Source organism: Lissotriton helveticus, chromosome 6, assembly GCF_964261635.1.
Source record: "Lissotriton helveticus chromosome 6, aLisHel1.1, whole genome shotgun sequence".
In the NCBI taxonomy this organism is placed as follows: Eukaryota; Metazoa; Chordata; class Amphibia; order Caudata; family Salamandridae; genus Lissotriton; species Lissotriton helveticus.
Window position 1 is genome coordinate 1,904,266,148 of NC_136067.1, and position 1,153,433 is coordinate 1,905,419,580.

At 45.4% G+C, this 1,153,433-nt stretch overlaps 1 protein-coding gene across 2 annotated transcripts; it reads left to right on the plus strand.

Annotated features, from left to right (window-relative positions):
* The first annotated feature begins 209,047 nt into the window (after window positions 1–209,047).
* LCLAT1 (lysocardiolipin acyltransferase 1) lies at window positions 209,048–927,631 on the plus strand. 2 transcript variants are annotated; one of them, XM_078649857.1, is made up of 9 exons: window positions 209,048–209,175; window positions 315,328–315,373; window positions 351,683–351,786; window positions 466,821–466,901; window positions 505,514–505,685; window positions 533,119–533,317; window positions 636,309–636,455; window positions 687,966–688,082; window positions 926,317–927,631. In XM_078649857.1, exons 4-9 carry the CDS (start codon window positions 466,897–466,899, stop codon window positions 926,823–926,825), a joined length of 1,149 nt encoding a protein of 382 aa, XP_078505983.1. In that variant the 5' UTR covers window positions 209,048–209,175; window positions 315,328–315,373; window positions 351,683–351,786; window positions 466,821–466,896; the 3' UTR covers window positions 926,826–927,631. The 2 variants fall into 2 exon arrangements, with proteins under 2 accessions (XP_078505983.1, XP_078505984.1); XM_078649858.1 differs by lacking the exon at window positions 466,821–466,901.
* Window positions 927,632–1,153,433: the final 225,802 nt, after the last annotated feature.

Here is a 1,153,433-nt window from a genome sequence, read left to right on the forward strand (position 1 = left end):
AAAAATTTGTAATTTGCGATGAGGTAATTGCTAATCGCAAATTGCTCCTTCATTCCTATGGGCCTCCTGCTGCATGGAAATGAATGGGTAATTTGTAATTAGCAAATAGCTCATCGCAAACTAGGAATGGTAAAGAATCGCTATTTATTCCTTAAAGTTCGCTATTTAGGAAATGCAAAAAACTTTGATGATACATATGGCGGTTCATCTCTAACAAGATAAGAAGCATAGGGATAGATTTATGATGACTGGCGCATCACCAGGGATGTGTTAGTCATTCTGTGCCGCTGTTCCGTCACCTATGGTGTGCTGCATTTACAATGCGGCGCATCATGGGGCAAAAACAGCACAGATGCGTGACGTATCTGTGCCGTAAAGGTGGCGCATTGCTGGAGTTGTATCGCAAGTGTGATGAAGCTCCAGCAAGGCTCAGGGGTGCCCCTGTCGCAGGGTTTCTGTTCTCACACAGAACTGTGGACAGAGGATTGGAACCTCGGCGAATTAGGGTGCCCCAAAACTCACCTTAGTAATCAAAAACCCCTTAGCAAGCTAGGTACAGTGTCACATTGGATATAACAAACTCTCAATGTTTAGACAATCCAGAATATGAACTTATAGTACCTCAGGATACGTGGAACTCATGAACAGTCGGTCGTTATATATTTCTTAGAAACCAGAACATGGAGTTAAGAAGAACACATGTGTATTTGAAATGTTTATTTACTAATGCCGTCTTCTCAGGCGTAGTATCTTAGATAATACAAGTACACATATTATCAGTAGCAAAATTACCAGCATAGTTACTAGTACATAAAAAGCGAATGGTGACAGTATGTTAACATGCTGTAAATGAATAAGAGTTAGCAACACTTATAAGCAGCCGCGGGCCGTGGAGGGAGTTACGGTGGGGCAGGGAGGCGGGGAGGGGGAGGGGCAGGGTGGAGAGGGCTCCACCCTGCCCCTCCCCCTCCCCGCCTCCCTGCCCCACCGTAACTCCTTCCACGGCCCGCGGCTGCTTATATCTGACCCTCCCTAATACACATATTATATTATTTGCTAAGAAGGTCTCTTTGTGTTGGTTTAGGGCGTGCCCATACTTTAGTGTCTTAGATTTGAAGGAATCACATCAGCATACACCAGCTCTCTCTTCATGTGAACCGCATCAAGTGTTGTGTATGTGTGTTCGGCAAAGCAATATAAAACCCGCCTCATGTCGTGGAGATCAGACCTCATAACAATTCTGTATCGTGTTGTTCTTGAAACTTCAGCAGTCGCTGTACAGATATAGTTTAACAAGCAAAGCAGATAGTAGAGCAATAACATATTATTCTCATGTAAACCACGATGAACTACTAGGTTGAAAGCTAAAGCAACAACTAAGTGTCGTGTGTAGAAGTTGCAAAAAAGGAAAAATGGCGTTTAAACCGGTAATGAGCCCATGCTAACTTAACACGGTGTAAAGATATCCAGGATCTAGATGACACCTCCCCATGATCCGGAAACGAACTGAATAAGATAAAAGAAGTGGCATGTCATGAGAGCAGATTGCAACTTTATATGTGGACGGTCCGCAAGGTAAAACATTAAAAACTAGGAAAATTTAATGCTAAAGAAAAATAAAACAGCCAACTACTTTATCGAGGCTTAAGCCAATAGACAAGCTAAATAATAAAAACTTGACAAATAAGTCAATGAATTGTCAATGAAATGCTAGTACTCAGCATATCAAACATGAAAAAGGTCTATGACATAACTGTGTATGCAAAATAAGCTGCAACAGCCTCCAATAGGAAGTCACCGTCTTCATCCGAAAAGAGTTCAGCCATCCAATTTAAAAGCGGAAAAGAACATACGTGCTCTCCCAGCACCGGATCCTCTATCACCATCAGAGGACAGCTCGGTGGGTTTTCAAGAAAGCTCTGTTCCAAGAAAGACTGTGTTGCCGCCAGTAAATTCCAGGGACAAATTAGTCCATGCATCAATGCCACAGCCATAATCCTTTCGCCAGGACAAACCAACTCGTGAGTAATGATAGGAGTCATCAGCTGATTAAAGTCGACGTCAGGAGAAACCGGTCCGCAGAGACACAAATCAATGGCCCAATCGAAATCACAGGTCAGGCAGTGAAATACAGGCTGGACACAGGTGAAGTAGGAGAATCGAAAAGATAATCCATATGCCGTGCTTAATATCGCCAACGGCATTGTGCCATAATATTCAAGCATGCGATTGCGGAACAGCGTCAGCAGCTGCAGGGCGGGAGCTTGCACAGGAGGGACATCCATATTTAAAAATGTAAAAAAGCACAAGAGCGTCCGCTGGTATTGCAAGTAAAAATGGGAATCCACCAAGCACAGTGGAAAAAATAGAATGAAAGAAAGCAGGGATGACTCCAAAGATTTTCTCAAATGAAGTCACGAGACCACTGGTAACAACTTTAAAAAAGTGCGCCAGGCCCTTTGTGGAGGACGCGTTAAAGATAGTCCGAACCATCTTGCTGAAATGGAAAGGCAAATCTGTATTTAAAAGGGTCTGCACCTCTGTACGGGTGTTCGCTATGTGAAGCACGAAAGTTTCACGGGCCGAACTCAAGGCCACCTCTCTCTGAGACAAAAGAGCTCTTATTCTTGCCATGCCGTTGAAATCTGCTCCCAAGGTTGGTATTTGTGGCCAGATTGAAAACTCCCTATGTTCATGTGTGGGAGGAAATAGAACATTTCTGCAGCAAATAACCCGTTCACTTACTGTTACGATAAAAGGAATACTTTTAATTAACCCAGAACAATCTTCATTATTGAGCATCAAATAACTACCATTTTCCAACCACTTGAACGTGGGGATGATAGCAGGAACTGGCGTGCCTTGCAACACGCAAGCCATATTTGGTCGGTGTTTGTTGCATGAACCGTGTAACTGTATGTGCCTACACATTAGTGAATGATCTGGCGTCTCAGTGCATTCCTCTCCATTCAGATAAACTTCTTGATCATCTTTGAAACATCTGTATGTGTATGGAAGCGACCAGACCTCATGAAGAAAACCACTACCTAAAGGTGCATAACGACCTATTGGTATATATTTCATACAATTTGAAAACTTATATAAAGCAAAAGGCAGCGTTATTAAACCGTGGATAAGGCACGTTGCCAAAGCAGCCAACCTTTTGGATTTATACTGGAAATGTTAAAGGAAGAATTATGGAGTAGGGCCTGTAAATCTTTAATGGACAACCGAGTACAATTACTCCAACCATCATATTCCTCTAACTCCAGGATAGTAGGGGTGTTTAATTTTTTAGAAGTAGCCAATCCAAAGCATTTGGTCTGGGAAATTGTTTCATTCACAAACAACATATGATTTGGGATGAGATATGCACGGTGCAAAGCCTCAGTGCCTTGTACCTGCCAGGTTCGTGAACCCCAAACTGATGTAGATCCTGGATATCTTTACACTGTGTTAAGTTAGCATGGGCTCATTACTGGTTTAAACGCCATTTTTCCTTTTTTGCAACTTCTGCACACGACACTTAGTTGTTGCTTTAGCTTTCAGCCTACCTGCGTCAAGATCTATGCCTGCTTCAAGCAGGCGCAGGGTTTTGATGCAGCTTTGTCCTATCTGATTGTAAATGCGGCAGACCGTGGGTGGCAGAGCAGCGGTGTACGTTAACTGGTGCATCTCTGGGGATGTGCTAGTTAATATAAATCTGCCCCTTTCCATACATACTGAGCATGTCATGAATGATGTAATATGTGACATCTTCAGCAGTGGATTACGGGTAATAGTATCTCTAGTTTACTCCCCTATAGCTGTCTTTCTTTTAACATAACTGTCTGTTTCCTTCCCTTATACTTACTGTTTTTTTGGTTCGCTTCCGGTTCGCGTACCGGCGAGCGAACTGGGAAGCGAACTAAGAGAAATAGAGGTTGGCACAGTTCCAAATATTGTACCAATTTTTTAATACCGGGGAGGTAGTTCTGAAAAGAACTTTTTTTTTATTGTTTTTTTTGTTTTACATTTTTTTTATTATTTTTCTGAACATTTTTTTACTTTTTTTGAATTTTTCTGAACAGTTTTATGTTTTTTTTGTTTTTTTTTTGGAGGGGGCAACGAAAACGATTCATTGTAAAGGGCTCAACAGGAGCAACAAAAAAAAAAAAGAATTTATTGTTTGGGGCGTTTCGGACAAACATGAGCATGATTGTCAATAGCTCTGTTGATCAGAGTGATGCTACTTTCTCCGTAGCAAATGAATCCACTGCAATGTACGCAGACTTGTTTTACTTCACGAAATCTCATTTGTATATTTGGCACCATCTCCCTGCCCTCTGGTCCCGTTACTTCCGGTACAACAGATCTTCTGGCCATAATAGGGAGATTATCTAGGTCGTTACGAAACTGTGCAGCACTGTAGTTGTTAGGATGCCACCTAGTCATATGGCGATGCATTGTGTAGTTTCCGAAACTGTATTTTTTGTCGGTCCCTCTGGACAGTCTATCTTGACATATAAGGCAAGTTACGTATCTTGCATTTACTTTTTTCTGACCTTTGGGAATTTTAAAAAATTGCCAAATGAAGTTTTCTTTCCGGTGAGACGTCCTGGGCTCCTCAGGCAAAAAGTGTCTCTCTTCGTGCTCTTCGTCCTGTTCCTCTTCTTCCTCTTCTTGCTGAATTATAACTTCAGCAGGTGGTCCACTCTTCCTTGGATGTGGTGGAGGTGGTGGGGAAGCACCAGCTGAAGCTACTAAAGAAGCCATTGCTCACTGGTAACAAAGGGTCTTTCTCTCACAATGATGAAAGTCAGAGTGAGGAAAGAAGGAGGGATTTTCATCATTTGGGAAAAACAATAGTTCTCAACCAATGAAAAGTGTTCATTTTAGATTATATGACCTAGTCTTACATCATTAGGAAACCAAAAGTGAAATGAACCAATGAAAAGTGTTATTACCAAATCACATGACCTGCTGTGTTTACGTTACGCGCTTTGCAGGGCCTCACGGTTTGCTTCCAGAAACCTGCGCTTTGCGCCTCGCTTCGCGTACCAGTTCGCTAACGTAGCACGTCATATGACGTATCACGCGACAACGCGAAACGTCATGTGGACTGGAGGCGTCACGATGTTGTTTTCTAACGCGGCAGTTGCGGTAAAGAAACGTTTACCGGCTCGCGGTCTATTTCGCGGCATCAAGGTCAGCTAACGGGAAGTTTCCCGATTCGCGAAGCGGGAACGAAGAAAAAAAAATATTTAAAAAAAAATATTAATAAACATATAAAATATATTTTTGGATTTAAAGAAGAATACATTTTACAGCTACAGATATTAGCTGTTAAAAAACCAATGAAATTCACTGAAAAAACCATAGGTTATAGACCATATATAGTTAGGAATTAGCATTTACAAAACCTTGAAAATTCACTGAAAAAACCATAGGTTATAGACCATATATAGTTAGGAATTAGCATTTAGAAAACCTTCTTTTACTCACACAAAACCATTGAAATTCCATATATAGTTAGTTGCACTAACTATATATCGCGCACCCGCAATCCACTGCTGATGATGTCACATATTACATCATTCATGACATCACTGATGACATCTCAAATGACATCACTGATGATATCTCATTTGACATCAATGGTCACATCAATGATGATATCATTAATGTGACAATACAATGCATCTCCTCACACTTTAATATAACCTCTGTTACACCCAGTGTTAAATACAGAGTATAATTTTTGAAACCATTGACACACCAATACTAGTTACTACATACGCACTCACTGATTCCTACGTCTACACACACATTCACTCATTCACCCATACAATCATTCATACATACAATCACTCATCTTTACAACACTATCATATGCACTCATACACCTATACAGACACTCACACTCTGCCACTCATCCATGGAGTTACTCACACACCTAGTCAGTCCTGTAAAGAATCAATCACACTTCCATTTTCTAATCTACACAGTTAAACATAGAGTACCTTACATTTTCAAACATATACTAACACATACTTACTCTCTTATAGAATCACTGATACAAGTACACATTGATCTGCACAGAGTCACACACCTCCCAGCCAGCCATACACACACTCAGTCTCCCATACAAATACTTGTGCAACCAATCAATAACCCATATAGCTACTTATATAGCTACTGATCAACACATGCATCAGCTTGCACAACAACAGACATACTGATGCACACTTTCAGACAGTTTAGTCACTAACCCGTGCATTTAGTAAGACGCATTTAATCACTCACTCATACAGTCAATCACGCACCTACTAAAACCCCTTCTTTCGTGCCCTCTTGGTAGACAATGTTGTGATCCTTAGCGCCAGGAAGCCGCTTGGCCGCAGAGCGCTTTAGAAGTTTCTTTTTCATTTCATTTTCATTTCATTTCATTTCATTTCATTTCATTTCATAAAACCTTCATTCAGACACTTATACATCCACTCATTCTTCAATATGTAAAACATATTTAAACTTTACAGAAACACATAATCACTGGATGTTGTCATCAGTGATGTCATCAGTGATGTCACTGACCATGTCATGAATGATGTAATATGTGACATCATCAGCAGTGGATTGCGGGTGCGCGATATATAGTTAGTGCAACTAACTATATATGGAATTTCAATGGTTTTGTGTGAGTAAAATAAGGTTTTCTAAATGCTAATTCCTAACTATATATGGTCTATAACCTATGGTTTTTGTCAGTGAATATATATATATATAGGCATCATGTACACCTCATTTATTTTATACATTTTTCATTTTCATAAGCCCATATATTTTTGTTCTAATCCTAATTTTTAACCAAGATTCATGTCTTAGTAACATCTATGTGGATTTCACCCTATTGCTAAGGCATAGACCATACTGTCGGCAAATCATGTCTAAGTACAACAAAAACCACCCAAGTACCACAAATCACAAATATTCACTAATTCCAAGTCCACACTTCCACATCTCCTATGTATACGTTGTCACGCATAATCGTTAGTAGGGTGTAATCACCACGGCGCCCGTCCTGACTCCTATAGCAACAGTACTATAAATGTATAAAATTATATAATATATATGTAACATACCGTTCTTAAATCCTACTAAGTAGTGTCGATATCCCCTTTTTATTAAACTGATTATTCCTTTCAATTGTTAGGCGCGGGTCATATGATGAAAATCCTAGATCAAAATTCAATAGATATTCTTGGGAAATTTGAAGGGTTGCTTTGGTCTGAAGACTTGACTTTTGTTACAATGGATGTGACTGGGCTCTATACTTGTATTCTTGAACACTTTGGACTTATGGCAGTATCCTCGTTCTTGGCTACTTGAACTGCAGACCATGTACAACATAACGAAATGTTGATGGAAATGATCGACATAATACTATCACGGAACTTCTTTCTACATTGCGGTACTTGGTATCACCAGACCAAGGGGACCGCGATGGGGAGCAGATTTGCTCCTTCGTACGCGGGGCTGTTTATGGTTTGGTGGGAGAAGGAGCAGGCTTGGGGTCAAAATGCCTCCCCCTGGATGGACATGATTGTCTTCTGGGGAGGTATATTGACGATATCATTATGTTGTGGAAAGGGACCCCAAGTCAACTCATGGAATATCATATGTATTTAAATGATAATTCTCATAATGTGCAATTAACTATTAAATCTAGCAAGACCAGCATTGAATTTTTAGATATTCTCTTTTACATTGAGGATGGCAAGATACAAAGTACGTTGTATCGCAAGACTACATCGTGCAACAGCACATTGCATGCTTCCAGTGCACAACCCAATTCGGTAATTAGAAATATCCCGTTTGGGGAAATGGTGCGGGTACACCGCATCTGTAGCACAGAGGACAAGTTCAGAGAACATATCAATGATGTAAAGGATAGATTCAGAAGAAGAGGGTATGATGAGGATGTTTTGAGCAAGGCTGACAGGAGAATTCAGAAGGTTACCAGAAGTAGTACATTGGATAAACAAAAGAAAATATTTGGAAAAAGACAAGAGGGACCGTGTATAACATTCACGACACAATATACAAATAACAGTACCAACTTATTGAAAATATTGAAAAAAAAATGGGGTTTACTATATGAAATACCTAACTTGAGGAATCTAGTTACAGTTACCCCAAAGGTTACGTTCAGAAGAGGGAAAACTTTACGCAACTTATTGTGTCCTAGTTATCCTAGGATCAACCGTGCTAAAACATGGTTGCCAACAGCACCCAAAGGTTTTTACACGTGTACAGGCTGTAACATGTGTCCCCTAGGTAGGAACAAATTAAAGAACTTTCAGTACAACACAGCCAAAGAATATGAAATAAGACACAATATAAATTGCAATACTATTTACGTGGTTTATATAATAGGTTGTGGTTGTAACAAGATTTATGTGGGCAGTACGTAACGCCCATTAAAATTAAGGATACAGGAACATGTCCGGGCACTCAGGAAATATGATTTAAAATATCCAATGACATACCACATGAGGGAGAATCATTTAAATGACAATAAAATATGGTTTCATGGTATTGACCACATTCCCCCACACCCTCGGGGAGGAAAACGAGAACTAACTCTACGCAAAAGAGAGGCTTTATGGATATGTCGTTTGAGATGTTTGGAGATGGGACATAATACCGATGATGAAATGCATTATCATCTGTAAAGACTCTGGTGTATATATGAATCTCTGTGGACTATGTTTCTGTTGCCAATTGATCACATCTTTATAGAATAGCTAACACCACTGCGATATGAGCAAGAAGCCACCAAATTGTGGGGTTCGTATGCTGTCCTTCGCATACAACAGTTACCTGGGACATTAAGTAAGCCATTCGGGTGTCTGTTTCTATGACCAAGTTACTGGTTAATTCACTATACATTTGAAAAAATGGATATATAACTATGTAAATTACAGGAAGTTTGAATAAACTTTCATTGTATTTGTACATTTCTCAGTACCCTATAGATGTATAAATAAGTGGTATATATCCTTCCGTGACTAGCTATGCATGCATGTATTGTATGTATTTTTTTGTATTTTTTATGTATTTACTGTCTGTTTCGCTTTGTTTATTTATTTTTCTTTTGACTCCCTCTTTCCCACACTTTTTGTTTTTGACACAATCATGTGATTATAGAACTGCCCGGTTTAGTCTTGAAATACACAGTTCCAAACTAAATTACATCTTGAAAGTTGTATGAATATAGATTTTTAGTATCCTGTTTAACATTTCTATATATCCTTGCATATATATATAACTTTTTGAAATATTTGACTTTGGAAAATCGTTATTGGGTGGTTTTTCCTCCGCGCCCATTTAAGCCCTAGGCATGGCATTATTCGGTCCTCATATTTCGATTTATTCATCTTCTTACACGTTTTGAACCACCGATATAATCTATATTAAATTCATCGTGCAAATACTATTATCCTCATAGTGGTCTTTATGGATATAATGTGCCGAGTAGGTGTTGGTCAAGATGGCCGTGCCATTGGCCACACGCATAAGTGTTTATCAAAAGGCCACATTGAGATTCACGTGACCTGAAAATGCGGCAAAATAGTCAGCTTGTTTCCTTGGGTAGTTGTACGAAGACATATTTCTAGCATCCTGTTTAACATCTCTATACACCCTTGCATACATATATACCTTTGGGGAATATTAGTTTTTGGAAAATCGTTACTGGGTGGTTTCTCCTGTGCGCTCCTCCAAGTTCTAGGCACGGCATTATTTGGCCTCTATATTTCGATTTATTTACGTTTCACATGTTCTGAACTACCAACATATTTCATATCCAATATATTGTGCAAATACTATTGTTTTTATAATGGTCGGCATATATAAAATATGCCGAGTAGATGTTGGTGAAGATGGCCGCGCCACTTGCTATACGCAGAAGTGTTTATTAATAGAGCAGCGTTGAGATTCATGTGACTTGGAAATGTCACGAGGGGCTGTGATGCGGTATAATATTTTTTTTAAAGGAAGGGGGGTTGGGCCCTGTGGGAAAGAGGGTAGGTTGGGCCTCTGAAAACTGCAAAAAAAGGGGGAAATTTACCTAAGCCTCTGATCCTATTTCGAACAATTAATGCTTACATAGGGATAAACCACACTTTATTCATTTATCCTGACATTTTATTTATGTCGTTTTATTTAATTGTCAAACATATTTAATTGTTAGCCAAAGAAAGAACATCATCAACTGAACGTGTTGTCATACAATTAAAAATTCAAAAATCGAGCAAAAATAAACTTTGAAGTGAAACACACAAAGAAATACTGAATATATTCAAATGTGAGAAAAAACAAATTAATACAGTTGCCAAGGAACAAATATATACACAAATGAATGTACAATTATCAACATACAGAAAAAGTCAATAAATAATAGGTATAGAGTTCCTACGGGGTAAAAGAGAACAATTAATTACACAATAAATACCCCTACAGTCTGATCAGTATCACATTTAATCCAAATTGATCAGGGGATGGATGCTGACGCGTTTCGAATCCCGCCATCTAAATCACAGGACTCTCATCAGGGCAGGATAAGTCGTATCCATGGGGAACTGCTTGTAAAAAAGAGGAGGAAGAATTTTTAACAATAGTTCCTCAATCCATTCATATTTAATTCACTCCACATATATAGCATCAAACGATGCGGCATACCTTATTTTTAGCCACGGTTGCGTATGCCTTTGGAATGTTGTCAACGCCTTGGGTGTCGCACTGCAACAGAGTAAAGTGCGTGTTAGGGACCCGAAATTGGTCACGGGGGTGAAGCCCTACCCTCAATTAATAGGGACAATTTGCGTATTTTACCTTTATGGTATTGAGTCAGCAGCCTGTTGGATAGCCGTCATATTTTTCAATTGGTCTCCAAGTACCGTTTTTTTTAATGATTGAATTGCTGAAAAAATGCAAAACAACCAGTGAGTATATGTTTTTCGTGTACTGGGGCGATGTGACGGGCACTGAGCAGTGACGGAAAAAAATTGAACTTACTCGTCAGGAGACCGGAGAGGGGTGGAAATCAATGCCGCTGTTTGTCAACTACCTCGCGGTCGTGTAACCTGGAATTAACAAAGGGGAGTCACTGCACACGATCGTCGTGTTCACCATTAAATTATACGGCAAGTGTCTTGCGAGAATCTCACCTTATCGTTTTCTGGCCTCAAGTGCGGTTGATTACATTTCACTCACGGGAGTGTTTAGTCAAAGGAGTCCGCGCATGCGCAGTTGCATTCAATGCCAGGGAATCGGCACGTGACATGCATCTGGCCAATCAGGAAATGTAGGTGTTTACATTGCATTCTGGGGGTTGCAGTTTACCCAAAACCGCAGGTCCGTATCTGGCTGTCATGAAAAGAAGGAATTCATATTTCTGGGGCGTGCAGAGCCGCTAGAGTCTATTTACTTCGCTCATGGGGTTCAATCCTTTGTTTACACTATCAAACTTCATGATAAGATACGCTTTTTTTTGCAACAGTACACTTTCAATACATGGCGATTGATGTTTAGGATCAATCCATGTTAATACTGTCCATTTGAAATCGTTTTCACTATGGTTTTTACTCAAAAAATGTTCAACCATCGGTGCAGATAGGACCTTTTTCTTGATTCGTGAACGATGTTGTGTGATTCTTACATTAATTGATTGGCAAGTTTTGCCGATGTATACTCTGTTGCATGGACACACCACAGCATAGACCACATTTTTAGTCTTGCAGTTCGTGAACATATCATGTTTCCATTTGACCCCGTCATGGTCAAAAACATTTCCTTCTAGTGTCGTTGTACAGGACACGCAATTGCCACATTTGTGGTGCCCACAAATAGGTTTTAGATTCCACTGTGCTATCAGGTCACTCTTTTGCTTGGGGATATAGCTATCGGCTCTTACAATTTGCTGACCTATGCTTGGATTTTTGCGCATAGCGAAAATGGGTTTTTCAAGAGGATGCTCAAGGGTTTCCAACAAATGCCAATTTTTCAGAATGATGCGTTTAAATTGATTAGTGTGTGAACCAAAGGTTGTGACACAAACCAATTTGTCTAGCTCAGCCTTTTCTTTTACTTGAAGAAGATTTTCTCTTGGGGTGAATCTGGCCCGTTTCTTTGAGTGTTTCAATAGTTTCCTAGGGTAACATCATTTTGCCATTTCCGTGCAAAAAACTGTTGCATGAGATTCGTAATCTGCCACATCTGTGCAGTTTCGTCTTATCCTCAAAAGTTGTCCGTAAGGAAGATTCTCTTTCAAGCACTGTGGGTGGGAGCTTCTGTAATGAAGAATAGTATTTCTATCCGTTTCTTTTTTGTATATGGTGGTTGAAACGCTGTAAGAGCCGATAGCTATATCCCCAAGCAAAAGAGTGACCTGATAGCACAGTGGAATCTAAAACCTATTTGTGGGCACCACAAATGTGGCAATTGCGTATCCTGTACAACGACACTAGAAGGAAATGTTTTTGACCATGACGGGGTCAAATGGAAACATGATATGTTCACGAACTGCAAGACTAAAAATGTGGTCTATGCTGTGGTGTGTCCATGCAACAGAGTATACATCGGCAAAACTTGCCAATCAATTAATGTAAGAATCACACAACATCGTTCAAGAATCAAGAAAAAGTTCCTATCTGCACCGATGGTTGAAAATTTTTTGAGTAAAAACCATAGTGAAAACGATTTCAAATGGACAGTATTAACATGGATTGATCCTAAACATCAATCGCCATGTATTGAAAGCGTACTGTTGCAAAAAGAAGCGTATCTTATCATGAAGTTTGATAGTGTAAACAAAGGATTGAACTCCATGAGCGAAGTAAATAGACTCTAGCGGCTCTGCACGCCGCAGAAATATGAATTCCTTCTTTTCATGACAGCCAGATACAGACCTGCGGTTTTGGGTAAACTGCAACCCCCAGAATGCAATGTAAACACCTACATTTCCTGATTGGCCAGATGCATGTCACGTGCCGATTCCCTGGCATTGAATGCAACTGCGCATGCGCGGACTCCTTTGACTAAACAGTCCCGTGAGTGAAATGTAATCAACCGCACTTGACGCCAGAAAACGATAAGGTGAGATTCTCGCAAGACACTTGCCGTATAATTTAATGGTGAACACGATGATCGTGTGCAGTGACTCCCCTTTGTTAATTCCAGGTTACACGACCGGGAGGTATTTGACAAACAGCGGCATTGATTTCCGCCCCTCTCCGGTCTCCTGACGAGTAAGTTCAATTTTTTTCCGTCATTGCTCAGGGCACCGTCACATCGCCCCAGTACACGAAAAACATATACTCACGGATTGTTTTGCATTTTTTCAGCAATTCAATCATAAAAAAAACGGCCCTTGGAGCCCACTTGAAAAATATGACGGCTATGCGACAGGCTGCTGACTCAATACCATAAAAGTAAAATACGCAAATTGTCCCTTTTAATTGAAGGTAAGGCTTCACCCCCGTGACCAATTTCGGGTCCCTAACACGCACTTTACTCTGTTGCAGTGCGACAACCACGGCGTTGACAACATTCCAAAGGCATACGCAACCTTGGCTAAAAATAAGGTATGCCGCATCGTTTGATGCTATATATGTGGAGTGAATTAAATATGAATGGATTGAGGAACTATTGTTAAAAATTCTTCCTCCTCTTTTTTTACAAGCAGTTCCCCATGGATACGACTTATCCTGCCCTGATCAGAGTCCTGTGATTTAGATAGCGGGATTCGAAACGCGTCGGCATCCATCCCCTGATCAATTTGGATTAAATGTGATACTGATCAGATTGTAGGGGTATTTATTGTGTAATTAATTGTTCTCTTTTACCCCGTAGGAACTCTATACCTATTGTTTATTGACTTTTTCTGTATGTTGATAATTGTACATTCATTTCTGTATATATTTGTTCCTTGGCAACTGTATTAATTTGGTTTTTCTCACATTTGAATATATTCAGTATTTCTTTGTGTGTTTCACTTCAAAGTTTATTTTTGCTCGATTTTTGAATTTTTAATTGTATGACAACACGTTCAGTTGATGATGTTCTTTCTTTGGCTAACTATTAAATATGTTTGACAATTAAATAAAACGACATAAATAAGGTGTCAGGATAAACTAATAAAGTGTGGTTTATCCCTATGTAAGCATTAATTGTTTGAAATAGGATCAGAGGCTTAGGTAAATTTCCCCCTTTTTTTGCGGTATAATATTTAGCACGCTTCCCAACTTCCACGTTACAGCGTTGGCGGGTTTTTCGAATAGCCGGAGGCTTGGCGTTTGGGCAGATATGACACATGCATGAGGTAGGAAGATTGGCCTCGACTTGTCGATACTTGTTTATACTTTGGGTGCTTATTGCCTTAATCTAGCTCTAACTCAAACATATAGAAACGATATGCGGACTACTAACCGCATTAACTTAATTGAGTGAACTGGTTCTAGAATTGCTGAATTATAGATGGCCACTATATGTTAACAGTGATTGGGGGGCTTGTTTTTGGAGGATACGCCTAAGGGGTACTAATAGGGACTTGTCACGGCATGATGTCCTTGTACCATTTAAACTATTTGGATAAAATTGAGGATAGTTTCTATACATTTAGGGAGTCCTTTTGATATATATGTATAGTGGTGTTTGCTTTTTCTTCCATTGGAATCATTGGTTATCGGGTGTTTCTTAGTTGCCGAGCATAAATGTCTAAAATAGCAATATTCATGTATGCGCATTTTCTCGATTCGGATCTATTTTGCGCATCTTGTTATCAGCTTGGCACACATGGTATAATATTAAGAAAGACCTATGGATTACGGAAATGACTATTTTTTACTACTTTTTTTAACTTTGCAATAGGTGAATGATTACTGGGGAGAAATAATTGGATTTGGACTAGCACATCCTTCACTTTACGGAAATTAATATGGAAGACTGACTCTTGAGGATGTCATAAAACACTCAAGGTATGCACGTCTTTCTAAAATATGGATGTCCATGGATGTTACCCGAGATGTCACCTTTGAGATGTTTTCCATCCTTATCTCCCATTCCAAGGGCTCTTTGTTACCCTTATTCTTTTTTGCTTTCCTTTCTAGTGTGCCTAAACCTAGTGGGTAAAACCGATACCTAGCTACTTTGATCTAGGATTTTCATCATATGACCCACTCCTAACAATTGAAAGGAATAATCAGTTTAATAACAAGGGGATATTGCCACTACTTAGTAGGATATGAGAACGGTATGTTACATATATATTATATAATTTTATACATTTATAGTACTGTTGCTATAGGAGTCAGGACGGGCGCCGTGGTGAATACACCCTACTAACGATTATGCGTAATAATGAAAATTATGATGACAACGTATACATAGGAGATGTGGAAGTGTGTACTTGGAATTAGTGAATATTTGTGATTTGTGGTACTTGGGTGGTTTTTGTTGTACTTAGACATGATTTGCCGACAGTATGGTCTATGCCTTAGCAATAGAGTGAAATCCACATAGATGTTACTAGGACATGAATCTTGGTTAAAAATTAGGATTATAACAAAGATATATAGGCTTATGAAAATGAAAAATGTATACAATAAATGAGGTATACATGATGCCTATATATATATATATATACGCAATGACCCGCGAATGGGTCAAACATGGAATATGGTACTTTATGTATATTTTGTACATATATATGTATGTATATCTTGTTGTAGATACATGTTTTATGTGTGTACATATATAGATATATATGTTCTGATCTGCATTTTTGTTTTGATGTGTGTTATATATTGTCTTTTATATGTGTTTTAATACTACAGCCCTGAAGAAGTTCTGTTGTACAGAGCGAAACGCGTCAGCTGGCTGTGGTACATAAACCTAAAGGAAAATTAAATAGGATTTAAATATACACCAAGATTCAGCGTCTCAATAAGGACTTTAATTGTTATTTTTTGATTGGACTTGCTGTATAAGTGGTGCTGTGCCAAATTTGGGAACAATCTTAATTTACCCTGCTTTAAGGGTGGTGCCCTTGGACATGGGGCACTTTTGGAACTGGCACACGGAACTTATAATTTTGGATTTAAAACATGGAATGGTTTGTATAAACACTAGGGTTGGTGCTGTTATTGGTTCTTTTTGGTCAACTGTCCAGTGAAGGTGTTAAATAAATGTCGCAACTGTGCTTACAATTTTTGGACAGTAACTACAGAAATGTTGGTAGAGATGCTTCATAGATGGTTTCAGCTGACACGTGTTTTGTCCCTGCTTGGGACTTTTTCAAGGCTGATCATTGATACAATGAAAAGAGAAAACATGACTTAAAAAGTTTTTATTCAAGAGTAAGAAACATTTTGAAATTAGTAAAAGCCATTATTGTAGCTCCACCAGGGAGCATATTTACAAGGAATGACACATCGCTGTGCCAAGGCAGCGATGCATCTGAATTTCTTGCCACTTGCGCCATATTTATAATACAGGGCTCCATGGCGCAAGGTCCCAAGGATGCGTCAGAAATTCTGTTGTATCAGTGGGAAGGATTCTGCAAGGCATCCAGCCCAAAATTGGTGCATTGCTCTAGTTGGTCATAAAATGGACTCAACTACAGCAATGCTTCAATAAACAGAGGTGATGTATCAGTTGTGACTGACGCAAGTAGCCTACTGTACTGGAACCAATGTACTAGAGTGTCAAAAGGTGAAAAACTCACCTTGCACTCTATAACATTTGTCATGGATGTCACTCATACAAGTGGGCATAGTGTACCTATGTGTACCACAATGCCTACATATATGTGACATAAGTCATTAATGGTGTGTGAGTTAGTGTGTTACCTACCTTATGTGTGGATTTACCTGTGGAGGGGATATGACTTGTTTGCAGATTACACTCTTTCAAGTCACTTCAGCTGGTCAAATTCCTCTGAAACAGCCAATGCATCATTCCTACGCATGGGTTTCAGAAGCATAGGAATTTTGACGCATTTCAAGCTCAGCGGCCTCCTCCCGAAGATGCACCACTTTGGAAAAAAGTAATAAATACCACTTTGTCAGTTATACAGAGGATTTTAGGTGAGAACACCTATCTTGCATATATTAAAACTAATATGATGCAGCCGATTCCGACAAAGGGAGAAACTGGCACAGGCTGATGAAGCCTAAATGCATCACCTTGTACATATGGAGCAATGACAGCGCCGCCGAGTAAAAATAAAGGATGTGGCCAAGTTCCTTGTAAGTATGCTTCCGGGATTTTTGCATTTTTCACCATGTGACCTCCTGATACTTTGTGAACATTGGAAAAGAAAAAACAACTTAACCTTTTCCATGCGTCGGACGGCCCCCGGCCATCCGACGTCACGGTGGGCGTGTGCAGAGGACGGCCGAGGGCCATCCAATCTGCGCATGCGTCAGATTTGGCCACATCCCGGCGGAATGTCCACCACGGCGAAGCGGGTAATGCTTGTGTACTCAGTGTACTGACCATCACCTAGACAGGAATTGCAAGGGTGATAAAGATAAAAGATCTAAACGAGTAAAACCATTGATCATAACTGAAGACAGAGATAAGAGTTCAATTGTGTCCAATAAAGACTACAAAGTTTAAAAAAAAACAAGTTTGCCAAAAGAAGCCGAATTATGAATAAACCCACTAAATGCACTATGTTAATAAATAGTTATGTTATGTTAAAAAAGTTTTCTAAAGCGCTCGTACACCGGTTGGCTTCATGGCGCTGGTTATAGGAGGGGCTGTTGCTGAGTCGGTCACAGTTTATTCGTAGACCTGAGTATACAGCCAAGTTTTAAGAGATTATCTGAATTTCAGTAAATTGGTACTAGACCTGATTTCCAAGGGGATGGAATTCCAGAATCTAGGAGCCAAAGTAGCAAACCTGCTACCACCTTGTCGCTTTAGCTTAAAGGTGGGGATTGCCAGGAGTTGAAGATGGGCTGAGCAAAGGTTGCATGATGGGGAGTAGCGCGATATAAGGATGTCGATGAATTCAGGGCCATGGCCGTGGAGAGAGTTGAACAACAGACATCCAACTTTAAAAGCACAGCGTTGAGGGATGGGAACCCAATGCAACTTCTTTAGGAGAAGGGAGGCCTGGTGCCACCTAGGTTGATGGTGAATCAATCTAGCTGCCTGGTTTTGAACCATCTGCACCACTTTGTGAGACCGAGAGAAAGGCCAAGGTAAATTGCATTTGAATAGACGAGGCGGGAAAGGACCATGGCTATCACAACTTATATTAGCGCTGCTTGGGTGAGTAACCTACTTAACTTTCTAATCCTGCGTAGCTGGTAAAAGCAGGAGGAGATCACTGAGCAGGTTGTAGATCTTCATAATGATAAAAAGAAGAGGTACAACTGATTTACATATATCCAAAGGTAATGTATAAAAAAGTAGAGTGGAATGCACAAAATTCCAAGTCTTCCTATAAGCCAACAGGATCATGTAAATAACTAAGATAAATGTATGATAGAAATTTACATTAACTCAGTAACCCCAAACATAGTGTTAGAGGTCAGTAGAATCTTGAAAAAAAACAGTAACTAATGCGTATATGCTGTTCCTATTCAATATCGCTTGTATACATGCCTTTCATTCCTTTCACGTATAAAACTCGTAAGAACCAGTCCAAGGACGAGACTTGCCAAATTCTAAAAGTAACACACGTTTACAAAATCAAAATGAATATTCAAGCTGACTCCTCCAGTAATTTTCACAGTAAAATGAATTGATGATGAGTCCGTAAAGTGGCCCCACCAGCCTATTTAAATGAAGTGTTTTATAAGAAAAATAAACTGTAACAAGAAGCACTGAGAATCATCCCCAAGCCATGAGAGGCTCATTATCCTAATGGCCCACGATGCTATGAAAAAGTGATGTAAATGCTCTCTCACTTTGATGTATAAGACTTTCAATTATAACAAGGCATTCAAAATTAGCATACTGTGCATAAGAATTGAGCAGAAAACGACACTTCTGGAACTGTGGATACCACCTTCTGTGGATCCAGCTGATCCGAAGCATCCACTCTTCTGCCCGGCGCACCACTGAGGAGAACCAATGCATCTCCGCTACTGTGGGGATTAGACCTATTGTAAAGACTTGTATTGCCTCATCACCTTTAGAACAACCACAATGTGACGCATCCCCGGTGCAAGCTTACGCATCTCTCTTCAACTGCAGCTTTGACAACTGACCCGCATTGCAGCCTTGCAGCTCTTCGGAACTGTCGTGTTGCATCCTTGAACCTGGACTTCGAATGGCAAGTCCTGTTGATAGGTCCCTGGACGTCGATGTAACAAGACCTTGCCTCGCTGCATTTCAGAACTAATGCATCACTTCGACTGTGTAATGCATCTTCAACATGGATCCACGCAATGCACTGTAAACCAGGATTTAAGGTACTCTGCTCAGCGGGCCTAACTAGGTCCTTTTAGCCAGCCCACGCTCCATTGTGGTCGGACTAAACTTTTAACTTTGTCCTGGTCTGGTTTTACCAGATATCCACAGTTGGTGCTTTATGCCTTTTGGCACTATTCTTTCTGAAAAACAAAAATTCAATATCTCTGGTTCCACTAATTACATTTTTGTTGTTTTGTTCTTCTTTCATTTATTAAAAATCACTCTATTTTTCCAATACTGTGTGGGGATGTATGACGGTACAACGCGTACCGTCACAACGCATCCCTTTACCACGCATCCCTTACAACGCAAGTCGTTACCACGACTTGCGTTGGGGGGCGCAGATTTCGAATAGTATAATTTACTATTCTAACACCAGTCCCCGTGGACCCTAGGGAAGGTGTTTGGATAGTAAATTTACTATTTTTAATCCTTTAGTGCCCTCCAGCGCAAGTCGTGGTAACGACTTGCGTTATAAGGGATGCGTGCTAAAGGTACCGCGTTGTAAAAACTTCGTGGTAAACGATGTTTACCACTGTGGGGGATCCTTTTGAGGTGTGTTTTCAATTTATTACTGTTTGAAGTGTTGCACAAATACTTTACGCATTGCTTCTGAGTTGAGCCTGAGTGCTCAGTGCCAAGTTACCAGGGGCCTAAGCACAGGTTAGTTGGGGGTTTCTTGGTGCCTTCTACTGACAAGGATTGTGGTTTATGCTTGGTCAGGGCTCACATCCTAGTCAACTAACAACTCAATTTCTTATACAAGACTTTAAAGATTTTCCATTGTCACTTTCAACACTTTCAAGATTTTCCATTGTGAGTCATCTATCATGACTGAGGGTCTTATTTAGATCTTGGCAGGACTACCGTCGTCCCACTGTGGCAGCAACTCCAAGTACTCCGTCGAGCTGATGACATTCTGCACGTTGTATGTAGAAGTGGCATCAACAGACTGTTTCCCACCGTGTCAGCGGTCTTCTCTACTGGCTAGCAGTACTCTGTCGTTGTCAGGTTGACAGGTTTGCGCAAAGCCAATTTAGATGCCCCTGTTGTGCTGGAGGTATCCTGCTGGCTAATTCCTGACAGAGTGAGTGCCTTGTGGTATGGAGACAGATAAGAACAACTCATTATTGCCTCACCTCACATATATGTTATGAATGGGTCAAAATGTATATGGTAATGCAATTTTTTTAACAAATAGTATGGTACACCAACAGCAGCATAAACACACTATTGAATGCACACCTACAGGCACCACAAGCACAATACCCACAACCACCACCACCAAATAAATATTTGTTTAAGTGTCAATACAGGTGTTTACATTTTACCATACGTTGTAAGGTGAGCCCCAATGCATGACACAAAGAAAATTAGATGTGAGAGCAATGTAAAACTACTTGAAGTTAAAGCAAATGTTAACACACGATTCATAGTGAGATAAGTGACATATAAGCCTACCTTAGATTCCGGCATTCACAGGGTTGCTTAGCATCGTGGTTAAGTAGCAGCAGCACAGGAGGGACCTGGAAAACAGGGTACAAGATAGAAACAGAAGGGGGTACCCGAAAAAGGTACATTTTCGCCTCCTTTTCTTTGATATCGCCAGCTTGAGTTTGGAGGTTTCCCCACCACAGTTGCCTCAATGGAAAGGCACATTATAATTGGCACACCGGTAATGTTGGCTGGAATCCCTCTAACAGCCGCTTTAGTCTATGACGCCGTCGACGCAGGAGGTAGATTCTGATGGGTATGACAGGAAACCGACGGTCTTTCCTCTATAGATCCACCAACATTTAAATACAGCATGCGGACCACCATAGAGCTGGGCAGAAAAACAGTCAGAAAAGTGACGGCGGATCCAGATCTGATAACATCTAAATCAGGCCCTGAGTCTCTAGAGGGAACAACGGAACCTCTGCTAGATGAGAATATTAACAGAATATTATTAAAGACCAAAGGAATATATGTCAAAATGTCTTCACAAGAAACCTTAAAAACCTCATCAGAGCTGTTTCAAGCATTTATGACCTCAAAGATGGCACAACCTCAGCTATATGTCACTTTGTGTGACATATGTGTGTGTCATGTGACAGTGGGCTGTTCCTGCCTTAGATTCCAGTGTTATTCAGATAGGTGCCATAATGGATGACTTGCTTACAAAAACAAGGAGTTTAATTAAAATCTAGTGTGGTAAAAACACAGGGGCATATTACCAAGCAATAGCGATAATTATCGCATTTGCTTGGTTAGAGACAAAAATTTACCGCTGAGCTGCGGCGATTTTTATCGCAGATAAACCTTGGTATTACCAAGGTTTATCGCAAATGCGATAAAAAACGGCCGCAAAGCATGAATATCGCTGAAAAGTCAGCGATATTCATGCATTATCGAGCAAATGCTCTTAGCCATGTTATCCACCTCCCATTGGATAACATGGCTAAGAACTGCTCAGGGCAGGTGTTAGCTTTTGGAGATATTTGCACTTAGCGCGAATATCTCCAAAAGTTGGTAATAGGAGATAGCGATGTTAGCGACTGTTTCCAGTCGCTAACATCTTGGCACGCCCACTTTGCATGTCATTAGTGCTGAATATCACTGACATGCAAAGTGGGGCCCAAGATGGTCGCTATCTCCTACTAGCTGTCGCTAACTGGTGTTAGCGACCGCTAGGTAATAGGGAGATAATTTTATCTCCGCTTTCTTGGCTTTTAAAGCCAAAAAAGCGGAGATAAACCCCTTTGATAATATGCCCCACAATTCTCTGCTGGCATTTTTTGCGCACAAATAAAACAATATGCTGCACAAAAACAGGAAATGTTACTCAAGTGTAATGGATTGGTATTGCATACAGTCGCTGTATTAGATAAACCAGTAGAAGCCATTGTAAGCCATGATGCAGCGGATCAGAAAACACAAACACTGACTGAAAGGCAAAGTTTATTCTTGATTGAATATGCACCTCACAGCCTTGTAAACAGTATTACCCCAAAATGTTTTGAAATAGACCAAAAGAAACAGAGCACTTTCAGTGTAAAATGGTTTGATGCAAGAAATAGTGAAGAAAGTTGATGCAGTTTTTTTTTAAATGTTCTGTCTGCCCACATTCAGTTGGGCAAGAGAAATCTAAAAATGTATGGAGTCAGAATGGTGTATGAAAGTGGCACAAAAGGAAAAGTCAAGGATGAAAATCTGTCTTCAAAACCGTGAGGTAGTACTGATTCTGTTAGACTGAACACATTTTCTCAGTAGACAGGTAATTGCACTTCAAGGGAGGGATGATGACAAAGATGGGAATTTTGTGTCAGGGCGGGCGGCAAGGATTATGCTCATCTTTTTCCACTTTATTGCATACAACGGCCTTAATGCGAACTACCGTCCCAGAAAACCATAAGGGAAAGAAAAACCGTCATAACCAATCAGCAATCAGTTCATGTATTATAGTCCATTGTCACTGTTCATGCCTCCTCTTTCTTCGCTCTCAGCAGCCATGAGTTTTGTTTTAAATGTCTCTCATTATTGTGGTGCACATATAATGCCTTTTCTTCATGTTTTATATGCTGTTTTTGATGTTTTCATGGTAATTCTGCCGCTTAGTACATGCATGCGATTAATGCTTATTTATTTTGCAAGGGCCATGGGAGTGTGTCTCAACGCTACTAACGCGGCTAAGATTAGCATTTAAGGGGGCCACTTGCTAGCGGTTCTACCTGCCTGCCAATGGAGGGCACTCATTAAAAAGCAAAAAAGACACTCCTCTGGCTCCGCAAGTGATGTGCGCCATTTCTGCAGTCCCAGAGACGGCGCCTCGTATTGCGGAGCCTTGGCCCATATACGGGTGCCCCTGAACAGCCTAGAAGCCTCTTTGCCCTTGAAAGGGTCAGTATAAGTTGAATTTTGCATGGTCTGTTGACCACTATGCCCGTGGGGTCAGGTCTGTGAAAAAATTAACCCAACCCGGCCTGAGAATTACCAAGCCGGTTCTGCCTAACTCAATTTGACAGGCCCAGTGATAGCAGTTTTGGGCTTATTGATTCAGTGGGGTCAAGATCCCAACCTTGCAGGCACTGTTACCCAGTCAGGGCTTAACTTACAAGCTCATTTAGGCCTGCTGCTGGTGTTCTAGGTCAGTGGCCTATTGCGGCCTACTGATAACCAACCAAGCCCCTATCCGACATTGCAGTGACTGCCCCACGCAGTCTGCACTCTGTATCTTATATGGTGTGGTCCCATTTGTCACTGAGTCCCTGACTCCTCATACCAGGTAGGTTTCTTAGCTCTACAGTGATTCATAGCATGTAGGAATCGGAAGCTATGTTTATGGAAGAGGAGCCTGCCTCATTCCTTCCCATAGATGATGAGTTTTGTGAGGCAGTGGACACCTCAATACAACATTCTGTGTCCCTAGTCTTAGCGCCCTTAGAGGAAAAGATTGAGAGGCTGGCACAGGCGCACCAAAAACCCCGTGCTGGGGCAGAGCGTCCAACAATCCCACACCTAGCACCCAACTGCCCTGCTGACTAAGTCGTCAATAAAGATGCTTTCTAGTGCCTCAAGAAGGCTTTCCTGCAAGCCCAGTCGCAAGTGCCTGCACCTGACCCCTTTGGCTCCCCCCTCCTATACCCATGGGGGATGAAGATTCCCAAGGAGATTCTGATGGCGACCGCCCTCTAAGCCATGGTTCCCCCTTTTCAGACGAGGCTCCACTACCTCACCTCCTTCCGCCCGCCTCGCCAGATACTTTGGTGGAGGATATACTAGACCTGGATGAATTGCTTCATCCTAGGTCCTCCATGTGGTTCCCAAGTGAGAAAGTAGCTACCTAAGTAGCTGGGAGACTTCGGAAGCCACTAGAAAAATAAGTCAGGGCCCGCTTGCGGGTGGAGTGCCCCTCCCTGTTTTTGAAGGCCAAGGTGTTCCTCACCCCCAAGATAGACAAACCCATGGCTACATTTTTGGGAAAAGTATATTAGGGACCCCAAGAAGGGCATTGACCTCTCCTGGCGGTCCTGCCAGGACAAGCTTTTGGTCCACTATTTTAGGTATGGCAGAGGAGGCCCAGCAATCAGGGCCCTCATATCCTATGAAATCCTGTCTGGATGGGCCCAGAGAGTGGTCCTACTGCTGGGTAATGAATTTGTGCACTCCCAGCGGAGAGTCGGTGTTCTTTTTAATTAAGGTGGAACCAAATCTAGGAGACCTGGCAGCTTGAGAAGCGGACCCCACAGCACAAGGGGGGATGTTTGGGGACCTCTTTATGAAGGAGCCTGGCAAATTTGTTGCCACTTTCAACTCACTTGATAAGGCACAGATCTCTATCAAGAAAATTATCTCGCCCAAGATTTTTGTTGGGGCTGGACTTGGCAGAGGGTGCTCGTTCGGCTACTTCATTACCAATGCCTCCTAAAAAGGCCAAGGCTCCCGCCAAGGGCAATATCAAAACTCTGCGAGGTTTGGCAACTTTAACCCCTCCCTCCATTTCCAGTGCTCACGTGGGGGCAGAGGAAGTAGACCTGGCAGTTCCCAAGAATATGCTCAAGGTAAGGACTCTCCTTTTTTCCAAGTTAATAGTGGGAAGACGACTAGCTCTATTGAAGGAAAATTGGAGGGAGGTCACGTCAGATGCTTGGGTTTTACAGACAATCCAGGGTTTCCAGTTGGAATTTCTCGGAACACCCCATTCAGAGTTCCAAACAACATCCTTTAGTTTTTACCACAAGTCAATCTTCCCTCATCAATCAAGAGGTAACGGAAGCGGTGAGGAAAGGGGTAATTGTGCCTTCAATACTCATCTCACCCAGGTTTGCAAGCAATATCTTCCTGGTGGAGAAGAGGGATGGGGGCCAGCACCCCAGGATAGACCTCATAGAATTCAATAAATGGCTGGTATATCGCCAAATCAAGATGGAGGGGATCCGTCTCCTTCAGGACCTTCTACGCCAGGTGGATTGGTTGGTATGAGTGGACTATGGTCTTCCCGCCTCATTGCAGATTTCTGCAATTTATTTGGGGTCATCAGGTCTTTGGGTTTCAGGCCGTACCCTTCAGTCTGTCATCTGCCCCTTGGTGTTTCACCAAGGTACTCTACCAGTTGTGGAGTTTCTCCATGCCAAGGGCATACGTACAATTATTTATCTTGACGACATTCTGTTGATGGATTCATGCCCACGTACGCTGTCTGCTCATCTACAGGTGACAATGGGTTTGCTGGAACGTCTGGGATTTCTGATAAACGAACAGAAATCCCTGCTGGTCCCTTCTCCGCAGACAACGTTTTTGGGTTTTATGGTCAAGTCTCAGGAGCCCCCTTTGAGTCTGCCCTCCATGAAAATGGTGACGATTCTTCACAAACTCAGAAAGACCATGGCTAGGTGGCACACGTCCCTCAGACAGTTGGCCCGTTTGGTGGGCCTGTTAGCAACTTCGATTCAAACAATTTTCCCAAGGCCCGCTTCATTACAGGGCTGTGCAGCAATTGAAAGCATATCACCTTAGGGACTGCTTAACTTATTCAGCGATTTTACCATTGTCAGAGGAAGCCAATGAAGAAATGAGATGGTGGCTGACTCACATTGCGGCCTGGAACGGGAGGACCAACTTCGGTTCCAGTCCTGAGATCGTTATCGAGTCTGTCACCAGCAGGACTGGCTGAGAGGGCCAGCTGTGGCAGTGTATCCACAAGAGGAAAATGGTCATCAGAAGAACAATCCCTGCATATCAACTGCCTGGAGAAGGGTGCTTTCTTGAAAGATTGTGGAAGAGGGCACGCATTTCCCCTGTTCGCGGTGCTGGAGTTCGCAAGTATGGTTTCCAATGAGGATGGAACTTTCTTGGGATTTTCCAATCCGTCTTCCCCAGAGACAAGACTCTCTGCTGGAAATTCTGGGGAATCCTCATCATCTAGACCTAGAAGGGAAACTAGTCCTCATGGCATGGAGGATTACATGTCTAGGTGGAAAGTCAGTGGGCTTTCGGAAACAGCTCAAAGTCTTTTGTCCAAGGCTTGGGTGGATGGAACCAATAAGAGATACAAGTTTGCTGTTGGTGTGTGCAGAGGGATACTGATCCCATGGAATCAGGAGTCTTTCCTATCTTGAATTTTTTACCCTTATTGGTCAATAATGGTGTGGCTTACAGGTCAGTAAAAACGTTTTGCTCAGCCATTTCAACAGGTCATAAAAGGGTTCCAGGTGGCTGAACATGCATTGGTTAGGAATTTGATGAGGGGAGTGAGACTGTTGATGCCTCCTGGGCCTAGGTACTCCCACTGTGGGATGTTAATAAGATCATCAACTTGTTTCTCTCTTGGTCAAGGAATAAATATCTCTCTAGGAAACAGTTATCAGGTAAATTGGCCATGTTGTGTTTAATCTCTTGCAAACGGGTTTTGGATGTACGAGCCCTCGATATCACAGGTAGGGTATTCACTCCTGAAGGGGTTACCTTTCATTTCTCACGATGAACAAAATGTAATTCCAGGATTGTTTCTTATACATCATTTGTGGGTGTTCCAAAATTGTGCGTAGTCCACTGCCTTAAGGCATACGAAGCATCGACAGAAAAGGTTTACCCGGCTATGGAACGTCAACTTCTGATTGCTCTACATAAACAGTTCAAGGTGAATTCATACCCCACCATAGCACCTTTGGGTGAAGGGTGTCATGCAAGAGGCAGGAATTGACACATCAGTGTTTAGCACACACAAGCTGAGAGGTGCTATAGCATCAAAGCTTTTTTTTTAGGAGTTAGCCTTAAGGACATATTGAATACGGTTGATTTGTCGTCAGATCCTATGTTTAAAGACATCCTACTTTAAACCGGTAATAAATATAGCTACCCTTGTGGTGAATAAGATTTGAATGAGCATAATCCTTGCCTCCGAACCTAACATAGAATAAAAAATTTCCTAGTTGTGGTGTCAGAAAGTTTTAATTCTATTAAGGAGGTGAAGATTATTTCCATCATTATCAGGGCTGATTGTTCCCTCCCTTGAGCGTTTGCATCATTGTGAAGTTTCAGATGTCGTTGGGTGTAAGTATACTTCAGGTTTTGTTGAGATAAAGAAGTTACATTGATAATAACGGTATAGCGTACTGTACACGATGTAGTGTATGATTTTTTTATGATAATGTTTCATGCAAATTGGGTTTTTGTGTTGTTTCACAATGTATGCTATCTTAATAAATTTTGTGAAAAGGAGTTACAGGATTTTTTCGTTTTTGAGGAAATGATGCCTCCAAACAAGATTGAGCCAATGGTAGATGGAATCCTTATATTGGGAAGCAGCTCTCGCATGAAGAGGGAGAATGAACAGTGACAATGGACTAAAATACATGAACTCTGATTGCTAATTGGTTATAATGTTTTTTCTTTCCCATATGGTTTTTTGGGAAAGGTAGTGTGTTATAAGGCTGCGGTATTCAATAAAGTGGAGAAAAATTAGCATAATGCTCGCCTCCGTGTCTTTAATAGATTTGAAAATGTACGTTCTGACAGCTTGCAAATTGTACACAGTCAGCAGTTGGTTACGCCGATAAGTTCCTGGGTGCCATCATTAAAGAGTTAGTTAAATAATGTAAGCCTTCAACCACACCATGTTACATACATGAGTCCCACAGGTCAAAATGAATTCCTAAGTATTTTGGGAAATTGCATTCAGATCGATGTTGTCATCAGGGTGCAGGAATGTGGCCCATTTGCTGTGATGGCTGATAATACCCCAGATGTGTTTCATCATGATCAGTTCACTACAGTAATTCGATATGTTGCAGGTTTTTTCAAGGTCAAGGAATGCCTTTTTCACATTGGCAGCATATATGATAAGTCTGGTGAAGGCATGCCATCGGTAGTTATATATGTCCTATCTGACTGTGAGCTGGACATTAAAAACTGTCAATCATATGATACAATGGGGTAGATTTGCTAACATTTTCAGCTGGATTGGTGTAACAAAAGTGATGCAAAACATGCTTTTTTTGTTATGTACTTTTCAGGGCAAAATGTGTTTTGCGCTGGAAAGTTGCCTAAAAGTAATGCAAATCAGCACCTAGAGCTTTTTTGCATTTGCTAAGGGCCAAGGGGGCATTCCAGGGGTGGTAAATGGTTTTTTGATGCAAAAGCTTATCTACCAAAAATTTGGAGAGAGGTTTGCGTCAAAAAATAACACCATTTTAAATAGGGCCTTGAAAGGATAAATGTTTCAATTCCTTCTTTTATTTTGGCTTTACATGTGTGCTGCACTGTGGAGCACACACACAAAGTAGGAAAAGTATTAAATGTAGTCTAAGCATAATATTTTGCACTGGAAGGGCACCCTTTCAGTACAAAATCTTTGCTAGACCTATGCAGACAACTTTGCACTATGGCACAAAAGTGTCTGCATAGGGCTTGGCAGCAGAATTCTATGTCGGCACTAAGGAGAGGGGATGAGAGAGCCATATCTCTGTAGATATGGGCCTCTCCTGCTCTCTCCTTCTCGTGCAACACAGTGCAGCATTTCTGGCTGCAGGCCTGCGTTGCATGACAATTTGGTAACTCTGGCCCAAAATCTTTAATGTCAGGTGCAAATAGGAGATGGTAGGCAATGCTTAGTCAAATGGCAAACACATCTCTACTGTATATTCTTTGCCTGGCACACAAAAGTAACCTGTAAGTAGAAAAGGGATGCGATAAAAGACTAATGGTGTAAAAGTTATATGACATTTTTCAGGAATTGTAAACTTTCTTCACTTTCAGCAGAAGTTTTATGCCTTTCAGGAAGCCATAAAAAAGGTTCTCAATACCCTGCTCCTAAAATCACTGTCAAAAACATGCTGGATTATAATTTGCGATTCTGTTAAAGCAGTATGGGCTTCTTTTGATCATTCAGGTTCTACACTACATTAAAATGACGATAAGACATCCAATAAAGATTCAAAGTTAACAGTAAATAGTTTATTGTGTCAAATGATCTTATTTGTGCTGGCCATGCTGATGATGAAAAACCTTATGATCAGAACAAAAATTGCTGTTTAACTCTTGCAACAAGAGGAGCTTGATAGCTTGCAAGCCAGTGATGTGGCAAACAGCAGAGGTCCTCCAGCATAAGCGCGAAAATATGGATGGCATAAATGGTCTTATACCATTTGCTTCCACTATTTGTGAAAAGCCAGGCGTGGATGCTGAAATGCAATTTCCCATACATCGTTGGGCAAGTAAAATTCCAAAATGGTGATCCAGATACTGCTGTGCTCTGGACTTTATGGACATTTTACAAAGTTGGGATCATGAAAGCAGTTGACAGATTGAAAATGGAAAACAATGAAACAAACCAGCTGCTGTGTGAGCGTATCAAGCCCCTGCTGAAGTTACCTCCTACGAATGTTCACTAGGCATTTGAAGATGATTTCAAGAATTTATGTAACTTTTTCCAAGACTACTCAAAGTAATCAGATTTGTATATTTTGGAGACAGATGCCGAAATGATGAGTACAGATTTTACTTAATCAGGGAAAACCACTCATATGAAGTAGTAGAACTACTGCCTGGGAAATCTAACATTTACCCACATCAGGGCCGGTTTTAGGGCAGTGTGACTGGTGCAGCCGCACTGGGCGCTGACCTGTGAAAGGGGCGCTTACATCAGGGGGAGTGCTGTGTTGAGCAGTAACTTAAGATTGGAGAGATAAGGGGCACTTTTGCCTGTTGGCAGTGACACATTTCGAGGAAGCGGTAATAGGGTGTGGGGTGCCAAAAATGATTGTTGCACTGGGCGCCACCAGTGCTAAAGCCGGCCCTGACCCACATCTTGCTTTGGCTTACAAATTGCCACTACTTCTACCAGTTACGATTGCGAACAATGACCGTACTTTTAGTTTATCGGGCAGGTGACCGTCCGACAATGAGTTGGCGCTCCTTTTTTCTACTGCGGTTTGTGATGTGGCCCAAGAAAAGAGCCGCTGCACAAGCTGCAGTAAAAAAAGGCACTTTGTGTACATCCGTGCACCGTGGGCCAGGCACCATGTAGAATTGCAATGGTAGATAAAATTATTGGCATGCAGATTGCATGTCGTACGGATGCATTAAGAGACCCGACTTCAGCTGCTCAACCATTGGGTTCCAAGTGTGTTGCCAAACCTGACACAGGTGCGAAGCGATGAGAGTTAGTCAGGTCACTGAGTGGTCACCCAAGCATCACACAAAGTGGAATGAGTGACAGGCAGAGGCCCATTGCTCTGGTGCCAATATTATTCTAATATGTGGATTACTCAGGGACATGTCTCTGCTCTCATGCACTCCCTCCTCCTGGGCCCAGCAATCAAAATAAATAAATGCATTATCAACGACAGCAGAAGCGACTATGCTGTCTTGCTGTGACCGACTGACAATTATTTGGGGGTGTTCCATCTCATGTACCCCCCTAAAGCTACACCCCTCCATTCTGTCTTGCAGCACCCACAACAGATAGTGTGTTAATGCACACATCTCTAGAGGGCAAAGTTTTCCAGTAATGCATTGATTTGCCAATATGAAAGGACCAGAGAGAGTACTGGAGGAAACAACACCATAAACTCCACACTTACTTTCACTAATGGTCCCCAAATAGAGGCGGATGAGAGAGCGGTAGGAAGAAAAAGGCGAAAAGAAGTGCACTTGAGATTCTGGCCTAAAATTATTATGACCTGAATATTTGCATTTTTCGGCCCTAAAACACAGATGTTGCACTCTAGAAAAGAACTCCAACACTCAAGCTTATGCAAATATCACAGCCATATATTTTCAAGAAGGTCACTTCAAACACTGTAAAATTAAAGCAACACTGACAGATTGATAAGCAGCATAAATCATTTTCCACTAGTGTCTGACTGTATACGTACAAAGCAGAAAAGGAATGGATTACATGCAGCTGGTCTCATCGGGCAATGCAAACAAACACTGTGCACAATGAAGCATGCAATAAAAGCAGCATAATGCATTGTGTGAAATCAGCCAAAAGGTGGGAGGGCTAAACAATGTCATGTATGCAGGCTTTCCTGCAATGGCACAAAGTATACATATATCTCAGGCAATAACTAGATTGTGCCACTCCTTAAGAGAGGGATTTAGCCAGATGAGGCAGGAACAACACCATGCATATTCCACCAACAACCATTCAGCAGGTCTGTAGAATGACTGCGAACAACCACTGTGTGTCAACATGACACTAACTTACTAGGGAAGATTATTGAGACAAAGTGGCAACATTAAGAAGCCTTGCCCAAGTCACTCATGTCCATAAGGAACTGCCGACATCAAGTGCCTGTATTTGTGAAGCACTTCCACGAGGCACTATGGAGGGTGCATCAAGTATGAGCAGCACACTGGACGCAGAGGATGCTGGTGGAAGTTGAAAAAGGAGCAGGACTGGTGACACTGGGTCAATAGATGTTGCCCAATAAGAAAACAATAAGTGGCACAAGGAAAAAAAACAGCAAGAACATTAATTTACTTGCAATATGTGCTTTTCTTATTAGAGGTTCTAAGATGTATAACAGAGAAAAGTATGGAGGGATCAATCACTTTTTTATTTACGTTCAAGGCACCATTAATTACCCCGACGTTTTCAATATTTTGTACATATAAATATTAATGATTTTATTATATACACGTATCATGTGGCGGGACTCTGGTACAAAAATCAACTTACTCATAGTACAGCAAACGTAATATATACAAGACATAAACAATTACAAAATAATCATACACAAGTCATAATCACGTCTACAGTACAATACATATACACAATATATACATTAATGGTGCCTTGAACGTAAATAAAAAAGTGATTGATCCCTCCATACTTTTCGCTGTTATACATCTTATATGTTTTATACCCAGGTATAGGAGGGTCATTTGGGCATACCCCCTAGTTGCATTTTCTTATTAGGGGGGCTCCAAAAAATAAAATTCTAGTACAAAATCATAACAATTGAAGTTTTAAATTGTCTGTTATTCAAATCTTAAACTCTTCATACTCTTGCGACTTAAACTAATATTTCAACTTTTAATAAACATGATTTTATTTAGATCATGCAACAACACTGTAAGCATACTTAGTTGTCTTGCATCATAACATTTCTCACCTTAAAAATAATTATTGCTGATGTCTGTCCTGTGTACCCTACCCTCCTAGGCCCTGGAAGAGTTATGTCCAGGATGAACCAAATGAGGGAGGGGTTGTTCTTCATCATAAGATTTGTCATCTTCAGGTTCCTGTGGCAGACCCTTTCTCATTTACAAATCACGAAGGAACCAACTGGGTTCCACCAAGCTGCACAGCCTTAGAATCCGAATCCAATAAATCAAATTCATATTATTTATCCACCTTGTCCATTTTTCACCATTATATTTCACCTTTATTTTGCATCTTCATTCTTGTCTATTAATTCAATTCATTTTATTCAGAAAATATTACGCATTGATGTTCATAAAGGATCAGGAGTCAAAGGTGGGTTCCACATGCCATGTTTTTATTTTAACAGCCCAATGCATTTCGGGAATTGATTCCCTTCTTCGGGGGCATCTAAAAGTACAAGCACGTATGTGTTGAGTAATCTGTGACAACATAATGCAACACTATATTTAAGCATGAGAGCAACATCCGTATATTATGAAAAAGAAATGCACATAATAATAATAATAATAATAATCCACATTTGTAAAGCGCACAATCACCCGTTAGGGTCTCTAGGCGCTGGGGGCCGTCGGGAAGATTAAGCAAGCTATTGCCCAGAGTCACATGGTGCTGGGCTAACCTGCCACCGGAGCCGGGAATCGAACCCTGATCCCCAGATTCCAGTGTCAGTCGCCCTGGCAGCGGCGCCACACCTCTTCCACTATCAGTCAGTAATCCTCTACAAGTTAACCTGATCGGTTCCCCAAGAACTGAACACCAGTCCATTTTTCACCATTAAATTTCACCTTTATTTTGCATCTTCATTCTTGTCTATTAATTCATTTACAGCCTGATTCATCATTCACCCATTTTGCGAGCCCCTAATAGCGATTCATAGCGAATCGCTATTAAGGACTCGCAAAACGGTATTCATGTAGGAATTGCTAAATAGATAGCGATTCCTACACATTCCTTATTTGTGAGTAGCAAATTGCTATTCGCAAATAAGGAATAACTCCCCATTCATTCCTATGGGCCAAAAGGCCCATAGGAATGAATGGGGAGTATTCCTTATTTGCGATTAGCAATTTGCTATTCGCAAATAAGATAGCGATTTAAAGGGTGCCAGGGGTGTCCAAAGGACACCCTGTAGCACCCCTTAAATGCACATTTGAACAGGTGTTGCGCACACACATGTCCAAAGGACATGTGTGTGTGTAACATGCAAAAGAAAAAAATGCACTAAAGTGCTTTTTACACTATTTTCGCAATTTACCACCAAGTCAGACTTGGTGGTAAATTGCGACCAAATATTGCGATTTCGCAATTTCTAATTGGTTGATGAATTGCATTTAAGGAATCTCTATTAGAGATTCCTTAAATCCAATTCCTCGCAAATATGCGATTTCGGTAATAGAGATTTTTGCATTTGGGATGATGAATCCCAAATGCAAAAATCGCACTCGCAAAGGGCCAGATTCTCAGAATCTGGCCCTTTGCGAGCGCAAATCAGCTTGATGAATCAGGCTGTTAATTTTATTCAGAAAATAGTTCGCATTGATGTTCTTTCTCATTGCCATGTTGTGCATCATTGTGCAGGCTTATAGAATTTTACATCACTTTTCAGGGGTGTACTCTAATACTCCTCCACTTTGTGCAGACAACAAAACCTGCACTTACCCAATCTAAATGTTTGCTCTATCACAGATCTGGTGTGCTTATATGCATTGTTGTATCAGCATGTGCATGGATGCCATGGATTTAGATGGGTGGGATAACATTTCAATTGAAATTGCATGTGCACTGCTACTTGTGGGAAAGACATGTAGCTGGAATGCAAGACATGCTGTGCAGTATGTATGCACGGTACTGCTGTGAAACATTACCTAACAGTTATCGATTTAACACTCTCACATTACTAGTCGGCAGTACCACAAAATTAGTTTAAGTAACATTGCAAACCACCTGGATATAAGTGAGTGATTTTTTGTTTTTATTTCTATACAGATACTCAGTATTTGAAGGACTGTAGAACGTGAGTGCCATCCACACATGTAATCACATGGGGGAACTGAGCAATGCCATACCATTCTGTTAAAGTGGCATCAAGCTCAGTCGGTCTGCTTGGGGAAGATTTGTGATTGAATTTCAGATACCATGAGGTTTCCAAAATTATGGAAATCCCTTGATGGGAAATCCTGCCTTCAAATACCACTAACCTCAAGCAGATACCGGAATCAAGGAGATGGAGGGAACATGGCCTCTCAAATATGGATTTCTATGACTTCATACAGATGAAAGTTAAAGTGGCCAAGCTAAATCCACCTCAGAATCCGACTCTCCTTAGAAAGAGACAACTTACACATTTGATTGGTCATTCTGCATCCAAGATCTATAAATTACTCAAAAGCGCCAATCCTTATCGTAACCCACCACTACTAAAAAAATGGTTGTGATGTTTTTCTTCGTACCATTCCACATCTTTCAGCAAGGAGATTTGGTAAAAAATCTGCCCATGGCTATTTCAGAACAAATTAGTCCACTCACTGATGTAAACAAAGTTATTTGCTGCCACTTCCTCTATTGGACATCCACTAAACTCTTTGAACTAAAACTCAAAGACACCAACACATGCTGGGCCTTTAACTCAGCACCTGGCGAGGCTGAACATATGTTTTTTTCATGCCCCTGCCTGTCTTCCTTTAAGTCAGACATCTGCCTCCAACTGCAGAAACATTTCAAAATCAACATTTCCTGGACTTCCCATCGATTATCCTTGGCCCACACCCAGCTGAACCATCAATTGAACTCCCTGATTCAGACCTTGTGTTACTAGATCTCCTACTTACCATTGACCTTAAGGTAATTCTGATTGACTGGACATCCATTAACAATTTTCCTTATCACACATGGTGTGCATGGGTCACTTATCTTAGGAGTACGCACATATCCCAATCTCTTAACAAAGGCAACCCCACTACATCGCAACATATATGGGAATCACTAGCGGTATTTATTTGAAACCCCTCTGCACAATAATGTAACTCCCGGACACTGTCTCACTGCCATGGACTCCATTTGCAACCCTGTCTATGGCCGTTTACCATCAACCCACATGATTACCCCCACTCCCCTCCTCCCCCTCTCTACTTCTATCCACTCTCTTATTTTCCTACTACATTCTAATGTTTTTGTTTCTAGTTATGTATTCTATGTTGAGTACAGGGGAGCCAATCGCAGACCTAATGTTCTCCAGTGATAAACCACTCCCAATTGTCTTAGAACTACAATTTCAACATCAAATATGCAGTCCCCGCCCACTAGCTCAACATGACTCACATCCCACTGCCTGACATTCCCAATGTTATCATTGATTTGATTTCATGACATTTTGTGTTATTTTGTTTTCATTGTTTTACGAAAAAATGCTAATAAAAATATTTAGAACATAAAAGGAGGTGGAGGAAACAAATCACGTGTACATCAGTAGTTACGACCTAGTTTTGTTGAGTTTGCCTCCCTGGGATGGGCTCCAGGTCATTTATTAAATCTGTAATAGTCAGCCTATTTGTTTTGTAGATCTGCCTGCTCAAGTAAAGCGGTACACACCCTAAAAATCCTTTCTTTTCTCCTCTTTCTCCACTCTTGTGCTGATAGAAAGTACATCTTACCAGATCATAGAGTCCAGCAGGAGCTGTGAAAGTTTAAACATCTTGGCTGTTTTTAGATCTTGGCTCTCAGGTCATTCAATAAATGCAGTAAATAATTTAACAAGACACAGAAAGGGGCTTTCGGTCAGCCCCTTCAGTCATTGCCTGCTTGAACTGTAATTCACATTCTAAATCAGCCCCTAGTTGGCATTCAGTAATGGTTAAGCCCTCCTCAGCCATAGGCTTACGAGTACTTATGTCTTTCATATGATGGAGTGTTAGGCAGTATTTTTCTACTTTGCATCTAAAGCCACATTCAGCACCAACAGATAAAGAAGTAAATGTTTTTCTTGTTAGCAGCAAGAGATTGTAATTGTAATTGTATTTATACAGCGCTTACTACCCCTGATGAGGCGTTAAAGCACTGTTCGGAGAGAAGCACGCTACTCCAGAACCCAAAAAGGATTAGTGGTGGATTAGTATAGTGACATTTGAGTTCATTTGAGCAGCAGACATGTGAATTTGTTAGTTGAATTGAAAAGTATAATGGTAGAATAGAAGAGGGAAGCTTATAGAAAGTGTGTATTGGGATATTATAGTAGTAAAATGAGGTTTGGGATTAATCACAGGAGGTATACGTGAGGGAGGAATTTAGACGGGTCGTTTGGGAGATCATAGTATTAAAATGTGGTTTGGGAGAATTTGAGAATTTGAGGAGGTAAGAGTCTAGAAAGTGTTAATTTGGAGATCATAGTAGTAGAATAAGGTTTGGAATGCATCAGAGAGTGAAGGTAGAGGATATTCTGAGAGGGGTATGGGGTGAAATATACGGTAGTGCATTGTAGAGAGTCAAAGTTTTTTTTTACAGTAGGAATAAATTAATAAATATATAGAATCATAAGTACATATTATTATACATATTTATGTCAAGAAATACACATATCTAGATAATACATGTAATCAAATTAAATGTTTATATACACCGTGAATTCTATAGTTTGGCTGCTTGAACAGAGAAAGATGTATCACCAATGTTTTTTTCTTGTATGTGGGGATTTCGAGGTGAGGTACCAATCTGGAGCGGAGGTTCCTTTGTTGAATGTATTTGGTGATTTGATTTTAATTCCTGCTGGAAAGCGGTCCTATTCCATGTAATGCTTTGTGGGTGAAACAAAACAGCTTGAAAGTGGATCTTCTGGCAACCTGTCATCAATGTAGGGCTCTCAAGGCAGGGGAGACGTGGGCTTGTGATTTAGATATAGGAGTAGTCTGGCAACAGAGTTCTGAATCCCTTGTAGTCTTTTCATAGTTGATCAAGATGATCCATGGTGGAGGCCATTGGCGTAATCAAGTTTAGACAGTACAAGAGATATCGTAGCCTTGACCTTGTGTGGAAATCCCAGGTGGGGGAAAATGAGGAAACGCTGAAATTGATGGAGCATGCAGTGGCATTGCCGCCTCACTAGTGCTTCTTCCAGTCACATTGCCAAAGTCATCAAGGAGCAAGCAAGTCATCCCCAACCCACTTCTGCAAAATCAACGGGATGAGCAGCACAATGATCAATCTAAACATGCTCAACTTGTTGGAGTCATGGTGCCTCTCACCTTACCAGCCAGAGACCATGGGCTCCTCACTTCTACACATGTCCATTATCCCGCCTTCTCTACCTCAGCTCAGCAGGCTTCTTCAGCCTATGTGCTCCTCCGAGATCTTGTAGTCATTTGCACTTTTTGTGATGATTGAGCACATCGAAGGTCAATGACTCATCCTTTCTATGGGGAGATCGGCCTAGACGTAGGCAGCCTCAACAGGCTCCAGATGTACCCAGGAACTTTACTGCCCACACCTCACACAAGCAGCAGCATTATCAAACTGAAATCTTAACAAGTTTTAACCAGTACAAACATATAAAAGCCACCACAACTACCAGATTTTAGTACACATAAAATGCTTCCCAGAAATATTCAAAAGAAAAAAGGTATTTCTCATTTCTTATTTATGTTAAAAAAATATAGTGCCACATTCTTTGACTTCTGCACTATGTGATCTTGCATAAGAAGCCCTTAACTACCGAGTAAAAACTGCATTGTAACATCGCTGTTCGGGTAACAGTAGATAGAATATAAATCTTCTGTGTAAGGTTGCCATTTTATCCTTCTTTGGTTCCTATTGCCTCCACGTGATACCCAATTCAAATCAGTCTCAGCAATACAAGGGCTCCATGGGTGTCCTAGTCCCCTATTTCATAAATATGTGGGACCCACTGAATGGATGAATGAAGGATGGATGGAACGAACGAATGGGAATGTTTTGTAGGGTGTAAAGCTACTGCTAGCGGTGTCCTGGTGCTGAAACATAACTATATAATGTTTTCGGTGTGTACACCAGAGTGTGCCCTTTAGTCTGATCAGCTACAAACAGCCCAGCCTGGAAGGTTCACTGGCCCTGTCCACCATCGTCTTCGGACAGCCAGAACTACATTGGGATTATCTCGAGTTAAAAAGTAAGTGGAGGCAGCAGCGTGTCACTCGGTGCAGGCACTGCTGTTCTTTGATGATGAACAGGCAAGATCGACCCTCGCTGCACGCTTGTGTGTTTCAGGAAGCATCTATTGAGCATTTTGTGATGGCCATGTTTGTGTCACATTAATCCTTCCTGCGGAAGGAAGATGTGCTCAGATGTTGTGACACAGACCGATGTCGCCACATCAGCAAGGAAAGGAGCATTTATCTGCTATGGACAGGGTTTTGTTTGCAGAGTTTACCAGGGATGTGTAGTACAAATCAAGAGCTGTGGGTAAAAGTGGCTTACATGTACTGATCCTTTTACTATGCCATGCCTTTGATTGACAAGCATTCTATATCGAGTATATGTGGCCGAGGTGCAAGTTGGGAGATACTAATCAGTCAATAGTGGCATATCTAATACCACAGAGACACAAAAGGTTCCAAATTCAAAAGACACACACTCCGGAAGAGTCTTACTTGACCAAACCTCATCTGTACGTGATTTACTATTCGCAAGGAATGACGGGTAGGAAAGAGTAGCAGGAGCAGCCAAATCCTGCCTTAGTACAGCAATAACTTTCCTGGAAAGTCTCTGTGGCACGAGTTCAGAATGTTGTCAGGGCGTTAAGAAAACACATCTTACAACTGCAAAGACAGTGAGAAGACGGAGGCATTAAGTTGTCAGGCAGCAAACTGCTGCTGGGTTGCAGTGACAGGAGGAACACCAGCTGATAAAGCAACCTGTCCATCTAAGATTATGTGGATTCGCCCAGCGCCTCCATTGGAGTGCACTCATAGCACCTGATGGCAAACAAATACATTATCGATGACTCCCAGTGCACGTGTTGCCACATTAAACTGAGCCGACAGTAAGAAAACATCACCCGATGTAAACACATTAGAAAGTTTAATATACACTAGACCCAAAACGTCCATCTTTTTTCAGTTATCATTTTATGGCACAGAAAATAAACTTCTTATACAAATGCAATGCAGTCACATTCGTTGCATCTTTTTCTCAAAGGTAACCCGAGAGGTCTATGCGCTATGCAAGGGTTGACAACGGTCTTTGAGAAACATGACTATTTATCTTACGACTGGTATGTTTTCGTTAATAAATATAGTTTTCCCTTTTTGCAGAGAAAGATGCCAGATTGTGTAACGATTCTGTACAGCTCTGGGCTATAGACAATTTGAGCTCACCTCTCTCCTAGATCTAATATATTTAGAAAGAGAATAAGGAGAAAAGAGTCAGCCCTGTCAATCATGAGTTATCATGACCATATTCTTCACTCATTGGTCCATTGGACAGCCGTTCATTCCCTTTGGCATTTTGCTTTTCCCTCTTCAACCCATCCACACCAGATCCAACCACCCCACCAGCAAATCCAGACTCCTCTAGTGCTCACCACCCTCCAGACCCCCAGCAATATACCCAATAACCCACCTTTCATAAGAACTCCCTCATATGGCCATCATCCCAAAGAGTTTTCATAATTCATATTGTCTAGCTGACTGACTAGTACAATGCCACCATGTAGTAAATCCACAGGACAAGTTGATGAGTAAGTTGAGTTTATTTGGTTGAAAACTACACAGCTCTTCATCTGCTAGACTCCTCTGTGCCAGCTCCAGTTTGCTCTTTTCAAACCTAACATTCTACCATGAGCAAGCTACAATGACCTCACAGCCATGGTGACAATAGAACATAACTAACTCATTAAAGGTAAAGTACATGGCTAGAATATAACATACCTTCCTTTCTTCTGAAAGGAAAGAAAACAGATAAAATGAACAATAACAATAATACATAATTCAAAAATTTAAGAGGAACATTACAGTTAAAGAAAAGCAAGGATCTAAAAATTGATAAATAATATACAGAATAAAACAGAGCTCAATCACGATATCTGTAAGGTTACAGGAACATTACTGTTAAAGAAGAACGAAGATCTGAAAATTAATAAATAATGTATGGAATAAAACAGTACTCAGTCACGATATCTGCAAGGTAAATTAATAGATCTGTTACTCTTTCTACGAGGTACATTCATGCTGCTTTCAAGTTTATCAAGATTTTCAGTAATGACATTTTCTTTCACTTTTACAACTTTGGAAATGTTCCACCAACACCCACCTTCTACTTGAACAGCATTAGTACCTATGCGAACAATTTTGATGGGCTCACTGTATTTACATTTTCCTTTTTTTGTGTGAGTAGATTTCTTAATTTTAACAAGATCTCCTACACATAACATGACCACTTTGACATTTCTCTTTTTGTCAAACCATGTTTTTTCTTTATTCTGTGTCATATCGGAATTATTTTTGACTGTATCTAAAACTGACTCAACGTCAGTTAAAGAATGGGACCACTTGCACATCCACCCAGGTCGAAAGCTGGTATTGGCTCTTCTACCTCTCAAAACTTCAAAAGGCGAAACCTTTGTGGAAGAATGCGGTGTCGTTCTGTAAAACCAAAGCATGCTCTCAATAGATGCAAAGACATCATGCTTCCCCTTCACAGCCCAACTAACGCAATCACCCACAACACGGTTCATCCTTTCCACAAGGCCGTTCGTTTGTGGATAATAGAGAGAACTCCTAAGGTGTTTGATCCGCATGCTTTAAGAAAAGTTTGAAATTCAACACTAACAAACTGAGTCCCATTGTCAGAGATAATGAATTGAGGAAAACCTTCTCTCAAGAACACTTCTTTGAGAAACTTAATAATTTTAATAGAACTGGCTTCCTTCACTACTTTTATCTCAGGTCACTTGGATGTATAATCCATTAAAACAATAATGAACCTCATCCCCAACGGTAGAATCTCGTAAGGACCCATAATGTCGATACCTACTTTGACCCATGGGTTTCTTGGGCATTCAATAGGAGCCAAAGGTGGAATACTTACTTTGAGTGATTTCTCAGAAGAACAACACACAGGACAGTTTTCCACAAACATCTTGATTTCACTATCCATGCTTGGCCACCAAAAGTCTTGTCGTATACGACGTATTGTAAGAGACATTCCTAAATGCCCCTCATGAGCTTCTTTCATGATAGTAGCCCTAAGACAATGTGGTGAAATACGTTTCTCACATCTTATTATTAAACCATCTTCAATTGAAATTTCTGACTCTACTTTCCAATATGGTTGTAATTCAGAAGACAAAGACTTCTCTTTTGGCCACCCATTCTTGACAAAATTGAACACTTCTTGTAAAATCTTGTCTTTTAACAAAAACTTCCTCCAATCTTCTTCAGACCCAACAGACAAAATGGGTACGTCTATCGATGCTACAAAACAATCTTCTTCATCTTCATCATTCATGTCCTGAAAGCCTGTACCCTCACTCACATCACCACTTTGTGGATAACGTGACAAAAAATCAGCACGTGTGTTTTTACCACCCGAAATGTGTGTGACATCGAATTGATATTGAAGTAACTTGGAAACCATTCTAGTGATCCTTGGTCTACAGCATTTACCAGGACCAGCAGACAAAATAGACACAAGTGGTTTGTGGTCTGTGACCAAATTAAAATGTCTACCCCAAACATACGGCCGATACTTATCAATAGCCCATAAACAAGCCAACAGTTCTTTCTCTATAACAGAGTATTGAATCTCAGCACTCCTAAGAACTCTGGAGGCAAAAGCAACTGTATGTTCTTGTTCACCAGACCGTTGAGTAAGAATGGCACCCAAACCCACCTTGCTTGCGTCTACTGTAATAAAACAAGGCAAATCAGGATCAAAAGGTGTAAGGGCATCACTTCTTTTCAATATATCTTTCACTTCCAAGAAAGCACGATCACAATCTGCTGTCCATGAAAATTTTGTAGACAACTTAAGCAAATTGCTGATAGGTCTAACCAGTGACGTATAGTTAGGTACAAACCTTGAATAATATTCCAATAATCCAAGCAGTGACTTAACACCAGACCTATCTTTAGGCACTGGTGACCTCATAATGGCATCGATTAAACCTTGTCTTGGTTTGATCCCTTCATGAGAGAGTAAATGGCCTAGATATTCTATTTCACTGCAGCTGAACTTGCATTTTTCAGTTTTCAAAACAACCCCATTTTTTTTGAAAATTTCTAAAACCTTCCTAACAATGTCATCATGTGTATTATCATCTTTGGCATATATTAAAACGTCATCCTGGAAAACAAGAACTCCTTCAACATCTCTTAACAAATTTTGCATCACCCTCTGAAATACTGAAGCCGCTGAGGCCAAATCAAAAGGCATTCTTTTGCAGCGAAAAGTACCCAGAGGAGATACAAAAGCTGTTAAAGATCACGAATCAGGGTGAAGTTCTATTTGATGATAGGCACTAGCCAGGTCTAATTTCGAAAAAATGTTAGCACCTTTGATACAGGTAAATAGATCCGTAATCTTAGGCAAAGGGTGGGAATCAACCCAAATCTCTTTATTTAAGGATCTAAGATCGACACACAGCCTTAGTTTACCATCCCTCTTGCGTGCAACCACAAGAGGAGACAACCATAATGATGAGTCAGTAGGTTCTATAATTCCCTTTTCACATAGCATGGTAATCTCTTTGTTGAGGTCCTCTTTAATGCTAAACGGAACACTCCTGAGTTTGTGTTTAATAGGAGTTGCTCCATCCTTAACAATAATTTTATGTTTGAAACCAATGATCTTACCTAGTTGATCGCTGAAAACAGAGGGAAATTCATTGACCCATTTAGTGTTTGCTTCTTCACAAGAGACAAGTAGTACTTGTTCTTTTGCGCCTGGTCTAAGTTGCATGCCAAAAAGACCTTGGTGAAACCACCCTAGGATATTCAAACCCTTGACAGCAACATAAATCTTCCCTTTTATTTTCCTACCTCTGAATTCTAAGTAATCCTCGAAAAATCCAAGTAGTGCAATTCTGCGTTTTTCATAAAAAATAGGCTTCCTGTCAGGAGGAAATAAATCTCTCTCTCCCCAGGTTTCATGAAATAATTCTTCAGTAATCATGGTGATCCTCGCACCAGAATCTACTAGAAGATCAAGTTTCTTATTACCAACAAGTATTTCGACAATAGGATCAACACAATTTGATGGATCACCTGTAAGAGGTATTGACGTTTCACTATTTTCTGCATGCTCAGTGATAACTGACATAATTTCAGTATCTGAGTCATCATCTGATTCAACTACACAAGCTATAGATTTCTTTTGAAATTTCTTTTTTAGACAAACTGTGGCAAAATGTCCTAGCTTCTTACAGTAGTTACAAACAGAATTTATGGCTGGGCACTTCGCTCCTTTGCTATGGACAGAACTCCCACATCGTAGACAAATATTGTTGGGTATAGACATAGTATCTTTGAATTTTGGGGAAACATTTCTTGGAAAAGAATGTCAATTGTTGAATAATGGAATCCTTCAGAACGTACTGTGACACTGGCAGACAGAAGGTGAAGATTCCTTGGTTAACAGAGTATTGTGTGGATAGGAAAAAAAAACACGTTGGTTGGCAAAAGAAACAGAGCATGCGCAGTGTGTTTGACAAAATGGCTCTACAATGGTTGGCAAAAACGGAGCATTCGCAGAGAGATGAAGGGAAGTCTTGCGGAAGTTCACGCTAAACAGATCTCTCGTGCAGAGGTCTCGTTCGATTCTCGTGAGGCAGACTCGCTCCAACGCTCGCTCACGGAAACTGAGAATACCGGTAAAGTTTTCTTTTAAATTTGCGGGAGCATTACCTTTCCTGCACAGTATTGTGACCACTTTACTTTTCCCAAACAGAATAGAGAGCGCTTAATATTTGTACGTGCCCCGCTACTCCGCCAGCTTCACTCGTTGTACAGGGAAAACAGTGTTTAAATAAAAACAGTGGTAAAGTTCGTTCGAAGTTTGACACAATGTCTGCGCTGCAACCGTATGCCAGAAACATTCATACACTGCCAACCAAATAGATGTAATGTCAATGCAGTAATCACATTACAGTGAAAGTGGCGCGCTGCGGGTGAGATAGTTAGAAGAGTTTTGAAAATAAAATATTTTAAAGTCACTTATCTCAAAGCGCCGAAGTTCCAAGTTGAAAGTGTGTCTTGAAATTCTTCGATGGGTTGCTGGTCTGCCGACTTGTAGAGTGAAGAGAAAGATTGAATTGAGGAGTTCATCGAAAATAAAAGGCAGTTGAGGCAGATGGATTGACGTGGATTGAGTCAAATAAAAAATCCTTGAAAAATTATTTGTTGATAGATGTGTGGGTTCAGCTGTGTAGGCCCCGTCGCCAAAAAAAATATGTAGTAAATCCACAGGACAAGTTGATGAGTAAGTTGAGTTTATTTGGTTGAAAACGACACAGCTCTTCATCTGCTAGACTCCTCTGTGCCAGCTCCAGTTTGCTCTTTTCAAACCTAACATTCTACCATGAGCAAGCTACAATGACCTCACAGCCATGGTGACAATAGAACATAACTAACTCATTAAAGGTAAAGTACATGGCTAGAATATAACATACCTGCTCCCTGTATGGTCTGTTAGCAGGTACTGGGCAAGGTGATCACCTCCCTCATCACTTCAGCTGTTTGGACTCCGTTGGTACTTGTCCTTGGGACAGACTACTAGGCACGCATTGTTGTGTCACAGTCTGGGCTCAGTGTCTTTTACGCTTGTACCAGCATTTTGCTAGTGTAATATTAATATGGCACCATAGCACGATGTTGGGAATGACCTTTTAGTCTACCACTGCATCTCCATCTGAGTGGTTCATATCGATCTTGCATTGTAGTTCAGTGTTAGTGGTATAGGAGTGGTCCTACTCCCCAGCTCTACTAGGCGTCCATGATTGCTCTTGCAATGTATTTTTGGTTAGGGTTGTATGATGGAACAACGAATGCCTTCATCACACATGCCTTTACAACGCAGTTTTTACAAAGCATCTACGAGTACAACACACGTGGTTACCACACGTTAGTGCCAGGAATGTACATATAGGTACATTATAAGTACCTTTGCCACACATACCAATACCACATAAACCTCTAGAAAGCATTATTGAAAAATATAAAAATAGATACTTTTGCATTTAAAAAATATATATTTCTATTACAAACCAGAACAGTACGTAATACAAGGCAGCACGGTAATGTTTTTGAACACATAGTCCACATAGAATAATTATTTACAAAATCATATCAAAATAAAGCTAATAAACAGATTTACAATTTTTACATTTAGACAGTAGTCCTTCCTTTATTTTAAGCCTATCTGTAAATCTTGTCCCCAAACAAGATAGCTGTCGTCATATGTGTGGAAGGTCTAAAAAACTTATTTTTCTACCAAGTGAATTAAATATACATTCAGTCAGATTGAAAACCACAATAAAGAAAGCATTCCAAAACATATTTTACTGTGAATTATCAACTATCACAAAAATTCACAGTTCACTCTATGCCACGCCACTGTACATCCCTCCACTCTAACACACTGTACCACACACCCCTCTATGACAAGCCAGTCCACTCTACTGTACGACATGCCACTCCACTGTATGCCATTCCACTGTACAACACGCCACTCCACTCTACGACATTCCACTTCACTGTGTGACACTCCATGCCACTCCACTCTACAACATGCCATTCCAGACTACCACACACCACTCCACTCTAGGACATGCCACTCCACTCTACGCCACTCCACTTTACGATACCCCACTTCAGTCTAGGCCACTCCAATCTATGCCCCTCCACTCTAACACACTGTTTGACATGTCAATATATAACACGCCATTCCACTCTACACCACTCCACAAAACTTTATTCTACTGTATGACCCTCCACTGGACATCACTCTTCTCCACCCTAAGATACTCAATGACATGCCACTCCAAGACACCCCACTCCACTCTATGACACACCACTCCACTTTATGACACTCCACACTACGACGCCACTCCATTCTACAACACGCAACTCCACTATATAACAAGCCACTCCACACTACGCAACTGTATGACAATCTTCCCCACTCACTCCATGCTACTCTACGACACTCTACTCCACTGTACAACACTCTAAGCGACTCCCTGTATGCCACACCACACCAGTTGACTCAGTTCTACTCTATGAAACTATATTGCACTATCCTATACTACTCTACTCCACTCTATGCCATGATACTCTGTACCACTGTATGACACTCTATGCCACTCCACTCTAACACAATGCATATCATTCTATGAAACACGACTCGACTCTATGACCCTTCACTTCACTCCACTCTTCGACACTCCACACCACTCCACTCTACGACACAGCAGTCTACTCTACAACATGCTCCCCAAGTGTACACCACTCCACTGTATGCCACTCTGGTGTAGGCCACTCCACTCTACACCACAACACCGTACTTCACTTCACTCTATGCTATTCCACTCTACTCCACTCCTCTCTTCACCACTCCACTTCTCTATATGCCACCATACTGCACGCCACTCCACTCTACGCCACTCCACTCCACTCTACACCACTCCACTAGACACCACTCCACTCTATGCTATTCTACTCTACGCAACTACACTCTATCCCACTCTGCTACACACTACTCCACTCTACTCTATGCTATTGTAGTCTATGCGACTCCACTATACATCACTCTACGCCACTCCACTTTACAGGATTCCTCTCTACACCACTCTACTCTATGCCACTCCAATCAAAGATATTCCATTCTATGCCACTCCACTTTATACTACTCCACTCTACTCAATTCTACAACAACCCACTGTATGTCACTGCACTCTACAAAACTCTACCCCATTGTGGCCTATGACAGTCCACTTAATGACACTCCACTTGACGACACTCCACTCTATGATTTAAAACACTTTTTTAATCTTAAAATAAAAAAAACTGAAATTGAAAAAACAAAGTTTAAGATTAGCTCTAGTTAAGGAAACATTATTTATTCTTTCTATACAAAGCAAACTTCAACTACACAATCATTAGAAAGTTGAAGGTTATAGCCATACCTTACACACCACCTTCAAATTACTATATCTTTATTTATTCTTTCTATAGAAACCTAACTTAAACTACACAAATATTAGAAATTCTAAAGTTATACTTATACCATAAAATTTACAATTCTATGTCAGGACCGGAGGCTCCGATTATGCTTCTCATTTCTTTACTGAAGCTCCACATCAGCCAAGAGAAAACAAAACCATGTGATCAACTATAGAGTCCCAGGTTATATAAGGTCCCTGCATGAACATAGAGTCCTCTTTCTTTGCTGCTCCGCAGCCAGTTAAGTGCTTTTACCTCTTGTCTTCATTGATAGCTTAAGAGTGTTCATATGTGTTCTATATTGTATATTTGCTCTATTTTGATGCCTTATATAGCGCTTGCATGGTACTTGCCTGCAGGGTATTCCCATCAGTGACGTTCGCCGCTTGATCGGCTCTCTGCCGCGTCAGCCTCTGAATTTACGAGCGCCTTCCGCCCTCGCCTTCCGTAGTGCAAGTAATCTGCGGCGCGCCTCGGGAAGGTTATTGCCGTACTGCCAACGAGTCCTTGTCCTGGCATTTCTCAGCGCGTCCTCATTCGTGCTTGTGGTGTACTGTGGTGCGGGAGGCACCGGGGAGCTGGGACACGCATCTCATTGACGCATAGTCCAATTTCGATTTTGGATGAGCGTCCGCTTCCGCGCATGTGCGGCATCCATCTTGCCTTTATTCTTTACTCTGGAGGCTTTAATGAACGGTGGAGCTGCATGTTTAAGCTCCTGACCCCGTTTTTGCCTGCAATTTCATTAAAATTTGTTGCAGAAGGCTCGTTTTTGCTTCCCCTTATGCCCTGCACCTTGTGATTGGGTGGGGCTGTACAATACAGCATAGGCTTTGCCTAGAGTGGTACTTGGCAAGCTTCCTCCCTCCACATCCTAATAACACTATTTCTGCAAGATCCTCCAGTAGGATTGTTTAAGCTTGCCTGGGGTTGCCACTCTCCCTGACCTCCTACAATCCTATACCCTGCTTATATATATATATATATATATATATATATATATATATATATATATGTACAGTCCTCCTGGGTCTAGAATCCACTCTCTGTGTGCAAATGGCTGAGTATTATGAAGAGGACTATTATTACTATGAGGATGAATCCTCTGGGTCGATGGGGCAGGACCTCCTAGAGGCATTGGACGCAGGTGTCCAACATTCAGTAAACAGAGCGTTAGTGAGAGCTATTGAATCCCTCAAGCAGCACCTTTGCTCTTCCGCCAAGCAACACGGCTGTCTTCCTTCTACAGGCTCTCGTCCCAAAAGTGGGCAAGGAATGACTAATCCGCACGCAGCCGATTTTGCTAGACTGGCCAAGTCCATGGCTGACCCGGAACGCACTACCACTAGCAGGGAAGCCACGAATCCTGAGCTCCCTCAGGACACTGACGAAGACACCTCTTCAGATACTTCTACAGATCAAGAAGAGGCCCCTAGACCTGCTAAAAAGGCAAGGAAGAAGAAACACACTGAGAAACCTTCACCTCTCAAGGTCCTCAGTTTTGAACCTTCAGACATTATCCACCCAAATTCCTCGGCCTGGCTCCCACCTCAAGAGGTGGCAGATTATGTGCATGCCCACATTAGACAAGCGTTCGATAAGAAGGTGCAAGCTATTAAGGACCCCGAAGTTTGTTTTGGTTAGGGCAGGACTTAGAGCCCTTCACTGGCTCCCTGAAAAATTCTGGATCCAGTTTAAGGCTCTGTGTCTAGTCTGTAAGGCGCTTAATGGTTTTGGCCCCGATTTTCTCAAGCAATCCATTCAGTGGTACGTTCCGGGAAGAGCCTTACGTTCAATGCAAGCTAAACAAGTTTCTCTCCCCCGCGTCAACAAACAGAGCTGGGGCGGCAGGAGTTTGCGGCATTGCGCCGCTAAAACTTGGAACAGCCTTCCTTTTTCCTTAAGGAATTCGACAGAGCTGCTGTCGTTTAGAAAAGGATTACAAACTTGGCTTTTCATTTAACTGACTCCCGCCCATTGGGCTTGCCACAGCTTCTTTAGTATGTAGTGCATAGCGCCAGGACACCTCAGTGTAGCAGCGCGCTTTAAAAATCCCACTAACACACAAAGGGCACAAAGGGCAGTTTGCCAGCTGGGCAACACCAACTGTGCATTGTCTGCGGAAAGCTGTCGCTCTATCCTACTGAAATTAGATCCTAAACACGCTGAACTGTCTACTTCGGAATCGGGCCCACTGGCTCAAGGAATGCTGTTTGGACAACCTTTCCTGAAAGAACTAACAAAGTTTGTGGCTACTTTCAGTGGCTTGGACAAAGCTCAGAGTTCCCTCAAGCGAGCGTTCCGCCTGGTTTTTGCAGGGCCGAACGCTTTTGGGGGCGCTCGTTCGGCCGTGGTTACAATCAAGGAGCCCCTCGTGGCCAGCAGAGCGGAGGATATCAGGATTCGAGCTCCAATACATCCTTCTTCTACCCCACTCGAAGACCACGAAACAGATTCCACAGAGGCAGGGTTGGCGGTAATTCCAGTGGTCAAAAGGACTCCGGAAACTCAGGTGAGCTCGATTCCTTGTTCCGAGGTGATTTTGGGGGGGAGAGTAATGCGTTTTCTCAACAGATGGCGCGAGATCTCTCAGGATGCTTGGATGTTGGAAACAGTACAGGGGTACAAACTAGAGCTGTACGATTCCCCATTCCAGGCCGTAAACCCACACCTGCTGTCTTTTTCCCAATCAGATCAGAACTTTATCTCAACAGAAATCGAGTCCTTACTGCGGAAAGGCGCGATAGTGACTTCCACTCTTCACCCTTGTGGTTTTCTAAGCAATGTCTTCCTAGTGGAGAAGAAAGGGGGTGGGTCCAGACTGGTGTTAAACCTCAGAGACTGGTGTTAAACCTCAGAGATTTCAACTCATGGATTATTTACAGAACACTTCAAGATGGAAGGTATCCATCTATTACACGATCTCCTCTAAGAAGGAGACTGGATGGTCCGGCTGGACCTGAAGTATGCGTATTTGTCCATTCCCATATTTCCCCTTCATCGCCGGTTTCTACAGTATTTATGGCAAGGGGTTTGCTACGAGTACAAAGTTCTCCCGTTCGACCTGTCATCACCATCATGGTGCTTCATGAAGCTTCTCAGACCAGTAGTAGAGTTGCTCAGAGCCCGGGGAGTCCGTCTCATAATATATCTAGACGACATCATCATTATGGTGACATCCCCCCAGCCAGTTCAAATATACCTCAATTGAGCGATCAGCCTATTGCAGAATTTGGGGTTCATTGTGAATCCACAAAAATCGGTACTGACCCGACTCAATCTATCGAATTTCTGGGTTTCCTAGTCAACTCCTTGACTTGCCAGCTCCTGCTTCCGATGCCAAAGATCAGGGCTATCAAACGGGAACTGAGCTCTACCCTTCACAAGCAGACGATATCCCTGAGACCATTAGCCCGAATAGTGGGTTTATTGGCCTCTTCCATTCAGGCAATCTTCCTGGGTCCCCTTCACTACCGGGCCCTTCAGCGGGTCAAGATCTGCCATCTCCAAAAAAGGCCTCAATTACTCAGAACAGATTCCTCTCTCAGAGGAGGCAAGGCTGGAGATGAACTGGTGGTTAAACCACATGGAGGCCTGGAAAGGCCGAGCGCTCTTCGGATCAGCCGCGGATGTGATAATCAAATCCGATGCCAGCCGGTGGGGTTGGGGAGCCCGTTGTGGCCAATTGTCCACAGGTGGTCGTTGGTCGCCGGAAGAGCTACATTCACATATCAACTGCCTGCAACTGTTAGCTCGTTCCTTTGCGATCCAATGTCTATCTCCCCTGAAGACAGATTGTTGTATCCTTTTTCGGATGGACAACATATCGGCGGTTTGTTATGTCAACAAACTGGGCGGTACCAAGTCCCGGATGTCAGCAGAGATTGCCAAAGACTTTTGGCACAACTGTCTTCAGAACAGAATCTCGGTAGTAGCGGAATATCTTCTGGGCTACAGCAACGAGGTGGCAGATTGGCACTCCTGCCATCTGCAGGAATCCAGCGACTGGATGCTGTTTCCCAGAGTATTTCAGAACCTGATCCATCTATGGGGTCCCTGTCAGATAGACTTGTTTGCATCCCACCTCAACAGACAGAGTCCCCAGTTTTTCAGTTGGAGGCCGGACCCAGAAGCTCTGGCCACGGATGCATTCCTGCAGGAGTGGCCGACGTCCCTGTGTTATGCATTTCCCCCGTTTATGATGATTCCCAGGGTTATAGCGCAAACCAGGGCTTATCGGGCAGAACTTATCTTGATCACTCCATTATGGAGGGCACAAGCATGGTTCCCGGTCATCCTGGGAATGAGTTGTGCAGTCCCAGTTCTTCTCCCTCGAATAGAGAACCTACTGCTGGGCCGTCTTCAGATTCCTCATCCATTGGTGATATTGGGCCCACTTCCTCTAGTGGCCTGGCGGGTTTCAGGGACAGATGGAAGGTCCCGGGCCTTTCAAGCGAGGCTGACAAATTTATCACTGAGGCCTGGTCGGCCAACACCTATAAAAGATATGCTTCCTCTTGGAAGAGATGGTGTGATTGGTGCTCTCAACGGGACGTGTATCCCTCTAAAGCACATGTCTCTTTAGTTGTCAACTTTCTGTCCTCTATTGCATCCTCAGGTTTGGCATACAGAACAGTCAACAACTTTTGGTCCGTCATATCGGCAGGTCATTTGCCCTTAGATGGCAAACCCATAGGTAAACATCCGCTGGTGTGTAAGCTGCTTAGAAGCGTACGGATGGTAAAACCTCTGTATCCTAAATATTCTCAGTTGTGGGATGTTTCCATTGTCCTTAAATTTCTGGAAGCGTGGCCTTCCAATAAGTACTTATCCCGTAAACAACTCTCAGCTAAATTAACGATGCTACTATGTCCAGTTTCTTGCAAACGAATCTCTGACGTACGTGCATTGGACTTAGTGGGGCGTAGGTTTTCCCCAGAAGGAGTGACCTTTACCTTGTCTAGAAGAACAAAGGGCCATATGTATCAACAACCTGATTTGCGATTCTCAAATAGCGATTTTTTAGAAATAGCTATTTGAGAATCGCAAATAGGGATGTATGTACAAAATTGCAATTTTTTTGCAATTTATTAGTATTCCTTAATTGCGATTAGCAAATTACGAATCGCAGTTAAGGAATACTTTCACATTCATTCCTATGGGCCAGGAGGCAATTCGCAATTTGAGAATCGCAAATTGAGAATAATTTCAAGGGTGCAGTGGTGTCCCTGAAATTAGCATGGGTGCACATGTGGCGCACATGCATGCCCTAAGGGCATGTATGTTCTTCACATTGCACTTTGAAAAATTCAAAAAAGTGCATTTTCCAAGGAATTCGCAAATTACCACCAACTTGAAGTTGGTGGTAATTTGCGATTCCTTAAGGCCAATTTGCATTTTTTTTAATGCTTCTTACATTGCATTTAAGGAATCGCAAAATTTGCGATTCCTTAAATGCAATCGCAAAATAAGGAATCGCAAATTTTGCGATTCCTTATTTTGCATGCAGATTTCTTTCATACATACCATTTAGCACTAATGCGTTCGCAAAGCCGAAATTCTGCGTATTTCGGCGTATGCGAACGCATTAGTGCTTGATACATATGGCCCAAAGTGTAACACTACATCTGTCACCTACCCAGCTTTTCCAAATAATCCCAAGCTGTGGGTGGTGCAATGCGTTAAAGATTACGAGGTAAGTACTGCAGAATTTCGTACTGATATGCATGGACAATTGTTGATTGCTCTGCAGAAACCCTTTCGCCCGGTGGCTCCGGCTACCTTGTCTCGATGGATGTGTTGGCTCATGGGCGAAGCAGGGATTGATATTTACAAGTTTGGGGCTCATGCAGCCCATGGAGCTATGGCTTCAAAAGCATATTCATCAGGTGTCAGCCTGTCAGACATCATGAACGCAGCTGACTGGTCTACTGAACATACATTTAAAGCATTTTATATATAAACCTATTGTTGATGTAGCTTCTGGTGTGGTGGCTAAGCTTTGAACAAGCATAATCGGAGCCTCCGGTCCTGACATAAAATTAAAAATCTGCAAACATTGGTGACAAGAATTTTCAATTCTATAAAGGACACGTAGGTGAGGATTATACCACCCGGAAGATATTGTACATTATATGTCATGTTATCTGTTTGATCATGTTATTTTATATTGCATACATTACTATAGGGCCTTGAGCGCGTTGCCGCATCTAGGTCGGCTTTGGTGGAGCGCTCCGGTAAGTGTCAGTTATTTTGTGTCCATGCGCAGTGGTGCAGGGCAGAGCAAGGCCGATGTACTGTGGTGGTTGTGACTCTGGGGGGGGGGGGGCACAGCGGTGTCTTTCATGGCGCCGGCGCCATGTGATGTCACAGAGAAGATCACACGTGGCGCGCAACAAACTATGCGGGCACTTACCGCTCAGGCTGTTGCAAAATGCTGAACTGCCGTCCGCACTGTATCTGAAGGTGGAGATTCGGCAAGGCGATGACGCCGTAGTAGAGCCCTTTCGTCGAGAGGACAGGACACTGCAGGTACAACTGTGTCGGCCGCATGTCGGTCCGGGGGTACCGGCAATGCGGCATGGTGCTTGACCACCTCGTCACCAGTGTAGTGTTCTGCTGGAGGCTTAACCACGAGGGCACAAAGACTAGCGAGACACTGGTGTTCAGGTATTGGCCAGAATATCATTGAGGCCACGCCCGGAGCCCTGGGCTCTTTATTCACATAACTCATGCTGGCTTGACGTATGCCGGTCCAGCTCACTTCTACTTACATTCAGGGGTTCCCAACCAGCATATCCCCAATGTTACGGGGAGAGATGGTATCTCCCATCCATCAACAACATTACAGGACTTCTTGATGATGCTCTAGGTAGACGCAGCTGCCTGGCGGCACACTGAAGCAGCCAGCGTTAGGTTGGTGTGGTTTATGCTTGTTAAGGGCCCTTTCCCACCCCCTCCATTGGGGAGCTACGAGTGCGCAACTGCTTTTGGGGGACACGGGACAATCCGCCTGCAGCCACTGCCACCATTAAAGAAGCCAGTAGACGCCAGTATGGCGGAGAACCCGTAGATGCAGGCAGCGAATTGAAGAAAAACCCAGAAAAGTCCAGGGATAACTGCATGATTCCCTGAGGCAAGCGGCCATTTGAACTCCAAGCGGGTAAGCTTAGGAGACATGGGTGTGAACTTCTGCATGGTAAATAGGGTGCTTGTGTCTCTCCCTTTATCCAGTTCAGTGCCTTGTATGTGGCCCGCCAACCGGGAGGAAAGGCGGTGCTACTTCCACATTTGCCACACACATCACCATACAATGCCACACATCCCTCTATGCTAGTTTATATTTCTCCATTTAATGCAATTCACTCACTGAAGCCAAAACTCGCCTATTACAGTGCTCTAACCTCCTGGATAAATCCAACAAACAACGGTCGAAATCACCTCTCTTTCTGACATCTGCCATAATCATTACCCCATTAATTTCCACTAAGAGTAACCCAAGGAAGCTTCAAAAAGGTACCGGATTGAAGGAGCCCAATCACCAGCTCGAGGGCTTATAAATGAATACCTCTCACAAAGGTAAGTTTATTCACAGTGACCTGCAGGGACGTAACAGTGTCCTCCACTCCTGAGATCCTAGTCTCTGTCTCCGTAATCGTTTCCAGTGCATTCTGGAGGTCCTGTTGCAACAGCATCACTTATGAGCCGACTGCTCCGATTCCAGCGTCCAGTGCATCTCGCGACTGCATTATGGTGGCCAAGATGGCAGCATTATCCAGCACCATGCCCTCCAGTGCAGCCAATGTCACCTGTGCCCCGCGCCACTAGGCTAGTCACCAGCTCCTCAGGAAAGTCGAATTCATGATGAAGCTGTGGGCCCAGCACCTTGAATAAATAGAGGGGCAGCACCCTGCACCACAAACCGCACGAGGACCTAGCCTAGACGTCTCTGTAATGCAGGAAGCCCACCTCCACACCACCCCCGAGTGGGGTTAAGCCAGTGGTATCTATGCAGGTACCCAAAGAAACACCAAAGCTGAACCCATCAGTCAGTCTACGTCCATCCAAGAACCCCTGCTGATCTGGGCCCAACCAGCTGTTTCCACAGCGCAAGGCACAGCAGCAAAAGCTGCAATTGTAAAAATAAGGGGATCCTCTGAGGCCCCCACCGCACAATAGCTAATCCTTAGCGGCCTCAGGGAGACCCCCCACTGCTGGGCTGGATTCCCACGGTTGTATGTTAATACAACGCGGTGTTTACACCGCACTACCATTACAACGCTGGTTTTACAACGCAAGTCGTGGTAACGATTGTAGGGTGCTGGACTTAGGAGTAGTAAGATTTACTATTCCAACACCAGCCTACGTACAGTAGGGAAGGTGTTGGAATAGTAAATCTACTATTCCTTAGCCTAGAGCGCCCTACAGACCAAGTCGTGGCAACGACTTGCGTTGTAAAACCATCGTTGTAATGGTAGTGCGGTGTAAACACCACGTCGTAATGGATGGTACCCTTCACCACTATTGCTGGCAGCAGGTATATTCAACCCCGGGGCGAAACACAGGGTCCCCACCTTGCAGCGTCTGGATCGCCGGCACCGGCCTCTTCGCAGTAGTGTCAGGGATCCCTCATCGGGTCATGTCTCCTGCCCCAAAGGGCCGACTCCCCACCTCACAGGGCAGCCCAGCTCAGGCAGCTGCACAGGGTGCCCACCTCAGCGTCTGGATCGCCGGCACCGGCCTCTTCGCAGTAGTGTCAGGGAGCCCTCATCGGGTCATGTCTCCTGCCCCAAAGGCCCGACTCCCCACCTCACAGGGCAGCCCAGCACATGCAGCTGCAGCACTGGTACTTAATTCAGGGCTTCCAGCTGCTCCCCCACCTCTGTGAAGGCAGCAGCCCCTAAATGCTCCGGCAGGTCCCACATATCCACCCTGGGCAAAGCTAATCAGTAACTTAGAGGCCGCCAGACGAAAACACCTCCACTCTTCCTTCAGCTCAAGTCAAGCCCATATCACGGACATGGGCAAGGCAGTTCAGAGCCACAGGACCCCCAACAGACATTGTCGCAAGGTCTAGGGGTACGCACCCAGACCTGCACCTCCACGTTGCTCATCTCTGGTGCGGCCCTCCTCACAGCCCCAGGTCGAGTCCGCAGGCTAGGATGGCCCCGCACAGCTTAGCGCTGTTTCTGTCCCTTCTGGGCACCGGGCCCCGCCTGACAGGTCAGCAAGGGCACCCCTCAAGTCTGTGGCAGCAAAGAAATGGCTGAATGTGCTCCGTAATGGGGTAGGATAATGAGAATAATGAAGGCTCGCGGGAGGCCTTGCAAGCTCAACTAAGGAGCAACCGCTGTTCGTGTTTTAAAAACTTTTTAACAATTTAATTTGTTTATGTACATGCCCATGGATTTTAGTGGTATGTGTGTATAGGTACAACGGAGACAGTCTGAGAACACAAGTACTCTTATGGAGTGCTTGAAAACAAAGAAAAAAAATAGCTCCGCAAAATGGGAACAGTGGAAGGAGACATGTACTTGGTCCATGTGCTATGGCAGAGCCAAAGACGAGAAGAGGGCATGAGGCATGCAGGCCACGATGAATGGCATTAAAGAGAATGAGAGTGATGCTGAAATTTACCAATGGTAGGATATGGGCAGCCTGTAAACTCACAAATAGAATACAACACGTCGGCGAAACAGCACATTTGCTGTCTAGCTAAGACCTAAAAACCTTAGGGTTTTCCGCAGGCAGGCCCAAATGAACACAGTAGATGCTGATTGACTTCTTGAGTACATGTGACTCAGAGCTAAGACATGCATTCTTGTCTCTTTAGTTGTGATGTTATGAACAGGGGAATTTGGAAAGATATCAAAATTAAATTAAATTAATCAAAATATCCCTTATTCCCTCTGTTTGTTTATTTTGATTAATTTATTTTACATTTTTATAAAGCACAAATCTCCCAAGAAGGAATCAGCACCCTGTACAGAGAAAACCGAAGAGCAGGAGATCTCTTTACTAAAAATCAAGAAGTACATCGAAGGAAAAGGCCAGAGGCTCAGCAAAACAAAAAACAGGGGAGTCAGTGAATAAATGAAAGTTGTAGGGGGTATAGGAGGCAGAAACAGAATAATATTAAATGAGGGATGCGTGGAGAGATAAGAGTCTGGGGTACTTAGGAGCAAGTGATAAAAAAGAGAAAGGGGGCGGGTGAAGAGGGATGAAACGTAGCAACAGACAAAAGATTGCTTAAATATAATATATACCAGAGGAATAGAGGGAGGAATAGTGGTCAAAAGGGGGTGGGCGAATACAGTTTCCACTCACAACAAATCACAAATCAATAACAAAACACATTAAAGAGGCATTTCATATTTGCTCCATTCAGAGAGAGATAATAGCCATAAAATAAGCATTGTTTAATACTTTATACCTGACATAGACGACCTCCATCATATGTAAACATTTTTTCTTTAAGCTAGTATCTCTTTAGTGATTTGTTTTAGGTACCATGGCCCAAACATTCTCACACATTTGTTTGGGGAGGAACCACCCCTGTTTGATTACCTTTAAATTAGTGTTGCGTGCAAATCATATTTTTCGTTCCCTTCCTTTAGCTTGTTATTCTACATCGATGTACTTCCCATTAGAGATTGCATCTGCTAGTGCAGGTGCTTTAACACAATATTCTAAATCTTTCGTTGCTCAATTGCTTTGTCCTTTACTATTATTCTGCCTTTTCAAATTAGCATCACCTTTGGAAACTTGGACGAGTTGCCACTTGTCGGCCAAAACAAATATTAAAAAGCTGGACTACTGCTAGCACTTGCCCGCCTCCCTCAAGTTCGTCACATCTGTAAAAAAAAAAAAAAAAGTTACTTTTTTTGTAACGAATGGCCCCCCTTTTTCCTGTCATTTGGGTATTTTTTCACACTGCTGCCTGCCAAATTTCCTCTGATCAGGAACGTCTGCCTCGGTGAGAACATTTGGGAGGCTAATTTTATATCCTCCTCTCGTCACAAGTTCATCCTGCTTCCATTGTAGCAAGTAATATCCTGAGTGAATCACGCCCGTCCAAGTCATTTCCCGCTTCACATTTTCTTTCCAGAAAAGGAGCACTGTCAACTTTTTAAGAGAACACTGCCTTGCCAACTCCATGCTGTAACATTGACTGGATGCTGACGGGGGCAACTTGCCATATGACTCCAACTGGCCCAGTGACGTACATTTAAGACCCCGACAATGGATCAACCCTGATTTTCCACTTCCTGTTCCCGGCGATTTGGTATGCACAATTCTGCTTTTTTGATGAGAACTCAGGATTCCCCAAAACAACAGAAGATTGAGTTAGAAGTCAACGCTGGCTGGTTAATGCTTCTGCCCTCGTGTCAACTACATAATTCTTTTATAGCATAACCAGAAATGCTGTCCCGGCATTCATGTATTCCTAATATTGCCCCGGTCGCCTGCTGCGCATGCGTGGCAGGCTGGAGGAGCCAAAGCCCTTGGTTTCTTTGATGGCCGGGAAGGTGAAAATAGTGACTAGCATCCCTGAGAATATGGGTACTGATAGGAATTACCCTACCTGCACAAACTGCAGCCTTAGGCACTCGCAAGATTTCCCAATATTGAAGTGTTTCTGGGGAGGATCTATATATTCCTAAATTCCTATGAGATATCCCCACAGTGCCAGACAGGTACAGAAGCAAAAGGAAAATTCTGAGGAGTTCCCCAACCTGTGTGCGGCACCTGCATTGAGAAGCTCTCTAGGTCCTCACCTCAAGTCCTAATTGCTCTAGTCTAGACCATTTGTAGAAAGCTCTGCTGCCTCACTGTTCAGGAAACCAATCTATCAATATGATTAGATTTGATTATTTGTAGAGTGCACTACTAGCAAACAGTATCAAGCCAGTGATGGGCTGCAGAGTGGGCAGATAAAAAGAAATAACAAACAACAGCAAAACACAGCACAGACTAAACCAATTACCAACAACAAAATGTAGATTCTTGAACAAGCCATAGGCGGCTTCTGTTTGCCAAAGGAAACACATTCGCTTTGTGGCTTGTGAAGGTCTTGCTTGCCATGGTTCTTTCAGCCTGCAGGTCAGCCGACTCAGGCATTCTCCTGTGGTCAGCAGGTAAGGTCTTACCTTTCGGCGGACACGGATCATAGACCACTAAATCTACTGATCAGGCATCTTAACTGGAGCTATCAATTGCCTCCTCCTCCTTTTCTACATCTGCAAAGGGTGCCTTCAGCCACCAGGAAAGGTGCAGCAATACCTTTTTCTTGGCAAATATCCCTTTCCACTGTGGTCTGACTCGCTCTAATATCTCTCCACATAGCCGCTTCCGGACTTATTTAAAGTTTGGTGAATACAGGGCATCTGTCAAAAAAATGGTGGCTGTCTTGTCTGCTGAATAAAGAGTGCGCTGATGTTAAATGCCCTCTAAATACAGGGGAAAGGACATCTATCACTTTTTGGAAGACGTCCTGCTTCACCAAAGTCCAAATAATAACCTGAGACTCTACTGACCAAGACTTGCTTAAGATATATTGGACATTTGCTGGGACCTGGGCCACGTTGTCAGTTTCAAACACTGCCTGTGGGCAGCCCTCTCCACTTCTTCCTTGTGGCCCTGGAGGTAACACCAGGCTATCTGGAAAATTGAGCTTGGCAGTAAATGATTATATTATGCAGGGAAATAGTTTTTTTTTACCCGTAGCCCTGTGAGAGGAACTGTTAATACCCCTGAGAAAAATCTACTATGCCCCCCCCCATCATTAGGCTTCCTCAATTCCCCGAGTACATGTTGTGGTTTGAGACATGTCATATTTAGGTGGTGTTAGTTGATTTTGTGTGTGTGCTGTGTGATTGGCGACCTCTGTGAGGAGACAGCTTGCACCATTATCTGGTTATTGCCAGTATATAAGCAAAGTTTCACATTGTTCACATTGAGTAAGCTGGTATGTGTTTTACCTATTTCTAGATCAACTCAGATCTGATTATATTTTGGGTCTTAAACTCTATCATGTCTGGGAATAAATATGTTTGTCTGTAATGGGCGATAGTTCCTCCCTCTTTATTATATCACGCCTTATTTGTACATTGTGAATTACAAAAAAATAAAAGAATCACCTTGTTAACATTTGAACATGGTAAACCCATAAATACAAAACCGTGAGCACTTGTTAGTCTGACACGAATAAAACAAAAGAAATTATACAATTCACTGTTTCATTCTGGTAAAATTATTATTATTTGTTGAAAACATAATTAACAAACATCCCTTTTACCACAGTTTTATATAAGGGTTATAGAGCAACGAGAAACACATAGTGAAGCTACTTATTTTACAATTCAAGTTTTACTAATCTATCAACAACACAATCCATATACTGATCAAATCACCCAAACACGTGCCCATTTCTTTCTCCGAAAACAAGTTTCATGTCCTTCCTCATGTACCCTGCCTTAATGATCTCAACAAAGGGTTCGACCTGTGCCTTTCTCCTTTTAGATTATATGTGCTAGATGGTCATTCCTATATATGTATAATCTGCAAATATTATTATTTGTGGGAGAGATTTTCCGGGAGTTATTAAAATTCAGGAGCAGGAAAAGCAGAAAACTGAACCTTAAAAGCACCAATATTGTAAAGGAAGAGAGCAGGTTAACCAGTGTGGTAATTATATTGCCTGAACACACCAAAAAGGCAGCACTTGTTGCGCAGGATTAAAGGCACGCATATAGTCAACAAATGATCGGAGAGGTAGGTGGGATCAGAGAACAGAAGTGCACAGTTACAGCATTGTGATGTAGTGCTCTGTAAAGAGATTCATCTTCAACTCTTTTCTTAATAGGAGCAGCAATGGGGGCACCAGGGCAATCCTGATGAATACTGGGATGTTGTTCATGAGCTTGAGTGCAATTGATGGAAGAGGGCTGCTGTGTTGTTTTGTAGTTCTTGCCTAACAAATAGCGGAAGCTTGACAGAAAAAAACCTTTAGTCAGCTTACAGTGGGCTTAGGTCCCGCCCATTGCTTAACATTGGTTGGCTATACTGTTACTCTCATCTGCTTGCTTCTCATTTGTTAGTTTGTGTGAGCTTTCCTTCCTCTTCTTGTGTGTGTTCCCCCACTGTTTGCTTTTCAAGCACTAGTTTTTAGGCCTTGTGCCCTGCGTTGCACAGCACAGCAGTGCTAGCGCAGGCGAGAGCCCTTTTGTGGAATGTTCCAAAACGACCCTGAATTCCTTTCTGTCCACTGTATTGGTGTTTGCGGTCGTCTTTTTTAGAAAGACGAAGTAACAAAGGGGGTTTTGGCTTAAGCACAGTAAGGCTGTGCCAAATGTACAATGAACAAAAACTGGTTGCCAGTACTGTGCAATGATTCAATACATTACCTAAATGAGCTCGCAATTGCTCATTCCAAAAGACCACTCTTTCAGTCAAACATTGAATAGAAAAATCGATTTTTAATTTTTATTTTTCAATATAAAGAACAGAGTATTTTCTATTGTTTTTTATATTTTGTTTGTTTTCAAAATTCAAGATAAACCAATATCTATTTAAATCAGAATTCTAATGTCAAGGAAGGTAGGGGTGCTCAGGTTTTGCGGGAAATGGGTACGGGGGTTGTGCTTCAAAAGACAATGAACTTAGAAACATTACACGTTATGTTAGACAACATCAAATGACAACACACACTGTACAAAACGAAGAATGGTGGTAGGGGTGGGGGGGTGTGGCTATTTCTGAGTAGAAGAACAACTTAATTAGTTCTATATGATAGGCTCTACACTCATCCTAGTTGTGATCGTAGATACAACCTGCTACATTCAATGGAAGAGATCGCCACTACATTAACATTAAACAATTAGACCATCAAAAAATTCATTAATTTAAACTCATGTTTAAATAGATACAGATTGGTCTAAACACTCAAATATAACACCACGGTCAAAAGACACCACGGTCGACGCGTTTCGAATCCCTTCTAATTCAAAGGACCATACAAAATAAATCTGAAAGACATAAATATAATAGCAGTCTGTCAGTCATCGCCATGAGAAACTCTCAACTTTCGCTCGATTCAGCACACTCTCACAGGTCTTACCTGTCTCACTGTATGTGGGCTACACTGTCTGTTAGCTGAAATTCAAGTTGATAATAAGATCAAAATACAAATAGTTCAACTCGAATCTGCATTATTAACTGAAAAAGACCTTTCTGATATCTGTACTCACTTTGGTGGTTGTGACGTTATGCCCAAACACTGTCTTGTGGAATACGATTAATTTACATCCATTTTTGTCAAAATCATGACTCGTCTTGAAGTTGTACCTGAAAGAATGAATTTGGTGGGATTACCCTCTGTGTCTAAAGGGAGATGAATAAGGGCTCTAATGTATACAAATGATAGTGTCCAAGAGGCTATCAGCTGTAATATCAATACTCGGGTTGCCTAACACGGAGCGTTAATCTGAGGCGCGCGTTCAAGATTCTACATCCCGGGGCTCTTGCAGTAGAGTCGATGTGGCGTTGTGCTATAATTTCCACGGACTTATCTGTTTCTTACTTATTTGTCGTTTGAAGAAGCACTGTCTAACTACACGCTTAGTTGTAACGCTTTGCACAATCGTTTTACCTTAAACGAGTAGGGTACTCTGCTCCGGTCTGCTTCGTCTCCAAAGAGTGAGAACGCTAGTGCTCGTTCCGGGTCCTCCGGTCTATGTAAAAGCACACTTCCGGGTCTGAGTGCTAAGATTCATGGGATTTGTAGTTTTTGGTCAAAAGGCTAGGGTTTCCCATGATGAATGGACACTGTTCGTAGGCGAGTGGTTTTGAAGTTTTCTCCACACCAATCAGAGGCTCAAATTAGTTCAAAAATTGGGTAAAATTCATTCAAGAGGAACTATCTTTGTTGTAATGTGAATTCGGGTCCCTTGTAATATTATTATAGTCACGTGGGTTAGCCACAAGTTCCTTCTAATGGATGATTTCTAATCTAATAGGTTTGGGGGGGGGTTCACAATAGATGGTAACCTTTCAGATTATGACCTCATGAAGTATCTTTATGGGAATATTCATGAGAGGGCGGGGTCATGTGAGTGTTTTAGTAAAAACGGATAGACAGAAGGCCAAAGGTCGATTCATAAGTTGTAAAGTTTCCGACATCTCGTTTAAGCCTCGGATAGTTGTGTTAAATTTCAAAATCAGCATAGCATCGAACAAGACCCAAGAGGCGGAGATGTAGAGGCCAGACTGAGACAGCGAGAAGCTATGCTGATTTTGAAATTTAACACAACTATCCGAGGCTTAAACGAGATGTCGGAACTATTTGTATTTTGATCTTATTATCAACTTGAATTTCAGCTAACAGACAGTGTAGCCCACATACAGCGAGACAGGTAAGACCTGTGAGAGTGTGCTGAATCGAGCGAAAGTTGAGAGTTTCTCATGGCGATGACTGACAGACTGCTATTATATTTATGTCTTTCAGATTTATTTTGTATGGTCCTGAGGAGAATCCTTTGAATTAGAAGGGATTCGAAACGCGTCGACCGTGGTGTCTTTTGACCGTGGTGTTATTTTTGAGTGTTTAGACCAATCTGTATCTATTTAAACATGAGTTTAAATTAATGAATTTTTTGATGGTCTAATTGTTTAATGTTAATGTAGTGGCGATCTCTTCCATTGAATGTAGCAGGTTGTATCTACGATCACAACTAGGATGAGTGTAGAGCCTATCATATAGAACTAATTAAGTTGTTCTTCTACTCAGAAATAGCCACACACCCCCACCCCTACCACCATTCTTCGTTTTGTACAGTGTGTGTTGTCATTTGATGTTGTCTAACATAACGTGTAATGTTTCTAAGTTCATTGTCTTTTGAAGCACAACCCCCGTACCCATTTCCCGCAAAACCTGAGCACCCCTACCTTCCTTGACATTAGAATTCTGATTTAAATAGATATTGGTTTATCTTGAATTTTGAAAACAAACAAAATATAAAAAACAATAGAAAATACTCTGTTCCTTATATTGAAAAATAAAAATTAAAAATCTATTTTTCTATTCAATGTTTGACTGAAAGAGTGGTCTTTTGGAATGAGCAATTGCGAGCTCATTTAGGTAATGTATTGAATCATTTTTTAGAAAGACAGCACGCAATAGGCCATGGGCGGTCACGTTGCTCCGCGCATGGCCTATTGGTGTCTGTTACCCTCACGCCAACATCTATTTTCAATTATTGTGCACAGACACGGGCGCAATAATTGAAAACAGATCACTCGCTGTGGCGCGCGCGCGCGCACCACTCGCGGGGTAGTTTATTTTACAATGGCTGCCGCCACACACAGCACTCGCGGGATGCTGGCTTACATTTTCCTTATCGTTCTTTTCTAATGGACGGCCCTTGAAGTAGCCCTATAGGTCCCTGGTTTCAGCACTCGTTTTTGTTTAGTTCTGCCTCGCACTTGGGAGACGTGAATAAGGCAGCAGGTGAGGTTTGATGATTTCCCTCTCCGTGGTTCCTTGCATGTGTGCCCTTCTCCTCCCACAGATGTGCCCCCACCCTTTCACATGGGGGGCTTGGGAAGGGAGCTGACCGAAGGGAGGTCTCCTCCCCCGGGCATTTTGGGAGGGCTGCGAGGGGTTAAATAATTATAGTAGAACTTTCTAGAATTGGGCTGGTCTAGTAGGTTTTTGCCAGCCCAATTATAAACCCAGGTGTCTCCTCCTCCTAGCCACCATTTTAGGTTTGGTGACCTGGTGGCTAGGAGGTTAGTTAGCGTTTTTTGTCAGTTAGATTTTGTGGTGTTTATTTCAGAATTGTTAGGTAGCTCTTTAGTGTAATTTTTCCCCCTTTACAATTCTGATGGAGGACTATCGTGTTTTGGAGGCGATGAGGCTGCTGTCGGAAGCAGGTCGCATGGACCTGTTGATGGGAGGGGCGCCGGCGCGCCCTCAGCGCCAGGCCTCCGCTGGTGTGTCTGCTGCGGTGTTGGCGTGTTCATCGCCGAAGAAGAGGCGTTCTGGGCAGGTGAGTGAGAGGGGCCAGTCTCGCACGAAGAAGCCGGCCCCTCCTGTTCAGGAGCATGTGGTGGTGGGGGCGGGGGGAGCTCCGGCGGTGTCTGGCGCTCCTTTTCCGAGTGCGCATGAGACGCGCCCGGCCCCTTCTGCTTCAGCGCGAGTGGCGCTTAAGGTGGGGGAGGCTCCGGCGGTGTCTGGTGCTTCCGCCGGGCTTAGGAGGGAGGCGGGAGGCTCTTTGACTAGCGCGTCGTTTCTGCAGGCGGGCGGGGCTCCTCTCTTGCGGGGCTTCGGTTCGGCAGCACCAGCTGCTGGGAAGGCGGCCGACGGGAGGGGGGGCGGAGAGCGAGTGGGAAGCGCTCCGCCTCTGACCCGGTTGGTGAGAAACGAAAGGAGCCTGTGAAGGGGCAGGCAGGGCGTGGAGCGAGAAGAGGCTCACTTCAGTTTGTTGAAGTTCAAGGGTCATGGCAGCCTATGAGAGAGTCGGTAGGGCAGGTATTCACCCCCCCAGGACATGTTGTTGTTGAAACACAAGGTTTAGTTGGCTGTGAGGAGGGGACATTGTTAACTCCTTCAAGGCATGTTGTGCCTCAGATGCATGTTGTTGAAAGGGATGCTACATGCAGGTTTTCTTCTGGTGGGTTAGAGGGTTTTGGGGGTTTGGAACATCAGATGGGTCAGGTTTTATCTGAGGCTCATACAGGTATGGTTGTTAATGAGTTGGGTGATAATGTGGGGAGTCCTTTGCTGTTTTCTACGCCTGGTTCATCTGTGGGTGCTGCATTGTCGGTGGGGGGGGATCTAGAGGAGAGGGGGAGTGGGCTCAAATGGGGGAAGGGGGTTCAGTTTCTGGCGCTTTTTAGGATTTGGAGGCTTCACGGCCTGGGGATGCTGGGGTTTTTGGTTTTTTGACTAAAGATGACCGTTTTCAGAGGGGGGGTAGGAGTGTGTCACAGGTGGGGCATGGAGCCTTTTCTTGTAATGTCAATGTCACAGGTCATGTGGCTGGAGCAGGGGGTTTGGGTCTTGAAGGGGCAGTAGTGGGTGACTCTGTAGGGGTGTCGCATCCTGTTGTCAGGAGTTTAGAGGGTGTTGTGTTTCCTGGCACAGCGTCCCAGCATGACGGGGATTTGAGGCAAGTAAGTGGTTGGCCTGTACAGGGACCTTTGGGGGCTGTTCCATATGGGCCGGGAGGTGCAGGTGGCCCCTATTTGATGTTTGGTTCTCCGGGGTGGGAACATTTTGGTGCGGCAGGTTTGGCGCAGCGTGGTTTACGGAAGGATGGTGTGGGTCAAGTTTGGGGTGCAGGGGCTCCTATTCGAGTTTCTTCAGCGGTGGCGGTTGATAATTTGGATTGCAGTGAGGATGATGAAGTGATAGGCGACTCTCCGGTCAGGGAGGTGCCAGTGAGGAGGAGTATTAGAGGGCGTTCTTTGGATAGGTTGCAAGGGAAGGTTGGGGGTGCTAATATGCAAGGGATGAGGTCTGCGTCAGGTGTTGTAGCCAGGGAACCTAGTACACCAGTCCAAACTTTTTCTTTTCAGGACAGGGTTAGGTGCGCCGGTCCAGACTTGGTAGGGTGTGGTCCAGTCCAATTTCGCCAAGGTGAAGTGAGGAGAATGCCTAGCGCGGCCCTCTCTGTTCCACCGAGGGAACCCGACGCGGTCAGCACACGAGGGTCCGGCGTGGCCCCGCTGGCCCCGACGAATAGCAGGTATAGGTGGTCCACCTTACCGTCGGCTATGGAGCCACAGAGTCAGCGCAAGGGGAGGTACGGGCGTGTACAGTCTGCTCCCCCTCATGGATTTTCTTCACAACACTTAAAATGTAATATTGCTGATGTCGGGTTAGGTAAGACCCGTAGTGTGGTGTTTCCTGCTGAACTCGATTCAGTGGTACTGGATTATGATGAAGATAGTCCCGAAGAAGGAGAGTTACGGGACGTGGAGGGGGGGGTACCCTCTCATGTATCTAGTAGTGTTTTTCAGGCTCCAGCGGTGCAAAGACAAGTTGAGGAGAGACGAGAACACGGCCCGTCAGTCTCCAAGACGGGATACATTGGTATCGGCACCACGGGCTGAGCCTGCGAGAGTGGTCTCTTTGTTACCAGGTGAGCAGTTAGCTACACAGGCCAAACCAACTATGGTGTCTGTGGGCACAGGTGGGGACGGGGCTGTTGGGGTTGGTGAAGGGCGGTTGCTGAAGGGTCGTTACGTTAAAGACACTGCTGTGGGCACTGACGAGGTTCTGGACGTTATAGGTAAAGTGGAGAGTAGTACTGGCACTGAGGCTTCAAGTGGTGTAAAAGAGCCTTTGGCTAGCAAGGAATTGAAAATTAAAAAATTGCCTTATATGGGTGTCACGAAACCTTTGGGTGCCCATTTAATGTTGAGTACAAAGGAGAGAATTTGGAAAGGTGAATATGTTGAACTCCTTAAGTTGCTACACTGAGAAGTCCGGTCCAAAGAAGGGTCCAAAGAAGAAGAATTTGAGCTTGCAAAACGTCCTAGAGTTCCTTTAACCATTGAGAATTGGACGGCTGCATTCCTTATATATGTGTATTGTGAAAAATTCCCAGAGCGCAGCGTGTCTCTTTTTAAATACATGGATGTTATACGTAAGGCGCAGCTTACTGGGGGGGGGGGTTTGCTTGGTCCCAATATGATGAGGAGTTCAGGGCCAGGATGGCGTGGGATCCGGAGGCCAAGTGGGGGGAGCTGGACACTGATTTATGGCAGCACACTAAGGGATCTGCATCGGGGGGTAAGACGATTTTTACAGCTAGTGGTCTCCCCTTAATTTACCGGCCCTTTCAGGGCAAGCCCACCAGGGGAGGGGTGGGAAGTAGCTCAAACACACAGTCTGGAGTTGGCACGTGTTGGGAGTTTAACAAAGGGTCCTGTAGTAGAGAGTATTGTAAGTTCAGACATGAATGCTCCGGTTGTGGTAAGCGGCATCCCTTGGCTAGATGCTGGGATAACAAGTCAGCAGGAGGTCAACAGGGGAAACAGTCAGGTGCAGGTGGTTCAGGGACGTCCCAACAGTTTTCAGGGGGTAGGGGATCTAGAGGTAATCAGGGTGTTGGGCCCAAGGGCTCATACACCGGTTAAGTTGGAAAAGTTGCGCCTTACACTTCAGGATTATGATGATGAAGCTGCGAAAGGGAAATTGTTGGAAGGTTTTGAATTTGGATTTCGTTTGGGTTACATGGGTTCCAGACAAAGGAGATGGTCTGCTAATTTGAAATCAGCGTCTGAGCATGGCGCAGTGGTTCAAGACAAATTAAACAAAGAAGTACGTGAAGGAAGGATGGCTGGCCCTTTTCATGATTGGCCGATCCATAATTTGATAATATCACCGGTTGGAGTAGTCCCTAAAAAAGATCCGGGACAATTCAGGCTTATTCAGCACTTGTCATGGCCGGAAGGGTCGTCTGTAAACGATTTTATTGACCCTGATTCTACTTCGGTCTCTTATTCCTCAGTTGACGTGGCCATGTCACTTGTTGTGACCGCGGGCGCAGCTGCTGAGATGTCTAAGTGTGACATTAAGTCTGCTTTCCGGCTGCTGCCTGTCCATCCAGATGACTGGTGTCTGCTGGGCATACAATTTTCAGGGAAATGGTATGTGGATAAGGCATTGCCGATGGGTTGCTCCATCTCCTGTGCTCTTTTTGAGTGTTTCAGCACTTTTCTACAATGGTACTTTACTCATCAGTCTGGTCACTCATTGGTAACGCACTACCTAGATGACTTTTTCTTTGTCGGGTCCCCGGGCTCCACGGAGTGCCAGTCTGCTCTGGACACCTTCCAAGGGCTTATGGAGGAACTGGGAGTTCCTTTAGCTCCCGAGAAAACTGTGGGTCCTGCTACTGTCTTGTCCTTTTTGGGAATTGAAATTGATTCGGTGGCAATGCGGGCTCGCTTGCCAGAGGACAAGAAAGTGAAGATGCTGGAGTTGCTTGAAAACATGTTGTCAAAACGAAAAGTGATGGTGAGAGATATTCAGGTGTTGCTAGGTCACCTCAATTTTGCATGCAGGGTGGTGAGAGCAGGGAGAACTTTTTGTCGCAGATTGGGCAGGGCTCTTGCAGGCCAGCATTTGCCTCACCACCGTGTTCGCTTGTCTGCTGGTGTCAAGGAGGATTTGAGAATGTGGAAATTTTTTCTCTCTTCTTTTAATGGTGTACCTTTGGTTCGGGATGTTGACTTCCAGTGGGATGTGCAAATGTTTTCCGATGCAGCAGGCAGTGAGGGATTTGGCTTGTATTGGAATGGGAGATGGTGTGCAGAACGATGGCCGGATGAGTGGTTGAATGGTGGTCGCAGCATAACCTTTTTGGAGCTTTTCCCTTTACTGGTGGCTTTGACCCTGTGGGGGGAGGTCTTGGCACACAAGAAGGTGCTTTTTCGTGTGGACAACATGGCTGTGGTGGAGATTGTGAATCGACAGTCTGCCAGGGATGAACAGGTTTTGAAGCTCATGAGAGTCTTTGTGCTGGGCTGTTTGAAACACGACATTCACTTTCGTGCTTTGCACATTCCTGGTGTGGACAATGACATTGCGGATGCTTTTTTTCGTTCACAGTGGGGGAGATTCCGTGGACTGGCCAGGGAGGCGGACAGATCACCAACCCCGATGCCGATTCATCTGTGGCACGTAGGCAACGTCGGGTCTTACAATTGGTGGTAGGTTCTTTATCTGTGTCTACGTGTTCAGCATATTCTCTAGCTTGGAGGGAGTTTCTGGAGTCCGGTGCTTGCAGGCGTGGGGAGGTTTGGCGTCATTCTGAAGACGTGGTGAAATTCATTTTAGATCTCATGGATAAAGGTCTGACTAGAGTAACTATTGCTGGAAAACTGGCGGGAATAGCTTTCATGGGTAAGTTGGTTTGGGGTTATTCTCCTTCAGCGGGTGAGATTGGCAGGAGAATGCTTGAGGGCTGGGCTAGAGAACAAGGCCATTCTAGTAGATTACGGGCCCCGTTATCCTGGCAGATGCTGGCTCGGTTGATAGCTATTTTGCCTTCAGTTTGTTCAGATGACTTTGAGTCTTGCTTGTTTGCAATGTTAATGGCATTTATGATCTTTGGGGCTTTCAGGGTATCGGAGTTGTTGGGTTCCAAATGTAAGTGTGGAATTTTGTGGCGTGATGTTTTTTGTTCAGATGAAGGGGTACATGTTTGGTTAGCTAGTTCCAAAACTGATCAGAGACAGTTGGGGAAAGGAGTGTGGTTGGAAGCGCGATCTCCTAAATTTACTTGCCCTTTATTGTTGGCCCGGCGCTGGCGTTCTTTATCGGGGGGTGGTGATGATGCTCTAGTCTTTCAGCATATTAATAATACTCCGGTTACAGCGTACCAATTTCGCATGGTTTTGCGCAAGGCGTTACAACACTTGGGTCTGGATGGGAATTTATATGGTACACATTCTTTTCGGATTGGTGCTGCAACTGAAGCTTTTAATAGGGGCTGGACGCAAAGGGATATCATGAGGTTGGGGCGTTGGTCTTCTAACTGCTTTCAGCGTTACGTGAGAAGCCAGGCGGAGGAGGCGCATGCGTCATCTTCCTTTCCATAAGCTTTAACTATGTTTTCTTTTATAGGATCTGTCGCTGGGCCCCGTTCTCCAGTGGTGACGGTCTGGATAGTTGGGCATTCCTTCGTGAAATGGGCCCGAGTCCAGGCGGCGCAGAGTTACTTCGGAGAGCTTTTGGGTTTTAATGCTCACATGTTTAACATTGTTTGGAAGGGGAAAGGTGGTATGCTATGGAAAGAGTTAATTCCATGTCTCAACAACAGTATGGTGGGTGGGCTCTGTCCTGACATTCTAGTGATTCATTTGGGGGAGAACGATCTCTGTACCACGAAGGGTGTTGTATTGTTGCGAGCTATCAAAAAAGATTTGAGTCTCATTAAAGAGTTTTGGGCTGGTTGCCATGTTTTCTGGACTGAACTAGTTCCGCGTAGGATTTGGAGAGGAGCGGTAAACCCCAGAGCGGTAGACAGAGCCAGGAAAAAGGTGAATTCCGAGGTTTCTAGATGTTGCAGGTTGCTTGGTTTCAGCAGGATTTCCCATAGAGAGATACGCTTCGAGACAGTAGAGTTTTTCAGGGACGATGGGGTTCATCTTTCCAGAATAGGGATGGACCTATATTTGTTGGAGCTGCGTGAGGTTTTGGCACGATCACTGTCGATGCAGCGTTGAATTTTGTTAGTTTCTGCTTCTATTTTCCTAGTTGGGGGGGGCAGAAAGGGGGGTGGTGTACTTCTCCTTCTCCCCCCTGCCTTTCTGGGTGGCGGGGTTTTTGTTGTTTCGGTGCTGTTTATTGTAAAGTTTTTGGTGAGTATTGGTCTGATTCATTGATTGACAGGTAAAGGGGAAGTTGGTCATTGCTTGACCGTTCAGGTTTTGGGGGGTCTTGACAGGGGTGAAGGGTCAGGCAGGCTTTTGGTTATCGAGGGCCTGGTTTTCATTATGTGATGGGGGTTTGTTGATGATGTAATGTGTTAAGTGATGACGTAATGATTTAATGGATGATGTAATGCTTTATTGATGATGTTATGTTTATAATGTTATTGTAATGTTTTAATGCTGTATTGTTGGGTGGGGGAGGGGCCAAAGAATTTTAGGGGAGGGGGTGGGGGCGGGGTTTGTAGTTATTTATTTATTTAGTGAGGTCTAGTTTTGTCAGGCTTTGCCAAGGTTTTACATATTGTAATGTGCACCTGTTTCCTAATAAAGCGGCCTTTTTCACACTCAAACATTTTGGTCTACTTTTCTCCCTCACCCCTCGCCCTCCCTCCCAAGGGGGGCTTGGGGGAGGGAGCTGACCGAAGGGAGGTCTCCTCCCCCGGGCATTTTGGGAGGGCTGCAAGGGGTTAAATAATTATAGTAGAACTTTCTAGAATTGGGCTGGTCTAGTAGGTTTTTGCCAGCCCAATTATAAACCCAGGTGTCTCCTCCTCCTAGCCACCATTTTAGGTTTGGTGACCTGGTGGCTAGGAAGTTAGTTAGCGTTTTGTGTCCCTCCCTCCCTCCCTCAAAACATTTTTCTTGACTCTTGGTAATTTTTTCCTTTCCTCCTTATTTTTGGTAGAGTTTTTTAAAACTTTTTCTTGTTCTTATAGTTTCTGCTTTTGTGTCCAAAGGCTGTTTTCTTGTTAACAGGTGTACAAGGGGTTTTGATTTGTATTGTCGCTAGGAACAGGTGCGGTGCGGAGTTTTTGTTGTTTCGGTGCTGTTTATTGTAAAGTTTTTCGTGAGTATTTTGGTCTGATTCATTGATTGACAGGTAAAGGGGAAGTTGGTCATTGCTTGACCGTTCAGGTTTTGGGGGGTCTTGACAGGGGTGAAGGGTCAGGCAGGCTTTTGGTTATCGAGGGCCTGGTTTTCATTATGTGATGGGGGTTTGTTGATGACGTAATGTGTTAAGTGATGACGTAATGATTTAATGGATGATGTAATGCTTTATTGATGATGTTATGTTTATAATGTTATTGTAATGTTTTAATGCTGTATTGTTGGGTGGGGGAGGGGCCAAAGAATTTTAGGGGAGTGGGTGGGGCGGGGTTTGAAGTTATTTATTTATTTAGTGAGGTCTAGTTTTGTCAGGCTTTGCCAAGGTTTTACATATTGTAATGTGCACCTGTTTCCTAATAAAGCGGCCTTTTTCACACTCAAACATTTTGGTCTACTTTTCTCCCTCACCCCTCGCCCTCCCTCCCAATGTCACTAGCTCGTGCATCATATTCATAACCGGATTATCCCTTTCCCAGAAAGCTCCGCGGTGCGCGTAGCACCTCTGCCGTGCTGACCCAGCCCCCATCCCCTGGCTGTAGGTAAACACACAGTTAAGGTGTGAACAACGACATCTGGCGACGCGGGAGAACAGCAGCTCAGCGCCCCTGCCAGGGTGCAAGTCGCACTCACGCTCGAAAGAGGCCCAGGGGAGATATACTTGAACTGGAGAGAGCCTGGAGCGGACCCATGCGGGCATGTGCCCATACGCACTAAGGAAATACAAGACAGGGCACCGTGTATACTGACTGACACGCTAGAGACCGTGTATTCTTTTTATATGCACTGCCAGACCATAGGAACTGTTCATGGACAGGGGCAGCAGGATGCAGACCTCGGTGGCGATGAATATACACACTAATATAATGGAGATCGGAGCGGTACTCAGGCCCAGATACACTGTAGACCAGTGCTTTAATTCAAAATCGGATGTGGCTCGAGCAGCCTTTTCATGAGGCGTGGCACAATTAATGAATGCATGTAAAATAGCACCATGTGTTGGACAAATTCATAAATGAATCTCACTTGACAAAGCTTAATTAAAATCAACAGGACATTTCATTTAACTGTTCGTATAGCACCTGTATCCAGGTCCAAAAGCAATACCAAGGTGAGTTTAAAAATAAGTGGCACTGTATTTGTTATTAAGTTGAAATGAAAGAATGCTATCTGCCTAGAACACCAAAGGTAAACAACAGTAGCCCCTTGCCACTTAGTCCCTGTGTCACAAAAGGGCCTTTTGCTGACATTGCGTTGCAGCCAATAGCATGTGACGGGCAGGAATGTAGGTTTTTTTGTTCCCCCTTCAGCTGGTAAAAGGCTAAACTGGTGGGCCCCATGGGGCCTGGCTCAGTGCCCTGCAAGGCCCCGGATCGCTTAGAGTGCGGCTGTAGACACAATGCTACTATTTATACACACCAACAGAATTATAAAAGTGTGAACTCTCTTGTGCTACATGACAGAAGACTGGAGACAAAGTACATATTATACCTATTTTGTCAGTAGAGAGTTGGGCCTTGTTATGCCACTGATACTATTTAGGTGAACTGACAGGAGAATAGAAACCAGGACACTGTCAATATCCAGTGATGAAACACTGGAGACCAGGACACTGGGTTATACCCGTGGATCAAGCAGGGACCTGTGCACTTGTTGTTTGTAGTGGGCGAAGTCAGTGGTGCAGCTCTCATGTGCCACCTACTACTGATTTCGACATTTCTATTAGACCTGGTGTTTTTATTTACAGTTCTGGAGACCAGAGTTCAGAGGTATGAATCTCTGAGCTATTCTCCACAATGGCTTTGCTGTTTCCTTCCTGCAGAGTGTTTAGCTCTGCAAGAAATGTCAAGACTGGTTGTTAGGGGCAGGTGACTATAGTGCTTGGGATACAGGCCTTTGTCCTACACCCTTCAATTCTAATATGGGCCTACATTCGCTCACTGGCATACCCAGTGCAGATGGCTGTAAATGGGACTCCTTGCTTGACCCTTGAGCGTGCATTGTATGTGGACAGCATGGTCGGGTACATGAGGGGATGGGGACCCCTCTTTGTGGGAGGTGGGTGTCACAGAAGTCAATTATAAAATGTTCTATCTCCCCATTTGCCCCCATGTATGTTGCTACAAGCTACCCTACTTTGAATGTGCCAGCTGATGTCACTCCGATTGTTGGATAAACACATTACAAATTCACCCATGCACAGTTGCAGCTTGTCCTTTTGTGGCTGGGTCAAATGAAGAGTAGCGCAGTGCACTGAAATATGATGGTAAAGTAATGAAACTTCTGTGCCACTTCACAGTCACATTCCAAGTACTGCACAAGTGAAACTATACCACCAGAATATGTGCCGGAAGTATTTGTTTGTACCATGTAGAATAATTTTCCTCAGAGCATGCCGAAGAATGATGCCCAATAAATGTACTTGCCCCTCATAATATATTCTAGACAATGATTCTAAATTAGAATAACTCCCAGGATGACAGATAACACTATCACAATGTATTCTAGAGAATAATACCTATGAAATTATGTGCCCAAAATAATTCCATTCTGTCTAACATTGAATAAAATATGTTAAAATATGTGGCGCATACTAACGCCACCTGGAAGATTCTAGACATCTCGGCTTCAGGTGCTCTAAAGCTCTTTAAACAGAGTGCCCATAGGCTCCTCTGGGAGTGTACTCTCTCCCCAGTCAGTATGAACAGTGGTTACGAACTGTGCAGACCCTGGCACTTCCCCATGGATTCCAACCAGATTGTAACCTATCCGTTTCCTTCATGAATTGCTTTAGTTGTTGTTTTTATTGCTGCAAATGGTGACAGTTCTGCTGACACAAGTTTCCCCCTATAACCTGAGGCTTTTATCAAAACTATAAATAACGTAATCTTCTTCTGATTGTGTGTGATTACTGCAAGAAAATAGTGAGACCCAAAAGCATTTCCAGAATGCCATGCTTACACAAGTGTAACTGCTTGATTTTGTCAAACCCGTTGGCATCTTGATGGATTTACTTGTTATTGAGTTAAAGTCTTGGCATTTCGTTAAAAAAGCAACTAAAGAGGGAAACTAATAGTTTACATTTTGGTTCAGATCCGGTCAATGAACACAGCGCAGTGCCATGATCTGCACAGTTATTGTAACTCACCAGTAAATATATGCCCACTGCCCATTATTCTACGAGACATGTATAGTTCTATAGAGTAAGCATCCTAGAATAATACTGGTTGGAATATTTGCCGAATATTCATGTCATCTGAATGTGTGACAAATAATAATACCCACACGAATATGTGACAAAAAAAACCTGTCCTTCAGAAAATGTGCCGAGAACAAAATACAAAACTATTATGACAAGGTTGCAGCTGCCTGACACGTGCCTCTGCTGTGATCAGTATTACACTGTGTGTTGGAGAGCTCCTTTCTTCGTCTTGCCTGAGTATGCAACAATTAGCACTTGTGGCAATGGCGGTATCTGGCATATCAAACAATTCAGGAGCTCACATCCCCAAATACCTTAAAGTAAATATAATGTAAACGTTTGCAGTATCAAATACTTTGCTAGATCCTAATTTTGTACTTGCTTACTCTTCTATTATAACCATAAACTAGTTCTCAAACAATAGCCATTCCGCATCTCTGCTAAAGCTGAAAATAATTGCTTCTAGCTTCTAGAGAGGGACATCCAAATTGATCTTTAAAGGGGAATTAATTCTACATTACTTTATTTTGGTTGTAGGAGTCACATTTTTTTGACAAGTTTGGGCCAATAGTTTTTTCTATTCCCAGGAACAACATTTTTACAATTGAAATAAATTGCTCTATTTTGCTCTGTTGATCGAAAGGATTTCCTGCATTAAGATTGCAAACAAATCTGCAAAGAATGGACACAATCAGCCAACCAGGAACATTGCCAATCTGCTCCCTTCTCCTAGTCCCAGGAAAAAGTTTGTTTAATAAGGAAGACTGGTAGCCTAAGTCTAGTTCTACGTCAGGCCACCCGTTGTGTGACTGTTGTCAATAAAAACAAATAGGAAGAAATTACCTCTACTAACTCATAACTAACAATTCCTCTGTGGGACCCATAATTGGTTTCCTGAGTACCAAAGATGACTACCATGTTTGGCCCTGGCAGGAACTAGAAGAACTTTTGGCAAGAACCCCTGACGTGTAGCTCCTTATTCCTTGCGTCTACCTTATGGCATCCTTTCACTGCTTCTATCTTAACTTCAGCCCTCCTTAGAATTAACCACCATGTCCTCCTCACCTCTGCCATCGCACTTCCCACTGGAGTGGGTAACTCCAACCCAGTCCCGGTTTAGCCCAAACATCCATTCTACTACCTTTAGCCACTCTCCTCTTCTAACACCCTTCCACTTAATCTTCATCCAACCAACATTAACTATTTCCTACAGCAGCTTTTTCCATGTCACCCTCATAGGACTCCTGTAAAGCTGTGAGGAACCTCCTATGGGATGCTCCTGTGTTGTGATGGGTAGACACTGGAAACCAGTTCGAGTGGCTGGCTGTGTAATGCCTACTCCAGTGATTGCTCCCTGCCACTCCTGGGAGGGCTCCTCCAGCCATGAACCATAACTGGGTGTACAGAGCCCATTCTTGAGGATTACCCCCTCTCCTTTGACCACCTACCATTGCTGATTTTCTAAAAATCCGTTCCTATGAGTTGCTTCTCTGCCACAGCTAGACAAATTTTACAGAGCATATAGGGCCATAATATTAAGAAAGAGCGATACATTATCGCTGCTTTTATCGGCAGGAAACTGCAGCTAAAGCGGCGATAATGGGCTTGATAATATGCCCTTGTGAATTCCCATAGAAGCCCAGGTTCTGGTGTTAACCTGGGCTTCTATGGGAATTCACAAGGGTATATTATCAAGCTCATTATCGCCGCTTTAGCGGCAGTTTCCTGCCGATAAAAGAGGCGATAATGTATCGCCCTTTCTTGATAATATGGCCCCTAGTGTGGGAGAATGTCTAAAGCGCACTGTATTGTAATATAATCGCATGTTTATAGCTCTTCCTACACCTGACAACACTTTGAAAAACTTTATGGTGGGTAGCGCAGTACTCGGGAACCCAATGTTAGCATGAAGTCCAGTGGTTATTAGTTATTGTTGGATAATGGGAGTAGTATTGTGCTCTAGGGAAACAGTTCCATCTTTTCCTCCAGTTTCTATGTTCGATATTTAGTTAATAGGAATTAGATGAGAGCTTTAGTGAGAGCTCATGCAAATGGAAATGTGGATGAGTAGATAGGCTAGAGGGTGTTAGATTGAAAAAATGGTTAAACATAAGAAGAATTTTTCATTTGTGCGGAGAGTTCAGTTTGCAGAAATATAGTAGAGAGTGAGTCAGACCGGCTGCTACAGAGTAGGGAATACTCAGAGACAATAAGCCATGTAGAGGGTGGAGGGTGAGGAGCGGATAATTTGAGCTAAAGGAACGAGAGAGCAATCGGTACAGTTCAGGGTCAGTTTACATCCAGGGCTTTAGGAATACACTGGGTTGAGGCTATTTGAGATAGCATCCAAACAAAGGATGTTGAAAGCCTAGCGAAAGGGTTAATGGTTGTCACCTGTGGCCAGGTGATAATTGTTGTTGCATCTTTGGTTGTTCCTTTTGGCTGTTGATGGTGTTGAAACGTTTGTCCTTTGATGGGTTACATTTTGCGCAATGATTATATCAATTCTTTTCAACTTTGTACCTGGCCTCGTCTAATATGAGGCACTGTGCTACGTGGAATGTCCGACACCTGGTTTGATGAAGTGAACCATCTGTGTGGTTTGCATCTTTTCTAAAGGGATTTAACTAATTTGCTTCTTCCCTGATCTTAGAGGGTCTTATTGGGGCATCTGTCTTTAGGCACAGAGGAATTTTGTGAAAGAGATCATATAGATTCTCTGATGTATTGTGCCGAAAAAAACAAATTCTTAACCATTCTTCTAAACTGTAATTGCCTCTAAGGTTTTTAGTTAGGGAACGCCATAGTTTGGCAGCTTGAATTGAAAAAGAAGTGCCTCCAATTGTTTTCTTCTTGTAAACAGGAATTATTAAACCTGTTGCCAGACTGGAGCGCAAGTTTGTTGGTTGGGAGTATTTGTGATTTTCAATTGTATAATTTGTGTCCCTTTGCCGTTTATTGCTCTATGGGTGTTGCATACTAGCTTGAACAAGCATTTGCGATGCAATAGGTCTCGCATTATTAAAGTTTGAGCTATTGGTGTTGCATTTTTTAGCAATGCCAATAGCTCAAACTTAAATAATGCGAGACCTATTGCATCGCAAATCCTTGTTTCTATTGGGTTATGCATTCCACGAGTGCATGTGTTTTCCTGTTGTCTCCATCGTGTACTTCTCTCCCAGGGCCAGACCCTGCATTGCTCTCTATTGCCCGTGTGCTTCTCAACACACTGACATCATTTGGTAGGTGTGTGCATGCGTGATGCATGAGTAAGTAAGTAAGAAATATCTTTATTTGCATAATTAAAACCATCGAAATAGAAAAATCATTAACATTCAATCGCTCCGAGTAATCAAACGTGATTGGAATCCAAAATTTACAGCTGAATATTGTACGAATGATCAAATACGACAGTACAAAAATCATGCAGCTAAAAACAATAAGAAATAGTTTGTCTAAGATAAAATCGTCTATTGGCAACTAAAATTGTTAAAATGATGGCACCATAAAACCATAATAGTCAGTGTTGGCAATAAGCTGATGTGCAAAGTCAGCAGCATGTAACTCATTCTGCAAATAACTAGAGCGAAAACAGTTAGAAACAATTCATCAGAAGTAGAACCTCCTTTAGCAGTCCAACATGTGTTGTGATTTAAAAGACCATAAGAACATACAGTCTGTATGGGCTGTAAAAAGGAATGTGCAAAGTTTTAGACTCTTACTACAGATGGCAGGGACTGTTGTGCAAAACAAAAGTTCCAGTTGAATGTGCATATTAGCAAATAATTGGAGTGTTACTGGCATTTAGTTTCTGTTCAGCATTGCATGAGGCTACAAATGATTGTTTTCTTTAGCCATGCTGCAATTGTATGACAAATTATCACGAACAACAATATTGTGACAGCAGAATATTGTGTCAAAAATCTGGTCTACAAAAATATTAGGTGTAAAAACTTTTATGTAAATTGCAGAAGTATTGTGTCAAAAATATAGCGGAATAGAATATCTTCAAAAAAAGGCAAGTATATCGCTATTTTAATGTATAGCATTGTGAGTAATGAATTTAAAATATAAAACTTAAAAATAATATAATTGATAGTAAATATTTTGATAGGTAAATAATCAATACATATATGTATTCTTAAAAAAAATGCAAAAACAATACATTAAATTAAATATATTAAGAATAACTCGAAATATTATTTAACTTGCAAATACAAAATCAAGATATATATATATGTAACCTCAATTTAATATTTCATTTAATATAAAAAAATAGTTTCAATTAACACTGTCAAGTAAATTTATATATATTTAAATACAAAAATATACATGTACACATATTTAATAAAAATAAAAATAAACAATGTCATTAAATGGCTTTATTAATATAAGAAATTACTTTGAGATTAAATTGAACAAACATATATTAACAGTCACATATGTCACAATTAAACAATGACATGAAAATAAAAAACAAAATATAATTAAAAAATCATATTTTTTAACAAAAATATACACATTAAATAAAAAGTACAAAGTCTTTAAAAAATGTGAAACAATGAAAAATAAAACAATACTTCAGAAAATGTTCTGCTTCAAAGAAATCAGATTAACTAATCCAACTCCCATTTAAGCAGTAGTACAAAAAGTGTTAATCTTTGAAGTGGTTTGATTTACTGTTCCCACTCAATCAAAGCAAAAGAAGGCGAAGTGTTCCACTTTGACAGGGTTACATTCACTACTCCCTCTCCAATTTAACCAAAAGTAGGGAAAGTGTTGGACCTGGAAGGGTTAGATTTACTTTTTCCACTCTGATGTAAACAAAAGCAGGGAAAGTGTAGGACTTTAGAGGACTTTGGTTTGCTATTCCCACTCTTATCTAAACAGCAGTAGGGAACATGTTAGACTTTGGAGGGGTTGTTTTTACTATTCTACTAACATAAGCGAAAACATTACAAGTGTCGGACTTTGGAAGAGTTGTATATAGCAATCTAAATCCCAGTAATTATTAAATACCTAACAACATAAAATGATTAAAACATATTCAGAACAAAGAGTAAATATAAATACATTAATTTAAATATAAAAATGAATAATATGAAAGTAATTTAATAAATGTAAAAAAAATATACTTCCCTCCCTCTTACCAAAAAATACAACCAACCAAAAAGTTATAATAAATTATAAATAAAATAATACCAACAATAACATATTAATTAAGGAAAACAAATGTAATTAAAACGGATATATGACGGTACAACGCGTACCGTCACAACGCATACCTTTACAACGCGGCCGTGACAACGCAAGTCGTTACCACGACTTGCGTTGGGGGGGCGCGGATTTCGAATAGTTTAATTTACTATTCTAACACCAGTCCCCGTGGACCCTAGGGAAGGTGTTAGGATAGTAAATTAACTATTTTTAGACCTTGAGCGCCCTCCAGCGCAAGTCGTGGTAACGACTTGCGTTGTCACAGCCGCGGTGTAAAGGTACCGCGTTGTGAAAACATCGTTGTAAACGATGTTTACCAATTAAAACTGATAATACATATAAAATACATTTTAAAAATGCAATCAGTTAACAATTAATTAAAAACAAATAATTTACATAACAAATAATCAATTATCGATTCAATATTTAATTAACATAAAAAAATTAGGTAACTGCCTAACCTATTTTCTGCAAAACCAACAACTAAAATATAAATCATTAATTTAACAATGCAAAAATATAATATACATTAAAAATCACAAAATATACTTAAATATTTAAAGTAACAGTCAATCAGTTTACATAATTAATCACCAATTCGATAATTGATTAACCTAAAAGCATTAATTGAAAATAAAGAACAATAATTTCCAGCCTTATGACCCCACAAATCCAACAACCTGCTAGTAAATTATAAATGACTAATTAAATGTAAAAAATGATTTATTACACATGATAAATTAGAACCTATAGTTAAAAAATGTAAAACAATAGGAGGCATGGCTGAGGCAGGATTCTCACAGATGGTGGAGAAGGTCTCTAACGAGCTGAGACTACCTCCACCATCCGTGAGAATCCTGCCTCATAGGGGTTCAACCACATTTCACATTGTTGCCGATGTGATGGCTGGTGTCCCCTCGCTCTAATAAATACAGGCCTGGGCTCCTGGGGAACAGCTGGCACCTTTCTACATGGGACTGTCGAAAGGGCCAAGATGGCACCGCGGTGCTGAAATAACTGGATGGCCCGAAGGAACTGCTGCGAGTAAGTGGAGTACAACGCCCTGGCTATAGACCTTTGCGGGGTGGGACAGTGGTGCCCTAAGATGCATATGACTGCCAGCCATGGTTGCACTGTTTTTACTCATACACAGTCCATCCTTCGTGGCAAGTGCGACCTGCTGGGGCCAAGAGCCTCTCTGCTCTTGAGGGGACGTGTTTCTCTGTTTTCCCTCTTCTCACCCCAAGCACGGGAAAGACCAAACTGCATTGATTGTGATGTACCAACTGGCCTCCTCAGGAACTGGTGAAGCGGAGGAGAGGCCTCCCTAGCGTGCTAGGGGTAATGAGTTGTGTTGGTCTCTGCTTCCTCCCCGGGGCTGACGGACTGTAAGCGTGAGGGCTGGGCAATATTGACCAAGGTATGGGCCTGGACTCAGCTGCTCATGCTGGCCCCCTTGAATTGGTGGGCAAGCAGGCTGGGGCTGCTGATCAGGTAATACACGCAAGGAACCTTGAAAGGTGCAGGACTCCGGGAGACTAGTTGATCACTGTCACCACCCCGCTCATTTTCCCACCTACACAATGTCTCATTTGACTTTACGTACATTGCTGTGCACCGGCTTGGCCTGTGTGAGGTGCTGGGAGTTAGCCCACCAAGAGCCCAAGAGGGCATAGACAGGAGATGGTGTGCTTCCCTCTTCCTTTCAGGGGGGCTCTTCTTGTCGTAGTGCGCTGATGATCTATGATCTTGGCCTCCCTCCCTCTACCACAATCTATACTGCATCTAAGGGGAAAGACAAGGAGCCCAATATATATGCCAAGAACGAAGATGGACAAATTTAACACGCCACCAACAGGCTGGGACGGCTCCATTGCAGAAAGCCTCCTCCACTGATCTAGACACTATCTTGGGTGGGGCGCACCTGTGGCCCTGGACGCTATGGAAGTGGTAACATGAATTCAATTCTTAGTAATCCCTACATATTTTTGTAATATCCTGTATAGGAGGACTCAAAACATAGCTTAGCCTACAATTATTGTAATGGTTTGTGTTTTACAGGGTTATGAGGCAACAGATACTTCATGGAGAAAAGTGTGTGTGGGAGGCAGTTGGGGGAGGGTTTGTCATCCACAGCTATGTATTTTTCACTGTTTTAGTTTTAGGCTGCTTCACACATGGAACCATTGATATATATGTATCCTTTCAGGGTAGGCAACATACACGTTTTATAGACATATACACATTTTGCCCCCCACCGGCACACCAAAGCCCCACGGGTATCTGTTTGTTCCCATCTGGCAATCTTGATAATGCCCTTTAAGATCATGTCCTGCAGCGTTAATGGTCTTCCTGACTGCATCAAACTGACAGACATCCTGCAACATGCTAAGCGGCTTATGCCTGCAATACTGATGCTCAACGAAACACACTTACTAGGCACAAATTGACCTCTTTTTAAGAGGTTTGGTTACAACAGTATATACCATATGGGGTTCACACGAAGATCCCAGGGGGTGGCAATCCTTCTTTCTAGAACATTCCCACTGGTGGGGGTTGAGTATCTCCGAGAAGGCCAAAAATATAATTTACCCAGTGTGTACATACCACGCCAGATGCCTGCTGTCATGCACTCATCTGGTCCCAACCGCAGAGACAACACTGGAGCCGATGCCGAACCTCCTTTCCCTCTCAGGGCCGCACAAGATCAAGGGACCAAACTCCTTAGATCACACACAGCCCCTGGGGGGAAAGGGCGGTTGAGATAAAATAAGAAAAGAGTGACTTGCGGTACTAAATCTGCTCAACGGGTGTGCGTCACTGCATAATAGGATTTGTCAATTCTGAAACCTTCTGTGTTTGCGAGGTAGATGTTCACTGGACCAGAACCTCTGGCTTAGGGAAGACACAATAAACTTGAAATAACAAGAGGAAGCAGTTACTATCAATGAACTAACAGGCCTCAGTATACCATGACAATACTTTGACATAAGAGACCTTGGGTGATAGGCGCTCTATAAGTATAATTAAATACAAATAAATACAAATAATTAACATACACTTACAGATTTCATCAACACAGCATGAGAGCAGAATAACCAAGATCATAGATTGGAGTTTCTGGTACTCACATTAATCAACTAGAAATACAGATTGGAGTTACTGGCACTCCCATGGATAAACTCAGAAAACAGGTTGGAGTTACTGGCACTCCCAAGGATAAACTCGGAACACAGAATGGAGTTACTGGCCCTTCCAAGGATAAACTCGGAACACAAAATGGAGTTACTGGAACTCCCGGGGATTAAACCCAGAACACAGATCTAGGTGCAAGGTTCATACATATATCATACACTATACAGTGCTTTCTCTTGGCATTACTGTTCTTCAGAGAAGCACGGAGCTAGTCTTTAGTTCTTGTACAATCACAGTTCCAAGGTTGCAAAAGGGTCCAGGGACTCTTTGGGCAGCGAGGAAAGCCATGATTAGAGGATTGGCTGTGGGGTATCTTAGATGGTAAGAATAGTCAAACTAGGTCAAATTATCGCACTCGAACGTCAAATATTAGACCTACAGCATCAAATTTTCAGTAACCCATCTGTAATCCTTGACCGTCAACTCCATATTTTTAGAGCGTCCTTGCATCATATTGCACTTGAGGAGAATAGGCACTGTTGGAGAGTATCCATGCAATGGGAATATGAGTGGGGAGATAAATTACTTGGCCACCAGGGAGATGACCTTGAGGATAGTCCTCGAAATTGCTGACCGATCAGGTGCTCTTAGGCAAGAGTTGACTGAAATTGCGTAGGTCTTCACATAGTACTATCAAACGCTGTACACTAATTACCCCAGCTTGAAGCAGAGCGAGATCTTCCCATGCTTAACGATATTCCAATGCTGGCGTTTGCACTATTTCTTGTTTGTTGTACTTGGCAAAGAACAGGAATTCTGTTTTGGTGGGGTTAAGTTTTAGATAGGCACTGGAATCCCAGCCCTGGATGAGAAGCCCTGAATATCTGGAACAAAGGAGACTTTTAAGTTATATTGTGTATCATCAGCATGTTGGTCAATTTTGATGTTAATATGAGTGAGTAGAGCCTCATCGAGTTTGAAGATAATGGGGAACAGAATGGAACAGTGCAGGACTCTAATGGTGAAAGAGATTGTTTAGAACCTAGAGGTGCCCATGTGAATGAATAACTGTCATGTGCAAAGGTACGAGAAGAACCAATGTTATGGTGATGGCTCTTGATTGTCCTTTTTATATGTCAATGTTCTAGTACATTTTGTGACACGTGTCAAATCTTAAATATGTCTATATGAGTTGTTTTTAGTAATTGCAGTCCTGATGAAGCCTTGTTAGGTGAAAAGCGTTGGCTGCTTTTCTTTTGAAAAGCACAAAATAAAGCACAAGACTGAAATGGAATAATGAAGAACCACGAATATTGATCCTGTGTGATAAATTCATTGATAAATGTGTTGTATTAATATCTATGTTGACTCTCAAAAACGTGTTAAATGTGTGTGAAGTTTTTATCTTAGTGCAATTGTGGTATTTGGCAGGAAGCAGGGGTGTGTGAGGTTCATGATTTTAAATTGCCTTGTAGGTGTCAGTGGCTACTGAGTCCACTTCTCTAAACCCACCGCACAAGCCTACTCCACACCTCCCATGCAGAAACTGGAGCAAGATCACTGAAGAGCACTCACCTCTGCCGTCAGCCATACTCCTCTCCCTACCACAACAGATGCCAACACTGCAGCCAACAACCTCTACCAATGGATCGCCGACTGCACCAACACACTCGTCCCCGGCCTCCAGAACTCCACCAGACCACAAAACACGAAAGCCACCATGTTGACCACGGACCTCTGAGAATCCAAGTGCTCATGCTGACGACTGGAAAAAAGTTGGAGAAATAGCAAAACCCTGGAAAAACGCACCGCCTACAGGGCCACCACCTAAGCACAACACCAACTCATCAGATCTACAAAGAGATCTTCATTCAAGACAGAATCCTCTCCAAATCCCACAACTCCAAGGAACTCTTCACCATCATAAAAGGACTCAACATACCACACAGCAAAACCACTGACGTCCCTCCCTCCCAGGACCACCTCAACAAACTCAGCTTCTTCTTCCACCACAAGAACAGGACACTCTACGACTGCTTTGACGACCAAGACCAAGGCACCAACCCAACACCATCCACCAGCTCCGCCACCCAGCCACCCCTTCTGCCCTGGACGCCTGTCACCACAGAAGACACCGCAAAGACCATGAAGAGCATCCACTCCTCCAGAGCACCCATGGACCCCTGCCCTCCGCACATCTTTCACAGGGCCGCCTCCACCATCGCACCTGAACTATGACGGACAATCAACTGCGCCCTCGAAACATGCACATTCCCCTATAACTTGAAACACGCCGAAGTCAAACGCCTCCTCAAGAAGCCCTCTTCAGAGCTGATGGACCTCAAGAACAGGCCCATCTCTCTCCCATTCACCGCGAAAGTCATTGAGAAAATTGTCAACACCCAGCTAAAGCACTTCATAGAAACGAACAACATCCTTGACTCATCTCAATCCGGATTCCACAGCAACCTCAGCACCGAGACCGCCCTCTAGCCGCCACTGACGATATCTGCACCCTCCTCGATCAGGGCCACACTGCCACCCTCATTCTACTAGACCTCTCAGCAGCTTTTGACACCGTCTCCCACTGCACACTAGCCGCCAGACTCCACAACACCAGCATACAGGGAACTGCCTTAGACTGGATTCGCTGTTTCCTCTCCAGCAGAACACAAAGAATAAGACTCCTGCCCTTCCTCTCCGAACCCCCAGAGATCAGATGCGGAGTACCCCAAGGCTCCTCCCTCAGCCCCACACTCTTCAACATCTACAGGGCCTCCTGGCAACCATTATCAGAAAAGACGGACTCAGCATAGTATCATACGCCGATGACACCCAGCTCATCCTCTCCCTCACCAAGAACCCTGACATCTCCAGGAAGGAATGAAGGACGTTGCATCCTGGATGAGCAGCAGTTGCCTGAAGCTCAACTCTGACAAAACGGAAATCCTCATCCTCGTATCCACCCCGCCGCGTGGGATGACATCTGGTGGCCCCCGCCCTCAGAAAGCCTCACACCCCCATGGACCACACCCACAACCTAGGCATCATACTCAACTCCTCACTCTCCATGAACTGACAGATCAACGCTGGGTCCTCCACATGCTTCAACACCCTCTGCATACACCGCAAGACCTTCAAATGGATGCCCCCGACTCCAAGAACACCGTCACCCACGCACTCATCACCAGCAGGCTGGACTACGGAAACACACTCTACACCGGAATTAACAAATCACTCCATCACAAACTCAAGACCGCCCAGAACTTCGCAGCCAGACTCGTCCTCGGCATCCCACGCCACGACCACATCACCCAGCACCTCTGCGACCTCCACTGATCCCCGTCGAAGAGTTACCTTCAAGCTGCTCACACATGCATACAAAGCCCTCCACAACACCACCTGACCCCAATACCTCAACAAAAGAATCTCCTTCCATGCCCCGAAGAGAAATCTCCGCTCCGGTGACCTAGGCTTCACCGAAATCCCCCGCAACCACAGAGCCAGAACAGGGGGCAGATCCTTCTCCTACAGTGATGTCACTTTCTGTACAGGTAATATTGAGGACTAATTCTTTGTAGGTATTCTTTACTTGTTTTTCTCTTCAATTTACCAAGTAAGACCTTGCCCTCCTCCTGTGAAAAGTGTGCTTCTTAATTATGAAAATGATTTTTTTTATAGCTGATCTATGAAAACCATGGACCATAGATCCTCAGTTTGTGTAAGATACAAGTTAGGTAGAAATGCCCTCATTGAAGTCAATACAGTGGTTCACAGACATTTCACTCCAAACGGCCTCCATAATAGTGAGGGCAACTTCACTATAGAATATGAAGGCAACGTTTATAAAAGTGTCTGCTAACAGAGTGCTGGGGCCTAACAAGTCAATATTATAATCGAATGTATGTTTGTTGACTAGTCTTGTGCAGGTTGAAAAAATTAAGTGACAACCACATAAGGTGATAGCCAGCCACTCGCCTAGCTTTCCTCAATAATCTAAAGACTCAAAGAAAATGGAAGAAAGAAATGTACTTTTAATTGTTCTGCAGAGGGATTAAGTTGTTAACCTCTTAATTGCAGAAGTGACATTCATATCCTCCAAACTACCTCTGTAGTGCGGAAAACGTGAACCTCACGCTGCTGCATTATATCCAGGGAATTTGGATCACCCTTTTGTAGCTGGTACCTCAGGCTGCTAAGAAAGAGCTTCGCCAGCAGCCCACTGCCTTTTTTTCTGAATGACGATCATTCGCCTACTTCTCCTTTCACTGTGTTTGATTCTCGGGGGCAGAAGAGTGAGAATTACTTCTTTCCAATGGTGCCTATCCCTAGTTGATCCCTGCTATTGTATCACACCTGGATGGCGATCCCCAAGCAGAGATCCATCCACAGGGAATTTTCAAGGTGGGTATCACCCCATGGCATGGCAAATTGCACCCCCTCAAAATCCCCCCCACATCTTTCTACCCGCATTGGTGACAGATTTGGGGTATTTACCCCAACCTGTTGCCCATGAGAGCACAACCCTCGCTAGACCCCAGCGTTTGAAGATTTATACTTCTTTCAGTCCGCATTACCCATCCATCAACCCTAAAAGTATTTCTGCCACCATGGGGGGCATATTGGAGAATATGCCCTCAAACGATCCTCCCAAGTGGGGCAAAAAGCACATTGGACACTAGATGTAGATTTATATATATATATATATATATTTTCACAGAAAAAAAACATAGGTTTCAGGGGTGGTATAGTTAGCTGGACATTTCAGTCGTACAAAACCATTGAAATTCCACCATTATAGTTAGTTCAGCTAACTATAACTCGCGTGCCCGCAATGCACTGCTGATGACGTCAAATATTACATCACTCATGACATGGTCAGTGGCATCACTCATGACATCACTGATGACATCTCAAATGACATCACTGATGACATCATCCAGTGAATGTGTGTCTTTCTGAAAATTAAATATTTTTTATATATGTATATCTCAAGGTCAATGGAAGAATAAATGGGTAAATAAGTGTCCAAATGGATGTTGTTTTGTAAAATTGATTGTATAACTGACTGATTAAGTGTATCTTAGTGAATACATGGGTTAGCGAGTAATGTTTAAATATGTAAATATCTGTATCAGTCCCTCACTTTGTGTATAAGTGGCTGCATGAGTTGGTGAGTAGCTACATGAGTGTCTATATGGGTTATTAGTTGGATTTTTGAGTATCAGTATTTATTTACTTATTACATTTGTACAGCACACAGCTACCCGAAGGTTTCCCGGCGCTAGTATGAGTGTCTGAGTGTCTGTATGGTTCGGTGGGTGGTATTACTTAGCGCATAGATGCATGAATGAGTGACTCACTGTTTGTATGTCTTGAAGACAGCATGTGTGCAGGACTGTATGGTTGGATGAGTGTGTGTATGGGTGTGTTAGTGAGTGAATGACTGTCTCAATAGCTGTCTTTATGAGTAACTACATATGTTTTAAACTAGTATATGTGAGTTTTGGTGTATATAAGTGAGTATAAGTGAGAGTGAGAGATTGGAAGAGTTCCTGTATAAATAAGTATGCGTATTTATAAGTGATTGTTTAAGAGAGTAAGTATGTGTATGTTTTTGTAGAACTAAGTGTAGTGGTGTGTGTATAACTGTATATGCAAGTAAATGGATGTTTGATTCTTTATAAGTGTCAGTCAATCAATCAATCAATCACAGCATTTATATAGCGCGCTACTCACCCGGAGGGTCTCAAGGCGCTTGGGGGGGGGGTCCGCTACTGCTCGAACAGCCAGGTCTTGAGCTGCTTCCTGAAGGCGAGGTGGTCTTGGGTCAGGCGGAGGTGGGTCGGGAGGGAGTTCCACGTCTTGGCGGCGAGGTAGGAGAAGGATCTTCCTCCTGTGGTGGCTCTTCGGATGCGGGGGACGGCGGCGAGGGCGTGGTTGGTTGAACGAAGCTGGCGTGTGGGCGTGTAGAAGTTGATGCGGCTGTTGAGGTATCTTGGGCCTTGGTTGTGGAGAGCTTTGTGAGCGTGGGTGAGGAGACGGAAGGTGATTCTTTTGTTGACCGGGAGCCAGTGCAGGTCTCTCAGGTGTCCGGAAATGTGGCTCTGTTGGGGGATGTTGAGGATGAGTCTTGCTGAGGCGTTCTGGATCCGCTGGAGTCTCCTCTGGAGTTTGGCGGTGGTTCCGGCGTAGAGGGAGTTGCCGTAGTCCAATCGGCTGGTGACGAGGGCCTGGGTGACCGTCTTCCTGGTCTCGGTGGGGATCCACCGGAAGATCTTACGTAGCATGCGCAGGATGTTGAAGCATGACGAGGAGACGGCGTTGACTTGTCTGGTCATGGAGAGGGAGGAGTCCAGGATGAAGCCCAGGTTGCGTGCGTGGTCTGTTGGTTTGGGTGCGCTGCCCAGGGCGGGGGGCCACCAGGAGTCGTCCCAGGCGGAGGGAGCAGATCCCAGGATGAGGACTTCCGTCTTGTCTGAGTTCAGTTTCAAGCGGCTGTTCTTCATCCACACGGCTACGTCTTTTATCCCCTCGTGTAGGCTGGCTCTGGCGGTGGCGGGGTTGTTGGTGAGGGAGAGGATCAGCTGGGTGTCGTCGGCGTAAGAGATGATGTTGAGGTTGTGTTGGCGTGCGATGGCCGTAAGGGGGCTCATGTAGACATTGAAGAGGGTGGGGCTGAGCGAGGAACCTTGGGGCACGCCGCAGATGACTTCGGTGGCTTCTGATCTGAACGGGGGGAGGCTGACTCTCTGAGTCCTTCCGGCGAGGAAGGAGATGATCCATTCCAGTGCCTTCTCTTGGATTCCGACGTTGCTGAGGCGCTGCTCTAGGGTGCGGTGGCAGACAGTGTCGAACGCCGCGGAAAGGTCGAGGAGAATGAGGGCCGCTGTTTCCCCGTTGTCGAGCAGGGCTCGGATGTCATCAGTGGCAGCGATGAGGGCGGTCTCGGTGCTGTGGTTGGCCCGGAAGCCGGACTGCGAGTGGTCGAGGGATCCATTCGTCTCGAGGAAGGCGGCCAGCTGCTTGTTGACGGTCTTCTCGATGACCTTGGCCGGAAACGGGAGGAGCGAGATGGGGCGGTAGTTTTTGAGTTCGGTGGGTTCCGCTGATGGTTTCTTTAGTAGAGCGCTGAGTTCGGCATGCTTCCAGCTCTCCGGGAAGGTCGCTGTGTTGAAGGAGGTGTTGATGATGTCCCGCAGGTGGGGTGCGATGACGGAGTCGGCCTTGTTGAAGACGTGGTGAGGGCAGGGGTCGGTTGGAGATCCGGAGTGGATGGAGTTCATCGTGCGTAGGGTTTCCTCGGTGTTGATCGGGGTCCATGTGCGGAGGGTGGTGGTGGGGGGTGCAGGTGCTGTCGTGGGGTGCGTCGGCTCTGTGCTGAAGCTGTTGTGTATGTCCGCTATCTTGTTGTGGAAGTAGGAGGCGAGGGAGTTGCAGAGGTCTTGCGATGGGGTGATGTCGTTGTTTCCTGCGCTGGGGTTGGAGAGCTCTTTGACGATGTTGAAGAGTTCCTTGCTGTTGTGGGCGTTGTTGTCCAGTCGTTCCTTGAATGCGGTTTTCTTGGTGGCGTGGATCAGTTGGTGGTGTTTTCGAGTGGCGAGTTTGAGGATGGTCATGTTGTCTGGTGTTGGGTCTCTGCGCCAGGCTCTTTCGAGGGCTCGGCAGTTCCTCTTGGAGCTCTTGAGTACGTCGGTGAACCATGGTGCTTTCTTACTGCCGGGTCTGCTGGGCGGGGTCCTTAGTGGGGCGAGGTCGTCTGCGCAGTTGCTGATCCACTTCGTGAGGTTGTTGGCGGCCTGGCTGGGGTTTGCTGAGCTGGCGGTGGGGTCCTGGCTCAGGGAGGCGGCGAGCTGGTCGGCTGTGATCTTGTTCCATCTTCTGCGTGCAACCTGTTGCTGGTGGTGGTGTATCGTGTTCTATGTGTGTGAGTAACTCTATGGATGAGTGGCAGTGTGTAACAGGATGTATAGGTGTATGAGTACATATGATGAGTGAGTACATGTATGAGTGACTATAAAGGACTGTTGGTGAATGAGTGGATGTGTATGTAGATCTTGGAATTACTAAATAGGTTGTTGTAACTGGTATTGGTATGTTCATTTTTTTGAAAAGTTTAGTTTCTATTTTTGAATGTGTGTATCAAAGGTTATATTAGGGTGAGAGGAGGTCTGCTACTCTATCACAAGGATGATGTCATCAGTGATGTCATTTGAGATGTCATCAGTGATGCCGAAGGAAGCAACAGAAGTCCTCAAAGACGCAGAAAAGTGCAGGAAGTAGGAAGACGAGCTGAAAGAACAAACAGAGGAGCAGAAAGAGGCATTGTTGCAAAATCATCCTGTACCCTCAACTTTTTCAGATGGGTACTGGTGGTATCTGACTCTGACTAACCAGTCCTAGAGCCAGTGCTATGCTAAAAGTCACTATGAATACAGTTAAAACACCTACATACACTTGGGAACACTATGAGTTGGGGTACCCCTGTTATTACCATGACCTCCTCTCTAAGCTCCTAGTATATAATAGGGCAGGGGGATTAAAACTACCTCTTAAAACACACCACAGGGCGCGTTTGCACACTGGTGAAGGGGGGTGGGCTGAGCTGACGTGTGCAAACACGCACTGTGGCTGTTTTAATTTGGGGTATAAAGTCCCCTTGAATCCTGAGTGTCCCTTGGGTACAACTAGCCCATCAGGTATCTCTAGTTAGCACCACAGAGCTGCGTTGCAGAGAAAATGGACACGGCCTGGACCACCTCTCTGCAACCCAGTGCAGTGGTGCTTACTGGAAGCACCTGGTGGACTAGTTGGCCCCCATGGTCCCTCAGGATTGAAGGGGAATTATTTCCCCAACTTAAAACGCGCCATAGGGTGTTTTTGCACACGTCACCTCAGGCCCTGTCCCCTCCCTTCCCCACTGTATAAACACGCCCTGTGGCCTTTTTAAGTTGGGAGATTAACTCACCATGAATCCTGAAGGTCCCTAGGGGCAAATGAGCCCACTAGGTACGTCCAGTAAGCACCATGGCAGAGAGGTGTAAAAAGGGGTACAGCCTGCACCACCTCCCTGCAACGCAGCGCAGTGGCGCTTACTGGAAGCACCTGGTGGGCTAGTTGGCCCCCATTGTCCCCTTAGGATTGAAGGGGAATTATTTCCCCAACTTAAAACGCGCCACAGGGCGTGTTTGCACACGTCACCTCAGGCCCCGTCCCCTCCCTTCACCACTGTGTAAACGCGCCGTGTAGCCGTTCTAAGTTGAGAGATTAAGTCCCCTTGAATCCTAAGGGTCCCTAGGGTCAAACTAGCCCACTAGGTACCTCTAGTAAGCAACACCGAGCTGCGTTCCAGAGAGGTGTAAAAAGGGGCGTGGCCTCTGAACACCTGTCTGCAACGCAGCTCCCTGGCGCATACTGGAAATACCTGTTGGGCTAGTTGGCCCTCAGGGACCCTCTGTATGGAAATAGAGTTAATCCCCCAACTTAAAACACACCATGGGGCACGTTTGCACAGTGGTGAAGGAAGGGGGCGTGGCCTGAGATGACATATCTGCAAACACGCCCTGTGGCGCGTTTTAAGTTAGATAATTAATTCCTCCTCAATCCTGACGGTCCCTGGGGTGCAACTAGCCCACCAGCTACATCCACTAAGAGCCACAGAGCTGCGTTGCAGAGAGGTGTAAAAAGGGGCGTGGTCTCAGAACACCTCTCTGCAATACAGCACCCTGGAGCATACTGGAGATTCCTGGTGGGCTAGTTGGCACCCAGGGACCTCCAGTATTCAAGGGAAATTCGTTCCCCATCAGCAAACGCGCCAGAGAGCGCGTTTGCAGAGAGCTGAAAGGAGGGGGCGTGGCCTCCGGCGCAATGCGGGTCTTTTAAAAAAAAAAATTAAGAAAGGGGTCTGCGTAGCCCCCCTTCTTTTTCAAATTTTTTGGCCCTTTGGACCCCATCCCCCAGGACCTGCACCCTATTTATTTTTTGTATTAAAAAATTGGGAAGGGTGCTGCGTGGCCCCCCTCCATGGGCCTTAATCCCCTGGGGACCCCATCCCCCGGGACATGGCTTTTTTTTTTTTTAATACTTTAATTTTTTTGGGAGGGCGCTGCGTTCCCCCCCCCCCCCCCCCCCCCCCTAGCCACTTATGACCCCGGGACCCCATGCCCCGGGTCCGGCCTTTCTATTCTATTTTATTTTTTCATTTTGGGGAGCCTCCCCCCGCACACATTTGGAAAAAGCCCCGGGGGTGGCGGTCCCCGGGGCTGTGGGGCCCTCTGGGCCCCCATTCACATTACTAATTTTGCCCCAGGGATTTGGCCCCCCAGGGGCTAATTACCAAGGAAACGTGGGAGCCTGCGCTTCATTTTTTTTTATCGGCAGGATCCGCGCACCCTGCGTGGATTTTGCCGATTTAAAAAAGAAAGTTTTTGGGGCCCTGGGGGGCCTAGGGGGTCAGGGTATTTCTACCCTGCCCCCTTTTTGCGTTTTGCACATTTGTTTTACTGTTTTCATCGTGCCTCGGTTCTACCGAGGCACAAAATTGCTGACAACATTTCCTGGTTTGGAGTGTTGACAGCCAATTAACACACACCTTCTCATCGGGATGGTGTGCGGATCCTGCACGTCCATAAATATATATGTGATTTTACTTTTGATTTTCTCAGGAACTACTGAACGGGTTTACACCATTTAACAAAAAGGCACAACTCTGCACCAAGGGCTACCTTTTTGCCAAATTTGGTGTAATTCCGTTCAGCAGTTCGGGCTGTAGCTGAGGCTAAAGGTTCCTATGGGAAATTGCATGGGGAAAACACGTTTCGGGACCCCCTTTTTTCTCAGCCCCCGTTTGACGAATCACCCCGAGACTTTCAGGATAGGAGCGGACCGGAGCGCCCCACGAGCTTTGAAAATTTAGTAAAGATTCGTCAACCGGCGCCAAAGTTATTGGGAATAGAATGTTGCAGATTTCCTATGGAAGATAGGTCCTAACTATAACTACCTACTGGCGACCACCAGTAGATTATATATATATATATATATATATATATATATATATATATATATATATATACACACACACACACACACACACAATAGAACAGAGTGAGGGCTGCCACATTTTGAAATTGGGCCACATCCCCCGCCCAAATTCTCCAACCAGTGTTTCTGCTATCCTGTGAGGCAGATTTGAGGGTTGGCCCTCAATCTGCCCTGCGCTGTCAAGATGGGTGGGCAGAAAGGGCACTGAATACCCGGAGCCAAGTTACAGGAAGCACCCTGGGGATATTACAAGTGCTTGTACAACTCCTTGTGCCCCCCTCCCCGGGCACCTTGGTAATTTAGAAGGGGCCTCAAATGCTTGTGCAGCCCAGTCTATAATATGGAACTGTGCCAGTATGATTACAAGGGGGTGTTCCCCTTTTGAATATGTGCTTGACCCCATGCATATGAGATAACACTTGACTTTGCACCCGTGCTATCTTACAGACGCAGAGGCAATATCTTGTAAGCAGACACACTGACTGTGTGCCACCTGTAGGTGACGCATAGTAAGAGCACCTCCCATGGTTGCCCTGTGAGAAGATGCATGTGGGTCCCAGAGACCCCCAAACGTCCCTTTCCTGGCGGGTGCAGAGAGGCTCTGCACACACCTGCAGGGGTTCCTTTTGACCTCTTCAAGTACAGGACAGTCTGCCTCTAATGAAGACAGAACTGTGGTTTCACCTCAGAGCCAAGTCTTTCAATAATGCTCACTCCTCAACATATGTGTGAACTGTCAGAGTGTGCAACTTGGCAAGGTCACATTTGTTTTGTGGGGGTGTTGGGCGAACTGCCCCAGTCTGCGCCAGGAGCTCCTATTTAAGGATGTGCCATGAGACAGTGCACCAAACTCTTAATTTGGCCCCAGGGTTTCTTTTAACAATTTATTTATTTATTTTCAGCATTTATAAAGCGCTCTATCATCAAGCATCCTGGTGTAACAAATGTGTGCCCAGTACAGCTACGCGGATATGCGGATATAGATTTTATAATGATATTAGAAGGTCCTTAAAACACCCAATTTATTTTACTGAGAAATTCATGTTTTATAAAGATGCGCTGAATTATCTATGCAAACTTGACAGTGATGTTATTTCTATTTCTGTTTCAAGGTATGAAAAGAAGGAAATTCCATGCATACTTAGATAAAATGAATTATGAAATACCTAATGTTGACATTAATAATCATAACTAATTGATTAATTCTTTATATTTTCTCTTTTGCGTGATATTTTGCCCAAATCTCCATATATTTTGTTGATGTTCTGTATGAATTTATTGGACATTAAATATGAATGTTGCTGCTTATAGGATATTGTGCATAATGTAATGTGAACTATCCAAAATTTTACTATACAAAAAAATAGTTTTCAATGTAATATATGGATTGTTTTATTTGCTATGTACTTTTATGTTTTTAAATGATTTCTGAATAAAGTTTATTTGATTTGATCATCAAAATCAGGTTACTGTTAAAGTCACCTATGAAAAGACTCTCCATATTTGCATGCCAATGTCACTAAACAATGAGCCTCACGTGACTACCCCAACATGCAGCCGTATCTTCTTTAAATTGTGTGCAGTAGTGCCTAATGTCTCCATCACTAATGAACAGCAACATCTAAAGTGCCTTGATAGTTGACATCCTATTGTCGTTGAGACTTAGGGCCTCATTAGGATAGCGGGCGGAAAACCCCCCCGACCGCCAGGGAGGCGGAAACCAACCGCCCGCCTGCACTGCGGATAAACCGGCGGCCACATTAGGATCAACCGCCACAAAAGACCGACCGCGGTGGTAGCGGGACAACTAAAAACGTCCGACGCAGTCGGTGATGGCAAAAAACCGACCACGGCGGTCGGAAGAGCAGCGGAAAAACAACAACCCACCGCAAGAAAAGTGGTGACAACGCATGGGAAATTAGGATATCCCCGAGGGTGTTGCGGTCGGAACCGCTGTTACCGACCGCCGTGGTCGCACACAGGAGTGAATGGGAGAGATAGCGGAAGAGCTGCAGCATAGCCACCGCAGCAGACGGGACATGAAAAACATGGCAGAAGATGCCGAAACATCGCAGTGATGCCAAACATTGCACAAATAAAAGTAGCCATGCCCCCCAAATACATAACACACATACAAATAAAACAAAATAATGCAAACAAAATAAAAAAGCACAGGACAACTCCCATAACACACCTGACACCCAAATTCCACTTGGACACACCCACACAGCTGAGTATAAAACCACCCCCTTCACTGACCACAATCCTTTGCAACACTCCAGAAGAGAAGGCCATACACCACATCTCACAGGAGAGGCAAAAGAGCACAGCACACACACACATCCACCACCACCATCATTACCACCATCACATCAGCACAAACAATCCCCCAGCACACAACACACCTCACACACCAACACCACAACCGCCACCCACACACCTGTACCCACAAACACTTCAACCACCACACACCATGACATCACAGAAAATGCCCAAATTCACCGAGAGTGAGTTGACAGTCATGGTCAATGAGATAGTGAGAGTAGAGCCACAACTGTTTGGTAGCCTGGTCCAACAGACACCATTACCCACGAGGACACAAATGTGGGAAAGGATAGTCCGAAGGGTCAATGCAGTAGGGACCACCCCAAGATCCAAGAAGGAGATCATGAAGCGGTGGCATGATCTCAAGAGGGTTGTCAATGAGAGGAGGAGCAAGAACTGGTCGCTGGCCAACCAGACTGGCAGTGGCCCTCCCATCCCACCAAAAACATTCACACCTTGGGAGGAGAAGGTGCTTGCCATATTTATTTATTTATTTGAACTTTTTACAGCGCACAGCTACCCACAGTGGGTTTCCCGGCGCTAGGGATAGACTGAAGAAGAAGATGTCAGATAAGCCATCATACAGGAACCAACTATTTATGTGAACAACAGCGTTGTTCACATAAATAGTTGGCTCAGTATTGCTTCCTGAGAGTCTCACAGGAGTAGCCGGGGGAGCGGAGGCTGGTAAGTACAAACAAATGGCAACCAACACACTGAGAAGTACTTCCTTGCACAACCCAAACACCATTACACTGTCCACACTCACCCAACAGGTAGCTAGACATCTTGCTTATGAGGCCTGTATGGGGGAGGGAGGTCTGTACAACAACTCACACCATACCCCCTGTCCCACAGCTGAGCAGGATAGAGGCCTCCCCCACCCAGGCGCATCTGTCAGCCATTGCACTGTTCACCAAACAGACTAACAGGTAGGTAGCCATCTTGTATTGGAGCACTGTCTGGTGGTGGGAGGCCTGTACCACTACTCCCAGCATGCCCCCTGGCCCACACTCCAGCAGCATGGAGGCCTCCCCCACTCAGGAGCATGTGTCAGCCATTGCACTGTTCACCAAACAGACTAACAGGTAGGTAGCTAACTTGCTTGTGATGACTGTCTGTTGGAGGGAGGCCTGCACTAACACTCCCACCATGCCCCCTGTCCCACAGCTGAGCAGGATAGAGGCCTCCCCCACCCAGGAGCATGTGTCAGCCATTGCACTGTTTACCAACAGACTAACAGGTAGGTAGCCATCTTGTATTGGAGCACTGTTTGGGGGTGGGAGGCCTGTATCACTACTCCCAGCATGCCCCCTGGCCGACACTCCAGCAGCATGGAGGCCTCCCCCACCCAGGAGCATGTGTCAGCCATTACACTGTTCACCAAACAGACTAACAGGTAGGTAACTATCTTGCTTGTGATGACTGTCTGTTGGAGGGAGGCCTGCACTAACACTCCCACCATGCCCCCTGTCCCACAGCTCAGCAGGATAGAGGCCTCCCCACCCAGGAGCATGTGTCAGCCATTGCACTGTTCACCAAACAGACTAACAGGTAGGTAGCCATCTTGTATTGGAGCACTGTTTGGGGGTGGGAGGCCTGTATCACTACTCCCAGCACGCCCTCTGGCCCACACTCCAGCAGCCTGGAGGCCTCCCCCACCCAGGAGCATGTGTCAGCCATTGCACTGTTCACCAAACAGACTAATAGGTAGGTAGCCATCTTGTATTGGAGCTCTCTTTGGGGGTGGGAGTCCTGTATCACTACTCCCAGCATGCCCCCTAGCCCACACTCCAGCAGCATGTTATGTTATGTTATGTTATGTTAACATTTTGATAAAGCGCAACAGCTGCCCCAGCAAAGAGGTGTCCCGGCGCTAAGGAACCACAGAAACTGTACTGATGAAGGGATGAGGAGGATAGATATATTATTAAAGGGGGGGGAACAGATGGGTCTTGATGGCTTTCCGGAAGGCGGCCAGGTTTTCCAAAGAACGAATTTTCAGTGGTAGGGCGTTCCAGAGCTTGGCTCCCAGAACCTTAAAAGAGCGACCGCCAGTACGGCAGAGCTTTGTGCGAGGTACAGTCAAAAGGTGCTGACCTAATGAGCGTAGGTTGCGCTGTGGCACATACGGTGTTAGGAGAGGGCGCAGGAGTTCTGGGCGTCCGGATCTGAGAATTTTAAATGTCATAATGAGGGTTTTGAACTGGATTCTGGCTTCGATGGGTAGCCAGTGCAGTTTCCGTATGCTAGCTCTGACGGAACATTTGCGAGGAAGACCCGTCAAGGCTCTTGCCGCAGAGTTCTGCACGCGTTGCAGTCGCGCTATCTCCGCTTTGTTGGCGCCAAGGAGTAAAACGTTGGCGCCAAGGAGTAAAACGTTGGCGTAATCCAAACGGGAGAGAATTATGGCCTGGATGATGAGTTGGCAAACCCTGGAATCAAAAAAGCCGAGTATGGGGTTAAGACTCCTCAACAGGCCTACACAAGTAGCTGCCACTTTTTTTGTGTGGGTCTGGAAGCTAAGCTTGGAGTCCATCCAGACACCTAGGTTTTTGACCAGGGATTTAGGCGGTGGAATGGCGCCCAGAGATGAGGGCCACCAGTGCTCATTCCAGTAGCTGGTGTTCTTTCCGAGGAGCAGTACCTCCGTCTTTCCGGCATTAAGCTGCAGGCAGTTGTCTGTCATCCACTGGGCCACTGCAGCCAGGCCATCCCTGAATCTTGTGGCCTGAGTAGAGGGTCTCTCGGTGAGCGTGATGACCAGCTGCGTGTCATCAGCATATGACACCAGCGTAAGGTCCCACTCCTTAGCCACTGCCGCGAGTGGCTGCACATATAGATTAAAGAGGGATGGGCTAAGTGCAGAGCCCTGAGGGACCCCCTGTCCGATGGAATGGGACTGGGAAAGAAAGGGGGGAGCTGACACCCGGAAGGATCGGTCCTTCAAGAAGGAGCGAAACCATTCCAGGGCAAGAACGGAAATCCCTACTGTTTCCAGACGATTTAGCAGAATGTTATGGGACACCGTGTCAAAGGCTGCGCTGAGGTCTAACAGAATCAGCGCAGCACTTTGGCCGGCATCGCGAATCGTCCGGAGATGTTCAGTCGTGGCCAGGAGGGCAGACTCAGTGCTGTGGCCCGGTCTGAACCCGTTTTGAGATGCGTCTAGAATGTCATTTAGATCCAGATGTTGGGACAGGACATTATTTACATGTGCCTCAGCAAGTTTAGACAGCCATGGGAGCAACGAGATGGGTCTATAGTTTTCCAGCTTGGATGGGTCTAGGAGCATGGAGGCCTCCCCCACCCACGAGCATGTGTCAGCCATTGCACTGTTCACCAAACAGACTAACAGGTAGGTAGCCATCTTGTATTGGAGCACTGTTTGGGGTGGGAGGCCTGTATCACTACTCCCAGCATGCCCCCTGGCCCACACTCCAGCAGCATGTTATGTTATGTTATGTTAACATTTTGATAAAGAGCAACAGCTGCCCCAGCAAACAGGCGTCCCGGCGCTAAGGAACCACAGAAACTGTACTGAGGAAGGGATGAGGAGGATAGATATATTATTAAAGGGGGGGGAACAGATGGGTCTTGATGGCTTTCCGGAATGCGGCCAGGTTTTCCAAAGAACGAATATTCAGTGGTAGGGCGTTCCAGAGCTTGGCTCCCAGAACCTTAAAAGAGCGACCGCCAGTACGGCAGAGCTTTGTGCGAGGTACAGTCAAAAGGTGCTGACCTAATGAGCGTAGGTTGCGCTGTGGCACATACGGTGTTAGGAGAGGGCGCAGGAGTTCTGGGCGTCCGGATCTGAGAATTTTAAATGTCATAATGAGGGTTTTGAACTGGATTCTGGCTTCGATGGGTAGCCAGTGCAGTTTCCGTATGGTAGCTCTGACGGAACATTTGCGAGGAAGACCCGTTAAGGCTCTCGCCGCAGAGTTCTGCACGCGTTGCAGTCGCGCTATCTCCGCTTTGTTGGCGCCAAGGAGTAAAACGTTGGCGCCAAGGAGTAAAATGTTGGCGTAATCCAAACGGGAGAGAATTATGGCCTGGATGATGAGTTGGCGAACCCTGGAATCAAAAAAGCCGAGTATGGGGTTAAGACTCCTCAACAGGCCTACACAAGTAGCTGCCACTTTTTTTGTGTGGGTCTGGAAGCTAAGCTTGGAGTCCATCCAGACACCTAGGTTTTTGACCATGGATTTAGGCGGTGGAATGGCGCCCAGAGACGAGGGCCACCAGTGCTCATTCCAGTAGCTGGTGTTCTTTCCGAGGAGCAGTACCTCCGTCTTTCCGGCATTAAGCTGCAGGCAGTTGTCCGTCATCCACTGGGCCACTGCAGCCAGGCCATCCCTGAATCTTGTGGCCTGAGTAGAGGGTCTCTCGGTGAGCGTGATGACCAGCTGCGTGTCATCAGCGTATGACACCAGCGTAAGGTCCCACTCCTTAGCCACTGCCGCGAGTGGCTGCACATATAGATTGAAGAGGGATGGGCTAAGTGCAGAGCCCTGAGGGACCCCCTGTCCGATGGAATGGGACTGGGAAAGAAAGGGGGGAGCTGACACCCGGAAGGATCGGTCCTTCAAGAAGGAGCGAAACCATTCCAGGGCAAGAACCGAAATCCCTACTGTTTCCAGACGTTTAGCAGAATGTTATGGGACACCGTGTCAAAGGCTGTGCTGAGGTCTAACAGAATCAGCGCAGCACTTTGGCCGGCATCGAGAATCGTCCGGAGATGTTCAGTCGTGGCCAGGAGGGCAGACTCAGTGCTGTGGCCCGGTCTGAACCCGTTTTGAGATGCGTCTAGGATGTCATTTAGATCCAGATGTTGGGACAGGACAATATTTACATGTGCCTTAGCAAGTTTAGACAGCCATGGGAGCAACGAGATGGGTCTATAGTTTTCCAGCTTGGATGGGTCTAGGAGCATGGAGGCCTCCCCCACCCACGAGCATGTGTCAGCCATTGCACTGTTCACCAAACAGACTAACAGGTAGGTAGCCATCTTGTATTGGAGCACTTTTTGGGGTGGGAGGCCTGTATCACTACTCCCAGCATGCCCCCTGGCCCACACTCCAGCAGCATGGAGGCCTCCCCCACCCAGGAGCATGTATCAGCCATTGCACTGTTCACCAAACAGACTAACAGGTAGGTAGCTGTTGGAACTGGCCCTTCTTGCAGGGTCATCCTCAAACTTTTTGCTTCTTCCTCCCTTATTTTTCCTGACCCGTGGCTGTTGGCAATAGGACTCTGCGCACTTTACCACTGCTGATCAGTGCTAAAGTGCATATGCTCCCTGTGTAAATTGTTATTCTGATTGGATATACATGTTTGGCATATTTGTATCACCATGGAGTCCCTAGTAAAGTGCACTGGGTGTGCCAGGGCTGGTGATGACAAATGCTACTAGTGGGCCTGCAGCACTGATTGTGCCACCTACATGAGTAGCTCTAAAATGGTGTCTCAGGCCTGCCACTGCAGTGCCTATGGGCAGTTTAGAACTGCCATGTCCTCCTGGTCAGTGTCCCCACTGACCAGGCCTAACCCTTCCCTTTTTGTGCACATCAGTCACCCCTATGGAAGGCCCAAGGTACCCCCCTGGGCAGGGTGCAGTGTATGTAAAAGGTAGAGCATGTACTGGTGCAGGTAACATGTTCTGGTAGTGAATTACAGCCATTTTCGTTTTTCACTATTGTAAGGCTATCTTGCTCCATAGATTAACATGGGGGATGCTGGCTACAGTGGTTAACAGCCTTTCTTCCCATAGGAACAAGATAGGACATAAGTATCTAGTATCCCTGAACTCAGAATTTAATAACACATCTTTTAGGAAAGGTTGTTTTTAAATCCTGTGTTTGAGAACAGCACTTTTAGAAAGTTGCTGTTCTCTTGTCTGAACCTTCTGTGTGCCTGGGCCTGTTTGTGTATTGACTGTCTGGTTTGTGAGTGACAGGGGCTGGGGAACTCCCCGGCAGGATGAATGAGTCAGCACTAGGCTGAATGACTTGAGTGGTGGGAGGAGTTAGCACCTGGGCTGAATAGGGCTGTGCCTGCCTTCCACAATGCTGGCTCCACCCCCCTGCTGGGCGGCTGAGGACCCTGCCCCTCACTCTGAAAGGAAAGATGCAGCCACCAAAACAAAGTGCTCAGGATCCACCCAGAACTGGTTCAGACCGGGCACAGGGCCCACATGCACCAAGAGAACAAAGACTTTAGGGGTATAAGTACAGGACCCCTGACAACAGAAAATTAGATCATCCTGGAAATCAAGAAGGAACCTCTGCCAAGGAGAAAGCTGACTCTGAAGAAGGAAGATTGTCTTGCTGTTGCTCTGCTGGACTGACCTGCTGTTGCTTTGCTGCCAAGGAGAGGGGAAGGACTTTGCTGTGAGCTGTGTCCCCTGTCTTGAAAGGAATCTCCAAGGGCCTGAGAAGAGCTGGCTCCCTGTTTTGAAGTCCCAGGAACAAAAGGACTTCACCCCCAGCTTCCCTGAACTCTGCTGAGTGAGTTCTGTCCCTCCTAGAGTGCTTGATCCAGTTGTGGGGCCTCTGGAGGTTGGACCTGTGCTGGGAAGCTTGAGACAAAAGCTTGAGAGACTTTCGAAATTGAAAAGTGTCGCATCGCTCGCTTGCGGAGCGCATCCCCGACAGTGCGAGAAGTTTCCCGCCGCTACGGAGGTCGAGATCGTCGCAGCGCCTGACGCCGCTGCCAGAGACGTCGCATCCTCCGTTTGCGGGACGCACCAGACCGGTGCGGGAGAATCGAACATCGCTGCGAGTATCGTCGCAGAGCCTGTCGTCGCTGGGTGAGAACGCCGCACCGCTTGCTTGCGGACCGCATCACGTCGCTGCGAGTGTCGTCGCAGAATCATCGCATCGAGGAGCTGCGAGAGAAAGGATCACCGCTGGACCGCGCATCGTCGCCCCGGAGATCGTCGCAGCACCTACGAGATCGTCGCATCGTGCCTTTGCGAGAACAGACTTCCTACGGAACCTACGCACCGGAATCCATACAAGTGGCCTTCCTCCCCATACAGACCGGATTCGTCGCAACACGCCCGCTGCTGCAGCGGGGCTGTCGCATCGCCTCCCCAGGGTCTCAGGAGCGACGCATCGCTTGTTTTCCACCGCACCAGCTTCTGCTTTTGGAACTTTGTTGCAACTAAAGGTACTGTGAGTAAACGTGACGCAACTGTGAACTTTTCACGCAACTGTGGTTTGTTTTTACCGCAACTTGAAGAACTTTAACGCAACCTTAAGAACTCTTTGAAACCATATTCTTGAACCGTGTATGTTGGATTTTTATCGTTTTGGTCTTGTGTAGTTTTAGAATAAATACCTTTATTTTTCTAAACTGTTGTGGAATCAGTTTGTGGTGTTTTCACTGTGTTACTGTGAGTGTTGGTACAAATACTTTACGCATTGCCTCTGATTAGCCTAGACTGCTCGCGCCAAGCTACCTAGAGGGTGAGCGGAGGTTATCTTAGAGGGTTATCTCCTTGCCCTGACTAGAAGCAAGGGTCCCTATTTGGACAGTGGTACCTACCTCTGCCAACTAGAGACCCCCAGATCTAACATTGGTGGTCAGGCGGTGGGATTTGAACTTGTATTTGTACTTGACCCACAGTAATTGGTGTACATCACTAGTGAGTGCAGACCACTACGCCACCGCATACTACTGTTTTTTTGGTTGGTTCTATTTTTGATCATAACCCTGAAAGAATCCAAGCATCATGACTCTGAATGGTAAACCAGCAAGTGATGTTGCAGAACTGGAGTTTGACATTGAAATGTTAAGTGATTACAAAGTAGGTCAACTCAGGCAGTTCTGTAGGAACTTTGGATGCCCCATGAAGCGCCGCTCCAAGAAGGAGGAGCTACAGGAGGCCTTAAGGGCCTGGTGGGAGACCAAAGAGGCTGGGGAGACAGATGATGCAGAAGTGGATGAGGATGCACAAAGGGATGGTTTCAGGCCACAGGATCTGCCTGTGTCCAGAGCAGCCTCAAGGGCTGGCAGCAACCATTCAGCTGAAAGTTTTTCCCCAGAGGAGTTGGAGGAAAACCAAAGGGCTAGAGATCATAAGTTAGAAATGTTGAGGCTTGAAATGGAGCTGAAGCAATTGGAAATGGAGAAAGAGAGAGAATGGGCGGCGGAGGAGAGCAAAAATGCCCGTGCCCTGGAAGAATTGAAATTGACCTTGGCCCATGAATTAAGAATGAGGAAGCTTGAGTTGGAGCTCCAGAAGCGGGAGGCCATGAGGGTCTCAGCTGAAGAAGTAACATGGGTAGCTCAAGAGGTGAGCTTTGCTGAGTTGGAGGTGGAGTCCAGCTCAGATGGTGGCAGCATGATTTTGATATCTAGTGTGGAAAGAAAGGTACAAACACCCAGAGATGTGGCGCCTGACTTGAGGGAGGGGGTCGACATACACCAGGGGGTTCAGGTCTATGATGTAGTTCCAGTGGAGTGCAGTGTCCCTGAAGTAGATTGGGGGACTGGCACAGGGGACCATATTCCTAGTGGTGGGAGGGACACTCTACTGACTCTAGATGAGAGGTACAGGGAGAGGGGTTCCCCCATGGGAGAAACCTTGGTGTGTGTGTGTGAAGACCAGCCAGAAGAGTGTGGGTTGTGTGACAGAGGCAGTCAGATACTGTCTTGCCAGTCTCAGGAGAGTGGTGTGGGGTACTTGTGTGAGGCACTGGAGGGTGAGGCAAAGGGTAACTTGGTTAACAACTGTGAGGGGCTGTGTGATTCATTTGTTGGAGAGCATATTTTAAGTCCCTGTTTTCCAGAGCTATGCCAACACCCGGTGGAGTGTGAGTTCTCTGACCCCAGAGAGCTTGCGTTGGAGGCAGACCTCTTGGTGGATTCCAGAGAGTCTGAGGAGGCATTGGGGAGTGATTCCAAAAGGAGTGGCTTAGATATCTTCCAGACCTGTGAGGTGGAAGAGGTTCAGTGTAGCCCAGTTAGGTCCCAGTGTAGTGGGAGGGGTGTAGGGGCTCATGTCCGGTCTCAGTGGAGAAGGAGTGAGTGTGGGACGGTGTGTCTCACGGTGCCCGAAACCCAGTCTCAGGGCCTGGCGGGTTCCTTAAGGGAACACCGGGTTGGGGACCTAGACTGTACTAGTAGGCCATTTGAGGAGGATCTCCTAGTGTCTGTTGAACGGGGAGTGCCTGTAACCAGGCCTCCATCAGTTCTGGTGTCTGGCAGTGCCGCTCCATTTGGGAGGGTACCGAAGTCCAGACTGAGGGGTGAGAGGGGGATGGAGTCCCCAGTGGGAGAACCAGTGGGTCAGGGACCAGTCAGAAGGGCTGAGTCCCCAGTGAGTGACCATGGTGACCTCACTTCTGTCCTGGGGGATCTTCCCGCGCTGTCAGGTGGACAGGGGTCGGGTGATCTGCGCCAGGCAGACTGTCACCGGACACATGAGTTGTGTGTCACCCTCAAGGGGGTACTATGTAAGTCCCCAGAAGTCCTGGCGTGTCAGGCAAGTGTTCCACCGCAGGGGTTGGTCCCTGGGTGGGGATGCCAGGTTCAGGTGTTGTCTGACCTGGAGGCTTTGGAGTCTAGGTTTGTGGGCCAGGCCTGGGGCATTCCCCCTGACCTGGAATACCAGTTGCAGGATAGCACCCCTGAACTGGTGGGTGAATGGTGCAGGACACCTGCCACAGGTGCCCTGACTATTCTAGAAGGGGGTACCGCTCCAGGTTGGAGGGTACAGAGCCCCAAGGAAGAGGAGGACTGGGTGTGGGGAAGCCCACCTCAGCCTCCTGTCCAGCCGCCGGATACAGGTCCGGGTCTGGTGGGTCAGTGCCAGGATGTTAGACCTGACATGACAAGAGAGGGAGTGGACAAAGGGTGCCAAGCACCTGGGGCTACTGCCCCCCACCCTCTGATGCCACTGAGGTTTGAGCGCCCTGAGAGGCATGAGTCCTGGGTCTCATCCCTGATCACTGTTGGTGGGCACTATGGCTTGCTGTTGGTCTGTTGGGACACACCTGTGAAAAAATTAAAGTTAGGTGCTGCACAGGTGGTGTCCACAGGTGAGGAGAAGGGTTCCACATGGATTGGCATGGTGGACCCTGAGAGCATGGATAGAGTGATCCAACTGGGTTTAGGACGGCGTAGAACAGGACTGCCCTGCTGTGTGGGCCAGTTTCCGTGTTCTATCGCCTTAAGCAGGGAATACCATCGAGGTATCGTTTGGTCTACCCTGGCTTTAGGCTGGAAGGGGGTTGTGTTGGAACTGGCCCTTCTTGCAGGGTCATCCTCAAACTTTTTGCTTCTTCCTCCCTTATTTTTCCTGACCCGTGGCTGTTGGCAATAGGACTCTGCGCACTTTACCACTGCTGATCAGTGCTAAAGTGCATATGCTCCCTGTGTAAATTGTTATTCTGATTGGATATACATGTTTGGCATATTTGTATCACCATGGAGTCCCTAGTAAAGTGCACTGGGTGTGCCAGGGCTGGTGATGACAAATGCTACTAGTGGGCCTGCAGCACTGATTGTGCCACCTACATGAGTAGCTCTAAAATGGTGTCTCAGGCCTGCCACTGCAGTGCCTATGGGCAGTTTAGAACTGCCATGTCCTCCTGGTCAGTGTCCCCACTGACCAGGCCTAACCCTTCCCTTTTTGTGCACATCAGTCACCCCTATGGAAGGCCCAAGGTACCCCCCTGGGCAGGGTGCAGTGTATGTAAAAGGTAGAGCATGTACTGGTGCAGGTAACATGTTCTGGTAGTGAATTACAGCCATTTTCGTTTTTCACTATTGTAAGGCTATCTTGCTCCATAGATTAACATGGGGGATGCTGGCTACAGTGGTTAACAGCCTTTCTTCCCATAGGAACAAGATAGGACATAAGTATCTAGTATCCCTGAACTCAGAATTTAATAACACATCTTTTAGGAAAGGTTGTTTTTAAATCCTGTGTTTGAGAACAGCACTTTTAGAAAGTTGCTGTTCTCTTGTCTGAACCTTCTGTGTGCCTGGGCCTGTTTGTGTATTGACTGTCTGGTTTGTGAGTGACAGGGGCTGGGGAACTCCCCGGCAGGATGAATGAGTCAGCACTAGGCTGAATGACTTGAGTGGTGGGAGGAGTTAGCACCTGGGCTGAATAGGGCTGTGCCTGCCTTCCACAATGCTGGCTCCACCCCCCTGCTGGGCGGCTGAGGACCCTGCCCCTCACTCTGAAAGGAAAGATGCAGCCACCAAAACAAAGTGCTCAGGATCCACCCAGAACTGGTTCAGACCGGGCACAGGGCCCACATGCACCAAGAGAACAAAGACTTTAGGGGTATAAGTACAGGACCCCTGACAACAGAAAATTAGATCATCCTGGAAATCAAGAAGGAACCTCTGCCAAGGAGAAAGCTGACTCTGAAGAAGGAAGATTGTCTTGCTGTTGCTCTGCTGGACTGACCTGCTGTTGCTTTGCTGCCAAGGAGAGGGGAAGGACTTTGCTGTGAGCTGTGTCCCCTGTCTTGAAAGGAATCTCCAAGGGCCTGAGAAGAGCTGGCTCCCTGTTTTGAAGTCCCAGGAACAAAAGGACTTCACCCCCAGCTTCCCTGAACTCTGCTGAGTGAGTTCTGTCCCTCCTAGAGTGCTTGATCCAGTTGTGGGGCCTCTGGAGGTTGGACCTGTGCTGGGAAGCTTGAGACAAAAGCTTGAGAGACTTTCGAAATTGAAAAGTGTCGCATCGCTCGCTTGCGGAGCGCATCCCCGACAGTGCGAGAAGTTTCCCGCCGCTACGGAGGTCGAGATCGTCGCAGCGCCTGACGCCGCTGCCAGAGACGTCGCATCCTCCGTTTGCGGGACGCACCAGACCGGTGCGGGAGAATCGAACATCGCTGCGAGTATCGTCGCAGAGCCTGTCGTCGCTGGGTGAGAACGCCGCACCGCTTGCTTGCGGACCGCATCACGTCGCTGCGAGTGTCGTCGCAGAATCATCGCATCGAGGAGCTGCGAGAGAAAGGATCACCGCTGGACCGCGCATCGTCGCCCCGGAGATCGTCGCAGCACCTACGAGATCGTCGCATCGTGCCTTTGCGAGAACAGACTTCCTACGGAACCTACGCACCGGAATCCATACAAGTGGCCTTCCTCCCCATACAGACCGGATTCGTCGCAACACGCCCGCTGCTGCAGCGGGGCTGTCGCATCGCCTCCCCAGGGTCTCAGGAGCGACGCATCGCTTGTTTTCCACCGCACCAGCTTCTGCTTTTGGAACTTTGTTGCAACTAAAGGTACTGTGAGTAAACGTGACGCAACTGTGAACTTTTCACGCAACTGTGGTTTGTTTTTACCGCAACTTGAAGAACTTTAACGCAACCTTAAGAACTCTTTGAAACCATATTCTTGAACCGTGTATGTTGGATTTTTATCGTTTTGGTCTTGTGTAGTTTTAGAATAAATACCTTTATTTTTCTAAACTGTTGTGGAATCAGTTTGTGGTGTTTTCACTGTGTTACTGTGAGTGTTGGTACAAATACTTTACGCATTGCCTCTGATTAGCCTAGACTGCTCGCGCCAAGCTACCTAGAGGGTGAGCGGAGGTTATCTTAGAGGGTTATCTCCTTGCCCTGACTAGAAGCAAGGGTCCCTATTTGGACAGTGGTACCTACCTCTGCCAACTAGAGACCCCCAGATCTAACAGTAGCCATCTTGTATTGGAGCACTGTTTGGGGGTGGGAGGCCTGTATCACTACTCCCAGCATGCCCCCTGGCCCACACTCCAGCAGCATGGAGGCCTCCCCCATCCAGGAGCATGTGTCAGCCCTTGCACTGTTCACCAAACAAACTTACAGGTAGGTAGGCATCTTCACTGGGAGGGTCTTTGGGGGAGGGAGGCCAGCACTACCACTCCCACCATGCCTCCTGTCCCACAGCTGAGCAGGATAGAGGCCTCCCCCACCCAGGAGCATGTGTCAGCCATTGCACAGTTCACCAAACAGACTAACAGGTAGGTAGCCATATTATATTGAAGCACTGTTTAGGGGTGGGATGCCTGTATCACTACTCCCAGCATGCCCCCTGGCCAACACTCCAGCAGCATGGAGGCCTCCCCCACCCAGGAGCATGTGTCAGCCATTGCACTGTTCACTAAACAGACTAACAGGTAAGTAGCTATCTTGCTTGTGATGACTGTCTGTTGGAGGGAGGCCTGCACTAACACTCCCACCATGCCCCCTGTCCCACAGCTGAGCAGGATAGAGGCCTCCCCCACGCAGGAGCATGTGTCAGCCATTGCACTGTTCACCAAACAGACTAACAGGTAGGTAGCCATCCTGTATTGGAGCACTGTTTGGGGGGTGGGAGGCCTGTATCACTACTCCCAGCATGCCCCCTGGCCCACACCTCAGCAGCATGGAGGCCTCCCCCACCCAGGAGCATGTGTCAGCCATTGCACTGTTCACCAAACAGAGTAACAGGTAGGTAGCTATCTTGCTTGTGATGACTGTCTGTTGGAGGGAGGCCTGCACTAACACTTCCACCATGCCCCCTGTCCCACAGCTGAGCAGGATAGAGGCCTCCTCCACCCGGGAGCATGTGTCAGCCATTGCACTGTTCACCAAACAGACTAACAGGTAGGTAGCCATCTTGTATTGGAGCGCTGTTTGGGGGTGGGAGGCCTGTATCACTACTCCCAGCATGCCCCCAGGCCCAAACTCCAGCAGCATGGAGGCCTCCCCCACCCAGGAGCATGTGTAAGTCATTGCACTGTTCACCAAACAGACTAACAGGTAGGTAGCCAACTTGTATTGGAGCACTGTTTGGGGGTGGGAGGCCTGTATCACTACTCCCAGCATGCCCCCTGACCCACACTCCAGCAGCATGGAGGCCTCCCCCACCCAGAAGCATGTGTCAGCCATTGCACTGTTCACCAAACACCCTAACAGGTAGGTAGCCATCTTGTATTGGAGCACTGTTTGGGGGTGGGAGGCCTGTATCACTACTCCCAGCATGCCCCCTGGCCCACACTCCAGCAGCATGGAGGCCTCCCCCACCCAGGAGCATGTGTCAGCCATTGCACTGTTCACCAAACAGACTAACAGGTAGGTAGCTATCTTGCTTGTGATGACTGTCTGATGGAGGGAGGCCTGCACTAACACTCCCACCATGCCCCCTGTCCCACAGCTGAGCAAGATAGAGGCCTCCCCCACCCAGGAGCATGTGTCAGCCATTGCACTGTTCACCAAACAAACTTACAGGTAAGTAGGCATCTTCACTGGGAGGGTCTTTGGGGGAGGGAGGCCTGCACTACCACTCCCACCATGCCTCCTGTCCCACAGCTGAACAGGATAGAGGCCTCCCCCACCCAGGAGCATGTGTCAGCCATTGCACTGTTCACCAAACAGACTAACAGGTAGGTAGCCATCTTGTATTGGAGCACTGTTTGTGGGTGGGAGGCCTATATCACTACTCCCAGCATGCCCCCTGGCCCACACTCCAGCATCATGGAGACCTCCCCCACCCAGGAGCATGTGTCAGCCATTGCACTTTTCACCAAACAGGTTAACAGGTAGGTAGCTATCTTGCTTGTGATGACTGTCTGTTGGAGGGAGGCCTGCACTAACAATCCCACCAATTTATTTTATTTTATTTTCAGAGTTTTGTACAGCGCGAACAAGATCCTTGCAGATATCAGTGCGCTTTACATACATTCAAAAAAATTAATAAGGCAATTCGTACATGCATATGAAAAGAGAACGCAATAAAGAAACTTAATAAGGCGATTTGTGCAGGGAGCGCACAATGCCAGGTAGTAGAGTGTGATTGTGTGGTCGATTTAGGTACTGAAATACAAGGGGGAGGCAAACAGGCAAACAGTAAATGCATAGTTAATGTTCAAGTGAATTTAGCCATGAGGATACATTTGACTTCTTTTTTGAAGGAGGCAGTGGATGAGATGAGTCTCATTTCTGGCGGGAGGGCATTCCAGATCCTGGGGGCCATCCCTGAGAAGGAATGCTTGTAAGGTATTTTCTTGCGGAATCTTTGTGGTTTCAAAAGGAGAGTTTCTGTGCTTCTTGTGGCTCTTGAGCCCCCTGAGATTGTCAGTTGCTGAGCAATGTAGCTGGGCGAGCTGTGATGTAAGGCTTTGTGAGTAATGCATGCGATTTTCAGGTGTATTCTGGCTTCGAGCGGTAGCCAATTCAGAGATTTTAAGTCCGGAGAGATGTGCAAGCATTTTTTTGATCCAGTTATGAGCCTTGCTGCAGCATTGATGGAGGCTCTAAATGGTGGGTTGTTGATAGTGGGAGGCCGCAGAGGGCGGCACTTCCATAGTCAATCCAAGGGATAACTAGTGCTTGAACTGCAGTTCTAAAGTCGTTGGCTGGGAGGAAGGGTTTCAGCTTTCTCAAGGTATTGATTTGGAAATTAGCTCCCTTGGTTGCATTGCTAATATGTCGTTGCATATTGAGATTGGAATCGAGGGTGATACCTAAGAATTTGGCTGCGTCTACAATGATAGGTTGGACGTTGAAAGCAGTGAGGTGTTTCAGCCAGTCCTGGGCGATGGGGATTTTAGAGGGGGTGCTATTAGGAGGAATTCTGTTTTTAGAGCATTAAGTTTGAGATGGTTCTCTGCCAGCCAAGTTTGTGTGTCTTTAAGTGTTGAGTTGAAAAGTTTGAGGTCTTTAGGGGATTGTAGTTTGAGGTAGAGTTGGGTATCATCCGCATACATGTGGAATTGCACATTAGAGGCATGAAGCAGTGCGGTGAGTGGCTCCATGACTAGGTTGAACAGGGTCGGTGATAGGGAGGAACCTTGCGGGACACCAAGTGTAACTGGAACAGGTGTGGACATAGTGTTATTAGGTTTGAATTTCTGGGTCCGGTTATGAAGGAAGGAGGTGGACCATTTGAGTACTGTCCCAGAGATGCCCATTTTGATATTCAACAGATCGAGTAAGTTCTCGTGTTTGACTGTATCGAATGCAGATGAGAGGTCAAGTAGGATGAGGAGGCAAGTGCCGTTTTGGTCTAGAATTTGGAGTGCGTCGTCAATTATGTGAGTCATGGCTGATTCTGTGCTGTGGCCTGCACGGAAGCCAGATTGGTGTTGGTTGAGAAGGTCAAAGTGATTGATGTGTTTAGTCAGTTGGAGGTGGACACATTTTTTTAACAGTTTGGCTAAGGTAGGGATATTAGAGATGGGGCGATAGTTATTGAGGTCAGTAGGGTCAGCTGTGGGTTTCTTAAGTATGGGTGATACTTGTCCCACTTTGAGGGAGTCTGGGATAGATCCTTGTTGAAGAGAACTATTAATGATTTTGGTCAGAGCGGGAGAAGCCATGGGCTAAAGTCCTTTACGGCGTTTGCAGGTAGAGGATCCGAGAGGTGGTTGGAGGGTTTCAGGGTACTTAGGAGCTTGCCTATAGATTCTTCCGTGTATGTATCAAAGGATTCCCAAGTAGCATTGTTTTTTAGTTTGACTGGTGTTTTGCTGATGGGGTTAGAATATAGGTTTAGATCCATGAGAAGATCTTTCTTGATGTTGACTGTTTTTAGGTTGAAGAAGGTAGAGAATTCTTCACAGGATGGTAGCGTGCTGGGTGTGCTATGCACTCGCTGTGGTTCATCTTTGGATTGAGTTTTGATTAGTTCAAATAGCTTTTTAGTCGGTTTTTTGCTTGGTCTAGTTGATGGCTAAAGAAGTCTGTTTTCGTTCGTTTGATTTTCCTGAAGTAAGCATTTCTTTTTTTTTTCAGAGTATTGCGATGCATAGCTGATGGGGTGGATCTCCAGTTGCGTTCTGCTAGTCTCATATCTCGTCCATCCTTGTTAAGCAGACCGTCATACCACGGCTTTGGAAGAGACTCTCTTTAGCTGAAGGGGGGCAACTTCGTTGATTATCGTCGTCATTGGGTTGAGGTAGTGATCGGTAAGGACCAGGACGTCGTCGTTGCCAATGGGGGGTATGAGTAGGTTGTAGCTGGGGGAGGGTGAGGAGATGGGATTGAGATTCCTCAAGTCTCTTTTCCATACCTTGGGTTTGGTGGATTGGGCTGGGTGAAGTTTCACAAGTTCATTGATGAAGAATGTGATAATGTGGTGGTCAGACCAGTCACAATGTTGGATTGAGTCTAGTTGGGTGGTGTGACCTTTGGAGATAATGATCAATCAATCAATCAATCATGCCATTTGTATAGCGCACTACTCACCCGGGAGGTTCTCAAGGCGCTTGGGAGGAGGGGTATGCTACTGCTCGAACAGCCAGGTCTTGAGTTGTTTCCTGAAGGCGAGATGGTCCTGGGTCAGCCGAAGGTGGATGGGGAGGGAGTTCCAAGTCTTGGCTGCCAGGTAAGAGAAGGATCTTCCTCCGGCGGTGGCTCTTTGGATGCGTGGTACGGCTGCGAGGGCGAGGCTGGTGGACCGTAGCTGGCGGGTGGGCGTGTAGAAGTTCAGGCGGTCGTTGAGGTACTTGGGGCCCAGGTCGTGGAGAGACTTGTGTGCGTGGGTGAGGAGCCGGAACGTGATCCTCTTGTCGACGGGGAGCCAGTGCAGGTTCCTCAGGTGGCTGGAGATGTGGCTGCGTCGGGGGACATCCAGGATGAGTCGGGCGGAGGCGTTCTGGATGCGCTGGAGTCTTTTCTGTAGCTTGGCTGTGCTTCCGGCGTAGAGGGCGTTTCCGTAGTCCAGTCGGCTGGTGACGAGTGCCTGGGTGACAGTCTTCCTGGTCTCGGTCGGGATCTAGCGGAAGATCTTGCGAAGCATACGCAGGGTGTTGAAGCACGATGAGGAGACGGCGTTGACTTGTCTGGTCATCGAGAGGCAGGGGTCCAGGATGAAGCCCAGGTTGCGTGCGTGGTCGGTTGGCTTGGGTGCGGTGCCCAGGGCTGGGGGCCACCAGGAGTCGTCCCAGGCGGAGGGCGAAGATCCCAGGATGAGGACTTCCGTCTTGTCCGAGTTCAGTTTCAGGCGGCTGTCCTTCATCCACTCGGCGACATCTTTCATCCCTTCGTGTAGGCAGGTTCTGGCGGTGTCGGGGTCTCTGGTGAGGGAGAGGATCAGCTGGGTGTCGTCGGCGTAAGAGATGATGTTGAGGTTGTGCTGGCGTGCGATGGCTGCAAGAGGTTTCATGTAGATGTTGAAGAGGGTGGGGCAGAGTGAAGATCCTTGCGGGACGCCGCAGATGACTTTGGTGGCCTCGGAGCGAAACGGGGGGAGGCGGACTCTTTGTGTTCTTCCGGCGAGGAACGAGATGATCCACTCCAGTGCCTTCTCTTGGATACCGATGTTGCTGAGGCGCTGGACTAGGGTGCGGTGGCAGACCGTGTCGAACGCAGCGGAGAGGTCCAGGAGGATGAGGGCCACTGTTTCCCCCTTGTCCAGCAGGGTCCGGATGTCGTCGGTGGCTGCGATGAGGGCGGTCTCGGTACTGTGGTTGGCTCTGAAGCCGGACTGCGAGGGGTCGAGGGATCCGTTCGTCTCGAGGAAGGCGGTCAGCTGTCTGTTGACGATCTTCTCGATGACTTTAGCAGGAAAAGGGAGGAGCGAGATGGGGCGGAAGTTTTTGAGATCGGTGGGGTCCGCTGTAGGTTTCTTCAGGAGGGCGCTGATCTCGGCGTGCTTCCAGCTCCCTGGGAAGGTGGCGGTGTTGAAGGAGGCGTTGATGATGTTCCGGAGTTGGGGTGCGATGGTGGAGTTGGCCTTGTTGAAGACGTGGTGTGGGCAGGGGTCGGTCGGTGATCCAGAGTGGATGGTGTTCATCGTGCGGGCTGTGTCTTCGGTGGTCACCGTGGTCCAGGTGCGAAGGGTGGCGGTGGGGGGCGTTGGTTCGACGGTTGGGTGCGCGGGTGGGGCGCGGAAGCTGTTGTGGATGTCGGCGATCTTGCGGTGGAAGAACGAGGCGAGGGAGTCGCAGAGGTCTTGTGACGAAGTGATGTCGTTGGTGCCGGTGCTGGGGTTGGAGAACTCCTTGACGATAGTGAAGAGCTCTTTGCTGTCGTGGGCGTTGTTGTCCAGTCGTTCCTTCAGGGATTTTTTCTTGGTGGTGCGGATGAGCTGGTGGTGCTTGCGGGTAGCGTGTTTGAGGGCGGTCATGTTGTCGGTGGTCCGGTCGAGGAGCCAGGCTTTCTCGAGGGTGCGGCAGGTCTTCTTGGAGTCCTTGAGGTCGTCGGTGAACCAGGATGCCTTCTTGCTTCTGGGTCTGCTGGGAGGGTTCTTTAGTGGCTCGAGGTCGTCGGCGCAGGCGGTCAGCCACTGTGTGAAGTTGCGGGCTGCTTCGTTGGGGTCCGTTATGTTGGCGGGTGGGCTCTGGCTGAGGGAGGTGGTGAGCTGGTCTGCGGTGATCTTGCTCCAATTCCTGTGAGGTACCTGTTGCGGGTGGTGGTGGGTCGTGGATCTTTTGAAGCTGAAGTGGACGCAGCTGTGGTCGGTCCAGTGGAGTCCGGTGGCGTGGCTGAAGGTGATGTACTTGCTGGAAGAGAAGACGGGATCAAGCGTGTGGCCGGCGTAGTGGGTGGGGGTGTTGACCAGTTGCTTGAGTCCGTGGTTGGCGAGGTTTTCCAGCAGGGCGGTGGTGTTGCGGTCCTTGTTGTTCTCCAGGTGGAAGTTGAGGTCCCCGAGGAGGATGTAGTCAGTGGAGGGGAGGGCGTGCGGGCTGATGAGGTCTGTGATGTCTTCGCTGAATTGTGTGCGTGGTCCCGGGGGTCTGTAGACGAGGGTGCCTCTGAGGTCGTCTTAGGGTCGGTGTGAATCTGGAAGTGGAGATGTTCGGCTGCGGCGAAGGAGTCGTTGGCGTCGGTCGTGATGCGGATGGTGTTCCTGTGGACGATGGCGATGCCACCTCCGGTCTGGTTGATGCGGTCCCTCCTGATGATCTTGTACCCGTCCGGGATGGCGATGGCGATGTCGGGTGCAGAGGAGGCGTTCATCCAGGTTTCCGTGAGGAAGGCGACGTCCGGTGATGTAGTGTCGAGGAGGTTCCAGAGTTCCACGGCGTGTCTGTGATGATGCCGTGGTCAAGAATAGAGCCTTTGTCATGAGTAGGGCTGTTGCAGATTTGGGTTAGGTCTAAGGTTTTGAGGAAGTTTTTGAGACTGTTAACCACCGAGTCGTTGTGATCATTCCAATGAAGGTTGAAGTCACCAAGGAATATTTGTGTGTTTTGTCGACCCGAGTTAGTTGTGATCATGTCCATGAGGTGTTCAGTGAAGGCGAGGTTGTCACCTGGTGGGTGGTAGATAATATGTAGAGAGCAATCTGGATTGCCCTCGCTGTTGACGTCGAGGCAGATGTGTTCACAAGAGGAGAATGTAGGGGAGATGGCTCTGGTTACTGAAAGGCTACTGCAATAAATACATTCTATTCCACCTCCTGTTTTGCCGGTCCTGTTTAATCTGATGATGTGATAGTTAGGGGGAACGAGAATGTCGATGGGGGGTGATGAGGATTCAGTTAACCAGGTTTCGGTGAGTATGGTAAGGTCTAGGTCATGTGCGATAATGAGGTCGGCTATGTCAGATGCGTGTCTGGGGGCAGATCTGCAGTTAAGTAGTGTGCATTTGAGCCGTGGGCTGAGGAGGGGGGTGGCGGGGTCCAATGTGAGGGTGACTGTTTTCAGATTGTTAGAGATGGTGTCTCTAATATTTTGAGTGGGGGCCTGTGAGGGTTGGAGAGGATGGTGGGGATGGGAAGGTGAGTGGACAGTAGTGAGCTATTTTGAGGGGTTGCGTGTGAGGGTTGGAATGGATGATGGGGATGGGAAGATGTGTAGTGGCAAGTGGGTGGTGGGAGCGGATTCGTAGGAATGTAGTAGGGCCCGTATGTCATATCGTGTCCATGAATTTGTGCAACGGAGAGGGCGGTTGGAAGAGTTAGGGGCAGGGATAGAGGTCCAGTAGGGGGGGTTGAGTTTGTGTAAGCGTGTGGGATGGGTGGGGTGCTTGCAGGATATCATGGTACTAGGAGGAGAGGGGGGCCTAAGTTGACTTGAGAATAGTAATTTGAAAGTTTGAAGCTCGTCTTTGATTTGCTGAAGGGTGGACATGATCTTGTCGAGAGTGTAGTTAGGAACGGTAGTAGTGGGGGAGCCAGGGGCAGGTTGAAGAGAGTTGATTCGGTTCGATGGGTGCGTGGGAAGGGTATGGGTATGGGTGGGGGGAGGGTAGAGTGTTGGGTATGAGTTAGACGTGGGTGTGGAGGACATTAGGGTGGGTGGAGGAGGAGGAGCAGGTGGGGTGGGGGTGGGGGTGGGGGTTTCCCTGGTATGTACGTGGGTGACTGTTGTGATGGGGAGAGGGGGGAGTGATGCGGTAGAGGAGGGTGGTAAAGGAGGAAGTGAGACTTGGAGTGGTATAGAAGGAAGGGGAGCTTGGGGTGGTGTTGGAAGGTGGGGTGGAGGTGGAAGGGGGCAGGTGTGGAGGGAGGGAGTATGCTGATGTGAGCAGAGGAGAGGAGCTTAGGTGAGAGAGGAGGAGGGGTGGTGAAGAGGGGGGGAGCAAGGTGAGAGATGGGGGTGTGTTGGTGGTGTGAGTGGAGGAGGTGAGCTGGGTGTGGGAGGTAGCGGGGTGGGGATGTGGCAGGATGAGGGTGTGATAGGTGTAGGAGGTGTGGGGGTGGTGATAGAGGGGAGGGGCTGGATGTGAGAGGTAGGGGGGTGGTGATAGAGGGGAGGGGGCTATTTGGGGAAAGGAGATGTATGTTGTAAGGTGGGGTAGAGGGCTTGAGGGTTGCGCCAGACTCTGGGCACCCAGGAGTTAGGGGTGTAGGGGGTGGGAGCTGAGGAGGTGGTGGTGTGTGAGGAGGAGGGGGGCTAGGAGTGAGAGGGGGAGGGGTGGAGGTACAGTAGGAGGAGGGTGGACTAAATGTATAAGGAGGGGGGTGGAGATAGGGGAGGGGGGGCTAGAGGTGAGGGGAGGAGGGTTGAAAGTAAGAGGCAGTGGGGGAGGTGGCGAGGGGTTGAATGTAAGAGGCGGTGGGGAGGTGATAGAGAGGGGGTGAATAGATGTAGAAAGGGTATGCGTGTTGTGGGGTGAGGTAGATTGGTTGAGGGTGGCATGCGGTTCTGGGGATCCAGAGTCAAGAATGTAGGGGGTGGGAGGGTGTGGGACTGAGTGGGAGAAGCAGTGGATTGGGTGTTGGGAGTGGGGGTAGGTTGGGAGGGGGTCAGTAAATTGGATACCTTCTCTTTAATGGTGGGAAATAAAGTATCAAATAGGTTAAGGCTACGATCTGTGGACTGGGTGAGAATAGTACCATTGTTGTAGATAGTGATGGTTGCTGTCGCTTGGAAGAGTTGTGATGGGGTAATGGTCATCATAAGACCATGTGCGGACTTCCTCGTAGAGGAGACCGTGAGTAAGGCATAGAAGGCTTTCCTCCATTGTGCTCTGCGTTTAGTGTAGAAGATGATGTTGGTGGTCATGCGTCCAATGCGGGGTGAAAAATAGGGATCTGCAAAGGGTGTTTCTGGGTGGGATTTCAGAAAGTTGTGTTTGAAGGTTTTGGCAGATTTTTTTGAGAGCTTGGGGGGGTAGCTGATTATGTATGTGTGGGTGCCGGAGAGTTCCATGGTGGTAAATATGGTGTGGGTGAGAGTGCTGTGAGTGTGTAGAACTGTGGAGGTGAGGAGGCAGATGGAGGGAGTGTGATTGGGATGTCTGGAGTGGTTATCCTAAGACTAGTCAAAAACTAGTTGGACTAGTTGCCCCCTGTCCCACAGCTGAGCAGGATAGAGGCCTCCCCCACCCAGGAGCATGTGTCAGCCACAGTTCACTCTCACCTAACAGGTAGGTAGCCATCTTAACTATTCCTGATGTGTGTGTGTGTGAGACCTGCATCCCTACACACAGCAACAATTGCATGCAATGTATTGACACCCGACATGTATGAGTAAATGATGTTCCTCTGCACTATGAAATTACACACAGTGTTGCAATGAATTATACTAGTGGAGACTTCATAATTGTGTAGTGTACAGACAGTCGATAATACGCAGATGATACAATACTTGCACAGTGACCAACACTGACCATTCCCCATCTACTCCAAAGGTGATGAAGAACTCACTGCTGAGGATAACAACAACGACCAGCAGAGCCAGTCTCCACCCCCGGTACATGGACTCTCAGATGTTGACTCCCTGGACAGTTTGGACGATGAGCTCCAGGCCAGCACATCTGGTGTGCCACAGACCCAGAGGTCCCAGGTCCCCATCCTCCCCACCACCACGTCTGCTGCAACAACAGCACAGCAGACCCCTGCTGTCGCGGCCTCTGCCTCCACCACAGCCACCACCGACACCACCACCACCATCACCACCAGTACCACTCGTATCACCAGTACCACCTGCAGCACCCTCCCTGTCCCAGGGGATGACCAGCCCACACCAACAACTGGGGGGGGGGGGGCAGGGAGAGTGTGCGTGGACCCACAGTGGTAAGGCAACAGGTCCGTGGCAGCAGGGCAGGTGGGAGGGCCAGGGTCACCACCAGACCTCGGGAGGAGTAGACACCATTCCTGGATCACTTCACCAGAGTTGTGGAGGCATACCAAGAGGTCCAGGGACAAAGTGGCCGGTCTGATGAACTATTGCGGGAGCTCATCCTGCTGATGAGGTCCATCGACAATCGCCTTGGACAGATGGTGGACCTCATGCGCCAGCAAGTGGCGTTGCAGAGGGACAGGCCTGTGTCCCAACCACCACCTCCGTCCCCTCCTGTTGTGCCGCAGGATGACAGTGCACCATCCTCCTCTGCGCCAACAGAGAGGGGCGAGTCCTCTGACGCCGCTGCCCATTCAGCAGGCCCCCCCACTAAAAAGATCTAGGGGGCGTCCAAAGAAGAACCTGGGAGTCTCCGGAGGCAAAGCACCTGCCACACGCCAGTCACAGAGCCAGCCCTGATGGCAACCCTCTTCCCCACTGCATTGACTGTTTGGACTGTCTTTCCCCACATTTCCTTGGCAATGGCACTTGTCTGTTGGACTGGGTCACCACATCCATGTGGTGTCTACTCTTGCATCTCATCGACCATGACTGTCAACTCACTGCTCATTCCCCACCTTCATGTAAATATTTCCACACAAATCACATATCCACTTTCCAAATAAAATACCTGACGCACCAGATTTTGTGCGGTATCATTTTTAGTGCAATATTTAGAGTGTTGACAATGTCCATGATGTGTCCAAATGATGTACAGTATGTAGGGCAGGATTATTCTACAGCACCTAGGGAGACACAACAGAACAACAGTCAATGGTCTCATTGTGGCATCACAGACAGAACACTACACAAAACATACACAATTCACTACTGGCATACAAGACAATGGGCTGCAGGTGTGAACAAATAGGGTCCAGCGTACGTCCCCATATGGAACGTCAATGTCACATATACCACACACAGGTGACTGAACGTGTACCTGTTTGTTACATCCACGCATAGCCCTTCACAAGAACAGCAAGCACACCAGACAATGTACACGTCGTACCCCGTCACCCACCTTCAAGTGAAGTAGCGGTCGATGAGCTGCTGGCGCAGGTCTACTCCTTCCTCCTCTCCACTGTCCTCATCACTGGACTCAGGTCCTTGAGCAGGTTGTGGCCTTGGTTCCTCACCATCGTCCAGGAGCAGGGGTATCCCCTTGTGGATGGCCAGGTTGTGCAGCATACAGCATGCCACAACGAGCTTGCACACCTTCCCAGGCGAGTATGCCAGTGCACCTCCTGTCCTGTCAAGGCAGCGGAATCTTGACTTCAGCACGCCAAAAGTCCGCTCGATTACACGTCGGGTCCTGCCATGGGCCTCATTGTACCGGATGTCAGCCGGGGTCCTGGGATTCCTTAGCGGGCTCAACAGCCATGGCCTACTGGGATATGCAGAGTCACCTGTGAATGACAAACACCCATTGCAATGTTGCACAGCCAGAGTGCAGCAGGTAACACACACCACGCCATATCAGTAGGCATACTCACCCACAATCCAAGCACGCTAGGGATGCAGATTTTCCATCATCCGTGGCACCATGCTGTTCCTCAGGATGTACGAATCATGTGCAGAGCCAGGATATCTCGCACCCACATGGGAAATGGTCATGTCCGCAAGGCACACCACCTGCACATTGATAGAATGATAATGTTTACGGTTTCTATAAATGTGCTCTGTTGCCTGTGGTGGCACCAGACCGACATGGGTGCAATCGATGGCACCAACAATATGTGGGATGCGCCCAAGGGGATAGAAGTCACCCTTCACACCGGCCAATTCTGCTCCCCTAGGGAAATGAATGTAGTAATTCCTATATAGCATCATGGCTGCAAGAACATCCCTCAGCACCTGGCTGAACATGGGCTGCAACATCCCTCCAGCGCTAGCCATGGTCTCCTGGAAGGAACCTGTTGCAAAAAAGTGGAGTGCTGCCATCACCTTGTATGTGGGTGTGAATGCAGTTGGATAGTGACGGCGAGGCTGCAGGTGGGGCTCCAAAAGATCACACAGGATCTTCAGTGTTGGTCTGTCCAGGCGAAATTTCCGAATTATTGCAACATTCTCCATGTCCTCCAGCACTGTCAGGTGACGTAGGAGATTTGGCCTCCTCCTAGTTGAGATGTAAATTTGAAAATGTCAGTGACAACCATCATGAGATGGCCACAGCACATACCATCAAGGATGTCATGGAAAAACAAAGACTGCCTGAGAGATGCATGGCACAACAGGTTACATGGGTGGCCTTTTGCTACACACAGAGGGCACACCTCTCCACTGACAATACACAAGTGCCACAAACACATCGGTGAATGTGAATGCACACATACTGAACCACACAATTCACATGTGCACGCAAGGTGCTGCAACATCCGCCAATGTGTTAGAAATTACCATGACTGTATCATACACATCTGCTGTACCTGTCACACCTCAATGCATCATGTAAAGTCTGCACACATCCATCAACACAATGATCACAGTAGCAGGAAAACTATCAGTTGTGTGCATGAGCTGTTGTGAGAGCACCAGTCTAGTACGATACCATACAGTGACACAAGCCTTGTCAAGGTCAGCACTGACCCACAACACATTGATTTCTTCAACATCATTAACACCAGCTCAAGAGTGACAAGCATCATCAACCATCAAATGCATAACTAACATGGCAGGGACCACAGACCAAAGTGTGTCACACAGAACGTACGTCCACATGTGTATGACATGGAAGAATGGCATTGTGTGTACAATGATGTGCCCTTCACCATGTTGCTGCTGGGTACTGATACAGTGTTCACGATTGACATATCCATTAAAGGTTACGAAAATGGCGGTACCTACCGCCTGGCCCCGGCGGTGTGACACCAGCACCACCCCCTTCACAAGTGCGGTAGCCATTGGCATATGGACATGTGTACATGGCGGTGGGCATGCTCCGCCAACGCGGAGGCGGTCATTGGATACTTTGGAATAATGCACCATCGCGGTAGCGCTTCCCGGGCACCCGCGGTGTAGAACCGCCATGGAGCATTGTCTACAGCCAATGGGAGCGATGCTCGCGGTGGCATGATGCAGATTTGAAAATCGCGGAAGGTGTGCTTCGCCACCGCAGAGGCGGTCATTGGATACTTTTGAAAGAGGCAGACCTGGACAACCAATTGTTGCTGCTTTGCAGCTTACAAACGACCCCAGGTGCTAAAAATCTGTGTAAATGTAAATGTAAATGTACAGGAATTTATATAGCGCAAATCACCAAGCGGTTTCTAAGCGCTTGCTTAGGGAACCCGTCCTGGTATTCCCCTGAGAGACAACCCCGGCAGGGTATCCGCAAGGTGAAAGCCAGGCATCCCACCGCGAGGGGCCGTTGTGGAGATTAAGCAAGCTATTGCCCAGAGTCGCAGAGTGTGAACCCGTGAATCGAGTAGGCACCGGAGCGAGAATTGTCGAGTCCATGGACATTTTTTTAGGACTCAAGACCCCGCCGAGCCGGGAATTGAACCCTGGTCCCGGGCTGACCTCTGCTTCCAGGTCTGCCTCCTCTAACCAGTGAGCCACACTTCTCCACTGTGGGAGTGAGACTCACATTTCCTCTGCTCACAGAGCCTGCTGCCTGGGACCCTCTCCTGCTGCTGCCTGGGACCCTCTCCTGCTGCTGCCTGGGACCCTCTCCTGCTGCTGCCTGAAGAGCCTGCTGCCTGGGACCCTCTCCTGCTGCTGCCTGGGACCCTCTCCTGCTGCTGCCTGAAGAGCCTGCTGCCTGGGACCCTCTCCTGCTGCTGCCTGGGACCCTCTCCTGCTGCTGCCTGGGACCCTCTCCTGCTGCTGCCTGAAGAGCCTGCTGCCTGGGACCCTCTCCTGCTGCTGCCTGGGGCCCTCTCCTGCTGCTGCCTGGGATCCTCTCCTGCTGCTGCCTGAAGAGCCTGCTGCCTGGGACCCTCTCCTGCTGCTGCCTGAAGAGCCTGCTGCTTGGGACCCTCTCCTGCTGCTGCCTGAAGAGCCTGCTTCCTGGGACCCCTCACCACTCACTTCCACCACAGGTGTTCCATGGCCACAGGGATGGCAAGGACAGAGAAGATCCGTGCCAGTCTGTTCACAAGTGAGGAGCTGGAGGTCTTTGTGGACGAGGTGCTGGCACAGTACCCAAGGCTATTTGGTGGTCCCAATGTAGTGGTAAGTCACCATGAAGGTAGCTGTAGGGCAGGGGGGTGTCAGACGTGTAGTTGTACAGCTGCAGTATATGCCTGAGGGTGTGGGGTTGTGTGAAACACTGACAGACAAGCTGTCTCCAGGGTGAGGGAGTGTGTGTGTCCTGTGGAAAAGTAAATTTTGCCATGTTCTGTGTCCCTACGTGTCATCCATCATATGTTATGTGTGCATGATTAAATATGCATATGCATTCCCTATGTTCGATTAATGACGCAATTACAGTTGTGTCCATCTCTAGTATGTCAGTTTCCAGTTCTCGTGAATACTACGAATATCAGGCCTATGTAAAGTTACGTTGCCACGTTTCTCAGTGTGCACGTTATTCCATTGTAAAGTCCCCGTTTCTAGGCCTCAGAAGGGCCTGGACATCAGATTCAGCTCCTGTCTCCTGTCTCCTGAAGCCTCGCTGAGGAGCGATACAGCCCCCACCTGTATCCTCGACCCTTCACTTACTTCCTGCCTCGCAGTGCCCGGCTCAGCCTAGCTCTGCCTCTGAGTCTGCCAAGAGTATGTTATGATTCCAGTTATCAGTTCAGTCCTCCTTCTCTGCATTCCTAAAGCTACTGAATCGCATCAATAGTTTCCGTCATTGTCTAGCCTTTACGTCTCCATGTAAGAGAAATACTGCATTTAATGGTCATTTAATATTCTTCATCACGCACTACATATAGAATGATGCATGCTCCAGTCTTAGAGTCCGTTAGCCTCTCCCCTCCTGACTCTTAGTTCATATCAACATGTTCCCTAAACATCAGATACTAGATACTGCTTAGGTACATGTTGCCCTGACTCTCCAGACTTCAGTCTCTGCTCCTAGCACAGAGTTCGAAGCCCCCAGTTTCTCCTAGTGATACGTCATTGCCAGTTTGCGCGCACCATCAGGTTAGAGGTCCCGGCTCCTCAGGTAGCCCCCTCCATGGTTTCCGCCCCATTCATGACATATTCTGTTACGTTTGCATCACATGTCTATGTATACGCCTCTGTTACACCCACTTTCACCCTTATCTTTCGCGACTGCTACTGACCACACCCACTGCTCCGCCTATCGTATGTATTGTAATGCAACTGTTTTAGTATATATGATCGTGTATTGTTATTAAATGAGAGCGCGCTCATGCCAGATCCAGCCCCAGCAGCTGCTGGGCCCTGCCATCCTATTCCTATGCAGGTTGTCCTGTTCCTGTCCTTTATGCTGTAATAAACCTGCAAACTCCTACTACCTCGAATCTTGACTCTTATTTTATTGAGCTATCTGTTATTCATTTATGCATTCAAAAAGAGAGGTATTATTTATTTATTTACCACATAATGGCGCCCGAACAGGGACTTGCCCTTTCCCCACGCGCCGGTGAAGCCACGCCGGCCCCCTGACCCTCTGCAGCCGTGACGGAACCATACCGTGCACGTGCAGATATTTCTGCTTCAAGTATTCCTCAGGCCCACGGAGGAGACGGAGGAGGCGGTCCAGCATCCAGACGAGGCGGTGGAGGAACGCGGCGAGTCCCGACCAGAGCCCAAGCCAAGAGTCCAAGGTCCGAGGTATCCGGAGGCCCACCCGTAACAGAAGTCCGAAGTTCGTCCGTCCGGCGTCCAAGCAGTCCCGTCCAGTCTGAGGCCTTCCGTTCTTACTGCCCGGTGAGTACCGTTACTGGGGTAGTATCTAGACAGGGTCAATCTAATTGACTCTGGTCCGTGGGTTGGTGGTACACAGTCCCACAAACGAAGTGTCCACTTCCGTGGATGCGGGTCCTGACGTGTCTCTGTATGAGACCGGTAAGTTTCGTACTGTTTCAGCAGTGCATCTAGTTTCTGTTCCAGTCAGTTCTGTTCCCGAGAAAATTCATGTATTCTGTGTTCCGTATTCCAGGTAGTATTCTGTTCGAACTGTTATTTTAAATGTTCTTCATGTATTTTAATGTCGTGGTATGAATGGGGAATAAGTATCGTGTTCATTGTGTATTGTATTGTGTCTAGATTACAGTCCAGTCATGCCCTTGTTTTCTAAGTTACGTCAGTTAAAAACTAGAAAGGGTCTGCTGGAAGCAGCAGTTCCAGTTCCGCCTAGGGACAGTCCAGGTCATTTTATGTATCAGAAACATGGCATAAGTGCCATATTATATCTAGATTTATGGGTAGAGTATACCAAACAGTTAGAAGAAAAGTATAGATGGCCCGTATCGGGTACATGGGATGCCGAGTGCATCATGCGAGTAGAAGAAGCATTATGGAAAAAGAAGCCAGACAGTCACAGAAAGATGCCATCGAGTTATGGCGCAAAGAAGCTCATAAAAGAACCGAAAAAGAAATCAGAAAGTCAGAATTAAGTAGAGAATCCTTAGAACGAGCACAAGAAAAGGAATTAATCGAGATTGGTGAACGAGTTAAAACCGAACAGTCAGACAGACAGAGGCATGCCCTTATTAAGGGTATGTATCCTCTTCTTGCCGAGGGCCTGCCAAAAGCGACCCCGGAGGCATCCAGTAACTTTCCGCCACCATTAGTTCCGACCAAGCTACGTCACAAACCGACCGCAGCTGATATTTTTATTTCGTCCTATTTGGACGACACAGTCCCAGAATATGCAAATCCTGTTCGCGCTCCGCCAGTCCCTGTAAATCAGGCACTTCCCGTTCCTCCAGACACCGGGGTACCCCTTGCAGTACCTGTTACGGTCCCCCCGGTCCAGCCCGCCATACCAGTTCAGTCCGCATTTCAATTTCCTGCCACACTAGTACGAAGAGGATCAGTCGACGATTCTAGTTTAGGGGCCGCAGGAGGAGGTCCTCCTCAAACCCCGCCGCCACACAAGCGTTTAACGTCAGCTGAATTACATGCACAAGCGTCACAGCGTACGCCCAGGTATCAGTCTGTTGCAGAAATAAGAAAAGCCCTTACCGAATGTGGCTATGATCCAGTCCCAGGCGAGGATAGTATGGTTTTATATTCATTACGCGTAAGAAAGGTGACCGAGTATCTAGTCACCCTACCAGATATGAAAGAAGATCTAGACAGAATATATCGTTTCATCCGTACAGGGAATGATCCAGAAAGTATTAGTGATGTCATGTGCCAAAGAAAAGCTGAAGTCCAGCTCATGTTATTAAAGTTTTTGATTAATTGTCTAATACGAGAACAAGATTATCCGACCAAAGATCAAGCCGAAATGAGAACCCTGACAAAGTGGAGTGATAATATAGCCGAGGGTAAGCACAAGACTATCGGTGCTATAGAGAGTATGTACAAGAAAATCCGTAAAGAAATAATAAAGTTACACGAACAGCGTAAAGCAGCACAAGTAAGCGAGAAAGAAAGTAACTCTGATACTGAAGAGGTAGAGGACGAGAATCCCGACAGAATAGCGTATGTAGGAAAATCTAGATTTCCAGATCGCCATTTACGCCTAGAACACAAGTCTATTTTTCATCATCCAGCACCAGAACAAGGTTCTCTAGAACAAGTATTTCAAGCTACCGATCACATTCTGAAATCACGAATCGGTTATAGTGAGTTAAGTACCATGCATGAACAAGAACTAGTCCGATCAGCAGTCCGATGGACTACTGATTCTACCACTTTTCCAGACGAAATAGTGGCACAAATGTTTCTGAAATTGCCCCCAGCCGAGCAACGACTGGCGGGTATGTATATGATCCAGCACCTCATTACATTGTATGAGGGTCAACATTCTGATCCAGGTCCGTTACACGATGTCCTGAATGAGTTACTCCAGTATAAATGGAAAGGTTTAGGTACCGATTTAATTAGTGTCATTCTAGAACAGCGTCACAAATATAGAACGTTTTTGAACCCGTATTTTGTTCATGTCTCACCCCCAGAAAGTAAACCATTTTACATGGACAGACAGAATCCGTTACGAGAAGTCCACCCAGTTAGAGGAACGAGTGGCGAACTAGAACGAGTGTTTGTTTACACTCCGATTACAAAGATGGAACTCCTAGAGATGAAAAAATTAATCCCCTGTCATGATAAAGATCCAGCAGGGTTCCATCGAGAATTAAAAGACATGCTCCGTATGGGAGAATACACGTATCCAGATATAATTAAAATGTTAAAGGTTCTGTTGCCCGCAGGGGTGTATGAAAAACTCAAGGAAAAAGAATGGGAGGTGGGAGAGAAAAAGATCGATTGGGCAGTTCTAGAAGCTGAAGATAAGGCACGAGTACCAGGTACCGGTCTTGGAGCAAAATGTAAAGAATTACCTGAATTATTGATTCAAGTTTTACCCAGATTGTTAACAACGAGAAAGGAAGACTGGGATGCAATCTCAGCCTGTAAACAGAAACAAGACGAAGACATTAGTGATTTTTATTCCAGATTCGAGAAATGTTTTAGCATCAACAGTGGCCTCAAGACAAGTAGCGAGTCATACCCTCATCTTTTTGTTACTAAATTAGTCGAGAATTCAAGCCCACAAATTAAAAATCGAGTTTTGAAAGTCGAAAGTACCTGGCAAGCTAATACCCCGTCCCAGATGTTACAGATGCTCCAATACCACCAGAATAGAATCAGGGAAGAACAAGAACACGAGAGAAAGCGTATGAAAGACACGAAAATGAAAGTACTAGTTGCACAATCCGTTCCTCAAGACAGTCAGAAGAGGGGTCCGAATCAAGCCAGTCATCCTGCAGCTCCCGTTAAAGGGAACTGCAATTATTGTAAACAGCCAGGTCATTTTATAAACGAGTGTGCAGTTCTGAAACACAACATAGCTACTGGTAAGACTAAAGAAAGACCACGTCCGCCTAGACAAGAACAAGTTTCACAGATTCCTCAGACACAGAATGCACCACAGACAGTTACAGCTCCGCAGCCTATCGCTGCAACACAGCATGTTACACAGCAGATGTACCAGTATGCACAGTCCGAGTATCCAGAGTATCAGCCATATTCATGAAACAGCCTGGAGAGGGAGGTAGGCTTGCCTCTCATCGAGATACCTGTAGATCAAGAAGGTCCCTATGTTCACAGTCAAGTACTAGGGAAAGATAGAAAGTTTTTGATTGATACAGGGGCAAGTAGGACCACAATTAGCCACGCCGAAGTTCCAGGGGCTCCGCTCTCAGGCTCAAGAAATGTTTCCCTTGGATTTTCAGGAAAACCTATCGTAAATGAAATATCAAAGCCAGTTACTCTAGAAGTAGGTCCATTGTCCCGCACTACTGATCTGTTACTTACTAAGTCATGTCCAGAAAATCTGTTAGGCATTAAAACACTGAAAGAGTTAGGTGCAGTTATATGCTGTTCCCCAGAGGGAATACGATTGTTCCTACGTGACTTCAAGGGTCACTATGTATTACGAGATTTTGATCCCAGATTGTCTAATGTTCCGCAGCATCTATGGGCGCAAGGTCCAACTGATGTTGGTTATATGCAAATCACACCCCATCGTGTGACTCTCAAGCCAGGTGTAGTGTTACCACGAATCAGACAGTACAGATTGCCACCTGAGGCTGTAGCAGCCTTATCCAAAATTATTGACGAGCTCATGGCTCAAGGAGTGGTTGTAGAAACTGACTCCAATGTATGCAATTCTCCGATCATTCCAGTCATGAAACGTACTGATCCAAATGCACCCCCAGTATATCGATTAGTGATTGACCTACGAGAGCTTAATAAATGTATTATTCCTCAGTACCCAGTTGTCCCAGACATCTCTTCCCTATTGACAGCCATCGATTCCGAAGCCACGTTCTTTACTGTAATTGACCTCAAGAACGCGTTTTTCAGTGTTCCCATTCATCCAGACAGCCAGTTTCTTTTCGGATTTTGTTTAAATGGAAGGAGCTATATGTTCACACGAGCTCCTCAAGGTTTCACAGAAAGTCCTAGTATTTACAGTCAAGCACTTAAGAGACAACTAGACAACATTCACATGCCAACTGACACTGCCCTGCTCCAGTATGTCGATGATCTACTGATCACAGCCCGTTCTGAACGTGCTTGCGAGCGAGCATCCCTTACAGTCTTGTATTTCCTAGCCGAGATGGGACACAAGGTGTCCCCTTCGAAGCTTCAATTCTGTGTCCAGCAAGTGGTCTACTTAGGACACTTACTGTCCAAGAGGGGTAGGCAGTTGACACCTGACCGTATTCAATTAATAGCGAGTCTTCCTCAGCCCAAGACCCAGAAGGAGGTACGTGCTTTTATTGGCCTTACTTCTTATTGCAGACAATGGATTCCTCAGTATGCATTTCTAGCCAAGCCACTGATACAGTTAACGACACAGGAGACAGCCGTATCGACTGTTCTCCCCTGGTCATCTGAACATACACTCAGTTTCAATGAGTTAAAGAAAGCCCTATGTCAAGCTCCAGTTCTAGCTACACCGAACTACAGTAAGCCTTTTACACTTTTCGTCACAGAACGTGAAGGTACAGCATTATCTGTTCTCACACAAGATCAAGCAGGACAATACAAGCCTTGTGCTTTTTTTCGAGCACATTAGATCCTGTAGCCCAGGCTCTGCCTGCGTGCCTCAAGTCAGTTGCAGCCACAGCACTAGCTATCAGACAAAGTGATTCCATAGTATTAGGACACTCCCTGACAGTACAGGTTCCACACTCCGTGGAAGTTCTTTTAAATCGAACACAAACTCAGCACTTGACAATTGCACGTTTAACAGGTTATGAATTGACACTGTTTCAGCCACACATAGAAATCAGACGCTGCAATATTTTAAATCCTGCTACACTGTTACCATCAGTTACTTCGAATTCTGCCACACACGACTGTGTGGAAATAGTTAACATCACGACAAAGCCAAGACAAGATTTGACAGATATTCCATTTCCAGATCCAGACCTGACACTTTATGTGGATGGTTCATGTATGAGAACAAGTACAGGAGAACTAGTCGCCGCGTATGCAGTGACTACTGACACTGAAGTTATTGAGACACACCGTATTGACACCCTGTCCGCTCAAGCAGCAGAGCTAGTTGCTCTGACTCAAGCCTGCATACACGCCAAGAACTTGAAAGTTAATATTTACACCGATTCACGTTACGCATTTGGAGTTGTACACGACTTTGGAGTGCTCTGGCAAGAGAGAGGTTTCATGACTTCTCATGGAACCAAGATTCAGCATGGTCTCCTCATTCAAGCTCTGTTAGATGCAATACATTTACCGACATCCATTGCTATCATGAAATGCAAAGCACATACGAAGGTTACTGACACCATTTCCCAAGGTAATGATCTAGCAGATCGCACAGCCAAGCTTACAGCTCAGACACCAGACATTCCAGTAAATAAGACACCGACACACACTCCAAATCCGACTACATGTATGACAGTTAAAGACCCTACTCAAGATGTCATAGATATCCAGTTACATGCTACTCCCGATGAAATCAAGAAATGGTCTGAACAAGGAGGGGTACAGACAGATCAGGGATGGGTGACGAAGGGAAAAGCCACATGGTTTCTCCCCGACTCTATGGTTCAAGTCATTATCAATACCGCACATAGTCCAGCACATTTAGGAGAAAAAGCTATGTTAGACAGTATCCAGAACATTTGGTTCAACAAGCATTTACGAGCTGCAGCCAAACAGAAAGTCCGTACCTGTATGATATGTTGCCAGTTTAATCCAGGTAAAAGTGTCCCGGTGGAACAAGGGGGATTCCAACCTCCTGACCACCCTTTTGAAGTCCTCCAGATGGATTATATTCAGATGGAGCGATGTCGAGGTTTCAAGTATGTCCTTGTAGTTGTATGCGCTTTGTCCAGGTGGACAGAAGCATATCCAGTTCCAGATTACACAGCCGCGACCACTGCCAAGCAGTTGGTTCGTGAGTTCTTCCCCCGTTATGGACTCCCTAGGGTCGTATATTCTGATAACGGCCAGCCATTCTCCTCAGAGTTAATGAAACATGTTTCCCTTTTGTTAGGGTACCAGTGGAAGTTCCATTGTGTACGCCATCCTGAAGCAGCCGGTCTCGTAGAGAGACATAACCAGACTTTGAAAATCCGTATCGCAAAAGTTTGTCAAGAGAAAGGTGTGGACTGGCTAGTAGCTCTGCCAGTCGCTTTGTTCTATATGCGCATGGTCGCACATTCCAGATCAGGTCTGTCCCCGTATGAGGTCGTATTCGGCCGCCCCCCTAACATGTGGGGTACACCCAGACCCCGAAGTATTACCGATGTTTCAAGTAATATGCTGACAGATTACCTAGCTTCCTTGATGTCTGCCCTCAACTCTTGTCGTTCACAGGTTGCCGCCGCATTTCCAGACAATACCGAGGTGGCACCGCATGAAATCGTTCCAGGATCCATGGTCCTTGTCCGGAATTTTGACCGCTCAAGTCCGCTAGAGCCTCGCTGGAAGGAGCCCCGACAGGTCCTCCTCGCCACCCGTACAGCCGTGAAGTTGGAGGGACGCAAAGGCTGGGTGCACCTTTCGCACGTAAAGAAATTTTATGGACTGAAACCCGTCTCAAAGAACATTTCCCAGGATTTGAAGGATTGCCAAAGTACTATTCTCAAGGACTGTCCCGCAAAGAACAATGATACTGCACCCTCCCCGTTAGAAAAAACTCCGCAACAGGAGTATAAGTTGAAACTCCGGTCTAGTAAAATAAGTCAGCCAGTTTGATTGTCTAAGTCCTCCCCTAGGTGAAACGGTTAGACTGTTTCTGACATGTATAAAATAGACCCCCATAGTGAGAGAGTTAGTCAAAACTCAATCCGATGTATCGTTTTTCTATGTTTCATATTATTTCTCAGCATTATGATTTCCTGCACCAGTTATGCATTTTATCTGTATTTTTCAGTTTCTCATGTAAATAAGTCTGCTAATGCTACAGTAGAACACACGTTTAGTGATCTGCCTCCTCATGAACTCTCTTACCGCCTCGCTATGCGAAATAATTCTTTCATCCGCATGTTACATTATTCACACCAGACCAGCAATGCCACAAATTGTTGGGTGTGTGGTCGACTCCCCCCTTTCCAGACACCGAAGGGAGTTCTGCCACTCTTTCCTTATCCATTTTCGCATAATGGTTCGTGTGGAGCATGGTCCACGTTAACGTCATCCTCAACAGATATGTCTTTTCTTAACAGTACATGTTTTCCAGACAAGCAAGGTCTTCCCCACAGAACAGGGTTAGATCTAGAAAATGAAGTGTACAATTTAGGTAATTATTCTTCGAATTTCATGGTCCTGAATGTTCAGTCTGATACTACTCCAGACTTACCTGCTATTTCAGTACTACCAGTCAAAGGCGAAATATGTGTTAGAAATAATGGTTCCGTACATGTAGGACATAGCGATTGTACTACTATTGTCAAGTATAGTGACAGTGGGAAATCTATTTTCAAAGCTTCACGTCATTCTTATTTTATTTGTGGTCAAACTGCATATATCCGTCTGCCCCTCGATTGGGAGGGAACCTGTTACATTGCCTTCCTACTGCCACCAGTTTTCCTAGCCCCATCTGATTATCATAGAAATACACATCTAGTACACATTAGACATAGAAGGGAGTCCCCCATTGTCGATTATACTGAAACTGCCCTAGAACAGTATACAGATTTCAACAGAGGTTTCTTTTTCTTTATAGGACCTATCCAGAATAGTAAGCTAATCCGTAGGTTAACCAGAACCCTTGAAGCTGTAGTCAATGAGACTGCCTCTGCTCTAGGTAACTTAACCGAAGAGCAATCTGCTATGAGATTTGTCGTTTTACAGAATCGTCTCGTCCTTGACGTCATACTGGCCGATAGGGGCGGGGCCTGTAGAGTCATCGGATCTAGTTGCTGCGTTTTTATTCCAAATAACGCGCCGTCTGTTTATTCAGCTATAACCAGACTCCATAAAATTGCCCATCTGTTACACCAAGATCCAGGCACCTGGACATGGTCCGGTTGGTTCTGGAATATAATTTCCGCTTGGGGATGGAAAGTCTTGTCCTTTCTAGGTATTGCAGTAGCGATCATATTCAGCTGCTGCCTCTGTATACAATGTGGCCCTGCGATTTGCGGCATTTGTGCTACCTCTTGTATTCCTAGTCCCAAGCCTCGTTCTAGATCCCGTTCCAGGATAATTCGAGACGAGCAAATGATACTGTATGAAATGATAGATGGTATCATGAATATTGATGTTTCCTGATGGAAACGTAGTGACAAGGAGGGAATGTGGAAAAGTAAATTTTGCCATGTTTTGTGTCCCTACGTGTCATCCATCATATGTTATGTGTGCATGATTAAATATGCATATGCATTCCCTATGTTCGATTAATGACGCAATTACAGTTGTGTCCATCTCTAGTATGTCAGTTTCCAGTTCTCGTGAATACTACGAATATCAGGCCTATGTAAAGTTACGTTGCCACGTTTCTCAGTGTGCACGTTATTCCATTGTAAAGTCCCCGTTTCTAGGCCTCAGAAGGGCCTGGACATCAGATTCAGCTCCTGTCTCCTGTCTCCTGAAGCCTCGCTGAGGAGCGATACAGCCCCCACCTGTATCCTCGACCCTTCACTTACTTCCTGCCTCGCAGTGCCCGGCTCAGCCTAGCTCTGCCTCTGAGTCTGCCAAGAGTATGTTATGATTCCAGTTATCAGTTCAGTCCTCCTTCTCTGCATTCCTAAAGCTACTGAATCGCATCAATAGTTTCCGTCATTGTCTAGCCTTTACGTCTCCATGTAAGAGAAATACTGCATTTAATGGTCATTTAATATTCTTCATCACGCACTACATATAGAATGATGCATGCTCCAGTCTTAGAGTCCGTTAGCCTCTCCCCTCCTGACTCTTAGTTCATATCAACATGTTCCCTAAACATCAGATACTAGATACTGCTTAGGTACATGTCGCCCTGACTCTCCAGACTTCAGTCTCTGCTCCTAGCACAGAGTTCGAAGCCCCCAGTTTCTCCTAGTGATACGTCATTGCCAGTTTGCGCGCACCATCAGGTTAGAGGTCCCGGCTCCTCAGGTAGCCCCCTCCATGGTTTCCGCCCCATTCATGACATATTCTGTTACGTTTGCATCACATGTCTATGTATACGCCTCTGTTACACCCACTTTCACCCTTATCTTTCGCGACTGCTACTGACCACACCCACTGCTCCGCCTATCGTATGTATTGTAATGCAACTGTTTTAGTATATATGATCGTGTATTGTTATTAAATGAGAGCGCGCTCATCCCAGATCCAGCCCCAGCAGCTGCTGGGCCCTGCCATCCTATTCCTATGCAGGTTGTCCTGTTCCTGTCCTTTATGCTGTAATAAACCTGCAAACTCCTACTACCTCGAATCTTGACTCTTATTTTATTGAGCTATCTGTTATTCATTTATGCATTCAAAAAGAGAGGTATTATTTATTTATTTACCACAGTCCCAATGTCACTCTTTTCCATGCCTGTACTTATATGTGTGAGTGATGTGTGTTACATTGTCAGCCATACAGAGCCAACGGTTGTTAGCCATGTAGGTGCCAGGACAGTATTTGCATGTGTGAATATTTCTGTGTGCACCTGTAGTCTGAGTAAGTGTGACCCAGAGAGTAGGTTCAGTGCCTGCCCACCCAAACGATGAAACATCAGCAGACTTACATGCTCCTTGCTCCTGTTCCTTCACACTGAATAGTAGATATGCCCCATCTGTGCGCTGTATAATTTCAGACTTACACACTTCTGTCGATGCATATTGTGTTGAGGCATCCTGCATTTGTGAGATTACCATGGAGCCTATACGCCCCAATGTGTGCATGCAATCACAAATGTTTGGGCCATGCAAAGTGCCCTTGTAAAGGATCCCCCAGTTTTGGAGGGAGGGATGTTACAATTAGTCCTGAGCCTGTGTCTTGCTACTGTACTGATAGATGTTGGTATGTGACGTTGTGTAACTGGTCATTTACCCTTCTTTTTTCTCATACCTGCAGCTCAAGGTACACCAGCGTAAGGCCCTGTGGAGGGCCATTGCAGAAAAGGTGCGAGCCCTGGGGGTTTCCAACAGACGACGCACCCACTGTCACAAGAGGTGGGACGACATCAGCCGGCTGGCAAAGCAAGTGGCAGAGATGACCTTAGGGATGCTACCACGCACAGGGCGTTTGGCCCGGCGCAGCATGACTCCACTGATGGGCCGCATCTTGGCAGTGACTCATCCAGACCTGGATGCACGTCTGAGGGAGCATCGGCAGCAAGGCGGGGGTGGTGAGTATCTGGGGAGGGTGACTTTTGCTGGGAGTGAATGGATGTGCACAGGGCCTGTGGCACCGGTGACCCATGTGATGTGCGTGTGTTGCTGTGATGTGCTGTGTATTGTGAGTGGCTGCTGTGATGTGTGGTTATATCATGCATTGGCCCACCCTGGTTACTGAGCTGAAACTCCCTGCTGTACTTTTGCATTGCCTGATGGGTTAGGCTCCACATGGTCATTCATCATTGGGATAGTGTGGGGAATCTATAATGGGGTGAACTGCAGTGTCAACTTTCGGAGTGTGACTTCATGTATGCCTACTTTGCATGCACCATGATCGTTGAGGCCCACACATCTGACAACAATGTGCCCCAGGTTACCACATGGTGCTTGCTATGGCCTACTTGGCATTGTGGACTGTAATGACCTAATAGGTGTGTGTGTTGTCCCCTCCTGTTCCCGGAAGGTCTGTCATTGGTAATAAGTGTTGTACCCACATCATGTCCCTAGGGCAGGGCAAGTTGGTGGGGGGGGGCACTCCATCTACGGGCAGGGTGTAGTGCTGTGTGGCATCAACATGGCTCATTCATGGCAGTTAATCTGGGTTACAGGCACTGTTGTGGTCTATGTTGTGTGTTGCTGCACAGTGATTGCAGGATGTGGTGGTTACCATGTAGATTTGGGCCTCTCCTGTATTGCATTGATTGTAATTCGTGTGACCGGATTATGACACTTACACAACCCTGTATCTCTCTCTCATGCAGGTTCGCAAGAGACCACGGAGGAACATGAGCCAGAAACCAGTGGTGGCGAGAGTAGCACTACAGCTGCAGCGGAGGCCAGTGACACAGAGCCCACCACTGCATCTGAGGGGGACAGAAGTATGCAGGAGGAATCCGTGGCAGAGACACAGAGTACCACATCATCTGATGCCAGCGGGGATGCATCCATGTTGGCAGGCACAGGGGATGGGGAGTCTGCATCATCATCTACCACCCAGCGGCCAGTGCCCAGCCTCCCATCCACTTCCTCTGGTGCTGCCCGTATCCGTGTCACTAAGAGGGGACATGTCACATTCACACCTAGCACCGCTGCCCCTGCACCTGTCCCCCTGCTGCCCTCAGTGCAGAGTGTGTTGAGCTCCTGTGCCAGCTTTGTGTGGGCCAGACCGCCCTGCTCAATGCCTTCAGCGACCATGACAAGAAATTAGGCCAGGTGGTTGCATACATGGAGGCACGCACTCTGACGTGGGTGGGCTACACCGTACAGTCCAGGCGTTGTCATCCACAGTCACGTCAGCCCTTCAACAGGCACATGCTCCCATTGCAGCTCAGGTGCCTTTGTCCACCCCCCAGTCAGTGGCCACATCAGATGACAGTGTGCGCAGTTCGCCTGCGTCAACGAAAAGGTACAGCACAAGGAGCACACAACAGACACAAGCCAAACACTCCCGCCCACAGACACCATCCCCACTGAAGAGCATGGCCACCCCAGAATGCACAGACAAGAGCCAGTCAGGGAAGAGCAAGGTCAGAAGAGCAATCAGGCAGATATCAGGCTCACATGCTGCAGAAGCATCACCAGCAAAAGACTCTCCTGTCAGTAATATATCTCACAAACCTACCCATGCAGTGTGTGTGCACACTGAGGAGGTGTTGCATATCAGGGGTACACCTAGGAAGAGCACAGGGTCACATCCACCCAACACATCTACCCCAATTCCACGTCCATTAATGCAGGTGGAAGAGGGCACTGTAGAGACCACCCCTGGCAAGAAGGCAAAGGAGGGCACTGTAGGGGGTACACCTGGCAAGAAGGCAAAGGAGGGCACTGTTGAGACCACCCTTGGCAAGAAGGCAAAGGAGGGCACTGTAGAGACCACCCCTGGCAAGAAGGCAAAGGAGGGCACTGAAGGGGGTATACCTGGCAAAGAGGGGAAGGTGGTCCAGAGACGTAGCCAGACCAAGCGTTCCGCGGGATCCAGCACATCTCCAGAGGTAGTGCCAGTGTCTGCACATGATGTGGGACAGTTGGGGTGTGTGCCTGTTGTGTCATCAACACTTCCCATCAAACCCAAGACAGGGAAGCCATTTCATATTCCCAAAAAGTGGAAGGGCACCTCTCCAACCTCTCCCACCCACACTGTGTCAGAGGTCTGCATGACTCCACCTCCACGTGCCACTATGCCACCTGGCCCACACAGCCCTCCAGCTTGCCAAGCAACTGTTAGCCCCACAGCACCTGGGGCTCTGTCACCACAGTCAAGTGGGCCTGCTGTCCCCGACACACAGCCTGGTACAAGTCCGTATGACAGCCAGGAGTGAGTTGACATCACCCTCATACGCCTGTGCCTCATACAGGTGTGCTAGTCCTGAACATTGTTTGGAACATGGGTGTGTTGCTGGCACTGTTGCTCTGCTGTGCTGTACTCTCCCCTGTGCAGCCTCTCATGTACTTGCTGTCTCACCTGCCATGGACACTGGCCCTGTTGCTCTGCTGTGCTGTACTCTCCCCTGTGCCATGGACACTAGCCCTGTTGCTCTGCTGTGCTGTACTCTCTCCTGTGCAGCCTCTCATGTACTTGCTGTCTCACCTGCCATGGACACTGGCCCTGTTGCTCTGCTGTGCTGTACTCTCCCCTGTGCAGCCTCTCATGTACTTGCTGTCTCCCCTGCCATGGACACTGGCCCTGTTGCTCTGCTGTGCCGTACGCTCCCCTGTGCCATGGGCACTGGCCCTGTTGCTCTGCTGTACTCTCCCCTGTGCAGCCTCTCATGTACTTGCTGTCTCACCTGCAATGGACACTGGCCCTGTTGCTCTGCTGTGCTGTACTCTCCCCTGTGCCATGGACACTGGCCCTGTTGCTCTGCTGGGCTGTACTCTCCCCTGTGCCATGGACACTGGCCATGTTGCTCTGCTGGGCTGTACTCTCCCGTGTGCCATGGACACTGGCCCTGTTGCTCTGCTGTGCTGTACTCTCCCCTGTGCCATGAACATTGGCCCTGTTGCTCTGCTGTGTTGTACTCTCCCCTGTGCCATGGACACTGGCCCTGTTGCTCTGCTGTGCTGTACTCTCCCCTGTGCAGCCTCTCATGTACTTGCTGTCTCACCTGCCATGGAGACTGGCCTTGTTACTCTGCTGTGCTGTACTCTCTGCTGTGCTGTACTCTCCCCTGTGCAGCCTCTCATGTACTTGCTGTCTCACCTAAAAAAACAATTTTCCCTCTATGGCCTCACAAATCTAGTGTACATATATCTCTAATTAATAACAAGATAATGGTGACAAAGACACAACAGTACATTTCAATTACTTCACAAAGTGTAAAGTTTATTTTATTTTCTCTGAGTTTTTCATAACTTATTTGTGTAGAGATTTCTTTTCTTATTTTTTTCACATATAGAAAATTACTATTTTTTAGAAAGGAGTTTAGAAAAAGAATTTAGAATATATACAATATACAATATACAATTGTCAACAAGTAGAATGACATGCCGGCACATACACGTCTTTGAATCAAGATGCTCGGATGCTCAGATATCGACGCTCGGATATTTTCACAAATAATTGGATAAAGAAGCCATATACAGAAGATATTACAACCATAAGAATACTAGCCGTTTTAAACAGTTGAAGAGAATATAATAACTCTACTTGGTGAAGAGTCCCAACTCGATACTTCAGCACCTTTCTTAGGGAATGTTATATTGCAAGATGCATAATTCAGGAAACTCAAAATAAGTACAGGATTTAATCATAGGATCCTCTCCTGAATATATATATATACCCCATTTACGTCCCCTGGATATTTGGGTTGTTTTATCTGGAAGAGGTCCTGAAGAAGGTGGCCTTGAGCCGCCGAAACGCGCGTCGACCAAGTGCGGGGTCTCATATTCAGCTTTGAGACCTACATATTGGCAGAGAGTTTCTGCCACTGAAGATTCAGTCTCTTTATTTCAGATAGTATGGTGATGTATGCAGTTAGGGTGTGAATGTGTAAGAATGGTGTGATAGATTGTTCATTACCAGGGGCGTATAAATTTAGTTGTTTTTGTATAAAAAGCTTTTTCTTGTGTATAATTATGTATTGTATATATTCTAAATTCTTTTTCTAAACTCCTTTCTAAAAAATAGTAATTTTATATATGTGAAAAAAATAAGAAAAGAAATCTCTACACAAATAAGTTATGAAAAACTCAGAGAAAATAAAATAAACTTTACACTTTGTGAAGTAATTGAAATGTACTTTTGTGTCTTTGTCACCATTATCTTGTTATTAATTAGAGATATATGTACACTAGATTTGTGAGGCCATAGAGGGAAAATTGCTTTTTTTGTGATATTTCATTCCCCTCCCTTCCCTGGCCTGATTGAGTCTTGAGGGGGTCCCATCATTTTTGCTACTTGCTGTCTCACCTGCCATGGACACTGGCCCTGTTGCTCTGCTGGGCTGTACTCTCCCGTGTGCCATGGACACTGGCCCTGTGGCCCTGCTGTGCTGTCCTCTCCCCTGTGCCATGGACACTGGCCCTGTTGCTTGCTCTGCTGTGCTGTACTCTCCCCTGTGCCAAGGACACTGGCCCTGTTGCTCTGCTGTGCTGTACTCTCTCCTTTGCAGCCTCTTATGTACTTGCTGTCTCTCCTGCCAAGGACACTGGCCCTGTTGCTCTGCTGTGCTGTGCTCTCCCATGTGCAGCCTGTCATGTACTTGCTGTCTCACCTGCCATGGACACTGGCCCTGTTGCTCTGCTGTGCTGTACTCTCCCCTGTGCAGCCTCTCATGTACTTGCTGTCTCACCTGCCATGGACACTGGCCCTGTTGCTCTGCTGTGCTGTACTCTCCCCTGTGCCATGGACACTGGCCTTCCTGTTTGTGTTTCACCTGTGCATAGTATCTAGCATTTGTACATCATTTTGTGCCTTGCTGTTGTCTACTATTGTTGTACTGCTACATCTGTGCAATATGTGAATAAATAGTTACTTCTGTTGTGTGTTTTGTCAGTGTCCTTGCTGATTAAAGTTCTTTTTCTGTTTGCATTTGATTGCCTGTGTCCCATGCTCTATGTATCACTTCAACATTGCAAGGCTCTTTGCAGGCATCAGATTTTTAGACAGGGGTGACAGGGTCTTCTGTGCATTCTGATCCTGAAAAAAGTGTATGTGTGATGGCTATTTTACCTGCCATGCAGTTATCTTCTTAGTGATTTGCTATTGTGGGCTACACTGTTCACATGTCAGGTTGGGGGACACTGCCAGCACAGGGTGTGATGCTGTGCAAAGGTTTAGAAGCAGGCTGGGATATGTCATGATGTATGTGTGTGGATTCCTTTCTGTGTACCCACACTTGTATGTGTATGATCATCTTGTGTTGGCCCTTAGTCCTGGTACCATGGCATACATGAGATGCGTGTTCTTGGGTGTAGCAGAGGTGTGCAGTGCGTAGGGTGCAAGTTTGTAAGTTTTTAGTGGATGTATGTGTTGCCCTGTATTGTGAGAGACACACATATGTCACCCAGGAGTTGTATGCCTGTTGTTTGTTTTGTCTTGCCCTGTGTAGAAGATTGTATGCACTTGTGTAAGCTGTTTGTAGTGCACTGTGCTGTGTGTTTGTGTGTCCATGGTGTAGTGTGTGACTCCTCCTTGTTGTGTTTGTAAGTTTGAAGTGTGCAAAGTGTGTGAGTTGCACATCAGTGTTGTGTTCGAATGATCCTCAATGTGTCTTGGGTGTTTTTGTGTAAACTGAGTGGCCCTGCTGCTCCACACTGGCATTGTGTTTGTGTTAGTCATGCATTGCAGGTACATGGTGGTTTTTCTCCTCCTGTATGGCATGGTGTGTGTGGTGTTAAGCCATCCCGTACGTGTGCCACTTGTGCCTGGACATTGTGGGTGTTCCCTCCCTCTATTTGTGTGTGGTACACCCCTTACATGTCTGCTACTGACATGCAGGCTATTTCACTTTTATGTCAGCTGTCCCCTGGGTTTCCATGTGTGTGTGCCTCCCCATCACTTCATTTGTGGGCTTGTGCTTTGTGGTGCAGTTCTTGGGCCATAATTGTTATTCCACTCTGGACATGGTGACCGTCCTGAGACCCTCAGAAGCGGTCTCTCCTCACGCTGCTCCCTGCGCCCATTCAGGTATCGTAGCGCTATACTGCCTGAGTGCTCTTTGCCTGTAGCTGTACTGCCTGAGTGCTCTTTGCCTGTATAATCTGCTGCCCATCGCTAGCATTGCCCCTGGAACCATTTATGATTTATTAGTGCCTGAGTGCATTTGTATCGTAGCGCTATACTGCCTGCTGAGCTGCGCTTTGATTATTAATTCGATTGTGCATTGCTGCCATTGATTTATTTGTGCCTGATTGTGCCGGGGACGCTTCCCTGTTAACACCGATTGTTGGGGTCTCGTCCTGTGTTGCTTTTGGCCTGCTGCCATTTTGTTGTTTGCTGTTGTGCCTTCCCAGCCCGGCTCGCCACCCCGCCCCCGCCTCCCAGCTGATCCTCCCTCCCACAGAAAGATTAGGCTCTCCCCTCTCATCCCAGCGCTGTGACCGTCCTGAGACCCTCAGAAGCGGTCGCTCCTCACGCTGCTCCCTGCGCCCATTCTGGTATCGTAGCGCTATACTGCCTGAGTGCTCTTTGCCTGTAGCTGTACTGCCTGAGTGCTCTTTGCCTGTATAATCTGCTGCCCATCGCTCGCATTGCCCCTGGAACCATTTATGATTTATTAGTGCCTGAGTGCATTTGGATCGTAGCGCTATACTGCCTGCTGAGCTGCGCTTTGATTATTAATTCGATTGTGCATTGCTGCCATTGATTTATTTGTGCCTGATTGTGCCGGGGACGCTTCCCTGTTAACACCGATTGTTGGGGTCTCGTCCTGTGTTGCTTTTGGCCTGCTGCCATTTTGTTGTTTGCAATTGTGCCTTCCCAGCCCGGCTCTCCACCCCGCCCCCGCCTCCCAGCTGCTCCTCCCTCCCACAGAAAGATTAGGCTCTCCCCTCTTGTCCCAGCGCTGTGACCATCCTGAGACCCTCAGAAGCGGTCTCTCCTCACACTGCTCCCTGCGCCCATTCAGGTATCGTAGCGCTATACTGCCTGAGTGCTCTTTGCCTGTAGCTGTACTGCCTGAGTGCTCTTTGCCTGTATAATCTGCTGCCCATCGCTCGCATTGCCCCTGGAACCATTTATGATTTATTAGTGCCTGAGTGCATTTGTATCGTAGCGCTATACTGCCTGCTGAGCTGCGCTTTGATTATTAATTCGATTGTGCATTGCTGCCATTGATTTATTTGTGCCTGATTGTGCCGGGGACGCTTCCCTGTTAACACCGATTGTTGGGGTCTCGTCCTGTGTTGCTTTTGGCCTGCTGCCATTTTGTTGTTTGTTGTTGTGCCTTCCCAGCCCGGCTCTCCACCCCGCCCCCGCCTCCCAGCTGCTCCTCCCTCCCACAGAAAGATTAGGCTCTCCCCTCTCGTCCCAGCGCTGTGACCGTCCTGAGACCCTCAGAAGCGGTCTCTCCTCACGCTGCTCCCTGCGCCCATTCAGGTATCGTAGCGCTATACTGCCTGAGTGCTCTTTGCCTGTAGCTGTACTGCCTGAGTGCTCTTTGCCTGTATAATCTGCTGCCCATCGCTCGCATTGCCCCTGGAACCATTTATGATTTATTAGTGCCTGCGTGCATTTGTATCGTAGCGCTATACTGCCTGCTGAGCTGCGCTTTGTTTATTAATTCGATTGTGCATTGCTGCCATTGATTTATTTGGGCCTGATTGTGCCGGGGACGCTTCCCTGTTAACACCGATTGTTGGGGTCTCGTCCTGTGTTGCTTTTGGCCTTCTGCCATTTTGTTGTTTGTTGTTGTGCCTTCCCAGCCCAGCTCCCCACCCCGCCCCCACCTCCCAGCTGCTCCTCCCTTGCCCCACCCCCTCCACTATCCATTTATGACAGATGCTTCCGCGCGCAGCGTTCACGCGCAGCGGTCGCGCCCCATGCGCGCCGAAGGTGCGCCAAAGGTAAGCCCGTCTACGCCCGTCCGCGCCTGGACCGCGCCCAGCGCCATACCCCCTGGCCCCCACAAACCCCACTCCACCCGCATAACGTACGATTCCGCAACCCTTTCAGTGCTCAACTCCGGCCGTCTCCCAGACTGCCACCAAGCCGCCCCAGGACGCACCCATGGAGCCTTCACCTGCCACGCCTGCATGTTCGACTGCATCAAGACCCACACCAAACCCACAAATTCCAAACTGGGCCCCGACACTTACCACCTAAAGTGCATCTTGCTCAACACCCGCTCGGTCCACAGACACTCCATTGAACTCTGGAACCTACTCGACACTACATCACCGGACGTCGCCTTCCTTACAGAAACATGGATGCACGCCTCATCAGCGCCCGACATCGCCATAGCAATCCCGGACAACTACAAGATCATCCGAAAGGACCGCATCAACCAAACAGGAGGAGGAATCGCCATCGTTCATAAGAGCACCATCCGCATTACGACCAGCTCCGATGAGAACCTCACATCCGCCGAGCACCTTCACTTCCAGATTCACACCGATCCGAACACTACACTCAGAGGCACCCTCATCTATAGACCACCTGGACCCCGCACAAAATTCTGCGAAGAAATCACTGACTTCATCAGCCCTCACGCCCTCCCCTCCGAGGACTACATCCTACTGGGAGACCTCAACTTCCACCTGGAAAAGAACAACGACAGCAACTCCTTCACTCTTTTGGACAATCTCACCAATCTCGGACTCAAACAACTTGTTGACACCCCCACCCACATCGCCGGACACATGCTCGACCCTATCTTCACCTCCAGCAAGCACATCTCCTTTAATCACACCACAGCTCTCCACTGGACGGACCACAGCTGCGTTCACTTCAACTACAAAAAGACCACGACCCACAACCACCTACAACCAATTCCCCGGAGAAACTGGAATAAAATTACCACCGACCAGCTCTTCACATCGCTTCTCCAAAACCCCCCTGCAAAATCATCGGACCCAAACCAAGCAGCAACTAACCTCACACATTGGATCACCCACAGCGCTGACGAATTAGCACCCTTGAAAAACCATCAAATGAAGCAAGGTAGCAAAAAAGCCCCCTGGTTTAATGATGATCTTAAGAAATCCAAGAAGATTTGTCGCACCCTCGAGAAAGCCTGGCGAAAAAACCCAACCACTGACAAACCTGACCACTTTCAAGAATGCCACCCGCAAACACCACCAATTGATCCGATCCACCAAGAAATCAGCATTCAAGGACCGACTCGACAACAACGCCCACAACAGCAAGGAACTATTCAACATCGTCAAAGAGTTTACCAACCCCACCGCCGGCTCCAACGACATTACTCCATCCCAAGACCTCTGCGACTCTCTGGCCTCGTTCTTCCACAACAAAATCGCTGACATACATAACAGCTTTGGAGACCAGCCCTCCCAATCTACCTCCGTACTAAAACCCCCGTCCAACAACCTTTACGCCTGAAACACGATCACCACTGATGACACCATCCACCTGATGAACACCATCCACTCAGGATCACCAACCGACCCATGCCCCCACCACATTTTCAACAAAGCAGACTCCATCATCGCACCCCATCTTCGAGACATCATCAACTGCTCCCTCAACTCCGCCACCTTCCCGGAAAGCTGGAAACACGCCGAACTCAGCACCCTCTTGAAGAAACCTACATCAGACCCCTCTGAACTTAAGAACTACCGCCCCATCTCGCTCCTCCCATTCCCTGCCAAAGTCATTGAGAAAGCCGTCAACAATCAACTCGCCGCCTTCCTCGAATCCAACAAATCCCTCGACCCTTCACAGTCCGGCTTCCGAGCAAAACACAGCACCGAGACCGCTCTCATCGCTGCAACAGACGACATTCGAACTCTACTGGACAGCGGAGAAACTGCTGCCCTCATCCTACTCGACCTCTCCGCAGCCTTCGACACAGTCTGTCATAACACCCTTATACAACGCCTCAGCAACGTCGGAATACAAGGAAAAGCATTGGACTGGATCATCTCGTTCCTCGCCGGAAGGACCCAAAGAGTCCGCCTCCCCCCTTTTACATCAGAGGCCACCGAAGTCATCTGCGGCGTACCCCAAGGATCTTCACTCAGTCCCACCCTCTTCAATGTATACATGAGTCCCCTTGCACCCATTGCGCGCCAACACAACCTCAACATTATCTCCTACGCAGACGACACCCAGCTGATTCTATCCCTCACCAAAGACCCAAACACCGCCAAAACGAACCTACACGAAGGGATGAAAGAAGTAGCCGAGTGGATGAAGAACAGCCGCCTAAAACTTAACTCGGACAAAACGGAAGTCCTCATCTTAGGATCATCCCCCTCCGCCTGGGACGACTCATGGTGGCCACGGTCACTGGGCAGCGCACCCATACCCATGGAACACGCTCGTAACCTGGGCTTCATCCTGGACTCCTCCCTCTCGATGACCAGACAAGTCAACGCCGTCTCATCATCTTGCTTCAACATTCTACGTATGCTCCACAAAATTTTCCGTTGGATCCCCACCGAAACTAGAAAGACGGTCACCCACGCACTGGTCACAAGCCGACTAGACTACGGAAACACCCTTTACGCCGGAACCACATCCAAACTCCTGAAAAAACTCCAACGCATCCAAAACGCATCAGCCAGACTCATCCTAGACATCCCCCGACAAGCTCACATTTCCGGTCACCTGAAAGACCTCCACTGGCTCCCCGTCAACAAAAGAATAACGTTCTGCCTCCTCACCCACGCACACAAAGCCCTCTACGACCTAGGACCCGAATACCTCAATACGCGCCTGTCCTTCTACTCCCCCACCCGCCATCTTCGTTCGTCCAATCAAGCCCTTACCGCAATTCCACACATCCAAAGATCCACCATGGTAGGAAGATCCTTCTCCTACTTAGCGGCCAAGACTTGGAACTCCCTCCCCACCCACCTCCGCCTCACACAGAACCACCTCTCCTTCAGAAAACAACTAAAAACTTGGCTATTTGATAAATAACTCCCTTCCTCCCTCAAGCGCCTTGAGACCCTCTGGGTGAGTAGTGCGCTATACAAATTTAAACTTGACTTGACATTGCACCAATGGTTTATGTGTGCTGTCCTTGTGCTATTAGTCATTCTGTAGTGGTCATGTGCACTTCAGCTGTGTGTGCTGCCCAGTGCTCTGGTGTAGATGGCTTGGCTCTTGTATCCCAGAGTGGTGCATGTGTAGTTGTTGTGTTGGATGTGTGGGTGTTGGCTGTGGTATTGCTTCAGTTCCTGGGTGTGCTTTTGTATTTGTGCAGTGCTGATTTGTGGTGTGTGTGTGATGAGGTTGTGTCAATCATGTGTGTGTGTGGCTGTTGTGCTTGTTATGCACACACTGCTTGTTGTGCATGCAGTGCTGTGTGTATGTGGCCTTGGCATTGCCTGATGTGCATCCCCTGATGTCTTGTGGTGTTTGGGGTTTCATGTGCATCTGTGGTCGGTTTGATGTGGCAGTGTGTGTTTGTCCAGATGCACTTCTTGTGTGATTTGTGTTATGGTGTGTGTGTTTTGTTCCTGAGTGATGTTGTTGTGTACTCCTGTTGTGTCTGTGCTCCCATTGCTTTACCCCAGTTTGGATGACAGGGTATGTCTGTTTCTGTTGGAGTTCAGTATGTGTTCCTCTAGTGTTTGTGTGTTGTTCTTGTGCAGGCATCTGTTGATGCATCCCTGTGTGTGTGTTGTGTTTGTGGCTACACCCAGGGTGTGTGTGTGTTTGTGTGTGTATGTGCTGGGAAGGATTGTGAGCCTTCAGTGTGTGTGGCACTGGTGTGGCGTGTTCCTTGTCAGCCACTCCTGCAGTGGCTGTCTCCCTGGTTGTGTGTTGTGTGGTGCAGAGAGGGTGTATTGTGCTTGTTGTTGCAGTGCTTGTTGGTGTGCATGGGGGTGCACGGGATGGGCACCTGGCATGTGAGTTGATGGGGTGTGTTGATGTGTGGTTGGGGGTGGTGTGTCCCTGTGGTCTCTGTGCCCTGCCCATGCCTTGGAGTGGCCCTGCCTTTTGCATAGTGAGCATGTGTTGACCGCGGCGGTGACGTGACCGGGACCGGGACGTTGCTGCTGGTTGGCGGACGATGTGTGTCCCGGATGCTGAGGGGTGCCTTGTTGTCAGGTGGGTCATGTATGGGTGCCCTTGTGGATGTGTTGTGTCCCTCAGCAGGGTGTCTGTGTGGTGATTGGACCCTGTGTCGGCCTGTCTGTTGTGTGTTGCATTTGGGTAGTTGCGTACCTGCGGCGTCGTCCGTGGCAGCCCATCTGACGATAGTGTTGTAGGAGGCACATCACCGGATGCATGTGGAGGGCTGGGTCCATGGCATTCATGACCTGGTCTTGGATATCTTGCTCCGCTGTCGACTTTCCGCCTGCTCAGGCTGGGCGGTGTCTCCACTGCGGTGCGTCTGCTTGTTTGGGCCATCCTAATTTGTCGAGCGGGGCGGACGTCATTCGGCACGGCGGTGAGTCTCGATTGGCTGCCGCCGCCGCGGTGGCGGGCGCACTTTGATGACGGTATGCGGCGCTCTGCGGTGGACGGGAAATGACCAATGTTTTGCTATCCTAATGTGGCGGACGTGAGTAACGCTGCTCGCGGGCGGAAAAAGCTGTTTTTCCGCCCCGCCACCACCACGGTGGTGCCACCGCCCGACATTCTAATGGGCCCCTTATTGTATGTTTTTGTGAAATAAGGTGTGGGAATAGGACTTTATAAGCTGCTCTCTGCATTTTTTTCTCTGCCATTAATGGGCTCATTGGAAGTCCTTGGCCACTCGTAATGAGGTCCTGAGACACAACACAAGCTCTTAGATGGAAATGTGTGGGTTGTTGTGTAGGATAGCCAATTCAAGGTCTCTTTATGCACAGCAGTGGTTTCACTGAGATAATAAAAGGCAACAAATGGTATGCTAGATACTGTGACGCTGATCACAAGTTCAGAGTTAAACAATTCCAATAATCCCTGAGCAAAGGAAGCTAGCACAACGATCAGCATCCTGAGCTGTATGGTGAATCCAATTCTGCATGTTCAGCCTCATTCACAAGTTGAAAACTGAGAACAGGTGGAATTTACCACATCCTGTAAATACCTCACCTCTTGGTTATAGCATTTGTCGGTGTGTTAAATACTCCACCAGATTACAAGTTTGGGGTTAAATTCCAATCCTTTTGCAAACAGAATACCTCACCATACTTCTCACAATTTAGAATAAGGGTGTTGGGTCTAGAATGTAGATCCTGGGTTCCACATTGGATTGTTGGGGGGTGATGTTGGAGAATTAGAATGCTATATGTTGATTGTACTGAACAGCAGTTTTTGCGGGTCAGCTGCCCTGCTGGTCGAGTTGTACAACCCCTACTATTGGATTGTTATCCAGCACATCTTCACAGTGGCAACGAGAATGGGAAGTGGAGGATTATTAAGAGAATGTCCGCCAAAGACAAGCCACTGTACCCTGGAATAAGGAAAAATCCAATGATGAACTCAATGGGATGACAAATGGAAGCAGATGTCCAAGGTCACCGTCTGAAAGAAAAACTCCAGAAAAATTGGGAGATTACGTATGTGATTGAGAAAATCTGTTCTAGATGTGCCATCTATTTGTGTTGGGTTTTTACTTTGGCGTTTTCTGGACTTTGCTGTTATTTTACACGGAATAAATCCTGGTGGGAGCCAGCACATGTCGGGCTCATTCTTTCTTTTGAGGGTGAGCGTGGGGTTCATATAAAGAGCCAGTATGCTGTTCTCTGGCTCACCGGCATGCCCTCTTGGTCTGGTGTGACACGATGAATCAGCAACTTTTGGTATTGTATAAAACTACAACGTGTCACCCCCCCAAGCGGTCTCACAGTACTTGGCTGGGACTTACTGCTTTGGGGAAAGAGGCTGCAGCGTGTCTGCAGGGGCCCCACCTGGTACCGTGAAAATTATCCCTGAAGACGAGGTCGGGGTGTGTGAAACTTCGAGTCAAGCCACTGGGCTTTGGCCAGCCATCACTGTATGAGCTGTAACCGAGGACTCGAAATACCAGCATGCCTTTGGCCTCGACATCGTCACAGGAGGCATTACTGCTGAAAGCGGAGGCGGGGGATCTACCTTCTACAAAAGGAGTGACCAGAGTTATGCTCCGGACCCTGATTATCCCCAGGTGTGAGGAACTATGAGGAAACGAGAACCGGCACTGATGAAAGCTAAGACACTCGCTAGAAACGCGTCTGCCTGGCGTTTCCTGGACTTTGCTGTTATTTTACACGGAATAAATCCTGGTGGGAGCCAGCACATGTCGGGCTCATTCTTTCTTTTGAGGGTGAGCGTGGGGTTCATATATATATATATATATATATATATATATATATAAAACACATCTTCTCCTTCACATAACACCTCTAAGTAAAAATAGACATCTATCTGAAAATAGTGTTAAATCTAACATTCACATGACTAAAGTATATATATATATATATATATATATATATATATATATATATATATATATATATATATATATATATATATATATATATATTATATCAAACCAAAGTCCTGGAATCCAAAATCCTTTGAACAAAAGCAGGTACGGACCAGTTAGTGCTATTCAAATCACGTGCTTTATGGCATTGTGGTTGTCAGCATGATGCGTTTCGGCCGTGTCTCCACGGCCTTGATCACATGAAAAAAAAAAATATATATATATATATATATATATATATATATATATTTCCAACAAAAGCAGGTTAGCCCCAAAGTTGAAGTTAAACCACAAGAAGTTTAATCGGCATTTCAAAATTTGCATCCATTTCACAGCTTGCCAGCAGAGAAACACACAACTGCAGTCTTCGAAGATTAATGTCAGCCTGACGCGTTTCAGGATTTCCTCATCCTTTCATCAGAGGCAAAGTTCAGAGGATGTTAGCAGACAGTTTTAAACAGCGCACATTTGTAGATATTTTAAACACCTGCCTCAGTGGGCGTGTCCTTTCGCAAGGCCTTCTGGTCATTGCAGTGCGCCACATCTTCCCCTCGTGGGGCTGCCTCTAATACCTTCAATTTCGAACTGAAATAATGTTCCAAGTGGAGAGAAGTACCACACCAGGTGCCCTCCGCCTTGCTTTGTAGCTGTGGAATTTATGCCTCAAACAGCACCATCCTGCGTATGGCGCTGCCCTCTTCATTCCTGGCTGCAAGCAAAATGATGAGCCTGCAAGGACCCGCTTCCAGGCGGTGGGCTTAACCTCCCGGCTGGGCATCAGCCGTAAATACTTCCAACAAAAGCAGGTTAGCCCCAAAGTTGAAGTTAAACCACAAGAAGTTTAATCGGCATTTCAAAATTTGCATCCATTTCACAGCTTGCCAGCAGAGAAACACACAACTGCAGTCTTCGAAGATTAATGTCAGCCTGACGCGTTTCAGGATTTCCTCATCCTTTCATCAGAGGCAAAGTTCAGAGGATGTTAGCAGACAGTTTTAAACAGCGCACATTTGTAGATATTTTAAACACCTGCCTCAGTGGGCGTGTCCTTTCGCAAGGCCTTCTGGTCATTGCAGTGCACCACATCTTCCCCTCGTGGGGCTGCCTCTAATACCTTCAATTTCGAACTGAAATAATGTTCCAAGTGGAGAGAAGTACCACACCAGGTGCCCTCCGCCTTGCTTTGTAGCTGTGGAATTTATGCCTCAAACAGCACCATCCTGCGTATGGCGCTGCCCTCTTCATTCCTGGCTGCAAGCAAAATGATGAGCCTGCAAGGACCCGCTTCCAGGCGGTGGGCTTAACCTCCCGGCTGGGCATCAGCCGTAAATACTTCCAACAAAAGCAGGTTAGCCCCAAAGTTGAAGTTAAACCACAAGAAGTTTAATCGGCATTTCAAAATTTGCATCCATTTCACAGCTTGCCAGCAGAGAAACACACAACTGCAGTCTTCGAAGATTAATGTCAGCCTGACGCGTTTCAGGATTTCCTCATCCTTTCATCAGAGGCAAAGTTCAGAGGATGTTAGCAGACAGTTTTAAACAGCGCACATTTGTAGATATTTTAAACACCTGCCTCAGTGGGCGTGTCCTTTCGCAAGGCCTTCTGGTCATTGCAGTGCGCCACATCTTCCCCTCGTGGGGCTGCCTCTAATACCTTCAATTTCGAACTGAAATAATGTTCCAAGTGGAGAGAAGTACCACACCAGGTGCCCTCCGCCTTGCTTTGTAGCTGTGGAATTTATGCCTCAAACAGCACCATCCTGCGTATGGCGCTGCCCTCTTCATTCCTGGCTGCAAGCAAAATGATGAGCCTGCAAGGACCCGCTTCCAGGCGGTGGGCTTAACCTCCCGGCTGGGCATCAGCCGTAAATACTTCCAACAAAAGCAGGTTAGCCCCAAAGTTGAAGTTAAACCACAAGAAGTTTAATCGGCATTTCAAAATTTGCATCCATTTCACAGCTTGCCAGCAGAGAAACACACAACTGCAGTCTTCGAAGATTAATGTCAGCCTGACGCGTTTCAGGATTTCCTCATCCTTTCATCAGAGGCAAAGTTCAGAGGATGTTAGCAGACAGTTTTAAACAGCGCACATTTGTAGATATTTTAAACACCTGCCTCAGTGGGCGTGTCCTTTCGCAAGGCCTTCTGGTCATTGCAGTGCGCCACATCTTCCCCTCGTGGGGCTGCCTCTAATACCTTCAATTTCGAACTGAAATAATGTTCCAAGTGGAGAGAAGTACCACACCAGGTGCCCTCCGCCTTGCTTTGTAGCTGTGGAATTTATGCCTCAAACAGCACCATCCTGCGTATGGCGCTGCCCTCTTCATTCCTGGCTGCAAGCAAAATGATGAGCCTGCAAGGACCCGCTTCCAGGCGGTGGGCTTAACCTCCCGGCTGGGCATCAGCCGTAAATACTTCCAACAAAAGCAGGTTAGCCCCAAAGTTGAAGTTAAACCACAAGAAGTTTAATCGGCATTTCAAAATTTGCATCCATTTCACAGCTTGCCAGCAGAGAAACACACAACTGCAGTCTTCGAAGATTAATGTCAGCCTGACGCGTTTCAGGATTTCCTCATCCTTTCATCAGAGGCAAAGTTCAGAGGATGTTAGCAGACAGTTTTAAACAGCGCACATTTGTAGATATTTTAAACACCTGCCTCAGTGGGCGTGTCCTTTCGCAAGGCCTTCTGGTCATTGCAGTGCGCCACATCTTCCCCTCGTGGGGCTGCCTCTAATACCTTCAATTTCGAACTGAAATAATGTTCCAAGTGGAGAGAAGTACCACACCAGGTGCCCTCCGCCTTGCTTTGTAGCTGTGGAATTAATGCCTCAAACAGCACCATCCTGCGTATGGCGCTGCCCTCTTCATTCCTGGCTGCAAGCAAAATGATGAGCCTGCAAGGACCCGCTTCCAGGCGGTGGGCTTAACCTCCCGGCTGGGCATCAGCCGTAAATACTTCCAACAAAAGCAGGTTAGCCCCAAAGTTGAAGTTAAACCACAAGAAGTTTAATCGGCATTTCAAAATTTGCATCCATTTCACAGCTTGCCAGCAGAGAAACACACAACTGCAGTCTTCGAAGATTAATGTCAGCCTGACGCGTTTCAGGATTTCCTCATCCTTTCATCAGAGGCAAAGTTCAGAGGATGTTAGCAGACAGTTTTAAACAGCGCACATTTGTAGATATTTTAAACACCTGCCTCAGTGGGCGTGTCCTTTCGCAAGGCCTTCTGGTCATTGCAGTGCGCCACATCTTCCCCTCGTGGGGCTGCCTCTAATACCTTCAATTTCGAACTGAAATAATGTTCCAAGTGGAGAGAAGTACCACACCAGGTGCCCTCCGCCTTGCTTTGTAGCTGTGGAATTTATGCCTCAAACAGCACCATCCTGCGTATGGCGCTGCCCTCTTCATTCCTGGCTGCAAGCAAAATGATGAGCCTGCAAGGACCCGCTTCCAGGCGGTGGGCTTAACCTCCCGGCTGGGCATCAGCCGTAAATACTTCCAACAAAAGCAGGTTAGCCCCAAAGTTGAAGTTAAACCACAAGAAGTTTAATCGGCATTTCAAAATTTGCATCCATTTCACAGCTTGCCAGCAGAGAAACACACAACTGCAGTCTTCGAAGATTAATGTCAGCCTGACGCGTTTCAGGATTTCCTCATCCTTTCATCAGAGGCAAAGTTCAGAGGATGTTAGCAGACAGTTTTAAACAGCGCACATTTGTAGATATTTTAAACACCTGCCTCAGTGGGCGTGTCCTTTCGCAAGGCCTTCTGGTCATTGCAGTGCGCCACATCTTCCCCTCGTGGGGCTGCCTCTAATACCTTCAATTTCGAACTGAAATAATGTTCCAAGTGGAGAGAAGTACCACACCAGGTGCCCTCCGCCTTGCTTTGTAGCTGTGGAATTTATGCCTCAAACAGCACCATCCTGCGTATGGCGCTGCCCTCTTCATTCCTGGCTGCAAGCAAAATGATGAGCCTGCAAGGACCCGCTTCCAGGCGGTGGGCTTAACCTCCCGGCTGGGCATCAGCCGTAAATACTTCCAACAAAAGCAGGTTAGCCCCAAAGTTGAAGTTAAACCACAAGAAGTTTAATCGGCATTTCAAAATTTGCATCCATTTCACAGCTTGCCAGCAGAGAAACACACAACTGCAGTCTTCGAAGATTAATGTCAGCCTGACGCGTTTCAGGATTTCCTCATCCTTTCATCAGAGGCAAAGTTCAGAGGATGTTAGCAGACAGTTTTAAACAGCGCACATTTGTAGATATTTTAAACACCTGCCTCAGTGGGCGTGTCCTTTCGCAAGGCCTTCTGGTCATTGCAGTGCGCCACATCTTCCCCTCGTGGGGCTGCCTCTAATACCTTCAATTTCGAACTGAAATAATGTTCCAAGTGGAGAGAAGTACCACACCAGGTGCCCTCCGCCTTGCTTTGTAGCTGTGGAATTTATGCCTCAAACAGCACCATCCTGCGTATGGCGCTGCCCTCTTCATTCCTGGCTGCAAGCAAAATGATGAGCCTGCAAGGACCCGCTTCCAGGCGGTGGGCTTAACCTCCCGGCTGGGCATCAGCCGTAAATACTTCCAACAAAAGCATGTTGGAAGTATTTACGGCTGATGCCCAGCCGGGAGGTTAAGCCCACCGCCTGGAAGCGGGTCCTTGCAGGCTCATCATTTTGCTTGCAGCCAGGAATGAAGAGGGCAGCGCCATACGCAGGATGGTGCTGTTTGAGGCATAAATTCCACAGCTACAAAGCAAGGCGGAGGGCACCTGGTGTGGTACTTCTCTCCACTTGGAACATTATTTCAGTTCGAAATTGAAGGTATTAGAGGCAGCCCCACGAGGGGAAGATGTGGCGCACTGCAATGACCAGAAGGCCTTGCGAAAGGACACGCCCACTGAGGCAGGTGTTTAAAATATCTACAAATGTGCGCTGTTTAAAACTGTCTGCTAACATCCTCTGAACTTTGCCTCTGATGAAAGGATGAGGAAATCCTGAAACGCGTCAGGCTGACATTAATCTTCGAAGACTGCAGTTGTGTGTTTCTCTGCTGGCAAGCTGTGAAATGGATGCAAATTTTGAAATGCCGATTAAACTTCTTGTGGTTTAACTTCAACTTTGGGGCTAACCTGCTTTTGTTGGATATATATATATATATATATATATATATATATATATATATATATATATATATATCCAAACAACAATCAAAGTGCAAACGTGCACCAAAACAGATTCAACGACTCTGATATAGCTGGTGCTGACATACCAAGTTTATTTCATGCTTGTGCTGCCCATATATATATATATAGAGAGAGAGATAGAGAGAGGGAACAATAGGATCTTTGTGGGTATTTTGGGGCAATATTAGTGTTCTGAGGCAGGGGGATCAAAGGGAAGTGGTGAAGAAAGGGGAGACATTATTGGGGTGGCTTCACAAAGAGGAAAAGGGAATCAAACTGGACTCCACTAGAAAACCTCAAGTAAACAATGTGAATAAGGAGTTGTGCAAGGAAGAGAAGAATATGGTTAATGGAGGAGATATTCAAAATTCACCAGTCAATGAATTAGAAGTTAAATATAAACATATGGTTAGCAATCCTTTAGGCGTGGTAGAAGGGTTCAAGAATTGTATAAATGTGAAGAGTGAAGCCTCCAGAGATACATTTTTAAGGAATTTGCTGTCATCTTTGGTCCAAGTGACTGTGTTTTCTTCTCTAGATGTAGTCTATCAACAGTGGGAATAAAAGGAGTCAAAACATCTTAAAGCTTTTATAACATCTGAAAGCTCATAGCCAATACAAATAGATGCCTTTTGGATTGGCCAGTGTAGCGCCCGTGTTTAAAGGAATAATACAGAAATTGCTAAAAGACGTACAAAATAAACCTCAGAGATGAAAAAGGGGGCCACAGAGAGACTCCAGTGACACACAAGTGAGAACAGACTACAGAGACAGTACTAAGTGAGAGAAAACGTTCTCAGGGATGCACAGGAAAGATAAGGAGGGTGTGTGAGACATAGCTAAAGACCGCAAAGAAATACAGACACAAGCCAGAAAGGGAAATCCTTTAAAAACACAAAGGTGAGATCTCGAAAGCACAAATGGATGAGAGAGTTCAACAGTACAGAGTTCACAAGAGCCACTGAGAAACAGAGTCGAAAAGTGATCAGGGAAGTGATATATAGTGACTCAGTTTTGGAGACTATGAAAACCAGCAATAAGAAATAGCAAAATCAGAGACTCAAATGAGCACACATGAGAGAAACCTCAGAGGCAAACAAATAAGTAAGGGAAAGTGGAAGAGAGAACACAAGAGATAATGAGAAAAAAATTGCAAATAAACAAGAATCATGTAGACATAAGCAAGCTACAGTTTTCATTACATGGGAAAGATCCATGACTCAGCGCATAAAGAGAGGAGCAGAGGCCTGAAAAGAGAGGGCAGGCGGAGATGAAATGGGCTGAGGGAGAGAAAGAAGAGGCCAGAGTTTATATCATGGAGCAAGGTATGCCTCAGAGACAAAGTTGTGCGTAGAGGACCTACAGTCACCTCTACCCATGAATGTAAACAACCGGGTATGTGGTATTGTTGTGCTGGGGGAGAGGACCGGATCTGTTCTAACATCTTTCCAATCAGACTTCTCCTCACTCATCATAAAAGACACAAAATGTTTAATCATGTGCTGCTGTATTAGGTGTTTGTATATGAGTCTAATAGGACACGTTACAATGCAAACTTTTACAACGTATGCCTTAACAACTCAGTTTTTACATCACAACATTCATTACAACGTATGATTTTACAACGCATACCATCACAACGCATTTTTAGAAACTACACTGACAACACATAATACTTTTAGGGCAACAGTAATGTAAGTGTTGGATAGTGTAGGGGTAAAAATTACTATTCCCACTCCAGTGAGTGCAACAGTAGGGTAAGTGTTGGATAGTGTAGGGGTAAAAATCACTATTCCCACTCCAGTGAGTGCAACAGTAGAGTAAGTGTTGGATAGTGTAGGGTTAAAAATTACTATTCCCACTCCAGTGAGTGACACAGTAGAGTAAGTGTTGGATAGTGTAGGGTTAAAAATTACTATTCCCACTCCAGTGAGTGAAACAGTAGGGTAAGTGTTGGATAGTGTTGGGGTAAAAATTACTATTTCCCATTACTTACCTTATAATGCGTTGTAATGGCATGCGTTGTAATGGCATGCGTTGTAACGGCATGCGTTGTAGTGCCATGCGTTGTAATGGCTGCATTTGCAATGGCATGCGATGTAAAGGATGTTGCGTTGTAATGACAGCATTGTAAAGGTAGTGCGTTGTAATGACTGTGTTGTAATGGTTGTTTCCCGAGTCTAACATGCGCTGGGACCATATCCTGATGAACTGAGTCACACAGGTACAAAAAGATTGACATTCCATGCCCATACACTGGTGGCTCTATGTGGGTTTGCTTGTGGATATTCTCTGTGTCTATGCTGAACGGAAATATGCATCCAGCATTGTAGGAAACTAACAGGACATGACACAACGAGGAAGGCGGGGAACAGAGATTATTTATTTCCTCGTTGATCCATGCCAAGGACAGTACAAGTACTTTAGGGCACATAATAACACTATTCTGTGGATTCTCCACAAGGCTTTCTATTCCAGAAAAGATTAGCTCTGGTCTTCAGTCTGTGGGGTCCTTTATTTCATCCCAGACACTTCCTGTAACTGGTAACGTTTTTGGTAAGAAATCCATAGTCTTTTCTACACTCTGTCCTGGTTAGTGCATCCAGTCTTTAGGCCATGCATACTGCTATTTAAATCCACGTGCCTAATAAGCAAAACCTTGAACACAGCAAAGAAAAAGCTGCTTTTGAGTTTTGAGTTGGTTCAGCTATGAACTCTCGCTGTGGTCTCGGGCTCAACGCTTTCACCAAGTTCCTAGAGTAAGGCTGATCAAGATTGGAAACAGCCTTTTTGAAGGCAGCTGACACCCAATTGAATTATCTTCCTTCTGTCATTTGTCTTGAAGCCGATTTGCTAAATTGTAGTAAAGTCTTGAAGATCTTGTCATAGTCCTTCAAATAGTGCCTGAGTGTATTTTTACAATCCAGCACCATGGGGTCCTCAGTTAATAAAAATAAATATAAAAGGTTGCTTTATCGAAGGTAGCATAAAGCTTACAGTTTGCGTCTTTTATTCAATGGGCCACACTAGCTAACATGCCCTTAACAACCTACTAATACATCTCAGTCTATGTAACCCCACTCTATGAACAATTCAACCCACTACCTATTGGCCCTAATGCGATCTCCCCTTTTCTCAACATTTGTAAGATCCTGCCTTTCAGGATTGCTGGCCCTATCGGTCTTGTATGCAAGGTCCACCATTCCTTTCTTCAGCATTCCTGGGCCTACTCGTGATGTGCCTCACGTATATTGGCTCCCTCTTATATTAATCCCCTAAGGTTGCTGTTGAGTCTGCCCGCACTTTGACAAGGACTACCAATTTTCCACAAACCTCTTAGTATTTTGGCCTGCTGTCATAACCAAATAGCATCTGTTACCATGCATGCCACATCTAACCATGGCTTAACAATGCCGTCAATGCCATGACTGTGTCGTTACCATGAGTTCTATTACAATGCAAGTCATTACAACAATTTGCTTTAGGGAAGCACTGGACTTTGGAATAGTTTAAATTACTGTTCCAACTCCAGTCGGTGTATTAGTAGAGAAGTGTTGGACTTACAATCCAACACCAGTCCAACTCCGCATTCCCTAAAGCAAGTCGTTGTAATGACTTGTGTTGAAATGGAACTCGTGGTAACATCGCAGTAGTGGTACTGACTGCGTTGAAAAGGCACTACGATGTGATGCCTGCGCTGTTATAGATGTTTCCCATTATAACCTAACAAGATATTTATTTTTACCAAAATATTTATTATCCTGTTGAATTTTCTGCCAGCAGAAAAAAGACTTCACTTTGTGTTGTTCTGTCCCCCAAACTAGACAGCACTACGTTGTATTATCCATTCCTTCAATACCACCCTTAACTACGCTGGTCCAATAACTTTCCAAGTTGCAATAATTGAATGACAGCCAGCCAGAAGAGGCTGGATCCTTGTAACTGCAACATTTTGATTCATTCAACTGATCAGTGCTTATGTTGCAAAGCCGACCTCTTCTCTACTAACCCCCTCTGGGCCGGATCAGTGGCGGCCAGACCACAAGCCTCTCCCCAAAGCCATAAACGGACATTTTCTTAAACCTTATTAGTATGCCTGTGCCATAATGCCCTTCAACATTCATAGTTCCATTCACCTGAACCATTCAATGTCACTGTGGCATATTCCACTAAGTCACACCTTTGGTAACAATCTGCCACTCGGTCCCAGTAATTTGAACATTGTTTGCACCTCATGCCACTGTGTCATCTTTCATCATTTTCCTAAAATACAGAGTTGTGCTGACTTGCTCTGCCATACCATTCCTTTGTATCCATAGTCTGACACCTCCCCATCTCTGACCAGTGCTGTTAGGGTGGTGGCTCGGCCATCTCCTCTTGTTACGTACTCATGAGCTGGCCGCCCCACTTCTGCAGCTCAAGCTTGCCTGTCGGGGGTTGTGGTGTGGTAGCCTCTCCCTTTTGGGAATCTCCAACCACTCACTCCATGAGTCCCTTATCCCTCAGTGGCTTAACACCTCAAGTGGACCCCAAGCCTTCTTATTTCTCACACCACCACACACAACGAATACCACTGCCGGTACCTCTGGAAAAATATGCCCTTCACGGTTAGTTGTCGGACTGTTCTGTTGCTCCTTCCCCAACTCAAGACGGAGACACATGCAAGGATAAAGGCACTCATTCTTTTCCTTTGCTGGCTTCATCCCTGCCAAAGGAGAGAGACTGCTCGCACCACCCTGCATTCATGGAATGACCTACCCTAGCCCCAGCTCACCTCCCACAGGTGCTGCTCTTCAACCTTTCCAGGAAAGAGACACACACCAGTACTGTTACCTGCCCCCCCACACATCTACTCAAACACAACTTTCCCGGGCCTGCTCGGGACAGTTTCTCTCAGTAGTCCCTCTTCAATATTGGAAAGAAAATGAATGCAAGTACAGCTGCTGTTACCCTAACTAATACCACCAGTCACCTCGAACCTAGGCTTACCTAGGTCTCTGTTTGCCCCTTCTTCCCCAAGCTGCACCCTCTACCTCAGCAAACGAGTAAGGGCAACAAGCCCATCAACTTAATCAAGCAAAACCCGAATGGGCCAGGCCACCTTAAAGGCTTTCGGGCCTGTCACCTGCTAGTTAGGGCTGTTTCACTGCATGTATTCACACTTTTCCTTATTTGCAAACTGAAAGATCACAGCCTGTTTCCAACACTGCATTTACAACCAGTGTGCTGCAGCCCCTCCCTTCTCAGTTCCCAGCAAATAAACAGCAGAGCCACATATGCACCACTCATGGTCAGACCGTGCTTTTCTACTCCAGCCAACAAAGCACTTTAGGTTTCAATCCTTTGTGTCCTCCTAACCTAGGGATGGTGTGAAGTGTATCCCCAATTTCATGTATGTGGACGCCATAACTATAATAGATCAAAAATATATAAATCTGCAAAGTTTGCTAACTAACTTAAAGAAACAATGCAGTGTGAACAATCTAACAGTAAATATGATAACACCTAAGGTTATTGTAGAGGGGAAAAAGAGGAAAGTGGTAATTGGTCACAGTTTTAAGAGAAAATTGGTTAGGTTGACCAGTTGGAAGCCTTACCTTAGTTTACGCAAATCTAAAATGATTCCAACTTCATATGCCTTACTATAAGAAGGTTTGCATTGCAAATATTAAAAGCCAATTTTGAAAGAAATAAAATCCAAATTCCATTTTATTTGTATGGTAATATAGCCACAAATGGGCAGCTGAAAATTGGCTTTGATTGACAAAAATATAATTCTTTACAATTCAAATGTATGTTTGATAAATACATTGAATTCACATGCACACATACTATTCGAATTGGAACTTGACAAATATTTATCCCTTATAGAAGAAGACATTGCTGCTTTTAAATGAGCATACTTTGATTCATGTCTTCTTCTAGGTTCTGTGTATTAAGCCCACTTTTAACACCCTTTTGATTTTGTTTGTATGGTGTATTTGTTTTAACTAACTATAGTATAAACAATAAACCACAAACTTTGGCGCTGTAAAACACAGAATGCAATCACATCAAGTTGGACTCTTCCCCTTCTTGTAGGGCATTAACTATGTGGCAACCGTGCCTGATGAAAACATGAAAAACTGACCGGTGGAATGCTTCCAAAATTCAAATTTTCTCTCCATCATTTTTTTGCCCACTTTGTCACTCCAAAAGGGAAGCGACCAAATGCAAATCAGTCTTTGTCTTGCACCAATAAGTCCAGTCCAGCATGAATTGCACAGCCACCTCACCACTGAACGGGAACAAAGCCATTGTTGAACATTACATGTAGGTCGGATCCTATGGATGGGTATACCTATTGAACTTAGGGCGTCACAATGAAACAAAAGGCGATTGGTAGAATGCTCGCAGTGGCTGACACTTTTACGAGCATTTTATACATCACCTCTTGCTGTTTTAATGCAACTGTGCCCAACTACCGCTGGAACCAAGCCAATCAGGGTTAGAAGTATGCTTATGCAAACTGTTCAGTGAAATACATGGTTTATCCTATCCCTATAGCCTTTCCTGTGTCAGGCGGCTAAAACCAGGCAAGGAGCAAACACCTGCGAACCCTCGCAGTACAACCCACATCCCAGCTACAATTTGGGCCACTAAAAGGATACAGAGACCATTTTGGGGCTACAGAACATCTTCTCTCCAGGGCAGTATCCCTCACTGAGTTGGTCCTACATAAATCATTTCTGCTTTAATTTTGAGTTCTTTCAGTTGATTCTCTCCTACCAGGATAGTGACTCTGCTCATCTCCCAAGTAGGTTACAGAAGTCGTAGCATTTTCCTTGAGGGAACAAGAACATATTTCTGATCTAGGTTCATCACTATACTGCCGAGCTCTGTCTCAAAGTCTACAATGGACACACAATACTGGTTTCTGATGGCCGATGTTACCAGAAACCAGGGCCATTAAGTTAAAACTCTGCAGATGCTGTGCCAGCTTAAAGGTCAAACCATCCAGCCAGAGAAGGGAATATATATGTCAGGATTTTCTAAGACTTATTAGAATAGACAATCACATCAAGTTGGACTCTTCCCGGCTGCAGGGGAAATCTTGAGTCAAGATGGCGGCCGCTCTGGTGGCTGTGTGAGGTGCTTTGCCGGTAACTCCGATTGACTACCCCCACCGCGGTGATTACCCTCGAGATAGAGCTGGTGTTAGTTCTGATGGAGTAGCGCTTTCATTACCCGTCAACATTTCCCTCGGTGAGCAGTGCTGGTTCCGTCTCCTGCCGCGAGAATTCTCAGCTTGCTTGCAAAAGGCTTCCCGATAGACGCCGGCTGGCGCTCGAGTGAAGTGAATGCAGCTGACCGTTGAGGTGGGGCGAGGCTATTGCGGAACGCCGAAAACGCCGAAACGCTGAACATTGTGATCGCGCTGGGCTCAGTGCGATCCCCTCATTGCCTACAATCTGCTACAACTCGATACAAACTATCTTTGGCTACTGTGTTCTTGGACATGCCGGGCAGAAACTGATTAAGTCGATTTAGACGCTAGTATTGCCATATAGTGAGCTGTGCACTGTGCAAGAGCAAACCCCGTGGACTTCGGTGACTTGAACAAACCGTGCATCTTTCCGGTAAGAATGGCGCCGAAGGGCAGGGGCACTGCAAGGAATAGAGGGGCGCACCAGCTGATACACCGACAGAAAGGGGGGCTGAGTCTAGCGCTAATCTGGATAGCTCTGAAAATGCACTTAAAACTAAAGTGAACACAACGAAAAATGTTATGAAAGGCAGCGCTACAGGGGCTACTTCTAAGACTGTTTTAGTTAGTGCTGATACTGGCGTTGAAAAAACGGCCTCTGAAAATACCAATACCCCGATTCAGTCTGTGCAGAAAGCAATGCCATATGTACAAGGAGCTCCCCAACCCCAGCGCTTGAGCCAGAGTCAATGCCAGGTCCTGGAGACGCCCATAAAACAAAAGACTGTCCCGGCAATTTTTGATAAAAAGCGAGGGGCAAAAGCAAAAACGGTCCCTGAATCAGACTCGGCCTCTGGTGGTGAATATGGTGGGGGGGGGGCACTGGGTGACCTCCTAGTGTGCAGCAACTGAATTCTGCTGTCAGTGCTACTCCTGGGGGACCTGTGGACAGACAGAGTGGCCATGATAGAAATGAAATTCCAGCAGTGAGTGGAGAGATTGCAGTGCCAAAAATAGTAACAACAATGATTGCAGCGGTGGAGGATAGCAATTCACTACAAAGATTTGACTATGAGCTCCACCTCCAGGATATGGATATGGCTGCAGAATCTGAATATGCTGGATCTGACAGCAAATTTTATTAAATGTCAGACCTAACGACAGTCTCGGATAAGAAACATGAACTGGATAGCTCAAGTAATTTAGGAAAGTGGGGGGACCTCCCTGATGATAATGATATGGATGACCATGAGTAATCTTCATCTCATGATACTGTAAGGAAAATCGGGGAGACTTGTGAAGGTTTCCAGCATGATCAACATGACCAGGAGCCGCCTTTAATCCAGCTTAATTTAGATGAGGACCTTGAAGAGGATTCAATTACTTTAGGTTTGATATATAAAACTATTATGGCTCATCGTAGTGAAACAAAAGCGGAGGGATTACGCACTCAGGGAACCGTAAAGAAACTTCAGAACACTGTACGACGCCTTGTGAAGACTTGTGCAGAAGTCACTACTCGGGTGGTCGAAGTAGAGGAAAGAGTTTCCTCTGTTGAGGACTCTTCAGTGAAGCAACAAACAACTATAGAAACTCTGGAAAAATCTAAATCTGATACAGACTGGAAGTTAACGGATTTAGAAAACCATGCACGGCGTAATAATTTGCACGTACTAGGTATAGCTGAAACAAGAGAGGGGTCAGATCCGCGTAAGTTCATCGTTCAGGTGTTTAAAGAAGCCTTCCCAGAATTGAGCGCATGGAATTGGGAAATGGAAGTGATACGCGCACATAGGTTTCCTTTTGCGATACGTCAACAGGGGAAAGAACGTCAAGGCAACCAGAACCTATATCCCAGGGCAATATATATATATATTTTTAATTTTTTTAAATTTTTTTATTAAATCAAACAAACATACAAAAGAAAAAAACAAAACTCACAAGGCAGAAGTACAGTGTTACATGATCATGAGTCCATGCGGGCAGAGCTCCAGAGTTAGATACATGTATTGCAATCAATTAGCGTGGGGTAAAAGGGGCGGACAAGGAAACAAGCAAAAATATTGACGATAAAGGAAAGCTGGATGCCAATTAGGGGGACGTAGAAACATCAGGGTTTACATCCTGTGGGGGAGTACATATATTCCCACGATAAGCGTTCCATTGGGACCAGATCCTACCCCATTTCCTGGGCCGGGAAAGGTACACAGTCTTCTCCCGGAACATGCACCAGTCCATATTCTCCTTCCACTTGGAAATGGTGGGCGGTCTGTGAGATCCCCAAAGCTGAGCAATGTCTCTTTTTGCGACCATATTTCCAAGGGTCGCCCATGCGATCTGTGCGGTGCTGTAGTCATTGGGCTCCCAAACATTCAACAGACAACGCCTGGCCTCGAGCAGCAGCAACACACCCGTGACATTCTCCATCACAACATGTAATCGGGACCAAAACTCAACCACCTCCGGGCATTCCCACAGTATGTGGAGGAAGGTGCCAGACATTCCACAGCCACGCTTACACAACCCATCCAAGGAATAGCCCATTCGAACCAGACACGGCCCGGTAACATACACTCGATGGAGTATCTTAAGCTGGACGAACCTCAGGCGAGCAGGAATAGCGACTTCCTTGGGCGAGGACAAAGCATATTGCCAGTCCTCGTCATCCAGTTCTAGTCCGTCAGCGCTCCACGAGGCCCTAAGGCGCACCAGCAAGTCAGCTCTATTATTGATCAGTTTCTTGTAGATCAATGAAATCGTGTCGGGCACATGGCCATCCAGAATACGGTCCTCCAGGGGGGAGGATTCAGGAATATCATCACCCGCAGCAAACACAGATAATAGAGTGTGACGGACCTGGGCATACCTAAAGAATTCCGTGTCACCAAGCTCGTACTCCACTTTCAACACGTCGAAGGACTTGACGGTACCTTTCGACCACAGACCACCCACCTTGCTTATACCAATCATATCCCATTTATCGAAGCCTTTCGTTCTCCAAAGATGTCCCAAACATTCAGAATCATACTAAGGGGTAGCCCGAGTAAATCTGCCACACCAACCCAATGCCGCATTTGCATCCCGCCACACCCTCACAGCAATTTTGGTGGGACCAGTCAGTGTTCCATGGAGTCCCCCGGTGTACAACGCTCTGTTAAAGGTCCCCCCTGGCAAAAGAAATTTATCCATGGAGAAAGCCGGGGTAGGGCCCGGTACGTAGGTCGCATGGTTAATCGCACTCAACTGAGATGCCCAGTAATAACGCCTGATGTCCGGGAGGGCAATACCGCCATCATACCACGGAAGCGTGAGTTTAGAAAGAGCGATACGGGCACGCCCATCACAGACCAGTTGTCTCTGCAGGCTCTCCACTTCACGAAAATAGCCCGAGGCGATCGGGTCAAAGGAGTTCTGAAGTGCGTATAAAAAACGAGGCAGCGACATCATTTTAAAAAGCGCCGCTCTACCGAGGGGCGATAACGGCAACCTACGCCAGCGCGCAACATCCAGTTTGAGCCGCTGAAGGGGGGGTAGCAAATTACGCTCACATCGCCTAAAAGGGTCCAGGGAAACGTGGATCCCCAGGTACTTAAAACCGGTCTCAGTTACTTGAAGCGGAAATCTACGAGGCAGTGGAGGGAGATCTCCCGCCAAAACGTAGACGCAGGATTTAGCCCAATTAATAATGAGACCCGAGTTCTTTCCGAAGGAGGTCAGAACATCAAAAAGTACATTCAGGGACTTCCGAGGGGAGGTGAGATAGAGAAGGATGTCATCCGCATATAGCGAGACTCGATCCTCAAAGTCGGGAGTCCATCGGATACCCCGCATAGAAGGCTCCCAACGGAGCCACTCCGCCAGAGGTTCCAGAGCGAGAGCGAAAAGCAATGGAGACAGCGGACAGCCCTGCCGGGTACCACGCCCAAGCGTAAAAACGCAAGACACTTTCCCATTAACCACCACCTGAGCCAGGGGCATCTCGTAAAGAAGTTTCACCCAGGCAATGAATCCCGGCCCAAACCCGAACTTCGAGAGGGCCGCCCAAAGATAAGGCCACTCGATGGTGTCGAAGGCCATGGTAGCGTCAAGGGAAGCCAAAATGACCGGTTCAGTGAGCGTCCCGGCTCTCGCGAGAACTCCATGAAGTCTGCGAAGAATCAGAGCAGTATTGCGGTGCGGGATAAAACCGGATTGATCTGGATGGATCAAGTCCCCGATCACAGTAATCAAGCGATTAGCCAATAATTTAGCCAAAATTTTAGGTTCGGCATTGAGCAAAGAAATGGGTCTGTACGAAGTACAACAATCCCACGGCTTACCCTCCTTATGGATAACTACGATGGTAGCAAGTCGTTGGTCCGAGGGGAGGGAACCGGACTCCAAAGTCTCAAGGAACATGTCCCTTAAGTAGGGCGCCATTTTGTCGGGTTGCAGCTTGTACAATTCAATGGGCAAACCATTGGGGCCCATCGCCTTACCAGAACGGAGGGAACGAATAGCCACAGCGACTTCGTCCACTGTGAGCGGAGCATCCATGAGGTCCCTGTCAGCGTCAGAAAGGCAAGGCAAAGCGATATCCCGCAGCAGCAAACGAGAGTCCTCCTCATCCCTACCACAAACCGAGGTGTACACAGTCCTAAAGTGGTCCGCGAAACACTGAACGATCCCAACTGGGTCAGTAACACACTCTCCATCAGGCCGTTCAATCACGGGAACAACACGATTCACTCTCTCTTTCTTGTCCAACCACGCAAGTAATTTACCCGCCTTGTCTCCCACATCATACAGCCTGCCCTGCTGCTCACTATACATCATTCTCGCCGCATCAGTCACAAGAGCCCTGTAATCAGCTTGTTTCAAGGCAAGGGAATGCAACTTTACACTGGAGACGCCTGTCTGAAGATCGTCCTCAAGTGCGGTTATCTCAGATTCCAATCGCACCACCTCCACATTTGCAGCCTTCTTAGCAGCGGCAATCAAGGACAGGGACTGCCCACGTACAACTGTCTTGAAAGCCTCCCACAATGAAACAGCAGAAGAAACAGACCCCACATTTTCGTCAAAATAATGTTCAATAGCTTTCACAAGTTCAGAGCGGGATAGGGGCGACCCTACCCTCACTGCCCGCCCGGACCTCATAACAAAGCCACAAGGGGGAGTGATCGGAAATACCCCTAGGGAGCTGACGAATCTCTCTAATGGAGGAGGATTGGACCGATGGCATTAAGAAGTAATCCAATCTTGAAAGACAACCATGTGCCCCAGAGTGGAAAGTGTACTGTAGTTGTGTGGGGTGCAGTAATCTCAAGCCGTCTACCAGCCCGAAGGTTTCAAGCAAATCACTCAGCCACATTTGAGCCCTGGGCAGATCCCTAGGAGGATGACGATCAGAGGTGCCGGAGACAACCGAATTAAAATCCCCACCCATGATCAGAAGGCCCTCAGGAAGTTCCAAAAGGACCCTGCAGAGATCAGCGTAGGTCAATTTCTGTAGGCCCGGGGGGACATACACTGAGAGTATGGACAATGTCTTCCTCTCCCATCTACCAGTGAGCGCCGCAGAGCGCCCCCTGTCATCAAGCCTTACTTCATCAACTTCGAAAGGGAGAGAGGACCGGATAAGAATACCGGCCCCCCTGGAATCAGAAGTAAACCCAGCGTGGGCCACCAGACCATATCCGCGCCTGTTCATAGCCTGACATGCATTACCTATTAGATGCGTCTCCTGCAGGAGAACAATGTCGGGAGAATGACGCCTAAGGAACCGCAACACAATCCCACGCTTAATTCTGTCACCCAATCCATTGACATTCCAGGATAGCAGTCTCAACTCGCCACCACCCATCCCCGAGAAGTAGGCAGAGCAGCACCCACACAGGGCCCAATGATCAGAGCAAAGGAAGAAAACAATACGATGCCTCGTGAATAAAAGGAAACACATACACACCCCCCACCACCCCTCAACTTGAACATGTTACAACACCCCCCACCCTGCACCCCTGCGTACGACTCATAAGCCACCCCAACTTGCAGTGTGCCTGTCGCCCCATTATTAAACTAAGCTACGCAAAGAACCCAGGAGGAGGAAGAGTCCCCATTTACCCCCGCCACCCCCAGGCTAATCTAACTTAAAAAAGAAGACCAAAGTTCAGACTCAGCTGAAAAAGTAGAAAAGTTCAGACGCCAGGATCCACGGGGCAACCTTCACTCTGGCGCGCCCTCGTCGGCACCTCCGGGGTGCCCAGTACGTTCGTCTCTTCTAGGCAGGGAGTCAAGCCAGTCACTAACATTTTCCGGGTGATCAAATAAAAATGTACGTTCTCCATATTCAATCCGAAGCCTGGTCGGGAACAACATGGCGTACTTGAGGCCCAAGTCCCGCAATCGTCTCTTCACACCCTGAAATCCAAGTCTTTGTCTCTGAACAAGTGGTGAAAAGTCAGGATAAAAAGAAACAGAGGAGTTTTCAAATTTCACTGGGCCCTTATCCCGAGAGGCCTGAAGAATAGCATCCCGATCCCTAAAGTGGAATAATCTGGCAATAATGGGCCTCGGGGGGGCACCCGACTTCGCCTTCCCGCCAGGGACTCGATGAGCGCGTTCAACAGCAAAGAATTTGCTAAGTCCGGCGGGAGCAAGATAATTCGTAACCAGATCCTCCACCAAAAGGTCAACCGCCAGCATCTCGGGATTCTCCGGGACACCAATAAGACGTACGTTATTGCGACGGGCTCTGTTTTCGTAATCCTCGAGACGACGAGCCATCAGGTCGTGTGAGGAACGCAGATTACCAATCTCAGTCTGGGCCTCCGTGACATCCGTAGTGAGACTAGAAGTCTTCAAATCCAATGACTTGACCCTCTTGTTGGTCTTCGCCAGATCCGCTCTAATCAGCGTGATGTCGACGGCCACCGTGTCGATCTTAGAGGCAAGGGCCTCGTACTGCTGTCCCATAGAGGCCTGCATGTTGGTAATGGCTCCCATGACGTCCTGCAAGGATATTTCCGAAGGCGCTGAAGAGACAGTCTTAGGATCGTCTGAAGTGCGACCAGAACCGCCAGGGGACCCCTTTATCTGCGAATAGTGGTCCATAATGTTCGTCTGGGTTTGGCCCCCACGGAGAGGTGTTTTGATCTTGCGCCTCTCGGGAGCAGGTCTGGTGGCCATATTGGAGAAGGGCCCCCGAAGGGGTCCTCGCGACCTGGTAAGAATGGCCGGTCGTGGAGTGGCCAGACAGACAACAAGACCAGATCAGATGTGCATAGGCACCATGAAAGTCGGAGTTTGGGCACTCAATAGGGCCAGCACTAAACAGCAGAGAGACACCAGGCCAGCCGAAGGTGGATCAGGGCTGCGCTTCCGTCAATCCAAGCCGGGAGTAGAAACCGAAAGTCAAGAGGGGGTTGACCGGAGGGAAACCCCCTCAGCCGTTGTTGTTCAACTACTCCCCGGCCTGCCAAACAACTGAGCCCCCGGTCTGCTTCGGGGTGGGCCGCAAAAAGTAGCAGCGGTGTAAAAGTGGACCCCAGCGTCCGAATTCGATTTTTCAAAGGATAGGAAGATCAGCGAGGATGTGCGAACAAAAGCCCGTTCTTAAAATCAGGATGTAGTCAGGATATCCGTGAGGGGCGGCGCGGGTCCGGGGAGCTCTGTGCTCACGCGACCATCTTGGATGCCCGCGAAGCTCCTCCTCCTCCCAGGGCAATATTAATATGTTTGAACAACTATTTGTTACGTGAAGCGCTTTACGATTTGGCACACCCTGGAAAAAAAACGAAGTGGCATGGGATGCAAGTTTTTTATTCGCCCTGACTTTTGCCCTGCTACTGTGAGTGAAAGATGGCAAATGCGGAAATTGATTGAGCCTTTTCAAGTGAAGGGGGCTCAGGTTTTCTTGCTTAATCCCTCTAAATTAAAGGTCATTTTTAAAGGCGAAACAAGGTATTTTACTTCTGCTAAGCTCGCACAGGACTATTTAACGGACTTGGAGAAGAGTGCCAAAAAGTAGAAGTATTATACATGTTGTACCTGTAGGGGGGTGCGATATCCTTGGGGTGGTGAGCACGCTATCTGCTTTACTTTATAGTGAGGGTTGAATCACCATGTGGTTGTTTGTAGTTTTCTCTTTTTGTCATACCTCTTTCCCATGATAGTGTAATGTTTTCTTTTTCGATTATTTTAGTTGAATCATAGTTAGACAATCTGTCTTATTTCTTCTTTATTAAATAGGCAATGTTGAAATTGTGTTAGTAATTGCATATGCAATGTGTCATGATGTTTCAATCTATGCGAAATTATAGCTTATAAATTAGTTGGATAAAGACAGGGTAGAAGATGGTAGGCTAATTCTCTATGTTTCTTACAGGGTTCAACGAGATATGATCATCTAAATATGGGAAAGAGGGGCAAATGATGGTGGCGGGGAATGTCAATGGGGGTTGGGGTTGGTCAAGGCACTCGACATCAATGAGGACATAGTCCTTAAGCCTCATTTTGGGTGGGAGGGTTGGGGGAAGGGATGGGAGGGATTTTTGAGCGGAGTTGGGAGGGGTTTGGTTGGGTGGGGGGGCCAAAATATAAAATAATACATGAATATTGGTCGGAAATGAGTTATTATGCTGAAAGTATGTTTTGTTTTCAGTCGGTCCATGGAGCTAGATTACCGAAGACTGACTCAACTAAATGGCTGGTAGGGGTATTAGGATAGGCACCCTGAATGTTAAGGGGCTGAACTCAATAGATAAAAGACGTTGGGTAGCACAGGAATTATGTGCTCTTTACTGTGATATAATTTGTCTCCAAGAGACTGTTATTGTATGGTCAAAACGCCGATTGGTTGAAAAGCTGGGATTTAATCTTATTGCCTGTACTAAGTACTCAGGTTCGTCAAGAGGGGTGGCAATTATGAGTAAGAGGCATATAGGCAAAACAGGTAAAATTCTAGCTGACGATTTAGGAAGATGGGCAATCGCAGAGTGTGTTGTAGGTCAGGCAACTTTTACGGTGTTTGTTGTTAATGGGGCAAATCTAGATGAAGAATTAACTTTAGAGTTCTTGAATGTTGAGCTAGCCACTTGGCCTACACCACTAATTTTGTGTGGAGACTTAAATATAAATTTAGCTCCGAACATTCTATGTAATAAAGATGTTAAGTATAGTGGGCGGAAGCCACGGGTGTTTAAGGCATTGCAGGCATTAATGATGGTACATGGGGTGACGGACGCATGGGCATTTTTAAGGGGAGAGGCTCCTGGGTATACATTTTTTTCTTTTCCCCATCGTAAGTTAGTTTGGCTTGATTATTTTCTAACTCCTCAGTCCTTGTTGAAATCGGCCACCATTCATGTTTATCGTAGAATTACGTCCGACCATGGGCCGGTGGTTCTCTCTATAACGGATATAATAACTCCTACTAGACCAAGGGTGTTCTCTTTCGACCGCAAGCTATTATTGGAGCAACAATTTCTTGAATATATGAAGCAGTGGATTGTAACATTTTTTAACATTAATCGGGGGACTAGCAGTGTGGGTAATGTCTGAGATTGTTTCAAAGCTGCATTTAGGGGCGAGGCCCTGAGCTTTGGTTTATATAATCAAAAACAACAGTCAGCAAAACTACAAGAGCTGTATCAGGAGTTAATAAAGGCTGAGGAATTATTGGCACAGGGTATACCTTCTGGGGGTGATATAGAGGATCAGATGACGTTAGTGGCTAGACTTAAGGCAAGGCTTAACTTGAAATGGTCGCAGGAAAGTGCAAACATTTTTTTCATCAAACAACAAATTCAGTATGAGTATGGGGAGGCAAGTGGCAGATGCCTTGCCCAGAAATTACGGTTAAGGGAAGTAACACAGCGGATAGATAATATAAGAGACGCAAGAGGGGAATTGGTAGATTATGAAACAGGCATACTAGAGGTGTTTAGACAATTCTATGAATCACTATACCAAGGAGATGAGTATGACATGGATAGGGCTGCTACTCTCATTGATCAATATTGTACGACAGATTTATCTGATAATGAAAGAGAAAGTCTAGAGGCACCTATTGTATTAGAAGAACTAGAATTGGCAGTTAATGGATTAGCCAGTGGCAAGGCTGCAGGACCAGATAAGTTACCCCTTGAAATTTATAAGATGTTTTTCTCTGTTTTAAAACCGATCTCCTGGCAACGATGAGATCTGCTCAGACGGGTGTATCTCCGGGGAGTTGGAGTGAGGCATGTATAGTAGTTTTTCATAAAAAAGGTAAACCTGCGAATCTCCCTGGGTCCTACCGCCCAATTTCGCTTTTAAATGCGAATGGCAAAATCTATTCGAAGATCCTGGCGAATAGGTTATCCGGTGTGATTTCGAACTTAGTCTCTACCACACAGCACGGGTTTATCCCGCAGCGCGGAACGGCGGATCATGTCCGCCGGGTAATTACTTTATTTGATTTTGTTAATGTCACTCACGAGCCATTATGTTTAATTGTATTAGATGCCGAAAAGGCTTTTGATCGGGTCTCATGGTGCTTTTTATGGGACGTAATGAGGCGTAGGGGGTTTGGCCCTGATTTTATTACATCACTTCAGACACTCTATTATCAACCTACTGCCCGTATTAGCACCATGGGACTCGTATCTGATCTGGTCCAAATACAGAGGGGTACCAGACAGGGTGCCCTTGTTCTCCTCTTGCATTTTCATTATATATCGAGCCCTTCTTAAGAATGTTGGAATCTAGTCCTAGGATCTCTCCGGTGGCCACACAAAATTATTCTTTTAAAGTCCTAGCTTATGTGGACGATGTTGCAATCGTCACGCCTTGTCCTGCAGCTGCAATGCAAGAGATTGAATGTTTAGCTATGAAGTTTGGGACGGTTGCTGGCTATAAGTTGAATGCAGCTAAAACCCAGCTATTATGTGCTAATCTGCCAAAATACTCTGATTCGCAGGTTTGTAAAGAGGTTATTTATTTGGGGATCAAGCTAAGGGCCTCTCCAATGGCTCTGGTTAAGTCTAATTGGGAGGATCTAATATTAGGAGTACGGAAACAGTTAGACCAGGCGGAATGCCTACATCTTTCGTTAGTCGGTCGCTGTAGTCTATTAAAAATGATGATATTGCCACAAATATTATATTTTTTCAGGTGTGTTCCTTTAGAAATCTCTATAGCAAGCCTGACACAGCTACAGACTCTTTGCATGCGTTTTATGTGGGCTGGAGGTAAGGCTCGCCGTGCCGGTCGCTATATGATCTTACCAAGAAACTTAGGAGGTTGGTCGGTTCCTGATTTCACTTTATATTATTATGCCTATATGCTTCAAGGCATGAATGTTTTGCTAACAGGGATAGGTCCTTCGAACTTAGCAGAGAGTCCGTCAATTTATCAGATGTTATTAGGCGTAAAGGCTAAAAATTGCTTATTTCTATATCAGGAATGGAGTTACTACAAACGTACACGTTTTAAGGTTATGATCGCCGCATACAAGATTTGGAGAACACTACGGAGAATGTTTGGTATGGAGAAAATTTCTTGGTATAACCACTAACATCTCCTATATTTTTGCCAATTGATTTATGGGATCGGGTGGTGTATGTATGGTGGAAAAAGGGACTTAGGTTGCTGGGGGATTTCTATAGAGATGGCTCTCTTAAATCCTTTGAGCAACTTCGGGAGCAATATCATCTTCCCAGGGAGGATTTTGCAAAGTATTTGCAAATCAGGAATCTTCTGTCTCAGAAAGCAATAAATCTCCAAGCGAATGCTTTAATTGAAGATAACATAAAAAAGGCAAAAATAGGAGTGCTGTATGGCCATATGTTAAGAACTAAGCCTGACGATTTAGCTCAACAAAATATCAAATGGGGGAATAAACTAGGGAGACAGGATATACGGATAGAAAATCTCTGGAGATGGCTATGAATTTATTCATTTCGGCAAAGTTATCTGCTCAGCATTATAAATCCATTTTTAACTTATACTACACACCCGATAAGATCTCCAAATGGCAGGGCGATATTACAGGGAAATGTTTTCGTTGCGGATATCCATCTTTGGATGATCTTCATATTTTTTTAGTAGCCCGAGACTAACAACTTTATTATCTCAGATCGAGAATTATCTTTCTGTCATCTTGGGTAGTCAAGTACAATTAAGTGCTACACAGATACTATTAGGTGTAGAAATGGGTTCATTAGCTCCAGATTTATTACAACAACATGTAAAATTAATATTTCTAGTGACAGCTGTATATCGGCTTGTAATAGCTTCCTGGTGGCTACAACAGGAACCGGCTTCTTTCGAATTATGGAGGGCATGCTTCTTTGCAGTTCATAATATGGAGTATAGCTTATATGCCCTCAAGGGGCATAGGAAAAAGAAGCTTGGTTTAGAAATCTGGGGCAGAGTTACCAACCATTTGGAAGCTGCTATTTAATTGGTGGTTCTATTAATTATTTTTCTATCTTGAATGTATCGATATTAGTTGTATTAATTGACTCTTTTATTGTATGGTTAATTTTGATTTTGTTCTAATGTATGTTTTTGTATGCATTGTTATTGATTGTTTGTGTGTTCTATCTATCTAGCTCCTGGTTTATGTATATGTATAGAACAAGTAAGGAATGGAGAAGTCGCACAGCTGTTTTTTATAGAACAAGGATTAATATATTGTAAATCCACAATTTTTAAGGTTCATGAGGTTTGCAGTCAGGGAGACGTCTCTTGTCAAAGACGTCCAGTAAATCATGAAATCGTGCTGCCAATAGAAATTAGAAGCATCCCCTGGCGCTCCACTCTTAAAATAAATTCAAATTGATTCAAAGAAAAGTTCATTCAATGTTGAAATCATTTCAAAGTTTATATGTGTAAGTTCAATTTAGAAAATGTTTCTCATTCAATTGTATAGTTCATTGAATAACATTCCGTGATCAGAAAACAACTCATTTTCAAGTCCGATGCATTTCGGGCTATTTGCCCTTCTTCTGGGACAACAACTAGAAGCATGAAAATACATTCTATTCAAATCGCTGTAAATATAATATCATACTCAAAACAAATTCATTACATTTTCAGTGTATCACTAAAAACTGGTGCCTGTGACCGTAGTGCTCTCCCCTTGTGTACATGCAAACTAAATTGTCAACAGAATCTTTATGCACTCACGTGTTGTTCGTTTTCTAACTCATTCGAAGTCAATGACTGGTAATAAAGTTTAAACAAGAGAATACGTAAATATCATGTGTAAACCAAACATCTATACAAAATTTAAGAATCACTGTTTCAGTTTGACTTACTAGCGGTACGCATTAGCGTCTCCTGTGTGATTAGAGCGATTTCCCAAACGCGTCTGGCGCGAAAACTGTTTGAAAGGACTTAACCACTCATATCAGGTATAAGATATCTACGGTTTTTCTGTTTAAAGTAAGATGTAATGTAATTGGACGAAGTTCCGATCATGTGATCGGAAGTCCCCCAATGGCTGATCAGCATTATGAACAACAAACTAATATATCATTTCTATTGCAATGTTAGAGATGCATTACAGTGCACATCATAATAAGATTTAGAACGAACCCATACTTAGAAAAAATAAATTGGATAAGCAGATCAGTCCCCTTTCAGTTCCAACAGGGCAGAAAAAGTTCAAAAAGGTACTACAAATTCATGAGTCAATATTATAGATAGCATGCAAATTCGATGCGGTCATTGAGACCGTTCGGCTTGCTGGAGTTCAGTAAATAGATCCAGTGATTCTCTCTTTGTAGAAGAAAACGGTTGTTATCTCTGCCTTCAATCTTCTCAATAGTTTCAAGAACCACATATTGGAGTTGGGAAATGTTGTGATTAGCTTCAGAAAAATGACTCGCTATTGTCGATTTTAAGTTTTTTGTTCTTATGTTTGACTTATGTTCATTGATTCTGATTTTTATTTTTCGTTCGGTCTTACCGACATATACTTTGCCACAAGGGCATTTCAACATATATATCAAGTTTGACGTGTCACAAGTCGCGTTGACTCTCAGTTTGATTTTATGACCCTTCATAGGATGTACTATTTGATTTCCTCTCATGATGTTGTTACAGTTGCCGCATTGAAGACATGGACGGGTACCACGATATAGTTTGGACTCTGTGGTAGAAGGTTTCAACATTTCTCCAAAATTTCTGTTTCTGGTGAAAGAAAAGATCGGCGGATTGTCAAAAGTCTGTTTAAAATCAGGTTCTGCTTTGAGAATGTTCCAGTGATTATTAATAATCTTTTTGAAGTTGAAACTCGCAGTGGAGTATTTGGACACTACTGTCATTCTGTCTAACTGAGGTTTATGTCTTATTGACAATAAATCCGTTTTGTGTAAGTTTGCTGTTTTCTGTTCAGCTTCATTGATTATGGACTCTGGATATCCTCTAGCGTGAAATCTTTCACCCATCTCTCTAATGGTCAACTTCGATTTTTCTGGGTCCGACGTTATCCGTTTTGCCCGCATCATCTGCGATAGTGGTAGGTGTCCTTTTAGAGAATCTTGGTGGAAACTCTGGTAGTGAAGGGTGTTATTCCGGTCAGTTTCCTTGGGAAACATTTCAGTTTCAATTCTGCCAAAAATAACATTTGTATTCAACATTATTAACTCAGTTAAATCAACATTCTGAAAATGCAGTACGAAGAGATTGCAAGAAGTACGGAAGCAAGAGCTGAAACATTCGCTTTCGATCAAGGCGAAACCTCTAGAATTTATTCACTTATTGGAGAACAGATCGACCCCACCTTTTCCAATAAAACCAAAGAACAAAACCTTAAACAACTATTGTATCTATCAAAAAGACATGTGAATCAGAAACTTCATGCAGATACATTGATTAAGTATCATAAACTCCAGCGCATACCGAGAGGACTACGCATTGCATTAAAACCTTCTCTTTGCAAAAATTCACAAAAATTTCGTGATAAATGGTATGCCATTTTGAACAAGTGCTCCTTGGATCTCATATTACTAATTATAGAAGAACTTTCTGGTATTTTAAACTAACTAAAAAAGGAGATAGAAGACACTACAGAAGAATTATCATCTATGCTAACAGGGGATGAACTTGACACTCTTTTGAAAGATGTTAAAGAACAAATCGATAAACACACGCAAGAAATAAATCAAAGAAAAATTCGCAAATTCAGGCATGACACGCTCGACTATAAGTTAGGCGAAGTGTACACATGGGCGGACGTGTACGCCCAGAGACGGAGAAATCGCCCCTACACTCCTTATACTGACACTTCGTCTTCAGGAAGTGATATGTCGAACAAACCATCTTTTTCCAGAATGCAACCACCCAGGAAGGGTCCTACTAATGTTCAAGGCGAATTGCAAAAAGAAGGCATCCCTTCGACATCCAACATCTCTAACATCCCGGAAGTGCCTTTTTTAGAAAGAGGTTTACAAGAAACCGAAGACTCAGGAGGGGAAAAAGAAGGTCCACACACAAGGAGCACAACCACCAAAGACAAGGAGAAAGTGATCACCAAGGAGAAGGAAAAGAAAAAACAAACAACCAGAATCAACTAGTCATCAACATCTCAAGCTACAGGCTTAAAGAGGAAGAATTGAAACTACTCCAAAAGGGAACATCTTTTGTTCCCACGACCAGAACTAATTCTTTGGAATTGGAGATTAGTTTTTTCAAACTTATGCGTAAACTTAGACTGCAACATTTCTTTAACAACATATCTACCAATCCAACCACACAAGAACCAGATCAACTCAGAGGCTTGAAACCAAGAAGTACCTTTATGGCGCCCACTAGCCATAAGACACTTGATCTTTTTGAAACGTTGGTCAGGCAGGACCTCTTGAAAATTAACTGCCAAAAAAAACGCCAAAACAATGTTACCATGAAGGATCTCGGTATCCTGAAAAGATTATCAACCAACAAAGATATTATTTGCACCAAAGCTGACAAGGGAGGTGGATTGGTCATTATGAACTCTACCATGTACAAACAGAAAGTATTAGAACACATTAGCAACAAGAATACTTATGCACTCTTAGAGTACAATCCCACCAACGAATATCTAATGATACTGACAGACCTCATCAACAAAGCCAAAAATGATGGTACAATCAATGAAAGAACGAGTAAATTCTTAAAATCTACAAACCCAAAGAGTCCTGCATTCTACATGATGCCAAAAGTCCACAAGAATTTACTTGACCCTCCATTACGTCCAATTGTATCAACAAGAGACAGCTTACACGAACCAGTCGGCCAGTTCATTGATCGGCTAATGCAACCCACGGTACAAAATATGGTCACATACATCCGTGACACCAAAGACTTTTTATCAAAGTTGAATGCTTTGGTATTGAATGATCAAGAACAATTAACACTCTGCACAGCAGACGTGAAGTCTCTTTACACGTTGAGCCCGCATGGATTGGGCATAGAAGCCATGGAAGAAGCCATACTTACCACTGACTATGATCCAAAATTGCAAGCCTTCCTCATGGAACTGACGATCTTTACGCTATACCATAGCTACTTCAAGTATGATAACACTTGGTATCAACAACTGATAGGGACAAGCATGGGCAATAGCGCAGCGCCGGTATATGTGAATCTTTTTATGAGAGCATACGAAACACAACACATCCTAAATGATCCACGTTGGACACTAAACCTAAAGATGTTTGTACGGTATATTGATGACGTTTTCATCTTGTGGAAGAATTTGACTGACTCATTACAACAGGCTCTGATTGAACTCAACAAAAAAGAAGACCGCATACAATTCACGTGGGAAATCTCTACAGAATCTATCACCTTTTTAGATGTACGAGTGAACCTAGTCAAAGGCAGAATTGAAACTGAAATGTTTCGCAAGGAAACTGACCGGAATAACACCCTTCACTACCAGAGTTTCCACCAAGATTCTCTAAAACGACACCTACCACTATCGCAGATGATGCGGGCAAAATGGATAACGTCGAACCCAGAAAAAGCTAAGTTGACCATTAGAGAGATGGGTGAAAGATTTCACGCTAGAGGATATCCAGAGTCCATAATCAAATGTAAATGTAAATGTACAGGAATTTATATAGCGCAAATCACCAAGCGGTTTCTAAGCGCTTGCTTAGGGAACCCGTCCTGGTATTCCCCTGTGAGATAACCCCGGCAGGGTATCCGCAAGGTGAAAGCCAGGCATCCCGCCGCGAGGGGCCGTTGTGGAGATTAAGCAAGCTATTGCCCAGAGTCGCAGAGTGTGAACCCGTGAATCGAGTAGGCACCGGAGCGATAAATGTCGAGTCCATGGACATTTTAGGATTCAATACCCCACCGAGCCGGGAATTGAACCCTGGTCCCAGGCTGACCTCTGCTTCCAGGTCTGCCTCCTCTAACCAGTGAGCCACACTTCTCCACTGAATGAAGCTGAACAGAAAACAGCAAACTTACACAGAACGGATTTATTGTCAATAAGACATAAACCTCAGTTAGACAGAATGACAGTAGTGTCCAAATACTCCACTGCGAGTTTCAACTTCAAAAAGATTATTAATAATCACTGGAACATTCTCAAAGCAGAACATGATTTTAAACAGACTTTTGACAATCCGCCGATCTTTTCTTTCACCAGAAACAGAAATTTTGGAGAAATGTTGAAACCTTCTACCACAGAGTCCAAACTATATCGTGGTACCCGTCCATGTCTTCAATGCGGCAACTGTAACAACATCATGAGAGGAAATCAAATAGTACATCCTATGAAGGGTCATAAAATCAAACTCAGAGTCAACGCGACTTGTGACACGTCAAACTTGATATATATGTTGAAATGCCCTTGTGGCAAAGTATATGTCGGTAAGACCGAATGAAAAATAAAAATCAGAATCAATGAACATAAGTCAAACATAAGAACAAAAAACTTAAAATCGACAATAGCGAGTCATTTTTCTGAAGCTAATCACAACATTTCCCAACTCCAATATGTGGTTCTTGAAACTATTGAGAAGATTGAAGGCAGAGATAACAACCGTTTTCTTCTACAAAGAAAGAATCACTGGATCTATTTACTGAACTCCAGCAAGCCGAACGGTCTCAATGACCGCATCGAATTTGCATGCTATCAATAATATTGACTCATGAATTTGTAGTACCTTTTTGAACTTTTTCTGCCCTGTTGGAACTGAAAGGGGACTGATCTGCTTATCTAATTTATTTTTTCTAAGTATGTGTTCGTTCTAAATCTTATTATGATGTGCACTGTAATGCATCTCTAACATTGCAATAGAAATGATATATTAGTTTGTTGTTCATAATGCTGATCAGCCATTGGGGGACTTCCGATCACATGATCGGAACTTCGTCCAATTACATTACATCTTACTTTAAACAGAAAAACCGTAGATATCTTATACCTGATATGAGTGGTTAAGTCCTTTCAAACAGTTTTCGCGCCAGACACGTTTGGGAAATCGCTCTAATCACACAGGAGACGCTAATGCGTACCGCTAGTAAGTCAAACTGAAACAGTGATTCTTAAATTTTGTATAGATGTTTGGTTTACACATGATATTTACGTATTCTCTTGTTTAAACTTTATTACCAGTCATTGACTTCGAATGAGTTAGAAAACGAACAACACCTGAGTGCATAAAGATTCTGTTGACAATTTAGTTTGCATGTACACAAGGGGAGAGCACTACGGTCACAGGCACCAGTTTTTAGTGATACACTGAAAATGTAATGAATTTGTTTTGAGTATGATATTATATTTACAGCGATTTGAATAGAATGTATTTTCTTGCTTCTAGTTGTTGTCCCAGAAGAAGGGCAAATAGCCCGAAATGCATCAGACTTGAAAATGAGTTGTTTTCTGATCACGGAATGTTATTCAATGAATTATACAATTGAATGAGAAACATTTTCTAAATTGAACTTACACATATAAACTTTGAAATGATTTCAACATTAAATGAACTTTTCTTTGAATCAATTTGAATTTATTTTAAGAGTGGAGCGCCAGGGGATGCTTCTAATTTCTATTGGCAGCACGATTTCATTATGTATATGTATGTCATGATATGTATTCTGCCAATTGTGACTCATAACCTGACTAATTCATGTATCTTGCAAAAATAAATAAAATAAAATAAAAAAAGTTGGACTCTTCCCCTTCTTGTAGGGCATTAACTATGTGGCAACTGTGCCTGATGAAAACATGAAAAACTGACCGGGGGAATGCTTCCAAAATTCTAATTTTCTCTCCATCATTTTTTTGCCCACTTTGTCACTCCAAAAGGGAAGCGACCAAATGCAAATCAGTCTTTGTCTTGCACCAATAAGTCCAGTCCAGCATGAATTGCACAGCCACCTCACCACTGAACGGGAACAAAGCCATTTTTGAACATTACATGTAGGTCGGATCCTATGGATGGGTATACCTATTGAACTTAGGGCGTCACAATGAAACAAAAGGCGATTGGTAGAATGCTCGCAGTAGCTGACACTTTTACGAGCATTTTATACATCACCTCTTGCTGTTTTAATGCAACTGTGCCCAATTACCGCTGGAACCAAGCCAATCAGGGTTAGAAGTATACTTATGCAAACTGTTCAGTGAAATACATGGTTTATCCTATCCCTATAGCCTTTCCTGTGTCGGGCGGCTAAAACCAGGCAAGGAGCAAACACCTGCGAACCCTCGCAGTACAAACCACATCCCAGCTACAATTTGGGCCACTAAAAGGATACAGAGACCGTTTTGGGGCTACAGAACATCTTCTCTCCAGGGCAGTATCCCTCACTGAGTTGGTCCTTCATAAATCATTTCTGCTTTAATTTTGAGTTCTTTCAGTTGATACTCTCCTACCAGGATAGTGACTCTGCTCATCTCCCAAGTAGGTTACAGAAGTCGTAGCATTTTCCTTGAGGGAACAAGAACATATTTCTGATCTAGGTACATCACTATACTGCAGAGCTCTGTCTCAAAGTCTACAATGGACACACAATACTGGTTTCTGATGGCCGATGTTACCAGAAACCAGGGCCATTAAGTTAAAACTCTGCAGATGCTGTGCCAGCTTAAAGGTCAAACCACCCATCCAGAGAAGGGAATATATTTGTCAGGATTTTCTAAGACTTATTAGAATAGACAATGTTGAGCAACAAATTGAAAACGGGATGTAGGTTTGAGAGGCTGAAGCCAGAGATTACAACCATTCAGGGCTGTGTTAATAATGACCTGCCCATGAGGCACTGTAACAACAAAAACCCTTATCAAAGACTTATCATGCAATAACACTCGTAACATGTTCCTTTTTAATATCTCCTTCAACATTTAGGACATTATAGTCATCAACTAGCTCACCTGCTCTTACCAAGAGACAATATGTGAAGATGGATTCTAAAAATGTCCTCCACCAACTGTTGTTTACAGAATCTGCTAAGGTTTACTCGTGATTCATTAGTCAACTTTCTTTACCCCAAGGCTCTATTCTACGCTACCACCTGCCTAACCATGAAAGCTCAAGTAAACCATATTGTTGGTACCTGTTTTGGCATCATGCGCGGCTTGCGCAGGGTTTTTAAGTGGATACCAGTTGAAGCCCGTAAGCCCTTAGTACAGGGCCTCATTATAAACAGGCTTGAATATGGCAATTCACTACTACTTGCCGCAAATGAATGCCACCTCAGGAAGCTGCAGGTTCTGCAGAATACGGCAGCGTGCCTTGTCTTGGACTTACCTCGAAGTTCCCCCTCTGTGCCGTGTCTAAAACCCTACACTGGCTTCCTGTAAAAAAACGGATCACGTTTAAAACACTATGTATGGTACACCAACATATGTATGGAAGGGGCCCAAAATACTGGACCCAGAAACTCACATGGTACATGCCAAGGAGACAGCTGAGATCAAGCACTGAGTCACTACTCACCCCATTAAGAATTCAAACTGCCAGGAATGGAGGTCGCGCTTTTTCCTTCTTGGCACCATCCCTTTGGAATAAAATGCCTCTCAGTCTGCGCACAACCTCTGAACTCACTAGTTTCCCAAAGCAGCTTAAGACCTGGCTTTTCTGCTAATTTTAGCTGTTTACCTTTCTGTCAGAATTGTCTGCATGCGCCATGAGACTCTTTGGACGTGATATGTGCGCAATACAAATATCCTGACTTGACTTGACTTGACTAACCACTGGTAAGTACTAATAAGACGATAATCGCTCATCCTCCTCAATGTCTGCTGAGGACTCTTTTGTAAAAAAACTCTCCTGCATCAAGTTCATACTGGGACTGCTACTGACCTAGTATGCCTCTAGGCTTCAGCATGTGCTATCTGTCCCCATCTTGGAACTCAGCACAGTGGCAAATCATAAATTCCATACACAACACTATCTGAGCAACATGCACCAGTAGATATATCTCAGGAGCAACTACACTGCATAGCCTGATTTCCGTAAGTTTTGATATAGCTAACTTAGGCAATGTGGGGAAAGCGTTAACCTCTATAATGTCCTGCCCGACATTACTGATCCTGTGTCCTAGATTTAGTTCACTGAAATAAAATATCATTATACTCATCAACATTCTTAACGCCTCTACCTGGTTATCTACGTCAATGAAACGCTGCATACAAGTCTCCCGCTAGTGTAGCAGAAACAGGTATACGATACGCACAAAGCCATCCTCTAACAGTCTGGTTAATAATTTCTCACTCTGCAAAACACGTAAACTCACATGCTAAACCCATGTATAAGTGAAGAGAATTGAAGTTCCTGTATGTGTGTATAATGCTGAGCAGGGGGTGTCCTCGCTCCCTAGCCCAGAAGTACCCTTCACCTCCGACTTCAAGCTGCAGCACAAGTATTGTGGCAGCATGAGGACATGATCCATCCCCTGGCCGCCTAAGAATCAGTTGAAATGTGGGATATTATCAGGTAATCGGTCATGGCTGCGCATCAATGTCATGAGCAGATCCTACTCTTCAGGCAACATAGCAGGATTCCTGGTGCCCTAAACTCGCCCTATAAGGTGGATAGTAGTAGCAATGCTGATGACCTGGGGCATCAACCACTTCTGCTTACACGTGAATGAGTGAGTCCTGGCTTGGTGAGTCGTCCCGTTGTATGCGCATTTTGCTTGGAAAGCGGGCACTGGTGGGATACTCGCAGAATCTGCCTTTGGTGGCTCCGACCTGGGAGACATTTTATCTTCCATTTGCCACCGAAGCTACGTTTATCAGGCCCAATGCCTGCTGGTCAGCCCTAGGGCACCTTGTTTAAGAATTCCTTACTGTCTCCTGTGACAAAAACTGGCTCTGTGAAACTACAAAGCCTTACATAACACTCACGTCAGCTTCTCTCCTACAGGAACACACCTATCGATCAATGCAGGCGCTGTCACTGCAAACTCAACTCCAACCTTACTCAAGTCCATCATCCTTCCTTCCAATTCTTCTTCTCTGGCTAGGATTCTGTATGCTAGTGCACAGCAGCCTTCGTAATATCTTAAAATCCTTGTTACGCCTGAAGGTTTGCATATATTCAACACTAATGAACTTGAGACAATATTTTAGTTTCAAAACATAGCAGCAGCCCTGCCAGCACAATTACATTTTTGCTAAGCTGCAGTCCATATTACCAGCAAATATGAATTTGACACTAACTTCTCCCTATATTTATGAAACTCCACTGAGGACGTCAAATGAAATATAAGGCTCTAAACCTCAGATTGTTTACTAAATTTACAGCAATCACCCAATAATGGTATTTGTGCCAAGTAAATAAATCCTCTGAGTAAAAAACTGTGAAAATGAATATGAGAAAATGCAAAATAATGGAAATAATCTAGTGAAAATATCTCCAAGTGGTAAAAAGTGCAGCACAGATCAGCAAGAATGCAGCAAAAATAAGCAAGAAGCCCCTGGCAAAAAACACTCAAGCCTTTCTATAATGATCTGAATAATGCATGTCATACAGAGAAATATTGTAACTTTTTAAAGCACATTACATACGGTAGCCACGGGTTTAAGAACCTACAATATTACAGCAAATTGATTTCGGGACTGATAAAGTGCTTTGATACTTACTGATTAATCTAATCGCCCTACAGACTGGGCTAGAGCTCTCTGTTCTAACGATCATGCTTGACTACAAGGCATCAGCAAAAAAACTCAAACATAGAGAAATGACACACCTTTGCCGACCCCATTAGCATGTCCAGATATCTAAATTAATGGTATGGGCCTCCTAGTAAACTTCATTGCAGATGCTCAGCAATGCCCATGGGTAAGCTCAGAAAATATACATTAGCCATGCATTTCAGTCAGTTACACACCTGGGTGTCAACCTAAACAGTTCATACTCAGCTCAGGCCCTGTAGCAGACAGGTCATATCTTTTCCAGCGTATGTCACGTGCACATCTCTTATCCTGCACAGCTAGCACCCCATATATTGAGAAATCTAATTAACAAGTACAAGTAAAAATATACTTGCTATTATTTTTGTATTGCCTTTAAAACCTGCAAAATACATATGTAGAGGTTTCTCTCTCCGTAGAACAGAAAAATAACATGAATAAATGTTCAAATGACGGTCTTGCTAGTCTGTGCATTGTTTTCTTATCTGACTTTTCAAGGCTGGAACTCTGCGGCCGGTCGGCAGGGGTGAAAGTCTTGTCTATTTATATGCAGTTTCCTTTTCCGTGTAACATACAGGAAGAAATGATACGCAAAAACATGAATTAATGTAATGAATTGATGTTAAAGTTGATATTCTTCTGGTGAAAACATTACATTAATAATTAATATTTGCGTAGAAATGCACAGTGTTACTGTATTAAACAAATATATGTCAGGACAGAAAGCAAGAGATATATGTTCAATTTGCTGTAATATTGTAGGTTCTTAAACCCGTGGCTACCGTATGTAATGTGTTTTAAAAAAATACAATATTTCTCTGTATGACATGCATTATTCAGATCATTATAGAAAGGCTTGAGTGTTTTTTGCCAAGGGCTTCTTGCTTATTTTTGCTGCATCCCTGCTGATCTGTGCTGCACTTTTTACCACTTGGAGATATTTTTACTAGGTTATTTCCATTATTTTGCATTTGCTCATATTCATTTTCACTGGTTTTTACTCAGAGGATTTATTTACTTGGCACAAATACCATTATTGGGTGATTTTAACTTAATAACATACTTGTACGGCGAATGCATCATTTACGAGCTTTCTATGAACACACAATGTTATTTTCTCAAGCAGGGCACTTGTTACTAAGGGCCTGATTACGAGTTTGGCAGTCCTCTTTCTAGATAGTTCCTGGTGACCAGGTTCCCAATGGTGGGACTTTTCCTATAGGTCACTACTGGTTTATCAGCTATACCATTTGTTAAATCGGAAACCCTTTCAGGAGATTCCAGTTCTTATTCAAAATCATGAATACCTTTTCATATTGAGTACTATAGGTAGAAACAAAAGATATCTAGAAAGAGTTCTGGAACAGATAAGTAATTGGTTACCTATCCAACCAACAGGCTTCTAAATTTGTCGGTCATGTATTATCTGTGATTATGGCATAAATCGCTTAAAGCATTTCAAATACAACACAAACTGGCAATATCACATAAGTGAATTTATCAACTGTAACAGCTTTGGTGTAATTTATGTCATCATATGTGTATGTGCGAGAATTTATGTGGGGAGTACAAAAAGGGTGTTAAAAATTAGGATTCAGGAACATCGTCGTGCAATCCTGAACGAGGACTGCAGATCCCCGATTTACCAACACATGAAGGACAACCACCTAGCCCTCACTAGTTTCAGATTTCATGGTATCCAAAGTCACACCTAATGTGAGGGGGGGATTGTGAGTTGAAAATGAGGCAGGAGGAAGTGAAATGGATAAGTAGACTCAGAACAGTAAGACAGGGCCTCAAGAGTGAATACGAGTTGCATTATTTTTTATGATGAATCGCTATTAGAATGACAGTAGACAGGGGACAGATATAGGATAAAATATGATCTATGTGACACACTGGTGAAACACCATATAGGTGGCTTGAAGATTATACCGGTCAGACTATTCACACATGGATGAGAGGATCAGGCATCGTCCTTACTGGGCAATGTGGACTGCTGTGTGAACAGGAAGGAGCAGGATGGAGAGCATACTGGGGCTCTGGATTCTCAGATATGGGAGCTTCTATGAAGCAGGACTAAGACTCACGCAGATACTGGTTGACTGACATATTAGATAACAAATGAAGGAAGTGGGAAAATATCCACTAAGCAGTAGTGAATGTACACGGTGGATGGTGTACACGATATACTCTACGTTGCATTAATGTGATTGTTTTTTAAGGAATGAGGATTTACACACCCGATATAGTTGCTCACGGTTGTACTAGAATATTAAGGTCCGTATAATTTGAATAGTTGAGTTATTGGTGATTACGAGCATTTGAATTACGATATCACCAAAGGGATTTAAGGGGAATCAACAGTAGATTGCTCTAGACGTAACAGGGGCACTGTCTTGGGGAAATGCTGCCAGATGGGCCTAGGGACGCGCTAAGTATAGTTAGCAGGCTATGCGAGGAGCTGAGCACCGTTGCAGGCATTTGACAGGAGTGGGATTAGCACCAAGTGCTGTAAATTTGAATGCTGGACTTTGAATATATACTGTGGGGAATGCAGCATCAGAGCACACTTGGCACCTAGTTAACTTAAGTTAATTAATTAGTCTAATTACCGTCATTTTCACACATTGCCGATAACATATTATAGTAGAAGGAATCTGACAGACGAAAACAAGACACAGACGCTTTCCGTAGAGGCTGACTATGGCGAGACTAGGCAGACCCAGGAAACGAGCGAGCGGGAAATGCGGCGAGCAGCAGGTCAGTGCGGGAGACTATTTTATACTCATGTAAGGGGCGCGAGTAACTACAAGCCTGAGCGGAGATGTGGCAAAGACACTGTCAGCGTTTACTTTGGTGGCATCCAATGGCATAAGGGTGGCAAAGAGGTGTTAGGGCCACTGATTTAGAGGCCGTTGGGGAATTAATTAGCCATGAGGTGTCCACAGGAACTAAATGAATAGCCTTAAACAGTGCAGTATAAGCACTCGAATACCGTATTACTAAAAACAGGTACTCCAGTGCATTACTAGAAACAGGTACTCGAAGGCTAAATTAGACCTCGCTTGGTTCAGAAAATATAGAGGGAATAGACTAGTGATTTTAAGTTGACCGAAACACTACAACACTAGAGTACTTTGCATATGATACGCAAAATTGACATTTTGAGCAACTTTGGGTGTTATTACTTTTATTATAGATGAAAACGGGGATGTACAACCTAATTTTCACAGTTTAATTGATAAAACGGAACATGGGATCATCGTAAAATAAAGAGGTAATTCAAACCTGATTACTAATAAAGTAACAGGGGAGTAGGACTTAGATATTCCCTGCAGGATACAGGGAGTGCTTAGAGGAATGTTCAAATTAGGCATTGTGGGGGAGGTTGGATGAACTAAGATACTATGAAATTAGTTGGTGTGATACATGTTAATAACTAGGAACAGGTGGGGATTGCTTCCAATGTCTGTGCAGAACACAATGGGGGTCATGAAACTTATGAATCACTGGAATGAAATTGAAATTATGGTATTTGGATTTCAGATGTACATCTCCCCTTCAGGCGTAAGAAATGTGTTAGAATGGATATAGGAAGGGAGTCAATTAAATATCACTTGTTTATAGAAAGGATTTCAAATGTATATGCTTTGTGTATTTTGATGACGATTGGGATCAACATGGAGTCACGCTTTTTTTTTTTAAATATACAGCCCTGATGATGTCCAATGAGGAAGAAACGCGTTGCCTAGATTGTATTGATTAATTTGGATGGGTCTATGGACTCTTGAAGAAAAACAAGGGATTTGAGAAAACTATATGGAACTCCCTGAAGACTTTCTTTATGTGCAACATTACAACAAGATAGCATTTTGCTTTTGAAACACTTTTGAACTACACGCTCCTTTGAGTTTGTTTGTATTCTTGTGGCCCAGGGGTGGTGGGGACCACAGAGAGTAGAGCGTGACTAGATCGATTGACAAAAAAAAACGAATTACACACCAGTACGCATCCTGTGTGCTGCCTTCACTGCTACGGAATTGTATGAAAGTCAATAACAGTCTGAGGTCAGCATCAGGAAAGTTATTACCCAGGAGAACTCAACAGATGTATTGAATGTCTTTTTTGAAACATGAAACAGAATAGGTTGTAACAGCTATGCTACCCAACACTCAATTACAGAGGAGCAAACTGATAGATCTAGGCTAGTCAGTGGGGCAGTGGGCATAGGTCCTGTCGTGCGATCCATTTAGTTTATTGGGTACTGCGCAAAAAAAAAAGAGAATTGAGCAGCCTCCGACAGCATAGCGCAACTGCATTTTGCAGGCAATACCCACATGTACTTCCTTTTCTACTTGCCAGTGAAGATAATTATCATTCAGTAGTGATGGAGCGCTGCATGTGTGGCCATTCTTTGCTTTAGAAATACAACAAACAGTAGGGGACTGTGGGTGACCTCTTGGTCACAGGTTCAAATCCTGACAGGTCCACTCAGCCTTTCATCCTTATGAGGTCGATTAAATGAGTACCATTAAGTTGGGTATCGATAAATATCTGTTATTCAGCGCCAAGATCACCTTTCGGGAGGGAGTGCACACAAATACACGTTATGCTTGGCACAGACACTGTCAATCACAATATTTGTAGGCTTGTCACTAGCTTCTCTGATTTGCCGCCCTTCCTCATCCTGTGGTAAGGACAGGAAACACATACAGATTGTAGCATCTCCAGACTCTGCACTGAGATAGAAAAGTACGGTCTGAAGCGCTAGGTATAACACATTATTGTTGTAATTGGCCATTTTTATAGATTTCAAATTTGAATGGATCTTCCCCAACTTCCTTTACGAATTACGGGAACAGGATTTTCAAGAGGGATTTAAGATCAGGAGTTGAAACAGCATCAACAGCGAACAAACGCACTTCCCAACCACACACACAGAAGTACATCATCTGTAATGGCATTACAGGCCCCCCTCACTAATGTATCAAGCAAGTTAAAATGAAATAGTAACAAAACAAGCCATGCTCACAAAGGTAAAAGCACACAGAAGTAGCACATAGCCCCAACTGACGTAGGTCACGGTAACACAAACGGCCAGTTTTCATGCAAACAATACGTTGCAGCCTGGGACTTATAGCTGCACTTGAGCATTGTACGTTTGGCCTCGAAAATCCCCTTCACCAAGTTGCATTGCGTCACGTTGTTGCTGGGTGTCTTTCTTGAGTGACAGCCAAGTGAGTTAAGTGAGCTGTATTAAGGACCTAGGTCACTTACAGGAGGCAGAGAGGTCCCAGTAGGACCCACAAAAAGGTGGGATGCGATAAAACATGAAAAAGGGAATCTTAGGTTCCGACGTACAAGTTACTTACCTTCGGTAATGATGTATCTCGTAGAGACGATTCTAGCCGCAGATTCCTTAACGTAGAATTATACCCAGGCGTGAGACTGGATCCGGAAACTTTTTGCCCAGCATCCCTGCGCGCCGGGGGGACAGTATCACGTGGCTCCGCCCAGGCATCGCCCGCGTACGTGCCATCAGCAAGGTCACATAAGTCCCACCCCGGCGCGCCTACGTCAGTTTTCTTCTGAGAATTTTTCCGCGCCACAATGCGGAGCCATCAGACAAAACTGTGGGAGTATCGGAACAGTGTGCGAAAGAGCAGAAAAATTGGAAAAAGGAATGGTGACAAACAACACCATGAGGAGCAGTGTCAACACTGCAGTACACAAAGGCAGGGAAAGAAGAAAGAGCAGAGCACAGCCCTGAGCAGCAACCCTGCCAGCATGTAGACAGCCCCCCCTCCTTGAGACAAAGAATATAAGCAAAATGTCACAACAACATTTAGCAGGGCCATGACCCCAACAAAGAATAATGATGGGGCACCAGTTCCAAGACAAACAGGGAACGACAACCTCCAAGGCAACCCCGGCACAAAGTCCTCCAACCCCCCAAAGGGCAAAGGGCAAGGTACGACCAGGCGACCCCAAGCAGAGGGTCCAGGACCTTTAGTATCAGGAAGGGAGTGAGGGAAGGGAGGAGAGGAAAGGCAGGCCTTAAACCTGGAACAATCAGAACAGAGGGGCACAGGAGTACCCCTATATCCATCCTCCAAAGCGCCAGCAGAGGAGGAAAGGAACAAGAAACAAGACAAAACAGCCTGTCAAAAGAAGAAAGAATGCACCCACAGGAGACATAGCCACCCCCAGGAGGCAACTGCAGAAGACCAAGAGAAAGGTCCTCGCAGAACGGGGAGGAAGGGCGGGCCGTGAAGGAATCTGCGTCTAGAATCGTCTCTACCAGATACATCATTACTGAAGGTAAGTAACTCGTACATCTGATAGAGACCAATAGCCGCAGATTCCTTAACGTAGAATAGATAGCTTAGCCATACCCCCCCTCCGGGGAAGGAGGGTCTGCGAAAGGACCTCACCAGCTGGGACATAACAGAGATCCCACACAGGGGACCAGTCCAAAAAACAGGTGAAGAGCCCCGTCCCCCCCAGGCAAGGGGGAGCCCACACAAGCAGAACACCATGACCCCAAGGTGAAAAAGAAAGAAAAGGAGGATCGTTCACCCTCAACAGAGGAACCAAGGGCAAAGCCAGGGGAGGCGGAAGCACCCCAGGCCCTACAAGGCAACAGAACCTCCAACCAATGCCAGGGCAAGGGAGAGGAAAGAACACCCTAGAGGGCCCAAGGAAACTAGGGAAAAGAAGGCGAGCCCACCACAGTCAGAAGGCAACAGACCAGACAGAACAGCGCCGACAGCAAGAGAGCAGTCGGAAGCAGGAAGAACAGCCCAGGGTCCCCCCAGAAGACCAACCAGGCTACACCAGAAAAAAGGAGGGACGCAAAAGCATCCCAGTCTCCAAGATAGATAACATGAAAGGAAAGAAGAGCCCGGACACACCTCAGCGAGGGGTCCGTGCACACGACTCAAGTGCACCTGCAACGTACATGAACGCCATGGATGGCAGAGGCCCGAAGGTGACCACAACCCCCACCCAGCACCGCATAAGCTATATAACAGCTACCACTACCCCACATAGGGTAAGTTAAGTCCCATGACATGGGAACGCTCTTTTGAAGAACTTCCACAGCAGAGGACCACAGAAGAAGTTGCGGGGAAAAACCCCCCACAGAAGGCTTATCAATCAGCCCAGGAGAAAAACACAGGAGGTCTTATCTCAGGGCCAACCTGGAGCAGGTAATCTAAGCAAAAACACACAGCAAAGAAGGGCCGTCCAGCAGCCAACAGAACCACAGCCTCCACAAGGAGGACTCGAGTGGCCATAAAACACACAGAACTACAACAACGAGGGTGACTTGCCCAATAAGGAAGAAGTTCACCAAGAGCTAGTCAAACACACCGGTCACTGAGGAGGAGGAGGAGGAGGAGGAGGAGGAGGAGGTGAAGCCCCGCCAAGAACCACAGAACGGCTGATTCCGCTGGGGCGTGGAACAAAAGGGTGCCATCAAAGGGAAGATCCACTAGCCGTTAATGCACATTTTCCGGGAACACGCTGTCCCTAAGCCAAGTATGGCGGCGAAGGGCCGCCGAAGAAGCCATGGCACAACCCAGTTCATCCAAGATGTCCAGAGCGGAGCGAAGAATAAACACCACCAGCTCCCGGCCATCCGATCGCATGGTACCGCAAATCAACACCAGCACACTCTGGAGAAGCTGCAGATCCAAGGGACTCTGCCGAGTCTCACAACCAAGAGGTGGCCCTAGCCAATACACATAAGATGTTAAGTGCCCGCAGAGCCGCACTGGTTGAAGCAAAAATACTGCGGCTCCAAGAGTCCAGCTAGCTGGCCTTCCGGGAAGGTGGAGCCAACAGCGACAGCAGGGAAGGAAAGGCGGTCTGCAACTGGGGCCCACTGGCAGAGGGTCACGCGGCGCCGTAAGGGGTCGATGAAGAAGGTGTTGGGGCACCGGATCCCCAGTGGACGGGCGCCCCCCAAGTCCCTGACAGAGAGGAATTGAGCGAACCTTCTAAGGGGAGCAGCAGCTCCCGTCCACCAGAGCCCTGGTGGAGAACCTCCAAAAGATGATCCACGGGGAAATGGGCAGCCGGATCTCCCATGCGCAGAATCCCCACAGCCGTAGAAACAGCACGAGCGAAGGCCGCACCCGCCTCCGTACGGCCCCGTGGTGGAGAAAGCAGCTCCTCCGTGGGCGTCGGCTGTAGGCTAAGGAGGTTGTCCCCGAAGCCAACCGGAGTGGGCAAGGGCCAAGCTCGAAAGGGAGAAAAAGGAACCGAAGATTGGGGGACCTGTGGCTCCTCTGGTGAAGGCCGCGGCGACGGCAAGGAGTCGTCTTTTGAAGGCGCCGGGGAGAACTCCACAACGCGGCGGCCCGTTTCCGGTGAGGACGACACCAGCAGGCGCGCAACCTCTGGAGAAGAGGGAACATCCGAGGAAGAATCCACGATCTGACGCCTGTCTGGTGCTGTAGAATCCGCGACCTGGAGCAAGGCGTCGTCGTCATCCAACACCACAGGAGACGCCGGCGGGGCCTCCACCTCTCCATCCAGCGCCGGGGATTGGGGCTGGGACGGCGCCGAGGTGGTCAAAGGGCGGTGCTGGAACGGCGCCGACTCAACCTCCAAGGAAGCAGCCTCTGGCATGGAGGAACGAGAAGCCATCGGCAAGGAGTCCCCCGCCAGCCTTGACCAATGGGGGAACGAGAGAGGTCTACCGACCCCCACGGAGGCGCCAAGGCCGACTCGACCTACGGCGAGGCATCCTCCTGCACAGAGGGACGATAGGAACACGGGGAATGACAGGGAGACCCCGCCAGTCTCAACCCACGAGGGGTGCCCACTGACCCCTGTGGCGCCGCAGGCCTCGACCCGACCTCCGACGAGGCAGCCGCCTGCGCAGAGGAACGAGAGGGGTCCGGGGAGGGACGAGAGGTCACCCGCCAGCCTCGACCCATGATGGGACGAGGGGGTCTGCTGACCCCTGTGGCGCCGCCAGGGCCAGCAGCTACCAGCGCCGTAGTGGCATCACCTCGGCCTTAGACAGGACAACCTTGTCAAAGGGCCGAGAGGGGCTCGGGATGCGACCCGAGTCCCGGCGACCTCCCGCGACACCACAGGGACTCCCACAGGAGTTTGCAGCGAAGCAGAGGTGCGTGGTCCGAAGGAGGGAACCCCGAAGGGCCGCACCCCAACGGCACCACATCCTCCGAGCCTGGATCCGGCCTAGCTGGCGCCAGGGCCGAAGCCACCGGCGACGCCGCGGAGGGCCCCGCATAGCGCAGGGGATCCGCCGACGTCCCAGGAGCTGCAGGAGGAGGAGGAGCAGCCAGCGAGGCCTGGAAAGCTACCGCGTATGTCTCCATCTGGGCTCTCGACGCCCACTCACCAGGGAATGGTGGATAGGGGGACGACACGCAGGGTCGCATCACCCACAGAGAGCCCACGCCCCCAACGGGCCGGAAACCAGCCCTCGGGGACAAGCTGCGAGACTTACCCACAGGCGAGCGACGCTCTTGCGGCACAGGAGAGGGATGAGGGCGACGACGATGACGGCCGCTCCGAGAACCTTCCACTGAGGCGGAACGAAGCGACATAGCCGACCTGGATAGGCGAGCCGAAAGAAGTTTCATCCGGCGCTCCCGCCGAGACTTCGGCTTCAACCGCTGGCACGCCTCGTAATCAGTGGAGCCGTGGTCCTCCCCCAAGCACCACATGCAAATGAGGTGAGGATCCGTCGCCGACATTAAGCGGCCACAAGACCTACAAGACTTGAAGCCCGAAGGCATCACACAGTGTTCCCACAACACACGAGGGAAAGAAGGGAAAGGCCGAAACAGGCCCGAGCATGAACCGGATCCGCGTTGCATGCGAAAAAGGAAAAAACTGACATAGGTGCGCCGGGGTGGGACTTATGTGACCTCGCTGACGTCACGTACAAGGGCGACGCCTGGGTGGAGCCGCGCGATGCCATCCCCCCGGTGCGCAGGGATGCTGGGCAAAATGTTTCCGGATCCAGTCTCATGCGTGGGGATATTGCTAAGTTAAGGAATCTGCGGCTAGTAGGGTCTATCAGATATCAAGGTAATTGGACCACTAGCATTGTTAACATTTAAACAGCCTGGGTAGATTGTGGGTAGAACCGTACAATATTTAACTGCACGTGGAAAATTCCTTTAAGGAATAATGGTAATATTGCAATTAAACAAAGACATTCATTTCTTAAAGCCACATGTTTCTCTCACCGGAAGCGGGGCTGTCACAGTGAGGACAGTAACCAACTTATAGTCATCGCCAGGTTCTAGTGGGCTTTTAGCCAAATTACCACTTGCGCGAGGAGGTCAAATGGTGACTTTAAGAGGGCATATGACAGGTGATGGCAATGGAAAAGCGAACCAGTGCAGTTTTATGTTGAGTAACTTATATTGCCTGGGAAGATTGTGAGCAGAACAGCACAGTAGTCGACGGCACATGGGAAACTCCTTTAAGGAATAATGGTAGAACTCAGGCACGTACTCTATCCTTGACCACTGCACTCCGGGACATGAGCATGTCTTGCAAGAAAATAGCAACCAGTCATCTGCTCTTATAACCAAGAAGTCTTTGCTATGGGACAACATAAAGTTATTTATGGCCTTTAGAGCTTAAGAAAAATGTACCTTCACCACACCAGCTGAGTATAAGGTAATAATATCAGGCTGAAGCACTGGAGAGAGGGCTATCATTCTCCTATAACAATTGGAAGCCTTGGCGGGTGTTCCAGCTGGCACAAGGTCAGTCGTAAAGGAGAACTCTGCATACCTCCCAGCTCTTCCACTTTGAAGAAGGTTCTTTCTAGTTGAAAGATGGGAGTTAGCAACAGAGAACATAAGTCGCACCATAACCAATTAATCATGTCCAATAACGCTGTTAATAATTGGGGCGACAGGGTGGTGTGAGATTGAGATAAGCCACTGGGAGTATAAAAATTATGATTGTAAAAGGAAATCTCATGGGTATACACTGGTATCGCTGGCGCAGTTGGGCACGAGTAGGTATAATGTAGAAATACTGGGGATAAATATGCCATCTGGTCAGCGCGCTCCCACTTTAAGGGTCTCTGAGACGAGCAGTGCTGTCTTTAATGTGCATATCCTCCCTGAAGCATGAGCAGGGCCCATATCGCTGTTGAGAGCATTAATTGGTTGTAGGATGCCATGTGCCCCTATTATTGGGTAAGGGATATACTAAGGAGGTTCAGAGAAACAGGTGACCTCGGATTATAGGAAAGCGGCAGGGCAATTCGTAACCAGCTCAAGGTGGAAAAAACAGAGCAGCCTGCAGGGATGTGGAATTCCTATAGCCCGACGCCCAGGACATTTTGTTTGGGGTCAAGGGCAACAAGATTTAATGTGCATTTTGTCCTTGGGACAAGCAGGCCCAACCCCCAGCAGCACAAACCCTTTGGCTGCCAGTTTGCAATACCACATTAAGTATCAGGGAAGGGCACTGCCTGCAGTTAAGTCAATATTTGTGTGCATATGTTAATGCTGTTCAAACTTGTATTTATGGTTCATTAATTGAGAGCCTTTATTATTAGGCTGAGCACTCTCAGTAAATGTAAGTTCTGACAGCATTACTGACAGTGGTTCCAGTATAAAAATGTGGACACACTGTTTAAAAGTTTAGCAATATGAGGCTAGGCATAATGCTCCCAGAATGCTCACTGATTAGATGCAAATATTTGCAGAAGCTTGAAAGCAAGATTAATGATTATTTGCTTTCACTATAAAATGTTCCTAAAAAATAAAAGTAGGAAAAACTTTTTTTGCTAAACTACTGTAAAATTTCAGGTACCATTTCTTTGCAGCATCATTTAGTAAAATCTGTTGATGCATGCTAGTATTTCCCCAAAATATTCATATTAGAAAATCAGTGTGACCTGTTTCAATACGATTTTGGGAAACAAAAATAAACAAGCATTGGCGAAGCCAGTAGGTCTGAAATGGTGGTCAGCTTTTTAGTTTTGGCAATGCGTGACTTGTTTTGGCATGGTTTTTGTAAAACCTTATTGATATGAGAGCTGCCAGATCCTCACCATTATAACAAACATTGGCAAAAGCAAAAAATGTATTGGTCTCCAAAAAGCATGCACTGCTACATTAGTTAGTGGCACTGAACAAAACTACTTTGTGTGCCGATATGCTCCTTGTGAAAGAGCAGAATGCTGTCACTCACCGTGAAGCCAGCCGATACAGAGCGAGAATTCTAATAAACACAAAAGGTCATGGTTAACGCCAGACCAAATTAGGGGCCCACTTTTTAAAGAAAGTCTCAAAAATGCACCCTTGGTATATGTTCCTTGCAGTAAGGGCAGCTATATGGCTTTCGTGAATTCTCAAGAATTTACAGCAGTCGGGCAAGAAATAGTACTCCTAGAAAATATTTGTGAACTGCATTCTAGCATGAGCAAATGTGCATGTGTAGATTTGCTCATGCGATAACCTGAGAGTTTGCAAGTTTATTTTGCCTCCAACCACTATATTCCCAACTCTGGAAGAAGGTTTACGTCTGCCATTGTCAGGAGTAAATTTCCAACATTTCTCAGTATTGGACAAGATTAGAGAATAGTTTTTGAAAAGCCTTAAAACATGCACGTTAGTAGGTTTGCATAGACTCAAAAGGACACTCCAACCCTGGAACTATTGTTTACCACTACCTTCAGTCCCAGTATTTAGATCTGCGGAAACGTAGCAACATAAAGGGATTGCTAGTATTCAAACACTTCTATGGTAGGTGCTCTGGCATAATCAGAGAGGCTATATAAGAGCTCTTATATAATGAGATTGCTGCCATAATGTTGCGCCGCACAACATGGCACCAAAGGGACAAGTGGATTTTGTTACAGGACAAGTAGATTTATGAAGCAACCTGTCCCATGGACAAGTAGATATTTTAATAAATTCCACACCCCTGCAGTGCCAACGGACACTGTCTGGGGTAATTTGCAGGAGGAGATTGGTAGAACAGCTTGGGTCCATCAAGCCACAAAACAGGGTAATGTGCATAACCATAACTTTTCTGGCTGTGGGAGGAGCTGCATCCCTCCAGATATTATGATCAATTATGGGATGGGGCATGTAGGTCAGGGTTAATTAAAGATGCCTTCAACCCTGTATTTTACCGAGCTCTGGCACTTTTAATACGATTAAACAAAGCAAGGGAATTTACTTGGTGATGCACAAAAGACAATTTCCACTGGAACTGGATTATAGCACAATATGGGTTAAAGAGATTTGCATCAGCAAAACGCAGAGATGTTCAAACTTAGTGGACAGTCAAGAAATGTACTCTCAGCTAAACAAGTCAAATAGCAGTGTGTGCCACAGGATGCTTCACTTAAGTTAGAGTCTGCCTGTCCCATGACCAGCACGTCCAGGTGGTGTAGGAATGGTTGCCCTAGAAAGAGGGGCACAGTTCTCAAGGTTTTTGGGTCACAGGCTGAGAGGATAAAGGCTGACAAAGTTTATTAAAGCAATTAGCATTTCCATAATTTAGGTGAGGGCAGGCAAGATTTGAGCATCCATTTACCCAATGTTTTCTTCAGCACAAAGCATTCACACTTGCCTACATCCCGGCAATATCTCTATCAGAATGTTGGTGCTGGGCCAACTATACATAGCAACACAGCATCAAAAGACTGTAGTTAAACTGGCGTTGGTTTCCAGGCAATGTAGGAAGCTGACTCTGTATATGCTATACCAAAAAGCGATTAGTGGGCACCGTCCAGTGAGTACCCAGAGGTCGAACAGAGGCTAACATAGACTATACCTTATTCTGTTTTGTGGTAGTGAGGTTGATAAGACAGGCTTATCAGAGGGTAGGTATAAGCAGTTGTGTACACACTCAGGACGGAATGAAGTCACACACTCAAAGTCTGCTTCCAGACCAATTGTTTGCCCTACCGAATGGGAACATGAAATGAAGCAGAGCACTAGAGGTGCATTTATCGGAACCTCTGATCACCCTGGTTTCAAGCCCACCCATGCCTTGAGTTAGGCGGTAGAGGGACATGGGGTATCCATGAACGGGTAGGATAAAGCACTAACACTGGGGACATACTAACAATTGAACAGGTTTTGGGAGGGCTAGGCCCCAAGTGACAGCCCGAGCAATGGATGGTATGATCAGGCAAAATACCCCGCCCTCCCCTAGTCATGACAAGTATTTATCATCCCCAATGAGTCCTATTTCTTGCAAGTGTTGTACTCCGATACAAATGGAGGTAAGCAGGTTAAGATAATTGAATTGTGTTGACCACAAACAATAACTTCTTATCAAAGATACTCAGGGCCTTGGAGCTGATCACCAAAATTTGGTAGTAAGCAAGTTTGGATACAGTTATCCGCTAATCCTGAATACGGGGCCTGGGCAGTGTGGGGTTATACAGGGCACACCCACCCCCTAATGAGAAAAGCACAAATTGCCACAGAGGGCACCATAGGGACTTCACACTGAACTGAGGTTAAAGAAGAGAACAGTAGTTCCCAAGTTCCGGGGAGGCCATCAAACATTCCAACAGAAGGGTGAAAAAAGCCATGTACAAGCTCACCAAGCAGGAGGGTTTGGGTCAACTCAAATTAAAAATAAAATAAGAAGGGCTTAGTAAATTAAGGCGTGGTCTAATTAGTGCAAACACCACATGGTATCCCTATAGGGACAAGGCACACCAGCCTGAGATAGGGAATTGGTCCAGCTAGAAGGACTGGTAACTGCAGGTTGCAGGAGGTTAAGTAGCCTGCCATGGAGGGTGGGGGGGGCCTGGATGTGACGGCGGCCACATCTAGAATGTTGGTGGGTTGGTAGACAGTGACATGTTGGGATGAAGACACATACCCGACTGGGAAGTCGTGCATATTAGGGAACTCTTACAGGCACATCTGCCAATGACTGTGCAAATTATTTACGAGATGAGCAGAAAATATGTAAAGTCACTACTAGCATTTTATTGCGTTGCACAAAAGAATTATTATAACTCTTTTAATGATCTAGTATTGATACAGACTGTACTATCCCAATTGTCTAAGGCAGCGGTTCCCAAAGTGTGCGCTGCGACGCCTCAGAGCGCCGTTAGAACTTGCCAGTGGCGCCGCGCACGTCTTGGGAACGTGGAAAACGTGTGCGAAGTGTGTAAATTAACTGAGCGTCTTCTATTAGGGTCGGGGTTTGACAGTGTCTTGTTTATTCCACTATTCAGAAGAGGTCGCACTGCCGTGGATGAGTCCAGGGGTGGGGAATTCCTATCTCCTGACGCCCGAGACATCTAGATTTCTTCGAAGGGCAAGAGGTTTTAATTTCTATCTTGTCCAAAGGACAAGTAGACAGTTTTACGGTAATCTGATACACAGCTGTTCAACCCTGTTGGTCACAGCCAGTTAATAAGTAGCTCTGCAAAGTTTATTTATTGGCAGTGAAAGGGTCAATTCAAAAGCTGGAGCCTGCACTTTAATTTCCCAAGAGCATAAGAACAACATGATGGAGATGAGCTCAAAGTTGCAGCTCAGTATAAAACATCCACAGCATTGGAGTCTTTTTGCTTCGCCCCGAGGCTCATGTGTGGCTTCCAGGCCCTCCCCATGTCCTTTCATTTTATTCGAGCACAAAACGAACATGGAGCTTCTGCAGCTCCAGAACACTCACATCACTGGAATGTAATGTTATAGGCCCCTTGGCTCCTGCTCTGACTTGAATCTTGTGACCCCCTGCCTTTTATTCTGTCTTTCACCCTTGGGCCTCAATCGGCCCCAAGATCCCTCCTCACCCTCGACTCCGGGACCTACAGTAAAGCGGCATGCTTTCCCTTCTCATGCAGCTCTTCCACAACCCTCCTTTGCACTTTGTCTTTACTGTGCCCCTTATGTTTCACCCAGTGCCTGAATTTGCTAAGCCCACCCCCCACCCCCCTCTGCTGCCCCCTCTGAATGCCCTGACCCGCCCCCTTGGCCTCTCATATCCTACATCATCCAGGGCTTACAATAAGTTCAATAGTTTCCCCATGGGGAATTCATGCAGTCCTCAGACACACCCTCATGTCTGTCCTTGCCCTGGGCCTCTCGCCTCACTTCATGCATGCACCAGGGGCATCTGAACACCCCGCTGCAGCAGCTACAACAGTTGTAAAAGTAAAGTAAAGTCCACATTTGTAAAGCGCACAATCACCCGTAAGGGTCTCTAGGCGCTGGGGGGCCGTCGGGAAGATTAAGCGAGCTATTGCCCAGAGTCACATGGTGCTGGGCTGACCTGCCGCCGGAGCCGGGGATCGAACCGTGGTCCCCAGATTCCAGCGTCAGTCGCCCTGGCCGCGGCGCCACACCTCTACTCTGTAGAGTTCTTGATGGGCCTCTTCTTTCTGGAGGTCCAGACAAAGGTTCATAATCGACGTGAAAGGATATATACATGGATGAATGAGTGAAAGGATGGATGTAGGGATGGATGAGTGAAAGAATGGATGGATTAGTGCAAGGGTGAATAAATGGATGGATGAGTGAACAGGTGAATGGTTGAATGAAAGGGTGGATTGATGGATGAAAGAGTGGTTGAATGGATGGTGGAGTGGATGGATGGATGGCTGGGTGGAAGGATGGATAGATTGATGGGTAGAAGGGTGGATAGTTGAGTGAAACAGTGAATGGAGGGATGAAGGAAAGGGTGGATGGATAGGAGTAAAAAGGAGTATTGTTGGGGTGAAAGATGGAAGAGCAAAAGGATGGATGGAGTGATGAGTGAAAAGGTGAATGGATATGAGGGAAAAGAAGGATGGAGGGGTGAAAGATAGAAGATCAAAATGATGAATGGATGGAGGGATGATTGAAAGGGCGGATGGAGGGGGTGAAAGTGGATGGATGGATGAGCGGAAGGAAGGAGGGATGGATGAGTTTGAATGATCGATTTAGAGCTTGAAGGATAGGTTTGGCCAGGGGCATCGTGAACCCCTCTCTTTAGCAGCTACAGTGGGGGTGGAGCTCTTGATGGGCCTCATCTGCCTGCAGCTCAGCAGTCAAAGGCCCATAATTAATGTGTAACGGTGAGTGAGTGGATGGATGGATGTGTGGATGAAAGGGTGGATAGATGAGTGAGTGTAAGTGTGGCTTGCTAGATGGGTGGATGAGTGATGGGGATGGTGGATGGAGGATGGATGTGTTGATGAAGGAAAGGGTGAAAAGATAGAGGGGTTGAAGGTTGGATTGATTAGTAAGCTAAAGGATGTATGAGTGAAAGGGTACTTAGATGGATGAGTGGAAGGATGGATGAGTGAAAGGGTACATTGATGGATGAGCGGAAGGATGGGTGAGCGAAAGGATGGATGGATGGCTGAGATGGATGGATATGGTTGGGGATGGATGGGTAGGTTTGAATTTGGATGGGTGGATGGATGGATGGACACACAGAATGGTGAAAGTCTGGTGAAAGAATGAATGGTAATGTAAATGTGAAATGCTAGATATCAGTGGGTGAATGAAAGGATGAATGGGTAGATCTGCAGAAAAGAGGCAAAATAAAGAAATCACTAGTATTCAAATCCTTCTATAATATGAGCCTGACATAAGCAGAGAGGGTATTATCTGAGCTCTCCTATAATGAGAGTGCTGCCATTATTTGACGGTGCACTACATGGCACAAAAGGGACATGTGGATTTAGTTACAGGACAAGTAGATTTATGAAGCTACCTGTCCCATAGACAAGTAGATATTTTGTTAAATTCCACACCCCTGCAATGAGTGTTTTTGAGGGGGCACGCGTGGTCCTGTGAGTGTCACTACTTAATTACTGTCTGTCTCTTGGCCCGCGGAAACCGGATGATTAACATTTCCCAGCGAGGAGAGATCACACTGCCTGTGACTCTCCGTGAACTTCGACCAGAGTCAGACTAGAGCAGAAAGACATTAAGCCCAGGCATGAAAAGAAAAGTGTGTCACTAAGTGACATGCTTGCAAATTGTACAAGGTTTAACGCAGACACGTCATGCAAGTGTTTTGCAAGAAATAGAAAATGTAATAATTTTGAGCATTGCTATGTTTGTTTTAATGACAGGCAAATCAACAGTGAAAACCGGCACAACACAAAACAGGGCCACAAACAGACAAAAAAACAGCACCTAACCTGAAAGGCCAGTCCGACCATGGCTCAGACACACTTCAATTCCTGCATGCTCTCAGATACACTTCAATTCCTGAATGCTTCTGCAGCCCGTGACCCTCCTTTCCAGCCTGGCCAAACAACACATAGCTCAAGTGTTGAATAGCTGACCTGGCAAATTAGGCAAACTAAATTGAAAAAGCATCCTTTTGCATTAATCTCATTACATTTTCGATTGGTCAATACAATCTCTACATTTTGTCCTTTCTAGCACAGGGTGGATAGCAACTTTTGTATTCCACTGTTCCAATGTTCCGTATGTGACTGCAAGCACTAAAATATGCACATTGCAAGTCTGGCGCGGGTAAAAATTAGAGCCTTGCTAGGTCTGATACAGAGGAGTGTATGGTTGAGAGGGGCAAGGGCCAAGGCCATTTTCACATCTTTATTGCTTGATTTTGCTGGGGAGAAAGTAAGTGTCACTCATAGTCATTGAATGTCACTCATAATTACTCAGAAATTAGGAAAATGTCACACATAAGCAATCTGAAACTTTTGCAGCTATGTAACTCTGCAACTCGAGAACCAGTGCAACATGTGTGCGGAACCCTGCTCCCTTCTGCCACTGGCTGAATACACTCACACTTAGGCGGGACCACAGGCGCTGCGGTAAGAACGGGCTTGAATTGGGACTTCAAAACTGTCCCGGTGCTGATCCATCAGCCTTATCTTTGCAAGACTTAGAATTGGCTGCAGAGAACGGCTCATGCCCCTGAGTGCCTCTGTAAAGGCTGTGCTCGAAGGGCATGTGTAGGAGCAAAGAAGGCTGCAACGCGGGACTGAGCACAGAAGAGGCACCCCTGAAGTGTGAACCCCCCTCGAGCCAGCGACCTACCGACTAGGTGCGAGCACTCAGATGTCCTGAACACTTTACCCATTTCTCCAAATGCATTTCTAGGTACTGAGCTGAGGCTGGGCTTATATCCCCCCACCCAAATAAAAAAGTAACATAATGGGGAGCCGCGGCCAACAGCCAATGGGTCAAGGGAGCCGTGGGTCATAAAAGTTTGGGAACCACTGGTATAAGGTATTGTGTTGGTCATACAATGTAAAATGAAAATATTGCTAATAAAACTTTGTTTAAAAAAAAAAATGTTGGTGGCGTTACAGGGCGATCGGGAGACTGACTGGTACATAGGGGTACCCTCTCCAGGAGCACAACAGGTGGGCCCTATGCCAAACCCCAGGAGTCTTTACGGCAGGACCCTCGATGGAAACGTCAGCGCCAGCTAGTACTTCGAGTGGTTGTAAGCCTGAGCAACCGGGGGTTTGCCTTATAACGCTCCGCACCTCAAAAGGCATGAGTAAAGTCATGGACTGGAAGTCCACAGAATTTAAGGAGGAAAGTTCCCAGATAAATGGTACCACCAATTGGGTTGGCCACAGTGTCATTTGGCTCATCAGGTGGGCAGGCAGCTTAGGTTACTTGCTGCTGCCTGCCCTTGGTTTGCCCGTAAGTTAACCCACCACGTTGGCATACTTCATGTATGAAAATAAACGTGCAGCAAACTGTTTCCCAAAAACTGGTGTGGACTGATTATTTATTGAAGCGTGACCAATTACTACTAAGGGGGGGAGGGTTGCCGATATCAGCCCTAAGAATAGGTTGTAACAGCATTGCTTACCCAACTTGCAATTACAGAGGAGCGAACAGAAAGGTCTAAGCTAATCGATGAGGCTGTGGCCACAGGTCCCGTTGAGCGATCCATTTAATTGATGGGGTACTAACTTCGAATTTCCACCAGACACTGGAACCTGTGATGCAATGTTTTATAACAAATGTTTCTCTTAAATGCGGTCACGGGCGCTCTCTCTTTTTACTGCATCATATTGTTTACTATGATCTTTTACTAGTATGCACTTCTGTCCATCATATGTTATGCATATAACTCCTACATTTAATGTTGTACTTGTAACCTTCACAAGATTGTTTAATAAAACTCTCCCTATTCCCCATCAGACAAATTTAAAAGGCAGTCCAACATTTTTTTTATTGTACATACACGACTCAAATACCAATATCATTTAACTAATTTTCTATTATTAACCTAAATGTATTGTCAAGAAAAGAAAGGCGACGGAACAGGGCTCTGTAATTACTATCTATCATGTAAAAACTTGCACGAGATTAATATGTACTGTTTAACAGTGCAGGATCCGAACGTTAACATCGAAGCCTCTCAGACGTATTGATGTCATGAAGAATGCTGCTTGTGTACGAGTGCTGTGCAGAATGCAACCTATGTAAAGGTGTCCTCCAGCTTGTAATATGTGAAGGACAGCCATGCAGAATACAACCTCTGTATGGGTAGCAGGCAAAAAGTGACCCCTGTATAGGTGACATGCAGAATTCGACATATGCGCGAGTGACATGCAGAATGTCACATTTATTGCTGCCACAAGAAAGTTCAATATCCAGTCTGACATGCCAGGAAGTAGCCAATGCAGCAGCAGGGAGAAAATCGAGCAAGTACCACATGTCGGAATATCCAGCGTCAGTAAATAAATGCTACCAATGCAACAAGTAGCTTTCCTGAACTGACACGCAGTACACTATCCCGGCCCGAGCACAAGCAACGTGGACATCGTCCAAAAGGCCATGCCCCGGCTGTCGTCATTAACAGACCGTGAAAGGGTCCAACCATCCCTCCCTCTCACCATGCGGGGCACTAAACACGCTTCCCTGGTGCCTTTAATCCCTCTTTCCTGCGCTCGCATTCAGAATGGCAGGCGGAGGGGGGCAGCCAGCCAAGGACAGTAAACGCCGCCTGGACTACCTCAACCGAACACCGCTAGCCTACTCCAAAATGGCGAGCACCCACTGACTTGCAGCAGGTCTACTCGGACACAGCCGTGTAAGGGCTTTATAGCCAATGAACACTTCGGCATTCTGTGTGGCGCATTAGGATTGGTTGAGATACCCTTTATTCGCCAATCCAAAATTACTTTACATATCAGCAATACTTCACACTCCAAGTGGACTTCAGTCGTGGGATTGGTTGATATGCGACCCGGAAGTGCCTATATTACAGCTAAATGACATCAGTTAAGTTAAAAAAAATCAACACATGATAACGGGCATTCGGTTGACTTCTCTGTTACGGTCCGGGTAAGTAGTTAATGCTGCTGTACCTGATTGCTGATGTGTGCATGTTATTGGTGGTTTACGGTGAAGTGCAGGAAGGATATCGTATGGACGTAGAGGGATTAGTTTAAGAGAACTGCAGGAATCGGTAGTGCAGGCGTGTGGGAAGAGCTGAATATTATTAATTCATGGCTCAGTGGAAGAAGGATGCTCTGAGGCTAGGTGTGGTTGGGATGTTCTGTTTTGAGCATACCTCTTTCAACCTGTTGATTCCCAAAAGAGGGCAAAGTATCTTGGTTGCTAGTATATTCTCTTTGAAACGTGCACAGCTGTAGGGTGGATGTTTCCCTCACTGATAGGGTGGAGATTATGCCACCGAGATTGACAGCCCATAAGAGCTCCGGTTAAGATGCTCGAAGAGGGACTTTTGGTGACTAGTGTTTGGAACCACATTTTGAGTAAGAAGTAACCGGATAAATTGAAGTGAAACAAAACTGCATTTTAACAGAACTGCATTTACCAGAGAATTCATTAGACTGTAAAGCTAAATCCCAGGAGTGGAGAACTGCGTCCTTGGTGAAATAAAGACATCTTTTACCTGTGTTATTACGTGATGTAGAATAGTATAGTGACATAGATGACATAAACTTGTTGGTAACTGGAGTGAGAACACGGGAGCCCTAATCTATTGTATTCACTCGACTCATGCATGACCTGTGACACGGGTAAAAATGGGTATGCGCAAGTGTGAGGGATAGAGAGCCTGAACAGAGACTGCACTAGGAGAAAGTGCCTTTAAACAATGTCACCATTATCAGTGTATCATAGCCTCAAATTAGGCACAATGACTGAAGCTGGATGAGCAATAGTAAGACGTTGCCATCAGCATAGTATGATCTGTTGATTTACTTTTGGAGCACTGGTTGTGGATGTGTCTGTACAGGATGATCAATTGCATCCATGGAAGGATGATTCTTGGAGAGTTTGAGGATGGATGGGTCTATATAGATGACATTTGCAATAACCTTTGGTCAATGTTAATTTTTTCATAACTAGTCATTGGCGAGGGAGCATTGCTGGCGTCTTGGGACAGTAATTGCTATGCATGACTTTCTCATACTGCCTTCTAGTGACATGGACTTGATGACTGCATTTCTGAAGTCGCATCTGAGCCACAACTGTGTCTGGTATTCTCTTAGTGGAGTAGCAGAAAGTCTTTCTATCGGGAGGATATGCAGCTATAACATGATGCAACAGGACAGTGTGTGGACTGCATGTGGGGCTGTGTATGTCTCTTCAGGACGTCCTTAGTTGCACTGATGAGACACTGGATCACAAGTGCAACCCTTTGAGGCTGGTGGAGCGTAGTCTGGGTACATTAAAGACTGCATTAGGATACGAGTGGTGTGAACTGAAAGAATGTTGATGGTCTGGCATTTCCTTCAGAGTGCCAAGAATTACTTTCATGCTTGGCGTTAGAGTATTCAAGGCCTATCTCACTTAAGTCAGATTGTGAGTGCCTTAATAGGTGCTATGGTGTTGAACTTTTGAGCGGAACGGGTACAGTTACACTGAGCAGTTTAGCCACACTTACCAAATGGATTTCTGGGTCCGTTTCTAGCTGTTGTCAGCACTAGTTCCAATCAAGATAACTAGGGAGACCAAGTTCTTGAATTATTACTGCTTTAACTTTTCTAGTGGTTGCTCCTTTTCAATTATTGTAACTTTCTTAATTGTCTTGGCCGCTGCCAGCTTGTGTGTGTATTTGTGGTAGATCATTGTAAAAATATGTGTAGTCCAGCGAGGTACTTTTCATGAAGGTTTATTTAAATAGTAAGTTGTGCAAAGGTTGAGCCCCACCAGGAGCAGCCTCTCTGCTACTCAGCCCGTCACCAACTGACTCAAGCACTCCAACATTCCACACGCTAACATTCTCACACGCCAACATTCTCACACACAGTCATCCAGGCTGAGCAGCATACTACAACATCTCCCTCTTTTACAGAGCAGCATACTACAACTTCTTCCTCCTTTACAATGTGAATGTAGGAACTCCCAGGAGGCATAATAAAAGTTGCTAGAAATAAATGAGGCAAAAGCATCTTGAAACATGGCATGAAAAATGAATACTGAAACATGGCATGAAAATTGAAGGTGGGAAAGTAGGAAATACAGATGGAAAAGGAATAAGTGGGGAGGGAGTAACAGAAAAAAACAGGAATCACGAAAGACTCCAAGAAGGTGCTTTACCTTTTAAGTAATTTAAGCTTTGGGCGTAAGGTAGCACAGGCAGGTTCTTCCAAATCATCGCCAAATGTAACAATAAGATGTGTAGTCCAGCCAAGGTAGTTTTCATGTGGGTTTATTTAAGTAGTAAGTTGTACAAAGGATGAGGCCCACCAGGAGCAGCCTCTATGCTGCTCAGCCCACCACCACCTGACTCAAGCACTCCAACATTCCACACACCAACATTCTCACACAGTCATCCAGGCTGAGCAGCATACTAAAATCAAACATGGTGTTTCTCGTCCTCCATTGAGCAGGAAGACTGTACTGCCCCTTTGGGAGGACTGTGTTGGCAAGCTGGTAGTTTGCTTGAGAGTAGCTCGATGAATTTGATGTCCCAGTGAGTTTATAGATTAATGCAGGTGAAGGATCTATCGCCTCTTAGAAAGAATCTCCATCTTTTGCATATTGGTGGTGGTTCTTGTATAGCATACCATGGCTTGTATGGCACTTGGTGACGGATCTTGGAACAGTTTTTGAGGGAGGCTATGGGTAGAGACGTAGGTGTGCATGGAGTGACATATACTTTTTACCCTGCAAGCCCTTTGCCAAATGTTCATAAATACGGAGCAGTAATGCAGGGGCACTTAAGGTGGATTATTTTTTTCTCCTTCTCTTGGACTAGGCTGATGGGAGAACAGCAAAACGTTTTGCCTGGATCCTCTTCCAGTGAGGACTGCTTTATCATTTGTAGAAGATTTTGTGGAGTCAGTTCCGTAGCTGTGCTTCACTGTCGCTGTTTCCTGTCTGTCTTCTTTGTCAGGGCATGTCTTCAACTGTGCTCAAGAGCTAGAAATGATTGCTCTGTGTGTGCTTTGTTAGCTTGGACACTGCTGGTAGACAGGTTTGTTAGGATGTAATATTTCCCGGTGTAGGAGACTGAGCAGGGGTGTTGGAGTATGTGGATGTTGTTGTTCTGTTTACCCTTATAATATCAGGAAATGAAAACTGGCATGTGTTTCTCACCCATCCCAATGAGTTATGCTCTTATTTAGACTAGGTATCATGAGTCCGACAAACCTTTAGAGAATCTCTTACATCTGCAGGTGATATAACGGAGCCCTAACCTGAACCACTTAATCAGCCACATGCAAATATTGATACTTTGTAGTGTACTAGAAATTATGTGCTATTATCATATAAACAAATTGATTAATAATTATCCTGGCTCATCGCCCATCCCTACCCTATTAGTAAAATTCCTAATTAAGTTGCAGTCAATTGATGTATTGGTATAAAATAGGTACGATCTACCATAAAACTTGTATAGTCACTCTAGAAAGATCCTCCTCCCCATGCCTGTATGCAGTAGGTACCAAATTAGAGTCCAGATTTTTAGAATGTCTCCCTCGCAACTGATTTCCTGCTCCAATTGCTAGGGTCTTTATTCCCTTGTCAGGTAATAGTCGCTAGAGCAAGTAAGGGCCCTCACGCTTGGAATCTTCATTTGTTACATTGGACAGAAGACAATGCTTCTCTTTTGTAGGAAGCATACAGAAGCCATTCATTGCATCTTTTTAATCCAACCAATACATTTTCACAAGGTTAACTCCCAGGCGAATGTTTGTGTCGCACTTGAGGAGTGAGAACCTATGGAAGGGAAACCAGAGCACCCTGAATTACTTCAAATCACTACAATCAAGGAGGGTTAACCTGCTTTTCTGTGATGCCTCTACTCTGAAAGATCATTAGTGGGACCCTAGCATATTATAGATATTTTATAGGATCCTTACCCACAGGTACCACCTGTGGCGTGCTTCATCATCGGATCCTTACCCACTGCATCTTGTTTGAGTGAGTGGACTTGGTCCGGTTTGTTAGCGGAGCACTTAACTAAGAATGAGGGATTTAAGTGGGAATTAAAATTGTCTTCTGGAACCTCTCCTGATTTCATTTGAGGTCACTCGGCAAGGTTAAAAACAAAGTGATGTATCTGGGTATAATGACCCGAAACATCCATGGTTTGACATGTTTCAGCCTTCCATATGCCTTTAAGGGTCAGCAGACTTTCTAGGGCTTTGAAGGTGTGGATCAGCATCTTAAATTGGCATCTCTTCTGTATGGGGAGTCACTGGAGTTTCTTGAGGTGGGGGGTGATGTGGGTCTGTTTGGGCAAGTCAAGGATGAGTCTGGCCGCTGAGTTCTGTATGGTTTTAAGTCTTTTCAGGATGTGAGGGGTTACTTCTACGTAGAGTGTGTTGCCCTAGTCCAAGCGGCTGGTGACTAGGGCTTGAATGACTGTTTGTCTGGTGTTGACAGGGAGCCTTTTGAATATTTTCCAGAGCATGCAAAGTGAGGAATCGGGTGGATGAGACTGCGTTGATCTGGCTTTTGATGGTGAGTTTGCTTTCCAGGATAATGCTGAGGTTGCGAGTATGGTCTGTCAGAGAGGGTAAGGAGCCTAGTTTGAGGGGCCACCAGGAGTCATTCCATAAGGAGGTGTTGTTGCTGAAGATCGGCACTTCTGTCTTGTCTGTGGTGAGTTTCAGGCAGTTGTTTTTAATCCAGTTGGTGGTGCTGGTCGTACATCTGTGGAAGTTGGCTCTCTTGGTGGTTGGCTATTCCGAGAGTAAGAGGATGATTTGACCTCTGATCTGAGGTATGATACCTGATGGTAAAATTGCTTGTTTTCTTCTTTAACATGGATGAATGCTCTTACTCACAGACGGGACATGCTACATCATCAAGTTTGTATTCACCGTAGTGACATAATGCTACACTTTTGAGCTCCGCTTGCAGCTTTTTACAGAGGACTGAAAAGTGTGCCTTCCTAGCATTCAACCCCACAGGGCAGCTGTTCTTAACCAATGGGTCCATAATGTCTATTCAAAAACTGAATAATATTAGCAGATTAATAAAATATGTAAACATCAAAAAGCTACATTTAAAATGCTCTGTAAATGAAATTGAATGCTAAAAATTAGGTTGGTATCCTTTTATTGATTTGTGGGAGCAGCTTAAGCAGAGCATGTACAGCAAATGGAATCTAGTATGGATGATTGGTGGTCTTCATTGAAGCACTTGTATTTTAGCAATTGATGCCTCACGCCTCTCTACAGCTGCAGGAAGGTAAGCCAAGGACTGATGGAGAGCAAATCTGCAATCATTGGAAACACACTCAAGACACTCCATTAACCAGCATACACTATAAGAAATGCCCAATCCCTCTGATCGAACACACACCCACCACCCCCACCCCGTCTTCACTAACGTTCCCAGCCTATGCTACATGAGTGCACTTCAGTCTACTGCACCCTAATTACCTCCTGTCTGCCACCATACAACTGTCAGAGTAAAGTACCTAGCATAATAAATCAGAAATAACTTGGGCCCTTCACTGGAGCGACTATACCAACGGGAAGAGACCAACTGCTTGGTTTCTTCTCTAAAAAAAGATGAAGGCCATCTCTCAGGAGACATGTTTCTTCATCGGGCCCTTCCTTACTGAAGGCTATACATGCTGAGCTCTCACTAGAGCGCTTTGTAGTAGAATGAATAATGTGCCTTCCTAGCATTCACCCTCCTCTAGGCTGGCTCACAAATTTCTAAGCACCAGAATGCTACACCATAAGTAATTGTGCACTTAACAAATGCAAATATTCGCCATTGGGATTTGACTAAATGAACGTCTTCTGAAACTGTCACCTCTCAAAAACAAGGCATTTGTTAGAGGCATGTTACAAAAGTAATTAGAACACTGTAACAGTTAAGAACTTCAATGGATTTATAATTCTTGAGTTATTGGGCAGCACACTTCACAGTACTGGTGCTGTGGTGGTTCAAAAATAGTGGAAAGGGGAAATGAACCAAGTTCTGCTTAACTCCATCAGCATAACTTGCTTCATTATTACCCTCCACTCCTTCCTGCTCAACTGTATTACCCAGTGCTTTGAAGGAATGGGATGGGATGTGGAATACACCAGACTCATGATTCGGAGTGTAGGAGGAAGATGGAACCAGATGCTGCATTTGTTCTGAATCGAAATACTGCTGCGACAAGAGAGAACGAGTGGACAGGAAAGAAAGAAGCGCAAGGAGGCGCACATGAGACAAGCAGGAGGTAACATTGGAACACGTGACCTCAATATTATGTTGGGTTGGTGGCTTGTTTACTGTCCGTCTCCACCCTTAGTTAGATTACTTCATGCATACTTAGTCTCGTACTATCTTCCCTTGTTACCCTCAGCACAGGGTGAAAACCAGTGTTCAAAAGAGTGCAGTTCATCAGCAGAGGTCTTAAGACCAGGTTGTCTTGTCAAATGCTCAGTTAGTCCCTTGATAAACGTTTGCCTACCAGATAACTTTTTTAGGTTTTTTATTTGTTAGCTCTTGGGAGACAGGCACAGCTGTCTCCAAGACCTGCTGCCCACTTACTCACAATACTCATAGAATGAGCTTTGGGTGACACTACCCCTCACACCTCCACCAAGGCCCAAAACATTGGCGTATTTGGATTAGCTTCTTAAGACATTGTCATTCAAGTATTAGACCATCTCAAAGTATCCTGCCTCCTATGGAGTGCTTGCCTCGTAATGCATGAGGGATTACTTTATATTTAAAAAGTATAGCCGGGGGCCATCTTGGGATCAGTCTGTCCTGACATGATAATCAAAAAGCATCTGAGCTGACTGCCTGAGTTGGGAGCCACCCCAAAAAGCAGAAAAATGTCTTGGTGTGACTATCGTCGTTGAACTAACCATGAAGTCACAAATCGGGTCAGTAATTTCTTCATCCTTCCTAATGCTCTGCAAAATCAAGAAGATTGCTAAATTCCTCACCTTTTGAGGCCCTTATCCAAGCTGTCATCGACCTCGTTCTTTCTAGAATTGATTATGCCAACTCCCTATATGTTGGCCTACCCAAATGCCTCCTCAAAAGTCTCCAAACTGTCCAGAAACAGGCAGGCAATGTAACTTATAAACAACAAAAACAATGCCACGTCATTACCTCCTGACTCCACAAAAATACCCTTAAACGCTCATTACGATCTTCTCATTTGAACTGCCTATCGGTTCCCAAATTCATGATGAAGAGACTAGGCGGGGTGTCAGATTCTCGGGCACTGCTCTTAACCTCTGGAACGCTTCCCCCCTTGAGATAAGATCAGCATCTTGTTACTCGGAATTTAGAAAAGCATTAATAACCTGGATATTTAGACTAGCTTACAACGAACCCTCTGCCTACCCTTATTCACCTGTTTGTTGCCTTCTTAGCTCCATGAAACCGCTCAATGAATGTGTGCTTTATAAACTCCAGTACCATAACATATATACATTCATTCATACATACATACATAATTACTCAGTACCATACACTACTATTACCAATGCCACACAATGAGCAGAATAATTAATGCCATTATTACCAGCAATACCAGTACCACACTCGCACCATGACCACAACAATGCCACACCAGGAATACCACCCCCACTAATGCCACCACCGCTGACAATTCAACCACCAAAAATGACACCAATACCAGTACCACTAATGCCACTGGCAATGGTATCCATACCACCAGTCGTAGGACACCATTGTTACCATCTCCATCTCCATAACCCCAATTAAGTCACCATCACCATCCCCATACCACCACTGCCAATACCACAACCAAAACTACCAACAATAATATAGCACCAATACACTACCGAGCGTTGTCAAAGCGAGTAGGCGTGGTTTCCATAGGTAATCGAAGGGAAACATTTCTACAAACCTGTTGGAATATATTGTCAAATTATACCCAGGCCTGTAGTCTTTGCCACTGCTTGTCTTCTTTGATTTGAAGAACTGCACAGTTGACCCGTTAGTCTACTAGAAGAGGCCTCATTCATGCAGTTGGTAGTCATCGAAGGCACCTGAAAAGCCTGGTCAGACTGCGGCATGTACAGTGCAGAGTGTATTAAAAAAAGTTGCAATACGGGTTTCTGTATAAATTATGGCAAAACATGGAGGGGCCCCTTAAAATGCATTTAGAAATGTTTGAAAAGGTTGCTTGTACTTCATGAATCAGACTATCTGCATAGTAAACAAAATAGTTTTTATATTTGAGGGTTTAAGATGTGTACATAATTCATACTCTCTTGGCGTGTCATTTGAACGCGCCTAAATAGGCAAATATTTGAGGACACATTACTAATATCTTTCACAATTAGAAAAGCATATAGTGGTGAAGGCAGACAGGAGGCGTGCAGCGCCGCCTTTATAGGAGCTCTGTTTGCTTCCAGACCGCATGATTAACAAAAGAAACTTGGAAGCATTGGGAGAAGATCCTGTACCGCACAGTGGTGTTCAAGGCATCGAGTGTGACCAGGCTTTTTGTGCACATCCGAAGTTTTGACAAACCAGTGTAGCAGACTCACTGACCCATATTAAACATTTAATTTGACATAGATTTATATACTCTTTTAAGATTTGGGATTTCATGAGGTGTATCTTGTAGGCATTCTACAGGGAGATACTGGCCCGTCTCGGAAATTCCGACCACCCAAAATGTCTGAATAGAATTTCTCTTGAACCGAAAAAATAAAAATTGGAAGTTCTGTGTAAAACAAGCATTGGCAAAGGCATATAGTCGCACCTATTGATGGCAGGGTATGAGGCACCATCGAGGGAGGGAGTGAGAGAGGGCATGTGGTGGAGCAACACCCTGAATGTTGAGCGGGTCTGGCAGGGCAGGAAGAACTAGGTAGGGAGGGCGGGAGAGAGAGTGCGAGCAAGGCAACAACATGGACAGCAAGCAATAACACAGAGCAGGTTGTGACAAGCAACAACTGGGACAGTGGCTGAAGTCCAGCAAAAACACAGGCCGAGGAAGGAGGGCTAGAGGAGACAACCAACCACAGAAACAGTGGTTGGAGGCAAACAACATGGACGTAGGGGGGGGGCAAAGCAAAAAGATGGAACGTTAGAGGGCATGCAACAACTCTGAATAGGTGGCAGAATTAAAGGAAGAACATAAGGGAACCAGCTCAAGTGCATACACTCGCACAGAGTGCTTCAATCAAGAGAAAAAAAGTAGCTCACAAAATGCGAGCAGTGGAAGGACACAAGTACATTGGCCATGCTCCAAGCAAGGATAAAACACAAAACCAGGATGTGAAGGCTACACACATTAACAAATGAGAAACAAGCAAATTGAAGCCAACCAATGGTAAGGAAGGGCGGCTCTAAGCCCACTGTCAGTTAAGAAAATGTCTTGCAAGCAACCGCACATGCACAGTCTCACGTGAGACCTAAAAAGAGACATGTTTGTTGAATCAAAGCAATCCATGTGATTGGTGTATGAAGGTTTTGTTATAGTGTTTCTTGTTGAAATAGGCATTTTGCTTTCTGCTATCGGGTATCTGCTCTTTTGTAATACCGTTTCAGGCCACAACTTAGAGTTTGTAATTAATGAGACTTACAGTGGGCTGAACATAACCCCATAGAGCCTTGAGGGAATTGTTTGAAGACTGTCAACCCCATTAACCTGAAGATATAGGGAACCTAGATGAGGTAAATGTAAAAATTTTAGCATTTGTTTCAAGTGTATGTTATTTCCTACTTGATGGCTATGTGATGTAATGCTATTGGAAATTTAGGCGCCCTTTGGATACTGGACTCTCCCTTCTCTGCTTGATTTGTTTATTGTGTCTACTTTGACAGGGGATAGAGTGGTATTTGAACTTAAAATCGATTTTATCCTTTAAATGTAGAGGTCAGTACTGTAAGCTCTAGCCTCACCGTGTCTGCCCGAAAGCTGATTCATTGGGCTCTAATATGGGTAGATGGTTAGACATGCTACAAATTGATAGTATTTTTTTGGTCAGGTTCTTGAGACTGTCTGTGTATAGCACTATACAGAATGATCTACCCTTAACCGTACATTATGATACTACAATTCATAGAGAAGTTATTCTTTCAACTTCAACACCTCTAGCAGAGGCTATTTCCCGTATCAAAATTCAGTCACTACCAGTATCTTTAAAATGTAACTCATGGAGGAAATTTCCTATTTTATAATCCCAGTGGCGTTCCTCCTTTTAAACAATTACCAAGCATATTCCAGTTTTCTAAAAAGCATTCTTTTTATACTTTATTTTTCCCCCCTCCGGGTCCCAGCAAGGTGTAGCTTTTTCAGTGATGCTAATTCCACCAATTATATAGGAAAACTGTGATTTCACACGCAGAGGATCATGAAGAGGTTAACGTGAATCATTCAAATTCTATTGGTGTTTTTAGGATTTGGTAGTACGGTTGTAATTGCTAAGAGGAATAAAGCACCAGCTTTGGGATTGCTCGGGTTCAAGCCATTACTGCTTCAATCTTTCCAGTGTTATTTCAATTGGGCCCTCCCACTGTAAAGAAGATTTGGCAACTTCTTTCTGTCCTGAGGTTAATTGATGCTAATGAGTCAGACAACTAGTGATGACAAAAGACATTCTGCCTTTCTAACGATGTACTAATAAGGTAATTACAGGCTTCAACGGAATACATGAAAGCAGTCAATGACACTTTAATTAATATTTAGGAGCAACATGATGCAAGAGTTAAAAGTACTTCTGGATTGTAGCACGATTCCCTCTGAATACAATAGGGCATGCTTCAGGCCGCAGATACTGTGTCTCACCGTGGCCAACACTGCTCACGAGCTGTCATTGACAAGAGCAACATAGTCTAGTCCGTGTCTGCCCATTGTACCAGGTGCTGACTGCAGCACTGAGAGCCATCCACCAAGGATGCACTTTGCTTGAATGTGATACAGTGCAAGGACACAAGTAATGCATACATGAATCGGGAGAGGGACAGACATACTAAGAGGAAAGATGCCTATGTCAGCTGACCATTAAGAACCGAGCAAAAGAGTGGTGATGAAGCTATGGTAACAGTAAGCAATGGATGACCTCTAGAAAACCATATGCCTTGCAAGAGACAGCGCATCCACTGTATTAGATGAGAACTAAAACATTGTTCCCTAAAAGCAAGCAGTGGAAACATAGAATCCGGTTAATCAAAGAGAGGGTAAACGGGTTTTAGTCCATGGGAGGTACAAACATAGGACTGAAATGCTGGGACACAAATAAGAAGCAGCAAAATGAGTGACAGTAGGGCCAACCAGTGATAAGCAATGGGCGGGCTGCAAGCCCCTGTATGTTCTTGGTAAGCCCACAATATGTCTTTCGAAACCAGACAGCCTCTGTCAGGTAGGCTCGACCTAAGCAGTGAACAGATAGACACACTCATGTTCTGGTTTAAAAGGCTACGTAAAATAGAGTAATAGATAACTTTATAGGTAGTTGTTTCCTCTTTCATATGTAAAGTGTTTGAGTTAAATGAGTATCCCCGTTCTGTTTAATGTCTGTATTAAATGGGCTCCTGTCTGTGGGACTAAAATGATGTTTTGGGAAGAAAGTTACATTTTTTTTCTCCTTTCCAAAACCACTTCAGGTTTTGTAAAGCCCAATACAACTTTCTCAAATGTTTCTTCCTCTTGCGGTTACACATATATTACAGAAGTGAGTGTTTCCCCCCGGAGATCTGTATCTACTGTTTTATGCATGTGACCAATGAGCTTGTTTGGGAGCCAGTCCGACCACGGTATTTCTAGAACCAGTTCTACAACTGAACACACGGCTGTAGAAGTGCGTTGAAATAATGACATACTCCCCGAGGGTGCAAGTATGTTCACAATATTTTCAAGTTGCAATGGATAAAATCGTATATTTCGGGATTATCTAGTAATCATTTTACAAAAATGTAATCCGATTGCACTGCATAGCCATAATCCATGTGGTGTTTAATTTCATGCCGGATGTGCGCAAATCCTCGAACTGCAAATTTTAAAAGAACAAAAACTTAAATATTAGTTCATGTTCTAGAACTGGCATACTGTTACCCTTTTCTATTCCAGACTGGCTTAAAACATTGCTGGTGAATAATTTCTGAAACTAAATTAAATCATGTAAGCAGCAGTATTGTAGATCTTGCCATTTCATGTCGCATTCAGATGCTAAAGCGACTGTGCCTGACGCATTGACTCTTCAATGTGCACATTTTGTGGACTATAATTGTTTTACAGAGCCTTGAGAAAGCACACAGGATATATTTATTGACCACAAGGGTGAACCACATCAGTTTACACAGATACTGACGCAATCCACCCCAAAAGATGCATCTATGTTCAATTTGGATTTTTATGCAGTCTATTAATAAACACTAGCAAATGTCCAATCTTTTAAGTCTGAAGTCATTAAAATATAATAAAAAAATCTTCTTTAAGCTAAACACACATAATGTTTGTGCAATACTGTGCTCCTTTGGAGCAGTCATGCAATAGAGACTTACTTATAAACGGTATTGATGCAGAAGACTTACTAACATCTTGTTCTTATGAGTGGATATGGCCAATCTTTATCAACGATGTGCGTTTGTTGTTTCAGGGCAACCTTCTTGATTAGAATGTTTATCAAATGAATCTGGGTTTAGATGTATTCGTTTCTGATGTTCATGTTTGTGTCCCTAAAACGGTTGCCATTGGTTAGTCCGACTAGTTGTTGATTTGGTGACTAACTAAAAGTTCGGGCAGTGGGTCCAGATGTGTGTGACTTTGTGCTAACTCTCTTTGAAGGTAACTGGAAAGGTCTAAGGAACCCAGTACCCAAACAGTAATAAAGTGAAAACCCAACTCAAGAAAAACTCCCAAACCAAGTCAGAAAAATAAAGTAAAATTTAACAAATAAAGTGACACCAAAATGGCAAGAATCCATCCCAAAATAGCAAGAATCCATCAGTAGAACCAGAATTATGAAGTTCTAGGTAAAAATAGTGCATAACCGAAAGTGTCGATTTGTGCTTTTATCTGGTTGTGCGGGACTGAGTCAGAGACTGACCGTGATGGGGCCCAGGTCTGATGCAGGAACCGGGCTTTTCCCGGTAAAGAGTTTACCTTCTCACAGTCCAAGTCCATAAAGAGAGCCTCAGCTGGAGCTCTGCGTTGGCGGGGGCAGCGAGGAGTCCTTTGGCGCAAGAAGCAGGTCGCCGCTAGAGCTTTGCTTTGGTTGTTGACGCAGGCGCTCACTGTTTGGCAGAACCTGCTCTTTATCACTGGAGCTTCAAGTTGGCGGGAGACCCAGAGGTCATTGTTGACCCAGGCAGTTAGAGCTGACGTGAGGAGTAGGTTGTCGCTGGAGGTTCGCGTTGGCGGGCATTGCGGATGGTCATTTCATGGCGCAAAGAGTCTGCCTGCAGTTGCAGCGAGCCCCAAACATCCGGATTTTCACCTGGAATTCTGTTTTGAGACAGGAGGAGTACACTCTGATGCCAGCCAAGGGTCCAGGACCAGCAGGGCACCTCTTGGGGAATCTGGACTCACTCTAATAGAGGCAACCAGCCTGGCTCTGGCAGGTCCAGTTGGTCAGTCGGGCAATTGCAGGAGAGGTCTCTGTAGGCTTGCTGTGTCCCTGTAGCTCAAACAGGAGGTCAGCAAACTGACTCTTGGTGTCTCTTCTAGGCATCTTGAGTTCAAGGCAAGCGAGTCTAGTCTTCCTCCTTTAGACAACAGGGCAGTCCTTCTTCTGAATCGTACAGAAGTGTTCTGATGAGCGGTTCTGAAGGTGCTATTCTTATACCGAGTGCCAGCCTGTGGGGACGCCCCTTTGTCTAAACTCCCCCTCCCCCCACCCCCCTTTCTTGAGCTTTGCACCAAACTGTCTAGAGTAACAAGGTGATCGCATGCCTAGGTGTGAACTGTATTTGGACAGTCAGCCTCCGAAGTCAGAAAGGGTGAGGCTACAGCGCTCAGGCTCCATTGGAAGGTCAGGAAGACACAGTACAAACCCCCTGCCTGCCCCCCATACACACACACACACTATAAGGGCCTCGTGCTCAGAAGAGGGTCACTCTGCCCCACACCCAAGGCTCTTCGAGTCCGCGGTCAATGTCCGCGGACTCGATAATTCTCGCCTAGGTGCCTATGCTAACCATGGGTCCCACTCTGCAACTCTGGGAAATAGCTTGCTTAATCTCCACAATGGCCCTATCAGCGCCGGGGATGCCTGGCTTCACCTTGGGGAGTGTCCAGGAGGGACCATCTCACAGGGAAAGCCAGGACGGGTTCCCCAGCGGTATACAGCGCTAGGACGCCCGAGATGGGGTAACAGTGCTCTTTTCAAGTATACATACATTTACATACATACATTTTGTCCCCATGTCTGGAAGGAATACACAACACACCACAGGAGAGCCATTCAATCCTGTGACCGTGGCAGAAAGGCACATTTGGTTTAAGCAAAACATGCCAACTTTTTTGAAAGTGGTATTTTCAGGATAGTAACATAAAATCTTACTTTACAATTAAAGAGGATTTAAAATTACAATTTAATAATGAATGAGCGAAGCATTTCTTGATGTGTTCCTAAACTTCAGTTATCACTTATTAAGCGTAGTCTATTGAAAAGCTAGTTTTTCTACCATGAAAAACGACTTTCGGAGTTTTTCACTTTCAGGACATGTAAAACGTGATCACAAGTCATAGTTTTTAAACACCATGCCCTATGAGCTTTTAGGGCCTACTTTATGGGTCACTTATAAGTATTAAAAAATAAGGTTCAGCCCCCGCGAAAGGTTTGTTTTGCCAGGTCAAAATGGCAGTTTAAAACTGTGCTATAGGCTGCAGTGGCAGGCATGAGACGTGTTACAGTGCTACTTTAGAGAGTGGCAGAATGAGTGCTACAGCCCACTAGTAGCATTTAATTTACATGCCCTAGGTACACATAGTTCCAGGGACTTGTAAGTATGTATACACCAATTTTAACATGTTTTCAAAGGGAGTGAACAATCACTTTACCACTGGTTACCAGGAGGAAAGTACTGAGTCTTAAAAGCCAATAAAAATGGGCTCTGGGGTGACATCACAGAAATAGCCTGATCCAACAAGCCGTTGGCCCAAGAATGTTTTTATTCTCATGTTAAGCACACTTATAAGTCCATAGTAGACTTGCCTAGTTCTGCTCGGGTGCAGCTCCTGCTTTCCTGAGTGCACAGGCTTTGCTTCTTCACGTGGTGAAAGTGGAGAATGAGCTAAAAAGAGTAGGGGGCATGAGGGTGGATTGTAGGAGTGAGTAGGAGCAGTTTCGGAAGCAACGTGAGAGGTTAAGGGTAATACTAAATATATACCAATGGTCTAGATCAGGAGATGACTTTTTTTCGCTCCTGGCTTATCAGACCAGGCACTGCTTATTCATGCTCCATCTAACCACACAGAGAAACCTCAAAAACAAAGCAGAAAGTCGGCCAAAAAACTGTCTACTCTCGTTATTCGCTTCCTATAATTCATGTGGCTGCAGTGCTTCAAATCAATGCACAAATAGCTAAAAAGATGTAGATTGACGTATTCGTTTTAAATCCTCATAGGTTAGTAGTCTTTGACTCTTTTGCATCAAGGCTTACTCCACTCTCCTTTAGCGGGAGCCTGGAATATTGATGTTTGCTTCTCAGCCACTTGAGGCGGTTTAAACTACCAGCAGAGCTGCTAAGTCACTGCACCCATTATTGTGAAAGAGAGTACTTTTATGTCTGGCTTGACAGTGCAGTGGTCTATTTGACTTTTTGCTACCAGTACTCTTGCACCTGGATAGTTGGAATTCCCTGATCGATGGCCTCCCAGACTCCACACTGGTACCCTTAAGAGCCTCCTAAAAGCTGCAACATGTCAGAAATATGATCACATCATGCCATCCTGGTTATCCTTCATTGGCTCTCCTTACCACGCTCCACCTTCTTCAAAACTAGCTGCCTCATATACAGTTCCATGCAGCCTGCTTCCCCTCCTTCTTTTTTTTTTTTTTTTTTTTTACTCACAATTTCTGGCGGCTCTTGGCACATCCGCAACCAGGGCACCATAAGGCTGAAGACTAAAAAAACGAGCATTTGCAATGCAATAGGTCTCGCATTAACGCAAGTTAAAGCTATTTGCATTGTCAATGACTATGCCTTTTTATTTATGTTTTAAAAACAAAAATAAAAGGCATTGTTGTTTGCAATACCAATAGCTTAAACTCACGTAAATGCGAGACCTATTGCAGGGTGAGATAGTTAAGACTCTTTTTGGGGCCCATAATCCATTGTGTACCCATTCAGAGCAGGCTATTTGGCGGCTATACAGTCATTCTGCATAGCATCGCCCCAATAAGGCAGGGGTTGCTAACTTAGTACCAGGAATATTTCCCTGTAACAGGTTTTCTAGATTTAGACATGACAAAGGTATATAATTTTAATCTAAATAAAACTAGCCTAAATATTCAGTGGGTAACCAAAAAGTTTTGTAGGTGTGGCTTTTTGTCGTACACGCGACACCCCTGCGATAAGGTATCCTCGTACATTTTCGCTAACTACCAAACAGATGACAATGGAGAACTAAGTAGCTTCCCACGGGTTGGTATCGATGAAGAGTCAACCTGTCCTTTAGAAACCAGAACCACCAATTGATGGTCTGTTTGGATGCTCTAGTCACCTTCCTCAATCGATCTAGCATGGATTGGGTTGTCCACATTATCAAACGGTAAAGACAGAGCGAACATTACCACCAGCACAGCGCCACCCTTAGCCAAGCCGGCTATCGGCATGTTTCAACAAGCAGAAATTGTGTGTTACAGGCGAGTGTCTCTGAAAGAACACTTTGCATGTTTTTTTCTTTTATGTTGTAGTCAACAAACCAGTATGGGAAACACTGCATTTCTTGTCAAAAAGGGACCAAGGCAATGATGCTTCGCATAAGTTTACATTATAGATTGCTTCTTGTGCACATGTTTATCCTTAATGGCAAACTGCCCAAAAATATACAGGAAGCAGTAGCATATATTTTTCAAGAGGAAAACGACTTTATTGAACTCTTTCCATCTACCTCTTCATCACTGAAAAATCTAAATAATTTTTTTTTGCAGTTTTAAATAGTGCGAACTCGACCCGAAGGTATCAGAGCGCTTTACATGAGCACCAGTTGCGTTACAGAAGAGTGCCTTCCAAAGGGCGCTATGCACGTTTTCTGAGATCGAGAAAATGAAAGGACTGTCCGTCCGGGAGCTCAGCTTCGCCTTAACTGCGATATGCATCTGATGGCGGTCGTGCGGTTTTTCTCTCACAAGTTACTGTTTCCTCTTAAGCATATTTTGTAGGTTTGTCAGTCGGCAGCCAGCTGGCGGAAATTCCCATACTTTCGGATTTAGACGCCTGCATTAAATAGTGTTCTGCGCGAGGTGCTTCCATGTTCCGTGCGAGGTGCTTCCATGTTCCGTGGCACTCTTTCCGCGTTTTTATACCACAGATTGATGAGCGGCTGGCTGAGTCTGCCGCAGCCCTCAGCAGTAGGTGCACTCGCACACTGAGCTTCCAACCCAAGGTTTCTCCTTACCCTACTGGTGAGAAGCTGTAAAACATGGACTGTAATCTGAAACAAACCGAAGCAGTGGAATGCGCTTCCGGCTTTGCTTTTGATGACCGCCTAATCCTGAGCCGCAGCATCGCCCCAGGATGCCGCATCACGGGATCTCCTTTCCCCGTGTGTTCACATCTGTGCTTAAGTTTGGGGGCCCAGACAGGACTTTGGTAAATAGCTCTGAGCCATTGAGTGCAAAGACGAGGGGCTCACGTGATTAAAAGTGCAAATAATGGCATACCGTGGAGCATGCTGAAAAGGAGAGGAGGGACGGGAAGGGGGCGGGAGCAAAGGTAAGACTGACAGGTACTGCTCGTGCACGGAGCTTGTTAATGATATAAGCACCATCACGATCTAAAACGTTATACAACACACAATAAACTCCCCGTACTGCTGCTGAAGGTGAAAGCACCCCGAGTATGCCGGGATCCCCTTGTCCTCCCCATGATACCCTGCGCCTCTGAGCTCCATGCCTGCCTGGCATTAAGTTATAAAAGGAAACCTGATCTTTCCATCACCGCCTCCAAAGATAAGAAATATCGTCACGACAGCCGGCAAGCAGACAATCCAGTCCGGATGGGCCGGACGAAAAGGAGACCGGGGGTAACAAATAAGCCTAATTTCCAATCGGAGGCCAGTGTTTTGCATAAATGATGACGCCAGCCAATTTGATTGATGGGCGGGACTTCAAGTCCTCATCTGAAATCTCCATCACAAGAGGTCTTGCAGAGCAACCGCGCGCATGCGCTGCAACGCTAGGCGAGACTTAGAAAGGTACCCATGATCTGCAACTACATCCCTATATCCAGTGCTCTGATGGCTTTTTTGTACGTTTGTGCTGTGCTATAGAAATACCATATATATACATACATACATGCATATATACATACAGGTAACCCAGCTCAACACTGCTCTAATTTAGGAAAGAGTTAAAGACTCTTTTTCTCTCACCTCTTGATATTGGCTATTTAGTGTATCATTCCACCTACTATGTAGTGCTTACTTTGCATTGCAGGATGCACTATTTCTCATCTCAAAAGTACACTGAATCGTAACACGTTTATTGCTTCATCTCATCGATGCACTGTGTAAAGAAAGCATTCTCTCTTTTAAAATATATTTATTTTTTTAACTGCAACAGCCATTTTTATTAGAATTCGCCTGTAGAACACTTGCGCTGTGCTTGTGAAATATCTTGTATTTAATATATTTTGAAAGGGGGCTCTTATCGGTTCCTGTTGCAAAATTAATATGTTAATTCCCATTTGTGTGTATTTTTTTTTTTTGTTAAGTTCCCCTGGATGCACGCATTTTTGATACTTGTACTAAAGCTGTTCACACTGTTTAAGCCCCATTCACTGTGCAGACAAGATCTCATCCCACGGAAAAGGCAGGCAGCTTCTAACAATATGCTGGGATTCTTCCTTTTTATTACTTAGTTGTGTAAAGCAGATGCTTTAGCCTTAGAACTATTGTGGCGTTTCCTACTCATGCGTCAGTACCTTTCTTTGCACTTTGTAGCCATTATCAGATATATTTTATTCAACTTAATCTAATTGGTCATTATGATCAAATTTTAAATGTTGTAATAAACATTGCACGTTAAAAATTAAGTTAATATACAAGAGCTATGCTATATTTTACCAAACCCAGACTAAACAGGCAGCCACAAGTGCAGTTACCTTGCAAACAGGGACATGTTTTGAATGGTGCAGAAGGTGCAGTGGCACCAGGGTCAAAAGATGTCCTAATACAACTTAGCACCTAATATTGCTATATTTTATTTCTAAATAGGCAGTCACAAGTGCAGGTACCTTGCAGATAACAGGGTCCCGATTTGAATGGTGCTGCAGCTGTAGTGACACCAGGACCAAAAGCTCTAGGTACTCAACTAAACACCTAAAATTGATATTTTCTACTACTAAACAGGCAGTCACTCCTGCAGTTACCTTGCAGACAACCGGGTCATGATTTGAATGGTGCACCAGGTGCAGTAGCACTGGTCCCAAAAGCTGTCGGAACTCCTCTAAACACCTAATATTGCTATATTTTACTACTATACCGGCAATCACAATGGCAGTTGAGAGGGACTTGATTTAAATGGTGCAGCTGGTGCAGTGGCAACAGTGTCAAAAGTTGTCATAACCCCACTTAACACCTAATATTGCTATATTTAATCCTAAACAGGCAGCCTCAAGTGCATGTACCTTGCAGATAAGTGTATGATTTGAATGGTTCTGCAGTTGCACCGGGACCAAAAGTTGCCAGAACTCCTCTAAACACCTAATATTGCTATATTTTTTTAAATAGGCAGACACCAGTGCCGTTACCTTGCAGGCACTAGGGTCCTGATTTCAATGGTGCATGCAGCTGGTGCACTGACACCGGGGCCCCAAGCACTAGAAACCCCTAATATTGCTATATTTTATGACTAAATAAGCAGACACAAATGCAGTCCTCTTGCAGGCACTAGGGGCAGGATTTGAATGGAGCAGTAGGTCCAGTGGCACTGGGCCCAAAACGTGTCAGAACTCCTCTAAACACATAATATTGCTATTAAATCAATTAATTCTATTTCCCTCTTTCATTTAATTTTTCAAAAATGTGCTATTACTTAACCACAATCTACCACTAGGAATAGCACAATATATTGCCTTTTTGTACATAAATAAGTCCTAAAACTTTAACAGACTTTCTGTAACTTATATTGTAAGACTACTAAGCAAGCTACAACTTACAACAAAAAACTGCTTATTATTAATCACGTAGGTGAAATCTAACTCCTTTACCAATGCTTGTGATGGGGAAAAGAGTTGGCCTCACGGCTAGGGCGGTCGACCTCCAAACTGGGGAACCGGGTTTGAGTCTCGGAAAGGACGCGCAACATCCTGTGATTCTGGGCAAATCACTTAATCTCCCTGTGCCTAACACAAATGAATGTGATACCCGAAACCTTCGGGTCAAGTTTGCGCTATATTAAACTCTGTAAAATAAAAAAATATTATTTATGACCTAAAATCTGATCTAATGGCTTTGACAATGCTATTTTTTTGTTGAGGACCTCTTCCTACAATTCCACTGGCAGTACGAATCCTCTTACATTAAGCACTGTACCGTTTTGTTTTTGAGGCTATTAGAAGGTAAAGGAATATTTTGGCACGAGATATAAACAAGCTGAAAATTAATAAAAAATCAAAAGAGCAACTTGGGTAGGTGGAGTGATTGAGAGAGTTCATTTGAAAAGATATGCAATAACGCATCTTAATTTGATAACAAAACAAATTATTTTGGTTTAAGCAAAGCTTGGAAAGTGCAGCATTATTAAAGTCTGATCCCTAATAGAGGACCTAGTCTGATTTTCTGACTGCTTGAGGTCCATTTATAGGCAAGCTTCCTTGGTTCTGTCTTCACTTGTTTTCTGTCTCCATGTTGTTAGATTCGGCTCTCAAGTTGAGGTTCAGGGTGTTCCATTGCTTAGAGCCTTGGACTTCCTAAGATCGGCCTCTGTGTTTAAGTCCTTTGAGCTCTTGTAGTCCGTTGGTCTATAGTAATGGGCTAGAGACTGTATGTATTTTGAGCTTTTCCAAACGGGCTTAGTCAGCAATACAGAGAATCTTAAATTTAGTCCTTGCTTATACCTTGAAATGCTTTCTTGGGAGCCTTATGTGGTCGTTTTTACGGTAGTACGTCTTCAGTTTCAAGATTTTGTGAAGAAGGCAGAGCTGTATAGTGATACCTTGTACCAGTAAGTTGATTTGAGGGATGCAAGACATCTTTGAGTTGAGTGTGTTTCCCAGGTCCTATGCTTTAAATGCAGTACACGGTGGTAGCCGAAGGCTGGATGTGGCGATGGGCAAATTGACACAGAAAGCTCTTTCATCCAGTGGAATACATTGCCGAAGCAGGTAGTGATGCCAGTCCAGTCATTGTTTCTCAGGATTTCTGTAATTCTACTTTTTTCAGGATTTTATTGTGGGTGTGAAACGGGATCTTCACATTGCCTTATCTTTTAACACCAAAACAGCTTATTTATTTCAATTATCACTGGCTGCAGTTCTTACAAACATTTACAAGATATATTCATGACAATGCAATAGAATTTCTAAAATCAAAAATTACAATCCAAGCTTCTCATATTATGAAGACATTTTTCTAAGGGCTATTTCTTTTTTTTTTTATAGATTGCAAGTATATAAATACAGTGCAAATTGAATAGCCTCATACAATCTAAAACGAGAGGCATTCTAAACATTTACTCTAAAGATCTCGTGCAGCCCCAGAGGTTTTTTTTCCTCATAGATTTCTTTATATCCCCAAACTCTGTGATTCCTTACCAATTATCCTAAAAGTGCATTACATAATTTTGAATTCAAGAGCAAGTCAAGGCAATTCATAAATTCTCTTGTTTCATCAACAGATGATTTTGACATCAAATAGTAAGAATCATCTATAGTAGTTCTTATAGAAATGTAAAGATGTCGACTAGCCGCTTTCCGAACACAGACATTAGCTAGCCTTAATGGTGTTTTTAATAGTTTTTTGTTTTAGTATAATAGGTTATAGACCATGTAGAAATAGGGTTCCTTTTTCCTGTTCTCATGGTGGTCTTCCCTCTTTTCTGGTTTGCCCTGCTCCCCAGCACTTGTGGGCACTTGCACTGGTCTCTGTTAGTCTGTCCATTTGCAGTCCTCACTAGGGTCCCTTGATGAGGTGTCTGTCTGATGACCCTCAGAATCGAATCAGACCGGAGATATGGTAAGTAAACCAGTCCGGGGGAGGTGGTGGGGGGTTCGCCGATATACTGGCCAATGTGCCGTTACCACACCCTTGATTCAGTGTTGTGATTTTATCAGTGTTCTCCCTCTCCTGAGTGACCCTGTTGCTGTGATTTTATCAGTGTTCTCCCTCTCCTGAGTGACCCAGTTGCAATGAATGTCTCCCCACCCACCACCTCTTTAATGGAAAAAATTACTGACTACCGGCATTTACCTGTGGCCATGGCCCTCCAGGGGCATGGCAGGTGGTGTTACTGCGTCCAGGGACTGTTGGACCTCCGCGCATTGGTGTTTTCCCGGGTAGTCTCCTCGTCGTTCCATCCTCCCGCTCCAATCTGCGCTTTCCCCAGCTCCATCCTGCTCGCCGTTCGTCATGCCTCCTCCAACCTTAAACACCTCCTTCAGGCTTTTCGTTGTTCCTGGGTCTTCTGCATTCTTGCTGATACCTTCCTCCTGTGTGGATGTGTCCAATCTCGACTCTGGAACCATTGCGCTCAATCATAGGAAAGCGGGCCGGTGCTCCCTTGCCGTGTCGGAAACGGTGGGGCGCTGCAGCTCTCCCCTTTCATGTTTGTCGGTGGCCATCTTGGAGTTCCTGGCCGCGGGATCACACTGCCTTCCCAACGAGTATGGACGTTCAGGTCATACTGAAACTGGGCATCGAGACCAGAAATACACATTCCTTTTCAGCTTTCCCAGGACATGGAAGGCCTGAAAAGAAAAAAGCTGTGAGGCTAGACAGAAAATACATTAATACAATTATCATAATTATCAAATATTTAATTAATACAAAATAATTACCAATTAATAAAAATTAATTGCCAATTAATAGAAATTAATTACCAATTAAAAATTAATTAACAATAAATTTAAAATCAATACCAATAAATGAGAAATTATTTACTTAATTACAATTAAATTACTTCCCACCCTATAAACCCACAACCCGCTACAGAAAATAAATTTAGAAAATTAACAATTAATCAATTAATACAAATTAATTGGCAATTAATACAAATTAATTACCAATTAAAATATAACAATAAATTCAAAATGAATACCAATAAATAAAAATATTTAATTAATTACAATTAAATTACTTCTCACCCTATTCCCCTATAAACCCACAACCCGCTACAGAACTAGAAAGCAAAATTTAATTAAAAATTAATAATTGCTAAAAATGAATATTTAATTTAATATAATTAAATTACTTCCCACTCTATTCCCCTATAAACCCACAACCTGCTACAGAATTAAATTACGCAAAAATTAAATAACATAAAATTCATTACTTAAAATACATTAAACCTACATTACAAAAATTAATATACACTTTTCACACATATACTAACATACAAAACACTTTAAAAAAAATTGATATTATTAAAAAATCGATATATTTAATGCCTATATTGTATACTTCGATATTTTGACTTCTATCGATATTACTTACCTTAAATTCGATATTTTTAACCACTATATTGTTTCCATTCGATATTTTGTCCATTCTATATTTTTACTTGGATATTATGTCCATTCGATATTTTGGAATCGATATTATGACTGTTTACCGGTGGGAGAGTTTGAAGGGGATACTTTGTAACTGTCCACTTCATGCGCGGTTAATGCGTGAATGTGATTGTTGTGATGAGCAGATAGCAGGGAGGAGCGCGTGTACAATAAGGTAAGTGGATATATATTTTTTTAATATTTTGATGTGTTTTTTAAATTTTAAGATGTGTATTTTTTTATTTAAATATGCGTCTTTTGTTATAAATATGCGCCTTTTGTTATTGATTGTGGAAACTTTGCTCCCCGTGACAAACAGGTGCAGGAATCTGGGCAGGGGCAGTACAGTACAGTGGCGAAGTGCTTCAGGAGCTATGAGGGGGTATGGGGTGGGGGTAACCATGGCGCCGTCCCACCGCCAGGTCCCACTTTCCCACAGTACTTCCATTGGCCTATGTCTGTTTCTAGCCCGTCTTTTCCAGCGCTGCGCTTTGCCGTAGGGGGGGCCTGCACTGGTGGGGCGATTTGTCTGCAAACCGCCTCATTTGGCAACTGAGGGGGGGGGGTTTCAACCTGCCAGCCTTGTGGTGGGCAGGCCAACATCCATGAGGGCTAACACTAGTGGCGTGGTTCGCTAAATTCACTGTTTGTAGGAAACAAAAATCACATTTATTTAAAGCGCCGATCCTCCTCATATCCCAAAGGTTTAGTCTGATAGTACAAATCGGACTTTTTAGTTAAGACATGAAGCACCAAAGTTTTTTTTTTTTAACAATGCCAAAGCGCCTGACTTGCCCCGGGATTTACTCGAGCTTCTTGGGTTGCTGTCTTTTGAACAGACCTGCTCGAGAAAACACTTCCAATCGAGAGAGGGGTGCTCCTGGGGCACTCACTGTGAGTCAAAGCTTTATTAGTGCTACCGAGCACTGTTGGAGGGGCCTATTCCTGACCGATCCTCAACATGTTTTTAGTGGCGCTAATTGAAAACTGTTAAATCTGAATTTGCTGGTCAAAATGCACCCAGCTTCCTGCCAGCCACGCAGTTTCGAAGCACGGTGGGCGCTACTAATACCAGTTTCAGGTCTATGTTTATGCTGGGAATCCCGGCTATAAGTTTTTTATTTTTTTATTTCTGTGTTCTGCTACCATTTACTGAAAACATGCTTAGATATAGAAACAGCTGCTGCTTTCAGTTCAGCACTTTCCAAGGCCACACACATCCATCCACATGTGCGGTAACACAACGGGAGCCCCACTAGGACCGGCTTTTGTAACATAACTGCGCCTAGGGAGACCAGGTGCTCTCGTACAAAGGCCCGTTCCTCGAGCTGGCGAGTTTAATTGCTGCAGCTAGAGCTCCCGATTTGCATCCGCTGTGCTGTTTCACTGTGGCCCGGCCCACTTGATACATTTTAAATACTTAGTTTATGCCATTGCGCGTTCAAAATGGACACTGCACGTTGTTTTTTAAATATACTACCTCCCCGCTTTACGGCCGGCCCCAGCGCTTTCATCGCAGTGGATCGGGTCCACAAGAGCGATGTGCGTGTGTGTTCCCAGCAACAGCTCTCCCGTGCCCTGGTAAGGGCATATTACTTCTGTATTGCAGAAGTTACACAGACTGCCACCGCGAAGTGTACGGAACAGTATTCAGCGGATGTGAGAACATGCGAACACGCTCCCTGTCCTATAGCTGCCTCCCCCTCCCTCCTGACCCCTTCAATAAAATTTAACTTTGTTATACAAGCTAGCAGTAAGAAAGACTGGCTAACATTATTCTGCTTGAGTTTTGTTCTTTAGGGATGCCACTAAAATATTGTTTCTTCTTCCTTTTACTTTTTTCAGTTTTATGGCCTTTGGTCTAAAGATGCAGAGTTTAGTTTCACGTTTTAGGTTTAGTTTAATTATTTTATAAACTGTAGAGAATCAGGACATATTAAACTCACATTTGATATTTTGGCTGCATTTGATTCTTTCACTGATATGTAAAATGGCTATTTTCATAAAAATCTTTCCTAATATGTGTCATCACATTTACCCACAGAGAATGGGTAAAAACCCTTAATACATCAGACCATAGTTTCTAGTGGGTCAGTATTGATAGTAGGCGAATTGCCAATACCTCAGGCTTTAAACATTAATTGTAAGGTATAGTGACAGTATCTATATCACCAAGCATCTGGGATAGTGGTGAAAACGTGACACCAGACTTTTGGAAAACATGGTACGCAGTGTCACTTGTTATGCTCTGAAAAAAAGGTTATTTCCAAGTTCAACAAAGATTGGAGTGGTATTGTTTGTATTTGTAGTGATTCAGCTACGTATATAAAACATTTGTGTGATGACCTGTCAAAATTGATACCCAAGCTGAAGTGATTCCCTGTAGGAGATCCTTGCCACTTGTTAGATGGTATGCTGAAAGCATCTTTACAATCTTCAGAGTTAATGAGGGATGCTATTGACTTTTTAGTACATTCTGGTGCACTGTTTTGGCATCAAAGAAAGAGTCATCCCAACTGTGTCCCTTAGCTGACGGTTCTCAGCCCAAGGGGCTATGAATGCTGACCGGGCCTTTTCACAGAAGTTTACATGGGAAGGAAAGCACAAGCGCACATGACCAAAGACTCACTGAAGAAGTATTGTATGGTGTACTACAATAAGATTAATCTTAAATTCGCAAAAATCTCTTTGGACCTCATATACACTATACGTACACTGTCTATATACCATGTTCTTTCAGTGCAGAAAGCAAGCAATGATAAAAGCAAAACGTTCCATAAACACCGGAAAGACACTTTTTCTGTTGTTTTTAGTGGCGTGAAAATGTGTAACCACTGATGATAACTGTTTTTTAACACCAATGCTGCAGCAATTTCCCCTGAGCGCTGGCACTCATTTATTTCCATTGTTCATGACTAGCTCAGCTCGTCATGCAAACACACTGCAAATACACACAGCCCCCCCTTCCTTGAACACACACACACACACACACACACACACCAATTGTTAACGCATCCACAATTAACTATTGTAGCAATCGCAGTATGGCGCACTTTACTTTTAAACATATTCATCTAAACCGCAGCATGCCACCATTGCTACAAAAATAAATACACATTTTTTTGGCCTACAATTTATAGACTTTTGTTGCAATTGGTGTTGCAATATGTAGCAATGCCAATAGCTCAAACGTAATTCATGCGAGACCTATTGCATTGCAAATGCTTGTTAACCATCTTCCCCTTCAGAGTTAGCATTGGAATTATGGTGCATTCTTCCAGGCTATACTGGTGCACTATCTCACCGTATAATGAACCAGCCTTCCTATGGCAAGGGTCCATCTCTCCTTTAACAATTGCATCAGCCCAGTTTTGCTAACCAGGATCTCAAGATTAGTCCTTTTTAACAAGGATTTTAATGAATGGCTGTTGCTATGATGATTTAATTCAACTCTGGCACTAAGGGCACTTCAAGGACAGATAGAAGAAAAACAGACCCCTCAACCAACTTTACATAAACAGCACAGTGCAACCAAACACACCAGAAACAAACTAATAATGTAGTGAGAATAATGATTCCAGTTATGTTTTAGGGTTCCAAATGCCCTCTTTATAGACCGTGTATTAAATGATTATACTATTTAGTTGCCGAAATAATGGGATTATTGCAATATTTGTTATCCTAAAGCAGTCCTTGATGACCCAGGCAGTTAGATCCTTGGTTGACTGTTTTTTTTGGCTATCTTTCATTATATTTAAGGTTTAATGCTGTAGTTAAACTATTCGAAATCCTGGTGTTCATGTACAATTCTTTTGAATTGCCTGTAGTTTTTAAAGCCGCTAACTGCTGCACAAAGGCTTTTATTTTTCTCATTATATGAAATTTTCTTGAGTCTTGAGGGCAGTGGGGGAAACAAAGAAACAAGGATCCTAGTTTCATTATTTGTTAACCCTATCTTTCAAGATTAGCTGGTGGCAGACAGGAGTTCTGGGCTCGTTTATCCGAAATCCGGCACCTAATTCTTGGGCGTTTCAAGAATTACATGGAGTGGATGCTGTCTACAAACCTGGAGATCAGTCCTCTGCTTCCACAGGGCTTGGATGCATACCTTGGAGTGTGTTTCATAGGAAAATTAATGCAAATGTTTTCTGGCAATGACCCCTCCTGGAACCTTTTGGTGCTATCTTTTCAGTATTCTGATCTATAATGTTATGTACATCAGTTTTAGGAAGCACACTCTTGACTGATTTCAATCAAACCTTGATGCTGTTTGCAATTTTTCTGCCTTGTGATTAGTTGGCCCAACCAGAAAAGTGCTACATTCGGAGATTTAGGTTTTGGGACTTTCATCCTCTGCTTGTATGCCTGTAAGAAATTGGGTTACTGGTTGAGGGGTGGGGAGTGAGTGAAATTCAAGCAGCAGCCATAATCATTGTCAGGTTGAAGTCATGAGCAAGCCCAAAATTAAACTGCATTAAAAAGAAATACAGGTCAGAGTGGATATAATGGTCCACATTAGCTCTAAGCATAATTGTTGGTCAACATGTTTCTTGCCTGTAATGTCATGAATGATCTGGGCAATTCTTCAGTACCGTGAAATATAAAAAAGCTACGCTATTCCAAGGAAAGACAGTCTGGGGTGCTGGTTCACCTAGTGCTGTGCCATTCCCAATGCAAGAGGGTATATGATCTACCTTAATGCAATCGATAAGTCAGGGCAGATGAGCATTAACCGGGCCAGGAGTAGATCGCACGCTGTCGTGGCGATCCCAAAGTGCGGTATGACGCTCTTCGAGTGTGACTCCACTTTTGCTCTTGGAACTTTGACTTCCATTGTTAGCAGTAGGTTGACTTATCGATTGCATGACCAACAATTGTGCTTAGAGCTAATGTTGATCATTATATCCACTCTGGCCTGCATTTGTTTTGAATGTAACCTAGGGTTTCATACATTAAAGGTTGACTTAATTTCCCTATGAGTTATTTTGAAACTCACTGTGCGGGGCCCATTGGGCATTGCATTACCGGCCCAACGAGGTGCTGCCCTATGATGAAGCATGTTACTTCTTGGAGTGTGTGAGGGCTCTTGCACCTGAAGGATCAGATCCCTCGACTTGATCAATCAGGTTCTCCCGACCTTCTCATCTATACGAACTGCACACCTCTATGCATATCTACATTCCTGGGGGCGCGTGTGCTGGACCTTGATCTGCCCTCTGTCCCTCCTTGTGATTTTCAACTTTTTAAATACACTGCACCTTGCCCTCTGGGCTGTTCAGGGCCTACCCTGAGTTTTATTTATATGTATTAATGTATCAAAATGGAAGGCTTGTGCCCTGCAAAATGTTTATTTTACCAGGTCGAAATGGCAGTTCAAAAACTGCACATGCAGGCTGGAATGACAGGCTTGAGAGATGTGTAAAGGGCTACTTAGTGGGTGGCACAATCAGTGCTGCACGCCCACTAGTAGCATTTAATTTGCAGGCCCTGGGTACATGTAGTACCACTTTACTAAGGACTTACTGGTAAATTAAATGTGCCAATTGGGTAAAAGCCAGTTCTACCTTGTTTAAAGGAGAGAACACGAGCACTTTAGCACTGGTTACCATTGGTAAAGTGTGCAGTGTCCTAAAAGGGGGGGGGGGGGGAAGGCAAACCGTTTGGGGATAACCCTGCAGAAAGGGCCAAGTCCAACAGTGCTCATGACTATAACTTAACTGTGCTGCTGAATCATAATGTTTGTCCTTACTGATTTAACGTCTGTTTCCTGCTTCAGTTGTTTGATGCTTTGTTGATAGACGTTTTTTTTTTTCTCCTTACCTCCATCCCTCACCTGTCCAACCTCTAAAGGCTGATTAGTGATTTATAGCATTGGTTTTCGCCGGAGGGGGTTAGTGCAGGGACCGCACTTACTCCCATCCCCAAATTGTAGCATTATTTACACATAGAGATGCTTTCTGTGCAGTTGACTTTGTCAGAGAGGGTATGGTGTGCATGTCTTCGAGTTCCCTGACTCTTATGTCTTCCTATGTCGGGTTTGCACACAGGCTCCTCACCTGGTGGTGTGGCATTCTGTAGGTTCACATGTAGTCGCAAAGCAGACTAGTGATGCTACTTAAATTATTTGGTTCGGCATTACAATTTTGGGTGTGTTATGTGTTTGTATTTTCTCCACCCACCCCTCCCTCCCTCCCCCAACCTCAGCATCATGTAAGATCAGGCTGGCTGTCAAATTGACCTTGTGGGCTATGTGTGCTTGGGTTGCAAGACCTATCCAGATCCATAAAAATACATACACCTTTCCAGAATGCACCAAAAGTGACTGTTCATCAGGAGATAATTACTTGGGTTCATCCGTACCGCCCTTTCTACCTCCTGGAGAACTGTCTGTGTGCTGCCTGGTTGGATTTGATTTAGTCTGTATTGATGTGGTATGGTGCAGGGTGGTGTGGTGAAGCAAGCTGTGGTGCTCTGCGATTTGATGTTATTTGGAATTTCTCTAGTACAATGTGCTGCTGTAGGTTCAGTGTGAGGTTGCTGTTTGGAATAGGATGTATGCCGTCAAGGTACAGTCCTGGTGAGCGATAGACAGTAAAGAGTTAATTTTTCTTACTGGCATGGATGTCATCTGTGAACGGCTGTCTGGGTGCTTGTTCCTTTTCAGTTCTGGATTCTACCACTTGGAACCATTTCACTTGACATAGTCAAGAAACTATCAACCACCTGATCTCAAAATCTTATAGCTATTAAAATGAACCTCCTTCTCCACTGAGAAACTGGTTGGTACCCATTGTGGTGTGTTCGCATATAACAATCTGAAATAATTTCTGTGGATCGAGTCTCCATAGCTAAGCAATGTGAACACAGGCTTTTTCCCACTACAACATACATTATAAAGTTGGCATTAAATAATTTAACTGATTCCTGTTAATACAGTAGTGGCCCCATAGTTGCACGTCTATGTGCGGACCGAGATTTAATACTTTATAAATAGACCAGCATAGTAGATTGTGATTTGAAGGTTGTATTCATTCAGGAATCCTGGTGGCACAGATGCTGAGAGGCACGGTGCATGATAGCCTGGTTGCATTAGACGTATGTGAGGCTTGTTTTAATAGGTCCAGGTTTTGGAATGGTAGTTATTTGGTAAAGAGGACATGCTCAGAAGAGCTGAGTTTTGTGGTTGCTATACATTTTGTGAGGCTAGGGGTGTTGTAAATGCCCATATGTAAGACAATCCAAGAGATGTGGAAAGATGGATGAGAGGTCCCTACCCCTCTGGTTTTACTTTTAGTGCTAGGCGTGACCAGCAGGGTTGCGCAAGGTAGACTAAGGTACTAGTAGTAGTACTAGTAGGGGGAGGAGTGATGATGCATAACTTTGAGATGAGAGTGAAGCCATTCCTCCATCTATAGGTCCTGCACAGGATTAGAAAGGGGACTAGACTGCAAAAGGATTTAGTGCTTAGGGCGGGATGCGGTTGGGTTGTGCTTTTTCAGGTCAGTAAGTGGCAGTCTGGTAGCATTCTGAATCTGTGTTCTCTCGGATTAGTACCCGGTTATAGTTGATATTTGTAAACTTCAGGTTGGCACTATTCCTTCAGTACACATGCAAGGAGTTTGAACATGGCTTCGAATTCAAATTGAACAGCTAATAACCAGAATCTCGACCTTTTCTGCTCTGTTCCTTGGTGGTACCTTTGTCCTATTGGCAGTCAACTTCTTACAAATCGCTGGTTCTTCAGAAGGTTGCATACTAATCCCATGTGAGTACTCAAACGAAACTTCTAAAAGCTCTGCGTGTATGTGGCTGTTTAGCTTGGAACCAACTACCCACTCAAAGGAAATATGATGGCCAGTAAGGCCTGCATGTTGGCTTATATTTAACTGTTTCAGGTGTCTATTTACCTGCACAGGGATATGGTTGGGCCAAGGGCAGGACCTCCTGTTGCTGCATTATTTCAGTGCCAGAGTTAACCTCTACGAAGAATCCTACTGTCTCTTGGATCATAGGAGTACACGTTCTACTGCCAAAAGGGTAGTAAACCACCTCAAACTCATTTTAAGAACCTCGAGCCATAGCTGTTTTGAGCCTGCCATGAGGACAATGTATAGTCTGTACCAAGATTAGAGTGCCCCTTGTCAGGTAAACTAGGACAAATGCACCCCTGCTTCGCAGTTCCTTCATCTGAATCTCTTGTTTGTGACTGATTCATCTTCACTCTTTGCTTTTCTCCCAGAACACAATTCTCACAGTAAACCATTGCCTGTATTGCAGGTCTCATGCTAACTTTTCTCCACCACAAACATCCATTTAGACTCCCCTTCCTTTTTCAAAGCCTTGTAGGTAAGTGTATGCCTTTTCAATGAGCTTTACAACAGTGTACACTCCTTAAAATCCTGAAAAAACAGGCATTCGTGTCCCAAAGTGTACCACATGCCTCTGAGAGATTATCTCTTTTTAAATTCAGCATGTGCTGTGTGTGTGTGTGTGTGTGTGTGTGTGTGTGTGTGTGTGTGTGTGTGTGTGTGTGTGTGTGTGTGTGTGTGTGTGCGCGTGTGTGTGTGTGTGTGTGTGTGGCGGGGGCAAGGGGGCGCTCGGTATATGGTGTAATTTGGTTTTTAGGTCTTGCCTACGCAGCCGTTGCGCTGCATAGGAGACCTTTAGTGATGGATTCTGTTTTGGCCCCAAAAACCTGCACGCATTGTATTGCTTTCAATGGCAACGCGTGCATGTTTGGAGATTTCTCTTGCGGGAGCGAGCCTTGAAACCATATGGTTTTTGCTCGCTCCAGCAAAGGAAACAGTCGCAGGCCCCCTCCTCTCTCCACTCCCCTTGCTGCCAGCGCGAGGCACGCACGCTTGTCTTTTTTTTGATCCATTTCACAGGGAAGCAACTAAATGAAAGAGCGGTTGTGAACCGTTCCTTCAAGTCACGGTTTTCAGTAAGTGAGGAGCAAGACAGAAAGAGAGGGAATGATAGGAAGAGAGAGGGGGTTGGGGCAGCTGCCAGCACAGAAAAGAAGAGGACATTGTCCGTGTCTGCTCTGGGAAGTAAGGAAGAGACAGAGTCCTTTTCCTTCTCTGCCCGTCCCGAACATCCACGAAAGCAAGCAGAACCGTTTCTAAATGCCTTTGCTATTTCTGCCGTCTTGGGACACAGTTTTCAAAAGAAAAAGTAGGGGAACGGAATCTTTTTAATAAAAGAAGTAGGGGCACCCTGTGCCCTTCCGATCCTCTCACCTTTGTTTACTTTATGCCCCCCACATTCCTACGCTGTTGCCCGCCAACCCGCGATGTCTTTATTGATTGGAAGGTCTGACGGCGAAAACCAAAGGCATCCACATAATTTTAATTCGCCTTCGATGTCTGGATCAGAGGTGCCTCAGTGTATGTTATGTGGTCTTATGATGCTGCGCTCAGGTCTTTATTACCAGAGTGTGAAAGGAACAGTAATGATGATGAGTATGACACCACAATAATCCTGTACTAATGCTGAGCAGTGCTTCAGTTGTAGCACTGTCAGGGCCTGTGCTGGGGCTTTCAGCTTCTCTCCTTATTACCACAGTGATTCCCCTTTTGCATTCTTCCTTGTAGCAGGGTCCGGCTGATAACGGGTATATTTTTGCCACAGTATATCAATCACTTTATTTTTCTTTGCGTGCTCTTTATTCGTGGCAGAGCAGATGTCACTTACTGCGACGGTTGTATCAATGATGAGCTATAATGATCACATTACCAAGGCACTAAAAACACTTTGGTCACTTCCTTTAGAGCCTCCTATTAATCTGAGGGGGTGTCTGTAAAACGTTTATCCCTCTACTTGTCAACTGCAAATAGGTGGCATCAATGTTGCTAGCCTCTGGCTCCTCAGTGTTCACTGCATGTAGTTGGAAAAAGAAAATGGTGCTGTCACAGAGACAAGAACGCGCTCTGTCCCCCACCACATCACTTCTGCAAGCTAGGCTGCACCGAAGTCTCTATTACAGCCTCGGAGATAAGCTGTGCCATTTTAGCTAAGATGCAGCTCCCTGGGGGTAAAAAGCAAAGTGCTCCACTTTGAACAAGTGAGAGCAAAATACTCTCACTTGTTTAAAGTGGAGCACTTGTTTGCTATGGAATGGCGGAAGCAGTGCTCCCCGGGACATTGCTGGAGTCCGCCCTAGGGGGTGGCTTTCCCCACAGCCATTTACGGCTTCATGAGGGGGGGGGGGTGTGTGCCCCCCCCCCCCAACAGCATTTTAGCCCCAGAGAGATGGTGGCCCCTGGGAGTTACCATAATTTTAAATATAGCACCGGGGGCAGCCGTTGGAGCCCGCCCATGTATCTTTTGCAATTTAGCCCTGGGGAGGTGGCGGTCCCCAGAGCTGCAGGGGGGTCGCGCGGCCCCCTGCATTTAAAATAGTTAGCCCCAGGGAGGTGGAGGTCCCTGCACTTGAGGGGGGCAGGAGCCCCCCAGGCATTTAAATTTTTTTTTTTTTTAAAGCATAAAGTCTCTGGGAGGTGGCGGACCCCAGGGCTGCGGGGGGCACATGCCCGGGAGGTGGTGGTCCCCTGCAACTCTTTTTAAAATTGCCCCCGTTACCTGGCCCACCCGAGAGGCCTAAAGGAAACGAAGCTCGGGAGCCCCTGCTTGTTTTTTTAAGTATTTTTATTTTTTTGGCTGGATTTGCGCATCCACTGCGAACCCCTCAGAATTTTTTTTTTCTTTCGGTGCTTTTTTTTGGCCCTGGGGTTTCCCTGAGGAGGACCCTGACCCCATTTTCTTGTTTTTTCAGGATTTGTTTTTACCTTTTTTCTTGTGACTCGGTTCAACCAAGTCACAAGATGGCTGCCAACACTTCCTGGTTTGAAGTGTTGGCAGCCAATCAGATTGCATAGACTAGATCGGAAGGGTTCGCGGTCCTCCGCGCCCCAAGTTGTATATCTGAGAAATATTTAAATTTCTCTGGAACTACTGAACGGATTTACACCATTTAACAAAAAGAGTGCTTTTGAACCAAGAGCTACCTTTTTGCCCAATTAAGTGTAATTCAGTTCAGCAGTTCGGGCTGTAGCCGTGTCTAAAGTTTCCTATGAAAATTAACATGGAGAAAAAGCATTTTGGGACCCCTGCTTTTTCTCGGCCCCTGCTTGTTTGATCACCCTGAAACTTTCAACACAGCAGCTGAAGTGACGGGCCATTAGTATTGAAAATTTCGCGAAGATCCATGAAACTGTGCCAAAGATATTGGCAAAAACGCTTTTAGAATAGAAACCAGGTCCTAACTAAAACTACCTAATCTATAAATCTATCATTTTGTCATTTTAAAGTTCTCAAGGATTCATTTTAAGTGTTGGTGCCTGTCGGAGAGAGAACACCAATTTATACACTACAAGGACAAGATGCATGGCAAGGCAGTCAATAATTTGCAATAGCATCTGCCAGAAGTTGCATGTTAAATATGTTTGGGTGCATGTTGAACCCTGACATACCCAACGGATTCAGTTATTCTGACTTTTTTGACCACAGAGTGGTAACTGAGATCTGCGTATTATAGAAAGCAACCCAATCCTTAGTCTCTGCCACCTGTGTTTTTTTTCTTTTTTTAGGCAGTCCCTATGGCAACCATAGTGTTACTTTGAAAATCTAGATATTTTACCAAAATCCTGGTTTTAGTTATCCAACTACCAAATAATTTGCTTCTTGGCCAAGAATGCTGTGAGAAGTTGAGCAGACATCTGACTTAGTAAAAAAATGTCTTGGTAAATAGCACTTCAGGGGTATAGGAGCATGGTATGATATGTGTATAAAGCATTGCCATAAGCCAGTCCTCAGAAAATAATAAAAAAAAATGGGCCAAAGAAACAGTTGGTAATCAATAACAGATTACGTTATGTACTTATACATTACGTTTTTCATCAATTATAGGAGACCATTATGCGACATGCATTTTCCCTTCAAATGAGGGATATATTATACTTCTGTTCTTAACCAGATCAGTGTCGCTGTTACCTATCTTGTAATATGTCCTTAAAGGAGAGCTCTGGGGATTGATTTTAAATGGCACTGTCCTGTTCCAGCCTAATTGAATATTGGGAGGTAACTTTAAATTGTATTGGCAGCTGAGTATGGAGTTCTATCCCAACGGTTCCTATGGCCGCCCTCCTTGGATATTCAGTCCATTTAAGCAGGGTATCAGGCAGCCAGCCAAAATACTTTTTATACCCTTGTTAGTGGCAAGTTCAATTATTGCACATCAGTCGAAATCTGACAAAGTTCCTACTCTCAGGGACAGGTATGATAAACTGACCAAAATTCAATTGAAATAATACTACTTTGTAACCCATTCAGGCAAAGCTGACATTTTTATAAAACGTTGGGCAATCTCTTCATCAACTATTTGGGCAATACTTCCACTGATCTAGACCTTGATGTCCCCAACTTAGGGGGTTCTGAACTCCCTATGCGGTATTATTCTTCCCAAACTGAACGATTGGTGCACCAACTACACTTGTGTGTGTAGACATATTGTACTAACTAAAGAGTGATAATTAACATCTCTAAAATAAAATTCATGGCATAAAGCACTCGCAAAAAGTTAAGATAGACCTTTAGAATTCATGCAGTGAAGTTAAAGTGAAACAGTTCGATTACCTGGGCTTACGATTTGATGACAACTTGTCTTAGTTGACCCAGGTCTACAAGAGCAAGTCCCTGATGAGACCAAATTTGGGTGTAAATGCCCACTATGCCAATAAGATCAGAGGAAGAACTCTTGATTACATCATCACGCCTACAAAGCAAAAGTGCTGTCAGTAGTTTAATCCTGGGCAGAACTAGGGGGCATAGGATGGACCTCTAGTACTCTCAAAAACGCAGAAAACCGATTCCTTAAGCAGTTATTCTATTTAGATCCCAGCACTCAGACAATGATGACCTTAAAGACCGAGCTTGGCCTGGCCCAATAGAGCTCCTCTCCTCCCATAAGCCTTCCTATACCGGGTCACATTATGGACTAATAAGTGCGACTAGCTATGTATCTGTTGTCTCTGACAGCTTGGCAAACCGAGACCCGACAAAGCTGCAATGTTTGGGCCACGTTGCTGCTGCCCTTACAAATATAGGATATTTTGGCTTCTGGTCTCGCCCTTATTCAATGCCTTGGGACAGTGCAAAAGTTGTTAAAAAGTCACGCTTGGTCTATTTCAGAGCAGAACGGGCCCAGAAGGGCGACTGTCTTATGAAAGTACATTTTAACCTCAGGCCGTCAATTGCTTATGACCCATACTAAAGCTCTTTGGTGCCAGGTGAGAAACTTTTTGTCTGGAATTTTGTCTAGGTATTTTGCCTGTATTTCCCCTTGCATCAAGCGTTGGAAAATCCACAAGATTTCTGTGACAAGGTGGCTGTGTTCTTTAGAAAAAATATCATGAAGATCTTTGCAGATTTCCCAGAACCCAATGACAGGTCAGTTGCTTCCTGGCTGGATGAACCCAAGGATATGCCTACTCTGCATGGAAGATGTCACTCCTAGCAGCCTATTCACAGCTGTTTATCTAGGTTGTCTCCGATTTCAGTGGAGAAAATTAAAACCTTTCCCTGCTCTCTACTTCTGTATTAAAGCCAGCGCCAAGACACCTGTGTGTAATCAAGCGCTTTAGAAAACAGATTAACATAACAAAATCCTTTTAGGACAAATCACCTTGGGCTCGCCAGATGACCCTTGTCCTCCCAGGGTATTGCTGTTGGTTCTGGACTAAATTGCGGATTCCTTGGAGAAAGTCTATTCACAGTTAATGGAGACTGGAGTGTACCCGCAGTGCTGCAAGGAGGCATGTGTCATCCCACTTAAGAAAAATCCTGACGGAGACGCTGGTGACTTAAAAAATCTCAGTTGAATTTCTCTGCTGCCTGCACCAGCTAAAATCCTGGAGAAGCACATCAACCAGGAATTGGTCAGTTTTTCACCGACCATACACTCCTGAACCCTTCTCAAAATGGATTTAGGAGGAATCACAGCACTGAATCTGCTCTTCTGGTGGTTGCTGATTTGATTTGCAGACAAGCCGACCGTGGACATGCGGCCATTCTTTTTATGCTTGATCTGTCTGCAGCCTTTGACACCATTTCATCATCTCTGTTGATATGAAGCTGCAACAGGCTGGTCTGAGGGACGTCACCCTCAATCTGCTGGAGTCCTTAGTGAAGAGGACTATTACTGTCAGCTGTAGTGATTTTAGAGCCAAGCCTTTTCAGCTTCCCTGTGGGGTTCTACCGGGGTCCTCCCTTAGACAAACTTTATTCAACTTGTATGTCACCCCCACCCCCCTGGCAAAATTGGTGCTCTCCTTTTGGCTTCCAGGTGTTCTATGTGGATGACTGAGAAGGGATGGCGGACATGTTTAGGACGTGTATAGTGCACATCGGCATTGGGATGAGGTAGTAATGGATTAAAATGAACAGGGAGAAGTCTGAGATTGTTGTTTTTTTTTTTTTTTAGCAGAAAACTCGATTCGGACCAACCGTTGGTAGCCGGATACTTGTGATTCTCTACTTTTTCTGGAAGCCACGATCAAAAATCGGGGGGTGATTTTTCCACAACACCTTGACTTTTGACACTCAGTTCAATAGAATGGTGACCTCCTGCTTTTGGGTTATGAAGACTGAAGAAAATGCTTCCTTTTCTTCCACAGGGGCTTAGGGTGTCAGTGGTCATTGTGCTTATCCCGTCTCGTTTGGACTATTGTAATGCCCTTTACTCAAATGCTAATCAGTACTCTTTAAATAATCTCCAGGTTATCCAAAATACAGCAGCTCGACTGGTGCTGGGTCTGTCAAAACTCATCTTAGTCAGGGAGGGCTTGAGGACTCTCCACTGATTGGCAATGAAGAAGCCTGTGTCCTTCAAAGCCCTTTGCCTGGTTCATAAGGCTCTCCATCTGCAGGGCTCTTGCTATCTCAGGACTGCTTTCAGCTGGTGTGATCCTAGCAGGCCTTTGCGATCGGCAGGACGGAGTAAGGTGGTTGTTTCTAGGTGCAAGAAGATTCAATGGGTGGAGACTGGGGGTGCAGATGAGCTTTCACGGTGGCAGCTGCCAGGTTGTGGAATTCCCTCCCGGAATACATTAGGAGCCTTAATTTGTGTTTGTTTTTCCGCAGGTTGGTGAAAATATGGTTATTTACTTAACTAGATTTCCTTGTTAGTCACATTGACTTTATTGCTTTACTCTTTTTAGGTCCCCGAACTTTCCCTACAGTGTCTCATCTGGTTCAGCACTTTGATACCTTCTGATTTAATGCACATACACATCCAAATTACAAATGGTCAAAACCTTAACAGCCACAGATCAATGCGTGTGCAAACTGAGAGGCCAGAATTTGTGCTCCATTTTTATGCTTTTATACCCTTAGACACTGGAAGGCAAATCCTTCAATCTATATGTGGAGCCTACAGTAGAAGGAGGTGCAGCAAGGCTGTATGACTGTCTCTGACTGAAATCGATCTCTAGCCTAGGAGGTGGTTCTCCACATCTCCTGTGCTTGGATGTTGACTAGATCCAACCTTCCCTCCTACGACTATGCCCATACCGGAGCCCTGCACAGATCTAATATAGTTTTTGTAATATGTGTTCGTGTTTTTTTTAACTTCCTTTTTATTACATTTGTATTGATTAACACAACTCTTTTTAAACTCTGTTTTGTATATTGTATGGCCCTAGGACTGAACCCATAAATACATTGATTGATTGATAAAGCCTTGGGGTCCTTAAACGATCCTAATGATTATTTTAGAAATGCTTATGTTCCAGACAGGAACTGAAGAGGAAGGGATTAAATGCACCACCATGTTTTATGACTACTTGATTCTTTTTGCTGGTATTGGTTGCACACCTGTATTATGTTATTGTTTAAACCTTCAAATAAACTTTCTAAAAAATAAATGTTTATGCTCTGCTATATAAGAGATTAGCTCAGGTGTTGAATGGCTTTAAGCCTCCTTGCTTATGAATTGTTTTAAAATGTATAATTTTATAAATGCATTTGTCACGACTAATGTATTACTGAATTAATGTATTATTAAATGTAGCCCCTGAATACAAAAATGAATTCTCTCCTTGAACAAGGTTAAAAGAGCATGGGTTAAACTTTGGCTGGCTAAATTATTCTTGTGTGTATCATTTGTATCATTTTTAGGTCTCGCTGGTGATGCAGCGCGAAAGTGCTGTCGCCAGCGAGATCTATTGTTGTCGTCTTGCCTGCCAAGTGGTACAGACTGTGGCACTCGCCGATTGGTGTCTGTGGACGCGCTTCTAAAGAGACGCGCAGACGCGCTTCCATGGCGGCATGCCGAGATAATTACTTTCTGTTTCGTGAGCGTGCGTCTCACTGGCGCCATGTGGTAAAGGCTTCATTTGACATTCATTTTTGGGTTCGTGCTTACTCTGCTGCTGCTCGTACGCTATATGCGGGCGGGAGGGTGACCTTCAAATATTGAACTCACGCCATCGCTCTTTCTGAGTGCCTGGCCTACCCGACAGAGGTACCAATTAAGTAAAGATCGAAAGTCAAAGCCACTGACTGGTGAGACATTGTCGTGCACTATATACATTGTTCCGCCAGTCTATTCTCAGTGCCACGCCCAGGTCACCAAAGCAACTTCTTGATGTGCAAAAACAAAATAAAGAACCTATGCGGCTGCTTCCGCCATTACACCATTCACCCGTTATTACCGCCGTGTTTACTAGATTAGTTTCGGCCAAAAAATTAAGCCCACCCGGTAACATTTGTAGATCGTATAGCATAACTATTTTGCTCCTGTGTGTCTTTTGCCTGCAAACAGCCTCCGATACCACCGTGCCTTAGTGTCTTTTGCTTACAAACCACATCTAATCAACACCTACACACACACCCTCCCCCCCACACACCCTCCCCCCCCCCCTCACATCCTCCCCCCCCCCCCCCTCCTCACCGGGCTCTTTTGTCGCTGCGCTGGTGTCGTCTCCTCTGCGTCACCGCCGCGGGGCTCTCCCTCAGGCATGGGAGCCCCACGTCATCACTGCTCCTCTCGGCCACGCACTCCTTGGGCCCGGCCTTCCCGCAGAAGTCCCGCCCCACGACAGCCTTGTTGATCGTAGCTTCTTGTTGAATTCAGTCTGAGCGGCACATAGTTCAGAACAGCGCTTCTTGGTGCACGTGATCAGCGCAAGTGTTCTCATCCCATGGCGTTGTCTGTAAGTGCTGGTACAGGCTTACATGATAACACGCTTCTGAAGTTTTTCTCCATCTGGCCTTGGCTATTCACTATCTGTCTTACGTATTATCTAACTCTGCCGGCAACAACTTTATCGGTGCTCAAGCGATGTGGCATAGCTGACGTTAAGCAACGTCTGCTGATTTTCGGGACACGCAACGGCCATCTTGAGTTGGGGGATGCCATCAAATGGGGAACGCTTTTTTATAGACTCCGTTGTGTTATTGCTTGGGGAGATCTGACATCTTTCACACGCATATCCGACGTAGTCTCAGGGTTCAATGGGAGTGCATCTCGCTCTGGACTCGATAAAGTGTTTTTGTGTTTGAGGCATCCAATAGCTGCTGTCGGCGGTTTGAACCGCTCCACAGTGGACGTGCACAGTGTGGAAGCATTAGGCACAGCAGCTGTGACCATGGAGGAGGTAAGGGTTCTTACATTTTTTATTTATTTTTAGTGTTTTCTATAGCGCGAACATGACCCTGCACAGGGTATCAGAGCGCTTTACAATAGCATATAAACAACATTCTTAACTTTACATGTTACTAGCCATAGGTGATTACGTATTAGCAAATCCGTAAGAGCTAACATAACCAAAAAGTTCACATATAGATTTCTATAAAGTCTTTGGAACTTAAATGAGATAAAAACTAGTATAACATTTCAACCTAGTACAGTGAGTTGCTTGTGTGGAAATTCTACCAGCCAGGCCGAATGAAATAAAAGAAGTACAGTTATAAGGGTTTAAGGGAGAAATTTCCTCATATAAAACGATTTTGCTTCCTTTTTAAATTTTGCGATGGTTGGAATTCTTCTCAACTCCGGGGGGAGGGCGTTCCAAATTCTCGGTGCCGCCCCTGAGAATGCTCGGTCATAAGTTCTTTTCTTATGGAAGCGCGCCGGTTTCAGTAGTAGATCAGCATTGCTCCTGGAGGAACGGGACCCTCCCGACAACGTGAGTTTCTTGGCGAGGTAGACTGGATATTTGTTGTGAATTGCTTTGTGTGTGACACATGCCAGCTTGAACTGGATTCGTGCTTCGAAAGGAAGCCAGTTGAGAGCTTTCAAGTGGGGGGAGATATGGTCAAATTTTTTGGATTATGAGTCTTGTGGCTGCATTAAGGCATGCTTTCAATGGGGCTGTTGAGATCTTAGGGAGCCCGGCTAAGGTTGTGCAACCGTATTCAATCCTTGAGATGACCAATGCCTGAACTGCTGTTTTGAGGTCTGCTTTGTTTAAGAAAGGCTTTAGTTTTCTTAAGTAGCTTAAGTGGAACCTGGCGTTTTTTGCCATTGTGTTGATATGTACAGACATATTAAGGTTTTTGTCCAGAATGATACCCAGAGATTTAGTTGACTCCACAATCTTCGGAGTGCACTTTAGAGCTGTGATGAGGTTGGACCATTCAGCAATCAATGTTTTGCTTTTTTTAGGAGTAATCAGGAGGAATTCCGTTTTTTGAGGATTAAGTTTTAGGTGGTTCTTGGTTAGCCATAGAAGTGTTCTTGCTAGAGCAATGTTCATTGTCTTTAAATCATCAGTCGACGCAACCTTAATGTACAGCTGAGTGTCATCAGCATACATATGGTAAGCAATGTTAGCATTTTGAAGTATTTCCGTAAGAGGTTCTACGTATAGATTGAAAAGTGATGGAGATAGCGTTGAGCCTTGAGGAACTCCTATAGTATTGTCAGTTGCATTTGAAAGGGTTTGATTGACCATTATTTTTTGTGATCTATTCTCCAGAAAGGAGCTGAACCAGGATAGCACTGTCCCCTCGAATCCCATCCTGTTTTTAAGTCGATCGAGGATATAGGCATGGTTCACCGTGTCGAAAGCTGACGACAGGTCCAATAAGATTAGGAGGCATGTTTTATTCTGGTCCAGAGCCAGTAAAGCGTCATCTACTATGTGCAGAATCGCAGTTTCTGTACTGTGATTTGGACGGAAACCGGATTGGCAGTCATTTAGAAGCTTGAATTTAGAGATGTGTAGGCTCAATTGATGTTGGACACATTTTTCCAGAATTTTGGCCAACATGGGAATATTGGTTACCGGTCTAAAGTTGTTCGCATCTAAAGGGTTCTCAGTCGGTTTTTTTAGGAGTGGGATGACTTGTCCTGTTTTTAAGCAGGCTGGTATTTGACCTTGAGACAACGAGGCATTAATGATCTTGGACCAGGCCGGGATTAGCAGGTGATTTATGGAGGACCAGCATTTCGCCGGAAGGGGATCATTGTAATGATTGTTAGGTTTCGAGGTCGCCATGATTTTTGAAATGTCTAATTCGCTGACCTGTGTAAAATCTGACCATCTCGCACTGTTTTTGGGTTCGGCTGATTCTGGTTCATCCGGCACCTTATCTCCCCAGTCCTTCTCTAATTCAATGTCATCCGCCGCTTTTTTGAGTTCCCTCTCCAATGAGTTGGCTTTGTTTGTAAAGAAGATCGAGAAGTCTTCGCTGTTTAAGCAAGTTTTGGCAAGGACTGGAGCTATTTTGGCCGCCTTGTTTGATTGATCTTTAAGTAGATCGAATAGTTTCCTTGGTCTATTAACTGCATTGTCCAGTTCTTTCCTGAAGAATTCTTTTTTAGATTTAATAATGCTTTTATTATACGCTTTCCTGGATTGTCTCAGTAAGGTTAGCTGGGGTGAGGAGGGGTGTTGTCGGCATTTACGTTCCGCTGATCTCAGTGACATTCTTTCTTCATTTAGGGCTCCGTTGAACCATGGGTTTTTGTCTTTGTCTGAGAATCTTTTTAGTTTTAGCGGGGCTATGTCCTCAATGATGCTGGACATTGTTTCGTTGTAATGTAGCGTGAGGTCGTTGACGTCCTCCATGCTCATGGGTGGCTGCAGATCAATATTGCATCGTGCCGCTAGGTTTTCCATATTAATTTCTCTGGTGTCCCTAGACCATTTTTTAGGTTTAATAGTTTGTGTAGATGATTTAGATTTTCTGAGGGGGATTTCGAAGGTAATTATGTGGTGGTCCGACCAGTCGCAGGGTGTGATTGCAATGTTCTCAATAGATTTCTCTTTAGCTATGATCCAATCAAGAATAGATCCTTTATTGTGGGTGGGGAGATGACATCCTTGGACTAAGGATTGGCTATCCAGGAAGGATTTTAACAGGGTGATTTGATTGTCATCATGATCTTCCCAATGCATGTTGAAGTCTCCTAAGAATATATCGCTCGTCTGCAGATTAGAGTTAGAAGTTACAAACCATCAAATCGTTTTCTCTTAGGCCAGTGAGTCCCAACAGCCCCCCCCTCCCACACAGCAACCCATCCATCCCTCCACACCACCTTTACACCCAACCCAGATATCTTGTAGAGATCTACCTAAATAGCCCACAACAGTGTTTTGAAACCATTTAGCACCCAACACAGCTACCCCCAAATGCACCACCTGCTAATCAATGGAGACCAGCCAGTGCATTAATTTATCACCAATCTACTTTACAGAGACCACCTTGAATATACTCTACAGGGAAGTCAAATGAATAAATCGCTAGTAAAAGAGAAACCCACGCCTTTCTCGCATATTGTGACTGTCTGCCCAGATTCCTCTACAGATCACCCAAAATAAAATACAGAAGGCCCTTCGGATCTCTATTAGCGTCCAATACAGCCTTCATTAACCACTTTCACGCGTTTACTAGGAACTCAGTGGATATTACAACCAGCATTTGCAATGCAATAGGTCTCGCATTTGCGAGAGTTTAAGCTATTGGCATTGTAAATGACAATGCCTTTCATTTATGTTTTAAAAAGCAACACGTAAATAAAAGGCATTGCCATTTACAATGAGAATAGCTCAAACTCTCACAACTGCGAGACCTATTACATTGCAAATGTTGTTAAATGTCTGGTATTGTAAGATTCAGAACGTTAGTGGTTTTTCTGTGACATCAGGGTGGAATTTAAACATTTGGTGGACAAAATCTTAATGAAAATCTTTGTACTGTGGTAAATGATGACATTTTAACAGAAAGAGGGATCGTTCAGGGATTTGTACACCTGCTTAAAGAAATGCTAAAATTCTGATGGCTATTTTCTCGAGGTTAAGAAAGACCTGCATGCTACAAGGGTTTTGAACAGGATCATGAGAATCCTAACTAGATGGGAACTGGGCTCCCATCGTCCTTTTCTAGTGGGCATAATGAGCCAAGCATGGCATTCAGCAATGCCCTGTTCAATAGTCCTAGAGTTGGAGCATGCAGGGCAGAGTGTGCTCCACATGGCTTTTGACTTTTTCTATGTATGTTGTTGGCCTGTAAGTGTCAATACCAATTGGTCCTGCAGCCCAGATGTGGACTGGATAGTATTTGGAATATAGTTAGTGTAACATTGTCCTCTCACTAAAGGTTTTCTTTGAAAGGTATACATGCAATATTGTTTGGAAAGCTTGATTGACCATGTGGCTAGATCTTTAGCAGAAAATTCATATTTCCTCTCTCTGTTCCCTCTGATTCCCCGATCTTCTTGGCGCAGGCATCCCCGCACAGCGGAATTAGCGCTGACGCGGGAGAGTCTCTCTCAAACTTTTTGCCGCCATTACCCACGCCCAGCCACGGGACACGCCCACTTTGAGGCCACGCCCCCCGCAACAACTACTTAAAGCGCGCTGCATACAAGCGTTGCTTTTAACATTTGGAACCTCCCTGAGGCACAGCCGGGAGTAGTAACTATCGTTCGCTTTACTTTTTAAAACTTGTGTGAAATTGATTTTAAAAGCACTTACTGATCTTCCTGGCACCCGATCTTCTTGGCGTAGGCATCCCCGCACAGCGGAATTAGCGCTGACGCGGGAGAGTCTCTCTCAAACTTTTTGCCGCCATTACCCACGCCCAGCCACGGGACACGCCCACTTTGAGGCCACGCCCCCCGCACCCTATTCTCGCTATAAACATGTGCATCTACCGGAGGCGCAGCGGACGAGCGCAGCGGGCGTGACGTTTGCGCGCCAAAGGCGCGCTTAAGGCAAGCTCGTCTGCGCTCGTCCGCGCCGAGTCCGGGCCCAGGGCCATACCCCTTATATCTCAGTCGCTAGAGCCCAAACATTACAGCGCTGAAACCCTTCACAGCTTCAGGCCCCCTGCTACGGACTGCCTTTTGCATCCCTATCACGCTGAAGACATTCCACAAACCTGTTCAAAATGCAGATCAATCCTTAAACCTAAGCTGCCCCCAGACCTGACACACGAGTACTGTATGTTTCTGCTAAACTGCAGATCCCTGCCTAAAAACAGAGCGGAATTTGCCCTACTACTAGAAGAACGCAAGCCGGACATAGTATTCCTGACGGAAACGTGGCTCGCCACAGACTCCGACCCTGCCCTAGTAATAGCCCTCCCTCCAGGCTTCCAAATCACTCTGCAGGATCGACCTGAGGGGAGAGGAGGAGGCATAGCAATCATTTATAGAGAACAGTTTCATTGCCGAGTTACTACAGAAACAATCCCTGACTGTGAGAGCTTAGCCTTCAGTCTCGAACTCTCTCCTAATAACTGCTTCTCAGGGACACTAATCTACCGCCCCCCAGGCCCCCCTAAGCAGTTCCACAACCATCTTCCTTCGATTGTGGCTGAACGTGTTAGTACCACTTCTAATTTCACTCTGTTAGGTGATTTTAACCTTCATTTTGACTCGGTATTGGACCATACAGTCACTACGCTTGCAGATGACTTAGCCGCTCTGCAACTTACCCAACATGTCAAGACCCCAACCCACGTTAAGGGCCACTTGTTGGACCCTGTGTTCAGCAACTGTGCAGACCTTGTAACCGGACTACCAATTTCCCTCCCATGGACGGACCATTTACTGGTTCCCTTCACCTGGACCACACTTAAGCCTCCTCCGACGGGACTTACGACAAGACTCGCCAGAGCCTGGTCTCGTCTTCCAGTCGACGAATGGACCATTAAGCTCGCCAGCAACCAACCCCTATATAATGAGGATCCTTGTCTAGCCAATCAGGCTTATGAAGATTGGATCACTCAAACTCTTGAAGACACCCTCCCTAAAAGTAAAATCACGCTGAAACGCCCCCGCAAAACCGCCCCCTGGTATTCAGAGGCTCTCAGGGAAAAGAAACGCCAATGCAGAAAAACCGAAAGACTATGGCGTTTAGATTACTCTCCAGGAAATAAACTATGCTACCGAGAGTCAATCAATGACTACAAAGCAGAAGTCAAAGCTGCCCAAGCTGCATACTTCTTGAATAGAATTATCCTAGCCAAATCAAAACCCAAAGAAATCTTTCAAATTGTGAAAAAACTTACCAAACCTCCATCTAGCCTGCACGAAACAAAATCTACAGCCCACTGCAATAACGTAGCAGAGTTTTTTCACCAAAAAGTCAACAAAATTTACTCATCCTTTCCCCCCCATGGCTACCACCCCCTCAGTCCAAGCCAATACAACCATGGCAAGCCCTTCACCTCAGCCTCTACCCACGCTGGATCACTTTCCCCTTCTTGATCTTGTATCCCTAGAATCCACGGCTCAGAAAGTAAAATCTGGCGCCCCTGACGATCCAGCCCCACCAGATGTCATAATGTCAGCATCCCAGATCACACTGCCAACCATTATGGACGTCTTGAACGTTTCCATCACCTCTGGCACTGTCCCTCCTGTTTGGAAACGGGCCATGGTCCGAGCATTGTTAAAGAAACCCAATCTGGATCTGTCCGATTTTAGCAATTATCGACCCATCTCCTTACTCCCCTGGGTGAGTAAAATCCTGGAAAGATACATTAATCTCCAATTAGTGAATTTCTTAGAAAACCACCAACTGTTAGACCCCACCCAGACGGGTTTTAGACCCAAACATGGAACCGAGTCCGCCCTTCTCATGGTCACTGAGGAATCCAGAAAAATCCTGGATCAAGGAGGATCAGTGGCAGTGATCCTCCTTGACCTTAGCGCGGCATTCGATACGGTCAGCCACGACATCCTGCTGAACCGTCTGTCTAGTGTCTGAATCAAAGATAAAGCCTGGCTTTGGTTCAAATCCTTCCTGAAGGACCGATCCTTTCGAGTATTCGATGGTGAGTCAGCGTCCACTAGTAGACCACTGAAGTGTGGGGTCCCACAGGGCTCCTCTTTAAGCCCAGCACTTTTCAACGTCTATATGAGGCCATTGGCTGAGGTCGTCCGCCCATTTGGGGTCAAGATTATTTCTTACGCGGACGACACCCAGCTGGTGGTCTCATTGGCGCAGGTGGCCGTCACGCCAATGTCAGGCGGACTTAGAGAGTGCCTAGAGGAGGTAAAGAGCTGGATGTCCTCTTCATCTCTCAAACTAAATGGAGATAAAACGGAGCTGATGCTCCTGGGCCCCTCCGACCCCAGTTTCTTCGACTCGTTGTGGCCTCCCTGTCTAGGCACCCCTCCGGCACCTAAGGATAACATCAAGAGCCTTGGGGTGTGGCTGGATAGCTCCCTTTCATTCAACATCCAGGCCACAAAACTCTCGGCTACCTGTTTTGGCCTTCTTAGAATGTTAAAAAAAATTCTCCCCCTTCTACCTATGGAAGCTAAGCAGGTAGTCATTCAGGGTCTGATACAGTCCCGCCTAGATTTTAACAACGTTCTTTATCTCGGCGCTCCAGATTACACCTTACGCAGACTTCAGACAGTGCAGAACTGTGCGGCTCGCACACTGCTCCAGCTTCCTCGCAGGCAATCAGTAAAAGCTGGACTGGTCAGCCTTCATTGGCTGCCAGTACGTCAGCGAATCCTCTTCAAAGCCATGTGCATTGCCCATCAGGCCTTCTGGGACACAGGCCCTATGATCACCCGTGATTTAGTCACCCACTACCAGCCCAGCAGAAACCTCCGCTCAAGCCAGGCCTTTATGGCCTTGGCCCCAAGAATAAAAAAGACTAGGTCTGGCGGCAGGACGTTCACCCACAATGCTTCCAAGATCTGGAACACCCTCTCCCTTTATCTCAGAGCCAACCCCAACCTCTCTTCATTTCGCAAGCAGTTAAAGACATTCCTATTTCACCCCCCTCAGTAATTCTTAGTTCAGCTACTCCACCAGGCCACCTCTGCTGGTTCCTCAGCGCTTGGACGCCCCCGGGCAACAATTTGCGCTCTATAAATTTACCAAATTATCGCCCGGCCTTCCGTGGGGTGTGTTGTGCCACAAAGATGTTTGTTTAGATGAATAACGTGGATACTAACCTGGTGTGCCAACAATACTCCTCCTATGACACACTTCTAAGCACTACAGTGGTTATTACTCTCCCCAATGGCTTAATTCGAGCCCATCTCAGATTACTTTAGAAGGTTGTGCGATGAACGCATTACATTGACATAATGACATTGGTTGCTTTTACACATTTGACCACAAAATCGCAGGGTGCCAGGTAACCAGTTGTACATAAACCCCTTTCTGGATGACAGGAAGGTGAAAAGTAAGGGCCACAAGAATAAACCGTCAATATTAAAACGTTAGTTGGATGTAAAAATAGGATCTGATCAAGATTTCCACACCAACTGTAGTTTTTTTTTTATGTTGCTGCTGTTGCTTTTAATTTTGCTGCTGTTACTTAACAAATAGTATGCTGCAACTCCCAAGCATTTCTTGAACACCAATACTGGAGTGAATTGTGCAGGGAGGTATAGTAAATGCTCTGTTCCAGCAAGGGCCTCCTTCTTGAAAACGTTTCATTCACGTAGGCCCATTCTTCTTCGCTGCTTTAATTTGGATGGCGGTTTAGCCTTTCCTGGTAAGGTGAGGACACACGTACAAGTACCCACCGAGGGGAACATTCCGTGAAAAGCCTCCGAGGTGCTCCATGGCAACCCTCCATGATGTCTTTGCGATTAAAAATGTGATTCAGTACTGATTCCCTGCCCCTCGCCTCTACTAGAGGCGCGAGTGCTTGTTCGTTCTGTGCTGATGCTTATTGGCAGGACTGGGAGTTCTTTTAGACAAGACTTGTAGCCCTTTCAAGTGTGTGAGAAGATGGTGTAAACAAGGAAAAGACTTAAAGCTCAGAAAACTACTTTTTTATCGCTTTCCTAGAATGACTTCACAATGGGCCCGATTCACAGAACTGCGAGTAAAAGCGTCAGAAATCTGCTGCTTTAAAGTTACTCATCTGTTTATAGCAGGAGTCTAACTTGTTTAGCGACCCATAGACAGGGCCTGACTGGGAACCAAAACCAGCCCTGGCAAAGTGCTAGGCCGGCCCCCCCTCCTCCCCCTGGGGGGAGGGGGGGATGCCACCGAGCTTTTTACCAGGGCTGCTTTTCCGCCGAATTTGTTACAGGGCCGATTTTGCAGTTATGCTGCAAAAACGGCCCTGTAACAAGAACGGCCCCCAGGGGCCCAAAAACGGCCCCCACCCTTGCGGCCGACCGGGGGATTGCCCGGTGCCCACAACGGCCAGTCCGGGCCTGCCCATAGAGAACCACATGAATTTTTAGAAATCTATGGTCACTGTAAATTTTGCACTGCGGCAGCTCATCCATCCTGTGAGAGGACTGCCGCCCCACCCGCTGCCCCCCCCCTGTAGCAGTTGCACAACGTGAAAAATAAAATGCTAATCAAACAGGCTAAAAAAATAGGTTTATTATCATTTTATTTTTCTTCACAGGGTCGAATCTTGGGGACGGGACCATTGTGATAACTAGCACAGAGGAGCAGTGGTGGCACTGCTGCAAGTGAGTGCGCATGTGGGTTTGGCCGGCGGTCTTAGGTCAGCCAAACTGACATGCACACTGAGATATCTGCAGCCCCAGCTGCATTGCTGGGTTGGAGACAGCAGGCACAGGCTCCCAGGCCCCGTGGGAGCGAAAATCCAGCCTGCTCAGGCCAATCCCAGCACTTCTCTCATGCTGCCAGCAGCATGAAAGCAGCGTTGGGATTGGCTGTAGGGTAGCCACAGCCTGTCCTTCAGTAAAGCCAGAGGAGCAGAAGAGCTGCGATGCTGCGGGTGGCAGGTACGTTTTTTTTCTTTCTTTTTTTTTCTTTGTTATTGTGCCCTTTACCCGCACTGCCACACTGCTTTTCCCTGACACCAGCCGTTACTGATTATACAGGTACTCAAATGTGTAAAATGTATGCATGCAGAATGTCTCTGGTGGAAAATTCTGTGTGAAAATTATCCACTAATGTGCAACACAACATTTTTACCTCTCTGTGGACTTTTTTGTTCAGTACTCCACTCTGAATTCCAATCCACTACACACCCATTAAATATGGGGAAGGTCCCTCTCCTTCACTACCTTGAAAAGACATTTTACACATGGATTTTACAGGTACCCATTGATCTAAGTTTCTAGAGTGGCAAACCAGCTTCAGGAGCAAGTATTCATAAGTGAACAACTTTGGGGGTGGTCCTCTATAGTGGGGGCGATCCATTCCACTCTGTTGGCAGAGTTTTTGCCACTCAATGTTACGCATGTTATGCAGATTTCTGGCTTAAGTCCGCCAATGGCTTGTTGGCAAGCGTGAGCGAGAATTGGCTACCCCTAGCATGATTTTCGGACGCTAGGAGGGCACCCTGTGAGATATTCCCAAGTTGATGCTCATGACCGTTTGCGGTGGGAAAGCTATTTGAGTGGCAGCAAAACAACCTTGAGATGCAGCACCCGCAGGTGCACTGCATTGTCCCATTCGCACAGATTTTTTTTTTTTTAGCACAGAACAAGCACCCATCGCTAAAAATCATCGTGACATGCTGATTACCGCCCATTCGTGGAACTCCGCAGTATCTTGTGGAGTTTTCAACTAACTCCGGAAAGTGAAACTCCACAAGTTCTGCCCACCCCATGTCATCTGCTTCTATGAGTTGTACTTCCCATAAACACTTTCAGTCCTGTCACTTACCTTAAACTTGTGAATGTGGCAATTGCTCTATGGTGGTGATTTATCTTCATTTCTAAGTGCACTTTGCCAACCTAAACTCTCAGCAAATTCAGAACTGTGACTAAGAATGTTGAGCTAATGTAAAAAGCAGGGATCAATCTTTTGTAAAGCAGTGGTGGAGAGTGCAAGGATGAGGTTTTTTTTTTAACACACGCAATTCTACCCCAATCATATTTAGAGACCATCCTGTGTAACTGAATCCATATCTGCTGTCTTCCATTGCCAGTCTCTGATACCTCATGCAGGCCACTGCTTGTAGGAGAGTAAGATCTGCTTCTTATAGTTACCCCCACTTTTGGCTGATGTTTCACTGTTTTCCGACTTTAGTCTGGCTGGGGCCCTGCTAAGAAGGACCCCAGACTAGCTGCTTCCTCTCTAAAATGATTCCATGTACTTTAGGTACACTCCACTTTGGTTACTGGGGGACCCTTATGAGTCCCTAGTATATGGTACTTAAGGTACCAAGGGTATAGGTACCCCAGAGGCCTACCAGGGGCTGAAGCATGTATTATGCCACCCTTGGGAAGCCTTCCAAAATGACACCACAGGTCTGCTACAGCAGCCTGTGTAAAGTTGTGTATGCATCCCTTACTTAGATATAGGTTCCTATATCTACCTTATATCACTTCACACATAAACCTATCAGTCACCCCTATGGCAGGTCTTATCAATCCTGAAGGCAGGGTGCTGAGATTTGTGTGAGAGGGTGCCCATGCATTAGCAGGGCCCCTCTGCAGCCTTCGGAATCTATTCTCTGGGGCTGTTCCGTGATGCAGCCAGACCATATACTCTTAAGTGCATTCTCACCTTGCGGAAAATGCTAACTTACGAATGGCTGCAAGGAAACATGTCGTCTTTGGTGTAAAACACTTTGGAATCATACCCCTCCGCCAGTTCTGGCGGCGGGGCTATGATTCCACCCATTTAGAGGGAGAGACATGACCACACCGGTACACCCGGTATCAGTTTAAAAGAACCCTGGCATCACAAAATGGATGCCACAGACATGAGTCTGGCCTCCTGCTGCTGGACGAAACTCTGGCAGGCGAGGCCTGGACAATAGGTTTCCTGTCACAGGGAGGTGTCCCTACCTCCCAGACAGGTTTTGGGGATGGGTGGGTGCACTCCAAGAGTGCTTTGGGCTATGCACAGGGACACCAAATGTGCCCCAAATGCCGACTTCAGTTCAAACCGTTTGCAGGGGCTACAAGTCCCTGCTCTGGTGCGAAACTGGACAAAGGAAATGGGTGTAGCCACCCCTCTTTCCAAATCCTCCCATAGGTGGGTCTCCAGAGTTTGTCCCACTCCTTCCTTGGGTATAAGATAGGAACCCCTGACTACAGGACTTTAGATTATACCTGGACGAAACTCTGATACTGAATCCTGGAACTTCGACGATCTGCATGATGCTGGATGACTGAAGAATCTCCCTTGAAGTAAAGGAGGTACTCCCCTGCTTGGCAGGCACCAAAAGCTCATCTGACTGGTTTGCATCTCCGAAGCTCCCGCCGGACTCCGAAGTATTTGCAACACAGGAGGTGGGCTTCCCCGGTGCTCCAGACGTGCCCTGACTTTCCACCACTTGGTGAGTCCCCTGGACCTTGCTGGTCTTCACCGAAGCATCTTTTCTCTTTCTGCGTGGGTTGCTGTTGCCAAGGCTTGTTGGCTCCAATCCGGTCACCAACGCCGCAGCATCCGACATCGTTCGTGGGACAGCTCGAATCCAGTTCCTGGTCATCGTCGACGCCTCCTGGTCCTCGTGGCTGCATAGTCAAGCTTTACCTCTTTGCACCTGAAACACCCTACATCGGTGGGCATTCGTCTATCGTGCCCTTGGTCACTGGCAAGGGACCCAGACTCTGTCCCCTCTGCTTTCAGGTTCCTCACATCTTCGATCCAGGCTTGGATCACACCGGCCACTTTTCTTCTTGACGGCAGCTGCACTTTGCAGCAGATCGCCATTGAAATTATAGACTATTCCTGACACCAAAAGACACCTATGCACCTGGCTTCGCTGGGTGAGGTAACTCGAGTACTCCGGTGCTCCCGTGGGTGTTGGCCCTAGAACCCCTTACGTCTAAAGGGGTTTGCTCAAAGTCCTCTCCTAAGTTTCCTTAATCTTTAAATTTCAAACCGCGACTTTCCCCATAAAAGATAACTGCGTCTCGTGGCTGTATTCTCACACTGCACGCGTCCCCCGTGATTCCCCTGTGTCACTACCTTGGGTGGTTCCTTGTGGTCCTGGCGATTCTACAGGCTCTGGGCCTTGTGTCTAGTCAAGTCGTGGTTCTTATACCACTTTCTTAATATATGGTTTGGTCCCTTCTGGGGCCCAGTGTATATTGTGCTATTTACTGAAGCTCTATTGCATTTAAATTTTGTACTTTGCTCTGTAATCAGAGCTTACTAGAGTGTTTAGTAATAAATACATATATTTTTATATATGTACCTTGTGTGGTTCTCCTTTCATTTAGACATTCAAGAGGTTATAATCTGGTAAACCAAGCTGCATTACACTCATTCAAGACTTAGCCTGAAAGCTGTTCTCCATAGCTTGATTGTATGTGTATATATATATATATATATATATATATATATATATTTGCAAATACATTTTATGTTTTATTATTCTTTTGGTTGAACATTCTATGTTGCACTGACTTTTATTAGTATTGTATAGTATAAGATTATATGGATTTCTGATTTCACTCTGAGCACCAGCACTGTGTAGTACCCTAGGTATAAAATCAATTTTGAATAGGGACTTGTTTGTGTACTTACCCTGTCCCTGACTTGAATTTAGTATATCCCGCCTGTTTTTCCTTTTTTGCTCTCCATAGCTACCACTAGAATAGCTTTCAATAAAGGTTATCTTAAACCTATCATCAATAAGGGTTGTTTGGACTGGTGCAAGGTGCTCACTAGATTAGTGGACAACATATGCCAGGCCAACTTCTCACACTTCTTGCTTGCTTTCTTTGACATCGGGGTCTTCTGGTTAAAGTGGAGCATGAAGCATTCTTTTTTTACGAAGCACAGTAAATGTACATGTGTTCCAGGTCTGTTTTTCGATATCGACCTTGATAGCTCAGCTGTGCTGAAACATTCAGCGGCGGCTCCTCTGCAATGGCGGAGGAGCGTCGCCCCACTGCCTGGCTCAAAGCCAGCAAATGAAAAATAAAACTATGTCCTTGCATTGTTTTATTTTGTATTTGCCAGCTCTGAGCCAGTGCTGTAGGCAGGGGTGGGGCCGAGCCATCGGAGGGGGAAGGAGGAGTGCTACGTGCCATGCAGGGCAACTTTCTGCCGTCTGTGAGAACCCCAGGGCACGTGAGGGTCCATCCAGGGCACCCACACATGCAGTTTTAGTGACTCAAGCACTGAGGTGATAATTAATAATTGTTGGCATGATGGTGCCTACCCTAACAATGCCTGCCTTGGCTTAATGGTGGTGGTTCCTGGCGTATTTGTGGGCAGCCTTGTTATGATGATAAGCAAGTCTGAGCTGCTTCCTGTTCTCCTCTTCACCCCATTCTCTTCTGCCGTCTCAAACACTTGCGCTATTTTTCTCCTCATATCTTGCTTTTTTTAGTTTATACATTTCTTTCTTTAATTTTAACGGGTAGTGCCTTTTGGATACACAATGCCTTTTTCCTAGTACAGACTCTCAACACAGCAAAACTGTTACATTTCTCTCTCCACTTGCAGTCCTTCCAATCCCAGCTTACACTTCATTGCCACAAAAATCTTATATTGGACTCCAGCTCTGTCAAATAGTGAAGGTAGTAACTGAAAAGCAAAGTAGAACAATTCCCATAACTATGAAACATGCCCCTTCCTTCGCCCACCAAGCATCTGCCCCAGTTTTCCAAGTGATATTCAGGGGCTCATGTCCGGGCTCTACCATGATCTGGATTCCAAGCATCTCAGGCATACATAACCAGGCCATGATCCTCATATCTTTCTGAAACACTCAATCTGCATGTCACTCCGAATCCCTTTCCTCTTCAGCACCCTCTTTTCACTCTCTACTGCACGTACTTCCTTGCATTTCTTTCACTTCACTTCACAACACACACACACACACACACACCACAAACGCACTCACCTGTAAGCACTGAATTTTCTTTAACTTACACTCTGTCACTATTTTCAAAGCTCTTTACCTCCTACTCACACTTTCACATATAATATCACTTGCAGTAGGCAAACAGCACCATTGTTCTGTGTGTTCTGCAGAGAGGTAGGGGACCCCTGCGAATGAATAAAGGGAGGGTGGAGCAGGGAAAATTCCTAAACACCATCGAAGCAACAGATCACCCTCCCAAACAGATTTATATATGGCCCAATAAACAGGGTCCAAGGATATGGGCACCAAGGGCTGACCCACATACAAACACAACAAAATCATTTTTTTTTTAACGTACTGAAAGTAAAGAATTGTATATCTCTATTCATATAGGTTGCTGAACGATGTGTTGATTTATTCCTTTGACATTTTAGATGTGTATGTGTGTGTCCCTCACGACGTATCCACTCCTCCCTGATGAAGTTGCCGGCCCTGTAAGGGCGCTACACCAAAACGCGCGTTGGCTTTTTTCCTCTCGTGTTTTTGGATTCAGTTCCCTTATCTGGAGGACACACAAGATTGTTCCATTCTGGCGCTAAATGGCAGCCTTACCACCAAGAGTGCCTTTAAGTTTTAGCAGGCATGTGTATGTGTTGAAGAATGAATGTGTATATCACTGAGAGTGAATGTAAGCATGATTGAGGGTTAGGACTGTTTTACATGTGGGACAAATACATCTATACATCCATAGATGGATTTAGTATTGTATATTGTATGTTCTATTTATATTAATATATAAAGCACGGTGTTTGAAAATAAAAATAATATATTTTGTATTAAAAAAAATTGTGTTGTGTTTGTATGTGGGTCAGCCCTTGGTGCCTATATACTAGGACCCTGTTTCTTGGACCTTATATAAATCTGTTTGGGAGGGTGATCTGTTGCTTCGGTGGTGTTTTGTTCTGCAGAGAGGCCAAGAATTGGATGAGCATTTATTCGGCACCCCCTTATTACTGAGAATTCCGCACTGCTTTTGGCCTGAACTTCACAACTTTCAATCATGGCTCACTTGCAACCTCAACTAACACTTCTATCTACATAGAGGCAAATCTTTTCACCCTACCATTATACATGAGTAATATGTTGTATGGAAAGAAAACTACAGAAACTCCCCAAACTGGAAAATGCTAATATTCTTCAGAAATGCAAGAGGAAGTAAAATGTGAAATGTAAACAAAAACATCATTGCACTTCCCAGACAGAGAGGGCATTTTCTGGTTGTGCTGGCTATGATTATCGCTGGTGGTGGGCCATAAGAGGGTGTAGGGGTCAGGAAATTTACAGATGGGGCAACATTGTCTCTTGTGACACCTAGCACTGGTTTTGCTACACATTGATCCCTCGCCTCAGAGGTTGCTAAACAGTACAAAGCACAGAAGATGAACAATGTTCGGATGAACACTATTTACTTTCCCCAGATCCCACTTGGAGATTACACTTTGCCACAGTCCATTGAGGTGAACATGTGAAAAAGCTGTTTCTGAGCTGAACAGTCACTTCTATGCTCTGCAAGTTTGATAGTTTATTACAAGGGATGATGTAAACTCTGATTAACAATAAAAAGCAGTAAATCAGGCCAACAACAAGTTCATATGCAATTTTTAGAACCTCTGAATTAGTGCTATGGTGCCTGCTCACTAAGGTATTTTTTAAATCTCTTTTGTGCAGCTCCCTGTGATTTATCTATGCTTTTTCTGTTTCATGTATATACTAGGCTTCAGTGATGCAAATTATTTTGACTTTATCAAGATAAAGGTCTTGTGGCATCTTTCTTGAGATTCAGGATCAAATATCACATGATTTGACTTCCTGTGATGTCATTGAGGTTAAAAAGTGTTTGATATCACTACGCTACCCCAGGCATTTTGGTGAACTTACATTCATGGAACACATTGTTGGACCTGGCCTTCTCTGCAGGTTCCCTCCCACCCCCCAACATTTTGCCTTTGCTCCTTCTATTTTTGCAGAATTTGTTTTTTGCTTCTAGGACTCTGCACATTTTACCAATGCTAACGTGTTTGTACTCTCTCCCCTAAACATGGTAAAATGGGTCCACCTGATTGCCATATTTAAATTACTTATAACTCCCTTGTAGAGTGGTGTAACATATACCCAGGACCTGTAAATCAAATTGTACTACTGAGCCTGCAGCACGTAATGTGCCACTCACTTAAGTAGCCCTTTCAAACATGTCTCAGGCCTGCCACTGCTGCCTGAAGACTGTTTTATACTGTCAATTCGACTTGGCACTATAGCCTCCTTGCCAAGCCTTAAGCTCCTCTTTTATTGCATTTACGTTACCCCCTGGGTAGGTAAGAAGGCAGGGTGCATTGTAATTAAAAGGTTGGACATGTATGCTGCTTTGTATTTGTTAATGTCTGTATACTGGGTCACACAAAACCTCGTATGTACTCCTGGACTTTCATGGTGTCGTGATGACTGGCTGGTGTCTTTTGTCAAATCATTAAAATCAATAAGCATTTGTTTATAAAAAAAAAAAAAAAGGGTTCGCCATGTACTTTTAAGGTTTACATGTCCAGGTAATAAACACCTAAATTGGTTTTGTCACTGAGGCTTACCTGTCCCATAGGTTTGCCTTATTACATTTAGTAAGCGCTAACCTTTGATTGGGCACAGATAAGCATTTCAGGTTGGTATCTATGAAATTACCATTAAAGAGGGGTTTTAATTACATAGTTGGTTTGTAAGTTACAATTTTGAAAATGCTGCTTTTAGAAAGTTGCCTTTTTCATGCCCCTTGACATTTGGTGCCTGCAGCCTGTCCTTGGTCACATGACTGATTGCAGTTGGTAGATGGATTTTGTAAATTCGTCTAGACTGTCCCACAATAGAGAGATTTGGTGTGCCTCAATGGGACATCTGCTGGTAGGATGGGGGTGGGGCGGAGCTGGGCACAGCCCCACTTGAAACTGAATTAGCTGTGCTCTGCCTTCACACAAGGGCACCACTGCATTGTCACTGCAGCCAGTGTAGAGTAAGACAGAGGAGTCGTGAAATTCCAAGTACTTTAAAGTAGGAGAAGCTTCTAGAAGTGTTCCTTTAAAGTTCACTTTCCTTTCAGGACCTGTGGAAGGACATCGTGGATTGCCTGCTACTGTAGACTGCTGTCTACTCCACAAGAATGCTTTGCTGCACCTGGAAGGACTGCTTTTCTACCTGGAGCCTGTCTTGAACCCTCGAGGCCAGCCCTGCTGCTTGAACATCTTCACCTGAACCCAGGACTACCAGTGTATCTCCAAGGGCTAGTCTGCTGGCCTACTGTTCAGAGCCACATAATGGTCTCCTACCATCTTGAACCTGCACCTTGATCTAGCGTGAGTGAGACCTAACCCCCCCGAATGATGCCCCTCTAGGCCTGGACCCTTGATGATGGTGCTAAAGGTGCCCAGACAGCCAAAATCTAAATTTGGGAGTTAGAATATTTTTGGGCTAAAAACCGCTCTGAGAACCAAGGGAAGACCGGGGCCAACCTGCTCCTGCTACGTTCTCTGCAGACGCAAATCCTGTTCAGCTGTCCTTCGCCCAAAGGGTATGCAGCCTTCAGGAACTCTCATCTGCTACAACCTCCTGCCTCGTCCCACTAGATATTTTCGACTGTCTTTTTTTTGTTGTTTTTGTTTTTAAGTTCAAACATTCAATCTTCACTGTGACTTTGTCTAGCACTCCCCGATGACGACACTCCATCCTCTCACACTACCTGCAGCCTTATCCCACTGAACTTAACCTTTTGAAAAAAAAATCTTCAAAATGTCTTCTAAGTCCAAAGGTAATCACAGACCAGGCTCAATCTACTTCTTGTATCCAACCCATGCTCCATTGCCGTCACTCATATCTCTGTTCTACTGGTTGGAATTTTGTTGTTTTGGTGTCGGATAATTTATTAAAACGTACTCTATTTTTCTAAATTGGTGTGTGATTTTTCTTGTGTTGTGTTTTCACTTTATTACTCTATGTGTGTGTGTGTGTGTGTGTGTGTGCTGCATAAATACCTTACACATTGCCTCTAAGTTGAGTCTGACTACTTTTGTGCCAACCTACCAGAGGACTTAAAACGTGTTAATTTAGTGCATTTTGTGGTTCACCCTGACAGGGGTTGTGGCTGTTGTTTGTACATGGGTCACTCCCTTCAACCTACAACCCAATTTCTCACTCACATGCTTGGTATTTTATGCTGTGTATTTAAATGAGTTCAAAACAATCTGATATCCTAATTGCTTTGAAAAGTTGAAAGTTTATAATCATGAATTGGAAGGTGGCCACCTTCTATGTTTAATTAGATATACATCAATAGTACCGGACTTGTTTTTTTAGTTAGTCCACTACTGAACCCGAGGGAGCGAGGTATCATAATAAGTACCATACATTGAAATGTATTCTTGTGTAAGACGGGACTTACTTCAGATTGTATTTATTTTTTATTTAAACCTTTTATTTTGTTCCTGATTTAATGTTTTTTCTCAACCCTTATTATATCCAAACAATAATTGCTCCTAATCAGAGCCCCGCATAAGTGCTGGCGACGGAGCACCTTTATGTTGAAGAATGCCATCTAGTACGAGTGATGGGTTACATAATTTTTAATGCTAAATTCCTGTAATTCTTCAGTTTTAGTGTAGCAGGAAGGTATACATCTACAACACTTATTGAAGTAAGGCTCACTATTTTTGGACGTTAGATATGTTTGCGTTATGATTGCCTTCATTTGATAGCACACAATCGTGTTAAAAAGAAGTGCACAAGCATGCTGGTCCGGTTAAGCGGATGTGCACCTGTTTTTTCTTTTGTGTGTGACAAATTGTTAAACCCGGTTTTTCTGTAATTTCGGTGTCCAAGCAGATACGTCTCGCTTGTTTTAATAGTTTTGTGCAGATGAGGAAACATTAGCTTCACTGGGACATGAAATTATTCTTTAATGTAGTGACAAATTTAAGAACACATTTTTTTATGAAAGACCTAATGAATATTATGGTCAGTTTTTTTAATATATGATACAGATTGTGGCATGTTTTTTTTGTGTAGTTTTGACTGTGTATCAGTGCATAAAATTAGGGATCCTGCAGCTATTGTTCAGCCGGTACCGGGATCCGGGGCTGGACCCCGTGAAATATGCTGAATGCATCCCGGTGTAATTCGTGGTAACAGGGACGCATTCAGCAGCACCCACACATTATTCTACATTCGGAGCAGCACTGTGCAGTGGGCTCTTATTTTCAATTCCAGCTGGGCCCAAAACAAAAGCCAAACGTAAGCAGTCATCAGCCCCCTGATACTGACTAGGATGGTTGTTTGACACTACAACGCTGCCAATTACCACACATTTTTTTACAATGCATGTCATTACCATGTCTATGCCATTTTCATGTTTACCATGCTGGTAAATATACTTAAGGTAAGTGTTTTTATATGTGTGTGTGTGTGTGTATATGTATATGTATATGTATATGTATATATATATATATATATATATATATATATATAAAATCATCCAGTGACTGTTCTTTTTAAGTTTGAATGTTAAATATCTATACAAAGGTGCATTGGTGAATCAATGGGTGTATGAGTGACTGTATGGATGACTCAGTTGGTGTGCGACTGACTGTATGTGAGTGATTACGTGTCTCAGTGAATGTATGAGTGAGGGACTGGCTATGTGAAAATGTGTGTCTGTCAGTTGATGTCTAAGGGCCATATGTATGAAGGTACCGATTTGCGATTCTGAAATAGCGATTTTTAAGAAATCGCTATTCCAGAATCGCAAATGGTATGTATGTACAAATTTGCTTTTTTTTAGCGAATTCTTATTAATTGCGATTAGCAAATTGCGAATCGCAATTAAGGAATACTTTCCCATTCATTTCTATGGGCCAGGAGGCCCATAGGATTGAATGGGAAGGTATTCTCAACTTTGCGATTCGCAATTTGAAAATCGCAAATTGAGAATAATTTCAAGGGTGCAGGGGACACCCTGTTGCACCCCTGAAATATGCATGGGTGCACATGTGGCACACATACATGCCCTAACGGCATGTATGTGCGTCACATGGCACTTTGAAAACTGCTGAAATGTGCATTTTTCAAAGAAATCGCAATTTACCACCAACTAGAAGTTGGTGGTAATTTGCGATTCCTAAGGGCATTTTGCTAATTTTTTTGGCTTCATACATTGCATTTAAGGAATCGCAAAATTTGTGATTCCTTAAATGCAATTGCAAAATAAGGAATTGCAAATTTTGCGATTCCTTATTTTGCACCAGATTTTACTTCATACATATCATTTTGCTAATTCGCATTCACAAAGGCCGAAATTCTGTGAATTTCGGCATTTGCGAATTTGCTTCATACATATGGCCCTAAGTGAGTGTGTTAGTGGGTACGTTAATGGCTGTATGGGTGATTGGTTGTGTGGGGGTCTATTTTTGTGAGTGAGGAAATGTGTGACTGCCTGTATGGATCAGTGAGTGGGTGAGTGGGTGAGTCAGTGGTTGTATGGGGTACTGTTGCGTGTGTGAGAAGTTGTATGGGTGAATGTGTGGCTCTGTTGGTAAATGAGTGCATGTGTCAGTATGGATGAGTAACTGAGTATGTGCAAGGCAGTATACGTGAGTGACGGGGTATATGACTGACTAAGCGTGAGTGAATCTGAGAGAGGCAATATGGATGCGCGCATGCTTCTGTCAGTGACTGTATAGCTGAGTGAATATGTGTTACTATTTGTATGAGTAAGTAGGTGGGTGTGTAACTGGGTTAGTAAGTGGCTGCATGATTGACTGTATGGGTGAGTGTCTAGGTGGGCGAGTAGTTCTATGGGTGACTCGCTCAGTGTGTGAGCGCCTGTATGGCTGTATGAGTGGCTATGTCAATGGCTGTATTAGTGAGTGAGTGGGTGTATGAGTGGCAGTATAGGTGAGCAAGTGGATGTATGTATAGATCAAAGAATCAGTGAGTTGGTGTGTAAGTGCTGATATGGCTCTGTGAATGGCTCTGTGAATGGGTTTGTGAGAGGCAGTATGGGTGTATAAAAGATTCTATAGGGATGTGACTGGGTGCTTCAGAGATACTGTAGATGTCATCACTGACGTCCTCACTGATGTCCTCATTGATGTCATTTGAGAGGTCATCAGTGATGTTACTGACTATGTCATGATTGATGTAATATGTGCCCTCATAAGCGTTGCATTGCGGGGGGGGGGGCAGGTATAGTTAGCTCAGCTAACTAGAACGGCTGAATTTCTCTGGTTTTGCATGAGTGAAATGTCAGCCTGACTATAACGTCCCTGAAACATTAGGTTTTTTCTGTGAATTTCTAAGGTTTTTTAAGCTCTATATGCTAAATATAATGTCCCTGTAACCCTTGTGTTTTTTTGTGATTTCTAAGGTTTTTTAACTAGCAGTCATGTATCTGGAGTGGTGGAGAAAGGGGGCTGGGCCTCCAACCAGCTCTCAGAAATTCCGCTGCGTAGGACTTACAGGAGGTAGCAGGAGGGCTTCTTGGCTCCCAAGGTCCCTCTAGAGTCAAGGGAACTTTATCCCCAACTAGTAGTATGCCAGGAAGCACATTTGCAGAGTTGTGGAAAAAGTGGGCATAGCCTCTGCCAATTTCTCAGCAATCCTGCTGTGTGGGACCTACAGGAGGGGTATTTCACCCCCAAGGACGTCCTTGGGGGCCAAATACCCCTCAGATTACCTCTAGTAAGTCCCACATAGCAGATCAGCGTGCCCTCTTAAAGATCTTGGGCGTGCGTTTGAAAACATTATGGTGCTGCTGCCCGGCCGCGAACAAGAGGAGCACCATCTATGAAAAAGGGAGAGGCTCTTGATTTGAACGTTTTCCATCTCATTTTCAGCACAGCGAGCCTGATGTAATTGCAAACGTCCCGATGCCTCAGACCCTGCTAAAGCACATAAAAATTGCTTTTAATATCACAAATGCGCACTGAACCCACTTAGGGAAGATTGATACTCGCAACATAGACTACATGTCCCAGCATGCATTAAATGTTGAAGCACTAAGCGAAGCCCACCTGAGGGTCATTAAGTGAATAAAAAGCATGCGAATGAAAGCGAGCCCGCATTGCCTTTGTGAGAGCAGCCCATGAAGAAGAGGCAGCCTGCCTTGAAACGCGTCTGCGTAATGCTCATCTGATGGTTGGTACGAGTGGTAGAGGTGTACTGAAGGGTGAGGCACGCTGTTGAGTGCCCTCTTAAAGATCTTGGGCATTTGTTTGAAAAAATAAATATATAAACTTTTTTGGGGGGAGAACCCCCAAACCCCTCTTTTATTTTTTTTGTTACCCTTACCACCCAATACCCATTATACACCCCTAAAAATACCCTTACCACCCTATAGCCCTACCCATCCCTAAATCCTAAAATACCTTTACTACCCTATACCCCCACCTAAACCCCTATCCAACCCTACACCTTAAATGTGTGTGTCTGACTGTATGTGTGTGTTATATATGTATGTATACTTACCTTCAATATACTGTCCATGCAGGATAAGGGCATATGTGTGGGGTGTGGAGTGTGGAGAAGTGTGGCTCACTGGTTAGAGGAGGCAGACCTGGAAGCAGAGGTCAGCCCGGGACCAGGGTTCAATTCCCGGCTCGGCGGGGTCTTGAGTCCTAAAATGTCCATGGACTCGACAATTCTCGCTCCGGTGCCTACTCGATTCATGGGTTCACAGTCTGCGACTCTGGGCAATAGCTTGCTTAATCTCCACAACGGCCCCTCGCGGCGGGATGCCTGGCTTTCACCTTGCGGATACCCTGCCGGGGTTATCTCACAGTGGAATACCAGGACGGGTTCCCTAGGCAAGCGCTTAGAAACCGCTTGGTGATTTGCGCTATATAAATTCCTGTACATTTACATTTACATTTACATGTGTGGTAAAAATGTGTGTAGTTAAAAACTGTGTGGTAAACGTGCTCTGTGCTAAAACTGGATTGCAAAGGCTAGACACTATGTGGAGCGTTTCACCTACTCGGCAGTTCTTAACCTTTTAACGGCTGGGGACACTACTGAATCGTTCCTAGAGTCTGGGGAACCCCTACTTAGGCGTTATTGGAACTGGGGACCCCCAATCTAAGCAATTTCAATGATTTGAGCCTAAAAAAAAAGATCCCAAAATCCTAAAACATACTTACATCAAACAAATGTCCAAATATTCGAATATTTAGATTAATTCAGAATCCAGAATGTAAAAGTTTTGAATCTTTCAGTTTTTGCATCTTTATTTGTATATGCTTTATTAATTTGAATATTTTATTTTCTAAAAATATTCGAGACCCCCCCCCCCCCCAAAGAGGCCTCGCGGACCACAGTTTAAGAACCACTGATGAAGATGCAAATAGAATGGAGGGAAACAGACACAAAGCGTGTTATTACTTCACAAGTGCTTTAAAGAAACATTGGAGGCAGGTTTTGGACTTTGTTTAACGCCTGTATCAAAAGAGATGTGCATGCACTGTGCGAATGTCAAATGTATTGGTCTGTATGAGTAGTTAGCCAAATAATGTATTTAGCACATACTGTTTCGTTGTTGAATTTTTTTGATAGCACTGCTCATTGCAGTTTAGGGTGTCATATCTCCTTAAATCCCACCCACGTATTATACACATTATATTTTGACAATAAATCGTATATGTGTTCAAATCAATGTTCATGATGAGGGTTTGAAGGTGTAGGAGTCGCATTGTATTTGCTAGTAAGCATTGTATGTTAAGAGTACAAGGTCGGAGAAACAGTCAGGATTTAAAACGTAACGCAGTGCTTAGGGATTCTCTGTAGTAATAAGACTTTATTACTACTCAAAAGAACCCTTTTAGCAGCCTTGTAATAACAGATTGAGGAAAAAAAACTATTTGCAGGCTGCTCCTTAATGCTGGTTAATAGCTCACTGTTATATTAGAATAACTGCAATTTATAAACTGCAAGTAATGTCTGTGTCAAAAGCACTAACCCGTCCACGTAAAATAAAAATCTGATTTGCACGTTACACAATGTTCTTTGCAGGAGACACATTAACTCTCTATGCTAGTTTACGAGTCACAACTGTGCTAGACAAAACACAGATCTTTGCTGAAAGTTCATTAACCACCAAGGTTATTTTACCTTTATTATTGTTCCCCGAGATATGCTCGGCCAACAAAAAGCTCTGCAGCAAGTGCCTTAACCACATTAGATATATCTGTAAAAAAAAATGCATACGTTGACTCTCTGACTGTGTTTTTCGGGATTCCGCCCCATGACTCAACCACCCCTTCCCCCCCCTTTCCATTGCCACCCTTTGACCCCCAATTTATGGGTTCGCGGAATAATTGTTTTTTAATTCCGGCACTACTTTGTATTAAACACTTCGCTTTTCATATAGATCCTTTGAACAATGAAAGTTAAAAAGGCACACGTGTATGTTAAAAAATGATGGGCATATATGGTTACTTTGGAGTGTGGTACATGTAACAACACAACAAAAATATCTTATTTTCTTCATCCCACAACCTGTAATAGGAGCTGATTATAGGGAACCATGATCTCTGTTGTCATTGGTTATTGTATGATAGAACCCACTTGAGCACCAGCCGAGATCTAGGAAATCAAAAATTGACGAAATAACTTACATTTTTTTTTATTTTTTATAAATGCATGCATCATTATAGTCACACAGGTAGAACCCATACCAAAATTGCATGCGCGTGGGATATGTACGAACATACATTCCAACCATGGTAAATCTGCATGCACACAGATGTGGTATCACAATATACTAGGGGCGCAAATTTCCCAGTTAATAATTCTGTGTATTAACTTGTACGTCACATATGCAATGTCTTTATCATGCTGTATTTGAAGCTAGCTTGATATGAGTGAGGCTTTCGTTTTATTTTCACATTTTATATGCATGTGAGTTCAAGAGCGCGTCACCAACTTGTCTTCCCCGCCCCAAACTGTGTAACTTCAGCAAGATCAAGTGTGTCGTTCATTGTTTATTAATTCTATGAAATTCAGCTTCTTCAACGGGCTCTATAACATTTATAACAAGCATTTGCAATGCAATAGGTCTCGCATTAGGTAAGTTTGAGCTATTGGTATTGTAAATGGCAAAGTTTTTATTTATGTTTCTTTTTTTTTAAGTAGCTAAATTAATAGCTTCGTCATTTACAATGCCAATAGTTATAACTTTCGCAAATGTGATACCTATAGCATTTGTAATGCAATATGTTTTGTATTTACAAACCGCGAGAGGACAAAAAAAAGCTCCGGACCACCGCCTCCTCCCAGGCCTTCAAAAGGGACCTCAAAGTTCTCCTCCTCCAGAGACACCTCCAAAAGTAATTCACGTCCTCTTGCTATTTTGTGAGGAAGACTTCCCACTACTGATAATTTCTACTTTCCATGACCATGGAAGTGCCTTCCCAGTGTATGCCTGTGATTGGAGGGTCTGCCTTTTTGCAGTATTTTCCATGTACTGGTGTTCGGTGCCCTTTTGTAACATGCACACACCACTCTGCCCTTGCAACACACGGCTGCTACCTCTCACATGTCTTTGCCTTTGATACTTGCACAAGTGCCACCTTGCCCATGTAACGCTTGTTCCTGAGCCTGAGTGTCTAGCACTTATTGCAGGACTATACCTCTAATTATACTCTGTTTTCTCTTATAACTGCACACTTGTCACTTTCATTTCCTCTTGTGCACTTTTGACTACCTCATGTATTTTGGTTGCTCACAATTTTTACTCAAGTATTTTGTTTGCTCACGATTGTCACTATTACCTTTACTACCCATGTATTCTGGTTGCTCACAATTTTTACTCAAGTATTTTGTTTGCTCACGATTGTCACTATTACCTTTACTACCTCATGTATTTTTGGTTGCTCATAGTTTTTACTACCTCATATATTTTGTTTACTCACAATTGTCACTATTACCTTATGTAAGTAACGTATGTTTTTGCAACCTGTTCTTTTGTAATGTTCTCATTATGTTTCATTTCTGTTCCTAATGTGAAGCGCTCTGACGCCTTCGGGTAAAGTCCGTGCTATATAAAAATGCATAAATAAATAAATACCGCCTTCGGGTAAAGTCCGCGCTATATAAAAATGCATAAATAAATACCGCAAATCAAACGTCCTCGTCACTCTGCCGGCCTGCGACCAGGCAGTCAGGCAGGCCGGCGCGACAACCGGAAACAGGAAGTAGGAGGGCGGGAGCCTACCCCGCCTCCCACGGAAGAGCCGCGCTTGTTTTTGGAGCACCGGAGCAGGCAGGAGCCTACCCTGCGCCCCGGTGCCGAAGGAGGGAAGAAGAGTCCTGCTGCCGGGCCCTGCAGCTGAGGAGAGCCGCACGAAGGAAGCCGGTGAGTGGGTTGCGGGGAGGGGGGAAGCATGTGTGTGTGTGTGTGTGCGCGCGCGGGGGGGGCTGTGTGTGTGTGTGTGTGTGTGTGTGCGTGCGTGTCTTGGAGTGCGTGTGTGTGACTGTGGGGGAGGGGGTGTGTGTGTGAGCGAGTGTCTGCGCGCGCATGTGTACGGCGCGGGACGCGACGTGCGCGTTCGCGCACACGAATCCAGGCTAACAAAGCTCGTACACCCTCTTGTCCTCCTTCCCCCCCAGACTGATCGCTATACGTCTCCAGCTGGACACATGCATCCGCTTGCGGATGCATTGCCAGCGAGACCCAAAAATGTATGTTTTACATAGGGATTTACAATCGGCCTCTGATTGTGGAGATGGTATCTAAAGGTTGCAGTTTGTGTAATTATGCTGATGATTCTCAGTTGCTAATCCACCGAGATGGCACTCTTCCTCATATGCAAAATGTCAAAATACTAGGAGGTATATTGCCTGTTGGTTAGGGGGAGGTCAAACAATTTAAATTGAACACGGATCAGATGGAAAGAGTCTTGATGAATAATAAAACCAATGTATGGAACCATCTTTACTGGCTGTTTGATGCTGCCGCCTACAGTATCTGCTAAAAGCATAGGGGTTGTGATTGATGGAACCCAAAACCCTCACATTGATTTCTTCAGTAGACCCTATTGTGTCTAAATGTTCTTTCCTATTTAAATGCTGAGGAAAATTGTACCATTTTTATCCGTTGAGGCGCAGAAACTGACAGTGATATTATCTTGTCGTTGCTCGACTGTGCCAATACTGTCTATGCAGGACAGGATTGCTTAACATCAACCAGCATAAACGTCATGGCATTCAAAATTAAGCTGCAAGTTTGTTCTTGCTTCCTAGACATATTTTCAAAGCCACGCCCCTATTAGAAAATAACTTTACTGGCTTTAATTGAAGGAGCGTATACAATTAAAGGAGTGCTGCATGGTGTTTAAAAGCATGAATGGGATAGCCCCTAAATTTGACAGAAAAAATTAAGAAATATATTGCTTCAAGCAATCTGAGGTGAACACCTGCAAATTAACTCTGTTCCCAAATTTCGTAAGTGCATGTCGGGCATGCTGAGTTTTTCAGCAATTGCCCCCGTTATTTGGAACTCCGCCGGATAAGGTCGGTTACAAAATGGATTTTAGATTATTTTGTAAATCTTTAAAGACTTGGCTGTTTATACAGGCTTATGAGAGCAAGTCATTTTTGATCTGTTCTCACCCAGAAGATGTATTAGTCATCAGTGCCAAGAGACCATTGGTGAACGTGCTCCTATAAGAAGGCTATAACAGAACAGAACAATTGCATTCAAGTTGAAGGTCACTTCCTTCTGTCAAATTGAGATGCTGTGTATATTCTGTATGTAGTATTGTTTTCTGCGTAAGGCATAGTACAGTATATTCATTCGATGCAGAGCGGAGGTTATTAATACCATGTGATGTGTTTTTTTGTTTTACTATTGAGTCTAGTAGTTTAACTATTGTTGTCAGACCACTTTCACTGTACAGTATCTCTGTTTAAAAGTACATAAAGGCTCACCATTTTGGGGACAAACCAAGATTCTTTCCCAACCCTCTTAGAGAACAAACCCTATGTTGGCTTGTTTATCAATTTGAACTTAGAATATGTTCCATGATCTCTCCTGCAGTCCTTATGACAAATGCTCCTCAGCTCTCACTTACCCTGTGCTAGACCATATTTGGTTCTGGCAATTGACAAGATTAGGGCTCAAATTCTGCTGCCAGTAATATTATTTGTTTTGCATTATTTGATTTGATTGACTAACCAATTATTTTTGCCTTCTGTATTGATTTTGAATTTTAAATAAATCTTCATGGTTTGTAATTTGAATCGTGTCTCAAGTAGATTTCCTAAGCGGGTTTTCCAGTGTGGATTTTCCTATGCTATTTCTTATGTTTTGGCTCTTGGTAATTTCTAAGACTGCTTTTAGGGCTCTCATCTGTTTGAGACTTGCACTTAACCTTGATACATAACATAACAGGTGTATTTGTAAAGCGCACGTTCACCCCAGCAACGGGGCATCTTGGCGCTGAAATAACAGATGTATATTGTTACCCAACTCAATGGTACTCATTTTATCGACCTCAAATGGATGAAAGGCTGATTGGACCTGCCGGGATTTGAACCTGCGACCATCAGGTCTAACACAGGCCCATGCAGTGGATGCATTAGTCCACTGAGCCACCAGACCCGGCCAATCGGCCCTTTGGATGTAAAAAGTGCCAAGAGTCCCTTGTTTTGCAGCGTGGACTTTGCAAATAAATTAAAGGAACTAAATTCTACTGAAAGGTTATCCCTTAGATACATCTTTAACAGAGGGCCATCTAGACCAAAAAGTAGGAAACTTACAAATAATTAGGGTCTATTTTTTTTTTTTAATAGGAGAAATAGGAAACCCAATAAGTGGGGGAAAAAAGACTCCTTAACTTATTTAAGATTACCTTCTATTTTAAGAACTACTGCACTCTGCAACGTAAAACCGGACTACTAAATTCTGCTCCTCCTAATTTTTTTTATTAACCTCCTAAGCTGCCAAGGCAACTGAATAGATAATACACCTGCTGCTAAAATATTTGTGGTGCTTGCACATCACCTGTTTGGAACCTACAAATTAAAACTGATTGCCTACCGAATTAGGTGACATGCACATCTGTTATGCAAAGCACTGCTTACTGCAGTGACATAGGTTAACTTTCACTCTTCTGAAGTAAAGATTGATTTACACGTGTCTACTGATGGGGTGCTGCCCCAGTCTCCAGATAGAAGTGCGACTGATTAAGGTGGGTCACACTTGCACACTGTGTAATTCTTGGCAGCCTTGCCCATCAACAATTTCCTTTGTGCCCTTGGGTTGAGTGATAAGCAATGGCATGGTGAGCAAACAAAAAGGATGGATTTAGGCTCAGATCTCTGTACTGGGGCGAATGTATGACATTGTTCTGCATTCTGTCTCTTAATTGTTCTTTTTGCATTTGTCACCCCGAGTGGGACGGGTATGCCCAGACGTGGGTTCCATGCTCTCCATGCCACTGGAGTCAAGCTATCCTGGCTGATGAGGGGTGAAACTCCAAAACCGGTCCTAGGGTGTTTGTTTCCAGTCCAGGGAGGACCTGGCCTGGCAATTCGGGCTGTACTGTTCCCATTGGGTGCAGGGTCAAGACTGATTTGCATATGGCTGGGTTCAAACTAGAATGGCATGGTGAGCAAAAAAACGATGGATTTATGCCCAGATCTCTGTACTGGGGTGAATGTATGACATTTTTCTGCATTCGGTTGATCTTCCCTTGGGCCTATGTTGCTGCTGGACCACCTTCTTTGCTGTTTCCAGCTCTTTACCATCCAGGTGTTATCATGCCAGTCTCTGCCCCTCCATTTTGAGGCCACTCCCCTGCTGCTCACCACCGTGTATTTGTTGGAGCCATGGCCTACGTCTGCTGCACTCTGTCATGCTAGCTCGAGCCACTGCCTACTCCTTACACAGGCCCAAGGGATCTGCTCGCTACCTTCTGTGCTGTCATCGTTCTGGCAGGGTTGAATCATAGAAGCACACATGGTTAAACCATGCGTGCCTCTTCCACGCAGCCCAAAGCACGAATGTGTCTTTACCAAGCATTCCTTTACCACGCAATTTTGTGGTATTGGCATGAATGGTAAAGGGTATGAATGGTAAGGTCGCCACTACCCTGACCCCGCCCTCTCCCTCCCCCCCCCCCACCCCCCCCCCCCCATCGCCACCTCTCCCGACTGCCCCCCTTACCCATGCCCTGCTCCTAAAACCCTGCCCTTTTACTAACGCTAAGTATACTCACTCTACCCATTCCCCCGGCCGAAGGCCTAAAACCCTGCCCCTTTACTTTCACTCCCCCTCCCCCACTCCTGCGCTGTCCCATAAACTACCCCAACCTCTTCCACTACCCTGAAACCTACCCTGCCCCTTACCCCGCTCACCTCAGTCTTCACTGTCTTCCATCTAGCCAGCACCTAGAGTGCGCACTGCCTTACCAACACATATGAGTGGTTTAGGCAAGCATGGTTGCGCTTGCGCAGTTGGAACACCCGTGGTTAAGACCGAGGTGTTCCGACTGTTCCTCTTCTGGCAGGGATAGCTTTAACACAACTCTCTGGCCTTTTGGCCTCCTGAGAGACACACTCCCTCACTGGTCATTGGCCTATTCAAACCCTACTGTGGGATTTAGCACGTTTACCGGCTCAGGAGAAGGAGGGTATTGTCGAAGGCCCCTCTCCTTGTGGCCTTGCACCCGTGCAGGGATGTGGAATTCCTATAGCCCAACGCCCAGGACATATTGTTTGGGGTCAAGGGCAGCAAGTTTTCTTGTGTATTTTGTCCTTGGGATAAGAAGTCCCAACCCCCTGCAGCACAAACCCTTTGGCTGCCAGTTTCCAGTACCCCTTAATGGGTCAGGAAGGGCACTGTCTGCAGTTAAGGTAATAGTTTTGTCCATATGTTAATGATGTTCGAACTTGTATTTATGGTTCATTAACCCCTTGCATGCGGCCGCGATTCTGCGCCTGTGCAGCATAATCGCAAGTGGGCGGGTTCATGACGGCCCCCAGCCGTCATCAGCACACGAGCACCGCGGTGCATGATGGACGGGGGCCGTCAGCAGCATGCAAGGGGTTAATTGAAAGCCTTTATTATTAGGGTGAGTGCTCCAAGTAAATGTTTTAACCGCATGCGTGCGGGCGGAATTCCGCTCGCACGCTGAGAATTTGTAAAGCGCATGTTACATGACGAGCTGGGCTCGTCATGAGCGTGCGAGGAGGCTACCTCATGACGAGCCCAGCTCGTCATGAGCGTGGAAGGGGTTAAGCTCTGACTGCACTGACCGTGGTTCCAGTATAAAAATCTGTACACATGTTTTCAAAGTTTAGCAATATCAGGCTATGTACAATGATCCTAGAATGCTCTAAATTTCAGGTACCATTTCTTTGCAGCATCACTTAGTAACGTGTTGATGCATGCTAGTATTTCCCACAAATATTCATAATGGAAAATCAGTGTAACTAGTTTCAATAAGATTATGGGATACAAAATTGAACAAGCATTGAAAAAGCCAGTAGGTCTGAAATTTGAGATCATCTTTTTAGTTTTGTTAATGTGTGAATTGTTTTGGCATGGTTTTTGTAAACCTTTATTGAGAGGCCCAGCCCTCAACATTATAACAAACATTGGCAAAAGCAAAAATTGTTTTTGGTCTCAAAAAGCACACACTGCCACAGTAGTTACTGGCACTGAACAAAACTACTTTGGGTGCCGATATGCTCCTTGTGAAAGAGCAGAATGCTGTCACTCAAAGTGAAGCCAGCCGATACAGAGAGAGAACAGGATTTTAAGAAACTCAAAAGGTCATGGTCAACGCCAGACCAAATTTGGGGCCCATTTATTAAAGAAAGTCTCAAAAGTGCACCCATAGTATATGTCCTTTCATTAAGTGCAGCTATACAGTTTTTGTAAATTCCCAAGAATTTACAGAAGTAGAACAAGAAATAGCACTAATAGAAAATATTTGTGAACTGCATTTTAGCATGAGCAAATATGCATGTGAAGATTTACTCATCCGAAAATCTGAGTGTTTGCAAGTTCAGTTTACCTCCAACCACTTTTTCCCAACTCTGGAAGAAGGTTTACGTCTGCCATTGTCAGGAGTAAATTTCCAACATATCTCAGTATGGGAAAAGATTAGAGAAGAGTTGTTGAACACCCTTAAAACATGCAAGTTATTAGGTTTGCACAGACTCAAATTGGTATTCTGACGCTGGAACTATACCTTACTACTACCTTCAGCCCCAGAATGTAGATCTGCAGAAACGTGGAAACCTAAGGGGATTGCAAGTATTCAAACACTACTATGGTATTGAGCTCTGGCATAATCAGAGAAACTTTATCAGAGCTCTTATATAATGAGATTGCTGCCATAATTTGTCGCTGCACTACATGGCACCAAAGGGACAAGTGGGTTTTGTTACAGGACAAGTAGATTTATGAAGTAACCTGCCCCAAGGACAAGTAGATATTTTATTAAATTTCACAACCCTGCCCCATGTGACTTTGCCTCCTGGACCAGAGCCCTCAGACACTTTAGCTGCGGTTCCCGGAGGTCCAACGTTGCCTCCCCGGCTCGCTCCTCTTGTATGTGCGCTGTTACTTACCATTGATTTTTCTCTTAGCTAAATGTGTTATTCCAAGTTCGCAACACCTGCTGTACAACAGCTGCATAATACATCTGAAACACATCGAAGGGGAGTCCTATTGAAGGCTGGACTCTCCATATCTGGGTGCATCTCTCTCCTGCCTGACTCAAGAGCATTGTGAAATCCCATACACCGTGAATGACTGTTTAAGTGACCAATGGCTGATGAATGACGGAGGAACTAAGGCCTCGGAGGTTAACCCCTTAGCTGCGGCGGCTATTCCGCCACAGTGCTATGGGAGAGGGGGGCCGCGCGGCGCTCGCGTACTCATGATGGAACCGCTCCGTCATGGCCCTCGGGTGAGCTGTGCTTGACGGAACGGCCCGGCCCGCTCTTTAGAACGTCGGCGCGGCGAGCGGGCCGTGACGGAACCGTTCCGTCACCAGCACAGCCCACCCGAGGCTCGTGACGGAACGGTTCCGTCACGAGCACGCAAGGGGTTAAGGCATGTAGGAGCTGAACTCAATGTGCCTCTACACCCAGCAACCTGTTCCACAGTAAACAAGGACACGTGAAATGCCACGTGTTTTTACAGTGGCATCCACGTAAAGCAAAAGAAGCACTGGCAAAGCCATTCTTTCTGGCTTGTATTTTGAGTTCTGACTATGGCACTAAAAAAAACCCTGATGCATTGAAAACATGAATTAAAAAAAATTGGTTCTGTATAAAATAAATGTGAGAGCAGTAAATTAATGGTTGATGATTCAGTGTACCCAAGGGATCTTAAATACCCCAGAGCTTTTATTAGGACCTCAATCAACAGTGAAACCTTCGATAGGCAAACCAACAGAGTTCCAAAAGTAGCATTTGGCTGTCCTGCGCCAAGCTCAAGACTTTGAGGGTGCAAGGTTAAACTTCTTCAACCATAGTTAGAATAACAACAAACCAAAGGTCAAATCAGATGTTTACAAAATAGTAAACTTTTTTTTTTAAACTAAATACCACAAAAATGTTTAACAGTGCTTTAAATGGGCAGGTTCTCGGTATCTACACTTCTTGAATTTGAAAGGGAGAGTGTCTGCACTTTTTTTCATCGGTGCAATACTTCATAAGGGGAGTGAGTACATGCACTTCTCGGTGGCAAACCGGTAATCTGGAACAATGACTACCTATATTTTTATATTGATTAAGAAAAAAGGGGTAACCCTGTGTCCCTCAGAACCTGGGTAGTTTATAGTTAAACAAAGAATGGTTCTGTCGGGTAGAACAAACATTAGTTGGGTAAGCGTTGACTGCAATCTAAAGGATATGCTCTCCAACACGCATCATATGAACAAATGATACAGTTCTCTTGGTACCTTACACAATTGTCACCCTTATGCACTTTATAATTCTATTTATGTATATAATTGAACTAGACAGTCTATCATTGGAATGTAAATATAATTGAATGAATTAATTCTGATATAAAGCTTTTTCGTAAACAATACTGCTTAGTGGAGAAGTGTGGCTCACTGGTTAGAGGAGGCAGACCTGGAAGCAGAGGTCAGCCTGGGACCAGGGTTCAATTCCCGGCTCGGCGGGGTCTTGAGTCCTAAAATGTCCATGGACTTGACAATTCTCGCTCCGGTGCCTACTCGATTCACGGGTTCACACTCTGCGACTCTGGGCAATAGCTTGCTTAATCTCCACAACGGCCCCTCGCGGCGGGATGCCTGGCTTTCACCTTGCGGATACCCTGCCGGGGTTATCTCACAGGGGAATACCAGGACGGGTTCCCTAAGCAAGCGCTTAGAAACCGCTTGGTGATTTGCGCTATATAAATTCCTGTACATTTACATTTACATTTACATAGGTTCTCATTTCCTTTAAGTACCAAGAGAACTGTATCATTTGTTCATATGATGCGTGTTGGAGAGCTTATCCTTTAGATTGCAGTCAACGCTTCCCCAACTAACGTTTGTTCTACCCGACCGAACCATTCTTTGTTTAACTATATTTTTATAGTGACATATCAAGCGCTGGTTAACAACCTTATTGGTGAAAAGATAAACTTTCAGGATAATTACCTTCCTCCTCGTGACTCCTTAAGTTGGAACTGGCCTTCCACAGCTCTGCACAGTTTGTTAAACTGTTCCAGGAATGCTGTTGCAGCTTATGCGGTATAAAATCCCCTTCAACATTTTTTATTCCCATTGCCATAACCATGACACAATAATTTGAACGTTTGTTTTGAACCAAATCTCCAGGCTACTTCCTTCTAGGTCCCTTTTGTTTTTTGTTTGAAACCAACACTGATTTCTTTTTGGTTTAAATACCCCTCACTTTAAAGGTGAAGCTACTGCTGAGTCTGAATGGTGTGTGGTCCCCATACTGGTATTTGAGTCAGGAGGCTGCTTTCCTAAACTTAGATAAGAACAGTTCCTCCTTCGGGAAATTTTAACATTTTAAGTCTTTATTGGCACATCACAGAAATTTTTAAGCATAGATTTCTAAAGCAAGGGACAAAACCTGTTATTAATATATAAGATATTAAGTAGTGTATTTAATTGCTGTCATGTTGTTATTTTCCAACGCTTGAGAGATCAGGTGCTCCAATATGGTGCAGGGCAAAGTGATAAGTGACAATGGTGCACGTTAGTGCGCTAGTGCTGATTTACAAGGAATAATCAATTCCCTATGTTGACCAAGTAGTACATGGGCATTGATGGCGTGCCGCCTGTTCTTTTATGTTGCTTGTAAGAACCCTTCATTCCTGGACCCGTACATCATTGATTCAGTGGGGGTTCAGCCAATCAAAGCAACACTGCTCTCTCTATTTACTGGTTAATTTGCACAGATTTCTAGAGTGCGTTTTCTCTTGAAGCCATTTATTCATGTTTTGACCTTCTTGGTAAGCTTTTAAATGTGATGTCTGTAATTTCTACATGTAATTGATCTCCAGTGCTCCTTTCCAATTAAAATATGCTGTGAATTCTTGCCAGGGTTCGATATTCTTTGCTGCTATCCTTAAGGTAAGCCTTCTGTCAGAGGACCCTAATCCTGCCTCATTTTGAGTTTTATTTTTTGGGGAGTTTTTTTTTTTTAGCGTATTTTCATCACTACATTTTCTATGTCCTTTTTATGAAAAACATTATTTAAATCCCTTACATAGGGTTGCTAAGCTCTATAGCTTAATATAGAAGTCGAGATTGTGCTCTATACCAGTTCTGTTTTCTTTCTTACTAGAGAGTTGGTTCTGCCGAATTGTCCCATGCTCATCAAAAGGTTATTTGAACTGTTAAATCTCTGCCTGAAGCATAGGTGGCGTGCTTGGGGGAATTGGGGGGGGGGGGGGTGGATTCCAGATGGTTCTGCTCACTCCTGTGAGTGCACTCCCGCTGCTTTTAAACATAGTACATATATTGGCAAGTATCACTTAAAAAAAATTCCTGCTGTACACATCAGGGAAAGCATGAAAATGCTGTGCTGTCCATTCCATTATACTCCAATTTTCAAATTGTAAATCCAGTATGTCTGAAGGAATGGGGGGGTGTGTGAGTGCAGGATAAGACTGCAGAAAGAGTATTTTAGATAATTTGCTCCTCTTTGTTTAGTTTACCCATTACGAAAATGTATGTTGCCATAAATGGCTAAAACATACACCCTATGGCCACTTTGTTTCAAATCTACATTAGTCAAGTACAGCATTGGTAAAAATGTGAACTGCCATGATGGCCTCCTTGTCTGCCTCACTTTTGTCCTGCCGTTTTAACAATTTAGCGCACTAGCACTTTATTAGAAGAATGTTACTGACCCAAATGTTCTTGAAATAGGCACGTCGAGCTCCCTCGAGTTCTGTGATGGCTGTTCATGGCTTCCTTCATTGACATCTACTCATGTGAGAGGCTGGATTGCCAATAAACTCGATCTTTTATTGGCTGGCTGCTTAATCATTTTACAGAAGCTGATGTCCCTCCCAGCCTTATCCATACGTTGGCTTTTCAAAAAAGTACAACAACGAGCAATGTTTTGGGACCAAGAAGTCCAAATATAACACAAGTGATGGGAAAACATTATTAGAGACATTGAACAGAAGCCCTATGTCTCTTTCAATTAGAGTATTTGACAATTCTGCATCAGTAGGTTAATGTGAAAAGGCCCTACTCTCCATACACCCCTCAGTGCCTTTTCAGTGCGGAAGCAGAATGCTCTACCATGCCACGAAATGGAAGTTCATGTACTTCCAAATGATGATTATTCTATCCACACATTGTCCTGCGGCGACACTAGTACCTCCAATTCAATTAAGCATCCAGCTCTGATGTTTTTGTCGCCAGCTAGCTTCATTTCCTTATTAATTGAGCATGTTGTGCTGGCAGAAAGGCCCTCCCAGCGTGCACAATGCTTAACTCGGTATAGATCCGCCAGCGATTTCCTGACCGTTACACGGACTACTGTGACTGCCTGCTCCCATTGAGATAGGAAGGATCTCTCCTCTCCCAGATGTTAATTGATGGAGAACAACATTTTTGGCACTGGTATTGGATTTGAAAATGTGTTTTTCTTGCCATTAATTTCCCTTGCTTTCAACTGTCATACAGGATCAAAGAACTGTTGCTTTTTAATCTACTGGGAATTAAAATACATTTTGCACAGATGATTTTAAACGATTATTTTTCACGTAATTCTTTAAAACTTGACCGAGCAATCTATAATAACCTTTCTGGCCACGTTGTTGTATTTGTAAATGCTTTGCAGTTTAGAACCATAAGTGCTTCATTTTACTGCACAAAAAAGATATATTTGTTACTGTGGCAGTACTGCTGTTTTGTCATTGATTGTCATTGGGGCTTTCAGGTTTGGCTAAATCTGCATCAACTGTGTTGTGTATCTGTAAATCACAGCATCGCCCACAAGGGTATCCTGGCGTAGAGTGGGTGTGTTTGCGCGCGCCTGCCTTTACCTATGGTTGTTTGGTTAATTGAAAAGCGAGGTCTTCAACTTCTTGCGGAATTCAGGAAGGGAGGTGGAAACTCTGATGTGGAGTGGGAGTCTGTTCAATGCTGTAGGAGCGGTGTAAGAGAATGCCCTCCTCCTGATCTGGTTCTGTATGTGTTGGATGTGTGAGAGTAGGAGTCCTGTGGAGTAGTCTGGGTGGTTTGTGGGAGGAAATGCGACTGTTCAGGTAGGTAGGGCCTAAGTTGTGCAGTTCCTTGAATTGTGTGTGAGGAGTTTGATATAAGCACGTTTGTCTATCGGGAGCCAGTAGTGCTACCTGTGGTGTGTGGTGTGATGCAAGTTCTTTGTAGGAGGCTGAGGATGAGTCTGGCTGCTAAGTTCTGGATGGTTTGCACTCTTTTAGTGAGTTGCATGGTGATGCCGGCGTAGACTATGTTCCGGTAGTTCAACTTGCTGGTGACTAGGGTGTGAGTGACTGTTTTTCTAGTGTTGCTTAGGAGACATTTAAATAGTTTCCTTCACATCTTCAGGGTGTGAAAGCAGAATGGAGGGACGGTGTTTGGAAGTGAAATGGAGTGACGGCATTGACCTGTGCGGTCATGTTCATTGCTGTTGATGATTATTCAGAGGTTCCTGGGAAGAGTTGCTGGGTGTGGGTATGGGTCAGAGTTCGGCCCGCCACCATTTGGAGTCTGATGGTGAGGTTTTCATGCCAAAGATCATTAATTCTGTCATGTCGATGTTGAGCTTCAGAAAGTTGGCTTTCATCCAGTTAGCGACTTTAATCATGCAGTGGGTGAACTTGTTTCTTGTATTGGCGGTCTTGTCCAAGAGGGAGAGTATGAGATGCATGTCCTTGGTATAGGAGAGGATATTGATGTTGTGAGCCATATGACATTGGCCAGCAAGAAAATATATGATTTGAAGAGGAAGGGGCTGTCCCATTTGTAGGAGTTCCTTCCTAGAATAAAAACAAAGAATTTTAAAGAAAACTTTATTAAATGCTAGTCGGTTATATCCTTCTCATAATCTATGGTGCCTCGGGGTTTGGGTGATGGTTCCGGTGAGAAATCGTCCAAGAAGTGGAATGTACTAGAGCAGATGTACTGGACCCTGCTGACATTATTTGGGTATATGTGTACATTTTGATGAAAATTTAGTCAAAGGTCTGAATTGAGGGAGGATCTTATAAACAGTAGAGGCATAACTCTTGTTGGATCTAGCTTACCATTTTCAGCCCTACTCATTGGGTCTCACATGCTACTCTTCTGTGATGATTTCACGTTCTACTGCTTCCTTGGCTTTTGCATCTCGTTTTCAATCTTCAGCAGCCATCTACTTATTGTTCACCCAGTGTATCCTTGCTGGCAATAGGTAATACAAATCTCCATGCATGGTGGCGATCAGCTCGTCATGGTCCTTTGGTTTTTGTGCCTTACTGGAAGGTCTGGGTGACCTGGTGGACCTCTTTGGTGATCAAAATGCAGTTTGCGCTCTAGCGACTTCGTATCAAGAGCAACCCATCATGGCAGGCTTTATGAGCAATGTTCAACGTGCCTTATCTGTCCACTACTTCACTACAGTGCACCAACACAAATCTTTGCCAAACAGGAAGTGCACTCCCTGACTCCTTGACGCGGTCATCTTGAAAGCAGGACTCAACCCGTTCTTGTGCATCTCCTTACATGTATTGCTTTTTAGGTCTCGCCTGTCGATGCGCATGCGCATCGAGCAAGGCGAGAGTATTGCGAGTTATCCACTCTTTATCCACACTGCAAGGAATCGTGGCGATTCCTTGCAGTGCCCGTGACTTTTAAGGTCAATGCGCATGCGCATTAAGCTTATGCGCATGCGCATTGACCTTAAAAGTCACGGGGGCGTGCATGTCCGTCTTTGTTTACCGTGTCGCATTTCTCCTCCCCCCTCCCCTCTCTTCCCTTCGGCTTGTTTGTTGATTTGACCCGCTCCGCCCCCTCCCCTTCCCACCGTGTCGCATTTCTCCTCCCCCCGCCCCTCTCTTCCCTCCGGCTTCGTTTTTTTTTTTTTTATTTTACCCGCCGTGTCTCCGATCCTTTCGCTTGTTTATTTGAATGAGCGTTTCCCTGGCTTAGAGCGGCACCCAATTCATGGGTGCCTTACTTTAATGTATACAGATGCTTGCTCTCCTCCCTTTGTGAGTGTTTCTCTGGCTCAGGCAAGCATGCTGCTGGCTTTCACGTTCCTGTAGCTGTACCCTTTACATCCGTGTTCCTAACCTTACTGCTTCAGACTATTAAGCCACCTTCACACCACCAGCCCCCTTTAGCAGCCCACGCATGCTCCTCCGCACAGAGGTTCCAATCACAGTAACTGCATGCCACAGCTTCTTCGTAACTAACGTCCTCCTGTGCCGTGAACCTCAGAGAACGAACAAGAAAGAGGTTACTGGAGGTTCTTTCAGTGGGTACACACTCTCCCTGAAATCTCAGCTGAGGGGCACCGACAGCGAAACTGGTTAATGCAATCTAGTAGCACAATTAGGGGAGTGATGATCATTTTTATGTGTTGATACATTTTAATTATTCAATGAAAGTTTTACTGCATTTTTTTTTTTTGTTGGGTAGCTTCATCATTAACAATGGCGGCGCGTGCCTTTATTCATCTTTAATAATGGCGGTAGCATGCCTTTCTTTTGTTCTGCGCGGCTCGCCCATCTCTTTATTTACTTTGCTGTCATTCAGAAGCTGTCAGTGGTGGCCGCTGTTCAACAGCCTGTTGCGTTTTTGCGGTCACAGGAAACAAAGTTCCAAAACGTTCCTGGGGCCGTAATCGAAAAATGTCATGTCAGCATTAGGAATAGGCGTGGCAGAAAGCAGCATAGCTTTTTCACACCGCCTACAATGTCTCCAGCCTTATATCTGCTTTATTCGCTACAATCAGCAAGTCATGAATATTTGTTGGGCGAAGCGACATTTAACGCTTTGCAGTGAGTTATAGTGCGTGTGCATTTACACATGGGGAAGGGGGTTGTTAAGCGCCTGCTGCACAAAACATTGCTCTAGGAGCGCTGCGCAGCAGACAATGGAAATCCGATGGAAGTAGATAAGCACTAATCACTGGTTACATTCTCAATGGCTCCCAATGCTGATAAATAATGTTTAATATTTGTTATCAGACGCCACAGTGGAGCCGCTGCAGTTCTGTGTTCATTTCCACACAGAAAGCCGGCCCTCTTCTTTCTCTCACTAGCTCGCCTCCAACCCTCATCTCCCAATGTAATTTCATGTAATTCTTTTAGTGAACGACTTTATTACAATGATGCCAAATCCACGATAAGAAGACAAGCAGGTTTATTGCAGCACAGCTAAGGCGTCCGCCCAGGTTGATCTCCAGATGCAACTGGAGATAACTGAGTGGAATATACAGTTACAGGCACTCCATTAAGAATGTAGAACGCCATGTGAAAATACACAGAGCGCACAACAACCAGGCCTCATCAGCTGTACCTCAAAACAACCAGGACTCATCACCCCTCTCTCACAACAACCAGGCCTCATCACCCCTCTCTCACAACACTCACTCTCACTCACCCTCAACCCCTCAGCCTCACCCTCACCCTCACTCACCCTCAACCCCTCACCCTCACTCACCCTCACCCTCACTCACCCTCACCCTCACTCACCCTCAACCCCTCACCCTCACTCATTCACCCTCACTCACCCTCAACCCCTCCCCCTCGACCCCTCCCCCTCAACCCCTCACCCTCACCCTCACTCACCCTCACTCACCCTCAACCCCTCACCCTCAAACCCTCACTCACCCTCAACCCCTCACCCTCAACCCCTCACTCACCCTCACTCTCACTCATCCTCACTCACCCTCAACCCCTCACCCTCAACCCCTCACTCACCCTCACTCTCACTCACCCTCACTCAGCCTCAACTACTCCCCCTCACTCACCCAAAACCCCTCACCCTCACTCACCCTCAACCCCTCACCCTCAAACCCTCACTCACCCTCAACCCCTCACCCTCACTCACCCTCAACCCCTCACCCTCACTCACTCACCCTCAACCCCTCACCCCCTCACTCACCCTCACTCTCACTCACCCTCACTCAGCCTCAACTACTCCCCCTCACTCACCCAAAACCCCTCACCCTCACTCACCCTCACCCTCAACACCTCACTCACCCTCACCCACCCTCACCCTCACTCACCCTCAACACCTCACCCTCAACCTCAACCCCTCACCCTCACTCACCCTCACTCACCCTCACTCCCCCTCACTCCCCCTCACTCACCCTCACTCACCCTCACTCACCCTCACTCTCACTCTCACTCTCACTCTCACTCTCACTCTCACTCACCCTCAACCCCTCACCCTCACTCACCCTCACTCACCCTCACTCACCCTCACACAGTGCAATAGTTCTCAGACCATTTCAGTTAGAGCTTTTAGAAATGTTTATGGCTTTTTTTATTTGTAATACTTTAGCATTGGCTACAGGAAACAAAAATGCTAAACATTGACAAAAAAAACCCATAAACAATTCTAAAAGCACTAACTCTAATGGTGCGAGACCTATTGCATTTCCAATGCTTGTTCTGATCTTCTACACCTTTGACTTGGCATTCACTCTCATTGTTCCCCTGGATTATATCCCCTTCCACAATTATTTGGCTGACTAGTTATTATTAGATGCTCATATGACGCCCATTTCCAAACTGCAGTAATTAGCAAAAGTGGCCCAGTGAGAGAAATTCGCACAATTAATAATTGTAATTTTCTACATGCTACAATATGCTTTTGATTTGTGAGTAAGATACGAGTATATGTCATTTATAGCCGCCTTTATTCAGTAATCATGTGATTTCAGTTCTTTGAAGTTTAAGAATACTAGTCTTCCCCAGTGATTAAGTTTGTTGCTTTTAATAATGAATCTGCTTATTTAAAAAAAGAAGAAAAAAAAAATATATATATCATTTTTATTGATATGGTTTGACACATGAGTAGCTGGGCCCTTATACTATTAGATCCTTTATGAAGATCATGGAGGGTAATTGTTCAGTATAACCCTATTTCTATACCCTTAGACTGATTTCATAAGTACTGTCTTCATACATGTAGGTAGGAGCTACGTGTAATATTGGGTCCCTTTTTCTTTTATTCCGGTCCTGACGAATGCCTCTGACTCTGTTGGGCACTCTGTGTAGGCAGATACAGGATGCCCTTATGAAGTAACTGTAGGGCCAATGGAGACCCTTAATGTCCCCCATTTGTTCTTAACTTGACCCGATTTAAAAAGGAATCGTTGTTCACCTTCAAGTAATTTTAATTACCATCTGCTTAGGAGGGCCCAACAGCAAAAGCCATGTTCATAAATTCAAGCGTGTTTTTGTAAAATAAATCCTTAACAAGCTCTAACATTTTGGAGTCTGCTGGGTTCAATAGGTTACTCTGCCCTCCCACGAAGGAGCAAAACCCAATGATGAAGCATGCCACATTCGTGGGTGATAGTTTTTACTTTCTGGGTATGTGATCACTGTAGAACTGGGAGGTATACCTAATATTGGAAAGATTATAATGGCACTGCTGTAGTACTCCATACATTTTTGTTTTTTTGTGAATTCCTAAACTGTACCATATGTCCTCTGTTAGCAATTTTAGTATGCTTTAAAGAAAGTAGGTTCCAGATGAGCAGCATGTGTCTCCAAATTGCAAATTTCAATTTTCACTCTGAGCCTCCGTTTATCCATACCTCCAGATTTACTCAATGACAGCTAATTATTTTATTTGCTTATTTTGCATTTTTCTGCTTTATTTCTGATCTGCTCTTTAGGCATGCAGTTAGTGCTAACTCTCCTTAAGTAGGCCTCAATGGTCCTCTGGACTAACCCAGCTTTGGTGCCTTCAAGCTTGTTCCATTTGTAGCTTCGCCTCTTCCTTCCATTGTTATTGCTTCCTATGCACAAAGATGTGTCTCCATCCTGTGCATCTCCCAATCCTTGTCATATACCACTCTCCTCACTCCAAATACGTGAAATCCAAAAGGTCTAACCAGCAGTGTCGGTCATATACAGCACAAGCTATTTTACCCAATACACAATGTCTTCTTATCCAGCTAAATCTTGGTTAAACATCCACTGTACCATCTCCCTTTTGTGCCATAAAGCCAACAAATGCAATGAATTCCTATCCTTCTTCAGAGACCGTCTCTATCAGAAACAATCTACCACCCACTTCAACTTCTAGTGGATGGCCTCCTTCCAAAACTATCGATCCCAGGAGATCTATTGCGCCTATCTGAACGAAGAGGTTTACCCTGATCATTAAACCGGCCAAATACTGTCTGGTCCCTTCGGAGTCCTGGTTCCTTTTGTCCAAGGACAGGGATTACTGGGCTCCAGTTGCGTCTATGAATCATTTGGCAATGGTTCCCGAGCACACAGTTTTAAGATCCCAAACTGGATTACCAAGTACCCCTCTTCAGCATGTGCCTCTCACAGTAGTGTAGCAGAGCAGTCCAAGTACCACTCAGTGTAAAACACCTGTTTTCTCCTGAATAAGTGCATGTCTAGTCCATGTTTTACTTTATTAAAAAAAATAGAAAATAACTTTAATACACATAAAATGAAATACACTACATGAAATAATCATGGTCAATGGAAAGCAGAACTTTAGCTCCTTCCTAGCCAGAGCTCTAACCCCTAAACGCCATTATCACTCTGACCCAGTAAGCGAAGTATATAATGTTTGAGACTATGGCAGCGTCATTAGATATTTGATGATTATTGGTTTTACATTCTGATGACCATTTGTTTATTTCAGAAGATGGAGCCAACTAGTTTGCGAGTGCAGACTTTAGAGTTCGCACCAGCCCTTCCACAAGGAGCGGCATCCAAAACAATAGCTAGTTTCAGGGTGTCCCGGAGGCAGGCTTGAAATGGGTAACATTTCACCTTTCATGTCTTCTCTTCAAAGGTAAATGTGTCTTGCTTTTTGCACAGCACTGTTTGAGTTTTGGATGCTGGCCCTGAAACTTTTGCGATTTCTGTGCATCTGCTTTAGGACTCCCAAAGTATGAAGTGCCCTTAGCAATCACATGGCCACTTCCCAGGGTTGCGAGGGCAGCATTCAGAGACCGTGTGTGCTGGAGTCCACTGGCTTCCAGGGTCAATCAGTCAGTCAGTCGGAGGAGTAGTTGTGGTGAGAATACACAGATTCACTCAGTGGAGCACAACATATTTACAGGCCTGTATCTTACACCTTTTGTGATATTATGTTTGCAGAGCTTCCTAGAGACTTGAGGACAATCCGACATTGACTCTGGAAAACTGTTCAGCAAGCAAAGAGAAAGCTGAGCACAATTAAGCACTGTTCAAATGTGAATATCTATCTCCTGGACCTTTTAATGTTTTTTTTTAGCTTGTCTTGATTCGGGGCACTTTCTCCAGTTGCCTCCTTAGGGGACTGATTGAAGCCAAAGCAATCCTAGAGAGTGATCGGTATGCAGCAACCCACAACCAGAGAAGCACCAGCTTATCATGGGCGGAAACTAGTTTTACTAACTTAAGACAACCCACTAACAAGACCAGACTCCATTCATGATGGAATCCTCAAAACCAGGCTTGAAGGTACTGATTCTGACTGGCACTGGAAAGCCATATCGGTGGGAAAATGTTTACCATGCCAATAAATATAACAGAACATACAATGTGCTTCCATGTTGATTGGTGCAAGCACTCTGGAGAGCTTCACATTTATTAATGGTGCTGAAATCCTATAGGATATGAGGCATCCGCATCCCAGATGTGAAATCTCGTCTCGCCTCTTCGCAGAAAGGCTACATCACCTTCTGGATGCATGCATCTTCGGGGCAGGTAACACAAGGAATGTGAAGATGAGCCATATTGACAAAGCTTCTGCCTTCTGCAAACTAAACACAGCGTAATGTGGCAGAATTTATAGTCCATCTCTGGCCCCACTGTACAGCTTGCTCTGTTCTGCTCGAAAACCCATCTTCAAGTAGTGGTGATGAATGCATTTCACATCTTCTCTGTGACTCTACACAGCAGTGGTATCTACATACTTGTGGTACACGACCAGAACTACAAGCAATAGCGTGATGTACATCGTGCATGTAGGTTAGGATAATTCAGGATTGTGTGCAATGTGGAGGGGATCTTTTAAAAAAAACCTAAAAACATTTTTTCATTATGTATCATTTTATTGATTCAGTTGCAGACGAGAACAAGAAATTAAAACCCCCAACATAAGAGATATCTGCATCAAAGCTGGGATACACTTCTCACTGCCCTCCAGCACGGCGGTATAGTGGAAAGAGATGATGCGAAGTCTGTCGCAACCACACTAGAGATTCTGACCTCCGATGGAAGGAGCGGTTACACTTTCGAGGGCGTAGCTTTGACAGCCTGTGTTCCTAGTTCACTGTGGGAGACTACCCGAGTCCTGCCTACCCCCGGGCGTAGTAGTGCCCTTTTTACTATGCGAATAGATTTAAACCCAAATTAGGCGAGCCACTATACTGTAAAGTACCGATAATACACCTCTATACCCTGTCATGCTGTATTGACCTTATTTGTATTTTATTGATGGCAGTGTTTATATTATAAGGTTTAGTTTTATTTGTACGTTAGAGAAAATGTCTTATTGGCATCTCTTGTGTTTTCCTTTTTTTATATTTTTTTTCTCGTTATGCGATTCCTTTATTGCAGTATTGCGATGATTATATCCTATGACCGTTTTTGTGTGTTCAGATCGTGAATGTCAGGCGCCATCAGATCGGTTCCGACCCGACCCGGTCTGTTATAAGCAGGACGTAGGCGGTTCTGAACACAACTTACGAACCTAGATGTAGCAATACGTGTAAGCAATAGCACACAGAGATCCAAGAGCAAATATTCCTCTATGGAACATGTGTATGTAACTAAGGGTAGTATCCTAGCAATAATTTCATGCTGTTGAAATGTATAATGTTACTCTTTATTTGTATCATGCATGTATGAAACTTATTTTTTGATATCATGTAAGGTACTGTGATATAAGGGATGATATAAAATCAGAAAATATCAATAAAGCTATTTAAACAAAAAAAAAAAGATATCCGCATGATCTCACATCAGCGAGTAAAAACAGAGTACCATATCCGTAGCCTACATGGCCCCCAGGTTCGGTATTCTTGTGGTAACATCGTATGCATTCTTAACTACAACACCTGATGTTACTAAGTATGACACAAAAGGGCCCAGAAGGCTCTAGGCCGTGATGCACAGGGTAGTTCCTCTGCATAGGAGTCCTGTTGTGCCTTGCAGTACTTTTACAAACAAAAAGGAGGAACCCTACTATTTAACAATAGGGACAGGGTAAGTAAGTGCAAAAGTAAGAAAGTGTCCCTCAAAAATAATTCATAGAATTGTATCTTTACAGGGGCAGATGACTATTAAATCATCTATTGATTTATAGCAGTTCAGACAGTTATTACAAGCAGATGCAATCAATCAAAGGTCACAACAGCAAATCATCGTGAAATAAAAGTAAAAGTTACTCTGAAGATAAAAACATGAACAAATTTTATTATATTATTTCGTACATTCGATTCAGAGTATATAGGTTAAAATTTCACATGTGCACAAATATTACAAAATTCACAGCTATCAAATGATCAATGCAATGTTAACAATCAAAGGTTAAAAACCAGTCACAATAAAAATACAAATAAAAATAAAAACAAGAAAACATTCGTCGACGCAGCGTTTCGGTGTTTTTCTTACTATGTACACCTTCTTCAGGACTGTTTTCTCTAAGTAAAAAGTCGAATGTAGATAACAACTTCTCTATGTCAAATCTAGAAAGGCAATTTTTTTATCATTGAATTTTGTCTATGAATTTTTTGTCTCCGTCCAAAGTTAGGTGACCCTATAATGAGGGAATATTCAAAAATGGACGTCCGTCTGTGGGTGCCACCGAAGTATTTAAAAATATATATATATATAGCACTTCAAGGAGAAATGAGCCGGACAGAAATAATAGTCTGCCGACAATTCGCTGAGAATGGCGACTGGACTCCTTCTCTCACCCTCACTTTATAATTTTCATTCTTTGATAATTAGGCCGGCCGGCCTTCAAAGAATGAAAATTATAAAGTGAGGGTGAGAGAAGGAGTCCAGTCGCCATTCTCAGCGAATTGTCGGCAGACTATTATTTCTGTCCGGCTCATTTCTCCTTGAAGTGCTATATATATATTTTTAAATACTTCGGTGGCACCCACAGACGGACGTCCATTTTTGAATATTCCCTCATTATAGGGTCACCTAACTTTGGACGGAGACAAAAAATTCATAGACCAAATTCAATGATAAAAAGAATTGCCTTTCTAGATTTGACATAGAGAAGTTGTTATCTACATTCGACTTTTTACTTATAGAGAAAACAGTCCTGAAGAAGGTGCCTTGCAGTACACCATATCAGTTTTCCATGTATTCGATTTGAGGGCCCTTCTCGCGCCCCAGAACATGCGCACCCTCTGTTTTGCAAGGAATTTTGCCACAGCCACAAATTGCCGATTTACTGCCTGGGTGTGTTTAATAAAGCCCAGGAGACAAACCGTAGGGGTGCATTTCACCGCCTCCATCACCATGTCTGAGAGAGCCTTCGTCACCTCCCTCCAATACTATGGACCAAGGGGCCTTCCCTAGCTAAGTGCAAAAACTCCACCGCAGGGTCCCGGCAGCATCGGCAACTCGCATCCTCTCGTAAACCATATTTGTGCAGCTGAAGGGGAGATGAGTACTTCTGCTGTAAATATTTAAGAAAGATTATTCTTAGGTTGCAGTTTGAGGTGAGTATGCTTATTGAATCACAGCAAAACTCCCAGTCAGAACTCCCAGTCAGCCAATGCGATTGGCTGCTCTAAAACCGTGTTACAGTGGTCTAAGGCAGTATTAGGTTGCACAGGCAATTCACTCTGTGAAGCACTATAAAGCTTAGGAATCATTTGTTTACAGTCCGTACAGGTAAGGAGTGTCTAGGGACCCCAATGACTTTGGTTCTTGTGGAAATTAAGAAAACAGTGCCTTCAGCACCAGTTGCAGCCGGTGGTATGTGAATTGTAAAAGTGGGGTCTTGTTATTTGCACCCACGAAGTCGGTGAACTCCAGGAATGTTCCCTGTAGGTACAGGTCCTCCATTGACCTTATGCCCAACGAGTCTAGCTAGGTAAGTACCTTCGGCTCTTGTGTAACTGATATTGCTGGGTGATGCAGTAATGGTAAAGCTGGAACATAGAAAAGGAGCTTGTTAGCACTAGTGGCCAGTGCATGCCAAGCATGTGCGTTGCAGCGAATTGTGTTGATTTCTGTGGTTGGAGTGCCTGTAGGTACGTGCCACAGTGTAGCTTTGAGGGGGATGGGGTGGGCATAGTCACTTTCGATTGCAACATGTGGGGTCTGTCTCATGGGGTGATACCAATAGTGCCTAAAATGAGCCTGTGCACACAAGTAATAAAGATAAATTCTCCTCACCTGTATGTGAGCATGAGCATCTGTCAGCGGAGCCAGGACTGTTTGCCCACTCAAGCGAAGATTAACATAGAGGACTGCCTCGTTTTGAAAAAAAAGCCTAGGTCAGTGGTATGGAGATATTCACAAAGCGATATAAAAGGCTATAGAGCACTACCATCTTCATTATGGCCAGTCTATCAGCGGAGATAAGGGAAGGAGTATCCAACGGGATACCTCTTGTTTCAACCTCGTGACAACCGTGCCATATTTCCGTGGAGTTGTGGTCTCAGGGTCCCTATGTATACACCCCCCCAGATATTTAATTGGCTATCCATATAAGGATATAGATAGACATTGAAGTCCCCTCCCCACAGCACAGCGGAAGGAGACGTAACCAGCAGCCTACTCCACATCGCTTCGAAAAAAGCAGGTTCATCTACGTTAGGCCCATAAATATTTATACCAAACCAACAACCATGATGCCAATACTGATGAAGATTCAAAAGACTTTAATGAATGGTGCAAAGACACTCAAGCCATGCAACCATAAGCTCATCAATAGCCTTTATTTCAATATCACAAATTAATTCTTTGTTAGCATAAATCACAAGGGAAACATACTAATCCATACAAAACATCAAAAGTATATCAAAAACTATTATAATAACACATCTTGCTTCAATCTACTTACACACCACTTACAATCAAACTCTCTCATTCACTCTATCTTCATTCAAATCACCACATTCACCACACACCACAATAGTCCTTTAGGTCAATATAACTCTATTCCACAACCTGTGGAATGACCCTACCACCAGCCAAACAAAGCAGTGGTTAATTCTATTTTTCGTGATGCACGTTATAAAATATTTACAACAATTTTGCTTTTAAACAAAGAATTATGTTCAATGTGCACCAAAACACCAAAAAGTTGTTTCAAATGACAATTGTTTGGTAGTAAGCAACAACCGAGGTCTACGCATTTCAACCCCCCTTGATGACTGGGTTCTCATCAGGACCAAACACCACTATTAAAAAAGAAACCACAACAGTGGAATTCCAAAGAACTGGACTATTTGTATGATTTTAATAATATCCAGAAGGTGTAGACTATATCCGATGCTGTATGTTCAACCAGCTCCCAGAGCTGTGTTTGCCGTGTACCTTGATTTTAGTCCGGCGTTTGTGTACTACGGCCGCGTTCAATCACGTCCTTTTGTTACTTTCACTGCTTCGTCTTTAAACCGCTCGGTCCGGCAAATGTTTTACCACACTCCCTTCGCCATAGCTCCTGTCGTTAATTCAACGAGCGTGACGTGCAATGTCGGCGCCGGCGAAAATACATGCTCAGGCGCCAGGTATGTATTTTTAAAGACGAAGCAGTGATTGAACACGGCCGTAGTACACAAACGCCGGTCTAAAATCAAGGTACACGGCAAACACACATCGCCTCTAAGGAAATGTGAAGTAAATAAATTGTTACAGAATAGGGAAACTTTGTGGTACAGATTGTGGAGCAGGACAATCTGGAAGTGGAAGAGGATGGCAGGGAAAGCAAAGAAAAGAAAGGGCCACGGGAATGAGTACCTACAAGAGAATTGCCATAAAAATAAATACGTTGAAAAGGGGATTATTCAATGAGATAAGCATCCAAAGGCACCAGTAAGTGTTTTGAGTAAACCGCTCTCTTCCCTCCTCTGCATTTATCCTTTCGACTCATATGCACGTTCTGCATATTAAGCTACGAGCCACTTGGTAAAGTTATCCTCTGTAATCAACGCCCTCCTCAAGAAGCCCAGGGCGGACCCCAGGGACCTCAAGAACTTCCGGCCCATCTCCCTGCTCCCGTTCCTGACGAAGGTCATCAAGAAAATCGTCAACATGCAACTGGCCCGCCACCTGGAAGACAACAACATATTGGGCCCGTCCCAGTCCGGGTTCAGACGAAACCACAGCACCGAGACAGCCCGCATCGCTGCCACAGATGACATGAGGCGCCAACTAGACAACGGCGAAACATCAGCCCTCATCCTCCTGGACCTGTCAGCTGTCTTCGACGCGGTCTACCATCGCACTCTAAAGACATGCCTCCTAGAAGCCGGAATCCAAGAGAAGGCCCTTGACTGGACCTCGTCCTTCCTCTCCGGCTGAACCCAGAGCGTCCGCCTCCCGCCCTTCCGATCCGAGGCCACCGACATCATCTGCGGCGTCCCCCATGGCTCATCCCTCAGCCCAACGCTGTTCAACGTCTACATTGCCCCCTCACACAAGTGGCCCGCCAACACGACCTCCATATCATCTCCTACGCTGACGACACCCAGTTCATCCTCTCCCTCACCAAGGACCCGCACACCGCCAAAACCAACCTCCACGAGGGAATGAAGGCCGTCGCCGACTGGATGAGGAACAGCCATCTGAAGCTGAACTCAGAGGACAAGACGGAGGTACTCCTCCTCGGACCCACCCCATCAGCCTGGGACGACTCCTGGTGGCCGACCACACTGGGAACAGCACAGACACCCACCGACCATGCACGCAACCTAGGATTCATCCTCGACTCCTCCCTCTCAATGTCTAAACAGGTCAACGCCGTCTCCTCCTCCTCCTGCTACAACACCCTCTGCATGCTCCGCAGGATCTACAAGTGGATCCCGACCGAAACAAGAAGAACGTGACACAGGCCCTTGTCAGCAGCAGACTGGACTGCGGCAACGCACTCGTCGCAGGAATCCCAGCCAAACACCTACGACGACTAAAACGCATCCAAAATGCCTCCGCCCGACTGATCGTCAACATCCCCCGCCGCAGCCACATCACCCCCCACCCGAGAGACCCACACTGGCTTCCCGTCGACAAGAGGATCACCTTCAAGCTCCTCACCCACGCACACATAGCACTCCACAATGCCAGACCAGCCTACCTGAACGGCAGACACAGCTTATACATTCCCACCCGCCAGCTCTGCTCCGCCAGCCTCGCCCTCGCCGCTGTTCCCCGCATCCAACGAACAACCTCCGGCGACCGATCCTTCTCCTACCTCGCCGCCAAGACCTGGAACACCCTTCCTACCCACCTACGGCAGACCCAAGACCTACTCGCCTTCAGAAGACTCCTCAAGACCTGGCTCTCGAGCAGTAGCGGCACCCCCTCCCGTCAGCGCCTTGAGACCCTCACAGGTAAGTAGCACGCTTTACAAGTACTCTGATTGATTGATTGTAACCAAAGCAAAAATTCTCCCATTTCCTCCACCACCAGTCTCATAATATCCACACCAACGGCTTCCCGTGCTGTGCTGGGACAGTTCACTGGACATAAGGGTGCTTTCAGCGCTCTGTGATTTTATCTGTTTCTTCACATTCCAAATTACTTCTCACCTTCTCCATATCTCCATCACTAGGCCACCAGTACTATTCCGTGACTCTCCTTTTACTCTGAATAATTGCCATGTGCCCTTAATGACGCATCTTAATATTCCTCCTCCTCAACTTGACCAAAGGAACAACTCTTGTCCCAAAACCAACATTCCTTCTACGGGAAGTTCGAGGCAACCATCTCAAAAGCAGCATAAACCCTTCTCCATCTGTTTTCTGTAGCCATCCCCTACCCAGCCATGGAACACTGTAGTCTTTCCAACTATCTCTAGGATCCTCAATAAAATCTTACGTATTGGCTTTAATCCTCATCAGAGTTTTTTATATAGCACTACAATTTCAGACGAGAAGAGCATGCAAATATAAAAAAAAGTAAATTAACTTATTAAGGGAAAAAAAACAACTATTACTTACTGTGGCGATGGGAGTTCTGTACCTATTTTTTTGAAGTTGTACTATGCCTTCTGTCACTGTGATACATTTATTTGGTTGTAAGAGGCGGGCAGCTGGAAGGACTGTGTGCCAGGACTGCAGTAAAATATTTGAACGTGTGCTTGCGCATCTCCTGTCTTTACCAGTTGGTGAAGATTGGTGCAGCCCTGTTCAGAGAACCCACATCAGCGTTAGTGTCAACTTTTTCTTGAAGGCATAGGAAGCTGCGTCCTCATGCGATTTCATTCCTCGAACTGTGTCAGGACTCTTGAGGTTGGACTTCTTTTGTTTGCGGCAGGTTTACTGTCTGTTTTGCCCCAATCACTCCGCTGTGCATAGCTTGTTCCATTACAAGCATGCACTCTTGTCCACCTATTGGTGCGGCTGTATTCCAATGTACGCTTCTTATGAGCCAAAACACTACTCCTTTCCTACGACACTCTGGTGTTGCGTCATGAGGTTACATTGCATAACCTCAAAAGGTGGTCATCTTGTTGTAGTGCTTACTTTGAGGATATTCATTGCGTATATGCACCACCTCATAAACATGAGGATCAAAGGAACTTAAAACATAAGGTAATAGTAAAAAGATTTCAGGTACTTTCTTTGAAAACAGTGTACCCCTTAGATTTTGCAACCATGCACTGAACTGGAGTACTTATACCTGCTTTTGAGACTGAGAAGCCTGCATTAAACACAGGATTCCTTATTTTCTTAGAAGCCTTATTGTTGCTATTCCAACATGTATGCTGCCCAAACTTTAGCTCCTATTCAACCTTTTTTTTGCCTTCTCAGGAGATCCATCACTAATATAGCATGAGGGGAAGAAGTATCTTGTAAAATATATTGCTACAATTGACTATAAGATTATCCCAGAAGAGAAAAAAATACTCTTGCATTCCTTGGTTCCAAAAGATGAGATTTGAAAGTATACAAATAGATGGAGAAAAACGTGAGACCGCCTGCTGAAGGGGACATTTTTTCAACGGCACTGGCAGACTTGGATGACTTTCCTTCCCCGTGTGTTTGCTTGGCCATTGGCTTTTTAATTTCTTCGATATAAAACAAGGAAAATCAGAGTCCATGCAAAAGTATGCATCGTCACTAAAACACAAACCTTACGAATAGATTTAAATTTAGTTTATTACACATTGAGTTTGAGATATCCAATAATGATTCAATTGAGTAACAAAGGGGTACAATTGTAGTTCTAAGTTAACAGTGATTCACAATTCGCAGATGTGATCTCAATTGTTCAAAAGGCTGAAATTTCCAATAAGTGTGGGAAACCTGTTGTAAGTAACACATCCACTTTTTCCAAGAACAGTCGGGTGAGGTCTAGGATGAATAAGAAAGTTTAAGGATTTTCCCCAATCTCTAGCATATCTTGGGAAGAGTGGGTTAAAGGGAACAGACAAATGAAATCCAACAAAGGGCAAAATACTCAAAGAAAGTGTTATGGATGTGGGAGTCAAGATTATTGAGTGTTTAGCAAACTTTACCCCATTATAAACTAGAAATGTGAAGCTTGCATTGTGAAGGGCCATGTAGCAAGGGTGTTAAGAAAGAAATATAGGCGTGACCAAATAAAACTGTTACAGGAGCAGAATACTAATTCCGAATCCGGTTTTGAGTCTGGGGAAGCGAAGACCAACAAAGTTAATGATTGTTTATGGTGTGATTAGGAACACGTTTATGTTCATAGTAAAGTCCAGCAATAGGCCTGTGTATAAAATCAAGTTAGGGGGCATACTGATGCTCGTAGTGACTGATTCAGGGTTTCTGTATACTTTAGCAGATAAGGAAGTGTGGGTGGAGAAATTTGCAGATGTGTTGGGGCACGAGTTACCTCCGTGATTTGTAAGACCGGAGAGTTTAACTGGGGACTCAGTACCAATAATTGGCTATCACAGTTACTTTTGAATTCAAGAGCAAGAAGGCTACATGGAAACTATATGTAGCAAAATATGGGCCATCTGTGTTGACTTGATTTGAACAGAGAGCCTTGGACATTATTCTATCTATTTATTTATTTATAAAGTTTTATATAGCGCGAACATGATCCCGAGGGATATCGGAGTGCTTTACAATTGTGGAGAAAGGAAGGTAACAGTTGCAGCACATGTGTCAAATAGGAGTACAGACAGAATCACATATCAAAATAGAATTCACAAGACAAGAACAGTTAAAAGTACACAGGGTCATCAGAATAACAACATAACTGGTACGTATTGAGATGGAATAGCATCCAGTGCAAGGGCTTAAAAGTGTAAGTCCAATGCATTAGAGCAGACGATCCAACAACCTATTAAGGTAAGAACTTGTTCCTAAGGAATCTTTTTACTTCCAATTTGAAGGCATCCTTGGAGGAGATTCTATGTATTTCCGGTAGGAGAGAGTTCCAGATCCTTGGAGCTGTGCCGGAGAAAGCTTTGTGGCGTGTTCTGTTTTTTTGCGAAAGATCTGAGGTTTCAGGAGGGAGAGTTGGCACTCCTAGAGGGTCTAGCCCCTCCGGATAGTACCAGTTTTTGCGCTAGATAACGGGGGGTTTGAAATGGAGGGCTTTGTGAGATAGGCAAGCAATCTTTAGCTGTATTCTTGCTTTGTAGGGCAGCCAATTTAGGGATTTTAAGACTTGGGAGATGTGCTCATTTCTTTTGGTACCCGTAATCAGTCTGGCCGCCGCATTCAATGAGGCCCTTAGTGGGGCCAAGGTATATTTGGGGAGACCACAGAGCGTAGCACTGCCATAGTCAAGTCTTGGAAACACAAGCGCTTGGACCACTTGTTTAAAGTCAGTTTGTGGGAGGAAAGGTTTGAGCTTTCTGAGTATCCTCAACAGGTGGTCTTCATGTTCAAGTGCTTGTCCAGAGTGATTCTGAGGGATTTAGCTGAGAAGATAATGGGGGGGTAGAGGTAGGGGGGGAAGTTGAAGGCAGTGAGGTGATTCATCCAGAGGTCTAGCTTAGGGGTGTGATTTTGGAGGAGAGATGAGAAGGAATTCTGTTTTTGAGGTGTTGAGCAGGAGATGGTTCACAGTTAACCAGTTTTGAGTAGTCATTAGTGTAGTGTTGAGTGAGGTGATGTTATCCAGGGAGGAGATTTTCAGATAGAGTTGGGTGTCATCAGCATACATATGGAAGAGAATGTCCATGGATTTTAGTGAATTAGCTAGTGGTTCCGAGCAACAAGTTGAAGACTATGGGAGATGGGGCGGACCCCTGCGGGCCACCCATGGATACTGGAGATGCCTGCGAGAGAGAGTGATTCGCCTTCACTCTTTGGGAACTGTGATGGAGGAAAGACGAGAACCATTGCAACACCGGACCAGACAGGCCCATCCTGTGCTCTAGGATGGATAGGAGGTTGTCGTGATTAACCGTGTCAAATGCAGAGGAAAGGTCAAGGAGAGACGATTCATTTTGATCATGCATTTTTAAAATGCCGTCCATAACATGAGTGAGAGCCGACTCGGTGTTATTCCCACGACGAAAGCCAGATTGATGTTGATCCTGGAGATGGAAATTCTCAATGTGAGCACAGAGTTGCGATTGGACACATTTTTCTAGGAGTTTGGCGAGGGTGGGGATGTTAGAGATAGGGCAGAAGTTGTTGAGGTCAGCGCTGTCTGCTGTAGTTTTTTTAAATAAGGGTGTTACTTGAACTGCTTTTAGGCACTCCGGGATTGTGCCTTGTGACAGAGATGCGTTGACAATCTTTGCCCACATGGGAGAGACGACATCCTTGATTTCTTTGAAGATGGAAGGTGGTAACGGGTCACTGAAGTGATTAGATACTCTGAAAAACTTTTTTAATGTCTTTCACTGGGGGGGTGGGGTGAGGGGTAAAGGTGTCCCAGAGGGTGTTATTCTTGATGCTCAGGCTCATCGGTTCGATCTTGTCCGTTAGGACCTGGCAGGGAGTAGACCCATTGGATAGCAATAGAGCCCGCTTGTTATCCAGTACAATATTGATTAGTCTTGATTTCTCAGTAAAGAAAGCAACCAGATCATCACATGAGGGATTCTAAACCTCAATTGCCCAGAGCGAGTGATGGTTATGGTAGTGTGTGTTAGCACAGGCAAATAGGTATTAGAGGAGTTTCCTAGTTCCTTCTAGGAGAGAACTATTTTTTCTCAGTAGTATAGTTTAGAAGAAATATGCCAAAGATGCCAAACCAAAGGCGCATAAAGTGAAGGAACTCATCACTTTGAGTTATTTTATGTAAACATGTGGTACTTGTTCTAAAGTATTATCAGAAACATCAATGAATATTGATTGAATAAAAAGAATTATTCTAATGGAGTAAAAGGCAGATGGTATTGTATTATATTATAAACAAAAAAGTGTTATTCGCCTCTCTGCGCAGTGACAGCATTTGCTGGGCCTCCTCCTGCCTCAGCCTAGGGCATGGCATTCTGCTTTTGTGTAGTGACTGGTGTCACCTCACCAGGGGCCAAGCTCTGGGGAGGTGGAGTTTTTATTTATATATGAAATGCCTAGTCAATTGAAAATTCAGTTGACTAAGAAAAAGCCATAGTTTATAAATACTGGTGAAAACGATTAAAGAAACATTTTAAAAGAAAGTGTATAAGTGAAAAACACATTAAGTAAAGAAAAATTAAAAAAAAGAGAGGGATATTTTATTAACATTTATGAAACCGTACGAGCTGTAGAACATTTTCAAATGACCAAACCGGCACATCGGTTATAAGAGATGTTAGGAGCATCACATCGCTTGTTTGTGCTTTGTACGTTAGGATGCCCTAATACTACCTGGTCCTCGCATCCGATCTAATTTCGAAAAGGGAAGTTAAAGGAAGAGTTTGTTTAGTGAGAGTTATTTCAAATCCGCTATTCACAAACCTCCTGGATGTTTCAAGTGATAGGTTGAAAACAGCCCAGGGGAAAGGAGTTCGTTCTTGGCATGCTCCTGGATAAGTGTAAAAATTCCAAAACCAAACATTGTTAAAGTAATACAGCATGTCAAACAAAACATAAAAAGGCAATAAATGCAGCTATTAAGATGAGTGTTGGAAGTCCATTTCCTATCATCTTTGGCATCTTGTACTTTCAGAGCTCACAGACCTCCTTGCAATGCTTAATTTGAGCATTTCCCACAGTTCGGCACCAGAACTCTAATAGATCGCATGTTCTTAAAACAAAAATGAGCCTTCATGATTGCCCTGATTGTGAAAGGCCATACAGTCATACATGTTGCATGAAAGGACTGCTGCAGGCAGCAGTATTGATAATTGTGAGTGCTTCAAAAGTGTATTTTAAGAATGTCACTATTACTACAGTAAAGGTACAGCAATAATGCCACACGAGCCATCCCCCAGGCGCCCCACACTCCCAAGCAGGAAGAGACACTAATTCTCTATTGGCTGATTTCAGTCAGGGTGGGCTAGGGCAGCACTCGCCTAGCTGCACACTTTTTGCTGAACCTTTTCGAATGGCTGGCATTGGTGTGCAAGGTCAAACTGGACTATAGGGCAATCAGGCATTGCAGAAGGGCTGACCTGGCAGGTTGGTGTTTTTCTGCTTTTGGGCCTTTTTAATGCCTGGTGGACATGTTCTTCTGATGTGTCTTCAGAACATCAAAACTGTCCCAATTTGTAACAAGCATTTACAATGCAACGGTCTCGGCATTGCAAAAGTTAGAGCTATTAGCATTGTACATGAACGCGAGTTTAAGGTCTTGACATTGTAAATGACAAGGTCTTTTATGTTTTAAAAACCAAAACATAAATAAGTCATTGTCATTTACAATGCCAATAGCTCAAAGTCGCATAATGTGTATGGCTAACTTCAGTAGCCTCCTGACGAGTGCCCTTTCATTTAATTTATTTTACAAATGAAAGCCCTGGCACTTTTTTTTTTTTTTTTTTACAAATTAAGCACGGGTGGTGTCTGTGTCTGTGCATGGGAGTGGTAGTGTCCGTGTGTGCATGGCAGTGGTGGTGTCCGAGTGTGTATGGCAGTGGTGGTGTCCGTGTGTGCATGGCAGTGGTGGTGTCCGTGTGTGCACGGCAGTGGTGGTGTCCGTGTGCGTACGGCAGTGTCGGTGTCTGTGTGTGCATGGCAGTGGTGGTATCCGTGTGTGTATGCCAGTGGTGGTATCCGTGTGTGTATGCCAGTGGTGGTATCCGTGTGTGTATGGCAGTGATGGTGTCCGTGTCTGTGCATGGGAGTGGTGGTGTCCATGTGTGCATGGCAGTGGTGGTGTCCGTGTGTGTATGGCAGTGGTGGTGTCTGTGTGTGCACGGCAGTGGTGGTGTCCGTGTGTGCACGGCAGTGGTGGTGTCCGTGTGCGCACGGCAGTGGTGGTGTCTGTGTGTGCATGGCAGTGGTGGTATCCGTGTGTGTATGCCAGTGGTGGTATCCGTGTGTGAATGGCAGTGATGGTGTCCGTGTGTGCATGGCAGTGGTGGTGTCCGTGTGTGCATGGCAGTGGTGGTATCTGTGTGTGCATGGCAGTGGTGGTGTCCGTGTGTGCATGGCAGTGGTGGTGTCCGTGTGTGCATGGCAGTGGTGGTGTCCGTGTGTGCATGGCAGTGGTGGTGTCCGTGTGTGCATGGCAGTGGTGGTGTCCGTGTGTGCATGGCAGTGGTGGTGTCCGTGTGTGCATGGCAGTGGTGGTGTCTGTGTGTGCATGGCAGTGGTGCTTACGCTGAAGCATTAGTGTACATGTTCACCTCCAGTTATCACTTTCTTGTGTATGTTACATGCTCCTCGATCATCTGTGCTGACTGCCGAGGAGCTACAAAAGAGTTACACGCACTCACGCAGTGCCTGCCTGTTTATCACCGCAGACACCATCAGCATCTGTCAACATAAAATGGTCATCTCAGAGGGGAAATCAGCAAAGACTGTGTCCCTCTGCTTGTGCTGAAACTAACCTGAAGGTCATCTCTCGAAAGAACCCAAGGGTTTGTCCTCGAGCTGCATACTTGTTATAATTAAAGTGGGCAGAGATTACCAAGTTGGAGAAGATTTTGAAAAGAGAGGTCACAGTTATTAGTTTGAGAGGATGTGATGTGATGCGAGATGATAGCACGATGTAGCCAAAAACTCGAATATTGTTGAATAGCTAGGACAACTCCTTGTAACATTCAGAAGGGCAAGGCCATAAAAAGAAACAATGAACGGGTATTTGGTTAAAACTCGCTGACACACCATCAGTGACGGAGGGTAAAAAATAATGCCTAGAATGTCAGGTGATCGCAGCGGAGGGACCAGGGTGGTGGCAGGTGCAGAAGTTCGTTATTCTAGGGTAATAGCGTGTGTGCAAGTTCCTCACGCCGGATATGAAAGGGTGAGGACAGATCGTGGGACATTAAATAATGCTTTCAAGGGGACATATTCGGCTGGCATAGTATTTATATCTTTGGCCGAATTAGGAATCAGAGCCATCCTCGTGAACGCTGGGCTGGATACAAGGTTTAAAACACCTCAGAGCGGCAGTGGAAATTATCAAAGCGCATTCCAGCCATCTACCTGGAGGCCTCGCTCGGTCCGACCTCACAACCCCTCGCCTGTCCACAGCTCCCGCCTCCCTGCCACCGCATTTCCCAAGCTTTAACTTCTTCACTTCGAAGAGGAAATTCATCGGGTTAGAATAGAAGGAATGACTTACATCTACTCCCTGTTGCATTGCCCCCTCGCTCCAAACGGACACTCGTATGGCCCAGTTATGTCCTACCCCCTAATTGCCTCCCCGCCCGGCTATATCCCATTCTCGTGGCTAGCAGCAGCCACGATTTGCAAATCTAAAAAGAGAGGAAGAGGGGGAGAGAGACCAAGTCAGAAAGACAGCGAAGGAAGGATAGATAAAGATGAAGGAGAGAAATATAAAGACGATGGGGAGAGAGACAAAGAAATTGTGAACGGGAGGGGGTATAACGATCATAGACAGAGCAACAACACGAAATGTATCGGAGAATGTTTTTGCGTTGCACGACCTTGAGCGAGCGCGGTCTAGGGAAATCTAGCAGTGCCTGCCTGTTTATCACCGCCGCGCGCCTCTCTGCAGACTCCCCCCTGCATTCCAGAGAGGCGCGCGACGCTATCCGGTATGCCATGCAGCTGTGGGCACAAGACCTGGCCGCGCGCATAACGTTATCCTATGGGAAAACGCTGCGCGCGGCCAGGTCTTGTCTCCCTTCGGCGTTCTCAGACTGCTGAGACGCCTACTATAGTTCTCTGGCGAGAACGCGCTTTTCAAGCGCGTTATTGCCGAGACCTAAAAATGGACCACTGTTTTTTGGCTATCTGCTTCACTAATGGGAGCCACTTTTGTTCTTGATGCCTGGGCCTATTTTCTGTCCTAGTCCTGCCCTGTTGATGTGTACAGATTTAGATTTAGAACCACAATGAAAACCAAAGGGACCAGGGCAGGCGAGTAAACAATCCATTTATACTTTTTTCATTTAAATCTGATATTTGTGATGTATTTTCCATTATGAATGCTAAACTACAGATACCAGAATGTAAAGACCAACAGCACAGACATTGAGCCAGGTTTTCAGCTTCTTCCAGAACTCGAGAATTGAAGAGGAGGCTCCGACGTGGAAAGGGCGGTTGTTCCATGCTTTGGAGGTTACATGGGAGCAGGCAAGGCCTCCGGCTTGCTAGTGAGAGTTCGGCTGAGCAAATGTTTCTGGCAGGCGTGTAGAAGTGTATGTTCAGGTATGCGGGGCTGGTTTTAAGTAGTGCTTTGTGTATGTGTGTGAGCAGTTTGAATATGGTTCCTTTCGTTTGTATGAGAGACTGGGTAGTTCCCTGACCTGAGGGGTGGGATGGGTGTGGCAAGAGAGGATGACTGTTTTAGAACATAAAATGATCGTGTATGTGCTTCTTAAGGTGGGCCTCCATGTGCAGCTTGGTGCAGGTGCTGTACAGCACCTGCACAATACACAAGACTGCACTCATCAAGTAGTGACATAGAGCAGGTGGACATATTTATGTTCCACTGTGGACAAAAAGGGAAGGTAGCTTAAAGCTGTTCAACTTATGCCATGACTTTAGAGAAAGAACACTGTTACTGGGAACCTGGACAGCAGGGACCCAGAACACTGGCATCAAAAGCCAGGCAAAATGTTGGGGAGGTGGGTACTGCAAGAGAAAACCAGTTTCCTACAGCTGGCCACTTGGAGAACTGCACTCTAGTCCAGCACTACAGGTCCCAATTAGCTATATTCTATGCATGCTGCTTTACATCTGACAATGTCACATACGAGATGCTAGTGACATAGTTCATCCGAGCAGATTTTCCCGACCACTTCTCTCACCAAACATGCCTGCTTAAGACCATGAACTGTAAATAAAATATCAGACTGGACAACCCAGTCAGTAACCATATAAATAGAATATAGTCATATGAAATACCACAAAAAGACCTGCATAGTTGTTCAAAGCTGCATGCCTGCCAAAAAAACATGATGTGAATGTTTGTCTCAAACTAACAAATTTATTTTGACTTGTGTCGGTTGTCTACTTACTTATATAATATGGCGACCTCCTCTGATGTGTCTGTAAAACTTACCTTTAGTCTTCAATTTTTGTCCTGAATCTTGATCTTCTGTCCTGAATTTTTGTCCTCAATTTTGACCCTTTGTCCTGAATGTTTACATTCGCCGTCCAGAATTTGCACCCATGCCTGTTGGTCACCCTGTCACCAACAGAAGAGCGTCACTCGGCCATAGAAAAAAGCAGCTCTTGCAGTAGCTTGGGGTCTCGAGCACTTTCAACAGTTGGTATGGGGTTCGTTCCAACGTTTTAGTGAGATCTAATCACAGACCATTGTCCAAACTACTGTCTGCTGATAGAATGCGCACATGCCCACCTACTATTAATTGCACGTTTCTCCATAAGGCTGATGGATTATGGGACAGAGCATGTTCTAGGGGTTAAGAACAGAGTGCCTGTGTACGCTGGGCTACTACGTAAAGCTTCTGGCAGAAGTAGAACGTGACTCGTGTTGCAGTTAAAGCCTGTTAGCGTTAAAGATATTCAATGCTGTCTGTGCCCTTTGTACTTAATGAACGCATGAGGTGGTTCGCGTTAAGGCTCTCTCTTGACTTCGAGCATGGCCAAGTAATTAAACATAGCACTCCTGCCAGCGCGGCCGCCTGAGCGAGCGCACGAGCCACGAGGAGTCTTTCACTAAACTAAAGTGCTGCAGAAAGCAAAGAGACTGTGCATCCGGCCAGGCGATGCTGGGCTTGGGGTCCCGCCAGGTGATGCCCGGGTCCAGTCTAATTCTTGCAAAACCCCCAACGCCATAAAACCCATTCCCAGACGGTATTTATTCTAATGGCGTTTCTATCTGAAGTTCATTTTTTAAAAATATATTTCGTCCTTCGCAGCTGAGGTGCTGTGCGGTCACAGTTCACGTACTATTTACTAATCTTTAGACACTTTCCAGCTGCTCTTTTGACCAATCTTCGAATTTTGTTTTCAGCTCCGATAGCCTCAAAGTGAACAGCAATCATTTATAAAACATGCCACATTTTTGATGTTTTACCATGTAGACTGGATAAATGACTGAGGGAAGATTGAGGTAACAAAACTGATTGGATCCTGGACCTACAGTGATAAAATGAAGCAAAATTGCTGCTCCCACTTTAGGTGTTTGCCCAGATTTATGATGAAATAGTCTCATTGCATACTGCATTATCAGTATTTATAGATGAAGGCGAAGGCTGTGCGTATAAAACTGCGTCTCCAGGTTGATCGATGTTTTCATAACATAGCAATAACATGTTATCACCCGCTTCTTACGTAACTGTGCAGTTTAAAACACTGTATAATAAATTGTTTAATATTACTTAATTTTAAGGTACATATTTTACCAATTTGGGAAGGATGAAAAGCTGAGTTGGCTTTGCCCGGATGAATATTCGTTACCGCAGTGTCACTCTGATGTCATTGTTGAGCAGTTAACACACGGGGTTACCTTGCAGTCCTAATAGTAATCAATTAATTGCCCACCAGTGTATTGTTTCTGTTTATTGGTAAAGCGCTAAAACAGTACATCAAGCTGTCCAACTGTCACAAGCATGAAATGATGTCAATTTGCAATCCTCTGTTTTTCTGCAGGCCAAATCACTGGAAAAGCATGGTTTCAATTCTTTCGAAAGCAGAGGTATGTTGCTTCTGATCTTAAATCTTTATTTTACTTTTACGATTTTGTAATGCACTGCATGCCTCTGCGTAGTCTTCTCAGAGTATTTTTGAGGTGGGGGACAAGTAAAATCAGAGGGTTCTCATTCAAAGGGTGTGTGTGTGTGTGTGTGCGCGCCAGTGTTCAATGCAGCCACCTCTGAATGCTGACTTGATAGTGTAAACCTACTAGAGCAGTGGCCTTCGAACGTTTTCTTGCCTACTTTTTTGTTTAAAAAATGATTGGAACCCTCTAACCTCCCAATCAACGAAACCTGTGTTGTTTTTTTAAAAGTTCTTTTTATTTGTAATGAAGACCAAACGGCGTCAACATGGTCACACAAGTGGGCATCAGAAGGAGCAAAATGTTACCACAGTTGTTATGGCATTAAGACTGCAATTTATCAAAACCATTAGGGATCGACCTCAAGCACCGAACGTCTGGGCTGGGGAGGTTCGCAAATTCCACCTCTATAGTCGTTCCATTTATCCCATACCTCCCTCCATTTTTTGGGACAGCCTCGGGACACATAAACTGTCTTCTCCTGCAACATACACCAGTCCATGTCACGTTTCCATGCCGCCAGTCGCGGAGTCGTGGCAGCCCCCCAAAGTCTTGCAATGTTGCGTTTAGCTATCATCTGACCAAGCGTGGCCCAGAGCCTGCCTCTGGCTGGCAAGTCTGTTAGTTCCCAAATATTCAAGACACACCGCTTCGCCTCTGCACGCAGCTCCACTCCCCACACGTCCTGCATACAACGCATCACCTTCACCCAGTTGGCTTGCAGTGTTGGGCATTCCCATATCATGTGAAAGAAGGTGCCCACCCTCCCGCACCCCCTCCTACATCCATCCTCCCCACTCCTGCCCATCTGTTTCATCCTGGTGTTCGATATGTACACTCTGTGCAGTATTTTAAGTTGAATGAGCCGTAATCTAGATGAAATAGCCACCTCCTTAGGGTAAGCCAGTGCACTCCTCCACTCTTCCTCGTCTATTTTCAGACCATCAGCCTCCCACCTACTTTTGAGGCCCAGGAAGCAATTGTTAATAGACCCACACACTTCCTATCTGTGGGGATTGTACTCTAGGGGCCAGATGTAGGTAAATAGTATTTACCGATTTCTATAAAATACCAAATTTTACCGATTCGGTATTTTAGAATCGGTAAATGCTATGTAGCAAAAAATTCGGTAAAAAATACCGAATTGGTAAGATTCGGTATTTACAGATTCAGTAATTGCCATTCATTCCTATGGGCCTGGAGGCCCATAGGAATGAATGGCAATTACCGAATCGGTAAGGAGGCCCATAGGAATGAATGGCAATTACCAAATCGGTATTTACCGATTTAGTAATTGCCATTCATTCCTATGGGCCTGGAGGCCCATAGGAATGAATGGCAATTACCGAATCGGTAAATACCGATTCGGTAAAATGGGGGACACATTCAAGGGTGCCAGGGTGTCACTTTGACACCCTGTTGCACCCCTGAATCGTGCTTGTGTGCAGATGTGGCATACATACATGCCCTAAGGGCATGTATGTATGCCACATGGCACAGTTGAAAATGCACTGATTTGCATTTTCAAAGGTATTCCTTATTTACCACCAACTTATAGTTGGTGGTAAATAACGAATCCTAAAATGGGAAAAGCACTCATTTGAGTGCTCCCTACATTGCAGATTCGGTAATTTACCGATTCGGCATTTTAAGGAATCGGTAATTTACCGATTCCTTAAAATACCGAATCGGTAAATTTCCGAATTTGCAATTTAGGCCACCTACATCCCAAATGCCCAATATCCGTCGGTAACGGCCGAAATTCGGTAATTTCGTCCATTACGTACTGGTATTAGGCCACCTACATCTGGCCCTAAATCATTGAGCATTATAAACAAGTCTGATCACAATTGCAGGTTGCTGCCTTGAGAAAAGTCTAAGGCAAAGTCGAGGGATATGTGGAAAAGACGTAAGGAGCTCAAGGAAAGTCCTTTGATGTCCAGACACTGCGCTCCAGTATAATGTCACATGGTCAGTAAGAATCCCGAGGTCGGCGTGGCTTTCCTCTTAGGATCTGATACAAACTGTGGAGCCGGTGCTACTCGAATTTTCTAGGTCTTCATTGACTCTAGAGCAGATTATTCCCGTAAGGCAGCTTTGCCAGCTGTTTCTTCACTGATGCCACAGTTGGCTCTAGGGACGTCCTTGCTGGATCGGTCCCTGCCCTCAATTTGTAACCATCTTTGGCAAGAGTTCGCTCTGTGTCATTCTGTGCCATCACTAAAGTGCATCCCTGTTTTGTGGAGGATTCCGCTCTGATTCCTCTTCCTCAACTACTGTATTTTAGGACTATGGAAGCCATTTCCGGGTCAGATTGTCGCTATCTAAGAAGGTCTTCAGTGATTTCTTTTTTCTCATGATAATAAAGGGGCGGGTAATTTGCCCCCTGCCCAATATACTGATGCTGGTTTTACAAAATTCAAGTGGCCTGGAAGTTCACCTGAATGCACTCTGATTTCACCTATGAAGCCCCCGACCGAGAAAGGTTGCTTATTTGCAGTAGTAGTTTGGTGAGAAACAGAGATTTGGGAATTACCACTCCCAACTGATGTGTCTAAGACTAACCTACTTACATAGATACTTAAACCTGGGCCTTCTGCTTCTGACATTCTTATGCGACTCAGTGAGGCTTTAGTTAATCCAAAGGTAGTGAGAAGCCTTTTCAGTCCCAGCAGTGAGAAGTCCTATCTGAAAGTGCCATTGGCCAACACCAGGAGATGCAAAAAATGTTATTCAGTACCCAACATCTGTGGTGCAAGCTTCTATTTGTAAGATCAATCCAAACATGGAGTCAAAAACACTCTAGTGTGGCACACTTTCTACGCCTTTTGCTTTCTGACCCTCTGTTCTCAAACACCTTAGGACAAGGTGTGTGGGGCCTCTTTAACTAAATTGCTCAATTTAATCAGGATGGCTAAGATGTGGCCAAAGAGATTTTATGATTTGGCCTCATCACCACTGAGACTATTGCTTGTGCTGCGGGAATAAGCGTTGTCAGTAGATGACCTGCCTGGGTACTCTGTGCTTGATTTTCCATAGATGTCCAGGCCTCTTTGATGAAATACCCTTTGACATGGCCAGTATTTTTGGCAAAAAAAGCCTATTCGGTCTTTGGGTGTTTTAAAAACAGCAGGGCAACAATTCGCCTCATGGGCGTGTCCTCCCTGTCCATCAGTTCTGTGTATAGGAAGTTCAGAGGCTAATCTAGGGGCCTCCATATTTCATCAGCACTAAACTTCACAACTGAGTGACCAGCCCATGAAGGCTTTTTTAATGGCGCTGGGGAGAGCGTGCAGCCTCATTGGCAAGGATGACACTCCCTCTTGTTCCACTAGCACATCAAAGTCACTTTATCTTCCATCAAGCGAACAACTGCGCAAAGTAGATGCTAGATCAACATTTCCTGCTGTATTGATACTTGATCATGTTGGATCAACGATTCCTATGCACTTTCCAAATGTACTATGCCCTTCCCTTTCTGACACCCCTGTATGCACACAGACTTTGTGACAACACCTTATTCAGGGAGGCGTTGAGGTTACTCACTAAGGGTTCAATTGAGGTAGGACCTGTGGTAGAGCAGAGGATGGTAAGGTTCTCACAGTCCATTTGGGTCTCTAAAAAGGATCCTAATTTTAAACCTCCGAGCTAAACTCATCCCTCAAGAAGGAAACGTTAAGGGTACTGCGGGCATTTTACTATGACAATTGGATGGTGTCCCTGGATCTGCACGACTCATACTTACTTTTTTTTAATCATCTCCGTTTTGTAGTGGAAGGCAATCGCTTTTAGTTCACTGTCTCCCTTTGGTTTTTTCATCTGCCCTGCAGGACTTTATGAAGATTGTAAGTGGTTGTGGCCCAGCCTTGCAGGTTGTTAGTTCACATACTTGTGTACCTCACTGACTGTTGAAGGTGGCCTCATCTTAGTCGATCTTGATCACCTGCAGAGCACAATGCCATTTTCCGCCTTGAGGTTTTCCATCAATTAATTTAGATTAATTATACAACCTTCCCAGAGCTGCCTTCATTAGGGTCTTTCTGGGCACAGTGACCTTGAAGCCATCTCCAAAGCGAGTTTGGCTGTGATCCTGATATTTTTGTAAGAAGAGATACCCCTCTAGTGCTGATACTCCTTGCTCTAACAACATCATGCCTCATTCTCAATGGCACATTAGGGCCCTTCAATGGAACTTGCATGTGCTGTAGTCCCAGGATTGGGTTGTGTCGCAAACAAGATCTGTATTTTCAGCAAGGCATCTCAAAACAGTCGGTGATGGATGCAAATCTGACGGGAGCCTGGCTGTTCGCCTTACCCCATCCTGAGGTTGCAGTGGTGATAGAGGTATCTTGTCAAGGTTGTAGAGTTTGCCTGGACAACATTGAGATTAGAGGTCTCTGGTCTTGGTTGGAGCAGGAATGTCGTTCTGATTTACTAAAGATGTGTGCAATCCTGTTCGCTTTGAAGGCCTTCGTGCAGTCCATTCGGGGGCAGGTTAATCCAGGGCTAATGAACATAATTTGTGCCCTGTGGTACTTCAGAAAGCATGGCAGTTGTTGGAGGAGTTGTATCCTCTTCATTTAGAGATGAGATTGTGGCACTGGCTGGTACTTCAGAGGCTCTTCCCAATGGTCTATCTTGTAGTGGAATCTCTCAACAGCAGAGAATATATCCTCTTGCCTACCACAAGCCAACTGGAGGTAGCACTGGGTGTTTTTGCCCATTAAGTGCACATCATTAGTAAATCTCTATTTGTTACATCCAAAACACAGGGTGTGTAGTGTTTTGCACTCCAGAGATTGACACTCACAGGTTCTCAAAGGGACACATTCTGCCTATGGTGGGACATCAGCCTTGTGTACTTATTTCAACCTGTCTTCTATCCTGTGAAGGTGGCCCAGTGGAAGTACCAGACCCACTGAGCTTAGTCTGGAGCTACCAGATTCAGCAGTGGTAAGAACCTCTAACCTGGAGCATCTGTCCACACTTCGACTTCCTCTGCTAACTAATACTCTGATCTCCTCTTGGGGCAGCAAATTATACCCAAACCTCCAGATGTAAGTCTGGCTGCCCACCACCGTTCCACCAATTACTTATGTTCAGGCAGTTGAGCTAGATTTGTCACCTGCGGTTGGCAAAAGCAGGTTGATTCTCTGCAGGCAAAATGGCCTAATGTTTTTATATCCGACCAAACTGGTGGTTTGCATTCTAGCTGTCCGGTTCTTTAACGGGCAGACATTTGGTGGCTGTTTAAACCACCCTGCACCATATTTACTGCAGCTGTGCTCCAAAGGCAAGCCCATCTGCACCAATCCGCACAGCGTTTGTGTATCGAGCCAACTGTGCTGCCCGGCTTCTTTCAGATTCTGAAGCGCTAGGTAGGGCAAGTAATAATAATAAAACATTTATTCATGCCTTACTTGTGCTTAGGAACGCTGCAGAATGGGTCAATTCCTCGTCAGCTGCGAGATAACTTTCTCTAAAACATTTAGATGCTCCGTCTCCACTCACTCATTCCCTCCTCTGTACGCTCCTTCACACCTGTGTTGGTTTATTCTGATACACCGAACTCGACATTGCAGTTGAAGTTTGCTCTCATTAATGCATTCTCTTTACAGTCAGTTTAAATGTGTGACCTTTTAGCCTTCATATTTGAGGTGCTTTTTTCATGGAGACTGGGACTCGATCAAAAAGTGCAATCCTCTGTTATGGCTCTGCTCATGATGCCCCGAAACCTGTCCCAGGATGCTTGTTTCTGGTCTAGGGAGGACCTGGCTTGGCAGTTCGGACCAGACTGTTCCCATGAGGAGCAGGGTCAAGACTGATTTGCATATGGCTGGGTCTAAACTGGGGTGGCATGGTGAGCAAAAGAACAATGGATTTAATGTAGATCTTTTGACTGGGGGTGAATGTTTGATTTGTTCTGCATTCTGTCCATCATTTGTTTGTCTTTAACTTTCTAAAAGTGGCGTTTTCAAGATTGACTTTAACATTAAATATGATTTTAGATTACAATTCCTTAGACACCAACCATGACTTTCTATCTGCTCTCAAACTAAAGTAATTACTTATGAAATGTGATGAGGGAACCCAATGTTATTCTGTGGGTGAGGTAGGCCTCCCAGTAGTGAAAAACAAATGTAAGAGTTTTTCACAATCAGTTCATGTAAAACTTGAAAGTGTATGTCCACCTTTTTAAATGCAGTGTGTGAGATGTTTATTTAAGGGGATATTTAGATGGGTGGCACAGTAAGTGTTGCAGGCCCACTAGTAGCATTTAATTAACTGGCCCTGGGTATATGGTGTGCCACTTTACTAGGGTCTTATAATTAAATTAAATATGCTAATCCGGTATTAGCCAATTTTACCATGTTTTAGGGAGCGACATTTGGCACTGTTTAGCAGTGATGTGATGAAGTACAGAGTCCTAAGGCCAACAAAAACAAATTCAGCAAAACAGGAGGGGATAAGACCAGATGTTTGGGGTGACCCTGCTGAGGGGGCCAAGTCCAACATAATCCTTGCCACAGGGTGTATCACAAATGTCATTAAATAAACCTGTGCTTAACCCTTGGGTAGCTTGGCACAAAGCAGTCCGGCTAAACTAAAAGGCAATTTATAAAGTAGAAATGCAGTACAATAATAAAGTGGAAAGGCAGCACAAGAAAATTCTCAAACCAATTCAGAAAAATAGAGAAAATGTTAATACACAAAATGACGCGAAGATATCAAAAATCCAATAAGTGGAACCAGAGATATGATTTTTTTAAATTTGAAAAGCACCAAAAAGAACAAAATGCCAACCACAGTTATTTGAGCACGCTAGACTGGATCAGAGTCGAAAGTTAAGGCCAACCACGAAGGAGAGCAGGTCAGATAAAGGGGGGGGGGACTAGGTATTTCCAAAATAGTAATATAAAATCTGACTTTACCCATAAATTGAATTCTAAACTATTAACAGGAGTCCTTGAAAAAACAGATTACTGCATCTAGATGTACCACTAATATGTTATGTAGATATAACCTAGTATCCTAGCAGACTTTTTCAGAACTCAGCTGAACCAAGATATCAACCCGCCAAAAAAACTCTTTGAAATCATCAAGCATCAATCATGCAATACAACTAACTCTAGGGAATTAAACGACCTGGCCACACCTACCTGTGACGTGCTTGCCAATTTCTTCCACAAAAAGACTAACACTATCGAGCTAGACATCGAGCTAGACAACCAATCCAAGATGACCCTCCCACAAACCATGTTCCAAGATCCTAATTTGGGCGCTCTAGTCGAAGTACATTAGAATAATCCTGGGGAAGTTCCAAAAAACAATGCCTTGTGGCACACCTTCTCGCCTCCCAACAAATTATAGACAACACTCTTCAAGCAATCAACCCCTCCAATCATTTCTCTGACCCCCTGCCTCCTGCCCTGTTCAAAATTTTAAAAGCATCTATCCTACCATTATGGGCAAAAATTGTAAACGCCTCCCTGAGTCAAGGCGTCATTCCGGACTGTCTTAAAATAGGGCAGGTCACACCTATTCTAAAGAAAGCTGATGCCTCTCCATCTGATCTAAACAACTACCGTCCTATAACCAACATCCCCACTTTGGCAAAACTATTGGAGAAATGTGTTCAAATTCAATTTTGCAACCACATTGATCACTACAACCTCTTAGACCGTCACTGATCAGGCTTCCGCCGAGGACACAGCACAGAATCTGCACTCACACACATTATGGTTGATATACTAAAAATGCTTGACCGCAATGAATCATGCCTATTGATACTTCTTGATCTGTCCGCCTCCTTCGATACGGTCAAGCATGACAACCTTCTGTCCCTATTGGAACGTAGGATGGGTCTCTCGGGCACAATGTTGCAATGGTTCTCCTCCTTCCTGAATAACGGATCCCAAAGAATCAAGATGAAGAATTCATTCTCGCAACCCTCTATGGTCACACTTGGTGTGCCTCGGGGATCAGCCCCATCACCCATTCTTTTCAACCTCCTAATGGAGCCTTTGGAGAAGGCACTGAAATCAGTGACCATTCTATATCACCTGTACACGGATGATACCCAGTTATATCTGAAAATCACCTCGCCAGATGACTTCATTGCCTTCAACACTATTCTCCTGAACATGCAAAGCTGGCTCACTAACCACCACCTCATGTTGAATACCAAAACAATTGAATTCATTCTCATCTCCCCACCAAGCCACACTCCAAAGCTAGACTTATGGTTAAAACACCTAACCTCCTATGACTGTGTCCCCCTCACCATTGACTCCGCGAAATCCCTAGAAAATCCATAGACAAACACCTGAACATGCAGTCGCACATCGCTATGGCCACCAAGGGAGCTAATCACAATATGAGTATATTAAGGAAATTCAAACCCTTCCTCCCTCAGGCAGATCTAACAATGGCAGTACAAGCCCTAGTGCTACCTAGACTAGACTACGAACGTACCACCCTCTGGGGGCTCCTCAAATACAAGTTGGCTCCACTGAGAGCAGCACTGAATGCTGCGGCTAGACTGGTATCAAGAACCAAAAGAAATAGTCACATCTCACCAACCTTGAAAGCACTGAATTGGTTGCCTTACGAGGCTAGAATACACCTTAAAGTGGCCTGCAATTCACAATAATACACCCAGTTACCTGGCTCTAAAGCTGGAGAGATTGGGAGGCTGCAGACAACTACGAAGTGCGAGCCCTTTCCTTCTGAAACCTCAATCATTTCAAAAAGAGAACTGGTTGTAGAGCTTTCTTTGGGATTGCACCAAAGATTTGGAACTCGTTACCTCCGCTAGTGCGTGGAATTACTTCCTTTACTTCATTCAAAAATGAAGTAAAAAAACTACTATGAATAAATTCATGTCCTAATTTTAATTATAAGATATCAGTCATCTTTAAGATCCTATTACCATTACCTATCTCAGATGGATCGGTTGATTCTACTGCATGTAAGACTTATATCCACTGTGAATCGTTAGAAGTCATTATATGCAAGTCTGTTAGCATAATCACCTAATATTCATTAACTGACTATTGTACAATCTCCTGCAGAATCACGGTCCTCTATGTTTATTATTCATGATTTATATTTCTGTGCACAAATTGATACAATTGAATGTGTGTATACCTCCGCAACCATTTCCTCGTGGGTCACGTTCGCGTTATATAAAACTTTATAAATAAATAAGTTTGTTTATGAAATAGTCTTTCATACTTACTTCCCTTTCTTAATATGTTAATATTTTGCAAAAAATGCTGGCTTTGCATATAGGTTACTTGTGCATGGAGAACTTGTAATATTGTATATTTAATAATGATGTATTGTCTGTTATGGAATATTGGTATTTTTATTTTTTAACCCCTTCGGTGCTCATGACGGAGTGGTTCCGTCATGAGCGCCGGTTGAGCTGTGCTAATGACTGAACCACTCCGTCATGGCCCCGCCCGCTCAATAGAACCTTCAGCAAAGCGCGAAAATTCGCGCCGCGCTGAAGAGGTTAAATTTACAAACAACTGAGACTTGTTTTTATTCTGTATATTGTACTCCCTGTTTAGTATGTTTTTATGGTTGTACATTTTACACAGAGTAAAGGTGACTTGAGTCCTTGAATCATTTTTCTAGCAGCTCCAAACTGAAATTAGCAAAAAGAACAAACAAATGATGGATGGAATGCTGATTCACCCCAGTCCCAGATCTAGGTTTAATCTATCATTTTAATTAAGCATTATAAGTTGTTATAGTATAGCTTGGTGTTTTCCTATGGGAGAGCCAGCTTTGCTACAGTGAAACTTTTTGGGGTTTTTTACTGCCAGGACATGGTAAACATTCACTATGCATGTCTCACGTTTTTAAATACTTTGCACCCTACCGTATTGGCATTTAAGGCAAGCTTTTGGGGCTAACTTATAAGTACTAAAATAGAAACGTTTAGGCCTGGCTAAAGATCTATTTTATAAGTCAAAACAGCAGTTTAAAACTGTGTACCCAGATTGCAGGGGCAGGCATCAAGGCTTTGGTGTGTGGCACAATGATGTTGCAGCCCACTGGTAGAATTTAATTTACAGGCCCTGGAAACAAATAGTGCCATATACTATGGACTTATAATTTTAAAGTACCAATTGTTCATATGTAAATGTTACCATTTATAAAGGGAGCGCACAACCAATTTACCATTGGTTACCTATGGCCAACAAAAATGGTTTAGCAAAAGGTAAAAATCGGGGTTGACCCTGCTAGAAGGGCAAATTTCCAACAGTATAGTTAGTTTCTTACCGGTCAAAAGTTGACAGTGACTCTGATTACAATTAGATGTTGATGAGTACCATTGCACTATGGCATTCCACCGGCCTCCGCATTATTTCCGCTTTTCTTTATTAAACGCCTTTTATTCCAGTGGAGCTCAGGCTCACCAAACAGCACTGCAAGCAACTTGAACGCAGTTGAAGACAAAAGCCAAAGACACTGACAGGATCACCTACAAATCAGTCTTCAGACACTACAATCAGCAAATCCGAGCCACCAAACGTTGTGCTCTCACAGACCTTATTGAAAGCAACAGTGGCAAAGAAATCTTTGCCCTAGTGAAACAAAGCAAACTCCACCCCTTCTCAGGACCTCTGCACCCAGCGGCCTTATTCTTCAGCAACAAAATCGCTAGCATCTATGAAAATGTGAGCCCCAGCCAGACCTTCTCACCCTTGCAGCTATCCTGCTCATCTCTACCAACACCCAGAGGACAACCCTGACCACCGGCCCACCTTTACCACTTAAGAAACCACAACGATAATGGAGTTCATTCATTTTGGAGCTCCCTCAGACCCCGGTCCTCACTGCATCTTCATTAAAGGACAGGACCCAATCAGTGGAGCCCTCACCCCAATCCTGAATCACTCAAATCATCATATCCACCTACCCAGACACCTGGAAACACTCCACAGTATTTCCCTCCTCTAGAAACCCTCAGCAAACCAAAAGACACTACTGAACTACCAGACTATCTCCCTCCTACCATACCCAGCAAAAGTAATGGAAAAGATGATACACAAACACCTAGCCACCCTCCTCACTAGCTACCTCCTGGACATCACTCAATCCAGATTCAGTAAAGAGACAGCCCTCATCCCCACTATGGACGACATACAGGTGATTATGGTCAGGGTTGACATGCGGTTCTCATCCTACTGGATATTTCTGCAGCCTTTGACACCATGTCACACTCAATCCTTATCTAATGCCAAAGCTGGCATCCAAGGTCCCGCAGTTCAGCAGATCTGCTCCTTCCTGACATGCCGCCACCCAGTCGGTCAGCCTGGCTCCCTTCCTCGAAGATGCTGTCCACTGTCCTTGTGGATCTGCAGAGTTTCAGAAGGATCCTCAGTCAGCCCCACTCTTGTTACCACTCTTGACCCCACTTGGTAGCATCATCCCTGCCCACTGAATCAACATCATATTCTATGCTGATGACACCCAGGTCATACAGTCCCTCTCTGGCAAGATGCCAAACACCTGGACAAATTTGTCCGCCTACATGCCCAAAGTTACTAGATGATGAACACCAACTGCCTCAAGCTCAACACAGACCAGACGGAAGTAGTCATTTTGCCAAAGACATCTCTCTCTGAGATCCACCTGGTGGCCTGCCGAACTCGGGCTCAAACCCCTCCCATGCAAAGAACCTCTGAATAGTAATCAACATCTAACTCCCAATGACCGGCCAAGTGAACACAGTCTCTGTCTCCTGCTTTTTAACACTCAAGATGCTCAAGAAGATCTCCAAATGGCTCCCCACCCTCACTTGCAGAAGCGTCACCCAAGCCCTCATTACCAGCAAGCTGGACTGCGGCATTACACAATATGCTGGAATCCATGCTTGTAGTAAACTGGACTGCTTGCAGGTGCCCACTCACTTTTTGCCTTCTTTTTGAACTGCTAGATTATGTTGTAGTTGATCTGGAAGTGTTCTGGGTCGTGCTAACCAGGCCCAGCACCAGTGTGATTTCCCTCAAACTGTTAATGTGAATTGGTATACCCAATTGGCAAGTACTTTTTTCAACCCTGTAAGGCCCTAGTATATGATACCAGGGTACTCCGGGTAGGGATGTAAAAGAGGTTTCAGGGCTGCAGCAATTATTGTGCCACCCTGAGTGACCCAAGTAAAACCGAAGTCTGCAGGTCTGCCATGTCAGCCATGCAAGAGCAGCTTGCCTGTTCGAGTTCGACCCCGCACACACCATGCGTGATGGGGTCACCTCTCTGCATTTAATGTCAGTCGCCCCTAAGCCAGGCCTCCTATAGCCCAGGAGGCAGGGTGCATTATATTATATGTGTGGAAATATATGGGCAAGCATATATTGACCTGTGATCGCATTCTAAACGTAATTCTACCACAAGTGACCGGCGATCCATTGGATAACATGGGCTGGCATATGAGCATTACCTATGTCCAGCTCCTTGATGGCCCATCTGATTTCTTTCGTGTTTGGCATCAAACACCGTGTTTTTTAACCTGGCACGATGGTGATGGTGATGTTGAGGTTTAACCAGCATGTACCTAGGTCGCACTTCAGACAGTGTCTACCAAGTTAACCCAGTGGTCTTGTACCTTGGCTGGCTTTTTCAAAGGTTTGACAACAATAAAGAAGCATGGCCTCATGTTGGGGAGTGTGTGCCACTCCCAGAGGCCAGAGACAAAGACCTGTGTGAGCAGGAAGCAACACCTCTGCACACACACACACACAATAGCTAGTGGTTACACTGGTGCAGCGGTGAACCTCAAAGGCTTCACTGGTGCCACTAGACAAAGGAACTTGTCGCCCACTCTAGGGAAAGGCCTCTCCCTGCTTCGGCACTGGTTTTTGTAGGCATGGGGGGGATTAGCTATTGTTGGTGGCATCCACCTCTATAAGGCTGACCACATCTCTGGGGTGTTGCAGCTGAGGTGTACAGTCGAGGATTTATTTATGGTTTTGGCCATCTTGCATTTAGGCTAAAAATCAGGTTCTGACTTGTTTTAGTGTCCTATACCCACATGATGTCACCACTACTAAGCCGGATTAGCCGCAGGACTAAATGCCCATTGGCTACTAGTCACACCTACGAACACCCCCTAATTCCAGGATTTAAGGGGCACCCCAGCTACCAGAACCTTAGATTTTTTTAAGACTTTATTTTCAAGGATTTCACATGTATAAACAAAATATACTTAATGGTACACAATCTATGTAACCAGAACCTTAGATTTGATGTGCAACAAGAAGAGACCCGTTCCTGCACAAGAGCAGGACTGCGCAAAAGGGAAGGCACAAAGTAACGGCATGGGTGACAGCCACCCTGCACCCACTTGACTAAGACTCACCCAGGACCAGAGACTGGTTCCAAAAGGAAGTTGAGGCCCTCTGCAACCTAAAGACTTCACAAGAACTCCATAGAACTAAAGGCACTAGTCCCCTGCAGTCCGCAGGCACAAACTGCTAAGTCCATGACCTTGAAGTTCTGTTCTCTGAGCCGTCTAGCGTGCTGCTCAAAGTCCCTGGGCAGGTGGCTTCTGGGAACTGTAGTCCGGAACCTCAGCGAGGCTCCAATTTCTACAATATTCTCATGGTCCTCTGGACACAAATTTCCTCAACTGGAGTGCTTGCAGGTAACAAGGCTTGTTGGTGGTCAGTCCAACTACAACCTGCTTTACTCGACGCATCAAGAGATGAAAATCACCTGCATGAATTACCAACCACCCATGTGATCCCATCGTAAAGATCTTGTATTTGTTTTTACCCTCTCCTGGCACGTCTGCCAGTTCCTCTGGCCGCGGATCCAATTCAGCACGACAGATAGCCAAGAGCACCTCTGCACTAGTCTTTGTACAAGGTAGATCTGATCTGCCTGGAGACTTCTGTTCCAGGGCCAGCTCCTTGTTGTGTTTCCAAAGAGTTTTCCTCAACTCTCCCCGCAAGTACATTTTTGCTAAGGTAAGCATTCCAATACCGCGATGCCTGCTTGACTGCTACGTATGACCTCTAAAGTGCACCTCTGCACCCTGCTCCCCTGAGCCAGGTAAAATTATGTTGGCTTTTGTGAACTTATCTAGCGACTCACAAGACCTTAACTCTGAGTGGGATCCGTTGAACTCACTCCAAGTAACCAATTGCACATATGTGTTTTTCCCAAGTACTGATTTATTCACTGCTTTAAAATTGATAACTCAGGTTCTACTGTATGTATTGATTTCATATTGGTGTCTAAAACTATATTAAAATCAGAGCTATTTTTATAAATTGGTTTTGGATTTCTCTCGCGTCTTGTCAATTAATTATCGTACATGTTGGTGATGTGAAATGCTTAACACATGTTCCTCTAAATAGCCTGTCTGCTCTTTGCCACTCTACCTGGACTGAGAGAAGGTGTACTGAGAGAGTACACAGGATTAATGTTCCCTCTAATTATTTTCCTCTGTGTGCTGCAGTTCAAGATCTCTGTGCACTGCAACCAAGGCTATGTGCACCAAGCAACTGATAATGCATTTGAGTGCTTTGCTCAGCAATCTAAATCTGTGGCAGTCACCACTCCAAACCTTTGTTTACAGTTGTATTATACACATATAGTTCTATTTAATAAAGTCTTGAGACAGTTTTGCAATGTAGATCCACATCCTTGGACTTGAATTGTTTATTGAGGTAGCACCTACACCCCAGATTTAGAAAAGGACAGGACACAGAAGGTGCTACCATTATTTGTATTGACTGAACAACAGGGTTGATGCAAGCAGTCAGAGGAATGAGGCAGTTTTGTTGAGCTCATAACGAATCCGGGCTGGACCAAGTGAAATATGCTAAAAAAATGTCCCAGTGTAATTCGCCAACACCGGAACATATTGAGCAGAGCCCACAGGTTGTCTGCTTTCGGTTCTGAGCAGGAATCTGCAGGCAGTGAAGGGGCTTTCTTATTTACAAGTTAAGTTGTCCCAAAACAAAGGTCTAATTTAAATGGCCAACTGCCCTACTTTTGTTCAAGAATGATCCAGGCTGGGAGTCACCTGGAGCCTAATACCTAGATTCCAACACAATGGAGGGTGAACGAAGGCACACAAGTATCACTTTACAAGTCAGGTACTTAAAAGAAACATTGCAAAGCTGAAACCACAATCCCTCCACAAAAAGAGAACTGATTACAGAGCATTTCCAGGTATCGCTCCGAAGATTTGGAACTCCTTACCTCCAGATGTACGCAGAATCTCTTCCTTTACCTCCTCCAAAAAAGAAGTAAAAATGCTTCTAATGAACAAATTCACATCCTAAGACTTTAATTCATTATTGTCTATTAGCCACCTATGCTGCACATTTACCACACTGTCTACCTCTTTTGTATTGCTTGTCGGTTTGCGAATGTATGTATATATTTCCCAATTCATCTATTGTCTATAAACAGTGTATTGTATTGTAAAGCGCGCTGATACCTTTGTGGGTCAGGTTTGCGCTATCTAAAATTGTATCAATAAAATAAATAAACGTATGCATCCGGTATGTGTTCTTATGTCAGAGTAGCGTGGCAGGGCTCTCTGGAAACGGACTGGAGGTAGAGCAGTGTGTGGACGTGCGACCCTTGCACGCCGGTCGCCTGCCTCTTTGGTGTGACTTGCAAGAGTGCACTGAAGGCAGTCCGCATGTGCTGGGCCTCCTTGTCCCTCAGTGTCCTGTTGTATTTCTTGTTCAGAGGCCCGCTTTCCTCTTCCCTTCTCTTCCCACAGCCTCTCCTAGTTGCCGTGCTAACTGTCTTCCCTGACCTCTCTCCACTCCTGATGTAATGGATGCGCTGGGAGTGTGTCGCGCGCCGACACTCCCCGACTGTATTTGTCTCCAGGCGGTGTTTTGTTGGGAAACATCATTTACAACGAAGGCGTTACTACGCGTGACGTTTACTACGTGGCACTTACCACGCAAACGTCTTTCCCACGCGTATGCCTTCCACGATCGTCTTTACCACGAAAAAAACGTTCCGGTCAACAATCCTACATTCTGCGTGTACGTAAAAATAAAAGTCCTTTTTTTATTTTGATAGGTGTTTTCACACATAAATTAAATACGAGATATGTAGTAAAGGAATCGGAGGATATTACAATAAAAAAGGGGGGAGCTGGGGGGGGGTCTCCTCCCCCCCCCCCAAATAAATCAAATTAAAAATTAATAAAAAAGGGGGGCTGGGGGGGTCTCCCCCCCCAAACTAACAAAAAATCAAATTAAGGAATCTACATTAAAAAACAATTAAGAAAGATAACTGAATGTGTAAATAAAATGTGTATTACTAATTAACAAATGATATTCTTTGACGAGATATTCAGCCATCTTGCTTGCGGGTCAGTGAAAGTGAAAAAAGACCAACAATGTCACTACTGAAGACATATTTTTTTGCCTATCAGTTTCATTATGTTTATTTCAGTGTTTTTTTGGGCATAATCGACGCTGGATAAATACTAACGTATTTATGCGTGGTACAATGCTGCGTTCTATCATTCTGCGTAGTAAAGACTCTAGCGATGTAAAATACGCGTGGTAAAGCCATGCGTGGTAATTGTAAGCGTGGTATAATCATATATTCGTTTTGTTGTGCTTCTGATGTTGGCTGTTCCTGTGAACATCCAGCCTGTATTAGAAAGAGTGCCAGGAACTGTGGACTAGACCGAACCAAAGGCTGTCGATGCTTCAAAAAGCAGCACGTGATGTTGTAGAACAAATGTTCTAAAACGAGGGAACAGCAGTAGCAGAAATAATCCTCGGAGATGTCAGAAAGTGCCTGTATGTTTCTGTGTTGACTGCTGGCGCTCCTGGGTACATATGCTCTTGCCCGTGGTCAGATGGCACCGGTTTGTGCTTACACGCGGAATAGCTGTAAACCAGTGGCTATTTATACAGTGTTTGCGCATGGCTGAATTTTGCTTTTTTTTATTTATTTTTTTACTTTCGCTCCTGCTTTCTCAGTCACTACCATGATTATTGCTAACACCAGTAAAATATGGGCTGCAGGATTTCTTCTGCCAAACAAAGATAATTTAATCAAGGTTCTAAAACACCACAAAACTATTTCTCACTTGTTTGAGAGGCCATTAACGACAAGTTACGTTGGGGTAGATCGGTGTAGTAACTGATAACCCAGACTCCTCTTCGGTACCCGTTCTGCCCTTTTCCCAGGGGACATGAGGCAGCGACTGAACCGGAAGGTCAAAGGCACGATGTATTTTATTCAGTGCTTGACATAAAAAAAAAAGTGCACGTACTCTCCAATTCAAAGTATTACGTTACTCTTGAGAAGTGTAGGTACTCTCCTTCTCAAAATTAAAGTAACGGTACTGCGTGCTGGACAGTACCGGCCCATTTTAAGCTCTAATTGTATTTACTTTCGATTGCTGGGCCTTCCCATAGCCCAGCAGAAGGAAGTGGTTAGTTGTTGCAAGTGTAAAGATAGGACAATAGTCCAGACCTGTGATGTCATCATGACGTTAACTTGTGTGAATCCACCCCCATGTCAACTTTCAAATAAATAACAAGCCCTGGCCAAGCTAATAGTTCTGGCTATATTACAGATGAAAGTACTTCTACGCTGATTGGTTGGTAGCTGTGATTGTGTGGGTGAATGTGAGAATGAGTCAGTGGTTGGACGGTGAATGCATGGATGGATGGATGGATGGATGGATGGATAGATGGAGGGATGAATGGATGAATAAGTGAGTGTATGGATGAATGGTTGAGTGCATACATGGATAATGAAAGGTCACACCAGTTGGACACGCAGAGACCTAAGACAGCAGTGCTGAAAATGTGATAAAATGCCCTGAGTTACCATTATTATGCCAATCCAAGCATTATACCGGGTTTGGCCACAACAGTGCCAAGAATACCCACATTAAATAAAGAATTACAGCCATTATGCAGTTTAAAGCCAATAATGACGACAGTAAGTTCACATTACCCCCATTAGGAATGTTTATATTTGCCTTATCATGTAGCAATAAGTGTATGTTCATATTTGCATTACCACTCAGTAATCCTGGTTAGATTTACTGATTTTCTCCATTGCTCTCAAATTCTTTGTGCCTGTTCAGATTTTCCACATTGTTCAGTAATCAAAGGCATATGTTTATATTTGCCCCGTCACTTTATAATCCTTATGGTATGTTTATATGTTCACAAGCTCTCGTTAATCCTATATGCCAACTTCTATACCATATGGCCAACAGTCACTAATCCTCCATCGATAACTGAATTTGCTCCAGCACTCAGTAGCACTTACCACATTTGCACCATCACTATCTTAACTCCCTGTCCAAATTTACTTCATCATTTTGACCTAAACCAGGGCATTTTTGCCTTTGTTCTGTGTTGGTGCCAGAAAGTGGGCGAGGACAGTGGTCCAGCCTGTACATGATTCCATTTGCTGTGCATGATGGGGAAGGCTAGTTAGTCGTTCACATGAGGTTCGTGTGATGACCGTGTATGCTGTTCCTCTCACCTTTCAAAGGACTGATGTCGTTTTGGGGGCTGCTGCTTACTCAGTGGTGCACTCCTCAATGGTAGCGAGGTCCTATGCGCCTTTCCTTGTGGCTGCCCAGGGCAGGCTGTGGTGTGGTGTGTGCACACTAGTTAGTTCCCTTTGAGTCTGCTATCACTTCAGACGAAGGTGTACTTCTCCGATACTGCTGCTTCGGAGACGGCATGGCACCCAGGCACAGAGTGCCACTTTGCCAAACTTGACTTCGGTGGCTGTCATAGGAACTGCCAAAGTCTAATGTTGCAACTGGTGGTGGCCCTTGAGTAATAGGAATGTCCCCAGTGTAAAGTCAACTTATATCCTTAATGCAGATGCACTTTAGTAGCTCTGTTCATTTACCCGCTCAGCTACTGGTCCATGGGTTTGAAATGTCCCCTATGTCTGCCTTTTATAATGTCTGAGCCCTGAGAGGTCATGTGATCTTCGCAGACTGGTAAAATCACGGGAGCGCAGAGCTCAGCGCTGCATGATTTTGTGGCCAAGCTTATGGATCCCCAAGTCAGCAGAGCACTCCTCATGGAAGTGAAGAGGCCGTTAGTTGAGTGGATTGTCATGACCCAAGGCCTGTGAATTGTTGTTCCTGCTTTCCTGCAATCTACTGCTATTAGCTGAGTGACCATTAGGACTCTGCCTCTCGCATCTTTTACTTTTGTGGTCTTCAGGGAGTAGAGGTGACTGGAAGTTTCACTTGGGTGGAAACATCGAAAGCTAATGTGTGAATGCAGTGTGATTGGCATTGGTTGTGTGGCACCTGGTTTTGCTGTTTTCTGAAGTTATTATTTTTTAATTATTTTATTTGAAAAGTTTTGTAAAGCGCGAACAAGACCCAGATGGGTATCGGTGCGCTGTACAAAAGAAACTAACGTTGACACGAGGAAACAACATGAGTACAATACAATAAGGCAACTTAAGAGGAACCTGAAACATTAAAAGTAAATGGGGGTTCCAGGGGGAGACGAGGTAGCACATGATCAAACCGGAAACAGCCCTACTAGACGGGGCCATGAAGTTTTAGCAGAGCACTAAATCAAACGAAAAACATAATACATTTCAAAACACAAAGTAAAAATGATTGTCAAGCAAGCGGAGGAAGTGTCTAGCAAATGTCATAGAGGCTATAGCCGATGAAGTTCTTCCAATAGTAGGCATTTGACCTGTTTTTTGAATGAAGTAGTCGATGGGTTGGCTCTGATCTCCTTCGGAAGGGCAATCCAAATTCTTGGAGCCAGCCCTGAGAAGGTGCGATTGTAAGTTCTTTTTTGTTGAATTTAGGAGGCTTCAGTAGTAGGGTATTGGAGCTTCTTAAGTTTCGACTGGCACCGGAGAGCTCGAGTTTTTTTCCAAGTACACGTGGGTATTGAAGTGTATAGCTTTGTGTCTGACGGCTGTCTTGAAGCGGATCCTTGTTTCAATGGAAACCCAGTTAAGTTGAATTAAAGTCAGGTGTAATATGATCATGCTTTCTGGAGCCTGTAATGAGTCTGCCAGAAGCGTTCAGAGTAGCTCTTAGCAGAGGTAACCTAGATTTAGGAAGCCCAGCGAGGGTCATCGAGCAATATTCCACTCCTGAGATAAACTAGGGATTGGACTGGACTGCTGACTGGATGTTGGCCTGACAATTAGCTGATGCCTTCCATGCCTTATCCTGTTATTTATTGGCTTGGCATGCCGATCCACTCTTGGGGCATTTGAGCTTCAACCCTTAGTAATAGCAGTGTGAGTACCAACATCCGAACACATACCCTTGTGGCATTTAACTCTGTTCACTTTTGCCTTATTGGTATCCATGTGTTGGCTGGCACGGTTGCGAGTAGCATTCTTTCTAGTACTGCTGTTAAAGGGGCACCTACTCATGCGATTTAGATTTCTCTTATTGTTTGTTGTCCACACCAAATTTAGTCCATTTAGTTTTATTGGTAAGATAGACGTACTTTCTTTTCGCATTGACCCCATTCAGACCGGGCTGAGGGAACTAACAGGCAGATCCTGCAATAAAAAATTAGTTAAGCTGTGTTGAAGATGATACAAAGTAGCATGGTTCTCGATGCATCATTTGTCTGAGGTTAGTGATATTTGGAACCCTTTCCCCTCGACAGTGTCATATAGTCGACCTATTGATCCTCCTTTAGCCTCTTCTCGATGTCACAGTGGGCGTGTGCGGAGGACAGCCAGGGGCCATCCGAACCGCACACGTGTCAATTTTTTTTCAGCACCACGGCAGAATGTCCGCCGCGGCGAAGAGATTACACTTTAGATAACTTCCTGTTTACGGATCAGGAGCTAGAGTAAGTCCTAGGAGTTTCAACTACAGTAAGTAAAAAAATGGCTGTTAGAGTTCTAGTTACAGTCTCTTCGTGGTTTTTAATTCATGTCCAAGGATAACAATGGCACTGGGGTAAAAGAGGCAGTTCTATGAGTACCAATCGACAAGCGGGGTTAGCAGGTGCTCCTTCTGGCTACAAGTAATTAACATCCATACAATTTGGATGGCTGGGTAGAACCAGAGCTCAAATAGGCGTGGAGAAGGGCAAGGACCTCCTATGCATCTCACAAACCAGCAGTACCAATATGCTCGTCCTGGGAAAACAACACCGATTTGTAGAACAGAGAGGCACAATGAAAGCCTTAATCTTCTACTGGAGAGCATGACTGACATCTATTTACCCATATGTAGTTGAAATCCCCCAATCTGATAGCGACATGGGTGAGTTGAATTAGGAAAATGCACTGCTCTTTCTTCCTCAATTTTAGCCAATAGGCAGGGACCACCGATAAATCCAAGCTGCTTCACTTAGTCCTGACCGCACTGTATGCAATGGTCTTTGCTGCCAAATCAGACGTGGTGAGTAAAGGCAAGACCAAGTACCTTAGGGCAGCAGCAGGCTTTCTGTAGTAAGTGCAAAGGTCTGTGAACAATTCCCCCCCCCTCACCAGGCCACAGAAATACGCCTAAGTAACATGATTGAAATATGGAAGGCCATTGTTGATGGCTCTAGACAAGATGGTAATGCTGCTAGAAGTGCATTTGATCCCTAACGGTGCTGATCTCTGAGGAGGTCATGGTGTAGGGCACCGGGATGCCAAAGACACTTTCAAAATTATTCTTCCTACTCCTTAGGGATGGCCTTATTTTAAGTCATAACGCTGTATACTTGAGAATAAAGCAAACAAAGTGGACCTCTGATGGTGATACTTTCACATCTGTGGCACAAAGATTGGCCCCGAGGTCTTTCTTACTTGCTGTCTGCTGCCCCATTGCAGTTAACATGACATTTCTTTGGTAGTCAAGTCTATGTAAACACTTTGAGCCATTTTCAACTGTAATTGCTGGTTGACGTTTGTAATCATATTGGAATGTGATCTTGGTGCTCCGCACCTGCCTGCAGGGGGATGTCTGTGGGATCCATAGGACTTCCTTCCAAGGACGCTTCCTTGGGGGTGGGGGAGAACAGACCGTGTGTGCCAACTGTTTGTGGTGCCACTCGGAGCACCCCCTTACAGCTCCTTTGCCTCTAAACCTAAATCTATAATCTGTCTGGAACACCTACTTGAGATTGTGACGGCGATATGTGTCTGCTGATGTGATCTGTATTACAGAAGGGGCCACACAAGCATCTGCAGATCTGCTGCCCCTTTGTAACACCATAGTGTGTCTGTGGATGCAAACAGCAGGCACATGCCTGTAGTACTCTTGATGATACTGCCCCTGGTGCACGGAAGAAAACTGGTGGATGTGTGCTTTATTTATCAGGAGCAATTCACTTCGAAGGTTACAGTATTGAGCCAACTGTATAGTGTCTGATTTTTATTGGATCCAAATAGAGGATAGGAGAATGTGTGAAAGCAGTTCTTGAAAGGCAAGTCAGTGCAAACTCATCAGCAGCGTAGCCATCAATGATGCCGTAGAAACAATAGCACAAGGGCCCAGAGCTCTGATGGGCCCAGTCACTCATAATTGTTGGTGTAGTTACTACCCAAATTGAATTCCGGGCCACCCCTACTCAGCGTCGGATTTAGACTTGATAAGGCCCTAAGCTATTTGAAATATGGGGCCCTTTATAAGTCCAGATATTCTATGTGACTATGTCAGTGACAGATATGATTTAATTATATTTTTTGGGGGCCCCCAAGAAAGTGGGGGCCCCAAGCTATAGCTTGTGTAGCTTATACGTAAATCCTGCGCTGCCCCTACTACACCACTAAAACCCATTGTTTTTTCTGCTGTGTTTGAAAATGCTCTAGACACAGCTTTGTGTCGCCAGTCTCCTGTAATATAAAAAAATCATAAATAAAACATATATATATTTATGGGGTATTGTGATAAGGACTCTACACCCATTGGTGCATTTTGCTTCGTCCCACCACAGCATGGGTCAAAAGGTCCGCTCATGGCATTGTCACTTTCTTGCACTGTGAGTGACTGCATTTTCCTGTTCACATGTTCACTTCAGTCCCAGAGATGGTTGGCTAACAGCTTATTTTGACAATGTTTTTTTCCTTTCCATTCTTTATCCTTTGTTTATTTTCCAGACTGCTTCACAGCGCAGCTGTCTACAAGTCCTTGCTTTACTAGTTCTTTAAAAAATGTAAAGGGCGGAATTTGGCTCCATCCAGAGGTCCTGGCTTTTTGCCCAATTGTAATGGGATCGCTCTATCTGCGCATGTGGAATGGTACTGGAAATGGCGGATTTGGTGCTGAGATACCCCTGGGGGGGTGAGTGTTGAGCTTTGTAAATGCCACTTCATTCATTCATTCATTCATTCATCCATCCAGTCTCTCACCCGATGATATTGCCTGTTTGGTGTGTCATTCAGTTTCCTATTGAGTATTTGCTTTGCAAAGCATTATGGACTATTTTACATTTCAAAAGAACAGTGAATCATCATAATCATCATCATATATTAAATTCCTTGTCGCATGCATTTATTGCAGAATGCACCTTTTTAGTTATTCTTTTCTCTGCTGTAAAAAAATGTTTTAGACAGGACACTAGTGCTAGTTTTTCCCATGTTGGTCTTCCACGTTGTTCTTTACCCTCTGTGGCCCTAATCAGTCCCTTCAGGATTTCGTTATTTACCAAGAAATTGCAAAATCTACAGTTTTGTAAAAAGCCTGGACTTTATTGCAAAAGTGCCTGCCAAATTTGAAGAATGTGACCCTCCTTGTATTGGGCTCACAGCCTGAAACTGCATTAAAAAAATGCCCCATGGGTTCTCCGCATGCCCCCTGGATGGCGGGCATTAGATTCGAGTAAAAAAAATTGCACCCTGGGCCTGCCTCATGCCCCATGGGTGCTGGGCCCAATATTAGATAAAAATGAATGCCCCTTGGGTGCCCCGTCCGTGGTGGCCAATGGGGGGGAGGTGGGGGACATTAATCTTTATCATGTTTTGGGCCCGCCGCCCATTGGTCATGCAGTGGGCCAAGGGGGGAATAATTTTAGTTAAATATAGAGCCCGCTGCCCAGGGGGCATGTGGCGGGCCCAGAGGGCATTCATTTTTTGCATGTTTTGGGCCCAGGGTATGCAGAGGGCCCTGGGGGTAACATTTTAAACTTAAATCTAGGGCCGACTGCCCATGGGGCACATGGCAGGCGGCGGCCGGGAAGCATTTTTTAATGCAGTTCTGGGTCCGCCACCCATGGGGCATGCGGCTGGCCCAGGGGGCAGTTTTTAAATTGAAATCTAGGGATCGCCGCACATGGTGGGCCCAGGGGGCATTTTTTTAATGCCGTTTTGGATTCGCCACCCACTGGGAAGGTGGTGGGCTCAAGGGGTAAATACTAAAATTAAATGTAGGGTCCACGGTGCACGGGGCGGGCCCAGGGGCAATCTTCTTTAATTAAATTAAGGGTCCTCCGCCCATGGGCTTATTCAGCTTTGGGCCCACGGAGCACACAGCAGGCCCAGGGGGGCATTTTTTAATTCAGAAGAAGAAAATAAAGTGTTGCAAAAATGCAGCAAAATTTCCATATTTGTGCCGCAAAATTTTCTAATCCTTACCGCAATGTCCTGGGGGCGGGGGTCTGCTATTTTTCGAGAGGCTCGTAAATTACAGTGTACCCATAACGGAAAGACATGTGTTATAAATTTGTTTTTTCACATGAAGATTTCCATTTTTTTTTTCTTTTTTCTCATGAAGATTTCGGCTGCTGAAAGCAAGTGTGAAACTCTGCGGGGTTGGGGGTTGGAGGTGACTGGAAACTTGTGAATCCCTATTTCTAATTACTGGGACTCCTGGTAATGGTAATTTCGGAGTGGGAAAATAACAGAGATCATAAGGGGCTCCTACTGTTTTCTGCCTCAGTTTCATCCATTGTTCTTTCTCTTCGATTTTGTCACATCAAAAAAATAAACTTGGCCAAAGCTAATTATTTTGGCTTAATGAGCTAACGCATGCAAATAGAGGCATATTCAAATGTGTCTTTCATGCATTAGTGCATTAAAGCCAGACCTATTAGCTTTGCCAATGCTTATTTTAATCAACCTTGTCTGTCTAAACTATAGCGTCAGGTTACAATAATTCAAAGCCAGTGGTATCTTTACTTTATGCTCATAAGAATCTCATTTTCCTGTGATATGCATTACAACTTAAGAGTTTCTATACCTGTTCGGAATTCACTTGTCGTCTAGGAAGGCACCCAGACTGTTATAGTAAACTTGTTTGCAATGGTTATTTATCTATTTTTTGTATTTGCATTTTTGTATGGCATGCATATGACCACAGCGTTTAAGTGGTGGCATATTTTTGTTTTTCTTTTACGTTTTCGTGTTTTTAATTTTGTAGCACATGCTTGCAGAAAGAAATGTAAAAAAAATATCTGTGGCATCAGTTTGGCGAGGGCAGCCCTATTGGCTTTGCGAGTGCTTGTTTAGCCTTCGCTTTGAAAGTCTGCATTACTAATCAGTAGCGGCACACACACTTTCAATGGCCTTTCAGACCCAGTTAGCGTTGTCTGTCTGAGCATGCGGGGTGGTCGCAGGATGATGGCGGCACATCCACAGCTTGACACTCTCCACCTGGAGCCTAAACCCCTCTCGGATCTTTCAAAGCAGGCCACTAAAAGCCCCGCTTTTTCCACTCCTCGGTTTATGGGAAAGGTCGTGTTTTTCCATGTACTCGGAGTCGCCAGAGAAACTAAGATTATCATAATAAAATAATGTTTTTCTTTTCGAGTTCATTGTTGAATTTTGTGTTCGCACATTGAGCCGAGCCTGCTGGCCCCGGAATGCTGTGATGAGCCCCAGGCTTGTTTTTGCCTCTTATTTTCCAGTGTGATTGTGGTGTGAATGTGTGATGCTTTCAGAGAACTCGCCCTCTTCATCTTTCTAATGCACGGTCTTCAGAAGATATGTACCCAGGGTATGAATAAACGGATGACATCTGCAAGTGTTCTTTCTAGTCTTCAGCAGTTCTGTCTGAGTTATACTTTCAGGTCACATTCCCCTGAACCTATACCTTCAGGTCACATTCCCCAGAACCTATACCTTCAGGTCACATTCCCCTGAACTATACCTTCAGGTCACATTCCCCTGAACCTATACCTTCAGGTCACATTCCCCTGAACCTATACCTTCCGGTCACATTCCCCTGAACCTATACCTTCAGGTCACATTCCCCTGAACCTATACCTTCAGGTCACTTTCCCCTGAACCTATAACTTCAGGTCACATTCCCCTGAACCTATACATTCAGGTCACATTCCCCTGAACCTATACCTTCAGGTCGCATTCCCCTTTACCTATACCTTCAGGTCACATTCCCCGGAACCTATACCTTCAGGTCACATTCCCCTGAACCCAAACACTCTCCATGGTGAGATGTCCTTGTATTGGGAAACTCCTTGTTGTAGCCAGATATTATTGCCAATCACATCCCCTCCTTATTCTCTTCTCCTCCCAGATCGAGCCAGGCCTGCAGAGATATAAAGCAATGTTTTTTAACTTTGTGTTTTTCTGCTTATAAAATCCTTGTTTAGATTTCGAGTAACCTTTATTCACAAGCATTTTCTGTTTCACGGTCTCATATTTGTACAGCCCATGTCACCCATTCATATTCGTTTTCTGTCTTTCTTAGCCACCGCATCCAATTATCTGGTTTATCCGCGCTGTTTTATCTACTATGTCTTAATCTCTTCTGCCTCTATCTAGTCTAGCAGGCATACATTCATCTTTTATGTGTTCTCTCGATCCTGCTTGTTTCTCATTGTGTTCCACTTAATTCATCCTTTGAATTATGCCTTTATATAGGGCAGGCCTAGCCACACGTGTGATGGAGCGCGTCTTATGTAGTCTGAAACAGAGGAGGGACTTTGGGTCTTGTTTGGGACATTGGTTCTTGTTTGGGAGTGGAGTCTCTATCATTATTCCTAGATATGGCACAGTCTAGATTGCTAGATGTAGCTTGGAAAGTTGGAGTATGTGGCTTTTTGAAATGACATCAGCAGGAGGATCTGTCTTCAGGTCTCTGGGAGTTGGTTCTATTTTCTTGATGCTTTGCTTGAAAACCCTTGTTTCGTTGTCTTTTTGGGAGCTTCAGTAGGAGGCAAGCTCTGCCTTTAGTGTTCTTCTCATGTCCTGATATATGCAGTTTGTCAATCTGACATATGTGAGGGTGAGATGTATTTCTGTGTTTGCGTTTTAGGCCAAAGTACAGCCAATGCTGGCTTCAATGGGCAGCAATGTAGTTTTTTGGATAATGGCAGTCTATAATGGCATTGATTATGTTTGAACCAATGGAAAACGTATAATCACGTCATCAGTATCAGAGTACCATTAATATCCTCTGATCTTATGTGATCACTCGCAGGTCCTACTTAAGCACGCCTCTGCATTCTTCATTTTATCGGGTTTTTGTTTTTTAAGTTTAAATGTGTTTATTGAGTTTTCCACAAACATACCATACAGAGACAGATTTAAAAACACAGGATAAAGCTAGGTACATTCCACAGCATGGATCGTAGTTGGGTCTGACTTGGCGACATTGCATAAGACGAGGTAACAAAAGTAAATACATAGCCAAAAGTGTAGTGTAGTGTGCTTGACTCTGCCCCTGTTAGAAACCAAAAACACACCCCCCCCCCGTCCGGTAGCTATTTCCCCACATTGATCAAGTCCCCTGTCTGCATCCATAACTGCGCCAGTCCTTCCATAAGTCTGATAGATGTAGCACTCAAAGGTACTTGGGCTGGGTAATCTCGTTGAATTCTGATGAGAGCAGGGTGAGGAATGGGCCCCAAATTTTCTGAAAGGAGACGGTGGAATTGTTTAGAGTAGCTGAGATGCGCTCCATTCCCAGAATGTGCCAAAGCCTATGGAGCCAGCCCGTATGTGTAGAAGTAGGGGGGGGATGATCCCCAATGAGATAGGATATTTTGCAGCGCTGCCCCTAGTGCCAAACCCATTTGGCGTTCCGTCATGCTCTTAAGTGGGTAGGTAATTGGATTAGGGAGGCCTAAAACCACGTATACTGGAAGGTGCGGTATCTGTGTGTCGAATATCTCATCTATTTGGTCTAAGTTCGTGGGCCAGTAGTTAGACAGCACAGGGCAGTCCCATAAGATATGTGGCAGCATACCCTCATTATCACAGCCACGCCAACAAGTGGGGCTCCGGTGTGGATTTCATAGCCGTTTCTATACTGGCTACATTCCGGGCCATGTGTTTTGCCCTATAATAAATCCCTTCCCAGTCTTTCTGTGTGAGATCCCACCCCCTCCACCTCCCACCCCCCAGTTCTTTCCTCAACCTCTTTTGGCTCGGTCTAGCTTGCGACAGGGGGTTGGGCCTCACCATGTCGTAAGATTCAGAAATTAACCTCCTATCATTAAGTTTAGTAATGAGCCATTTCACGTATTTAGTCAGGTGGCAGCCCCCTGTTCCTTCATTTCCGGTTGAAGAACCTAATGCCTGAGTTGCCAATACCTCAATTGCTCAGACTCTGGAATCCCGTATTCCAGTTTCATTTGGGCGAATGAGATGACCCCAGAAAAATCAAATAGGTGCCCCACCGAACGGCAGGATGTGTCCCGCCACGCTTGGTAAGATTTGTCTGATACGCCAGGTGTGAACTCGCTGTTACCAAACAGTGGGGTCAATGGAGATGGATAAATTGTAAATTTCTTCGTTATGGCAACTCCATCCCAGACCGACATCACCGACCTTGTAATTGGGGACCCCATCAAACCATGTGGACGATGGAACTTCCTCAGAAAGGGCACTTTCCATAGAGGAATTCCCGCTAGGGCTCGATCCTGGAACAGCCATCGTTTTTCAGATTCTGGCCGCGCCCATTCCACCAAGTAGCGCAGTTGAGTCGCCTTGTAATAACTGAGGAGGTCTGATATAACCAGCCCCCCCTGCTCGGGCCGACCGTATCCCAGAGCTTTGCCCATCTGCGGGCGCACCCCAGCCCAGATAAAGTGGTTAATGTCCCGCTGCATCGAGGCACTCACCCCAGGAGGGGGCACCGCCGGAAGGGTTTTGAAGAGCTAGAGCGCTTTAGGGAGGAGATACTTTTTGACTGCCGCTATTCTTCTAAGCAGTGAGAGGTGGTGTTTGCTCCAGGCACCTAAGTCAGCTTTCACTCGTTGCACCAGCTTGGCATTATTTAACTGGTTGCTGCCCAGTCTGGTCCTAGATAGGGAATGGAGTCCACTATGTGGATTCCAGATAACCATTCCTTCCCCGGGCTGATGGATTAAGGTGTAGGATGAGTGATTTGCCCACATTAACCCGGAACCCTGACACTCTACCGAATGCTTTCAATTCCTCCAAGAAGGCTGGGATGGAGTCCCTTGGCTCGGCCAATGCTGCGATCACATTGTCTGCGTAGAGGCTGATCGGGTGTGTTTCCCCTCCGAACAAGATCCAGTGTATGTGGGGATTATCTCGAACCCTCTGGGCTAGGGGTTCAATGTAGAGGGTGAACAGCAAGGGTGATGGCTGGCATCCCTGACGTGTTCCCCGCTGTATGGTGAAGGGGCGTGATGAGATGCTGTTCACTCTGATTGATGCAGTAGGTTGGTTATAACAGCAGCCCACCCATTCCTGAAATTTCTCCCTTAATCCAAACTTAGCCATTGTGTGACCAAGAAAACACCAGTTCACTCGATCAAACGCTTTTTCAGCATCTACCGTCAGCAGGAGGGATTCCATTTGTGTTTGGTGGGCCTTGTCAATGAGATGGAGGATTCTCTTGGTGTTGTCCGTGCTTTGGCGTGTTTGAATGAACCCTGCCTGGTCTGGCTCGATCAAATTCAACATGTAGGGGCCTAACCTCGTGGCGAGTATGCCTGTGAATAGTTTAAAATCAACGTTAAGTAGAGAAATGGGACGATATGAGCTACATTGCTGCCTGTCTTTGCCCGGCTTGGGCAGGACCACTATCGCCGCCTCCAACATTGTCCCCGGGATTGAATGCGCGCCCCGAAGGAGTTGAACAGCCTTGTCAGCATCGGGGCTAAGATGTGACAGAATTTTTAATAAAATATGACAGGGAACCCATCAGGGCCCGAGGATTTGAGCACCTTAAAGCGTGAGATCTCCAAAACTACTTCCTCTATGCAGATGGGAGCATCCAACGCCGCCGCCTGGTCTGTAGTTAGTGAAGACATATTGAGCGATTGGAGGTATGCTGAGATGTCCTGGTCGAACAAGTCATCCCCGAATATAATTTCCAGCAAAACTCCAGGAAAGCATGCGCTATCTCTTAATTCCTCCCCCCCCCAGTTATCTCCTCCTGTTCGCCCTCTCGTAGTGAGGTGACTTGAGTCTGTTGCCTTTGGGCCCTGAGCCTATTAGCAAGAAGGCAACCCATACGATGGCCCCCCACATAGTAAGAGTACTTCAGTCGGACCGCCGCCTATTCTGTCCTGTCTAAATCTAACCCCGCCAGCTGTGCCATAGCGGCCTTTAACTGCCTCCAAACCCTTTGTGCCCCAGTCTGGCTATGCACCCTCTCTAATTCCTGAATTTGAGTGGATAGGGATGCCCTCAGCTCCCTGCACTCCTTATTGTCAGCTGCGGCTGTAGCGATGAGCTCCCCCCGAACCACTGTTTTCATGGCTTCCCACAGGGTCGTGACTGCTGTGTCTGGATTGTTGAGAGCGAGATAGTCCTGAATGCTCTTAGTGAGCTGTTGCATCACTGTCTCCCGGTGTAGCAAGTTTTCTTTAAGCCTCCAACACCCAGACTGGCGGAGACACTGCGGCAACAGAATATTCGCAATCCGTGCGTCATGATCAGAAAGGACAGCTGGTTCAATGCTCACTGAACTGAATGCCTTGTTAACCTCTCCTGTACATAAGAGGTAATCTATTCGCGCATAGGATCTATGTGTATAGGAAAAGAAGGTGTATTGTGTGGAAGTTTGATGGGCCGCCCTCCAGATGTCCACCAGTCCCACCTCCTGTAGCCATTGCTTCCCTTCCCCTGATATTTAACCCCTGTGGTATCCAGCAGTTTGTGACCTATCTTTACTCGAGTCCATTACCATGTTCAAGTCCCCCACCTAGTAACCTCATTCGGATCTGAGGAGCCAATGAGTCCGCTACAGCTGCCTTGATGAAGCACTCTTGTCCTGCGTTAGGGGCATATATGGAGCCTATCACCATTTGCTGGAAACCGAATTGTATAGTGTAGGCCAGTAGTGTCCCTTTCATCTTCGCTACTTTCTCTTTCACCACCCCTCTACAACGATTGGAGATGAGCATAGCCACCCCTGCTTTCTTTTCTCCCGTGGTGGAGAAATATTGCTGTGGGAATGCTCTTGAGTGCATGCGGTGATAATCTCTGGCGAGGTGATGAGTCTTTTGGAGAAGAAATTTATCGGCCTTTGCACTTTCCAGATAGCATGTCTTTTAAGAGGATTGTTGACCCTTTAATGTTAAGGGTGAGTATTTTCACTTCCTTAGCAGCCAGTCTTCACTTGTGGTAAGAACATGGACTTTGATGGCGAGAGCATTAAGAACTGCCTGGGCGCAATATTTGCTTGGTTTCAACTTAACCAGTTGAAATGCAACTCCGACAAGTCCGAGCTTCTCTTCTTCGGATGCCCCCCTGATCCCGGATGGAAGACCTGGTGGCCTGCAGGAATGTTCCCCCTGCTACTGACTCCAAGGTAGCTAAGAACCTGGGAATCAAGATGGACAATTGCCTTTCATTGAAACCCCAGATTCTTGGCTTGGTGGGGCAGTGCTTTGGAATACTCAAAATGTTGAGGAAATTTCTCCCCTTTCTCTCTATCACCCATAGGAAAATAACGGTACAAGCCCTGATTGGATCGAGGTTGGACTACGTGAACGTACTCTACCTCGGTCTGCCTGATTATCTTTTGTCACGGTTACAGGTAGTGCAGAACGCGGCGGCTCGGGCCATTTTCGGCCTTGGTCGCCGTTCCCATGCCACTGGCATTCTGGAGTCCCTTCATTGGCTTCCAATTAGGAAGCGCATTAAGTTCAAGGCCCTTACTATGGCGTTTAAAACCCTTCATGGCATTGGGGCTCTCTATCTGCGGAAGAGAGTTGTCTTCCACCATCCAACCAGAGCTTTACGATCGGCTGCCATGTCACGAGCGAGGATCCCAGTAATTAGGCGTGCACGGACTGGGGGCCGATCCTTTCAACATCTAGCGTCACGGGCCTGGAATGATCTGCCTCTAGCTCTGAGAAAGAGCGAGAATTTGGCTTCTTTCAGGAAAGACCTTAAAACGTGGCTGTTCTGCCTCTAATTCCCCTTCCGTTGGATGAGTTATGCTGTGTCTGGTCTGTCAGCGCCGGGACACTCTGCTAGAGTAGCTAAGCGCTTAATAAAACCTACGATAACATAACATAACATGACTGGGGACAGTGACGTGAGCTGGCGCAGTGCTCAGGGTAGGCACCCCTCTCCCATATGGCAACCCACTCCCTTTGTCAAGTGGTATGGCGATTGCTCAGGTATATGAACAGGATAAATTGCGTGTCATGCCCCATGGGCTTCCTGTAAGAGACATTACGGCTACCAGACTCCCTCCCCCCCTTTGCTCAAACCCAACAAACAAGCGTGAAACACTGTCCCAAAACCCCCAGGCACCCACCCCAAAACTGTCCCGATCCCGCAGTCCCATGTGCCCCCCCCCCGTTTCTGTGGCATCCTGGATCCCACCCTCCCCCTTCCTAACCCCAACTGGGAAACTCCAGGGTCCTAACATTGTCCATTGCCCGCCACTCAGGGACGCGGGCATGTGGGGAGTTGAAGCATAGGGGCTAGTTGTGGTCCAAGTGTCCCGAGCTCCCCGCCCCCGGTAGTCCCACCCCAGTCAGCCCAATCGCAACTTTTGCCCCTGGTAAAGTCACAAGTCATCCGGTGGAGCCGTGTTCTTGAGGACTGTGTCCAGGGCCGCCTGCTTCTCTTGCGCAATAGCGGGAGGGTCCGGCCCTATTCCGAGGGTAGGCGATCGTCTCCGTCCCACTCTGCCCCTTTTCCCCCCCGATGACCTCTGTGTACGGCCGGGCGCCTCCTCCGGGCGCTAGTGCTCCAAACTGAAGATCTTGCAAACTTCTTTGAGAGATCGGAGTTGGTACAACTTGCCATTTCATTTGAAAAATCAGGCGAAAATGATGGCCCCAAGAGTAAGCCACTATTTGGTCTCTCAGATGTGCAGTCACCTCTTTAAACTCCTTCCTCTACTACAGTGTAATGGCGGCTAGGACCTGATTGAAGGCTATAGAGTGTCCTTGGTATTTGAGGGGTAGCTTTTCCATGGCCTCTCGGAAGATGCGCTCTCTGAGGGGGAAATCTGGAAGGAAGGCTAGTATGTCCGTTGGGGGAGCTCGTCGCTGCAAGCCCACACTGTGTGTTTGGTCAATGCGGATTTCAAAGTCCTGTGGCTCTCCCAGAATGTCACTGAACAGTCCTTGCAGATATTGAACTTCGTCAGACCCCTCAGCATCGAAGGAACACCCCTGACGCGGATGTTGTTCCGCCTCGAGCAGTTTTCGAGGGCCTCTGCATGTGCCTGCTGGTTGATTTGGTGGTCCCGTAAGTGTATCACCTCTTGTTGAAGCTGCTCAATCTCCTCGTCCTTGGTCTGCTCGCAATCTTCAATGGCAGCTACTCTTTCACCGATTGCGTTGACGTCGTGACGGATCTCCGTCACTAACCTCGCTTTTGAGTGTCTGGAAATCCTCTCATAGTGTTAAAGAGTGATTCCAGGAAGGAGCGGGTAATCGGACCTCCCCTCCTCCGAGTCCACTTGCGATTTCGGTGCCGGGGACGTTCTACCCCCCTTCCCCGCTGACAGGAAGCCTTTGGTGAGCATCTCCTCCAGGGACCTCTCTCCCTTCCTCCTCACGAGGACAAAGCTGGGCTGCAAATTAGCAGAGGTTTGTGTGTGGCACTTGTCGCGCCCGCCTGTTGCTTGTCAAGCACTCTGTTGCGCGGCGCCAAACCTGTTGGGACTTCTCCCTGCGGGTGATGTTAGGCTGCAGCCAGTCCCCACTCCAACGTAGCCTCTCAAATCCGGGCCAGGGCTGAGGGAGCCTCGTTAACCACCAACTGCTGCTGGGCCCTTCCATTGGCCACAGTGATCAGGGCCCCCTCTGGGAGACCGTGACGTGCCCCCCCACCCGATGGCGTGCCCTATGAATGACAAGTTCTCTCTGGAGCGGTGTCGCTCCATCCGCTTGTTGCTCCCGCCTGCGGTCAGCTCCTCCACCGGCCGTTTGCTTGTGCTCCAGCACCTTCGCCAGGCGATATATCACTGGCCAGGCAGTAGCCTCCCTCGCACACCGTGCAGTGGTTCTGCTCCCCTCCTCCTCACCTTGTCACTCATTGCTGCTGATGCAGTTCTCCCAGCTCTGTAGGGCGCCAAGCTCGGGGGGGGCCTCTCTTGTGGTTCTCTGGCCACTGCGATGCGGTGGGCTATCACTCTAGACCCGGTGTTCTCCTGGCGGTGAATGGCCTCAGTAGTGGGCCCAGCTGTGGCCAGGGACAATGGGCGCTGCCTGCTATGTACCTCTGGCAGGCTTTGCCGTGCCCCCGCCGGGCGATGACCCTGGCCATATCCTGGGCCGCACCGCGCGCCGGCTCGCTTTCCACTGTTTAGCTGTGGGGCTCCCAGGTACAGGCGCGGCTCTGTTTGCTCCGCCACTCACCGGTGCCCGAGCCCCTGCGCCCAGCCGCCGCGTTTACGCTGGGCTCTCAAGCGTGCCCGGCAGCCACCAGCCGTATATGCCGCTGGCTGGGCCTCTTCACTGCTTTCCTGGATGTGGCGTTCGATGCCGACCGGTCCTGGCAATATTTTCTCACGCCACTGCTCAGTGCCTTCGGACCGTCCAAGAGCGCTGATTGGGCTTCCAGCCCTGCGTTGCGCGCCTCCGGTGCTGCCCCCTCACTCCTGCATATGTTTCCGCCGACCGTAGCGGCTCTCTCGGGGTCTGATGCTTGAATATGACGGTGCGAGAGGACCGGGAGCGGGGAGCTGCCGAGAAGTGCGACTCAACAGTCCGCCATCTTGGCCACGCCCCCCGGTTTTTGATTTTTAAAAGTTGTGTTTTTAGCTTTCCAGGATTAGGGGTGGGTTGTTTTCATGGTATTTTTGAATGAGAGATATTTTTGCCAAGTGAAGATGGTCGTGTTAGGTGGGCATGGGATATTTCCTCTCCCTTTCCGTTGACATAATTTGTGGGCACGCATATTTGATTGGAGAGACTTTCATGATGATATTCTTTGTATGAAAGAATCAGAGCCTGGCAATGTCCATGTCTAATTCAGTTAAAATAGTTTGATAAAACATCTATTTTTATCTTATTTTGGTAGAATAGTCTTTTGGTTGTTGGCTTTCAAGACCTTGCAGCCATTCAATTGTGTTATGACTGCAGATGGTGGACTTTGATTCCCTGCCCCATTTGGATAATAAACGAGCTCTAGCTAAGCCAGTAGGGTTGGTTCTAATGTGCTAAAGCAAAACAGACAAAACACCTACATGTGGACTGCCTTCAATACAGTTCTGTTTTTGTTTGTATTTCAAATATAGAGGCCTATTATTATTATGTAATGCCTCGTGCCATTCAATCTAAACACTCAAGTGAAGGTGGAAGGATACACCCAAAGAGGAAAACACATTAGGGAAGAGATGGGCCCAGCACTGGGCTGAACCAAGAGGTGATTGACAAAGTCCCAAGCCAATAGCTGAATGAAGCTGGTCGAATAAAGCCAGTGCCTCTAGGGGGCACACCAGGAGTCTACTTTTTGTGTATTTTAAACAGATTGTTTGACAGCTCTGCAGTCCCATTTTCAGAACTAAAATCGCCACTGCAGGCTTCACCTTACCCAATGGCTTGCTGAAGCCCTTGGGAGGGAACATCCTCGAAGGGTGCATATCTGGACTTACAGCCCAGCAAATAAAAATGTATTAACGTAATAGAAATACCCTCCTTTGAAAGATGGATTGCTGCTCTTTTTCTTAATTTAAATATTTCTTTATTTTGTGTACCATTAAATTGAGTTAAAGCATGTAGGTACAACAGAGTAGCATTTCAAAGTGCTACATTAAAACAGGTTAACTTTTAAACTGTGTTAGCTAACTACTCATTCACTGGCTACTTCATTCATATTGGAAACGACAGATAGGAATAACTGCATTATATTTGGTTTCTTATAAATGTTTTATTATCCCTTTTTTTGCAGAATGCTGTAAAAGAATGATAATCAAATGGTCTAGATGAACAGGATTGGCAACATGGCAGCCCACTAGATTCCAGGCTAGCAAATGCAAAGCAAGAGGATTAAAGGTAGGTTGTTAATAAATGGTTAAAAAAATTACTTTAATAACAAAATAAATAAATGGTGACACACAACGATGTAAAAGAAAATATGATCCGATAAAAATAACAGTATGTGTGGAAGAGGTGTGGCGCCGCGGCCAGGGCGACTGACGCTGGAATCTGGGGACCACGGTTCGATCCCCGGCTCCGGCGGCAGGTCAGCCCAGCACCATGTGACTCTGGGCAATAGCTCGCTTAATCTTCCCGACGGCCCCCCAGCGCCTAGAGACCCTTACGGGTGATTGTGCGCTTTACAAATGTGGACTTTACTTTACTTTACTTATGTAGGCTGAATACAAGCGTAAATCAAATAAAAAAAAAAATGTTTGTTGTTTTTTTTTTTTTTTAGTGTATTCCTTCCTAGGTCTCTTCTCCATAAACGTAATCTGCATTTTAAGCCGTCATGGTTGACCATGCATCTTTATCAGTTTTCAGAATTGCTGATCACTCCCGACTCTCTGCTAACTTTCCACTATTTAACTGCTTGTTATTTTAAGGATATCTTCAACAAATACAAAGTAAAGATACTTTCAGTTTAAACAGCTTGAATCCTTTGATAGCACAATAAGTCCATGGACTGCTCTGGGACAAACAAATGGAGAAATCAGAAGTGAGACTGGCTTTCCAGTGCTCGGCACTTTTCATCTAAGCCTTCAAGATCTTTTAGTGAAACATCTTTGAGGATACTGTAACTGAGTGACATAAACACGGATTCCACAAATCTGATTTGTTTGGGAGGTGAAGCTGTACGTTGCTCCAGATCACAAGAACAAGGTGGAGTACCACTGGTGGGTCCATCCTTAGCGTCTTCTGACTTCTTTTGACCCATTACTAAGCACTTACTGACGCTGGTACAGACCTCTACTCCTGTTCTAGTATATTCGATGGTCCCTGGTGTCTGAGGATACTCCAATGCTAGAGGCAGTGTGTGACCCCGAACTGACTTTGGCTGAAGCCCAACGAGCACCAGGCAATGAATAAAAAAAAAAAAGCTCAACCAGTCATTATGCAGCATGACTCTAACCCAGTGTCTCTGCCAGGTAGCACCTACCAGCAGAGGCACTATTACCTCTTTGCTTTGAACCCTGATTCTATATCAGAGCAGAGTATACCACAATATGCTGATGATGAAATCAATGAAGGGGATGGCTTGCTCCCTCCTTACTATGCTGATAATGCCTTCTATATTGATTTACAAAATGCCTGTTGGCTTGCCACCTTACCTAAGACAGATCTTCACTCGCCTCTTGGGACACCAGCGGAATGCAGTTATGCAGTGCTTTATTTGCAGTGGGGGTCCAGAGGGCAGCCGAGTCTCTAGAATCTTATCTACCCTCAATTGAGACCAATACAAATGTTCTGAAAGACCTTTTGCAGCCTCGGGCAACAGCTTCAGAGCCTGTTCATTATTTTTAACCTTGTTCTCGTTGATATTTTGTTGGTCACTTGATCAACGCCTTATTTTTGCCTGGCTATGAATAGGCAGTTGGCCACATATCTCAGGCTGGTACCTGGTGCACCAGGTGTTCTCACCCAGCACCCCACTAATGAGGGTCTTATTGTACAGGCCTTGACCCTCATGGCAAAACCTAGTTCATTTTCAACTGCTCCCCCAGATATGGAATCCAGGAGGATGCATGTTTATAAAAGCATCAGTTTTTGGCAAGTACATGTATTCTTCGGCTAATTTGGTATTGCGCTGCGTAAATGTGGTTTGTTCTCTGGGCCAGTACACACATGTCCAGCAGGATCTTGCCACGTTCTCGGAAGATCTTGTAGCCACTTTGGCCCATTTGCAAATGTTTGCCAGAATTGTAGGTAATATATTTAATCCACTAGATATAATCCACTAGATATTACTAAAAGTTAACTGTTTTCTTGTCCCTCTTGTTTTATATACCATTAATTATGTCCTATACACTTCTTTACCTGCACCTTTATGCATTTTTTTCGGTATTGTATGGTTGAAATAAGTATGGATTTATATGAACTAGTGAAACTGATCAACAAAAACAACGTTCTGACTGTTAATTTTTCTTGTTTTCTTTAATAACCGTTTTTTCAAAAATTATCTTTAGCAAAATTATCTTGGGTAGGATTGGATGTTTTTCTAAATTTTGAAATTTTTCTATGAAGACATTGTTTTGTCTGGTTTTCTTATCTTGGTTTCACTGTTATACAGCGATTTCTAGCATAGGCTATAAACATTGTTAATGTGCTAGATCAGCCACAGAAAAGACCGTAATGTAAGCACACACTGTACTCCCTGTTGCAGCCTTTCAATTAAGTTCCTTCCTAACTATGCTACAAGATGAAGATTTGGGTATGCTAATTCTCTCTACCTGATGCCTACATGGTAGAAGGTTACTTCAGTTGCACATTAGCACAGAAACCTTAAAGACACATTTTGGGAAAGCATGGGCCAGTTGTCATCTTCTCCCTTCTAGTTTGCAACAATAGCTTATTTGTCCGTATGTATTAATGCGAACTCCAAGAAAAGAGAGGGAGGAGGTTAGGGGCCTTCATCTATTTTTAATCTCGGAAATTTTAATCAAAATACCTTTTGACCTGTAGGATGGAATTCCTGGCTAAAATTCGAAAGTGCACTAAGAAGCAAAACCTGCTCTTCTAAATGCAGAGATAAATCAGTGGCCAATTTTAAAGCATTGCTAAACGTACGTTTTGCTTTCACATTATCTGCTCAATACCGAAGTAAAACAACCATCAACAAAACCAATAGATCTGACCTTGGCAATGCTATGATGTTTTATTTTTTAATGCATTTTTTGCATTAGTATGCAAAAGGCGTTAAAAGTTCAAAATGAAAGTACAACAAGCATTTACAATGCAACGGTCTCGCCTTTGCCAAAGTTAGAGCTATTGGCATTGTAAATGACATTTTTTTAATTTATGTGTTGGTTTTTAAAACAGATAAATAAATGGCATGGTCATTTACAATGTCAATAGCTTAATCTCTCGCAAACGCGAGACCTATTGCATTTGCACCCACCCACAGAGAGCCCCCCACACACACAAAGCCCCCCCACACACAAACACACTAACACAGAGCCCCCCCACACACACACTAATACATAGAGCCCCCCACACACACACAGCCCCACACACACACACAGCCCACACACACACACAGCCCCACACACACACACACAGCGACACACACAGAGAGCCACACAGAGACACACACACACAGAGCCACACACACACACACACACAGAGCCACACACACACACACACAGAGCCACACACACAGCCCCCCGCACACACAGCCCCCCGCACACACAGCCCCCCGCACACACAGCGCCCCCCCACACAGAGCCCCCCCACACAGAGCCCCCCCACACAGAGCCCCCCCACAGAGCCCCCCACACAGTCCCCCACACAGAGCCCCCCCACACACACAGAGCCCCCCACACACCGAGCCCCACACACACACACACAGCCCCCACACACACACACAGCCCCCACACACACACACAGCCCCCACACACACACACAGCCCCCACACACACAGCCCCCACACACAGAGCCCCCCACACACAGAGCCCCCCCACACACACAGAGCCCCCCCACACACACAGAGCCCCCCCACACACACAGAGCCCCCACACACACACAGAGCCCCCACACACACACAGAGCCCCCCCCACACACACAGAGCCCCCCCCACACACACAGAGCCCCCCCCACACACACAGAGCCCCCCCCACACACACAGAGCCCCCCACACACACAGAGCCCCCCACACACACAGAGCCCCCCACACACACAGAGCCCCGCCCCACACACACACAGAGCCCCGCCCCACACACACACAGAGCCCCGCCCCACACACACACAGAGCCCCGCCCCACACACACACAGAGCCCCGCCCCACACACACACAGAGCCCCGCCCCACACACACACAGAGCCCCCCCCCACACACACAGAGGCTCCCACACACACAGAGCCCCCCCCACACACACAGCCCCCCCACACACACACACAGCCCCGCCCCCCACACACACACACAGAAGAAGGGGGCAGAAAAGTGAGCACAACGAGGAACAGGGGGTTGGGGGGGCAGAAAAGCGAGCACAACGAGGCAACCGGTTGGGGGCATAAAAGCGAGCACAACGAGGCAACAGGGGGGTGGGGGCAGAAAAGTGAGCACAACGAGGCACAGTGGGGTGGGGGGGCAGAAAAGCGAGCACAACGAGAGAACAGGTGGTGGGGGCAGAAAAGCGAGCACGAGGGAACAGGGGGTTGGGGGCAGAAAAGCGGGGGTTGGGGGGCAGAAAAGTGAGCACGAGGCAACAGGGGGATGGGTGGCAGAAAAGCGAGCACAACGAGGCACTAGGGGGTGGGGGGCAGAAAAGCGAGCACAACGAGGAACAGGGGGTGGGGGGGCAGAAAAGCTAGCACAACGAGGAACAGGGGGGTGGGGGGGCAGAAAAGCGAACACAACGAGGAACAGGGGGTGGGGGGCAGAAAAGCGAGCACAACAAGGCAACAGGGGGGTGGGGGGCAGAAAAGCGAGCACAACTAGGCAACAGGAGGGTGGGGGGGCAGAAAAGCGAGCACAACGAGGCAACAGGGGGGGGGCACACACACAAAACAGAGACTTCATACGAGGAATCTCATGCGGAGACATACTTCTATCATTTATCAAGAGCCCACAGCACGCATCAACTGGGGCTGCTGCCGTTGGCATCTAGGACAGCGGGGTATCCAACTCCCGGCCGCACACACTATTTTCAGATGCCTGTGGCACTTTGCTGCTACTTTCAGTTTCCTCCCGTTCAGGGGTGGGCTGTACGGGCGCTGCTGTGGGGTGGGGGGGCGTGGCCAGGGCTCCCAGTATGGGGTGCATGTGGTAAGCCGCCGGAGACCCAGCCATTTGTCAGAGTCCCGGGTCTGGTTCGCTAACTAAGTCCCTGCAATGAAAACCATTCAGTTTCCTGGAGCAAGACATTAGCCCGCTTGCATACTCCTACCCTCACGAAGGCAGTGAACCTCAACTCCTCGCTCTCGCTAAACAACAAATGCCCACTGACCCTGATACTTTGCAGCAGTGAAGCTGGAACTTACCTTGGGGGCTGTGGGCATGAAGGCTGCCTCAGTGCAGCCGCGTGATAGAGATGAGGGAGGGGAGGGGGAACCCTCACTAGAGCTCAGCAGTAGACGTGATGCCCGCCGGCCCGGCACTGCTGGCCTTGAGGACTCTTACTGGCCCTCTTGCCATGTGACGGGGGATGACCGGGAATGCAGTCAAGCCCCACCTACTGCCGGCTGATGACCCGGATTTCAAAACCGGTGCCTCAGATGGCTAATACTGGCCAGGTGAGCACTGCCCAGTGTGCCTCGATCCAGCACAAGGAGATCCTATGAGGAGCCGTGGGTCAGGCGCCCCGCGCCCCCAGAGGTGGTGTCCCGCTGACCTGTTCTAGCGCACCCTGGCCACAGGCCTGCCGTGCTTGCACTTATGCCCCCCAACCCGCCGCCGTGATGACCGGGCCGCTACCCGTGACCGCGCTCGCCCATGAAGTCCATTCCGGGGGTTGTTGCACTGCATTGGTATTGCGGGGCCCATCTCCCTGCGCGGACGGTTGTTGAAATGGGGGGGTGGAGGCGGAGGAACGATCCATGAGATACCACCCTGCGCACCCTGGGCCGACAGACCCCCTGCAGCAGTGCACCCCCGCCCTCTTGCCCAATTCTGACCCATGAAGGAGGAGCGGGAATGGCCTGAATGCCGTACCCCCCTACCCAGGTGCATCTCAACCACATTGGAGCCAGACTCTGGGCCAGGGGAGCAGCCTCCCCTCCCCCCAAGTGACTCCAACCCAGGCTATGGCAAGGTGGTGCCGGGCAGTTTGGGGAAGCCGAGGGCTCACGTAATAACCACCTTAGCAGCTCAGCCAGGCGCATGTCTAACGGTGTCTATGGCAGTTCTTATACATCGGGCTCCCTGTACGATGAGGGTCTGGGATCAGAGAAGGCCTCCTACGGCTGTGCGCCACTCTTGCCAGCTCTGTGGGTGGGTGTGGGGGAGGCGAGGCGCACATGTGTCTCCCGGTGCACCAGGGCGGAGAAGAGCTGCGGCAGAGGGAAGGGGGGGGAGGCGAGGCGAGAGCGGGACGGAGAAGAGCTGCGGGGCGGAGAGCTGCGGGCAGAGGGAAGGGGGAGGCGAGAGCGGGACAGAGGAGTGCTGCAGCAGAGGGGGGAGCGAGGCAAGAGCGGGAAGGAGGAGGGCTGCGGGCAGAGGGAAGGGGGGGAGGCGAGCGGAGCCACAATCTCTGCAGGGCTCAAACAAAAAAATTTACAAAATGCTGCTTACCTGCTCGCAAATTGATAAATCCATTCTGGCAACAGCAATCGCGCAGCCCGTCCCTGCAACAGACACGTTACGAATGACAAAAACATGCCTTGGAAAAAAAACCAAAAAAAAAACCAAACATCCACCGCTGCATGACGGAAAAAGGGGCGGGGCTTAAAAAAGACAAACTCCCACGAATCTGCTCCGAGTATGATTGCCACACCTCTTCCAATGGCTAGCCTCCATTTATGGAGCTAGCCAATGGAAGAGAGAGGCGGGTTCAACCCCAGTAACTGAAAAACAAAATTTCTCGAGCTGCGCGACACTGCTGCGCAGTGTACGCCAGTCGAGACCTAAAAAAGTAGAAATCCTACTGTGTAATGAGGTTTTGCGAACGGTTGAAAAAAATAAGTAAAAAATGACCCACTGCAAAAATAAAATGAGGAAAAAAAATGAAGTAAAAGCAGAAGTCAAAGTCGAGATTGGCCCACCATCTGCTCCCTGAAGTGGGCTTCTCTTTAGGTGGATATGCACATTTAAAATGCTGTTACAGTGCAGAGAGTGTGGACGACAATGCAAAAAGTAAATACATGGCTTAAGAGGCCTGGCAGAAAAACCTTAGAGGAGAAGAAAGAGAGAGAGTAAATCTTGGAAGAATAAATGTGTCCCAATAAAACATGTTTAGAGCAACTGTACTAGTAAACACACATTTATTACTACAGTGCAATGGGCAAATGCCCGTTTATTATCACAATGCAGCAACATTGACGTGAGAACAATTGTTTACAGGCGGCTTCCTAGATTGCATACTATATTTACTTTATGCATGGAACCAACTTTTCTTATGGCCACAAGGACTCTTCAAAATGTTTTACCTTTCTGTTCAAAGTTAACCCTTTGCCTCCTTGTCCATTTTTGGAAAACCAGTACACATGGAAAAATGGCCTGGCGTAAACAATATCTGCAGATGCCCAGAGTCCAATGTCCCTTTGAAGAATATTGTTGATGGAGGGAAGGGGCATGATTAACCACTTGATACTTTGCATGTCACTTGTCTTAGCACCTCCCCCACACTGAACAATGGTAGTAAAGAGCATAGTACAGTCTACAGCTATACTAAACACGTATATAGATACATATATATAAATATTTTAATGACAAATTTTATGAAAAATATGAGACTCGTTAGAAGGCTAAAGTTGTCTTTAGGAATGTATGTCAGAATTTCATATACAGAAATATTTTCTGACATAATATTGTGTCTCAACTCTGCATTAAAAAGGACAATATTTTTTAAATCCGACTTTTCATTGACGCCAATGGGGCGATAATTCTGTAAACAATATATTTGACACACCATTTGTATCAAACAAAATTCTGATATTATGCTGGTACCAGACAATCTGCAGGTCACACCTGAAAGTAATAAATGTTCATGCAATGTTCAGTTGGATAACATTCCTTTTTACAACTACAAGGCTACTGCTTAGCCTAGCCTTTAGAGCATACTGCAGCTACAGATGGCGCTTATATACCAAACTTGCAAATAGGTGGCCACCTCAATGTATTTCCTTAAAATATCTGAAGTATTGTGAACTGGGGCGACTCAGACTAGCAATATTAAATTGAGTACTTGAAATGCCATTACCTAATGTGGGTAGAAGAACATATATTAGGCGTTCCGCTAGAAGCAAATCGTCAAGTTCTTGCTGCAGCCATGAGCTTCATTCTCTTGTTTTTTTCTGATGGCAAAATCCCCCCACACACACAGAGCCCCACACACACACACAGAGCCCCAGACACACACACAGAGCCCCCCCACACACGGAGACCCCCCCCCCCACACACACACACACAGCCCCCACAGACACACACAGAGCCCCCCACAGACACACACAGAGCCCCCTCACACACACAGAAAGCCCCGCCCCACACACACACAGAAAGCCCCGCCCCACACACACAGAGCCCCGCCCCACACACAGAGCCCCACACACACAGAGCCCCCTCGCCCCACACACAGAGCCCCCCCGCCCCACACACACACAGAGCCCCCCCACACACAGAGCCCCCCCACACACAGAGCCCCCCCACACACAGAGCCCCCCACACACAGAGCCCCCCCACACACAGAGCCCCCCAAGACACACATCCCCCCCACACACAGCCCCCCCCCACACACAGCCCCCCCACACACACAGCCCCCGCCACACACACAGCCCCCGCCACACACACAGCCCCCGCCACACACACAGCCCCCGCCACACACACAGCCCCCCCACACACAGCCCCCCACACACACAGCCCCCCCCCCACACACACACACAGAAAAAGGGGGCAGAAAAGCGAGCACAACGAGGAACAGGGGGTTGGGGGGGCAGAAAAGCGAGCACAACGAGGCAACGGGTTCGGGGGCAGAAAAGCGAGCACAACGAGGCAACAGGGGGTGGGGGCAGAAAAGCGAGTACAACGAGGCACAGGGGGGTGGGGGGCAGAAAAGCGAGCACAACGATAGAACAGGGGGTGGGGGGCAGAAAAGCGAGCACGAGGGAACAGGGGGTTGGGGACAGAAAAGCGGGGGTTGGGGGGCAGAAAAGTGAGCACGAGGCAACAGGGGGTGGGTGGCAGAAAAGCGAGCACAACGAGGAAAAGGGGGTTGGGGCAGAAAAGAGAGCACAACGAGGAACAGGGGGTGGGGGGCAGAAAAGCGAGCACAACGAGGAACAGGGGGTGGGGGGGCAGAAAAGCGAGCACAACGAGGAACAGGGGGGTGGGGGGCAGAAAAGCAAGCACAACAAGGCAACAGGGGGGTGGGGGGGCAGAAAAGCGAGCACAACTAGGCAACAGGGGGGTGGGGGGGCAGAAAAGCGAGCACAACGAGGTAACAGGGGGTGTGGGGCCAGAAAAGCGAGTACAACAAGGCAACAGGGGGGTGGGGGGGCACACACACAAAACAGAGACTTCATACGAGGAATCGCATGCGGAGACATACTTCTATCATTTATCATGAGCCCACAGCACGCATCAACTGGGCTGCTGCTGTTGGCATCTAGGACAGCGGGGTATCAAACTCCCGGCCGCACACACTATTTTCAGATGCCTGTGGCACTTTGCTGCTACTTTCAGTTTCCTCCCGTTCAGGGGTGGGCTGTACGGGCGCTGCTGTGGGGTGGGGGGCGTGGCCAGGGCTCCCAGTGTGGAGTGCATGTGGTAAGCCGCCGGAGACCCAGCCATTTGTCAGAGTCCCGGTTCTGGTTCGCTCACTAAGTCCCTGCAATGAAAACCATTCAGTTTCCTGGAGCAAGACATTAGCCCGCTTACATACTCCTACCCTCACGAAGGCAGTGAACCGCACCTCCTCGCTATCGCTAAACAACAAATGCCCACTGACCCTGATACTTTGCAGCAGTGAAGCTGGAACTTACCTTGGGGGCAGCGGGCATGAAGGCTGCCTCAGTGCAGCCGCGTGATAGAGATGAGGGAGGGGAGGGGGGACCCTCACTAGAGCTCAGCAGTAGACGTGATGCCCGCCGGCCCGGCACTGCTGGCCTTGAGGACTCTCACCGGCCCCCTTGCCATGTGACTGGGGATGACTGGGAATGCAGTCAAGCCCCACCTACTGCCGGCTGATGACCCGGATTCCAAAACCGGTGCCTCAGATGGCTAATACAGGCCAGGTGAGCACTGCCCAGTGTGCCTCGATCCAGCATAAGGAGATCCTATGAGGAGCCGGGGGACAGGCGCCCCGCGCCCCCAGAGATGGTGTCCCGCTGACCTGTTATAGCACGCCCTGGACACAGGCCTGCCGTGCTTGCATTTATGCCCCCAACCCGCCTCCGTGATGACCGGGCCGCTACCCGTGGCCGCGCTCGCCCATGAAGTCCATTCCGGGGGTTGTTGCACTGCATTGTTATTGCGGGGCCCATCTCCCTGCGCGGACGGTTGTTGAAAGGGGGGGGTGGAGGGGGAGGAACGATCCATGAGATACCACCCTGCGCACCCTGGGCCGACAGACCCCCCTGCAGCAGTGCACCCCGCCCTCTTGCCCAATTCTGACCCATGAAGGAGGAGCGGGAACGGCCTGAATGCCGTACCCCCCTACCCAGGTGCATCTCAACCGTATTGGAGCCAGACTCTGGGCCAGGGGAGCAGCCTCCCCTCCCCCCAAGTGACTCCAACCCAGGCTATGGCAAGGTGGTGTGCCGGGCAGTTTGGGGAAGCCGAGGGCTCACGTAATAACCACCTTAGCAGCTCAGCCAGGCGCATGTCTAACGGTGTCTATGGCAGTTCTTATACATCGGGCTCCCCGTACGATGAGGGTCTAGGATCAGAGAAGGCCTCCTACGGCTGCGCGCCACTCTTGCCAGCTCTCTGGGTGGGTGTGGGGAAGGCGAGGCGCACATGTGTCTCCCGGTGCACCAGTGCAGAGAAGAGCTGCGGCAGAGGGAAGGGTGGGGGGGGAGGCGAGGCGAGAGCGGGACGGAGAAGAGCTGCGGGGCGGAGAGCTGCGGACAGATTGAATTGAATTGAAAATTCCATTTATATAGCGCATAACCACCCGGAGGCCTCGCAGCGCTTTCGACTGATTTCTGTGTGCGACTGCAGGGTAGGATTAGTGCGCTTTTGAAAACAGATGGGTTTTCAATTCTCTCCTAAATGACATCAGATTATTATTTTGTCTGAGGGATAAAGGCAAGGAGTTCCATGCCTTCGCCGCTGAGTGAGTGAAAGAGCGGCCACCCCAACGGGCTCTCTTGATTTTTGCTTTAGTTGCCAGGTGCAGTGAGGCTGAACGTAAGGTTCTGAGCGGCACGTAAGGCGGTATTAAAGGGTACAGTACTGCCGGGCCAGTTTGGTGAAAAGATTTGTGCAGAATGCACATGGCCTTGAATAATGTTCTGGGAGCCAGTGAAGCTCCTTTAGGGCAGTTCTCGCCGACTGCCAGCGGGGGATATTAAACAATAAACGTGCGGCACAGTTTTGAGTGACTTGAAGTTTTTTTGTCACTGTTGCCGGGGCCCCTAGATATAAAACATTTCCGTAATCCAGGCGGGAGAGTATCAGGGCCTGGACCATGACCCTCCTCGCCTGGAATGGGAGTAGAGGGAGCACTTTCCGGAGCATTTTCAGGGAGGGGGGAGGCGAGAGCGCGACAGAGGAGTGCTGCAGCAGAGGTGGGGGAGGTGAGGCAAGAGCGGGAAGGAGGAGGGCTGCGGGCAGAGGGAAGGGGGGGGCAACGGAGCCACAATCTCTGCAGGGCTCAAACATAAAAGATTACAAAATGCTGCTTACCTGCTCGCAAATCGATAAATCCATTCCGGCAACAGCAATCTCGCAGCCCGTCCCTGCAACAGACACGTTACGAATGACAAAAACATGCCTTGAAAAAACCCCCAAAAAAACAAACGCCCTCCGCTGCATGGCGGAAAAAGGGGCGGGGCTTTAAAAAAAGACAAACACCCACGAATCTGCTCCGAGTATGATTGCCACACCTCTTCCAATGGCTAGCCTCCATTTATGGAGCTAGCCAATGGAAGAGAGGCGGGTTCAACCCCAGTAACTAAAAAACAAAATCTCTCGAGCTGCGCGACACTGCTGCGCAGTGTACGCCAGTCGAGACCTAAAAAAGTAGAAATCCTACTGTGTAATGATGTTTTGCGAACGGTTGAAAAAAAGAAGTAAAAAATGACCCACTGCAAAAATAAAATGAGGAAAAAAAATGAAGTAAAAGCAGAAGTCAAAGTCGAGATTGGCCCACCATCTGCTCCCTGAAGTGGGCTTCTCTTTAGGTGGATATGCACATTTAAAATGCTGTTACAGTGCAGAGAGTGTGGACGACAATGCAAAAAGTAAATACATGGCTTAAGAGACCTGGCCGAAAAACCTTAGAGAGAAGAAAGAGAGAGAGTAAATCTTGGGAGAATAAATGTGTCCCAATAAAACATGTTGTTTAGAGCAACTGTACTAGTAAACACACATTTATTACTACAGTGCAATGGGCAAATGCCCGTTTATTATCATAATGCAGCAACATTGACGTGAGAACAATTGTTTACAGGCGGCTTCCTAGATTGCATACTATATTTACTTTATGCATGGAACCAACTTTTCTTATGGCCACAAGGACTCTTCAAAATGTTTTACCTTTCTGTTCAAAGTTAGCCCTTTGCCTCCTTGTCCATTTTTGGAAAACCAGTACACATGGAAAAATGGCCTGGCGTAAACAATATCTGCAGATGCCCAGAGTCCAATGTCCCTTTGAAGAATATTGTTGATGGAGGGAAGGGGCATGATTAACCACTTGATACTTTGCATGTGACTTGTCTTAGCACCTCCCCCACACTGAACAATGGTAGTAAAGAGCATAGTACAGTCTACAGCTATACTAAACACGTATATAGATACATATATGTAAATATTTTAATGACCAATTTTATGAAAAATATGAGACCCGTAAAAAGGCTAAAGTTGTCTTTAGGAATGTATGTCAGAATTTCATATACAGAAATATTTTCTGACATAATATTGTGTCTCAACTCTGCATTAAAAAGGACAATATTTTTTAAATCCGAGTTTTCATTGACTCGAATGGGGCAATAATTCTGTAAACAATATATTAGACACACCATTTGTATCAAACAAAATTCTGATATTATTCTGGTACCAGACAATCTGCAGGTCACACCTGAAAGTAATAAATGTTCATGCAATGTTCAGTTGGATAACATTCCTTTTTACAACTACAAGGCTACTGCTTAGCCTAGCCTTTAGAGCATACTGCAGCTACCGATGGCGTTTATATACCCAACTTGCAAATAGGTGGCCACCTCAATGTATTTCCTTAAAATATCTGAAGTATTATGAACTGGGGCGACTCAGATTAGCAATAGTAAATGGAGTACTTGAAATGCCATTACCTAATGTGGGTAGAAGAACATATATTAGGCGTTCCGCTAGAAGCAAATCGTCGAGTTCTTGCTGCAGCCATGAGCTTCATTCTCTTGTTTTTTTCTTATGGCAAAATATTTGAACCTATAGATTTGTTTATGCCTGCGAGTTTGTCTTTCCGGTTATTAGTTCCATTAGAAGCCATTTGGTAGCACCACTGTACCAAAGAGGGCAAAAGTAGGACTCCTTCAAAGTCCTTGTTCTCCGTAGACCTTTTGTTAGTCTTCAGACTATTGTTTGACATATTCTTTAGACTCGCTTAACGTATTCTTTTGCTGAATAGCTAAATCTCATTTTCCTCATTTTTAATTCTAGCCTTTTCCCTCTTCCTTTCATGTTTGCCAGTGTTCAAGCTTTTTTACTACATTGTATATGTTTTCATTTGTTCATGCTCTTTTTGCCTTAATGCTTTAAGAGAAGCTTCAGTGTAGTATTGTAACTGGTAGTATAATTAAATGCTTCTTTGATTATTATTTTTTGTTTTTCTGTGATTTTGAAATTATCCTAGGCTTGTTGTTTCATTATAGTAACCCAGTATATGTCGAAGGACCTTGGTATCGATCAGTAAAGAACAACAGTGGTCCTAGACAACTCTTACCTAAACAAATTACTCTCTATCAATTAATGTGTATACAAACATTTGAGAAAGGCACACATGGAGAAGAAAAAGGCTATAGGCCCCTTCAAAGTAATAAGATCTATGCAATTTATTTAGTCACAGTAAAAATTCAAAGCAAATCGAAAAAAGTTCCAGTGCATGACACAAAGTTTTACGCGTACTAGACGGTTATCGTCAAAAAAGAGAAAGAGGGGGTGTGAGAAGGTTGTGCTCGAGTGAGAAGATTGAAAAAAGAAGGAACTGGATTTTATATGAGGATAATTCAAACACAATAATACATAAGGGATCCAGCAATTAATAGGAAACAAAATGGTCTCCCTTCAATAATTTCTGGCCTACCCCTAAAGTTTAAGTACAGTATATTTTATACAGCAGTAATTTTCATTTTTTATCACAGTGTTGCCACATCTGTGATTCCAGGATGGGGTATCAGAAGTAGGGTGTAAGCCTATTCAGGTGATTGTCGACGTTTTGACCCTAACACAAAAGGGTTAATGAGATCCTCTGCTGCGGGTCTTCATCAGGATGGGGACAGGGGGGTATCAGAATTGCTTAGTGCAGTGGGCAACCAGGAGAAAACTTCAAGGTTACGAAGGGGCTTTAATCCCATCAGTCCATCATTACATTCACCACCGCCTCGTGGAAAGGCTGCCTTTAGGCGTCTGGGTATGTGCAAAGTTTAAGGATTTCTAATGTCTGGTTATTATCGCCGTGCGCCCAGCGAGTTACGTCTGTCGGCCTCTCCGTGAAGTTCAAGCTAACTTTGCACATACCCAGACACCTAAAGGCAGCCTTTCCACGAGGCGGTATTGAATGTAATGATGGACTGATGGAATTAAAGCCTTTCGTAACACTTGAAGTTTTCTCCTGGTTGCCCACCACACTAAGCAAGAACCACCTTTCCTCAGTGCTCAGTGTTAGAGAGACGTTTATCCGAGGTTAGGTTGCCGACCTGGTACATCCTCATGGACCATCTGCAGATTTATGGCGTCAATTTGCTGGAGGTAATGGTCCTCAGACGCACATCAAAGGATGATCTGTTGGCCGTTGAATATGATAGAACAAGCAGAGTAAACGTATTGCTCTGTCTTGTTTGGTTCTGTTTTTGTGTCATATTTGTAGCTCTTTTGATCAGCTTTTGCTCCGAATAAAGCAGCATTATACATCATGTTCTTTTGTATGTTTCAATGGTTTCTTTAAGAAAACAGAATTTTTGGATGTACTGATGTGGAAAGTAAGCGTTTTGCATCTTAGATTTTCCACGTGTTAGTTGAGTGTGTTGATTCGTGATTCAGAAGTTAGGGCCAGATGTAGGTAAATCTATTTTACCGATTCATAAATACCGAATTTTACCGATTCGGTATTTATGAATCGGTAAAATAGAAGGAGGGAGATTTAGGTAAAATCGGTAATTGAATTTCCGATTCTGTAAAAATCGGTATTTACCGAATCGGTAAATACCGATTCGGTATTGCCCATTGATTCCTATGGGCTTCAAGGCCCATAGGAATCAATGGGCAATACCGAATCGGTATCAAGGCCCATAGGAATCAATGGGCAATACCGAATCGGTATTTACCGAATCGGTAAATACAGATTCGGTATTGCCCATTGATTCCTATGGGCCTTGAAGCCCATAGGAATCAATGGGCAATACCGAATCGGCAGGGGGTGTCACTTTGACACCCTCTAGCACCCCGAATACAGGCATGTGTGCCATGTGGCACACAGACATGCCCTAAGGGCATGTCTGTCTGTCACATGGCATAGGTGTGCATGCACACATGTGCATGCACACCTGGATTCGGTATTTTACCACCCAATTGGATTGGGTGGTAAAATACCGAATCTGAAAGGCCTTTGGGACTCAGAAGAGTCCCACCTACATCTGGAAGTTACCGAATCGGTAAAAATACCGATTCGGTATTTTAACGATTCGATATTTTACCGATTCGGTAAATGTACCGATTCGGTAAATTTACCGAATCGGTAAAATTGGCCCCCTACATGCCAATTCCTAAATACCGGTCGGTAACGGCCAAAATCGGCCGTTACCGACCGGTATTTGGGCTCCTACATCTGGCCCCAAGTGCCTTATGATTCGCTGTTTTGGCTGCCTGGGTGCAGTGCTTATTTCCTGGAGTGACTGTTGAAGATGTGATGGTGGGTGCAAGCTTCTTGCTCATGCTGATTTTGTCTAGAATGGTGTTGACTGTTTGCTAGATGTGTACTTTGAGTGCAAAATATTTTGCGGCTATGTTGGACATGCTGCTCCGTCCTCCATGCCTCGAAATAGCCCAATATACAATATTTCAATGTATATATTTTTGCGAGACACCAGTGTAAAACTTATAGGTAGCATCATTGTGCCCTTTAAGCATATAATAATGAATGTATGTTTGTAACTAACCCAAGCACAATGTTTTGCAAAACAAATTATTGGTTTTGTGTTTCCATATGTTTGTTGGTTAGTCAACAACTCTTTGCAAATCGAAAGAAAATATCTTTTAATTCTCTCACAAACGAAAACGCTACAATTTTCTTCTGTTTTTTTCCTCGGGTAATAAAACGTACAGTGCCCATATAGGAAAAACTACATCCAACACTCTTCCAAACATACACTACTAAAAGAGCACCCAAAAACTAATGACATAGTGCTTCAAAGGGATATGAAGTATTAAAATAATGATCCACTTCAATACAATACAGTGAACTCACAAAGTATCAATCGATCAGGATTTACAAAATGCGGCTAATCATCCGGAAGGGTATCAAGGTCCTTGCAGGTCCAGAAGCTTATTCGAACAGCTAGTTATCGTGGTACTCACCACAAACTCTATTACTTCCCAACCCTTCCGATGATCAGGTCCCAAAGCCCCTCAGACAGCTGGTCCTCAGTGTATTGCACACTTGACACGTCTATGGATAGGCCAGGCTATATTATTTCCATGAGGAAGCTTGCATGGAAAAGCTGGTGCACAGTGCACCTGGGTGCAAGTTAAGTTTACATCTTTTTCCATTTGCATATAGGTATATTTTGTGCAGCATGTTTTCACCTAGTCATAAATGAGCCTGCAGTTTATTGGAAAGGTCATTACCAGACTGGAGCGCTCTCCCTTGTACACAGCTCTGAGAGCAGTGATGAGACTTCATCACTATGTAGACCAGCTAAAGCTTTAACATGAGTGTCTCTTCCACACCACACAAGCCTATCAGTGTTAAATTGCCAAGAGGAAAGCAGGCGGTATGTCTCCGTTTGTAAGGCATAGCAGACGTAACTCAACCAGCAAGAGTGTTCAAGCATGGCTGCCGGGAGTCTCCCAGAATCCTCTGGGAGCGCCGGCTTCTCAAACTGTTGCCATGTTCAATGTTGCTAAATGCTGTGCGATAAAGGTGGGGCATGCACAGAGTTCCAATAAGGGCCAGAGCACAGGCGCGAGGCGAGCAGTGCAAATAGCTGGCTGATGTTGTGCATGCTCCCTGGAGGCTACATTATCCCAGTGTTACGAAGGTGCACCCTCAAAGTCACTATTCACAGACTGAGCTACAGCCTATAAACACTGCACCTAAGTCCTCATCACCAATCCTGCCACTCAGAGGCATGCTGGGGAGCACCTCGAGCCATAGTACAGACACTACACTGGCACAAGACACAGAGCTAAACACTTTTGCACAATTGTTTTGCTTTGTTATTTACAGGTCGTTCATCGCGTTTCATTGGGAATTTAACAAGGAAACCATATCCTTTAAATCAACAATTTTTTAGGTTGAGCCTGGGCCGCACATGCGCTGCTCTGCGAGGCATGCTGTATTGAGTTATGGCATAGAAGCTCCACCCAATTCCCGCCCACCTTTTCAATTGGCTCCTGTTACTGTCCTTTCAAAATCGTTGCTTTGCATTCGTGAATAGTCTTAGTAGTCACTCCTTGGTACCGCCTTGTCTGCATTTGTAACCTCCCATAACGACTGGACTTTTTACTTGTTGTGTTACATGGTCTAGTTTATCTAGTCTGTGAGCACTAATCTCTTTAATGATCTTTCTTATTCCACCCACGACTTCGCAGCACACCGCCACCTTTTATATTGTTATTAGTCTTGTATTTTTTTTTATTTCAAGCGGGGTCCGCTTTAACTGTAGCGGCTGCGCTTATTTAATTTACGGTGCGGGACGCTCTCACTTTAGCGGCTTTGCCTATTTATTTATTTATTTAATTTACAGCGCGACTGCTTTCACTTTATCGGCCGCGCTACAAAAGCTTTCTTTATTTTTACACTTTGTGTAAAAGCGCCCCGTACGCACTCTCACTCAAATGTTGGCAGCACCTCTTTCTTTAGACACTGCTTTCTATAACCACCATTAAAGTGGTTTCGCATTTACGAGAGTCTGAGCTATTAGCATTTGAATTGACAATGCCTTTTATATATTTGTTGGTTTGAAAAACATATAAATAAAAGGCATTATCATTTCCAATGCCAGTAGCTTAAAATCACACATTTACGAGACCTATTACATTGAAAATGCTTGTTTTTGAAAAGCAGAGAGCATCCCCTTTCCCTTCCTATCTTCCTCGTCCTTTCATTTCCAATCCTGGCCCTTTGTTATTGAGGACCTGCTTGGAAGGGATGGTAAAATAAAAAATCACACACCTCACAATCAGTATCCTGGTACCTCTGAGCTCTCCCTAGGGTTTGGCATTTTATACAGACTCATAAAGTGCCTGAATCTTACAGGCTCCGACCCCAGACTGCAGCTGCACTTCGTGATAATTAGGTCATAAAAACGGTACCTCAAGATCATAAAATTGCTCTGCACGAGTCATAAAACAACGGATACATCAGCCTCTACGGCAAATAACTAATGGCACAATTATCAGTAATAAATCTCAGCTCAGTAAAACAAAATATATATACATCAGCTTGTAATATTTTATGAATGCAAGCATTTTCACCCAGAATATCAGTTTGTCTTCATCTGAAAGTACTGTGTTGAGGTCTCATAAAGCATACATTTTACCTCCTTGTACAGGTTTTATCCCCCTCCGGGTGGAATTGTTGCAGGGGGAGAGGTTGGATGAGTGGGACAGTTTAAAGGTAGCTTGATATGCTCATGTGTTGCTACATCACCTTTGATTTGTGATACGTTATTACAAGTGCTTTAAAATGTTTTGCTTATGAAAGGCGCACTCTGATATTAGAAAATGCCTGCAATAAGAAAAAAGATGCACACCATTTAATAGTGATCACAGTCTCTCTCCTAACTTTTTTTTTTAATTGTTTTTTTCAGTTTATACAACATAAACCATAACACACAACTGGCATCAAATCCGTGTATGTCAGCAGATCGACGACCTCATTATCGGCACTTAGGACTGCAGGCGGCATCAGGGAGGGAACGGACTGATGGGGAAGGAATACAATAGCATATAATTAAAGCACCGTGAGGAAGGAACCAGGGATGGCGCTGATGCAGGTGGTAAATATCACTCGGGTCCAGCCCCTCGCTCCCCGTCAGATCCAGACCCAACAGGCTTATCCAACCCATTGTCAGACGTGCCGTGTGCGGAAAGCTCCTCTTCTGCTAGCTCCGATGGACACATGATGCCCAGGCCAGTAAGCCGTCCTGCAGCTTCTCATCCCTCCGAGTGAGTTGCATGTGAATTTCCTCAGCCAGGGACCACTCCCGTACATCTGAGCCAAATCGGCACCTCCGGGGCCCTCTGCCCCATCCAAGTAATCGCCACCCTGGGCCTGGCTAGCACCAACATTAATTGTAGGAATTAATATGAAAGCTTCTTTTTCTTGGGTTTCCGGACTAACGCAAGCAGACAATGCAGGGAGTCGAGCGCCATTTGAAGGCCTGTAGCTGCGACTATTCGCTCCACCACCCCCAACCAGAATCGCCTGACCAAAGGGCAGTCCCAGGCTAAGTGTAAAAAGCCAGCTTTCTCAGCGTTACATCTAGGGCATCCGTCTCCTCTATCTCCTGGGAAACTGGGGTTAGGTAGGTGCGGTGTAAAAAATTTAAGTGCGTCAGTTTAAACCTTGCGTTGAATGAGACCTTGAGCGTGAGGGAGCCTATGCGCGCCCATTGTCCCTGTTCCAGTGGAGTGCCGGAGTCCGCCTCCCAGGCTGCCCGGGACGGCGGCACCGGGGAGGTTGAATCCTGTTTCATGGCCTTATAAAGGAGAGAAATCAATTTACGCCCCTTGCCGCAGGAAAGGAGGATGTCTAAGGTGTGGGTCATTCTGGGTACTGGGGCCAGGTGACCTTCACCACATCTTGGAGTACCCAGAAGTGTAAATATTGTCCCCATCCAAGGCCAAAGGCCTTCTCTGCTTGCTCATAAGTTAGGAAGGACTCGTTGGGGTAAAGGTCAGCCAGAACTTCGCAACCACCCTCCCTCCAGGAGTGAAAGGACATATACTGCCCCATGTCGATGAAGGTGGCCAGTATCCAGATCGGGAGATCCCTGCGAAAGGGTGTCCTCCGTAAGACCCTCTCAACAAACCGCTGCCATATGCCGGCCGTGTGTCGTACAGCATAAGGAAGAGACGTGTCCACCCCCTACCCTGAATCATGGCGACCTGTAGCGTCTGGATGTCCACCCTACCAGAGAGGAGGTGTGTCTCCCAATTGTCTGCGTCTATAAACCAACGGGCCGCATGTTGTAACTTGGCCGCATCATAATAAAGGTCAAAGTTTGGAGCTTCAAAGCCCCCCTCCTCGTAGCTGCGGACAACGGTGTGGAGAGCTACCCTACTGCGTCATCCTGCCCACAGCAGGGACGTGAGCAGCTTTTTGAGAGTGCTGAAAACTTGTGGTGGGAGCGGACACAGTGAGTTCTGGAGGACATATAACGTCCTAGGAAGCATTACCATCTTAGCCAGCCGTCCCATCAACGAGAGTGGCAGAGAATTCCAAAAAGACACCGACTGCTGTAAGGACGTGATTATACGATCCACATTCCGAGCTAGCCCCTAGTGTCCGTCGAAGCCACCTGTATTTCAAGATAACGGAACCCCTCTTGTTCCCAGCGCAGCCCGAGGTCTGGTAGGTCTCCCAAGGGCACCAAATCAAGCCCCGCCAGTTGAAAGATCAGAGACTTACTGCGGTTAAGCCTTCCCAAACTGATCTAAGTAATGCAGCAGTATCGGCAGTTCGTCCCGGGGAGTGGGCAAATAGAACTCCTACTAACTTAAGTTCTATTTCCTCTTCATATTAGTCTATTTTTTTTTATGATTGGCAACAAACCAATTATGTTAAATAATGAAAGGAATAATGTAAGCAGTATTTAATTGTTTTAATAATGGGGATTTGTGCCAAATTGTATGCATGTATTATAATGCTATAGTCCTAGAGCAACGGCTTGTATTGCTGCTCAGATATTGACTTGTCCACGGTTATGACTAGAGTAATGACTTGAATGTGCATACGCCGAGAAACTGCTGCAGCGATCTTTTGCATGACCCTCTTCTCCGGTAAATTCAAACTGGTTTTGAAAATCTGTGTGGTGGTAAATCTACCAGTTTACCTTCATAGCATGAGAGAGAGTCTTATTTCTCCTTTAGTTTTGCACCAGGTGTGGTTACTCTACAGTTTTTACTGAATGTCCTACCTTCAGCGAGTGACATAAAATGATGTATCGCTCCTGCATAATGTGGTGAGGGCCCCCAACACTCCCATTTCTCACAGATATTCATAGGCCTTGGACTAAATTGGGACACCTTAAAGTGCTGCAGAGATCTAGATTACGTCCCTGCTGCCCTTTCGCCTTCAGTGTGAAGTGCAGGTATCGCCACTGACCACTGCTGGACAGCTGGATTGGTCTCCAGTTCATCCAGACACATGAGACAAGCCCGTGTTTCTTCTTGGCACACAGATAGTGCGGTGAAATTGAAGGTCCTAAAGGATGGGAATATTTTGCAAGTTTCTCTTCAGAATGACCTTTAAAAGTATATCCTTTAAAAAAATTAAATACAAGCATATTCAAATTCGTACAGACCAGCAAACACTTAGCAAACTTAAATCATGTGAGGCACCTTTCACAATTTACTATAAAAGCACAAAATGGCATTGCTCTTAAAAATGTTCTAGAAATTCATTAAGCCTCTAAACGATCTTGTCACCCTGCTGTCTTTTACCCAACTTAAGGAAAATGATATTGTAAAGAAGTTATTTAGGGTAAAATTTTGAAACCTTGTTGGAGGATGAGTCTCCTAAGTTACTGGAGAGTAATGTCCTCACTGAGGGCTGGTATATCATTTTGTGACCTACCTGCATTCGTATGCATATCCCCAAGCAGGATTTTTTCCTGGCATTTTAGAGCATGTAGCTCTCCTTAAAAACTTGGGCCAAATGGGTGCAGCACAAATGCTCTGTATGTGTGAACGGGCCACTTTTTTGAAGATCTGTGCACATGACAAGAGTAAACCCAGGCCTTTGCCTTACAAATCTAAACCTCACTAAACATTTGTTCACTTGCATCTGTGCAAGCACTTAACAAAACTGTCTTCTTACCTCTTTGGTCTGTCTTAGATTGTCTCAGTCTCAGCTCAACACTATTTAACTCCCCTCTCCTACCCCCTACCTTATTCCATTCTAACCCTGGCACTCCTTTTCTCCTCAATAGCTCTGACACCCTAAATGCCTCAAAGAACATCCGCGACATCAATGTGGAGAACAATATTATCTCTATACCTAACATATCCCTTGACACTGACCTTCTGACCTGCACCCTGGTACCTGATCTGGTCCATCCTTCTAGCATATGTCTGCCCATGTCACCTGCCAACGGAGCGTAACCCCAAAACAGATTGCCCATGAAGGCAACCCGTGCCAGCTTCCCTGTAATTGTAATCCAAGATAACTCCTTCTCAATCAACTTTAGGGTAAATTGCACAGTATCTTCTTCCCTGGCCAAAACCTCTGACTTTCTCCTAGCTCCAAAAGGGGGTGGTGATGGACGGGGCATCTGAACCAATCAAACACTCACACCCAGTCAAAAGATCTGGGTTTAATCCATCACCGTTCTTTAGCCCACTCTGCCACCCCAGTTCAGACATGGCCATATGCAAATCAGTCTGACCCTGTGCCTTATGGGAACAGTCCAGCCCGAACTGCCAAGCCATGCCTTCCCTGGACCGGAAACCAGCTTCCTAGGACCAGTTTCTGGCATTTCAGCCGTCTTCAGCCAGGCTTGCTTGAATCCAGTTTCATAGTGAGCAAGGCTAACTCCACCGTCTAGAAACTCCAGCCAAGCCTGACTGTATGAATTCCTAGTGGACTCTGCCAGAGACCCTACCATAAACTGCAGCATCTTTTTTCGCCTATGGACCACATTCCCTCCGGCACCGTTGTCTTTACCTTGTCCAGCTCTGTGGCCAGCCCATGGAATCTCTCCAGCTGGGGACGATATAAAGCATCCGCCATGTCATTGTCAAGCCCTGGCACGTGCCAGGCCTTAAACGCTATATAATGTCTCAAACAGTTCATTACGAAGACCCGTTGCAGCTTAAGTACCTGTACATACCTGGCTGACTGTTTGGTCACCATGTGTATCACTGCCATGTTGACCACTCTGAAAATGACCTTCCTATGGGCCAGTTCCTGTCCCCAATGTGAGACAGCAGCTACCAATAGAGTAAACAATTTTAGGAAGGCAATTCTCCTGCCCCCATGTTTCCAGTGCCCTGGCCACTTTTCTCCTCCTACCTTGCCAGTAGAACCCAAAACCTCTGGCCCATGCAGCAGCAAAGTATATTTGTATGTCCCATTCCCATTCCTTGGGGACCGACATTGAAATTGTCTAAAAACTTGCGCCACATGTGTAGGTCTTCTTTTGTCCCTGCTGACAAACGAATGTGGTGGCGTGGGAGCGAGAGCCCGCTAAAGACCGGCTATGCTCAAATGTTCTAACAGTACCTGTACCTCCCTAACTGTCACTTTTGGTTTTGCCAACATGCTATCCAGCAACATCTGAATGTGTAACTTCTTGTCAGTTGGGAGACGCACCTACATTGCCACTGAATCCAATCCAATCCCTAGAACTGACAACACCATTCTTGGGCCTTGTGTCTTCTCTGGTGCTAGGGGCACTCTTACTTCATCCATGAGCTCTTGAAACCTTGTAAGCTGCTGTTGACAGTCCGTTGAACTGGGTTGGCCCACCAGGAAGAAGTCTACAAGGTAATGTGTCACTGTATCCTGGCTTGTTCGCCATGTAAACACCCGCTGTTAGAATGAGCTAAAACGTTCAAACAGGACACAAGAGATGGAACACCCCATGGGTAACGCTTTGTCAACCAAAAACTGTCCTTCAAACTGAATGACAGCTGAAAATTGTCAGTATGTACCGGTAACAGCAGAAAGGCTGATTTAATGTCACATTTTGTCATCTGTGCCCCCTTTTCCACCTTTTCAACCAGAGCCCTGGCTACATCAACAGATAAATGATGTTGCTTCCTCTGAGAAAAAAATCATTGACGGAAGCTCCTTCCAGCCAAGACAAGTGTTTCTTTCTTCGGTACCACTTCAATGGGTGAAATAATCTAATTTGTCATTGACCATGTATTGAATGGCCCCGCCATTCTTCCCTCCTGTACTCCTTTTAGCAGTTTTTGCTGCACCACTAGCTTATGTAAATGTGCTGGCCTTAAGTTCTCTGCCCAACTGCTGAACCTTGTTCGCTGAAACACTAATCTGCAACCCTCCAGAAAACCTTGGCTTATCAAAAGTGCATTCTCACAGCAGGGACATTCCATTTTAATTGGCGTATGAGCCTTTGCCATGTTCCCCTGTGCTCCATGCCTTCCCCTGCTCCCTGTTGTCCGATTCCCCTGCTGTCTGTTGTACATGCTCTTATGCTGGTTCCATTGCCCTGCCTGCTGTCCCTTATGCAATGCTTCGGAGTGGGGAATAGTGGTGAGTGGGTGTCTTCCTGCACACTTAAAACACTCATGTCGGAATCTACAGTTTTCTATTGCGCAGAGATCTTAGTTAAAATCCCAACAGGACCCCTGCGCTCCTACCTGGTTTTTGGCCCAGTTCCCACCCTCCACGGGTTTGAAAGGGCTGGTACCCTAATAGGATACTACTTGCCATATACTTGGTCTTCCCGATTTTAACTGAACCCATAGTATGCTGATACAGCATACTAGGTCTCAAGCTAAATGTGCCCTGAATTCCTCATCATAATGTTACCAAGCATAAGTATGTGATTTGCCCTCTCCTGATCACATCCATGTACTTGAACAACGAAACGCACCTCTCTGGGTATTTTTCACAATATATGCTCTTGAAAATCAAGAAAGCTGCAGTCCAATTTTCTGTTGTCAGCAGCCTGGGTCTTTTAGCCAATTCAGATTCTTCCTTGTTTGACCCTTCTTACCCTAGTTCTCTGTGTAACAAGTTAAACATCTCTATATACTCCCATTTCCATATTTTCTCTTTGGTTGTTAACATGAGGTGAGTATATAAGGTAATTTCTTAATTTTAATTTCCTTATTTTCTTGAGCTCCGTCCCCTTGCATCCCAGTTTTTTTCCTGTTCTACTTTTGTCTTGCTTTTTGTGCTGCATTTTTGCTCCCTTGTCTCTTTTATCTGTCATTGTTAGTTTCGGTGTTGCACCTCTGTTACTTGTGCTGTACTCTCGCCTGTCCCCTGTCCAGTCACCTGTTCCACGGTACCCAACCCTGAGTCTTTCACATACAAACCTTCTCTCCATTATCCTCATCTCCTCCTGCATTAATCCCCACTGACACTTTTTGCTTCTCGTGACCCCGAAACCCAGAACTCCCTTGCCTGGCGTCACGGTCAGTCTCCACACTAGATCTAGCTGCCTAGCCAGTCGTGAAGGGGCCCCAATGACATCGGCCTGTGTAAGGTATCCTTCCTCGTCCCCTCGATCCTGCAACAGATTAGGCACAAGAGCCTTACTGGGCCTCCGCCCCCCCCTGCACCAAGTGAACCCCACCTACATTCTTCCCACTGGCCTCATCCTGTACTATTTCGCCCTATTCCAGGCTCCTTTCATCAAAATCAGCTGTGTTGTCGTCTCCCACTTCCCATGACCCATGTGCACCTCATCCGGTGCCTACGCACTTTCTTGCCCTTTTGCATGAATCTTTTGTTACCTCCAGCCTGAGACCAGCAGGCCATTGTATACCCTCCTGTAACATGGCTTCTCGCTTGTTGCTTTGTCCTTCTAGTTCACCCGGAGGCCGCACTGAGCCCTTCAGGTTTGTGCACTGCGGAGGCCACACAAGACCTTTGTGTGGCAGTGTTGTAACCGTTCCTCGTCGGCATCCGGCTAGGCGCCCTAGACCGTGCCATCACTGTGCTCTGGGTCTGTGAGCCGCATACGACTCTCCTGCGTCTGCCTGCCTGCGTACATGATGCTCCTAAATTGTAAAAGTAAGGTTCAGCAAGCCGCGGTTAGTATCCGTACCTGCCTGGCTCCTCCCATCTGCTGGTATCCATTGCCAGCAGCCTCCACTGATTTGCCCTTCTTCCACTGCTTCCCTTCCTCCCCACTCGCTTACCTGGTGCTCTAATGTGGTGATATAGTGCTCCCGATCCTGCCCAGCTTCCGCCGAATGCTCCCCCTTTCATAATGGACTCACTCCTATCTGCTCTCCAGAGGCTTGACTTCTCTTTCTTGCCCTTTCTGGACCCACCTTCTACACTTGTTCTGTTGCGTTTGCCGCCCTTGCTCAAGGCGCCTGTGTTTGGGGGAGCCTCCTTTCTCCTAACCCCTTTTTCTGATCATCTAGACAGAAGCCCCCAGGGTCCCCTATGCAGCCACCTGTCCAAATCCAAAGATATGGGGGGCCTCCCAATGTGGCCCGCCATTTTCCCCACACTGCCAAACGATGCCCTGCCTCCACCAATATCCTTCCTACTCCATCCCTGCCGTGGCTGGCACATGTCTTCCAGTTCCCTAGGTGGCCCCAAGGTTACCCATGGGCCCCCTGCACTGTCCCTTCTGGGTTCCTTCGCCAGAGCTTTCCCCCCGACCAGTTTCTTGGCCCCCAGGCCTCTCCCGCCACCCTTGCTCTTCATTTCCTTCCAGAAGTGCCCCATGGCCTTCCCTGCTTATTAGCAACTTACTAAAATGGTGACACAGTACATAAAATGACCGGTTCAATATTTATGGAAACTATCCCACAGGTTTGACGCCCAGAAGAGCCCAATTGGGCCCGGGCTGCACCACTGGCCCAAAAACCCCGGTGGTGCAAACTTCCCTGCTGTCGGCTGCCCCCCTTAATCCGCAATGTGTAGTGGAGCACCTGGGACATACAAAATTTGCTGACGTGATATAAAATATCAGCACTAGAACCAGGAGTAGATGTGTCTTAATGCTCTTCCTTCACTTTAGCCTTTTTCTGGCTGACTCACCTGGCACTAATAATAGAGCCAGTACAATTTGTAGCCGTCCTTCTGATGGCGTTTTAGATTACAGCACAGTTGGAGGAGGAAGAGGCAGGTTTAAACAACGCATAAAGGAGGAATGTTATAGCAGCCAATAAAACCTGTTTAAGAGAGGTTCTCCAAGATGAATAACATATTTTCAACAGCGAGGTCATGTAAAGTTGAAGGGCAGTGGCTCGCCGCTTGAACTGTTGCTGCAGGCTGCCTGCATACTGTGGAGTCCTTGGCTTCAGCGGTGTGAAGGAGTCTCGATGCAGAGACGTCATTCAGATTGCTCAAATCGCGAGCCCTTGTAGCCTCCGCCCAGCCCCACCCACTAGTGCTCGTGAACGGCTTCATAGACTTGCAAGCTTTGCGTGTTTTACAGGACTGGTATAGTAAGGCAATAGCAAAGCAAGCTTCCTTCTCGAAGAATGCAGCAAGGGCAATCTTCGATTCTTTACAGAATAGCTTCAGAAGGTACAAGATTTAATTGTTCACAGAACATGTACAGTAAAGGCTTGCATGACCCCTAGTTTACAGGCTGATCTCTGGAGCAGATGATTTATTCACTGAGAGGAATGTAAAGGTGGATGAGTGAGTGACCATCCAAGTTCCAACCTCATTCTCACTTGTGTGATATTCCACATCAGCAGGGTCAGACCGGCCTAAAGGGCAAACAGGCAGTACCCGATGGGCTTCCCTGACAGATCAGGGTGTGGGCTTGTTTTGTAGCAGTTTGTTGGCCTGTTTAATGACCAAATGGGCCGGTTTTCACTATTGATTTCCCTGTTTTTACCACATATATTGCCTGCGGTAAACACAAACGCATGCATCTCCCATACTATGCAAAATACTGCTTATCTTTATAAAATCAAATCTAGACTGATTTGCAAACGTGGGTTACTTTTTTTTAGTTATCTGGGGGGACACTTTTATTTTCGAGCCTGGGTGGTTTTTTTAATCTTTTGTGTCCAAGCCGGACCCTACACATCAACATCCTGAAAGTCCTACACTTTCACTTGAAGGCCTGCTGTCACTTTCGTAGCACCTGGTGTCATATCCTGCAGTCTTGCTTCTGTCATGTCCTTTAGATGGATGTGCTGCCATTCTCTTGCACATTTGCCAATGGACCATATATCTCAAAGACAGGGAGGGCCTTGCTATACCAATACAGATAACTTCCCTTCTTGTGTTTCCAAAGGCGTAGAACAATTTTTCTTAACCTTTTGACTTCCGTAGACCGCCACTTAATCATTACTGGAAGCTGGAGACCCCTACTGAATCATTATTGGAATCCGGGGTTCCTCACTGAGTAATTACTGGAAGCCGGGGCCAGGTCTAAGATTTTGTTAATGATTTGAACAGAAAAACAATACTCAATTCATTAAACAAACACACAGATGATTAAATATTTTATTTAATTCCCCCCCAAAAATATTTTTATCAGGAGATTGAAGCTTGTCTAAATCCAATTGAGGCCACTGATTGTCCATATTATATTATATTCTATTTGATTAGGGTGGGGAGCAGGAGAACTGCATCAGTCTGGGGATACTAGCTTAAGTTTTTAGTCACTGATTTCAAATCCCTCACATTTACAGAACGTTTTTACATTTTCAATGTTGCTTCTTTATTTATATACACTTAATTAAGATTTCATTTTGTAAGCAGAAGTGGATCCCATAAGTAGACTTTGCAGAGCCCCAGGTGTACCTAGACCACAGGTTAAGAACCAGTAGGGTAGTAGGAGAGGCATATGTTCAGTGCAATCATTTAAAGACAAAAAAAGCAAAAACAATGAAACACATCTCCATGCTCCTCTTTTCCTCTTTGGTTCTCCACCCTCCATCGCCTCTTCTGTCTCTATATTCCCCTCTTTCTAATTCGATATTCCTTTCACTCGCAGTTTGTGTCCGTATTTACCTATGTTTACTTTCTTTTCTCTTCTGTTTCTGTTTCTCTCCTCTTTCTCTCATCTTAACCTCTTTGCCTTAGTTATCACTCTTTTCCTTCTCTTCTCATTTCCTCTTGTTTTCACCTTTATTTATCCTGTGGTCCCTTTTCTCCTACCCTCGACTCCCTCACAGTCTTCATTCACACCTTCCTCTGTCCCTCTTCTGTCTCAATTTCTTCTATAATGCTTCCCTTCTGTCATACTCTTTTCCAACTCTCACCACATCTATTTCTCCCATTATTACTCTCTTACTTCTGCTTGTCTTCTACCTCTACCTCACTGTGCACCACCTATGACCAGCACCATGACTTTTGTCATCCTGTTCAATGTACATTTTTATGTACCAGCCACCCACTCTATCAGTAAAATCAACAAATGTGGCACCACTGTTCATGTGACACTCCCTGCTGGGGGCAGACTAGTCATCCACTGAATATTTGCCTCCCCGAAAAATTCCTCTGCTCTTTTCTGTGTCTCACCGTCTTCTCTTTTCACAATTACTGTCTTGGGGCTAGATGTACAAACATTAGGAATACCAATTTCCGATTTGCAATTCTCTCCGAATCACAATTTGGAAATCTGTATTCCTAATGTGTGAAACTCGTTGAGTTTCATTTGAGGATTTCTTGTGGATCGCAAATCGACCTACCTCATGAATATTAATGGGACAGGTTGTAGTTTGCGACCTATTAGGAATCACAGCCATCACAGTGATAGTGGCTTGCTGATGTCAGCAGGCCACAATGTCTGTGTTTGCTTTTTAATAAAGAAATCTTTTTTTTTTAATGCTGCCTGTTTTCTTTAGGTGAAAATGTGATGCGTTTAAAAAGAGAAAAATGAAACCTTGAAGTTTTTATGTTTAAGAGTAGTGGTCCATGGAATCACTGCCTGTTCTTATAAAATATTATTATTTACATTCACAAAGGTATCGTGGTGGACTTAGCTGTAGTTCAAAGGCTGGGCTGACCCGCGAGAGAGGCCGGGCTCCCAGCAACCACATCGGAGCACATGGGCAAACACGCCGGGGGGCTGAATGCGCCCCACTTGAAGAGCAGTGCAGTTTCACGGCACAATCTTCTATAGGCTGTGCACCACACATTGTCCCTCATTCATCAGGGCAGCCATGACTTCCCTTGACTGTCCACACAGCAATAGGCCAGCCCAGGCAGTAGTGCCGCCTCCAAACACCTTGTGGAGGGACACTGGTGCTGAGATAGGGGGTGTCCGCATTAAGTGGCACTCACAGGTGGCAATGCGAGATGACGGAGGTGTATCCATGGGCAGATGGCTTCGATTAAGCAGGATATTGATCGGGCTGGCACGGAACTCGCCTAACAAACTTCAGTTGCAGGTGCCATCTTGCCACACCCTCAAACATGTTCCATATTAGGAGAGCGGTTATAAATTGGTCTTTGTGTCAAAGAGTTGTCAAAGTTGCACCAAGTTTGGAAGTGACCATATCCATGGCCCTGTTTTGCCATACACAGCACACTAGGACAGACCACCAGTTCAGTCAACCATGCAAAATCTGCAGGCCTTATTTGGTATGCAGTATACAAGCACCATAGTCAATAGATTATTTTAAGAGGCCAGTCTGTTAAACATCCAATAAGGTTGCAATCAACCATAAATAGTATTTCACCCAACACAAACTAGAAACATGTATGCAATGTCTGACTCACGTAGGCTCCAGTACAGCTAACTTGGCCTGTGTGGCTGCAGCCTCTATTCTCCAAATCGGAAATTCTAAAACAGACCAAAGCCATGATTGGCTGCAGCCTCTTCTTGTCTAAACTAAGTGTCCACAGCTGATGTTTGGTAGAGTGGACTACCAACTAAGCAACCACCGCAAGCAACCATACTACGTCAGAGGCTCAAATGCCTTCGGGAGTGGAGGAGGCTACCACTGCATATACAAATATACAAAATGGGTGGAGCAAGCCTGCTGTAAAGTAGCCCCAGTAAAAATAGTCTTCCCCAAAAGATTACAACCCTCCGCTCCATGGTTTACGGAAGAATTGAGAAATCAAAAACTCATATGTAAGCGCCTTGAGCGGAGCTGGAGGAAAGGCTACAAAGAAACAGAGAAAAAGCTATATAAAGACTGCCTCCAGAGTTATAAACAACTCCTTTTTTCTGCTAAACAAGAGTTCTACGCTACCAGAATGAATTTAGCGAAAACCTCAGTGAAAGAGCTGTCTAAAACGCTATCAACCCTGGCCTCTCCTGGCCCTGCTAAAGTTCAGGCGGGTCAGGAACTTTGTGAAGATATGGCTTAGTTCTTTTTGAATAAAGTGGAGACCATTCTCTCAGCCTTTAGCGGCTTAAGCGTAGTCGGGATGGATATGGCTAGGGAGGAACCGAAGTCTACGGAAGATCCCCCCCCCCCCCCCATACCTTTGACGAGTTCATGCCATTGGCCTCAAATGATATTCTTAGGCACCTTATGGCAGCAAAATCGGCATCTCCCTATGACCCATGTCCAGGCGCTGTGGTCAAATTGGCCCTGGGTCCGGTAGCCATATTACTGTCATTTATTTATAATGTCATGTTCGAAACAGGGCAGTTCCCTAAACTATGGAAGGTTGCCTCAATTCTCTCCCTTCTAAAGAAGCCTAGCCTGGACCCTAAGGATCCAAATAACTTTTGCCCAATTTCACGTCTTCCCCTTCAAGCAAAATTGATAGAAAAAAACATGAATCAACAACTTTGCGCCTTTCTAGGCAAAGCACAAGCCTTGGATTCTACTCAATATGGCTTTAGAGAGGGATATAGCACTGAGTCAGCTCTCATCAAGGCCACAGAGGAGATTAGGGAAGCTGTGGATCAGTGTGGCAAGGCAGCTCTGATCCTATTGACTTTGTCCGCTACCTTTGATACGGTTCAAAGTGACATTCCGTTGAAACGTCTAAAGGCATGTGGGATCCAGGCTAAAGCCTGGGAGCTCGTAAAATCATTCTTGACAGAGTACATATGTATCCCTGGATGAAAACCAGTCTAAACCTTTTGCACTGCCCTGTGGCGTCCTGCAAGGATCCTCACGGAGCCCTATACTTTTTAATGTGTATGTCTCATCATTGGCCCCTCTTATTAGTGCTTTTGGATTCGGTCTCACCTCATATGCAGATGACGCCCAAATAGTGGTGTCTCTGCTACCAGGTCAGGAGGTGGAATTGGACAAACGTTGCCAAGACTGTACCAGCGCCAAGACGCCTCCGGGCATTAGTTGCGCTCTACAAATGTATAAATAAAATCAATCGAATCAAATCACTGTATGGAGTCAGTCGGGAGATGGATGTCCGAAAATTGCCAAGAACTTAATTCAGGCAAAATGGAAGTCCTACTGTTTGGGAATGATACCAACTTTTGGACCCCAAATTGGTGGCCGGACTCTATGGGCGCTCTCCCTAAAGCTTCAAAAAAAATTTAAAACCTAGGAGTAATAGTGGATGAGAGACTTACTTTTGGTGACCAAGTAAATGCAGTGGCATCGACAACAGCGTATGTACTTAGAACAGTGAAGAAAATATTGCAGTTTCTACCAACTGTTAGCCAGCAAACCGTGGTCACAGCACTGGTTATATCAAGGCTGGATTATTGTAACAGTCTTTACTTAAACATCCAAGAAAGATTCATGAATAAACTCCAGCTGCTGCAAAATGCAGCTGCCAGACTACTCACTGGTACGTCTAAGTTCTCCTCAATCGCTAAAGAAATAAAACAAATTGCATTGGCTCCCGGTGAGATATCCAGTGTGTTTCAAATCTCTCTGCACGGTTTTTAAGGCTCGTCAGGGCATAGGGCCTGAACATCTATAACGCCAGTTTCAATGGCATACACCGAAAAGAACGCTTCGCTCGATGGGAGCCAAGTTGGTCACAGTGCCACCCACAAAAAACAGTATTGTGGGGTGGTAGTAGCTTTGCTTTCTGTGCGGCAAAAGCCTGGAATGACCTTCCGTTACATCTGGAAAAATTCCACTGATCTGTTTGCATTCAGGCAGGGGTTAAAAACCTGGCTAAAACTCCTCTCTTCCATTTTTTCCGTCTTTGCTTAAAGTAGCAGTGACTAGCGCCAGGACACCCTCTGGTAACCGTTGCGCTTTAAAAATATCCATAACATAACATAACTTTGTCTGTCGGATATGGGCTACTACTGCAAAAATACCATGTTTGGTGGAACAGTGTCTGTCATAAATATGGTACCTGGATTGAAAAGGTGAGCAACATATTAAAATCGTAAAGTTCACGTACCCATGATTGTAAATTTAAAACTATTTTTTGCCATGTATGTCATGTTGGTTGCTTGTGTATTGTTTAATGTTGCTGCTTCAGAGCACTGCAGGGAAAAGGTAATGAATGGGCGGCTCTGGAAGGAGACTGTGAGAGGCAAAGAGATACTGACCTGAGTAGTGGGATAAACATGATCTTGTGTCATGTCTGTGTCTTTTATAGTGCTCGATGCCACACCAGTTAGTCGGCTCGAAGGAGCTTTGGGCAGGAAGAGAGATGGGGACCTATAAAAGAGTGAAAAGTATGTCACGGAAATAAGGTATCGTAAAAAATGAAAGGGAGAATTTGAGATTATATTATAGTTTTTTTGTCAACTAAGAAATGTGGTTTACCTTCACTAAGTACCGATAACTCTGGTACAGAGACCTAGTTTACTGGTCTTCAAGACATGGGGCCACCTTACCTCTTCGTGTCTGCAAACCTAAGTTCCTAGGTTGCAATAGTAATTCTTCAGCACATTTCCTAAAAGATGACGTGATTACGATATTTGAAAGAGAGGCCACCGGAAATGCTAATGCTCCTTAATGTAAAGAGCATGGCTTCAGAAATATCCGCGACTTCTTTTATTTTTTGCTCCCACAGAGAGTGTAACAAACATAGACAGTCAGACACCATTACAAGCATTTTATAAATCAGGGTTAGATTAAGCCCCCCTTATCTTGCCAGACATTTCGTTGTGCTGAATTTAACAGGATAACGTTTAGATGCTATCTGGAAATTGGCTAAATTTGAACCAACGTGAGACTATAAAGTTTAATGTTTACTTTTAGCAAACACGCACGTCTCTTCTCCCTCCACACCAAACTGCAATATTTCCAAATCATTTGGGAATGGATTGCAAACCAAGCTGAAACTGTTTTGGAAAGTATTGTCTGCCTGTGAATAAGCCAAGAATGTTTAAATCTAACTAAAATGTGAAGCATAAAGTATATTTTGAAAATTCAATTTTCCAGTTACCTGGAAACATAACATGTTTCTGCTGTTGCTGTAGCAACTCTAACCTGTACTTTTTGCTTGGCTGTCTGCCTCATAGAGAAGCAATTGGAAGATGAATGTTTTGCCAATTTGTCTATTAGTTTGCAAGTTGGAATAATGAACATAGTCTGTGTGTCCACTTAGTGGGAGGTTTCCCCTCGGAATGCTGGCCCGTTGCTAAATACGTTAAAGTTTCATTTTTAATACACTTTTTTAAAGCAGATTAGTTCAGAAGATAAACTACCCTTTTATAGCTGGAGAGCTATTAAAATAACGTTTGGAAAAAACACTGCATGCCGGTATATTTAGTGCGATACAAAAGGGGATGATGGACGGAACGTTTGAACAAATCAAACACTCACCCCCAGTCAACTGATCTGGGTTTAATCCATCACCATTCTTTAGTTCACTCAGCCACCCCAGTTCAGACATGGCTATATGCAAATCAGTCTGACCCTGTGCCTCATGGGAACAGTGCAGCCCGAACTGCCAAGCCATGTCTTCCCTGGACCAGAAACAAGCATCCTGGGACCGGTTTCGGATTCATAATCCTCATCAGCCAGGCTATCTTGAATCCAGTGGCCAAGTGAACAAGGGACTCACATCTGAGCATACCCTGCCACACTTAGGGCGAACAAAGCGATACAAAAGGGGATGATGGACGGAACGTTTGAACAAATCAAACACTCACCCACAGTCAACTGATCTGGGTTTAATCCATCACCATTCTTTAGTTCACTCAGCCACCCCAGTTCAGACATGGCTATATGCAAATCAGTCTGACCCTGTGCCTCATGGGAACAGTGCAGCCCGAAGTGCCAAGCCATGTCTTCCCTGGACCGGAAACAAGCATCCTGGGACCGGTTTCGGATTCATAATCCTCATCAGCCAGGCCATCTTGAATCCAGTGGCCAAGTGAACAAGGGACTCACGTCTGAGCATACCCTGCCACACTTAGGGCGAACAAAGCGATACAAAAGGGGATGATGGACGGAACGTTTGAACAAATCAAACACTCACCCCCAGTCAACTGATCTGGGTTTAATCCATCACCATTCTTTAGTTCACTCAGCCACCCCAGTTCAGACATGGCTATATGCAAATCAGTCTGACCCTGTGCCTCATGGGAACAATGCAGCCCGAACTGCCAAGCCATGTCTTCCCTGGACCGGAAACAAGCATCCTGGGACCGGTTTCGGATTTATAATCCTCATCAGGCTGAGTGAACTAAAGAATGGTGATGGATTAAACCCAGATCAGTTGACTGGGGGTGAGTGTTTGATTTGTTCAAGCGCTCCGTCCATCATCCCCTTTTGTATCGGTATATTTAGTGCAACATTGCCTTGAATTGTGATATTACAAGAGTGTCATCTTTTATGTCACAAGCAAGAAATAGATAAGGGATGTAGATGTTAAGTAGTTTAGTCTCTGTGCCATTTGGCTGTTGCATTAACACAAACTCACGGAAAATACTTGGAGGATGGTCCATCGAGTTGATGAGATGACTGCTATACAGCGTTATGGCTTTTCAACTAATGATTACAATGAATTAGACTATAGATAGTGAACAGTTTTCAACCTTTTGGGCTGATGTGCCTGCTTAATTTGTAGCTGGGTCACCAGTCCTTTTCAATGACTTGGATTGGAGGCTGCTTCTGGCAGATGATCTGTTCTTTAGAGGACCGGTGTTGTGAAATGCTCTGAAGATACTTCTCGTTCTACGCTGTGACACACCCATCCCGTGCTCCCCAGGGCTCATCGATTCCATCAATATTTTCCAGTCATTACGTCTGATGTTAGAACTCCTGGGTTTTCATATTTCTCCTGTCCTTAGGCTTGTGACACTGGCCTAATTGGTCCGTCTATAGGGGATGCTTACCTGCGATATGTGAAACTCTTTAAGGCCTTGGTGGCTGTTGTTGCCGAAAGAGGGTCACCACTTCCGTGTGATGTTATTGGGAGTTCTTGTGGATGCCCTGCCAGCCTTGCCTACAGCCCTTTTTGGGTATTGAGTGGATGGTGATTTATTTAGTTAGTCTTATTCCTTTCTTAAGGGTGTCATTTCTTTTAATCCGCTAAAGGTGTCCATTTGGAACAAGTGTAAGGGAAACAGTGGGGGTACCATAGACATTTTAGCTTATTTTATTTGCATGCAGTTTACAAAAGAAAGTGGCAGTTGTGCCTGTTAGGTTGTATGTGATCTCACAAGGTCTTCATAGATGATTCGTCAACCTGGTAAAACCGATTTGATATTTTGTCATACACAGTATAAGTTTATGGATGGATTGTGCCTCCTACAGTTCCAAATTGGTTTTAATGTCTCTATGAAACCTCTCATGACCCACTTCTGAGGTCTGGATACAGACTGCTTTAGCTGTTGTCAGATAGACTTACTAATTCTTAAATATACAAATAGTGGTCTTACAGGAGTATTACTCTCTCAGCACATGCTGTTGCCTCTTTGGTTTATCACTGCCCCTCCTTTGAGGTGCTTCAATTACAATTGGTTGGGTACAATATACTCCATCGCTGCACATTCAATTTTTTGTCTAATACATGTGTTGTATACAAAAATCCATCTTTTTTTGTGCAGAAAGATTTTTCATGTTTTTGTCATGACTCAAGTGCAAGCCTAATGCCTATCCCCACAATGGCCATTTTATCCCCATAGATCCCAGATTATTCGGCACCCACACTAATTTTTTACTCTGGGGGTAGCTCTTCTCTGCAAGTGTGTTAGCATCATGGTAACAGCAATGCGCCAGCAACACAGGAGGTGTGTGGGCCACCCTGAAAGTGTTAGCAGTGGCCCACTGCCTCTTGTCCTGCTCATACCTGCCAGCTCTTCTTCTCGGGTGCGATTGTTTCTTTTCTGGCTTATGCTCTCGGCTCCTACCCTTACCTTATCCATCCTCCTTACTGTGGGATGGCTCTTTTCCTGATGGATGGGAGCCGCTGGGAACACTGAAAGTGTAAGCAGCATTCCACGCGCTCTTTTCCACTTGCGTTTGGCACCTCTCCTAATGCTAGGTACTACTGTTTGTTTTTGGCTCTGTGCCCCGGCTTGCCTCAATGGAAACAACTCTTCTCCCCATCTCTTTGCCACCACTAGCATTATTATTACCATTACAACCACCATGATTGCTAAAACCACCAGTACCGATACGACAACCATTGTCACCACCGTCATCAATACCCCCCCCCCCCCCCCATCTCTATTACCACCTCACTGGAATTTGTTCATGCCTCAATTTGTATGCGTTACCAAATAAAAGCTAGACCAATTTGTTATGACAATATTTGTTTCTTCTACTAACCGAATAATTCAGAAACAAGAAGATGGCAGGTGTTGGGCATGCAGTGAAGGTGAAGAGTACAACTTCTTTCTTTGTGGTGGCTGCTCGAATCTGTTGTTATTAAAAAGATATTCTGTGGTTCTGATTGGTAGTTTGTTTAGTGGAAATGGGTGTCATTAGATTTCCGCAGTCTCCAAAATCTGTTCTTCAGATCATGGGGCGGTCGTGGTTCTGATGTTAGTTAAAAGGTTGTTTCAGGTGCATACTATATGCAACAAAACATAATTCAAAGTACATGACAAAAGTCAAAAAGGTAGGTATGGCGTTTATGACAATAGAGAAACTCAAGTGTGCCTGGAACTAAAACATTTAATAAATAGGAAGAAAGTGATCCCAGCTCCAATAGAGCTGAAGAGTTCTGGAAAAAGTGTTCAAGAATGTGGTGCCATTGGGTGGGAGCGTGATAAGGCACATAGAGAAAGCATACAGCTAAGATAGTGCCTAGCAATTGGTTGATGAACTGAAAATCCGCTATCCTGTCAAATTTGACAATGACACATAATTTAAAGTGTACATTTTCTCCTGTTGCTGAACATTAACTGTTGTTAATTGTTAGGATTTGTTTTCTTTATTGTAAATTCATATGCGCTCCTCCGAAGAATGAATCTTTTAGAAGGGCTCAAACTAGTATAGAGGAAGACGAAGTTAGATGGTGTATAGTAAGTAGTCCTAAGAATCGTAGACTCATTGGTCCATTTCGTCTTGTTGCTCTGCAGGTTGTTAGCAGTTGGTGACTTTAACCTATAGTTTAAACGCCCACCTGCACCTTGAATTTCGCAAATAAGATCCTTTATACTTTGTTTCATTCTGAATCTGTCACAGCTGCATCACAATACAACATAGCACCTAGTAGCTGTCTGGTAAGCAAGAAGGCTACTGGAAAGAAAGTAGTCAAGCTCTTCAGCCCAAAGATCGCATGCACTGTTTTATCAAAGGAATTTTATTGCCATTTTTGTTAAACAACAATCAAGACTGTAGAAAGTCTGCTTTGAGGCACTCACTGATTTAAAGTTAGAGTTGACGGAAATGTCTAACACATAGTGTTCAGCTTTGGATTCATACGCTGAGTTTTTCAAGCCCTCCTACTCCATCTCTCTACATGTAACTAGTCTTCGCCTTATGCGTCTACCCTTATATATTCTTCTCAAAGCACCCTGTTCTCCCGGTCACCAATTGTGAAAATATTTTTGTGAGAAGATGCATATTTTGTACTGTTTTGAGGGTATCCCCTCGATTCATATGTTGATTTCTCCATCACCAGATATCAGTCCATTCCCTTTATCCATTACAACTTCTTCCGAACATCTTTGGCCTTCCAACAACGTCTCATTTTGCCATTGTCATTCCCATGTCTCTTAACACCTTAACGGCCTTTGTCAGTTTGGGGCCACCCAATATTCCCAGAAGTACCTGTTTTGTTCCTAACTTGAGGAGCTGCATGACTTTAACCTCTCTTTAGTACATCTGAATCACAGAACTGCTCTAAGGGATTGTATGATGGCACCACGGATGCGTTTACCACGCATGCCAGTTCCACGAAGGCTAAACAACGAGATTCTTAATCATGAATATGCCTTTACCATGCATGCGTTTACAACAAATTTTGTGTTTGGGCATATTTGGTAAATACATATCCGTGTTTAAGAATTCACAGGTAAGTCTTAACCCCCGACCCCTGCCCCATGCCTGAGTTACTAAACTACCCCACTTCCCCCCCAGCCCTAGTAACTTTTTCACCCTGCCATGCCCATATCCCTAAAAATTACCCACTAAGCCCTAAAATATAACGCCCTGAACCGTAAAATGGCCCCCAAGCCCTGAAAACTAAACTACGCCCTAAGCCCTAAAACAGCCCTCAAAACTAGACCTGCCCTCAGCCCACCAAATTGTCCTTGACCCCCAGTCCACAAAAGTACCCCGACCCAGCCCAACTTTAAATAACCCCCACCCATCCCAGCACAGAAAACTACCCTGACCCACCTTCAGCCCACAAAACAACCCCAACCCCACTTACCTCACCATGATCTCTTCCTGCTGACGTCCGTCTGCAAGCCCTACCGCGCCTATGCCATAACCAAGCACAAGCGTGGTTAAGGCATAGGCGAAGTAGGGCTTGCATAGTACAGCCTACGTTGTAAAGGCTATTTGTTGTTCAGCCTTCGTGGTAAAGGCTGTTTCCCGCTCTAAAGTACACGGAGGAAGTCCAGTTGTTCTGCAACACATCTCTGATAGTTGGAGGATTTGCTCTGTTTAATTATTTTCAGTCTCTCTCATGTATAAGGCGTACAATGCAAGTATTTAAACTTTAGTATAGGAAATTCCAGCCGAAATGTTGTCATTTCCTAATATTCCTTTTTAGCTTCACTCCACTACTCTTCCAATATATCTAAATCCCAGTTCCCTAGACTTTGTGAAATTGAGTGGTGATGTGGTGCTTGTATTGTGTGAATCCCATATATATTGGATACCCACTTGGTTTCAACTGTGCCAATATTGATTTTGTGCTTCTTGAGAATTAAACTTTGGAATTGACTCAATACTCTAGTGCCCAGGGTATGTTGCAGCTGAAGATCCTTGTAAAATTGACTCCAGGGGAGATTTATCTCAGTTTAATATTCCACAAATTACTTCACACAGCACCTGATTTATTGTATTCTCCTCTGTTGTAATTCTGATCAGGTCCCACGTCTAGAAGCCTGCTGGTGTTCACTCGCCAGGTAAGTATGTCATCCAGCCCTAATTCCTTTAGGGCTATACTCCGTACGAGAACAGAGCCTCCCCATACCAGCTTCAAGAGGACCTAGCAATTAGGCCCCCTTCAACAGATATTATTGAGGTTATTTTCAGTGCTCTGTTTCAATACTTGTGACTGGATCTTACTGTGCCTCGCCTCATGCACCCCGTCACTTACTGCCCGGATTTTCAGTATCTCCATGTTGGACTGATCATGTTTTCTTATTGGGATTGCCAGAGCTGTTTTAAAACTTTTGTACCTTGATTGCACTTCCCCCTGTGTCCTTTCCCCCCCTGCACCCAGCGCGCGGATTTAACGCGACGCTGATTGTCTTTTCCGGTTTTGGGTCAAGACATTTTTAAAAATTGAAAAAGTAACCCTGATCTTCCCTTTACTCACCACACCCAGCGCTACCTCCCTCAGAGGGTCCGGCCGATCTTGGGGCTGTTTGACCTGGGGTTAGGGCAGAGCTAGTGCGGCAGCCATCTTGGGCAGGGCTTCCTCCCTTGGGGCGAGAGGAAAGACTATAAAAATAGTAGAAGGACTACAGGCGCGAGATTGCAGCATTTGGTGCCTGAGGCTTGAGCCGGGCAGTTACATTTCTTTTAACTCCTTTGCCAGAGCTGTTTTAAAACTTTTGTACCTTGATTGCACTTCCCCCTGTGTCCTTTCCCCCCCTTCAGCCAGCGCGCGGATTTAACGCGACGCTGATTGTCTTTTCCGATTATGGGTCAAGACATTTTTAAAAATTGAAAAAGTAACCCTGATCTTCCCTTTACTCACCACACCCAGCGCTACCTCCCTCAGAGGGTCCGGCCGATCTTGGGGCTGTTCGACCTGGGGTTAGGGCAGAGCTAGTGCGGCAGCCATCTTGGGCAGGGCTTCCTCCCTTGGGGCGAGAGGAAAGACTATAAAAATAAACGGCTATGACTCCGCGCAGCGGACGCGCTCAGCGGGCGCGCCGTCATCGCGCCGGAGTCAAGCCAGAGTCCTGCCCGTCCGCGCCAGGACGGGACCAGGGGCTACTGTATATGCCCCTGGCCACAGAACATACTCCCGCTCGGACTTACTGGCCTTACAGACCTCCTCCTGCACCTTGGCTCCAATCTTTAATTGCCAAGACGCTCCTTTAAAATGTCGTGCTTGTGCCCTTTCTCTTGATTCTATCCCGGCTGTCACAGACTCCCTGTCCTCTTCCTTCTGGACCACTACCCATACCACGAATTTTGCCCCATCTAATATGCCTACATCAATTTCTTCTATGGATTTTATCAGTATAAACTGCCGATCTCTGGCAAAACATTAAAGAGATATTTTTGATCTTCTCGACTCGGCAAAACCTGCCGCCATGTCTGTGACAGAAACATGGCTTAGCAATAGCTCTGGTCCTGACATTGCTATGGCTCTTCCTAATAACTACACCTATCTGGGGAGAAATCGTGTGCTCAAGGAGGGTGGAGGTATAGCGATAATTTTTAAAAGAGAGTTTTCTTGTAAATGGGAGGACTTAGATTTCCCAAATTGCGAGGCTGGCCTTTTTAAACTTTCTCTCACCCCGCATTATACTTTGACTGGAACCCTGATTTACCGCCCCCCGGGTTCGGCCAATACATGGGCTTCGTCCTTTCCCGAACTCATTGCCCCTCTTATTCTACAAGCCACTAACTTTTTAGTAGTAGGTGACCTAAATATTCATTTTAATCTCACATCCTGTCCTATTAGTATGCGCTTACTTCAGGACTTAGCTGCCCTGGACCTTCACCTACACAATTCCGGCCCCACCCATAAAGCCGGTAATTTATTGGATCCCATAATCTCAAACCTTGACTGCATCCCTCACCAATCCTCTTCTCCTGTCATTTGGTCTGACCACTTTATTGTCAACTTTTCTATTAGGTTACCAGCTCACAATAATTCCTCTAGCTCTCACCCTCATAAAGCTAGTAGGAATTGGAAACGTTTGGATATAAGCAAACTAAATTTCTGCCTCGACAACTCTAAACCAACGTTTCCTATTACCTCTACCAAGGAGTTATCTGTGGTCAATTCCTGGCTAAATACAGCCTTAGATTCGTGTCTTCCCACCCAGAGGAATAAATCACAGCTCCATCATCCACCAGCCCCTTGGTTTAATGACTCTTTGCGTCAGGAAAAATCCCGTTGCAAGAAACTGGAGCGCATATGGCGTTCTGACTATTGCACACTTAAGAAATCAAACTATAAGGCTGCCCTCCAGGCTTACCACTCGGCCTGTGACATTGCCAGAGCGAATCATGCAAACAGCACTATACTTAAGGCCCAAAATAGACCTACGGCTCTGTTTAATTTAGTAAAAGATCTTTCTGGCATGTCCTCTGCACCAAAAGACCCTTCTTTGGATACTTCCCAATGCAATGTTCTGGCTGAATTCTTTTTGGATAAAATCGACAAAATCTATGCTATACTGGACGCCACTCCCAATGTTCCTACTATCCCTGAGCCCGTACTTCCTACCCCCTGCCGCACTGTTGCTGATGATGGTATTCATACTACTTCCCCAATTCATTCTTGGGAGCCGATATCTCTCCCGCTCCTCCAAAAATATTTACATGAAATAAAATCGGGCTCACCTCTTGACCCTCTGCCCCCTCAAATAATGGGCATCTTGGACCCAGACTTGCTTCAGATCATTTTAGACATGCTGAATGCCTCACTGGAGGAGGCTACAGTCCCCAATGAATGGAAACACGCGATGGTGGTTCCATTGCTAAAGAAGGCCAATGCAGACTCTAATAACCCTTCTAATTTTCGTCCTATTTCTCTCCTTTCCTGTTATTCTAAAATTCTTGAAAAACATGTGAACTCTCTTATCACCTCTTATGTAGAATCTTCTCACCTCCTTCACTGCTCTCAGTCTGGGTTCAGGGCTGGCTTCTCCACGGAGACTACACTTCTTGGTGTGTCTGAGACCATCAGGAAACAGGTGGACAATGGGGAGACTGTGGCACTCATCTTACTTGATTTGAGTGCCGCATTTGACAGCGTCTCCCACTCCATTCTATTGTCCACCTTGCAATCCGTGGGGATTGATGGCACAGCCTTGGCCTGGATTGCTAGTTTTCTCTCTAATCGCACTTTTCAAGTCTTTTCCTCTACTTCTGTTTCTTCTATCTATTCTTCCCCTCACGGTGTTCCCCAAGGGTCGATTCTTAGTCCCCTTTTCTTCAATCTTTATGTGAGACCGCTTGCTTTCCTGGCAGAGCAAGCGGGTCTCACAATATATTCCTATGCTGACGACACTCAAATCGTCTACTCACTTTCTACCAATAATCAATCGCCCACATCTTCCTTGCAGTCTGGCTTGGAACAGATCTCCAACTGGATGCAGAGACATAAACTAAAACTCAATGGGGACAAAACGGAGCTGCTCCTATTCGGTCCCAATGCATCCTTGTGGGGCCCACAACACTGGCCACCACAGATGGGCCCGTTACCTACCCCTTCAGACTCAGGCCGTAATCTAGGGGTTCTGCTTGACAACCAGTTGTCACTGAAGCAACATGTGGTAAAGGTCTCTGCCACCTGTACCACCATCATCAGGTGGCTTAGAAAAATTACATGGATGCTTCCAGTGGATACCTGAGAACCGTGGTCCAAGCCCTTGTCATCTCACGGATGGACTACGGGAATATACTACTTCTGGGTGCCTGTAAGGAGGTATTAAAGAAATTTCAGGTGGTTCAGAACATGGCTGTGCGCCTGCTATGTAACTTACCTGCCAGGTCTTCGGCCTCAACCCATCTGTGCAAAGTGCATTGGCTACGAATTGAGAGCTGTATCAAATTCAAAGCCCTCTGCATGATGCACCGTATTAAAATGGATAAAGCCCCGAAATATCTATCTTCCTTGGTCCAGCAGTATGTTCCCTCCCGTACCTTAAGATCTTCTACTCAAAACAAGTTTCAAATCCCACGGGTCAAGCGAGCCAAAATGGGTGGACGCTCGTTCGCCTTACTGGCTCCTTCCTTATGGAACTCTATGCCCCAATTTTTGCGCTCGGAAGTCTGCTGTATGACATTCCGTAAAGGTATCAAGACCTGGCTTTTTAACATGTAACTGCCATGCCCATGGTTTTTACATCGGCTCATCTTCCGTTTGCACTAGCGCCGGGAAACCTCCGGGTAGCTGCGCGCTCAATAAATGTAATTATTATAATAATAATAATAATAATAATACTTGAAGTCTCCCTGCCAGATATCCCCAACGGATTATTTGCTTCCTATGAAAGTAGTATATTAGAGTACTAATTGTTCTGAAAAACGTGTAGAAATATTGGCAGTCAGTCATATTACACCTGACCATTTCTCTATTAAGCAAAAAATGGGATTGCCAGAATCGTGTGTACTTCATCCCATCTCCTGTCAGAGTTCTTTGTCTCTGTTGCACAGTTGTTTCATATGATCCGCATCCCTCTATCACTGTTGCCCAATTTTGAACCTCCCCTCTCTCTGGAATCGCCTACATGTCCTCTGTCTGGTGTACTGAGGTTGTTTGCTGTTCTTTTCCCAAGAGGAATCACCCCTGCCCTTTGAGTTTAGCAAAGTTTGCTACACATTGGTGTTCTGCTTCGGAATCACATATCACCTCAGGTGTTTTAAATAAATTTGTTTTTTCATTGAAGTAGATTTGAATTTTATCACTTGGAGCAACATGTACTCAGTTTTTACTTAGTTTCTTCAAAAACCTTTTGTTATTTCTGTACGACCACAAGGAGTCTAGGAAGGAGAATGCCCACGTAAACCTGTTTTCTATCTACACATGCTTTCAAGACTACCGCCACATTACTTAGCTGCATATGTATATCTGTACCATGAGTAGTAGAGGTTCATCGGTTAACGGTTTTAGAGCAAGATTCACCTTTTGGGTGCAGAAATGCTGAGATATGACAAGGGGCTTTGAAATGATTGTGAATCCCTTACCTAGTTATTTGCCCAGCTTTGATGTCTGCTTCGATCACACGTCCCTTAGAAGTACCCAAACATAATGTACAAACACCCCGAGCAGAGCATTAAGTTGTCTGTTTTAGTACTGGGTTGTATTGTCTCAAAGTCTTAATTTTTGTAGGGTGCCTTTATGATGAATAATACTGTAAACGGCATGTTTAGCACTTCATGTTCTTTTAAGTCTGCATCTGGCCTTTTGTGTTGTAGTGAAATACAACTCTACAGGGTAACATGATAATTTGCATCTCTTGTTTGATACTCGGTTTTTTTAATCACCGTCCCCGCCCCCCAGTTACCTGAAAATGTGAGGATGTTTTGCCCACTTGCTTATATAATTAGTCTTTTGTTGCATGCCACTCTGTGTTAAATTAGATAACATTTATTGGATTCCTATCACTTTGAACAGAGTCACCGGGACATTTTGAGGCATATATTAGTGTCTAGCATTCAGAATCTCAAATGGAAAACTCTCTATATTGGAAAAAAACAAGCTCACTATATTGTCCATTAAATGATTGCATGGAGATGTTTTATAGATTTGCTCCAGCCAATTCCACATCTTTTTTAAAAAATGTTTATCTGACAAAGTTAAAATTGCAGAATAGAGATGTTGAAACCAGCTTTTGAAAGAGAGTTTGTCTACCCGGAATGTGTTGGAGAGAGGAACCATGGTGATAACTAATCAAATAAACACAAGCAGCCCAAAGGTCAATGTTCCAGATAAGTGCCTTGTGCATAAACTTGTTCAGGATCTGAATGTGCTTCTTGCAGATACGAAGTGGAAATTATTTTAAAGAAGATGTTCGTGCTTTGCAACAAATCTAGAAAAATATGTGAGCATAGGATATATGTATTTCAGTTTTCACATAGTGTCTACAAGGCTAGCTTGGAATCTTTACAGTGCTCTGCAGAGCAGAAAGCATATGTGACACATAGTAGATGGCTATAAGTTAATATACTGTAATCACTGTTAAAATATACAATTTAATGAAAAAAGTTATTAACTAAATTTGCAATACACTAGTTTTTTTTTTACTAGGGCAAAGAAAGTAGGCTAAGGTAGAGAGGTATGATAGACCAAGAAAATAGTTACCAATAGCTATATGTATAGAGCACAAGTCTGAAAGCTGCAATTGTTGAAGAGATGAGTGAAATGGATACAAAGAGTAGCTGAGGAAAGACTGAAAATTCCCAGATGTCTAATGGCCCAAAGACATTTTAGAGAAGGTAGATACTAATATTTATAGGTAGGAGAAAAATGTTTTTGTAATCAAGGAGATAATATTAAAAATAAGTATTTCCACTTCAGTTTTGAGAAGGGAGAGGGGGAGAGTTGGTGCCGGTAGAGGGAGGGATTATGTTCCAGATCCAAAGAGTGCAGCTGGACAATCGGTTTAGAGTGCATTGTTTATAGAAAAGCCGGATATCCAACACAAGGATATCCAAACTAGAAAGTCAGTGAGATTCACTCGATATTTTTGATTTTGATGCCAGGTAGTATGGTATTTCAGAGCGTAGGCTTTAGTGAATTAAGCTGATCATTTTGTCTAGAGTACATCCTTTGATGCGAAGCCATTTTAAAAGTTTAAGGATGAAATGTCAAATGTCAAAAATTCGGCTTCCTTAGAACAGCAGTACAGCTGCAAATATAAGGTGGCTTTTAGTAGCTAGAGATGTCTTTTGGGAATCCCCCGAAGAGTGTCCTTGATATGGCCTAGTCTGGAAAGGAGATAGGAGATCTTGCTGCGGTAGAAAAGGGATGAACCCACCGAGTCTGAACTGGTATTTGGTGGTTTTGACAATATTGTTTGTGTTAAACAGAGAAAGAGGAGGAAGATGGCGGCCGACTGAGTCGCTTGGTCGCGAGCTCCGACACACCACCGCACAACGGAACACGCCGATCACTTTCTAGCCGGAATGATGCGTTTCTAACCAAGTCTAAGCAATGTAAAAAGCAATTCAATCCCGAAGCAGCCTGAAAAAAAAAAGCGCTGTCTCAAGAGCTACCTTGCATGCTTTCCCCAACCCTCAGCCGACCTGTATGCTGACCTCGGATTATGATAACGAGCAAACGGTCTACAGACTTTACAAGGCTACTTAAAAGTAAAGAACCTGCATTTGCTTAATAGCATGACCAACGGAGTCCTGTGGGAAAGAGGCATAAACTCACTTGAAGGTCCGCTGCAGTTACACACCGGAGTCTGGGCAAAAGCGCTGGGTGCTACACGGACTTGCCGCAGGGCGTACCGAAGGATCCCCTTCCTGTTCCGGGGCACGAGCGGCAGAGTCAGGCGGCTCATCCTCCAAACAGGGAGGCGTGCCAGCTGAAGCAGAAAGGTCGATCTGGCTGACAGGGAAAAACCCGACACAGTGGCGGCTGATACACGCTGCACATGCTAAGCCTGGGAAGACACTAGCACAGAACGCTAGAGAAGAAGGTGGTATACCGGCTGTGGACCTTTTGGGAGCTCCATACCGGATGAATAACGGGGGCAGAACCCATTACACCCCTGATTCTGATGCTGACCCGGAGGCTGGTTTGAAGACAGGAGAAGCATTAGCACACCCTGGGGAGCAGACCGAGGGGACAAAAGAGCGTGAGCGAGAGCGGTACAGCGCAGAGGAAACACAGGTACGACGTGGGGGGGAGTGAAATTGACACAGATCTTGATACTAACATTGTGAAACCTCCCCCAGACTTAATCAAAGGCTGCAACCAACACCCTACGGTAGCACAAACAGGCAGCGCTAGGAGTGAAGGGGGGGAGGCAACCTGTCAGAGTCAGAAAAACATCTCTGCACCACTAGGTCCAGAAAAATTGAGGTGGGAGAAGCTAATTTACTAGAGTCAGAAAAAACGCTGGGAAGTGGAGTTAGATCCTCATATTGCCTTAGAAATCGCCAACTAGTAAAACAGAACTTCATCCCCCCACAGAAAAAAGGTGTGACCCCGAAAAGCACAAAGAGAACACAGAGGGTGCTACCCAACCTAGTGGAGTTGTCAGAAAATATAAAAACAAGATCTACAAAATTAAAAATACAGGGGTCAAGCGGATCAAAGCAAAAAATCAAGGTAACTCCTTCTTTAAAGTCTTACTTTAAAGTCCAGCAATCAGTACAAGTGAGAGGAGGTCCATCCTCTCCGCAGATCACAACTCCTTATACACCAATAAACCCTGACGAACAAAACATAGTCACCACGTCAGAGGAAGAGGAACCGGACATCACAACATCAAAGGGGCTAGCAAAGAAAAACGAAGGTGAAATGTCGACTGTACCCCCAACCGCCACAATAATAACACCACCAACAGACACAAAGGTACACCCACTTTACCTCAAGCAGAAATCCCCGATCATGCTTTGGAACAAGCAAGCAATGATCCTTTGGTAGAGAAACAAATGGAAAAAATGATGGAGATATTCATGGATAAAATAATGGGAGAAATGAGGGAAAAATTCTCTATTTCTGGGGGGAACCAATGCAAGATACGTGAGGCTTGCGAAAATCTGGACCAAAAATTAAATGACTTGGGCGAGAGAGTCACCGAAGTGGAAATGGCAGTGGAGACTCTTAGCAACAAGCATTGAAAATGCAATAGGTCTCGCCTTTGATTAAGTTAAAGTCATTTGCTTAGCTAATGGTATTGTTTATCAAGCAAATTGCTTTAACTTAATAAAAGGCGAGGCCTATTGCATTTTCAATGGTTGTTTTACACTTGAAGCCATAGTGAAATAAGGTCCTTTACACAGAATCACACATCACTGCATGATGGCAGGCTGTGAACTTGGATGCCAGCAGTGCAGACCATTTTTTTGAGTGCAAGTTAAGACGGGCTCCGCTGAATTCTAACTGAGGACATCTTGTGAACCAGGAAGGGGTCGTTTACTTGAATTGTGATGCCGAGCCTACAAACCGCCTGCACCAGCCCTCTCTCCACCCTCCTCACACTGTCGGGCAGTCTGAAAGACAGTGGTGTAACAAAACTCTAAGGGACTCACCATATACAACCACCCTAGCAGTCGCACGTGCAGGCATATGGATACTTCATAGGGGTTGGTATGACAAAGTTGGCGACTTGTGAATGACCTTCTTTCAGCTTACTACCGGACCAGATGGAAATTAATGTGGGTTTTAGACCATCCCCAGTATTGTAAACACCAAAATATGTTATGTTAGCTGGTGTCCGTATGGCGTGCAGCTTCTGCTGGTGTGACATTATGGTGTTGTTGCTTTGTCCGCGTGCGAGCGAGTACACATGTGTGTGACTCGAACAGTGTGTTGCTGGAAGTTTTACTGTGTAGCAATGTGCGAAGTTTACCTCCAAGGTAGATGGATGCCGGAGGTCTTTGTTTGGCAACACAACTCAGATGGATGTGAAGAGTCTGAAAGGTCACTTGCGGAAAACTTTTTGAACATTCTGTGATTCTGGGCAAAAGACTCAATATCCTTGTAATGTACCTGTTGCTCGCGTAACTCGTTCCAATAGCATCAGGTCTATGGCGGAATGGGGGAGAGAGGGAAAAAACACAACAGAATAATCCACATTATAATAATCCACATTTGTATAGCGCACAATCACCCGTTAGGGTCTCTAGGCGCTGGGGGCCGTCGGGAAGATTAAGCAAGCTATTGCCCAGAGTCGCATGGTGCTGGGCTAACCTGCAGCCAGAGCCGGGGATCGAAACCTGACCCCCAGATTCCAGCGTCAGTCGCCCTGGCCGCGGCGCCACACCTCTCCCACAACAGAAAGCCCTTTGGTTCGGCTCCCCCTCCCAGTATTAAGGACACGCAGGGATGTGGTGCGGGGGTGAAGAGTGGATACAATTATAATGGGTGATAGGGTGCGGCTGCACCCAAGGCTTAGTCAGGGTACCACCTTGCGGGCCAAGCAGCAGCGTGCATGAAGGACTGCATGACTTTCGCAGTTTATTTCTTCTGTTACCGGTAAACACCATGTGTTTCCCAGCACTCTGCAGAGACTTAAAATATGACGTGCATCTAACCAAACGAGCCTGTCATTAATAAAATTATGAACTTTCCTGCAAGTGTCTCTTGCAAAAATCTCCATTTCTCAAATAAATGTGATGTGGGTTTGTGCGTCACGCCTGGGCTGCACTGGAGCGGTTGGCGCGCTAGATTCTGGAGTACTTTACTCAACAGGAGAAATTAAAACAAAAATGTGTTCACATGTCTGAAGTTTCGCAGGCGGGACCGGCAGGGGTGTTTGTAAATATAGCGGGCTAAGCGAGGTGCCGAAGAACTGCGGCGGGGACAAGTGAAGTAAAACAATAGCTGTTTTAAAACTGATCCGTGCAATCCAGTCAGAAATGTGAGCAAAGAGTTTAAAAGTCTCTGAGTGGAGAAATCCAGTGCGGGCAGAAGAAAGCGGGTAGGGAAGTCCGTCGAGCAGATGAATGGTTCTGCTTGCTTGTTTTCAGAGGGGGGTCTTGATAAAAGGGAGGAATTTGTGGGGCAGCCTTTGGTGAGATCTTATCGCATCCTCTGAGTGGAGTCACGGAGCTGCCCCCTGCGCTCGCGTGCCCTCCTTGCAGCGGGAGGATGTATGTGGTGGTGTGTATGTGAGGGAGAGATGGCTGGCGTCAGTTTTAAGGACTCCTCCAAGAACAAGAGAGGGAAGCAGATGCATGATGTGTGCTTGAGAGGTAGTGGGAAGACTGGGAGAGAAAAGGGCTTGAGAAGGGGCGAGGTTGAGTGCAGAGAATGGGAGAGAAAGAGAGAGAAGGCAGTTTTAGAGAAATAGGACAGGATCGAGCGGGGTAGGACCGACGGTGTGGTTCTCAGGGAAAAACCCCATATTAATGAAATTGGCTCCGGACCCACACTCATAAATCAAAGTCCACATGATACCACCGACTAAAAAAAAAGCTGTCGCCACGTCATTGTGCGAATGAAAAAAAGAAATTGCTCACCCAGCAATTAGGAGGCACTGTGTCACACCGCAAGTAAAACAAGTTTAAAAAAAAAAACACTGGGAGGGGGGAGGAGAAACATGAGAGACGGCCTGCGGCCGTCAAAGTGAAAGTACGGCCGGCATTGCTGTGGGGAGGGGGGAGGAGAAATGCAACACGGCCGCAGCAGGGGGCGGAGCGGGGGAGAGAGGCGATGAGGGAGATCCCCGGCCTGGCGGCCGTGAATAGTGTGAAGCAGCAGGGGCCTTTGAAGTGAAGCTTCACTTCAAAGGTGTGGGAGGAGTGTGGCTCGGCTGAGCCAGAGCGCACGCTGGGGGAAGCGTGTGGGACGGAGCGGGAAGAGCTGCTGGGGAACAGATGGCTGGCGATTTGATGCTGTGCACGCGCATTTTAGGTCAATGCGCTTGCGCATTGACCTAAAAGCGCACGGGCACAGCATCAAATCGCCAGTTAGTTAAAGTCTGTTTAAGCCCCTATAGTCTCGCTCCGGTCAATGCGCATTCGCATTGACAGGTCGCGAGACCTAAAAAGGTTGACATAAATCAAAAAGAAATAAGGCATTTGAAAGACAGTGAGAAATCTACCAAGGAGAAACTCGAGTCCTTGGAGAATCGGGGAAGAAAAAATAACCTAAGGGTGTTAAATGTGCCCGAAAACTTGGAAGGAGCAGACATAAAAACCTTTATTGTCTCCCTCTTTGAAGAGTTCTTTCCATGGACGAAAGACTGCAACCTAGCAGAGGATATCCAACGAGCCCACAGGGACCCTTTCAAGAAAAGTAAAGACAGGAAAGCCCCAAGAAAAATTCTAATAAACTTCAAGACGTAACCCTGAAAGAGAAAATTCTAAGTGAGGGTCTAAAAAATGGAACTCAAAACAAGGACAATTGGTCATTTAGAATTAGGTCAGATATATGTAAAGCCACGCAAGACAGGCAATGGGAGTTGGGACAGCATATGCAAGAACTGAAAAGCTTAGGTGCGACTGTGCAAATGAAGTTCCCGGCAGCATTGAGAATCATGTGGCGCAATAAAATGCACAACATTAGGGAACCACAGGAGGTAGAGAACCTCATACATCTGATAAAAGACCAGATCCAAGCTGAGAAATCCGACTAAAGAAGGACTAAAAAAGGACGCTAAAATAAAAATGGCATTGAAACTATTTGTAAAAAATTGTACAAACGCCATCACATGATTTTGTAAGACATTCAAAATAAAGTAGTACTATATGACACAATAGAGCGCATAGAGGCCCTTAAAGGAACTTGTAATACAGAATCCTAGGAAGGAAAGTGACCACATAATCACATAAAACTAAAAAGTGGTGAAATCGGAGCACGAATTGGGTGGAGATACTATCCAAAGGAGAAAGAAGGGAGGCTTCTTCAGGGTGGGAATATCAAACCTCACATTCACTTAACAACGCAAGCTATGATAAGACTCGGGTGGGGCGCAAACTAGGGAACATTTTTTATACAAAATGTCCTCATAAAACAAAAAAAAGGACCAAAATGGGAGTCAACTAGACTATACAATATCCGCATTGCCCAGTTCATGAAGTTACAGTACCAGACTTAAAAAGATAAAGGAAAAAATAGTTAACGTCCTCTCATGGAACGTTAATGGGCTCAGAACCCCTAATAGAAGAAGAAGAATCCTGGAATATTTAAAGGAAGTTGAAAGCGAGATTATTATCCTCCAAGAGACTCATCTTGTAAGCACTGAGTGGGACCAGATAGTTAAAAAGCTAAATTGGGTAGATGTCTGTATACACACTATGCAAGACTGCAATATAAAGGGGGTTGCAATTATCATAAAAAAATCTTTAAAAGCTAAGTTAGAAACCAAAGTAGTAGATATCAAAGGAAGATGGGTAGTGGCTAAAATCAGGATAGAAGACCATACCTTAATTATAGCTGGATACTATGGTCCGAACCTGGATGATTCTGCCCCCCTCCAAAAACTTTACACGGAACTCCTAACAACCAATGCCCCCATAATAATAGGGGGAGTCTATAACATTATACCAGATCCCAGATTAGACAGATCACCTCCAAACAAACAGATGAACTTACCCAAAATGAGAGAGTGGTTAGGAATCTATAAAAAAGATCTTGACTTGGAGGATATGTGGAAACAAAAAGGAGAGAAAACGCACCCTTTTACATTCCACAATAAAAAATTAGGTCATAGGTCAAGAATAGACTTCTTTTTAGTAAACAGGACTCTCCAAGATAGTGTTAAAGAGTATTGAACACCTTCCAGCTCACCTATTGGACCACTCTGCAGTCCAATTAACTCTCTCACTACCGAAGAACAAAACTCTCCCCAGATGGACTGTAGAACGGTCTATATTCAAAGACTCGCAATGCGTGAATCAGCTCGAAACTGTCTCTACACACTATTTTAAGGATAATGCAATCGGCACCTCAAAACGGATCACCTGGGACGCTTATAAAGCCGTGGTCAGAGGGAAATTACTTAGCTTAGGCGCTCATAAAACAAAGATCAAAAATCAAGAGATCAGGAAGATGGAAGCAGAGATTAAAGCGGTAGAGATACAACTAGAAAGCGGAAATCTTTTAGAAGCAAAGGGAGACTTAGTTGAGAAGAGCTGTAAACTTAGAGAAACTCTGGCCGGATATTTGGACAACATAGTACAAGATAAATGGGAAAATAGTAAATTATCAAACTACGAATATGGGAAAGGGTGCGGGAAAATGCTGGCATGGAGAATTAAAACTGACCAGTTAAGGAACAACATACCATGTATCCAGACTCAGGTTCAAGACCAAATATCACAAAGTTCGAACGACGCCACAATAAGACAGGAGTTCACAATTTTTTTCTCTAGTATATACAAAGAAGACATAAATCCAACAAAAGAAGAGTTCAGGAAATATCTCGATGCCGTACCACTTCCAATCTTAACAGAAGAAGAAGCGTCAGAACTAAACAGCGAAATTAAACCCAAGGAAGTCAGAGCGGCTATAAGAGGCCTGAAAAAAGGAAAAGCTGCGGGCCCTGATGCTCTAACAAATTAATTCTACATAGCATTAAAAGAATCCTTAGTTAACCAGTTAGCAGGAATTATGAACAGTGTATATCTAGATCACGAAAAAATACCTGACTCTTGGAATGACGCGACGATTAGCATTATCTTGAAACCTGGAAAAACCCAAAACTATGTGAGTCTTATAGACCTATATCATTACTTAACTGTGACTATAAGCTATTCATGCAAGTCATAGCCAAAAGACTAGCCAATGTAATGCCAAAGTTGATAGACTCTGACCAGAAGGGTTTTATAAAAGGACGACAGATCCATGAGATCACTCATGAACTATTTGCAGCAGCTGATGTAGCCACTAATGAAAAACTACCTTTAACCATAATTACCTATGTTGCGGCCAAGGCGTTTGATCGAGTCAACTGGGCATTTCTAAATGAAATCATTGCGAAAAACAATCTAGGAGAAAGCTTTGGCCATATGGTAAGGGAAGTGTACAAGAAACCAAGAGCAAAAATAATAGTAAACGGGAATTTGACTGGCAACATCGATATACAAAGAGGCACAAGACAAGGCTGCCCACTGTCGCCGTTACTCTTCAACCTATATATTGAGCCACTGGCCTGCTCGATCAGAAACCATCCTTTAATAAGACCTTTCAAACATCAAAACTGGTCAAAAAAAGTGGCACTCCACGCAGATGACCTGATGGTATTCACAGACAACTATGAAGATGCCAATCAGGCAATAGAAGATACGATGAATACGTTTGGTACAGTCTCAGGATATCTAACAAATAAAGACAAAACAGAGGCGATGAGCTGGAACACGAGCCCAAATACGCCATTCACTAGGGATAAAATAAAATATCTGGGAATCACGCTGGTAAAAGAACTCGAAAACATTCCACAATTAAATCTTAATATAGTAGCTAAAGAAATGAGAAGACTTCTAATCTGGTCAGGATTATCACTAAGTTTTTTGGGAAGATCCAATGCAGTAAAAATGACCATCATTCCTAAATTTACTTACCTTTTTAATACTATCCCTTTGGAATTTAAAAATGAATCCTTGAAAAAGATCCAAGGAGAAATATCCAGTTTCATTTGGGCACCAAAAAGCACAAGGATAGCTTGGAATAAACTCAGGAGAAGGAAAGAGCAAGGTGGAATAGCAAGCCCTGATATTCATGAGTATTACAGATCATTTCAATTCAAGAACTTTAGATCCCTCCTAAGGAAACATCAATCATACCCAAACTTCCTTCAGAATATGACGAATGGAACAGACCACTTCCTGTTCAAGTTTGGCCATCCAAACTTAAAAAAATAAATAAAACTAAAGATCCTACACAACGCTGCAAAACTCTGGAGTCAAATCAGAAACATAGTAAACATGCCGTATTACAGTAACATGACCCCAATATGGGACTCTCCTGGGACCCCAGACTGCCTGAGCGACTCGCTAGCGATACCACTCAAAAAAGCAGGAATTGAAAGATGGGGACAACTGCTGGTAGAAAACACTCTAATTACGTGGGACCATTTATACATAATTACCGAAGGCAAACTATCAAAATTTAAATTCTACCAACTGAGTAGCTGGGTTAACTCCTTACCAAAAGGAAAAAGAGACAATGAGAATCTTGAAGTCAAAATGACAAAAATAACACCAATAAAGAAAGAAATATCAAAATGGTATTGGACCTTCATTGAATCAGGAGAAGAAAATGTCTTAGTCCCGGAAACAATATGGAGAAGAGATATGCCTGATCAAGATCTAGACTTACAATCTACTTGGAAGAAGTCCATGGAAAAATGTTGGTCCTGTGTAAAACCAGCCGCTTTAAAAAGGAATCACCTGTTCTCATTACACAGGGCATATTGGACCCCAAAAAGACTGTCTAAACTTAAAGATACAAACATAAAGTCATGCCCAAAATGCGGAGAGGCAAAAGCAGACGACATCCACATGTTCCAGAAATGTCCTGTACTCTTCCCCCTATTGGTTCGAAATTGGTAAGACACTGACCATGGTAATGGGAACCCACATAACTGTAAGTACCCCTCTTATCATTTTCGGGATATATAACAATATTGAAACTGCTATGGGTAAGTTAAGCAAAAAACATGAAAGCCTAATGTTCATGATGATCTTGCTAGCACGAAGAGAGATCTGCATTAATTGGGTTAAACCAGCACCGCCTACACATGATAACTGGCTAAACTCTATAATAAAAATTAACAAACTTGATTGGAAATGGAAAATCTCCAAGAGAACAAGTTTTTGGGAAAATTGGGAACAACACTTTCAGACAAATCATTAATTTCTTTTTTCTTCTTTTTGGTCACCGGGAAATAAAGTCCAATGATTAAAGCGGAGACAATAATTTCCAGGCAGGAAAGATTCCTGCTGAGTAGCCTACTAGGCTAGCTCCTCCTCCAAACTCCGGAATTATTGATTACGATAAAGGGTGAGAGGAGTAAACTGATTGGTCATAACAAACAAGGGTATACTCCCCAAGGACAAGCCGATAACAACGGGGCAGTGAAGGCTTAGAACGAAGAACCATCAGACTCCCGAAGCCTCCTTATCTATAAATCCGCAAGATGAGGATAAGAAAAAAACAAAATATATATATATATATATATATATATATATATATATATATATATATATATATATATATATATATATATATATTGTTTGTGTTTTGGGACTACTCTGTGTTCATCTAAAATAAGTCCATGGGATTTTCTGGTTATGTTTGATGTACAGTCAGGACTTTTACTTTCTTTCAGGCGTGTTTTCACGGAGTGTTGGATGAAGGAGCAGTAATTAGCAGAAATTTGGTTTAAACAAGGTTGTGTTTTTAGGTGATGTAGGGTAATCCAAGCTTCTATACCAGCCAATGTTTTTACAAGGTAAGCAGTATCCTCCAGCTTGGAGATTTCCATGTAAAATTGAGTCATTACTATATTAATGGTGTATATTCCAGGATTTGTCAATAAGACTCCCCGAGGTTCTAAAGAGATTCAACCGGAAAAAGTCCTAACATCAAACCATGAGGGAAACTTTGGTAAAGAGGCACCAAGTCAGAAAATTAGCATTCTATAGCATTTTTTGGCCTTCTTCAATTTTAAGTAGCATTTCAAGTTTGATGGGGTAAAATGCGTGAACAAGCAATTAAAAATGCATCTTTTCAAAATGTTGATTGGACATTTAATGTGGTTTGGCCCACAGGAATTACTTTTCCCTTCTATTAATTCAACTGGCCAGTGGCCCCATCTATCGAAACCAGTTAGTAAATGAAAGGTGTTTTAAAAAAAATTCTTGTGAGGTTTATGCATCCCATTTATTTTAGAAGCTGCTTAGCAGCAGAGAGAAGCAGGCACTGGATGTAGTGTTTGTGGGTTTCATTCACGTCTTGGTGTGTTTTCAAGCAGATGTGTGATTGTGTTTTTCTCTAGCAGAGTATTTAACTAGGCTTTGGTGTGTTTCTCTGTAACATCCTGGAGGAGTTTCTTCATGCAGTTTGGTGGTGGGGGTGCCAACCCCGTATTACACTGTGGCAGAGGTGGACCTCAAATTTACAGAAGTTCTGGAGGACCATCAGGTGCTGTTAGAGTGAATGTAGGAAGGCTGTTCTGACATAGACCAGATGTCAGCAGGAAGGATAGGGTGCAGTAGCAGATAACTATGGGAGACTGACGTGCAGCTGTCACGTTCACAGAGTATCTAGGGAGCGATTGGAAGGAATATGCTATTTATGTTAAACTTAAATGTACACTGGGAAGAGTGTAAGGGCTGCTAGGATGGCAGAGGTATCCCTAGGAGAAAATATAAATTAATCGACTTTATGAATGCAAGAAGTGAATTCCTGTCTAAGGTCTCATACGGTTCAGCTGTGGTTATTTTCAGGACCTCTCCCAAGTATTCTAGGATTATTTCACCCATATGTGACTTGCTTACATTCCTACTCAAATTTGATTTTAGTAATGAGAGATTGGAACCGGACAGCAATGTTTTATATCAAAAACTGTGGTTCTCGCAGGAAATACTGAAATTATAGGATTATGCTGTAACTGATAGCATGCATTTATAAAATGCACATAAAATACCGTAGGCAATGTGGTATTCTGTCAGTAGGAATCTGGGCTTTTTGTGTGACGGATTAATCACATACTTCCAATGTGCCAACGTAGTCTAAAGCTATACATGTCAAAAGTAGACATACAGTTTTATGTGTAAAGTTTGTAGTTCATTAATGGCTACCATGCTGTATGGCAAAATCATTATTGCTTTACGAACTATTGTATATGACGTTAACTTTTAAGGGGGCGACTGTCCACTCAGAATAGATAAAGCACCTAGAAGACTGAGGAGGCCCTACAAATAGATTGATCAGCGTGGTATACGTGAAAAGAGGCGAGTCATGGCGTGATGGATGGTCAGGTGTGTTTGGACCTGTGCGGTCATGCATCTACAAGTTGCCTCTATCATTTGGGTTATATGTTCAAAACTTCCTGCCTGCACAGTAGCATATAGGCCACCCCTTGCACTTTACGTTCAGCTTATTTATTTGTGGTGTCATGAGTGTTGTAACAATGCCTCTCTCTTCATACATGACTTGCACGACCAGCCCTGTTCATCTTGTATTCTTCTGTAAAGGTGGCTGTTCCTGGTAAAAGGTAGTGGACATTTGTTTTGTGTAACACTTTGTGTGTGATTGAGCTTTCTTTTAATTAGAGCTGCTCTGGAAGGTTAACTGGTTTTAGTGGAACTGTGGGTAGTTTTAGGTGGAGAGCAGATCCTTTTAATGGAACACCCAACAACAACACCGACACGCTGAATCTGCACCCCGCAAATGTCTGTTTTTCTTGCTGCAAGAGAAATGAATTGTACCACTTATAAACAGGTTAGTTTGAACTGCTTCAGAATGAAATGTTTCTTAAATCTTAAACTTGTATTGCAGGGGCTGTTAAAGTGATATGTTTATGAAATAGGTGGTTGACTGACTTTGTCTGGTGAGCCCTGGGCATCGGTTGGGCACAAACCGGCAAATGCTGCTGCTTGGAGAGAGTGACGAGAGACACTTGAAATGTTTACGATGGATGGAGCAGATATATAGTCATATAGAGATTGTCTATAGAGAGGCAGCCTTGAACTACTGACCTGATAAGAGCTGCCACCCTAACTGGACTTCCTCCAAGGGCATTCCAATATGGGGTCCCTGTGCCCCAGATTAGGAGGCACCAAGGCTAATGCAACTGATACTTTCCTTGTGCAGGCAAAGAGGCTTGACAGTGAATATGAGTATTCACTCCTCAACGCCATACTCCACTTGCGTCTACTAATGTCCTGCTTAGCTTACAGCCCCAAAATAACAACTGTGAAGAACAAATTTGACTGGCAAGTAAGAACAGAATGCTTGGCCGCACGTCCGAATATTCCGAAGATGAGATTGTGTACATGCCTGAGGCTGGGTAAATAAAGGTTTGCATTTTGCAAATTCATATACTTTTGTTGTGTATGTATTTAGTGCAGCTGCCATGGGTGACCTACAAGCTGAAACCATTAACACCCTCGGTACCAGCTTTCAGACGTCCAACTCCATTTAGCTTCATTCTGTTTTTGCTGTTTGTGTGTTTAAGACTACTGGGCTGGATTGTTTGTTCCCCTCCTATAATACATTTAGATTGACAGTTATGTCCACTCTGTTCTCTCCTTCGCTTTCACTGTAGTAATAACTACCTATTTATATCTTAAATACAAGTGGTGTTAACTTTAAAACATAAGTCGAAGCAATGATTGTTTTGCACAGTTTAACTTTGCTCAGTAAATGTTCTATATCTTAACAGGTTATTCAACTTTTCGCCCATTAACTTGTACCTTTTGCGCAATATTTTTTTTCTATTGTGGAAAAGAACCATAAATATTTTCTTCCCATTGACCTCAGACTGCTACTTTTTTTTCTGTTGCTCTGGTAAGTTATGAGTGCCCTATTATTGAGCAAGTGCTACATATATTGCTCCTATTATTGCCCCTTCTTTGTAACCAGCCCGTGAACTGATGTGGTTCATTCACCGAAGTACAGCCGTTTTAGCTCCCCATAAGCCACAGAAGATGGTATGCCAAGCCTTCCTTATATAGGAGCATGCTGTGTCACTAAAATAATTTCCACATTTACATATTTTTTTTTACAGGGTTTTATATAGCGTGAACTTGGCCCGAATCGGGAATCGGAGCGCTTTACATAGCACCAGTTGCATTACATGAGGACAAATTCATTTTTTTTTGTTAGGCACGTTGAGTCTAACATTCAATAATATGCCCAAAAATGTATATGTCCTTCTGTAATGAAACTGGTGGTCATGTAAAGCACTCCGGTACCCGATGTCTCGGGTCTAGTTCGCGCTATATAAAACCATTATAAAGAAACCGACATGTTAACCTACTGTATTGAGCCAGTTTGCAATGAGATCACCATGGAATGCCTCGTATCCAGCAATACCCAGAGCTTAGTTAACAGATCATTGTCAGAATTGTATGCATAGAGATTGAGGAGGTTGGCGGTTTATAAATATGTATTTCAGTACAAGCTGGTCCTGCCACCTCTTGGATAGAATAGCTAGGTCTTCAAACCTTTCAGTTGTAGGAATACATCATAATGTTTTAATCATGTAGGCGGGTAATAGCTATGCTTTATACAACCAAATCTATTGGGAAAAAATAGTGGCCTCCTATTGTTGAAATGCTTTCTCCATAATCGGGTTGTTCCCCTTTTCCTTTCATTTGTCAAGGTAGAGAATATTAAAGCAAATTCTTAAAGTCGGTGAATTAATACAGATGGTATACCGGGCACAGGGCACAACAATTCTTTCTCGATTTAAAGGTCTTTTCGGAGGTAGATATTTTTCCCTTACAAGTAAAAATAAAACCGGTCTATAAAACTGACTTCATTACTTCTTGGAAAAAAAGGCTCAAGAAAATTAGAGACCGTAGTGTCAAAGTAACAATGATGGCCTTTATCTAGGAATGACTTTTGCTCCATATAACTAACTGATGTCACGCTATCCTCAATTAAAATGTCATCTTATTATTCCCTCTGACTTATTATTATATATATTTTTTAAAATCTTAGTGTAAATCTATGGGGCTTGTTCCATGAAGGGTAAATGATGATGGTATAAACCATTTATATAAATCTTTTTAGCCATTCCTGAAGGTTCTGAACCATGCAGCACAAATCCTATATTTACATGGCTAAGAGATTTCAGGTTAGGAGATCTCGTAATACTCATTTTTGTGGACTGAAGTTCATTTTGAAGTTGCCTATCCCTTTATTAGAATACTAGTAAAGTTCATCATCTGCAAGAAAAAACACAATGTGCAAACTCCTGGCTAAATTCCAAGGCTTCATACACACAAACCTGCAAAATTAGAAAAGCGGCCACTCTGCAGTACCTGATGAAACATGACAGTTAACTTAACTTCCTTGGGCTTTTACAATGTGATGCAGATATGCGTTGCCCTCAATCACGCACCCGGTTCTGAGAGCTCTATAAAGAACTTCAAATAAATAAACTGATGTATATAAATACATTTTCTCCCACATTAGTCCATATTGTGGTGGATATAAGGTTGTATGCCGTTGTTTCTGTTGTTTACAACAAGGGGTGGTGATGGACAGAGTCTCTGAATTAAGCAGAGTACTCTCACCCAGTCAAGAGATCAGGGCTAGATCCAACACCGTTTTTTAGCTCATTGCACCATCCCAGTTTCAGAACCTGGCTGTATGCAAATTAGTCTGTCCCTGGCCCAGTGCATCATGGGAACAGGGCAGACCAGACTACAAAAGCCAATTCTTACACTGGGAAGGAAACAAGCTTCCGGGGACCGGTTTCTGGCATTACAGCCGTCTTCGGCCCGGCTTGCTTGAATCCTGATGGTGCAATGAGCAAGGGACTCACATCTGAGTATACCCTTCCACGCTTAGGGTGGACAAAATTATTTACAACAAGGGGTGGTGATGGACAGAGTCTCTGAATTAAGCAGAGTACTCTCACCCAGTCAAGAGATCAGGGCTAGATCCAACACCGTTTTTTAGCTCATTGCACCATCCCAGTTTCAGAACCTGGCTGTATGCAAATTAGTCTGTCCCTGGCCCAGTGCATCATGGGAACAGGGCAGACCAGACTACAAAAGCCAATTCTTACACTGGGAAGGAAACAAGCTTCCGGGGACCGGTTTCTGGCATTACAGCCGTCTTCGGCCCGGCTTGCTTGAATCCTGATGGTGCAATGAGCAAGGGACTCACATCTGAGTATACCCTTCCACGCTTAGGGTGGACAAAATTATTTACAACAAGGGGTGGTGATGGACAGAGTCTCTGAATTAAGCAGAGTACTCTCACCCAGTCAAGAGATCAGGGCTAGATGCAACACCGTTTTTTAGCTCATTGCACCATCCCAGTTTCAGAACCTGGCTGTATGCAAATTAGTCTGTCCCTGGCCCAGCCAATTCAAGCCCTGATCTCTTGACTGGGTAGGAGTGTTCTGATGAACTCAGATACTCTGTCAATCACCACCCCCTTTTTGAAATTATTTTGGCCACCATAAGTGTGGAAGGGTATGCTCAGACATGAGTCCCTTGCTCACTGCACCATCAGGATTCAAGCAAGCCGGGCCGAAGACGGCTGTAATGCCAGAAACCGGTCCCCGGAAGCTTGTTTCCTTTCCAGTGAAGAATTGGCTTGGTAGTTTGGTCTGCCCTGTTCCCATGATGCACTGGGCCAGGGACAGACTAATTTGCATATAGCCAGGTTCTGAACTGGGATGGTGCAGTGAGCTAAAAAACTGTGATGGATCAAGCCCTGATCTCTTGACTGGGTAGGAGTGTTCTGATTAACTCAGATACTCTGTCAATCACCACCCCCTTTTTGAAATTATTGTTTCTGTTGTATCACATTTTCCTGTTTGGAAAGAAAAATTTCCTAGGTATTGTGATGGAAAGTTTCAATTCTATTAAGGACTCTGAGGCGAGGATTAGGCTGTACTTTCTTGCTTTATTCTCAAAAGGAGCCCTTGAAAGTATATGCAACATTACAAAACTACATTTCCCATCAGTCCTTGGACGGGAGGGGTTTGAGGGGGAGGAAAAAAACATCCAATCGGAGCAACGTCCTTCGTGTAATAGCTCCTGAGGACGCTCTGTATTCCTCTATCTTTCTGCAAACATCTCATATTCCTTCACAAATCAATCCTGTTTGTTCATGTCCAATCCTAAGTAAAATCAAACATTCACGTCAGAATATAGGTTAGCGTATCCTAGAAAAATACTGTGCAATATCATGATCATAGGGTGCACATATATCATCAAATTGCAAAACGGCAATAACGAGTAATAAAGCAGCAGCAATATATCTTCATACCCAGAGCACAGAATTGTACCACAATCAGTAGGGCAGGGACCTGCAGTGTAAGCCAATGTGCGGGCTAAATCTCCCCTCCTAGTCCGTAATCGAACTAAAACTTTCTGTTATGATATGTAGGAAATTGTTCATTCTATGTCAGGACTGGAGGTGAGGATTAGGCTAGTTCAAAACTTCTCCAGTACCAGTGATGCCAGATGTTTAACCTGCTTGAAATAAAACTACTTAAAAGTAGAGTCTGAGGATCAATCCGCTACATTAAGGATGTCCTCCAATCGAGCACCCAGGGAAAATGCTTTGAAGCCATAGCTCCTCTGACAGAGTGTGCTCCACACTGGGAAACGTCAATTCCCGCCTCTTGTATGGTCCCCCTGACCCATCTGGAAATGGTAGGGTAAGACACCGCCTTTTGTGGTTTTGTTAAGGACAATAAGTAACCGATTCTCACCCTAAGGACGAATGTCCTCTGTCACAGTCTCATATACCTTCAATGTGCGGACCATACATAATTTAGGAATTAGGGGAAAGGAAGGGTAAGCCACCAACCTAGAATTGCCTATGGTTCTTCTAGATATAGTAAAAGTGACCCCATCTGGGGTAAATACTCTACTTGTCAAATCCAGCACTCTAACATCGGAGACTCTGCAACAAGAAATAGAACATAGCATATTAGCCAGTTTTGCTGACATCTGTTTCTTTGACAGATATTTATTTGACGGCCAGGATTTAAAAAGATTGAGAATCCTGTTCATGTCCCACAGGTGAGAATACTTGGGCTCCGGAGGAAGGGATAATCTTACTCCACGCAGGAGCTTGCAGACCAACGGATGTTCCCTGACCGGGTGACCATCCACCGGCAAGTGACCGACAGAGATCGTAGATCTGAAAGTATTGATGGATCTGTAGGCCAACCCTGATTAAGCAAAATCTGCCACCACGGGATCCAGCTGCCGTTGGTGACACCAACCCAGCCACCTTGACCAAGCAGACCAGAGTAGAATAGAGTGGCGTAGAGTGCTGTAATGCGAGTAGAATGGAGAGGCTTAGAGGGCATTGACAGAGTACAATGGCGTGGAGTATAGTGATGTAGAGTGCAGTGGTGCAGAGTAGATTGAAGTAGAGTGCATCGGCATAAAGTGCGGAGGCGCTGAGTGCAGTGTCACTAAGTACAGTGGCGTAGAGTAGATTGCTTCAGAGTAGAGTGCAACGGTGCAGGGTACATTACAGTGGCATAAGGGGAATTGGAATAGAGAACAGTGGAGTGGTACAGAGTAGAGTGCATTGGCGTAGAGTGCAGTGGTAGATGGAGAGTGTAGAGTAAGATGTCGTTGAGTGGTATAGAGTGCAGTGCCAAAGAGTGCAGTGGTGCAAAGTAGAGTGGAGAGTTCTAGAGTAGAGGCGTAGAGTGGAGTGGTGCATAGTAGAGTGCAGTGGCATGGAGTGGTGCAGAGTAGAGTGCAGTGGGGTAACCTGGAGTGTGCATGATATGGTATCTTCAATTGAAATGACCATTACATTTGCACTCGCATACAGTTTTACTGATAAAACTAAACGGCACACAAACGAGAATGTGTGAAAATGTCATCACCCAATGTTTTGATTTAATCGTCAGCACAGTTCATTGACAGTCATATACATTTTGTTGTGTGCTAGAAAAGAAAAATAACATTGTACAGCCTTCCTTAAGCAGAAACCTAGAAGACAGCATGATTGTCACATAAAGTCTCTCACTTTGAAACAAGAGAAAGAAAAATAAACACCAAGCTCCCTGGAAGTCAGAGCCTAAAATTTGACCTCAGTGTCTGAATGTACAGCAAATGTGCTCAGTTAAGAACAAGATTTTGTAGACCTGTTTTCAGAAAGCGAGTTTGTGGAAGAATACAGAAAACAAGGTTTGGGCAACGGGAGGGACAAACGTGAGCTTGACAGCCTAAAGCACATAAAGACAGCAAATAGATAGCCAGAAAATGTGAGTTACACACCACAAAGCCAATGGTAAGCAACGGTCTGAATGCATTCCTAGGTCAGCTTTCTGAATGTTCTCAAGCCTGACGACCTGTGGAGTGCTGTGAAAGTGTTTGTTATTCTAACGATCTTTTTCAGTTTGTTGACAAATTGGGCAGTTGTTTTCCTTGAGTACTTTCACTGCACTATGGAAGGTCTTGATCAGCTCTCCCCACTGCAACCACCCACCCCCACCCAAAAATGCGAAGACCCTGCATGGTATGAGCTCTAAGTGAGCCTATCTACATTTGAGCTCTGTCACTCAGTTGCGTTGATGTTAACACAAGTTACTCTGTTGCATCCCTCAGACCTTTCATTTTGCTAATATTGGTATTTGCCTCTATTAAAATGTTCCTGTTTGTGATGTGGACGCCAGTGATATCAACATTAAAATTGGTATCCAGCTTCCCCCAACTTTGTATTTATTTGAGCAAGGCTTCTTCTGTCAACTAGATTTGACATGTAGTTTGTATATATATTTAATACCCATACCCTTCTACTACTGTACAAAACTCCTACGAGCCCCATCACGCTTGAAGAAGATCTCAACTACCTAACAGACCTGGAAATCCAAACCCTTATACTGTACCGCCAGGAAGCCGCTTGGCCGCAGTGCGCTTTAGCAAGTTTCTTTTTTCATTTCATTTCATTTCATTACTGTCATACGAATACCCCACTTTCCACATTACTAATGAAGAAGAATTCTCTATTCTCCCAGTCACCATCAACCCAAGCAGAACATCCCATCCAAAACACAAACACAGAGGAATAAACCTGACAACCTCCAATCTATAACCCCTAACGCGAAAATTCATGAGCCAACCATAAAGAATTCCTCAAAACCGATCTCCGTCCTTCTCCTAAACTGTCGTTCAGCCTTAAAACACGCTTCCGTCATCGCCGACCTCCCCCTGAACATGAAAACGGACATAACCATCTTCACGGAAACTTGGCTCAATGAATCGTCCTCCCCATGCCTAGACCTTCTAGTCCCCCCAGGCTACAACATTATGGGACTAGATAGACCTCTCAAAAAGGGCAGAGGACTAGCCTGCATTCATCGATACGATATTACCATCTCAAAGTTTCACTCCGAACCTATGGACTCCTGGGGATCTCCGTCAAATCAGATAACTGCTCTCACAAATTACATATCCTCTACCATCCCCCAGGTAAAAACGTAGTATTTACAGAGCAACTTATGGAAATCATTATTACAAACTCTACCCCTCTTTCCAACAGCATATTCCTCGGCGACTTCAATCTCCACTGGGAAAACCCCCTTGACAAACAGGTCAACGCCCTCAAAATCTTCCTTGCAGACCATTCCTTGATCCAAGCTATCTCAAATCCCACTCACTCTTAAGGTGCTACTTTTGACTGGCTCGTCTCTAAACAAAATATGATTACATCTATCTTGATCACCCCTTGTGACTGGTGAGATCATCACCTTCCAAATTTCCTCTGCCACCAAGAAAACTTTCCAGCAACAAAACAAGCCCAAACAATGGATAAGAAACACGAAAAACCTTGCCGATCACTACAACTCCACAATGACCAAGGTCTTTGACCAAGCTGCTCCACCTAAACTCAAACAAATTCCAGACAAAGACAAAACCCATGGTTTAACGAAGCCCTGAATGAAGAAAGATGTAAACTTAGATCATCAGAACGGAAATGGAGACCACATCCTTCCCCTTCCATCTTAAACTATTTCAGAAAGCTAGAAACTCCTATAACAAAAGTATTCTACAATCTAAAAAAGACTTTAGATCAGAACTAGACAATGCCAAGAACAGATAAAAGAAACTCTTTGAAATTCTAAAACAACAATCTAGCAAATTGGCTAAATCCTCTCTCCTGACCTCGAAATCACAGCTTAGCAGCGAAGAATTTTCTTTATTTTTCACAGCAAAAACAAACTCCCTCCAACTCGAGCGTAACATGGCCGCATCCAACTCAACCACCCAAAAGAACCTTCAAGCTGAAAACCCTGAACAACCCGAGTTACTTTTGCCAAAAATTAACTCTCACTGGTCCACCTTCAAACTTTACTATCTTAAGGACATCACCAAAACTTTAGCAACGATCCAGTCCCCTCAAATTGCCTTCCCCACATCTCCCAAGTCATCTCCCCTCTCTGGACCAAAATCATCAATGCCTCGCTAGCACAAGGGCACATACCGGACTGCCTAAAAACGGGCCAAGTCACCCCTATACTAAAGAAACCGACAGCAAACCCCTCCGACCCCAACAATTGCTGACCCATAACCAACATTCCCGACCCATAACCAACATTCCCATGCTAGCCAAGGTCCTGGAAAAATGTGTTCAACAACAACTGAACCAACACATCATGGACTTCAACCTTATGAACATCCACCAATCGGGTTTCAGACCAGGCCACAGAAACAGCCATTCTGCATATAGTGGACGACGCCCTCCTTGCTCTTGACAGCAACAAAACCTGTCTACTAGTCCTGCTCGACCTCTCCTCATTTTTCAACAGGGTCAATCACAACAAAATTTTAAGAAGACTAGAATATAGGATGACTTTATCTGGCACTGTCCTTCAACGGTTCACATCCTTTCTGGAAAACAGACCCAATAGTTCATGGTGAACAAACATTTTCTCCCTCCTCACCGAACCCTCTAGGAGTACCACAAGGCTCTACCCTATCCCCCACCCTATTCAACCTATATGTCGAACCACTAACCGTACTACTGAAGCAGGCGAACATATACTAACACATGTACGCGGACGACACTCAACTTTACCTCAAGATCTCCTCCATTGAAGACATAAAGACGATGAACTTGGCACTCGAAAAGACCGTCCTTTGGCTAACGACCAACTTCCTCAAGCTAAACTCTCAAAAAACAGAATTTCCTATATCTACCCCCCTAATAACTCCCAGAAGACAAAGGAATGGACCAAGTTGATCACTGCATTGAACTGCGCGCCAACTCTGGTGGACTCCACCAAATCACTTGGAATTTCACTAGATAAGAACCTTAACCTGCAAACACTCATCAACCTGTTAGCTAAAAAAGCACGCTTTCACCTCAGCTATCTTAGGAAAATGAAACCTTTCATTGAGAACCCGGACCTCTAAACTGCAGTTCCGTCCTTAGTCATCTCAAGGCTGGAGTACGGATGCACCACCCATGCTGGGCTTCCCAAAATCTCAAACGCCCCTTTAAAAGCCTGTCTCAACGCCGCAGCAAGACTCCTAAAAGGATCTAGGCAATTTGACCATATATCACCATACCTGAAAGCACTCAACTGGCTACCTTATGAAGCTTGAATCCACCTAAAATGGCATGCAGCACTCACAAAGCGCTTAACCACAATATTCCCCATGACCTATCCCAAAAAGTTACCTTATCTGGAGGAATCAGACATTTTAGGAGTGTTGATAATGTACTCCTGAAACCCTCTCGTTTCAACAAGAAAAAAACCTCTGACAGAGCATTCTCCGGAGCAGCACCAAGAATATGGTACTCGCTTCCTCCCTACATCAGAAAAATCTCCTCCTCCTTTCTTCAAAGAAGAAGCAAAATCATTCCTTGTGTGCAAATTCCTCCTGTAAACTATCACACGGACCATACCAGGTCTACACCCTTAAACTTGCCTCTTCTATCCCTCTAAGGACACCCTTGGTGCTCATGACCCGTTGCTCAGAAATACTCACGCCTGCAACCCTCCGAAGTTTGTAAAATGTACTGATTTTATGTAGGCTATATTTTTCTAATTGTTCTATTCGTACTGTGCCCTCATTGAAAAGCGCTCCGATACCCTAGCCTGGGTCTGGTCCGCGCTATAGAAAACTCTAAAAAAAAAAAAAAAAAAAAAAAATTCAATGCACTGATGTAAATTAAGAATTGAGCTCAAAGCATTGAGCTTTAATCTAAAACGGGAGAGAGAGCTAATCAAGTAGTTGCTGAGCTGTGCCATGTAAAACCAGGAAACCTTCAATCAATTCTGACTTCCACTTAACCACATTCTGTGATCCTAGACACTTTTCTAACAGTGCGTCCTTCTTCTTCACTCCGTCAGAACGCCTTGAAATACATCAGTTCAATGTGTGCTGTACAAAAATGTCTCTTGAGCACAGCTTATTAGACTGTGTCACTCCATGTATAATAATACCCGAGGCAGTGGTTAAAATAGGCTTGCATTCTGTTACTGACTGCGTACCTGCAGTTCTATTTGGAAAGGGAGATTACCAGCACTTCTCAGCAGAGTTGCAGTACTTTTAACTGGAGAATAACCGCGCTTCTCAGAACTATGCAGGAACTCTAATATGGGTACCTTCACTTCTGTTTTTCTATTATAAGGCCACATATGGGGACACAAGAAAACTGACTTGCCTCTTAGATTACTAATGGCATCATCAACAGGCAGTGGGATGGGGGCCTGAATATTTCTAAGTTGGTGTCTATCACTTCTAATTACTTTGAAAAAAGGGGGAGGTAGAGGAAAAATCTAATAATCATAGAGAGTCCCTCTGTTATACGAAGGGACTTTTTCTTTCCACGTTGATGTTTTTGATGTTTTCTAAGGGAAACCATGTGTTTTCCTTAAATAACCCTCACCCACTAGGGCTGCCCCTTGTTGGCATGCTTCATCATCAGGTTCTTCCCGTCCCGCTGTGGAAGGGACGTGCTACGGCCTACAGACACGTGGGAGTACTTATAGTTGGTACTATGTGTAGATGAAGTGTTGAGGTCTGAGTGGGAATTAAAAATACCTGGACAGTAGGAAACATTTGTAACTATGAACTCCATCCAGTATAGTTAAAATATGGGGAATTGGGAACTTGAAGGTGACAATGTGCCTAGGTTCCACTAGTCGAAGTGTTTCTAGCCCTACCCCAAATCTATTCTTCAGTACCAAAGATGAGAGAGTTCCCTGGTGCCACTCTTTTGTTTAATAAATATAATAATAAATGTGTACAGCACCCACTGTTGTCAAAATCACGATGGATAGTTATCAAATTATTAGTTGTCTCTTAATTGCAACCATAAGGGGGAAGGGACGCCTGTAGGCCCAATTGCCTCAAGGCTACTCCCTTGCTTTAAGGTGAGTGCCCACCCTTATCTCCGATCATCCCGTTCTGCAGCAGGACAGGAAGAAACCGATGATGAAGCATGACACCAAGGGGCAACCCTGGTTGGTGAGGGTTATTTAAGGAAAACAAATGGTTTCTCTTAGAAAACATCAAACGGGAAAGAAAAAGACCCTTCGCATAACAGAGGGACTCTCTATGATTATTATATCACTTCTAATTGCCTAGCAATGCGATTATATAATTTGATGTATTTTAAGCAAAATGCGACATTTTACAAAAAAAACACATTATTTCGAAGAGTCTTTATCATATGCACTAGACATGTGTTGCACGGCATAAATTCCAAATATGTTGATGGCTCAGCTCATGCTCAGGTTGTTGGATCCAAGTCAGACCCTTTGCTCTGGGTGGGCTCTGCTCGGCAGAATCGCAGCCAGTGTATTATGGGGCCTAGTGCAAGGAAGGAAATGTCCCTCGCTGGTGAATGAATTCTATATTAAAAGGAATAGCCAGTGTCCAGTGGGTTCCGGTACCACTGTACCTGCTACACCAATGGAATATCTTCCCCGGTTGCAGTGTTTGTAATTTTAGAAGCCGCTCTAGTGGTTCGGAATGTGTGGGCCCTGGAGTACAGGCAGCGAATGCAGTATTGAGTGTGGGGCGTTTAGGGCACTGTTCCCTGGCACCATAACTGAGAACCACCTAAAACAATAATGTAGAAGAAACCTGCCCATCCATAACTAATTGCCAAGAATGAATACACGCGTAAAACCGAATTAACAGTACAGTGATATTAGTTTCTCCATGACGTTATCACCCAAAGAGGAACCTCTGCTTTTCCTGTTCCCAGGCGCACTAGTTTGATCTGTTTCAGGCAAGAAAATATTCAAGGGGTCAGGGCTGGGTGGACCATAAGCATAGTTGTACATCCGAAGACTAGTAAGAAACAGTGAAAATGGATGAGAAGGAACAATAAACAAGTCTCAATGCTCTCGGTGTTTAGAACATGTGAGGTTGTGTGGGATGAGATGAGAACGGTCTAAAATGGGGGGTTGGGTAGAAGCTGCGCGGCAGAAATAAATGTACATTATTTTTTTTAAAACTCATTGGCCAGACATCTGGATCCAGGCTCCTATTTATGGAAGTGGAGGAGTTTCACAATGACTTGAGACAAGCAAAACGTGTTGGAGAGGGCACTGTAATGGAATGCTACAACTACAACTGAAAGAAAAAAAATGTGTCGGAAGTGACGTCTCAGCTGGCCGAAAGAGAAAATAGTACCGGATTTGCGTCAGGAGCAGCGAAAAGGCACTGATCAAATTAATCTGTGCTTGCTCCCTGTTCCACAGCAAGCGGGTGAATTGATGTTTTGGCTACATTGATAGCTAAAATGGCCGCAGAGAAGAGTGACTCAGAAGCAGATTCATGGTAAGCATGGGCGGGCCTGAAGCCCTTTACTGTATACAACCGTGCCTCGCAAGCGAGATGCATGCAGTAGCTCATGCACTCATATGCTCTCCCCTAAAAAGGAGCAAACATTTACATTAATCTATTGACATGTTAAATCATTAATGGCTTTTAGTACAGTCAATAAAGATAATTTGTGCGAGTTAAAGGGTTTTATTTTCAGTTATTTTAATATTTAATGATGTATTCAGTAAGAATTAGTCTCTTAAGCATCAGCATTGATGATTAACATATTGCAGCAATTGATATTTCAATATCAGGTGAATTAGAATATTAATCAAGATTATATTAAAAATTGTAATAATTCAGGAAGTGTGTTCCTTGAAAGAAATTCCCTAATCTAAATATATTGTAATAAGGCAAAAAATAAGAAGTCAGTTTAGACACTTAATAAAGAGTTCTGAGGGAGAATAAATGCATAAGCATAAAGCGCTTACACTTCTAGCTGGAAAGTATTCTCAGCAATAAATCATCAGCCCTCAAAGAATTAGGCTAAGCAGTCTGTCTTGTTGAGAGTTTAAAGAAACTCAAAGATGAGTCTTCAGCCAGTGTGTGAGCAACTGAAAAGAAAAAGCCTTTCTGATAAGAAAGCTCAAAGGAAAGTCCTGCTCTAGCAACACACATTTATATAAACACACATTATTATAGGTGGCAACATATTTTCTTTTGTCTCCTGCATCCTCCAATTGAGTTTCAGTAAACTCCTGGGACAAGCAAACTTCCTGTTTTCTCATTGTTGTATAATGGTCCATAGATGTTAGACCTTGAAAAGATACATTGTTAACATACTGTTGTTCAGACTGTTCTCCTGAATTATCCTTTCTGTTGCCTCTTCTCCTCCCAGTGAGAACCTATCTGTTGTCTAATAAAAACAAATGTCTATTCACTAACTAACAGAAGGCTTCTGTAAAGTTTTAACATCTGCAGTAAAGAGAAAACATCTTGTGGAGAATAACCGTTCAACGTGAAAACAGGCCTTTGATTGTTAATGCATTATTTTCAGTTAACATGACATCACAGTTAAGCTAACTTAAATCAGCACTTGTTTGCTTAACTTGTAAGCCTAAACATAGGTTTTTCTTTATTTGTTTGCAAATAATATTTGCTCTTGCAACAGCTTAATTTTGATCCCATCGGCACATCCCTTTGGCACATCCCATCTTTAAAATGTCTATCTGGTAGTGGTTGTTTTCCTTGTGTTCTCTACATACACCCGGGTTTCCAATGAAATTTGCTTTTTAGCATCTGACCTGCTCTGTTGTTTTGATAGGGACGAGCTAGTTTGAGATTTCCCCGAAACACGTGGTCTCATATTTCCATTGTAAACCTCTTCAATCCTATACCTCATTTCTTTATTGGAGTGGAATTTTTATGTAAGATAAGAATTGTCTTATTCTTTTCTGTTCAGAGGATGAAGAGGATAATTTAGACTGGGGGTGGGGGCAGGGGAGCCGCCATAAAATGAGTCTCGCGTTCCACAAAATCAGCGGTCCCTTGGGTCATTTAACGGTGGTGGGACCCATCATTTGCTGCTGGTGTTGCCACCTTTCGTGCATAGGATGGTCTCTTTCTTAGGGCACATTGAAAGCGCTGAACTGGCTGCCCTATGAGGCAAGAATACAACTAAAGTTTGCCTGCATGACCCCTAAAGCACTACTTAACACACCCAGTTACCTAGCTCTAAAGCTAGAACGATCCGGAGGATGCACACAACTACGAAGCGCGAGTTCTTTACTTCTGAAACCACAATCCTTTCATAAAAAGAGAACTGGTTGCAGAGCTTTTTCAAGGATCGCTCCAAAGATCTCTAGTGGTACAGGGAATCTCTTCCTTTACCGCCTTCAAAAAAAGAGGAAAAAATACTCCTAATGAACAAATTCACATCCTAAGACTTGATTCTATGCTGACATCGAGTCACCGATACGATCCTCAGATCACTGGCTACCTCTTGTGGATTGAAAGAGAACATTATATGTTTATTTATTTCCACAATACTGACCTAATGCTCAATAATTGTATATAGTGTAATGTTCTGTTGCCCTCTGGGATCATCATGTGTTGTCCACTGTCCACTGGTCACTGGTCACTGGTTATCTTATACTATTTACCTCTTTTGTAAGTAATGACGAATATCAAATGTGTGTATTCTACCTCATTTCTTATGTCTTTATAACTATATACTGTGAAGCGCTCGGATACCCTCGTGGGTCACGTTTGCGCTATATAAAACCTGAAAAATAAACAAATAGAGTAGTCCTCCTGCTTCATATTTGCCCTGCCTAGGTCCACCATAATAAAAATGACATACCCAAATAGGTAAAACAAACAATACACACCATGCACAGGAATAAAACTCATTGGGTTCCAGGACTATTGTGGTGTTCGGAAATAAACTCTATTGTCCCCCCTTTGGATATTTTTTTGTGGAAAAAATAAAGAATGTTGAGTGGCCAGACGGAATGCTAATCTGCCTTTTCTGGTGGTCGTCCTATATCTGAGGTCTTCAAGATAAGCCTATGAGGGTTGATGCCAGAGCTATTGAGTATACTTGTTTTAGGATCTGTGTACATTTTGACCTACATAGACGGTGCTGCTCTATTGAATCCTACTCTGATTGATGGGAAATTAAACCAATAAGGCTAATAAGTATTTCCAATGGTTTAAAAGCTTTATCTAAATCACTGGTTCCCAAACTTATGACTCCTGAGGACCCCCATTGAGTCCCCACTGGAAGCTGGGGATGCCCAAGCAATTTGTAGGAGTTATATTTCAAATATTAAAACAGTAATTAAAAAAAACACGTGTGCACACAAAACAAATACTCACAGTACTAAGGATTTTGGGACCAGATGTACGACCATTTCATTTAGCCCCTCGCTATTGGCGACACATTGCGAGTGGCAAATTGCGAGTCGCTAAATGAAATGTACAACAGTGTGTTTAACACTTTTTGGGGTTCACAATGGGGTTGCAAATTGCGAGGCTCATTAATGTTAATGACCCTCTCGCAATTTGAGAGCCCATTGGGAATGGCAGCCGCACCCAGGGATGGTGGCCTGCTAGGCTCAGCAGACCACCATGTCTGGGACTGCTTTTAAATAAAGCAGTTTTCTTTTAAAAAATGCAGCCCGTTTTCCATGCTTTAAAAAAAAAAAAAAAATCAAATGTTTTCGTTTCATTTTTTAAGAGCAGGCAGTGGTCCCTGGGACCACTTCCTGCCCTTCAAAAATAATTTTGCATGCATTTGCAAAGGGGAAGGGGTCCCCTTGGGACCCCTTCCCCTTTGCAAATGCATTACCATCTACTTGAGGTAGGTGGTAATTGCGAGTGTTTTGCGACCGCAATTACAGTTGCAAAGAATTTGTACATGGTTTTGAGACACGCTATTTGGAAGGGAATGCCCCTTCCAAATAGCAAGTTGCAAAACCTATTTAGCGAGTCGCAAAAAAAATTGCGACTCGCGAAATAGGCTATGTACATGAGCCAATAGGTTTTTGCATGCTCAAACTGGTTCATGAACCCGTTTGCACATATGAAAACGGGTCGTACATCTGGCCCTTAGTATTTTATATTGAAGGAATGTCGCATGTATTTCATTTGTTTTATAGCATCTCTCATACCATTGTAGGAGGTCAGAGCACTTTACATCACACATATATAGAGACAGTGAATCATACATGTAAATCCGTTTATAGAAAATGTTACATAAGGTGTAGTATTCACATATCATTCATACTGGTAGGCATTTTAAAAGAGTGTTTGGTCTGGAAAAGCACAAACTCGGGATTCAGAACAAAACACAGTGGCTAGCACGTGGAGTAGTGTGGCTCACTGGTTAGAGGCGGCAGGCCTGAGAGCAGAAGTCAGCCCGGGACCAGGGTTCAATTCCCGACGCGGCAGGGTCGTGGACCTTGGTCAGCGGACTCGATAATTCTCGCTTCAGTGCTTACTCTAATCAGGGGTTCCACTCGGCAACTCTGGGCATTAGCTTGCCTAATCTCCACAACGGCCCCACCAATTCCGGGGATGCCTGGCTCCACCTTGGGGACTCCCAGCAAGGGACCATCTCACAGGGAAAGCCAGGACGGGTTCCCCAGAGTTATACAGCGCCGGGACGCCCCGTTGCTGGGGCAGCTGTGCGCTTTACAAGTATACTACATTTAGCACTGACTTTAGCATTAAAAATGTATTTCCACCCAAATAAATATGTTTAGCAGCATCAGGATAATGAATGACTGGGAAAAAACATAAGTTACTAACTGGTACCATGCAGTTTGCAAGCAGCTCTTTGACAATTTATAGGTCCCTCTGCTAGATTACGATTGCTTTGTTACTGTGCACTTCATAAGTGACAATTTGTGACAAAAGCAGTAACCACGGACCTATGCACATAAAATACTGCCTTTTAAAATGCATGTTACACATTCTTTGCAGTAGGCACATTAACCCTCTGTGCTACATTAGTTAAGTCAAAGCTGCCACTGAACAAAATTCTCATCTCTCTCCAGCAGGTATATTAGTAACTGCCATTATCTTGACACTTTTATTGTTGCTCGAAAGCTGCTAATTATACAAGAACCTTTTCTGTGCTTTAGAAACTGCTTCCTACGGACCCCCTGGGAATGTGTCACGGACCCCTGGGGGTCCGCGGACCCCAGTTTGGGAAACACTGATCTAAAGCATTTTCATCGCATATATGTTCTGTTGCTGTTTTCAAGACAAAATTACAATAGCTCTGCAGAGTATGAATTTGAAATTGAAGAGGACAAAGGAGGGTGTGAGTTAGTGGCCACGATATAAACGTATTTCTCCCCAGTGCGTTGTTTATTACAACATCTTAATATACATCACCTACTCTCCATCACCTGCTGTAGCTCCTCATCTGAGGCTCCCAGTGTTGTAGAGATGGCAAAGACAACAGCAAACCGTAAAAGCCTGCCAGGCACCCTCTAGAGTTATTTTAGGTGGGGCTCCCTCTTGGCTTCTATGAAGCCAAGGAATACAACAATATTGTATCTACAAATCTTTGTGCATTGCTTTAATGTGGCAAATATGCCATGCAGTTGTTGCTATAGGCATTGAGCACTAGTAAAATGGTACTACATGTACCCAGGACCTATACATTAAATGCTACTAGTGGGCACTTGTTTTGCTACTCACTCAAGTACGCTTTTAAAACCATTCTCAGGCTTCCATTGTAGCTTGTGTGTGCAGTTTTAAACTGCCATGTGGACCTTGCAAAAGAAAATATTTGCCAGGCCTAAACCTTCCTTTTTAATATACAAGTCATCCCATGGGTAGGCCCTAAACATCACATAGGGCAGAGTGCAGTGTACTTATTTAAAATTCTAAGCCTCCATTTTTTACTTTTTCATGTCCTTGTAGCGAAAAACACTTCAATTAATGTTTCACTTCAAAGCCTACCTCTCCCATATGATAACAACGGGTTACCTTATTACATTTATAAGTGATAACTTTAAATTGGGAGCTGGTAGGAATGTTAAGTTTGGTGTCTAAAGAATTGTAATTTAAAACCCTCTTTAATGGTTTCGCGCCAGGATACTAGTTTAGTAACAGAGCGCGTTATAAAATCATTTATAACATAACATAACATAGTTGCTTTTTAAGTCCCAATTCTGAAAATGTCACTTTTGGAAAGTTTAAAGAGCAAAATGCCAACCCCACCACTATTCCGAGTAGCTCAACAATCTGAGCGAACAAATTGGACTGAATTCCAAATTTGTTCGGTATATTTTATTTATACCCTTTATTTAGAAATTTTAAATGTATTAACAAAACAAATCATCTGTTCGAGAAAAACACTCAACATATACAAATACAAAAAATTGACAAATACATAACTATATATTGAACAAACAAAAAAGTTTAGAAATATACACCTTGTCTTGTTGAGCAATTTAGCAAACCATCAATTTTTGCACATATTCAAACGAGAACAACAATTCAACTCAATGATAGAGACACGTTCAGAGAAAAGATCAAAGAACACAAAATCAGAGACACGTTCAGAGAAAAGATCAAAGAACACAAAATCAATCAAAGTATCAATCAAGATCAGAAATTAATCCTGTATGTTTCGTGTTTGGATCTATCTTGCCGACGCGTTTCGAATCCGTGGAAGAAATACACGGAATCTCATCAGGGCTCAATCAATGGGGTTCTCTGGGGTGTATTAAAAGAAAAAGAAGAAAGAGAGCTCTGTGTCACAACCCATAATTGAATATTGGGCGACCCTTCCCATCCCCTTCATTGCCCTCCTGTACCTGTAAATGACTCGGGAGCAGTTATCACGATGATCATGCCACAACGATAATTTTTGAAGACAGTGCTATCTGAAAGATAACAATACACTTAGTAATCACAAATGCACTCTAGTTAATTTTGCGCAATAACGGAGGAAACACACTGAAGAATTCCTACCTTGGGCGGGTGTATGTGCTTCTACCCTCCAAGTAACTGACTTAATACGAGGTCCGCAGGGACTGGCATGTAGTTAGAAATGCCTCAGCAGTCCTTAGTTCATGGACAGAGGCTGAGCAAACAGCCGTTCTAAAATCAAGAAAGGGGACGAAACTTGAATGTGTGAAGCATCCACTTGGATGCGTACTTTTTTGTCATGTCAACAAAAAGAATTTCAATATATACAGTGTCCGTTTACCTGCACGCGTATATCGGTGCTTTTTTTATCGCCTGGCCACAATGTTTCTTTCAAGAAGCCGGCGTTCACAATTGTTGTCGTTCTGCACTGCTGTGCTTAAAGGGTCACCTAGCAAGCGAGAGGAAAACCTTTTACTTTTATGCTCTAAATGCAAGAACGGGGTAGCTCCCATAAAGACCGCTTAGATTGGCACACACTTACCAGTCTCATCGTGCGCTTAGCGTTCAAAGGTGCTCGATCTGCATCGAGGACAGTCGGCGCCATTTTCGAGGCGGGGAAATAGACATGGAACTACCGCTTGGAATTGTGGTTCCTGTAGTTCTACCTAGTTAATCATTAACCCGAATTACATATGGCAGGCTTCTCTAGTGGAGCACTCCACAGTGCCAAAACATGAGCGACTTAAAGTCTTGATACCTCAGACATGCTATTCAATCCGGTCTGGGCACTATTAAATCTCATAATTAAATAGGCCTCTTTGCGCAACAAGGTTTCTTCAATGTCAACAAGACCCTTTTGAATGGGCATTGTAAAAAGCACTGTCCAAGTAAAATCAGTCTCTGCATGTTGCTTATCTACAAAGTGTTGGACCATAGGGGCACTGAGTACCTTATTTTTGATGCGAGAGCGATGTTGTGTAATCCTTGTGTTTATTTGTTGGTTAGTTTTCCCAATGTACAATTTCTGACATCCACACGTGATGGCATACACAACATTTTTCGTTTTGCAGTTAGAGAACTCTTTGTGGGTCCATTTAACGTCCTTATGTTGGAACACACAACCTTCAAGACAGGACCCGCACGATACACAATTACCACACTTGTGGTGTCCTTCAATCGGTTTGAGACCCCATTTTGATAGCAAGTCTTGCTTGGGTCTTGGTGTTCTCAAATCCGCACGTACTAGCTGTTGCCCAATGCTCCTGTTCTTTTTATAGGCGAAAATGGGTCGCGGAAAAGGACACTCTAGTTGTTCCAACAAATGCCAATTTTTCAGGACCATTTGTCTGATTCGATGGGTATCTGGTCCGAACGTCGTGACACATACCATTTGTTCCAGCTCCCTTCTCTCTTTGTTCTGTAACAAACACTCCCTTGGTGTGTATCGGGCCCTCTTATACGAGTGTTTTAGCATCTTTTTAGGGTACCCTCGGGTGGTCATCTCATCGCAGAAGGTCTTTGCATAGTGGTCAAAGTCCTCCATGTTTGAGCAATTCCTGCGAATACGAAGTAGTTGCCCATATGGTAGGTTGCTTTTTAAATTACGTGGATGAGCACTACGGTGATGAAGGATAGTATTTTTATCTGTCTTCTTGCGAAAAAGTGACGACTCGAGGTGCCCCTCTCTGCAAGTCATTGTGACGTCCAAGAAAGTCATAGAAGTGTTACTCTGTTCTAGAGAGAATTTGATGTCCTGGTGTTTGTTATTTAGCCACTGGTGGAAGGCAATCAATTCAGTGTGGCTCCCCTGCCACAGGAGCCACACGTCATCGATGTACCGTAACCACTGTTTGATGTTCTTTTGAAAAGGGTTGTTGTTAGCAATGAACCTCTCTTCATATTGTGCCATATACAATATGGCTACCTCCGGAGCATAAGGACAGCCCATAGCTGTCCCTTTGATTTGCATATAAAATTGGTCGTTGAAACGAAAGTAGTTCTTTCTCAATGTTAGTTCTGCTAGTTGTACAATGAACTTGGTCGGGACTCTATGCGGTCTTTCTCTGGTCTCCAAATACATTTCTATCACCTCAAGCGCCTCGTCTTGAGGGATCTGTGTGTATAGGGACGTCACGTCCATTGTGACCATGATTTCTGATTCAGGGTCAAACTCCATACCTTCAATCTTTACAAGAAAATCGGTTGTGTCTTTTAGATAGGACCTAACTCCACTTATAAAAGGCTTCAAAAAGAAATCAATATATTTGGAGATGGGCTCCAAACATGAATCACAGCCCGAGACAATCGGTCGACCCGGGGGATCGGTCAGGTTTTTATGATTTTTTAGCAGGAGATATAACACAGGGGTACGTGGGAACTTTTTCACAAGATATTCGCTTTCTTTGACTCCTACATATCCACTATCCCTGCCCGCCTGTACTAATTCCAATATTGCTCCTTGAATTTCCTTTACCGGGTCACCCTGTAGCTTCCTGTACCACGTCGTGTTGTCCACCTGCAGCTGGCCTTCCAACAAGTATTTGTCCTTGGGCCATATGACTACGGCCCCGCCTTTATCGGCTGGTTTAATCAGAATCGTTGAATCTTCTTGCAAATTCTTAAGCGCTAGTCTTTGTTCTTTACTCACATTTGATTGAACGTACTTTTTACTTTTCTCAAATTTATTAATGGACGAGAGGAGAACTTGCTCAAATGCATACACTTGCTTGGGAATATTTTGACTTGGGATGAAATTAGACTTATTTCTAAGCCCTGTAGTTTCAATATTCATACTAGGTGGCTGATTTGCGAAAAAAGCCTTGAGTCGTACCTTACGACAAAAAGCAATTATCTCCATCTTTGTTTTGGTGTAGTCCATTTGTTGACTCGGAACAAATTTAAGTCCCAAGTTAAGCACCGATTCCTCGTCCTTTGTGAGTATTTTGGAAGACAAATTAACTATGTTGGTTCTGGCTGCTATGACTGGTAGTGGTTCCTGCGCGTACGCATGTCCCATGGGACTTTGTATCTTGTCTTGCCCTGTTGATTCTTGTCTAAAAAAGAAACCTTCTTGTTAGGATTGCCTTTCGGATCAGACCCAGAAGAATCGGATGAAGAGGATGTCTCGGAGAAGGTCTTGAACCGGTTTCGCAATCGACCCTGATATTTGTGAAGTGCTCCACGTGAGTCAGCCTGAGTATAATAATCGTCCTTCAGGAAAGGATATGCCTTTTCTAAACTGAAGGATTTCGAATCTTTTTCGTATTGAGAAGTTTTGCTGTTAATTGTGTTGTCCTTAAAGGACAAAATCTCCTTTTCTATTTTTTATATCAAAGCTTTAGCATCAGGCACCAAAGGACTCTCCAAAATGCTTTTGGTGAGTTCCTGAATTTCTTCTAACTCTTTCTGACAAAGTCGTTGAGCTGTCTCAATCGTGTGGACCATAAGATCCCGGCTACATTTGGTGTTAATGCAACTGAATCCTCTTTTGTACTCAGCATCCTCAGTGAATATTACCGGTACATTCTTCACCTGGAGACCCCAGGGGATTGTTCCTCCCCTTAGATGCCTAAGCAAAAAATGACCATGTAATTCTGTTCGGATATGTTTTTTGCTAAGTCTAATTAATTTGTCGGACTCATTCTGCTGTTGGGCAGAGGTACTGAGGGCAATATTAGAGAAGGGGTCTGAATCCAATAAGGACTTAATGTGGCTCTCTGAAAATGATAGTGTCTTTCTCAGACATACCCTTAAGAAGGACCGGAAATCCTTCTTAATAGCAAATAAAAAAGTAGAACAGCACGTATTATTTGAATGCCCTTCTAGCTCTCGCGGGTCAATAAACCCGCCCTGAATTTTGAATATTGAAGGAGGTAGGTCCCGGGACGTAGGGTCAGCTGGACCATATACTATAGTTTAAAGAGCAAAATGCCAACCCCACCACTATTCCGAGTAGCTCAACAATCTGAGCGAACAAATTGGACTGAATTCCAAATTTGTTCGGTATATTTTATTTATACCCTTTATTTAGAAATTTTAAATGTTTTAACAAAACAAATCATCTGTTTGAGAAAAACACTCCACATATACAAATACAAAAAATTGACAAATACATAACTATATATTGAACAAACAAAAAAGTTTGGAAATATACACCTTGTCTTGTTGAGCAATTTAGCAAACCATCAATTTTTGCACATATTCAAACGAGAACAACAATTCAACTCAATGATAGAGACACGTTCAGAGAAAAGATCAAAGAACACAAAATCAATCAAAGTATCAATCAAGATCAGAAATGAATCCTGTATGTTTCGTGTTTGGATCTATCTTGCCGACGCGTTTCGAATCCGTGGAAGAAATACACGGAATCTCATCAGGGCTCAATCAATGGGGTTCTCTGGGGTGTATTAAAAGAAAAAGAAGAAAGAGAGCTCTGTGTCACAACCCATAATTGAATATTGGGCGACCCTTCCCATCCCCTTCATTGCCCTCCTGTACCTGTAAATGACTCGGGAGCAGTTATCACGATGATCATGCCACAACGATAATTTTTGAAGACAGTGTTATCTGAAAGATAACAATACACTTAGTAATCACAAATGCACTCTAGTTAATTTTGCGCAATAACGAAGGAAACACACTGAAGCGTTCCTACCTTGGGCGGGTGTATGTGCTTCTACCCTCCAAGTAACTGACTTAATACGAGGTCCGCAGGGACTGGCATGTAGTTAGAAATGCCTCCGCAGTCCTTAGTTCATGGACAGAGGCTGAGCAAACAGCCGTTCTAAAATCAAGAAAGGGGACGAAACTTGAATGTGTGAAGCATTCACTTGGATGCGTACTTTTTTGTCATGTCAACAAAAAGAATTTCAATATATACAGTGTCCGTTTACCTGCACGCGTATATCGGTGCTTTTTTTATCGCCTGGCCACAATGTTTCTTTCAAGAAGCCGGCGTTCACAATTGTTGTCGTTCTGCACTGCCGTGCTTAAAGGGTCACCTAGCAAGCGAGAGGAAAACCTTTTACTTTTATGATCTAAATGCAAGAACGGGTTAGCTCCCATAAAGACCGCTTAGATTCACACACACTTACCAGTCTCATCGTGCGCTTAGCGTTCAAAGGTGCTCGATCTGCAGCGAGGACAGTCGGCGCCATTTTCGAGGCGGGGAAATAGACATGGAACTACCGCTTGGAATTGTGGTTCCTGTAGTTCTACCTAGTTAATCATTAACCCGAATTACATATGGCAGGCTTCTCTAGTGGAGCACTCCACAGTGCCAAAACATGAGCGACTTAAAGTCTTGATACCTCAGACATGCTATTCAATCCGGTCTGGGCACTATTAAATCTCATAATTAAATAGGCCTCTTTGCGCAACAAGGTTTCTTCAATGTCAACAAGACCCTTTTGAATGGGCATTTTAAAAAATCCCCCGGGTCGACCGATTGTCTCGGGCTGTGATTCATGTTTGGAGCCCATCTCCAAATATATTGATTTCTTTTTGAAGCCTTTTATAAGTGGAGTTAGGTCCTATCTAAAAGACACGACCGATTTTCTTGTAAAGATTGAAGGTATGGAGTTTGACCCTGAATCAGAAATCATGGTCACAATGGACGTGACGTCCCTATACACACAGATCCCTCAAGACGAGGCGCTTGAGGTGATAGAAATGTATTTGGAGACCAGAGAAAGACCGCATAGAGTCCCGATCAAGTTCATTGTACAACTAGCAGAACTAACATTGAGAAAGAACTACTTTCGTTTCAACGACCAATTTTATATGCAAATCAAAGGGACAGCTATGGGCTGTCCTTATGCTCCGGAGGTAGCCATATTGTATATGGCACAATATGAAGAGAGGTTCATTGCTAACAACAACCCTTTTCAAAAGAACATCAAACAGTGGTTACGGTACATCGATGACGTGTGGCTCCTGTGGCAGGGGAGCCACACTGAATTGATTGCCTTCCACCAGTGGCTAAATAACAAACACCAGGACATCAAATTCTCTCTAGAACAGAGTAACACTTCTATGACTTTCTTGGACGTCACAATGACTTGCAGAGAGGGGCACCTCGAGTCGTCACTTTTTCGCAAGAAGACAGATAAAAATACTATTCTTCATCACCGTAGTGCTCATCCACGTAATTTAAAAAGCAACCTACCATATGGGCAACTACTTCGTATTCGCAGGAATTGCTCAAACATGGAGGACTTTGACCACTATGCAAAGACCTTCTGCGATGAGATGACCACCCGAGGGTACCCTAAAAAGATGCTAAAACACTCGTATTAGAGGGCCCGATACACACCGAGGGAGTGTTTGTTACAGAACAAAGAGAGAAGGGAGCTGGAACAAATGGTATGTTGTAGGAAGGTAGATCCCTGACTATGGTTGCCCCCAACTTTTTGCCTGGTGTTTTGCTGGTTTTCTGACTTAGTTGACCTGGGGCCCTGCTATTCAGGACCCCAGGCCTACTGCTCTCTCTGTAAAATGGATTCCATGTACCTTAGGTACATATCTAATTGGATACTGAGTCACCTTATCAGTCCCTGTACAGTGTACCTTAGGTACCCAGGGCATAGGGGTACCCAGGGCCTACCAGGGGCTGCAGCATGTATTATGCCACCCCTGGCTGGCCATCCAAATCTGACACAACTGGCTGCTTGACAGCTGGGGCAAGGTGGTGTAATCACCCTTTGCTTTAGATATAGTATACCTATATCTAACCCTAAAAATGGACACACAGATCTCCTATCAGTCACTCCTATGGCAGGCCTTGACAAACCTGAAGGCAGAGTGCTTGGAATCGTGTGAGATAGTGCTCTGGCATGAGCTGAGCCTGTCTGCGGCTTTCGGGATCCATCCCTTAGCCGTTTCCATGATATCGCATACCATATACTCTTAAGTGCATTATAATCCTCGCGGTTATATGCCAACTCTGGTATCGCTTTATCAAAACATGTCGAGTAAGGTGTCATACGAATTGGAATACTAACCCCTCGCCAATTCTGGCGACGGGGTTAGCATTCCACCCTTCTAGAGGGACACGACATGTATGTAACCTGTAACCCCGGTTAAAGTCAGACAGAGCCTTAGCATCCACAAAATGGATGCTGCCACCGAGACACAAGTCTGCCCTCCTGCTGCTGGGAGTCCTCCCAGAGCAGGAGGCAAGGATAAAGGGTTTCCTGCCAGGGGCGGTGCCAGCACCGTCCCAGACAGGGTTTTGTGTATTCCAGGTAGGCAGGGCTACAGAGGAAGGTGACTGCAAGTGGCACCCCGGTGCTCACTGTGCATAGGCCGGCTGAAACCAGTTCCAGGGGCACTCCAGCCCCTGGCCTGGGGAAAGCCCGCCAAAGGAGAGGGGTGTAACCACCCCCCTCCTGGTCCCACCCATAGGGCAGGACTTAGTCGCGTGCCAGCCCCCTTTTCCCAGATAAAGGTAGGAACTGGCCCCCTTCCAAATTAGATCATCTTTGGAATCAAGACACGACTTTCTACGAAAGGACATCAAGATTCTCCCTTGTGGCTAAGGAGTATTCACCCTGCATCCGCAGGCACCACCTTAAGAACACTGCGGTCTGCTGCAAGTCCTTCCTCCGGAATCCGACTGCCCAGCTCGACAAGACCCGGCTTCCCTGGCACCTCCGACCTCTACTCACCTCTACAGCCAAGCTGAGAACCGTGAGTGCGACGAGACCTCAAGGGACCGACTATTGCCAAGACTGCACGACTTCTTCACAGCAAGCCCGCCGGGTAATCTACTGGCGAGTGCTTTGGGGTCCGAGAAGCCCCGACCCTGAGCAGCTCCAGCACCGAAGATCAGCCCCCCAGCATCTCCACGATCGGCGTGGGGCCCTTCTGCTTTTTGCTGCTCACCGCGTTGTTTGGCTACTAGCCCGCTGGCTTGTGGCCTTCTGAACGACGCCCGACGACATCACTGCTGCTGGTCTGGTTGCTCCAGACTGGTTCTTGCTCCCTTCCAGAAGAGGAGCACCCCGGACCCTCCTGGTCCACTCAAGACGCCATTTTGAGTCCACCGCGTGGGCTTGAATTAGCCAAGGCTTTGTTGCCCAATCCTGGGTCCTTCGACGCCGACAGCTTCATCCATCGTGGGACAGCTCGCCCCTCCATCCTGGTCGCCGACAACGCCTCCTGGTCCGTGAGATCTGCAGAGCACAGCGTCGCCCACTCACCTAGTCGAGGTGACTACCCTCCGGTGCCCTCCTGGTGCCCCTGACTACTGGCTAGTAGTCATGAACTTGGTCCCCTCTGCTTTCAGGTGTCATCCATCTTCAAGATCCAGGCTTGGATCACTTCGAACTCTCTTCACTGGTCGCCTGCCAGCATCTTTCTTCCAGGCTCCTGATTAGTCTACGAGGATTCCCGACGTCTTTTGAGACCTATGCAGCTGCAGCCCCTGGGCTAGGTAACTTCGGCATTTCGGTGCCCCAGCATAGCCTCACTATCCAAGGGTCAGGATCCACTGTCGTTTTCTTCCTACCAGGTCGGGTTCGCCCGTGAACACTAACTTTAACTTTACTAGCTATCATAGACTTTGTCCCGCATCCCGCGTGAGAGTGCACACTCTGCACCCGAGTCCCCTGGGCCTCCTAGAAGTAATCTAACGATTCTATAGTCAAGTCCTAGCGATTCCAAAGCCTATTAGTACTGTACTTACCTGCTAGTAGTTTCGCATTCCACTTTTAGAGTATATGGTTTTCCGTGCCCCTCGGGCATTTGTATATACTGTGCTAACTTAAGTATTTTTATAAGAGTTTTGTTGTGTGCTTAGCTCCCTGTCTCATAAAGAGCTAGGGTAGTCTTGTTATAAATAAATACACTGTTTATTTTCATAACAACTTGTGTGGTGTCCTTTCACTGGGTGTTCAAGGGGTAATGTGATGGTAAAACAGCTGGCTTAACACGCCCTCTAGAGTCTTAGCCTTAGACTGCTCGTATCCATGCTACTAGGATAGCTGGTCTATAAGGTTGACTTACAACCAATCGTCAATAAGGGTTGTTTGGACTGATACATAGTGATCACTAGAATAGTGAGCACTGCATATCAGGCCAACTTCTCACATTGGTGAGCAGCGGTTGGGATTTGAGCTTGCTGTTGTTTTACCACAAATATCCTAAGAATATCTTGTGAAAGATCACATAAGTACTAAAGGTACATATAACTTAGCTTAGAATACTCTGAGTTCTACTGAACCAGCTGTTGTAGCTCCTAGGGCCTAGCACACCCTAAACTACAACTCTAGCAAGGGATCAGTAGGTAAACATATAGTGTAGGTAAGTGCACCACTTACACCTCACTAGAAAAGCATGTCTACCCAGGGAGAGTCCTCAGGGACCCCTCTTGTGGTGATTGACCCTCCACAGGTCAGCTCAAGATATGCAGCTCTCAATTTCCAGGAGTTGAGACACTTGTGTACCTCCAGGAAATTGAAACAGGGGGCTAACCCCACCACTCCCTTCCTGTTGGATCTCTTAGAGACCTATGATGCTAGTAAAGCTTCTCAGGGAGAGGGGAATATGCCAGCCTTAGAGGGGCACCTTGGTGATCCAGACCTCCACAACACTGTAAATGCAGTTGAGGAGGAGGATCTTGAGGAACTCTCTGAGGGTGAGGCAAACAAGGGTCCTGAGTTAGTCAGCAGACTCACTAGGGCCAACTTAGACCTACTTGGGGAAGGATCTGGGGGACCCCCAGTACTGACCCTGATGAGGCCTAACCTTGGAGTTAGGAGAGATAGATCTCTTTCTAGGGACTCCATTAGATCTCTGCACTCTAATGCCTCTTCTCAGGGGAGAAGGAACTCTCCCCAGAGGAGATTGACTTCCCCTCAGAGAAGAGAGCATGAAGCAAGGATGAGACAAGCTAAACTGAGGATTGAAAGGGAAGAACTTGCCCTGGCCAAAGAGAAGCTTGCCTTTGCAAGAGAGCAGCAGATGAGTGGGTTAGCTCCCACTGGTGGCAGCAATCTCCCAAGAGAAAAAGAGAAGGGTTTAGATACTAAACACCTGACAAAGATAGTGCCCCCCTTTAAGCAAGGGGATGACATCCAGAAATGGATGGCTGCTCTGGAGAGGGCCTGCACTGTGCAGTTCATTCCCCAGAGTCAGTGGGCAGCTATACTGTGGCTCTCCTTTGATGGCAAAGGTAGAGATAAGCTCCTCACTACTAGAGTTGAGGAGGCTAACAATTACCAGGTCCTGAAAAATGCACTGGTTGATGGGTTTGGCTTAACCACTGAGCAGTACAGGTTGCTGTTCAGAGACACCCAGAAAACTCAGTCTCAGGACTGGTCTGACTTTGTTGGTTGTGCCACTAAGGCTTTGGAAGGCTGGCTACTGGGTAGCAAGGTTACTGACTTCACAGGATTGTATAATCTTATTATGAGAGAGCAAGTCTTAAATAATTGTCAGAACCAGTTATTACACCAGCACCTGGTAGACTCTGATCTGACCTCTCCACAAGAATTGGGTAAGAGGGCAGACAAATGGGTCAGAACCAGGATTAGGCCCAAGAACCAAGGTGGTGACCAGAAAAAGGAATCAACCAAGCCTCAAGAGAAGGGTGGGAATAAATCTCCAGATCAAACCACATCAGGGCCCCAAAAATCCTCTGAGGGGGGTGGGTCCCAGAATCCTTCTAATAACCAGAAGAAACCCTATTGTTATCCCTGTAAACAGGTGGGTCATTTGAAAACTGACAGCAGTTGCCCAAAGAATAACAATAAGGAGAACATACCCCCAAGTAACATTCCCAAACCTCCTGTTACTATTAGTAGTAATCCCCCAGGTGGTGGGAGTGCCCCCAAGAATTTGGGTGCATTTACTTTGGGAGTTCCTGGGGACTCTGGCCTAACCAGGTCCCCAAACTTAGATACTCTTGTCTGTGAGACTGGCATGGGGTTTGCCAACTTCACAACTTGTCCCAACACTTTGGGCAAGTACAGACAGGAGCCCCTCATCAATGGTATAAAAGTTGAGGCCTATAGAGATACAGGGGCTAGCATCACTATGGTGACTGAGAGTCTAGTCCCCTCAAGGCAACTTTTACCTGGTGCCACATACCAGGTGACCAATATTGATGGAGTACAGAGAGATCATCCCATGGCAGTGGTCCATCTCAGCTAGGGAGGTGTCACTGGCCACAAGAGAGTGGCAGTGTCACCAAACTTGCCTGTAGATTGCCTACTGGGGAATGATTTAGAGCTCTCAGCCTGGGCTGAAGTAGAGCAAGAAACCCATTCTAAAATGGTAAACATCCATGGTAAGGTTAGTGGGGCAGTGATAGCCACAGCCCCAGTCCAAGATGTCCTCCCTGAACAGGTCAGGAGGGCTGTGCCAGCCACAGCCCAATCTCAGACAACTTCCTTCCCAGAACAGGTTGTCAAGGCTGTGATGGTCACAGCCCACACCCAAACTGAGCCCCCTCCTGAAAAGGTTGGGAGAGTTGTGATGGCCACAGCTCAAACTCAGACAGATGATAGTGTTGTGAAGCCTGAAACTATGGATCACTCCACTCAGACAGAGAGCATTGAGGAGGAAGAGAAATCTCCCTCCCACCAGACTTTAGGAAAGGGTCAGCCTCCTCAGGGAACTGATCTGACCCCTTGTGAAGAAACTGCCACAGAGGTAGTCAGGCCTAGCCTGGCAGAACCCCTGATGCCAGGGGACCCTTCCAAGGTGGGACCCAGTCTGGAGCAGGTAACCTGCCCCTCTCTACCCTGCCTCAGTCAGCCCAGGGCTGTAGAGGTCAGGGAGGCCAGTGTTGGACCCCAAAGGGCCCCCTGTCCAAAAGAATTCCCCAATCAGCAGATTAAGGGCACTGAAGCTAGTAGTCCTAGCCAAGTGAAAATAAAATCAACTCCTGAGGGATCCCCCTTAAATTTAGTTAGGGACCTCCCACAGATGGACACTGTTGGGCACAGCCAAACCTGGGACCTGAGGGCCCCAAACCTGACCTGTCCCTCCAGTAAGCCAAACAGAGGGACCCAACCTCCAGCTGTAGGTAGCCAGAGGTTGACCCTGAGAGCCCAAAACAACTCAGTCTGGGAAAGAAAGGCCTCTATGGTGGAAAATGATTGGAGGAAGCTGAGCCCAAAATTAGTGGAGCCTCACTTCAGTACTCCATTTCAGCACCAGCCTTTTCCTTTGCCAAAACATACCACAGGTAGAGATTCCCTATGGTGGAGACCCTCAGATACCCTTAGGGTGAGGGATTGCTTAGTGGACCATGAGATAGGGGGTAACCATGCCAGTGCTGGTACTTCCTTATATGGCCACTCAGGCAATATAGGCTTACCTGGCAAGGATAGCCTTATCTCCTTTCGTTTGGGGGGGGGGGGGGTTATGTAGGAAGGTAGATCCCTGACTATGGTTGCCCCCAACTTTTTGCCTGGTGTTTTGCTGGTTTTCTGACTTAGTTGACCTGGGGCCCTGCTATTCAGGACCCCAGGCCTACTGCTCTCTCTGTAAAATGGATTCCATGTACCTTAGGTACATATCTAATTGGATACTGAGTCACCTTATCAGTCCCTGTACAGTGTACCTTAGGTACCCAGGGCATAGGTGTACCCAGGGCCTACCAGGGGCTGCAGCATGTATTATGCCACCCCTGGCTGGCCATCCAAATCTGACACAACTGGCTGCTTGACAGCTGGGGCAAGGTGGTGTAATCACCCTTTGCTTTAGATATAGTATACCTATATCTAACCCTAAAAATGGACACACAGATCTCCTATCAGTCACTCCTATGGCAGGCCTTGACAATCCTGAAGGCAGAGTGCTTGGAATCGTGTGAGATAGTGCTCTGGCATGAGCTGAGCCTGTCTGCGGCTTTCGGGACCCATCCCTTAGCCGTTTCCATGATATCGCATACCATATACTTTTAAGTGCATTATAATCCTCGCGGTTATATGCCAACTCTGGTATCGCTTTATCAAAACATGTCGAGTAAGGTGTCATACGAATTGGAATCCTAACCCCTCGCCAATTCTGGCGACGGGGTTAGCATTCCACCCTTCTAGAGGGACACGACATGTATGTAACCTGTAACCCCGGTTAAAGTCACAGAGCCTTTGCATCCACAAAATGGATGCTGCCACCGAGACACAAGTCTGCCCTCCTGCTGCTGGGAGTCCTCCCAGAGCAGGAGGCAAGGACAAAGGGTTTCCTGCCAGGGGCGGTGCCAGCACCGTCCCAGACAGGGTTTTGTGTATTCCAGGTAGGCAGGGCTACAGAGGAAGGTGACTGCAAGTGGCACCCCGGTGCTCACTGTGCATAGGCCGGCTGAAACCAGTTCCAGGGGCACTCCAGCCCCTGGCCTGGGGAAAGCCCGCCAAAGGAGAGGGGTGTAACCACCCCCCTCCTGGTCCCACCCATAGGGCAGGACTTAGTCGCGTGCCAGCCCCCTTTTCCCAGATAAAGGTAGGAACTGGCCCCCTTCCAAATTAGATCATCTTTGGAATCAAGACACGACTTTCTACGAAAGGACATCAAGATTTCTTCTTCAAGATTCTCCCTTGTGGCTAAGGAGTAGTCACCCTGCATCCGCAGGCACCACCTTAAGAACACTGCGGTCTGCTGCAAGTCCTTCCTCCGGAATCCGACTGCCCAGCTCGACAAGACCCGGCTTCCCTGGCACCTCCGACCTCTACTCACCTCTACAGCCAAGCTGAGAACCGTGAGTGCGACGAGACCTCAAGGGACCGACTATTGCCAAGACTGCACGACTTCTTCACAGCAAGCCCGCCGGGTAATCTACTGGCGAGTGCTTTGGGGTCCGAGAAGCCCCGACCCTGAGCAGCTCCAGCACCGAAGATCAGCCCCCCAGCATCTCCACGATCGGCGTGGGGCCCTTCTGCTTTTTGCTGCTCACCGCGTTGTTTGGCTACTAGCCCGCTGGCTTGTGGCCTTCTGAACGACGCCCGACGACATCACTGCTGCTGGTCTGGTTGCTCCAGACTGGTTCTTGCTCCCTTCCAGAAGAGGAGCACCCCGGACCCTCCTGGTCCACTCAAGACGCCATTTTGAGTCCACCGCGTGGGCTTGAATTAGCCAAGGCTTTGTTGCCCAATCCTGGGTCCTTCGACGCCGACAGCTTCATCCATCGTGGGACAGCTCGCCCCTCCATCCTGGTCGCCGACAACGCCTCCTGGTCCGTGAGATCTGCAGAGCACAGCGTCGCCCACTCACCTAGTCGAGGTGACTACCCTCCGGTGCCCTCCTGGTGCCCCTGACTACTGGCTAGCAGTCACGAACTTGGTCCCCTCTGCTTTCAGGTGTCATCCATCTTCAAGATCCAGGCTTGGATCACTTCGAACTCTCTTCACTGGTCGCCTGCCAGCATCTTTCTTCCAGGCTCCTGGTTCGTCTACGAGGATTCCCGACGTCTTTTGAGACCTATGCAGCTGCAGCCCCTGGGCTAGGTAACTTCGGCATTTCGGTGCCCCAGCATAGCCTCACTATCCAAGGGTCAGGATCCACTGTCGTTTTCTTCCTACCAGGTCGGGTTCGCCCGTGAACACTAACTTTAACTTTACTAGCTATCATAGACTTTGTCCCGCATCCCGCGTGAGAGTGCACACTCTGCACCCGAGTCCCCTGGGCCTCCTAGAAGTAATCTAACGATTCTATAGTCAAGTCCTAGCGATTCCAAAGCCTATTAGTACTGTACTTACCTGCTAGTAGTTTCGCATTCCACTTTTAGAGTATATGGTTTTCCGTGCCCCTCTGGCATTTGTATATACTGTGCTAACTTAAGTATTTTTATAAGAGTTTTGTTGTGTGCTTAGCTCCCTGTCTCATAAAGAGCCAGGGTAGTCTTGTTATAAATAAATACACTGTTTATTTTCATAACAACTTGTGTGGTGTCCTTTCACTGGGTGTTCAAGGGGTAATGTGATGGTAAAACAGCTGGCTTAACACGCCCTCTAGAGTCTTAGCCTTAGACTGCTCGTATCCATGCTACTAGGATAGCTGGTCTATAAGGTTGACTTACAACCAATCGTCAATAAGGGTTGTTTGGACTGATACATAGTGATCACTAGAATAGTGAGCACTGCATATCAGGCCAACTTCTTACATATGTGTCACGACGTTCGGACCAGATACCCATCGAATCAGACAAATGGTCCTGAAAAATTGGCATTTGTTGGAACAACTAGAGTGTCCTTTTCCGCGACCCATTTTCGCCTTTAAAAAGAACAGGAGCATTGGGCAACAGCTAGTACGTGCGGATTTGAGAACACCAAGACCCAAGCAAGACTTGCTATCAAAATGGGGTCTCAAACCGATTGAAGGACACCACAAGTGTGGTAATTGTGTATCGTGCGGGTCCTGTCTTGAAGGTTGTGTGTTCCAACATAAGGACGTTAAATGGACCCTCAAAGAGTTCTCTAACTGCAAAACGAAAAATGTTGTGTATGCCATCACGTGTGGATGTCAGAAATTGTACATTGGGAAAACTAACCAACAAATAAACACAAGGATTACACAACATCGCTCTCGCATCAAAAATAAGGTACTCAGTGCCCCTATGGTCCAACACTTTGTAGATAAGCAACATGCAGAGACTGATTTTACTTGGACAGTGCTTTTTACAATGCCCATTCAAAAGGGTCTTGTTGACATTGAAGAAACCTTGTTGTGCAAAGAGGCCTATTTAATTATGAGATTTAATAGTGCCCAGACCGGATTGAATAGCATGTCTGAGGTATCAAGACTTTAAGTCGCTCATGTTTTGGCACTGTGGAGTGCTCCACTAGAGAAGCCTGCCATATGTAATTCGGGTTAATGATTAACTAGGTAGAACTACAGGAACCACAATTCCAAGCGGTAGTTCCATGTCTATTTCCCCGCCTCGAAAATGGCGCCGACTGTCCTCGCTGCAGATCGAGCACCTTTGAACGCTAAGCGCACGATGAGACTGGTAAGTGTGTGCCAATCTAAGCGGTCTTTATGGGAGCTACCCCGTTCTTGCATTTAGAGCATAAAAGTAAAAGGTTTTCCTCTCGCTTGCTAGGTGACCCTTTAAGCACAGCAGTGCAGAACGACAACAATTGTGAACGCCGGCTTCTTGAAAGAAACATTGTGGCCAGGCGATAAAAAAAGCACCGATATACGCGTGCAGGTAAACGGACACTGTATATATTGAAATTCTTTTTGTTGACATGACAAAAAAGTACGCATCCAAGTGAATGCTTCACACATTCAAGTTTCGTCCCCTTTCTTGATTTTAGAACAGCTGTTTGCTCAGCCTCTGTCCATGAACTAAGGACTGCGGAGGCATTTCTAACTACATGCCAGTCCCTGCGGACCTCGTATTAAGTCAGTTACTTGGAGGGTAGAAGCACATACACCCGCCCAAGGTAGGAACGCTTCAGTGTGTTTCCTCCGTTATTGCGCAAAATTAACTAGAGTGCATTTGTGATTACTAAGTGTATTGTTATCTTTCAGATAACACTGTCTTCAAAAATTATCGTTGTGGCATGATCATCGTGATAACTGCTCCCGAGTCATTTACAGGTACAGGAGGGCAATGAAGGGGATGGGAAGGGTTGCCCAATATTCAATTATGGGTTGTGACACAGAGCTCTCTTTCTTCTTTTTCTTTTAATACACCCCAGAGAACCCCATTGATTGAGCCCTGATGAGATTCCGTGTATTTCTTCCACGGATTCGAAACGCGTCGGCAAGATAGATCCAAACACGAAACATACAGGATTAATTTCTGATCTTGATTGATACTTTGATTGATTTTGTGTTCTTTGATATTTTCTCTGAACGTGTCTCTATCATTGAGTTGAATTGTTGTTCTCGTTTGAATATGTGCAAAAATTGATGGTTTGCTAAATTGCTCAACAAGACAAGGTGTATATTTCTAAACTTTTTTGTTTGTTCAATATATAGTTATGTATTTGTCAATTTTTTGTATTTGTATATGTGGAGTGTTTTTCTCAAACAGATGATTTGTTTTGTTAAAACATTTAAAATTTCTAAATAAAGGGTATAAATAAAATATACCGAACAAATTTGGAATTCAGTCCAATTTGTTCGCTCAGATTGTTGAGCTACTCGGAATAGTGGTGGGGTTGGCATTTTGCTCTTTAAACTATAGTATATGGTCCAGCTGACCCTACGTCCCGGGACCTACCTCCTTCAATATTCAAAATTCAGGGCGGGTTTATTGACCCGCGAGAGCTAGAAGGGCATTCAAATAATACGTGCTGTTCTACCTTTTTATTTGCTATTAAGAAGGATTTCCGGTCCTTCTTAAGGGTATGTCTGAGAAAGACACTATCATTTTCAGAGAGCCACATTAAGTCCTTATTGGATTCAGACCCCTTCTCTAATATTGCCCTCAGTACCTCTGCCCAACAGCAGAATGAGTCCGACAAATTAATTAGACTTAGCAAAAAACATATCCGAACAGAATTACATGGTCATTTTTTGCTTAGGCATCTAAGGGGAGGAACAATCCCCTGGGGTCTCCAGGTGAAGAATGTACCGGTAATATTCACTGAGGATGCTGAGTACAAAAGAGGATTCAGTTGCATTAACAGCAAATGTAGCCGGGATCTTATGGTCCACACGATTGAGACAGCTCAACGACTTTGTCAGAAAGAGTTAGAAGAAATTCAGGAACTCACCAAAAGCATTTTGGAGAGTCCTTTGGTGCCTGATGCTAAAGCTTTGATATAAAAAATAGAAAAGGAGATTTTGTCCTTTAAGGACAACACAATTAACAGCAAAACTTCTCAATACGAAAAAGATTCGAAATCCTTCAGTTTAGAAAAGGCATATCCTTTCCTGAAGGACGATTATTATACTCAGGCTGACTCACGTGGAGCACTTCACAAATATCAGGGTCGATCGCAAAACCGGTTCAAGACCTTCTCCGAGACATCCTCTTCATCCAATTCTTCTGGGTCTGATCCGAAAGGCAATCCTAACAAGAAGGTTTCTTTTTTAGACAAGAACCAACAGGGCAAGACAAGATACAAAGTCCCATGGGACATGCGTACGCGCAGGAACCACTACCAGTCATAGCAGCCAGAACCAACATAGTTAATTTGTCTTCCAAAATACTCACAAAGGACGAGGAATCAGTGCTTAACTTGGGACTTAAATTTGTTCCGAGTCAACAAATGGACTACACCAAAACAAAGATGGAGATAATTGCTTTTTGTCGTAAGGTACGACTCAAGGCTTTTTTCGCAAATCAGCCACCTAGTATGAATATTGAAACTACAGGGCTTAGAAATAAGTCTAATTTCATCCCAAGTCAAAATATTCCCAAGCAAGTGTATGCATTTGAGCAAGTTCTCCTCTCGTCCATTAATAAATTTGAGAAAAGTAAAAAGTACGTTCAATCAAATGTGAGTAAAGAACAAAGACTAGCGCTTAAGAATTTGCAAGAAGATTCAACGATTCTGATTAAACCAGCCGATAAAGGCGGGGCCGTAGTCATATGGCCCAAGGACAAATACTTGTTGGAAGGCCAGCTGCAGGTGGACAACACGACGTGGTACAGGAAGCTACAGGGTGACCCGGTAAAGGAAATTCAAGGAGCAATATTGGAATTAGTACAGGCGGGCAGGGATAGTGGATATGTAGGAGTCAAAGAAAGCGAATATCTTGTGAAGAAGTTCCCACGTACCCCTGTGTTATATCTCCTGCCAAAAATTCATAAAAACCTGACCGATCCCCCGGGTCGACCGATTGTCTCGGGCTGTGATTCATGTTTGGAGCCCATCTCCAAATATATTGATTTCTTTTTGAAGCCTTTTATAAGTGGAGTTAGGTCCTATCTAAAAGACACGACCGATTTTCTTGTAAAGATTGAAGGTATGGAGTTTGACCCTGAATCAGAAATCATGGTCACAATGGACGTGACGTCCCTATACACACAGATCCCTCAAGACGAGGCGCTTGAGGTGATAGAAATGTATTTGGAGACCAGAGAAAGACCGCATAGAGTCCCGACCAAGTTCATTGTACAACTAGCAGAACTAACATTAAGAAAGAACTACTTTCGTTTCAACGACCAATTTTATATGCAAATCAAAGGGACAGCTATGGGCTGTCCTTATGCTCCGGAGGTAGCCATATTGTATATGGCACAATATGAAGAGAGGTTCATTGCTAACAACAACCCTTTTCAAAAGAACATCAAACAGTGGTTACGGTACATCGATGACGTGTGGCTCCTGTGGCAGGGGAGCCACACTGAATTGATTGCCTTCCACCAGTGGCTAAATAACAAACACCAGGACATCAAATTCTCTCTAGAACAGAGTAACACTTCTATGACTTTCTTGGACGTCACAATGACTTGCAGAGAGGGGCACCTCGAGTCGTCACTTTTTCGCAAGAAGACAGATAAAAATACTATTCTTCATCACCGTAGTGCTCATCCACGTAATTTAAAAAGCAACCTACCATATGGGCGACTACTTCGTATTCGCAGGAATTGCTCAAACATGGAGGACTTTGACCACTATGCAAAGACCTTCTGCGATGAGATGACCACCCGAGGGTACCCTAAAAAGATGCTAAAACACTCGTATAAGAGGGCCCGATACACACCGAGGGAGTGTTTGTTACAGAACAAAGAGAGAAGGGAGCTGGAACAAATGGTATGTGTCACGACGTTCGGACCAGATACCCATCAAATCAGACAAATGGTCCTTATAAATTGGCATTTGTTGGAACAACTAGAGTGTCCTTTTCCGCGACCCATTTTCGCCTATAAAAAGAACAGGAGCATTGGGCAACAGCTAGTACGTGCGGATTTGAGAACACCAAGACCCAAGCAAGACTTGCTATCAAAATGGGGTCTCAAACCGATTGAAGGACACCACAAGTGTGGTAATTGTGTATCGTGCGGGTCCTGTCTTGAAGGTTGTGTGTTCCAACATAAGGGCGTTAAATGGACCCACAAAGAGTTCTCTAACTGCAAAACGAAAAATGTTGTGTATGCCATCACGTGTGGATGTCAGAAATTGTACATTGGGAAAACTAACCAACAAATAAACACAAGGATTACACAACATCGCTCTCGCATCAAAAATAAGGTACTCAGTGCCCCTATGGTCCAACACTTTGTAGATAAGCAACATGCAGAGACTGATTTTACTTGGACAGTGCTTTTTACAATGCCCATTCAAAAGGGTCTTGTTGACATTGAAGAAACCTTGTTGCGCAAAGAGGCCTATTTAATTATGAGATTTAATAGTGCCCAGACCGGATTGAATAGCATGTCTGAGGTATCAAGACTTTAAGTCGCTCATGTTTTGGCACTGTGGAGTGCTCCACTAGAGAAGCCTGCCATATGTAATTCGGGTTAATGATTAACTAGGTAGAACTACAGGAACCACAATTCCAAGCGGTAGTTCCATGTCTATTTCCCCGCCTCGAAAATGGCGCCGACTGTCCTCGCTGCAGATCGAGCACCTTTGAACGCTAAGCGCACGATGAGACTGGTAAGTGTGTGCCAATCTAAGCGGTCTATATGGGAGCTACCCCGTTCTTGCATTTAGAGCATAAAAGTAAAAGGTTTTCCTCTCGCTTGCTAGGAGACCCTTTAAGCACGGCAGTGCAGAACGACAACAATTGTGAACGCCGGCTTCTTGAAAGAAACATTGTGGCCAGGCGATTAAAAAAAGCACCGATATACGCGTGCAGGTAAACGGACACTGTATATATTGAAATTCTTTTTGTTGACATGACAAAAAAGTACGCATCCAAGTGAATGCTTCACACATTCAAGTTTTGTCCCCTTTCTTGATTTTAGAACGGCTGTTTGCTCAGCCTCTGTCCATGAACTAAGGACTGCGGAGGCATTTCTAACTACATGCCAGTCCCTGCGGACCTCGTATTAAGTCAGTTACTTGGAGGGTAGAAGCACATACACCCGCCCAAGGTAGGAACGCTTCAGTGTGTTTCCTCCGTTATTGCGCAAAATTAACTAGAGTGCATTTGTGATTACTAAGTGTATTGTTATCTTTCAGATAACACTGTCTTCAAAAATTATCGTTGTGGCATGATCATCGTGATAACTGCTCCCGAGTCATTTACAGGTACAGGAGGGCAATGAAGGGGATGGGAAGGGTCGCCCAATATTCAATTATGGGTTGTGACACAGAGCTCTCTTTCTTCTTTTTCTTTTAATACACCCCAGAGAACCCCATTGATTGAGCCCTGATGAGATTCCGTGTATTTCTTCCACGGATTCGAAACGCGTCGGCAAGATAGATCCAAACACGAAACATACAGGATTAATTTCTGATCTTGATTGATACTTTGATTGATTTTGTGTTCTTTGATCTTTTCTCTGAACGTGTCTCTATCATTGAGTTGAATTGTTGTTCTCGTTTGAATATGTGCAAAAATTGATGGTTTGCTAAATTGCTCAACAAGACAAGGTGTATATTTCTAAACTTTTTTGTTTGTTCAATATATAGTTCTGTATTTGTCAATTTTTTGTATTTGTATATGTTGAGTGTTTTTCTCAAACAGATGATTTGTTTTGTTAAAACATTTAAAATTTCTAAATAAAGGGTATAAATAAAATATACCGAACAAATTTGGAATTCAGTCCAATTTGTTCGCTCAGATTGTTGAGCTACTCGGAATAGTGGTGGGGTTGGCATTTTGCTCTTTAAACTATAGTATATGGTCCAGCTGACCCTACGTCCCGGGACCTACCTCCTTCAATATTCAAAAACTTTTGGAAAGTTGGCTTTTTCTTGTCCCGACCATTTGGTGCTTGTATCCTGGGGTCACATGACTTGGAGTGGCTAGCAGTTCGTCTTTGTGTATTGTGCCTAGACAGTGAGACAAACTGGGAATATGTGTTGGCAGGGTAGGCCTTCTCTGACTTGATAGCGTGGCAGGACTGTCACCTACCACACTTGCACATCACAAAGGCTCTGCGTACTGTCGTAAATAAATTATTTACACTATCATAATTTCTATAAATAAATATCAAAAGGGTCAAGCATAAATGAGGAGCAGAGTCCGTGGTATTAGAGTCAATGGGCTTTATTGCATTAACTCGAGTTAAGGGAGAGCTCCAGCGCCAAGCGGGCATAGGAGAGTTCTGAGCTTTATTCATAGAGTACAATATTTATACATTCTTTGCATACATAGGGAGGAGCCCTCCAAGCAGAAGGAAAGAAAAAGATATGAGCATGTAGGCGTTCACTGTAATGAGTCATAGGTGGGTGGGTGCATAGAGGGGGCAGCAAGGTCAACTAAAACTCGCAATGCCTGTTTGCGTAACTTTATCAGACTTCTCCATGAGGGCTGTTTCCTTTCTGTTGGCCAGGGAGGGCCCTGGGTGTCAGAGTGACTAGCATGTCTGGTCTTATCTCTAGCTCGGGGCAGCATGCAGATTGCTCTCATCTGTAGAAGTGTTGCTGCTTCATACTAGCAGTTGGTTTGGCCCTTCCTGTCCACCCCTTGTGTAACTGTCTTGGAGGTTTCCCTTGACATGGGCCCCACTTATCTCTGAGAGCCGACAGCAAAACTGGGCCTTATCTCTGCAGAGGGGCTTCTGCTCGCCTCCTGCTCGGGCCGGAATGCAGCTTTATCAGGTCGACCCTTGTTTGACACTGTTAAGACACCCCGGGCTGGGCCTTTTCTCCGTGACTGCTCAAAAAAATATCTAATGTGCTGCAGAGAAATGTAACGTGTGCCTTTTTCAGGGTCTGGCATGGAGGGGCCTGGTGACAGAGAAATAAGGCCTCTGAATGTGAAGTAATGCAGGGGTTTTTATTCAACATGGCAGATGGTGAGAGGGTAGCGCGCGGGGGCACGAATACATATAAATATGTAATTTCCTTCATTCCCTCCTTGTCCCCAAGCGCACCCCTCTAATACACCTCTATTTTCATCAGGCCGTTAATGTGTTCTTGCAACATGATCTTTTCATTTTTTCTGCTCTGCACATGTGGACGGGGAATGCAGGCAGTGGCGCACAGACCGCAGATGGCCGGGCCGCATTGGATGCAGAGGCAACAACTGAAGATGATAAACAGTATTGATCCTACTACAGTCAACACTTTCCATCCCCATGTTGATACTAATCCCCACAACCAGCTGCTTAAGGACCATTCTCCTTTATCCATGTCTAGCTGACTTGACATCTTGTGTAGCTTGGCAATGGCTTGGTATACTGTAGGTGCGTTATTTGGAATAAACACACAACAACTCGTGGAGATCAATCTGCATACACCACCACGGTCAGCCAGAACGATGTCTAAAACAATGCGATTTTGTAGGGTCATGAGTCTATCCGCGACCACCTCGGCTGTGAGATTAGAGAGGGCACCTGCCGTTGCATCTATCGTGTTTTGCACCACTCGTGTAAGGTGGCGGATGTTCCTGCTGTTTACCATTGGACCCCAAAATGGAATGACTCCGGCAAAGAAGTCTCCCGCCTCCTGCCCTGCTGTATCTTCTGTATCTATGACCCCCCTTCGCCGTCTGTTATAGACAGTCAGAGGCTCAATTTCATGATAGTCCGCAGGGGCAGTGTAGGTGGGGGGAAGGAGAAAAGCAATGTAACAAGTGCCGGACCAGCCCTGTGGGAGCCATGTATAACCTGTATCCCCACATATGAAGTAGGTGCCCTGTGCGGCTAAAAGCTGTGTGTTATTTGTTCCATTCAAATTGACTGTGTGATTGCAGATGCTATCACCCATACGTATCTTTCCTTTACTTTGGACACAAAAAGGGGCTTTCGTTGATGCCACAAAAACAGGTGAAACGGATCTTTTTCTCCTGTCCATATACTGATAATATAACTTATTAGATCTGTTACCGTGGTCAGCATAGGCTTCCTGCTCTAGTGGGGTACCACATGCCCTATTCTTTTCACCTCGCCAACATAAAATGTATAGGTGATATCTGAGCTGAGACTGCTCTTTTGTATCCGTATTGGCCATATAGGAAGCTTTGTTTGTTTCCCACCAACCGGTACAAGAGCCTTTATAAGAAAAAGGGAGAGTGATGAAAGGCATGCCTTTGGCAACTGTATGGGGAAGAAGACCGCACACCCAGCAGTTGGATGTGTTTATGGCCACTTGATGCTGTTGTAAAAGGGTGATGAAAGTATTGTTCTTAAATTCATTTCTTCTGTTCTCTAAGTGTACTGGGAGCTCAACATGTGAGTGTACTATGGTGGCGTTCTGTGAGACAGCAGGTGGATAGAGAACATGTAAGAGCCAGCCAATACTTATTACCACCATGCTCATAAAAAGTACAATAATCAGAGACACTCTACATCTGCTGTGTGATAGCTTGCAGTATTTCTTTCTCATATTAGTCCTTTTTTCTTTACTGTTCACTAGTTTATTCAAGTCAGACATCATGTTCAACCGCTTCACCACCGGGTGGACTTAGACAATCAAACGTCGACTGACCTTCTAGATCTCAGTTTGGAAGTGTACTCTTGCTGGGGAGTCTTTTCCAAAAAGGGGGACTCAAAGTCTGTACTGTCTTTGTTTTTAGCAAATGTTCCGGTAGTCCCAAAGTATTTTTTACAGTGACTGGCATGCAGCCACCCCTTTCTTCCCTCGACTTAGATGGCCGTCCTCGTCGTCAGCAGGACTAATTTTGGTGCCTTCCACCTGGGGTCCAGAGAGCTCGTCCGGTCGAAATTCCTTATCAGCACCCAGTCCCCTGGGGCTATGGCATGGTCCTCGACCTGGGTGTTGTCAGGGAAGGCAGCGGCAACCTGCGAACGGCAAGAGAGTAGTGCAGACATCAAGGAAGCCAGGTAATCTGTGAGCATAGTACTGTCAACATCAGTTATTCTTTTAGGTATTGGTGTACCCCACATATTCGGTGGTCTTCCAAAGACCACCTCATATGGGGATAGGCCGGTTCTAGAATGAGCTACCATGCGCATGTAAAAGAGGGCAACCGGTAAGGCTACCATCCAATACACGCCCTTTTCTGCACAGACTTTAGCTAATTTTGTTTTGAGGGTCTGGTTATGTCTCTCTACTAGACCTGCTGCTTGGGGATGCCTTACACAATGGAACGTCCAGGTATATCCCAACAGAAGGGACACCTGTTTCATGAGCTCAGAGGAGAAGGGCTGGCCATTGTCTGAGTAAATGACACGTGGCAACCCGTATCTAGGGAAGAACTCCCTCACTAACTGTTTGGCTGTTGTAACTGCAGTATAATCTGGGACTGGGTAAGCTTCTGTCCATCTGGTTAGGGCACACACCACTACCAGGACGTACTTGTGACCTCTACATCTGTCCATTTGAATATAATCCATTTGGAGAACCTCAAAAGGGTGATCAGGGGGATGAAATCCACCCTGTTCCACTGAGATGCCTTTTCCAGTATTGAATTGGCAACAAATCATGCAAGTCTTCACTTTCTGCTTTGCTGCCGCTCGCAAGTGTTTGTTAAACCAGCTATTCTGCAGGCCATCCAACATTCCCTTCTCTCCCAAGTGTGCCGGGCTATGTGCTGTCTCTATTATCACCTGTACCATAGAGTCTGGGAGGAACCATGTCTTTTTGGTTTTAGTCATCCAACCCTGGTCAGTCTGGACCCCTCCTTGTTCAGTCCATTTCTTTATTTCATCTGGAGTGGCATGGGTCTGTATATCTTGTACATCTTTGGAGGGATCCCTGACTGTCATAGTCCTTGTCATTGGTAATACCTGTGAGTTTGTTATGTCAATTGGAGTCTGAGCTGTCTGTTTAGCAGTTCGGTCTGCCAGGTCATTACCTTGGGAAATGACATCTGTGGCCTTGGTGTGTGCTTTGCATTTCAGGATCGCTATGGCTGTAGGTAGGTGTATTGCTTCTAACAAGGCCTGTATGAGAGGGCCATGCTGTATCTTGGCCCCGTGTGAGGTCAGAAAACCTCTCTCCCTCCATAGTACCCCAAAGTCATGAACTACCCCAAACGCATATTGTGAATCGGTGTAGATGTTAACCCTTAACTGTTTTGCTCGTTTACAGGCTTGCGTCAAAGCAATGAGCTCTGCTGCTTGTGCTGACAGGATATCTATTCTTTGAGTCTCTATGATCTCATGGTCAGTAGTTACGGCGTATGCTGCCACTAATTCTCCTGCCCCTGTTCTCATGCATGATCCATCTACATAAAACGTTATGTCAGGGTCTGGGAGTGCAACATCTGTCAAGTCTTGTCTTGGCTTCGTCACTACATTTATTACTTCCACACAGTCATGGGGTGTGGTGTCATCTGTGCTTGAGGGTAAAAGAGTGGCAGGGTTGAGTATGCTACATCTTCTAATCTCTATGTGGGGTTGAAATAGTGTCAGCGCGTATCCTGTCAATCTTGCTACAGTCAGGTGTTGTGTCTGTGTCCTATTCAGGAGAACTTCCACTGCGTGTGGTACTTGTACTGTCAGGGAGTGTCCCAGCACTATCGAGTCACTTTGTCTTATGGCCAAAGCTGTGGCCGCAACAGATTTCAAGCATGCTGGCAGAGCCTGTGCTACAGGGTCCAGTGTACTAGAAAAATAAGCACATGGCTTGTGTTTCCCTGCTTGGTCTTGTGTGAGGACAGATAGTGCTGTTCCATCCCGCTCTGTCACGAACAGGGTGAAGTGTTTCTTGTAATCAGGAGTGGCTAAAACTGGCGCTTGACATAATGCCCGTTTTAGTTCTTCAAATGCTAAGGTGTGCTCTGATGTCCAAGGGAGGACGTTAGAGGTGGCTGCCTCCAATGTAGTCAATTGTATGAGTGGCTTGACTATGTGGGCATACTGGGGAATCCATTGTCTGCAATAGGATGTAAGGCCAATGAATGCACGTACTTCTTTCTGTGTTTTGGGTTGTGAAATGTTGGAAATCAATTTAATTCGTTCTTGTGTCAGCTGCCTACCCTCCTTGGACAGCAAGCGCCCTAAGTAAGCCACTTGCTGTTCACAGAACTGTAACTTCGAAGGGGACACCTTGTGCCCCTTGTCCGCCAGAAAATGAAGGACCATGAGGGAAGCCTCTTCACAGTCAGTTTCTGATCTTGCTGTGATGAGAAGGTCATCCACGTACTGTATTAATGCTGTGTTAGTAGGCATACTAATACTGTCAAGTTGTCTCTTTAATGCCTGACTGTAAACACTTGGGCTTTCTGTAAAGCCTTGGGGAGCTCTTGTAAATTTAAAGCTGCGTCCTTTTAAACTGAATCCAAAAAGATATTGACTGTCCGGATGTATTGGAATGCTGAAGAATGCATTCTTCAGGTCAATGACCGTGAAAAATGTTGCCTCAGAATCAATGGCAGTAAATAATGAGGAAATGTCTGGGACCACTGGGTATTGTGGGACCACACATTTGTTCAGTTCTCGAAGGTCAACTACTAGTCTGTAAACTGGGGGTGCTTGAGGGTCTGTGCATTTAAGAACAGGGAGGACGGGGGAGTTACACACATTCGAGTCTGTCTCCACCACCACCCCCTGTTCAAGGAGTTCTTGAATTATTTTTAATAAGGCTGTTTCAGCCTCAGGTGGAATCCTGTACTGTCGTATTCGGGGTAGGACTACTCCTTCCTTAAGAGTGACCTCGTGTGGTGTTATATCCATGTAACCTACGTCAGTCGAACCTTGTGCCCATAGATACTGTGGGACATCCTGAAGTCTGGGATCAAAATCTCTAACCGTGAAATGCCCTTTGAAATAACGCAAAAACAGTCTTACTCCTTCTGGTGAGCAACAGATAACTGCTCCCAGTTCTTTTAGGGTCTTTATACCTAGTAAATTTTCTGGACATGTCTTAGTGAGTAGTAGGTCTGTGGTGCGTGTCAGTGGACCCACCCCTAAAGAGACTGGTTCTGATACTTTGTTGACAATTGGCTTTCCAGAAAATCCCAGGGATATATTCTGTGAGCCCGACAGAGGTGCCCCTGGGACCTCGTCATGACTGATGGTAGTCCTGCTTGCCCCTGTGTCAATCAGAAACTTTCTATCTTGCCCCAGCAAACGAGCATGTACATAAGGACCCTCTTGGTCCACAGGAACTGGGATAAGGGGCAAGCAATCTTCCCTCTCGAGGCTGTTTCATGAAAAAGATTGGTATTCTGGGTAGTCTGACTGCATGTACTGATACATTTGAGATGCAGCGGCAGCGGGCGTCTGGACCTGCTGCGGGGTGGGGGCTTGTGTCTGTTGAGTGTTGTACTGTCTGGGTGCATAGGGCCGTTCCTTTGTTTTACCTGTGGCTATATTGTGCTTTAGGACGGGGCATTCCCTTACAAAGTGACCCTGTTGTTTACAATAATTGCAGGTCCCTTTAGTGTGTGCGGTACCATTCTTGTTCGTGTTTGCAGGTACTGTTTGGGCAACTAGCACCTTCATTTTTGTATCTTTCATGCGCTTCTTTTCTTGTTCTTGCTCTTCCCTTATTCTATTTTGGTGGTATTGCAACATCTGTAACATATTTGAGGGGCTATTTGCTTGCTAAGTACTCTCAACCTTCAGCACTCTATTCCTAATCTGAGGAAGGGCGTTATCTACCAGTTTGTCACAAAAAGGTGGGGATACGCTTCACTACTGTGTTTTAAACCACTGTTGACAGCGAAGCATTTCTCCAACCTAGTGTAGTAATCGCTCGTGTCTTCCTCTGGTTTCTGTTTACATGCTGAAATTGCATCCCAGTCTTCCTTTTTGGTCGTCAATAGTCTTGGTAAAATTTGTATAAGGAGTTCGGGAAGCTCCTTAATTTTTTCACCAAGGCCATCTCCCAGGGCCCTACCTGCATCTTCAGCTTGCAACTCTGCCCATTTCAACGTTTTATCTCCCACATCCCAGTCTTTCTATTTAAGTTTCTCGTAAATGCCTGCTGGTAACAAGACCTTTAGTAACCTTAGGATATCAGGGTAAGTATAGTCTCCTATGCGGAGTATATCTTTTATTTCTCTGTGAAACCCCCCCCCGGGTCTTTATCATGGGAAGGTAACAACCTCTTCATTTCCAGTATTTCTGGCTAGGTGAGAGGGGTATAGACATATACCCGCTGGACAGTGCCATCTTGTTTTCTTATGGGGTGGACCTCTCGCAGAGGGTACTGTCCTCTGGGGCGAGGATCGGGTGTCATTGAGGCGGACAGGAATTGTTCATATTGGAGACGCAAGTCTAAAATGGTGTTAATCAGTTCTGGGCCCTGTTTCATCCATCTATCTAGTATTACCTTTTCCAGTATTTTATATAATTTGCCAGGGTGGTGATGTTGGCTCTCATACAACGTGATCAAGTGTTGGACCATATAGATGCTGGCCAGGCGTTGTTCGAGTGGTGGGAGGCTCAGGAACATCTGGGCCACTATGTCGGGATTATATACATGATGTTGGGACACCCACTGGGTGGCCGACCGAGCCAACTCCCTCTCATGTGGCGTGAGGGGTGGCTCGTCGTCCATCCAATGGTCTAGGGCCTTTTCAGTTGTTGGAAACAAATCCTCAGGAGAGATGTTTGTTTCCTTGTTAACCCTTGTTTTCTGAGGTCGATGGTGTTTGGCGCCATTACAGTGCCGTGCTATGCCCAGAAAATTCATTTTGTCTGGCGTCTCGTTATTATCCCCTTCCTCTGACACACTATCCCTGCCTTCCTTCTCGGCGTTACGTATTGCTAGTATTTTCTTTTTAATCTTATTCGTCATTGCTTCTGTCTGCGCTACCTTATCATGTTTACCGTCATTGATGCTGTCGCTCCACTCTATTAAACTAACCTCCACGTCCCCATCACCCTCATCACGTTCCCTGATCAGACAGTTGACAATAAAACGGAGGATGTTCTTAGCTTTTACTTTTCTATTTTCCATAGCTTGAGCTACGCATTCATGGTTCCGTCCTGTTCTGATGAACTCATACAAGGCATCTAAATGTGTATTCATATCAGGCAGTCCATCTAGCTCTGCGATGGCTTGCCTTACTCGTATTGATATGGCGCGCATTGGACCAGTAATACCTGGCTGTAAATCATATATACATCTAGGGAGTTCAACGTCATCCTTTATTTCCTTATCCCCCCCCCCTTCCGCACCCCCGGAAACCTGTTGTTGGTCCTGGACTGGCTGGGGCGCGGCCTCTGGTGGGAGCGGGGGAAATGGTGCGTCTATGTAGGCTGGGGGTGGCTCTGCTAGGTAGGCGGAAAGGAATGCCTCTGGTGCCGTTGGTTTAATTTTAAGGGGTACATTTTGGGGAACTTCCTCTGCAATCTCCTCTGAGAGTACAGGGTAGATACCAGCAACAAGAGCATTTCTTTCCCTATCCATTTGTTCCACTCGAACCTGTTCACCCTCTTCTAGTAACTCTTTTTCTTTTGCCTGTTCTGACATTTGCCTGCTTTTCTCGGCTTTGTTAAGTTCTTTCAGGGCCCTCCTATTAGCCTCTTTGCGCCATAATTCAATGGCCTCTTTCTGCGAGGGCCTCGACTTCCTTTTCCATAGTTGTTCCTCTACTCTCATAATACATTCTGAATCCCATGTGCCGTTCGCAGGCCATCTATGCACCGTCTCTAGATCCTTTGTGTAATCTACCCAGAGGTCTAAATAGAGAATAGCGCTGATGCCATGTTTGTTATACATAAAATGGCCGGGAGTATCTCTTGGCGGGACATTAACTGCCTCTTCTAATATTCCCTTTTTAGTGCCTATTTTACACAATTTTGAAAACAGCGGCATGCTTATAAACCCCATTAAAACAATTTCAGACCTAAAACATATATAACATATTCCTATGCACTGAAATACAGTACAACCATACCGGTCCCGCGAAGGAGACACGTCTTTACCGTGTTCATTAAATGAACCCGTCTTTATGCGTTCTCAGTGGTACTCACCGGGAAGCAGAACTTGAAGACCTGGTCATCGGACGCTTGACGCTTGCGCAGGAAGGGCGGACCTCTGAAGACCTCGGACTCGGCTCTCTCACGGGTTGGGCTCTGGGTCAGGACGCTCCGCAATCTTCCTCACCGCCTCGTGTGGATGTCTGGTCGCAGTCCGCCTCCTCCGTGGGCCTGAGGGAGTTGGCGGGAAGTCCCGCTGGCGTGTACACATGAAGTCCGTCTAAGCTGTAGAAGGGGGCAGGGGCCGGACCTACATCGCCGGCGCGTGGGAAAGGGGATGCGTCCCTATTCGGGCGCCAGATTGTGGTAAATAAATTATTTACACTATCATTTCTATAAATAAATAAATATCAAAAGGGTCAAGCATAAATGAGGAGCAGAGTCCGTGGTATTAGAGTCAATGGGCTTTATTGCATTAACTCGAGTTAAGGGAGAGCTCCAGCGCCAAGCGGGCATAGGAGAGTTCTGAGCTTTATTCATAGAGTACAATATTTATACATTCTTTGCATACATAGGGAGGAGCCCTCCAAGCAGAAGGAAAGAAAAAGATATGAGCATGTAGGCGTTCACTGTAATGAGTCATAGGTGGGTGGGTGCATAGAGGGGGCAGCAAGGTCAACTAAAACTCGCAATGCCTGTTTGCGTAACTTTATCAGACTTCTCCATGAGGGCTGTTTCCTTTCTGTTGGCCAGGGAGGGCCCTGGGTGTCAGAGTGACTAGCATGTCTGGTCTTATCTCTAGCTCGGGGCAGCATGCAGATTGCTCTCATCTGTAGAAGTGTTGCTGCTTCATACTAGCAGTTGGTTTGGCCCTTCCTGTCCACCCCTTGTGTAACTGTCTTGGAGGTTTCCCTTGACATGGGCCCCACTTATCTCTGAGAGCCGACAGCAAAACTGGGCCTTATCTCTGCAGAGGGGCTTCTGCTCGCCTTCTGCTCGGGCCGGAATGCAGCTTTATCAGGTCGACCCTTGTTTGACACTGTTAAGACACCCCGGGCTGGGCCTTTTCTCCGTGACTGCTCAAAAAAATATCTAATGTGCTGCAGAGAAATGTAACGTGTGCCTTTTTCAGGGTCTGGCATGGAGGGGCCTGGTGACAGAGAAATAAGGCCTCTGAATGTGAAGTAATGCAGGGGTTTTTATTCAACATGGCACATGGTGAGAGGGTAGCGCGTGGGGGCACGAATACATATAAATATGTAATTTTCTTCATTACTCACAAAGGGTTTTGAGAAGTCTTTTGTGCCCCCAGACAAGCTTGAGCTAGAGCAGGGAGGCAGGAAATCCCAAACTCATCTGTGAATGGAAACCTCCAGAACCTTGTCCTACTTCAAAGCTGGCACAAAGCATAAATATTGGCCCTTAAGGGGCAACTCTTTACTACACCTCTTGACCTGTGGATACTACAGAAGGACTGCTGTGTTGCTCTGCTGGTAGAAGGAACGCTACTTTGCTGCCCTGCTTGCTGAGAAGGACCCTTTATCCCAGGCTGAAGTGACTTTAGGGGCAGCTAACTGACCTGCTTTTCTGAACTACGAGGAGATTTCAAGCTCCAGGGGCCTCCCTTAATATGCCCAGCTGACCTGCTTTATGGACCTGCACCTGGATGTGCCTGACCCCTGCTGATAACCGCTGGCGTGAGTTTCTGATCCCTAAGAGGTGCCCATCCTGTAGTGTAGCTCCTATATTCCCAATAGGCTCTGCGCATTGGAATAATATACACTATAGATTTGACATAGGACTGAGGTCAGTATGTCTCTATCGAGTATATTAAACGTAATTGTGTTTGTGCCCGCTAACTCAGAGGTCACTAGAAACGTTCTCGAATAAACAAGAAGGGATTAGTCTCTGACAACCACATAAACATGACACATTTGTTTCCCCTAGAACCGGAACAATATCTTCAGAGTCGTCGAAACAATAGATAAGTATTTCACTCCATCAATCGTGCATGCTTAGTTTCTACAGAGTTGCATAGAAATAGTGAGACGGGCGTTTCAATAAAAAGGGGTTTATTGAACAGTCTTCTTTCTCATCAAGAGAGGTGAACTGCTACAATCGTTAGACAGAATGCGAAGTATAATTCGTACACCGTAAACAGTAATATAAAATAATACTGTATTAGCATTGTCTTTGGTTATGACATGTAAAAATACATAAATAATTAACAAAGGCTAAAATACTCAACTCGTGCTTCTAAAATACGCCTACCCCAATGAACCTAACCTAAGTCTAGTACGAGGGAAGAAGTAGGTGTTTGTCTTTAGCATAGGTTTAGTTTTTGCCAAGAATTGCCAACGGTTTCTCTAGGTTCTAATCAGCTCCTTACCTTAGAATTAGAGAGGTTGGTATCTCTTTCCTGGGACTCGATTTCCCAACACCAAGCAAGGGGAGTCCGAAACACTGGAGCTGGATTCTCGGCAGGAGGATGACCGCTTCTGGTCAGTGCGTCAGCTGGAGAGTTGGCTTCCTTCGGCACTTGCTGTAGCGAGCTGCGTCGTGCAAGTAGGTAGTCGAACTGCACCGAACCACACCGTACTTTGCCATAGCAAGTGAAGGTATATTTAAAACTTGAAGGTGTTTAGGAATGCCAGCTTTGACGTAAAGTCGGGCATATGAAGGTCCTGAATGAACCCCTTAGGAATAGATGTTCCTTCATAATAATGAGTTCTTGGAGAAATCGATATTCAAGCAAGGGGAAGTCCCTAACGGCTTAAGATTCTGTTTTTCCAAGAAATCGTGACGTAGATGAACGGATGGAAGTAGCCATGCCTGTATTTGGGTAGCATGGACTACGCCTAAAGGACTGGATTTCTAAGCCTATATAAGGGCAATGCGAATTATTCCTATATAAGGGCATGAATCGGGAAATTCATTCGGAATCTAAAATTGAGCACAACAATCCGAGCCTGAACCCTTGGTCCAGCATCCCTTCAAGATAAGGAGAAATCTTGAAGCATTGGCCTCTTGCGCTCACCAAAGCGAAGCTCCAGTGAACTAGACTTTTCGCACTACAACACCAACTGTGCCGGCTGGCAGTGCGGGATCTGCTTTTTGCTGTACAGCATCTAAAGCCTGTGGCGACCGCCAAGAAGAATCTCCAGCAACAACCGTCCATGACGCCCGACCGGATCTTCCTGTAACAGCGATGAACACACACAATGCTTTTCCTGTTCCTTGCAGCCCCCTCCACTGCAAACTGGAGTTTTATCACTGGACTCTAAAAGATAATCTGATCTCTGTATCTGGCCTGCACTCCAACATGGTCAACCTAAAACATGTGACTTTCACCCTGTCACGCACCACCAGATAAACTTGAGTGGCGCTTTGTGTTTTAGGCGCTATTCGTACTTAAATGTTTGAAATTGCATATCTGCCGTTCTATTAATTGTTTTTTGGGTCTCAAATAATGTAACATTTTACTCTATTTTTCTAAATTGGTTTGGCATTTTTTTTTCTTGTGTTGGCTTTTCACTTTTTTGCTGTTTAAGTGCTGCATAAATGCTTCACACATTGCCTCCAAGTTCAGCCTGATTGCTGTGTCACCAAGCTACCAGAGGGATACGCACAGGTTAATTTGGGGTTGCTTGTACCCTGCCAGGAATTGTGATTACTGCTTGAGCAGGCTTGCACCCCCTCAACCAGTCACCCAGCTTCCTACCCACAAGTAAATGATAAAGAGAAATCAAATAAAATGCCCAACAGTCTAGCAAAATCCTGTTGCGTGGAAATATCCTGCGCTTCCCATACCTTTCCTAAATTGTGAGCGTAGCCCTTTGTTACAGGGAAAGGAATGATAGCTTGCACAGCCCTTATAAATGCTATCATTATAGCGATTGTTCACGCTACATACAAGCCATAATATGAGGTTTTTTTTATATCCTCCTAAACTAAATTAAAATGTGTCAGCAGACAGTATAAGAAAAGCTACGTAATGAGGGACACAGCAAGGGTTTTTAGAAGGTGGCGCACAGCTTAAAAGTAACGCTAGTAATTAAAAAATAAGGTTTCTAGTTTTGCGAGGTGCAAAGGGACGAGGGGATAAGCCATATAACCCCTAGAAGAGTACTAACAGAAGTCAGTACTGGAAAATTGAAACAAACATGGCGTCCATGCACACTCTAATGATAAACATAAATATCGTAGTCTTAGTTAATTGTCTTTGTAGAGACAAAGGTTAGTAAAAAACACAGTTAAACAGTATGTAACACGAGTGATCCAGCGTTGATGTGGTGTATTTTATTGTTCAGACACGGAAAGACCAGCTGACAGGTGTTTCGTCGTGTATGGCACAATCTGCCTACGACTCTTCAGGGCTGTACCGGTCGGGTACAAATTGAAAGGTCGCTCTATTGGTGATAGTTCCGACCCGACAGGGCCCAGGACCGGTGAAAAAGACTGTCTGTAGAGGTTCTCAAGCGGAATCCGAGTATCAAGCCCACTTATCCGGCACACATTAGGAATTCTTTCCGGATGCACCCGTCCTCTCACATGCTCCACGTAATGGTAACTAGGAGTCACGTGCCTTTACCCCGCCGTGCTCCTTACCCTACGAAAACATTTTTAACCACTTATTCCTGAACGCCACATATCATTTGCCTTGTTTTGCTGTTTTGATTTGGATTGATACTCGGATTCCGCTTGAGAACCTCTACAGACAGACGTGACGTCTTTTTCACCGGTCCTGGGCCCTGTCGGGTCGGAACTATCACCGATAGAGCGACCTTTCAATTTGTACCCGTCCGGTACAGCCCTGAAGAGTCGTAGGCAGATTGTGCCATACACGACGAAACACGTGTCTGCTGTTCTTTCCGTGTAAGAAAAGCTACGTGAAAAGACAGTACTTAATTCCCAAGATGTTTGAGAATAAGATGCACGGATTGCGCGTGTCTAAGACAATACTAGTAGTAAGTATTATTTTCCGCACCACCTTTTATATGTTGTTGTTAAAGAATGCATTAATTGACGTTTATTAAGGTGCACAGTGGAGGTAATGTTAGCGCCTTCCAGTACATGTAAGTGCCCAATGACATATCGTAGTAGATTATAAACTTTAGTTTTGAGCGAAAATTGATTTCAGTGCTAGAGTTTTACGAATGAATCTATATTGTTTCTAGTTTGTGCCTCTGCAATTCAATACTCAAGTTATTCCCTCTTTGCTTCGTATGTTATTATTAGAGCTTAATCAAATAAACTTTTAAAATGTGCTCTGTAGTTGTCGAAGTTTCTGTAGGTCTTATTCTGTTTGTATGTAATTTCACAATCCATTAAATCTTCACTCTTGCAGGGATTTCCTTTCTACACTATCAGTGAAAAAGCTGTCTCATAAATCCAATCGAGTAGTTTATGCATACAAGTCGAACATGAAGTAAGTGCTCAAATCTATTTCTGTTCTCTACGGATGAGGTATTCAAAAAACAATATCCTTGTGTAGGATTTCTTAATATTTTTCTGACAACAGCCACCTGACCTGATTTCATTTTGCATACATTTTATTTCTTTATTATGTTTGAACATTATTGCACTTTATTTGGTATTCCTTATTGCCGATTGGTGCACAATTAGTTTTGCCTTTCCTCCCTTGTCATTTGGGGGAAAGCAGGGGGGAGGGACGCAATAAAAAAATCCATTTGATCGTTATCTTATTTTTTTACGTCTTTTATTAAAGACACTACAGCAACAAATAAAATCTTCACTGTCTCAGAGATCAAGTGTTGCATCAACACTGGCGGCCAGCGTGATCTGGGGTTGCGGGGAGGGTGGGATTTAAAAAATATACACTTACCTCCTGTCGCTTCTCTGCCATGTTGTCTCCTCTCCACTCCACGTCGGGCCTGAAGTCACAAAACAGGAAGCACATCCAGACTCCCCGAGCGAATGTGATTGGCTCCCATAAGTGAATCACTATGCTGCACTGCAGCGATGTGATTGGTCTGAGCGCTTTAGTTCGGCACGGAGGCTGGGGGCCTGGGCATGTTCTCTACCCAGGCTGTATGCAGCCTTTGTGGCGAGCATGCTTAATGCCCTTGATTGTTTGGACGACACTTCTGTTCAGTGTGAGTGATTCTTGTTCGACGTCGCTCCTCCTCTGGGTTCCTAGACTAGTAGCCGGCCAAGTGTTTACAAATATGAACCTCATAACCGATCATCCTAATCTAGTTTGACGCATGCTGGTCCTAAGGATATTTGCACTTATTTGCCAAGAGGAGTGAATTGCATATGTGAATAACACAGGATTGTGACCGTATTTGTAAGGGCGATACGCTGGTTAAACATTCAGAATATTGAAGAAATAAGTTCAGTGACTACTTTACCAATACTGTTGGTCCAAGATCAGACTAGTGAAAAATGATTGCATGTTTCGCTGCATGTAAAAAATTATTCTGACTTTCCTGAGTGTTCGCTTTCTCCCGCCCTGATGAAGCCTTTTGTAAGGTGAAACGCGTTGGCTGCATTCTTTTGAAAAAATACAATAAAGTGAATTGAACAAATCATTAACCAAGACTTTCAATCACCCTATCTAGTGTTGATTACTTGTACATTTTAAAGTGACAACTGGTTGTAGCTGCCTCTCTACCTGTATATAATCCATGTAGAAGACTACTGGTCCAGGCACAAGCAAGTGTTCTTGGCTTACTGGACGATGGCCCCGTCACCCAGCTGGGAGACAGTCAGACCTTGGTCCCGACCCCTAGTTGCAGCAGCTCAAAGTCTTGGCAATCTTCTTTCTCCTGATGTACAGTACTATTGAAAAAAAGTGTGCTTCATGCTCCCAACTTTAGAGTCCAAACCCAGACACAAATCTGGTTTAGTATCTGGCTCTTTCAAATTTGGGTTGTGGGCTCCATTTAAGTGTGCTCTCCTCTCCTCTGCCTTTTGTCAAAGGGACAGTCTGTCACAGCAGAAGTGTCTCCAATTGGGATTGAACCACATCACAGTCCCTCAGGCCCGCTCCCCCTGCGACGGTCCTCCTGTCCAGCTTGCCCACAGTCCGCTACCCTCAACTGCCTTCACTCATTTTTCTGCCTCTGCTCACTCCTGCACTCTATTTTGTCTCTTGCTGTACATTCTGCCTGTTATTTTGCCTCTTTCTGCTCTTTTCTGACCTTAATTTTGTCTCCTGCTAGTTTCTAGCCTGCTTTTTGCTTCTTTCTGCCAGTTTCCCCTTTTTCCTGATGTTTCCCTCCCTTCGCCTCGCCTTCCCGTGCCCTGCCCTCCCCCAGGACCTACCTAATGGAGGCCACAGTGTGACCCCATTGAGCAGGTTTGCATGCCAGCTCCCCCACAACGGTCCTGCTGTCCAGTTTGCCTGCAGTCCGCTAGCACAGCAGATGTCTGATCGTCTCCTCTGTCCAAGCTGAATCTTCTAGCTTGAACTTGAAAGGTTTACCTAGTCCTCTTATGAAATAATGTCTAAAGTTCTGTATATTCTTCTGTGTGCCAGGTGCCCTTCCTTCAGGGAAGTTTATTCCAGCCTTTGGACAGCAGAGAAGGGTGTTTGTCCCTTACAAGCTGTAATTTCAAACATCGGTTAACTTCCAGTTTCCCTGTCGGAGAAAGGTCTAGATATTGGTATGGTGAAGCAAGTTTGGCAACAATTTCAGCTCTTCAATGATCATTATTAAAAACTCTGCTAGTTCCTGAGTTCCTTAAATTACTAATGAATAAATATCCTTTAATTCCATTTGTGGTTCCTCACTGGAATCCAAATTTCCTTTTGATATGTCTCAGAGGGTTCCCCTTTCAAACCATTGTTCTCAGTCCTATTAAAGTTCTTTAAACGGACGACTGATTCTCCTCTGGATATCATTTTAAGCAGGAGAATAACTGAGCTGCAGGCCCTCTTTGCCTCATCTCCATGACTGCTTTTCTGAGCATTTGGGTTAAAGAGTCCATTCTGATGAAGGTAGTTTAAAAATGTAATCTATCTAAAATAATTGTCTTGCCTTTTGCCTATATCTCCGACACACCTGATCGAAGGATGTGAAAAGATTGGATTCTGGATGTGGACGTGGTCATTATATTAACGTATAATTTATTGTGAATTCAACAGATATCATTGTTGTTGCCTTTGATGGAGCCCCTGAAGGCAAGTTGGTAGGAAACAAACTATTCCCAGATGGATGTCTTTGTGCATAAAACAGTGTTTATAGCTAGTGGGTATAATAAATCTGCCAGAAGGTTTCAAACTTAACACTGAAGAGCAAATCGACCACTTCTTGCGAGGTGTTCCTACTCAGTCTGTTTGCCAAGCCGGGGCTTGGGGCTTGGTGTACTCTATTGCTCTCTGTTGCTGAATATTATTGCTTTGGTGAGCCAGCTAGATCTCCACCCCAGTTTTGAAGAGCAGTGCTTCAAGGTTTTCTAGTAGAATTTTAAGTACAAATATTAGATCCGCCTTCTACAGAGTTGTTTGAGTTCTGGTTCATATAAGTAATATGCGGAAGACAATAAGTGTTCGAAGAGCAGGTTTCTTATGTCTGTATTATTCTTTCTGATGGATACTGCTTCTGTCGACCCTTCCAATAATGGCTTTTGAAACGAATTCTTTAATTTACTTTTCCATGGCTCTGTCATTTAGGCCCTTCACCTGCGAAGGAATTATGGCGGAATTGACGTCAATGGCTCCCATTGCATTTATGAGTTCCCAACGTCCCTTCTCTACGAATGGTGTTGAACAGCAACACCTGGTACCTGTGTCTTGTTGCTGCAAGAAAATATCCCAAATCCCAGTATGACATCTAGGAAGGCGATTCATATATGAAATCTGCGGGAGTGGTCATATCCATCAAAAAGAGCTTTACCTAGAGTATGTGGTTGTTCATTTAGAATTTCAGAGCTTTGAAAAAGAGAAAATTCAATGAAAGGCCTATGAGCCACACACACTGAGCAAGCCCTCCTTGCACAAATTACGAAGTATTTCTCGAATGGACTTATTGTTTGTTTACATTACAGAATGCCATTTACTTTGTTACACTTGAACCAGGGATAGAAACGTTTTGTGAGTACGTTTAATTGCCAATTAAGGATTTTCAAATCATTTTTGCATTTGTCAAGTGTACTATTTTGTTCGCGCACCACATGTTAATTGATCACTGCGTTATTCGCTCAGAACACCATTCCATTTTTTCTAATCCGTGTATTTATAACCTGTGACAACTGTTTGTATATTGGTAAAAAACTATTGGGCATACTAGCAGTACGTTTGGTTAAGCGGTTTGTTAGTCCTTAACTTTAGAAAAACATGGACATAGATGAATATATATTACATCATTGGAACCTTCATCATCTACAGCCACATAATTTGTTGACCAAACAACAAGAGTAAAATGGCGAGCAAACAGATCTCTTCCACCATGCTTATACCATCAACATTAGTGATGCCTTTGCTACCAGCCTGTGCATCGCCCAGTGAAGTCACAGCTTAACCCACAGCAGAACGTTTTGAAATAAGACAAAAAGGATGATCAGGCTGAATGAGAACACTCACACCCTTACGGGCCAGCTTACGGTTTGTGACCGGTTCCTGTCAAATACATGCTTCATGATGAGAAGGAGCTTGACTGGGATCTTCAGCATTACTAAAGAGAAGGAGATGAAGGTACAACTAGATACCAGCAATCCCCTATGATTTACGGGTTGATCTGATAAGAGACGAGCAGTCCATGAAATGCAGTTCTTGTAAGCCCTCATCAACCACATCAGGTACCCCAACCATCTCCACTTCTACCACCACCAACGCAGCACAGGCACAGTCCACCATCCTTCTCCTTTGCAGCTCCTCAGTGAGTTGAGGTTGATGTCTCAGAGGATTATGAAGCAGATGATGAAGAACAGGAAGGAGAGTTGTTCAAATCTGCACCAGCAAAGGAATGGGTGAAGTATATTGTTGCAACAAGAGGTTAAAAAAAACGACCCCACTCTAGTTTACCACTTACTAATGCGAGGTTCCACAGTTAGCAGTGAATGTTTTTGAAGCCCACTTTATGTTATATTAATATAATTTTATAAAGCGCACGTACGCCCATAGGCTTCATGGCGCTAACTACAGAGAGAACTCCGAGACAGAGCGTTGAGCCTAGGCCGAGGGGAAAAGCCAAGTTTTTAGATTTTTCCTGAATACTAGGAGATCCTTGCAAGCACGAATCTCCAAGGGGAGGGAATTCCACAGCTTGGGGGCGAGCACAGCGAACCTACGGCCGCCCTGGCGGTGTAGCTTGAAAGCTGGAATAAACAAGAGGTGAGAGCTGGCGGAGTGAAGGGTCCGGGAAGGGGTATACCTAAACAGAAGGCTATTAATGAATTGGGGCTACAGGTGTAGAGTGACTTAAAGACCATGCAAGCAACTTTAAATTGTACTCGCTGGGAGAAAGGCAGCCAGTGAAGTTGTCTCATGGTGAGTCTGGCGGACTGCCAGCGAGCCTGATGGTGGATCAGTCTGGCAGCTTGATTGTGGATCAGTTGGAGGCGTCTGCAGAGATAGAGGGGGAGGCCCAAATAGATGGAATTAGCGTAGTCCAGTCGAGACAGGACTAACGCTATCACCACCTGAATCAAAGCAGGCTGCGTCAACATCCTGCTGATTTTCTTTATCCTGCGCAGCTGGTAGAAGCAGGAAGATACCACCGCGCCCACCTGGGATTTCAATGAAAGGTGGCTGTCGATGACTACTCCCAGACTTTTGACTGATGCTGAGGGGCGGGGGGGGGTACAGGACCCAGTTCTAGGGGCCAATATTGAGGGCCCCAGAATGATTGACTTTTGCCATTGAGGATTATTTCCGTTTTACCGGGATTCAGCTTTAGGTGGTTAGTATCCATCCAACGGCAAATGTGTAACAAGGTATCCTGGAAGTCCATAATAGAGTTAGGGGAGCCGTCAATTGAGAAGATGAGTTGTAAGTCATCCGCATAATTAAATGTGGTGACCTGAAACTCTCCTAGGGACTGGATCAGGGAGCGAGGTACAGGTTAAATAGGAGGGGGGACAATGATGACCCCTGAGGCACACCACAAGTTGTGTTGATTGTGGGGGCCGTGAAAGGAGCAAGACTGACTGCTTGAGTCCGGTCACTAAGGAAAGACCTGACCCAATTGAGAACAGTGCTCCGGATGCCTGCCCGTTCGACGCGGTCTAGAAGGATGGCATGGTCGACCGTGTCGAACGCAGCAGAGAGATCCAGTAGGACCAGGGCCTGAGGGATTCCCTTATCAGCGTTGTTACGGAGGGAGTCCATGACAGCGGTGATGACGGTCTCAGTAGAATGGACTGGCCGAAAACCGGCCTGATGGGGATCTAAGTAGTTAGAATCTTCGATAAAGGTCGAAAGATGGGTAGTGACGTAGACTTCAAGGATCTTAGCCAAGTAAGGGAGAAGGGAGATTGGCCTATAATTGGCCGAGACTGAGGGATCCGCACCAGTTTTTTTTTTTTTACAGGGGTACAATTACAGCTTCCTTAAAAGCTTTGGGGACCACACCCTGGTGGAGGGAAGCATTAAGGAGGGTCAAGATGGGGGCAGGATGAGCCGATAATATTTCCTTTAAGATATATGGCGGGCAGCAATCCCTAGGGGGGCCAGATTTCACCCTAGTGGCAAGAGCACGTAAGGCGTCCTCGTTAAGAGGAGGGAACTGCTCAAAGGAAAGGACGGTGGGGGTCGGGAGGATAGAATGCTCAATAGGGGCGACAGCTGGGATGCTGGCTTTGATTGTAGAGATTTTATCTCGAAAATAGAGGTTGAGAGAATTTCACAGGTCCTGTGTCGCCGTAGGTTGAGAGGATACTCTCTCCATGTTAGATAGTTTATTAACAATGGCAAAAATATCCTTAGATTTATTTTCCGAGTTGGTAATTATGTTCGAAAAATAAAGGGACTTAGCTGTGACAATAGCTTGCTTATAAAGGATACGGGCGGCTAAATAGATATATTTGGCCTGAGGGACTTAGTTACTCATCCACTTGCGTTCCTTTTGACGGATGTCTAATTTTTTCACCTTCAGATCTCCAGTGAACCATTTCTGAGAGTCCGGGCGGCGACCTATTCTGAACTTCTTAAGAGATGCATATGAATCACTTGCGGCAAGCAGCCAGCAGGAAACGTTCGCTTCGGCCTTCTCAGGGTCCAAATTTCTGGCAGAGGCGGTACTAGCTAAGTTGTCGAGGAAAGCTTGTTTGTTAAGAGTGCTCCATTTCCTGACAAGCCCTCCGGCCGTAGCCGGGGATTTAACGTCGCTTACTATGGAGATGGAGAATCCTATCAAAAAATGGTCTGACTAGATACAGGGGGAAACGGTAGGGGTGGATATAGTGAGGTTGTTACACCATACCTGATCATGGGTATGGCCCTTGACATGCGTGGCAGAGGTGATATGGTGGCAGAAATTGAGGCCAGAAAGCAGTTGCATGAGTTCCAGCGCCTGCGGGCCACCCGACTCATCGTTGTACCAATAATTGACGTCGCCCAGCAGGAGAACTTTGGAATAGTCTGTGACTACCATAGCTAACTGTTCGCACAGAAGAAAAGGGAAAGAGGCCATATATTGAGGGGGTCTTTAGATGAGTACACAAATTAAAGGGCCAGTCTTAGCGTCGAGTTTAATAATCAAATTGTCTACTCCAGGGAGGGTAAGGCCAGACATGGAGGTGAACACGTGCTCCTTTTTAGGTCTCGCACCTGCGACACATGGCGAAGCCATGTCGCAGAGCGAGCCTATTGTCGTCGGTTCTGCTTCCAAGGAGAGAAAGAGGAGACAGGAGATGTGCACGCGCAGCAAGCCGGAATCGGATCAGGTCGCGCGCTCACCCTCTCCTGTCTCTTCTTTCTCTCCTTGGAAGCCTCATGCACTTCTCGCATACACACACACACACACACACAGCCATAGCCCCTGCTTTTCGCACAAGCACACACACGAACGCACACACACAGAGAGACACACACACAAGCACACACAGAGACCAGAGACACACGAGCGCACATACACGCACATACACGCACACACACACACACACACACACACATGCACACATGCACACATACAGACACCACCCCCACCCCCCCAAGGGTGAGATGTTCCCCCCCCCCCCTCTTTCCTCTCACTCACCGGAGAGGTCGGCGCGCGCCCCGCCGAGCAGCAGGAGGCAGGCGGTGAGCAGCAGCGGCGGCTCCATGGCGCTCGGTCCAGCCGTCTGTCTGACTGCCGGCGTGTGCCCCCTTTTGGCCTCCTATACAGATGCGTAAGAGAACAAGGACCAGTGCGTCCCTCCTACGCACTGAGCGAGCACGCGCGTGCCCGCCCGCCTCGGAAAGAGAGTACGGACAAGGACCCAGGTCTAATATCAGCTGCGCACGGCCCGAGAACAGCGAGCAGACCAGGGCCGTGGAAGTAGAAGGACAAGGGCCGCGAGCCCGCCTGCGCTCGTTTATCGCTTTGTGTGAGCACAGAGGCAGTCTACGCTGCCAGGTAACCGTGAGTATTCCCAATATTCGGCGTTGCTTTGGGGGTGCCCAGACACTCGTCTCCCGAGCTCGGGTGTCTTTTCGCCGCAGCTCAGGGCAATGCTTACACTTTTTATTTTCAGTGCGCACTTTGATTTTTTTCAGCAGCCCTGCATCCCTGTGCTATGGCAGTAGCCGCCACATACACCGTGACATGTGCAGAGACGGCGCCAAGTCCACACTCACGAAACTCCTCACTGCAATGGGTATCATTTTTTATTTATTTATTAATTTAATGCGTTTTTCTATAGCGCGGACTTTACCCGAAGGCGTCAGAATGCTTCACAATAGGAACAGAACTGATACTCGTTTTACTACTTGCTACTACTTTTCCTTGTTGAACACGTCGCCAGAAGCGCATGCCTTTGAAAAGAATCCCCCACTTCCCAGTCCCTCCACTGTGCTCTGACAGTGATCGTAAGATAGCTCAGCGGGCTGTGCGCCTGCCAGGGTAATCCAAGTCAGAGATTGTTGGATTTCCAGCTGGCTCTGCTCAGCAGCTCAGACTTCCAGTCTTCAGAGGTACCTGAAATGGTAATGCATTATTAGCAAGCACTTGAGCCCACTTTAGTTTGTTGGGATTTAGCCGTGCATGAATAGTGATGGCGTGCGGGTTGTGCGTGTTGGTGCTACGCACAGTGCAGGGCCCCTGCATGCTTGGAGTATTAAAGCGCCTCCTCTTTGCCATAGGCAGGCTCTTGTGTCGTGCTGCTTGTTACATTTCCGTTGGGCAAGCGAGGTGAACACGAAGGACAGGCTGTTCGCTCACGGGGCACTCCCCACCAAGTGCTTAGAACTCTACAGAGGAGCTGTCCAAGTGGAAAGCAGTTCGAACGGTGTGCTATTGTGCAAAGGAAGAAATGCTCCGACAGCCAGTGTCTGGAAGGCCGTTAGGACAGGGGCGGAGTCAGACACTTGTCAGGCGAATCTCTGGTGCCTTGTATCAGAACCCCCACGCACATGCCAAACAGTTATTGCCGAAGCCTTGGTGAAGAAAGGGTGTGCCCCAGTGGCAGACTGAGTTCAAGTCTGCGATCGCTCTCCTTCTCTCTCTCTGTGTTTCTCTCTCTTTCTGACTGTCACTCTCTTTTTCTTGTCTATCGACACTTTTGTTTCTCTTTTGCCCCTCTATAGTTTCTCTATCTCTTTTGCCCCTCCACTGTCCCCCTCGCTTTCTTTCTCTCTCTCTTGATCTTTCTATCACTCACAACCTCTCTCTTACTTGCTAGCTCTTCTCCATTCTCTCTTTCTATATCTCTGCCCTCTCCTTTCTCACAGACTCTTTCGCACTTTCATTGTACCTGTTTTACCCCCTCTTCTCTCTATCTCTTGTTTCTCTCTCTGCCTCTTGTTTCTCTCTCTCCGTCTCTTGTTCCTCTCTTCTCCGTCTCTTGTTTCTCTCTTCTCCTTCCTCTCTGTTCCTTCTACTTCACTGTCTTGCTCCCTTTTTCTGTGTCTCTCTCACCGTCTCTTCTCTTTCTTTTAGTCTTCCCTCCTCGTGGACTCTTTATCTCCTTTATTTCTCTCTATCATGCCATCTCTTCTCTATCTCACGCTCTCGAATTATCTCTCTATTGCTCTCTCTCGCTCAATCCCCCCCTTTATTTCTCGCATTCTCTCTTGCCCCCAGCCCTATTCTGATTGTTCCATATTTTTTTAAGTAATATTAAACTTTGTTGTAATAAATCTCATCGTCCTGAACCTTGTATGATATTGCCTGGTGTTTCCTAGCCATGTTTCGAGTTGGTGGCCTCTATTCTGGTGTCTTGGCCGGTATTTTTAGGTTCTTGTGTTCGCCTTGCCTGGCAGTGCGACCTAAAACCGGCACTTGCCACCCAGAGCGTGTAGGGGGCCAGGCAATGCCTCATTGAAAAGGGAAATATCTATGGAATTATACGATTCTGCAGAAATGACATTTTCCACATAGTTATGGATTTGCCGCATTTGCCACATAATCCAACATCTGCTACATAATTTGCAGATTTCACACCCCAAAAAAATATTGTTCGCTCAAACGAATCAAGCATTACAAAAAGTGCCAAAACATGGTTTCAAGCAATGGCAGACTATTTGCAAAGGTTAAATGATGGCCTTTCAGTTGTTGCTTGCTGAAATTAGTTGTTTTCCAGATAGGGATGAATTATGCTGCATAAAGCATAGACACCAGCAGCAGAGTTATAAGGTGTGGAGCCGGACAGTCAATTTATGTATACATTTTTTAAACTATGCCCTGAAAAAATGGCAACAATGTTGGGGTAAATAAGCTCTGGTTTACTTAAGTACCACATATAGACTGCATTTTAAAATATCGTACATAGTTAGGACAGGGCCGGCGCTAGACATGGGCAGTGTGGGCAGCTGCCCAGGGCCTCGCGCTCAGGGGGCCTCGCGCCCCTGTGAAAGGTCACACTTCCACAGCCCACCACAGGGCCCCCTGCCTCACCTGATTAGATTACGATTGGGGGACGGTACAACCAGAACGGGGGACGGCACAATAGCTGAGCCAGCAATTATGTTGGCTCACAATGTCAGGGGCAGGGCAGCGCCTCGGTTAAGTACCTGCCATTATCGGCGCTGTTTGTGCATTTTGTATCTAGGCAACAGAAGGCCCCTTTGGTTCCAGCACAAGACGGACACACGTAAAAGGAGGTGGGTGAGGGGAGGAGGGAGCAGCCAGATCAACTGGCTTTTGTTAACCATCGAATCTTGATAGGGCAGTGTCTCTCATCTTCATTGAATACAGCTAAAGTTTGGTAATAATAATGCCTGTGACATACAGTGATCGATACATTCTTCCTAGCTCGATAAATTAAAAGCCATTAATTCATTTATGCAGAAACACTATCTGACTGATACTGATCTGACACAGGGGGGCAGTATTACTTACAAAACATAAAAATATTTACCGTTCTCGTTGCCATCTAAGCTAGGTACAGCTACCACTTTATTTTCTGCCCACTATTGAAAAACACCCCTTCAACTGAGGTTTTTTGTTGTTGTTTTTTTTGTGTACTCTGATGAGCTCTCAACACTGTCTTGGGAAGTGCCTTGTTACTGTTTGAAGGCCCATGGGAGGGGGCCCCACTCCAAGGCCTTCAAGCACTGGATCGAGCTGCAAGGTCATAGTGTGGGGGCCCCCTTCCCTGGGCCTTGTAGACTTCGGTGTCTGTTTCAGAAAGCACAGCAGGAGTGTACGTTTTAAGCAGGACTCATTCATATATTGGTGATAGTGAAGGTGGCAATGTATGCCTCTATTGAGCCTGTCCTGGACTACAATATGGTTTATCATCTTTGTCATGGCAGTGGGCACCGTAGCCATCGGTGGCTATTGGGCAGGAAGCAGAGACGTGAAAAAGTAAGTGAAGCAAAATCAGTTGCCGTGGAAACAACGTTCATAAGTTACTAGTAGAACGCAACAGCACCTTGCCGTTTAAGTATAGTGGACCTTTTAAAACAGTGCTCTACGCTTTAAATTTTGAACTGGGGCATGCTTTAACATCCTTGGCTACCATGCTCATTCTCCGCCCACAACAGTTTTCAGCTGTGCCAGAGGTTAATACCTAACTTTTCAGCATTATTATATGTATCATTTGGTGACAAACATCCCCGTGATTCAAATACGTGTTCAGTAATATCCAAATTGATCTTTAGTGCTTCAACATCAACCATATAGTTTTAGAATGTAAATATTTTATTTTTTACTAGATAGTTCGAACACCTTACGTCCCAGGTCTGATGCCTTGGAGATAAGTATGCATCTGGATGCTCTCCCATGATTGTGTTGTTTTAGAGCTGGAATTTCGTTGACACAGGCCAAATATACAATGAAGTGTCTCAGTTAAATTTAGTGATCTTTGAATCCCTGGAACTGACCAGGGTAGTACTGTCTTCTTGACTCCACATGTTTTCATGTAAAAACACACCACTGTGACTGGGTTTGCATATTATGGGTTATAAAAACAAGCATTGGCATAGCCAATAGGTCTTGCTTTTGGGACCTTCTAAGTATTTAGTTATGCAGTACAATATCTTTGGTGCACCCACATCAACTGTTGTATGGCTAAACACTTATAAGGTCCCAAAGGTGAGACCTATTGGCTATGCCAATGCTTGGTGTGGTTGTGTGTGTGTGGTTGTGGTTTTTTGTGTGGTTGTGTGTTTGGTTTTGTGTGTGTGGTTGTGCGTGTGTGGTTGTGTGTGTGTGGTTGTGTGTGTGGTTGTGTGTGTGGGTGTGTATGTGTGGTTGTGTGTGTGTGGTTGTGTGTGTATGGTTGTGTGTGTGTGTGGTTGTGTGTGTGTGTGTGGTTGTGTGTGTGTGTGGTTGTGTGTGTGTGTGGTTGTGGTTGTGTGTGTGTGGTTGTGTGTGTCTGTGGTTGTGTGTGTGGTTGTGTGTGTGGTTGTGTGTGTGGTTGTGTGTGTGTGTGTGTTGTGTGTGTGTGTGGTGTGTGTGTGTGTGTGGTTGTGTGTGGTAGTGTGTGTGTGGTAGTGTGTGTGTGTGGTTGTGGTTGTGTGTGGTTGTGGTTGTGTGTGTGGTTGTGTGTGTGGTTGTGTGTGTGTGCTTGTGTGTGTGTGGTTGTGTGTGTGGTTGTGTGTGTGTGTGGTTGTGTGTGTGTGTTTGTGGTTGTGTGTGTGTGTGTGTGTGGTTGTGTGTGTGTGTGGTTGTGTGTGTGGTTGTGGGTGTGTGTGTGTGGTTGTGGGTGTGTGTGTGTGGTTGTGTGTGTGGTTGTGGTTGTGTGTGTGGTTGTGTGTGGTTGTGTGTGTGGTTGTGTGTGTGTGTGGTTGTGTGTGGGTGTGTGTGGTTGTGTGTGTGTGTGTGTGTGTGGTTGTGTGTGTGTGTGGTTGTTTGATTGCAATATTTCCTTTTAACTGGATATTTGCTCACCTGTTTTGCATCCCCTCTACTTATTGTCCATGTTACTGATATCCATATTAGTTCGCTTCAGTGATGCCAAATAAGATCAATAGTACTGTGATGTTACTTTCTGTGATGTCACTTCTTGTGACGCAATATTCAATTAGGGGGGCCTCACTTCTTCCCTTTCGCCCGGGGCCTCAGAAGGCCTAGGACCGGCCCTGAGTTAGGACAGCATAATAAAAAAGATAACTCTGGAGGTTAATACGCTTCCTAGAAATATCCGTGTGCAGTCTAGCCAAAGGTGTGACTCATCATGAGATAGCTTGGATGGTTAATGTGCCTGCTGCAAAGCACAGCGTGTAACATGCACATTTCATGTTTGTGCCTGGTGCAGATAGTCTGATGGACTGCTGCTTTTGTTTCCTTGTTTACGAAGAGGTGAAGAGTATGGGCATTTTGTGCTCTGTGCTTATCTGTGCAAAGGAACTGAACGGGGCATGCCGTGCACGCGCAGAGGCAATGACCAATGCACAGTATTTTGTTACGATGGCGATCGAGCAGCCAATCAGCATTTTGAGGGCTAGACTTTTAGGTGTATGCAAGACATGATTGCGCACAGAACTACTTTAAGCAGGCAAAGGAATGAGCTAACGGATGCATAGAGTTAGCAAGGGGCGGGCGGGTGGGAGGGGGGTAAACAGCCAGTACTGCAAATAAGGAATGTGTATTCCTGTCATCCTATTTGGTAATGAAAAACTCTCCAGACACTGATTCCCGGTGTCACTGCACCTGCTGCACTAATGACCCTCAAATCTACCTGCCATCTGTTGGTGGGAGTGGACTGCCCTAGATTAAGGAAGAGCGTACTTTATCCATCTAAAAATAGATCCACTAGGCACAAATATGTAATTTCTGTTACGTGTGACTTTATATATGCAACTATTTCGATGAAACATTTTAACAAGCATTTGCGATGCAATAGGTCTCGCATTTACGCGAATTTAAGCAATTAGCATTGTAAATGACTGCCTTTTATATAGGTTTTAAAAACGAAAACAAAATAAGTCCTTGTTATTTGCAATGTCAATATCTCTAACTCTGGTAAATACGAGACCTATTGCATTGCAAATGCTTGTTAATTATTGCCGCTACTCCTCCACCACCCTTTCCCTGAGCCCGGTCTGTGTGCAAGATGTAATATTGCTTTGGAAGGGCTGCTAGGATATCCGGGGCGGAATCGCTATTAAGCCAGGTTTCGGTGATGAAAAAGATATCAGGTTTGTCATCAGTGAGGAGTAGAAATATATCCAATTTGTGCTTACTCAGAGAGCGAGTATTAAGGTATAGGATATGAAGACTTACATTGGCAGCTGTAGAGGTGGTAGAGCTGTGGCTATGATTCTGGGATGGAATAGCAGGCAAAGAATCTGAGGTTCCATAGGGGCGACCAAGGATGTCGAGGCAAGCCAAATTATCAAGAATGGCAGGACCGAGCACATGATCGGCATTGTGCAATGATCGTAGTTTTTCCGAGGGATAGCTAATCAGAAGGGCAGGGGTGCTGGCCCCTAGGCGCCTCCGGGTGCCTCCGGGCGCGGACGGGCTTGCCTTTGGCGCGCCTTCGGCACGCTCTCGGAGGTACAACCATTTTATAGGGGGAAGGTCGTGAGGGCCGTGCAACTAGTGCGCCAACCGGAGGAGCCTTCCCTAAGATGGCGGCCGAAAAACACACCAGCAGCACCTAGGCGTCCGCGGCGAATATACGGCGATGGAACAGGTCAGGGCAAAAGTTTGCAATATACAATTTCGAATTTAAAACAGAGCAGCCTTTCCAAAATAAATTAACATTAAAATTAAATTTATGGCTAGTCTCCAATTCCCTGCTTCCGCCTCAGGAATTCTAAGTTTACCAGTAATCCTTTACCCAAGTAATCCAACTTCTTTCTCTACAACATCTGCCAATCTTCCAGATGTTCATTCAAAGCAATCCAATTCTGGATCATGCAGTCTCCTACCCCAACTCCTGCATTTGTTCTGCACTTCTACGAAATACAAGGCCCCAGCCAACACTCTTTATTTGGCTTTTGAGGCATCACAGGGTATACTAAATTGTTTCAATTGCAGCCCAGCACCACATTTGGGAGCTGGTATTTCCATAAACTACTGCACGTCTTTGTGATGCAGAAAAGTATACCATGGCTTCTACTCTGAGAAAAGCTCTAAACTCAGTTGCAATATTGAGCATGTATGATCGACTGATGTGGGCAGACATTGTCCCATTCTTGGTCCTACCGCTTGAACTTTACCCCTGAAGTCAAGACCATTCTGCGCAAATGGAAGCACACCTCCTCAGCTTTCATTGACTCAGTGATAGATGTGGCCAATATGGGCTTTTGATAGCTGCCATAGGGGGAAATATCACTTACAACGAAACTTTTACAACGCACTACCATTACAACGCTGTCATTACAACGCAAACCATTACAACGCATTGCGCTGGGGGGCGCTCTAGGATAGGGAATAGGTTAATTTACTATCCAATAACCTTCCCTAGTGTCCACGGGGACTGGAGTTGGAATAGTAAATTAAACTATTCACTATCCAACACCCAAAAGCGCTATGCGTTGTAATGGTATGCGATGTAAAAACCGCGTTGTAAAGGCATGCGATGTAAAAGCATGCGTTGTAACGTCATACATCCGCCATAGGTGGCAGCTTTTTCTTTATCAAGTTTGGCTGAGAATCACTCCTTCTCTAGGCAGAAATACAGATTATAATGCTGTATGTGTTCATCTATGTGAAAGGCTTATTTGGATGCTACATGGATGATGGCCTACTGAAAATTAAGTCCGACACCAAGATGGCTAGATCCTTGATTGTCTTTCAGTTTGGACACCAACACACCCTTTGTGCACATTAGACTGCATTCAACCACCTTAGCAAGGAGGTTGCCAGGCCTAGAGCTTAACCCCTCACGAGTGCCATCCACTGTTTCCCTCGTTGTCTTTTTGCACCACTCACCGTAGTGGTATGGGACTTCATGTTGCCCTACATCCCAACATGGCATTCACTCAACATTGGTTTGGTAGATCGTAGAGATGTCTCCTGAGCTACCACCGCCGGTGGGAGTCTTAAACACCACAGATTCCTTTAGACTGAAATCTTTACCGTGATTCAGAGAGGGCCCTTCGGATCTTGTTCACAAAGCCCAGCAAAACGTGGGATTTTACTCGAGCTTCTTCACTGTGAAGAAGAGAATCTGGAGACTGGCTGTCTCTCTTGGACATATGCCAGATAAAGCATTTGCTCAGAACAGATGGTAATCTTTCAAGAAATTGTCCAGTTTCTCCAATGAGGAGATTTAATGTAATTGGACGTACAGGGTGCATACTTTGATATTCCTACACATTGTATTATAAGTTCCTGTGGTTCAAGTTAATCAGTCAACATAACCAGACTAAAGTCTTAACTTTTGGTCTAATATTTGTTTCAAGAATCTCCTGTGGGGGTTTCTTCAGAGAGGATGGTCATTGTATGCTTCCTTACCTAAATGTCTAGCTAATCAATGTCAACTCCTGTTCACTTGCAAAGGTTTCTTTGCCTCTTTAGCAGCCTAGGGTTTACCTTCATGTGAAATGTCAACTGTACTCTCATCCACTCAGCTGCTATTCTGGTGAGCCATTTTAGGCATGTCTTCAGAGAAAGCCTTCCTGTCGAAATAATGCAGTCTAAGGGTCCTGTAAAGCAATTTGAAAACATGATTTCATATTTAATTCACCCTTCTGTGTCTTCTTGCATCCCTTCATTACATTCAGCCAGCTTGGGTTAAAGCCAGTGCAAAAAGAACTGGACAAACAGTGGTTTCAAGTTACAGATTACTGAGAAAACCAACGCCAGGTAACTTCGCAGTTGACGAAAGCCCATATATGGGGGGGCTAGAGATGGAACATCACTGTTGTCCTCTGGTTTCAATCACAAGCTCCAGACTTTGTCATAACTACAGATGCTTAAATGGTTGAGATCATTAATAGACTGACATTCCCCATTTGTTTTCTTCTCCAGTTCAGAAACTAACCTTTCACACAATACTTTGCAATCTGCACTTGGCACCCCCTGGGGCAAAAACACACCTGCTTTATCGGCTTAAGTTTGGGTTTATTTCCAAGATGCAGATCTGCTTGTAATCAAACACTGTTCAGTAGGTTATCAGGCATGCTTTTGTAAAACAGCATGGAACTCCCTACTCTATGATTCAAGCACATTACTCTATATAAGATACCCTTGGTGGAGATCTGTAGTTGCAGGTTATGTAAATTGTTCATTTCTATTAGACACACTTAATACTCTACTATTTAGCTAGATCTACCTAATTATCTTCAACTGTGTGGCAATTCCATTTTCATCCTCGATACAATCCACACTTTAAAAGAGTCCGTGGAGCGTAGTGCTTTGTTAGAAAATTAGTAAAAAATGTCATTATAAACCCACATAGTACATTTATGGCATTTTGCATGTCTGGCATCATACACACCTCCTAATCATTCATACTTTGTGTGCAATCAGCAATAATCCTATTAGAAAGGTTCCTGTTATTTGATGAAATTAAAGACTGAATAGACTCTTTCTGATGGAGAATTCTAACCAGAAATTCCTCTCCTTAGAGTACTCCTGAGGTGCCAGACTGGATCCAGAGAGCTTTCACTGGGAAAGCTCTGACAAGCCGCTATGTAGCACAGTGCGGCTCCGCACTGGCTCCATACTGCCCTAAAAGTGATGCGCAGTGCTGTTTTTAAGTGCCACTGCTGCGCTTTGACATCAGTTCCGTTCTTTCCGTGCCTTTCAAAATGCATCCAGAGCTCCTCTCTGAATTTCACCAGCCTTTCAACGACTCCAAAAACAGAAAATCCAGTCTGCTAGGAAGCAATGTCACCGTCTGAAGATACAGGTTTCAAATCATGTCGTGACTGTAGAAAACATATGTTGGTCATGTACCTGCAAGTGGTGTGTCTCTGGTGTTTGGGCTCGGGACAAGACTCAGTCCTGCAACAAGTGCACCCTCATGCATCCAAAGGCAATTAGAAACCAAGTAGCGAAGATGTTTGTTGCTGAACACAGAAGAAAGTGTCATGCTTTGCGTACGTTGTGCCCCTGCTCCAAGCCAGGGTCACAGGCTCGCTCCCACGGGTGTTCCAGCGAGAGATCAACTTAGCGATCGAAGACCAAGCTTGAGCACAAGACAGCGAAGTGGGATCCTCTATCCAAAGAGAAGAAAGAGAAGGCGCAAGGGAATCACAATGTCAGTCGGTCTCCTTCCAGATCTCTGGTTGCGGAGCAGTTTTCTTAATTGATCCCTATGTGCCCCAAATTTTCCGGGACATTGGTGACACCCCAGCAAACACAGGCCTTTAAGGGGCCATAGTGCAGATATTTGGCACTCTGGTACCCAGATAAAGCCCTGTTCTTGCCCACCTGTGAATAGGCATCTTGCCCACCTGTGAATAGGCAGGTAGCCAGGAATCAAAGACTGGCATCTGTCAACCCTGATTTGTCTCACTAAGCAATATACTTCAGGGAGTCCGGTTGTTCAGACTTCAAACAGCAAGATAAATCCCAATTTATCCCCCATGACTCCTCCAGTAGGGAATCTAAGAGAATTGAGGTGTTCAGATAGCGTATAATCTCTTCGAATTGTCCAGCATTAAGATCAGCCTATGTAGTCTGTTTATTGAGCAGATATACACATGCCCTCTGGGACCTGGCCAGTGATATCTTGCTGGAAGTACCAGAAGACCTTAGGGCGTCACTGTCTCAAACCATTAGGGATAGTCCAGATGCTCTGAAATGCAGGCCACAAAACTCCTGATTGTCTGAGATAGGAGGTTGGCACCAGTTTGGTGCTCCGACGCAATGTGTCAATCGGTACCACAGAATTCTCTTGAGACGTACATGCCTCTCAAGGATATACCTTTTGATGGCTCATGCCAGTTTTGTGAAAAAGCTAATTCTGCCTTGAAATCTTTCAAACAAAGTAGAGGCACACTCCCTAAGTTCTTTTGGTTTCTAAAGCATATAGGCAAGTCAGTGTCCGTGGCCACTGCTGCAATTACTGTAGTCCTTTCAAGGCTGGATACGTGGATCTAGTGGGCAATGCGTAGGCCACCAAAGGCATCATCCTCACAGTCCTCTACACCTGTAGGAACAACCACCAAGCTGCTTTAGCTAGCTATTAGTGATACACAACTGCCTTGTACGAGGCACTATCCAGCACTTTCTCCAAGGGTGGCGATCCATCATGTCTGACGGATGGGTCCTTCAAATCATTCAGCATACCCTTTCTTTCTACTTCGCCGACTCTTCCCTCCCACATTGGAATGAATCTCAGAGGAACACCTGTCCATTTTGTTGCAAATGATGCGAGTTTAACTTTCCAACTGAACCATCAAGGGGGTTGAAGGGCTGTTACTCTTGCTGTTTCTCCATGCTAAAAAAGAATGGGGCCTTTGGCCCACCTTACATGTTCTTCCTATGAATGCCTTTCTACAGAAGGACAAATTCACAATGCTTACGCTGGCTCAGATTCTGTCAGCCCTTGCCTAGGGAAACAGGGATGAGTGGGCAGTAGTTACTAGCCATCAGGCATGGATGTCCTTCCCTTATTTATAACATTTGTAAGATGTCTTCGATACAGAGAAAGCTAGGCACCATAACTCAAAGCAGCCATAACTTCCTAAAATAATGTGAGCATATTATTTGGGTCTGATATAGTAAAGGATTTCCCCACTCTGTGTTTAAGGAGAAATGTGTTGATACATAAGGACCTTTGGGGCATATGTATCAAACGATTTTTCATTCGCAAACGCTGCGATTCGCAAAAATACAGCGTTTGCGAATGAAAAATCGCTAAACGCAATGTCTGAGCTGTTTTTTCATTGCACAATTAAGGAATCGCAAAATTTGCGATTCCTTAATTTTGCGTAAGCATTTAAGGAATCACAAATTGCGATTCCTTAAATGCTATGTATGAAGCACCCAAGCTGTACGATTTCTCCCTAAGAAATCGCAAATTAACACCAACTTCAAGTTGGTGGTAATTTGCGATTTCTTTCACAAATGCACTTTTTGGCATTAGTAAAAGTGCCATGTGGCGCACATACATGCCCTTTGGGTATGTATGTGCATCATATGCGCACACATGTTCATTTCAGGGGTGCATCAGGGTGTCCTTATGACACCCGTGCACCATTTAAATTATTCTCAATTTGCGATTCTCAAATTGAGAATCGCAAATTGAGAATGACTTCACATTCATTCCTATGGGCCTCCTGGCCCATAGAAATTAATAGGAAAGTATTCCTTAATTGCGATTTTGCAATTTGCTAATCGCAATTAAGGAATACTAAGAATTCACACAAAAAATGTGATTTCTTTAATACATCCCGTTTTCCAATTCTCAAATAGCGATTTCTAAAAAATCGCTATTTGAGAATCACAAATGAGGATGTTGATACATATGGCCCTTTGTTCTTTACAGTCCACAGCTGGGTGAACTCCACACATCTCGCTTGTGACTGAGTAAGTCTCCAGCTCATTGGGTAGACCACAACAATATTTTCTTGGTAAATGAATCTCTATTTTCCTCGTTAAATCACATTTGGTTGAAATATTTTCTTAGGAAATGAACCACACTCTGTGCTCCTTTTAAACCATATCTGCCTGGATATTACATATATGATCATGGTAATTAAGTATGTCTCTGACTGCATCAAGGGGTGCATCTTAAAGTTCTGTACTTTTATCTCTCGATTCATCTTTAATCTGAAACTCTGCCATGCACTCTTCTTTTTTTACTCTACAGGGACACATAACCTACCTCAAGTTGACTATAAGGGTGTTAACCTGAGTCAGATACAGCACCAAACCCCACTGTAAGGCTGCCGCCAGCCATGGTCTGCGAAAGAGTGGTTGATGGGGGTCTACCCTCGAGCCTACAGGGTGGTAAACAACAACAGACATACCAAAGTTCTAATAGTAAATCACTACTTCTGTGTTTCGGGGAAGGGATTTGGAATCTGGAGCCCCACAAACTGTTGCCAAAAGATAAACAGCATGGTACCCTCAGGAGAAAGAGTTCAGGTGTTGGAAAATCAATAGATTAGGTTTTAGTGTGCTATTGTATGAAAAGTCAGAAGGTTGGTCTTTATTAAAAGCACCCTTGCCTTCAATACTCAACTGCTTTGGTTTCCAAGTTTGGATTTCAAGAGACCTTTCATTATAGTAGGTCTATCGTTTCCATAGTATAGAAAGAAAGGATGTACTACAGCGAGGGCGTCCTTGCTGTCCGACCTTGATTTGATGTAGAGGCAGAAAGAGGACTGGTTGAAGGCAAAGGAGCCTTCAATATAGACAACCATTAATTTGTATGAAAACAACAAAGGAACAAAAAGAAACAAAATTACATGGCCCCAGTAGCACTGATAGGAAAATGCTGGGCTCTTCAAAGGATACAGCAGGGAAAAGAGTGCAGAGCGGGAGTTGCAAGGGTAAACACAGGGAAAAGAGGGAGGGGCGATATTCAGTGAGCGGGTAAGAAATCTCACTAGTGACCCACACAGGAAAGACCGTAGATGGGAGGAAGGAACACGAGGGGAGGAAGGAATACGAGGGTGAGGTGGCGGTTAGGAAGGAATACGAGGGTGAAGTGGCACTAGCGGAGGGATGTCCCTAACGAAGGAGCATCACACGCAAACACCAAGAGAATGGACACACCAATGTTATGTTCTGCTGATTTGTAGAGCGAAGAATCTCCCCGGAGGGTAGTCTGTCGCTGAGCAGGTGCGAGTCTAGGCACACCAAGGGCCTAGTGGGACTACCCAAAAAGCCAGGTCTTCAGCTTCTTGCAAAATTCATGGAGTGTGGAGGAGGCTATTATGTGTAGCGGCATGTCGGTCCATACTTTAGGAAAAAAATAAATGGAAAGTGAATAAGACAGGAGCACGTCCTGAGCAGCCTACAGAAGAGGTAGCTAGTAGGCTGTGTTATAAAATAGTCCCTCATGCTTTGCAATGCAAACAGCTGAAAATGGAAGGATACACCCAAAAACATTAGGTGAGCGTAGCGGTTAAAGGACATAAAGAAAAGTAAGGAAACTGATTCTGAGTACGGTGGACCTGTGGCTAAAAAAATATATATATATTATACAACTATTTTGTTGGCCTTTCGCTTAAAAGTATCTGCATATAAAATGTAATCCACATACCTTAAATGAAAAATCAATGCAACTTGAATTTATCTGTGAGAAATGTATTTTCCTAGTAGGTCTGTTTAGTTGGTGAAAAGGATCACTTCAGATGTTGTAACCAGACGGTCACTTATTTGAATCCTTCTCTGTGCCGTCGTGGAAATATTGACTTGTATTTGTAGGGCTAAGACTGCTAAGCCTGTGACTGAAAGCCCTGCAAATAATAAATGTGTTTAAAAAATGTATTCCACACAGTATAAGATGGGTTCTAAATGCAAAAAGAATTTGGAACAATGTCATACATTCATCCCAGTACAGAAATCTGGGCCTAAATCCATCGATTTTTTTTTTTTTTTTTTTTTCTCACAATGCCTATTCAGTTTGGACCCAGCAATATGCAAATCATTCTTGACCCTGCGCCCAATGGGAACAGTCCCGCCGAACTGCCAGGCCAGGTCCTCCCTGGACTGGAAACAAGCATCCTAGGACCGATTTGGGGCTTTCAGCCGTCATCAGCCAGGATAGCTTGACTCCAGTGGCATGGAGAGCACGGGACCCACGTCGTCCCACTCGGGTTGACAAATGCAATAGGAACAATTGATGGACAGAATGCAGAACAATGTCATACATTCACCCCAGTACAAAGATCTGGGCCTAAATCCATCTTTTTTTGCTCACTATGCCATTCCAGTTTGGACCCTGCCATATGCAAATCAGTCTTAACCCTGCGCCCAATGGGAACAGTCCAGCCGAACTGCCAGGCCAGGCCCTCCCTCGACTGGAAACCAGCATCCTAGGACCGGTTTCAGGCTTTCAGCCCTCATGAGCCAGGAAAGCTGGACTCCAGTGGCATGTAGAGCACGAGACCCATGTCTGGGCATACCCGTCCCACTCGGGGTGACAAATCCAAAAAGAACAATTAATGGACAGAATGCAGAACAATGTCTTACATTCACACCAGTACAAAGATCTGGGCCTAAATCCATATTTTTTTTGCTCACTGCTAACGCGGGATTACTGGTTACTAATTATCTTACCAAATCCCATTTCCTGTCGACTGAATCGTTGGTACCTGTCTTGAGTAAAAGGTAATCTCGCAATAAAGCAATCAATTTAAGAACTTACACCACTCTAAATGACCACTGACCAAAATTAAGTTTTAAAGATTTAATATAAAGTCAAAGATAACTGAAGATACAAACTTCTCAAAATGAGATTAAGAAGATAAATCGGTATCACTATGAACATGAACTTTTTGAATAGTCTGAGTCTGAAGAACAAAATAATAAGTACAACTTCCAATAACATGAGCGTTGCCAAAATGAATACAAGTTGCAACCTCAAAGTCATTACAGAAAAGAAAAATTAAGGTTAGTCTGTCCCTACACTATATTAAGTGACATCCCTACTTAGCAAGATCTTAACCCTCTAGGTGTCAGCCGTGGTGACTTCCTAAGAAGATCACGCACTTCTCTTTGTCTCTTCTCTGATAATGGGTCTCTCCTGATCAGCCTATCTGCCTACCCATCCGCTTCCTTAGGCTCCCAAAATCATCTGCTCTGCTCTCCTCCCGGGTCACTTTCCCTAATACCAAATCACATTTCCAATAGAAACGCCCCTTGGGACGCCCCTCACGTGGTACATCTTTGCGCGGCAAACTCCATGATGGTACTCTTGAAGACCCTCGTTATAGTTGACCTTGGTTCCCAGGCTCCTTCTTCCGTGCGCTGATACCCCCTGAAATTCCTGGAAACTCCTACAGGCCTGCGCAAGGCGCCACTGAACAAAGTCCCTTTCATTCGAGCTGATTAGGACCCTCGCACCTGCATACAGCTCATCCTGCAGTGGGCCTCAAATTCCAGACTCCACCATATCTTTGGTCATAAAACACTCTCAAAGCTCCATGCTGGACACCTCACGACCTCTCCTCTAACGAGCACATGGCAATTTAAACTACATGACATTATCTGCTCTGGCCTACTTGATTTACATGCAGCAGGTCCCTGCACTCTTAAAACGTTAACTTGATTTAAACAGCAAACATTCTTAACTAGCATACGTTTCTAAAATAACACATCTATAAAGCATATACTTTTAACCCTAAGTTCAATAGTACATTTGGAAGAACCATGTCAACCTTATCTCACGTAAATTTAGCAGCACGTTCAGGTTTGCTGTGAATTGCCCTAAGGCCTACACATAATACTGGATTTTCAAAGTTACATTTAATTTGGACATGACTCTTTTAACATGAGAACATGAGGTTTTCACATATATTCCAACATTTCTACATTAATCTCACACCGTTATAATTATAGTTACTCTACTTAGCATTCTATACATTTCACTACTGAATATAAACCACTCTATATATTTCACTCCTGGATATAAAACACTCGTGTGCAAAACATGTTTAAACTAACTACGTGCTTGTAAATATGGTGTACTTATACATTTTTTCCCAAACTCGTGCTCTCTCAGTCCCCCCTTTGATGACCTTCAGGGGTCATCATCACCAAGACACTAAAAATGTAGAACCTTTTAAAGTGAAGTCAGGACAGTACCACTTCTTTTCATACTCTCTAATGCTTTCAGACTTTTATATTGAGTGTCCTGCATCGCTGTCAACTCTTCTTCCTGTTTCTTCATAGTTCTCTGCAATCTATTTGCTCTATACCATTGATACAAACGCACCAATCCCCACAAAGTGATTACACAAATCACTACTATGATGATGGGCTTCAATATGTACCAAACGATACCCTTTCCTAAGTTGGCAAACCAACTCCCAACTTTACCCATTCCATGGCCTACTTTTTCCCACACATTTACCTTTGCCAGGTCCTCAATTTCGTAGTGTATGGCAGTGATGTTTTGTATATACTTCTCTAGAGGCTTTGAATTGTCTGGAATGTAAGTACAGCATTCCTGGACCTTCAAGGCCCTACAGACTCCTCCCTCTTTTGCTAACAGAACATCTAAAGCAAGTCGGTTCTGAAGAACCATTGCCCTAATCGATTGCATCTCCCCTTCTATCAGCATCAAGGATCTTGCAGTACTGGCAGATAGCCTATCTACGACTGTAGCTAACCTCCTGATCTTAATGTCATTCATTATCAATCCTAAGAAAGGGAATGCAGCACCTATTACATCTCCAACTACTTCTGCTGCACCCAGCCCTCGCTTCCATCTAGTTGATATTTCTTTCTTAGGCGTGTCTAAATTCTCAACATGATATATTTTAGGGAAGACAACAGCCAGATAGCATGATCCGTACCAATTATCTGGTAACTTCACATAGGCATATTTTCCACATACAAAATATACATTTGGTATTGCTTGCATCCCTTTCATGAAGTTCTTAGAGTAATACTCCAATTGAAAGGCATGTTCACAATTTACTTGTCCTACATAAACATTTTCATAATAGGAGTAACTCCTGTGAATGCACAGTTTCCCCCGTTTCTCCTTATCCAAAGCAATTGGACCAATACTACCTTTTCGTTGTTGTGCCCTTTCCTCCTTGGTCCAATCTGTTTCCCCTTGTCCTGATGCCTTCAATATCTTCTGCCTCCTGTATCTAGTATCTACCTGAGCTATAAACTTTTTCTCAACTTCTGATATTTGACAAGTCAGATTGTTGATTCGAGCATGTGAAGTATCTAACGTTCTCCATGGAATAAACCATTTGTGTAATCTGTCTTCGCTTTTGTAGTAGTCCCATTTGTTCAAATGCTTGAAATTCGGAACCTCTGGCAATGTCGAGTCGAAATTCGAGAAGTAATACTCAAATCCGTCTCGTCCATAAAACATACTTAACAATAAACTGCACGTTATTCCATATGTCAACGGGAGATGATGGTATCTGATACCCTCCTCCACTGAAGCTGGTAATTGCATACAGACATAACAATCCTTTACTTCCATGGCATCAACATATTCATAAAGCAATTTAGCATAAGCATTTGACTTGTAATTTCCCTGTGACTCATCCATGTGTAACCTTTTTACTTCTGCATCTAACAATGCTTTGTCTTTTTCATTGATGTTTCCCTTCTCTTTAATAACGGTAGTTTTCGGTGTTGACACCCCCTTATCCTCCTTAACTGTGGTTTCATCCCCTTCGTGTCCCGCTAGGAATGAAACAGTTACCACTAAAAGTATAAGAGAAACCACTACTCCTAAAGATATAACAGCTATACATTTTGCCCTGCGGTTCGGGTTGCCAGCCTCCATGTTCTCAAACAGTGTAGTTTTCGACTTTCTTCCAGCATTCACTTCCTCTTCTTTTCAAACAAAGTCTTTCTCTCTTGCAATGTCTTTCTTTGAACACTTGGAAGCTTGACAATTTGTTTCCGCAAAACAGTTCGAAGTCCAGTAGTAAATAGACAACCCTAGCCCTTCTCCATCCACTAAAATGAAACCCCTATCACTTTTCTTCTTCCACTCGGCGCTAGGTTATCTTGCAACAAGTTTTTTTTTTTTTTTTTTTTTACAATTTCTTTGCAACAGTCTTATTTTCGTCTGAAGTTATGTATGACTCAAGGAGTGACACTACTTCTTCATAAATGTCCATCCGAAGTATCATTCCCTCAGGTTCTGGACAGTTCGTACCACAACATGGAAAGTCAACTTTTTCTAGGATTATTCTCCTTATTTCGCTCAAGACAAGTGGACGGACGAAATTGAGAGTTAGCGTTTTTTCAATTTCCACTCCTGGTACTATCAGTTCTACATCCACAATTACAAAGGGGTCCGTTCTAATCAAGATCACTTTCTTCACCTTTCCAGATCTGCACCCCCTTGAAGACATTCGCAATATGATATTAGTCCACAACAATAAGTGCTCCTAGCATTTCTACTACTCGCTCAAGCATTTCCAAACGAAGAAGAGTTCCCTCCAATATTGGATATCGTGAACAACAAACTGGAAACTCAACTGTTTCTAAAATCAACTTTCTTATTCCACTCAGGAGAGCAGGATGAACGATGTTGAGTGTCAGCAACCTTTCGGTCTCCGCTCCTGGCAGTAGAAACTTTATTTGCACTGTGATGATCGGGTCAGTTCTGATCAGTTCCACTTCCCTGATCCTCCCTGTTCTGTGTCTCCCAGACATCTGCAACGAGGTAGGTCCAGTCGGGAGTAGAGTATCTTCTGCTAGGCACTCGCACCCTACTTGATCTTCTAAGACCCTCCTCGGCTTGATCCTGGATATCTTCTTCTGGATCTGAGTCTTCGGATATAGGAGTAAGCGTTTCTTCCTGGGCCGACCTCAAACTTAGCCTTCTTCTCCTTGTTGGCCAAGTGGCAGCTCCAAGCCTTATTCTCCTATTTCTTGTCCTCCCACTTGGTTCTTGGTCGCTCCGATACGGATCTGAGTCTGAGTCGTATTCACTTCTGCTCTCTCCTTCAGTTGCGTCTTCTGTCTCACTGCCGTCCTGCCTTCGCTCTTCTTCTGAATCCGATGCGTTCCCAACTTCTTCCGACACCTCCTCAGCTGCCTCAATCCCTCCTTGCGACTCTTCTTCCACTTCCGGGCTTTCGTCTGGGATGGGAGCTGTTCCTTCTAGAGGTGCTGGAACTCTTCTAGTATGGGATGCATGGATCCAATTTGGCAGCCCCCCGCACTTCACCGCGGTGTTCGTTATCAGGATTACCTGAAAGGGCCCACGCCAGCGAACATCTAGGCAGTTCTTCCGGACGTGCTTTTTTACCAAGACCCAGTCCCCTGGGTTCAAGTCATGACACAGGTTCCTCGCTGCTGGAACTTCAGCCGCATGCACCTGAAGGGACACAGAATGGATGGCGTCAGACAGTCCTTTACAATAATCCAAGATCAGATCATCTGTAATATTCAATAGAGCAGTAGTTGGAACTGTAGGAAGTCTCATGGCCCTCCCCATCAGGATCTCGTGGGGAGAGAGACCTGTCCTCCTATCAGGTGTGCTGCGCATGCTCATGAGCACTAAAGGAAGAGCATCTGGCCAACTCAAAGATGTGGATGCCACTACTTTAGCCAATCTATTCTTCAAAGTGCCATTCACTTGTTCCACAATTCCTGAAGCTTCTGGTCGATAACTACAATGCAGCTTTTGATCGATATTCAGTGTGGAGCACAACATCTTCACTATTTCGCTGTTAAAATGTTTTCCTCTGTCCGATTCCAAAGAGGCAGGCACCCCGAAGCGCGGTATCAACTCCCTGAGCAACAATTTAGCCACTGTGAGTGTATCGCACCTACGTGTAGGGTACGCTTCAACCCATCTGGAAAATACGCATACAATCACCAACACATACCGAAGGCGATTGACTCTTGGCATCTCGATGAAGTCTAGTTGCATTCTATTGAAAGGCCCCCCCGACCTCCCAATGTGACTCAGTGTGACTGGGGTTCGTTTGCCTACGTTCAGCTGTTGGCAAGTAACACATCGTTTACAGACTGATTCTGCTGCTATTCTAAATTTAGGGCAATACCAAGTTTGCCTAAACACTCTCATCATAGCATCCCTTCCTAGATGTACTGGACCATGTATTTCTCTCGCCATGGGATTAGCTAATTCTTCGGGTAACACAGCTCTCCCATCTGCTGAAACCCAAAAATCCATTTCACTTCGCACACAACCTGCTATTTCCCATGCCTTTTTCTCTGTTTCAGGTGCGTTCTCCTGCATTATTCTTAAATCCTCCCAAGTGTCTACAGTTTCTAACATCATACTTAATTCAGTCTTTTCTTCTGCACCTTCTATTTCCACCTTTGAGAAAGAATAACTTTCTTCCGCACAATAGCGTGCGACTTCATCAGCATATCTATTACCTTGTGACACAAAATCTGTATTCTTAGTATGAGCTACACACTTCACTACTGCGATGTCAACAGGACCTTGTAATGCTTCTATCAGCAATCGCACAAATTCTCCATTTCGAATGGGCGAACCAGAGGAGGTCATGTAACCCCTCTGAGACCACAACTGCCCGAAATCATGAACCACACCGAAACCATATTGGCTGTCCGTGTAGATGGTGACTCTCTTTCCATTTCCTGCTATGCAGGCACGAGTTAGGGCAATAATCTCTGCTACCTGTGCGGAATGTACTCCTTCCAGGCAAGCGGCTTCCACAACTCCAGTAATGGTACAAACAGCATAAGCTGCTCTCAACCGACCAGTATCGTCTCTTAAACACGAGCCATCAACAAAGTAAATTTCATCGGGGTCAGACAATGGCTCATCCACAATATCTGGTCTGGGTTTCGTGCATAGTTCAGTCACATCAAGGCAATCGTGGTCTTCACATCCTTCGCCTTCTATTACCGTAGGTAATGGCATCAAAGTAGCAGGATTCAAGACAGAGCATCTCCTGAGAGTCACGTTCTCTGCGGCAAGTATAACTTGCTCGTAGCGCGTGAGCCTGCTATTGGTCAGATGCTGCGTCTTCGTCCTGGTCATTAACAATTCAACTGAATGCGGTACATACACCACTACTGGATGTCCCATCACAATACTCTCGCTCCTTTCAATGCTGACACCCGTTGCAGCAACGGATTTGAGACATCCGGGCAACGCTGCGGCTACTGGATCTAATGTAGCCGAAAAGTATGCAACTGGTCTACGGGCATTACCGTGGGTCTGTGCCAAGACTGACAAAGCACATCCCTCTCTCTCACAGCAATAGAGTGAAAATGACTTTTCATAATCTGGCATTCCCAGAGCCGGAGCACGACATAAATCGTCTCTCAGCTGTAAAAACGCCACCAGACATTCTTCATCCCATGGTACCGGATCACTCACCTCCTTGTGCGTCAGTTTCTGTAAGGGCTTTGCTTTCAGTGAAAAGTTAACTATCCACTGTCGGCAGTAACCCACCATTCCTAGGAACATTCTAACCTCTCTCTGAGTTGTAGGCGCATTCATTTTCATTATCGCCTCAATCCTCTCTGGGGACACCTTACGTTTCCCTTTTTCTAACCTGTGCCCTAGATACTGTACTTCTGTCAAACAATACTGTAACTTGCTCGGAGATACCTTATGTCCATTTTCAGCTAAATGGTTCAGTAAGGCAATTGAATCTGTTTTACAAGCTTCCTCTGTTTCTGACGCAACAAGTAGGTCATCTATGTACTGTACCAGAACCGAGTTCTGTGGCAGTACTAGATTCTCAAGATTCTTCTTCAGCAACTGATTAAAGATGGATGGGCTGTCTGTGAATCCTTGTGGGATTCGACACCATGTTAAAACGCGATCTTCCATTTTAAAAGCGAAAAGGTACCGGCTCTCTTCATCCAATGGGATTGAAAAGAAAGCCTGACAAAGATCTATCACTGTGAACCATTCTGCTTGACATGGTATTTGAAACAATATCACTGATGGATTCGGTACCACGGGACAACATGAAACGACTATGTTGTTAATCTTTCGCAAATCCTGAACTATCCTAAACTTCCCACTAGGTTTCTGCAAACCCATAATCGGGGAGTTACAAGGACTGCCCACGATTTCTTTCAGTATTCCTTGCTGTATCATTGACTCGATCACAGGCTTTATTCCTGCAATCGTTTCCTGTGACAATTTGTATTGAGGCGTTCTTGGAAACTCAACATTTGGTTTTACCAGAATTTTTACCGGTTCTACCCCTTTAATCAATCCTATATCTTCTCCTGTGAAATCCCACACCCCTGACGCCACTGCATCTCTTAAGTCTTGTGGAAGATCTTCTACCGTCAGAGTAGGATATAGTTCTACACAGAATTTTGAATTGGCCACCTTAAAGGTAGCATCATCGTCGGTAGTCTGTACCTCCACTCCTTGTGGGGTGCAGTATATGGTGCAATTCAATTTGCATAACAAATCCCTACCTAACAGACATACCGGACTCGAGTCACAAACCACAAACTGATGTTCGTTCATATGATTTCCTATTTTCACAGATACTGGTTCTGTCAAAGGTCTAGTCATTCTCTTATTTGCGACTCCTACCACCTGAATTGTTTCCCCTGACATCGGCAAGTCTGGAACCACCGCTGATCTCAGAGTCGAACGAGTAGCCCCAGTATCCACTAAGAACGTAGTGGGACACCCTGCCACTTCTGCCTCAACAAATGGCCCTCTTTGATCCACTTCTAGGACTGCCCCGAGGGTACAATCCTCTTCACTGCTCACCCGTTGTCCTGTCAATGGATCAATGTAATAACATTTTTCTTCCTCAATAAACAGAGGCATTTGTTTAAAGACCTTTCCTCCAGCTGTTATCTTCGGTGGCTGTGGGAATTGGGCCCGTGGAGCCGAAGTCCCCCCTTTGGCCACCTTATTACTTGGGACTGTCACCTTTTGCACTGGGTCTTCTTGGACCTGTTCTTCTACTTCTAGCTCCCCATTTTCAGGGTTAAAGGGACACTCGCGTCGCCAATGCCCCACCTGGTGACACAGATGACACTTTGTCGTTTTCTTTAAAGTGGCAAAGTCTATCCTAGGTCTCTGCCCTTCTTCATTATCTTTGTTCTGACCATTTGGTTTTCGTCCCATCCCCTGCTTCTGCTGGCCACCCTTCCCAGCGGACTGCATTTGCACCACCATCAATTTCTCCTTTAGATTCTTGGCTTTAGAATCTATCTCGTCACTGCAGTACCTCGCATATCGTAAAATCTCATCTAGTGGTTTGTTCTGCCAACAGATTAAATGTTGCTGTATCATCAAACAAATATCAGGTCTCAACCCCAAGACAAACTTTGACACGAACTGCCCTATGTCTTTGGGATCCATTACATCTAGTCCACTGTATTGCTTGAATGTTTTCAACAATCTTTCATAAAACTCGTGAACTGTCTCCTTGGGTTCCTGCCTTGTTCGGTCTATTTTTACCCAATCTATATCCTGTGGTGGTACCTTATCTTTCAGCCATGCTATTACCCTTTCATACTTTCGCATGACAATCTCAGATGGTCCATTTGTTCGAGCATCCCTCAATGGTTCAGCATTTGGCCATTCGACACTAGTCTTGCACGGGGTCCACAAATCAGATGGGACCACGATGTCAAACAACGTGTTCAAATCTATCCACAGTACTTTCGAGATTTTAACGAACCTCTCTACCTGCTTATACCATTCGACTGGATTGTCCCGCAACTTCGGAAATGAGTTGGTAAATGCGGCTAAGTCTCCTCTACTCCAGGGCACATGTACATAATTTCCATTTGATATTTCTCGCAAAGGGAATGCCTCCATCTGCATTACCCTTCCCTCAGGGGTCATCACATTTGTACTTCGCCTAACTGTGCCCTTTTTCGACCACCTTTCTTCCCATTTATCCAGTTCTCTCCACACTCTTATCCCTGTTACCAGCTCTCTTATGTGTGTTTTTAATCCAGTAGTTCTCTTCTCATCTAGATCTTGGTCTGCGTACTGTAATCTGTGGTTGCTCTGCAATGCCCTTGTCCTAGACAAATCCACGGCATACTTGTCTGCCAAATCAGTCAGTTTTTCATGAAACGCTCTAGCTTTCCTAGTAATATCCTTTGCCATGAACAATAACTCATCCTGTTCGTACAATTCTATCCTTTCCAAAGGCAATGTTCCATCTATTATCTCATCAACATCTGATTTTAAACTGGTAACATCAAGCCTTTTTGCCTTAATTTCAGCTTTCAAGACACTCAATTTAGCTCCTCCATCCGCATCTCTCCCATCCCAGCTCCGAGATCTACGTTTAGGTATGGGTGAATTATAAGGAGTCCTCCCCTGTTCCCATCTCTCTAGATCCCATGCCTTTCCGTCTTCTCGGGGTGGGTGGTGAAACACTCCTTCATGCCTCATAGCCCCTCTCTCCCCCTCCGGGCTAGTTTCACGGGATGCAGGGTAAGATGTTCCATTACTCCCTCTTTCTTCCCTACTTCCCTGTGATTCCTGATTATTCGAGGCGTGGCGGGACCTATCGCTGTTCTCCTTTCTCCAATGTTGAACGTCTTCCCCGAGTGTATGATGAAGGCACCTAAACCTATTCTGAAAAGCCCGTACCGCCTCATCTCCTCCCTTCCCCCAGAGACGGGACATTTCCTCACATTCTACAATCCTAGTATTTTGTTCCGGCTGTTCTCTCTGATTTGTAGGACATGCATCCCCTCTATTCTCTTGACTTTGGCCTTCCCGGCCCTGACTGCTTTCGCTGGCCCCACAATGAGATACAGTCCCGTTACCCCTGCTTTCCCACTCTGGTTCCGTTCTTGTCCTGTTACTCGGAGATACTATGGACCCGTCCCATTCCCTCAAATCAGCTCTTAACTCTGAAAAAGATCTTGGCCGCGGTCCCCTTAGATCCATTGGTCCTCTCGGACCTCCCTGTTCTGAATTGGGACCGACAGTTGTGTCTAATGGGGTGTTCCACGTTACCGAACCTGGTAATTGTTTCCATGCATTCGTCACATTATTCCTCCTTTCCATCTCAATCCTTTCCCTATCCAATTGCCTTTGTTGTTCCCCTCTATCTCTCTCAGAATTATAGATCGAAACTATGGGTCCTATGGTAACAGGCACTTGAAGAGCGTCTGGCAATCCCACAGACTCAACCCTTTCTGTGGTTGGCGTTTTCTGCACCACAAACCTTCCCACTACACTCTGTACAGTGTTGTTTGGAGGTGTTTCTCCGCCTTTGCTAGGTGTCCATTCCGAAATAGGGAGTGGTGTATATCCCTCTATCTCATTCCCATCCTCCCTTGCGAGCCCTCTATCTTCTATCAACTCCACTCTCGGAGGTGGTCTATCCATTAACAATCTGTTTATCAGATTGTCCTCCGACTCGCTTTCCTCGTCTTCTTCCATGAGGTTTCCTCCTCCTGACACCTCCCTCATCGGATACATTTTCTCCACCTCAATAGTCTGTACTCTCCAACGCTTTTCCTCCTCATCCCATTTGGAATCTCGCACTGCCCTTACCGATCGCGTCAGCCTTTGTTGACGCCTGTTCAAATTTCGGTCGTGTGCAGCCTTAATCCATGCATTAAGAGCCTCAAACTGTGTTGGTCTGGGCGAGGGTTTCAATGAGGACATGGTTGCTTTCAGCCGATGTAACACCTCTAATTTAAACGTCCCGTACTTCGGGAACTGCATTTCCTCATTCCCTTCCGTAAGCTTATTCCAAGCCCCAATCCACAATATCGTATGCAGCCCAACATTCGTTGCCATATAATGAGCTGGCGTACCCTCTGGGGGAGCCTCTTCCCCGTAATAATGTTCACTTCGTTTACGTTTAAAAATCCCTTTCAAACACTTAAAACACTTCATGATTTCTCTTTCCTCCGCGTTTGTTTACTTCCTGATGATATTCCACCAATCTCGGCGCCGTTCTCACTAACTGGCCTATCCGTACGCGACTTTCCTCCGACGTCACTCTAGCCGCCCAACCAGAGCGCGGCTCTAGCTAACGTCACACCAACCGCTCAATCACAGCGCGGCTCTAGCCGACGTCACCCGTCCCCCTTCGCAGCAGTTCCCCTCCTTTCTCAGCTCGTCTCCTCGGTCATGCACGCATCCCATTCATACTCTGAAAAATGATTACTTCCGTCCAAGCGATCACCTTTCTTTGACTGTACGCCCACAGTCTTTCTGTAGTTGTCACCTTAACTTGGCAAAATGTCTTTCCGTTTACTTCCAGACAATCGCCTTCTCCGATAGGTTACTCACACGCAGTAACTTTCGACCAGCGTCCGTTACTCATACACTCACTCTTACACTCCCCCTATCTTGGATCCACGGCGGTCAATGGTACCTCGTGACCTCCGTACTATGGTCGACAACTACCCTGGATGTTCGATACACCCAAAACCACTTAAGCTCTGGCCTGAACTTAAGATTTCACCAGTTCACCCGTTTACCAGGTTACCAGTTTACCAGGTTGAGCGCGCTCACAACCTTCTCTCATTCACACTACAGGCATTCAACTCCGCAAGACATTACAATACAAATACAACACAAAACACCGCAATCTGTTCACGCATGACCCTTTTTATACTCACTCTCCGATACTGCTGCTTTTCTCGCACCGTCTGCACCTTTCGGCACACGATTCTTCCGCTGCTCGTCTCTCGGCGTCTCGGGCCTTGGGGTAAACTAACCTCTCTAGATTACCTTCCTCAAGAAGATAACCATCCTCACTCTGCTACCAACTGCTAACGCGGGATTACTGGTTACTAATTATCTTACCAAATCCCATTTCCTGTCGACTGAATCGTTGGTACCTGTCTTGAGTAAAAGGTAATCTCGCAATAAAGCAATCAATTTAAGAACTTACACCACTCTAAATGACCACTGACCAAAATTAAGTTTTAAAGATTTAATATAAAGTCAAAGATAACTGAAGATACAAACTTCTCAAAATGAGATTAAGAAGATAAATCGGTATCACTATGAACATGAACTTTTTGAATAGTCTGAGTCTGAAGAACAAAATAATAAGTACAACTTCCAATAACATGAGCGTTGCCAAAATGAATACAAGTTGCAACCTCAAAGTCATTACAGAAAAGAAAAATTAAGGTTAGTCTGTCCCTACACTATATTAAGTGACATCCCTACTTAGCAAGATCTTAACCCTCTAGGTGTCAGCCGTGGTGACTTCCTAAGAAGATCACGCACTTCTCTTTGTCTCTTCTCTGATAATGGGTCTCTCCTGATCAGCCTATCTGCCTACCCATCCGCTTCCTTAGGCTCCCAAAATCATCTGCTCTGCTCTCCTCCCGGGTCACTTTCCCTAATACCAAATCACATTTCCAATAGAAACGCCCCTTGGGACGCCCCTCACGTGGTACATCTTTGCGCGGCAAACTCCATGATGGTACTCTTGAAGACCCTCGTTATAGTTGACCTTGGTTCCCAGGCTCCTTCTTCCGTGCGCTGATACCCCCTGAAATTCCTGGAAACTCCTACAGGCCTGCGCAAGGCGCCACTGAACAAAGTCCCTTTCATTCGAGCTGATTAGGACCCTCGCACCTGCATACAGCTCATCCTGCAGTGGGCCTCAAATTCCAGACTCCACCATATCTTTGGTCATAAAACACTCTCAAAGCTCCATGCTGGACACCTCACGACCTCTCCTCTAACGAGCACATGGCAATTTAAACTACATGACATTATCTGCTCTGGCCTACTTGATTTACATGCAGCAGGTCCCTGCACTCTTAAAACGTTAACTTGATTTAAACAGCAAACATTCTTAACTAGCATACGTTTCTAAAATAACACATCTATAAAGCATATACTTTTAACCCTAAGTTCAATAGTACATTTGGAAGAACCATGTCAACCTTATCTCACGTAAATTTAGCAGCACGTTCAGGTTTGCTGTGAATTGCCCTAAGGCCTACACATAATACTGGATTTTCAAAGTTACATTTAATTTGGACATGACTCTTTTAACATGAGAACATGAGGTTTTCACATATATTCCAACATTTCTACATTAATCTCACACCGTTATAATTATAGTTACTCTACTTAGCATTCTATACATTTCACTACTGAATATAAACCACTCTATATATTTCACTCCTGGATATAAAACACTCGTGTGCAAAACATGTTTAAACTAACTACGTGCTTGTAAATATGGTGTACTTATACATTTTTTCCCAAACTCGTGCTCTCTCATCACTATGCCATTCCAGTTTGAACCCAGCCATATGCAAATCAGTCTTGACCCTGTGCCCCATGGGAACAGTCCAACCTGAACTGCCAAGCCAGATCCTCCCTGGACTGGAAACAAGCATCCTAGGACCGGTTTCGGGCTTTCAGCCCTCATCAGCCAGGATAGCTTGACTCCAGTGGCATGGAGAGCACAGGACCCCCGTCTGAGCATACTTGGGGTTACAAATGCAAAAAGAACAATTGATGGGCAGAATGCAGAACAAGATCGGTTCTAGACAGTGTAAATCGGCCGCAGTAACATGCTAAAAGCTTTTGTTTAAATGTTTACAGTGCTTCAAAAGCCCACACTGGCTCCCAAGCAGCCTGTAGATTTTCTGGTGAGCCAGTTGCACTCATGTACATTTCTTTCACATAGAAGGTACCCTGGAGAGCAGGCTTGTTTGACTTTAGCTGCCTCTCCCTTCTATAATCTCACAGCAGAGGGGACCCTTCTTCTGCCCTTTCAACCTTCAGCAACTCAACCGTGCAGAAACAGTTGATTTTTAAACAAAAAGTTTGGGAACTATTTAGATCAAAATATTAAAGCTTGGGAATGTCGTTCCCCCCTGACCATGCCCACTTCGACCTCTGGGTGAGATTGAATCATCTCGCTGAGACGTGATTGACAGTCTCAAGCCAAAGGCTGAGGCGGACCCAAAACAGACAGTGGTTGAAGTGGGGGGCGTATCGCTGGCTGTAGGTATATTTAAATCAATAGGTCAGCTCGACAGCTGCAACCAAGGCCTAAAAATGCAGAGGAATGTTCAGCTGCTGGGGGCGGGGACGTACCTCTGCACATCCCAGGCAGATAGATATCGTTCAACTCGAGACAAAGCAGAAACTCAGTTTGCGCGCATCCCGTGGACGTTAGCAAGGTTGTCTCTTTTCCATCAATGAGTTTTGGGTTCACTTCTGCCGTGGCAGCATGTCTTCCTTGTGCTCGTAAATCTCACTTGCCTCGGGAGATCTGCGCGCAGCTTTTAATAAAACATGGAACCCATAGGCTCTCCCTTTTTTGCATTTAATTGACTTATTGAAGTGTTGGACGGGCACCAGTGAGCGTGTGGGGTAAAGGTAACTTTCTTTTTCCGCAGGGATTTGCAAAGACATTGATATGATTTGCAAATAATATTGTCCCTCGTAAGCTGAGCACGTAAAATGAAAGGAAATATAAAAAGTTGTTTCTAGCATGACCTCTGAGTATTCATCTTGTTTGCTTAACTGCTAGTCTTAATACTATTTTTAGTTCCACTGGGGACGGCAGTGTTTTGTTTGGAAAGTTATTTTAAGCGCATTTTCGTGTTTTATTATGAAATATATTGTGCAATTGATTAAGGTTTAAGTCCCCTTAGTAATGTTTTGTTTATTTATCTCCTTTACGAGCCTTGTCGGTTGGGAGCACATTAATGATCCCTAAACTCAGGGGTTTTGCAGGAGACTGGCTCAGGGTTGACGGAACAGCGCCCTCTGCTGCTCTTCATTCACTCTCAGACGCAGCATTGTCTCATACAAGAGGCGCTGCTCGCTGTCTGTGGCCTTTCTATTGGACTTGCCGAGTAGTAAAGTTGATTTGCGTTCCTGTTGGGCCTAGCTTGTTTTTCTCATCTAAACTGAGATAAAGAAAATGGCGGCTGTTGTACACTCTGCCTGCCCACTTTGAGTGCTTCCTTCCAAAGGGGTGGCAGGTGTCCGACTAACCCCTCTTTTCTCTTTCTGTTTCAGAGCCATGGTGTCGTCATGGAAAGGCATCTATTTCGTGTTCGCGCTCTTCGTGGGGAGTTTCTTCGGCAGCATCTTCATGCTAGGCCCTTTCCTCCCGCTGATGTTTGTCTCCCCCGGCTGGTATCGCTGGATCACCGACCGAGTCGTCGCCACGTGGCTGACCCTCCCAGTGGTAAGGCAGCCAAGCAATCGGCCTGGGCATCGACAGTACCGCGACAGCACCGCATGGACTGTCAATGTGCAGAGAAAATTGGTACTGCTGCATTCTGCTGTGTGCGCTAGGGCGCTGGTTAACCCTTTGACTTCTGTAAACCTCCCATTAATCATTACTGAAAGGCGAGCCCCCCCCTCACCAAATCATTATTGGTATCCGGGGATCCCCACCGAGTCATTACTGAAATGCTGGGACTCCTTCCAGCGTAAACAATTTCCATGATTTGAACCTCAAAACAATATACAACCATTCATCAAACAGATGCACAAAAATACACATGATGAAATATGTATTTTAATAAACAAATCTTTAAAAAAAAAATCATTATAACTGGAAGGTTGGGGGGTTTCTAATCAAACTGAGTCCACCCATCCATCTTTTAGAACCACAACCCACTTTTTAGAACGACAAACTATCGTGACCCAGCCCCCTTCTCCCCCCCCTAGCTTTAATGGGCATGAGATGGCCAGTTCTTTTAATATAAAAAAAGTTTGGGTGCTATAAGCGCATTGTTAGTTACAGACCGCACATTTTCCTTTGAAATAGCTGCCACTAAATTTGCACACACCATTTTACCAATAAAACTATATTACGCACAAGGTAACGTGGAAATTGGGCTTCACAGAGTAGTTATTATTTGTGCGTCAACAAGTAAAGTGTCTTGATTTGTTCTGATTCTATCATTGATTTTATCATACTTCATAATTACAAAAAAGTGAATCAATTTTGCTTTCGTAACTGCTGAATTTACAATTTGTACTGTTACGAAAAAAGGACATCCTACATCTTTTCCTTTCATACTTGTGTTTCCCAGCAAGATTGTCTGGTAATTCACGTTACTTTTCTTTAGGAGTTTGTAAACCGCAGTCACCATGTAAAAAAATGTAGCAACAGTTTTCAGAACACATTGCCTGACATTTGACCTCTGTCTTGAAAGTGCAGCAAATGACAAGTTAAATGTAGACTTTAAAGGCGCCTTTATGTATTGCTTGGACTTTCTCAATTTGGAAAAACTGGTCTGTACTGTATTCTGTTTGATGGATTTATTCCGCTTCCACAAATCAGTCTGAGGACACCAACTCAGTTTGTAGCATCTGATTTCAAATTCCTTTACATTTACGGGATGTTTTAAAATTGTCTATCTTACACGTGCCTTCTTTATTTATTCACACTTTATTAATCTGTTAATCCTGTTTAATTAAATAAGCAGTCCCGGACCCAAGGAGTAGGTGTAGTGACCCCCAGTGGTCCTTGGACCATAGGTTAAGAACCACTACTCTTTACACTGCATTATCCTTTCACCAGCTTGAGCCACCTAGCGGCACATAGTGTCAACTAAGATTGCATTACAGGAAGGACTTGCACCTTTCGTCCCACCTGTTTGTCACTTATTCATGGGCCCTGAAGGTAATTGTGGTGACGTGCACAGTGTGTCCTCCATAACTCGTTAGGTCCTGGGCAGCAGTCCTCCACCGAGATGCCATCTCTGTTTTTTGGCTAAAACCTTCCTTTTAAAACACTGTTGTACACAGAAAGCAGAAGTATGTTTCTAAATCAATCTGTGGGTGTGTGAGTCTGTGAGATGTGTGCAAGAGTAAATAAACAAAATACATCTTTTCACTGTAGGTTCTCCAAAGACACTAAAAAATTAATGACAAAAAAGAAACAGTATTACTTGCTTGCACCATACCAAATACTGCAGCATTCATCCATGGGCATGGGATATTTAAACCTTTATTGTTGGGAGACCTGCTGGGCCGTTGCCAGCATAAAAGTACTTTCTGAAGCCAAAAATTTACCTTTGATCTCAAGAAGAACACATTCACATACTAGCTCTTGCAACTTTTTTTTTTGGAACAATTTTTTTATTAGCATTTAATTATAAGAACAATTGCGTAAGTACATGTATAGCATGTGTCCTGGGCTCTTACTCCTGCAAGTATACTACATTTGTAGTATGTTATCACTTCCTGGGTGAATACATAGGTATTGCAGTTACAACGTGTCAGCTGGTATGGCAAATACAATACTTATTATAATTACATATGGTCATATTTCAGTCTCACCCATAAATAACTGAGTGCAAGCCCTTGGTCACTATCAAAGTAAACATTTCTACATGGCAATACGGTTTCTACATGTCAAACGTATTGCCATGTCTCATGACTCCAACAATTTAATTAACATTAAACAGAACAGCGAAAAAACTCTGGCAGCAATTAGCGGTGGTGGTACAATACAACATCTCTTCAGGCATTTAGACGGACCCGTGTATATATGGTAGTATCGGTCTCCTCTAAACTCCCAGATGGATGTACGACTCCACTAATTCCTGAGTAGAGGGCAGTGTCATGGGGCCTTCCAGTGAACATCAGTTACCGGGGTACATAGATCAGATATGTCACAGATATCTAGGCTTGGAATCAAAGGATATACCAACTTCTTCTCCCGGAGAACCCATGTGTGGGGAGGAAGGTAGTCTAAGCATGAGGCCCTACACCGGGGATCACCGCCCGCACCCACATTCAAACCACTCATCCAATGTCAACGGGCATCATTCAAACAGTGGAGCAGTCTCCCATGTCTGTACCCGCTGGGAGGGACTCCCTGTCTGGTGCAGGTCTCCTGTGGCCCCACTCAGCTGGTCCGTTGCCTTCATCCTCTCCAGCATGATACCCCATGCCTCCATGTCACAATCCGCATTTTCCTCTGTGCGAACGGTACGCTGCCGGCGCTCCTCCGCTACTCCTCATTCATACATGTCCACCTTCTATTTAGCCAAAGAGGGGCCGTAGAGTGTGTCCAGTGTATAGTGATATGTCGTTTCACCAACACTAGCCCCAGTAGGACAAATTTACACTGCATACAGGTCTTTGTTTTGGGGGACGGTAAAACTCCTAAAAAACATTGCATGATCGATGCTTCGACTGCGATTCTTGTAATAGCTCGCAATAATTCCAGGATCTCTATCCAGTAAGTCCAGAGGTGAGGACAGTCCCAGGTCATATCTGTAAAATGAGCCGGCTCAGCTCCGCATCGGGGGCATGCTGAAGTATGCGCTCGATCAAAGCGTGATAGTTGGAGTGGGGTCAGGTAGGTGCGGTCCAGGTAGTGAAATTGGGTGGTTAAAACAAGCATTGCTGGCCGCTTCCTGAACCTGTGCAAATGCCCTTTTCCTGAACCTGTGCGAGTGCCCATCCAATATCTCCAGCTTCACCCTGCTGCGTTTCCTGGCCCACACTAGGGAGACGAGAACGCTGCTTAGGATGGTAAAGGTGGCATTGGTGATTCGACAGAAGGAGTTCTGCAGTACATGGAGGCAGCGCAGTAGAAAGATAATTTTTGCCAGGGCTACTTGCCCCATAACAGATAGAGGAAGGCAGTTCCAGAAGTGTATCGATGCTTCTAGACCTGAAAGGACTGCTCCCGCATTCAAGGCATATATTCAACCTCTGCTGTATGGGCAACGGGGATACCTACGTAGCCGAAAAGGCCACGCTCCCACCCAAATGCCGAAGCAGGGAGATCCATGTTCTTCTTCCCAACCAGTAGGTACAGAACTGACTTCTGGTTATCAATAACCAACCCCGACACTGCCCCAAACTCTGACAATATGTTCAGTAGGGTGGGCACAACCATTTCTGGATGACAGATATAAATATAGTGTCATCCGCATACAAAGATATGACATGTGTACGACCATCAACAGTTACACCCCAATGGACTTTGTCCCGCCACAGGCGGATCTCCAGTGGTTCATCGCCAGCGCGAAACGGAATGGGAACAACGGACATCTCTGCCTTCTGCCCCACTCTATAATAATGAGTGCAGAACCCCCCCCCCCCACTGTGCACTCTAGGCATTGGGTGACAATGCAGTAGACAAACCCATTAGATAAAATCCAGACCTAGGCCCATTCTTTCGCAAACCTCCTATAGGTAGATCCACCGCAGGTTATCGAAGGCTTTCTAGATGTCCATTGCGACTGCAGCCTGTACATCCATGCCTGACGTGGAGTGTAATATATGAGACAAACTGATGTGGGTTCCCCGACCCATCATAACCCACATTGATCTTCGTGAACCAATTGTGTGACCACCCTACCTAGGTGCATCGCTAGTACTTTAGCCAATATTTTGGTGTCAACCCCTAACATGGACAGGGGTCAGTAAGAGCCAGGCAGATTTGGTTCCTTACTCGGTTTGGAGAGCATAACTATCTGGGCCTCCCAAATGGAGGAAGGGAGAGTCCCCACTCACTTGGCCTCATGTATGGTCTCTAACAACCTAGGGAGTAATACGTATGCAAATGTCTGAAAGTACTCCACTGGGAGGCCATCTGGACCCGGTGCTTTGCAGCACGCCATGCTCCTCACTGTCTCCCGGAAGTCTTCGAGTAAAATCTCACCCCTAGCTCCTCACCTAAGCCATCCGTGTGGTGTGGGAGTTCCAGATTGTCAAGGAGTCGTCCTATAGCATATCTATTAACCACCTTGTTCTTTCTATACACAACTTCCAAGTGGGTGCACAATAAGGAGTTGATGGTCATCTGTCCTCCTTAATATCCGCATATTCAGGGGTGGGAGGGCGGGCATTCTCGCCTGAGGAGCCATGCCAGCAGCTTTCCCGATTTATCTCCTTCTCGGTGCAGTCGCTGGTGGTAATCCTGGCGGACCATGCAGTCTAATCTATCCCATATCACCCCCACTCTGCGCTGGGCATGTAGCAGGGCCTCACTGCGTGTGTCCATGACAGGGCCTCTATCTTGTGGCCAATGTGCTCTCCGCCTCTGTAAGGTCCTTCTCTAACCTTTTCCTCATACCACCAACTTTAGACAGGCATTCCCCACGCGTCACCACCTTCAATGCGTTCCACTCAGTCCCCCTAGCTGCAGTAGACAGCCAGTTGGTGCGAAAATAACCACAGGTCACCTCCCTAAGGTCCTCTCTGAATAGGCTATCTTTCAGGGCTTCAGGTTGTAGGCATCAAAGAGGGACCCTCCGTCGGCAGCTCCTCATCTCCCATCTCATAACACAGTGGAGTGATCTGAAAGAAATCTCCCCAATACCCGTATCTGCAGGACTGCAGCAGCAGTGCCTCCAGAAAGCAGGAATCGATCCAAGCGGCTATAGACTGAACGCCAGGGGTGTTTCACGTTTAGCCCCATTCATCAGGGTGTATCGTGCGCCACAGGTCCACACAACCCAGGCGCTCCATGACCTCCTGGAGGGCGGCTGACATATTAGGTTTTGTGTGTGCTTTTTGGGGGGTGTCTTTCTAATGTGCCATCTAACATGAAGTTAAAATCACCTGCCCACAAAAATAAAATCCCCGCGTATGGCAATAGTTGTTACTCCAGATCTAGATAAAAACCAGCATCATCTACATTTGGGGCGTAGAACTTCAGCAAGCATACTTCCGTGCCATCTAACACTCCATGCACCAAGACATATCTCCCCACTATGTCCGCAACACAGCAAGCGACCTGAAAGGGGATTTGCGGGGCTACCCAAATCACCACCCCCAGGTAGAGTATGTGGTGGAGAACATCTGACCCCTCCATTTTCTATGTAGCTTTTGAGTCTCCGGGTCTGACAGATGCGTTTCCTGCAACATAGCTACGTGACTCCCATGTCTACGAAGATAAGTTTGTACCCTATATCTATTCACAAATGAATTGAGCCCTCGTACATTTCAGGTTACAAAGTTAAAACGAGCCATCTATTAAAGTTCTTGCAGAGTTCCGCCATATGCGCCCCACCAATGTCGCCGTCTTAACAAAACATGGTAATCACTAACATCTCCCCCCACCCACTGGGTAAACAAATTAAGAACAATATGTGCCTCCCTAATCATAGATCAACTTACAACTCCCACCCTACGGAACTGGAGTGAATCAAAACAAATGTTCATCCCACTACCCAATCACAAAAAAAATTGTACACAAAAATACCAACACGTATGCAATTGCCACACACACCTGTCATACAACAACGCACTCAATTACATTACAGTCACTCCACTGTTATCACCGTGCTGGGATGAGGAGGCGCTCCGAATGCTTCACTCGCCAGTGAGCCACGGGTGCACCCATCCATCAACAGCTTTATTACGTACTTGGTCATGCCCACTCAGCTACCCCAGTCTCATACAAAACTAAATAGCAAGGAAAATCAGATGGGGAGAAGAAGGTATAGTGAAGAGGAAAGAAGGCAAGAGGCCTAGATGACAAAGAGGGGCGTGGGGGGGGCGCAAACATACCACATCTGTGCCCATCTTACCTGTGTGGGAACTAGACTAGCAAGTCCAATTCCCAAGTACCCTTAGGAGCGGAGGTCTGTTAGACCTGGCACCGTTGGCGTGGGTCTCCCTTCCATTTTTGCTGTTGCCTCGTGTTTTTGCTGGTGTTAGATGCTTTGGGCACTGTGCCACTGCTATCCAGTGCCACAGTGCAAGTGCTTCCTATTGTAAATTGATATATTAATCAGTGGTTCCATGTTTGGCTATTTGGTTTACTTGCCAGACCCATGTCTAGTGCACTGAGTGTGCACAAGGCGTGTAAATCCAAATGCTGCTGGTGGGCTTGCAGCACTGGTTGTGCCACCCACAGAAGCAGCCTTGTAAAATGTGTCTAAGGTCTGCCATTGCAGAGCCTGCGTGCAGTCTGGCACTGTCATGCTGACTGGGCAAAGTGCACCCACTTGCCAGTCCCTAAACCTCCCATTTTCTTCATATCAGTCACCCCTATGGTAGGCCCAAGGGCAGGGTGCATTGTAAGTATAAGGTAGGACAAGCCCTGATGTGTGTGGCATGTCCTAATAGTGAATAACAGCCATTTTCGTTTTTCACTATTGCAAGGCTACCTGTTCTCCATAGGCCAGAATGGGCTGTTAGATTGTTACATGGTTATAATCCTAACAGGCTCAGAGAACATGGTGGAAATTCGAGTTTAGTATGCCTGGACTCAGAATAATAAAATACATCTTTTAGTAAAGTTTAATTTAATATTCTGTGTTTGCAAATACCACTTTTAGAAAGTGGGTATTTGCTTGTCTAACCATTCAAACCTGCCTCTTCTAGGTTGTGTATTCCTTTGTCTGGTTTTGTGAGTGACAGGGCTGGGGGATTCCAAGAGACAGGCTGAGTCACCCAGTGGTGAATAGAGAGATCTGCATCTAGATGTGAGGGAGGAGTTGCACCTGATCCTTGAATAGGGCTATGCCTGCCTTCCACAATGCTGGCTCCACCCCCTGGGGACCGGCTGATGTCTCTGCCCTGCACACTGAAAGAAGAGGAGTCCTGTAAACAAAGTGCTCCAGGACTGTACTTGCCTTCCACAATGCTAGCTCCACCTCCTGTGGGGCGTCTGATGTGCCTGCCCTGCACTGTGAAAGGAAAGGAGAAGTCTGGTAAACAGAGTGCTTCAGAACTGGTTTGGACTGGCAAAGGCCCCTCTCACCTCAGAGAACAAAGGGTTTTGGGGTATACATATTGGGACCCTTATCCCATGAAATTAGATCACTTTGGACTACAAGAAGAAACCTTTACTGAGGAGAGGAACTTGAAGAAACTGAGGAGAGACTATTCCCAAGCTGAAGTGCTGCTTGGGGGATTGGCCTGTAGTGGGTGCCTTACTGCCAAAGGAAGGAGAAAAGAACTTTGTGTACTTTGCTTTCAACTTGTGAAGGATCTCCAAGGGCTTGGAAAAGAGCTTGCCTCCTGCTGAAGTCTCAGGGACAAGAGACTTCACCCCCCAGCTCCCCTGTGGAAAAGCAATTTGCTTTGCTATTTGGAAGAGAGAGCAGGTTTCCTGTTTCTTCCAAATAGCAAAGCAGTTTGCTATTTCGCGGCTCCCGCCCTTCCACAGCAAACTACAGTGTCCTGGGGGTGGGCACCCCGGGACACTGCAGGAGCCGGCGCCCAGGGCCACGACAAGGCTCCAGGAGGGGGGGCCGCGCCGCCCCCCTCTCACAACTTACAAAGCCCCGGGGTGGTGGTCCCCGGGGCTAGGGGGTCCGTCACAGACCCCCCAATTTAAATCTTTAGAGCCCCGGGGTGGTGGCGGTCCCCGGGGCGTGTGGGGGGGCCTGAGCCCTCCCACACATGGTATTTAAAAAAACAAAACCCTGGGGTGGCGGTCCCAGGGGCTCCATGGGGGCCGTGAGCCCCCGCCAACTAATTTAAAGAAGCCCCGGGGTGGCGGTTCCTGGGGCTGGGGGAGCCTGAGAACCCCCCCACTTAATTTAAAGGAGCCCCGGGGGTGGCGGTCCCCGGGGCTGGGGCGGCCTGAGAGCCCCCCGCACCTAATCTAAAGAAGCCCCAGGGGGTGGCGGTCCCCGGGGCTGGGAGGGGCCCCCCTTAACATAATCACTATTGCCCCCGGGATTTGGACCCCCCCTGGGGGCTAATTACCAAAGAAGCACGGGAGCCAGCGCACCGTTTTTTTAACAATTTCGGCCGAAATTCGCGCTGGGTGCACGAATCTCGACTTTTTTTTATTTTTATGCTTTCTGTGGCGGGGGGGGGTCCTTGTGGGAGCCCCTGAGCAGGCCCAGGGGGGGTCAGGGTGTTTCTACCCTTCCCCCTTTTTGCGAGTTTTTTTTCGCAAATTGAGAAAGTCTTCCCATTCATTCCAATGGGCCTTTAGGCCCTTAGGAATGAATGGGGAGGTATTCCTTAATTGCGACTCGCAATTTGCGGGTTGCAATTAAGGAATTTTAAGAAATTGCTATTTTTTTAGCGAGTTCTTCATGCATAGCCTTTTGCTATTCCTTATTAGCGAATCCTTATTTTTCGCTAATAAGGAATCGCAAAATGGATGCTTGATGAATCTATAGGTTAGTAAGGAGCAGACACGGAAATCCTTTGCTATATCAGAACCAAAGAATATTATCATATTTTCCTAGGAAGGTATGGCTTCTTTGAGATACATTCTGTTTCCGAGCTACCTCTGGAGCGAAGACATCTTGCAAATGTTATAAGTAAGGGTATGACATCCATGACTGATGGCTACTGGCTTCTTTCCATTCATCCCTGCTTCCCTAGGCGAGGCCAAACATAATGTGGGCCAGCATAAGCATTATGAATTTGTCCTTCTGGGACGGCATCACTGCCCTCATAAACTCAACCGGACAGATGAGATCACTGACCTGTTGGCCCATCCCTCTCCAGTGGGAATCCGTGACATCAGTGCACCTCGTGGTACGCTTATGTCACAGCTGGACGGGAAGGAGGGCAGGGCTGATGTGGAAGCAATTCCATTTCACCCCCACCCTTTGAAGAAGCAAAAAAAAGACCTGCATTAGCAATGCAATAGGTCTCGCATTTACTTGAGTTTAAGCTATTGACGTTGTAAATGACAGTGCCTTTTTTTTATGTTTTAAAAACCAAAACATAAATAAAAGACATTGTCATTTACAATGCCAATTGGTCAAACTCGCATCAATGCGAGACCTATTGCATTGCAAATGCTTGTTTACTTGTGAAGACACGCTTACAGGTGCTTTTCAATATATGGAAGGCAGGGCGGATCTAACCTTTTCCATCCGTCCGACTTCACAGTGGGCGTGTGCGGAGGACGGACCGGCGGCCATCCAAACTGCGCACCCGTCATTTTTTTCGCACCACAGTGGAATGTCCCCCGCGGCGAAGCATTTCAGGTGGCTGCAGCCAATGTTTGTTGTAATAACCTCTGGGAAATCAACAGTACAAACAGGCCCACCCGGCCCCAAAACAGGCCTAGTAACAGCCAGAGCACCAGCCCCCTCACTGACTTGTCAGACCAGCCTCCCCAACCCACTCAATAACGTGTGAGATCAGCATCTGGGGCACTGCCTGATTGATTGCCCAAAATGCCAGCTCGACCCTGCTCCACCCATTTTCTGGGGCCACCGTTTAACCCCCTCAATGTAGGAGTGTGTCGTTCAGTCAGATTCACAGCACAAGTTGGTCCTGCAGTGGCATCAAGAGACCCACATATAATATTATGTCCACCTATAAATGACACTCTCGGAACGGATTACGCCACCACAGCTTGCATTGCAGGGCATTCAATGGGCAGGTGCTAGAAGCTGCACTTCGTTCATTTAAAGGGGCGCACAGGTACTGTGGTATGGTGAGCACCTGCACTTAAATATTTTGCTGTCGAACCCTGCTGCAAGGAGTTTTTAGGTATCAATCAGCATTGCATGGTCCGAGAACTACAGCATTACCAACAACTGGACACCGCGTTATAGACACAAGTATGCCCTGTTATTAGACACAGTCAAGCACAGATACCTGCGCACAGTGCCCCCTGAGACTGTTCAGTGCTTGCACAGTATTCACACACTAACAGAAATGTGGTTACCAAGTACCTTGGCGACGGTACCAACTCTCTGTACAAAATTCATCGCATAGCCTATCTTAAATGTCCCATGGCATGCGCCTGGCTTTCAGTCAGCGTTGTTTTTAAGCCTGGAGAAGTATTTTATATTTTTACTTTCAGTTTAGGCGCTGTAAATGAATACAAACCTGCAAGGGAAATCCACAACTGTTTGAAAGTCACTGTCATGTCCCAGAAAGAGATGGCACCCAAGCTGTGGTAGTTACTCATCGTACACAGTCACCCATTGGGAAATGCCTTGTATCTGTTCTCCAACTGTTGCATGGATTCATCCTATATTAAGATTCACTCCGTCAAGGAAATGGAGGCGAGAGTCACGCTTTGTAGTCAAAATAGTTGCATTCTGGGGCCTGCAGTTTCGCCTTTACCACTGAAAGTACGGACTCACAAACACCAGCATGAAAAGTGTTGTTGGCGCACATGTCACGTATAGCTGTAGCAACCATGGACCACTCGCCCAGTTCACGGTCACCCAGTACCCCATCACCAGTACCCAGCCCTGACACAAAGCCACCGTGGAGCACTTATGCCACCGACCCTGAGTACCCAAATCAGCACAGCTCAGACTTTAACCTCTCAATATCCCGTTTACCACCATCTACCCACCGTGTCCAACAACACGAACCAGCGCAGGTCTCACAACGGAGTACACGTCAGTATGTGGAAATAAAAGAATGAGGCCAGTACGGACCACTACTCACCATCACCGGGAGGGTGCAAAAATCCACGGACAAAGGAGTGCGGGCGGGGGTAGGAGGTTGCGAAATTACATCTGCTTTCGGGAAAGTAAGAAATATCATTGTGCTTCACGGCCGAATGAAACAAGTGGAAAAAGTTAAAGGGCACTCCACATACAACAAGTAGTCCCTAAACATGACATACCTACAGTTGCAGCACAATGAAACTGTAGTTGGTCAGTGCTGCTTCCGATAAAAACGGAAGTGATGAATCGGAGCAGCAACCAATGGGGAGGCAGGAAATCAGAGTGACGCATAAATAACCCAATTGCAAGCAGCAGGCAAGGAGCAGGCGGGATAACCCTTACTAAACTGTTTACTTTAGTTATTGCGACAGCGCATGCGCTGTCTAGCCTCGACCTAAAAAAGGAATACTCTCCTGCATACACCAGAGGATCCTTTTCGTGCATCCCTAGTGTTGGCAAATAGCCGACAAACACACTAGGAGAGTTAGTGCGGCTGTCGGCCGATGGCCACAGAAAAGCACCAGAGTGATCTTATTGTTATCCCCTGAAAATTGCTGGGCACACACAGAACTCGCTGCAGGTGCCTTTAACCCATAAGATATTTCAAAATGCAGCCTCTTTGTGACCAAGTAACTAATCCAGAACAGATTTGCTATCACATTTTCCCTTCTTGCCAGTTACTTTGCGGCAGTGTTAAAAAGCAAAACCCAAACATTTAAATTGACTGTGCTTTTCATGACTCAGCCCCTCATGATTCAATCACCTTTCTGCTATCACACCGTGACCCCCAATTTACTGGAACCAGGGATAATATTTTTCCATTTTCAGCACTGATTTACTGTTTTTTTGATTTTTGGTAACTATTGATCAAATTGCAGGAAAAACATTGGTACATTTTTTTCGTTTACAAAAATATACCTATCAATTTAATTCCCCTCATCAAAAAGTTACATATTTTTTCAAAAGAAACACAAAGTAATGTTTCTGGTGCCAAACTGCAATATGTGGGCTGGGGTTAAGGTGGGAAAGTGTCAGCGTAGACTAAACAAAGAGGATTGGCAAGGAACAGTCACTGACGGAAGAAGCAAAAGGAACAAAAACAAAACATAGTAGGGAGGGAGAATACAATTAACAGGTTTATGGGGGGGACTAGGGGTGCTGCGACACCCACATGAGCATCTTAAATGGAGATCTAGCTGCCTTACTACAGATACCCTCAAAATTTGCAGCACTTGATTAAAAAAAATCAGTGTAAGTAGCTTCGATATTTCAAAATGATTAGTACCGCTGCCATATGGTTTCCCTTAATGCTGTGCTATCCCTTGATGCCATTCGGTTGTAAGGATGCGAAATAAAAGTAACTAAACTTAAATATCGTCCTTAAAACATGTGAAAAGGGTAAGCTGGGCAGATTATGACTTGGCAGAAAAAGGCAATCGTAAAACAGAAACCTCACAGAGGCCACAAATTGCAGTTAGGAGTTTCTGTTTTAGACTTTGTTTTATTTTTGTAACCAGTCATTTTCAAAGGCTACTCCCTTCTGTAAAATCTATATCTGAAGAAAGTCTTTGGAGGTTGAGAAATGTTTACTTTTAGCCTGTCCTGGCCTCAGGAAGTACTGGAGTGATCTGGTGGGAGGAGCTACGCTGCTGTCATCACCGAAAGAGACTTGAAGGTTCTGTAAAGGCACCGTGTGTGTCTGAGGCCGCAGACCTGTGTTTCTGCCCTGTAGGGGTGCAACTGAAGTTCTTGCTAGTGCACTCTGTGCGTTATTTGTCCACGTATGTCCCTCAACAACAGGTCCTCGAAGCTTGTGTGTCCTTTCTAAGCATGCGCACAAAGACCATAAGAGAGAGACCCGTTTTCCCAGCTTTACTCCATTAGGACGAGATCAGTTTCATATGTAGTTCTCTCCATCATCTGAAGTGACTGACATAGAATAATTGGCCTCTTCATGATGCTGCATAAGACCATACCGGAGACTGAATATTAAGACTAGAAGTCATCTTCTTTGTGCAGACACCACTCCGGCATCCTTAGCAGCAATCATCAGTGTCTCTCTCTGCAGCAGGGGTCTCCAGCCTTTTCCGTAGTGAGCTACTGCTGATTAGTGATAATCCTCATCAGCTACTTATGGTCATGCAGCTAGTAGTGCATTGTTCCCAGAGAACCCCCCCCCCCCCCCCCCCAACGCTCACCCTCGTTGACTTGCACAGTGCACACACACTCTTAAGTGTACAACACCCGCCAAGGATTTGAATGTTCCTATGCAAGCACCTCTGTGTAATGTACTGTGCCCTAGGCCGGTAGGATGCCTCAATTGGTTGAGGTCTTGACCGGAGAGCTACAGCAACAGCTTTGAATTCCAGCAGGGCCTACTTTGCCTGTCATCCTTACAGGATCCATAACATGCGTCCTGTCCTGTCATACAAGTAGCTGATGCAGTCTGTTTGTTGAGTTGACCAGATGCATTTGCTACTGTTCATGTCGGCGCAGGCGATCTGAAAAGCAGGGGTCAGGCCGCCATCTTGTCACAGTGTAGCAAAACCACCAAAAGCTCCTGGTGCTCTAGTTCTGAAAAGCTTGTGATGTGCGATCTGGGTGAGACTGGGGTGTTTAAGGCGTCTCTCAATGGCAGGGTATATGAAGCTGGTCAGTCGGAGAGCAGCAGCAGGTGCCTTGGAGACCAGAGAGAAAGCTCAGCGCAACCCTGCCTTGCATAGTTCCCGGCTAGGTGCATGTTGTAAACACCACCACCCAAGCAGGGCACACAATGCAATAGTATTGTAACTGTGCCACTCCGGTGGGGCGCATTATAACACAGTGCCAGATTGTTGTGCGCGTTTTGCCGCAGTGTTGTAGCTGCGTCATCTGAACTGCAGAGCTCTTTAAAAAGCAGTTTGCCGCCAGGGCCAGTGTACATTGGACCACAGAGTTGCCGCTTCCATTTCTCCAGCCCGCTAAAAAGATCCTTGTCTGGGTTTTTAGTGAAAAAGATCTAGTGTGCCTTGTTTGCTTTTAAGAAATGTCAGGGGGTCGCTAAAGAGACCATCTCGTAAATTAAATAGCAAATAAAATATTCCCATCAGATATCCAGCACTTCCTAACCAAGGGACGGAATGACACATATACTTTGATTACCAGTGAAGTCCCTTGTAGGCAAGATTCGCCCTGAGCATTTGCGCTGCCTTTCCCTTCTTTATTGTAGTGCTATAAAATAATGCTTTAAAAAACCGAAGCCAGGACCTTCATTTTACTTTTTCTTGGGCTGTAAAGAAATGTAAAATGAAGTTTCAAGCAGTGGCGGATCCTCCATGGGGGTATTTGGGCGCCTCCCCACTGATACCTCGCCGTGCGAGAAGGCAGAAACAAATAGTAGTTAACTACCATTTGTTTCTGCCTTCTCGCACGGCTAGAAAGCAGAAGTTCCTGGTTGAGAGAGTGGGCGGCGTTACTCGAGGGCAGGGGGGAGTGGCTTTCCCACTGTTGTTAATACTGTCTGTTTGGGCAGCCTGAGAGGCTGTCCAAACAGACCGTATTAACTGTATTAAGAACAGTGGGCAAGCCGCTCCCTCCTGCCCTCGAGTAACCCCTCCCACTCTCCCTGCTCTCTATATGCTGCAGCATACTGAGAGAAATGACGTGGTTGGGGCAGCTGGCCGAACCAATCACAGCGCTGTGCTGTGGTGGAGGGGAGGGAGGTTGCCTGCAGCCTTCCTGCGTGACGACGAGCACCATGGGAAAGGAATTCAAGAACAGGACGGCGGGAGTCGGGACTCTGGAGTTGGAACTTTACTTGAAGGCGCAAGGCGGGAAGGTATAGGTAAGTTAAGTTTATTGACTTAATATTTTATTTATCCCGCTTCCGAATCCCCCCCATCCCTCCCCAGCGCGACAACACCATTTCCACCCCACCCGTAATGCCGGTCGCGACTGGCCACTAATACTCCACCCAGGTCGGTCAATCTTAAGTTTTCATGAACTGGCCTTTGACGCTTTTTGTCCTCGTTCTTGATGGAGGAACCGGAACCTGTATTTACATTTTGGGAGATAAGTCTCAGAAAGTGTCTGCCGTGCTGTTGTTTGTGCCCATGCTCAGGGCACTGTGCACTCGAATTGTCTGTTTGCAGAAATGGGAGCGCCATGGCGCAGAGGCAGTTACGGACTGTCTGCACACTCTACAACCGGCGCTTCTTCCCACCCTCGCTGTGGGTCGCTGGTAAAATGGCCTTAAAGAAAGCAGCAACAGCTTATTAGCATTTCAACATCTACATCGCACCGTGAAATCAACAAACATCAGGCACGGAAAAAGATAAGGGAGGAAAGGGGGGGAGAGAAGGTCTTACACATACATTATGTTGAAGAGAGACAGCAGCAATAATATCCTGCGCAGTGGTTTTGTAATATTTTGGTTTCTGAAGAAATTAAAAAAAGTTATGTTTTGACTATTTTAATTTCAGTCACTCGTGAGCATAATAATCTTGCAATCTGCAGAGCACTAATATTAGCTGCATATACGTTAGACTGAGAATGCAGTAAATGGAGTGTGGGTGCTTCTGGGTGGAATGAGGTGGGCGGGTATCGTGATGGGGCAGGTGGCCTGGAACAGTCTGCACGTCTTCCATCTCTTTACCACGGGACAGGAAACGCAGACAAAGGATAGCCCTTGTAGCCGTCTTTCTACAGAGTTAATGTTAATTGAGCAATATTTTACTGTCCCCTCATTATCCCACTGAGCAGTAAATCAGCCGTGGCCCAGCGCGTGTAACCTAAAGCAGCCGAGTTGCAGTCACCACTCACTAATGGACACTGCTAGGGCCCGGCCCTGCCACATCCGAGAATCGAGTGTCAAAGTAGTGCTCCAAAGATGAACGTGTGCAGCATTGGTTGTCGGGATCTGTTTTCAATGTGCACCATGTGAAAGGGCCCAGCAGGCAGCAACAAACATAACGGAATCTGAGCAGAAGTTGCTCAGCATTGTTATCTCAAAGTCTGTTTTAAAGTTAGCTGGTTATACTGAATAAGCAGCTACCTATATTACTATTGTATAATATGTCTCTATTGATGTCCTAACTATACTTTCACAACTACCTTATTAACCTACTTACTCTCTCAAATTTGCTTGAAAATGCACCATTTGTCCACTCTTTTTTTCACAATTTTCTCAGGGGAGAACTCCCCCGTTCCCCCTTATGACAGTTGGGCTCACTCCCCTACGCCAGTTCGCTCACCACAGGTCACTCATCCATACATGTTACGCCCTACCACTTTCAAATGTCACCAGCCGCCACTGGTTGCAAGAGATTTGATTTATTTTAAAAGGAAAACAACCTGTGAAATGCTGCTTTTATTTAATAAAATGTTTCACTTTTTTTCAAATAAATAAAATACTACTTCATTTTACATGTATTCCCTATTTCAACAATTAAACAGTGTTTCACATGGACACATGGATATATATATATATATATATATATATATATATATATATATATATATATATATATATATATATATATATATATATATATATATATATATATATATATATATATATATTTTAAATAAAGTACCTCTTACATGTTGAGCAAACCAGTGTCAGGGCCCTTATGCTGCCAGTCCCAGGCCTAGCACTGGTTGTGCTCATGGGCCCAGGTCCCGAGCACTGCACCATTTTATTTTTGTTGTAGTTTTATATTGTGTGAATTTGACCAGAGGTATCAGAGCGCTTTACATGAGTACCAGTACCAGGACACATTCACTTGTGCTGAGGTGTGCAGCTATGACAAACCCAACCGGATTCCTGGGCCTTACAAGGCAGGTGGCAAGGGTGCAGAGATTGCACATTATAGAAGCGTAGTGGGGGGCAGCAGAAGGCAGGTCTATCGGTTCCCAGTGGTCCATCTAATTCTCCTCTTGCTGTATTTTTTTTTAGCACGGACGTCACCCCACCGCCCACCCCTAGCGAAGTTTAATTGAGCCAATTATGAGCAGCTTATCCGGGTGAGGGCGGGCAAGCACTGAAAGAGGCCTGAAATAAAACTATAAAAGGCCGCATTCACTTTTAATGCAGGCCATCAGACTGCACTTAAATGGATATTCGGGCTACAAGCTACTCGCAGGTTACCGGCGAGCTGCCGGTAGCTCACGATCTACCAGTTGGAGACCCCTGCTCTGAAACCTACTTCGTCTTCCTTTTGCAATGAGTGCCAGCCCATTCTGGAAATACTGATGGTAAGCTTTGCCGTGTCTTTGCTAGGAAGGTTCTGTTTGAACATTTCAAAGAGCCCGTTTTGCAGATTTAACTAGAAATGACCCTCCTCCCCCCCCTTCCACTCAATAACTTAATGCTACTACTCTGTCTGTAACTCTCCTTTAGCTTCAAGGTCACAAGACCTTGATTACCACTCACTTCTGTAGCATTCCCACCGCTCCAACTTCAACACTGTTATGAGTGCTGTCTCTTCCTGAGACATCCTAGGCTGTAGGCGTTTGCGCATTCGGTGTGGTCTAGAGTTGTCCAGAGATGCACCTACAAACATTCCAACAATCTACAGAAACATTTATTTACAGTGCCTTACATTGTGGAAGCTCTGTTCATAGAAAAAGCTTCTAAATCTCTTGAAAAATGTAAGTAGGATGACTTTGTAGGTTCTTGGTTATGCTCTCCTAAACCATTGCAGCAACAGGATGTCACAAGCTTTCCACTTCTGTGACATCAAGCCTGGTTGATTGGTGTACTTCAAACCAGTTTCTAATCTGTTGATTAAGTTACTTACGACTGGTTCTGTCAATTCGTTAGCTTTGTATAGGCTTTGCATCCAATATCCAGGCGTATACATAGGGCACCACCTTAAAGCAAGCATCATTTATAGGGTGAGGCCAAGTTCCAAAAGCAATTCAGAGTCTGACCCTGTGCCCAGGTGTGATACTATTTCTCCAGCCCGGTGCCAAGGGACCTACATATCAAGAATTCATAAAAATATATGCTTAAGAAGTGCCTCAGTGACAGTAAGTTTTTGCGGTGGCAATGAAACATGCCGGCCGTTCACAACAAAATGGTCTAAACATGTAATTTTGTCTTCGAGGCACATGAGCTGCAGATTACACACTATGCATAGATGGCCACCTAGTGTTGGGCCCGGATGTTTGCAGTTTGTTTTGTTGTAGAAAAGTCTTTGGAAGTCACGGGATAGGTGACTCTTCCTTTGAATGATACAGCGCATGGGCATCGCCTCCATCCCCATATTGTTTTTTTCCGGCACCAGGCTAGGATGTGTTTCCAGCGCTCCGTGTTGGAAACTATTTCCTTCGGTGCGCAATCCTCACCGACTTACAGAAATTAAGTTTCGAACGCTTTCCAGTCGACGCTACTCTTCAACACCGAAAACTTCGATTCCTGTCGTCGTCGACGGCCTTCGGGCCCAACTAGGCCTCGACTCCAGCTCATGGAAAGGACGCCATTTAAAAAGTGTCCTCAATGTGGGTCGAAGTTTCCCCACACCGACCTTCATGAAGTGTGTAACCTTTGCCTCTCCCCGGAGCACGAGGCCAAAGACTGTTCCGCTTGTGCCTCTTTCCGCTCCAAAAAGACTATCCGGGACCGAAGAGCGAGGAGAACAATGGCTCGATCTTCAGCTTCGATTCCGGTAGACATCTTTGAAGAAGGCGTCAATGTTCCAGAACAACACGACGTCGACAGCAATTCTGAGGCAGAAGACTCCGAAATCGAGGACATCACTCCAGCACAGCGGGTCGTAAGTAAGACCGTCGACCCCGACACACCCAAAGAAGGCCCCGGTCACACCCTCGCCCTCTGGCTCGGGTGCACACCGACACACTGCTTCTACTGCCCCACCTTCGGGCCCAGCTAAGAAGCCTTCAGGCGACTGGGGCTCGAGTCGACCTTCGCACGGTGTCGGCGCACATTTACCGGCACCAAAAAAGACAACTTCACCGGCTACGCCAACATCCAAACCATCGCCGCTGAAACAGACTACCACCCCTTTGGCACCGAAACCCAGGTCGGAACCAAGCAAACCCGCTTCGAATTCGAAAAAACCACCGGAACCGAAAAAAACATTGAATCCAAAAAGTATAGCAGAGCCGAAAAAATCCTCGGAACCGAAAAAAGCTTCGGAGCCGAAAAAGACTCCTGCTTCTCCGGAGAAAGACATTGCCAAAAAACAAAACAAACCGCTTCGGTGCCGAAACCATCCTCCGCACCAAAAGATTGGCCTCCTGCAGAGGACGTACTTTATCCTGACCCTGCTCAAAAGACTCTAGCTAAAGATCCAATTACTGGACAGCTAATTTTGGCTTAAAAAAAGCGACCACTTGACACACCAGCTCCAGCTCCAGCTCCGCATTCAAACAAGGACATGGCTACCTCTCCCTTAAGACTGCCTTCCCCTTCCCTTTCACCTGTACCATCACTACATCCTCCCATACCACAACATTCCCCAGCATCTTCTATTATACCAGACGATGACAACAGGGATGATAGCTCTGATGATATGGGGGGGGGACATACCTGATCCAGCTACTCCTACAGGATCACCTGACCCGTGGGATGATTATACCACCCCAGATGTCCCAAATGTCCCTCAGGATGACATATACCCCTCAAGGCCTTCCCCACCAGAAGACACTATGGGTTTCAATCGATTAATTCACAGAGCTGCGCAATACCATGGGGTAGACATGCACACAGACCCTATAGATGAAGACTTCCTAATGGATACCTTTGATAATGGTCCTCATCCATTTTACCAATACTTAAAGGAGTGATTAAGCATGCTCCCGAAGTCTTCAAGGACCCAGTCAGAACTCTGGTCATTAACCCTCGTATAGAGAAAATATATAAAGCTGCCCCCTCAGACCCACCATATATTAAAGGTCCAGTACCGCTAGACTCACTTGTAGTTTCCAATGCACGCAAGAGAGCAAACTCAAACATCAGGGGAAGCTCCACCACCAGAAGAGTCTAAGCTACTTGACGCATCGGGGAAAAGAACGGCGTCTCAAGCAGCAAATGTGGCGTATTGCCAATACACAGGCATTATTAGCCAGATACGACAGGGCACATTATGACAAATTAGAATCACTAATGAGGCTCCTCCCTGATAAATACAAGGATAGAGCAAATGAGCTGATCCAAGAGGGAAAAAATATTACAAACATCTCTATTCGGTGCGCGCTTGGTGCAGCAGATGCTGCCTCTAGGGCAGTTAACACCAGCATTTTATTACGTAGATACGCCTGGCTACGTATATCGGGGTTCAAGCCTGAAGTACAAAGTGCCATTCTTAATCAACCCTTTGATGAGCAACACCTATTCGGACCTAACGTAGATGTTTCACTTGAAAAAAGGAAAAAGGATACAGATACCGCCAAATCTATGGGAGCCCTGCAGTCGCAGGCTCCCAGACGTTCATTTCGATGCTCATCCTATTGAGGTGCCACCAGGGGATACTCTTTAGACACACCTTCTACCTCATACAAAGCCCCTACACAGTCCACTTACAGCAAGGGCTACCAAAGGGGTGGGTGCAGGGGTAACAATAACAAAGGCAGAGGTAAAAATAACAACTCCCGCTCTGCCTCTACCCCTGCCCAATGACTCCCTTCCCCTTCCCCCGTCCCATTCCACTCCTGTCGGGGGAACACTTCAACAATACCTGCCAGCCTGGGACAACATCACATCAGACAGGTGGGTGCTGCAAATATTTAAATCAGGTTACTGTCTAGAACTAATATCCACCCACCCCCCAAATATACCACCCAAGCAGCGTCCGATGTCACAAGAACATTTAACACTGCTCAGACAGGAGGTAATACCCTCCTGAAGAAAAATGCAATAGAAATAGTTCCAGAGCACAGAAAAACAAAGGAGTATACTCCCTATATTTCCTAATACCAAAGAAGGATGGATCTCTAAGACCCATCTTAGACCTACAGTCGGATCATTTTCACATGGTCACACTCCAACAAGTCCTTCCACTTCTGGTACTAAACTACTTCCTTGTCACCCTAGATCTCAAGGACGCCTACTTTCATATTCCCATCCACTCAGCGCACAGAACTTTTCTCAGATTTGTGCTAGACAGCCAGCACTACCAGTTCAAAGTGCTCCCATTCGGAGTCACAACAGTGCCAAGGGTGTTTACAAAATACCTAGGAGTAGTAGCAGCACAATTAAGAAGACAACATATTTATGTCTTCCCGTATCTAGACGACTGGCACATAAAAGCCAGCTCATACAGCCAGTGTGTACAACACACTCATGCTACTATTCAACTGCTTCACGACTTGGGATTCACAGTAAATCACACCAAATCGCATCTGCAACCCTCGCACATACAGCAGTATCTCGGCGCTACAATAAACACCCAACTATCACTAGCTTATCCCTCTCCAGCCAGGATGACAAGTGTACAAACTCTCCTAACAAAATTCAAACCGCAACACTCGCTACCAGCTCGAGTGTTCATGCAGCTCATAGGAATGATGACATCTTGCATATTTGTAGTACCTCACGCAAGACTGCAAATGCGTCCACTTCAAGAGTGCCTAGCACGCCAATGGAACCAGGCTTAAGGTCAACCAACAGACCTAGTGTTGGTAGACGGTCGGACTCATCGTTCTCTGCAATGGTGGAACACCAAACAAAGGGCGACCGTTTCTAGAGCCAATTCCTCAAATAGTCATGACAGCCGACGTATCGCTCTCCGGCTGGGGAGCTCACTACTGCATCACACCATGCAAGGCAGTTGGACACCGCAACAAAGGTTACTCCACCTCAACCACTTGGAGTTACTAACTGAATTTCTAGCCCTAAAAGCATTCCAAATGCAAGTGTCAGGCAAAGCTGTCTTAGTCCGCACAGACAATATGACAGCTATGTACTACATAAACAAACAAGGAGGAACACATTCTCTGCAGCTCTCTGTTAGCAGAGCAGATATGGAGATGGGCTATACCCCATAGCCCAACACGTCCCAGGAGTACAAAACACTATGGCAGATCTGCTAAGTCGACAAACACAGCAGATCCACGAGTGGGAACTTCATCCGCAAGTTCTTCATCCGTTCTTTCAAATGTGGGGACAACCTCAGATAGACCTCTTCGCCACCCACAAAAACGCAAAATGCCCAAACTTTGCCGCCAGATACCCACACCCATTGTCCAAAGGCAATGCGATATGGATGAACTGGTCAAAACTATTTGCGTACGCTTTTCCTCCTCTCCCACTACTTCCGTTAGTGGTACGCAAACTACAGCAACATTCCATGACGCTCATTCTAGTCGCTCCAACTTGGGCCAGACAACCGTGGCACACAACTCTGTTGCAGATGTCTGTAGTACCACACCAAAAACTAAACCTATCTCCACGCCTATTAACACAGAAGCCCTCGGAAAGGCACCCATCCCGACAGACCACGCACGGAACTTAGGCATCATACTGGACTCTTCACTCTCAATGAATAGACAAGTCAGCGCCGTATCCTCTTCCTGCTTCAACATTCTTCGCATGCTGAGAAAAACATTTCGCTGGATCCCCACCGAAACAAGGAAAACAGTCACCCATGCTCTGGTCACGTGCCGACTGGACTACGGAAACACCCTCTACGCAGGCATTACCGCTAAACTCCAGAAGAAACTCCAACGAATCCAAAACGCCTCAGCCAGGATCATATTAGACATCCCACGCAACGAACACATCTCCGGTCACCTTAAAGACCTCCACTGGCTACCCGTCAATAAGAGGATCACTTTCCGACTGCTAACCCACGCACACAAATCACTCTACGACATCGGACCAGAATGCCTCAACTCACGACTGTCCTTCTACACCCCCTCCCGCCAACTACGTTCTTCCAGCCAAGCCCTCGCCACTGTACCTCGCATCAACAAGACCACCATGGGCGGCAGATCCTTCTCATACCTGGCTGCTAAAACATGGAACTCACTCCCCGCTTACCTTCGCCTTACCCAGAACCACCTAGCATTCAGAAAGCAGCTTAAAACGTGGATATTTGACAAGTAATCTTCCTCCCCTCTCTAAGCGCCTTGGGACCCTCTGGGTATGTAGTGCGCTATATAAATTCTCTGACTTGACTTGACCTGGAGAGATCAGACACCCGGACCCAGCTCAGCTCAACCTAGCGATCTGGCTCCTGAGGTCATAGAGTTTGGTTACCTCAACCTTCCTCCAGAATGTATGAACGTTATCAAAGAAGCTAGACGTCCCACTACTAGAGCATGTTGTGCTGCTAAGTGGGAACGGTTTGTCATATACTGCCAAAACAACCAAATAAACCCTTTAGACGTGTCTACTCAACACATCATAGGATATCTATTACACCTCCAAAAGTGTAACTTAGCCTATACATCTATCAGACTACACCTCGCTGCCATTGCAGCATACTTACAAAATAGACAAAATCATCTCTTTTTAGCGTACCAGCTATAAAAGCTTTCATGGAAGGATTTAAAAGGATAATTCCTCCCAGAACGCCACCTGCACCAGTGTGGAACTTAAACATTGTTCTCACAAGATTAATGGGACCCCCTTTCTACCATTACATAAATGTGAATTGCAATTCCTAACCTGGAAAGTAGCCTTCCTAGTAGCTATTACTTCACTCAGAAGGGTTAGTGAACTACAAGCATTTACCATTCAAGAACCCTTTCTGTAAATGCATCATAACAAAGGGGGTCTTCGTAGTAATCCTAAATTCCTTCCTAAAGTCATTTCGCCATTCCATCTAAATCAATCAGTTGAGCTGCCCGTATTCTTCTCGCAGCCACAAACAGTCGTAGAAAGAGCTCTACACACCTTAGACGTCAAAAGAGCATTACTGTACTGTATCAAAAGGACACAAACGTTTCGTAAAACAAAACAACTCTTTGTGTCTTTTTCACCGCCACATAAAAGCAATCACGTATCAAAATCAGGGATCGCTAGATGGACTGTTAAATGCATACAAATATGCTACCACAAAGCAAAACAATTCCTCCAATAGCCCATTCTACAAGTAAAATAGGGGCTTCAATGGCATTCTTAGGGAACATTTCCCTAGAAGATATATGCAAAGCAGCTGCATGGCTTACACCGCACACATTCACAAAGCATTACTGTGTAGATGTGCAGACTAAACAACAAGCCACTGTGGGCCAGGCTATACTAAAAACACTGTTTCAAACAACTGCAACAGATACTGGTGGTCGCCGCTAGGTGTGGGTACTGCTATACAATCTATGCATAGTGTGTAATCTCCAGCTCATATGCCTCGAACGGAAATGCTACTTACCAGTATGCATCTGTTCTCGGCATGTAGAGTTGCACACGCCCACCCGCCTCCCCGGCTACCTTTATCTGTTCCAGTATTATCTTAATTAGATACAAATAACATGGACATCACTACCTCTTGTACAGCTCCATCACTTCCCTAATGGCGAAAAACAACCTGGGGATGGAGCCGATGCCCATGCACAGTATCATCCAAAGGAGGAGTCCCCTATCCCGTGACTTCCAAAGATTTTTCTACAACAAAACAAACTGCAAACATCCGGGACCAACACTAGGTGGCCATCTATGCATAATGTGTAACTCTGCAGCTCTACATGCCAAGAACAGATGCATACTGGTAAGTAGCATTTTCCTTTTTATCGTTAGCATAGCCATAGAGTAAAGGTGTGTGTGTGAAATGCCATATGTAACTAATTTTTAGTGAGTTTTGTGTGAGGAAGATAGTATTGTATGTTCTTCCTTAACGAGGACCTACTGGAAGTTGATGATTTTTTGTTTGTAGAAAATGTATACACAGTGAACACCCCTAGCGTTTGATATGGTGCTGGTTCCTCCTGTTTGTATAGGAAAGTAGCAGATAATACAAGGAGCGAGTTGGTGAGCAACAGCCAGTCTGCACTTCCTATACGTATTAAGGGCGTTGTTGTTGTTAATTTGTTTTGAGTGGAGGGTGCCCTTGGTACTTCTTTAGTCCCTCTGCCACTACCTCTGTGTATGAATCCTCTAACAAGCAGTCTTTCCCAAAAATGCAGATACATTTATTACTATGGATCAGGTCCGGAAGATTATTTTCCAATTTTGGAGTCCATACGTCGAAGCAGAGGCCAGTGATAGGTGATTCTTGTTCAATCCCTGAAAAATACCACACACTCTACTCTACTTCACCATCAGTAATTTCCTTTGCCTAGTTGCTTCTACTTCACCATGAGTAATTTCCTTTGCCTGGTTGCTTCTACATTCTCCTGTAACCCTTTGTGAGTTAGAATCCAAGATGGCTGAGTATAGCTCTCTCATTCCAACTCTGCCCATCACAAACAAGGTAAAACTAGTACACATCAAAAACATTCTGGCACTATACCAGGACTTGTTGTTTGACAATGGAGACAAGTATATCACAGACCCTCTCCTCAAAGTAGCTGATGGGAACATGTGATTTTTGATTACATATTATAAGGCAATGATCTCAGGTCAACTTTGTCTTCCCTCCATGAAGTAGTGTGCGGGTGTCCTTTCAAACAGGAACATCAGATGACCATAATCAAGGTTGTACGGTAATGTAAAGGTATGATGTATTCCGGTCCCTGCTTCACTGCAGCCTCGACAGCAGAGATCTTCAAATATTGGGCATGTCCTCGTGGGGGTCAGCGGCTGTGTTCCCAGGGGGCTCAAACGCCTCAGTAAGTTCTCGTAAATGAAGGTATCATGGTAGTGTGAATTTGTTTATTTATCGCGTTTACAGACTATCTTCATTTACATGCAGCATTCGTAGTGTGTAAAAAAGCATGGCAAATGTGATCCTGAGCGCTGTGGTGGCGGAGTCAAAGTGGTGGCTAAGAAAGCTAATCTAGAAGTATTTCATTGTGTTTCGTTGTGTTTTTTCTCCTTTACACAACTGCATATAAAATAATGCACTCACACATTAAATGAAAAATAAATGTAAGTTAACTAATCAGTGAGAGATGCAGATTGGAAACAGGATCTCAATAGGTAGGATGAATATGAAAGCAGCATACCTTTTAGTGAAGCCAAGAGAGGAAGGCGCCCCATGGAGTTCGCAAGGGCATGGGTGGGATTACTAGACTATGCTGGAGGCATGGATACAACCTCAGAAGCCTTCTCTTCCCCTTGAGGGACTTAGGTACCCCGCCTAGGAGTAAGTTGAGCGGGTTGCTATAGGTTTTGATCCATACCCGTCGGATTGCAGGTTCCACGAACTAGACAATAACCAGTAGTTATTCACCTTCCTACTTCTAAAAACACTGAGGTCATGGGCAGACCTAACTACATTCCCCTACATGGCAAGTTGTACACATTAGTGAATTTGAATCTGTCAATCGATGGACCAAGTTGTGGTGAGGCAGGAGGGGGTTGCTATATGTTGACTGTTTAATATTCATTCCTTGGATATTAGCAATGTCAGTACCGATAATCCGGGATGTGAATATAATGCGGAAATGTCAAAGATCTAGTATCAATCCAGCAGCCCAGTTGGGTTCACAAATGTACTTTGCATGTCCAGCTACGGTTAATGCGTTCCTTATTATTTTATTGAAAAGTCAATAAACTTTGTTGGAAAAAATCAGTGGGAGATGGACTCTTTTACGTTATGAAACCCCACGCACACAAGTGTTCCATACAGTGTATCTTCCTTTGATTCAGTTTAATTGTGGCTACAGGTATGATACATCGACATCCATTCATATTTGCTTTGGATAAACCTGTGAGTAACTGTTACCTTTAATGATTACTTGCATTCAGTACAACCGACTGTTCTATGCTGCACCATAAAAAAAAAACTTTCTTCTGTGTCTTTATCAAGAAAAAAGCAGGTCTAAATGGAATGGAGCTCGTACTCGAGTGACCTGCTGTACCAAAGAAAGTGTTATGAGCAAGTTTCTTAGACGTGATCTGTGATGTACTCTTAAATATTCAAGGACTGGGCAAGTACCAGTCTGTTACTGAGAAAAGGTGGTCCTTTGGTGCCACAGCGACATGATGCAGTCCAGAAGAGTTTTCAAGAAACCACTTGCTGGTCAGCAGCATGTGCTCACACCTAGTACTTAATGGCAAGTGTTCAGCACTGGTCCAGGCATATTTCCAGAATAACTTCTGACTGATTCGTTTCCATTTAGTTTGTCTTTGTAAATGTATCTTTTGGGGTGGATCCAGTCCTCTTGGACCTACGTTGGACACCTCTGCTTTTATGAAATTTGACCCTGAACGTTTCAGCCTCTCCTAGAATGCTAACTTGGGAATTATGTCTTCACCAGGCCCTCCTGGAGATGGTGTTTGGTGCCAAGGTGGTAATAACTGGCGACGGTTTCATCCCCGGAGAAAGAAGCGTCATCATCATGAACCACCGGACCAGGATGGACTGGATGTTCCTCTGGAACTGCCTCCTGCGCTACAGCTACCTCAGACTGGAGAAGATCTGCCTCAAAGCCAGCCTCAAAGCCGTGCCTGGTTTCGGTGAGTTTTTCTTTTTTTTTTACTTCATGGGAACAGTTAAGTCACGTTAAACAAGCTTATCTAACCATAGTGAAATGACTGATTGCTGAGTTCCATTTATTGCTAAGTTTTCTCGGGCGGATACAGTTGTTAGCCTTCAGTGTGCATTCCTCGGCACATCATAACAAAAGGGTCCATTTGTGCTGCAGTGTTGTTCCCAGGCTGTTGAGCAGGCGCGGTGTAGTGTAAGCAGGTTCCACGGAAATGGAACGCAGGAGCCCCGCGTACATACACAGGATGTGAAGTAAGATCTTTATAGCTTCCCCCGGATGTCATTCTCACGTTGACGAAGGCCAGGAATGGCTCTGCGCCAGGGCGCTCGTGTGTAAAGCAGCGCAAGGCATGCTGGCGCCTGCACTGCCAAGGGAAGAGCTCTGAATGTGCGAAGCCAGCGATTGTGGGCGGTTTGGTATTATTTGTGCGTGCCTGTTGCTTCTGCCCCCATGGGTGGCGTCGGGGTACCCTGACCCTAATTAAGGGGCACTGCCCGTCTTAAGGAGAGTGACCCACCACCAACCTCTGGATGCCGGGTTTCTGGTAACGTACAGCTGTGCAGTCCGTTGAAGAGAGGACACCCGACTACTACTATCTCGAGGAAGGCCCTGCCTGTGCTGTTGCCCCCACGAAGGGTTTCGTGTATTGCCTGCATCCTGACTGTCCTAGACAATAACTTGAGTAGCATTTGGACCAGCACGTATTGGTGAATTCACCTGTCCCCTACGTTTTTATCCATATATTTCAAAACGGAAGCGTTTCGTTTGCCGGAAACTTCAAGTTACTTTAATGTTTTGTTTTATGGATGTTGTAGTTCGTTCCTTATTGTGAGAATTTGACTTTATTCACACCGCATGCACAGAGGCAATGCAAGATTCCACAGCCACATCTGGTACATGGCAGCAGTACTTCCCTCCGGCACACCTGTTCAGCGGAGCACCCCCCCCCCCCCCCCCCCATCGTACACAAACCTGAGGCACAGGAAGCAGCTCAGCCTCTCTCCATATATCTGATTCTCTCTCTCACACTTGCTGAAGCACACGCGCAGCAGCAGTGCAAGCTTCCCTCGCATACAAAATCTGTGAAACTACAAGCAGCAGGCACGTATTTTTGTCTGCTTATATTGAAAAGCTTTTACTGAGCTTTACAATGATTCAACACCGGTACAAGGTTGCAAGCGCCAGGGTCCCTGCACGAGTGACAAGCAGCGCTCTACAAATCCACCTTATATCTTCACTGTAATACACAGAGCAGTAACTGCATTGGAGTGCTCTCTCTCTCTCTTTCTCTTTCTCTCTCCCCTCTCTCTTTCCCCCCTCTCTCTCTCCTCCCCCTCTCTCTCTCCCCCCCTCTCTCTCCCCTCTCTCTCTCTCTCCTCTCTCTCTCTCTCCCCCTCTCTCTCTCCCCCTCTCTCTCCCTCCTCTCTCTCCCCCCTCTCTCTCTCCCCCCCCTCTCTCTCTCTCCCCCCCTCTCTCTCTCTCTCCCCTCTCTCTCTCTCTCCCCTCTCTCTCTCTCTCTCTCTCTCTCTCTCCCCTCTCTCTCTCTCTCCCCTCTCTCTCTCTCTCCCCTCTCTCTCTCTCCCCCCCTCTCTCTCTCTCCCCCCCTCGCTCTCTCTCCCCTCTCTCCCACCCTAACAGTACTGTCCTAACTTCACAAGCACCGTTACAGGGTACACAGAAGCAGTTTAGTCTTCCCTTGGTGTGCGTGTGTTTGAGGTGTGTGCTTGTCTATGACAGATGGTGTATGCATGAAGTGTCTGTAGTGGGCACTAGAGGCTGTGTGTTTCATGCAAGATGGTGTGTATTCCGAAATGCTGTGTGTTGTGGTGGTGTGTGATGCTTTCTTGTTGGCACGGTGACTCAGAATGACCGATTACTTACCAGTAATATTCATTACTCCGAGTCGTAGACCTCCCCATTACAGTCATTACCATATGAGCAATAACTCCTCCCCAGAACTTCCAAACAAAAACTCCCTAGCTCATCCCTACCCTCCAGGCCACTCCCACATGCTGTGGCATATAACCCCTGGCTAATGTAAGCACACCCTGTAGTCCCAAGCACAAGAAGCTGAACAGGGAGGGAGGGATGGGAACTCAGACTGTGGCAGGGAGGTCTACAGCTCTGAGTAATGAATTTTACTGGTAAGTAATCGGTCATTACCTCCTCATCAGACCTCCCCTTCACAGTCCCGGCCTCCTTCGACTCTCAACTCCTTTGCTAGGCATTGGGTGTCTTTTCAGGGTTGGTGTACAGCTCGGGGTTAGTCTGCTTTGGGAGTGGAACCTCTGCGTATCTTGGATTTTCTGAAGGATGGATTCGACTTGGGTCTGGCTTTGTCCTCCTTGCGGGCTCAGTGGGCGGCTCTGAAGGCCTTTAGGGGTTCGGACTGTGAGCCTGTGGTTCCGTTGGTGTGCCGGCTGTTGCAAAGTTGTTTCCCATGGTTAAATCCTTTGCACCTAGTTGGGATCTTCGATTGGTACTGAGGGCCTTGCAGACGGCTCCCTTTGAGCCTCTGGGTGAGGTGTCTCTGCGTTTTTTGACAATCAAGGTGGTTTTTCTTGTCGCTATTACCTTGGCCTGGAGGGTTGGGGAGTTGGGCTGCTTGCTTTGTTTAGAGCTTTTTTGAGTTATTTTACGAATCTGGTTGTTCTACGGGCTGATCCTTTCTTTGTGCCCAAGGTCCCTTCCTAGTTTCACTGCTCGGAGAATCTGGTTTTGCCCATGTTCTGTCCGGATCCTCTTTCGAAGGATGAGGTGCGGCTGCACTGTTTGGTGGATGTTAAACAGGCTCTTGCGGTGTACTTGGTGCATACTAAGCCTTTTCATAAGGTGGATTAGCTTTTTGTGACCTTTGGACTGACTGGTAAGGGTCTGAAGCCTTCTGGTGCTTCTCTGTCATTTGCTGAGGTGGGCTATGGGGGCAGCATATGATGCTTGTGGCGTCCTGGTGCCTGGGTCGGTGCAGGGGAGGTCGACTCGGGTGTGGCTGCTTCCTGGGCTTTTTTTCAGGGAGCATCTATGGCTGCAGTCTGCCGGGCAGCTACTTGGAGTGCGTCTCACACCGTTATCGTTTGGTGGTGGGTGGGACAGGATCAGTTGGCTTTGGGTATGCTGTATTGCATTCTATTCAGGTGCTGTGACTTTTTGCTGGTGTTAATAAAGTCTGTTTCATGCACTCTGTTGAAGCCGATTCTTGCTTTGGTATCTACTCATATGGTAATGACTGTGACTGGGAGGTCTGACGAGGAGGTATTGTCTGTGGCAGTGCATGAGGAAAGGGGCCACAACAGGTCGGATGTGATGCAGATTGGGCTACCAGCAGGGCGACAAGATCTTATTGCCACTGGGGAAAGGGAACAGAATGCAACCCATGCAAGGGGGATGGAAGCAGCAGGGAAGAGAGCACTTGCAAGCTCTCCCATCCCTGCACTTTGCTGTGAACATCTCTTCTGACTTCATCCTCAAAATCCAAGGATAATGGACAGGAAAAGCAGAGACCCTGCATTTAAGGCCAAGGAGTGGCTGCTGTTCTGAGAGGGCAATGCACCCACTTGCATAAAGCACATCCGTATGCCCACATTGCACCCAGTGTGAGACCCTCGTGCTTACAAAGAAGTGGAAGCACTTCTCTTGCAGGGATATGGCATCCATGCAGCCTCTTCCTGGACTATAGCCCATGTCTTGAAATTCCACTTCCGTACTTTTCGACTAGTGACACTAAACGCCACTATACACGAGCACTTCAAGTAGGAGCCGGAGGAAATTAGAGATGTGTGTGGCATGCAGGCACTTATTACTATGCAGGATGGCCTTTCTTTTTGTTTTAATTTGATGCAAATCTCGTCCACGTGGCCTATGACCACTGCAAGGAGCTTGCACCATGGATAGTATTGGAAATACACTTGAATATGTGCAGCAGCGAAGAGTTTTGTGCCTCTGTTCTTCCTGGTTTTCTGAAAGACCTAAGAAGGGCAACGTCCAGGAACAGATTTCTTAATCATTGGGAAATGCAGACTCCCCAAGGTTCACTGCAAGGAGAAGAATCTAGATTTTTGAGCGCCACGGAGGCTGCCATTCTGTTTAACTCTCTATTACGCCACTCCTCACCGCCTGTAAAAACTTGAATAAGCCTGGTATTTATTGAATTAATGCTATGCTTGAAGGTGATTTTGGATTGAGAGTGCCAGTGTGGATTGGACCTTGGTGAGGCGAGGTGTCTCCCATGGCTGAGATCTTGGAACTGATTCAATGTCGCATAGGACAGTGCGTAATGGAGCTACTAATGTAGGTAGTCAGCCCATTCTTCGAACCCTTGTTAGGGGAAGCAAGTGTCTCCTAAAAACGAAGATAGGCGCATTGAATATTATTTTTCTAGCGATATTACTTAGTGCTTAATTCACAGCCCCACTGCTTGCCAAAGTCAGAAACGTATCCCCGTGGACGTTCTTTCTAAGTTTGGGGTACATTTCCATTGTTTTGGTAATCAAACAAAACACCCCAGATTCCCGAAATGTACCTATACAAATTCTCCACTAGGTGTTGAAGCAGCGTACTTATATGGTGCAAAAATGTGCACATTCAAGCTCAAGGAAATATTTTTCATTAGGAGAAACTCCTTCCCCATTAATTGTTTGAGTGATCGCTCTGCTTTCCCCCCTTGTCATTAAGTATTTCAGTATTTGATTTTGTGGGTTTTCACTACATTTTGCATTGCCAGGTCCTAGCCTCCCTGCCCCGCATCCTCAGTTTACTACTGTGGCAATTCCACATTATTGCAGAACTTGCTGCCTTGGCAAGTGCACTTTTTGTTTCCAAAATTCCACTATCCCTCATCTGTGAATTCGGCTACAGGGAATTTCAGTTTGTAAACCGCTTTATTAAGTGCCTCGAAGTGTCACCTATATGCTCTTAGACCTTTATAAATCTAGTCAGCTGTCTTTACGGTCATCCGATATGCAGGATCATTTTCCACACTCCTTTTATACTGGCCTTAGATGGATTTAAGGCTGGGTAGGCCTGTGTAGTTTCAAACTCAGAACTTGCTTGTTACACGCAGACCTCTGTAGTAGGAAGATAACCCAATCAGCTATCTGAATAGCTTTCATCATTCCACAATGAGTGGAGTGGAATCTGTATTTCCTCTGCGTCTTTCTTTCTTAATATTTGTTTCTACGCCTGTGAGTCTCGGAATCGTGGTTTTTTTCTTCATGTGACCGAATACCTGTTGTAGTCTCCCATCTCCACCTACACGAGGCAGTGCAGAGGAAGAGGTGGATAGCCAGGAGATCCAGGGTGGGCACCAAGGGTGGAGTGGAGCCACAGAGGGAGAGCCCATGAAGAGGGCACAACGTGTGCGCTGAGGAGTAGAGCCAAGTAGGAAGGTACAGTGCCAACTGAGAATGATGCCGCAGAGGGTATGCGTAGACAGGCCGGCAACCGAAGTAACCGTGCCATGAAGAGCATCGGCAAGGACTGAGTGCTCCAGTACGTTGGAAAAGGAAGCGGAGATTATGTGGGTAAGCACGGTCCCTAGTAAAGACAGAGAGAATTGTAGATTGTTAGGTTCTTTAGGGTGGTCAAGACCAGAAGTACATCATTCTGCCAATCCTGCCTCTCCGAGGATGGGCCTCAGTCAGGCATGTGCACAGAGAGGGAAAAAAATTTCCAGGGTAAACCAGTGTTTAAGTGGGAAAAGCAAATGGAAACCAGCCTGGTGGGAAGGAAAAGATGTGCTCAGGTGAGGCCTTAATAAAAGATAGTATCTGATAGAGACATGTAGCCGCAGATTCCTTAACTTTTGAAATTTCCCCAGGTGCCAGTCTGGATCTGGAATTTTTTTATGAGTAACTTTGCGCACCAGGGGATGGCGTCGTATGGCTCCGCGATGACATAGACTCCAGTCCTCAAGTCAGTGAAGCCATATAAGTCCCCTCCGGCGCGGGGATGTCAGTTTCTTCTTTTCCACGCTGTAATTTCGATCCGGATAAGCAGTTCCTTGGGGTGTTTTATTCTTGACCTACTTCAACACCTTTGTCTAATGCCGACAGTGGGTCTTGTAGCCGACATATGTCGGCGACGGACCCGCATACAATTTGTATGTGGAGTTTAGGTGAGCACTTCAATGCCAAGGATTGTGGATCCTACCAGAATCTAAAACCAGTCATTGAAGGAGCGGTGTTTGAAGTTGAGTGCGGCCGGTTTATCACAATCCTCGGGGGCTTCACAGCCTCGGTTTGTATCATCCTGGGAAGATCATTTGCGGGGTTAATCTAGGAGCAGAAGTCTGTCTGGAGGGCGTCTTTTTCCAGGGAAGTCAAAAGGTAAGGGATGTTTGAAGTTGTGGCATTCTCAGACTTCACAGCGTGGATACTCCATCTCCCATGGCTCCTCCCTCTCGATGGCTGAGGAAGCTGATTGTGACTCTGCACTGCATAGCATGATTCCTTGTACCTCATCTTTGGGACCCCATCTCCCTCTGGAGCGCCTCTTGGTCCCAAGAAGGTGATTGAGGCGCTGTCGGAGGATTTGCCCTCGGTGACGGTTGGGCCGCCTGAATTGATAGATTGACGCCAGTCGACGTCGGCTGGCGTGGCTTTGGTGCAGGCTCACAGTCCTTCGGGATCTTTGCCTACGACGTCGGTCTTTAGTCCATCGGCTCTGACATGGACGTGACCGATGCCGGTCGAAGGCACCTCTCCTCCGCCAATCGAAGTCGTGATAGCGCCGCTTTGGCATCATATGGCATCTGATGTAGAGTCAGTTATGCAACCTGAGCGGGTTTGTACAGTTTGTAGCCCCTTTTCAGGGAGAGGTGTTGGGAGGTCCACCTGTATCGACTGGGGCAGGACTTCTTCAGCCCATTTCTGACACCATTGTGTTTCATATGGAGGAGAGTTGGCTTACAGCTCTTGGTGAAGCTAGTGGGCTGGATTCTTCACCAGCCTCGGGGTTGCTTTCTCCTCCTAGTCTTGCCACGGAGGCAAGTTCCTCCTTTGCAGACATGCTGAGGAAAGTGACTGCAGTTTTAGACTTGTTACTGCCCACGGTGCAGAGCTCTACAGACCCTTTGTTTGAAATCCTTTGCCAGAGATAGACAGTAAAAGAGCTTAATCTTCCGTATTTAGAGGCACTATTTGATATTTTGTTAGGTGCCTGGGTCAAGCCTGAGTCGGGGGTCTCAGTGGACTGTGATATTGCTCGTAGTCATTTGCCTGCACCTGGGGACCCAGTTTGTTTGCACAGACATCCTTCACTAGTGGCCAGGTGACTCCGACTGCAATGTCTTCACAGGATGTAGATTCTGGTCCTAAGACTCCGGTGGGTAAGGATGCTAGGGGTCGTGATGCTTGTGGTAAGCACATATAGGTGCTTCAGCCTGCTCAGCTTTGAGAGCCACCAACACGTCTTGTGTGTTGGGGCGTTTTTCCCATGCTTTATGGAATTCTTTACAGCACATGCTCCCATCTCTTCTGGATAACCTCCGTGCCGAGATAGGCAACTTGATTAGATATGGTCAGCAGGCTTGCTAAGCTTACCATAAGGTGTGGCATGGACACGACGAATTTGGTGGGTCAGACCATGGCATCTGCAATGGCGCTAAGCATCGGGCTTGGATGGCATCTTCAGGCTTTTCGGAAGCTGTCCAGTTGGCTTTGACTGACATACCATTCGAGGGTGCACATCTTTTTGGGGATCAGGCAGATGCGGCTTTAAGATGCCTCCATGGAAGGCGGAGAATTACAGAGTCGTAGTCTTACATTTTCTGTTACTGTGTTGCTTTGCGTATCCCTAGGCTTGGGATATATGCTTTTGTTGGTCAAGGAGTAGCCTTATCAGGACGTTGTATATTTCCAGCTTTGGTTTCAGTATTACCATGAGTACTCCGTTGAGGAGCGGTGGTTATAGCCTCAATCCCATTTTCTTTCTTTATTTGTGTATTGATGTAAATGACTGAGGGAAGCAGAGGGGGGTTCTCTTCGCAGAGGCCCTCCTCGGGCGCATGAGAACCAAATGCGCTGCTGCCTTCTGCACCCCTTAGAGTCTGAGCATACACTTTGTCGTAGCACCCAGATAAAGAATATTGCCATAATCCAGGCGCGATGTCACCAGGGCATGGACCATGGTCTTCCTGGCTGCAGTAGGCAGCATATCCAGGGTTTTGCGAAGGACCCTCAGGACTCCAAAACAGGCGCCTGCCACCCGCCTGGTTTGGTACTCAAAGGGGAGCCTTGTGTCCAGCCACACCCCCAGATTCTTTGCCTGAGCGCAGGGGACAGGGGTGGTCCCCAAACTCTGGGGCCACCAGGCCGATGACCATACCGATGGGGCTCTCCCCAAAACAAGCACCTCGGTCTAATTTGCTATTCAACTTCAGGCAGTTGTTAGCCATCCATGCGGCCAGTTCTTGCAGGCATGCCACGAAATTGGAGGCTGCCGTATCCTGGGGCTGTGTAAGGGAGACCACCAGCTGTGTGTCATCGGTGTAGGACACGACCCTGATCCCAAACCCATCAGCAATCTCCGCTAGAGGAGCCACATAGAGATTGAACAGGGTCAGGCTCCGGGTCAATCCCTGCGGTACCCCCTGTCTTAATTTGATGACTTTCGAATAATGGGAGCCCTGCCTCACCTGGAAGCTGCGCCCAGACAAGAAAGATTTCATCCAGCTCAGGGCACTATCCAACACACCTCCTTTCCTCAAACACTGCGCCAGAGTGTGATGGGCAACAGTGTCAAAGGCGGCACTTAAATCCAACCGGATCAAGGCCGTCGTCTGCTGGCGTATTTTGCCAAAACTCTCATTTCAGAGTGGCTTTTTGTATACGGTCTATAAATGATATAATGTGCTACTGTGTTTCACATAGTTGTTGGACTTATGATTATACGTGTCTTGTATCACAGGTGTGGTCGTATGTGCTTGTTGTTGACAAGTGCAGTAATAGGTGCATGACCATTTTCAAATTTGTTTAGCGCTTTTTGGAACTGTTTCTCAGCTCTAGTTAGTTCTAAGGTATACAGAGTATACATATGTGTTGCATATTTGTGGTTTTTTTTTTACAAAAAGGAAAGAAAGAGGTTTTAACGCCTTAACCGCGGCGGTTTTTCCGCTGCGGTGCGGGCGTTCTATTAGGTGGGTGGGACTCCGTCGGCCGGCAGCACTAGCGAGGTAGTGCAATCTACAAGCCATAGTGAATTCATACGTGATTCTGTCCGTATATTTCAAAATACTTATGTACATATATACAGTGACATTTATATACACGGTTACACTTTCATACCATGTCCTGCCAGTCCTGAAATACCGAGCTTGGTGTCAGCATCTATCTTTTATACAATTTTAACATAGTGAAACTGTCCGCATATCTCGAGATACCTCTGTACTATTGCAATTCAAACGCACTGTGTATTTCATATCCTCTTATAATGAATATGTGCATATATACAGTTGTGAGTGAGAGAGTAAACACAAACTTCGGCATCATAAATCCTGCTAAGGTATAGGAAAATCAAAAGTACTCGTCAGCGCTATGAAGTGCTAAGAACTGAGATATGTAAAGACCGCTGGCAGTGATTGAGCGGGACAGGTCTGCTGTCGATACAGAGACTGCTAGGAGCGTAGAGACATCTAATGCCTTGGTGCTGTGCTCAATCTCACATGCTTTAGCTCTGGTGGCTAAGTGGTGGACAGACAGACAAATTCAGGACCAGACTTTATACTATACAGACTGTATACGTGACGTCAGTTTCTTCGAGCGCTGCGCTGTGAGGGGGGGTGGCTTCTCTGGCTGGTCGGTGTCGGAGTATCTCTCTGGTGGGAGGGACCAGCCAGGAGATTACTCGCATGGCATGAAGCCAAGAAATATTCTTACTCCCAACCCGCGAGACAAACGGGACATTTAAACCTCCACTTTCTCCTCGTTTAAGGGACACCACTGTGAGAGCGTCATCCGGAACCTCATATCTGGAGGGGATCATTGCTCAAAAGAATACAAAGTATACCTTAGGAGCCTTGGACCACAAGGCACTACGAAGGTACAATCAAGCTGCATTTCAGCTTCATGAACAGGATTATCTCTGTTTATATTTGGTGGCAGCATGGATGAAGAATCCCAAAGACGCCAGGCAGCCCAAACATTGCTGGCAAGGGCACCAGGAAGGATACAAGTCAATGTAGCAGCTACAAAGAATAACGATAACACTTTGACTACCCAGCTAAGGAAATACGAAAAACTCAAAAAAGGGGAAACATCTAAGTGGTGTGAGGCAATATCTCTGCAGGACTATGTTGACAAGAACATGATCCCTCGTAGACTGCGCATCTACACCAAACCTACCTACGAATCTCCCAACCCACGCATGTTGGAGGAGTGGGCATTAAATACTGCAACAAGTTCCAAGACTATGCTCTGCATTCTGATAAAGTACTTACATCGTGGAAGAGCAGAATACAGTCACTCAGCCAGTTAAGCTGGTGGCTGAAGAAGGCTTACCCTGTTCCCCATGCTGAATGCTGTGGTGAGCAGAAGCAAAATGTGAATGATGCTATCGCAGACCAATGCTTGAAGAGGACTCACTGAAGCCCCATTAATTATGTATAGTATAGAATAGATTATCAAGAACAAAAGGTTCGCCACACTTAATTTCCACTGATATCATTTTCTTTGTGTTCCTTATTAACGGATTTGACAATTTATATCACCCTTCATTTTAACTTAATGAGTTCTTGGTATGTTGTAGCAGTGATTTATGCCATATGATAACGAAAAGGCTTAGAGAGGTGAGTGCTCATTGCTGATACTATGTGGGACCTCAAAGTTGCTTTACTATGTCCACAGTCTGATTATCATTAACTTGCTTGATAGCTAGACCTGCTGCAAACAGTACTTGGAGGATTATGTATATTGCGAACCATGAACAACTGCAGGTTTCCGCAGGATGATTTGGGCTGGCCCCTCAATATATACTGGTGCCAATCAAGAGGCCAGCTATACAGATAGAGGCAGGATGATGTGGCTGTGGCAGGTAGACACTTCAGAGGACTGATGCCATAACATCTTCATCATAGGAACAACTGTACTTGTGGATAAAGGGAATGTGTACGAAATTGGGTTACTGGTTGAGGGGAGTGAAATCCTACGCAAGCAGCAGCAGCTACAATTTCTATTCCCAGAACGCATTCCCGTCGGCTCCGCCGGACAGGGAATCCAAGAGGTACGAGCAGTACGGTAAAAAGATCTTCTCCTCCCTTAGTCTGGGACTGCGGTCTTCCAACACCGCATGCCTCTTGGGCCGCTACACCCACTCTCTTGGGGATACGGTTGCGGAAGTGCTGCCAGAGTGTCCGTTGGAGGTACGGGCCAAACTCGGCCAAGCCCTTGTGGAGGGCCGGGATGCAGCCAGATATTCTATCCGGTGTGGGCTGGATACCACCGACTCACTAGGTAGAGCGATGGCAACGACAGTGGCGGTCAGACGTCACGCCTGGTTGAGGTCTGCCAACTTTTCGGCCGATGTCCAAAACATACTGATGGACATGCCGTTTGATGGCCGTCGCCTTTTTGGCGACAAGGCAGACCATGCGCTTGAGCGCTTTAAGGACTCCAGGGCTACGGCCAAGTCCTTGGGCCTCTCAGCCCCGCGCCAGCAATCGGCTGCTTTTCACTCCTTTCGTGGCCACGGAAGGGGTGTACCCACACGTGCTGCCAGCCACGCTCCGCAGGGTAATACCCAACGCGGTGGCGGCCGTGGCGGCGGTCGGGGTCAGCGGCGAGGTCAGTCCACACCTTCCCCCGCAGCAACCGCCTCAAAACCCTCCTAGTCCGTGCTTTCAGGCCCATGTGATGCCAGTGCGGGGGCAGGGTTCGCCATCACCACCTCCACTGGCGCACTGTCACGTCGGACAGGTGGGTGCTGCAGATCGTCCGAAGGGGCTACTCACTCCCCTTCGAGGCGACTCCTCCAGCCATGCCACCGCAGAACCACCGTGTATCGGGGGATCATTTGCGACTTCTGCAGGAGGAAGTTACGGCCCTCTTGGCCAAGGGGGCCATCAAGCGCGTTCCTGGGCCAGAAGTAGGGTGTGGTTGCTACTCCCACTACTTTCTGGTACCCAAGAAGGGCAAAGGGGGCCTACGCCCTATCTTGGACCTACGGAACGTCAACGGGCTTCCTCCGGAAGGAGAAGTTCAAAATGCTGACTCTGGTCTGAGCTGCCCTGGACCCAGGAGACTGGATGATAGCGTTGGACATGCAGGACGCTTATTTCCACATCCCCGTCCTGCCGGCCCACCGGCGCTACCTGCGGTTCACGGTTGGCCATGAGCACTTTCAGTACACCGTGCTTCCCTTCGGCCTTACCAGCGCCCCACGGGTGTTCACAAAGGTGATGGCGGTGGTCGCAGCTCATCTGCGCAGGTTAGGGGTTTCAGTCTTCCCCTACCTCGACGACTGGTTGTTGAAGGCGGGCTCGCCCCAAACAGTCGTCAGCCACCTCCAGACAACGGCAGACCTCCTGCACCAGCTGGGGTTCTCCATCAATGTGCCGAAGTCACACCTGTGCCCCTCTCAGAAGCTTCTCTTCATTGGAGCGGTTCTAGACTCGGCGTGGTTTCGGGTTTATCCACCCGAACAGCGGGTCTGGGATATTCAGGCTCTGATTCCGATATTTCAGCCTTTATCCGGGGTCTCGGTCAGGTTGACGCTGACCGTCAGTGAGCGGTCAGCATCAGTGGGCCCAGCATCAGGGCAACCTGTCCGACCACGTCCTGATCTCGGAGGGCACTGCAAGACAGCTGCAGTGGTGGCTCACGAACCGCGATTGGGTCAGCGGCAGATCCCTCTCCCTTCCCCAACCGGAGCACGTAGTTGTGACGGACGCGTCCCTCCAGGGCTGGGGAGGCCACATGGGAGAGGCGGAGATCAGAGGCCTCTGGTCTCCGGCGGAGGCCCGGCTCCTCATCAACCTTTTGAAGTTGCAGGCGATTCATCTAGTACTGAAAGCATTCCTCCCCTCTGTCCGGGGGAGTGTAGTGCAGGTGTTCACGGACAACACCACCGCCATGTGTGCCATGTGTACTGCAACAAACAGGGCGGGGTGGGGTCGTGGACGCTTTGCCAAGAGGCTCTGCGCCTCTGGCAGTGGCTGGAACGCCAGGGCGTGACCCTGGTGGCTCAACACCTGGCAGGTTCTCTGAACGCCAGGGCGGACAAGCTCAGCCGTCGGTGCATGATGGATCACGAATGGCGTCTGAACTCGTGGCGCAAGGCCTCTTTCAGCGATGGGGAGAGCCTTGGTTAGATCTATTCGCCACCGAAGAGAACGCGCAGTGTCATCAGTTCTGCGCGTTGGAATTTCCAAGGCGGCACTCGCTCGGAGACGCTTTTCGTCGCGAGTGGAGTTGCTGTCCGTTGTACGCCTTTCCGCCTATACCACTTCTGCCCAGAGTGCTGAAGATCAAGCGCGACCGGGCCCAAGTCATCCTTGTGGCTCCGGACTGGGCACGAAGGTACTGGTATCCAGAGCTACTCAGTATGTCAGTCGATCCCCCGGTTCGTCTCCCTCTTCATGAGGACCTTCTGTCGCAGCAGCAGGGGACGGTCCTTCACCCGAACCTGTCCAGTCTCCACCTCCATGCTTGGAGATTGAGCGGCGACAGTTGAGGCCATTTGACTTGCCTCCTGAAGTCTGTAACGTCATTCTGGCAGCCAGGCGTCCCTCCACAAAGTCGGTATACGCCTGCAGGTGGAACAGATTTGTGGCATGGTGCACAGCAAAGGCTGTGGATCCTCTTGCTGCCCCTCTCTCTGAGGTTCTTCTCTTCCTTCTTTCTCTTGCCCAGCAGGGCTCTGCTCTGGGCACTATCAAGGGCTACATTTCTGCCCTTTCAGCCTTTCTAAGGCTGCCTGATCAACCTTTTTTGTTCAAGTCCCCTATTGTAAATCGTTTTCTTAAGGGCATCACACACACGTTTCCTCCTGTTCCGTTTGTGATGCCCCAGTGGGACTTGAACCTTGTTCTTACATTTCTGATGTGCGCTCCCTTTGAGCCACTTCACAACTGTCCTCTCCGCCTTCTTACTTTGAAGACTGCTTTCCTGGTTGACATCACCTCTGCCAGGAGAGTGAGTGAGCTCCAGGCCCTTTCTTGTACTCCTCCTTTCCTCTCTGTCCATCCGGACAAGGTTGTGTTGCGTACTAAGCCATCTTTCCTGCCCAAGGTTGTCACAGCCTTCCACATCGCGAAGTTTATCACCTTGCCAACCTTCTTCCCGCCACCGCATCCCTCTAAAGAGGAAGAGCTGCTCCACCGTCTGGACCCAAAACGTGCGCTCTCATTCTATTTGGATCGCACACGCCAGTTCCGGGTGGATGACCAACTCTTTGTTGGTTACGTGGGCGCTAAGAAGGGGAAAGCGGTGCACAAGAGGACCATCTCCCAGTGGATCATCTTGTGTATCCAGGCATTTTATCCCTTGGCTGAAAAGGAGCCCCCTGTTGGATTGCGGGCTCATTCCACCTGAGCCACGGCGACTACAACTGCCCTGTGCCGGGGAGTGCCCTTACAAGACATCTGTCAGGCAGCTACGTGGGCCTCGCTGCACACGTTTGCAAGACACTACTGCCTGGACAGTCAAGTCCGGAGGGATGGCTTCTTTGGCCGTTCTGTCCTCCAGGACTTTCTGGTGTGATTATTGGTTCGCAGACCCACCACCGGGGTTGGTATTGCTGGGGTATCTATTCTAAGGTAAGGAATCTATCACTAACGTGTCTCTTTCAGATGCACAAGTTACTACTTGTGTAACGATATATCTGTAAGAGACAGTAGTTAGTGATAGATTCCTTACCGACCCACCCATCCTCCCCGTTCTGCGAACTGATATCTAGGGTCAGGGTTATCCCCTTTCAGGGCCCTAGTTTCAATGGCACCAGTGTTGGTTTTTAACCTGGCTCAGCGCTTCTGGCGCGGAAAAGCTGTGTCTAAGAACTGACGTCAGCACGCGGAGGCAGCGTCTAAGTACTCCGACGACGTCATCACGGCACCCACGACGCCGACGACGGACGCGGAGCTGCAGACAACGCCTACCGACGCGCAAGGGTACTGCTACGCAAAAAAAAATCCGGATCCAGTCTGACGCCTGGGTATATTCTAAGGTAAGGAATCTATCACTAACTAATGTCTCTTACAGATATATCGTTACACAAGTAGTAACTTGTGCGTCAGGGTGAAACCGCAAGCAAAGCTCAAATTAATCTGTGCTTAAACCTGTGCTAGCTTGGCACACGTGCAGTCGAGCTTAACTTGGAGGCAATGTGTAAAGTATTTATGTAGCACAAAAACGAGAATAAAGTGGAAACACAACACAAGAAAAATCACACACCAATTTAGAAAAATAGAGTAAACTGTTTTATTTGACACCATAACAACAAAAATGAATCAATTGAACCAAAGATATGCAATTTTAAAGGTTTTAGGTTTTATAACCCAAAATGTTGACGCTGTCGACTGCAGTCATCCATAGACTCCACTCCCTGAACCTCAAAATGAATGATGAAATTCAGGAGTCGTATGGCTTTTTAGCTCTCTGCTGCCATGTTTTCCACTTGTTACTTATCACTTCACATTTCTTCACCTGTGTGGACACTTGATCATTTGGAAATACTGCAAAAAATACTACTTTACTGTGAGATTAAAATGTCATACATTAGAACTTGTGCCTGTCTCATAAGTATTTGAAGAATTTTGGTTTGTGTGGTGTTAACATATGTATTATGCACATATTATGGTTGCTATAATTCTTTAAAAAAAAGCCGAATAATTAATCTCGAATTGTGCTCTATATAAAATATAGAGAGTATTGTTCTAGGATTAATACCACAGTGAACTGCTGTTTTATAAACATGTTGTATCACCCTAGGTCCTCAAAATATTTGGAGTTACCCGTCTTCTCAATATTGTCTATGGCTGGTTAAGGCCTAACCTAGGGGTGACTTTTGGGTATTAAAAAGGAAGGGTTAGCATGGCAAAAGGTTTATATTTGCCTTTGAGCATTATTTAAAATGGTTTAAAACTGTTGAAAACGTAAGGGAAGGAGCGCAGTCTACCTTTCATTCTTGATATAACATAACGCTGTACTTCTGGATGTCTGCACCGCATTCATTTGAATGGAAAATACCATCATGGAGGCTATTTCAGTAAAGCGAATCTCATTGAGCTCAATGTGAGCCATTTTATAACATCTAAATGTCGCATTTCCATTTACAAAGTGTTGTTAGTCACTAAATTGTTTTCGTTCATTTTGTGATTATTTTTTGTTTTTTAGCACTTATCTTTAGTTTGTACAATTATAATTTTTTAAGTTCATTCAGAAGAAATGATCCAGGTCACATGGTGTTTTAAGTTTAATGGCAGTCTCACAGCAGGTTTAAATGTTTGCACTTGTGTTCACAAACGACACTTTTTCATTGGCTTAAACACATGCACAATTAAGGTTTATTCTTGATTCCTGATCAAGTAGTTTCACTGACTGTTATGGCGTTGCAGCACTACTGAGGTGGGTGTTAGGTTTATGTTTTTGTATGTATAGTGTTTCAGTTAAGAATAGCGTTTATTTACCTTCTTGTGTAATAGGACATATTCACAACATGGTTAATTTTTTAGTTGACTATTTTAGTTGATTACGGTCAAACTGTTTTTAAATTACAGTTACCCCTGATGAAGGGCTCTTACCCCCAAATGCATTTGGTTTGAAATTATTTGGTTACTCAAATTGAAATGTGATTCATTGAGCTATTGAGAAAAGTCCAGATGGTCTTTCTTTGAGTATTAAAAGGTTTTAATCTCATCGCCTCAGTCTGAGCTTCAAATTCAAAAAAGATCAAAACGGATTAAAAGGATTATTTGCAAGATTATTGGATTGTTTACTGTGACGATTGATTACATGGCATGCAACTTTAAACTGATGCGTGACGACGCACCAGGTATTCTGGATATTCAACTTGTGCTACTGTGATAGAGCACGCTTTGAGCATGCACGCAAATATTTGCCTTTGAGCAATATTTAAAAAAAAAAAAAAAATCAAACTGTTGAATACGTAAGGGAAAGAGTGCAGTCTTCCTTTTATTTTGATGAAAGGTTTATTTTGCCAGGTCGAAATGGCAGTTTAAGACTGCGCACACAGACTGCAATGGCAGGCCTGAGGCATGTTTAAAAAGGCTACTTAAATGGGTATTGCAATCCGTGCTGCTGGCCATTAAGTGGCAGCAACAGGCCCAGGGTACGCGTTGCACCACTTTACTAGGGATGTACAATTAAATGTGCCATTTGGATGTAAGCTAATTTTACTATGAGTGCTAAAGCCAGCAAAAATTAGGTTTGCAAAACAGGACGCTGGAAGGCCAAAAGTTGGGGGGAACCACGCCAAGAATCTCAAGTCCAACAGTATGGGAATGTACAGAATCCCAGGTTATTTCTAGACCTGGGCAGCCTCTGTACAAAGCCAGCCTTGTAGCGTCAATTGGACTTGACCATACTTACTTGCTTCTTATCGGCTCACAACTGTACATGTATTCGTAAAGGAACCCACAATCATGTCCCTATGTGATGGAATTAAAGGAACCTGGTTAGGGGCATACCTTTCTCAAGGGGGCCAGTAGACCTTGTCTTCTGAAGGGTACAGTTCAAAACTGTCCCTTCACTATAATAGCGCTGCCACCAGTGTCCGTCTTTCAGATATCGGATAGAGAGGCCATTAGTCACTTTGGGTGCTCCTCTTGAGTTTAGAGCACAGTAAATCTTCTGTGGCATTTAATATTGTCGAGCCAACAGAGAGAACACAATAGAGGCAGTAGAAATATGGATACAAGACTGGGCAGCATGGCTCTTCAAGTGCACCCTCCTTATCTGGCTGATTTCCTGTTTCCTGCTAGGAGAACTTTGTTCATTTGATTTGGTAATCCAATGTGAAGAGACATCAGTGTTCCCAGATCACAACCCTACCTTATTCTCCAAGGCAAAGTCTGGCCCCTGATGGGATACGAACCATGAGTCATCAGTCACCTGAGATGTGTGATCTGTCCAGAAAGCAAACCTTGTCCAGATGAGTAAGGACTGAATCTCAGGAGCACTCGCACTCTAGCATAGCACCTGGCTTAACAGCAGCCCCGATCTACTCGTTAGGGGGTTGTCTGTGGTTGGGGATGAATCAATCAGTGATCTTATAAAGCGCGACTACTCACCTGTGAGGGTCTCAAGGTGATGTGTGGGGGAGTGGGGGAGATCTGCGGTTCAGTCGAAGAAGCAGGTCTTGAAGTCCTTCCCGAATTGCGCTAGCGATAGTGATTGCCTGAGGTGCAGAGGCAGGGAGTTCCAGGTCTTAGCAGCCTGATAGGAGAAGGATCTTCCTCTAGCCATGGTCTTGCGGATCCGTGGGACAGTGGCTAAATCCAGTTAGGCGGAGCGGAGATGTTTGGTGGGAGTGTAGGAGAGGTGGTGGTTGAGGTATGCAGGTTGTGAAGGGCTTTGTAGGCATGGTTGAGAAGCTTGAAGGTGATTTTTTTGTTGACCGGTAGCCAGTGAAGGTCGCTTGATGGCCGGTGATGTGGTTGCGGTGTGGGATGTTCAAGATGAGTCTGGCGCAGGTGTTCTGGATGGTCTGCAGTTTTTTGTCGAGTTTCTGGGTGGTGCTGGCATAGAGTGCATTGCAGTAGTCAAGTCTGCTGCTGACGAGCGCATGGGTGACCGGTTTCCTGGAATTGGTGAGGATCCACTTGAAAATCATACGAAGGAGGCGTGTGGAAGCAGGAGGATGAAACCGCGTTGATTTGGTGGTTCATTGAGAGCGAGGAGTCCAGGATGATGCAGAGGTTTCGTGCGTGGTCCGTGGGTGTGGGGAGGCTTCAGAGCGCTGCGTGCCACCAAGAGTCGTCCCAGACGGAGGAGCCCAGGATGAGTACTTCAGTATTGTCTGAGTTAAGCTTAAGGCAGCTGTCCTTCATCCAGTTCGCTACTGCCATTGTGGCAGTTGCTCTTGGCGGCTGTGGATTTGTCTGTGAAGGAGTGAATCAGCTGGGTGTCGTTAGCGTAGGATACTATGTTGAGTCCGGGGTTTCTGACGACTGCTGCAAGCGGAGCCATGTAGATGTTGAAGAGGGTGAGACTCTGAGGTTCCCTGAGGCACTCTGCAGCTGATCACGGTTGGCTCTGAGTTGAACGTGGAAGCTTGATTCTCTGCGTTCGGCCGGTAAGGAAGGAGTGGATCCGTTCTAGGGCTTTGTTGTGGATGCTGGCGTTGTGGAGTCTTGCGCAGAGGGTGTGGTGGGAAACGGTGTCGAAGTCGGCTGAGAGGTCCAGGAGGATGAAGCGGCAGTCTTGCCTAGGTTGAGGAGGGTTCGGATGTCATCTGTAGCGGCGCTTAGAGCGGTGTCAGTACTGTGGTTGCTTCTGAAGCCTGATTGAGAAGGGTCCAGGATGTTGTTCATTTCAATGACCTTGGAGAGTTGGGCGTTGATGGCTTTCTCAATGACTTTGGCTGGGAAGGGGAGCAGAGAGATGGGGCTGTAGTTCTTGAGGTCCATCAGGTCAGAATAAGGTTTCTTCTGCAGTGGGTGCTAGCCTTCCGGGAAAGTTGAGGACTCAATGGAGCAGTTGATTTATGCAGCAGAGTTCGGGTGCAATAGAGTTGCCGGCTCTGTTAAAGATGTGGTGAGGGCAGGGATCCGAGGGAGCTCCGGGGTGGATGCTTTTCATGATCCTAAGGGTGTCGTCCGAGCTGAGGGTAGTCAAAGTCTGCTGAGGGCTGGAGCCATTGGGTTTGGTGGTTGGGGGTGGGTGTTGGGGGTGAGTCTTGGGTGGTCAGTGCATATTCTTTCCCTTTTTCTTTTAGTTTGCTAAGAACTGCACAACTCCCTTGTCTGAAGGATTTGCATTGACTAACTGCTGACCATAATCATTAGCCTTCTGGACAGAGGAGCATGTTGGTGCAAGTTCAGTAATACTTGGTGAAGTTTTAGAAGGCTCTCATCTCTGTAGTGGGAATCTTTCAGTCCAACCTTGCTTGACGTTTCTCTTTCAGGGTTGGATTTTTCCCGCTGCCCGTTTGAGGGCCACGTTAGATCAATGAGGATTAACAAACCTCTTAATTGGTTGCCTTGATGGTCCGTATGAATAGCTATATCCTAGCCAGTAGCTTTACAAGATATCTCATGTGATCTTTCCATTAATTGGTGACGCTGGCATTGCTGGGCTACGCAGAGGACTTCCAGCGTCAGGATTCCTCGCTGTCTCTGTGCCATTTGGCAGCCCAGGGCCATGTAGCAGAGCCCCGCTGCAACAAAGTAACAACGATGCCGCACCACGCGAGGTGGATAATGTCTTGGGTCTGTTTCAAAATATTGCTTAGCTCATGCATAAGGTGAGGAACAATGTACAAACCAGTCAAGCATTGATGGAGCACTACAACCATAAGGGTACTCTTCCTCCCTATGAAGAGGGGTAATAACGTTGGGACTCTGTAGCCTGCAACCCCCATACTCTGGAGAACAAATGGTTTGTCCCCTAAATGCTTGTTATAAAGGTACGTACCGGGCGTACTATTCCCTTTAGCTGGCCTGTATACCTTTTCCAGAGACCGCCCAAAGAAGAGGTGTTGTCCCGTTTCTTAGATCTGGGGATGGTATTGGCAACGCGCCTCCTCACAAAGAGATGGAAGGCACGTGACCCACCCAGTGTGCATGCGTGGACCTCATCCCTCCAGGTATGGGCCCGGGCGGAATGGACTGCCATACGTAGGGAAGAAACGGTGGGACTTCGCAGGGAACCTATTACAGAGCGCTGGGAGCACATGCTTAACGCCCTACAGCCAACAGAAAGACTTGCGAGTGCGGGGCAGCAGAGGATTAGATAGGCGCACTAGGAGATGGGGGTTCACCGCGGGCAGTTCACCTGTCTTGGCATTACATCTATTGTTCGCTGAGATGCACAGGTTTGCAACATAGGAACAGCTGTGGTTGGAGGTGCGTGGATGGGGCTCAGTTGTGGCGTAGGGCCGAGCTGAAGAGAGTGGAGCCGGCGGAGTCTTCGCTCCATGTTCTGCTGGCCTCCACCCAGAAGCACAAGGGATCAGGTGCCACCGACCCCCTTTTCCCAAAATGGAGTGGCTACACCACGTGGTTGCGGGCATCCGTGGTTCGAAGAGCCAGGGTGGAAGGCTCTGCCCAATGGAGGTTCTTGCCCTGCACAGGAGTGGAGCGCCATGGGGTGCTAGGTCAAAGGCTCTGCCCCGACATAGGCGGTCTCCTCAACAGAAAGCCTGCGCTGCAGCTCTGAGCTGCCTGGTGCGGCCGCAAGTGGCGTAGTCGTACCCCCGTTCCTAAGGGGTCAGAGCGGACGCTCTATTTTAGTTTCTTTTCGGCCTGCCAGCCGTACAGTTCTTTGCAGTCCTGAGGGACCAAGGGAAGAACAGACACGGGTGCTTTCACAGCACCAATGTAATTCCCGTATTCCCTAGACGGGCAGGTGGCCCTGAAGTCTATAGGGAGAGCGGAAGATTGCTGTATGGTGCCTAATAAAAGCATAGAAGCGCTGTGCTCTAGGAATTTAGGGTCATTGGCATACATTGGGTATCAACTGCCGGTTATTCTATGATGTGATTTTTGTCGCTGTATTTCCTGCCCTAAGGGTGATTTAGGGGTAACCCCATTGGTATGTTATATACCTGCGCATAATTGGCCGCATTCTGTGCCCTGATCTACTATCTGTCATGTATGCCTGATTGGTCAGGATCACAGGCATTATCTCAGGAGTTGCTGTGCAGTAATGGTGGATTTATGATCTGTGCATTCTACCAGTATTTACTGTAGTGCACTGCTTGTGTTATGGCAATGGTCAGATTGGCAAAGTGATTTGTGTAATCTATGTGACGTTGTGACAAGTGAGTAGTGGCACAGTGATTTATGCGATTGAAGGCTAATGTGTTTTATGAATAATACAAAGTATATTTTTATATAACTTTGTGTGGAGTCTCTTTTTCTGGTGTGCCTCATGCGTCACTGGTGTGTGGGTATGTTGTGCAAACTCTTTACACATTGCCTCCGGGTTAAGCCTAACTGCTCGTGCCAAGCTACCAAGGGGGTGAGCAGGAGTTATCTTGGGTGTGTAACTCCCTTGCCCTGACTTGAGTGGTGGGTTCTGCCTGGCTTAAGTGCATACCCTAGCCAACCAGAAACCCCATTTCTAACCTGAACCGTACACATTTTTGCGGTAAGTCCTTGTAGGTGAAGAGTCTGTACGGCAGGTCCCGCGTCCACTTTAGGGCCTCTGTCGGAGCCCCTATCCGTGGGATTACATACTTTTCGAGCGATCACAAACTTGCCAAAAGAAAACTGGAACCGGAGTAGGACAGCTCAACTCTGGGGATCCATGCGGGGGACTTTCTTCCCACCACATGCTTAAACTGGAAAGTGTGCAACTGATCCGTGCTCTCCTTAGCCATCGCTAACCAAGCTCACTGACCGTTTCCCAGGAAATGTAACTTGGAACCGAGCAATGCCTTTAGCTACGAGAAAGCTTTGTCCAGAAATATAGCGGCCAACTTTCTCTTATTCGAAGCATTACATCTTGGCAGGCACGTGTAAAGTCTTGTCTGCACACCTTAAGCTATAAATAGGGCTGGTGAATTACACTTTACTCTGTAAAAAGTGAGCCCGAGAAGTTTAAAGACCCAAGAATTAAGTGCATCCAGGGATAGGTGCATTTCTACTGAGTGGAAACCGTAAATCACTCTCGCCAAAAAGGCATGCCTTTAGAGGGTTCTGTGTGATATAAATGTTTTTGGATTCCTGCCTCTAACGTCAGTCAGGAAATTAAATTGGTTCTCAAGGTGACCGGAACGGATGAAAATGAGCCTGTGAATCTCAACCGAGCAGAAGAAGCTGAACGCAGATAGACGAGGGCCGATTTTCCAATTGAAAGTTTATAAGCGGTGGAGAATTTCGAAATAAGGAAGAAAATGAATATGCGCTGAAGTTCGCTGTGAAATATGAATATGGGTTGGGTAACACTGAGAATATCTTACAGTGCTTCAATTTATAGCGCCTGCAGAAGAGCGGGTATTACAGTGTAGTATTATTTTGATTGGCATCCTCTTGAGAATTAAGTAGTGTGCTAGCCTACGAGCTATAAAGATACCCTTCCCAAGCATGTGACTCGGGGTCTTCGGGAGGGCAGAGTTAAGCCTCTATGAAATATAAAGAAGTCTTACAGCGGGCACATACTGAGCTGCAAAGAACACCTCCACCAGGCAGTGGAAAGGGTGGCATGCAAGATCCTGCAGAGTGTATAAAGAAGTGGTTCCAATGCAAGCATCCGTCACTAACCAAGATCTTCTACTTTTGGGAATTTGGGCCTATGAAAGACTCACTATTTTATATGAAATACCAAGCGACCGTGAGAATGACACTCTCGTCGAGTGTGCATTCCCATTACTGTTGGATTCCTGGTCACTTTCAATGTTCTAAAAGGATTTTAAGTTCAAGGTATAGTGTAGATTACATACACAGAAAGAACTGCGAGGGGCAGAAAGAAAAATTTATTTGTAATAAATTTTTTGGCCCAGCACAATTCGTCCAACAATAAAAACCGCTTAATGAGGGCCTATTTAACAGTTCCAGTAGTCCAGTAAATTACACAATTAATGGTTTCAAAGAAGGTTTTCCTAGTAGCAGTGAGGCACTCAAGTTTCAAATTAAAGGCGGTTCTAGTCTAACCAAGAAAGTAACCGGCATAGTGCCGGCCACGTTCAGTACACAATTCTTCAAGCGGGGGCCCAGAGAAAGGAGGGATCTGAAAGTGCAACGCTACTTCCCGTAGAAAACTTTGCTGTCCGATGCGCGAAAAACGGCTAAACAGAATTACACCAAATTTGGCACAAAGTTAGAACTTTATTCAGAAAGCGTGCTTTTGTGATTTGGTGTAAACGGGCTTGACCTTTTTGGAAAAATTGGCGTTTAAAGAGGGACTTGAGTTGGGCATCAATTAACATGTCATGAGTGATGTAATATGTAAGGTCGTACATAAAAGGTGCATGGCAGAGATTCAAGTTATAGTTGGCTCATTAAACTGTATCATGTGAATTTCAATGTTTTTGGGTAGGGGGAGTTTTAAACTTTAGTTTTTATTTTATTACAGCACATAACTATGACGCCCCTTTAACCTTTGTTTTTTTCCTGTGAATTCCTTTTTTTTTTTAAAGTGAGGTAAAATCGTATTACCTTATCTGCCTATAAATTCACTTTCACCTTTGCTTTTTCCTGTGAATTTCTAGGGTTATTTTAATGTAAAATAAGATATTATTACGATACCTACTACAGTGTCACTTTAACCTTTTGGTTTTTCCAGTGAATTTTGGTGTAGTTTTAATCATGTTCATCTAATTCCACCCTCCACTAGTGGGCAACTGTGGGGTGGTGGAGAAGCAGACCAGGAAGCAGGAGTATCTGGTTTAGTGGTTTTTATTGCTGTACAGAGTGGCGCTATAGTGTTGGGCAAGACAGTTACTCAAGTTAGGCAAGACAGTCACTCAATAAGCCTTCCGGTGCAATGCCTTCTGGTATTTGTAGTTGGCTTCCCGGGATTCTGATAGTGCAGGTCTCCTTGTCAGAAGGGTTGGGGCTGTCTCTCGCCAGTGCTCAAAGGAAAAGAAAGAAGAAAAGAAAGTCCCGTAAGGACAGGTTCTCAGTCTTTAACGTGTGACGCGGGAGCTGAGGGGAAGTGAGGGGGTCGACACCGCTACCTTCACCAGTGTTCGCTTTTACAGCCGGTATGCCAGGAACGGGCGCGGCGCAGAAGGACTCCCGCCTCTATTCCCCGCCCTTGGTCCCCTCCAAAGCGCGCCCCCAAACTGAGGAAATGCGCCCCCGTACCTTGTGGAGCCACGTCCCTCCGGGGCCGTGGCTCGAGTTGTCGCGTTGCCAGGTAGGGTCTGGCTGCCCTTCTGAATCGCCCTCCGTCCTCTAGTTCTCTGCTCCTCGCGACGACTCCTCTGTCTCTTCCTCGGGCAGGCTTCTTTCCGACGGCAGGACTGAGTAGGTTCGGGCCAGCGTCCTCCCTTGGCGTTCTCCGTCCGTTGGATCAGCTGATCGACCATCAATCCCGGCAACCTCCGATTTGAAGTCCTCCGGCCCACGTGACCACCCGGAGTCTGGAAAGCCTGTCGAGTTAAAGGGCCAGCTCCCCGTAGGCACACTCTGAAAGAACATGAGAGGAGTGGGGGAAAGATGCACCAATGTTGACATTTCGGTTTGTACAGCCTGTTCACCATACTGCTCCTCCTCACACACCCCTACCCCAGATTGTTCCCGGTCGGGGAACAATGGAAAACGGAAAAGGAAATCAGCATTGGCATTCTCCGTGCCCTTCCGGTGGATGACCTCGAAAGAGTACGGTTGCAACGAGAGGAACCACCGGAGAATGCGTGGATTATTCCCCTTATTGCGGCTCATCCATAGCAAGGGCGCATGGTCCGTAAAGAGCAGGAAGTGGGCGCCCTCCAAATAATACCGAAGTTTCTCAATCGCCCACTTAATGGCAAGACACTCTTTTTCGATTATAGGGTACTTTTGTTCTCTAGGAAATAACTTCCTACTGATGAATAGGATAGGGTGTTCCATACCTTCATCTGACGTTTGAGACAGAACGGCTCCTAAACCGTGTTCAGAGGCGTCTGTGTGTAGCAAAAATGGCTTTGAAAAGTCAGGAGACCGGAGAACAGGTGCAGTTGTTATAGCCTCTTTTAGGTTCTGAAAAGCTTTCATTGCATCGGGGGGGGGGTTGGTGGAGGTCCCTATCCTTGACGTTCTTTTGGAGTAGATTAGTTAGGGGGGTTGCAAGTTCAGAGTACTGTGGTATGAAGCGCCGATAGTACCCAACGAGTCCCAGAAAAGCCCTAACCTTTTTCTTTGTAGATGGAAACGGGGCCTCCACTATTGCCTTCACTTTTTCTGACTGAGGTTGTATGACTCCATTACCCAAGAGATAGCCTAGATATTTCACCTTTCTAAATCCAGCTTTTGATTTTTTTGCATTAACATGTAGGCCTGCTTCTTGGAGAGCGGTAAAGACTTGGTTACAGTGTTGTAAATGGGTATCCCAGTCTGGGCTGAATATCACGATATCATCCAGGTATGCGGATGAATAGTCCTGGTGGTTTTGCAACACCTGATTCATTAGCCGTTGGAACGTGGCAGGTGCTCCATGCAACCCAAAAGGTAGGACCGTAAACTCATAAAGGCCGCTAGGGGTGACAAAAGCGGTCTTCCCTTGAGTGGTACTTGCCAGTACTCTTTGGTAAGGTCGAGAGTGGTGATAAACTGGGCTTCTCCTAATTTTTCTATAAGCTCATCTACCCTTGGAATAGGATAGGAGTCACACTTAGATATAGAATTCACAGTGCGAAAATCAATGCAAAACCGGACAGAACCATCCGGTTTAGGCACTAAAACAATTGGGGAAGACCAGTTACTAGTTGAGGGTTTGATGACGCCCAACTCCAACATACTTTCTACTTCCTTTTCGATTGCCTGTCTCCTAGCAGCTGGAATTCTATAAGGTTTTTGTTTCACTATTTTTCCTGGTTGTGTAGGGATGGAGTGTTCTGCCAAGGTAGTCCTCCCGGTTAAATCCGAGAAGATACGTGCAAAAGGACTTAGGGCGTTCTGAAGGGAATTGATCTGGTCCGAGGTTAACTCGGGGTTAAGGACCAGTTGGTTCAGTGTTGAAACACTAGAAGGGAGGCTTTCGATGTTGTGTACGTCTTGTGGAGGGGGTCCTAACCACTTCTTGAGCAGATTTATATGGTACAGTTGACATTTCCTAGGATTGACTTGCACCCGGTAGGACGTTAAACCAACCTTTTCTGTTACCTTATAGGGGCCTTGCCAACCGGCTTTTGCTTTACCAATTACAGTAGGGAGAAGAACCAAAATCCAGTCTCCGACCGATAACTGTCTCCACTTCTTCCCTCTGTTGTACAACAATTGTTGTTTTGTTTGGGCCTTTTCAAGATTTGCATCAGCAAAGTCCCTTGTTGGACCCGGTCCTTTGGGCAGGTTCACCCCGAGACTTTTTGCTTTTTCCTAGCCTGTTTCTGGAACCTGGATTGGTGATTTTAGGCCTCTGTGCACGTTTTCACTGTGGTACAGTGTAAAGTGCGTGTGCTCTCTGTGTATGTGTGGTAAGTGGCCTGCCCTCCCATAGGAATGAATGGGGAATATGTATGCCCATGGTAGATTCCTGATGCGTGGGGAGTGCAGGGTCGAGTTTGATGTGTGAACTCGTGAGATGAGTGCTGCATAATGGTATATGCGGCATGGCTGTGTCTAGTCTAGAAGCGCCACTTTTAGAAGTTGGCATATTTGTGTAGTGAGTCTGCTGGCACGTGATTGGCTGATGAGCCTGGCCCAGGAGTGCCTGGGCCTGCTGGTGGATGGACTGTCTGGTTTGAGTAGGACAGGGTCTGCAGGGCCCCGGAGGAGGGGGTCTGAGTCGGCCGTAGATGAAAGGCCCCCATCTGCTGTCAGGGATGGGAGGAAAGCGCGTCTGGTGGTGCCGGGCTGTGCCTGTCGGCCCACCATGCTGGCTCTCCCTCCTGATGGCCCACTGTCACCTCTGACCTGAGGCTGACAGGAGAGGGAAACCAGATACACCCCCAGGATCAGGGCCTGCTTACACAAAGACTTCAAAAGACTTCAAAGCCTTTTCTGGGTATAAGAAGGGGCTGGGGCTGTGTCCCCTTCCAAAATGTTCTTGTTTCTGACTTGAATCTGCCAGGGGCGTGCTGCTGCTTGGGTTCAGGGGAATCCCTGAGTCCTGCCCAGCCCCTGGACTCCTGATGGACTTTCCTGGATTCCTGGGGGACCCCTCTGCCCTGCCTGGGCTGATGGGGGGACTTGGCTTTGCCCCCCTGGGAAGCTCTGGGGCTTTGGCAGCATGGAGGAGCTGCATTTTTCTGTGGAGAGCGCTGGAACTGTATTTCTAGCGCCTGGAGGCGCTGAGCGAGCGCCTGAGAGCGCTCTGCCTGTTTGCTAGCGCTTTGGAGCGCTTGATTTCCCCCTAGCGCGTATGAGCGCTTTATCCTTGGCCATAGCGCTTAGGAGCGCTTTATTGTGTTCTAGCGCTGGGGGGCGCTTTGTGGGCTTTGGCCGGTGTCCACCCGGCATCCTATTACCCCGTTTATTTGATTGATTGGGCCGATCGAGTGTCCACCTCGATTTATTCTTTTTCTTAAAGAAGCCGGTGCCCACCCGGCATTTGCCTCCCATTCACCGCCGCCGCCCGGGCTGGGAATCGCCTGAAGAACCGAAGGCGCCGCGCTCTCATTGGCTGAGAGAGCCGAGCCCCCTCACCAACGCCGTGACGGGATAGGCCCGTGCGGCGCAGCGTCATGGCCCTTGTCGTGCCGTGATTGGAGGAAGGGAGGAGGCTCGTCATCGGAGCCGCGACGGGATTGGCTGGTCGGGCGGCCCCGGGAAGAGGAGAAGGCGCGTGACCTGCTGCTGGGGCTCCCGTGTGCGGAAGGAGCCCCGGCGAGAGAGAGAGAAGGCCGGCGCGAGGCTCCCCGCATGGAGGGAGAGCCTCGAGTGAACAGAGACCTGCCATCGCCCCGCCCGCGATGGGCTGCCGGTGAGTCTGGGCTGGGCCGGGCAAAAGAGAAGGGAGGGGCGCCGGGACACATTGTCGGTGTCCGCCCCCCCCAGTAGCGCGAGCACGCGCTAATTGGCAATAGGAAGCCATGAGGGCTTCAAGGGCGGCCCCGGTTGGCAGTGGGTCGCCCCAACGTGTGTTGCGAGTCCAGAGGGGCTCAAGGGGCCTCATCTTGTTTCGCGAGCCCCGAGAGGCTCGTAGGGGCATATTTAACTTTGGTGCGTTTAAGGGTGGCCCCGGTTGGCAGCGGGTCGCCCCAACGTTGTCCACAGCCATGGGAAGGCTCGAGGGGCCATTGTTGGCTGAACCGGAGGGCTCCAACGGCCATAGATAAGTTTTCAGAGCCTGTGTGGCTCCAACGTTGGACAAGATGGCCGCCATCCGGGACATCTCTATACCTACAAAAGGGTCCTGATTCTCCAGTTTTAACACTGCTCCTGGACCTGACTAAACCTCAATATTTGAGCAGGGTTCAGGATCCTGCTCTACCCAAGTCAGACTACCAGCTCAAAGTCTTTAACTTCTGGGAAGATAAGCCCACTCAAGGCAGCAATTTGACCAGGGAACCCGGGCTGACTAAGACTCCATCATCAGCGTATCCATCTCTCCCAACCTAGGAACCTCAGGGGCACCAAGTGACAGTGCCTCCCCCAGTACCCACAGTAGACCAGCACCTACAAGACTCAACGGGCCTCTTCCTCCAGGGACCTGTCCCCTACCTTACCCTACAACACGCCCGTCTTCCTATGACTCAGCTCGCCCCAGGGCATGCTGTCCACCGCTCTCTGACTCCTAACACCCCCAGGACCACGGCGCTAACCCCCTACTCCACTGGCCAGCCCTCCCCTGCCCCCCTCGCCTACTCCAACCACATCCCGCGCAACCATCCACGCGACACTATTCCCCCTGCGCATCCCCGCTACCTCTACCACGCTTCTACCTCTAAACCGATCCTACCCATCTCCTACCCCGGAGGTTTTGCCTCCCCCTCAGCCCAGCTAAGATGCCACCGACTGCACAACCAGACACACATCTCTGCCCTTCCTCTTCTCACCTCTCTCCCCAAGGGCAGAACACCTTCGCTATAATGTTCCCACGCAACCTCTCCTTCAAAGCAAAAAAATGCTTCAAAAAGAATATAATTAGACTTTACCCGAAACGCTAGTTGTTGACACTTACCACTGCACTACCAGAGGACAGAGGAAAATGGACCTCATTTTCCACACCAACAGACCTGACGTCTGGGCAACCACCTTCTACTCATCCCTCCCCGTCTCCAAAACGACCTTCACCGAACGTAATCGCAAACTAACCATCGCCCCTCTGATCCAACAATCTCTGACCGGAGACATCTCCATCACCATCTATGAGAATGGCACCATTCTAATTCAGGCGAAAGACGAAAACCTAGAGTTTTTCGACTCTCTCTTCCCCACCCTCAAGATGGCCACTATCCATTACCCCCACAAAAGCACCCCCTCCCCACCTACTAGCTCCGCACTAACTCCCGGTCCACAGAGCATGCTCCCGCCACCCCGACAGCCCCTCACTACGTCACTTAGTCTCGCCACCAATCAGATGTCACCATCAGCCCCAGCTCCCCCTATTTCCCAACCTCCGGCCTTCACCCCACACTCCCATCCTCTCACTATCCAGCCATCCTCTCATCCCCAAAGGACACCCAAACCCCCGCTCCCCAGCTCCCAAAGCACCACTAGCTACCTATCCGCCACCCTTAGAGATCCACCCCAGCCTCCACAACGCCCCTTGCTCTCCCACTATGCCAATCCTGCATCCTCTCGCTCCCCCTTCCCCCCTTCCCCCGTCCTCCCCCCAGCACTCCCTAACTTCAAGTACTCATCCCCAAAGAAACCACACCCCCCCTCACCCCAGTTCCCAAACCACAACTAGCACTCAGCCCCTTCCCCGCAGAGATCCTCCCCCCTACAGAGATCCCCCCTCCTATCCCCCTCACCCGAGATGGCGCATCGCCTGAACCTTATTGAGGCGCAGATCGCGACCCTGATCGTAGGCCTGAAAGAAACCCTATCTGCCTTAGGGAATCTCCAGATGCCCTCTCCTCCATCCCCTCCACCCCACATCCCTCCTCCCCTCCCCAGGAATGACTATCCCAACACCATCCAGGTCCACCCTCACCCAGATCCCCTGCACCCTCGCACTAAGGACCTGTCGGAACCTCGAATTATCATTCCCAGAAGAACTACCGACTCCCTCTCTCCCCAGGAAGTGAGCGCACTCGTTGCCTCGTACGAACTCCCCCCGAACCAGTCAGCCCAGGCTCCACACACAAACTCGACTCTCTCCTCTTCGATACAAGTCATCACCGGTGTAGGTAGAAACCCCCCCCCAGCAGAGCCACGAGACCTCCACCGTTTCTTTCCTCCATACCCAGAGCCAAACCCGACAAGATTAAAGCGAAAGAAATACCCCCCATGAACTGTATGCTTATCAACAGCCGGTCCGCAGTCAAACATGCAACGGAAATAGCCGAAGCCATCCTCTCCCATGACCTGGATGTAGCCGTCATCACGGAAACATGGCTAAACACCGCATCTCTCCCCATTCTGGACATGCTGGTCCCGCCCGGATTCTCAATCATCCGTAAAGACAGACCCATACACAAAGGTGGGGGCATAGCAATTATCCACAAAAATGACCTCTCCATCTCCGAAGCTCCCTCCGGCCTGTACAGTTCCTTTGAATGCCTGTCGATCAACATCAAATCTCAATGTCAGAGCTCACGTCAATGCCATCTCCTATACCATCCCCCAGGCAACTCCAACGAATTTAGAACTCAACTGTCAGATCTCATCACCCAATCAACTCTTAACAGCGACGACAATCTAATTCTAGGCGATCTCAACCTCAGATGGAACGAACCCACTAACCCGTTGATTCAATCTCTCAACTCCCTTCTGCAGGCCAATGAGCTGATCCAACACTGCTCAGAAGAAACGCATTACAGAGGAGCGACCCTGGATGCCATCATTGCGAACAAAAATGCAATCTCGATCGATCACATCATACCGGTTGACTGGTCAGACCACCACATCATTCTCTTTCATATTACTCAGCCAGCCCTATCCCTCCCACCCACCCAAGCCCCCCCTAAGTGGGTCAGGAACACTTCTAGAATCCCCCGAGACAAGCTAGAAGGTCTCAGCTCACTCCTCCCGAACACGAAGGAGTCCCTCTCAACCTCAGATCTCACCTCACTCTACCATTCCAACCTTGAGCTCGCCCTGGATCAGCTCGCACCTCTGAAACTAAAAAAACCCAGAAGCATCCCCTCCAGGTCTTGGTTCTCGACTGACATTAATGAGGAAAGAAGACATCTAAGATACTTGGAAAGAACCTGGAGGACCAACCCTACCACCCTCCATCGGGACCACCTCAAGACAGCTCGCAAAAATTATTATACCCACATCAAAAGCAAAAAATCATCCTTCTTCTGCTCCGCCCTTGACAACGCCAAAAACCGCTCCAAAGAACTCTTTACCATCATCAGGAATCAAACTTCCATCCCTAAGGCATCCAACATAGTAGCATCGAAGACCCTGTGCGAAAACTTTGCTAGTTTCTTCAATGAAAAAATCGCCAAAATTGATCGCTCATTCAGCACGAATCCTTCACCCAACCTCAACACCCTTGTAATCCCATCTATCCGTTGGTCTTCCTTCCAGCCGATTAAGGAAGAATTGATAAGCAATCTTATCGCTGCCGCTAAACCATCATCTCATTCCCTCGATCAACTGCCCTCGAGACTGACAAAGGATATGAAACTCACTCTAGCCCCAATCTGGGCCAAGATCATCAACAGCTCCTTGAAAGAGGGCTTCATCCCCGACTGCCTCAAACTAGGACAAGTCACTCCTCTTCTAAAAAAACCTGGCCTTGATCTCACTGACCTGAACATCTTCCGCCCGGTCTCAAACCTTACGTTCCTAGCCAAAATTCTGGAAAGATGCGTGCTTGCACAATTAACCCAACATCTGGAGATTTCCAATCTATTGGACCCGCACCAATCAGGGTTCAGGAAGGGCTGCAGCACCGAAACCGCAATCCTAAATGTCCTAGATGATCTGCACATGTCACTCGACTCCAACCAGTGCAGCCTTCCTATCCTCCTTGACCTCTCGGCTGCATTCGACACCGTGGATCATTCCCTCCTACTTAATGCCCTCCGAGAGAGAGCGGGCATCGAAAAGACAGTCTTAAAATGGTTCTCCTCTTTTCTGAACAACCGCACCCAAAAAATAAAGATCAACAGCTTCGAATCTGACCCCCTCCCCGTCAGCAGAGGAGTCCCCCAAGGGTCAGTACTCTCTCCACAACTCTTCAACATCTACATGGAACCCCTCACTTCACTCCTAAGGAACTCCAACATCCCATTCCACCTCTACGCAGATGACACCCAACTATATTTGAAAACCACCTCGATAGCAGACATTCACAGATTAAATGCGACACTCATGAAGGTCCAACAGTGGCTCACAGCCAACCACCTCAAACTGAATGAAGAAAAACCAGAAGTTCTCCTAATATCGAACAAAGATGAAAACCCACAAATAGTGGAATGGCTCAAAGCCTTAAATGCTCTCAATGTCTCTCTGACACCAACAAACTCCGCAAAATCCTTAGGAATCACCCTCGACTCCAAACTGGACATGAACAAACACATCTCTAATACCGCCAAAAGCGCATTCCTGAACCTGAAACTTCTACACAAGATCAAACCCTTCCTCCCCCCCCAAAGACCTGAAACAGGCCACCCAGGCACTTGTGCTTTCCAGAATAGACTATGGCATCGCAGTGCTGATGGGAACGGCCAAGACGCACCTGGAACCACTCACCTCCACCCTCAACGCAGCAGCAAGAATGGTCACAGGAACAAAAAAATTTGACCACATCTCCCCAGCACTCAAAGAACTGAAATGGCTCCCGATTGTCCAAAGAGCCAACTTCCGCACAGCCTCCTCACTCATAAAGCTCTACATACAGGCAAACCGGAATACCTGGCTTCTAAACTCAAAAGGGCGGGTCAGTCCAGGAACCTCAGAAGCTCCAGCACACTTTTACTCATCCCTCTGAAATCACAGAAGCGAAAAACATCTAATAAATCCTTTGCGGGGAATGCCCCCAGAATCTGGAACTCCATCCCCCCTCATATCAGAATGACTGCCTCCTTCCCGCAATTCAAATCGCTACTCAAAGCCTTCTTCCTTGAACACTCTGGTGCCTAAGATGACCCTCATACGGGACAATGGTAGTCAGCTTTCTAGCGGAACCTTGAACAATTTGATTCTCGCCAGATCACCATCCCTTACTCCGCTCAAGTTACTGTTGCACGGACTCTATTTCCTGCTTGTTGTTGTTTTATGTATATTTGCTGTGAAGCGCTCTGATACCTCTGGGTCCAGCTAGCGCTATACAAAACTTCAAAAAATTTTTTTTTTAAAAATAGGTGTTTGTAGAGCCTGTGTGGCTCCTGTGTGGCTCCAGCGTGGCGCAGTTTGCGCCTGAGGGCCAGTGAGGGCCCTGGCGCAGTTTTGATGATTCTCCAGCTGCCCAGCAATTAGTGGGCAGCTGCACCGTTTAGGCGCAAGATGGAGAGTGAGTCCCTGAGAGGGATAGAGATGGCACAGAGGTGCCCGGCCAGTCACAGCTGCGCAGCACTTAGTGCCAGCTGCAGCGTTTAGGCCCTTGTGAGTGTTCCCAGGTGCCCAGCAAGTAGTGGGCACCTGCATCGTTTAGGCCCCTGACATTGAGACTCAGGGCGTTCTAGCCCCAACAAGGCCAGTTGGCCTAGGGACTGCCACGGGTGGTGGCTTATGTGAGGTTTTGCGCAATTGTATGGTTATTGCACCTCTGAATGTATTTCCTTGCATCATGTGTTATTCCTGCACCTCTGAATGTTTTTAGACATCATGTGACTTTTGCTCTACTGTATTGTTCTGGTACCTCTGAATGTATTTGTATTGCATCATGTGCTTTATTCTTAACACCGCTGAATGTGTAGGTTTATACATTGTGTTTCTCTTTACTACTCCTCTGAATGTATATTTATGCATCATGGGTAATGTGTTCTTTCTTAGACCCCTAAACGCTGTGTGATACTTAGGTGGTTGTTCTTTTTTTTAGTACAGGTGGTCCTAGTGAGGTCCTAGTCCCCTGCGTGACATTCTTCTAAGGTGTTTAGGGTTGCGTAGGTGGTATTTACTCGTTCCCAGTAATTACTGGATGTGATCTATAACTGTTACTTTGTGTTACAGTGAAGTTTATATACTTTTATCCTAATTTCTGACGAGTATTTCTATATCTGCAAAGTGTTGATTCTGACAGTGGCCCATGTGACCCTGTCTTGTAAATAATCCCTTGTGAATATTGCCGTGCCAGTTGGCACAATGTACATGTGTGATTTCTATCTGATATGTTTTGACAATGCAAAAGTTATTTTAATATAACCTTGTGTGGAGTCTCTTTTGTGGTGTGCCTAGTATGTTGTTGCTGTTGTGCGCTGGCGCAAATGCTTTACACATCGCCTCCGAGTTTAGCCTAGACTGCTCGTGCCAAGCTACCTAGAGGGTGAGCAGGGGTTATCTTGGCGTGTGACTTCCTTGCCCTGACTAGAATGGTGGTTTCTGCCTGGCTTTGGCGTCAGCCTTAGCCTACCAGAAATAGCCGGTTCTAACATTGTTGGTCAGCGGTGGGATTTGGACTTGTGTTTGCGCAGTGCCATAGCCACAACTGGCTACATTACAAAACTCTGCATTTTTCAGATAGTCACATGTTTTGGATTATGTTTTTCCTCAAGAGTGTCATTTTCAGATGGTGTTCCTGCGCTTTATGTTTAGTGACAGATGAGAGAAAATGACAGCGCGGGACGCCAGTAGAGAGGGGAGGTTCCCATAGATTAGGAATCCCTTGCTGGGTCCAGTGTCCAATTCCTGTTCCTGTCCCTGTGTGGGTAGATGGAAGAGAGGGAGGGTGGAGGAGAAATTGCTTGCTTGGGAGGGTGGTATCCCCTGAGTGTAGTGTGTGTGTCTGGATCCCCCAGTATGGTAGGATCCAGTGGTGGCAGCTTAAATGTGTCCAGTGCGTGAATTCCCATTCCCAGTTCCCAGAGTATGGTGCCTGGTGCTCAGTAAGAGGGTGACAGGTTGAGAGTCAGAGGCAGTGAGGAACTGTCTCACCAGTCTGGAGGGGGAGTGTGTGGATGAGTGGTGTCTTGAACTGGAGGAGTTCTTGTGAGGTTTTTTTTTAGGAGCTTGCACGTGAGGTGTACCTCTGGTGGTGTGCAGGAGGTCCTGCAGAGGCATTGGACAAGAAGGTGGATGTCTGGCGGTGTGCTGGATGTCTTGCAGAGACATTAGGGAGTGATTCTAAAAGTAGTGGCTTGTGTATCTGATGATCCTGTGTAGGTGAAGAGGTTCATGTGTAGCCCAGCTAGGTCCCATTAGGCTGGTAGGGGTGTAGGGGCTCATGTCCTGTCTCAGTGGAGGCGGAGTGAGTGTGGGACTGGAGGATTCCCTAAGGGAGCGCCAGGTCAGGGGCCTAGGCTGTACTTACAAGTCATTTGAGGAGGAGCTTCCTGTGTCTAGAGGACGGGGAGTGTCACTAATCAGAACTCCGGCGGTCCTAGTGTTGGGCCGTACCGCTCCTAAGTGGAAAGTGCAAAAGTCCTGGTTCGCTGGGCATTTGACCGTCTAGAGTGCTTGACCATTTTTGGGGCCTCTGGAGGTCGTTCCCCGAGGAGGGGGGAGGCCAGGTTCAGCCTGACCTGGAGGGAAGGGCATCTGTAATCAGTGCCCTGACCTGGTGTTGGCTTCCAGGGGTACCGCTCCAAGGTGGGAGGGTGCAGAACTCTGGAGGGGGGTGCAGAGGGACGGTGTCCTTACTTCTGACCCCGGGGGGAGGAAAGTGTGTTGCTGATACGCCGCTGGCGTGTGCTCTGTCTAGCCTGAGACATACTGAGAATCCCACTGTGATAGGGAGTACTGGAGGAAAGTGTGTTGATGATACGCCGCTGGCGTGTGCTCTGTCTAGCCTGAGACATACTGGGCCTGTAATCACGGAACTGGAAGGGGGTGCAGAAGGACGGTGTACTTCTGACCCCGGTGCAACCTGAGGGTTTAGATCCTAGGTTGGGATATTAGGAAACTTCTAGGTCAAGAGGAATCTCTACCAAATTGGATCAGCTGAAGAGACTGAGGGGGCTGCCCTTGCTGTGTGTTCTGGGGCACACCTGCAGTTGTTGTTTCCACTAAGGTAGAGGAAAGGGGGCTTTGCTGTGTGCTGTGCCCCCCACCTGCTTGAAGAGGGAATGTGCTGTGTGCTTTGTACCTCAGAAGTGGAATAGTTTCCAGGTGGTAGACCAGTGACGGAGTGAGGTCCTGATCTGGTAGGAGAGTTGTGTTCTGGTGAGTGCTTCCCTGTGAGGGTTATTCCTTCACCCTGACTGGAAGCAAGGGTCCCTACTTGGTCTAAGGTACTTACCTCTGCCAACTAGAGACCCCCAGTTCTAACATTGGTGGAGTAGAGGTAGGATGGGGCATTCTTGCCGTGACCTCTGGTCAACCTGAGGGTGTGGTCCCAAGGTTGTTGGATCAGTGGTAGTTGTAGCAACCCTGAGAGAGAGAGTGGAGATTGGCTATTGTGTGCCAGGGGCTACTGCCCCCACTCTGTGGATAGGTTAGGACCTGTGATATTTGGATGGCCTAGGGCCTGGTCCTGGCTGTGGATGACTAATGTGTACCAGTAGGGTATTCTAGTTGTGCCAGAGTTTTTTTGTTTTTGAGGGAAATCTATGTGGGTTCAGAGTGGCGAGAAACTGGAAGGTGTCCCTGCCGTGCAGGCCCGAGTTCGTGTTTTTGTCACCCAAAGCAGTGAAGCCCATCAGTGAAGTGATTGGTCTACCCTGCGTTTTGGCTGGAAGGGGGTCGTGTTGGACCCGGTCCTTTGGGCAGGTTCACCCCGAGACTTTTTGCTTTTTCCTAGCCTGTTTCTGGAACCTGGATTGGTGATTTTAGGCCTCTGCGCACTTTTTCACTGTGGTACAGTGTAAAGTGCGTGTGCTCTCTGTGTATGTGTGGTAAGTGGCCTGCCCTCCCATAGGAATGAATGGGGAATATGTATGCCCATGGTAGATTCCTGATGCGTGGAGAGTGCAGGGTCGAGTTTGATATGTGTGAACTCGTGAGAATGAGTGCCGCATAATGGTATATGCGGCATGGCTGTGTCTAGTCTAGAAGCGCCACTTTTAGAAGTTGGCATATTTGTGTAGTGAGTCTGCTGGCACGTGATTGGCTGATGAGCCTGGCCCAGGAGTGCCTGGGCCTGCTGGTGGATGGACTGTCTGGTTTGTGTAGGACCGGGTCTGCAGGGCCCCGGAGGAGGGGGTCTGAGTCAGCCGTAGATGAAAGGCCCCCATCTGCTGTCAGGGATGGGAGGAAAGCGCGTCTGGTGGTGCCGGGCTGTGCCTGTCGGCCCACCATGCTGGCTCTCCCTCCTGATGGCCCACTGTCACCTCTGACCTGAGGCTGACAGGAGAGGGAAACCAGATACACCCCCAGGATCAGGGCCTGCTTACACAAAGACTTCAAAAGACTTCAAAGCCTTTTCTGGGTATAAGAAGGGGCTGTGTCCCCTTCCAAAATGTTCTTGTTTCTGACTTGAATCTGCCAGGGGCGTGCTGCTGCTTGGGTTCAGGGGAATCCCTGAGTCCTGCCCAGCCCCTGGACTCCTGATGGACTTTCCTGGACTCCTGGGGGACCCCTCTGCCCTGCCTGGGCTGATGGGGGGACTTGGCTTTTCCCCCCTGGGAAGCTCTGGGGCTTTGGCAGCATGGAGGAGCTGCATTTTTCTGTGGAGAGCGCTGGAACTGTATTTCTAGCGCCTGGAGGAGCTGAGCTTCCCCCTGAGCGCCTGGGAGCGCTCTGCCTGTTTGCTAGCGCTTTGGAGCGCTTGATTTCCCCCTAGCGCGTAGGAGCGCTTTATCCTTGGCCATAGCGCTTAGGAGCGCTTTATTGTGTTCTAGCGCTGGGGGGCGCTTTGTGGGCTTTGGCCGGTGTCCACCCGGCATCCTATTACCCCGTTTATTTCATTGATTGGGCCGATCGAGTGTCCACCTCGATTTATTCTTTTTTTTAAAGAAGCCGGTGCCCACCCGGCATTTGCCTCCCATTCACCGCCGCCGCCCGGGCTGGGAATCGCCTGAAGAACCGAAGGCGCCGCGCTCTCATTGGCTGAGAGAGCCGAGCCCCCTCACCAACGCCGCGACGGGATAGGCCCGTGCGGCGCAGCGTCATGGCCCTTGTCGTGCCATGATTGGAGGAAGGGAGGAGGCTCGTCATCGGAGCCGCGACGGGATTGGCTGGTCGGGCGGTCCCGGGAAGAGGAGAAGACGCGTGGCCTGCTGCTGGGGCTCCCGTGTGCGGAGGGAGCCCCGGCGAGAGAGAGAGAAGGCCGGCGCGAGGCTCCCCGCATGGAGGGAGAGCCTCGAGTGAACAGAGACCTGCCGTCGCCCCGCCCGCGATGGGCTGCCGGTGAGTCTGGGCTGGGCCGGGCAGAAGAGAAGGGAGGGGCGCCGGGACACATTGTCGGTGTCCGCCCCCCCCCAGTAGCGCGAGCACGCGCTAATTGGCAATAGGAAGCCATGAGGGCTTCAAGGGCGACCCCGGTTGGCAGTGGGTCGCCCCAACGTGTGTTGCGAGTCCAGAGGGGCTGAAGGGGCCTCATCTTGTTTCGCGAGCCCCGAGAGGCTCGTAGGGGCATATTTAACTTTGGTGCGTTTAAGGGCGGCCCCGGTTGGCAGCGGGTCGCCCCAACGTTGTCCACAGCCATGGGAAGGCTCGAGGGGCCATTGTTGGCAGAGCCTGAGGGCTCCAACGGCCATAGATAAGTTTTCAGAGCCTGTGTGGCTCCAACGTGGACATAGGTGTTTGTAGAGCCTGTGTGGCTCCAGCGTGGCGCAGTTTGCGCCTGAGGGCCAGTGAGGGCCCTGGCGCAGTTTTGATGATTCTCCAGCTGCCCAGCAATTAGTGGGCAGCTGCACCGTTTAGGCGCAAGATGGAGAGTGAGTCCCTGAGAGGGATAGAGATGGCACAGAGGTGCCCGGCCAGTCACAGCTGCGCAGCACTTAGTGCCAGCTGCAGCGTTTAGGCCCTTGTGAGTGTTCCCAGGTGCCCAGCAAGTAGTGGGCACCTGCATCGTTTAGGCCCCTGACATTGAGACTCAGGGCGTTCTAGCCCCAACAAGGCCAGTTGGCCTAGGGACTGCCACGGGTGGTGGCTTATGTGATGTTTTGCGCAATTGTATGGTTATTGCACCTCTGAATGTATTTCCTTGCATCATGTGTTATTCCTGCACCTCTGAATGTTTTTAGACATCATGTGACTTTTGCGCTACTGTATTGTTCTGGTACCTCTGAATGTATTTGTATTGCATCATGTGCTTTATTCTTAACACCGCTGAATGTGTAGGTTTATACATTATGTGTTTCTCTTTACTGATCCTCTGAATGTATATTTATGCATCATGGGTAATGTGTTCTTTCTTAGACCCCTAAACGCTGTGTGATACTTAGGTGGTTGTTCTTTTTTTTAGTACAGGTGGTCCTAGTGAGGTCCTAGTCCCCTGCGTGACATTCTTCTAAGGTGTTTAGGGTTGCGTAGGTGGTACTTACCCGTTCCCAGTAATTACTGGATGTGATCTATAACTGTTACTTTGTGTTACAGTGAAGTTTATATACTTTTATCCTAATTTCTGACGAGTATTTCTATATCTGCAAAGTGTTGATTCTGACAGTGGCCCATGTGACCCTGTCTTGTAAATAATCCCTTGTGAATATTGCCGTGCCAGTTGGCACAATGTACATGTGTGATTTCTATCTGATATGTTTTGACAATACAAAAGTTATTTTAATATAACCTTATGTGGAGTCTCTTTTGTGGTGTGCCTAGTATGTTGTTGCTGTTGTGCGCTGGCGCAAATGCTTTACACATCGCCTCCGAGTTTAGCCTAGACTGCTCGTGCCAAGCTACCTAGAGGGTGAGCAGGGGTTATCTTGGCGTGTGACTTCCTTGCCCTGACTAGAATGGTGGTTTCTGCCTGGCTTTGGCGTCAGCCTTAGCCTACCAGAAATAGCCGGTTCTAACATTGTTGGTCAGCGGTGGGATTTGGACTTGTGTTTGCGCAGTGCCATAGCCACAACTGGCTACATTACAAAACTCTGCATTTTTCAGATAGTCACATGTTTTGGATTACCGTTTTTGATTTTGTTTTTCCTCAAGAGAGTCTCTTTTGTGGTGTGCCTAGTATGTTGTTGCTGTTATGCGCTGGCGCAAATGCTTTACACATCGCCTCCGAGTTTAGCCTAGACTGTTCGTGCCAAGCTACCTAGAGGGTGAGCAGGGGTTATCTTGGCGTGTGACTTCCTTGCCCTGACTAGAATGGTGGTTTCTGCCTGGCTTTGGCGTCAGCCTTAGCCTACCAGAAATAGCCGGTTCTAACATTGTTGGTCAGCGGTGGGATTTGGACTTGTGTTTGCGCAGTGCCATAGCCACAACTGGCTACATTACAAAACTCTGCATTTTTCAGATAGTCACATGTTTTGGATTATCGTTTTTGATTTTGTTTTTCCTCAAGAGTGTCATTTTCAGATGGTGTTCCTGCGCTTTATGTTTAGTGACAGATGAGAGAAAATGACAGCGCGGGACGCCAGTAGAGAGGGGAGGTTCCCATAGATTAGGAATCCCTTGCTGGGTCCAGTGTCCAATTCCTGTTCCTGTCCCTGTGTGGGTAGATGGAAGAGAGGGAGGGTGGAGGAGAAATTGCTTGCTTGGGAGGGTGGTATCCCCTGAGTGTAGTCAAGTCAAGTCAAGTCATAAAATTTGTATAGCGCACTACATACCCAGAGGGTTTCAAGGCGCTTAGGAAGGGGAGGAGGATTATTTGTCAAATATCCACGTTTTAAGCTGCTTTCTGAACGCTAGGTGGTTCTGGGTGAGGCGAAGGTAAGCGGGGAGTGAGTTCCATGTTTTAGCAGCCAGGTATGAAAAGGATCTGCCTCCCATGGTGGTCTTGTTGATGTGAGGTACAGTGGCGAAGGCTAGGCTGGAAGAACGTAGTTGGCGGGAGGGGGTGTAGAAGGACAGTCGAGAGTTGAGGCAATCAGGTCCGATGTCGTAGAGTGATTTGTGTGCGTGGGTAAGCAGTCGGAAAGTGATCCTCTTATTGACGGGGAGCCAGTGAAGGTCTTTAAGGTGACCGGAGATGTGTTCGTTGCGTGGGATGTCTAATATGAGCCTGGCTGAGGCGTTTTGGATTCGTTGGAGTTTCTTCTGGAGTTTAGCGGTGGTACCTGCGTAGAGGGTGTTTCCGTAGTCCAGTCGGCTCGTGACTAGTGCGTGGGTGACTGTTTTCCTTGTTTCGGAGGGGATCCAGCGAAATGTTTTTCTGAGCATGCGAAGAATGTTGAAGCAGGAAGAGGATACGGCGCTGACTTGTCTGTTCATTGAGAGTGAAGAATCCAGGATGACGCCAAGGTTCCGTGCGTGGTCTGTCGGGATGGGTGCTTTTCCGAGGGCTTCCGGCCACCAGGAGTCGTCCCAAGCAGAGGGGGATGTGCCTAAGATGAGGACTTCTGTTTTATCTGAGTTCAGTTTCAGACGGCTTTGTTTCATCCATTCGGCGACTTCTTTCATTCCTTCGTGTAGGTTAGTTTTGGCGGTGCTGGGGTTCTTGGTGAGAGAAAGGATCAGTTGAGTGTCGTCCGCGTAAGAGATGATGTTGAGGTTGTGTTGGCGGGCGATGGCCGCGAGGGGGCTCATGTATACGTTGAAGAGGGTGGGGCTGAGTGATGATCCTTGAGGCACGCCGCAGATGACTTCAGAGGCCTCGGATTTGAATGGTGGTAGGCGGACTCTCTGGGTTCTTCCGGTGAGGAACGAGGTGATCCATTCAAGTGCTTTTCCTTGGATTCCGATGTTATTGAGGCGTTGTAGAAGGGTGCTGTGGCAGACTGTGTCGAATGCTGCAGAGAGGTCGAGGAGGATGAGGGCGACTGTGTCTCCATTGTCCAGTAGAGTTCGAATGTCGTCTGTTGCTGCGATGAGGGCGGTCTCAGTGCTGTGTTTTGCTCGGAAGCCAGATTGTGAGGGGTCGAGTGCTTTGTTGGCTTCGAGGAAGGCGGCGAGCTGGTTGTTGACGGCTTTCTCGATGACTTTGGCCGGGAATGGAAGAAGCGAGATGGGGCGGTAATTTTTGAGTTCGGTGGGGTCCGCTGTTGGTTTTTTCAGAAGGGCGGTGAGTTCAGCGTGTTTCCAGTCTACTGGGAAGGTCGCGGATATCAGGGAGCAGTTGATGACGTCTCGGAGGTGCGGTGCTATGACGGAGTCTGCTTTGTTGAAGATGTGGTGAGGGCATGGGTCTGTGGGGGATCCAGAGTGGATGGAATTCATCAGGCGGATGGTTTCCTCAGTGGAGATTGGGTTCCAGGCGTTAAGGGTGTTTACGGGGGGAGGATGGTCAACAGATGGTGGGGTGGGTTGGTTTCCGGGTTGGTTGTCAAAGCTGTTGTGGCTGTTGTAGTGTGTGTGTCTGGATCCCCCAGTATGGTAGGATCCAGTGGTGGCAGCTTAAATGTGTCCAGTGCGTGAATTCCCATTCCCAGTTCCCAGAGTATGGTGCCTGGTGCTCAGTAAGAGGGTGACAGGTTGAGAGTCAGAGGCAGTGAGGAACTGTCTCACCAGTCTGGAGGGGGAGTGTGTGGATGAGTGGTGTCTTGAACTGGAGGAGTTCTTGTGAGGTTTTTTTTTAGGAGCTTGCACGTGAGGTGTACCTCTGGTGGTGTGCAGGAGGTCCTGCAGAGGCATTGGACAAGAAGGTGGATGTCTGGCGGTGTGCTGGATGTCTTGCAGAGACATTAGGGAGTGATTCTAAAAGTAGTGGCTTGTGTATCTGATGATCCTGTGTAGGTGAAGAGGTTCATGTGTAGCCCAGCTAGGTCCCATTAGGCTGGTAGGGGTGTAGGGGCTCATGTCCTGTCTCAGTGGAGGCGGAGTGAGTGTGGGACTGGAGGATTCCCTAAGGGAGCGCCAGGTCAGGGGCCTAGGCTGTACTTACAAGTCATTTGAGGAGGAGCTTCCTGTGTCTAGAGGACGGGGAGTGTCACTAATCAGAACTCCGGCGGTCCTAGTGTTGGGCCGTACCGCTCCTAAGTGGAAAGTGCAAAAGTCCTGGTTCGCTGGGCATTTGACCGTCTAGAGTGCTTGACCATTTTTGGGGCCTCTGGAGGTCGTTCCCCGAGGAGGGGGGAGGCCAGGTTCAGCCTGACCTGGAGGGAAGGGCATCTGTAATCAGTGCCCTGACCTGGTGTTGGCTTCCAGGGGTACCGCTCCAAGGTGGGAGGGTGCAGAACTCTGGAGGGGGGTGCAGAGGGACGGTGTCCTTACTTCTGACCCCGGGGGGAGGAAAGTGTGTTGCTGATACGCCGCTGGCGTGTGCTCTGTCTAGCCTGAGACATACTGAGAATCCCACTGTGATAGGGAGTACTGGAGGAAAGTGTGTTGATGATACGCCGCTGGCGTGTGCTCTGTCTAGCCTGAGACATACTGGGCCTGTAATCACGGAACTGGAAGGGGGTGCAGAAGGACGGTGTACTTCTGACCCCGGTGCAACCTGAGGGTTTAGATCCTAGGTTGGGATATTAGGAAACTTCTAGGTCAAGAGGAATCTCTACCAAATTGGATCAGCTGAAGAGACTGAGGGGGCTGCCCTTGCTGTGTGTTCTGGGGCCCACCTGCAGTTGTTGTTTCCACTAAGGTAGAGGAAAGGGGGCTTTGCTGTGTGCTGTGCCCCCCACCTGCTTGAAGAGGGAATGTGCTGTGTGCTTTGTACCTCAGAAGTGGAATAGTTTCCAGGTGGTAGACCAGTGACGGAGTGAGGTCCTGATCTGGTAGGAGAGTTGTGTTCTGGTGAGTGCTTCCCTGTGAGGGTTATTCCTTCACCCTGACTGGAAGCAAGGGTCCCTACTTGGTCTAAGGTACTTACCTCTGCCAACGAGAGACCCCCAGTTCTAACATTGGTGGAGTAGAGGTAGGATGGGGCATTCTTGCCGTGACCTCTGGTCAACCTGAGGGTGTGGTCCCAAGGTTGTTGGATCAGTGGTAGTTGTAGCAACCCTGAGAGAGAGAGTGGAGATTGGCTATTGTGTGCCAGGGGCTACTGCCCCCACTCTGTGGATAGGTTAGGACCTGTGATATTTGGATGGCCTAGGGCCTGGTCCTGGCTGTGGATGACTAATGTGTACCAGTAGGGTATTCTAGTTGTGCCAGAGAGTTTTTTTGTTTTTGAGGGAAATCTATGTGGGTTCAGAGTGGCGAGAAACTGGAAGGTGTCCCTGCCGTGCAGGCCCGAGTTCGTGTTTTTGTCACCCAAAGCAGTGAAGCCCATCAGTGAAGTGATTGGTCTACCCTGCGTTTTGGCTGGAAGGGGGTCGTGTTGGACCCGGTCCTTTGGGCAGGTTCACCCCGAGACTTTTTGCTTTTTCCTAGCCTGTTTCTGGAACCTGGATTGGTGATTTTAGGCCTCTGCGCACTTTTTCACTGTGGTACAGTGTAAAGTGCGTGTGCTCTCTGTGTATGTGTGGTAAGTGGCCTGCCCTCCCATAGGAATGAATGGGGAATATGTATGCCCATGGTAGATTCCTGATGCGTGGGGAGTGCAGGGTCGAGTTTGATAAGTGTGAACTTGTGAGAATGAGTGCCGCATAATGGTATATGCGGCATGGCTGTGTCTAGTCTAGAAGCGCCACTTTTAGAAGTTGGCATATTTGTGTAGTGAGTCTGCTGGCACGTGATTGGCTGATGAGCCTGGCCCAGGAGTGCCTGGGCCTGCTGGTGGATGGACTGTCTGGTTTGTGTAGGACCGGGTCTGCAGGGCCCCGGAGGAGGGGGTCTGAGTCAGCCGTAGATGAAAGGCCCCCATCTGCTGTCAGGGATGGGAGGAAAGCGCGTCTGGTGGTGCCGGGCTGTGCCTGTCGGCCCACCATGCTGGCTCTCCCTCCTGATGGCCCACTGTCACCTCTGACCTGAGGCTGACAGGAGAGGGAAACCAGATACACCCCCAGGATCAGGGCCTGCTTACACAAAGACTTCAAAAGACTTCAAAGCCTTTTCTGGGTATAAGAAGGGGCTGTGTCCCCTTCCAAAATGTTCTTGTTTCTGACTTGAATCTGCCAGGGGCGTGCTGCTGCTTGGGTTCAGGGGAATCCCTGAGTCCTGCCCAGCCCCTGGACTCCTGATGGACTTTCCTGGACTCCTGGGGGACCCCTCTGCCCTGCCTGGGCTGATGGGGGGACTTGGCTTTTCCCCCCTGGGAAGCTCTGGGGCTTTGGCAGCATGGAGGAGCTGCATTTTTCTGTGGAGAGCGCTGGAACTGTATTTCTAGCGCCTGGAGGCGCTGAGCTTCCCCCTGAGCGCCTGGGAGCGCTCTGCCTGTTTGCTAGCGCTTTGGAGCGCTTGATTTCCCCCTAGCGCGTAGGAGCGCTTTATCCTTGGCCATAGCGCTTAGGAGCGCTTTATTGTGTTCTAGCGCTGGGGGGCGCTTTGTGGGCTTTGGCCGGTGTCCACCCGGCATCCTATTACCCCGTTTATTTCATTGATTGGGCCGATCGAGTGTCCACCTCGATTTATTCTTTTTTTTAAAGAAGCCGGTGCCCACCCGGCATTTGCCTCCCATTCACCGCCGCCGCCCGGGCTGGGAATCGCCTGAAGAACCGAAGGCGCCGCGCTCTCATTGGCTGAGAGAGCCGAGCCCCCTCACCAACGCCGCGACGGGATAGGCCCGTGCGGCGCAGCGTCATGGCCCTTGTCGTGCCATGATTGGAGGAAGGGAGGAGGCTCGTCATCGGAGCCGCGACGGGATTGGCTGGTCGGGCGGTCCCGGGAAGAGGAGAAGACGCGTGGCCTGCTGCTGGGGCTCCCGTGTGCGGAGGGAGCCCCGGCGAGAGAGAGAGAAGGCCGGCGCGAGGCTCCCCGCATGGAGGGAGAGCCTCGAGTGAACAGAGACCTGCCGTCGCCCCGCCCGCGATGGGCTGCCGGTGAGTCTGGGCTGGGCCGGGCAGAAGAGAAGGGAGGGGCGCCGGGACACATTGTCGGTGTCCGCCCCCCCCCAGTAGCGCGAGCACGCGCTAATTGGCAATAGGAAGCCATGAGGGCTTCAAGGGCGACCCCGGTTGGCAGTGGGTCGCCCCAACGTGTGTTGCGAGTCCAGAGGGGCTGAAGGGGCCTCATCTTGTTTCGCGAGCCCCGAGAGGCTCGTAGGGGCATATTTAACTTTGGTGCGTTTAAGGGCGGCCCCGGTTGGCAGCGGGTCGCCCCAACGTTGTCCACAGCCATGGGAAGGCTCGAGGGGCCATTGTTGGCAGAGCCTGAGGGCTCCAACGGCCATAGATAAGTTTTCAGAGCCTGTGTGGCTCCAACGTGGACATAGGTGTTTGTAGAGCCTGTGTGGCTCCAGCGTGGCGCAGTTTGCGCCTGAGGGCCAGTGAGGGCCCTGGCGCAGTTTTGATGATTCTCCAGCTGCCCAGCAATTAGTGGGCAGCTGCACCGTTTAGGCGCAAGATGGAGAGTGAGTCCCTGAGAGGGATAGAGATGGCACAGAGGTGCCCGGCCAGTCACAGCTGCGCAGCACTTAGTGCCAGCTGCAGCGTTTAGGCCCTTGTGAGTGTTCCCAGGTGCCCAGCAAGTAGTGGGCACCTGCATCGTTTAGGCCCCTGACATTGAGACTCAGGGCGTTCTAGCCCCAACAAGGCCAGTTGGCCTAGGGACTGCCACGGGTGGTGGCTTATGTGATGTTTTGCGCAATTGTATGGTTATTGCACCTCTGAATGTATTTCCTTGCATCATGTGTTATTCCTGCACCTCTGAATGTTTTTAGACATCATGTGACTTTTGCGCTACTGTATTGTTCTGGTACCTCTGAATGTATTTGTATTGCATCATGTGCTTTATTCTTAACACCGCTGAATGTGTAGGTTTATACATTATGTGTTTCTCTTTACTGATCCTCTGAATGTATATTTATGCATCATGGGTAATGTGTTCTTTCTTAGACCCCTAAACGCTGTGTGATACTTAGGTGGTTGTTCTTTTTTTTAGTACAGGTGGTCCTAGTGAGGTCCTAGTCCCCTGCGTGACATTCTTCTAAGGTGTTTAGGGTTGCGTAGGTGGTACTTACCCGTTCCCAGTAATTACTGGATGTGATCTATAACTGTTACTTTGTGTTACAGTGAAGTTTATATACTTTTATCCTAATTTCTGACGAGTATTTCTATATCTGCAAAGTGTTGATTCTGACAGTGGCCCATGTGACCCTGTCTTGTAAATAATCCCTTGTGAATATTGCCGTGCCAGTTGGCACAATGTACATGTGTGATTTCTATCTGATATGTTTTGACAATACAAAAGTTATTTTAATATAACCTTGTGTGGAGTCTCTTTTGTGGTGTGCCTAGTATGTTGTTGCTGTTGTGCGCTGGCGCAAATGCTTTACACATCGCCTCCGAGTTTAGCCTAGACTGCTCGTGCCAAGCTACCTAGAGGGTGAGCAGGGGTTATCTTGGCGTGTGACTTCCTTGCCCTGACTAGAATGGTGGTTTCTGCCTGGCTTTGGCGTCAGCCTTAGCCTACCAGAAATAGCCGGTTCTAACATTGTTGGTCAGCGGTGGGATTTGGACTTGTGTTTGCGCAGTGCCATAGCCACAACTGGCTACATTACAAAACTCTGCATTTTTCAGATAGTCACATGTTTTGGATTATCGTTTTTGATTTTGTTTTTCCTCAAGAGAGTCTCTTTTGTGGTGTGCCTAGTATGTTGTTGCTGTTATGCGCTGGCGCAAATGCTTTACACATCGCCTCCGAGTTTAGCCTAGACTGTTCGTGCCAAGCTACCTAGAGGGTGAGCAGGGGTTATCTTGGCGTGTGACTTCCTTGCCCTGACTAGAATGGTGGTTTCTGCCTGGCTTTTGGCGTCAGCCTTAGCCTACCAGAAATAGCCGGTTCTAACATCCCTTAATTTGTGGAGTTTAGAGCGCAAAGCTCTAGTATAGTCGAGAAAGGACTTGGTTTCTTCCTCTTTTTCTTGTTCCCACACTTCCTTGGTTATCTCAAGGAGACTCCTGGGTTCTCTTCCGTACAACAGTTGGAAAGGGGAAGAACCTAGACTGGTTTGCACTTGGCTTCTTACTACATATAGGGCCAGTGGCAATAGCATGTCCCTTTTTTTGTACGTGGAAGGGGACCAATAAGATCCATTCCAACTCTTTCAAACGGCCGGCCCACTACCGGAAGAGGTTGAAGTGGAACGGCCGGAGGTGAATAGGGGTTCTTTTTCTGACAAACCTCACACTCTTGGCAATACTTAGTAACGTGTGAAAATATACCTGGCCAGTAAAAATGTCGTAACAGTATTTGTATAGTCTTTTGTGCTCCCCTGTGTCCCGCCAATGAATGCGAATGCGCAAAAAACAGGACCTGTTCTCTGAACGCTTGAGGTACTAACAACTGAGGTGTATCACCCTGCTTCCCAACCCTATACAGCAATTCATTCTGTATTACAAAAGATGGAAACGTTGGGGATGCCTGTTCTGCCTGTTCCCACGCTAAGCGAAGAGTCGGGTCGTTTTTTTGAGCATACCTGAAGCTGGAATCTATGAGCCAGGGGGCTTGTGTAAGGAACGTAGACTGGGTTGAGGAGGAAGGGCGTTTTTGTAACCTTTCTTGTAAAAGAAACAAAAAGGACGGGTTGTCTTGACCATTTATCATCTGTTCTGGTAGAGTAGGTACACCCCAAGCCTAACACCCGAAGTTTGTCCAGTAGGGAGTGTCACGGGAATTTCTATCAAAGAATAAGTCTTTACATCCCCATGGACACACCTAATGGGAACCGTCCCCTTCAGGACCCCATAAGAAGGAGGTACTAAGGACTGGAGAATGACTGACTGTTTACAACCGGAATCAAGTAGAGCAGTTACCGTTGTTCTGTCTATGAGGACACTTCTTCTCTTGTTTAACCACGCTTCCTGTGGGTTTTGGAGTCTTGTCTGTGTCCCAAGGTAATGCCCTAGGTTGCGCTCTGTAGAACGTTGTGGCCATCTCTACCGCCTGTTCTGGACTAAGGTGGTGATGTTGTTTGAGCCACCTTTGAATAGGATTGGGAAGGGCCTCGAGATATTGTTCCAAGTATATCATTGCCATTATCTCGTCTTTTGAATGATTCTGCGGTTGTAACCATTTGTCTGCAGCCGCTTTTAGTTTAAAGTACAACGTTTTTGGATTGTCGGAGGGTGTCCCTCTCTCTTTCCTGAACTTAACCCTGTAAGCCTCAGCGTCCATACCCATATGGTCTAAGATGAGTGCCTTAATGTCCTTGTATGAGGTGTTACCATTGGGGTTGGCTACTTGATAAGCAGCTTGTGCTTCCCCGGTTAGCAGAGGTGCAAGGAAGAAAGGCCACTTGGCTTCGGGCCAGCCCGAGGCGCGTGCCGCTCTCTCAAAATTAAGTAGAAAGGCATCAGGGTCCTCTCCGGTGGCATATTTTTGAAGGGAAACATTAGGACCAGTACCCGCACGTATTTGTAACTGTGTGGTTAAGTCCCTTCGGTCGTCTGCCACCTTTTGCATCTGATCGGCGTGATTTGCCAGGCCATCTTTTATGAGTTCCCGGTTTGCATTGGCAGAGGACATTTGTTTTTCCACCGCCCATTCTAATTTCTCCTGGCCCCGAATCAACTGTTGGATGAGATTTTCCATGTCGGAGGCGACCGTGATCCCACTTCTGACACCACGTGTGGGTGGTGGAGAAGCAGACCAGGAAGCAGGAGTATCTGGTTTAGTGGTTTTTATTGCTGTACAGAGTGGCGCTATAGTGTTGGGCAAGACAGTTACTCAAGTTAGGCAAGACAGTCACTCAATAAGCCTTCCGGTGCAATGCCTTCTGGTATTTGTAGTTGGCTTCCCGGGATTCTGATAGTGCAGGGCTCCTTGTCAGAAGGGTTGGGGCTGTCTCTCGCCAGTGCTCAAAGGAAAAGAAAGAAGAAAAGAAAGTCCCGTAAGGACAGGTTCTCAGTCTTTAACGTGTGACGCGGGAGCTGAGGGGAAGTGAGGGGGTCGACACCGCTACCTTCACCAGTGTTCGCTTTTACAGCCGGTATGCCAGGAACGGTCGCGGCGCAGAAGGACTCCCGCCTCTATTCCCCGCCCTTGGTCCCCTCCAAAGCGCGCCCCCAAACTGAGGAAATGCGCCCCGTACCTTGTGGAGCCACGTCCCTCCGGGGCCGTGGCTCGAGTTGTCGCGTTGCCAGGTAGGGTCTGGCTGCCCTTCTGAATCGTCCTCTGGTTCTCTGCTCCTCGCGACGACTCCTCTGTCTCTTCCTCGGGCAGGCTTCTTTCCGACGGCAGGACTGAGTAGGTTCGGGCCAGCGTCCTCCCTTGGCGTTCTCCGTCCGTTGGATCAGCTGATCGACCATCAATCCCGGCAACCTCCGATTTGAAGTCCTCCGGCCCACGTGACCACCCGGAGTCTGGAAAGCCTGTCGAGTTAAAGGGCCAGCTCCCCGTAGGCACACTCTGAAAGAACATGAGAGGAGTGGGGGAAAGATGCACCGATGTTGACATTCCGGTTTGTACAGCCTGTTCACCATCCTGCTCCTCCTCCTCACAGCAACCCTCTGGTGCACACTGCTGTTGGGCATGTGCAGGCGGGGAATGAGTGCCCAACACACCTGAACCGACAACCCCCCTGCCGCATACAGGCTTCGGTCCTGTGGCCAGGCCCTGCATCCAGCCCTCCTACCCCACATTTTCTCGGCCTCCACCTGATGGATCTACCTGAAACTTTCTAGGAAAGAGCTGAGTTGGATGAATGTTTTGGGAGGATTCGTCAGTCTGCATAAAAGTTATGAGAAAAACAAAAAACACTCTTCTATGGAAACTCTGACCTAACTAGAACTACAGTGGTGGCCACCGCTTTATAATGTGGGCATAAAATATAATATTCGCACAACAAAACCACGGTTAAAGTTTGATGGTTTTGGCTCAATCGTGCAAAACCATTTAAATTAGGCCTATCATGGTATGCAGCTCACACAACCCACACCTTAACTCAATTAACCGGCCATATTTAGTTGTGGTTGTCAGTTTTTTATTTTGTGCAATTTTTTTTAATGGGTAATTTCTTTTTTATTTTGTATATACTGCATAACTTGTCACATTTCAATCCTTATGCATGTTTTAGCTGCCACTATAACTCAGTTCTTAGAGGTATTTCTTTCTTCAGGTGTTACCTGTACAACTTTGATAGGAGAAACTATGAATGCAGTGCTTATTTCTTTGAGTATTAGTTTTTTTAATTACAGGTTGCTTTTAGATGTTTTTTTATTGCCAATAAATACATTGAGGTCATAAACATGTTATTCGGTGTTTCAAGTTATGATTTGCATTTGTAGATTGTGATCCCAACCATAACTTGCAAATTTCAGTGTTTGTTCATTTTTAATTTGTAACCATACCTGCACTTTAACTGCAGTTTTTTTTCTCAAACTGTCTTTATTGATTTTTTTGTGTGCATAAAGTTTAAGCAATTCAACATGACATGGCAGAAGAACACATTCGAAATAGAGACACAAAGACACAGTGCAGAGTCCAGCAGAGTGGCTGCTAAAGTAAAAGCATGTCAATGGATTGCCTCTGTACAATAGTGTCATGTAACATATTATATTGGGGCATCATGAGTGCCCCAAACAATCCCTTCACCCCCAACATGCCTGGATCAGGGAAAACAAATAAGTGGAGTACATGCTTATCCAGAGTGAATACATTGGGGGCTGATTTGTGGTAAGTAGAGGTACGTGCGGAGAGGGGTCCATGCTGATCTGCCAAGAAGTCTGGAGCAGAGATTGCACTTACAGTGCTAGGATTCAGGTCTGGAATAGGTGGAGTGCCCTTGTTCATGTTGACCAGGAGCAGAGAGGAAGGCTGACTGACAAAAACCTCACCAGAGGCCCCCAGACATAGTCAAAGCTTTTCCAGGAGTCCGTGAGGATATTGGTCATATGTTCCATGGTAAGGCTATGCCAGACGCGAGCATGCCGTTGTGACCAGAATGAGGTTGTAGGTTTCTTCCAGGTTGCTGCCATTGACAACGCCCAGGCCCAGTCACATGATGGAGCAGTGTCCCACCTTCAGATGCCTAAGGGCGGCATCGAGGAGTCCCAGAAGTGCAAACTCTAGTGTATGAGGCAAGGGATAGCCTAAAATCTCTCATCTGCACTACAATCTCAGCCCAGTAAGGCCAAATCGTGGGACAGTTCCACCAGATGTGAAGGAAGTCAACCAAAATCCCACAACCGCTCAACATCTATCTGCACCTTGGGGGGGTGGGGGGGTGGGGGGGGGTGTAGGTACCAGTCGTAGACAATTTTATAGTGCGCTTCTCTAAGATCCAACCATCGATTTAAATTTGGGAATTTCGCTTCAGAGCTTCCGCCACTGCTGTAATGTGACAGACGTCCCCAAAATCTGATCCAAGAGGGCCCTGTGTCCAGGAACAGATGTGTCTGCGGTGGAGGCTAGGAGAGAGTACAGAAATAAAATGCAACCCCAGGAGCTTCCTGGGTGACATACAAGTTTCTCAATGAGGAATAGGTCCCACGTCGCTGCTTGCTGAATTTCAGGTTGCATTACCCATTGATTTAGTTGGGTGTAGTGGTACTGCTCTGTGACTGGTAGGTTAAAGTCTTGACAGCAGTTGTTGAACGCGAGGATTACCCACCCATGGAAGAGGTCAGAGATAGTAAGGTAGCCTCCCTCCTGCAATAGATCATAAGATCTGTAGAATAATGCTGGTGGGAAAGCCCTGTTGTAGTGGATAGAGGTGTAGGGTTAGGTAAGGTTAAGCCATGTAGACGCGTGGTCCCATCCCAAAACATTTTTAGTTTTAGTCGGGGTGCTTAAATAGGCATTGGGCGAGCGATCTGGCATAGGTTTCCATAGGGCATTCCAAATCGTTCTGCTGCTCGCCCTGTCCATGTGTAGCCAGTGTTTGTTGGATTTCCTCAGTGGCCATTTAGTGATTACATGGAGTTGTGCTGCCTTTTAGTAATGGGGGAGTTTGGTAGGGCAATCCCCTCGCCACCTTAGGCAGTGCGACGATTTTCTGTGGTAGGTAGGCACTGTGGTTCTGCCAGGTAAAAGTAGGGAGCATAGAGTGGAGAAAAAGGAACAATCTACCTCAATGGGGAGACCCTGGAAAAAGTATAACCTTTTGGGTAACACTGTCCTCTTTATAGCGTTAATATGACCAAGCCAGGTTAGATGAGTGTGTCCCATTTCTTAAGGTATTGCTGCAATTACCTTCAGAGTGGGGGACAGTTAGCTGTATAGAGATCTGCCACGCGCTGTGTAAATTTAATTCCAAGGTCCGTGATTTCTCTCTTGCCCCATTGGAAGGAAGCAGAGGAAGCTAGACCCTCCATTTCTATAGCCAGGACCGTCTAATTAAGTAGAAAGGGTTTGTTAAGATTGACCTTGAAACCTGCTATGGGTTAGAACACCTGAAGTTCATTTTGTAGGGCTAGCAATGACGTTAGTGGGGAAGTAAGCGGAAGGGCAGCCTCTGATTGAGAGGAGAGGTTCATGTTCTGGCCACTAGGGGTCAATTCTCAGGGCAAATAAAAGATGTAAAAGGTGACAGCCTTGCCATGTCACACGTTCTACGGAGAAGTAGTCGGATAATGACCCGTTAATTAAGACTCTAGAGCGGGGATGGGCATAGTGTGCCTGGAATATTGCAAATAATTTGTCCCCAAAACCACAGTGGCCAAGTGTGTGAAAAAGAAATGTCCAGTCCACCCGGTCGAACGCTTTCTCCGCGTCTAACGCCAATAGATCTGCCTGCATCTGTTTCTTTGTTGCTTTTTCCACCAGGTGGACCACCCGTCGGGATTGTCATGTGTCTGTTGTCCTTTAATAAAGCCAGATTGATCTGGATGGCTCAAATCTGGCATGACATACTCTAGCTGATTAGTTAATACTTTGGTATACATCTTCGCATCAAGGTTCAGCAGTGCAATCAGCCGGTAAGACGGGCACTTGCCAGGTTCTTTCCTAAGTTTTGGAATGACAGAGAGAAGCGCCTCCTCTATTGAAGAGGTCACAGCTTGTGTCTCAGCAAAACAATTGCAAATACAACAGTGATGGACAGAATGTGGATCAATGTCACACATTCACCCCAGTCCAAAGATCTGGGCCCAAATCCATCGTTTTTCCACTCCACACCACCCTGGGTTAGACAATGGCAATATGCAAATCAGCGCTGACCCTGTGCCCCATGGGAACAGTCCAGTCCGAACTACAAAAGCCATGTCCTTCCCAGAACGGAAACAAGCATCCGAGGACCGGCCCGGTTTCGGGGTAACACCTCTCATCAGCCCGGCTAGCTTGATTCCAGTGGTGTGGAGTGCCTGGGACTCACGTCTGAGCATCCCCAGTACACTTAGAGCGGTAATTGCAAACACAACAGTGATGGACAGAATGTGGATCAATGTCACACATTCACCCCAGTCCAAAGATCTGGGCCCAAATCCATCGTTTTTCCACTCCACACCACCCTGGGTTAGACAATGGCAATATGCAAATCAGCGCTGACCCTGTGCCCCATGGGAACAGTCCAGTCCGAACTACAAAAGCCATGTCCTTCCCAGAACGGAAACAAGCATCCGAGGACCGGCCCGGTTTCGAGGTAACACCTCTCATCAGCCCGGCTAGCTTGATTCCAGTGGTGTGGAGTGCCTGGGACTCACGTCTGAGCATCCCCAGTACACTTAGAGCGGTAATTGCAAACACAACAGTGATGGACAGAATGTGGATCAATGTCACACATTCACCCCAGTCCAAAGATCTGGGCCCAAATCCATCGTTTTTCCACTGTGGAGTGGAAAAACGATGGATTTGGGCCCAGATCTTTGGACTGGGGTGAATGTGTGACATAGCCGGGCTGATGAGAGGTGTTACCTCGAAACCGGGCCGGTCCTCGGATGCTTGTTTCCGTTCTGGGAAGGACATGGCTTTTGTAGTTCGGACTGGACTGTTCCCATGGGGCACAGGGTCAGCGCTGATTTGCATATTGCCATTGTCTAACCCAGGGTGGTGTGGAGTGGAAAAACGATGGATTTGGGTCCAGATCTTTGGACTGGGGTGAATGTGTGACATTGATCCACATTCTGTCCATCATTGTTGTGTTTGCAGTTTCAGCAAAACAATAGCATAGGGTATTTAGGTGTGGTACCAAGTCGGAACTAAACATCTTGTAAAACAGGGCAGTGAACCCATTAGGGCCTGGGGATCTGTTCAACTTAAGAGAGTATGCTGCCTTCTGGACTTCCTCTGTCTTTATGGATTACTCCAGTAGTTCTTGTTGGGCAGATGGGACCTTAGGCACATGCCCCTCTGCTAGATATGACAATTGTGTTAGTTTGTGTGAGATTCTGCTGGGAATAGAATTTTATAAAAGGTTCAGAATGCCCTTGCCTTCCTCCATGGGGGCCAACTTCCCATCTGACCCCTGAATCTAACCTACCTATGTAGTCTTTTTCCTGTATTGGCCATAGATGTCGGGCTAGATGGGTGCCTACCTTGTTTCCCTGTGCAAATATTGTGTGTCTGAGGCGTAGTAGGGTGAGTTCTGCCCTGTTAGTGTATATAGCTTTGAGTTTCCCCCTCAATGCTGTCATTTCCCGTTGAAGGGTGAGAGTGGGGTTATCTTTATGGGCTTGTTTGGCTTGAAGAAGCTTGTGCCAACCTCTCCCTAGTGATTTTCTGTGGTACACAGTAGAGCAGAGGTCTTCAAACTTTTGTCGGCCGAGCCCCCCCATCTAAACCTTTTTACACGTTGAGCCCCCACAGCCGCCACCACCACCACCTGACAAAAAAAGTTCTGGAAGCTGACACTCTGCATCCTTGATGCCCATTCCCTCCTGCAAAGCCCAGGTCGTATAGGACAAATAATATTAGATAAAGGTAGAGTGTTTAGTAAACTGAAGTTTTTGGTAGTCCATGTGCTTATTCTAAAGTTCAAATGAAAAGTCTCCAAGAAAAGAATTTCCACATAAAATTACATTGGTACTTTATTTTTCACATAAAACACAAAATTTAGGCTAGATTAGCAAAAACACTCCCAAAACACAGGTGTGGGCTGTGAGTGCATGTTTTTCTCCACAGAGACAATGTGTGGATGGATTCTTGCTTCTGCCATACTTGGGTTGAGCTCCAGTTCCAGTCTTGAGCAGTGCCTTGAAACGGGAGTGCTCACAAAATGTTGTAATATATTTTTTGCAGTTTTATATAGTGCGAACTTGACCCAAAGGTATTGGAGCGCTTTACAGGAGCATCTTTTACATTACACAAGCACACATTAATTTTTTGAAAGCACAGGGAAATTAAGTGATTTGCCCAGAATCACAGGATGTTGAGCAGACATCAAGAATGTAACCTGGTTTCCCAGCTCTACAGTCATCAGCTCTGGCTGTTGTGCCACATCCTTGCCCTAAACAAGATATCTGAAAAAGAAGTTCCACAAAACATGCTTTCTGACACAATTGAAAAATCCATGATTATGTGGAGTACGGCCAGGTGTTGCCATGCTTCCGGTTTTAGACCTCACATGGCTCGAGGAGCGCTCCAGTGGGCAGTCTCCCCTGTGAGCTGTCCCATTTCAATCTCTGCCCTCCATGCAAGTTTCAACAGCAGCTAGGGCCGTGGGGTCTGATTGCATTGCTAAACACTGATAATCCGTAGTCCCCCTTTGTCACTCACCTCCACGCAGACATGGCTGAAGAGCATGGGTACATGAGGCAGGACACAACAGCAAGATATGTTATGGACACGGATTTTATCATCATGTGAGAATTGACAGTATCTGAATCTGTGGCGGCAGCCATGTCAAAGGCCTTAAAAAACATACAGGACCTTTTGTCTGACAAGTTTCAACTTGCAAAGGGTCGCAGTTCGGACACACCCTGTGGGTGCAGGAGGGTCCCTAAAGTGTGGATCAGACATAAGAGAAATCCGGAACAAAGGCATACTCTTTTGACAAGTTTCAGTTGCGAAGACCAGAGGGATGAGGTAGCTGCTGGGCCCAGTGGTGCATTTTGACAAGATAAGGGTGCCGCCCAATAAGGGGATTCTGACTAAGACCTGGGGGATACAAATGCCTTCACATCAGGTGTGCAACACCCATAGGGCTCAAATGGCTTCGTCATGTGTGTCAGCCCGGGATAAAACAGCTTCCCGGGCACACACACAGACCGTTTTGGAGCTGACAGCCGCACCCGAGTACTTCACACAAACATGATCGTTCGCCATCACAGACTACTACTGCAGGGCTGAGCTGCAATCCAAATCTGTGCAAATCAGAAGCTGGTCTTTAAAAGACCATTTCATGTTAACGAGCCTTTGTGTTTTTTTCACCCCTTCTTAGAGCCCCTGCATGTCTACTCTTCCTGTTGCTGGAAGAATTAGCTCCCACCCCCCTCCCCAACTGTTGCGCCTCTGGCCTCTGACTCCAGACACTCAGCCGAGGCCTCAGCAACTGGAGCTGCAGCAGCTCGGGCTGAGACACACGACTCGCGAAGGTGAAGTGGTGGGGAGAAGTACGCGCCCCCCCCCTGAAGGGATTCTGCGCCCCCCCAGGGGGGCGCGCCCCACAGTTTGAAGACCTATGCAGTAGAGAGATACACTTGCCCATCATAACCGCCTTGAATGCGACCCAGGTCGTGGAGTAGTTTGTGTCGCAGGGATAGTTCATCTGGTAATAGTCTCTGATAGTCTTTCGAAGTGGGCTTGTGTAAGAGGATTCAGGAAAAACTATCTACGAAAGGAAGGCTTCAGGGCTGGCCAATCTAGGGTAACCACAACTAGTGCGTGATCGTAAATCATTATGGGGTGGATGTTAGCGGCTGCAATGGTGTGTTGTGGTGTTTGGCAAACGAAGATGTGATGGAGCCTAGAATGTGTACAATGAAAGTGCAAGAAGGTGTAATCCTGCGTTGCGGGGTGTAGCGTTCGTCAGGCATCTAGGAGACCAAGATGTTTCATCTCTTGTTTCACTGACTATAGGAAGATGCCAGTGTGTGTCCAATGGGGTTAAAATCTCCCAGCACTAAAATCTACCTCTCTCCAAAACCCCCCCAACTGGAGGAGACATGAGAGAAGGCAATCCACCTGGTTCGAGTTTTGGGCATAAAAAGTGGCGATTGTACATTTACGTCCTCAAAGGAGCCCTTTAACCAGGAGGAATCTCCTCTCCCTGTCTGCCCATGGATTGGTGAATTAGAGCCTCCCTGTTGTGTTTAGTGCCTGCCGACGACTCGTATATCAGCAGGTATGATCGGTGCTTCAATCTATGATCCTCGCTGCATTTAAGGTAGGTTTCTTGCGGTGCTATTATCCCCGAATATCTGATAAGTACATCCTTCCAGAGTTTTAACCATTTTGCGGGAGAGTTAAGGCCCTTCACATTCCAGTAACTAACGATCACAGCCATAGGAACGGTGCGGGGGGAGATGTGTTACTGAGAGTTTAGGCATATCCGCTATCGTGTGTGAGTGAATGTAAGCCCTCCCAATAACATTGGTCTCCAACTCCCCACCCCGCCCACCATCCTCCAGTCTCCCAGGACATACAAGGAAGAAAAAAAAAAAACCAAGAAACCATGGGAGCCCCAGCTCCCCAAGATAAACAAAACCTATCGGAAACCACATATGAGCCAGGAACTTTGATCCATATCCGCAAGTATACTCTGCAGAATTTCAAATTCGAATTAGAATGTCAATAACCTGCCCTGCTATCAGTTGTCCTCCAGTGTTTTCCATTGAATTTTATCCCCCATCTAGACTGGTGTGATCAGACCCCCGAGCCCCAGGTGCGGCCTGTGTGAGGAGCGCCTCACAGGGCTGTTCACGGCCCACATCCCGGGATGAGCCCTATAAGTAACTCCCCAACAGTATATCTCGTTCAGGCATCACAGAGGAATATCATCGCATGTCAATCAAGGCCTATCACTTACCAGTACGTCGGCCTCTACGTGGCATTTGCCAATGTCCTCCTGCGTACATAATGAAAAGCATGATCTCTCCTTGCATTTGTGTCTTCCTGTGATGCTGTTACAGGTCAGTGAAATGGTGCAGTGTATTCTTGTACTCAAAGGCTATGCCAAAAGGGTACGTCCAGATCTATTTCACGTGTTCTTTATGCGAGGTATTAGTAACCGGTTTAAGGTGCATACATCTTGCCAGGATGACCGAAGCCACATCTTGGAATATCGCATTTTGAAATGATACTTGGTCTCGCATTCGGGCTGCCTGAAGGATCAATTCCTTAGTCGTTAAGCGTTGTAGATTGGCGAGAACATCCCTAGGTCGTTTTCCTTCTCCAGTCATCAGCGAGCCAACTCTGTGGACCCTTACTAGCTGCACTTTAAGGTGGTGACTCCCAGAATGTTCGAGAACATACTTACATTGAAGGCATGCAAGTCCAGTCCTTCCGCATTCTCTTCCAGTCCCTGAATGCAAATTTTGTTGCACCTGGAGTGATTTTCCAAATCTTCGCATTTTAGGAGGCCCGGCTGCAGCTGGGATCGTATATGGTCAGTTTTGGCCTCCAGTTTGGCCATTCTCTCGTCCAGGTCGAAACACTTTGCTTCAAGGTCAATCGTGCGTGTGCCCAGAGTCCACGTCTGTTTGCAGCAAGGAAAGCCAGGAGTTGATATTTGCCCTCCGGATCCCAAGGAGGAGATTAAATCAGTTTGCAGTTCATACCAGAGTTCTTTCCTAAAGGCTCTGAGAGAGGCTAATTGGTCTTTCTTTGTCAGGGCCATCTCACCCTTTATGTTAGGAGCATTGTCCAGTGCCATCGCTGTCACCTGGGAGTAGTAGCTGGTGACCCAGTTGGACTGCGCTCTCTTTATTAGCATAGAGTCTGTCCAGAGCGGGTGGCCACAGAGCCCCATGCAGGGGGAGGCCTGCGTCAAGCAGGGAACAAGGTGGCCAAAAGGACACTTACGGGGAAATAGGGGTATCTGACATGGTGAGTGGGCACTGGTGGGGGTGCTCAGATCAGCAAGACAAGCAGGATTGAATGCTATGGGGTCACTCTGCAGTGCTGTTCCTCCTGCAAACTTAGCACCTACTGATGAAGGGGGTAGTATAATATGGCCACCAGATGGGGATAGGCCACAGTCAAGCAGTAGAATGGCCTGATGCTATCATGTGAATCAGAGACTCAGTAAGCCATCGAGGTGTAGGATTCAGGCTCTTCGTGCCTAGGTCTCAAATCGGTCACATTGGAGGCATGAGGGCCAGCAGCCCACACTGCCCTCAGCCAGCTTCGCTGGGTTTTGTGGGTTTAAGATATCACGGATGGGCTCCTGCAAAAGAACTACAGTGATAGACATAGCAGGCTAATAACAGGGTGTGTTTCAGGGAGCACGAAGTATCAGGCGCTCAGGCTGTGTGGGCCGCTATATTCAGGGCAGCCGAAGCAACCCTCACTGACAAGTTTGTAGGTCTGCAAGACCAGGAGATATGCAGGTGACATTTCACCTCTCTGTGCCTCGGCTGGAAAACCATATCAGCCCTCCAAGGCCATCTGTTGGCGCGGCCTCAGCAGTATGGCAGCCACCATATTTGAGTCTGGCAGTAGTCTGGCTGGGGCCCCTTGCTGTCTCAGTTGTCTCCTAGTTGCCATCAAATCAACTTATAAGGCCTCCTGGGGACCAGGAAGGACATCTCGCACCGCAGATGATCCCCGTGGCCTTTTGCTTTCAGCCACAGCCCCACCCCCGGTGCTGCCATGCTGCCCTGCCACAGGAGTTTGTCTCCACCGCAGCAGGTCTCTGCCGATATTCAGCACTGCAGCGAGCTCCCATGGGTGGTCAGCAATTTCACATACACAGAATAAACAATGAGGACGTTTTCAATAAGCATTTATTGAACCAGCGTCATTCTAGTGCAAAACATGTTTGCTGCAACAACCATTAGACAAACAGATGTAAAAGATTACAAGAACCAACAGAGTAAATAAAAGGTAGAATTCTACTATGGTGCTAAAACAGTGAATATATATATATATATATAACGGTAATAAAGCGTACTCCTACGATGCAAACCCTACCTAAGTGTACCTGGCATGTATGTGGTTGTAAAGCCTAGAATCCCCTAGGAAAGAGCCAACAGCATTACCTGATGGTAGAGAACCAAGAACCCAGTCTGGGTCTCGAGTTGGACACCCCTCAAGGGATGTCAGACTACTGTGTGCTGGAGCTTCTGCTTGCAGAGAACTCAACGTTTTGTGTCAGTGTGGAAGCTTCTCCTCTGCTTGTCTAGTGTTGGTATGGTTCTTTTATACCATAAAGATAGCCTCGGGGTTCCTTACACAATCGATATGTTGTGAGTACGGTTATGCAAATGAGCCTAGAACAATACCTGCAATTATGCAAAGTAGTTATTTCGCCCTAGGATGAAGATGACCATGACTTTTACACAGAGTATGTTCATGCTGTTATGTACGTCATCTGCAGGAACTTTTCTAAGAATCCCCGTGCATAATAAATTAGGCTAGTTTCAAGGAAACCGATCAACATTTATAAAGCACATAGATGGGTAAAAGGTCAATGCTAGAACCGTTAGGCAGAGCAAGGTAGGACAAATGTAGGTAAAAGGTTGTGTAGCTACCTAGACCTAGATTGGGGTACATAACACTTTTGAATTGATTTGCCGTAGCAGGCCTTGAGTGAGGGTGCTAGAGGTGCCAATTATTGTAATGGTGGTCCTTGTCAAGATTAAAAACAGTGTGGAACTAGGTTGGAAATAATGTTCCTTTTTCTCAAAGATGGGGTTAATTATGAGTCCACATGTTTCTTGTCATAAATGGAGTCGTAAATGATGTGTGCCCAATCCAATGAACCACCTGTAAAATGTATCTCTTACTGAAACTATCATGAAGAGAAAGGAAAAGAAAGGGTTTCAAACTATTGTAGAAATACTCAGGCCCCTTTGGTATTGCAGGGATCCGGTAACCGCGCTCTGTGCAATCTGGCCTTGTGCGTTGTCACTGCTGGACTGTCTACCTCTTTGCTCAAATTCTGGATACTAAGGGGCTAAAGTTTTAATCATTAGAAATGGAATCTCTTATTTTTCCTTTGTCTTCAACACTTTACAGGTGGTTCCTTGGATTAGGCACTTTACCAGTTTGGACTTCTGGCCCTGTTCCCTGTTGATTAGGATGTTATAAGGTCCTGAGTTCCTTGCAATTGATTATGGCCAGGAACATTTTGACCCATAACTAACTCCATCTTTGAAAAAAACAAGAAGGAACATAATTTCCTGTCCAGTTTAACACCTTTTTTTAATCTTGACAAGGGCCACCATCACAATAATGTAGTGATAAGGTGGACCTTAGTCCTGGTGCTAAACTCACAGGTAAGGGCAACTTTGCTTTGAGAGAAGAACCAGGTTTTCAGCCTCTTTTTGAAGATGGATACAGATTTGACTAAGCGTAGGTGCAGAGGGAGCTTATTCTAGGCCAAGGGACCCAGATAGGAAAAAAGGAACCGCCCGGTCTGGCTTGACGGATCTTGGGTACCTTAGCTAACACCCTGTTTGTGAAAGGCAGATTCCCAGTTAGAAGGTAGTCTCGAATTCTGGAAATCAGATATCCAGGACCGGTATCATAAAGTGCTCTAGGTAAGTATGACTACTTTCGGGAGCCAGTTTGGAGAGTGGAGGTGAGGAGACACCTGCGCTCTCAATGAAAGATTGAGGTGTAGGCGGGCGGGCGTTTTGCACCACCTAAAGTCTGTTAATCAGGTAGTCTGATAGACCATTGTAAAGAGCATTTGCATAGTCCAACCTAGCCGTGTTTAGTGCATGCATGACTGTTTTCCTAACTGGGAGAGAAAGGAAATGAAGAAACTTTTTCAATATGCAAAGTAGGTCAAAACAGGATCCTACCACAGAATTGACTTAGCGGGGAACCTCTTCCCTCCATAAGGTCTGCCAGGCTGCGGATAGATTGTTGCCAAAGAACAAAACGTTATTCTTCTGTGTTACACTTCAGCTCGTTAAGGGCCCTCCAACGAAAAACAACAGCTAGGCAAGATTGACTAATGTCCGGTGCAATCTCCTATTCTTTTTCAAAGGAGAACAGTAGCTGAGGGTCACCAGCATAGAAAATAATTTTAACCCTGCAGGATTCTACCAGTTGTGCAAGTGGCGTAAGATAGATATTAAACAGAGTGGGGCCAGGGCCGAGCCCTGAGGAACCCCCACTGTTAACTCTCTTGACCTTGAGAAGAAGTGCAGGGTCCAAACCTCATGTCCTCTGTCACTTAAAAAGGGGTCCAGTCAATTGACTGGGACGGGCTAAGAGCCTGGAGTAAGAGACTGAGTTGAAGGCTGCTGATAGATCTAAAAATATCAGCACAGTCTCCCCCCCCCCCCCCCCCCTCGTCGAGGGCGTCTCTGATGTATTCTGTTACCTCAAGCAGGGCCGTTTCCGTAATAAAATTAGGTCTGAAACCTGACTGCCTCAGGTGCAAAAGGTTATTAGACTTGAGGTAACGTGAAAGTTGCTGGATAACACATTTATACACCAGCTTAGACAGAGCAGGAAGCAGAGAGCTTGACCTGTAGTAAGACAGTACCTTAGGGTCTGCTGAGGAGTTTTTTCAGCAGAGGGAGAATTTTGGCCTGTTTACAGGCTGGCGTGATTACCACCGAAAACAGCTAGTTGTTAAGCAGTTTATTGACCAAAGGGTTTATTGCAGGTGCCCCCAAAAGGTTATGAAGACACTGATCAGACGGTGATCACGACCTAAGACCTCTAATAACTTCTACGGTATCTTCCCAGGGAAAGGGTCAAATGATGATAGAGAGCACTCCACAACTTCAGCCATCATCTTCGCTACGGAGGCAGTAGACCACACGTCATTCAACGGAATTGTGTTAAGACTAGATTGGATATGAATATTTTACTCTGGAAAAAGGAAGCCAGTTGTTAACACCATACAACTGATGGTTGTTGGCTTCTGCAAAAACAACAATTGATGGACAGAATGCAGAACAAAGTCATACATTCACCCCAGGACAGCGATCTGGGCCTTAATCCATCGTTTTTTTGCTCACCATGCCATTCCAGTTTGAACATGGCCATATGCAAATCAGTCTTGACCCTGTGCCTCATGGGAACAGTCCAGCCCGAACTGCCAAGCCAGGTCCTCCCTGGACTGGAAACCAGCATCCTAGGACCGGTTTCGGGGTTTCACCCCTCTTGAGCCAGGATAGCTTGATTCCAGTGGCATGGAGAGCACGGAACCCACGTCTAGGCATACCCTTCCCACTCGGGGTATGCCTAGACCAGTTAACTGGGGGTGGGTGCTTGCATTGTTCAACACTCCGTCCATGATCCCCTTTGGTTTTTCTTTGTTCGCCCTAAGTTGGCAGGGTCAGCCCAGACGTGGGTCCCTTGCTCACTTTGCCAATGGATTCAAGCTAGCCTGTCTGATGACGGCTGATTAGACAGAAACCGGTCCCAGGAAACTTGTTTCCGGTCTAGGGAAGACATTGCTTAGCAGTTCAGGCTGGGCTGTTCCCATGAGGCACCGGGTCAGACTGATTTGCATATGGCCATGTCTGAACTGGGGTGGCAGAGTGAGCTAAAGAAAGATGATGGATTAAACCCAGATCAGTTGACTGGGGGTGAGTGCTTGCATTGTTCAACACTCCGTCCATCATCCCCTTTGGTTTTTGGTTGTTAGCTTCTGGCACATGCCTTAGGTGACATAAAATATTTTACCACCTTAAAAATTTCCCTGGATTTATTATCTGCTCATTCTTTTCTTCATAGTAGAGCTTCTTAGCTCTTTTAATAGAGGACTGATATTTCCTTATTGCTGCCTGATATAAGGCTTCTTCCTCCTCCTCATAGCATTTATGCCAGCGTCTCGCCATATTTTTACAGTATTTTTTCTCCTCCTTACGGCTTTCCGTAAACCAAGGCCCAGAAGGTTTACTTCTGCAAGGTTTACTTACAGACCTAGGTGCCAGTTTTTCAGCCGCATTACGGATCCAACTATCAACCCTAGTAGCATCTGCCTAAACAGATCTTGAGAGTAAGGAGACGATCTCCTTTAAAGAACAAAGGAACTCAGTCTGATTGATCTTATTAAAAGCTCTTGATGAATAAAGAGCTTTAGTGGGCTGTTGTCTTGCGGTTGATATAATAGACCAGTAGAACTTGATTAAGAAGTGATCGGTCCAGGCTAAAGGAAAAGACGCATACGTTTGCCACTTTACGTTAGAAAAAGCGTATTCAACATGTTTCCCATAAGGAAAGACTATGCTTCACCAAGATCAAAGGGTGACATTGTATCCAGCAGCGTGGCCACCTCTTTTTCTGATGGACAATCCATGTGAGTATTAAAATCTCGTATCACAATAAAATGAGCAAACCTACGGGCCAAATGAGACAATGCATTGTCCATGGAGCTGAGGAATGGGCAGGTCGGTCTGTAGATTAGAACTCCTGCTAGAGAATGATGATGGGTCAATGGAAGGCCGAACCAATGTGCCTCCGCTCCCATCAACTCGCGATCATCTATTGTCCTGCCTCTGTACTATGTCTGTGCCACCACCTTTCCCACTAGGGCACTTGAGATTAAAAAATGTAAATCCCTTAGGAATGGACATTTGATTTATAGGGTTAATCGCTTCAGAAAGCCAGGTTTCTGTTCTGAAAGGAACATCTGGTTATTCATCGTATTTAAAGTTGAAAATTAAATTTCTGCATGGAGAATGCGTTACTCAAGAAAGCAGACTGTCCCACAGAGCAGAGTGGCCTGTGAGGACGAGCTTTGCTGCCGTAACTTAGGTTAGCTCGGAAACCACACATGCGGCAAGAGTGAAAGTCCTTAACATTGAGTGGGTGGACGTGAAAAAAACATTGACGGATAGTGCCTATCTTACGAATGCTCTTTGCCCGAACAGCAAATGCGTCTCACACAACCTAACAAGCCATGGGCAGAGTGGCTAGCACTAGCTGCTCTCGGGACGCAGACTGGAGCAAACGGGCTTGCCTTTAGCACACCTTCAGCCTTTATGCATCCGGGTCTGCCCTCCTTTGACAACTAGAGCACACACTGCCAAAAAATGGTGCCTCTTGTTGTTGAACCGGAGTAAAAATGGCCTCCTTCCCCCACAACAGAGAATAGTAGCTGCTATCCATGCCCCCACCCTCATTCCAAGAGTTAGTGCAATCCCTGGTACAAATGAGACAAAAAAGTGAATAAAAACAGTAAAAACAAGCATAGATTCAAACAAAGCTTTTTGTTCTCAAACAGGTTACCTAGAGCTGTGCGTCTGCACCCCGGCTTTATGCATCCAGGTCCGCCCTCTTTTGACAAGTAGAGCTTGCACTTTTGAGAACCCTCCCGCTATTGTTAGTCCCTTGCTTCACAGATTTGCATGAAACTTGACATTATTCATAAAGTGTATGTACTTTGTGTTTGGGGTAGAAATATCCATATTTAAGAGGAACACATGACATATGATCGATATATTACGGATCCTTGTGAAACATGGGTTTTAGCATCATATTGATGGCCCAAAAATCACTCTTTGGAGCTCCACCTTTGTCAGGATTTCTAGGATTATGTGGCAATGAAAGGCCAAATTATGCAGCAAACATATCTAAATGATGTGCCAGGTTATGTAACATTATACAGCACATTCTCTGTAAGCATTATTTTAAACGATTTGAGATGGAACCAACATTTTCTGTTGGAATATGCCTATTATGCAGCAAATTAGCTGCACAAATATGAGGCTAATGCCTCAGAGTTCACGGCCCTAGGGTTTGTCTACGGTTTTATATCTATTCATTCATGAATGGTGGACAAAACCTAAACAGTCTGATACCTATCAGTACCCATGAGTAGATCTACCTTGAGAGAATGACTCCAAATCAGCCACTTCCTTCTACAGATAAAATGTCTTTTTTTTTTTTAACAAGACCACCGAAAGGCAGCAGCATAGGGTTTGTGGTTTTGCAGTGATGCACCATTTCAAATTGATGATTTGACCAATGATGCTGTAATAGGAATATGTACTTAAGTTACTCTTTGTGAGTCCCTTTCTTAGGATTCTGAGAACACTTAGAGCCTGATTACGAGTCTGGTGGTCCACAGACTGCCAGACTTGCAGGGGAACGGCAGTGACTGCCATATTTCCGTGGCAGCATTGTGGCGGTCTAGAGGCTGCAATATGCTTGGCGGGACTGTTGCATTCCCGCCAAGCATATTACAAGTTTCCTCTCCGCCATGGTTTTCATGTCAGTTCCTCCTTCTTGAAAACCGTGTCAGAGAGGAAACAAAGGGGACCCACAGGGCCCTAGTGCCTCTGGGTCATGGGGTGCAAGTAGAGGGACACATGTTGAGCCCCGCTATGTGCATGCACCCCCAGTACCGGCACAGCATGACCTGCACATGTCCATAGGCATCACCGTGGGAGCGCCAAAGAACCGCCCGCCAGTGACTAGAAAAGTCATAATATATTGGGCATTGCGTACACAGGTTTGTCAGGGCGGTCCTGCTTCTCCACCGCCAAACTCCTATTCCGGCCCTTAGGGATTACCTGGCAGTATCCAATGTCTGTGCTGGCTCAATAACCTAGGGGTAGGAACTCAACTTCGCATTCCATTCCTGGAGTCAACTGAGAGGGTGCTAGGAGTACTAGCTTCACCCACATTTTCTCACTCCATGTGCTTCAGCTCAGAGGACAGACTGTGCTGCTTTTCAGGTCGTCAGGGCAGGGAGGACCGTGCCAGCCTATCTGATAGAGACTACTAGCCGCAGATTCCTTAACGTAGAGTTATCCCCAGGCGTGAGACTGGATCCGGAAAACTTTCTGCCACAGCATCCCTGCGCGCCGGGGTACGGCACCACGTGACTCCGCCCTGACGTCGTCCCCGTCTGTGATGTCAGCGAGGATACATAAGTCCCACCCCGGGGCGCCTACATCAGTTTTTTTCTCTTCTCCGCGTGCAACGCGGATCCGGACTGTGTCCTGGCCTTTTCACGCTTGGCATTCAGGGAACAGTATGCGAATGCCTTCGGGCTTCAAGACGTGTACCTCTTGTGCTTGCCAGCACCTTAAGCCTAAATCACGGCATGAGTGCCAGATGAAGTTGCTGTCGGCGCGCTTGTCCAGGTCGGTGTCGTCCCAGCGTCCGTCCCCTACCTCGGAGGCACGGAGTCGCTGGTTTCTTCTGAGACATGGTCTTTCGTCATGGCCCCTTGGGCGTGGCTCACCGGCTGGTAGGTCCTTCAGTTTGTCTCCGAGGCCCTGTCCTCCTTCCGCGGTGGGCGCCGTCTCCCCCCTGGACGTGCGCTCCCACCTGTCGCCTTCCTACCCGCCGTTTGCCGGCGCGGAGGCGACTAGGGCCCAAATGACAGCCTACGCTGCGGCTCTGCAGGCTTCTTTGGCCCTCCCTCCACCTCCTGAGACGTCCACGGATCCCTTGCCTCGCGCATAGACTTCCGTGGAGTCGCCGGCGGCTCCGGCCACGAAGGATTCGGCTCCAGATCATAGGAGAGTGGCGTCGTCTGGGTGTGGTCCTTTGGGGCTCCCTTCTTCGGCACCTGGCGTCCCTGCCTCGCTGCAAATCCCTACGGGGCTCCCTGTCGCGTCACAGGAGATCGCTGTGACTCCGGGCTTGCCCCCGAGTCCCACTCGGTCCTCGGAGCAGGCAGCGGCCTCATTAGAGGCTGAGCCGGCGCCGTTTCGGCACCAGGAGCGTTCCTCCCCGTCTCCAGTGGAGCCACGAGTGCAGGCAGGGACCTGGGGTGCTTTCCCGAGTCCCCCTCGGTGCAGGTGGCTGCCTCGTCTGAGGCCGAGCCGGCACCTTATTGGCGGCGCTCCCTCACCATTCTGGCGTCGACCCCGCCCCACCCTCGTGGAGAGCACATGGTAGCTGGAGTCGGCCGGGCACCACGAGTGCCCACTCTGGCGCTGATCGACGTCGATCTGGCGCCGATGGCGGACTCCACGGAGCTGTGCCGGGTACTGGATTCGTCTCCTGAGGTCCCTTTTTCTCCAGAGGTCTGTCATCTGTTGGTGTGTTCCTCCCTGGAGACAGGGCGCTGTGTTGTTGCCTTTTCACCGGCATCTTCCAGGGAAGGTTCTTCGCCGTCCCCACGGCCTAAATCCTCCACCAGCCTCTCCGCCTTCCCCTGGGGCCCCTCAGGTTCCCCATTCATCTGTGGATCCTCCACTATTCCGGGGCTGGCCGCTTCGCTTGGGACATGGGGACGGACGGCTCAGTCTGCAGCCGTCGCCCACGGAGGAATTACTTTCCCTTTCGTGGCGCCCTACTGAGGGCAGTGTTGCCTTTGTTCGGCCTATTTCCACGGCTGCTGGTATTCTGAGGATGGGTGAACCTGTCACTCCATTTCCTACAGACAACCTCTTGGAGATTCTCCACCAGGGCTCTGGTGGACAGGAGATGTTCCTTCCTTTTGAAGCGTCACTCTAATACTTTTTTAGGGGACTTGGGGGCGCCCTGCCACAGGTGATACAGTGCCTCAGGCACTGCTGCATCACCACTGTCCTGCTCCGCACGTCCCTGTCTCTTTCTTTCCACCCCCCCTACTCAGGGCGCTCTTCTGCGGAATGCCTTTCCGTGTTTGCCTGTGGTGTTGTTTCCTCTGTCTCGGGAGGCCCGGTGGTTGGATTCATGGAGGCGTAATGTCTTTGCTTCGTCCAGCGCTGCCTTGCGGGTGCTTAACACGTTGTGTGTGTTGACCAGGGCTACTTATAGCCTGTGGGACTCTTTGGAGTCTCTTCTTTCTCATGTCTCCCATGAGGATGCCTGTGCTAATATGCGGGCCATGTGTTGGATGGTAGGGAGTTGGCGTATTTTTTCTTCGTGTGGCCTTGGATGTTACTGATGCTCTCTGCCGTTCTATGGCCACTTCTGTGACTCTCCATCGCCATGGCTACGTGATGCTGTTTTTCCAGAAAATATTAGAGAGCGTCTGGTTGACCTGCCCTTTGACGGGGTCCTTCCGTTTAATACTCATATGCAGACTCCGCCATTCAGCGTCTTCTTGCGGGGCTCCGTCCTCCTCCTCCTCCTCCTCCTCAGTAGGTTGGTTTTTTGATCCTCCGGGGCTCGGTGGGAGGCGTTATCCCCCTTTGCTTCTGGTATTTGTTTTTTTTTGGAGTGGCTGTTACACTTTCTATGAGGGTCACTGTGCCCTCGGGGTCCTTTTGGTTAGCCCCTCTCTTCTGTTGGCTGCTGGTTCAGCCCCCCTTTTTGGGTACGAATGAACCTTTTGGCTGATTACTAAGCCTTCTGTGGTTTCTGTCGTAGGTTTATAATTTGTTCTCTGATGCGGGATTGTCTTCCCTAAGAGTAGTTCCCATGCTTTCTTCGGGACGTGTCCTACCCTATGTGGGGTACTTGTATCTGTTTTATAGCCCTGCCTTATGCTGGGAGGGTCTGGACTCCCGCTTGCGGGTTCCTCACCTTTCCTGGTGTTGTTGTATTACGCTGGTGCAGCCCTTGGTCCTTACTTGAGCGTGGCCTGGCCATCTATGGCGTGGTGCTGCGGGATTTTTGCCCTTTGTCTGCTGTTTTGTCTGGTCCTCTGTCTGGTGTTTCTGAGGGGATACTTTCTTGTGTTGACAGCCTGGCCCGTCCTACTTGTCTCTTCTCTTCTAGCTGATCACACTTCTTCGTGATTCGATTCTGTCCGGAGCGGTCCCCTTTTAGGGGTCGTTCGGGATTTTTCTGGCCTTGCCCTTGTTCTGAGCCCTATGTGGTCTGGGCGTTTAATTTGTGGCGCTTGCCAGGAGCTGGCTGCACCCGCCTGCTCTTCTATTCTGTGGCTATGACGACCCTGCCTCTTTTCTGCGGGAATCTTGTGAGATCACGTTCTTCTTCTCCCCCCTGCCTTTATTGCCAAGGCGCCTTTCTGTCTTGTCTGTTGACTTCCAGCTGTGATAGGCCCGGCTGCCCTCTCCACTGGGTGTGTTTCCCAGTGGAGGGCTTTGCCTGCGTTTCTGCCTTTTCTCGTTGGAGTCTGTGGGTGGCTCTTCTTCCTCGGTACTCCTCTGGTGGGGATCCCTGGTTCCTTGATTGGGCTTGGGGTGCACTGGCCTCTTTTTGCCTTGTCCTTGCTTCCTCCTGCTTGATGAGGGTTGGGACTCCTCTTTTTGTCGTCATCACGCACCCCCTCTGGGTCCGGTGTTCTTTAGTGGTGATGAGGTTCTCTTCTTCCTGGGGGGACTGGGATATTCTCTCTGCCCCTGTGACTCATCCCCCATTGGGGCCCTGCTTCGTCCAGGCTGGAGAGGTCCTCTAGTAGACCCTCCTCTCTCTTGGCTGGGGTATCTATTCTACGTTAAGGAATCTGCGACTAGTAGTCTTTATCAGAAATACGAGTAACTTACCCTCGGTAACGATGTATCTGGTAGGGACGATTCTAGCCGCAGATTCCTTCACGACTCGCCCTTCCTCCCCGTTCTGCAAGGGCCCTCTTGGTCTTCTGCACTCGCCTGCCTCCGGGTGGTTATCTTTCGCGAGTGCCCTTTTCTTACTCCCTCCTTCGGGAGATGCTTGCCATGTTGTTGCTCCATTCTTGACTTTTATAGGCACTTCTGCGTCCCTGCACCCTGGTCTACAGTGTGGGGTTCGCTTGGGCTTCTTCTTCCCCTTGTTACTTGCATTTCGGTCTTCGGCAGTCCTTGGGGTTGAGGTGCCTTGGCTGGCCTCGACCTTGGCTTTTAGGAGACCTTGTTACTGCTGATCTTGTCTGAGGTTGAATGGTCATTGCTCTCTGTTCTGACCTTGGTGTCCCTTTCTGTTCCGGGTGGTGGTTGCAGACTTCTTGGTCTGCTGTGTATGTTACACATGCTTCTGTTCCGGGGAGGCTGTTGTATTTGTGTTTGCATGATTGCTTTCCAGTAGCGGTACCCTGTTCTTTCATTCCACACCTTCGTGCCTCAGTACCTAGCTCTATTCTGGAGGGTGCTGTTCCTCGTTTCTTTCCCTTCTGTTTAGCGTGGTTTTTCGCAAACTGTTCCAGTATTCTCACAGTTTTGTTAGTGATGGCTCCACTTTGTGGCGCAGAAAAGTTCCCCGAAGAAAACTGACGTAGGCGCGCCGGGGTGGGACTTATGTATCCTCGCTGACATCACGGACGTGGACGCCGTCAGGGCGGAGTCACGTGGTGCCGCCCCCCCCCCGGCGCGCAGGGATGCTGTGGCAGAAAGTTTTCCGGATCCGGTCTCACGCCTGGGGATAATTCTACATTAAGGAATCTGCAGCTAGAATCGTCTCTACCAGATACATCGTTTCCGAAGGTAAGTAACTCGTACATTACGTTATTTGCTCTTCTTTTTTGATCAGTACCTCCTAACTAGATCGGATTAGGCTACAAACGGTGTTTGCCCCAGTGGGGTAATGTACATGTGTATCAAAGGGCAGAGCGAAAGAAGTGACCATTTGATGTTGCTTTGGAGTGGGGACAAAGGGTAAAACTTGAACCGTGAACCCCTTCCACAGCTGTTGTTGTTACTGTTACTCTCGGACGTATTTTTAGGTCGAGCCTAGAGCAGCGTCCATGCGCTGCTCTAGGAGATGACCTTTTGGAATCGGTCTGCACTTTTCTAACACTCGTGCTTGTGGCGGCCTCCACCTTGTGGGAGCGAGCAGTGGCGCGCAGGGGCCATCTGTTTCTAATTAGCGTGGCCGCGCGTGCTTGGCTTCCGGACTCAATATCCCATTTCATGCTAGTTACTCGTCTGTGCAATGCCGCCCTTCGGAATCGGGTCTCACCCTCTGGCATTGTGCCCTGGAGGCACCATGCAGGTCTGACCTAGTCGGGCGTCTGCACCCTGCTCCTTCTCTACTGCGCTGCAGTGGGTGGGATTCATGCTGCCCTGCTCTCTGTTCCCCGCCGCCCCCAGACGTCAGTGCCGATGCAGGGACTGCGCCCCCAGCACCTTCCCCGTCGGAGCCCGCCGTGCAGCGGGCCTCCCGGGGTGAAGTCTAGCAGTTGCCTCCATAAAGCCTTTCACCCCCAGCGGCAAGCCGGCGCTGTCTATAAACTGCTCAGATGGGCTCTGTAAATCTGTTATCGTGCGGCGCCTGCAGGGAGCTGCGTGCCCCTCCTGTGCGCTCTTCCCAGGGTTATCAAACAAACCCTAAACATGTGCCTTCCTAATCCATAGGAGCAACTGGCCCGGCACCGGGGTTTCTATCAGTTCTCCGTCTACCGTAAGGGGGAGTTCAGCGACCTTTGTTCTCTCTACAGGCCCAGGATTCCTCTACATCACCTGCATCACATCCGTCTCCTACGGAGAGACAGCCAGCAAGTCGGAGTGCGAATTCTGTTCTAAATCAACCCTGCATTGTGCTGCAGAAGCAAGATGCTAAGAGAGTGCGAGCAACCTGCTGGGCAGAGTGAAGCCTATTTGCATGCGCACTGCATCCAACACCACATCCCGCTCTACACCCCGTACCACATCCCGCTCTGCACCCCACACCACATCCCGCTCTGCATCCAACACCACACCCCACTCCCTGGCCTGGGCAAATATTTCACCCCAGTAGTACCAATTTAACAACCAAATACAGAAATAATCAACTTTAAGTGATCACTTAACCTTTGCGAAGGGCCGTCTACAGCACACAAACAGGTGTTGCCACATTTATTATTTACTTAGAATTTTTTTTGTTACAGACAGCAGATTATGAGGAACAATGTGGCAAATGCAGAAAATCCATAATTCAACGAAAAAACAGTAGCTGCAGAGTCGCATAATTCCAGTGGCCTTGCCAATACTTCATTTTATTTATCCAATCATATTCCACTCCAGGTACCTCTGAACTTAAAAAAGATTCTCTGCCTACACAGACACAGAGAGACATGCTCTAGGGCCCTATGCACTGATATCCAACCTAAACTAGAATGATAAGAGGAGCAGACCCTTTACCCAGAGGAAGACCAGCACAAAACCCAGCTGAAAGTGTCATGAAGGTCATCCCGTAGAAAGCACCCAGGTGTCGAGAGGACCTTTCAAATCGCTAGCCAGATTCACCCCACAACAGAGGTTGGGGAGCCGCAAACATGCTCTCTATCCCCCCAACAGCAGTGAGGTGCTCCATCCCAAACCATCTGGTCCTTCCATGGAGCCTGTATATGTCCCTAGTCTGCCCTTAAGCAATTCAGAGTAGAGGTTTTTCTTCACTTTATGGTTTAAGGTCGTTCCCATTATAGAAACAACTGGATTCAAAGCTAAATCTTGCAGATCCAGAAATATTGGCATTTAAAATTGTGGTAGTCTTCTGACCCTAAAGTCCAGTTCCCAGACTACAGTCGTTAGAACCAGTGGGTGCTTCAGTCAGCTGGGTGTCAGAAGCAATCGGAAATGTCTGTGGCAGCTGGCCCATTTTGATATATTGGCCACAGGCAGCCCCTGTGTTGGCGGTACCACATCTCCTGCACCTTGTCCAGAAAGATCAGCTTTCTCTTTCACTGGTCTCATCACTGCGCTATATCCCTCAGTCACAGACTACCAGACGCTCAGTGGCCCATTACATCAGACATACATCTTTATAGAACTGGACTTGAAACCCTAAAACCCCACCCAGCATAAAAAGTGCAAACATATATTCTACTGGAGACCCCATGGTGGCACCTCTGCCTCTTTGACTGAACCTTTGTAAACAACCCATGATAAAACCTCTGAGCCTCAAGCCGCTGCCTTTACTGAACCTAACCTGGGTGATTGCACATCTATTTGATAACATTGGCCATCAGGTTCCATGTTATTTTTTTTTCCAACTTCGCACTTAACCGCTGTGATAACACTTGGACTTTGGTCATTTGCCTAGGGGTCCTGGCATTTTATTGGTTTCCACTTTTGCCCTATTTCAACAACCCTATTTTCATTACCTTTAAGCTTAAGTCTGCTCTTCTATGACGTTATTGCTCTGACTAAGAGAGCACAAGGTGATGATGGATGGAGCACTGAAACCTTTCAGACACTCACCCCCTGTCACAGATCTGGATTGAATCCATCATCGTTCTTTAGCTCGCTTCGCCAAGCCAGCTTAGACCCAGCCATATGCAAATCAATCTCGACCCTGTGCCTAATAGGAACAGTCCAGCCCAAACTGCCAAGCCTGGACCGTAAACAACCATCCTGGGTCCGGTTTTGGGGTAACACCACTCAGCAGCCAGGCTATCTTAAATCCAGTGGCTCTGACTATCTATCATTCAGTTAAATTAGAGATATTTACAGTGCCATTCGAGCGGTGAATTTTATTTCATCACTTTACACGTTCACACTGAATTTGGTTGGATAGGTACACCTGTGTTTATTAGGTGGTACCTTAGGTATATATATAACGATCATTGCCATAGACAGTAGGTCTCGCCTTTGGGACCTTATAAGTGTTTAGCCATTGTAACAGGGTGTCCCCGGCTTTGATCCCCGTTAGGGGAAATGGACCTGAGCGATCGCCATTGACTCTGAGCAGTACTTCAAATGCCCCCTCTTTTATCCCTCAGCAGATGGACTATCGAGGGGCTGAATCCGAGACCGCCTCCGGCCGAGAAGGTGAAGGGGACTGGCCCTTTAACTATCAGAGTGCGGATGAGTGGGCGGAGATTCAGGATGACGGAACGCCGTCAAAAGCGGAAGCAACGGGAGACGAGTCGTGTTTTATCACCTGGAGAGGAGACGAGGAGAGAGGTCGGAGGAAGACGGAAGCAGGTTGGAAGCAGGAGTCGCGTACTGGAGGAGAGTTCCTGTCCGAGGAGGAGACGCCTGGAGGCCACCGGTTCCACGAGCCGCCCAGCCACTCACCCGGGGGAGGTGTGTGGCTTGCCCAGGTGCGTAATCGGATCAAAGGCTGGGTGGGACGGAAAGGAGGTCCCGTTGTAAACTAGCGGAGTCCCTGGTTCCCGGTTTTCCCTACCCTGAGCACCACCCCGCGTCCCCCGTCACTTGTACATATTGTGGAGCACGTGTGGGTTGACTTCCTCACTCCCTTTCCCGGTACTTACTGTCCGAGTAGGACGCCAGCCTCATTCGCTGCATTTTATTTTGTTTCCTTTCTGCCCGGGGGAGAGGAGCAGTCAAGACGGACCCGGAAAATCCTCACCCCCGAAGAAGCCAGACCGGCTATCGGAAGACCCTATACGTAGAGCACCGACGAAGGAGAAGGTGCCGAAGTCGATCTCCCAGACGTACCCCCCTGTTAAGAAAGACTTGCTCTGACCATTTGTTGGATTCATTAAAACCAGTTGTAACCAGAACACGTATTCTGCCCTTCTCTTCAGTCCCCCCCGAGTCCCGCAACGGTTACAGTGGTGGAGAATGCGGGCATAGACCCCATCTGTGCACGGAAGATGGAAACCGTTATCGAGCAGCTCGCCAAAGGGCAGGAGAGGCTTGAATGGGTTGCCGAGCAACAACTCAACGCTGCACAAGCCAACCGAGACCTATTAAAAGAGGCCTTGTCCACTCGACCCTCTGCCCCGTGGGTGGATCCCGTCGCGACAGGAAGCGGAGGCGATAGAGTGATACCCCACGGCTCGGCTGCCATAGCCCTTCAGAAATACCAGCCTGGGGAGGATCCGGACGCGTTCCTCCTGAATTTTGAACGCGCAGCCAGGGCCTGTGGTTGGCCGGTGGTTAAATGGCCGTTCTTTTTAGCACCCCTCCTGGTGGGGGAAGCGCAAGCCGCGTACCAGGTGGCAAACCCCACTGGGGATACCCCCTACCTAGAGGTAAAACGAATCATTCTAGATCTGGGGCTGGACGCAGAGGCATACCGCCTACGCTTCAGGAAAGAACGGGGTGCCCCTGGAGAGAATCCTAAAACGCTCTTCGTGCGTTTACGAATGGCGGCAGACAAATGGTTAACTCCCTCTGTTAGCACCAAGGAGGAAATAATGGACCAGATATATCTGGAGCAGTATTTAGAAGCCCTGCCCTATGCAACACAGAGGTGGCTTAGGCAGCACCATAACCTTACGGCTGCACAGGCCATAGAAATGGCCTCCTCTTTTGCCCGTGGTCAGCCCAGGAATCCCGGATGGGAACCAAAAAAGATACATAGACCCCCTCCCAGACCCGAGAAGAAGCCTCAGCGTCAGGTCGAACTTCCCAAGCCACTACCGTGGAGACCCGCGAGCCCTGGAGCATCCGGTCCACAATGCTTTGACTGCGGAAATTGGGGGCATATCGCCAGACACTGCCCTAAACAAAGACCCCCGGAAGAACCTATGGAGGTGGGATACCTCCCCAAATCTGTCCTCTTCTCGGCTGAGATGGGGGGCACGTACAGAGTAAGTGTCAGGGTAAACGGGGCCTCTATTCCTGCCTTACTAGACTCAGGGTGTAGACAGTCTGTGATTCAAACCAAACATGTTACCCTGTCGCAATATATCCCCCGAGAAATGGTGAGCATTCGGTGTGTTCATGGGGACGTGCGGCCCTACCCGGTAGCGAACATTCCCATACAAATCAAAGAGGGGGATTCCCAGACCGTGAGGGTGTTAGCCTCTTTGCCCGAGGACCTAATCATAGGGACCGATAGCCCTCGTTTTTTTAGCATTGTTTAAAGCGAGCTTTGAAACACAAGGCAGCCTGCACCCTCATGTAGACAGGCCCCGCGCCCCCTGCCCCGCGATGCTCTCCCCGGAACCCTGGGTGTTAGATAGGAGTTTCCGCTTCACCCAGTCCAACGATCCTACCCTTTTCAATGCCTGGGAGCAGGCCCATCAGGCTCAGGGGCTTACTCCGAATAGATATCCCCGGTTTGTCATTAGACGTGATCTCCTATACCGAGAAGGGGACCCCAACGGTGAGGCACAACTACTAGTACCGGTGTCCTTCCGTGACCAGGTGTTGTTCTTTGCACATAGTCATTTACTGGCCGGCCATACCGGGGGAGAAAAGCTTACACAGACTATTCTCAGACATTTCTACTAGCCGGGTATATATAAAGATACCGCTGTGTACTGCAAAGAATGTAGCATATGCCAGAAGATGAACATGACTAAGCCCCCACCAGTCCCCTTACAGCCGCTCCATGTCATTGGAAAGCCCTTCGAACGGGTTGGCATGGACCTCATTGGTCCCCTCCCAAAAACACGAAAAGGGTACCAGCATGTACTGGTAATAGTGGACTATGCCACCCGATTCCCGGAGGCCTTTCCTTTGACAGCGGCTACTACCAAACAAGTGGCTGAGCGCATGATTGAAGTGTTCAGTAGAGTGGGCTTGCCTAAAGAAATCCTTACGGACCAAGGTACGCCGTTTGTGTCAAAGCTAATGAAGAAAGTCTGTAAAAATCTTGACATACACCAGATACGCACTTCCGTGTACCATCCCCAAACGGATGGACTTGTGGAGAGGTACAACCGGACTCTCAAGACGACACTCCGAAAAATGTTAGAGGTCACGGGGGCTGAATGGGACCAAGCACTGCCGCTGGCTCTTTATGTTATCAGGGGACAAAGACAAAGCAGCCTAGGCATTTCATTGTTTGAGCTCCTCTACGGCAGACAACCTCGATCCTTAATGGAAATGACAAAAGACGCTTGGGAAAACGAATTACCGTAGGAGACGGCCACCACCTTGGAGTATGCCCAGAGTCTAAAAGCACGGTTGGGAAAACTGAGGGACCTTGCCTATACACATATGGAAACCCAGCAAAGACGTCAGAAGACCTACTACGACAAAGGGAAAAAGTGGCGACATCTAAAGGTAGATGACTGGGCCCTATTCCTCCTTCCCTCCTCGAACCAGAAATTCCGAGCTGAATGGGTGGGTCCACACCAAGTAGTGGAAACCATTGGAAATACGAGTTACCGCCTGCGGATCGGGCCACATAAAACACAAGTATACCATATAGACCTTTTGAAGAAATGGCTGGGTCCTGTGCCATCCGGAGTCCACCTATCAGCAACGGTACCTCCACCTTCAACCCGAGACGAATTGGTGATCAATGACGAGCTGACCTCTACTCAGACCGAGGAGTTACGGGGTCTATTACTCCACCATGACACCCTCTTCTCAAATATACCAGGTAGAACCTCTATGGCCGAACATTGTATTGATACGGTCCCGGGGAAGACTGTCAAAATCAAACCCTACCGAGTGCCGGAGTCCCGAAGACGAGCCATCCAAAAGGAAGTGGATGACATGCTACAACTGGGAGTCATCCGGCCGTCGAAGAGTAATTGGTCCAGTCCAATAGTCATGATTCCCAAACCGGACGGCTCCCGGAGGTTTTGTATGGATTTCAGGGTGCTGAATGAGATCTCCAACTTCGACGCCTACCCCCTTCCGAGAGTGGACGAATTAATAGAGCGTTTGGGAGACGCACAGTACATCACTACGCTAGACCTTACCAAAGGATACTGGCAGGTGCCTTTGAAGGAAGAAGACCGACGGAAAACCGCCTTCAGTACCCATGAAGGGCATTTTGAGTTCACGGTTCTCCCCTTCGGCCTACACGGAGCCCCTGCCACCTTTCAGCGTCTCATGAACACCGTCCTGAAAGACGTCGCGGCTTTTGCATCGGCATATCTGGATGACATTGTCATCCATAGTCCAACCTGGTCATCCCATTTGAAACATCTACACGAAGTGTTTTCCGCCCTAGAAACAGCTGGCTTGAGAATAAATGCAAAGAAATCGAAAGTCGCCTATCAGAAGGTGAAATACCTAGGGTATGTCCTGGGCCATGGGCTCCTTGAACCGCAGATCGAGAAGATAAGAGCCATAGCTGAGACCCCCTTTCCCTCCAACCGGAAACAGTTAAGAGCATTCCTAGGCTTGGTAGGATATTAGACGCTTCATTCCCCAATTCTCACACATCGCTGCCCCCCTTTCTGATTCCTTAAGACAACCCGGGAAATCTACCACGCCCCTCCTACCCACTGAGGCCATGCAGTCTGCGTTCACTCATCTCAAACATATCATCACCTCCTCCCCAGTATTGACCTCCCCTGATTTCTCTAAACCCTTCACTTTGCACACTGACGCGTCCGATTACGGCATTGGGGCCGTGCTTTCACAGACTGGGCAGGACGGTAGGGACCATCCCATACTATATGTGAGCCATAAACTGTTTCCCCGGGAACTGAGGTATGCCACTATTGAGAAAGAGTGTTTGGCAGTCAAATGGGCAGTTGAGAAGCTTTCCTACTATCTCGAGGGGCATCCGTTTACCCTGTCCACTGACCACGCCCCCCTCCTCTGGATGGCACGGAATAAATCCAATAATGCGTGTGTGATGCGCTGGTTTTTGTCCCTGCAACCTTATTCCTTTACTGTGAAACATAGGAAGGGTGTGGACACCGTGGGTGCAGATTTTTTGTCCCGACATCCGCTCCCCGAACGTGAGCGTCCTAGGGGGGAGGTTTGTAACAGGGTGTCCCCGGCTTTGATCCCCGTTAGGGGAAATGGACCTGAGCGATCGCCATTGACTCTGAGCAGTACTTCAAATGCCCCCTCTTTTATCCCTCAGCAGATGGACTATCGAGGGGCTGAATCCGAGACCGCCTCCGGCCAAGAAGGTGACGGGGACTCGCCCTTTAACTATCAGAGTGCGGATGAGTGGGCGGAGATTCAGGATGACGGAACGCCGTCAAAAGCGGAAGCAACGGGAGACGAGTCGTGTTTTATCACCTGGAGAGGAGACGAGGAGAGAGGTCGGAGGAAGACGGAAGCAGGTTGGAAGGAGGAGTCGCGTACTGGAGGAGAGTTCCTGTCCGAGGAGGAGACGCCTGGAGGCCACCGGTTCCACGAGCCGCCCAGCCACTCACCCGGGGGAGGTGTGTGGCTTGCCCAGGTGCGTAATCGGATCAAAGGCTGGGTGGGACGAAAGGGAGGTCCCGTTGTAAACTAGCGGAGTCCCTGGTTCCCGGTTTTCCCTACCCTGAGCACCACCCCGCATCCCCCCTCACTTGTACATATTGTGGAGCACGTGTGGGTTGACTTCCTCACTCCCTTTCCCGGTACTTACTGTCCGAGTAGGACGCCAGCCTCATTCGCTGCATTTTCTTTTGTTTCCTTTCGGCCCGGAGGAGAGGAGCAGTCAAGACGGACCCGGAAAATCCCCACCCCCGAAGAAGCCAGACCGGCTATCGGAAGACCCTATACGTAGAGCACCGACGAAGGAGAAGGTCCCGAAGTCGATCTCCCAGACGTACCCCCCTGTTAAGAAAGACTTGCTCTGACCATTTGTTGGATTCATTAAAACCAGTTGTAACCAGAACACGTATTCTGCCCTTCTCTTCAGTCCCCCCCAGTCCCGCGAGTCCCGCAACGGTTACAGCCATGCAACAGTTGATGTTGTTGCACCAAGGATATTGTGCTGCATAACTAAAAACTTAGAAGGTCCCAAAAGCGAGACCTACTGGCTATGCCAATTCTTGTTTATTCGGAGGCTTTGCCCATCAGTATGTTCTGATCCGACTTCTCCATTAACCGATCCAAGCAAGCACCGCTTTAGAACATTGATCAAAGCATGCACGGCTCTGGAACATTAACACTGATTGTTACTCGTCCTGCACATTGGGAATTGTACTGATCCCTGCTAATAGGCTTTATAATTCGCCAAACTACTGCTGCACGGTTTACCATTCTCGTAAGATAAGTGCCTCGGTTGCATTTCGCTTTTCTCTGTTTGCCCTTCTCCTGTTTTCACTCTTTTGAAGAGTTCATTTGCAATTTGACAATCTCCAGAGCAGGCTTTTGAGTGTTCATGATTTGTGGTGCTCCCGTTGCAGCTGTTGTGCCTTCTTTATAACCAAAGGAAAAAGCGCCATGCACGTAAATAATGCACGTTTGATGTGGAGCCGTTCTGTATCGGAGGAGTTAGTGTTTTTCCTTAAGCGCTGGAGAAAAAACCCATCAAGTGCCCTGAATTCCAAGGGGTTGTAAAGAGTCTAAAAATAGACGTGGACGCGGAGTTTATGGATCCTGCCTGCCGCGGGCTCCTGGTGCGGGCACCCGAGCGCAGAGGAACAGACCAGCGACTGGGCTCGCCAAGAAAACACGGACTTGTCATGAGACAGATTTGTGGCGCTCCGGTTAAATGTGTGCTGTGGAGACGTGGCAACAGAGCTCTCTTGTGGCATTTCACAATGCACATCACATACTCTGTTACTTTTAATCTGCTAACGCGGGATTACTGGTTACTAATTATCTTACCAAATCCCATTTCCTGTCGACTGAATCGTTGGTACCTGTCTTGAGTAAAAGGTAATCTCGCAATAAAGCAATCAATTTAAGAACTTACACCACTCTAAATGACCACTGACCAAAATTAAGTTTTAAAGATTTAATATAAAGTCAAAGATAACTGAAGATACAAACTTCTCAAAATGAGATTAAGAAGATAAATCGGTATCACTATGAACATGAACTTTTTGAATAGTCTGAGTCTGAAGAACAAAATAATAAGTACAACTTCCAATAACATGAGCGTTGCCAAAATGAATACAAGTTGCAACCTCAAAGTCATTACAGAAAAGAAAAATTAAGGTTAGTCTGTCCCTACACTATATTAAGTGACATCCCTACTTAGCAAGATCTTAACCCTCTAGGTGTCAGCCGTGGTGACTTCCTAAGAAGATCACGCACTTCTCTTTGTCTCTTCTCTGATAATGGGTCTCTCCTGATCAGCCTATCTGCCTACCCATCCGCTTCCTTAGGCTCCCAAAATCATCTGCTCTGCTCTCCTCCCGGGTCACTTTCCCTAATACCAAATCACATTTCCAATAGAAACGCCCCTTGGGACGCCCCTCACGTGGTACATCTTTGCGCGGCAAACTCCATGATGGTACTCTTGAAGACCCTCGTTATAGTTGACCTTGGTTCCCAGGCTCCTTCTTCCGTGCGCTGATACCCCCTGAAATTCCTGGAAACTCCTACAGGCCTGCGCAAGGCGCCACTGAACAAAGTCCCTTTCATTCGAGCTGATTAGGACCCTCGCACCTGCATACAGCTCATCCTGCAGTGGGCCTCAAATTCCAGACTCCACCATATCTTTGGTCATAAAACACTCTCAAAGCTCCATGCTGGACACCTCACGACCTCTCCTCTAACGAGCACATGGCAATTTAAACTACATGACATTATCTGCTCTGGCCTACTTGATTTACATGCAGCAGGTCCCTGCACTCTTAAAACGTTAACTTGATTTAAACAGCAAACATTCTTAACTAGCATACGTTTCTAAAATAACACATCTATAAAGCATATACTTTTAACCCTAAGTTCAATAGTACATTTGGAAGAACCATGTCAACCTTATCTCACGTAAATTTAGCAGCACGTTCAGGTTTGCTGTGAATTGCCCTAAGGCCTACACATAATACTGGATTTTCAAAGTTACATTTAATTTGGACATGACTCTTTTAACATGAGAACATGAGGTTTTCACATATATTCCAACATTTCTACATTAATCTCACACCGTTATAATTATAGTTACTCTACTTAGCATTCTATACATTTCACTACTGAATATAAACCACTCTATATATTTCACTCCTGGATATAAAACACTCGTGTGCAAAACATGTTTAAACTAACTACGTGCTTGTAAATATGGTGTACTTATACATTTTTTCCCAAACTCGTGCTCTCTCAGTCCCCCCTTTGATGACCTTCAGGGGTCATCATCACCAAGACACTAAAAATGTAGAACCTTTTAAAGTGAAGTCAGGACAGTACCACTTCTTTTCATACTCTCTAATGCTTTCAGACTTTTATATTGAGTGTCCTGCATCGCTGTCAACTCTTCTTCCTGTTTCTTCATAGTTCTCTGCAATCTATTTGCTCTATACCATTGATACAAACGCACCAATCCCCACAAAGTGATTACACAAATCACTACTATGATGATGGGCTTCAATATGTACCAAACGATACCCTTTCCTAAGTTGGCAAACCAACTCCCAACTTTACCCATTCCATGGCCTACTTTTTCCCACACATTTACCTTTGCCAGGTCCTCAATTTCGTAGTGTATGGCAGTGATGTTTTGTATATACTTCTCTAGAGGCTTTGAATTGTCTGGAATGTAAGTACAGCATTCCTGGACCTTCAAGGCCCTACAGACTCCTCCCTCTTTTGCTAACAGAACATCTAAAGCAAGTCGGTTCTGAAGAACCATTGCCCTAATCGATTGCATCTCCCCTTCTATCAGCATCAAGGATCTTGCAGTACTGGCAGATAGCCTATCTACGACTGTAGCTAACCTCCTGATCTTAATGTCATTCATTATCAATCCTAAGAAAGGGAATGCAGCACCTATTACATCTCCAACTACTTCTGCTGCACCCAGCCCTCGCTTCCATCTAGTTGATATTTCTTTCTTAGGCGTGTCTAAATTCTCAACATGATATATTTTAGGGAAGACAACAGCCAGATAGCATGATCCGTACCAATTATCTGGTAACTTCACATAGGCATATTTTCCACATACAAAATATACATTTGGTATTGCTTGCATCCCTTTCATGAAGTTCTTAGAGTAATACTCCAATTGAAAGGCATGTTCACAATTTACTTGTCCTACATAAACGTTTTCATAATAGGAGTAACTCCTGTGAATGCACAGTTTCCCCCGTTTCTCCTTATCCAAAGCAATTGGACCAATACTACCTTTTCGTTGTTGTGCCCTTTCCTCCTTGGTCCAATCTGTTTCCCCTTGTCCTGATGCCTTCAATATCTTCTGCCTCCTGTATCTAGTATCTACCTGAGCTATAAACTTTTTCTCAACTTCTGATATTTGACAAGTCAGATTGTTGATTCGAGCATGTGAAGTATCTAACGTTCTCCATGGAATAAACCATTTGTGTAATCTGTCTTCGCTTTTGTAGTAGTCCCATTTGTTCAAATGCTTGAAATTCGGAACCTCTGGCAATGTCGAGTCGAAATTCGAGAAGTAATACTCAAATCCGTCTCGTCCATAAAACATACTTAACAATAAACTGCACGTTATTCCATATGTCAACGGGAGATGATGGTATCTGATACCCTCCTCCACTGAAGCTGGTAATTGCATACAGACATAACAATCCTTTACTTCCATGGCATCAACATATTCATAAAGCAATTTAGCATAAGCATTTGACTTGTAATTTCCCTGTGACTCATCCATGTGTAACCTTTTTACTTCTGCATCTAACAATGCTTTGTCTTTTTCATTGATGTTTCCCTTCTCTTTAATAACGGTAGTTTTCGGTGTTGACACCCCCTTATCCTCCTTAACTGTGGTTTCATCCCCTTCGTGTCCCGCTAGGAATGAAACAGTTACCACTAAAAGTATAAGAGAAACCACTACTCCTAAAGATATAACAGCTATACATTTTGCCCTGCGGTTCGGGTTGCCAGCCTCCATGTTCTCAAACAGTGTAGTTTTCGACTTTCTTCCAGCATTCACTTCCTCTTCTTTTCAAACAAAGTCTTTCTCTCTTGCAATGTCTTTCTTTGAACACTTGGAAGCTTGACAATTTGTTTCCGCAAAACAGTTCGAAGTCCAGTAGAAAATAGACAACCCTAGCCCTTCTCCATCCACTAAAATGAAACCCCTATCACTTTTCTTCTTCCACTCGGCGCTAGGTTATCTTGCAACAAGTTTTTTTTTTTTTTTTTACAATTTCTTTGCAACAGTCTTATTTTCGTCTGAAGTTATGTATGACTCAAGGAGTGACACTACTTCTTCATAAATGTCCATCCGAAGTATCATTCCCTCAGGTTCTGGACAGTTCGTACCACAACATGGAAAGTCAACTTTTTCTAGGATTATTCTCCTTATTTCGCTCAAGACAAGTGGACGGACGAAATTGAGAGTTAGCGTTTTTTCAATTTCCACTCCTGGTACTATCAGTTCTACATCCACAATTACAAAGGGGTCCGTTCTAATCAAGATCACTTTCTTCACCTTTCCAGATCTGCACCCCCTTGAAGACATTCGCAATATGATATTAGTCCACAACAATAAGTGCTCCTAGCATTTCTACTACTCGCTCAAGCATTTCCAAACGAAGAAGAGTTCCCTCCAATATTGGATATCGTGAACAACAAACTGGAAACTCAACTGTTTCTAAAATCAACTTTCTTATTCCACTCAGGAGAGCAGGATGAACGATGTTGAGTGTCAGCAACCTTTCGGTCTCCGCTCCTGGCAGTAGAAACTTTATTTGCACTGTGATGATCGGGTCAGTTCTGATCAGTTCCACTTCCCTGATCCTCCCTGTTCTGTGTCTCCCAGACATCTGCAACGAGGTAGGTCCAGTCGGGAGTAGAGTATCTTCTGCTAGGCACTCGCACCCTACTTGATCTTCTAAGACCCTCCTCGGCTTGATCCTGGATATCTTCTTCTGGATCTGAGTCTTCGGGTATAGGAGTAAGCGTTTCTTCCTGGGCCGACCTCAAACTTAGCCTTCTTCTCCTTGTTGGCCAAGTGGCAGCTCCAAGCCTTATTCTCCTATTTCTTGTCCTCCCACTTGGTTCTTGGTCGCTCCGATACGGATCTGAGTCTGAGTCGTATTCACTTCTGCTCTCTCCTTCAGTTGCGTCTTCTGTCTCACTGCCGTCCTGCCTTCGCTCTTCTTCTGAATCCGATGCGTTCCCAACTTCTTCCGACACCTCCTCAGCTGCCTCAATCCCTCCTTGCGACTCTTCTTCCACTTCCGGGCTTTCGTCTGGGATGGGAGCTGTTCCTTCTAGAGGTTCTGGAACTCTTCTAGTATGGGATGCATGGATCCAATTTGGCAGCCCCCCGCACTTCACCGCGGTGTTCGTTATCAGGATTACCTGAAAGGGCCCACGCCAGCGAACATCTAGGCAGTTCTTCCGGACGTGCTTTTTTACCAAGACCCAGTCCCCTGGGTTCAAGTCATGACACAGGTTCCTCGCTGCTGGAACTTCAGCCGCATGCACCTGAAGGGACACAGAATGGATGGCGTCAGACAGTCCTTTACAATAATCCAAGATCAGATCATCTGTAATATTCAATAGAGCAGTAGTTGGAACTGTAGGAAGTCTCATGGCCCTCCCCATCAGGATCTCGTGGGGAGAGAGACCTGTCCTCCTATCAGGTGTGCTGCGCATGCTCATGAGCACTAAAGGAAGAGCATCTGGCCAACTCAAAGATGTGGATGCCACTACTTTAGCCAATCTATTCTTCAAAGTGCCATTCACTTGTTCCACAATTCCTGAAGCTTCTGGTCGATAACTACAATGCAGCTTTTGATCGATATTCAGTGTGGAGCACAACATCTTCACTATTTCGCTGTTAAAATGTTTTCCTCTGTCCGATTCCAAAGAGGCAGGCACCCCGAAGCGCGGTATCAACTCCCTGAGCAACAATTTAGCCACTGTGAGTGTATCGCACCTACGTGTAGGGTACGCTTCAACCCATCTGGAAAATACGCATACAATCACCAACACATACCGAAGGCGATTGACTCTTGGCATCTCGATGAAGTCTAGTTGCATTCTATTGAAAGGCCCCCCCGACCTCCCAATGTGACTCAGTGTGACTGGGGTTCGTTTGCCTACGTTCAGCTGTTGGCAAGTAACACATCGTTTACAGACTGATTCTGCTGCTATTCTAAATTTAGGGCAATACCAAGTTTGCCTAAACACTCTCATCATAGCATCCCTTCCTAGATGTACTGGACCATGTATTTCTCTCGCCATGGGATTAGCTAATTCTTCAGGTAACACAGCTCTCCCATCTGCTGAAACCCAAAAATCCATTTCACTTCGCACACAACCTGCTATTTCCCATGCCTTTTTCTCTGTTTCAGGTGCGTTCTCCTGCATTATTCTTAAATCCTCCCAAGTGTCTACAGTTTCTAACATCATACTTAATTCAGTCTTTTCTTCTGCACCTTCTATTTCCACCTTTGAGAAAGAATAACTTTGTTCCGCACAATAGCGTGCGACTTCATCAGCATATCTATTACCTTGTGACACAAAATCTGTATTCTTAGTATGAGCTACACACTTCACTACTGCGATGTCAACAGGACCTTGTAATGCTTCTATCAGCAATCGCACAAATTCTCCATTTCGAATGGGCGAACCAGAGGAGGTCATGTAACCCCTCTGAGACCACAACTGCCCGAAATCATGAACCACACCGAAACCATATTGGCTGTCCGTGTAGATGGTGACTCTCTTTCCATTTCCTGCTATGCAGGCACGAGTTAGGGCAATAATCTCTGCTACCTGTGCGGAATGTACTCCTTCCAGGCAAGCGGCTTCCACAACTCCAGTAATGGTACAAACAGCATAAGCTGCTCTCAACCGACCAGTATCGTCTCTTAAACACGAGCCATCAACAAAGTAAATTTCATCGGGGTCAGACAATGGCTCATCCACAATATCTGGTCTGGGTTTCGTGCATAGTTCAGTCACATCAAGGCAATCGTGGTCTTCACATCCTTCGCCTTCTATTACCGTAGGTAATGGCATCAAAGTAGCAGGATTCAAGACAGAGCATCTCCTGAGAGTCACGTTCTCTGCGGCAAGTATAACTTGCTCGTAGCGCGTGAGCCTGCTATTGGTCAGATGCTGCGTCTTCGTCCTGGTCATTAACAATTCAACTGAATGCGGTACATACACCACTACTGGATGTCCCATCACAATACTCTCGCTCCTTTCAATGCTGACACCCGTTGCAGCAACGGATTTGAGACATCCGGGCAACGCTGCGGCTACTGGATCTAATGTAGCCGAAAAGTATGCAACTGGTCTACGGGCATTACCGTGGGTCTGTGCCAAGACTGACAAAGCACATCCCTCTCTCTCACAGCAATAGAGTGAAAATGACTTTTCATAATCTGGCATTCCCAGAGCCGGAGCACGACATAAATCGTCTCTCAGCTGTAAAAACGCCACCAGACATTCTTCATCCCATGGTACCGGATCACTCACCTCCTTGTGCGTCAGTTTCTGTAAGGGCTTTGCTTTCAGTGAAAAGTTAACTATCCACTGTCGGCAGTAACCCACCATTCCTAGGAACATTCTAACCTCTCTCTGAGTTGTAGGCGCATTCATTTTCATTATCGCCTCAATCCTCTCTGGGGACACCTTACGTTTCCCTTTTTCTAACCTGTGCCCTAGATACTGTACTTCTGTCAAACAATACTGTAACTTGCTCGGAGATACCTTATGTCCATTTTCAGCTAAATGGTTCAGTAAGGCAATTGAATCTGTTTTACAAGCTTCCTCTGTTTCTGACGCAACAAGTAGGTCATCTATGTACTGTACCAGAACCGAGTTCTGTGGCAGTACTAGATTCTCAAGATTCTTCTTCAGCAACTGATTAAAGATGGATGGGCTGTCTGTGAATCCTTGTGGGATTCGACACCATGTTAAAACGCGATCTTCCATTTTAAAAGCGAAAAGGTACCGGCTCTCTTCATCCAATGGGATTGAAAAGAAAGCCTGACAAAGATCTATCACTGTGAACCATTCTGCTTGACATGGTATTTGAAACAATATCACTGATGGATTCGGTACCACGGGACAACATGAAACGACTATGTTGTTAATCTTTCGCAAATCCTGAACTATCCTAAACTTCCCACTAGGTTTCTGCAAACCCATAATCGGGGAGTTACAAGGACTGCCCACGATTTCTTTCAGTATTCCTTGCTGTATCATTGACTCGATCACAGGCTTTATTCCTGCAATCGTTTCCTGTGACAATTTGTATTGAGGCGTTCTTGGAAACTCAACATTTGGTTTTACCAGAATTTTTACCGGTTCTACCCCTTTAATCAATCCTATATCTTCTCCTGTGAAATCCCACACCCCTGACGCCACTGCATCTCTTAAGTCTTGTGGAAGATCTTCTACCGTCAGAGTAGGATATAGTTCTACACAGAATTTTGAATTGGCCACCTTAAAGGTAGCATCATCGTCGGTAGTCTGTACCTCCACTCCTTGTGGGGTGCAGTATATGGTGCAATTCAATTTGCATAACAAATCCCTACCTAACAGACATACCGGACTCGAGTCACAAACCACAAACTGATGTTCCTTCATATGATTTCCTATTTTCACAGATACTGGTTCTGTCAAAGGACTAGTCATTCTCTTATTTGCGACTCCTACCACCTGAATTGTTTCCCCTGACATCGGCAAGTCTGGAACCACCGCTGATCTCAGAGTCGAACGAGTAGCCCCAGTATCCACTAAGAACGTAGTGGGACACCCTGCCACTTCTGCCTCAACAAATGGCCCTCTTTGATCCACTTCTAGGACTGCCCCGAGGGTACAATCCTCTTCACTGCTCACCCGTTGTCCTGTCAATGGATCAATGTAATAACATTTTTCTTCCTCAATAAACAGAGGCATTTGTTTAAAGACCTTTCCTCCAGCTGTTATCTTCGGTGGCTGTGGGAATTGGGCCCGTGGAGCCGAAGTCCCCCCTTTGGCCACCTTATTACTTGGGACTGTCACCTTTTGCACTGGGTCTTCTTGGACCTGTTCTTCTACTTCTAGCTCCCCATTTTCAGGGTTAAAGGGACACTCGCGTCGCCAATGCCCCACCTGGTGACACAGATGACACTTTGTCGTTTTCTTTAAAGTGGCAAAGTCTATCCTAGGTCTCTGCCCTTCTTCATTATCTTTGTTCTGACCATTTGGTTTTCGTCCCATCCCCTGCTTCTGCTGGCCACCCTTCCCAGCGGACTGCATTTGCACCACCATCAATTTCTCCTTTAGATTCTTGGCTTTAGAATCTATCTCGTCACTGCAGTACCTCGCATATCGTAAAATCTCATCTAGTGGTTTGTTCTGCCAACAGATTAAATGTTGCTGTATCATCAAACAAATATCAGGTCTCAACCCCAAGACAAACTTTGACACGAACTGCCCTATGTCTTTGGGATCCATTACATCTAGTCCACTGTATTGCTTGAATGTTTTCAACAATCTTTCATAAAACTCGTGAACTGTCTCCTTGGGTTCCTGCCTTGTTCGGTCTATTTTTACCCAATCTATATCCTGTGGTGGTACCTTATCTTTCAGCCATGCTATTACCCTTTCATACTTTCGCATGACAATCTCAGATGGTCCATTTGTTCGAGCATCCCTCAATGGTTCAGCATTTGGCCATTCGACACTAGTCTTGCACGGGGTCCACAAATCAGATGGGACCACGATGTCAAACAACGTGTTCAAATCTATCCACAGTACTTTCGAGATTTTAACGAACCTCTCTACCTGCTTATACCATTCGACTGGATTGTCCCGCAACTTCGGAAATGAGTTGGTAAATGCGGCTAAGTCTCCTCTACTCCAGGGCACATGTACATAATTTCCATTTGATATTTCTCGCAAAGGGAATGCCTCCATCTGCATTACCCTTCCCTCAGGGGTCATCACATTTGTACTTCGCCTAACTGTGCCCTTTTTCGACCACCTTTCTTCCCATTTATCCAGTTCTCTCCACACTCTTATCCCTGTTACCAGCTCTCTTATGTGTGTTTTTAATCCAGTAGTTCTCTTCTCATCTAGATCTTGGTCTGCGTACTGTAATCTGTGGTTGCTCTGCAATGCCCTTGTCCTAGACAAATCCACGGCATACTTGTCTGCCAAATCAGTCAGTTTTTCATGAAACGCTCTAGCTTTCCTAGTAATATCCTTTGCCATGAACAATAACTCATCCTGTTCGTACAATTCTATCCTTTCCAAAGGCAATGTTCCATCTATTATCTCATCAACATCTGATTTTAAACTGGTAACATCAAGCCTTTTTGCCTTAATTTCAGCTTTCAAGACACTCAATTTAGCTCCTCCATCCGCATCTCTCCCATCCCAGCTCCGAGATCTACGTTTAGGTATGGGTGAATTATAAGGAGTCCTCCCCTGTTCCCATCTCTCTAGATCCCATGCCTTTCCGTCTTCTCGGGGTGGGTGGTGAAACACTCCTTCATGCCTCATAGCCCCTCTCTCCCCCTCCGGGCTAGTTTCACGGGATGCAGGGTAAGATGTTCCATTACTCCCTCTTTCTTCCCTACTTCCCTGTGATTCCTGATTATTCGAGGCGTGGCGGGACCTATCGCTGTTCTCCTTTCTCCAATGTTGAACGTCTTCCCCGAGTGTATGATGAAGGCACCTAAACCTATTCTGAAAAGCCCGTACCGCCTCATCTCCTCCCTTCCCCCAGAGACGGGACATTTCCTCACATTCTACAATCCTAGTATTTTGTTCCGGCTGTTCTCTCTGATTTGTAGGACATGCATCCCCTCTATTCTCTTGACTTTGGCCTTCCCGGCCCTGACTGCTTTCGCTGGCCCCACAATGAGATACAGTCCCGTTACCCCTGCTTTCCCACTCTGGTTCCGTTCTTGTCCTGTTACTCGGAGATACTATGGACCCGTCCCATTCCCTCAAATCAGCTCTTAACTCTGAAAAAGATCTTGGCCGTGGTCCCCTTAGATCCATTGGTCCTCTCGGACCTCCCTGTTCTGAATTGGGACCGACAGTTGTGTCTAATGGGGTGTTCCACGTTACCGAACCTGGTAATTGTTTCCATGCATTCGTCACATTATTACTCCTTTCCATCTCAATCCTTTCCCTATCCAATTGCCTTTGTTGTTCCCCTCTATCTCTCTCAGAATTATAGATCGAAACTATGGGTCCTATGGTAACAGGCACTTGAAGAGCGTCTGGCAATCCCACAGACTCAACCCTTTCTGTGGTTGGCGTTTTCTGCACCACAAACCTTCCCACTACACTCTGTACAGTGTTGTTTGGAGGTGTTTCTCCGCCTTTGCTAGGTGTCCATTCCGAAATAGGGAGTGGTGTATATCCCTCTATCTCATTCCCATCCTCCCTTGCGAGCCCTCTATCTTCTATCAACTCCACTCTCGGAGGTGGTCTATCCATTAACAATCTGTTTATCAGATTGTCCTCCGACTCGCTTTCCTCGTCTTCTTCCATGAGGTTTCCTCCTCCTGACACCTCCCTCATCGGATACATTTTCTCCACCTCAATAGTCTGTACTCTCCAACGCTTTTCCTCCTCATCCCATTTGGAATCTCGCACTGCCCTTACCGATCGCGTCAGCCTTTGTTGACGCCTGTTCAAATTTCGGTCGTGTGCAGCCTTAATCCATGCATTAAGAGCCTCAAACTGTGTTGGTCTGGGCGAGGGTTTCAATGAGGACATGGTTGCTTTCAGCCGATGTAACACCTCTAATTTAAACGTCCCGTACTTCGGGAACTGCATTTCCTCATTCCCTTCCGTAAGCTTATTCCAAGCCCCAATCCACAATATCGTATGCAGCCCAACATTCGTTGCCATATAATGAGCTGGCGTACCCTCTGGGGGAGCCTCTTCCCCGTAATAATGTTCACTTCGTTTACGTTTAAAAATCCCTTTCAAACACTTAAAACACTTCATGATTTCTCTTTCCTCCGCGTTTGTTTACTTCCTGATGATATTCCACCAATCTCGGCGCCGTTCTCACTAACTGGCCTATCCGTACGCGACTTTCCTCCGACGTCACTCTAGCCGCCCAACCAGAGCGCGGCTCTAGCTAACGTCACACCAACCGCTCAATCACAGCGCGGCTCTAGCCGACGTCACCCGTCCCCCTTCGCAGCAGTTCCCCTCCTTTCTCAGCTCGTCTCCTCGGTCATGCACGCATCCCATTCATACTCTGAAAAATGATTACTTCCGTCCAAGCGATCACCTTTCTTTGACTGTACGCCCACAGTCTTTCTGTAGTTGTCACCTTAACTTGGCAAAATGTCTTTCCGTTTACTTCCAGACAATCGCCTTCTCCGATAGGTTACTCACACGCAGTAACTTTCGACCAGCGTCCGTTACTCATACACTCACTCTTACACTCCCCCTATCTTGGATCCACGGCGGTCAATGGTACCTCGTGACCTCCGTACTATGGTCGACAACTACCCTGGATGTTCGATACACCCAAAACCACTTAAGCTCTGGCCTGAACTTAAGATTTCACCAGTTCACCCGTATACCAGGTTACCAGTTTACCAGGTTGCGCGCGCTCACAACCTTCTCTCATTCACACTACAGGCATTCAACTCCGCAAGACATTACAATACAAATACAACACAAAACACCGCAATCTGTTCACGCATGACCCTTTTTATACTCACTCTCCGATACTGCTGCTTTTCTCGCACCGTCTGCACCTTTCGGCACACGATTCTTCCGCTGCTCGTCTCTCGGCGTCTCGGGCCTTGGGGTAAACTAACCTCTCTAGATTACCTTCCTCAAGAAGATAACCATCCTCACTCTGCTACCAACTGCTAACGCGGGATTACTGGTTACTAATTATCTTACCAAATCCCATTTCCTGTCGACTGAATCGTTGGTACCTGTCTTGAGTAAAAGGTAATCTCGCAATAAAGCAATCAATTTAAGAACTTACACCACTCTAAATGACCACTGACCAAAATTAAGTTTTAAAGATTTAATATAAAGTCAAAGATAACTGAAGATACAAACTTCTCAAAATGAGATTAAGAAGATAAATCGGTATCACTATGAACATGAACTTTTTGAATAGTCTGAGTCTGAAGAACAAAATAATAAGTACAACTTCCAATAACATGAGCGTTGCCAAAATGAATACAAGTTGCAACCTCAAAGTCATTACAGAAAAGAAAAATTAAGGTTAGTCTGTCCCTACACTATATTAAGTGACATCCCTACTTAGCAAGATCTTAACCCTCTAGGTGTCAGCCGTGGTGACTTCCTAAGAAGATCACGCACTTCTCTTTGTCTCTTCTCTGATAATGGGTCTCTCCTGATCAGCCTATCTGCCTACCCATCCGCTTCCTTAGGCTCCCAAAATCATCTGCTCTGCTCTCCTCCCGGGTCACTTTCCCTAATACCAAATCACATTTCCAATAGAAACACCCCTTGGGACGCCCCTCACGTGGTACATCTTTGCGCGGCAAACTCCATGATGGTACTCTTGAAGACCCTCGTTATAGTTGACCTTGGTTCCCAGGCTCCTTCTTCCGTGCGCTGATACCCCCTGAAATTCCTGGAAACTCCTACAGGCCTGCGCAAGGCGCCACTGAACAAAGTCCCTTTCATTCGAGCTGATTAGGACCCTCGCACCTGCATACAGCTCATCCTGCAGTGGGCCTCAAATTCCAGACTCCACCATATCTTTGGTCATAAAACACTCTCAAAGCTCCATGCTGGACACCTCACGACCTCTCCTCTAACGAGCACATGGCAATTTAAACTACATGACATTATCTGCTCTGGCCTACTTGATTTACATGCAGCAGGTCCCTGCACTCTTAAAACGTTAACTTGATTTAAACAGCAAACATTCTTAACTAGCATACGTTTCTAAAATAACACATCTATAAAGCATATACTTTTAACCCTAAGTTCAATAGTACATTTGGAAGAACCATGTCAACCTTATCTCACGTAAATTTAGCAGCACGTTCAGGTTTGCTGTGAATTGCCCTAAGGCCTACACATAATACTGGATTTTCAAAGTTACATTTAATTTGGACATGACTCTTTTAACATGAGAACATGAGGTTTTCACATATATTCCAACATTTCTACATTAATCTCACACCGTTATAATTATAGTTACTCTACTTAGCATTCTATACATTTCACTACTGAATATAAACCACTCTATATATTTCACTCCTGGATATAAAACACTCGTGTGCAAAACATGTTTAAACTAACTACGTGCTTGTAAATATGGTGTACTTATACATTTTTTCCCAAACTCGTGCTCTCTCAAATCTATCCTGTGCTCCATGTGGGGTCTCTTGTGCAGGTGCTGGGTTTACGTTCAGGCTGCATTAGGTGTCCCGAGCAGCACAGTGGACGCCTTTGGTTTATCAGCAATACACTGAGAATCAGTAATTCGTGGGCATAGTTATTTTTTGTCTAATGAAACCCCTTCCCCTACACCCACACGAACTTTGAGGGTGGTCCAGGCCTCCCACACTCCCACTGCGCCACTTACTCCTGCTCATTAAGTGTAGATCCTTGGCTGCACAACCAAAGGCGCGTATGTTAACAGCATTTGCTTGCATGGTGCACGTCTACTATATTTGTAAGCCACAGTAAGTGCCTTCAACTCCATTTAATGCTGCAATTTACATTGATTGGCAGTTTTTGGTTGGTGCACATCGGTTTGTCTATGCATTGCCAATAATTGTTCCCATTGCTTAACGTGGAGCCTAAGCTGTCCATGATCTCATCAGGATACTTCTTGTGTGCTGTGTGTGTGCACGCATGTGCCACTGAACTGTGCCTGTTTCTGTCATTTCACTGGAGTGGACCGTTGCCAGGATTGAGCTGGCTGTCAGTCAGTAAGAATAACTTTATTTCGCCAACACAATGTAGGCATAAAAAGTATACTACAATAAAAAAACATTTGCAGTGTTTCACAACATTACAGAACGATTAAAAATGGTAATATAAAAAAATACAAATTCATGATTTTTTTACACAATACAGTAAAATCAGTTCTTTGTTCAGCATATAATTTTAGCAAATTGTACGTCTCTTTTTTTAATGCAGATAGCAAAAAGGACGCCAAAGAATAACAAACAAAAGAGTCAGGTAATAATTGGAGGTAATAGACGGCTACACGACACTGTCTGAACTTCATTTTACGCATAATGGGGATAATAAATCTCTTCCTTTAATCACAATAACATTTACAGAAAAACAAAAGGTGTATGTCACTCTGAACAGATTGAAGTTCACATGGACAAAATGGGAGGTCAGAAACAGCATAAACATTACGGGGAAATCCCAGCATTAAAGGTATATAATTCAGTCGAAATCTCACTAGAATATACCTATGTTGCAGATTAGTGACGAAGGTTAAATATATGGTATTCGTATCCTTTTACATTATGCTAGGAGAAGTCAAATATATCTGTACTGTTGACAGATTAATATTTTTCGCCTCCCTTATTTTCTGCTGATTAGAAAGCAATTGCATTTGTAAGTCATTTTTTGAGATTGAACAACAAACAGTTAATAGGGTCCAAAAAGAGGCGATGTAGCCCAACCGCTTTCAATGTGTATTCAACGTAAGTTAACCAAGTGATGTTACCCACCCCATCTAATTTCAGAAGATGCTTTATAATGTCTCTTGTTAAGGCAAGGGTCTCTTACTCCCATACTGAATGCCACATAAGAAACGGCGCAACTGCGATGGTGTCAGTAATGTAAGGAGCTATCAGTTCCATGTGGCACTTATAGTTGGTACATGAGTTTGGTAAAGATAGAACCCTTTATAAGAAGTTATCTTCAATTATCTGCAGTTTTGCACAATCCCTTGTTCCCTAAAGAGCTGCCCCATATGTGGCAGCAGACACAGACTTTGCTTGATACACTGTTTTTATCATGTCTATAGGTTTTAGGCTGGCTGTCATTGCTAATCAAATATTGTTCATGTGAAGGAGTGATATCGATTAAGAAAACCGTAATAAATTATATGTTGGTGTGGAGAGTCGGATATGCTGTTGAGTTGTCCGCGAATTGCCCACAACAGGGCGCTTTCTGTTGTATAGTGCCCATGTGCATTTGTCTTGCGCATTCTGCAGTGTTGGTGTAGGTTGTAGGCATATCTGGCCATGAGTGGTTAGATCTGTTGAGAGTTTGATAATTGTCAATGACTTGAGGTATGTCAGCTGTGTTGGATGTGTGTGGGAGGGTCTATTTTGTACGTGCTGTTGGGTGATTGGACCTTTTCTTGATATTAGGAGCAGTTAGTAGTATCATGATAGCTGTCTAGAAGACAGATCTTTGCCATAACATGCATTTGAGGTGCACTGTGTGAAATGACAGTGCTGTAGAATAAAGGCAAATGATAAAACAATGCTAGGTATTCCAATCCTAGATCAATGTTCTGTCATTCAATTAACAATAGCGCCAAGCCCCATCGAACCACTTTTTCAAACCTGCATCCTCGGGCAGCACGCGTTAGAACACTTAAACCCACATGGGCACAACGTGGCACAATGTTATGCAGTGGACAAAAAACAATGTCACACACAAGTCAAATGGACCTTAGAAATGCTGCTAAAAATCCAGCAGAAACGACCCAACCCCCCATGCCTACAATACCGTATCATAATTACCTGCAGGTTTGTGACCCAAAGCTAGACCATACCAATCACAGTCAATAACCGCACCTCAGTGGTCCTCACGCACGACATGAAAACACTTCCCACATAGAATCAAAACAAAGACAACATGCTTCTTCCCACACAACCTACACAGCGTAGTATGCTACCCATGTAGGCAAGTGCTTCAGCGCCCTTCATAGGGGTAATAAGCGCTATATAAATGTGATACAATACATTATGCAATGAACTACCGAGGCAGGAAACGCATGAGTCATTCAGCATATCAACCAGTACAGATAAAACTGCACAGTTATCTCCTAAAATAAAACACAATTCATCATCACAATAACCTAAACAACCACTTCAAAGGTAAATGTTGTACATGCACATATCTTACCAGGGCTGGCTTTAGGGCTTTTGAGGCGCACTGCGTGCTGACCTGGAGCAGGGGGCTAACCTCAGGGGGCGCTGTGTTTAGCAATAACATGATTTAAAAGCACCTGCTGCAGAGTTCCTAGTAAGCCCAGCTTTCCAGCAGCAATAAAAATGTCATGATAACTCTTGTGATTAATGTTCGTGCTAGAGAAAGAGATATAGTTTTATCTAGTGGCAGTTTTGACTCGCCATAAAGCAGCGCGTAGGGTTAATATGCCTGTTGCAAAGAACAGATCTGTATTTTATGTGCATAGCTGAGTGGATTAGTAAAGCCAGCCTTTACCCGCGCTTCAAAACAAATGAAATGTATGGGAGAGCGGGACAGTGGAGAGATGGGGGCACTTTTGCGGAGTGGTAGTGAGGGGATCCGAGGAGGAGGAGGTCATGGGTGGGGGAGGGGAGAAGGGGGAGATTTTCGCCCTAGGTGCCACCAGTGTGCCCTGTGCTGTACTATTCTGACACAAACCCACACCAGCCGATGTCAGTCGCAATTGATCAATAGTCTTCGCAGTTCCAAAAGAAAGGTTGATGAGTTACAAAATGTGCTACGACGCCGTGAAAATTGGGTTCGACCCGGTACAGAACGTGAATAACATAAAATATTAAATTTCGAATAGAATAGTTTGACCACTTTTCTCTGTAGTAGTCTCCATAGCATGCTGTGGGGTTTTAAAGTGTGTTCTTGAGATGGTTTGTCCAGTATGTAACGTGGGAGGATTTTAGGAATGAGTTAAAAATAATAATAAGACCATTTCTTAAGCGCCTGGTTACACCTATGACGGTGTGTCCCCGCGCTGAAAAACTACTGCTCCCAAATGAAGCTAAAACCAAGTTACACTAAAATCGTAGAATGTATCAGGATCCTATTTACTTGGGAAAGAGATGGGTTTTTAGATTTTGTCTGAATCTTGTTTCGGAGGGCTCCATCCGAAGATCCAAGGGGAGGCTATTCCAGTGTTTGCTAGCCAAGAAACGGAAGGAGCTACCTCCCATTCTGGACTTGTGAACCCGGGGGAGTTTGAATAACATCACTCCTGCGGATCTAAGATTTCGAGTAGGGCGATGGGTGATAAGGAGTCTTTGCAGGTAGTTTGGGCCTTTTCCCTGGGCAATACGATGAGCCATGCATAGTGCCTTAAATTTGATACGCTCCACAATGGGGAGCCAATGAAGTTTGCGCAATGCCGTTGTACCGGATGCCCTACGTGGAAGGTTCAGTACCAAGCGGGCAGCGGCATTTTGGACACACTGAAGTTGTTGAATGCCTTTTTTGCTCAGGCCAAGGAAAAGGGCGTTGCCATAGTCCAGATGCGGCGTGACTAGGGCGTGGATAAGTTTCTTCCTGGCACCAAAGGGGAGCAGGTCGAGAACTTTGCGGAGGGTTTTTAATATTCCAAAGCATTTTCCAGTGATTTTGCTAATTTGTTGCTTGAAGGAAAGCTCCGCATCAATCATGATTCCCAAGTTTCTTACAACCTCTGCTGAGCGGGGGATTGGCCCTAATTCCGTCGGCCACCAGTCCTGCGACCAGGTAGAGAGAGACTTACCGACCACTAGCAACTCGGTTTTTTCGCCATTTAGGCGAAGGCAGTTGTTGTTCATCCACCAAGCCACTGCCCGCATACAATTGGAAAAATTAATGGCTTCCTCAGGCTGGTTATTAGCAAGTTGAATTATTAATTGGGTATCGTCAGCGTATGTGACGATATCCACACCATAGGATTCCACAATATGTGCCAAAGGCTCCATATAAATATTAAACAGCGTGGGGCTCAGACTTGAGCCTTGTGGAACCCCATGCCTCAACTTGCGGGGGGATGACTTATAGGGAGGGCAATGTACCTGAAAACTCCTATTTTCCAGGAAGGATCTTATCCATTCCAGGGCTGGGCCCTCTATTCCCATGTCTGAGAGGCGTGACAGCAGCGTTGAGTGCAGCACGGTGTCAAATGCTGCACTGAGGTCTAATAACACCAACGCTGCTGTCTGCCCTCCATCAACAAGTTGTCTCAGGCGTTCTGTGGAAAAGAGGACCGCAGATTCAGTTGAATATCCTGCTCTAAAACCTGACTGGGTTGAGTGTAGGCAGGAGTTCTCTTCGATGAATTGCATAAGTTGCTTATTCACAACCTTCTCCACAACTTTCCCACAAAAGGGGAGGAGGGATATCGGACGGAGGTTTTGCAGTTGGGAGATATGAATGTTCGCTTTCTTTTTCAGGGGTATAACCTGTGCGGTTTTCCAAGCCTCCAGCACGTGGCACTCCTGGAAAGAGAGAGCGATAAGCCGTTCAATCTGCTCGATCATGCCATCAAGGACCCCCGTGCACCGATTAGGGGAGATTACATCCAGAGGGGATCCAGAATGTATTCCTCTCATAATCGGAAGCAGGTCAGACCTCTTAGGGACCGAGAAGCTTGTCAACTGGGGCTTGGTGTCGGGAACCTTTCTCACTATTGAGTGATGGTCATGTGGGCTGTCTGTGAAAGTAGCGTGTATTAAGTCTACTTTTTTCACAAAAAAATCTGCAATCTCATCACATAGCTCATTAGAGTATGTGTCTCGAGCCTCAAGTCTGGTGGGAACCGTGAGCTCTTTGTATATTGAAAAAAGTTCCTTAGTAGGATTTTTTGCATTTTCAATACGTTCTTTAAAATGCACACCTTTAGCTGCTCTAATAAGTTTATGATAGGTTTTTAATTCATTTTTATATTTTAATTTGTCCTCTGGATCATAGTTTTTTCTCCATCCTCGTTCAATGTTTTTACATTTGGCCTTAGCTTCCTTAAGTTCTTTGGAGAACCATGGAGCCGTTTGAGTCTTTCTGACAGGAGGTTTAAATGTCCATGGTGCTACTGTGTCCAGAGCCCTGGACATCCATTTTTCATAGTCTTCCCATGCCTTAAGCAGGGTGTCGTTGGAGGGGGGAGGTTCTCTCCCAAGGGCAGATTTAAACTTTTCTTCTGTAAAGTTCTTCCAATCTCTGCGTTTCACGGGTTTAGAATTGGGCACATTAGAATTAATCTTGCTGCATTCCTGTAGAACATTTAACACCTCAAAGGGGATGACAAAGTGATCGGACCATGTGATCTGCAACGGAGTATTCATTTTGAGATCTTCCCAGTTATTCTTACTGAGGTGTTCTCTTGGATGTTGGTGCCATGTATAGTTGAAAAGCGCTACTGGATGATCAGTGAATGTGACTTTGGTCTTTCTAAATAACCTGGGTGCATTGATCAGTTAGCAGTCAATCTGTTATAAGAAAGGGTTTGTTCAAGTAAGTTGATACTTCCCTGGTCCTTGTCATGTTGAATGTTATGATTTCTTGCACATTTTGTTTCGTACAGATCAGTGTGACATCCTCCATAAATTAAAATAGACATTCCAGTCTTGTGCATTTTGTACTGTTACACCACCCCTCTGCACAAGTAGAAGGGGATGCATGATGATGGAATAGGACAGACTGGCAGGGATTTAATAACCACGCAAAGTTGTCTCTCTTCCATCCAGGCTGGGCCATGCAGGTTGCTGCCTTCATTTTCATTCACAGGAAATGGGAGGAGGATAAGCATCATTTCGAAGAGATGCTGGATTATTTCTGTGACATCAAAGAACCTCTGCAGCTGCTTATTTTTCCAGAAGGGACGGATCTCACAGGTTGGTTCTTGTTCATCATCTTGACTGTTTCATTCGCACTCGCTGCAGAATTGTTTGTTTTTGAGGGGTGTGGAGACATTACTGTTGATTGCAGTCCTGCTTAGTTTGTCCTCACCAACCCAACTTCCAGGTAGGGTACCATCCTCGCCTCCTGAGCATAGTCCATTCATTCATTGAACAGAACACATTTGTATGGTGCATTATACCACTGGATTTGGATCTAAGTGTAGGTCGTTCAAAACACTGAAAAGGTAGCAATTCTAGACGTAGAAGTTGAGTTTTTTCAAAAACTTGGAGTGAATGCAAGTGGCTTCTCTCTATCAAGAAAGAGTTACATAAATTGGTACTGATAGGGAAAGTCCTACCATCTTTAGGGGAAAGCTTAAATCAGGAATTGTCAAAAGGTCCAGGTCAGTTCTCAGCAGGTTTCTGGTAGAGTGTGCTGGTTGAATTTGCTGTTAACATACTCTTATGCCAGGTTCTACAAGCATCTATGGGTCATGCTGCCCCTTTAGAGGGCCTATTTTTATTTTACTGGGAGCAACTGAGGTGCCTTTCTAGCTGCAGGTCAGATTCTTTTTTCAGAAAACCCTTAATGATTTGCACTGCAGCATTCTGTGTCCTCTGCAGTCAATGGATCTGATGCGCCGCAAGACCCGCTCTGTGAGTTGCATAGTAGTAGTTGATACAAATATAATTAGAGAAGGAAACTAAATGAAATGTAGGAAACTGTGAGAGTTTGATCTTGATGATTAATAAAAGATGATGTTAGGAAAAATGGCAAAGTAAATGTAAGCCTAAAAAAGAATAGTTAAGGTGAATGAGTTCTTTGGTTTGGTATACCAATGTTGGTGGTGCACACGAATCAACATGGTGTTCTATGTTAGCCAACGTAGGGGACTCACTTGCCACAACTCTGCTTGTAGATAATATCATTGTGGAATTCAGCTATTTTGGGAATATTCTCTCTGGTCTCTTGCATCAAAGGTGTTCTCATACCAGACGCCGCCCGAATTATACTCCACACTCACCCAATGAATGAGAACACAACTAGTCCGGTCTCACTTCAATCTTCAAATCCTTCATCTTGTGCAGGATAATGTTACTTCTTGCCAGTTCGCGAACTTGTTAATGTCCAAAAGCAGGATGTCTGGATTTCGTTAATGTCATATGCTTTATTCGGGTATGGCCTTTCAGACTTTTGGTTATCATAATTTTCAAATTACAGTTTGTGAAACAAATTACCCTGAATATAAAAGATTCAAAATGAAGCCTTTAGAAGGGGGACAGTCGGAGAGGGGGAATCAATAAAGTGTCTGTCATGGGAGCAGAGAGGTGCACTGTGCCGTTCCAGTGGGTCTGGTTTAGCGCCAGTTGCATTGACTTTCCAGGAGTCGTCTATAGTGAACCAGATGTGTTACTATAGTGGTGATCATGGGTGTTGGATGTGTCCTGGGGTGAGGGTGATGAGGCATGGGAGATATCCTGGAACACTCAGTGACTGGATACGCTCCCCGCCACAAGAGCAGCACGCGGAGGCATTACTGTGGCAGTGTATGAGCACATTTTGAGGACAAGGCGAGGACACAGTATTCATTTGTAAAGCAGTGTAGCGTTGGACCCTTCAAGGGCAGGTAATATGATAATGAAACCAGTTTACACAGCTGGGATTTTTTTCTTCAATAAGCATAACTTTACTAAGGTCCAGGGGATGGGTGAGACATGTTATGGTCAACCAGCACTGTCCTCAGAAGGGTGACAGCAAGTGACAAAGCGATTGGAGCCACTATATCCAAATGTTTGTGTGGTGAGTGTGGGGCGGCCCATAAACAACTCTTAATTATCAGTGGGGTATGCTATGGTCATCTTCAAATTGGCATTCAAAAGTCCAAAAAGTGGAAAACAATCTCAGGTTATTTATTTATTTGAGAGTTTTCTAGAGTGCGAACCAGACCCATGAAGGTATCAAGGCGCTTTACAGGATTGACAGGTGGTATACAAAAGACTTAAGTGGGGAGGGAGCCATTGAGTTAAAGACAGGTAGAAACAATATATATAGGGAAAACAAGCAGTCTCAGTACCCGGATACATTTGGGATAAGAACAAGTCAATACATTGAACAAGAGAAATAAGCTATTTAGTTTTTTGACCGAGTTACTGAATCAGGTGTCTTACTTTTCGGTAGAAGGATATTGGTGAAAGAACTAAGCTTCAGTAAAAGACTGATTGTTATAATGGATTAAGGCATTGCATGTCTCCAGAGACCAGATTAATTCTGCAGGAGGAGACGTAGTCATGCTTGTCTTGAAAGTAACCGGGAAGGATTTAATGTTTGGTAAGGGTGCGAGGCGGCGGGTCTGATTTACTATATCTGCTTATTTGCACACCTGATTTGCACTGAAACCTTACGGAGGCACTATTACTTTTAAATTGCCATCACTCTTAAACTGTATTTTTTAAAACACAAAATTCTGCTCATGTGTATTTTAAACTGTCACTAATCTTTTTAAAGTGTCTAACCTCACCTCTCTAACGCCCACCGTCCAGTCCGCCGGCTCCCCGTTCCACCACGGGTTCTCCCGCTTGACGTGGAGGGAGCGGAGGCGGGACTAGGCTCAAGTCACGGGGCAGAGGTCGGGGGGCGGGAACTACCTGCAGAGACACTATTTAAACAGGTATGGGGCTGTCGCGCAGCGGACGAGCGCAGCCGGTGCGCCGGCAGCGTGCCAAAGGCAAGCCCGTCTGCGCCCGTCCGCGCCCAGACAAGACCTGGGGCCGCCCCCCTGCCCAAAACCCTACAGCCCCCACTTACTCGAGAGACACACTGCTAGCCCTTAAGACGAGATGCGATGATAAATGTAAAACACTGAACCCAGATTCTCCCACGAGTTGTTGTCAACATTGTAACTTCTCCTTCACCCACGCAACACTCGAAATCACTGGGGTATCAGCGGACAGCAAACTCTCAAACCGATACAAGCTTGACAAGCAAGATAGTCAATTCTCCTTTTTGAGCACCAATTGCAGATCACTCCCAAAACACCAAGAGGATATTTTTTATCTTTTAATTGATCAGAAGCCAGATGTGTTATTCCTCACAGAGACTTGGTTACCAGACAGTTCTGGCCCTGACATAGCCAAAGCCCTCCCTCCCAACTATTCCATTGTTAGGAAAGATCGGGAGAAACAAGGAGGAGGAGGTATCTGTGTAATTTTTAAAAATATCTATCAATGCAAGTGGACTGATGCGAAATTAGGTAGCTGCGAAGCAGGACTCTTTAAACTCACACTAACTCCTCAAATAACACTCACAGGGCTCCTGATTTATCGCCCCCCCGGGGGCGGCAGGAGAATGGACGGCTGCCCTACCTGACCTTTTAGCACCTCTCTTACTAGAGGCTTCCATGTTTACCATTCTAGGCGACCTAAACCTACATTTAGAAGATCGTGATTGCCCAATGATAGTCAACTTTCTCTCAGATCTAGAGGCTTTAAACATCCACCTGTGGAACTCTGCTCCTTCCCATCAGGCCGGCCACCTATTGGACCCCATATTCGCAAATTTTGATCGCATTAAATGGGAGTCGACACTACCCATTGTGTGGTCGGACCACTTTCTTAGCAAATTTACCATATGGGCTCACCCTCACAAAAATATTAAAAAATCAGAAGTGTGGCTCAGAAAATGGAAAAAACTTCAGATAAAAGATCTAGATGAACAACTAACCAGATCCAACCCGGGCTTTGAAATAGATAAAATTACAACTGAGGATCATCACAGAATTAATAGCTGGATAGCAGACGCTGCTCTGACGGTCGTCCCCCCGACCTTAAGTAAACAGAAATCATGTAACCCTCCAGCTCCTTGGTAATCAGATAAGCTAAAAGAGGAAAAAAGCCTATGTAAGAAGTTAGAAAGACAATGGAGGAAAAATTATAATCATGAGAATAAAGAAAAGTATAAGCTAGCGCTCAATACTTACCACCTATCATGTAAAATCGCATTGGGAAACTTTACCAAGAACACGATCTTAGAAGCGCAGAATCATTCAGGGACTCTCTTTAAGGTACTTAAAAATTTAGCTGGAGCAGCAACTCTACCTGAACCTCCTATTTTATCATCTACCCAATGCAATAACATTGCTAATTTCTTTCACGAAAAAATAGCAACGATATATACCAATTTTACACCCAATAATGATGATATCAATATTAGCTCCCCTACATCTCTCAAAAAAGATCAACGTGAGCTCCCGAGGAACCAAGAAATTAGAACAAGGCAACCAATTGACGCTCTGGCCTTTAGGGCTGCCTTGAATAGCATAAAATCAGGTTTACCCCTAGATCCTCTACCTGCACATGTTCTTAAACAAGTAGACAGTCCCACCCTGGAGGTACTTAGAGCATTATTAAATGCCTCCCTAGAGGAAGCTATACTACCAAATGACTGGAAACACGCAATGGTAGTCCCCTTGCTAAAAAAAGGCCAATAGTGACCCTGAAATGTTCTCTAATTTTTGCCCGGTATCTTTACTACCGATCATGTCAAAAATTTTAGAAAAACACGTCAACAATCCGTTATCAGATTTTGTCAACAATAATAATCTGCTTCACTAATCACAATCAGGCTTTAGAAAAGGTCACTCCACGGAGTCCACCTTACTTGGGGTTACAGAGGTCATACGACAAGAACTGGACAAGGGAGGCACGGCGGCACTCATCCTTCTGGATTTGAGTGCCGCATTTGACACCATATGCCACACCACCCTCATTAAGTGCCTAGAAGACATTGGTATTAGAGGGAAAGCATTAAAATGGTTGGAGCAATTTCTCCTGCATCGCACTTATCAGGTCTTCTCCAAAAGCAATCGGTCTGAAATATATAAGTCCCCCTATGGAGTGCCCCAGGGCTCTATATTGAGCCCCCTCCTTTTTAATGTGTACGTCACGCCCCTAGCTAAAATCGCAGAAGAGATGCATCTGACCATCTATTCATACGCTGACGACACACAACTTGTGTTCTCCCTTACATCTTCAGAAAACTCTGACATCTCTTCCCTTCGATCAGGACTACTTAAAATGGCCAATTGGCTCCACTCTAAAAAATTGAAACTTAATGGGGAAAAAACAGAGTTGTTAATCAAAAATCTCTGGGGACCAACTCACTGGCCCACGGAAATGGGCGCCATCCCTACCGCAGTTCAATCTGCACGTAATCTAGGAATCATAATTGATGATAAACTGTCCATGCGGACACACACAGCCAAAACGCCTCCACATGTCTTCTCATCCTTAAATGGCTGAGAAAAATATTGTGGCAATTGCCAGATGGGGCCCAGAGGACTGTTATACAGGCATTAATTATGTCTAGATTAGATTACGGGAATGTACTATTTCTAGGAGCTACGAATAGAACTCTGAACCAACTGCAAGTAGTACAAAACTCCGCGGCCAGAATGCTCCTCAATCTTCCAGGACGCACGAGGATGACAGACCATCTTAGAAATCTCCACTGGCTGAGAGTGTCCAGCAGAGTAAAATTCAAGGCACTGTGCTATATGCACAGAATTAGCTTAGGAACAGCCCCGGAATACCTATGTAAAATGGTCCAGAAATACCTACCTGCGCGTAACCTGCGCTCAATGAATCAAGCAAAATTCATTGTGCCCAAGACAAAAAGGGTTCGACTAGGAGGTCGCTCCTTCTCCTTCTTAGCGCCGACACTATGGAATTCACTACCCCTCCAACTACGGCTAGAACCATGTTATTTACGCTTTCGCAAGGGAGTGAAATCATGGCTGTTTAATCAATAACTGTCCCCGGTTTATTTTCAGTACATTGATCCAGGGCGCCGGGAAACCCTCAGGGTAGCTGTTGCGCCATATATAAATGCAATAAATAATAATAATAAATAAGAAGAAGAAATCACCCACCGGCTTGCGATAACACAATAGGAGATACTAAGGATAAGAGCAGGGCACTGCTGTTATCCGATTTGAGCTCTCAAAAGCAAGCACATAGGAATGCCTCTAAAACAGCAAGGTAACAAACAAAAGCTCCCCTATTATTTTCTTAAAGGTGTTGTGTTTGATGGTTGGTCTATTCTGAGCCCGTGAAAACAACATCCGACAAGCTCCGAACATTAGAAGATGGCTGACTATACGGTCGTGCCTATTTACAGTATGTTAATCTGGTATATTAATGTTATTATTAGTCTCACACCTCTAACAAGCAAAGCACCAGGGGTTTTCTCACACTTTCTGATTGGCAATGTCTTCCTGGGTTTTCTCTTTTCATTTGCCCTCCAATGGTCCTCTCCTCCTCCTCCCCAACCGATTGAAGTGAACGACTCGCATGATGTACCAAATTTGATTGACAAAAATCATATTTTTGCGTGATAATGGAGATGGGAGTGTGAGCAGCATGAATTTGTTTTGCTAATTATTCTAGAGGCACTGCTTCATTATTTTGATGCTTACTTTCCTCCTGTACCGTTTATTATTAATCAGTGCATTTGCATCAAGGTTATTAATTCTCCCACTGTTCTGTTCTACTGGAATCCCCTCTTAAGTAGCACTACTGTAACCCTATCTCAATATAGGTACATCAAGGAACAAACCTGAACATGTAGCTCTGCCAGTGGAACTCTACCCTTGTGTGCTTCCCGATTGCCATGCCACCCCTCAGTTCTAGGGCTTTCAACACGAAACACAAGTATGTAACCACTAACACCCCCATGCACAAATCTACCTGTAGTCCTGGCAGTGCCCACCATAAGCCATTTTCCAAAAGGACGAAGCAGGACGGGGAATCCGTGAGCTAATAAGAGCGCAACGTAAGCGCAACGGCAGGTGAGGAGGTATATGCACTAAAAGCACCTCTACCTTGGACCTCCCATACGGACCCCTTGGACACAAAACTAGAAATTTGGGGTTCCGGGTTGAACCGTTCAAGAATATACAGCAGTTGGGAAACTGGGATTATTCAAGTCCGTTTAAGAAGGGGGTCCAGTAAATAAACAATTCTTCGAGTCTGCAAAAGAAGTACAAGAATAAGTGCAAATAGCAACTCCCTTTCATTCAAGGTATAACAATCAAATATTCCACAAAGAAAAGTAAACATAATGACTGTCTTGATGAAGATGGAATAACCAGATATCCATCGAAACGCGTCAACGTATTTCTATACATTATCCCAAGGACAAGTTGGACTGGTAGATACAAAACAGAGTATATGTATCCAGGCTAATCTTATTCCCAGGGAATTGTGGAGTTAAAAGACAAAGCATACTGTCTATCATTGTTCGTCCTCCCTATTTTTTAGGGTTCTCTGTGGTAAAAGTGTCATAAGATGTTATGTTATGTCCTGATTTGATAAATTGTACTGTTTTTAATTATGCTGAAATGATGCATTGTGTTTTATTATAGGTGTTTTTATAATATTTGTGTTTTAGTAATATTTACATGTACTAAAGAAATAAATTGACTTGCTTGCAAAACATGATATAGTAGTATCATTGTTTGAGTGTTTCAGGGACTTTGAGTGAGATTTTCTTTAGTTTATTTATGTGTTTTTATATGAATTAAGAATTCCACTATTGATAGGGGGTTCTTGTTGATTGAGTGAATCAAGGGATCATTTCTTTTTGTACTGATAGCACCCTACTCCCCTGGTTGCTGACAAGGGGTCTCTCTCTGTTTAAACACAGTGCCCACCCTAAGGCCAGTCATTATAGGGCCTTGCTCCCCCTTCTACGCTGTGGAGTTTTCCCACATTGCCATGTGAACTGGAAGTGTGATGAGGCATAAGGTACATCCTGGTCATCCCTAACCTTCACTCAGTGAACTATGGTTTGGTGAGAACAAAGTCACCGTTCTTGGCAATCTGCTTCTCCCTCACCAACAAATCCTATTTAGAAAAGGAAAAGGAAAACCAGAGGGAGCTTCATGTGCTAAGCAACCCTTTCCTCACTAACACCAAAAGCTTACTCATTGCATCAGTAGTTTACTGCTTCCATTTCCTTGAATTAATTCCTTCTCTTACTGACTAAAGCCAATAAAGGTCTTCTTATGGGAGACTTTCGGTTGTGTATTGACCGTTCCCAGTGAAATACATACAATGGGTGTCGCAATATCACGAACAAAAATATTTCCCAAAAAATAAGGACAAATACTTTATATATACCTTGTATTTAAAGTAAAACATATTAACAACAGAAATCTAGAAGAATAAAATATTTTTAAAAAATGGGTACGCATGTGAAATTGTTGACCACATGGAGATCTCTGTCCTGACTGTGGGGTCACCCTATTGTAAAGTATAGGGTAAAGTAAAACATTTTATTTACATTTTTAAAAAGTTAGTGAAAAGAAAATTGTTATGCTAAATGTTATTTCAAATTAATTGCTACTGATGGGGTCGTGGCCAGGTGTCGATGTAGTCTGACACAAGCTGCGTAGCTACAACCCGGTGATCCCCTTTCCGACATTATCCTGTGACCCTACTCTCCTGATCGCCGGATGAGAGCACAGGGGAGCAATCCGGTAGAATAAGCAGCGGTGAAAATTTCTGAAAAAGCAAAAACCATGGTTTTTATGGTGAGGTGAAACGGACCAGAGTCAGACCCATACATAATAGCAGCTGTGAATAGTCCTGAGATGTAATGGAGGAGGAATACTGGGCGTGAGTGCGGTCGGCCCAAACGAACGGAACACGAGCTGACCGGCATAGAGCCCTAGAGCACCGACTGGAGGTACGCCAAATAATCTGGGAGATGTCGGAAGACCCAATTAGAAGACGCCAGAGTTGTGGCAGAGAGGGAGAATCACTGCGAGTACTGGAGCGGATTCCAAGCACCAGGAGTGCGGCGTAAGGGCAGAAGTAGGTAGACCATCAAGAGGCGAAGGGGAACAGCCCCGACCAGCAGGGGCCAAGGAGTGTAGTCTCACTGCCTGGCCTAAGGCCCCAAGGGCAAATAACTCCGGGAGCGACGCATCTGGAACTCAGGCAGATGCATCCTTTGGAGGAGCGAGGTGAGAGCATTAAGAGGACTGGCATGCGGGGTAGGGCCAAAGAGCCACAAAAAGTCTTGGAGTAAGTAAATTGGAAGTACTCCGGGGAGAGGAGTGGCCCCCCAGGACACATAATTGTTGGAGATCCCCCAAGGATATGTGACCAAGAGCAACACAAGGGCTTGACACCAACGACCAGCAAATCCGAGGTAAGCGCACAAACTACAGTGTGGAATGTGGCTTCTCGGGTGCAAACGCAAAAGGGAATCTGGCAAGAGACTGCAGAGGTCAGGGAGACCATGGTGGAGATCCTGGCGGATTAATACAGGGAAGCCCTGGCAAATAAGGGAAAGGGTCGACATTGAAGGAAAGCCGGGGTGGACAGACCCATCGCCCCTTGACCGTGGTGGAAGAAACTATAATCCGCTTATAGACCAATAACGGCCCCTTTCATAACCTGTGCTTGCACTAAGTTTAGCTAAGGACCAGGCTCACCACGGAACTCTGCTCTCCTGGTAAATAATAAGACTGGGACTGATTTGCCGCCATAATCAGAGCACCGGCGACATTGTGAAACGAAGGCTAGGTAGCAGTGGCCAATAGAGGGACGATTGCGAGTCATACTGAATACACCCATAAGACGTCCACAACTACGAAGACCGTCTATGCCCCACTGGGCATGGGGAAACTGACCAGGAAGTGAGGGCAAGGTGCTATTGACCCCGTCAAGTGGTTGGAACAGACAGACGAGGAGGAAAAAATGGGGGAACAACAATTGACTGTCCAGCCTCGCCTGACGCTAACCGATATCATGCAGTCCATCTTGCGAAACCCTAGAAACCAATATTGATGCTATGCTATGGCACTGATGGAGGCCTACTCAAAGATAACTACTGCTGCCTGGCGTAAAAAGTGACGTACACTGAATGCATAATGTCTCGTGTCCCCTCGGAGGTCGCTGAGCTGCGCAAGTCCTTGTCTGACATGAACGGCACAGTGCAGACAGCAAAGGAAGATCCAGCAGGAATAACTTAGGCATTATTGGGGTCCTGAAGTGTGAAGAGTGGAACAATATCTTACTGTTCATAGAGAACTGGCTTAAGACAGAGGTTGTCCCTGAGGGCCTATCCCCATTCTATACGTGGCAAGCGCGCACAGGGTCCCAGCATGACCCTCTAAACCGTCCGATTGTAGCTTGTCTGCTAGACTTCAGAGATCGCGACCACATTCTGGCACAGGCCTGCCAGAAGAACACTCTGCAGATTGGAAACAATAAAATCATGGTGTTCCCTGATTTCACGAGGGAGGTACAGAGACAAAGGTCTACCTTCTCGGCGGTAAAGAAGCGCTTATGGCAACTACAGATTCCATATGCAATGATGTTTCCAGCCCGATTGCGAGTTGTCACGCCAACTGGGGCCTAGTTCTTCCAGACTCCACAAGATGCCTGGGCTTGGCCCGACTCGGTGCCAGATGGCGGATCAAGTTGGGGCTCCCCCAGGGTCGGCATCTCGGAAGAAGCAAGGAGACTTGGACAAAGCCAGAACACCATCCTCAGCAGAAGCCTGAGAAGAACGACAAAGTCCTTAAGGCAGTCATGGAACTGAGCCAAGCAGAGTCAATCTGCAACTCCCCACGGGTCTACAGCGAAGAGAGACAATTAGACTGCTTCAAAAGATCTAGCTCTGCAGAGGACTGGGACCGACCTACCTAATGTCACTCCCAAGTCACTCAATGAGATTATTTGAACAAGTGGACACCAAGAGAAAATGAACAATAGACCTAAAACCTTGTATCCTTTTGATTTTATCCCTTGGGCATATGCCTCCCCTGAAGGGGACATTCTACAATAATTAGAGGGGAGTGTGGGCTACATTCCTGCATCTTTGAACTGGGGGAACTGAGTTGAGTGGGCACAAGCACTCACTGGTCTAATCCACACCCCCCAAGAGCAACTGAGTAGTTTATGCACAAGAAGATACCGCATGGTATCGAGTTTGGATGGGAATTTCACTGTACCCTGTCCTAGGGAAGGGCTGTTGGGGAGATTGTTTTAAATGGGATTTTCATGTTGAGGCTAGGCGTCCCTGGGGTAGCAAAAGTTCTAGGAATATGCTGGCACTAATGCTATGGCTTCCACCGTAGATCTTAAGTGTCTCTCCTGGAACGTAAGGGGGACGCATACCATGACCAAACGTCACAAGATACACGCATACCTGACCAGAAGAGGGGTGCAAATTGCAATGCTGCAAGAAACACACAACTACTAAAGAGGGGGTAGCATTGCAGCGTAGATGGAGAGGGCAAGTGTACTATACAAATTACTCGGCCTTTGCCAGGGCGGACTCATATGGGCGAGAACTGGAGTCCTATTCCAGTGTACCAGAGATATAGTAGACCCTGAAGGACGGTACGTAGTATTAATCGATAATTTGGATGAAAAGGACATGGCGATTGGAAGTGTTTATGGACCGAACATTGACCAAACCTCATTCTTAGCAGTCCTCTCCAGAATGCTGGCACTCTATCTGGTCTGATCGGTGATACTGGGAGGGGACTACAATTGTGTCTCGGACGTTGATCTAGATCGCTCCTGCCCACCCTTGTGAGACTCCCCCACTGTTTGGACAGCTGAAACATGTGGATAATGGCAGCTGGGGTTGATTGAATCTTAGGGGGGCCATGCATCCAGAAGCTAGACTTTTTCATTCTTTTCACATCTGCACAACCTACATATTAGACTAAACGCTATCCTAAACTCCCCCGACATACATGAACATGTCAAGACTAGCGAGTACCGAGCCAGGGCGATTTCAGACCATAACATCCTGTTGATAGGCCTTAGGTGGACGCGTGTTAGTCCGAGCACCCCACCTGGCGACTAGCCTAGAATCTCTGGAGGATCAAGTATTTCAGGCAACAATAAGGCTATAGAATAATACTTCGAGAATAATGCATTGACCACTACTGATCTTATGGTGGAGTGGGATGCATTAAATGTCATGATTAGAGGCAAATGCATTTCTGAGGTAGTTGGAATAAGGGGGACACTCTTAAGAGACACGATAAAAGCAGAACATACCCTCAGGGGAACTTGTAAAAGCAAGACCAGAGCACAGTGAGCTTCCAGAGAGGTTGCTGACAGGTAAAGAGACTGTAGTGTAACATGTAGAAAGGCTGCACTGCTTTGATTTATAAGAATGATATGACCTGAGCCCATGCAGATTGACAAGTCGAGGGCACTGTTGGCGTGGTTGGCTTACAAGGCCAAGCGGGGATCGACTATTCTTGAAATTAGAGACGATCAGGACGTATTGCACTACCGGCAGCAGGATAATAATGTGTTCTTTGAATACTATGCTAAGCTACACAGGAGTAGTATAATGACAATGGACCGAGATATGGACACCTTTATAGGTCAACTATGGTTTTGCAGTGTAAATCTTTTCTGCATTCACTATGCTGTGCATTATTCCGCCATCTAGTTGTTAGGTCCGGAATTGTAGTATTTCTTCTTTTTTTTTTCATGGCCTGGTGGGCGTCGACATACCACCATTTGGTGTCCTTCTGTGATGTCGACGTGCTTCCTCCAGAAGCTTCCACCTTTGGTCGCCATCTTAAGATTCGTTTTTTCTGCCGTTAGGTCTGGATCAAGACGGAAGGAGCTCCAGAACTTTGGAGAGAAGAATTCACAAAAATTATCTATAAGAACAGGAAAACAATTTATCGACACACCAGTCTTCGAGGCGGCGAACCGGGATGTGTACGTCATTGACGTCGTAGTCACCAAGATGACATTGCTGAAGCTACTTAGATGCGCCCACGTGCGCTGACGTCGGTTCTTTTTTTTCCGCACTGGCATATAGGGATACCCGGTTTTAAGTCTTGCGCTGCTTGTCCCCCGCACGGTGTGATGGACCCACACCGTGAGTGTGTCTACTGCCTGGGGCGCGACCACGACTGAGTCGTGCCCTGAATGCTGTGCCATGGCTCCAAAAACTTTGCGGGAGCGGTCCCGAAAGATACTGGAGGCCTGGGAGTCTGCTCCCCGCCGTTCAAGGTCCGGGTCCTGTGGGAGGTCGGGGGACCGGTCGCGGACCTGCCATCACCATCGTTCGACGAAGACTTCACACTCTGATTCCGGTAAGGCGAAGCACAGGAAGTCGAAAAAGCGTTGTCGCTCTTCGTCTTCCCCTAGCCTGTCGCGTGACACGGCTAAGGGTGCGGGTGGTACCACCCCCGTGGCTCCGGCAGAGCCTAAGCAGATGCCGATGGCCGACCCGCCCTTTCCCAGTTGCAGGAATTCCTGTCAGCCATAGCACGAGTCTTAAGGCCGTCGGGCCATGTTGGCACGCCTTCAGGCCCCGCGGGTCCGACTGACGGTCCTCGTTCTTCTGCGTTGTCGGCTCCGGCCCGACGTTTTTGATGACTCCGGTCTCGACGCAGAGAGACCCCCATGGATCCATGCATGGATCCCAGCCAATGTCGGTTGGCCTCGTATGACCTCCATCGACGGCGCCGCCGGCGGAGTCAGCCGGCTCCCCGGCTTTCTCCCCGATGTGGAGACAGTGCCGGACCCGTGTTGATCAACGCCGATTCTGGCGCCGTTAGTCTATCCCTTTCTCCATCCGCCTCCCTCTTTTCCGCCTGCCCGGCAGGTTGGGGAGGACGGTGCGAGTTAGACCCGGACTGGGAAAGGATTTGGAGGATGCAGGTGACTTGGATTTTACTCCTGAACCTGGCACACTGTCTCCTTCTACCGTGGCTACAGAGTAAGGTGGTACATATCCTGTGGTGTTGCGTAGAGCAGTGGAGGCTCTCCACCTCGAGCTACCTACATTTACCGTCAGGACATGCTTCCAGACAGAAGTGCTCCGGCCAGCGTCTTCCTCTACGGAGCTGCTGCTGCTCTTTAATTACGCACTTTCGAACGTTCTTTTGGGCACCTGGTCCAGGCCCAACACAGGGGTTCCTGCGGATAAGAACGTGGCCCGACGCCATTGCCCAGCCCCGGTCGACCCCATTTTCCTCACCCAACTCCTGAGAGCTTGGTCGTCCAAGCCTCTGCATCCCCAAGCGCATTCCCTTCCGCACCTCCGGACAGGGAATCCAAGAAACTGGAACAGTTTGGGAAGAAATGTTTTACTTCCGCCAGTTCAGGGCTGCGGTCTGTGAATACTGCATGCCTCTTGGGGTCGTTCTTCCCATTCTGTGTGGGACACGGTTGCGCAGGTGCTGCGTCAGTGTCCGGAGGAGGCCCGGACAGTGCTCTCCCAAGCTCTTGCTGAGGGTAGAGACGCAGCCAAGTTCACAATTCATTGTGGCCTTGACACCGCCGACTCGCTGGACAGGTCGATTTCCACAACTGTGGCGCTACGCCGCCATGCCTGGCTGAGGCAACTGGCTTTTCCGGGGATGTCCAGAACACTCTGATGGACATGCCCTTTGATGGCACTCACCTTTTTGGCGACAAGGCAGACCGTGCGTTGGAGAGTTTTGAGGTCTCCATAGCTACAGCCAAGTCCTTAGGCCTTTCGGCCACGCGCACTCCTTCCGCTTCTGCTTTTCTCTCCTTTCCTGGCCAAGGAAGGGGTGCCCAAACACTTTTGTTTCAGAGCCTGCAGAAGACAGTCTCAGTGCAGCCGCGGACATGGAACCCGCAGAGGTGGGTCACAGGGCCAGCAGGTGGGTCAGTCTACAATCTCTCCTGCCGCCACTGCCTCCAAACCTTCCTAGTCCAGTGTTTCAGGCCCACCAAACGCCAGGGTTTTATTGCAAGTCCCTACTTCCATTATTTCATAATTTTCTATGGACTGGAGTTGCACAGTACCAGTGGATGTGGTACTGAACTTACTTCAGCTCTGCAGTGGAGCAATTTACCACTGTTTTTGGTCCTTTTTTGGCTGTAGGAACTTTAGAAGTCCACTCTCTAAACCCCTTGATAGCCTTCTCTTAACCCTCACTTACTACTCTGTAATCCCCCCTTCAGTCTTAATCATTCCCTATGATCCTGCTACTCTCTCCTGACTCTCCCACGTGTATTACTAAAATGTATATTCTTGTACGAAGACTCTCGGAGACTGCTGACAGAATGATAAGAGACTAACAATCACACGTAAGTTTGTGACTAGCATTGCATAATACTTTTGACGTACTACTACAAAATGTAATACAAAATACAGTTTACAATTAGGCGTCTAACTGTTTATACAAACTTTTTTTTAAAGTAAACAAAAGGTAACCGTGAGGTTTAAAGTTTTATTGTTATCATAACGAACAGCAGAGTGAAATACACTGCTAAGGGGGGGCCACAAATCACTCGTGCCGAAAAGCTCAAGCGCCCGAAGCTTTGATATGTTGAAGCATGTGAATTCTATGTGTGTAAGATAGTGTATTAGTGGAGAAGTGTGGCTCACTGGTTAGAGGAGGCAGACCCTGAAGCAAAGGTCAGACCCGGGACCAGGGTTCAATTCCCGACGCGGCAGGGTCTTGAGCCCAAATATCCACGGACTCGATAATTCTCGTTTCGGTACCTACTCGAATCACGGGTTCACACTCTGTAGCTCTGGGCATCAGCCTACTTAATCTCCACTACGGCCCCCCGCGGCGGGATGCCTGGCTTTCACCTTGGGGATGCCCAGTACGGGTATCTCACAGGGATAAAGCCAAGACGGGTTCCCAAGGCAAGCGCCGAGATGCCTACGGGTAATCGAGCGCTATATAAGAACGCATAATAATAATAATAATAATAATGGCTGCCATACCCGTTGGAACTTTTTATCAGTGTTAGCTAAGCTGTGGGACAGGCGTTCCATCGCCAGCAGGTGCCATACTTTAGCAAACCACTGTGCTATTGAGGTCGATAAAATGTGTACTATTGAGTTGGGTAACAATAATCATCTGTTGTTCAGCGCCAAGAGACCTATGGGTGAACGTGCGCTTTACAAATACACATGTTATGTTAGGTCTCAGGACCTCTTTCCAGAAAGTTGTGATCTCCTTGCAGGACCACCAGATACCTGGGCACGCAACCTGGGCTTCATCCTGGACTCCTCCCTCTCCATGACCAGACAAGTCAACGCCGTCTCCTCGTCATGCTTCAACATCCTGCGCATGCTACGAAAGATCTTCCGGTGGATCCCCACCGAGACGAGGAAGACGGTCACCCAGGCCCTCGTCACCAGCCGACTGGACTACGGCAACGCCCTCTACGCCGGAACCACCGCCAAGCTCCAGAAGAGACTCCAGCGGATCCAGAACGCCTCGGCCAGACTCATCCTCGACATCCCCCGACGCAGCCACATCTCCGGACATCTGAGAGACCTGCACTGGCTCCCCGTCAACAAAAGAATCACCTTCCGTCTCCTCACCCACGCACACAAAGCCCTACACGACCAAGGCCCGAGCTACCTCAACAACCGGATCAACTTCTACACACCCAAGCGCCACCTCAGATCAACCAGCCACGCCCTCGCCGCCGTCCCCCGCATCCGAAGAGCGACAACAGGAGGAGGGTCCTTCTCCTACCTGGCCGCCAAGACCTGGAACTCACTCCCGACCGACCTGCGCCTGACCCAAGACCACCTCTCCTTCAGGAAGAAGCTCAAGACCTGGCTGTTCGAGCAGTAACGGCACCCCCCCCCCACCTAGCGCCTTGAGACCCTACGGGTGAGTAGTGCGCTCTATAAATGACTTGATTGATTGATTGATTGAGATATAACAGAGGGTGCCTCCTTCCTGCCCGCAGCGCCAGCATATATTCGGGCCGCGTGGTAAATGCCCGCCAGGTGGGCAGGTGTATGGTCCCATGTAACATCAATTTATACATGTTTTCACACACTGCGAGACCGCTAAGTTTTGGGAATATCCCTCTATAGTGTTTCCCATTGGTTAGTGGATATCCCCACGTGGGTAGCAGCATGCCATGCAGCCTGGTAGTTGTGCGTGGGCTCTGGGGTTGAATTTTGGAGCACTTGATAGGTTCTGGAGATCAACACTTTAGAGCTTGGAGCCATCAAAGGTACGTACGAGCCTCTCGAAATGGGTGAGAGGGCGCGTTGCTGCTGTGTACATCCCAGGTTGCATTGCTTGGTGTCGTAGCTGGAGGTATTGATGCCGGGCAGACCAGGACCCTCTGGAGCTCAAATACTCTACTACTCATCCCGCTGAAAGCACACAAACAAAAAACTGCAGTCCGGTCCTTCGCGGGCAATGCGCCCAAAATCTGGAATGCTATTCCCCTTGGACATTAGAAATATTCCCTCGTTCGCAAAATTCAAAGGACAGCTCAAAAATCTTTTCCTAGATCGGTCCCTAGCGAAGAAACATGAGACGCAGAAGCACCAATGACATTACTCCCTGGATGGGTGTGTGACCCCAGACTATGACACCCTCCAAAGGCACTACTAGTCTTTGTTGACCCTGGTTACTTAACCCTCTGAAACTCACCGTCCATGCCTGATACTTTCACGATACCTTTGTCACGTATATTGATACTTTTGCTGTATTTACTGTTCTTGTATTTTTAGTCTTTTGCAATATGACTGTTATAAGGCGCTCTGATGCCCTCAGGTCTGACCAGCGCTATATAAAACTTCAAAATAAATAAATAATCGGGAGGGCAAATTCTGTCCTACAGCTTTGAAAGACTTCATGGTGTCACCCTCTTAATAACCTCTAACTTTAAATACTCAACTTACTGGTCTTTAGCCTTTTCTAGACTTACATTTTTCCGCAGTGTTTCTGACAGACTTCAAATCACTTTCTTAGTACTTTTATTTATTTTCGCTTTCTGTGTTTTTTTGTTGAGGTTTCTTTTGAGTCGTTTTCTTGTCCTTACTATGCACCTAGCTGAACATCCTTCTTCTGTGGTTTTGTCTCCAGGTTACAATACAGCTGCGCCTCTTTGCTTGTAGGTTTGATCCTTGTCATAGCTTGGTGTGCTTTGTGGTGCCGTGTGATTTAACCATAAATGAAACTTTTGTAATCACACTTGCACTCAATATTCATGAAATGTAATCAATTGTTGCGTGCTCTAGGGCGCACTCTCCGTTGTGAGTGCTGAGAAGTATGAGTAAATAGCGTGCCCCTAAATTGGGTGACGTCCCCTAGTCACAGCAATGTCCCTTGACTGGGTTGTAAAATTTCCAAACCAAAATAATGTCCTGTTCAATTTTCCCAATTATTTTGTTTTTCCAAATTGTTTTATTAAACCATTAGGTGTCAACCTTACTTCATGGTTAATCGCAGATTCATCACAAGAAATAGCCCATTTTTAGTCCCAGAATATCATCCAATGCATATCGGCTCACTCTGAGCCGAAAAGCATTGGATGATATTCTGGGACTAAAAATGGACTATTTCTTGTGATGAATCTGCGATTAACCATGAAGTAAGGTTGACACCTAATGGTTTAATAAAACAATTTGGAAAAACAAAATAATTGGGAAAATTGAACAGGACATTATTTTGGTTTGGAAATTTTACAACCCAGTCAAGGGACATTGCTGTGACTAGGGGACGTCACCCAATTTAGGGGCACGCTATTTACTCACACTTAACCACAAATGAAGCACTGGACTTCTGTTGGGTGCCTTGAATTCTGAAAGCAGTGTGCTCTTTACTGCCTTCGCCTGTGAGATCCCGAAGGCAGCTCGCACCTGTAGCTTTCACACCAGTGGTGTTATGTTACAAGCATTTGTATAGAGGGCTGTAGTATCTTGAGAATGGCACCCTAGCGGCTTCTTAGAAGTAATTGGGTGTATGGTTGTGGGTGGGTAGCCTAGGATTGTTAATTGCCTTGTGTAAAACGAATTTGATCGTGCTGAAAATGGGTTATATGTATCACTAGAAGTGAACGATCCTCTAAAAAGTTCCACGGCCCCACAAACTGTTTTATTTTCTCATTTCAAGTACAGATCTTGTTATCACATAGTGTCTTTGTTAAGGAAACAAACCCCCATGTTCATGTGGTTTTTACCTTTAAATCTGTAAAAATTGCTGTATCGTGTCGATACATAGATCTTCCTTCCAGCCATTACATCTGCACTCAGTGCCTTACAACAGTACAGAATGATCCTAAAAGTACCATAATTAATGCCGTCCCTTCCTCCTGCCATGACATACGCTCGATGCCAGGACCCTTTCCGCGAAGGGCGTTTTTGCTTTCCCGCCAGAAAGCCCTGTTCTTGAACCCTTGCACCCTCTGTCCTTCGTCTCTCCCAGCCTCGGGGGTTTCGTTGGGACGGGAAACCCGACGGAAGGCGATGTCACATGTTTAAGGTTGTGATAAATACCGGGCCCTCCGCGGTGCACCCCGTGCTCATGAATATTCATAAGCCAGGTCCTGCTTGCATCTAATCTACACATGATTTATCGTCGGCGTAAATTGCCTGGAACAGTCATTTGGTATGCACCGGAGCCTGCACCCCTCGGTGCCCATCAGCACTGACAGTTGAGCTCACAGCGGGCCGCATCCTGCAGGAAACCAGGAGAGGTCAGGAGACGGGCGGCTGGACCGGCGCTGATGGACAGGGATGCGCGTCCAGGAGAGATGCTCTTTACACTCGGCTGACCACCTTGTCAAGGTTATGGCCGTCGTTTCTGCCTTTCAACAGCCACCCTGGTTGTGTATATGGGTCTATTTATAGGGACGGGATAGGCACCACTGGGTGTTGGGTTTTATCTATTTATTCAAGAGAGGGACATTTTGTGTTGTTTTCTAATGATTTTCTGATGCATTGTCAAGTCCACAACTTTCTCCTCTCCCAGCCACTTAGTGTCTGTGTTACTATAGGTTGTAAAAGAACATTAACTCAAGGAAAGGCCTCCTATTGACTGGGATCCTGTTTGTCTTGGCTCTATTTTTTTTAATGATTTTATTTATTATGTTGGATTTATTTGTATTCTGAACTTTTTTCTCCAATAGCGTCCAGTTTTTTGGGGTAATTTTTCAGGCATTGTTTGCTTCTGTTGTATGAGTACATTTGAAATAACGACAGCAACTAGTGTTCAGAGAGGTCGTAAACTATCAGGCGGTCAACTAGACGCTCACTGCTTCTTGATTGAATGATAGGATGGTTAGTAAGGAGCCCCAAAACAATTGTTGACCTAAAAGAACACCTGCCAAAGCCTCCACAAAAAACCACAAGGACAGGGGTACTAGCCCCAAACAGTTTCCACCACAAGTACCAACTCCTCCCCCACCTGCTCCATTACCTTTACACTCTCCTCCACCTCCTGCTCTTTCACCACTGCCAACACCTCAAGTACAACCAACAACTCCCCTCACACTCACCCACATCATCATAGGGAAACATAGAACAGGGGACTATATTGACCCTTATGACGCACCTTACTTCCCCGCACCACAGGGCAACTAAGGGGATATTAATGAGCCATGGGACGACTATGACCTTGCTATAGTTGCAGTGCCATGAAAGACCCTGGCCTGTCTCTACAATGACCTTGCCACTCAGGGGAATACAGACCCTTGTAAACCCTCACCACCTGACGACACAACTACGTATCATGAGGCCCTGCACAGGCCTGCACAATACCATAACATAGACATGCATACCCTCCATCATGAGGATGATTTACTTGTTGAAATCCTGCCCAAATTCCAGCGCACAGTGCAGTTCTTGCCAATGTTAAAGGGTATGTTTAAACCCACAGCAGAATTTTGTAATCCGTTATAACACCACGGATTGGCAGACAATACAAACCCTCACCAACTGACCCCATCTACATCAAAGGGCATGTCCCTCCAGACTCACTGGTAGTGCACACAGTTAGTAAGTGGGCCAATTCACAGGGTACTGGTGATGCCAGTGCAGCCTCTTCCAGCAGGCTTGATCCTGTTAGAACTCCTTCCTGAAGTTCGTTTTACGGGTCAAAATTGTCCAACACACAATCCAAGGGTCTGAAATCTCCAAGATGGTCCTTGAAAGTTTTGGAATTCACTTCCCCCAATCCACTTGGACAAAACCCTTCCAAATCCAGTGGTAGTACTCCAGGCTGGGCATTCTTTGTGGTGATGGTCCAGGTGAACTCTGTTAAACTGTAGCTTGCAGGGAGTCCACTCTTTAGTCCTTTTGAGGCAGGTTTGATCCAAAGGGCTGTAGTTTCAGATGGTGCAAAAGGTGCAATCTTCAGAGTGCAGGTCCCGGTGAATGCACATCAAACTCTTCAGCGTGGGCCCTTCTGATTCCCTAAGGTTTCAAAAGCTGATCTGAGAGGCACTGCCCCTCTCAGACACGTAATCCGTGTTCTCTGGGGTCAAGGAGAGGGCACTCCAGTCCAATGAGGTGCCGGGCAGCACCCAAGAGCATGAGTGCTTCCATAAAAGTGTGGCAAAATGCTAACCCAGAAAGCACAATTCCTTGAATTCAATGTGTCAGAATTTTGAGCAGAGGGAGCAGAACTAACTAAACCAGCCCACAGGATGGCTTCATCTGCATAGGTGCACCCCTTACATATGGGAATTCCTCCTTAATCCCCCCCATCTGGCTGCAGGGCAGAGAGTTGAGGTGTAAATGAAAACTGGTTTCTAAAGCTTGTCTCCTTCTTCCCTTAAGAGCATTATTTACTAACCCTCCCACTGTCTCTGCCCAGCAACCTCTCCTCACAGAAAGGCTTCCTAACTCCAGGGTTCATTTATCACCTCTTCAAAGCAGCCAGGAGAATCCACTTTTCTCTGACCAATCAAGGCAGAGCAATAGAGAGCTGCATTTTTCTTACAGACAAGAGTCCTATAACTTCTTGTCTGTTCATTTTAGAATAAATTCAACAATACCAGATTGTTGGATTCATCATTACCATTCCACTGAGTCCTTTAATCATAGTTTTATGTTTTTTCTTTCTCCAGTTAACAACTAATAACCTTTTCAAATATTAAGCTATGGGCTGGGGATTTGCAATGGAAAAATGAACTGGGCAAATTCTCCAATACCAGGACCTATAAAACAGGTTTTATAAGGGCCCTGCTTATACCTACAGGACCCCCCACCACTGGAACACCTGCTGAATATATAAATTATAGCAGATCCTCATGTCACAGTGCTCCTAGCACAATCTTCGATTTTAGGAAGCACGTTACAACAATTTGGGGAGTGAAATGTGCAATTACACTAACCCCAGGGCATATAAGAACCTTTTTTACAACGATTCTCCTAATAAGTCCCTGACCCCCCACCCCTAGAATACCTAGGGGAGACCTTGGAGGTACCTACCATGCCCAAATATTGTAGTTTATAAATTTGTAAGTGCCCCAAACACAAGTCGAGCTTGGGCAAAATTTGCATTTTAAAAGAAGTCCTGCAACACAGGGCTGATTTTAAACAGACCGCAGACTCCAGCAGTGCACACATGCAAGTGCAAAAAAGGCTGCTGGCCCCTATACTGCCGTGCCCTATTCTTTTTTAGGGACTTATAGGTAGTTTCAACCCCCCCTGCTCTGTATGTACTAGGGCCTTATAGGGAAAGTCATGCCAATCACAGGCGTACCCCAACCCATAGTGTACCCTTGTGTATGTAGGTGTTTTCACTGTATTCTACGTGTGTCTTCAGTATAGCACTGGTCCTGGGCCCTGGTTAGGCAGAGCCCAGGGCCAGTCAAGGACCGTTAGCACCAGTACCAGTCAGCAAAAAGTTGGGGGGTTCCCAGGGCACAGGACGACTTTCCAACAGAAAGTCTTGTTGAGATGTCTGGTCCTGTGCTTTAAGATCTGCCATGCACTGGCCAAGAAGCAGCCCAGGAAGGTCTGAGAGGCCATATACCAGGGCTAAGGCTGCTACAAATGAGCTGATGCGATGGGTGGCTGTCATTGATATCTGCCAGGCTTCGATGTGGGCATCAGTACATACATTCGTAAAGCACTGTTAACTTGACTGCCAGGTCCAGTGGAAAGGTCACTTTGCTCACTCGGTCTGAGCCCACAGCACAGACCCTTCTCATTGGAGATTCACTGCTTTGGTATCAATTCTAAGTTTAGGAATCGGCGGTTAGAAGTATCCATTAGAAGAACATGTTGCTTTCCTTCCTTAATGTGGTTTCTGGTGTATACTCTATCTAACTGCAGATGCCTCACTGCCTTCTCACCTCTCCTTGTATTTAACAAGTTCCCAAGTTAGTACTAAGCACACTGTAACCAACAATCATTCGTGCTCTGTGTCCAGGGATGCAGAAAGGGAAAAAAATAACAATATGATGTAAGCGCTCTGCAGTGGAGCACATATGTGGCTCCACTCTGTCAATTCTCCGGCAAAATGGAGCCAGCGCAGATCCACAAGATGCCACCTAGTGTTGTGCGAGAGCACTGCTGTGAAAAATTTTCGGATCCAGTCTGGCGCCTGGGTAATATTTGAAGATGAGGAATCTGCAGTTAAAGTATTTACCAGAAAGAGCGTTACCAAAGGTAAGTAACATGCTTGCCTCTGCTACACACATACAACACCAAAACACTTCACACTTTTGCCACACCCCACACACTTTCTGACTATTCATATACTAGCTTATACAAAATTTATAATTCTGGTCCTCACATACGACATCTAAACATTACCCGCATAGGCCACATGATAGGCACATGCTCTTTCATCCATAACACTCTCACAGAGTAACGTTTTACTTGTCCGGAAATACTTTTCTTTAGGGGTATGGCGCTCTATATAAATGCAACTAATGCACAGCTGTTTAATGAATCTTCATGCCAAAGAGCAGTAAGGTCAGTTTTTGCTTATTTTTTCTGTTAAGGGCTACTTTTTAAATTTGTTTAGTCTAACTCTTGAATAAGCTTCAAGAATTGTAAAGTTTTCCTTGGCGCCTATTACTTTCTGGTTTGGTATTTATATATTTTTTTGTGTGCAATTCATATTCAAACTTGACATATATTTTCTTTGTATTTAGAATGCTTTTTACGTGGAGGACTCTGATCAAACTAAAGCCGCAGTTTTACCAAAAATGTGTTAACAAAGCATTCAAATTGAGCCTACCATGCCTTTGACACACTTCATAATATTGTATATTTCATTCCTAAGGAGAAAAGGGTTGTACGTGATCTAAACGTTATTGCTGCTTAGTCTCTCCCACTGGTGCAGACTTGATTCTGTGGACACAGAGCATAAGGAAAGTATCTGTGCATTGGCCCCGTGCCTTCAGTATGAATATGAAAAAGATAACTACATTTTCCATTGAAAAGGAGTCTTTTTAAATCCTGCGCCCATATGACAAGTACATGGCGGATAGCGTACATTTTTAGATCAGAATATCTTTGTCTGCAGTATGTTGAATGTGATAAAAAAAGTTCTCAAAATCAGAACCTGGCTCGGCATTGCAAAGAGATGAAAAGCCTCTATAAACTATATACCTATCACTTGATATCTTTGAAGTGGAAAATAAAATGTTCATGAACTTTTTATGCTCCTAACTCAGGCTTCATGAAATATTTAACATTTGTGACTCCAACTGCACAACTATGGCTGTAGTAGGCATTAGGTGAGGTCACTGGTCCTGGAGTTCACAATTGGGTCATAGGTCGCATCCCACTTTACACAATTTGGGGCATTTTTTGTATGCTTTTGGGGCTTGCGGACAGGCCCCTAGCTCATATTCTGTTCCATGTGTTGGGTGAAATAGGAGTAGGAGTTAGTGCCTCTTAAGCCTGGAATCTTTTGCGCTGGCCTTTTTGCACCACCCCTCCTTCCACACTGAAATCATCTCCTGCTCATCTGACCCGATTTCATTTGGATTGCAAGGAGTCTTTACGGAGATATATATAGGAATTTTCAGTTGTATAATTTTATCCCTTGAACTGTTTGTATGTTTGCTGCGCGTAGTACTCAAACAGTTTGTATTAAATTGTATTTGTTTTCCTTACACTACCAGGATTATACATTTTCCTTGATAGTTTATATAGGCTGGTCTAGAGATAAGATTTGCCATCTCGTCTTAACTTTTAGGGCCGCATTGGTTTCCTGAGTGGGCATGTATTTTTGCAGACCGGGAGAAACTCTAGGGATTCGAAGATGGGTACTAGGATCAGTAGTGAGGTTGAAGCAAACAAATATATTAAAATGCATCACATTCTTTAGGACAAAACTGAAAAGATTGCATGCAATTTACTGCTGGATACGATTTTTTAAATCGCTATCTAATTATCAGAACCTTGGAATGAAAAAGACTTCTAAACGTGACTAGTCCACTAATGGAACAGCATCATCCATGTTTGTGCTAAAAAAAAAAGCATTATTATTGTGCCTTTTTATGGAATTACAATTTAAGCCCTTCAAATTGAAATTACCTTTAGTAACAAACTCCCAACCACTTTTTATTGAACAATTACATTTATTGAGGTCCGTTATTAATCTGTGCATTTCTGTGTTTTTAAGTCACTGTGGTGATTCGATCACTTAACTCTCACCTGTTGACCTCCTGGTGCTGGTCCCCGTTCCGCCACGGCTTGTGCCGATTGAGCGGAGGGACAGGAAGCACCTGGCGCACTAGCAGCGTCATCAGAGCTGCCCGCCCCTTCCCTATTTAAACCACCTCACAGCGCGGACGCGTGCAGCGGCGCGCTGGCGGCGCGCCGAAGGCGAGCCCGTCTTCGCCCGTCCGCGCCAGGACGTCGCCCGACGCCCAAATTCTTGGCCGATTTTTATCTGTGTGGCACCTGAGGGGTCGTGCATATCACCATGCTTCGCTACAACCGCCAAGAACTGCTTTCATTAAATCAAAAGAATTCATTAGATCCACAGGCAGCTTGTGCCATTGATTCCCTTCTTAGATACGACTCGGCTACACCGATTGTGTCCACCCCGTTGCATAAGGATTTGGAGGGAATTAAGGACAAGAGTATACAGGATTCAGGCAAGAGCAGTGTGAAAACGGACTCTAATTTACTTACTGCTCTTTATCTTAATACAAGATCTATCCCTAAACACGCCTTAGAACTCTGGTGCCTATTGGACAATCATTAGCCAGACATTTGTTTCTTTACTGAAACGTGGCTCCATAACCAGGCTTCTCCTGATATTGCCACAGCCTTTCCCAGTGAATTTCATTTGATCAGGCTTGATAGAGTGGGTAAACGAGGGGGAGGCCTCGCAGTAGCCGCAAAGGCCCCAGTAGAGATCCCATGCCTCGACTCGCTCTCCAGCGATTCGCTGGAAATACTAATAATTAACATAAAATACAAAATGACCGTGTTAGGTAGAGCAGCCTTGGTATACAGACCCCCGGGAGGCAAGTCTGAATTTGCCAATAATCTGCTGGACATCTTAGCATCCCACGTGCTGGCCACAGATAATTTCATTTTACTAGGCGATTTTAATCACCATGCAGAGCTTCCACATAATGGGGATTCTTGCCACCTAATTTCAACATTAGAAACCCTGGGATTAACTCAGCGGGTTCAAGGATCTACTCATCGTGCCGGTCATTTATTGGACTTAGTATTTACCAATATGACTGACTTACATTGTGACCCCCCTTTACAGATGATCTGGACGGATCATTTCCTAATAAATTTCACCCTTCCCATTCCTTCCAGGCCACAGATTCCCGACCGTAAAGAATCTATGCTCATTCGACCGTGGTATAAATTGACTCCGGAGGCGTTTAGGACACATTTTAAGCCTCTGAATAACAATCTTGACGATGTTGGAACAATGGCCATGCAATTAGAGTCATCCATCAGAAACACGCTTGACGATATTATCCCGGAAAGGAAGGTACATTTGAAAAAAATGGCTTCTCCCTGGTTTACCGAGGCTTTGAGACGTGAGAAAACTGACTGTAGATTGGCGGAGAGGCTGTGGCGGAAGTCTAGAACATCCCAAGACCGCTTGAAGTATAAACTAATTCACTTTGGATATATGAAACCTATAAAGGTAGCAAAATCTCTCTACATCACGCAAAGAATACATAAGCCATCTCAATCCAGTAAAGAATTGTATAATATTGTTAGGGAGTTCACAACCCCGCAGGTTGAGCAATCTAAATTTGACCCTTCGCCAGAATGGGTGAGCTCACTGGCTTCCTATTTTCATAGTAAGATCCAGTCAATATACTCCTCATTTCCTTCTGCCCCACAAAGCTTGGCTGCAAATGAGGAGGTCATCTTTAATCCTGAGCTCGCCCATGACAATATGGATTTTCCTTCCATGATACAATTGGAGCCCACCAATCCTGAAGAAGTGTTATCTGCACTTAAAAAAATCAAATCAGGATCTCCAAATGATCCTTTGCTTCCCCGTAAGTGCAGTGAATTATTCCCTTTGCTGGCTGACGATCTGACCAGCATTTTTTATGCCTCCTTTGAGAGCGCTTCCTTCCCTAGTAGTTGGAAGGTGGCGCAAGTCAGACCAATCCTTAAAAAGCCAAAGAGTGACCCCTCTGTTTTTTCCAACTACAGGCCAATCTCGTTATTACCTTTTTTTGGTAAAGTTGTCGAATATTTGGTAAACAAACGTGTGTCCTCTTATGTCGAAACCCATGCTCTTCTTGACCCGTCAGTCAGGATTCCGTGCCGCCCACGGTACGGAAACCGCAGTAATAGAAGTAGTGGACAACATCCGACTCTCCTTGGATAGGAGCGAATCAGCCATTCTGGTTTTATTAGACCTCTGCTGCCTTTGACACCATCTCCCACAGCATTTTGAAACATCGTTTGTGGGAGGTTGGTGTCAGAGGTAATGCCTTGGCTTGGTTCGCAGACTATCTCAGGGATCGTAGTGCTTACATCAGGATGAACTCTCACGCATCTGCCACTATTCCTCTTTCCATAGGAGTCCCGCAGGGATCCATCCTTAGTCCCCTGTTGTTTAATCTTTATCTCCGTCCTTTGGCCCATATTATAAAATCTTACGGCTTCTCCACTGTCTTATGCAGATGATTCACAGGTACTTATTACCTGTAAACCTAATCTCCAGGATACTTGCTCCAGCTTTAAACAATGTATGACTCACATTCAAAGCTGGATGAGTGATAACATGCTCCAACTTAACTGCAGCAAGACCGAAATCTTACTTTTTGGCAAGGCTAAGACCTTCTGGTCCCAAAACTGGTGGCCTCGGGATCTAGGGCCTTGCCCCCAGCCTAAAGAAACTGTAAGAGACCTGGGGATTACGCTTGACGGGGATCTCTCTATGAAGGCCCATGTACACCAGGTCGCTGGGACTTGTTTTGGGATCCTGCGACAACTGCGTAACATCTTTAAATGGCTCCCAACTGAAGCTAGAAAGCCGCTGGTTCAGGGTCTGATTGTCAGCAGGCTTGATTATGGAAATGCCATGTTTGCTTCCATTAACGAGAATCTGCTGACAAAATTACAAACTATTCAGAACGCGGCGGCAAGACTAGTGTTGGGTTTGCCTCCAAGGTCTGCTTCTAAACCAATTCTTAGGAAATTGCACTGGCTTCCTGTGCGCCAAAGATGTCAATTCAAAATCCTGAGCTTAACCCATAAACTTCTTCACGGTGTTGGTCCTTCCTATCTAAAAGAAAAATTGGCCTGGTATACCCCGGCTAGAGCTCTCCGCTCTAGCTTTAAGTTCTTGCTGTCCCAGCCCAGAGCACGGACGTCAAGGTATGGTTGCAGGTCCTTTTCATACGTGGCTCCACGGCTATGGAATAAGCTACCTATCCATCTCCTGTCCTTATCCAATCATCTAGAATTTAGGAGAGGATTGAAAGCGTGGCTTTTTCCTAAATAAAGGCTACCGTATGTACCTCACTCTGGTAGGTTACTGCCTTTTTTTCTGCAGAGCGCCTTGAGACCTCTTTGGTGATAAGTGCGCTATACAAGAGAATTTGACATTTGACATTTGTAGAGCTTGTTACACAGCTATCTGCTTACAACCAGTGGCGGCAGTGAGAAATGGTATATAACTTGTGGTACAGTTATTTGCCGACATCCCTTGGGCTGGCAGTGATAGACAAGCAATGTTATAACATAAAGAGAAATAAAACACCCTTAGCAACCTCCCTCCCTCCCCCCTGCTTCTCCGCATTAGACTATCGTGGACATAAATCGGTGGATCGGGCATGCATGATAAGAAAAGAGAAAGATAGATTACGCAAGTATTGGGGTCCTAGCTTGCATCTTGTGTTTTGCGAGGAATCAAGTGGAGTAGCCGTTGATAGATCGGGCATGTTAGCTCTTAAAATTCAGAGGAATGGATCTGGATAAAAGGATCCCAAATATCTGGGTAGGAAATGCCCTGAGAGTCGACAGCCATGGACAACCGTACATTCCCAGGATGAACCACAGCCTGTATACCCATGAGACATGTTCGGGAATTTTCCCCGTCCCCCAAAGCGATAGGATAACTTGCTGTGCCGCTCCCAGAGCCAAAGCCATTCGTCTGCCATGGTTGTAGCGCAAAAAATCTGTCAAAGGGTTCGGTAGCCCTAGTATGGTGTATGCAGGAAATCTAGGAAGAGAGGTATTAAAAGCTGTGTCAATGTCATTTAAAACTTGGTCTCAAAATCAGGAGAGTTTGGGACAGCGCCAAAGAAGATGGCGGATGGACTACATTTTTCCGCATCCGAGCCAGCAATCTTTGGAACGCCCCCACATTCCATTTATGAAGATGTGCTGGTGTTAAATACCAGTAGTGGATACTAATGATGTGTTGTGTAGAAAATGTCCTCCCATTCTGTGTTCCTGTCCCAACTCCGCCTCCCACCGAAGTTGCCTTTTGAACTTTGTCATGGGACCCTCTATAGATAGGTGAGTATACAGTTCAGAGTTAAGATGAGTATCGTCCGATTTAAGAAGCAGCCATTTCTCGAAGGTGGTTAGAGGTCGGAATGCTCCTCGTCTATACCCCGATCACATCACTCTGTGGTGTACCCGTAGATATAGTATATAATCTGCTGGGAGTAACGCATAGTCTGATTTTAGTTGCTCAAAAGAGATAATGCCATCTCGATCAAAGAGGGAACCTATGTGTTTGAAGCCCCCATCCAGCCAGCTCTTGAAAGCCACTAGATCTTGGCCCGGTTGGAAGTCAGGGTCATTTAGGATCAGCGTCATCAGAGAGGAAAACCTCATCAAACCAAGTTAGAGGGCTACAGTGTCCCACACTTTGAGTATCGAGCTTGTCGCTGGTGAGTACAATACCCATGCCCTATGTTTACGTGGCAGCCAAGCTTCTCTCCAGATGTTGGATCCTGCAACAACCTGGTCCATTAAGGACCTGTGTTTTCAGAAAGAAGGCAAATCCACCAAACTAGGAAGTGGAGCTGTGCGGCCTGATAATAGTAAGCCAATGAAGGGAGCTCCAACCCACTGTCTTGTTTCTGACTGTATTAAGTCTTTTGGTTAAGTCGGTGTTTCTTGCCATCCCAGATGAATCTATTAATGACTAATTGGAGTGAGTGGATGGAATAGGATGGGGAAGACTGGGAGAGTTTGATAGAAGTAGCGAATGCGTTCGAGAATAGTCATTCCAAGAGATGTGCAAACTGATTTTTGTAGGTTGACTATGAAGCCAGAGACGATGCCAAAGAGTCGAAGCTCTTCAAACAACACAAGCAACAAGCTCAACAGGTCAGTTAATGATAGAATGACATTGTCAGCATAAAGGCTGATGAGAGGATGGTCTCCACCAAAAGGTACTCCTGAAATATCCGGATTATCCCTCATTCTTTACGCCATAGGGTCCATAAAGCGAAAAAAGAAGGGGATAAAAGAAGCATCTCTGACGCATTCCACGTAATATAGGGAACGCAGAGAATGACACACCTTGACCCGCACAAAAGCTCGGGGGTGCTGTATATGCAGCTAACTCATATGATACATTTCTTACCAATGCCAAACTGTCAGAGTTGCAAAAAGGTATGACCAGTGGACGCAGTCAAATGCCTTTTTAGCATTGATGGAAAAAAGAGCTTCTTTCTGTGACCGGTGAATTTTAACCAGAAGGTGCATGAGGCGTTTAGTATTGTCACCGCATTGTCATCTTAAAAGGAGTCCTGCTTGATCCGGATCCACCAAGCCTGGCATGAGAGGATTCAGGCTGTGTGCCAGGATACCGGTAAAAGCTTGGCGTCCGTGTTAAGAAGAGAGATGGGTCTGTGTGATCCGCAAAGAGCGGCATCTTTGCTAGATTTGGGTATCACTGAACTATTTGCCTCTAACAATAGAATCAGTCAGGGAATCAGAGTCAATAAAGGATTTGAAAAGCTATGTCAGTTGGGAAGCCAACTCATGGCAGAAGGATTTATAAAATTGAGCTGAAAAGCAGTCGGGCCCGTTCAACATCTTTATGCAAGCAATTGCTGCTATCACCTCCTCTATGCATATAGGTTAGTCGAGTGCGTCCGCTTCCGCCAGTGGTAGCGGGGGTCAAAGCCATGCCATCTAGGCATTGGAAGGAATCCCCTTTTAGACCGTCGGAAGAGTATAACTGGGATCTGTTGAAGGCCAAAGCAATCTCCATGTCGGAGTACACCCCCATTGACAGTTGGTACTTATCTTTTTCACAGAGTCTGAGTGAATTTTACTCTGAAGGCAATGAGCTAGCAGACGTGAGCATTGATTACTACTGAGGTAGAGTTCTCCCCTCATCACTAGTTTCAAGGCCTCTCAGACCTATGTCAAGGGAACCTCCCTGGAATTGTTGGTATGAAGATAGTTTGTCCGGGTTTTCCGCAGGGAGTTAACCGTAGCTGGGGACTGTTGTATGGAATCTCTAAGTGTCCATTAAGATGACCGGGTCCGGATGACATCAAGCGGAGGGTCAAGGTGAGAGGGGCATGGTCCGAGAGTGACTGGGGCGAAATGGCTGCTGCTGTGACCTAGGTTACGAGAGATGGGGACGCTAAGAATGAACAATACAGGCATATGTTTTATGGGCAGCAGAGTAGAACGTGTAATCCCTAGTTGAAGAGTGGAGGTGGCCCCAATATTGCGCAACCCGCACTCTGCCAACCATTGTAGGCCAGTGGAGGAAAATGTCCCTGTCTGGTTGGATCGCTGGCCAGAGCGGTCTGTATTGGCGTCCATCACTAAGTTAAATTTGACCCCTACCAAAATAGCAGCATCATGAGTTTTAAGAGTTAATGTTAGGGAGTTAATAATAAAAGATTCTTGGCAATCAGTAGGGGCGTATATGTTTACCAAGGTGAAGCAGAAGATGCCTATTTTATGACTGATTGTAAGCAGGCGTCCTTTAATCCCAGTGACAGTAAGCAAAACCTCTCCCCTGAACCTCCGGGAAGGAGAATGGCTATTCCTTACTACTTAGTGGAGCCCGAGAACCATAGCTGATGTGGAAACCAACAAGATTGCATTCTGGGTATATCTTTGGTAAGTAAGTGGGTCTCCTGGGGAGACCTATCTCGCAACTACACTACAGCAAAAGTACAGCTGTTCATTTAACAGGATTATTTAGGTAAGGCTAAGAACCTGAAGATCCTGCAATGTACGGTGAGAAGAAGAGAAGCTGTGTTTTGTTCCAGGCTTCTAAGGATAAACAGCAATGTCAAAAAGCATCATTTGCAAGGGGAGGCCCAGGACGCTTATACTAGAGAGCATGGCGAGTGTGTTTTTTATGAGCAAAAAAAAACCAAGATAATAGCAACTGCACAACCCACAATAGCATAATCGTGACATGAGTCTGTCATGATGGGATATAGATTGGGAAACCTGAGCCTGGCAAGAAAGAGAATAGGTGAACTACATGAGATGGATCAATCCAACAAGGGAAAGTTCACAGAGCTGATATCTCCTTGTGAAATATTTCATTCTGTGTCCCTGCCATTATGATACCCCCTACCTGAAGAACAAAGTTGTAGTGAAGATGATCCCTTGGCTTCAGGGTGCATTTGACAGCTCAGGGTTCTCAGACAGTGTGTTTAGCCCCTTCCGTGCTCCCATTGGCCATCGCAAGCACTACCTGGCTGGTGCTGCGAACCCGCCGACGCGGCCCCGCCCATTCTTAAGAACGTCCGCACTGCGCTGAAATAACGGCCGCGGTAAACGGGTTAGGCATGATTGAGCAGTCAGGTTTCGTTCCTGCAGAAGGTCCTTTGCTTCGTTGTCATCTGGATCTCTTTTGCACCTTACTTTCTGTAGGGCTGTTATGGTGGTCCTTTGATGCAGAATCTGTAATGCCAAGTATATTGTAAGCTTTTTTTTAAGTGATCGCAGTTGGAGCAGTTTCCCATCGAGGCGGAATGTGACCTAGAAGGGATGAGCCCAGGATTATGATATTCCAGCTTTGTATAGGTGAGCAGCTGCAGGGTGGAAATCTCAGCGTTTCTGAAGGGTTATCGTTGATAAGTCCTGATATAACACAGGTGCTTGGCCTCTGAATTGGACAAGGTTGGTCTGCCGTGCTCTGCAAAGGATATTCTCTTTTACTTGGAAATCATGGACACAGGTCAAAATGTCAGCGGGGGTCATTATCTTGTTTCGGATGATCCACTCAGTGAACACAATCTAGTTTCAAATCTGTGTTTTCTGGGATTCCCAGGATTTGTCGATAGAGGGCCTCCACATATTCTCCGCAATCCGTTCTCTTTGCGTAGGTCAGGACTCCCCTGATACGTATATTATTCTGGCTGGAGTGATATTCTAAGTCCTTGATGTGAGTTTGTAGGTGAACGTGCTTCAGGCGTAGAACCTCTTATTGTAGTCATTCAATCTCTTCATCTCGCCAGGTTTCGTGGTCATGGCAGAAACCCTGTCATCAACCTCCTCCAGATTGAAGACAAGAGGTTTGCCGCATTGTCAGCAAATCATCTTGGAGTGATGTAAAGAGTTCCTCTAAAAAGGACTTTGTTCCCGGTCCCTCCAACTCTTCTGATTTAGAGAGGTGGTGTGTATCTTGAGTGGGTGGTTTATTACTGCTCGCAGCCCTGGCCGCTTTTGTGAGCATGTTCTTAAGGTAGCTATCCTTTTTTGACCTGACCTCAGACATGATGGGGATACAGCAGTGAGTCAGCCCAGAGATAGAGCACACAGGCGGTCGCACACCGCTAGTCCAGGTGTGCACACCATCAACCCAGAGGAGCTATGAGCTACACAAGGGAGGAGGGCATGAGGAGGAAGCTCTACGTAGTCCTCAGGCCCTAAAAGGAATTAGGCAAGGTCGTGGAGGCTTTAATAATTTCCTGGGGTTAATGTGCAGTGGGGCAGCTGATGTCCAGCTGGGCCCCTAGTGCCACAGGTGGAGAGCCAGGTAAGTATCAGTAGAAGCTGTGAGTCTGGAGCAAGTACTGTATGAAAAGCAGAGGTGAATCCAGTATGTGGAGAAAGCAGTAGAGCCAAACTGTACCTTTAGGCAAGGCTCGGCTAGGCAGTTAATGTCCAAAAGAAGCTCCAGCCCTGGTGTGGCAAGTTATGTTCTCAGATTCCTGGGGCAGGTAGAGCTTGAACCCGTGTGGGACAGCAGGGAGCTGAAGATCTTGATGTTGTCCAATGTAGCTCCTTCTGATGCAGTTGTGGGCAATCACGGCCCCACTTCCAGCAAGGCACTATGAGAGAGCCTGGGGGAACAGTGGTCATCACCTCCCCTCAACTAGTATGTGAGGCTGAAGAGCACTTTATCTGTGCAGATATGTAGGTTCACAGGCCTGCACTGGATCTGCCGTCAGAGCTGGGCCAGCGGTAGGTTCACCAGGGGAAAGGGAAACCGCTGGCTGAACCTCACTGCGGGAGGATAGCTTGCAACCTGAATGGGCCCCCATTAAAAGTAGGGCCGCAAAAATGTATGGTCAGGCCTCTATTCAATGTCCCGGTGGGGCCGCCACCCCTACCCAGGAGGTGCAGTCTTTCCGGTAAGAGATGTGCGGGGATGCCAGTCATCTACCCCTGGGTTTGCGAGCCACAAGAGGCCCAGCTTGACCCCCTGGGGGATCGTTAGGAAGGAGAAGAAAGGGGGGAGCTTCCAGCGTCCCTCTACCCCCCCCCGATGCAAAACTTGCTCTAAAGACTGCTTTGCACATACAGCTGGTGTTATCCGTCCTGACAGGGCTACAGGTCGGCCCAGCCGTTACCCCTGACGCAGAGAGGCAGTGTCTGTCAAACTCTGTCCGCAAAGGTCCTGAGGTAGGTGGCCTGTTTCAGTCGAGGAGGACCGCCTGCGCCACCAGGTAGATTGCACAGGGCGGGAATAGGGCTATATCCATCCCCTCTCTTCAGCTGCCTCCATATTGCCCGTTGGAACGGCTGCGCAGTTCCCAGTCTGCATTCGCAGGCATTAAATTGAGGCTTCATTGGGGGTCGGCAGGCTCGGCAGGTGCTCTCCGGCGTTCAAGGGGCTTCAATAGAGCAGGAAGGGTGCTATGTCATGCTAAAAATTCGGTGGGGACGGAGAGACTGGAAGATGTCTCACCATCCACCATCTTGGCCACGCCCTCCAACCACTTTTTAAAGGTGAATTTACTAAACCAAACTGGCACAGCATCTAGATAGTATATCCAGTGAACGATCTTGTGCACTTAAAGATCTGACCAGCAATGTTAGTACTTTTCTTTTTGAGGAACTCAATAGGAAAATGTTTATTTCTTATTTTTGGGGGCAGTCAATGTGGTCAACATACTGGAGAAAAGGAATTACCCATCGCCAATAAAGAATAGTCCACTGGAGCGTTTGGATAAATTAGAGAGAATTTGTATAGAATTGGGGCTTGCAACTGTTTCAATTTATTTTTTAACATTGTTATTTTCCACTTTGTTTTCAAGCTCTAACTCTTCCCACCAGTCACATTGATTTCTCTTCACCTCATACAAATAAGCCCTGTCCCTACCATAATGTGATAAAATAGATATATTAGAAATCAATTCAGGCATCATTTCTTTCTAAAAGTGAGCTTTTGGGAGCATGGTTAAGATGGTGGTGGAGTAGGTGCACAACTCCTTTGCTCCATGCCCAACCTCCCAGTTTAAAGCCTTTCCTTCCCTCATGACAATCCGTCAGGGTGGACATCACAGCGGACCTGCCCCGGCCACACTAGGGTGGCCGCAAAAAAACTCTACACTTGTTTCTGAGACAGACGGACACCTCAGGTTGAGGCATACAGGGCCTGGAGGCCTAGACACATGGGGTGCCATGCAAGGTAAGGTGCTGCATTCTGCAGAGGCCACACCTGCACATCTCAAGCTGAGCGTCCGGCAGCCCTACATTGAACACCCAGGGCAATGGAGAGCTATGAAGGCACCAGAGCTGCTCCTGCTGCTCATTTTTCAATTGGGCCCAAGGTCACAGGCCGGGCGTCAGACACACATGGCCCCCTGGGAGAAACTTTGCCCCCTTTTAACCGAGCAGCATCCCCAGATAGACCGCAGAGGGGACACCTGACTTGGGACTGTGGTGACCGATACCTGCTCTAGGTAACAGAGAAGTAGCCATAAACACCCTGGTTCACTCAAGGCTGTTTGTTCTAGTTGACCTGCATGGTGCGTCCCTGTGGTCTCATGAGCGCACCCTGAAGGGCTGTCAGCGGAGCCCAACCTGCTCCCGTGCCTCCCTCCTCTAAAGGACCTCAGTCTGACTGACAGAGACCAGGTCTGAGTTGAGAAACAGATTTCTTGTACTCCCAGTCTGGACTGAGACCATATAGCCCCAGCAGAAACTTCACTCCATGGAGAGAACCAGCTTGGGACCCTGGTCCAGACCAGAGTCCAGTTACCAACCCTTAGCGATTGCATCTAACATAACTTCCCCACGGTGACCTGAGTGAGGAGTGAGTGAGAACCCATACCTGTGAGATCCTTTGGCCGCCCATCAACGCCAGTGCTCCCTGGATGATCCCCTTTAGCTAACAAGGTGTGAGTGGGACCATTATCACGATGGCTACACACAAATCCAGGAAGTACACAACTCCTAAAATATGCTGGCCAAGATACTTGCTAAAAAAGAGGAGGTGCACAGTGAATGGAGCACACACAGGAGAGAGAGTAGGCACTCATCCCCACAGAGGTCCCTGCCTTCCAGAACTTGCCTTCCAGAACTGAACATCGCATCACCAGAGTTTTATGGAGGACCTTTACGGCAAACTTTGACAGGATATCTTCTCTCTCCAAAACAAGTTTTGGAAGATATGAAGGAGATGTGCCACAATCTGTGGGAGTTGAGACACACACTTGAAGACACAAGCAACACACAAGAATAGGTACTGGACTCCTTTAGAGGTGAACTGAATGAACCCACTGGACCAAAGCTTGTCACTGCAAACCTACCTGGAGGACTTGGAGATTAGATCCAGGAGGTCCAATATCCTCATCAGGCGAGTTCCCAGAGGAACTGAGAGAAGGGACATTGAGGATTACGTGAAGCACCTCTTCAATCATATCCTTCCTGACCTGTCTAGCACCAACGTACAGCTTGATAGGATCCATAGGGTCAACCTAAAATTTGGCACCAGAAACTCCTCATCGGACATTCTTACTACCGTCGAGGGGCCGCCATTCAATTTGAGGGAGTTACAATTTGGCTATATCAAGACCTCTCACCAGTTGACTTGCAGTGATGTGTCAACTTAGGCCAGCCACTGCGCTGCTACAGCGCAAAGCAGTGACAGAACGATGGGTTCAACCCTTTCGACTACTCTTCGCCTGGAATGCATATCTGACAGTGTTGATCCTAAATCTTCCAGAGCTAGAGCAGACTGTGTCTTGGTGGAAATACCCCTCCCCCAAAAAACTCCCCTCTCCCCGGCAGCAAGTCGACCATCCGTAATGCCTGGAAATTGGACAATGGTCACATTGAAGGAAACATTGGCATGCCCCTCTAGGGAAGAAATGCAATGCAGAAGGAAAGCAGATCTGGATCAACTACACAAAGACACCATTGAGGCATAATATCGGGCTTAAGCTGACCTATCTTTCAGATTCCAGAAAGAAGCACAACGGGCGGCGGACAATCTGCTTCTTACTGAACAGGAGGCTGGGCCAGAGGGAACGATGCACAGCATACATGGGACTGTAAGCAATGGATCATGAACATGCTGGGCGACTAAGCGGCCCTGATTTGGTATTGTCAACTCCACCAGGGAGCAGTTGTTATCTGTTAAGTTTAATTGACAGGTTTATAAGGGAAACAGATACCACTCATTTTTAGGTCTTGCACCTGGCGACCCAGCGCGAAGCGCTGTCGCCAGCGAGACCTATAGTTGTCGACTCTGCTGTAGGGCTAAAAAGGAGACAGGAGATGGGCACGCGCAGCATGCTGGAATCGGATCGAGACACACACGTTCATCACAGTTACGCGCTGTGCCCATCTCCTGTCTCCCTTGCAAACCTCCTGCAGTTAAGACTCCACGACCCGTCAATGCACCCTGAAGTACTCCCTTCTGCTAGCACAGCACACCAACACAATTGAGAAGCGCTCACCCACCCCACCGCCCCCCAGCACCCAGATCTGTCCCATCCGCTGGGGTCGCAGCTCTCCTTACTTGTGTAGGTCTCGCAAGTCCAGTCCCGAGGATCGCAGCTCGTGCCTGTGCCATGGCTGCTGGCGGCAGCGGGAGGCGCCACTGCGCCCCGTCGTTCCACTCGCGCGTCTTCCTGAGGCTCCGGCTCCCTCTCGGCTGCCCGCCTGCCCCCCGCACAACTCCTTACTCCGCCACCAACTCTTTGCCCGCACGCCGTCTCGCGCTACAGCAGCCTCCAAGCCCAGGTGGCCGCGCCGCTGACGTCAGCCGCGCCCCTGACGTCAGCCGCGCGCACGCTCACACAACTCCTGCTTTGTATTTTTTGCCATCAAAGCCTCCGTATACCATGCAGCCGATGGCTTAAAGTGCATTCTGGTAATGATTTTCCAGGGAGCCAGGTCATATAAGGCCTGATTAATCCACGTTGTTAGTTGCCCATTTGCATGCTGGGGACAGGAGGTGACTACTGGTTTTTCCTGCTTCAGTGCTGTTGTGAAAGTATTAGGTGTGATATGGGACCATTTACGAGCACTGCACTTCTTTTGGAGGTTGGGCTACTGTCAGGAGAGGTTCATAAATATCAAAAGGTACAATGTAATGTTGCCCTTTCTCTTAGATTAATTGTGAATTACTCATGGAGTTTTACAGCAAAAAAACGGAGGAGAAAACAACTGGTCACTCGCATTGTTTTCTGTGTGCATATTAACTACGAAGATTTCAGTAGGCAGCGGCCCTTTAGATTCTAACTGGTGTCGAAATAGAACTAGGGCAAGTGTTCACATGTTGTTCAGACTGATTACTCCAAATGCAAAAAATATTACAGTATGTTGAAATCGCATTACGCGCAACACTTTTTAAAAATAAAGTACGTCGTTGATTGATGGCAGAATCAGTAAATGACGGAAGTGGACATTTGCATTTTACCCCTTCCTAATAGCCTGCCAGAGTAATTTTTTTTTTAGGTGATACCCAGTTAATACCCAGTTAAAACAAGCATTTGCAATACAATAGGCCTCGCATTTACGTGAGTTAAAGCTATTGTAAGTGACAAAGCTGTTTATTTATGTTTTCAAAAAACGAAACCTAAATAAAAGGCATTGTCATTTACAATGCCAATAGCCCAATCTCGCGTAATTGCGAGACCTATTGCATTGCAAATGCTTGTTTACATTGTTACTTCCACCCTATATAACGCATTCTTGGTCCCATGGGGACGTTCAGTAATCAATCCAGGCACAAGCTGGGCCTTTTAGAAAGTCTGACTTACAGGCCACTGAAGGTACTTAGCTTGAAGGTCCGGGTGCCCTCCTTGGAAAGCACAAGGACTCTACGTGTGACATATGTCTCTTACAGAAAACTCCTCCCCTGAAGCAAGTCTGCCTACGCCTGTGCTCTCGCTGGTTTGCACGCCAAGACCTATTGACTGGTCCACATAAAAGAGAAGGGGTGGCTATACTACTGGCTAATACATATCGGGGCACGATAGTTAGTTTCCACTGTTGACGCAATGCTGGCAGTGCGGATAAAGCAACGCTTGCACACATTTACACTTAGCCTGTCTACGCCCCAAATGAAAATCAAGAAGCATTTGAGACACAAACCCTCAAATCATGGTAACTCCAGACACGGAGATACTGATATGGGGTGAGTTTAATACAGTGATCTCTCAGCACAAGGAGTGGGACAAATAGGAGCCTACTTGAATGTGGGGCGAACCTGGCTTAAGGAAATAAAACTCACTGACATTTGACAAACCAGTCTCCCCACCAGTAGAGACTACTGATTCTTCTCAGCCTCACACCAAACATGCGCTCGACTGGACTAGTACTAAGCCACCTCGCAGCTCCTAACGCAGGCCCTCCAGACCGAGAATAGAACCATGGCTCTTTTAGAACATGCCCCAGTACTCCTTATGCTGAGAGACCCTAATATGCCCACTACAGAAGTACTCGTGGCTAAATTACAACCTTTATAGAACATTATAGGCTCCATACTTGGGCGCATCACCACTTGCATGCAAGACAATGAGGGTTCGGTCTCACAGCTTGCCACACTCTGGAACACCCGTAAATCGATCCTTTGGGTGCAATTTATCTCTATTGCATCCAAACTCAGTACGGACAGGAGGGCTAAAAGATGGAAACTAGAATAGAGGGTGGGCAACTTGGAGCATCAGCATAAGACCTCCAGCTTCAAGAAAATTTGGTGTAAACGTGTTGCAGCATGACAACAGCTTAAAGCTCTAGATTGCGATGCAGCGGAATGCGCACTATTATGCACCAAACACAGGTACTAGGCTAGGGGCCACAAGTCTGGTAAACTACTGGCTTGGCAACTTAGAGCAATACAACAGTCTGCTAACGTGGCTCATATTGACAATATAGCCTATACTTCTGAAGAAATAGCACCAGAGGGGAGACTTTCTGTGCTGTGAGGGAGTGGAATTACTGTACCCCCACCTGACCGTTGCTTAACTTGACTGCATGGTTCATGAGGCGGTATCCCATGTGTGACATCGCCTCTTCACAAGGAATATGGAAAAAAGTGTCTTAGGTTAAAGAGTCCTTTAACGGATCTCAGAAAAGAAGAAAGTGACTGAGACTGTCAATCAGCCTTTTCAAAAGAAATCAAAGTACTCATTTGCAGGGCAGTTGATGTAATGCTTTTTCTCGTCATCTTGCTGGACTGACCCATTGAGAACTTAAATCTATGCTTGAAGTAAGTTTTAATATCCACTGATGTCAACACGTGACATATAATGGACATGCTGAACCTCTGTCATCCCTTGAGATGACCCATGCTCTCTTGATACCTCCTTATGCCTCTAGATATAGCCAATTTCTGACGCATGAACCTTTCGAGCAGTATGTGCCTTTTTCCTTGAAGCTCTTCTGATACTCTTCGTGGTGTGCTTCACATAGGCCAAATATGCATAAATGATCTCTAAAACATTTGCACCTCAGAGCAAATAACTGGATTTCACCAGGTAATGTTGTCTGGAGTATTCTTCCCTCTTTCTCCATATCATATTTTCATTAGATTACAGAGATCCTCCTCCTAGCATTTTTCCATTTCATCAGTCTTCGGAGACATTAGACGCACTTTACACTTCTACCTCAAAACCAGAGATTACTCTGCAATACTAATTGTGTTTTTTCGATCCATGGCGCCGGCTAGGGGTGCTAATTCCATCATGGCCAGATGGATTATGTTCTGTATCACCCATTGCAAGACTTTCCATAGGACTGTATCTCCATATGGTGTTTTGAGTACACTCCGGCAGAGCTAAGAAGGTTTGAGTAGCATTCTTCAGTCAGGTATCTGTTAGACGTATGCTGGGCTCTCGAGACTGAATCTCATAGCTAAGCTTGACCATGAACTTCTGTACAACCTATTTACAGAGGTCTACGATGCCCTCTATTTCCTTTTTCCTTCTCCCTTTCGTATCCTAGATTGTTGTTGCATCTGTCCAATGAGTATGAAATATCCTGAATTTAAGTTTAATTATAACAGCTTTCAAAGCAGTTTTTGGCTAGTTCAGTAGATAGGGATGGTACTGAGAAAGTTGATAATAAAAAGTGGCCTACGAACTAAAAGTAACCAACACCATGAAGAAAACTATCTTCTCTCATTGTATCATGCTTAACCCTTATTTATCAACCCTGTTGGAGAGGAAGAGCATTATGATTGTATCATGATTCTACCAAGTTGTCTTATGCTAAGTCCATTCTCGCGTAAATGACTCCTATTCTTTTAGCGACTCTGTGGATGAGATGATACTTTTTACTTAACCATGGCAAATAATATGTCAGTGGTATACATATTTGTACACGCTTTCAGTCCCTGAACTTTGAGCCCAGAGGTTTCCTCACAGCCCCAAATAATAAAGATGTCTTGCATGTTTTAGTGGAATTTCAAAATTTTTAGGTGTCATGGTGCCTGAAAATGGTATTGCAGTACCTATGACACACAGAAACATCATCCCATTGGTTAATATCATTAATTTAATATATATATAGAAAAAGGTCCTTATGCGGTGTTGAATTGTGAGCTGGGACACCTCTAAAGGGCGAACACATTGAACCTTAGAAGCAATACTGTAAACCTTTTCAGGTCTGGCTTAACAGCACAGCTGTCGCTTAACAGCACAGCTGTCGCAAGTTCTAATGTCATCATCCTAAAATAGAGCTTTTATGAGTATTACTTAGAGAGGCTTTGGCTCTGCCCTTATGTTGGTAGCCAGGAGTACATGTTTTTTTGGATAGACGTGTGCTTCCACAAAGCTGTGATTATTTTGTTTATCTAGCTGCCTGAGCCAGATTTAGTATGACTTCATAAGCTTTAACTTTTCAGGGGCATACACATGGCATTATAACGCTGTTAAAGTGACTTACACAACTAGGGGACACGTATCAAAATTGGAAATTGGGATTACCTAATTGCGATTTTCTGAGAATCGCAATTTGGTAATCGCAATTTCCAATGTATGAAACTCCATGAGTTTCATATACAGATTCCCAGGGGGTTGCCAGTCGACCTACCTCATTAATATTAATGAGGTATATCGCAATTTGCAACCCCCTAGGAATCGCTACAATCACGGGGATGGTGGCCTGCTGGGGTCAGCAGACCACCATGTCCGTGATTGCTGTTAAATAAAGCAATATTTTTGGGGGGGTGCTAGAGAGCCCGCGGCAAGAAGGCCGAATGATAGTGCTGCTCTACCGGCCGTAACAAGTGTCCTGAAATTATTCGCGGAACCGGCATGACTATATAAGATTTAAAGGCAGCACTGTGCAGTGGAAAGTAAGCGGACCATAATAATGGAGTGCGGGACCGTGACCTGCTCCATAACAAGATGGTGGCGGGAGCTTAGGCCTGGACATTGCCGGAGATGAAAGGCGCTGTACCTACCTACTGCTGCGGAAGCCCCGACTTGGGAACAGTAGGTGGGGGCTCGGCGATCTGCCTGTGAGCTGCGTTGCGAGTCTGGGGAAGAGCTCCGACCAGCGCAAGTGAGTGCCCCGACTGCTGCAGCCTGCTGGGCTGGTTGCAGTGCAGTGTAGTGAGGGTGCAGCCCATAATATCAACAACGTGGATCGGGTGAGGGGGTGCACTCCGGTTCGTGTGCAGCTCCAATATAGTGTACTGCAGCTGCAGATTGAAATGTATGGCGGAATGAGACTGTGAAGGACACTATATGCAGCGTGGGAAACAAAAGTATGGTACGGAAGATAACCCCATGTGGACATTTGAAAGTTAGAAGCGGAGCTGAGCTGAGGGCTGACTGGTGTGCTCTGCGCATCTCAACTTATGGCTCCCCTTTCGTGATTCTAGATGAGTATGGCTTGGGCATGGGAATTATAACAGTGGCAACTGGCCCCCTGCGCTCAGGGTCCTACGTGCGCCCACATGGACATCGCACTCAGGCACTTGGTGGTGGCGTTAGCACTTGTGGGCATTAAGATTGTGTGCAGCGGCTGGCAGAGGAGTGGAAACAAACAGTCGCAGAAAGCTGTGAGGATCCTGTGGTTGGCTGGCTGCCTTTGGAACTGAGACGATGGGCAAGTAAGATAAAAACAATCCAAATTGTCATTCGAATCCCACTGTTCGTTACGGCATACTATGGCGCACTCGGAAACAGAGCTGGAGATTGGGCAACCGTGTACGCCGTCACTGGGTGCTACTCTGCTGGCAATGCAGGAAAGTCTACAGGCCATAGATAGGAAGATAGACACCTTCACGATCAGAATGGACAATACCGCGGAGCAGGGCATCTCTGCTGTTGAAGATTAATCACATGCGACAGCGGATAAGTGCGGCGACATGGAAAAAATCTTAGAGGTCATAAGAGCAAAGAATGAAGATTTGGAGGCGCTCTCCCGGCATAACAGCCTGCCAATAATGGGGGTTCCAGAAAGCACTAATTCAGGTCGACTCGAAGATTACATCGAGGCAATGTTCAAAGAAGTGTTCGGTGCAGAGAACTTCTCACAAGTACTAATCATTGAGAAAGTGCACAGATCGCTGTCTCCTAGGCCACCAACGTGCGTGCCTCAGCGGCCTATTGTGGCTATGAACTTGAACTTTCGGGATTGTGATACCATGCTGCGGCTGGCAAGGGAGAAACGACATACCAGCTATCGGGGTAACTTCTTTTTTTCCGGATTTTACCATGGCAGTTGAGGCGGCATGCAAGGAGTTTGCTCCCATCAAGAGGAGGTTCCAGGAGCTGGAAATCCCCTATGCGATGATGTCCCCCTCGAGGTTGTGGATCATGCATGAGGGCAAGATGACATTTTTTCCAATGCTGAAAGCAGCTCAGGATTTCCATAAACAGGTGAAAGTGGAGCAAAAGAGTCCGAGGCGTTCGCCCTCCTCCGCATGCTCGGAGTCATAAACGCTGGGGTAAGACATTTTAAATTAGAACAAGCTTTGGGAAGGCGGTTCACTGCATGCTGGAACACATGGTCATCTGCAATGGTGAGGAGGGGTGTCAAAGTGAGAACTATATGACTTATGGATCGCTGATGTCCATGAACTATATTGGGCAGCCTGACTCAGGAGGGTTGGAGTCGGTAGATGATATGGACTGTGTTACGATATTGCATAATAGTCGTGAACATGCTGGTCATGTAAGGTAAAAGCAGTTTATCAAGATGTTCCCTAACTAACAATATTATTGCTACCACATCCGCTCTGAGAGTGGGAGTACAGGTATCTAGCCACCCCTTGAGGTTGTCCCCCATTACAGTTGGAATGTTGGTTGTGATTGTTCTCTGGGAGTGTCTACGGCATGATTGGGATGCTAAAGTGGGGAGGGGGAACTGGGTTGTTGTTTGTTCAAGCATAGAACCTCACTGGTGCCCAGATACACTGCTTGTACGGATACAGATGTATGCACATAGTAGAGGAATAGTATGCAAGTAAAAGAAACACCACACAAATGATTGGTGAGATTTGGCTAATGACATGGAACGTCCGGGGGCTGAATAACCCCAAAAAAATCAGGCAGGTGTTGGCCTATTTAGATAGGCATCAGGTACAACTGGGTTTACTATAGGGGATACACCTCACCAGCATTGGTGAGAGTAGGGTGGGTGCAAGGTGGGCAGCGGTAAAGGCGGCCTCTTCATATTCATCTTACGGTGGGGGGGGGTCATGGTTTAGTAAAAAGGAGCACTCCCTTAAGGCTTACTCATAAAGAATCAGATGATCTGGGCAGGTACATGCTTGTACAGGGGTGCCTTAGTGGACCAACCTTACAATTCTTACCACATATGGCTCTAATGTAGATGACCTGCCATTTTATTGTAGATTGGAGAATAGATTGTTCGAGCTCCAACCAGAAGTAGTACTATGGGGGGAGACATGAAAAACGTATCTGGATCCTGATATGAATCGAAGTGTGACCACTACATGGCAGGGGAAAAGCTCCGCACAAGTCATAAATGATATCATGTACACGCATAAATGTATTTATATATGGTGAAAACGGAACCCAAAGGCGCAGGAGGGCACACACATCTCCTCTGTACATAAAACATGGTCCAGATTGGACTATTGGCTGATCTCGGACACTGCTGCGCCTTGGGTCAAGGGAGTGATTCATCTTCCACGCACTCTCTCAGACCATTCTCCAGTGTCCCTGACTGTGAGTATCCCCACACAACTATCTGAGCCATGTCAATGGCGACTGCAGCCATCATCGATGCTGGATCTATTTTTAAAGAGTGGGTACATCAGGCTGTCGAGCTGTACTTTCTTGAGAATGAGGGCTCAGTGGAAGAAGCAGGAACACTGGGAGAAGCATTTAAGGGTACAATTAGGAGGACATATATTGGACTGCAGACAGGCGTGCTTAAAGATCTCCTATCCCGGATGAGCACAATAGAAAAATCCCTCACTAGTCTAGGAAAAGAGTATGCTGCCACACATAAAATGGAATCCTTAGTGGAAATTAGAGAGCAGATCACAGAGTATAATGAAACTATGGACGAAGAGATCAACAATTTGTCTGGAGAAGGTGGCCGTCGGAGCCACACATTGGCAGTGAAAATCAGGTCCCCGCGGATGCAGGAATACATTACGGAATGGGAGTGTCAGGGTGGCTCTAGGTGTCATGGCTCAGCTGAGATCCTAAAATTTGTTGATGAAGTACTACTCTGAGCTGTCTAGTAAATGCGAGGAGGGACCTAGCGGAGAAATACTCACCCTTTTTTAGGAGATTGCGCTTGCTTGACCATCCCTGGGGCAAAGAGAGTACCTGTGCAAGAATTCACAGTTGATGAGGTGAAGGAGGCGATACAGATGCTCCCCTCTGGAAAAGCGTCGGGTAGCGATGGCCTACAGAGTTAATTCTATAAAACATACGTGGACTTGCTACCCCAGCTACATAACATGTATTGCGAAGCTTATGCGAACAAAATGCTGCCTCCCGTGTTACGTGAGGCGCTAAGCCAGGCAAACACACAGGAAGGTGTGAGTCATATCGCCCGCTCTAACTGTTAAACATAGATACAGAAATGTTGGCAAAAATGGTAGCAACTAGACTGCGCCCACTGATACCAGCACTGGTCCTACCAGACCAGTTGGGTTTTATTCCGACCTGTTCCACCGCGCATAGTTGTTTGGTGTCATGTTTCAGATTGATGCGAATGTCAAAGCAGCGGCTGTGCTGCATGCGGCCAAAGCCTTTAATTCCATAAAATGGGGGTTCATGTTTGATGTATTGAGACTACCGTTTGCATTTATACACTGGTTGGAGCTGCTATATAATGCCCCAGTGGCCAGAGTGCGTGTGAACAACTCCAAACTTATATTGATATGTAAGGGAACGCGGCAGGGCTGTCCGGTTTCTCCACTGCTGTTTGTGATTCTTATGGAGCTATTGACATGTGTTATAAGGCAAAAGCTCTCAAACGCAGCATTGGGATTCTGGCAGCGCCCCTTTGTAATCTCCATGTATGCGGACAACATGGTATTGTATATTTGCAATCCAGAAGTGGAGCTCCATGGGTTAATTAGAGAGTACATAGTCTATGAGCAGCATTCTGGGCTCAGGATTAACGGGGATAAATCACCGGTCTTCCCATTAACACACAGTAGATGCTCTTTTGAGCTAGAATTTCTGCTGGAGTGGATGTGGAACCAATGAAATATCTGGGGGTATGGATCCACAAAGATCCCGAGATTGTCGTGAGGGAGAATTTTGGTTGTGCAGTTGCACACATGAAAGAACAGGTGGACAGATGGATCAAACTACCATTGTCGCTAGCAGATAGAATAGCGGTCATTAAAATGACCGTCCTTCCGAAGTTTTTATATCTGTTCTTTAATATCCTAATCAGGCTGCCGAAGATTTTTGGGCCGAAAAAATAAGTTCTGTTCTCATCCGGATGGCCTGGGCAAGTAAACAACCACGATGCAGATGGGAGGTCCTCACAAGGCCATATTCTGAAGGGGGCTTTGGGGCCCCTGACCTATACTTCTATTACTTGAGTGCACATGCCCATTTTCCACAGTATTGGTTCTTCCCCTGCTCCATTTCTGCTGCCCGTGGCAGGGTAGGCAGGTGAAATACATCCAGAACCCCTGACTGCCTTGCTCCACAAGGAGCAGCCATTGTTCCCTCGTCGTGAGATGATCACAATAGACTTTACGGCACAAGCGTGGCAGACATTGCAGGGCGGGCAGGGAAGCTTCCTATATATCCCCCGAATCTGCAGCTGGCGAGGCATCCGACCATTTCTGCAGCGCTGGAGCTTCAGGCACTCTCCATTCTGGTGGATTCTGGCTAGTCTAACTCCCCAGGGGTTTCAATTCCAAAAAGGAGGCAGACTTAGCTGCCCTCACCTGACCTTCTTCCATAGTCCACGTCCCGGACTACCCACCTGAGGGTAGGCACATAATTTCAATGTTAGGGGTACCAGAAGTAGTTATTCCTGCTGGGTCAGATCAACGGGTGAGGGATAGCATCAGCAAGTAGAGAGAGCAGCCCCAAGAGGCAGTCAAACCCCCCACACTGCGCCAACCTCCCCTCCCCACAGCCTGTACTCCAACTGGCACACTTCTCAGAACAATCCACAAAATGGTCGCTCAACATTCCACCTTGTATAGCCTGTCCCTAGAGTGTCCAGAGAGGTCCAGAACGCTCTGGAATCCCTCATATTACCCTATGGCACTAGACTATGAGGTAAACTTGTCAGTTAGCAGGCCACCATTTTGTAATTGATCACTTACTCCTACCTCCATTTTAAAAGAGCATCTGCGCCTCATTGTTATTTAGTAGCAATGGAGCGCCCAGAGACCTAAGGTCAACACCAAAAAGAATATGTAGTGGACACTAAAAGAAAAAAAATAGGAGGCAAAAATAAGGAAGGACCACCCAAAAGGCTGACAGGTCTAACAGTGACAATGAGTGATGCATACCTGAAAGGTACATTCATTACATTGGAGGAGATGCAGGCTCGTCAGACATGCTCTTCTTTTGAGGTTTTTACATCTTACAGATTGAGGGAAGAACTTAAAGCTTTTAACATACGACATCCGGAAGAGCCGTTAGTCTTGAAACCGCTCCAAGCCATGCTGGCGGGTCCTTCCCTTATGAAATTAGTAACTATACTAGATACCTCTATGCAGGTAGACAATGCACCAACACACTGTAGGGCTAGGAAGAGATGAAAAATGGTGCTAGACGCACCACTCCCAGAGAAGGACTGGGGCCACTGTTGCTCTCTCACAGGCTGGCTGCCTGCACATTGTAATCTGCGAATCATTCATATTAAATTCCTTCAGCAACTGTACTATGCACCAAAACAGTTAGAGGTTTGGGTTGCGCGAATCAGACGAGGCGGATTTTATACATTTTGCCTGGCTCTGTGGGAGGGTGCATGATTTTTGGGAGCAGGTTACCAAGACCCTGACCGACATTATAATGGAACCAGTGGAATGCACGTCACAGATGTGGTTACTGGGACTAGCGGGGCACTTGAAGCCGTAGAATAGGAGGTTGGTGTTGATCGCTCTGCTCTTGGCGAAGACGAAAGTGGCTCAATATTGGGATGGCAGAAATGTACCACGACAGCATCAGTGGTTAGAAGACGTTGCATACTGTAGAGATCAGCTATTGTGTTATGCTGAAGAACTTCCTATGTCATCTAGGCCAAAGGACGTTTGGGCCCCACTCGCAGCCTACCTATTGTCCATGCATGAAATGAATTTGTCTTGTAAAAAACAAGGGTTCCCTGAAGGAATGGATAAGAACACGAACCCCTAGGTCAGGGAATAACACAGTGAAGGTATCAACCTATAAAAAACACATGTGAACTCTCTAAAAAACATCTGTTTTTTAGAGAGTTCACATGTGTTTTTTATGAATTATTATTGCTTTATGTATTTTATTTTTATTTTTTAAGTAATTTGTTGCATAATTGTCTGACCCGACATTGTCATTTTTTGTACTTCAATTGTATGGTTCACATGCTTTTTAATTTTATAATTGTAACTATGTTTTGCTGACTTATGTTTAATAAAAATTGCCTTTAACTGGAAGTGGGTTGTTCATGTCCTACCACTATTACGTGGGCAAGGTTTTTTTCCACTGCCTAGGTTGATACCTTCACTGTGAAATGAATTTGTCTCCTGCAGCAGTTAACGATTGTATCCTGGACACTGCTGAGCAGATATGTGTGTTTATAACTACGTACAATGTTGATTTGAGTTGTCTGGCAATGGAATGTACATACCTGACACTTATGGTTTATATGTGTACATGATGTTTTCTTTGTATAAGATTAAAAAAGAAATATCGCAAAAATAATGCAATGTTTTTTTAAATGCTATTAGTTTTTCTTAAATGAAAACGGGTTCCATTTAAAAAAAAAAAAAAGAAAAGAAAAGTTTTCTTAAAATTTGTTAAAGAGGAGGCAGTCGTCCATGGGACCACTGCCTGGTATTAAAAAAAATGTCTTTACAACTATTCCCGAAGGGGTCCAAGGGCACCCCTTCCCATTTGCGTATGGGTTACCACCGCCCTACATGAAGTAGGTGGTAAAATGCGAATGATTTGCTACTCCATTCACAGTCACAAAACATTCATACATACTATTAGAATTCGCTCTTTGGAAGGGTGCCCTAAACACTCCCCTTCCAAATACCGAATCGCAAACCCATTTTGCGATTCGGTAACAGGCTACCAAATTGCAAAATGGGTTTTGATACATGTAAAAAGCCTTTTTGCGTTTGCAAACGGGCCGATTCTGCAAAATGGCCAGTTTGCGAACGCAAGTTTGATGATACATGTGGCTCAATATAATTTACTTTTTTCTGGCATAAGTTAAAATTTGACTTAAAACAAAAAGTCCCCATCCTACTGGCTGTGACATCACTTAGTATGACATCCAAAAGCATCGACTATGCAAAGTAGTCCACACATTTTTCTTATGACTAGTGCTCTGTGTCGCAGTGAGGGCAGAGTGGAAAGACCGTCTTGAGGCTTCAGAGTCACAGTGGGACAATGGCTAGATCCTCCTGACCCGGCCTTTGTATGCTGTCCGAGTGTATGTTATTGGTGTCTAGAGGGTTAAACCCAGAAACCCGGGCACCAGTTTCAGTGGGTAGTAATTGTTGTGCCAAATTCGGGGCACTTTGGCAGCGGCACTGGAGCTTGAAGCGCCCTATAAATAAAAGGCCATGAAGCAGCTCACTTTAACGCAATACTAAAGTGTGCGTCTTGTGCGGTGAACTAGAAAGTGCCTGTAATGTAACTCCTCGTTAGTGGCTCCCATGGCTCTCACAAGCGAGGCCAGCGCGCATTTATTTCAAGTGCCTCTCTCGTCTATAGTGCCTGTTCAATGGAACCTGCGCGCACGGGGTGCTGAAGTGGACGGATGCCTCTAGTAGCTGACGAGCCAAGCGCACAAAGCCCCTTATCTCCCGCGCTTTGACATGAGAAGAGAAGTCATTGTATTGCCGCGCTCATTCCCCGCGCGCGCCGCCTGCGCACATCACTGTATGATTTGCTGCCACATTTCCTGCTCTCTGTCTCCCTTCCCTTTCTTGGCCTGTCGTCCATTGATGAATGCATGTTTTTGTTCTTTCCGTTTTTGTTTAGCAAACACCAAAGCCCGCAGCGACGAATTTGCTGAGAAGAATGGACTTCAGAAATACGACTACGTCTTGCATCCGAGAACCACGGGCTTCACTTTTATTGTGGACCGCCTGAGGGAAGGTACTGGAATGAACGTTTTACTATGCCCGCTTTCTGCAGTCTATCATTCGGCGTGCTCGCGTGTCTCCATCAACGAGCAAGGGCTGTAATGGCCCAAACAGATGCAACGCGCTCAGTGCGCCGCATTTGTGATGGACTGTTCTATGCCAGCGGCACGGGCACTGGGAGGGAGGGATTGACTTGTTTTCACTAACCTATACGCTTTACCGAGTTAGATGGCTTATACTTGGCATTCACTGCTACGTCGCAATCATGGGGTTAATGCCATGAAGTTTCTGCTGCAAGAAAATCATGCTCTTTACCTTTCTGATATATGAAAAATAAGTAACTCTTTTCATGTGTCTGAAGGTATGAATTTTGGCAAAAATGTTTCCTTTTACCTACTGCTTACAATATACCGAATGGGCTTGAGGCCTCTCCTTTCAACCTTTGGCTTTCTTCAACCTTTCGCTTGAGATGTTGTCAATTACTCCTTGGCTCCGGCCAGCGGAGTCCGCCTCTCTAACCTAATGCTATTGACTGCAGCTTTCCTCCTCTACTGGAGAGCTTGCTTGAACTGTATTAGGGCCTACTTTACATCTATATATTGGTCTACTGATTACTACCTCCCATATGTCTCAATGTATTGTGCTTATTCTGCAGGTGATGGCACATTAGACACAGAACTATTGGCTTTGCCAACGCGTGTTTAATTTGCCTGACTATCACTATTTCCCATCTTGCATACGAAGAAAGAAAATTTGAAATGCCCAAACTTGTGACAACTTATATAAACATATCAACCTTTGAGGGGTACCTGGAACTACTTTGCATTTTCTTTAGTGACATTTAACAAATTGTTTTCAGTTGAAAAGATTATAGTTAACTTTAAAAAGACGTCAGTGTTAAAGCACAGTGTAGCCACAAGGCCGCAGCCTGGCATGCACTGTTGATCTCACAGGTGCACAGGGACCTGAGCTGAACATTGGATGTCCCCCCGGGGCGCACTGGCAGGGTAGCGGGTATCCCGGTTGTGCATCCCTCTTAATGCAGTGCATTGAAAGTATTCAAGGCTATCATTGCAAAGAGCTTGTACTAATGCCTGTTAGAGCTCTGCCCCAGAATTACCTTTACCGGGGTAGTCCCAGTAATTCTGGGGGTAGAGAAATGATGACAATGATGAGCTTTTATGGGATAACAAAGAATTGGACGTACCTTGACATTTTTTTGTCATTTTCCTTAATATTCATTAAAAAGACGTTGTCTGTTTACAGCAGGTGAAATTTCCAGGTGAAAAACCGCAAAGCTGTGATGTTCCCATAAAAACTATATTTCCGACATGGCAGGTAACACCTGCTAACAGCTCTGCTGGAATTATTGTGCCACTTGTAACGAGGGCCTAAAATATTGACCCACAAGTTAGTATGCACTGATTGCTTTTGAGGGTACTATTGTTGGCTACTGGGCAGGCTACTATGGCCCGCCTAACTGTGTGATTTTACAAAGTAGGACCAAAGAGGTCAATTCCATTTTGTATTTAAACATTTTCTTTTTGTACAATTTAGAGGTATTTTTCAGTTACTCTTTTGTGTGTGAGAAGAGATCAGAGACAAAGAAAAAAGGATGCAAATGGAAGACCAGCATTGGCAAAACCAGGAAGTCTATCTATGGCTGACAGCTTTTTGAACAAACAGCTGGGCCCGTAACAATCTAAAAATAACTATTGGCTAACAGCAAAGGTATTTTGGGGTCTCAAACTGTCTAAAAGCCCTCATAATTATTTTATACGTAAGATTATTAATTACTATAATCTAAAGGATTTTGCTGTTTTGGATAACGCCAGACCTAAACGAAAGATAAATAAATTAACAGTATAGGCTACCTAATTGCCAGAAAGGGCTTTTTTTATCGACTTCATAAGACAATGGTCGAGTAATTCATTTAATCTTTTTGAGGACATATGTGTACTGTTAGTGGGACTGAACTCTTCTACCGCAAAGTAATATCCGAGGTAATCAGTGGTGTTTCCTGTGCCTCAAAGGGCAAAACAAATATTGAATAGAATACAGTGCTCTTAATTAACAAATTTAACTTTTAGGCACTTTAATATGAAACGCATAAAACGCTGTATATCAAAGTGAACTCTAAATCATGTCAAGTCCTGTCTTAGTACGATGTATGACAAAAGCCCAAATCTGACATCCAAGTAGTGCACTTGGCCTCTCTCATTTTTTCTCCCATGAAGTGTAAGTTTTAAAGTACTGATGCGGTCATATGTGCTTCAACCAGTGATAGCACTGATAATGTAGCTTGTGATGTCATGGGTGAGGTCATGAACCGTGCTTTAGAGATATCATGGTTGCAAGCCAAATATAGCTGAGCAATTTCAGTGGCGTAAGGTTTTGAATATAATATCCATGAGGTCCATTGAGGTCCATTCAACTGAAGTATTTTAAGGATCTTTTTATTACCTACGTTTATATACTTAGCATCTAATCATAATACTCCTTCTACAAAGTGTTTTACTGAAAACATTTGTATGTGGGTATTGTCGTCATTTATAAAAAGCTACTTTCACCAACCTCACAATAAATTGCACTACTAAAACCTCTGAAAGTATAGCACAAACTGAAGGGATACAAAATGGCATTGAGCTGAAAGGTAACATGTAAATTCAGCGTCTTGGGCTAAGCGTCCCAAAGATGGGTCTACAAAATTTTCAGAGAGATCCTCTTCTCGGCAGCAGTTGAAAATCCTCGGGTGTTTACAAGGCAAGGCTACTGAATATAAGTGTGGCAGGGTATGCTCAGCTGTGAGTCCCTTGCTCACTTTGCCACTGGATTCAAGCAAGCCGGGCTGAAGACGGCTGTAATGCCAGAAACCGGTCCTCGGAAGCTTGTTTCCGGTCCAGGGAAGGCATGGCTTGGCAATTCGGGCTGGACTGTTACCATGAGGCACAGGGTCAGACTGATTTGCATATAGCCATGTCTGAACTGGGGTGGCAGAGTGGGCTAAAGAACGGTGATGGATCAAACCCAGATCTTTTGACTGGGTGTGAGTGTTTGATTGGTTCAGATGCTCCGTCCATCACCACCCCTTTTGTAAAAAATATTAAAAGGCTAAAAAATGGAAATAAATATTGATAAAGTAAAGTATTAGCCCACCAGCCCTAACTCCGAAGTGGTCTTATTTTGGGGTGGATATGCACATGTTCAGCCAAAAGGCCATCACTTACAATGCAAGCAAGCCAATGGCTGAAGTGGGCTGTCTCATTGCCCCATAATAAACTCCGTGGTGGCATGAAGCAAAATGTGAATGACCGCTGGGCAGATCAGTGGATAAAAAGAGCTGACCAAAGGCTTCTCTTTAATTTTTTTTTTTTGTTTACGATTTTTCGCTCTGGCTATAGCAAATACCTTTTGATTTTGCTACAGTGATATATTTAATCTACTTGCATATAAAGACTTTTAACCAGCCCTCTTCATTCATTGGTCTTTGGTTGCATCATTAAAAATGTTCTTCTGCCCACTACAGTATACAGCATGGGGCAATGAGTCCCTCATTTCAGCCATTGGTTAACTTCTCTGTCAGTAGCTGCATTTTGCTCCGTCACAAAGAGCACATCCATACAAACTATTTCAATTCAGTGCCGGGGACTGCTTTTTCACAGTGTGCTGCATGAAACCAAAATTTCCTTATAGCCTGTGTTTGTTATGTATATGGTGAGGGTCCAGCAACGCCTGAAAAGTATGGTTTTACAGAAACCATGATTAATTGGCTCTGTCAATGTTTTTTTAATTACATGTGGCTGGTAATATGGCTAAAACGGTTTCTAGGCCAGACCTAACAAGAAGCTCAGCCTTCTCTATTTATTTGTTTGTTTTCTAAAGTGCGTACAAGATTTATAAGGACTTAAGACCTCATTACAATAGTTAATTGCCAAAAACCAATTCAAGTATTAGCCTTCATTTGAGACTATACAAAGTTATATATGCATATGTCACATTATTATAAAGGGTTTATATTGAAGAAAGTGGAAACGCTAATGACAAATCAATGCTTTGGCCTAACCTTTGAAGAGCTTTCTTACTTGGGAAGGGTTTGAGTTCTTCTTTAAAGTATTAAAACGTAGGTACTTTCTGAATAGAGGGAAGTTAGTGTAGCTGGTTTGGATTTCATTGTCCATCTTTAACAGCCCATCCTTTATCTGTACCCTGATGATTACTTGATCGAAAGTTGTTTCTGGCTCACTTTACTGAGACTGTTTTGCAGTAAAATACTTATTCATGGTTGGTAAATTAGATTCCATTGGGTTAGGTAATAGCAAAACCCATTATTTAAAGCTCGGGGATTTGACAAAACCAAATGTGAATGACAGCATGTTATTAATAATATTTTGTTGGGACTTTGAAAAATGTGGAAATTAATCTTCGATTACATTTTCGATGACTGTTAGTGATACGTTATGCAGGCTGATAAAGTGCTTCTGCTCTTAATGTGGCTTAACTTAAAGAGTAGCAAAACTCTTAAACTATTTTAGGTATAGTACAGACAACATTTTTTTTTCACTTAAAAAAGGGATTTTATCCACAATTGTATATATTTATTTAAAATATAATTTTACATCCCTAAAAACACTTTTATTGGAAATAGCTGAAGTGTATCTAAAACTATTGCTGCCATTTGCTTAAAATGAAGTGAACTGGTCAAGGCTCCTGCATATGACTCTTGACTATTAAGCCATTCTTTTTTTGCACGATTCTACTTTCTAAACGGCTCTCACACAATACTGAATTAGGCACATAAGACCCTGGGAAACGCACTGCAATATAGATTCCAAGAAATGTACAACAAAAACAGCAAATATTCATACTTTATACATCAAAATTATTTGTTCGCATTGCCCTTTCCTCTGACTAGTTTTATGCAAACCTATAAATCATGCACTTGGTCTGTGTTCCTTAGTGCCAGAATATGCCAAGTTCCTATATAAGACAGTCCTGTAGCAGTCATTTAAAGGACGTTTCGTACATGCTTCTCAGAGCTCATGAAGAGGGCATGAAAAAGAAACACTAAAGAAGCGAACTTTAAGAAAGGACATCATGTTTTTTGTGGTCCTCCCACTTTTTCTTTTTTTTGTTTTCTGGCTTTAAAACGGTGTGCACAATGACATTACTCAACTGTGTGACAAGGTCTATGCTTTTCCCCGAAAGTATGTTCTCTGGAGTGGTTTCACCTAATTGGCTTAGTTAAGTTTCCATTAATGTCATTGTGTATTGTCAAGAAAATGCAGCACAGGTCATTTGTGGGCTGCAGTGTGTATTTATATCACCTACTTACAGGGAAAAAGTAGGTCAAAAGGGTATGGCTCCAGGGGGCACTATTGTGCTCATGTTGGGCTTCAGTTTAAAAGCACATGTCAAAGAAAAGCGCTTGTTGCCACATAGAAAAGTCTTCTTTTATATATTAGCTAAGACACCCTAAAGTGTACTTGTTCTCGTAGAAGGCTAAATTCTTAATATAAAAAAGCGGGGTGTGCTAGATTTTAAGGAAAACGATGTCCTCATTGTGAACAGTAAAACCGTTGCAAATGGTTTTTCCCTGTGTAGATAAAGCTGTATTTTCCGCTAACAGGCCTGGTTATAAATAAGTCACTTTATTTACGCTTGGCCTGGGAAAAGTTTTGAATGGTCAGTCAAAGCTATTTTCCATTTTACAAAAATATTATTCACTGGTGAAAGTAGACTTTTGATAATTTCAGTGAAAGAGTTACTTTTTAAAGTGTACATGGTACTGCTTGAGAGAAACTAGTTTATAAATGGTTTGCGTCATAGCCCTGCTCTAGACGCAGTGCGAATTCCTGGCTGACAGTTAATCAACCCTCCTCTTGAAAGTCAATAGCTTGGCCTCTGGAAGCAGGAATTTTGGAGTTGTATTACCAGTAGCCATTTGTGCAAATGTTTTATGTCCGCAAGGTGCCTTTTTATTCCAATATGTGAGTTCAACATGTGTGCTGTACAAAAAACTGGTTTGTTTGATTTAAAAGAATAAACATTGGTTCCATGTATATTACGAATCTAGCCCACATATACAGTACACATGACCTCTGACTTGCCTCTTAGTTTTACAGCACAATTGTCAGGTTGAGGACAGGAATGTTGCTCCGTTTATGTTTAAAAACTCTCACTTTTAATAAATATATTTCTAAACCATGATGTGGAGGCGCACTGTCATTTACAGTCAACAAATTTGCCATTGAAAAGGTCATCACATTTTTTCACTGACACGCAGTTTTCCTGATAAAACTACATAGCATACAAACAATGTTTGGAAATCTTGTTTCTGCAAATATTTATAATTTACACATCACCAAGTAAAGTTTTCTGATTTGTATTAAAATCTGTGTTTCCATTACACTTCTAAAGTACAAAGAAGTGCTTTCCAAATTGCTGATCTATTTTGAAATATTTGTACTGTTCATTTACAAGTGATTGAGATGTTGAGTTGGAAAAAAAATGACAGCCTTTCCTTCCTTAGCATAATTATCAGACAGTTCATTTGACAAAATCCTCTAACTTAGCAGTCAGAGAAACGCCAGTTTCAGAATAAAATATGCAGTGTCACACAGTTCCTATGAATTTAGTAGGACTGTCGATTGGATCAACAAAACTTACATTGGTAAACGTTGGTCCGGCTAGCTCACAGTGCCGCATCTAAATTCCTAAACCTCCAGAGGTATAGATGCTGTCGGCGCCTCGAACATGACCACCCTTATTCCCAAGGAATCAGTGGAAATCTATCTAACCCTCTTGCATGTCACTTTTGCATGCCCAAGGTTTCAAAAAGAGAAGGGTCAATTATATATTTTCAGATGTTTTTATTGAAAAGAACTAATGCAGGTGTCTCCAACCAGTCGATCACGCTACCGTTCGCTGACAGGAATCTTCAGAGTAGCTCCTAGCCTTGAGTTCATTTTCAACTAAGGACTGCAATAAATAATTGTTGAATTTTCATTTTTAAGTTAAGGAAATGCTATGTTTATATTACATTTGTATGAGGCTGCAGATAGCAGAGCCTTGTAATGAGTGGTTCTCCACTCCGATATATAGGGGTCACAGAGGTTCAGAACTGAAGCACTGAGGTATTTAACTCTTAAATAAGTCTTCTCAGCTCAATATTGGAGCATGAGAACATAATGATATATCCGAAAGAAACAGGTTAGTGTTAGATTCCTTACCTTAGAATATCCCCAGGCGTCAGACTGGATCTAGAAAGTTTTGCGTAGCAGTACCCCTACGTGTCGGTAGGTGTCGTCTGCGGCTCCGTGCCCGTAGTCGGCGTCGTGATCGCCGGGATGACGTCGTCGGAGTACTTAGACGCCGCCCTCGCGCGCTGACGTCAGTTCTTCTTTTTTCCGCGCCAGCAAGCGCAGATCCGGGAAGAGCAGTACACCTAGTCAATTTTTAACTAACTTTTTCGATCTGTTTTGGATCTTCTCGAGTCGACCTTAGACTCCGTTGCTGGTAGGGATGCCCGGTTTCAAGCCACATGACAATTGTCACCGAATGATGTCGGTGACCAACCCCTACCGTCTGTGCCTTTATTGCCTCTGGGCCGACCATGACGACAAGTCATGCCCCGACTGCCGGGCCTTGACCTCAAAGGCTAGGCGGGAGCGGTCCCGCAAGCATCTCGAGCTCCGGCAGTCGGCCCCGCCCCGCTCGAGGTCCCGGTCGAGAAGGTCGAGGGACCAGTCGCGGGGCCCTAGTCGTCACCGCTCGACACGTCACCACCACTCGTCGGGCTTCAAGTCCTCAGGTAAGTCGAGGCACTCTAAGAAGTTGTCAAAGAGGCGCCACCGGTCTTCTGACTACCCCTGATGCTCGCGCGACGCGGCCAGGGGTTCGGGCGACACTGCCCACACGGCTCCGCCTGAGCTACAAGCGCTGCGTCCAGCTCCACACCCGCCAGTCCCTGGGCTGCACGCGACGCCGGAGGAGATCAGCGCCTTCTTCGCGGCCTTGAGGAATTGCTTCCCTCCACCGGACCCTGCCGAGGCGCCTTCGGGCCCCCGGGTCCGGCTGGCAGTCCTAGCGGGCCGTCGGCTGCTTCGGTCCCGACGCTGCAGGACTCCACAGGATCCAGGCCTGGATCCGGGTCATCGCCAGTTGACCTTACGACCTCTCCGCTGGCGCCGACCCCGAGGGTGTCACCCACGACGCCGTCTCCGGACGACGACGTCCCCGGCTCCGGCGCCGAGAGATGAGCAATTCATCTATGATCCAGCTCCATCATTTTACCCTGACTATCAGGAGATGGATGACGAGGAGGACTGGGAGGGGTCTGAGGATTCTCTGACACAGGAGTGCCAGTCGAATCAGGACTGGGCAGTTGAGCTAGGGGAGGCCAGTGTTCTGGACACTTCGCCCGACATTGGATTTGTCTCACCTCCTACCGTGGCTACGGAGGAGGGGGCTGCTTACAGCGTGGTGTTGACATGGGCGGCCAAGGCCTTGGCTCTTGAGCTCCCTGTCGCGGCCGTGAAGACTAACCTCCTCACTGAGGTGCTCAAACCGCAGGCAAGCTCCTCGGAGCCTCTTCTGCCGTTTAATGAAGCCCTATCTAACGTTCTGCTGGGCACCTGGTCCAAGCCTGCTACAGGCCTTCCTGTGGATCCGATCGTGGCCCGACGCCACCCCCTGGCTCTGGTCGACCCCTGCTTTCTGTCCACCCACCCCACCCCACCCCACCCCTGAGAGTCTGGTTATCCAGGCCTCTAATTTCCAGACTGCATTCCCGACTGCCCCACCAGATCGGGAATCCAAAAGGTATGACCAGTATGATAAGAAACTGTTCTCCTCCCTCAGTTTGGGGCAGCGGTCTGTCAACACTTTTTCGAGACGACCCCTCCAGCCATGCCACCGGAGTACCACCGCATGTCGGGGGATCACTTGCAACTTCTGCAGGAGGAAGTTATGGCCCTCTTGGCCAAGGGGGCCATTGAGCGCGTTCCTGGGCCGGAAGTAGGATGTGGTTGCTACTCCCACTACTTTCTGGTACCCAAGAAGGGCAAAGGAGGCCTACGCCCTATCTTGGACCTCCGGAGCGTCAACGGCTTCCTCCGGAAGGAGAAGTTCAAGATGCTGACTTTAGCTAAGGTCCTAGCTGCCCTAGACCCTGGAGACTGGATGGTAGCTTTGGACTTGCAGGACGCATATTTCCATATCCCCGCCCTGCCGGCCCACCGGCGTTACCTGCGGTTCACGGTAGGCCACGAGCTCTTTCAGTTTACCGTGCTCCCCTTTGGCCTTACCAGCGCCCCTCGGGTGTTCACGAAAGTTATGGTGGTGGTCGCAGCTCATCTGCGCAGATCAGGGGTGTCAGTCTTCCCGTATCTCGACGACTGGCTGTTGAAGGCGGGCTCGCCCCAGACAGTCGTCAGCCACCTCCAGACTACGGCAGTTTCGGGTTTATCCTCCCGAACAGCTGGTTCGGGATATTCAGGCTCTGATTCTGATCTGTCAACCTTTATCCCGAGGCTCGGTCAGGTTGACGCTGCGGCTTCTGGGGCTGATGGCCTCCTGCATCCTTCTGGTGCATCATGCCAGGTGGCGGATGCGGGCTCTGCAGTGGGAACTGAAGTTTCAGTGGGCCCAGCATCAGGGCAACTTGTCCGACCATGTCTTGATCTCGGAGGGCACTGCAAGACAGTTGCAGTGGTGGCTCACGAACCGCGATTGGGTCAGCGGCAGATCCTTCTCCCTACTGCAACCGGAGCACGTAGTTGTGACGGATGCGCCCCTCCTGGGCTGGGGAGGCCACATGGGAGAGGCGGAGATCAGAGGCCTCTGGTCTCTGGCGGAGTCCCGGCTCCATATCAACCTTCTGGAGCTACGGGCGATCCGACTTGCACTGAAGGCATTCCACCCCTCTGTCCGGGGGAGTGTAGTGCAGGTGTTCACGGACAACACCACCACCATGTGGTACTCTAACAAACAGGGTGGGGTGGGGTCGTGGACTCTTTGTCAGGAGGCTCTGCGCCTCTGGCAATGGCTGGAACACCAGGGCTTCACCCTGGTGGTTTAACACCTGGCAGGTTCTCTGAATGCCAGGGCGGACGAACTCAGCTGCCGGTGCATGATGGATCACGATTGGCGTCTGAACTCTGACGTGGTGCAAGGTCTCTTTCAGCACTGGGGAGAGCCTTGGGTAGATCTATTCGCCACCGAAGAGAACGCGCAATGTCATCAGTTCTGCGCGTTGGAATTTCCAAGGCGGCACTCGCTCGGAGACGCTTTTCATCGCGAGTGGAGCTGCGGTCTGTTGCACGCCTTTCCGCCTATACCACTTCTGCCTAGAGTGCTGAAGAAGATCAGGTGCGACCGGGCCCAAGTCATCCTTGTGGCTCCGGACTGGGCATGAAAGGTACTGGCATCCCGAGCTACTCAGCATGTCAGTCGATCCCCCGATTCATCTGCCTCTTCGGGAGGACCTTCTATCACAGCAGCAGGGAACGGTCCTCCACCCGAAACTGTCCAGTCTCCACCTACATGCGTGGAGATTGAGCGGCGACAGTTAAGGCTATTTGGCTTGCCTCCTGAAGTCTGTGATGTGATTCTGGCAGCCAGGCGTCCCTCCACAAAATCGGTATTCGCCCGCCTGTGGAACACATTTGTGGCATGGTGCACAGCAAAGGCTGTGGATCCACTCTCTGCCCCCCTTTCAGAGGTTCTCCTCTTTCTTCTTTCTCTTGCCCAGCAGGGCTCTACTCTGGGCACTGCCAAAGGCTACCTCTCTGCCATTTCCTCTTTCTTGAGGCTTCCTGATCAGCCTTCTCTTTTCAAGTCCCCTGTGGTAAATAGATTCTTGAAAGGCATCACTCATATGTTTCCCTCTGTTCCTTTCGTGATGCCTCAGTGGGACTTGAACCTTGTTCTAACCTATTTGATGTGTGCTCCGTTCGAGCCACTTCACAATTGCCCTCTTCGTCTTCTGACTCTTCAGACTGCATTCCTGGTTGCCATCACCTCTGCCAGGAGAGTGAGTGAGCTCCAGGCTCTATCTTCTAAACCTCCTTTCCTCTCTGTCCATCCGGACAAGGTTGTCTTGAGGACTCGTCCTTCTTTCCTGCCCAAGGTGGTTACAGCTTTCTATATCGGGCAGTCCATCACCTTGCCCACCTTCTTTCTGCCTCTGCATCCCTCGAAAGAGGAAGAGAGGCTCCACCGTCTGGACCCAAAACGTGCGCTCTCGTTCTATCTAGACCGCACATGCCAGTTCCGGGTGGATGACCAGCTCTTTGTTAGTTACGTGGGCGCTGAGAAGGGACGGGTGGTGCACAAACGGACCATCTCTCGGTGAGTCGTGTTGTGCATCAAGGTTTGCTTCTCTTTGGCTAAAAAGGAGCCTCCTGTTGGGCTGAGAGCCCATTCTACTCGGGCCACGACAGCTACAACTGCCCTGGGTCGGGGAGTCCCCTTGCAGGACATCTGTGAGGCAGCTACGTGGGCCTCGCTGCACACGTTCGCAAGACACTACTGCCTGGACAGCCAAGTCCGGAGAGATGGCTTTTTTGGTCGTTCTGTTCTCCAGGACTATCTGGTGTGATCTTGGTTTGCAGACCCAGCACCGGGGTAGGTATTGCTGGGTTATCTGTTCTAAGGGAAGGAATCAACCACTAACCTGTTTCTTTCAGATCCACAATTTACTTAGCTTCGGTATCGATATATCTGTAAGAAACAGTAGTTAGTGTTAGATTCCTTACCGCCCCACCCATCCTCCCCGTTCTGCGAACCGATATCTAGGGTTAAGGTATTTCCCTTTGAGGGCCCTAGTTTCATGGCACCAGTGTCGGTCTCTGGCATGGCTCTGCGTTCCTGACACGGAAAGCTATGTACAAGAACTGACGTCAGCGCACAAGGGCGGCATCTAAGTACTCCGACGGACGCGGAGCCGCAGACGATGCCTACTGACGCGCAGGGGTAATGCTACGCAAAACTTTCCGGATCCAGTCTGACGCCTGGAGATATTCTAAGGTAAGGAATCTGACACTAACTACTGTTTCTTACTGATATATCGTTACCGAAGGTAAGTAACTTGTGCTTCTGATTGATTTTAAATGGGAGAAAATTAAAAAGAAGAGTTAACTTAATGATTAAGTTAACTCTTCATTTTAATTGTCACCCTTTTTAAAGTGTCACATTTACAAACTGCAGGAATCTTGCTCTCACTGACAAATTATAATTTTCTTTTAAATGGGAGAAATTTAAAGTGAAGAAAAATGTTTCGATGAAACATTTTCTGAATGTTTTTCCCGACTATAAATTAAGTCCTAATGTTTTATGAAGCATGTTTCTTTACTTTAAATTTCTCACATTTAAACACATGAGTGTATTTTCCTTTTGTTAAATATGGCACCATGTCTACAGGCCACTGGTAGTTTTGTGCCTCCTGTTTGTAAAGACACTTTGGCATGGGAGAAAATTAAAATGATTATGTAATGCATATAAACATATAGTTAACTCGTCCGTTGAATTTTCTCCCATTTCAAACTGCCGCATTTACACACAAAAGGCATCTTGCTCCCAGTGACTGGTAGTCAATCTGACATATTTATAACTGAAATTACAACCATTTTTTAAATAGGAGAAATTTGAAGTGCAGAAAAATGTTCTATCAAGCGTAGAAAATTGTTTGTGATTATGAACATTTCTGTAGAACATTTTTACTGCACTTTAAATTTCTCCCATTAAAAATATGGCAGGTGTTTTTGTTATACATGTAATGGTGCCACATATGGCGAAAGGTATGTCATGTGCCTCAAGTATATACGACACAGGCTTCTGTCACCTATACACATATATCCCATTCATTCAGACACATGGTCATACATCCCCACAGACCATGCACTCACTGACGCACATGGCAGCCCTCTATCATACTCCTAGTCACAGTATTTTATATATTCCTGTTCCTCCAGCCTTAAAGGATCATCCCAAGACAACGTGCACTAATCGAGGTGATCTCAGGACTCCCGTACTACCTCAATACTGCACAGCACTTTTGGACTTCTGAACCAATATGTATAACACTGCTCTATTATATGACTCTTGAAAAAACTGTTGTGGTTCAACCCAAGACATTGTGCACCAATTGAGGTTATCTCAAGACTCACGTACTACCTCAATACTGCACAGCACTTTTGGACTTCTGAACCAATATGTATAACACTGCTCTATTATATGACTCTTGAAAAAACTGTTGTGGTTCAACCCAAGACATTGTGCACCAATTGAGGTTATCTCAAGACTCACGTACTACCTCAATACAGCACAGCATTTTTGGACTTCCGAACCAATATGTATAACACTGGTCTATTATATGACTCTTGCGAAAAACTGCTGTAAAGTGCTCCTATACCTCCGTGTCCGGCCCGCGCTATATAAAACTCCTTAAATAAAGTAAAGTATTTTGTTCAAACCGTAGTATTGGGCTCGAATGACATTAGGTTTAAAGTCAGTGAACCTGGGCAAGAAGATATCTGGTACAATGCGCAAGTTACTTGGCCTTCAGTAGCTCACAACGATTTTCATTGATCAGATGTAGCTCTCATTACAGAAGAGGTTGGAGACACCTGATCTAATCCTTGTAATTAAACCATAAACTGCGATTATTAGACAGATGAGACACATCATTGTTATAAGCTTTATCAGAATGGTGAAAAATACGAATAATTCAATCATGTTCATTATTCCTAACTTTACTCCCATCTATCACAAATACTCCAACACTAGCGAGAGTATGGTGGGAGTACCCTTCTTCCAGACCCAGTTGGAATGATGTAAACCCCATACCTTGGTCTAATTTCTCGAATAGCTAGCCTTAGCGCATTAACAGATGCACTCAGTCTTGGTGTGTAAGCCTCTACACCTCTGCCTGCTCAGCCATCTTCCTTCTTCGAATGTATGTTGGGTCCTGCAGAGCTGCATCTCATTCACAGCTCTCTGCAGCATCTATGATTCCTCCGGCTTGAAGGGCCTCTCACTGAATTCAAACTGGACGCTGTTTAAATATTAAAACTTGGAAAGATGCTAAGTTAAAAAGGAAAACTAAAATGGAGACAAAATGTAATCCATATAACAGCAGGATTTTGTAAGAAGACCTAATCTTATATTTGACCTCTGTCTTTAATGCACTGCAATTGACATAAGATGAAAGCAAGATTTTTAGGCTTGGTTATTGCTCATTCACTTTCTGAATGAATAGTAAATCTGTTCTTTGCCAGCTGACGTTCTCCCGCTAGAACAGGTCAGTAAAAATAGCTTGCCCTGATAAAACTGACTCAACATAGTGAGTGGGTGAGTAGATTTTTCAAGGCCTGGACATTCATGTTGAGTCTCTATGCTCCAAGTAGGAGGAAAACCAGTTTGAACGATACCAGATGGGAAGAAACCTCATCTCTATAGAAGAAAGCCTAAAAGGAGCGGTAAGGCTTATGCATCTAGAACAAGGGAAGGCACATTCTGTGAACTGAGAAAGAAATGTAGAAAAAGATGGACATTCTACAGGAAGTATGCCAGTATTAGGTGCAGGAAATCACTTGCTAGTGCACAGGAAAAGATTTGCACCTTATAACCACTTCCTTGGAACATTCCTGTAGGATAGGAAATAACTATCTTTTATGTGGGAGTTCTTCCATATTTTTGCTTAATCGTTTTTTTTTCGTTAACTGTAAAAGTCTGTGCACTTTACTTCTGCTAACCAGTATTAAAGTGCCTCTGCTTCCCCTTTTTAACATGCTCCAATTGGCATACTTCTAATTGTTATATTTAATGTGCCTATAATTCCCTAGTATATGGCACAAAAAGTGCCAGGAAGTTAAATACCACTAGTGGACTGCAGCACCCATAGGGCTATCCACTACAGTGGCAATCGTAAAACAGCATTTCAACATGTCAAAATAAACCTTTTCAAGAGGTAAAGTCTCCCTTTCAAATATTAATGACACCCAAATGTAAGCCTCGTAATTCATAAGGCAGGGTGCATGGTATTTAAAAGTAGGACATGTAGAAATGTAATGTTAACATGTCCTTACAGTAACAAGCACCCACAAATTATTTTTACTTTTGCGGGCCCAACTGTCCTATGTAGAAAACCAGATTACTCATTAAAATACTAATACTGTATCTCAGCAATGGAACCAGCTGGAAAAATAATTAAACCCTTTTTTTATAGTTATTCAATGGTGAAGTTGGAGTTTTAATAGTTGCTAAGGGAGAGTAACTTTTAGAATGTTGCTTTGTCTGTGCTGACTTTACCGTAAGCTAATTTTCATTGGCTCTCCAGCTTCTCCCAGCCAGTAGTTTGCCTTGAATAAGTGTGAAATGCCTCCCAGGAACAAACAATAGGCTGACCTGAATGGGCAGAGATAACTCCTCTGAATTTCACTGGATATAAAGGGTTAGAGCTTTGGGATTCCTTTTTTGAAACTACAATGTCAAATCCTGTTTCACAGGTCTGTTGAGTTTACATATAACCCTTGGGGCACTCTTGAAAGGTAAGAGAATAGGATGGCAAGGCATCCTCTGCTTTTCTATCTCTGGGTTTCTTGTGGATAAAGTTGCTGCCTCAACTAGATTTTAGTGTTAGATGTGGGAGGAGACTAGGATTACCATAGTACACTCCTCACCAGAGCCCATTTTTAGTGTGGTCGAAGAATTTCGCCATCTGTAAAACAAGTGTGCTCCATGAATCTTCCTTATAAAGTCGAAAAAAAGCATAAGATTAATTAAAGTATGCAATGAATAAATTTGCAATACAGCATTGATTATCTGCCTGTATTTTACTTGCCTTGGTAAATTGATAAATGTTTTGTCTTCAACCACTGAAGACATATGGTTTCTCTACTGAGACTGCTGCCCGAGTGAACCATTGTTTTCCTTAGTACATGATCAGAGTGCCAATCTGCTGTAAAAGAAATATTATTATTGCAACAATCTTCTTGGTATGATAACATGTAACAAGGTCTCACTTCATAAAAAACATTGTATTTGAAAGTAGTACACTGCTCCTGTCTTTCAAGAGGGAGCTTGTGTCCTCTTCGCTTAAAGTAAGGATGTTCTACATAAAAGTCTCAACAGACCATGAAGATATGTAGCTCACCTTGAATGCAACAATCGAGGTACCAAACTGTGAGAGATGAACTTCCTGCCAGCAGCATCTGGGTGAGATGACAGCCATCACCAATCATTTTAGCGACTTCCCAGATGCCTCTGGGCCTGGAATGTGTGTTGGTTACTGATTATTTAAACCATCCATATTATTCTGACAGATAGGGAGCATTTCACAAAGGGGTCTAGTACTTTCATCAAGTTAAATTCCTATGTTGGACTGAAATGCTATATAGAAGTATATAACACTTTTCTAGAATCAGTTTTTTTCTGAACAACTTTATTGGGATTTCTAGAAATTTTTCATCAAAATACAAATACAACGATAGCAACGAATCAGCATTTGTTAAAGTGGTATGACAGTATAGGGATCTCGCTCTGCGCATGCGTCATAATAAAGGAATTTATACGGTCATGTTGACATACACATAGTTCAAGGTTGTTACTGAACTACAGTACTAATTGTAACATCCAGGAACCCCAAATCCTATTGTATTTTATTGGCATGCCCATTACAAATAGTTTGGAAACAATCAGCATATAAACGCTGGCCTTGAAGCCAGTCCTCAATCCCTGCTACCTCTTTGTTTCACCAATTCTTTTTTATCAGTTTGTTATTTATCTAGTGACAGACCCACGTTTATCATAGTCTTCATATTCTCAGTGAGAACCAAGTCTTCTACAAAGCCAGAGGAGTCGCCTTCAGTTACTAGCCCTTCGTTTTTGAATGAGTGATCACAATCTCCACAAAAGTCTCAACTTGGTTCTTTGATGGGATACTAAACAGATATACAGTGTGTATATCATGCAAAGAAGCCACTCAATTTTAAACGTAGTACTTATTTCCTAAATGCTGAACCCTGTGATTGATACTGTACTAAACCTCTATTTCAGATGCACAACAAACACAATTAAAAAGATATTGAGATAACGTCTTCTGTGATACTTTTCTTTAGAGCTTATGACGTTTAGATGTTTGGCATGTACCATAGTGAACACCACATTTAACACTGATAGATCACGATTAGGATAACACCGATCACCGCCACCGCCAAGAGATCCTAGAGAATCATCACAGCAGAATTTTTGTCTGGTGTTTCCTGATAAAATTGAAATCCTCTAGTTTCAGTTTCAGTTGTACCAGAACTGTAAATATGCATGATTTAGTGGATAATGCCAGCAAAGCTAAAGGCAGCCCTTGTAGTTTTTTATTTTTAATAACCGCATTCTGTTGTTTTATTAAACATCATAACATCTGATCATTACAGTTGTCCCTTATTTTAACATCTTCCTGCTCTAGCGGTCGTATTCCTTTTGGCCACCATCCTCCCTACCTCCAACTCAGTGGCTGTTTAGTATTCCTAAGTAAGTCCACCATCACCACCCTATCGTGTGCTCTTGGGGGTAATTGGTAAATAACTGCAGTTTTCTCAGGATTAATTTTTCTGATGTCCAGGATGATGTTTTCACTTCATTAGTTTCCTTACTTACCCACACTTTAAAACATCATTCTTAACTACGTAAATTAAGGGTCATAAATAATATCACACATAAATAGGGTCTACTTATTAGCACATTTCATAATTACCTACTCCTTTAAGGGACGGCTGGGAATGTCTCCTTTTGGAAAGGGAAAAAGTACCATCCACTCTCCCTCACTGATAGGAGGTCGAAAAAGACGCATATCAGTCCTTTACTGGATCCAAGCTACTGTTCTGACCATTTCATAATTATAGGGGTATACGTAGGTTAACAGAAGTAACCTGAACTTGGCATGGTGTTGGTAGGGCATTGTGGCTTGGAGGTCTTGACTGCTTGGCAAATATGTGGGACTCAGGAAATGCACTTTTGAACTCTTCCATGGATCCATAATACCTCAGACAACTGTGTAATTCCAAGCTAACAGTATCAGGAGCATCTACCCATCCTAATAATAGCAGCCCAGATTACAAGTGAATAAGAAACTAGACATATTTGACATAAGTTTGATGTTTGCATCCATGAATATCTCATTGTGACATATATGGTTCAGACTCTTCTACATTGAAAATTTGAGACATCTTAAAAATATGTCTTGCTACAGTTGTTTTTTGCCTCTCATGAATATCTGCATTTCACCCTGCTCCGAAACAACTGCATTGTCAATGTGGGGAGGCTAACTAAGAAAACATTCTTATGCTTGTGTAAAACTGTTTATAGTTCCAACATACATGAAAATCTCACAACAATACTGTTCCATCTTTGGTTTCTCATTTGATTTACTAAGAGTTGATTGCCTGCACTACAATCTCAGAGATAGCCTCTCAGTTTGAGTTATGTTTAATTAAAATTCTGTGGCTGTTTTGTGAGATTTAGTTTTAACACTCTTGTTGGAAAATATTCTTCATGTAGAGCAAATGTCATTTTTGTCCGTTTCTCTCTCAAAAAGCTGAATTTCCTACACTCGCCCACCCCTTGAGAACAACAACTTCAGTTAGTTTTCACTTGAGCTTTGGTGGCGCAATACAAGCAGGTACACCGCGGTCCTCACTAGCTCAGTTGAAGGCAGTGCTGCATTTCATTGTCCAATTTGTGTCTTCCACAAAAAAACTCACATCCATCGCCCCCATCCAAAGCAACCCACATTAGATAGACACCAGAGACCCAAAGAAATTCAGAAACTGCTGTCTAGCTTATAATGCTACTCACTGTAATGTACCTCCAGGTCTGGCAAATTTACTAACCTTACTAGGCGGCTAAGGAAGTCTCAGAAGTAGGCGTTCTCTGTAACTGGAAGCGCCGGGACTCAAAACCTCCCAAAGACAATACCACATTTTTATAGGTGCCACAGCAACGCTTTTTGGTGAGGACCTAAGAACTTAAAACACTTTGATTTCCTTTTAAGAAACACCATACAACTAACCTTCTATACCTGTTCCTCAAAAAGTGTTTTTTTCTAATGATTCTCACTCACCCTCCCTGATCTTTTGGGCATCAATGTTTTATCATGTGAACCTTGTCTACGAATCTTTGCTTTTTTTTTTAAGAAAGCACCCCTTTGCGCATGTGGTGCAGTAGCACTATATAAAGCCAATAAATCCAAATAAAGGTTTTGTTAACTTTTCTAAGAAAGTAAATTAACCATTCTGATTGCCAACTCTATATAGTGATACGCTTCCTATTAAGGTATCTCTTTCTACATGCCCTCTATCTTAAAATGCATGGTTAAACAGGAAAGTGTTGTTTTTCACCCTATAAGCTTTTGTGAGCATGTCTTTGTTTTCGTGTCAACGTTAGGTGATCTACGATGAGTGGGATCCGGTTTGACAGAACTGTGTACATAGAGTAATCACTAGTTCGATAGCTCACTTTTACATGTTCTTCTGTGTTTTAATCGTGTTTCGAGTGCAGAAAAGATACTTCAGGTGAGTGATTAGGTGCATTAGCAGCGCTATATAGTAGACCTTGCTGGCAGCCTGCACATGCACTGTTTTATAGGATGTGTCTGGAACTCTTCTTCATGATCAATTGCTCTGTTTGCCCAATAAAAAGAGGAGAAAATTGACCTGTCCAGTAACCATGGCCACTCAACCCTTCAAATTGAAAACGATGTCATTTAGCATCCCCGGGCAGTACTTGGCAAGCAGGTATCAGTGGTGTGTGACCGAGAACATTTCTGCAATGTTGTGTCTTATTGCCAAATAGGATCCTTCACAATAAATGTCACTTTAGATATCATTGTACTTTTTCTCATGACAATGATGTGCATGCATTTTTCAATTTTTATATTTTTTATTCTGGGTCCCCAAGCTGAAAGTAACTCTGTTCTCGCACAGAAAACATGTTCATAGAGCAACATATGGCTGAAATCCACAGGGCCCTGGCTGAAGTTCACAAACCAGAGAAACATCGATGCCCAGTGGTATATTATGGAATCCTATGCAAGCATAACAAACCTTCATTAATTGTTAATGCTACAGAGGGGGCAATTTTAACTAGATGATTTGGGTCACCCCATGCATTTCGCCTATGCTAATAAAGTACTTCCCAAAGTTGTTTTCCTACGAAATGAGTAAGGAAAACAAACCTGAGGCCCATTATATCTCTTAAGTGTTGATGGGCTTTAATAGTTGCTAAAAATATTATTCTGACATTAATGCCTTTAAAAATATAAAATATCCAGTTATACACTTTAAATACACATTTTGTACAGTTGCAAAATTTATGGATTCTTTTTGGGAGTAGAACATTGTGAAGACCAAAAATGTGATTCTTTGCACACTTTCATTGGGTTTTGTTTTCGGAAATCACTGCCTCCATCACCAAACCATACCAAACTCTTATTTTTAACAGAAACTGGGTTTTGGTAGGTTGTGTTCAACACTGACACCCTGATTATGAGCGGTTTGAAGGTTCTGACCCCTGCGCAAATGCTTGTTTCCACTGGGCTCGGAAATTAGATTTTTTGTGGTATTTAGTTCACCCAGTAGTTGTTGAAGACCACAACCTTTGTTAAATTTCATTGTGCCATTTAAAAGGGTAAAAATGTATAGTATTTACTATAATTAGTGGATCGTGGTGCAGTAGGCATCCAAATCCACATTTATTAACCTAAAAATCAGAATATGCGATAGTTATTGTATCCAACAAATTCCGAACACCTCCGAAATTAGGCCTAAAGTATTTGCCATCCAACCAGCCACGTTGGGTGATCATGCACATATTTAGCCTCAGTATTTCATGTTCTTTGAAAAACTGTGAAACGGGGCAGGAAGTCCACTCAGATCATAATAGCGCTGTGCTTGTGCCAGTACATGAAGTACTGCCCTCAACATACCAAACTGCGCTAGCAGCTCACATGAGCTGTTGGTCTACACCAGCTAGCTGCTCCAGTGTGGTAGGGCTGTCCTGTGCTTCTCTAGGTTCAATAAGAGACCCTTCGGTTCCTGACACCCTAGGCACTGGAAGAAGGTGTGGGGGGGGGGGGGGGGGTGGCTCTGCAGCACTCCCAGAATAACTATGCTGGAGTTCAGCAGAATGAGCAACGAAGATGCCTTTACATTTTGTTCTTTTGTTGTCACGTGTGTGGTGCATTCAAAGATAGAGGTCAAATGTCAGGCTATGTCTTCCGAAAAATTGCTGCTTATATTGTTTAACATGGAGGTTGGTGATTACTTTTATTTCTCTAGCTGGAAAGTTAAAGAATTTTGAAGGATGAACTATATGACAGTATTGCTTGGGTACAGGGATTGTGAAAGGAATGGATGCAGGATGTCAGCATTGAAATATCAGTAAATGAACAGTACTCACATTTAAACAAATATTATAATTAGGAAAGCACCAATACTTGGGAATGTGTGAATGATAACTAGTTGTTGAAACCTGATTTTAACAAATTATCTTTTGTGTCCTAATGTCTAATCAGTAAAACTGCATGTCATTCCGAAATTTGAGACCATTTCAGTGGCAAATGTTCTGTCTGTAAATGACAGTTTGCAACCAGACTATGCTTCAGTGATGTGTAACAGTCTATTTCAGATTGCTCCGCCTGGTACATACCACACCCTTACCACTCTCCTGCTGAATGGGCATGGCTCATATGCTATACTTATTCTTTGTGTAGCGCTTAGACTTTTCACAATCACTTTCAGAGTGATTTTACATTGATGGCAGCACCCCCACCATGAAAACTGTTCAGCACCCCTGCCTGGTACCTAATTTGAATTCCAAGCAGTTATATTTCGGAGCTGGAAGGGAATGTTCTGTGAGTTAATTAAATCCCTCCTTAAGATGTGCGATTCCTGACATTTTCCCTCCCAATAAAGGTGATGTGGAGGGTTATATTTCAACCACTTTCATAAGTTCTTCTTTTTGATTAAACTGATTTTATTAGACTCCATGCACTACCTAGCACATGAATTGAGTAGTCTTTTGCTGTAATGTGGTGTTGTAGGTGCAGAGCTACAAGTACTCGATTTCATTATTCCAGCGGCATAGCACAAAAACAATCCCCAGGGATCTTCTCGCTAGGAAGGTGTTAAACACAACACAGAAACTTTCTGATGCCAGTCCAGGGGTCTTCGGGATGCGGTTTCACACCGTCCATTACATACATGGTATCTCCTAATAATGCACCAGTAACGGGGGAATTCGCCTTGTAGATCTCAGTTCTCTATAATTTTTCTTGAGCAGTGAGGCTGCAAACCAGCTGCTCTTTGTACACTATCGTGCACCTCAGCGGGCACTGATGTCTCAATTTCCAAGTACAGTATTTTACAGAGATCCGCCTTATTGCTCTAGCACCAGTCTTTGAGTGACCAAGATGGGTCAAGTCTTTATATATTCTTTCTTCTAAACCTCTCCCTGTCCTGCTCTGTCAGTGGTGGACTTTGCTGGTAGTGTCCACGTTACAAGCTCCAGCGCATCCTAATGCAGAACCCTAGTTCGCAGTGTTAGTGCAGTTAGCAGGACCATTCTATTCGTGTGAAGGGCCCACTGCAGTCCGTTACAGCTGTCGGAGGGCTCACTTTCCTAACTTCCGTCAGCGGCGGTTCCTCCGTGGAAGCGAAGGAACGTCCTCCCCCTCCTCTTCCCCAACACCCACCACCACCACACACACACACACACACACGCTGCTGGGCAGTAAGCGTCAAAAATGAAAGGGATTTTATTGCTATTTATTTTTTACGCTTTCTGCCAACAAACAGAGTGCGAGGGCGGGGCCAGTGCGTCATTAGTGGCCACTTAAGTTTGCATTGCGCATGTTGGTTTGGCCGGCTACCTTGCTACAGCCAAACACACATGCACAATTCAAACCTCTCCAATCCAGCTGTTTTGGACAGACGTGGAGTGGCAGTGTAAGGTAAGTAATTTTTTTAATGTGTATGTTTGTTAATATGTATATTATTGTGTAGAATGTGTATTTGTTATGTATATATTTTTTGCGCCCTCCCCCATGTGATTTGCCACCAGCCACCACTGACGTCCGTTAGGATCCATGACACGCTGCACAACGATGTCACTCAAATTCATAAAGCATTTTTGTATTAAATAAGTCTTGTAGGGGTGTGGGATAAATTGAGGCAGGGCATGTTCCACTTGCTGTTAGAATAATATCTGCTTACTCATGCTATTTATTTCAGTTATAGTTTATCAGATATTAGCGCCAGGAAGCCCTTTTCAGGGGAATTTATGCTCTTGATAGACTAATACACCATTCAGTGAGATTTTTCTAAATATTTGAGTTGCAACATGAAGTAAATGTGATATAGAGTAAAAATCATCAAAAAGATGAAGTTGTTGATGTCTCCAACAGAATGGAGCGTACTCTTCAGAGTGCATGTTTTCCAAAATTGAGTATTCATTCTTTTCACACGTTTGTGCTATGCTAAAACTATTGTAAGTCCGCAAGGTGACTGCACAATGCAGTGGTCGCTGGTCATGTTTGCTTTTGCTAAACCTGTCCCCTGTGACCAACAGGATACTACGTGTAATTAGGACACTGTGAAATTGAGTCAATTAGTTCAACCTGGACCATTGTAATGAGTCAAGTTTCAACTATTGTGTACGCCGTTTTCTTAAAAATGCCAGTAATATTTTAAACAATTGTTTTTACATAAACCAGTTCTATATGCTCGAATGATGGGTGTTTTTTTGGATTGTGTTGAAAAAGAGGAGGTAAGCTTTTTGGCCTGTATTTTAATCCCTCAGCGTCGGCTTGTCCCCTAAATCTGATGTGGGGAAATCTGAAAACAGTTATTTTTTACCTGTATTTACAATACTACCACTAATCAGTGCTGATCATACAATGAGATAAGAATTTCGTGAAGGTCTTTGAAGGTCACACAGTATGGTAAGGGGACTTAAAGTAGGGACTTTAGTAGGGTCTTATGTGATCTCATTGAAAAATGAAGTTCTAAAATACCAACTTTAGGAAACCAATTCACCTAAACTGATTATCCGAAATTTTCAAGAGAAGTGGCATTCCCCTAAAGTCCTAGAATGCTTTCTTTCCAAAATCCCCTCTTGCTAAGACATTTTTTAAATTTATGAAATCCCTGTGTGTCAAAAATGGGTGCTCTATCAGATTTTCTATTAGGTTTGTCTAGATCATATTTCCTTTCACCCCTCCTTCAATGGGTAGCATTTCATTTTTTAAATTTATTTTTTATTTTCACTTCGGTATCACGAATTCGGTATCCCTCTGCTCCTTTTCCAGAGCTTGAATTTTTTCCTTCTCTGTTTTTCTTACTCTCTCTCTTCTCTTATGTAAAGCACCAGTACTCTTTCCTCCCTTGTTATCTTTTGTTGGGGAGAACATCTTTTTGACTCTTTTTGTTGAGGCCCTCTTCTGTTCCCATTTGCTTCCTTTAAATATTTGCTCTCCTTGTGAAAATGTCATGCTTGCAATCATTTTGCTTTCGTTATATGCTTTCCTTCTCATGTGAATACCTATGTTATGGAGAACGGTTGTCTTTATTGGTTAAGGTCCTTAGTCCTGCAGAAAATTCAAACAGAATCTTAATCAGAATGGTTTGTAGGTATGTTTGTAGTTATACATGCATAGCACACACATAGCGGGGCATTGTTAAGAATTACCTAATTCATTTTGTTTCATTAGTCTACATTTTTCTATATACCTTTATTTTATCTAATGTCTCATTGTGCAAAGCCCTTTACTTTAGAAAACTAATTGCAGTAAGTGTATTGTATTATATTATGGTGTTTGTAAAGTGTTTAATACCCCTGTGGGGCGCAGAATTAGTTGATCATGTGGATAGCAGGCTACACATCAAATAAACACTTCTGTGCCCCCACAGGTTATGTTTGGAAGAATGTTGTCTTTGTTGAAAGTCTGTGTAGAAGGTATTTCCATGTTGTGTGTGTGATGACCTTCAAAGTGTGGTTATCATGTCATGGGATACAACATTTAACAGTATGATCGATGAGGTGTGAGAGATAGGCACACATCTTTATGATATTGGTTTAGCTGGAAGCTCTGATTAGCCTTGCGGGATCCTTTAGTGTATTGGTAGTTTATCTTTTATGTTCTGAATCTGATTTCATATTCTGGCTGTAGCAGAAGATTTACGTATCCGCAAGAGTTAATAGGTGTTATAAAAAGCGAGGGGGCTTCTAGATCATGTACAGTCCTCCTTTATATGATTGCATTGATGGAATGTCTTTTGAAGAGAGTTGCAGGATGAGCGTGCGTTATCATCCTTTTTGCCACGATAGGATGTTGATGCTAAGAGTATGTGACTATTTAAGACCTGCAGGGTAAACTATATGAAAGTCCTCCTGTGTCCAGCAATTTGTGGGAGATCTTTTTTTTCATCAGGCATATCTGGTTAGGATTGAGTAGTTATTTAAGTGGGCTTGTATAGCTTGTATCTGTCATTCAGTTGCTAGGTTAGACAGGTTCTTTCATACTTAAATGCCTGTACAGTTAAAGGACATGGTAATAAATTGGTATATGATAGCACATTGTGACATATATTCCATTGAACTGATACACGGAAGGATCATCATAAAGACAGGAGTGACGAGCATATGAAATTCATACTGCGAGGACCAACGGAAAGACTGTAGAAACCATCGTCCATCTTGTGGTTAAAGGTAGGGTCAACATAGTTTGCTATATGCTATTAGGCAGGATGCGGGTCTTCAGCTGCAAGTGGCAGTGGGCACTTATGATTGAAGTTGGTTGTTAGTTGAGTCCTACCCAGGTAATAAGTCCAAAATCCTATCCAGTCCAACAAAAATGTTTATTAAATAATTCTGGGCTCAACCACCAGTAGCTATTACCTAGAGCACACAAGGTTAATGTTAGAAATGGGGTTCTGGTTGGCTAAGGTATAAACCTGGCCAGGTAGAACCCACCACTCTAGTCAGGGTAAGCTAGATATACAACTGAGATGACCTGTGCTCACCCTATGGTAGATTGGCACTGAGGAGGCAAGTTACACAAAAGAAGCAATATGTGAAGTATTTGTGCAACACACCCACACAGTAACACAATGAGTACAGCACAAAAAGACTCCACACTGGTTTAGAAATATAGCTTATTATTTTCTGAATAAAACAAGACCAAAACAACAAAAATCCAATAAGCAGTTACCAAATTGAGTATTTCCAAATACAATCAAACATACAGTGCTTTACAGTTCTGAGCGTTGAGAGAACACTTGTTCTAGGCAGATCGATTACGGTTGCGTCGACTGAATTGCATTGTGTTGAATCCCCACAAAAATCGGCAACTATGCGTTAGACAATTACTATTTTTTAGAGTGTACCGAGATCGCTGGTATGGGAGCCCCTTAATGAGTCCCCTGTGGCCGGCATTCTGAGTTTCCATTCAGCAGTCTACGAGGAGCACGGCACAGCTGACAAGGACCGCTCAGGTCCATTCACATAAAGTACCTTCTCAGACGAGGTAGCATTGTTGGGGCAAGCAACTGACTATCTCCTTCCTCAGGCAGGGAGCGCCAAGTCACGTTGGTCCTGAGTTGATGCTGTACATGGAGAGTAGTTCTGTTAATTTCAAACCATACAATCAATATTCAATCTTAAATATCAATATCACAATTACCTCCCATTAATAAAAGACACAATTTCATCGGAATTCTCCCACAATTTGCAAACGACAGTAATAGCATTCCTTTTTTTCCGAATTCAATAAGAGTTTGTACACGTTCTATTTCAGTTATACGCGTATCTGTATTTATAAATGTGTTTAATGAGCAAAGTATTGCTCATAAACCATAGTGTGCAGCTGGTGTACTAACTGGGCAATCTCACAAAATCTGTAAATTCTTTAGTTCATTATGATACCTCACTATCTACCCATGCATTCAAAGATTATTATACTGTGCCACGATTTGGTCTCAAATAACTAAGTCTAAGCCCACAGCTTAATCTGTCCAATAAATACATACAGGCTCTAAGGGCCTTTGTCTAGCTATTCATAATCGGCATCTTTGATAAAACCATGCAATTTACGTCTGATAACTTTTAGGTGAATAGAATCAACTGTGAAATTAGAGCAAAATCATGTACACTCTGAACTAGATATTAGAAAAAAATCTTCTCTTAACCTCTTTGAAATGTAAGGCTGTCCAAGAGAAAGGTTGCTGCAACATAAATGCAGCAGACGAAATGCTTGCATTCTATGCATTACTTCACCAGTGCAGAGGACGTGAACGTCTCCTCCTCCACACATCGCCGTAAAACCCAGCTGATGCCTGCACCAGAAAGATTTTAACTGTAAACATGATTTCATGATTCCAGGGAAGAGCTTCACCCACATTCCGAAGTTATTTTTGTCACGATATGCAGTGTGCTGATGTCTGTGACAAATCCTAAAACCAGTTGACTTCCTTAGATGCTAACTGCTTTAACTTAAATAATTGTATTTGGGGGTGAGGGCCATAAGCCTGCCCACAGAGCACTGATCTGTGAGGGAGAGGTACAAGTGTAAAGGAAACTAATTCCCCTTTCCAGCAGTACCACTCCCTTTTGGATCTGTGCTTGGGGATCACCCCACGATGGCGATCCTCAAGCATGGCTCCAGCTACTAATCACTGTTGGGAGGCGTGGGGGGAGTGCCCACCTCAGACATGGGCAAGTACTTCCTTCCAATTGTTTTAATGGAACAGTCTTTATGCCACCCCGTGGAGAGAGGGATTGTTGGGGGGGGGGGGGAGGATTTATCCCCAAATGTCCACACTGGGCCAAGGACATTTCTGAAAGCTAGAGGACCAGTCAACTTCAGGGTGATGTGGCTTGCATGGAACCTACTTGGTTTTCTTACCCAGAATGGCCTGTTAACATCAAACTTTGGCTGAAGTCCTGAATTTTCCTCACCTTATTGTGAGTGAAGCTCCTGAAATCTATCATATATCGCCAAAGTTTAAGATTTGTAGGACATTATCGGTATGAAAAGGGACTGGGATCTACCCAAGTCACACCACCCTAAATTCACATGGGTGTCTGGTTTTATTGTGTTTCCCTGGATTGCAGTTGAGTCAGGCGCAAATTACAGAGCTACCCACACCACAAAAAATGGACATTTTCCATGGTGCCAATTTACACTTGGGGGCTTTTCTGTAATGGGCGATAGGCCATCCACAAAAATTCAATACCTTTATCGGGTGAAATGTGGAAACACTTGTTGGGAGGAAATTTATGCATCTGTAGATACCTGAAGATTCTATCACAGAAACGCATCAATAATGCATGCTTTTGGCCAAAGTTTGAGGTTTGCGGGGCATTCAGAGTAAGAAAAGGTAGAGGGGTTTCTATGAGTGTGCAAATGTGTAAATTTTAAGAATGCTCCTCTCAATGTATTTAGAGAAAAGGCTGCTGCTGTTGCTCTTTGTGGTGCTGTGGGGCATTTCAACAATAAACAATGAGCAAGTGGCGCAGGATAGTTCTCTACATAACTTAACAAGTTTCACGTAGTTAAACAGAGAGAGTTTATGAAGAATGGAATTTAGCATGAATTATGCAAAAAAGATAACCGCCATAAAATCAAAACATTTGTGGTCAGGACTTGGGTGAATTATGTTGCACAAATATAACTGCAGATTCTTAAAATATCCTTAAACTGGAGTACATCATGACCTATAATGGTTAATTTGCATCAGAAAATCCTTGATGGGACTGGGCATTACTGCACTTTGATCCTATCCTAGTTTATGCCCCAAGAGCTTAGCAGGATTCATTAAAAAACAGCTACTGTGAATAGGTTATCTGTCTTATATGGGTATTTGTATTGTCCAAACTTAGGCAGGGATGACAGAGTGCTGTACATGGCCAAAGGTCAAGAATATGAACATCAATCACCATTAGTGTAGGGAGTGACTGCTAATTTCAATGGGGGCAAGAGACCTCCTAAGATCTCAAGATGCTCTTTGAAGAGGTAACTATTCAGCTCTTTGCTGAATTAAAGGGCGGCTGGGGCTATCCATATGGTTACAGGAATGTTGTACTAATTCCTATGCCCATAATTTAAGAAAGCCGATTTCCTGTTTTTCTTTCATGCATTTCTTTGCTTCCTAGTTTGGTATTGTCATGGCCGCAGCTTGATAGATTGTTGGCCAGGTAAGCATGTTTGCCATTTGGGAGTGAACTATATAAGATGCAGCCATTCTTATAAATGGTATAAAAGGGGGTGGTGATGGACGGAGCATCTGAACCAATCAAACACTCACACCCAGTCAACAGATCTGGGTTTAATCCATCACCGTTCTTTAGCCCACTCTACCACCCCAGTTCAGACATGGCCATATGCAAATCAGCCTTGACCCTGTGCCTCATGGTAACAGTCCAGCCCAAACTGCCAAGCCATGCCTTCCTTGGACCGGAAACTAGCTTAAAAAAATGGTGCCAGTGGAATTCCATCAGGGTGGGAGTGATGAGTTTGAATGTCTTCAGGTCTTTAATGAGGCACACAACAGCATGTAAAATGCAGTTCCAGGGGAGAGAATGGTGCGTCGGAGGCCGTAGGGCAGAGTGTTGCATATGACAGTATGATGGTTGTCACTTTCAGAAAGGAACTGTTTCACTTTTGGTGCTATGTTTTCTTGTTCTTGGCACTGTACCTTGTTCAGAGGTTGGTGCTGAAGATGAATTTGAGTGACTTGGTGTTGGTTGATGAGTGAGACTTGGGTCGAAGTTTTTGTTGGCATATAGGAGGAATTTGGTTTTGGTGGACGTCCTGATCTAGGTGGAGGAGTACGCAGTGCTCAGGTCACTGAAAGTCGAGACCAGTATAGGCTTTGACAAAGAGTAGTGTGTGGTCACTTTAAGGGTGAATTTAGATGTCGTCAGTGAATAAGATTCCAAAGGGTTCCATGCAGAGACTGTAGATAACAGGGAACATGATGAAACCCAGGTGACAGTGTAATTCTGGGTTCTTGAGGACCCATGTAGAAAAACTGTTGGTTGAGCTCTCCAATCCATTCGAGTCAGGTTCTTGTAGACGATTTATCTCAGTTACAAGAACATCTTGTGAAAGGAGGACTTGTTTGAATTAATCACTGTAGTGTGGAAGATGGTCTGTTGTTGCCCTCTGGACGACGGCACGTCCTCGTCGGTACTCGAAATAAAATGTTTCTAGTGAAAACACCAGAAACATTTTCTTTAAAAAAATTAAAGTTTGGAGGCAATTGAAGGGTTTCCCTCTCCTCCCAAGTTTGTAACGCCAGCGCGCACAGTATGCTGCGGTCACAGAAAACCTACAGCTTAATACAAGGACAACCTGTAAAGACGAGAAAACTCAAGTGCTGATGTTGTGCAGTGCAGCCATAAATTGTCATAATGTACAATTATTTTTCTTTGCTCCACTTATCCATCGTTAGATCTTAAGTTGGGCCTCTTTTTTCATTTTTATCAAATCTTAATCCTTTCTAAATTCTTTTGAATTCCGAGTGCGCTACATTGCTTATGCTAATTGTCTTCCCTAGAGTCCTTGCTCAATCATGTAATATGGCAAGCAGTTGCACGCTTTCATATGGTAAACCACGTACCTGCAACATACTGGGTAAGTGTCTCAGGTGCTGAGGCTTTGAAAAGATTCTTACACAACAGGGATCAAAAAATGGCAACAAAGCAAGTGACCCAATTATTTGGATCTAGCCTCTGGGCTTTAGAGCTAAAAATGCTATGCATAGTTTTGGAAATTACGTAGGTTATTTAGCAAAGTCATCTAATTAATAAAGCCACCACTATAATTGATTCAGATCGTTTGTGTTTGTATTGACACTGGCTAGAACACTGTGTCAGTCCTGGCAATTTCTGCATTTAAACTATTGAGGTATCTTATTATAGAGTATGAAATATCAACATAATTCATCTTCGGAAAGTCTCGGGCAGCTCCAGGCAGGTCCAGTTGCAGCAGGTCAGCTGGGCAGGTGCAGGTAGGTCTCTGTACCCTGTTGTGTCCCTGGAGCTTATAAAAGGTTCATTAAAATCATTCTGGTAGTCTTTGGTTTGGAGGGATTATCCTCTCTTTTCAAGCTAAACAGCAGGCTACAAGAACCCGGGCAGTCTTCTGGAGAACAAAGCAGGCCCAAGCAGGAGGGTAGTCCTCTGATAGCAGCAGTGTAATGCTGTGCAAAATGAGGCAAGCCTTAAGCAGCAGGGCAGTCCTCTAGGACAACTTATAATCCTCAAGCTGCAGAGCAGTACCCTGGAGTACAGTCCTTCTGTAGTCTTCCACAGGTTCCGGAGTGTACTGAAGAGTTGGTCTGAGGGTCCAATATTTATCCCCAGTGCCAGCCTTAGAAGCGGGAGAAACATCTAGACTTCCCCAACATTAGGCTCTGTAATTTCCTTCCTTTCCCCACCATGCTCCAAAGGGTCTGGGGTAACAATAGACTGGTGTCAAGTTGTTTGTGAGTGTCCTGAGGCAGCCCCTTTGAAATGTAATTGGGTCAAGGAACAGTTCTGCGCCTCCCATCATGCCAACACCTAATCCCCTTTTATCTCACTCTCTACGATGAATACATTAAGGCCAACATCCAACTACACCAAGTCTTGCGACCCAGGACACCGGCTGCAGGCACCAAATGGTTAGAACAAGAAAAGGTCAACTTTCTAAAAGTGGTATTTTCAGAATTGTCAAACTTTACCATTAAAGAGAATTTCAGATTAAAATTCTTTAGACGCCAAACTCAAACTTTCTACTTATTCACAATTATAAGTTATCACTTATTAAATTTAATAAGGTAAACCAATCTTATCCCATGAGATAGGCAAGCCTTGCAGTAGTGAAAAATGAATGTGAGTTTTTCACTACCATGACATCTAAAACTTGAAAGTGCATGCCCAATGTTTTAAATATGCTGCTCCCCTCCCTATGAGCTCTTTCGGGCCGCCCCTAGGGGTAGCATGAATTAACAAGCATTTGCAATGCAAAAGGTCTTGCCTTTTGGGACCTTATAAGATTTTAGCTATGCAGTACATTATCCTGGGTGCTACAACATTTAGCGTTTTTAACATGGACGTCGTTTTTTTTTTTTTTTGCAGTTTTATATAGCGCGAACTAGACTTGAAGGTTTTGGAGCGCATAACATTAGCCCAAGTTATATTACATAAGGCGTTGGGTAATGGTGCCCTGTCTGTGGTTCAATCTCCTGAGCAGGGTAGCCTTGCCTTGCCAAAGTATCTGCTCTTGCTTGGAGGTTTGTGGGATGGGATGTTAAATGACAGTAACGCGCCCCTGTCTTTTATATCGTTTTTGCAGAAGCCTTGCAGATTTGTGAAGCAACTGTCTCCGTGGAGCTTATGTTTTTTTTTTTTAACTTCGGAAGGATAACAGGCTGAAGCAGTCAAACGTGATGACGAATCGATTGCGCTATACATGGAGCTCTGCAGAAGGGGTTTGAACCCGCTAAGCTGTGTGGTCAGCTATAATAAGATGTAGCCTACTGCCTGTTGCTTCTCTTTTGAACGGGGAAGAAGGAGCAGCTCAAGTGACCCACAGAGTGGGCAGGGGGTGCAGGCAGTGCAGTGCACAAGATTATAGCACTCTCCTTCTTACTAACGTAAGACCTCAAAAACAACTGCATAACAGCATCAGAGGCTCCACGGGGTGATAGTGAAATGTGTGGCCTCTCCAGCAGCGACGGGCGGAAGGTGATGCAGTGTGTGTGTCTTTCACTCACCCTACCAATATGGATCATCGAGCTAATCAAATTATGTAAGCTAAAACATTCCAACTAGACGCATCACCCATCATACATATAATCTTATCTAGCACTGGCAGTCTCTTGAAAACGAACTACACAAGTTGGCATGGACAATCTACCATGCAGTTCAACGACAAACAGCCAACTCATTTGGCACACCCCTCCATCCACGCATCACATTACAATGATTTTTATTTGTATCGACTTAATTTTACTTTCACCTTAAACACCTGGAGACATTATGAAATAAGCTTTATGCTAACAAATCTAGTGTTTAACACACACAGCGTAACGGCAACATACAACCGAAATGCCTTATGCAAAATTGCCCAATTAACCCTAGTCCGGGCTGGTATTTCTTAAAGCCACCGTATGCAGCAGCCTTTCGATGCCACCAAAATTAAACTGAAGAGGGTGCCAGGGTCCAACAAAGGTCACAAAAGGACTTGTTTGCATAGCAAAAGGGATTGACCATGTAGCAAAATATAATATTCGAGGAATATGAACTGCAGATTACACACTATGCATAGATGGCCACCTATTGTTGGGCCCGGATGTTTGCAGTTTGTTTTGTTGTAGAAAAGTCTTTGGTTTGTTTGGATAGGTGACTCCTCCTTTGGATGATACTGCGCATGGGCATTGGCTCCATCCCCAGATTGTTTGTTTCCGCCACCGGACTCGAATGTGTTTCCAGCGCTCCGTGTTGGAACCGATTTTCCTTCGGCGCGCAATCCTCACCAACTTACAAAAACTTAGTTTCGAACGCTTGTCCAGTCGACGCTACTCTTCAACATCGAGGATCTCGATTCCGGCCGTCGTTGACGGCCTTCGGGCCTAGCTAGGCCGCGACTCCAGCTCATGGAAAGGACGCCATTTAAAAAGTGTCCTCAATGTCGGTCGAAGTTTCCCCACACCGACCTTCATGAAGTGTGTAACCTTTGCCTCTCTCTGGAGCACGAGGCAAAAGACTGTTCAGCTTGTGCCTCTTTCCGCTCTAAAAAGACTATCCGGGACCGAAGAGCGAGGAGAACAATGGCTCAAAGATCCTCAGCTCCGATTCCGGACGACATCTCCGAAGAAGGCGTCAACGTTCTAGAACAACACGACGTCGACAGCAGCTCGGAGGCAGAAGATTCCGATGTCGACGACAACACTCCAGCGCAGCGGGTCGTAAGTAAGACCGTCAACCCCGACCCCTCCTCGACACACCCAAAGAAGGCCCCGGTCACACCCTCGCCCTCGGGCTCGGATGCACACCGACACTCTGCTTCTACTGCTCCACCTCCGGGCCCGGCTAAGAAGCCAATTAAGCCTTCAGGCGACTCGGGCTGGAGTCAGCCTTCACACGGTGCCGGCGCACATCTACCTGCACCGAAAAAGACAACGGCACTGACTACACCTACATCCAAACCATCGGCGCCGAAACATACCACTACTCCTTCAGCGTACCGAAAACCAGGTCCGAACCAAGCAAACCCGCTTCAGATTAAAAAAAAACATCGGAACCGAAAAAAACATTGGATCCAAAAACCATACCACAACCGAAAAAAGCTTTGGAGCCAAAAAAGACTCCTACTTCCCCGGTGAAAGACATTGTCAAGAAACCAAAACAAGCCACTTCAGTGCCTAAACCTTCCTCCGCACCAAAAGATCGACCTCCTGCAGAGGATTTACCTTATCCAGACCCTGCTCAAAAGACTCTAGCCAAGGATCCAATCACTGGACATTTAATTTTGGCTTTAAAAAAGTGACCACTGGACACACCAGCTCCAGCTCCGCATTCAAAGAAGGACATGGCTACCTCTCCCTTAAGACTGCCTTCCCCTTCTCTTTCACCTGTACCATCACCACAACCTCCCATACCACAGCATTCCCCGGCATCCTCTATCATACTACACAATGACAATAGGAATGATAGCTCTGATGATATGGGGGGGGGGTAACATACCTGATCCAGCCACTCTTACAGGATCCCCTGACCCGTGGGATGATTATACTACCCCAGATGTCCCAAATGTCCCTCAGGATGACTTATACCCCTCAAGGCCTTCCCCACCAGAAGACACTATAGGGTTTAATTAATTAATCCACAGGGCTGCACAATATCATGGGGTAGACATACATACAGACCCTGTAGAGGAAGACTTCCTAATGGATACCTTTGATAATGCACAGAGGTCCTCATCCATTTTACCAATGCTTAAAGGAGTGATTAAGCATGCTCCTGAAGTCTTCAAGGACCCAGTCAGAACTCGGGTCATTAACCCTCGTATAGAGAAAAAAAATAAAGCTGCCTCCTCAGACCCAGCATATATTAAAGGTCCAGTACCAGTAGACTCACTTGTAGTTTCAAATGCACGCAAAAGAGCAAACTCACAAACATCAGGTGAGGCTGCACCACCAGATAAGGAGTCTAAGCTACTTGACGCATCAGGGAAAAGAACAGCGTCGCAAGCAGCAAACATGTGGCGTATCGCCAATACACAGGCATTATTAGCCAGATACGACAGGGCACATTATGATGAGTTAGAGTCATTAATGAGACGCCTCGCTGAAAGGTACTTGGATAGAGCAAACTAGCTTATCCAAGAGGGGAAAAACATCACAAACACCTCTATTCGGTGTGCACTCGATGCAGCAGATACTGCCTCTAGCGCAGTTAACACCAGCGTTTTACTATGCAGACACGCCTGGCTACGTATATCGGGGTTCAAACCTAAGGTACAAAGTGCCATTCTTAATCAACCCTTTGATGAGCAACACCTATTTGGACCCATCGTAGATGTATCACTAGAGAAAATGAAAAAGGATACAGACACCGCCAAATATATGGGAGCCCTGCAGTCGCAGGCTCCCAGACATTCATTTCGTCGCTCATCCTATCGAGGTGCCACCAGGAGATATACTTCAGACACAGCTTCTACCTCGTACAAAGCCCCTACACAGTCCACTTACAGCAAAGACTACCAAAGGGGTGGTTACAGGGGTAACCAGAACAAAGGCAGAGGTAAAAATAACAACTAGCGCTCTGCCTCTACCCCTGCCCAATGACTCCTTCCCCTTCCCATTCCACTCCTTTTGGGGGAAGACTCCAACAATACCTGCCAGCCTGGGAAAACATCACATCAGACAGGTGGGTACTCCAAATAATTCAATCAGGTTATTGTCTGGAACTAACATCTACCCCCTAAACATACCACCCAGACAGCGTCTAATGTCACAGGAACATTTAACATTGCTCAGACAGGAGGTAATATCCCCTCCTGCAGAAAAATGCAATAGAAATAGTTCCAGAACGTCAGAAAAACAAAGGAGTATACTCCCTATATTTCCTAATACCAAATACGGATCTCTAAGACCCATCCTAGACCTCAGACCTCTAAATATTTACATACAGTCGGATAATTTTCATATGGTCACACTCCAGCAAGTCCTTCCACTGCTGGTACTAAACGACTTCCTTGTCACTCTAGATCTCAAGGACGCCTACTTCCATATTCCCATCCACACAGCGCACAGAAAATATCTCAGATTTGTGTGCTAGACGGGCAGCACTACCAGTTCAAAGTGCTCCCATTCGGAGTCACAACAGCGCCAAGGGTGTTTATCAAATGCCTAGCAGTAGTAGCAGCATACTTAAGAAGACAACATATTCATGTCTTTCCATATCTAGACGACTGGCTCATAAAAGCCAGCTCATACAGCCAGTGTGCGCAACACACTCACGCTACTATTCAACTGCTTCACGGCTTGGGATTCACAGTAAATCACACCAAATCGCATCTGCAACCCTCGCACATACAACAGTATTTCGGCGCTATAATAAATACCCAACTAACACTAGCTTATCCCTCTCTGGCCAGGATACCAAGTGTACAAACTTTCTTAACAAAATTCAAACCGCAACACTCACTACCAGCTTGAGTATTCATGCAGCTCATAGGAATGATGGCATCTTGCATATTTGTAGTAGCTCACGCAAGACTGCAAATGCGTCCACTTCAAGAGTGCCTAGCACGCCAATGGAACCAGGCACAAGGTCAATTGACAGACCTAGTGTTGGTAGACGGTCCGACTCATCGTTCTCTGCAATGCTGAAGCACCAAAAACCTTTCCAAAGGGCGACCGTTTCTAGAGCCAGTTCCTCAAATAGTCATGACAGCGGACGCATCGCTCTCCGGCTGGGGAGCTCACCTACTGCATCACACCATGCAAGGCAGGTGGACACTGCGACAGAAGTTACTCCACATCAATCAGTTGGAATTGCTACCTGTGTTTCTAGCCCTAAAAGCATTTTAAATGCAAATGTCAGGCAAAGCCGTCTTAGTCCGCACAGACAATATGACAGCGATGTACTACATAAACAAACAAGGGGGAACACACTCTCTGCAGCTCTCTCAGTTAGCACAGCAGATATGGAGATGGGCTATACCGCTAAAGATCTTCCTCTTAGCCCAACACGTCCCAGGAGTACAAAACACTATGGCAGATCTGCTAAGTCGACAAACACAGCAGATCCACGAGTGGGAACTTCATCCGCAAGTTCTTCATCTGTTCTTTCAAATGTGGGGACAACCTCAGATTGCCACCCACGAAAACGCAAAATGCCCAAGCTTTGCGGGCAGATACCCACACCCATTGTCCAAAGGCAATGCAATATGGATGAACTGGTCAAAACTATTTGCGTACGCTTTTCCTCCTCTCCCACTACTTCCGTTAGTGGTACGCAAACTACAACAACATTCCCTGACGCTCATTCTAGTCGCTCCAACTGGGGCCAGACAACCGTGGTACACCACGCTGTTGCAGATGTCTGTAGTACCACACCAAAAACTAAACCTATCTCCACGCCTATTAACACAGAACAATGGAGAGATCAGACAACCGGACCCAGCTCAACCTAGCGATCTGGCTCCTGAGGTCATAGATTTTGGTTACCTCAACCTTCCTCCAGAATGCATGAACAGTATTAAAGAAGCTACTAGAGCATGTTATGCTGCTAAGTGGAAACGCTTTGTCATATACTGCCAAAACAACCAAATAAATCCCTTAGACGTGTCTATTCAACACATCATAGGATATCTATTACACCTTCAAAAGTGTAATTTAGCCTATACGTCTATCAGACTACACCTTGCTGCCATTGCAGCATACTTACAAAATAGACAACATCTATCTCTTTTTAGAGTACCAGCTATAAAAGCTTTCATGGAAGGACTCAACAGAATAATTCCTCCCAGAACGCCACCGGCACCAGTGTGGAACCTGAACATTGTTCTTACAAGATTAATGGGTCCTCCCTTTGAACCATTACATAAATATGAATTGCAATTCCTAACCTGGAAAGTAGCTTTCCTAGTAGCAATTACTTCTCTCAGAAGGGTTAGTGAACTACAAGCATTTACCATTCAAGAACCTTTTCTGCAAATGCATCATAATAAAGTGGTTCTTCGTACTAATCCTAAATTCCTTCCTAAAGTCATTTCACCATTCCACCTAAATCAATCAGTTGAGCTGCCTGTATTTTTCTCGCAGCCTCAAACAGTCGCAGAAAGAGCTCTACACACCTTAGATGTCAAAAGAGCATTACTGTACTATATCGAAAGGACACAAACTTTTCGTAAAACAAAACAACTTTTTGTGTCTTTTTCACTGCCACATAAAGGCAACCCCATATCAAAATCAGGGATCGCCAGATGGATTGTTAAATGCATACAAATATGTTACCAGAAAGCCAAACGTACGTTAATAATTCCTCCAAAAGCCTATTCAACAAGAAAGGTAGGGGCTTCAATGGCATTCTTGGGGAACATTCCACTAGATGACATATGCAGAGCAGCTACATGGCTTACACCGCACACATTCACAAAGCATTACTGTGTAGATGTGCAAACCAAACAACAAGCCACTGTGGGCCAGGCAGTACTAAAAACACTGTTTCAAACCACTGCAACAGATACTGGTGGTCGCCGCTAGGTGTGGGTACTGCTATACAATCTATGCATAGTGTGTAAACTGCAGCTCATATGCCTCGAACGGAAAATACTACTTACCAGTATGCATCTGTTCTTGGCATGTAGAGCTGCAGAGTTACACACGCCCACCCGCCTCCCCGGCTACCTTTATCTGTTCCAGTATTATCTTAATTAGATACAAATCACATGGACATCACTACCTCTTGTACAGCTCCATCACTTCCCTAATGGCGAAAAACAATCTGGGGATGGAGCCGATGCCCATGCGCAGTATCACCCAAAGGAGGAGTCACCTATCCTGTGACTTCCAAAGACTTTTCTACAACAAAACAAACTGCTAACATCCGGGCCCAACACTAGGTGGCCATCTATGCATAGTGTGTAACTCTGCAGCTCTAAATGCCAAGAACAGATGCATACTGGTAAGTAGCATTTTCCTTATACCGGCACACTGAAATCCAGCTCTGGAGCGGACTTCCTTGTACTGAGGAACTTGCTCTATACATGTAGAGATCACAGAACATAATGTCACTCCTTCAAAGTGACCACCGGGTACTACTGACCAGAACATTGGTGAAGGTGCACTACTATTTCCAGAATATAATCTAAACCGGACTCTCCAAGTAACTCCGTTATGGAGTTCACAGTGTACAGAATCATGCAGGCACGTGGCACCTGAACCTTTTGAAATACAATACTTTGAGATATATTTGACAGTTGGATGCTGTGGCTAACCTTCAGAGCTGAGGAACATTGTTCAAGTCTCGGCGTTAAATGTGCCTTCAAAAAATGTCACTAAAACAACGCAATGAAACAAAATGAGGATGAGAAAAATAGAAAAGCTGATAAAATAAAAAATATATCCAGACGCAGCATAGCAATGGCCGACTAGGAGCAACTATGAAGGCTGCCAACCAGAACAGACAATTAGTGAAATCGCCTGGGTGGAAACCAAGCACCCAAAGCAGGACAAAAACAATACATTATCCAATAGAAAGCAGTGCTTTCTAAAGGACAGTGTAAGAAACCAATTGAAAGCCAATAGAAGGAATGAAAGCCCATAGAGTGATTACACCAGGTCTTGCAGACCGCGCACGTGCGCTGCCTAGTCTCGACCTAAAAAAGGAAAGTTTAGATATGTTTAGGTCAAGCCTGGGCAGCACATGCGCTGCTCTGGAAGGCATGCTGTATTCAGGTAGGGACTTGAACCTCCGCCCATATTTTTCATTGGCTTGTGTCATTGTCCATTGTAAACTGTGGCTGTTCATTGGTCAATAGGCTTAGTAGTCCCTCCTTTGTACCCCCTTGTCTCATTTTGTAACCTCCCATGGCGACATCCCTTGTTACGTGTGTTGTTACTTGGTAGGCTTTAATTACAGCCTCTGAGCACTATTTTCTCATCTAGCTTTGTCCTAACCCTTTTTTACAAGTTATAGCGAGGGCGCCGAACGCATTTGCATGGTTCTTGTATTTGCTAGAGTTTAAGCTATTGACATTGTAAATGATGATGCCTTTTATTTACCGGTTTGTGATCGTGGGACGATGGCGGGCCGAAATATCAGGCACGGAGGGCGGATGTAGTGAGCAATTACGTGTCTTTTATTATGCAGCAGAGCAGAGTTAGTACAACGCTGGAAAGTCTCTGAACAAAGGCGAAGGTCTTCTAGAGGATGCCTCGATCGTCTTCTCCGGTGTCTTCGGAGTCGGATGATCCCTCGGGGAGGTCCGATGCTGGGGAGATCCTCGGAGGTAAAGGGACAAAGCAAAGGAGCGGTTAGTCCAGCTGCTCTTACTATGGTTTGATCCTTAACCAGCACCAAGGGGTTTGTGGAGGGATTCGACGGAAAACGACGGTGAGGAAAGGGGGCGGGTTGGACTCGGGAGGAAAGGGTTAGAGAAAAGAGTGTGGGGATGTGAGGGGTGTCCTATACTCTACGTGCTGTACAAGTGGTGACGTGCTATACAAGTATGCAACAGTGATGGCCAGGCCAGGTGTGACTAAAGAGAGATCGATATTTACAAGGCACCTAGTGTGCTTACAGAGGTGGATTGTTGGTACTCACACGCTCCGCCGCAACTCCCTGGTGAGTTGCGGCCGCTCTTCAGCCTCCTCCTCTGGATTCCACCAGTCCTCGCTCCAATCTTCTTCCTCTAACTTCGTCTGGTCTGCGCCTTCTCCGGTCCGAGCCTCCTGCCACGAGTTCGCTGCTCCGACGGCGTCTCTGTCCCGGTTTCTGTCTTTTCCGTGTTCCGGCTCGGTCGTGTAGGCGGGAATTCCGGGGTCATGGGGGTGTGGTTCCGGTCCGCGTCTGTTCCTGATTGGTACCTGCAAGGAAAAGAGGGGAGGGGTGCGGGTTGTCATGGGGATGTCCACGGACGCCTCAGGCTCGTTGTCCGGGAAGGGGGTGTGTCCGAAAACGGGCGGTCCGGGAGGGGTCCGGGGCCGACCCGCATCACATCCCCTTTCCCTAGCTGTCCTTCTTGTACGGGTTGGGGTGATGGGATATCTGGAGAGGAAGTCAGCATTCCCTTGTTCCGATCCCTTCCGATGAAAGGTTTTGAAGCGGTATGGTTGCAATGACAGGAACCAGCGAAGGATCCGGTCATTGTGCCCCTTGTTCCGGGCCATCCATTCTAATGGAGCATGGTCGATGTAAATGAGGAATTCCCGGCCGTCAAGATAGTATCGGAGACTCTCGACAGCCCATTTTATGGCGAGAGCCTCCTTCTCAACGACCGCGTAGTTCATTTCACGTGGAAAGTTTTCTGCTCAAAAACAGGATGGGTCTCTCGTTCCCTTTCTCATCCGTCTGGGAGAGAACGGCTCCTAGACCCTGGTCAGAGGCATCGGTCTGCAAAATGAAAGGGCGGTTGTAGTCTGGGCTGACCAAAACAGGCTTAGTGGTCAAAGACAGCTTCAGTTCATGAAAGGCCTGCAGAAGCGTAGGTGTAGGGTTTCTTAGGGTGGTCTCGGTCTTGGCTGTTTTCTTGAGGAGATCCGTGAGGGGAGCTGCCCTTTGGGAAAAGTTGGGGACAAATCTCCGGTAATAGCCTAGGAGGCCCAGGAAGGCTCGGAGGTCTTTTCGTGTCTTGGGAAACGGGAGGGCTTGGATGGCATCAACTTTGTTCTGTTGGGGCCTGATCACTCCTTCACCTAAAAGGAACCCCAGGTATTTGACCGTTTGTGCCGCTAGAGTGGTCTTGGCAGGGTTGATGGTAAACCCGTGAGTTCCCAGGGTGGTGACAACGCGACACAGGTGATCCAGATGTTGTTCCCAGCTATCGCTAAAGATGACGATATCGTCCAGATATGCACCCGCGAATAGGGAATGGGGTCTCAGGATTAGGTTCATGGCTCTCTGGAAGGTGGCAGGCGCGCCATGAAGGCCAAAGGGCAAAACCTTGAATTGGTAAAGCCCTGCCGGGGTGGAGAAGGCAGTCTTTTTCTTGTCCTGTTCCCTAAGGGGAATTTGCCAATACCCCTTGCAGAGGTCGAGTGTGGAGATGTATTTAGCCTTCCCTATCCGTTCGACCATTTCGTCGACCCGAGGCAAGGGATATGTGTCAAAGGTGGACACCTTGTTCACCTCGCGGAAGTCTATACAAAAACGTATCGACCCATCGGGCTTGGGTACTAAAACAATAGGGGAATTCCAGTCGCTTGTGGAGGGTTCAATGATCCCCATTCGTAACATTTGCTCGACTTCCTGTTGTATGGTGTTCCTACGGGCCTCGGGGACCCGGTAGGGTCTCAACCGGACTACCTTCCCTGGGTCTGTATGTATGGCATGCTCCGTGAGTGTGGTGTGCCCTGGGGAGGAAGAAAACACCCGGCGGAAAGGCAGGAGGGCCTCTCTGAGGGATCGTTTCTGTTTCTCGGTCAGCTCGGGGTCAAAACAAAGGTCAAAAGGAAGAGCTGTGTAGGGGATGGCACCGGACATGACGGGCCGTGGTCCCTCCCATTTCTTAAGGAGGTTGATATGATAAATCTGCTTCGTGCCCCGAGCGGAGTCAAGCTCTAGCTCGTACGTCACAGGGGTCACTTGCCGGAGAACGGGATAGGGGCCTTGCCACTGCCCTAACAACTTCTGATCCGAGGATGGCATCATCAAGAGAACCAGATCCCGACAGAAAAGGCACGATCTTTGGTGCCTCGGTCGTATTGTCTTTTCTGGGCGTTCTGGGCATTTTCCAAGTTTTGGCGGACGATGTCCCGGACGACTGCTAGGTGGGTTTTTAGTTTTTCGACATACTCAGGGAGGGGTCGTGTGCGGTCAGGCTCGGCTTCCCACGCCTCTTGGGCCATATCCAATAGGGTACAGGGAGGCCGACCATACAGGAGCTCAAAGGGTGAATACCCAGTACTGCTCTGGGGTTTACATCGGATGGCAAACAGGGCCAAGGGCAACATCTCTTCCCATCTTTTGGCTTCCAGGGCCAACAGTTTCTTGAGCGTCTGTTTTAGGGTTGCGTTATAACGCTCGACCAACCCATCCGTTTGGGGATGGTATGCTGAGGTGCGGATCTGTTTTATCCCAAGGCGAGAACATACCTGTCTCATGAGGCTGGAAACAAAAGGGGTGCCTTGATCGGTCAGGATCTCCAGAGGAAACCCCAACCTGGAGAAGATAGCTATTAGGGCTTTAGCTATGCTTTGAGTGGTGGGATGACGTAAGGGAACGGCTTCGGGGAAGCGGGTGGCGTAATCCACAAGAACCAGGGCGTAGCGACACCCGCTTCGGGAGGGTATGAGTGGTCCTATGATATCCATTCCGACTCGACTGAATGGGACGTCAATGAGGGGGAGCGGGAGTAAGGGTACTTTAGGTGGCCGGTATCTGCTGTTTTTCTGGCACACCGGGCATTCTCGACAGTAAGTTCTAACCTGTTGATGAACACCCGGCCAATAGAATTTCTCGAGAATGGCCAAGCTTGTTTTTTCGTCGCCAAAGTGACCCCCCAGGAGATGGCTGTGGGCGAGGAACAACACCTTGTCACGAAAGGGGCCGGGGATTAGTAATTGTGGAGGTTGTTGGGGTCCGCCTTTTCTATATAATAGACCTGTTTTTTTAAAGAAATAGGGACCTACTTGCAAGGGGTCTTTGTTGTCAACAGCCCTTGCCCACGCTTCTTGCAAGAGGGGGTCCTCCCTCTGTGCGGCTCTGAAGTCTGTCGGTCTGCCAGGGATGCTCGACAGGTATCACGGGGAGTGCACTGACGTAGCTTTTCTTCTCTTGTCGTCTCTGGGTCCGTGTCTTCTTGGGTCGGGAAGTCGTGACCCTTACCGGCTGTTCCTGAGAAAAGGGGGCTTCTTTCCACCATCGAGCAAATGAGTTCGTGGTATCCTGCAGGAGACTCGGAAGGCCTGAATAATCACTCCCCAGAATTGCTTGTTCTGCGAGGTTCGGTACCAATCCGACGGTGAGGTTGGTTCCGGGATCAGCGGGGTGTTGCACCCGAATCCGGGCCGTAGGGTACCTTTTGGTGTCTCCATGAACGCATTGTATGTCGACTATCCCTGTAGGAGGTCCAACAGGAGTCCCCATGTCTTGTGGTCTGAGGACGCTTTGCCGACACCCCGTATCAGCAAGGGCGAGAACAGGGTGGCCTTCGATGTGTACGGGACAGTGAAAAGGGGGAGGAGGTGTTCCCGGGGTGACACACACATAGTTCCTGACAAGACCCCCCTCCATATGTTCTTCCTTTTGGGGACACATGCGGGCGATATGACCGTACCCTCCGCAGCTGTAGCATTGTGGTCCAGGGTTTGGAGGTCGGTACAGGACGGTAGGTGGCATTAAGGGAGGCGGGTCAGGTCTTCGTGGAAGCAAGGGTCGGTGTGGCCGACCACTTGTAGCGGGGTGTTGTCTGTTAGGGTGCTCGTCCCTGCCCCGTTGTAGTTCCTGTGCTCGGTTGTAAGCCACAGCTATTTCCACTGCTGTCTCGAAGGTGAGACGGGCATGCTGTCTGACCCATCGCTGGGTGGCCGGATGAAGGGAAGCCAGGAATTGCTCCAGATAGATTTTTCCCAGAATGTCTTCCTTTGTGGCCGTGTCGGGTCTCAGCCACCGATTAGCCAGGTCTTTAACACGAAAGGAGAGGGCTCTGGGGTTCTCCTGGGGCCCTTCCTTGGCCTGCCTCAGTTTCACCCTGTAGGTCTCGTCATCGATACCCAAACGCTCAAGGATACATTTTTTTATGTCCTCGTAAGGTGTGTTCCCCTGAATGTTGGCTTGCTGGTAGGTGGCCTGTAGATCGCCGGTCAAAAGGGGACCCAGGTATTGGCCCCAGCGGTCGGCGGGCCATGAGGCGGCCTGGGCAAGTCTCTCGAAGTTCGTAAAAAAGTAGTCCGGGTCGTCACCTGGTACGTATTTCTGCAGGACAATCGAAGGGAGGGAGGCAACCGGTCTTTGCTGTCCCAGGGCGTCGCTGAGCTTTCCCATGGCCTGATCATGAGCTGCTCCTTGACCTTTGAGGACGTCATGTAACTGGCCCCTGTCGTCCTCTGCGGTTTTCAGGAACCGCTCCATGAGGGCTCCCCACTGCTCCTGGGTTTCTGCCATTTTCTGCACGACGGCCTCCATGCTTCCGGCGGACCCCACTTCTGACACCACCTGTGATCGTGGGACGATGGCGGGCCGAAATATCAGGCACGGAGGGCGGATGTAGTGAGCAATTACGTGTCTTTTATTATGCAGCAGAGCAGAGTTAGTACAACGCTGGAAAGTCTCTGAACAAAGGCGAAGGTCTTCTAGAGGATGCCTCGATCGTCTTCTCCGGTGTCTTCGGAGTCGGATGATCCCTCGGGGAGGTCCGATGCTGGGGAGATCCTCGGAGGTAAAGGGACAAAGCAAAGGAGCGGTTAGTCCAGCTGCTCTTATTATGGTTTGATCCTTAACCAGCACCAAGGGGTTTGTGGAGGGATTCGACGGAAAACGACGGTGAGGAAAGGGGGCGGGTTGGACTCGGGAGGAAAGGGTTAGAGAAAAGAGTGTGGGGATGTGAGGGGTGTCCTATACTCTACGTGCTGTACAAGTGGTGACGTGCTATACAAGTATGCAACAGTGATGGCCAGGCCAGGTGTGACTAAAGAGAGATCGATATTTACAAGGCACCTAGTGTGCTTACAGAGGTGGATTGTTGGTACTCACACGCTCCGCCGCAACTCCCTGGTGAGTTGCGGCCGCTCTTCAGCCTCCTCCTCTGGATTCCACCAGTCCTCGCTCCAATCTTCTTCCTCTGACTTCGTCTGGTCTGCGCCTTCTCCGGTCCGAGCCTCCTGCCACGAGTTCGCTGCTCCGACGGCGTCTCTGTCCCGGCTTCTGTCTTTTCCGTGTTCCGGCTCGGTCGTGTAGGCGGGACTTCCGGGGTCATGGGGGTGTGGTTCCGGTCCGCGTCAGTTCCTGATTGGTACCTGCAAGGAAAAGAGGGGAGGGGTGCGGGTTGTCATGGGGATGTCCACGGACGCCTCAGGCTCATTGTCCGGGAAGGGGGTGTGTCCGAAAACGGGCGGTCCGGGAGGGGTCCGGGGCCGACCCGCATCACACGGTTTTAAAACAAAACATAAATAAAAGGCATTGTGATGTACAATGCCAATAGCTCAAACTCTTGTAAATGTGAGACTATTGCATTGCAAATTGTCTAATTTCTTTCCAGAAAGTAGTTAAGAATAAGACACAATGACAGACTAAGACGACGTGCCATCCTTTTGTTATTTCACTTCAGAACTATGCGCCTGAATACATTTATGGAAGCCTTAGTGTCTCAGACAATGGGCACTTTCTATAGGGACAAAGAAAAGTCCCCAAGGCTGTCAGCGTCGGCCTATACATTTCTGGTGGGACACAACCATTACTTTCGTTTTGGGTCAGCTGCCTCACAGCGCATGCGCTGTAGCATCAGCAGCATGTATTGCCATCTTCCAAGTTAGGCAGCAGAAAGCAAGCTGTGATGCATGACGAAGGTGAGCGAAATTAGGGATGCTGCCTTAATCTAGGAGAGATGTTGTATGTGCCAATAAAAATGATTTTGTTTCCTCGCTGTCTGACTCCGAGCACGAACTCCCTGATTAACTACGAGTGGTTTCATCTTGTCTTAGGAAGCAGCGTGTATTTGCCACTGTGCTTGGAGGTGGCTTCGATGGATTTGTTTACTTACGCAGCGGCAGTCGGCCTGAATCCCAAGCAGATAGACATACACTTGTGCTATGAGTCTGGGAGAGTGTTAGTACATGATACATCTTCTTACTTATAGGCCGTTTTAAACCTTTCTAAAAAAAGTGAATGTTTCTTTAAAGCTGAAAAGGCTGTTTTGCATTTTAGTTTTTGGGCCTTAATACCTGTGGTAGCCTTTGCTCTTTGGGGTTTGGGTGGAGTGTCAAAAAAAAGCTATGGAGCATGCAGTAAATAATTATCTATTTGTCAATTGTATTGTGGACAGTAATGAAGAGGGGAGGGTGATGCGTCGTCTAAAAGTGCACTGCTCTGACTGCCAACTAAAAGTGAATGCGCTACAGAGCTCTCTATTTGTCCCTTGATGTGCATGAGTAATTCATCCAGTTGTGATACCTCTGCATTTAAAATGGGGACAGTAACGCTACAAGTACCATACTGTATAAATAACAAGCATTTGCAATTCTATAGATCTCCCATTTACGAGAGTTTGAGCCATTGGCATTGTAAATGACAATGCCTTTTACTTATGTGTTGTTTTTAAAACAGATAAATAAAAGGATTTGGGGCATATGTAGGAAGGCGTTTGCGAATCGCAAACGGCGTTTTGGTATGTAGGTACCACTTAGCAAAATAAGGAATCGCAAAAATTGCGATTCCTTATTTTGCTCAAGCATTTAAGGAATCACAATTTTGCGATTCCTTAAATGCTATGTAGGGATGCCCTTAAAATTGCGATTTTGGCTTAAGGAATCGCAAAATACCACCTACTTCAAGTAGATGGTATTTTGCGATTTCCTGTCAAAATGCATTTTAAAAAAAAATTCAAAGTGCCATGTGGTGCACCGACATGCCCTTAGGGCATGTATGTGCGCCACATGTACTTACAGGCACATTCCAGGGTTGTAACAGGTGTCCTTTGGACACCCTGGCACCCTTGGAATTGCGATTCTCAAATTGCGATTTTCTCATAGAAAATCGCAATTTGAGAATGTATCCCCATTTATTCCTATGGGCCTCTTGGCCCATAGGAATGAATGGGACACTCATTCCCTAATTGCGATTCGCAATTAAGGAATGTTAGAGATTTGCAAAAAAATTGCGATTTATTACCTACATTCCATTTTGCAATTCTCAAGTAGCGATTCCTTAAAAATCGCTATTTGAGAATCGCAAAATGGAAATTACCTACATATGCCCCAATGTCATTTAAAATGGCAATAGCTTAAACTCTCGCAAATGCAAGACCTATTGCATTGCAAATGCATTCGGCGCCTGTGCTATAAAGATTTTGTTTAAAGCGTTAGAGAGTGTGTCCTGCCTGCAATAGCGGGCAGAACAATGCTATTTGAGAAAATAGTGCTCGGAGACTGTAATTAAAGCCTACTGAGTAACAACACACTTGTGGGAGGTTACAAAATGAGACAAGGTGGTACTAAGGGGGATTACAAAGCCTATTGACCAGTGAAAAGCAACAGTTTACAGTGGACAATGACACAAGCCAATGAAAAATATGGGTGGAGAGTGGGCGGAGCTTCAAGCCCATACCTGAATACAGCAATCCTCGCAGAGCAGTGCGTGCACGGCCCAGGTTCGACCTAAAAACAAGACTTGATGAGCACCTAGTGAGGACATTTCCATAGGTCTAATGTCTACACCTCAAGGTTTTCCAGGAACTCCATGCATGTCCATCTCTTTTATATGTGCAGTTTTCTGGTTCTTCACATGAAATATTTAGGGATGAATTTGATGCATGTTTGAGCACAGTGAAATGCAACAGATTTTTTTGCAGTGCAGTTTGGAAGCAAATATTGACAGAACTTCAATATATTAAAAGAAATGAGCCAGAGAGTTATAGCGATGGGACCAGCTGATATGAACAGCCCTCCTACTGATAAAAAGATATCACCTACAAGCAGGGAATTGACAGCTACCAGTTGTAATAGCGCAGTTCTGGCCAATGCCTACATTTAAGTTAGGCATGAGGAGTCTCGACACCCTTTGCTTGCAGCAACCAGGCAAGAATAGCCATCGGGGATCCATAGGTGTATCAGACACACATTCCTTTGACTTTCTCTGTGAATCGGGAATGCACTAAATTCTGCAGTTGCTACATACATGGTACGTTCTATGATTGTAGTTTTTTTTTGCAGGAATAAGATTGGGTGTACAGGAGCAAAATTTGTGTCTTTCATATGACATTTTGCACATGTATAAATCACTTTTGCTAATTTACGCATGCACAACATCTAAGGTAGCACAGATTGAGTTAGACGAGTCTCGTGACAAACAAGGAGGCTGGGCATATGAGTCTTAGAACAATCAGTGCATACAGTGTAAGGGGTCAGTGGAAATAGGTTATTGGAGGCTTTGTGCCCACAGGTGAATGGGCACTGGGTGCATTTGTTCACATAGTTGACATGGGACTAACAGCATGTAGAAAATAAAGGTGCACATTGTTGACAAAGGCTAGATGCAAATGGGTCACAGATTAGTTGCACGTAAGACCGGGTTAGATGCACACAAGATATATGGAGCTAGGTGAGAGAGACTAAGTAACCCCAAGAAAACTCAGTATGTCCAATTTTGTCTTGAGATGGTGAAGGAGTGTCTCTGTGCAAATAAGTGAAAAGGCTAGAGGCACACAAATCAAAGAAAGCATCATACACCGGTAAGGTCTTGGTATGTTTGGGTGAGGGAATTCTATGTGCAGACAGGAGAGTAGTGTTAGATGGGGTTGACACAAGTAGTTACACACTAGTGAGAGAGAATCCGGCACACGTGAGAAGAGGCTAGGTGCCCACAGGTTTGAATACGACATATCGGGGACACACATGAAAAATAGGCAGTACCTAAACAGTGATATGAGGCCTAGTGAAAGCAGGTGCCAAAAAGCTAGTTGCACATAAGCAAAAAGTGTATACGTGCACACGTGTGAGAGGTAGCTAAGTGCACTCAGGTTTACATTTTTTACAAGTGTGGCGTTGATGACTCCTAATAATAACGTTGAAGTTCCGAATTAGGTTGTGACGTGCTCACCATACATGTCTAACACAGTTACTGTATAACAATGGTATCCAACACAGGTTCAGACATGCAGAATCCATGCCAGATTTTTATGATAGCCACATAAAATAAAATTGCATGGAAACAATGTAAATACAGAATATTTACAAAGGCAATAGTTATGCTGAATATGTGTTATAGATAAGACCCTCTAAGACCTCTGCTACATACTTTTAGTATATTTATAAAACCAATAATTATCATTCATATGTTGGGTAGATGTAAAAAACCAGGTAATAAACTAAACATGCTCTTAACTAAATAAGCACCCACGTTTCACCCTGCATGCTGGCAGTAGTGACTCAAGAGGGGCAAAGGATTTGAAACCTAATGTGACAGAAGTATTAGCATTTGTTGATGGGCTTATTTGCACTCAAAGCAGATTATGTGGAGGGCAGATTAGGCCTGAGAAGGAGAGCCTACACATGTGTACTACTCAAGGTCACACTGTGTTTAATGATTATGCTCTTCTGGAACAGCACTGATCATATGGGGTTATGTCTAGGCATGTATTGGTTTTGTCTTTGCACGTGGATTTTATCTCTGGACCTTAGTTGCTTTTTGTACACATTGGAGACAATGTCTAGGCATATTATGGTTGGTGGAGGCAAATGATGGTTATGTTTAGTACCTTATGGCTCTGCTTGGGCTTTTATGACTGTGACTGGGCATTTGAAGCTATATTTAGTAATATGATGGCTTTAGTTTCCCTGGACTGTGATAACTGTGATCGTGGCTTCTCGTGGTTGCACACTTGCAATACCGTGTTAGCAGCCTACTCAGTATTTAGTTAGAAACCAACATGCTCTTTTATTTAATTTAGTATAGTTTTTTACTTCAATTTTCTTTTTTACTTCAGTGAAGTCACTTAGGGTAATTCCAAAATGGTCAAAGTGCAAGTGACCTAGTTTCCGGTGATGTCACTGGGGTCAAAGGTCAGTTGATATCATTTCCTGTGATGTCATCTGAGGGTCAAGGGGCACATAGTGTTACTTTCACTACCACGAGAATTTTTGTAAGTAGTCTTCTATTAACACGGGGATGTATGCATAGTTGACCTGGCAAGCTTATAGGTCCCCAATCAGGTTTACCAAAGGACATCTGAGTTCTTGCTTTCAGCATACCATTTGACGATTCTTAACAGTGTATACCGTCATCTACATCAGTGGTTCTTATCCTGTGGTCTGCGGACCGCCAGGGGTCTGTGCCGTCTACTCAAGAGGTCTGTGACTGTATAGAATATTAAATAATACTAGCATATTAATAAAGTATACATAAAGAAGCAAACTGTAAAACTGAAATGTTGGTATCCTTAGCCCGATTCTTTGGAGCAGCTTAAGTGCATACAACAAACAGTATAGTATGGAAAATGTATGGCCTCAATTGATGTTCCATCAAAAAGAGAGCATACATTCAGAGCAAAAATTACGAAGTGATCTGCCAGAGATTAGCATATGACTTGGTCTTTTACAATTAAGAGACAAATTCAGAAAAGTTTAAACCTCCCCATTAAAATTTTAATTTCTCTTTGTTTGTGAATTAAATAAAATATTTCATCATTTGTATTATCATTTGATATTCTTGTCTCTCTATATTTCTGTATGCTGCTTGCAGTAACATATTTTAAAAAGTTGTAACCATGCACCACTTTGCCAAGGCACTATCTAACCGCTTTGCCGATTGTTGTTTTCCCTTTGGTTTTTCTACAAAATAAGAAAAATCCAGCTTTTTGTAATGGGCTGTTTTGACATGGTAATGGTCTGATGCTAAGAAATAAACTAAGACATCAAAGATTTTTCCTTTGTACACAAAGGCCATTATCCCGTCACATTATTCTGTTGCATGATATTTGCTGTCACTTTGTTGGCCTTGACTTAGCAATGCGTTATTTGCTCAGTGAATGATTCATTCGAAAAATTGTCCTCAGTTGTCAACACTGACAACTAAAACACATTTGGTGCTTCCATTTCCTTACATCCTTTCGGGCTGTTTATTTGCGCAGTTTGATGGTGTTTATGACTGCTGTTAGGAAAGGCCGGTCGGCGGGAGAATGTTAAACAGGACATCATTTTTTCAAGCATGTTAAGTGATTTTTAGGATCTACACTTGTCCATAAAATAAATATACAATGCCATTTTCACAATTAAGCAGTTAAATAAACTCCAAAAACCTTAGAAGTTCTACTGTCGGGTGGTCTTTTGTATTAATGGACTAATAGTGGAAGATCTCTTCAGAACTATACTTTTGTCTCTCTATTTATAATTTTTTACTGTACAACTTTCTTTGCTTGTACTTCTCAATGACAGCGGAGTTTGCAATCTTGTGCTGCCTTTAGAGAAATCTGAGAAGCGCCATAGTGAGACTGTTATAAGGTCTTTCCTTGTCTTTCTCCTGTCCACCCTGTCTTCCTTTCTTGTTCAGCCTGGGAACACTTAGAATGTTCATTGATGTCACAGAATGTGGTATGACTGATATGTGACAGTTGACTCCTGGCTGAGCTCAAGGAAACAGCTCCTAGTGGGGCCTTCTTACCAACTACATCTTGGCCTACCTACTACCCTTACCTACCTACTTACTACCTTTGTACTTCAACCTGAATAAAGATACTCACTTGGAACAAGTACCCGGACTCCTGTGAGATATTTACTTTCAAAATTTTGGCGACGAGGATGGGATACCAACCCACGCTTGCACTCAAGGAAACCGCTCCTGGTGGGGCCTTCTTACCAACTACATCATGGCCTACCTATTACCCTTACCTACCTACTTACCACATTTGTACTTCAACCTGAATAAAGATACTCACTTGGAATAACTACCTGGAACCCTGTGAGATATTTACTTTCAACAGAGACACTGTGATATATTGTCCAAGTTGTTTTGCCCCATTGTAAGCACATGTTTTCTGCAGTCTTCCTATTTCTCACCTGGCATATTTTTTCTTCTCCTTTGTGATTTGTCCCACGAAAGGAGATAATATGTCCATCATTCAGAAAAATGGGTAGGTATGCAGATGTAGTTTAGAGTATTTACTGCTTGCCTTACATAAGATCTGCCTTAAGAAGACCAGGCTTTAGGAGAAGGGCAATTCTACATTTTATTTTATTTTATTTAAAACATTTGTAGAGCGCGGCTGTCGCCTTGCAGGCATCCTGGCGCTAAAACAGAGAGTAGCTCCACAAGGGGAAAGAAAGAGAGGTAAGAACAAGTGGAATAGAACAGTGGTTTAGACGAGGTTAGGGGAGGGAGGTCAGGTGAACGAGGTTAGGGGAAAAATACATAAGGGTCTCATTCCTTTGAAAAATAAACCCATGGACTTCCCAGAGCACATCTGTGTTGGTGGACTCACTGTGGTGTCTGCCATCTACCTGGCAGGAGTGAGTTTTGCCAAAGGGTCTTCCATGGCAGCCAGTTGAATCCCAGACATCAGCATGGCTTATCTTCTTGCAGATGTCCACCAGCACTCCAAGCACGGCACTGCCACCTCTTGATAGATCACATACATCAGCATGGTTCATCTTCATCCAGTTGTCCTAGTACAATCCCATCATAGCATGGCCTCCTTTATAATTGAGAGGAAGTACCATGGGCCGCCATGGCAGGGACCTTTAGGTGGTGGCAGTGATTACGTATGTTGGTAGAGGCAATTCCTCCATTCAGGTTTAAATATACTCCTAAATGTAGTTCCTTGTTGAAGCTAATATTTAAGCCCATCATCCAGGCTGAAAGGTCACCAAAAGAAAGAAAAGTGCCTCTGGCCAACTTAGACAGAACAAAAGTGGAATACATGGACTTTTGGAAGAACCTAAACCATCAGATCCACTCGTCCAAACACTCCTGAACCTGTGGAAGAATCGGAAGGACTGCCCTGCTGTCTGAAGAAGGAAGATTGGACCTGCTTGCCTTGAATCCTGGCTACCCAGCAGTGACTCCAGGGGGCAGTAGGATGGCCTCTTTTTTTTTTTTTAGCTACAAGGACACAACACACTTCCAGAGGCCTCCCTGCACATGACCAGCATCAACTGGACCTGCGAGAGCCCTGCTGCTAGCATGTGTCCTGACCCCCAAGTTGTGCCCCCAGGTCTTAGACCCTTGGCTGCCATCAGAGTGTACTCCTCCTGAAGAAAAGGTGAAGATGCAAAAGTGCTGTGCTCCTCTTGACTGCTAAGTGATCTCTTCGTGCTCAGAATCGACTGCCTACAGCATCCGCCAATGTGAAGCACCTTTGCGGCGATAGCGACCGTTCACGATGATCATTGACGCAAGGCTCTAGTGAAATCTTCACTTGATGCCGTCAGTGACAGTCTGCTTTGACCGCCAACTCGAAGCTCCATCGATGACTGTCTCTTTGTAATACAGCAGCAACTGTCCGTGACTCCCGAAATGTACCTCTAGATGACAGTGACCTCCTTACGGCCCACAACACCCCTCTCAACTATTAACCCAATTTCTTACATGAAGCATTTAACTAACATAGCTGTAAAAATGATAAAACACTGATTTAAAACTCCAGTTTAAAGTGACACGTGGGTTGTCAGCTGTTGTTGATCCGTGTGAAGTGCCTTGAGCCCTGGCACTTAATGGTTTACAAATTAAGCACTGATTTGTATTGTAGAAACTTCTCTAGTGGAGCTATGTTGCTTGTACACTCTGCAGTCTAGTGGCTGCATTATGTTTAATTAATCTTCCAGCATTGTATTGGTACTGTGAGATTCTTCCCTTAATATAATCAATATTGTTGTTACATTTTGAAATATGTGCAGCACCATTGAAGAGAGTCTACACAGAGGACCATAGGATCCGTCAGCATGTTTGTTACATTTTGAAATATGTGCAGCACCATTGAAGAGAGTCTAAACAGAGGACCATAGGATCCGTCAGCATGTTTTTGGTCACTGTGGCGGGGTGGAAGGAACTGAGCGGAGACCAGGTCAATAAATGTAGTAGGCTCTTAGCTCCAACAGGAGCTGCCTCCTAGCTGCTCAGCCCATCCTCAACTGACAACACTCAAGCATTCCACTCACACTAACATTCTAACCAGAACACTCACACTGGCTGAGCAGCTAGATGCAGAGGAGTAAAGGAACATATATAACCTGAGGATACTACAGTAAGGTTTTATTTTTTTAAGCACACATTTGTGGCAGCTAGTCAGTCTTTCAGCTGCAAACTTGGCCGGGTCCGTGGTGGTGGCAGGACTTCACAACTATGCTGGCAACCGGGTCTTCTCTGTGTCACTCCTCAGCAGTCTCGCAGGTGCATGATGCAATGAGGAAGCAGAAGAGAAAGGAGACCGTCAAAGGGGTTGTCCTCCACGGAACAACAAACACCGGGGCTGGGTGTGAGGGAGCACCGTTTTCACTCGTGAGGCAGTACACAGCAATGGGTGAAATAACGAGGACTACAAGTGGTGACTGTGAGGAGGGGAGAAGTGTATGGAATAAGGGAGAGGCACGCGTGTGAGGTTTTGAAAAACAAGTAAAGCTCAAACTGGAATCTACGAGCGTCCCCGCCTCCCAACCCAGCTTGAGCGTCGGTCCCGTACCTGTAGAAGCCACGCTCCTCCAGGAACGTGGCTCGGGGGTAAGCCGGAACGTTGGCCTCCTGGCACTGGACCTGATGTACTCGACCCTCCGTCTCTCTGGTACTTCACGCTGTCTCCGGGGCACTTCGCGCTTGAACTCTCTACCGCCGCTGCTTCTTGCACTCCTCCTTCGTGTTGGTGATGACACACACCTCGCTGTGTTCTTCCTGTCTTTTAACCAATGGCATCCCGCTGGTGTCCAAAGGGGGTTGGGCTTTGTCGAAGTAAAAAGCCCAGTTAAAGGCACCAGGCTCCTTTTCTTCAAATTGTGTATGTGCTGCTTCCCAAGTCCAATCTTCCTGTTGGGGACCAAAGAGAGAGGGTGACTGGGGTAAAACAGACCACCAGTCTGTGTTAAGTTCTTGTAAAACAGTATTTGTTCGCGGAAGGCCACAGGAACCAAGAGTTGCAGTGGTTCTCCCTTACTTCCCTCTTGTATAGAAGGTCGTTTTTTATTAGGAATCGTGGGTAGGTAGGAGAGGGGGAATCTTGATTAACATGGGCGTTTTCCCAGGCATTGAAGAGAGTGGCATCGTTGGCTTGGGCGAACCTGAAACTGCGATCTAACAACCAGGGCTCCTTTGTAGTCAGGGCTGGATAGGCTTTGACAGGGTTATTTTCCTGGTTTCTAAGCTTTTCTTGAAATGGGGCGAGGAACTTGGGATTGTCTACCCCTATAATGAGGTCTTCAGGGAGGAAATCCACCACCCCCACTCTTACCGTACATGGGGCCTGATAAACATGAAACAAAGTTACTACGGCGACTGGGTATAGTTTGACGTCGCTGTGTACACATCGGATATGGACAAGGGAGTCTGGTATGCACTGGACAGGGAGTACCAACTCTTTTTGAATAACAGACTGTTTGCAGCCGGAATCTAATAAGGCACTTACTATTTTACTGTTTACTCGGACACTTACATGAAATGAGGGGCCCATTTCTGCGGATTACAGGACGGCTTTAGGGATGTACCCAACCTCTATGGGCTCCTCCACTGGTTTCTTTCCGTGACAGAGGCGAGCAATGTGTCCCCATTCGCCACATTCAAAGCATTGTGGGCCTCTTGTGGGAAGGGGCTCGATCCTTGTTGGTCTGCTTCGTGGGATTTCCATTCGGGCTTTCGGCTTCTTTTCCCCTTTTGGAAGCATTCCACCTTTTGAGCTTTTCTCGGCCTCCCAAGGTAGGGCTCTGGGTTGGGCTCTGGCATAATTGGCAGCCATCTCTATGGTTTGTTCTGCCGAGAGGTTAGAAGGTTGTCTGAGCCACCTCTGAGTTCCATAGGGGAGAGCCTCCATGAACTGATCAAGATCAACCTGATTCATTATTTCCTCTTGGTACTGGTGCTAGGTCTCAGCCATTTCTCCGCAGCCATTTTTAATTGGCAGAATAAGGTATTTGGGTTTTCCCCGGAATCCCTCTCTCCTTGCGGAACCTGACCCTATAGGCTTCCGCATCAAGACCGAAATGATCCAAGATCTCCATTTTGATTTCTGGATACGGTGTGATCCCATTATCGTTGACTACTTGATAGGCCGATTGGGCCTATCCCGTTAGGAGCGGAGCCAGAAATAATGGCCATTTTTTCTCTGGCCAACCACAGGCTCTGGCCGCTCACTCAAATTCATTCAGGAAGGCGTATTGATCCTCCCCGGACACATATTTCTGAAGGGAGACCCCCGAGGGATGTGGAAGGGATTGTCGCCTTTCTCTATGGGTTACTGTTGTTGGTTCCTGTACCACCTTCTGTAGACTTTCTGTTTGGGCCGAAATAGTGTTCTTAAATACTTCACGATCTTGCTGGGCCAATGCCGTCTGTCTTTCAACTGCCCATTCCAGATTCTCCTGGCCTTTTATTAAATGTTGTATAACGCTCTCCATCACCGGATCACTGATGGAAGTAGATCCCACTTCTGACACCAGATGTGGCTGGGTGGAAGGAACTGAGTGGAGACCAGGTCTAGGTAGGTAAGGTTTTATTTTTTTAAGTACACGTTTATGGCGGCTAGTCAGTCTTTCAGCTGCAAACTTGGCCGGGTCCATGGTGGTGGCAGGACTTCACAACTATGCGGGCAACCGAGTCTTCTCTTCGTGTCACTCCTCAGCAGTCTCGCCGGTGCATGATGACATGAGGAAGAAGAAGAGAAAGGGGACCGTCAAAGGGGTTGTCCTCCACGGAACAACAAACACCAGGGCCGGGTGTGAGGGAGCAACGTTTTCACTCGTGAGGCAGTAAACAGCAATAGGTGAAATAACGAGGACTACAAGTGGTGACGGTGAAGAGGGGAGAAGTGTGGGGAATAAGGGAGGGGGCACGTGTGTGAGGCTTTGAAAAGAAGTAAAGCTCCGACTGAAATCTACGGGCGTCCCCGCCTCCCAACCCAGCCTGAGAGTCGGTCCCGTACCTGTAGAAGCCACGCTCCTCCAGGAACGTGGCTCGGGGGTAAGCCGGAACGTTGGCCTCCTGGCCTGATGTACTCGACCCTCCGTCTCTCCGGTACTTCACTCTGTCTCCGGGGCACTTCTCGCTTGAACTCGCTACCGCCGCTGCTTCTCCGCACTCCTCCTTCGCGTTGGTGACGACACACACCTCGCTGTGTTCTTCCTGTCTTTTAACTAATGGCATCCCGCTGGTGTTCAAAGGGGGTGGGGCTTCGTCGAAGTAAAAAGCCCAGTTAAAGACACCAGGCTCCTTTTCTTCAACTTTTGTGTGTGCTGCTTCCCAAGTCCAATCTTCCTGTTGGGGACCAAAGAGAGAGGGTGAGGGGGTGTAAAACAGACCACCAGTCCATGATAAGTTCGTGTGACACAGGCGGCAGACCTACCTTGTCACCGTCACCAACATGCAATTTATCTGGTCTGCGAAAAAATGAAACATTTTCCAACCAGGCTGGAGACTCCCCACCCCCCCTAAATATTACCAAAGACAGCCATGGGGTTATTCCCCTGGAAATACTACTAAACTGGTGAAATGGCACTTCGCTAAAAGCCTCAAATCTGGACAGAAAAGTGAAAAACAGAAAGTTGCATCATTAAGCCTCACCATGGGCCCAATTCACAAAGGTAACTTACTCTTTTGCGTCACTTATACTTTTGCGTAACTTACACTTGTAAGAAGTTCACACTTTTGAGAATGTTTACTTCTTTTTGGCTGTTCACAAAATCCGATTGTAAATTTACTCCAAAAGTGTAACTTGCATCTCCAAATGTAAGGTCCTGGGGGGCTATTCACAAACTACAAGGGCTATTTACAATTTTGAGTAATTTACACATGTAATATACTCTTACACTTTTGAGTAACTTCACTACTTTTGACTAGTCACAAAATCAGAGTGTCAAGTTATTCAAAAGTGTAAGACATGTAACTTAAACTTTTGGAGTAAATTTACACTTGGATATTGTGAAATCAAAAAGTAGTAAACTTACCCAAACGTGTAAATTGCTCAAAGGTGTAAGTTACCTTTTGTGAATTAGGCCCAAAACATTTTCTCTGTCTTACTTTACTTTGTTAGACCCTTTAAGCAGCATATCTTTTAGTAAATTCAGAGGCTTAATATTTTTATCTGTTATTGTCCTGTGATATTTCTAGCTTTAAATAAGCCCTTGAGTACACAGAATATTAGTTTGGCTGTCAATGATTACAAATAACTATACATCACAACTACTTCTATTGTTGACCGCATATATGTGGTGCTCTTTATGGTGAGTGTTGTTTAAGAACAAAATGTTCCTTAGTAGTAAACTACACTTCACTGCATATTGCATGGCACCCAATAGAGTGTCAAATGCATCAAGAAATCCTTCGATTTTATTTAGAACATTTGTTTGACTCACTGTGAAGCAAACAATATCTGAAGGAAGGTGCTTGAGAACAGTGAGATGAGTCTTTAGTTATTTCAATTGTTTTCTGTAGCACAAGGAGGACTAGGGGGAGGCATTCTAGAACAAGCCCATGAGTCCTTGGTCATCTTCTCCCCATCGTTAACAATTTATAATGTAGACTGATGTACAGATTCTTGGAGGCTGAGCAGTGACTTCCAGCTGGAATATATAGAAATCTGTGCCCATCAAGCCGTCTAGATCTATTCTGTGGTGACATATTGATATAAATCACAGTTTGCACTAGAATCTGAATGCCAGTGAAACTTCCACCTGAGAAAATGAGACCATATTTCTTCAACTCCCAACATTATTGAACTGTGTAATTTTTTACACTTCTGGATTTACCCATGCACTCATTAATCATGCAAAGACATAATTGTTGTATTAAGGAATGACGCCTCGTAGTCAGCGGCAGGTATAACACATCTTTCTTTAACCTTTTCAGCGCGACCGCGATTCCCCCTCCGGTGCTGGGCCGTAATAAAAACGGGTGTGGTCGTGACGGAACGGTTCCGTCATGAGCACAGCTCAACCGTAGCTCATGACGGAACCGTTCCGTCATGAGCATGGAAGGGGTTAAACAAATCAGAATGGAACTCTAAGAAGGATGACATTAAAACGAATGCATGCAAAAGAATGACAGTTGAAACGTTGGATGCAAAAGAATAGCATTAGAACAATTGCATGCACATAAACAATGTAGCAATGTACTAATGTGAATGCATGAACATAACAGATGAGAACATTTCACGCATAACAAAACTTAAAATGAAACCAGCAAAGAAAGCACAGTGAAAGGTAAAGAGAATACACTCCCATCATCTCCCTTTCTAACCAAACAAAGGAGACACACACACACTATCACACCACACTACAAAACCACAAATAGAACCCTAATACTACAAAAATGCCAGCTGGCCAGGCTAACACAAATGTGGTACATAGGGAACCAACCAGGGGGCGCGGTAGGAGACTGTCCAAAATAAGTATGTGTGGAACACCACCCCACACAAACCATGTGACATCTAAGTGCTCTTCACCCTTACCCGTAGTAAGGGTGGAAAGTGTGGGAAAACAGTCCACACGAACCAAGAAAAGAACTACATAGCTCTACATTCAATCTCGTAGTAAAATTCGAACAACAATCACTAGTGATAAAACACTTGCACCGCAAAAACCTGGTTTACTCTCTGCCCTTCACCCTAGGCTGGGTGGAAAAACACTATAAACCCATGTACTGTGGCTTCACATTGCCACATTTCTTAGATGTATAAATAAATATGTATAATGTGAATGTTATCCCCGAGATGTATATGTATAAATATGTAAATATAATATATTTGATTCCCTAGGCAGAACCTGGTTTGCCTTAAGTCCTGATGATGCCTGAAATCGTGTAGGCTGAAATGCGTCGACAGTTTATTTAAAGGCACCATTGCAAAAATTCTATGAACACGAGAAAATGATTTGAAAGGAGTACTAAAATAATGAGAGGTTAAAATAAATACACCTTGGATGCTCCTATTTAGCTCTGGTGACCTGTTTAGAAGGAATGTTGTGGTTTAATTGAGTGGAAAACATCCTTTTTGATATTAGAATGGGCAAAGCACCCTGAAAACGGTTCAAGGAGATTTGTGTTTGTTTGTATATATATATGCGTTTGTTTGTACATTGTATATATATATATGTATGATATGTGTGTATATATATATATATATATATATATATATGTAAAAAAGAGTAATAAGTGATATACAACTAATTCTTTGAAAAAAATGGTTTATTAAAAGGAAATATATAAACCAATAAGTTATAACTATTTTTTTGAATTGCCTGTCAGTTGGAGAAATATAAAAGAAAGTCACGATTTACCTCAAAAAAAGTAACTTTATTGAGGAATAGATAATTAATGGTATCTGTTCCTAGAAAATGTGTAATTGTTCCGTAGGCTTCACATTTTTTACATTATGTATTATTTACCCAGATGCCTATGGGTTAATTGGGTTCCCCCTATAGTATGTATGATACTTGATAATAAGCTTTTATTTAAGCCTTCGGTCAACCTACTGTTTAAAATTATACACATTCCTCTCATGAAGGGGTTTCCTATGATACTTAAGATATGCATGATTCTCCTCATTGAAGCAATGATTATATCTAGGTTACTATGGTGCAGTTCTTTACTACCAGATCTGATCAATCCTGTTCACCCTGCAAAACGGAAAGATTATTTAATGGAATTCTGGCTTATGGTTGTGTGGCCAATTCCTGTGTGTCAGGTTGAGTTAAGGATTCCTTGAATAATTTATAAAGCTGAACATGGGGTAGGTCAGTTTCATACATCAGACACTCTGGAAAGGCTGCACTCAGACATTCACCAATAAATACAAGTAGGCGCCTAATTCACTTTGTTTCTGAAGATTGAACTGAAAGGTACAGAGGCTTTTTTGGCGTAACTTGCACGAACTCTCCAAACTGTTTGTGATCTTATTGAAATTCATGAGGATACTCTGTTATGCTCGTTAATTTAAAATATCTGATAGTTGCTGGCCCGGAAACCCATAAGAGTCTGGATGCAAGTGCGTAGTCTCTGCTACACTCCTGAGGCACAGCCGGAAGATTTTATTTAAAAAACGACACTTTGCACTTTAATGGTCTTGCTGCTATTTTAATCATTTTAAACTTAGCTGGGAACTGAGGGCTTACCTTTTGGGCGGGCGGACTGACCGGTGACGGTGGGATTGAGGGCACTGCCGGTCACGGTCTCTTTGCTCCAGGCATTGCGGGACCGCCATCTTGGGGATTCTCGGGAGGCAGCGCTCTAGTTGCTGGCCCGGAAACCCATAAAAGAAATATGACCCAAGCGCGCAGCGGGCGCGCCAAAGGCAAGCCCGTCTGCGCCCGTCCGCGCCTGGCCCGCGCCGAGTGCCAAGACCCCTGCCAGTTTTTCACCAGGTACCCAACCGATATTTACTTATTCAAGAAGTAGGTTGGCTCAGTTAAATAACTCTGGCACGAACGCAGACTGTCCATGCCTCTCCCTAGACGAAGGAATACCTGAAAACCCGACGTTCTGCCCTCATTGTAATAGCCTACCGGTGCCCCTATTTAGTAAAGTAAGTGGAGGGCTATCGGAGGAGGCATGTGCTTTGAGGAATAGTACACAGGGCTTAAAAGGACTCCTGCTCAACGCCCGGTCACTAGTTAAGCATAGTACCTAATGTGCCACTCTGATAGAAGATCTGGGAGTAAAAGTGGCATTTATTACTGAATCCTGGACGAACGGAGCCTCAGGACCAGCTATAGTAGAGGCCTCGCCTCCAGGTTTTCTATGTCACACAGTGAATAGGCAGGGCAAGAAAGGAGGGGGGTTGGCAGTCATTTACCATGATTCCATTAATGCCACCTTCAAAACATTCACAAATGGGGGGGGGGGTGAATCTCTGACCTTCTCCCTCTTTCTCCCACATAAGGAGAATTTTAGAGGGATCCTGATATACAAGCCTCCAGGATCAAGGAAGCCGTTAATTGATCTAGTCAGTAATCTAATGGAGGAAGGTATAAGTGATAGATCTTTTACCATAATGGGTGATTTTAACTTCAATTTTGAGGACACTGCAGACTCAGACACTTTGGAGTTATTAGAATTTATGAATGGATTGGATCTAATACAATTAGTTAGAGGGGCTACCCACACAGTTGGACATACTCTGGATGGGATCTTTTCAAATTATACCCAGTTATCCGTCCTAGAGGTGCGGCCAGTAGTATGGTCCGATCATGCGGCCATTCTATTCGAGATCGCCTACTTGGACAAACAGAAGCATGACAAAGTCATAACAAAGCCCAGCTACATACGAGCATGGAATGGGATTGAAGGTAAAGATCTGTCAGACCTCCTGGAATCTAATCTGCCCTCTTTAGTTGGAGAGGTGGATGACGCCATAACCAGATGTAATGCCTGGGTTACTGACGCATGTGATAAACTTGCTCCAAAAAAAACCTTTTTATCCCAGAAGGACCCATCCCTCTGCCCCCTGGTACACTCCCAATTTAAAAGCTCAGAAATGTATTGTAAACATTCTGAACGGGAATGGAGGAAGGGGTATAAGGCTGAGGATAAAATCAAATACAAAGAAAGTATTCGGGTCTATAAGCAATTATTGTTCACGACTAAGCAAGAATACTTTGCTAACCAAATTGAACTAGCGGAAAACTCGGCGAAAGAATTATTTAAAATTGTTTGCAAATTGGCCAACCCACAAACTTCACAAGTGGTGGAGAGCCAGGAACTATGCGATAAAATCGCCAGTTATTTCCTAGATAATGTGGAGGATATTTTCTCAACCTTCAACAGTGCTAATAGTGGATCCTCACTTGAATCCGGTATCAACAGAAACACTGCTTCTCAAACTCAGAATTCATTGACTGAATTCCCTCTGTTAACAAATACAGACACAGCCAAACATTTGCAAAACATGAAATCAGGATCCCCTTATGAACCTTGTCCGATTAAAATAGCCAAATTGGCCCCTCAAACCTTTGTTGCAGCTCTTACCCCTCTTTTTAACACTATAATGGAAGCAGGCAGGATCCTCGCCTACTGGAAAACGGCTTTGTTGATTCCTCTTTTAAAAAAATTAAATTTAGACTCAAACGATGTTCGTAATTTTAGACCTATTTCTCGCCTCCCTTTTCCGGCTCAAATGTTGGAAAAATGGTTCAATAGTCACCTGAGCAGATACCTTCAGGATGCTGAGGTACTTGATTGTACCCAATATGGCTTCCGGGAGGGCCATAGTACAGAAACTGCCCTCTTAAATTCTACTGACGAGATCAGGAAAACTTTGGATCAGGGTGGTAAAGCAGCAATGATTATGTTGGACCTCTCCGCAGCATTTGACACATCCATCATGCTCTTTTGATGGACCGTTTGTCAGCCTGCGGAGTACAGAACACCCCCTGGAAGGTTTTAAAATCTTTTCTTTCCGATCGTCAGCAGATAGTGGCCCTGGGAGAGTTCTGCTCCCCTCCTTTCCAACTTCCTTGTGGGGTTCCACAGGAGTCATCTCTAAGTCCCACCGTATTTAATGTCTATGTGTCATCTTTGGCTCCATTTATTAGATCTTTTGGTTTCCATCTCACTTCCTATGCAGACGATACGCAGATAGTGGTATCACCCCTTCCAGGATCTGAAGGGACTGTGAGCCACAAGTTACATGACTGTATGGAGGCTGTTGGCTCCTGGATGTCCAGTAATTGCCTTAAATTGAACTCCGGCAAGACTGAAGTTATTTTATTTGGGAACGATGTTAACTTGTGGACCCCTGAATGTTGGCCTGACTCCTTGGGACCCCTGCCTTTACCCTCTTCACAAGTGAAAAACCTGGTAGTGTACTTACTCAGGACCACTAAGAAAATACTTCCTTTTTTGCCTAAGGAGAGTCGGCAGACGGTGGTTACGGCATTGATTATGTCGCGACTGGACTATTGCAACAGCCTCTATCTAAACATCCAAGAGAGGCTGTTGCATTGACTCCAGATGCTGCAGAACACTGCTGCTAGGCTCATATCTGGCATACCAAAGTTCTCTCCGATCTCTAATGAAATTCGCAGACTTCATTGGCTACCAGTAAGGCAACGTGTATATCTTAAATCCATGTGTCTTTTTTTTAAATCACTCCAGAACCATGGACCACGTTACCTGCAGAATCAATTGCAATGGTATCAACCAGCTAGGCCCCTACATTCATCAGCTCAAAAATTGGTGAGAGTCCCACCCGTGAAAAAATCTCGTTGGGGTGGGAAAAGCTTTTTGGTAAGTGCTGCAAAGATGTGGAACCAGATTTCCTCTCACCTGAGGAACTGTACTGATTTGTTGCTGTTTAGGAGAATGCTCAAAACTTGGTTGTTCTAGTCTCCTTCTTAATCTCTCCTCTTTTCAGGATAGCAAACAGCGCCAGGACACCCAAGGGTAACAGACGCGCTTAATAAAATAATTAACATAACATAACATAGAGGCTATTAGTTGTAGATGCCTTACCTTAGTATTTCCCCCAGGCATCAGTCTGGATCTGGAGATGTTTCTTTAACAGTACCCCTGCGCGTCTTTAGGTGGTGTCGGTCAGCTCTGCGTCCGTCGTGGGCGTCATGTGCACCAGGCTGACGTTGCAGGACCTACATAGACGCTGCCCATGTACGCTGACATCCGTTCTTTCTTTTTCCACGAAAGCCTAAGTCCCGATCCAGAAAGAGCTACCCCTTTGCTAGTCTTTTTCTACTTTTGTGGACTTCTTTTTAAGGTTCAAACTCCTGGTGCTTCGAGAGATGTCCCAGCATCGGACCAGATTCAAACCTTGCGGCTTCTGTCATCGGGCGATGTCCATCACTGATACTTCATGTGCCTTTGGTGTCTGGAGCACGACCACTACCCAGAGTCGTGCTCCGAGTGCCAGGCCATGAACCCGAAGGCTTTGCGAGAGCGGTCCCAAAAGCTGTTAGATCTGCGGCGCTCGGCTCCGCGTCGCTTCAGTTCTCGTTGGAGCGTAAGGTCTTGAACGGTCGCGGAACCCACACTCCTTACACTCAGCCGTCGAGAAGGTCTTCACAGGCGTTCTTCGACTTCTCCCTGTCAGTTGACCGACGTGATTCAGGATTCTGAGCATCGGCACTCGAAGGCTCCATCTCCGGCACCTACTTCTAAGACTGCTCGCATCTCCATGCTTTTAAGGGGAGCTGGAGCGTTGCCTGCCCAAATAAAAAAAATTCTATGATGCCCTGTACCTCATTTTTGGGCAGCCGGATTGGTGAATGGACCTGGATGATACCAGGGGTCTGGACACATTTTCTGACATTGGCTTGCTTTGTCCCCCTCCTGTGGCAATGGAGATGGGAGCTTCCTATGCTATGGTGGTGAGGAGGGCAGCCAAGGTCCTCGGCCTCGAGCTCCTTATGGTGGCAGTCAGGACTAACCTCCTGAAAGAGGTGCTTCAGTCTGCGGCTTCCTCTTCTGAACCCCTTTTGACGTTCAATGAAGCCCTCACGGATGTCCTTCTAGGCACTTGGTCCAAGCCCAGCACAGGGGCTGCTGTGGATAGGACAACTGCCCACATCCCCCACCCCGCTGTCCTGGATTTGGTGGAGGAAGAATGGATAACCAGGTGCAGTCCCTTTGGAAGAACCAGGTTTTGAGTAATTTTCGGGAAATAAAGTGGCTGCGTTAACTCCTGAGAGAAATCCGGAATTAAATCAGTGTTTAGTGATAAGAAAAGAGAAAGTGCAGCCAACATATCTCCTGAATAGATGGAACACATCTGCTTTCTTGTAAAATATTAGTGCTAACAATTTTAAACCTAATCCCCGTTGGACCTTTATGCAGACATTCTTCCGGTTAGTAATCCCACCTTGTTCAGCCTTCTGTCTTTTTTTTTTTTTTTAATTATCTTCTAACCCAGCCTTATCTTTTTCTATGACTTCACCTTAATTGACCCCAACAGCTATAGGGTCTCACCTCTGCAGGAGGTCACTTCTTCACCCTTACCTCCTAGTAGCGACTTTTGAAACCAGCATCAAATGCAAGACCTATATTTCTCTCTGTTTTATTGATTTGGCTATGCATTACGTGTTAAACGTTATACCTCCCGGGGAATGTGAAAGGTTTGTGGCCTCAGATTCCGAGCTGCTGGCATGTAAACAATCTAAGAGACCCAAGTTTAAATGTCACAAGCTCCAGAATTCCTTCATTGCGTATTGTGTCAGTTATATTCCCATTGGCACCACTCGTCAGACAGATATAGAGTGCCCAGAGCTTGTTGCACCGTAGCCAGTGCTCATCCCGCTGGGTTGAGTGCCCAGAGCTTGTTGCACCATAGCCAGTGCTCTTCCCGCTGGGTTGAGTGCCCAGAGCTTGTTGCACCATATAAGTTAAAGGGGGAGAAGGAGGAATGAGAGGCTAGGTCGCCCTCCAAAGTCTTGATGCACAAGTAGGAATCCAGATTACTGGGTACCGAGACCTAGCTCATGAAGTGGTAACTGACCTCAATGGTCAGTGAAACCATGCAAGAAAGAAAATGTTCTTTCTAGTGTCCCCTCACTCACCGGGGTTGCCCCACTGTGACATGCTTCATCATTGGGGCCCTCCCAGTTCTCTACGAAAAGGGTAGTGCTACGACTCACGAACTACGCAGGAGCACTTTTATGTGAAAGACTATGTGTAGTGCAGACAAGTGGTGGAGTGGGGAGGCTGAAAAATAGGTATAGCCGAGTGGTTTCATCAATCAGGAACAGTGTGTCCACTAGGTGAAATCGAACCCCCTGAGAGACCATGAAGTGCTATTAAGCACAATACCAAAATCTGAAATCAGTACAAACGTATGTATTTCTAGTACGAATACATGCTTTTGATAATTATAGTTTTTTTCATTTTATCACCCCCAATTTGTGTACTTAGGAGTGGCAAATACAGGGCTGGTCCCTGTATGGTCCTGAAGAAATGCTAGAGGTAGCATGAAACATGTTGACCATTCACTAAACCAATCCTCATTATAGGTTGGCTAACAGTGATACTCACCCCACTTTTAATATACCTGCCTAGGAGCATAATAAATCTGTTGAGGCCCACTAAGCACGATATTTTTAACTCCCACACACCCACTCCACCACTTGTCTGCACTACACATAGTCTTTCACATTAAAGTGCTCCTGCGTAGTTCGTGAGTCGTAGCACGCCCCTTTTCGTAGAGAACTGGGAGGGCCCCAATGATGAAGCATGTCACCGTGGGGCAACCCCGGTGAGTGAGGGGAAACTAGAAAGAACATTTTCTTTCTTGCATGGTTTCACTGACCATTGAGGTCAGTTACCACTTCATGAGCTAGGTCTCGGGACCCAGTAATCTGGATTCCTACTTGTGCTTGTTGCACCATAGCCAGTGCTCTTCCCTCTGGGTTGCCATAGATGCCCCCTATAAGACACGAGAAGGGCCTTCTAAAGTTTTCTAGAAGCCTGAAGACCTAGTTCTTCTAGTCCACAATTAACCAGTGGAACCCCTGGGTGCCTGAAGCCCTTAGCTTGTGACTGGGGCACTTCCGAGGCATCCTTCATGCTCACGACTGCTTCTTCACCCGGCCTTCACCTGGAATCCCACATTAAGACTTTTCCACTTAAAAACACTAGGACCAAAAGTCAGCCGCGGTCGGCAGTAGGAGTTCCTGCAGGGCGGTGACGTGGGGAGGGGCAGGGTGGGGGGTAGTAATGTGTGGATTACGGAGTTTAACAGGTAAGTAAACATATAAATAAAAAAAACGAATTTCGTTGCGCGATCTGCATCGCATTTGGTGAACTCCTACTACCGACCGCGGCTGCCAAAAGTTTGGGGCAAAATGTATTGTTTCATTCCTTATTGTGAAAGCAGTACATGGTGCGCATTGGCTTGGCTTTGCTCCGTTCTGTGCACCAGTGCAGCGGTGACATTATGTAGTCACATGAGTGATCTTGTCGTCATGTGGCTGCAATCTCATAGAGCAAATCCAGGTGCGTGAATAGCTGCCCATTCGCCCCACTCCTGATAAAGAGCTTTCCACCTTGATTGCATGAAAAGCGTCACAAAACCAATAAAACATGAAAAACAATCCTTAAAGCAATTGGATTTTGTGTGGTCAAGTGGTTGATGGTTTTGAGACCCTCTAACTCCCCTCCTTGCCTGCCTAGCCGCAGAAAGGGATTTTACTCGTTTTCAGACTGGCTGAAGCTCACCTCTTATCGGTGTAACATGAATGGGCACTGGGATGACTGTCTAAGCACTTAAAAAGGTCATTGTGCTGGTACTAGATGGAGCGAACAGCTTCCTGCGCTTCCAAGTGCTAAAGTAGGTGTGGGATAAATAACACAGAGCAGGTGAGTCCCAACCCCTAACGAGCAGCTCGTGGGGTGAAACAATGTTTTGATGCCGCAAGTGGATGGCATTAAAGCTTTACATGCTGCAGCGGTCCACACAATCATAAGCATGCTGATTTATTTAATCATCTCCGACAGACATCTGAGCGAAGGATAATCACAGCTGAACGAGCAGAACTGTCCGCATCAAGCCATATCAAGTGAAAAGGGGGGGCCCTCGGCCCCCCCGCACGCATGGCGGCGCGGCGACCGTCGCCCCCACTGTCTCCGTTATTGCCATTCGGCGGTGGGGGCGTGCCCTGGGGGGCGCGGCCCACCGCCGATTGGCTGGTGGCCCCCTTGACCCGGATCCTGGGAAGTGGGTCCGGGTCAGGGGGGGCGGGCTAGAGGAGGGGCCACCTGGCCCCTCAGGAATAAAGAGATAGGGAGCGCCCAGGAGACCCCCTTGTCCCTGGACGCTCCCTCGCCGAAACGGTGTGCCCCGCGCTCGGGGCTTCTTTGTTTTTGTTTTCCTGCTACAGGGCATCGAGCAAAGGCGAGAAGAACGCGATGGCGCCCGGAGATACAAGGCTGCGAGGGTCATCGGCGGGGGTCCTCGGCTGTCGGGAGGACAAGGAAGGAGAGAAGAGAGGAAGAGGCTACGGAGCGGGGGCTGAGGAGCGAGTGTGGGAGCACTCGGCAGTTGCATAGGTAGGCGGGTGGTGCTTTCGGGAAGGGGCGCGGGTCCACCAGAATTGGGAGGGCTGTGATTGTAACCCCCCTCAAGTGCAAGTTAAAGGGCACCGATGTGATACAGCTCGAATAAAGAGGTTGGGTGCGAGGGGAGCCACGCTGGTGAGATCCGCTATCGGAGCCCGGCGAGGTTGAGTAATAATGGGCTCAGTTTGTTGCAGAGACAGGCCAATAGCTTCTTGAGAATGCTGTTGATGTGGGGAACAAACGCAAAACACTACAGGAGTCAGGGGAGATGGTGTGTACACTGTACAGCGACGAGTGTGGAGGATGCGTTGCTGTTCTGACAAGTTCGGAGGCTGCAGATAAGGGTTTTGACGTGGAGAGCATAGAAGTCAGTGGAAGCCTTTAGCCTGATATAACAGCGGAGCATTTCAGTAAAATTACTGAGATCCGCAACTGCACAACTAACAAACCCGTTTGGGTGGAATAGGAGCTTTATAATGCAACAAGTAAATGCATATTTTCATCTGGGACTTGATACGAGCGATGTAGAGTGGAAGAAGAGGGAGGTGTTTTCGTGAGGGATGGTCTGTGCTTGCACTGACCGTGGTGTTGTTGGCGGGTGTTTAGCCCTGAAGGGTAGGGTCAGGGTGGTGTGTCGTTGGTTAAGACTTTTATGTAATAGGGGTGGGGTATCAATTTCGATGAGTGGGTTGTGTCATTCTTGTTTGCAACGACTAGGAAGTTGGGTTATGTTACTTATGATAATGGATGTGGCTTTAAAGATGCCAAGTTTCGAGACTCGGTATCGACGCTGGCCATCTTGTGAGTCATGGCTATTCACTTAGTCACCCGATGTATGTTTGAGCCTCGGTATCGACGCTAAACATCCGTAATCATAAATTTTACTTGACTCTATCTGCACACCATGCTTGAAAACAATGAAAAATGCATGTTCTTAACTTAGCCAGAAGCATTCAGCGGTACCAAGGTAAGGCTTGGGAATATTGTAAGTTAAATGCGCCAAGTTTAAGTTCCCTTTTTGTTGTTCAGCTGAAGTATCACTTCATTGGAAATAAGTCGATGAAAAGCAAAAATATGCGAAATGAATGTCTGCACCGAAATATCCCTTTAAACGTGTGTTCTGCTAAAAGATAGGGTTTCCTGTACAGTCTATATATCGTAGTCTTAGCTCGTGACAGTTTATTTAATTGAACTAACACATCCGGAAAAGATTTGTAAACGAAAAGCCACTTGCCTGGAGCATAGCGTCACTGGTGGCATAGAGCTATTTGATCTTGCTGTTGGTCCTCAAGGAGGTGTTACATTTAAATGTGCAGCTGTGCCCTTTAGCCAGGCACTGCTGTGCATTTAGGTCCCTGCGGCAGTCATTAATCTAGAGACAGTTCTCTCATGGAGGAATATACGTTTTCGCCAATCCCAGTTTTAGATTAAAGTAGCGTGGAGGGTTAATGTTTCTCCTACTAAGTTCATCATGTAATATGCAGATGACAGATTTTTGTCATCTATGTAGGTAGGTAAGTGGGTAACTGCTTTTAGCACAGAGATCCTTTGGTTATTTGCAGTTCATACATCACAACCCTTCTAACATTGCACAGTGAGCTAGGAAGGACGTGTGTCTCCTGCATCATGTATCCCTCACTATTTCATGCAGGCCCACTGGCATTATGTGATTCTGCTGCCACTGCAATTGTTTCACATGGTACTGGATTGGCTACATTTGCCACATATTACATCTTCTGCTGCATAATTTACAAGTTGTTCTTAGCTCAAAATGAACAAAAGTTACTAGAAATGCATGTTCCTATGAAGCGGAATGCACTTTGCAAAAGCTGACTGTTCACCTTTCAAGTGCATGTTGTGTATTGGGGTGTTCAATTAATACTTATAAGATAAGACCTTTTATCCAGATAGTGTTAAGATGTGAACATATGACAGAATAAAGAACTGGTACTAACCCAAAGATGTGCCGCATTATGCTGCATAATGTAGCAAGCCCTGCTACTTAATTTAATCCTTCATTGCCGCGTAATTTCAGTGGCCCTGGTCTTAAGTTACACACACTGTTCAGTGGTTTACACACACAATTTATTTTCAAGGTATAAGGGGTATGTGTAATGTAAAGTGCTCTGACACCCTGCATTGAGATGAGTAGCACTATAAAAGGCAAAAATTGTGGGTTTTAAATTGGAATATGAGTAAATACTGGGACAGAAAAACACATCTGACATTGTGACAGTGCATGCATATTCCCATATATCGGCACCGAAAAAAGGCCTCTCTTAGGTACTTGGAAAGCAATATTCAGCTGTTTGCCTTTGTTTCGCCTCCATTGTATTTCCATCTAGGTGTGAGACTCCAGATGGCTCCCAGCCAAGATACTTTAGGGAATGCACCACACAATGATGACGGTCTGGATAGCGGGAAAAGGGTTATACGGCTGCTTTCACTATACAATTGTTCCTAGTATTAACAGCAGTGTTGAGGGCCGACTATACAAACAATGTTTGGTAGGCATCCCACCAAGGCCCCACATTTTTTAGCGTTTCCAAGGGAACCCACTGTATTGTAATGGTACAGGGCACGTATCAGAAGCAGAACGCAAACACTCTGCGTCCATGCTGGGCACACCAACTGGTTTCTGAGCTGCAGAGCACAAAGAGTAGTAATTTGGTGTTCATTCCTGGGCTTCTTCATTGATGTCCTCCAGGCACTTGCAATATTTTATCCAAGCCATGGTTGCTGCTTATTTATCTTACGCGAGGAACAGCCATAGACATAAGTCAAATTTTGACACTCTAGAATTACTATCATTGGTGTCTGCTGAGGGGATAGTTAGAACAATAGTGGAACGATTCACGAATAGGGTATACCCCCCCTTCTCTTGGGTTCCTCCTGGGGATTAACGCACATCTAAGGGTAGGGCGTGACGAGACGGTGGAAGCCGGTTTACCAGGGCCCACATCCCTTGCCGAGCTAAAGCAGAAAGCCAAACGAGGGAATTATTTCGTTGTGGAGGTGATAAACATCTGAGGTGCTGTTCACTATTCCAGGGGGGGACATTACACCAGTCCAAACGGCCCTTCATGGTTGATGGGTTAAAGTCCACATTATTAGTGAGCTATCCTAGTGGTAGCTGTATCGCGTGCAGCCTTCAGGCTAAGTCTTGAGGGAATGTGGAGCAGCGTGTTTTACCAGTCTATAATTTCATGAATGGGGAAAATAAAAAAGAACAGGTGTATAACAATTATATGTATTTGTCCCTCACACATCCCTTTAGTTCCTTTCCGAGGCTAAAGGCACACAGTAATTTCGCACCATATACGTGGTACTCTAGGGGTGTACCACAGCCATATATTAATAATGTGGTAGGGGTACAACGAATGGAATAGAGATGGGGCCTAGAGCCTGTAGAAAGACTACTTGGGGTCCTGATAATCATACACACCTTCATGTCACACATAAAAAGGTGCCTATGAGCTTAGTTGTGGCATCACATAGTTCTGGGGATGCTTGTGATCATGTCCGTTTGGCTAGGATGATATTTCCCGGAAGCCAAAGTGGTGAGCCAAAAAGGCCCTTGGGCCAGCTTATGGCCTGGCGGAGTTAGGGCTGTGCTAATTGTTTTAGCTGTAGACTGTGATGCTGCACTGTTAAGTAGACTGTCTTGTGTCACACATAGATCTTATGCGAAAATGGGTGGAAAACCAGGAACAGGAGGTGATGTCCTGGTTTACGGCAGCCTTTTTAAGAACCATAAATGTGCCGTGGCCTACCAATGGGTCACTGGACTGCACACGGGATAGTGTGACACTGCCGCTGGGTCACTGTACTGCACAGGGGTAGTACGCCTAATAGAGGTCGTTCTCCAGGGCACTCTTGGTAGCACTAATTCAATCGCAATACATGGAGCACAAACTGTGGCTATGCTTAACATTTACTGTCAACATGTTAATGAGTAGTCATCTGGCGCTAATATTATCTAAGACTTAGCAACTGAGGGTAATGAAAGACTAGCACGTGGACAGCAGTTATCGCCAGAAACATTAATGGTGTATGTTTATCTTTCCATTTTATGTATGGCCGGGTCCATGGTTGATACCCGGAGTGCTCCACATCACAAACAGCTGCAACAGGTGGACAGCCCAAAGGATGCTTACGTCAGTCACGGCTGGGTCCAAGGCGGATACCGGAGGGGTTGCTCCACACCGCAACATCAGCAGCGGGTGGACGTCAAAAGGAAAGCATACGTGGTGAAAGAGGACACCAAGGGCCCAAGTATTGCTGGCAGGTGTAAGTGCTACCCATTCCCTAAGGTGGAAGTGGGAATTGTCCCCCAGGTTTTTCTTGGTCTTTTCCTGGTTATTGCAGTTTCCCAAACCTGTGACGCAGGGGAGGAACGCATCACCGGAAGGGGAGGAGCTACAGCGTGCCAGCACAAGCAACAGGCTGGACACGGGACAGGGTAGATTTGGTTTGGGGGTCTGTGCCTTGGTCACTTCAGGAACTTCTTTCAGGGACTCTTAGCGCAGCAGCCCGACCCCCCCCGTCAGGGAGGATACTTCACCTTGGGGGGGATTACTTGGCCACACTGGGGAGACAAATACTCAAGTGATGAGCTCATCTCCACTGCGGGTGGGTCTCCTGGACATCTCATTCTTCTAGAGAGGGGGGTTATGTCTCAACCAGTTTAGGGATTACTTCCGAGGGCTGTTAGCGAGCCGGCACTTTCCCCCGTCAGTGGCGATACTTCACCTGGGGGAGATTGATTTGGATAAACTGGGAAGGCGCATTCTGATTGAGGAGATTATCTCAATTGCAGGGTGGAGTGCCAGGATCTGCCCGGGTGGCACAGTAGTATGGTCGCAACTCATAACTCTGTCGCAGGGGTGGGCGGGGGATTCGGTTAGGGCGTTGAATCACTCGGTAAAGAGGATCGACACACAGTTGGAAAAGCTATTTCAAGCCCCCCCTGTTGCAGACGATACCTCATGGGCGTGTCGGGGGGGTGGACGGTATTACGTGGGGGATGGAGTTCACTGGAATGGAGCAGGTAACGTCTTGTGGTCTGACAGTAGCTGGGCCTGGTTGGAGGGATTACCAGACGGAGGGGGGGAAGGTCCTGGGGTCTGATAAGGTGAGGGCCTGGTTGGAAGGTTTTTTTCCTAAAGTGAGAATTTTCTAGGGAGGTCGAGGCAGGGGGAGGCCAGATCGTCGGTTAACAATGCTGGCCTGTGGCGGTAAGGTCATTATCGGTGAGCACATATTTTGAGGTCTGAGGGGGCGGGCATCATCCTATGGAGGTTCCCGCCCAGGGGGAGGAGCCTGCGGGCCACTCCCACAACTCCAGGGGCAAGGTAATAGATGCTGCAAAGCAAAGGAGCGCGGGTAGGAGTAGTTCACGCTTTCCTTAGGCTGGTAGCCACCCCGCGCGCGTGGACTCATGACGCCACCGGCGCAGAGTAAGGGCCCTCCTTTAGTGGGTAAATGGAGTTCAGGGCGTAGACCGGGCAATTCCCGGGGTAACACTGCGCATGCGCACATCCAGAGGGGAGGCGCAGCTTGTAGGACCTGACACCGGTAGTGACCCTGCCATATGGCCAGAAATGTACAAAAATTCTAGATGAGGATGTTTAGTATAAGTTAGGTACAACATGTATTAGAGTTTTGTTAAAGTCAGGCTCTCAAACTTGTTGCTAAGAGTATGTACCTAAATGTCCTGCTGAATTTTTGTATAAATTGTTGATTATGCAATTAAAACCTTTTTTAATTTCATACTTTAATAAATACGGCCGGGCGACTAGCGCCCGCCTTCCAAAAAGTAAAGACGTCTCGTGTCCACGTTCCTGGGTATTGGGTGCCGGATTGGGGGGGAGGCGGCAGCTAGTCGCTGACCATGTGAAAAGGGGGGGCCCTCGGCCCCCCCGCACGCATGGCGGCGCGGCGACCGTCGCCCCCACTGTCTCCGTTATTGCCATTCGGCGGTGGGGGCGTGCCCTGGGGGGCGCGGCCCACCGCCGATTGGCTGGTGGCCCCCTTGACCCGGATCCTGGGAAGTGGGTCCGGGTCAGGGGGGGCGGGCTAGAGGAGGGGCCACCTGGCCCCTCAGGAATAAAGAGATAGGGAGCGCCCAGGAGACCCCCTTGTCCCTGGACGCTCCCTCGCCGAAACGGTGTGCCCCGCGCTCGGGGCTTCTTTGTTTTCCCACCCACCATCCCTTGGAACAAAAAGTTGGGTAACAGTTCTTATCTCTGGTTGAAGGGTCAGTTCTGGATGTACGGTCCACGGGTCTCACAGGGTAATAGAGATGAATGGTTGGTGTATTTTGTTGATGCTTTTGTCTAGGAATTTTTTCCCCCTTTTAGCAAATCATGTGTGAAGTGAACTGTATTTAATGCTATGTGTCTTTAGGCCTTTTTTCCCTTTGTAGCTATACGTTGATACTGTTTGAAGTGAACTGTATTTAATGCTATGTGTCTTTAGGCCTTTTTCCCTTTGTAGCTATACGTTGATACTGTTTGAAGTGAACTGTATTTAATGCTATGTGCCTTTAGGCCTTTTTCCCTTTGTAGCTATACGTTGATACTGTTTGAAGTGTACTGTATTTAATGCTATATGTCTTTAGGCCTTTTTTCCCTTTGTAGCTATACGTTGATACTGTTTTATTAGCCAGTGTAGCTGTCCTTTAGAATTTTTTTTTTTTTTTTTTTTCCCATAGGTCGTCGTATTTATTAGGTATGGGGCATGCGGTAAGGTCATTATCGGTGAGCACATATTTTGAGGTCTGAGGGGGCGGGCATCATCCTATGGAGGTTCCCGCCCAGGGGGAGGAGCCTGCGGGCCACTCCCACAACTCCAGGGGCAAGGTAATAGATGCTGCAAAGCAAAGGAGCGCGGGTAGGAGTAGTTCACGCTTTCCTTAGGCTGGTAGCCACCCCGCGCGCGTGGACTCATGACGCCACCGGCGCAGAGTAAGGGCCCTCCTTTAGTGGGTAAATGGAGTTCAGGGCGTAGACCGGGCAATTCCCGGGGTAACACTGCGCATGCGCACATCCAGAGGGGAGGCGCAGCTTGTAGGACCTGACACCGGTAGTGACCCTGCCATATGGCCAGAAATGTACAAAAATTCTAGATGAGGATGTTTAGTATAAGTTAGGTACAACATGTATTAGAGTTTTGTTAAAGTCAGGCTCTCAAACTTGTTGCTAAGAGTATGTACCTAAATGTCCTGCTGAATTTTTGTATAAATTGTTGATTATGCAATTAAAACCTTTTTTAATTTCATACTTTAATAAATACGGCCGGGCGACTAGCGCCCGCCTTCCAAAAAGTAAAGACGTCTCGTGTCCACGTTCCTGGGTATTGGGTGCCGGATTGGGGGGGAGGCGGCAGCTAGTCGCTGACCATGTGAAATGATTGCTTGTGCTGTCAGACGAATAATTCCCCGGTGCAGCGGTGCGTTCCCGGGCTCTGCATAGATTAGCGCGGCCCGTGTGCAAGGGCGTTGAGGTTCAGTCTAACCAGGCAGTAGGGCGGAGGTGCCCTCATTGCTGTGCCAGGCACACATTGAGACTCTTGACTAGCATCTCACATTTGTAAGCAGGAGCATAAGCAAGAGTGACGCTTGTAAATGATCCCTATTATGCGGTGATTGCATTCTCTGAATTTGTTTCTATAGTAAATAGACATCTTCAAGTACTATAGAAACCTTCGAGTGTACCCATCTGGTTGGCGTGCGTTGCCGACACAACAACTATCCATTAGATTCCAGCATTCTGATGTAATCTACTAGCTGAATTTTCGTTTCAGGATCCACTATTTGGAATCCTGGCTTTCCAAATTTGAAGTAACTTATTTGAGCAACATTAACGCAAATAACCTTGTCTGCCTGAAATGTGCCACCTGCAGATACCAATGACCGATCCTAATTTACATCACTATTTTGAACTTTCAGCATTTGGGAGCTGGCGCAGGAGCGCCCACGGACCTATTCAGACACCTTTGTGGTGTATTTACAATCCCAATTTTCGCGCATACACTTTGTGGATTTCTCCCAAAAACTTAGGAAACAGACAAAATACCTAAGGAATTAAATGTAAGTGTGCATTTTCCTAACAAACACTTATGAGGTTTGCCCACTCACAGGCAAACCTCCGGGATTAGTTCAGCTGGAGTGTGTACATGTCTCCCTGGGAGTTTCTGTGGCTCCCCCAAAGGTTCTAAATCTTCCAAAGTAGAAGGGAACTTTTCTTGCCTTTATTCTTTCTCATTAAATCCTAAATATTATTGAAAACTTGAAAACAAACTTTTACGATTTTATTTAAAAAGCACACATTAAAAACGATTGAACTAAATCTGAGGAGTGTATGGGAGGACAAGAAGTAATTTTTCCAAAAATAAAAAAAAGTAGAATATTCAATTAAGGGCCTGATTTAGAGTTTCTCTGTCTCAAAAGTGATTGATAGCCCATCCACCTGATAACTTCTTTCGTATATAACACACTTGTAATAAGGCAGATGGGATATTTTTCATGTTTATGCTGCAGTAACCTGTCTGCCAAACTCTAAACCAGGCCTTAACTTACTGAAGATTATTATAAGTTAATTGAGCATTTTTATGTAAAAAAGCAACAATAAAGGAAAGTGATGTAATAAGTTAAACTTGGATTTATTTTGAAAATGGAGATTTAATAAAGTGGGTTATTATGGGCTGCAGCTCTTTGAGAATCGTATTAGATAACATGCAATATCTGGTTGGTGATATGTTGTGTAATTTGTATAATTTTGATAGACCGCTTCATTGTCAGTAAATGTCAATTTGTCATTATGTTTCCATAGTTGGTTTGTGTCATCGATTGAGTGGTTTATATAGATCAGTCTTCAGTTCTGAGTTGTGAAAAGTGTAAAAGGAATTGTTTTCCACTCTGGAAAGCTTACCATAAACAATGTGTCGTCACGCAAGTTTAATGGTCAGTGTTAAAGAGAAGAGTTGTTTGCACCGTTTTTATTGAGTTGTAAGTGTATAATAGACCTCCATCTGTATAAAAAAAAATATTACATTTGTACAGTTTTTATTGAGGTTGCTTCTAATGCATAGTGATAAATAAAAATGCGGTAGCAGGCAAACCATGATGAGAATACTTTGCATTACGCACAAAGTCCTGTATGGAAGGGCGCCAAGTTACATCAAAGCCCGTTTGGCCCCATACAAACCCGGTAGACGGTTGCGTTCTTCAGATGCTACCCTTCTAACTCAACCGCGTTTCAGATTATCCACCCTGGGTGGTCGTGCTTTTTCCAACATCTTTCCAGCTGTCTGGAATAGTTTACCAACCGAACTGCGCAAAGAACCCAACTTGTTGCCCTTTCGAAAAAAATTCAAAACAGTGCTTTTCCAGCAAGCATGGGGTGTGCTGTAACTTGATGATCGGCTGTAGAATCTGTTCGGTATATACCTGGTAAAGCGCTTTGAGACCCCGGGGTGATTACGCGCTATATAAATCAAATAAATAAATAAATAAATCCTAATCACACCACAGAATATTTTAAATCGAAGCTACCAGGCAGCATACACAGTCTGCTTGTTAAAGACCTACTGAGAACTTACAGTGGGCTTACTACCCATTTGTTTAGCACTCATTGGCTTTATTGTTGCTCTCCTTTGCTTGTTTCTTATGTGATTGTTTTCTTTCCTGGTCCTGTGTTTCTCTACGCTAATGGATAGCATCTTTACAGTGCTTTTGAGTGGCTATTTTGTAGCCTTGCACTGCTCATATTTAGGGAACTACTTTTTTTCTTTTCATTCAGCACACCATTGGAGTGCATGTGTTTTCTAGCTCCCTTCCTTCTGTGCTGCTTCCCCCACCCCTTGCTGTATTGCTCCTCACCCTTCCCAGCTCGCCTGTAAAAGCAGAGCAAGAGGGATATTTTTGCTGGGGTATGACTGAAGAGCGGACTTTAACCCCTTAAGTGCGGCGCACGTTCAGCGGACGTCGCGTGCACTACCTCGGTAGTGCTGCGCACGTCCGCTGAACGTCGCACCAGTGCGGAACGTTCAGCGCAGCAGAGGGGTTAATGGTTGTTTTTTGTTTTGTCTTCTGTGTTCCACATATTGCATGACAGCACATGCTTTGGCTCAAAAGGGGTTTATGGCGCTGTGGAAAGGATCATCTGCTGCAGTCACTCAGCTGGCATCTGTTGCAGGAGGTGAACTTAGCATGGCACTTCACTTAGAAGCCCATAAATCTGCTCCCAGGGCTACTTCAGATTTCCAGGTATTTGAATCCTATGAAAATTAAATTAGGCTTGGCAAGTCTTTACAGTTTACAGTCTGACACTTTATTCTCCTTAAATCCTGTCCTGGAGTTTCCTGAGTAAAAGGTATAAGAACAATTAACCATGATAGGCGTCAAGATTTTAAACCTTGAAATCAATGTACAGTTATGAAGTACCAGAAGATATGTATTTGCTTTTCCTCCAGTATTTTGAAATGTTTTTTTGTTTTCCTTTTCCTTTTTCAACAATACCTTAAAAACAAACATTAGCAAAGCCAACAACTCAGCACTTGCATTAGAAAGATCTGTTGGCTTTACTGATGTTCAACAGTGAAGCTTTGAAATCAAGTTAAGAGAGTCCAGTCTTTTCCTTCGATGACTGTGGGGGAAAAAAGATGTCTCATCAGTTACTGAAACGCAGTATTACTGAAAGGGAGAAGTAGTTCATTGCTAACCATGTAGTAGATAACCTTGTAAAATGAAAATGTTCATTTGTAAACTGTCTACTGAAATAAAGTATGTGCCTGAAGCACATTAGCTGCCTAGTGGAATATAGTGATATTTAGCTAATAGAAATGTTTAGTGAGTTGTCAATAACTTTAGTGATGTGAACACAATGTAGAGTATTCTCTGACTGCGGGGTTATGGCCTCTTCTCTTGGGAACTCCTACCTTCCTCTTGAGTCTGTACCCTTGAGTTCACCTTGTTAATATCCCCAGGTACCAGACTGGATGTGGAAGCTCAAAAAGCAGTGCTCCTGTGTGCCGATGGGAGGCCCCGTGTGGCTCTTCTCTATTGGCATTCTGCTGCTCAAGTTGTGAATGGAGCTGCATATCCGTCCCACCCATGCACGCTGATGTCCGTTCCATTCTTACTGCTCCTTCAGACACAAATCTGGACCTCCGCTTCATTTCTTGAAGAGCATTTTCTGCTTAAAATCTTCCAGTGTGCAAAGGAACATATTACCATCGAAGACTAGAAATGTTAAGCCTTGAGGGGCGATCACAAACAGATGTGTGAGACAGATCCCCACAACGCCTGCCTTTTGTGTTTGGGTTCAGCGCATGACTCCAGAGCATGTGGTGACTGCGCCCAGATGAACCATGAGGCCATCTGAGAACATGGAGCAACGCTGTATGTTTCAAAGCACTGCAAGGCTCCATGAATGGCCTGCTCCCGGATGGAGTTGAGAGTGCAGACCCGCTGACTGTCATTCCAGCAGCAGATCCTTTTCGCCATAAGTCTTCAAGTAAGTTAAAAAAGAAACACAAGAGATCCAAGCAGGACATGACTCCTTCACACCACTCTTATCCTCCAGAGAAGGGTATGGGCATCACCATGCCTCCAGGCATCGCTCCCGTTCCCACGAGGAGTTGATTCCAACTCTGGTCCTGGCGCACTCTGAATTGTCGAGTACATTGGCAATGTCGCAGCTGGTCGAAGCTGATAAATGCCATGCTGCGCATCTTCAGCACACTTTTGATTTCCTTTGGCACACTTTCAGTCCCCTAACGATTCCAGGGGCCTCCAGTCAGGTTACCATTGGCAGATCAGTACTCATTGCTCTTTGTGCCCCTTGAATCCGCTTCGGGTTCCTCACCAGCTTTGGTACAGACCTCCAGGTGAATGCAAAAATCTGCACTGGTCCCTTGGTCATGGAGGAGGCTCACTTGGCTTTGAAGGCCTTTCAGCCAACCTCCACAGTGAGCATGGTACCGGTTCTAACAGACAACACCACCGTGAGGTAGTACTGCATGAAACAGGACAGGGTGAGGTTCAGGCCTCTGTGCCAGGAGGCCTTGCACCTCGGAAACTGGCTGAAGTGGCAGGGCATTTCCCGCTGAAACTTGTGACACCTTTTCATGTCAGACAAGCCATCACTCTTCAAACCTTTGTTGTGCCTCATCCCTCGAAAAATTAACAGACTTTATCACCTAGACCACAAAAGAGCACTGAGCATTTACATTGATTGTACGAATAAACTTTGGGTGGACAATCCGCTCTTGGTGAGGGACTCTGGTGTAAAGAAAAGGCACGTTGGTGCAGAGACGGACCATCTCATGATGGATAGTTCTCCGTATTAAGATCTGCTCTGCATTGGCTAAGTAGTTGCCTCGAGAAGGGATGAAGGCTCAGTCCACCCAAGTTAAGTCTGTTACTACTGCATTATTAAGGCAACAGTGGTCCCTTACAAATAATGATGCTTAATCAATAAATATAGACGAAGCCGTTGCTATATTTGAAAGCGACATGCCCAGCCGGGCAGAGGTCTTGGTATTTACTTTTCAGTCAATGTAAAATATGAATACACACAATATACAAGACCGGGCACAAGCCTGTACCCAGTTAATCACACAAACATCAGGACAGGGAACAATTAAAGGGAACAAACAAAAGGGCTTAGGCAAGAGCTTAACGTTCTGTAAACTTGTTAATCGCACAGTTTTGATTATTAAACCGAACAATATTGACACCTTCACACTTTTAAAGGGCAAATAAATCATTCCATGTGTGTAAGGTGCTCATAGTTGTCGACGGCGTTTCGATCCGTTTAACACATTCTACGGATCTCATCAGGACATTTAATGTATGCCTAATAGTAAAGCAGCCTCATTTGCCTAAAGGGAGGAAGGGACGGAAAATACCAAAAGACATCCGTGAGGACAATTCGGAAAGGACGCATGTAAACATAGCGTGAATTTTGTGGACATGCACTCTGTGAGAGGAAGGTTCAAGTGTGACAGGTTGATATCCAGTACTGAACAAAGGATACCTAAACACATGCAAAACGAAGTTGAGGTTGGTGCATGTGCATGATGTGAAAATTACATTCGGCGCAAGGTGTGAAATAATTGCATTCGGCGCAATTACTGAGACTGGTTTAAAAGGTTAAAAAGGGGGGAAAAAGGGGTGACGATGCGTTCATCCAGGCTAGTGAAGCTGACATTGGAGAGGGTCAATATCTACAGGAGAAGGCTAAAGCTCACCAAGAGGGAAGCCAAGGGGTTCAAGGCTGATTGTGTACCCGATCACAGGAATTTCCTGCAAAAAACAACAAGTATGTTACAGTACGTTGCGGGTGAGGTGTCAGATAAGGTGGTGGGTGGGACGGGTAAAGGGAGGCTTACCGGGACGGGCTGTTGCTGTGACCTGTTGGGGTCAGCTTGGATTCGATTCCGGTTAGCAATGTGCTTGTGTAAAACTGAAGAAGGGCCTGAAAGAATGAATAGGAGTGTCAAAGTGAAACCAGCAGTGAACTAGGATCAGGGGCGACACAGGAGAATTGTCGCAATGGCGCTTACCAAGGTTTGGTCAGTCAAAGAACGTCAGGCGGACCACAATCAGGAATATAGGGACGTTCAAGATAGTCCGGTACGATAACCTGGGTGGGGAAGCTAAAGGTTGGCGGGAATTAGATGGTAGACCCGGCAACCCCTCAGGGGGGAACCAGTGTAGAGCGTGGTGGTCGGGCAAAACTTCTAGGTAAGGACTTACCGATAGTAAGGATGCAGTACTGCTCAGTCGCGGGTGCCAGTAGGAGTGGCGAGTCATGCATGGAGTTTATATGTGGGAGGAGAGTGCATTTGATTGGGCAGACGCTCCTATGTGATTATTAGACATAGAAGAGGTGACAAGAGGTAGTGTTGACTGTGTTGGCCATTTTGAAGGGGTGAATATAGATAGGAGAGAAGGAGGGCCACATTTTTAGAACAATTTAAAATTTAGCAGATAAGGTAATTAGAACAAAACATTTGTAGAAGGCAAACTATCCTACTGCGTAAAATAGACAGCCGTTTGTAAACAGAGAAAGGACATGGAGGAATGCATGGAACTCGGGCTAAAATGTTCATATCAAGGTGTTGCAGTCCTCCTGTAGGTTTAATCCTGTGTTGAGACTATCAGTCTTTAAAATCCATTTCAACTCCTCCTTATTGAGGATGCGTGTGAGATCCCCTCCTCTCGGGGGAAGTTTCACAGTGGTGATAACTGTCCACCGAATGTCATTTTCTGTGTGTCCCTTCTCAAGAAAGTGATCCACGAGCGGCGCATTCGCTGTCTTGTATCGAATTCAGCTGCGATGTTGCGAGATGCGTAGCCGGATCTTTTGCTTTGTTTGGCCCACATAAATCATTTCACAAGGACAAAAAATGGCATATATCACTTTGCAAGTATTACAATTACTAAGGGATTTTAAGACCCTTTTTACATCCTTAAAAACAAACTCCTTTGTCTCTATGGTAAACTCGCACACTATACAATTACCACATTTAATATGTCCTTTCGGGGTGGGGGGGCTAAGGACCAAAGGTCATTCAGTGTGGGGTTGGAGTTCCGGATGGAGGGCAATGCAGCTCAAACCAGGTGGTCTTTCACATTCTTACTTCTTTTAAATGCGAACATAGGTGGGTCTATGTTGAGTGAGCCCGCATTGAGAATTGGCCAATTCTTCCTGATGGTTTTGCGAACTATGCTAGAAACTGCGGAGAATGTTGTGACGCAGACAAGGCGTTCTGCCACTGGTTTGGGTTTGGGTTCGAGTAGAGTGCCTCAGGGGCAGTAACACGCTCTCTTTGATGCGTTACGCACTAGGTGGCGGAAATAGCCTCGGGAAATGAGTTTGGTGGAAAGTATTTGTGCTTCAGAAAAATAGTCAGTTTTGTGTGAGCAGTTTCTCCTTATTCTGAGGAACTGCGAATAAAGTAGACTGTCCCTCAGGGCCCTGGGATGACAGCTTTTATAGCTGAGCAGAGTGTTGCGCTCAGTTGGTTTGCGAAAAAGCGATGTGAAGAGTGTACCGTCTTGATGCTGGATAGTGAGATCGAGGAACGGAATACTGTCTTTGTTGTGTGCCAAAGTGAATGTGAGACCATTGCAGTTTTCATTAAGCCAGTGAAGAAAGGCATTAAGAATTTCTAGGTCTCCTGACCCAATAAGGAAGATATTGGCACGCAGAGCCCCTATATTTGTCAGGCTGCTATGACTGCATCCGTGCACATGTTCACAAAACACAATTTCCTCCGGAAGCAGGTCTGTAGATATAGGCATTCTGCCCATTCGGTCCAGCAGGACTTTTTGATCTGCGCAATTCCACAGATCCACCACCAGGTAACGTACTAATTTGGTATATATTTACCAGGTAAGGAATCTGCAGTTGGAAGTATCCATCAGAAGAACAAGTTACTTACCTTTGGTAATGCTCTATCTGGAGAATATTCTATCTAACTGCAATTGCCTCATTGCCATCCTCCCTCTTTCTTCTATAAAATGGTCTATGTCTCCATCTAAAAAGGACGAGAGCAAGCTTATGAAAGAAACCGGGACTAGAGTTTCCAACTGAAAAATGGATACCAAAAGTAAATAACTTGTTCTTCATATCAGCTTTTCCTTCTCAGTTGAACTGCATTCTCTTGGTTTACATGAGAACTATTATGTTTTACACCATTTTGGAACCCTAATAACGGCACTCTAAAGTTTCCAGCTTCCATACCTCTAAAAACTCTCTCTTTAACTATCTCACACTGCACCCTAATCCCCAGACTTCATGAAGCCGGCATCTGCAACAAAGCCCTGGACTGGAATCGCTTCATCCTCACCTGTAGAATACATAGAATCAGACTTCCTCCATTTGTCTCGGAACCCACAGATCAGTTGGGGAGTACCTCAGGCTCACGCTGAGCCTCACGCTTTTCAACATATACATAGCCCGCTCAAATCCATTGCCAGGAGCCATGGATCCAACACAGTTTCCTACGCCAATGACACCAGGCTGATCCTCTCCCTCATCAGCAAGCCCACCATCGCCAAAGACAACTTTCACAATGGGTTGAAGGCCGTCGCAACCTGGATGAGAGAGAGCTGACTCAAGCTCAACTAGGACAAGACTGAAGTCCCAGTCCTGGGGCACAACACCTCCACTTGGGAAGCTCCTGGTAGCCCGCTGAGCTAGGAACACCCACAGCCACGGACCACACACGAAACCTCAGCATTATACTGGACTCATTGCTCACTATGAACCACCAGATCAACGCCGTCTCCTCAGCACGTTTCCACACTCTTCGCCTGCTTCGGAAGTCCTTCAGATGGATACACACTGAGGCCAGGAAGATTGTCACCCACGCATGCACTCATCAGCAGCAGACTACAGTACGGCAACGCACTCTATGCAGGCGTCACCCAGAAACTCCTTCGGAAACTCCAGAACGTGCAGAATGCGACAGCTGGACTGGTCCTCAACATCCCCTGCCGCAGCCACATTTCCGAACTCCTACAAGAACTCCACTGGCTCCCAGTCAACAAAAGAATCACCTTCAAGCTCCTAACACACGCATGCAAAGGCCTCAATGATGCCAGACCAGCGTACCTGAATCACCGCCTCACATTCCACGTACCCACCAAACACCTCCGCTCTGCCCAATTGGCCCTCGCCACTGTGCCTCGGAGCAGCCAGACCAGAACCGGAGGAGATCCTTCTCCTACCTCCCCGCAAAAATCTGGAACACCATGCCTCTCCACCTCAGGCTATCCCCATCGCTGATGCAATTCAGTAAGGATCTCAAGACCTGGCTCTTCAAATGAACCAAAAGCACCCAGACGGACCTCCACCCCTGCCACCCTCGTCCCCCCCCCTCCACCCCCCACACCCCCCCTCACCTCCTCCCAGGCGCCTTGAGACCCTTAAGGGTGAGTAGCCGCACTTGACAAGTATTTTGGCCCTCAGTCTTGGCTCAATCACAGAATATGGCACCTCTCTCTCAGAAGTACACTGAAACTGAAAGAGGACTAGCTCCCTTTTACACACAACCCTACTAATGAGGTGCCCATCTTTGACTGCCTATAATTTTAAAGATATAAGTGAAAGAAGGGGAGAAGAGATAAGGTAAAGAAAGAGAAGGTAGAGATTTGAAAGTTATTAGAAGAAAGGGAGGAAATAAGAAAGAGAGAGGAAGAAAAAAAAGGGAAGACTAGGTGTGAAAGCATCTCTCCCTCCTCTCCCCCTCTTCTGTGGGCGCTTGTTCTCTCCCCAGGGACACCTTCGCCCTTCACATAATGGACACAAAGCTAGATCCCACAGGACTCGGTTCCTTACTATTAACTACCCTCCAAATCTATCAACAAATGCTGTTAAAAAGGGATGTATGTCATCACAACGCATGCTTTTACTACGCAGGTTTTACAACGCAAATCGTTACAACGACTTGCGTTGGGGGGCGCTGGATAGTGGAATAGTTTAATTTACTATTCCAACTCCAGTCCCCGTGGATAGTAGGGAAGGTTTTGGATAGTAAATTAAACTATTCCCTATCCTACAGCGCCCTCCAGCGCAAGTCGTTGTAATGACTTGCGTTGTAAATCCTGCGTTGTAATGGTAGTGCGTCGTAAAAGTTGCGTTGTGATGGATGTTTCCCGTTAAAAAGCACAAACAGCTACTCAAAACCCGCCCTGAAACACTTATCTCAGATATATATATCTACGTCAGTAACGGTACAATAACCAATGACCTCATCTTCTACTCCAGAAAAAGTGCAAGATGGAGGAATGTCTTTTATTCCATGCTTCGTATCATTGGCACCAAGAAAACTCCTCATGGCCTCAAACTTTCTGCATTTCCTTTGCCCTTCTACAATGCGAACGCGACTATATCCTTTTACAACAACGGTATTATCCTAATACAAGCTTTGAATGACAATTTAGCTAAAATGGATATCTCCCCTATACTCAAGAAAGCGGTGAATAATAAGAGCTCACATCCCCGTCAATTCACCCTAATCGCTATGATGCCACTCTCACACCTCAACTAACGTCCTGGATGACTCCAACATCACCTAGCCCTCCCCGTACCTTAAGCGATATCCATCCCATCCAGTCTCCTGACCTAGCAACACCAGAGCCCTCACCCCCAACGCGGCTGTTGAATCATATGGCTAGTTGCCCTACTTCGACACATACTCTCCCAGCCCTTACGCAGTAACCTCTCCCGCTCGTCCGCTTTATCTCTCTCCCGTGCAACTACCTTTCAAGATCCATCCAAGAATGCCATCAGCCAATACTGATGCCAGGAAACCAACATCCATGGAACCTATACCACCCAATTCGATCAACCTCTTATAGCCCACATTCTACCCGCTGCCCATACGCCTCGCTACCCTCCCCGGCTCCCTTCTCCACACAAACTGGTCCTCCACAAGACCTCCCTGACTCACTCGCTCCCCTTGATCATAATAATGCCGCCTCCACTCATCCAGTTCTCCCACGAGGCCTCTCTCCCCCCCCTAATGGAACTCTCACCACAACCCTTAACTAACTATCACCACACTGACTGGGCCGCATACCTTAATGATATCTTTGTCTGCCTGCGCCACCTCACAGACGAACTCCAGAAATTGACAGCCATCACTATCGAGCATCTACCCATGCTCAGACACACTAGTACCCTAGGGACCAGACCCAACTCCCAAGCAGGCTCATATCTTGCCTTAGACCTGCACACCTCTCACCTTAACTCAAAAACTTTACCCCTCCCAAATTCCTCCTCACGTCCCTGAAGATTGAAGGCTGATGTATCTAACAATGACATCCCGACCTACTCCTCTCATATACCAACCCAGTAGACCCTAACAAGAACTTCAGAGGTCAAATCCAAGCCATTCAAGCTAACTCCTACAGAGATCACACCCACAATCTCAGAGTTATGAATAGCAACAACCTCCAGTGCATTAACATCCCACGGACTCCCACCAGCCATTCGACTAGCCAACTGAAATGCATTCTTCTCAATTGCAGATCAGCTAGTAAACATGCCCCTGATATCTACGATCTCATCCTAAAAAATTAGCTTGATATCATATCCTCACGGAAACCTGGCTAAACCGCTCCTCCACTCCTATGCTTGACCTACTAGTCCCTCCCAGCCACGACAAAATTTAACCGGACAGAACTATGAAAGAGGGTGGGGAATAGCTTGTATACACTGAAATACACTCTCTGTGTCTCAATCAGAAACCGTCACCTTGCCCTCCTGTGAGTATCTCTGCATCAACATCTAAAGCAATAACAACCCCATCTGCAAACTACACACATTCTACCTCTCCACTGGAGGCAATCGTTCCTTCATTGAACAATTCATGGAAATCCTATCCAGTGATGACCCTCAAGTGACCCAAATCTTCCTTGGAGACTTCAACTTCCACTGGTCTAACCCAACTGCTCACACAGTGAACTGTCAAAAAACCTTCCTATCGGACCACGATCTGACCCAATTCTGCGACAGCCCAATCCACAACAAGGGTGACACACTGGACCTTATTGTATCTAAAAGGAACAATATCACCCTGGAATCCATTATCTCATGTGACTGGTCTGACCTCTCTGCATCATCATCTTTATCAACCTGGACGTTTAAAAACACTGGCTATTATGTGTTGAAATGAAGAAGGGACAAGCACCCATTGTTATCGTGGGCTCGCCAGTGTTATTAAACGTGCCTCCCCCGGTATGTCATGAACACCGAGGAAGGCGTTACGCCGAAACGCGTTTGTTCACTGTTTGTCTGCTGAATAAAGTGTTTGGAAGCATCCCCGTGAGTGCGGTAATTCTTGGTAAACAAGAAGTTGGAGCTTGAATATATAGCAGTTCTTACCACGACCGCAAACTGCACCCGTCTCCAAGAGTGCCTCTGTTTCCCGTGGTTACTAGGAGCGTGTACATATATATATATATATATATATATATATATATATATATATATATATCTATCCAGGCTCTCTGCTCCGAGGTCCGGGGCACTCTTACAGCGGGTGCCTGTCCAAGCGCGTCAGAGCTTCGCGCTTCAATATCAAAGCTCACTCCCTCCCGGTCCCGGGTGGAAATAAGGACAGCACACACGGGAATTCTTTACGATGGCAACTTTTACTCGCACAGACGCGTTTCGGAAGCAGCGCTTCCTTCCTCAATGTTTGTTACACCGCAATGCGCGATTCGGCGCCATTTATTTTAAATCACACAAACGACTTGTATTGGCAAACCTAAAGAGAGGACTGACGCGTGAGCGCCATCTTGCTAATGCATTTAATCCTGCAAAAACATACTAGTGATTAAATAGTACTCTTTCATTCAGTGATTGCTAAAATTCATAATTATTTAGAAAAACCTCTCATATTTACAACGAGGAATTTACATAGTAGTATTGCCGTGGATCGGCAGATCCCTCTCTCATTAATACGCTGGGTAATGGATTAAAAATCTTGCCGTGGATCGGCCTGTGGCAACACAAAGGTTAATAAACAAAGTTCGGTATTGCACTCACTTATTCAAAATTGTATTCAAGTTGATCCAATTTTCTATGTGTCGTCGGTGCATAGGTAGGTACCCTACTGAGCATTTAGGGTATGTGATACATCAGGACATGCGTGTTCTGTGACTACAGGACACCCTCCTACTTTGCACTCCTTGTTACTTTTTAAGCATAATTACTCCAATCGTGTGAGTATCAAATCATGAAGTTTATTTAAACATTCTTTTGTAGCGAGTTTTCTTTTCAGGGTTGTATTTCATTCATACAAATTTACATGTTCATCTTGTCATCCCAATGCATTTCAAGCATAATGCTCTTCTTCAGGGGATTAATTTAATCTGAAATTATAATACATGAAGTAAGTACCTGAATTTGTTTTACCCATCAGTTTTAAATTATACAATCTTCACATTATATGCATGTTCTATGATTCTGAACACTGTGCGTTCCTCTATACCTTATAGCCCCTGCTCAGCTGATCGTTTGTATTGTCACTCATATAACCTCGTGCTCTTAGCCCTTATATATCTGTGCCACAACTTCTTTTAGTGATCGGAACTCCACCCGGTTGCCCTTGTTTATACCTAAATTACTCACAAGCCTTCATTTCCAAGGTCGTTCGCACTCTGTGAATTAATAAATAAATGATCCGGTGTAAGGTTCAATTCACCGTGTCTTAACACAGATGCATAGCGCACTTATAGGTATTATATTTCGAAGCGCTCCTCTTACCCAATGCGTCTTGTTGCCTCTCTCCCCTCGCTACTCTGGCGTGCGTCGCTCTAGCCCTGTCTCCCTGTGCACCTCTATGACCTAGTTCCGATCACGTGACCGCGTTAGCGTTCATGTTTACCTTCCCGTCCCTAATATTTCAGGCGAGTGTTATAATGATGTGTCAACAGCGAATGGTGTATATATCAGTTACTAAAAGACTTTTACACATATAACGGAAACAACATAGTCAAAATTTCACAGTCCAAATACATTGTGCGCTATTCATCATTTTGAGGATATCTATACATATCAAAAAATCGTTGTGTCCAAAACCGATTATAATTGTCTATAAAAAGCAATTCAGATCTAATCTTTCATTAAGCCCCTTTGGCTGTGTGGTACATAAGAAATTAATCCAAAACGCTTCTCTCCTCAGTAACTGATTATCAATGTCCCTTCCTGGAATAATTTTCACAGTCTCCAATATGCAAAATTTGAGTTGACTCACATTATGGTTAGCTTGGTTGAAATGAGTAGCCACAGAGGATTTAATGTTTTTCAAGCGTATGTTGCTTTTATGCTCTATTATGCGGGTTTTTATTTTCCTTTGAGTTTTTCCCACATAGGATAATCCACAAGGGCATCGCAATAGATATATCACGTTCTCTGTATTACATGTTCCATTTACTTTCAACTGTATAGGAGTGCCTTTGGTTGGATGGTTGATAACGTTCCCTTTAATAATCGCTGAGCAGTTTCCGCAATTATGGCAAGGAAGTGTTCCATCGTATTTCACTGTTTCTTGTGTCGGTTGATTTAATAGTTCTTTGAGATTCTTAGTTCTCTCATAAGCAAAAATTGGGGGTGCAGAAAAAATTCCTTTGAAATCTTCTTCTAGTGCAAGTAGAGGCCAATGGTTACGAATGATTTTTTTGATTTTAGTGCTTTTCGTGGAAAATTTTGACACAAATACACATCTTTTTTCATCACTTTTGATTGCTGATCTTAGCAAGTGCTGACGTTGTAATTTGTCTGCTCGATTGGCTGCAGATTCCAAAATGGGATCAGGATATCCTCTCTTTTTAAATTTTTGAAGTGTCTCTTGTTTGTGTTTGAGATATAGTTCGTTTGTCGATGCTATCCGTTTTATTCTTATGATTTGTGAAAATGGCAGGTGGTGTTTGAGTGAAGGCTGATGAAAGCTGTTATAATGTAATAGGTTATTTCTGTCTGTTTCTTTGGTATATACACTTGTTGTGATTTCACCATCTTTGTTCGTTAGCAGTACGTCCAGGAATGACAATTCTTTGTTGCTCATGATACTCGTGAATTGTATTCTTGCCTCTATTGTATTCAATTTGTCTATGGCTTCCTTTAATGTGGTTTCAGTACCTCTCCATAAGACAAAAATGTCGTCAATGTATCTTTTATATACTATTAAGTTTTCCTTCCAAATTTCATTCTCTAGTATATGTTGCTCCTCAAATTTGTGCATAAAAATGTTTGCGTAGGTAGGCGCGGCACAATTGCCCATGGAAGTTCCAGAAGCTTGTATATAAAATTTGTCTCCCCATTTAAAGTAGCTGTGGAACAGCGTAAAGTGTAACAACTCCATTATAAATATTTTGAGATCTTCTGTTTTATTTTCCTGCATAAGTAGACTTTCAACTGCGGTTATACCTTGATCATGAGGAATTGATGTGTATAAAGACTTTACGTCTATACTTGCCATAATCATCTCTTTCGTGAAGTCACTTTTCCGTTCTTCCAATATATTTAAAAAATGTGTTGTGTCCTTCAAATAGGTTGTTGTGTTCTGGACGATGTTCTGTAGATGTTTATCTATATACTTTCCAATGGGTTCATGTATAGACCCTATAGTAGATACTATAGGTCTCAAAGGAGGGTGGTACAGATCTTTATGGACTTTGGGAGTCATGTATATGTAAGGAACACTAGGGTTGTCTGTGATAAGATATTCCTTTTCTTTTTGTCCAATGGTTCCTTTGGTGATTGCATTCTCAATTATATTTTTCAAAATCTTCATGAACTCTCTGGTAGGATCCATAGTCATGATGGTGTAAGTGTTTGAATCTTGGACGTGTTCTTCTACTTTAGACAGGTAATAGCTGGTATCCATAATAACAAGAGCTCCGCCCTTATCTGCTTGTCTGATGGTGATTTGGGGATTGTTCGCTAGTTTCTTTAAAATGTTCCTTTCCCGAACAGTCATATTGGATTGTTTGGTTGCTGGTTGTTTGAATGTTTCTTCGATTTCAGCAATGACTACTTTTTCAAACGCGTCTAGTACCTTGTGGCTCACTGGAGCCATATATTTACTTTTACTTCTTAGACCCAGTAGTGTATTTTCTCTCGGTGGATTAATAGTCGGTTCAATGACATTATCAAAAAAATGTCTTAGTCTTAAAGATCTTAAGAATTTGTATAAACTGACTTTGGTTTCTAGGAAGTTTGAATGGTACGTTGGGACGTACGATGTTCCTTTTTGTAATGTATTGATTTCTTGTTGTGTTAATGGTTGGCTGGATATGTTGATGACTAGATTTTCAGGACTCGACTCCTGGTACTTTGAGCTATCGTTTTTCGTTCTACTTGTTTTTTTGCTCCTCCTGGTTCTGTTTGGGGTGCTTGGCCTGCCTCTAAAAAATCTTCCCGTTGAGCTTGACCTGTGGTACTGGTACTCGCTTGAGTTTCAGCATTTTGGTTCGTTGGTTCTGTTGCAGGACCTGCTCTAGGTCTTCGGTCATATGTGTATCGTTTTTGATGTGAGTCCTCAGATGATGTATCATCGGTTGACGCATTTGGTTTTTGTTGTCGCCTTTTTGCGTAAATCTCAGCCCAAGAGTAAACCTCTCCTAGTCGGTAGTCTGTAGTGTCTCTCTTAAACTTCCTTAATTTTCTGTCATTTATTTCTTTTGTGTATTCGTCCAACTTTTTGTTAGTGTCTTCCAGAATTTGTTCCCATTCATCTTTAGTTGTTGTTTTAACTAATTCGTCTTTCACCTGGTTAACTTCCTTCGTTAGGTCTTCTATCAGTTTTGCCAATTCTTCGACTATGAGTAATATCAAATCCAATGAACATTTATTAAGAATTGCTTGCCAGCGTTCAGTAAATCTTGCGTTGTTCTTACATAACGTTGATTTGAGGGCTATCCTTAAGCCACGTGGAATGCGTAGCGCTTTGTGGTATTTAATGAGGGTACTTGCGTGTAGTTTTTGGTTTATGATCCTTTTTGATATGTATAGTAACTGTTTTAGGGTTGATTCTTTAGATACGGTACTTGGTATTATTTCCTCAGTTTCCCCAATCAGAGAGTAAATACGACTGGTGTCCTCCTCTGAGAACACTAGTGTTTCTGCTCGATGTTCTGTTGTATGGGCTATTTCTGCAAACTGCATGTTGGTCAAAGTGTTTCAATAAATTTCAATGTCGGTGCTAATACTCTGTAGCTCAGTGGAAAGTATCAATAAACAAAGTTCGGTATTGCACTCACTTATTCAAAATTGTATGAATGAAATACAACCCTGAAAAGAAAACTCGCTACAAAAGAATGTTTAAATAAACTTCATGATTTGATACTCACACGATTGGAGTAATTATGCTTAAAAAGTAACAAGGAGTGCAAAGTAGGAGGGTGTCCTGTAGTCACAGAACACGCATGTCCTGATGCAACACAAAGGTTGCCATTTAAATTTCCAATAACCCCGTGTAGTCATTTTTGCCAGTCAATGTCGGATGTTAAATTTTAAAATATTAACAAAGTTGCACAATAATCCTGAAAAAACAAAAGAAATAAGTATGTAGTGCAGTGTATATCAGAACAATCATCATCTCGTAGTTCAAGGCACTCAGTAGTGATCAATTTCAGAGAGACACTGACGTCAGAAACCATTATCATTTAGCTGTTGTTACTTTCATATTTACACTGGAAATACTGTGCGGCATTGTTATCTTTTAACTCCCTAAATGTACAGTCAATTCCTCCCCACAATTTAATCCCCATGGGGCTTTTGTTTGGCAGTCTATGATGTATCGGGATTCTAATCTGCGAAGTTTTTGCAGTTTATCCCCTCCCCTGATATTATCAGAAATCGCATCCAGGCAAAAGTACTGTAACAGATTCCTATCGCTCTTGTGTTTGATCGAAAAATGTCTGGCGACCGGGTATGTAAAATCTGTTTACTGGCCCGCATATGTTCCAAAATGCGCAATTTCACGGGGTTTATAGTACTGCCTATATACCTAAGCCCACAGGGGCAGAGAAGGCAATAGACCGCAAAGGGGGAGGTACATGTAAGGAACTGGTTGATTTTCTTCTTCTTTTTAGTTCCACAACCCATAATTTCATAAGAATAGACCCTTTTGCTATTGGCACAGGCTTTGCACCGGCCACAGGGAAAGAAGCCCTTAGCATCTTTCAGATTGCCCGTGCGTGTAGGGATAGGTGACAGATGGCTATGTACCAAGGTATCCCTCAGCGAACGCGCCCTTTTAAAGGTAATTAAGGGATTGGCAGGTATATCACTCCCTATTATGCTGTCCATTTGCAAAATATGCCAGTGTCTTTTTAGGATGCTCCTCAATTGTTGACAATCTTTGGAGTAAGGTGTAATCATCCTGAATTTTTCTATGTTAGTAGAGGGTTTATGCTTTTTAACAAACAAAGTCTGTCTGGGTTGTGTCCTTACTCTATCCAGAGTGTTCTGTAACAGTTGCCTGCTGTAACCCCTAGCCTCAAATCTGTCATTACTTTCCTGTGCAGCCAATTCAAAATCATCATTAGTGGAGCAGTTACGCTTCAACCGTAGAAGCTCTCCATAAGGTATACTCTTGATGAGCTTCTGAGGGTGGTTGGATGACGCGTGTAGCGTACTGTTTCCCGCTGTCGGCTTTCTATAGAGGGAAGTTTGAATACTATTGTCAATCACCTCAATTCTCAAGTCTAGGTACACTGCGTCGCTTGTACTCGCATTGCCAGTGAAGATTAAATTACAGTTGTTATCATTCAACACTTTTACATATTGCCATGCTGTCTCTACTGAGCCATTCCACACTATGCACAAATCGTCGATGTAACGATACCAGGAGACGATACAATTTGACCACTGCTCTTTCTCAGGCCCCCAGGCCTCCTGCTCCTCCCACCAGCCCACGAATAAATTCGCGTTGCTGGGGGCGAAGCAGGAACCCATGGCAGTGCCCGACAGCTGTCTAAACAAATCATCCTGAAAGAGAAAGATGTTATTGTGAAGGCAAAATGCCACTAATTCCATCAGCATAACATTATGCTGGGCATATTTCAGAGGTCTCTTCCCTAGGAAGTACTGGATCGCCTTCATTCCCTGTGCATGCTCAATGCTAGTGTAGAGACTGGTAATGTCGAGAGTCAATAGGCAATATCCTGGTTGCCAAGCAATTGCTTCAATTTTTTCGATAAAATCGGCAGTGTCTCGAATATAAGACTTGAGACCCAAAACCATTTCAAATAAGAAGTGATCTAAGAATTTGGATAAATTCTCAGTTAGGCTGTATCAGGATTGGCTGTAGCTCAAGAACAAAAATATAGCCACTAACCTTTACCAAACGCCAAGCGGAGACGATGGGTGATGTAAGTCCCCTAATCCCCAGAAACACGACCTCCAACAAAGGGCAAATAACTACCTCTGCGTGAATTCGTGCCCCCAGGGAAGAAAGGAAAAGAGAAAAAATAATAAAGCAGCTGTGGTCTCGGTGTAGCACTAGCAGTCCTGGCCAACCTTCAACGAAGACCCCAAAGTTGTGCACACTACAGTAGGATGACAAAGAATGGGTATAAGTAATGTGAAGAAAAATACCTGGACTCTTATTATTTCGAATTCTCCTCACCCTACTCACCCATAGCTCAAAAACTGTCTCTTGAAATAATGTTCTCTTGCTCTCTATTTTTTAAATCAGGAACAGAATACTTTCACAGCTGAAACCAACTTTAGACAGGTACTCCTCGCATAAGTCACAAATATGAACTGTCATTTATCTTCAGAATAGGCTCGCAGCAATCCTTTCTTCATGAATGGTATTCCTGCATACCACACTAAACAGTTTACGGTTTTGCAGAAGCCTTTCTCAATTCCCAAATTTCTTCTTTCCGGAATAGAAGTTCAGATAACTAAACAAACAAAGCTGCCACGGTACTAATTGCCTCTAAGGAAAGCTTTACTACAGAAGGCGTCTTTAGCTCAGACACACCTCGAATAAACACTTTCACTCTTTTCTCGCATGCCCTTTAAAAAGCAGATCTTGCGTTTTAAAGCACAGCGGCTGCTTGAACAGTTTTCAGTCGCAAGACTAATTCACAAATGAGTGCTTCTTCCTGAAGCTTCTTCCTCACTTGAATACCTGGCACTTTAAACAAGTTCCACGAAGTCCTCCAGGAAACACAGTTCAACAAGGTGACAGTAAATGAAACACGGCTTTTCTTCCTTCTTCAAGCTGAACTCCGGCGGGGAGCACCATCCGCCATTCCAAAACCTCGAGGGAAAATTGACAAGCACTCTCCTGGTCTCTGGGCAGACCTTAAGTATGCACCGCCTTCATTTTTCGCCAGTGTCAAGCCTGGGGATGCTGGGACATGTAGTTTTGTGCGCTTTTTCCCCAATCTTGCGTTTTTCACTGAATAACAGTGATGTTGATTCTTACAGCGCCAGGAAATCGCTACAGAACCCCCTCTCGAGGACTGCCGACCCGGCGGTCGACCTGGTTTGCCCGGATACATAGCATGAAAGCGGGCAACCAACTCAGGACAAAGCAAGTTACCCACAGGTTCCCATGTCCTTTCCTCAGGCCCGTATCCCTTCCATTCCACCAAATACTGAACTCTACCCCTCAACATACGGGAGTCAAGGATAGACTGAACCTCATATTCTTCCTCACCATCAACTTCAAGTGGAAGAGGTTTCTCCTGTAGTCTCATACCAGGAAGACAGGGTTGGAGAAGAGAAACATGAAATACAGGATGAATCTGCCAAGACGCCGGAAGGGAAAGCTTCATTGCCACAGGGTTAATGACCTCCACTATACTGTAGGGACCCACATATTTAGGTTTTAATTTGGACACCCCTTTGATATGGAGGTTTTTTGTGGAGAGCCAAACCTTATCCCCCACCTTGTAGGTTGGTTCCTCTGTTCTGTGCCTATCAGCAAAATGTTTCTGAGATGTTTGTGCGGCAGCCAAACTACGCTTAGCTGCAATCAGTACAGCCCTTAGGTGTGCGTGATGTTCATGTATGCTAGGCACAGGGGAACGAACAGGCATATCAAAGGGTAGTGAGTTGGGATGGTAACCATGTAAACAGAAAAAAGGGGAGCAACCTAATGTGGAATGTTGAGCATTATTGTAGGCGAATTCAGCCATCCATATCAACGTAGTCCACTCCAAACCATTTTGCTGGGTGAAACACCTAAGGTACTGTTCCAGCGTCTGGTTTAGACGTTCCGTTTTACCGTCTGTCTGAGGATGGTAACTAGTGGACAGACGGGCATCAATATCCAAGGTCTTACAAAGAGCCCTCCAGAACCGAGACGTGAACTGGGACCCCCGATCCGTAATCAGCACACAAGGAATACCGTGAGCTCTCACTATGTGTTGAAGGAAAACTGCCGCTAGTTCTGCTGAAGTCGGTAGGCCACTCAAAGGAATGAAATGCCCCATTTTCGTCAAATGGTCAACCACAACGAGGATCACTGTTTTACCATCACAGGGTGGCATTTCAACAATAAAGTCCATGGACAATGTGTGCCAAGGTTGAGGAGGGATAGATAATGGTCGGAGGAGTCCAACAGGTTTTATGTGGAGAGATTTTCCTTGCACACAAATAGCACAATTCTTGATGTACAGCCGAACATCATCACGGAGTTGAGGCCACCAAAAGGAACGCTCCATACTGGCAATAGTTTTATAGATTCCGAGATGGCCACCCAAGGGGGAATCATGGATCCAAGCCATTACTTGTTGACGAAGTGTCTCAGTCGGTACGTAAATGGCAGTGTGATGATATGCAAGGTTATCCTTTTCCGAACGATGTTCCGGATCCTCCTGTACCCATTCAAGGACATCCATCTCTGCCACAGCAACTCGTACGTCTTCCAGGAATTCATGTGAAGATAACAAGGCTACCGACATTGAAGTTTCCTCCACTTCAGTTAGTATTAAGGGAGGTTCAAAGTCTTTGATCTCTCTCTGTTCTCCTATTTCTCCTATACGGGAGAGAGCATCCGCCTTCCCATTTTGGGGTCCTGGTTTGTACTTAATTACAAAGTCAAAATCGGAAAAAAACAGGGTCCACCTTAATTGCCGGGGAGTAAGGGCCTTCGCGGTTTTCAAGAATAGCAAATTCCTGTGGTCGGTATAGATTTCAACGGTATGCACAGCTCCCAAGAGGTAGTGACGCCATTCCTCGCAAGCTCTCTTTATGGCCAAGAGTTCCTTGTCGGAAACGGAATAGTTGATCTCACAAGGAGTGAGTTTCTTTGAGAAAAAGGCAACCGGATGTAATTGGCCTGACACAGGATGGCGTTGTGACAGAACCCCTCCAACTGCATATTGAGATGCATCGGTTTCCAGTACAAAGGGGATCTGAGAATCAGGATGACGGAGTATAGGTGCCTGTGTGAAGCGTTCTTTAAGATACTTGAACGATTTGTCTGCCTCCTCACTCCAAACAAAAGGAACATTCTTTCGCAAAAGACGAGAGATAGGATGTATGATCTTTGAGAAATCCTTAATAAATCTTCGGTAATAATTTGAAAAACCGAGGAAGCTCTGTACCGCTTTGACATTCTGAGGGGTACACCACCCGGTGATGGCTTCAACTTTACAGGTATCCATCTGAAAGCCTTGGGCGTTAATCACATAGCCAAGAAATGACACCTCCTGTGCATGAAATAAGCACTTCTCGAGTTTTGCATATAGCGTATATTGCTGCAATCGTCCAAGCACGGTTTTGACATGTGTTACATGCTCTGCCAGAGTTGATGAATACACCAAAATGTCGTCAATATAAACGACACAGAAGGTTTCCAAACATCCCCGCAGCACCTCGTCCATAAAATACTGAAAAGCGGCGGGGGCATTGCATAGCCCAAATGGCATCACCCGATACTCGAACAGCCCAAACTTTGTCCGAAACGCCGTTTTCCACTCATCTCCTCTTTTTACCCGTACCAGATGGTAGGCTCCACGAAGGTCAAGCTTGGTAAAATATCGGGCTCCTTTCAGTTGATCCATGAGCACTGGGATTAAGGGGAGAGGATACCGGTTCTTTATGGTTACACGATTGATGGCTCTATAATCGATGCAGGGTCTTAATTCAGCGCAATCCTTCTTCGGAATGAAGAACATGGGCGAGGAAGCTGGAGAGGTCGAATGTCGAATAAAACCTGTGGAAAGGTTTTCCTCAATATAGTTCTTCAAATACTCCGTTTCCTTTTCTGTCAGAGCATAGACTCTGCTGCACGGAATATCAGCCCCAGGCTCCAGTTCTATCCGGCAGTCGTATACACGATGCGGAGGCAAATGGGTAGCGTTTTGTTTATTAAACACAGGTGCAAATTCACTGTACTCTGCAGGAAGGATGGTGGCACAACAATACTGCTCCAGAGCACATGAAGAAGCCAAACATACAGAAGGATTGATACCAGTGGAGCTGGTACAAAACGAGTCTCGAATACAATGCTCTTTGCAGTATTCCGAGGACAATGTTATGGTGCGAGCCGCCCAGCTGACCTGAGGATCATGTAGTGTCAGCCAAGGCATGCCCAAAATAAGTCGAAACTGAGGGGCATCAATAACATCAAACTGGATATATTCTTGATGGTTTACACTGGTCTGCATTAACATAGAACGAGTATGATATGACACTGGACCTGAAGACAACACTGTTCCATCCACCGCCTTGACCAACTCAGGCTTTTCCTTCTTTATGCAAACGATCCCGATCTTCATTGCATATTCTTGGTCAATGTAATTACCGGTTGCCCCTGAATCCAGCAGGGCATCAATATTCAAGGAATCGTGAGAGGTGATCCAAAGCTTGACCTTCAAGTTCATATGGGCCACAGCTGGATGCAAGGTGTTAGCAAGTACTGGTGAGATCGTTGGAGAGTGAGAACCCAAGGCAGAGACCTCTTCCTGATTTGGGTTCATCAGTTTTCCGCCGGCTCACGTGCTTGAATACTGGCTTGGGCACGGGGAGCAAAAGATTTTCCAGGTATTGCATTACGGGCTCTACAGTCCTTAACAAAGTGTCCCCCTTTTCCGCAATACATGCACTGTTTCAGTCTCCGTCGTTTGTCTCTTTCTTCTTGTGAAAGGGGACCCCGAATTCCTCCTATCTGCATAGGTTCAACGCCTTCAGGTACCTTAGGATGATCTTCACCTGGGCTCCTGACCCGAGGGAAGAAATATCGACCTTCTCCTCTAGTTCTGTCCCCTTTCCGTTCTAAAAGACGATGATCCAACTGAACTGTTAGGTCTATCAATTCTTCGCAGGTAGTAGGAAGTTGGACCACTTGAGACAGAACATCCTTCAGTTCACCCCTCAATCCTTGATAGAACAAGGAAATCCTTTTTGCAGGAGGCCATTCGGTTTCTACCACTAACCTATTAAAGGTGGTAATATAGGAAAGAAGATCTTGTGTTCCCTGCTTCAATGTAATCAACTCCCTGTCTAATGTCAGCATATGGGATTTCCTATCAAATAGTTTTCGAAGCTCCAAACAGAAATCAGGAAAACTATGCAACACTGGATCATTTCTTTCTAGTAAGGGTATCGTCCAACTTGCAGCATTCCCTCCCATATAGGACATCATAAAGGCAGTCTTGGCAGAGTCATCGTGGAATACCCCGGGTTTGCATAAGTAATGTAACCTACACTGATTCAGGAAGGTTTCGAATTTACGTGCATCCCCAAAAAACCGTTCAGGAGGAGCCAAGGGTATCCCCATATTTTGAACTATATGTACTGTCTGAGCAGGGTCAGTGGGAGGGGATGTCACTGGTGGAGTTACAAAAAATCCACCCCCTTCTGCACCTAGCGGAGCAGGGTATGTTGCAGATACTGGAGGAGGCAACGTGGCAGGCTTTATATAGGGAGTCCCCCCAGTGCTTACTCGAGAAAGTCCTGCTACCTCCCTCCGGAGAATGCCTACTTCTTTATACAAGGCTTGATTCTCTGATCTGGAAGCATTCACCTCTAACTGTAAGGCCGCTAAGCTTTCCACCACAGAGGTCAACACGGTCTCAACCTCCATCGTCCAGGCCGGCTATGTATACTTGGGCTTGTCAATCTATCAGGATTGGCTGTAGCTCAAGAACAAAAATATAGCCACTAACCTTTACCAAACGCCAAGCGGAGACGATGGGTGATGTAAGTCCCCTAATCCCCAGAAACACGACCTCCAACAAAGGGCAAATAACTACCTCTGCGTGAATTCGTGCCCCCAGGGAAGAAAGGAAAAGAGAAAAAATAATAAAGCAGCTGTGGTCTCGGTGTAGCACTAGCAGTCCTGGCCAACCTTCAACGAAGACCCCAAAGTTGTGCACACTACAGTAGGATGACAAAGAATGGGTATAAGTAATGTGAAGAAAAATACCTGGACTCTTATTATTTCGAATTCTCCTCACCCTACTCACCCATAGCTCAAAAACTGTCTCTTGAAATAATGTTCTCTTGCTCTCTATTTTTTAAATCAGGAACAGAATACTTTCACAGCTGAAACCAACTTTAGACAGGTACTCCTCGCATAAGTCACAAATATGAACTGTCATTTATCTTCAGAATAGGCTCGCAGCAATCCTTTCTTCATGAATGGTATTCCTGCATACCACACTAAACAGTTTACGGTTTTGCAGAAGCCTTTCTCAATTCCCAAATTTCTTCTTTCCGGAATAGAAGTTCAGATAACTAAACAAACAAAGCTGCCACGGTACTAATTGCCTCTAAGGAAAGCTTTACTACAGAAGGCGTCTTTAGCTCAGACACACCTCGAATAAACACTTTCACTCTTTTCTCGCATGCCCTTTAAAAAGCAGATCTTGCGTTTTAAAGCACAGCGGCTGCTTGAACAGTTTTCAGTCGCAAGACTAATTCACAAATGAGTGCTTCTTCCTGAAGCTTCTTCCTCACTTGAATACCTGGCACTTTAAACAAGTTCCACGAAGTCCTCCAGGAAACACAGTTCAACAAGGTGACAGTAAATGAAACACGGCTTTTCTTCCTTCTTCAAGCTGAACTCCGGCGGGGAGCACCATCCGCCATTCCAAAACCTCGAGGGAAAATTGACAAGCACTCTCCTGGTCTCTGGGCAGACCTTAAGTATGCACCGCCTTCATTTTTCGCCAGTGTCAAGCCTGGGGATGCTGGGACATGTAGTTTTGTGCGCTTTTTCCCCAATCTTGCGTTTTCACTGAATAACAGTGATGTTGATTCTTACAGCGCCAGGAAATCGCTACAGGCTGCCCATGGATGAGATAATGGGACACCCAGGAGGTTTCTCCATTCTCTTGTGAACTTTTGGCAAGTAGTAGAAAGTGGGGGTGACAGGATGTGTCGTTTTCAAAAAAAGATATTCTTCTGTCTCAAGCATCTGTTTATCATGCCACTTTTTCAGCAGTCCGTGCAAGGTTACAATACTAGACTCATATCTTTGCTTCGTTGTCAACTCGTAACAAGAACCATCCTGCAGTTGTCGCATAGCTTCCTGGACATAATCTTCGCGTGACAAAATGACCACGTTGCCTCCTTTGTCTGAAGGTTTACAGACTATCGATGTATCATCGGCCAATGTTTTTATCGCATTGCGCTGTGGTTCTGTTAAATTGTCCCGGTGTCCCCCAGATTTTTTATGTATGCGCATTCTTCTCAGATCACGGATCACCAACTCAGAGAAAGTGTCGATCATGTCAGTTTGTGTTGGAGGCACAAATTTTGACTTTAGTTTGAGACCGCTGACTGGGGCCTCTTGTTCGACTTCCACAGACCTTAGTCTCTGAGACAGGGTGTCTGGTAACGTTGGTAACACACTCCCTGTGTTTTCCAAACGTAGTTCTTCTAATAACTCCAAAGTAGTTAGTTCATTCACTTTCAACAGATCAGTGTCTTTATAGCGTGATCGAATAATTTTAGCTTCATCAGCAGTTGGTTTCGTCTTGAAGAATTTATGCAGGCGTAGTCTTCTAACGAATTGGAACAAATCAATTCTGGTCTGAGTATACTCAAGGTTACTGTCGGGACAAAAAGTTAATCCCAGTTTGAGGACTGACTCCTCCGATGTTGAAAGTGTCCTTGTGGAGAGGTTGATGATAGTGAGGTTGTCTGTTATATCCTCATGTCCTACCATCTTGTTCCCCTTGTGGCTCGTGTTTTGCGCGTGCGGGCCCCCGCACTCGGCGCCCTTCCTCTCCCTCTGCCTCTTCCGACCACCCCGTCTGGTTTTTCTTCTTCGTTTTCTGGGGGTTTGTTCTTTCCCCCCCTCAACCAATTCATTCGGATCACTTGTACCTCCGTCTGAAAAGGGGTGTCTTCGGTTTGTTGCAGGGTTCTGGCTTCGTCCTCCGACTGTTCGCCCTCAGTAACCTCGGATTCTGATGTATCCACATTCGTCGGTGCAGCCGCACCGGCAGCCTTGTTTTTCAATAGGTCCTTCCTTGTTTGATCATACTTTTTAGAGAACGTGAGGACTCGACCCATGGCATAGTCCCGTTCGTCCCTATCAAATTTCTCTTGTTTACGCATGCGTATTTTTTGCTCATATTTTTCCAGTCGTTTCTTCATCTGGGCTCTAAGCTGTTCCTGCTGGTCTTTGTCTTCATTGGTCGCTAGTTCTATTTCCATGGTTTCAATGTCTTTGAGGACCTTATCTCTGTCGCTCCAAGCAAATTGTACCAGGATTTCCAGCATCCCCTCGCAGGATTTAGCAATATGTGCTGCCCAGGTTTCAAGAAGCTTAGGGTCCGGGTGTTCGTATGCGGGGATCGTAAATATCCGCAACCCTCTTGGCACTCTCTTCACTTCTATATATCCTTGGAGTGATGTGCCCTCCCACCACTTACGAAGCTCCCGCTCGTATAGTTTCTCTAGTTTACCAAACTGTGTGGCCAACTGGCTGGGAGCGTTGACTGTTTTGGTTTTAGTTACTGGTTGAGCGGTAATGTCAGGATTTTTGTTTTTAAACATTCCTGTCGCCAAGTCACGGCGTTGCGAGATGTTGAACATACTGTTATTCTTAATGTTCGGCCCCCCACTCCCGGGTTGCCTTGTTCGTTGCACAATAATCAATTAAGATTCCCTGCGCTGGAGCCAGTACTGGAGTAGTGAGCGGTGTCCTTTTAAAAAAAGTTCCAAGAAATGAACAGATTATATCTCGGCTCCTACCGATCCACGGCAATACTACTATGTAAAGAGGCAGATCCCTCTCTCATTAATACGCTGGGTAATCCTACCCAGCGTATTAATGAGAGAGGGATCTGCCGATCCACGGCAATACTACTATGTAAATTCCTCGTTGTAAATATGAGAGGTTTTTCTAAATAATTATGAATTTTAGCAATCACTGAATGAAAGAGTACTATTTAATCACTAGTATGTTTTTGCAGGATTAAATGCATTAGCAAGATGGCGCTCACGCGTCAGTCCTCTCTTTATGTTTGCCAATACAAGTCGTTTGTGTGATTTAAAATAAATGGCGCCGAATCGCGCATTGCGGTGTAACAAACATTGAGGAAGGAAGCGCTGCTTCCGAAACGCGTCTGTGCGAGTAAAAGTTGCCATCGTAAAGAATTCCCGTGTGTGCTGTCCTTATTTCCACCCGGGACCGGGAGGGAGTGAGCTTTGATATTGAAGCGCGAAGCTCTGACGCGCGTGGACAGGCACCCGCTGTAAGAGTGCCCCGGACCTCGGAGCAGAGAGCCTGGATTTAATACACGTGGAGCACCGCCACTGCTTGAGGAGGAGAATCGAGTGAGAACGAGATTGCCTAGAGGTTCCTTTGTTACACGGACAGAATTCACTCGGCGTCACCCGACTGAAACTGGGTAAGCCGAGATATAATCTGTTCATTTCTTGGAACTTTTTTTAAAAGGACACCGCTCACTACTCCAGTACTGGCTCCAGCGCAGGGAATCTTAATTGATTATTGTGCAACGAACAAGGCAACCCGGGAGTGGGGGGCCGAACATTAAGAATAACAGTATGTTCAACATCTCGCAACGCCGTGACTTGGCGACAGGAATGTTTAAAAACAAAAATCCTGACATTACCGCTCAACCAGTAACTAAAACCAAAACAGTCAACGCTCCCAGCCAGTTGGCCACACAGTTTGGTAAACTAGAGAAACTATACGAGCGGGAGCTTCGTAAGTGGTGGGAGGGCACATCACTCCAAGGATATATAGAAGTGAAGAGAGTGCCAAGAGGGTTGCGGATATTTACGATCCCCGCATACGAACACCCGGACCCTAAGCTTCTTGAAACCTGGGCAGCACATATTGCTAAATCCTGCGAGGGGATGCTGGAAATCCTGGTACAATTTGCTTTGAGCGACAGAGATAAGGTCCTCAAAGACATTGAAACCATGGAAATAGAACTAGCGACCAATGAAGACAAAGACCAGCAGGAACAGCTTAGAGCCCAGATGAAGAAACGACTGGAAAAATATGAGCAAAAAATACGCATGCGTAAACAAGAGAAATTTGATAGGGACGAACGGGACTATGCCATGGGTCGAGTCCTCACGTTCTCTAAAAAGTATGATCAAACAAGGAAGGACCTATTGAAAAACAAGGCTGCCGGTGCGGCTGCACCGACGAATGTGGATACATCAGAATCCGAGGTTACTGAGGGCGAACAGTCGGAGGACGAAGCCAGAACCCTGCAACAAACCGAAGACACCCCTTTTCAGACGGAGGTACAAGTGATCCGAATGAATTGGTTGAGGGGGGAAAGAACAAACCCCCAGAAAACGAAGAAGAAAAACCAGACGGGGTGGTCGGAAGAGGCAGAGGGAGAGGAAGGGCGCCGAGTGCGGGGGCCCGCACGCGCAAAACACGAGCCACAAGGGGAACAAGATGGTAGGACATGAGGATATAACAGACAACCTCACTATCATCAACCTCTCCACAAGGACACTTTCAACATCGGAGGAGTCAGTCCTCAAACTGGGATTAACTTTTTGTCCCGACAGTAACCTTGAGTATACTCAGACCAGAATTGATTTGTTCCAATTCGTTAGAAGACTACGCCTGCATAAATTCTTCAAGACGAAACCAACTGCTGATGAAGCTAAAATTATTCGATCACGCTATAAAGACACTGATCTGTTGAAAGTGAATGAACTAACTACTTTGGAGTTATTAGAAGAGCTACGTTTGGAAAACACAGGGAGTGTGTTACCAACGTTACCAGACACCCTGTCTCAGAGACTAAGGTCTGTGGAAGTCGAACAAGAGGCCCCAGTCAGCGGTCTCAAACTAAAGTCAAAATTTGTGCCTCCAACACAAACTGACATGATCGACACTTTCTCTGAGTTGGTGATCCGTGATCTGAGAAGAATGCGCATACATAAAAAATCTGGGGGACACCGGGACAATTTAACAGAACCACAGCGCAATGCGATAAAAACATTGGCCGATGATACATCGATAGTCTGTAAACCTTCAGACAAAGGAGGCAACGTGGTCATTTTGTCACGCGAAGATTATGTCCAGGAAGCTATGCGACAACTGCAGGATGGTTCTTGTTACGAGTTGACAACGAAGCAAAGATATGAGTCTAGTATTGTAACCTTGCACGGACTGCTGAAAAAGTGGCATGATAAACAGATGCTTGAGACAGAAGAATATCTTTTTTTGAAAACGACACATCCTGTCACCCCCACTTTCTACTACTTGCCAAAAGTTCACAAGAGAATGGAGAAACCTCCTGGGCGTCCCATTATCTCATCCATGGGCAGCCTAACTGAGAATTTATCCAAATTCTTAGATCACTTCTTATTTGAAATGGTTTTGGGTCTCAAGTCTTATATTCGAGACACTGCCGATTTTATCGAAAAAATTGAAGCAATTGCTTGGCAACCAGGATATTGCCTATTGACTCTCGACATTACCAGTCTCTACACTAGCATTGAGCATGCACAGGGAATTAAGGCGATCCAGTACTTCCTAGGGAAGAGACCTCTGAAATATGCCCAGCATAATGTTATGCTGATGGAATTAGTGGCATTTTGCCTTCACAATAACATCTTTCTCTTTCAGGATGATTTGTTTAGACAGCTGTCGGGCACTGCCATGGGTTCCTGCTTCGCCCCCAGCTACGCGAATTTATTCGTGGGCTGGTGGGAGGAGCAGGAGGCCTGGGGGCCTGAGAAAGAGCAGTGGTCAAATTGTATCGTCTCCTGGTATCGTTACATCGACGATTTGTGCATAGTGTGGAATGGCTCAGTAGAGACAGCATGGCAATATGTAAAAGTGTTGAATGATAACAACTGTAATTTAATCTTCACTGGCAATGCGAGTACAAGCGACGCAGTGTACCTAGACTTGAGAATTGAGGTGATTGACAATAGTATTCAAACTTCCCTCTATAGAAAGCCGACAGCGGGAAACAGTACGCTACACGCGTCATCCAACCACCCTCAGAAGCTCATCAAGAGTATACCTTATGGAGAGCTTCTACGGTTGAAGCGTAACTGCTCCACTAATGATGATTTTGAATTGGCTGCACAGGAAAGTAATGACAGATTTGAGGCTAGGGGTTACAGCAGGCAACTGTTACAGAACACTCTGGATAGAGTAAGGACACAACCCAGACAGACTTTGTTTGTTAAAAAGCATAAACCCTCTACTAACATAGAAAAATTCAGGATGATTACACCTTACTCCAAAGATTGTCAACAATTGAGGAGCATCCTAAAAAGACACTGGCATATTTTGCAAAAGGACAGCATAATAGGGAGTGATATACCTGCCAATCCCTTAATTACCTTTAAAAGGGCGCGTTCGCTGAGGGATACCTTGGTACATAGCCATCTGTCACCTATCCCTACACGCACGGGCAATCTGAAAGATGCTAAGGGCTTCTTTCCCTGTGGCCGGTGCAAAGCCTGTGCCAATAGCAAAAGGGTCTATTCTTATGAAATTATGGGTTGTGGAACTAAAAAGAAGAAGAAAATCAACCAGTTCCTTACATGTACCTCCCCCTTTTCGGTCTATTGCCTTCTCTGCCCCTGTGGGCTTAGGTATATAGGCAGTACTATAAACCCCGTGAAATTGCGCATTTTGGAACATATGCGGGCCATAGTAAACAGAGATTTTACATACCCGGTCGCCAGACATTTTTCGATCAAACACAAGAGCGATAGGAATCTGTTACAGTACTTTTGCCTGGATGCGATTTCTGATAATATCAGGGGAGGGGATAAACTGCAAAAACTTCGCAGATTAGAATCCCGATACATCATAGACTGCCAAACAAAAGCCCCTTGGGGATTAAATTGTGGGGAGGAATTGACTGTACATTTAGGGAGTTAAAAGATAACAATGCCGCACAGTATTTCCAGTGTAAATATGAAAGTAACAACAGCTAAATGATAATGGTTTCTGACGTTAGTGTCTCTCTGAAATTGATCACTACTGAGTGCCTTGAACTACGAGATGATGATTGTTCTGATATACACTGCACTACATACTTATTTCTTTTGTTTTTTCAGGATTATTGTGCAACTTTGTTAATATTTTAAAATTTAACATCCGACATTGACTGGCAAAAATAACTATACGGGGTTATTGGAAATTTAAATGGCAACCTTTGTGTTGCCACAGGCCGATCCACGGCAAGATTTTTAATCCATTACCCAGCGTATTAATGAGAGAGGGATCTGCCGATCCACGGCAATACTACTATGTAAATTCCTCGTTGTAAATATGAGAGGTTTTTCTAAATAATTATGAATTTTAGCAATCACTGAATGAAAGAGTACTATTTAATCACTAGTATGTTTTTGCAGGATTAAATGCATTAGCAAGATGGCGCTCACGCGTCAGTCCTCTCTTTATGTTTGCCAATACAAGTCGTTTGTGTGATTTAAAATAAATGGCGCCGAATCGCGCATTGCGGTGTAACAAACATTGAGGAAGGAAGCGCTGCTTCCGAAACGCGTCTGTGCGAGTAAAAGTTGCCATCGTAAAGAATTCCCGTGTGTGCTGTCCTTATTTCCACCCGGGACCGGGAGGGAGTGAGCTTTGATATATATATATATATATATATATATATATATATATATATATATATATATATATATTGCGTTATATAGACGATGTGTTTATAATCTGGCAAGGTTGTAAATCTTCTTCTGAAGACTTTGTGAGTATTATCAATATCAATTCATTGAATCTGGAATTCACAGCTAACATAAACAATGTGAGTGTAGACTTCTTAGATGTAGAGGTTTACATTATGGACAATAACATCATGACTAGGATGCATAGAAAATCCACGGCTGGTAATCAGACTGATTCTACTCTTAATTCTGGGGCTACCATTAATGATACACTGGAGTTGGTGCCCACTAAAACTGATAAATCTACTATTCGATTAATCACCACTTTTAATAATCGAGAAAGGAAGATCAAACAGATATCGAAATCCAATTGGCCTATTTTAAAAACGGACATCACAATAGCTCCCCTATTGGAGGACATGCCGGGTATTACTTTTCGCAGAGCACCCTCCATGAGGGATGCTCTGGTAAAAACTAGTCCGGAGATCAGTATTAAACCAAATTGGCTATCTAATAGAACTGGGTTCCGTAAATGTAGCTCATGCAGGGCCTGTAAATTTGGAGAACACTACTGAATATCATGAAGGACTCACTAACACTGTTATTGAAATCAACAGTCTTTATACCTGCAAAACTGATCATGCGGTTTATGTTTTAAAGTGCACTTGCGAGTTGCTATATGTTGGTAGCACTAAATTACAAGTGTATAACCGCATTTTACAGCATCTTCGGGCCATAGTCAATTCTGACCCCAATTACCCAGTGGCGCGTCATTTTAAATGAGTCCATAATAATAATTTGAATGATTTACAATATTTTGTAATTGACGCTGTTCCTCTGTCCAATAGAGGGGGTGATAGAGAGAAGAAATTAAGACAATTGGAAAGTCATTATATAGTCCTCCTCAACACTAAGATTCCTAACGGCTTGAACATGGGAGAAGATCTTTATAACTTTTTGTAAATATTTTAGCTTGTTTCATTATTTGCACAGTATCTTAATGGTTTTACCTATATTTATGGTTTTACCTTTTTTTATAATGTGCTGAGGATGATTTATTGCTAATTTATTGGGCTTGTTTATGGATTATTTTAATGAGATGTATATGATTTATGAAATTACCCTGGATATTCTTGATGCTTAGTTACCTCTTCCTGATCAATATATGAGATGTAATCTAAATTCCTTTTCCATTTCTTTTTAAATTCTATTTATGAAATTTTGCACATGTTCTTACATTATATGCACTTTCTGCTGAAGTTGTGATATATATTAGCCGGTTTCTTGCACTTTATTGCACTTGCACTTTTCACTAATGAATTTTGTCTGGCTGTTGATAATTTGTTATTTTTAGAAATTATCATGCTCTGGTCCATTTTATGGGCTAAAATTGTTGCACTAGTTTTTGCACGTTTTTTACATTATGTGGTTTTTAACTTCTTTACTGGATTGTGTCCGTTTGACCTCCTGGGACAAGAAATATTAATTAATATTTTTCTACCATTGTATTTGCTGGATGTGACATTGGGCACTTGCCCTGTATTTTCATTCTGTTCATCGTTTTCGTCATTGTATATATGGAGGCAGTTTAGGAATTACTATGGTTTTATACTTTTTCCTTTGCTATGAATTCTCTTAACAATGATGCTATGAACAAATTATCTAGAAAATAATCTTTTTAAAAAGAGTTTTAAAAGATTTATAACTTAGCCAGCCGATCGTATGTATGTATGTATGGCGACTTATATAGCGCACGTATCACCCGAAGGCATCAAGGCGCTTGCCTTGGGAACCCGTCCTGGCTTTTTCCCTGTGAGATAACCCCTACTGGGTATCCCCAGGGTGAAAGCCAAGCATCCCGCAGCGGGTGGGCCGCCGTAGTGGAGATTAAGCAACTATTGCCAAGAGCTGCAGCGTGGGACCCCATGATTAGAATAGGCACCGAGGCGAGAATTATCGAGTCGTGGACATTTTGGGCTCAGGACCCTGCCGCGTCAGGAATTGAACCCTGGTCCCGGGCCAGACCTCTGCATCAGGGTCTGCCGCTCTAATCAGTGATGTAATAGTATTTTTACTATGTCCTTGTTTAAATGGGAGGAGTCAAGGGAAGTGACTGCTAGTATATAACCACATGTATCTCTGGGACTGTCATGTGATCAAGCCCGGGTTCCCCGGGCGAAACGCGGCATGTTGCCGTTCCCATCGATGGAATAAAGCACTTCACTTTAACTACGAAACCCTCGTTGTGGTCTGTACCTGTGTTTGTGTAGGAGCCACTGCTTGGTTGCTTGCACTGCAGGATTGTGGAATTATATATATATATATATATATATAATATATATATATATATCCATCACAACAGGTTGCCCCAAATGAAGACGCCGCTTGCCAGGGAGAAACAACACCTTTAATTGTGGATTTCAGCACACAGAGTTACAGTTTTCCTTCCAATTGTGCCAACAGCCCTACGCGTTTCAAGCACTCCTGTGCTCTTGTTCATGGGCGCCTTGGAAAGCAGAAATGGCAGTTCTTTGCACCTGATAACTCACCCAAGTCCCGCCCCAATGGGCGTGTTCGCATGCAAAGCATGCTGGTACTTGAAGTCTCCCACATATTTGACCTTCGTGGGTCTTGTCGTCTCTCCTCTAATTGTCTAAATTAAAACCCCAGTGGGTTATATATTCCACAAAGGCTGTATTAATTTTAAAGCTTATTTGATTGTCTCCATTGACCTCAGACGCTTTGGTAATCTCTTGCATTCATTTGTCTTTTTTGTAATATATATATATTTTTTGCAGTAGTCTACCACTTCTCTTCCTCTGGTCCCAAAGTAGTGAAAGCATGATGAACACTCCTTTCACGTTAAAAATGAGGAAAATCGGAATGTTATTGGAGAGAGGCTATAGTCATTATGTGAACTAGGGTTGACCTCTCACATGGCCGAAACATTCTTATTCAAGAAGTTAACCTGGTTTTTGTTGGGAATTCTTGGTTCATCCTTGGTTGCCTGACTTGAACAGCAAGGATTTCCTCATATGAAGTGAGTGTGCTATGTGTGCAACAACTGGTCAAACAATAATACAGTTAAAATATAAAGAACTGAAACGTACAGACCAAGTTGGTTAAATAGGATACACATTTAATAGGGGAAAATATGTAGCAGGATCTTGTAAACATATTAAAAAGTAAGATTTAAAGAGAGTGACGGATGGTCCAAATCATTCTACAGTTCAGGTTCATTTTGAAGTACAGTTTGAATAAAAAGATTGAATTGCGCCACGTTTTTTTATCTGTAGATTTTATGGCGAGTTATCTTGAGACACAGGACATGGCATTGAAGCTTTTGTTGTCAGTACTTGTGTTCAGTCATGTGTGTAGGGCTGTTCTGTAGTTAATTAAACCACGGTGTAATGTTTTCTAGGAAATCAAATGTCTCAGGAATGTCCACCTATAGATTAACAGGATCATTATCTTGCTCGAACTCCTATTTACATTGATTTATCAAGGTTCTTTTGTTAGAAAGGCGACCCCGGGGGAGGCAGAAAATGTCTGACTGACCACCCCTAGGTCCACCTCTCCTTCGGGAAGTAGCTGAGCGTTACCGAGAGGCCTCCGGGGTGAGGGTCCTCTCCTAGGATCGTACAGCAGAGTAATCACAACACTACAGACGGACACCACACCAGAGGTCAAGATCTTAAGCTTTTATAGGTAATAAAGGTTGCTGGTTCTTGGCAGTATATACAGGCGGATCGAGGGATCCGTAAAGTCTCGTAAAGGGGGGTAGGGTAGCGGGACAGTCTCAACTCGGTTGGAAGAAGGGATACCCTACGGACAGCTCTCAATCCTCGAGCTGGGGGGTTCCGAGAGGTCGGGCCGCGGCAGCGCCAGCAGGCTCTCAAGATGGGTTCCGCAAGGTAGGCCGCGGCAGCGCCAGCAGGCTCTCAAGATGGTTTCAGCAAGGTAGGCCGCGGCAGGGCCAGCAGGCTCTCAAGATGGTTTCAGCAAGGTAGGCCGCGGCAGCGCCAGCAGGCTCTCAAGATGGTCTCAGCAAGGTATGCCGCGGCAGCGCCAGCAGGCTCTCAAGATGGCTTCGGATTACAGGAAGGATGAGTTCGTCTGGTGTCGGCCGTGACAGCGTCAGCAGGGCTTCCAGTCCAGGATACAACTGGCGTCCTACTCCGGGGCTGGCCCAGATATAGGATGGAGGTCCTTTGATGTCCGGACCCTCGTGCCTGGGGGCCAGAGGGGCCGGGTTGATGGTGTCCAGACACCCAGCAGGGGGGTGGAGCCCGCGCCCAGGGAGGCCGGAGGGCGATCGATACCAGGCGTCTGGGGACGGCTGGAGGGCCATCGAAACTCCCCTTCCTCCGGGATCTGTCGAGTGGCCACTCGACCACCTGGGTGGATCTTGGTGCCTCGATGTCGGGGCTTCGCTGGGGTCGGGCTGGGGCCGAGGCCACGTGGTCGGGACGTGCTGGGCCCAAGATGGAGTCGGGCACGGCCTCGTGCTTAGGTCGGAATGGGCCTACGCTGGGGTCAGGCCGGTGATGGGGGACCGGGATGGTAGTTGGACCGGGGGTGTTGGGGCGTGCCGGATTGGGCCGAAGGGGCCGTCCGAGATCCGGTGGAGGGCTGATGTTGTCCTGGGCCCGCCATGCGGGAGCGGTAGGACCACGCCATGAGGCCGGGTCCAACACGCGTCCCCCCCAGCTGAAGGCAGGGGAGAGTCACCCATCGTCTTGGGGATTCTCCTCGCCGAGGCGGAAGAATCGGGACAGGCCGTCAGCATTGGCGTGGTCGTTGCCGGGGCGATGCTCCACAGTGAAGTCCATCCCCTGCAGCGAAATGGACCAGCGCAGCAGTTTCGGGTTTTCTCCCCGCATCTGCATCAACCACCGCAGGGGCTGGTGGTCGGTCTGTACTCGGAAGTGGGTGCCGAAGAGGTAGGGCCGGAGCTTCTTGAGGGCCCACACCACGGCGAAGGCTTCCCTCTCGATGGTGCTCCATCGCTGCTCTCTTGCCAGTAGGCATCGGCTGATGAAGGCCACAGGCCGGTCGATTCCTGCGGAGTTGACTTGGGACAGGACCGCCCCGATGCCGTGCTCCGAGGCGTCGGTTTGGACCACAAACTCTCTGCTGTAGTCGGGGGCCTGGAGCACAGGGGCGGTGCACATGGCAGTCTTCAGAGTTTCAAAGGCTGCCTGGCACTCGGGAGTCCAGTGCACCTTCGGTGGTAGCTTCTTTGAGGTCAGTTCTGTGAGGGGCCCCACAATGCTCCCGTAGTTCTTTATGAATCGCCGATAATATCCAGTGAGCCCCAGGAAGGCGCGGACGGCGGTTTGGGTGACCGGGGGCTCCCAGGCCCGGATGGTGTCTATCTTTGGTTGGAGGGGAGCCACTTGGCCGCTCCCCACTTGGTGTCCCAGATAGGTCACGGACCCTTGGCCTATCTGGCACTTACTGGCTTTGATGGTGAGTTCGGCCCGCCGAAGGGCCGTCAGGACTGTCCAGAGGTGGGTCAGGTGCTCATCCCAGTGGAGGCTGTACACGGCAATGTCATCGAGATAGGCGGCGCTGTACTCCTCTAGACCGGCCAGCACCTGGTTCACTAGTCTCTAGAAGGTTGCTGGTGCGTTCTTCATGCCGAAGGGCATCACTTTGAAGTGATAGTGGCCATCTGGTGTCGAGAAGGCCGATCGCTCCTGTGCACCAGGGGTAAGGCCAATCTGCCAATACCCCGCTGTGAGATCGAAGGTGCTGAGATATTTGGCGGCCCCTAGGCGATCGATCAATTCATCCGCCCTGGGGATGGGATGGGCGTCAGTCCTGGTGACGGCATTCAGTCCCCTGTAGTCAACACAGAACCGGAGCTCCGGAGCTGCTCCGGGGGTGGCGGCTTTAGGGACCAGGACAACGGGACTGGCCCAGGGACTGTTGGAGGGTTCGACTACCCCCAGAGCTAACATCTTGGCCACTTCGGATTGGATGCAGGCCCGAACCCGGTCGGGCACTCGAAAAGCTCGTTGTTTTACAGTCTCCTGTGTCTACATCGTGGACACACCACCGGGTGACCCCCGGAGTGAGGGAAAACAGATCCGCAAACTGCCCCAGCAGCTTCCGGCAGTCCTGTTGCTGCTCTGGGGTCAGGGAAGAGGAGAGCGTGACCCCTTCGATGGAGCCGTCTTTCTCGGTGGTGCGGAGGAGATCTGGTAGGGGTTCGGAGTCGTCCTCAGCTCCGTCATCGGTCGCTAGCAGCAGGCTCAGTTCAGTGCGTGCACAGTATGGCTTGAGCCGGTTAGCGTGCAGAACCCGGAGGGGGTTCCGGGGGGACTCCATGTCCACCAGATAGATGACTGGGCTCTTGCGCTCCACCACTTTGAAGGGCCCCGTCCATTTGTCCTGGAGGGCACAAGGTTCGACCGGGGACATGACCCAGACCTGCTGGCCCGGCTCGAATTCGATGGACGAGGCGTTCTTGTCATACCAACGTTTCATCTCCTCCTGACTGGCCTCCAGGTTGGCCTCGGCAAGTTCCCGGAACTTCCGAGTCTGATTGCGGAGGGTCAGGAGGTACCGGTAGACATCAGGTGGGGCCTCTCGAACTGCTGTCTCTCAGCCTTCCTTGACCAGGCTGAGGGGGCCTCGGACCGGGTGTCCGTACAAGAGTTCAAAGGGGCTGAACCCCAGGGACTTCTGGGGTACCTCTCGGTAGGCGAACAGGAGGCAAAGTAGCAGGACATCCCATTTGCGCTGGAGTGGTTCTTCTAAGCCCTTGATCATCCCCTTCAATGTTCTGTTACAGCGTTCCACTAGTCCATTTCCTTGGGGATGATACGGGGTGGTGAATTTATAGGCGACCCCGCACTGTTGCCATAGGGACCGCATATGCTTCGATATAAAGTTGGAGCCTCGATCACTCACGACTTCTCGGGGGAAGCCGACTCGGGAGAAGATGCTCATGAGGGCTCGGCCCACCATGGGGGCTGTGATGGTTCGGAGGGGAATGGCTTCGGGATAGCGGGTGGCATGGTCCACCAGGACGAGGATGAAGCGGTGTCCCTGCGAGGTGCGAGGGTCCAGGGGTCCTACAATGTCTATTCCCACTCGCTCAAAGGGGGTAGTCACCACGGGGAACGGCTGGAGCGGGGCTTTGACTTTCCCCCCGCTCTTCCCGCTGGCTTGACAGGTCGGGCAGGTCCTGCAGTGGTTATGCACATCGGTGCGCATTTTTGGCCAGAAGAAATGGGTCACCAGGCGGCTGTAAGTTTTGTCCTGCCCCAGGTGCCCGGCGAGGGGCACATCATGTGCTAAGTTCAGGAGGCAGTCTCTGAATCGGAGGGGTACGACCAGTACCCGGCCGGCCCCTAGTTCAGCAATCTTTTGGTCACTGTAGAGAAGGTCGTTGTCCCAATAGATCCAGTGGGACCCCGCGGGGTCTCCAGCTGCTTGGGTAGCGGCTTGCTGTCGAATCCCTTCGAGGGAGGGGCAGGTTTTCTGTTTCTGCCGGAACTGTTCGCGGGTGGGGCCACCTTCTTGGCGCCATTGAGCGAGTTCTGGGAGGTGGTCGAGCTCGGTGAGATCTTCTTGGTCGGGCCCTTGGGGGCCGTGTTCGGGGTCGGCGTCCTCGGGGACGACGGGCGGCGGAGGGGCAGGCCACTCCGGCTCCTCGGTGGGAGCTTCCCCCGCTGGGGTGGAGGCTCGGGCGGTCATGGAGCGGGTGGTCGCACAGACCCACTCGGGAAGGCCTAGCATCCCCAGGTGCTCTCTCCGTTCGACGCTAGCCCAGGGGGAACTTTCTAGGTCGTTCCCAAGGAGGCTGTCCACGGGGGCATCGTCGCGGACAGTCACTTTCAGCACGCCCGACACTCCCCCCCCCCCCCTCTCGAAGGGGATGCGGGCCATCTGGCACAAAGTCTCTGAGTTATCTGCGGACCGGACTGGACACAGGACGTTAGGAAGGATCTGTTCCGGGGTCACCAGATGGCAGCGGACCGCTGTCACGCTGGCCCCAGTGTCACGGAGGGCTTCGGTCCGGCGTCCATTGATGGTGACCCACTGGCGGTATTTCTGGGTGTTGCCGGGGATCAGGTCGTGAGTACCCAGGCAGGCCAAGGTCATGGCGGCGGGCTCCCACTCGGCTTGCTCGGGGTTGTCGTCCTTCTCCTCACTCCTTTCTTCACCCAGGGCAGCGGCTGCGATCTGGCGGGTTGGGGGACCGGTGGTGCCGAGTCGCTGATTCATTGGGCAGAGAGGGTCATTCGCATAATGACCCAGTCGCTGTCATCTGTGGCACGTAACGTTCGGGCGGGGCCCTGGTCTGGCTGGGGGGCCCCCTCTCTGGCCCAGGGCTGGCGACGTGGAGGTAGGGGAGGACCCCTGGGGGACGTCTCGCCCCCGGCTCTGGCCTACTCCGCCGCCTCGTGGTCGGTGGTTCCCCGGGGATCCCCGGCCGTAGTCTCCCAGTGGACTCCGGGGGAACTCGGGTGCTCACCCATCTATCCGCCTCGACAGCGAGTTTTCGTGGCTCAGTCAGTTTGCTGTCGAGGAGGTGTTGCCGGAGTTCGATGAAGCAATTATTGGACAGATGTTCCCATAGAATGAGGTCGATCAACTGCTGGAAGGTGGTGACCTGGCAGCCTCGGACCCACCCCTCGAAGGCTCTGCTGTAAAAGTTCACGTACTCCACCCACGTGATACCGGGGATTTTCTTGCCGTCTCTGAATCGCTGCCGGTACATATCGGGGGTGAGCCCGTAGCGAGTGAGGAGGGCGGTCTTCATGTGCTCGTACGAGGTCATCTCGGTATCAGGGAGCTCCAGCAGGGCGTCCCTCCCTTCGTTGATAAACTTCCCCCACAGGCCGGCGCCCCAGTCCTTGAGGGGTACTCGATGGGCGGCCATGGCGACCTCGTAGGCTTTGAACCACTGTTGGATGTCGTTGTTCTTATAGTACTCTTTGACGACATCCTTGGGTATGTGCACCTTCGTGTCCACCGGCGGGGGTGAGGTCTTACCCCCGGCGATGGCAGACTCGTTTGCCTTGGCTTTCAGTTCCATTTCTTTGAGGACGAGCTCGTGCTCGAGCATGAGTTTTTTCTCCTCGAGGGCTAGCTTCCTTTCTGCCAGTTGGATTTCTCCTTCTCGTCTGAGTCGAGCAAGATCCAACTCGTGGAGCCGGTTCCTCTCTCGTTCTCGGGCGTCTTCATGGGAGAGGCCCGTGTCCAGGCCCGGGTTATCTTCACTCGGGGGTGGCGCCTCGCCGGCGTCCACCCAGGCCTGCAGGGCCGATTTAAAGTCTTCTTTGGTGCTTAAGCCAGTGGTAGCGATGCCTAGGTCTTTGCAGAATTGCTTTAGCTCCTTGTGACTGTAGTCTTCCATTTTCTCTTTCTGGAATTCTGTGCTCATGGTCGTAGTGGGTTTTTCTTGGTAGTGAGTGAATCACTCTCTGTACGATCTGCGTGGGCTCGGATCCCAGCGCTTGCCACCAATGTTAGAAAGGCGACCCCGGGGGAGGCAGAAGATGTCGGACTGACCACCCCTAGGTCCACCTCTCCTTCGGGAAGTAGCCGAGCGTTACCGAGAGGCCTCCGGGGTGAAGCTTTTGTTGTGTCAGTACTTGTGTTCAGTCATGTGTGTAGGGCTGTTCTGTAGTTAATTAAACCACGGTGTAATGTTTTCTAGGAAATCAAATGTCTCAGGAATGTCCACCTATAGATTAACAGGATCATTATCTTGCTCGAACTCCTATTTACACTGATTTATCAAGGTTCTTTTGTTAGAAGGGCGACCCCGGGGGAGGCAGAAGATGTCGGACTGACCACCCCTAGGTCCACCTCTCCTTCGGGAAGTAGCCGAGCGTTACCGAGAGGCCTCCGGGGTGAGGGTCCTCTCCTAGGATCGTACAGCAGAGTAATCACAACACTACAGACGGACACCACACCAGAGGTCAAGATCTTAAGCTTTTATAGGTAATAAAGGTTGCTGGTTCTTGGCAGTATATACAGGCGGATCGAGGGATCTGTAAAGTCTCGTAAAGGGGGGTAGGGTAGCGGGACAGTCTCAACTCGGTTGGAAGAAGGGATACCCTACGCACAGCTCTCAATCCTCGAGCTAGGGGGTTCCGAGAGGTCGGGCCGCGGCAGCGCCAGCAGGCTCTCAAGATGGGTTCCGCAAGGTAGGCCGCGGCTGCGCCAGCAGGCTCTCAAGATGGTTTCAGCAAGGTAGGCCGCGGCAGCGCCAGCAGGCTCTCAAGATGGTCTCAGCAAGGTAGGCCGCGGCAGCGCCACCAGGCTCTCAAGATGGCTTCGGATTACAGGAAGGATGAGTTCGTCTGGTGTCGGCCGTGACAGCGTCAGCAGGGCTTCCAGTCCAGGATACAACTGGTGTCCTACTCCGGGGCTGGCCCAGATATAGGATGGAGGTCCTTTGATGTCCGGACCCTCGCGCCTGGGGGCCAGAGGGGCCGGGTTGATGGTGTCCAGACACCCAGCAGGGGGGTGGAGCCCGCGCCCAGGGAGGCCGGAGGGCGATCGATACCAGGCGTCCGGGGACGGCTGGAGGGCCATCGAAACTCCCCTTCCTCCGGGATCTGTCGAGTGGCCACTCGACCACCTGGGTGGATCTTGGTGCCTCGATGTCGGGGCTTCGCTGGGGTCGGGCTGGGGCCGAGGGCACGTGGTCGGGACGTGCTGGGCCCAAGATGGAGTCGGGCACGGCCTCGTGCTTAGGTCGGAATGGGCCTACGCTGGGGGTCAGGCCGGTGATGGGGGACCGGGATGGTAGTCGGACCGGGGGTGTTGGGGCGTGCCGGATCGGGCCGAAGGGGCCGTCCGAGATCCGGTGGAGGGCTGATGTTGTCCTGGGCCCGCCATGCGGGAGCGGTAGGACCACGCCATGAGGCCGGGTACAACATCTTTTACATGAACGATTGACAGGTCTGTATGTGGTAAATCATTGTCATCACAAAGAGGGGGTTCGGATTCGTGTTGCAGACCAAATATTTAGGTGGAATGGCATGTCAGTGCACAGTGGAGGGTTTGTGGACAAGTTTGTCACCCATGATCAAGTTGTCTCCAAATCAGACTCTTGTCAAGCCTGCAAGTGGAGCCCTTAACTAAAGCCGTCCCGGATCCATGCCAGATAATGGATATGCTAAAAATCTGGCATGGATCCGGCCCTCCAGGACTGACTTTGTAGTATCCTTGACTAAAGGATCAGTCTCAATGTCAAGGATTTTGTGGGTGGCAGAATAAACATTGACCAACCTGACCTTAGTCGAGAGTCCTCCATCAGAGGGTTATGTAGCTGTCTTGCTATCACAGCTGTATTTCCAGTAGGCTGAGGCATACAACCTGGTTGTTGTGCCCTTGAATTTTGGATTCAGCCTGAAAGGTCTGCTTTGTTCAGGCTATTGGCACGAGGTATGGGTTAGGATGTATTTTAGGGCTGCTCCTGCCATGAACTGATGCCTGCCTTTATGGTCATTTGTCTTGTCTTTGGATGTGCAACAACTATTCTGCCTTGGTTGTCGTTTCACTGCCCACTTCTTCTGATATCCTTGCCTTTGTGCAGCACACATCTGTTGAGTGTGTGATTTTTATACTGGTATAGACATATCTGACCAGAATTTGAATAGTATTCTCCCGGTTATTCATTGTGGTCATTGGATTTCAACTAGGATGTAGGTTTTTAATAAGACACACAATAGTTGACTGTCTCATAGCTCAGCTTTTTGCGATCTTAATAAATGTCCCTAGTCACCGTTGTTTTTTCACCTTTGGCTACCTGTTCTCTTTGTGCAGTTTGCTGTTGCATGGGGAAATCTGTCAGAGTGTCAGTTTCTACAAGGCCTGGGTAGTACATGCATGCATTGGAAACGGAAAGAAAGCTTTTTTGGGTGAATTTGTCAGGATTGCAGTGCGTGCGCCTCCCGGGTATCAGGATAAGTGGAGAATAAATAGTGTAATCTTGAAAAAGCTTACATGCATGTCCATGTTTTGCTCTGTCTGCTCAAATTTTACTTCCCCCCCATAAAACCCAAAATTTAGTCAGAAAACATTCAACTTTTGTTGAAAGGATTGTGGCCATGAAAATGTCCTCTGCCGGTTAGAAGATTTGCATTTAACTAATCATCGCCCCTTTTAGCTGGGGTGTATTTTGTTTTACTGACTCTGATTGTGTACTATATTTGTAATTTTATGACTCGAAGCCTTGTAGTTGCCTTGTGGGAAAGCTTATACTCAATAGAGTAGGCCTGAGTTGATTACGTTGCTAACCCAATGGGAAAGGTTATAGGCCTCATCATTTCACTGGAAAATGATGCCCGATACCTTAGGTCTGATCTGTGTGTTGTGACAAGTTAATACACAAAAACAGTTTTCTTGTGAAAAGCATTTGTTAGTCGATAAATGTTTATGGGTGAATGGTAATCACTGTTTTAATGGCTGTAGACAGGAGTTGTTTTATATGTACTCGCACACATTACAAGAGCATACAAGTGTTTAGGTATTGGTTATGCCCCACTGGCATAATTGTATATATTTGTAATGTTCTAACTGTATGTCTGAGAGTTTCTCATTAGAAGGCTTGTGCTCTATAAAGGGGTGCAGAGTTGTTTATGTTGACAAGCCAGTGATCAATGTTGTGGGCCTCATTAGTTTACTAGGAAAAGAGAGGTTAGATGCCATAGGTCTGATCTGTTTAATATGAAAAGTTTTGACATAGGAAGTAGACCTGGTCTGTTTGTGGAAAGCAGACGTAAAATCAGTACGCTTTTATCATGGATTTTCATGACACTGTGGTTGGTTACCTCCTTTGACAAGCCCGTGGGGGCGGGGGGGTTAAGATTTGCAAAGCAATACTCCTTGTTTGGCCCTTACCCAACTGTAAGAATGTAAATATTCATAATTGTAAAGCTGTGCATCTGATGTTTGCCAGCTTTTGCACAATACAAAAGGCTGGAGCAGCTTATTGTGTCAAGCCAATTTAAAGGCTAAAGGCTTGATTGTTTCATTTTTTAAAGTTATTTTGGGTGCTAAACCTCTGGCTCGTTTCTTATGAAAAGTTATGATAAAGATTCAGGCCTGACTTATTTATTATGAAGCAAAACCAAAGGGGATGATAGACGGAGAGTTGAACATTGCAAGCACTCACTCATTCAAGCTAGCCTGGCTGATGACGGCTGATTAGCCAGAAACCGGTCCCAGGATGCTTGTTTCTGGTCCAGGGAAGACATGGCTTGGCAGTTCGGGCTGGACTGTTCCCATGGGGCACAGGGTCAGAATGATTTGCATATGGCCATATCCGAACTGGGGTGGCCGGAGTGAGCTAAAGAATGATGATGGATTAAACCCAGATCAGTTGACTTGGGGTGAGTGCTTGCAATGTTCAACACTCCGTCCATCATCCCCTTTGGTTTTGCTTTATTTATTATGAAAGCATTTGTTGAAGCAAATATACCTTAACAGTGTATTGTTATTACACCCTGTTAAATCCTGTAAACGGATATTTTGTTCCATCAAATCTAATTAATTACCTTAGTAGGCAAGTGTTATGATGTTTATTACCTCCTTTGACAAAACCTTTGAAAAACCCTGGGGATAGAAGAGTTGCACTGTTATAATTCTAGCTATACCCTAAGTGAGTGCCTGAAAGATATAGTTGTCTGCAAGGCTCTATAAATAAAAAATACAAATAGAGATATACATATAAATACATACAAAAAGGGCTTTGAATCAGCCCTCTCCTGCCACTGGTTGGTTCGTGTATCGCCCTCACTTTGCTTCCATCTGTGACAGCATTGGACTAATGCTCAGCCACTTAAGCCTTTGCTGTATTGCCCTATAAATAATGCCATTTTGCCTGATCACATGTGCATCTCTGTCTGAACATGAATGCACTTAGGTGCTATGTATGGGCTGGTGGGATAGTCTTTCAGTTTTTCATATACCCTTGTTTCCTTCTAATTTCATCATTGCACCGCATCCCACATGGTCACTGACTCGAGACTGGTCAGCCATCTTTGTAGATTACCTTGTCTATAGTGTACCATTGTTTATCATTCTAAGATAGCCTCAGCTTTGCTTCCAAACCTAGAACCATGTTGGAACTTGAAAACAGTACACTTTGTACAGTATCATTGCGCGTCCCCCCCCCCCCCTCAGTGTTTAATTGTATTTTTTATACAAGCATACCATGTAGGCAGCAGCATGTTTTCTTTTTTCAACGTGTATTCATGTAATTTGTGTTACATATCCTTGTTGTTGTTTCGTATGTCGATTGTGTGTAGGTAAATCGGAAAATGCAACAAGGACTCCCTGCATGTATTAGTTAATAGACCAGTGTCCAAGTAAATTTATGATGACGTATGGAGTGCCTAGAGTCGGCAGTGACTGAAGAATCACTAGCAGCTCTAAGCCAGACATACTGGCATTATCAGTGCGTGTTTTTCTGTTCGACTGCTGCACTATGGCATGGAAGAATAGCTGCCATTCGTGCCACGGGGCGAGCTTGTCCTTCGCGTCCTCCCATCTCAGACTGATGCACTTTAAAGGTTAATAAGTAAAAAAGCTTAAATATTTTAGTGCACGGAAATATCCGTTTCATATCTGTTTCGAAAGCATGTTAGGTGCCAGTAGAGGCGAGTCATGGAGGAAAAGGGTTCACAGATTGTTTTGACCGAGTGTCGCTTTACTTCACAAAGGCCTTGCTAAATGCGTTTCCTAAAAAAAGAAATGTGCCGCGTCTTCTGGAGCGCGGCAGAGCTTCGAGGCACGAGAGCGGAAGGCAGGGTCCGCACGCGCGCGCTCTCCCAAAACAGCGGCGCCTCGCGCGACCCCCCGCCGCTGCGACTGTCTTCATGTAATGCTTGGTAAAAATAAACCGCGCTAAAAATAGGCTCTCCATGGCTGCATGGAGCAGGCAGTAAAAAAGAATGCAGCATGTAAATGTGTCTGCCCGGGAATAAATCTTCATCGCGCTGGTCCTGCAGCGGCACGTTTGAGAAAGGGAATTAGGCCCATGAAATGAAGATTTTAATGAAGTAGAGGGAGCATTGACGTCAGCGCTGCGCGCTGATTGCTGCTTCCAGGTGGCCTAATGAGATGAAAATGAAGTTTATATCCTCAGCGAGTGTAAGCCAGGCTTGTTTTTGTGAGTATGATTGAATTTTAATGAGAAGACACTGCTGTGGGCAAACATGTCTGGGCTAGCAAGTAGCCTTTTACAATGGAGACATGACACATACTTGATTTTAAAGGCAGCCTCGTGCCTTCCTTTGGTGCAAACATGGGAGCCTGATCACGCTGCGGTGCGGCTGCCTTCCGGTGGAAGATGGGACGAGTAATAGGACCTGTTCCTCCAGTGGCAAGCCTCTGAGGCGTATCATTGGAGGCTGCAACGCTTAAAACATCTCAGTTCTCGTGCACAATTAAACATATAAACATACTGCTCTGGTTGTTAGCTGGCCTCCATCTTAGGGTGACCAACTGGCATTGGTGCAAATTCAGGACGGTGAGTGTAAAAATTCAGGACAAAGGGTCAAAATTCAGGACACAAATTCAGGACAGGAGGTCAAAATTCAGGACAAAACTTCAGTACAATAGGTAAGTTTTACAGACACCTCAGAGGTCGCGCAATAGTATATAAGTAAGCCCAGCCATTTCCAAACATATTCATATTCATTTGCAAACCTATCCATCATGTATCCTTCCATCAATCATTTCACTCATCCATCCATTATCCATCCATCCACCCACCCTTTCACCCTATCCATCTGTACACTTATCCATCCACTCTTTATCCCATCCATCCATTCACTCATCCATCCAGCCATTTACCCTTTCACCAATCCAGCCATCCTTTCACTTACTAATCCTTCCACCCATCCACTCTTTTAATCATCCATCCATCCTCCCTTTCTCTCTCCATCGACCTTTTCACTTAGCCAACCTTCCTTCCATCCACTCATTCATCCATCCATCTACACATCCTCTCATGAATCCATCCATTGACCCTATCACTCGTCCATCTATCATTTCACTCCTTCACACATCTATTCATCCTTTTGTCCATCTACCCTCTTTCACTCACTCATCCATCCTTACATCCACCCTTTCACTCATATGTCCATTCATTCACCCTTGCACTTATCAATCCATCAATCCATCCATCATTTCACTCATCCACCCACCCACCCATCATCCACCCAACCATCCACCCACCCAGCATCCACCCACCCATCCACTCATCCATCCTTTCACACACCCACCATCCAGCCACCCATCCACTCATCCATCCATCCTTCCTTCCTTTCATTCACCCACCCACTCCTCATCCATCCATCATTTCACACACCCACTCTCCATCCATCCATCCTTCCCCTCATCATCCATCCATCCTTCCCCTCATCATCCATCCTTCCCCTCATCATCCATCCTTCCCCTCATCATCCATCCATCCTTCCCCTCATCATCCATCCATCCTTCCCCTCATCATCCATCCATCCATCCTTCCCCTCATCCATCCATCCATCCTTCCTTCCCCCATCCATCCTTCCTTCCCCCATCCATCCATCCTTCCCCTCATCGATCCATCCTTCCCCTCATCCATCCTTCCTTTCATCCATCCTTCCCCTCATCCATCCATTCTTCCCATCCATGTATCATTCCCCTCATCCATCCATCCTTCCCCTCATCATCCATCCATCCTTTCACCCACTCATCCATCCATCCATCCTTCCCCTCCATCCATCCCCTCATCCATCCATCCTTCCCCTCCATCCTTCCCCTCCTTCCTTCCCCTCATCCATCCATTCTTCCCATCCATTTATCCTTCCCCTCATCATCCATCCATCCTTTTACCCACTCATCCATCCATCCCCTCCATCCATCCCCTCCATCCATCCATCCTTCCCCTCCATCCATCCTTCCCCTCATCCATCCATCCTTCCCCTCATCCATCCATCCTTCCCCTCATCCATCCATCCTTCCCCTCATCCTTTCATCCATCATCCATCTTTCCCCTCATCCATCCATCCTTCCCCTCATCATCCATCCATCCTTCCCCTCATCCATCCATCCTTCCCCTCATCCATCCATCCTTCCCCTCATCCATTCATCCTTCCCCTCCATTCATCACCTCATCCATCCATCCTTACCCTCCATCCATCTATCCATCCTTCCCCTCATCATCCATCCATCCTTTCACCCCCTCATCCATCCATCCATCCATCCCCTCATCCATCCATCCTTACCCCCATCCATCCTTCCCCTCATCCATCCTTCCTTCCTTCCCCTAATCCATCCATCCATCCTTCCCCTCATCCATCCTTCCTTTTATCCATCATCCATCCATCCTTCCCATCCATTTATCCTTCCCCTCATCCATCGATCCTTCCCCTCCATTCATCCGTCCATCCTTCCCCTCATCCATCTTTCCCCTCATCCATCATCCAGCTACCCTTCCACCCATACATCCAGCTATTTACATTTTCTCTCATCCATCCTTCCCCTCATTCATCAATCCATCCATCCTCTCTCATTATCCATTTATTCACTCTTTCATTCATCCATTTACCCTTTCACTAATTCATCCAGCCATCCACCCATCCCTTCACTTACTTACTCGCCCACCTTTCCATATTAATTTTGAGCTGAGCCCTTTTGAGAAGAGGCCCATCAAGAACTTCACGACTGGGACAGAAGCCACCCAGGGCAGAGACATAATCCACCACAAGGGGGACAAGAGCCATCACAGGAGGGGGAACAGGATCCACCAGGGTGGGCACAGGGGTGGGCATGCAGTATTCTAGTATCATCTTGGGCTACTCGCCCCCTCCTGCACAAGAGGCTCTCTGTCCAAAATGTCATCCCCAACTTTGTTGTACAGTACTTACAGGAGATACTCTAAGAGAACTGATTGAACTGATTTTCCTCCTGACTTTGTTAATCAGTGTGGGTGCGATTGTGCCATTTCTTTATTTTATTACATTATAGACTGCATGTTCAAAGAACCGAGGTTTGCTTACAATTTAGTGACAGTGATTAGTCTCTGTGAAGAGAACCACGTGCTGCCTCCGTGTAATCTGGCTGAACGGAGTCTAGGATGTTTGGGGCCCTGGGTAGAAATGGAATGTGTAAGGCCCCTATAAATTGCAGAGATGAGTCATCCAGGGCTGTTTGCATCTGAATAGATGCCCCTGAAGCTGCAGCTCCTCCCTGTTAGTCACCTTCAAGCACCTCTTAACAGCTCATCAAGGGCTGGAGGTGTGAGGGCTGCCACCCCGCTGTGCCTCTCCAATACTGCTGAGTATCCGAGGAGCTTTGGTGCAGCATCGGAGTGAAGAAGGGAGGTGGGGGCAAGCTGCGCCGGCTTTAGGGTGGAGCGACCAGGGCCCGGCTAAAATGACGGACAAACGGCGTCCGTTAAAGAATCCTTCACGGACAACGGACAGACGGCCGAAATTACGGACTGTCCGTGAAATTACGGACTGTCCGTGAAATTTACGGACGGTTGGTCACCCTACTCCATCTTTCCACAACAGGTGGCTGAATGATATTTTAGTGAGAACTAGAGCTCATCCAGCAGCATATTTTTTGCAGCCCCCTGGTGACCATGCTGTCCATTATACAGGTCTTAGTGATGTAATGTAAGCAATATAGGTTGACACTGCTCTTTTCAAGCCAGATGCCTGTCTCTGGCTCAGCTCGAAGTCTTCATGGACCCTCAAACCCAAAACGACCCAATCGTACTCGCATATCGTTCTCCAAGATTGCCCGGGCGTGTGTGTGTATGTATGTGTATATGTATATATTACACTCCGTCCACACCAACGAACTCCCAATTGCTCGGAGCCTTCTGACGATGTAGGAAAGAGGAGCCGACCCAAAATTGCAAGTGAACAATTAGTCATTTATTGTTTGTGAAGCTCGCCCTGCCAGCATAACGTTTCGGCCTGCCCAGAGGCCTTGGTCACATGACACCAGCCTGGGAGGGGTTACTATTTAAAGTGCAAATACTGATAAGACATGATTTACAATTGGTTGATAAAATAAATTGAGGTTGAATACCACTGACAACAGACTATATACACATATACAGATCGCAATTTTAGGATAGAAAAGGTTCTTGCGTAAAATTCATTTCACAATATATAATGACCAATAATAAAATCATTTCAGTATAGTTGATACAAAAACGCTTTAAAAAATATATATGTTAAAAGCATGAGCATATAATAAATACAAGTGACTCGGGTCATGTGCAAATACATATCGTAATATGTTAAAAATCTTCATTCAAGTGTATGACGGGTATAACTTACTGCATAATGCAAAGAAATAGCATCAACATAAAGTACGTTTGCAGCCACTAACCCCTGTCATAAGTCCTTGCGATCTGCTATTGTGTGTAATTAGCCTGTATTGTCTAAACTTTGGCCAAATACTGCCCAAGTGGGCGTTTTGTTCAAGTGGACATGTCCGTTGTTGGAGACCTATATGTGAACCATGTTGGTGCAGCTAGTGAAATACGTGACTGTGAAAATAAAAAATGAAAAAAAACATTTTTTTCTTTTTATGTTACATTGAACCAGTAACTGCGGCAGAGTAACAAGCAGTGGTTAGCACCTTGAATAATTCATCAGAAACCAGCCTTAAATGTACTTATTAGTACCACCTGACTTGACTGCCTTTCAAGTAGGCTCAGACGTGTTACTTACAGTTAAGTCAATCTAAAGCTAAAAGAAACTTCCAACAGCTTATAAACACGTGTAAAAATCCTCTGAAGCATTAAGCCCAGTTGGAGTCTTGCTATCCAGTTCAAGGATATATCTAGTTTCTGTCGCTCGCAGGATAGCCTCTCTATTACCCCCTCTTCTAAGTGGGCCAACGGCATCAATCACGTAATATTGCAATAATTCGCTTCTATTATCGTGATGTTCTTTAAAATGCCGCGCAACCGGGTATGCAGCGTCGCTGGTGTTGATAGCCCTAATGTGCTGGAGTATCCGTTTGTGGACCTGCAACTTGGTGCTACCAACGTAGCGCAGGCCACATGGACACTCCAGCACATATATTGCAAACTCGGTCTTGCATGTAAGCTGCTTGGTTATTTTTAGAGGGGTCTCAGAAAAGGGGGTGGCGACTTCGGTCTTATTGACTCCATGCTTGCACGCCTTACAGCTTGCACACTTGCGGAAGCCTCTGCTAGTATGCAGCCAAATGACAGGGGTGATAACTTCCGGGCTGGACTTCACCAGAGCATCACTCATTGAGCTTGCTTTCCTGAAGGTTATTAACGGTCTAGGTGACATGTGCTCTCCTATTACTGGATCATTGCGAATAAGACTCCAATGTCTATTGACCATTCTCCTAAGAGCTCCATGTTGTTTATTAAATGTCCAAATTAGCCTGGTAGGCTGTTTGGAATCACTTTCGACCTTTTTCCTGACTTTTTTGTGTTAGAACCTCCTGTCTAGGGAATGCATTCGCTTTTCTTATGGCTGTCTCCTTATAGCCTCTAGCTAGAAACCTGATTTTACTGGCCTGCTGAGCTGCCAAGCATTCCTGTTCTGTGCTGCATATACGCCTAATATGCAACATTTCCCCGAAGGGGATGCTGCGTATTAGATGGGCTGGGTGGTGGCTGGTAGCGTGCAACACAGTGTTGCCAGCCGTTGGTTTTCTGAAAAGCTTGGTTTCTATGTTACCATTCACAATCATGATCTCTACGTCCAAAAAATGTGCTACAGTTTGGCTAATGTTGGAAGTAAACGCCAGATTGAAATCATTGGAATTGATACGGTCTACAAAGGCCTCTGCTTGTGACAAGGAACCACGCCATATTAAAAATATATCATTGATATATCTAACCCACTGTATAATGTGATTGCTGCAGATCTCATGGTAGTCACCATGGAGTACCTGCCTCTCCCAGTAGCCCATGTGGAGACAGGCATAACTGGGAGAGAAGCAGGCACCCATGGCGACGCCCCTGATCTGTTGATAGTGTTGGTTATTGAACATAAAATAATTATTGTTCAAACAGTGGTTAATCATGGCTACTAGCATTCTGTTGTGATTTAACATTCCCGCCGGTCTAAAGTCCAGATAATACTGCATTGCCCTGACACCATCCTGATGGTGAATACTGGTGTACAGTGATGTAACATCTAGGGTTATAAGCCAACAATCAGCATCCCAAGTCATGTTGTTAATTTTTCTCAGGAAATTTCCCGAGTCTTGAATATAGGAAGGTAGTTCACTCACAAAACTTTGTAAAAATGAATCAATATAGATGGTGGTGTTCTCCAACAATCCTCCACGAGCAGAAATAATGGGTCTGCCCGGAGGTGTAGTTGCATCTTTGTGTACCTTCGGTATGAGGTAAAGAACTGGCGTGGTCGGGTGATAGTTTTTCAAAAACTTGAGCTCATCTAGGCTCAAAAGTCCCGTACTCCGCCATCCCATTAACAGAGAATAGAATTCAGTCTGTGCCCTCCCCATTGCTGTGACATCACAACGTCGGTAGCACGTTTGATCATTTAATTGTGAGTGAGCTTCCTGTAGATACAGTGAGCGAGGCCGTAGGACGACATTGCCACCCTTGTCTGCCTGGCGGACAATGATGTTACTGTCTCCTTGAATTTTTTTGACCAGACTCGTATATTGATTGTTAAGCATGTAATGTTGCTTTTTAGTTTGCAATGTTTTAACATGCAGATTCTTAATCTCTTTAGTGGCCATAATATACTGTGTGGTACAGGCATGCGTTGTAAAAGCATATGCATTCTAAAAAAATGCGGGGTAAAAAATGCTGTAAAGGCAGGCAATGTATTTTCCTCTGTTACATCATACAGTCTTTGTGGGCAATGAAAACTAAAGTGTGCACTTTGATGGACTTTCACCCAGAAAATACTTAATCAGGGATGCCCATTTGAGCCTCTTCTTTTTTCCATATACATGGCTGACCTTCCTAAGCCATTGGGTTCAACATTGCCCAAAAGCTAGGTGCTACAAAGATTCTCTGCTTGCAAATACAAACAATTTGGTAATTTTTGTCAAAAATACCAATAAGTCTCCAAAGAAGGTCCGGACTGTGCATACATTGGCACAAATCAGTGATCTTCCCCCTTACCACCAGCAGAGAGAAATGGGATTTGGAGGTTCCACTAGAGTGGTGCTGCAACTCTGTAAAATATTTAGGCATACATATACACCTCGACCCTGGCCAAATCATTCGATTGAACCATGGACCGGTGATACTTTCCCTGGAAGCACAGATTGACAAATGGCTCAGACTCCCGCTCTCCATGGCTGGCTGAGTTGCCCTAATACAAATGATTGTCCCCCCTAAATTCCTTTATTTATTTCATAAAATCCCAATTCATCTCACCAATAGGTTCTTTTTGAAGCTACGGTCTCATTTGGTGAGTCTAGTATGGGGTGATAAACGGGCACGGGTCCTATGGCAAGTCAGGACACTACCTGGCGACAGGGGTGGATTTGGAGTCCCGGATCTGTAGTTGTAATTTTTAGTTGCGCAGTGCAGCTACGCTCAGACGTAGTATCACCCAGATGCAAGAATTCTCTATTTAAGACTGGAAGCCGACCTAGTTCTCCCGGACACATTAGAATCCATTCTACCGAAGGGCTTGCCCAGAGACCCGAAGGACATCCAAACTATCTCCACCACTAGCTGGGCCTGGGAGAAGCTACGAAGGATTACTAATACCCCTTTTCTCTATGCATCCTCACTTCCCCTCCCAAACCCCAGATGGTTGCCAATTACAGGTGAAAAAATTATCCAACACACATGCCCAAAATTCAACATCGCAAAGATTGGAGACCTATTCCTAGAAGGCCAGGTTTTTGAGATTAGCGACAACACCCGCTTCCCAGATGCCACATTCATGGATAAATTCATCTTATCACGTATTCGCTCGGTGATACGTGCTACTGTCCCTGATTTTCCCCTCTAGCCACCGTCCTTCCCCCCACTAACGATAGTGTTAGACAGCACTATGAGTGTGCACCTCATCTCCAAACTCTACAGGGCCTGTGCTGACATCATCCTCCTAGACAACTCCCATATCCGTAGGGACTGGGAAACAGACCTTGGTAACCCCATAACAGACGATCAACGGAAGGCATGCTGCGCAGTGACCAACAATGTCTCACTTAACAGCCTCCACAAATTGATCCATTTTAAATTTCTCAGCAGAACGTACGTCACTACTACCCAACTACATAGAATTGACCCCTCCAGACCACATAACTGCCATAGATGCATGGCCCCATGCACAGATTTTGTTCACCTGGCCTGGACATGCCCACACATCCACACATATTGGGTAGAAATACACAGGGTCATTAGCATGAGGGTCAATTTAACATTAACTCCCCTGCCCGAGATTGCACTTCTAGGCTACGTGGTCCAGATACCCCTGAAAACTCGTTGATTTGTGGCCATGAGCTTATTATTAGCCAAACGAGAAGTAGCCATTCACTGGGGTTGCACGTCAGCTCCCACGATCAAGGGTTGGCTCAGCAGCTTGGCATCATGCTCCACGAGAAGCGAAATCTATGCGAGTACAATCCCTCCCACCTCTAGACCTAAAGACATCTGGGGCCCTTTCAGAGCTTATCTGCAGGAGCAGCAGCAAGACCCTCCCATGCAACAGGAACAGGGCATTGCCCCATAGGGTGGGGTGGGAAACTCCTGCTACACACACACGCCGTATCACGTACACTTTCGGGCTACCACTCCACGACAGGCACTATATCACAACTCCATATGCCTCTGTATTGCAATGCAATAGATATGCCTGGATTGTTAAATGTTATAAGAGATTGATTGATGTTGGGCTGGGAGGGAGAGAGCATGCACTTCCCTCCACATGAATGCGATAAACTGAAACCAACGAAAAGCTGTAAAATAATACTATTCTTCACATGCTTGACTGCTATGCTACGTGTATTGTATTGTTTATTATTAAAATGCAAAATAAAGGTTTTTTTTTAAAAAAAGTCTCCAAAGAATGCTGTATGGTTGCAGGAAAAGGCATTTTTGAAACGCCAATCTCTCCAGGACCAAGATAATTATCTTCTCAAATAGAGATGGCAAGTATATGTGGTGCTTAAGAACGAAAAGGTTGAACAAGTTAATCATTATCCTTATTGTAGAGTAATAAAATCAAAGACCATTCCTATGGACCGTTTTGGAAACTTAATTAAGATCAGTTTTATGTTGCTTAAAAGATTACAGAAAATGTATGGAGTGGAGGAGAGTCTGACGGCCATTAATTAATATTTTTGTTGCTTTCAAAACCGAGATAATTCCAACACCACTTTCTGACTCAGTTGTTTTTTAGTAGTGCAAAACAAAACATTAGCTGACATTAGTATATTGTGTGTTTGTAAATTACTTGGATTTATCAAAGCCACCCAGCCCGCCCTAGTTTGTTTAGAGTTAGATCAGAGAGCTATATTGGTAGCTGGCAATCTGAGATTTTACTTTTTCAGGTAGTTTGTGCAAGGACAGGTAGGTACACATACATTATAGCAAATATTTGTTTCCGAAATTAATAAAGATAATAAACCCAATTTTTAAGTCTAAAGTTCTAACAGTAATTATTTTTCAGAGCAATATTACATGCAATTAAGGAAGGCCTTCACAGCTTGGGTTAAAATGCAGCATAGAACGACCTTAAAAACATAAAATCAAATGTTATTCAATATCTGTTTAAGTGTGAGAAGTACCACCCTTCTCAGTACATTAAGGACTAATGTTCGAATACTTGTCAGTCGTATTTGTATAGTACTCGGAACCAGTGTCAAAAAATACTATTTGGTATTTCTTGTTATTCCAATTTGAAGTAAATGGTGTTTTTGGGTAAAAACTGTAGAATGTATACCAATTACGCAGAAAGACTTGATAACGTCTTATGCCAAGGACCCAATCTGAAATATGCCTAACATGTTTACAACCAATATTTCTGAAACCAATATTTCTGAATCCGGGAGATGAACAGTTATTTCCGCTACTAAACTGTGTTTCTTGGGCCTATCAATAGGGAAATTATTTGGTATTGTTAGATTAATGCAGTTAACATCGAGTTGTATTACTACATCTTGATTGAACACCTTCTAGTAGCTAATTAATGACTTATAAAGTTCTGCACCCAACTCCTGATTAATATGTGTTTTTTTTTATTTTGTAGGATTTGGCCTATTTGGGCAATGTTAATGTTCTCTTTTATTTAGTTATTTATTTTCCACTGATAAATGATTCTATTTCAGTACAATAACATTATAAATAAAATATAAGCTTAACTAGTGAGAGGTAAGCAGCAGAATACCCTAATTATACAGGGCACAATTACAGCGGATTCTCCCCTTACTTTCTCAACAGTATGACCAGGTACTTGTGACTTATTTTAAAATGAACCAACAATGTCATGTTCCCCATGGCCGCAAGATGGTGGAATGAAGCTTTGTTGAAGTTTCTCCTGTTCACCTGGGTCCACACAAAGCTCACATTTTGTAACCCAGCTGGAGACAAGTCAACACACACCCCTTCCAGCCACCCAGTCTCCCTTCCTCTCAGGAAGAAGGATTCCAGGTAGTCTGTGAGACACCGGAGCTTTAAAGGGATCCACGGTCGTGGATCTGTTGATCCCCAGCTGACAAAACAAAAAGAAGGGTGCTGTTTTCTGGGGCTCCCCATCTTGGCAATCGGCTTTGACAAGAACTTGCTTACTCTAAAGGCTCTGACCGATGACCAGCCATTTATCTGAGCAAAACTTTGATGAGTGACTATCTGCCTTTGGCCGATAGCTGTCAAACGCATGTATGACGTTACAACGCATACATTTACAATGCATGCCTTTACAATGCAGTTTTTACATTGCAACATCCTTTACAACGCATTATTTTACATAGCATGCCATTACATAGCATTTTCAGAAACTACCTTTACAACGCATTCCACTACATCACATTACACCTTTACAACACATACCATTACATTGCATTTAAGGTAAGTGTTGGATAGTATAGGGGTAATAATTACTATTCTAACTCCAGTGAGTGCAACAGTAGGGTAAGTGTTGAATAGTGTAGGGGTAAAAATTACAATTCTAACTCCAGTGAGTGCAAAAGTAGGGTTAGTGTTGGCTAGTGTAGGGGTAAAAAATAATATTCTAACTCCAGTGAGTGCAACAGTAGAGTAAGTGTCAGATAGTGTAAGGGTACTATGCATTGTAATGGTATGCGTTGTAATGACTTGCGATGTAATGACTTGCGATGTAATGTCTGCGTTGTAGTGGCATGCATTTTAATGACATGCGTTGTAGTGACATGCAATGTAACGGCTGCGTTGTAATGACATGATATGTAAAGGATGTTGCGATGTAATGACTGCTATGTAAAGGTAGTGCAATGTAATGACTTTGTTGTAAAGGTTGTTTCCCCTGTCTAACAAGCGATGAGGACTGGAGTACGGAGAAACTGTTATCTTTGGAGAACCTCAGATATGTGTCATTGTCACACTTTAATGTGCCTCATGTGTTCTATTTGACGTCCGAGCAGTCTGCACAGGTTGTGTGCACTTGTGACTTAATCTATGCCAAGTAATACACCCAAATATTAACCATTGTTTTGGACACAACATGAAGTTAGGGGCTGTTTAAATGTCTATCTCTTCTCACGGGGCGAAAAACACTAGTTACGTGTATACAAAAAGCAAAACTAATTCAGGTGCATACACAAGAAGGCAGACTTCTTTCAACTTGGAATTTACTGAAGGGAGATATTTGAAACTGCCTGTCCCTGAGGTTTGATAACCCTGAGATTACCTCTGCCTTAACTTTTATTGTAGATTACACCACATATGCATCATGATTAAGGCTCCCTGTTTTCTGTTTTTACAGATTTTTACAGATAAATACAGACAGAAGGCAATTTGTTTTCTGTCTCCATTTATTTTTAAAAGTGGATAAATACAGAAAATATTGCTTCTTTTAAGTGACTCTCCGTGCTGTCTTTCGTGAGTTATAGGCCAGCAGCTGAGCAGATGGACAACATGGGAAATTAAAAAACAGGATAAAATTTCTTTAAATAATGGCACGTCACCATACATTTATGGTATAATGCTAGTATTTACCAGTGTCTGTATTGGTATGTAATATTTGACAGCTTAAATAGCTAAAACCCAATAGGCATCAAAGTATGAGTGCATGTCTATCAGTTAAATAAATATGGAAATGTACTGTTTTACGAATTCATTTATACGCAAAACACAAAATAAATATGGATAAATACAGAAAAAAAGACCAAAATATAAAAATGGATAAATACAGACGGAAATGTAAAAAAAAAAAAAAAATACCATCAAACCGGGAGCCCTATTATGATTGGTAAAGGATGGTCCTTTTTCCAGAAGTTTCATTTACAGAATTTTAGTTTTTAGCTTGTTGGTAAAAGTATCATGGTCTGTCCAGTAACAGATGGCAGTCCTGGGAACACAATAAGTATTCTGGCAAATAGGGCGGACTTCTCTGCACAGAGAAAGGTAGCAGCAACCTCTGTGTTATTTTTTGGGTGACTTCGATTGCCTTTTAAAAAAAAAAAAAAATCCAACAGATTGCTCAAATCATTTTTTAAATAAAGAAGGCAGGGTCGTAACCCCCTCTGTGATTAGCAATTTTCTGGCTAGCTGTCCTTGGCCTATGCATTTAGCTTGATAGAATGATGTTAGTTTTTACAGCGGGTTATCAATTTATTTCCTGTCTGTCCAGTCAAAATCGGAGTAGTCCAGGAACGAGGTGAACATTTGTACCCTTTGGTACATTGTGTATTATTATTAGATGCTGTAGGGCTCAAGATTTGTTACAGGGTAAGTTAGCCCTCTCTGAGGTCCCCTTGAAAATTTAAGATTGATTTCTTATTCCATTGCCAATACAATTTTTGTACACATTGAGGCTTAACAATTAATCCGGCTTATTAGTCTACAACAAGCTTGGCCTCTTTGACACCCCCCAGACACACACAACGACACACACGCACCCAGACACACTTCTCCCCCTCCCCCACGCAGGATGAAGTGCAGGGCTTTCCACAAGCCTGGCTCTGCGTCCAACTCCAGGTGCTCATGGAAGAGGTTAGTGCAAGGAACCGATACATGCCTGTGGTATATGATTACAAAAAATAGACTGTAAAGTTAAGTTATTATTAGTTTTGGTTATACCTTAACATATGTTGAAAACCGCTTTGGCTAGCTAAACTCATCATAATTCACACCACTCGTCATGCACTGCTTACAACCTTACATATGACATCACTCATGACATGTTAAATGACCGCTTTGACTTCAACCACAAGTCCATAAATTGCCTAGGAGAATATATATATATATATATATATATATATATATATATATTCACTGAAAAAACCATAGGTTATAGACCATATATAGTTAGGAATTAGCATTTACAAAACCTTGAAAATTCACTGAAAAAAACATAGGTTATAGACCATATATCGTTAGGAATTAGCATTTAAAAAACCTTATTTTACTCACACAAAACCATTGAAATTCCATATATAGTTAGTTGCACTAACTATATATCGCGCACCCGCAATCCACTGCTGATGATGTCACATATTACATCATTCATGACATGGTCAGTGACATCACTGATGACATCACTGATGACATCTCAAATGACATCACTGATGACATCACTGATGACAACATCCAGTGATTGTATGTTTCTGTAAAGTTAAAATGTGTCTTACATATTGAAGAATGAGTGGAAGTATAAGTGTCTGGACAAAGGATTTAGTAGGTGCATGACTGAATGTATGAGTGAGTGATTAAATGTGTCTCACTGAGTGCATGGGTTAGTGACTAAAGTGTCTTAATTTGTGCATCATTATGTCTGTTGTTCTGTAAACTGCTGCATGTGTTGATCAGTAGCTATATGATTAACTATATGGGTTACTGATTGATTGTCCAAGTATTTGTATGGGAGACTGAGTGTGTGTGTGGCTGGCTGGGAGGTGTGTGACTCTGTGCAGATCAATGTGTACTTGTATCAATGATTGTATAACAAGGTAAGTATGTGTTAGTATATGTTTGAAAATGTAAGGTGCTCTATGTTTAACTGTATAGACAAGAAAATGGAAGTGTCATTGATTCTTTACAGGACTGACTAGGTGTGTGAGTAACTCCATGGATGAGTGGCAGACTGTGAGTGTCTGTATAGGTGTATGAGTGCATATGATAGTGTTGTAAAGATGAGTGATTGTATGTATGAATGATTGTATGGGTGAATGAGTGAATGAGTGAAGGTGTGTGTAGACGTAGGAATCAGTGAGTGCGTATGTAGTAACTAGTATTGGTGTGTCAATGGTTTCAAAAATTATATTCTGTATTTAACACTGGGTGAAACAGAGGTTATATTAAAATGTGAGGAGATGCATTGTATTGTCACATGAATGATATCATCAGTGATGTGGTCATTGATGTCAAATGAGATGTCATCAGTGATGTCATCAGTGATGTCATTTGAGATGTCATCAGTGATGTCATCAGTGATGTCACTGACCATGTCATGAATGATGTAATATGTGACATCATCAGCAGTGGATTGCGGGTGCGCGATATATAGTTAGTACAACTAACTATATATGGAATTTCAATGGTTTTGTGTGAGTAAAATAAGGTTTTTTAAATGCTAATTCCTAACGATATATGGTCTATAACCTATGGTTTTTTCAGTGAATTTTCAAGGTTTTGTAAATGCTAATTCCTAACTATATATGGTCTATAACCTATGGTTTTTTCAGTGAATTTTCAAGGTTTTGTAAATGCTAATTCCTAACTATATATGGTCTATAACCTATGTTTTTTTCAGTGAATTTCAATGGTTTTTTAATAGCAAATATCATAAGCTGTCGAATGTCAAGTACGTGGTAAGTAAAAACATTTTCGTGTTTATGCACACTGATCTGCTTTGAATGCTGCCCCCCCCCCTCATTTCTATTAGGAGTACTCTCTCTTTGCAGATAGTGAAAGGTAGTTAACGCAGGCCTTTGCCCCCGTTGTAATACGTCGTGCCTGCTTCTCTCTCCATTTGATTGATTGTTATCCAAGCATTTACTGTTTTAGAATTGGTTCTCTTTGGTTCATTCTCTATTTACAAACAAACACAGAGTCGCAATACTCTGTTTAGTCTTTGCAGATAACGAAAAATCGTGTAAAAAAACAAAAGGAATCGAGCAAAATCAGTAGGCCACTAATGGGATCTCTTTTTGACCTCGCTAAAATAGAAACATTAAGAACAACCCCTCATGACAAATACGAAACTAGTGAGATGAACTGAACTCCACACCATGATGGCTGCAATACAGCTCGGATCCGCCACCCACCCCGCCCAAAATAACGATAAAGAGCGGCTGCCATGATTGCTCGCGGAATGGCCACGACGGAGCTACGAAATGGTGGTGCTCTCATGCTAACGCCAGCTTCAGTCTGAAACATCCAGAAACACTGTAGACTACCAATTCGATCAGTTCCGGTAGCGCCCCAATGTAACACGGTAGAGAAGAACTAGCCCTCCCCTCTTTGACTGATGGTTCTTGTTGCCTGTCCCTTCTGTTGTCATTTAACAGAACTATTTAGCCTGCTGAAAGGGGTTGTGTTCCGACCGCTGGTTGGTGGAGACATTTTGACTATATTCTGGACCTGCGTTGTCGCGTAATGCGTCATATGATGCGCCGCGTTAGCGCATCCGGAAGTCATCCGGGGCGCGACGCGCAGCGCGTAACGTAAGCATAACAGGTCATGTGACTTGTTAATAAAACTTTTCATTGGTTCATTTTACTTTTCTTATTCTAATGATGAAAGGCTTGGTCATATGACCTAAAAATTACGCTTTTTATTACTTCCGAACATTATTTTTTCTTAAATATATGTTATAATGTTCCAGGCTAATGTACTTTCCCGGAAAATTTACAACTGTCCTGCAAGTAAAATATATTCTTTTTTCGAGAAAAAGGGCGTTTCTTCGTCCCATGACGGAGCCGTTGAGCAAAAGAGGGTCGACCTGCTGTCTTAGTCGCCGATACGCCTGAATAAGAGATTCTTATCGATCACTTTATGTTGCAGGAGTAGAAAACACAACAGCCCTTGACCATTTATCTTTACTGCGTTCCTGCGTATTATACCTTTTACCCTTCATGTGATTGGTCTGCTTTATTTCACTTGCCTTTTAATGATTCTAAAACAGTGACTATTATTAAAAACTTTACCAATGTATATACTACTACCATGTTTTCTTTTAAAAACCTTTATTGTGAAAATTTCATTATACAAATACGAGCCTATAACCACGTGGGCCGGCCACGGAGCAAACTGTAATCGTATATGATGAGTAGACATTTACACTGTAGAGGAACGTAACGGGCGGGCCATTAGGTTGCAAGAATTAAGGTGTCTAACAGTTGCGGAATCGGTGGACGTACATTTTATAATTAAAATACGACAGGGCCAGTTACAATAAAATTATCTAGATATACATTTGCGGGCAAGTACCATGCGTGACGTTAATTCGAACTTTCAATAGTACAGTAATCAATAACACATCAGAACTTAATATCAATAGGGATGTCGAAATACTCAATCAATTCTCGTCCCCGCCCGCCATGTGCTTCAAAACTGCATACGTATCTCGTGATTTCAAGGTTCTGCAACCAGTACACAACAAGGAGTTACGAGTCCCATTTATTCCGGCGCCATTTTGGGCGAGGACGGGCAGGTCCAGGATATAGTCAAAATGTCTCTACCAACCATCGACTATGATGATGTTCATATGCTGTATTTATAGAGTAACACTCATCTGTCCACATGAAATTAATTTGCCACAATCTAAACATGTCATTTTAATCTTTGCAAAGTTCTTCTAAATATTTGGGACCGTTTCCCTTGCCTCTGATGCTGTCAGTGCCACTTCTTTGATGAATGTACTGGCAGGTCGGGGGTTCTCCTCCAAATCTCTCTTTTATGCAGCACTATAATTAATTGGTGCCACCTCTCCATATGACGATGCATGGTATAGTTAACATAACTATATTTTTTTTCGGTTCCTCTGGAGAGTACATCGTGGCAGATGAAGCGTATAACGTACCGGGCATTTACCTTTTTTTGCATGTAGAGGAAAGGAAAAAAAAATCGAGCGTCCGAGTTCTAAGGTGTCCCAGGGCCATTTTAGTGGACCAGGCCCAAATCCAAAGAACAGGCCGCCATTTTGAGAGTCCTGTTGCAGCCGCCTGTCGCTGTAGCATCAAGAGCGGCCAAAACTCAGCTGAATGGCAACTGAAACGGTAAAGGGGCGCCCCACTACAGCAGACGAGCCTCCACCTAGGAAGGCCCGTTCACGCCGCCTCCCCCCCCCCCCTTCGGGCACCCCACGCCGTTATTCGGAGCAGTATTGTAGGATGGCCACACCAGTGCAGCAACTTGCTAGACACCTCCTCGGTGGTAACCGAATCTCAGCGCCTTGTGGTCTTCTATTCAGAAAACATTGTTGTGCTGCCTTCAAACTATTCGCCGCAAGTGCGCACGCAACTCAGCTGCATAGCTTGCTAGACACCACCTCGGTGCTAACCGAATCTCAGCGCCTTATGGTGTCTTCTATTCCAAAAATATTGTTGCGCTGCCTTTGGCCCCATTCGCACATCGGTCCGCTACTGCCTCCATCTCACAGGCCAACGGGGCGCCCCACGCCGACTTTCAGCATTGTAGGATGGCCACACCAGTGCCACAACTTGCTAGACACCACCTCGGTGCCATCCGGATCTTGGCATCTCAGCGCCTTGTGGGGTCTTCTATTCCGAAAATATTGTTGCGCTGCCTTTGGCCCCATTCGCACATCGGTCCGCTACTGACGCCATCTCACAGGCCAACGGGGCGCCCCACGCCGACTTTCAACATTGTAGGATGGCCACACCAGTGCGGCAACTTACTAGACACCACCTCGGTGCCATCCGGATCTTGGCGCGTTGTGCTGCCTTCGGCCTATTCGCACATCGGTCCGCTACTGACGCGAACTCACAGGCCAACGTGGCGCCCCACGCCGACTTTCAGCATTGTAGGATGGCCACACCAGTGCTGCAACTTGCTGGACACCACCTCGGTGCCATCCGGATCTTGGCGCGTTGTGTTGCCTTCGGCCTATTCGCACATCGGTCCGCTACTGACGCCGCCTCACGTGCCAACGTATTTTCTCCGCATTTTATACCCTATGCCGCATAACAGGTCATGTGACTTGTTTATAAAACTTTTCATTGGTTCATTTTACTTTTGGTTTCCTAATGATGGAAGGCTTGATCATATGACCTAAAAATAACACTTTTCATTGGATGAAAACTTTTTTTTTTTCACAAACGATGAAAGCCCCACCTTGTTTCTGGATGTTTCAGACTGAAGCTGGCGTCAGCATGAAAGCACCACCATCTCGTGGCTCCGTCGTGGTCATTCCGCGAGCAATCATGGCAGCCGCTCCCCACCAGAAGCCTGCAGGAGTCGGGGGCCCCCAAAACTTTTGTTGAATCCTCAAGGCGGAGGGGACGCTTTCGAGAATGGGGTCCAAGACCTAGCAGACAGTCGTCCGATTTCCAAGGTGTCCCAGGGCCATTTCAGTGGACCAGGCCCAAAAAGAAAAGAGCCTGCCGCCATTTTGAGAGTCCTGTGGCAGCCGCCTATCGCTGCACCGCAAGAGTGGGCGCAACTCAGCTGAATTGCGGCTTTTGACACAGTGGACCAAAAGCGGACCGAATGGCAACTGAAACGGTAAAGGGGCGCCCCACTACAACAGACGAGACTCCACCTGGAGAGGCCCGTTCACGCCACCTCCCCCCCCCCCCGGGGTGCCCCACGCCGTTATTCGGAGCAGCATTGTAGGATACCAAAACCAGTGCGGCAACTTACTGGACATCACCTTGGTGCCATCGTTCTGCTGCCTTGGAACTATTCGCACAACAGTTTGCTACTGATGACCCACCCCCCGCGACGCCCCACGCCGGATGCCGAAATCAGTGCGGCACCCAGGCAACATCACCTGGGTGCCGTCCAGAAATCTGGACGTTGTGCTGCGTTGGGACTATTCGCACAGCCGACCGCTACTTCGTTGTTTTTCCCTAAAAATGTTTATATGTTTTTACTGTTTTTGTTTTGTTGTATATATTTATAAGTTATTAAAGTTTTATAATCTTACTACTTTGTTGGAGTGCTATATATTTTTAATGTGACACATAATTGTAAAAACTTTGATGTACAAAGAGTCATCCCTGGAATCTTCCGCTTCAGGCTCGGTCCCCTCCCCAATCACAATACAGGATGGTTTTCAGATAGTAGGAACGCGTGTGCTGTGACGGATCTCATCGAGTGTGGGCCTTGATCTACTATAACTCCTTTGAAGAGGGGTGATTCTTTACAGCTGGGGCCATAAACTACATCTGCAGGGCTAGCTGATAGCCTAGGACCGGCCTGGACAATCGGACACAGAGGAAAAGGAGTGTCAGAGGGTGCGGTAGTGAATAGGGCGAAAGGGAGGTGTCGGGCGGGCACAGGGTGTCATTCTCAGGGAAGAGCAGCGCAGATCGGGGGAGGTTTATTACCCATGCATAAGACAGAGAGCGGGGGTGACCAGTGCCTGGGGGAGATGCTTGCGAGGGTGGGGAGCCATGCTAAGGATCGACAGCGTGCAGAGAGTGGGTCTGGTCAAGTCATCTAAAATGGCTGCCGTGCACGACAAAAGTGTGGCATTTGAAAAAAGGCAAGATGGCGCAGACAATGTTTTTCAACACTTCCTGATTTCCTTCGAATCGAACGTTAACAGACGTTGGGGCATATTACCAAAGTTAAGCGATATTTATCCCTAACGATGCTTAGCAACGAATTTTTTACCGCTAAGCATCGTCAGAAATTATCGCAGATAAACCTTGCTATTATCAAGGTTTATCGCAAATGCCATAAAAAACGACCGCAATGCATTAATATCGCTGAAAACTCAGCGATATTCATGCATTACCGAGCTAATGCTCTTAGCCATGTTATCCACCTCCCATTGGATAACAAGGCTAAGAACTGCTCAGGGCAGGTGGTAGCTTTTGGAGATATTCGCGCTTAGCACGAATATCTCCAAAAGTTGGTAATAGGAGATAGCGATGTTAGCGACTGTTTCAAGTCGCTAACATCTTGGCATGCCCACTTTGCATGTCATTAGTGATAAATATCACTGACATGCAAAGTGGGGCCCAAGATGGTCGCTATCTCCTACTAGCGGTCGCTAACTGGTGTTAGCAACAGCTAGGTAATACAGAGATAATTTTATCTCCGCGAAGCGGAGCGCTGTTACAGATATATATCTTTTTTTGAACGTTAATTTCTCAAAATCCACTGAAGCACATATATTGAGACCTAGCAAAGGCACATCGGGCTACCAGTCCCTACAATTTTGCCAAGTTTTGTGGAAATCCATTCAGCCGTTCGGGCTAAAAGTGAGGCCAACCGCCCTATGGAAAACTCAATGTTAAAAACACGTTTTGGGACCCCCCTTTTTTCTCGGCCCCCCCCTTGACAAACCCCCCCCCAAATTTCCAGGGGCTGCTCAGAAACAAAATGTTCCATTTTCCAGAAAATTTCAGCCAATTCCGTCCACAAACGCCAAAGTTATTAGACATAGAATTTTCAAAAATCCCATAGAGAAAAAATCCTAACTATATATACCTACTGGCGACCGCCAGTAGGTAATATATATATATATATATATATATATATATATATATATATATATATATATATATATATATATATATATATATATATATATATATAGTTAGAACAGAGCCAAGTTGAAGTGAAGAAAACATGTGAGTAAAACCAAGGAAGCAGCCTACAACAGAGCTGGCAAGCCCTAGGACAAACAGAGAATGAGGTGACCGCTTCAGCAGGAGGACAAGCTGTGCACCAACAGAAAGACAAGCAGTGCACACACCTGTTCACAGCAGGACAGCAACACCCAAGGTCAGGACCACAACCAAAATCAGAAGAAAAGGGAATAACCTAAAACTAGACTTTACTTAAAATATATGGGGAGCAGAATGGTTCTAGCAGGTCCAGATTCACTGGGGAAAGCAACCGGATTCTTGAGTCAGGTAAGAGCAGTCTTCGAAACCAACACCACACCCCGCCAAAGACCAACAGTGAAGCAAGCTTGTGCACAATGTCAGTCATTCTTCGAGTCCAAGCTCAGCATGCGAGTGAGATGGTCTACATAAATGGCAAACCGAGTAAAAGCAAGCTACACAAGCAATAAGGAAAAACAATATAAGATATACTTATCAGTGTGGAGCCGCATTTAAAAGAGGCAGTTTATTCTATGTGCATGCCTTTTATACATCAAGAGGATTCTGTTCTAGAACAGTTTGTTTTATGATGTATTACTGCCAAATTTTGCGTGGAGTTAGCATTAAACGAATGATGCATATTGGTAGCCTTCGGTCTTGTAATGAAATCAGTAAACACAGTAACTACGTCCACGGGAGACGGACAGTACAGGGTGGTCGCGGGGTATACCTGGAAGGCTTTAAACACATTGCTTTTAGTTGACATGTTTCATGTTATAAGGACCAGGATGAGAAGGAAGCAAGTGATCGAGGGTCCCTCCCCCTACTCCAGACCACATTTTTGTTTCATGAAACTGTGTTTTGTTAGTTATGCCCATATTAACAGTAGTGCTTTTCGTCTACAACACTCATAGTCCTCCAGTATGTTTGTTTAGAAATAGTCTATACTTTAACCTGGTGGTGCTCATAATACGGCCAGCCAGGGGCCCGGCAGGCCTTCATTGGCGGCCCGCGGACCTTGCCATGCCATTTCTGTTTCCGATGAGGCTGGCAGTAACCACAGACGAAGACCGCAGGCGCAGAAGCATACGTAGTGAATAAATATTAAATAGGTATTCACTATGTATGCTCCGGCAGCCATCTTCTGTGTTTACTGCCGCCTCTGTGACCACACACACGGCACCGTTGGAAAGCTTCCCAAAAGGTCCTTTAAAAGTCAGCTGTAAGCTCTTTCACAGCTGACTTTTAAAGGGCCTTTTGGGAAGCTTCCTGTTTCAAATTACCAACCTAGCATATTCAGAATTTGGACAATTGCGCCTGGAGAAACAGAGACACAGATAGAGAGACAGAGACACAGACGGAGACAGAGACCAAAAGAGACAAAGAAACTGATAGAGACAGATAGACTTATTGTTGTAAATACAATATTTTCTGTACCCGGATCATGTATAAGTACTTTGTAGGTTTATTCATGGATACAGCCTCAGATAGGTTACTGGAAGATGTGTAGTCCAGGTGATGACCCACCAGGAGCAGCCTCTCTGCTGCTCAGCCTGCACACTCCAACTGACACTCCCAAACTCACCAGGCACCCATGAATTCCACGACATCATCAATCATCCAACATTCCAGACATCTCCAAGCACTCCAACACTCATTCTGGCTGAGCAGTAGGGAAGAGATACATAGGCAAGGGGAAAGGCAACAGTAGATCATAACACATCTCACTTCCTAAGGAAACCAAAACACAAATAAAACAATTGAAAGTACATCAGGCAATAGAAAATACATTAGATTGTAACAGATACATGAAAATACATTGAGCAAATGAATCCAGGACATATCAAACAAATGAAATGCATGACAATTCATTATGCCAACGAATTCACACACCTAGAATCAAAAATGATCCAGTTCATGAGTTTAATTCCTGTGTTTAGTCAAATCCTTAGTTCCAGTGGCAGGGTATCCCATCCTCGTCGCCAGTGTTGTAAATAAAAGATCTTCTGTAGCCGGATCATGTACTTTGTAGGTTTATTCATAGATACAGCCTCAGATAGGTTACTGGAAGATGTGTAGTCCAGGTGATGCCCCACCAGGAGCAGCTGCTCTCCTGCTCAGCCTGCACACTCCAACTGACACTCCCAACCTCACCAGGCACCCATGCATTCCACGACATCATCAACAATGCAACATTCCAGACATCTCCAAGCACACCAACATTCATTCTGGCTGAGCAGTAGGGAAGAGATACATAGGCAAGGGGAAAGGCAACAGTAGATCATAACATAGATACAGATAGATAGAGGTAGATAGATACAGATAGATAGCTAGAGACACAGATAGAGGCAGATAGAGACAGAAACACAGATAGACAGATAGATGGAGACAGTTTGTGACAGTTTGTGACAGATAGATGGAGACATATGAATAGAGACAGACAGGTAGATAGGTAGACACAGACAGAGACCCAGATAGAGACAGATAGATGGAGACATATGAATAGAGACAGACAGGTAGATAGGTAGACACAGACTGAGACCCAGATAGAGACAGATAGATGGAGACAGATCGAGACAGATAGATGGAGACATATGGATAGACACAGATAAATAGATAGGTAGACACAGATAGAGAGGCAGATAGAGACAGACAGATAGATGGGTAGAGACAGACAGACAGATCGATATAGATAGATGGAGACAGACGGACTGATAGAGATAGATCTAGACAGATACAGATAGATAGGTACACATAGCTAGAGATAGATAGATCGAGACAGACAGTTAGGTAGAGACAGACATAGATTGAGACAGACAGATAGAGAGACAGAGATAGATAGAGAGATAGATAGAGATAGGTAGCTGGATAGGGATAGATAGAGATAAATAGATAGAGATAGGTAGAGATATATAAATAGATGGTTCGAAATATAGAGATAAATAGAAAGAGATATAGAGATAGATAGATATAGGTAGATAGAGATAACTAGATAGAAAAATAGAGATAGATAGATAGATAGATAGATAGATAGATAGATAGATAGATAGATAGATAGATAGATAGATAGATAGATAGATAGATAGATATTGGTATGCTGGGTCTGGTGGCTCAAGTAGACTAATGGGTCCGCTGCAGGGGCCTGTGTTAGACCTCAAGGTCACAGGTTGATTTGCACTCTAGCCCCGCCCCCACCGGTGCGACCCTGTAGTGGTTACTTACTTAATAGTCACTTATTTACATGTATTCATCGCGCGACGTATCGCGCGATGTTATCATTTAATATGTTGTCTTTTGATTATACGTTCACGCACGACATGATCGCATGCATTGTGTTATGATTTGATTACACATCCACGCGCGATGCGTCCGCTCGGTGGTTGCCTTCAACGTGCGGTCAGTCACCGTTGAGAGTTGCCTCTGGACAGAAGCATCGCACACCGGCTGAAGTTTACTTTCACGAAGAATAAACATATGTTTCAACTTCTATGTGGTTTCCCTGTGGATTTCTTCCAACATAACAGGCCCTCTGCCACAAACCACACTGTAAATTTGGCCCCTGAGAGAAAGTTTGTGAGTACCCATGCTCTAACCTATGAAGTCTCCATTTCTGACTGTAGCTCACTGATAGTCATGTTTCAAAGGTGATTGCAGTGCGTGCTTTTGAAGACCTTTCTTAAAATAAGAAGTGCAAAACCTGCTTGACGTGATGGAAGCAAACACTGAATATCAAAACGCAGAGCACCCGACCATTTAATCCTCATTACTTTTTACCCCGTTTTCCCCCTCGCAATCTCACCGGAAACATTATCTCCTGCCTGCCTTTTTCTCTTTCAGCGCATCTTTTCTCCCTTCTTCCGGCGTGCTGTTTTAATCTAGCTCAAACGTCAGAACGTAGCCGAAAGTGTTACTAAATTCAGTTCTGTCCTTTTGAGCGATTGTCCAAAAGTGGCTCTTCTCGAGGCCAGTATTAAACAATCATCATTGTTTAGTGTCCTCCTGTTCCCCTTTAAAGTCCTGCCTTTGCTCTATTTCCTATGTTTCCTATTTCTCGTGCTGTGGCTGCAGGCTACGTTTGATGAACTCCATATGTTATGACCTTTCCATGCAATCTGTCTTGCACACATGCATCCAAGCGTCTATTACAAAGCTCTGTAATCTGATGTTGATTTTTATAAATCCAAATAAAAAATGTATTTGCAAAGTTCATTATGGGACTTCAGTTACTCAGCGGAAGCGCTTTATTTTAAATATTTGTACAGCTCCTAAATGCTGGCATGTCCCCACGTTTATTGCTAGAAGTTTATTTGTTCATGAATATAACCCTATTTTGGGTGCTACTGAACGGTCCCTGATTTGAGTGAAGTGTATACCTGGTCATTAGGAGCCCTATTGTGAGGCTGCAAACAAAATTCCTGACACTGCTCCTTGACCGCACCGACCAGGAATTGTTACAGGCTCTGTAATCACTCGCCTGTACCAGGTGCCCCTTCCATCATCTGTGGACTGGCTGTTCATATCTACTGCTGATGCAGTCTCGCGTGTGGGCTCTGCAGAACTAAGTCATGTAATGGAGACCTGTCCGAAGTGCGATTGGGTTGTTGGGTTGGTGGCCCTTGCCTGTTCTTCCCTTCCGGGCTCACTGGTATGTGGCGGAGCTGGTTAGGTTAGCATCCCAGCTACTGGGACTGCAGAACTTGTCATGTAGTTTGTAGTGGGGAGTGGGGCCGGTGATGTGGAGACCGCTCCGCAAGGCTGTCCTGAGCCAGCAGGTGGTGGTAGTGGGAATGACTGGAGCAAGGAAGAGTCCTGAACCTGCGCTGGGCAGCAGGTGGACAGTGCTTTTTTCCTAGGGCAGGTGGCTCCTTAGAATTATAATTTTGTATGTTGATGGTAATAATAGTTATGGAGCAGGTGGTAGGTGCTATGGTGATAGTCTTAACCGTGGTGGTGATGCTAGTTATAGTGGTGGTGAAGGTGGTAATTGTTGTACTGGTGATGGTGATTATAGTGGTAATGCTTGTTATTGTAATTGTGTTGATAATATTTGTGGTGTTAAAGATGGTATTATTGGGGATGAGGTGGTGGTAATACAGGTGATGGTAATGGTGGCAGTGGTGAAGTTAGGGTAGTGGCAATGGTGGTTGGGGTGCTAGCAATTCTGGAGTGGTGATGGTACTATAGCAATGGTAGAGTTGTTGGTAGTGAGCCCCTAATTTAAGCATCTCAAGAGGTTATGTATTGCCACTGTTTAACCTTTAATAAACCTTGCTATGCAGGATGGCTGCCGGGCACTCTGCATACCAAATGAACAACCCAACAAATGTGTCAGGGTAGCGGCCAGGTGCTTGGTGGTGAACTTAGAGAACTGCTCTGCCATCCATGCTTTCATCACCTGAAAGATTTGCGTGGCACCAGTAAGGTATTAGCGATTGAGGAGAGGACGGCATAGAAGAGGTAGACTAGGAAAGGCCATAAGACAAATTAATGAGATGGTTTCTAGAGTTGTTTCCATTGACAAGCCAAGAAAGAAAGCAGAGCCAAAGAACAAACATGAATACCCAGCAGCAGGAGAGTTCCACGATGTGAGCTGGAAAAAAGCCACCAATCTGATTTGTACACAATTGCCTCCTGGAAGCAGAATGCAGCAACATCAGTAGAGCTACCGGGGGTACTGAAAGCCTATACAGCAACTCAGTGGCAGGAGGAAAGGCACTGGAGACAAATGAGCTATTTATGCCCCATCACTAATGACAAAATGTAAGCATCCGCTAAGTGGATGATTAAAAGGGCTTGATTAAAAGCCCGCTCTCTCTACATTCAAGGATTTTTGGGTCCACCGTTGGGAGCATCTTCCAAACCATTATACATTTTTAGGTAATTCAGGCCCTCAAAATGGCAAGCAACATTCAAATAACACCAAAAGAAAGCTTGATCAAGCATTAATAAAGCCAATCAATCCATTTCTGTTTGTGCTTGGATCTAGCTTTTTTGTCTTACAACAACATTTAGGGTTGAGTTCAGTGTTTAAGCGGACTGTTAATCCTATTGTAGGAATGGCCTTAATAAGGTGACTTGATTGATATTTAATGGGCTAGGGCATGATAAAACGTGCACGAAGCACTTGACATTTTAGCTGTCATTGTTAGAAATCTGTGATTAAACAATAAATCCCCATTTGCATTTGCAACTGACTTCCTCATTGCTACAGGAAACCTCAAAGCAGTGCTTCGAGGATTGTCACTATTTGTTTAGGGGGAATCTGATCGTTTTCTCCTTAGTTCTCTTCCCTGCCTTGTCCCTCCTCTCATCTTTCTATATGTGTACTCGACTGGCTAGACCATAGTGTCCTCCGGCTCCAGGGAGTAAGAGGAGTGGAAGGGTGCGGGAGGCAGGAGAAGGATTGAGATCAAAATATGGAGTAAAGCATTGAAAGGTGTGAAGTAGAGTACAAAAAAGGGACTGATCTGTAGCTACATAGATATATGGAAATAAATAAATAAGTAAAGAGTCGTGAGGTAAAGAACTGAGACATGGGATAGGAAGGAACTTAAGGCAGAGGGTTTTATAGAGAGGTGAATTAGAGGTAGTCACAGAGAGCGGTATCTAGAGAATAACGGGTGAGAGAAGGGCAGGGATTTAGTGTTTTAGTGAAGGAAGTAGATGGAATACAACATGATCGAGAGGAAGAGAGAAAGTACATAATAGTGTAGAGAGAGGTACTGATATAAAACAGACAGGAAAGTAAGAGTAAGTTAATGGAGACAGAGAGAAAGGTTAGAAAGCATGAGCAAGACAGGGAGAAATTACTGTGCTAGAGATAGAGAAAAGATCGTTGTGAGATTAAGATATGTAGATAATGACATAGTGAAAGGTGGAAGTAAGCACAAGGAACGACATTAACAGAGAAAGAGAGAGAAACACGGTGAGAGAGAGAGAGATTCTGCTGACTGTTGTGATAACTTTACCTGGTGCCCCTTTGGAAGGTGGAGGCCATGCCTGAAAACAGTTCTGCCCATAATTATTTTTGTGTGTATATGGTTTTTTTGGGAAGAATTGATGATGAGAGGATACACAACTGTTAGAACTAAACATGAATCCTTTATTGTACAGGCTCTATAGAGTATAGAATGTTGCTATGATAATACCGACAATGGTGTGTTACATTAACTGCTGCATATACTTTACCTTGTACCACTTTTGAAGGCTTCTAAAACCAGTCGTCCATACTACTCCGCATATTGCTTAATCCCCAGCAAGATACTTTCCCTATCTCAGGTATGTGCAGTAGCTTCCGGACAACTCGTAAGGCTCAGTTTAGGCTCTAGGTAATGATCTAGGCGGAATAAGCTAAGAACCGAGGCAGTCCGAAACTACTGCACAGATGGGTCTACAGAAAACACACATTTTGTCATTTGAGAAGGTTCTGGACATTTCTTTAAAAAAATTGCTCCAAAATTATATCTGATTGAATTTGGGGAGAGAAAGTTCACAGAAGCATGCCAGAAATAGTAGAATTACTGAACCAAAGTGGGGCGGGCTCACTCAACAGTACTTACCAACCAACGCTAGTTACACAATTGCTACTTATTAGTGTTTTCATTTATTATAATAGCTTAGCTGATTTGAATACTGAGTTGAGTAGTGGCCCCTACTGAGGAAGTCTAACCTGAGTCACTCGGTTTCTCCGTGCACGCTTTCTCTATATCATGTACGTAAATAGTAATATTGTGATACTAAATATCCTATTTCTACATCTTTTTATTAGTGGTATATCGAAGAGGCCAGTGTATGGCAGTTGTATTGTATTTGCATTTATATAGCTCTTATTACTCCTGGTGAAGCATTGCAGCTCTTTATGGCAAGTAGCACACTACTCTGAACCCAAGGTTAGTGGTTAATCCAATGGTATTGCTGAGCATTGGAATTAGTCACACGCTCTCAAGAACAACTTTTTCAATGCTTTAACTCCAGTTTCTTTGTGGTAGATTAAAATTAATGCCAGTGAGGTGATCATTAGTGGCCCCCATATGGTTTCAGGCAAAAGGTGGTGAGATAGATAAATTGCCGGCAGAGGTTAAGTACTGTTGGGTAAGGAGAGGTTGGGATCTATGAAATGAGGTGAGAACCATTTGTAGAATTACAAAGAGACTAAGGTAGCCTGGCATGAGTCTGAGAGGCGGCTATAGTCTGAAACAAAAGTATGCAGAGGATGGAATGTAAGGAGAGGGCCACTCTCAAGAAAGGACTGGAAGCAATCAGAACTAAGTCATGGTTAATATTTCATGCAAGTTTTTAAGAGTATTATGGCAGAAGGCTTTCTGAGATAGTCCGCAATTGGAGGATCTAAGCTGTAGAAATAAACAACATTGAATATAGTGCTCCATGTCCGGAGCAGACAGCTTAAACATTCAAAACCGACTGAACATATCATTTAAACATTAAAAGCCCTAGCCTGCGGTGTGCCAAGCTTACCACCATTCTCTCTATGGACATCACTGGTCTCACAATTAAGGGTAGCAGAGCCAGCGTTAATGACACCCACTCAGCTCCTCAAAACAAACCACGTACAAGGAAATAAATCCTCTTTAGTCAACAAATATAACATCCCCAGTTGCACTCCCCTATGCAATGTGTGTGTCGTACCATCGTTCTGTTTTTGAGTAAGGAATCAAGGTGTTTGAGGCATGTGGGCTTCTGAATTCATATCTGTGCATAGATCGCCGCCTAGTGTTGGGTCCGGATGATTGCACATTGTTGTCCTGGAAGAGTCTTCGAAGTATCATGAGATAGGTGGCTCCTCCCTCGGACTACAGTGCGCATGGGCATCCTCTCCATCCTCAGATTGGTTTTTTCCGCCATTGGGTTCGGATGTACTTCCCTACACTCCAAGTTCGGATTCAAGAAAACTCTTTCTAAAGGCTTAAATGCCTTCGGATCCGTCGGTATTGTTCAGCGCTCGGTACCGATATACTTTTTCAACATCTGTTGCACTCCGGTCGTCGAATCGGGCCGTGAGGCCTTCTCGACACCACGTGGACCGACCGTCGATGGAACGAAGTCCATTCAAGTTCTGCCTGCAGTGCAACTTCCAGTTCCCGCACACAGATAAACATCCAGTGTGCAACAAATGCCTATCTCCAGATCACAATGAAGATAGTTGTCTAGCCTGTGCCCAGTTCTGGTCAAAAAAGACGATCCAGAATCGACGGGCAGCGAGGCAAGAAATGCAGGGGTCGGCGCCAGAGCCCAATAATATCTTCGACGACGAGGAAGACCTAGCCAGTGCCGAAGACTCAGGTCAAGACGAAGACCAATACTCGGAGCATGACTCCGAATATTACCTCGAAGAGGGGGAACTAATCGTCGATCTCGAGGAATATGATCAGGACATCGTAGCGGTTGAAGACGACTCCGATGACGACCAGGGCCGAACCGTGAGTACCCCGCCCCATATAGACACTATACCTCTATCAGAGACTCAGGTCGAGGCATCGCCATGAGGCCTTAGCCAAGATCAACATCCTCGTTCTACAGCCCCGCCATACCGCCCGGCTAAGAACATTCAAAAAGAGCCTTCTGAGACACAACATACGACACCGGTTCCATCGAAACCGAAACTCGTCCACCATACCGTCTTCGGACCGAAAGTCTTCGAGCCGAAGGTCATTAAGCCGAAGGGCGTAGACCCGAAGGCCACAGTCCCATTACAACCTTCGAAGCCAAAACCAGTCGAGTCGACATCGAAGACAAAAGCTGTCGAGTCGAGCTCAAAGCCGAAAGCGGTCGAGTCAAGCTTGAGGCCAAGAAACGTCGATTCGACAACCAAAGAAAAGCACGTCGAATCGACACCTAAGACTAAGCACGTCGACTCGAGCAAACCAGCCTCAAGTATCGACAAAGGGAAAAAAGCGGTTGACGAAACAACAAGGCCTACGCCCAAAAGTTACGTCGAACCGAAACCGAAGGTGGACCAAAGAAAATCAGTCGAGCCGAGGCACATCGAACCGAAAAAGGGCATCGAGCCAAAAGCGCAGGTGCCGAAAACACCTAAAAACACTATCGAACCGACAAAACCGCTTGGTCCGAAAACGGTGGTGAAGCCAGCAAAACACGTCGAACCGACAAAAGTGCTTGAAAAACACAAAATACCGGTCCAACCACCAAAAGCGGTCGATCCCAAAACAGGCACCGACCCACAAAAGGCTAAACCAAAGGCTACTGCACCAAGGCCAAAAACTGGAGAGGAAGAGATTATTCATCCAGATCCCTCCACAGAAGACTAGTCAAAACTGTATATCGACCCGAATACTGGCAAAGTGACTGTCTATACAAAAAAGAAAAGACCTCTGCCAACTGAAGACTTTTCTGGCCTTCCACTAAAGAAGAAAAGGGACTGTGCTACCTCTCCTATTCTCTTTGAACCTATCACTTTTACTATGCCTGCTACTCCATATGCCCTAACATCACCTGCACGCTCTGACTACAACCCAGAGGGAGACCAGGACGTAGATGTAGGGTTTGGTTAACCACAAAACCCAAACGAGGACATAAACTCACAGCCATGGGCGGGGGTGGAGAACCAGACACTGAAGGCACTTTGCCCATTACAGACCCTGCAGTATACCCAACTAGGCCATCACCCACAGAGGATACATTAGCATTTAACGCACTACTAGATAGAGCTGCAAGCTACCATAATGTAGATATGCACTCTGATGCTATTGAAGAAGACTTCCTTTTTGATACACTGACACCATCTGAAAGACATGTCAGAACACTCCCCATGTTGAAGGACGTCTTAAAGCACGCAGGTGACATTTTTAAGGACACAGCTAGGGCACGGGTGATAAACCCACGAATTGAAAAGAAATATAGGGCCGCACCAATTGACCCTTCATACATCAGGGGCCAACCACCCCTGGACTCCCTAGTTGTATCGAACGCACGTAAGCATGCAAATTCCCAGACTACTGGGGAGGCTGCTCCTCCAGACAAGGAGTCAAAAATCTTTGAGGCATCAGGCAAAAGAGTGGCAGCTCAAGCAGCAAACTCATGGAGAATTGCCAATACACAGGCCTTACTAGCCAGGTATGACAGGGCGCACTACGACAGTCTAGAAGAGATTCTTCAACACTTACCTGATCCTTACAATCAGCAAGCAGATGAACTTATACAAGAGGGGAAGCTCATCACTAATGCGTCAATTAAATGTGCCCTAGACGCAGCAGACACAGCTGCCAGATCCATCAATACAAGCGTGCTGCTTAGGCGACACGCATGGCTTCGCATATTAGGCTTTAACCCCTTCGACGCTCATGACGAGCCCAGCTCGTCATGGAGTTTCCATTGATTTCAATGGAAATTACATTGAAGATCTAAAATAGCCTTAGCATCCAAGTGGTTAAGAATGAAGTTCAATCCACAATTCTTAATCAGCCCATCAACCCAGACTTTTTGTTTGGTCCAGCAGTTGATTCAATTCTGGACAAAATGAAAAAGGATGCGGAAACAGCAAAGTCTATGGGAGCTCTCCAGTCCCAACAACACCGGGGCTCCTTTCGTCGCTCCAATTATAGAGGAGGAGCGCGAAGTCATACATCACAGCAATCCGCAACCGATAAGACTAACACACAATCCACATACAATAAAAACACCAACAGAGGTGGATACAGAGGAAATAATACAAAAGGAAGAGGTTGTGGAGGCAATGCAAATAGATCCTCCACTAACACCAAACAGTGACTTCTTGGCACTACCCCCAGACCATACAACACCAGTCGGGGGACGAATACAACAGTTTCTGCCAGTCTGGTTAAATATCACTACAGACAAGTGGGTCAGGCAAATTATCCAACATGGCTATTGCCTCGAACTCACCTCAACACCACCCAACATACCACCCGTGCACCGTCCAATGTCACAGGAACATATCACGCTACTGCAGCAAGAGGTCATCAGTATGCTGCAAAAGGGGGCCATAGAACCAGTCCCACTACAACATCAAGGAACAGGAGTATACTCCCTATACTTCCTTATTCCAAAGAAGGACGGGTCGCTCAGACCAATTTTGGACCTCAGGCCCCTCAACCTGTACATTTTGTCGTACCATTTCCATATGCTCACTCTCCAGCAAGTCTTACCACTGCTTCGCCAGGGAGACTTCCTAGCAACTCTAGACCTCAAAGACGCATACTTTCATATACCAATACACCCTGCTCACAGAAAGTATCTGAGGTTCTCCATTCAGGGACAGCACTACCAGTTCAAAGTCCTACCATTTGGTGTCACAACAGCTCCAAGAGTGTTCACCAAATGTCTGGCGACAGTGGCGGCACATCTCAGAAGGCAACACATCCACGTGTACCCTTATCTGGACGATTGGCTAATACACGCGCCATCAGCCCAGCAATGTGCCAACCACATGTCAAAGACCATACATCTACTGCACAGTTTAGGCTTCTCACTAAACTACCCAAAATCACATCTGCAACCCTCCCACGTCCAACAGTACCTGGGAGCAACAATAGATACACTGGCAGCAACAGCATATCCCAACGCTGCACGCATCAAAGGAATGCAAACATTAATCCAAAAGTTCAGACCCCAACACTCACTACCAGCTCGAGTGTTTATGCAACTGATTGGCATGATGGCCTCGTGCATATTCATAGTCCCTCATGCCAGGCTACATATCCGTCCGCTACAAGAATGCCTAGCAAGGCAGTGGAACCAGGCTCACGGGCAATTAAAGGACCTAGTGTTGGTGACCAGTCGAGCATACAACTCTCTGCATTGGTGGAATCCACAAAACCTTTGCAAGGGACGACTGTTCCAGGAGCCTGTCCCACAAATAGTGTTAACAGCGGACGCATCCCTGTTAGGATGGGGAGCCCATGTCCTACACTACACGGTACAGGGACTATTGACCGTACAGCAAAGGAAAATGCACATCAATCTTCTGGAATTGATGGCAGTCTTTCTAGCCCTAAAAGCTTTCAAAACACACTTATGCAACAAAGCTGTGTTGATCCGGACGGACAACATGACAGCTATGTATTACATTAAAAAACAGGGAGGAACGCACTCACCACAGCTGTCACACCTAGCTCAAGCAATTTGGAAATGGGCCATTCAGAAGAACATGTTTCTCATGGCAGAACACCTCCCAGGCAAGGACAATCAAGTAGCCGACCTGCTCAGCAGGCACAGCCAACAGATGCACGAATGGGAAATTCACCCGAAAGTGCTCCAACCATTCTTCCGGAAGTGGGGACAACCGGAAATAGATCTGTTTGCCACAAGCGAAAACGCAAAATGCCAATACTTTGCCGCCAGGTTCCCACATCCACAGTCGCAGGGCAATGCGATATGGATGAACTGGTCAGGCAAATTTGCGTACGCTTTTCCCCCAGCTCCACTAATACCGCTGGTGGCAAGCAAAATGCGCCAACATTCACTGACACTGATCCTAGTTGCTCCCACATGGGCAAGGCAACAGTGGTACACAACGTTCCTAGAACTGTCAGTGGTGCCTCATCAAAGACTGCGCCTCACACCCAATCTTCTAACTCAGAGCCATGGAGAAATCCAACACCCAGACCCGCAACAACTAAAACTGGCGATCTGGCTCCTGAAGTCCTAGAGTTTGGATACCTAAACTTGCCCCCAGACTGCATAAATATTATCATAGAGGTAAGAAAACCCACTACCAGAGCATGTTATGCAGCAAAGTGGAAACGTTTCGTCATTTACTGCAGTAACAATGACATTAACCCACTTGATGCTTCTACTCAAAACATCATTTGCTATCTATTGCACCCTCAAGTGTTGCAATTTAGCCTATTCATCCATCAGGATACATTTAGCTGCGTTAGCAGCATACCTGCAAAACAGGCAACACCTTTCACTGTTTAGGGTGCCAGCAATTAAGGCCTTTATGGAAGGACTTAAACGCATAATTCCTCCAAGACACCCACCTTCACCAGTCTGGAATCTAAACGTTGTTTTGACCAGACTTATGGGACCACCGTTTGAACCACTACACTCATGCGAACTACAATTTCTTACTTGGAAAGTGGCTTTCCTTATTGCCATTACTTCACTTCGAAGAGTTAGCGAGCTGCAAGCCCTAACTATTCAAGAGCCATTCATTCAAGTACATGCAAATAGATTAGTTCTCAGAACAAACCCTAAATTCATACCAAAGGTAGTATCCCACTTCCATATAAATCAAACTATAGAACTGCCGGTTTTCTTTCAAAACCCACAGACCGGCCCTGGCCGACACATTAACTTGCATGAGTGTGACAGACTAAGATGAAGACGACCTAATGAGCCTGGGCGCTGCTCCCTTAGGTTAGTTGATCGACCACGGTGAATGGGATTGGGGGATTTACACCTGTCCTCTCTGGGACCTATGAGCTAATGTAGTATCTTCTTGTTAAAGTTGGTTTCGTTGTAAAATACAAAACAGACCTATGAAACCTGGAATAAGAATACAGGACTGATGACCCGTGCTGATCTATGGCGCCGTCGAACCCCCGGGATGTCGGCATATGGGCTGTGTATTTCGGAATGTATACGCATACCTGAAACCGAAGCGGCCGGCCCCATGGGTTGTAGGCCTGAGGCTGTGTAAGAGTTCTGTGGTAAAATAAAGGTCTTTTTAAAAAAAAAAACACAGACCGTAGCTGAAAGGGCCTTGCATACTCTAGATGTCAAGAGAGCTCTGATATACTATATTGATAGAACTAAGGCTTTTCTAAAAACAAAGCAGTTGTTTGTGGCTTTCTCCCCACAACACAAAGGTAACCCTATTTCAAAATCAGGTATAGCCAGATGGATCGTTAAGTGCATCCAAATATGTTATTTAAAAGCAAAACGCACTTTAACAGTTCCCCCTAGGGCGCATTCCACACACAAGCTAGGGGCATCCATGGCTTTCCTGGGTAACATTCCCTTACACGAAATCTGTAGAGCAGCCACATGGTCAACCACACATACATTTACCAAACACTACTGTGTAGATGTACATTCCAAACCGCAAGCTGCTGTAGGACAGGCTGTTCTCAAAACTCTTTTCCAGACTGCTACAGCTGACACAGGTAGCCACTGCTAAGGGAGATACTGCTATACATTCTATGCACAGATATGAATTCAGCAGCCCTCATGCCTCGAACGGAATATGCTACTTACCAGTATGCATCTGTTCTTGGCATGTAGGGCTGCTGACATTCATAACGCCCACCCGCCTCCCCGGTGCCTGTCGCAGCTGCAGCATTCACTCTTTGCATGGACATCTCTTACTGTACTATACTCCATCTCTGCCACAATGGCGAAAAACAATCTGAGGATGGAGAGGATGCCCATGCGCACTGTAGTCCAAGGGAGGAGCCACCTATCTCGTGATACTTCGAAGACTCTTCCAGGACAACAATGTGCAATCATCCGGACCCAACACTAGGCGGCGATCTATGCACAGATATGAATGTCAGCAGCCCTACATGCCATGAACAGATGCATACTGGTAAGTAGCATATTCCTTACAAACTAATTTGTGTATTCTTAAAATATTTCTAGTTTGTACTTTGTGAATTTGTTATTAATAGATTCATTTTCATAAACATTTCATCACCAATAAATGAATAACAGGTAAAGCAAAAGATGTACATTAAAACCCCACGTTATATTTGTCACACAAGCTGGTTGATCTATTCAATTGAGCATCATAAGTTGGATAAAAGAACCAATACAAGTAATGACATAGGCTAAAACCAGAATCAACTGAATCGCTCAATGTACTTCGGCTTGGCTGTCCCAGACCTAAAAAAAATGATATCACTACAGGTGCATTGAAATGTATGTAGCTGAAGTAAATGGAGAGATTATCCAAAACGACCTAGTAAAGTGTTTTGAAGCTGTTAGATCAATTAGCAGCAATATTATCTGAATATGCAAGCAATTGTTTCTTTATGTTGTATTTCTTAAAATAGTTGTGCAGCATCCACTGCTGCAACCCACTGCATTCAGTAGATTTACCACTGTGCGCAGCCAAGGAGCAAGTGGCAGTCATATCCAGCATGGTGCAACGGGGCTGGCAGCAAAACCACAGAGTCTGACTTCAGTTAGACCTCTGTAACTGTGGGGTGTGACAACAGTGGCAATTAATATGGCCATCATCCCATGTAAGATCAAAGGCAGTAACACCACATAATCTCGAAGGTAAGCACTGCAGTGGACTTTTTAAAGGAAGTGCAGTCACTGCGTTCACCCTGATGTTTGGAGGATCCATGTGTTCTACTTTGCTCTCAGGTGGCGCACTAACAAAGTGCCATCTTTTTGTGACACACTGTCAGTGCACCCTCTAAGGGCATGTTTGCCTCTGTGCCCGCATTTGAAATAGGGCGTGGGGGACAGAAGCCAGATGATTCCCGCATCTGCATTGGGCCACACCCCCAAAATGCCCTCAAGATAGCTCTGCCGCTACATGTGCACCAGTGCTATCAGTATCATAGAATAGGGTGCACAAAGTGGGCAGAAACACCTATTGCACCCCTGGGGCACTATTCATGACACAACCTGTGCTCTATTTATACTGATAAGTTATTTTTTGAAGTGCCACTTAGTCCTAACACTTCAAGCCCGTCTTTGCTTCTTCTAATAGTTACTTTTGCCTACTGCTTAAGTTTGCTAATGTCAACAACTTTGATCATCTTTTTAAAGTATTTACATCAAAATGGCATTCACCTAGATTGCCCGTGCTCACCCCTACTTAGTCTTATCTGAAAGTCCTTATATCAGCATCCAGGGACAGCCGCTCCATTTGAGTGGAGGAGTGTCGACCCTCAAACAAAAGCCCCAGGCCAGGGCTGAAAAAGAAAATGGAAATACATTTATTTATTAAAAAAAATTTCAGCAACCGACCCATCGGGAACTGAGTGTCAGGGCGGGGCGGGCCATTGCTGCTGAGTGGCAACAGGGAGCCGGCCGGCCAGCCATGTGCACTTTAAACCTTTCTAACCCAGCTGTTTTAAGACAGCAGGGTTTTAGGGAAGCAAATGCCTCCAGTGCTTTTGTAAGCCTGATCGAGGCTGCGCCCACCAATCCTAGCGCTGCTCTCATGCTCATGAGACCAGCTCCAGGATTGGCTTGGGACTCTGGAGCCTGCTTTCCCCCAGGAGCAAAGGTTCAGGGAGGACGTCGCGCTCGTAGAAAGGTAAGTGCCTTTTATTTTCAGTTTTTCCATGTGCCCCCACCCAACCACCCACGGGGCATGCCAGCCACCACTGTCAGCATCTTTAATAGTACATGGTGAAAAGAGTCCCTACTCCCACATCATAATCATTTCATGCTCATTTTAACTTAGATTTTAGCTTCACTCTTGTTCACGTTGAAAATATTCCTCTTAACGTTTATCTTGCATCAGCACGGAAGAAAAACAAAGGCCGCAATGATTCCCTGTGTGTTGATTCATCCCGTAGAGATAGTATCAGTGTTCTCTGCATCATTCAGTAGCCATGATCTACTACCATTAACGTGTAACCACTACACATGTCGATAGTGGAGTCATTCTCCTCCGCATGTGTGGAATATGTTTTTATTTACCATTATTCACTCAAAGAATAAAACAATGAAACAACTGAACCATAATTAATTCTTCGGCATTTCGATATAAGAGCATCCAGAATCATTTATTTTTCATTTGCGTTTTGCATCCTCTTTGTAGGAATATTGACTAGAACTTTAACCGCCTGCTATTTGTTATGGCTATTTATCATGATAATGCGTGCTTTAAAACATGATGGGAAATCGATAGCCAGTGGCGTACCAGGAATGCAATGGACCCGGATACAATCAAGCAATGGCAAAGCCAATAGGTCCGGGCCCCGCAAGATGGCTCAGTGGTCATATAAAAACGATTGCACCCTTTTGCCGCACAAAATAAAAGAAGACCACATCTAGACTTGGTGACCATATGCCTATGAAACTTTTGAATATTAAAGTTGTATGTATTGATTGTTTTATTTTTTTAAACAGTATGAGTCACAGTCAGGTGTACTTACAACAGACCTAGAAACCCCTTATAGTTTCATTACTGTAGCCTGAAGACTTTCTTTAAATTCGCAAGGGTATTCAAGAGCATTTATAAAAAAGCATAGGTTTTTAATAATGATCTTTTGTTTTTTCGTGTTAGGCTGATAGGTTTTTGTGCAATGTAAGTTAAATAAACTCTGTAAAAGTGTTATGACTTGTTTTTGTGAAAGGCAATATATTGTGTAGTAACTGGTGGGAATATTAAGCGCTCCTGTACCTTCGGGTGATGTTTAGTTCTATATAAAGGCGCTCCAAAAATGAATTAGACAAAAAACATAACTCCTGGATGGACATTAATATGGATAATTCAGACACCGAAACTAGAGTAGATCAGAGCCTGGATTCATACTCATGCTTGTACCAGTCTTCCCATGTACCAAAGGACTTCTTCATGGAAGTGCAGTAGATGGCTAAACAGGCATATTGCAGAGACTTGGTCCACTAGAACCAGTCTCAAAAGAACAACTCTAATTTATTTTTAGCAAAGTTAAAATCCATTTGGCACTTGTCAGCGGGAATACCTACCAATTAATGGAGGCTATATCATGTCAGGCAACATTACCTGTGAGTAAATGGCTAAACCCAGTGGCACCTACCGAGGTTGACGAAGGTCATGACCATGTCGGCATCATTGAGGAAGTTGGCATCGTAAAGGGTTGCCAAACAGTGGCCACACGACTGGTTGTGGTGTGAGGTAGCCAGGACTAAGCCCCAATAGCCCGCCTGCTTCTAGTGCACATCGCACATGCCTAACTGAGACTGCAGACAAGATTGTGGCGGTGAGAGAGGCAGACCAGAAGGGGCTGGGGGCATTGGTTGAGGGTGCGAAGGAGAGTCGGAGGACGAGGGCCTGAAGGGAAGGAGCCACTGAGAGGCCAAGCCTAATAGAGACACCAGGAGGCGAGAGGGGACAGCTGAGGAAGGGACAGAAAGCAAAACATCAGCCATCCGAAGAGCATCAGAGTTGGATGGTTGAGGGGAGAGGTCGTCCCTGAGAGAACAGAGTGGAGAGAGGCCGGAGAGGGCATAACTGAAGGGAGCCAATCCAGAGGATCTGAAAGGAAGGAAGACCTGAGGAGAACAAAGTACAGGGAGAAAAGAAAGAAACTACAGGGAGGAAAGGAGAAGTGGAGAAGTGTGGCTCACTGGTTAGAGGCGGCAGACCCGTAAGCAGAGAACGGCCCGGGACCAGGGTTCGATTCCCGACGCGGCAGGGTTGTGGACCAGGGTCAGCGGACTCGATAATTCTCGCCTCGGTGCCTACTCTAGTCAGAAACCACACTCGTCAACTCTGGGCATCAGCTTGCCTCATCTTCACAACGGCCCCCCCAGACCGCCGGGGATGCTTGGTCGCACCTTAGAGATACCCATCAGGGACCATCTCTCAGGGTGAGCCAGGACGGGTTCCCCAGCGGTCGAAGCGTGGAGATACTCCTCCGGGAGTCGATTCCTAGCGCTATATAAACCCACAATTAAATTAAATTAAAGGGAAAGAAAGAGAGTAACGAAAGAAAGAAAATGCGTAAAAAAGAAATAATACAGAAAGTGTTGAGTGTGAGGATCGACAAACTGTTTCCAGTCCAACAAATATCTTTGATATGGCAGCAGTGGGGTCTGTGCAAGTGCCGGCCCCTGCAACAATAGAGAACACTAGAGTGGGTGCCTGCTTTTTTCCACAGGGGGACTGGTGAGCGCGCGTTGCCCCAGGGGATGACTGGTGAGTGCCGTGCCAGAACTAGGATCACGAGGGTGCCACCCATGCTCTGTTTTTTTGAAAGTGGAAAGGAGCTAGGGAAAGTTTAGTGTGCAGCCAGGGAAAGTTAAGTAAAGGCGCAATTAAATAATGAAATGCGTGCTGCCACGAAAAGAATTCTTCAAATGCATCGGCAAAAGTAGTTCCAGCCATCAAAGCTGATTAGAAGCAAATGAAAATTAGTAATTATGCCTCTGAATACTGAAAATAGAACGCCTACAATCAGTGAAAAGGAGGAAAAGTAAAGTGGCAAGCAGATGGACCAATAAGAAAGGAAGGCGGGATGTAAGACACTTTTAAGATATATTAAATACAATAGATTTCACTAGCGCTGTCCAGGCGAAACCTAAAAAGGAGGCAGACCGGAAGGAAGGAAGAAAACATTGGCCAAGTATTCACCCATTATCTCTTGCACTAAAGTGCAGTTCTTTTTAAATGGATGCGCACTTGTAATTGTGCAAAATGCCGTTATTCACAATTCAAGGGAGTCCGATTCTGAAGCGGGTTTACCTATTGCCCCGTGGTGTATGATGTGGTGGGTTGAATCAATATGTGAGTAACAGCGGAACAGACCAAAGGTTGAATAGAGTTGCCTTAAAGACTCGCTTAGAATGTGTGTATTTGTATGTTTTACTTCTGGATTTTTTTAGTACATGAGAATGGAGAGAGAGTTCAGATCTATAAAGGGGAATTATCTGCCTCTCTTCAGTGTCAGTAGTAAAAACTGTGGATTGCTACACCCATATCAAAGTACCGTTCAGAAACAATATACCCGACATACACTATTGTCTATTAATATATATACGTAATTTTTATCAGTTATCAGAGTCAAGAGTTACAGGGGAAATTTATGGTAATACAAAAGACCTGTTGTGATTATGCTAATCCCCCAAACCACAGTTTCTTATAGTTAAAGAAAGCTATTCAGATATGATCAACAAAACATGCTGTTAGACCGTGCTTAATATATAAAAAAAAAATGGTACAACTCACAACCGTGATTTCCACTCTGGGGCTGCCAAATGCTAGGGTTGCCGAATGCCATGGCTACTTAATCTTGATTCCACCTCATGACTCTTTCTTCTGCCATCTTACACTTCTCGCCTCTTTATTGCACAGTATGTTTAGTACAACCTTGTTACTTACAACCAAGATTGTATATGCCATTCCTCTCAATCGTTTGAGTCTCGAAGAAAGATGAGTGTCCATTGTTGGATGCAACAGCTGCACTTTCTTTTCTTGTTAAATTTGCCAGAAAGGTGGTTCCTTCCTGTGGCCACAGTGTTGCTTAATGCTTCTGGATATCATAAATAAGCAATAGGTAAAGGATTGATTGTGTGTTGGAAGAGAAAGACCTCCAGGCAAACAGTTCATAACCAAGAATGAGAATCGTAGAGTTGCCTGACACTCAGAAATCTAAAATCAGAGTAGTTGAGAACTGAACGCAACAGGAGGAGCAGAAGCAGCAATCGAGTTGTGTGAAAAATGTGAAGTAAAAATCAGGAGCAGAAATCAATAACTAGGAGCAAAGAACCCACTGACAAAAAGGTAGCAGAGTGTTTGCGACTCCTGGTACTCATGGTTCCAGCTCCTTCTATATAAATAGGCAGGACATTATATACAGGACTGCTATGATGGAGTGGGCCAATAGCAGATGATGCAATCCATGTTGATTTGGACAGAACTAAATAAGTCACTTCCGCATCTGGAAGATGGGAAAACAGCTGAAAGTGGAAAGGATGGTGCTTCTTTCAAAGCCTGGTGACTCTTAGAAGAATCAGTAATTGTGTATGGTAGCTGAACAAACCTTCCCTTCTCAGGCAGGCCTAGGAGAGATAGCAATACATGAGGGCTTGTATTTTAAACAAACCAGCCTTTGCTCGTTGGCATCCTGGTCCAGCACACCCTGCATGGAAAACTGAGCCGGCTGTATCTTGAGAGATTATGCATGGAGGCGCCGAAGGGGCCTGCAAACTGCACAGCATAGCAGGGAGATCAAGTTGGGTTGGAGGCTCGTTCCAATAATATCAATGGAAAGAACACTCTTTATTGAAGGATGAGGAAGATTTCCTGAGCCTGTGCTCCTTTGAAGTCTATGGGAGGCATTTTTCGTTTTTGGAGTGACAATGAGCTCAAAAAGGGTTACATTGTCTAGATGAAGGTGAGTTGAGGAGGGAGGGCTCGGAGTGCACTTTGTATCTTAGCTCCACAGGGCTGGGTTCAGTAAGCTGTTTGCACACGACCATCATTCAATGTGCAAAACATTGAGTTTGTAAAATGCATATCGTGATCCATAGAAATCTGCGTTTGCAAACTTTTACAAGCACAAATCCACTTATTGATGCAGAAAACGACACCTCTTGAATAGAGCTACACTAGTGAGGAAAGGAGGGTACTAACGGAGGGAGCAATGTAAACTCGATTGAACACCCGAAAGTCGGAACTGTGTGGACTGAGGGGGGAGTCGCACATCTTTTCAATGGTGTTTGCTACCCTGGAAATGCACAAAAACTACTCTTATAACAGGCCTGTGTAAAGGTGCTTTTCAGTGTAGCAAAGGGAATGTAACATCGCACAATGGGGCATTAGGAAAAGTGTTTCTTGCTAGAGAAAAATATTTTAGCTATTGAGAAAAGAACCATATGCAAATGTTCATTTCTACTGTACATACATATATGTATTGTCTGCTTTGTGGGCCGCTCGCATAAATAAGTGGAATGTAGCACTGAATATTTTGTGTCTTCAATAAAAGTCAGAAATCATCTTCACAAGTAGAATGATACCTTCCAGGAGTAGATTTCAGATTTTAGAAAAATTATGTGTATGACAGTGTTTCTTTTTGGTATGGTCACCCCATTTCTTCAGGAATGATTCTACTGTTTTTTGACCCTAAGTACTAGGGCACTCCTAACCTGGCAGCAGATAGTGTGCTCTGACCCCCCTAAAAGATGTTGACATTAGCTACTCTCCTGATTGGCATATGTACTTTACCTAAAAGTCCCTAGTACATGGTGCCAAAGTGTACCCAGGGCCGGTTAGTTAAATGTTAATAGTGGACTACAGCGAATATTGTGCCACGTTAGAAAGTGACAATGCAAAGCATGTCTCCAAACCTGGCCCCTTCAGCCTGTATGGAACATTTAAAAACTAGAGGTTAGACCTCAATAAATACATTTTTGGCCAGGCTAAACCTTCCTTTTTAATACTTCAACACTTCACCCTTAAAATAGGCCTAAATGCCTGCCGGCAAGTGTGCTTTAAATTTAAAAAGTAGGACATGTATACTTATTATGTGTTACATATCCAGGCAGTGAAAAATCTCAAAAGTTGTTTTTCACTGTGACACGGCTGGCTGTTCCATGGCAAAGGACTGGGTTACATTATAACGTCTTATACTACATTACTTCAGTTTGTGAATAGTTAGAAAAATTATTTAAGTATTCATTTAATACTAATTTAAATGCATCTTAGTGGTCAAGTCGAATTTTATATTGCTATTTTGAAAATGGCACTTTTAGAAAGTTTGAATTTTCCAGCCTACATCAAACCTGCCTTTCTGCCAGTGTGAAGTGTCACCTGTCTGTTAATGACTCTCCTGTGGTGAGTTGTTTTTTGCTTCACCACTGTGGACAAAGGACTTAATGTGGGGAGATGTTTTTCTTCACGAGCAGGATGGCTTGGTGTACTGTGCCCAGCCCCTTCCTGAGCTTCAAAGGAAGCCTACCATGTCACTGGCAGATGTAGCTTTCACCTAAGCCTTCCTCCCTTTTGATCTCGTAACAACGTGTCAACACTCTCATTGGGAGAGGAATCTACCACAGAACAACCTTGAAGTAACCACCTGGGAAACTTCACCCGTTATCACAACCACACCTCTGGATGGGCACAAGGAGTTCTTCACAGGGGAAAAAAGGCTCTGGGGCCCTTAGATAAGTGACTTTGTGTACTCCTCCTGCCTAAACCTAAAACATTTTTTCAAGACTTTTTGCCTGGAGAACAACCAGAACACCTAAACCAACCCAGCAATCTGATCCACTGAGGGTGCATCGCTGGTGGGCTTGACTTCTCTGTAGATCCTATTACGTTCTTCACTCAACATCGAAATTTGTCGATGCTGAGGCTATTTCATCTGCATCTCACCGCTTCCTCAATGCTGCCACCAACGAGTCTTAACATCGAAGACTGCCAGAACATGGAAAACTTTCCTTTTCCCACCTTTGTCAACGATCGCATTGGGACTCCTTCCACCAGCAATGCATCACTGTCGAGCCCTGCTTGGGCCTTTGCCTGCTGCCTTTGATGCGGGCGAACCAGTTGACGGTCTATTGATGCCTAGAACTGCTTCTAAGAAGGTAATTCTTGATCGGTATGAACCAGTCCTCCTATCCGACCCATGCTCCATCTTACCAGCCTTCATTTTGCCCAGGTCTACCATGACCAGTTGCCCATGTTGGCTGTTAGTGCTTTTTGGTGCTAAAATGTAATACAAATTTCAATAAATCATATCTGCAGTTCCCCTTATTAGATTTTTGTCTCTTTTTGTTCATGCAAGTGTTCTTCATTTTAATAAGTTGATATGGCATTTTTATTGTGTTGTGCTTTCGACTTTTTGGCTATTTTTGGTTCTTCTAAATCTTTTAGACCTTCTCTTAACGTAAGCCTAATTGCTCTATGCCATACCAATCAGAGGTTGCGCTCAGGTGTAAATTACTGAAAGGTCTTAAAAAGGATAATGCTATTATTATTTGTGGTGGACTGTCATCCACCTTAACCAATAATCTACTTTCTCACATTGAGAATATGTGATGACTGCATAATACTTTTATTTGATTAATCAATTATCAATATTTTCTAGACATTTAGATGTCATTAAGCATCCGCCAATTTTGTTTTTGTGCTGAGCATTTCTTGATTACAATCCTAAGAATGGTGTGTGCAGGTAGCTTCTGTTATACAAAGCTTAAGGAAAAAATGTATATTGATAAAAAAATGTCTAACTTTGGCTCACCATGTTGTTATCATTTTGTGAGCTCTGTATAGCTACACTGTCTATGGGGTTATTAATAGGCAGTAAATAGAAGGCGTTTCGCGTTCAATTGTCTGCCAGTAACCCTGTGGCTGCTCTGCGTTTTATTTTTACTCCCATGCATTTTCTTCCTCCGCATTGTGAGTCTGATTGCCGGGATCTGCACAGCAATCACCAGCCTTATTATGCCACTCCCGCTGTGTGCCCAGGTCGCAGTGAAGTGGCTGCTCGCCGCATTTCTTGTAGGAGAATGTGGAGGGACAGAAATGATTAAGGCTTCAAAACACATAAAAGCTGCTGTCCCAGTTGACCGATAGTTTCCAGGGATCAAAGGCAGGAACCTTTATGCTCACAGATTTTCCTGGAAATAAAAATAAGACCTGTCCATGTTATTATCTGTTATTGAATCTTTTATAGATTGAGATGCTAATTAAATATTCGCTGACGTCAATCTGGGAGCCGTCTGGTAAAAGAAACTGCATCTTGCTATGGCATTAAAAAGGAAGCTCGGCAGAGAGGTTCTTTTCTAGAGTCAGCTGACCTTCCCATTACCCATACGTTCCTTCCCCTCAGCGATACCTCCCTCTAGCACTGCCCTTCCTCACATTGTTAATGCATGTGCTAGGGCATGGAACCCCCTGTATCTGCTCTTTTTTGGAATGTTATGTTTCCTTGTCTGCAGAATTGAAAACTTCAGGCCTTCCTACCAGGCTGAGTGTACCCATAGTGGCCAGAGATATATATCCAAAGAAGACCTTTACAAAAACCATGTGTCTCTATCACTATCCAAATCATGACACTGAGAACTTGGACATATGCATATCTTTATCTCAGACAGCAAGGAAAGAGAGGACCTTAAGGGTAATGTGCTTTGTAATGTCCAGGAAAAAGCAAAACAAATGTTTTTTAGTGTGTACCCCCTTTGAAAACACTAGCTCCCAAATCCCAGCACAGGAAAGGCAAGGCATCCGGGCAGATTAGCCCATGTTTCCCCAGTCTTTCCCTGGAGTGCTCCTCTCACTGCGGAGAACCTTCTCTCACTCGGTCCAACATCATCAGGCTACCGATACATCATTGACTTCAGTGTTATGGACAGCCAATCCCAGTACTTCTGAGATCTGACACTTTTGATACTTCCATGATGTCAGCGTCTACAATTTTGATTCCAGTGGCTCCTTCAATCTCAGCTGCTGCACCGTAGCTCTTGATTTGATGGCCTGCCAGGCCATCAAACACTTAACTTGTACATCACTATCTGGAAAAGTTGCATCCAACAGCGGCAATTTTGTTTTCTATAATCATATACTATAAACATTGAAAGTGTAGGAGTAATAAAAAGCAAAAATGTTGCCACATAAAGATCCCATCCTATGTTTTCCCCCAAAAATTGCAAAAATAAATTAGAATAAAAAAATGGATTGAAAACAAACCTTTCCATTCCAGCCGTGGCACTGAAATGAAATACTTTTTAGATGGGTATGCACACGCTAAATGCGGTCACTCTGAGTGAAGAGCGCTAAAGGCTGAAGTGGGCTCTACCACCGGCTACTGGTGACCTACACAAACCATGAGACCGAAGGACAATGTAGGCCAGTATTACACATCGTACTTGTAATGTATTTTTTTATATTACATGATTTATGAATTGAATTTAGTCCTCTTTAGAAATGTTCTTAACCTGTGGTTATCTGGGCCCCTGGGGGTCTGCGAAGCCTACTCAGGGGGTCCGTGACTGCTTAGAAAAGTTAATGATATTAACAGATTAATAGTGTATAAAAAAAGGAAGCAAAATGTAAAGTTAAACATTTTAAAATGTTCTGTAAACGTGAAGGAATTTAAAATTGGAGGTTAAAATTGAAGTTAATATCCTCAGATTGAATCGTGGGAGCAGTGCAAGTGCACCAAACAGATTATAGTATGGAAAATGAGTGAATTTACAAAAGCTTCAATCTTCCATTAAAAAAAAAATCTGAAAGAGACTATTAGTTATAGATTCCTTACCTTAGAATTACCCCCAGGCGTCAGACTGGATCCAGAGAATTTTTTCTCTCAGCAGTACCCCTGTGCGCCAGTAGGTGGCGTCAGCTGACTCCCCGTTTGTCGTCGGCACCGGGATGACATCGCAGTATCTATTTAGACGCCGCCCCTATGCGCTGACGTCCATTCTTTCTTTTTCCACTCCAGCCAGCGCCAATCCGGAGACAGTAGTACCCATGAGTCATTTTTTGACTAACACTTTTTCGACTTTTGTCAACATCTTTTTCGTGTTGTTCGACTCCTGGTTCATGTAGGGATGTTCCATCGTCAGACCGGCTTGAAGCCGTGTGACTCCTGTCACAAGTTGATGTTGGTCATGGACCCTCACCTATGGTGCCTCTGGTGCCTGGAGCGCGACTAGGACGTTATGGCTCTCTTGGCCAAGGGAGCTATAGAGCGACTTCCTGTCCCAGAAGTAGATCAAGTTTGTTAATCCCACTACTTCCTGGTACCCAAGAGGACAAAGGCCTGCGTTCTATCTTGGATCTCAAGGACGTCAACCGCTTCCTCCGGAAGGAGAATTTCAAAATGTTGACATTAGATCGGGTCCTGTCTGCCCTCGACCATGGAGACTGGATGGTAGCATTGTACTTGCAGGACGCTCACTTCCAGCCCACAGGTGTTACCTACGGTTCACGGCAGGCCATGAGCATTTTCAGTTTTATTTTCAAAAGAAGGGAGGAAGGAGATCACTTGATCACCGGGCACCGTTTACCACTCAAGGGAGTGGAAGGTCCAGTCACAGTGTGTGCCCGTATCAACGGTTACAACAAGGGGTTCCTGGACTGTTCCTAAACGTGACTGAGGGAAAGACTAGCTGGCGTGACCAAAGGTGTAAATGTGACACCCAAGGGCATCCATTGTGTTGGATGGATTTGCCTCACACACCCATTTTCAGTTTACCATGCTCCCCTTTGGCCTTACCAGGGGTTCCAGTCTTCCCCTATATCGACGACTGGCTGTCGTCTCCCATCTCCAGACTACAGCAGACCTCTTGTGCTCGCTGGGGTTCACTATCAACGTGCCGAAGTCACTCCTGATTCCCTCTCATAAGCTCCTTTTCATCGGAGCAGTTCTGGATACAGCGCAGTTTCTGGCTTATCCTCCCGAGCAGAGTCCGGGATATTCGGGCTATGATACCGATGTTGCAGCCTCTATCCCAGGATTCGGTGAGAATTACCTTGAGGCTGCTGGGCCTCATGGCCTTCTGCAGTGGCTCATGCCAGGTTGCATATGGAGCTCTCCAGTGGGACCTGAAGTTCCAGTGGGCGCAGCATCAGGGGAATCTTTCAGATTGTGTCCAGATATCAGAGGGCGGTGCACACCAATTGCAGTGGTGGCTAACGAACCAGCATTGGGTCAATGGCAGATCCCTCTCTCTTCCCCAACCAGAGTTCACGGTAGTGACAGATGCGTCACTCCTGGGATGGGGTGGCCACATGGGAGAGGCGGAGATCAGAGGCCTCTGGTCTTCGTCGGGGTCCAGGCTCCACATCAATCTACGGGAGATCCGGGTGATTCGTCTGGCACCGAGGGCCTTCATTCCTTCCATCAAAGGAAGGGTAGTTCAGGTGTTCACGGACAACACCACCGCCATGTAGTACTGCAACAAACAGGGCGAAGTGGGGTTGTGGACGCTGTGTCAAGAAGCTCTTCGCCTTTGGACGTGGCTGGAGCATCAGGGCATGTCCCTGGTGGTTCAACACCAGGCAGGGTTTCTGAACGCCAGGGCGGACAAACTCAGCCGCCGTTGCGTGATGGATCACGAATGGCGTCTTCACTCGGAGGTGGTGCCGGGTCTCTTTCAGCAGTGGGGAGCGCCTTGGTTAGATCTGTTCGCCATCGATGAGAATGTGCAATGTCAGCAGTTCTGCGCCTTGAAATTTCCAAGGCGGCACTAGCTCAGCAACGCTTTTCATTGTGAGTGGAATTGCGGTCTTCTATACACCTTTCCGCCTATACCACTTCTGCCCAGAGTGCTGAAGAAGATCAAGCGCGACCGGCCCAAGTCATTCTTGTGGCTCCGGACTGGGCAAGAAGAGTCTGGTATCCCGAGCTCTTGAACATGGCCATCATTCCTCCGTTCAGACTGGTTCTTCGGAAGGATCTTCTGTTGCAGCAGCAGGGGACGGTCCTCCACCCGAACCTGTCCAGCCTCCACCTCCTTGCGTGGAGATTGAGCAACACCTGTTGACAGCTTTTGAGCTTCCTCCCGAAGTCTGTAATGTCCTCTTGGCAGCCAGGCGTCCCTTCACTAAAACTGCATACGCCTGTAGCTGGAACAAATTTGTGGTATGGTGCACAGCAAAGGCTGTGGATCCCCTTTCTGCCACTCTTTCAGAGGTTCTCCTCTATCTTTGGCCCAGCAGGGCTCTGCTCTGGGCACCCTTAAATACTATCTTTCGGCCATTTCACCCTTTCTTCGCCTCCCTGAGCCTTCTCTTTTCAAGTCCCCTATTGAAAATAGTTTTCTTAAGGGCATTACTCACCTCTTTCCTCCAATTCCTTTCGTAATGCCCCAGTGGGACTTTAATCTGGTCTTAACTTACCCTATGTGTGCTCCTTTTGAGCCACTACATAATTGTCCTCTCAGACTCTTATCTTAATGAGTGCTTTGCTGGTTGCGATCACCTCTGTTCACAGGGTGAGTGAGCTTCAGGCTCTATCTTCTAAACTTCCTTTCCTTGCTGTCCATCCGGTCAAGGCTGTCCTTCGAATCAGACCTTCTTTTCTTCCCAAATTGGTTACTTCTTTCCAAATAGGAGAGACCATCACTTTGCCCACCTTCTTCCCGCCCGCATGCTTCCAAGGAGGAGGAGAGACTCCACCATCTGGATCCAAAATACACAAAACGATTCCGGGTGGACGATCAACTCTTTGTTGGCTATGTGGGCACCAAGAAAGGCCAGGCCGTTGAAAAACAGACCATCTCTCGATGGGTTGTCCTTTGCATTAAGACCTTTTACTCCTTGGCGAAAAAGGAGCCTCTGCTAGGACTGCGTGCCCATTCCACCAGGGAGACGGCAGCCAGTACTGCTTTCGGACGTGGAGTTCCCCTCAGTGATATCTACCAGGCAGCCACGTGGGCATCTCTGCACACATTCACTAAACATTCCTGCCTGGATAGTCAAGTTCGGAGAGACGGCTTCTTTGGCCGTTCAGTTCTCCAGGACTTTCTGGTGTGAACTTAGTTCTCAGACCCACCTCCGGGGTTGGTATTGCTAGGGTATCTATTCTAAGGTAAGGAATCTATAACTAATCGTCTCTTTCAGATGAACAAGTTACTTACCTTTGGTAACGATATATCTGTAAGAGACATATATTTGTTTTATACCAGAGGGGTGATCATATGAGTTGGCATGGGTGTTCCCGGCTAGCATCATTTTTCGAGAGCTGATGTAGAGGGGCGATATATCCTGATTGGTGATCTCCTTGATGGGGCGTAGATCTGCATGCCGAATAATTACACACACAACACACTTTTTGATGTGGTTACCCCCAGTGCTGACATACCACTTATCTGGCGAGGGAATTTCAACTGGTTGACGAGAATCTAGACAGATCTCTGTTTTGACCTTGCTCTAAACCGTGTATAACCCAGGGCATAGTTGAAGTTATGGCCAATCTACATAGTGTAGATATTTGGCATGCAAGGCATCTTGCGACCTGGGAATATTCATTCATTCCCCAGTACACAACATATATAGCAGCCAGGATAGATTTCTGATTACACAAAGCTTAGTCACCAAGATAGAATTGGTTCAGTATCTCAGCCAGTTACTGTCGGACCATTCCTCTCCCTTCTTACTGAAATATATTGTGATGCCTGAGTTCACGAAGGTCCCCAAGTGGCGGCTGTCTCCTTAGGATTTACAGGACCCGAGATTCATGCTTGGTATATGCTCAGCTATTCTTTCTTGATCACAACTGCACAATGATGGAGACGAGAGCAAATGAGGGGTACACTTTGAAAGTAGTCGTTTGGGAGCTGTATGAGCACAATACATGAGCTAGAGAAACAGATGCAGCACGACTTAATGAAATCGTAGATTCACTGGGGCAGATGGGAGATAAATGAGACACCCTGTATAGACTGACTCAGAGGGATTACAGACAGAAACTCTACGACAGACTTGGTAAAAATGTTTGCATGGTGTCTGCACAAGAACCAGCCCTTCTCCTCTATTCTGTCCCTAACTGGCTCTAATGTGCCATTGTCGCTCTATCTAGCAGCACTGTACAGGAAACATTCTGACATCCCTGCAGACCAAGTGGCTAATTTCCTTGATGAAATTTGGATTCCTACACTTAACTTTTAGAGCTCTGCTGAGCTACAACAGAGCCTGATTGAAGAGGAGCTCATAGTGCTTCTTAACCACATCGACGCTGATGACTAGCTCAGCTCGTCATGAGGTACACCTCTCGTACGCTCATGACGAGCTGAGCTCGTCATGAACCGCGGGATTCTGCAATCTTCAGCGCACAGCGGGAAAATGCGCCGCATCGATGCGGTTAAGGATGTGCCGGCGGGCAAAGCTTCAGGGCTTGATGTTTTTCTGCCTGACTTCTAGCACCGTTTTCACAGGGAAATAGTGGAGAAACTTGTGGAGGTCTTCATGGAGGCTCCCAGGATCCATGAGAGAAGTCTTGGTCCTGATGATGATAAAGTTGAAGAGATACCGATGGGGCCAGGGATCCTACAGAGCCCTTTCAGTGATCAATGCCGATGTAAAGATACTGGCCAATGCCTTGGTAAACAGAATCATTCTGGTGATTACCACCTTGGTCCAGTCAGTCCTGTGTGGCTTTATTCCTGATTGGAGTACCCCAATAAACTTGTGCAGCCTACATCATAATATGGGCCTGATTGGGGAATCTGAGCTCAAAGCAGTTGGATAGCATTCGATTTAAAAACAAAAACATTTGAAACATTAGACTGGGACAACATGTACACAGTATTGGGAGTGAATGGGATTTGGACCTAAATTCCGAGGCTGGATTAAGCTGGTCTGCACCGACCCAGTGGCTCGAGGTTAATCGGGAGGTGATGTCTCAGAGCGTTGTGTCATTGAGAAAGGCATGAGACGAGGTTGCCCACTTTCGCCTTTGCTATTTGCATAGGTGGTGGAACTCCTAGCCATTCATCTTCAAGAGCACATGAGGGAGTGGCATATAAAAGTAGGAACTGCAGAACATGTAGTATCCGTGTACACGGATGACACTTTGATGCATCAGTCTTCCTGGAGGCAGCATTCTGGTCCTGCTTCAGAGGTTCGGAAGTCTGTCAGGCTTGAAACTTAATATGCTCAAGACGGTCCTCTTCACAAATGCGGCCTATGGCAGACTACCCCCACAGGAGTGGCAAGCTGTCGGACTGACGTGGCAAACCGTAAACTTAGTATGCAGATATAATACACTGCCGATCGGCAATACTTTTACAACATAGGCAGTGTCATTAAGGAGCTGGAGACATTGGTCACTTGCTGGAACAAGCTCCCAGTCTCAATGATGGGCGTGGTTGCACTGGTAAATGTTTTTCTTCCTAGGTGCCTCTACACTCTCCATAATTCCATTATCCTATTCCATGGCCGGCTTTCAGCACTCTGGACAGGTTATTAACATCTTTAGTGTGGACAGGCAAGAGGAGCAGGGTGCAGCTTACATATATAAAATGAAGGGCAGCTTGGGTCTACCAGATCTGGAATTGTACCACATGGCTTCGCCTCTTCAGCTTGTGGCACAGCGGTGCACGGATGGAAAATGGGAGAAAACGCTGCTGGAGGAATCGATGGAGGCGGAGAGGCTCTCTCACTCTGATGCAGATGACAAACCGTTACCAATCCACCAAACTCCCGGTGGTCGTCTGTAGAGTAGCAGTGACAACAGCAGTCCAGAGGGTGCTTCATCGACAGCCATTCGTAAGATCATTACAACTGGTGTGGGTTAAACCGTTCCAGGACATAGTCCGAGACATGACTTTAAAAAAGTTTCAAGCTGGAGGTTATTTTACCCTTTCAGATCTACATATGGCTGATTCGTTTATCACCTTTATGGAAGCCTGTGTGACCTTTGTTGTTGGCTGAGGCCAGTTTATCCAATTTGCCAAGATTAGCAATACAGCTAGTGAAATCTGGACCGAGTTCCCTAATACACCTCGGATATCTGCGGTCTAGGAGATGGTGTTTGGGGGAGATGGCTGTTGCCATATGATATCAAGACTTTGTAAAGCTTTGAAAGAATACAAGTTAAGAATGCCTCTGAGTATTTGAACAACGTGGATAGAGGTTTGGAGGAGTCCCTCTTAGATACGGAGTGGAATGCTGCCTGCACATTAGATTACACAAAGGCTAGTAATCCAAGATTTAAACTATCACATGTTAACATCCTACATCGTTCCCATCTGCCCCTGATGAGGCTCCATGGGACAGTCCCACACAGGTCCCTACTTGTCCAAAATGCTGCAAGGTCAGTGCCACCTACTTGTATATGTTCTGGGAGTGTAGAGTGGTGCGAGACAACTGGAAAGAGGTTGTTGCAACACTCAAGTGAGTGACACGTATAGACGTGGCACCAACTGCGAACCAGTGGTGTTCTGTGGCTTTTCCATGGCACAAAAAGCAAAAAATGCCCTACAAGTTTGCTGACTTAGGACTAATACTGAGGAAAAGGCGCACAGTGATTCATTGAATCTTGGTGAGGGTGCCATTGTGTGAGGCTTGGTGGAGGGACATTACTTGAGTGGGCACTGGTGGAGGAGAGACGTCTGAGAGGTTAGGATTGATAAAGAAAGCAATGGGCGAGATTGAATGGTGAGCAGAAATCATTAACGTGCTCTCTGAAAAAACTGAGTCAACAAGCAGAGGTGAGGAGGCAAAAGAAACAAGTGAGCCCGGAAAAAGTGGGGTGTAAATGGGGGGTTATGTAGGTGTGATCGGGGCTAGATCGCAATATTGAGTGAATCAGGATGGTCGGAAATGAGGAGAAAGTATAAATATTTCCAGTCTCGATTTAGCTCATGAATGCTTATGCAGTGAGGGTGTTATTATTATTGTCTTATCCTTCTTTTTCGGCTCATAGAGCCTAGAGAAACTTTTTATCTCTCTTGTGTACATCCTTTATTCTCTGCAAATGATGTCACGTGAATCGTCATATCGATGTGGGCTGCTCTGTAATTGTTATTACCTGAAATAAAGTTTACAAAAAAGTTTTTAAAAAACTTTAGACTTCAGAATGCAGTTGTGTATTTGAGAGCGGTATGGGATATCCATTGCTACGCTAATCTGCATGGATTTTTTTAGATCCGTCTTGTCCCCTGACCTATGGTGATCCACAAAAAAGAGCTTTTATAGTACCACTGAGAGCAGTTTAACCTCCACACACATGCTGGTTCCCTGAGTACAGGATTTGATTGGGGCAAGTTGGTATGCTTTGGGCCAAATTGGTATGCTTCCACAAAAAGGAGTATTTATATTGCACTTTTTGACTTGTGGCTAAGCTTATACTCAGCAAGGCTGAGTGGGTTATGGTTGAAGCCATTGATCATGGCTATAAGCCTGATCCGTTTATTATGAAAAGTTACGATACACTAACATATTTATTGTGCAAAGCATATGTGAAAGTCAATAGGCACTATAGGGTACATTGTTATTACTCAACTGCCCACAAATAGGTATTTTGTTACATAGAATCTCACAGGTTACTGTAGCAGGCACGGGTTTTGGTGTTGGTCACCCCGTGTGACAAACAATGGATGCAAAAGATTTGCTCTGTGGGAATCCACGTTCGGCCCTCTTAGGAAGGGTTAATTTTCTTACCCAACTCTAATTTTCTATATCTTTCTAATTTTAGGAGTTCATGTCTGATGTTTGTCTTGTGTTGGTTATGGTGACAAGCTCTAGGCCTGATTGGGGCACTGGAAAACAAATGCTATAGGTCTGGTTTGCTTGTTCTGAAATGTTGTGATAAAGGCAGTTGGTTTAGCTTATTAAAGCATTTGTTAAATTCAGTTAGCCTTTAACAGTTGATTGTTTTGACATTGTGGTGCAGGTTATAGACAGGTTTTTTGTTTCATATAATCTCACATTACCATAGTAGTCAAGGGTTTTGGCTTTGGCTACCCACCCTGACAAAGTGAGGAGTTTTCACTGTGATGATCCATTTAAGGCCCTGTTGAGACTTCGTTGTATATTGTTTGACAAACTGTATTTATCTGCATATTTGTAAATTCATAACTGTGTTCATGATCTTTGCACTTAAATGGGTGTATGATGTTTAAGGTGTAAAGCCAATAGTAAAAAGCTATAGGCCTTATCGGTTCACTGGGAAAAGTCATGCCAGATTCTAGGGGGTTGATTTGATTATTTTAAAACATTATGACAAAGCCAGTAGGATCTACTTGGGGCCTGATTACGATGTCGGTCGGAAAGCTTTCCGACGACTCCTTGTCGGAAACTGTTCCAACCGGCTGATGGTTGGAGGTTCTGACCTATTATGATGCTTCCGAATCGGCTCTGACCGACTCAGAGTTTCCGCATGCCGGTCGGAGCAGAGTCTGAATGACCGAACGGTTACCTTTCCATCATAATCTGTCGGAAATGTTTCCGATTCGTAAACATAGGTTCCGACACGGTCTAGGAAAATCTGAATGCTATGCGGAGCCTTTCCGAACAACATCGTAATTAGGCCCTTGGTGTCACTAGCTCCTGTTAAAGGCAATAGACTTGTAACTGATGGATTGGTATTGCACTGTGCTGAAACCTGTTGGCAGGAAGTTGCATGGAATCTCACAGATTACTTTTGAAGGCAAACCTTTAAGTGTTGATGACCCACCCACACAAAACGTGGGTATAGAGGATATGCACCAAGTTAATCCTTAATAGGTTCACTCAGGAGAGAGTATATTTTTCTTTGCCAACTGTAATTTTGTACACATTTGTAATTTTATTAATGTATATCTGATGTTTGCCTTGTGGGAATGTTTACGCTCATTATACGATCCCTGAGTTGGTTATGTTGACAAGTCACAGATAACATTTATTGGCCTGATTGGTACGCATGGACAAATTATGCCAGATGCGATTGGACTGGTCTGTTTATTAAGAAACGTTATGACAAATGCAGTAGGCCCAGCATTTTTTAAAATTTTTATTTTTAGGAAAAGCATTTGTTAAAGCCAATAAGCCTTTAACAGTGAATTGCTATCCCACTATGTTACAGGCTGTGGAGAGTGATTCTGTTACAAGCTGTGGAGAGGTATTTTGTTACATGTAATCCCACATATTACCATAGTAGGCCCAGTGGCATCACTAGGGGGGTGCGGGGGGTGCGGACCGCACCGGGTGACACCCTCACATGGGGGTGACACCATCTGGTTGCCCCCCCTCCTCCCCCCAGCAGGCCTCTGGACATGGCACCCCCTGCACCGCACCCGAATGCCTCTGAGAGACTCGAGCTTTAAAAACAAAAGCGAAAAGAGATATTTTCTCTCCTATTCGAATTAAAATGTTCTCATTAGTTAACGTTTGAAAAGTGTAGTAATGAGGGGCCCCGCCATTTATATGGAAAAAGACACGGTGCTAAAGAGGGGGGGCCGGGGAGGGGGGTATTAACCGCTTGGAAATTAGCTTTTACTTTAGCTGTTTCATATCGTAAAATTCTCACGTCTACAAACTCGCTGGTGCCTTGTACACAGATTTCATTTTGCATCTTGAAAAGCTTTAAAAGAGAAACCACATGAAAGCGGCAGAGAGTGTAAAAGGGAAAAGGGGGGTCCCCCCCCCCCCAACCTCTCCCCCCCCCCCCTCCCCGGGTTTAATGTGCGAGAGAGAGGGAGCTAGAGGGAGTAAGAAGACCGAGAGAGAGAGTTAGAGTGAGAAAGACAGAGGGAGCTAGAGTGAGAAAGACAGAGAGAGAGGGAGCTAGAGGAAGTAAGACAGAGAGAGAGAGAGGGAGCTAGACAGAGAGAGGGAGCTAGAGGGAGCAAGACAGAGAGAGGGAGCAAGACAGAGAGAGAGGGAGCTAGAGGGAATAAGAGAGAGGGAGCTAGAGGGAGCAAGACAGAGGGAGAGGGCGCTAGAGGGAGTAAGACAGAGAGAGAGGGAGCTAGAGGGAGTTAGACAGAGAGAGAGGGAGACAGAGGGAGCTAGAGGGAGTAAGACAGAGAGAGAGAGGGAGCTAGACAGAAACAGAGGGAGCTAGAGGGAGTAAGACAGAGAGAGAGGGAGCTCGAGGGAGCTAGTCAGAGAGAGGGAGCTAGAGGGAGTAAGACAGAGAGAGAGGGAGCTTGAGGGAGATAGACAGAGAGAGGGAGCTAGAGGGAGTAAGACAGAGAGAGGGAGCTAGAGGGAGTAAGACAGAGAGAGGGAGCTAGAGGGAGTAAGACAGAGAGGGAGTCAGAGGGAGCTAGAGGGAGCAAGACAGAGAGAGAGGGAGCTAGACAGAGAGAGCAAGCTAGAGGGAGTAAGACAGAGAGAGGGGGAGCTACAGGGAGTAAGAGAGAGAGAGAGAGAGAGAGAGAGCTAGAGGGAGGAAGACAGAGAGAGGAGCTAGAGTGAGTCCGACCGAGAGAGAGGGAGCTAGAGGGAGTAAGACAGAGAGAGAGGGAGCTAGTGGGAGTAAGACCGAGAGAGAGGGAGACAGAGGGAGTAAGATAGAGGGAGCTAGACAGAGAGAGAGGGAGCTAGAGAGAGTAAGACAGCGAGAGAGGGAGCTAGACAGAGAGGGAGCTAGAGGGAGTAAGATAGAGAGAGAGGGAGCTACAGGGAGCTAGAGCGAGCAAGACAGAGAGAGAGGGAGCTAGAGGGAGTAAGAGAGAGAGAGGGAGCTAGAGGGAGCAAGACAGAGAGAGGGAGCTAGAGGGACCAAGCCGGAGAGAGAGGGAGCTAGGCAGAGCAAGACAGATAGAGAGGGAGCTAGAGGGAGCAAGACAGAGAGGGAGCTAGAGGGAGTAAGAGAGAGGGAGCTAGAGGGAGTAAGACAGAGAGAGAGGGAGCTATAGGGAGTAAGACAGAGAGAGAGGGAGCTAGAGGGAGTAAGACAGAGAGGGAGACAGAGGGAGTAAGACAGGGAGAGAGGGAGCTAGACAGAGAGAGGGAGCTAGAGGGATTAAGATAGAGAGAGGGAGCAAGACAGAGGGAGGGAGCAAGACAGAGGGAGAGGGAGCTAGGAGCTAGACAGAGAGATGGAGCTAGAGGGAGTAAGACAGAGAGAGAGGGAGCTAGAGGGACTAAGACAGAGAGAGGGAGACAGAGGGAGCTAGAGGAAGCAAGACCGAGAGAGAGGGAGCTAGACAGAGGGAGTAAGACAGAGAGAGTGAGCTAGAGGGCTCTTGACAGAGAGAGGGAGCTAGAGGGAGCAAGACAGAGAGAGAGAGAGGGGGCTAGAGGGAGTAAGAGAGAGAGAGGGAGCTAGAGGGAGCTAGACAGAGAGAGGGAGCTAGAGGGAGCTAGACAGAGAGAGGGAGCTAGAGGGAGTTAGACAGAGAGAGAGGGAGCTAGAGAGAGTAAGACAGCGAGAGAGGGAGCTAGACAGAGAGAGGGAGCTAGAGGGAGTAAGATAGAGAGAGAGGGAGCTACAGGAAGCTAGAGCGAGCAAGACAGAGAGAGAGGGAGCTAGAGGGAGTAAGAGAGAGAGAGGGAGCTAGAGGGAGCAAGACAGAGAGAGGGAGCTAGAGGGACCAAGCTGGAGAGAGAGGGAGCTAGAGGGAGTAAGAGAGAGAGAGGGAGCTAGGCAGAGCAAGACAGATAGTGAGGGAGCTAGAGGGAGCAAGAGAGGGAGCTAGAGGGAGTAAGAGAAAGGGAGCTAGAGGGAGTAAGACAGAGAGAGAGGGAGCTATAGGGAGTAAGACAGAGAGAGAGGGAGCTAGCGGGAGTAAGACAGAGAGGGAGACAGAGGGAGTAAGACAGGGAGAGAGGGAGCTAGACAGAGAGAGGGAGCTAGAGGGATTAAGATAGAGAGAGGGAGCAAGACAGAGGGAGAGGGAGCTAGAGGGAGTAAGAGAGAGAGAGGGAGCTAGAGGGAGCTAGACAGAGAGAGGGAGCTAGAGGGAGCAAGACAGAGACAGAGAGAGAGGGAGCTAGAGGGAGTAAGAGAGAGAGTGGGAGCTAGAGAGAGTAAGACAGAGAGGGAGCTAGAGGGAGTAAGACAGAGAGAGAGAGGGAGCTAGACAGAGACAGAGGGAGCTAGAGGGAGTAAGGCAGAGAGAGAGGGAGCTCGAGGGAGTAAGACAGAGAGAGAGGGAGCTAGAGGGAGTAAGACAGAGAGAGGGAGCTAGACAGAGAGAGGGAGCTAGAGGGAGTAAGACAGTACCTAGCACCGTACATTTACGACAGAGGTGGTCCATGCGGTAAGTCGTGAGGGGGTGACACCATGAGTTACCCGCACCGGTTGACACCAACCCCAGTGACGCCACTGAGTAGGCCAGTGTGTCAGCGTTGTTGACCTACTCTGACAAACCTTGGGAGTAGCACCTTTCCCTGTGATGATTCTTGTTAAGTCTTCTTGAGAGGGGTTATTTGTTTTGCTAACTGTTATTCAGTACATATTTGTCATTTTAGAACTGTATGCGTGATGGCTTCCAGTTGTTGTGCACTTTAGGAGGCCTGTGTTGGATACAGTGTCCAATCAATGGTAAAGGCTACATGCCTTTATCAGTTCGCTTGGCAAACCTGTATTGGATTCCATAGGTGTGAGCAGTTTATAATGAAACGTTATGACAAAGCAAGTAAGGCTGATTACTTACTGTGAAAAGAATGTGTTAAAGACAATAGCCCTTTAAGGTTGGATTGTTGTTGCACAGAATCTCGCAAATTGCAGTATAGGCAAGGGTTTTGGTGTCTGTGATTTACTCGATTAAACCATGCAGGGTTTTATATTGTTTTGACAACTGTAATTTTGTACTAATTTGTAATCTTATTACCATATACCTGGGATTGTCTTGTGGGAAGGCTTATTCCCAACATAACAGGACTGTTAGTTTTTTTTAAATTCGTTTTTATTAGTCTATTTATGCAGCAGTGGAACAATTCCAGTAGATAGACAACAGTGCCAAAGTACATTGAGCACATCCAAGCTGCTTTCCAGTCAATTTGGGAAGGACTACCTCGGTGCCCCTCCCCCTATGCTATGCACATTTTCCTGAAGTCACAAATAGTAAACAAAAACAAATTGTGAACCATGACCAGGTTTTACACCGCATGTACACTCATGCAGTTCAATAATGTCAGGCCTGTGGATTCACAACATTAGTAAAACCCTCCCTGTGTGTAATAGCCATTTTTAATACTACTTATGTTTGGTTGGTAGTGAAGCAGCAGCCCACTTTACGTTGACCATGGTGCAGTAGGCAGTTGAGACCTCCTGCCCCTTTAGAGCAGTATTCCCTAGCCAATCAGTTACCCGCCTCCCCGTCCCCTTCTATAAAGGCTGTCAGTACTTCTAGCAGTAGCACTGCTATTGGTTTTTGACGTACCCCTCTCAACTCCTCCACTCTTAGGGCAGCTACTTCTGCTGTTGCCCAGCTCTCAACTGTTCTTAGCCATCTGCAATGCAGAGTCCCTTTAGTCGACCGCCAGTGCAGTGCTATGTCCCTGCGGACAACGACTGCTAGATCTATAAATCTATTTCCCACCTTCTTTGTGGTCCCTCGTGGGTAAAAGCTCAACCAGCATATTTTAATGGTCAGCAGGTCTCACCTAGCAAGCTTGCTTTTCATATCCTGAATCACCTTAACCCAAAACTGGCCCACTATAGGGCTACCCCACCCCATGTGCATAAAAAAATCAGCGTCTGGCAGAGAATAGCGTGGTCATTGCTTGGTGTCAACGGGCATTATCACACTGATCCAATGGGGTGTGAGATATGTTGCATGAAAATAATTAACTTGGGTGTATTATAATCTAGTAGTCCTAGATACTATGCAGACTTGCTCTAGAGTGTGTTTCCATTCTTTACCCCAAAACTCTCTCCCCAACGAGCCCTCCCATCTGGTGCCCAAGGGTGCAAGGTCCGTAAAAGTCATGGCTTTACAGCTTCCCCAATCTCCTTCTCCTGAAGCCCGCAAACCTTTGGGCAAGCCGTTGCAGCTGCGCTGATCAGAAATAGATCTCAAAGTCCGGGTCACTCAGGCCACTCTCAGCCATCGAGTGATGCGATATGTCCAAAGTGAACCTGTGTTTACCACCATCCCAAACCAGTTCCTGCCCAACACATTTACCTCCCTGAACCAAGTCTGTGGTACCCAAACCGATAGGTTCATAAAGTAATAACTGACTTCAGGCAATATTGCCATCTTACGGGCAGTAAAATGTGCGCTATTATTGGAAGTTTTAAAGATCTCCAAGAATGGACGCTGCCCTTCCAAGTTTCCCCATCTGACATCCGTCGCAGAGTGCTTAAGTACTCTTTGTTCCCATCTAATGCCAGCCTGCACCACTGCTGGTGGTGGAGTCAGAATGTTTGCAGTTATCAAGAAGATGCTCTAGTTTGTGTGCCCAACACCCTCCCCAGTTCCTCAAGGAGCTCAATGCTCTGTGTTATCCCGGTCTTGGAATCCTTGAGATCCAGGAGCATTTTGTCCGCATATAGCCACATCACATGCTCGCCGCTCCCCAGAGGTATCGCTATCCCCCGTCCTGAGCACACAGGCAAATAGCTCAACCGCCAGAGCGAAGACCATATAGGACAGCAGACAACCCTGCTGAGTGTTGCAGTATACCCCAAACGCCTCAGCTATACACTGTCCCATTTGACCTCTAGCAGTGGTTCAAAGGGTTTGTGTTAGTTATTGTAACAAGCCAGTGATAAAGGCTATAGGCCTAATTGTTTATTATGAAAAGTTACAATAAAGGCAGTCGGCCTGTCATGATTGTGAAAGGCTTATGTTAAAGTCAATAGGCCCTTAAAGGCGGATTGTTATTACTCGAACTTAAAGCCTACAGATAGATATTTTGTTACATGGAATTTCATAAATTATCTTTGTTGGCAAGGGTTTTGGCTACCCCCTCTGACAAACCAGGAGTATAGAAGATTTGCACTATGATAATCCTTGTTAGGAGACTTAGGGGTCCATTATGATATCGGGCGGATTGCCTCCGCCAGGCTGGCGGTAGCCACCGCCAGCCTGGCGGAGGCAATCCACCCGATATCATAGCCAGATTTCCCCCCCCCCGCCATATTAGGATGGCGGTGGGGACCACGGCGGACGGAAAGACCGTCCGCCGCTTTTCCGCCACGGTCGCCTTGCGGCCGGGGCGGAAAATTAATAATATGGTGGCGGTGTCTAACAGACACCGCCAGCCATATTATGATGTCTTGTTTTCAGTGCCTTTCCGCGGCGGCGATGCCGCCACGGAAAAGCATGCAGTCTTCACTCTGGAGGCCCCCTGCAGGCCCCCAGAGTGAAGTACAGGTGGGGGGTGCACATGGGGGGTACCATTGTCATTTACAAAGCGGCAGGCACCGCGCGGTGCCTGCCGCTTTGTAAATGACAATGTGAAAGTGCATTTTCAGCATTGTGGCAGGCGGTGCAGAGAGCACCGCCCGCCACAATGCTGAAAATACAGGATGTGCCCGCCACTGTGGCGGGCACATCCTAATAGCACCGCCGGGACCCCCGCCCTTATGGCGAGCGGTCCCGATTTACGATGGGATGACGGGCGGTCAAAGTCCGCCCGTCATCCTAATGAGGCCCTTAGTATTTTGCTTTGCTAACTGATAAAGCAAATAAGCCTTTTTTGCTCTCTGTGAGAATCATGTGTTAAATAATTATTACACTATGCTAAAGCCTGTAGCCAGATATTTTGTTACACAGAATCTCCTATAATACTGTAGTAGGCAAGGGTTTTAGTGTTTGTGATCTATCCGAACAGACCATGGCGATAGATGATTTTAACTATGGTAACCCTTATTAGGCTCTGTTAGTAGGGATTTATCTTGTATTGACATCTGTAATTTGTTATATAATACATGGAATTCTGTAATCCCTGTATAAACTGCAGTTACTAATTTCTTTATAATCGCATCTTGGAAAGCACCAAGTCGCCGATTATAAAGAAATACTTCGGAACTCGACTATTATAATGTTATTACAGTCGAGTCCTGATGTCACAATGCCTGCTACCAGAGCCAGCAGCCGAGGTGAAAGGCAGCCGAGGTGAAAGGTAGGTCAGACCACGGAGCCTTATTAAAGCAGCTGTTTAAAGCTACAAACGGAATGTTTCTCTTCTTCCTTCTACTCTATTTTGATAGCTTACAATAGCAAGCAGAGAGAATGTTTATCTTTTGTACTCCCTAGATAGACGAAAGCTAGAATCTTTCTTCACGTTTCCACCGTTCAAGGCTACTGCAGTTTTTTTCTTTTTAACTGACTTCCATTGAACTGATTCGAATATCTGGTTGCAACAAATATCTAACATGTTTTGATGTGTTTAATTTTGCACTAGAGGTGTTATTTTTATTCTTCATGTTTGCAAACAAGCTTGCTCTTTCATATGAAAGAGCTATGCACAAAGGTTTTAAGTGGTTTCTGGGAAAGGTGGTGGTGTGACCATGTATTATGTGGGATAAAGTACCTCTGGCATACATGATAAGGATATTGCCAGTCACCTCGGAGTTCCATGACCTTCGGCCTCATTACTCTATATGGTTATTGAACAACTCTGACTTGCAATATCCTTATAATGTATGGCAGGGGGTACTTTATCCCTTGTATATTGGTAATATTATCACTGAATGCCTCATAGTTGCCTTGTGGTAAAGCTTAAGCTCAATACAGGAGGACTGAGTACATTTTGGTGACTGGCATTTGATAACAGCTGGAGACCTGATAGGTTTACTAGAAATCTATATTTCAGAAGTTATAGATCTAATGTTTATTATGACAAGTTACAATAAAGGCAGTAGCCATTTAAAGGGGGGAGTTGTTTTTTCACTTTATTAAAGCCTGCAGATTGGCATTTTGTTCCATGAAATGTTGCAGATTACCTTTATAGGGAAAGCTTTCTTTGTGTTGGTTACTGCCTCTGACAACCCCTAGGTGTAGAATGTATGTTCTGTAATAATTCTTGCTACAATCTCTTTAGAAGGTTTGAGAGGTCTGGTTGTCTGACAGTCTCGTGTAATACAAATGTTATTACATTATATAGACGCGCATTCATACATACATACCAAGCAGTAGAAACAAGCATTTACAATGCAATGGTCTCGGCATTATTAATTGTAGAGCTATTGGCATTGCTCATGACATTTTTTTTTTTAAATACAGATGACAATGGCCTTCATAGAGGATGTAACACGCGCACCACATAGAATGTATACGTCTATGTGAAAGTCAGCTTGTGTGAAAGCACACTGCATAAAGCTAGGGCATCTTACTATGAAATACATGCCGCTATGTATGCACCAGTCATCCTTTCAGGGTTACAATTATCCGTATCAGAGTCCAGCTCTCATCACTAACGACAGAAACAATAGGCAGCTCGTGAATTCCTTGTAGTTCAGACATTCCTCTGTGAGAGTTAATAAACGAGCTATTGGCATTGTAAATGACAATGCCTTTCGTTTATGTTTTGGGTTTTAAAACATAAATACAAGGCATTGTTAGTTACAATACTAATAGCTTAAACTATACCAACAGAAAAGGCGTTTCAGATATATTCAGGTCAAAGAGCAAACACCCCGACTGGCGCAGATGAAAGCACCTTAGAATAATGAACAGCAACTTCACCTGAAAGCAGACATCGTTTGTCACAAAATGAAGGGACAGGAGTTGTTAATAAAACGCACAAACAGCAGCTGCTCTTCACACAGTTGTGATGGTGCTTTTATTGGCAGCACTGGCAGGGGCAATAGGTGGTACATTCTGCAGTAGCCTCCTGACGAGGGCCATTGCAGTTATTGTTTTTAGAAATTAAGCACTGTCCGACTGTGATAGTCAACAAGCTGCGCCCTACTGTAAAACTGCACATTCCCCGTTCTACTTTACAACCTAGGCTCTGCAGTAAAGCTGTAAACCTCTACCCTTCCCATAGCCAACACAAATAATGCCCAGCCCCCATAGCACAGTGTCTGGACACACTCTGCAACTAAGGCACAAGAGGCAGTAAAATAGCAAATGAAAAAAAAACATGGGGAATAGCAAGGCAGGAAAGACAAGGAATCTTGAAAAAGAAAAAGAAAAACGTAAATTGTGCAGACAGTGGTAACAAGACGGAACAGGAAAAATATGATAAGAAATTGTGGTGGACTGTATGGTGGGGCGGGATAATAGTTTACTTCAAATGTGGGTAATATGCATTGAAACATGGGGCAAAGTGTGCACTTTGTGACAGGATACTCACTACACAAGGGGCGCGTGCACTATAAATCCGTTGGATACGAGGTCCGCCATTCACTGATGTGCCGAGAAGTGAACTATGTGTCTGATGTGAGGGTGGCACTCACTGCAGTGCAGGGAACAGTCAAATGAGGGAGCACTTCAACAACCTCTTTTCATTCAGTCACAGAGATTCGTCCCCACAGACAGAAAACGTGACTGTCAGTAATAAAAAACGAGATGCGATCTGCGCACGCATTCCAAAACGAAACGAAACCTAGCGTGGGGGCGGGACTTCCGTCTTGTGCGCGAAGCCCGCGCCCACGGAGTTCCTGGTCAAGAGCAGTGCGTGATGCGGGGCTCCCATGCCGGAGAGCCCCGCGGAGGCGACAGAACACACTGGCGGTAAGTGGGCCTTGGGGGGCGCTGGTGTGTGTGAGTGTGTGTGCGCGTGTGTGCGTGTATGCGTGTATGTTCGCTCCTGTGTGTGTGTCTCTGTGTGCGACGGCAGGGGGAGGGGGGAGTGTTTCTGTCTGTGTGTCTGTCTCCGCTCGTGTGTGTGTGTGTGGGCGCATGCGTGCAGGGGGAGGTGTGCCTGGGTATGTTTGTGCTTCCCAGGAGACAGCCAGGCCGAGCGCGGCGCGTGCCAGTCAGCGCGTGCCACTTTCAAATCGCCTCCAAGGCGATGCGCGCGGCCAGGACTGTCTCCTGGGAAGCTCACATGCCGACAATAGGGGCTCGGCGGAGAGGGGGTGTCCACAGGTGTAGTTTATTTGAAAAATTACCCACGATGCATTTCGACTGAAACTTCAGCCTTGATCACATGTATTAGCATTTACACTCTGCTTCTGTCCATGACAGCGTGCTGCGTGGGCTAATGGTTCAGTCTGTATCAATCATTAGCTCTCTTGCTCTGTGAGTTATGGCATTTTGTGATCACTTGTGCACTTCCGTGTCAGAGCTGGCTGGACGCTACTTTAGTTTATCTCCTTTTATAGTTCCCCTTTCATTTCTTTTTCTTTCTCCTCTTTTTTTTTCTTTCTTTTTTTCAGAGGATACAACAACACTCCATGCAGTGCTAATGGTTAGCTTTATTTCTGCTCATTTCATCTTCAGTGTGCTGTGCCCCACATGGCTACTTTCTTTGAACTAGAAGGCCAATATAGAATGCTGTTGTCCATCATTTTTTTTCCGTGCCAAGATGGCCTACACTCTGGTCCAGTGCTTTAAATGGAAAAAAATAAGTGCAGGTACTCACCAAAAGGAGCAGTGGGCGGAGTTTAGGGCAGGCACAAGGGCGGGGCTAAGGGGGGGGACAAGGGGCGGGGTTCGCTTTTTGACCGTGCCAACGTTGTATGCACGAAATCTGCATGCGTTGTTTGAATGTGGGATGTATCTGTCCATTAGTTATCTCACAAATAACTATATATATGGCACTTACTAATAAGTGTTTATCACTATCCAAAGAAACTTTTCTTATTTTAGCAACTTTAAAATAAGAAAGTAATGAGGAAAAAACAGCAAGTTCTAAATATATGCTGTCTTGTTTGAAGTCAGGTCCTTGCTGCAGGTTCATAACTCACTAAGCTATAATACAGGGATGTTAACTTTTGACCTGCAGGTAACACGAGGCTCTATGCAACAAAAACAGTAATCAACTAAGCTATCTACATAAAACAGCTAATCTGTGATCTACATGTTGCATGCTGTGCTTTCCATCAGACACATTGATCCCCTACGCAATATTATGGTGAGTTGAACCTTTGATTATAATGTACACACATCTTTCAAGCAAGTGCACTAACCTCCAGAGTTATCCACTTCATTGTCACCTATGATGCCCCAAGCTCACTTACTTATGCTTTCTGGTTCTCATGATTGGTGAAGGCGCAATTGCGAAAAGCAGGAATTCATCAGGCAGTCTTTTCATTCACACCACTAGTGAGCGTTTTCTTTCAAACCTGGAAACCAGAGTTGCTTTCGAAGAGACATAGTTTGTTTAACTTTAGTGAGCAGCATATTTTCTCTCTCTCTCTCTCTCCCTCTCTCTGCCACTGGATGAGAAATGCGAACACACAGACAATAGCGATATTACTGTTGGTGGTTCAGCCTTTCAACATTCTGTTTTATGTGGTTGAAAGGAGTGGTGGAAGGAGTAAACACACTGCAAATGTGATATCAGAAATAATAAGTATCTACTGGGCTCATCTAGCTGCACTATGTGTAATAAAAATACACACCATTAACTCACTTGTGTTAATTCAGCTAATAATTGATATTCTATGCCTTATATACTTACTATAATAAATGTCAAATGCATTCTTGCATTTGCAATTGTCGATTAAATAAATATTAAAAAGAACTTTAAATAGTGTTCATCCGCTGCTCACGCTATGATTCAGGTGCTATTTCTTTTACGATATGATGCCGTGAATGCTGGCCACGTCACAGCACTTTTATAACCTTCCCCGCCCTCCTCCATCTTGTTTCTACTCCCCTCCACCTCTCCCCATCCTGTTTCTTCTACCCCCTCACACTGCCATTCCTTGCATGTTTCTTCTGGCCGCTTCATTAAGCTTCTTTTTAACTGTCCCATTACAAGACCTATTGGCTTTGCCAATGCTTGTCTTACTTCATTCTCCCAATTTAGTTTATTTGTTTTTTTGCCAACTCAATAAGCCCTTTATCTTCACTGTTAAACTGTTGCACACTCCAATTCCCTTCAGGGTGGTAGGCAGATTTACCTACTCCTGCTCATGTACTGTTAGAAGGTTTCAGCTTTAAATTGCCTCCACTGTCACTTACTATGACTTTAAGTAAACCTTCCTTTCTGAATACAGTATCCTCAAAGTTCAACTCAGCAAATATTTCCTATTTACTTCGATTTTGAAATTCATACATAAAGTAGTACTTTTTAAACGGAACCACTCGTGCTCGCAAACGGTTTGAAATAAAGTTTGCAATGTGAAGCTTTTCAAAGAAATGAGGACAGTTTATGTATCAAACCTCAAGGTCTGAATACTAATGAGGCGACAGCAAAACAGATTTTTCAATAATCGAACTAAAACGCATTCATTTTATCAACCGCCTAAGAATGACATGCTGCTTCAGCCTGCCTTAAATCGAACGGATGGTCTACAGCCCACTGAGCCATCTGTCCAGTACACAAGTCTCTCCTGGAACATTTGTAAACCTGAGGGGCCGGAGCTGACAACGTCTTTACTGGGGAACCAGGTGCCAATCTCCACATTTTTGATTGGACTTCAGGTCTGTCCAAGGTGGATAAAATAGGAATAAGGGAGTGTGGTAACAAGATCCCTTCCTATTTAAACATGCAAGAAAGCAATTCAGATGCGTGGCGACGGTAAAAGCATTCCCGTACGGTCTTTTGTTATGTCCTGAACAATGCCTCCCACCCGCCACTCATTGGATTTTACAGCCCCCCTCTCAGCCCCACTGTGAAAGATCTATGGATAGGCAAATGACTCTGCAGACACACCCCTGCTCTGATGACTTACAAAGCAGCTCACGCTGTGTGCTGGTGACGAGCTCCATTGATTGATTCCGTGAAGTGCTTGAAAGATGCTGCCGTGGTATCAGTTGAGGGATGAAGGGAGCGCTGCCTCGGTTAAAGTCAGGTCCCCATGAGTACCGGTACTCTCTTCGTTCAAGAAAAAGTGCCGGTACTCAAGGGGAGAAAATGAAGAAGTGGCGTTACTCAGTACCGGTGAGTACCGGCCCATTTAAAGCACTGCTCTGGTCCTAATAGCGGTGGCCTAGCAGAACCTTTAAAACAACGCTAGACTATGTACAATACTCTGCAAGACGGACATTCACTGCTATGTTATGGTTCGTCAAAGCAATTATATTTCTACTGTTTTAAGACGACACAATTTTTACTATTCTCTTCTTGTATTCTTTTAATTTATCTTGCATATGTTGCTGAGTTTGTGTGTAGTTGTTGTAGTTGTGGCACAGGGTAAATTCAGGCATGAGATAGTGGATGGATGAATGAATGAGTGCATAAGTGCAAAGATGAATGACAAAATGCAGACACAAAAGGCACTTTCATTCATAAGCCAGTTGGCATTTCCAATGCTAGTTTATTTGGAGACACGGAGTACAGCTCACCTACAATGAGGAAATTACGTTTTATATTATTCACTTTACTTCTGAGCTCTTTTATGTAGTAAAAAGCTTCTTGGAGCGATTTTATTCTGCGTAACATCTAAATTGGTGTACATGGAAAAACAGGCGCATTGACTGCGCCTAATGTGCGTTGCGCTGTGTGCCACTTGACGAAACCCATGCCTTATAAACACGTGTAGGTACAAATATGTCACATGCACGTTGCAGGATCTGGGAGGACGGTCTGCCCTTCAGCAAGCGGCTATTTCGGTGGGCCAGTGGCTTGTTTCCTGTGAGCGAGTCATGCACATTCACTTTTCTTTGATATCCCCTTGTTCCTGTTTTACTATTACCGTTATGTTGTCGCTCTGGAATTTGATCCAGGTTCATAATTGCTTCTGTATTCTAAGTATAGATTCCGCCTGCCCTGCAGCAGCTGCCAGTAAGTCAAATATAGCTTTGAATGTAAGGGACGCAGCACCTAGCTATTAAAACATTTTACCTCCATTAGTTTTTACCTGTTTATATTGTGTGGCATTTAAGTGCTATTTGTGCAGAGAAGCTGCTGAAAAAGTACTGTGGGTCTCTTATTAATAACCCATTGTTTCTTGAATTACCACATTCCACAGCTGAGTGCATCTTTTGCTTTTGCAGAACATATATTTTCTTTTAGAGGGGATAAAGAATCACGTGGATGTTAAAATGGAAAATGCCACGTGTTGCTCCTCCATTTAATAACCCTCCCCTGCAAAATACTCAAAACGGATCGGCACAAAACTTGCCATGCTGAACTCTTTTTTTGTTTTTTTTAGGGGGTTGGGGGGAGTTGGGCTGCGCAGGTTCGTTGAAGAGCGCCAAAGTTCTTAAGAAAACAAAAAGTGGCTTTTCACTGTAACTGACTTGAACAGAACTAGAAGCCCATTATAAGTGAGTGATAATACACAGGTTTTTATCTTCGTACAGTTTCGTTTCAGAAGCTTTATTCGATTTTAAGTTTAAAATCATAAAAGCATACATACAGATACTAAAATACATTAAAAACATATTAAAATAAATCTCCTAATAGCTTTAGGTTGCACAGTTAATGGATTAAACATACTTTACACAACCTTTAGGCGACGTTGTAGGGCACAGTAATTTACAAGATTTAGTAATTATGACACAAAAAACTATTGTACAACGGTTTGGGACAATTAAAAGCCACTGGAAAGCTACTACAATTACTTAAGTGGGTTCCTGTACCCCCCAGAATGTTATCAATGCCCCGGGTACTAGGGGAAAGCATGTGGGACATATAAGGGTAAAAATCATGTAGATTCCAGGTAGAAATGAGTCCGTCTCCATTTTGGGGTAGCCACGTCTGCATGTATGGCACAATGAGTCTGCTCCTGAAGTGTATCAGGATCAAATCCCCCAAGATGTCTTTTTTAAGAGGTCCAATCCATCCCACCCTCCGGACACTTATTATTCGGCCATCCAGGTGACCGGGTAGAGGTCTGTTTTTTGATAACCAGAACTTGACCTTGTTCATAAGTTCATGATGTCTCTCAGCTTTGCCTTCTGTTAGTTCAGGGACTCCTGAAAGAACAATGACAAAAGGCGCTGCTTCAGGAGGTAAGTGTATGTGGGTAGTACGTACATATTTAGATGGAACGTGACGTGGGGTTGTCAATTTCAGGGGGACTTTGGGGTTGATAGGCAATGAGGAGGTGGAGGTTGGCAATTGAATTGGCGCCGCTTCATAAGGAGTAGTCAAGTTAGGTAAGTTTAAATGGGCGGTTGTCGGCGAGCAATGAGTTGTTACGGCGTGGGCTGAGGGTTTCAGGAGAGATTCAATGGAGTTCTCCAGCGCCGTGAGCTTTTTCCCCAGCATAGTGATTTTGTCCATCAAGGGGTGTATTAAAGATTTAAGCAAATGCTCGACCATAGACAGAAGGACTTGATGGGAAGATGGTGATATTTCCTCCGGATTGACACCAGTTGGCATAGTATAAGGAGAATTGGTTAGAGGTGGAATTAGACTTGGAGAAGATTTATGAGGTGTTTGGGATATAGTGGCACTCCCCTTGTCTTTGTTCCCACCATTCTTCTTTTTGGCAAGCGTATCCCTAGGAGGTATGAGTTTTGTATCAGGAAGAGATTTCAGCTCCCTTGGATATGGTAATGAGCTGCGGCATTTTGGCGTGGGGGAGAGTACAGCTGGAACATACTTAACCTTGCACAGACTGTTAAGATCATCCAGCCATGTAAAACTAGATGGAGAATGTGCAAATATATCATCCGGGATGTTATTAGGCATATCCCCTGATTTGGGCTTAGGCATAACCACAGAAATACAGGTCAATAATTTACCTCAAAACAAGCAAGGGGGGTGGCCCGTCCCCGTCCTCCTATGTCCGATGAGGGCCGTAGAGGGCCCGCCCTTTGCCCGGGCTTCGCCCGGCGCTCCCGCGCGCGACTCGCGGTGCGAGAGGTTCTCCTGTCTTTACCCCGCGCCTCCGGGCGCTCCGCTGACGTCACCCGACCGCCGGGGCACCTGGGGGATGTAGTCCCTTGCCCTCGCGGCGGTCAGGGTGCTGGCGCTGGAGTCAGTGTGTCTACGGCCGTTCCCCTCACGGCGAAAGGGTTTTGTGGCAGGTCCTCCCCAGGGCGTTTCTCCTCCCTGTTTGCTGCTTCCCCAACAGCGCTCGCCACCAGCGCTCGGCTCTCCTGTCTTTACCCCGCGCCTCCGGGCGCTCCGCTGACGTCACCCGACCGCCGGGGCACCTGGGGGATGTAGTCCCTTGCCCTTGCGGCGGTCAGGGTGCTGGCGCTGGAGTCAGTGTGTCTACGGCCGTTCCCCTCACGGCGAAAGGGTTTGTGGCAGGTCCTCCCCAGGGCGTTTCTCCTCCCTGTTTGCTGCTTCCCCAACAGCGCTCGCCACCAGCGCTCGGCTCTCCTGTCTTTACCCCGCGCCTCCGGGCGCTCCGCTGACGTCACCCGACCGCCGGGGCACCTGGGGGATGTAGTCCCTTGCCCTCGCGGCGGTCAGGGTGCTGGCGCTGGAGTCAGTGTGTCTACGGCCGTTCCCCTCACGGCGAAAGGGTTTTGTGGCAGGTCCTCCCCAGGGCGTTTCTCCTCCCTGTTTGCTGCTTCCCCAACAGCGCTCGCCACCAGCGCTCGGCTCTCCTGTCTTTACCCCGCGCCTCCGGGCGCTCCGCTGACGTCACCCGACCGCCGGGGCACCTGGGGTATGTAGTCCCTTGCCCTCGCGGCGGTCAGGGTGCTGGCGCTGGAGTCAATGTGAATACGGCCGTTCCCCTCACGGCGAAAGGGTTTTGTGGCAGGTCCTCCCCAGGGCGTTTCTCCTCCCTGTTTGCTGCTTCCCCAACAGCGCTCGCCACCAGCGCTCGGCTCTCCTGTCTTTACCCCGCGCCTCCGGGCGCTCCGCTGACGTCACCCGACCGCCGGGGCACCTGGGGGATGTAGTCCCTTGCCCTCGCGGCGGTCAGGGTGTGGAAAAGTAAATTTTGCCATGTTCTGTGTCCCTACGTGTCCCCAATCTTATGTTATGTGTGCATGATTAATATGCATATGTATTCCCCATGTTCGATTAAAGACGCAATTACAGTTGTGTCCATCTTTAGTATGCCAGTTTCCAGTTCTCGTGAATATTACGAATATCAGGCCTATGTAAAGTTACGTTGCCACGTTTCTCAGTGTGCACGTTATTTCATTGTAAAGTCCCCGTTTCTAGGCCTCAAAGGGGCCCGGACACCAGATTCAACTCCTGTCTCCTGAGCCCTCGCTGAGGAGCGATACAGCCCCCACCTGTGTTCCTGACCCTTCACTTACTTCCTGCCTCACAGTGCCCGGTTCAGCCTGGCTCTGCCTGCTAGTCTGCCAAGAGTAGGTTATGATTCTAGTTATCAGTTCAGCCCTCCTTCTCTGCATTCCTAAGCTACTGAATCGCATCAATAGTTTCCGTCATCGTCTAGCCTTTACGTCTCCATGTAAGAGAAATACTGTATTAATGGTCATTTAATATTCTTCAACACGCACTACATGTAGAATAATGCATGCACCAGTCTTAGAGTCTGTTAGCCTTTACCCCGATACCTTTTAGTTTATATCAACATGTTCTCTAAACATCAGATACTAGATAGTGTTTAGGCACACGTCGCCCTGACTCTCCAGACTTCAGTCTCTGCTCCTAGTACAGAAGTCATAGCCCCCAGCTTCTCCTAGTAACACGTCATTGTTAGTTTGCGCGCACCACTAGGTTAGAGGTCCCGGTTCCTTAGGTAGCCCCCTCCATGTTTCCGCCCCATTTATGACATATTCTGTTACGTTTACATCACATGTCTATGTATACGCCTCCTGTTACACCCACTTTCACCCTTATCTTTCGCGACTGCTATTGACCACACCCACTGCTCCGCCTATTGTATGTATTGTAATGCAACTGTTTTAGTATATATGCTTGTGTACTGTTATTAAAGTTAGAGCGCGCTCATCCCAGATCCAGCCCCGGCAGCTGCCGGGCTCTGCCATCCTATTCCTGTGCAGGTTGTCCTGTTCCTGTCCTTATGCTGTATTAAACCTGCAAACTCCTACTACCTCGAATCTTGACTCTTATTTATTGAGCTATCTGTAATTGCTATGTCCAGTCAAACCTAGATCCGGTATTATTTATTTATATACCACATAATGGCGCCCGAATAGGGACTTGCCCTTTCCCCACGCGCCGGTGAAGCCACGTATGCCCCCTGATCCTCTGCAGCCGTGACGGAACCATACCGTGCACGTGCAGATATTTCTGCTTCAAGTATCCCTCAGGCCCACGGAGGAGACGGAGGTTGCGGTCCAGCATCCAGACGAGGCGGTGGAGGAACGCGGCGAGTCCCGACCAGAGCCCAAGCCGAGAGTCCAAGGTCCGAGGTATCCGGAGGCCCACCCGTGACAGAAGTCTGAAGTTCGTCCATCCGGCGTCGAAGCAGTCCAGTCCAGTCCGAGGCCTTCCGTTCTTGCTGCCCGGTGAGTACCGTTGCTGGGGTAGTATCTAGACAGGGTCAATCTAATTGTCTCTGGTCCGTGGGGTTTGGTGGTACACAGATCCCAAAACGAAGTGTCCACTTCGGTGGATGCGGGTCCTGACGTGTCTCTTTATAAGACCGGTAAGTTTCGTACTGTTTCAGCAGTGCATCTAGTTTCTGTTCTAGTCAGTTCTGTTCTCGAGCAATTCATGTATTCTGTTTTCCGTATTCCAGGTAGTATTCTGTTCGATCTGTTATTTTAAATGTCTTTCATGTATTTTAGTGTCGTGGTATGAAAGTGGTGTAATTATCGTTATTGTATTATCGTGTTCATTGTGTATTGTATTGTGCCCAGATTACAGTTCAGTCATGCCGTTATTTTCCAGACTACGTCAGTTAAAAACTAGAAAAGGTCTGTTAGAAGAAGCAGTTCCTGTCCCGCCTAGGGACAGTCCAGGTCATTTTATGTATCAGAAGCATGGCATAAGTGCCATATTGTATCTAGATGTATGGGTAGAGTATACCAAACAGTTAGAAGAAAAGTATAGATGGCCCGTATCGGGTACATGGGATGCCGAGTGCATCATGCGAGTAGAGGAAGCATTATGGAAAAAGAAAGCCAGACAGTCACAGAAAGATGCCATCGAGTTATGGCGCAAAGAATCTCATAAAAGAACCGAAAAAGAAATCAGAAAGTCAGAATTAAGTAGAGAATCCTTAGAACGAGCCCAAGAAAGGGAATTAATTGAGATAGGTGAACGAGTTAAAACCGAACAGTCAGATAGACAGAGGCATGCCCTTATTAAGGGTATGTATCCTCTTCTTGCCGAGGGCTTGCCAAAAGCGACCCCGGAGGCATCCAGTAATTTTCCGCCACCATTAGTTCCGACCAAGCTACGTCACAAACCGACCGCAGCTGATATTTTCATCTCGTCCTACTTGGACGACACAGTCCCAGAATATGCAAATCCTGTTCCGACAGTCCCTGTAAATCATGCCATTTCTGCTCCTCCAGACACCGGAGTACCTGCTACGGTACCCCCGGTCCAGCCTACATTACAACTTCCCGCCACTCTGCCAGCACGAAGAGTATCAGTCGACGATTCCAGTTTAGGGGCCGCAGGAGGAGGTCCTCCTGGTACCCCGCCACCACACCAACGTGTAACATTAGTCGAGTTACATGAAAGTGCGTTACAGCGTACGCCCAAATATAAGTCCGTTGCAGGTATCCGACGAGCTCTTACTGAATGCCGCTATGATCCAGTTGCAGGTGATGATAGTACAGTTATATATTCCATCCGTGTAAGACGGGTGACCGGGTATTTGGACACCCTACCGAATATGAAAGAAGATCTAGACAGAATATATCGTTTCATCCGTACAGGGAATGATCCAGAAAGTATTGGCGAAGCCATGTCCCAAAGGAAAGCTGAGATCCAGCTCATGCTATTAAAGTTTCTGATTAATTGTTTAATAAGGGAACAAGATTATCCGTCCAAAGATCCGAGCGAAATGAGAATCCTGACAAGGTGGAGTGATAATATAGCCGAGGGTAAACACAGAACTATCAGTAGTATAGAGAGTATGTACAAGAAAATTCGTAAGTAAATAATAAAGTTACACGAACAACGTAAAGCAGCACAAGTAAGCGAGAAAGAGAATGACTCTTCTACTGAAGAGGTAGACGACGAGAATCCCGCCAGAATAGCGTATGTAGGTAAATCTAGATTTCCAGATCGCCATTTACGCCTAGAACACAAGTCAGTTTTTCATCATCCAGCACCAGAACAAGGTTCTCTAGAACAAGTATTTCAAGCTATCGATCATATTCTGAAATCACGAATCGGTTATAGTAAGTTAAGTACTATGCATGAACAAGAACTAGTCCGATCAGCAGTCCGATGGATTACTGATTCTACCACTTTTCCAGACGAAATAGTGGCACAAATGTTTCTGAAACTGCCCCCAGCCGAGCAACGACTGGTGGGTATGTATATGATCCAGCACCTCATTACATTGTATGAAGGTCAACATTCTGATCCAGGTCCGTTACACGATGTCCTGAACGAGTTACTCCAGTATAGATGGAAAGGTTTAGGTACCGATTTAATTAGTGTCATTCTAGAACAGCGTCACAAATATAGAACGTTTCTGAAACCGCATTTTGTTCATGTCTCACCTCCAGAAAGTAAACCCTTTTACATAGACAGACAGAATCCGTTACGAGAAGTACACCCAGTCAGGACAGCAGATGGTGAAATGCAACGAGTGTTTGTTTACACTCCGATTACAAAGATGGAACTCTTAGAGATGAAGAAATTAATTCCCTGTCATGACAAAGATCCAGCAGGGTTCCACCGAGAATTAAAAGACATGCTCCGTATGGGAGAATACACGTATCCAGATATTATTAAAATGCTAAAGGTCCTGTTGCCCGCAGGGGTATACGAGAAACTCAAGGAAAAAGAATGGGAGGTGGGAGAGAAAAAGATCGATTGGGCAGTTCTAGAAGCTGAAGATAAGATACGAGTACCAGGTACCGGTCTTGGAGAGAAATGTAAAGAATTACCAGAACTGTTAATACAAGTTTTGCCCAGATTATTAGCCACTAAAAAGGAAGACTGGGATGCAATCTCAGCCTGTAAACAGAAACAAGATGAAGATACTAGTGATTTTTATTCTAGATTTGAGAAATGCTTTATTATAAACAGTGGCTTGAAGACGAGTAGCGAGTCGTACCCTCATCTTTTTGTTACTAAATTAGTCGAGAATTCAAGTCCACAAGTTAAGAATCGAGTTTTGAAAGTCGAAAGTACATGGCAAGCTAGTACCCCGTCCCAGATGTTACAGATGCTCCAGTACCACCAGAATAGAATCAGAGAAGAGCAAGAACACGAGAGAAAACGTATGAAAGACACGAAAATGAAAGTACTAGTTGCACAATCTGTTCCTCAAGACAGTCAGAAGAGGGGTCCGACTCAAGCCAGTCATCCTGCAGCTCCCGTTAAAGGGACATGCAATTATTGTAAACAGCCAGGTCATTTCATAAACGAGTGTGCAGTTCTGAAACACAATATAGCTACTGGTAAGACTAAAGAAAGACCACGTCCGCCTAGACAAGAACAAGTTTCACAGACTTCTCAGTCACAGAATGCACAACAGACAGTTCCAGCACCGCAGCCTATTGCTGCAACACAGCATGTTACACAGCAGATGTACCAGTATGCACAGTCCGAGTATCCAGAGTATCAACAGTATTCATGAAACAGCCTAGAGAGGGAGGTAGGCTTGCCTCTCATTGAGATTCCTGTAGATCAAGAAGGTCCCTATGTTCATAGTCAGGTACTAGGGAAAGACAGAAAGTTTCTGATTGATACAGGGGCAAGTAGGACGACCATCAGTCACGCCGAAGTTCCAGGGGCTCCGCTCTCAGGCTCTAGAAATGTTTCCCTTGGATTTTCAGGAAAGCCTATTGTAAATGAGATTTCAAAGCCAGTTACTCTAGAAGTAGGTCCATTGTCCCGAACTACTGATCTGTTACTTACGAAGTCATGTCCAGAAAATCTGTTAGGTATTAAGACACTGAAAGAATTAGGTGCAGTTATTTGCTGTTCCCCAGAGGGAATACGATTGTTTTTACGTGACTTCAAGGGTCACTATGTATTACGAGATTTTGATCCAAGATTGTCTAATGTTCCGCAGCATCTATGGGCGCAAGGTCCAACTGATGTGGGTTTTATGCAAATCACACCCTATCGTGTGACTCTCAAACCAGGTGTAGTGTTACCACGAATCAGACAGTACAGATTACCACCTGAGGCTGTAGCAGCCTTATCCAAAATTATTGACGAGCTCATGGCTCAAGGAGTAGTTGTAGAAACTGACTCCAATGTATGTAATTCTCCGATCATTCCAGTCATGAAACGTACTGATCCAAATGCAGCCCCAGTATATCGATTAGTGATTGACCTACGAGAACTCAATAAATGTATTATTCCCCAGTATCCAGTTGTTCCAGATATTTCTTCCCTATTGACAGCCATTGATTCTGAGGCAACATTTTTTACAGTCATAGACCTCAAGAACGCGTTTTTCAGTGTCCCCATTCATCCAGACAGCCAGTTTCTTTTCGGATTTTGTTTAAATGGAAGGAGCTATATGTTCACACGAGCTCCTCAAGGTTTCACAGAAAGTCCTAGTATTTACAGTCAAGCACTTAAGAGACAACTAGACAACATTCACATGCCAACAGACACTGCCCTGCTCCAGTATGTCGATGATCTACTGATCACAGCCCGTTCTGAACGTGCTTGCGAGCGAGCATCACTTACAGTCTTGTATTTTCTTGCCGAGATGGGGCACAAGGTGTCCCCTTCGAAGCTTCAATTCTGTGTCCAGCAAGTGATCTACTTAGGCCACTTACTGTCCAAGTGGGGTAGGCAGTTGACACCAGACCGTATCCAGTTAATAACGAGTCTTCCTCAGCCCAAGACCCATAAGGAGGTACGTGCTTTTATCGGCCTTACTTCTTACTGCAGACAATGGATTCCTCAGTATGCATTTCTAGCTAAACCACTAATACAGTTAACGACACAGGAGGCAGCCGTATCGACTGTCCTCCCTTGGACATCTGAACATACACTTAGTTTCAATGAGTTGAAGAAAGCCTTATGCCAAGCTCCAGTTCTAGCTACACCGAACTACAGTAAGCCTTTTACACTTTTCGTCACAGAACGCGAAGGTACAGCATTATCTGTTCTCACACAAGATCAAGCAGGACAATACAAGCCCTGTGCTTATTTTTCAAGCACATTAGATCCTGTAGCCCAGGCTCTGCCTGCGTGCCTCAAGTCAGTTGCAGCCACAGCACTAGCTATCAGACAAAGTGATTCCATAGTATTAGGACATTCCTTGACAGTACAAGTTCCACACTCTGTGGAAGTTCTTTTAAACCGAACACAAACTCAGCACTTGACAATTGCACGTTTAACAGGTTATGAATTGACATTGTTCCAGCCACACATAGAAATCAGACGCTGCAACGTTCTAAATCCTGCTACACTATTACCGTCAGTTAATTCGAATCCTGCCACACACGACTGTGTGGAAGTAGTTAATATTATGACCAAGCCAAGACAAGATCTGACAGATATTCCATTACCAGATCCCGACCTGACACTTTATGTGGATGGTTCATGTATGAGAACAAGTACAGGAGAACTAGTAGCCGCGTATGCAGTGACTACTGACACTGAAGTTATAGAAACACACCGTATTGACACCCTGTCTGCCCAAGCAGCAGAGCTAGTTGCTCTGACACAAGCCTGCATACACGCTAAGAACCTGAAAGTTAATGTTTATACAGATTCACGCTACGCATTCGGAGTTGTACACGACTTCGGAGTGCTCTGGCAGGAGAGAGGTTTCATGACTTCTCATGGAACCAAGATTCAGCATGGTCTCCTTATTCAAGCTCTGTTAGATGCCATACATTTACCGACATCTATTGCTATCATGAAGTGCAAAGCACATACGAAAGTTACTGACATTATTTCTCAAGGTAATGATCTAGCAGATCGCACAGCCAAGCTTACAGCACAGACTCCAGACATTTCAGTTAATCCGACACAGACACATACTCCAGCTCCGACTACCTGTATGACAGTTAAGGACCCTACTCAAGATGTCATAGATATCCAGTTACATGCTACTCCCGATGAAATCAAGAAATGGTCCGAACAAGGAGGGGTCCAGACAGATCAGGGATGGGTAACGAAGGGTAGAGCCACATGGTTTCTCCCCGACTCTATGGTTCAAGTCATTATCAATACCGCACATAGTCCAGCACATTTAGGAGAAAAAGCTATGTTAGACAGTATCCAGAACATTTGGTTCAACAAGCATTTACGAGCTGCAGCCAAGCAGAAAGTCCGTACCTGTATGATATGTTGCCAGTTTAATCCAGGTAAAAGTGTCCCGGTGGAACAAGGTGGATTCCAGCCCCCTGACCACCCTTTTGAAGTCCTCCAGATGGATTATATTCAGATGGAGCGATGTCGAGGTTTCAAGTATGTCCTTGTAGTTGTATGCGCTTTGTCCAGGTGGACAGAGGCATATCCAGTTCCAGATTACACAGCCGCGACCACTGCCAAGCAGTTGGTTCGTGAGTTCTTCCCCCGTTATGGACTCCCTAGGGTCGTATATTCTGACAACGGCCAGCCATTCTCATCTGAGCTCATGAAACACGTTTCCCTGTTGTTAGGGTACCAGTGGAAGTTCCATTGTGTACGCCATCCTGAAGCAGCCGGTCTCGTAGAGAGACATAACCAGACCCTGAAAATCCGCATTGCCAAAATATGTAAAGAGAAAGGTGTAGACTGGCTAGTAGCTCTGCCAGTCGCTTTGTTTTACATGCGCATGGTCGCACATTCCAGATCAGGTCTGTCCCCGTATGAGGTCGTATTCGGCCGCCCCCCTAACATGTGGGGTACACCTAGACCCCGAAGTATTACCGATGTTTCAAGTAATATGCTGACAGATTACCTAGCTTCCTTGATGTCTGCCCTACACTCTTGTCGTTCACAGGTTGCCGCCGCATTTCCAGACAATACCGAGGTGGCACCGCATGAGATCGTTCCCGGAAATCTGGTTCTTGTGAGGAACTTTGATCGTTCAAGTCCGCTGGAGCCTCGCTGGAAGGAGCCAAAACAGGTCCTCCTGGCCACCCGTACTGCCGTCAAGCTGGAAGGCAGGAAGGGCTGGGTGCATCTGTCTCACGTGAAAAAGTTTTATGGACTAAAGACTGTTTCCAAGAACATTTCCCAGGATTTGAAAGACTGCCAAAGTACTATTCTTAAGGACTGTCCCGCAAAAGACAATGATACTAAACCCTCCCTGTTAGAGAAAACTCCGCAACAGGAGTATAAGCTAAAATTAAGGTCTAGTAAAATAAGTCAGCCAGTTTGATTGTCTAAGTCCTCCCCTAGGTGAAACGGTTAGACCGGTTTCTGACATGTATAAAATAGACCCCCATAGAGAGAGAGTTAGTGAGAACTCTAAAAGTTGCATTATTATTTTATGTTTTCTGCTATATCTCAGCCTTATGATTACCTGCATAAGTTATGCATTGTATTTATATTTTCCAGTTTCTCATGTAAATAAGTCTTCTAATACTACAGTAGAGCATACGTTTAGTGATCTGCCTCCTCATGAACTTTCTTATCGTCTTGCTATGCGTAATAATTCCTTTATCCGCATGTTACATTATTCACACCAGACCAGCAATGCCACTAATTGTTGGGTGTGTGGTCGACTCCCCCCTTTCCAGACACCGAAGGGAGTTCTGCCACTCTTTCCTTATCCATTTTCACATAATGGTTCGTGTGGAGCATGGTCCACGTTAACGTCATCCTCAACAGACATGTCTTTTCTTAACAGTACATGTTTTCCAGACAAGCAAGGTTTTCCCCACAGAACAGGGTTAGATCTAGAAAATGAAGTTTATAATTTAGGTAATTATTCTTCGAATTTCATGGTCCTGAATGTTCAGTCTGATACTACTCCAGACTTCCCTGCTATGTCAGTATTACCAGTCAAAGGCGAATTATGTGTCCAAAAGAATGGTTCCGTACATGTAGGACATAGTGATTGTACTACTATTGTCAAGTATAGTGACAGTGGGAAATCTATTTTTAAAGCTTCACGTCATTCTTATTTTGTTTGTGGTCAGACCGCATATGTCCGTCTGCCCCTCGATTGGGAGGGAACCTGTTACATTGCCTTCCTACTGCCACCAGTTTTTCTAGCCCCACCTGACTATCATAGGAATTCCCACCTAGTACATACTAGACACAAGAGAGACCTCCCGATTGTCGATTATACTGAAACTGCTATAGAACAATATATAGATATCAATAAAGGTGTCTTCCCTTATTTAGGTACTGTTGTAAATAGTAAACTGATACGTAGATTAACCAGAACACTCGAAGCAGTAGTGATTGAGACTACTTCTGCTCTAGGTAATTTAACCGAGGAGCAATCCTTTATGAGAATTGTCGTGCTCCAGAATCGTCTCGTCCTTGACGTCATACTGGCCGATAGGGGCGGGGCATGTAGAGTCATCGGATCTAGTTGCTGCATTTTTATTCCTAATAACGCGCCGTCTGTTTATTCAGCTATAACCAGACTCCATAAAATTGCCCATATGTTACACCAAGATCCAGGCACCTGGACATGGTCCGGTTGGTTCTGGAATATAATTTCCGCCTGGGGATGGAAAGTATTGTCCTTTCTAGGTATTGCAGTAGCGATCATATTCAGCTGCTGCCTATGTATACAATGTGGCCCTGCGATTTGTGGCATTTGTGCTACCTCTTGTATTCCTAGTCCCAAGTCCCGTTCTAAATCCCGTTCCAAGAAATTCGAGACGAGCAAATGATACTGTATGAAATGATAGATGGTATCATGAATATTGATGTTTCCTGATGGAAACGTAGTGACAAGGAGGGAATGTGGAAAAGTAAATTTTGCCATGTTCTGTGTCCCTACGTGTCCCCCATCTTATGTTATGTGTGCATGATTAATATGCATATGTATTCCCCATGTTCGATTAAAGACGCAATTACAGTTGTGTCCATCTTTAGTATGCCAGTTTCCAGTTCTCGTGAATATTACGAATATCAGGCCTATGTAAAGTTACGTTGCCACGTTTCTCAGTGTGCACGTTATTTCATTGTAAAGTCCCCGTTTCTAGGCCTCAAAGGGGCCCGGACACCAGATTCAACTCCTGTCTCCTGAGCCCTCGCTGAGGAGCGATACAGCCCCCACCTGTGTTCCTGACCCTTCACTTACTTCCTGCCTCACAGTGCCCGGTTCAGCCTGGCTCTGCCTGCTAGTCTGCCAAGAGTATGTTATGATTCTAGTTATCAGTTCAGCCCTCCTTCTCTGCATTCCTAAGCTACTGAATCGCATCAATAGTTTCCGTCATCGTCTAGCCTTTACGTCTCCATGTAAGAGAAATACTGTATTAATGGTCATTTAATATTCTTCAACACGCACTACATGTAGAATAATGCATGCACCAGTCTTAGAGTCTGTTAGCCTTTACCCCGATACCTTTTAGTTTATATCAACATGTTCTCTAAACATCAGATACTAGATAGTGTTTAGGCACACGTCGCCCTGACTCTCCAGACTTCAGTCTCTGCTCCTAGTACAGAAGTCATAGCCCCCAGCTTCTCCTAGTAACACGTCATTGTTAGTTTGCGCGCACCACTAGGTTAGAGGTCCCGGTTCCTTAGGTAGCCCCCTCCATGTTTCCGCCCCATTTATGACATATTCTGTTACGTTTACATCACATGTCTATGTATACGCCTCCTGTTACACCCACTTTCACCCTTATCTTTCGCGACTGCTATTGACCACACCCACTGCTCCGCCTATTGTATGTATTGTAATGCAACTGTTTTAGTATATATGCTTGTGTACTGTTATTAAAGTTAGAGCGCGCTCATCCCAGATCCAGCCCCGGCAGCTGCCGGGCTCTGCCATCCTATTCCTGTGCAGGTTGTCCTGTTCCTGTCCTTATGCTGTATTAAACCTGCAAACTCCTACTACCTCGAATCTTGACTCTTATTTATTGAGCTATCTGTAATTGCTATGTCCAGTCAAACCTAGATCCGGTATTATTTATTTATATACCACAAGGGTGCTGGCGCTGGAGTCAGTGTGTCTACGGCCGTTCCCCTCACGGCGAAAGGGTTTTGTGGCAGGTCCTCCCCAGGGCGTTTCTCCTCCCTGTTTGCTGCTTCCCCAACAGCGTTCGCCACCAGCGCTCGGCTCTCCTGTCTTTACCCCGCGCCTCCGGGCGCTCCGCTGACGTCACCCGACCGCCGGGGCACCTGGGGGATGTAGTCCCTTGCCCTCGCGGCGGTCAGGGTGCTGGCGCTGGAGTCAGTGTGTCTACGGCCGTTCCCCTCACGGCGAAAGGGTTTTGTGGCAGGTCCTCCCCAGGGTGTTTCTCCTCCCTGTTTGCTGCTTCCCCAACAGCGCTCGCCACCAGCGCTCGGCTCTCCTGTCTTTACCCCGCGCCTCCGGGCGCTCCGCTGATGTCACCCGACCGCCGGGGCACCTGGGGGATGTAGTCCCTTGCCCTCGCGGCGGTCAGGGTGCTGGCGCTGGAGTCAGTGTGTCTACGGCCGTTCCCCTCACGGCGAAAGGGTTTTGTGGCAGGTCCTCCCCAGGGCGTTTCTCCTCCCTGTTTGCTGCTTCCCCAACAGCGCAGTTTAATGTGCACACCTCAATCGTGTACAGTATTCTTTAAGTGCCTGACTAAAGTTAGGTTTTGCTATGATTTGAGCAACGTTTCTTGCATTTCTTTTTCTTTCTTCCCTTCAGGTTTTGTTACGTCCATTTATCTTTTAAACAATATGGCTACATTGCTTGTCATCTCCTGTGGTTCTCCCTACAGTTCATCCAATAGGATTCTTTTTTTGTTTGCCTACTGTTTATATTTGTTTGCCTTATTCTCTGTTGTTTGGGAATAATCAGATTTCTTACCATAATTTACAAAGTATTTGAAACAGACTGAGTTAAGCCCCTCGTTTTCTGTTTTAAGAGTATTGAAAATGTCTTAAGACATTGAAAAACCTTAGTAAATTGCGGACCGTTCTCACCCTGCTCAGGCACCAGTGTCGCTGTAAGAAAAAGTGTCACTCTTGGGTTGTTTTATCAGGGCTAGATCTCACCACAGATGTCTCACCTTGTCACTCTCCCCAGGAATGACACTAGACCCAGAAACTCTTGCTAAGATGCTAGAAGCTCATCTGAACTGCCATCTCTCTCACTTCTTGGATGCCTCGGGGTTCTTGGATGGGTCCCAGCATGGCTTTAGAAAGCTTCACGGCACGGAATCTGCCTTGACTAAGGTCACGGATAACATACGCCGGAAAGTAGATCTGGGCCAAACCACCGTGCTAGTACTGCTAGACCTCACAGCATCGTTCGACACCCTGTCTCCCTTTACTTTAACATCTAGGTTAAGGGAGGCAGGGGTAACAGGACCGGCCCTTAGTATCCTGAGCTCTTTCCTACAACAAAGAGAGCAGCGTGTGATGCTTGGAGATCTCCTCTCCCCTGCTAAGTCTTTGCAATGTGGGGTGCCACAGGGGTCGGCATTGAGTCCGACCCTGTTTAATATCTATGTGGCCCCCCTTGCTAGACTAGTAAGATCTCAGGGGATGGAGGTAGTGTCGTACGCTGATGACACGCAGATTATGGTGTCCCTGACCCACTCTGTGAGTGTCACCGCTTCCAACTTTAGGTCCTGCATGCAACTTGTTGCAGAGTGGATGATCCTCAATTCTCTAAAGTTGAACGGTGACAAAACAGAGGTCCTGGTCTTTGGTAAAGACCAGGACATGTGGTCAGGTGAATGGTGGCCTCCATCTTTAGGCAACTGCCCCACTCCTACACAATCTGCCAGGAATCTGGGTGTCATCTTTGACACTCGGCTATCCATGGAACTCCAGGTCAATAAGACTGTGGCCACCTGCTGGGGTGTTATTAGGACTCTGAAAAGAATCCTTCACTATCTTTCCCCTCAGGCACGTAAGCAGGTTGTGATCTCTCTTGTTGGCTCAAGGCTTGATTACTGTAACTCACTGTATGCCGGGGCCAACAAGGGCTTTCTACATCGCTTACAGGTCGTACAGAATGCGGCGGCACGATTTGTTTTGGCCCTGTCTTGGCTGTCTTCAGTAACCATGGCAAGGAAGAGCCTTCATTGGCTCCCCATCATTTCGAGAGTTTCTTTTAAACTCCTCTGCCTTACATACCGCGCCCTCATGGCTGGCCCAGCTGATGCGCTTGGATCTTTGCTTACTCGATATGTTCCGAGGAGATGTCTACGCTCCTCGGAGCTTAACCAACTGGTAGTTCCACGCTCCAGGAAGGTTAGATGGGGTAGTAAGGCCTTTTCCATCTTGGCACCCCAACTATGGAACTTACTTCCCCTGGAGATTAAATCACAACCTACACTGGATCTTTTTAGGAAAGCCCTGAAAACTTGGTGCTTTATTAAAGCGTATCAGTAAGCTCTACCCACCTGGTGTTTCAGCTAGTTTTGAGCTAGGCGCCTTGACGCCCATTGGGCTAAGTCGCGCATGTGTAAATCCCTAAAAAGAAAAAAAAAAAAAAAAGTAACCCCTGCATATCGCAGGTTGTGCTAAAGGCCTCCATTGCAACTCCATCTCCCCTCCGGATTACACAGAGCTACATATAGCTTCATATAGGTGCCACCGTTCTTGCACTGACAGTTGTTCTCCCTTTGTCGTGAATTCAGAGCTTAGATCCTCAAGTTTTCAACTTTTTCTAAAAGTTTACAATCTTTGACAAAGTGCCGTGATATCTCTCGCCAAAACCACGGTTTAAACAATGCTGCTCGTGTCGTAGACAGATGTCTGTCAAGTCAAGTCAAGTCAAAATATGCTTTATTCGAGAGTTCTCTCATAAAAGCAGAAACAATTTAAAAATACAAATAGTTAACAATCAATTATAATAAAACAAGGTAAAAAAGCATATTATTTACAATTCATGACTCAGTTCGCAATTCAAGGTTTAAAAATATAGTATCAGTAATTAGTCATTAAAAAGTTTTTAAAAGGGTTAGATCTGACAAAGGAAAATATCAGGTCTTACAGTTTCCTACAAAGGAAAATATCAAAAATATCACGGATGGGTGTAAACAGGTGGTTCACCTTGACGGAGAATAGTCAAATGACTAGCAGTCTCTTCCCAGTTTAATCACTCAATATATCAGACAGAGAATAGTCAAGTGACTAGCAGTCTCCGTCTGATCGACCATGCCCATCCAAGATATTTGGCAGTTGCTGTTAATATCCACATCTCGCTAGTAGTACATAAAATTTGCAGGGCAGCTAAACTGCTAGTAGTCCCTAGATTCTTGCACATTGGTTTTAACCATACGCGTCTCGGATCCAGGTAAGCAGTGCAAGAAAACAAAAAGTGACCCTTAGTTTAGTTAGCGTAGCCACAAGCAGGACAGCTAGTATTTACGCCACCTTCCCATTTAGAGGTCAAAGCTCGAAGGGGCAATGAACCTGCTCTCAGTTGGAATAGGAGTTTTCGGTCACTTGGCTTTGTTATACAGTCCCAATAAGATTCCAAAGAAGGATACAGTTTAGCCTCTAAGAATCCTTCAGTCATAGAACCTAAGCTAGTGCTAGTCCAGCCCCGGGAAGCTACCTTGTCCCAGTAAATGTCTTTTAAAACTCTTTTAGTAGGGAAGACTGATCCAACTGGATCTGACCAAAGCAGACCCATTCCGAGGTCATTCAGGATTACTTTCAGGGAATTAAGCCACCTATTTTTATGAAATGTATCCGCTCTAACAATATCTAAAAACCCCTCAGCATAATGTGAAAGCTCAGGCGGGTCCAGAGCCTCCTCCAATACAAGATTGGTCGAAGTCTGACCAGGTCTGTAACCGATTTTCTACCTAAGTCATACCTGAGGGGCAATAATGGAGTGCTTTTCGGGACGCCAGTAATCGAGCGGAAAAACTTATTTTCCGAGGTTTGTAATGCAGCCACCTTCTCAAAGCCCCACAACTCGGCACCATAAAGTGCAGAGCCAAGGGCTTTTGCCTCATATACCTGCAAAGCAGGCTTAACAGGTTTCGTTAGAGACTTTCTGTGCTCGGAACTAATAGCACCTGATAGTTGCCTGTGCCTCAATGTAGCTATGTCTATATGATTACTTCACGAGTTCTTATTTGAGATTTGAATTCCTAAATAAGTAAAAGATTTCACCACTTCTAAGGGTCGTCCATTCATGATAATTTTGGATTTAAAACTGGGATGGGGATTAAAAGTCATAAGTTTTGTTTTTGTCACATTAACCTCCAAACCATGCTCGCAACAAAATAAATCAAAGATAGCTAGTGCTCGCTGCAGACCACTTGGAGTTTTTGACAAGATAAGCGTATCGTCAGCGAACATTAGTATTGGTATTTTAATACCAGCTAATGAAGGGGCATCCAGTTCTGCCGTTACCATGGGAGATACGACTCCGTTTATATACAGTGTAAAAAGCGTTGGGGCCATTGAGCAGCCTTGCCGGACTCCCCGCTCTACCGGGAAATCCGCTGTCTCCACTCCCTGACCCCCCCCACTGTATTCTCGCAAATGTTGATTCATGGAGCCTCATTATTAAAGTCCGCAAATCATCAGGGACACCCAGGTTCCTGAGGACAGACCACAACTTCAACCGCGGGACTAGGTCGAAGGCAGCCCGCAAGTCGACAAAAGCCGCGTACAGGCTGCCTCCGCCCAGCACGACAGTTTTCCACTGTAGTAAATTAAAGCAGAAAACCTGGTCCACAGTACTTGTCGACCTGCGGAAACCCGCTTGGAATGGTGACAAAGAATCATTGTCCTCAGCCCAATCCAGGAGCCTGTTCACAATGACACGCCCTATTGTTTTTTGTATAGTATCAATAAGGCTGATCGGCCTATAATTACCAGGCTTGGAGCGATCGCCTTTCTTAAAGACTGGTATAATTACTGCTCCCAGCCAGGATGCCAGTACTTCTGCACCCCTTGCAATACTATTAATAAGGAGACTTATGTACCTACACCACCTCTCCTTATCGTTAATGAAGACGTCGGCAGGAACGCCATCCATGCCTGGAGCACGGCCGCTGTTTCAAGTGCTCAAAGCTCCCAGGATTTCTTGTGGGCTAAAGAAATTGTCTTTAAAGTGGGCATAATTTATATCCGCAGTGCATGCAAACTGGTTTGAGTCCGCATACTGTATACTAAAAAACCTTATCCATTCTTCTTCCGGAACATTATTATTTGGGGCTTCGGGTTTCTCCTCACCACCCCATTTAACAATGCTCCAGAACAATCTAGAGTCTTTCTTGTCACTGGCGCTTTTTAGTTCGGACCAGTGGAGCTCATCCCAGGCTTTCTTTGCACTCATTATACTGACTTTATATTTCTTTCTAGCAGTTTGAATAGCCAGAGTATCCCTACTCTTTAGATGTCTGTCACAAAACCACGTCGTCTATCTAGTGCCTCAGCACCAAAAATTCCTCCAAGCAGTGGTTGAAGTGCATTAAAAAAAGTATGGGAACTGTGATCGTGCGTGCAATGATGGCAGGGTCAGTGAGGGTGGGGGTGGGATCAAAGGTTTGGCTAAAATATTCTGTAACTATTGTGTTGGTCTTTCACCTTCCAGAAGCTTCATATAAAATAACGCACACCTTAAAGAAAAATAAATGCAAGTTAAACTAATCAGTGAGAAATACACTCATTTACGTTATGAAATCTCTGTTGTTTAATGTGAGCACTGCACATATCTGTTTGTGTAACTGAGAGTAACATAATTTAATTCTGGTTGGTGAAGTGGGGACTAGTGGCCTTTGTGTTCTTAGTATTGTGAGGTCCCAGTCTTTGACAGAAATTACTATGAATATGTGAGTCATTATTTTTAACTTGCATTACAAACTGTACAAGATAGGCTGCCACAAAATACACAAAAAGATTTAGGTTTAAGATAAAAAAAATATCTCCAAAATATATATCTTAGTAATACGCATACTGTACCTAGTGCAAGCATATTTTTTATAATTGTCCATTAAAAGTATGCTCTCCACATCTCACCCAGTCACCTTACAATTTCCTAAAAAAAATCAAAAAATCTTTGTCATCAGTAAGCTTCAAGTGACTCCATGAATTGAAGCCAGTACCGGCTTCTAATGAGCCTTTGTGCACATTTGCATTTCTTTCAGGCAACATGCATCCAGTTGAGAAGACCTGTTTTAGTTGAGCTTGTTCCTCTCTGTTTAATAGCACCTAGACTCCCTCCCACTTCAGCTAAGACATCTCACGTGTCGTAATTAGCCGTCCAAGGACTGTTGTCTTTTAACATAAAGTAAGGGAACTGTTTTAGTCCAATTAAAAAAGCATGGGCAGGTTGTACCTCTCTGATCCTGCCTTCTTCGACTGCTGCCCCCAAGTCTGGAGACACAATAGTCACAACAGAGCGTCGCGGCAGTACCTTCCGTCGTGCAGGAGCTTCCATTTCCTGTCTAGTGCTGCAGGAGTTGGATAGGGTATCCACCAGAAAGAGCGCTTCTGAAGGGAAGTAACCTATTCATCCTTGCTGGTGGTGCATATACTGGCCTTCCCATAGCAAGGCCCAAGGTCCTGTGGGCAGGGTACTAAGATCTCCTGTGGCAGCTCCTGGAGCAGTTCCAGAGACCACCTGTTTCCTGTGATTTAGCATTTGATAGTTTCTGTTCATTACCTTTTGGAGGATCGTCTATAAACACACTAGAACCTGTTTATAAAATTGACACGAGTGACTCCGTTCGGAATAACGTTTGCATCCCTGGGTGCAAAGCCGTGAAGCATAAAACATTGATTAAATGTCTGCTAATTTGTTCCAGTGGTTGTGGGAAACTCCAAGTAACAAACGCACAGGAAGAGACCTTGCAGAGGCTGTATACAGTTGATGCTTTAATGTTCCCCTAATCATGCTATTTAATTTTCTAAGTGACCTTATCAATCGCACTTACATTAATTGGCCAATTACATGAACATGTTCAGAGCAAAAAAAATAAATCAGTACTAATTGCTCTTTGTAAATATTGGGACATTTTCATAAACCATGGTAACTTCTAGACTTTCCGCTTGCTTACATTTGTAAGGATTTTTCTTTTCTTTAATTTTTTTGTGTGTATTTGACCGCATTTCAGTGTCCAAAAAAAAAGTGGCTCATAATTGACGAGCATTATTTAAAAAATATATTCTTTGACCTTAGATGTTGCATTATAAATGCTCATATATTTATTTGGTAAAATAATGTATATGAATAATTACATTTTTGGCTGTGGTCAAGAAACTGTGATGTAAGACCTTTTCTGTAACTTTCTAGCACAGTTTTTAGGCACACATCGTTGAGCTTAGCCTCGTACCGGACAGTTTACTTGACTGTCACCCACCCACATTTTCAAGTGCAGTCTCGGCGGTATTCTTTAGAGGTTTCTTATCATTCTCACGATTTTGGTTAAATGCCGTTCAGATTTTTTCAAAATAATTTTTGATCCAGCTTACCCCCACATCCGTTCAAACATTCCTCCCCGTTTTGTTATTTTAATAGTTTTTAAATTGTAACAATGGATACGGATCATCTCGAAATGGTAAATGAAAGTTGTAAAAAATGCTAAAAGACCACTGATTCATGACCACACATGTTCAAGTATATGTGGCTATCTTAGAATGCATTTTCTTTATGAAAAAAACCTCCAACGATGTCCAATCAATGTGTACATGGTGGCTGGTCTCTGAAGGCCTTTTCTCATAAATTATTTAAACAATCCTACAGATCTGGCCAATTGTGCATGCTTACTTAGGAAATAATTTTTTTAAGTTATAAAGTGAACATTTTTGTTACAGACTTAGTCACTCAGTGCTCTATGGACATGCTATTTAGAACCAGTAGTTACAATGTTTTCTGTACATTCAATCATTTTGATGCCATTCGTCGAGTCTGATTGTGCTTTATTGCAAACTGCAGCCATCCAGGTCTCTTAAGAGTTTCAGTCACTTCATGTTATCAGCATGAATGTGACAGCACAAATATGGGGCCCTTTAAATGTTGCACCAATTGGTAAACAGAAATGTTGATAAACATGATCACGCCTAGATACAATATACCACAGGCCCTGGGAAAGCCCGAGGACTTCCTCATAAACAAAAGAAATGGTGTGAACGAACAAAAAGGTATGTCATTTCCTAGTCATGTCTTGAACTTTGAGCAAAGTACTGAACCTGTTCATCATAAATTTGCTGATCTGATGATTTGAACAAGGTATTGCTTTACCATTTTAGGTTTCACCTGCGTGAGTGCATGTGCAGTAGCTCATGCACTCTTGCTTGCAACATATTGGAGCCCGCCCCTTGCTTATCATTCATGGGCTTCTCTGTCACTCTCATTTGCTGCCTTCTAATTGGGAAGCGTGAGCCGTCTTCCCTTCCGCTTCTTTCTACAGGAGTACGTACCAAGTACTTATTCCTTCAGTTTTATTAAGGTCCTTCCGCTGCTGGCGCTGTGATTGAGGTACTTTTTTTTTCTCCCCCTTCTAGGTTGCTTCTTTTCCCTCTCATCCATGTTTTTTTCTTTCTTTTCACCTGGCCATGTTGCTTTTTTTCCCTGCCACCGGCCCCCTGTCCATCATGCTTCTTTTCCCTCCCACTCGTGTTGCTTTTTTCCCCGATCCCAGTTCCAGTTTCTTCTTCACTTCCGATACGCCCGTCTCAGTTTCTTCTCTCTTCCCAATCCCCCTTCAATGATTTTTCTACCCGCCCTGTCCCTGTTTCTTCTACCCACTCCCAACAGATAGGAGAAAACAGAAACAGTTCTATTACACTGGCCAGTGCTGGTTGCTTCATTGCATTTTGTTTACCATTTTGTGCTCCACCAACACCTGCCCTTCCGTTTGCCAACCCCACCCGATTGCCAAAGCCAATAGCTCGCCAATAGGTGAGACATATTGGCTTTCTTAATGTTTGTTCTTGATCTAGTCTCTTCCTGATGTCACTAGTGACTGATACCAGTGCTTTTGCTACCATTTTCTTTTTAGTTTGCGTTTTCTCTTTCTTTTGATAAAAAATGAAACCATACTAACAGCTTTTGCATTACGTGAAAAGTTAACTATTATTAGAGTGGTCTTGTTTGTAGATTCCATAAACAATACCTTAATTATCTGAAAGTACAAACCTATTTTGTCCAGAATACATACAAATACTAATAACTTGTCAATTAAAGGTTTGTGAGTGAGGAGCAGATATGTATCCTCACACAATAAGATGCTGGATAAAAGGGATTTCTGATTGAATGAAGCATGTTAGGGATAGAGATTCTTTGCAGATCTGCCTAGAAATGAGTTCTCTGAGGTTAGACATAGACAAACATAGATTTAGACACAGACCCATAAAACGAAAAATAACGGAGCACTAAAATATGAATCTTACCACAAAATGAGCCCTAATTCTCTAAAGATATCTTCTACAAAACATTGATTTTAAAAAATATTGCCAGCTTACAAAGGTCCTGAATCCAATCATCAACAGAGGAAGGTCTTTGAGATTTTAATAGTCTTCTGATCTGCTCCTGCTAGAAGTATTAATTGCATTTAAAATTAAATGGATTCACATAACAATAAAACAGTGGCACCTTTTGAGATCTAAAATCCGCAATCAAGTTGGTCTTCTAACAGATTCCATACCAAGACGTTTATAATCCATGTCCAAAAGAGATGTATGGTAGTTCCACTGCCTTTGCAACATGACACAAAACTAGTAATTTTCTCGAAGCCATCAGTAATATACATGTACAAGAGTACAATATTTGCTCATATGTTTTTTTTTGTTGCATAACTGTTAAACTAGAGTGGTCTAGTGGACATTTTTTAAGTGATTTAGGATTTCTATGGGGTATATTTTTTCCAAACTTTTTTATTTCCTCAGTAAGTTATATTTGCGCTGGGTTTCACAGTCTAATTTGCAAAATAATTGTTGAATTTAAGTGCAGCTTTCAAATTGCCTAGTGGCCATTAATTGAAAATGTCATCAAACGAGAATGATCTGCATTTCCTGGATGGAATTGTTGTTGAGATCTTCAATTTTTCTGTACTGTTTTGTTGAGTGGAACTACAAGATGGTTGCTTAATGTCAGTTAGACAGTGGTTTGAAGACCTTTATGATGCTAGAGTTGTTGAATATTGCATTCATGGTGTGCCCTGAAAAGTGTGTTTGACAGAAGCTCTGTCAGTTGAAAATCTCAAAGCTTTTATATTGTTGAAAGGCAACCTGCCTGTTTGAACCATGTATTCAGATCGTCCAGAACAAATGCTTTTGTGTGAGAAAGTGATGAATTAGTAGGCAGGAAACTGTGTCATTGGGAGATATGTTGAGCTTGATTATGATGGAAACGTGGACAAACCCACTGGTAAGTGTTTCCAGTTGAATTGACTCAGTGCGATGCAACAGAGTACAGACATCCAGTGGATTTATAAAAAGAACCCTCGACCACCAACCTAGTTGGTGGTGTGCTTCATCATTGGGTTCCCAGCTGGGCTGCCTAATGCAACTCAGCTGTGCTTCAACGCCTGAATTACAGCGGAGCGGGTTTTGTTCAGTGAGGTATGTGCTCAAAGGGTGGTGAGGCTAAAAATGTCTCTAAGGAATACCCAACGGAAAGACTTTATTTGTAGGGTCCTAGGACATGATTAAAATCAAAGGCGGGGATATAGTGAAGATTAAAAATGAGTCTTCGATATCCCCTAATTGTAGGTAAACATGTTTCAGCCTTTTCAATAATCGTAAGGCTGTCTTCAGGACCAAAGCTGATGTGAAAAATAGTGAGGTGGCTATAAAAGTGGAGATAGCCACGTCAGTGTAAGTATCAGCACACACCCTAAGGTGTGCTGTGGATGTAGTGGATAAGCCGTATTTGCGGACCCACTTATTGGTTGAACAAAGATAAAATGTATGCGTCATGCATGGTGAGTAGTATTATAGCATGCATATTTATGGGTGAGCGAATACCTTGCGTGGTCACAAGTATGCACAAATCATTCAGCCAACTGTAGATTTTTATGCTGGGCTACAGTCATTACTGTGTGAGACTCATTGGGTCTAGCTGTGAACCAGCTTGATTATGAGACACTTGCATTCCAATGCTGAGAGGTTATTTTAATTAAAGGAATTCAGGTACTTGTTATACACAACTGTGACTCCAACTTTCCTTTTATTCAGCTGGTTCTTCGTAATGAGACTATATATTGATAGTATTTGTTCAATGCAGGATTGGCCTGTGTCGTCAGCTAGCCTGGCTTTGGTACACATATTCAATGTAGCTGAATGTCCGTTATTCGGTTGTTTTTGTAATGTCTTTTTGTATATAGATCTTGGATTAATGAACGTGCTTGTTTCCTCTTTTGTTCCAAATGGAGATCAGATAGAGCTTTGGTAAGTAGTATTTGTGTGACAAGTATGGATTGTTGGTATTTTTCCAGGTGAAATAAGCTTGAAAATAGTAAATGCTTCTATAAGGGCGGCACAATGGTTTTATTGTAGAGTTATTTCCAGTTATGCGATCTTTTGTTATAGTAAAGTCTTTAGTCAGATTGTAGTCTTGAAGTATGCCTGGATGTGGTGTCAGCCGGCGTGTTTGTTTTCGTGTTGGGGAAGGCACGTGGCAGTCATGATTTCCCTCCTTACCATGACTGGTAAATGGCTGACGAGATGATTGCACTAAGGAGATACTCATTAGTTTTTCTGTGCCGCGACTGGTATTAGGTTGCATAATTATGTTGGTTGTTGGGTGCCTTAAAAGATCTGTTTCTGATATATCTTGATGCTTCTCAGTCAGGGCGAAATATTAGCTGGATTACTTGAAATAGGTGAGGAAGATCGTAGGTACGATACTTGACAACGCCAAGACACATATATTACCGGCATGATACGTTTTCTTTAGTGGTATCTCGGGCACTGACTCTAGTGCATATTGGGACTGATTGTTGATTGGCATGACATTTGTATTGCACAGGTTGAGATTTAAGATTGAACCATGTAAGGAGGTTATGTCAACTATCCTGCTAGTTTCTGTGTTCTTCTGTTGTAGGCATTGGTGGTGTGGCAGTGGGTATGAGAAAAGCAGGAGGGCTTGAATATTGCATTATTTTGGTAGTGGGTTGATGAGTAGATCTGACGCAGTGGAATGTGGAGCATGATATGAGGAAGCATGAGTTATGTAGGTTTGGTGAGTAGATTGCTCAAAAGGAGAGTCTAAACTAGACCTAGGTACAAAACATCACTATGGTCCAGGCGTAATAAATTCAGGGCCGCAACTACATGTGGGTCTGTTTAGACAATAAAGGAAGCATTTTCCACAATAGACCGAAATGTATAAAACCTCTGCGGACACCAAGGGGATATGTTTAGTCATGCTCAGTTCGGAGTCACTAGTTACTCCCAGGTTTTGCGCTAGTGGAATCAGGTCTGGTGAATCGCCCAGTTCTTTAGGCCACCAGTTCTTACGTTTTTTACGGCATATGCCACAAAAATCAAAAGGCAACAAGAAAACATGGTGCCACCTAAACATGACGGCTACAGACTTTCAGTAAGTTGTACAATATTAGCCATTGCTTGTACTTTAATAGAACGTTATAGATGCCTCCTTGAAGGCATGTATTGAAACCCATTTTAGATTTATAAAATGTTTATAGCTGCAGAGAAAAGGTGGCTTTTAAGATCAGAAAAAAATGCGGTCCTTCACAGTACAAGATAGTGAATGTCTGTACCAGGGTAATCCTTCACATAAATGATTCACGTCATTGTCACTTTATCACTGAAATTTACATTGTCCCTGGGATTTTCACCTAACTATAACGCGACTTTAACCTTTTTTTCAGTGATTATATATATATATATATATATACATATATATATATATATATATATATTTATATATATTAGATTTATAATTTATTTTTTATTTTATTTTTATCAGATGAGGCTACCAAGATAGACAACCGTGTCTCTAGGCAACACCTAAAAATAAATAAAAACATGAATGGGATTTTACCGCAGAATCTTCACTGGTGCAAAGCAAGCGATGGTGACTGTTCTGTGGTAAAAAAAAATCATAGAACCATACACTATTAATTGCAGAAAATGAACCTTTTCTGCATCCAGCATTTGTCTCGCGCAGTTTCATTCCTTGCTTCTGGAGGCATAGTTTACCATCACCAAGGAAATATTAGGCACATGTTCCTTAAGTTACCCCACACAGCTTTTTCCTCCTGCTGATAATGTTTTTGTGCTGTCACTCACCCAGCCCTGCCAACTCTGGAGTCCCCTTTTCATCCCCGATCAGAGCACATACAGTTATCACCGTTGCTTTGTGTGCGGCAGCTTTGTAGGCGGTCACAAATTGCTGGCCGCGTTCGTACCTGTTTATTGCTATACATGAAAATTGTGTTGCCAAGAAATAAATGGCTTGTGCTTAAAGAAAAGGGGAAAAAAGGCTTGGAATTTGAGTCTTGGAAGTAGCCTCTTCTAAGAGGCAGCACAATGACCGTACTGGAGAAAGAGCCGTGACGTTGGCCTGTGGGATCAGTCTCCTAGCAATAACCAGTCATTAACGTTGAGATGTTTCTGACCGATTGTGTACCAGTAGCTTGGAACGACGTTTACCGCACGTACTTCCGGCATAGAGGAGCGGATCCATTTTCTGAGACTTGAAAGCCCCGTTCTAATGCCTGGAAATGGTAGCATCACCTCACGCCATCAGCATAGGCCCAGTGCAACCGCCAGCAGTGCCTCTCATGCCTAATGTTTTGAGTTTTTTATGTATTGCCCACGATATGTTTGTTCCCAATGGTGTAATGCAAGATGGTCTCTTTTATTCCTAGAGTATTATGGGTTGTGTGCTGTTTTCCTTACATAATGCATAATATAGGCAGCAGTGCTTACATTGTAAATTAATAAGCGATAGAGCCCGAACTCTTTACTATGAAGCACTCACGGGTCACTTCTCACCATTTGTGTTCATTGGCACCAGCGGCTCCACCCAGTGCTGTCACCACCCCCAGCGGCAACAGTAACATTAGACCATATTATAAAACACTCACAATTGTAACAGCACAATACGGACACATACACCTAGACATCCAAAGCTAAATGCTTTATTTATTTTACGGAGTTTTATATAGTGCAAACTTGACCCAAAGGTATCGGGTATCAGAACGCTTTACATAGCAGCAGTTGTGTTACATGAGGACACATTCATTTTTTGTTAGGCACGGGGAGACTTAAGTGATTTGCCCAGAATCTCAGGATGTTCAGCGTTGTTGCCTAGATTCAAACCCAGTTCCCAGATTCGAGGACGACCGCCCTAGCCGTTAGGCCAACTCCTCTTCCCACAACACACATTAGGATGGCTATTCCTAGATAAGATAGAGGAGAATCTTAAGGGAGCATATTAACAGCTGTTGAGGTGGCAAGTACATAGTGGAACATCGCAGAAGAGCACACAGTCCCCTATCCATGCCATGTACTTATGTGATTGAGAAAGCAAAGCAACCTTTTTTGAAGAAGACTTGTCACCTCCCTCAGGCCCATGGCCGACACACCAGGGGCCTTAAAAAATAAGTAATGAAGCCTTGAGGGAGGGGCCTCAAATGCAGTTACAATTTACATAAAAAAGTAGAGTTGAGAGAAAGGGAACATTCCTTCTGATGTGTTGTAGGGCCTGAAATGAAGAAGTGGATGCATGAATGAATTTGTGACCCTATCAGTAGGTGAGTGTGAGGACGTCACTGAGTGTGACTTGAGAACATAGGTATGTCACTAATTGAATAAGCCATATAAGTGGGGACATCAAGACATACATGTATCAAGTAGGTTGGAGATCACTGCTTTAGAAAAGCCTTCTCTTCTAACATCCTGTCAAATAGGTCCACATCCTCAACCCAGCTGAGTAACAATTTCTTTTTTTACATCATCAATAAGTGCAAAAAAACTTGAAACTATCTTCAACAAGGAAACATCTTAAAACCCTCATAAACTGTGTTTAAGAGCGCCCATTATCAATGCTGTGAAAAATCTGAACTTTTCTACGTATAATTGAAATTATAAGGATATGAAACCTCCCTAAACTGGATTGCTGCAACAGTAGCTAAGCTGGCCCGAGAGTCTCAAATTCAAAAGCTACAAAAGTTCAAAACCATGGGGTCTTTTAGGATGTAGGGCAGATCGCCATCGCCCGCATGGCGGTGGCAATCCGCCCTACATCCTACCCTGCCAGCCACCCATTTCCCCTGCGATATTAGTATGGCGGGGGACCAGGGCGGACGGAAAGGCCGGTCGACCAGTCGACCGGGCGGAGAAGGGGGCTATATTTGGTGGCGGTGTCTGCTAGACACCGTCATCCATATTAGCATGGCAGCAGGAAGCAGATTTTGCTTTCAGGGGCCTGTTGCGGGCCCCAGAGTATTGGAGGGTGTGGGGGGTGCACATAGGGGGTACCTTTGGTACCCTTCAGCATTGTCATGGTGGCAGGAACCTCGCAGTGCCTGTCACCTTGTGCATGACAATGCACACAGTGGATTCCCAGCATTGTGATGGGCGGTACTGTGAGCACCGGTCCCCACAGTGCTGGGTATGGAGGATGCCACCGCCAGGGTGGCAGTGGCATCCTAATCACCGGTGCGGGACTGCCGCACCACTGGCAGCCGGTCCCAGCACCGCTAGGGTGGCGGGCGGACTTTCGTCATCCTAATAGGCCCCTCAGTAGCCAAAATCTGCCTTAACCTCAGAAAATGGAAGCTAAGCTCACCAGCACTGATGACCCTCCATTGGCTCCTGGTACAATACAGGATAACGTTGAAAATATGATGTATTATGCACTACACCTAATACAAATCTAGCCCCATCTGTCTTAAGCCGTTGGCTACACTGTACCAAGCTAAAAGGATTCTTAGATTGACCATTTTTATCAAGATTTTCATTGCTTCAGACTTCTTGGATGCTCTCTGCTGTCCTAATTTATCATCTCCAGATGTAGAGTTGCTCTGTGATCTCCAGGCACAGAACGGCTCTTCAATTTCCATCTGCTGAACATCCGAAGATCCTTCTGATCTGAATGAGCTGACCTGCTCTGTGATCCTAGGTGCAAAGCTGCTGTCTGTTCTCCTAGCACTAAGGTGCTCTGAGCTCACCAGAAGCTGAGCAGCTCATTGGCCTCAAAGTTCCAAGCAGCTCTCTGATTTCTAGGTCCTGACCCTCTGATCTCCTGGTGCTGAGATGCTATTTGATCCTCTGGTACTGAGCTAATGTAAGATCTGCCAGAGCTATGCTGCTCACCAACCATTAGGTTAGCTAGTCCCTGATCAGGAGATGTTAAAATTCTCTTTCATGTCTGATTGAGCGTCTCTCTGGACTTCAGCTGAGCTGCTTTGGACCTCCAAGAGCTGAGCAGGCCTATCTATGCTATGCAGGTGTGAGCTGCTTTCTGTTCTCGTATCTCTGATCTAATAGTACTATTCTTCTCTCTCTGGGTGTCTCGTTGCTCTGTGATTTCCACGTGCTTGGCTGCTGTTCATGAGATGAGTTGCTGTGTGATCACCTGGTACTGCCCTGCTCTCTGATCTTCAGAGTTCAAGCGCCGGTCCAATATCCAGGCACTAATTTACTCTTATATCTCCATGAGCTACGCAGCCTTTTTATTCTTCGACATCCATGGGGTGGTAAGCTCTCTGATCTCCAGGTGTTCAGCTTTATTGCAGAGATAATATCTGATCTCCTGGTGTTAAGTTGTGGTTTGATCTCCATCTAATTTAATAAGCTCCAGTTCTCAATGAGCTCTGGTGCTAAGCACCGGGTCAAATTAAGCGCTGGTAGGCAATTGTTTTGTATAGTCTAACGAAAGGTGGGCTAGCTTCAAATTTATAGCTCATGGAGACATGTTTACTTCTAATTCAGTTTTTCGAGAATATTGCAAGGTGTGTTTTGTTTCTAATATAAAACTTATTTTTGGTCTGCTTTTTTCTAAATTATTGTACAAAGTGGTTTTTTTAATGTGACAAGATGAGTCATTTTTCTAATTTCTAGGAGTCATTTTCTAATTTATTGTGGCAGATGAGATGTCCTTTCTAATGTATTACAGAAGGTAGATTGTTTTATGTTTGCCTTTTAGGCAAACCAGTGTTGCTAGTGTAATGTTTGCCTTATGTTTAGTTGAGATGCCTGTGTCATGTTTCAAGAATTGAGTTTTGTTTCTGGCTGATATCATTCATTTGCCCTAAGAAGTTATTGATGCAATCTGAAAAAGAAATCCAACCAAACTAGAAATCATTGGTACAGATCGAACATTATCTGACCAACATTTCGTGCCTTTCACTCACCTTGTACAGTATGCAGACACTAGCTATAGATAATTAAAAGACGTCAGGTGTTTTCACAGGACTTTTTTTTGTTTAGAAATGTAACGAACTTTGTAAAAACAAAACAGTTAATAACAGAAAACAAAAGAAAATCACATTTTCAAGATCATAATTAACGCTGTGTTCTTTAATGATCTTTAAATGTAACCATTTGTGATATCTCTAAAGTGTCTCTTGTCAGCTGTGGCACCTTCAGCCAGTTCTGACATTTATGTCACAGAACATTGCATTCTGGTACTTGAGTTTTGGTATTTTCCATTATTCCAGCAGGTTTAAAACTCCCTGCATGCCACATGCTGCTGCTCAGTCCTTCGAACGAAAGATGTCGCATATGATTTGAGGTTTTTTGCAGCTGAGCAGGTGCTGAAGTGTCCCTCTGTGGACTGTGTTTGAATATGCTCCTCTGGATTATTTTGGTACACTGGTGTCTGTACCTATAAATAGTTCCAGTCCCTCTAAACAAATCCGTGAAATGCATTAGATAATTCTGCTGCTTGGTCCTTCATTTATAGTGGAAAATACTCCAATTCCCAGTACAAAAAAAAATCCAAACCGATTTGGATGAGCTCATCTCTAATATGAGACAAACTTGCACTGCTCAGAGATCACCCTGTATCCACCTTCTCTGCTTCGACACGTGCCCCATATTGCACATCACCCTGTGCCCCATGCTCATCACCCCCCCCCCCACCTCCCCATAAGGCACACAATTCTATCTCTGATCTATACATAACCTAGTGTAGTGCTTTGAGTAAACACTTGTGGCACCAAACAACGGCCATGACGTTGTCAGCACTTGTCTCTTTTATCTCAGTCTTTCTATGACTTGCAATCCAACTCCAATGTCTGGATAACCGGACCTCTTATGTCATATTGCCTCTTAAAACTAATCTTTAGATGACCCACCGTTAGCGATCTCGACCCTCCGCCCTGCCGTTTTTGCCCAAAAAACGCAAAATTAGAATGATGCACTAACTAGTCCACAGACTAGCACATTCTTTATCAGCAAGCACTCTGTGCCCCTAGAAGGAAATCGGACAAGCCATGGTGTCTTATTTCACGTCACAAATTAACACCACAAATTCTTCTAAAGAAATTTAAGGTATGCACCAGTCCTGCAAATTCCACCCACTGCAGTATGCCAGTACGTACTCCCCCATCATCATGTGATGCTTTTATCATTTTCCTTTCAGATAAAATCATTAAAATTTGTTATGTTTTGTACAGGATTCAATCCACTTTCATCCGCCCCTAGGCTATTCTGTTTTCTTCCAATACACCCATTATTTCTGAGTTTAACTTAGTAGAATTGAGAAGACATACAAACACCTTCTTTCCATAACATCTGTATCACCCTTGCACCCTGCAATCCTGAGATTCTCCACTTGGCTACAGAATCTATTTCCCTGTCCTGTCTGAACTGCACAACTAAGCACTCTATCTTTGCAGTGTTCCCTTCTGCTGGAGATAGGCTGGGCTAGGTGAGGACTGGAACCACTCCAGTAACTGAGGTCCGTAACCTAGGATTCTGGGGCTCTCTCTGATGGCACATGAGCAAGATGTGCGCCTTGTGTTTTTGTCAACTCCATCTCTTGTGGAAAATGTTTCCTCTTTTACCTATTTTCTCATGACATAGAGTAGCTTGGGCCAGTTTCTTGTTTAATCTTAATTACTGTAATACTCTTTGTCAGACTCCCAGCTTTTCGTTCTTCTAGACTTCAGCACATCCAAAAATGCTGCAGTCTCACTTATTTCCAATATTCCTCTCTATTCCCCCCCGTATCTTCGTATATGGCCTCCTTTCACTGGCTTCCTTGAACACACATCTTACTGAAGCCCTTCTCTCTAGTTCATCGTGCATCCCATGAGTAAGGCCCTCTTTCATGGGCGTCCGCAGGGGGGGGCAAGGAGGGGCGCTTGCCCCCCCCCCCCCCTGGAGCACCCCTCCTTGCCCCCCTGCCAGGGCTGGCGCTAGGGCGTGCGATGCTGGCTTCCTGGGGGCGCTGTGTTTACAAATTAATTATGATTTTAAAAGCACCTACTGAACGTTCCTTTCCTCCTACAATTGCGGGGCCTCACAAAAATGTCAAGATAACTCCTGTGATTAATGTTCTTCCTGGCCAGAGATCAGAGTTTTGTGTAGTTGAGGTTTAATTTCGACTTATGTGAAGGTAGCACAGAGGGTTAATGTGCCGGCTGCAAAGAACGTGTACCAAGTAGATTAAAGAGTGCATTTAATGTAAATAGATCAGCAGGTTACTGCTTTTAAAAGAGCCATCCCTTTGTTACTTGCAATTTATAACGTAAAGTCCTAATATAGAATAGTGAAGTATTGACTTTCATCATAGAAGTGCATACACTCTGCTAAGTATAGAACATTGATTAATATTGCAAAAATGTTTAATTTGGGTAGAAATTGATTCTTATTATTAATGAAAACTCCCAGCTATGCTGCTTCTTTTTCGACTCTGAGTTTGTGCTTCTCCACACCAAGCACTCCTAAACTATACTGCCTACCAGTATGGATGACATGTGACTCCTACACTTTTAGTCCTATGTCTTATGTAACATTTCCTATACACTGATTTACACAAGTATGATTGATTGTCTGTGTAATGTGTTTGTGATGCAAAGTGCTCTGACATACTTTAATGGTATGAGTAACGCTATTTAACGAATTCAATGCATCTGAGAGAGAGTGGTCATGGAATCTTGGTCACTGTTAAAGGGTGCTAATGAGAGAATCCGTGGTGGAGGTGGTCATTGGGGGCGCGAAATAACATTGTCGCACTGGGTGCCACTAGCGCTAAAGCCGGCCCTGCCCCCTGCGGACGCCCATGCCACTATGCATTGCACATGGTGCTCCAGCCACTGATCTAGTCTGAAGCTCCTCTGCGACTCGGGGCTCAGTAGGACAAGACGCAGGCTTCATTTTCCTGCACCGTCCCTTTGGCACTCTCTTCTAGGTGAACTCCTGTGCATCTCATCGCACGTCACATCTAGACAACACCTGGAGACTCTGCTCTTTTCTAGATCCTTCTGAGTATCCTCTGCCCCCCCCCCGCCCCTCCATCTTATAATTTAGTCAAATGCACGAGGAGACCTCAGACTTTATAGCGCACTCTGACACAATAACAAGATTGAGGCAAAGTCTTTTCAAATAATTATTGGATTATAGTGATGGACTGCCTAGAACAGTTGCTGTTAAGTAAATCACTAAGCAGAAAGAAAAGTCACATTAGAATAAAAGAGTATATTTTAAGGGAGACACCGCTCTGACATAAAATGGTGGACATCAATGGATGATTTTTGATTTAATAAGTTGCATTTATCAAGAAAGATAACACAAACAGAAAACGAATGTAAATGAAGTCTTAGACATAAGTCAGTACAGAGGGGGATATCCAGATGGGCTAGGAAGCGTGGATGCTAAGAGTAGAGGGGCTGAGTCCATGTGTAGTCACCACTGTAGTCCAGAGCAGGGAGGAGGCACAACGAGCAGGCATATGTAAGATTTATCCATGAGTAGAAATGATCATACAGCCCTTCCGAGTCTTTCTCATTGAGGGTAAGAGCAACTTCAGAGAAGTGAGACCTGTGTCCTAACTCCGCCAGTGAAGACAGCGGGTCCAAAGGAGAAAGAACCAGGCCAGACAGAGTAGGTCCAGGTAGTGTGCACGGAGGCAGGCTCGGTGGGTCCGGAAGAGGGACAGGGCAGGCAGAACAGCTCCAGAGAAGGGCGATCAGAACCGGACCAGGGCGAGCCGATCCGGACCAGCAGATCTACCCTGAACAGGTAGGCGGCACGATACACAATCAGAATGTAGTGTTCAGCTTTGGGGTTCCAGGGGGGTAACTTTAGGAATCAGGGTGGGTGTGGGTTTTAAGGTGCCAGGGAGTAATTTTAAGGTTCACGGTGGGTTAGGGATTGGGGTGCCAGGTGGATAATTTTATGGTTCAGGGTGGGTATGGGTTTTAGGATAAAAGGGGGTCATTTTAGGGTTCAGTGCGGGTACGGGTTTTGGGGTGCAAGGGGGAAATTTTAGGGTTCAGGGCGGGTATTGGATTTGGGGTGCCAGGGGGACAATTTTAGGGGTCAGGTTGGGTATGGGTTATGGGTTCTCAAATACAAAAGTTTGGGGGAGGGTCAAAGGGGAACGTTTTACGACCTGTCTGCTCAATCCCCTATTCACAAGATACATCACACAACAGAGCAGAAAAGGTCTGGAAATGGTGTGTTGCTATACCAGACTGTGATATAGTAGGCTGAGTGCATGAAAAGTGTTGCTGAAAAAAAGAGAGAAATGTGATTCAAAACACTATGTTGTTGAGAAACACACGCTAGAATGATTCCCATCAGACCACCTTTATGGTGGAAGTCACGTCATGTGGGAATAACTGATCACACAAGTCCGCATCCGACCTTGTAGTGCCGGTGTGGAAATGGACGTCAGTGATCTAGCTCAGGTGTTGATCCTAGGCTAGTGTAAATAAAGTGCAGTGCTCAAATGATAGTGAAAAGTAAAATAAAATTGACTACATAGATTCTAAAAATATTGAGGCAGAATTCTGTGTGTCAAAGTTAAAAACACGCCGGGTAGTAAGACTGCCCTGTGGCGCTTTGCAGAACGGTCGACATGTTTCAGCCATAGGGGCATTACCCCGGCTTTCTTCAGGACCTATAGACTTGGAATAGCTACTGCAAATACACGTAGTATATTAAGTGAAAAAATGAACTATTTATGGATGAGTAATCAATAGTCGTACTAGACAAAGTTACATATCTACCAGGAACCTTGACCCATTGGTTATGTCCACTGGAGGGAGAGAAACAAATCTTCTTCCCAGCTTTGTGTGGGTGAAGACCTCACCTCACCCGGCGACCGCTCGGGAGTATGAGGCCCCGCTCTGTCCGTCGGTGCCTCCGACGTGAAACCGAGCGGAAGGTTTCACGTTGTAGAGCAGTTGCTAAGCTGTTTGTCATTTTTGTGTTGCCGTGGTCTCACATTTCATCATTTGTTCAGACTCCTGCTATATTTCTCCTTTTCATTTCAGTGAAGTATCACTCCTAAAAGTTTTTCCTCCTGTTAAATCATTCTTATGGTCGATATGATTGATTGCGTTTGTGAAGAGATTTTCAAGAACCCCCTCAAATTCAATACAACAGTCTTCTTACGTAAAACAAATGTAGTTTTTCACGTCTGTCGCTCTAGGACAGGTACTCTTTAATCTCATAAATCCAACAAAACTCGAAAACTACATTTTTCCTAACTGGACAGCTGGATTTGAAATTCTTGTGAACGTGTAAGATCCAGATATTCTAGTTTTTTTATTGGATTTAGCCAGACTTGGCCGATACCCAGGCAGTAGCAGTGGTGGAGTAAACGGCTCCCTATAAGTGACATTTGTGTTCTTTACAGTGACTGGGTGCTGCATGATCCTGCTAACTTGTACTCCATGCGACGCCTGTCATTGCACTTTTGTTTAACTATAATTTACCCAGGTTCTGAAGGACACAGGGTTACTCCTTTTTAGGGCTCGGCTGAACGCGCGGAAGCGCGTCTCCGCCGAGAACTTATTTTGGCCGTGTCTCCTTTCCAGGAGACATTCCTGGCCACGCGCATCGCCTTGGAGGCGATTCGAAATGAGCACGCGCACGCTGCATTCACAGGGCTCGGCTGAACGCGCGGAAGGAACGGGGACTGTAATGCTTGCAGGTCGGGGGCGGGTGCACCTTGCCCGAAGCCATTCTATTCGAGGTGGTTTGCAGTCCGGCTCCTGCCCTGTCCTCCGCGGGCTGGCAGCTGCTGGAAGGCTTCTCGCCCAGTGGCGGGCGAGCGGAGGCAGCGCAGGTCTCGCGCACAGGCTCGCTCCTCTCAGCAGCCACCGTCTGACGCCCCTCGCTCCGGCGCTGCAGATCTCCAGACCCTTCGTCAAAGCAGCCTGGACAGGGCGAAGCGTGCGCGAGGCTTCGTGGTGTGTTTTTCTGGTCCGCTCTCTGACAGAAGATATGCCTCCGATGGCCTGCGTGCTGCGAATTCCTGGGAGCACCCACCGCATTACTGTATGCGGGGCACGTTGTTACACGGCACTTTCAAGAAGGCATTGTTGAGTCACATTCCTGATTATAAGACCTTCATTCGGCCTGCTGTTTCTGTGCGCGTTTCCCAGTTGCTCTCTGCCACAGATGTAAATATCCTGTCTCTGGCGAAAGCTGTCGAATACATTTTTCTTCGGGACTTATGGAGTTTGATTGGCGCTGGGTGCCCGTGTCAAAGGGAAGACCTGCTTTATTAGGGCTCGGCTGAACTCGCTTGGCCGTGTCTCCTTTCCAGGAGACCCGTGTCTCCTTTCCAGGAGACATTCCTGGCCACGCGCATCGCCTTGGAGGCATTTATTTATGATTTAAAGAAATGTGATGAGCAATGCCAATAACTCTAGCTTTAATGATGCCGAGACCATTGCATTGTAAATGTTTGTTTCTTCTTTTTCTAGGTCAAGTACTACCAGGATTCTATACTAGGAAGATAAGAATCTCTGGTTCGAAATCAACACCTGGCCTATTTTTACATCTGTATATTTAAAAAATGCACACACTGTATAAATTGTTCACCACTTGAGCACCATGCACACTTGTCACCTATATGCACTTTATATTCATGTATATTATTGATCCTGACAGTCTACCATTGTAATGTGTATATATCATTGAATGAAGTAATTCTGATATAAATAATATCATCAAAACCTTTCATCTACGGTCTTATTTATTAAGTTTTAAGACATTTGAGTATTGATCCCTTGTTTAATCATTGCGTGTTCGAGAGCTTACCTTTCAGATTTCATTAAAAGCATCTTCAATTTACGCTTGTTCTTCCATACAAAACCACTTTTGTTTAACTTGCACCATCCAAGGTCAGCACATTTCAAGAAAACTGGTGTCAGGGCACATTTGTAATTGTAGCCAGGCCATTCTCCTATTCCATTGTGTAGTCTTAAACAGACCCTCATACCCCCTACTTAGCAGCTACAGTGGGAGCCCGCTCCAATTTTACTTACCATTGTGTAGCTAGGTGTAAATTATAATCTCTATATTGCGAACAGATTTTCTAAGTGACCAAAAGGTGACATCTTCGTAACCAAGTGTTACCCCATAAAAATGAATTAATAAAAATGTATGCACAAAGGGCCTGTTTAAGAGTTTAGCGGTGCGGGAGCGAACCGCCAAGCCGGCATCCCGCCCGACAAACCTTTTTTAGGGTCGCCCACCATATTACGGGTGTCCCCTGTGGCTGGCGGACTTTTTTGGGCTGTCCCACGGTGGGACCTCGCCAAATGGGCAGGGCACTGCAATGGGAATGCCAACATTTCCTGCACGGCATGGACTCTGAGGTCCATGCTGTGCAGGAACTGAGGTGAATGATGTGCCCCTCTGCATGCACCCCAAGGTCCTGAGATAACAGGGGACCCTGTAGAGCCGCCTTTGTTTCCTCACCGCCACAGTTTTCATGGAGGAGCAACCGCCATGAAAACCATGGCGGAGAGGAAACTCGTAATATGCTCGGTGAGACCGCGGCGGTCCCGCCCAGCATATTGCTGTCTGAAGACCTCCGCGCCACCACCAGGGAACGACAGTTCACTGGCGGCTGCAGCTGTCACGTGGCGGTCTGACTGCCCTAGTTGTAATAGGGTGATTGGAGTGCCGGTGAGGCGGTGGCTGGACTGCCACCGTCGCACCTATGCGTGTCTGGCGGTCCTCGGACTGCCAGGCTTGTAATCAGGCGATTAGTAATACTTCACTGATGATTGTGTGGACGTGTGGTGTGTGGTGTTGCTTCCTGAGGTGTCCGTCCTACTGTTGTTGGAGTGGCGTCCTGTATATATTTTGGTGTAGTCTAATGTTTAGGGGCATAAACATTTAGAATCTTTTTGTTTGTTTCTACGTTGGGAGTTAAACACATATCTAAAATATGGCAGCAGTAGTGGTATTATGCCTTAGAGCTACAATAACATGTTTTGCTTCACTTTTGAGTAGTGTATTTTCCAGTTTTCCACCCCAGTGCCAATTAGGCTATTACATTATTTAAAAATAATTGTACTCTAAAACAGAGCATCATTTATTATAAACGCATGTTTTTGATCGTGAGCAGGCTGTTATGTGACACATGGACTTAATCAACTCATCGCTGTACGTATTCAAAGTCATTTAAGGTCACTAATGGTTGCGTATTGAGGTGAAGTAGCATCACCTGCAGCTTCGCCACTGTTCGATAGCAGAACTCCTCATTGACTCAAACATTCTGAATATATAGTTTTGGAAAAACATTTGTTGACCAAAATATTACACTGCTGTACCAATTTTATACTCGGGTACTAGCACAACGTGGAAGATGGTCTTGCATTATTATTTGTTATTGCGCACGCAATGATGTCTGCAGGGCTTCCATTCAAATTAGTATTTTGCTGCTGCGTTTCATTAATTAAATCTTAATTAGGATTTGCAGCTTGAATTATGTTTGCAGTAATTTTGTAAAGCAGTTTCAGGCAATTCTTCAAAAGTACATTTTTGCCAATGACATCCTTACAAATGTGCCTTTAGGGTTCACACGAAATAACCAACAAAGCTAGTATTTATGCCACCCTGCACATTTTTAGGTTTGGCCTACAAACCGGTTCAGCTATTAGCTCGCAGCATAAAAGTAAAAATAAATTTAAAAAATGCATACATATACATAGATAAAGGGGCTTTGGGTCATTCCTCTTTGTCCATTGGTCTGTTAGACTTTCAATTAAATTTTGCTTCCACTCACCACTGGAGTCAAGCTATTCAGGCTGATGAAGGCTGATAGCCAGAAACCGGTCCTTGGATGCTTGATTCCGGTCTGGGAAAAACATGGCTTGGTAGTTCGGACTGGACTGTTCCCATGAGGCACAGGGTCAGAGCTGATTTGCATATAGCCAGTGTCTAACCCAGGGTGGTGTGGAGTGCAAAAAACGATGGATTTAGGCCCAGATCCTTGTACTGGGGTGAATGTATGACATTGTTCTACATTCTGTCCATCAACTGTGTTTTTTGCAATTTTCACCCCGAGTGGGCTGGGTATGCTCAGACGTGAGTCCCAGGCTCTCCACACCACTGGAGTCAAGCTATTCAGGCTGATGAAGGCTGATAGCCAGAAACCGGTCCTTGGATGCTTGATTCCGGTCTGGGAAAGACATGGCTTGGTAGTTCGGACTGGACTGTTCCCATGAGGCACAGGGTCAGAGCTGATTTGCATATAGCCAGTGTCTAACCCAGGGTGGTGTGGAGTGCAAAAAAACGATGGATTTAGGCCCAGATCCTTGTACTGGGGTGAATGTATGACATTGTTCTACATTCTGTCCATCAACTGTGTTTTTTGCAATTTCCACTCACCACAGCACACGCTGTGGGTTAAACTCTCACTTGAATCACTGGTCTCTTTGCACTGTCGGTGGTGGCATTTTGCCTGATCACATGTGCACCTTGTAAGTGCACTTCAGGACCATGGGGCAGTTCGCATGCTTATATATTTGCGTTATTTATGGTTGTTTGCTTAAACTGTGTCTTCAAGTTAAAGTTGTTCAAAGGCAAAAGTCCTTGTTCTTTTCCTAACATATACATTAAAACTAATAGAAAGGGGTTCTACCCTTTCTTTTTCCTGCCTTCCCCACCCTTCCCCTCTCCCTATTATATTGGCATTGGGGATTGTTGGAATCACTTGCACTCTTCACCTTGTCAGGGTGTGGTTTATGGCATTTCTAAGCACTCCTCTCTCACACTGACCTCTGCTCTGTCACCATACGGCTGTTGATCATTATTATTGAAATGAATTAATAAGCATCCATACTATTCAACTGAAATAATACAAAATGGTAAAATTATTTTTAATTATAACATTTTTATTCCGAGAAGAAGGCAGCCGCGTTTAATATATCAGACTTGTAATATCTTTTATTTTTGGGACATGTACTTGGAATAAAAGGTGTAAAAAGAAATTGAACCATTGAAGGAGCTTGCCAAGGGAAGATCGAGCGGCTTTGTGAATGCTTCTTACTTTAGTATGTGTCATACATGTGTTAGATCTTGTCAAAAATGAAATGTTTTTTTTTTTTTTTTTTTAAATATCAGATTGCAATTGAACGATATGAACCATGTTTGATTTTTCCTGTTATCACAGTCTTTAAAAAAATATATATATATATTTCTTCCAGGTCAAAACCTTGATGCCATCCACGACATAACCGTTGCATACCCGCGCAACATTCCCCAAACGGAGAAACACCTGCTAAACGGGAATTTCCCAAGAGAGATCCACTTCCATGTGAAGAGGTACCCAGTGGAGACGTTACCAGCATCCCGGGAGGAGCTTATGCAGTGGTGCCAGGAGCGCTGGCAAGAAAAGGAAGACAGACTGCGGACCTTCTATGAGCGCGACAAGTACTTTGATGCAACAGGGAGGAGCATAATCCCGCCTTGCAAATCTGAGCTGCGGGTACTCTTCGTCAAGTGCATATCTCTCCTCTACTGGACAGCGTTCTCCATGGCCATGTGCCTGCTGTTGTTTCTGTACAGTGCTGTACGGTGGTATTTTGTAATCGTGATACTGGTTTTTGTTATGCAGCAGAAGCTGTGGGGTGGACTGGAGTTAATTGAACTAGCATGTCATAGATATTACATGAATAAGAGGCAACAACAATTACCTTCAAAGAAAGAGGATTAAACGCATCTTACAGGGAATTTAAATATTTGGAAAAAACTTTGTAAACCGTAAGAAAATTTTGCATGAAAATCAAACACCTTTCTTACTACCTTCATGATTGTGTTTGTAAGAAAATATTTTGCACTTTTTCTTGTAAAAGGAGAGAATGATTAGACATTATGAACTAGTAAAACACATGTTTTTACCTTTGAATGTAAAATCATAAATCCTTCAACAAGAAGGAAGCTGTGACAGGATGAGGTTGTTCAATGAACTGTTGCTGGATTTGTAAGTCAATCATTTGTATTATAGTAAAAGTTAATATATGTGAACACTGCTGGTAGTAACTAGGGAACTGTCCCTGTGTAAATGCCACACTGAAGGAAAGCCGTCTTGGGCAGCCAATCTATTTTAACTTCACCAAGACAAATGTTGTAGATCATATAAACACTGTGAAAGGCCTAAAACTCGTATGAATAGTTTACTCTCTGTTTTGAGTTTAATATCAACAGTTTACATTGTTTGCTCGCGGAAAGTAGGCCCACTCCTGCTAAAAGCTGGAAATGATGCTGTACTCTGACCATCAGCATATCACTGTTAGGAGTCAAGGCGGAGGGGGTCACGCATGTATCCAGTAGGATTTTAGGGAAAGTGGTATTGGCATGGTGGTCCTAAATGGCATTCGTGTCAACACAAAGAGATTTTGTTGTGAAAAAAAGGTTTCTTGTCAACGAAGGATAAGGGCAGGGTATCTAGAATAGTGTAGCGAGGGAGCTCTCCTCTGCTGCTGGAGCCTTTGTCAAATGAAATAAATAGATTGGTAAACATGGAAATCCCATATATCTTTATCAAGTAGGTTGTGTCAAAACTCTACTTCAATGTGTTCCAGAAAACACCGTCAGCAGGTTGCTTTTACTTTCACAGATCGCTGCTCTTGCAGCCAAATATGCGGCCATTCGCTTAGTGCGGCTAGAAATAAATCGTGGCTACACAATTTGAGTAGCTGGTGGACAGTCACTCTCAAAACTGAAAAGTGGTTTGCACTTGTTGACTGTAACATTGACTTGCTCATTCTTTTCATGAACTACACAGCTTACCATGACAATCAAATTCGCTCAGCAAAATCATGTTTTAACAGGCTTTATGATTGCCATGCAGCAGACATCAGTGCTTGTCATTTTTTAAAACTATTGATAGTATATTGTCACATGAAACTTATATGGTCACAAGCCATCAATGAATGTTACCACTGGCACCCACACATCAGTTCTGTTATGTGGACATTTTAGTCTCTCCTCCAGGTCACTGTTTATTAAGCGTACTCTTAATTTCAAGCTTAGTAGTGAGAACTTGATCCGAAAAGTATTGCCCCCCTATTCCTCCCACTAGAGGTGTGAGGGTGGGGTGCAGCAGATTTCTGTTTGGAAAGTGGCTCCTTCCAAATCCATGCCCATGTCCTGTGTAAGGCACAGAAGTTCCTAGGAATAGGACAATGTTTTAGCTAAAACAAACAAGCCATAAGAATATGATGTTGAATAATCTCCTGATGTTCATCACCATCTCACATAATGGTCCACTGGAAGACCTGTCAGAACGATATTTGCATACTAGCGCTGCATCATGGACCTTTATAATACTTGTAGCCTTCATTTTCAAGTTTTTGAAGTAGTAGAATTGTCAGCTTTACTTTTTGCCTCACTCCTAAAGCGCGGAGCAATCTGCCACGACACATATAAGAGCCTCCTCCTCACTCATGAATTCTGCGAGAAGCTGAAGACCTGATGTTTTGAGTAATCCCACTAGGCCCTACATATGTCTAGACTCTCACCTGCTCAGCACCAGGATATCCTCCTGGGTGATAGTACGCTCTACAAATCTGCATCATATAACATAACCTCTGTTTTCAGTTCTTTTTCATCAGTTTGCATTTGATGATCTCTCATATGAATATTGAAAAAGCCTTTAAAGCCTAAATCGATTTTTCTCTCTGTGCAGCACCACTTTGAACATCTTGTGGCCGCCATCTGTCCAATTTCTGTCTTAATCTTCATTTCCCAAGTGGTGGTATAGCAACAAGAGCTTTGAGAACTGTTTTTGCTCTGATCTGAGACAGTGAATAGCAGTGATTCTAACTGGTAGGCTGGGATGATTGCCCAGCAATTAACCGCTGAACTCTTGTGCTTTTGTTGTGTACAAGACCAGTCTGTTCTTGTCACGTTTGTTAAATCACATATCCTTCTTGAAAATATGGATTAATCTGAGACAATGTTCTGATCTTGCTGCTTTTAAATTATTAGTACTACAGTTGCACAAAAGTACATTCTGGAATACATTTTGATATATGCCGTAGAAGTGTACTTTCGTTTGTCTGCATCTGGAGAGTTGTCTATTTTTTATTAGCAGTTTTCAATCTAATTATTAATTTTACTACACCGATAAGCACTTAGGAGAAAACAATGCTATCAAAGGCTGTACCTGATAGTCCTGCTGTAAACACCAATCTCTCATGAATTTAGGTGTTTATGAATCGAATGCCTATTAAATTTGAGTCCCTGTTTTTAAGGCACCCTCTTAGAAATATGATGTGCTATAGAGACTCACCATTTTGGTATGAACCAGTTTCCCTTATTAAGAAAAGTACCTTAACTTTGCTCTTTGCATACTAGTCAACATGTGACAATCGTGGTCCTTTTCCAGTTTGTGGGTCAGAATTCTATATTGGTAGTTCTGTTGTCTAGAGTCATTTTGTGGTTATGCTGTTAGGTGAATGTGGCCTGCAGTGCAATTGATTTTGCAGTCATGGCTTTTAAACATAGCTTTAAAAGGCTTCTAAGTGAAAAATAGTCCATGAGCACTTTTCCTGGTGTACTGTGACATGTGTGGTGGAGCTGCAGCCTATGAATTGAGCTTAGCTGCTCCTGTGGAACGAGGCCTAAACTGAGTTAGCTGTTCAAATTCTGCTGAGGTATAGAAGAACTACAAATGGAGTGAAATGCTAGCCAGAAGGTTTCTATGTAGTCCTTCATTGTCTCAAACACTTCACCCTTGGTTGCCAATAATTCAACTGCAAATTGCTAAATAATGGTTTAGATCTTAAATTCCATAAAGAAGTGAAGATTTGAGGCAAACTGCCAGTACAGTGCATGCAGGGAGATGGAAACTGCTGGCTTCTTAAAGGAGTGGTGTGTCTTTTATAACCTTGTGCAATCTTGGCCTTAAGGCCCCTCTTTCCTTCATTTGAGTCTGTGAAATGCAAGAATTTAGAGGTTCCTTTACTGATGTTACATATTTTTCCTCTTGTAACATTTGTTGCTAAGGAGGGGACACCTATTTTTGGAAGTTTGAAGTGTCGACCTCCAGTCAAAGTTATATTCACAATGCCTTCATGAAAAAAGTGTTCCAGTGTCCCTGCACAGTGGCTGGAATATTCTGTGTGTAGGACTATCAGTGAAGGCCCATATAATGCAGACGTTTTACAGCAAGGAGTGATCAAAATCACCTCCACACTCTAATGCTGATTTAGCAGACGATTGTCCGCCCGCCTCGTTTAGACATAAGGGGCTTTGTTTTCTGTTGAAGGGACTCCCATTGGCTCTGAGCCTTAATACGTCCTCCCGCTGAGTAAGGGCCATCGGAGGAAGGACATTACAGTTCCCTCCCCCATCCCACTAAACCCTAGATCTGCCTATGTCATTTAGAGATGGGCAGACCTTCATTGTTCTGTTGATGGAGCCCCCATTGGCCAACAGAAGACTTCCTCCAATGGACGGATGAAGTAAAGGTCGTTGGAGGACTGCCATTGCACCTATTTGGGGTGGGCAGTGTAATGTCTGTTTTTTCCCGTCTGTCTTCAGCAGGTAAAACCTGGCGATGAGGGACAGGAAAAAAATAATTACCCCCACGTCCTGAAAAGAAAGCTCCCAGGGTGTAGGGGGGCATTCTTTTTATTGTTTTTCCGAAGTAAGCTCACACTTATTTGAGTTTCTTTCAGCAAAACAAAAATGTTATAAAAGTTTGGTGCACATCCAACAAAACAAATGACTGCTGTTCACCAAACATTTTGTATGTTGAAAGTAATTGCTGTGACGGCTGTTCCTTTCAGTGTAGAGAGATGACCAATGAGCTGGCATTCATCTCCAAATTTTGTTGACAGTAGTCTGTCAGGATGGCAGAGGTAATGTGCTTCGCCAACCTGACACGCTGTACTCAGCTCGCCAAACTGAAAATCAGGCCCTAACTGCCTTAAAAGGTATTTTTAGGAAAATGTATCCCCCCAAGTCTTGAGATGGTTCGGTCACATCAAGTTGGTACTTAATTCTTCACATTTTCATATTAAATTGGTCGGCGTACTGAGTTAGTTGTGAAGAAAACGGTGTTTGTTTATACTGCTGCCCTCGTACAAGGAAGGGGGGAGTTCTTCCACAACGTATTATTCGTAATCATTTAAACAAGAGTTTTAAGTGTTAGAAATGGTATGGTATTCTCCTACGGGTATATGTTATTACGGGGGCCGAGGTCGAACAAAGTGCTGGAGGGTTACCTGCCTACCTGCTTCCACGCAAACAGCCCATCTTCAGCAGAGGCTGCACCGGGGTTCTTGCTGCACGGCTCCCGCTCCCGCTCCCGCTGACGCCATACCAGCACTGCCGCCAGGGGTAGGACTCCAAGTCCCAGCACCCCCCAGGCGGCGCACACCACCAGCGTCACGAGGAAGCGCCCGGAGGCGCTTGAAAGGAGGAGCGCTACCTCCGCCCCGCGGAGCGCGCGCGGGAGCGCGCCGGGAGAAGCCCGGGACAAGGGCGGGACCGTCTGTGGCCGTCCGGGGCCGGAGGAGGCAGGGCAGGGCCACCCCATTTCCATCTACCGTACCGGTTTCAACCTGTGGTGCCGCGTCTCAGCATGTCAACACGCTCCGGTAAGGCCTTGAGGGGTTGCGGGGAGAGTGCCCCCGGGGGTGCTATGTTTGGCTCTATGGACAAATTCCTGACAAGGGTGGCGGCTGTCATAGACAATGAACTTGCCATATCTGAACGGCGCCTTTCACTTGACTTCCCTCTTGCTAAAAGTCCACCGCCAGCAATAGTGTTGTCCCCTCTAAATCCTACTTCCCCTGCACCTTTGCTTGGGGATCTACCTGGGGATTCCCTTATTGCACTTCCAATGGGTGGCTTAGAGGGGTTCGAAAGCTCGCTGATTGGTGTCCACAGTACCAGTCCATGTGCTGTGCTTGTGGATCCATGCAATGAGCTCTCGTTAGTAGGCTCACCCGGCATACAGGCCCTACACTGCCCTGAGGTTCCTGCTCCCGTCCCACAAGCTCCGACTAAAAAGCAACCCATCCAGGAGCCTATCAAAAGGAAGGGGAAAAGGGCAAATTACACTAGAAAGGGTTGCCCATCTAAGACCACTAACCATCCTAGGCACCCGCCCCTGAGGGGCCCTCCCCCCCCAGAGCAAGCAAGGACCAATATCCACAGGGACAGCCATCTGCGCTCCGGCTGTTATTGATACAGTACCACCTCTCTTGTCGGCCCCACCAACGCCTGTTCAGGACAACGTGGGTCACTCTATGGAGGCGTTCGAGAAGATGGTCAAGTCTCTTGTGTTGCAACTTATAGACCAGGTCAAGAGGTTGGGGGAAAGGCTTGACTGCTTTGAGCAGGCTACTAGGGACAATTTCTTTGCCCTAAAGACCCTTCTCAAGCACCAGCCAAAGCCCAGTAAGGATAGGACTGATAGGCTAGATGAGTCCAATAGGATAGAGGTCCCAGTGAGCCCCCCCCTGGGAGACCAACTGATGCAGCCGCCCAAGCACCATGTACCTGGGAATACGATCTTGGCTGCTCCAAAGGTCGGTCTTAGACAGATAAAGGCGAAGGCTTCAACTTGTGCTGCCCACGTGCATGCTACCCTTCCCCCAGCGGCAATATCTCCGGTGGCTACCCAGGCCCCAAGGCAACACAAGAAGGGTGGGACGGGCCCTACTTCGCAACCTGGGGTTGTTATATCTGACGCAACTGGTGGTGTTGTATCAACTCCTAAGGTTGCATCTATCCCCGTCCCACCTACAAATCGGCTCCCTTTGGGTCCTCCTCAGAACAGTAGACGCAAGTGTCCCCCAGTTAACCTCCCCCCTGAGTGCCACCCGTATGTTGTCATCCTTACGAAAGTCCCCCCTATTGGGAGTACCCAGCGGGAAAACCATCAGGCACTAAAGAATAAGGTGATCCACTGGCTGAAAGCCAACAGGCCCTTGCCTGCGGGAGTGGACGGAATTATTCTTGGTGTGCGCAGGGTGGGTTGGATTGGACACGGGAAAAAATCGCTTGAAGGGGATTGTGTGGTTGTAAATTTCCAAGATGCAAGGGTTGCCCAATTTATATGCTCCCAAGGTCAACCCACGGCTGGTTCGGGTATCGTCATAGTCGATTTGACATTTTTTTACCCACGGTCTATTATGTCCACCCCCTCACTCCACCTTGGACAACCCTCCTTCACTGGCAGCCCAGGGGGCCAATATTTGGTGGAAAACACTGCCCACGGCCTTCTGACCCCGGGAGTTCTCTCTCAGCAGCTATGCCCAGCTCCAGTGTTACCAAACTGGGGACCTGGGAATTGTTGACTCAGTTACGATCCGGGGGAGGATGTGGTGGCCCCAGGTTTTGTCGCTGGGTTAACACCATACCACAGATCCAATGGCTCCTCCTCCCCACTGCAGACTCTGGCTACGGCCGAGTCTGTAGAGAGGAAGGGGGAGACCGGGGCTTCCCATAACTCTCCGTTTGGTCCCCTTGATGTGGGTTCTGCGGACTTGTCATCCCCTGTCGAGGTTTGTAGCATTGCAGCTGTAACGGACCCCCAGATTAGGGTTTTCAGCTGGAATGTTGCGGGCCTCGAAAGGAAGCTGGCGTTGCCGGATTGGAGCGAGCGTGTGGAGCAATACTCCATTTGCCTGTTCCAGGAAACCTGGAGTCGGGTGCCCCTTCACAAGGCGGGTTATTCCACCCACTTTTTGCCGGCAGCAGAAAGTGCAACTGGTAGGGGTCGCCCCTCTGGCGGTTTGTTAATCTGGGTAGCCACCGAACTTAACTGTAGGGTGGAGGAGAAGGACACTAACTGCCCTGACCTCCTAAATATTTTACTTAGAAATCCCCAGGGCAGAGTCATTCTAAACATTTTTAACATCTATGCCCGTGGCACTAAGGGGGGAAGTGAATCCCCAGTTATAGCTTGCTTGGAAGCGCAACTCCGCTCATCTCCATACAGGTCTTGTACACTGTTGGCAGGTGATCTGAATTGCACCTTCGAGCCTCTTGATCTGGACATCCTAGCAGATCAAGAGGAACTTGATAATGGGTGGGGGATTCCTCCCCTCGAGCTTGGCCCTGTTAAAAAGTGGACAGATGTGGCCCTTCAGATCAACTCCTTAGTTATGGAGTTTGGGCTTAGAGCTGCCAATGGCAGAACCAGGTCCGATAAAGTAGGGGCGCACACCTATAACAGGCCAGGACACACGTCACGGATTGATTATTTCCTCCTTGACTTACACCTGTGGGGCATGGTGGAGGACATGGTAGTTTTACCTTCTGTGGAGAGTGACCACAATCTCCTGTCCCTCACCCTCTCCCGCAGGTGCGTCAACAGCACCGTGAGTGGTTCTCCTTGTAACCCCGCTCCAGACCTGTCAGTGGTCACGAACTGTGGGCGAAGGCTAAAGTGGGCGAAGCTGGCTCTTTCGGAGGAGAAATCCTCTGCGATTAGGCAGCTTCTGGTTTCAGCCATGGCCAATCTTGACGGCCAAGAGGAAGGGCTGATGGAGGTGGCACCTAGGTTTTGTGTCATAATCCAGGCCATTGGCGACCTCTTTGTAGTCCCAGCCCACCCGAGCGGAAGGAAACCCAGCCTACGACCGGGTCAGGGCTGGTACAACCAAAAGTGTAGGGAGGCGAAATCACTTCTTATCGAGGCGGTCAAGTCCAAATTGCCGCTTAGGACTAGGGAGGCCAGGAGACATTACACACTTTGCCAGAAAAATGCTAGGATGGAATGGGAGGATAACTTCTGGCAGGACCTCCTGGCTGCCAGCCGAGGGAAAGATGCTAAAGGTTTTTGGGACATGGTGGGCAAAAGGAATCGTCCCGACGATTCCCGGAGGACTTGTGCGATCAATGCCCAGACTTGGTTTTCCCATTTCCAAAATCTTTACTCTCCTGTTGAAGGCCCCCTTAATGATCCCTTTAAAATCCCAGCCTTTACTCTAGACCGTGACCTGGATCTGTTTTCCTCCCTTGATGTAACAAAGCAGATCAAAACCTTGGTCCCCTTGAAAGCAGCTGGCCCGGATGGCCTACCAGGGGACATCCTCCGTGCTTACCCGGAAGAATGGGGGGCTCTTATCTCTGCACTCCTCAATGCAATCATGGGGGGAGGGCTTGTGCCTGACTCCTGGAGAGGTGCGGAGGTGGTCCCCATTTTTAAAAAGGGCAGTCGGGATTTACCCGGGAACTATAGGCCTATAAGCCTAATAGACTCCAGCCAGAAATTGGCCGGGAAAACCATCTTGGGGAGAATTACTCAATGGGTGGACGACAATCACATTCTGTCCGACATGCAGGCTGGGTTCCGTTCAGGTACAGGAACTATTGAACAGGCCTTTAGGCTTTTGTTGTTACACTGGAAGGTGGTGGTGCTGGGCAAAGGCAGTCTTTATCTGGCCTTTATTGACCTTAAGACTGCCTTTGACCTGGTACCAAGGGAGGAACTTTGGAGGGTGCTTCATGGTTTAGGGATGCCCCCGTACCTACTGAACCTCCTCATTAACCTGCACACCAACACCTATGCCCAGGTTAGATGGGGGCTGAATGGGGAAAAGACCGATAAAATCAGGGTCGAGAGGGGAGTAAGACAGGGCTGTGTCTTGGCCCCTACCTTATTCTCCCTCTATATTAACGGGGTGGTAGATCATCTACTGGGCGAACCATCAGACGCTCCCAGCTTGGGTGGAGTAAAAATTCCAACTCTGTTGTTCGCCGACGACACCCTCCTCATCTCCAAAACCCCCCAAGGTTTACAGTCTTTGCTGAACCGCTTCCAGGATTTCTGTACCACTAAAGGCCTTGTTATCAACATAGACAAGACCAAGTACCTAGTCATGCACCCACCCCGCAAACTTGGTCGCCCTCCAATTCTGAACTCCATACCTCTAGAAAGAGTGGCGGAATTTGATTATCTGGGGATCCGTTTGAATGACGCAATGAGCTGGACTGCCCACATCGATAAAATGACTCTGGCCCACAAAAGGGTGGGGGGCGCCCTTCTTAAGGAGTACAATAACTCCTCAAAACATTGTGTTGCACCCATACTGGAGATTCACAAAGCTCGTGCAGTCCCTGCTTCTCTTTATGGATCGGAACTGTGGGGCTTGGGCAAAGTCGACTCACTGAGTAAGGCCGAAAATAAATTTATCAAGGATCTTCTTGCTATTCCATCGAGCAGCCCGACCATCCCAATGCTCTTGGACACTGGCTGTAAAGCCATAAGGGACCAGGCTCGGCTTCGTCCCCTTCTGCTCTGGGCACGCTTGTGGAGGGTCCCGGAGCTACAATCGTATGCCAATGGGCTGGCAGAAGTAATGCATGCTGATGGTTGGAGTAGCATCAAATGGCTGAAGGACATAAAACATCTTTTAGGGGAATTGGGTTTGGCCTCTTGCTGGCATAGTCACTCCGCTCCACCAAAGAAGATTCTAAAAAAACTTTTCTGGGAGTGGGTTGACGTGAAGCGCTCTAGTAGCCAGCAGCATTGCAAAACCACCGCAGCTTTCCTGTTGTTCAAAGACGTTGTCTTGTATGAGCCATATATGGATATTATAACAGTTGCTATGGATAGGTCCTTGTTCATTAAATTTCGGCTTGGTACCTTGCCCTTGGCGGATCTCTGTTCAAGGTGGAATAAAGCCCAGCCCACCTCTCGCTTTTGTGCCTCTTGTCCGGACAAACCAGAGACGGTGCCACACTTCCTTTTTGAATGCCCAGATCACGTTGGCTTGGCCCCATTTGCAGAGAACTGGGGACTCGTCAGCACTCTGTTGCCCTTCGGATTCTTTTAACTAACACAGCCCCTCCTATTGGTTGTGCTGTTGCAAAATTTTTAAAATGGGCTTGGTTGATAAGACTTAGAAGACTGTCTATAACAATTTAATTCTTTTTTATCTAATTTATTGCTGACATATCGTGTTTTAATTATCATTCCACTTGTACAGTCTTACTTATTTCGACATGCTGTTTTTATCTTTTTGTACTGCTTTTATGATATGTGCATATCGAAATAAAGCATCAATCATCATTACAATCATTAAATTGTTTAATCCTAGATCAGGTTCCATTTCAGTGATAAATGATATCCATTTCTCTGGCGTTAGATGTTTAGAGGGACGTGCAAGAGGAGGTGAGCTATTTTGAAGATGGTATCATCTTTGCAATAAGCAAAGTTGTTTCCATACCAGACAAAATTGTCACCTTTTCTTTTTGCATCCTGGGAGCATGTTGGAGCAGGGAAACTCCAAATATTTAGCACTATATAAAATTCAATATTTTGACTAAAGCTTCCTGGAACAGAGAAGAAGGATGATCAGAATATAATTTCTGATGGAATAGTGTAAGATTTCATTTGGATGCTCCTATGCACAGCCTGGTAGCCTTGGGTTACTTCATTTTCAATTGTGATGACCTCTGGGCCCGCAATATATATATCGGGCACATTGTACTTGCTTATGCCGCAGTACACCATTAAGTACACCCAATTACAGGTAATGTGCTTTCCCCTTACTCAGCCGCAAACTCACTCCATCTCTGGTGGCAGCGCAGTAGTGTAAGATGGACTGGCTGTTAAAAGCTGCTGGTCCGCCTTTTACTGTGCAGGTGGCAACTCAGCATGTTTTTGGAAGGGGGCAGAGACCACCACAGGGTCCATGTGAACTCTATAGCCTTCATTCAAGGGTTTTCCTTGGGTACTCCTTTGTATCTGTACCCACGTCTCTAACGCAGCACGAGTCCAGAGGCAAAGTGGTTCTTTATTTGCACAAGTCCACGTTCCCAATGTGGGAACACTCCCTTAAGGTCCTCTCCTGGTGCTTACGTACTGCTAGTATGATCTGTATTACAAATGGGCCGTGCAAGTGTTTGCGGCCCGTTCAGTAATACCAAAGTTCCACAGGACACGGAAAGTAGGCACCCGGGCTACTTGAGGTAATATGACCCAAAGTGCTTAAAAAAATTACTTAAGGGCTTGGTCATCATAAGTATCTTTTAGTTCTTTTTTATTAATGTGAGCAAGAGAACTTTTTTTTTTTTTTTTTACTGTAACGTTCACTGCAAAACGTTCCTTGTGACAACCTGCAGAGTGTGGACTGTGTGTGTGTGTGTGTGTGTGTTTAATTTAGTATGTCTCATATAATTTGACTCAATGGTTTCTGTGAAATAATGCTGCAACGTTGCTCTAACATATTTATAAGAAGTAAAAAAAGAAAATGGGGTGTTTGTTTGATTTGCAAGGCCTTATTAAAAAATGTCACTGTTGTCATGTTAAATGATATACATCACCGGAGATATCAAACTGGTAAGTGTAGCTCTGAGCAAGGGATGCTTTTGTTAGTAACGCAGTGCTCTATATTATCTATCTCAGCCATTATTGAAACTGAGAACATTCCTAAATGTAACTCTCTTCTTCACAAGTATGTTGTTGCGCGTTAAAGGACAATTCACTTGCAGAGTGACGATGTATTATATAGGATATGTTTGGCCATTGTTGGAACTCTATTGTGAACAGTGGTCGATTTCCTCTAAAAGACTACATTATAAATTAAAGGTGTGAAAGAAGAAACAACCATGCTTATTCTAAATTCCAATTAATGTTGGGTGTAATCAAGGTTTTCACATTGTTTTCCCATTCAAGCTCAAAGAATAAATGAGTCATCACCTGCCTGCAGCTTAATAACTTTCCAATGCTCCATACTCAACATCCTGGTCCCTCTCTGTTTTGAGGCCTAAATGACTGGCATACCACCTACCAGTAACGCACATTTTTACATTTAGCAAGGATTGTTTGACATTCAAATGCTCCCATATCTTCTCTTGGACTTAGCGGCTGGTCTAAACAATTCCTTTTTTGGAAGTGATATTAACCAGTTCATGGGCTGTTAATTAAAAAAATTGCCTCCCGTCAATTACAGCTCAGAGACATTCTGTCAGTCCCTTGTTGCTCGAACGCTAAAATTGCCTTTCCATTCAACTGGGCCCTGCTGTTGGAAATAACTTGTAGCTTTTTAGCTGCTACTGCACAAATGGTGACATGAAGCCCTCTGTTTTCATGTTAACTGCCTACTTAAGAATTTGGTTGATCTTCTAATATTGTTTACGGTTCTAGTTTAAAGCACACAATTGACTTTTTGCTAAGCATTTCACTGCCACATATATAAACTGAAGGCATGGAATATAGGGGAGGAGGGGATGTAGCCAATCCGCCAGAGCTGTTGACTTTCGAACTGTGGAACCAGGTTTGAGCGCCCCGGTAGTAATTCTGTGATTCTTGACAAATTCTACCTGTGCCTAAAAGTTTTTTTACCTTGTATAATGTAATCTGGTGCTCATTTAAAGCACTGTAATGCCTTTAGGCCAAGTTTCTCCTAAATAATACCACTAAAATAAACGTAATCCTATGAAACCAAGTTGGGGTGATAAGGATACTGAACCATTAATATTGATGGACAAATCTGAATAGCATAATTTATTGAAATGTTACTCTCCCTTTGTGCATTTTGAGCTGATCTAGGACCTGTTTTCTTGGCTTTTTAGAACCTCCTAGTTATTTTATGTCCACGAAAAGAAGGGACTCGAAACATAAAAGCTCGCCTATACGGTACTCCTTTCACACTTGGACCAGTTTGGCGTAAAAGCAGAAGAGCTGGTTAGTGCTAGTTGAGCCACGGACTTGTATATGTTGAAATTCCCCTTCTCTTCGTGCCCTACTATCTTTATTGAGCATGCAAACCCATTGCACTCATACACACCAATATGCCTGCTTGTAAGTCTACAGCAGAGCACACAAAATACACTTTCAGCCAATCTTCAAAGTCTGACGCTAGAATAGCTAACCATCATGTCTTCGAATAGTTGGGCTGAATTCTATGCCTCGCCTCCAATTTTTAGGAAAGTATAGACATACACTGACGTCAGGGAGCCACAGACAGAAGAGGGAGTTTGAACCATTAGAATTCTGACTACAGAAACTGTTTGTTGTTGTGTTTCACTTAAGGGTTGGGCTTGCATTGCTCATCTTGCTGTCTCCTCATTATTGCAGGTTAAAAGCCAGTGGTTCATGGTCCTTATGCGTTATTCACTTGCTGTTTGTCCCTGAAAATAACTCTTTTCACATGGGTGGATAAAAGAGCACCAAACAGGACTTTGGTCTTTTGTGATTTCATATAGTGGTAATTCAGGGTAGCAGTCAGATGCCAGGTGTAGTGTGTGCTGTTAATCTGACTAAATGTGGTCCATTTATCGCCATGCCTGAAACCCCCTCCTTTTAACGGAGAGGTCTTTTTTACGCACAGTAGTTGTATTTTATACACATTGTATGGCAGCACAGAATGCAATACGGAAGCATATGCACTCAATAGCCTCATATTTGAGTTCACAGGTGTGTTTAAAATGTCTACGCCATGTATCTATATAATAATGTACTCTAAAATAAAGCTATAAATAATGTTTGTGTTTCCTTCAGTTTGCCTTTTATATCTTCAAAGTAGTCATTGTTAAAAGTAAGTATACACATGTATGTCCTTTATATATTCTACAGCTGGCGCTGGTTACTGTGTTTGAGTCAGACTTAACTTAACATTGAGAGAGCACTTTTTGTACATCTGATAACTGTGGCTCCATTTGACAAGAGTACATGAACCATTAAAATGAAAGTATAAATGTATGCAGTCCATTAATGCTTTGTGTATGTTGATCAAACTTTGGGAAGCATTATATTGGGGGACACGGGTGGGGTTTTCCCTAAAAGCCTGATTTGCCAGTTAAATAGGACATTTTATTCATTGTCACAGCAATCAACCTTTTGACGGATTTACACAGAAGTTCAATCGGAAAATACCAGTTCATTCACTAACCAAAGTTTGTATCATACGTTTTGTCTTAAACTCCTTTTCATTGTTCATGAACAGACTCTCCAGGTTCATGAACATTTTTGTGAAAAAATATTGCTATGGACATGTGAGCACACCCTTACAGCAGGAGGCGATAAGCTGCAGAGAGGAGAGCGCAATGCCTTATTGCACTGTAAAAGGTAATACATCGAGCTGTGAGCTTAGCGAACCAGTTCCTGCAGTCTGTGAACCATTGTCCTAGTTCTCAATTCACAAACCCCATTTTGAGAATTATTGTGCAGTGGCTGTGTCAAGATGAGAATACTCCAACCCTGTTGGGAACTGTTGTATATGCATTCACACAAGAGGGTTGGAGAAAAAAGCTCTTTTCTTTTTATAAAAGCAAAATTCAGATTTAAGAAAAAGTGATCATAAACAAACTCCCCTGCGTTGCAAACACATTTTTAGAAAGCATATTACACTGTATGCCCAAAGAAATCTGAGATATCCAGAGTGCGCTCTGTAGATTCCCAAGTACTCAGAGCATACTTGCTATTGGAAAATCCACACACCACGCTCCATCCAATCTGGCTGTAAAGACTGTGGTCACCTGTCCCACTTAGACTATCATTTAGTATTACCTTACTTTCTTTACGATAGATGCTTTTACCATTTCTAAAATTCATAAAGCCTGATTTCCCTTAACTGAGTTTTCCCATTTTGGTGTTTTACACTTATTGCATCCGTCTTAATTTTGCCAAATTGGTTTCGTAATTTACTGGCTTAATGCATTTAATTTAATGCAGTTCTATGCTGGAATCACCACCCAAGTCCGCAAGAGACTACAGGCAATACAGAACACCTCGGCCAGACGCATCCTCCACCTCCCCAACGGACCAGCATCACCCCCACCTCAGAAGTCGACACTGGCTCTCTGTCCAGAAGAGATGCCAGTCCAAGCTACTCGCCCACGCCTACAGAGCCCTCCACAAACTTGGACCAGCCTACATCACGCACCGCCTGACATTCCACCAACCTTAGCCCCCCCCCCCCAGACATCTGCTCTCCACCGCCCTCACACAAGCTCCCCACATCCGCCTAAGCCACAGTGGAGGTCGTTCCTTCTCCTACCTCGTCACTAAGTTCTGGAATTACCTCCCCCCGCACCTCTCAACAGCTCCATCACTCTTTAACTTCAGGAAGGGACTCAAGCCCTGGTTCTTCGCCGAATAGCCTTCAAACCTCAGCACCTGGATACCCTCCGGGGTGATATGCCGCGCTGTACAAATTCTGCCTGATTGATTGATTGTTTTAGGCGCTTCTTAATTGCTACACTTACACTTTTCTATTAAATAAGCCTGTTGCCTGGGACAAATCTTTTACAGGCAAACCTTGGGTTTCTCATTAAAACCTGCTCTTTCACCACTAAAAGATGCAAAAAGTCCAAACTTCTCAGCATATTGTAGATTTTTTTGTTCACACTCAAGGTTCCTGAACTGCTAGTTATAGCTTCCAGGATTTCAAGAACACCTGCTCTGAGGGGCATGGTCAGGCAATTAGTACACCCCAGGCACAGCTGTTGAGGAGAACCCAGTCTCACATATATGTTGAGTCTTAAACATAGTGCAGAAAATAGTAATGTGTCCTTGACAGAGCATACTGACAAGTGGATCCCCGTACTCCGGCAATGGCCACAAGCTCTCAAAGAAAAGGCACAATGCAAATGTATACCCTATCACAAATAGTTTCTACTAGTGATCACATGACTAAATTCTCGCCAGGAACACAAACCGGTTTGCACAAGTAGCTTTCACAGCTGTATTCATGATAGCTTTTTGATGCCTTCACTAGTAACAATAAGGTTAACAGTTTCAGTTGAGCAAGGTAATTGATAAAATTCACATCTTGAGTGCCAGGGTGCACCTCGCCTCAAAGATGGGCACATCCGCTGAACGACGTTAGCAATACCAAAAAACAAGGCAGTTACGGGCTATTCTAGTCAAACATCAGTATTTTTAATTTCTCAGACCCTTCCTCTTGCACTAATATACTGCTCAACCACATTCATCATCAAAACAACTCAATGTTCATCAAATAAAATACTTCTCTACTTTTCAAGATATCATCATCATAATAAAACTGTTAAAGTGTTAGTTGGGTGAAGTTCCCTTGCCTCCTGTCTCCAGTGTGACCTATTATAGATTCAACACAAACTCTGTTGACAATGTGAATCATAAGAAGTGCTACAGCAAGGACCAAGATAACCATCAATACTTACCTCCCCCTAATCTCCAAATACAATTTGCCATCGGGAATAGAGGTCCCACCACACAACCTCCTTGTCAACAGTTAGTCTTTAACACTTTCACTTATATTGCTGATCAGTTTGCAAATCTCTGCACAAGTATCAGGATTATGAATGCAGCATTTGACATCTTAAACAACACATACAAATGTCGCCTTTAACTACTAGAATAAAGTCAAGAACTGTCATGTTTTGGAAAATAGCTATCTATTGTACCGCTCTCTGAGTAGTTTAGAACTCGAGTATTCCCACTTAAATTACCCACTTGCTCCAGCACCCTAGCAACTCACCATATCTCTTTAATGGATGGATCATTTCCATAGTGTTCCATCAAAATGGCAAACAATTGTGCAATACCCGAGATCTTTCCTTCTGTGCAAGACGGAAGTGTGTGTGGTAGAAATTATGATGCAGACTCCACATAACCAGGGTGGCAAGAACAGGACCTGTCTTAGGATAGCCACACATAGGCGCAGTTCCTCCATTACATAGCAGGTCCAAGTTAGCCTAGAGGTAGTACTTCAGGTAAACACACCAGAAAGTAAAATCGTTGTTGGAACATCAACTTGGGTGAAAATCATTAACCCAATTGGATCTGTACATTTGAGTGTAGTCACATTACATTTACTGTGTTCCATCAGAATGCAACTTTGGTTTACTTTCTCACCATCCAGTGCTTACACAGATGAAGCTAGCTAAAATGGCTATAGGCAAATGTTTTGTTGGGAAAGGGCACACACAGTCTGGTCCTCAAGAATGACATGGGTGGTGTAGTTATCACATTCAGGAATAAAGTGCCCATTTGAGTCAGTGGGTATATGGGAACCCTACCAATATAAGGAAAGGTCCAGATGCTGCTTATACTGATTCAGAATCTTTAGGAAGCTATTGTCTGTCAAGCGATTACTGGTTGGGCTCCGTGAGGCTGACATCTTCAAGCCCATCCCCAACCCTCTCCAGTCAGTCACACAATGAACCAACCAAGTAGACTTATTGCAGAGAGAACCAGTCGGACCCAACACACGATTAAGCAGCTGGGAGGTTTTTACTACAGCAGTTGCAACCTGTAGCCTTATACCGAAAAGGAAGGTCTGCATCTTTGTTTCATATTTGAGGTGTACCTTTAGAAGGAACTCCTCTGTCAGCAGGTCCAGTGTGTCTCGGTTCTTTAATCGGCTTGCAGTGCGATTCGTGGGTCCAGGCTTATAGTCCTCAGCACTTGACAGCAATGTTGTTGATGAACAGAATTTGGAATTGACTTTTCCACCTGGGTTGAAGTGATGACTGTCGCTGATGGAGCTTCAAATGAATCAGGCTGCTTGTCTGCAGAATGTCAGGCAAATTGTAACTGAGAAGAGGAACTATTGATATAATCAGTTGTTTGCAATATTCTACAGTCACATCATCAGGCAGATTGAAATCCACGAAATCAAGTGTCACAGGAGAAGCGCATATGTGAATCCTAGGTCTGTCCTTGATTATTCTGTGTGTGGGCTCAGCTTAGTCTTTTGGTTAGGAATCACTCATTGGCATAAGAGCTGAGAATAGACCATCAGTAGATCTAACTCTTATCTCTTCACAACACCTTTATCTTCTTACATTGTTTGAAAAGCCAGTGTGCCAAGGAAAGTCACCTCCCAAGACAATAAGCTTTAAATATTGTAGGACAAGTGTTAGCAATTGCCTGTGACCGATCCCCATCAGGTTTGCCTATGGTGTCTGGGGTCAGGACATGACTAAAGCCAATAGTGACTGTGCCTGGATGAATCCCAAGGATATCCAGGACTGTGACGAGAAGATCTACATCATCAAGCTCCAAAAAACAACACAGCGTGATGGGTCGAAGTCGGTCCCTTTACCACGCCCAAAGTGGTTCCAGTGGCTGATCATTGAAAAAAAACAAAGTCCAAGCAGGACTTGACCCCTTTCTGCAACTCTCAAACTCCAAAGAAGGTGAAAGGGTATCAACGTGCATCTCTGTCTTGCTCCCAGGGCCATAGCCTTTCAGAGCAGATTCCGACCCTTGTCGTGAAGCAACGTGAAATTCTGGGACAGTCCGCAATGTTGCAGCAAATCAAACAATTCCATGAAGACATGCTGTGGCTCTGTGGAACAATACTTTGTCTCCCAAGGAATCGCCACTGCATCCACCTGAGACTCCACCAGCGGGTCCACATTGTCACCAGCTTGGACACTCTGGACCCGATACGGGTTACACACGGACTTTGTTGTAGGTTCCAATCCTGGGTCCACTACGCACATTATACCATGCATGCAGCCTCCACACTGGTACGGACTCAATCAACACAGGATAACAAAGTGCACTCTATTGTGCGTCATGACTCCAAGTCTTCATCGTTTCAACTTTGACCAAGGCTGCTTCCTGATATTCTTGGGCCGCAGCCTTTCGGCAACCCTTAAGACTCTGATACTCTGCCCTTGCCTCAATGAAAGGTTCATACTATGGATACTTTATTTGGAATAGTTCTGACAATGATGCTGAGCATGAAGCTGACGATGAATTTGCCCAACTATATACAGATAGCAGTTGGTATGAAGGGCCTTCAGGACACCAGTGGTATAGAAACGTTTCCAAACACTGGGCTAATTCCTGTTTAGTGAAGGCCTCACATACACCCTTCTTGTGGGTAAGGCAAAACTCTGTTGTGGACATCTAGTGAACAGACAGAAAGCACCACACCAGCATCTGGTGATCTGGACTTTTGACTCAGCTCCCCCACACCTGACAGCCTTGACAGGGAGTCAAAGTGCATTAAAACCTGTGCTTGTTTTGTTCGACAAGTTTGGCTCTAACTCTCTCTAGACGTTATACTCGCGCTTTTTGGGACTCTGTTGTACAAGTGTTACCTGGTGTCCTTCACAACTATTGTCCTGTCCTCATGCAGGCTATCCAGGATGGCTGTGTTGCAGCTAAATCTACCATCTGTGCTGGGTTGGACATCACAGATTGCCTGGGAAGGGCAGTTGCCACCAGTGTAGCTATCAGGAGGAATGCTTAGATGAGGTCCACAGGCTTCTCTAAGCAACATTAAGTCCACGTTAATGCATAAGCCCTTTGATGGCTTTCACTTTTTTGGTGAGAAGGCAGAATCTGCCCTTGTGCGCTTTAAGGATCGCAGTGTCACAGTGTGTTCCTTGGGCCTGTCGCCCCTACCACTTCAGCCACAACAACTGTTTTGCCCACTTCCTGGTTATTATAGGGGCTTCCTATATCGCCATCAAGTCCAGTCTGCCCAGCAAATCCAACAGTTTTTGTGGCCATGATACCCACATACCACATGGGCAACAGGTGCAGTGTGCCGCACAATCTTCCACCCATCCAGGTGCCCCAGCCTCAAACCTCTATAGTGTGTCCTTCAAGGCATGCAGTCACCCTGTCAGAGACAGGATTGAACATTTGCTGCAAGGATGGCAGGTAGTAACATCGAGGAAGTTGGTCATACAGATTGTCAATCGGTATCTGAAAGAGACTATTAGTTATAGATTCCTTACCTTAGAATTACCCACAGGGGTCAGACTGTATCCGGAGAATTTTTTCTTCAGCAGTACCACTGCGTGTCGGTAGGTGGTGTCGGTCGACTCTGCATCCGACTTCGGCATCGTGGTCGTTGGTGCCTACTTACGTAAGTTCTTTCTTTTTCTGCACCAGCCGAGCGCAGATCCGGAGAGAGCTTGCCCCTTAGTTACTTTTTGACTAAACTTTTTTTTACTTTTTTCGATGTCTTTTCTTCGAGTCTTCCACTCCTGGTGCACGAGGGATGGCCCAACTTCGGACCAGCTTCAGGCCATGCGACTCCAGTCATAAGCTGGTGTACGTGACGGACCCGCACCTCGTGTGCTTCTGGTGCATGGAGCATGACCACGACCCAAAGTCATGCTCCAACTGTCAGGCTATGAATCCAAAGTCTTTGCGGAAGCGGACCCAAAAGCTTTAGGAGGCCCGGCAGTCGGCTCCGCTTCACTCCAGGTCTCACTTAAGGGAATGGTCTCGAGACCAGTCACGGAGCCACCACACCTCGTCCAAATCTTCGCACTCCTCGGGTAAGTCGAAGAAAAAGAAGAAGGCAAAGAAGCCCTGTTGCTCTTTGCCTTCTACCTGTTGGTCGGCTGACATGACGCGGGATCAGGAGCGTCGTCGCTCTAAGGCTCTGTCTTAGGGATGACTCCACGCCTACTCCACTGCCGGGAGCCAGGGAGTCCACTGCCCAGCTTTGTATGTTCTACAAGCCCTCCACAGTGTATTTGTTCAGGCCGACTCTGCTGGCACACCTTTGGGCCCCACGGACCCTGTTGGGGCCCCTGGGCCTTCGATGCCGGCAGCTCCGGAGGGCCCCCGTGGATCCAGGCCTGGCTCCGGATCGGCGCCGGTCCACTTACCTGGCGCTGATCCCGGTGACGACGCCCCCGGCATCTGCCATGCCCCCGGCCGGCACTGCCCAATCCTCATCCCCAAGATGGAGATGGAGCCTGACCGACATCAGTCGACGTCGGATCCGAGGCAGGAGGATACTTTTGTTGCCTTGTTCATCCCATGTGTTCTGTATCGCCCTGAGGGTGGTGATGAGGACTGGGAGGGGTCACTGGACACTTTGACAGACCAGCTGGAAGAACCAGACTGGAGAGAGGAATTGGGTGACGCCATTGGTCTGGGCACCTCCCCAGACCTTGGCATGCTTTCTCCCCCTACCATGGCTACAGAGGAGGGAGCCTCTTATGCAGTGGTGGTGTGTAGGGCTGCCGAGGACTTGGGCTTTGAGCTCCCTACAGTGGCAGTCCGGACTAACCTCCTGACAGAGGTGCTTCAACTGGTGGCAACTTCAGCTGAACCTCTCTTGCCCTTCAACGAAGCCCTCATGGATGTCTTTCTGGGCACTTGGTCCAAGCCCAGCACAGGGGCTCATGTGGAACGGACGATTGCCTGCTGCCACTGTCCGGCTCCGGGCGATCCCATTTTCCTCACCCCAGACCCTTCCCTTGGTGGTCCAAGCTTCTTCTTCCAAGGGCTCATTCCCTTCCGCACCCCCGTACAGGGAATCCAAGAAGCTGGATCATCTTTGGAAGCGCATGTTCTCTACCTCCAGCTTGGCACTGCGGTCCATGAATACCACATGCTTCTTGGGCCAATACTCCCATACCATCTGGGATACGGTTGCACAGGTGCTACCTCAGTTCCCGGAGGAGGCCCAGGCCGCCCTCTCCCAAGTCGTGGCAGATGGGAGAAATGCAGTAAAATTCATAATTCGCTGTGGACTGGATACCACCAACTCACTGGGCAGAATGATTGCCACGTCGGTAGCCCTTCGGTGCTACGCCTGGTTGAGGATGTCTGGTTTTTCGGGGGCTGTTCAGTCAACTTTGCTGGACTTGCCCTTCGATGGTCATTTTGGTGATAAGGCAGCCTCAGCACTAGAGCACTTTAAGGATTCTCAGGCTATGGCCAGATCCTTAGGCCTCACTGCGTCCACCCGTCCACCTTTTCGCCCCGCTACGGAAGGGGCACCCCACCACGTCTGACCCATTCCAGTTACCACTCCACGCAAGGCAGCGGAATTGGGAGCCTGCGATGTGGGTCTGTGACCCAGTGGCAGGACCCCCGCCCATGCAGGAGCCTCCAAAGCCTCCTAGTCTGACCTTTCAGGCCCATCAGGCCTTTCAGGCTCCCCTTCTGGCAATCCATCACGCCAGACAGGTGGGTTTTGCAGATTGTTTGAAGGGGCTACTCCCTCCCCTTCGAGACTACGACTCCCTCCATGCTGCCGTCTTTCGATGGCATATCAGAGGATCATTTGGTGCTTCTCTGCCAGGAAGTTTCAGCTCTCTTGGCCAAGGGAGTTATCAAAAGGGTCCCTATGCCAGAAGTAGGCTGTGGTTGCTATTCCCACTACTTCCTGGTGCCAAGAAGGACAAGGCCCTGCATCCTATCCTAGACCTCAGGGCCCTCAACAGCTTCCTCAGGAAAGAGAAGTTCAAAATGCTAACCTTGACTCAGGTCCTATCTGTCCTTGACCCTGGAGACTGGATGGTGGCATTGGGCTTGCAGGACGTCTACTTTCACATCCTTGTTCTGCCAGCCCACAGACGTTACCTACGGTTCATGGCAGGCCATGAGCATTTTCAGTTCACCGTGCTCCCCTTCGGCCTTACAAGTGCCCCTCAGGTGTTCACGAAAGTGATGGTGGTGGCTGCAGCTCAGCTGCGCACAACAGGGGTTATTGTCTTCCCCTATCTCAACAACTGGCTGTTAAAGGCAGGCTCGACCCAGACTGTCGTCTCCTTTCTCCAAACTACGGCAGACCTCCTGCATTCACTGGGGTTCACTGGGTTTCACTATCAACGTGTCGAAGTCCCACCTAACTCCCTCTAAGTCGCTCCTTTTCATTGGAGCTGTTCTGGACACAGTGTAGTTTCAGGCCTATCCTCCCGAGCAGCGAGTCTGGAATATTCGGGCTGTGATACCGATGTTTCAGCCTCTATCCCGGATTTCGGTGAGAATGAGCCTGAGGCTGCTGGGCCACTTGGCCTCCTGCATCCTGCTGTTGGATCATGCCAGATGGCGTATGCGGGCTCTGCAGTTGGACCTGAAGTTCCAGTGGGCGCAGCATCAGGTGAATCTCTCCGACTACGCCCAGATCTCAGAGGGTCCTGCGCAACAACTGTTGTGGTGGTTAAGGAGCCAGGATTGGGTCAAAGGCAGATCCCTCTCCCTTCCCCAACCAGACCTCATTGTGGTGACCGATGTATCACTCGTGGGATGGGGCGGCAACCTGAGAGTGGCGGAGATCAGAGGAGTCCGGTCTCCGGCGGAGTCTGGGCTCCATATCAACCTGTAGGAGCTTCAGGCAATTTGCTTGGCACTGAAGGCATTCTTTCCCTCCCTCAAGGGGAAGACAGTACAGATGTTCACCGACAACACCACCGCCATGTGGTACTGCAATAAACAGGGTAGAGTGGGGTCGGGGACCCTTTGTCAAGAGGCTCTTCGCCTTTAGATAGGGCTGGAACATCAGGGCATGACCCTGGTGGGTTAACACCTGGCTGGTTCTCTGAAAGCCAGGGTGGGCGAACTCAGCCGTTGGTGTCTAGTGGATCACGAATGGCGTCTTCACTCAGAGGTGGTGCAAGGTCTCTTTCAGCAGTGGGGAGAGCCTTGGTTAGATCTGTCCGCCACTGAAGAGAACTAGCAATGTCAGCAGTTTTGCATATTGGAGTTTCCAAGGGGGTTCTCGCTCGCCGACGCTTTTCGTCACGAGTGGAGTTGCGGCCTCCTGAACGCCTTTCTGCCTGTACCTCTTCTGCCCGAGTGCTGAAGATCAGGCGTGACCGGGCCCAAGTCATTCTTGTGGCACCGGACTGGGCACGAAGAGTCTGGTACCCCGAGCTCTTGAGCATGGCTATCGATCCTCCGATCAGACTGCCCCTTAGAGAGGATCTTCTGTCGGAGCAGCAGGGGACGGTCCCCCACCCAAACCTGTCCAGCCTCCAACTCCTAGCATGGAGATTGAGCGGCGACAGTTGACAGCTTTTGATCTTCCTCTGAAGTCTGTAATGTCATCTTGGCAGCCAGACGTCCCTCCACTAAGACAGTATACGCCTGTTGATGGGAAAAGTTTGTGGCATGGTGCACAGCACAGGCTGTGGATCCCCTCACCACCCCTCTTTCCGAGGTTCTTTTGTTCCTTCTTTCTTTGGCCCTTCTTTCTTTGGCCCAGCCAGGCTGTGCTCAGTACACTCTTAAAGGCTATCTGGCAGCTATTTCTGCTTTTCTTCGGCTACCAGATCAGCACTCTTTGTTCAAGTAGGTTCTTTAGAGGTATTATTCATCTCTTTCCTCCATCTCCTTTCGTAATGCCTCAGTGGAACTTGAACCTTGTTTTGACTTACTTTATGTGCGCTCCCTTCGAAGCCTCTTCACAACTGTCCTCTTAGGCTCCTCACTCTGAAAACTGCCTTTCTTGTTGCCATCACCTCTGCTCGCAGAGTGAGTGAGCTTCAAGCTCTTTCTTCAAGCCTCCTTTCTTCTCGGTACATCTGGACAAAGTTGTGCTTCGGACGAGACCCTTGTTCCTACCTAAAGTTGTCACTGCCTTTCACATCATACAGACTATCACTCTGCCCACCTTTTTTCTGCCTCTGCACCCTTCCAAGGAGAAGGAGAGACTCCACCGCCTGGACCTGAAACATGTGCTGTCCTTCTACCTTGACCACATGAAGGTTTTTCCATTGGACGATCAACTCTTTGTTAGCTTTGTGGGTGCCAAGAAAAGTCGGGCTGTGCAAAAGCGTACCATCTCTCGATGGCCAACCTTTGTAAAAAGATTTGTTACGCTTTAGCTAAAAAGGAACCTCCAGGGGTGCTGCGAGCTCATTCCACTAGAGCTATGGCAGCGACTACTGCTTTGTTGCATGGAGTCCCACTCATCGACATCTGCTAGACAGCCATGTGGGCTTCTATGCACATGTTCACCGGACATTACTGCCTGGATAGTCCAGTCCGGAGGGCTGGCAACTTTGCCCATTCTTTCCTTCAGGACTTTCTGGTGTGAACTTGGTTCGCAGTCCCTCCTCCGGGGATGGTATTGCTGGGGTATCTATTCTAAGGTAAGGAATCTATAACTAATAGTCTCTTTCAGATGAACAATTTACTTACCTTCGATTACGATGTATCTGTAAGTGACGTATATTAGTTATAGATTCCTTACTGCCTCACCCATCTTCCCCGCTCTGACGAACTGACTTTAAGGGATAGGGACCCCCTTGCTGGGCTCTAGTGTGGTGCACCAGTGGTCAGTGTCTTTCATGGCTCTGCGCTTCTGGTGTGGAAAGTTGTGTCAGAACTGACGTCAGCACGCAGGGGTCGGCGTCTAAGTAAGTCGACTCCCCCCCGCTCCATTTCTTCCCGAGTTATAGATCCCCAGTTAAGTTAAGAACCTGGATTATCATTTAGCACTACCCTATATAGGGAACAAAGGACTAGCAACTGTCATACGGGTATGGGTGACACCGCATCCCTCTCAACAGCATCTTCAAGTATGTTCCCCAGCATATCATTCAGAGGCAGAGAGGCATTCCCCCCTCCCCCCGTTAACATACGCTCTGCTATCCACTGCAGAAATGTTATCAACTGTAAAGCAGTAGCAGATGAGTCTAATTGTTTTATGACGTATAATACCAACATTCAATAAAAATATTTCTGCAAAAAAAATAAAAACAAGATGTTATTGTTTTATTTTTCTGTGCTGGGTCAGTTTTGTGGGGTGGGACTAGTTTGCACACGGGGGAGGAGTGGTGGCACACTCCTAAACATGCAAGAATGTTGGGCCGGCCAAACATTCATGTGCACTTTGCATGTTCTCCACCCTGGCTTCATTACCCCATCCGTTCCCCATCTGAGCGCCCAACCACGGCACTCAGACCAATCACACTGCTGCATTACAGCGTTGTGATTGGTAAGCACCCAGGCTTCCCTGAGCCAATCACAGCTTGGCTTAGGGGAGCCTGTCCTGCTCCATGTTCCAACCGAAGCCAGGAAGAGGATGGAAGAGAGGCAGCAGACGGCCAGCTGGCAGGTAAGTGATTTCATTTTACTCTGCCCTCCTCTTCCTCCCCGTTTTGCTACTGATTTGCGTGAGCAGCCACGACTGGTGCCTAGCAGAGAAAAGATTTCCTTTATGCACAGTTAAGGGGTACTTGTAGACTGTCAGCCTTTTTGCAGTTACCGGATCAGCCATCTTTGTTTCAATCATCTGTTATGATGTACTTCTTAAAGAGTTAGCAACCCTCGCCCTTTATCTTGTCTCAGTGGGATCTTCGCTTGGTCCTCACCTTCCTTATGGGTACTCCCTTTCAACAAATTCACAGCTGTCCACTATGGCTTCTTCTCCTCAAGACAGTGTTCCTCTTCACCATAACATTGGTGCAGCGGGTAATGGAGCTGCAGGCCCTCTCTGACAACCCGCCTTGCACTACTTTCTTCCGAGACAAGCTGGTCCTGGGAACCCTACCTGCATTCCATACTCTGACTCTCCTCTCGATGGCGGAGGAGAGACTCTTGACTGGATACTAAAAGGACTCTTCGCTTTTGCATCCATTGTACCAGGGAACATCGTCTAGATGATCAGCAATTTTTGAGATGCACTAGAAGAAGGGCAAGGCAATGCTGAAGAGGACCATCTCCTGATGGATTGTGCTCTGCATTAAAATCTGCTACGCATTGGCCAAGATGCCATCCTTGGAAGGTATGCGGGCTCATTTCACTAGAGCTAAGGCTGCTACCACTGCATTGGTAAGCGGAGTGCCTGTCCTAGACATTTCCCAGGCTGCTGCATGCGCATCACTCCATACGTTCATGAAGCACTACTGTCTGGAAAACCAGTGCTGTTGTAATGGACATTTTGACCCCTTAGTCCTGCAGGATTTTTTGGTTTAAGTCAGTTCGATGATCCTCCACCGGTGAGGTACTGCATTGGTATCTATTCAAAAGGTGGGGAATTTTCAGTTAGAACGATCTATCAGAAGAAAAAGTTACCTTCAGTACAGCTCTTTCTGGAAAATACCCTATATGCAGATTCTGCACCAACCCTCCCATCCTCCATGTTCTGTGAACTGGGCTTATTTCCACCTAACAAGGTCCCAAGTATAGAGATCTGCACAGTGGTCAACGCCAATTTTCTGTTGGACTGTGCATTTGGGGGTGCAGAGAGTCTAGAAATCAACTGATGTCCGCTCACACCAGTATGTGGTTCCACACATCACTTTCAGAATGGGAAACGGCCACTACAATGCGGACGTTTCCACGCATAACTTAACCACGCACGCATTACAACGCATGCGTGGTTACGAGTAGCTTTTACCATGCATACCTTTACTACGAAATACGTTGTAAAGGCATGTGTGTTAAAGGCTAAAAATAAAAAAGGGGTCGGGGGGGTCCCCCCCCCCCAAAAAAAGCCTGAAAAAACAATGGGCGTGGGGGGTTCCCCCCAATAAAAAATGCACCTGTTAAAGTTTCGATGTGGAGGGAATCAGGAGGCAATCAGTGTCATTTGAGGGTCGTAAAGACACTTCTGTTTCCTCTTAACGACGTGCAACGTCAACACGGGAGAACATTGAGAATAGATGGCGTGGAGAGGTAAGGGGAATATTAGATTTAAGAAAAAAAAAAGGGGTCCGATTTAAGGGTTAAGGGCAGGGGAGGGGTATTTGTAAGAAGGGTTTAGGGGTGGGGGAATAACCTTTACCAAGAGTTTGCCCTTACCATGCATCAATTTACAACGAAAATCGTTGTAAAAGTATGCGTGGTAAAGGAATATTCGTGGTAAAGGTTATACATGGGAAAGGCATTCCGTTGTAACGCATGCGTGGAAAAGGCATGCGTTACATCGGAATGCGTTGTAACATCATACAACCTTTCAGAATGGAACAACTTCAGCACTGAGCCACACAATGCCAGCTACCGGCTTGCAGAGGTACTGCTGAAAGGTATTCGGATCCATTCTTGACTCCTGAAAAATATTCTAAAGGTGAGGAATCTGTGATCGGGTAGAATATCTACTAGAAAGAGTGCTACCAAAGGTATGTAACTTATGTGTCGTTTCCAATCTTAAGTAGGATTCTGAACCCAAGGACAAAATCTCATATGTCTCCATGGGCTTTGCATCACTGCGGGTGCATGCGTAAGCTTTTACCCATTTAGAAAATATGCTGACTAAAAGCAAAACAAAGAAAAGAGCTGTATTGTAACATTCTATCAAAATAAATCTTATATTTACAAAAGCACACACCGTGGACAGGATGGTCAGCTTAGGTGGGGTTAGTTCACCAACACTATAAACTTAATCAATGGCACATTAATTACAGTATTGCTTAGCAATGGACAAAAAATATGGCGCAAGCGAGTGCCTGCAAATTGGATCATATCACCTTAATGGACCTGAAAACCCATGATAGACACAGGCGAAACTGGGTACCAATATCTTAGGAGCAACCACCTTACGAACCTTGTCTCGCCGCAACCCATCAAGATGCCTATGATACCCATTCTGTGTCCACGTCATCTTTCCATCTCTGGTGCTTGCGCAGCAAGGTCTTATAAAGTTGGCATGAGTGTTTTAATATTCATACTGTTTCACATTGGGATTGGAAGCAATAGCTGCATTTTTAGCACCGTTATCAACAAGTGCATTTCCCCAGACACTACAGCTTGGGTAGATTGGTGAACAGCATGCTTAACAATCACTACCTCCTGTGGGAATTGAAGAACACCAAGCCGCTCTTTTACACGAGACCCATTCTTTATAGGTGTACCTGCAGAAGTGAGATAATCCTTTTGTAACCATAGATGTCCAACTCCAGGGTTGCATTGTAGAGGTCACAGCCTGATGCCCACTACGTGCTCTGCTAGCCGCATATCCAAGAAGCTGATCTGCCACCCTGGACAAAAGCAAGGCCAGACCATACATGGGACTTGACACCAGTGGTTCCAGCTACCTGTGTGCAATTCATGTGCAGCTTTGGGGTGCACTGGAATGTACCTAGCCCAACGGGGGAGCACATGAGTCCTTCAGCTCATGGATCTCAACTGAACTCACTCTTACTTATTCAGGCAGATTTTGAAGCCATGAACTCATCCTCCCTCGCTGAGAATCAAGCATCTAAGATCTACATCTCATCTCTGAATGTCCCCAGCTTGGAACCTTTCACATGGTGCAACCCTCATTCAAACGGCATTCATCTCACTCGCAACTCGCACCCTGACAGGAGGAGGCTTGCATATGAAAGTACAAACATGGGAAATCACACCCGAAATTAAATGCAGCAGAAAGTAAACACTTAGATATTTATCAACACCCATTTTTTGGCTTCAGTGGGTATTTTATTGGAACCCATGGAGGACGAAATGTGTACATTCTCATCCACACGATTTGCCTGGATCTTGATGCTAGCCTACAGTATGTGTAAAGTGCTGCAACTGTGGTGGGCAGTGTGTAGATTATCATGGTGAACAATTCTTCACTGGGATGGCAGCATCCTTCAGCAGTCCGCCTCAAGCTCACATCTCTCCTCGCCCAGGAAGCCCCACATGCAGTAATGACCCGAGCGCTCCAGAAGCAGGTGCACCTGATGCCAGGTCAAATAACAGCCATGGATTCTCAGAACTTGCCTTTTGCTTTTGGCTGGCACGACAGATTTAATAAAGCAGCAGTGACAGCCAATCTGTCACAAGCGTCAGCACCATCTGCCAGTCACTGCCCCACTTGCCTCCAAGGTAATGTTGAGAGCCGCGCCTGATGTCCCAGTTGGCGCCTTTATTGATACAACATAGATACCTGCATCCTTTTCATCCTGCAAAGTGAAATTATATGTTTGGGCACCCAAGACTCCCACGCACTCGTATTGCTTGAATGCATGCAGTTGGGAGCTTGTGCCATTCCTCTGAGTCATTTTCTGTTTTATTTGTACAGCCAAATATTGTTTTAGCATCACGATATGATTGTACCATAATTCTGTCTTTTAAGCACCCTTCAATTTGTTCCAAAGTAACATGCTTTTAATTCTCCCAGTCCTCACACCATGCTCGATTCGAAGTGTGAACAGGAGGCATGATGGTCTTGAAATGATTATTAACATTCTGTGCAGTCATGTCCAATCATATTTATAGAACATTATGGCCTGCTTTCGAGTCGAAATGCAATTGTTCTCCTGTGTGTCAAAAGGAGAAAGAACAAAACCATAACACACCGAATACCCAGCAATAATTTCTGGTGTTCAAATTGCTTACGATTTCACAGAGGATCAGCAAAACTCTTAACAGAGTAATTTAGACCCTAACTGTAACAGTAGTTGCAAAAACATCCTGGCTCAAATAAGGGTATAAGGAATATTTTTGCACTCAGTTGTTTACCTTTGTGCGAAGAGTGATGAGTAACAGTGCAAACGTCAATTGCAACCATTTTGCACTCGTAATTACTCCTAATACACAGTTCTGCATGGGCACTACCACCAGATAAGACTCGATGGCGACCAATGTTCCCTCTAATTTTTATGCCTGTAGATTTTACTAAAAAATGAATGACCTGCATGTAGGGGCTTTCAGACACCTCTGTTATCCATTGGTCTTTTGTTGTGTCATTCACACTGTGCTTCCACCCACTACAGCATTTAGCATGGAGCATTGTGTCAGCCTACTTACGCCACTGGTTAACTTCACTTTAAGTGACTGCATTTTTCTTTCCCACAAGGGGCACATCTGCACACAAGCTAGTTCCCTTCAGGCCTAATGTTTTCGTTTTTACTTTGTAGTTACTTTAGTGTTTGTGTTTAGAGCTGGATGTGATAGCAGGACCATTCCGAGGCACAGTCCATCTTTATCAGATCTCCTCTCATGCCAAGGCTGTTGTAAGTTACTTTTGGTGTGTTTTATTTTTGGACTGCTGCTATTTGACCGCATACCAGATTTTGGCCTTTTGAAACTGTTCCGTACTAAGTTATCCTCTTTTTATTTTTTCATTTCTCCCCTTTCTTTCATTCTTTCCTTCCTTCTTTTTCTTTTTCTCAGTCTGGCCTTTTCATTATTTCTTTCTTGCCCTCTTTCCTTCTATCTGTCATCCCTCTTCCCCTCCTTCCTTCTTGCCGTCTTTCTTTCTTGCCCTTTCTCTTACTTTTCTTTTTTCTCTTTCTTCCTTTCCTTCTCTTTTTCCTTCTTTCTTCCTTTCTTTCTTTCCGTCCTTCCTTTTCTTTTGTTGTCCTTACTTCCTTTTTCACTCGTCTTATTTCATTCTCTCTTCCCTACTCTCTTTCCCTTTCCCTTTCCCTCTTTGTTTCTCTTTCTTTCCTTCTGTTTCTTCCTTTCTTGCCTCCCTTCTTTCTTGTCTGGCTTTATTCTTTCTCTATCTTTCTCGAGGGCAAGAGGCTTGCAGCCAATTTTTTTTTAACGCCAAAAACATTTTTGACTGTAGTGAATGATCACTAGTGATAGGAGCCACTTGAGCGCAGTTGCATCAGAGTGTCTTACCAAGAGCATAAACGTAGGAAATAAGTAGGATCCTTCAAATCCTTATCAGCAGGTCTTAGTTTGCAGTTCTCCCTTCTGCACCCTTGGCCCTTCCCTTAAAAAGCCCACCTGTGACACCCACTACTTGGGAAACACCAGAAAGCGTACTTGCACATAAAGGTCTTCAACAACTGAGTAGCCTCTTGAGCACAGACCATCAACAACTGAGTAGCCTCAGCAGCACCCCCGTCCTCCTACCGGACTAGCCCCTGACATGCTAAGTCTATCTGAAGTGGGCCATCTCCATCTTTCAGTTGACTGCCCATTGCTGGTCCCTTTGACATCTCGACTCAATAAATCACTTCCCGTACTAGATTGTTTGTTAGGTAGCTGCAGCGTGACATATTTGGCACAGATGGAAATCGGGCAAATCTCTTGTTCTAACTGCTGTACATTAGGGTTTGCTTCCTAACTTGTTGAAGTTAAAGCCATCCAGATCTAAATGTCTTTTTAACTCAAGCTTGTTAAGAGTTGTGTAATATCAGACGTTTGCCTGCATCGATGTGATGGTGTTCTGCAGGCCGCGTGTCGTTAGGACTTTGGATGTCTGCTTGGACTCTGATCTCTCCCTTGCCCCACAATCAGTTGTAGTCACAGAGTTGCTTTTTCCAACTCTGTATTGTGTGTTGAATTCTTCTCTTTTTAACATTTTATGTCTATAAAATAATGAATGGCTCCATTACCACTAGGCTCTGCACATCAATTGTATTCCTCTTGGTGTTCTGGATAATTTACTTAGCAGCTTCAACATATTTGGAAATCTGCAGCGAGGGCCTTCTTCCACCTGAAGCGTTTTAACAGATTATTGGAACGTTGTATGAGGCTGTTAAAACTACAGTGGCAACACACACTGAAAAGAAACAGAAAATCCTTAACTTTGAAAACTGTACATTTCACTTTTGATACACAATTCAAAAGAGGAATATCTAGAGAACAAACACCAAGGAAAGTAGACTTTGAATATTAAGGGTTTGCCAAACCTCAACAGAAGGCTGCCTGGTAATAGAAGTGTATCAATGTTTGAGTGTGGTTGTGCTAGAAGAAATGTGGAGACTTATGCATTAGCTATGAAGACGTTTTGCTTGCCCACTAAAGACTCAGAGAGTAGGAATCAGAAGAGTATCGGTGGTGTCTGCAGATCTGAGTAAGATGGAAAAGATTGCCAGATTAGCTGCCCGGATGGACGATCCCTGTCAGTGGATGGCTGCAGCATTCACTTCTTTCCATAGAATAGTCTTGCAATGCAAAGATTCGGTCAGAACCTGCAGATGGTAAGATGGTAGCCTTGGAGATGGTGGCATGCTTATGGTTTCCTGTAGGACTTCATGTCTGTGACAAGGAGAAACTTTTTTTTGTGAATCCTGAGGTTGGCCTGGAAATATTGCACCTGGAAAGCATTGACCAGAGCAAACAGAATAAGCCATCCTGATTGCTGGGACCGTTGACGTTGACTGAGGAAAAGATGTTTCACCTATCTGAAAGAGACACGTTAGAGATAGATTCCTTACCTTAGAATATCCCCAGGCGTCAGACTGGATCCGGAAATTTTTTGTGTAGCAGTACCCCTGCGCGTCGGTAGGCGTCGTCTGCGGCTCCACGTCCGTCGTCGGCGTCGTGGGCGCCGTGATGACGTCGTCGGAGTACTTAGACGCCGCCTCCGCATGCTGATGCCAGTTCTTCTTTTTTTCCGCGCCAGCAGCGCAGATCCGGAAAAAGTGGTACCTTGGTCACTTTTTGACTAACCTTTTTTGATCTTTTGATCATCCTTTTTCAAAGTCTTCGACTCCGAACGGTGCCGGTAGGGATGCCAGGTTTCAAGCCCTGTGAGGATTGCGACCGACTGATGTCGGTCACCGACCCTCACCGTCGGTGTCTCCACTGCCTCGGCGTCGATCACGACGACAAGACCTGCTCCGACTGTCGGGCCTTCGAAAGCTAGGCGGGAGCGGTCCCGTAAGCGGCTCGGACTCTGGCAGTCGGCCCTGTGCCGAGAACGGTCCCGGTTCCGGACGGAGGTCGAGGGACCGGTCGCGGGAGAGGAGCCATCGGAGCTCCGGGTGTCGACATCACTCCTCCGGGTCGAAGTCGTCGGGTAAGCACAAGAAGTCGAAGAGACGTCATCGCTCTTCCGACTCCCCCCGACGCGGCCGGGGGTTCTGGTGACATCGCCCACGCGGCTCCGTCTGAGTCGCAGGCGCCGCGTCCGGCCTCATACCCTCCGGTCCCTGGGCCTAACGTGGCGCCGGAGGAGATCGAGCGGTTCCTCATGGCCATGAGGTCCCTCTCTCCTCCGACGGGCTCCGCGGCGCCCCAGGGCCCAGCGGATCCGTCTGGGGGCTTAGCGGGTCGGGGGCTTAGCGGGTCGGGGGCTTCGGTCCCGATGCAGTCGGGTGCTTCGGCTCCGACGCCGCCGGCGCCGCAGGGCCCCACTGGATCCGGGTCGCCGCCGGTGGACTTAACGACCTCCCCAGCGCCGACCCCCCCAGGTGTCCTCTCCGACGCCGCCCTCGGGCGGCGCCGTCCCCGATGCCTCCCTCGACCCGGTTCCGGCGCCGCTTCAGACGCCGTTCGGAGAGTTTACTTTCCATGAACCGGCCCCATCATTTTCTGACCCTGAGTATCAGGAGATGGATGATGAGGAGTATTGGGAGGGGTCTGAGGACCCTCTGACACGTGAATGTCAGTCCCAGGAGGACTGGACAGGTGAACTTGGGGTTGCCAGTGGTCTGGACACTTCGCCCGATACTGGCTTTGTCTCACCTCCTACCGTGGCTACGGAGGAGGGGGCAACCTATAGTGTGGTGTTGATGAGGGCAGCCAAGGCCTTGGGCCTTGAGCTCCCCGTCGCGGCCGTGAGGACTAACCTCCTCACTGAGGTCCTTAAGCCGCAGTCATGCTCAACTGAGCCTCTGCTGCCGTTTAACGAAGCCTTGACCGACGTTCTTTTGGGCACTTGGTCAAAGCCCACTACAGGTTCGCCTGTAGATAGGAACGTGGCCAGACGCCACCGCCCGGCTCCTTGTGACCCATGTTTCCTGTCCACCCACCCCACCCCACCCCCGAGAGCCTGGTCATCCAGGCCTCCAATTCCTAGAACGCATTCCCGTCGGCTCCGCCGGACAGGGAATCCAAGAGGTACGAGCAGTACGGTAAAAAGATCTTCTCCTCCCTTAGTGTGGGACTGCGGTCTTCCAACACCGCATGCCTCTTGGGCCGCTACATCCACTCTCTGTGGGATACGGTTGCGGAAGTGCTGCCAGAGTGTCTGTTGGAGGTACGGGCCAAACTCGGCCAAGCCCTTGTGGAGGGCCGGGATGCAGCCAGATATTCTATCCGGTGTGGGCTGGATACCACCGACTCACTAGGTAGAGCGATGGCAACAACAGTGGCGGTCAGACGTCACGCCTGGTTGAGGTCCGCCAATTTTTCGGCCGATGTCCAAAACACACTGATGGACATGCCGTTTGATGGCCGTCGCCTTTTTGGTGACAAGGCAGACCATGCGCTTGAGCGCTTTAAGGACTCCAGGGCTACGGCCAAGTCCTTGGTCCTCTCTGCCCCGCGCTAGCAATCGACTGCCTTTCACTCCTTTCGTGGCCACGGAAGGGGTGTACCCGCACGTGCTGCCAGCCACGCTCCGCAGGGTAATACCCAACCCGGTGGCGGCCGTGGAAACCGCCGTGGCGGCGGTCGGGGTCAACGGCGAGGTCAGTCCACACCTTCCCCCACAGTATCAGCCTCAAAACCCTCCTAGTCCGTGCTTTCAGGCCCATGTGACGCCAGTGTGGGGCAGGGTTCGCCATCATCACCTCCACTGGCGCACTGTCACGTCGGACAGGTGGGTGCTGCAGATCGTCCGAAGGGGCTACTCCCTCCCCTTCGAGGCGACTCCTCCAGCCATGCCACCGCAGAACCACCGTGTATCGGGGGATCATTTGCGACTTCTGCAGGAGGAAGTTACGGCCCTCTTGGCCAAGGGGGCCATCGAGCGCGTTCCTGGGCCAGAAGTAGGGTGTGGTTGCTACTCCCACTACTTTCTGCTACCCAAGAAGGGCAAAGGGGGCCTACGCCCTATCTTGGACCTACGGAACGTCAACAGCTTCCTCCGGAAGGAGAAGTTCAAAATGCTGACTCTGGCTCAGGTCTTAGCTGCCCTGGACCCAGGAGACTGGATGGTAGCGTTGGACTTGCAGGACGCTGATTTCCACATCCCCGTCCTGCCAGCCCACCGGCGCTACCTGCGGTTCACGGTTGGCCACGAGCACTTTCAGTATACCGTGCTCCCCTTCTGCCTTACCAGCACCCCATGGGTGTTCACAAAGGTGATGGCGGTGGTCGCAGCTCATCTGCGCAGGTTAGGGGTTTCAGTCTTCCCCTACCTCGACGACTGGTTGTTGAAGGCGGGCTCGCCCCTAACAGTCGTCAGCCGCCTCCAGACATCGGCGGACCTCCTGCACCAGCTGGGGTTCTCCATCAATGTGCTGAAGTCACACTTGTGCCCCTCTCAGAAGCTCCTCTTCATCGGAGTGATTCTAGACTCAGCGCGGTTTCGGGTTTATCCACCCGAACAGCGGGTCTGGTATATTCAGGCTCTGATTCCAATATTTCAGCCTTTATCCCGGGTCTCGGTCAGGTTGACGCTGCGGCTTCTGGGGCTGATGGCCTCCTGCATCCTACTGGTGCATCACGCCAGGTGGCGGATGCGGGCTCTGCAGTGGGACCTGAAGTTTCAGTGGGCCCAGCATCAGGGCAACCTGTCCGACCACGTCCTGATCTCGGAGGGCACTGCAAGACAGCTGCAGTGGTGGCTCACGGACCGCGATTGGGTCAGCGGCAGATCCCTCTCCCTTCCCCAACCGGAGCACATAGTTGTGATGGACGCGTCCCTCCAGGGCTGGGGAGGCCACATGGGAGAGGCGGAGATCAGAGGCCTCTGGTCTCTGGCGGAGGCCCGGCTCCACATCAACCTTTTGGAGTTGCGGGCGATTCGTCTAGCACTGAAAGCCTTCCTCCCCTCTGTCCGGGCGAGTGTAGTGCAGGTGTTCACGGACAACACCACCGCCATGTGGTACTGCAACAAACAAGGCGGGGTGGGGTCGTGGACCCTTTGCCAGGAGGCTCTGCGCCTCTGGCAGTGGCTGGAACGCCAGGGCGTGACCCTGGTGGCTCAACACCTGGTAGGTTCTCTGAACGCCAGGGCGGACGAGCTCAGCCGTCGGTGCATGATGGATCACGAATGGCGTCTGAACTCGGACGTGGCGCAAGGCCTCTTTCAGCGATGGGGAGAGCCTTGGTTAGATCTATTCGCCACCGAAGAGAACGCGCAGTGTCATCAGTTCTGCGCGTTGGACTTTCCAAGGCGGCACTCGCTCGTAGAGACGCTTTTCGTCACAAGTGGAGTTGCGGTCTGTTGTACGCCTTTCCGCCTATGCCACTTCTGCCCAGAGTGCTGAAGAAGATCAAGCGCGACCGGGCCCAAGTCATCCTTGTGGCTCCGGACTGGGCACGAAGGTACTGGTATCCAGAGTTACTCAGTATGTCAGTCGATCCCCCGGTTCGTCTGCCTCTTCAGGAGGACCTTCTGTCGCAGGGGACGGTCCTCCACCCGAACCTGTCCAGTCTCCACCTCCATGCTTGGAGATTGAGTGGCGACAGTTGAGGCCATTTGACTTGCCTCCTGAAGTCTGTAATGTCATTCTGGCAGCCAGGCGTCCCTCCACAAAGTCGGTATACGCCTGCAGGTGGAACAGATTTGTGGCATGGTGCACAGCAAAGGCTGTGGATCCTCTTGCTGCCCCTCTCTCGGAGGTTCTTCTCTTCCTTCTTTCTCTTGCCCAGCAGGGCTCTGCTCTGGGCACTATCAAGGGTTACCTTTCTGCCCTTTCAGCCTTTCTGAGGCTGCCTGATCAACCTTCTTTGTTCAAGTGTCCTATTGTAAACTGATTTCTAAAGGGCATCACACACACGTTCCCTCCTGTTCCGTTTGTGATGCCCCAGTGGGACTTGAACCTTGTTCTTACATTTTTGATGTGCGCTCCCTTTGAGCCACTTCACAACTGTCCTCTCCACCTTCTAACTTTGAAGACTGCTTTCCTGGTTGCCATCACCTCTGCCAGGAGAGTGAGTGAGCTCCAGGCCCTTTCTTGTACTCCTCCTTTCCTTTCTGTCCATCCGGACAAGGTTGTGTTGCGTACTAAACCATCTTTCCTGCCCAAGGTTGTCACAGCCTTCCACATCGGGCAGTCCATCACCTTGCCAACCTTTTTCCACCTCCGCACCCCTCTAAAGAGGAAGAGCGGCTCCACCTTCTGGACCCAAAACGTGCGCTCTCATTTTACTTGGATCGCACACGCCAGTTCCGGGTGGATGACCAACTCTTTGTTGGTTACGTGGGCACTAAGAAGGGGAAAGCGGTGCACAAGAGGACCATCTCCCGGTGGATCACCTTGTGTATCCAGGCATGTTACTCCTTGGCTAAAAAGGAACCCCCTGTTGGATTGCGGGCTCATTCCACCCGAGCCACGGCAACTACAACTGCCCTGGGCCGGGCAGTGCCCCTACAAGACATCTGTCAGGCAGCTACATGGGCATCACTGCACACGTTTGCAAGACACCACTGCCTGGACAGCCAAGTCCGGAGGGGTGGCTTCTTTGGCCGTTCTGTCCTCCAGGACTTTCTGGTGTGATTATTGGTTCGCAGACCCACCACCGGGGTTGGTATTGCTGGGGTATCTATTCTAAGGTAAGGAATCTATCACTAACGTGTCTCTTTCAGATGCACAAGTTACTACTTGTGTAACAATATATCTGTAAGAGACATTAGTTAGTGATAGATTCCTTACCGACCCACCCATCCTCCCCGTTCTACGAACCCATATCTAGGGTTAGGGTTATCCCCTTTCAGGGCCCTAGTTTCAATGGCACCAGTGTTGGTTTTTAACATGGCTCAGCGCTTCTGGCGCGGAAAAGCTGTGTCTAAGAACTGACGTCAGCACGCGGAGGTGGCGTCTAAGTACTCCGACGACGTCATCACGGCGACGGACGCGGAGTCGCAGACGACTCCTACCCACGCGCAGGGGTACTGCTACGCAAAAAATTTCCGGATCCAGTCTGACGCCTGGGGATATTCTAAGGTAAGGAATCTATCACTAACTAATGTCTCTTACAGATATATCGTTACACAAGTAGTAACTTGTGCATTACGAACCCTGATCTGATGTAACCTCAGTAGATTGGAGATGAGACTTGTCTATATTGATTCATTTGAGTATCTGAAAGACCGTGTTAGTTTCGGTATACTTGAGTCAAATTAGATGTTTAACTTTTCCATCTCTACACTCTTTTTCACCATCTTGGATTGTAATAATTGGACAATGAAAATGATTATAAATTGTAATTGATGAAGGTTAACTAGACAGTTGTGTTTTTTTTTTTCTCAGCTTGGTTGACAGGCACCCATGCTGCTTAGTAGTGTTTTGCAAGCGAATGTTATTTTGCCTCCTGGCTATGTTATTTTACATAAGCATAAAGGCACAACAATTAGTATGCAAATAATACTCTGATTAGCTGCCATGTTGACATCTCCTTTCAGAAAGTGAAACCCCGATGAATTGCTTCAGAAATTTTAGACAATAAAACGTACAGAGTAGTTTACGAGGGTCCAGCTGGCTTTTTCTTTCTCTGGAAGGTCTGCTCTTGGTAAAGTGCCAGGGGTACAAACTATTCTCAAACTAAGTTCTTTGGAAACGCAATGACTGCGTTGCATTGGCCTATCCAAAAAACGTGTTTGGTGTTGGAATCCTTGAAATAAACTCAATCCCTGGTAATTTTTCTGGGCGCTTCCCAGTCCATCCTTCTTTTGCCCATCATGCCACCTCAGACAAGAATTAGCAATATATAGATCAGTCTTGATCCTGTTCCAATAGCAACAGTACGTCCAAACTGGCAGGCCTGGCTCCCTCTGAATGGAACACAAGCAGCCCAAGACTGGTTTTGCCTATTTGGGCTTCTTCAGCAGAGCTTAGGTTGTGTCCTATGGCATAGTGAGCACAGGACCTCACAGGAAGCTCTTTTGCCCTTCACTGAGGCCCTCACTGATTTACTTCTGGGCACCTGGGCAAAACCAGTATCTTGCTCACCAATGAACAGACCAATAGCGAGAAGATACGACCTGCTCTAAGGATTCTGCTTTTCTCCTGAAGAATCCTGCACTGGAGAGTCTTGGGTTTAGCCTGCTGGTAGAGGCTTGGACTACTAATGTGTTTCCAACCACCCCACTGGAGTCAAAGCACATGGAGACGTTCACAAATCACATTTTCCTCAGCCAGCCTCGCCTTAGGTTCTGTCAACTCCAGCTTCCTCTTGGGTCGCTATTCAAATGCATTTTGGGACATGGTGATGAAGATCATCCCAGTAGATCTAAAAAAAAAAAACAACAGCAGGTCATCTACGATGATCAGCAAAGTATGTGATTCTCCCTGGCCTGGACACTATTAACTGTTTGGGTAAGGATGCCGAGACCCTGGTGGTGCGCCCACGCTTGAATAGTGGAATTGTAAGTGTATTTATATAGCGCTTACTATCCTTGACAAGGCTTTAAAGTGCTTTCAGTGAGTAGCATGCTACTCCAGAACCCAAAGTGTTTTAGTATAAGGAAATATAAGTTAATTGGAGCGGTGGACATGTGAGTCTGTTCGTTGGATTATCTGATAGACGTCTAGCCGCAGATTTTCTACCTTTGTATTATCTCTAGGCGGCAGACTGGATCCGTTAAGTTTTCTACAGCAGTACGTCTGCGTGTCGGTAGAGGGTGTCGAGCGACTCTGTAATGACGTCGTCCACCGGATGGAACGTCGACATAGTCCATGTAGTCTATTACAAGTGTCTACTTTGGATTTAGAGATAGTTCATCAGGAGTTGGTGGATGTTACTAATGAAGACATTATTTCCCTGTGGTCAAATGTACACTATCTGCACTATTTTGGTAGGGTTTAGAAAAGATAATGTTGAGGTGATCTATGGAAGACATAGTGTGATCTCTTAGGAAGGCAGGCACCATTTGGTTGATATGTCTGCATGTTTTTTTTCATACTTTCCCACATTTGCTACTGAGTACTTCCATTTTATCCTTTGGCAAATGTTTGAATACTGAAGTGGGTGTGAGGATATACAGTCATTAAAGAGTTGAAAGTAGCTTTATCTGTATTTCATTTCGTACACCAGTGAGACGACCAATTTCATTGCCTCCACAATTAATAGTTAACAATGGGGATGCTGATAAGCAGCAAGCAATAACATGAGATCGGATGCTATTCCCCCTTACACCACGTTCGGCTACCCATGTGATCTCAACATTTGCCATACTTTAAATATGCTCTCTTCTTGGCTTACTCTCTTGCCCAGAAGATATATCTGTGTCCAATTATCCACACATGAACCATCTTTTTTCAAGACTACAAAAAATCTTTAAGAGACACAGACTGAATGTAATAAATTTAAACATGGATGCACTGGTGCACAATCCGGCCCAATTTCGTTGTTTGCAACATATTATACTTCTGGATGAAACCAGCTGATTGGGCTGATAACATAGCCCAAACAGTACAAGTTTCCCCCCAAATAGACTGTATACATTACAAATAGTAGATGGTAGCTAAAGCTATTTCAGTGAAGTGTAAGGTCATATGACCATGTAGACCAATAGACTGTAGTACTACAAGGGTAACCTACCATTTATCTCTTTTGTACTTGGTGATTTCTGTAAAACACTTGTGAAAGACAGACTAACTTTAATCGCATGAGAAAAATAACCAATAGTATGGTTTGTTATTACTTTAACAAAGGAAATTACATTTGCCGTACATTTGTAATTTAGAAAGTAACAATAACATTATTTTACTATGCGTCCTATATAATATCACATACCATTGACTTACCTTCTCCTTTCCTCGCTATATTTTACTACCAGCACCTATCAGTTAGAAAGTTCAGACAACCAGCTCTTTATTATAATGAATATGAAAATAGTTCTAACAAGAACTTTTTTTCCAGTTTTTTCCCCTCACAAACTATAGGTCAACAGGACCAACTATAATATGAGAACAAAATCACTTAACAGAGCACTGAAAAATCTACTGCTTGGAAAAAATAAAATCCTGCGGGTTTTGGGGAGGACAGCGGTGAGCTATGACAAGTCACTCTCCCCTGGGACAATAATTGTTTGGCAATACAAACAGTATATTGCAGTCCCCACATAGGGCTCACCAATGTTGCGCTGTTGGTGAAGGTGGTTAACTGTAACTTGAGTGCCTGATGGTGGAATGGTGGGTGGGGCAGAAGTTCAATATTTTGATTGTACTTGGGTGTTATTGGCGGTAGTAAAGGTGCAGTAGGTGGAACATCCCAGGGTCCAGCAGAGGTTTCCTCCTTGAGTTAGGCCAAATCTAACTTTCGCCTCCTTTCTGTACTAGTCAAATTGGTGGAATGCATGGCGCTCATGTCTTTACGTATTCCTGTGGTCCCTAGGGAGTATTGCTGTCCTATTCCTTTGGGATATTATTTTTTGGCATAATAAACATGTCACCTGCTATGCATTCACTTTCTTCTCCTCTGCTGGAATGCTAAAGAATTACCACACCACCGACTAATTGAGTTTCTTTCGCCGCTCCAATTCCTGTTCCTCAATAGCAGTGGCCTCCACTGCATCACGAACAATATCACTGGGTTCTCTTCCTTTAGCCATTTCTCCCAAATCACCACAAACAGAGTAGGACCAGCAGCAGGGCTTTTTCACTTCTCATGAGGTCAAAAGCAGAACAGTAATTAACAAAAATACAATCCAGCTTTCTATTAGCTAAACAAAAATGATTCCAGCCTATCAGAAGCTTTCTTATTATCACGAAGTACCTCAGTAGTCCAGAGATAGTACTATGGTACTGGCGAAATCCAGAAAAAACTAAAAAAAAGAAAACCTTTATGCTGCCTATTGGTACTATACAACTAATAACCTGGTTAGAACTACCGCTTTTAATTGCTTGCATTACTATAGTTACAAATCGTTTTTAATACATACATAAAGACAAAAATTGTTCTCCAAAATTGTATCTCAATTCGAACACACAATGAAAAACCTGCATTATAAAATGAAATTATTTATTTAACTTTCACTGGACTTAATTACATAGGAGCACAAGTGATTTACCTTCATATTTCACAAAAGGTTAAAATTTAATTATAGTTGGGGGTTATTATACTACAATGCTTTTAAACAGCACATTTAAACTACACCAACATTAGAAATACTTTAAATAATTTTTAAGTCTTTAATTCAAATATTCTTTGTCCGACTATTATTACTGTCTGTCCACAGTCTAACTTCAAATGTGAGTTTCTCTCTGATTTAGCTGCCTCTTTGGGAGCACCTTCTGTCACAGCACTAGCTTTGATCTCACTTCCAAAGCAGTGTGTCTCATTCTAGCAGCCAGGCTTCTCTCAGCTGTGTTTTCAGGTGTTTCTTCACGAAGTAGCCAACTTTACAGGCACAGTTGTCTCATAATTTGTTGTTTTGCTTACCTTTAACCAAAAAAGGCCTTCCTGTGGCAACCGGTAAAGGTTACATATTGTCTCTTTTAGCCTAATTTGTGCTCTATCACTTTTGTAGTAAAGGTTCACTTGCACAGCATTGCATTACATTTTCATTTACTGCTTAAATCACACAAACATGAAAAAGGGGGTGGGTAACCCAATATACCCTTGCGGGTTCGGGCAAATGCAAAAGAAACAAGTACCTGCAAGGGTTTTGATTGTTTATCTTATCAGAACTCAGACTTCATAGATGTATCTCATTGTTTGTCTAATTCAACTTAATTTGGAGTCTGTACAATCAATCATAAAAACTACAACTATTTGCCAAATTCACTGACAAATGTGTAAGTTAAGAGGAAAAACTAACAACAACACGGGGAAGATTACTTATTCAAAAAAATGTTCTTTATATCTTGATACATAAAGCAAAGGGTACAGATCATAAAGATTCAATCATTGTGACAAATGAGCAAAGGAATTAAAAATTTCTCCTAATGAACATTTGAATAACACAAGTCCAATCAAAATTAATGAAAGCCAAATACTCCTATTTAAATAATAGAGAGGATAAGTGCAAAATCAATTAAAACTGCGGAGATGGACTTGATGGTCGTTTCGGTCTTCTTATTCGATTTTGAAAACCATCTTCAGGACTATATTAATTACAATGTGACGATGAACCCCTAGGAAGGCACATAATGTAAATAATTACCATCATAGCCTTTTTGTATATTTGTTAAAAAATATATCTAACCCGTGTGTGTTGCCTAAAGTTAAAAACCATTGGTGTCTTTTCTTTAAGAATTCAATTCGCTTATAGAAAAACTGTTTGTACATAATTGCTGTTCTCATCAACATATTAACATCAGAGTTTTTTTAAGATTCATATTTACATACCATTGTTAAACACAAAAGTCTGAAGTTGTCACGACTTGATAACATTTAAATCATGGATGTTTACATACAAGAGTTACACATGTAGGTACGGAGTTTTTACGGCATAATGAAATGTAGCCTTCTATTTCTGATTAGTTAAGCCTGCTTTACACTTACTTAATCGGTGTGGGACATAGTCCGCAGATACAAATGATTTCTGATGAAGTTCAGATTTGCTGTAAAGAAAATTATGAATATAACTATATGTTCTCTAACTTATAATTTAAATCTGAGGTCAAAAACGTTTTACTATTACTCCATTACCTTCTAACTGTGTATTTGGAACACAAATTTGAAGGCAAAAATGTTGGTTTGGCCAAGACTTCCTCTTTGGACACAATTTCTTTTAACTGCAAACCAATCTGTAGGAATAAAAGCCTATTTTAAATTTGTTGGTACCCTGAACAGTGTTTCAAAAATCTACTAAATCCATATTTCAAGAAACAAAAATGTTTCGTGAACTAGACTTACAAAGAGTCAATCGCCTGACAGTTAATGAAACCTGTATGTTGTGGACATTATTCAAACAATAATGCCGATACCACCACATCTTTTATTGACAGTATAAACTTACTTAGCGAACCCGAGTTTGTTCGCATTAGAACAATTAAACCAGAACTTATAGCTCGGTGACAAATTATTTAGGTGCCTCGATGTAATTGACAATTTAACCTAAATGTCACGGAAACCTCGCACTTCAACCGAAGTACGTGGTGGTTTATCTAAAAAACGAGCGTTGTAAAGCATTAACTAGTCTTAGTTTTACCTTGTGCCGGCGCAAAGCATTCTTGCAGCACTCGGATCTCCACTATCCTTCTTTCGTCAGACAGCAATCGAGTAACCTAAATCGCATGTGATTTATATAGACTAACGATTGTTGTTAGAAATGTGGTGGCCATCTTAGAATGTCAAAGCTTGCTTATGTGTTATATACTGAGAGGTTACTACATGCGACCCGAGAGTGTAGAGAATGAATCAAAAATAAATAATAGAGAAAACACGTTTGTTTATCTCGATTATTCAAAATCTTTGTGGAATTTTAAGAGATGCCCTGAGCTAATAGATTGTGATATGTGCCAACTCTCTTTTTGTTCTGTTGTGAATCTAGGCATACACTCAAGTTTGCGAGTTTATCGAGAAAGCAGCCGCCATCTTTAAACGATATTACCCAACTGCATGTATATGTATATGCAGCACATAGATGGATCTTCAAAACTATACTCAATTCATGTTGTTCTATCGCTTCTACATACGTTTACATTCTAGACAATCTATATTAGACCAACCAATTGAATATGTATTTAAAGCACATTAGAATATCTTTCATCCATTGAATGACATTCTAGACAATTTATATTAGACTAACCAATTGAATGTGTATTTAAGGCACATTAAAATATCGAATGGCATTAGTAATCATGAATTCATAGACTCTGAATTTAAACCTTTATTGATGCTTTCAACTGTATCTATCCAGCGATTTTCTTTGAGTGTTAGAATCTTGTCTACACTTCTCTGTCTTATGGTTGGTTACACTAGTTCGATCACCCACCATTCCATCTCTTTGTCAGTGTGCTTTAGTCTTACATAGTGATCAAGCAGAGGTGCATTGATCACTTTGCATCTAATTCTGGACTGGTGCTGCAAGATACGTTGTTTCACCATTTGTGTAGTCTTTCCTTTATAGGGAAGACCACAAGGACATCTTTTGCAGTACACCACATTTGTGGTTCTACAATTAGAGAAATGCTTGATGGTGGTGACTCTACCATTCAGTTTGAATTTTTTTATGTTGTTGGTAGTCGAGCAAGCACAACATGCAGTGCATTTGTAATGTCCACTGATCGGTATTAATAGTCTCATGCTATCCACTACGTTGGTCATTTCTGTTTCATGGGCATGCACTAGTTTGTCATGTGGATTTTGACCACGTTTGAAAGCAAACAATGGTTTTTCTTTCAATTCTGGAAGGCTGGCTAGCAATCCTCAGTGTTTGGTTACTATTTTTTTAACCTGGTTGGTAGCTGTGCCTATTTTCTCTTTGATTTCAAGGAGAGCGTCCCTGTTGTTATACCACGCTCTTTTTAACACGTTTTTTTAACAATTTGTTCGGATAGCCTCTGTTATGTAATTTCTCCTTTAAGATCTTTGCTTCTTTGAAATAGTCCGCTCGCTTGGAGCAAATTCTTCGAAGCCGAAGGAATTACCCAAACAGCAACCCATCTCTCAGAGCTTTCGGATGATGGCTGTTATATTTTAACAGCGTATTTCTGGCTGTGGGTTTGGTATATAAGGTGGTGTAAAGCATGTTATCATCGCCAACCTTAATTGTTATGTCCAAAAAATTCATCTTGCTGTTGTCGCTTTCAATTGTAAATCTTAGATTAGGATTTCTTTGATTGAGCCAGAGGTGAAACTGAGAGAGAAGCTCTGGGCTACCTCTCCAGATCAAAAATATATCGTCTATATATCTCAGCCAACATAAAATGTTGGCTGAGAATGGATTCAAAGCATGGTAAATGAATTGTTGTTCAAAATTAAATACGTAGATGTTGGCTATATCTGAGGCGTAGAATGCCCCCATAGCCACTCCCATTCGTTGTTGGTAAAATGTTTTCTCAAACAGAAAAAAATTCTCACACATAGAGATTTTTATGCAGTCCAAAATAAATTCCGTGGGAACTTCATGTACGGGTGTTTAACAATTCCATGATTAACAGAACTTCTCCTTGGGGAATGTTAGAATATAGACTTTCTATATCCATTGATACTAGGAGATCTTGGTCTGGATCAAAGAAATGGTTCTCTAGTTCATTTATTACTGCAGTAGTGTCTCTAATATATGTGTCTGATTCAACTGCGAATGGCCTTATGAAAAAATCTGAATATTCAGCCAGAGGTTTTAAATTAGAATTACAGCCAGCGACTATTGGCCTCCCTGGTGGCACAGTGGCATGTTTATGGACCTTGGGAAGAATATATATTGCCGGCACAGTTGGTGACTTATTTATCAGAAATGCAGCTTCCTTTTCGCTTAGCCAAATCACACATACAGCATTCTCAGTGTATTAATATTTATATGAGTTCCTCAGCATTCTAACTACTGCACAGTATTTGAGGAAGAAAGTTTTAGATAGTTAATTGAAATGGCATCTTGTTAGGTGATAGGTGCCCAGGCCTTATCTCAACTGAGAAGAGCACTGAGGGAGGTTCTGGAACTGAGACTGCAGGTGCGGGAGAAAATTGTGGATCAGAATCTGGAAATCATTTTTCAGTGTGTGAAGTTCCATCTAATGATGACTTGTCTTCAAGTGATGCTGAAGAACATGTCTAAGGCAGTTGCGATGTTCCTTTGCAAGCACAATCTGTGCGGCCGACAGACAATGACAGTGTAGCCCCATCTACAGCATAGGCAGGCATCTTGCCGAGCACAGGGATAGTGCTCACTTGGAAGCTACAAAATAGATTTCAATAATTCCCCATTTACTAGAGATGCTAAATGTAAATTTAATATTACAATTTTTTTTTGCCCATTGACTACATCCATCTCTTAGCAAATGACATTTCTTGACGAAATTTTGCCGAACAGTTCCTGATGGAGCATGAAGGCACCCTGGTGCCTCATTCTGGGACACAAAGGTGGACATCCACTTAATTTATGAAGCTGAAAAACATTTTGGGGTCTTACACTGCTCATGAGTATATTGCTCAGTCCAGCATTACAGTCTTGCAGGTCGAATTGTACAGTTTGGGCAACATTCAGCTTCTCATCGGTCATGACCAGAGATGGTTTTTTGATTTTGCAGCATATGCATAATAATTCTGTAACATTGCCACAAGACCATCTAGACCACGACAAGCTACTTAAAGTAAGTCTGTCATGGAACATTTGTCGGCCAGGTTTCTAAATATTTATACTCTTGGGAAGAATTTAGCAGTCAAGCCATTGACCTTGTATAAGCTCTGGTTATGTATACAGCCTGAGAGTATGTACTAGGAAGGGCTCCAGTAAAATTACTGCAGTTTGCCCTTGCACATTAGGATTTAGTGAAAAGATTGTATGGGCTCTTGTACAATCACTCCTTCATAAAGGTTATAACCAGTATACGGACAATTTCTATATAAGAGTCCAGCTGTACAACACTTGCACTGTGGCTTGCTGTACAATTCAATGTCAATGCAAAGCACTCCTTCAGAAGATTGTTTGTAAGATGCTCCTAAAAGGCCAAACCAGTGTGTTGATTCGCGAACTTGACCCAGAAGGGTATTAGGGTGCTTTACAAATGGTTCAATAAGTAGAAAACAGACAACCAAGAAACAGAAAAGCTGACACTATCCGTTGTAAGTTGGGAGTAGGACAGTGAGTTAGAAACAAGGACGTAGACAGCGAGCGAAAATCCTGGTTGGAGAACTGCATCATATCAGTACACAGAGAAATGAGACAGTGGGTTCAGGATAGAGTTTTGTCCATTAAAATCAGTTTGACATTTTTTTGTTTTTTGAATGATGTGATTGAAGGGTTTAGTCTGACTTCAGGGGGCAGGGAGGTCCAGATTCTAGGGGCCAATCTGGAGAACGCTCAGTTGTAGGCTTTCTTTTTCCGAAATCTTTAAGGTTTCAACTGTAAGGTGCTGGTACTTTTAGACGATCTGCCACGCCAGACAGTTCCAGTTTATCCGCGAGGTACTTTGGTGTGTTGAAGTGTAGGGCAGCAATTTTCAGCTGTATCCTTGTCTCATAAGGGAGCCAGTTTAGTGCCTTCTGGAGTGATGTGGTTGTTCCTTTTGGATCCAGTGATGAGCCTTGCAGCAGAGTTAAGGGATACCCTTAGTGGAGCCAACTTGGATATCAGTAGACCACATAGGGTAGCCCTCCCATAGTCTAACTTTGGGATCACTAGAGCTTGCACACAAGATTTAAGGCAGTCAAATTCTTAGAATGTTCATTTGAAAGTTTGCTCCTCTGGTGGCTGAGCTGATGTGTTCCTGCATGTTGAGATTCCTGTCAAGTGTAATTCCCAATAATCTTGTGGCATCCATAATGTGTGGTAGGCAGTTGAAGGCTGTTAAATTTTTCATCCAATCTTCGAGGTCGAGGGATTGTTTTTGTGAGGCTAATAGGAGGAATTCAGTTTTGAGCGACTTGAGTTTGAGGTGGTTTCTGGTCAGCCAGCTTTGGGTTTTTATCTGAGTTGTGTTGAGAAGACAGATATCTTCAGGGGAGGAGAAATTAAGGTAAAGTTGGGTGTGATCTGCAGCGAACTCCTGACTGAAATTCTCAGGTAGGCAACAAGCATATGTGTTCACTGCAATTCATGATGAGTGCACTTCTCGGACATGGTTTGGGGTTATTTGGCAGTAGTTCACATGCCCAACTTTATATTTCATCACAAAAGTACATGGATAGATTGGATAAGAATGACCAGCTGCTTCAACCACCATATAAAGCAAGCCCTAAAAACTGCACATGGTATGTGCTGTCCAACTGATTCAGTTGGCAACATACAATGCATATGTTGTCTATCATCGGACTACCACAGGAAGAATGATGTCCTTTCTTGACTTCCAGTTGGCTTTTGTTGATAGTCTAACTGCTGTAAAAGTAGTAGTTTCTACTTGGTTTGTAAAGGAGGATGTTGTAGGGCTGTAGGATCAGAACTTTGCTGACTCATTTGTACAACAGTGAAAAAGAGTCAGCCATATCGCTGAAGCTGATTCCACTCAACGAGGAAAGCAGCAGTAGAGTTGTTATTTCTGTCCCGAGGTGCTATCTTAGCCAGGCCTCAATTCTGCAACGTATTTCACTTTATAACTCACAAAAGTATACTTCTGGGAAACTGAGTGAAGGGGAGCAGTCAAATTAGTAGTTTGTATATGAAGAAAATAGTTTTTTTTTTTTTTTTTTAAGAGAGTTTTATATAGCGCGAACTTGAACCGAAACGAATCAGTTATCAGAGCGCTTTACATAGCACCAGTTACTTTCATTTTTTTTTTTAGGCACGGGGAGATTAAGTGATTTGCCCAGAATCACAGGGGTTTTTTGGCGTCGTTACCGAGACTCGAACCAAGTTCCCCAGGTCCGAGGTCGAGCGCCTTAGCCGTTAGGCCAAACTTGTTTAGTCCCCCAGGATCTTTTGCATTTGACTACACGCTTTTTCCTGTGAGTTGTACTACCGGAGTCTCACTCACAGTAATTTTACGGTAATTGGGCTGAGATCACTAAGTTCCGACCTCACTGCTGTGCAACTAGGGAAAAAGGGTCCAAGCTGGTTACATGTAAACAAATAAGCACATGCGTGTGTGGGACTACCACCTTGGGCAATCCGGTATCTGTGAACAGGAAGCCTGTCACAGAAGGGACTCTTCAAGGATTGGTACTGACCTGAGGTAGGCTTTATATTGTGAGTAGGCATTCATAGTCTAGGTCTGTAGTGCATACTGAAGATCGGTGGTGTTTACACAGTATTAGAGTTTATAGGCAAAATCTGCCCTAAAGGACAGTTTTGCGCAATTTACCCCTACAGGGCCCAGTGAGGTATCAATCTGGGGATAAATATACACCTTATGACACTTTAAGAGTTTTCATATTTCCATGGCTCAGCATCAGATTACAGGCCTTTGTCTCCCTTCATGGGCCAAGTTAATTACTCTGCTTTCAGCAGAGGGATCAAAGGCCTCCCTGTGCAATAGAGCAATTAACACTGATTGACCCAGTGTCTATGAAAGGAAGGGTTAGGACATCTGCATCTGTTAATTGGCTTGTCACACTGCACCTGCACTAGATTAGCCCAGGATAACTACAACAAAGGAGAAAGGCCAGACCACACAGGAGGGTTCTTCTTTTGAAGTTTTTGTGGAAGGGGCTCAAGTAGCTGTGAGCTAGGAGTGGCGCTCAGGCTCTGAAAGGAGCTGTTTCCACAGACAACTTGAAGTAATCATATTGGATGGTCCCAGATCTCTGTGTGGTAGTGTTGGGGCAGAGGTGGAGAGATGATGTGGCATTCTAGGATAACCGAGCAGTGCCGTAGTTCTAGAATTTTCTACCCCCACCTAAAAGCCCCTCCACAAGGAGAGCCGGTTGAAAAGATACCGGGCCTGGGAATGACGCCCTCAGAAGAATGCCCTTCAAGGATGGACTTAAATGGCAGCTAAGCATCAGGACTAGGATGGGTCTCTCCAGGGCTAGTTCGCTGGCCTTATTATGCCCCTTGAGGAGCAGCTGGGGAATGGACTTGCTGGTTGTTTACTGGATAGTTCCCCAGGACCCTCTGTGGACTGGCGCTTGACTCTGCTGCTAAACACATACCTACCAAGAAGCCATGAACCTCTGGAACCTAGGGAGTATGGCAGAGAGGTTGTTTGCTGGCTGGCTGGCTATGAAGGGGCAACACAAGATGGCCTCACAAAAAGGAATGCAGCCAGGCATAGCACAGGTCTGGTGCAGGGAGTCAGAAAATACAAATTCCCATGAAAAACACTGCTGTAGATGCCAGTATGCCCCTGTGGGTAGGGATGGCCACTATGAGCAAATCATTTCAACAATCACAAAAATCAGGCCTCTGGGGCCTGAGAAATTGACCTGTAAAGTCTGGTCCCCTAAAAGAAAGGAAATGAATAAACCAAGTGCAAGCAATCTGCCTTATTCTCTAAAATTGCCCTTGGAGTATGCAAAGGCCCAGGGGGGGTCAATGCATCGTTATTAATGTCATATTCCTGGGAAAGGGATGTGCATGCCCCACCCCCCTTCCTCCCCAAACTAACTTCTACTCCTGGGGGCAACCATCCCCCTGGGGATCATATTAAGCTAAAGGGCCCTATGGACCCCATGCCCCAGGGCCAACAGAGAGACCTGGGCAGGCACATTGCCCAACCTTGTGCCAGCGCCCGGGGATCATGCCAACTTCTGAACTCCCTGCCTATGCTCACTGTGGGAAAGGGACATTGCACAGTTCCTGCCCATGGGCAGGAGCAGAAGAAAAGCTTGCACCAGCAGCGATGGAAGCAGAACAAGTATGCCTGCTCCGGCATGTGGCACAGGAGCTCCACGTCCAGGGAGCTGTCAGGGGGCTTTGGGTCCCCCCTGGAGCCCGCAGCGATGCCCCAGGTTGTGTGTACCCCGGATCTGACCAGGGCACCCCAAACTAAAAGGGAAGGCATGACACAAAGCCTCCTAACCTTGCCCGGTCCCACTTATTATGTATTCCTCTGTGGGGCTGGAAAGGACCCCATCATGCCCCGTGAGGGGGTGGGGCAAACATTTGCATATTTCTCTTTGTGGTACCCTAAAGGAGGGGTATGGGCACCACCAACCTTTATGCAAATATGTTGTGGGGACTGCTGGAGGTGGAGCATCCCCCAGGAATGTCTTAAAAATATTAACCCTGCATCTCTCAGGTGATTGAATTCCTGACCATTTCAGAGGTTTGCCTACATTTTAAGCTATCCTCGAGCTGGATCTTTGGTTTTGGGCTTTGGAATGTGAAGAATCCTTGTGGGTGGTCCTATGTCTGCAGTAGCAGGCTAATCAATGGAGAAGCAAGAGTCAGACGTGTTAAATCAAAATTCCTTATTTAAAAAGGTGATGTTGACAGTACAACGTTTAGCACTATAATGAATGTTTTTGACCATTGATACTGTATCAATTTATTTTAATAGTGGTGCCATGTTGAAACATGACGTGTCTACTTTTACTGTTTATTACTGATGTTATGACTCCCTGACGGAGCCAATAGGCCTTCCTTATTGATAATGATACCCCCTTTCTGTTGAAATATTGCATCTGGTATAGATGGGGGGGGGGGAGTAGAGGTTGTTGTGATGACAGCTTTGGTATCCAGTAAGGGCGTGATGTAAAATGAGGCGTCACCAAACGGATTACCATCAAGCTGATGTACATGTTTCTAATTTAATGTGTAGTATTTACTAGTGTATGTAATTAAAGTACTTTTCCTTTTTTAAAGATAAAGTACTGATTGAACAATAATTTAGTGTTGTTGCGTACCACGGGCTGGTGTTACTAGTTCTCACTACCTCCCCTGGGTAGACCTTGGACTCCTCTGCTTCACTACCTTGAGGGAATCAAGTGCTACATTGGGGTGATCGGTTCTCAGTAAAAAGACAATTGTGAACTTATTACTTGTGGAGAACTCCCTTCCCTTGCATCTAATTACTCAATTGACTTTAAATGGCTGTGCATGGATATGTATGTTCCATGATGCATCACCTGGATATCTAAGCAGCCTTTCAAATTGTTCCACCTAAATAAGAAATTCTTTCTAATTATTATCAACCTAATACTTTTTTCTTTCTAAATTAGGATTTGAGCCAGTGTATCTTTACTAACTCCAGTAAATAGGTACCTTAGTTATACCTGTGGCCTGCTTGCTACCTTCCTTCCTCAAAATGTGGTGGAGATTTTGTCTGCTGTTTTACAGGTGCATTACAGTCAATGCACTGTCACGATGGTAGCAGGGGCATCTGCATTGTTATGTTTCTTAGGGATATACCCCAAGGGGCTGATTTAGAAGCCCCTTGCGCCTCATTTACGCCGCTGCTGCGTCACTTTTGTGACGCAGCGGTGGCGCAAATCCTGCTCCATGTTGCGGGGGTACTTACAACGTGACGCATCTGGGAGATGCGTCACGTTGTAATGCCCTGCGCCACATGTAGGCGTTCCTGCGCAGGGGGGGGCGTCCCGGCGCAGGAACACCTCCTAAAAGTGGCTGAGTGAAATCTACAAGATTTCACTCAGTCACTTTTAGGCCCATGCTGCGTCAAAACCCTGTGCCTGCCTGAAGCAGGCGTAAGGATTGACGCAGCATTTACTATATAGGGCCCCCAGGGCATTGCTGGAGCTGTGTCACGCTTGCGAGGCAACTCCAGCAATGCGTCACTTTTACGGCACAGATGCGTGACGCATCTGTGCCATTTTTTGCACCATGGTGCGCCGCATTGTAAATGCGGCGCATCCATGATGGCGGAGCTGTGGCGCACAATAACTGGCGCATCCCTGCTGATTTGCAGGGATGCGCCACAGTTATTGTAAATATGCCCTCAAGTCTATAGGTTTAGATCCCCTAACTATATAACAAAATAACTTAGTTCAATGCGCTATGTATAGGAAAGTCAGATCTGGTGTATTGCAGACTTGCACTCTGCCACGGTTTAAGTGGGACTAGTGGCTTCTGGTAAACAAAGCAGTTCCTTTCTCAGGGAAGCAGTGGTGATTGGGAAACCCGGCTTTTCTGTTTAGAATGTTACACACGCCTCTGCACATATAATGATACAATGTTTGTTGATTTATTGATATACTCTGCTACTTAGTACATGTACCGTCACCACAAGACATATAGAGCATATTGCTATAATCAGAGTTCTTAAAAATATAAATATGCTGAACATTTCTACCATGTTTCTCTGCACTATGTTTCCAAACTCCTATACACTATTTTTAGCACTGCTCTGAAAGCATAAAGGAAACTAACTTTGCCAGATGGGCAGAATTTTAGAACATCACCCTGAATACCTGCAACGTGGTGTGCCTCTGATTATCAGACTCTCTGTTGTATGAGCAGGATGGGAGGAGAATGCTCTCTGTCAGCAAAGATCACCTCAACTCAGCTTCTGTGTGGATGTCCAATCTCGGTCCACAAAGGGACCACAACCAGCAGTCTTGAATCTGGCTTCTTTCTGGACAATTTGCAACGTGCAAAGGCCTCGCTAACTTGAATGGTCAAATATTAGTGTTTATGTTACAAACTGACATCTGCTGAATCTAGCTGATTATAATATAAGTCAAAGGCAAGGCAGAAACTTAGTGGGAAAATACATCCAGAACCAGTGTTGCTGAAGGCATACCTACCAACTCTTCCATACCTTCCAGCGCTCAATCTTAATGTGTATACTAGGTGACCCTGAGATGTAAATATTCAGGGCATCTTGGCCTGACTTGTGACTCTTATTCAGCTGATAATCAAACGAGAAGCTGTTGTACAAGCTGAATGTTCCTGCGTGTACTGAATTGTGCACAACAGAAAATAATTCAGTCAAGCTAACGCTATTCTAATGGAGTCTAGCTCAGTAATCTACATCACCATATTTTAACGGAGTATCCTGTCCACTCAATCCTAGGGGCATTAGTCTTTCTAGCAGTGCATTTTAGGGAGCTTAGGAGAGTCTGCCTCAGAGTTAGTATCACAGTTTTCTAAAGGACATATGATCGTATTGTCTTAGGAATGGGTCACAGGATATCCTCTGATACCCATAACTACCATGCAGTGGAAGGAATTGCATATGGTAGTTGTCGACTGCTTTTCTAGCATTTACTTTAGTGCTTGAAGAGGTCTTCTGCCAAGCACATTAAGCATTTTACAGGTACAGGAAAGACAAATAGGGTACCATTTTTAACTAGAAAAGTGTGGGAACACTGGGTGGTAGGAAATGTGGGAGCCTCGCTGGATTCTACAATGTTCACTCACATAAATGTGAGGAAATTCATGATTTTAGACAAAGTTTAAAGATTGCTTGGCATTATGAATAAAATAAATTAGTTGGATACATGCAATCCACAGCACCTTGGATTTCCCTGTGTGCCTAATTTTCAGAAACATCTGGATTTAGTATATTTGGCTGGGTGGTGGCAGTGCAGTCCTTCAGCTCCAAACAGGTACAACAACACCAAACATGGGGTCACAGCCCCAATATTTATACTGCCAATGTCTTTGTTCCCCCCCTGGCACAGGACACTGGTCTAAACTAGTTCTGGGGGCACTTGAAAACATAGTTACAGTGCACAACAACTTCCTTTGTTAGTATAGGCTCTGGCCCCAGACACACCACAGGGGGGTGGAGCCAGCATTGTGGAAGGCAGGCACAGTCCTATTCAGGGTCGGGTGCTACTCCTCCCACTACTCCAAAGGCAGATCTGCCTATTCCGCTCAGCGCTGACTCACCCAGCCCCTCTGGAGCTACTGCACCTCACCAGCCCCTGTGCCAGCCCCTGTGATCCAGAGCCAGAACTGAAGAGTATTCCATGCCACACCATTCACCAGTGATCTAGTCCTTGATTCGGCCATGAAATGGCATAGCAAAAATGGGAGGAATAACATATTCAGGGAACATGCCGTCCGCTGCCTCAAAGAATGAGAAAGGCGCAAGCCCCAAATTCTCCCAGAAATGCTGCAGAATGCCTGGGATCTCATCTCTACGCACAAACATCCTTGTAGAGGTAAAAGGGCAGTGAGCCTCCGAAGCCAAGGAGTCCCCAGAGGGGAAGTCCACTGAACCCCCAGCAGAACGAAAGCCTCTGCGCCTGGGTTTAACTCTAACTTCCCAAACTTGGGCTACAGCGGCTTCAATCATCGCCTAAACCTCAGAGACAGAGAGCAAAGTATAAGGTTCCGCAGGGCCCCTGAACCCGCTCCAGTGAGTGGTAATCGGCTCATCCTCCTCACAAGAGGACAAACCATGCTTGCGTTTGGATGCACGCTTCCCCACCGTCATACCAATCAAGAACACAGCAAGGAGCCCCCTTCAAATAGGCAGAACCCCCTCAAGGGACCAATCAGTAATAGAGACACTAAACAAAATATGTCACAGTACCAATAAGAGGAAGGCGGAACAATAAACCAACCAATAAACCAACCAATCCCCCAAGTACACAAACGCATCAAAAAAAGAATAAAAAATGGCCTCACGCATGGCCCTTACTGTAATTAGCAAGGAACAGCAGAGGAGCCACGTCATTCCCCATTTGCTGCAGCCTCCGAGGCTGACCGCCGATCCAGGAGCACATCCCCAGCTACCGCGAGTCGGTAACTTCGTCATCTGGATTCACAAGCAGACACGCTGGCAAGAAGCGCACCGCGACTCCAAGGCACAGCGCCGCATGGCCATAACGCAGTTTGGGCCGGCCTGTCGTCTGCGACCAGCATGCCAAAATGTACACAATCCGATAATAAACAGCAGGTGCGTGGTACACAAGTCTAACAATCTGGTAAGACAGTGAAAAAACAGAGGATGGGGGAGAGGGGGATTTTTATCGGTGATCGAGAATCATTTGGTACTGGTGTCTGTTGAGGCAGGAAGACCTTATGTATGTTATGATTAATTTTCGTGGACTTAAAATCCGCGTTTGATTTGGTTCCTAGAGACAAATTGTGGGTGGTCTTAAGTGATATGGGGGTTCCAAGCTATCTATACCTCGTCTTAAAGTGGCTCCATCAAGGCAATTATGCCCAATTTAGATTTGGCACGCATGGAGAATTATCTGCCTGAAAAATCACTTAGTGAAAGGCAAACTACAGGAAGCTCCACCCATCATCCAATCTGGCATTGCTAACCTGGATCCCGTCTATGGCAACCACCCATGCGGCACGTGTCAAGCCTGCCCCCATGCCATCACAGGGGATTCCATCAGCATAAACAACCGGGTTGTCTCTGTTGCCAAAAATAAGAAACTTACTAACTGTCGCACGGCTAATGTGGTCTACGTGATCTTATGTCCGTGCGGCCTACCATATGTAGGCGAAACTGGCAGAGAATGCCGCCTGCGTATAGGGGAACACAAATCCAACATCAGAAGTGGAAGGACAGCAGCACCTATGGTCACTCATTGGATCAACAATAACCACCATGAGAAGGAACTCAAATGGTTCATCCTGGAAAAGATTCTACCCTACTATGGTGTTAACCCCACCACCCTGAGAACAAAATGTGAGGTGTTCTGGATTTTCCTGCTCCAATCCGTCCAGAAAGGATTAAATGAGGAATGCCCCTGGTCCCAAGCAATCATATGAAAATATCCACTCCCTGGCCATCTTTTTCTATGAGCCTCTGTATATGACTCTTTACTGGCCTGGACCTTGTTCACCCCTATTAATCACTCGAAAATCTAGATAGCGTATATATCTCCCCAGTATAACCGACTTAAATCTAGATGTCCTCTAAATGGAATCGTGCCCATCCATTTATATAAAAAAAAATCTACCCCCAGGAAGCGTCTAAAACATTTATGCTTGATTAATAACCTTGACTCAAGAAGAACCTTCCATCCTTGAGTACATTCCACCGCCTTTCTTTGACCAGAGTTTGGTTGTTTATGATCTCGCTAGAAAACTGTCGTAGTCTGTCCTCTCTGTTTACCCGATCCCTAACTCTCCGAAGGGAATTTTCCCTAACCAGTCCGCTTTCTACCTTTAATGTTATCCAGCTGAATCGGTTTTCAGTAACCGGTTAAAAACAGCCAAGACGAGGAAAATAAATCTGACCGCCTAGGACGGCTACACGGCAAGGCGACCGGATCCCAGGTATATCTCTTTACTTTCAGGTAAAATGCTTTCTACTACGACAGGGCGCCCATCGGGTCTTCCCCCGTTATTCTTCGCTAACCCCGACAGCACTCCTCATCTTTTCACGTCTCCCGTGCGATATATTAACGAAACTGAAATATTCCCTGCTAAAATGCCTCTTGACCCCTGTCTGTCCGCTCGTCTAGATTGAATTCCCCGAGAGTTAAATCCAGCGCTGATCCGAGCACCCGGACGATATATACCCATGGATGACCGATACAACTGATATGGCCCCATAAAATAACAGGTAAATGAGTGTGCCCCCTCCGCAGAATCTTGACTTGTGATGATCCCGTATTAGCGCAGTCACCTTCATTATGCGGTTATCGTAACGTAATTACCTCCATGCATTGAACGATAAACGGACGACTATTTCCCATTTCCTGAGATAGCTTGCTTTCCCTTGTGTACCTAATTAGGATATTCTACATTCCCCCCTTGGACGGAATCTGCAAAGCGAGTCCTTTACACCACTAAGACTCCATCGCGAAATCCACAGGTAAGCTATCATACCTCGAGTGACCAGCTGGCTTTAGCTCCAGAAATAGTCTCATAGCTACTCAAGACCGTGGTTATTGATATATATTAAAAATGCCTCTTTGCTCCTAGCTACGTTCGTTCTACCAGCTGACACGGTGACAAATTGTGCTAAGCGTCTAACTTTAAATATCCCTGCCTGAAAGAGTAACCAGCCGCCAACTCGCTATGTACGAGAAGGACCCATTGAGACACCTACTGGATCTGACTGTGCACAGGTAAACTCTACTGACTAGTGATAGAAAACCCGTATATGACCTCTACGGGGTCCTACGGGCTGTAGTCTTAAACACCTCTGTAGCGAACAGCACTTAGATCCCTGTATGTTTCCTTTAAATATAGGACATCCACCCTGTATACTATCCGGGAGATTCTGAAATAGTTGATTGTCTCCATCGATCTCCCTAGTGCGATAAAAACTACAGGTAAATATCTATACTCGCATTCCCTATTTTGACCTAGAAACTATAGTTAACATTTGCCATACACCATGCTGGGAAGTTTGACCTATGTGATTGCCCTCGAGCCTGCCTCTGTATTAACTGACTATCCTTACTGGCCATGGAATTATGGTTCACTGCTCGATTCATTCATTTAGAATGATTTGTGTTCCTCTCTCGCCACCCCCTGTGATTCTACACCTAAAAGTACTTCTACTGACCCTAATTTTCGATCTTTTTCTTATGGAACCACTCAGATGTATAATAATATAAACTGGATTACTGTTATATGCCGAACTGAATGAATGATGAGATAATAGATCCCCTTGAGGTACCCTTTTCCTGTCCCCATGTGCTCCTTTAGGTTATTCAACCCGTTCGCTATAAAACTGTGATGTATATTTTTTCATGATCGCCCTCGGGACCCTCGAGTGTAATGCCATTTGAATATATATTGATGCCACTAATGCAATAGAAAGAAAGTGAACCTAACTATGTAATTTATGATGTACTGCTTGATGTAAACATGTTTTTTTCTATTCTAAAAATTGTCTTTTTCCATTATTCATAGTGTTGTCCCTTACCCTGTGTTATTTCCCTGCCCTGACGAAGGTGAGGCTTGACCAGGCCTCTTCACCGAAATGCGCGTAGGCGTTGTGATATTTCTGAAGACTCTGATCCTTTTCCATCCATCGGCCTCTATCCATCTGACCAACCCTCCACCCTTAGTGTGAAAGAATAATCTTTCTTTTCCTCCACTCAGGCTCCTAAACTTTTCGAACACAGTGTTTTTAAATAGTCTTAAGAATGATTGTGATTGTATGAATGTTAGTGAGTGTTAGTTCTATCTTTCATACCTGGTGTTTTGGGACCACACTGCATATTATAAAACTGTATTAATTTGAATTGTATATTTCTAAAATATTTACATCCATCAATGAGAAATTGTACTTATATACTAAAAAACTTTTATATAAAAAATCACAAAATAGAAAAGAATGAATGAAATGTTTAAATAAAAGAATGTATATACAAAAAATTGTGTTGTTCACTGTTCTTTGAATGGTTATTGCCCTTGGGTTCCGAAGGTTTAAAACTATCCCTGATCCTGATTTAGGACCTTATAACCAATGGCAGGGGTTTCTTTCCTTCTTTTGATTCTGCTCTAAACCCCCCCCTCCCTGCCTTTTATCATGTATCCCCTGGGGAACCCCCTTCTATGATATAGTTATCTGCCTCTATACCCATAGATAGGGGTGTCTGACACGGTGCCAGCAATGATGTTCACGGACAATGCTCTTCTGCTTTCTAAATCACCAATGGGTGTACAGAGGATCCTTGACAGTTGTAATGCCTTTTTTAAATGCAGTGGGATCGAAATTAATACCCAGAAGACAACATTTATGGTCTTCAGCTCAGGTAGTGCAACTCGACCAAATATCTGCCCACAAGAATTTCCGCTGGAGAGGGTGTCGGTTTTTGAGTATCTCGGCGTTATTTTAACTGAAAAAATTGGACTGGAGAGCCCAAATTAATAAAGCTAGCTAGCTCAGATCATGGGTTTGACCAAGTTGACCAAGTTATTTAGGAATTCCACTCATAAACCCATTGGCCCACTTGTTGAAATCTATAAAGCGCAAGCAAGGGGTGTCTTTCTGTATGGGGCTGAAATTTGGTGGCATTTTCTCAACGATACATTACTAAGATCTAGAACAGTTATTTGGCCTACCCCTCAGTTCCCCCCTTTCACCGCTTCGTTTGGACATTGGGCTCAGGCCAATTGATGATGAAATTGCCCTCAGACCCCATACATTCGGTAAACAACCTTTACAACGCAACTTTTACCACGCAGTGCCTTTACAAGGCAACTTTTACAACGCAAACCATTACAACGCATTGCGCTGGGGGGCGCTCTAGGATAGGGAATAGGTTTAATGTACTATCCAACACCTTCCCTACTATCCACGGGGACTGGAGTTGGAATAGTAAATTAAACAATTCACTATCCAGCGCCTAAAAGCACTATGCATTGTAATGGTATGCGTTGTAAAAACCGCGTTGTAAAAGCATGCGATGTAAAAGCATGCGTTGTAATGTCATACATCCCATACATTCTGGCGTCGTTTATGGGCTACCCCGGAATTGGCAGATTATAGGGCACAGCTCAGGGAGGTACAGAGCCTACATGGTGCAGGAAAATGACCTTTGATAGCACATGTCAGGGACACACTTTTCGCCATGGGTAGAGCTAGCCTTTGGCATAATGCAGAGTCAGTCTGTCCAATGATTTCCAGGAAGAAACTGGCCTGGAGCTTTAGGGAGAGTTAATCTGCATAACTACAGAGGAGCCCAGCAACAGGCTCATTAACTGCAGTGTTCCTGAGAATTAAAAACCAGTACAGCCTAGGTCCTGTCTTGGATGACATTCAACCTGCCCTAGTTAGGAAGTTATTCAGGCACAGGGTTCTCCCGTTGCATGCCTTCACTAGCAAATGGACTGGCACAAGTTCTTTAGGTTGCCCAGCATGCAGTATTGCAGAGGACACAGGATACCAGATACTCTTTTTCTGCCCTGGTTACAGGAAGGCTAGGCATCCATCGCTGGTTGCTTCCGCTATGCAGAAACCTAGGCACTCCCTTGCTCACTCCGCCACTGGAGTCAAGCTATCCTGGCTGAAGACGGCTGATAGCCAGAAACCGGTCCTAGGATGCTTGATTCCGGTCCAGGGAAGACATGGCTTGGCAGTTCGGGCTGGACTGTTCCCATGAGGCACAGGGTCAAGACTGATTTGCATATGGCCATGTCTGAACTGGGGTGGCTTGGTGAGCAAAATAACGATGGATTAAACCCAGATCTGTGACTGGGGATGAATGTTTTGCCATTGTGCAACATTCCGTCCATAATCTTGTGTGTTTTGCTGTTCACCCTATGTGGGAAGGGTATACCCAGACGTGGGTGCCGTGCTCACTATGCCACTGGAGTCAAGCTATCCTGGCTGAAGTCAGCTGATAGCCAGAAACCGGTCCTAGGATACTTGATTCCGGTCCAGGGAAGACATGGCTTGGCAGTTCGGGCTGGACTGTTCCCATGAGGCACAGGGTCAAGAGTGATTTGCATCTGGCCATGTCTGAACTAGGGTGGCTTGGTGACCAAAATAACGATGGGTTAAACCCAGATCTGTGACTGGGGGTGAATGTTTTGCCATTGTGCAACATTCCGTCCATCATCTTGTGTGGTTTTTTTTAAACAGATTTTATTACTCAAGTAGCACATATCAAGCAGCACCCTGTAACCCAGAGGCAACTGCACAATCATTAGAACAGGTTCACATTTGCCCTTGACTGTTCGGTTCAAAGTTTTTCAGCCCCTCAGGAATTTCTGCCCCAAAAAAACAATAACGTATAGAAAAAATACTCCCAACTCCCCCCTCACCCAACTCCCCCCCAGACCCCCCCCCCCGGTCACACAAGTCCACCGTTCCATAAACACGTTTATTCAGAATAACCATATACCGAAAGGCACTCACCGTCCACCCCACCACCCTATTGGCACATTTCTTTGTATTCCTATATAGTCTCCCCCTAACCCGGCTGTAACTGCTCATCTTGTGTGTTTTGCTGAAACCTAGGCACTCAGCACTGTGCAGAGGCATTCAGACTGCTGAAATATAACACACAATTGCCTATTGTATTTGCGGTGTCTGGTTTTTTATTTTCCATCTGGTGTCTACGCAAAATGTTTTTGAATGCCAATGTATATGTTTAACCCTTTGGCTGCGGGGGTTATTCCCCCGCTGTGCTGGGGGCGGGGGAGCTCGTCATCAGCCATGGTGCTCGGTTGCTGATGACGAGCTGAGCTCGTCGCGGCCACACCCGTTTCCTTGGAAGGCTCAGCACAGCGGCGGAATTATCCCCGCGTGTGAGCGTTCTAACGGCCATGACGAGCTCAGCTCGTCATCAGCACACGAGCACCGTGGCTAATGACGAGCTGGACTCATCATCAGTATGGGAGGAGTTAAGATGCTAATATCTCCATATTTTAACTAGATTTGCTTATTATACCCATCTCCATTTTATGAGGTTTTTAAAGTTATTTTGTAATGTTTGTATTATGTCACATATTTTTTTCTTATTAACATTTTTAATTTGTATTAATTGTTGTATAATGTATGGGGCACAGGCTCCAAACGACGGTATCTATAGATTTGGTTGTGTCGGTTCGACCCTGTGCTCTTAAGGATTTCTTTTTTTACTGTTTTAATGAAATGTTATTATGCATATGCACTTTAATTGTCTATTGACCGAATAAAGTTTCTTTGAATTGAATTGTAATGAAGGGAAGCGAGGGATGGACGATGAAGTAATGTTATTTTCTCCTGTTGTATCCCCCGTAAAAATGTTGTACTTGTTTTGATATTGGCCTGTAATCTTCCCTAGAGTCCTTAGATTCCTTAAACTGATGTCTCCGAAACTGAGATATTAACCTCCAAGCTTCTAGTTCGTATTATTACCAACCAGAGAGTTCAACTGTTCTTGGGAATCACAAGTTCCCACCTCAAAGATTAGGCGGTTTTGTAAATGTGGTTCTGGGGAACATAATCAAGGGGGACATACTTGTGTCAGATGTATGGGCAGAACACTCCATAGCAATCGCTGTTCAAAGCTACATTTTTAACTATACCTGATTTGGACTGTACATATGATGTGTTTTTTCAGTAATTAAAGCCTAGTTGAAAGACCGTAGAGCGCTGAACCAGGTCAAAGGCAACCCTACAGTTCATGAGTCACGGGGGGGGGTTAGCTGGGTTCTGAAAGCAGAAGTCGCCTGTTTACTGGATCATAAATTATTGATTTTTAAAGCAGTGATTTTTCACTTCTTTCTTACATTGTAGCAGGGTTGGGGCAGTCTTAATGGGATTCTGTGATGTCATTTGAGAGCCTGTATGATTAGATAAACAAGCCATGATGTCTTGTTTTTTTCCCCTTTTTTTGCACTTATTTTTTTTTCAGTCTGATGACACCCTAGCGATAGGGGACAGTAATAATAAAGAAAATTACCCCCACACCATGGAAGCAAACTCCCATGGTTGGGTGCGTTTGTTTGACTTTTTTCAAAATAAACTGCAGCTTTGGAAGTTTGTTTTTGTAAAAAAGTGAAACTATGTAAAAGTTTGACAGTCCGCCATCCTGTTAGACAGAGCTGTCCGTCAAACTTTAATGACACTAACAGCAACCAGATAATACGAGATCTGTGAGTCTAGCAATGGGAGTCGGATGTCTGTCAGGGCAGCAGAGTGATTTACTCCGTCACCCTGACTGACATAGAACCGTCCTCCAAATTCTAAATCAGGCCAGTTGCACCAACCATATCCAGCAAGCTTGCAAACCTTCCACTCAGTGGTATTGAAAGGTTTAGGAATAAGTTCAAATTCAAGCTCCGCCTCCTTCTTTGCCCTGTATAATGCATTCTAGTCCCCTTCACCCAATGTTACCACCAGTAGCTCAGCAACAGTAAGGGACTTGAATGCACGAAAAGTCTGGGAAAAACAAGTAATGCTAACATAGCCCTTCGTGGAAATATCCAACTGATCCCTTCTAGAAATAATATCACATTTTGCGAAATGGCTTAACAGAATAAGTGAAATGGAAATGCATGTATTATGTTATTAACTGCCACACTATTTAGACGCAGTAATAAGAAGGCATGGCTTTTAGTTACCTCATCAAACAGAAAATAACCTTTAATTTAAACCATAACAGACTAAAATCTGACCAGAAAATAGAATTTGTAGTGAAGAAAGTAAAAATATGTTTTTGTTTATTCCATTTTAACAAAGTCGAGAGAACGTCTGTGAAAGTTTCATTCAGTAAACACGGCCCCTTGCTTTCTGATAGGGGTTCCTATCACAGTTTTGTCATTTATAAACTATGGTTTCACTGGCCAATAGAATGCCACAGTTTGAACTGAAGAACTTAAGGGCAGATTTAGGAGAAAGTGACTCAGTGCATTCCGCAAGCCATTTGACTGCGCTGCACTGAGTCACTTTCAGGGCATAGGAATGCGACATATTTACAATGATATGTTGCATTCCTGTGCTCTCCACTCCGCTGGTGCACAAACAGCTGCCATGCGCTGGCGCAGGCACCCTTGCATCATGGTGCAAGGATGCCTGCGTCATGGGGAGATTGTTTTGGTGCAGGAAGGGGCACCTTCCTGCACGAAAACAATCATTACAGGCATTTTCCTCTTTCAATGTGTGCTGTAGAATGCAGCATGCATTGAAAGCGGAAATAAATAGGAGAAATGAAAACATTTCTCCTCGTTTCACCTCCATACACCTCCCCTGGGAGGTGTAGCATTCACACGCATTTCCAGATTTACGATTCCTTGTAAATCTGGAAATGTGTCTAGTTCCAAGGGTGTTGCGTGGGAACACCCACAGCAACACCCATGGAATGCCCCTTTCACGCAAAGTGCTGCGTGTAAAAGGGCCATATTTACAAGGACAGGAAAAGCCAAGCAGGGTGGCTTTTTCTGTCCTTGTAAATATGGAGCAGAGAAATACACCACCAGTATGTCACAAAAAGTGACGTACTGGTGGCGCAGGGGACTTGTAAATCTGCCCCATAAAAGGTACCGCATAATGGACCAATCACCGTTCAACCATGGCCACACTTATCTGGCAAATTCCTTTAATAATAAACACAAAACCCAGGAAGACCAACACTTGCATGTAACTAACAATGGCAAAGAAATTCAGACATGGTGCTTCTGAAGAGCACAATTTGAGTCATTCGGTAAAGTTTATTTGTGACATTTGCGACAAAGCTTACAAAAAAAGAATTTACAATGATGCCGCAATTTTTCATCCTCCTAATTTAATCCTAAAAAAGAAATGAAACATAAGGTCACCTTACTGCTTCAGTACTGTTATCCAGACTGAGTGGTGTCTGCAAGGTGACGTCTGCCACCCTTGTGGGACATGCCCTGTATGCATTGCAGATATACTCAACAAATGCATGACATCTTGGAAAGACTGGGCAGCTCCAGCAGCCCACTACTGAAGGATGGTTTCAACTAATGATGGCACAGTGTAATTGTGTGTGTGTGGAGGGGGGGGGGGGGGGATTGGAGGTCAATAATGACCTTGAGCGAATGCAACTTCACACTCCACTGATAATCCAGGGCGCGGTGATCTGCAGGCTGCGCCTCTGCCGTGTTATTAGGAAACAAAAATAGAAGACACGTTTTTTTTCTACCACTATAGGGCCATCTGTGACAATTAGTCTCCATTACGTGAAGAACCGCAGCGCGCTCGTGCGCAGCGACTCATCAAACTGTGTAAATGCTCACCTGCCAGAATACTGATGAGCTTGAGATGAGGAGGCTGAGCAAATTCATCAAATCCCCACATGAGATAGGGGCCAGGGACTGCGCATGGGAAGCAGGCTCGCAAGAAATACCAAGCAGGTCATACTTAATGCCCCCGCGACTTCCAGACGATTCCAGGATTAAACCATGCCTGGTTGTCCATGTGCCTTCTTACCAGGATTCCAATTGTGCTGCTGATATTGCCTCGTCATGCCATTGTGATGCAGGGCCCGCAACGAAATTCGTTTTATTTATTTAATTGTTTACTTACCTCCGTTCATCCATATTCCGGTGTTTACTACCCCCCACCCTGCTCCTCCCCCGCCCCGCCTCACCGCCCCACGGAACTCCCTCCACAGGCCGCTACTGTCATTGAATATGACTGCAGGTCTGCAGTAGCTTTGAGGCTGTCTTCATCATGCTGCCTATGTGGCTGCATTTCTGAACTAGCTGCCAGAGTAGATTCATCATACAATCAATATGTATGTATGTACGTAGTATTTCTGTAGAGTAAATCTGGTCAAAGTGCAGCAGAGGGCTGTACAGGTTCAGAGGCAAACATAAAGTCAACAAGTGATCGGAGACGTCACTAGTTTGTGGAGTGTTCTTTTATGGTGATGCAATGTTCTTTTTATCGGTGCAGCATTGGGGAAGATCCTGATGGATATGAGGATATTGTTCTAGATCCTAGATGCAGATATGGAATGACCGGCTGTTTTGTTATTTTTCTTTTATATACTTCTTAGTCTGCAGTCCGATGATGTCGGGGCTGCGAATGTGCAGAGAACCAACAGAGATAGTGAGGTTCCCCGCAAGACAGATGGGGTCATGATCATGATGTCTTTGTAAATGATGCAGCTGGTTTTGAACATGGTGCGGGCCAGTGACGGGAGCGAAATATGTGAACATATTTCATGTTGCATTGGGTGCCAGTATGGACTCTGGGAGGCCTTCAAGGAGGAAGTTACCACCATCCATTCGCGAGAGTATGAGGTCTTGAAGAGCAGTTCTGAAGTCCTTTTCTGGAAGAAAGTGTTTAATTTTCTTTAAAAGAGAGAGCTGCTCTTTGTTTTTTTGGCAATGGGTTCCTTGAGGATGAGGTTGGGGTCCAGAAGGAATCCACCTTACATTCAGTGAAAGTTGGGGTTTGAAGCCATCAGAGTTCATGTAATTGAGCCAGGTTTGTAATGTTTCTTGTTTGTTATTTTTGACTTGGTTGGGTGAAGCTTCCAGTAGGTGGTGGACATGCAGATTCGTGGAATAAGTCTGGCGCAGCGGCCAGGGTGACTGACTCCGGACCACGGGTTTCCTGGCTCGATCCCTGGCGCCGGCGGCAGGTTAGCCCAGCACCATGTGACTCCGGGCAATAGCTTGCTTAATCTTCCCGACGGCCCCCGGCACTGCGACACATCTCCGGAGGTAGCTGTGCGCTTTACAAATGCTGGTATTTCCTTTCATTTGGATGATGTGCAGATAGTATTTGAAGTGTTGGATGTTTGAAGCACAGCAGACTTTCAAACAGAGATGTGTATCATGAGCATATTGGTGAATCCTGATGTTGTTATCTGTCAGTAGAGCACCGAGCGGCTCCATGTAGAGATTACAGATGACAGGGGATGGAAGAAACCCTGCGGGACCCCTCAGGTCATAGGGAACCTTTTGGAACTAGAGGCGCACATGTGAAGAACCTAGTGTCAGTTGGGAAGGTAGGAGAAGTACCATCGAAGGGCATTGCCGGTGAGTCCTATTCGAGACACCAGGGTGCATGTGAGGGTAGGAATTACCGACTGGGAAAGGCAGCTGAGAGTTCCAGCCATATAAGGATGAAGGTGTCATCTTCATTTGTCATCAGGAGAGCATTATCTATAATATGTATGGTAGCGGTCTCCATGCTTCGGCACGATCTTAAACCAGTGAAGCCAGAATGCCAGTCGTGCTAGAGATGGCTAGCATCAATGTGAATTTGGAGTTGAACTTAGACTGCTTCTTTAATGATCTTGCTGATGAATGGTAGGTGAGTGATTGCCTTGGAGCCGGCGAGGTCATCAGTGTCTATTGTAGGTTTCTTTAGGAATGGGAGGATCTGGCCTGTCTTAAAAACTACAAGGAAGATGCCGTGAGTTAAGGACTGTTGCAAGGTGGAAGTATTATGTGATATGGCTGGTGGGCATTATCATGTAATACTAACACAATGCTCAAAGGTGGACCTCAGATGCAACCTTAGAAGCCCCAGCTTAGTCCTAGTAGTGTGACACAGAGCAGTCAGGCATACTTAGAGGAACATGTGTTAAGCTTTTCACAGAAACAGCATTGATAATAAGTATATAAATATTGACACCAAAACGAACTTGATACTTTGCATATAACCTGAGTTATAGATTTTCAAAGGATAAAGCAATAAATACAATGAAAGCTGTCAAATGTTAACTATTGAGGTCATTAAAGGAAAACACACTTAGCAAAACAATAGTTGCAGGGTGAGTTCAAACTAACCCTCTTGTGGTTAAGGTTCTGCAGGTCCCTAGATCAGTCATCACTGCGTTACCTTGCTCAGGGAGTCTGGGTGCAGATGTTACTAGGCTGCTCTTGATGCTGACGGGATTCGCGCAAGCTGCCAAAAGTGCAGCACTTAGCAAAACCACACTTGGAGATAGAGTTACACTCTACCCTCGGGGAGTCGAGGGCTTTGGGGGTCCCAGGCCCTTGGTGCCACATCTGGATTTCTTCTACCTTGCTCGGCGGGTCCGGGTGCAGAGGTAGCTGGCAGGTGTCAATGACTGGACGGGTCGTGCCAAATATGCCTTGCCACACACTAGACAACACCAACTTCAGGATTCAAAGGCACAGCAGCGAGGTCGTTGTCGACATCAATCACTGGCCCTGTGAGTTGCTCCTGGGCTGGAGTTGTCACTCAAGGGGTCAATCACAAAGCTTGGGTGCGGCAAATGTAGTCTTTGGATACTTCAGTGACTGGAGTCAACAGAAATGGACTAGTGGCTCGAAACTTGGCGTACGCTTAGCTACCACTTTGGGCTTGCAGGACACCACTTCTCTTTGGGCTCACTCTCAACAGGCCCAACAGGTCACAATACTTGTCATGCAGCACGTCCATTATTCTGCAGGTTGCAGGTGAATGGTTCCACTGAAGAAAGCAATGAGCTTTCACCACGGGCACACTTCGCCACTCAGTTTCAGTAAGTGTCTCTTCAGGTCACTTAAGTGTCCTCTCTTTGCTTTGTGGCAGAGTCCACAGTACTGTCTTCAGTGATGGTGTCTTCTCTGTGTCTCTTCTCGGATTCCAAGGAAGAACTGAGGTTTTGGTGCCAGGGGGAGTCCCTTAAATCCTAGTTTAGGGGGCATAGAGGGCGCAAGGGGTAGCTGTCAATGGGCTACTGATCGCTGATCGGTTGGTAAGTTAATCCATCAAGTCAGAACTGCACTTGATTCACATCAAAAGGCCACAGAACTCAAGGACCCTGTCATTTAGTATCTGGTGTTCTAATCATGCTAGTTGTCACCTAATTTAGGAATTTCTTGCAAAGCTATTGGAATCACTGAAATTAGAAATATAACCACGGTCTCACAGGGGGCTTCTTAAGAATTTTTATATTGACAATTGGCATTATGGAGTGTATAACCCTGTTGAACTTTTACACAACTCGAGACTCATGGAGGCTTTTATTTTTATTTTTTTCTCTTTTATTTTTTAACGGCCACAAAGCAGTAAAAACAGTCATTACGCTATCTTAAAGCTGAATATCGGGTTTTTAAACGGGGTAGGTTTTTTTTGGGTGGGGTGATGTTTATCTATTTTATACTGTATAGATTTTAAGTAATCGCACAGTTAATAAAAGATTCTGAGGTGCTTGTTGTCTGATGACTGCTGCGGCTAACCCACCCCTGTAGTGACAAAATCCTGTGGGTATACGTTACTGTGCTACTTAGAATGCTCTATTTTAGGGTCTGTCAAAAAGGCAGAACCCTTCCTTGGCTGTAAAGACCTCTTTTGGAGGTGTAAACCTCCTGACTATCTAATTTTCCCACCTGTCTGCCTTGTACACATCCCAAGAACTACCCCACACACATCTGAGTGTGTGGGGCAGTTCTTGGGATGAGTACAAGGCGAGATCTATGTGTTTTGCAAATGATATGTGTGTACTTGGATCACCCAAATCTGGGTGTTATTTAGATGATTGGCAGTATGGGGTGCTGTGTGAGGCACAGGATTATATCTTACCTTTTAAGTTTCAGTAGAAAAGGCCCAATTCCCTTCCTCGCCCAAACAGACTGTGATGAAATGGACAGGACGCGTATTGAAGAGTAAAAGGTAGTCTATTTGCAGAACAAAATACACCCATGATCGGGACCGTCAAGCTGCCATGAGTCCTGAATGCTACTGACATACGGTGCTAGGACACTCACAGCAGCTGTTCAGCCAAGCTTGTGGAACAGCAATTAAATGTAAAATATTCTCATGAACAACACATATATAAAAAGAGAAAGGCCTTGTGACACCACAAGACCATCACTCTAGAATACATACTACAACATCTTCCCTTTAAACAGTAGAAAAAGAAAATTCTACAAAGTTAATGTGAGAATAATGTAAATAAGGAAGAACAATGGGTAAGAGGAAAAATGGGAGAAAGTGTGTGTACCTCCTGAATAAACAGAAAAATTAAGCAAACAAAGAAAACATAAACTATAGGAATTCATTCTAATACATAATCTTTGAACCTGCAAGGCAAACATCTCTCTCGCCCCACACTCACCTCAGATTTCTCACTTCTCCTAAGTGCTGGCAAAGCATGTTGCTCAACAACAGATGTCGGTGTTACAGAACCCAGTCCTAAACTCTGTTGCACTTCTCTCATCTGAGGCCAGTCAAACCATTCACGATGGTCACTACTACTAACTACATATTTGTTTATGATGTCAGCCTGGGAACTAGTAATCTTACCAGAGACCTTTTATTCCACCAACCTTTGTTATCAAGGAGAGCTGACCCTTTGCTCACCTGTATCACAGCCACTGGCGAGAAAAAGCATCATTACCTTCTAAGGATTCTTAATAAATACCCAGTGTCTTTTTTGCAAAGGTTGGTATTCAGAATGTTTTTTCTGCATCGAAACGTGCTTTCATACCTTCCTGCTTCTGCTGCATGTGGGATCTAGTTGGGTCCAAGAATTCCACATTTTGCTTACCTTTCTCACTCAACCAGTTAGGGAATAGACAAGTGTGTGCCTTCCTGCCTCTAAGAGGGACAAAAGACGCAACACCTGTTGTAGAATGTGGAGTTGTGTTATAAGACCAAACGTTATTGCATATAAATTCTAAAGGTTCTTGTACAGATGAGATTGCAGTTGGTATACCCTCCTTCACAATTCTGTTTCCCCTCTCTACCAAGCCATTGGAAGAGAGGGAATATAATGCCACCTTTAAATAACGGATATCATGTTTAAGAAATTAACATATACTTGTGACACAAATTGCGTTCTATTACCTGTGACAATAACCTTGGGAGAAACTTCCACGACAAACACTTTTTTTTTTCGGTTTAGGAAATTATTATTAATCATTTGAAAAGTAATACAAAAGACATGTCATAAATAATTAGGAAAAAGTACATGTGAATATAGTATGAAATGACATAAATAATCATAAAGAAGTGCATGAGAAGGAGGGGAAAAAGAATAGTGAAAGAGATGATAAAGAAAGAGGGAGAGAAAAGAAAGAAAGAAGGAGAAGAATAAAAGGAAAGAGAAAAAAGAAAGAGAAGAGCAAGATTTACTACGTGGGATTAATAGCACGCAAGAAGGGAGGAGGGATGGAAGAAAGGTATGAGATGAAAGGAAGCCACAGTAGATCAGATTTAATGTTTAGGGGGACAGAGATAGAGGATGCAATAGATATTCTGTGTTCATCACAAATATAGTTCCACCAAGTGAGGACAGAAAGCTTAGAATTATCCTTCCAACACGATAAAATAACTTTAAATGCAAGAGCAATAAACAGGTCTAATAACTTGGCAGAAGAGGATACAATATCGATATCATCAGATAAGGAACCTAAAAACACATTCAATATGGGGAGGAGCAAGAAAACATTGGCATGCAGATATTCCATATGTCAGTCCAAAATGATAAAACAGGGGAACAATCGTATAGTTGGTGTTTAAGAGTGCCAGGTTCCTTGGAACATGACCAGCATAATGGTGAGGAAACTTGAGAAAACTTATGGATACTAACTGGGGTAATAACAACTCTATGATATATAAAGAATAAAGATTGCGTAATACGTGCAGCAACAGATACTTTAAAAAGTTTGGACCATAAACGATCCAACAATGCAACAGGTAGGGAGACATCAAGGTCAGTCTCCCAAACAGTCTCTACATTTGATTTAGGACGTTCTGAGATATTAGATAACAAAATTGAATAAACAAGAGCAGCTTTAGGTAGTTGAGTAGAAAATAAAGGATACAGTAGAGTGGTGGGGGTGAAGGAAGAAAAAGAATCAGATGAAGAGAGGAAAGACAAGTGAGATTGAATGGAAGATGTTATAATGGTATATTCAGTAATAAACGATGAAGGCAAATGAAATACATTTTGCAATACTGGAAAGGAAATAAGGGATGAACCAACAAAAAACTGATGTACAAATAGGATACCCTTTTCTTTCCAGTGTTTAAAGTAAAATGATTTGCCTTTGTATCTAAGGAATTTGTTGTACCACACCACAGAGGACAAGAAACACTGAAGAGGGGATAGAGTAGAAGAAAAAACAGTTTGTAATAGAAATTGGGAATATTTCAAAATGGGATATTTGGATAAAAAAGAGCAATTTGACATGAAAACAATATGTTGGAATGAGAAATCTTTCAAAAGGGAGCGTTCAAGGAGAACCCACTTAGGCACAGGGTTATCCATGAAGTCATAAGCCAAGGAAAAGGGCTGTTTAATCAAAAAGGCAGAATGGTATGATTTAAAATCAGGAAATCGAACACCACCTTCATGTTTAGGTCGAATTAACTTGTGCAATGCAATTTGTGGGTGTTTGTTATTCCACAGAAATTTTATACAAAGAGAATTAATACGTGCAAAATAGGATTTGGGAATTTTAAAAGGGAGCATGGAAACAGTATAGAGAACATGTGGGGTAATCATCATTTTGATGGTATCCAATCTACCCCACCAGGATAGGAAAAGGGGGACCAAATTTGAAGAAGGGATTGAATTTTCTTAATTAGTGAATCAAAGGTTAATTTAAGGATGTCTTTTGGGGAGGAAGAAAACCATATACCAAGGTATTTAATTTTGGAGGGACACCATGCAAAATCAGTATTATTAAACATGTACTGGAAACAGAGTGGATTAAGGGGTAGAACTTCCGTTTTAGATAAATTGAGTTTATAACCTGATATGGAAGAGTACAGACGAACCTCATTCAAAAAATGTGGAAGGGAGGATTCCGGATTGGACATATATAGCAGGACATCATCTGCATAAGCGGACAGTTTAGTTTCAGTACAGGAGAGCTTAAGACCAGTAATATTAGAATTAGAACGAATACATTCTAAGAAAGGCTCAAGACATAAAATAAATAACAAGGGGGAAAGGGGACAGCCTTGTCTTGTGCCTCTAGTCAATGAAAAAAATCTAGAGAATTGGTTGTTAACAAAAATACTGGCACGGGGGGAAGAATAAAGAAGTTTAACCAAGGAGATGAAAGATGGACCAAAACCAAACCATTTGAGGGTAAGAAACATGAATTGCCAATTAATACGATCAAAAGCTTTTTCGGCATCCAGGGATAGGGCCGCCAATGGGATTTTAAAATTTTTAGCATGCGCAATGACATTGGAAAACAGGCAAGCATTATCAGCAGCAAGTCTACCCTTCACAAATCCCACTTGGTCTGTTTTAATTAAATGGGGAATAATAGAATCTAGACGCGAGGCAAGGATTTTAGCAAAGATTTTGCAATCATAATTAATTAAAGATATGGGGCGATAATTTTTACATTGTGAGTGGTCTTTATCAGGTTTGGGAATAATGACAATGAGAGCATCCAAAAAGGACCCAGAGGCTTTGGCATCTGAAATAAATGAATTAAATAATTGAAGGAGTTTAGGTGCAAAAAAAGAATCATTAAAGATAGGACCAACAGTTTTACGTTCGGATTTTATTTTTAAATAATTTGCCAACATTTTCCCTGCTTTATTCTGGCCACCATGGAATTTCGATTTAATTTTGAGAAGGGTGTGACAAGCTTCATTGGTGATAATTTTGTTAAGATCTGTTTTGGCGAGGATTAACTCTTGAAGAGCAGAGGAGGACTTAGAGGAAAAATAGGAATGTTCAAGGCTTTTAATCCTTTTAAGCTGGTCGTCGTATTTTTGTCTATTAAGCTTCTTCTTTTTAGAAACATAGGATATAGTAAATGCTCTAAAAGAAGCCTTAAAAGCATCCCAAGTAACGGAAATGGAGGTGTCCGAGGGATTATTAAAGGAGAAAAATTCATTAAAAAATTCCACACTTTCTTTCATAAAGATGGCATCAGATAAAAGAAAGGAATTAAATTTCCAACGACTAAATTTAGAGGAAATAAGGGAGAGATCTAGGGTAGTGTACACAGGAGCATGATCAGAAATAAAATTAGAACCAATAACAGACTTTTGAATGGAGGGCAAAAGAGACTTACTAACCATAATGTAATCAATTCTCAATCGCGTGTGGTGAACATTAGAAAAAAAAGTATATTCTAGCAAATCCGGGTTACACATTTTCCATGAATCGTATAAAGGACGAGAAGCAATGGCAGATTGAAAACTCTTATGGGACTTGTCAGGTTGAAATTTACTGGAGGATAATCTATCTGAAAAAGGGTCTAACCATTGATTAAAATCACCAGCAACGATAAAATCGGGGCAATCTATGGACGAAATCAGAACTTTAATATCTTTCCAAAATTTTGGATCAGGACGGACTGGACCATATATATTAAGCAGTACCATCGTCTTGTTTTGTATGACAACCTTAGCCATTGCCCAACGTCCTTCATCATCAGTATGAGAAGAAACAATCTGAACATTTAAAGCTTTATGAAACAGTATAGCAACCCCTCCCTTTTTGTGAACAGCAGGCGAAAACACAACCTGGCCCACCCATTGCCTCTTGAGCTTAAGAGATTCAACATCAGAACAATGCGTTTCTTGAAGAAAAACAACCTGTGAATGAAATTTAGATAAGTGAGACAATACCTTTTGACGCTTGACAGGATGACCAAGACCTCGCACGTTCCAAGAGACAAAGTTACACATGGTGGTAGGAGGGGAGGATGGGCGACAAATGGAACAGACACATGGCAAGGAGATCACTACAAAAGGGAAGACAAAAAATACATAAGTAATTGAGAAAGGGGACACCCAAAACGCTCACAGTACCAAGACCAAAGAAACCCATAGATAGAAGAAATGACAATATGAAGAACAAAAATAGAAGTAGAGATAGCTTAGGAATAGAATAGCATTGAAACTGGGAAAAGAAGCAAAGAAACCAAAAAGAAAGAGGGAAAAAGAGAAGAGAGAAAGAAGAAAAATAGATGAGGACAGAAAGAGAAAGAGTGAACAGATCAAGGCACAAAGGCCTGATCGGAAAAAAAAAGAGCAACCAAAACATCTGAGGCGAAGATACGCCAGAGAGAGAACTCAACCCAGGAGCTACCAAAGAAAAGGACATATACAGAAAGGAAAGACACAAGGATGTGAGAACAAAACCTCAAGAAGCAGATCAAGAATAAAGGAAAAGATCAAAAGAGGTCAAAAAGAATAGAAGAGCTAGAGTGAAAAGTAGAAAGGAGGAAAAACATAAGTTAGCAGTGTCCATATTGGAAGGAGAGACACTCAGAAGATAAGCGTGGAGTTTTTGCGGATCATCATAAGATCTGGTACGGCCATTATGCGTGATCTTGCAGAAACAAGGATGCAGGATTCCATATTGAATGTTCAGTTGTCGCATTAAAGGTCGAAGATTCAGGAATTCTTTGCGCCGAGCATTCGTAGCCGATGAAAGATCCTGTGAGATAAAGATGTTATGACCAGACCACTGGAGACGTCGCTTGATCCTGGCGGCCTTCAGGACAGACATTAACTCTGTAAATTCTAGGAACAGCAGAATGATGCCACGTGGTTTGGAGGAATTGGAATTAATGCGGCCAAGACGATGGGCCCTTTGAATATTAAGAGGATGCGACGCTGGTTGAAGATCCAAGAGTTCCTGAAGAAATTTCCGTATAAAGGACACCATGTCGGAACCCTCTAAATTTTCCGGAACACCATAAACGCACAGATTGTTCCTACGGTTATGGTTTTCCAAATCCTCGGTGTGAAGTTTGAGTTTGTGGATCTCTTGTTCCAATAGTGGGATTTTAGTTGAGACATCTTGAATATCGCTCACACGCTGTTCCAGATTCAAAACCTTGCCCTCCATGACAGCCCAGCGCTCTTCAATTTGCTCAAGGTTTGCATTAGTAGCGGACATAAAAGGTTGGAGACCACGCACCTCTTCAAGAATGGAATCCAAAACAGGATTAGAAGAAGACGTAATGGGGGAAGGCGGGTCATTCTTAGGCCTCTTAGGTTTGGTTCAGGAGTTTGTTAAAGCGCGACTACTCACCCGTAAGGGTCTCAAGGCGCTAGGGGTGGGGGGGGGTTTGGGGGGTGCAGGTTCCATTCCATCAAGGAGGGGGTCTGTCGAAGAGCCAGGTTTTGATGTTTCTTGCGAAGATGGGGAGCGATGTTGTCTGTCTGAGGTGGAGCGGAAGGGCGTTCCATGCTTTGGCCGCGAGGAAGGAGAAGGAGCGGCCTCCCGATCTGGTCTTTCTGGTGCGGGGGACCACAGCGTAGGAAAGCTGGGCTGATCGTAGGGTCCTTTGGGGTGCGTGGAATTTGAGTCGGCTGTTCAGGTATGCTGGTCCGGTGCCGTGGAGGGCCTTGTGTGCGTGGGTGAGCATCTTAAAGGTGATTCTCGCCTCGACGGGGAGCCAGTGGAGTGTGCGCAGGTGCTGGGAGATGTGGCAGTGTTTTGGCAGGTTGAGGACCAGTCTTGCGGCGGCGTTCTGGATGTTCTGTAGCTTGCGGATGAGGTTTTTGTTTATTCCGGCGTAGAGTGCGTTGCCGTAGTCGAGTCTGCTGGTGACCAGGGCGTGAGTGACTGTCTTTCGGTGTTCGAGGGGGATCCATTTGAAGGTCTTACGAAGGAGGCGGAGGGTGTGGAAGCAGGAAGATGAGACAGAGTTGATCTGGCGGTCCATTTTGAGCTCGGAGTCCAGGATGATTCCCAGGTTGCGTGGGTGGTCTGTGGGGGTTGGCGGGTTTCCGAGGGCGGTGGGCCACCAGGTGTCACTCCAGGCGTCGGGGTTTGGGCCCATGATGAGTACTTCTGTTTTGTTGGTGTTTAGTTGTAGGCAGCTGTTTTTCATCCATTTGGCGACGGCTTCCATGCCTTCTCGAAAGTTGCTTCTGGCGGTGTTGGGCTCGTTGGATAGGGAGAGGATGAGCTGGGTGTCGTCTGCATATGACACAATGTTGAGTCCGTAGGTTCTGACGATGGGGGCAAGTGGAGCCATGTAGACGTTGAAGAGCGTCGGGCTGAGGGAGGAGCCCTGGGGGACACCGCAGGTGATAGGTGTGGGGTCCGAGAGGAAAGGGGGGAGTCTGACCCGCTGCGTCCTGCTGGAGAGGAAGGAGCAGATCCAGTCGAGGGCCTTGTCCTGGATTCCTGCATCGTAGAGTCTGCGTATTAGGGTGCGGTGGGAGACTGTGTCGAACGCCGCTGATAGGTCGAGGAGGATGAGGGCTACTGTTTCTCCTTTGTCCAGTAAGGTGCGGATGTCGTCTGTTGCGGCGAGGAGGGCGGTTTCCGTACTGTGGTTTTTTCTGAAGCCGGATTGGGAGGAGTCGAGGATGTTGTGTTCTTCAATGAATGTGGCGAGTTGGCTGTTGATGGCTTTCTCGATGACTTTCGCTGGGAACGGGAGCAGGGAGATGGGTCTGTAGTTTTTGAGGTCGGTGGGGTCCGCTGAGGGTTTCTTTAGGAGGGGGTTGACCTCGGCGTGTTTCCAGTCGTCGGGGAATGAGGCGGTCGCCAGGGAGCGGTTGATGGTTTGGCGGAGCATGGGTGCGATGGTGTTGGCGGCTCTGTTGAAGATGTGGTGGGGGCAGGGGTCCGTGGGGGCCCCTGAGTGGATTGACTTCATTGTCTTCAGTGTGTCTTCGGTGGTGAGGGCTGTCCAGTCATCAATCGCTGGTTTCCGGGTGTCGGGGGTGGTTGGTGAGGGTTCAGTGTGTTGGTTGTCTTCGTCGAAGTTGTCGTAGATGCTCTTGATTTTGTGGTGGAAAAAGATGCTGAGTTTGTCGCAGAGGTCTTGTGAGGGAGGGATGTCGGTAGACTCGCTGGTGGGTTGGGCGAACTCCTTGATGATGCTGAAGAGTTCCTTGCTGTTGTGTGTGTGGGTGGAGATTCTGTCTTCAATCGCTTTTTTCCTCGTTTCTCTGATGAGTTGATGGTGGGCGTTGGTGGCGGCTCTGAAGTTGCTGTGGGCTTCTGTGGATTTGGTGTTTCTCCAGGCCTTTTCGAGGCGGCGGCATGTGCGCCTGGACTCCGAAGTTCGGTGGTAAACCATCTGGCTTTCTTGGCACGGGTATTGTTGTTTTTCTTGAGGGGGGCTATGGTGTTGGTGCTGTCCGAGATCCATCTATGCAGGGTTCGGGCTGCGGTGTTGGGGTCGTCGTTTTCAGCGATGGTTGGGCGGAGTTGTTGAGTGAGGAGGTGAGCTGGTCATCGGTGATTTTGGTCCAGTTTCTTTGTGGAAGCAGGTGCTGGTGTCTGTGGATGGTGGGTGTTCTGAAGGTGAAGTGGACGCAACGATGGTCGGTCCATGGGAGTTCGGTGGTGTGGCTGAAGGTGATGGAGTTTCCTGTAGTGAAGAGGGGGTCGAGGGTGTGTCCTGCTGAGTGCGTGGGCTCGGTCACGATCTGGCGGAGTCCAATGTTGTGGAGGTTGTCCAGGAGGGATGTGGTGTTGGGGTCCAGTTGATTGTCGAGGTGGAAGTTGAGGTCTCCCAGCAGGGTGTAGTTGGTGGATGCGATGGCCTGCGGGGAGATAATGTCCGTGATGGAGTTGGCGAAGGGTCTGCGGGGTCCAGGGGGTCCGTAGATGAGGGTTCCTCGGAGGGCGGCGGTGGGGCTGGCCAGTATCTTGAAGTGAAGGTGTTCCATCAGTTCTGTGGACTCGTCAGGGAGTGTGCTCAGATGGAGGCTGGATTTGTGGACGATGGCGATTCCTCCTCCTGGGTGGATGGGGCGGTCCTTCCTGGAGATCTTGTATCCTTGGGGGATGGCGATGGCGATGTCCGGTCCCGAGGTGGTGTTGGTCCAGGTTTCGGTGAAGAATGCTACGTCTGGGGTTGTGCTGTCGAGGAGGTCCCAGATTTCTGTGGCGTGTTTGTGGAGGGATCGGACGTTGAGGAGGATGCATTGCAGGGTCTTCGGTTCGGTTGTGTTTTTGTGGGCGGGTTGTGCTGGATCCGTGTTCTTGGCGGTGCTGCAGGTGTGCCGGCAGCGGTGACAGCTGAAGGGTCCATGGGTGTCGGCTGGTGATGCTAGCTTGCAGTTGTTGTTACAGCCTGGGTTGAGTGCGTGGAGTGCTGCTGGGTCGTAGCGTTGGCGGGGCGGAGGTCCAGGGTTCCTGGTGCTGGTCGCGGACGGGTCGCAGACGGGCGCAGATGTGCTTGCCTTTGACGCGCCTTCGGTGCACCAGCGGCGCAGTGGCCGCGCAGTGGCCGCCATTAAGTAGGGGTCGGGGAGGTCTGGACAGCTGGGAGGCGGGAGCGGGGACGGGAGCTGGATTGGGCCGGTCGTGCTGGGGGGGAGGGGCCGCGGGGGCAGCAGCGGCGGGGAAAGGTAAAGGGAGGAAAGAAGGGATAAAGAAAAAAGGGAAAATAAGCAGAAATAAGGCACAAAAGAGCAGAGATGCAGAGAAGAGCAGAAAGGTGAAAGATAGAAAGGGTAAAAAAACGAGTGAAAACGAGTGAAGGAGCAGAGGGAGAGAAAGGGAAAATGGGCAGAAATAAGGCACAAAAGAGCAGAGGTGCAGAAAGGTGAAAGATAGAAAGGGGAAAAAAACGAGTGAAAACGAGTGAAGGAGCAGAGGGAGAGAAAGGGAAATGGGCAGAAATAAAGCGCAAAAGAGCAGAGGTGCAGAAAGGTGGAAGATAGAAAGGGGAGAAAAACGAGTGAAGGAGCAGAAAGAAAGAAAGTAGACAAAGGTCCACTGGACCACCAGGGATGAGGCGCAGGGAAACCTGCGGGTGGAGGAGGGCCTCCATCACCAACACTCAAGAGTGCAGGGGCAGGGGCACCTCACTTAATGGTGGAGCTGCGAGGGTGGGAGAGCAATTTCACTGACAATGAGTCAGTGGTCTTGCTCGCCTGTCCCCGCAGTGGCCGCCATTAAGTAGGGGTCGGGGAGGTCTGGACAGCTGGATTGGGCCGGTCGTGCTGGGGGGGAGGGGCTGCGGGGGCAGCAGCGGCGGGGAAAGGTAAAGGGAGGAAAGAAGGGATAAAGAAAAAAGGGAAAATAAGCAGAAATAAGGCACAAAAGAGCAGAGATGCAGAGAAGAGCAGAAAGGTGAAAGATAGAAAGGGTAAAAAAACGAGTGAAAACGAGTGAAGGAGCAGAGGGAGAGAAAGGGAAAATGGGCAGAAATAAGGCACAAAAGAGCAGAGGTGCAGAAAGGTGAAAGATAGAAAGGGGAAAAAAACGAGTGAAAACGAGTGAAGGAGCAGAGGGAGAGAAAGGGAAATGGGCAGAAATAAAGCGCAAAAGAGCAGAGGTGCAGAAAGGTGGAAGATAGAAAGGGGAGAAAAACGAGTGAAGGAGCAGAAAGAAAGAAAGTAGACAAAGGTCCACTGGACCACCAGGGATGAGGCGCAGGGAAACCTGCGGGTGGAGGAGGGCCTCGATCACCAACACTCAAGAGTGCAGGGGCAGGGGCACCTCACTTAATGGTGGAGCTGCGAGGGTGGGAGAGCAATTTCACTGACAATGAGTCAGTGGTCTTGCTCGCCTGTCCCCGCAGTGGCCGCCATTAAGTAGGGGTCGGGGAGGTCTGAACAGCTGGGAGGCAGGAGCGGGGAGGGGAGCTGGATTGGGCCGGTCGTGCTGGGGGGGAGGGGCTGCGGGGAAAGGTAAAGGGAGGAAAGAAGGGATAAAGAAAAAAGGGAAAATAAGCAGAAATAAGGCACAAAAGAGCAGAGATGCAGAGAAGAGCAGAAAGGTGAAAGATAGAAAGGGTAAAAAAACGAGTGAAAACGAGTGAAGGAGCAGAGGGAGAGAAAGGGAAAATGGGCAGAAATAAGGCACAAAAGAGCAGAGGTGCAGAAAGGTGAAAGATAGAAAGGGGAAAAAAACGAGTGAAAACGAGTGAAGGAGCAGAGGGAGAGAAAGGGAAATGGGCAGAAATAAAGCGCAAAAGAGCAGAGGTGCAGAAAGGTGGAAGATAGAAAGGGGAGAAAAACGAGTGAAGGAGCAGAAAGAAAGAAAGTAGACAAAGGTCCACTGGACCACCAGGGATGAGGCGCAGGGAAACCTGCGGGTGGAGGAGGGCCTCGATCACCAACACTCAAGAGTGCAGGGGCAGGGGCACCTCACTTAATGGTGGAGCTGCGAGGGTGGGAGAGCAATTTCACTGACAATGAGTCAGTGGTCTTGCTCGCCTGTCCCCGCAGTGGCCGCCATTAAGTAGGGGTCGGGGAGGTCTGAACAGCTGGGAGGCGGGAGCGGGGAGGGGAGCTGGATTGGGCCGGTCGTGCTGGGGGGGAGGGGCTGCGGGGAAAGGTAAAGGGAGGAAAGAAGGGATAAAGAAAAAAGGGAAAATAAGCAGAAATAAGGCACAAAAGAGCAGAGATGCAGAGAAGAGCAGAAAGGTGAAAGATAGAAAGGGTAAAAAAACGAGTGAAAACGAGTGAAGGAGCAGAGGGAGAGAAAGGGAAAATGGGCAGAAATAAGGCACAAAAGAGCAGAGGTGCAGAAAGGTGAAAGATAGAAAGGGGAAAAAAACGAGTGAAAACGAGTGAAGGAGCAGAGGGAGAGAAAGGGAAATGGGCAGAAATAAAGCGCAAAAGAGCAGAGGTGCAGAAAGGTGGAAGATAGAAAGGGGAGAAAAACGAGTGAAGGAGCAGAAAGAAAGAAAGTAGACAAAGGTCCACTGGACCACCAGGGATGAGGCGCAGGGAAACCTGCGGGTGGAGGAGGGCCTCGATCACCAACACTCAAGAGTGCAGGGGCAGGGGCACCTCACTTAATGGTGGAGCTGCGAGGGTGGGAGTTTGTGACATTTTTGGAGAGATAGAGTTATTTGCCATGGTAATGGAAACCTGTCAAAATGCCCAACACAGGCACGTAGGAAGCAGGTGGGCACTAACAGAGAACAGCAGGATCCAATATAACTGTAAGGACCGAACTGGCTTAGAGATGCTTAGGTAGTAAGAGGGGCATACAAAGTGTGGTTAAAATAAGGCGACAAAAAGGAGCAGCCAAAAAATGCACTATCTTTGAGTGCTGATACCCTCACTAGATTGAGAATAGCAAAAAGAAAACCAACAATACTGTGTTAAAAACCACAGCACATAAAGGGAGCATCTGTTAAAGCCAGCACAGGTATAAGGTGATATATCGTAAAGGCAATGTCACTTTAAAGATCTTAGCGTCAGAAGAAGCAAGTAGAGGCAAAATGAAGACCAAACCTAGCAAGTCTCAAAATGGCGGCCGTGATTTCCTCACATAGTAAAAGAAAAACATTCCCAATATGTAAGCAGGAAGCAAGAAACCATGGGACGCAAGGGATGTGGACACAAGCAAAAATAAGATCAAGTAAGTTATCCCAAAAACATGTGCATGGGGATAATCAGAAAGAAGCAGAGCACTTCACAGTCAGAAATCCTAAAATGGCGGCATATTTCCTCAGAGAAACTGCGTTGACAGCAAAAATCGAGAGGCACAATGCATTTGGCACAGGAAAACTGTTAAAGTCTGTTTAAAAAGATAGTACATGCCAAAGTATTCCTCCGAAGTTACCAGCATTAGGCAAGGTGAAACGAAGCTTTAAAGCAGATGCAGGAAGAGAGTCACGGGATCGGCAAACAAAATGGCGGCTTTCCGAGTACTGGAGATATTACAAATTACCGGGACCAATATCCGCCGTTCCGCCGCCAGGAGACACTGCACGGTTGCCTCTTCAGGCTCTGCCCACCTTCCGACGTCACTGCAGCCCAAAAAAGCCGTTCGAAAAACGTCAGGAAAGGTCCTCACGGCATCCGCGTTTCCGTCCTGAGCGGAGCTCAAGGGAAATCCGTCCTCTCCAGATGGCGTGCAAGCCACGCCCCCCACGACAAACACTTTAATCAAGAATTTGATAACATTATCAGAAGTTGCCCCCTCACTAAAACAACAGTACAATACATTTAGTATAATAATCAACAAGCAAGATTAAAGACTTGTTATTAGATGGCAAGATTTCATATGGACAAGAAATCTCGAAATCCACTTTGCCCCATGGAGTCTGGGGAAAAGGAACAGGATGTAGATAATGTTCTCCAATGCTTATCTGACAGCAAACATTCTGCACAATTTTCAATCATAGCCCTAACCAGAGATTCTAGGAAAGGCCACCAATAATTCTGTTTTAAATGTTGACATGTTTTGGTAACCACTAAATGTCCCTGATGAGCCACCTGAATGATTGCACTACCCAAGGTCTCTGGAGGAACAAAGAGGTCATGACTCTTGACCATGTCCTTAATGACAGACAACTCATCAGCCACGCTTGCAAAGTTCCTTAACTCTGCAGAAAGAGTTCTGCGTTCAGGCCAGCTGCTTATAATAATTTCCTTGACCTGAGAGAGTGTCACATCCACAGCATAGGCAGTTATTCCAATAATTTTCTGTAATAGGTGCATATTCTAGCACAGCATCCACAGCTGCCACCATAGACTTACATCTTCAGTCTCATTCTGTTGTTCATTCAATGCCATTCTTGACAGACAGTCTGCCCTTAAATTCTTTCCGCCAGGTATGTGCCTAATAATAAAATAATACTTTTGAAGTTTGGATAACAAACAAATCAACCTGGCAGAAGCTTTGCTCGCATCACTGTTACTAAGCATGTGCATAATTGCAGGGCCGGCTCTAGGGCGGTGCGATCGGTGCCACCGCACCGGGCATTGACTTGAGGTGGGGGTGCCCTGTTTGCAAATATATTATGGCTTGAAAACCACCTGCTGCCACGTTCCTTGCCTCCAGCAATTTTTAGACATCAATAAAAATGTCGAGATAACTCCAGTGATTAATGTTCTTCCTGGAGAAGAGAGATGGAGTTTTGTCTAGTGGAAGTGTGATTGCTTGTAAGGTAGCTCTGAGGGTTAACATGCCTGCTGCTAAGAACGTGTGCATGCAGATCACAAAGTGCATATAATGTTAATAGGTCAATGGGTTACTGCTTTTGTCAGAGATATTTTTGTTACAATCCTAATATAGAACAATGAGCTATTAACTGTCATCAAAGATATGCATGCAAACTGCAAGGTGTATATTAGACCTACAGGTTTTTTGCCCGGTCTTTCCTTAACATAATCTTGCAAAAAGGGTTCATTTGGGTAGAAATGAATTATTAATATTAAAGTGAACCTCTGACAATTAGTGTTATGTTTTAAATTCTGAATTTGTGATTTTCCAGACCAAGGACTCAAATTATACTGCCTACCAGTATGGATGATATGTGACTCCTACATCTTGTAATCCTCTGTCTTATGTAACATTTCTTATACACTGATTTACAAGCGCGATTTTCTCTGTTAAATGTGTGTATGATGTAAAGTGCTCTGACGCCTCACACTAGTATGAGTGGCACTATAAAACTAAATGAATCTGAGAGACTGGTTACGGAGACTTGAGGGGCACTGTTAAATGGTGGTAGTGAGGGAATCTGTGGCAATGGTGGTCATTGGTGGGCACCAACAAACATTGTTGTACAGGGCGCCACTAGTGCTAAAGCTGGCCCTGCATAAGTGGTTTGGGATCACTATATAACTCAAACTCACTACCCCAAATCTATGACTTAAATTTTTCGAATTGCACACACACTCACACACACACGGAAGAGCTTCACGCTCGATGGTACTGTAGCGTGTACCTGCTGGTTGGAGAGTCCTGGAGGCAAAGGCAACGGTGTGTTCCCTACCTGCTACCAACTGCCCCAAAACAGCATCACGGTCAGTAACACTGGCATACACTGTCAGAAAACCTTTTGGGCCATTTTGAAATGAGCGTAAAGCTGTAGACTCTTCAGTACGTTTCTTGACTTGTTCACAGGCAACATGGAGGTGGTCTGACCAAACAACTTTGACGCCTTTTCTTATAAAGTACCCACGGGGGTTCTACAATATGTGCATAACCCTGCACAAAACTGGCATAATATTCTGCAAGCCCTAGAAAGGAACAAAGAGCTTCCATATCTTTAGGTGGTGCGGAATCCCTGATTGCTTTGATAAGTGAAAACATGTGTTTGATACCATTGAGAGAGAGTGTGTGACCCAAATATTCAAGTTCCTGAACAGCAAATCTACATGAATCATGCCTAACAGTAATCCCTACCTTGAAAACATTTGGTGTCAATTGAAATTTGGTGAATACAGTCTAACTATACTGTATTCACCAAATTTCAATTGTATCAAGTGACAAGGTATTCTCCCTTCTCAAATCTACTGACTTCTATTCTGATGCTTACCCTTCAAGTAAAGTGGCCCCCGCCCCTGGAGAGATTGGATCCATTCTTACAAAGCAATCTATTTCTTCAGCTAGAGTACCAGATATCAGCGGAACCTAAAGTCTTGGGCCACTATCGCCCAATCTCATGTCTACCTTTTCCAATTAAGATATTTGAAAAATGCAATTACCACTGTACTTAGAAGGAAACAGGCTGCTTGATTACTCGCAATCAGGTTTTTGCCCACTTCACTTCAAGAAAATTGTGCTAATATCTGTGACAGATGACCATTGAGCTATTCTGGAGCAAGGGCATTAGGACAAACTAGTTATACTAGATTTGTATGAGGCATTTGCGAGTTTTTGCCATCCTTCTCTGATCAAGGCCTATATAATCAGGAATCTGCAACTCAGGACTTACATGGATTTGCTCCTTTCTCTCAGCTTGAACACCGGCCATGTTTTTGCTGAGTTACTTTTAAACTGTGGGGTCCCTCAAGGATCCTCCCTTAGTCCAAAAATGTTTAGCATTTGCAGGTATCCACGAGCCAAACTTAATCTTTTGGTTAGACATTATTTCCAACTATCATGAGCAAATTCAAACAAACTTGTATTACTGTATGAGTACTGTCTCAAACAGAATGAAAAATACATGTTATAAACTCAATTGGGCAACTTTACAAGGCTAACAATGGTGTAATAGCCGCACATCCAAAATAATGGCTAGCTTTTTTTTAAATGGTAGATAGCTCATACAGTCTTGAATACATGTATTTCGGTGTGTCTTTAAAGTATCAAGGTTGTGCTGTAACCACTGGGGCACCTGATTACTAATAGATGTCATAGGAATGAATGCAAATCAAGCACTCTGCAATATAGTTCACAGGCAATGGGAGCACATTATCAGTTACATAAAATAGCAAATAACGAACAGACTGAAGATTCTTTCAGTTCATTTAAATTTTTCAGTTCTTTTAAAGTTTTGATTATTTGGTGGGCACCATAACAATGGAAGAAGTAGAAAACACAGTTGCCTGCCAACGTGTTTCGTCCTCTGGATTTCTTCAAGGCTGGAATAGAATATTCTACACTACCTAACTAGGTGTAATATACAAAACACTAGAGCTGTTTTGGATCTTAATAGTACAGTGTACTCATTTATAAAATAAAGAGAAAGGCACCATGAAAACACAAAAAGAGATAATGATGAGAATAAAGGATATGAGTATCCAAGTTGTAATCACTATGAAAGTGTGGAGATCATATAAATCTTATGTTTGTCTTCCCAAAAAGTGGAAAAAGAGCAAAGTGGTGCTTTATTTCATTGTTAAAGATAAATGGTGCATACAATCCATAGCCAATAAGTGAAGAAAAATAAACAAGTGCTACTAAAAATAGAGGAGATTCTGTTGACAGGGGTATGTTATAACTATCTAATAGAAGGTAGTAATATAAATTGTTGTTGAGTTCATTGTTCTGGGGTAAAAAGAGAAGAAAGGATTGATTATTAAAAATTAAATGGCGGTATGACAGAAGTCCTCAGATTTGGTCATCAGTTACATCCCTGGTCACCTGCTTGGTGACGATCTGAATTAGGACCCCCCCCCCCCTTTTCCTGGATGTAGACTCTTGGTTTTATCTTAAATCAGGATCTTTCCTTTGTTGCTCAGATCATTAGTTCTCTAGAACTTGTATAATTCTCATAAGAATACCTTACAACCTGGTTCCTTTTCTCCCACCTTCTGGCTGGAATACTGTGTTTTAGTCACTTGTGATATCTCGCTTAGACTGCAGGAGCTCAATCTATTATTGGGTACCTGTTTCCCTCTTCCAGCGTATCTAGACAATCCAAAACTGAGCAGTCAGACTCTTCTTTGTCCTTTTTGCATCTGCCATGATCTCTCTGCACCTACAGGGTCTACACTGGCTACCCATTCAACAATTCTCCTGAACTCAGGGGTTTATGCATGTTGCATGGAGTGGTCCATAACTCAGGACCCAAGTACCTAAGACACACATTTTATCCATATATTCCTACTCCCTCCCTTTGATCCCAAGTTCCCTGCATCAATAAAGCCTGTCGAGAGGCTGTTCTGTTTTTTTTCTTAGTTGCCAAACTCTGAAATGCTTTACCTAACTAAAATCCATTACTACCACTTTGGTATTCAGAAAGAAACTAAAAAAACATGTATTTAACTGCTGACCCTCACTTCTGGCCTTTCTGCTGCCTTCCTTCTTCCTCCCTATAGCGCCAGGATGACTCCTTGGGGTAATGCACATGCTTTACAAAATGCATAACATAACATTCTCTAATGTCCTCCGATCCTTTCCAGTGATGTCTATTGTAGTGTAGTTTGTTGAGCTTTGCTTTTGACTTGTATTCCAATGCACTGTGGGGTTAGCTCTTCTTTTTCTTTATCCATCAGTCCCCATTTGCCAGTCAGCTTCCACCCGTGGCCAAATGTGCAAGCAAAGATATGTTGGCAGGGATCCACCCAAAATATGGAGCTCCGTTCCTCCATCTGTCAGGAAAATACCTCTTATGGAATATGTGCATATCATTTCTAGGTATTACCTGTTGCTAGATGACATTTTAGTGACTAATGACACTTTATTGAACGGGAAAAATTCCCGCAAATATATTTGTATATAATTGTTTTAAAAAATGTTGGTCTTCGTTGTTTTGTCCTGTGTTACTTAGTTATACCACTGTAAATTATTTATGTCTGTATTCTCTTGTAATCTTAATAAGACCAAAAACAAATAAATAGATAAAATGCCACAAAGACCACTTTACCATCGGTAAAAAATACATTTTTGAAAAAATATCGACACTAATGTTGAATGATGCCTACCTAATGGCAAGAATATGAATAAAACGTTTCTAGCACTGCATTGACAGACTGCATACAGTGTAGTGGTAAAAATATGCATATTTATTTATTTCATAGTTTATAAAGCGCTCCTTCCAAACCTGAGAATCTGAGACGTGTATCTCTGCTCAGGGCCGTTTCTACCATTAGGCAGGACTAGGCGGCCGCCTAGGGCGGCAAAATGGCTAGGGCGGCAAAAGGGGGAAAAGTTGTGTATGCTGTCCACAATTTGAAATCACGTGACGTCACATTTGGCGCCATGGGAGGGGGCCGTGTGCGCCACGATCAGTGCGGTGCCAGCATGGCTGCGCGTGTCATCACGGGTCACAGTACAGGCAGAGAGGCAGAGAAACAGTCAGGTACGCAGGTATGCACCAAGGCGGGGTGCGCCAAGGGGTGACAAGTGGGGCGACGCACAGCTGGCCCCTCCCCTCCCCCTCTCAGCTGCGGGTGTTCCTAATCTCAGAACTGTGTTGGGGTTGAGCACAGGGTGGGGGGTGAGGAGAGGATGAGAGAGGGGAGATGACATGACAGGCCTGTGTGCTCCACTTACCATCTGAGCTTTAAGAACTTACAGGCAAAGTAAGGAGAAGTGCCAGCCCCACGGACTCCGCAGGAGGGGGGAGCGGCAGAAGGACGAGGGCATTGGGAGGGATGGGAGGTACAGAGACAGGAAAAGATACAGGGGCTATGTGAGGAGGGACGAGGGGAAGGGGTGAGGAGAGAATTGCTTAAAGGGATGAGGAAGAAAGAAAAGAGAGGACGGAGGAGAGAACAGATCAAGGAGAGGGGGCAGGCAGTCAAAGGCCAGCGCTTGTTTCTCCGTGTCCTTCCAGGCCTTCCTGCGTGAGACTGCCTATCTGGAAGTGTGTGTGAAAGAAGCATAATGGGGAGATTAAGGTTTATCTGTATATTGAAAAAAAACGGCCCTGCTATTGTTTGGTAGACTATTTGCCATTCTAGGATAGAAGTAGGCCTGAGTGAAAGTTTTATTATGGCTTCAAAATCGCAAGAAATTAGAATATCGGCATTGCATGAATTTTATACATTACTTTTTGTTATTTATTGTGAAATTTTGCTTACTTTTCAACCAGAGGGCACTAGTTCAAGGAGAAAAGTCCTAGCAAGAACGTTAGAACTGTGGTTGAGATGCATTAGTTCTCAAACCAGTCTCCTGCTGGTACCTTTTGTGGCTTTTTTTATTTTCTGGAGTAAGCCCTGGAGAGAGTGATGGTAGTAAAAGGGAGGGCGCAGCATTTCTCAATTCTCGCCTCGGGTGGCAAAACACCTAGAAACGGCCCTGTCTCTGCTGCCTTTCTTTGCTAAGGTCGCCGAAACATTTCTCAATTAACAGCTGCTTAATTTTGTGGAAGAGAAGGAACGCTACATGAGTCCCAGTCGGCTTTTGGCCAGTCTTCAGCACAGAATCCACACTCTTACTTGCTTCAGAGTCACTGCGTCTCGCTGATAATGAGGGCAAGACAGCTGCCTTAGTCATGTTTGACTTAAGTGCAGCTTTCGACAACTTAAGTGCAGCTTTCGACACGGTGTCCCATGGTCCGGCATTAGAACAGCTATGGAGACTCAGGGTGGGGGGGCTCTGCGTTGGGCTGGATTGCAGATTTTCTTCAAGGCCGGATGTTTCAGGTCTTTCAGCAGCCCTATACATCTTTTTTTTTCTTTCTATTTTTTTTTGGGCAGAGTTTTATATAGCGCGAACTTGACCTGAATCGGGTATCAGAGCGCTTTACATAGCACCAGTCACGTTACATGAGGACACACATTCATTTTTGTTAGGCACGGGGACATTAAGTGATTTGCCCAGAATCACAGGATGTTTTTAGTGTCATTACCGAGACTCGAACCCAGTTCCCCAGGTCCGAGGTCGAGCGCCCTAGCCGTTAGGCTACCTCTGTAGCAGGGAGTACAACTTGGCTCTGCCCTGAGCCCCCCTTATTCAATTTGTATATGCGTCCCCTTGCTGAAGTAATCGTGTGCTACGTTGTCAAATCAGTATCCTATGCTGATGACACCCAATTGATCATAACTTTGGTGCGGGTTAACAGTGAATCTGCGGATGACTTTAAGGCATGCCTGGTGGACCTAGGCAAATGGATGGACTCCAGCTGCCTTAGACTCAATGCAGGTAAAACCGAAATCTTGGTGGTAGAAAAACAACCCTCTATAATATGGTCCACTGCCTGGTGGGCGAATGAACTAGGCCCTACGCCCACTCCCAAATTAAAGGTGAAAAACCTTGGCATTTGGTTGGATTTCACGTTATCTTTTAATTACCAGATTTTGACCCTTGTTCTTACCTGCTTTGGAACGCTAAATCTTAGGGCTTCTGCCTGATCCCGCTAAAAAAAACTGCAATCCAAGCACTTGTAGTGTCACACATTGCTTACTGAATTGTGCTCTATTTAGGAGCCTCTAAGGTCAGGCTAAAAATGCTCCAAAGGGTGCAAAATGCTGCAGCACATCTGCTTCTAAACATCCCTAGACACTCATCTATAGGCACAGCTCTTGCTAAACTTCATTGACTTCCTGTTGAGGAGAGAATCTCTTTCGAAGCTCTATGCTTCGTACATAGAATCCTCAATGAGAAAGGGCCCGCTATCTCTTCCCCCTGATTAAATTACGTCTCCTAAAAGGATGTCTGAGATCATCAGGAACTGTCTTGACAGTGATCCCATTGATTCGCATAATACGTCTAGGTGGCAGCTCCTTTAGGGCCATATGTATCAAGCTAATTAGCATTCACAAAGGCCGAAATTTCGGCCTTTGCGAATGCTAATTTGACAAATGGTATGTATCAAACATGTTTGATGCAAAATAAGGAATAGCAAAATTTGCAATTCCTTATTTTGCGATTGCACTTAAGGAATCGCAAATTTTGCGATTCCTTAAATGCAATGTATCAAACAAAAAATATTCAAAAATGCCATTAAGGATTCGCAAATTACCACCAACTTCTAGTTGGTGGTAATTCGCGAATTCTTTTCAAAAAGCTTTTTTTCAAAAAACAAAAGGTGCCATATGACGCCCATACATGCCCTTAGGGCATGTATGTGCGCCATATGCCCCCAAATGTCTTTTTCAGGGGTGCAGCAGGGTGTTCTTGAGACACCCCTACACCCTTGAAGAAATTCCTAATTTGCGATTAGCTAATTGCTAATCGCAAATTGCACCTTCATTCCTATGGGCCTCCTGGCCCATAGAAATGAATGGGTAATTTGCGATTAGCAATTTGCTAATCGCAAATTAGGAATGGTAAAGAATCGCTATTTAATAGCGATTTTGTACATACATACCGTTTTGCGAATTCCAAATAGCGATTCCTTAAAATTCGCTATTTGGAATTCGCAAAACGGTAGTATGATACATATGGCCCTTAGTTACTTGGCTGCCAAACTCTGGAATCTGCTACTGCTAAATCTCAGATTAGACCCTTTTCTAGTACGTTTCAGGAAACTTTGGAAACCAGTTTTTTGTAAAAATCTTTGTCTCACTAGTCCTTTTAGTGGGTCCTCTCATTAGGCTCTCAGTTGTAATCTAGCTCGGGGCACACCAAATTAGAGTAACCATGTGCTCTATATATCTCTAACATAACCTGCAACCTGGGAAGGCATCCCGAACTAAAATAATGTATGAAGTGTATCAATTAATTTGTTTTGCAAATAAGTGTTTTATTCATGATTTACATTTTCTTAACAATTATGAATTGATTTATTTTATGTGTACAACTGTAGAGGATAGAAGGCTTGAATGTTCCTTTCTTGATTTAGTCCTGGTAGTTTGTTTTTATTAGACAGTTCAGGGATACAAGTTTAATCACAGCTAGTTTATACAGAGCAAGCTGGTTGTTTTAAAGTGTTTTGAGTACCATTGTGGTAAATAGATATTAGTATTTACTATAAAGTAGCATGATTCAGCGTACCATGTGCTTACCTATCTAGATTGTGGGAAGTTTGATGGTACATATTATGATTTGATTTAGTTAGTAAATTATATTTTTGGGGATTTGGGGATTTCGTTGGTTTGATGTATTGTTTGCTTCAATTTGTTGTCTTTTTGGAAACGTAAAGTTTTGGAAGTTTAAAATAACTGTGTTGCACATAGGAGTTTTGCACGATTCGCCTGACAAATGGGATAGCGTATTTCTTTGGGTCCATTTACTTGTACAATATTTTGATAGAAGTTGTTTAGTTTTCATACCTTCAATGAAAAAGATCTTAAATGAATGAGTCCAGATCCTTTCCACATGAATATCAACAATCCTGGCAATTTAAAGAGAGAGTTAAGATACGAGCTTTCCAAATGTATGTGGGTATGTCTGTGTGTGTGTTTCAGCTGATATTTGAAAGGAAATTACCTGCCAAGATAGAGTAGTGCAACTTGGAAACAGCATGTGTAGCTAGGAAAAGTCATTACAGTACATCTTAAAACAGAATTTTCTTCTCACTCTCTCACACACATATTTTATTTTGGCATGTTCTCTGTGACCCATCTATTTGTAAGCAATAGTGAAAAGGTGAAAAAACAGCAGAAGTCACAAGTTAGGAACACATCTCTTTCAAAGGAGGGAGCTGGATAGGAATATCAAAAAAGAAAAGCATTAGATTTTTGATTTTGTCACAGTGGTTGTAGAGAATTTAGAATGGCATTCAAAAGGAGATATGTGGAACATGAAATCACATATGGTTGAACTATCTAGACAGAATGCAGCGGCTAGTGAATTAGAATTCAAAAGGAAGCTACTTATTAATTTGACTGGAGAGTTAATTTTCAGTGTGATGGAAGTGGAACGAAAACATGATATGGAGACAGGTAATCAAAACCAAACTAGAATGTTGTTTGCTCATTTGTGATGTACTGCATTAGGTGCAAGAAGAAGCAAGTGACGAAGAGAATACATTGAGAGTTGAGTAGTGCATGACTAGACATGCTGCTCAGACTGCCCTGTTGAAGGTGGACAGTGATATAATCACGCTGAACGATGAAAACTAAATAAAACATGAGCCCAACAGATATACCCTCAAACATGTGCAGCAAGTACCATAAGGGCCAAAATAACTTCATGGTAAATCACATTCATCTTTTGGCAGTGTTGCAGGTGAGGTGTTCTTTATTGGAGGCCCCATACACAACTAAAACATAGGTAATTTTTTCTTGAAGAGAGAATTAATGAATACTGTAGTATTATTAAGTTAGACAGTAATACAAAAATGTATGGATGGCTCGTAAATTGTATAGGGACCGTGAGTGGTCAACCTAATGTAGATGGATAATACCAATTTAAGATTGATATCAAAGTATTCTTTTAAATAAAAGCTGTAGTACTTATAAAAAATGTTTTTAGGGACAGCATTCTAAGAGTATATGGGCTGTTCAGGTTGGGGAGTAATTTAATATTGAAGGCTAATATTATTTAAGAGTAATACTTAAATATTTAAAAAAATAATTGATGTGGTAATTTAAAAATATAATAGAAATTTCATTTTTAGGCATAGGATATTATGAATAGATAGGCCCAGGGAGGGGAGTAATTTAATGTTGACAGATAGATTAATACTGAGTATTTGTTTTTTTTTAAAACGCTGAAGTATTTTTTAAAAAAAATTCATTTTTATGGATGTAATGTTAGGGTTATAGTAATAATGTAGTATTGTAGCATGGCATTAATTTAGGATTAATACCTATTCTTAATATTGCTTTTTTTGTTGTAAAAAATCAATTTAACAATTTTAAAAATCAAACCTATTTTATTTGAACTAACAAATAATTTTTTTAAAAGTAATCACTAATTTTTAAATACATTGACATTTGATGACATTAAAAACAATCCAATTCAAATGTGAACTTTCCTACACTTTTCCTTTGTTTGCTAATGAAGTTACTCCATGTTTTATTTTTTAACAGGCCAATTTATTTTTTGTTTCCTAGATTTTACATTGCTTTTGTTAGTGGGTCAAGCACTGCAGACATAGATGGATTAGTGCTGCTGCGTCAGAGAGGTGAAAATGTTTTTTATATTACTTACATTGATAGTTAAGATACCTTTTATGTAAAGAGAGTCAAAAGGAGGATTTGTAAGTATAATAGTTAAATTTACGAAACTGTTACACCTGGCATCTTTGGCGTAGTTTCCCCTGACTTTTTGCCTTCTGACCTCCTGTTTTTCTGACTTCATTTTTGCTGGCATTAGAATTCTGGGCACTTTACCACTGCTAACCAGTGATAAAGTGTAGTGATCTATACTCAAAGCATGGTAATACTGGCCTATGCACAACTGGCATATTTAATTTATTTCTAAGTCTGTGTGTGCCCAGGTTCTGAAAATGAATTGCCACTAGTGGGCCTGCAGCACTGATTGTCCCACCAAGTCTTAAACATGGCTCAGGCCTGCCACTGCAGAGCCCGTGCGTGCTGTTAAACTCCTATTTCAACCTTGCAAGCTAACCTACTTGCCAGGCCCAAACTTACCCTTTAATCACATATGAGACACCTCTAAAGAAGGCCCTAGGCACGGTGCAGTGTATTTAAAAGGTAGTACATGTACTTTTAAGTTTTACATGTCCTGGTAGTGAACTGCTCAATTAATTTTTCACTACTGCAAGGCCTATCTCTCCCACAGGTTAACATTGGGATTGCCTTAAAACCTTAAAACATCATTTGTGTAGTTTTCCCTTGGGAATAGAGAGAGATTCTGAGTTTGGTGTACCTGGACTTACAACAGAAAATACAAAATTATGGTATGTAGCATCTGTAGGAGCCGCAGAGGAAGCTGCTCCTTCTCCTACATTGCTGCCAAAACCTGGAATGACCTTCCTCTCCATCTTTGAACAGCACCCTCCCTGGCGGACTTCAGACAGAAACTCAAAACCTGGCTTTTCGATAGAGATTTCGCACCCACAGCGCCCAGATACCCTAGTGATGACAGTGCTGTGCTATACAAATGCAGTTTGATTGATTAATTGATGGTAAAGTCGGATTTTAAATTGTAAGTCTGAAAATTTCACTTTTAGAAAGTTGGCGTTTTCTTACTTTAACCATTCTGTGCCTCTGTCTGTCTCTGAATACACATATGGGTTGGGTGACAGCTGGGCTTTAGGCATTCCCTCTAGACAGTCACACTCAAAGGAAGCTGGAGTGTGATATTTGCATCCTGATGGCCCATCGAGAGTCTGATGGGCATTTCTGAGATAGAATGGGAGGGAGGAGCTGATGCTTGCACCTAAATATGGCTGTGCCTGTCCCCCACACATAGTGCTGCATACCCTCCTGTTGTGAGTCTGGAGCCCACATAGGCAAGGCAGGGAACTTGTTATCTTCAAAGGCCTTTTTAAAGTCTCCCCCACTTCAAAGGCAGATTTGGTTATAAGTACTGGAGCGCTGACACCACTAGAACTTTGTTGGAATGAAGGACATTCTGCCTGGAAGAAAAGCTGATATGCTATAGGAGGTACTGCCACTTTGCTACCTGCATTGCTAGCCTGCTGCTTGCTGATGGTTGTGCTGTAAGAGGGACTGCAAATGTGCTACCTACTCTGTTGTATTGGACTGCTGCCTGCGGCTTCTTGCCTGGGAGTGAGAAGGACTGGACATGTTCTCTACATCCTTGAACCCAAGTTTCTCAGTGGACTTGTTTACTTGCCTCCTGTTCTCCGAAGTCTCAGGGTCACAAGTGACTTCTTGCAACTCTGCTGGGGCTTCTGGACTCTGCCATATATGAGTCCTACCCCTACCTCTGGTCCTCCCTCCATTCCTGGGCCTCAGAAGGGGGTTGTGCAGCTGTCTTCTGCAAAAATCAACACAGGGACACCTTTGCGCCGATTGGAACCAATGCAGTGCCCTTCGATGAAGTGGTTATTGTATGGCAAGGCGGGTCCCGACTGTGAGGCTCGACGACGACGCAGTGCCGACCCAAAGACGCTGCGCCAAGGCTCGACTTCAACGCAGCTCTGATCCTTCGACACCAACTTTGAGGCTCGACTCCGATGCATGGACCCTATTGCGAGAAGCGGAACCGTCACATTGAGCCTTCGACGTCGACACTTGCTCCATACAAAAGTACTTTTTGAGCTGGACCTGCGTGGGTCCTGTAGCCAGCCTGCCCACTATCGAGGTCAGCCTAAACTTTAGATTTACCCCAGTCTAGTGCGACTTCAAGTAACCTTTAAGCGCTACTCACTTCTAAACACTGGAATTTAATCTTTAAAAATTCATATCTCGACTTCTACTTATTGAAAATGTGTTGTTTTGGACTTGTTGTGCTCAGATAAATATTATCTATGTTTCTAAACTGGTGTGGGGGGTCTGTTTGTGTTTTTTCACTGTGTTAGTGTAATTTAAGTGTTGCACAAATACTTTACACATTGCCCCTTAAGATAAGCCTGACTGCTCTATGCCAAGCTACCACAGGATGAGCACAGGTTAATTTAGGTTGTGTATCTAACTTACCCTGAATAAGATTGTGGTCCCTACTTGGACAGGGTGCAAACCCAGCGTTCCCTATGCAGGGGGCTGAAGATATGCTGTTCTAGAATTTTCATAGTCAAATGGTTTTTAATTTTTTTTTATTAAATGTTTATTGTGAAACAGGTTGCTCGCAGCGTATTTATTTTCCTGTTTCTTTTGGAGGATTGTTTTCCATTTTTTTTGGGATGAGTCTTTTTTTATACATTCCTGGAGCGTTTCTTGATTGGAATTCTTCTACGAATTGTTACAGAGGAATTTCCTTGATCATCACTCATCCCCCTTGTTAGATGGCCCTGACAAGATGGAGATGAAGGCCCATTCTCTCAGCGCCTTTACACCGGTCTCTTTGCTTCAAACCCGGGAAGTTATTCTGGCCTGCAAATCCGGGGCCCCTTCTGATTCCTGTCCCCCGCGGACACTTCATCAGACGATTGACGTAGTCAATCCCATTATTAATGGGATCGTCAACGCCTCACTTAGGGCAGGCGTGGTCCCCTCGGACTGGAAAAAAGCAATAGTCAAGCCACTTATGAAAAAACCCAATAAATCTACTACCGATTTATCCAATCTACGACCAATATCTCTCCTTCCAGTGCTGGGCAAAATAACTGAACAGATGGTTTACCAAGAGCTAAAAAATTATGTTGAAACATACAATATCCTTCATCCTCAGCAATCGGGTTTCCGTTCAAGGCACTCGACAGAAACAGCCCTTATGGAGCTTACCGATTCTATAAAATTCTTACAGGATGAAGGTAAAAGCGCCATTTTGATCCTGCTAGATTTAACAGCGCCGTTCGACACCATCTCCCACAAAATACTGATTAATAGGCTGAGAGATATTGGCATTACAGATGTGGCTCTGGCTTGGATAATTTCTTTCTTGTCAGACAGATCTCAAACCACTGCCCTTGGCCCCTTTCTTTCCAAGGACAAAAAAGTTTCTTCTGGAGTCCCGCAAGGCTCTATTTTGAGTACTTTATTATTTAATGTTTATATGATCCCCCTCATCGCCTTAATTGAGTCATACGGCATACTTGTAACATCTTATGCCGATGATATTCAATTGATTGTACCCCTACACAAAAACTCCACTGATGCCGAACAGAAAGAACTGCCTGACGGATGTTTTTCAGTGGATGGAAAACAACCATTTAAAATGTAATGCTAATAATACGGAGATTCTGCCGATGGGGAAAAATGTCAACTTCTGCCCTGATGAATGGTGGCCAGAGGACTCCCCCGCCCCGCCCCACTCAGCAGCCAGAAACTTAGGGATCTTATTTGACTCTGCACTCTCCTTCGATCAGCATGTGTGGAATGTGGCAGGAAGCTGTTTCGGCATTATTAAATCTTTAAAGAAATTTTTTGATTTCCTTCCCACCGACTCAAGAAAGGCCGTGGCAGTGGCCCTTATACTTTCCCGTTTAGACTATTGTAACGGCCTGCTGGCCGGAGCAAATAAGGCCACTTTAAGAAAATTGCAGAACGTGCAAAACGCAGCCGCCAGATTGGTATTGAAATTACCAAGGAAATCATCCGCTTCGGCGGCCCTCAAACAGCTGCACTGGCTACCCCTGCATAAGAGGATTTTGTTTAAGATCCTGCTGACTACTTTTCGAGCTCTCAACAACATCGGACCGAGTTATCTATCTAAGCGGTACACCCGCTATAATCCTTCCAGAAAGTTGAGATCATCTGGTGGTAATCTGATTAACATCTTCAGATTCCACTATAAAAGCAAGGGGGGGAAAACCTTGACTGTTTTGGTCTCTAAGGCCTGGAATGCCATGCCCATGGACCTTAGACTCCCGGGACAGGAGAACCTCTTCAGGAAGCAATTAAAGACCTGGATCTTTAATTTACCAGATGCCTTTGCAATGGCGGCTATTTAGTTTCCGTAATTGTTACTGTACACTTTCTCAGCGCCAGGATGCTGCTTCCGGAGCGACAGATGCGTTTTACAAATACCCAATACAAATACAAATACAAAATACCATAAAACCTATTCAGGTTTTTATGGGCTCTCTCATTGATTACTTTTGAATGTCAGTAGATGCTTCATATTAAACTCTTGACATTTGAAGAAAGAAGACTTCCAAAGGTATATTATATTACCCAATTTGACAAATATGCCAATTAGAATGTTTCAAAAACCCTTGTAAGACAGAAAGGTAAAGTCGATTTGCTTTTTCAGTAGTGGTAATAGTGTAGCATGAGTGCAATGTTTTCAGAATAGTCTGTGGCACTTAACATGCCAATTTCTTATACCTTACTAAGGAACCTTTCATCAATGTCCTTGTTTTTTTCCATGGTCGCAGACTATTTGAAAACTATTGCTCTACTCTCATTTCTCAAAAACGCTGCTCTTTTTATAAAATTTCCATAAGAGGATAGAAGGTAGGGTAGGTTTTTCAATTGACCTCTTGAAACAGCTATGCATACCCTTTTCAGTATTATTTGTTCTTGCCTCTCCGTCTAAGCAGGTCAGGTAGTGGCTCTACCACCACTGTCAAATTTTTAACAGTCCATGCCCTGCACAAACTGCCTGTGACGCTCCCATTGTGGGTCCTTTTTCAAAGGCACCACAGCGGGACTTCCAAAGAACCTCCCGCCAGAGTAAAAATAAGTCGTACTCTGGCGGCGGTCTTTAATGGCTTTGGCAGTCTTGAAGCAGGGCTGCAGTGTGGTGGCCCCTCTCCGAGACCACCAATGTCATAATAAGACCCTTAGAGTTATTCAGTCAATCCTCAATTTAGAAAAATAGAGGACATTTTAATATATAAAATGACACCAAAGCAAATTTAATCTAAACAGTAGAACTGAAGTTATGGATTTTTAAAGTTTTTTGTGAAGTCTAGCACTTAAAATATCAAAACGCCAACTAGAGGTATCTGGTTGCTTGAGACCATGGCAAAATCAAAAGTTAGCACCGAATGCGATAGAGCACTGGCCAGAAACACAAGTTGGATTGAGCCCGGTCTCAGCTTACCTTCAGACTTTAAAGACATTTTGAAGAAAAGTCCAGGAGAAGTGAGTGATCATCCTTGCTTACACCTACTTTTAGTTTTGGAAAATTCCTTTCTTCCCTTGCCAAGGCTCCAAGAAATCTGAGGTGACAAAAGACTAGTGTCAGGTTCCTTTGTGTGTGCTGGAGGCAGCCCTTTGAAGTATAAGTGGGCCAGGAAATAGCTCCACCCCTATCCACCCTGCCAACACATAGCCCCCTTGGTCTCACTGTCTCTTCAGATGACCCCTACACTCAACAGAGCTGCCCCCAGCGCCTTGAGCCCCTCATGGATGAGTAGTTGTGCTTAAACAACCCTGATTGATTGATTGACTGTCTGGGAGTAATGCACAAAGCCCAACAGCTAAACCAATCAAAATCATATGAACCAGGATACTGACAGCAGGCACCTAATGGTTAGAACAAAAATGCTAACTTTCTAAAAATGGAATTTTCAGAATTGAGATTTAAAATTTGAATTTAACTTTAAAGGGGGTTTAAAATTATAATTCTTTAGACCCCAAACTAAACATTTCAACCTGCTCCCTAATGAAAGTTATCACGTATTAAATTTAATAAAGTAACCCAAAGTTATCCTGTGGGCGAGGTAGGCCTTGCAGCAGTGAAAAACGCACGTAAGAATTTTTCACAATCAGGACATGTAAAAGTTAAAAGTACATGTCCATCTTTATAAATACACCTTATCCTGCCCAATGAGCCTTTTAGAGCTTATCTTAGCAGTGACTTTTAAGTATTAAATAGGAAGTCATGGTAAAAAAACGTTTTTGCCAGGTTGAAATGGCAGTAAAATTGCTCCCCAGGCTGCAGTGTTAGACCTGAGACATGTTTTGAAAGGCTAGTTGAGTGGGTGGCAAAATGAGTGCTGCAGGCCCGCTCGTAACATTGAATTTACAGGGCACAACCAGGATCAAGCAAGAGAAGAGCATCGCCGGAGCCAAGAGTGGAGTGAGCAGAGGGGGCCTAAGAGACAAAGGCAAACTCAGGGACAGCAACCGTATCTACCTCAGTTCAGACAATCTTACCTCAGATCTAACCAAATATCCCAGCGAAACTACCTCAAGACAATGCTCCCTAACCCACTAGAACGTTCTCGCCCGCAAGACACTGAAGCGAGAACAGACACAAGGATAAGCAGAACGCCACATGACTGGGAAAGCGAGAGACTATAATATCTGTATATCCTTTTGCTGATATAGATGTGGACACGGGGGGTTTACTTAGGAGGGAGAAAGAACTGGGGGAGCGCACTATGCAAGGCCAAACCGAGAGAAACACGCATATGCTATGTGAGACCAGTCGATTGTGTTACAGAAATAGGAAGTAGGGGAATTCTACTAGTATCAGACTAGCATACTAACATAAATACTCTCGGGGGGGGGGGAATTAGGATCTTGCCGTCGCACTTCCAGTGTGCGAGGTTTTGGGATGGGTAGGGAGGGGAGTAAAGAGGGAAGGGGGGGGGTTGTCTGCTTTGGCTGTTTAGTCCATCTTGTCTGTCTTGTCTGTCTTACTTATCTACTCTGACACTATCCACTGTCTTCATCCCTATCTGCACCCTTCTTGCTATATACCTGCATACAAGTAGAAACACAGGATCAAGGTCTGGTGAGAGGCATAACAGAGCCAACAGGAGGAAGCCTAGAAAGAACCCTAGGGGGCACCCACCGATTAGACTGGAGTCACTAGCAAGAGAAGAGGGTACGAACACACACACCACAGGGAAGAGAGTAAGGAATGGCGGCAAACACACACTCTAACCGATGTCACAAAATAAAATGACCTCTTTGTTAGCAAGACTGAATATAGTCTCCCTCGATGTGAAAGGCCTCAGCCACCCAGTCAAGAGGAAAAAAATTCTAGATAACCTAGCAAAGACCAAAGGGGAAGTGATCTTGCTGCAAGAAACCAAGCTCTCCCTTGAGGACGCAGCGCGAATCAGAGCGAGATGGGTAGGTCAGGTAGCCTGCTCACCAGCAACAGGGAAGAAGCAAGGGGTGATCACGTTGATAAATAAGAACTCGAAGATAACCGTAGAGGACCAGCAACACGATGAAGCAGGGAGGCTACTAATAACACAACTGAAAAGGGGAGACGAAACCATCCAGGTAAGGAACATTTATGCCCCAAACACAGATGACACCGCATACTGGGAGGGAGACTCATGGAGACTGGAAGCAATTTCCCAAAACGACCTAACGGTGATGGCAGGTGACTTTAATTTAGCACTAGACTACACACTGGACAGACAATCGCAGGCCCACTCCCTCCCACCAAGCTCACACAATATTCTAAAGAACATATGTAACAGATTCAACCTCAAAGACCCATAGCGATTACAGCATCCTGACAACAGAGATTATACCTTTTACTCCAACCCACACAACTCCTACAGTAGAATAGATTACATTTTAATCTCAGGCACACACACCCACTTAATAGAACACTTGGAAATAGCGGCTAGAACACTCTCTGACCACTCAGCATCTGCTTACAATTGTCGGGGCGTTATAACGAGGACCTCCCACGCAGGTAGAGGTTTAGCAATGAAGTCCTGGTAGATCAGGATAACAAAAACAAGATAGAGGAAGCCATTAAGGACTACGTTAGCCAGGAAAATAAGCCTTACAACCCAAATTGAAGAGGCAGGCAACTCTACAAGAGAGCTTTTCAAAATCATTCAGACCTTTACCAACCCTGAGGTATGCGAGAGCCCAGACACTTTTACCCAGGTTCTATGTGACGATATATCTCAGTTTTTTGAGGACAAAATAGAAGGGATATATAAAAAAATCACCGCAGTCTCACATCCTTTGGGAAATGAGGTCCCCGAAATGTCCCCCATGCTGACCTCTGAAAAAACTCTTCAGACAATCCCAGAAATAACTATTAACGATCTGACTATACTTATTAACCAAATCAAGACTGGCTCCCCTACTGACTTGCTACCTGCCAAATTCATCTCCCCTCTAACTGACATAGTAGGACCTCCTATCCAGAAATTGCTTAATCTCTCCTATGCTGAGGGTTTGCTCCCATCAGCCTGGAAGGAAGCGGTAGTGAATCCCATACGCAAAAATCCCACCTTGCCCTGGTCTGAACTCTCCAACCTCCGCCCGATTTCTCTCCTTCCTTACATCAGCAAACTGGCAGAGAAACACGTAAACACCACTCTTTCCAGCTTTATCGAGGCGACAGGGAGCCTGGACCAATCACAATCTGGGTTCAGGCCCAACCACAGCACTGAATCAGCCCTTCTTTCTGTGACGGATCAGATCAAAATGTCACAGGATAGAGGTGGCTCCATGATTCTAGTGCTGCTGGACCTGTCTGCAGCCTTCGATACCGTGTCTCATAACATCCTTCTCAGCCGTTTGCAAGGAGTAGGAATTGGAGGCCTAGCACTATCATGGTTGGAGAGTTTCCTCACCGGGAGATCACAATCTGTCAGCCTGGGCCCCTTTCGTTCCATCTCCAGGGGGCTCACGAAGGGGGTGCCACAGGGCTCATGTCTTAGCCCTACATTGTTTAATGTATATGTGGCCCCCCTTGCTGAGATTGTGCGGAAGTATGGGTTCACACCGATCTCCTACACTGATGACACCCAGCTCCTCTACCCTTTCAGCTCCCTTGACTCTAAAGTCAAAGAGAACTTCGCTGAGGGCATGAGGGCGGTGTCACGTTGGATGGCGACGAACTGCCTCCAATGTAATGTAACAAAAACTGAGGTCATGCTCTTTGGCAAAGCAAGTATTCTTTGGTCCCCTGACTGGTGGCCAATAGATCTCGGCCCAGCACCTACATCTAAACACCATGTAAAGAATCTTGGGGTGAAATTGGACCAAAAGCTGACCCTGAAGGAACACACCAACTACATCGCAGGATTGTGTTTCCACACTATTGGCCTACTTAGACGTGTCTTTCCATATCTTCCTGCCACCTACAGAAAGACACTTGTGCAGGCATTAGTGACCAGTCGTCTGGACTACTGCAACGGCCTGCTGACATTAGCAAATGCTGATGCGGTAGGTCGTTTGCAGGTGGTCCAGAACACGGCAGCAAGACTGGTAATGGGTGCACCAGCTAGGACCCCTTCTAAACCCTTGCTGAGGGAATTGCATTGGCTCCCTATACGACAGCGCATCAACTTTAAGATCTGCTGCACGGTTCATAAATGCATTTATGGTGTAAGTCCTAAATACTTGTCTCAATCTCTGGTGCTATATCAGCCCAGTAGGTCCCTTCGTTCAAGCAATCAAGCCCTTTTAAAACCCCCGGCCACAAAGAAATCCAGACAAGGAGACCGGGCCTTCTCCTCAGTTGGACCTGCCTTATGGAACAAACTTCCCCCTGATGTTAGAACAACTACTAACTACCTATCTTTCAGGAAAATATTAAAAACCCTCCTCTATCAAGAAGCATTTCTGTCCACTTAATCTTCCTAGATGTACTGACTGATAATCCTATAGCTGGCACAGCGCGGAGATACCCTTACGGGATTGATTCCAGCGCTATAGAAGAAATTAAAATAAAAAATAAAATAAACAACACACAAGGCACTGACCCCAAGACCCTTTGGGATGCATTCAAACCAACAGTCAGAGGAACATTAATAGAAATCAAGGCCAAACTGAACAAATAAGCTAACTTACACCTGGACCAACTAGAAAAGGACATCAAAAGACTAGAAGCAAGCCACATGGAAGACACAAGGAATTCTAGCACCCTAAAAGAGCTTACAAAAAAAAAATACGAATAAAAAAAAAACGTTGAGTGAAAGGGCCGGCTGCGGATCAACAAATATAAAGAAATTAACCTCTGCAAGGCCAACAAGGCAGGGAAGATCTTATCCTCTTATCTGAAACACAAACAAAGACAGCACACCATCTCATCAATCACGGACTCACAACACTCACGCAAGACACAAGGATATCATACGTACATTCAGTAAATTCTATACAAAAGGGATCAATCTCTAGACCAGGGCAGTTGTACCGGATACCTGGACAGACTAAACCTCCCAAAGATAACAAATGAGGAAGCACAGATACTGGGACGGGAAATAAGCTCAGCGGAAATTGAGATGGCGATGAAGTCTCTCAAAGACAATAAGGCAGCGGGACCAGACTGGTACACGGCCACCTTCTATAAAATGTTCCAAACACACCTACTCCCAACTATGAAAAAAGTGTTCAACCACTGTGAGGAGGTGGGAGTGGTGTCACAAACCATGACGGAGGCAAACATAATAGTTATCCCTAAAGAAGGCAAAGACACTCAACTGCCCCAAAACTACAGGCCCATCTCACTAATCAACGTAGACTGCAAAATCTACGCCAAAATCCTAGCCTCAAGGCTTAACACGGTACTGCCACAACTGATAAGCAACTCACAGGTAGGATTCCTAAGGATACACATGTCACATGATAACACCAGACTCCTGTGCCACATACTTGAACGGGCCGCAAAGACTGACAAACCAGCAGTGACTTTCACATTAGACGCTGAGAAAGCATTTGACAGAGTATCCTGGTACTTCCTAGAACAGTGCATGCGGGCGTACAACTTGGGAGATTTGTATACGCGGAAAGTAATGGCACTGTACGAAAACCCCAGAGCTCAAATAGTATTCAATGGGGCAGTCTCAGAGCAAATTACCCTACAGTGAGGTACAAGACAGGGCTGCACCTTGTCCCCCTCGTTGTTTTTGCTGGCCTTGAAACCTCTGATCAGGGATATTGGAGCCAATAACGAAATGAGGGGGGTCACCATCAAAGAGGCCACAGTCAAACTAGCCGCTTACGCGGACGACATTCTCATAGTCACAGAGAGTCCCAACTCCTCCATCACTGCCCTCATGGGGACCATAGGTAAGTACTCAATCCACTCCGGCTACAAGCTAAACAGGGCTAAGTCGGAATGCATGCCACTTAACATCCACACCACTAGAGAGGTACTGGGGAACTCAGGCCTAGCCTGGCAAACCGGATTCATCAAATACCTAGGGATACAATTCGGCAAAGACCTCAAAAGCACACTCGACCAAAATGAGAAACTAATGCTAGAAAAGAAAAAAACGCTCCGGGAGACCTGGTCGCCCAAATTTATAACATGGTGGGGGAGGATAGAGACAATTAAGATCATGATCTCCCCCATGGTCAATTACCTGTCGGGAATGCTCCCACTCATACTCACGGGCGAGTTCCACCGAAAAATGGACAAGATGACAAACAAATTCCTATGGCGAGACAAAAAAACGAGGATAAGCCTGAAAAATTAAGACTAGATAAGAAACTAGGAGGGTTAAAGGTGGCAGATTTCAGAACATTTCAGACGACCTTTTTAGCGAAACAGGGAGCCCACTGGGTCCTGCCTATTCAGGGCTATACTCCGGTCTGACTTACTATTGAGAAAGCCATACTAAACAATCTTGATCCAATAACCCTCCTCACTGCCAACAAGCAGACACAAAACGTAAACCCTATATTTAAAAACACGAGAAATGCTCTGCTTAAGATAGACCAAAAAATAGAGCACAGCATTAATAATTCAAAGTGGGAATCACTGTGGGCAAACTCAAAGATAAACTATAAGGGGAAACCTCTAGCCATAGACACATGGAAAAGACTAGGGATCTCCTTCCCAGCTCAGCTGGAAGAAGGGGAAAGCCCCTACACCTTCATGATAAAAAGAATGCATAATCTACCAGACATAGAGCTATACAGCTTCCTTAAAATCAGAACAGCCCTGTCCAAATCAAAACTCACAAAACACAAGCCCTCAATCATCCAATACATGGAGAATATCAACAAAGTAGGCCACCAGGTACCTCACCTCTACGGACTACTACGACCCAGCTCCTCCAAGCTTAACGACAAAACAACCTCATACTGGGAGACACAACTTGGTTCCACACTTAGCGAGAAAGAACTCCACCTCCTCTGATCCTCCCCGTGAAAAACAAGATCTCCCCGGCGTTAGCTCAAACAAAATTCCGGCTTCTTCACAAGATTTACTGGACCCCGGCTCGCCTGGCGACCCTGGGTCTGAGGGAAAACGACCAGTGCTGGAATTGCGACAGGGAACAGGGGGACCTGCCACACCTTATCTACCACTGCACCAAGGTTAAAAAAAATTGGGACTGAATATTCACCTTCATAAATAAAACGTTAGGATGCACACTAAAAGAAGACTTTGCTACACTTACCACCGCATTTATAAATCTGAGCTAGACTCGCAATAAGACAGAGTCCTTCTAGATCTCCTGCTAACAGCAGCAGTCAACATAGTACTCACCAAATGGAAAGACACTTCCAAGGCAGCCTTCAAGGGTTGGCTCAACTGGGTGACATACCTTAGAGGAGCTGACAACAGGGCTTTACGAAACACACCATGGAGACAATCCAACAGGGGCATGTGGGCGTCCTTGGACAAGCTCCTAGACCTATACGAACCGCCCTCAACAGTGCTAACAAAAAGCATATAACGGGCTCATAACCACACCCCCCACTTGATCAGGACACCATTGAGGAGTTAGTATTCTTCTGGTATGCTACCCCTTTTTCTCTCCTTCTTAACTTCCTACTCTCTCCCCCTTTCACAACCCCTTTTTCACCTCAGTGGGACAGTTGGATAGGGGGGCAGACAAGCATATATTTTGTGTAAACTGTATCACCAGACAAAGCGCTGACGATTATATGTTATATGTTGTAAGAAGTAAAACCAATAAAACATTTTTTTTTTAATTACAGTGTCTGGGTACAGGGAGGACCACTTTACTAGGGACTTACAATTAAATTCAATTTGCCAATTTGGTGTGGGTCAACTTTACCATGTTTAAAGGAGATAGCACTAGCACTTTAGCACTGATTAGCAGTGGTAAAGTGCACAGAGAGCTAAAGACAGGAAAAACAATTTCAGCAAAACAGGAGGTGTGAAGGCAAAGGTTTTTGGGGGACCGCCACGCCAAGGATGCCAGCTCTAACAGTAACGTTATTACAAACACTCTGGGGAAAAAAGGTTTCCCGGGATGAAATCATTCTCTCCCTCACCTCCCTGTGTCTCACACCCAATATTTATTTTTTACAGCTCTAGGTGAACGCCAGAGTGTGCTAGGTTAAAGGGACAGCTGTGCTGCTGAGGCGGTTCCACAACTACTCCAAAACAATCTACCATTGAGTACAACACACCTGCCACATTGAACCACCACAGATCACTCCTTTATCCTTGCAACATTCAATGATAACTGACCATTTCTGGCATTCTAAAAAATTCAGATTGATGAGCTGTGCGCCAATGTGATCTGTAAGCAAATGTGATCTGCTGTAAAAAGGGTGCATCAGTAGAGCAACAAATCTTATGATTTTATGATTTTCTCACATCACTCTATTGTTGAAATTAATATGGAACAGAGCTCCTCAGTGTCATCTTAAGGATTTTGGGAGCCATGAATAAGATCTATTGTGAGGCTCCTGTCCAGAACAAATTTGAATTTTATTACCCAATTCGTGCTAATTCAAGCCTGCTTGATGCCAAACAATACTACATTATATTTTAAACTTAAACACAGTCTCACATAAAAATGGAACTATGTCTTTCTCAGGACCATAAAAGTCCTAAGAAGAACAGGATAGAGAGGAGTCTGAGGTAGAGGTAGGCAAAGATGGAGAAAGATTTAGATAGAGAAAACAGAGAGGAAATTCACTTTTAAGGGGGCCCTTCGCTGGTGGGGCCGCCGGGCAATTACCCATGCCTTAAAAAGACTCTGGAAGTACATCTCTGATATAAGGAAAATATTTGAGTGCACTTATTACATTCTTTTCCGTTAATAATCACAGGCAAGCGGCACCGACAGCACTTGGTACATTTTCCTCTAGTGATGGCATTTCAGAGACTAAAAAGGTAAACATGATCTGTAACCAGGGGCAAGGGTCAGTCTCAGAATAGCCCACGGAATCATTATAATATAATTTTACACATTCTTTGCGTGATGCAATTTATTCCGATGAAGGCGAGTTGGCAGGATTTATAGCACACATTCACGTGGAATGTTCTCTTGCTGGTCTCTATAAATAACCTGATTGTCACATCCACGCCTGCTCTCAGATACCCCCCGCGCACCTTCCCGCAGCCATAGACAGCCTGAACCCGTCGAGAACATTCCTCGTCGGTAACGTCGCCTGAAATTGAATTCTTTTGTGCTGCTCGGTTGGAGAACAAAGCACCCGTCTTTATCGTTTCCCTGCAGGCCTGGCTGTATCTGCCTCCAAATTAAACAACCACGAGCAGCGCGCGGAAGGCAAACTGAAGGCAGCGCGGAGACGCACGCGCTCCGCGGAGGCTGCCAGGGCCCCCTCCGCGCTCAGGCTGAAACACTGCATTCCATGCGCGCGGGCCCCGCGCCGCCGTTTATCCTCCTGGAATCGCCTCAACGTGTGCCTGCCAGTGTGCAAAATAATTGAAAAAGGGAGAAAAAAAATCGAATGAAACCCGAATGGTGGCGAGATAAGTGCTAATTTAAAACGTATAAATTGAAAAACTATTCACTGAATTTCTTGTAAGAAATTCAAGCTAGTGCTTTCGGTATTCGACCCAGCTCTGATTTTTACTATATATGAGAATTATTTTATTTGCAAATTTTGTTCTGAGGTAGCCAATTTTCACTAACAAATTTGAGTAACAAGCACGGCCAGGAAATACGTGGTTTGCCTTTTGAATAGTAATTGCTACCATAGACACACACGACAATTCTGTGCACGTGTACACAGAGAGTGCGGGTGCTTTTGGACAGTAGAAGATGCCTTATTGAATGAGCACCAGAGAAGACATGCGCGCTTCGAGTTCTGGGAAGACCAAGATGGTAGCTATCCATAGTGCAGAAGGGGCAGTGGCACAGGGATCCAGAGGTCGGTAGAGACCAGTGCACCCCATTTATATGCGTAATAAAAAAAAAAACGAGGGATGCAGGACTCTTTTTTTCCTTCCTTGTCTTACAGCCTTTGGCACTCTTGTTTCACCACTGGGGAGGAACCTTAAAAAAGTGTCTCCTCCAGGATGAATAAGGCACACGACTTGAAGCACTATATATAAGCAGAACATTTGAAGGGTTTCTGGTTGTGTATGAGCCGATTTCCTGACAAACGTGTGCAGAAAGGAGCGGCAACAGTGGTTCACCAGGTCCCCCAGCCTGGCAGGAAGACCTATTGCTCTCTGTCATGATGCACATCTTCACCAGGTGTGGAGACACAGACGACAGAAATTGGTTGTCGGACCCACACTTTTTTATTTAGCTTACCTGTTGGACAGTGTATTATTTGCACATAAGGGCTACCAAAGTGGTGTGTGAATTACTGGGCACCACAAGGAACACTCAGGACTCAATTCACAAAGTCTAAATTTACCTTTGTGAATTGGGCCCTTAGACTTCAGGTCTAAGTATACCTTTGTGAATTGGGCCCTCAGTCTTAGGGGGTTCCTTTCTTCTCAGACTACTGCCCACAGACATTGCAGCATAACTTTGTTTTTCACAGCTAAGGATGACTGGCATAGCCAGATATCTTGGGTCTAACCAAGAGGGACACCAGGGGCCGTATTACACCCGCTTTGCGCGTCCCTGGGGCACTTTGGTATTACAGAAGGGGGCTCAGAAGCTTGTGCATCCCCTTCTATAATACCGACAGCGCTGGCGCACTTAATGCGCCTGCGCTATCTTCAGAGGATGTTATCTCATTTGCATAGGGGCGTGCCCTATACAAATGAGAGAATCCTTTGACTCTGCACCCGCGCCATATTACAGACGGGGGCACACTGTCAAAGAAGCCCTCAGAAGCCGCACTGACAGTGGACGATTTAGAAGGTGGCGCACTGTCAGTGCGCCTCCTGAGAGCAGCCCTCTGCAGGGGGTAAAGGGGAACCATGGACTCCCTAGACATCCCCTTGCAGGCGGGTGCAGTCACTGACTGCACCCACCTGCAAGGGGATCTCTATTCCCCTCTAAAAGTGCAGGCGGCTGCCGCCTGCACTGTGAAAACACGGAGCGGCTGCTCCATGTTTTCACATGAATGCAATGCCCTCAGGGCAGCACGAGTTCAAGGCTGCCCTGGGGGCAGCGCATACTTCATAATAGGGTGCCTTGTGATTGTTTGCGCCTGGCGCACCTTTTAAAAGGTGCGCAGGTTGCAAACAATCACAAAGTGATGAGCTTGCATGTCAGGTTATGCCCCGCTGTTTACCCCTGTTAACTGCCTCAGTACCTAAAGTTGGTGCAGGTTTCTTCTGGGAAAGATAGACCACCTCTCAAGGAGGATTCAAATACCCCTACTCAAAAAATGCTATTTCACCAATGTGAAAGAGATACCAGGGCACTCAGTATATGTGCCAGATTTCCAAAGAGCCATGGTTGTCTTCCTTTTTTATCAAGCACTGCTTCAACCAGGCTGGGTATCAGTGCTTAGTTTGTAAATTAATAAGTGCAAGGTTCATGACCAGGAGGCCACTGCAGTTTGCACCACCCATGCCCCTGCCACCGCTGCTAATGGTGGTACCAAAACAACTACTAACCATCTCTCTCACCCGCAAGTGCGATAGTTCAGATTATTACAGGTCCCCAAAGCTAAAGAAATGTCTGAGGAGGTAGGTAATATTACTTATTACTCATAAACAACTCTAAATTAAATGAGCGGTGCCACCATGTGGCAGACTGGAGTGTTCACAATTAAATGCTGGGGCCAAGCACTGGAAACAAATTAAGTGCTGGTACTGAGCACTGGAAACCCCCAGCTCAAAATAACCACTGCTGGGTATAGCTTGCAGCCTACTTATAAGCGTGTTTCATGTGGACATTAAACAATAGATAGATAATTGGACCCACAAACCAGAATTGAAGCACTTGAACTTACACTAAAGAAGTCACATCCCTTAAGTATGTGAAAATGAAGATCAAATGGTGTATCCACACTTGTACAGGTAGAGTCCACAAACAGAGGAGTGGCATCTGGTGGAAGGTGTTTGTGCACTTAATCAGAAAACCTGGTTACATAGATTACAAGAGGAAAGAAAGCACAGACATGTATGAACACAGGACAGTAGTCTTACATAATCCATTGTAGCAGAGGATACAGGATGATGAACAACAAGGCTAGTTGGGAAGTGGAGCATGGGAGCATTTGCTGAATCACCCACCAAAGGAACATAGGGTGAGATTAAACAATGGCGCACAAGGTGATAGACGTCACAGCATAACTGGGTGAAGCACTTCAGAGGAGCACTGGGTGAAGAAGCACCAGGGTATACTTCAGATGAGCACTGGATGTGGAGGTTAATACTGATTGTTGTGAACCATCAGGGAATCACTGGACAATATACAAATCAGAGACACAGGGGTGTGTGCATAATGGGGGATCACTTGACAATGTGCAGCAGGGAACACAGCCTGATTTCCAATTCTGCATATGCTGATGCGCAGTAGGGAAAACTCTCCGATGAGGTCCATTCATGGATGTAATGTAATGTAAGATGGATTTGTAGAACGCTGCTTGTCACCAGTGAGGGTATCCAGGTGCTGAGTAGGTGAGTGTAGGCGTGTGGTGAGGCTGGGCCTGAGTACAGGCAGTGTCGATGGATGACAGGGAAGAGGTGTGGTGCAGCGGCCAGTGCGGCTGACTCCGGAACATGGGGGCTCACGGTTCGATCCCCGGTGTTGGCGGCAGGTTAACAAAGTCAGGTTAGCCCTAGACCTTGTGACTCTGGGCAATAGCTTGCTTAATCTTCCTGCCGGCCCCCAGCGCTGGTATTTCATTTCATTTCATGACATTTGGGATTTAAGTTTATACCCTTAGTGGAGTAGGGACTTTTTAGCTTATGCTAATAACGGTTAAAGCAAATCTACAAGTTACAGAATGTAAAGTTATAATGTCTAAACAACTAACCTGACTGGTGTACTGCATCTGAATCAGAATTTCACCACATTAATTGCTAAGAAAAGAAAGTTTGATTGGTACCCAGTTCAAAGTTGTGTGACAGCTGTTTGATCATAATGGATTTAGATCTTTCATCAATTTGCAAGCCAAATTTCCCTTTGCTAAACAGTATTCATTTAGAGATCTACAGCTTACAGATCTGTTTTACAAAAACCCATAACCTAGGGGTTCAATTGGCTATTTTGCCTGGAGAGTTGAATGGCCTCCTGCTATGTACAAAACTATTGGTTCTATTTGGAAACAACTGAATACAGCATTCCTTGCTTGACTGAGAAGTGGGCTAACTGGTTGGGTTGTACAGTTTTAGAGGAGATGATAAACCAATAAATGACTTTGTTTCAGTAGGGTCTTTGATAGTTAAGTGTAAGATTCAATTCTATAAGACTTTCTTTATCACTCCCTCTAAGAACTCCCAGCGGAGGAAACAATTGCTTACGGGCACAATATCCTAAGTGTTGGGAACTGGCTGCAGATGAAGTCCATATCTTTCCAAACTTCTCAAAACTCATTAAATTTTGGAAAATAATTATCTGTTAATAAGCCATGGTAGTGGTGGATCTGGGTGAAGTAGAATTTACCCAGCAATAATCATTCTTTGGTTATCGAAAAACACTACGGCCCACATTTATTTGGTTATCGAAAAACACTACGGCCCACATTTATTTGGTTATCGAAAAACACTACGGCCCACATTTACAAACACCAGATTTACCACAGACTCATGTTTGTCTGTCACCATTCTATTGGTTGTTTCCATGTGGGGATGTCATGCCCCTCCCCAGTTTTGTTGATGGAGATATGTATTATAAATAAACAGCTGTAAATGTGCTAGTGGTAGAAGCTGTCCTCGGCCGAAACAATCTTTTCTTTTGGCTTGGGAAATACACTGGAGAAAATCCCCCTTACCTGTGCAGGGCATGGTCTGGATTGGTTTATTGTTTCTGTTTTTGGCAACTACCGGTGAGGGTGTCATATTGACCTGGGGATCTGGCTTGCTTTACGATTTCACCCTTGATTGTACGCCACGTTAGGTTTCAGACCAGGCAAAAATACTGAAAAAATGCTGTTGGGTGACTTGGAACAGCTATTGTGTGCCGCAGAATAAGACTTCATTCCACTGCATGTTCTATTTGCAGCCTTCATTAGAGTTGATCATGATTTCTTTTTTAGGTAGACTGCAGGATCGTTGGTTGTTTTATATCGTTTTTTTTTTTTAGAAAGACTCTCTTTCATGTATATTTTGACAGTTTTATGGCACATTAGCCATTAGATTCTTAGGATGCTCCACTTTGGTATTTCTGATAGCACCCAATTTTGGATACTTGTTTTTATTTTGTGAAAAACAACACAAGTGAAGGGGCTTAAAGTTTTTATTAGTAGCTAGCTGCCAATGCTGCTGAATGCTAGGATTGGAAACTAGTCTTGATTCCACCTCACTTATTGTGAATGGATTTGTTAAAGAAACAAAATGCAGTAATATCACGTACACCACAAGGAATATATATTGAATGCTCCATTGACGACCCACACACTGCACAATTCATTGGTATTTCTTAAGACCACCTAACTGACCTTGCCTAAATACTACAAAAACAAGTAAATCCTAAGGTATGTGCAATAGGGTAGAATTATGTAGTTACTCTACACAATGACTCCATTATTACATCTGTGAAACCAGGTGCTTGACTACCTCGAATACCCCAATACCATATTTCAAGAGTGGGAGAGGAAGGATTGAGGATGGTCATTGATGACGTATTAGCAGATGGGGTGCTAAAATCAATAGAAGGAACCCCATGAAATAGCCCTAAACTACGTGTAGTGAAAAAGAATGATGACCCCACCAAACCTGAGGAGAGCCGCTTAGAGGATGACCTCCGAGCCATCAACAGCACAGTGCCACCTTAATTTCCAGTGGATCCTAACCCTAGCACAATACTGGCCACCATACCACTGGCAGTAGCCAATTTCCCGGTTATTGATTTAAAGAATGCTTCCTTTTCCATCCCATTACTTGAGAATTCCCAGTATCTATTTACTTGCTGTTTTCATGGTTGATCCTATATATGTTTAAGAATAGCCCGAGGATTTACAGAGTCCCCTTCCATATTCTCACAAGAATGGCAAGCTCAGTTAGACACATTTACATTGACCCCCTAACACCACTTTGATTCAGTACATACACAGCCTTCTGGTATGCAGTATAGATGAAGATAGTTGCATTACCGACACAGTTTACATTTGGAATTTTCTCTGCTGCAAAGGACACAAGGTTGCACCTACTAAACTGCAATTTGTTCAACAGGAAGTCCTTTTTAGGCCACCTCCTGTTGAAAGGGGAGAAGAAAATAGCCCCAGACAGAATACTTACCATACTGCAGATTTATGCATCACAAACACAACAGCAAGTCAAAGTCAAAACATTCTTAGGCAAAGTGGTATACTGTAGGCAAACAATACCACATTTTTCTCTTCTCGCCAAACCCTTACAAATGTTGACCAGGAAAGACAAAGACCCTATCCCTTGGAATGAAGAATGTCAACTGAATTTGAAAGCTATTCAACAAGCCTTGTGCAATACACCAGCCCTAGGGTTGTTTGATTATGCAAAGGACTTTCACTTATATGTACATGAAAAGGAGAGATGTACATTATCTGTGCTGACTCAGAAACATGGGGGATCAGAAATGGCCATGTGCTTACTTTTCTGCAACACTTGACTCTGTAGCAAAAGGTATATCCATGTGTCTGTGAGCTACAGCAGTGGCTGCCACTTCCCTTCAGCAGGCTGAGACTTTGGTATTAGGAAACATATGTCATGTATATGTACCACACTCAGCAGATCAGATTCTGAACACAACTAGGACACAAGACTAACAAATGGAAGATTAACACCTTATAAATTACGCCTATATGCACCAACTTTAATTCTGCACAGATGTAATACTGTTAGCCCCACCACACTGCTACCCCTTCCAACTTCTGACTATGAAGTACCCCATCATTGTGTATTGATAAAAGAGGAACAAACAAGCGAGAGCGTTGAGCTAACTGATACGTCATTACAACAAAGAGATGGAGACCTGTGGATAGATGTCTCTTGCTTCAAACTATGAGATGGCAGAACAACAGCAGCATATGCCATTACCACCCTTAAGACTGTGGTGGAGACATAAAATATTACAATGTTCTGCACAAGCTACTGAGATTATTGCATTGACTAGAGCATGTAGTTAAGTAATGGACTAATGGTGAACATTTATACTGATAGCCAGTCTGCCTTTAGCATGGCTCAAAATTTTGGAAAACGTCAGGAGAGAGGATTTCTCACCTCTCAAGGACAGAAAATACGACATTGTACCATAATTACAAAATTGCTGAATGCATTATCCTTACACAAGCAAGTAGCAATTATAAAACAAAGTGCTCATAACAAAATTGTGGATAATGTGTGCTGATGCAGAAGCAAAGGAAACAGGGACTGTTTGCTTACCTATGTGTCTTATGTATTATGGCCTTGTGAAACAGATGAACTAACTTTAAACAGACACAGTGTTGGGTACCTGCAAATACTGGCCACATAGGAGGAATTGAATACAACAGATAGATTAAATGTGGAAGGACAAGGAGGGTTCCATCAGATTGCCAAACTCTATGGTCCATCACATGGCACTATCCATACACGGTCCAGTGCAGTTAGGGAAAGAGGAAATGTGTGCATATTTCAGTGAATGGTGGAGATATGTTAAAACTTTATGGGTTATACCCAACATAATGCTGGAAAGGGAACTGAGACTCCACCCGAACACTTTGCACCATCTGAGGCACCTTTGGAACACTTTCACGTGGGTTTCATTGACATACCTCCAACAAATAATATAGGAATGCGCTTGTCAATCAATCAATCAGGATTCTTATAGAGGGTGGCTAATCACCAGTTAGGGTCTCAAGGTGGTGGGGGGGGGCTGGCTCTGCAGTTTGGTGGAAGAGCTAGTTCCGTTAAAGAGCCAGGTCTTGAGGTTCTTCCTGAATTGAGGTAGTGAGGGTGATTGCCTGAGATGTAGAGGAAGAGAGTTCCAGGTCTTTGCGGTGAGATAGGAGAAGGATCTTCCACTGGCGGTGATCTTGCGGATCCGTGGGATAGTGGCCAGGGCCAGGTTGGTGGAGCGGAGGTGTCTGGTGGGAGTGTAGAAGGATAGGCGGTGGTTGAGGTATGCAGGCACGATGTGGAAGGCCTTGTAGGCATGCGTGAGGAGCGTGAAGGTGATTCTTTCGTTGATCAGAGCCTGTGTAGGTTTCTCAAGTGATCAGCGATGTAGCTGTGGCAGCGGATGTCCAGGATAAGTCTTGCAGCGGTGTCCTGGAGTCTTTGCAATTTTTGGGGAGTTTCTGTGTGGTGCCAGCGTAGTGCATTGCTGTAGTCGAGTTTGGTGCTGACGAGTGCCTGGGTGACTGTTCTTCTGGACTCTGTGGGGGTATCCACTTAACTATCTTTCAAAGCAGATGGAGCGCGTGGAAGCAGGAGAATGAGACGGCATTGATTTAGCGATTCATTAAGTGCGAGGAGTCAAGGATGATGATGCAGAGGTTACATGCATGGTTGGTGGGTATGGGGGCGGGCTACAAGTGCTGCAGGCCACCAGGAATTGTCCCAGACAGCAGAGGTGGTTCCCAGAATGAGGACTTCGGTTTTATTTATTTTATTTATTTTATTTATTTAAAAGGTTTTATATAGCGCTACTGGACCCAGGAGTATCAGAGCGCTTTACAGACAAATAAAAAGAATACATAACTAGTACTCATAATAAACATAAGAACAAGTAAACATCTAGAACAAAATAGAGTACAGTTACAGAGTGAATAAAAACTGGCATGTGAACAAACATATCAGTTATCTCTCTTTAGTGGCTAAACCTCCTCCACCACTTCCACTACGTACGGTTGAAGTTTGTAAACCTCCATAAATGCATTACCTTAATTTATTCGATTATCATATTATTATTTACAGCAAATGTTTTATCATATTTTTAATCTGTTTTCATATTTTAAGGTATCTTCTCATCCTCCTATGTTCCTCATACTCATTGCCTGTATTTTCATATTTTATGTTTCAATATCCTAAATGTAATTCGCTAATATGTAAGATTACTCTCATTTTTTCGCATAACTTTTGATTGTTTCTTCATTTTCTGTCTTTGGTTCTTTTATATTTCAATAAACTTCAAACTTAAAAAAAAAAAAAAAAAAAAAAAAAGAGGAGATTGAGGAAAGGGAGTAAATTAGGGGTAGGTAGGGTGGATGAGGGTGGATAGAAATATAGGAGAAAAAAGGGTAGTGTGAAAAGGAGGGGAGGTAGTATGAAAATAAGAGAGACGGGTTGGGTGGAGGAGAATGAAATGAGGACTGAATCTGAATAGGGACTATTAGGTGCCCCAATATTTGTTAAGAAGAAGCACCTTGAGTCTTTTTTTGAAGAGAGGGTAGGAGGGGTTGCAGCGAAGATCTTTGGGGAGCGAGTTCCAAATCGTAGGGGCATTACCAGAGAATGCACGTGATTGTGTCTTTGTACAATTGAGTCTTGGGGGGATGAGGACGAGTGCGTTGGTGCTTCTCAAGGACCTAGAGCCCCCAGCTTTTTGTAGTTTGTTAGAGAGGTAAGAGGGGGTGTTCTGGTGAAGGGCTTTGTGAGTAATACATGCCAACTTGAAGGTGGATCTACCTTCAATTGGGAGCCAGTTAAGGTTTTTGAGGATAGGAGAAATGTGATCGAAACGTTTACAATCAGAGATGAGTCTAGCAGCCAGGTTGAGGACAGATTTGATCGGGGTAAGGTGGACTTTAGGGGTGCCGGCAAGGGTGGCGTTACCATAATGAAGTCTAGAAAGTACAAGAGATTGGACAACAATTTTGAAATCGTCTGTAGGAATGAAAGGTTTGATTTTTTTAAGGTGGAGAAGGGAGAAGAGAGCACCTTTCGCTGCATTTTTAATGTGTGGGATGAGGGTAAGATTGTTATCAATGCTGATGCCCAAGGATTTGACCGAGTTAGAAGTGGAGAGGGAGCAGTTGAGTGCATTGATGTCATTGAGCCAGGTTTGAATGGGTAGAGAGCAGTTTTTGGGGGTGAAAAGAATGACTTCAGTTTTTTTGGGATTCAATTTGAGATGGTTGAGATGGAACCAGGCTTGGACTTTATTCAAGGCATCGTTGAGGAGATGGATGTCATGGCGGGATTTAATCTTGTAGTAAAGTTGTGTGTCGTCCGCATAGAGGTAATAACTAATATTGGTCTGTTTAAGGATGAGGGTGAGTGGTTCCATGAATAAATTAAATAGGGTAGGAGAAAGGATAGAGCCTTGAAGGACCCCAAGTGAGACAGGTTGAGGTTTGGAGAGGCAGTGACTGAGTTTAATTTGCTGGGATCTGTTTTGGAGATAGGAAGAGAACCATTGGTGAACAATGCCCTCAAGCCCAAAGCGGTCTTTAAGAGTATTAAGAAGGGTGGGATGGTGGACAGTGTCGAACGCCGCAGAGAGGTCAAGGAGGATAAGGAGGGAGGATTCACCTTTATCAAGAGAGCGATGAATGTCATCAGTGATATTGAGCATGGCAGTTTCTGTGCTGCAACCTTTTCTAAAACCAGATTGGAAAACGTTGAGGAGATTGAAGGAAGTGATATGTTTGTCTAACTGGAGAAGTACACATTTTTCAAGGGCTTTGGAGAGGATGGGAAGATTAGAGATAGGGCGTAGGTTGTTCAGGTCATTAGGATCAGCGGTGGGGTTTTTAAGGATGGGAGAGATTTGACCAAGTTCAAGGGATGCTGGCACGCAGCCCGTGGCAAGGGAGGAATTGATGATATTGGTCCGGATGGGGGCAATGATGTGTTTAAGTTCCTGGACAAATTGGGCGGGTAGGGGGTTATTGGTGTGAGAAGATGGTTTGTGTTTAGAGATGATATTGAGGACAATAGATTCAGAAACTGGCTGAAATTCCATCCAGGCGGCATTGTTTTTGGTTAAGGTGTCTTTAGTGAAAGGTTCAGGGTGGAATAGAGTTGGTGGGGGTATAGGGGGGTCGTGACATGGAGGGGCAGATGGGCATGTTGGGGTATGAATGTTGGGGGGAGTTGTTGGCTGATCGTAGATTGGGATGATAGAGGTGGAGAAGAGAAGGATAATTCAATAGAGTTGACTTTGTTCGAAAAGAAGTTGGCGATTTCTTCACATCTTTCGGTAGTGGCTGTTATTTTAGGGGGGCCAAAGGAGGTTTGTTTTTTAATAATGCTAAAGAGTTCTCTAGGCCGGTTTTTAGCCTGGTCAAGTTGTGTGCGGAAGAAAGAAGCTTTTGCAGCGAAGATGTGTTTCTTGTAATTGGCTCTGGCGTGTCTAAGGAGTGTCAGGTTATCGGGGGAGGGATGATTCCTCCAAGAGCGTTCCGAATGTCTTTCGTTATTAAGGTCAGAATTAAACCAGGATTTTGGAGGATTTTTTTCAAGCACTTGGAGGATAGAATAATTATAATGATCAGTTAGGTCATTGGTGCTGTGCGAAGGGGGGGGAGGAGAAAGCGGGATTTGATAGAGGATTCCAACTCACCAGGGGGGATAAGGTGAAGATTATGAGTAAGTTTCAAGGGTAAAGTGTCAGTAAGAGTGGGAAGGGGAGTAGAGCAGTTCATAGTGAAGAGGATAAGGTGATGATCAGACCAGTCAACTGGAAGAATCTTTGAGAGAGAGGCCAGATCCTTGCTAGTCATAATGGCATCAAGGGTGGCGCCTTTAGAGTGAGTAGGGGATTGGCAGAGTTGAGTCAGGTCAGTAATTTCCATGATATCTTTAAGGAGGATGACTGATGGATCATCGTTATTATTCCAGTGAATGTTAAAGTCGCCAAGAAAGAGATTCTTGGAGTGAGTGAGCGAGGATTGAGTGATAAGATCAGACACCTCAGTGCTGAAGGGGATGGTATTTCCGGGTGGGTGATAGATAGTATGTAGCCGAATGGTGGGGGAGTCCGTAGCAATAAGATCAACACAAAGGTATTCAAAGGAAGAGGGGTCCTGTAGATGAACGTGAGTGAGATTCAGTTCCTTTTTATGAATTAGGGCAAGGCCTCCACCAATTTGCTTTATTCTGTCTTTTCTGATGATGGAATAGCCAGGAGGAATGAGCAGGTCAAGGATAGGGGTCGAGTGGGGGTTGAGCCAGGTTTCGGTAAGGAAGGCAATATCAATGTTTTCATTAAGAAGGATTTCAGCAATGTCAGTCGCATGGCAGGAAGCGGATCGGCAGTTAATCAGCATGCAGCAGAGGGGTGCGGTGTCAGGGGGTTGCGTGCTTGGATCAGGGAGGAAAGAAGTAAGTTGTTGAGGGGGTCTAGGAGCTATCGGGTGAAGGGGGAGACGACTCGTTCCTAGTTGGACAGGGATAGTAGATTGAGGGAACTGGGGAATGGAGGGCGGTGGGGGAAGGGGGGAGATGGGAGGGTTCTGGGATAAGTTAATCTCCAAGGATATTGGGTCTGTAAAATGTTGAGGAGAAGAAATCAAGGCATCCGTATATGGTAGGGGTGAATTGGCGGGTTCCATGTGAGGGAGGATAGAAGTTAGTTGTTGAGGGGGTCTAGGAGATATCGGGTGAAGGAGGAGACGACTCGTTCCTAGGAGGACAGGGATAGTAAATTGAGGGAACTGGGGACTGGAAGGCGGTGGGGGAAGGGGGGAGATGGGAGGGTTCAGGGATAAGTTAATCTCCAAGGATATTGGGTCAGTAAAATGTTGGGGAGAAGAAATCAAGGCATCCGTATAGGGTAGGGATGCATTGGCGGGTTCCATGGGTTTAGGTGAAGTAGGGGAGTTTGAAGGGAGGAGGGCGACAAAAGAAGAGTGCTCGATGATGTCTATAATAGGGGAGTTGTTGCTATGGGAAGTATAGGGGAGCTGATGAGTGATGATGCGCTTTTAAATGAAGGGGTAGATGTGCGTGTGTGATCTGAAGAGTGGGCTTTAGTAAGGAGAGAGACTTCCAATCTGAGGGAGGAGAGATCTAGAACAAGGGACGAGAGGAGAAGTTCGATATTAAGGAGTGATAGTGTAAGGAGAGAGGAGTGGAGAGGATCAAGTGTTTTAGGAGGGGTGAAGAGTAAGTGTTAGGATTAGATAGAGGAGGGGAGGAGAGACCAGGGGGGGAAGGAGGAGGGGGTTATGATGGGTTTGATCTTTCGTGGTAGGAAAGGGAGGGATCAAGGAGATAGGAGAGGTTGGGGAATTGTGTTTAATAGGATCGTTAGATAAAAGAAGGGGAGGGATAAAACAGGATGTGGAAGTAAGTGTATTAAGGAGGGTAGGAGGAGAGAGCAAGGGAGTGTGAGAGGAAGTGGGCAGCGGGGGAGTTGAAAGAGTTGCTGTGTGTTTATGGGGGGCGGGGACACGGAGGGGGAGGTGATGTATAGCATCCAAGGGGTGGGCGATATAGGAGTCGGAGGTGTCGCGGTGGTACTGGGGGATTGAGAGGTGAGGGGGCGGGGAAGTAGTGTAGGGAGTTGGGGATGAGAGAGGGATTGAGGGAAGTGGGACAGGGGGAGTAGGGTTGGGGGTCAGGGATGGAGGAGGGAGGGGAGGGGAGAGAGGGGGGAAGGGGGAGAGGGAGCCATTAGTGAAGGTGGGTGAGAGAGAAGCAGAGAAGTTGGGTGATTGTTAGATAAGAGGGTCGGGGCAATTTATACAGTTAGGGGTATGGGTGGTTAGTATTGGTTGAGAGAGAGCCTCAGGGATCATGGAGGAGGAGGGGGAGACGGAAAAGAGAGAAAAGGGGGGGAATGGGTGTGTGGAGTCAGAGCAGGTGATAACGTGGTCAATTAAGGGGGACTATAGCGGTTGGGCGAGGGTAACAGGGCTGGATGGAAGATTGGATGAGTCAGAGACGGGGGAACGTGAGACTATGGGGAGTAGGGAGGGGGAGACCGTAAGGAGAGATAAGGGAGAGGGGGGAACAGGGCAGGATGGAATATTGGGTGAGCCAGAGAGGGGGGAGTGTGAGGCTATGGTGAGTAGGGTGGGGGAGACCGTAAGGAGAGATGAGGGGGAGCTTGGTGGTAGGGAATCAGAGCTAGTGATAAAGCAGTCCGCTATGGGAGACAATTGTGGAAGAGTGAGGGGAACAAGGCTAGCTGGATGATTGGGTGAACCTGAGGGGAGGAGACAAGAGGCTGGGGTGGGTAGGGTGTCGATGCTGGTATCAGTATTAAGAGTTCGAGTAGACAGTGTAGGTTGGGAGTAGATGTCATTGTTAAGAGAGGATGTAGGAAGATCGGAGAGCAGAGTTGGGGAGGTGGGAGATAAAGGGGGAGATAAAGGGACTGGGGGTAGCGTGGGTGGGAGGGGGGGGGTTCAAAGATGGGTTTGGGATAGGACGCTAAAGTGGAGTTCGAAGATGTATAGGTGATTTTCAGACGCTTGGATGAGAATTTTACCAGATTTGAAGATGGAAATGTCAATGTTTCCAGGAAAGGAATAGGAGGGGGAGGTGGAGAGTTTAACACCTTACGGAATATTGCGGGTTGTTAGAGATTGGGAGGTGTTGGAGAAATAAGTTTTTCCATTCAGAGGGGCGTTTGGAGAAGAAGATGTAGTTAGTAATTAAGGAGGGGTTGACTGAATTGTGGAAATCAGCAAATAAGGTTTCAGGGTGTAGGCTGAGGAGCTTGTGTTTGAAGTGTTTCTTGCCATGTTTGGTGAGATGGGAAGGGTAGAGGATAGACCAGGAATTGGGACCAATTTTCGAGATAGGATATACTGAGGAGGAAGGGGAAAGATAGCGGGGAGGCATGATTAGGAGGGAAGGCAGAGGGCGAGAAGGCGTACAGATTAAGCCAAAAGATAAGTTACCGAAGGAAAAGGAAAGGTGGAGATATGTGAGAGATTCATTAGCCCCAACGTAAAAATTACTGGGAAGTGTGGGAGGGCACAGAATAGAGTAACTAATGGAGGAACAGCAAAGTCAGGTCAAATAAACAACAATAAGAAGAACAACATAGTAATAAAAAGTATACTAAAATAGACAAGAATAATAAAACACTTCAGAGAATAAGATAATAAAAGAACAACATAGTAATAAAAAGTATACTAAAATAGACAACAATATTGAAACACTTCAGAGAATAAAATAAAATCGTAAAATAATAGGACAGAGGAATAAAAACAATAATAAAAGAATTAGATTTTAGTAATAAAAGAATAATAAAATAGACAACAATATTAAAACACTTCGGAGAATAAGATAGTAAAAGAGCAACATAGTAATAAAAAGTATACTAAAATAGACAACAATATTAAAAATACTTCGGAGAGTATGGTAATAAAATAATAGGACTAAGGAATATTTGAGATGGAATAAGGATTACAATGTAGTAATAAAAAGTAAACTAAAATAGAATGGATAAGTATTACAATAAAGAAATGGACATGGAATAAGGATGGAAAAAAAGGAATTACAACTTAGTAATAAAAAATAAACTAAAAATAGACAGCAATATTAAAACACTTCAGAGAATAAGATTATAAAATAATAGTACATAGGAATATCTGTGATGGAATAAGAATGGGAAATATGTGAGTCCGCTAAGGGAGGCAAGGCTGTAAAATTGAGCAACTAGATATCAGCTAAGTTGGGAATCTTACAAAGCACTATAATCACTTGACCGTGACCTCATAAAGAGTGCAGAGGGGCATTACATTAGAATGAGTGAATAGATAAATAAGTAAATATATAAATAAATAAATAAGGATATACAAGAAGGATAAAAGATTTGAGAAGTGTATTTTCAATGGCAATTATAAAGAATTTCGGGTCGGAGTCTGTCCAAGATGGCCACCAACTAGTCAGGCCTGGTTAAGGGAATTGCAATCGCCCCTTGTTTATTTTTATGTTGCAGTCCTATTTCAATTCCTGTTACAGGGGGGCAGAATGATATAGTCCTACCTCGGTTACCATTATCAGATTGCAGCCATTTTAGTGGGGAATAAGACGAGGCCGAGTGGGGGGGCAATCCAGTAGTCAAGATGGCTGAGGACCATAGACACAAAAATCAAATACGAGCACAAACTGTAAAAAACTGCAATGCCACCAACAGCTGCATCCCAAAGTCAGAGAATCAGGGGCAAGACCACTACTGATGGTCATATGTCGAGGGGACCATTCCAAACATCATCACGGGAGGGGAAAGGAATAGGGCGCTAAAGAAAGGCAGAGCCGCCCGACATCAGCACCATTCAAGTGAAAAAAAAGGGGGGGCCACCAATCCTTCGTGGCTCAGGCCGGGCTTCTCGGCCTGGCGTGAGGCCACCGCTTCAGCAATCCCTGCGCGGATTCAACACGAACCCAAAGATGCAGAGGGGGGATGGGCAGAGCCGCCGCAGTCGGTGCTGCGGAGCGGCGCCGGAGCAACGGGCCGAGTCACCGCCTGCACACTAGACGTCTCCAGACGGGCTTCGCATCAGAAGGACTGCCGCCCGGCAATCAGCACTGGGTGAAAAAAAGGGTCCGGAGAAGCGGACAGTGTCGCCCGAGGCCGACCCCACGATCGTGTGAGGGGGCCTGCGCAACGGACAGGGCTCCCGATGGGCTCCGCATGGATCGCAGCAGGGACGGGTACAAGACCGCCCCTTCTCTTCAACAATGAACCGAAAGGTGCAGCGCCAGAGCCCCAGCTTGGTCACCGGCGCGAAATAGGCAGTGCCGCATGCGGTCGGCCTCCGGCCAGAGGCAGAGGACCCAGATCAGCTCAGCACCGGAGGAACCAGCGTCATCACCACACAACACCAGCCGGCAGCTCCAGGGCCAGGGACAAACTCCAGCGTCCCAGCCCCGGCACCACCCAGAGAGGGCTCAGGAGATGGGCTCAGGAGATGGGGCAGCGCCGTTCAAGATCCACCTCCGGCTCGAAGAAGGGGCCCATAGATCCCTTCAGCAAATCAGCGTCAACCCAGAGTAGGCTCGGGCGATCGAGTCCACATCAGGTCGGAGGCAGTCGAAATGAACAATCGCCATGACGGGAAACATCAAGGCAGCAGCTCCGGGTCCGAGGCAGGTCAGAGGAGCAATCGTCTCGTCGAGAAAAAAAATCAAGGTAGGAAATCCCTCAGCAAACACTGACCGGGATGGAAATATTCCTGTTCTATTCCTTGATCAACAGGAGCTGGAAGCGGGGTGGCAGGAGGGCATATACAGGGATTTTCACCAGTAAGGTAATCCCAAGCCCCGGAGCTTCATCCAGTAGCTCCTCTTAGGCGGCCATATTCTCTCAGTTGGGTTTGAGGCAGCTGTCCTTCATCCAGGTAGTAACTGCCTTCATCCCATTGTGATAGTTGATCTTTGCGGCTGTAGGTTCTATTGGTGAGGGAAAGAATCAGCTGGGGTTCGTCAGTGTAGGAGATGATGTTTGGTCTGTGGTTTCTGAAAATGGCTGCCAGCAGGGCCATATAGATGTTGAAGAGGGTGGGGCTCAAGGAGGAGCACTGAGGGACTCCCCAGATGTTCTCTGTAAGTTCTGAGGAGAATGGTGGGAGCCTGACTCTCTGAGTTTGGCCTGTGAGGAAAGAGAGGTTCCACTCTAAGACTTTGTCGTGGATGCTGGCGTCATCGAGTCTTGCATGGAGGGTGTAGTGGGAGACAGTGGTGAAAGCGGCAGTGAGGTCCAATCGGATGAGGGCAGTGGTTCGCCTCGGTTGAGGAGATTGTGGATGCTGTCTGTTGTGGCAAGGAGTGCAGTCTCAGCGCTGTGGTTGCTTCTGAAGCCTGATTGGGAGGTGTCCAAGAAGTGAGTTGTTTAGTTGAATTTGGTGAGTTGGGCATTAATGACCTTCTCGATTACTTTGACTGGGAAGGGGAGCAGAGGTGTGGATCTGCAATTCTTAAGGTCTGTCAGGGTGGCAGCGTTTTTTTTAGTAGGGGTTTGACCTCTGTGTGTTTCCAGTCTTCAGGGAAGGGGGAAGATTTGATGGAGCAGTTGATGGTGCATCAGAGTTTGTGGACGATGGTGGCACTGGCTCAGTTGAAGGTGTGGTGGGGACAGGAGTCTGAGGGGGGTCCAGGATGGATGGTCTAAAGGATTCGTGAAGTGTCATGAGTGGTGAGGGTTGTCCAGTTGAGCAGGGTCGGCTGGGATCTGGAGAATTTAGGTACAGTGGTTGCGGGTGGGATGGGTGGGTCCTGGTTGCGAAGCTGTTTTAGATGTCTGTGATCTTCTGGTGGAAGAAGGTTGTGAAGCTGTCAGAGAGGGCTTGGTGGGATGTCAGTGGCAAAATCTGTTGGTGGTCTGTATGTTCTCAGGATGGAAGCAAGTCTGGCACCACTGCATGCTTTTGAAAAATATTTTCGCATCCATTCAAAGAGATTCCGAGTGTTTCCGAGTGGCTTACCACCTACTTGAAGTAGGTGGTAATATGCGAGTGTTTTGCGACTGCAAATGCAGTTGCACAACAATCGTGCATTGAAGTGCGAATCGCTATTAGGAAGGGATGCCCTTGGCACGCCCCTTCCTAATAGTGAGTCACAAACCCTATTTCGAGAGTCGTTAATAGGTTACCGACTCGCACAATAGGGGTTGTGCATAGGGCAGATCAAATTTGCGGTCGCAAACAGGCCGATTTCCCGTTTGCGACCTCAAAAAACGGTCGTACATCTGGCCCCTAGAGTGTCTTTCAAATTTGACCAACAATAGCAAATACTGAATTAGAAACCCCACAAGTACTACTAACCTCTGGGGGCCTATTGACACAAGATGGTGATGAAAGTGTCTGGACCACGTGTAGCAAACGCATGGAAGAAAAAACTGTTTTCTGTATCATAATTTGGACTAATAACAATTACCCTAAGAACTATATTAACATTTTGTGTAGTGATAATATATACGGCAAATGCTACAGGAACGCCAGAAACACCAGTAAGAATAATAACCGACAATAATTTAGACTTATATAAGTACCACACCAAAGAATACCATGACAATAGAGTAGTACAAATGACGAATGCCTATAATAAGGACATTAATGTCTCAGATTGTTGGATATGTTTGCAAATGCCTGCCGCAGTGAAAAGCAATTCCTATTTGTTATACATGCCTCTATCGTTTAATGCATCCTGCTATGCATTCTGGTCTCTATCTAGGACTCTTACCTTTGGCATGGCGGGGAGAAAGGTTTGAACAACCACAATACAAATATTATTGGATTATATATTAGGTCACCGTACCTTCCAGGTGTATAGAATGGCCAGTGTCAGGTAATAAGGAAGAGGAACCCTTAATAATAAATACTACACATCATAGCAAATTTCCCGATTTAATATGAAATGATACAGATCCTCCTATCTAGGTGCCTTTGAAACTGAGAATGAGATTAAAGGGGAGAATCTGTCTAATGGATGAAGGTAGGGTACCAGTAGGAGATAGTGAATGTGAGCAATATTTCAATATAAGCAACACTTCCTCATTAGGCTATCCACTTTATCTGGAGAAGCAGGGATATTTTATCATGTGGGGAAAGGGCATAACACCTGGTTATCAAAGGATTGGGGAGTGTCTTGCTATATAGGATAAAGTATGGGTATTTCCTCCTATGCTACACCGACCTACATACATTGACAACATACAATTTGATAGGTGAAAAAGAAGGGTAGACCAGACAAATACAGCAGCCCAAGAAGCCAGTAACTTCAAAAAGGGGATAATACTGATGCTGGGAGTAGTCCTTAATTCTAGACAGAGAAGATAAATTAGTCAATTATTGGAGGCAACTATAAATGAATCATCAGCAGCATTAGAAAACTTAACAGCCGAAATGGTTACCATAAGGACCGTGGTTTTCCAGAACAGGATAGTATTAGAGATGATACCAACTGAGAGAGGCGGGGTCTATAGGATGATTAAAACTAAGTGCTGCATTTAGATCCCGGATAATGCTCCAAGTATGTACAACGCAGTGAAAAACCTGCATGATATTGGATATCAAGTGCATAACGTTACTGAAAGAACATTGTGGGATGGTATTTGGTCCCTACACGGAAGCTGGGGTTCGATGCTGCTAAAAAATTGCCTTGATTATGGTAGCCACCCTGCTGATATGTTGTGCATTAATCAATTGATTACCTTCATGCATTCAAATGTGTACAAACTAGTGTGTAGTGAGGAAAATGTCTGAGGAAAAAGCTATATGCTGTCACAACAGAAAAAGGAAAGCAAAGTAGAAAATATGATGGCTCTAGAATTAAAATAAAGTTGAACAAATGGATGAATGTTAGTTCAAAAGGAGAGATGGAGAAAGAATACTGCATTTGCAAATACATATATTGGAATATACATACATTGGAATTCATTGAGTATAAAGGCCACCATATTATGAGCTGTGAAATTGTGGCTTGCTAGTATCCGCCGTTGCTTGTCCTCGAGTTTCTCAGAAAACGTTATCTCTTGTTTGTCTGTTATCTATTTGCAACTCAAATGTACTTTCAGGTAGACATTTTAACTGATGTCCCAAGCAGAGCATGTTTGTGCTAATAAGATTGGACCTCGCACGCACTGTCTGGGTTTGGTGATGAGTCAGCTTGTGTAATATTAATGTATATAATCAAGAACATATAAATAACTTTAGACTGTCTGCGAAAGGCGAAGTTACTTGGGAACCAATCGTTCTGTGACTCTCAGCTCGAGCTTACATATAAATATCCACGCGTGTACCTTAAACTTTTGCACATTTTCTCTCTTTAGGAAAGAAATCTTTCTTTTACACTTCTTACTTCCATTGCCTGGAACTTCCTCTTTCTTTAACTGCCTCTTTGAGACACTTTTTCATCCCTGTTTTCTTAATTTAATCACTGTTTTCCTATCTTTCCCTTTCAATTTTGTTCTACCTTCTTCTCCCTTTTTAGGGCTCGGACTCCTCCCCACTGAAAGTGGGAGGAGTTTGAGAACTAATGATAAAGAAGAAAAAAAAGAAGTATCTCCTAGGGCTTTGGCCGAGACAAATTCCACACATTCCTTAGCGTGTTCTGTCATCTGGCCAGTGATTCGTCTTCGTTGTGTTGTCGTTTTAATAGGCTTCAAGTGATAGGGTAAATGTAGTTTTGTTCCGCCATTTTGGGCATATTTCGTTCGTGCTCGCGCAAAGAAGTACATTAATTATAATTAGGAGCTGTCAGGGTGGCCGTGTAATGCATTCCAGATGGTGTGCGCGCGTTCACCATCTAGCAGTGTGTTTGTCTGGCGCGCGTCCTCCTCACGTGCACACAGGCATAGACGCCGTGTGCGGCTCCTTCCTGCCGGCCCGGGGAGCTGCTCTGCAGCTCTCTGGCTCACCCCCCGCTATGCGACAGCACTGTGTTGCATGTATGTGAGTAAATCCAGCCCGTGTTTCAGAAGTGTAGGGAACCACAGACGGGTGGGTATAGAATGTAATCCGTATATTCTTGACCACTTTAAAACTCAGTAACTATCTACTTTTACAGCACCAAAAGGCCGTGCTCAGGTGTCAGCACACTCGACGCAGTTGTTTTTCACTGCTCGGAACTGCATTTTAGAAATCTGAGGTGAACGAGGGCCCCGGCATCAGTGTGATGTGGGGACCAGTGTGGTTAGAGCTTGGGCACGCGCTGTTCCTTGTTCTTACCTTTTCCCAGGGTCTCAGATACGGACCACTAGGGGGCAGTAGATTCATGGGTGCAAACCCAGGCGTATTATGTTAAACGTAGCTTTCGTGATTATAGGCAGTACGACGCACCCAGTCTTATCAGCCTTGGGCTCGGCTGCGGATCCGGGAGCGAGCATTGCAGCCTCCGTCGGGTTTTAGGACCGGAAGCGACAAGAGTGATAAATACCGTGACTCCTCGGCATGTGAGTCTCAGCTGAGGCGCTCCTGGCGGCTTCTTCTCTGCCCGCGCCCCTGTCAAAGCGCCACTTGGAAATCTAAACACGCTCATCTCTGCCACTGAAACGTGTAAACATTTAACGAAACGCGGCTTTATAGATGAGGGCCGATGCCAGCGACCGGCTGGGGCGGCCCCAGAGGCGGGAGGCATCTGCTGAGCGAGCCGCAGCGGCAGCGGCGAGTGACAAGGGTCAAAGGACCTGAATTTTAGTGTGTCATTCACCAGCAGTGCAAACCGATTTGCCACACCCTAGAAGGTGAAGAAAAATGCAGTGATACCTGAAGTTCACTCGTAGGTAAACCCCATGACATAGTAAAACGGAACCCTTCTTAATTCCAACATGGATGCACATCTAGAAAACAATATAATTTGGTGGTTTGTTTAATATTGATACACCTACACGTGCTCTTGATTGTGCGCACAGGCCCTGCAGGTTATTAGCCTTACACTTGTGAACTCAGTGCTCCTGTCACCTGGTTTCTAGCCACGTTCATCGCCATTGACTATAGAACGCTGGTGAGCAGTGACTTGAGCTGAAAACCGGCTGCATAATGTAAAACACGAATGTCACCTGAACAAAGCATGTTTGGGAAGCTGCGTCAGCAGGCAGGGTGATAACCGTTGTTATGTTATCGCTCTTAGCATGTGTTCGGCACACAAGAGCTCTCTGCACCAATTAATCTGGCACACGACATCCCTTGCAGGTGGGGACGAAAGAAGTGGCACACAGCTGTGCGTTTATCAGGGTGTCATTTATGCCTGTCAGAATCGTGGACAGGTATACATGAAATATTACTGGGAATCCACTTTTCAGTATTTTAAGCAGCTAATATTTAGACACACGTTTGTAACGGAGGAGCATACTGCCTGCGAATTGTGAGACATGCGGCTAAATTATAGCAGATTAGCCCCGAGGCTCTCGCGCATGCGCAGAAATCCATTCCACTTCCTATGGCTCTTAATATTTAGGAATCTTAGAAGCTTTGACCTTGTGTACACGATACACTTATATCAATCCTCACTGAGGATCATTTACGAACGTGTATAGCATGCAAACTTCATCACTTTAAAAGGTGGAAAAAGTTGGAAACAAACTTCTTGTAGAGGGTTTGAGACACCATTGCAAAGACAGTCAATGTTCTGTGAGTGACAGAAAGCCCAGGAGAATCACGTCGAATGGCTTGTGCACCTGGGGTACCAAGGACACAGTAGTTTCCAAGCAGCAGCTGTGTTTTCAGACCTATGAAACAAAGGCAGGCTTTCATTCACTCAGGCCAGAGGCCACCTGCCCAGCTCAGTGATGGGTGAACCCCTCCATCTTTCCCGAGTATGTGATCTCATTCAGGTCCAGGCTGTTTTCCTGGGTCTATAAATGTATTCCAAAGCGCTGAGGACTGATTGCTAAGCTGTGTTACATTGGTTTGATTGTGCTCTCTTGACATGCTGGTGGGGACTAGGCGTGCGTGCCTCTGTTTTTATTTATGGTGTTAGTTTAAAAATGTCTTTTAGTAACTGTCATTCTGTGTTTTGGCCTGTTGTTTGCATTAGCATTATAAGGGTCAGAGGCTATGCCTTGCTCTAGTAGTGAGTACTGAGTAGACTAGTGAGTAGAGTAGTCAGTAGAGTAGTGAGTAGAGTAGTGAGTAGTGAGTAGAGTAGTGAGTAGAGTAGTGAGTGCAGAGTAGTGACTAGAGTAGTGAGTAGAGTAGTGAGTAGTGAGTGCAGAGTAGTGAGTAGTGAGTGCAGAGTAGTGAGTAGAGTAGAGTAGTGAGTAGTACATCACAGGCAGCAGCTGTGCAAGCATCTTACACTCACAAGGAGACCACAGACAGCTGAGGTGCAAGCTTGTCCCACTCACAAGAAGGACATCACAAGCAGCAGCGGTGCAAGCTTCTCACACTCACAAGAACGACATCACAGGCAGCAGCAGTGCAAGCTTCTTACACTCACAAGGAGACCACAAGCAGCAGAGGTACAAGCTTCTCACACTCGCAAGAAATACATCACAAGCAGCAGTGGTGCAAGCTTCCCTTACACACTGACAGCAGGTACTGTGCCAAGGCAGCAGCAGCAACAGAGCAAGAGTCCCTTACAAAGAACAGGAACAGCACAGAGATGCACAATGCAATCTTCTCATACTCACAGGCAGCAGCGGTGCAAGTTTCTCACACTCACAAGAAGGACAGCACAGGCAGCAGCTGTGCAAGCTTCTTACACTCACAAGGAGACCACAGGCAGCTGAGGTGCAAGCTTCTCCCACTCACAAGAAGGACATCACAAGCAGCAGCGGTGCAAGCTTCTCACACTCACAAGAACGACATCACAGGCAGCAGCAGTGCAAGCTTCTTACACTCACAAGGAGACCACAGGCAGCAGAGGTGCAAGCTTCTCACACTCGCAAGAACGACATCACAAGCAGCAGTGGTGCAAGCTTCCCTTACACACTCACAGCAGGTACTGTGCCAAGGCAGCAGCAGCAACAGAGCAAGAGTCCCTTACAAAGAACAGGCACAGCACAGAGATGCTCAATGCAATCTTCTCATACTCACAGGCAGCAGCGGTGCAAGCTTCTCACACTCGCACGAAGGACATCACAGGCAGCAGCTGTGCAAGCTTCTTACACTCACAAGGAGACCACAGGCAGCTGAGGTGCAAGCTTCTCCCACTCACAAGGACATCACAAGCAGCAGTGGTGCAAGCTTCTCACACTCACAAGAACGACATCACAGGCAGCAGCAGTGCAATCTTCTTGCACTCACAAGGAGACCACAGGCAGCAGAGGTGCAAGCTCCTCACACTCACAAGAAGGACATCACAGGCAGTAACGGTGCAATATTCTCACACTCACAAGGAGATCACTGGCAGTACACACCACATGAACACACTCCATAACACATAGCAACAATACATTGGCATTTACAATGCCATTAGCTCAAACTCAAAAAATCCGAGCCCGATTGCATTTCTAATGCTTGTTTCTCTTGCTCTGAACAATAATACCTGGTGAGTGCTGGTGCCTACTACTTGTAACCACTAGCACAAAATAAATGCTGCCTTCTACAGGCAACACTGATTATTCTTAGGTAAGAAATCATCTCTTGATGGAAATAAAATAATGCATGTTCTTTAGCTGAGCTGCTCTAGCTGTGGGAAAATAAACAAACGCATGTTCATTGATTTTCAAGGCTCTATAGCCAAACTGAGAATGTCCTATGATCAATTTCATATTGGAGATGTCTTCTTTTATCAAATAAATGAAAACCCTTAGCCTATGTATCACCTCAGCTTACTAAAAGAAGGTTAAATAGGTTGACAAAAAGTATCATTATTTAAGATTTCTTGCTTAAAGACTTTGCTTTAGAAATTACAAAATACGTTGTCCCTTTCTAGCTCGGAGTAGATGGCACAGTGCTAATCCTATGCTTAAAAACCTTGCTAGAAAAACAGACATATTAGGTGAGCAAATGCAGTGTCGCTGGTGTAGTAGGGTGCTCTATGCAAGAGTGTAGTAACTGAGTCCAAGCTGGTTGTAATAGTTCATGAGACTTTATTGTAGATGGTTACATATTCTGAAGTTCAGCTCAGGACTGGCCCCACCAGGAGCAGCCAGCAGGCTGCTCAGCCCCTTCCAACTGTGGTTTCCAGGCACCAACATTCTATATTACATCATTCTTACAGAGTTCCACTGGTGGAGAGTTGGGTGACATAAACTACAATATAGCTAAAATACAACATATCCTATTTTCTTCCATTTAGAAAACAGAAAGAATACCCCAAAAACAAATTGAAGAAGAAGAGAAAATCAAGAGAGAGGTGAAGCTAGATATGAAACAGCTGGAAGACCATAAAGAAGACAACAGCAAAAGCAGTAGGAGAAACAAGGGAAACAACAGTGGAAAAAAAGGAGCGTGATAAATATAATCCACGACCCATCCTCCCTTCCAATATCACCAAAAGAAGAGAAAAAGATAAAGATGGGAAATGGAATCCACCAATAACTACCCCCTGCACACCCACTGGCCAGACAGGTATGCAAGAAGGTAAGCCACATAAGGAAAGAGGACTCACCTTGAATGGAGGTCATGTGTTATGCACAATGCACATAACGATGGGAGAAGACCCAACAGACACACCTCACGGAGAGGTAAAGAGTTGTGCATTGGAGGAGCGGGACTACAGTCCACGCAACCCACCTCGTCTACTTTCAGGTAAAATATTGTGCACTGTAACAATGGGCATAAAGTCCATAAGGCACACGCTGTGAGGGGTAACAGAACGAGAAACAATGACCTTGTGTGATGATCTGTTGTTGTGTACTGTAGTGAAGGGGAGTGAACTTTGATGTAAAACATTGTGCACTATACCAACAAGCATTTACAATGCAATAGGTCTCGCAGTGACATTGTTTTGAGTAAATGGCCTTGTAAATGAAATTGTTTTTTACATTGTTTATGTTGTATAAAAACTGTATTAAAATGATTGTAATGTAAAATGCAAAATAGTGTTAAAATTTGTAAATGGAAAAGTTATTAATTGCATTTATATGAGTGTGAGCTAAAGGCTTTATAAATGTTAATGATTCAAAAGGGGGTGGTGATGGACAGAGTATCTGAATTAAGCAGAACACTCCTACCCAGTCAAAAGACCAGGGCTTGATCCATTACCGTTTTTTAGCTCACTGCACCATCCCAGCTCAGAACCTGGCTACATGCAAATTAGTCTGACCCTGGCCCAGTGCATCATGGGAACAGGGCAGACCAAACTACCAAGCCAATTCTTTACTGGAAAGGAAACAAGCTTCCGGGGACCGGTTTCTGGCATTACAGCCGTCTTCGGCCCGGCTTGCTTGAATCCTGATGGTGCAGTGAGCAAGGGACTCACATCTGAGCATACCCTTCCACACTTGTGGTGGCCAAAACGATTCAAAAGGGGGTGGTGATGGACAGAGTATCTGAATTAAGCAGAACACTCCTACCCAGTCAAAAGATCAGGGCTTGATCCATCACCGTTTTTTAGCTCACTGCACCATCCCAGCTCAGAACCTGGCTACATGCAAATTAGTCTGACCCTGGCCCGGTGCATCATGGGAACAGGGCAGACCAAACTACCAAGCCAATTCTTTACTGGAAAGGAAACAAGCTTCCGGGGACCGGTTTCTGGCATTACAGCCGTCTTCGGCCCGGCTTGCTTGAATCCTGATGGTGCAGTGAGCCAGGGACTCACATCTGAGCATACCCTTCCACACTTGTGGTGGCCAAAACTATTCAAAAGGGGGTGGTGATGGACAGAGTATCTGAATTAAGCAGAACACTCCTACCCAGTCAAAAGATCAGGGCTTGATCCATCACCGTTTTTTAGCTCACTGCACCATCCCAGCTCAGAACCTGGCTAAATGCAAATTAGTCTGACCCTGGCCCAGTGCATCATGGGAACAGGGCAGACCAAACTACCAAGCCAATTCTTTACTGGAAAGGAAACAAGCTTCCGGGGACCGGTTTCTGGCATTACAGCCGTCTTCGGCCCGGCTTGCTTGAATCCTGATGGTGCAGTGAGCAAGGGACTCACATCTGAGCATACCCTTCCACACTTGTGGTGGCCAAAACGATTCAAAAGGGGGTGGTGATGGACAGAGTATCTGAATTAAGCAGAACACTCCTACCCAGTCAAAAGATCAGGGCTTGATCCATCACCGTTTTTTAGCTCACTGCACCATCCCAGCTCAGAACCTGGCTACATGCAAATTAGTCTGACCCTGGCCCAGTGCATCATGGGAACAGGGCAGACCAAACTACCAAGCCAATTCTTTACTGGAGAGGAAACAAGCTTCCGGGGACCGGTTTCTGGCATTACAGCCGTCTTCGGCCCGGCTTGCTTGAATCCTGATGGTGCAGTGAGCAAGGGACTCACATCTGAGCATACCCTTCCACACTTGTGGTGGCCAAAACGATTCAAAAGGGGGTGGTGATGGACAGAGTATCTGAATTAAGCAGAACACTCCTACCCAGTCAAAAGATCAGGGCTTGATCCATCACCGTTTTTTAGCTCACTGCACCATCCCAGCTCAGATTCTGGCTACATGCAAATTAGTCTGACCCTGGCCCAGTGCATCATGGGAACAGGGCTGACCAAACTACCAAGCCAATTCTTTACTGGAAAGGAAACAAGCTTCCGGGGACCAGTTTCTGGCATTACAGCCGTCTTCGGCCCGGCTTGCTTGAATCCTGATGGTGCAGTGAGCAAGGGACTCACATCTGAGCATACCCTTCCACACTTGTGGCGGCCAAAACTATTCAAAAGGGGGTGGTGATGGACAGAGTATCTGAATTAGGCAGAACACTCCTACCCAGTCAAAAGATCAGGGCTTGATCCATCACCGTTTTTTAGCTCACTGCACCATCCCAGCTCAGAACCTGGCTACATGCAAATTAGTCTGACCCTGGCCCAGTGCATCATGGGAACAGGGCAGACCAAACTACCAAGCCAATTCTTTACTGGAAAGGAAACAAGCTTCCGGGGATGGTGCAGTGAGCTAAAAAACGGTGATGGATCAAGCCCTGATCTTTTGACTGGGTATGAGTGTTCTGCTTAATTCAGATGCTCTGTCCATCACCACCCCCTTTTCTGAATCGTTTTGGCCACTATAGGAGTGGAAGGGTATGCTCAGACATGAGTCCCTTGCTCACTGCACCATCAGGATTCAAGCAAGCCGGGCCGAAGACGGCTGCAATGCCAGAAACCGGCCCCCGGAAGCTTGTTTCCTTTCCAGTAAAGAATTGGCTTGGTAGTTTGGTCTGCCCTCTTCCCATGATGCACTGGGCCAGGGACAGACTAATTTGCATGTAGCCAGGTTCTGAACTGGGATGGTGCAGTGAGCTAAAAAACGGTGATGGATCAAGCCCTGATCTTTTGACTGGGTATGAGTGTTCTGCTTAATTCAGATGCTCTGTCCATCACCACCTCCTTTTCTGAATCGTTTTGGCCACTATAGGAGTGGAAGGGTATGCTCAGACATGAGTCCCTTGCTCACTGCACCATCAGGATTCAAGCAAGCCGGGCCGAAGACGGCTGCAATGCCAGAAACCGGCCCCCGGAAGCTTGTTTCCTTTCCAGTAAAGAATTGGCTTGGTAGTTTGGTCTGCCCTCTTCCCATGATGCACTGGGCCAGGGACAGACTAATTTGCATGTAGCCAGGTTCTGAACTGGGATGGTGCAGTGAGCTAAAAAACGGTGATGGATCAAGCCCTGATCTTTTGACTGGGTATGAGTGTTCTGCTTAATTCAGATGCTCTGTCCATCACCACCTCCTTTTCTGAATCGTTTTGGCCACTATAGGAGTGGAAGGGTATGCTCAGACATGAGTCCCTTGCTCACTGCACCATCAGGATTCAAGCAAGCCGGGCCGAAGACGGCTGCAATGCCAGAAACCGGTCCCCGGAAGCTTGTTTCCTTTCCAGTAAAGAATTGGCTTGGTAGTTTGGTCTGCCCTGTTCCCATGATGCACTGGGCCAGGGACAGACTAATTTGCATGTAGCTAGGTTCTGAACTGGGATGGTGCAGTGAGCTAAAAAACGGTGATGGATCAAGCCCTGATCTTTTGACTGGGTATGAGTGTTCTGCTTAATTCAGATGCTCTGTCCATCACCACCCCCTTTTCTTAATCGTTTTGGCCACTATAGGAGTGGAAGGGTATGCTCAGATGTGAGTCCCTTGCTCACTGCACCATCAGGATTCAAGCAAGCCGGGCCGAAGACGGCTGCAATGCCAGAAACCGGTCCCCGGAAGCTTGTTTCCTTTCCAGTAAAGAATTGGCTTGGTAGTTTGGTCTGCCCTGTTCCCATGATGCACTGGGCCAGGGACAGACTAATTTGCATGTAGCCAGGTTCTGAACTGGGATGGTGCAGTGAGCTAAAAAACGGCGCTGGATCAAGCCCTGATCTTTTGACTGGGTATGAGTGTTCTGCTTAATTCAGATGCTCTGTCCATCACCACCCCCTTTTCTGAATCGTTTTGGCCACTATAGGAGTGGAAGGGTATGCTCAGACATGAGTCCCTTGCTCACTGCACCATCAGGATTCAAGCAAGCTGGGCCGAAGACGGCTGCAATGCCAGAAACCGGTCCCCGGAAGCTTGTTTCCTTTCCAGTAAAGAATTAGCTTGGTAGTTTGGTCTGCCCTGTTCCCATGATGCACTGGGCCAGGGACAGACTAATTTGCATGTAGCCAGGTTCTGAACTGGGATGGTGCAGTGAGCTAAAAAACGGTGGTGGATCAAGCCCTGATCTTTTGACTGGGTATGAGTGTTCTGCTTAATTCAGATGCTCTGTCCATCACCACCCCCTTTTCTGAATCGTTTTGGCCACTATAGGAGTGGAAGGGTATGCTCAGACATGAGTCCCTTGCTCACTGCACCATCAGGATTCAAGCAAGCTGGGCCGAAGACGGCTGCAATGCCAGAAACCGGTCCCCGAAAGCTTGTTTCCTTTCCAGTAAAGAATTAGCTTGGTAGTTTGGTCTGCCCTGTTCCCATGATGCACTGGGCCAGGGACAGACTAATTTGCATGTAGCCAGGTTCTGAACTGGGATGGTGCAGTGAGCTAAAAAACGGTGATGGATCAAGCGCTGATCTTTTGACTGGGTATGAGTGTTCTGCTTAATTCAGATGCTCTGTCCATCACCACCCCCTTTTCTGAATCATTCTGGCCACTATAGGAGTGGAAGGGTATGCTCAGACATGAGTCCCTTGCTCACTGCACCATCAGGATTCAAGCAAGCCGGGCCGAAGACGGCTGCAATGCCAGAAACCGGTCCCCGGAAGCTTGTTTCCTTTCCAGTAAAGAATTGGCTTGGTAGTTTGGTCTGCCCTGTTCCCATGATGCACTGGGCCAGGGACAGACTAATTTGCATGTAGCCAGGTTCTGAACTGGGATGGTGCAGTGAGCTAAAAAACGGTGATGGATCAAGCCCTGATCTTTTGACTGGGTATGAGTGTTCTGCTTAATTCAGATGCTCTGTCCATCACCACCCCCTTTTCTTAATCGTTTTGGCCACTATAGGAGTGGAAGGGTATGCTCAGATGTGAGCCCCTTGCTCACTGCACCATCAGGATTCAAGCAAGCCGGGCCGAAGACGGCTGCAATGCCAGAAACCGGTCCCCGGAAGCTTGTTTCCTTTCCAGTAAAGAATTGGCTTGGTAGTTTGGTCTGCCCTGTTCCCATGATGCACTGGGCCAGGGACAGACTAATTTGCATGTAGCCAGGTTCTGAACTGGGATGGTGCAGTGAGCTAAAAAACGGCGCTGGATCAAGCCCTGATCTTTTGACTGGGTATGAGTGTTCTGCTTAATTCAGATGCTCTGTCCATCACCACCCCCTTTTCTGAATCGTTTTGGCCACTATAGGAGTGGAAGGGTATGCTCAGACATGAGTCCCTTGCTCACTGCACCATCAGGATTCAAGCAAGCCGGGCCGAAGACGGCTGCAATGCCAGAAACCGGTCCCCGGAAGCTTGTTTCCTTTCCAGTAAAGAATTGGCTTGGTAGTTTGGTCTGCCCTGTTCCCATGATGCACTGGGCCAGGGACAGATTAATTTGCATGTAGCCAGGTTCTGAATTGCGATGGTGCAGTGAGCTAAAAAACGACGATGGATCAAGCCCTGATCTTTTGACTGGGTATGAGTGTTCTGCTTAATTCAGATGCTCTGTCCATCACCACCCCCTTTTCTGAATCGTTTTGGCCACTATAGGAGTGGAAGGGTATGCTCAGACATGAGTCCCTTGCTCACTGCACCATCAGGATTCAAGCAAGCCGGGCCGAAGACGGCTGCAATGCCAGAAACCGGTCCCCGGAAGCTTGTTTCCTTTCCAGTAAAGAATTGGCTTGGTAGTTTGGTCTGCCCTGTTCCCATGATGCACTGGGCCAGGGACAGACTCATTTGCATGTAGCCAGGTTCTGAACTGGGATGGTGCAGTGAGCTAAAAAACGGGGATGGATCAAGCCCTGATCTTTTGACTGGGTATGAGTGTTCTGCTTAATTCAGATGCTCTGTCCATCACCACCCCCTTTTCTGAATCGTTATAAATGTTAATGGCTTGTGTCAATGTAAGTTTTGTTAAGCAAAATAAATATAATGTATTTGTAATGCTAATAGGATAAAGTTACTGCCGGTGCTCAGCACCAGTGAGTCCCGGCCCACTTAAAGCCCTAACCCCACACATACAACTCCCCCACTGCATTGTCGTTTCATATGCTGCTCCCAGATTTCGACAGCTGTGTACCTCCGTCACACAATTAACACTAGCACATATACGAGCATCGCTCTGCAGAGAGGCCAAGGATTGAATGTACTTGTAGTCTTCACACCTGATGGCCCACTGAGAGAAACCACGGTGCCTTGAGCCTCAGCTTCAGATATTTCAATTGTGCCTGGTCGTGAATACTCGCCCACAGACTGAATTTGTCAAGACACCTGGAGGCGAACCCCTACCATCCCAAGTTAATCACACTTTAACAATGACTAGGTTACCAGTCCAGCTTACGCAGAGAACTGGGAGATCAATCAGGAAAGGTGCACATAGAGACAGGGACACATGCAGACCTCCACTTCACATAGAGCTAGGGACACACGCAGACCTCCACTTCAGACAGACAGGGACACACGCTGACCTCCACTTCACAGAAACAGGGACACATGCAGACCTCCACTTCAGACAGACAGGGACACACGCAGACCTCCAATTAACATAGAGACAGGGGCACACGCAGACCTCCACTTCACATAGAGATTGGGGCACAGGCAGACCTCCACTTCACATAGAGACAGGGACACACATGGACTTCCACTTCAGACAGACAGGGACACACGCAGCCCTGAGTACTGTATATGGACACCAACAATATCATGACATACTCTTATCACAGAGAGAATGGATCACTGAAATAATATCGACTGCCAAAATATCGACTACCCAAAATATCGAGGAAAAAATATCTACAACCAAAATATCGAGTTTGTATGTACAAACAGGTAAGTACAAAAATATCGAGTACAAAATATCGTTTACAAAAATATAGTTGTAAAAAATATCGACTTTAATAAAAACAATGTTTAATTACATTAATATAAAAAATTAATTACTAAAATATAATTAACAATACTTAAAATAACTTTTAATAATTAAATAATTAATGAAAGTAAAAAAATCATATTTTTTTAATCATATTTCTTAAAACATATATATATATAGTAACAAAATTTAATTAAATAATAGCCAATATTATTAACGTACAAATACAAAAGAGTAAAAATTACTATTCCCACTGCAAAGAGTGCAACAGTGGATATATGACGTTACAACGCAACTTTTACAACGCACTACCATTACAACGTAAGTATTGGTAAGTATATAATAATTTTTTTAATTTAAATTATTTAAAATTATTTAAATATAATTTAATTTAATTTCATTTCATTAAATTAAATTAATGTAAATTTAATTTTACTTTATTTTTACACTGTACCCCTGTACCCCAAAAACCCAAAACTGACCCTGAACCCTAAAAAAACCCTTTACCCAAAAACCCAAAACTGACCCTGAACCCTAAAAATACCCCTTTACCCAAAAACTAAAAACTGACCCTGATTCCTAAAAATACCCCTTTACCCAAAAACCCAAAACTGACCCTGAACCCTAAAAATACCCCTTTACCCAAAAACTAAAAACTGACCCTGAACCCTAAAAATACCCCTTTACCCAAAAACCCCAAACTGACCCTGAACCCTAAAAATACCCCTTTACCCAAAAACTAAAAACTGACCCTGAACCCTAAAAATACCCCTTTACCCAAAAACTAAAAACTGAACCTGAACCCTAAAAATACCCCTTTACCCAAAAACTAAAAACTGACCCTGAACCCTAAAAATACCCCTTTACCCAAAAACTAAAAACTGAACCTGAACCCTAAAAATACCCCTTTACCCAAAAACTAAAACTGACCCTGAACCCTAAAAATACCCCTTTAACCAAAAACTAAAAACTGACCCTGAACCCTAAAAATACCCCTTTAACCAAAAACTAAAAACTGACCCTGAACCCTAAAAATACCCCTTTAATTTAACATAATTAGCAATTAATCAATTAAATTAAATTAATTACCAATTACATTTTAATTAATTAACAAATATTATTTAATTACCAATTAATTAAATATTACTACCAATTAATACATTTACATATTTAATAAATAATAATTAAATTACTTCCCACCCTATTCCCCTATAAACCCACAACCCGCTACAGGAAATACATTATTTTAATTTACATAATTAGCAATTAATAAATTAAATTAAATTAATTACCAATTAAATTTTAAATAATTAACATATATTATTTAATTACCAATTAATTAATTATTACTACCAATTAATAAATATACATATTTAATTAATTATAATTAAATTACTTCCCACCCTATTCCCCTATAAACCCTCAACCCGCTACACAAAATACATTATTTTAATTTACATAATTAGCAATTAATAAATAAATTAAATTAATTACCAATTAAATTTTAAATAATTAACATATATTATTTAATTACCAATTAATTAATTATTACTACCAATTAATAAATTTACATATTTAATTAATTATAATTAAATTACTTCCCACCCTATTCCCCTATAAACCCACAACCTGCTACAGAATAAAATTACACAATAATTTTAAAAAAATCATTAATTAAAAATAATTATAACATAAAATGACACTTTTCACACATATTATAACATAAAAACACTATAAATAATTACATATTATTTAAAAAACGATATTTTTTACTATCTAGATTATATACTTGGATATTTTCACTTTCTATATTATTTACAGTCGATATTACTTCACTTACCTTAAAAATGATATTTTGGCTGTCGATATTCTGTCCTGTCGATATTTTCTCCAAACGATATTTAAAACTCGATATTCTGTCCAAACGATATTTTGGAGTCGATATTATGTCTGTGCACCAGAGAGAATATCGAAAGGTAAGTGGATATGGGGAAGTATAGATTTACTATTCCTAGTTCCATAGCTATGTACCTTGAAGGCATATATACAGCGTTGATACATTTATGTAGAGCTAGGTAAACCATATCTAGACTTAATTACCTGCTTATATTTCATTTTCGTTATTCTGTCCTCATTATCCTGTCCTATTCATATTGTTGATTCGATATTCAGGGGACACACCCGCAATAAAACCATACAGTTCTGTGTATGGAGCCTCCACTGTCTCTTTGACGTGGCTGCATGTGTTACCTGTCCCTTCCAAACAAAAGTACAGCAGGGCGGACCAGTGGCGTAACAAACCTTGAGGGGGCCCCCCTGCAGGGTACGTGAAGGGGCCCCCTCGGGACTCAATCTAGAGCTCCCCAGCAGAAGTGCGGTGCTGACGGGGCCCCCTGGAGGGTGAGGGCCCACCGCACCGCGGGGGCTGCAGGGGCCTGTGTTACGCCCCTGGGGCGGACCATCTGCTTGGCACAGCTTGGGTCGATTCCCTCAGCGCCTTTCTCAGCAGTTCTTTTTCACAGTGATAGGTCGCAGCATTCTCTTGTATTCTTCGTCCTTTGCTAAATGTTTCAAAATATCAAGTTTTCTTTCTTTCGAGTGATATGTTTTTTCCTCATTGTTTCTATTAGAAGGGGCCATTTTTATGAGTGTGGCATACCAAAAAGTTGAGAAATGTCAACACACCTGCCTAGAACAGAGGAAATTTCAGGTCCATATTGGTGAAAGGCTTTATGATCTGAATAGGTTAGAGCCACTCACAAATTTGACAGGAGAGTATGTGAGTTGCCCAGCATCAAAAAATGTGTTTGGTGTGGAAGCCAGGATTCAAAGACACACTTTGAACACTTTCTGTCCATGCATAATGCTAAGTGCTACAGAGACTAGCAAGGAAGTACCAGAGCATGTTTCTCTCTCACACTCCAGCTTGGGTACATCTCACAGCGAGCTGGCCTCCAAAGAAGAGAAATCAATCACAATAAGGAGCTAAAGAGGGAAAAATAACCAGGTCGCCCTCCACTCACAAATAGCCAAAAACACCAAAAGACCTGCTTATGCGGGGCATATTCCACTTTCTTTTATAGGATTGAGAGTGGGGATTCAACTTCCTCTACCCACCTATTGATTTAGAAATGTTGCACCTTTACTCAGTCCGGATTGCCCACGATACATTTGTATACTTATAAAAACATTGGCTTGTCAGTCACCTCTGTCCAAGTATACCCCCAACTATACAGGTGTATAGAAATAAAAAAATTGTGTGGAGATGAGATAGCCCCTTACGTGCGCTACACCAAAGGAGCTACTGGTAGGTTCTCACCAGTTGTGCCCACGTTTCTCATCATAGGTAGCTATCTCACATGTAAAAATAAAGAAGGAAAAAGTGTCCAGTACCAATATTAGAGGTGAAAATAATGATGTGTCAATCACAAAGAAAGAGAGACCCCGTGGTGTCATGGGATAAAAAATATCTCTAATTAAAATTTAGTTAAGACTCATATATACCATGTGCCAGTTTTATTCGAGATTGTGAACTTACTCAAAGTTTAAAAACAACTGCATGTTGCAGACCAATTCAGGATGGGCTAACATGTTTCATTGCCTATTTCTTTGTTGTAGCAATTTCGTCAGGGCTCGAGGTCACATATCACCTTACTGGACTTCAAATTTTGTACAGGGAGTGACAGACAAACACAAAAAGATATCAATTAAAAATGGACAACCAGTTAGAACCTCCTCGACAAACGGTCTGGGCCTCTGCTTGCTCCGCCGAGATGTCGCCATTGGGTGTCGGAGTCCCTCAGGGCTCAGTGTTGAGCCCGACTCTATTTAACATCTTTATGACCCCTCTGGCGGCTCTGGCGGAGTCTTTCGGGGCTCAGATCGTTTCCTACGCCGATGACACCCAGCTCCTCTTTACCTGTGAGAGTGGTGCGGACTTCGACGGAGAGAGTATCCGGGGTTGCCTTGAGGCTGTTTTTCACTGGTTCCAACATAGCAGCCTCAAGTGCAACTCGGATAAATCCGAGGTTCTCTTCTTTGGGTGCAGTTCAGATCCGGATTGGAAGGTGTGGTGGCCAGAGAACATGTTTCCACCAGCTGGTTCGTCCCAGGTGGCCAAAAACCTAGGGATTAAGATCGACAACGGCCTAACACTGCGCTCTCAGATAATTGGTCTCACTGGCACGTGTTTTGGCCTGCTCCGGATGTTGCGCAAGTTTCTCCCCTTACTATCGGAGGAGCATAGGAAGATAACAGTGCAGGCTATCATTGGCTCGAGAATTGATTATTCGAACATTCTTTATCTCGGCCTGCCAGAATATCTGCTTCAACGGCTCCAGGTGGTCCAGAACTCGGCAGCACGGGCAATCTTTGGGCTATCTCGCCGTGCCAGAGCCTCGGGCCTCCTGCAGTCACTGCACTGGCTTCCCGTCCGGAAGCGGATAATTTTCAAGGCCTTGACTCTGGCGCATAAAGCTCTTCATGCCTCAGGGGCGAAATACCTTCAAAAAAGGCTCGTCTTTTACCATCCAGCCAGGCCCTTGAGGTCAGGATCCCTGTTCCTCGCCACGGTTCCTTGTGTAAAAAGGGCACGCATTGGAGGCCGTTCTTTTAGACTGTTGGCCCCCCAGCTATGGAATACGCTTCCAGTGGCATTGCGTAGTACATCTAACTTATTGGCTTTTAGGAAGGGTCTCAAAACCTGGCTTTTAACTTCTTAGTTGTCCCCTGGTTTTTTTTTGGATCTTCGCTCTTTTTCGTTTTTTTAATTGTTATGTTGTGAGATAGGTGTGCAAATCAAAGCGCCGGGACACTCTTTGAGTAGCCGTGCGCTATACAAAACCAAGTATAACATAACATAACATAACATAATCACTGGTTTCTTAGGTCAAACAATCAACCTAAATAACAATGGCTGCAATTGGTATTTACCTGGTGGTAGCCAAGGCCCCTCGAACCAGATTTCCACCTTGTCACGGGGAACTTCTTTCTATTGTAAGCCCGTTTACAACACCATCCGTTGTCGTACATCTACCTGCAAAGACGTACAACTATTGTTTGTTCCTTTCTTATGTATGCTGCATGTTCATTAGTCCACACCATAGTCACACTGCCTACCACACCATAATCACATTGCCTGCCATGCTATGTTTATTGTATTATTTATGTCCTAGATCACACGAAATGTACGCTGAAGCTGGTGTACCAGATAGAACCCACACCTAATTGTACACTCATTTAACACGAGATGCACGCTGAATCTGGTATACCAGATAGAACCCACACCTAATTGTGCACTTGTTTAACACGAGATGCACGCTGAATCTGGTATACCAGATAGAACCCACACCTAATTGTGCACTTGTTTAACACGAGATGCACGCTGAATCTGGTATACCAGATAGAACCCACACCTAATTGTGCACTTGTTTAACACGAGATGCACGCTGAATCTGGTATACCAGATAGAACCCACACCTAATTGTGCACTTGTTTAACACAAGATGCACGCTGAAGCTGGTATACATGATAGAACCCACACCTAATTGTTCACTTATGTAGCACGAGATGCACGCTAAAGCTGGTATACCAGATAAAACCCACACCTAATTGTGCACTTGTTTAACACGAGATGCACGCTGAATCTGGTATACCAGATAGAACCCACACCTAATTGTGCACTTGTTTAACACAAGATGCATGCTGAAGCTGGTATACATGATAGTACCCACACCTAATTGTTCACTTATGTAACACGAGATGCACGCTGAAGCTGGTATACCAGATAGAACCCACACCTAATTGTGCACTTGTTTAACACGAGATGCACAATGAATCTGGTATACATGATAGAACCCACACCTAATTACGCACGAGATGCATGCACGCTGAAGCTGGTGTACCAGATAGAACTCACACCTAATTGTGCACTTGTTTATAACAAGATACATGCTGAAGCTGGTGTACCAAATAGAACCACATTGTGGGACACTGTTGAGCACTTGTTTGACACAAGATGCACGCTGAATCTGGTATACCTGATAGAACCCACACCTAATTGTTCACTTGTTTAACACAAGATGCACGCTGAAGCTGGTATACCTGATAGAACCCACACCTAATTGTGCACTTGTTTAAAATGAGAGGCACGCTGAAGCTGGTATGCCTGATAGAACCCACACCTAATTGTGCACTTGTTTATAACGAGATGCACGCTGAAGCTGGTGTACCAGATAGAACCCACACCTAACTATGCACTTATTAAACACGAGATGCACGCTGAAGCTGGTATACCAGATAGAATCCACACCTAATTGTGCACTTGTTTAACCTACCAACCGCCTCGCCTATGAAATATCTATTTGTTTTGTCATCATCATCTTTATCTTTATTTGGTTTCTTGCACAAAAACCATAAAAGCACAACTTAAATAAAGATAAGAACTACCTTGAGTGAAAATATGCCAATTAAAATAGTAACTTAGACTAAGCATAGAAGACAAGGTACAAAGGACACTAGACACACACAGGCAAAACCAGATAAGAAAAAATAACCTAGTTAAAAACAGCTGTTCACAATCGGTAAAAACAATTGATGAACAGGAAAAATGTGCAGAACATGACAAATCATGCCATAAATAGTATATTAAGAACGCACTGATTAATCAGCTGGATGTAAGCCTGACTGCAGATTTAAGACAGCTAAGCACATTAAAAAAACTGCACTGCCCAGTGAGCATTAATAACAAATATAATCGAGATGCACTTGCCTGAAATTAGCCTTTTTTAAAAATCGGAATGATGAAAGACTTTCTGGGTAGGGTGACCAGGCGTCCTGGATTCGCCAGGACGGTCCCCGTTTTTCACCATCTGTCCGGGCGGATTTTGAGAAATTTAGCTCATGTCCCGGTTTTTGGAGAGGGTCCACTAAAAACGGGGGGAGGCGTTTTTTATGTTTTACAAGGTGGGGATAGTTAGCAGTTTTTCCAAGAAAGCAATTTAATTCACAGGCAAGCTACTGGGTTTAAATATTACATTTTATTTATGTTCTTACTGCCTGTTTTGGAATTCACTGCTGAGGAGCGCTGTCATTCTGTGCACTCGCTTGACGTAAAATTATAGTCCTTCTATTTTTGTGAAATGTCCCGTTTTTTGCTTTAAAATTCTGGTCACCCTATTTCTGGGTAGGTCATAAAAACTGCAGAACATAAAAAAAATGTTTTGGCATTTTTGTTTTTAGCCAGTTGTACAGCAGCATGACTGCTGTGCAGGATGACTGAAAATATATGTTAAAAAAAAACACCATGACTTGTTCAATGCTGGCTGCTCATAGTGCTTTTTAGGTCTTGCGTGCGAACGCAGCGCATGTGCTGCTTCGCCTGCGAGCTCTATTGTCGTCGCTTTCCTTCCCGAAGGGAGACAAACCATGTGCGCGCCCGCCACCGGACAGGCGATGTGCACGCGCATGGCATCTCCCACCAACGCGCCTTGATTTATTACGGCTCGGCCGCTCGCTCCCTCTCTGCAGACACCCAGCTATAGAATCAGTAACTCCCGCAATGCTTGCAGACACGTCATGGCAGGCAATTTCCGCTCGCGGCAGGAAGCGTGAGCACTTCGGTCACCAGCAATTTACATTCGTGACAGGGATTACGCGCACCACTGACTGTCGGTAGCTCTGGCAGCATTTCACTTAAAGACAACAAGTTGCATGTTTTACCAGTATTTGATTGCCTTTTACGAGAATGTCTTTCCTTCTCACCCGGCTCGCAAGCTGCTCCTGGGTGAGCAAGGCCGCTCCTGCAGGCATGGGGCTCGACCTCATGCAGCTGCTCTTTAGCTCTGCACTCCCTGGGAAATGCTGGAGGTAAAAAGCGGGAGTAAGAAGTGCGCGTAACAAAGGAGGGTTGCTGGGCAGTTTGAAACAGCCCTCCGTGCTGGCCCCCTGCACACCCCAATGCAAAGGATACAGACAGCAAGAGGGCAGCATCCTGTGGAGACTGGAGGGGCAGGTAGGGGGAGGTAAGCAGGCTGGCAAGCTGGTGGCCAGGGCCACTGGACAGACCAAGCTGTCCAGGCAATTGCTCGACACGAAGACAGTTTTGAGTAGACCTAGAACGTCTCTGCTCCTGATGCCAGTGCTGGTTGCCTGCTGGGAGCCTGTTCTGTGAACCACATTGAGTCACGTTGCTACTGCACTACTTTTCGGATAGTCAAAAATCTTTCAGGCAGCTCTTGTAAATTGCCTCACTTGGCCTCAGTTATGTGGCACCAAATGAAGCCAGACAGACAATGAAGCAACTTGAGGCCAATAGGCAATGCAGTCAAGACAAACAGTACAAAACAGTACAGCTACAGGTATGCGAGGCAACAGAGAACAGAGCAATAGATAAGCAGGCAGCGGTCAGCTTTATTTTGCACCTCTCGTTACATGTTGGCACTACTTACCTGAGAGTGGACAGTTTTATTCTGTATCCATCTTTTCTACACGCCCCATCGGTTCCCACCCTCGCTAATAGTTTTCTGTAATGCACTTTCTAGCCAGCTTTATTCTGTACGGATGAACACACGCGTGCTGCTCACAAGTGTAGTGTGGTCAGGCTCCCACGCTTGCCTCATCCTGTAGTCTGTGGCTGCTCAGTGGACACGGTGGACTGTGGTTGAAAGCAGCTGTCAGTCACCGCTGACTGATGCAAGAAGCGTCTCCGTGTCTATTTAAAACCTGTCACGTGATGTGCGTTTTACAGCATAGCCGGGAGTGAGGTGTTCTAGCACATGTGCGACAAAGGGAAGCCGCTAAAGGGCCATGCGCGTTTACATAAGTGGTAATGTATGCATAGGCACAGGGAAGCAATGCACCGCACACGTGTTAAAACAGACATGCCTGAAGGCCCTGCCACGGGTGGGGCTGGGTTGTGGGGCAAACGAAATTATGATTTTTTCTAACCAACATCCTTAAAGTACTCATTCATACTTTCTGCAAGCTGTTTGATTTAGAGTGCTTCTAGGCGATATTGGTAAAGGTGGAGGTCTTTAAATACGACTAAATCTATTATTTGAAGCCCCAACCCAAACAATTTTGGGCCTCGGTGCCAAGACTGCTGTTTTAACGACACCAGTCTTCAACTACAAGCTATGGGCCTGATGCACTAACGCTTTCCCTGGCTTAGGGCAGTTTTAAGAAATAAAGCACGGCTAAAAGTCAACGCACACAGCTTTTAAGCCATATATAGCAGTTTAACACTGTCCTCTGACTGGGAGACTGTCTTACACCAGGACAAATCCCTTTATACATTAAGACTGCCTTTCATTGCCTAAGACAGTCTTTAATCAAGTCATGCTCTATGGGCAAAGTGCAGTTGCCTTCTCTGCTGTGGCCCTCCAGATTACTGGATTCTCACCTCTTTTTCCCTGGCTGTGGTATCTTTTCTGGCTTTACCAAGAATTCCAAATGATCACAGGTCACCAAAAGTGCAGCCCTCCAGTCATGGATTAAAAAATTTTTTTTTTAACTTAAATTTTCAAGTGTGTTAGTTGAATTAGATTAATTGAATTGGATCAATACTACAACTCCCAGAATGCAGTAACGTTTTGAACAAGAATTGTGTTATAGGTGCCATTTGAGTTTTAACGTCTTTGGCTTGCTTGTGACAAAGCCTCCCCCAGTACTCCCAGGCCAAGGGGTTCTGAAATTACTCTGCGACTCTATGCACGTGCAGCCAGCAATCTCTATTCTGCACTGCCTTTCAGTAGCGCCCCTTCACAGAAGGCAGGCCTAATGATAAGTTCCCAGATGGACTGTGGCTGCACCACCTCTTTGATAGTGCAGTAAATTTCGTGTCTGTCTGCTCTGTGAGTATTGTTCAAGAATGCGATACTGACTCCAAGGATGTCGGCTACATGCAGGGCCAGCTGTCCGTTTCACTTGCCCCCACACTTCTTCGGCTCTGGCACTTCAATGCATTGCAGTAAGTGAATCTAATTAAATCAAGCATTTGCAATGCAATAGGTCTCGCGTTTGCAAGAGATTAAGCTATTGGGATTGTAAATGACAATGCTTTTATGTATGTGCTGGATTTAAAAACAGATAAATAAAAGGCATTGTCATTTAATGCCAATAGCTCAAACTCTGACACATGCGAGACCTATTGCATTGCAAATGCTTGTTTTGTTTTGCTTTCAATCATGCTGCTGTACAACATGGCTAAAAACAACACTGACAAAGCCAATGGATGTCGCATAGACAAAACCTATTGGCTTTGCCAGTGCTTGTTCAATTTGCTTTAGCCCAGCACAGGGTGACACACTTATCTGAAACCATAATGGCTTGAAGCAATCTCGTCCAGTTTTTCCAGGGTCAGGTCAGGCTTTTCAAAGCCTCTTTTCGCAACGCGCCATTGTTCAAAGCTTTTGAACGCACATTTTTGGAGAGAATCGACATTTCACCTTTCCTGCTGAAGTGTTGTGTGCGCCAAAATTGCAGTCGTTTTCAATGGAAAAAAGATAAGTAAGCTTGACTGCTGGAACAGTGTCTAAAAAAAGAAATAACTGGCAATCACGCCGTTCTCCTCTTTGGACAAACACAGCAATTTGATGTCATTTTTCTTTTATCCTCTGCACAAATTCTAGTTTTAAAATGTTCCAAATAATGTCGCCTGCTGTGGATGGACGAAAAAAAAACACCCCTTCGCAGCAGATATAGAACAAAATCCGGCCCTGGAACTGACACTGCAATTTTCTTTTACTAATATGAACAACATGCAGAGTTTGCAATTTAGAAATTATTTATTTTCGCAGCGGTAAGCAGACATAAGATGTGTGAGACCCATTTCAACCGGTAAAAGACAGTCCTACGGCAAAACGTTGCACTTACATAATAAGATTGTGATCTTCGTTGTAGTACTATTTGAGGCCAGAAATCGACACTTAAAATTATTCAAATTAGATACAATAGTGCATCAGTACATAGTTTGATTTTGCTTCTTTAATTTCCCCTTGATGAATTTGTGTGTTATAATCTGTTTACATTTTTAAAAACCTTTTTTTTATTTTATTGATATGATTATTTTATAAATTTTTAGTAACAAATATTTTAAGTTGTTGTTCTCAGTAGGGAACTAAATCAAATAAATTAAACTTGACTTGTGATCTTAGTCACTTTCCTAGGATCTTCAAAATGTCTTTATACAAATTAGGGTTTAGGCATTTACAGTTCATATCTAAACACTACGGCCAGATTCATCAATGTCCCGTTTTGCGAGTCCTTAATAGCAATTATTAAGGAATCGCTATTAAAGACTCGCAAAACGGGATACATGTAGAAATCGCAAAAAAAATTGCGATTCCTACAGCTTCCTTATTTAAGATTAGCAAATTGCAATTCGCAAAAAAGGAATAACTCCCTATTCATTCCTAAAGACCCATAGGAATGAATGGGGAGTCATTCCTTTGCTGAGCGTGCATGAGTCCAGTAGGCACCACAGCCATACTTACCAGAATTGGCATCATTACGGCTGGGGACAATGCCTTTGCTGTAGCAGGCAGGCCAGGGTCACAGCAAGTTAAGCAGTGGATGCCAATGCCGTCGCCATTCCTGGACCTACTATTTGCAGGCAGAACTAGTAGTGACATTACCTGCTGCGCTTGAGCAGCTACCTGTTCTGCAAATAACCCAGTTATACTGCACTGATTAATATATGCAAAAAAGCATTTTCTTTGGTGTACATTTTGTTTTTGCACTAGGTGTAGGTAAGAAAGTAAAACACATGTCATCTTCCTCTTCTTTAGGAAAGACAAGAGGAAAACGCAGAGTTCAAAATAGGGGTCACAGGCAGCAGCAGGGTTATAGATGAGACAGCGAGCAGGAGTAAAGAGGAGAAAGAAACAACAGGAGAGGAAAGAGATAAGACGGAGCTAAGTAGAAGAAAAGGAGAGCAAATCAGATAGAAAGAGAAAGCATCCATGATGTGAAGAAGAGAGCATTGTGAAGAAGAGGGCATTATGAAGAGAGAAGATAGAATGAAAGGATGTAGAGGACAGGACAGAGGGAAAAAAGCAAACAAATGATAAAATGGAGACAAAGCTAATTACCCCCAGGTCCCTCCTGACCTCGTCCCAATCCTTAAAATATGGAGATAACCATCTCCATGACAGAAAAAAAGAAAAGGAGCATGCTGGGATACCCTGCCCGCTCCCTCCCACTGGGAGTACATAAGCAGTACTTGTACAGAAGGTGTGTAAGGAGATACACCTGGGGAGGTTGGCAGGCCCCTTCACGGCCCCTACACCAAAGAATCTCATGGTGTCCCCCTTGTGGGGGCTGCCAAAGTAAGATGCAGGGAAATTCTGACTCATACACCACCTGTCACACCCGCAAGGGGATTCCATAAATGGCAGCTGCTCAGTGCCATATGCCTTGTTAGATGATGCAGTGGAGCTGATTAACCCCTTGGCCGCAGTGGTAATTCCGCCGTGGCGCTGGGGGGAGAGGGGAGCGAGGCGCCGCCATGCTCGTGACTGAACTACGCTGCCATGAGCCGCGGGCGAGCTGTGCTCATGACGGCATGGTTCCGTCACGACTCCGCCCACTCACTAATTCACCCGCACAGGCAGGGAATCAGTGCCGCGTGGGCGGAGTGGCCACATCATGACAGAACCATGCCGTCATGAGCACACCGCGCCTGTGGCTCATGATGGCGTGGTTCCGTCATGAGCAGAGAAGGGGTTAAGCAGGCAGGAAGGGGGCCCACTTAGCCATAACAGGTATCTAGTCAGCCTTCCGTTTACTATCAATTATCTAGACAGTTATCACCCACTGCGCTTTCAGCTAGAGGGGACTACTGTTACTGCAAATGTCTGCCTATGGGTTGCTCTATATCATGTTCTTATTTTGAGTCAATCAGTTGTTTCCTGGAGTGGGTGCTGGGGACACGACATCCGGTGGGAGGGCACGTTCACTACTTGGATGACTTCCTCTTCATTGGCAAAACAGGAACAGTGGAATGCGCAAACCTCCTCGTCAGTTTGAAGGGCTGGCGCGGGAGCTAGGGATCCCGCTTGCACCAGATAAAACAGAGTGCCCCATCACCAAACTATCATTCCTAGGGATTGAGCTGGATTTGGTAGAAGGGACATGCAAGCTGCCACCTTGGAAGGTTGCTGAGCTGTGTCAAATCATTGGAGAATGAAGGCAACACTAGGGAAAATCCAGCAGCTGCTAGGGAAAATGAACTTTGCTAACAGAGTGATCCCAGCAGGGCGACCGTTTGCCAGGCAGCTGGCCTGGTTAACCAAGGGGATGCCAAAAAGATACCACAGGGTGCGCCCTATGCAAGGGGTTAAAAAGGACCTAGAGCAGTGGGATGCTTTTGTGGTTGGTTTCAATGGTACTGTCATGTGACGTGAACCCTGGGTGCCAGCAGAACATTTAGAGCTCTACATGGACACCGCAGGTATCCACAGCTTTGGGGCAATCCTGGGGACCGCATGGGAGGCAACACAGTGGCCAGACAGCTGGCACAGTGCGGGGAACATGGGAAGTATTACACTTCTAGAGTTCTTCCCCATAATAGTGGCTTTTACCATAGGGGTACACAAGCTAGCCAACAAGCACATCACACTCTGGTCAGACATTCACGCAGTGGTCCAGATGATCAATTTGGGAACAGCAAAATGCCCGGGGGTGGTGACTCTCTTGTGAAACCTAGTCAGGTGCCAGCTGGGGGGGCGAATACAACTATTAGGGCAAGACACGTTGCAGGGATGGAGAACTCAATTGATGACGCAATCTCTCATTTTTAGTGGGACAGATTCAGGGAGCTGGCACTCCACGCAGACCAGTGCATGACGCCAGTACCTGGACACCTTTGGGACCTTGTGGAGATGGCCTAACGAGGCTGGTGAACAATGCACCCTCTGTCAAACCAGAGAAAAGATAGCATAAGTGCTGGGAGGTTTTCAGTCGCGTAACTGGCATGGTGAGGCGAGCTGGGTCAACCAGGGGGAGGTGACAGCATTCATCGAATAGGCATTCCAGAGCGGAAAGAGCAGGACTTGGGCACAAACACACCTCAGCACGTTCACATACTATGCCAAGCTAGCGACGGGGGAGGACCCAACAGGGATTTTCCTCTGTGGGATGGCAATGAAAGGCTGGGGTAGGCATACAGTCCACGACACGTGACAGGAGGAGGTCCATTGATTTCGAGGTCTTGAAAAGAGTATTGGGCACATTAGCAGGCATATGTACAGGACAACAAGAACTGGCCTTTTTCAGAGCAGCATTCGCATTAGCCTTCTTTGGTGCATACAGAATTAGTAAGCTAGTGGCCCCGGCTAGGGAGAACCTGGGTGTAGCATGCATGTACACAGAGGACCTACACATGAGGGGCGGATACATGGTGGTCTACCTGCGCCAGTCAAAGACAGACCAAGCAGGCAGAGGGGAGCACATAAGGATTGACTACATTGAGGACAGGGCATGCTGCCCAGTTTGCCTCATGCAGGCATGCATTGAGCAGGGCACCCCAGCGCTGGGCCGCTATTCGCACCCAGGGATGGATTCTGCCTGAGTCGGTTTCAATTCATAGCAGTAATATGGAAGGTCCTGGAGAAGGCGGGTTTTCCACTCACAGATTTTGGGTCACACTTTCTGCATAGGGGCAGTAACCACTGCGGTAAGCCCGGGGTTCAATACAGAGCAGATCAAGACATTGAGACCCTGGGCATCAAGCGCCTTCAAAGTGTACATACGCCCGCGGAGCACTGAGCTTTGGTTCTCTCCCACCAGGTCCGCCAGAGGGATGTCGCAAGGTGTGGATCCTGGCATATTAGTACAAAATGTGGGCACAACAGTGGGAGGCAGCAACAAAATAATTCAAGGGGATCTGACTTCGGACAGCGGCAGTGACTTGGCTGGGGCAGTCGAGCATTATGCCAGGGCAATGGGCCAGATGTGGTGGTCATTCACCTGGGGGGAAATGACCTGGCAGACATTGGGAGGAGGAGCCTGCTGGAGAAGATGACCTTCGAGTTGGCGGCCATGGCACTACTAACCCACCCAGCAGATATAATATGGTCAGAAATGATTGTGCGCCGGGTATGGAGAGAGCGGTCAACCAAGGGGCAGTAGAAAAGTCTAGGTGCAAACTGAACATCACCATGGCCAAGAAATGTAGGGCGAGCGGCTAGGGCTTTGTGCGCCTTGGGTTAATCAACCTTAGCCTAAGGGTCCAGAGCAAGTAGAGCGGCACTTGTAGCCCAGGCCGGACCTGACAGCCACCAACAGAGTCAGAATCAAATTCACGCAGTCCATAGCACACAGGGCCGTCGCAGTAAGGAAGAGAGGGCGAGGGTCAGGGCAATGCACCCTAATTAGGCTGGCTGCCCCCTCCTCCCCCCCATTACCGGCCCCGGCAGCAAGTGACGTCGGTTTTGACCCGGAAGTACTTCTCGTCATTCGCGGTGACCAATCACTCCAACAGGAGCCACGAGGACGTGGTCGGGATCCCGGGGGCCCGTATCCTAATGGCACGCTGTCTTATAGTACGCGCTTTTCCAGTAGCAAGGGAAGCCTAGAACCCCGCAGAACACGGAGACACCGACAGTAAGGGGGCCTTTGCGCAGGCTAGTGCTGTCAGCCAGGAACAGAGGCAACCAATGGGGAGGCCAATGTATCACATGAATGTGATGTAGAATGAGCATGACTTGCAAATGACCAACCAGTAAGTTGTGAGATGTATAATCCATGTTTTGTAAATAAACTGCGGCCTTTTGATGTACTATAATCAGTTGTCCCTGAAATGATTCAAGGTTGGAAGGGATGCTGATTGACAAGGCCGACAAGGAGGGGGCGAACTCGCCGCCTGGGCGGGGTTATGCTTATAAAGAACGTTAGCTTCTTGCTGAATGCTAAATATGACTTTAATATTGAGGGAACCTATATTTCATGAGTGAAACTCACTATGTATACACTGCTATGGCATTAAGAATAGGAAATGTACACCTTTTGTTCAAGCCCGTGAGTAGCACAATATAACATCCTATTGTTTAATAATCTGCAAGCAAAGCCCAGAAGTTCCATCTTTTCTCACTTTTCAGTTCTATAAACTCTCACCGGGGTATAGGCTAAATGAACAGGGGAAAAAAGGCTTGCAGCACAAGTAACAATTTAGCGTTATTTTTTATCAGGACCAAAACAAAGTTAGTGTAATTTTCCTGAGCGTCTGTCTTTCCAGACTGCCCACTGGTTTTGGTTTTTAATACCTTTGTTTTTGCATTGGCAAAGCCATTGGTTTCACCTACACATTAACAAGATATTACATCTTGCTCTGTGCCTGTTTTTCCAGCTGGCTGCAGCACATTTTCTCTCTGCTTCGGGTGTTTTGTCTGCAGTGGTTTGTCCTCAGAGACCCGCGGGGATGCGCTCAAGTAAATGCGAGGAACAGCCACGAAGGGCCAGAAATAAGTAGGTCTCAGGGCTGGTGAAATGTTGTGTGCGATGATGCATGATTCCATTATTGATTGGATTTCTAGTGCTTTGAGGGTCTCAGTCGGAGAAAGGTACAATGCAAACTTTCCACAATAGAAACCAGCAAAATGAACTGAATTGAAAGGGAATATAAATGTACGTAATCCCAGGGTGTATTTTAAAGGCAGCCCCTTCTACATGCCCGCTCTCTCGCTTTCTGCCTCCGAGCTACATTACAGAAGGACTCATGTATTGTTACAAGCAAGGGGAGATTAGGGGCCATATGTATCAAGCAAATTCGCATCCGCAAAGGCCGAAATTCGCAGAATTTCGGCCTTTGCGAATGCGAATTTGCTAAATGGAATGTATTGAGCAAAATGTGGTTCAAAATAAGGAATCGCAAAATTTGCGATTCCTTATTTTGCGATTGCATTTAAGGAATCGCAAAATTTGCGATTCCTTAAATGCAATGTATGATGCAAAAAAAAATTGCTAACTGTCCCTAAGGAATCGCAAATTACCACCAACTTCAAGTTGGTGGTAATTTGCGATTTCTTGAAAAATGCCAATTTTAGCATTTTTCAAAGTGCCATCTGATGCACGTACATGCCCTTAGGGCATGTATGCGCACCACATGTGCACCCATGCTTATTTCAGGGGTGCAACAGGGTGTTCTCCTGGCCCATAGAAATGAATGGGAAATTATTCCTTAATTGCGATTAGCAATTTGCTAATCGCAATTAAGGAATTTTAAGAAATCGCTAAAAAATAGCGAATTTCTACATACATACCATTTTGCGATTTCTAAATAGCGATTCCTTAAAAATCGCTATTAAGAAATCGCAAAAGGGTATGTTGATACATATGGCCCCAAGTGATTTAAAAAATTTTTTTTAATCTCGGACTGCATGTGAGTGCATCTGCAATCCGTCTCCACTCCTCACCGGTGCTCTTTCCACAATGTCGTTTTCAGACACGCATCTGTCGAGAACTAGCACCCCCAGCACTGCAATAATCGAGAGCGCCTGAACACCCCTCCTCTCGAAAAGAGAAGCAGGCGCCCTGGTATTTTGTTGTCACTCGTCATCTTGTGGCCATGCTGACGTGCTGGGAACCTACTGAAGGACACGTGTTTTGTTTCTGTTGGCATCAGTTTGCGCCATTCAATAACGCCCCCCAACAATGCATTCATCCGCCCGTGCGTATTGTGCACGTGGCTGTCAGTGGGAAGGGATGGGTTCCAGTGCTGGTGCAAGTGTAGGGCTGGCGCATCCATAGAGAGTGCCAAATTACAGCCAAGGCGCAATGTAACAGCGTATAAAAAAATCCGAGGGCCTCGTTTACGAGAAGTGGAGCATCGATGCCTGAAAGCAGCGGAGCGCCACTTCTCAGTGCGCCCTTCTTGCGACACCAATGATGTGTAATATTTACAACATGAAGCATCATGTCTCAAGGAAGGGCGGATACGTCAGTATCATATTATCATAGTATCATAGTCTGTTCATGGCGGAGGAGGTTACCTGAGAGTGTCTGTTGGAGTAGTGTGCCAGTTGGTATTGTGAGTGTGTGTTGTGAACAGATCTTGTCCCTGTTGCTGCCATATATATTTTATAGTGTTATTGTTGTGTATTGTTTTTGTCATTTTATTGTTGTGTGTTTTGTTTTGGGGTAGTGTGTGTAGGGGGAGGTATAGAGAGCACTGGCTTTAGATTAAAGGACTGTTTTTGTTTTGGGATTGTTGAAAGTTTGGTAATATGCCTGGGAGAGGGGGTAACTTTAGTGAGCCACAGCTCAGAAGGCTGATTTGGATGATCTCACACTACCTGCAAAGGATTCTTGAGGCAGGTGGCAGGGTGAGCAAGGGGTCCCCTTCAGCAGAAAAACATTAGCAATGGGAGAGGGTGAGCTGGCACCATGAAAACGTTTTCAAGGTGTCCCATACAACACACCAACTGAAGCACTGATGGGCATATGTTGTCTCCCGGAAGGCCGATGAAATCGACTTCCTGGGGCTGGAGATTAGTGGACCTGTCAGTATGTATATATGCCATGTTTACATTTAGTGATGTACCTTTAACTGGAATGCTAAACTTAAACAGGATTAGTACTTCATTTGTACCTTATTTGGGGGTAGGCCACACAGCAAGTAGGCTTGCAGTGCTGCCCAACACAAATGGGTAAGGTTATGAAAGCACCAAATTCATCCACGCTGGTGCCTTCCTGTTCCTTCACCCTGCACTGGTGCCATTGTGTCAGGCGTGCCCCAACAGCCAAGCAGTTGCATTTGCCTGTGACAGGACAGGCAGCCTTAGAAGTCAGAAAGGGATGAGTACGACTCCCACACCAGGTATTCTCAGTGTCTGGAAGGAATGCACACCACCCCTCAGTGGACACTGGCAGAAAGGCATTTTTGGTTAAGGCAGAAACACATACATTTTCTAAAAGTATAATTTTCAGAATAGAAACTTAAAAGGCGATTTTAACATTAAAAAGGATTGTTTAAATCACAATTCAAATGAGTGGAAGAAGTGTTTTTCTTATCTGCTCTCAACCTGAAGTCATCACGTATTAAGTGTAATAAGGTACTCTAGTGTTTATCTATGGGAGAGGTAAGCTTGTTGCACTGAAATACGACTTTAGGAGTGTTTCACTGCCAGGATACATAAAACGTAAGTATTTTAAATAATAAGCAATAAAATAATGTAAAATAAATATTAAATTAAAGTCCATTGTTAATGAAGACTGAGATAATAAATGTTGTGTAGCTGCAGCTCTTCCTTTGTATCCACTTAGTTAAAAATAGTAATCCATAAAAAAATTGGAAAAAATATTATCCAAAAATCCCCCCAAAAACCTGCAAAAATAAAACAAAACCAGTAAAGATCCCTCAAAGCAATCAAAAATATCTAGGAACCATAAAAAAACAAAAACGTTTTTAAAAAAAAAGAAATGCTACAGAAAAACAGAAAAAAATAAATCAAAGTAAAAAGCATTGGTCTATTATAAACTAAAAACTATTTCCTTTAAAAAATAAACAAAAACTCCCAATGCTAATAGGGCAAGTTTGTAGGTAAAAGCCTGCAAAGTAAATAAGAAATCCCACATACAAAACACAGTACAATCCCAAAAATATATATAAATCACACTTTTATTGCCTCATGATGATTTTGGTGGTCCGATGGACCATCAAACACACAGTGGTAGTGTGGCAACCACCGCATCGGTGGTCCGACTGCCCTATTTCGAGTTTGATGGTCGGACTGCCATTGGACCACCACAACTGCCAGGGATCCGTGCCCCTTGGCTGTGGAGCAGCAGTCGGAGGCTCTCAATATTCTGGTGGTGCTCCTGCGGCTCCGCCAAGCATATTACAAGGTTCCTCACCGCCACAGTTTTCATTGGGGTAAGCCCGCCATGGAAACTGTGGCTGTAAGGAAACAAAGGGGGCTGCTACCTCAAGACTGGGGGATGCATGCAGGGGGGCACATGGTGTCCCCCCGTGTGCACGCACCCTCTGTTCCTGCAGAGCATGGACTTCAAAGTCCATGCCGTGCAGGAATGGGCTTTGGTGCTCCCACGGCGCTACCTTGCTAAGGCTCCCATATGAGCCTTAGCACTGCACTGCTCTGGGACAGCCAAAGGACTTCCCACCAGACCAGGAGAAAACTCCTAAACTGGCGGTTAGTGCGGTTGGTCTGCAGTTGAGTTTGGCAGTGTGGGAGCGGGGCAGTGGCATGGCGGCCCGCTCCCACACAGCCAAACCAGTAATTAGGCCCTTAATCATCAAAATATAAGTTACATAACATAATGTAATATAACATAATGGTGCATTACTAAAACAGTATTCAGAAACCCCAAACTACAAATTTGTGTAATCCACAACGTAAAGCAAACTCCCAAACACCACTATAACTACCTTAATTACCTACTCCCTAAGTTCCCCTACCATTAAAACCCTTAAGAAATCTTTAAAAATGATTTATTTGTTCTGACAAACAACAGTACCATACCAAAACCTGGTTCTGGAAAAATAGTTTAAAAATAACACAAATAGATCACAAAATATAAGGTAGCAGTAAAAAACAAATGACTGCTAAATGAAAAAAAGTATATCTCCTCAAAGACATTAATGGGAAATAATGTAAAAATGTTTAACAAATGTATGAGAAAATGTTTAAAAAAAGTTAAACATGTACAACAAGTCATAGAAATTGTTAAAAAATGTTAACAAATTGTAAAGTATAAATTAAATAATAGTATACAATATATTCAATAATTTAATACGTACAAAAAAACTTATGTTAAAATGGTTTTGAAAATATGTAAATAAAAACAATGAAATTGTTTTTTTAAAAAGTTAAGCAATGGAAAAAAGTGGAACATTTACAACATACAATATCATTTAAATGAGATTTACATTAAAAATGTTTGATTCATTTAACTATAAAAATATGTATATTTAAAAAATTGTAAAAATATACATTAAACAAAAAGTTACGTCTTCATTCTATAAAAAATGTAAATAATGATTTTATAGCCTACAAACATACAACTAACAGTTTTTTTTAATTGTATTTTTAACACCAAAAGTGCAAATGCAATAAAACTGAAAAAATTCTAATATATACAAATAAAATTAAAACAAAGGATTTCAGACTAAAATTATAGAATTAAATAATCACACTCCAACATAATTTTTGTGGTGACATTTACTATTCCCACTCCAATCTAAACCAATTTGGAAACAGTGTTGGACACTAAAGTGGTGACCTTTATTATTCCCACTCAAATCTAAACCAATTTGAGGAAATTGGTCGACATTAAAAGAGTGTCATTTACTATTCCCATTCTAACCCATACAAATTTGGGGAAGGTGTTAAACACTAAAAGGATGTCATTTACTATTCCCACTCCAATCAAAACTAATTTGAAGAAGGTGTTGGACTCTAAAGGGGTGAAAAATACTATTTCCACTCCACTCCAATCTAAAACAATTTGGGGACAATTTGGGGACTGAGTTGGATACTAAAGGGGTGACATTTACTATTCCAACTTGAATTCAAATCAATTTGAGGAAAGTGTTGGACTTTAAAAGGGTGTTGTTTATTATTCATATTATTTAGATTTAGTTTTGAAAAACATTATAAAAATTAAAAAATAATATACAAAACTGCTAAATATCTAACTTTATTAACACATTTTCATACATTTTTAATTTTTTTAAGATTTTTGTTATTTAAATATTTTTTGTATTTCCTTTTCTAAAATCTGATTGATATATATTTTAATTAAGTATACATTAACATTCATTAAAAAATAATTCAACAGAACAAATGTAAAAATTGTAAAATATGAATTCACATATCATTAAAATAATTAACATGACATTTACTTTACTATAGGTAAAGTAAAAAGTAGGTCTCAGGGCTGGTGAAATGTTGTGTGCGATGATGCATGATTCCATTATTGATTGGATTTCTAGTGCTTTGAGGGTCTCAGTCGGAGAAAGGTACAATGCAAACTTTCCACAATAGAAACCAGCAAAATGAACTGAATTGAAAGGGAATATAAATGTACGTAATCCCAGGGTGTATTTTAAAGGCAGCCCCTTCTACATGCCCGCTCTCTCGCTTTCTGCCTCCGAGCTACATTACAGAAGGACTCATGTATTGTTACAAGCAAGGGGAGATTAGGGGCCATATGTATCAAGCAAATTCGCATCCGCAAAGGCCGAAATTCGCAGAATTTCGGCCTTTGCGAATGCGAATTTGCTAAATGGAATGTATTGAGCAAAATGTGGTTCAAAATAAGGAATCGCAAAATTTGCGATTCCTTATTTTGCGATTGCATTTAAGGAATCGCAAAATTTGCGATTCCTTAAATGCAATGTATGATGCAAAAAAAAATTGCTAACTGTCCCTAAGGAATCGCAAATTACCACCAACTTCAAGTTGGTGGTAATTTGCGATTTCTTGAAAAATGCCAATTTTAGCATTTTTCAAAGTGCCATCTGATGCACGTACATGCCCTTAGGGCATGTATGCGCACCACATGTGCACCCATGCTTATTTCAGGGGTGCAACAGGGTGTTCTCCTGGCCCATAGAAATGAATGGGAAATTATTCCTTAATTGCGATTAGCAATTTGCTAATCGCAATTAAGGAATTTTAAGAAATCGCTAAAAAATAGCGAATTTCTACATACATACCATTTTGCGATTTCTAAATAGCGATTCCTTAAAAATCGCTATTAAGAAATCGCAAAAGGGTATGTTGATACATATGGCCCCAAGTGATTTAAAAAATTTTTTTTAATCTCGGACTGCATGTGAGTGCATCTGCAATCCGTCTCCACTCCTCACCGGTGCTCTTTCCACAATGTCGTTTTCAGACACGCATCTGTCGAGAACTAGCACCCCCAGCACTGCAATAATCGAGAGCGCCTGAACACCCCTCCTCTCGAAAAGAGAAGCAGGCGCCCTGGTATTTTGTTGTCACTCGTCATCTTGTGGCCATGCTGACGTGCTGGGAACCTACTGAAGGACACGTGTTTTGTTTCTGTTGGCATCAGTTTGCGCCATTCAATAACGCCCCCCAACAATGCATTCATCCGCCCGTGCGTATTGTGCACGTGGCTGTCAGTGGGAAGGGATGGGTTCCAGTGCTGGTGCAAGTGTAGGGCTGGCGCATCCATAGAGAGTGCCAAATTACAGCCAAGGCGCAATGTAACAGCGTATAAAAAAATCCGAGGGCCTCGTTTACGAGAAGTGGAGCATCGATGCCTGAAAGCAGCGGAGCGCCACTTCTCAGTGCGCCCTTCTTGCGACACCAATGATGTGTAATATTTACAACATGAAGCATCATGTCTCAAGGAAGGGCGGATACGTCAGTATAACTGACGTATCTGTCAGCACAAAAAGTGGCGCATTGCTGGAGTTGTGTCGGCAGCCTGACACAACTCCAGCAATGTTCCTTTCGCATGGGGCAAGCCCCATGTGAAAGGGCCTGAGTCACCCTTACGCCTGCCATGAGGCAGGCGTAAGGTTTTGATGCATTGGCGCTAGATTTCGCTGCACCACTCCTACGACTTTTTCTTGTGGGGGAACGCCTACCCTGCATACATTATACCTGGCACAGGTATAATGGAGCGCAGGGGTTTACGAAGTGACACATCTACCTAGATGCATCACTTCGTAAATATGGCGCAATATGGTGAATTTTTTACGTCACTGGTGATGCACTGGTGGCACAAAAGTGACGCATGGGCTCATAAATAAGCCGCCGAGTGCTCCAGCGGCAAAATAATTTTTCGTTAAATTGCTTGAAATCTTCCTGTAATACATATTCTGCTAAGGAGTTGTAAACCTTAGTCTTCTTCCCCCTTTGCCCAGCTTCTGTAGCACATATCTCTTTCATTCTGCCCTCTCCAGTTTCCTTAAGCCATAAGTGAATTATTTCAGTAACCCACCTGTGTCCAGTCATGCAATGTTTTACCCAAATCTTTTTACAATGTTCTGTGGTAATAGATCGTACGCTCTTCAACCATTTTCCTATTGAGCAAGTGCCTGAAGGATGAAGACCCAGGGTCAAATTGTGAGCAGAAAGTCCCTGGAAATAACAAAAGACACTGGCCCACATTTGTGAATTGTAACTTCCAGAGCACAAGTCGGGGGCACATGTGGGTACACGGCGCCCACCCACAATTTTCACAGGGTGGACGCCATCCGCCCTGCAAGAAGTGGACTCCACTGAAATTTAATGACCTTGTCCCGGTGTGATTTTCAGACACCAGGGCCCAATCACACCGCCTGCACTCTGTCTGCTTTGGTTTCCAGCAGCTATGTGCAGGCAGGAGGTGGACTTTCATTTTTCAGACTCCAGCCGGGCTTAAAAACAAAGGCCGAATTTAAGGGGCCTTCAGGCCTCCTTTTGTTCCAGTATTCTTACTGGGAGCTGCCTGAGCCTCATACCTAGAAGCAAATACACAACTTATCACTTCACAAATACTTTAAGTGAGGCATGCTTTTTATGTTGTCAATCCCTGTATATAAATAAGCGTGATGGATATACTGTAAGAATGTCAGATGTGTTGGTCTATTCCAGTATTTACTCAAATGATTTAAATACCACTGTTTTGTTTTATTTCTTTTATAGTGCTACTCATCCCAATGCAGGGTGTCATGGGCTAAGAGCCTGTAATGGACGGTTACTATCAGACAAACCGAAAGAATATACATTCTGTAGAGGTAACTTGCGTAGTCATATAGATTACATAATGGTATCGATGGAACTCTGACATTATACAATTGATTTAAAAATAGATCCAAGAATCGAGAGCGACCATCGTCCACTTGTATTGACATTATCTAGCCAGCTATTCTTTTCCATCTTCCCATGTATTGAGGATAGTAATACCTCTTTAGATGACTTTCAAGTAAGCATTAGTCGTCGATCACTGAAATGGCCCTATATCTTAGGGAACAGTGAGTCCCTGATAAACATCTATAATATATTTGCAGATACTTTTTCTCCCCATATTGATCAACTAATAGATAAAGACTGCCTGTTACACCTACACAAAGATCTTATGGCAGCGTTGTTGCCAAATGTGACTAATATACCCAAGAAAGAGAAAAGAGGAAATAAAGGCCAAGTTAAAGAAGTAAATCCATGGTACGACAAAACGTTGTGATGCCAAGGCCGGACTAATAATGGCAATAAAAAAGGCATCATATGTGTAAATCAATGTACAAGATGTGTTACATAAAACAGTGAGAATTACAAGATGTAGGACTCTCATGTAAATTGAGGCCCACATTTTGCATCAGGGTTGAGTCACTTTTTTGGCACAACCCAGTCTCAAAATCTAATTTGTTAAATCTCATAATACACTCATGACAGTCCTGTAAAATGTGTGGGAAGTGTTAAGATCTGATGGCACTTCCTGTGACGTCACTTCCTGTGAGGTCATAAGTTGTGATGTCCCTTCACATTGCGAAGTCACACACCATGAAGTCACTTGTATACTGCCTAACTTGGGTAGTCTCCCTGTTTCATTTTGTGGCACTTATGCCCTGGTAACTTCTGGCTCACATCTAGCTGTCAGTTAGTATTTCCAATGCACAGTAGAAGCTGAAAGAGAATGATTTTGATTGTCATTTACTGCCATGTATCATCCATGGCCCTTGCCTGATGCAGCTAGTTCTTTGATGAGGAACATTGTCATGTGACAAATGTATGTTGACACTAGATGTTTGGGAACCGAATAACTTACATGTGACTGGGCCATTATTGCATGACTACATTCTGCATGCATGCTAGCACTTGTAGGCTTGCAGATGCTCAGACAAATAGTTTCTCTTTCAGATTTTTGGGCTCCTCCTCTCTGTTCATTTCCTCTTATATTCTCCATCTCGTTGTCTGTCACTTTCTCAAATCTACTCCTAGTTCAGGCACTCGCTCCAGCACAAGGACTTTTGGTTCCCAAGGCAAAATGGTATTTTGACTTTCGGCGCTCCCTTCCTTAAGATAAAAGGCCTTTTGTTGCAATCCCGCATCAGTTGTGGTCACTTGTCGCCATGAGATCGCCTCTCTGCCTTCTTACAGCTTGTTGTGCTCCTTACTGCGTGCACCCTCCTTCCGTTGCTTGTTAAATATGGCTCTCTCTACCATTCCTATGTGACTCTTAGAGCATATCCATTCGTATTCCTTCCCTATGTATATAGAGATAACTCTAATCACTAGTATATGCAGTAGACCTTTGTACTCTCTACCATTCCTATGTGTCTCTTAGAGTATATCCATTTGTATCCCTTCCCTATGTATATAGAGATAACTCTAATCACTAGTATATGCAGTAGACCTTTGTTCTGTCTACCATTCCTATGTGACTCTTTTTTCCTGTTCTCGAACGTTGTTTGCGTGCTCGGAGAGAAATATCTCACAAACAGGCATTTTGAAAGCGCGTGCAAGCAAAAAATTCTGCGAACCAGCGGGTTGCAGAATTTTTGGCAGTTTCACATTCTCCGCGGAACGCAAAATTACCCAAATCCCGCAAATTCTGCGAGCGGAACGGAATTTGCTGCCCAGGCCTAGTGCTAACAGTGCAATGCCCATGCTTGTTTTTTGGTCGAGCTTTCGAGACCTCTTGTATATACTTTAGTATATAGTTATACATGTATGTTCTTTGTGGGCTCTGGAGATCAGCCCTGGGACTTGTCTGCTTCTGCTTAGGGACTTTTTTTCTGTTCAACTGCCTCTATTTAACTGTCTTGATAGAAAACAACCACTAGAAGTCAGTAAAATACCAGAATTGCTTTCTGCTTGTTCAACTGCCTCTATTTACCTGTCTTAATAGAAAACTACCAGTAGAGGTCAGTAAAATACCAGAATTGCTTTCTGCTGAGGGGCTTTCGTTTTTTTATTTATCTGGCAACGCAATTGCCTCAGTTTAACTTTCTTGATCGAAAACGACCAGCAGAGGTCAATAAAATACTAGAATCACTTTAGCATTCTCTAGATTCCAGTCCATAGAGATTGTCTTCCACGAGCACCCGTAGACAATTATATTTTTTTCAAATCTTGCATTTTCAGTGCTATGACCACTAAAAGCCCTGATTATTTATTAAAAACAGAGCTTTAGACTATACCATTTCCCGCTAAAAGGCCAATATTTCTCTCCATGTGTTCCCAATCCTGGCATGTCATGCAGTTTGGTGCTTACTTTCCCTCCATGCTAAAGGACAGTAGATGTTTCAGCACCCAGGCTAATGTGCTGCATAGCTAAATACATATGAGGTCCAAAAGGCGAGAAAGATTGCATTGCAAATACTTGTTTCGCTAGGGACTTGAAATGAAAATGAGAATTGCTGCCACTCTGCTCTGTATTTTCTCCTTGATGCACAAGCCTATCTTTCTTATGATGATGAATATAAGTTGTTCTTTAACAGATTAATCAGAGTTCATTTTACATATGGTCCCATTGCCATGTAGGATGGCTGCAGAGTGCCATTTTGCAATTAGTGTCAAGAATGTAACTGGTGTGAATGTTTTATATTTAGGAATTTGTGAACTTGTTATCTTCTGTTACCATGGTATCCTGACTCACTGCACGCTGTTCCAAAGCATCCTGAATTCTGCCACTATTTTGTCTTTTGGTCTGCTTCCCTCTCAGCTTTTTTGAACTCTTTGAAACTAATCGTTGGAATAAACAGAATCCTATGTTTTCATGCTGCCATCCAGATTGAGCTAGTGCCTCCCTTTTCACTCAACAGGAACCATGGACTACAGCTCAGTCTCCACACCAGTGGCAATAAGAAATGTTCTGTGCTGCAGAGATGGGGTAGACACCGCTAACTCCCCATGCCAGGTTCACGAGCAGAACCTGGAGATGTTCGACAACCTGCCAGAAGAAGCTTTGGGGCCACAAACTGACCATTGGGCAGGGACTTTGGAGGTGCGCATGCACCAAGACATCACAGAGAATTTAGGAGGTGATAGACTCTGATGAATGCTGAAACACTGGGGGATATGCATTGCTCCTGATGTCAGGGAAAGTCCAGTTGACCCATGAACACTGGTTGTGTAGGTCATCGTGGCACATTGGGAGATGTTTACCAGCGTCCTTGCTAAATACCTAGGGAGTGTGCTTGACGCCTACATCTTCAGGCACTCCAACTTCAATGAGCACTTTCAGAATGGGCAATATGGGAATGGCCTACTTGTATGTAGGCAAACTTATGCAGAACTAATAACATTTTAAAATGTATGACATATTAGCCATCTTTGTGTCTGTTGATGCCTGGAAGGGCCATATGTATGAGTGGTGGACCTCATACATGCACCATGTGATGTAAGGCAAACCCCCAAGTCAAACATGTTAAGACACGCATAGCCACTTTGGGTGCTTTCGAATGGCTTAAAGGCACAGAGCAATGAAACGATGGCCAAAATGCAGCATACCATCAATGTGTGCAAGTCTGGGTTTCCATGGGCGTTGTGGGGGTGTCTCCATGCAACTCCCATAGTCATGTCATATATACGAGGAAAACGTTTACTTGTGACAAATCAATTGGATTCCTCAGGTGATATCTCACGATACAAAATTACGGAAGTCATACCAATCACTCTTTCTTCCTATGTACCTCATATATGGGGAATAGGCGTAGGACAGCGCTGCAAGTCTTTTTGCTGTTCTGCCCTACGCCAATGTGAAAGGGCAGGAATGCACCGTATTTATGAAATACCATGCATTCTTGTCCTTTTCCCTGTTCTACTGCACAATTTGCTGCCTTGTGCCAACACAGGCACCCTTGCACAATGGTGCATAGGTGTCTCCGTTGCAGGCATGATTTGTTTGTGCAGAAAGGTACGCCTTCCTGCACAAAAGCTAACCTGAGAAGCATCTGCTCTTACTATGAGTGCTGCAGAATGCAGCACACATGAAAAGAGTAAAAAAATGAGGAGAAATAAAAATATGTCTCCTCGTTATGCCAGCTCTGGGGAGGCATAAACTTTTGGCGCTGCCCCAGGTTTATGTGATTAAGTAAATCTGGGGCAGCATCAAATCACTGGGGGTTGCGTAGGAAAAGCCACCGCAATGCCGCTGGAATGCCTCATCGATGCAGAATAAGTCAAGGCATGCCAACTCTTGGTATTATTCACAGGTTAACAAGGTCAGTGGTGTGAGAACAAGTACAAGTGTAAGTGTGTACAGCTGGATGGCATCATGAAACTAAAATCATAAAACACACATGTCTCTGAAATCCTGACAGTCTATGTACACAAATACATGTAGGCAGACATCCTCATTGATGTATGTAATCAATGTGACGGGTCACCTGTTCTGTGTAGTAAGTGGGCCAAATGATACACATAGGAATCCTGCAATGGTAAGCTCACAAAGCAATACACTGCTGCCAAACAAGTCATACATCATGCATCAACATAGATTAATATCCAACCTAGACAATGTACCACAGTGTACTCAGGATAACAAATTTCTACAATCATTTGCCATAGCAATGAGGTAAAAATCAAGGTACAGCAGTATACAATCCCCTTCAATTTGGAGTCATACACATACATGTGAAAAACCAATGTATTGTGTCACCTTTTGTACTACACAGCTCTTTCTAACTACATCAGTGTGTCCCACATGAAGATATCCCACATTGCAATACATATGTGTCAATCAAAGTGCACCATGACCACTTCTACGCATAAAACAATAGTTAAAGCCTGACAATGATTAGCATAACAATTTGTGTGAGCTACACCACATGCATGCTCCTAAATCACATGCACTAATAAACAGTGGTGCCAATGTCATGTAGGCCACCAATGACATCTGTGGTTTACCATGGACATATATGTGTGAGTGTGAAACATGTTGGCAATGTCACCACCTACCAAGGGAGGACCAATGAACAAAATGTCTGATCACCACTCTGTCCCTTAACACATGTAATGAGTGCACACAACATACAGTGGTCAGGTAGATCTCCACACAGCCATCAAAGAAAACTATTGGATGATTATGGAATTCGGGATGTTGAAGTTTATAGAGTATCAGGTCATGCTCACCATGTGCAATTACATAGAGAAAAAGACGAAACATGTAAACCTATGGACACCTGTATAAGTAATACATATTGTGAAATACCGTAATAATATGTATGAGTATTTCAGTAGACCTAACACACATGGACATGAATTTAGCTGTAACAGAGAGAAAAAACGTTGACAGTTGGTATTTCTATTTGACTTTCAGCTGACCAAGGATATGGTCTCCATCCTCTATGTAATGATCCCACTAGCATAGCCCCAGACTGAGCAAGTCAGAAACTACCATCAGACACCGATCAAGACCCACAACAATGTAGAGTGAATCTTTGGTCTGCTCAAGTCCTGGTTCAGGTGCTTGGACATGTCATGTGGGAGACTGCTCTATTTGCCCCTTGTGGTCTGCAAGATAATACTTGTATGTGCCATTCTTCACAATATGTGTGTCCAGAGAAATGTCCCATGGGACCGGGAGCATCAAGAGCAAGAGCCAATTGAGGATGAGGATGAAGATGAGGAAGGTGGAAAGATCAAGAACAAAGGGGCTGGGAATAGGTGACAATGCCACATAGGGCAACAATTCTTTTCCTGAAGCACATGTACTGTGATGGAGCATGTACAAATATATTCTGAAGGTTCACCATGTGACTCAATGCTTGAATTCATCATTTCTGTTTGCGTTTGTTAGACTTGGCATCTTTGGCGTGGTTTCCCCTGACTTTATGCCTCTACTGCCTGTATTTTTAATGCTGTACTAGGATTTAGTTTTTGCTGGCTTAGATGCTTTGGGCACTTTGCCACTGCTTATCAGTGTGAAAGTGCAAGTGCTCTCTGTGTAAATTGTTGTTACAATTAGGTCTTCCTGATTGGCATATTTGATTTACTGGTAAGCCCCTAGTAACGTGCACTGAAGTGTGCCATGGACTGTAAATCAAATGCTACTAGTGGGCCTGCAGCACTAATTGTGCCACCCACATGAGTAGCTCTGAAAACGTAACTCAGACCTGCCACTGCAGTGTCTGTGTACAGTTGTTAACTTGAATGCAGACTTGGCAAGTGCACCCACTTGACAGGCCCTAACCTTCCCTTTTCGTACATGTAAGGCACTCCTATGGTAGGCCCAGGGTAGCCCCCCCCCCCCCGGGGCAGGGTGCGGTGTATGTGAAAGGTAGGACATGTACTGTTGTGTGTGACATGTCCTCATAGTGAAATACTGCCAATTCGTTTTTCACTATTGAAAGGCTATCTTGCCCCATAGGATAGAATGGGAGTTTATTTATTACAACTTCTAAATATAACTTCCCATTGGAACAAGATGAAGAAATAAAGTTTAGGCTCTCTGAACTCTGAATTTAATAACACATCTAGTAGTAAAGTTGGTTTTTAAATTGTGTCTTTGAAAATGCCACTTTTAGAAAGTAGGTATTTTGTGTTTTAACCATTCTGTGAGCCTCTCCCTGTTTGTGTACTGACTGTCTGGTTTTGGAGTGACAGGGAGGTGCATTTTCTCAGGCAGCCATCAGGGGGGTGATTGTCCTGCCTTTCCTGAATGAGTCAGGGCTGGGCTGAATAGACCTGGACTGCATACAAAGTAGGGGGTGGAATTCTCACTAGCACCTTAATAGGCCCAGTCTGCATTTAGAGTGGTGGGAAGAGATTTCCCTTGCACGTGAATAGGGCCTGTCTGCCTTACACAATGCTGTCTCCACCTTCTACCGGGCAGCTGCACAAGAGAGGACAGACATGGTTTGAACTGGGCTCAGAGACCCTTGCACAAAGAAAACAAAGACATTTTGAGGTATAAGTATTAGACCTAAAACCTCTGAACTTTAGACTACTTTTGGAATCAAGAGGGACCTTTGTCAAGGTGAAGAGCTGGAGAAACTGAGGAGAAGTACTGCCCTTTGCTTTGTGTCAGGGGTTGGCCTGCAGTAGCTGTTTCTGCCAAGGAAAGGAGAAGGACTTTGCTGTCTGCTGTGTCCCTAGCTTGAAGAAGATCTCTAAGGGTTTGAGTAGAGTTTGCCTCCTGTTTTGAAGTCTCAGGGACACAAATACTTTATCGCAGCTCCCCTGAACTTCCTAGCTCAGCGTTCTGACCTGCCACAGGTGCCTGTGACTGTCTTGGGCCTCTGTAGGCTGTTCTGCTGTTGGAAGCTGGAAAAGCAACTCAACTGCAAGAAAATCGCACCATCCCTCTTCTTGCGGCAGTTTTACTGATGCAGAACCGTGGTGTGAGAAGAATCTCCACACATTGCCACTGCCGAAACCGACGCAGCGTCGCTCGACGCCAACGCATCGATCGCCGCCGCATCTCAGATTTCCACGCATCATACTTGTGCTGCAAGTTTTCCTGACACACCATCTGCGGATCGGAGTCGCCTCAGAATCGAGGCATCGCTTTCCCCCTACAGACCGGACCCGACCCGACGCACCGCTCTCCTTCGTTCAGCAGAACTGTCGCATTGCATCTTCAAGGTCTCAGGAAACAACACATCTCTTTGTTTTTCGATGCCTCCCATCGCTGCGGCTGTTTGGCCTTGTGAACTTTGTCACAACAACAGGTACTCTGAGCGAAATCATGCATCCATAGTTATCTATGGACCCAGTTCCTTAAAACCTTTTTAAAGTCATTTTATTAATACTTGTATGTTTTGTCGTTTTGGTCTTGTTGAGTTTAGATAAAGATACTTTATTTTTCTAAACTGGTGTGGTGTCCATTTGTGGTGTTATTACTGTATTACTATGTGTTTTGAGTACATATACTTTACAAATTGCCTTTGGGAAAAGTCTGTCTGCTTGTGCCAAGATACCCAGGGTGTGAGCAGGGGTATCTAAAGTGTGTATCCTCCTTACCCTGACTAGAAGCAAGGGTCCCTATTTGGACAAAGGTACCTACCTCTGCCAAATAAAGACCCCCTTTCTAACATTTCTGTTTGTGTTTATGGCACAGTTCCACTAAACATCAACTCACCCACATCTCTGCAAGGAAAGAAGGTCTCAAAATGTCATAAACATTTCCTCGTACCTGGTGAGAAACACAGGGCCATGCCTCACTTCCATCAATTGCATATAGTCCGAAATGCTATGTGAAGCAGTGTACTGCATTAAAGGGACAGGCCAGCCATGGCACATTTCGAATTGCAAATTGATCCTCACTCTCCCCTTGCATTTTAGCAGTGCAGAGCTGCACAGCTGGCAGTGTTGCTGCATTGTGCCCCAGCAAAGTGTACAAGAGATGGCTCTCAGAGAAGTTCTACACTCAAAACAACAACTTCCATACCTGAGAATAATCTCTTTATGTAGTGGGTCTCACCAAAGTTTGAGCATGCAGAATGATTCCATCGTGCTGGAACCGGTGCAGATACCATCAGAGACGGCAAAGATGCAAAAGCTGTGACTGGTAAAGAACGCACACATGCATGGGTGGATTTCCACAAAACACAACACATGTGAACTATTTGCTGGCTACATTGTCACATATACCACATAATGCTACAGTAGATAAAGGGCACACCTGCCATGCATTGCTCAGCAATGCGGAACAAAGCCATGAAATATACAATATGAGAAGATGACATTGTACAGTCAGCAAATACCCAGAACAGTATGACATTGGATAGGTTCTCTGCAAACATCTGACCACTTGAAGAATACTGAAATGTAAAGAGTAGGATTACACTTGGATGGAAAGGCAGACATGTATGTATGTCCATACACACAAACTCATAGCACATGGTTAGATGGAGGGATTTTGACATGAACCTTCATTTGCATCGCAAGAGTTGTGTGCCACGGACCTGAACATACAAGTGCATAGTAGAGGGGCTTACAAATCTTGTATCCAACCAAAGGTGAAATGTAAGTTGAGTGTGCCCCATTACATATGCTTGTGCAATGGAATACAGTGCCCTTGGACCAGGAGGCACACACAAAGACTGGCCCGTAGAATAGATGTACTGCTTCTAACGTTGACAGGAGTGAAACAGAGATAATATGTGTATGCCAGCATTATGTCAATTGAACATCACAAGCAACATGGAATATTTAAGCATGTATCACTGTTGTGATGAATAATGGCTCACTCACCTACTCCAAAGGTCTGTTGCGGTGGTAGCACATAGGTAATATAACAGACTCAAGCGTCAAGTAATCTGCACGATTATGGCATAGTTGTGCCCCATGATACTCCACAGGAGTAATACAACACGAACCCTGCACGTTAGGGCCACTTCACAGAGGGGGTCATGACAATGACGTCGATTTTGGTATTACAAATGTCGATCACTGTATAGTGTACATGATGTCCAAAGATTAGAAATAGAGGGACATATATTGGCAATGGCCACACAGTGTCCCGCACATTGCAAGAATTGAACAGCATCTGACATAACACTTTAAAACATTACCAGTTGACTTTTGTGGTGCTGGATTGGGAAACTAGGGACAATGCAGCCTCACTTGCCCCATGAAGTGAAGATCCAACTGTTACGTGCAGGAATAGATGTGATTGTTATGGTCTGTCTTACTGATAACCTATATATGTGATATTATCCCCAATGTTCCAACTATGGACCTGATTCCAAAGTCGTTCGGAAGGCCTCTGAATCGTATTCAGCTGTCCCAGATCCGATTTGTAGCCCTTGTTTCCAACTGAATCGTACACAGGTCCAAACGGCCAAGTATGATGAGAAGATCTTGTCCGCATCGACCAAAACGTTTCCAAACCCGATCCTGTCCGTACGACTCGTTCATAGCCAAATCTTGCCATGCAATGGAGCCGGATTCCGAACGATCGAGTACCATGCACAATTCGGGCAGCTGTATCGACTGGGTCTCAGCGAGATGAAACCGCTGTAGGAATCAGAGTTAGGGGGGCCGTAGCAGCCCCCCCTTTACCCAAGGCCCTCCAAATTGGTTGCAGGGGTGCCCATGGGTCCCCCAATCCAAGTTTTCACAGTGTGGTGGGCACCATGGGGTGCTTGCTACAGGGTTTGTGCTTTTCCCCACCCACCCCTTTTTGCTACGGGAGCTTGTGTACGTGTTCAGTATACAGGATCCTATAGAGTTCAATGGGAGTCCGAGTGAACCTAGTACGTCAGCATACGGATGCATCGTACTCGCTCGGACGGACTCCAGCGTCCGAGTCGTACGAAAAGCATTCTGGATCCGATTTGGTCGGGATGCTTTCCTTAAGAGATCGGAATCGACCCCTATGTGTGCTGCTGTACAAACGACGGCAATAAAAATTACGTAACGATAAGATGTTAACATCTTACTGCATGCAATATCACTCCAGTGAAGGTAGCAATCACTGATTCTTTGCAGGTTTGCCTGGTGTCATCTTTCAGTAAATGCTCATATTTACAGCTGCACATGTGCTATACATGTTGGTCCCAACACAAGCCCAGAGAGCAGATGCGTCTGCGCCATTAAGTCCAGTGGTGGAAGTTGGTTGGTGTAGTGTGCTAATTGACCTATGTCTGACATTCACAGGAGTGAAATTTGCCTAAAAAACACCCATAATATCTGCTTCGTAAATTGGTAAGCTTAATGCCACAACAATGCAGGTAGATTATATGAATGTTGTTTTGGTGCATGATAGTGTATACAACAGCGTATTTAATAGGCATAGCAATGCAATCTAATCAGGCTACTAGATGCCTACTACGCAGCTACATACATTTAACCAAGCATACTACAACCCACACAAGCAAAAATGTGTTTAGTATGTCTGCACACATCACAACATGGAAGATAAAAAAACACCCATAGGTGCAAGTTTTATATTGACAATGCATTGAAAATATCAAGCCTGTTAGGTGGTGAGACAAGAGGAGCAAGGTAAGTGAGGCTCAAGCTGTGTTAACATGCATTGTGCAAGTCACTACAGTGTATCACAGCTAATACGCCAGTTATGTTGCTCAAAGCCCAAGCATACACTCCTTGGAGCAACACAGTGCAAATGTAGCATTGCTCGTCAGCTGCACATCGGCGCCAATGTGTTGAAAAACGCATTAGATTCAATGTGTTGTGTGTCAACCATGCATTGGCTATTTCTGTACTGAAGCGTCAGAAAAAATGGCACATTTATGAAAAACGGGCAGGATACAGGCAGGAAGTGACTCATTGGATGTGCAAGGCTGCTAACATGGAAATGTGAAGTTGCTTTCAACTTTACTTACTCTCTGTTAGTCTGTTCATGGCGGAGGAGGTTACCTGAGAGTGTCTGTTGGAGTAGTGTGCCAGTTGGTATTGTGAGTGTGTGTTGTGAACAGATCTTGTCCCTGTTGCTGCCATATATATTTTATAGTGTTATTGTTGTGTATTGTTTTTGTCATTTTATTGTTGTGTGTTTTGTTTTGGGGTAGTGTGTGTAGGGGGAGGTATAGAGAGCACTGGCTTTAGATTAAAGGACTGTTTTTGTTTTGGGATTGTTGAAAGTTTGGTAATATGCCTGGGAGAGGGGGTAACTTTAGTGAGCCACAGCTCAGAAGGCTGATTTGGATGATCTCACACTACCTGCAAAGGATTCTTGAGGCAGGTGGCAGGGTGAGCAAGGGGTCCCCTTCAGCAGAAAAACATTAGCAATGGGAGAGGGTGAGCTGGCACCATGAAAACGTTTTCAAGGTGTCCCATACAACACACCAACTGAAGCACTGATGGGCATATGTTGTCTCCCGGAAGGCCGATGAAATCGACTTCCTGGGGCTGGAGATTAGTGGACCTGTCAGTATGTATATATGCCATGTTTACATTTAGTGATGTACCTTTAACTGGAATGCTAAACTTAAACAGGATTAGTACTTCATTTGTACCTTATTTGGGGGTAGGCCACACAGCAAGTAGGCTTGCAGTGCTGCCCAACACAAATGGGTAAGGTTATGAAAGCACCAAATTCATCCACGCTGGTGCCTTCCTGTTCCTTCACCCTGCACTGGTGCCATTGTGTCAGGCGTGCCCCAACAGCCAAGCAGTTGCATTTGCCTGTGACAGGACAGGCAGCCTTAGAAGTCAGAAAGGGATGAGTACGACTCCCACACCAGGTATTCTCAGTGTCTGGAAGGAATGCACACCACCCCTCAGTGGACACTGGCAGAAAGGCATTTTTGGTTAAGGCAGAAACACATACATTTTCTAAAAGTATAATTTTCAGAATAGAAACTTAAAAGGCGATTTTAACATTAAAAAGGATTGTTTAAATCACAATTCAAATGAGTGGAAGAAGTGTTTTTCTTATCTGCTCTCAACCTGAAGTCATCACGTATTAAGTGTAATAAGGTACTCTAGTGTTTATCTATGGGAGAGGTAAGCTTGTTGCACTGAAATACGACTTTAGGAGTGTTTCACTGCCAGGATACATAAAACGTAAGTATTTTAAATAATAAGCAATAAAATAATGTAAAATAAATATTAAATTAAAGTCCATTGTTAATGAAGACTGAGATAATAAATGTTGTGTAGCTGCAGCTCTTCCTTTGTATCCACTTAGTTAAAAATAGTAATCCATAAAAAAATTGGAAAAAATATTATCCAAAAATCCCCCCAAAAACCTGCAAAAATAAAACAAAACCAGTAAAGATCCCTCAAAGCAATCAAAAATATCTAGGAACCATAAAAAAACAAAAACGTTTTTAAAAAAAAAGAAATGCTACAGAAAAACAGAAAAAAATAAATCAAAGTAAAAAGCATTGGTCTATTATAAACTAAAAACTATTTCCTTTAAAAAATAAACAAAAACTCCCAATGCTAATAGGGCAAGTTTGTAGGTAAAAGCCTGCAAAGTAAATAAGAAATCCCACATACAAAACACAGTACAATCCCAAAAATATATATAAATCACACTTTTATTGCCTCATGATGATTTTGGTGGTCCGATGGACCATCAAACACACAGTGGTAGTGTGGCAACCACCGCATCGGTGGTCCGACTGCCCTATTTCGAGTTTGATGGTCGGACTGCCATTGGACCACCACAACTGCCAGGGATCCGTGCCCCTTGGCTGTGGAGCAGCAGTCGGAGGCTCTCAATATTCTGGTGGTGCTCCTGCGGCTCCGCCAAGCATATTACAAGGTTCCTCACCGCCACAGTTTTCATTGGGGTAAGCCCGCCATGGAAACTGTGGCTGTAAGGAAACAAAGGGGGCTGCTACCTCAAGACTGGGGGATGCATGCAGGGGGGCACATGGTGTCCCCCCGTGTGCACGCACCCTCTGTTCCTGCAGAGCATGGACTTCAAAGTCCATGCCGTGCAGGAATGGGCTTTGGTGCTCCCACGGCGCTACCTTGCTAAGGCTCCCATATGAGCCTTAGCACTGCACTGCTCTGGGACAGCCAAAGGACTTCCCACCAGACCAGGAGAAAACTCCTAAACTGGCGGTTAGTGCGGTTGGTCTGCAGTTGAGTTTGGCAGTGTGGGAGCGGGGCAGTGGCATGGCGGCCCGCTCCCACACAGCCAAACCAGTAATTAGGCCCTTAATCATCAAAATATAAGTTACATAACATAATGTAATATAACATAATGGTGCATTACTAAAACAGTATTCAGAAACCCCAAACTACAAATTTGTGTAATCCACAACGTAAAGCAAACTCCCAAACACCACTATAACTACCTTAATTACCTACTCCCTAAGTTCCCCTACCATTAAAACCCTTAAGAAATCTTTAAAAATGATTTATTTGTTCTGACAAACAACAGTACCATACCAAAACCTGGTTCTGGAAAAATAGTTTAAAAATAACACAAATAGATCACAAAATATAAGGTAGCAGTAAAAAACAAATGACTGCTAAATGAAAAAAAGTATATCTCCTCAAAGACATTAATGGGAAATAATGTAAAAATGTTTAACAAATGTATGAGAAAATGTTTAAAAAAAGTTAAACATGTACAACAAGTCATAGAAATTGTTAAAAAATGTTAACAAATTGTAAAGTATAAATTAAATAATAGTATACAATATATTCAATAATTTAATACGTACAAAAAAACTTATGTTAAAATGGTTTTGAAAATATGTAAATAAAAACAATGAAATTGTTTTTTTAAAAAGTTAAGCAATGGAAAAAAGTGGAACATTTACAACATACAATATCATTTAAATGAGATTTACATTAAAAATGTTTGATTCATTTAACTATAAAAATATGTATATTTAAAAAATTGTAAAAATATACATTAAACAAAAAGTTACGTCTTCATTCTATAAAAAATGTAAATAATGATTTTATAGCCTACAAACATACAACTAACAGTTTTTTTTAATTGTATTTTTAACACCAAAAGTGCAAATGCAATAAAACTGAAAAAATTCTAATATATACAAATAAAATTAAAACAAAGGATTTCAGACTAAAATTATAGAATTAAATAATCACACTCCAACATAATTTTTGTGGTGACATTTACTATTCCCACTCCAATCTAAACCAATTTGGAAACAGTGTTGGACACTAAAGTGGTGACCTTTATTATTCCCACTCAAATCTAAACCAATTTGAGGAAATTGGTCGACATTAAAAGAGTGTCATTTACTATTCCCATTCTAACCCATACAAATTTGGGGAAGGTGTTAAACACTAAAAGGATGTCATTTACTATTCCCACTCCAATCAAAACTAATTTGAAGAAGGTGTTGGACTCTAAAGGGGTGAAAAATACTATTTCCACTCCACTCCAATCTAAAACAATTTGGGGACAATTTGGGGACTGAGTTGGATACTAAAGGGGTGACATTTACTATTCCAACTTGAATTCAAATCAATTTGAGGAAAGTGTTGGACTTTAAAAGGGTGTTGTTTATTATTCATATTATTTAGATTTAGTTTTGAAAAACATTATAAAAATTAAAAAATAATATACAAAACTGCTAAATATCTAACTTTATTAACACATTTTCATACATTTTTAATTTTTTTAAGATTTTTGTTATTTAAATATTTTTTGTATTTCCTTTTCTAAAATCTGATTGATATATATTTTAATTAAGTATACATTAACATTCATTAAAAAATAATTCAACAGAACAAATGTAAAAATTGTAAAATATGAATTCACATATCATTAAAATAATTAACATGACATTTACTTTACTATGTCCATGTCTCAAAAATGTCCCCACCCGAAGAACCCAATATCGCCATACTAAAAATAAATATAAAATCAATTTTTATACATAATGCAACTAGAAGTACACATTTTAAAAAATTCATAACTAATGGATTTTCTCACAAAAAACACAAATAAAAAAAAATAAACATATAGAAAAAAACACTCTACAATAAAATGCATACTAATTACCACTTACAAAAGATATTACAGTGATATTTTCTAAATCAATATTTTTACAACTGTATTAAAAACAAAACTTGAAATTATGTTTTTACATTCGATATTCCTGTGGAGGATTTTTGACAACTCAATATTCTTGACACAATATTTTTGTATCACAATATTTTTCCCCTATATTTTGTCCAAATACTTTAAAAGCAGTGAATTACTTCTCATATATATAAACAGATGAACATGTTAACATGCCCATTTAGTTTCTTTCTCTGCTTCAGCATATGCATTTCCCAGTTTGTGAGCTTCTGCTTGCATAGTTGATGATATGGCTGTGAGCTTTAGTTTTAGCTTTCAGAGTCTAATTGAGCTACCAGCTCCACTGGGATGACATCCAGTATGATTTCAGTGTGCCGATCTGCATCAAAACAAGCTAAGGTAGGCATTCTGTAATGCAAGACTTGACTTCTTCAAATGCAGTTTGACAGTGTTGTGACCAATAATTTAGTTGTCTCTTTCTGTTCCGATCCTTGACAAAGGCACTGTTGGAAGCAAAATCCTTTAAGTATTTTGCACATCTGGCCATCCCAAGGAACAGTCTCAGGGCCAACAAGTTGTCAGGTAGTTGTGCATATGAAAGAGATTGCACCTTGTCAGAATCATCAGGATGCGTGCCATCTCAAGAAAATGTGTGAGCATTAAATTCAGTTGAAAGTTTGTCTCATGTAGCCCTCTGTATAATTTAACAAGGAAAGCATGTTGTTTATCTTTAGACTTTCTGAATATTAAAACACTATCACTATACTTTTCATAATTGTGGATACCAATGATTATTTGCCTTATTTCCTCTAGGAATACCTCTACATCACAGGAGACAGTGACACCAAACCCAAGTTTTTGTACTCAAGAGAGCCCATGTGAGTGGTAAATGTGGTGATGTACCTGTATGAATCCTCCACACTCAAATGGTGATACCGTGTGTTGAAATTAAGCATCAAATATTAAGCTGGCAGCATTCAGCTTGTCATTCATATATTGAATGTGCAGAGCTCGATCTCTTTCTTTGATTCAGCTGGTGGATCTCTCTTCCTGATTTTTTGGGTGCTGGGAGGACAGAGAAGACTCACAGACTGGGGCACTCCAAAATTTTTATAATGTCTTTTTCTTTTACAGATTTCTCATCTCTGCTAATCTGCTCCTAGGTGCCAGACCATCTGCTTGACTGTTTCATTTATGTGTGGATGCGCCCAACAGTTCGAGAGCTTGCTTAGACCTTTTAGCGGCTCCAGGAATAACGCCACCTCCGTTTGTTTCGATGCTGTGACTCTTGTGTTCAGTTGAGAACAAGCAGCAGGCCCAGTTGTACCTCAGACCTAAATATCAGCAAGCAGTCAATTCCAGAGGCAGCTTCAACAACGCAGACACTGAATTCAGCATGCCATCCTTCGTGTGTCAGAAACAGATAGTAATAGTATTTGCATTAACAGGTTTTCTTGGATAAATATGCCTATATTTGTACATTTGTTGCTTGCAGGGGAGTGTTGCCTTCAAGACAAGCACATTTAATAGCAGTAGGTACTTTAAGGTGGCCGCATCCACCAAGAACATAACTTTAACTCCATCTAACAATGTCTAGTTCTGTGAGGCCACAGTCATCAAAAACCATTACTTATGGAAAAGTCTCTAGTGTGTCTCTGGTTTCAATGGCCAGGGCATGCAATTCTGGGGGAGCTACTTCTCAAGTAAGTTTGCTAATCTTATGCCTAGACCTTGTCATATTTTAGTTTGAGTGATTTTTATTAATGAGTTGACTATGGCAAGACGTGCAAGACCCTGCTTAATTAGATCAAACTTATCAGAGAGTGCAAAATTACTAAGAATGTACAGTGGGCTTCAAGCCAATCCATTGTTTAGCTTTAGTGCCAATAAAAAGAACCATTGGTTGGCTTTATTTTCTCTTTTTCATGCTGTGCAACATGAACACAAAGCATTAGCAGAACCGATAAGTCTCAAATTCAGGACCCATTGGTTTTTACCAATTCTTGGTCTGTCATGACATCTGCATGCAGCCATGGGAGAAATGGTTTCCGAACCTACTAAATTTCCCTAGATTTCTGCTATCCAACTTTTGCATTTCTGCTGTCGGTGAGTGTCACTAACTGAGTCTCAATCACTGTAAGCTCTGTTAACGTGGATTACAAGTGCTAGCCACTAGGGTCTGACTTCTAAGATACGGTCTGGTGCTGCACAGCTAGGGTAAGATGCTCTGGGCTGGTTGCATGTGTACAGGTGCATGCTTCTGAGGGCTCAGCGAGTGAGGCTGCTGTCTAACTCAGTCAGGTAACTGCACAGATAGCCTGTCGCAGACGGGATCCTTCATTGAATTGTGCTGACCTAAGCAGGCCTTAGAATGTTAATGGGCATTTGTAGTGTAAGTATGAACATCTGTAGTGATTTACTGAAAAGTGCTTATTTGTGTGCATGCACTTCACTGCATTGCACACTATGGGTGAAATCTACACCAAAGTAAGTTTTGCCATAAGTCATGACCAGAGATTAGATTCAAATTAGGATCCCTAATGCACATGTGATGTTAATTTCTGAATAGTTGCACTCCTTCTGGCACTTCAAGATTTAACATTTTTCTCTAAGTCGACTCCTAACTAGGGGGCTCATTGCGATGGTGGAACAATCGCCACCACCGGTGGCAATCGTTCCACCATCACATTGAGATTTACCCACCGCCATATTAGGATGGTGGTGAATATCGAGACGGACGCAAAGTCCGTCTGCCGCTTTTCCACCAGTGGCAATCGCGCCGATTGCCTGGCGGGCGGAGCAGGGCCACTAATATGGTGGCGGTGCCTAGCAGGCACGTACGCCATATAAGGATGTGTGTGGCCAGGCGCCTTTCCATGGCGGTGATGCCGCAATGGAAAGGCTGTTGGGGATTGTGTTTGGGGCCCGTTGCGGGCCCCCCTTGTTGGGGAGGGGGGGTGTTGCTGCACTGGGGGTACCCATGGTACCCCCCTACATTTCCATGTACAAGGGGGCAGGCACCTGCCACGTTGTGCATGAAAATGCACAACATGCGTTTTTCAACACCGCGGCAGTGCTGCACCCAGCAGCACAGTCCGCAATGTTAAAACGCTGGATATGGCCCCCACAGTGGCGGTTGCATCCTGATTTGGTGTACGGGACCGCTTCCTTACAGGCGGGTGGTCCAGTTACCACTAGGATGGTGGGCTGACTCAAGTCCGCCCACCATTCTAATGACCCCCTAGATTTGGGCATAGGAAGCAGCCTGTTGGGCCCATTTAACTACTCTGATGGGCAGCCAAAGATCAAAGTGGCTCCCCACACAATAGAGAAATTTGCCAGTAATTAGCCCTAATATTGGGAGTAGAAAGGGTCTGGACTGAATCTACAAGTGCTAATTACTTTCTGCTCGGTACCTGGACTTGGAAGGCTCAACCCCATAGAAAAAATGCATGGTAGCCAGACATTTGGACCCATCACAAGAGGGATGATCCCAGGCAGCTGTGGTAGCTTGAGGTGGGCTAAGCCTACCAAAGAAGGCCGTTCAACAGACCACTTGAAAGAGCTATCTTGGAAAATACCACAGTGCTATGAAAGAGATTTGAGTCAGGGGTAGAGTGATGATGTGTCAATCTATGATTGGGCGGAGGTGCTTGCACTCTGGAATTTCCCACCCCACAGACAAAACCCTGTACAGTGACACTTTCGAGAGCAGTCTTGACCTGGGGGAAGAGACACTGGAGAAATGCCCAGTTGGGAGGGAGAGGACCCATGACCTCTACTGAAAGCAGGGGACCCTGGAGATTTCCCCTAAACCTTCTGTTGACTGGTCCTGCAAGATTGTGACTAAAGGGTGAGCCTCTGATGTCCGCTGAAACGGGTGCCTTCTAAGTCACCGAAGGAAGACGTGGGACCTGGCGTTGCAGGCAGGGAGGATAGGCTCCCTTGGGGTGCTGCTGAGGAAGACCCAGGAAAAGTGTCAGATACCCAGATAGGGCCTGTGTGAGGAGCAGAAAGGCAGGAGGACAGGCCCTGTATGCTCCCTCATTGGAGGGAGTGCATCGAAAAGCCTTCTTCCAGACAAATAAGACATTCTAGAGGCCAGGACTCCTGTAATAAATACTCCCAGCGGCTAGAGATGGCCATCAGGAGCAAACACAACATTCCCCATCAAAACCAACTAAGTAGGGCTAGCGATAATCACATTTATTGTCTGCCTTCGTGGGGGAACTGCTGGAAGGCAAGGGTATGTTCCCATTGGATTAGTTGGTCATTGTAGGAGCAGAGAGAGAAGAGCCTTCTAGTCCCAATACCTCCTGGCAGGACAAAGGGCCTTAAGGAACAGAGCAGGAAATGATGCTGGTCCTGTAAAACAGCTGAGCAATGCATGGGGAGCTGACAGGGACCACAGGGGATGTGCAGCACCCCTGCAGTCCTCTACGAGGAGCTGCTGCGAGTGCTCACTTTTTAATAAAAGGAGAAAAAGAAAATAATTTCTTGAGGTATAAATTTGCCCGTTGGAAACACCAGAAAACATAGTCTTGGGGAAATGAATCACCAATAAGGCCCCACGAGGCCCACGCTGAAAACCCTATAATCCCAACACCTGACCTTAAAAATGTGCCTATGTCTTTTGCTGTGCAGTAGGAAGAGCAAGGGCTCCATCAACAATTTTAACCTTATTCTGGGGCTGCCAGGAGCACATCAACCCCATAAGGAACTATTATTACAGAGCCTTTAAAGACATACTACCTCTAACAGATGATTGTATTGATGACCCCAGAAGAGACCTACATCATCACTACCGTACTGTTTATTAACACAGACTCGTATACCAGGTTATTATTTACCTATTTACAATACTCAGTGCCTAATTTGAACTGGTGGTTGCCGGTGGAGCCATCAGCACTTATTTTTGGAGACCGGCACTTATTTTTTATATTTGCCAAGTGCAAGAGAGGGAAAAACACACAGATCGTAAAGACAGAGGAAGAGAAAAACTGCAAAACCGCCCCAAATGGAGAGAGCAAGAGCCTGTCAGAGCAAGAGGAAGGGGCAGGGAGTGTCTAGTGGTGGATGTAATGCTACCAGCCTTTGTTTTCGGTGCACCGACATTTAATTGCACTGGCCACTGGCTTCTGAGCAGAGCTTCGGGCACTGGCACTCTTTCTTTCACAAATTAGGCACTGACAATACTCCATTCTAAGCTGTGAAGACTTGGAGCAGGCATTCAGGATTGGTGTCACTACAACGCATGCTTTTACCACGCATGCCTTTACAACGCGGTTTTTACCACGCAGTCCATTACAACGCATAATGCTTTTAGGCGCTGGATAGTGAATTATTTAATTTACTATTCCAACTCCAGTCCCCGTGGATAGCAGGGAAGGTGTTGGATAGTATATTAAATACATTCCCTATCCTAGAGCGCCCCCCAGCGCAATGCGTTGTAATGGTTTGCGTGGTAAAAGTTGCGATGTAATGGTAGTGCGTTGTAAAAAATTCGTTGTAACCGTGCCACACCGGCATTCATGATTTAGCTCAGAGCAGGCGGGATTGTGTCTTTTCCATTAACCTTTTCCATGCTCATGACGAGCTTGGCTCATCATGAGGCACGGTGCTCCGGTGCTCATGACGAGTTCAGCTCGTCATGAGCCGTGGAACGCTCAGGTGCGGGGAGAATTCCCCTGCTGTGCTGAGCGTTCCACGGGTGCCGGTGCACCTGTGACGAGCTCAGCTCGTCATGAGCACAGGAGCGCCGTGCCTCATGACGAGCTGAGCTCATCATGAGCATCCGGGCGCTGTGCGTGGTCCCCTCCCCCCCAGCACAGCGGGGGAATTACCCCCGCAGCGAAGGAGTTAAGCTCCTCTTTTTCTTGGCCACGCGTCCACTGGAATTCTGATGGGCTCCCTGCAGAGCGTGCTCAATAAAAACTGTGTCAGCACTGGTATTGGTGGTAGGACACAGACACTTGTAATTGATGCTGAATGAAAGTGTGAGTCAGTGAGTCAGTGAATGAGCAAGTTTGATCATAATCAAGCGCATGCGGTAATGACACGTGATGTCGCGTCAAAACCCCCAAAACAACACTGCACGAAATAACACTATCCGATTATTAGTTCTAACAATGAAAGATTCAAAAAAGAAAAACTCCACAGTGTTTATTCCCAAAATATATTGAAGTAAAGAAAGTGTGGAATGGATGAAGGGATTAAGAGCTTGTGTGATAAGGTGTAGAGAAGAGGGTTTGAGGTTATAGGTGTAAAGTTTGGAGTTAGGATATAGGCAGGGCACTGGAATTATGCAGAAGGACAAATTAAACGGCAGGGTTGAGTAAATTATGAGGCAAGAAAAGCCAAATCATGCGGCATAATGTTACACATTTTGTAATAGTACTACTTCTTTATGTCATCGTTTTTTAACCTGGTAACACTGTCTGGGCGTTGGTTGCACCTCATTAGTACCAGTTGAATACTCAAGTATAACAATAGGCAACAGAAAGGTTACCAGTCCAGCTTTACATAGGGGGTTTCATTGCACATAACATGTGTGGCTCCATTTTTATTAACTTTTGAACCATTGGAGCTAGACACTAAAGTTTTTTTGCTAACATATTCAGATTATGTGGCAGATGTGGTAGATCTATAATCATGCAAAAATCGCCACTGCTGCACAATGAGACATTCCAGAAGCCCTGGATATAGGGTAAAAGTTATAGGTTAAGGACTTAGGGTACAGAGTTAAGAGTTTAGGTAAAGGGATATCGGTAATGGATTAGAGGTTAAGGGTATACGTTTAAGTGTTTAGGGTATAAACTATAGAGTAAACTTAAATGGTTTAGCAATTAAGAGTTCATTGTTAGGATATTTGGGTACAGTCTTAAAAGAGTTTGAGGTTTTGTTTATAAAGTAAGGGTTTGGGTTTTGGGCTAAGGGTAAAAAGGATAGAGCAACGAGGTTAGGGATATGAGTTTAATGGTATAGGATTAAAAGTGTACTATTAAGAATTTAGGGTATTGGGTTAAAGATATAGGGGTTAAGCGCGTGGGATTAAGGGTTAAGACTTTGGAGTGTAGTTGCTATAGAGGAAGGATAAAGAGTATAGGACATAGGATAAAGAGATTAAGGGTACTGGGTTAGACTTAAAGGCACTTGGTACAGTGTTACGGGTGTAGGGTTAAGGGTATGTGGTTAAGGGTTTGGATTTCATGTTGAGGGTATGTGGGTAAGGATATGGGGTTATGGTGCATGGTTTCAATTATAGGGATTAGTTATAGGGATATGGTTAAAGGGTTGGGTATAGGCTTAAGGATTTGGGGGTAATAGGTTAACCACTATGATAACATTTGTTTAGTGTCAGTAATAGAACTGTGCTTAAGGGGTGTAGATGAATGCAGCAGTTATTTTTACTCTACAGCAACACTTTGGACAGTGGACCACTCAAGGGAAAAAGGCACCAATCCTAAAATCACCAAACAAATTAATTTTCCAATCCTAGCGTGCTCTTTCCAAATGCTCCCTGTCCCAAGAGCATCACCCAAACCTGGGATTAACAGTCATTTTTTTGTCCAATATGGAAAAGCACCGCTTTGCAAATCCTGCTTGAAGAAACTAAACCACTTTTTTGGTGTCCTTATACACAAACGCTGAGTCTTGATGTCATTTTGCAATGCTCATTTAATAATCCTTTTTTAGGAAACACCAGCCAACGCGTTTCGTTCTGAAACCAGAACTTCTTCAGGGCTGAAAAGTTAAAACATATAAAAATGACCATATAAGTGCTAGACGAAACAACACACAGAGTTGTCTAAAAAACATACAGTGCCCACATAAAAGCCACACTATCAGCAAAAATGTGGTATCTCAACATATATACAAAACTTGCACATATACAATATACAATATTTATACCCACATTTAAACATAAAACATGTAAATACTGTACAAAATTATTTACAAATAAAGGTTTGTAAAATAACCAAATCTGTTCAAAAATCTCTAACGGTTAGATCAAATTTCTTCACTGGTTACATTTATGCAAATTTTGACTCATACGTGTCCCTTAAAGACCACAATTTTAGTAAAAGCTGTAGGATAAATATGCTCTGTCATATGTCACATTATTACTCTTACTGCTCATGATTGCATTTTCCAAAAACACAAAGCCTAACATCTATTATTCCATTATTTACTTATTTTTCTCTCAAAAATAGGATCACCAAATTCTACAGTCAATGTTCCACACTTCCACCTACCAATACTTTGCTCGCTGGTGAATATTCAGACATATAGCAGGTAACAAGATGTTGTGGTTCTACCAATTATAACCACCAATAGGTCAAATTCCAAAATGTGTGGCAACCACAGTAAACAGTGCCACTTCATTACACCCTTCCTTATCTGTAAATCAGGTATGTTGCTCATAGAATCTATGCTAGCAACACTGCCTTCCATGTGCAATCCGTGCGTGTCATCAAAACCAATTGTAATTAGCAAGCTCAGAACATTGATATACCATTCGTAAAAAGAACAAACAAATGACGTTCCCTACCGAAATCGTTGTTCCAAAAAATATATTGGATTCCAATCTTAAGATGGTGACGAGATGCACATGCTCCGTGGAACACGGCTTATTTATATCCCACACCGGTATTATTCCTTGTGTTAGGGCATAGATAGGCCCAAGGTCCATTAATTTCCAAGAATCTTTAATTATATTATTGTGTGTATTTGGCAGAAAGTATCTGAAAGAGTAAACCGCACGTACGTAAATGTTTGCTCCAAAATAAATGATTTTAGGCGTAAAGCAATGTCTCACAAGCTAATAATAATCATGCAATAACATGTACAGTATAGAACTACGCCTACCTTAAACGCAGAAGTCAATCCTATGCCTTGTGGGATATATTTCTTTAAATTCCAAATATAGTAATGAGTAGTCGTACGGTAGTCACCTAAGAAAGAGTATGGAGTTTTAGTATTTTTATATACAATTGAACCGGCGTCCAGTGTAACCGGTTACTTCTTTTAGGTTTATTATAAAATATGCTTATATTCATGATGACCCCATTGCGTTAGGGAGATGTGACACCGTGCTTCCGACCCGCAGGCACCCCAATATTCGAAAAACGGGCCGCAGCTTTAAAGCGTCGCAAAACCCCCGTGTGTATAATACCACGCCCCACACAGAAGCGACGTAGGTTGTGAACTCGTACCACTGTACCCAAAATTATGGGTTAAGGGATGTAGTCGTATAACCCAAATTCGGTTACTGTCTCCATATATAACTCGCACTTTACCTGAAATAGTTGATCGCGATGCATCAACTCTGCGGCCTTACGTTGATTCAAAACGCCGCCATCTCCGATACCCTAAGGGCACACCTATGATTGGAGGATACATAGTGACGCCGTCAATCACGTGTTCTAGTGTGTGCACCTACAAGTTTAAATCAAAGGCGCGACCATCTTGGTGCAGTGATATTATCATGGGGCGATGTGCAAGATCATAAGATATGGCTATCATGATATTATGAGAATGGCTCGGACTAATCTTGTGGATAAGAGATATCGTGACTAAAATCAGACCAGTAGGTCAAACTCTCAAGGAAGTATGGAAATGATAAAATAATGAACAATATATATATAAGATTAAAAAATATAAAAAATAATAAATAAAAAATATATTTAATGTATGAAAGTGCAACTTTGAGAGATTAAAAGTCCAATTACTTTCACCATAACTTCGAGCAACTATCTATGCTATAATGTGTTTTTTCTTATGATCTTGCACATCGCCCCATGATAATATCACTGCACCAAGATGGCGGCGCCTTTGATTTAAACTTGTAGGTGCACACACTAGAACACGTGATTGACGGCATCACTATGTATCCTCCAATCATAGGTGTGCCCTTAGGGTATCGGAGATGGCGGCGTTTTGAATCAACGTAAGGCCGCAGAGTTGATGCATCGCGATCAACTATTTCAGGTAAAGTGCGAGTTATATATGGAGACAGTAACCGAATTTGGGTTATACGACTACATCCCTTAACCCATAATTTTGGGTACAGTGGTACAAGTTCACAACCTACGTCGCTTCTGTGTGGGGCGTGTTATTATACACACGGGGGTTTTGCGACACTTTAAAGCTGCGGCCCGTTTTTCGAATATTGGGGTGCCTGCGGGTCGGAAGCACGGTGTCACATCTCCCTAACGCAATGGGGTCATGATGAATATAAGCATATTTTATAATAAACCTAAAAGAAGTAACCGGTTACACTGGACGCCGGTTCAATTGTATATAAAAATACTAAAACTCCATACTCTTTCTTAGGTGACTACCGTACGACTACTCATTACTATATTTGGAATTTAAAGAAATATATCCCACAAGGCATAGGATTGACTTCTGCGTTTAAGGTAGGCGTCGTTCTATACTGTACATGTTATTGTATGATTATTATTAGCTTGTGAGACATTGCTTTACGCCTAAAATCATTTATTTTGGAGCAAACATTTACGTACGTGCGGTTTACTCTTTCAGATACTTTCTGCCAAATACACACAATAATATAATTAAAGATTCTTGGAAATTAATGGACCTTGGGCCTATCTATGCCATAACACAAGGAATAATACCGGTGTGGGATATAAATAAGCCGTGTTCCACGGAGCATGTGCATCTCGTCACCATCTTAAGATTGGAATCCAATATATTTTTTGGAACAACGATTTCGGTAGGGAACGTCATTTGTTTGTTCTTTTTACGAGTGGTATATCAATGTTCTGAGCTTGCTAATTACAATTGGTTTTGATGACACGCGCGGATTGCACATGGAAGGCAGTGTTGCTAGCATAGATTCTATGAGCAACATACCTGGTTTACAGATAAGGAAGGGTGTAATGAAGTGGCAATGTTTACTGTGGTTGCCACACATTTTGGAATTTGACCTATTGGTGGTTATAATTGGTAGAACCACAACATCTCGTTACCTGCTATATGTCTGAATATTCACCAGCGAGCAAAGTATTGGTAGGTGGAAGTGTGGAACATTGACTGTAGAATTTGGTGATCCTATTTTTGAGAGACAAATAAGTAAATAATGGAATAATAGATGTTAGGCTTTGTGTTTTTGAAAATGCAATCAGGAGCAGTAAGAGTAATAATGTGACATATGACAGAGCATATTTATCCTACAGCTTTTACTAAAATTGTGGTCTTTAAGGGACACGTATGAGTCAAAATTTGCATAAATGTAACCAGTGAAGAAATTTGATCTAACCGTTAGAGATTTTGGAACAGATTTGGTTATTTTACAAACCTTTATTTGTAAATAATTTTGTACAGTATTTACATGTTTTATGTTTAAATGTGGGTATAAATATTATATATTGTATATGTGCAAGTTTTGTATATATGTTGAGATACCACATTTTTGCTTATAGTGTGGCTTTTATGTGGGCACTGTATGTTTTTTAGACAACTCTGTGTGTTGTTTCGTCTAACACTTATATGGTCATTTTTATATGTTTTAACTTTTCATCAGCCCTGAAGAAGTTCTGGTTTCAGAACGAAACGCGTTGGCTGGTGTTTCCTAAAAAAGTATTATTAAATGAGCATTGCAAACTGACATCAAGACTCAGCGTTTGTGTATAAGGACACCAAAAAAGTTATTTTTACTCTATCTGCTCTAAATAAAAAATAAAGTGTTGCTTTCACACTAACGCCTAATTCATTACCATAGAACCCACTTCAATTTAGACGTGTGCAGTTAGAATTGCTGATACAAACTGACTCTACATCTGAGTAAACAATTAAAATATACAAGGTACAACAGTGCACCTATACTGCCATCACATGGTCTTGCTATAATGCGGCAAGCATCAATCTGAAGTTACGCAGCATAGTTCCCGGGGAGGCAGTACAGCAACTCTTTAGGATCTCACACTGTGCCCATGTGCAGTGCCGGGACATGAAGCTCACTTTGTGTAACTCACTCTCTAGTCTGAAAGAATGCCTTCTTGTTTGATATAGGGTATGTGACTTCAGGGCTCGTTTGCTCTTGAGCACACACATACACATAACATGGCTCCACTGCCAGGCAGATGCGCCTGATTATAGATTGTTCTGGCAAATGTTGATGATAAAAAGCTCACAAAACTGAAAGGAATGTGCTGAAACCACACATTGTTAGTAATGAACTGCTCTGTATCTCCACCTCAAACTGTACCTCTTGGTCAGAGAGAGGACGCCTGATAAAAAGAAAGCATTTTCAGTTTATATATCTATTTTGTGGTTGGTTTATAAAGTGCTGCATGCCACCTTGATACACAAATCAGGATGATTGAGAGGAGCTGTAGTAAATTGAGTTCTCCCGGATGCATTGGATAGAGCTGGAGTTGCCGCTCTTCAACCATTCTATTGCCAAAGTTGGAAATTTGACTCAACGCCTGTTTGAGAAGCTTGGTGTGAGGAGTTCCCTGAACTGACGGTAGCAAGCTTCTGCTTAGAGCCGAGGGATAAGGATGGTTCAAAGTCTCAGTCACTCGTTCCCAGCGGAGCTTACTTGAGCTACCACTCTCTTCGATGGGTATTGTGGGATCAGATTAGCCAAGGTGGACCTCAGGCTCCTGGTGGGTATCTAGCGGTGGGCAAATTTATAGAGATGGCCAGGTCCTTTGCACCAGTCTACTTTAAGCATAATGCAAAGTATTTTGAATTTCATCCTGGATTTTATCAAAAGCCACTGGGCAGTTTAATGGCTGACATCTCAAATGACTTGAGTTTTACTCAACCCAAATGTGTGTCTGTGTGTACGCACACAAGTTATTTTCTTGTTTCTGGCAGAAGAAAGATCTTTTAGTGTTTAGGCCATTCGCTTTCCATTTATTTGAACTGCCTCTGCTCCTTTAAAATATGCTGCTTCATACAGTTAGCTAACAGTTTCCTCACAAAATTAATCTATTTTTATTCTAGAACATAATCATGCAGAAGTAACTAATTTGATGCAATTTGCATAATCTTCTTGCTGCAACCTAGGAGCCAAGGTGTGCCCTTCATGATCCAATTTAAAGATATTTAGTTCATCCTACTGAGAAGCAAATAAGCAGTGGGAGATTTTTGATTAATTTCCTAATCACAGGCAGGTCATTATCAATTTAAGAAAGGATTATTATCAATGTGACATTACCCCGCTCTTCTGAAACTTGCCATTTTCAAGCTGCACTTAGAGCTTAATTTTCAAAAAAATGAGCTATTAATATTATGCATATTACCAAACAGGTGGGTGCAGATGGTACCCTTCTGATGAGCACATGTAGTTGAGACTTACATATAATGAAGTCGAGTCAAAAATGTTTTTTAAAGCTGGAAAATATAGACTTCATAAGTTCCAATTTGAGTAGACCTCTACCTTTTTCGGGGATTCATTAAAATATGACTGCCTGCTGTCTTTCTTTTCATTAAGGCTTACATTCTGCAGAAGTCACTAAGGTGCACGTTCTGCAGTAGTAAATGCAATTGTAATTTGCATTACTACATAAAATCTTTTTATTCTCCACCTGGAAAATAATGTTATTTTTGAAGAATGTGTTTTCCCTGCAACCATATGACATTTGGAGGTGTGCAGGTGGTTTCTACACCTAATTGCTCACTTACCTTAGCATTTGTGACACCAAGGGGCATATTCACAAGGAGCTATCGCCGAATTAACAGCACTTTAACTCAGCCAAAGTCATGATAAATCTATCTCCCCATTCACAAGCTGGTGTTAAAAGCCCACAGCACCAGTTTACACGCAATAGCAGCCGCAAAAATCATCGCCACAGAGGACCCCCACAAATATCGCTAATGAGATGCAGTGTAGGATTTCCCTGCAAAAGGTCGCGACAACACGACACCTCAACATTCTCAATGACCAGCCAGATCGGCAATAAGAACACAAAACACACGATAAGGCACGCTAGCAGCAGGAAATAACACCTGCTCTTACCTGGTGTAAAGTCAGACCACAGCCTGCACCACAAAAGGGAGCACAGCCCAGAGCCACACCTGAAGACGAACAGATGCCATGGAGCAACTGAACATGCAGCACAAACACCCAAGAGGGCCACAACACCCACCGGCACCATACCCAGGACCACCCCTCCAAAATAATCCTCCTGATGTCGCACAATCACAACTGGCGACATGCATGTGTCGTCACCGAAATGAGCAACACACATTCATTTTCAAAGCAACCAATGAAACTTTATTGAAATGAACACTGAAATGAAATGAAAACACATGGCGGCTCCCCTTGGGACAATCCATAGGTCACAGCCTGCAAGACAAAAAACATTATAAGAAGGTGTGTCCTGCGCACATCAAAGGACAGAGAGAGAGCGACGGAGAGAGAGAGAAGAAGGGAGGGGGAGAGAGAGAGAGAGAAGAAGAGATGGGGAGGGAGAGAGAGAGAGAGAAGAAGAGATGGGGAGAGAGAGAGAGAGAGAGAAGAAGAGAGGGGGAGAGAGAGAGAGAGAGAGAGAGAGAGAGAGAGAGAGAGAGAGAGAGTGCCGCCTCTGCGCACCCAGTCCACACTGCTAACCTGCTGTCACCGGTGTGTCTCCACTTGCCAGTATGTATAGCAGTACACCAGGTCACACATCAGATTCAGAGACATCATCTGAAACAGAGTCCAGATATATGACTGGCACAGTACACACACACGCACAATACAACATCGCCCGCCCGCCCATGCACACCCAGGCAGAGTCACCCAAGCCCCTCCCGCCGCCCATCGGAGCATGCCCACCCATGCACACCCGGGTCTCACTGCTCACCTTCTGCCACCGCCGTGTAGACAAGAGGTCCCACCACATGCCGCTGCAAGCCACAAACCCGGGGCCCGTGGACATGGCACCCTCCACACCATGCAGCCATGCTGCGCAGGCCGGCAGGTCTCACGTCTAGTACTGGGTCTTGATTACTCCATGGCATAGAACATACCAGGGCACCCGGCACAATCACAGGCTGCACACCGCTCAACCCAATGGGTGTCACTAACTCTGTGATCCCGGAAGCGGGGTCACGTGGCGGTAGGCATGCGCTGCCCGCTGGCTCTGGCCTGCACTGCGGTCAGGCAGGGCACACAAATCCTGAGCATTCAGGACCGCCGGGACGGGGCATCATCGCAGGCTGCACACCGGCTCAGCAGCTTAAGGTGCCAATGACTCAGTGCACCCAAAGTCACCGTCCCGTAGCGTGGTGCCTGTGCCGGCCGCAATGCACCATGTGCCACAAACCCTGTTCAACCCCAGTCAGCGTCCCGTGGCGGGGTGCCTGTGCCGGCCGCAATGCACTGTGTGCTATAAACCTGTTCAACCCCAGTCTGTGCCACGTGGTGATAGGCCCATGCTGGCCTCAAGGCCTCGGGTCCGTCATCCAGTCACCACTGGCAGAGGGGTATGTGACATTGTCGGCCCCTTATATTTGCAGGGTCACATGGCCTGTGACGCCTATGCCGGATGGATGTGGTGTGCTTGTAAACCTGCCCTCAGGGAGTGGCTGTGACATGCTGACAACTAGACCAGTGACCTGCACACCACCAGCGAGTACGCCTGCGACGGGTAGCAATGAGGCCCCCCCTCAGAGCGTTAGCGGAGTGGTCTGGCCTGCCGTACGCCGGAACAGCGCAGGGCTTGCAGAAATGACTCGTGGGCACTGGGCGTGGTTCAGTCCATGTCCGGACAAGGAAGTGGCTGATGTGTGTGTCCTTGTTGTGGTGTTCATGGGACCCGTTACAAAAATTGCTATGTAGCACCCTCTGACTGGCATTCCTCAGGATGAGCATCATTGACGCAAGGGAAATCCCTGTCCCTACATTCATCCACACCTACATACATGAATGATGAAAGACATGACACAGCAGTGCGTCACTGGATGTTTATTGCACATCCAGTGCAGTTCTGCAGTTGGAGCGGTGCAGGGCAATGCCGAGCACACTACACAATATGGGCCATGGAGGGCCAGCCAGAGTCCTTCCGGGGATGACAAATACTGCGGAAGAGGGAGCGTACAGTCCGCAGTCTGGTCGCCGTGTCATTAGTCATCAAACAGGATGTGGCAGTCCATGTCATTGTCCAAGGTGAGTGCATCTGAGTGAAGCCATGTGCAGGACCAAGCAGGAACAGGCCATGTGGCAGAAATGAATGCTACTGAGTCCTTCTGATCACAGGCACATTCACATCCTCGTCCCCGGATGAGTGCTCTGCCCCACATGTGGGTGTTGCTGTACTGCCTGCGGCACTGTGTGCCACTGACACATCAGGGGCCGGAGGTAGATTGTCGGTCGCACTGTGTCCCACTGACTGACACATCAGGTGCCAGTGTGGTTAGGCCTGCCACACTGGGAGGCAGAGACACACCAGGGGGCAGAGATGTGGATGTGTGGGGACAGCAACATTCACCATCGCCACACCTTGTGGAAGCAATACCATGATGAGGATCTGCAGGGCATAGTAGATCCCAGCTACATTCCGCTGATGTGCAGTGGTGGCTGCCATCCTTTCCGCTTCCATCCGCACCATGTCATCCATGAGCCTACGCATGTGTGCCAGCTCACAGCTGGTATCGCTGGAGCCACTTCGAGCGGATACGTGTTCTTCTCTCCGCGTCGTGATTCCAGTGAGGTCAGTCAGGGCTTGTTAGAGACCATGGAGCGGGCCTACACACCCAAGGATGGCATCAAGTTTGGTTGCCATGATGCCGAAGCCCAACCGCACCTGCTCTGCCGTCTCCCTCTGGCACTCCAGCACACGGCGTTGGAAGGCCATGTGTTGTTCCCGGGGGTCTTCGGTGAGTGCCGGGGCTGTGGGTGCCTCCTGCTGGGTGCTTTGGGTAGTGGGTGGGGTCTCCTCGATGTAGCTGGGCTGCCCTGATCCTGGAGGTTAGTGGCGGATGAGGTTGCTAGAGATCGCGGGTCACCCGACCAATAATTTCGCCACTTCTGGCTTCGGGCCCATATACTTCACTTTATCATATACATTGATCAGGCGACCACACAATCTACTACCAATAATTGTGAGTTCCCTTTCGATTTATTTCCAGTGTACCCAACTTACCATCCACCGTTATGAGTACCTATGACCACGATGGGTCAGGGAGCTAGCTGTAAAAGGAAAGGCAGCAAAATACAAACCCAACTTTTATACTTTATTTTATGAAATGACCACGGACAACTGGAAGTTTTGAAAAGTTTATCTTAAATTCAAATAAAGGGCAGTCATACAGTTTTATCAAAGAGTGCTAGTGCGACAGGGAACCCGCTAAGTGAGAGGAAACTAAGATAAGGGGCAAGATGAACACGCTATAAATCTGAGTTACTTAGTCAGTTTTCGAGAGAAAACCCCAAGACCATATCAGGAAGTTGCAAACTGCAATACAAAAAATTATTTCAAAAAGGTAGGGTAACATAGGAACACGCTATGAAATGAAATGCAAATGACTTTATGAAATGCAATGGTTGCGGGAGAAAGCATGGAAAATTATCACGTGCAAAGGTATGTCTTTATTGAAGCAAAGACAGAAAAATAGAAAGGTGCAGTTTTAAGAATTTCAGAGCAATATTTACCTAGACTGGTGTGAAAACCAACCCTGGCCACGGGTCAGTTAAGGACAGGAAAACCCTCAAGGAAGGATAACCCTCAGTGGGACAGCAGGTACAGAATGGACACCCCAGGACAGGACAGGAAACCCAGATTCGGATCACGACAGGACCACCAGGATACGACCAGCACCCGCAGTTTGGAAGCAACGCCTGCGCTCCACCCTCTCTGCAGCTATCGATCAGGACCCCGATTGGGTCAGCGAATTCCCAGAACTTAAGGTTCAGTAAAACCTTCAGAGTCTATGGTCAGATTTCGGACAGAGAGCTCCGCAGCACCTCTGTATTAAGTCACCTATTGAGTGCGTTGGGTCAGTGACAGGTCAGCTATTCAGACAAGTCGGACAATTTCTCTAGCTAAAACTAGGCTAGATATACTGTTTTGGGACAGGGTACCACCCCCCAAATGTTGCAAAGTGTCAGAATCCCCAATTTGGATTGGTCCTAAGGTAGGCTTTGGTTAACACACCAATCAGAACAGACTATTACAAGCCCTACTTAGCATCCTAGGGTGCCGCCTAGCAAGATTTGGGTTCCCACGAGAAGTCGCACGGAATACAATGAAAACTTATACATTTGTTACAATATAGGGACATGTGCTCCATCCTCCTGGGTCAGAGGTAGTTCTCCCAGGAGCATCTTGACTGTGGCTGCCAGCTGGCTGAGTTCCACGGTCCAAGTTTGTCTCTGGCCTTGCATCTGGAGCATGCGCAGAAAGGACCTTCAAAATGGCTCACGACCCATTCGGACCCCCATTTCCCGCGATACATGAAAAGTAAGCGAAAACAAATTAGTACATAAAAATAAATGAATGTATTACATGTCATGATTTCGTACTTTAGCTTCATCATTATAAAAATATACTATACGTTTAATGGTAAGTGCAACGAACAATTTCACAAGAGCAGCAGCACAAGGCTTCACCACGTTATCATATTACGCATGCGCACCCTTTCCCTCCAAAACTACCTCTACACGAAGTCACGTGAGTGTGACTGACGCATGCGCGGAAGAGGAAAGTCAAGCAGCGGCCATTTTAAAACACGGATTAATCGTATTAGTAAAACACATAGGCAAGCTTCTCTATCATACATATATATCGGAAATAAAAGATATTAGTAAAACATACAATTCGTTACGAGGTTACAACGGTTTCGAGGTTCATGAATCGAGCAAGTCGCGATGCGAAATCTTGCTCTATCAATCCCCTCTTTGATGATATTTACTATCATCACAAAAAATGGAACCAGATGCCAACTTTCTTTCACACCTTGTACATTTCTATCTCTTCCAACAAGCGATTCAGCTTCTCTTTCTCAGTTTTGGTAGGGTGAGAATTTTTCACCTTTTTATAAATCTGATTATTCATTTCTTCCAATTCAAGCTCATCCGCACTTCGTTTCATTCCTCTCGCATTCACTTGGTATTTCTTTCGGTGTTTGCGACATTTGCAACAGACGAATATGAGAAATAGGATAAGACCTATCACTCCAATTGGCATCAGTACCTTTAACAATAAGCTGTTACCTAAACTAGCAAACCAATGACCCATACTGGAGAGACCATCAACCAGTCTCTTCCAGGCACTGTCAACTTCGAGTGGTTTGAGTTCCTTTTCCAAATTAGTAATGTTTTTCACATATCTTTTGAGCTGTACGCTTTTGTCCGGAATGTAAGTGCAACAATGTTGCGCCTTCAACATCCGGCAGACTCCGCCCCCTTTTGCTAATAAGGTGTCAAGAGCAAGTCTGTTTTGCAAAACCATTGATCTGATCGCAACCATTTCAGTATTGACCAGCAGAAATCCATGAGCTGTGTCAGTAGACAGCACATCCACTATAGTGGACAATTTGCAAATTCTGTGAGTGTTCAGAACCACTCCCACTCCAGGTATCAGTGCACTAAAAATACTACCCATTATTTCACCTACGCTTTCTCTTTACTACGCACTAAGCCATTAGTATCTTCATTGCTTCCAGAAATTTCATTCACATGGTATATTCTCGGGAAAACAATGCCAAAATAGCAGCTTCCATACCAGTGATCCGGCAATTTGAAATAAGCCTTGTCTCCACATATATAATAAATTCCAGGAAACACAGGCTCTGACCCATTTTTAAATCCCCAACCTCCAATTACCTTGTAATTGTGTTCACATTGACTGGAACCAATGAAAATGTTATTATAATAACTAGTCTTCTCGCGATGAAGACAGAGTTTCCCTTTCTTCTCGAAATCCAGCAACAAAGCAGGCCCTGCCCCGCCATTTGAGGTGCTTTCCATGTTTTCAGCCCATTTAGGTGTTTTCTGCCTTTTGTCATTAGCCTTCCGCCACAGAAGTAGGCAGCTTCATGCAGACATAGCAATCTTCTATTTCCATAGTTTCTACGTAATGCTCTAACAGGTTTGTGAAAACATTTAAATGTGTCTTGTTTCTAACTCCGTGGTAATGTAGTCCTTCCTCATCTGATGCTTCTAAGTCACGCTTTGTCTGTCTGAGTGCTTTCTCACGTCTTTCTACACTTCGTGTTGTCAGTTCTTCAGTGTCGGTAATCTGAGTAGGGTCAATATTAGTATTTTTGCTTACCATAAAGGGAATGAAAACTGTTAATCCTATCCAAATTAATATTACTATAACTATACTACATATACACACTTTGCAGCATGTTTTGCAACAACTGCGGCTAGGTCTACCACTCACGTTTGTATCAGACATTTTGGCTCAGAAGGAAATTTTAACCCCTCTTTGCAGCTCTGCCCAGGTAATTTTATTGCTGAGCAATTTCACGGAGGTTCTTCCTCTTCCTCTGCAGAGTAATCAGGAATTGGTTCTCCGTCGCTTTCGTCAGTAATATCAAGATCCTCAAAGTTTTCCAAGATCAAGTAGGTCCACTCTGGATTCTTGTATTTTTCGTTTTGTCTTTTTATTCTTTCACTCCTTCTCTTGGAGTTATCTTCAGGTATTTCTGCGATTCGGGGACTTCTTCTTATGTCTGCAAGTTTCTCTTGGACTGTTTTTATTCTTAATCTTAGTCTTTTAATATACCTTGGCTCAATGTGCTTCTTTTTCTTGAGTCTTTTGGCTGGTACTGTTATTTGGCTTTCTTCTAATGTCCTTTTATTTTCACTTGTTTGTGGCACTTCAACTTCTGTCTTCTCCCTTTCTGTCTGACTAGTCCCAGGTCTTGTATCTATTTCTTCTGCCTGGTTGCTAAGCTGGCCTTGTTCAGGTGAGTTTTGATTTTTGCTTTCGAATGTCTCTGTTTCCGTGTCCTGAACACGTTCTTCTAGTTCTGCCTGATCCTGCTTGAGCACTTCGATCCCTTGATTTTCTTCTGCTCGAACTATTACACTATGTCTAGTCTGTCCCTTTTCGATATCAGGAGTCTGTGGAGGAGTATCGATCACTTGTTCTGTCCCTGTCTGACCTTCTTCTTCGTCCTCAGTTTTGATGTGAATCTCAATGATCTGAGGGTCTTCGCCTGTGCCTTGCTCGACCTCTCTATTCCACTCTCTATCTTCCCTTATTCGCTCTCTTGTTCTCAGTGGATCTCCAGTAAGATCGACTATGGGTATCCAATCTTCTGGCCAAATCCTCTGCAGCTCGTCATCAGCTACTTTCGGACCAACGTCTGTGGGATCCTCGGCAGTACTGGTGCTTGGCCACACGTCATTGGCTGGACCAACGCCTAAAGGACCCTCAACGGGATTGGTGCTCGGCCGTCTGATATCAGCTACTTCAGGACCAACGTCTGTAGACCCCTCAGCGGGACGACCTTCAGCTCCAGGCTCCTCGTCTGGTATTACCTTCTGGGTATGGCTGGCATGGATCCACTTGGGAACACCTGCACACTTCACTGCTGTCGTCGTTACCAGGATTACTTGGCGCTTTTTTCCCCATCTTGGCGCAAGGCAACTTGAACGAGTATGCTTCTTTATCTTAACCCAGTCACCAGGAACCAATTTGTGAACTGGAGTTGTTGGGTTGGCGACGGCGTCTGCCCCAATCTGGCGAGAGATAGAACGCACTTGGTCACCCAGTTGCTTGCAGTATTCAAGTACCAAATCATCAGAAATGCTTAACAGTTTGTATCCTGGTACCCATGCTTGTCTCATCACTCTTCCCATCAATATTTCATGGGGGCTCAGGCCTGTTCTTCGATCTGGAATGCTTCTGAGTCCCATCAGAACAAGAGGCAAGGCCTTTATCCAGTTCAAGCCAGTAGAATCACATATTTTTGCCAATCTATTTTTTATAGTACGGTTTATCTGTTCTACCACTCCAGAAGCCTCTGGATGATATGCACAGTGCAGCTTTTGTGTGATCCCGAATGCTTTGCAAAGCTGGGCCAAAATGTCATTCTGAAAATGAGTACCTCTATCTGAGTCAATAAATACTGGAACCCCGAATCTAGGTATCAACTCTTTTAGTAGGAGCTTAGCTACTGTTATGGCGTCATTCTGTGTGGCAGGGTAAGCTTCCACCCATTTTGAAAATAAACAGACAATGACAAGGACATATCTTTTTCCCTCACATCGTGGCATGGTAATGAAATCAATTTGTATTCTCACAAAGGGACCCCCTGATCTCCCAATTTTCATCAGTTCAACTTCTGTTTTCTTGCCAGCGTTGAACTGCTGACATGTCAAGCACCTCTGGCAAAGGGACTCTGCTACCTTCCTGAATTTCTTGTTGTACCAAGTCTGTTGAAATACCAGAACCATGGCGTCCCTCCCAATGTGTGATCCCTCATGTATCAATCGAGCCATTGGGGCAAGCAGGTGTCGTGGTAACACAGGCATACCATTTGGGCCCACCATGACACCATCCTCACGTCTTGGTTTACAACCTTGTTCTTTCCATTTCTCTTTCTCTTCCCAGGGCGTCACATGCTGCCATTCTCTCACTTCATCCCAAGTAGGCACTTCTTCAAACATTCTAAGTTGGCAGCTGTTTCCAACCCCACCCCGATTGGGATTTATTCTCAGTCGATCCTGAGCACATTGTTTTGCCACCCGATCAGCGAAATCATTTCCCAATGATACAGGGTCAAGGCCCTTCTTATGAGCAACACATTTGACCACTGCCAATTCCTTTGGTAATTGGATTGCCTCTAAAAGGTCTTGGACAACCTTTCCATTCCGAATGGGGGTACCTGAGGAAGTCAGGAATTCTCTTTGTAGCCATAATTGGCCAAAGTCATGCACAACCCCGTAACAGTACTGACTATCAGTATACACTGTTACTTTTTTGTCTTTTCCCAATTTGCAAGCTCTTATCAGGGCGATCAATTCGGCTACTTGTGCAGACTTTACTCCAAATAGATAAGATGCTTCCTCAATTTTGTATAAAGTGACCACAGCGTAAGCAGCACTTAGGCCTCCTAGTTCATGTCTTAGGCAGGAACCATCCACAAACCATTCCTCATCATGTACAGGTAAAGGAGTTTCTTTAATGTCTGGGTGGGGTCTAGTCCTGAACTCTGTCAGGTTAATGCAGTCATGCTCATTATCTCCCTTATCTTCCATTACCATTGAGTCAGGGAGTAGAGTGGCAGGGTTTAAAATGTTACATCGGGTAATAACTGTATTTGCAGCACCCATGAGAATCCTCTCATATTTAGTCAGCCGACTAGGGGTGAGATACTGAGTTTTTGTACGAGTCAATAGGATCACAACTGCATGTGGAACATATACAGTTACAGGATGTCCCATAATGATAGACTCACTTTGTTCTAAACTGGTGCAAGTTGCAGCTACAGCTTTTAGACATCCAGGTAGTCCAGCAGCCACTGGATCCAAAGTGGCAGAAAAATATGCCACAGGCCTTCTGGTCAACCCATGCTCCTGAGTCAGGACTGACAATGCACAATTGTCACGAGTGTCACAGAATAAGCCAAACTCCTTGGAGTAGTCAGGCATTCCCAGAGCAGGGGCTGTACACAGGCAATTTCGCAACTGTGTGAAAGCTGTTAGGCTCTCGTCATTCCATTCAACTGGGTCCTTTGCTCCTTTCTTTGTCATTTGTATCAAAGGCTTTGCAAGAACTGCAAATCCCACAATCCATTGCCTGCAATAACCTACAACTCCGAGGAACATTCTGATTTCTTTCTGAGTACGGGGTAACTGCATATTTTGAATTATTCTGACTCTCTCTGAGGTGACTTTTCTGATACCTTTTTCTATCTGGTGTCCCAGATATTTCACTGATTTCGAACAGAACTGTAATTTCTCAGGGGCCACTTTATGTCCCTTTTCACTCAGGTGATTCAGTAGGGCAATGGTGTCAACCACGCAATCCCTATGGCTTTTAGACGCCACCAATAGGTCGTCTATGTACTGTACCAAAACAGATTTTCCAGGTAAGACTAAAGTTTCAAGGCATTTTTTCAAGATCTGATTAAAGATAGAGGGGCTTTCTGTGTACCCCTGGGGGACCCTGTTCCAGACATACACGTTACTGTTGAAAGCAAATGAGAAAAGAAATTTGCTATCTGGATGCAATGGGATTGAAAAGAAAGCATGACATAGGTCTATCACAGTGAACCATTCAGCATCCCAGGGGATCTGATACAGAATCACTGCTGGATTTGGGACAATAGGGCAGCAAGGGACCACTATCTTGTTTACCTTTCTCAGGTCCTGCACTACTCTGTACTTGCCATTGGGCTTTTTGATGCCCATAATGGGTGAATTACACGGGCTACTCATTACTTCCTGTATGATGTTTGCTTCTAGCAATTTTTGTACTTCAATGGCAACACCTGCTCTCACTTCGGCACTCATTTTGTAAGGCTTAGTGTTAGGGTAAACCGCATTTTCCTTCATTGTTATCTGTATGGGATCTACGTTTTTCATTAACCCTACATCCTTCCCAGTAAAGTCCCACACTTCTGACTTCACTGTCTGCTGGAGTTCTTCAGGTAAGTCCTGTATAGTCATTCGTTTTATTTCTGAGTCAGGTCTAATTAACATTAGCTTGTAGATACCGTCTTCATCTGGTGTTTGAATTTCGACGCCCTTTGGTGTGCAAAAGATGGTACAATTCATTTTGCACAGCAAATCACGTCCCAGCAAATTTACCGGACTGGTATCACAGACAACAAATCTGTGCATTTGTTTAAAGTTTCCAATTGAGATCTCCATGGGTTCGGTAACAGGTGTACTAATCAATTGATTAGATACTCCTACTACTTGGATTGCTTCTCCCGAGAGGGGTAGGTTTGGAACGTCCACTGTTCTCACAGTAGAACGGGTAGCACCAGTGTCCATTAGAAAGGTGACATCATTTCCATCAACCTTTCCTTCAATGTATGGCCCTGACTGGTCTACCGGCAAAGAGGCGCCAAGTACGCACTCCTCGTCCTCCCCTCTCAGGCCCCGTCAGTATTGGTCATCACAGAAAAAGGTGTCTCTCAACAAATACTGCGAAGTTGCTGTATTTCTATCCTCATTGCCTCCCCAGACTTCTACATCATCACCCTGTGGTGACTTCCCTTTAAATATAGGCTTTGGCGCTCGAGGCACTTGAATCGTTTTTACCTGTTGCTGGGTCTTTCTTTGCTTTTCATTCTGCGTCTGTGGAATTAAATCAGGTGTTTGGGCATTATCAACTTGTAAATACGGACACTCGTCTCGCCAATGTCCAATTTCTCCGCACTGATGGCAAGGACATTTCTTTTTGGCTTCCTCTCTACTCATTTTAGGTCGGGGCTTTCCTCCATTCCCTCCCCCAGGACCTTGGTTCTGAGCAACTTTATTTAATTTACTCAGCTGCTTTTCCTGTTGTTCTGCGAGCTTTCCTTGAGCCCACATCACTTTCTCCTTCAGGGCCTTTTTCTTTTCTGCCATTTCGTCCTCACAGTACTTTGCGTACCGTAGGACCTCATCTATCTTTTTGGTATGCCAACAGATTTTATTATCCTTTATCCACTGACAAATTTCGGGTCTTAAACCGTTTACAAACCTGTAAATGAAGTGGGTCATGTCCTTCATCTCGATGTTATCTATACCACTGTATGTTTTGAACACCTGCAACAGCCTTTCATAAAACGAGTGCACTGTCTCGTCCCTTTCCTGCGTGGTTCTATCTATTTTGGTCCAATCAGTTTCCTTTGCAGGTACTTTTATTTTCAAATGTTGAATTACCTGTTCATACTTCCTCATCACTTCCTTTGATGGTTTCCCTGTCTTGTCGTCTCTCGGGTATTCCTCACTAGGCCAGGCTATGGCTATCTTACACTCAGTCCACAGATCTACAGGGACCACTATGTCGAAGAACCCATCCAGGTCTTTCCATAGGCATTTCTGCACTTTTACGAATCTTTCTACCTGCCGGTACCAATCGACTGGTTTTTCGCGTAATTTTGGGAAGTCATTTGTGAAGGACACAATATCCTGACGAGACCATGGGACATGTACATATTTTCCCCCTGGTACTTCACGCATAGGGCATAACTGTTCTGGTTTCTCAGCTTCTCTTAGAGCGAATTCGGGAGTTACCTGCCTAGACCTGGCTTCATCTTTCTTCCTAGCCCATCTGGCTTTCCATTTTTCCACGTCTCCCCATTTCTGTAATACTGTCAATAGTTCCTTGACCTGTGCCTTTTTTCCTGACACATTCAGGTTTTCCAAATCTTTGTCTGAAAATTCTGCTCGGTAGGGTTTCTGCAAGGGTTTCGATTTTGAAATGTCTATTCCCATACTAGCAGCAGTATCGGTCAATTTTTCATGAAGTACTCGGACATTGCGGGTAAGACTTTTGCACATAAACAACAGTTCTTCTTCAGAGTAGGTATTTAATCTATCTAATCCTACGTTTCCTGCCATTAATTCTTCTATTTCTACTCTCAGTTTGTAGAGGTCTAAAGGTTTCGTTTGCGAAGTTTGTTTCTCTAATTCTTGACTCCATCTTTCAATTTCCTCAGGTGTGACCAAGGTGACACTTCTAGTACCCGAAGTCGATTCCATTTGAATCTCCCTCGCATTGAAAGGATTATGTCTTTTCTGCATTCTTTTTCCTGTATTTCTAATGGGCAGATCTAGCAGTGAGACTTCAGACTCACACTCACTCGTCTGTTCATCTACAATTAAGGGTTCTGGTCTGGGCTGTGCTATGACGGGAGTAATGACTGGAGATTTTGGACTTTCATGCCGATCCCCGTACAATGAAACCACGGGTCCGATCGTTACTGGGATTGTCAATGCTTCAGGACTGGTATTTAACTGGGTCATTTTCTGAATGATCTCAGCTCTCTGTTTTGCTAGAACCTCCCGCTCCTTTTCTTCCAGTAATCTCTCTATAGATTTGTCATGTAACACCTGCGGGGTTAGTGTGGGAGCATAACTTGGGGCAGTGGGATGAGTCTCACTAGGTCCTTCACCATAATTTGGTCTTGGGAATAAACTTCCTGTACCTAGGGATCTTCTTTCTTCCTCATACTGTGACTGTAATAACGGCATCCCTGAACTTGAGGGTCTCATCTCGCCTCCATAGGGAGGTCGAGAACAAAAATCTCCTTCACGGGAATATCCTGTCTCCCCACTAGCTGACATCCTGGGGTAAATGTTTCTGGTATCCACTGGTCCTAGACTCTCGGTATAGGGAGGAATGTGGTAACCCCCTCCTACACTTGCGGACCTAACTTCTTCCTGAGGAGGAAGTCTTCGGGAAATATCTCCTGTACTGGAAGGTCGATGTCCCTCATTATAAGGAGGCGGACTTCTTGTACATAGGTCATCTAACAATTCATCATCCGACTCTCCGATGGGTACCCAATGTTTAGATTTTTCCAACCGTTTCTGTCCCCCAGTAGGATCATCTGCTGGCATCATGGGAAACAATCCCTCCACTATCATATTCTGCCTCCACTGTTTCATCCTTTTAGCTCGTGCTTCCTGCTTCAATTTTGGATAAAATTTAGTTAACCCTTTGTCCATCCGTGGCTTATCCCTTTCGAAAGCCTCGATTTCCCATTCCTCTAGCGCTTCATACTGCGTTAATCTAGGTCTGGGATGTAAATCATTCATTCGGGTTCTCAAATTAAATAGAATTCTACTGTTAAATGTTCCATCTAACGGAAAAGCCAATACTCCGTCATCTTTAGTGTATTTCACCCAATTCTCCAACCATACACATGTGTTGTACCCTTTATCGAACATCATGAAAGATGCGGGAGTGTTAGGTTGCGGTATGACAATACCTTCTCTAGTTTTAATCGGCTTGTCCTTTTTGAAATAATTCTTCACCTTATTTACAAGAGATACTTTTCTCTTAGTTCCGTACATAATGTCGTATCTATTAGTTTTCCACTGATCTTTTCCAAACCCTAGGTATCTTGGATCGGGTCTAGTCTCCGGAGTATACGAGTGCCACATACGATTTCTGCAAGAGGCTTTGTTTACAAGTCACTCCCAATCCAAATGCGTCTTTTATTTTCGTGCAGCCAATAAAATGCACGAGTTCAAATAATCTCGACCAATTGGTGCGCGGCCTTTCGTGAGACAGTTCCCACGCTCCGGCGCTCGCCCCTCCTTTACAATTCCAGCTACGCTAGCAGCCCGCTGCGTCTACCAATCCCAGCGCGGCACGGAGTGACGTCAGAGCAGCTTCGCGACTGACTCCCTCCTTCACAAGGTAACGGAAACTTTCTTTCTTTCTAAAGTGCTTAGTGCTTGGTTATTTTACAACGAATACACATTCGCCACCGTGCTCAAGTGTCTAGACAGGAAAGAATTTGTTTCGCTGCAAGTAAACTACTTCCATTTACTTTTCACTCACTACGAGTAGATCTCTTCTGCCTACCCTTCACACTAGCATTGGAGAACCTGTTACTTCCCTAGACTCATCCACTTCTCCGGGATATATCTGAGACTAAGGTTTCCCTAGCGAACCCCTTTGCTTTCACTCGAGCTCCGATGAACCTGCTACTCTTCCGATGTGACCCTGACTAGGTTACGCCACAATGGGAATTTTGCCAATGAACCTCGTTACTAACATTTATTCAATCATATATTCAGAAAAACCCTAGTTTGTGCTTCCAGTTCTACCTAACCTGCACCAACTTTCCTTAAAACAGGTGACCTCAAAGCGAATGGATTCTATTCACCACTCGCTATTCAATTCCCCGGGGATTCCTAACAACATGCAAAACGTTTTACGTACGAATGGATTAATACATATAACAGTATAATAAGAAGAATAACAATTTTAAAACATTTCATAATTTTTCAAAGTAAACGATTTTCAAGTGAGTGATCAATTTCCCTTGAAGCGCCTACTCTTATAGCAGCATCCGACTTAGCTAGACTAACTAGTCCTACCTAACCTTTAACTATTCCCTAACCATCCTCGATGCTACCAGAAAATTACTGCTAGAGATCGCGGGTCACCCGACCAATAATTTCGCCACTTCTGGCTTCGGGCCCATATACTTCACTTTATCATATACATTGATCAGGCGACCACACAATCTACTACCAATAATTGTGAGTTCCCTTTCGATTTATTTCCAGTGTACCCAACTTACCATCCACCGTTATGAGTACCTATGACCACGATGGGTCAGGGAGCTAGCTGTAAAAGGAAAGGCAGCAAAATACAAACCCAACTTTTATACTTTATTTTATGAAATGACCACGGACAACTGGAAGTTTTGAAAAGTTTATCTTAAATTCAAATAAAGGGCAGTCATACAGTTTTATCAAAGAGTGCTAGTGCGACAGGGAACCCGCTAAGTGAGAGGAAACTAAGATAAGGGGCAAGATGAACACGCTATAAATCTGAGTTACTTAGTCAGTTTTCGAGAGAAAACCCCAAGACCATATCAGGAAGTTGCAAACTGCAATACAAAAAATGATTTAAAAAAGGTAGGGTAACATAGGAACACGCTATGAAATCAAATGCAAATGACTTTATGAAATGCAATGGTTGCGGGAGAAAGCATGGAAAATTATCACGTGCAAAGGTATGTCTTTATTGAAGCAAAGACAGAAAAATAGAAAGGTGCAGTTTTAAGAATTTCAGAGCAATATTTACCTAGACTGGTGTGAAAACCAACCCTGGCCACGGGTCAGTTAAGGACAGGAAAACCCTCAAGGAAGGATAACCCTCAGTGGGACAGCAGGTGCAGAATGGACACCCCAGGACAGGACAGGAAACCCAGATTCCGATCAGGACAGGACCACCAGGATACGACCAGCACCCGCAGTTTGGAAGCAACGCCTGCGCTCCACCCTCTCTGCAGCTATCGATCAGGACCCCGATTGGGTCAGCGAATTCCCAGAAAAAGTGCTCCGCCAGCACTGAAGGTTCAGTAAAACCTTCAGAGTCTATGGTCAGATTTCGGACAGAGAGCTCCGCAGCACCTCTGTATCAAGTCACTTATTGAGTGCGTTGGGTCAGTGACAGGTCAGCTATTCAGACAAGTCGGACAATTTCTCTAGCTAAAACTAGGCTAGATATACTGTTTTGGGACAGGGTACCACCCCCCAAATGTTGCAAAGTGTCAGAATCCCCAATTTGGATTGGTCCTAAGGTAGGCTTTGGTTAACACACCAATCAGAACAGACTATTACAAGCCCTACTTAGCATCCTAGGGTGCCGCCTAGCAAGATTTGGGTTCCCACGAGAAGTCGCACGGAATACAATGAAAACTTATACATTTGTTACAATATAGGGACATGTGCTCCATCCTCCTGGGTCAGAGGTAGTTCTCCCAGGAGCATCTTGACTGTGGCTGCCAGCTGGCTGAGTTCCACGGTCCAAGTTTGTCTCTGGCCTTGCATCTGGAGCATGCGCAGAAAGGACCTTCAAAATGGCTCACGACCCATTCGGACCCCCATTTCCCACGATACATGAAAAGTAAGCGAAAACAAATTAGTACATAAAAATAAATGAATGTATTACATGTCATGATTTCGTACTTTAGCTTCATCATTATAAAAATATACTATGCGTTTAATGGTAAGTGCAACGAACAATTTCACAAGAGCAGCAGCACAAGGCTTCACCACGTTATCATATTACGCATGCGCACCCTTTCCCTCCAAAACTATCTCTACACGAAGTCACGTGAGTGTGACTGACGCATGCGCGGAAGAGGAAAGTCAAGCAGCGGCCATTTTAAAACACGGATTAATCGTATTAGTAAAACACATAGGCAAGCTTCTCTATCATACATATATATCGGAAATAAAAGATATTAGTAAAACATACAATTCGTTACGAGGTTACAACGGTTTCGAGGTTCATGAATCGAGCAAGTCGCGATGCGAAATCTTGCTCTATCAAGGTCAATAATGTCTTGGATGGCTTGGGTGTCGATGCTGGTGTTGTCCTCCTCGTCATTAGTGAAAAGTGGCTCAGACTGCTCTGTAGGAGGTGTTGACGGTGCCCCTGCGATGTGAAAGGGAGATGGTGTGTCCACATGTATGTAGCCGCATGGTACATGTTGACATTCAGACAGCATGGCATTGTACATTGTGAGAGTCTGTAGATCTGGGCGAGGACCCAGAGTCACTGTGGGTGTGCACTGTGCTCTGCTTGATTGTGCATGTGTGCTATTGTGGCTATCCCCACCCGTCCCTCCAGTACACCAGTACCTGGTGGTCACTCACCCTGTTGTGGTTGTGTTGTGTCCTGTCGAGCAGTGTCCGATCCCCCGACTCCGGCCACAGTCTCCACACTGATGACTGTCGACACCAGCTCCTCCATGTCAACCAGCTCAAGCTGTGGCACTGGGCCCCCACCTCAAGTCTGCGTTGATGCCTTCTGGTTGGGGGAGAGTTTCTCCTTGGTCTTCCGCTTGATGTCATTCCATCACCTCTTGACCTCGTCCATTGTCCTCTTGTGCGCTCCGACGGCATTCACCTTGTCCACGTTGTCCCGCCGTATTCCATTTTTGGTGCCCAATGACACGTTGGAGGTGGCGAACAGTTGTTGATGGCATTCTATCATCTCCATGACTATGATCCTGTTCACCTGCGGACTGAACTTCGTCTTCCTCTTCTTCTTGTCCTTGCCCTTCCCTGTCCCTGAGGTCCCGGGCTGGTCGTCCGGGGGGCTTGTGGGGTTGTGCTCGTCCTCTGCGCCTGCTCGGGCTGCCTCCATGGTGCTTGGGTGTTGGTCAGTTTGTGTTTGGGTGTTTTTTCTACTTTTATGGTGATTTTTCCCGCCTGCCAGGTGTGTGTTGCAGGCCTGGAGCTGCTTATCACGGATTTCCTCATCGCGCTTTGGCCCATCGCAGGTTTTTTGGTGTTGTGGTTTGTGTTTTTGTCTACATCATGGTGGTTGTATCGCAGACATTGTCCGCGGTTTCCGCAGACTCTCGCATGTTACCACCGCGTTGTGAATTCCACATTGACACGGGGTTATTTTCCCACGATAGGCTTCGATGTTGAAAGTTGCGTTATGGTACTCTTGCGGTAGTTATCACACGTTCTTGTGAATATACCCCCAAGAGTACTAAATGATTGTTGATAATCATTGTCAAGGTTTTCGAATCCACGTTGTGCATAGACAGAAGCCTCCTTGGATGTCCAGTTTACTGCTCCACCTCTTAAATTTAGTATTGAGGTAGGCAACTGTACTTGCAAATGTTTTTGGCAGTACGCTCCTTATGCTTGCAAAAATTACTGCAGATCCTGATTTTCTGTTAGGTGCACAGAAAATGGATTAAAGCACCCCATGTGTTTGAAGTATTTTCTTAAGACTGCAAATTTAATTTTAGTAACTTGCCAACCACAAAAGAAGAAAAGCAGGCAGAAAATCAAAAACATTCATAGAAGTGATAAAATACACACTGATTGTAAACAGTTTCTGATATTCTTCAGTGAGGATTCTATTTTAATCTAAACATTTAATCATTTGTCCAAAAGGTGATTTGCTTACCCTTTTCTTTCTAGCTTCTCTCAGGTTTTTTTTTATATCTGGGTGTTCCCACGCCACTTCCATGAAACCTGACACATTCATAGATTTACACTATTTTGTGAAGCTGGGAATGTGTCAGAATCCTACGCCTCCCCAAAAGAGGCATAGGAGTTATGCAAAGAGAACAAATAATTCTATTTCTCCTCGTTTTTTCCTCTTTCTATGCTTGCTTCATTTTGCAGCATGCACAGCAAGAGGAAAATGCCATTAATGATTCCACAAAAACAATAATCCCGGCAAAGCAGGCACCCTTGCACTATGGCGCAAGGATGTCTGAATTGGTCCATGGCTGCTGTTTATGCGCCGGCACAGGGGAAAAGGACAGGAATGTGCTGTATCTTGTAGATACGGTGCATTCCTGCCCTTATATTTTGACGCACGACAGCGCAGTAGGAAGGCTTGCTGTGCTGCTGTGCATCGAAATATAGTAAATGAGGCCCAAATTGGTTAAGCTGTGTTGCACTGAGTTGTACTTTAGATACATGTGATATGATATTCACCGTTCTTTGCATATGTTCCGTTTGATGTCTGGCAGGTGTGGCTGATGTGCTTTTTTGGTGGGAGAGACTATGACCCTGATTACAATTTATGTAGAACAAAATTAACACATGCTTTTATTGTTTAATCGTTTTCGGCATAACTATGAGATTTTATGATTTTTCCTCACTCAGTTTTACTGGGTGTGGTAGAAACAAACACGATTTTTTTTACCAAAATCGTGGCTGGGAAAATCGCATGGGGCTTTGGCAGCAGCCAAGCCTCCTTCTGTGTTTTTTCTAACAGGGGGCACCATACAATGCTTCCTCCTGATGGGAAAACGCTTCCCCTCTTTTCTGAACTCCCTGTATCCCCTCCCTCACATCTCACCCTACCCACAGGCCCTTGCATACATTTACGATATCGAATGGCGAATTCTGTGTTTTTTTACGACTGGAAATTTCCCTCCCACATCATACTAACCCATTACATGGGATTAATCTCTAAATTGCATGGTATTTGGATGATTTTACTGGGTGGGAACTGTAAAATCCCATGCAATTGTACCTCCACTTCAGTGCTGTGCAGCTCGTCATAATCAGAGCCATTAAGGGGTAATTGCAAACATTGTTGGCTGTTCATGTGCCTCGTAGCCAGGGCCGGCTTTAGGGCCGTGCGACTTGTGGAGGGGGGCGTGGATCTCAGGAGGGGTGCTGTGTTTAGCAATAACTTATGATTGCACTTTTGCACTGTGGTAGTGAGAGAATCCGAGGAGGAAGTCATGGGGTTGGGGGCACCAAAAATGATTGTGCCACCAGCGCTAAAGCCGGCCCTGCTCATATCCGTCCTGTTTAGAGCATTTGATGTGCCACAGTTCTAGAGCTAGCTGTAAGCTTCCTTGAGGAAATCACTGTTAAACCTGCAATCAAAGATCCAACAGACTGAAATCACCACAGTAATGCCAATGTAAACTGTTAGAAGGTGGTTCTGACACTATGGGCCGCCTGGATTTTTCGCTTTTTGAGCACCTAATTGTTGAGCTTTTACTGTGGGGGAGCCTCATAATCTGGGACTCAGCCACAGTGAACTCATAATGAAGGAGACTGCATGGAGATTTTACTGGTGTCCGCCTGGCTTGACTAGGCCGCTGCGCAGCAGCTGGAGTATGGGACACCGTGCTGGTTACATGCAGACACGGGTGTACATGCGTATGCACACGTGTAGGAGCTGCACTGGGGAGATTCCCAGCATGCACAGTCCAGGAGCAGCTACAGAGTGAATGGTGTGGCAGAACTTATGCAGAATTGGTTGGTGACATGGAATAGGCTTTATACCCTGGGAAGGAACATGCCAGAGAAAGTCAGTTTGTTTTACTGTGTTTTCACTTCATTATTCCCCTATGGGGATGTGGGGCCCATGGCTAAAATGACTTCCACAAAGCCTACAGATTCCAGACATGCACTAAAGTCCATTGTAGAGTAGGTGAAAATAAGTATTCTGCAGAGTCCAAAGTCATATTTGTACTGCTTTTGGGTCATACAGAACTGTCATATTTCTCTGAGCCAGCCACGACCAGAGCCTGGCTGAGGGTTGACCTCAGCTGGATGGATTGATAACCTTTCTTCCACAAGTTAGGGCCTCCTCTCCACAAAGAAGAAGATGGGTGGAGCTACAGGCTCATCCATTAGCAGCTGTCACTGGGTGCCAGGCACCAGGCTGCACCAAGAAGGAAAGAGTTGGGTTTCAGAGGCCATGTGGCCAGAGACACTGGACGACTCCATTTTTAACAAACCAAGAGGCTGGAGAAGAAGGAGGGGTAAACATGAAAAAATGGTCCTAGATCTATAATTCGTACTTCAAACAAATGAATTATTTGCGAAATACTGATTTATAGGAATTAATCCTAAGCAGGTAAAGAAAAGCCCAATATGTTCTTGTCTATATATATACATACAATGTACCCAATTAGATGTTCCAAAGAATGTTCATTATGAACATCATCATTTTTTTATATTTACAATTGCATAAAAATACTTTGTACAGAATTACCAAAGAGAAAATACTGCCAGGCGCAGGGGTAGAGTGCAAGAAAGGTGCTCATGTGATAGGAAAGTTAGATTAAAGAATCAAACAATTCAAATATGAAAAATAAGGTACAATTCCTTATGGCAGAAACCTGACCCGTACAGCTAAATCAAAACAGTTTGTTATTCCAAAAACAAAATTCAATGGGCAGGAAAGGGCGGGAAAAACGGATTCAGGTTTCACACAAATAAGTAAGGGGGGGCAAATGTCGACGTTTCGACCCTGGCGCGTTGGTGGGTGGGTTAACACCTCAGCTACAGGTCTTCATCAGGACAGGGCAGGGACAGGCAAAGGGAACCTGGAGTAAAAGCGAATAGATTGTCAGATCCAACTTTCTGTATAGATTAAAAACTTCAAAAAAGCCCAACAAATGGGTAGGGTACATTACCTAATGCGTCAGAAGTCAGCACGTCACATAGGTGAGCCACCTGAAGATAGACAAAGAACAATGGGCTGAGCGCCAAAGATTGGCACTAGACGGCTGTATACAGTACTCATTCATACTAATGGGAGAGGAAAAGATGAAGCACTCACCACTTAATGATGTGCTCCACCCGCAATTGATATGTATACAACGTGACCTCAAGTCAATCAATGGAGAGGTGTATCCTTTTTCAGAACTCAATTCCAAAAACTATAATATAAAAAACAAAACGATGGGGAATTATGAGTCTTATGCAAAACCAGGCAAAAGGGAATTCACAAAATGCCTCAGTCGGATGGTCTAGACATACAACTCACCGTGTGAGTGTAGTGATCAAAGTCAGTTTAGACCCAAGAGAAAACGGAGCTCTACGTCAGTTCTAAAAGAAAACAAAAGATATCCAATGCGGCTCCTTTTTTCATGGCGTTTTGGCATATTAAGATCCTGCGGAGTTAATATATAAAGGTAGGTGCCATGGAGATGTATATTCGTTCTATAATCCTGTAGAGAATTGATTCTACTTCTGCACGCCGCGTTTGGAACTAATGGGGCATTTTTAGCATTTTTAGAATTGTACGAGGGTCTCCGACAGCGCCCTAAGTGTATTTGTTGCTGCCAACTTGGTATTACAACACTCAAGTGCCGGACTGCCCATATAGACAAACAGGTATGCGCAGTAGTTACATGTCCCTTAGGGTGGCTATATCATAATCTTTAAGCACCCACCAGGATTCACTTCATTGATATGGCGCTTTTTACTTTTGTTTTCTTTTAGAACGGACGTGGAGCTCCGTTTTCTCTTGGGTCTAAACTGACTTTGATCACTACACTCACACGGTGAGTTGTATGTCTAGACCATCCGACTGAGGCATTTTGTGAATTCCCTTTTGCCTGGTTTTACATAAGACTCATAATTCCCCATCGTTTTGTTTTTCATATTATAGTTTTTGGAATTGAGTTCTGAAAAAGGATACACCTCTCCATTGATTGACTTGAGGTCACGTTGTACACATATCAATTGCGGGTGGAGCACATCATTAAGTGGTGAGTGCTTCATCTTTTCCTCTCCCATTAGTATGAATGAGTACTGTATAAAGCCGTCTAGTGCCAATCTTTGTCGCTTAGCCCATTGTTCTTTGTCTATAATCAGGTGGCGCACCTATGTGACGTGCTGCCTTCTGACGCATTAGGTAATGTACCCTACCCATTTGTTGGGCTTTTTTGAAGTTTTTAATCTATTGTGGAAAAGTAAATTTTGCCATGTTCTGTGTCCCTACGCCTCATCCATCATATGTTATGTGTGCATGACCAATATGCATATGTTATTCCCCATGTCCGATTAATGACGCAATTACAGTTGTGTCCACCTCTGGTATGTTAGTTTCCAGTCCTCGTGAATACTACGAATATCAGGCCTAGGTAAAGTTATGTTGCCACGTTTCTCAGTGTGCACGTTATTCCATAATAAAGTCCCCGTTTCCAGGCCTCAACAGGGCCCGGACCACAGATTCAGCTCCTGTCTCCTGAAAGCCTCGCTGAGGAGCGATACAGCCCCCACCTGTATCCTCGACCCTTCACTTACTTCCTGCCTCGCAGTGCCCGGTGCAGCTTGGCTCTGCCTCTGAGTCTGCCAAGAGTATGTTATAGTTCCAGTTATCAGTTCAGTCCTCCTCTTCTGCATTCCTAAGCTACTGAACTGCATCAATAGTTTCCGTCATTGTCTAGCCTATGCGGCTCCATATTAAGAGAAATACTGTATTTAATGGTCATTTAATATTCTTCATCACGCACTACATGTAGAATAAATGCATGCTCTAGTCTTAGAGTCAATTAGCTTTTCCCCTCATGACTTCTAGTTTATATCAACATGTTCCCTAAACACCAGATACCAGATAGGGTTTAGGTACATGTCGCTCCGACCCTCCAGACTCTAGTCTCTGCTCCTAGCACAGAGTTCGTAGCCCCCAGCTTCTCCTAGTGATACGTCATTGCCAGTTTACGCGCACCATTAGGTTAGAGGTCCCGGCTCCTTAGGTAGCCCCCTCCAATGATTCCGCCCATTCATGACATATTCTGTTACGTTTGCATCACATGTCTATGTATACTCCCAGTTACACCTCTTTTTACTGTTATCTTTCGCGACTGCTACGCGTCACGCCTTCTGCTCCACCCACTGCTACGCCTACTGCAATGTAATGCTATGTGTTTGCGCTATGTATATAAGTCGATGTATTGTTATTAAAAGTTAGCGCGCGCTCATCCCAGATCAAGCCCCGGCAGCTGCTGGGCCCCAGTTGTCCTGCTGGGCCCTGTCACCTCTGTTCTATGCAGGTTGTCCTGATCCTGTCCTTATGCTGTAATAAACCTGCAGAAGCTCCTACTACCTCGAATCTTGACTCTTATTTTATTGAGCTATCTGTTATGCTATAAGCCTAGTCAAAAATAGGGTATTATTTATTTATTTACCACATAATGGCGCCCGAACAGGGACTTGCCCTTTCCCCACGCGTCGGTGAAGCCACGCCGACCCCCTGACCCTCTGCAGTCGTGACGGAACTCTTCTGCGCAGTGGCAGATATTTCTGCTCAAGTATCCCTCAGGCCCACGGAGGAGACGGAGGAGGCGGTCCAGCATCCGAACGAGACGGTGGAGGAACGCGGCGAGTCCCGACCAGAGCCCAAGCCAAGAGTCCAAGGTCCGAGGTATCCGGAGGTCCACCCGTAACTGAAGTCCGAAGTCCGAAGTTCGTCGTCGTAGCAGTCCAGTCCAGTCCGAGGCTTTCCGTTCTTGCTACCCGGTGAGTACCGTTACTGGGGTAGTATCTAGACAGGGTCAATTTAATTGACTCTGGTCTGTGGGTTGGTGGTACACAGTCCCACAAACGAAGTGTCCACTTCGGTGGATGCGGGTCCTGACGTGTCTCTTTAAAGAGACCGGTAAGTTTCGTGCTGTTTCAGCAGTGCATCTAGTTTCTGTTCTAGTCAGTTCTGTTCTCGAGAAATTTCAAGTATTTCCAGGTAGTATTCTGTCCGAACTGTTATTTTAAATGTTTTTCATGTATTCTAATGTCGTGGTATGAATGGGAAATAAGTATCGTGTTTATTGTGTATTGTATTGTGTCAAGATTACAGTTCAGTCATGCCTATATTTTCCAAGTTACGTCAGTTAAAAACTAGAAAGGGTCTGTTAGAGGAAGCGGTTCCTGTCCCACCTAGGGACAGTCCAGGTCATTTTATGTATCAGAAACATGGCATAAGCGCCATACTGTATCTAGATTTATGGGTAGAGTATACCAAACAGTTAGAAGAAAAGTATAGATGGCCCGTATCGGGTACATGGGATGCCGAATGCATCATGCGAGTAGAAGAGGCATTATGGAAAAAGAAAGCCAGACAATCACAGAAAGATGCCATCGAGTTATGGCGCAAAGAAGCTCATAAGAGAACTGAAAAAGAAATCAGAAAGTCAGAACTAAGTAGAGAATCCCAAGAACGAGCCCAAGAAAGAGAATTAATCGAGATAGGTGAACGAGTTAGAACTGAGCAACTAGACAGACAGAGGAATGCCCTCATTAAGGGTATGTATCCTCTTCTTGCTGAGGGCTTGCCAAAAGCGACCCCAGAGGCATCCAGTAATTTCCCGCCACCATTAGTTCCGACCAAGCTACGTCACAAACCGACCGCAGCTGATATTTTTATTTCGTCCTACTTGGACGACACAGTCCCCGAATATGCAAATCCCGTTCGCGCTCCGCCAGTCCCTGTAAATCAGGTAATTCATGCTCCTCCAGACACCGGGGTGCCCTTAACCGCCCCCCCGGGTCAGCCCGCCATACAAGTCCAGCCCACGTTACAATTACCGACCCTGCCAGGACGAAGAATGTCAGTCGACGATTCTAGTCTAGGGGCCGCGGGAGGAGGTCTCCCTCAAACCCCGCCGCCACACAAGCGTTTATCAGCACTCGAATTACATGCTCAAGCATCACAGCGTACTCCTAAAAGTAATAAGTCTGTCACAGAAATCAGACAAGCCCTTGGCGAATGTGTCTATGATCCAGTCCCAGGCGAGTATAATATGGTTTTATATTCCGTACGTGTAAGGAGAGTGACCGAGTATCTAGTCACCTTGCCGAATATGAAAGAAGATCTAGACAGAATATATCGTTTCATCCGTACAGGGGATGATCCAGAAAGTATTGGCGAGATTATGTCTCAAAGGAAAGCCGAGATTCAGCTCATGATATTAAAGTTCCTGATCAATTGTCTAATAAGAGAACAAGATTATCCGTCTAAAGATCCCGCCGAAATGAGAATCCTGACAAGGTGGAGTGATAATATAGCCGAGGGTAAGCACAAGACCGTCGGTGCCATGGAGAGTATGTACAAGAAAATTCGTAAAGAAATAATAAGGTTACACGAACAGCGTAAAGCAGCACAAGTAAGCGAGAAAGAAAGTATCTCTGATCCTGAAGAGGAAGAGAACGAGAATCCCGCCAGAATAGCGTATGTAGGAAAATCCAGATTTCCAGATCGCCATTTACGCCTAGAACCCAAGTCTATTTTTCATCATCAAGCACCAGAACAAGGATCTCTAGAACAAGTATTTCAAGCTACCGATCACATTCTGAAATCACGAATCGGTTACGGTGAATTAAGTACCATGCATGAACAAGAACTAGCCCGATCAGCAGTCCGATGGATTACTGATTCTACCACTTTTCCAGACGAAATAGTGGCACAAATGTTTCTGAAACTGCCCCCAGCCGAGCAACGACTGGTGGGTATGTATATGATCCAGCACCTCATTACTCTGTATGAGGGTCAACATTCTGATCCAGGTCCGTTGCATGACATCCTGAACGAGTTACTCCAGTATAGATGGAGAGGTCTAGGTACCGATTTAATTAGTGTCATCTTAGAACAGCGCCACAAATATAGAACGTTCCTGAACCCGCATTTTGTTCATGTCTCACCCCCAGAAAGTAAACCATTCTACATAGACAGACAGAATCCGTTACGAGAAGTCCACCCAGTCCAAGGGGCGGGTGGCGTAATGCAACGAGTGTTTGTATACACTCCGATTTCAAAGATGGAACTTCTTGAAATGAAAAAATTAATTCCCTGTCATGACAAAGATCCAGCGGGGTTCCATAGAGAATTAAAAGACATGCTCCGTATGGGAGAATACACTTACCCAGACATCATTAAAATGTTAAAGGTCCTGTTACCCGCAGGGGTGTATGAAAAGCTCAAGGAAAAAGAATGGGAGGTGGGAGAGAAAAAGATCGATTGGGCAGCTCTAGAAGCTGAAGACAAGGCACGAGTACCAGGTACCGGTCTTGGAGATAAATGTAAAGAATTACCAGAATTACTGATTCAAGTTTTACCCAGATTATTGACAACGAGAAAAGAAGACTGGGATGCAATCTCAGCCTGTAAACAGAAACAAGAGGAAGATATTAGTGATTTTTATTCTAGATTTGAAAAATGTTTCAGTATTAATAGTGGTCTCAAGACAAGTAGTGAGTCATACCCTCATCTTTTCGTTACCAAATTAGTCGAGAATTCAAGTCCACAAATTAAAAATCGAGTTTTGAAAGTCGAAAGCACCTGGCAAGCTAATACTCCGTCCCAGATGCTCCAGATGCTCCAGTACCACCAGAATAGAATCAGAGAAGAACAAGAACACGAAAGAAAACGTATGAAAGATACGAAAATGAAAGTACTAGTTGCACAATCTGTTCCTCAAGACAGTCAAAAGAGGGGTCCAAATCAAGCCAGTCATCCTGCAGCTCCCGTTAAAGGGAACTGCAATTATTGTAAACAGCCAGGTCATTTCATAAACGAGTGTACAGTTCTGAAACACAATATAGCTACTGGTAAGACTAAAGAAAGACCACGTCCGCCTAGACAAGAACAAGTTTCACAGATTCCTCAGTCGCAGAATGCACAACAGACAGTTACAGTACCGCAGCCTATCGCTGCAACACAGCATGTTACATCGCAGATGTACCAGTATGCACAGTCTGAGTATCCAGAGTACCAGCCATATTCATGAAACAGCCTAGAGAGGGAGGTAGGCTTGCCTCTCATCGAGATACCTGTAGATCAAGAAGGTCCCTATGTTCACAGTCAAGTATTAGGGAAAGACAGAAAGTTTTTGATTGATACAGGGGCAAGTAGGACCACAATTAGTCATGCCGAAGTTCCAGGGGCTCCGCTCTCAGGCTCAAGAAATGTTTCCCTTGGATTTTCAGGAAAACCCATTATAAATGAGATCTCTAAGCCAGTTACTCTAGAAGTAGGTCCATTGTCCCGCACTACTGATCTGTTACTTACTAAGTCATGTCCAGAAAATCTATTAGGTATTAAGACACTGAAAGAGTTAGGTGCAGTTATTTGCTGTTCCCCAGAGGGAATACGTCTGTTCCTACGTGACTTTAAGGGTCACTATGTATTACGAGATTTTGATTCAAGATTGTCTAATGTTCCACAGCATTTATGGGCACAAGGTCCAACTGATGTAGGTTACATGCAAATCACACCCCATCGTGTGACTCTCAAACCAGGCGTAGTGCTACCACGAATCAGACAGTACAGATTGCCACCTGAGGCTGTAGCAGCCTTATCCAAAATTATTGACGAGCTCATGGCCCAAGGAGTAGTTGTAGAAACTGACTCCAATGTATGTAATTCTCCGATCATTCCAGTCATGAAACGTACTGATCCGAATGCACCCCCAGTATATCGATTAGTGATTGATTTACGAGAGCTTAATAAATGTATTATTCCGCAGTACCCAGTTGTCCCAGACATCTCTTCCCTGTTAACAGCCATTGATTCCGAAGCCATGTTTTTCACTGTCATAGACCTCAAGAATGCATTTTTTAGTGTTCCAATTCATCCAGACAGCCAGTTTCTTTTCGGATTTTGTTTAAATGGAAGGAGCTATATGTTTACACGCGCTCCTCAAGGTTTCACAGAAAGTCCTAGTATTTATAGTCAAGCACTTAAGAGACAACTTGACAACATTCATATGCCAACTGACACTGCCCTGCTCCAGTATGTCGATGATCTACTGATCACAGCCCGTTCTGAACGTGCTTGCGAGCGAGCATCACTTACAGTCTTGTATTTTCTAGCCGAGATGGGGCACAAGGTGTCCCCTTCGAAGCTTCAATTCTGTGTCCAGCAAGTGGTCTACTTAGGACACTTGCTGTCCAAGAGGGGTAGGCAGTTGACACCCGACCGTATCCAGTTAATAGCGAGTCTTCCCCAGCCCAGAACCCAGAAGGAGGTACGTGCTTTTATCGGCCTTACTTCTTATTGTAGGCAATGGATTCCCCAGTATGCATTTCTAGCCAAGCCACTGATACAGTTAACGACACAGGAGGCAGCCGTATCGACTGTCCTCCCTTGGACATCTGAACATACACTTAGTTTCAACGAGTTAAAGAAAGCCCTATGTCAAGCTCCAGTTCTAGCTACACCGAACTACAGTAAGCCTTTTACACTTTTCGTTACTGAACGCGAAGGTACAGCATTATCTGTTCTCACACAAGATCAAGCAGGACAATACAAGCCCTGTGCTTATTTTTCGAGCACATTAGATCCAGTCGCCCAGGCGTTGCCTGCGTGCCTCAAGTCAGTTGCAGCCACAGCACTAGCTATCAGACAAAGTGATTCCATAGTTTTAGGACACTCCCTGACAGTACAAGTCCCACATTCAGTAGAAGTTCTTTTAAACCGAACACAAACTCAGCACTTGACAATTGCACGTTTAACAGGTTATGAATTGACACTGTTCCAGCCACACATAGATATT

Bases quoted from the DNA above. Each gene is read 5' to 3' on its own strand.
- LCLAT1 (XM_078649857.1), top strand. The intron at 533,318-636,308 runs GTGAGTTTTTCT...TCTTCCATCCAG, and splicing joins CAAAGCCGTGCCTGGTTTCG to GCTGGGCCATGCAGGTTGCT. The intron at 636,456-687,965 runs GTTGGTTCTTGT...GTTTTTGTTTAG, and splicing joins AGAAGGGACGGATCTCACAG to CAAACACCAAAGCCCGCAGC.